A 1153433-nucleotide genomic window follows, 5' to 3' on the forward strand; every position below is an offset into this window, starting at 1 on the left:
ACCCTGGGAACAACAGTATACCGATTAACTTCAACCACTGACGTTACGCTTGGAAGGACTTGATCACCCCTTCTACAGTCCTGACCTAGCCCCAATGTCTTTCACATTTTCCCTGTTCTAAAGCAAAAAATGGCTGGCCATCATTATCTGGCATATGATTATATCAAAACCGCTTCAGAGGGCCGCGGTGACTCAGTGGTAGAGCGTTCACCTCTGCTGCTTGGGGTCCCGGGTTCGATCCCAGGCCCCGCCAAGTGAACTTTGTGGTGGACAAACACCGTGTGCGTGGGTTTTCTCGGGGTTCTCCCGTTTCCTCCCACTTTCTTGATTCCACCATTTCATTCATTACTCATCATCACCATCTCCTTTGGCATAACCGTGGGACGTAAAACTCAAAGATTTCATTTCATTTTTTCAAAACCGCTTCCTCACAGTGGTTACGAAAAATTGAGGCGAGTTTCTATGCAAATGGTATAGAAATCTTTATTTGTCATTGTGATAAGCGGTTGAACAAAAACTGTGATTAGAGCGAGAACTAGTGGTAATCCTAGTCCTTTATATAAATATTACTCTTTAAAAATGTGTTTTATCACTTCATTAAAAAAAAAAAAAAAAGATAATATGCACTTGTACACACATACACTTAGTGTTATATGTTTTAAAATTACATAATTCTAAGACTATTTGATAAGTATGGCATGCAATTTTATAAGTCAGTGAAGAGTTATGACCAGGGCCCGGATCTTATTGACAAGTCAACTTTTTTCTATTACGCATAGGACAAAGCAAGTTCAAATAAAAACGTTATCCATCAACTCTAGGTTCTAAAAATATAGTTTTTTAGGGTCAACTTTTGGTCACTTTTTGCTGTTTTGAAATTTAAGGTCACTTTTTTAATATTTTAAGGTAACTTTTAGGTCACTTATGGTCTTCTTATTCTTTTTTTTCTACATAAGGAAATCTTTAAATGAACACGGTTTACGGATGTGGAAAAGACGAAGTTGAATAATCTCTTTTCTTACTTCCTGACTATTGGAATGGAAAAACTGCATTCATAACAAGCTAATGAAAACTAAACTGTAGCTGGTTAACGAAAGGTGGGGGTTGATAGGTTGCCAAACAGATAGTTTTGGGTTATTGACCACAAAGAATGTGATGGCGTGAATAAAAATGCATTAGAAGGCGTACAAGGGTTTTAAACAGGTTTTTATTCATTATTTTTATGTAGTCTAAACTTGCTAAGTTTTATTGTTTAAGTGTGCTTCCTAAAACTCGGGAGTGAATTGACGCTTTCAATACTTACAATGCCGTACAATGGCCTGATCAATAGAAATAAATGATCAATGGACTGCAACTAACTGAAACAAAACTTTTTGAATATGAGTGAGAAATGTTAATTAAAAAACCAATGGATATTAAAATATGTCAATGTTTAATGAAATAAAAGTTTGAAAAAACGTAAGTTTTAAGGTCAATTTTTGTGATTTTTAGGGTCATTTTACAGGAATTTTAGTGTCATTTTATAGGTCACTTTCTAGAAAATTTTAGGTCAACAAGATCCGGGCCCTGGTTATGACCAAATTTGAAAGAAAAAAGATCGAAAAGAAGCTACTTCGAAGATTTTTTTCCTTACTAAACACTCATAAAATCAACACTTTGGGACCGAATGTCAACTTATAGATGCATTTTGGATTCTTACTTTCAAGATAAATTATAAATAAATTGTAATCTACATGTTTTAAAAAAACTAAGTCCATGTTCGTGTTTCTCTGTAAAAGAGATAACCACCATCTGTGATACAGTATAAGAGTTAAGGGTCTTCACTACAGAGAAATTAAACTACCGCTAATTTTAGAGTTTTTCCTGTAATATCTTCAAAACAAAATAAAAATATTCGAAAAGCAGAAGCGTAGTTAACTGGACAATACTATTTTGCATGCGATACCTTTACCACAATTCACCTATCTGCTTTTGGTATGCCGCTATTTACAGAACCTACAAAAAAAAAAAAAAAAAAAAAAAAGCTAAATCTATCTACAGTTGCAAATCGAAAACAGATAAGTTGTGATAACGGTATCACATGCAAAATCGTATTGTTTAGTACACTTCATTTCTGCTTTTGGAATATTTTTTATTTGGTTTGAAGATATTACCACTAAAATTAGCGGTAGTTTAATTTCGCTGTAGTGAAGACCCTTAAGAGACATAAGAAAGCAGCTATATATATATACAGGGGCGGATCCAGGATATGATCAAGGGACGGGTTAAATCATATTTTGCCGTTTTATCCAGTGTAAAGCAGGATTGAAGCTCATTTTATCCAGTGTACACCTCAGTGTCAAGGGGGGCTATAGCCCCTATAGCCCCCCTTGGATCCGCCACTGTATATATATATATATATATATATACAACACCGTCATAAGAAAATAGACACCGAAAGTGATCCTTTGTTCACTGCTACGTACCACTGACACAGATGGAGCTATTAATGATGTTGCAGTCGGTACTTGATAGAGCCTTGTTTTGCATCGCCTAAAATTCAATCTTATGTGGCACGGTTTTCAGTAAGTTATCGAGGGCATCCTATCACAAGTGGTAGCATTCGACACAGAAGAGTATCTCAAATAGATCTTTTTGTTTTTATTTATTTATTTATTTATTTAACAATCACCAGATACAGCTCAGTGGCCATTTTATACTGGATATCTAACAACAACAATAACAATGGAAAGGATTTCGGAAGGTATCGGCCAGGGTCTGTTTAGTAGGTACCACCCCGGCATTTGCCTGGTACGACTGAAACCCCTGGAATACCCCAGTCAGGATGGTCGGCAGCAGGAATCGAACCCGTGACTTCCCGAATGAGAAGCCAACGCTCCACTTGAGCTGCTTCAAATTTTGCGAGTCTGTATGAGCATTAGTGCAATTTTAGTTGTGGGAGATGCCAGATATTTTACGTGTATATGTTTCCAAGGGCAGTGTATTAAACAAAAATCGAGATTGAATGAAATATGGCAACAGGATGAAAGAGGCAGTCCACGAGAGAGAAATTCAAGGGAGATCTCTATGCTGACAATTGAGCAGCAATTGAGGTGAACAGTGGTCAGACATGTGAGGAACTGAGACTACAATTCAGTGTGAGTGGAGAAACCATTCGACAGCACCTCCATTAACTTGGGAAGCACTACAAGTTGGGACAATGTGTCACACATGATTTGACTCAGGCCAGAAGGCAACGCGAGCAGATACCTGTGTTTCTTTGCAGTCTCATCTTAGGAAGGAGTCATTTCTGGACAGGGGCGGATCCAGGGGGGGCGATCGGGGCGATCGCCCCCCCCCCAGAAGAGGATACTTTTTTATTTTATATATAAATGAAATATATAGTTTATTTTTTGACGCTCTTAAAAGTAGCTCTAAGTAGCAGTATTACAACCCACCGCCCCACAGTGCGTCGAGCATATGGGAGTAGTGGACAAAAATAAAACAAATCATACTGAAGCTTTTATTACATGTTTATTGTGTCGCAAGACGTTCTTTGCTCACTTAGACTGAAGCAAAGTTGTTCTTGAAGTTATCGAACTTGACAACTGTACTGATATAGAAAATAATATCCCGTCCAGGGACGTAAAAAAATTAAGTTAGACATTTAAGGCCTTATGAAGAGTAGTTCTGACGTGTGATTAGTGTCATACTAAAGAGTTCAACTAATATATGTTTCCTGCAGTAGTCAGGCATTTAGTATGACGCTAAACATACGTCAAAACGACTCTGCATAAAGCCCTTCCTGTTTACGGCACTCGTAAACACGAACCCATACGACTCAAAACTACATAACATTAAAATATAATGAAAAGCAGTTCATGAAATGACTAAATTAGTTCTAGAGTTTTTTTTTTTTTTTTTTTTTAAAGATCAGCCAGTACCTTCACTGTCTAAGTAATCAAATTCCATAGCGACAGAATTATGAAGCTGGACAGCATTAGAAGCATCAGTCTTGAAATAACTTTCCAGATCCGTATCTGTCCTCCTTTTCTTTGCGTGAATCTGTATCTTGGAGGAGACAATAGGGTCAGATAGAAAAAGCATATGCTTCATTAGGTCTAAATAAGTATTGAAGAGAGAAGTTATAAGATGTAGCCTATAGTAACGGAAGACTTTGTGGACGGCTTCTAAAGCTTCTTCCGCAAAACCGACAATCCTTTAACTATTCGTCATTTCTTAGTGTATTTACTTTCACTGAAGATTCTTTGGCAGCAAAGGCAAGCTCCTCTGCCGATTTAGTCGCTACAAGAGGATCTAAGCGCCTTTTCTTTGTTTTTACTGAACACTCTGCGAACTGTTTACTGGTTCTACCGCGAGTAGAGCAAGCTACATCGGTCTGCACGTTGCTGTGATACCGAATAGTTATCACTGTTGAGACATAGTTCGGAAGTGTATATGCACGATCAAACCACTCTTTATTTTTAGCTAGGAAAACCGACGAAACTCTGTGCGACATCCTCCATTTTTTTTTTTTTTTTTTTTTTTTTTTTTTTTTGCTCAAGGCCATATTAATAACTTACTAAATTTCTCTAAGCTGTTGTACACATCTTCCGTGACGTCTTCAACTTTATAACGACTGCAAATAGCCTGAATAGTTTCCGCTTTCTTCCGACTAGCACTGGTGGTTCTTATCCATCTTTTAAAAATGTCCTTGTTTTTCATGGTGTTTTCTTTCGCAATTTCACTAACTACAGTCAATATTGCGGACACTTGCACACACACTATTGCTGAATCCAAAGGAAATCATTAAAGGAAGATATTCCTGCAGAGATCTCAAGACATGTTTAGGCTTTTTTGAGATATTACAAATATACCAGTAAAAAATGATTACCAATCGTTCGTCGTAAAGGAAAGAATGTACCTGTGCTATAACTGCCCACTAGTGGCAAAAGGTCTCAACTTTCGCTTCGGTCTGAAACACCAGTGCGATCGCTGTGGAGATAATGACTCAGGTCGGTCTAGTATAGTAGTTATGCATGCGAATTGTCATCTGTAAGAGTATCATCTCGACTCGGGTCGGTCTAATGTGGTAACTTTACGCGCGCCCTCTGTGGGCTGACGGGTTGTCATAAGTTTGTGCCTAGGGACTTCTGTCTTGTGAACCATTTGTGCTTCATTCCGTGCTATTTGCAAGTCCGAAGAAAATTGTTCCTTTTCTCATTTTTGTCTATTGGTCGATGCACTGTGCGCCCCCCCAAAAGTCCGTCCTGGATCCGCCCCTGGGGTGTTGCCATGTGATGAGAAGTGGGTCCTATACAAAGTTCCATGGCTCCGTCATCATTGTTTAGCATCCCATGAACCGGTTCCAAAACAGCCGAAACCAGCACTGCATCAAAAGGTCCTCATGCGTGTTTCGTGGACTGCTCGCGGCATCGTGCATCGGAAACTGCTACCAGCTGGTCAGATCATCAATGCAACTGTGTACTTTCAGCAGTTGAGCCGTGTTCTAGAAAAAACTCAAAACTCTGGAGCCAGCACTTCTGAATCGCAAAGGGGCCATCCTGTTACAAAACAATACTAAGCCCCACGTGGCTAAGATGATCCGAGACACCATTCTACGCCTTGAATGGGAAACATTATTGCATCCACCACATTCCACGGACATTGCATCGTCCGATTATCACCTTTTCCATTCCTTGGGCAATCACCTTGGAGAACACCAGTTCAAATCCCTAGTAGAGGTGCAAAATGCACTTGATACCTTCTTCGCTTCACGGTCCACCAAATCGTACTGCGATGGCGTTCCAGAAAGTTGGCAGAAGGTTGTTAATGCTGATGGGGACTAATTTTGATCTTTCATGTTCGTCTTAGGTGACATATCGATGTTCGAAGGTGGTGGGTGAAAAGCGACAGAAATTTCTTGGTTACCTTTATATTATAATAGTGAAACCAATTAGTTCTTATAATGACTGTATAGCACTGAGCATTATTGCTAACACTGGAGGTGTTGACTGGTGCAGTCTGTCTCAATTTTAACTATAATATGTCGTGTAAGTCACATTTCTTTCCCTGTCGTGTAAGTCACATTATGCGTGTCGTGTAAGTCACATTTTGTTGCAATGTTACCACATTGCCAATAGTAGCTAACTGCAGTAAAACGTATAAATAGTGAATTGATAACTCAATTAATGTATTAAGTGCCATGGTTAGTGTAAGAGAATGAAAGATAAGGAGGATAAAAGCAATATTATGAAGTATGGGTGTAAAATGTACTTGACTGGACTATAAATGTAATAAATGAATGAAAAGTTAAACAATATGAATCAATATGATCTAGAAACAAGTTTTAAAAACGTGACAGGAAGTATCTACTGTCTCTGGAACAATGCCGGCATATGTGGTTCCGAAGTTTCTAGCCCAGCTACTTTTAATACCATTATTGGTTTTCTCGTACTCTTTCGTTCTTTTGGAAACATGCTTGTAAATTGGTATTTATTGCCTTTAGGCATCTAAAGCTCAGGCCGGTATAGGACGGAGGTGGGCATGTGGGAAAGGATTCGTTCAGATCTATTGAAAGTATATCATCTCGGCATTTGCCTGGTGTGAATGAGGAACACCTCAGTCAGGATTTGCCAGCTATATGTTTTAAACCCGCAACCTACCGAGTCAAATCTAGCACGCTACTACTCTGTCACGCTTTCTTGGTAGAAAACATGTTTACTCAAACGAAAATTTGTAAGTCACAACAAAGTTTACTTTAAGATTATGAAATTAGGAAATGTCAAATATGTAACACTTGTCTTTTCTATTGCATTTTCAGATATGCCTAGTTCAGAAGCTGAATGGAAGCGGAAATAGAAAGAGAAGTTGAAAATAATTTTGGATTTTAGTGGAAATTACTGTTTTATGTACCAAGAAAAGATACAAACCGGTCACTGGATATCACACAGTTGTACTATATAAACTGCGATAATATATTTTCCTGAAGAAAAGGAAACCACAGAACATGATTCGTGCGTAATTGTATCTGATTGTATGCATCAAGATATTTCCATTTGCCTATTTCAAGTCTACACTTATGGAAGATTTTGAAGGGTGTCATCTGGGTTTTCCGATCAACAATGTGAATTATCAGTCGGATGATGGTGCACAACATTATTCACTTTGTTCAATAACATTGCAGAAAGTTGAAATGTCTTGGCATTTTTCGGCTATGAACTATGGAAAAGGCTCTGAAAGACAAATTGGTCCTCAATCTGCTTTAGAATTCATTGAGAGAGCACGCAAGTTATGTCCGAACATAAATGTAATATACTGTAGTAAAGAGTATTACTTCAAAAATTTGAGTTTATGCGCCAATGGAAACTTCATAAGAAAGAAATATGTAATATTCCAAAAACACGAAACTAGCACTACTTTCATTGTGTTTCAGCGTATACTATTGAATGATGTCTCATCTAAGATATTTCTTCACCACAAAAGAAGTTCGATTTCATTCCAGAACTGTTCATTGGCGCATGTGAAGGGAATAAACGCAGCGAAGAAGTGATGGAAATACTCTACTGGAGACAGGGTATTATTACCCTTCGCCGAAAAAGAACTATTAAATATTTGTTAGATGTGGAGAAAAGAATCAGAGCAACTGTATGTAACATTTCTTCGCCATTACCATCAAGATAAAGAATTTTATTGGCTGCAACAGAAAGATTAGGCCTATGTTGCATTAACAGACGTCGATCACAGACATAAATTAGAATTTAACAAATTTTGCTCCAATAAAAGAACTGTTAACTTCTTGTTTCGTCTGTTAACTTCCTTTTATCTCTCTAAATCATTAGTGCCACTCTATCCACCAATAGATTTTGAAAGTGTAATTAAACGAAGACATGATGTTAGACTTGTCGTGTAAGTCACAAATTTATGTCGTGTACGTCACGTTATATTTGTAGCATATATTTTAAAATAAATACAGAAAATATAATAATTTTCTTTTGGTCTTATAGCTTGGTATCTACTTAATATATGTAAGAAGTTTTAGTTTTCTGGCAGCAATAGAAGAACAAAATTTTCATATAGTTAACCGTTATTCAAAACACGATGTCTCCTACTGTCGTGTAAAATATAGAATAACAGTTTTTTTGTTTAATTATGTATATAAATACATAAACTTATTTATGTTTTCTTGTGACTTACACGACAGCCTACTTGAATAAATCAATTATTATAATTTTCATGCTATTATTAATTTATGTGCAAAACAATGTCACTGATGTAAACACAAACATTACCTTAATAAATACCATACGCGATCTTCACTTACCTACAGAAATTAGCAGGAAAAAACTTTGTGTTAAAATCCAAACGTAGATACGATATTCTGCGACATGAAAGTGGCCATATTTTACCAATGTTATCAATGTTGGTATCAATGTTGTACAGCCATCTACAAATCAATGTTGGTATCATCTTGTTCATGTATGAAAAATTCAGCATTCTTAAAAAATAATTTTAATACTTAGGTAGGCCAAGGTGAAACTTCAAAATTTTCCTTCGTAGGGTCACTTACCGCGGAATTGACCTAATGCTATTTTTTACATATTATTTTTAGCTGTGATGGTGTATATGTTAATATGATAGCTGTAGAAATTATGCAAATCTTCTTCTAAGGGGTCAAGGTGTTTCAGTGGTAGAGATCTCTGTAGTGGGGTCCCTGGTTCTATTACCGGTCAAAGAAGTTTGTGGTGGACAACATCGTGTCCGTGAGTTTTCTCGGAGTACTTCCGTTTCCTCCCACAATCTCATTCCACTAATTCTTCCCTCATCATTCGTTTGCATCAGTCTTCTGTCTCCGTTAGTCTAAATGGCATAAGCGAGGGACGTTAAACTGAAAGCTTTCATTTTTTTTTCATTTACTAACCTTTCTTTTCTTGTTTAATACAAACAAACAAAATTAGTCAGCGAAAATGGTGTCATCTATTTTGATTGTTTATGTATGTTGACAGACAGTGGCGTATTTAGGAGGGGGAGCTTCCGGGCTTTAAGCCTCTCCCCGAAATCTTACTTACTATAGTAAAGTATATGAAATATCTTTCAGAATTTTCACATTTTCAGGCAAAGTCCCCCCCCCGCGAAAGTTAGGAAAGCCCCCCGAAACAAAATCCTAAATACGCCACTGTTGACAGATAAAGAACAATTTTTGGTATTTGATTGTTTAATATGCTACGGTAATTATGATATTTTTTCTAGTCATATTAATGTTTTCTTTTTCTTCTTTTTTTTTCAGATACTCTCAGAGTGGGATCCGTGAAAGGTGTTTAAGTACCTAGTACGACACAGCACAACACGAACGACATATTTTTTTACAAACAAAACAAATGCACGTGAAAAAAAGTGGGTGTTCCTCGCGCTGTTAAGGTCTTCTGCATGCCTGAACTTTCTTCGCCAACATAAATAAAAGAAAGTGGGGGGAGAAAAAAAATCGTAATATTAAAAACGTTAAGGGAGAATAGCTACCACCAGCGCACTGAACGGCGAGTTTGTGAAGCTTGTGGGGAAGTACAGAGTGTGAGAGAGAGAGGCAGCAAGCCAGAAAAGCAGCACAGCAAAATAAGATTCACTCGACGAACGGCGCATCGCGGTTCGTTCACAGCTGAGTTGCGTGCTGGTCAAGCTACCACAATATCTTTCCTAAACGAAACGACGAGATTTTTGCACTTACTCAAGTGTGTCTTCGTCATACACAACACAACACGGGCTATCGAATCAAGCTAGCAGTGTCTTCCAGGTGTGTGTTGTTTCTGATAACAAACGAACAGAAAAAAAATAATAGAAAAAAGTGCTGGAAGTGTTTTGTCTGAATCAACTGTGTTATTCTTTGAATACAAAACAAGAAAACACTACATATATCGGTGACATTCTTTCTCCACGTTATATTTAAAAAGAAAAAAAATCAACTTGTTTTTTAAGAAAAGGAACGACATACCGCTCTCTCAAAGCGAACACATGACGGGGGATACAAAACAGCTGATTTCGTCGACGTGCTTCCACCTTTCGCCACTCAAGGGGCGAGGGCGCTGAAGTCAATTTCTTTGAATCTATTTTTGTGTGGTGATTTTGAAGAAAAGAAAAAGTCTGAAAAAAAAACGGAATAACAAAAAGAAAACGAAAGTGTAATTGTATTTGCATTTCTAGGTGATAACTTCCATGACCTAACAGTGATTTTTCTTCTAAATTATTTTCTGAATCAGTTACACAAGTCTTCCTTCCCCTTATTTTCGTACTGTGAGATATATGTGTGTTCTGTTTTTCCACTCGATTCACACTACCGGGATAATTGTGTTTTTTTCTGTTTGTGTTTAAAGCAGTGTTTCTAGTAGTCAAAATTTAATTGTGTATGTGATATATTCAACAATCAAAATATTGAACAAAATTTTATAATTAGTGCGTGTGTTCAATTCAGTAAATTAGGCCTACATTAATTCGGCAAAAAGAAAAAAAAGAAAAGTGTTTTGTGTGGGTGTGTGAAAAATTTTAAGTGTTTTCTTTCCATGTAAGTGTGGTAGTATAACTTCAAGGATAGCGGTTTATTAAGGAATGTTATCCTACATGCTTCCGGTTGAAGATAAAGCTTTGTGCCCCGGACTAACGAAAGACCCCATACAGTTGGTTGATTTGGAAACGCCTGAAAAGCCGTATGCGATAACGGAGGAAACGCCACTGGTAAATAACACACCAAAAACAGCAACGCATAATAGTGTTCTAATGGCGCCGCGCATAGAAGATAAACCAAAGCCTAAGTTGCTTATCAATGGGACAAAACATGGGAACTTGAAGCGGTAAGTACAAATTAGTTTATATTATTTTTTCTCTCTTTTTTTACCAAAAGATCCAACATATTTCATTCAAAAAGTTTCTTGTAGGCCTTATATCTGGAGAACTACATACAGTGTAGCCAAACCCATTCCGTAGGAAATACGAGAACTTGATTTAGGGCCCGTTTAAAAATTTTGTGGCCCTGATCAAAAACTAACAAAAGATCCAATATATTTCAATCAAAATTTTTTGTAGGCCTTATATCTGGAGAAGTACATATAGTTTAACCAATCCTAACTCAATATGATGTTGTTATTCCATAGAAAATACGAAAACTCGATTTAGGGCCCGTTCAAAAATTTTGTGGCCCCTGATCTAAAAACTAATTATTGACCAAGATCGCAATCTGTTTATCAATTTTTTTACAACATTCCTAAAATTCTTGTTTATGTTTAAGATTAAGACGTGAACGTAAATTTGTAAAATCTAATGTTTCTTTGCCTAGTGTTGCTAATCGCTCTACGGTTCATGAATGACGTGGTCCTTTAAATTTTCCCGAAAATTTATTACCAAAAAAATTTTGAGTTTGGATGTGTCTCTCCTTATACAACATAAGGGTTATGAAGGACATGATTTACTACTAACGCAGGCTCCGAACTGCAACTCGAACTTGAATCTGGTATCCTTTACAGTGCAGAGACACAGGGTATGTCGTCGTTCCCCACCACCAAATCTTGCCTACAAAAGAATTGAATTACCGAAACACGCCAACGACCACAGCGAGTCCCCAATAGAAAGTCATATCTACTTTTAACTCAGTTTAACTCCTCTAACCTTAACACCCCTCTCCTTCTTAATGCGATTCCCGGTGCAAGATCATGTGGTTCGGATTCCACATTGACCAGTAGCTCCCGTCTCATATAGCCTCGTTACTGAAAGGGTCGTTAAACTCAAAATCAATCAATCAATTTCCTTCCTAATGTATAAATTAATATTTTTTCTTAAATACATAAATTACAGTTTTCAAAACACATATTCTTATTGGTTGTTTGGATTTGAATTTTTACATCCCTTTCAGCAACGAGGCTATATGAGACGTGGACCTACATCTTAACATGGGATCCAAACCACTGGTTATCGTGTTATTATACGTGTCTTCGGCGTGAGAAACCCTGGTTTAATTCCCATTTGAACAGGGGAGGCTCTAGGATTTTAATTTTGCGTAGGTCCGCTCCCTTGCTTATGGATACATATACAGATGATTGATTAATGACAGTAGGAAATTACTTTTACAGTAATGGTTGATGCAATTTGTTAAATGATTATCTACCATTAATATAAATAGTGGAAAATATATTTACTCCTTATTGTACCTTTTAGCGTTTATATATTTGTCAAAGTTTTGGGTAGGCCCGTGCCTGCCCGGCCTACTCGCTAAAGCCGCCACTGCATTAGAAGTTCATACAGTTCGGACTCCATGTTACGCTGAAAGTCCGCGTATCATTCATATGCTGAAACGGAGGTTAAAACAAAATCAACCAATAGATACAAATTACTTTAGAAGTTCAAAAATTTGTTCTCCATCCCAATATTCAAATGTTGTTCTCGATCCCAATATTCAAATGTAATGCCTTTTTGTCATGATCTCCCTCTCTGTTCTCCTGCAGACGGGAAAAAGCTCTTTAAAATTTTCGGTTTGAAAAAAAAGTATCAGTTTCGGAAATTAATGATTCTTTTTATTTTAATATAATATATACAATCTAATGATTTTCCATCAGATATAATATCCACTATATTCGAAAGATTATTGTTCATGCCTTTAGTACGTATTATCGCGGTTTTGTTTCATGATACAATGAATACAATAATTTTGTTGTTGATACAACAATGATTTAATTGCGGGTATTACCTGGATTAAGATATAGCGAAATCTAGTCTGGAAAGCCAGAAATAGTGCAGATACGAACCGATTTGCTGACCATACACCACCTATCTTATAGCCATTTGGTCTGCCACATGCCTTTGTCGGCTGTAAAGCCATCGGGACTTTAGATTAACTTATTTTATACGGTGCCATTACGTAAATATCAACTTAAAAAGAATAAGCGTTATTCGTTTTTTTCTACAGTCTTCAATTACTTTTTTTAATGTAATGTCGTTCCTAAAGAAGAAATTATCTTCTAAACTTCAAAAAGAAATGGACCTAACTACTGGTACAAATATTAAAAAAAAAAAAAAAAGTTTCTAAAATAAAAAGAGGAAAAACAATACCACAGTAACGGCTTTAAAATAAGATGTTATCATTTTTTGAAACTAAACATTTTAATCCACTTATCTCTTAATTTAACTGGTAAAAAGGGATAACATCAATTTGATGTCGCCGATTGGCCGTAAGTTCTGATAGTAACTTTGCAATGGATAATAACCACAATTACGTTACGAAAGAGAATGGAATAAAACAGTACTGTACTTTTAATTAAGTATACTTTATCCAACTTGATAGTGTCAAATAACTGATACACTGTACACCACAATACGCATGCAAAATCATTTCCGCACTACTCCAAGAGCTCCAGCTGTACAGCCAGGCTCAATTCTCAATGTTCTGTCTACACAATAATTTTAAGTTGCCACATGATTTCCTTAATTGATCTAAAGATATATGAATAACCTACCAGCACCAGTCTAGGAGTTGAATTTTATTTTATTTAAAATATAAATAATTTACAAATACACAAGTATTAAAGTATGGGAAAGATTTTTCAGTCCCCAATAATTTACAAATTATTGAGCTCATAGTTAATTAAATATATTTTCCCTTTTACCAATTAATTTCTGTCATATTACAATACAGTAAATTCAATATTTTTAGCTTAAAATCAAGACTTTCAGACTGAACTGATTACTCCAATTTTGTTCCAGTAGTCGGTTCACCTCTGGTGCTTGGGTTCCCATGTTCGATCCCAGCCCCCACCACGTGAACTTTGTGGTGGGCAAACACCGTGTGCGCGGGTTTTCTCGGGGTTCTCCTGTTTCCTCCCACTTTCTTCATTCCACCATTTCATTCATTTCTCATCTTCACTGTCTCCTTTAGCCTAACCGGCATAACCGTGGGACGTAAAACTCAAAGATTTCATTTCATTTTTTCTTTACCTTTTTTTTTAAACCGGAATATGGTGGCTCTATGGTATAGCACTTACCTTTAGTGAAAGAAATCTCTAGTTCGAGCACAGCCTAAGTGAAAGTTTGGCAAACAACGTAGAGTTTCTTCTGCGTGTCTTCCGGGTTCTCTCGTTTACTGCGCATTCTTAATCTATAAAATATTCCCTTTTAATCATTCATTTCTCATTAATCGTCCGTTTCCTTTAGCTTACAGGGTACAACAATGGGAGTTCAAAGATTTTGTTTGCTATTTAATTCTTCGTTTAAAAAAAGAAAACGGTCATCTTATAAAAAACGGCCAAAATGTCAGAAAATCTACTGTGAACGGAGAGTACTGCGAATAGCAAATGTACTATACTGCGATTTTGCCTAAATGATATGGATGCAAATCAAAGAAGAAAGAAAGAAAAAGAAAGGAAGAAGAAAAAGAAAAGGGGAAGTTGATTGCAGTGGCGGATCTAGGAGGTAAAAACTGGGGGAGGGAGTGCAACCAGAACCATGACAATGATAGGTATATAAAGAGTATAGTATAAACTTTCAAAACGATATAAATAATAGCTTATATTATTTTTGTCACCCTAAAAACTGGGGAGGTCTAGGCCCCTCCCCAGCCCTGGGTAACATCCGCCACTGGCTCATTGAGCGATAAATTGGAAGTAAAAGCGAGAACCTCGAGAAAATTCAGGATCACAACGAGACGCGCTCCCAGAATTTTTTGTTGGGAGATCCAATACTACAAGCCACTACGTTTACATAGTATTGAATAAGTATTATTCTGCACCAAAAAAAGACAGTAAGTAATTGTAAAATACTTCCACCTATTTTTTTTAAGAAAAAAATGATAAAACTAGATTCTTATTAAAAGAGAAAGAAATTAAATAAAATTTTCATGTTTTATCTTCCATGTTTATGTCGGCTAGGCTAAAGGAGACAGTGACGATGAGAAATGAAGGAAATCGTGAAATGAAGAAAGAGGGAAGAAACGGGAGAACCCCAAGAAAACCCACGCACACGGTATTTGTCCACCACAAAGTTCATTTGGCGCGAGCTGGGATCGAACCGAGGACTCCGTGCACCAGGGACACGGCGGCCCCTTATAAGAGAAAGAGTACAGATGAAATGTAACAGCAAATTTTTATGCTATATCAATTATTTCTGGGGCCGCGGTGGCTCAGTGGTAGAGCGTTCACCTCTGGTGCTTGCGGTCCCGAGTTCGATCCCAGCTTGCGCCAAATAAACTTAGTAGTGGACAAACACCGTGTGCGTGAATTTTTTCGGGGTTCTCCTGTTTCCTCCTACTTTCTTCATTCCACCATTTCATTCATTACTCATAATCACCGTCTCCTTTAGCCTAACCGGCATAACCGTGGGGCGTAAAATTCAAAGATTTCATTTCATTTCATTTTTCAATTATTTCACTTTAAACAAATATAGTTTTATTAAGAAAATGTACAAATGTATGTTTAGTTAGGAAATTTCGGGGGCTTCCGGAACTGATGCCCCCCCTCCGTGATTCGCCCCTGATCAACCTGAAGTTCATACGACCTGGGACCAATCCTGCAACACAACTTACCACGAGTAAACCATGAAGTATGTACGTTTCGTAATCTGTGTATAATTACAAAGCATAACATATTACTCGTTATTGCTGATAAATTCTGTACATGCTCATAAAAATTATCGTACGTCACACAACTGTAGAAGTCTTCCGTCCATGTTGAATATTCTCACACTGTGCAACTCCTTATACGATTGTTACATGCAGGAAAATGCGCAACCGAAACAACAATACAAAGCGCCTTTATCCAATGGGTGGATGCAGTTAAGAAGCTGAATGTTAATTAAGCGAATTACGTCTTCGGCAAACTTTGATTGTTATTTGCGAAATAATTGAAGAAATCTGATCATCATTGTATGGTTATGTTCAAAAGCCGATGGCCTTGATAGATTCTGATAGGTATATCATTGTTCAATATCAAAAATATACATATATCATTATTTATTTCTCTCTCTCTCTCTCTCTCTCTCTCTCTCTCTATATATATATATATATATATATATATATATATATATATATATATATATATATATATATATATAATGAAAATGAGTATGTTTGTGACTCGACCCGACAGATCTCCATTAAATTTTCAACATTGATTTGGTTCGGGTTTGGGATGGTTTTTATATATTTATTTGACGGTGCGACTTAAGGAACGGAAGAAGGGATATTGTATATATAAATGATCGAAAACGACCGATGTTAGTGTCGATTTCATAGTTTTCGGGGTCACGGAGATGAACAGTGACACTTCCGATGCAGTTTAAATCCAAATTCAGCCCCCATTAGTAGGTACTCCTAAGGAGGAATGGTGACATGTTAAAATAATTGAAAATGACCTATATTAGTGTCAAATTCATAGTTTTTGCTGTCCCTAGGTTGGTTGGTGACAGTTTTGGAGTCCTTTATGACCAAAATGAAAAGTATTCCCCCGTGCGAAGAACGTGCTAGTATAAATTATTCAAACATATCAAATTATGCATTTAATTATATTTTTGTTATTGCAAGATTCTCACTTTAATAAAATTTTTAAAATCATTAACGTTTAACGGAAACAAAAGTGGCTAAAATTGAGATATGTACACATCGGTTGATCATATTGAGTTGAACAACATTATCTACATAGGCGAATGTAAATCCTCATGCGTAGTTTCTGAGTTTTCTGTAAACCTAAACATTGATTTCGTATGATGATCACGCCACCCATAAAAAGGAAACTGATACTGACGCTGAAGTATATTCTAGTCAAGCTTTTCCTTACAACACTAGAGCAAGATGACACAGTACAGCTCACAGACGAGGAGAAGAACCCTAGCAGAAGTAGTATGACGTAGGTATGGGCTCGCCCACTTTTCGCACGGGCGTTTCAAATGACACCACGAAGTAGCACATAGATAACTACCCGGAGTAGCAGACGACATCTAAGTATAGACCACACCTCAAAAACCGAAAATGGACTTGACCGTGTCGTTGACCTTTCCCCGCTACCCCTGTTTAAGGGTTCTTCTCGTCATCTGTGAGCTGTATCTAGTACAGTTAACGAGATATGGAGCCCCACCTTATGAATTAACTCTTAAACTTCATTTTAGTTTGATTAGAATATTGTCCTAAAAATAAGACATATATTTGGTCCCGCATAATGTAGTGGCTAACTCTCTCTCCTTTGATGCGAGTGGTCCAGTGTTCGATTCCATGTGAGGAACACTCGCTCGAAAAGATGTAACAGCTTTTTCAGGCCAACCATTCTGAGTGGAGGTATTTTCCCACGTTTTTCTCATTGACATTAGATAAATGCTGGGATGGTATCTATACCTTAATGGTCCCAGGCACGCTTCCTTCCCCCATTTGTTTATTCCTCTCGAGTTCCCCAATCTGTGTCATCGCCAAGGGACGTCATCCCTCATATCGCCCCCAGAAAGCAGAAAGGTGCTAAGCGCCAAAATGCAAATTTCTCAGGAGAGCATAAAAACGAATGAAATACTAATTAATTCCGATTCTTTCTTTCCTCTAGAATTCAGTTTCCACTGCTGCGGACCTCTCTTATTGTCTTCTGTCACTTTGTCTCCTTTCTGCACAATATTAAACAGGGGTTGGCAGATATGCACTTAGTTGGAGATCAATTAAAGTGACGCTTAGCATCTTTCTGCTTTCTGGGGACGATATGTGTGACCGGCTTGCATGGTCATAGATGCGGAAAACCCAGCCCAGAAATCTAATTTCTAATCCTAATCCTAATAAGACATACGAGTCGATGGACCACATTAAAGTGGACAAAAGGGCATCCTTGGTAAATTCTCATCCGCAGCTTTCGACAAAATCTGGAATAAAAACTTTAAAAATATATATGAATCGACTTTTTTTTTTTTAAAAAAAAAAAAAGCCCTAAAAGGCAGAAAACAACAATAATAAAGCGCTTTAATAGCACAAAATAATTTATTATTGTTATCTATAAATACAATTTAAGTCATGCTAAGCCGAACAAACTAATGCGTAATATAAAATTGAAGGGGTGGATTCCAAAAGACCCTAAGTCAATTTTTGTCAATTTTGAAATATTGGTTCTATTAAGTTCTATTTCAGCATCTCCGTATATCGAACAGCGTTTCATGCCGAAACTCCATAAGTCAAATTAATTGTAGGCAAAAGAAAAAAACGTTGTTTTCCAAAATGTCCTTAGCCAGCGGTATTCTCTGAAGTTATTTTCTGACTCATGCCTAAAAACTCTTATAAAACTCTTGCTATGGATGATTATTTCACAGTTATTTTACGAAAAGTAGGGAATTACAAGTTTGTTTTATGTAGATTAGTTTTCTTTTACTGAAATAGAATGATCGAAACACACACAAAATATTCGTCTCCTGAAAAACTTACTTTTTTGACTTAGGCTCTTTTGGAATTGAGATCTTTAATTATTTCGATGATAATTTTATGAGTTATTAATACGTTTAACTTGACACGACTTCATTTTTTATAGATAATAGTAATAAATTAATTTGTACTTTTAAGCGCTTTATTATAATTATTATTGTTTTCTGCCTTTTAGTGCTTGTTTTTAAAGACGGTTGAAATATATTTTTTTTAATTTTCTGTTTTTGAGTGCGTTTCTCAAGTCAGTTATTTTTCTTTTAAGAGGTTTCATGCCAGCGAAATTAAAATAACGCTAATTTTACAGTAATTATGTGATATCTTCAAATAGATAAAAGAAAAATCGAAATGTGGAACAAGAGCTCGATAAACAATAGTATTTTACATGAGATACCGTTATCACGACTCACTTATCTACTTTCGATTTCGAGTAATTTTGAAAATCGGCATTTATTTTCGCGTTTCTGAACGGCTGAAAACGGAGAGCCACTAGCTGACTTGTGATAGCGGTACCTCACGCAAAATAATATTGTCTAGGGCGCTATTGATCCACATTTCAATTATCTTTTTATCTATTTTAAGATATCACATAATTACTGTAAAATTAGCGATATTTTAATTTCGCCGGGATGAGGCCTCTTAAGTTTTTTAATTTTTTTTTAGATTTTCTTTAACCCAGTAACTTGGTTAGATACTTAGATTATTTTCTATAGATAGGATACTAACTAACTTCCTATAAAATGGGCCTCCCTACGAAATATGCGTGAATAAATGAGGCCCTTAGAATCAAAAGCCGCCAAATCCACTTTTTAAAACCGAAATTGAGTAATACACTGTAAAAAAAATCCTAGGTAAATTTACGAAAAAAAAAAAAACGTTGGCAATCTGTTTGCCACTCGTTTACGTAAATCAATTTACACCTATAAATTAAAATTATTAATATGAAATGGTGTAAAATTACATTTTTATCAATAAAAATATCATACTTTCTTATTAATTTACTGTAGACTGGTAAAAGAAATCAACAAATTTTGTAATTTAATCTAAGGAAATGTACATCAACTCACAAAACGAAGGGTAAATGATTTTACATTAATGTTTGGCAATTTAATTACAAATTTATTTTCTGACTGATCGCTTGTTATATGTTTGATCTAAAGGAATTCCATGGAAACAGAATTTTGTTCAAAAGCTTAATATTTCATACTAAAGAAACTAGTTCAAATATGGGAGTCTGTATTTGGAGCTTCACTGCACGTTTTGTGAGATTACTCGAAACTAAGCGAAATAGATGTGGCGGATTTTGATACAAGGCTCCTCAAATGTGTAATAATTAATTATCAAAAGTATTGATATGTTTTTTTACAGTAGGTAACAACTTTCTTGAGAACATCTCATTACATTAGTGAAAACAGAATCACAATATCACATAATCAATAAAATAGCGAGTATTTTGCGTACGAGGTGGTATAAGTGTACCAAATCACAAAGGTATATGATTCACAGCAGGTCCAACTTAATATCATTTGACAGCTGACAGTTGAAGCTAGAGAAGACATGCTTAAATTATTTTAATTCTCATGAGACGTAAGGTACTGCAGCATGATGATAATAGACTTTCCCGCAAAATTGAGTTACACATTTTACAATTTCATTTCTATAAATGCTCAAATGGAGCACAGGACCGTTTAAAAAAAAAAAAAAAAAAACTTTGTACTGCTTATGAGCGAGGTACGCTATCAAAAGGTACAGCCCAAAAGATGGCTCATTCTCTCTGGAAGTTTCCATGTCCAAGATGCTAACCGTAATGGGAGGCAAATCACATTTAAAATGAATGATATTCTATCAAACGTTGAGCAAATACCGGTATGTAAGCTAGTCGTAACATTGCCAATGACTTTTAACAACCATCACCAAACAGTGTTAAACCATTTGCAGAAAGCTTGCTACAAAGATATTTCTCAAATCCCTTGCTTATATGCAACCCACCTTACTTTGTTGATTATTTGGTTGCCACATATTTTAGGATAAGATTTTTTCGTCAGGTTTGCAGGAATTGTTTGATCTTTTAATTTAGTTAGTTAATTAACTAATATACTATTTTTTCAAATACTCTTATATGTAAGAACCTTACCTGGGACTAGCTTATTTGATTAGCGAACACTGTATCATATATAACCAATGGTTCTCGATTTAATCGCGAACATACATACATATATACAAGTCAAACTTAAAGCCTACTTTTGTTGTTGTTTTGAAATCAGTAAAAAAAATATTGATGCAGATATCCCGAGGATTTGTGGAAGCCTCTATCTATATATAATGGAAAAATCATATATATATATATATATATATATATATATATATATATATATAGAGAGAGAGAGAGAGAGAGAGAGAGAGAGAGAGAGAGAGAGAGAGAGGAAATCATACTGATCGCATGGCTCAGTGGTAGGGTACTCACGCTGTTGCATAGGGCCTATGGTTCGATCACAGGTAGCGCCAAATGAGCTTTGTGGTCGTTAAACACAGTGTGGGTGGGTTTTCTCGGGGGCATTCGACCATTTCATTCATATCTCTCATTACCGTCTCCTTTAGCCTAGCCGGCACAATCGTGGGACGTAAAACAAAGCTTTCATTGCATTATTTTAAAATGGCCTTTGAACTGACAAAATTTAAACATCATGTTAATTCTTAGCGACACCGTACATACGGAAAAAGCCGCTTTTATACTCAAAAATGTTACATATTACTACGTTATACGTAATTTACGCCTGTGTGGCATGAGCGTTTCTTTCCTGTGTGACCTAGTATGTTATTAGAAGACAGCTCAAGTATCCATAAATTTAGTTTTTTTATGAATTAGTGATGAAAACAAGCGTTAAAGCAACGGGTTGAGTCATCGTTTTAATTAGGTATGTGTATTATGCAAATTGTACTAATACTAATATCTCGTGGTGTTTCACGGTAACTCCTAAAGAAAATATAAACAGTAACGCAATGTCAGTCTTAAAAAGATAATTTAAAAAATCATTATTCGTTTCTTTTTTTAAATAGACATTTCTTAGACATTGTTTGTAGGGAGGAATGCATAATTTGTGATGTTTATAACGTCTTTTTGTCCGGTTCATTTTCACAACGATTTTTATTAGGTCAAGCATTCTGTTTGTTTGTTGTTAGAACAAATTTCATATATTTCCTTCCTAAATAGAGTTCTAAAGCCTTTTACAGATATGGAAACCCGACGACAATACAATTTTAACGTAATTTTCATTGTAGCTTATGTTAGTCTATCGTTTTTGTATAAAACTAGCAGAATGTCCGTTCTTCGCACGGGGAGAATAGTTTTATTTTGGATATAATGGTCATTAAAACTGTCAACAATCAACTTAAGAACCCCAAAAAAACTATGAATTCGACACTAATATCGGTCATTTTCAATTATTTTTGAATGTGACCATCCCCCTTAGGAGGGTTGAATTTAGATTTAAAAGGTATTGAAGTGTCCCTGTTCGTTTCAGTGACTCCGAAAACTATGGATTCGACACTAATATCGGCCATTTTCGATCATTTTTAAATATATCCTTCCTCTCCCTCCCCTAAGTTGCACGGTCAAAGTGAAATGATAGAAACCATCTCAGGCCTAAACCTCATCTATGTTGAAAATTTGAACGAGATCTGTCAGGTGGTTTAAGAATTATTAAGTCACAAACATAGTTACTTTCATTTTTACTTATGTAGATAGACAAATAGATACTATATATTCTATTTTGTTATGCAACCAAAATTGCTCTAGAGTTGGCACATGCAGTATAACATCCTGGAGATCTTCGTGATTTGGTTTTATTTCACAATGTGAAACTATGGTTGACTTTAAGAACTGCACTGAGAAAAAAATGTAGGTGGTGTACTTAAAAAGGTAGGTTACATGAGTAATTCCTGTAGTTTTTGGACTTAACGTACAGCAGAGGTATAACTGAAAATGCGTGTTTTATGATACTTTCCGTATGCGTTCCATCTATACATACTTTCTGTATGGAACAATATAGGCGGTCAGGATCTCACATACAAATGGACGTACATAACATATAGCTGAGGAATGTAACATAAGTATACGCATGTGATATACGGAAAACTGTCAGATGTCAGACATCCTGCAACGGCATGATGTAGCATCTAAGGGTAGTGCCTATGTAGCATACGGATAAAGTATACTCCGTACCGATTTCTATAGTAAGCAAGAGGATAGCGTATATTTGTACAATATATCGCTGTCCGGAGAACGGATTTTTCTCAGTGTGGATTGGAGTAAAAACATCTTATAATAAAGAGTAAAAAATAATCGTAATAGTAATGCTTTTATAAGGAACATACACTAAAAAAGACGTGTTTGTATACAGTAGTATATACACACTTTATATGAATATAGGGGGAAGTTTTGTATACACATATATTAGTTTAACTCCCCATTAATATATTTTACACTTATAAAAGATTACAAGTAAACATGAATGTGTTGATGGAGTAAGGAAATACCGAGAAAACTTCCAGATATGATCTAGGTATATTGTCCACCTCAAAATCTTATAGGTTAGAATCGAACTTTCAAATGTTTGAAAATCGATATCTACAAAATATCGACTATTAAAAAACTATCTTACAAAATCGATTGTTTAAAACTATCGTAAATTATCGAGGGGGCACGGTGGCTTTGTGGTACAGCGCTTACTTCTGGTGGGTGCGGTCCTTGCTAAAATCCTGCCCAAGTAAGTTTGTGAAGGAATCGTTAGGATATAATCATCGTTTCCGTAGAGGATATAATCATGCGTCGATAAACTGAAAGATTTCGTAAAATATCGAGTTTTTTTTTTTTTTTTTTTTTGTCTCCCATTACTTGCAGGTTACTTTTAAGGTTCGATGCATCACTTTCCTCTGACAATCTCTTCGTTTTGACGTAAAATTTATCATCTTGAATATTCTCTTCCTTCTTTCTTACCTTCTATCATATCATCTATCATATTGAAATATCTAATAATAGGCTATTGTATTCTTCACAAATAATATTCCTGGTGAGGGCTGATGTGGATCGGATTCCACATTAATCAGTAGGTCCCGTCTCATATAGCCTCGCTGTTAAAACGGACGTTAAAATCAACTCAACTCTTCACAAATAATTGTTTTTTTTTTACTAATTATATAGCCTACTTGGTTATGCAATCAAAAATGCTCTGGAGTTGACAAGTGCAGTATAACATACAGGATATCTTTGTTATTTAGTTCTGTTAACACTTTGCGAAACTTGGAAAGATTTCGTTTTCTCTAGCCCCAACCACTTTTCTTTTTCTCTTATTTATCTATTTCTAGTATTATTTTTCTTTTACTAATTTTGGCTAATATTTCTTCTTTGCCTTTTCCTTCCATCAAGCAAATTTCCTCTATTCTTCTTCACCTAATTTCTAACGCTTCTAAAATAATTTCTCATCGCTCTATCCTAATGTACACTCATGTCCAAAATCATTGTCGCATATCTATAAATGTCTCCTTGCAATTTGATTTTGCAGGGTACTTTTAATACTGATACTATGTGTATAATTCGGAAATGTATATTTGTGATAAATTTCATAGAAAAAGAATTATAAATACGAAAATTAGAATGAGTAAAACAAAATGTTTCTAAATGGACAAGAAAGTTTTATTTTTGTTTTATTGTTCTTATTTACTGCTCTTTTGACATGAAATTTGCCATATATATATATATATCTTTACCTATTATACACGTACTAACATTATAAGAAATACCGGGCGAATTCGTTATCAAATTATATTCCTACAACAACATGTTTATAGATATGTGACAATAATTTTGGACATGAGTGTACATATATGTAGACTGAATATAACATCCGTACTAAGTACCAAAAATGGAAAATTTAGGTTTAATGTCAAAATGTAGGCTATGTGCCTAACACTGCTCGGTTAAAAATGGGCTGTCTAGTATTCACTGTGGAAGTAGTTCAAATAATCGCCAGAAGAATGCGCGTGAGCCTATGTGCCACCAGTTCTGAAGTAAAAATCTGGACTTTTTACTAACATTTTTAATGTGGCACTTGCCACGGATTTTACAGTCAGCATACATATGTAAATATTGAAAAAGTATTTACACACTGAACATAATACATCATAATAGATAAGTTTTTTTTTTATTTTCAAACAAATATTTATTTATTTACATAATTCAATATTATACATTTCACTTTAATAATAGATAAGTTATCTGTAAGAAATAATTCAAAATAATTTATCAAGAATGAATAAACTCACAACAGACGAACTCCAAACACGATATCTTTTGAGGGGTTTGGCCTCCATTTGCCTATGTGGCTGCACCCGTTGTCAATAGATTACTGTAAATAATCTTAAATATAGACAATAGCGGAACATTTTAGTAGTAAATGTGTAAAGGATACTGCTTTTTGATTTTAGAAATCTGGCAACCCTAACCCTTAGTGGCAGTTTTTTTTTTTTTTTTTTTTGATACTGACAATCTCCAGCAGTGCTGGATCTAGGCCGGGGCCAGGGGGACCTAGGCCCCTAGTTTTTTGATTGACAAATATAATTGAAACTATTATTTATATATTTTTGAAAGTTTATAGTAAACTTATGATATATCTATTATAGTCTGGGTTCTGGCTGTACCCCCCCCCCGCAGTTTTCAAGTTCTAAATCCACCATTGATCTCCAGCAGTGTTTCTCTGCCCCTGTTAAGTCTTATATTATGTAGTAATATTTTCTAAGAACTGGAAACACTGTTTTTACGAAATTTGGATTTCATTTGTTATTCAAGATGGAAAGTGTTGAAGAGAGACGATGCATAAGGCACGAGGCACGAACATTTCTTCCATAATTTTAAAGTTAAGTTTGTTATTTAAGTGCAATGAACACAGTGAAGTTATTATATGTACTTTGTGGTTTATTTTAAGTGTTAGTTAAAAACCAGCAATTAGTAAGGTACAATAAAAACTAAAAACAAGTATTGGAAGTTTCCATTTTTAGAAGACAGTCCATTACCAGTAAAGTAAATGGCGCACATTTAAGAACATAATCATAAACAGTTTTTTGGTCCTCCGGGCCGGATGGAGGAAGTGTTGTGCCAAGAAAAAGAATAAGTGAATCATTCAAACATTCATATTGACTATGTGTGTGTAAAGACAGTGAGTGTTACGAATCAGAAGCAAAATTGACCTAGTGGACTTATCACGTACGCGCCTACGCATTCAGCTGTGCATTGCAATCTGAAGAAAAACAAAGGCGCAATGTAGCAGTCACGTAGCTAAGTATATTTTTTTGTTTCTTTTACGTGTGTAAAGGTCTGTTGTTATAAGGACTTCAGGTAGATACATCACAAGCAATGGATTCAAATACTAATTCTCTTATAAAGGCAAGAGGCCTAGCTAAAGCATCCCTTACAAGAATGAAAACATTTGTTGAACAATTTGGAGCAGACGGTGATGTAATGCAGATTAAAGTTAGGTGTGCACGTTTACCTAATATATTCAAAGAATATGATGAAGTGCAAAAACAGCTTGAATTAAAGGACGAAAACAATGAATATACACAAGATAGAGAGTTGTTTGAAGCTACTTACTACGACACTCTTGCAAAAATGACGTCAATTGTTGAAACAGCTGAGAAGGCTAGTAGTAGCAATACAAGTTCGTCAGGTGATTCAACCGCAAATACAGGGTGTCTAAAATTACCAGTCATAAAGCTACCAACATTTAAAGGTCAAGTTATAGATTTCAGACATTTTCATGATACTTTCAGTAGTTTGGTTGTAAACAATCAGAGTTTAGATGATATTCAAAGATTTCATTATTTGTTGTCCTCATTATCAGGTGAAGCAAGCAAATTAGTTGAGAATATACCAGTGACAGGTGAAAATTTCAAACTTGCTTGGGAAATGATATGCAAAAGGTATAATAATCCAAAGCTAATAGCAACTGTTCATGTAAAGGCATTGTTTTCATTACCGACTGTCAGTAAAGATTCAGTGGCGGACTTAAGGACATTATTAAATCAAACTATAAGTAACGTAAATGCACTTAAGGCGTTACAGTTAGATACTCCTTTGGAGGATATATTGTTATCGCAGCTAGTTTTGGAAAAGCTAGATGAACAAACACGTAAAGACTTTGAAAATCAAACAAATAGGGAACAGTTTGCTAGTTTAGAAGAACTTCATGTCTTTTTAGAAAATAAATGCCAGGCCTTAGAATTGGTAAAGTCTACACAATCAAAGTCGCATGTCAGTAAATCTAATGTTGTTAAGGATGTAAAAAATGCTAGACAATCTTATGTCAGTACTCATGTTTTGTGTTCGTTTTGTCAACAAAGTCATGCGTTACACAAGTGTAATGAGTTTCAGAAATTAAGTGTATCCAAAAGATTAAGTTTTGCGAAACAGAACAAACTTTGTTTTAATTGTTTGAAAGTTGTCAACCATGTAGCGAAAGATTGCTCGCTAAGTGCATGCAAAATATGTAATCTCAAGCATCACACGTTATTGCATAGTGATTTTAAGAAATCACAGCCTAATCATGCTGCAAGTGTTGAAAATGATTCTGTTACGGAACCTGTAGGGGAAAAGTCAATGTCTCAAGGACAGGAAGTTATTAATACTAGTACTTATTGCTCTGTGAAGCCTAAAAGTAATGTGCGTGTTTTACTTTCAACTGCAGTTGTTCAAGTTAAAGATTGCAATGGTAAATTACATATGGTTAGGGCTTTGCTTGATAGTTGTTCCCAATCTCATTTTGCAACAGAATCTCTCATTCAAAGGTTAAAATTAAAGAAATTTCCTATCAATGTTCCTGTACAAGGTATTAATAATGTAAGTTGCAACGTTAAATACGGAAGTAAGTTACAAGTATTCTCTGCTGTAAGTGATTTTAGTGTAGATGTTGAGTGTTTTGTATTGCCCAAAATAGCGGGAAATTTACCTGATGCTGATATTGACATTAAAGAATGGAACTTTCCACCGAATTTACAGTTAGCGGATCCTAATTTCAACAAGTCTGGTAAGATTGATTTGTTGTTAGGTGCCGGAATTTTCTTTAGTCTACTCAAAGCAGGACAACAGGTTCGTCCAGGAGCATTTCCAGTTCTCCAAAATACAGAGTTAGGATGGATAGTTTCAGGACAATATCAGATGCCAAAGCACAACAACTTCACGCCAGAACATCGAACATTCTTTTTGCACAACAACGATGATTTAAGCCATCAGCTGCAGAAGTTTTGGAAAATAGAAGATATTCAAGAAACTCCTCTATCCAAAGAAGAAAAGGAGTGCGAAGAACATTTTATCGCAAACACTAGAAGACATTCAACAGGACGCTTTATAGTGAGATTGCCATTCAAACAAGAAGTGACCCAGTTAGGTGATTCTTATAAGACAGCTGTTCAGCGTTTACAACAACTAGAAAAACGGTTATATAGATGCCCCAAGTTACGCACAGATTATGTGACATTCCTTGAAGAGTATGAAGCTTTGGAACATATGAAGGAAGTGGAAGGCAGCTCTAATATTACTCAAGGATATTACTTGCCTCATCATCCAGTTATTAAGGAAGCTAGTACTACTACGAAGACTAGAGTAGTATTTGATGCATCCGCATGCTCAACTAGTGGCATTTCACTGAACGATGTTCTCAAAGTTGGTCCAACTGTGCAAGACGATTTGCAGTCAATTATATTAAGATTTCGCACCTACCCTATAGCTTTTACTGCAGATATAGAGAAGATGTATCGACAGATTTTGATTGATGAGCGTGACTGTAAATTTCAGAAGATCTTATGGAGAAGATCAGAAGAAGAACCCATTAAGGTATATGAATTAAAGACTGTCACATACGGAACAGCCTCAGAGCCTTTCCTTGCTACTCGGTGTCTCCAGCAATTAAGTGCAGAAGAAGCTTGTGAATATCCGAAGGCAGCACAAATTCTCAAGAATGATTTCTATATTGACGATTGTATTTCAGGGGTTGAAAGTGTAGAGGAAGCTTTAAAGATAAAGGACGAATTAATACAAATGCTACAAAAGGGTGGTTTTTTGCTAAGAAAGTGGTGTTCCAACAGTACTGAATTATTGGAATCCATCTCTGAAGAATTGAGAGAAACACAACTTCCATTACGCTTAGACGATAAGGGTCAAGTCAAAACATTAGGATTACTTTGGCATCCAGCAACTGATCAACTTCAAGTGATGAATGGATTCACTCTAAATCAAAGGTCGAATAATAATTTAACAAATTGCAAGATGTTGGGTATTATTGCTTCAATCTTTGATCCGTTGGGAATTGTTAGTCCAATAACAATCGTATGTAAGATAATTCTTCAAGATCTGTGGCAAGCAGGATTGGAGTGGGATGAAACACTTCCTAAAGAACTACAGCAAAGATGCAAGACAGTACTTGAATTCATTCCTTCATTATCAGATATCAGTGTAGACAGAATGGTTCTTCTGTCAGGTCCCTTGATAGACATTCAAGTTCACGCTTTCTCAGACGCTTCAGAAAAGGCTTATGGGACATGTGTGTATTTAAGATCCGTCAACAAAGATGGTCAAGTTACTTCGAAGCTATTATGTGCTAAGTCCAAAGTGGCTCCCATAAAGAAGATTTCCCTGCCTCGCTTAGAGTTATGTGCGACAGTGTTATCAGCAAAACTTGTCAAAAAGGTAACTAAGGCATTAAAACAACGAATATCCCAGGTGTATATGTGGACAGATTCTATGGTGGTCTTAGCATGGTTAAGGGCAAGTCCAAATAGATGGAAAACATTTGTTGGCAATCGAGTCGCTGAGGTACAAGAAGTGGGAGGAGAATGGAGACACGTCGCTTCAAGTGACAATCCTGCGGATATTATATCAAGAGGAACAAGTCCTGACAAGTTAATACACAATAGTTTGTGGTGGAACGGTCCTCAATGGTTACAGTGTTCTTCACTTGATTGGCCTAAGACGGAGCCTGCCCTACTCAGAGAGATTCCTGAACAGAAGAAATTAAAATCAAGTTACTTAGTGACAACTCAAGATAATAGTATGATCGAAAGATTCTCTACTTTGAACAAACTTCAGAGAGTCTTGGCTTATTGTATGCGGTTTTCCAAGAATGCTAAAGTAGAAGCATCAAGAAGAAATGTGGACGCTCTTACTTTGGAAGAAATTGAAGAAGTTTTAATCAGACTAATACGAGAAGTTCAAAATTCAGTTTATGCTAAGGAAATGGCTGATCTTAAAGAAAGTGGAAGAGTTAGCAATAAGAGCAAACTCTTGTCTCTCAATCCTTTCATATGTGATCAACAATTACTAAGAGTTGGTGGAAGATTAAAGATGTCTGAACTTGAATTTGACGCTAAACATCAAATTATTCTACCACCAGATCATCACATAACAAGTCTAATTTTAGAACATGAACACAGGCGATTGCTACATTCCGGATGTCAGTTAATGCTAGCATCACTAAGGCAAAGGTATTGGATACCTAATGGTAAAAATGCCATCAAGAAAGTTATTAGAAGGTGTATTACATGTCAAAGATTAAAGGCGTCTGGACCAGAACAATTAATGGGACAACTACCAAAACATAGAGTAGAACTAACAAGACCTTTCACAAATTCTGGAATTGACTTTGCCGGTCCTATTTACATCAAAACTGGTACCAGAAAGTCAAAAACAAAAGTGAAGTGCTATATTGCAGTGTTTGTGTGCTTAGCAACAAAGGCTATCCATCTCGAAGTTGTGAGTGATCTTACTAGTCAGGCATTTTTAGCTGCTTTGAGAAGATTCATATCTCGTCGAGGTAAATGCAAGCATATCTATAGTGACAATGGAACTACGTTCATTGGTGCCAACAAGGAACTTCAAGAAGTCGCGAAGTTGTTGCATACAGCTGACCATCAAGAAAGGATTAAGAATTTTGCAACTACTGAAGGAATCCAATGGCATTTTATTCCGCCATATTCGCCCAACTTCGGTGGTCTTTGGGAGGCTGCAGTTAAGTCCTTTAAATACCACTTAAGGAGAGTCATGGGAATGTCATATCTCACGTTTGAAGAATTAACAACTTTAACCACACAAATAGAAGCTTGCTTAAATTCGAGACCTCTTGTAGCATTATCCAATGATCCTAATGATCCAGTAGCATTAACTCCTGGTCATTTTCTTATTGGTCAACCATTGACAGCACTACCAGAACGTGACTTACATCAGGAGAAGATTAGTTCAATTCAAAGATGGCAAAGGATCCAACAACAATTTCAACAGTTTTGGAGAAGATGGTACGTGGAATATTTGTCACAACTACAAGGAAGAAATAAGTGAAAGAGAAGCTGTGCCAACATACAACCAGGTCAATTGGTGGTTCTCAAAGAAGATAAGCTACCTCCTCTATCATGGAAATTGGGAGTCATCACTGAAGTGCATTCTGGACCTGACGGTTTGGTTCGAGTGGCTACTGTTAAAACTTCCAATGGTTTATATAAACGCTCAATTAGAGGACTTTGTGTTTTACCAAATAATGATGAATCGTAATGCCATTCATGTTAAAGTATATTTATTTCCTGTTTTAGTCTATTTTATTTGTTGTTATGTAAAGTTTGTTTTCTTTTCTTTTTTAAAAAAAAGGTCACTAGCCCTTTTTTGGCGGGCGGCATGTTAAGTCTTATATTATGTAGTAATATTTTCTAAGAACTGGAAACACTGTTTTTACGAAATTTGGATTTCATTTGTTATTCAAGATGGAAAGTGTTGAAGAGAGACGATGCATAAGGCACGAGGCACGAACATTTCTTCCATAATTTTAAAGTTAAGTTTGTTATTTAAGTGCAATGAACACAGTGAAGTTATTATATGTACTTTGTGGTTTATTTTAAGTGTTAGTTAAAAACCAGCAATTAGTAAGGTACAATAAAAACTAAAAACAAGTATTGGAAGTTTCCATTTTTAGAAGACAGTCCATTACCAGTAAAGTAAATGGCGCACATTTAAGAACATAATCATAAACAGCCCCCCTGGAACTCTGAGAGTGCTTCCCCCGGACGAGACCAAAATAATACGTCTATAATATAATAATAAATAAAATAATACCAGCAGTGCCCCCCGGAATACTACGTGTGCCCCCCCCCCCCCGGAACACATTTTCTGAAAGAACGACTGATCTCCAGCACCTCCAATATTGATATTTCCATCGATAATATCTGTGCATGAAAGATTTACTATATCTGTTATCAATGAGTGAGAAAAGGTTATTGCATTTATTACATTCTATTGCGTAAAACAGTTGCATACCGTATATGGCACAGCCAGTGGACGAGCATATTATACATTGACACACTTCGTGTATGCATATATATGACTGCTATGCCTTAATCAGCAGTTAAATTAAAATACCATGAGACGCATTCTCATGAAATATAAACAAACATTACATATAGTATATATATAATGTCAAGTTCCTTTTACTAACTAACAACTCATTTCAAGTGGAACAGTCGTTGTGAAGAGGAGACGGAATAATTACGTCATCCATGAAAAAAAGAATCCCTGAAAGAAAAACAAAAAGAGAATCAAGTTGGATTTGGATTCCTTCTTTGCAGAATTGTGTAGGAAGGGATTCAACTCTATATTGCACGCGAGGGAACAAAATAGCTGCACTGTTGTTCTATATTTATGCGCTGAATAAGACAGCTTGCCATAAATAACTTTACATATTTCTGTTTGTTTTTTTATTATATCTTTTGTCTTTTCTTCGTTTTTTAGATAGTAAAAACATTTTATAAGAGACATGAGGGAATTGCATGAGATATCTTTATTACTATTTTAAAAAAATAGTTGTTTGACACAAATGATACGACTAGCAAGGTACAAAATAATTCTAAATTCTACCACTAACACGACAATATGTCACGTAAAACGAATGATCGTCAGGTTGTGGAGCACAAAATTCATGTTATATACACAGTCGCTACGAAAAATGTACAGGCGCCCTCTAGGCAGTGCGGCAATTAGGAAACGAGACTGCGTCTGTAAAGAAAAAAGAATTCATAGGTGGATCCAGAGCTTGAGGGGTCGTTCTCTCTCCCTTCCCACCCAGCGGTACCGGCAACAGTGCTACAAAAGCCCGGTGAGAGGGAAAGCAAAGAATCTTTCACCGCTCCCCTAGGAATACCTCCTGAATCCGCCCCTGAATAAATTACATATAAGAAGGGTAGCCATCTGTCTCGAATTAAGTGGGACATCTCAAATTTTAAGAAATTTTCAGCGTCCCGAATTAAGCCTAAGAGGGATGCATTATTTGGCGGGACGCGAAGTTGTCCAAAACGCGTACAAAGTATGCGATAGAAATGCTTAGTTAGTTCGTAAACTTCGACCCTCGATGTGTACCTATGACTATCGAGATATTGACATTCTTCCGTCGGCTAAACTTTTCCGTAAATTTCGACCCTCGATGTATATCTATGACTAATGAGGTATCGGCATTCTTCGGTCTGCTAAACTTTTCCGTAAGCTTTGACCCTCAATGTGGCCTATGACTATCAATATATCGACATTCTTTCGTCAGCTAAACTTTACGTAAACTTCGACCCTCGATCGACATTCTTTCATCTTCTAAAGTTTTCCGTAAACTTCACCTCTGATCGACATCCTTCCGTCTACTAAACTTTTCCATAAACTTCGCCTCTCGATGTGTACCTATGACTATTGAAATATTGACATCCTTCCGTCGGATAAACTTTTCCGTGTTAGCAGCAATGAAATCACCGCTAATGATGTTATTCCTTGGCCGGTTCAAGAATTCATAACTTCTGGCTCAACTAACCACCAACAAGCTGGTGTTACGAATTTTCTGTTTCGTGTAATTTTGGTTTAAATTTTCTTTGCCACTTTCATTCATGAATATATGTATTTTCGTCTATTATTCTTACCGAGTTGTTTCATGTAGAAATTTGAGTATGAGAAACCTGTTATCTGCAGATATTAGATAAATGTGTCCGGCTTTAAGCTTACCAAAAGGTAGTCAACCCGGTTTGTTTAAGAAAAATAAAAAAACCGAAATTTCAGTTTTCTCCAAAATCCGGTTCGGTTTTTTACCGAAACCGATCTAATTTTAAAGAAAACGGACCGGCTTTAAACCCGGGAAATTTTTTAATGTAAACCCGTTTTGTTTAAATAATCTTTATTTGAAAGTTTTCAAAATCGCTTCGGGTTTTTCTAAAATCCGAAAAATCTATTTTGGGGCCTACACTAGTTTATATATATATATATATATATATATATATATATATATATATATATTTTAAAAAAAGGTATATGAAAAATAACAGTAATAGCGGAAGCTTATGTTATGCATAGGGCTACATGAGAATGAAAATTACGGTTTAAAATTAAATGCGCTGTCAGTGGCGTATTTAGGGGGGCTTCCGGGCTTAAGCCCCCCCTCGAAATCTTACTTACTATAGTAAAGTATATGAAATATCTTGCAGAATTTTCACATTTTCAGGCAAAGCCCCCCCCCCCGAAAGTTAGCAAAGCCCTCCCCGAAACAAAATCGTAAATACGCCACTGTGCGCTGTAGTTAGTATATCGTCGCTGCACCTCGAAGAACCGCTGTGTTAAAACCACAACTTTTCAGGAGAAGCAAAAAACATTCCACTCGTAAAATTTTGCCAAATATACACGGAAACACTTGAAAATATAATAAAATTAGTTCTGTGTATATTATGCACTGGACATTGTTGTAGCTTGCTTCAACAATATTATATTGCTATTTTTGTGTTTACGTAGCACATGTCGGTTTATCTTTTGCGCCTTTATAAGCACATAGAGAATTAATACGTACGTGATTAGAACTTGAAGCCTATCCATTATTTTTTCATTGTTATGGCGAAACAATTGAATATTCACTTACATTATAAGGGACGCTGCCAGGCAACTTTAAGGTTTATTTGCACGACATAACTCATTTTCGATCATGAGAAATTGAAGAACTAATTTGCGCATTTCAAAAAAAAAAAAAAAAAAAAACTCAACATTTAAAACTCCCAGTTTTTCCTCTAGCATTCAAATGTGATACAGTACTATTAATACAACCTTATTTTGGACAATTATAGGGAACAGGCCATTTGAATCTATGTTTGGGCCAAACTACATGGCATTTTACAGATGCCGAATGGAATGGAATGGAACTCATTTTCGACAAAAATGTCACATAACGGTTCTTCGAGGCGCAGTAGGTATGGGCTCGCCCACTTTTCGCACGGGGGTTTCAAATGACACCACGGAATAGCACACAGATAACTACCCGGAGTAGCAGACGACATCTAAGTATAGACCACACCTCAAAGACCGAAAATGGACTTGACCGTGTCGTTGACCCATCCCCGCCCCCCTGTTTTAGGGTTCTTCTCGTTATCTGTAAGCTGTAGTTGGTATATCGTCGCTGACGATATGCTGTCAGCCATATCCAACTGAATGCTCTATGACGTTACAGCTTGCCGCTCGTCTTCTCAAGGGGAAGGAGCTGGTGACCTAACGTTGATAAAAGATAATGGTGACAGGCAAAAACCAACATCAATAGCGTTATCAATTATTTTGCAGGCATACTGCTCATTGATCCATGATTGGGCGTACACTGGCAACACTTGCTCTCCTACGACATTATCTTCCTACATTCCTCATTGTATTTCTACCTCCTTTTGTCTGTAAAACACTGCTCCTACATCATACATGGACCAGATGGAGATAACAGTTCTATACTGTGGCTACTTATATTTTTAAAAAGCTATCTTACCTTTCTTTCTACTAAACCGAGTTTTCTATAATCCACAGTAGCCTCTGTATGTTCTCCAACTCGGATTAAGTATAGTGGAACGAGTTGGCTTAGTGATAGAGCAACCATCTCTGGTGTGAGGAGTCTCTGGGTCGATCTCAGCCCATGTGAACAACTTCGTGTCCGTGGGTTTTCTTGACGTCCTCCCGTTTTCTCTTCTACATTCTGATTTCATCAACGATCATAATCATTCACTTCTATTAACTGTCCGTCACTTTCAGCCTAAAGGACGTAAACCTGGGACGTTAAATTAAAGGTTTTAGTTTAATTTCGAATTATTGAAACTTTACTGTAGTTGTTTCTTGTTTCATATACATCAACCATTCGGCTGAAGTCAGAACTAAAGCTTGGAGCACAGTCGATGGTATGTGGCAAAGGAATGTTGCTTAAGCTGACACACTCCAGCGCTGCTCACAGGTGACAATAGACATGGCAACATCGCAGCCGTTTCAATTGCTAACAGCGTTTAAAGGGAACTCGGGGCCCCACCTTTAAACGCCTTACACGCGATTCCTTATCATAAGTGCAACAAAAGCCCTCCCCGTTAGTCACTGGTGGATCTACTTGGAGGACGATAGATACAACTGTTTTCTTCCCCAAAAAGTTACCTATTTTATAGACCCATATATTGTAATGTTCATGCTTGTGTTTGTAAACAACTCCTGTTTGTAGACAACAATCCCATGTATTTACGTTGGAGTATTACACTTCACGTTGGATTACTACGAAAAGCAGGCGACTGACCACCAACCCCACCTACAGTCACATGACGACAAGGGAGCAGCAGTGCTACTGCCGCCCAGAGCGCCTAGCCTATATAACGAAGAGGATTCAACGGACAGTCACCAGTCTGTTATTGGTCACCCCCTCCTCTAGCTTGCCTGGAGCTCTAGGAGAAACCCAACCTAAGCTAAGCCTCTAGTTTGCTGCGGAACTCTAGACTTCCCATCATCCCGCCTTCCACCGAGCTGTGTCGGGATCCCAACTTTAGTCGCTTAGCCTGCTCCGAGGCTCTGTGACTCTTAACCCCCTCAATGCTTGCTTCGGAGCATTGGGGATTTCTACACCACTCTACCTAGCTTGCCTGGAGCTCTAGGATTAACTCAACCTCATAGAATCTAGTCTACTGCGGGACTCTTGGCTTCCGTTCCACTTGGCTTAGCTTTCTCGGAGCTGTATCGAGATTCCAACGTCAGTCGCTTAGCCTGCTTCGAGGCTCTGTGACTCTTAACCCCTCACTGCTTGCTTCGGAGCATTGGGGATTCCTACACCACTCTACCTAGCTTGCCTGGAGCTCTAGGATTAACCCAACCTCATAGAATCTAGTCTGCTGTGGGACTCTTGGCTTCCGTTCCACTTGGCTTAGCTTGCTAGGAGCTGTATCGAGATCCCAACCTCAGTCGCTTAGCCTGTTTCGAGGCTCTGTGACTCTTAATCCTCTCACTGCTTGCTTCGGAGCATTGGGGATTCCTACACCACTCTACCTAGCTTGCCTGGAGCTCTAGGATTAACCCAACCTCATAGAATCTAGTCTGCTGTGCGATTCTTGGCTTCCGTTCTACTTGGCTTAGCTTGCTCAGAGCTGTATCGAGATCCCAACCTCAGTTGCTTAGCCTGCTTCGGGGCTCTGTGACTCTTAATCCCCTCACTGCTTGCTTCGGAGCATTGGGGTTTTCTACATCACTCTACCTAACTTTCCTAGAGCTCTAGGATTAACCCAACCTCATAGAATCTAGTCTGCTGTGCGATTCTTGGCTTCCGTTCTACTTGGCTTAGCTTGCTCGGAGCTGTATCGGGATCCCAACCTCAGTCGCTTAGCCTGCTTCGAGGCTCTGTGACTCTTAACCCCCTCACTGCTTGCTTCGGAGCATTGAGGATTTCTACGCCACTCTGCTTAGCTTTCTCGGAGCTCTGTAAAGATCCTGCCCTAAGGCTGCACGATCTTGGGTTACCTTTTCGCTACCTTACATTTGAGAAATATATATTGTAGTATTTCTCTAAATACTCATATTAGAAAACTTTTATATTAAAAACCGGTAGTGGGAGTCGATTCCGGACTCTAATTTACTTCACCGAGCTCTACCTATCCCTACAAAGGGAAGAACTTTACAATATACATTATCGGACTCTTTATTCTGATTTGACATAAAATTCCGTATTTCAAACCTAAATTTATCGTCCAAGAGGCAATCCGCCCCCTTCCAAACGACCATCTGGATCCACTATTCCCTAGCAGCTAGAACAAGGTTTTTTGGTGAACGAGGTCCCGGGTTTGATTCTCGTCCCGGGTCTGTTGTAAGAGCATTGAAATTTTAACGCATTACGGATTCGAATTCCACTTAAAACTACAGGTCCACATGACTCATATAGCCTCAGCGGTTGCCGAAAATGGAAACTGAAAATTTAAAAAAGAAATCTTAACGCAGCAAAGTGTATGTCATATAACTGCGCTGCACTTCCTTGTATGATGCAGTAAATGATGTATTTGTGTGTATGTATAGTACTGCATTCCGAAACATAGCACATCTCAGAGTAAGAATGTGTGAAAGTTTCTTGGTATATATACAAACATCTAATGCGGACATTACCCTATACCCTGGGCTAAAAGTATACTCTATTCATACACAGTAATATTAAATAAAGGGATGTCATGATTGCCAAGATTAGCTTCAACCATCTTGACTGTAATAAATCAATTTATTTAGTTAACACAACTTACAAGGCATGGAAAATGAGTGTGTGTGTATGTGTGTCTTTGTTGTTTCCTGAACGTGTCCAACAAAAACAACTGTTTCCAAGTTGTATGATAAAAATAACTAAAAGGACGTAGAGAAGATACTTCGAGCCAACAAGCCTTTGGGAATAACCTCTTCACTCTTGATATGTTTGAAAGTGTGAGTGTTTGTGTGTGTGTGTGTGTGTGAGAGAGAGTTGATGTGCCTTTTTAGTATGTATGTGTGTATGTTGTTTGTATGTGTGTGTGGAACAGTTTCAACAGACGGACGGCATTGCTTCCCGTAGCCTTCACGCTTCAGCTCTAAGATAGCAGTTTCAAGACTTTCACCTGACCCAAGAAAGAACTTGGAAAAACTTAACACTATGCAGTGTGATGTCCGTTTTTCTTCTTTTTTCCTCTTAATTTGCTTAAGCTACTCACTTTCATGATCTCAGCATAATGATGTTGAGTGGTCAGAACGATAATCCAGTCACCTTCACTCCAGTGGCGGATCTACAAGGTAAAAACTGGGGGCCTACCAAAACCCAGATTATAATAGATATATCATGAGTTTGCTATAAACTTTCAAAAAATATATAAATAATAGCTTAAATTATGGACTTTTTGTCACTGAAAAATCTGAGGGGCCTAGGTCCCCCGGTCCTGGGTTGATCCACCAGTGCTTCGCTCCAAAGATTACTCCAGACACTATATGCATAGCTGGAGAGAGGACAGACCTCCTGCGGAATATCATTGGTCCACAAGCTGAAATTGTGGTCATTGCAGAACTAGTGCACCATGTCCCACACCCCTTTCCCCAGTAAAATCCTAGTTACCCCAATGTCAGGTACTCATTTGAACTGAGTTTGGTGAACTTCTGAACCATATTATACGTTGTTAAACAAATAAATAAATAAATAAAAGAACGTCTTAAAGTTAACCATAATATTGGGCTGTATCTCGTCAACCAGTCTGTACCTTCATCTAAGTTGTGTTATGATTAGTAGCATCATTTCAGATTTCTAAGGGGGCAAAGTTGTACACCAACATAAGAATTTTACGTCTTTTACTAGTATGTTAGTATACAATGTATTATTTTAGTGTATAATGTACTGAAAAGTATGTATTTCTCAAGCTCATTGCTCACTGCCTTACCCCAAATGGCGCCCCTGGTTACAATGAAAAGCTTTACTATCACTATCTTCTTAATAAGTGGCGTCAGTGATTATTTTTAGATAGTGGCCCGGGAAGGAGAGGGAATTTCCCTCTCCGAGCCACTGAATTCCACCCCCTCCCCCGCGGTACTACGTATCCCATTGTGTTCAATGTAGATTTTCAATATTTTCGTAATACTACTTTTCACCCCCAGTATATTGAACCCCCCCCCTCCGGAGAAAATCTGAAATCATAACTGAGTGGCATGGCTATCATACGGCATTAACTTTTAGATTTACAGAAAAATACTCTTTTTCTCGACTTTCTCGAAAATTCCGCATGAGAATTTACATTCACCTTTGTCACTTTGTTCAACTTAGTAAGATCCATCGATTGGTGTACGCATTGGCGTATTTAAGAGGCTATCAGGCTCAAGCCCCTTCCCGAAATAAATTTGTTAGGTTTTCACATTCTACGTACAATAATAATCCCTGTTACCATATCTAAGAATTTCATTGACTTCCCATTTTCTTATGCTCTTTGTTCAGAAATAATACTGTATTTGTCAAATTTCGTTCCGTGTAAGAACTATGTTTTGTTTTTCTTTTTTTTCGTCCATTCTACTCTTCTGTTTCTTTTCTCAGTTGTTACTTTCTTTTGTTTCTCTTATCATACTTTCGACCGTTGTTAGTTGATTCAAGTCGGCCGTCGTCAGTAACACCAAAACTAAGAGGAGCTGATAAGCGAAACTAATGTTCTACACCAACTTGCATGGATATCAACATAACGGGACTTTAATTATTATAACATACGAATATTTACATCGTTTAATTAGTATAAATAAAAGGTAAATGTTTGAGTTAAAGAAAATCAAGAGCGGGGGGAATAAGTAGCTCAGGAAATTAGAAAGGTCAAGAGAATGTTTCCTTTTTCTCCTATGAATAGAATAAAAGGTTAGATTCACTACTAAATTTTTGTGTGTTTGATATCATGTAAGATTCACCAGCCTGCAATTCTTGCCATTAAAACTGCAGTTAGTATATTTCAGCTTGAACTTGTCTCAACATTTTCTTTTAGGTAAAAACGTACACAGATAAAACTGAATATTTCCATTTTTTTTTAAATTGTAAAATGAAATCAGTTAAGTTGAATTGAAATTACAAATATTCAACGTGTGTTTGCAGGAGCGTTATTTCAGATTTTCCTGGGGGGGATAAGATTCTCAACCCAGGGACTGCGGTGGCTCAGTGGTAGAGCGTTCACCCCTAGTGCTTGGGGTTCCGGGTTCGATCCCAGTCCCCGCCAAGTGAACTTTGTGGTGGACAAACACTGTGTGCGTGGGTTTTCTCGGGGTTCTCCCGTTTCCTCCCACTTTCTTCATTCCACCATTTCAATCATTTCTCATCTTCACCGTCTCCTTTAGCCTAACATAAGCGTGGGACGTAAAACTCAAAGATTTCATTTTTTTTCAAGATCCTCAACCCACCGACATACCAGTTTCATGTTTTTTTTCCTAGTATATTAGTAGACAATCGATTAAAATATATTTAATTTTCAAACTCAGGTGGGCAATTGCCCCCCTGCTTCCCCGTGTTATGCATAACACCTCCGAAACAAAATTCTAAATACGTCACTGAGTATACTTCTCGCCTTTGGACATTTATTTTGTTGTTATACGATAATAGCTAATATTGTCGAATTTTCTTGTTTGATTAATATGCCACAGTGGTAACAGCGCCATCACTCGAGGTTGGGACGGAAAATCATAATTTAACACTTAAAAAAAAAAATACAGGAAGCTTTATTTTATACCTAGAGGTCGTTAAAAGGTTAATTCTGGCTATGTTTTCAATTAAGTTCCTTCATAACTTCGAGTAATATTTAATGAATTGATTAAGTATCGTTCAGTTGCCAATTATTTATGACAAGGAATAAGGGGAAAATAAATATCGGGAAACCACTTTCTAATTAAGAAATCTTACGCAGCATGAAGGAAAAAGCGAACACGAATCCGACATGAAAGTCTGGTTTCTAGTGCATTTTTATTTAAAAGAAAAAAAAAATGGAAAGTGACAGAGAGTAAGTAAGTAACCTTGACAAAAATAGATAAACCCGTCTCATTTCCGGCTCATTTTCTTTTCTACGTATGATCTTTTGTTTCGTAGTGGTATTAATGTATCTTTATTTGCGCAACGTATGGTGCTTCATGAACTAATTGTTTTGCTTCTCACAAAGTTACTTGTTCGATAAAAAGAAAAAAAATGGGTCACACAACTACACTAATACTAACACATTCACATGCCATTGTTTTTGTAATATTAGATGCTAATGAATCATTAAGTATTCTGATTGTTTACAGTGGCGTACTCACCGGGGAAGTTAAGCTCAAGTTTACAGCAAGCCAACTAAGTCCAAATGACAAAGAAGTAATAGTTTCTATGTATAGACAATTATCTATCTATCTATCTATCTATCTATCTATCTATCTATCTATCTATATATATATATATATATATATATATATATATATATATATATATATATATATATATATATATATATATATATATATATATATATGGTCAACTATGGTCAACCCACTTCTGGATGAAGGTCTCTCTTACTTTTCCCCATAACCATCTGTCTTTGGCGATTCTCCCCCACGTTATTCTTCAGTGTCCCTTCATTTCGTCACATCACCTTGTATAAGAGTGTTTTCTAAATCACTTCTGGTGTGCTGGTATCTAGCTAATTTGTTATCTTCCGGTATCAATCAATAATTATTTTTTGTTGCAATATATCCATCCCATTTCCACCCTCAATGTCTTTATTTTCAGGATAATATCCGTCACCCTTGTCATCTTTCTGTTACATGGGATTATTTGCCTATCTCAATGGATAATTCCTAGTATACAAGCTCCCTCATGGCTAAGCAGTTATCGTGGGCACCTTTGGTGTGGGAGGCCTGGGTTCGATTCCCGGCGTGAGCTCATATGGTTCAGATTCCACGTTAAACTGTAGGTCCACGTCCTGATATGGTCTTGCTGCTGCTGAAAGGAGCGCTAAACTAAAAAAAAAAAAAAAAAAAATCCAACATATATCCCTCTATAGTTCCTTGTGAGACTGAATGTCTACTTTTAATAATAATAATAATAATAATAATAATAATAATAATAATAATAATAATAATAATAATAATAATAATAATAATAATAATAATCTCACCAATTTGTATTTGCTTCCAGCAGGATTAATTTTACTACCTTTGTTCTTAATGAAACCACAGTTCTTGCTCAATAATAACTTTTTGTTTAATAAAGGTATTTAATTTAATGATTCTTTGCTAGAACATTCGTAATACAGTATTTCTTAAATAACCATAAGAAACAGCTTAATTAAATATACATTCTTGGCTTCTTGTAAATCAGATGTTTATATTAATTATATGTCGCTTTTATATTTTCAAAAACACCGACAACCCTTCCGACAGTAGAAAAAGTTAATGCAACTATTAACCAAAAGCTTAGAAACGAAGAGTTACGGATAGTGTAAAAGATGCATTTAGTAGAAAGAGTATATTTAGTATTTATAAGTAACCGCGAGGACTCGTGAAGCCTGAACTCTAAATCAGCTACAGAACTGCTTTGCTTCACGTGTGATTCATCGGAAGAATTCGGTTACGTTCGTGGAGCTGTCTTCCGAACGTACACTTGAGAATACGTGAAACAACAGAAACTCACCAATAATGTTGCCGAACTTAGAAGTCGTGGCATACAAGCAACAAGAAAGCAGCAAAATACATGGCATACAAGCAGCAAGAAAGCAGTAAAAGTCATGGCATACAAGCAACAAGAAAGCAGCAAAAGACATGGCATACAAGCAACAAGAAAGCAGCAGAAGACATGGCATACAAGCACAAGAAAGCAACAGAAGACATGGCATACAAACAACAAGAAAGCAGCAAAAGACATGGCATACAAGCAACAAGAAAGCAGCAAAAGATATGGCATACAAGCAACAAGAAAGCAACAGAAGACATGGCATACAAACAACAAGAGAGCAGCAAAAGACATGGCATACAAGCAACAAGAAAGCAGCAAAAGACACGGCATACAAGCAACAAGAAAGCAGCAGAAGACATGGCATACAAGCAACAAGAAAGCAGCAGAAGACATGGCATACAAGCAACAAGAAAGCAGCAGAAGACATGGCATACAAGCAACAAGAAAGCAGCAAAATACATGGCATACAAGCAACAAGAAAGCAGCATTTAAAGAACTATAACACAAACACTAACATTTTTTTCGAATTAAACGGTAATAATAATAATAATAATAATAATGGCAAAAATAAACAAAATGAAATTTAGCGGCAGTCCGACAACACTATACCCTCAGGAGAAGTTCTCCGTTAAGCGCGAGAAACGAGACGACAAAACTCCATGGATAGGGTTTGACAATCAGGATACAGCCTGGCGTTCTATTGGGTGCTGAAATCATAAGATCTAGGTCAAGCTTCACGACTCGTTGCGATCACTATAGTAGTCAAACATTTAGCGTCTGTAAAGTTTGTTAAACCTAAATTGTGAATAGTCATTACAGGTGGTGTTTTATTCATAATTTCACGATTTTACTTCTGTTAGTAACTTGAGAATCCTCTTGATCCTTCTTGGGAATCACTCCCATAGTTTGGGGATCACTTCTTTAAAAGTATGCATGAGCAAACTGTCATCATGCAGATTTTTTTTCTCTTCTTGGTACAGAGGTCTGCACGGACCTGAATTTTTAGCCCGGGCCCGGCCCGTGAATTTATAATGTGAGGTCAGACCCGAGTCTGAAATATGTTTAGGCCTTTAAGCCCGAACCCGGCCCCAGTCGATGTGATAATCAAATGAGCCCGAATAACAGAAAAATAATAATTAAGGCAAAATCGTATTTTTATTTACAGCAATTAGGGGTTTAATTTTGCAGTTGTGCTTTAAAAGTCCTTCAGAAAGAACAGTCCCATAAATATCGTTCTACAGTATATTTACAAAGATAGGGCCAAAAAGGCCTATATAGTTGTATATTTAAAAAATTTACGGCCCAAGCTCGGCATAAGTGATATATGTATTGTAGGCCCGAGACCGGCCTGCGGGGTAATATGTGGTATTATTTATTTTCTCCCCTAAATCACTTACTAGTGACTTTGGCTCACTTAGTAGTGATTACGATTCGTTATTTGTAATTGCGATGAGTATAAATACAGTGTGGACGTATGGTATAAAAACTACAGTGCAGCAACAGCAAACACGAACCAACTTGTGCTAGGTGATCACTAAAAAGCACGAATGCTATCTAACAGAGTCAGGGCGTGAGCGCAGGAGGGGAGCCCGAGCGTTAGCATGGGGTGCGTTGGTAGGAAGCAGGCGCGTCAGCGATGGTGAGTATAGGCATAAACAACATCGTTTGCAACTACTCACTATAAGTCACAGAACCGGTTCCGGAACCGTCGATGAATTTCAGGGCGATACAAAATGCCATCCGAAACATGAAAAAACTTCGTGGAATGAGAATGGGAGGAAAGGAGAGAAACCTCACGGGGACGACGTTATCCACTAGAAACTTAAATAGGTGTCTTCCCGTTGTGCCTACTTCCCGTTATGCCTACAGGCCCTCCAGCACTTTGTAGAAAATATTTTTAATGATCTTATCTGTAGGCAGAACGGTAATTCCCGTTGTGCCTACTTCCCGTTCTGCCTACTCTTTCGAGACGGGGAATTCTGTGCAGGGAGGGATCTTTTCTAGGGATTTTTTCTTTAGTAATTCTAATAGATTCTGTAAGAAGAATAACTATTCCTTTAAATTTCATCATATATTTTAAATGTTATCTTACTTGCTCTTCTCAGAAAAAATGACTAGGTACAGTTTTGTTATTAGCAGCGTTATTCACGTCTACTTTAGTAGAGATGTGTTTTTTTAATACTTACAGAGAAATGGAAAATTAATTGATTCAGTTACAAGAAAATAAACTTATTTCGGTCTAATATCAAGTCATTTCACAACAAAATTTTATTCAGTTTTCCAGTAGTTCATCTCCAACATTCTAAGGCTCGCAGTACGTAATAGGTGCTACAGTTCACATCCTCAAAATATATTTGGCCATATATTAAACAAACAATGCAAGAAGATGCATAATTCGGTCTCTTTTCTTTTTCTAAAAAAAGCCTTTGTCTTCTACATCACAGACCTTTTTCCGGCATCACCTCTATATATGATCAGGTGCTTTGTCCTCTATACATGATTCTGTATTACACGCAATATGTCGTACTTATATTGTAAAAAAAGAAAAAAATGAGACCGCAATGGCTCAGGGGTAGAGCGTTCACCTCTGGTGCATGGGGTCCATGGTTCGATCCCAGCTCGAGCCAGGTGAGCTTTGTGGTGGACAAACACCGTGTGCGTTGGTTTTCTCGGTGTTCTACCGTTTTCTCCTACTTTCCACTATTTCATTCATTTCTCATCATCACCGTCTCCTTTAGCCTAGCCAGCATTACCGTAGGACGTAAAACTTAAAAATTTCATTTCATTTCATTTATACTGTCAATGTAAATACTAAATACCACATATCGTCAATATACCCAATGTAATTTAAATAAAGATCTCATAATCGTTGTTCAAAATGTAAACAGTATGCAACCACATCTATGTAAGCCATCAAGCCTATTACACGTGGTTCCAGCCTTCCTAATAATCGTAAATATCTGTGATTTTATTCTGTATGTGACCACACAAATAGCATTTTAATTTCGATTATTTTACGGTAAAAATATTCTGTGAAATGTAATGGAAATTCAGAAGGAGCCTTCTTTGCGAATTTCTCAGAGTTTTCATTCTCACCGTCGTGAGTAATCCGATTGGGTAGAGAAGCGTGATTATCTAAGCAAACTCATCACCAACAAAACGCCGAACACGTATTTCATACTTTGACCGTTTCTGATTTTGAAAACACTCCTGTGTAGACTATAAGTCATTACTAGGCACCTTGCTTATCACACTGACACTAACAAATCATATATAATAACTTTTTAACGTAATAAGTAAAAGCTTGTTGTGATTCTTATTGAAACGTTTATGTTGCGAGCGGAGCAAGCAAGAAAATTTTTATCATATCTATTTCTTTGCAAACTAACAATATTGATTTAATCGGACGCCAATACGTTTTCAGGGCGACGCGTCGTTTACTGACTTCCCATATTTTTTCTTTCTTCTTGCTTGTTCGGCGACCCCTACTATTAGCGCTCAGGGCAACAGCCCCGCTCGTTCCCCTCTAGCTACGCATCTGATTACTATAACAGTCTTATGTGTTTCGTTGGGTTTTCAGTATTTAGAAAATGTTATTTCAATAAAGTGAAGAATTATATATAACATTTTAGATGCATGGCCGCTGAAAAAAAAAAAAAAATCTCTTTATTAAACTGCAACTATGATTCTGTTCCTTGAATTTTGTCAGTTTTATCAGAAATTTTCCATGGGTTTTGTCTTGCATTCGCAACAATCTGTTTCGTAATTCTAAGAAATTATGTAAGAAGAATAACTATTTCTTCAAGTTTCATCATAAATTTTAGATGTTATTCTACTTTTTCTTCTGGGAAAAATTGCTGGGATATAGTTCTGTTATTAGCAGGGTTGTTTGCATCTACTTTAGTAAATATGAATATTATTTCTTTTTAATTCCTACAGGAAAATGGAAAATGGATTCAGTTGAAAAAAAAAAACAGTTTGACATTGAAACTGAAACGAAAACGAACATAAAACGAAGTTTCTTCGGTCTAATATCAAGTCATTTCACAAAAAAAAATTATTCGGTTTTCCAGTATTTCATCTCCAACGTGCTACGACTCATAGTACGTAAAATGTGCCACAGTTCACATCCTTAAGACATGTTTGATGGCCATATATTAAACAAATAGGGCTAATGCAACAGGATGCATAAGGGGGCCCTTAAGAAAGGGTCTTAGTCTCCTACATTAAAATTACTTTTTCGGCATCACCTTATCAGCTGATTTGTCTTCTATACGTGATTCTATACTATATGCCATAATATCATACATACTTCTATTTTCATATTTATATTGTCAATGTAAATAGCAGGAATACAAAATACAAATATCATAATTGAATGTTTTTGTAGAGTTTCAACTCAAATCAAAAGGTCAGATAATCGGGGAGGGAAAGGGATTTATAAGATTTTGTTTCAGTTTGGTACTCTTGAAGTTTGGTTTGGTACGCTTTTAGAAATACTAAAGAAATATTCCCTACAAAAATTCCTCCCTGCACATAATTCCCCGTCTCGAAAGAGTAGGCACAACGGGAAGTAGGCACAACGGGAATTACCGTTCTGCCTAGAGATAAGATAATTAAAAATATTTTCTTTAAAGTGCTGGAGGGTCTGTAGGCAGAACGGGAAGTAGGCACAACGGGAATGAACCATATAGCCTGGTATTGAACCAGAGACTGCAATGATAACGTTGTGTATAGTTACTTATAGGGCAACAAAGACAATAGTCCGGTACCTTATGATAGCTAATCTCGTGACCAGACTTGTTTAAACTTGTTTTATTTATGCTGTTAAAAGTATAATAAGTGAGGGAGCCATAACTGATTGAAGTGTATTTTTAAATTTCTGCAAAGTGAATAATAAGTATTAAGGAAGTAGAAAAGTTTAAAAGTAACAAAAATAGTTTAATATATTGAAATAATTACCATCATAAGTTTTGGTCATTATTAGAGTAATTTTAATCGACCTGGAACCGCAAAATTTAATTATATATATATATATATATATATATATATATATATATATATATATATATATATATATATATATATATATATATATATATATATATATATATATATGTGTGTGTGTGTGTGTGTGTGTGTGTGTATGTGTGTGTGTGTGTGTGTGTGTGTGTGTGTGTGTGTGTGTGTTACAAGACCCCTTGGATCAGAGATAAGCGCTCTAAACTGAATTATCATACCCCTTTTCAAGAATAAAATTAGATGGGTGTCACACACCCAAATAATTTGCCCTGCCCATTAGTCTAGTGGTTAGCGTTCGCGCGTCTGGTTTACGAGGTACCGTGTTCGATTCCCGCTGCGAGAGACAAAGTTCAAACGTCTTATTGTGGGGGTTCAGATTCTACCTTAAACTGTAGGTTCGCGCCTTATATATAGAGTCTCGGAAATTGTACAAGCACACTAAATTCCAATCAGGCAAAAGCCCTAACAAACAGTTCATAACAAAAAAGGACAACGACTAGATAAAATAATATGCGAGCATTGTATTATGCAACACATATAGTAGGATAAGTTTATATTTATTACTGCGAGCGCTAATAGATGTAATTCAAATTTGGAAACCTTTTTAATTTAAAGTGTATATAAAAATTCTAGTTGTATGTTTTGTTTGTTATAGTTCAAATTTAAAATGTTTAGTTGATGTAGAAATACTTTTTTTTAGGATCTGGCTTTTTATGCCATGAAAAGTCATAGTGTACTCTGTAGGCGAAAATATTAATTAACAGGTATAAGTAACTATCTGTATAATGAAGTTATAATTCCTTAGTTTGCGTATAGAAAGTAGCTTAAACGTAATTCTCTACTCTTAATCTCAATTCCAGTTTCAAGGGGACTAGAAGCTGTCGTCATGCGTAGAATAACACCAATTTATTATTACTTATACGTAATATATTTTAGTATTGGACAAGGTGACCAGAACTTTTACTTTCAAAAACGGGACGCATACGAATCGGCGACGGGTAAAGGGGCATTCCACATTGCATTTTGGGACTCAGCAGTGTTTTTAATTTACAAAATACACAAGTAAAAATGATAACACAGCGTTTCTAACTTAAGTACTACTCAAAGCATAGAACACGCAATTCCCTTTTGAACATTCAGAGGTTCCAGACACAGTTGAACCTTCCCAATGAGTGTTGGTACGGAAGAGTGTAGAATTTGCATTGGCCATTTATATTTTGAATAATAATTACGGGACACCTGAGTCATTTATGCGTAAAAACGGGACATTTAGGCGTCCCGTTTGAGAATCAGAAAGAAAACGGGACAACGGTTGAAAATAAGGGACTGTCCCGGCTAAAACGGGACGTCTGGTCACCTTGGTATTGGACCCCCTCCCCTCAAACTTTGGACCCCTCGCAACAAGAATTTCTGGCTGTGTGCCTGGAGCTCACTTCTAATGCATGGAGTCTAGATCGGTCCCAATTAGCTCCAAATTGTTTTTCTTTGTGGTGGATAGTTGTGTGGTTTGTCTGAAGGTTTTTCCGTTTCGTCCCACTTTCTTCATACCACTATTTTGTTCATGATCATCAATATCTCCGTCTTCCTGCCCCTTAGAAAATAATCGAGGCACGTTTACTTTTCTTATGTGTACAGACGGAATTCTTAGCATTTATTTTTGAAAGCTTTTATTTTAAATACTAAAAACAATATTATCAGAAATTTGTAAATGACTAGTGATACATGTTGAAGTGAGCACTCCTCTCTTTTTTTTTTTTTTTCTATTACTAATTTCAACCGCAAATTATACGAGTAAATAATCTCAAACAAAACACATTATGTTTTTTTTTTTTTTTAAATCGGAGTTTTCTTTTTACATCGAAAGTCGAAAAAGTCGGAAGTACGAGAATCGAATCCCAAAAGCGCGCAAAATTTGCAACTTGATTTACGTGGTGAAAGAATTGTCAAATTTTAACTAGATTGGTTAATACCTTTTACCGCTGCAAGGGGGCCAAAGCTTCGGAAAAACTTGAAGAAAAAGAGGCATAATCTAATTTTTAAAAGTATATTAAAAATTCAGCAATCATTTCGCAATAGGGTACAAAAGTAACTTTATACTGCACAAATCACTCATAAAAATTTTCATTTTAGTCAGTTTATAATGTGTTCAAAGATTTGTCAATAATCATATTATGCAGGTAAAGAATGCCAGCTCTATATTTCATTAGCTTCAAGGGAACGATCAGGGAATAGAGCTGACAAACCTAGTTTCAGGACTAAACTGGGATCCAATTGGCTAAACTGCGAAATGAAACAAAAGTCTTAAACAACAAAAAACAAACAAAAGTGGAAGGTAAAAGAGGGAGATCAAAAGGGAATAGCTTTGCAGAAGAATCTCAATTACAGTACTTTTTTTTATATATATATGAATTGACTTCTTTGAATGCCTTTGGGGCTCTTGGCCTTAGTCGTGGATGTGTAGACTTCAATGGCTCTGGCCGGACAGACGGCTTGTGTTGTTAATAGCAGTTTAAACCTGCATTGAGTTCGTAGTTCTGGCCCAACATTGATCTCACTCTCACGGAGCAGTCTTTGGAAAGAGTAGTTTTTAGTTTGATTGAATTTAGCGTCTCTTTCAACAGTAAGGCTATATGAGACTTGGACCTAAGGAACTCTTCTCAGCACTGCTTTCTGGCCTTGGTCATTTCTAGCTTCCCAAACTATCTCTTCTGGTCATCCTTCTCTCTGACCCCGAACTATTGTTGACGACTGGTTTTCATTGATCCTGAAAACACAAAATGCTGAGTATCGCGGTAGGTTACTTGTGTTAGAAAGCAAGACAGGTGCTGATACGTTTAGTGTACATATCCAAGTTAATTTGGTTATCTACTCTTTCAGCAATGGCTTTTTCGCAACACAAATGTAATTGTAGGAGTAGTAGTAGTTCTTTTTTTTTTTAAAGTAATATGTTAAAATATTGAAAAGATGCTAGTAGATCTCTGTTTAATAATAGACTATAGGCAGGGCCGGATTTAGGGGGGTGCAAAGGTGCACGTGCACGCCCCTTCGTTGTAAATACACACTACTTGTGAGAAACTCGCAGTGAAAATAGCAAGACTTTCCGAAAATTTCTGCTGTCATGTTTCTGTTTGGGCTTAAAAGAAAGGGAAGTTTTGTCAAATGTATAGTTTAAGTCAATTTTCTGAATGTTAAACGAAAATGATTCACCGAGAGCAGACACTTAGCATTTCCAGGATAATTCCTCATTCACACCATAGATGACTAAAGGCGTTTAAAAAATTCAAATGTATTGTTAGTTATTGGTGCACCCCCCGTCAGAAAATCCTGCATCCGGCCCTGGCTATAGGTATATGTAAAACTCACGTAACTATTTATGTAACTAAGAGCAAGAAACAACGGAAGAGTTCCTTTTAACCCAATATCCTACAGGTGCTAGCGTGTGTCTTGCATTCTTGCACAAGCCACTTATTGCGATACTTATTTCGTTAGGTTTCTGAATTAATAAATAACCGTCGCTTAAGTTAGTTGGAAGTCAGAGAAAGTGGTGATCAAGAAAGACCGATTTGGAAGTGAGAACATGAGACCGAGGCCAGGGAGCGGTGCTAAGAAGAGTTGCTACTAGGTTCATTGTGGCAGAAGTAGATTAAGAAATATAACCGAGAGTTGACTAAACAGATCAGTCCACCCACATTCTAGACTGTGAGTCCACCGTTCCCAAACGTCACTTCAAGAGAGAGAAAGAGAGAGAGAGATCCATGTTGGGCCAGAAATACGAACTCAACGCAAGTTTAAACTGGTACTAACCGGACGAACCGTCTGTCCAGCCAGAGCCACTCGAGTCTCCAGATCCATGACCAGAATCAAGAGTCGTCTAAAGTGTTCCAAGGATTCAACTGATATAGAAAGGTGCTGTTTCAGATTCTTTCCAAAACTATTCCCCTTTTAACAGTGGCGGCGATTGGACGTTGAAAGTGGGGGGCACACCTTGACGGAAGGTTGTATAACTAATAGGATACTATCTTTTTTTGTTAAAATACCGTATATCGTATTTTATATTTTATTAAGTAAATTGAGAAGACCAACGCAAGTAGGTACTTACTAGCCCTTTGTACTCTTAAACAGAGATTTGATTCCTTGCTCATGAACATCTTAAAATTCAAAGCGGCTGATTAATATATTGAATCCTTGTAAGAAGTGAAAGTATGCTGAAATTGTTGTGTTGCAATAGGTTAATTTTTGGGTTATTTTCCGTGATAACTAAAAGGCAATTTCTGCAGCTTTCTTAACTCCACGGGAGGATAACCATCATGTACTCACGCAACGGCGAATATTATATGGCACAATTTTTTTTCTATGAACCAGTAATGCATACAAAAACTTTACATTTCCAAATAAAACTATATACATAAAGGGGTACATAAAAAAGTGGGGGGCAACTGCCCCCCTTTGTCCCCTCTAATCGCCGCCCATGCCTTTTGATATTCCTGTTTTACCTTTCAGCTTTGTCTGGTGTTTTCCGTCTTTTAAGACTTCGTTTCCTTTCGCATTCTAGTCAGTTAGGGGGGGGGGGGCTCGGTTTCTCAGTGGTAGAGTGCTTACCTCTGGTGCGTGGAGTCCTTCCTTCGATCCCCGGCCAAGTAAGTTTGTGGTGCAAAACATCATGGCCAAGGATGTTATAAAAATAGAGGATCTGCCTATGCAACAAAATCGTGAAGCCATACGTCACAGTTTCGCCACACCTACTCTGCCTGTTCCACCCAATAATATAGCTATGTTTTGAGACAACATTCATGGCGGGAACGAGAGTAACCAATCAGACGCGGTGCTCTGACAGATGCTCTGATTTTTTTTCTTTATTGAGTTAACAGGATGAAGATACATATGGGCAGATCATCATCTTTGATCGTGTCTGTGGGTTTTCTCGTGTTACTCCCGTTTCCTCCCACATTCTCATTACACTAATTCTTCCACCATTATTCACTTGCCTTAGTCGTCGTCTAACTTAGCCTAAAGAGCGTACATGGGACGTTAAACTAAAAGTATTTAATGTTCTAGTCAGTTAGATCCTAGTTTAGCTGTAAGTCCTAGAACTTAGGTTTGTCAATTCTTTTACCCTATCACTCCTTTGAAGTTATTGAGCTACATAGCTGGTAACCCGTACCTGCATAATACGATTGTTGACAAATCTTTGAACACATTGCAGCAGTAAAAGTTATCAACTGACTAAAATGAAAATAGATATTTCTAGATAATTTGTGCACTATCAAAGATACTTTTACACTCTATTGGAGAATGTTTATGGCATTTTTCATTGTGGTAGAAGTAGATTAAGAAATGTTGAAGTGGGGAAGATTGTGAACCGAGAACCGATTAAACAGAACAGAACATATGTTGAGAGTCTTCATCCCGGCGAAATTAAAATACCGCTAATCTTACAGTAATTCTGTGATATCTTCAAATAGATAAAAGATAATCAAAAAGTGGAACAAGGCCTCCCTAGACAATATTATTTTACATGAGATACCGTTATCACCACTCACTTATCTACTTTCGATTTCAAGCCATTTAGAAACCCGGCATTTATTTTCGCGTTTCTAAATGGCTTTAAACAGAAAACTACTAGGTGGCTCGTGATAACGGTACCTCACGCAAAATAATATTGTCTAGGGCGCTCTTGTTCCACATTTCGATTATCTTTTATCTATTTGAAGATATCACAGAATTACTGAAAAATTAGCGGTATTTTAATTTCACAGTGATAAGGCCTCTTTAATTATTACATTTTGTATATTCCTTCAATTCCCCCACCCCCAAACTTTCCATGAAGAAGAAACATGAACAGTACAATAAAGCGATTTAAAAAAAAACACACACAGAGGCTTCTAAATACAGAAGTACATAAATTAAAATATATATATAATTTTAATATATTTTAATATATACAATAAAACCACTAAAAAGTACGAAGAAAATAATAAAAGCGTTAGAAACCAGAAAATAATAATAATCAAAAATTATTTTTATAAAATCACAAACCTTCAAATTACAGTATGTCGAAACTACTAATCTCTTACTCCCAGTTCATAGAGACAAATTTGTTCCAAATTAGTTGTAGAATAACTCCTTTCAAGGAATAGATCGAATTACCACCTCCCGGTATATATGTACTCCCATGCGCAAAAAATATTGCGCGTATACTGTAACTCACAATTTTTCGCAATTATTCCATTTTCCATATGTTTATTGGTAAAATTCAGTTATTAGTACGTGGAGATAATAGAAAGCAATCCATCTAAGGAGATATTTCCAAAAAATATAATAAAATAATAAAAATATAAGCAAAAAACAAAATTATGTTCGGTTTTGTGTATACTGGCAATAATGTTTTCGAGGGAATTTTTGGAGTAGCACAGCACGATTGCAGAGGGAATAACAAGATTAGTAGGAGAAGACCTGAACCAAGGAATGGAAATTGGAGTAAAATATTGCATTTATTGGCTTAAATCTAGGGTGTAAATTGTCTGCCAAATATAAATTAGCTTCTGTAAGCAAGATGTTATGCGAAAATATATAAACAAAGAGAAAAACTGTTGTCTTAAGTTTGGAAGTGACATGCTCTATAGCCATGAGCATTTATTTCTTAAGAAAAAGATAGGCAACAAAAGAAAATCTTTGTGGTCAAGTGGGTAGAGTGACGGACTAGTAATTCTTATATTGTTTTGACACCAGATCGAATCCCATCCGGTCCTGTTCAATTTTTTTTCTTTACAAAACATTGTAGAAAGTGTATAATTTTTATGTTAATAAGAAACGAAATAATATAATAATGAAATAACTTTTTGTTTTTCTGATGACGTATTTTTTCAGAATTAGCTTACTATTTATTACTAATAGCGATTGTTTTTAGTTTATGGTATGGTATGCTTAAACGTTCCCTCTCCGTTTTTACACAGCTTCAACTCACTGCGAGTGTCTGAGAGTCAGGAACAGGAAAAAACAAAACAAGAGCAACCTGCAGCTTTACACACATCGTGAGGAACACAGTCACAGCGATAGCTCGTTGTCATGAAGAAAAAAACTGTTCTAGTGTTTCTGTGTGTGTGTTTCTTTTTAAAGTATTGACTCTCTCTCTCTCTCCTTTTGTTTCATATCCACAAGTGCAACGAATGCAAGTCTGTGTGAAAAAAAAAGAGTACTTTCTTTAAACAAAACTAAATTTTACAGCTCTCTTTGTGAGGAACGCGAATGCTTCCAAAAGATGCCATGAATATTAACTATAATCATACCGAATCATACAGTAGCATGAAAAATTGATAATAAAATGATGTAACATGCATAAGCTTTTTTTTCTAGAGTAACCACACATTAAACATAAATTAAATTTTTGGGATTACAAATTATCACAGTACGTGTCGGTGTAGGCCTATTCGTTTTCACATTCGAGCGACGAAGGAAGAGTGTGGTGATAGGTATAAAAACCGAATACTAGATTTCAATAAATTCAAGTTACATGGCTCCTACATATCGAAAAAAATGATTTTTCGATGTCTGTCCATCTATTTGTCTCTCGGTTCATCACGCTTTTACACGCACTCAAATAGAGGCCATACTGTTCAACGTATCTGCACCGAATTCTAGACATAACGTTTTAATAACATAATATCTTTCGCATTTTATGTCCTTCGACACCTAAAAGCAAGGGTAATTTACTGAAGGATTTAAATTTAAAATAATTCAATTTTCTCAAATAAAAAAAAGCTGTGACGATTATATTTACTTTTGATAAATATATATTTTATTAACAAAGCTCCACCACATATGAATAATTTTTCTGAAAAAATATATATGGTGTAATTTACTGTATGGTATGCGTTCTTTTTGCACAATTTTCTCAACCACATTTCATAAATAAACGTATCATTTATTACCTAACAATATGACAACTCGTTCGAAGGAGTAGCTTAATCTTAGGGTGAGCTTTCCCCCGATGGTTTTCCCATTAACGCCTCAGGCAATTTTGTTCATATTTCGTAAAGAAATATTTCATTAATAAACTAACATAGAGCATAAATAGTTTATTCCGATAACATACAGAAGAAGTGGTTTTCTCAAGGGTTGATTTTTTTTTTTTTTTTTTTTTTGGACAATTGTCTCAGTAATAACTGAGACAAATTTGTTCTAATTTCAGTAAAAATATTTTCTGTAATAATCTTACAATATGGTATAACTCGCTTGTTCCGAAAAGAAAAATCCAAAAGAGATAGTTTACTTTGACAGTGAAATTTTTCCCGACGATTTGCTTAAAAATTATTCGATATACTGTCAAAAGTACAGATAGAAGAGTTTACCTTTGGGGGTAAGCTTTTCCCGATGACCTTCCTAAAAACAACTCAGGAGATGTTTGTTGTTCATATTTTATAAATACGTGTTACATAAATAACCTAGCTATATGGTATAATTCCCTCATCCGGAAAATCTAGAAATGGTATATTACTTTTGACAGTAAGTTTTACCCTGCGATTTTCTCAAGAACGACTCAGGCGATTGTGTTCGTATTTCATAAATAAATGTTTTATGAAAACACTAACAATATAGCATAGCTCGTTTGTACTGAAAAGATCCACAAGGGATAATTTATTCTTGGGGATGACTTTTTGCATAATTTTCTCAGAAATTACTCAGACGCTTTTGCTTCTAGTTCACATACAATTATATCCTTTATAATTCTAATATATGGATCAAGTTATTTCTAACGGAAATATGACCAATGGGTACTTTACTTTTGGGCCTGAAGTTTCTTCTAGCAAAGTTTTCCAAAACATTATTTTATTCGCAATTTCCCAAATAAATGTTTCAATAACAGTTGCAGCCTAACGTAAGTCAGTGTAAAAAATTCGAGCGAGAAAGTGCAGTGCGTTTACTCCGTACCCTTTCTTAAATATATTTTTAAATGTTACACCTAATCACTATTTTCCGAACAAAATCGAAACTTCTTTTTAAATGTGCCTTGTTGTGGTCAAATGGTTCAAGTGCATTGGTTCTGGATTAGATTTCCAGTGAGAGCTAGTGTATCTTCATCCAAGAGATGTGACACGTCGGTGCAAAGAAGAAAGTGTTTAAATAAGCCTAACCAAGCTAATCAACAAAAGAAATAATACAAGTTACGAAATTATCGTAGAAACGTTGTTAATATTAGGTAGGTTCGACTGGAATGTCCAAACAATTGTCAATTCCAAAGGTCTTTGTTTTCGTCCGGCGGGAGCTCATGTGGTTCGGATTTCACGTTAATCAGTAGGTCCACGTCTCATATAGCCTCGCTGCTGAAAGGGACGATAAACTCAAAATCACATCACACATCTTTGTTTTCGCCTTTGTTTTAGCTCATAAATGTCTCAGTCATAAGCTCTTTAGTGGTTAGCGTACGCGCCTTTGGCGTGGAAGACCCGGCTTCGATTCCTGGCGAGAGCTCACGTGGTTCGGAGTCCACGTTAATCAGTAGGCCGACGTCTCATATAGCTTCGTTGCTGAACGAGACGTTAAACTCAAACTCAATGTCTTTGTTCATAAATGTCTTTGTGTATGGTTTTGCATATACGTGGCATGGACATTAAATTTTGATTTCTACGCCATATGTATCTAATTACATACACACCTATAGAACGAACACAACAAACTTGGAATATCTACATTGTTTGCGTATGGAAAATAATCACGCTCTACTGTACAGGACAGCCGTGTGTATGGAATTCCATACACATGGCAATCAACGTATTAAGAAATGTATAATAATAAGAATTATTATTATTATTATTATTATTATTATTATTATTATTATTATTATTAATAATAATAATAATAATAATAATAATAATAATAATAATAATAATAATAAACAGAAAACGATACGATCACTTACACAATTTATAAATATAAGTTAACATTTAATAAGCATATAACTGCAATGGAATTAAGTTGTTTCTCTCTCTCCCTGAACGCTACAGCCCTTATTGTTCTAAGGTGTAGAAGAGAACTTGTGGCACCCACGATTTGGGGCGGTGTGTGGTCACAACTTGGTATCCCTTTGTTGTTAGTCCTAGCTTTCTAGACGGATGCAGTTATTGCCGGTAGAATATACAAGCAAATAGACTTTTGTATTACTATTAAAGTAAATAATTACACTCATTCCTTCAATGTGATACTTGTGGTTGCTTAACCGTATACAGACAGCTGATCCATGAAAAAATCGTTAATAATAATAATAATAATAATAATAATAATAATAATAATAATAATAATAATAATAATAATAATAAAATAACAGGAACTCGACAAATATTCTTGCAAATAATAGGAAAAAGTTTGCGTCACACTGTTCACTTTGCTGGACACACCAGTGTGGCGCGTTATACCGATTGTGGCACACTGGAATATAGGGTATGTTTTTTTTTTCAACTATTCCAACTGCTTCAATTGAAATGGATCTATAATAATAAGAGAATGAATTTAGTCTTCTTACCCTTCAATTTAGAAATAAGGTTCGCGAGAATTTCATAAAAGAATAATATACTCAGAATTGTATATAGTAGTTTGTTTTATTCGAAATTACATACCGGTACTTCCTGCAACTGTTTTTTGATTGAAATGATTTGAAATGAAATTTTTAAGTTTTACGTCCCACGATTATGCCGGATAGGCTAAAAGAGACAGTGATGATAAGAAATGAATGAAATGGTGGAATGAAAAAAGTGGGATAAAACGGGAGAACCTCGAGAAAACCCACGCACACAGTGTTTGTCCAGCACAAGGTTCACTTGGCGCGAGCATAGATCGAACCAAGGACTCCATGCACCAAAGGTGAACGCTCTACCACTGAAATACCGTGGTCTCTGAAATTACTTATGGAACTACCGAGAACTATGCTGTAATATTTGAATGTGCTCCAAGTTTACAATAATTAGTTTAGTTAAATTCATTATTAACAATTAAATAATTGCATTCATTATTAACAGGTAAATGCTGCTGATGCAAAGACTTAAATCTAGCGATACCGCGAGCGTAAGTATTAAACAGAGGGATTTTAAAGAGCCCCCTGAGCTGGGGGCCCTGGGCTCCATTGGCTCTGCCCTTAATCCGCTAATGCCTATAGATTATAAATTAAAGGGGACGGGCTGGGTCCGTTCTAAAAATTCCGGCCCGTGCAGACCTCTAGCTCCTGTGTATATGCTATCTGAAAATACAGTAGAGTTTCGCTTGTCCGACATAAAACAGGCAGGCAGAACGCCGGATAATGGATGTGTTAAGGAAAGACCTATAAAAAGTCAAACTATGATATAATTTTACACATTACGCATCTAATTATCATCTTTGCAAGAAACAAATATAATGCATTGACTCAGTGATATCCAGCGTGAGGTCCTGGAAGCTGTCCCTTACCAAACCTCAAGCACTTTTTAATAAACCTACTTTTTCCCTTTTGAGGTTTTTTTTTTTTATGTCAGATTACTTTGAGTCAGTGTCCAAACTGTGGACAATGCGTTGTTGTTATAATTCTAACAAGTAACACTTCCCAAGTGTAACACTCCGATTTTGATAAAATTTGGCAGGTAGATACTATACATAAAATAAACAAATAAGTGCTTTTTTATTTTTTTTATTTTATTTTATTTATTTATTTATTTTTTTTTTTTTTGCTGAAAAACGGTTTTAGGGGGCAAAAGCCCTCACCCAAAATTTGAAAGTTGACGCTCGAAAGGCAAAAACAAGTGGACCAAAGTGAACGAAATTGTGAACAGATATTGCGGACATAAAATTAGGGAATACGTGTTTTGTATTTTCCTGGAAAAAACGGTTAGGTGGGGCACAGATCCCTCCAAACCTTTGATCATGAAATATCAAAAGTGCTAATAACAGTATGTCAGAAGTGCCTAAATTAACATGAAGAATTGGAACAAAACTTTGTGTTAGGACAATAAGCAAAAAATAAACAAATTCGGCTTTTTTATTTCCTGCGAAAAAACTGTTCTGAAATTGTTCTGAATGAAATTGTTCACAAATGTTGTAGAGGTAAGATGAGGAAATACGTGCTTCGTATTTTCCTGAAAAGAGAAAAAAAACCTTTTGAGTGGACCGAGGCGTTGAGTGTCGGAAGGATTAGACCGAAGCGAATGAAATTGTCTGTAGATATTGGATATGAAAAATAAAACCTCTCGTGTTTCACAAGTGTCTCCATCAGATTTCTTCAAATTTGGCAGATCAACAACAAGCACAAACAGTATAGCGTATTTTGTAGTATTTCACGAGGCAACTTTAACCCTTACAATGTTTTTCCGCATAAACAAAAACACGTGCCGATTAATTTCCTGTTTGCTGTTGATGTGCCAAAATTGATAGGGACATCTTTAAAACACGAAAGTCCTTATTTTACATACAGTCTATACAATATCTACACACAATTTGATTTGCTTCGGTCCACTCCTTCCTGCACTTTTACGGTAATATTAACTTTTTTTTGGAGGGGCTCTATGCCCCAACACTGTTTTTTCATACAAATTAAAATGCATTTCATTTATTGTTTTGCAAATTGTCCCTATACGAAGTTTCGTTGCAATTCTCCATACTCTTTAGGAACTTCTCACGTATACATACTTATTTGCACTTTTGATATTTCCTAATCAACAGCTTAGAAGGTCCGAGCCCCACTCAATCGCTTTTTTCCAGGAAAATACGAAACACAATTACCTCAATTTACGTCTAGAATATCTATGCACGATTTCAAAATTGGGGGGGGGGGGAATTCTGCCCCCTAAAACCAATTTTTCGCAGAAAATAAACCTTTTTTTTTTTTTTTTTTGCGTATTGTCCCTACACAATGTGTCGTTCCAATTCTTCATGTCCTTTAAGCACTTCTGACATTGTGTGCTTAACCACCGAAACTTTTTTTTTTTTTTTCAGGAAAATACGGAACCCATACTCCCTCATTTTTCGTCTACAATATCTGTGCACAATTTCATTCATTTCGGTTCACTTCTTCTTGCCTTTCGGGCGTCAACTTTCATCATTTTGGATAGGGGATTTTGTCCCCTAAAACAGGCATTCGTTTAGTTTTTGCGTATTGTCCATACACAAAGTGTCATCGGAATTCTTCGTCCTTTACACACATCAGACATATTGTTACTAGCACTTTTGATATTTCATGATCAAAGGTTTGGAGGGGTCTGCGTCCCACCTAACCGTTTTTTCCAGGAAAATACAAAACACGTATTCCTTCATTTTACGTCTGCCATATCTGTGCACAATTTCGTACACTTTGGTCCACTTGTTTTTGTCTTTCGGGCGTCAACTTTCAAAAATCGGAGTGTTACACTTGGGAAGGTTACTTGTAAGAATATACCGTAATGCCATTGATACCAGGTGGAATTAAAGAACACTTTTAAATGGGATTACAATTTCGTTTCCAGTCTGTTTATAACATTACTGTATTAGAACGATACACTCATTGCCATTTGCTATTTTTGTTATGTGATATACGTAGCAGACAGTTTTCCTTACATGTCTCTAGAAAATATTTTTTGATTTCGTGTGAGTTAGAATTAAGTTTGACCGGTTCATAAATGACAAGTAAGAAACGTTTAAGAGAAATACAGAACTGTTGCATTATTATTATTATTATTATTATTATTATTATTATTATTATTATTATTATTATTATTATTATTATTATTATTATTATTATTATTATTATTGATATTTTTGAAACATTAGAATTACGTGCTTACGAGGATTCGTGTCGGGTCTCCTCCGAAAAGAAAAGCTGAATATGTGCCTGCACTGAATGATAGACGTATGAGTCAAGGTATAGACGAGCGTGCTAGGCGATCGAGTCCGGAGCATCAAAAACAGACTAAGACCACAACTTGCAGTTCTTCTTGCCGATTTATGCTGCTTTTTACCTGCTATGATATGTCGGATAATAATGTGAAATAAAGAAGGTCAAGACCATGGCGTATTGGTGTTCCATGCACCTAAACCTGTAAAATATTTGTGCCGAAAACATCTTTCACTCACTAGCTAAATTTGAGGGTATGATCGCTCATCTTGCCTTATAAAGTATAGTCTTATAAAGAATACATATAGCACAATAAAAACCTTCAGACCAAATTCAATGATTTTCTATAGTTTTCTTTTTTAATAACGGGAAACTTATTCATTTCATCACGATAAATCACGTTTGATACTAAGATGTCTGTTTCTGACTATATATATTTTTCATACTTTATTGGAGATATTTTTTTTTTTTCAAGAAAAGATGACGATAAAGGAAGCTATACAACACCATAAACTGAAAGCAATCGGTATTACTAATAGTACACTAATTCTAAATAAATACGTCATCAGAGGAAACAAAAAGTTATTTCCTAATTGTATTGTTTCAGTTTTATCAACATAAAAATTATACACTTTCTACAATGTTTTGTAAAGAAAAAAAATTGAACAGGACCGGATGGGATTCGATCTGGTGTCAAAACATTATAAGAATTTCTAGTCCGTCACACTACCCACTTGACCACAAAGATTTTCTCTTGTTGCCTATCTTTTTCTTAAGAAATAAATGCTCATGGCTATAGAGCATGTCACTTCCAAACTTAAGACAACAGTTTTTCTCTTTGTTTATATATTTTCGCATAACATCTTACTTACAGAAGCTAATTTATATTTGGCAGACAATTTACACCCTAGATTTAAGCCAATAAATGCAATATTTTACTCCAATTTCCATTCCTTGGTTCAGGTCTTCTCCTACTAATCTTGTTATTCCCTCTGCAATCGTGCTGTGCTACTCCAAAAATTCCCTCGAAAACATTATTGCCAGTATACACAAAACCGAACATAATTTTGTTTTTTGCTTATATTTTTATTATTTTATTATATTTTTTGGAAATATCTCCTTAGATGGATTGCTTTCTATTATCTCCACTTACTAATAACTAAATTTTACCCATAAACATATGGAAAATGAAATAATTGCGAAAAATCGTGAGTTACAGTATACGCGCAATATTTTTTGCGCATGGGAGTACGTATATAAACAAATCGAATTGAGGACATTTTTTAAGTCGGTTAATAAAGATTAGCAGAGTTAACCAGAAAATGAACGTTTAAACGTAACAAATAGTAAGGGAGAACTATTTTAGACTGAATTAAAAAGAGAAAAATAAACTTTTTGATACATTGGCTGAGAGAAAACAGTAAAATGAGAAAGGTAAAGTGGAAGAAAAAAGAGGGAGGGAAAAACAGTCTACAGTTGATGGACGTTCTTACGTGAAGACGAAGAGGTTAGCTGAAGACCTTGATGTGTGGAAGCTTCTCTGTTGCGGCAAGTGATCTGGTAATAGTGGTAGATTACCGATAATGATCAGTGGCGTTTTAAGATTTTGTTTCGGGGGGGGATATGAACAACACGGGGAAGCAGGGGACAATTGTCCATCTGAGTTTGAGAATTAAATGTATTGTAACCTATCGTATACTAACATACTAGGGAAAAACGTGAAACTCGTATGTCGGTGGAGGATCTTACCCCCTCCCTAGGAAAATCTGAGGTGACGCTCCTATAAACACACGTTGGATATTTGTAATCTCATTTCAATTTAATTGATTTCATTTTAGAAAAAAAAAATATGAAAATATTCAGTTTTATCTGTGTATGTTTTTACCTGAAAGAAAATGTCGAGACAAGTTAAAGCTGAAATATACTGATTGCAATTTTAATGGCAAGAATTGCAGACTGGTGAATCTTATGTGATATGATACACTCAAACATTTAGCAGTGAATCTAACCTTTTATTCTATTCATAGAAGAAAAAGGAAACATCCTCTTGACCTACCTAATTTCCCGGGCTACTTATTCCCTCCTCTTGATTTTCTTTAATTCAAACATTTACCTTTCTTTATAAATAAACAATGTAAATATTCCTTTGCTATAATAACTAAAGTTCCGTTATGTTGATATCCGTGCAAGTTGGTATGGAACACCAGTTTCGCTTATCAGCTCCTCTTAAGTTTTGGTGTTAACGACGACGTCTGACTTGAATCACAACTAACAACGGTCGGAAGTATGATAGGAGAAACGAAAGAAAGTAACAACTAAGAAAAAGAAACAGAAGAGTCGATTAGACGAAAGAAAGGAAAAAAGAACGCAGTTCTTACATGGAATGAAATTTGACAAATACAGTAATATTTCTGAACAAAGAGTATAAGAAAATGGGAAGTCAATGAAATTCGTAGAAATGGTAAGAAGGATTATAGTTGTACGTGGAATGCGAAAAATTAACAAATTTATTTCAGGGTTCTTGAGCCCGATAACCCCCCTAAATACGTCACTGATGATGATACATTTCGAAGTTTCTGTAAACTATCTTGCCAAAATGATATTACACTCTTTTGCGGAAGTCTTAGTTAGATTGTGTGCAGCAGAAGATATATTTCCACTACATGCACTGACATGTTTGCATGTTATGTGTCATAAAGAAATAAAACCACACCAACAGGAAATTATGGTTAATAATCTTCTAGTTTAAAAAACTTGAAATGCTACATTTACCCCCCACTTTGCAATCCTCTTTGATGAGCACTTTTCTTTTAGTAAATATAATAAATGAGTACACATGTTCGCTCTATAACGTAATGACTACTACGTGCTAACATTTAGCTCATAAAATGTATACTAAATTTTATGAATTTTTCTTGATCAAGGATTATTTTCTTCACGAACGGATTGTGGCTGTGCGAATAGGATGTGTAAGTAAGTAAATGTTGGATAAGGAACTTTAAAAAATCATGGCTAGTTAGGGAGATGGTCATTAAACTCATTTACCAAGTTCAAGAAAGTTGCAACGATATTTTAATTAGTTATTTTCTTTCATCAGAGGGAACTTTCTTTTTACATTTTTATATTGGTTCCCAAGTATTTGAAACAAGAGAATTAGGTTTTTCCTTGTTAACAAATTTTAAATTTATGTTACTGCAGCTGAAGTACCCGACGTTACCCGAGAATTAAAAAAAATGTTACCCAAAAAAATTAAAATAGTCTACAATTTATTTCCTACAGTTACTTACAACTATGCTAACGCTATGACGTTCAGTTTTACGTATAGACCCCTAATCTATATAAATAAGAATGAAAGTGACCATGTTTGTGACATAACTCTTAAACCATCCGACCGATCTCGATCAAAGTTTCAATATAGATGAGGTTCGGGTCTAGGATGTTTTTTATCATTTTACTTTCACGGTGCAACTTAGGGGAGGAGGGAGAGATATTTAAAAATGATTGAAAATGGCCGATATTAGTGTAGAATCTATAGTTTTCGGGGTCGCTGAGACGAAGAGTGACACTTCCAATGTCATTTAAATCCAAATTCAGCTCCGCAACTTGGGGAGAGGAAAGGGGTATACTTAGGTGTATATACTGTAATATATATAGGGTGGTAAGAATTTGAACAAATTTCGGAACTTGATTGCTGACACCGAAACAATAAAAAAAAGTCCTTTGGAATTTTGGTCAGTGAGGGATGGTTTCGGCAATATAATGTTCCGAAAGCGTGGGAAAAATGAACTTCAGAGGGGTGTAATTCATAAACAACGCAACCTAGAGAGTGCCGTTTAGAACATGCCACTCGAAGTCATACCTGCTCGATTGCAAAATGTATGCTTCAAACCTCCGCAAGATGTGTATGAGGGATTCCCCAAAGGAATCTCCTATAACCTGGCAAGTAATCTACTCTCTGCTAGGGATTCCAACTGACGTTCTCTAAGGTGATTGTCCAAGGAATGGAACAGGTGATAATCAGACTGTGCAATGTCTGGGGAGTATAGCGCCTGCAGTAATGTTTCCCATCCAAGGCCTAGAATGGTGACCCGGTCATCCGGTCAAGGCCTAGAATGGTTAGTACGGCTTAGCATTGTCCTGTAACAGAAGGACTCCTTTATGATTCAGAAGTCCTGGCTCCAGAGTATTTAGTTTTTGTTGAACACGGCTCAACTGTTGACAGTATACAGTTGCATTGGTGCTCTGACCAGTTGGTAGCAGTTCTTGTACCATTTCATTCATTTTCATTTTGTACATGTGTTGGTCTTCCGGCACGTGGTGCGTCTTCGAGTGTTTCGTCACCGTCCTTAAACTTGTTAAACCACCGCTGCACTGTGCGCGTATTCACAACACCCTCACCAAAGACCTGACATACCTTCTGCCCCGCTGCAGCGCCATTTGATCCCGATTTGAACTCGTACAGCATACACACCCTTATGATGATCTATGGAGGTCCCATGTTCATTCTGTCCTTACGCAAGTTCATGGTGTAACTGAACTACCACAACCAGAATATACCCACACCAACAACTGGCCTTCGACTTATCTCCATTCGCATTCAACTCATGGTGCTTGGGCCAATTGAACACAGACCTCCACAAAAAGCGACAGAACTTTCTTGGTTACCTTTATATATATATACCCAAATTTAGCCCATTGTGTCCAAAATGAAACGTATTCTCCCAGTGCGAAGAACAGTTATTCTGCTAGAAAATAAGTAAAATTAGAGTGTTAAAATTGGAATAGTTACACTGACTTTTTTTAATTTTAAGGTAAGTTCACAGTTAATATTGTCTAGTTCTAGTAGTTTTTGAATAAGAACGAGACAGTGCATTCTTTCGACGATTCATTCCTCACATCAGCCGTAACTTACGCATACCTCCGCAACGATGGAAATAAATTCTTGTCTTGTTTCAAAAAAACGATTCTTTCTGGCACATTAATTAAATATATATCTTTAGGAAAAAAACTGTATAACCGAAGTGAAACAAATTTGACTCTAGAATATTTGGTTCATAATTGAGAAGTGTAGTTAGTGTTCATCTTTAAGAGTTATTTATTCTGTCATTGCCATTTGTCACGGTTGGTTAATTCTCTTCTTTCTACTTCACAGGACTCACCATATTATTAGGGCTGTGGTTATCATTATTATTATGAGTCAGTCTTCCTTTAAACTTGTTTTAACTTAATAATCTAACGGCTATCTCTTGCAATTCAGATCATTGGAAGATTTCTTCTTGAAAGAACTTCCTGTCAATACGACAGGTGTCCGATATTACTTACTGATTTTTGAAGTATATTTCATAAAAGATGTTTAGCGTTTATCTGCTTAAATTGTCTTGCAGTGCTTTAAGGACCAATAGCTGTCGCTGAGATAATGATTGATAAAAGGGCAGCCCAAAGCAATTTGCACCCCCCCCCCCTTTCTGCAGAAAAAACAAACCTCAAAGCCATAATTTTAAGTATGCTACTCCATCATGAATAACGAAGGGGGGGGAAATAGGACTCGCACTCAGAAAGGCCTAAACAATACAAATACAATCTCATTGTGTCTGTTTCTTTCTTTAAATAATAATCTATTATGTTAGTGAAAGATAAAGTAAACACATATGCAAAGGAAAGATGGCAATCCTTTTATAGAATTCAATATCGGCCTTCACTCTCAATATATCAGTTTGCTAGCTCTTTTATCTTTATTTATTGATTTTCCTTCTACATCTTTTAAAGAAAAATTTTTAAAAAATGTTTCCATCTTCATTGATAAGAAATTTGTTGGTGACAAAGGCAAAACTAGTTTCTATATCAAAACTGTGATAACTAACTAAATGGAACAGGTGTTCGCTACTGTTCGAGAATTCAGTTCTTGTATTTGACAACAATCAAGTAATTCATGCTGAGATTTGTTTGACCATTTGCTTTAGCACTATCCATGTGACCTTAAACTAATGCGACCTAAACATGATTTATGAATGTAGTATTCAAATAGAAGGTCAACTAGTCAATTTAACTACCATCATCATGAAGTCTGCTTACAACAAGAAATATTTATTTTAAATAATATAGTTGTGACAGATTTTGTCTCCCCGTGTAAATGCACTTGTTGCACATATGGTAGAGCCGGCCCTGGATTGATCTTATTGCAATTTTCAGACACATCCATATCTCTTGATTTCGTCTACCTTGTCTTTATATTTACTATTTTTTTCTTACTAGATGCTGTAAATAAGTGGCACTGTCACATCTATGAAAGTTACTTCTTGGTCCATTTACTGATTCTAGTAGATGGATTTGTTAGCAGGTACCATTACTTCCGTTGTGATTTCTCGATCCCAGTATAGTTTGTATTTATTGTTTTCAAGGACTAGATTTGGCTTCATGTTTGTAGAATGGTTTTTGGAATCTGTGTGATTAGTTCCATGTTATGTATCAGAAATTAGTGGATGAATTTTACAGCATTAATAATGACTGTGTGGAAAAACGTAGATTGAAAGTATTTGAGAACATGATTTTGAGACGAATATTCGTACGGGAACGGGGAATCGCGGAAACTTCATAACGAGGAAATGTATAATCCATACCGTTTACCAAACTTTGTTAGAATTATCAAGTCTAGAAAGCTCAGGTGGGCTGGTTATGTAGCTAGAATGGAAGAAAGTAGGAACGTTTTCAAAGTCTTAATTGGAAAACCAATCGGAAAACGACCATTAGGAAGACCTAGGCGCAGATGGGAGGACAATATTAAGATGGATCTCGCAGAAATTGGAATAAAAAGTATAAATTGGATTCAGTTGGCAAAGGACAGAAGACAATGGAGAGTACTTGGGAACGCTGGATTGAACCTGTAGGTTCCATAGGCCATAGAGTTAGTTAGTTATATACTTTGTAAGAACCATTATTATTATTATTATTATTATTATTATTATTATTATTATTATTATTATTATTATTATTATTATTATTATTATTATTATTATTATTATTATTATGTGACACAGGTCTATGATATAATCAATTGATTATGATGTGGCTTCACATTTTAGTTTCGGATTGGTATTGCTCTATCCCGGACGGTCATTATTAATGCTGCTATTTCAGGAAGCAAGGTATTATTGTTATTCTATCTAAATACGAATTTCTCTTTGCATTAATACTTTTTATATTTTTCACTTCTACTTCCGTGTTACAAGAATGTTGTATCGTGTAAAGCGAATATAATGTTTGAGTAGAGTAAGATTTTTTTTTTTTTTTTTATGATGACCAGTAATAAATCTTTCTTCATTGTGAGTTTTGCTCTAGTTTTTTGCTTTGTTTTTTCTTCTTTTTTTTTAAACTCTGTAAATACTTGTGGATGCCCAGTCCGGTCCGGTCTGGTCCAGTCACTGACCTGGTCATTCTACCGAGACTTGTGAAAACTTTCAAGATGTATTCAAATCACGAGTACTTAAGAATCGTTCTTTTATTATTTTAATAGAAATAAAATAATAGAAAAAAACTGGAGTTCTTTTTTGTTTCTGTTACACACCAGATGGTTGAGTTATCCATTTGATTGTATTGTTTTAAAACTAAAGGACCGAAGCAAATTCCAGTAATAAGAAGTACTTGTTATATTTTTATTTCTTTTCTATTTGTAACTTACAGGTAGTTTGAGGGGAAAAAAGACAGAAATTAATTGTTTTTAAGTAAAATATCTCGCTAACAAATGATAGTACTTAAGTACCTCATGTACTCAAGAGATTGTTATTCTAATGTTAATGGTTTATTATTATTATTATTATTATTATTATTATTATTATTATTATTATTATTATTATTATTATTATTAATTAGGTTTATAAAGGTTTCTGATAGTTTAATTACAGGTGATTCGGGAAAACCTATTTTCTTCCGCTCCCCAGACCCGTATCCAGGAGGTCTAGGGGTCCGGCTCCCCCTAAATTTTTGCGGGTCCCCCTAAAATTTTCACGGTAGGCTTGCAAATGAACTATAATATGGTGATGAACTATAATATTTTTGAGTCGGGCCCCTCCTAACTTCAGCCGGGCCCCCCTACATTTTTGGGCTGGCTACCGGCCTGTCCTCCTCCCCATTTTCAACGAACTTAAAAAGTCCGTTACTGAATTATCTGTCTCTGTGTGTGTCTGTTACTTTCAAATTTTTCAATTTTGAGCCCTCCATTCGATAGAGAATCAAAAACTATTTGAAAGAAGTGATGGATTTTTTTTACGTTACTCTTACCTTCACCGAGATATTGGTTAAAAAAATTTCCGATTTCCATAGATTTAAGGAGCCATATATCTCGGGAACTGTAATTCATTGAGGTATATTTTCCAAAATTTTCGATTTTGAGCCCTCTATTTCTAGTATGTGTCTTCCTTAAACAACATACCGTAGAACGTTTTAACGGAACTCTTAAACAAAACATGTTTTAAAATAATAATAATAATAATACTCTATTTCATGATTTATTAAAATTTTATTTTTCTTTCTATATTCATTAACAATATCAATTTTATTTTCTAACGAAAGTTATGGTAGAACATATTTTTTATTAATTGAGTTTAATCGTAGGGCGAATTCATCCAGTTATTCTTCACTGATTTTAACTCCATGAAGTGAGGGGGCTGCGGTAACGCAGTGGTAGAGCGTTCATCTGTGGTACACGAGGTCCTTGATTAGATCCCAACTAGCGCCAAGTAAGCCTTATAGTGGACAATCACCGTGTGCGTGGGTTTTCTCGGGATTCTCCCGTTTTTTTCCTCCCACTGTCTTCATTCCACCATTTCATTCATTTCTCATGATCACCCTCTCCTTTAGTCCAGCCGGGACGTAAAACTCAAAGATTTCTTTTCATTTTTTTCATAAGAAATATGTACCATACTGCATCAAAATTAAAGAAATTTGGCGAAAGTTATGCAGAAAAGTTATTTTTATCATTATATCATTTAAAAACGGAACCTTAGAGATACCGGAGAACTTATTTCATTTTATCCCATCATTCTTGAACGATTTCAACCATAACCTAATAAGGATGATAGGAGTTAACCTAATAAGGATGAATCGAATATTTTTTGTATGTAGTTCAGGTGTATTGTAAACTTGTTTTGCATGTGAAATGTGGAAATTTGCAATGTGGAGAGGACTTCATCCTCCTTTATTCTTTATGGATTGCCACGCCCCGAATAATAGAGTTATTTCGTAAAGTTGGAGGAAAATTTCATTACCTAGTTTCATTAAGTCGGATAATTTTTTACGAGTTGCTGTGGAGCAGATGGAGGAACAAAACCACGAATGCCAACTGAGTTGAATGCTAGCAGATCGCTACTCTAGCTTCAACAGTAGTCTCGCAATGTATATCTCGTGAAGGAGTTTGGTTTATCACAGTGTATATAAAACGTCAAAATTGAAGGTTGAATTTTTTGTAAGGCCTCAACAGTGCATTTTCCCCTCACTTACATTTCCCACTCAAAAACTTTAATGTTGCCATGACAACCGAATTTTATTATATTTAAGATTTACTATAGTGATCGCGACGACTCGTGAAGCTTTGGCTCTATTCCAATCACACATCTGCTTTCGTCACGTGTATTGCATCGGAAGAATTCCGTAGGATTCGTGGAGCTGTCTTTCGGACGCACTAAGGAGATGTTCTCCATATAGCGCTAGTGACGACACTGGCAAAATTTCATGGATAGGGTTTGACGACCGGGACACATCCTCGCGTTTTATTGGGTGTTTGACTTGGTAGATCTGGATCAAGCTTCACGACTCCGTGCGATCAGTATAATGGCGTGATATTTTTAAAATTAATATGGAAACCGGAAGTTGTAATAGATTTCTACCACTTCCGGTTTTGGTTGAGATATTAGAATGAAGATGAAATATATTCTTGGAACGTTGAACTGATGGCAGAAAATCGCTTCTCGCCACTATTATCGTTTCTACACTATAGCGATTAATATTCAAACCGGAAGTGGTTGATTTTTCACGTTTCCGGTTTGAAAATTGAAATTAGTTTTTTTTAAGTTTACGTCCAATGTTTATGATGCCTTTTAGCAAAAGAGATGGATGATTAATGTTATTGAGTTATTGTGAAAATAAATGTTTTTTTCTTTGTATTCTCATACCGGAAATCGAAACTGAAACTACATGTAACAAAGGTGGAAGCGCTAGCCACTAGACCAGCGATGAGGGCACTTTCGGTTTAAATAGAGGGTTAAAAGGGAAGATGGTATCTATTTTCAGAACGCTAAATAAAGTTTTACAAATGCTTTACGCTTTTACCGTTTTTGGTGTATATAAATCAATATTGAAACCATGACTTCCGGTTTTAGTAGAGAGTTAAAAACGCAAAATAAAATGTATTTCTTGAGACAATTAAATGACTGCAGGAAACCGTTTCTTGTTATATATATTACCATTAATATTCTATAGTGAACATTAAAACCGGAAGTAGTTTGTCTGTGCCACTTCCGGTTTGAATATCACTTCCATCCAACTTTGGTTTCTAGCTTTTGAACCTCTATTACAGGGCCGGATTAAGTGGTCCTTAGGGGGACTGTAGCCCAGGGCCTCCTGGTGGAGGGGGGGGGCTCCATTCTGATCAAAATCTCAACTGTCCTTCTAAATACAAGAATACGCAATACAATCAGCATAAGATAAAATATTGAAACACATTTCTTCGTTGACAGTTTTTTGACTTCGAGGATGTGATAGGGGACTTTGTTAGAACGAAAGCTAGGAAAAGATTTTTTTAGGTACTCATTTGTTTTTATTTATTACATTTATATAATAGAGTAACTTTGTGTGTGTTTTTATATATATATATACATTTAGAATAATATCATATAATAGATGGTATAGTCAAGGGCGCCGATTTCTCTGTAAATTTGGGGGACCATTCAGATGCAGAAGGTATATATATGAAGATTTTAAGACAAATTGCACTCAAATTATGCCAAATATTGTATATTCACAAATACAATAGGGGCCCACTTGAGCTTTGGGGAGACCCGGGCCCCCTCGCCCCCCAGGATCGGCGCCCTTGGGTATAGTCGATGTCGTGGAACTACATGTATACCCTTAGCTTTCTTAGTGTAATTTCACAGAAATGTATTAGGCGAGGTCAGCAAGGGCCACATATTTTTTTTTTCTAGCCCCGAGCCTCCAGGCGGGTTAATCCGATCCTGCCTCTATATTCTGTCCTGTGATCCATTCAGTAGTTCTTGTGATTTGATATCTCCCGAATGGACACACACGGACAGATAGAGTAAATATTTTTAAAAAAAGAGGTTATTTTCGCCAATCAAACTGTTTATAAATGAAAAGAAAGAAAGAAAGTGGAATTCCAGTTATGTATAACTGCGTAATTATACGAATGCAAAATTGTTTTAAGTAACTTTTAGTATTATAAAAAAATGTAATTTGTTCTTCAATAAAATTATCACTAATTATTTTAATTAGTCTAAAATTTCAATTGACTACCAAGTAATTAGATTAATAAGTGCTTTTTTATTTTGTTTCCTTTAAAATAACAAATATTTAAAACAAAAAAGAACCTGGCAATCAGCAATAAGTGTTACCACAACCAAATTATACTCTTTTTTTCGCGTAAAAAAAGACGAAAGAATATTTTTTGGAAAGAGAAACAAGCTGTTAAACTTAATAAGTTAATCGTATGATCCCTAGCGATAAAAAAATTAAATTTACAATTTTCATGTTTCCGCAGTGTCTTTTTGCGAGAAATGAATGTGATGCCCTGATTTACTTTTAATAAATCTTGTTTAATAACTCAACGAAAAGACTAACTTGGCAAATTAACCCGACGATCAACTGAATGATATTTGAGCAGCACATAGACTTAGAAACTCCATTATATCTGCTTTGCGAAACCGACTTTCTCATTATGAAATTTTGTACGTTAAGTTGCATGCAATAGGGACATCCATAAACATTATTAACTGAAAATTACCTTGTAAAATTATATGAATCATGAACAAAATTATATGAATCAGGATAGCGCAGAATAATATTGCAATCCAATAAGGACATTCATGTACACTACTCAATACCAATAATTAGTAATCAAATGAGTCGGGACAGCCCAGGATATTATTCGAACAAATTGTATAGAATATGGACATGCATGAACACTGCTGAATTCAAACAGCTAGCAAAATAAAATGATTTGGGACAACACAGGATAATATTGAAACAAATTGCACAGTGTATCAAGATACTTCATGACCTTCCCTATACGCTAACTTAATGACCGTAACGCTTTTTCTATTATAATTTTAATGAATAATTGAAAGATAATGAAAGAGTATACAAATAAATGAATTTGATTGATTAATATGGATTTGTTTTCAAATAACAAATATGTTAAAACTGCCGTTTTACTTTTATTTTTAACAAGATTAAAAACACAGGCGGATCTAGCCCGGGACCGGAGGGCCTAGGCCCCCAGTTTTTGACATTTTGAGTGACAAAAGTAATTTAAGCTATTACTTATATATTTTTTGAAAGTCTATATTAAAATCATGATATACCTATCATAGTTGGGTTCTGGTTGGTCTCTCCCCCCGGTTTTACATTCTAGATCCGCCACTAATTAAAAACAATATGGCTTGTAATAAATTTTTTAACTTTCGTCCTTTTTGGAACTTAGACATCCGGATTTACGGACCCGAGAGGAGAATATAAACCATTGATGAAAATTTCAACAAATGGATAAATTCTATTTATTTACTTATTTATTAACATAATTCTAGTTTAAATTTCGATTCCATTTTATGATATATTAACTATGAAGCCGGGGAGGATTTTGAGAGGAATTCAACTAAGCAAACGTTTCTCGAATTGAGGTCCGCGGACCATAAATTATCCTCGACATATGCTCTTCTGATCCTCTTAAATCGAACTCCGAAAAACGACAGAAAAAACAAAATTCTATTGAATTGAGTATTAGACGCACACCATAGTTGAGAATCTCAAACACGTTTAGATTATGTAAGTAATAAAGTAATTTAATTGGATAAAGATTGAACAAATTAGATTATATAGATATTATTATAAAATATTCTTCATAGCTTTCAATTATTAAAAAGATTCCATGTATATTTTCTTCCGTTGTTACCATAATAACAAGAAATGATCAATTTGTTTTGGAAAGGGGCGGAAAGAGGGTGGCCCGTAGAACATACTGACTAATGAAAGTATATATATTACGAATAAAGGTAACGTACTGTGTCATTTAAAATCCATTATATTTCCTGGCTTCTATGCAATCTGTACAGCAGCTAAGTATTGTTGGTTTCCGATGATAAAAGGATTTATAGCTTTTCATATATTATAGATTTTCATAACGCTATTTATTTTCGCGTTATCCTCTTTAATGTCTTTAGAGTTAAGCAACTATTTGAATTAAGAGTGAATACTTATAACTAACGTATAACGTATTGTTGCCGTCATCAGACACATTCTGACATTTTTCCTTCAGAATGTAGCAATATATCGGACATATGCAGTGGCCGTCATTAGACACATTCTGACATCTTTTCTTCAGAATGTAGCAATATTTCGGACACATACAGTTGCCGTCATCAGACACATTGATATCTTTCCTTCAGAATGTAGCAATATTTCGGACATATGCAGTTGCCGTCATCAGACACATTGATATCTTTCCTTCAGAATGTAGCAATATTTCGGACACATACAGTTGCCGTCAACAGACACATTCTGATATCTTTCCTTCAGGATGTAGCAATATTTCGGACATATGCAGTTGCCGTCATCAGACACATTCTGATATCTTTCCTTCAGGATGTAGCAATATTTCGGACACATACAGTTGCCGTCATCAGACACATTGATATCTTTCCTTCAGAATGTAGCAATATTTCGAACATATGCAGTTGCTGTCATCAGACACATTCTGATATCTTTCCTTCAGAATGTAGCAATATTTCGGACACATACAGTTGCCGTCATCAGACACATTCTGATATATTTTCTTCAGAATGTGTCTGATGACGGCAACTGTATAGGCTATGTCCGAAATATTGTTTTGGTCAGATTTTGAATTGTACTTAAATTATAAGTTAGTATCAAAGTTAGATTAAGTAGTATTAATTGAAATGGTTTCCTAACTGTCATTACTGAAAATTGTGTATCAAAATTGAAAGTTGAATTAGAGATCACGTACAGTACATCAAACGCTCGTTGAAAATAATAATTCAACCACAATGGAACAGAGTGTAGAAACTAGTGGCGTACACAAGGAGGGGGTCTAGATTTTACAAACTTCCCCTCTTGAGCAAGATACAGCGTAACGAGGAGCCAACTGACACGTTTCGAAGTCGAATATTCCGCAGGCGCGATAACTTGGAGTGGGTTGCGGAAGAGGGTATTGGAAGAGAATAGGATGCAATTTTATAATATATCATGACGGATACCATGGACATGTTGGAGCGTTGAACAATGTGTTTTCTGTGTTCGTACTTATTACGAAATGAAGTCAGTCATTAAAATGCAGCAATTCTTCAGACATTTTATTGTTACCTAACATTACGGCAAAGGTCCACTATAACTGTTGCAGTGTTCTTATGAAATGACATCCTACACACTTTCCATCCCCCAGCCAGACCCACTCAAAGTTTTCGCGCCTGCGCAATATTCAACTTTAAAACGTGTCCGTTGGTGACGCGCCACCCTGTATTATGCACAAAAAAAAAAACTTACAAAAATATGTATACAAACACTTGAAATGACTTTAAATTTGAGAACTTGAACCTCCTCTTTGACGAAATTCTGCATACGCTATTGGTAACGAAAATAATAATAATAACTTGTCAGAATATTTTGTTTAATTTAAACGTAAACTTATGTTATGAAGTGATTAAGACACAAAAGCATTCATATATATATATATATATATATATATATATATATATATATATATATATATATATATATATATATATATATATATATATATATATATATATATATATATATATATACGTGTTTCATGTGTACGTATTTTATTATTTTTTTTTCCTTCTGTACCGTTGATTTGCATTTCATTATCTTTAACCAACCATGGTTCAAAAGCGTGACTTTTAAATCGTCATAAAAATGTAGCCTTACTTTGCAATTAGCCTTTTTAAGAGCTTGAAGGTTATTTAAGAGAAGTTATCAGCATTTTTCATAAATACACGTTAAGCAACAGCTATAACGAAAGAGAACTTTCTAAGAGAATACATAGAATATCGTTATAACGAAGAAATTATATAAACGAATTGAAATATGTTGTAATTATTGTTTTTAAAGTGTTGCTTTACCACAGCTTCTTTTTATATATATTTAGAGCTCCTTCGGGGCTAAGCGGTTAGTGTACGCAGATTTGGCGTGGGAGACCCTGGTTTGATTCCCGGAAAGAGCTCACGTGGTTCGCATTCCACGTTAAGATGTAGGTCAAATCTCATATAGCCCCGCTTCTGAAAGGGACGCTGAAGTTAAATCAAATGAAATCGATTTTTATATATTTCCTCAGTCTGTCCGTATGTCCGACCGTCCTGGAGACAAAAAAAAATATATCAAGAAGTACTCCCATCAATTTGAGCCAGGATGCACAAAGAGAAAAACGTAGTGGCGTACGTAAAAACGTAGGTTACATGCGTAAATCCTGTAGTTTTTGGCTTAACATACGAGCATCCTGCAACTTATTTTTTATAATACTTTCCGTATAATGTCTTTCCGTTCGATGTTTTGAGTAAAGAGTTGAGAAAAAGGCTCGTAAAATGCTTCGTGTGAAGTGTTGGATTGTATGGGGCGGAAACGTGGACATTACGTAAAAGTAATGAAAATCTACTGGAAATCTTCGAAATGTGGGTGTGGAGAAGAATAGAAAAAATTAAGTGGGTTAAGCGGAAAACGAATGAGAGAGTGTTAGAAATGGTGGGGGAAGAAAATAACACTTTTAGATATTGTTAAGAAGAGGAAGAGAAACTGGTTGGGACATTGCCTAAGAAGAAATTGTATCATGAGGAACGTCCTAGAGGGTATGGTGGCGGGAAAGAGTGGGAGGAGGCGAAGGAGATTACAATTAATGGATGATATGAGGACAGAATGATCATACGGGAAGACGAAGAGGTTAGTAGAGGACCGTGGAGCATGGAAGCTTCTCAGCTGCGGCAAGTGACCTGCCAATAAGGGCAGAATACGATACCTATGATGATTATTATTCCGTATAAGTGCTCCATCTATACGTACTTTCCGTATTACTGTATATACGCGGTAAGGATCTCATATACAGATGGACGTATATAACATATAGCTGAAGTATGTAACCTACATATATGTATATAACATACGAAAGAGTGTTAGATGTTAGACTTTCTGCAGCGACATGATGTAACATCTAAACGGTAAAAAAGGCAATACGTATGTAGCATATGGGTAACTTATACTTCGTACAGATTTTCGTAGTAAACATATGAATTCCGTATATTTGTACAGTCAAAAGTTAGGAGTAGAGTTCGTTGTTGAAGGTAATTCATTCACCGGAAGTGGTAGAAATTAACAATTTCCGGTTTTAACTTTCATCAAAATAGGGCCAAAATGGTAATATATATATATAGCACAAAAAACGAATTTTTGGTCTAGCATCCCGAGAATAAACCGTTTATCTTCCTTTATCACTCTACTAAAGTAAGAAATGGGTTAAATTCAGTGCAACTTTCAGTTACATTTTTTATCCTCATAAAGCAAAAGCAGTGGTAAATAGCGAGAAACAAATTCTTTGATATGGGAATCAATATCTTTTATCGTTTTTTTTTTTTTTTTTTTTTTTTTTTTTTTTTTTGAGCTATGGGGATCTGCATTAACACTGGACACTTCAACTACTCTTTGTTTAGGCAAGGGGATCATGCCAAGGATGAAAGGTATTCTTTGGACATGATGGGCGCCCGAAGGGGAGGGCAGGTGGGGCTCGAGCCCCCCTGGCTCATGAAGTATTAAATTTCTTAAAATTTTCTCAATACAAATAAAAAATACCAAACGTAATGTAGCAATCTGGGATTTGAGCCCCCCTAGAAAATTTTCTTAGGGCGCCCATGTTGGACACTGAATCATTTTTGGGGGGTATGATGGTTTTTGCTTTATGGCGATTAACAAGGCTCAGATTTTTGTGATACATCATATTTTTTATTCTGGTATGTTTTTACATGTATAATTAAATATAAATACATTTCTGACTTGTTATCACGACCAGGCCCGTATTTAGTAAGTGCTATTCTGTGCTCGAGCACAGGGCGGCAGAATTTAGGGGGCGAAAAATTTTTGGATATTTTATCAAGAAATGAAATGAAAACTAAGTTTTACGTCTCACAATTATGTCAGCGAGGCTAAAGGAGATGGTGATGATGAAGATGAATGAATTGATGGAATGAAGAAAGTGGGAGGAAACGTGAAAACCCCACGAAAACTCATATACACCTGTTTGTTCTCCACAGAGCTCGCTTGGTGCGAACTAGGATCGAACCATGGACCCGATGCACCACAGGTGAAGGATCTACCACTAAGCCACCGCAGCCCTTAGTTTTTTTTTTTTAATATTGACAATAAAGTAATATTTAAAACTAGCAACCCGCAGAGTGTCGCACAACAGCGAGAAAATATGTTAATGTGTTTAATTCACACTAATTACAGTAGTTACTAATCAGCTGGCTTCTCTGATTATTTTTTTAAAAGTCATCCTCTCCCACCGTCACTCAAAGGGGTGAAGATGAACTTGAATATCATGGAAACTGATACCGTTAAACTCAGCAACCTCGAAAACTACAAATTCAACACTAATATATGTCGTTTTTGGTTCCATTTCAAATCTCACCCCCTCCCTGTGGAGTGGAGTATGACCTTGAAGTTGAATTGGTTTAAAACTGTCACTATTCATCTCAGCGACCCCAGAAACTATGAACTCAACTCTAATATTGGTCGTTTTCCGGGAGGAGGGAATTTTGTGCAGAGGAGGAAAATTATTTAGAGCATAGGGGCGCACAATATATAAATACGGGCCTGATCACGACAATACAATTTTTATTGGTTATATAAATGCATATTTGCACCATATCTTAGCTTTACGTCATATTCGGACCAAACTGATATAAAAGCAATTTTTGGTCAAATGTATTTCACTTATTGCTCAGATATATATTTGTCAGTATTTTCGGTTGATAATTACGTTATTTGAAACTCTTTATATTAAAAATTTGGCCTTGTGTAACATAATTTGAAGGAGTCAGTCTTAGGGGTCAAAGTGGTCGATCTGGTGTTGAATTAATCAGTTTGAAAAGATAAGTCGCCACCTCAGCTTCTGTTTCTTGCTTTCTTCGCTCCTCTACAGATATCTAAAGTCCACTTTTTTTTGTTGTTGTATATTGGTAAATTTATTATTTAAAAAAAAAATTGCATCCAGGAGAATCTTTAAATACACGGTAACTGAAAATAGTACTGCAAAAATATTGGAAATCCATAGTGATCACAATCGAAGATGACGCTGGGAGAATTTCCCCCTGGCTACCTCCTAAAATCATCTCTGGTATTTATAAGACTTTTATTTCCTATACATTGAACGTATAAGTCAAGGGCTCTAGTAGTATGAAGTTGCGTGGTTCTTAACAGTAACGTAATCTCAACATTTGCTTTAGGGGAGAGGATTGTTCATTGACGCAAGTAGTTTCACGTTTTGCATTAGAATATTATTATAGTATTGAACATAGCTTATGAAAGGATGGACATTTTATTCCTGCTAATGCAGACTCAAAGACAAATTGGTTTTTAGGTTACACTAGTAGAATACCCGTTCTTCCCACAGGGAGAATACGTTTCATTTTGGAAATATGAATTTGGATTTAACCGGCATTTTCGATCATTTCTATACATATATCTGCCCCTCCAAAAGTTGCGGGACTGAATTTGGATTTAAACGGCATCGGAAGTGTCACTGTTCACCTTTGCGACCCGGGCAACTATGGATTCGACACTTATGTCGGTCATTTTTGATCACTTTTAAATACCTCCCCTCCCCTACGTCAAAGTGAAATGATAAAAAGCCATCCCAGGTCCGAAACTCATCTACGTTGAAAATTTGATTGAGATCAGTCGGTTGGTTGAAGAGTTACTAAGTCAGACACATAGTCACTTTCAGCTTTATTTACATAGAACGTATATATATATATATATATATATATATATATATATATATATATATATATATATATATATATATATATATATATATATATATATTGCTTTATTTTGACTTGTAGAATAGTGCTTTGTAGTCATGGGCGCCATTTTTAGAACACCCTATATATATTCTTCATTGTCAAGTTATTCTTTTTTTTTTTTTTTTTGGAAAAAAAGTAGAAGTGGGTTTAGCGAAAAGATATGGCTCTGGCGTCATAAAACGTGTTCTATAACCTAGGATTTCTGTCACAAAGTAAATCATTGCAATATTTCTCTAGCTATAAATCACCTAACAACATGAGTCATCTCTTAATATAAGCTATAGCATCATACTTCTAATACCAGAGGCTTGCAGCGTGTGTCCAATATTATGCAATTACGCGTTTCACATAACATTCTTCACTTTTTTCCTGCTGTCATTTAACGAGATTATGATTTTTCGCGGAACCGAGTGACGGAAGCTGTTGACGATATGGGAGAAAAAGTTTCTTTTTGCGTGCGCTCAGAGGGCGTAGCGACAACTCGAAGCTTTTCCGTCCTAGCGACCTTCGCCTTCATGCTATTCGAAGTCAAGGTCGCTGTAGTCCACATACAACATCACAGCTGATTAGATGGCCAGCGATTGAGCACACACACACACACACCACGAATCAAGAGCAACCTTTTGCCAGCTGGTTGTTCTCTGCTGGTTGGTGGTATTGATCGCATACGTCGCTCCTGTTCCTGGATGCTGCGTATATCGAGTTCGAAGCTTCTTTGCTGCAGAATTCCCGGGCGCGGGTAAAAAGAGAGCTAAATGTTTAATTCATGGTTTTAAAATTGAGTTTCCTTCAAGAGAATAGATTGGACTAGTGTTTCTTAAGAGTCTTCATCCCGGCGAAATTAAAATACCGCTAATTTTACAGTAATTATGTGATATCTTCAAATAGATAAAAGATAATCAAAATGTGGAACAAGAGCGCCCTAGACAATATTATTTTACATGAGAATCCGTTATCACGACTCACTTATCTGCTTTCGATTTCGAGCCATTTTAAAAATCGGCATTTATTTTCGCGTTTCTAAACAGGTGAAAACGGAAAGCCACTAGGTGGCTTGTGATAACGGTACCTCACGCAAAATAATATTGTCTAGGGCGCTCTTGTTCCATATTTCAATTATCTTTTATCTATTTTAAGATATCACATAAATACTGTAAAATTAGCGGTATTTTAATTTCGCCGGGATGAAGACTCTTAAACTGGAATCCGCAAATCACTGGATATCGAGGTTTGTCCTTGTGGTCTTCTTAAATTCAACATTACTCCGAAGAAAAAAAAGACAGTAAAAGATAATAAACTTCAAGAGAGTTGTGTGTGAGAATCTCAAACAGGCATTCAAGATTCGGAATTAGCTTTCTGGGCTTTCGGCACCTAGGGTCATCTTAGCCTGTCACGTATGAGAGATAACGTCCCTCGTCGATCACACTATTCGAGGAAAGGGAAGGAAGGAAGCGGCCTGGGGCTATATGTTAAGTACCATCACGGTATTTGCGTGGTGTGAGTGAGGAAAAACCGGGAAAATCTCACTCAGGATGACTGACCTGAAAAAAACTTTTGCACTTGTTGGACACCACTGGAAATTGAACCCGAGACCGCTCGCACCCAAGACGACAGCGTTATCGAGTACGCTACGCGGGGCTACTTCAAACAGATATGCACTACACAATTTAATAATGTAAAGAGTATAGAAATCATGTTTGCTAATATTGATGTATTATTAGGACCATGCTAGTGGGTCTTATAATGTTCTAATGTTTAGTCCATTTGTCCATCCGTTACTCCACACAGTAATTCTTAAATGAAAGTTTTTTTTGGGGGGGCAATAAACGCCTAGAGCTATTATCTCGGCCGAGTTCCTTAATGGTGTCAGCAAAAAAAAAAAAAGTGATTGATACTTCCTTTAATATAGCTAAATGAACCTTATCACATAATTTACGTCATAGGAATTGAACACTGAACTAGGGATAATTTGATAAGAAAAGGGAAAATTTTGTGTACGTCTAGGGAAATTTTCTTAAGGAAACCTATAAACACTGATCTAAAGCCTGTGACAAACATCTTGGCATTTCAGCTAAACGAATAAAACGCAAGCTCTGAAGAGACGTTGCCGAGTGAGAAAGGGGTGTGCCTATGGCTTGGCTAAGCAGAAGAACTGCAGCGCGATCAGATGACAGGGGGTGAGTGTATACAAAATAAACGTGGCAATACCGCAGCCCTGTCATTTGCTAGCAGCATTCAAAGGGAACTTGGAGCGCCGCCTTCAAATGCCAAGATGTTAATCACGCCGTTTAATACGTATTTTCTTTTATTAATACAATTATAAAATTTAGGGAATGTTAATTAATATTGATTCAAAAATAAAAGTATACTGGTATATGTTCAAAGCGTGAAAAATCAAAGAAAATAAATTTTGATTTCGAAGGGAACAAGAGGAGGCTGGTCAGTAGTCTAGTAAAAGTGGTCCCCACTTGAGAAAAGATCGAGAAATACTGTATAGGACTCTACATATACTTAACACGTATTATTACGATATATTTACGTAACATTCTCCCATACGTAAAACTATTATTATTATTATTATTATTATTATTATTATTATTATTATTATTATTATTATTATTATTATTATTATTATTATTATTATTATTATTATTATACCTGAAGAGTGCCAAATTTTCGAAAATGCAGCGTTTGGGATTGTTATATATGCTGTATCTTATTTAAAACTACCGTCCATTACCCGCTTCACTGGGATAAAATAAGAAAGATTAATAATATGTTCCTTTAGTCAGTCACTTTTTACTATTACTGAAACACTCTCTGATATCAATCAATTTCGATCATTTTTATGTATCTCCCCTCTCCTCCTCACCCAAGTTGTGAGATTGAAATAGCATTGGAAGTGACACTGTTCATCTCAGCGACCAAAAAAAAAAAAAAAAAAACATGGATTCGGTACTAATATATATATATATATATATATATATATATATATATATATATATATATATATATATATATATATATATATATATATCTCCAGTGGCGGATCCAAGGGGGCTATAGCCCCCCGTTCACGCTCAGGTATACCGTACACTGGATAAAATGGACTTCAATCCTGCTTTACACTGGATAAAACGGCAAAATATGGTTTAGCCCCTCCCTTGATCATATCCTGGATCCGCCCCTGTATATACCCCTACCTAAAGTTGCACCATCAAAGTGAAATGATAAAAACCATCCCAGGTCCCCCAACCTCATCTACTGTATGTGGAAATTTTGATTGAGATCGGTCGGATGGATGAAGAGTTATTAAGTCTCAAATATAGTCACTTTCATTTTTATGTATTTTTTATTATATACGGTATATCTCCCCCTACCCAGGGGCGGATCCAGGACGGACTTCTGGGGGGGGCAGTGGGTTGTAATACTGCTACTTAGAGTTACTTTTAAGAGCTCCAAACTCTGGAATGGGTTTTATTTACATATAAAATAAGAAAGTTTCCTCTTCTGGGTGGGGCAATCGCCCCGATCGTCCCTTCCGTGGATCCACCCCTGCCCTCCCCTAAGTTGCACCATAAAATTGAGATGATAAGAACTATTCCAGGCCTGAACCTCATCTATGTTGAAAATTTGATCGAGATCGGTCGGGTGGTTCAAGAGTTATTAAAGTCACAAACATAGCACTTTCATTTTTATTTATGGATAGGTAAATGAGTGCAAAAATTTGAGTGTCACCAACAGAGGGCAGCACGTAGCCCCTATCTTTCCAATATATGTTGTAGGGAGCTCCAATATTCCCAATAATTGAATGCAGTTCAAGAGTTTCAGCTTTGTCCAACTTTGTCCAACAAGAAATTGAATTAATAACTAATGATAATCCGTGCACTTTTGATTAACTTATTTTGTTTTATTTATTTATTGTACAGAGCATTTAATTGTATTCTTTTTAGATCCATCCTTCCAGCAATAAAGCTTCCTCACAATAATGAAAGTACGAACCTATCACTCACTTTGTTGGTTCAACTTGCCTTTTAAACAAAGTTTGAATATGCACCTCATTGAACTTCATTCAATTATCATGGCATCTGTTAGCGATACTAGAGCTTTTACACTCCTTAACAGCAAATTACTACCTACAGTCCTTTAAAAAGAAAGAAAATTAAGCATTGATTGATTGATTGAAGTTTAATGGGGAGCCAGCAAAAGCACTAAATGGAAGGCAAATGAAATGTCAATGTTTACTGACGATAGACAACGCACGATATTTACGTTGTACCACCATTTCCTTTCTTTGCTGAATCCATAATGAGGCTACAACCGCCGTAAAAATTTACTATATAAAATTGAAAATGACTATGTTCGTGACTTAATAACTCTTCAACCACTCGATCGATCTTGATTACACTTTCAACTAGATGAGGTTCGGGCCTGGAATGTTTTTTATCATTTCACTTTGACTGTCGACCTTAGGAGAGGGGAAGGGGGAGATACATTCAATCTTAATAACTCTTGAACTACCCTACCGATCTCGATCAAATTTCCCACATAGATGACGTTCGAACCTTTGAGTGTTTTTATCACTTCACTTTGACGGTGCAACTTAGTGGAGGGGGAGGAGGGGGATATATATATATATATATATATATATATATATATATATATATATATATATATATATATATATATATATATATATATATATATGAAAATACATAAAATCGAAAGTGACTACTTTCTGATTTAATAATTCTTGAGCTACTAGATCATTCTCGATCAAATTTTCCACATAGGTGAGATTCGTGCCTGGGATAGTTTTTATCATTTCATTTTGACGGTGCAACTTAGTGGAGGGGGAAGGGGGAGATATTTAAAATGATCGAGAATGAATGATCGATATTGGTGTCGAATCTTTAGTTTTCGGAGTCGTTGAAATGAACAGTGATACTTTCAATACCGTTTAAATCCAAATTCAGCCCCCATTGTCCTTTACTTCCAAAATGAAATGTATTCTCCCCGTGTGAAGAACGGGCAATTTGCTAGTAAATTATAACATGACAAAGAATGGACAGAAATGCCTCCAAAAACTTATTATCGACATTCAAGATATAAACGGTGCCCCCAGAAAATAGTGGCGCATCAACGCGGTAAATTTGAAACTGCGCTCCGATTTCCATGCCGGAAATCTGAAGAAACCGGATTATCGATGGCCGGATTTATGAATATCAATATGAATTATTATTATTATTATTATGAGTGGCGTATTTAGATGGGGCTTCTGAGCTTCGCCCCCCTACCCCCGAAATCTTACTTACTATAGTAAAGTATATGAAATATCTTGCAGAATTTTTACATTTTCAAGTAACCCCCCGAAAGTTAGAAAAAGCCCCCCCGAAACAAAATCGTAAATACACCATTGATTATTATTATTATTATTGAAGATTTGGGAATTCAGCGTTGCAACTGAAATCGCAGACAAAAAACATAGAATCATCAAGTGGGAAGGGAAGAAGAGGGATGTGACGTATATATACAGGATTTCTAAAGCGAAGTAAACAATGATGCGAACCACCGTTGTAGAACGAACTTCTTTATTTATTAAAAAAAAAAAAAAAAAAAAAAAAACTTGCTAAGTTGTCCAAATATTACATTGTTGTTTCCCACCTAAAATTTGAAAGATGTACTTTGCGTTAAGATTCTCCAGAGGTTTAACCTCTGAAACGACATCTTTGAAACGGTGATGAGTTTTGAAACCTTCCTATTCTTCATCTGTGGAATGTTGCTGTGTTATTTTTTGTTAGGACACTGTTCATCAGATTTATCTAGCCACGGGTGTACAATGTCGCTAGATTAACAAGGGAACTGTCTCACCTGTCACTACTATCCCAACAGGTAGTCCAAGCTTAACATCATTCACTATATCTCATTTCATCTACACTTGTCCTGCTAGCTATTCGTATCACGGGGAATTGTCCAACGAACGGTCTTAAAGGGGTGGACCTCGCACCTCATCTGGAAAACACACTACCTCTCGTGTGTCTCACGAAGGTCAGGCCACAGAAAAGATCGTCAAGGACGCAGACCAATGCTGAAACCTCTTGCCAATGAAGAGATTCTCACTCTGTCGCTCCATCTATTGAATCTGCAACTTATGTTCGATCCAGGTCATATCAACCTAAGGATAGCTATGCCACTCGTGTGCAAGACTCACCACAGAAGAATAGCCATCATCATGAAGACTCCGGTACTGACACTACGGATATAGAAGCATCAAAGGTATTTGAATAAATTTTATACAGACGGATAATTCACCACATACAACCAGTAATATCATCATATCAACATGCTTTTATTTCACACAAATCAATTATCACAGACTTCATAGCGAACTTGTTAGATGTTGGATGTCAGTTGGATATAGATTTTGAAAAGGCGTTTGACAGAGTCAATCACAAAGTATTATTATATAAGCTAAACAACTATAATTTCTCTCCTCTCATGATCAAGTTCTTCTCATCATATTTAAGCAATCGTAAACAAAACGTTATCCACAAAGAGTTTAAATCAACTGACTATACTGCGTACTCTGGAATTCCACAGGGCTCCAACCTAGGTCCGTTATTGTTTCTTTTATTCATTAACGATCTCCCTGATCACATATCATTAAGTAACAAATTGCTCTTTGCGGATGACCCCAAAATATACGTCAGGATAGAGACCATTCATGACTGTCTCAACTTACTACATGACAGAAACTATTGCAAACTGGTGTTCTCTTAATAAACTTAGCGTAAACATAAATAAATGTAGTATTTTATCGTTTACTAGAAACAAAAATCAAGTAGAGTTTAATTATTCATTTAATCAGGCCGTATTAAATAGATTATATTCAGTGAAAGATTTCGGGGTTACGTTTGATACGAAACTAACATTTAATGATCATATAGTGAACATAGTTGATGAATCTTTTAAAATGTTAGGATTCATAATTAGAACGGGAAAGGAGTTTAACAATATCACCACACTAACAAAAATGTATTACTCTTATACAGGCCCGTAGCCAGCCCAAAAATGTAGGGGGGGTCGGCTGAAGTTAGGGGGGGCCCGATCCAACCATATGATAGTTCATCACCATATTACACTTCTTTTGCAAGCCTGCTGTAAAAATTTTAGGGGCCAGCAAAAATTTAGGGGGTGGCCCCCTAGACCCCCCTGGATACGGGCCTGCTCTTATGTTCGATCAAAACTAGAATATGCTGCTGTGATTTGGAACCCATCACAACAATAATACCGAAACCAACTCGAAAAAGTCCAATCTAAATCTATCAAATACTTAGTATACAAGAGTACTGGAATCTATCCATCTTACGAAAACTATCTTACATTAATAGACAACTTCTGTATCCCTACACTAGAACAAAGGCGAAATGTGGTAGATTTGATCTTTCTTCGTAAAATAATACAAAATGAGTTTAATTGTACAGATCTGATATCGACACTAAATTTCCATGTCCCGACACTTAAAACTCGTGTTAAAAACTCTGGCCTGTTCTATTGCAAAAAGGCAAGGACCAACTTGGCCATATTACTGTCCATATTACTTCGCAATTATGACAGCAAGTTCTCAAATGAGAAATTTGTCTCTCTGCAACTTAGGAAATACTTATCACGCGCTGTTTTTAAGGAATAGTCCATATACGAAATGGGTTATATTCTCAAACATCTGACCCTGAATTATATACCATCATTCGTAACAAGGTACTATAGATACTGTACTTTCGGGTAAACGCCAAATCACTCACCTCATAAGTACATGACGCAAACAACTACCTCCGCTATGGCTGTCCTGACTTTTGTTTCCGTTCATCCCCGGGGTAGATTCTTCATAACAGATTATGAAATCCTCGAAGAACTGAAATTTGATGGCTTTACAATTACCAAAGTACTTAATATTCGTAATGACCTTGAACCCACCTACATGGTCTGCATTCTTGATTGCTACATGGTCTGCATTCTTGGTCTATATGTACCTTGATTGCTACATGAATCGACAATTGGTTATTAACCTATTCTTGTATGATTTGCGCTGTTTCTGTTAAAAAATATGTCGTTAAAACAGCAATGGATTCAGCAAGACGAAGCTACTGACCACACTGAAAAAGTGAGTCACTTGGGCTTCTGCCCACGAGAGTTTGGATATCGTTTGATTTCCCCTGGAATGGGTTTTCCATATCCTTTCCACTCTCCTGACGTCATGGCTCTAGATGCTGCAAATGGAGTATGCTGAAGAAGGCAATTTTCCGAACAGATAACTCCCTACCACTACACCGGAGTTAAGAGAGAAGATTCGGTCACTTCTTTTGTCGTTCCAGCAACCCGTATTTACTAACATGTTAATCGCAATACAGGACCGCTATGGAGAATGTGTGCGACGTAGTGGTCAACACTTCGAACAAATGATGCACAGGCGCAATTCCCCTTAAATTTATAATATGTATTGAGCAACATTTAGTTGATATCCATTTGATATTTCTTATGTTTCATTATATTGTACAACAATTATAAATAAATGTGATGTCAACGATGTGATTGCAGTACTATTTGTTTTCCCGCATACTGTACTTTTGGGAAGGAAGAGAATGACTTGACGGAGATATTGTGCCCAAGCACTTGAGGGAAATGGTCACCTCTGGGCACAAAAGTGTGTTAATCCGATCCTGAGTATGCTTCATGTAATTTAACAATATCAATAATTTCTTGTGATTTGACTAAAAGAAAGATGTTCACAGTGCAGTGCACTAAATTTATCTTTTGGTCTAAGATTATCCCAACCAGGGAAGAGAAATGAAGTCCGGGTTACATTGAGAAGTGCATAATCTAATGCGCAGTTATGCGCCGAGATTCTGTTTGATGCACTTGAGCGTTATCTATGTAAACAGTGACATAACCCACTTTATTTATAGAGTCTTGGCAATGATTCCAATTCCACTTTGTTGTCTTTCAACAATGAAAGGAAAGAGAGAGAACACAATATTGTTGAATGATTATTATTACGGATTCTGTTGGACAAAAAACTCATATAGAAGGAGAGGAAGGAACTTTCGTTAATTACCCTCATCACCCTTCACATATCGATTTTTAAAGCGGAGAATTTTCAAAACTGCAAAACATACGTGCTTAGTCATATACGTACCAAAATACTACAGGGCTAAAAATAATCATGACAAAATGCGGCCAGGAATAATTGCGTTGAGCCGTTCGTTAAATGTTAATATGTGTGAATGTAGTTTTTCTCAGTCTCTATGCAGAGAGACAGAAGTTTGGTTGCGTGACAGAAGGCATCAAGCCACACACATACACACGAACAGGAAAAAAAAAATCATACACAGGAAGAGTATTTTTTGTCGTGCAGAGATCACGGAAATGTCAAGAGGACAGAAAGACAACAGTGACAGAAATAAAAATAACAGATTTAAAATTAAAGTTACGTGCAGAGTGACCCAGTGGCGTAGTCAGGGTTATCTCAGGGAATTTAAGTTCTCCCCTCTTCAGTCTGAGATACAGGGCAGCCGAATCCGGGGGTACTCTGGAGCACACAAAACGGAGAGAAGAAAGTAAGAAAGAGAAGAAACAAGAAGTAAAGAAAAAGGAAGAAAGAAAAAGAGGGGAAAGCTCTTAACTTTTCACCGCATTTCTTGAATGGTAGAAGAGTCCAATATTTTCGTAGAGCGAAGAGAGGGGGATATAAAGTTTGGGTAGATTTATCAAGGATAAAAACATGTAAAATTCCGGAACTGTGTCGTGAGGATTCTTTGAGTAACAAATTGGACGAGCGTTTCTCCGTACTATTTTCAGCTAAAATTTTTCACACTTCGTATATAAGAAATGGTCGGAGTTTAGAATGGTGTGGCGACAACTTAGACCTACGGTTAGAATCTTAGAACTTTCTTGACTACGCCAGTACGGTTGGCTTTTAGAATGGTGTGGAGAGAACTTAGGTCTGGGTTTAAAAGCTTAGAATCCTATAACTTCCCTGATTACGCCGCTATATTATCATTGAAGAATACAAGTTTCCAACCCGAAAAAAAAAAAAAACAATGAAAAATTCAATTTTCATTCAAAAATACTTAAAAATGTATTTTCAGGAAGGTTAATCTTCAGACTTTTCCAGGGATGAAAAAGTTCCTGGACCTGCTGAGCCTGAGTGGTATTATATACCCCAAGAACCGAGATCCCCCGGTCATGAATTGTACGAGCACATCCCGCACCTATTTAGAAAACCCGACGCTCTTGCTATATTTCGTTATTATGTAATTAAATTTTGCTAGGTATAGTGGAAGTTCTAAGTTGATATTGTTTGAATATGGCTTGAAGAGGGTGCATAAAGAATGCAACTTTTAAAATGTCCTCCACTTCTGTTCTAGTAAGTTGGCTGCACTGAACCTTACATGATTTCCATCTGTTATCTTTGTGGTTAGTAGTCACAGAGCGCCGAATAGCGCATGATCGTCATCGCCAAATATTCACCAGTCTCTGCACAATATTCACCAGTCTGCACAATATTCACCACATTTCTATTCAGGTAACAATGGAGAGTTTCACGATGGAACATCGTGTTGTCACAAATGTGGTGAATATTGTGCAGAGACTGGTGAATATTTGGCGATGACGATCATGCGCTATTCTGCGCTCTGTGACTACTAACCACAAAGATAACCGATGGAAATCATGTAAGGTTCAGTGCTGCCAACATACTAGTACAGAAATGGCGGACAATTCAAAAGTTGTGTTCCTTATGGGACGCCCTTTAATAAAGGGACAGGCCCAAGGACTGAGATGAAGGAAAGACAACACACTTTCTCGACTTCAGTACTCACTGAGGTGCACACCACGCTCCAGCCCATTTACTTTTCTAGGTTGCTCCATTTTAAAGAAGGCTGGGTGAAATTCAAAGCAGCATTTGAACGAGAGTAGCACGAGAAAGATTTTTCGCCTTCACAGATGACAAAACCTGGGCCACCCAGTTGATAGATAGGTGTAATGATGACGCCAGCTTTAATTTCTTAGGGGGGACAAGCGGAGAAGCAGATTTTTTTTTTTGGATGGCAGCTTTTTTTTTTTTTTTTTTTTGTATACTGAAAATGATAGTTTTGTATTACTTGACTTACATTACAATACAAGTAACAAAGGGTGGATGATGCCATTGGGGAGCGCAACCCCTTTTACCACTCTAGCGTCGGAACCGGGTAGATGCCTTATTGACTACGCTACCGTTGCTGTCATGGCATATTGCAGGAGAAGCCAAATTTTCATAAAGCCATTCTGGTACAGTAGCAAAAGTTCATCCATGTTCCGCCTACAGTTCTCTGGCAGGTTTTATCATATTATCTCAATCTCTACATAGATGTAGGCGCAACAGAAGTTTCTGTTTGGAATATTCTTGTTTCGCCTCATCTTCCGGGAAATAGGATATTAATTTAATGTCATAGTGATTATTGATGTTGGCCAATGAAACATTCAGAATGAAAGGAAGGGAAGTAATAAAACACACTCGTAGAGTTTTAAAAAATCAAGATTTACCAACACTTCCGTTATCTGCAATGTTATTTGTTACGTACACTGATGGCAAATAGACAACAGAATATCTGTAGAATCTATTATAGTAAAATAGACAGCGAACAAATAATTTGGCTAAAGAATATGCTTTCCCCGAGGATTAAACAGAGTAAGAATAGTCTTTCGTTGTGTGGGTTTTGCCCCTCGTGGAGTTTCCCTGTCGTAAATTTACCCTTAATGATTTTCTGTTAGTGGCTATTCTCCTGAAGTCATGAGCCAGAGTCTAAAGGTGAAACGTCCCTGACTATTTGAATCCCGAGCAAATATAGCCAAAAACCCAAATAGACGAATAATCTGATTTTTTTTTCTGAGCTCACTACTTCTTAGTCTTCAATTGAAACACAGTAATAATCTGCAATAAAAAAAAATAGTAGCCTATACATTCTGGTATTATATTTTAGATAAGAAGCTACATATTTTAGGCATTATATTAGAGCCGAGAGAAAAAGAGAGCACTTTTTGTTAATAGTGATTATACGTAGTTGATTGGTTGGATTATGATTAGAAATTAGATTTCTGGGCTTTCGGCATCTATGGCATGTTAGCCCGTCACTAGGATTAGAATTAGAAATTAGATTTCTGGGCTTTCGGCATCTATGGCCATGTTAGCCCGTCACTAGAATTAGGATTAGAAATTAGATTTCTGGGCTTTCGGCATCTATGGTCATGTTAGCCCGTCACTAGGATTAGGATTAGAAATTATATTTTTGGGCTTTCGGTATCTATGGTCATGTTAGCCCGTCACTAGGAATAGGATTAGAAATTAGATTTTTGGGCTTTCGGCATCTATGGTCATGTTAGCCCGTCACTAGGATTAGGATTAGAAATTAGATTTTTGGGCTTTCGGTATCTATGGTCATGTTAGCCCGTCACTAGGAATAGGATTAGAAATTAGATTTTTGGGCTTTCGGCATCTATGGTCATGTTAGCCCGTCACTAGGATTAGGATTAGAAATTAGATTTTTGGGCTTTCGGCATCTATGGCCATGTTAGCCCGTCACTAGGATTAGAATTAGATTTTTGGGCTTTCGGCATCTATGGTCATGTTAGCCCGTCACTAGGATTAGGATTAGAAATTAGATTTCTGGGCTCTCGGCATCTATGGTCATGTTAGCCCGTCACTAGGATTAGAATTAGGAATTAGATTTCTGGGCTTTCAGCATCTATGGCCATGTTAGTTCATCACTAGGATTAGGATTAGAATTAGATTTCTGGGCTTTCGGCACCTATGGCCATGTTAGCCCGTCACTAGGATTAGGATTAGAAATTAGATTTCTGGGCTTTCGGCATCTATGGCCATGTTAGTCCGTCACACATATGAGGGATGACTTCCCTCAGCGGTCATACTGCCCCGAGAAGTTGGAGAGGAAGAAAGGATTGGGGAGGCCTGAAACTATTATGTTAGGTACCATCCCGACATTTGCCTGGTGTGATTGAGGAAAATCCAGGAAAAACCTCATTCCGGATGGCTGGCCTGAAAAAGCTGTTACACCTTTTCGACTGAGTCTCCCCAACGGGAATCGAACCCGGGATTGATTGGTTGGTGTGTTGCTGGGATTCTATGTATTCTTATCTGTTCAGTATATTCCTTTTTAAAGGTGAGCAGTTTTTCAAAACAACTCTTAATTTGTACTTTAAAAAAAAAAAAAAAACTGCAGAAAATCTTTTATTGTAGCTTTTACTAATCTTGTAGAGAATTTAATTGACAAAATTTCCCTAAATGTGCTCATAACCATGCAGTGACCAAAATCAGTGATTTTTGTGTAAATCGCAATCGAAAAGAACTGGTCTTGCTCAAGAGCACAAAATCAATCACAGAAGAATGAGTGATTACACTTTCTAATACATAATCTTTACTGCAATTAAATCTTGCACTATCAATAGATACCCAGAGTTACGGTTCGAAGTTAAACTGCAGCAGTGAAATAGCACTTAACTACAGACCAGAACTACGAAAATAGCACAATTGTGCACTATAATTCCGCCATTTTTTTTCACAGTACTTAAGAATAGTGACTTTATGATGGATAAGCGCAAATATTGAGATACTTTATAGAAAAGTGAAAGGATAATTACTAAGCTATATATAGTAAATGGCATCTGAAAGATGTATCCAAATGCTTGATTATGATTGACCAAAACTGGAAAATGTGAACAAGCCCGTATCTCTCATTGGCGGAACTCTTATCCATGGTATTTAAAGGGAATTTCTAGAAACTTTTTTAGAATTAATTTGCTTAACACTTTTCCAATAACTAATTACTAGGGCAACCCAAAAGCATAAAAAGCATAACAGCAATTTACACATATGGTTGGTACCTTGAACATGGTTGTGGTTGTCTAAGGGTGCAGAAGAAACTAATTTTAAAAGCATAATAAAGCATAATTTAAAATAGGTATATAGCATAATTCTTGGAAAATTCTGTTTAACTGAAAGTTTAACATATGTATTAATACTTTTTAAATCAATATTTACAATGCAAAATCATTGAGAACATTAACAATGCAAAGCTTCTGTAAATTTTTTGGTGTAATCCTTTGATGTGGAGAAAAGAAAAAGGGAAAGAAGAAAACTTTCCGCCAACAATGAATAGTATACAAGAACTATATTGTTATGTGTACCTCTTGAACTTGAGCATTTTTTGTTATTTTCAGTGGCATCTTTTATTTTCCCTTTCTGTATATAGTATGCACCTTTAAAGCGCATACAAGTGATTAAAAAAAACTGACTCGAGGAAATCATATTTCTTTACAGTGCGTTAAGTAGAAAGTTCATTAAATATGAAAGAAACTGGTGGCATAAAATATTAATAAATAGATCAAGATATTTAGGATATTTAATATACAGAAAATAGTGTATATTATACATGATTAATGTAAAACAATGATTGAAATTAACAATAAAGCATAATAAAGCATAATTTAAAAAAAAAGCAAAATTAAACAAAAAATAAAAAATAAACCAGAATGTAGGTTGCTCTACTAATTATCAATATTTATCTTAGGTTGAAATTTTTGGTAGTGTGAAATTAATATATTTGTGGTATTACCGATTATGAAATTAACCATTGAGAAACTTCCTAGCGTCAGAATTTGACAAGAAAGTTCACATTTTGATCACAATTGTAAATTGTTATGAGCAATTTTGGGAAATATTTGTGTCAGGTCTGCTCGGAATGTGCGCAAATTGCACATGAATTAAAACTACAGTATACAGAATAACAATAGAAATACTTACAATATCATGTATAAACAGTAGAACAAAAACATTGAAACTGGAATGAAACTCTTTGAAAGATTAGGAAATTAAAAAGAACTTGTGCATTTTTTTGGAAGAAACGAACTCGAACAGAAAGTTAAAAATCCAAATGATATATCCGTCCATATTTCACACAAATTATTTGTAACATTCCTTAATATCAGATATTTGGAAACAAGTTGAAAATTCAAAGTTACTTTTGCAAAATATTTGTTTTTCAAAGAAGTGAACAAAACAGGTACAGTAAAAGGGGCGCCGTACAATCCAACCAACAGGAAATGAACAATATATTCATCCAACCAGCAGCAGTTACAAAACTTGTTTCCCTCTCATCTCAAATATTGTATCTATGATGAAATATACATTGCTGTTTATCTAATACAGTGGTTCTCATCAACCTAATTCGTATTACGACCCACATTTTATCACATCCTGTTGTCAGCGATCTCTTTATAATTTCTGGTTTGTAATAAGCTTGTGTGAGATTTTTAATATACCTATTGAGATCTCCATCTACAGTATTTCTATAATAGTAGAATCCATTTCTTGTATATATAGTATAGTGGATGCAGTATCTTTCCTAAAAGAGAATAGATTAAAAGCAAATTTGACAGTTCATTCATATTACAAATATCGAATTCGATCCGTCATACTGTTTCAAAATGGTGGCCGTTATAAAATTTTAAAACTTTACAATTCCCTTAATTTTGGGTCATATGATAAAAAAATAAAGGGATTTCTAATTTTTTTTTAAAAAAAACTTGAAAGTAATGCAATATTTTAAATGACTTGATAATGTGCTTCAAGAAGATTGAACCGGGCATTGCCGCACTAGTGAAATCATATCATGCTCAGGTATCTCATTAGCTTTCAATTTTAATTGTATTTCAATATGCAGTTCTCATTAGTTTCATATTGTACCTCTTTAATTTAAATTGATTTTTAAACTAGTCTGCACCTGTTGAAAATGTTTAGTAGACCCCCCCTTTTTTGTTATTCTTAACAGTATAAAAATAAAAATATGCCTATCAGAACAAAATTCAAAATAATATTTAAAAATATTGTCCGGTATTAGATTCTAATTATATTTACCTCTCCCGTTTATCTTTGCGACCCCCAGATTAAGAAACCCTGATATATATCCAGGGTATGATCAAGGGAGGGGCTAAACCATAGTTTGCATTTTATCAGTGTAAAGAAAGTAGGATTGTAGCCCATTTTATCCAGTGTATACCTGAGCGTCAAGGGAGGGCTATAGCCCCAATAGCCCTCTCCTTAGATCCGCGCCTGTATATATAGTGGCGTATTTAGGGGACTTCCGGGCTTAAGCCCACCCCGAAATCTCACTTACTATAGTAAAGTATATGAAATATGTTGCAGAATTTTCACATTTTCAGGCAAATCCCCCCCGAAACAAAATCGTAAATACGCCACTGTATATATATATATATATATATATATATATATATATATATATATATATATATATATATATATATATATATATAGTGTAGCGTGCACTTCTCACGAACTTGTTCCGAAAATCTCACGAAAAACGCCCTAAAATCCGCCATTTTGTACCAAAATTTACCCATGTTCCGAAAATCTCACGAAAATCGCCCTAAAATCCGCCATTTTCTACCAAAAATTATCCATGTTCCCAAAATCTCACGAAAATGAGGCTAAAATCAGCCATTTTGTACCAAAAAATTTACCCATGTTCCCAAAATCTCACGAAAATGGATGCAAATTTCCTGTTGAATGTTTTATCATATATTTTAATACAATTTTATATTAATTTATACAATTTATGCTGATTACTTACTGTTTTTCCCCAAGCCTTTAAGAAACTTGTTTCTTCCGTGCTTATTCATCCCTCAAGTGCCCAGAAATAACTGAAGAAGCTTCAAAACATGTCCACACAAATCTTTTTCGTTAATCTTGAACGCAGTTGGTCTTGGTATTCAAGAAACTAATTCTAAAGAAAGAAGGCACCTATAATAAAAGAATGGCATGTCGTAAGTTGACGTAAGTAAAGGAGAAAGGCAGAAAACAAAAGAAAATCGAGTAGGAATATTGGATTTTGTGCTCAAAAGTAGGAGAGGTATTAGAACAATGGATTGCCGACAAACACCATTGTAAACGTATGAGAAGCTGTTATGTAGCTGTCTCGTAATTCCATCATTGTGTCAATTAAGGAAGTAAGAAAGTGTCAATTTAATGTGAGATATGGATGTTGCACAATACTTTAACTGTTGGAAGCCAGAAAATAGTGTAACAGCAGGAAGTGAGAAAGTCATGTAAGCTAAGAATGGCGTAGGAGGGAGGGAGCCCTTTGATGGGCGAAGAGTAACGAACGTAAGATAGACACCTGCTTGTATGTGTGTGTTCCAGAATGCTGGAGTTGGGGGGAGCGAACTGTGCTCTGGACATTGCTTAATTGAGGGGACTGTGATTTCTAGCGCATGGAAACTGAAAAATATGTGAAAAAGAAAGAAATAGGAATCATTATTCTAACGACAGAGAATGTAAGAATGAGATAGGTACGTGTCACTTTTTAAAAGTTAATGTATTGCCCCATATTGAGGAAACCGCACATAAGATGGAGGGGTGAAGTGTGTTTTTTGTTTTGTGAGCAAAGGACCACTTTAAACCGGCGTGCGACTTGTTACGCATTTTGTTAAGACCTTGCCATATGCGTAGAGGGGAGAGAAAGGGTGGCCCTTCCTACCTGACTTGCAAAGAGGAAAAAAAAAACTGAATGAATTGTGTACGCAAGACAACTTTCACTATTGTGCTTTTTGGAAGAAGTCTTCAAACAAGATTTCTTTAGGTATTTCCACATAAATGATTTTATCCTTTTAAAAACTAGAGTAATGAATTAATTATTTATGAATATTAATGAAATGATAATGAATATTAATGAGATGCTAAAGAAAGGATTACAAAGAATGGATTTTAGTGTTTTTCGTATATTTAGAGCTATATTGCGGATATATGTAATATACAGTACTACGTATTGTACATAAATGTATGAGATAATGTGGAAGGAAATGGGCGCAACTCTAAGAAACGTATTTTATGTATTGATATTGTATTTTCAGTAGCTGATATGTGATTTTAACATAGAATATCATCTTTTGGATACTGTATGGGTCTAATGGTGTACGAAGCTTGGGCGAATGACAAATTGCATGTATATATGATTAGTTTGTAAGTGGGTACATCTATTTGTAGGTGATATGGGATTTTAGCATAGAATATCACGTTTTGGATATTGTATGGATTTAATGGTGTACGAAGCTTAGACGAATGACAAATTGCATGTATATATGATTAGTTTGTAAGTGGGGTACAGGTATGTGTAGATGATATATGATTTTTTTTTAGCATAGAATATCATCTTTTGGATACTGTGGGGGTCTAATGGTGTACGAAGCTTAGACGAATGACAAATTGCATGTATATGTGATTAGTTTGTAAGTGGGTACATGTATGTGTAGGTGATATGGGATTTTAGCATAGAATATCATCTTTTGGATACTGTATGGGTCTAATGGTGTACGAAGCTTAGACGAATGACAAATTGCATGTATATATGATTAGTTTGTAAGTAGGTAGATGTATGTATGTAAGTATATTGGTTTTTGATATCGGGACAGGAATATATGTATCATATTGTAGACATATTATCTTTCGTTTGCATGTAAGTGTTTTAAGCATGTGTTGTTGGTTGCGTAGCTTTAGGGGCTATACTAGGATGGATGCAAACACCTGAAGTGTTTCTATTGTAGGGTTATATATATTGTAGAGCTGTATATGTTGTTGTGCTGATACGCTATGTGAAGGCAAACACATGAATTGATTCCTTATGTATATAGATTACCTTGAATACCATGTTAGAATGTATATAATGTGATTTTTACGTATTTATGCTCTCGTAATATTTATTGGATCGTTTGTTACTCAAACTGTGAGGTTGAACACATCATGTTACCTCAAAATGTGAGCATGCCAAAGATGTTGTACGGATATTTGAAGCACAAAGGATATCACTGTGTTATAACCCATTTACATATAGATATCTTTTCAGTATAGTATTCTAATGTCTTATATTGATACCTTTACTTACTTCTAAGATGCTTGTTCACCGTATAGTAGACATTATGACATCAACATGGTTTCCAACTTGGAATCATTTATTGTATGAACATAAAATACGTATAAATAACCTTATATGAAGCATAGGTATTCTTTCTTTATCTTATATAGAATACAGATACTTCGTATTATATGAATATTTGTTTGGAGAAATAAAACATATTATTATAAATTGTAACGCTTTATTGTATTTATATACTCTACAATATTGTATTTTGCAATATTGGCATATTGATATACATATATAGATATATTTAAATAAGATATTTACTATACTTAGAATATTCTTAATAACTTATTGACATATTTACATTATATATACGTACAAGTACCAACAGATAGGAAAACTTATAGACATATTTGATGATATTATGACCATGTTATGACATTATAGTACCTTTAGACAGTTTACTATTTACATATACATAGAATACCATTCATTTCACGCACTTAATACTTTGATAACCATATGGCAATGTTCTATAGTCAGTAATACTGTTATGATTTAATCGTCGTCTTTTATTTTGAACTTTCTGATGTGTTTTAGTTTCAGACTTGGATACGATGACAAACCCAGGCTTACGAACAATTCTTCCTGGATTGTGTAACTGTTTTTTGTCAGCTTTATTTTGAACTAGTTGATAAAAATGATCAAAGTTAATTTCTTGTCGTGTACGATGATTTAAAGTAATTCCTCTAATTTTAAATACATAATCTACTTTTCCTGTTTGAACTTCTTTCATTCTATAGGCATAATTTTTTGGTCCTAAGCCTATAAAGGCATCAATTTCCCAGCCATCAGGAACTTCATTAGTTAACTGACCTAAATAGGAACCCAAAGAAAGTGGAGGCTTTTCATTACGTTGCTGCACAAACATAATACTATCAGTGTCGCAGTACAATACACGCTGAGGATCTATAGTTGTTAGTAACTCATAAAGTTTTAGACGCGCCCAAGAGGTGATGAAGGCTGCAAGGACAACATTGGAAAATTTCCATGGTTTGTTTTTGTTTTCAATGTTTTTATATGATACAATGAGATGCCGCTCTCCAATAGGCAATACAGTTTGTACCTCATATTGTGGTGCCCATAGATAACTTAAAAATTTTTCTGGAGTATCTACAATTACAGATTGAGATAAATCTGTTCTTTGTCCCCATTTCCCATACAAGGAATTGAGAAATATTTTGGAAATATATCTTAAACCAGGATTTGATTGAATGTTATTTTCCGTTAACTGAATGCATTCATGTTCATAATAGTCTGCAATATATTTTTCTTGATCTTGTTTACTTTTGCACCAGCTAGGAAATCCTGAAGACTCCTGTTTCATTTTTAAGAAGGAATTGACATAATCTTTAAACAGATTATTTTCTGAATCGGATAATTTGAATTCCCAAATTTCGATAATTTGTAGAATTTTGTATCCGAGATCTAAAGCCACATGAAGTTCAGGAGTACAGTATGTACCAGTAAGGACACGCTCGGCATCATTATGGATGCAATTGTTCTCACTTTGTTCCATACACGTACGACATAACCCAAACAAAAGGCGATCATTACATGTATATGGTAAAATTGGAAAATATAAGTTTTTGGGAGGCAAGATACTACATTTCACTAATCCATGAATACTTTGCACTTGTGGAAAGTCAGGCCCCTTGTATATTATAGGTTTACCTATAGGCAATGGCTTACGTGCCATTACCCACGGATAAAGACTGGTAATATCATAATATGCCACAAACTCTTCGCTGGTACATTCGTACAAGGCATTAAAACATTCTGTACGTCCCCCATGAAAACTATCTTTAGGTACCAGATGGTTGACAAGATCATGACACTGTGTTTGAATAAACTGTTGTAATTTTTTATCATTTTTTACCATGAGGTCCCATTCACATTCCCACATTTCAATGACATTAAGATTTAATTTTTTAAGAAATGCTATTTTTGTGGTGGTGTTTTCATACCGATCTTGTACTGATGTACCTTGCTTAGAGGATGAATCTAGGGACACGTGTCGTAGTGTAGGATAACAGTTTAAACACCCGTGATAGTAACATCCATGAAATTCGTAAACTGTATTTGTTTCAGTTTCAAATCCATCAACCTTATACCTCCCAAATCGTTTTTCCAAACCATTTCCAGAATGAAGAATTTTATTACCAGTAGTACGTTCTAAGTATCGCAGCCAGTACATTGCCTTCAGACTTTGACGATCACGATGGTCAAACCCATAAGGTGGAATAATTGGAATAATTTCTTTGGGTAAATATAAGGTACGATATGTTAGTATTGCCAAACTAGCAATAGTTGGTGCAGCGATAAAACATTGGATACCATTTGTTTTGTCTTCAATTAAGTTTGAAAATTTAATGACAGCCTCTGCTAAAATTTTAACATCATTCCGACAATATTCAATCATTTCCTTTTGGAGATTATACTCCTCATTACTTGCAACACGTTCTTTGTGCCATATGATAAGTTGCTCTCGATCTTCAGTGCTCCTTGAATCAGCATCAAAATATTTTAGATCAGGAATTTTGCCTATATAATTTTGGTTTTCTAATGTATTAAACAAGTACGGAAAATCTCCCTTTCGTAAATTTGCAGAAAGACCTAACGTCTTAGGTAATTTAGATAATTTAACTCCCATATACAAATATGTGTCACGAAAGTAAATCTTTTGTCCTAAACGCATTTCAATAATTTTTTGCCCTGACATTATTACTTCAGGTGTAAAATGATGGTTTATGATCAAAGTTTTAGCACAGAATTGCATATCATAATTACTGCCATTATGGGAAAGCACAACGATTTTTTTAAACATTGGTCGAGTTATTAATACATGATTAACAAATTCTTCAATGTTGTAAAAATCAAACGAACGGAACCCATTTTTATTGCCGCATACAAAGCATGTATCATCAAGTTTCATGTCCTTACACTTGTAACAAGCATGAATACAATTTACGAAATTTACATGATGTTCTTGTTCTCCCTGTTCATTTTTAGGAAGCAACATTGTTTCTACATCAAAGATAATGTACAAAAAGGTATCTACATGTTGCATTATAGCCGTTTGAACAAAACAAATATGGTCATCGCTTACATATGTGTAACATGTTTTACAATAACGTTCATCACATTCATGTTGAGACTTGCGTGAACGCATGTCAATCATATCACCACATTGGACACAAATTTTCTTTGTTTCGCATAAACTTTTTCCGGAAACATTTATTGTTTTATGATTAGCAAAACATTCTTCTGAAGAAAACAGTCTATGACAATTAATGCATTCACGTTTAATATTATTATCATTATTACAAACATTGTGATACTTTTCACACATTGGGCATTTGAAGTTACACTTATGATTTTCTGTACGATGATAACCTTCCAAACAATACTGACAATAATTTTTCTTGTTTAATAGTGTTGTAATACTAGTAATTAATTCATAGTGTCCCTCAGTATACAAAATTAAAATTTTCTTTAATGCATATATTCCAGGATAAATTACATTGTAGTTTCGAGTTAAACGATTTTTTTCGTAAACAACAATTTGATAATGAGGTGCTAGCTTATTTTGAAACTTTTTTACATCATCAATAGTACATCCATCATGGATTTCAATGTCAACTTTAGCACTAACACACAAATCCTTTGCTTGTTTCATCAATCGTTCAGAATGATTTTTCAATTCATATACGTAATTATAACGATGATCAGCTCTACCCATTCCAAGAATAATACTCTTGGGAAGACAATACACATCCTTTTGTACAGGAATAGTACATTGATGCATGTGTGTTACAAGATCAACATATTTTGATGAACCCATAGTTCGTCCCCTACCTTTACGTAAATCAACAATATGAATTTTGAAATTTACTTTATCACCTAATAAATAATTTTCATTACTATTTAAAACATTTTCAATTTTACGAAATAAAAAGTCGGAGCTTAAATTTGACTTTTGACGCCACGAAATGTATATTGGTTTATTAATTGTGGAAGCAGAACTTTCTATTGTTATACCAACATACATATCATCATCGGCATCATTTAAAACATGATCCTTTACAAATTCAAATAACAACTGAATATATTTTTCAGGATCATCTATTCCGCTAGTGTGCATACGTTCAATTGTAACTTCCTTTCCCGTAAGTCCAAAATAAGTATAATGTTTGGTTCTATTATTAACAATACGAAAATATTCATTTGTTTTACCACTCCCATACATGGTAGGTTGTGATACAGTATTAGTATTAGGATTTGGAAAGTTTATAAAATTTTCCATGAAAACGCTAAAATCATTTGTAGTTAAACTATTAGCTTTTCCTTCAGACACAAGTTTCATAAACTTCTCACGAGCTAAATTCTTTATATTATCTTGACGAAAGAAGCCTACATGATATAAATCAATAATATCTTTTGCAGACTTACATTTTTTCAAAACAACATGAGGATCACAACCAAAATGCATAAACAATGCCTGCAATAACTTGGAATAAGTTTCATTGCTTACCCTTGCACCCGTAGCATGACATTGTGTTATCACTTCCCATGTAAATAAAACTTCGTTTGGATTTTCATATCCACGTGCTTCTTGTGCCGATAACATGGTACAGATGACAGACTGTCCTTCCATTGTGTAATTGACACACTAAATATGTAATTGGAATATGAATTTTTTGTCTTATACAGTAAATATTTTACACAATAATGTACACAGAACTTTGATATTTCTTTTCACAGTTTTTAAATGATAAGGTTTCGTAAGTAGACTTTTATGATATAATTCACAATGTGTTGACCAAAGATACACTTTTTAAGAATTTTTTACACTTACCAGTAAGTATAATAATAAAACTTTCCCGAACTTGTTTCAGTTCACAACAGATTTAGTTGTAAGTTTACCGACACTACACTTAAAAGCTTGTCGGCAATTGCACTAACACTTGCCGTTAACCACAATGATAAAACTTCCCGTAACTTTTTTTCAGTTTAGTATCGATGCACTACCACTTGTCACTCACTAAGTATATTTTAGTTTACCGAAGATATACTTTTAAGTTTATCGGTTAATCCTTTAGCACTTTCCGATAATTGTAATTTACAAACTGCCGTAATAAAATTGATTTAGACTAATTACAGCACGCAAAGTACAAACAGGAAGTGTGTTTACTTTTTATTGATTGTTTATTATCAACACTAATAAATGGAAATTCCAAGAACTCCACACGAAGATTCCCGAAGATTGCCGAAGGTTCCCGAAGTTTCCCGAAGTTTTACGAACATTGCCGAACCTAACCGAAGATGAACATGAGAGTTTATCCACAATTCCTGTACATGTTGGTTAATGTACCACACGAATGGATCCGAAAATTACCGAACTTAACCGAAGATGGACATAAGAATGTATGAACAATTCCTGTACACGTTTAGTAAATGTAACTTCCAAAAGACTTGTAACTTTAAGATATATTTCAAAGTTTATTATTATTAGATGTAACTTTGTAACAAAATCGGTATTTCAAAATAAATGATTTAACAACAGAGAGTATACCAATAATTGTCTTTACTTTAACACTAGTAATTCTATAGTGCGCGGCGCGGCTTGCTGCGCGGGATTTATAGTTTAAAATTTAATCTCGTACCCAAACACACTTAGTTTTGTAATCTCGTACCCAAACGCAGTTAGCTTTGTAATCTCGTACACAGGTGCTTTAACATATTTTAAATTAGTAACAGTAATATTACATAATGTGATATAATTTGTAAATGCATTATTAAAGTTTGCAACACTTCAAATAATTATAGCTACTTGTTTTGTATGCTTTTCCACTGTGTTATTGGCCTTAAAAAAATTCCTTTGTTAGTAGTGCTAAAAATTTGTTTTGTCTACATTGCTACAGGTGTTTAAACTGGTTTAAACCGGTTTAAACTAGTTTATTGTTTTTTCTTAACAGAACACTCATAGAGTGTGATCGTATTTAAATTGCTGTGCAAGCTCATTATTTATTTAACCTTTCGTAATATTCATTGGATCGTTTGTTACTCAAACTCTTTATTTATTTAACCTCTCGTAATAAATTACTCGAACACTTCGTGTGAGCATACAAAATATGTTCCGAAAAATACTAAAATGTGTCAGCATACGAAAGATAATTTGAAAATAATTAAAAAATGAAGTAAACTTAGAATTAATTCCGATAGAAACACAAAGTAACATAGTTACAAATATTTTATTCGTTCGCTTGATTAGCAGCTCAGAGGAATTACATTCCGAAAATATTAAAATTAACAAAACATAAATATAAAAAAGTTATTTTAGCATAACACAAGATGATTAAACTTAAAATTTATTACATGAAGCTCTTTGGTTGTTAAATGGAGAAGTAAAATTTAAGTCAGTGTTGCAATTGAATACAGAAACTATCAGTAAAAGTACAAGTTCCCAAAAGTAAAATGTAGAAACAAAACTTAAAACACAATGTTGCAATCTAAATTGGAAAGAAAATTAAAAATACAACTTACAAACAAAATGTAGAAACCGAAAATAAAATTGCAGAAGCAAAATTAATACTACAAGTTTAAAAAAAATTGAAACTGACATGAAAATACATAAACAAAATTAAAACAACGCTACAATTTAAATTTAAAGTACAAGTTCCCAAAAGTAAAGTGCAGAAACAAAACTTAAAACACAATGTTGCAATCTAAATTGGAAAGAAAATTAAAAATACAACTTACAAACAAAATGTAGAAACCGAAAATAAAATTGCAGAAGCAAAATTAATACTACAAGTTTTAAAAAAAATTGAAACTGACATGAAAATACATAAACAAAATTAAAACAACGCTACAATTTAAATTTAAAGTACAAGTTCCCAAAAGTAAAGTGCAGAAACAAAACTTAAAACACAATGTTGCAATCCAAAATGTAAAAGAAAAAATTAAAAGTACAAGTTTAAAAAATTAAAACATGCAAACTAAAAAATAAAAAATACAGAAACAAAACTTAAAACACAATGTTGCAATCCAAATTGCAAAAGAAAATTAAAAGTATAACTTTAAAACACAATGTTACATTACAAATTCCGAAACAAAATAAAAATTACAACTAAAGAAATCAAAAATGTAAACTGAAAAACTAAAAATGCAGGAATAAAAAATTTTAAAGTACACAATGTTGCAATCTAAATTGCAAAATGAAAATAACAAGGAGGAAACAAATTTTAAAAAATGCAAAACTGAAAACAAAAAATACAAAATAAGATTAAAACAATGTTGCAATCGAAAATACAGAAAGAAAATAAAAATACAAACATAAAACTTATACGAAACATTATGTAGTAGTATAGCACGTAGATCTCACCAACTTTGTCCGCAAATCTCACCAAAGATGGTGTTGCAACATTGTGTACTTTAAAATTTTTTATTCCTGCATTTTTAGTTTTTCAGTTTACATTTTTGATTTCTTTAGTTGTAATTTTTATTTTGTTTCTGAATTTGTAATGTAACATTGTGTTTTAAAGTTATACTTTTAATTTTCTTTTGCAATTTGGATTGCAACATTGTGTTTTAAGTTTTGTTTCTGTATTTTTTATTTTTTAGTTTGCATGTTTTAATTTTTTAAACTTGTACTTTTAATTTTTTCTTTTACATTTTGGATTGCAACATTGTGTTTTAAGTTTTGTTTCTGCACTTTACTTTTGGGAACTTGTACTTTAAATTTAAATTGTAGCGTTGTTTTAATTTTGTTTATGTATTTTCATGTCAGTTTCAATTTTTTTAAAACTTGTAGTATTAATTTTGCTTCTGCAATTTTATTTTCGGTTTCTACATTTTGTTTGTAAGTTGTATTTTTAATTTTCTTTCCAATTTAGATTGCAACATTGTGTTTTAAGTTTTGTTTCTGCACTTTACTTTTGGGAACTTGTACTTTAAATTTAAATTGTAGCGTTGTTTTAATTTTGTTTATGTATTTTCATGTCAGTTTCAATTTTTTTTAAACTTGTAGTATTAATTTTGCTTCTGCAATTTTATTTTCGGTTTCTACATTTTGTTTGTAAGTTGTATTTTTAATTTTCTTTCCAATTTAGATTGCAACATTGTGTTTTAAGTTTTGTTTCTACATTTTACTTTTGGGAACTTGTACTTTTACTGATAGTTTCTGTATTCAATTGCAACACTGACTTAAATTTTACTTCTCCATTTAACAACCAAAGAGCTTCATGTAATAAATTTTAAGTTTAATCATCTTGTGTTATGCTAAAATAACTTTTTTATATTTATGTTTTGTTAATTTTAATATTTTCGGAATGTAATTCCTCTGAGCTGCTAATCAAGCGAACGAATAAAATATATGTAACTATGTTACTTTGTGTTTCTATCGGAATTAATTCTAAGTTTACTTCATTTTTTAATTATTTTCAAATTATCTTTCGTATGCTGACACATTTTAGTATTTTTCGGAACATATTTTGTATGCTCACACGAAGTGTTCGAGTAATTTATTACGAGAGGTTAAATAAATAAAGAGTTTGAGTAACAAACGATCCAATGAATATTACGAAAGGTTAAATAAATAATGAGCTTGCACAGCAATTTAAATACGATCACACTCTATGAGTGTTCTGTTAAGAAAAAACAATAAACTAGTTTAAAACGGTTTAAACCAGTTTAAACACCTGTAGCAATGTAGACAAAACAAATTTTTAGCACTACTAACAAAGGATTTTTTTAAAGGCCAATAACACAGTGGAAAAGCATACAAAACAAGTAGCTATAATTATTTGAAGTGTTGCAAACTTTAATAATGCATTTACAAATTATATCACATTATGTAATATTACTGTTACTAATTTAAAATATGTTAAAGCACCTGTGTACGAGATTACAAAGCTAACTGCGTTTGGGTACGAGATTACAAAACTAAGTGTGTTTGGGTACGAGATTAAATTTTAAACTATAAATCCCGCGCAGCAAGCCGCGCCGCGCACTATAGAATTACTAGTGTTAAAGTAAAGACAATTATTGGTATACTCTCTGTTGTTAAATCATTTATTTTAAAATACCGATTTTGTTACAAAGTTACATCTAATAATAATAAACTTTGAAATATATCTTAAAGTTACAAGTCTTTTGGAAGTTACATTTACTAAACGTGTACAGGAATTGTTCATACATTCTTATGTCCATCTTCGGTTAAGTTCGGTAATTTTCGGATCCATTCGTGTGGTACATTAACCAACATGTACAGGAATTGTGGATAAACTCTCATGTTCATCTTCGGTTAGGTTCGGCAATGTTCGTAAAACTTCGGGAAACTTCTGGAACCTTCGGCAATCTTCGGGAATCTTCGTGTGGAGTTCTTGGAATTTCCATTTATTAGTGTTGATAATAAACAATCAATAAAAAGTAAACACACTTCCTGTTTGTACTTTGCGTGCTGTAATTAGTCTAAATCAATTTTATTACGGCAGTTTGTAAATTACAATTATCGGAAAGTGCTAAAGGATTAACCGATAAACTTAAAAGTATATCTTCGGTAAACTAAAATATACTTAGTGAGTGACAAGTGGTAGTGCATCGATACCAAACTGAAAAAAGTTACGGGAAGTTTTATCATTGTGGTTAACGGCAAGTGTTAGTGCAATTGCCGACAAGCTTTTAAGTGTAGTGTCGGTAAACTTACAACTAAATCTGTTGTGAACTGAAACAAGTTCGGGAAAGTTTTATTATTATACTTACTGGTAAGTGTAAAAAATTCTTAAAAAGTGTATCTTTGGTCAACACATTGTGAATTATATCATAAAAGTCTACTTACGAAACCTTATCATTTAAAAACTGTGAAAAGAAATATCAAAGTTCTGTGTACATTATTGTGTAAAATATTTACTGTATAAGACAAAAAATTCATATTCCAATTACATATTTAGTGTGTCAATTACACAATGGAAGGACAGTCTGTCATCTGTACCATGTTATCGGCACAAGAAGCACGTGGATATGAAAATCCAAACGAAGTTTTATTTACATGGGAAGTGATAACACAATGTCATGCTACGGGTGCAAGGGTAAGCAATGAAACTTATTCCAAGTTATTGCAGGCATTGTTTATGCATTTTGGTTGTGATCCTCATGTTGTTTTGAAAAAATGTAAGTCTGCAAAAGATATTATTGATTTATATCATGTAGGCTTCTTTCGTCAAGATAATATAAAGAATTTAGCTCGTGAGAAGTTTATGAAACTTGTATCTGAAGGAAAAGCTAATAGTTTAACTACAAATGATTTTAGCGTTTTCATGGAAAATTTTATAAACTTTCCAAGTCCTAATACTAATACTGTATCACAACCTACCATGTATGGGAGTGGTAAAACAAATGAATATTTTCGTATTGTTAATAATAGAACCAAACATTATACTTATTTTGGACTTACGGGAAAGGAAGTTACAATTGAACGTATGCACACTAGCGGAATAGATGATCCTGAAAAATATATTCAGTTGTTATTTGAATTTGTAAAGGATCATGTTTTAAATGATGCCGATGATGATATGTATGTTGGTATAACAATAGAAAGTTCTGCTTCCACAATTAATAAACCAATATACATTTCGTGGCGTCAAAAGTCAAATTTAAGCTCCGACTTTTTATTTCGTAAAATTGAAAATGTTTTAAATAGTAATGAAAATTATTTATTAGGTGATAAAGTAAATTTCAAAATTCATATTGTTGATTTACGTAAAGGTAGGGGACGAACTATGGGTTCATCAAAATATGTTGATCTTGTAACACACATGCATCAATGTACTATTCCTGTACAAAAGGATGTGTATTGTCTTCCCAAGAGTATTATTCTTGGAATGGGTAGAGCTGATCATCGTTATAATTACGTATATGAATTGAAAAATCATTCTGAACGATTGATGAAACAAGCAAAGGATTTGTGTGTTAGTGCTAAAGTTGACATTGAAATCCATGATGGATGTACTATTGATGATGTAAAAAAGTTTCAAAATAAGCTAGCACCTCATTATCAAATTGTTGTTTACGAAAAAAATCGTTTAACTCGAAACTACAATGTAATTTATCCTGGAATATATGCATCAAAGAAAATTTTAATTTTGTATACTGAGGGACACTATGAATTAATTACTAGTATTACAACACTATTAAACAAGAAAAATTATTGTCAGTATTGTTTGGAAGGTTATCATCGTACAGAAAATCATAAGTGTAACTTCAAATGCCCAATGTGTGAAAAGTATCACAATGTTTGTAATAATGATAATAATATTAAACGTGAATGCATTAATTGTCATAGACTGTTTTCTTCAGAAGAATGTTTTGCTAATCATAAAACAATAAATGTTTCCGGAAAAAGTTTATGCGAAACAAAGAAAATTTGTGTCCAATGTGGTGATATGATTGACATGCGTTCACGCAAGTCTCAACATGAATGTGGTGAACGTTATTGTAAAACATGTTACACATATGTAAGCGATGACCATATTTGTTTTGTTCAAACGGCTATAATGCAACATGTAGATACCTTTTTGTACATTATCTTTGATGTAGAAACAATGTTGCTTCCTAAAAATGAACAGGGAGAACAAGAACATCATGTAAATTTCGTAAATTGTATTCATGCTTGTTACAAGTGTAAGGACATGAAACTTGATGATACATGCTTTGTATGCGGCAATAAAAATGGGTTCCGTTCGTTTGATTTTTACAACATTGAAGAATTTGTTAATCATGTATTAATAACTCGACCAATGTTTAAAAAAATCGTTGTGCTTTCCCATAATGGCAGTAATTATGATATGCAATTCTGTGCTAAAACTTTGATCATAAACCATCATTTTACACCTGAAGTAATAATGTCAGGGCAAAAAATTATTGAAATGCGTTTAGGACAAAAGATTAACTTTCGTGACACATATTTGTATATGGGAGTTAAATTATCTAAATTACCTAAGACGTTAGGTCTTTCTGCAAATTTACGAAAGGGAGATTTTCCGTACTTGTTTAATACATTAGAAAACCAAAATTATATAGGCAAAATTCCTGATCTAAAATATTTTGATGCTGATTCAAGGAGCACTGAAGATCGAGAGCAACTTATCATATGGCACAAAGAACGTGTTGCAAGTAATGAGGAGTATAATCTCCAAAAGGAAATGATTGAATATTGTCGGAATGATGTTAAAATTTTAGCAGAGGCTGTCATTAAATTTTCAAACTTAATTGAAGACAAAACAAATGGTATCCAATGTTTTATCGCTGCACCAACTATTGCTAGTTTGGCAATACTAACATATCGTACCTTATATTTACCCAAAGAAATTATTCCAATTATTCCACCTTATGGGTTTGACCATCGTGATCGTCAAAGTCTGAAGGCAATGTACTGGCTGCGATACTTAGAACGTACTACTGGTAATAAAATTCTTCATTCTGGAAATGGTTTGGAAAAACGATTTGGGAGGTATAAGGTTGATGGATTTGAAACTGAAACAAATACAGTTTACGAATTTCATGGATGTTACTATCACGGGTGTTTAAACTGTTATCCTACACTACGACACGTGTCCCTAGATTCATCCTCTAAGCAAGGTACATCAGTACAAGATCGGTATGAAAACACCACCACAAAAATAGCATTTCTTAAAAAATTAAATCTTAATGTCATTGAAATGTGGGAATGTGAATGGGACCTCATGGTAAAAAATGATAAAAAATTACAACAGTTTATTCAAACACAGTGTCATGATCTTGTCAACCATCTGGTACCTAAAGATAGTTTTCATGGGGGACGTACAGAATGTTTTAATGCCTTGTACGAATGTACCAGCGAAGAGTTTGTGGCATATTATGATATTACCAGTCTTTATCCGTGGGTAATGGCACGTAAGCCATTGCCTATAGGTAAACCTATAATATACAAGGGGCCTGACTTTCCACAAGTGCAAAGTATTCATGGATTAGTGAAATGTAGTATCTTGCCTCCCAAAAACTTATATTTTCCAATTTTACCATATACATGTAATGATCGCCTTTTGTTTGGGTTATGTCGTACGTGTATGGAACAAAGTGAGAACAATTGCATCCATAATGATGCCGAGCGTGTCCTTACTGGTACATACTGTACTCCTGAACTTCATGTGGCTTTAGATCTCGGATACAAAATTCTACAAATTATCGAAATTTGGGAATTCAAATTATCCGATTCAGAAAATAATCTGTTTAAAGATTATGTCAATTCCTTCTTAAAAATGAAACAGGAGTCTTCAGGATTTCCTAGCTGGTGCAAAAGTAAACAAGATCAAGAAAAATATATTGCAGACTATTATGAACATGAATGCATTCAGTTAACGGAAAATAACATTCAATCAAATCCTGGTTTAAGATATATTTCCAAAATATTTCTCAATTCCTTGTATGGGAAATGGGGACAAAGAACAGATTTATCTCAATCTGTAATTGTAGATACTCCAGAAAAATTTTTAAGTTATCTATGGGCACCACAATATGAGGTACAAACTGTATTGCCTATTGGAGAGCGGCATCTCATTGTATCATATAAAAACATTGAAAACAAAAACAAACCATGGAAATTTTCCAATGTTGTCCTTGCAGCCTTCATCACCTCTTGGGCGCGTCTAAAACTTTATGAGTTACTAACAGCTATAGATCCTCAGCGTGTATTGTACTGCGACACTGATAGTATTATGTTTGTGCAGCAACGTAATGAAAAGCCTCCACTTTCTTTGGGTTCCTATTTAGGTCAGTTAACTAATGAAGTTCCTGATGGCTGGGAAATTGATGCCTTTATAGGCTTAGGACCAAAAAATTATGCCTATAGAATGAAAGAAGTTCAAACAGGAAAAGTAGATTATGTATTTAAAATTAGAGGAATTACTTTAAATCATCGTACACGACAAGAAATTAACTTTGATCATTTTTATCAACTAGTTCAAAATAAAGCTGACAAAAAACAGTTACACAATCCAGGAAGAATTGTTCGTAAGCCTGGGTTTGTCATCGTATCCAAGTCTGAAACTAAAACACATCAGAAAGTTCAAAATAAAAGACGACGATTAAATCATAACAGTATTACTGACTATAGAACATTGCCATATGGTTATCAAAGTATTAAGTGCGTGAAATGAATGGTATTCTATGTATATGTAAATAGTAAACTGTCTAAAGGTACTATAATGTCATAACATGGTCATAATATCATCAAATATGTCTATAAGTTTTCCTATCTGTTGGTACTTGTACGTATATATAATGTAAATATGTCAATAAGTTATTAAGAATATTCTAAGTATAGTAAATATCTTATTTAAATATATCTATATATGTATATCAATATGCCAATATTGCAAAATACAATATTGTAGAGTATATAAATACAATAAAGCGTTACAATTTATAATAATATGTTTTATTTCTCCAAACAAATATTCATATAATACGAAGTATCTGTATTCTATATAAGATAAAGAAAGAATACCTATGCTTCATATAAGGTTATTTATACGTATTTTATGTTCATACAATAAATGATTCCAAGTTGGAAACCATGTTGATGTCATAATGTCTACTATACGGTGAACAAGCATCTTAGAAGTAAGTAAAGGTATCAATATAAGACATTAGAATACTATACTGAAAAGATATCTATATGTAAATGGGTTATAACACAGTGATATCCTTTGTGCTTCAAATATCCGTACAACATCTTTGGCATGCTCACATTTTGAGGTAACATGATGTGTTCAGCCTCACAGTTTGAGTAACAAACGATCCAATAAATATTACGAGAGCATAAATACGTAAAAATCACATTATATACATTCTAACATGGTATTCAAGGTAATCTATATACATAAGGAATCAATTCATGTGTTTGCCTTCACATAGCGTATCAGCACAACAACATATACAGCTCTACAATATATATAACCCTACAATAGAAACACTTCAGGTGTTTGCATCCATCCTAGTATAGCCCCTAAAGCTACGCAACCAACAACACATGCTTAAAACACTTACATGCAAACGAAAGATAATATGTCTACAATATGATACATATATTCCTGTCCCGATATCAAAAACCAATATACTTACATACATACATCTACCTACTTACAAACTAATCATATATACATGCAATTTGTCATTCGTCTAAGCTTCGTACACCATTAGACTCATACAGTATCCAAAAGATGATATTCTATGCTAAAATCCCATATCACCTACACATACATGTACCCACTTACAAACTAATCACATATACATGCAATTTGTCATTCGTCTAAGCTTCGTACACCATTAGACCCCCACAGTATCCAAAAGATGATATTCTATGCTAAAAAAAATCATATATCATCTACACATACCTGTACCCCACTTACAAACTAATCATATATACATGCAATTTGTCATTCGTCTAAGCTTCGTACACCATTAAATCCATACAATATCCAAAACGTGATATTCTATGCTAAAATCCCATATCACCTACACATAGATGTACCCACTTACAAACTAATCATATATACATGCAATTTGTCATTCGCCCAAGCTTCGTACACCATTAGACCCATACAGTATCCAAAAGATGATATTCTATGTTAAAATCACATATCAGCTACTGAAAATACAATATCAATACATAAAATACGTTTCTTAGAGTTGCGCCCATTTCCTTCCACATTATCTCATACATTTATGTACAATACGTAGTACTGTATATTACATATATCCGCAATATAGCTCTAAATATACGAAAAACACTAAAATCCATTCTTTGTAATCCTTTCTTTAGCATCTCATTAATATTCATTATCATTTCATTAATATTCATAAATAATTAATTCATTACTCTAGTTTTTAAAAGGATAAAATCATTTATGTGGAAATACCTAAAGAAATCTTGTTTGAAGACTTCTTCCAAAAAGCACAATAGTGAAAGTTGTCTTGCGTACACAATTCATTCAGTTTTTTTTTTTTTTTTTTTCCTCTTTGCAAGTCAGGTAGGAAGGGCCACCCTTTCTCTCCCCTCTACGTATATGGCAAGGTCTTAACAAAATGCGTAACAAGTCGCACGCCGGTTTAAAGTGGTCCTTTGCTCACAAAACAAAAAACACACTTCACCCCTCCATCTTATGTGCGGTTCCCTCAATATGGGGCAATACATTAACTTTTAAAAAGTGACACGTACCTATCTCATTCTTACATTCTCTGTCGTTAGAATAATGATTCCTATTTCTTTCTTTTTCACATATTTTTCAGTTTCCATGCGCTAGAAATCACAGTCCCCTCAATTAAGCAATGTCCAGAGCACAGTTCGCTCCCCCCAACTCCAGCATTCTGGAACACACACATACAAGCAGGTGTCTATCTTACGTTCGTTACTCTTCACCCATCAAAGGGCTCCCTCCCTCCTACGCCATTCTTAGCTTACATGACTTTCTCACCTCCCATGGTTAAAGCATTGTGCAACATCCATATGTCACATTAAATTGACACTTTCTTACTTCCTTAATTGACACAATGATGGAATTACGAGACAGCTACATAACAGCTTCTCATACGTTTACAATGGTGTTTGTCGGCAATCCATTGTTCTAATACCTCTCCTACTTTTGAGCACAAAATCCAATATTCCTACTCGATTTTCTTTTGTTTTCTGCCTTTCTCCTTTACTTACGTCAACTTACGACATGCCATTCTTTTATTATAGGTGCCTTCTTTCTTTAGAATTAGTTTCTTGAATACCAAGACCAACTGCGTTCAAGATTAACAAAAAAGATTTGTGTGGACATGTTTTGAAGCTTCTTCAGTTATTTCTGGGCACTTGAGGGATGAATAAGCACGGAAGAAACAAGTTTCTTAAAGGCTTGGGGAAAAACAGTAAGTAATCAGCATAAATTGTATAAATTAATATAAAATTGTATTAAAATATATGATAAAACATTCAACAGGAAATTTGCATCCATTTTCGTGAGATTTTGGGAACATGGGTAAATTTTTTGGTACAAAATGGCTGATTTTAGCCTCATTTTCGTGAGATTTTGGGAACATGGATAATTTTTGGTAGAAAATGGCAGATTTTAGGGCGATTTTCGTGAGATTTTCGGAACATGGGTAAATTTTGGTACAAAATGGCGGATTTTAGGGCGTTTTTCGTGAGATTTTCGGAACAAGTTCGTGAGAAGTGCACGCTATACTATATATATATATATATATATATATATATATATATATATACCCTACATTCTTTTCGACTATGGTGTGGCACTTTGTTTCAGTTGAAGGTGAAGGAAAAGCAATTAGCACATGAGGAAAGAAAAGATATATATATATATATATATATATATATATATATATATATATATATATATATATATATATATATATATATATATTTATATATATAGCTTGTGTATATATATTTATGATTCAGACAAATCCAAGAAATTCAAGTTTACACTCACTTGTCAGACTCATAGCTTTCCGGGAATGAACACACGTAGAAAATCCTTACGAGCAAAAGCCACGCAACGTGGTACTTCTTCTCTAACTACACATACTTGGATATTGAAGTCCTTGACAAATAAATTTGTTAGAGTCCTTTTATATAATTAAATATTATTAACATACTGGCAAACATTATATAGTATCCACTTGGACAAATGTATCTTGACATAGATTTTCAAAATATATTTTTGATTTAACTTCCGTACTAGAAAGACATTGATATTGTGCTTTCATGTTTCATAAAGGGGAAGTCTTTAAAAACAAAACAAAGATCCTTATTGTAAGGAAATAATATTGTTTAAAAAAAAAGTTACAAGTAGGTTTAATCCACAGCAATTTACGTATGTACGTTGATCATCAAGAACGTACTTATCAAATAGAAAGTTTATTTTATTTTATTCAATGTTTGAATTAAAGGGTAGCAGTTTAAGGACATTCTTTCACGATTTAAAAAAAAAATAGCACTACAAAAGAAGTTTTCGTTTTGTTTTGTTTATTTTTAATTCCACATATGCACTCTAAAGAAAGCGCCTATAAACACAGATGAATTTGCTCTTTGAAAATCAAAGACTTAACTCAAAACTAGGTCTGCAATCCAGTGTTGGCAGACTTTTACATTCAATATTGAATTCATATTGCAGTCGGAAGTTATAGATCTACTATTTCTGGTTTCAATATTGAATTCATATGGCAGTCGGAAGTTATAGATCTTCACTTTCGGCTTGAATATTTAATTCGCATAGCTTGGAAATATACTGTAGTTTCACAAGTGTAAAACGAAACTCCCATTTACTCTCGTAATTTGAGCACCTATTAAAAAATATCATGGAAAAAGGAGAAGAGAATGGTAAAAAAGAGAAAATTGATCGTACGTATTAAAGTTAAAGAATTCCTACGTGAAGACATAAAGGCTATCTGAAGACAATAGTGCATGGTATACTTTCTGTTTCCAGTAACCACCAGCAATTATTATGATACAATAATATTTCTGTCTGGCAACCCTGGTGTGCAAGCTCACTACAATAATAATTTCACTTAAATGGAAGAAGTAGAAGAAGAATGCACACATCTTGAAAGTTGAAACCTCTTTTGCTCGGCATTGTGTTTTTTTTTTTTTTTTTTTTTTTTTAAATGCTCAAGAGCTCAATTGGTCTCATCCATTATACATGTTAACAACAAGCGCATTAACACACTTTTAAATAACCTATTAAGAAATAAAGTAACGCCCACTGGAAAAGCTTTTTTTAAAAAAATGTGTTTATATTATTATTAATTTAAAAACAAACTTAACAGGTTAATAAATCGAAAAAAATAAATGAAATTTTTCAGTTTATCGTTCCACGATTATGGCCTTTAGACTAAAAGAAACGAATGATTAAAGGCAAGTAATGGAAGAATTAGTGGAATGAGAGCGTGGGAGGAAACGGGAATACCCTGAGAAAACCCACGGATAAGATGTTGTTCACCACAAGCTTACCTGGCCGGCGATCGAACTAGGGTCTTACACGTACCACTGAGCCATCGTGTCTCCTCCCCAGCTAACTAACTAACTAACTCTATGGCCTATGGAACCCGGAGGTTCAATGACGCGTTCACAAAAGCTCTCCACTGACTTCTATCCTTAGTCAACTGCATCCAGTTTCTACTTTGTATTCCCAATCTCTGTGAGATCCATCTTAATATAGTCCTCCCATCTGCGCCTAGGTCTTCCTAATGGTCGTTTTCCGATGTGTCTTCCAGTCAAGACTTTGAAAGCGTTTCTACTTTCTTACATTCTAGCTACATGACCCGCCCACCTAAACCTCCTAGACCTGGCGACCCTAACAATGTTGGGTAAACCATATAAATTATGTAGTTCCTCGTTATGAAGTTTCCGCCATTCCCTATTCCCGTTCCTCTTGGGTCCGAATATTCTTCTCAGGATCTTGTTCTCAAATACTTTCAGTCTATGTTCTTCCCTCAGAGTAAGTGACCATGTTTCGCAACCATACAGAACAACAGGCATGATTATCGTTTTATATATTTTAAGCTTCAAATTCTTCGACAGAATTCGCGACGACAAAAAGATTTTGAACCGAATAGTAACATGAATTCCCTGCTTTGAGTCGACATTTAATTTCTTCGTGAATATGATTTTCGTCTGTTAATATTGATCCTAAATATTTTAACGCCTCCACAATTTGCCGTATTACGATCCCGACGCACTTCCATGTATTTTGTTTTCTCTGCATTTACTTCTAAAACCATGTCCCTGCAAGCGTTTAATAAGATCTCTGCATTTCTTTCTATTGTTCTCCTATCATCCCCTATTAAATTTACATCATCAGGATATGCCATAACCTAGTGAATACCGTTCAACTCTAGGTCCTGGTTGCTATCTTTGATTTTCCTTATGGCGTATTCCAGAACAAAGTTAAATAATATGGCGACAACGCATCTCCTTGTTTCAGGCCATTTTCGACGTGAAAGCTCGTGGACAAAAATTTTCCTACCCGGACTTTACTTTGGGATTCATTTCAACATATCTTAATTAATCTAATTAGCTTTCTCGGTATTCCAAATTCTGTAAGAACGTTGTATAATGTTTCTCTCCTAACCGAGTCGTACGCCTTTCTAAAATCAATAAATAATTGATGTACCGGGGTATTGTATTCCCACTTTTTTCGAGTATTTGGCGAATGGTAAATATTTGGTCGATAGTTGATCGATTCCGTCTAAATCCGCATTGATAATCTCCAATAATTTCATCTGCGTATGGGGTCAATCTTGCTAATAGAATATTTGAAAGGATTTTATAAGATGTTGACAGAAGAGAAATGCCTCGATAATTATTAGTCAGTTTTGTTGCCTTTCTTGTGAATTGGAACAATGATTGATTCTTTCCACTCTTGTGGCAATTCTTCCTTGTTCCAGATAAGGAGAATGAGTTTGTGTATCTTGTTCCACAATTTTTCGCCTCCAGCTAAAATCAACTCAGCCGGAATTTCATCTACACCCGGAGATTTGTGTTTCTTTAATTTCTTTATAGCGGTTTCTACTTCTATTCGATTGGGTTCTGGAATATACGGTTCTGCAGTATGTATCTCCTTTTCTCCACGCACATTGGTTTTTGACTGCGTGTTAAGCAAATTGTCAAAGAAATCTTTCCATCTATTTAAGAGGCTATCCGTATCAGTGAGAACTGTTCCGTCAGCTTTCTTTAATATATAAGCACGAGGTTGATAGCCTTTCTTAAATTCGTTGATTCCCTTATACATGTCCCGAATATTTTTATTTTTACTATTATTTTCGAGTTCCTTAATTTTAGCTTTCAAAAAATCGCGTTTCTTTGTTCTAAAAGTTTTGAAAGTTTCCCACCTGATATCTGCGAAATTTTGTGTAGTTATTTCATTCGGATTTTGTAGCCAGTGTAGTTTTGCCTGTTTTCTCTTCTCTGCTAGTTTAATGCATTCCTGGTCGAACCATGGGTCTCCTCCCCAGCAATAAATAAAAAAGACCTAGTCCATAAGAATATGTCGTTGCAGGTAATCAAATTTCCAGATGTCTCGATAAGAAAAAGACAACAAAATCCTACAAGCAAGAAGAAAGTCCTCGAATACAATTTAAGCTGATATGTTTATGATTATTAAATATACATAGATCATATTAGGTTGAAAATTGAATTCAAGTGGAACCAGTCATTTGGCAAAGAGTATAATTCTATAAGAATAGCAGCTTATAATAGAACATATTTAGTCCAAAGGTGAGATTTTGTAGGAGGTAGTCCCTGGTTCGATCCCAGCTCGCGCCGTGTGGACTTTGTGGTGGACAAACACCGTGCTCATGGGTTTTCTCGGGGTTTTCCCGTTTCCTCCCACTTTCTTCATTGCACCATTTCACTTATCTCTCATCATCACCGTCCCCTTTAGCCAAACCGGCATAAACGTGGGACGTAAAACTTAAAGATTTCTTTTTCTTTCTTTTCTTTTTTTTTTTTTTTTTTTTTTGTATGAGGTACCGGTAACAATTGAAAAATCTCGTTAAGCTGAACGAATGACAAAATGAAAAGGTAATTTGTCATTCACAGTCTTAAAAAATCGACGAACTAATTTTGTAGGGCTTAAAAAAAGAAAAGTGGCTAATTTGTGGCCAAGAAAACCAAGCTCAAGGGCATACCACCTATTAACCTTTTGTGGCCCTTTTATATCATATGTTTCCAATCTGCTGCATTAACTCCATCTATTAAACCAAGGATGAAAATCTGAGTTAAAAAATTGCCCACTAGATGTAGCAGTAAAAATATTAAGGAATTCATATTGAACATTGCTCGAAATCCTGTAAAAAGAATATTAAGCGTGACCTAATATCGGGTTGGTCTCAATCGATAAAGAATTGCAAAGGGTTAATGTGAAACAAAATTAAAATATATTTTTCACAAATTCTTTTATTATAATACTCGCCAAATGAATATGTACATTACGATTAATAATATATAACCTAACACTGTCGTTTGGAAGTTACAATTTTCTTCAGTTTCATACAGTAGTACCACTTTTTCTATGTTACTGTTCTAGTACATTCATTCACAAATACAGTATTTTTCTCTTCTTCTTTTTTCATAAGTAAGTGATTTGCATACGCGCCTTTGGCGTGGGAGACCCGGGTTCGATTCCCGGCGGGAGCTCGTGTGATTCGGATTCCACGTTAATCAGAAGGTCCAAGTCTCATATAGCCTCGCTGCTGAACGAGACGTTAAACTCAAAATCAACTCAACTCTTTTCTCTCAAATACATTTGGGAGAGAAAAATGAAACTCGAAAATTTGGCAATGTACGAAAATGTCACTGTTAAGGTGTCAGGAAGAATCAGGTCCATTTTTATCCATTTTGTGCTGTAAGTTATAGTTCACTCTATTGGGGAAAATAGGAAGTACAAAAGTGTCAAAGAATGAAGGGTTAAAACTAATAAATGACCACAGTAAATAACATTACATATTTGGTGATCCGTTTCAACAGTAGGCTATTAAGGAATTAAAATTCGATTTTCTCAATAAGCCCATTATATGATATTTCTTGTTTCCCCCCGACACCCTTTATATTTGTTATACTTGTGTTACTTTAGTGGTTTTACAGTAAATTCTAATACAACAATGAAGCACGGATTCCGCCAAGATTTTTAGTTTGGGGTTATAAAGTAAAAATTGGGAAGGAGTAAGTGGTTTTCACGGTTTGTATCAAATTTTGACTGTGGGGGTTCTTTCAAGAATGTGGAGGGTTACTTCCCCACCCACAGGGGAGAGGAAGCTGCCAGAAACCTTCTAGTAAGGCATTAACATCGTAAAATATCATAAATAGGGTGAAACGGGAGCAGACAGTACTTTTTCTCCAGATCTAGTATTTTTTTTCTGCATAGGTTAGTACTTTTTTTTTTTTTTTTTTTTTTTTGCTGGGTGGTTACACTGAGTTTATTTTTCTCGTGACAATAAAAAGCAAAATATGACATTTGGAATATTACTTAAGTTGTAGTGTTACTTAGCTTGATTGCTGAATACGGAAGTTAAATCTTCAATATAATTATAATCTCACTCCTTAATGTGAAGGCTTGGGTTCGATCCCTAGTAAAAGAATATGCCATATGCGTAGAATAGTGCAGGAGGGGCGGGTCACCAAGGATCTTATAAAATAGAGAACAAAATCTTGAAGTCATACGTCACAGTTTCGCCCCCCCTACTCTGCCCGCTCCGCCCAATAGGGTAGCAATGTTTTGAGCCAACAATCGTGGCGGAACCGAAAGTAGCCAATCAGACGTGCCGATGTTCGGTTGTTTTTTGCCTTCATTTATTTTATAGGATGAAGATACATATGGGCAGATCCTCTATTTTATAAGATCCTTGTGGGTCACCTCCTGGATGATTAATGTGGGCTTGAAATTACATAATTTTACATGAAATCAGAATAAAATAGTTCAATATTTTATATATAGGTCTACAAAAAGGTAACCTTTGGGGAGGTGTTTGCTCCTACCGTTCTCCCTTTGGTTCCGCCAGTGTTTGGATATCACTTCATCTGTAAGTCTGGTCACTAATAGAGATAAATATATCTAAAATTTTTCGTAAATAAACAACTTTCAATCAACTTGAACTTCAAATACAAATATAATAATAATAACATGACATCATAGTCTTGAAAACAAGAGCAGCAGAATGCACTCAATTCAGCTGAATGACTACTCAGAACAACGTCTCTCTATTATTATTATTATTATTATTATTATTATTATTATTATTATTATTATTATTATTAATAATAATAATAATAATAATAATAATAATGTAAATAGCAAAGAAAAGAAATTTGAAACGCTAACTGCTTTACGATTATTAATGAGGGTAAGAAACGGGATTAGGAAATGGAAGCAAGAATTAGAAAGAAATAGAGCAATGGTTTTCAATCTTTTATTGGCCGAGACCTACCTAAACCTCTCTAAAATCGTAATATCCCGTTTGTGAACTGTTTTCCTTCCTTACACTACTCATTTTATTCAGCGATTGTGACTGAAAGAAATAAACGTGAGAAAAACTCAGTACCTTAAATTTTTGTTAAAAAATATAGTAAAATACAAAAACGGGTATAACTACAATTAAAATTTAAACACAGGAATACTTAAAACAGAAATAATTAAAATTGCATTTTTCTACTTTTGAGCGATGGTAGGACGGAGAAAGTATCGTGAAAAATAATCAAATTCTAGATTTCAACGAATGTATATGTTTCATGCCCCCTAGAATTAAAAAAAAAAAAAGTGATTTCTTGGATATTTATCTGTTTGTTCTATGTCCCGATAGAAATAATGTTCACTTGCCTAGAAGCTGTACCATTCAGCAATGTTATAGGTTTACAAGTAAATTCGTTTTATCAGTCGCACGCCAATAACTAGCATGCTTCTTGTACAGCTTCAGTTTACAGGTTTACAAATAAATTCGTTTTACCAGTCTCACGCTAACAAGTAGCGTGGTTCTTGTACAAAATCAATTTATAGGTTTAGAAATAAATTAATTTTATCAGTTGCATGCTAATAAGTCGTGTGTTTCTTGTACTACATCAATTCATAGGTGTACTGTACAAATAAATTCGTTTTATCAGTCGCACGCTTATAAGTAGCGTGGTTCTTGTACTACATTAACTGATAGGTTTACAAATAAATTCGTTTTGTCACTCACACGCTAACATGTAGTGTGATTCCCGTACAACATCAATTTATAATTTTACAAATAAATTCGTATTGTATTCACATGCTAATAAGTAGCGTGGTTCTTGTATAGCATCAATTTATAGTTTTACAAATAAATTCTTTTTACGAGTCCCACGCTAGTATGTAGTATGGTCTTGTACAGCATCAATTTATAGGTTTACAAATAAATTCATTTTATCAGTCAATGCTAATAAGTAGCGTGGTTCTCGTATAGTATCAATTTATAGTTTTACAAATAAATTCTTTTTATGAGTCCCACGCTAGTAAGTAGTGTGCTCTTGTACAGCATCAATTTATAGGTTTACAAATAAATTCATTTTATCAGTCAATGCTAATAAGTAGCGTGGTTCTCGTATAGCATCAATTTATAGTTTTACAAATAAATTCTTTTTATGAGTCCCACGCTAGTAAGTAGTGTGGTCTTGTACAGCATCAATTTATAGTTTTACAAATAAATTCTTTTTATGAGTCCCACGCTAGTAAGTAGTGTGGTCTTGTACAGCATCAATTTATAGGTTTACAAATAAATTCATTTTATCAGTCAATGCTAATAAGTAGCGTGGTTCTCGTATAGCATCAATTTATAGTTTTACAAATAAATTCTTTTTATGAGTCCCACGCTAGTAAGTAGTGTGGTCTTGTACAGCATCAATTTATAGTTTTACAAATAAATTCTTTTTATGAGTCCCACGCTAGTAAGTAGTGTGGTCTTGTACAGCATCAATTTATAGTTTTACAAATAAATTCTTTTTATGAGTCCCACGCTAGTAAGTAGTGTGGTCTTGTACAGCATCAATTTATAGGTTTACAAATAAATTCTTTTTATGAGTCCCACGCTAGTAAGTAGTGTGGTCTTGTACAGCATCAATTTATAGGTTTACAAATAAATTCATTTTATCAGTCAATGCTAATAAGTAGCGTGGTTCTCGTATAGCATCAATTTATAGTTTTACAAATAAATTCTTTTTATGAGTCCCACGCTAGTAAGTAGTGTGGTCTTGTACAGCATCAATTTATAGTTTTACAAATAAATTCTTTTTATGAGTCCCACGCTAGTAAGTAGTGTGGTCTTGTACAGCATCAATTTATAGGTTTACAAATAAATTCATTTTATCAGTCAATGCTAATAAGTAGCGTGGTTCTCGTATAGCATCAATTTATAGTTTTACAAATAAATTCTTTTTATGAGTCCCACGCTAGTAAGTAGTGTGGTCTTGTACAGCATCAATTTATAGTTTTACAAATAAATTCTTTTTATGAGTCCCACGCTAGTAAGTAGTGTGGTCTTGTACAGCATCAATTTATAGGTTTACAAATAAATTCATTTTATCAGTCAATGCTAATAAGTAGCGTGGTTCTCGTATAGCATCAATTTATAGTTTTACAAATAAATTCTTTTTATGAGTCCCACGCTAGTAAGTAGTGTGGTCTTGTACAGCATCAATTTATAGTTTTACAAATAAATTCTTTTTATGAGTCCCACGCTAGTAAGTAGTGTGGTCTTGTACAGCATCAATTTATAGGTTTACAAATAAATTCATTTTATCAGTCAATGCTAATAAGTAGCGTGGTTCTCGTATAGCATCAATTTATAGTTTTACAAATAAATTCTTTTTATGAGTCCCACGCTAGTAAGTAGTGTGGTCTTGTACAGCATCAATTTATAGGTTTACAAATAAATTCATTTTATCAGTCAATGCTAATAAGTAGCGTGGTTCTCGTATAGTATCAATTTATAGGTTTACAAATAAATTCGTTTTATGAGTCCCACGCTAGTAAGTAGTGTGATCTCGTACAACATCAATTTATAGTTTTACAAATAAATTCGTTTTATGAGTCCCACGCTAGTAAGTAGTGTGATCTCGTACAGCATCAATTTATAGTTTTACAAATAAATTCTTTTTATGAGTCCCACGCTAGTAAGTAGTGTGGTCTTGTACAGCATCAATTTATAGGTTTACAAATAAATTCATTTTATCAGTCAATGCTAATAAGTAGCGTGGTTCTCGTATAGTATCAATTTATAGGTTTACAAATAAATTCGTTTTATGAGTCCCACGCTAGTAAGTAGTGTGATCTCGTACAACATCAATTTATAGGTTTACAAACAAATTCATTTTATCAGTCACACGCTAATATGTAGGTGGTTCCAGTACAGTATCGATTTATCGGTTTACAAACAAATTCTTTAAACGGTGAATAATATTGGAGGATTTACATTTATTAATATAATTTCAAGCTTTTACCAAAATATGGATGTTAAGATTTACTCTGTACACAAAGACAAGCCACTTGGCGCAACGGCCCATTTGTGAGCCTAAGCCTACTCCAGCGCCATCTGCTAGCGACTGGCTGAAGTACTTCCAGTCTAGCGGCGAGCACGTGATCAGAGCGCTGCGACGCCTTGGACGCCTTGTTTCTAACAGGCGCATCAGGAGCGTTCTAGACTTAGTGACCATCACGTCTTGTTTCCACGTGACTCCCCAGTTTGCCTCACCACGCTGGGGGATGCCGGAAATTTGGAAGCACCGGCCGGGAATGAAACCCGGAACCACGTGGTCATGAGTCCAACGCCCTACGGTGTCCTCTACTCTCTACACTAACTGATTGAAATTTTGCAGAATTTGTTTATATATATATATATATATATATATTTTAAAAAAAAAGAACACTTTAGGAGGGCCCCCCCCCCAAGAGTTTGAGGAATATATATATTTTAATAGATTGTCTACCAATATACTAGTGCAAAACGTGACGGTGGTGCTCTTGTCCCCCCCTCAAGCGAAGTCTGAAATGACGCCCCCTGGTAACTTTTATAAAATCAAGGAAGACGAAGCTTTAAACATGATCATGTTATACAAAAGGGTAAAATAAAACGTTACGATACTGCCATCTCTATGTGAGAGCAGAAACTACACAGAAGGCCTGCGATTCATTAGGAATCGAGTGGGTAGCGACATCTTCTTTTGATTAGATTTTACGTGGAATCGTCACACGTTGATAGTGTTTCATTGTATGAGTAACACAGAGAGGGCCTTCTTGTTAAAGAATTACAAAACTCTTATATGTTTGGTTTAAATATAAAGTATTGTGAGTTTGAATTATAAAATGAAAGAAATCTTCTGACAAGTCAGAAGTCTGTTTGATATAAATGAACACGCAATGGTGTATCACTGAATGTACATAGTTTTCTTACAATGTTTCATACAATTATCTAGCAACTGTATATATTGCTCTTCAAATGGTCAATAACACAAAAACATAACAATTTAACTCTTAATTGTACAGGCCAGTCGAACGATCGTGGATATGATTTTTTTTAATATGAAATTGTTGCAATTAACTATTCATTGGGTTTGTGCTAAGGCTGCCATCTTGAAAAAATGGTGAATGAAGAGGTACCTTCGTTCGATCAATGGCAAATTTCCCAAAAACGGTTAATTTATAAAGAAAATAAACTGGATTAATTCTAGACTGAACGGGAGAAACAGTGTTAGAGATTGGCCAAAATGAGATAAGTCAAAATTGGAGAGCTATGTGTCATGCTCCACCTCCGGTTAACTTGGTATAAATCATTTCTAAACGTGAGTTGAATAATCGTGTCTTGGTACTCTTGGTATAAGTATGACATACTTATGTTTGGTAAAATAAAAAAAATCGCTTCCTGAAAACCTGTGTTTTTTGACATAATGTTTCTCCCGCGCGGTCTAGAGTTTAGAAAAACAGAAAATTTCCTATTGAACAGAATTTTCAACTTTTTTCTAATACTAACCAGAAATGATCGTCAGTTTCCGGAGAATTAAATTTTAGATAACCTAAAAATTGTCACTTTCACAGTTTATATATATAGGGTGGCCCATTTTAATCTTTCCACCGACATATCTCGAAAACGGTTGAGCATAAATGAACCAAATAAAAACTCAAATAGGAAATACCATGAGGCACATCAAATGGTGTTATCACATTGCCCCCAGCACCGCCCTTCATGAGGGCCCAGGGCCCAACTTTAAAATTCTATGGAAACATGGGGCAAGTGATATCTCGTTCGATAGATCTTTAAAAACTAAAGAGCACTGTGGCAAGAGATTGTTCATATGGGTCACTGTTTTCAAAATGACCACCAAGACATGGTACGTGTATCAGATAAAACGTCCAGTGCCCATAGAATGAAAACAGTTAAAAATAAATGAACAGAACAAAAGTTCGAATAGGGAATCATAAAGGGTATTTATTGTTCCACGGCTCGAGAATGTTGCGACCTCGAAAAAATGATTCGAGTGAAATTGCTATAATGCAAAGGAAGAAAACTAATTCCTAGAATATTATCGCTGCAATCTCCCTCCGTAAGTGGCTAAAGCGGGAAAAAACAATGAAATTTCAAATGAGAATGTCAGGTTTTGCAAATTGAATCTATGCAACAAAATTATCTGAAATATGGTTTTATAAGAGATAGATGACTGTGTAACAAGGAAAAGTAGTTAAAATTCATGTTGAATGGCACCTTCATTTTTTATTGCATTCAATGATTTGATGCAAAAATGAATCAACTGAAATTCGAAATAAAATTGTCGAAAAATACAGTTTTTAGAACAATGTGTACAAACGTTGGTTTTGTTCAATCGTCTGCACGATACTGGTTCAATTCTTTTCATTCTGTGTCTGCTTGCATGTCATATCCAGGGCTTTTTCTTTGTGAGTCTCATCACTTCTCACGTCCGGGTGCGGGGTGTTTTCTTTTTCTTCGTGAGTCCCCTCGCCTCACGAAGATTGGACGAGAATTGACGTGACATAACTTTATTTTATGACGTTCAGTTGTCTAATGCATAGATCGCGGATTAGTGGGCAAAGATGTGGAAAATCAACGGCTGTGGCAGTACAGAAGGTACCATCGCGATATTCCCCTAGTGGAAAAGAAAGACAAGGATTTTGTTAGTTATAATGGGCGGAGCAGGAAGCATGTCCATTTTCAACCTAACCAATACCACCTGCAAATGAAATTTAGGAGATAGAATATGAGGTTCACTGAGATGTTCACAGTTACATTCCGAATAACTTTCAGTGGTAATTTCAGTTGTGATTTTCAGTAACGAAACGGTACATAGTGATGCAGATGCTTTCCAAACATTTTGCACGTATACCATTAAATTCTCAAGGGCGAAAGAGGCGGGCAAAATGTTTGCAAGTTCCAAAAAAATGTATTATTGAAACCTTTGTTTCGCATTTCAGTTGATTCTCGAGCCGTGGAATGATAAATATCCTCTATGATTTCCTCCTATATATATTCTGTTCATTTATCTCCAACCGTTTTCATATTAGTGGTACTGGACGTTTTATCTGATACAGATAGTATGTCGTGGCGGCCATTTTGGAAACGGTGACCCATGATATGAACAATCTTTTGCCACAACACTGTTTAATGTTTGAAGATCTATCGAAAGAGGTATCACTCGCATCATGTTTTCATTAAGGTGGGTCATCACCCGGAAGTCAGTATATATTTTAGCTTATTGCCTTAACTACTGCGCAAGGAAACGTTACATATTATAAATATTGTACTATAAGATGGAGTAATGTTTCAGCTACACCACAAGACACTGATTCATTTGGTTGTGTAGTCTGATATCGAAAAATGTAACAAATAAAAGAAAATATTTGATTCGTTTTACAATGAGCACACAAGATGGCTGTAATATCTTACTAGAAGTGCTCAGTTTTACGAAATGTTTCTTTGTATGTGTAAAGTATTTTAAAGTAACTATCTTATTACGAAATAGCTATATTGTTTGATCGTTTTTCGTGTTATGTTTCATATTTTATTTAAATATTAATTTACATTTATGGAAATAGATTTTGAGACGAAACTTGCACAGAACGTCATAATGCGTTGTTGCCAAATTTATACGTTTACTGTAGTAGTCACAATAAGAAAATTCGTGGATTCTAGCGTTGCAGTTCGAGAAATGGAATTGCGGTAAGGGTCGAAAACTAATTTCTCTAATAAGTATCCAAGCAGAATTCCATGATTACTTCCTTTATTATCTGACATTAGTAAACTCTCGACACTATCTGGCAACGCCACACTATTCAACAGCGTTTAGCATAGCACTGGGAACACCTAGTGATCCGCCTTAAAATTTTAAAGGTGGGCCCTGGGCCCCCATGAAAGGTGGCCTTGATGGGCACCGCGACAACATCATTCCATGTGCCCCATTATATTTTCCTCTTTCACTTATTGTTCCGTTCATTTATCTCCAACCATTTTCATATTTATGGTATTGGACGTTTTATCTGATGCAGATAGTATGTTTTTGCGGCCATTTTGGAAATGGTGACCCATGATATGAAAAATCTTTTCCCACAATTCTGTTTAGTGTTTGAAGATCTATCGAACGAAGTATCACTCGACGCATGTTTCAATTTAAAATTTTAAAGTTGGGTCCTGCGCCTCCATGAAGGGCGGCCCTGGGGGCACGACGACAACATCATTTGATTTGCCCCATGGCATTTCCTATTTAAGTTTTTGTTCTGTACATTTATGATCAACAGTTTTCGAAATATTTCCGTGGAAAGATTAAAATGGACCACCCTGTATATATACAGACGCGGATCCAGGATATGATCAAGGGAGGGGCTAAACCATAGTTTGCCGCTTTATCCAGTGTAAAGTATGATTCAAGCCCATTTTATCCAGTGTATACCTGAGCGTCAAGAGGGGTATAACCCCTATAGCCCTTATAGCCCCCCTTGGGTTCTCGCGTATATATATATATATATATATATATATATATATATATATATATATATATATATATATATATATATAGTTTGTTTTTGGACGTACGGGGAGCAGTTATTCCTGGTACCAGTCATATTTAGCTCATTCGACAGTTTATCATCAGCAATTATTGCATAACCTGTCGTGAAATTGCGAAGGTGTGTAATTTTTCGACAGGAGCAGTAATCACAATAATTCATGATCATTTGCTGTTCCAAGAATTGAGTGCACACTGAGTTCCAAAACAACTTTTGACCAACACAGAAAACTTGAAATCTGAACTGAATTAAAGGACCGTTATGGTAAGGAAGGCCATTTTGGATCCCTAAAAGAATTCCTCGGAGGTTAATCGGTCCCGGGTTCTATTGCCGGTGGGGTCACTCGGTCGAAAAAGTGTAACACGCTTTTTCAGGCCAGCCACCTTGAATGAAGTTTTCCTGGGTTTTCCTCATTCACACCAGGCAAATGCCAGGGTGGTACCTAACTTATAGGTCCCAGGCCGGAGGCCGCTTCCTTCCTTCCCCAATCCTTTCTTCCTTCCCTTTCCCCGGATAATGTGCTCGCCGAGGGACGTCATCCCTCAAATCATGACGGGCTAAATGGCCTTAGATGCCGAAAGCCCAGAAATCTAAATCCTAAATCCTCGGAGGTTAACATTTCCAAAGAGATGAACTGAAGCTGGTTGTCCTAGAATTGTTGAGATGTACTGACATTTTTTTTCTATGCCGAAGCCTTCCAGCCATTTGTTAAATGGTGGTATAAATGTGTAACTGTAGCAGGGGTTGTGGAGAAACAAGTACAGTTTCCGCTTTTTTTGTTCTTTCTACAAAAAGTCCTAGATTGACTTGAACATCCCTCGTATACATGTTGGGCCCGAAATTTTATGTTTGAAACCAATAGTCAGATCAATGTTTGGTCACCTCTCACACAGGTCTAGTTTACCCAAATGTATATCGCCAAACTAAAATGTTTGATTGCCTATGGCGATCTGACAATCAAAAATTTCGCGTCATACATACATGCTTGTGTGTGTAAGCTCCCCTGTCGAGTTTCTGGCTACGCCACTGTCCGGGATTCCCCCTCCCAGGCCATTATCCTCTGCATCGTCACTGAAAATGGACATAATTTCCGAGACGAGAAATCATTTCACACCTTTACTCAACTAAAGATATACCACATTGACTTGACACTTAGTCTTCTGTTCCAAGCGCTGCTATCGGCTGAAGGAATTTCACTCCCTTTCGCTAAAGTTCTCTCGCTTAGCAACAGCTGAACCCTTATTGGCTCAACGCGTGGATGTGTCGAGGGTGTGAGCTTTAGTTCGCATTTTTTCCACGGCTCAAGACATTTTGGCAGCATTATAGTATTGTCTCACAGGTAAGGTAACATTAGTTACCCATAGCTTCACTGTACTGCCTTTTTTTAAATAATCTTGTGCGGTTGAAAATCAAGGACTTAGACCTACCCATGGGGTGAGTCCTGGGGTCCGCCTTCCCCCGAAATCCCGATTTTCTGTAAAGTTAATCTAACTTTAAAGGTGATTTTATAAATTGTAATATGATTTATCCTTATTTTAAATTTGGACACTCTCCGGCCCGCGAGATAAATTCCTACGGTACGTACCTGTTGAGATTATGTATTTTCTTCAATCAAGTAATACTGTAAAAGAAAACAAGTTTGGGATCTGTATTTACCAAAGTTATGAAAAATGTTAAGAAAGAAAAAAAAGACATAAAAAGATGTGTGTATATGTATGTGCAACATGTTTCTGTCTATTCCCATTATGTGAGCCTGCATACCTTGTTCCGTTTGAGTGGAAAGCAAAATGACTTTGTTGACCGACCACTTGTGAATATCAGCTGACGCCGGGCATTCAAAGGAAAAAAACATAGGAAGTAAAGGAGTGCTCTCTAATCAAATATAGCTGTTAAACAATTTTTTCCCCTTTTCTTCATCACTTGTCATTTATAGATAGAAAGAATAAACTAGTCATCCGCCCACTCTCCTCCAACAATAGACTGAATAAGCTTGTCATGAAATCTAATTAACACCTTATATTCGTAATGACAATAATATTTTGTTCGCTGACGTTTGTTTAAAGACTGGGATTAGTCTTTCCTTACTGACCGTGTACAGTACAGCACATACCGGTACCAACCTTGTCATTTACTGTTCGTTTTCCATTTTTTTTCTCTTTTCTTAAATCATGTGTTTAAAAAAAAATTTTAAAGTTCAGTAACAAACCCGTGACTTTACATTCCTTACATTTCTAATCTATGCAATCCCCCTCCCCCGGAGCTCCGAAATCCCCCGGGCCAACTCTTTGATTGTGTTCAATAAGAGTTACCAGTATATGCGCCGTACAACTTTAAAACACTGTGTATTGGAATCCTCCCTTGAAACATATTGGCTGAAATTATCACCGATTTTATGTATACCCTAAGTGTATAAGGTCTTATAAAATGGCTGTTCGTCCGTCCGTTAATCCGTTGACAGGCAAAAATGGTAAAAAGTAGTGAGAAATGGTTCTTTTGATATGGATTTACTATCTTAGACCACATTGCCACGTTAAATGAATCTTGTAGCTGTCATTAAAAAAAAAAAAAAAAAAACCTTGCAACCCGATCTTTCTATTTACTGTTTACATGTTACAACTTCCTGAAAGCAAGAAAGGTACTTCCACACATGCAGCACTGCTCTCTAGTGGACAAACATTGAACCTTCTCATTAAAAACGTGTATTTTGGCGCACTTCCCCTCCCTGTCCAAAAGAATCCGTTGTTTCGGAAGCGGTGAAACTGGTTTTTCCTTTATGTCAGCGGGAGGGCGATAGCAAGTAGCAAGCAAGACGTCCCAGAAAGTTGCACATGGTTAAACTCCTTGCAAGATAGAAAAAAAAATGTTGTGTGTCCCTTTCAAGACTATGTTTACATGGTGAAATATGGTAGGGTTTCAAGATTGTTTTATGACAGCTACAAGATTCATTTAACGTGGCAAGGCCGTTTAAGTATTTAGGTCCACACCTTATATAATCTTGCTGCTGAAAGAGACGATAAACTACAATCCAACATCAGTGTGAAAAAATCTATTGATGCGGACCATATGAGAAAAACCTATTCAAGCTTCGGTATTGTACGACAGTGAAATTTATACTTCTACCGCTGTCATTCCCGACCTGGCGAAACTGACTTGTTTACCCTTGCTGACTGGAAGCATGTCGAGTTAATGCGCTGTTGCAATTTAGAACACATTCTTGAATTTCTTCGCTTGTACGGTTTTTGTTGATTGGCGCAACGTGGCAACAGCCAGGTCCTTTCAAGGACATGAAGTTATCAGCAGCCAATCACAAACGCCTTGTTTGGTGCTGTCTTCTGCTTTAGAAGGTAGTTCTACGTGATTAGAAGACGGTTCATACAGCGACTCGACTATAATATCTTGCCTTCCACTCTGCACCCTCCACCTGCCGCTGTCAGAAAGAAACACAAGTTGTTAATATACCCTCCACATTGATGTAGTAGATATCATGTGTGCCTTTGGTGCACTAGGTTCTGGGTTCGATTCCTAGTGGGAGAACACTGAACGCATTACGTTGGCTCGGATTCAACCTGTAGACCATAGGTCTGTGCCTCATCTTGTTTCGGAGATGCAAAGGGACGCTAAATTTTCAGAATGTTATTAAATAATATATAGGCTACGCTATTTCTATTGTTTTGTTGAGAAGAAGAAGAACTATTGTAACACAATGATAGAGCGCTGACCTTTAGTCTGTGATACCCCTGGTTCGATCTCAGCTGCCGCCAAAGGGGCCTTGTGGTGGACATCATCGAACGCGTGGGTTTTGTTGTGATTCTCCCGTTTATTTCCCTCATAAAAGTAGTGCAAAATATTAGGACGTTAAACTAAAGAAAATGTAAATAAATTTTCTGCCAACAGAGCCTCCGATATTGAAATTTAGTTACCAATCTAGGCTTAGTAAATAAAATGTCCACAAAGTGATAAGAAATTATAAAAGTTAAGTTTAAATAAATAACTTCAATGCTTCACTTCGGTAATTTCATTTTATTTACAAAACAATCATTATTTTGTTGTAGTTATTAGTCAATAACAACAGATAACAGGTTACATTACTGCATTCAATAATCTATACGTATATACTAATATATAAAATCATGCTTGTCTCACCGTGTATCAACAACTTTTCTTATACGAAAACACTTTTTCGATTTTCTATTTGGGGAATAATTAAAAGGGGGATCAAAATGTGTGCTAAAGGGGAGGATAAATAGCCGGGACGACGAATATTACTGGTGGATTGTAGTTTAGCATCCCCCTTTCAGCAGCAAGGCTATATGAGACGCGGACCTACAGCTAAAGGATCCGAACCACGTGACCTCGCGTCGGGAACCAAACTAGCTTGACAGAAGCATCGCTATATTGACAGTGCTATCGCCAAAAACATTTACTCTTCGCTATTTATTTATTTTATTCATATTGACAGTGACGTCCCCAAAAGGGTTACTCTTTGTTATTTATTTATTTCACTCATATTGACAGAGACATCACCAAAGACTACTCTTCGTTATTTATTTCACTCATATTGACAGTGACATCACCAAAGACTACTCGTCCTCATTTATTTTACTCGTATTGACAGACATCGCCAAAGGCATTACTCTTCGTTATATATTTATTTTACTCATATTGAAAGAGACATCGGTAAAGACTATACTCTTCATTATTTATTTATTTTACTCATATTGAGAGACATCACCAAATACGTTACTCTTCGTTATTAATTTATTTTACTCATATTGACTCTTTGTTATTTATTTATTTTACTCATATTGACAGAGACATCGCCAAAAATATTACTCTTCGTTATTTATTTATTTTACTCAAATTGAAAGAGACATCGCCAAATACGTTACTCTTCGTTATTTATTTATGTTGCTCATATTGGCAGAGATTCGACAAAGGCATTGTTTGTTATTTATTTATTTTATTTTACTCATTTTGACAGAGACTTGACAGAGGCGTTTTTCGTTATTTATTTATTTATTTATTTTTCTCATATTGACAGAAAAGTCGCCAAAGGCGTTACTTTTCGTAAATTATTTATTTTACTCATATTGACAGTGACATCATCGAAACCGTTACTCTTGGTTATTCATTTATTTTACTCGTGTTAAGAGAGACATCGCCAAAGGTGTTACTCTTCGTTATTTAATTATCAGGGCAACGTTGAAGGCAACATCTATTTATTTCTCTCATATTGGCTTGCATTGTTCTTTCTTATTTATTTATTTATTTGTGTATTTTCTTTACCTGTTTTTTTGTTCGGCTTGGTTGGGATTAGCGGAGAGAAGGGTTCAAAGCATAAAATGAGAAGAATAAATACCCGTGATAACGGATATTAGTATTAAATTTATAGTTTTGGGGGTCGCTTAGATGAATAGTGACATATCCGACGCCACTCAAGTCAAATTTAGCTCCCATCGATATAGGGAGAAGTGGAATTTAACATGTTCAAATGGTCGATATTAGTGTCGAATCCATAGTTTTGGGGATCGTTAAGGTGATTGGTAACAGTCCCGGTGATATTTGAGCCCAAGTTTAGGCAACAAAGGACATGTCAGTGGCCCGAGAATTGGCTTCGTTATTTGCTTATTTCACTCATATTGACAGAGACAACGCCCAGGGAGTTTATTTATTTCAGACTTACTTACAGTGGCAACGCCAAAGGCGTTACTTTTTTATGTAAATATGTCATTCATTTTGACAAGATCTTCCTTATTTATTTATTTATTTATTTATTTATTTATTTATTTATTTATTTATTTCATCTGTTTACTCTCAATCATGGCGAGAGCTCATGTGGTACGGATTCCATGTTAAACTGTAGTTTCACGTCCCATATAGGCTCGCTGCTTAAAATGAAGCGACAGTAAAATCAAATCAAAATCTTTACATTCAAATATTTTGCATAAACCTTATATTTCCCGTGCGAAGAACGGGCATTTCAGCTAGTAATGATATGAAATATTGTACACAAAATATATTTACAATATATTTTCAAAACTTAACAATATAACATTATGATATCTATATATGAATACAGTTTTATGTCTTCTGCAGACGCCCAGAGACACGTGTCTCGCTTCCCACCCCCGTACATACCCGCATTTTAGATGCGTTCCTACATTTTTATGTTGCTTTTCGTTTAGAACAAAAGTTTTTTTTAAAAAAAAAGAAAAGAAGAAAAAGAAAGAAACAAAAAAGAAAATATTTGGCGATGATGTAGTAAAGAAGCGCCAAGAACATGTTGCGGTCAATATGAGAACTAATTCGAGTCGATCTGCTCACTTAGTGTTTCAAGAAATGTCCACAGTGTGTCGCAAGCGTGCATTCTGCTATGATCTTTTGCTGCTTGTAAGGTTCCTTGCAATAACCACTGCACTTGGGTGTAACAAATGGTGATTTGCTAATACTATTTCTAATGCAATTAATGCACCTATTTGATCAGCAATATTTATTGGATAAGCCAGAACCCATTGCTTCCTACTTACTATTTCTTTTAATTTTTATTATATCTTTATTAATGACACCGGTCCGTAGCCAGGGACTAAAAACTATGGTGAAGAGAATTTTCAAGCTGACACAAAGCTAGTGAAATCCTTGCTATTATATTTGCCAAATTAAATTCAACTTCGCGAATTCTACTCATTTCTGTGTAAAATTACATGTTTCTTGCTAGATGCACCAAACATCTTTACCCATTTCAAGAATTTCAAACCGTGCCATGTTCCTGCAATCACGACAAGCATCCAAAGGTACCAGGTGCACTTCCAAACAACAGCATCATAGTCCACAACGTTAGTTGTGAATATTAATAAACGGTAGTGTCTCGCTTAATTTGGAAGGTAGAAAATTGAGTGTTAACGTTCAATAAAACATATAGGCTGCTTCTATTTTGTATTGATATAATCTAAAGTTGCTGTAATATAATGTTGTTCCAATGTTTAAAAAATAAATACTTCAATTTTTATTAATATGAAAGAAAGTACCTCGCAAAGAGCTCGTATTAAGCACACAAAAATGAAACAAAAAAATACGTACGATTATACGTATATAATAGTATTCTCTTTTAAGTTTTTCTATTAATAAATGCAAGTGCCTTGGTCTCAGTATTTTTATCTCATCATTCTCAGGAGTTAATACAAACAAAAAGCCGCAGTAAAGGCTTACGATAAATTAATAATTTGTAAAACAATACTACAAAATAGCCCTTATCGCTGGTCTAGTGAATAGAGTGCGTGTGTTTGAATGTGATCTCGGCCCGCGGTCTGATACCCGTGGAATTCTTCAAATCGAGAGCAATGTGGTGGTTCATATTCCACTTTAAACTGCAAGCTTCGCGTATTTTATAGCCTCGGTGCTGAAAAAACATAGATGCTAAATTTTAACAAACAAACAAACAAGTTGGCCTTCTACAAAATGAGAATGTGAAAGAAAATAGTGTTTTTCTTTTTATTTAGATAAAAACATAATAAATCAATTTTAATGAGCATATAATTATGCCATTATACAATAAAAGTTAATCGGAGTGTTTTGTTGTGACCAAAAAAAAAAAAATCCATGTCAAAATATTCTGTTTATCATGTTTTATTTTCGGCAAATGGTACAATCCTGATTAATGGGACGTGTACTCACTCTAACATTCAGTTAATCAGCTTTTGTTTAGTGTAAATGCGACGTACAAGGACGGTTCTCATCTATGTTTACCATAGCACTATATTGCCCTAAGCACCTCAATTGTATTCCATCGCAGGTTTTTTTTTTATTTATTTATTTATTTTTTTTTTTTTATTAATCTTTGGATGTTGATGATCAATGTTCTTAATCTTGAATTTGTGTACTGTAATATTTCAATACAGAATATTATGTATAAAAGAAACTACAGCTATTACAGATTCTGTACAATTTTATGGTGTTATTTCATGCCTTAATCATTGCCCCCTCAGTATTCACTTCTGCCCACCCCCCTAAGAAATCAGGTTGGCTACGGGCCTGTAATGACACAAGAGAGAAACTGTGATTTCATAGAAATATGTTTGGTCATCAAAAAACTGCTTCATCGAACAACACAAACCATTCTTGATTTTGTAGCAAGGTAAACCAGGGGCGGATCCAGGACGGATTTCTATGGGGGGTGGTGGGTTGTAATACTGCTACTTAGAGCTATTTTTAAGAGCTCCAAACTCTGTGATGGGTTTTATTTACATATAAAACAAGAAAATTTTATCTTCTGGGGGCGGGCGATCGCCCCCGCCCCTGAGTAAAACGTACGCATATGATTACCATGCTAATCAAAATTACAGTAGTACTACTCTTGGAGTATAAATTTTTACTACCAAAAGTATTAACATCATCCAGGTCGCCACAAATCTAAGAACCCTATGCGTAACAGGCAGTGTTGAATTCCGACTTTTGTACAAGGGGGGCAATAACAATTTAAGGGAGGGCTGTGTTCTAGATTGCAATAGAGCAGCAGGAATCTATCGCAACAAAACTAGCGACTTATTGTCTGGTCGGTTGCAATAACCAACATATTGTCGTTTTTCCCTAACTAACGTTGTAAAGCGTTTGTGTGCGTCTGTATCTAATTTCCAAGCTTTTGTTTAACTTCGACTTTATACGAGAACGCGGTCTTCAATACAGCGAAATTAAATTCCCTCTAATTTTAGAGTTTTTTTGTAATATCTCCAAAACAAATAAAAATATTCGAAAAGCAGAAACGTAGTGAACTAGACAATACGATTTTGCATGTGATACCTTTACTACAGTTCATCTATCTGCTTTTGGTATGCCGCTATTTATAGAATCCGCAAAAAATACTAAATCTATCTACTGTTGCAAATCGAAAGTAGATAGTTGACATGTGATAACAGTATCACATGCAAAATCATATTGTCTAGTTCACTACGTTTCTGCTTTTCGAGTATTTTTATTTGTTTTGAAATTATTGCAGAAAATCTCTAAAATTAGCGGTAGTTTAATTTCGCAGTAGTGAGGACCCTTAATTAGATTAATTAGGTTGGCCAAAAGAAGAAACTAATTTTCTTTGAGAAACAAACATCTTTGCTTTTGAGACACTTTTAAATTGAACAGAAGAAAGCAAATATGTCAATGCATCTGTATAGATATTGTAGGGAGTGCGCATATATATTCTAAGGGGGATCAGCCCCCCTTGAACATGCCTGAATTCAACACTGGTAACAGGCTAAAATTCCATCTCTTCCGAAGAAACAATACGCAAGAAGAGCAGTTTTTTTTTTTTTTCAGAAAAGGAGAGCAAAACTATATTTTCAAATTCATAATCGGAAAAACAATAAACAATTTACATATATACCCTTTACAATACAGTTACCTACCAACAGGGCGCCCGAAGAAGATTTTCTAGAGGGGGTCCATCTCCATGGTTGCTATAATAGTCTGCTCTTTCTGGTATTTAATATACGTGGGTTGCTATATTACGTATACATTTTCGTGAGCCAGAGGGGGGCCCGGGCCCCACCCCGCCCCCACCTTCTGGCGCCCATGCCTACCAAAATAAATAAGCGGAACATATTATTCATTGGTAATTATCTAACATGAATAGACACATTCCATGCACTTTTCTCCTAAAAGACAATGATCCTAAATATAGTACAAATAAGTTAATGTTTCTGCAGATTATCGTATTTAGGGTAGACACAGTAATAATGCTAGAGGGGGCAAGTGAGCAGCTGCCCCCTTGGATGGTATCGTCCATCCCGTCTCCCGACTGCCCCCCAGACGTGTTGTATTGTAATATAGGTCAAGTAATATAGGACTTTTATTTTCGGTACAAAAAAAAGCTGCTCCCTTAATATGCCTCTCCCCTCCCCCACCGGGGTTTCGCACCCGCCTGCTATTACGCAACTGTCTACTGGATATTTTCTTTTAACTTCAACGAGCAATAATTGAAGCTAGTAGACTCCTTAAAGGCATTATTACTTGAAGGGCGTTTACTCTGATTTTAATAATGTTTATTATTATTATTATTATTATTATTATTATTATTATTATTATTATTATTATTATTATTATTATTATTATTATTATTATTATTATTATTATTATTATTATTCAACTTTGTTATTTTTCGTTTAACGCGTGCCCCTGGCCCTGGACCTAGTGGACCCAGTGGTAATTCCGGTCTTGAATATTAACCATAGTGCCACGACAGAGTTCCACACCTGATAGTGTTATAATATCTAGCTAACTAATCGCACAACAGTAGCAGTGTTTTTTAATTACATTGATATACTATCATATTTACAGTTTTTCCAGCACTCATCTAGTCCAGTGATTAGCATATATCATTTTGGTGCAAATGGACCTGAGTTCAATATCACGTGTCAGAGCGTAACAACACATTTACAGTGACTCGAAATCCACCTTAGGTGCTCCGTGGTAGAGTATTCACCTCTGATGTAAGAAGTCCCTGGTTCGATCCCATCATATTAGTTTGTGCTGGACAACATCGTTTCCACGGGTTATAATCATTCACTTTCATCACTCATATGTCTCCTTTATAAGGAGGTATGGTGGCTCAGCGGTAGAAAGCTTATCTCTGCTTCATGGAGTCCTTGGTTCGATCTCCGACGAAGTAAGTTTGTGATGGACAACATCGTGTCCTTGGGTTTTCTCGGGGTACCCCCGTTTCTTCCCACTTTCTCATTCCACCAATTTTTCCATCATCATTCATTTGCCTTAATCATTGTCTCCCTTAACCTAACCGGCATAATCGTTGGACGTTAAATTAAAAAAATATAATAATTTCATTTTCAGATTACCTTAAACTGTAGGTCCACTTCTCGTATAGTTTAGGTATTCTACATTTATTTCGTACTAGCGTATAATACTAATACTTATACTAAATAATAATAATAATAATAATAATAATAATAATAATAATAATAATAATAATAATAATAATAATAATAATAATAATAATAATAATAATAATACACCTAGCGATCCCGCGTAGCGTAATCGTCAACAGGCTAGCCTTTGCTGCCAGCGGTCCCGAGTTCAATTCCTGGTGGGAAAACTCGGTCAGAAAATGTGTAGAAGTGTTTTCAGGACAGTCATCCTACGTGAAGTTTCCCTGAGATTTCCTCATTCATATCAGGGCAAATGCTGGGATGGTAACCTAACATAATAGTCCCAGTCCACTTCCTACGTTCCCCCCATTTCTTTCTTCCTCCCCAATTCTCCGGGTAGTGTGATCGCCGACGGACGTCATCCCTTATACGTGACAAATGAAAATGAAATGAAAGCTTTGAGTTTAACGTTCCACGTTTATGCTCGTTCCACGTTTAGGAAAAGGGAGACGATTATTAAAGCAAGTAAATGATGATGGAAGAATTGGGGGAAGGAGAAAGTGGGAGGAAACGGAAGTACCCCGAGAAAACCCATAAGCACGATGTTGTCCACCACACACTTACTTGGTCGGGAAGCAAACAAGGGACCTCACACACCAGAGGTAAGCGCTCTGTAACTGAGGCACCACTAAAAATTTCTAACTTGTTTTTTTTTTTTTTAGCCAAATGCTACTGAAACATTTTTATTTTGTATCATTTTTATTAGAATCCAGTGTTTTTGCTAGTGTTGCTTTAGTTCTACTTCTTTCGACAGGGTTAATTAATTTATTGTTAGGATGTACTACACAAATACCTGAATTTATATGAACTTGGAAGCTTGAATACCTCCCTTGACAAACTTCTGTGTACGCCACTGAGTTAAGTATACGCGTTTCGGACCCTATGTTAAAATGATTAAAAGTAAGACCATGTCTCACATTGCCTCGGCGCTGAAAAGGAAAACTCAACACAAAAGAAGCAGGGTAAATGATATCGGCACGAGTGGGAGATTGTTATCCTAAAATTACCGCAACCTCTTGTACTATCAGTAAGTTGTGTTGCATAGCTCTAAGGATTTTGAACCCTTGGAGACTTATGCGTTTGTTCTTCATTTATTTTGCCTTACTTCCATAATTTTCTGTCGTGAGAAATAGGAAACTAGAGCACTAAAGATTAAAAAAAAAAGAAAAAAGAAAAGAAAAACACATGGAACAGAAACTGGATTATTAGCAGACTGTCTCAACCCCTCCCGTCTTGCACCCTGCTTTTAAAAAAAGAAAAAAAGTAGTTTGCAAGCCTGCCATAAAAACAGCTATAAAGAAGGACATAAAACATTCTCGACAACAACCAAATAAACAAGTAAAGGTTTCCTTCTCTCCCTTACCCACCCTATACAGACAGAAAAAAGTAGCACGCACAAATGGAACAGCGTACGAAATTGCATTCATGACTAGGGTTCTCTACATATATGCCATATTCCTTTACGTGAAGAATCAATACAGGTTTCTCTTACATCAGTATCAGTGCTTGAAAACACATTTACTGTTCATTGAAGCAAACGAAACCGAGTTTCTATTATTCAACATATACAGAGAGTTTTAAAAGTAATGGAAACATTTTTAACGAAATTCAACTTACCGTATGAATACTAAATTGTACTACAACTGATATTCGTCGCGGAATAGGAGCATATAACTTGTGACTCGTAATGCGGACAATTTTTCATGCGATACAACATTGTTACATCAGCGATAATTCAGAAAGAAGTTGATCAGACTCACCACTCTAAAACTGATCGTAGACGTTGCATAATGTTCGAGTTAGTAATGAGCACAAAACCGTATTTTGTCAAAACTTTAAAAAAAAAAAATCAAAACAGATTCGATTTAATAACAGAAGCTTTTTGCTTCTCCTTTAACTTGTTTAAAAATGGCTACTGCAAGAACAAGAAAGGATACCGGCCTCGACGAAAATCATACTGGTCAATTGATTGCAAATCGTAAATAACTTCAGAATGGAAGGATAATTTGAGTAAAGTTTTCATTAAATTAAAAAGTATGTAATTTTTTGTACATTCCAACCACACCGTCGTTATTCCCAAAATAACTTTTTCGAAACAGAAAGTAGTTTTATCGCTGACTGTACAAATATATGTCAAGTTACCAAGTTTCGAGAACTCCTAAACCGGTGGACCCCCGATGCTGCCTCTGACTGTATAGTTACTCCATTGATTCTATAAGCCATGAAAATAGTGATAATATTGTTAATTTTGTAATAATAAAACAAATTGTCATAAGAGAGAGAGAGAGAGAGATGTGTGCTCACTTAGTTATTGTCACTTCGTCTCATTTTATGACTTAACCTCAATTAAAAGTCAACAGAGCTACAATTGTAGAAACGCATTTATCTTCTGCATGTAGAAAACGTTCAGAAAGATGGTGATATATGAAGTGAAGTGACGTAGGTCTCGCTCGTCGGAAAGATCAAAGAACATTTATACACATCTCATCACAGAACACATTTACTGTATGATGTTAGAAACGTCTTTTTTTTTCTTTTTTTTTTTTAAACTGTTTCCTCTGGTGTTATGTCAACAACTCCCGCTGTGTTGTGTACACAGTCTTGGTCGAAGATCCAGGACATTACGAAATATGCTCCATTTTTATGAATTGGAAAGATACTGTCTAATGTTAAGATGAGCTGGTTGTATTGCCAACAGAGTTGCCACTTTCAGTGATTTCGTGTAAGATTTAGTGACTTTATTACTCGGGTTATAGAAAAGAAAATATTGTTTTATGTCATGTCATTGATTGTTATGTCTATTGTTAATTATGTTACTTTGTAGTTTAGGGGCCACAATTGTCTGGAGGTTAGAGCGTTATACTAAAGTCCACATGGTCCCGGGTTCAATTCCTGGCCTGGATGATTCCCAAATTCCTGGCCGGGTCCACGCAGAGTCATGAGGCGAACTGGGGAGTCACGTGAATAAATGACGTGACGACCATTAAGTCTAGAAAGCTCCCGTTAGAGACAGGGCGACGCAGCGCGCTTACCACGTGTTCGTCGCTAGACTGGACGTAGTTCAGCCAGTCTCATACAGATGGCACTTAGAGCGCTCAGGTCCAGAAAGGGCTGTTACGTAAAGTGGTTACTTTGTAGTTTAGCAAACAGATTGAAATAAACAAAAATAAAATGAAATATTTTAATTTCTGCCGTTATAAGTTCTAAACTAAAGAAGAAGAACGGGTAATGGAATTTAATAATTTTGAAACAATTGGTGTAAAGAAATACTGAGAGAAAAGCGGAGAAAATGTTTCCCCACAAACTCGTGCTCTCCGGGATCAAACCAGGGACCCCTCGCACCAGAGGTAAACATTTTATCACTTTTTATGGACTTCGATTAGTTTACCGAAAATCCCGTTATATATATTTATTATGTTTGTCCGTGTATCCATCCAGGAAACATAAAATCACAGGAACTACTTGGATCACCATCAAATCTGACCATGATGTACAGGATCAAAAGTCAGAAATCAAGTTCGTTGTTGGAGCTGATCCATCCAGTTGATCCAAGTTGGTTTATTGTATTGAGTTATCAAGCATATAATTTAATGTGTAACTATCGTTAATGGAACTTGGAACCACAACCATCTAAGGTGTCATCACCAGTGGTATCATTTAGCCAGTTCACTCAAACTGGTCGTTAAAATTACCCAGGTTCTAAGAACGGGTCCTTAAAATCATCCAGGTTCCAACAACCGTTCGTAAAATTACCTAGGTTCCAAGAACCAGATATTAAAATTACTCAGGTTCCAAGACTGGTTATTAAAATTACCCAAGTTCCAAGAACCGGTCGTTAAAATTAGCCAGGTTCCGAGAACAAAACGTTAAAATTACCCAGGTCCCAAGAAACGATCGTTAAAACTACCCAGATTAGTGTTGCCACGAGACGAGACAAGACGAGACTTCAGGCTGTCTCGTCTCGTCTCGTGTAAAGCGTGTCTCGTCTCGTGTCTCGTCTCGAAAAAATGCGCTCGTCCCGTCTCGTGTCTCGTCTCGAGAGGTTCTGTCTCGTCTCGTCTCGTCTCGTCTCGTTTGTCTCGTTTTGTCTCGTCTTGTCTCGTAAAAAATATGGCAGCATACCATGGGAACGAAAGTTAAATGTAGCAGGCTGCCCCATGCTAATCAAGATACAACTAAGTTACAAGTATTAAGCAGAACACAAAGACAAGAAATGTCACGGTAACTACACCGTGAAGCCTTCACCTCTGGTGTATGTGGTAGTCGGTTCGATCTCGGTTAGTGCCATGTAACCTTTGTGGTGGACAAACATCGAATGTGTGTGGGGGCCGCGGTAGCTCAGTGGTAGAGCTTTCACCTCTGGCGCTTGGGGTCTCGGGTTTGATCCCAGCCCCTGCCAAGTGAACTTTGTGGTGGACAAACACCGTGTGCGTGGGTTTTCTCGGAGTTCTCCCGTTTCATCCCACTTTCTTCATTCCACTATTTCATTCATTACTCATCATCACCGTCTCCTTTAGCCTAACCGGCATTACCGTGGGACCTAAAACTCAAATATTTCCTTTCATTTCATTTCATTTTTCGAATGTGTGTGTTTTCTCGAAGTTGTCTAGTATCCTACCACTTTCTTCATTCCACTAATTTTCCCATCATCATCCATTCGGGGTGGGCCAAAGTTGCCTAAAGGTCTTAAAAATAAATTCAAATAAGGTCACAAGGCAAGGGCAAATAGTTTACAAAATAATATATCTCTGCTGTTAGTTGTCTAAGGCTTCTCGACCCTGGCTTTTTTTTTTTTTTTTTTTTTTTTTTTTTACATTCTGAAACATTGAAATTTGTTTCACCAGTTTCAATACACGAATATACAGTAAATTGCTCATAGGTACGTTGAAGATGAAGACACTAATGTCAAATAATGTTTACACGACAAGCAAAGTTCGATGTAAAGGTGTCACCATCCCCGACACTATCGTGTACTATCAGCCCACTTGCTTTATAGTGTATGTATACATATATATATATATATATATAGTGAGAGAGACATATTGGTTTATGCCCCTCACTCTCCACAAAACAAACGAAAAATAACATAAACAAAGAGTTATTTTTTATTTCAGTCACAATAGTTATTTCATCTGGCTGCACCCCAATGTCTGATTTGTTTTTTCTTTAAACACCTAACTTCCGTACATTTAATTCTTTCATTATTTACATCAACACGGTTCCGTATAGTAAAGGTAAGTTTAGTGAAGGCACGTCTTGTTTAAACTTTTTCTTGGGTAGAATATTTAGAAGCTCACATTTTAAATTATGTCCATAAGCTTCGGGAATAAAATGATCGGAATAGACGCTGGCGTTTTCAACTTTAAAGATATCTTTCCGACAGCATTTCTTTCGCCAAACTTTCCGCAAAGGAACCGAGGGAAATATATGATAAATAACTTTGGAACCCGTAGTATTTCTACTATAATTGCGACAAATACTTAGTGTAGAATTCGACATGCTTATAGGCTAACACGAGCACTACAGTAATTAATGTTTTCTTAATACAAGAAAGCAAGAATCACTCACTTTCCTGCAAAAATCAAAGAAACAAACAAGGGTGAATGACAAGGACCTTGGGCGAAAGCTGTTTCTGCTCCCGCCGTGACGTCACAATTTTACTGCATCTTCGGTTTTCAAAGAAGGGTAGTTATGACGCGACCTTAAAAGAGGAAAGGAACAGTAGGGTCGGCGAACCTTGGAAGCAGAGGGCAATTTCGCACACTGGTCAGATCAAACATTTCCGCGTAACAAAACGAAGGTCCCCCTGTAAAACCTCTTCATTTAAAGTGTTATTGTTAGTATCATAAATTTGCTGAAAGCAAACAATTTGAAGGGTTCGTCGATAATATCTGCTTTTTTTGTCCTACGCCCGCCTTCCAAACGAAGAGGTGAATTTTACAACATGACTGCTGTATAATAAGCGAGCGATTGGTAAAATGGTAAAAGTGTATTTTTATGTGTATGTGTGTGTGTGTGTGTGAGAGAGAGAGAGAGAGAGAGAGAGAGAACGAGAGAGAAGACAAAATATTAGTTGCAAGATGACATACTTCAATTGCCGTTTTCGGTTAATTTCGGTTCATATAGCAAAAAGAATACCGCCACCAGAGAATCCGCCATCTCAACCAGAACTTTCAACTACAGCCTGTAATGAGTGTAGACCTCATCCAGTTTTCAAATTGAATAGATGGGGTGGTAGTTCGGTTTCTTGACCTTGTAAAAATCTTCCCTGTCTTTGATTTTGTTTGTCATCATTCCAGCCAGAAATTAAAAAAAAAAAAGAAAAAAGAAATGAGAATTCCTCAGTTTACAGCAAGGGGAATTGGGGACAAGACATTAAGGATGATATTCCTGGAAGCTCATGTATCACGATTGATTCATTCAATAGACAGAGGACACTTTTCTATGAAGGCTTTTCAACATGTTTTCTCACAAAGGGGATTTTCCTTTTGCAATCTATATGACCACTGGCAATTTCAATCTTGGCCATTCCCGCCAGCGTTTGCATTTTCGAGACACGAGACGGGACGAGACATTTCACGAGACGTCCCGTCTCGTCTCGCGTCTCGTCTCGTTTTCGAGACGGGACAAGTAGTCTGTCCCGTCTCGTGTCTCGTCTAAAAGGGTTCCGTCTCGTCTCGTGTCTCGTCTCGTGGCAACACTAACCCAGATTACAACAACGGTTATTAAAATTACACAGGTTCCGAGAATCTATCGTTAAATTTACCAGGTTCAAAGAACCTGTTGTTAAAATTACCCAGGTTCCAAGAACCGGTTCTTGAAATTACCCTGGTTTTAAGAACCGTTTGTTAAAATTACTCAGGTTCCAAGACCGGTTATTAAAATTACCCAGGTTCCAAGAACCGGTCGCTAAAATTAGCCAAGTTCCGAGAACAGAACGTTAAAATTACCCAGGTCCCAAGAACCGATCGTTAAAACTACCTAGGTTACAACAACGATTATTAAAATTACCAAGGTTCCGAGAATCTATCGTTAAATTGATCCAGGTCAAAGAACCTACTGTTAGAATTACTCAGGTTTAAAGAACCGAATGTTAATATTATCCAGGTTCCACGAACTTATCGTTAAAATTACCCGAGTTCCAAGATCCGGTTGTTAAAATTGTCTCTTCAATTCTAGATACAATACTGTTGAAAATAAATAATACTCATCTAGGACTATTTTTGAGAATCTAGTATATGCATATATTTCTTCTTTTCCAGCTTTTAGAAAGACTCATTAAGACACAACATTAATTTTCTACGTCTCATCACCGGAAATGAAATTTTTACCGATGTGAAGACACAGTTCGTTTTTGTAACATTGAGTTTAGGTTCCTGTCAGAAACGGAAATTTGAATTGCGCTAACGTGAATCAATATAAAATGGAGCCCCTCTTTTTCTTTTCTGTCACGTGGACGTCGCCACTACGTTTCAATGACCAGAAGAAATACTAATTTTAGTTGACAGGAAATTTTTGTATCTTAATCGGCAATTGCATGGATTCGCACGCACGAAAATTTGTGTTACAAAACTGGCACAGTGATACAATTCTGCCAGCAAAGTGTCAATATAGGCATAATGCATGACTTAATCCGAGATATTGTTACTAGTATCGATGGAATACATGTTATTAATAATATACAAATAACTAATAATATAATCTTATCATATAGTAATAACATTAATAGAAAGACATGTAATATATATGAAACGATAACCATTAATGTTGTTCTGTATGGTTGCGAAACATGGTCACTTACTCTGAGGAAAAAACATTGACTGAAAATATTTGAGAACAAGATCCTGAGACGAATATTCGGTCCCGAGCAAGGATGTTATAAAATAGAGAATCTGCCCATACAAGAAAATCGTGATGCCATACGTCAGAGTTTCGCCACACCTACTCTGCCCACTCCGCGCCACTAAGATCGCGATGTTTCGGGCGAACAATCATGGCGGAAACGACAGTAGCCAATCAGACGTGTCGGCTCAGACGATGCTCGGTTGTTTTTTGGTTTCATCGAGTTTATATGATGAAGATACGTATGAGCAGATCCTCTATTTATAACATCCTTGGTCCCGAGAGGAACGGGAATGGGGAATGGCGGAAATTTCATAACGAGGAACTGCATAGTTTATACCGTTCACCAAACATTCTTAGTGTCATCAAATGCAGGAGGCTTAGGTGGACAGGTCATGTAGTCAGAATGGAAGAAAGTACGAAGGCTTTCAAGGTTGTAACTGGAAATCAAATCGGAAAACGACCATTAGGAAGACCTAGGCGCAGATGGGAGGACAATATTAAGATGAATCTCACAGAACTAGGAATACAAAGTAGCAACTGGATCCAGTTGGCTAAGAAAATGAAATGAAATCTTTTAAGTCCCAGAGTTATTCTGGCTAGGCTAAAGATGATGATGATGATGAGTAATGAAGAAATGGTGCAATGAAGAAAGTGGGAGGAAACGGGAGACCCCCAAGGAAACCCCCCTCACACGGTGTTTGTCCACCACAAAGTTCACTTGGAGGTGGCTAAGGATAGAGGTCAGTGAAGAGCTTTTGTGAACGCGGCATTGAATCTGAGGATTTAATAGGCCATAGACTTAGTTAGAAGATCATCTTGCTATGCTAATCATAGAACCGGTTGTTAAATTGTTTCGTAACTTTTTTAATTTAAAAGTTGTGTTATTGTTTTATGAATTTAAATGAGTTAACTTTTGAGACATAAATTAGTACCAAGAAAATTATAGTAGTGAAATGGATAACTGCCACTAACTTAAATGGATTGTATCTTTCGTTAGTGATAAAAGAAAAAAAAGTGAGATGCATTTTTCTACTTTCTTTACACAAACATACAAGAAATACTAGTAAACATTTTCATATTGACTATGAATAAATAAAATGCACGGAGGGAGACCTCCTGGCATATGAACTCCTCGTCTAATTGTTTATATATATATATATATATATATATATATATATATATATATATATATATATATATATATATATATAATCGTCGTTTTTGAATAGTAATATCATATTACTATAATTATAATTACTAAACATCAATTCAATTTAACCTCTATCAGATATTCCTCCCTTGTTTCTCTTGCTATCCGTTTATATATCTTGTTTGGTCTTTCACCTGTTATATTTATTCTTAAATTTGTTTTTGTTTTTAACTTTCGATAATCTTACAAGTGTTTGCCTACTGAAAAGTAAAAATTTTCTATTTTTTAGAAGTATTGTTTAAATTTATTTTTACAATAGTATACTAAATTGTTTTTTATTTCCTTTTTAATACACATCCAATAGTTCAAAATCATATCACAAAATAAATCGAATGGCTCCACTGACCATCGTTAAACATTACCTTACATAGAAGCAAACATACTACTACTACTACTATTAATAATAATAATAATAATAATAATAATAATAATAATAATAATAATAATAATAATAATAATAATAATAATAATAATAATAAATGTTAATTTGTCCTCAATTAATAAGTTTATATTATACATTTCATACTTTTGCAACCCTCTGGTCTAATATAAACCCACCCCGTTCGTTGGCAACCCTTGTGAAGAAAATCCCAAACTCATTTTTTTTAAGAACAGAATTTGTGTGGAAATCTCGTTTGCAGGTTTCCTCCAGTTCATACATACAATGAATAATGGCTTTTGGAGTTTCTCCAAGAAGGTCACCAAAGGAATATGGGTTACAACAATAATAGAGCATCATATGTTATGTATCTAGACAACTGGAACTTCTAAAATATAGAGCATATAGGATATCTTTCTCTCTTTCTGTGCGTGCGTATGTGTAAATGCCGCCGTTAAGTATATATATATATATATATATATATATATATATATATATATATATATATATATATACGTACATACAAGTTCATGAATTGGAAGTAACATACATTGTGATCTTAAACTAGTAATTTCCAGCATGAAGCTTGATGACGTTGTGGAAAACTTCTTCCGTTCTTACTAAACAAGACACATAGATACTTTCAAGGAGCAAACTATGATATCTAACATTAAAAAAGACTAGGTGACAGGATAGTTAAGCACAATTATACAGTTTTTCAGGTACGCCGCCACTTGCAAATCCACCATGACTACTCGAATCTAGTATCCCATTTCTGAGGTTTTACGCATAATATACTGCTCCACAAAACTTAAGCAACTCGAAGAAAGTGGCAGAAAATAAAACGACACGATCACTGCACCAAGTATAATGAACAAACAGACGGTCCAGATGCACAATACAACACAAGTGAAGACGAATAATATAGTTAGAATGTACAGAGTTACCAAAATGTTCAGCACAACGATACCTCAACAAGTAAAGCTGGATTGTGCGAGGGCATAGGCAGTCAATATGGCATGTGACCACCACGAACAGTTATACAGGCATGACATCTGGCCTCCATACTGGAAATCAGTGTTGATCAAGTCTTGCGGCAGATGGCGCCACTCCTCGAGGAGATCTGTTTGCAGGTCAGGGAGAGTGCGTGCTGGTGGACTGCGCTGCGCTATTCTCCACCCAAGAGCATCCCACACATGCTCGATGAGATTCAAGTCCGACGAATATGCAGGCCATGCAATACGCGTAATGTCTTCGCTTTCCATCGGACACAAGATGTGCACGGTGTGGGCGGGCATTGTCATCCATGAACAGGAAGTGTGGGCCAAATGTTCCGCGGAAATTGCGCACATGTGTATTGGGAATTTCATCCCGGTACCGCTGTGCTGTCAAAGTACCATGTTGCACAATATGGAGATCCGTTTTCCCATCCAACATAATTCCACCCCACACCATAATGGAACCACCGCCATAGGACGGCCGTTCAGCAATGAAGTTTGGATGATAGCGTGTTCCTGGCTCTCTCCACACTAAAGTCCGACCAGAATCTGACGACAGGCTGAATCTCGACTCATCGGAGAACATGACACGCGCCCACTGGTGTTTCCCCTATGCAACATGTTCCTGACGCCATGGGTAACGCGCACATTTGTGCTCCACTTTCAATGGCACACACAGCACAGGCCTTCTTGCATACAGTCCTGCTCTATTGAGCCGCCAACGAACAGTTTGACGACTCACGCGTTGTCCTGTAGCCTGAAACAACTCATTGGCCAGTTGAGAGCATGAAGCTTGACGGTTACGTTTGGCAGACATTGTGAGAAATCGGTCATCGACGGCCGACGTCTTCTTCGGACGGCCTCCTCTATGACGTCTACTGACTTCACCTCCATTTTGGAAGCGACTCCACAGCCTCGACACAACACTATTGTTCACTTGAATTCCTGCGCCACTTCCACTTGCGATCGGCCCAAATGCAACCACCCAATTATTCGCCCGCGGTCAAAGTCATTCAAATGTCATCTACCAGCCATTGCAAGGAGTGTACCCCACACAAGAACCATTAACTCAATGCTTGGAGCTTCGGATACTACTGGGCTGTGGTGTACGCCTCACGGCATAATCTGTTCATCTCGCTTGCAACGGTGCTGCTTATACGATAGAGTGGGTGCTCGCCTTGCCCGTGTGTCTTTGTGTATGTGCATGCCACTAACCAGTGTTGAATGGGCCCCACACGTCACTTATACCACGTACTCTCGGGTTGCTTAAGTTTTGTGAAGCAGTGTAGTTTCGGATATCAGTTAATAAGTATAAATTACTAAGTCAGTGAATTTACTTTTTTATACATAGACATACAGTATATAGACTTATTCATTTATTTTAGTTTCTCCGCACCTCAAACTCCATATTAAGTATTTTATACGGTTACTCATGGATTTTGCCATATGCAACTATCCCGCAGGTAGTGACATCTGTTAGCGTGAGACAGGCAAGTGGTAGAGCTAATAGTGCAAACCAAAATATAGAGACACTTCACGCAACTATTCGGGTGAGAGGTATTTACCAATATTTTTTTTTCTTCGTAATAATGTGATATAAGTTTTTTCTGTCATGAAGAGAGACTCATATACGTATGTCTATTTGATAAAAGGAAAGTTGAGGCAGTTTAAATCATACAGGGCCTATAAAATCTTATAGAAAAAAGTGTATATATAAAAATGAATGTGTGTCTGGTACACAAAGGTCATAAATTGGAGTAGCCAAATAGGGATATACAACATGAAAAGATCACTCTTAACTAGCAGACTTAATATTGGACTAAGGAAGAATCTGGTCAAATGCTATATACGGAGTACTGAACTGTATGGATCAGAAACGTAGACATCACAAAAGGTAGAGAAGAAATATTTAGAGATCTTCGAAACGTGAATGAAAATGGAGAAGATGAAAATGGACAGAGAGATTAACGAACGAAGATGTTTTAAAACGGGTAGGAGAGAAGAAAACGGTTTTAGTCAGCATTCTCCGTAGGAAGGCGAATTGGATTAGACATATCTTGTGAAAAAAAAGGGACCGCGGTGGCTCAGTGGTAGAGCGTTCACCTCCGGTGCTTGGGGTCCCTGGTTCGATCCCAGCTTGCGCCGTGTGAACTTTGTGATGGACAAACACCGTACTCGTGGGTTTTCTCGTGGTTCTCCCGTTTCCTCCCACTTTCTTCATTCCATCATTTCATTAATTTCTCATCATCACCGTCTCCTTTAGCCTAACCGCTATAACCCTGGGGCGTAAAACTTAATGATTTCATTTACATCTTGTGAAGAAATTAGTTTCTTTACACCAGCATAGAGTGAAAGACTTAAGGCAAGCGAGGAGTAGGAAGAAAAAAATACAACTGATTGGTAATTTGAAAAATAAAGGAAAATATTGGGAGTTCTAAAATATTGGGGGCTCTAAAAGAGAGAAGCTTAAGATCAAGAAACGTGGAAGAAACATTTTCAGACTCTAATCTAAAAGTCATTAGTCCCAGGACCTGCCAACAGGTAGAATACTTATAATAATAATAATAATAATAATAATAATAATAATAATAATAATAATAATAATAATAATAATAATAATAATAATAATACAAACCCATACAGTTGACTAGGTGTACTTCAAAGTAATTTTATCTAAAAGACAATAATCTGGAAGAGACTGTAGGCTATATAGAACTTTTTGGCTCGTACCAAAAGGGGAAACAGGGGCTTCAAAGGGTGGTTTAAAACATATATGAAAATGAAAATATAGTATCTTATGAATTTCTCATGTTAGGAAGGTGAAACTCGATATGTAAACAATTTGAAAAATAAGTTGTCATGCACATATGACTTACAGTCTGGAGTACTATGGGGTAAGACGCCCCTACGGAATAAGAGGGAAGTGAAATGTAAAAATAATCGAAAACGATCGATATTAATGTCGAATTTATAGTTTTGGGGGTCATTGAAATGAATAATAACAGGCGTCTAAGCCCCAGTTCAGCCTCATCGATATCGGGTGGTGGTGAGAAGGTGGCGAAAAATAAAATGTATAAAATGACCGAGATAAGTGTCAAATCTATAATTTTAGAAGTCGTTAAGCTGATTGGGGACAGTGTTAGTGACACTTAAGCCCAAGTTCTTCAATTTATAATATTATGCATAAATATTATACTTTCCGTGCAGCGTGGGTATTTCAGCTAGGATAATGTATAATTAAATATGACCAATTTGATTAGTATGTAGCCTATGTACAGGCCTATAAGTTACGCACAAGAGGGTAGACTACTAAATATTTTTCAAAAGTGAACATTTTTGTTTTGCCAGATTTTCGTAAATGAAAAGAGATAATGAAATGTAACTTACCTTAATAATAAATAATGTTATTCTACATCCGAAAATATGAATCGGAAGAATTTTAAGTGTTGCCATCCATAAAAATTACAATGTGACCAGAATTTGAATTACCCAAAAATCTAGGTTATGACAGCGATTAGAAAAATGAACTCAACGGCGACTGATGACTTATTATGCTGTCTGTGTTCCTTGTTAACTACATTTTAAATAATATTTGTATTTATTTTGTAATAAAGAGTACAAAATATATAACTTTTAATAAACAGTAGAATTAAAATACAAATATTATTTAAAAAGTAATTAACAAGGAACAAAGACAGCATGATAAGTCATCAATTGCCGTTGAGTTAATTTTTCCAGTCGCTGCCATAACTAGGATTATTGGGTAATTCAAATACTGGTCACACTGTAATTTCTATGGATGGCAACACTGCAAATTTTTCCGATTCATATTTTCGGATGTAGAATAACATTACCTATTATTGAGGTAAGTTACATTTCAATATCTCTTTTCACTTACGAAAAACTGGCAAAAAAAAAATGTTAGCTTTTGAAAAATATTTAGTAGTCTGCCTCCTTAACTATCACAATATTGTTAATATATTATTTGTTCCGAGAACAGTACCATTTTGTTGTTGTTAATCTTATTGCCTCAGCTACTGCCACTCCCTGGTCTACTGCTGCTGCTCACATTTAAATGTATATTTCTAGTTAGTTGTTTTGCTGCCTTGAGACATCGATCTTCATGAATTACTAAGTGAGCTTAGACTTTCTTAGACTTTTTGTTGCCAGCCACATTGCTACCTGCCTCGCTTGCCGTTGTTGTCAGGTTCCATCATTTTCATGCCCTGCATAATAACGTCAAAACTAATTTCTAATAATAACAGTAAATGAAATGAAATGTTTAAGTTTTACGCCCCACGAGTTTTGCCGGCTAGGCTAAAAAAAGACGATGATAATGAGAAATGAATGAAATGATGGAATGAAGAAAGTGGAAGGAAACGGGAGAACCCCAAGAAAACCTACGCACACAGTGTTTGTCCACCACAAAGTTCGCTTGGTGAGAGCTGGGATCAAACCAAGAACCCCGCTTACTAGAGGTGAATGCTCTGCTACTGAGCTACAACGGCCCCCTCTAATAATTACAGTAATAATAATAATAATAATAATAATAATTTCATCAAAAAATATGGAAGCCACGTTGGGATGCGAGTCATTTTCTCCAAAATCGGGAGTTGTTGCAACCCAAGTCTATACCTCATTAACAATCGTCTTCCTAGTGTCATAATGAAGAACTTCATGAAAGCATACCTCAGTGTTAGTTTCAGTATACTTCATCTGGTGGCATGTTTAGGGTTGACCACTTTTTGGTAAGCCAAAACCTGAAAACACTTGCCGAAGATCGCTGGTTCTTCATACCCAAAGGGTATAGCCGGATAAGGCGGTGAAAAAGTGCCCTTACACGGATTGTTGTCATATTTATACCACAGGTACCCCAAATCCAAAGATAACTTTGGCCAGAAAATCAACTTAATTTCTTTTTCGAATTTCGAAGTTAATGTTGAAAATTCGAAAGAGGCCTTATCACTGCGAAATTAAAATACCCCTAATTTTACAGTAATTCTGTGATATCTTCAAATAGATAAAAGATAATCAAAAAGTGGAACAAGACCTCCCTAGACAATATTATTTTACATGAGATACCGTTATCACCACTCACTTATCTACTTTCGATCTCAAGCCATTTAGAAACCCGGCATTTATTTTCGCGTTTCTAAATGGCTTTAAACAGAAAACTACTAGGTGACTCGTGATAACGGTATCTCATGCACAATAATATTGTCTAGGGCGCTCTTGTTCCACATTTCGATTATCTTTTATCTATTTGAAGATATCACATAATTACTGTAAAATTAGCGGTATTTTAATTTCGCAGTGATAAGGCCTCTTAAGTTACGAGGATAAAGCAGAAATAGAATAACACCCGTTCCATACTACACAAACATAGTGTCATTGGACACCTTCCATACATTGGATCCCTCCTAACAAAAATGTCTGTGTGTGCGCCTGGTCTTTGCATCCAAAATCGCGTTACACTTTTCTTAACATCCATCAAATTATGATGAAAATTTGTTCTACTAACTGGTGTTCGTAAATCTTACCTTAAACCATTATAACAACCTTGTATCCATTTATTTTCTTGCAGTATTACAAAATGATAATAAAGAAAGGAATATCGCAATTAGGATTATAATCAACGTGAATATATTATGATATTAAAAGAACGGGGAGGGAAAAAAAACTAGCCCTTTTGCCTATTCCTTAAGTTAGAACAGGGTAATATTGAGAACCGCAAAAGTGCAATCGTGTGGCGGAAGTGGAGGGTGTTAACGGAACTCGAGAGTCATTTGTTTTCTAGGTTCTTCACTTGTTCCTCCTCAGTCTCCTTGGCAATCTAACAGAAGATTAACTGTTGGAGGGGAAGAGGGCTTGATTTATAACACTACGTGGGACGGTAATCCACTGCAGCACGAAATTAACTTCTTCACTATCTCCCGACCACCAAAGTTCAATTTTCGTCTTAAATTTAATATGATTTCTATATTACAAGGAAGAACTGAAGTAGGATTATATTTTTTAGTTCATTATTCGTAGTATGACTTATTACAAGAGCAAAAGATAGCATTAATTTGTGCAAGTAGTTTTGAAGTATTACTTTCACCTTCCGCTTATCAGGGGCGGATCCAGGGAGGGGGCAATCGGGGCGATCGTACCCCTTCGAAGGGGGAACTTTCTTATTATATATATAAATAAAACCCATCCCAGAGTTTGGAGCTCTTAAAAGTAGCTCTAAGTAGCAGTATTACAAACCAACGCCTTCCACACAAGTGCATCCTGGTTCCGTCCCTGCCGTTTATCCTAACTCTTCCCATTGGGAAACCTTATAAAATCATCACTGTGTTTAGGTATAATCTTACTATCATAAATCAATGTCCTAACATTGTAAGTCATGAATATACAGGGTGTTACAAAATATTTGTCATAGTATTTTGCGAAACAAAATATTTGTCATAGTATTTTGCGAACAGATTCCTCACCTCAAAATAAGAAAAAAAGTTCATATGGACCTGTGGTCGGAAGTGCATAGTTTTGTAGTTACAGGGTGCCGAAAACGCGGGAAAAAAATGAACTTTAAAGGTCCATAGTTCCACTATTAGAGGACCGATCGTAGTCGGGTCAAAACGTCTCTGAGAAACTAGTTTAATAATATCTATCTTTCAGTACATGCATAGTCAGTTTTAAAAAGGCTGTTTGGAAGTACGTGATCATTCTCCACCCACTTCTCTAAAAAATTGGTGTGCAATTACTGGAGCATTCTTAAACATGGATATATGAACAGTTCACATACCAGTTCCTCAGTGATGTCTTGACCCGACTACGATAAGTTCCATAGTAGTGGAGCTATGAACTTATAAAGTTCAATTGTTTCACTTTTTCGGCACCCTATAACTCCAAAACTATCCACTTTTAAGGATAGGTCCATATGAACTTTTTTTTTTTTTTTTTTTTGATGCGAGAAATCTGACATTTTTGTAATACCCTGTATACAAATTGTTGGCGGTAGCACCTTCGTTTGTTAAAGAAAGTCACTTCTTTTTTATTGTAAAAACTTGTAAAAATAGAAGAAAGAAAGAAAGCAAAATCTGACTGCGCAGAAGAAATATAGTGTTAAATTACATGCATAGGAAAAAATGGTCCAATAATTCGTGGATAATTGATTATTCTGATTAAACGGTACGGCACGGTCACTTTGTTTTTCTTTCATCTTTCTAAGTGCTAGCGCTATCTAGTAGAACAAATTTTATGACCTATTTAATGATCTCTTGGTAAGGGAGGGAAAAAATAGAATTTATGCTGCCTTACTGTCGTTGCATTTAGCTGGAACCTATTATTTACGAACATTTCTATGATAAACCAGCGGGATTTGACTTGGAAAGGAACAGAGAGAGAGAATTCCATCCTTCATATGTCGTTCTGGAGGTCGCAGAGATGACGTCATCGAGGCACTCCTAACAGATAAGAATGAGCTGTATACATTTCTTGACGTTCGTTGATTTAGTAGCTTTGTGGGGGTCGTCTGTATTTCTCTCTAAGTAGGCCACCAGAGTCTCGTCATATCATCTTCTGAAGTACGGAGATGTTCTTTTCTATCTCAGAAGCTAAGGCTGCGTTCAAACAGGCGCAATGTTCAATTGGACATTTTTAAGGGTAAAGTTTCGTATGTGGTGGTTATACATCGAAGATATATTATTATCTAGAGATGCAACAGCTTCAAGGAAAACGCTTTAAAAAACGAAGTTGTCTTTTTTTCCCCACGATATTTGGTTTTTGTCTGGGAAAGAATTAACGACCATGCAACTAGTAAAAAGTACCCACCTTGAATAAATTTCCATTTGGGCTTTTTATACTAATTTGAAGATCCTGAATCCGATTAAACTATTTTTCAACATATCTGTTGGGAGTCTTTGAGACACCACTTATGCCAATAGTAACAGTGTCCACGCTTCAATTCATTTGCAATTTCGATTTTTATACTAATTTGAAGATGCTCAATCCAACGGAACTATTCTCAAACACATCCATTCATGAGTCAAGTGAAAAATTACCTTAAAGTTGGAAATATTTGTTTATATTCCAAACTTGAGATCATTTTTCTCATGAACCTTAGAGGACTTGATGGCTCCGTAGTAGAGCGCTTACCTCTGGCGCATGGGGTCTCTGGTTCAATCCCCGACTAAATAAGATTGTGGTGGACAACATCGTGTCCGTGGATTTTCTCGGGGTACTCCCATTTCCTTCCACAATTTCACTCTATCAATTCTTCCATCATCATTCACTTGCCTTAATCACCCGTTTCCTTCAGCCTAAAGGGCATTATACGGGGGACGTTAAACTGAAAGATTTTACTCGTGACCCTGACCCCATGAACAAACATGTTTAAAAGAGTTACATTGGTTGCAGCATTTTGAAAGTAGTGTAAAATACGTAATTAGAAATTTATCCAATTGTAGGCACTAGTGGCATGATCCTTAGTCCCTTGGGCCCTAAGAGTCTTCATCCCGGCGAAATTAAAATACCGCTAATTTTACAGTAATTATGTGATATCTTCAAATAGATAAAAGATAATCGAAATGTGGAACAAGAGCGCCCTAGACAATATTATTTTACATGAAAAACCGTTATTACGACTCACTTATCTGCTTTCGATTTCGAGCCATTTTGAAAATCGGCATTTATTTTCGCGTTTCTAAACAGCTGAAAACGGAAAGCCACTAGGTGACTTGTGATAACGGTACCTCACGCAAAATAATATTGTCTAGGGCGCTCTTGTTCCATATTTCAATTATCTTTTATCTATTTGAAGATATCACATAATTACTGTAAAATTAGCGGTATTTTAATTTTGCCGGGATGAAGACTCTTAAGAAAATTAACTTTGATGAAGAAATTACAGTATTTCATCGTCTTTTTCCATTATAACATGGAGAAAGCATTTAATAACTCTATTCTGAAGGGGAAAATGTTTTCAAGAATTAAAGAAAATCAATTCAATAGGAAAGAAAAAGAGCAAACCGGTTATCGCACTGGATTCTCTAGTACTAGCGAATTATTTGTACAAGTATTAGAGAACAATGTTCTACAACTTTTTCCCTCTTTTTTTTTTTTTAACAGAAAAAATAATAATGTTACTGTATATATGTGAGTGATCCGCCTCAACCTCTTTTCCCTGGACTCCCTTGCCCTAAAACTCACTACATTTTATGTTCCAATTTCGTAGCAAATATATGGCATCGTCTATAACTTCCAAGCACTAAATACAGTCTGCAAGTTTAAGTCTTCCGATAAGAATTCCGAGAATACCGAATTATTAAAATCTACATGACGTTATGACACATCATTTAAAACAGAGAGTTTGAGTACCAAGTTTTAGTGGCAGTATTAGTTTATGGGACATCCTGTAGCAACGAGCGTATTATTGAAAATAACTGATTTCCTTGTACCTCTCTGTATAGTATAATGACCCAATTCCCTCATTTTTATTGAAATCAATTCGGAAACTTGAATCTCTACCAAGAACTGATAAAGCAGTAGATTTCGTTAACTCTTCGTTCTCATATTTCAGTTTGGAGAAGATATTGAGTAAATTTCAACGTCAGAATAGCTTGTAATTAGGTCAAGAGCATTAAAAAAGACGCCATTTTCAATCAAAGACTGCCTGTTGCCATTAGCAAGAGGTGAAAAGAAAAGAAGACAAAAGTGTAGATAATTAATTATTGATTTTTCTGTTGGATTTTATGTGTCTCTCACTTTTTTTTCATGGACTTTTTAGAAGGTCATTGGGAATGGTGAAGATCACCCTAAAATGTCTTTCGAGGACACTTTGCAACAACATAAAGAAGAAGGTGAAGGACACTTAAGCCTTTGTTTAATGCTTCGCTCATTCCCTCTGAGAAGAACTTGTATAACAACTAACAAGGGATTTTGGAAGACTCTATCTATAGCCTATATATAGGATTAAATATAGTTGTTAATGGTATTGAACACTTGCGCCTATGAGCGCAACTAAAGTGAGAGATCTGGTAGGGGTGCTTATTCCCCACGAGGGCTTGGGTGCAACCCTCAAATTTACCATTCTCACCCAGACTAACTTTTCCTCTTTAAATGTGCTATTCCCTTCAAATATACCTTTCTCCGTACTGGGTTACTTTTGGCACACCACTAGAAAGAATTGTTGAAAACTTATAGTTGTTTCATTGATTTCCTTGGTTTCCCTGGACGACTGAAAATATCTCACTTGGCATAGATAAAACTCAAGGGAGCCATCAGAAATAATCGTTGAAATTTTACAATTCTTTTATGATTTGCGTATAAATACGGCTTCCGAATGTGTGACATAAAAGCTGGAGTGCAAAAAACACAAACCACCCTGTGCTAGGTGGCTATTAGAAAACACAACTAATCGAATCAGGGTAAGGCGGAGCTGGCGCGTCATCAAAGATGCAATCGAAGAGAGTAAGTGTGTCAACTATAGTGAGTATGTGCTTAAGCGAGGGTAGTGAAAAGAAATGGGTTTTAACAATAATACTAGTGTCAATAGCACCTGTCATGGTTTCATACCAGTAACGTTCCACTTGTAAACATAAAATACAGGTTCTGTAGACCGTGCAGAAATATATCGCCTGTGGAAATATGTACCTTATAAACATGTCTTTTCATGCAAAGTATTGAATTTTACCTGTAAATCTTCCAAAATGTAGTGCGCTAAAACTACACCAGCACGTCATTCTCTTCACCAAATTTGTCATTTTCCAGTTTGATTATACGTACTATTTTCAATGAACTATTATGCCCAACAAATAGTCTCATGTAGTGCAACCTGCGTCCTAAAACTCGGATGTTTGCACCCTTGTGATCAGGGGGAGCCAGGTCTCCTTAAAATAACGTTGATCCCGCGTTTTTTTTATTTATTTATTTATTGAATGACAATAATGCGTTAAACAAATTATCCATATCTTTCCTGTAAATTTTAAAAATTTTGCTGGAAATGGACGCCCAACTTTGGAACTTACCCCGTCTTTTATATATATTTAAAATGCGAGACGCTTTTTGTGACGAAAACATAGTGACAAGATAGAACCTTTTTCAACTGAAACAGTTATAAACTTTTCAAGACGTGTCAGTATTTTTAACACCTCTTCGCGACGAAGACAGTCTTAAATCTTGTCTCGTGGCCAATACTATTCAGAATATATATACCTAAAAATGAGATAAACAACATTATGACAAAACCTTCTAAAATGTACTTTCAATTCTCAGATGTAAAGAGGCCCACTCCCCTCTAGCAAAATATTCTAGTTACGCCAATCCCTTTGCCATCTTTTTTTTTAACCCATTGATTTTATAATTTTAATAATTAAATAATATTAAAATAGATATATAATGCTAATATATTTCGAAAACAGGAAGACATATTTAACTATAGTTAAAAAAGAAATAAGTAAAATCAAATAATTAAAATTCAAATTTGTTTGAAAGGAAACAGAAAATAATTCTATATATAAATCAATGGACTGAAAGTATTATCGATATTCATTCAATTTACGTTATTAATAATTGAATCTTTTTTAAAATTAATTAGTCAATTACTTTTGACAATAACCAATTTTTAATAGTTGCTACTTAAAAAAATTAATAACTTAGATAAATGAAACTTCAGGGACATGAGAGGGGGAAAATGTCCTTTCCCCCTCCAGTTTCCGATCTTCTGTGGTTAATTACCAAACTAAACTACTAACGTAAGAAGAGATTATTTAAGCTCTTAATTGCTTTCTCCACACCTGCTGTATTTTCCCTTTAAATATGTAGATACTTATGGTTCATACCCTCGTAAGTAAAAATGAAATTAATGTTTGCGTAATTTGCAACGCTCAGTATGTGCATAAAGTATCTTTTCTTTTTTCATCTATGAATAGCCATTTTCTTTTTTAAAAAATAATGAAATTAGTTTGGAAATAATTCTAAATTGAAACAGCTATTGTTTCTTCACAATACGTAATAAATTTCTAAAGGAAAAGAAAGAATTCACTTGGTTAATGGATTCAGGGCCGTAACTTGTGGGGGTGAAGCAACTGCCCCTCCAGGGAAGCTCACCGCCGTTCGAGGGGGGCCATTTTAAGACAAAATTTTCTTACTTCATATACGATACGAATGTAAAATTATAAATGAAGCATCAAACAGGTTCAATACATTACATCAACAAAACAGCACACCAAAGGTCAATAAAACAAAAATGACTAGTTGGCCCATTTCGGTAAAAAAAAAAAAAAAAAAAGTCTACTATTAGGGGCCCTAGAAATAATATTTAAACGTATGGCTTTGATATTTATCAATATTGTCCCCCTAATTAATTTGTTATGTATGGAACGGACCCAGGGACGGAACTAACGGCCCCGTAGACCTTGCAGTGCAGGAGAGCCCACAGGCTCCGGGAGCCCATAAAGTGTAAGAGAAAAATGGAAAGAGGGGGCCCAAGAATTAAAAAAAAAAAAACTTTTCTTGGGGACCCAAATAAGCGTATTAATGCTTGCCCTCCCCCCCCTCCCCAGAAAAAATCCAAGTTATGGCTCTAATTGGATTGGATTGGATTTTGAGTTTAGCGCTCCTGTCAGCAGCGAGCCTATATGAAACGTGGACCTCTGATTAACGTGGAATACGAACTACATGAACTCCCGCAGGGAATCGACCCGGATCTCCCAGGCCAAAGGCACGTACGCTGATCGCTTAGCTACGATTAAGCTCTCTTAGTTATTAAAATGGACAAAACTAAATCTTAAGGAATTGATTAAATTTCTCTTCACGTACACTATTCCTTCTTCGTCTTCTTTCTATGATACGTATTATACTTTCGCAAAAGTTGTGAACCAAATATTGGAATTTTACAAAACACAGCTTTCAGTGAAATTGAGTTACTTTTGAATTTAGCGTCGGTTTTTGAGCATTGATGCTATTTGAGGTAGGACGTAAATTTCAAATGGGATCTGGACCATTAATTGGGTTTGTATCCTACGCAAACATTGTCTCCCTTTAGATTAAAGGGCATAACTATGGGATATTAAACTCAAATAGTTCATTTCATTTCCAAATGTTATTAATGACGTGTTTCGCGCAATAAATGAAATGAAGATTTTGATGATCGCGTAAAAACAAACGAAGATCTGGAAGTTACTCATGTGAAAACAGATAATTAAGGTTATTACTCGCGTGTGTGATTTTGTGTAATAAATTTAGTGTACGTGGTACTTTACTTAAGTGTGCTTTCTATCACATGTGCGATGCTTAAAATATGTGCAATTAATGTCATTTCTTCGTTTGCGATATAGTATCACACAAACATTTTACCTTAAAGATAATGTCTACTGCACATTATTATTATTATTATTATTATTATTATTATTATTATTGTTATTATTATTTATTATTATTATTATTTTGATGTAGGAAAGTAGTTTTGGTTCGAATTTTGAATAATAATTTGAACTTTTTTCGTGTCTCCTTGATAGACGCACATCCAGAAATATTTACTGGGGGGATGCAATTTTTTTTCGGGAGGTCCAATATGTCTATGTAATATTGATCATGTTTTATTCTGCAACCAAAAAGACGATAAGTAATTGTTAGTTACTGCCACCTAGAGATGCGCACGAGAAGAGTCGAGACAGGATTTTCCTGACAAAATTCAAGTCGAGACACAGCTCTTCCAATAGAGAAATATACATTTTTCGAGTCGAAACATCACTTTTATAGCACATTTTCGAGACAAGACAGCCACAAATCTTGTCTCGTGCGCATCTGTACTGCCACCTACGCTTTTAGACAAAATTACAGAACTAGATTATTTTTATAAGAAAAGAAAGAGTGGGAGTAAAATCAAACCTTTAGGCTACATCAGTCATTTCTTTGTTAAACAAGTATAAATCTGTTAAGAAAGTCTACAAATGTTAGTCGAGTTACAAAATTTTGAGGAGCTTGAACCAAGGGCGCCGATTTCTCTGTAAATTTGGGGGGGGGGGGTATTCAGATGCAGAAGGTATATATATATATATGAAGATTTTAAGACAAATTGCACTCAAATTATGCCAAATATTGTATATTCAGAATTAAAATAGGGGGCCTACATGAGCTTTGGGGGGCCCGGGCTCCCTAGGCCCTCCCAGGATCATCACCCTTGGTTTGAACCCAGTGGAGTCCTTTGCCCCGTAGGTGCGTCCCTGCCCCTTGGACTTCGAAATAAAATAACTCCGCTATATATTTTAGTATAGTAAATATTTATTTTTTACCTAATATCTTGCTTAAGAGGGAGAGGGGTTAAACCCCGAAACCTTTTTGCATATGCCAGTGGTCTTTTGCATTAGAGTAACATTAATTGAAGTGTACAAGTGTAGGCCTACCTGTAGATATGATAAAACCATAATTACACAATTCTTGGATATGTCATATCCATAATTCTAATAAATATACTCCTATTCTAGCTCTTTATCTCCAGTTTATCATAACATCTTTGAGACCACAGGAAAAAGGAAGTTGCCACCCAGTCCCATCGTTACTGGTTTAGTTGTCCGATTTACTTTATGTTAATTGTGCTATATACTACTACTTTCATAGTAATATGACCGAATTCGGAAACGTAACTACGATACAAAGTGACCAACTATGTATTTTTTTTTCTATGATTTGTTTTGAGTTTTATGCTATATCGGTCATGGAACATAATGGCATTTATTTTCTATCTCTTTGCGACACAGAGAAATACTTATTCTATACCCCTACATTGCACGAGAAAAAATATTTTCTTGATAATATTAACTGATGAATTTCTGGACAGAAGCCAAATCCGTGGTTATGTGACGAATGCGGGAAGACATGTTGACGTGACATCTAAGTAAAATCACCTAAACTACCTCGACTAAATGAATCACTGAAAAAACCAGCAGAACGTATACCAGAGTGATGCAAAATTTGCATCACCCTGCAGAGTCATCCTATAAAATTGTGACGCAAAAGTGCATCACTATGCTGCAAAGAGCTATGTCAAAATATTTTTAAGGAAATGCGCCTCCACGCTGTCAACCGAAACCAACTCTCTTGAAGGCGGGAATATGGTGGTGGGGGAAGTTCTATTCTATACGAATACATTTTGTATAATGGTCTATGGTTGTTTCCAACCAAGGGTAAAAGTGGATCTGAAAAGGTAGGGGGACGCATGACGATACACCGTCCCCCGTTTTTTTTTTTTTTTTTTTTTTTTTTTTTTTTTTTTTTTTTTTTTTAAGTGATGAGATGCTATAGATATTTTCTGGAAGTGAGGGAACGGCCTCCTCTCGCGTTCCTTTTCACTTTTACCCCTGTTTCCAACTGATAGTTCGCAGACCCGTGTCGGTCCAAGAAATTATTATTTTACCGCCTCACATTAGCGGATGGTCAACTTTGGTGTTGTATCATCGCGTGAAGATCTATCTCTCTTGATGCAACTCTCAAGTCCAGACTGAGAGTCATTAAATCAGTATATATTATCTGTGGTTAAAGAATATTTTGATCTGTGGAAAAAAGCTTTGAATTTGTTGGTGACTTTTTTAACTACGTATTTATATGACACAATTTATTCTAATGTCTGTGCAATTAACACGAAATACAGGTGCTCTATGTGTTGCAGTTTCAACTTTGGATCCCTAAAATATTGAACGTCAAAATAGCAGATATCAAAGTATTGAAACATCGAAAATAGAAATATCAATTAGTAATATTTTTTGATATAAATGTTTGGAAACTTTAAAATATCGATCGATTAATCGATATATCGAAATATCCCTCAGGCCTACATGTGTTTCACTATCGATTTGAGTGAAATCTATCCTACTTTAATGAAATCTCTCTCGTTCCCCTTCCATTTTGTTCGTACCACTTTCTTCAGAATACTACAATTTTTTCTCAAATAATTTTGGGACATAAACAGAAGCAAATAGCGCATTATTGAATCCATAAAAAATGAATTTTCAGAGAAAATAGATTAAGTACGGTAGTTGTGTGATACTAAAACTTCTAACCCTAAAGTAAAATGTACTTGTGGCTCTAAAATGTGTAATTTTCGTATTCATTATTTCAATGATAAGTACTAGAATTATTAAACATCCAAATGGAGTGTGGCACTTTGTACTTCACTCAGGGTTGTGGTGGTTCAATGGTAGAGTATTCACCTCTGGTGCATGTGGTCATTGGTTCGATCCCAGTTCGCACTAAGTGAACTTCGTGGTGGACTAACACCGTGCGTGCGTGAGTTTTCTCGGCGTTCTCCCGTTTCTTCCCACTTTCTTCATTCCACCATTTCATTCATTTTTCATCATCACCGTCTCCTTTAGCCTAACCGACATAACAGTGGGACATGGAACTTAAAGATTTCATTTCATTTTTCTTCTTTGATTGTCCCCAATATTTACGCCTGTCTTCTATCGATTCGCGAGGTTGTAAATCTCTGATTTATAAAACTGTGTTGGACTCAATTCTTATTGGACTTTAGAGCTCTCGTAAATAGCATATCTCGTTCTTTATAGCTTCGTAAAACAAACTGAATCAATTAATCAAGCGTTTCCCTATCTTACCCCACTCTGGTAACGACACTGGTCTTAAAAGCTAATGAAATAACTGAAAAGAATATTCCTTGCACTATATTATGTTTAGTTTTAACAAGAATTAAGTCTTTTCTTGTTAAAGAATCCGAAAAAAAAAACCTTAGGAACAAATGTAAAAGTAAACATTTACGTAAGTAGTGTTTTTCCTTCTGGGAGACCTGGCAACAGCGGAAACTAGCATTGATCTTGTTGGTTCTGGAGAAACGCATCTTGAATTTCTATTACGCAACTTTGTCGGTGTTTCTCTCTCTCAAGGAGAAAAAGCTTTTGGTCTTGGTACGAGTTGGAATGGTCGGAAGAAATGCTACCATGCCTGTGGGAAGAGTTTGAAATAAAAGCCACGAGAAACGGCCATTACTGTCAACTTTGCTCATAATAAGAGAGCTTAGAAGCATGTTCTTGTTGGAGAAGTACCCTTCTGTTAAATCTTCTGGCACTCAAGTTTCCCCCTACTTGTATTAAATTCAGATTCTCTCTAGCGAAAAAAAAAAGTGTGGAAAATGCAAAATTGATCAAGAATTTGTCGAGGGAACAGTTGCTACTTGAATATCAATTAGTTCCACTTTTGCCTACAATGAAGTGTGTGTTCAATAAAATGTTCAAAGTAAGCGCAAATGAAATTGTTTCTTTTTAGTTTAATATCCTAGAGCTTCAAAAGAAGCGGATGTTTTAACTAAAGTGAACCATTCGATTCAACAAGTGTGTTTGTCTGTCTATCTGTGAAGTTGTGCGATGCTTCAATTTCGATATCGCAAATTGATATTTATAAAATATCGAATCTTGGTCAATATATCAAAATATCGATAAATCGAATACCGAAATATCGAAAAATATGTATACATTGAAAATGTTGATTACCCAAAATATCGAATCATATGCATGTATTGAAAATACCGAAAAAGTAACGGACAATATACATATATATCAAAAATATCGAATACCGATATATCGGACATCAAAATATCGGAAAATATTAAAATATCGCAAAATATCCATATATCGAAAATGTATATCACCCATATCCGTTTACCAAAAATATTGAATGTGAAAATATCAAAAATGTTGAAGTATCTAAAACATAGAAATATCATATATCAAAGTATGGTATTCGTATATCGAATATCGAAATATTAATCAGTAATATTTTTGATACCACTATTTTGAAATTTGAAAATATCGATCGATTGATCGTAATATCGAAATATCACATATGTCTGTTCCACTATCGACTTTTGTGAAATCAATCCGAGTTTAATGAGATCTCTAGATCTCTCTCGTTTTTCTTCCATCATGATCTGTACCACTTTGTTCTTCTTTATTAATCCATTCAACACATTTTTAAGATTTCGTTTACCAAAACTCTTTTATCGTCTGTAGTCATAGTTCCGTCCGTCCATCCGAGAGATTAAAAAAAAAAAAAACTCAAGAACTATTTGACGAATCAGCATCAATTTAGCCCAGGATATAGAGGGATGAAAGTGAGGAATCGAGTTCGCTAATGGAAGTGATATACAAACCGGAAGTGGTATAAATAAACCATTTCCAGCTTTTTAACATTGATCACTACAGAGCAAAAACGGTAATAGATCAACGAGAAGTGATTTCTTGCAATCGATTAAGTGTCCGACAAAAAATATATTTAATATCCATTCTTAACTCTTTACTAAAACCGGAAGTGATAGAAATCCACTACAAGTTCCGGTTTTAATATTGATCTACATAGAGCAAAATCGATAAGATATAGCAAGAACCATTTTGTTTTAAAAAAAATCAATTTTTGCATCTATGAATAGGTGCTCTGAACCCTCTATTCAAATTGGAAGTCGTAAAAATCAAACACTTGCAGTTTTAACGTTGATCGCTATAGAGTAAAAACAGTAACAGAAAGCGAGAAGCTATTTGCAGCTATTAATACCCACTCTAAACCCTCTCCTAAACACAGCAGTGGTAGAAATATACTACTACTTTCGGTTTCAATGTTGAGGAAATATGACTCATGTAAACCAAACTTTTTACGTGGTGTACACATGACCTTGCTACTTGTTATTGCTTACACTTCCTATATGTAACATTTAGCAAGAAAGTGTGATCATGAATAATCGTGTAAATAAGAGTATTCAATTAAATCATTATTGATATACTTAGTTCAATATTTTTTTTTTCTTGGGTTGCTTGTGCTCGATGTATGACGTTCAATAAAGATTATGTAAATAAAGGTATTCAATAAACTTTATTGATACCTTTGTTGATACATTTAGCTGAATACATTCTTCATTTTTCGTGCTCGATGTACGACGTTAAAAAAAAAAGTATGTTCAATAAAGATTGTGTAAATAAAAGTGTTCAATTAAATCAAGTTTATTGGTTGATTTAGTTGAATGCATTCTTTATTACTCGTGCTCATTCAAGAAAGTGTGCTCAGTAAAGATTGTACAAATAAGAGTGTACAATTAAATCAACTTTATTGATCTATTTACTTGAACACATTCTTTATTACTGGTACTCATTCAATAAAGTGTGTTCAATAAAGATTGTAAAAAATAAGGATATTTAATTAAATAAAGTTTATCGACTTTATTGATATACTAAATTGAACACAATCTTTATTGCTTATAGACGTTATACGACGTTAAAAGAAACGTGTTTTTAATAAACATAGTGCAAATAAGCGTATTCAATTAAAAATGCCAATAAAGAAGATAAACTTATCTTCAGTAAGTTTTACTGAATAAAAAATACACCTTCAAGCATACACATGTATTAGAGATGAGATCATAAGGTACATTGAGATTGCAGTACTGCTCTATAAAGGATTTTCAATTAAGAACGGTGCATTCATTAACTTAAGAACTTGACTCCTGCTATTACGACAGTTCATCCTTTCATTTTTGTCAATTAGAGATATTTTGTGTGTTGTATAACTATGTAACCAATGTTTTCTGGCGCATTATTAATTATAATATTTTGGTTAAAAAGACTAAATTATCCCCCTCCCCCCCTTCGGTTCCAGTCTCATTTGTGAAACCTTAATAAGAAGACATAGCAAAATGATGTAATGTTTGAATGTAGTTTGGGTCTCAATTAAGAAATGTTGCTTACCTTCAAAGGCAAGTTTATATTATAATGTAGCATCCAATTTTCTTCCCCCGCCCCCATTATGTTTTCTTTTTCTGGGTTTCTTTTTCTCTGTCGGCTCCTCGTTAGTACTATCTGCCCAACCATTATGGAAGAAAACTCGCTCTCTCTAAGCTAGTGGCTCATTAAACTTTATTTCACGCATTTCAACTTTGGAGGTAGAAGAGCAACTCTTCTTGACTAGACCGACAACTCACCCAAACGAAATTAGTTTCCTTTTTCTTTCTTTCTTTTTTTTTTTTTTTTCTTGTAAAAATCACTTTCTCAAGTTTCTCTGGAAAAATCACCTCACTTCCTTTGTAACTTAGTTTTAAGTTTCATTGGTTCGTGTATACAGTTACAATCAAAAAGTATCTTTCCTGCTATATTAAGTGGGTATAAAATCAGAGAGAGAGCTTGATTAAAACTAGAAGAAGTGGGGCTGTCTCCCACTTGTCTGCCATCAATCATTCTTAAGAGTCTTCATCCCGGCGAAATTAAAATACCGCTAATTTTACAGTAATTATGTGATATCTTCAAATAGATAAAAGATAATTGAAATATGGAGGAAGAGCGCCCTAGACAATATTATTTTGCGTGAGGTACCGTTATCACAAGTCACCTAGTGGCTATATGTTTTCAGCTGTTTAGAAACGCGAAAATAAATGCCGATTTTCAAAATGGCTCGAAATCGAAAGCAGATAAGTGAGTCGTGATAACGGTTTCTCATGTAAAATGATATTGTCTAGGGCGCTCTTGTTCCACATTTCGATTAACTTTTATCTATTTGAAGATATCACATAATTAATGTAAAATTAGCGGTATTTTAATTTCGCCGGGATGAAGACTCTTAACGTGCTTTAATAAATATAGTGTGTTCGAATGGTAACTATACACAGGGGTATCAATTTTCTCAAGGACTTGGGCGCAACCATCAAATTTAAAATTTTGACTTCAAATTTATTATTCTGCTCCTCAGTTTACCATTCTGAACCCAAATTTATAATTCTTTCCCAAATTTACCATTTTACCCCAAATTTGCCAATCTCCCTACAAATTTACCATTCTCCCTCAAATTTATCATTCTCCTCCATAAATTTACCATTCTTCCTAAAAATTTACCATTCTTCCTACAAATTTACCATTCTGTCCCCAAATTTACCATTCTTCTTCATAAATTTGACATTCTTCCCAGAAACTTACCATTCTTCTCCATAAATTTAACGTCCTTCCCAGAAATTTATCATTCTTTCCACAAATTTACCATTCTTCTCCATAAATTTACCATTCTGCCTCCAAACTTACCATTCTTCCCTCAAATTTACCATTCTCCATAACTTTACCATTCTGCCCCAGACTTACCATTTTCTCCATAAATTTATAAGACATTCCCAAGGATGAATTAGAAATGGCATATTTACTACCTCTTCTGGAGAGTCGAAATCTTTCCTCGTATGAAACGGATCATTCCCTGGTTCAACCACCCTACTTGCCCCAACCACGTGAAGGCCTTGGTGACATAATTTTTTATCTTGAAGAACAATTGATGGGCTGTTGTTTCGCGGTTGGAGTTCAACGTCCATTTTCAGCACCGAGCCTATATGAGACATAGATCTACAGCTTAAAGTAGAATTCAATATACTGGAGCTCCCACCTTAAATCAAACCCGGTTTTCCCATGTCGAAGGCTTGCGTACTAACCATGTATCCAAGAGGAAGCTTTCTATCTCAAAACAACCCGAAGAAAATTTGAATAATGAAGTAGTGAACTCCGTCCAATAAGCCAAAATTAGTGGTTGAGCTGATTGCACAATACGCATTGGTATACATACATGATTTACTAGCCGAATATAGTTCGCCATGGGCTGTATAGCACTTGAACACTTGTCACGAACATCTTTTACTTCGGAAGTTCGATAAACTTCAAATTGAATATAAAGCAAGCAAATGTGTTCAGAAGTAGGACAGTCTATAAGGGGAAGACAGAGATATAGCCTACTACATGACGTAAGGTCTTTTTAAAAAGAAACAGCACCCCCTCCCTCTCTCTCTTTCTTTCCAGACAGTCTGGAAGATCTGTTACCCTAAAAATAAATCCTTTCCGTAATCGCTTAACCTCTTTACTTACTCGCACACATACAGACACACACATAAACAAATAATGCCAGCCAAGCATAAGAAGCAAGAAGAGTAAAACGAAATAGATCCTGATTTTTTTTTTTTTTTTTTTTTTTTTTCAGGATTCTCAAAATAGTGTGACGCATGATTTGGTTTCGTGTTCTTTTCGTGTCTCGGAACCCATGGTACAGCATAAATTCCAGGCACATATATACTGTAGTTTTATCCCAAATTTTGCAGCAATATTATGGGAATAATGTTAGGTAAATAAATTTAAATAAGCCACTTTGGCAACAAATAAAGAATCATAGAACTTCTAAAAAATTCTAAAAGATGTTCTTTCTTTCTAGGAAAAATATCAACAAATGTTGAAACACGTGTCCAATTATTTTAAATGGGAAATTCATGAACCAAATTTCATATCTCTAACCTTTAGAGATTTAGAAATATGGATATTTTATTATAGTAACTAGCTGAACCTGCGCTCTCTACACAGCGCATTACTCACATATGAACATGAATCTCCTTGTCATTCCTCACGACATCTGTACATGTCTCTTTACAGACATAAGTGAAAGATATCTTGATAAAAAGCGGCAAGGGGTACCACAAAGGGAATATCTTTCCGATTATTTGTTCATCCCCCACTGTTTGTAAGATTGGAGCCTACTTCCGGTTGGAAAAATGAAATGAAATCTTTGAGTTTTACGTCCCACGGTTATGCCGGTTAGGCTAAAGGAGACGGTGATGATGAGTAATGAATGAAATGGTGGAATGAATAAAGTGGGAGGAAACGGGAGAACCCCGATGAAACCCACGTACACGGTGTTTGTCCACCACAAAGTTCACTTGGCGGGAGTTGGGATCGAACCCGGGACCCCAAGCACCAGAGGTGAACGCTCTACCACTGAGCCACCGCGGCCCTTACTTCCGGTTGGAATTTCTAATTCATCTGTGATCAGTGTTTTCTATCTTCTTGCATGCAGTATGGAGTGTAATATAAGCACATACATTATACACACAATTAATTATAACGTCATTGATATATGGTGTTCATTGGGCGAAACATTCCAAACAATAAAAATTAATCTTACATGTTAGACTGGAGAAATGGTTATCCTTCATTTTTTAAAAAACATATTTTCCAGGTTTATTAAACATTTTACAGATAGCTCTTAACGTAACTGAAAACGAATCTGTATAAACAATAATGCATTTCCAACATTTTTTCTTAGACATTTTTTTTTATTTTTTATCCTTCATTTTTCATTAACATTTGGCCTTGAAAGAAATGCCTGAGAGATATACAACCCTTGTATACAACTGTGTGGTGTTGAAATATATAACTCTCAGGGTATGTTGCTTTTTTTTTTAAACTTTCAACACTAAACAATATAATAAAGAAATAACGGTCATGTTTTTTTTTTTTTTTTTTTTTTTTTTTTTAAATATTCAATTAGAACTGAACAATCTACACAAATTTTGAAATCGACCAGTGAAAACGGCATCTTTCTAGAGCCTATGGTTTCCGAGAAATCACTGTCGAAAAGATTGGTTGCAAACATATAAGCTTTTCTTGATCACAAGCATCTATTCTTGATCACAAACATACAAACCTACCATTTTAATATATATATATTGTCAACCTCCTTTCCCATGGAAATCCAAAAAATCCTTCCTTATTGGTGCTTTATGTTAAAGAGCCTATGAACTGTAAAAAAAATAAAGTTTCTAACTTAAGAGATTTGACCTGGGAGTTGAGTTAGGCAATCACTCAGAACTCTACTTGTATATAGAGATTGATGCTAAAAAGGGCATACTTTTTTTTTTTTTTTTTTTTTTGTCACAGAGAATTAACAAAACAAGAGAAACTTCTGGAGCAAACACTACTCATTTGATTAGTGAGACCACTGTTAGTCTATGAAACAGCTATGATTGCTCGTGTAATGGAGGCTTATGAATGTTAAAGCATTCCTGCCTGACTAGTAATCGCGCCAGCTTTAAGTTCTTGGAGAGCCAGAGAGCTTTCGGTATAGCAGGTACCTTTTGTATACTGAAAAGTATAGATTTATATTATTTGAACTAGATTATAATAGATATTGTTTAGGAGGTGCAACAATATCCACCAGAGAAATGCTCGACCTCCTTGTCCCCGTCTAGCGCCATCTCTGTTGTTCATATTATAGTTCAGCACATAGCCCCGTCAGTGAAGATGGATATCTTGGGTTAAGTTCCAAAGTTGGGCCTCCGTTTGCAGCAATTTTTTTTTTTAATTTACAGGAAGGATATGGATAATTTGATCGTTTGTGTGCTTGATAATATATAAGAGTCTCAAAAAATCTGCTTATTTGTTATATATAAGCGGTTATAAACATGGTACTATACGGCGAGCGGAGGGAACTACTTGGCGCAAGGTAACTGAACAGTTGCATTGTGGGAAAGAAACGAGCATTTATGTTATTAACATGGCGAATGTACAAGGGCAATGAACTAACAGTTTTAACATTTATGAAGTAATACGTTGATAACGAAAATCTTTTAAAGTTTGTGAACAGTACGGATTAACGAACCTAATAACAAATTGCAGAAAGTGTGGAAAGGAGATAACAGTGAATAAACGTGGCGAAAGCGGACGCCCAACTTCGGAATATATGCCGATATCTTCTCCAGAGTCTTAGGTTCAGAGCTGATCATTAGTGTTGACCACGAGACAAGACAGGATTGTCGTTGAAGAAGGAAATTTTCGAGAATCAAAAATAGACGAACTCACATGTAAATGGAGGGAGTTAAGCAACGTGTAAGTTGAGAGCAGCTACATATCGCTGAATATCATACAGATAATTAATTTCTGACGAGTAAGATGGATAAGAAAGACACGTCGATTGCCTGGGATGTACGCGCCCTGCACCTACACAAGGATTTTGCATCTAACTAAACCCTGTTCGGCCTAACCTCTAAACTACGATAAACAAAGCCACGTGAAAATAAATCTCGCTGATTTCCTGTTGACCTACCGACGCTTGTCGTCCTCCGCAAAATAGTTCATATAATTTGATTATCACTTTTACAATGAAGCTCCATATAAAACTGCTACATTATTATAAATTACATAATTATATTACGGATTATCTAATAATACTGCAATCAAGTATGTTTAATGAAACAATAGAAATAAACACTAAGCATGCGCAGTAATTATGGCGCCAATTCAACTGTGGAGGTGTGTTCTGCTTTTAAACCTGAAAGATGTCTCACATGAATCCCAGTTCCGCGAGTGTTGTGGTGAAACACCAAGAAGAGAAACCTTTACTCACTAAGCAACAATTGCTTACCAGTTAACTTTAAAAAAAAAAAAATTCAAGTCGTTTTCTTTTCTGCTGCTGCCCTAAGTATCTAGACAACACGAGACAGTATTGTCAAATACACGTGTATAACTTGCTCTTCTTCGTGGGGATTGGAAGTGATACATCACTAGCCAATCGTATTTTTGACAAGCGGAAGGATACAAATATTTTGTTTATCGGAGTTTAGAGCTTACGCTGAACAGGGAATAGAAGCCGGTTGTTATCGCTAGTACTCTTAAGATTCGAATATTCAATTAATATGTGAATATTTTTAACACCATTAGTTCCTGGTAGGTGGGGACACAATAATCCGGTGGTTAGAGGGTTGGGCTCATGTCTGCGTGGTCCCGGATACGATTCCCGGCTGGCACTTCCCACTTTTTGGCGTCCACAACTCGTCGTGAGGCAAATTGGGAAGTTACATAAATAAAAGACGTGATGGCTCGTGATATGCGTGTTAGATACAGGACGTAGTTCAACCAGTCGCTAATAGATGGCGTTCGAACGGCTCAGTCCATAAGAACCGTCATGCCAGTGGTTAGTTTTAGTTCCTGCTTGGGCTTAAATTAGCTCCATTTCCTGATGTTATAGTGCAACAGTTTTTATGTGACTTGGTTAGCGAATCTCTTACCAAAATATAAATTTGCCTGCTACTTTTGTTGCAACAAACCAGGTATGGGAGAATAGAAAAAAACTCATGAATCTGTCACTGTTGCCACCTGTGGTTGTTTATTAAGGAATTTGGTTTACCAAAACTTCATTATACACTTACTCTGTGTTTCCGTTCGTCAGGGATTTAAAATACTCTTAAGAACTACTTGATGCATCACCATCAATTTTGGCCAGAAGGTAGAGAGGGTCAAGAGTGAGAAATTGAGTTCGTTGATGGAGGTGATCTATCACCGGAAATGGTAGAAATCACCAACTTCCGGTTTTACCGTTGACCGACATAGCGCAAAAATGATACTAACGAGAAGTGGTGTCCTACAATCGATTAAGCATCCCAAGAATACATTTAATCTTTATCCTTAACTTCCTAATAAAACCGGAAGTGATAAAATTCCATTACAACTTTCGGTTACAATATTGATCTACATAGAGCAAAAACGATAAGAGATAGTGAGAAGTGTTTTTTGTTTTATCGATTTAGCATTCGAAGAATAGGTACCATCTTCTCTCTTGTCCCTCTATTCAAACCGGAAGCGGCAGAAATGAATCACTTCCGGTTTTACCCTTGATCACTATAGAGTGAAAATTGTTATAGATAGCGAGAATTGCTATTCTGCAATCTATTAGGCGTCCTAATAATATATTTCGTCTTCAGTTTAATCTCTCTACTAAAACCGGAAGTGATAAAAATATACTACTACCTTCTCTTTCAAAATTTATTGAGAAAGTATCACGCCATATAAACCAAACTTCTTCACGTAGTGTACACGCGACAATGCTACTTGTTTTGTGTTATGTACTATCTAATACTAAGAGGTCTTCGGCGGCAGAAGTCCGGAGTTCTAATAACTCACAACAGTGTTCCTATGTTGACGCTAGTGAAGCAGCTCTACAAAATTGTTCTGAACTACTTTTCAGCGGTAAGCATCTTGATTACTAAAAGACTCGACCAGAAGACCACGGACCTCTTATATATATGGTCAAACATTATATTAAATCGTTCCAATATATTGTACCCTGCGCGATATAGTCCTTTTGTTCGTAGTAGGAATTGATTGAGTAGTTCGCTTATTTTCCGATTACAAAGTCATTTTGAGGACACTGTAGATGGAAATCCATTTGGGGTAAGAAATCTTTTATGTAGGCCAAGAAGAAGATAAGGGTTAGAGGCACAGCCACGGTGGGAGTCCACTGGGTCCAAACCCCCCAAAACTTCCTAACTTAACACATACACTTTCTAAATAAAACCATACAAGTTTAACAGGGAAATGATTGATGTAGCATGAACATTTTATCTTACACTTTATCTGTACTCTTTCTCTTATAAAAATAATCTAGTTGTACCTTTTTTTTTTCTGAAAATGTAGGTGGAAGTATTTTACAATTACTTGCCGTCTTTTCGAGTTCAGAATAATATCCATTAAATACTACATAGGGCCTAGACGTAGTGGGTTGTAGTATTGGACCATCTCCCAAAGCTTGGATCCGAGACGAGTCGAGACAGGATTTTCCTGACAAAATTCGAGTCGAGACACGGCTCTTTCAGGGGCCGCGGTGGCTCAGTGTTAGAGCATTCACCTCTGGTGCGTGGGGTCCCGGGTTCGATCCCAGCCCCGCCAAGTGAACTTTGTGGTGGACAAACACCGTGTGCGTGGGTTTTCTCGAGGTTCTCCCGTTTCCGCCCACTTTCTTCATTCCACCATTTCACTCATTATTTATCATCACCGTCTCCTTTAGTCTAGCCGGCATAACCGGTAGACGTAAAACTCAAAAAGAAAACGGCTCTTTCAATAGAGAAATATACATTTTTCGAGTCGAGACATCACTTTTACAGCACATTTTCGAGACGAGACAGCCACAAACCTTGTCCCGAGCGCATCCTTAATCCCTCCCAACAAAAATTTCTGGATGCTCACCTGATAGGAGATACTATAAAAATGAGAACATTATTTATTTGTATACAAGTGATTTCATTGAGGAGTTTGTTGTAAACACTAGCTTAATTTAAAAAATACGAACTAAAGAAACTTACTGGTGATTATTATTATTAGCGTATTTAAGGGGATTTCCAGGCTTAAGCCCCCGAAATTTTATTTTCTATTTTAAAGTAAATGAAATATCTTGCAGAATTTTCACATTTCCAGGAATAAAGTTAGCAAAGCCCTCCCCGAAACAAAATGTAAATAAGCCACTTATTATTATTATTATTATTATTATTATTATTATTATTATTATTATTATTATTATTATTATTATTATTATTATTATTATTATTATTATTATTATTGTATTGTATTGTATTGTATTGAAATATTTAGAAATATACTTCTAAGTTCAACGAACTGCTTTAAGCATGCAGCTATTCAGATGAAAGGGAACATCGTTTTTTTTTTGTTGTTGTTGTTGTTTTAAAAGACAAAATGTAAAAGCATTATTATACCTGGTGCACGTTCATCCCCGAAATTCTCTATAACGTAAAACAACTATCATAACTTACTAACACATAACAACGTTGATATATATTAATACACATAAGAGAAATTCATTTCTTACTTAAAGTTATGGTGTTATTCGCAATAAGACGTATCATGAGTTCGTGACTATCTCGCTACGTTTATGGCTCTCCCCCTTCCGTTTGTAAGTAGATCAATAGATCATGAACCGCAAGAGCAAAACTGGGATCCAGGAAGACACACAAGCTATAGCGTGTTTTATGTTAATGCAGAATCTTTTCTTCCATATATTTGTGTGTGTATTCGTGCTGAAAGGAAAAGTGGTTTCGGTTCTCTTTCAGTCTAACTTCAAGTGTTGAATGCAATTGAGGAATAAATTTGTTTAGTCATACAGTTTAAAAATCAAATGTATTATTAGTAAATTTATTAACTAAAAATAATGCATTATCCTTACAGAGTGTCGTTCGGGAGTTCTAAAGGGTCGATGGTGGAGACACTTATTTATGAAAGTCCAGTTCAAGAGGAAGAATGCGAAACGTCACCCACCCAAAATGGTTGCCCCTTCTCACCCGAAGAACAGACTGGGTAAGTACATTTTTTTTTTTTTCATTTACATATACTTGATTGATTGATTAAGGTTTAATGGGGACGCAAGCATAGAGGCCATTTGTCCGCATCACGATACTTACGATATATTATATATTAAGTTTGTTATAAACTACTTTCTATTTCCGTAATTTTTAGACTTCCAAAACGATGCTATACCTAAATGCCCCAAATCTTGTAGAATGGCTATGTTAAGAGCATGACATACTAAAAATAATACAAAAATTTTGCCATTTTTATTTTACTTGTTTTTCATAAGTGAAAGGAGATAATGCAATGCAACGTGCCACTATCATAGATAATTTTATTCCACAACAGAAAATATGAACCTTTCAGTGTTGCCATCCGTAGAAATTACAGTGTTGCCATAATAACATTTCCCCCAAAATCTAAGATAAGACAGCGACTAGAGGAACGAACTCAACTGCATTTCATTACGTATCATGTTGTTTTGGTATCCTGTGAACTACTTTTTAAATAACATTATTAATTAATTTTCATAACTGTATGTTAAAACTATTTTGTTTATATGAGTATACGCCCCATTACATCCAGTGCCGATTCTACCACATATCCAACACGGGGCGCCAAGTTTCGAGGGGCGACAAAATCTGTCATAGCTATATTATTTAAAATAAATATTTCTGGTTGGAAACAGACTTCATGAGGATGGTAGTTAAATTTACTAAGCTGACCCTCTATTTGAATACTACATTCATAAATCATGTTTAAGGTCACATGGACAGTCCTAAAGCAAATGGTCAAACAAATCCCAGCAAGAGTTGTTTGATTGTTGTCAAATACAAGTACTCAGTTCTCGAACAGTAGTGAACATCTGTTCCATTTAGTTAGTTATCACAATTTTGATACGAACCCTAGTCTTGTCTTTGTCACAAACAAGTTCCTTATCATTGAAGGTAGAAACAAGTTTTGTTTTGTTTTGTTTTGTTTTTAACAGATGTGAAAAGAAAATCGAGAAATAAAGATAAAAGAGTTAGTTGCACTTCAATTGCAAACTGATATATTGAGATTGAAGCTCGATATAGAATTCTATAAAAAGTATTACCATCTTTTTTCTGCAGGTGTGTTTGCTTTATCTTTCAGTAACATAATAGATTATTATTTAAAAAAAAAACAGACACAACGAGATTGTATTTGTAGTGTTTAGCCCTTTCTGAGTGCGAATACTCTTTCCCTTCCCTTCGATATTCATGATAGAGTAGCATACGTAAAATCGTGGCTTTTAAGATTTGTTCTTTCTGGAGAAATGAAGGAACAAATTATGCCATTGCACTGGGCGGCAATTTACCTAGGGCTGGCTCTAATTTATCCCTTATTAACATATATCAGAGAAGAATAGTAAGAGCTAGTTCTTCAGAAGGTGAAATGGGCAGGATTCGAACCCTGATCTGTCGCCTGTGAATTCAATACGCTTTCCAGAACACCACGCGGAATATGGTAAACAAATTGTATTTAATCTTATTCTCGCTTTTCTTGGCCCGTTTCATTTATTTGTTTAATTCACTGTGATATTCTATTGCTTTGTATGACTGAAATATTTTGATCTGAGAAACGTAGATACTATATTTAGTTTTGAAAGTATTTTGAAGTAATTCTTTTCAAAATTATTCAAAGATAGTGTTATACAGGGGGACCCAAAAGTAGGTATACAGTCACATACTGATCAACTCATTGCTTTTTATATCATTTCTTATTGTTATCCATTTATCCATCAGGTGGACTTAGTTTCTTTATTATTTGTCCTTAATGTTTCTTTTACTTATATCTTAAACTCGGAATAGTCAAAACAAGTAAACCTATAGGCCTAAGCTAGAATGTTATACTTGATCAATGCAGGGGTATATACCTACTTTTGGGCCACCCTGTACTCTGGCAACACTGTTGAATCAGTGAGTATGCTTTGTATTTGAGGTTATACTCTTTGAAACTACTTTCGTCAGAAACCATTGTTTTTTCTCGTGTATTTTGCAATCTATTCATTCAAACTTTAGTAATCTCCTTAAATAACGCTTAAAGTTTTTAACACTGTTACATATTAGACATATACTTTGAATTGAGTTGAGTTGAGTTGAGTTTGAGTTTAACGTCCCGTTCAGCAGTGAGGCTATATGAGACGTGAACCTACTGATTAACATGGAATCTGAACCACATGAGCTACCGCCGGGAATTTGTAACGTAATAGTCCCAATAAATGTATATTTTATATATATTTTGTATAAGAACATTTTGTAAGAGCGCAAAGGATAAAAACTACATAGAGGGAGAGATAGTCTATAATTGACAGGCCTATGTCTGAAGTGAGCTACCATCTGGTGGGCAATCTCGGTACTCGGTAGAGAACTAAACCGGGCCGTTACGAATTTGCCTCACTTTGGATTTCGCAGGTAAGGAGTAATGACATATTTAAGTTACTTCTATTGAAAGGATTTAATCTATAAAAATGTAATACTACAATTTTATTTAGACTATATGTAAATGGAAAAGGAAGTCATTAGGTATCATCCCGGCATATTTAGGTCTCATGGAAAAATATATTTGGTCTATATTAACCTTCGAAATTTAACCTGCCACGAGGCCTTATGCAAACTAATCATTTGTGCTCACAATTAAAATTATTAAACTTGTTATTCGTCTTGAGATTTTACGAAATTAATGGTTTAGAGTATATAAAAGATACCGTATTTAAATTACGATTTCGATATTGCATATTTATATTACTTGTTGTTCTTCGTTACATTTTCACTACTTGTTTAACGTGTATAAAAAAGCATATACTTTTCCATGTTAATAAAATTGTTGCTTTAAAATTAGTATTATATTTCCCACGATATCTACTAATAATCCTTGTGCTGGCCTCCGTTGAATTTATAGAATTCACTAGAAGCCAAGCATGTTACATAATTTTTAAGGCTGCGAAATCCAAAGTCCATCAAGTGGGCAAGCATAAAAATTACAGCTGTCTTCTTGATGAGATATCGTGTGGGAAAAAAAAAATATTGAAAGTTGTGAGCACCTTAGAGATTTATCAAGTGTAAAACATGAGTGAACATAATTTAATTTCTTTCTCGGATAATGAAGATTTTACTGAAAGTAATGAAAGTGATAAAGGTGAATTTAATCAAACTGTTGAAACTGAAAATGAAGTTGGTGTGGGTTACCCAAACGCCCAGGTTTTTAGAGAGCCACTTAATGTTGAGTTGAATGCACGAGGTTCACGGGAGCCATTTCGTGCTGAACAAACTGCACACACAGCCAGTGGGTTATATGGTGCAGAATTAAATGCACACTCCTTTAGAGAACAATACTGTTCTGAACAAAATGTACAAGCTCCGTGTGAGCCCTTTAATAGTGAACATTTTTCACAGACAATTAGGTACCCATGTCCACGATGTGGCAATATTAGTGGTGCAGGTAAACCTTATGTAGGCCAATCAAAGGTATCTTGGACTAAGGTTCCGATGCGACGCGGAGTGAATGTACAGTCTGTAGGTCAAAATAATCTTGGACAAGGCACAGATATACATCAGCGTAACATTTATTTTTCAAAACACAATAATAAAGGTACTCCCAATGTACAGGGTAGACAGGATCAGTTCATGAAAAATGAACGAACTGTGTCCTATAGGAATGAAAATGAAACGCAGTGTAAACAGTACATTAATAATGAAAGTAGAATGCCGTCTTCATTGGCACAGATGAATTTAATGCAGCCAAATATGGCACGTCCTGCTATTCAATGTAACTTTGATAAATTACTAGGGCAAAGTGTTTTCCGTTCATTGGAACAGCAAATTAAGTCATTACCTATAGTAGATGGCACAGATAGCCATTCTTGTTTCATCTTTCTGGTTAGGTTAGATGAGCTTATAAGGAGGTATGACTTAGAATTAGAAGCTATTTTGGTAGCAAGTTTAACCCAAACTAGGGGTGAATTTAACAGAACCTTTCATTCTTTCCTTACACGTTGTAATGATTGGGAGGAAATTTGTACTAATTTGCTATGTAAATATATATCCACAGTAGGTCGTACACAATATGTACGAAAATTCTTCTACCGATTAATGAATGATGGGGAAGAACTTGGAACATTTTTCCAAGAGAAAATCAGTGTTGCCAATGTTCTGGGTATGACATACACTGAACAAATATTTTGTAATATTGTAACCAGTCTGGTTTTACCAGAAATATACCAAAATTGTTTTGGGGAAGCCATACCATCTTCAGTTTCTGAATTGTTGACCATAGCGCAAACTTACGATCATTTTGTTAAATATCAAAGAGATTATATGTCACTTAAAACAATGCCACCTGCTATAAATATACCGAACATTTTTGAAGAAACACAAAATCATTCTAAAATTCAAAAACAAGTTTCTGGCTTGCAAAATGAAAAACGTAATCTTATTAGATGCTATAAATGTGCTGGTTATGGACATACTCAGCGGTTCTGTGTTAGTGGAAAAACTATGCGTACATCAGTGCCACCTTCAAAAACACTAATTAATATGCAGCGTGATAAACAAATATTATACATCATAGTACTAATTGCGGGCATCACAAACTCTTGTTTATTGGACACAGCTTCTAGTATCAATTTGATAAGCAGAAAATATTTACATCAAATTATGTGTCGTGTTCCTATAAACCCTACTTCAGCAGAATTAGTGACTACCACTGTTGATGGTCATTTGGTTGAACTTCATGAAAACACAGAAATTAAATTTTCAATTCAAGGTTGTGAATTCAGTGAAACATTTTACATCATAAACTCTCCACATTTTGATTTGCTGTTAGGAAATAACTTTCTTTTAAAATGGAAAGCTGATATCAAATTGAGTGCCAAACAATTTATAATTGAACAGAAGAATCTTACTGTTCCTCTATTTTGGAGGGATTATTTGTCTCCCATGGAAACTACTCGTCCTATATCTCATTCCAGCGTCTCCGATGCGGTCCGGAGTCACTCTAGAGAGAGGCCTAATGGACAAAGGATCGTACGGGAAGGACACTGGAAACCAAATACAAATAAACAAAGTGCCCGGCAGAAACAGCACTGTACCTTTCTGGCAGCAGATTCCGGTGGACCGGAGGACCAGGCCACAACAAAGAAACCAGGTAGTGAATACCTTGTTTATTATCATAATAAAACGAATAGCATTAATGACATATATGATGAATGTGATTCTGACAATTGTAATTTTGATAATACTTCCTCTCTTTCAGTTAAACTTGTAGAACAATACCCAGATTTACCATGTTATGTTGAAAATCTTTGTGAGAAATATAGTGATGTTATCACTGAACAACTAGGGACAATAAAAGGGTTCACTTATGAAATAGAAATGGAGGATGAAACTCCAGTACGTCTCCCCCCATATCAAATTACAGGCCCTAAACTTAAAGCTCTTGATGATTATATAAATCAGCTTATTGACAAGGGAGTGGTTCGTGAGGTCGATTTCTCTCCTTATTCGTCTCCGTGCTTTTTAGTTCACAATAAGGACGGTACTCCTAGACTTGTTATAGCATACTCTGAAATTAACAAGAAAGTAAGGGTTAATAGTTATCCATCCCCGCATGTAGAAGCTACTATAGCGAATTTAGGAAAGGATACCATCTTCGGAAGATTAGATATAAAGCAAAGTTTCTATCAGTTCTCTATCTCTGAGAGTAGTAGAAAATATACTACATTTTGTACACCTAACCGTTTATTAGAACATTTAGTTCTCCCAATGGGATTTCGTTTGAGCCCATATGTTCTTACTAGTTTCATGTACAAAATCTTTGGGGATTTAGTAGGTAAAAATCTTGAAATTTTTCAAGATGATTTCCTTATTCATGCCTCAGATATTGAAACCTATAAAAAAGTATTAGAGGAAATTCTTGAACGTTTTCGAAAATGGGGAATTACAGTTTCAAAAAGGAAAACACAACTCTTCCAAACTAAAATCAAATTCCTAGGTTATGAATTTGAAGCGGGAGAAACTAGAATTGATCCGGATAGGATTGACACAATTCTTAAATTACCTAAGCCCAAAAATAAGAAAGGTGTAAATCGTATCTGTGGGTTTTTTAATTATTTCCGAAAATACGTGAAAGATTATGCGGAAATCATGGAACCTCTTCACCGCTTAAGATCCAATAAAATTAAATTTTACTGGGGTGAGAGGGAAGATGAAGCCTATAATAATATTAAGCAAGCATTTGTTGAACATGCTGTATTACAATTACCAGACATGAATAAATCTTTTGTCATTCATGTAGATAGTACTTACAAGAAACATTCCGCTATACTTTCTCAATATGATGATGATGGCCTTCTTAGACCCGTATCATTTTTCTCTAAGAATATTTCATCAGTAGATTGGTCTAAAAGCATATATGAACTTGAACTACGTTCTCTTCTCCTAGCTATCGAAAAATTTGAAATGTATCTTATAAAACCATTTACTGTTTTTTGTGATAATTCATCAGTCACGTGGTTGTTACGGAATCATAAGCGTCAACGTAAGTATGGTACATTAATTGAAAAACTATCTAAATATTCCTTCAAGGTTGTTTATCTCCGCAGTAAGCAGAACTTTTTATCTGATTTTATTTCGCGCACGAACAATGGTGTGGAATTCTATACTAATGATCCTTCAGTTAATGAAATTGAAGAATTTGAAGGGAAACCAGTCAACCTTAGTTTCGCCAATTTTTGGAGTTCACCCTTGTTTAACAAACCGTTAAAAGAACATCAAATGGAAGATCCTGAAGTACGGAATATTATCCAAGAAGTGCGGCGAGGTCAAAGGGCGGATGAATACTGTCTTAAGGACGGAATCTTAATGAAGAAGACCCGAGGCAGAAGAAACCATGGTTGGAGGATAGTCATCCCTAAGGAAATGGTGTATCCTATCATGAAATATTTTCACTGTGATGAGATGGGCGGATTTCACGCTGGATATTCCAAGACGATAGCGAAGATAGCCTCTAGATGTACCTGGAAGACCTTATACCGTGACGTCAGAGAATATGTGAAAGGATGTCAGCGATGTCAACTCTGTAAGGACACCAACAGAAAAAAACAAGGAGTTTATTATAGTAGGAAAGTTACTACGCCAAACAACAGTTGGTATTTAGACACTGTTGGCCAGCTTCCGAATTCTGGACCTTATCGTCATATCCTCGTTATTACTGACGCAGCATCACGATTCGTCATGCTTCAACCTTTGCGTTCCTTGAATTCCAAGGTTATATGCAAACATTTAATGAAGTTGTTCATGTTAGTTGGACAACCTCAGAAAATCATTCATGATCGTGCTCAGGTGTTCTGTAGTCATCACATGAAACAATTTCTCTTTAGTTTAGGTATCCAGGATGTGAGTACAGCTCCGTACAATCCTAGCAGTAACCTTTGTGAAAGAGTGAACAGAGTGCTTAAGAACATGCTCCGTGTTTATTGTAATGAACATCAAAATAATTGGGCTGAACTGTTGGACAGAATCCAATTCACCTTAAACATCAGTAAGAGTGAGAGTACGGGATACGAGCCATCTGAATTGTTTCTTGGGAGAAAACTTTATACACCTTTGGACGTGTTGTGGGAAATAGACTTCGACGAGTTAACTAAGGCGCCGGATAAAGAAGAAAGGTTGAGGAGAGTCATCATCAACATTGATAAAGCCTGGCGTAGAAAGGAGAAATGTTATAATAAAAATAGAGAACCTAGTAATTATTCGGAAGGTCAGAAGGTATTGGTTAGGAAGTTTCAAAAGGCTTCATTACTTAAACATTATACTCCTAAATTATCCCCCTTATTTTATGGGCCATTTGAGGTCATTAATAAACCTACGTTAAACACTCTATGGTTAAGAAAATGTGATCAACCTAGTGTTGTCATTAAGAGACACGTAAATCACATTAAACCTTATGTTGATAACAATAATGAATCTTAATAAGTATTTGTACCTTGTAATCATTGTTAGATATTTTTGTGGGTTTATTATTTTTTCTTTGCAGAGAGAAGTATTCCATATCCTCCTAATACTTTGTAAAGCAGGCATGGCAATAAGATGTAATATATAAGAGAGTAGTTTATTATAAGATTCTGGAAAACTGTAAGTAGGAAATTTTTGGTCAACAATTCATATTCCATTTATTGTGGACTATTCCTTTTGTAGTAAGGTTAGTATCCTATATAGAGAGAGGGGTAGGATATATTATGTAACGTAATAGTCCCAATAAATGTATATTTTATATATATTTTGTATAAGAACATTTTGTAAGAGCGCAAAGGATAAAAACTACATAGAGGGAGAGATAGTCTATAATTGACAGGCCTATGTCTGAAGTGAGCTACCATCTGGTGGGCAATCTCGGTACTCGGTAGAGAACTAAACCGGGCCGTTACGAATTTGCCTCACTTTGGATTTCGCAGGTAAGGAGTAATGACATATTTAAGTTACTTCTATTGAAAGGATTTAATCTATAAAAATGTAATACTACAATTTTATTTAGACTATATGTAAATGGAAAAGGAAGTCATTAGGTATCATCCCGGCATATTTAGGTCTCATGGAAAAATATATTTGGTCTATATTAACCTTCGAAATTTAACCTGCCACGAGGCCTTATGCAAACTAATCATTTGTGCTCACAATTAAAATTATTAAACTTGTTATTCGTCTTGAGATTTTACGAAATTAATGGTTTAGAGTATATAAAAGATACCGTATTTAAATTACGATTTCGATATTGCATATTTATATTACTTGTTGTTCTTCGTTACATTTTCACTACTTGTTTAACGTGTATAAAAAAGCATATACTTTTCCATGTTAATAAAATTGTTGCTTTAAAATTAGTATTATATTTCCCACGATATCTACTAATAATCCTTGTGCTGGCCTCCGTTGAATTTATAGAATTCACTAGAAGCCAAGCATGTTACAAATTGAACCCGGGTCTCCCGCGTCAAAGGCGCGTATGCTAACCGCTTAGCCACGGAGGAGCTCGACATATACTTTGATCACCATTACGTTGTCATCCTACATATGTATAACATGATGAAGTGGTATTTCAAAATTAAACGTTCGTACCGAGTTGATAATACTGCATTACTTACAACATTCGTGATAATGCTTTAGGATAGGCTTTATGGTATACTCACTGGACAAAAAATTAGTCACCCTTGTGCAGAAGGAACGATGAATCGTAAAGACTGTACAGATGGCGCAGCAGTCGAGTCACGTGCACAACTGTGCGCGCACTGCCTGTACGAAACCATAAGGCAACTTCAGTCAGTAAGACAAGTGTGTTGCAAGTGGACAGTGTCCGTCAAAATGGGTAAAAGTGACGATGTAACAGAGTGGCAAAAAGGGGCAATCGTGTTTGGCCGTGCCCATGGCCATACGGTGATGGAAGTTGCTGGATTTGTTGGTGTTTCGCAGCGAACTCTTCAGCGCGTGTACAAGCAGTGGTGTCATACACGTGGCCACGAAACACGGCGTCAGAATTGTGGTCGGAAGAAGATCATGACTGAAAGGGACCGGAGACGCTTTTCTCGGCTTGTGAATGGAAATCGGTTCCAAACCCGACAGGAATTGCTGCAGACACTGAATGCAGGTCCATCCCAACCTGTTAGCGAAAGAACATTACGACGGGAACTGCATGCATTGAACATTTGGAGTCTGGCACCTCGCAAGAGGACATTGCTCACACAGGCACATAAAGCTGCGCGTCTTCAATGGGCGAAAAATCACCAAACGTGAACAGTAGCTGACTGGTGGAAGGTAATGTGGTCTGACGAATCACGTTTTAGCTTGTATTCCAATGACGCACGTCGTCGAGTGCACCGAAGGCCACATGAAACCTTTCATCCTGAATGTGTGCAAGGGCATGTTCAACTCGAAGGTGGGTCTGTGATGTTTTGGGGGTGGTTTTCTTATTATGAATTGGGCCCACTTACTGAGGTCACCACTACAATGAACCAGCATGTGTATTTGAACATTCTGGATGGCCAAGTGTTGCTTTTCAGTCAACATCTTCATGATGAGTATGCTGTGGAAACTCCTATTTTTCAAGACGACAACAGAAAAGTTCATAGGGCTGGAACAATTTGTGCGTGGTATGATGAACACTTCCGAATCCTCTTCCATCTTGATTGGCCTGCAAAATCACCAGACTTGAACCCCATCGAGAATCTGTGGGACATGTTGGAACAGCGGGTAAAACGCTGAAATCGGCATCCACGCAGTTTGGCGGATTTGCGCGATCAAATCCTGAACGAGTGGCTTCAACTGGATGTGACATACCTGCAAAACCTTGTGGACTCGCTTCCAAACCGAATCCAGGCAGTTAACAAAGCCAGAGATGGTGTTACACGCTATTAATTACTGCTGTTCACGAATTCTTGAGGGGTGACTAATTTTTTTGTCCGGTGTGTGTATTATAATATTACTAAAATTTCTAATAGTTAGCTTAAAATTGAAGTTATTTAAATTTATCTTAAAACTTTGTCATAGTTTGGATTCATGTTTCTCGAATCGTTATCGGGTCATAACTTTATTATTTATACAGATTAGCGCCTGAAACTCTGCAATATGCTACACCTTCGGTGAGACTTCCTAAAGCCGTTTCCAGATTACACAAAACCCATTTTACGATTGGAAAGTATTCTTGGTCAGCGTGTTAGCAAAATATTATAAAGTGCAGAGAAACTTGACTAAGCTTAGTAAACTGGGTAAATATTGTAAACTCCAGGAAAACTCGATGAAGCTCAGAGAATTTGATTAAAAATTGTAAATTAAATTTTGAGCATAATGCCGTGGTTGGTTGAGTATTTTCTGTCTTGAGCATCTAAAGCCAAGACAGTCATCATGAGAAAGTAGTCAACAAATTCCTCTTCCAAACATTTCATCTTTCTTGAAAGTTGTGAGCAGGATCGAGAAATGGTGAATTTTCTTATATTACAAATTTCTCACATTGCAAAAAATACAAAAAAAAAACTACTTTTAGACGTAGTAGGACGCTGTACACATTACATATACACTCCTTGTAGATACTGTGTTAACCAAGTATGTCCCAGATGTATGTTCAAAATGAGCAAAACGTGTCATTACTTTGTTTTCGAACTGTTAGCTGAGAAGAAGTCTTTTAAATATATTGTACTAAACCCTGTTCGGACTAAGCTCTAAACTGCGATAAACAAAGTCACGTGAAACTAAACGTCGTTGGTTTGCTGTTGGCCTACCGACGCTTGTAGTCCTCCGCAAAATAGTTTATATGATTTGATTATTACTTTCACTATGAAGATCCATATAAAACTACTACATTATTATAACTGACAAAAATATAATGCGGATAATCTAATAATACTGATATTGAGTGTGGTTAATGAAACAATAGAAATAAACACTAAGCATGCGCAGTAATTTTGGCGCCAATTCAACTGTGGACGCGTGTTCTGCTTTCAAGCCTGAAAGACGTCTGGCATGAATCCAGATTCCACAAGTGTTGTAGTGAAACACCAACAAGGTAAACCTTTTTCTCACTAAGCAACAATTGTTTACCAGCGAAATTCAGATAACTTTTTTTTTTCGAGTTTTTTTCTTATTTTTCTGCTGCTGCTGTAAGTATCTGGACCATAGATGTTATTTTACTTCGACCTCACTCACCCTCGCCCTCGCAATAGCAGTTGGCCCTCGCCCTCGTTCACCCTCGCCCTCGCGAATGGAATTGTCCATCACCCTCGCGCACCCTCGCCCTCGCTGCCGAAACTTGTCCTCGCCCTCGCGCACCCTCGCCCTCTTCGTCGAATCTTTTCCTCGCCCTCGCGCACCCTCACCCTCGCCATCGAAGCTTGTCCTCGCCCTCGCGCACCCTCACCCTCGCTGTCGAAGCTTCTCCTCGCCCTCGCACACCCTCGTCCTTTTCGTCGAAGCTTTTCCTCGCCCTCGCGCACCCTAGCCCTCGCGATAGGAGTTGTCCATTATCCTCGCTCGCCCTCGTCTTCGTGCTCAAAACTTTTCCTCGCCCTCGCGCACCCTCATTGACGGCGAGGGTAATTGAGGGTGAGAAGGCCTCGAGAGGGCCTCGTTCGTGAGGATCAGAGCATCAATTATTCAACCTATTTGTTGAATTATTTCCTTATCGTCAGTGGCGGATTCAGGGGGGCGATCGCTCCCCCCCAGAAGAGGAAACTTCTTTATTTTATATATACAAATAAAACGCATCCCAGAGTTTGGAGCTCTTAAAAGTAGCTCTAAGTAGCAGTATTACAACCCACCACCTCCACCAGAAGTTCGTCCTGGATCCGCCCTTGCTTAACATACGTCCTAAAGAAAGGAAACTAAACATATCATCGTATAACTTTCTGTGGAACACCTAAAATGGAACAACTGTTACAATGGAGATCTCGGTCGATAGTGACGTTTACATCATTTATCAACAGTATCCAATGCCTTTACTTCAAAATGTTCCTTGAACTACGATGCAAGTATAAGTATTCAGCCACACAAGGGCGGCTCTCATGAGGGTGAGGGTGAAATCAAGGTTTGATGAGTGGCGGTAGAGTGACTGCCGCGGATTATCTGTCAGAATTTGACAGTCAACACGTTGGCCATCCCTGATGTATGTAGCGTAACTGAGGAATTTGAACAAATTCAAAGGGAAAGATCTAAAGAGCTTGATTTTGAAACTCCGTCAGCAAACAAACAAAATACTTCAGAACACTCATTTTCATTCTATGAACCTTAATACATACAAAAACTTTATATTTCCAAATGAAACTATATAGCGACATTAATGGGTCATTTCAAAAGAGTGGGGGGTAACTGTCTCCCTTTGCCCCCCTAATCGCCGCCCATGCTATGATGTGTGGCACATTTGTGCGAAATTAATAATAATATGATTAAACTGTTTACCCCGAACAAAATCCTGCTCGTTTTGCTGAAGTGGCTTTTCCTAAGTTTTATATGTTTCATATATCCTACAGTTTTTTTCAAGCCTTTTTTTTTTTTTTTTAATTTGTCCAAATTTATATTTCTCCTTTTACCACACAATCGTTCAATACTTGCACTATAATATTTACAATTAGTATCTCATCCTGTAACGTATATTATTCCTAATAAAAATCATTGAACAACACAACATACGAACCCTATCTCACCGGCTTGCACGCGAACCTTTGGTGTATGGGGTCCTGGAGACAATTCCGAGTGGGAGAACATTGAACGACAGTGGATCGAATTCCGCGTTAAACCTATAGGTCCACTTCTCATATAGCCTCGCCGACGAAAGAGGACGCTAAACGGCAATCAGTCAACAGTTGCAAATTTCGGCTGCATAAACAACTTATGTCTTGTGGAACTTAATAAATTTATTTTGTTAAAGCAGCTCTTTTAACAAAATTTCAGTATTAACGTGTCAGATATTTCTATTTAAGGACAAGAAAAAACATATTATTTATTTTGTAACTAAATGATAGCTCTACCCACGTAGATTATAAAAGCAGAAACAATGAAAATCGATACAATAGTGACTGACTTTATTTTAACAAATATCGATTCAGATAATAGTTTGGGCTGTCACAAAACTATGAAAAGTTAAAAATTCCGATTAATTGTAACAATTTCATCAGTGGTGGACATTGGAGGAGGATGTATGCTATTAATCAGCCCATTTCATGGGCATCCAAACTCACGAGTCCAACGCTCGCTAGCTCGGCATTCGCGCTCAACCGTTCTCGGGTTCAATAATTAAGCGCTACCCCGAGCGCCAATGAAATAAGTCAGCGCGAGTCCAACTGAGGGAAGTGAGCCCGAGCACGATTCCCAAAGGAATAAATGAGCGAGTGCCCAGTTGAAAAAAATGAGCCCGAGTCCGAGAGCGTCCAGAGCAAAATGGCCATCTATGAACCAAAGTCATTCCATCAAGTCTTTTTCCATCTGATCTACTGCATTCTGATTGTTCTCTCATTGATTGTGTTTGTTCAAATATCAGCGCTCTTGTCATTTACTGCTGAATGACGTGAGTGACTGTCTGTCTGTCTACCAACACTCTTTAAACATGACAGTGTAGTAGACACTTCTTATCTAAAACGTCTCCAACACAGGGAGGGCAACAATGAGGCACACTTACTTCTTAATGTAGCGCTATTTCTACCCGGAAACTTTCATGGGAAAAATCAAATATTATTCTTATTTGCATTATTATTTTTAATAATTATGTACGTACACACGAGAAATTGTCTACTGCAATTAATTGAAAGGAAAAATACGATTAATGTATAACCTTGCTATGACACTAACTTTTCATCTAGGGGACATGGCAGATGATATTTTAAATTTTGCCTCTCTCCAAAAGAGGTCAAACAGCAAACTCCAAAACAGTTGCTTTTAAGGAAGCTTGTCCTCCTCCCTCGCGTGCCCTCGTTCTCCTGAAGGAAGTTGTCTCTAGCCATAGTGCACCCTCGCTCCCGCAGTAACACTTGGCCCTCACCCTCTTTCACCCTCACCCTCTTCGTCGAAGCTTGTCCTCGCCCTCGCGCATCCTCACCCTCGCTGCCGAAACTTGTCCTCGCCCTCGCGCACCCTCACCCTCGCCATTGAAGCTTGTCCTCGCCCTCGCGCACCCTCGCCCTCGCGGCCAAAACTTGTCCTCGCCCTCGCGTCACTGTGGGCGAGGGAACTTGAGGGTGAGGATGCCCTCGAGAGGGCCACCCTCGCGAGGGTGAACATCTCTGATCTGGACAACACGAGACAGTATTGTCATAATGCACGTGTATAATTTGCTCCTCCCCGTGGGGAGTGGGAATGATACATTACTAGCCAATCGTATTTTTGACAAGCGGAAGGATACAAATATTTTGTTTATCGGAGTTTAGAGCTTACGCTGAACAGGGAATAGGTACTAGATACTGTTCTTGGAGAATGATCGCTTTAGGACACACGAAGCACACTTTATAAACACTATTTCATCAATTTCCCCCTCAACATCTGTACTAAAAATGTTTAAATGCTGTTTTATTTTTTACACTGTAGTTGTGAACATTTTATTGGTTAATTTAATTATGAAGAAGTTTTCCTTAAGAAACTTTTTATTAGTTTCATGCTATGCTTTTTTTTTTTTTTTTTTTTGCATTACCTGAGGAAATAGTGAAAGTCCAGATGGAATATTCAAAGCCAAAAATATCTTCTCTATAAATTTCACGTGCTTTCATGAATGTACGGAGAGACTCATGCATTTTTAATTACGATATCGTTCCGAGAAAGACTTTTGCACCTATTGAGCTAAGATAAACTATTATTTCGGATACATATCATTCTTTTGAAGCGCAGGTGCTTTAGCAAATAATGCCTAGGGTTGCCAACTCCGGAAAATAAAAAACCGGCACCCCCTCAAAATTCCCTATGATATAGGTCTAAGTGTGAAGTATCTCTGTTCGAATCTATCCATGGGAAGGAAATGTACTACCGTGGACAAAAGTGTATTAGCACCTGTATTCTGCATATCCTTAGTACATTCACTAATAAGCTTAATAGATTCATCTATATATATAAAAGAGAACGTACAAAAATTTGTCCGCTCATCACGCTAATACGGCTGAACCAATTTCTTTCATTTTTGGGGGGTTATTAGGATTTGGACCCTAGATGGTTTTTATCATATCACTTTAATTTTTAATTACCAGTGTCTTGAGATAATTGACCATTCAAGTGTCCATAACGTACAAATCCTTTGTTATTAGTTCATCATAGGTAAAAATAAACGTATTTATATGCAACCCGCATGACCGTGTCACTCGGCGGGTTAACATAAATGACAGGCGATATACAGCGGAAAATAGCTTGAATCTTCTGTTTAAAATTTTTTAATTGATTTGCTTATTTTTACAGACACTTTTACAATATGCCAGCACCGGGATGACCGCAGCGAAGCGGGGCGGGTTAACATAAATGACAGGCGATATAATGTTAAGATTTACTGCAATCTTCTATGGTTTTTATCATATCACTTGAAAGCGAAAAAGTAAAAATTATCTAAGTAACAAAGTTTATTGCGTTCCGGGGTGACCGCAGCGAAGCGGGGTGAACGCTGCTAGTTGTGCTATAAATGAGAAACTGAAATCGACATTGATCATTTTATTGTATTTACCATCAACTACCACTTCTTTAAAATTATCGAAACGGATGAACAAAAGTATGAAAGTATGGAATTTATTCCCTAAACTTATACTTCAACTGCAGGATATTGCGTTAAGAAATCCTTTCACTACCAATAAATTTCTAAAATTCCTTAGAAGTAAATTTCAAATTTTCCTTGATACAGTCTTTGTCATTTCTTTAAAATTATCTAAACAGATGAACAAAATATATTAATCATTGATAGATGGTGAAAGGTGACAGTTTTGGATTTATATAATGAAAGTTATTTTTTAAATCTATACCGTACTTCGAACTAGATATAAATTTGAAAAAAAAAAACGGTCATAAAGAGGCTGGTAAGAAGTGGTAAGGAAAATAGTAACTAATTAATCTGTTCTTCGACTTCAAAACAAAAAATATGGATATTTTGTCATATTTTTAAAGAGTACGGTACGGAAACAGACACTAGTCTTAAAATACAAATTGTCCGCACAAAATACGGACATCTGACAACCCTACTCATATATCTATACCAGGACACGAGAAGCTTTATACACACGTATTGTATTGAAAATTGTGTATAGAGTACAACAAGTTTGGGAACGTTGAAAAGTTTCTGTTCTGAACTGGACTGAAATGAACCCTCTTCCTTGTTTGGTGATATGTTTTGTTATATGTGGTTACTATTCTAAAGTTAGTCGCTGTATAAAGGCAAGGCAGGAAGTCTTTATGACTGAGTGTTAAGAGATGCGTGGGAAGACGGTGGAACAATGATTTGTCCAGCTGTTGTTGCTGTTAAAACACATGCTACCAATGCAGCGAAAGGCATGACTTCCCATCCCATCTACACCACGTTTGAGTACTACATCCGTTGCATCTCGTCAGCCAGCACCATCTCAGCTAACTGCGAGCAGTGACAAATGTAAAGCGCAAGGTTACTAGAAGGAAAGGTTGCGCTATACGCACAGACGCTTCGCTCCTCGTTTTGCGTGACGTCACCAGCGAGGAGCAGCAAGTAGGTATAGAGGTGTACGAAGCAGCCAGAATGTCTTTTTTCTTTCTTTATACATAACATTTTCGCAGTCACAACATTCTCCTACACACAAACTACAAATAAATAAATAATAAATAAGCCAGCAATAAATAGAACATCTTCTTAAACGCAATTTATATTATGGAAAATTAACGATGTACCTGGGTTACATGATCATTTATTTTTTGATGAGATAGACAATTGTTGAATTATAATTACATTTTACATGTATTTATATCTGAAATGTTGCTGTTAATTATTTAAGCAAAGTTGCAGATAAATATGTGTTTTACCAGGGCAATATCTGAAATTTCCGGTGCCTGGAGTTAAAGTAATTGCGGAACCAATGATGAGGTGAGTTCCATACCCGGCATAAATAGATTACTTTGTGATTACTGATAAGAATATCTCAATAAATACATAAAACCATGGATAATAATAATAATAATAATAATAATAATAATAATAATAATAATAATAATAATAATATTAATAATATTAATAATAGATTGTCGATGTATTCAGTTGCGGAAGCCCTTTGATGCCTAGCATTTTATTTTGTTCAATATACGGCACTCAGGCTTAAAGTTTAAAATTGCCAATTCATATCTTCTCCACACGATCATTAAAACGGAGCCCATCCGTGTTAAACGTCATGTCGACTATCCATCACAGATTATATTTAATGTACCCATTGTTGACGCTATGATTGCACTTCGTGACAATAATAGTAGACAGTCCGGAAAAATGTATTTGGTTTATATCTAAATATTTGTATGCTAACTATTGTTACGAATCGGGATGAGACGAGAAATTAGGTTTTCTCGTCTTGTAGAATCGATTTTCGAAAAAAGATCTTTTCGTCTCGCCTCGAAGTTTCTCTAGCCTCTTGTATAAATTTGTGACCTCCTAAAGTCACGGAAGATCCACGAAGGATGAAATATAACAACAGTTAAACCATATTTATTATTGGAGTATATTGTGTAATGACTTGTGTATCTTTGAATGCTCTTCATTGTGTTCTTAGAATGACTTTATCAATTTATAGTTTTTCTAACGATGAACCATGCAACTTTAAACCAGTGTTTAAGGTTTAATACTTGGGTGAACTCGTGTTGCCAATGAGACTCGTGAAGTTTCTCATCTTGCCTCGAAAACGAGACGAGAACTCCCATATTTTTAAATGTAAAGGAATTAAAAAGATTCTCCTCGTCTCAAATTGCAGACGAGACGAGACATTTCTCGCCTCGATCTCGTTTCGTGGACAACACTAATCTCAACAATGAATTAGAAATAGTTAACCTGCTAGTTTTTCTCAACGGTCAAACTCTTCCATTCTGTGGTGCAAAGCGTGGGGCAATCGCCCGACCTGTTCTATCCACACGATGTCCCGCAGTTTTACTCTGATTTCTAACTCAAATCAACATCTAGGGAAAAAATAAGCAGAAAAAATATCGAAAAATAATTTTAAATTATGAACTTCATGCATACATAGAAATTTATGAAAATGAATAAGGAAAATAAACTTGCTTCATTTTACTTTGAAATCAGAAAATCGGCTCCCCCTAGAAAATTTTCTTCGGGTGCCTATTATCCTGACTGAGGACCTTTGTCTTTTCTTCACTATTTTGGCACGGAGGGACTAAAACTATCAGTTAAGTATGAATAGTGCAAATCAAAGGCGTATACATGCATAAAGAAATCGATTGATTGTACAATTGATAATAATTTAGAACAACTTTTAACTCTAAAAGAAACCGATGAAATATAAGTGTCACTGTTAATATTAAACAAACTGAAAATAGTTTGAAAAATGTATCGGCAAATATCGGTGTTTATTTGCCAATGCCGATACCGATACTCCCAAAAGTGGCTGATATTACCGATACCGATATATCGGTACATCCCTAATTCTATAATGTGCAACACATGGAGATGAAAGACAAATACACGTAAAAATACATATGTACACACGTACTCAAGTTCACACTATCTTGCAATATTGCATGTCTGTACAGCCAAACCCACGTAAAGAAATCTTCCGAGATATAGACTTTTCTCTATTAAATAATATTCGTCCACGTACACCACTAGAAAAGCAAGCAACACAATTCAACATAGCAAAAACCCAAAATAAATAAAGAATTGTCTGTGGTTTTACTAGCAAATCTTCGCGCGCCAAGCAGACGACAAGCTCTAAGTTCCTCGCTGGTGACGTCACTGTGAAGAGAGCGTGAAAGTAGAGGTTCGGGACATAGGTTAAGAGCACCCCCTGGTAAAGCGAAGTAAGAAATTATACAATAATTATAAGATTCATATGTTAATGATGGAAGAAATTTTCGAACAATTATTCTATTGATTGAAGGAATTTTGCAGCAATTATTCGAATGGTCAATGGAATTTTCGAACAACTATTCAAATGACAGATATTCGAATTTTGAATGCACTATATTCTGTAAGATACTCTGAAGTATCCAAATGGCTAGCACTATAAAGCTATGGTTATACGAGAATGCGTTTCTGATGCGTTACCCCCTATAGCGAACGCGACCTAGGTGACTGCTCGGTAATTTTACTTTCGCCAGAATTAGAAATCATACTATGAGCCAGTCAGGGTTTCCAGGTTTTTTTCTCCTATGTAACCGTATTGTGTTACATAGATTTTTCTCTGATTAGCTAATTTTTTTGGAATTTCCTTGTATTTTTTGTGAATTTGCTTTTGTTATTCAAAATATCTTCCAAGTAGTTGTTTCTTGCCAAAAATCCCCTTGCCTGGCAACACGTCTTTCTTTTTTTCCTTCCAGGAGACATCTTTTACTGATTCGGTCTATTGTTCCGAAATAGCAGGCGGTCTATTGTTCCTAAACTCACCAAATACGCTCAAGCCGATTTACTTGTGAGTTGTTATTGCTTTCGCGTTTGCACCGCATTCTGATTAGCTATTCACATTTAAATACATGGTCAATGTGTTCCAAGCGTATGCATGAGTCATTAAAACGCGCTGCGAACGCATTAAATAGTCGTAGACTAAGCTTCCGCAGACCCTGATAATGGAAGGCGAATCTCCTACATTCTAGCTAAAAAAAGACATTGTGTAAGCCTATACAAAGTGTATTATTCAATATCAGCTTTGCACATATTGAGCATGTTGTGATGACTCGTGAGGAAACGAGACATCCTGTTTACAAGCTTCTTAAGTGACTGACATACTTTTGATGTCATAAAGCTGGTAGTACCAAAGTTATAGTATCTTAAACAATATGATCTTTATCCGTCTGATGTATCGAGTTACAAACACACTACGTAGGGCAGTGAACATTTCAGTTATTTTCTGTCGAGAGAGAATATGAACATTTTAGGGAAAAGGAGGATAGGGTGAGAGATTTTTCCTTGTAAATACAGTGAAAGCTCTCTGAAAGCTCCTTCTGACCAGCAACTACTGACTTTTGTCAGAAAATATTATTTTACTCTCTGTAAAATGGCTGCTTTACAAATAAATATGAAGTCAGTGAACCTTCGAAGTGGAAAATATTTGGTGTGTCGTTTGGTTTGAGGCAGAAACTGATTAATACAGTCCTAGAAATATCTATCAACTACGGTGACCATCTTTTACTTTCGTATTGTCCATTTTGTAGCAAAGCTTGTTTGGAAGTTTCTTAAAGATTTTTTTAAAAAAAGTCTACATGTCGCGAATGCATTTTTTTTTTCTTTTTTCAAATCAATAATTGTTTTACAGTCGTAAGAACTTACATCAATAGGATGAGCGTTACTACTTGCGATACGATGTTTTACTTTATTTATTAATTTATTTATTTATTTGTCAGTTGATCTATAAGTAGAGATGTAATCAATCAGGGATGCACACAGGCGGCTTTTAGGGGAGAGGTTGTTCCCGTGAGATTATTTGGGGCATATCATTTTCCATTTGAAATAGTATAATCAATCTTGAGAGTGGTAAATTTTTGAGGAAGAGAATGGTATTTTATTGGAAGGATAATGGTAATTTTTTTATCTTTTTTTTTTTTTTTTTTTTTTTTTTTTTTTTGAAAGAGAATGCTAATTTTGGGGAGAATAGTGGTAATTTTTGAAAGGTGAATGCTAAATGTTTGAGGAGGACAATGGTAATATTTGGGAAGTGAATGGTAATTTTTGGGAGAAGAATAGTAAATTTTTTGGGAAGAGATTCGTATTTTTTGTCGAAGGATAATGGAAATTTTTGGGTAGGATAATGGCAATTGTTTAGAGGAGAATGGTAATTTTGGGAGAAGAGATTTTTTTTTTTTTTTTTTTGAGAACGGTAAGTTTTTGGGGAGGAGAATGGTAAGTCTTTCGGGAGGAACAGTGGATTTAGAAAAGTAAAGTTGCACCCTAGCCCTTGGGGGAAGAGATTGGCACTCTACGTTTAGTAAATATATTTTGATCCCCTTCCCTTATCAGTATCACTATTGAGTGATATCATCCTCAAACACACTAACTTCCTCTCCAGTTCACTCCTCTTAAACTTCTAAACGATGGCCAACAGAAAACAGATCGTATAATCCTAATGCAGCCCCTCGTATTTGAGTTTTAACCTCTAATTTGAACATTCTTGGTAATTTATTAAATCTATCTAAGAAAACAATCTTATCAGATCCAGTGTTACTCAACCTGAGGTACCGTACGTAATAATTTCTTAGAAGTACACTCATGTCCAAAATGATTGTCGCATATCTATAATTGTCTTCTTGTAAAAAAAAAAAAAAAATTGATAATGATTTTGCAGGGTATTTTTAATACTGATACTATGTGTATAATCGGGAAATGTATATTTGTGGTAAATTTCATAGGAAAAGAATTATAAATTCGAAAATTAGAATAAGTAAAACAAAATGTTTTACAACAAATGGACAAGAAAGTTTTATTTTCGTTTTCTTATTCTTATTTACTGTTCTTTTGACATGAAATTTGCCTCATACATGTCTTTGCCGATTATACACATACTAACGTTGTAAGAAATACCGGGCGAAATCGTTTGATAGTGAAGGCCATTATTTCTAAGAATCCTTATTCTTTATGATGTACTTGACTCTAATACTTAATTAATTATGACCATGGCTTTACAAACATTAATTAATAAATAATAAATTCTATTATTTATATGTTTGACATAGTCACATATAATTAGATTTGAGAATATTTTAAATCTAAGAGTTCACGTATGAATAGAAAAGTATCGTTAGGGGGAGGGGCACGCGATAAAAAAAAGTTAAATACCACTGGTCTAGACGATCAGTTTTAGTTGAATATTTTGAATAGTTGCCTTAAGGTGAGTTTTAAAGCTCGATAATCTCAATAGATGGCAGCACTTATCTCCTATCTTTCCAATGTATGTTGCAAGGAGAAACCATATTCACAGTAATTGAATAAACTACAAGAGATGAATATCTCATTTCATGAAGTCCACTTAATTACTGACTCAATTTGTCTTTATTCAAAAGTAAAATTGAGTAAAAAATTAGAAAATAATCCATGCATCTTTGTGATACTTTGTTTCTTTTGTTGTTGAGAGGGCTTTATTGTTGGAAGCACGCTGTTGAAAAATAACATAAAGCGTTCTGTACAATGAATATAACAAAATAATCAAAAGTGAACGGTTTATTCTCTAATTACTGACTCAATTTGCCTTTGGACAAAGTTTGAATTCAATTGTTGTTTACATTATCATGTCCTACAAAATACATTGAAAACGTACAGGATGCATGCTGTGGCTACAATTGTTGGCGATAGTCGTGCCACCTTAGAGAAATTTCATTGTATATGTATCCTTACTTCTTGAAAATATAATTGATATGGATCGTCATTCCATATTAGCCTTCGCAAACATTGCGGAATGTAACCCAGCGCAAAAGGTTAAGAAAAGTCAATTTTAACCACTTTTGAGCTCATTCCGTTATCAATCTATACAAAATTTGCGGATCTCGACGCAACGCAAAACATGTTAGAAACAATTATAACTGCTATGTCTATTACTGCATATTGCGTTGCGTTAAACGGTATTTTTGCGTTTCGTTGACGCATACCTTAACAGAATGGGGCCAATGGTCACAATTTCATTGAGGAATTTTTTTTTCCTACCGGGATAACTTCCCCTTTGTTTTAAGTTCATCCCTGCTTACTGCGTTACCAGAGAGTTTCTGAAAGAGATTTTTTTATTGTACACGACTATGAGTCCTTCTCCTGCAAATGTTAATACGGCTGTTTACCGTTCGGACTTCTCTACTCCCATATTGTCGCCACAGTCTTTCATTATCCCGGGTGCTTCCAAGTGATACACATGGTGTCACCTTTCCTGGGCTATTTATTTTTCACCTCTGTCTGTACTCTGTAGTAGGAAGATGGCAAACAACATCTGACCTTAATCGCCGAATGGCGACCTGGATCAAGATTGACGTCATTCCTCTTCACACACAATATGATTCACGAGACATTGGGGGAAGGGATAGAGGAGAGAGAGGGTGAAGAAAGATTAAGAGAGAGGGAAGAAGAAATAAATCCATGATCCACCCAAACGTGTTCCTATCAAAACTTGCTATTTTAGTCTCCACAGCATGGTGTTTGGATTTAAGAAGACCACACCCTTTAGCTGCCAGGCCGCATTTAAGGGGGGAATTTATAACGGCAGAAGAAAACCTCAACCGCTAGGTGACACCACTCTTTGTTGTAAGTTTTCACTTAATAGTTTTCTTCATTACCATATTCAGGGTGTGTAACCAGCAAGTTATCATTTGGGAGCACAGTTTTTAATGTGAATAGTATCCAAATAATAATAATAATAATAATAATAATAATAATAATAATAATTATTATTATTATTATTATTATTATTATAGTAATAATAATAATAATAATAATAATAATAATAATAATAATAATAATAATAATAATAATAATAATAATAATAATAATAATAATAATAATAATAATATGAGTGCAGTGGAGTAGCTATAAAATAGAAAAAAAAATATCACGGGTGGATGACTAATAACCGACTGAAATAGGAGCCTTATGGTCGGTCAGAATCCTTCATGGGCTTTTCCGACACTAAGTTTAGTACACACAAATGAGGCGAATCGCAGGAGACACAACCAGGGACGGATCCAGGACCGACTTCTGGGGGGGGGTTGTCATACTGCTACTTTTAAGTGCTCCAAACTTTGGGATGGATTTTATTTATGTATATAAAATAAGAAAGTTTCCTCTTCTGGGGGGCCCCTACCCCGATCGCCCCCTTCCTGGATCCGCCCGTGGAGACAACGTTGTTAAAATAGTGAGACAATTAGCTAATAGTTAGATAGGAATAGTACTAAACTAAACTCTGCAAGCACAATCCATGCAGGGCTGTGGCTCACCAGATGGCTCATGTCAACTATGACACCAAGTGATGCACAATCAACGCATCAGTTCCCAGATATCATTGTTTGTGGCTTTCTAGATCAGAGTTCGCTATCTCTTAAGTCAGGAGCTCTCCAACTGTCTGATGATACTGGGTCAACACAGGAAATTTTTAGCGCTCTCACCTGGAATAGAACCGGAGTCGTGTGTGGTAATAATTTTGCGAGGCAGGAACTCAGACAACCACTTTCTTTTTTTGATACTCTTTTCGCACCTACTGATGACAATTTTTGGTGTATACGAGGTACTAACAAGAAAAGAGTTAATATGCCAAGGGATGTGGAACAGGGGCGGTGATGAAGGTACCCTTGAACCATAGGAGAACATACAGTATATGAGTTCTACAAAAGAAAACTGATAAATCAGAAACAACTGAAAATATATTCCAAATCCACTGATTACACTAATGCTCATAATAATCATTGTGTTCTTTTAATCTTTTCTAATCCAACATTTCTTGACCCATTTCTGCTTTTTTTTTTTTGTTGTTGTTGTTGTTGTTGTTGTTGTTGATGTCATTTCCCGAAAGTTCATTGGTGTTATTTACCAATACCGAGTATATTTCTTTTCTATTATTGAACTCAATTTTTAGTTGATTAAAAAGGAAAATAAAGAAAGAAAAAAACTATGGTGTTCATGTGTTCTTGTTGCGAATGATCCCAGGTTTCATTCTCGGTGCAATAGCGCCATTTCAGAATTTCTCAAAAAGGTGGGGCTTGGGAGTCTCCACAGACATAAGTTTCACGTTTTTCTATTAATATATTAGTATACAATTTATTAAGGTGTAGCCTATGTGTTACTCAAACTCGGGGGGGGGGCATTTGACCCCTTGCCCTCCCCAAATGGGCCCCTGTCTCAAAGAGACGTACATTTTGTGCTTTAATCATGAATCGTTAGGAAATAGGGAGCTACGAGGCAGTTATATTGGTATAAAGAGGAATAACAAGGCAATGAGAGTTGACGCTGACCACATACAGTACCATGAACTTAAAGTCCATTGGACTGGCTATAGTTTTCTATGGACTGAAATGACCAAGTTATTTTATTTTATTTTATTTTATTTTTACGTATAATTTACCTGTCCGTCCTGATCAAGGATAAAATTGTACAGAAAGGCCAATTTGATTAATCATGAGTGGCAATGTCCTCTTTCCCCTCCCCTGGCTACGGCCCTGACATGCATTATCAGCTTCACCACCTGTTGAGTGTTCAAATGCGACAATGAAAAATGCATCGTCAAAACGTTTAATCTTAAAGTACTGCTCCGGTGCTTGAAGACGGAACACTTATTTAGAAAGGTCTGACACGCATCACTAGCCATTTCACGTAATTTTCACCTGGAACGAAGACCGAGTTTATTTGCCAAGTTAAACAATCCGGAGCTATCTTCTTCGCTTCACACCGCCAATCCGTCCGTAGGCTTTTCCTTCCTTCATGTTCTGTGCAACGTGAATGCGATTGGCCCCTCCTTCTCCACACGGCTTCCCCTTTGATAAGTAGCAGATAAAGTGAACTCGTCCGCAAGATTTCACTCACTGGCAGCGTTGCCAATTCACGCACTATACTACTGAAGTAAGTGCTGTTGTACTTCAGTGCGTAGAATATCTCAGCCATTCGTAAACATTCGTAGGATCTAATTTTGTTGCTGACCTGAAAATCCAGCAACTCCAAATAAACATAGAGTTTACTTCTGGCCAAGGGCACTTATCTTTTAGGATCTAAAGAGAGGGAAGGGCGGTAGTAGGAATCGGCCGTGGCGTGGGGGGGGCGAGCGGGGCGACGGCCCCGGGCGCAAGAGTAAGGGGGAAATTCGGGAGAAAAAAGGAAAAAGATAAGAAAAATTGTTTGGAATATATGTATGGGGGCGCCGTCGTGTATTCTCGCCCCGGGCGCTGATTTTCCACGGCACGGCCCTGGTAGGAATACGATTTTAATAGTGTTGGCTGGTGTGGTCGAAAGATCTATAATGCTAAAGTTACGAGAACAGTGCAAGTCAGTTACGAGTTCGTGTCTCAAGGCCGCGGTGGCTCAGTGATAGAGCGTTCACCTCTGGTGCATGGAGTCCTTGGTTCGATACCAGCTCACGCCAAATGAGCTTTGTGGTGGGCAAACAGCGTGTGCATGAGTTTTCTCGGGATTCTCCCGTTTCCCCACTTTCTTTATTTTTTCTCATTTCTCATTATCACCGTCTCCTTTAGCCTAGACAGCATTACGTGGGACGTAAAACTTAAAAATTTGATTTCATTTTACGAGTACGTGTCTCGCCTAATGCATAAATACGAGGGTGGCCCAAAAGTCATGGTTAGCGTACTCGAATTCGATTTCCGTGAGAGCTCATGCATTTCGAATCCCACTTTAAGCTGTAGTAGCTCCACGTCTCATATAGCCTTAATGCTGAAAGATTGATTAAACTCCAAATAATAATAATAATAATAATAAAAGCCTTCAATCGTACCTTTTATCATGTTTCTTCTCAACTAATCTTACAACCAGTTTTCCTTTCTCCTTTTAATTACATCTAATATTGTTCTTTCCTTCTTTTACTATTTATTATTAACTCTTCCTTATCGGTATCTCGCATGAATACATACTGCAACTCCCTCATTTACATGAGCATCTTCAGTATCTTGCGCTAGTCGTAACTCTGGAAGTGATAACTAATGCATGGATACCACTTTCTATTGATATGTTCAAAAAAATGAAATGAAATTTTCGAGTTTTACGTCCCACGGTTATGCCGGTTAGGCAAAAGGAGACGGTGATGATGAGTGATGAATGAAATGGTGGAACGAAGAAAGTGGGAGGAAACGGGAGAACCCCGAGAAAACCCACGCACACTGTGTTTGTCCACCATAAAGTTCACTTAGCGGGAGCAGGGTTTGAACCCGAGACCCCTAGCACCAGAGGATTGATATGTTCATCCCCATGGAGGGCAGATTTCGGAATGAAAGCATGTGTGCAATTCAATACACTAATGCAACACGGAAAATTATACAGCACAGCGCACACTTAAATTTGGCCTGTGATATTTCTTGAGAAAACGGCAGGAATTTCACCCATGTACATATCCGTAATGTATTTCACTGTTTCAAGCACAGTATTCTGACCAACACCAAACTCTATATCCTTTAATTTTTTCTTCTGTGGTCATGTGTTCTTTATATCATTTACGAGGAAGGATCAAAGAGTAAGGTCAGAAGGCCGATATTTCTGAAGTTTCTTCTGTTAAAAAGAAATGAGGAGTGTATGAAATTTTAATACATGGAGTTGGCAACTGTGCAGAGTTTCAGCCACATACGGCGCTAGGCAGTGGCGTATTTACGATTTTCTTTCGGGGGAGGCTTTGCTAACTTTCGGGGAGGGCTTTGCCTGAAAATGTGAAAATTCTGCAAGATATTTCATATACTTTACTATAGTAAGTAAGATTTCGGGGGGGGCTTAAGCCCGGAAGCCCCCCCTAAATACGCCACTGGCGCTAGGTGTAGTTAAACACAAATGGTGACATTTAGAAAACTGGTCTCGCGAAGAAGTCCACTCAGTTATTCGATTTCTGTGTGCGAGACGTGTAACCGCGGCTGAAATTTACCGCCAGCTGTTAAGAGCTTTACGGAGAGACTGTAATGCCTCGTCAGCATGTCGCAGAATGGTGTTGAAACTTTGCGGCTGGTAGAGGAAACGTCACCGACGAGGAACACAGTAGCCGACCCAGTACAGTATGAACAGATTTGAACACAGCTGGGACATAATCGACCACTCTCCCTACAGCCCGGCCCTCACTCCAAACGACTTTCGCCTATTCTTACACTTGAAGGGATCCTCGGAGAACCGTCGCTTCGCTTCAGATGAGGTGGTAAGAACCATTTCGTAAGAACATGCTGAACACGCGAGGACAGGAATTTTACCAGGAGGTAATCTTCAAACTCATCCCACGATGAGATAAGTGCTTTAACCGATATGGAGACTATGACAAGAAAATAACCTAATGTATGTACTATTCGTTGGCTGTACCTAGGGTATTGGTTGAATGAAATAATTAATATATACACGTTTCACTGAAGGCTTTGTAACCTTACTTTCTGATCATACCTTGTACTTACTTAATCGTGCCCTCTTGTACCACTTGGATGTCGAGGTATCCAGAGTAGGGATAGCCAGAACCGGTTCCTGGTGGAACCGGTTTTCGGGCTAAACGGACCTGGTTCTAGAAGATCCGGTTCCGGAACCGGTTTTTCGGATCCAGGTCTGGAACCGATTCCTAAAATCCGATTCTGGAACCGGGCTTTCGGATCCAGGTCTGGAACTGGTTCCTAAGATCCGGTTCTGGAACCGGATTTTTGGATCCAGGTCCGGAACCGGTTCTGAAAACCGGATTTCCGACCACCGGAACCGGAACTTTGTGGCCATCCCTAATCCAGAGAGCTTGCTGTTTGTTTCTTTCCTGTTTGTTCCCTACAGATATGTTCCACACACTAGTTCCGCTGCTGATATTAACATATTTTTCCACCATATCCCGTAGTACCTGTAAATCTTCTTCCTTATCAGCGATACTTGGTTTCTCCAATTCTGTGCCAACTATCTTCTTAATTTTTTTTCTCTTTGTCTCAGATGTGATTTTCGACAATTTTTGAAATGGGAAATATTCTTCAGGACAGGAGGTTAATCCAATTCAGGGGTTAAGCCAAAACTTTTAATACATTTGCACTTTTGCGTAAACCTAAACATTTCTTTTAGTTTTTCTAACATAATTGAATTTGTATTATTATCGGGTAACTATACGATAAGGTGCTAAAACAAATTTTTCTTTTCCTGACTACAGAAATAAGTATTTTCTGATTAATTCATTTTTTAAAAATCGTATTTTTCTAAATAATCTTAATGCAGCTTAAATCATGATTCAGACAATTATACGATAGATGCAAACTAGGAACTACTGTGGGAAGAGTTTTAATTACTGTGTGGCGATCTCAATTTCGTGGTCCTTTCTAGGAATGAGCAAAGCTGGTTTCTAGAGAAATCCGAAGAATCGAAATTTCAGTTTTCTCCAAAGCCGTTTTGATTTTTTCAAAAACCAGGTTGGTTTTCACCGAAACCGGTTTTACTTTTCTCCAATAGTTTTGGGTTTTTACTCAAACAAGAGAGTTATTTGCCGAAACTGGTATAATTTATTGTTCTTGTACTCATTTCCAAACAAGTTAACGAAAAAGCAAAACAGTTTGTTAGAAAACCAAACCGGTTTAAAAAGGCGAAACCGGTCTTTGATAGAAAGCGGAACCGGTTTTGAAAATCGTATTTTGAAAATTTTCAAAAACCGATTTCTTTTTTTTCTTAAAACCGGTTTTTCTGCCCACCACCAGTGGCGCCGACTTCCCAAAATTTATGTGGGTGCGTATCAATGGTGGGACGTGTTATATATTACAGGGGAGACTAGTTATATTTTTTTTATTAATTTACTTTTAGTTAAAATACTTTATGAACACTGTCATAAGGGCTGTGCTCGATTTTTATTCACAGTATAGTTATTTTTTTATTATTATTATTGTGAGGACTGCCTTTGACTAGGCCAAAAACAGGCAAGGAAGGGAGAAGTGTGTTGCTAGGTTGCCTTCGCAGAAACAGAAGCAAACAATTATGTTTTAGAGATTAGAAATTTTAACTTCCACCTCAATGTTTTAATTGCTTATTACCTTTTGATAGTGGCAAATGAGAAATATTTATTTTATTTTGTTTCTATCAAACTAAAAATCTTGTGGGTGTGCCGCACCGACAAGATTATTTGTGTGGGTGCTGGAGTCCTAGAGCACCCACTTAGTCAGCGCGCGTGCCCACCACTACTTTGTAATGGAGATCTGGAAAAAGACTATATATATATTAATAGGAGGAATGTTTCTGTTCGTCATTAATAATTAATTTTACTTTCATAAAATTTGTCTTTCTCGAAAACTATGCATGAGGATTTATCCTCAATCATGTCGTCTCTTTCAGATCGATAAGATCTATCGATTAATATACAGTTAGTTGTCAAAATAATAGTAACACCTGAAGAAAATGCAACTTACCTGCGACCACCCTTAGACTGCAATGCGTTGTGGAATGGAGGCGTATAAGTAGTTTCTAGAAGAACATTATATCATTCAGTGTAATACTTACATCCGCCAGCGAAGACGGATTGGGATTTCTAGTTCGGATTCTGACTATCTGTGCTCCAAGTGTTGCTATTGTTAATTAGATTTTAGCGTCCTTTTCAGCAGTGAGGCTATATGAGACGTGAATTTACAGCTTAAAGTGGAATCCAAATCACATGAGCTCTCACCGAGAACTTCAGTGTTCAATAACATTGAGGTCTGTGGATTGTGTGGGCCAAGAGAAGTGTTGTAGTTCATTTCGATGTTGGTGAAACCACGACTTAACTAAATATCAGCATTTTCATCTTGAAAGATTGGATCAGTGGCCGGAAAGAATATCTGGATCTTAAAGGTCTTCACTACAGCGAAATCAAACTACCGCTAATTTTAGAATTTTTCTGTAATATCTTCAATACAAATTAAAATATTCGAAAAGCAAAAACGTAGTGCACTAGACAATATTATTTTACATGTGATACCGTTATCACAACTCATCTATATGCTTTCGATTTGCAACTGTCGATAGATTTAGTATTTTTTGCGGATTCTGTGAATAGCGGCATACCAAAAGCAGAAAGGTGAGTTGTGGTAAAGGTATCACATGCAAAATAGTTTTGTCTAGTTCACTACGTTTTTGCTTTTTGAACATTTGTATTTGTTTTGAAGATATTACAGAAAAAAAAAAAACCTCTAAAATTAGCGGTAGTTTAATTTCCCAGTAGTGAAGACCCTTAAGATGCGCTTGCCTATCTAAAATTTCCATATAGTCACGAGCAGCAATCAGAAAACTCACGTAATACGAGGAAATTGAGTTTTACAGCATCACATAGCCTTCGTGCGTGGATACGTGATCTGTGACAATAGGAAGAAGTCCGTTCTGAGCATAACTTTCTTTGAGCATACGTGTTGCTCTAAATTCAATGAAAGTGGACTCATCGGACCATATTACGCGTTTCAAATCATCAACGGTCCACATTGCTTGTTCGCGGCACCATTTTCATCACACTAAAGCGTTCTAAGTGGTTTGAAAATTGCAACACGATCACGGATGTTCAATTTATGCAACTCGCCTCAGACTGTGATTGCTGCAGTAGGTTGTTCCAGGTGGCGGGTGAATTCCACATCCACGTTTGCTGCGTTTATTCCAATGTCCTTGGTGTAGACTTGCACTGAAGCTTCTCTTCTGCCCACTATTACTCTTCACAGATGTTCAGATACGAGTTCTGTAGACCTCATCACCTTGAACACTGTTCCACATGATACTAACGTACTGACCACCTTATATACACTTATATCAATTAACCGCGCACGAACAATTTGGCCTCTTTGACACTCTGAGAGGTCTCTTATTTTGCATTACAACAGTATGCCCGCTTCAACACACGCCTCCGTGCTGTCCATTCTGACGTACTATAGACAATGACGTAAAACATCACTTGGTGTAGGTGCTGTACACGTACCCTCAGTGTAACCACCTTACTTATCTCACGTGTTGTAAACTGTAGGAGTAGAACTCAAACAACTTTTGACTCAGTTTCTAAGCCTTTTAGTAACTCCAGAATATGCTCAGTGCAGAGATGGAGTGGGTCAGTAGGTCAAGTTTTCTGAGTGGGTCAGTGGGTCGTGGGTCAACAGCATGTGACCCACTGTGACCCACCACCCACCGTGACCCACTGCGACCCACCGACTCAGTATGATCTACCGACCCTCTCTGCTCACTGCATTGTAGAGAGTCGTTTTACTTTCAAGAACTTCATTTCCCTTTCTTTTCCACTTGTTTCTGTCTACTTACCTGAGGTGAGTATATCTAACCAAGTGAAAAAAGAACTTCAGGCACTTTTGGATATTGATATTTTTAATAGTAATAATAGCAATAGGACTTACACTACAATTTGGCTTTCGAGACCTGTGAGTTTTTAGAGCTAACTATTGGAAAAAATACATTTTTGAATCACTGTAATATATAAATTATTTATAAAAAATTGAATGTAACTATGTGTGTCTGATCATCACGGTCAAATTGCAAAGTCAAATGAAATTACTTTTGGTATATAGTTAGGCCTTAATCCAAATTGGAATGTTATATTGCTTTCATTATAATGCATAATATCCTAAGGACGTAGTGAGGATCCGAATTTTTGCGAAAAAATAATGAGTATCTCGCAAGCCGTTAAACTTACGGAGCTGAAATTCAGTGTATTTACTCTTTATTGAAAATAAACAGAATGTGTCCTAGCATTTTTTAAAATTCTCCTTTATGTGGGGGGGGGGGGGACACTTTCTATATATGGAAAATTGGTAGTGAGTTGTTTTGTAAAAATGATCGAAAACGATCGATGTTATTTCAGAAAAAAATCAGAAATAAAAAATACAGTGCTTGGCTTCATATATCTGCTATAATAATTGCTGAAGCTTATGTTTATTATATGGAGCGCTCACAGCACAGGGCAATCAACCCATAAAGTTGTGAGAAAAATAGGCATAAAATTTGTACTGTAAGCTTAATTACACGGAAATTTGAAGTTTGGATTGTACGCATAATTGTATGGAAAATTTTACACTTTTTTCCCTTTACGTTGATCTACTTACTTTGATTTGGAACTTTGAAATTTCATCCTTTTTTCCACTGAAAAGTATTGATAATTCAACAAGGAAATAATTATACTATGATAATTTAATTGAAATTCATCGTAATTTGGCACATGGCAAACAGCAGTGTGGTAATTGAAGTTGAAGAAGAAGGGAAATTCCCATTCACCTCTGAATACTTTCCAGAAAAATCGTTCCCTTTCGCTTTCTAGACGGGGGAGGAAACTTGGTAATGGTATCAAACCTTCATGTGTAATTAAAAAAATTAAATTTATAAACAAATAAGAAATCATCAGTTTATCAGGATTTAATTGATAATTTATTCACAAGATTCCCTACCAAAGGCGTGGTAGATGAAGTTTCTGTTCTACATGGGTCGACATTGCCAACTGACATGGTCGATATGGAAAAGACGTTGTATGGTGATAGGGAGATGATACTTCTTGCTGATTATTTCAAACCTGACCGAGAAAAATCGTTATCAGACTTAAGTTTAACAAGTAGATTGTCGATGAGAAGTTGCAGAAATCGGGTAGAAGTATTATCAATTTCTACGACAGAGTGCGAACGGGGATTTCCCCTTATGAATTTACAGATGACTGATATTAGAAATAGAATAAGTGCTCAAAAATTGTCTAACTTGTTGCTCATCAATGTTAATGGCCCACCGCTAGACAAGCTCAAAGTAGACGAGCTATTTATTTCTTGGCCAAAGGATGGACATCATTCCACTGCGGATGATTTACCGCCAAAAAGTTACCAACAGGAAATAAATCCGATTTCAGATTTGTTTTAAGGTGGAAAATTACGAGTTACGGAAAATGTATACTTGTATTACTAATGGCTTATTTGTGTTATTCAACTTTGTACCTACTTTTTAGTAACGCTCTTCTTTGCTTTAGGTAAACTACTTTTGAATAAGTATTCATAATAATTGCAATTATGCATATTTGTAACTTAAATTTAACGTGGTGTTTTAGTGATTGCACAAATTACAATTATGCGCATACTTTATGGAGATGCTCTCACATAGGGTACCCGAGCACCTTTATACCCTATGAACAACTGATTTTTCAAGTCTTTTGTGAGAAAAATACTGTGAACTGAGAAACCATAACCTTTTCCATATTGTACAGGGGTATTTTCCTGCGAATAGAAGTTTCTTATGGAATGCGTTCAGAAATTAACACTTGCAAGAATACTATCTTAGTACAAGTACATTTTAGGCACACACTAATTTCCCCCCACCTCAAACTGTTTCAATTTCCTCACTGACAAACACTTTACCATTTTATATCGTAAAGGTCAGATCCACCGTTATTGTAACAGAGTGGTGCTTGAGCGATTGACCAGAAATTCAAACTCCAATTAGTGATAATTTCACAGTCTTGTTTTGTTACAAGTGTAAACTCTTTAGTCAGTTCAGAAGAGGCCGTGGATCGTGTTCAGAGTTGATGACGATGGATTTTGGTGAGTCAGAGTAGGTCAAAGTGGATGAGAGTGGTTCATGGTGGGTGGTGGGTCAGAGTGGGTCACCGTGGGTGGTGGGTCACCGTGGTTGGTGGGTCACAGTGGGTGGTGGGTCAGAGTGGGTCATGGTGGGTCGTGGGTCACGGTGGGTGGTGGGTCAGTGGGCCGTGGGTCAAGTTTTCATTGACCCACGCCAACTCTGGCTCAGTGGATAGAAAACAAAGTTTATATTATTACTTTATGGACTAGAAATTTGAATATTACAACAGAGCAATAAAAAGCTACTAAACCGTTCGACATAGGAAAAGAGTGAAGAAAGTTGCCTCAGCAAAGCAAAAATAAAATAAGGAAGTATTAGATATTGTAAGTTGAGGGAAAAAAGAAAATCAATACTAGAAATAGTTAAGAACAAAAGAAACTGGTTAGGATTTTATTTGAGAAGAAATTGTCTTATCAGGAATATAATAGAAGGTATGGTAAAAGGTAAGAGTATTAGAGGAAGAAAGAACAATAGTTGATTGTAATTAAAAATAGAAAAAGATACTGGTTATTTAAATATAAATGATGTTATTAATGAAGTCAGGAATTAATGGCAAAATGTCACAAATGACAATTTTCTTCAAGAGTGCAATTTTACAATTTAGAAGCAATTTGTTCCCATTTTCCATTTTCTCTTCTATTGCTCTTTGTCCACGCACGAATGACAACATACCAATGATTTGGCTCACTATTACCTGGCCAAGCGATCACAGTGTCTGATAATAATTCGTCTATTGCCGTTAGAATGTGAAAAGTGGAAAAGAGATGCTGAAGTTCTTAGAATTTTCAATGACAGAGATAAACTAAGATGCTTACTTTAAAGAAATAGCCAGGTATGGGCAGTTGTTATGAGTCACTGGAATGAATGACACATAGCTACTGTTGGTTTGCATTTCAGTGTTTCAAGATTCCGAAAGTAAGTCTTTCTAGGAAAGAGAAGATGGAAAAATTTGTGAATGAGTTTAGGTATAGAATGTTTTCAACAGATGGTTCTCTGGTATTTTGCAATTATGTGAAACTGTGGTTTCCTCTGAGAAGTATTTTGTCACACACCATATAAGCACTGCAAAACACAAATCTGCAAGGACTCACAAATCAGTTAATGAAAAGTTCAGCATCTTTTTTTTTAATATTCACAAATCCCGTTTTTCGTACTAACAATTTTGCAAATAATCTGTGTGGAACTCTAATTAACATGTAACTCTCTTTATGGAAGTTAGAAAATGTTTCCTTTAGAAAGTTATTTGAAAATGTTTCCTTACAGTAACCCTGCAGTTTCTTGGTCGTACTGATATTACAAGTCCACGAGCCGGGGCTTTAAGTGTAACTAAGTGTCTATAGAAAATGTTTGTAAAAACTTACTTGACAAGTTCCAATCTTTAAATACTTTCACAGAGAATAATAACTCACTCACAGATAAAACAAAACTTCACTAGACTGGGAGGGCACTAGTCAGTCCTAGTAGAAGGTTTAGGTGCACAGGTATAACTATTTGATCTACCGATGTGTTTAAGGCCAGCTACACAATAAACCTAGAGTCTGTCTAAACACACATCAAATATGGGAGTTTTACCAGAGACCGTTTAGCTTTACAGGTATAACTATTTAATCTACCGGTGTGTTTAAGGCCAACTAGGCAATGAAGCTTGAATCTTTCTAAACACACTTCAAATAGAGGAGTAACAGAACTTCGACCATCAACTTCGTAAGCTCGCCAGTAGTTTCTGGGCGCACAGGTCCCGGCTAGAGCTAAGCTTGCAGAAGCAGATTGCGAAGTTAGAAGGAGGCAAACTTTGACCGTCACTTTCCTAAGCCGACCAGCAATTAGGGGCACACACCTGGCTGTCGTCAAGCTTTCAGAAACAGAGTGCCAAGTTAGCCACTGGAACAAGGTATGGATGATAACCAAAAAAGTAGATAGGCTTGTTGGGAAGCCGACAGTGAGAGGCAGAGTGACGGCAAGGATTCCTAGGAACCACTCGGAAGTTACTGGACTAAGTCGTACCTAAGACATTGCGAACTCCGTCTAGATAGCACGACTTTCAGAGGGCAAGAAACAAGGGGCCAAGTCCGAAGAACGAGCCCAAAACCGGGGTTTTTAAGGGGCTCGTTGAGCCATGCAGTCGGCACCAATTTACATGTCGGGCGCATAGATGTAAAGTGTGCAGACATTGCACTAGGACCGTGAGGTCAAAGGTTGAGTTGAGTTGAGTTGATTTTAGTTTAGCGTCCCTTTCAGCAGCGAGGCTATATGAGACGTGGACCTACTGATTAACGTGGAATCCGAACCACATGAGCTCCCGCCGGGAATCGAACCCGGGTCTCCCACGCCAAAGGCGCGTACGCTAACCGCTTAGCCACAGAGGAGCTCTAAGGTCAAAGGTTGGGCATGCATGGTAGTCTGAAAGTTTCCTGTGGATGAACTAAAGAGTAGTCAGCAGCCTGAAAAGGAAGCTGATTGATTTGCGCACGACACGAAGTCAACTGAGAAAAGTTCTTCTCCGCTGGTGGAGAAAGTAGCGATTGGAACACGTCATGCTGATAACAGTATTTAAACATCAAGATTGGTATACAACAATGTCCCTGAGCGGCGCTAAATGAGAAGAAAAAATTCTGTTTGTGCACATGCGTGTATTTGTGTGTGTGGCCTCAAACTCTATCAAGGTGATTTACATCGAGATATACAATAATCTTACATAGTTTCATTTGAAAATATAAAACATGCAAGATTTTATATATGTTTGTACCAAGAATCTCCCTATTATTTATCTTAAAAACATTCTGTTAAAACATATCTGCAGTTTGAGGACAGAAAAAGAATCTTCTTTTTAGAAGCAAAAACGGAAAGATTTTAAACACAGAGATTATATGGACTTCTTTCAAAGTCTTCTACCATTAATAATAATAATAATAATAATAATAATAATAATAATAATAATAATAATAATAATAATAATATAACTAATACTAAGTTTATACATATTGTATACCTAGAGTTGTGTAACACAAACATCTCTCTGTTAGCAAAGGGGATGTTATTATCTACCGGAGAGTTGAACTCTAAGATCAAAAAAGGGGAGATACGGAGCTAGAACCGGGAAGACGAGAAGTCTTCCGTTCTGGCTAACAGAGAACAAAAACACTCAACACGAATTTGTATTTTAAAAGAAGTAAATGGAACACTAATTCTGTTGCAGTAACAAAATGAAAAAAAAAGCAAAAAAAAAAAAAAAAATAGTCTGCAAATTTGCGGACACTACACCATATATTGCATTGACCAGCTTCTTCCTTAGTTCAATCTTCAGCCTGCTAGTTAGAAGACTTGTTGGATGTCGTTTTTGCAACGGTTGATTTCTTGACCTGATCACTTTGGTGCAGTAAGTGTCTCTTGTCAAAATGCTTCCTAGATATTTGAACTGATCGAGCTCTTCAAGCTCCTTTTGTTCTACACTGAACCGTAAAACATGTTTCCATGGGATGTTCTCATAACTTTCGCCTTTTTAATGTTGATTTCTATTCCATATTGTTTCTCAGTGTCAACTATTTTGTCCATAATCTCCTATAGTTCTTCTTTGGTTTTAGATATTATAACCATGTCATCCCCGTACCTGACTTTATTAATAATCTGCCCTCCAATCTTGAAATCTCCAACTCCCATAGTGTTTCCTTCAATAAGCATGCACTGTAAATGTTGAATAATGGAGATGACTCCTGATCTGATTCCTCTCCCAATCTTTCACACAGTTGTTTTCTTCCTTGATTGAAGCGCAGCTTTACAGAAGAACAATACAGGACATAATTCTTAAAAAAGAGAAGAAGCTGGCTAGAACACTATTTGAAAATAAATTGTGTTATTAGGAATGTGATAAAAGGTGTGATAGAAATTAAGAGTACATGCTGGAATAAAGAATTACAATACGAGAGATAGGCAAAACGAGAAAAAGAAACCGGTTTAGACATTATTTAAGAAGAAATTGTGTTATTAGGGATGTGATAGAAGCATCGGCGGAAATCTGTCTTCAACATTGGGAGGATGGGTAAGACCGTTCCCATATATATATATATATATATATATATATATATATATATATATATATATATATATATATATATATATATATATATATATATAAGGGATTTTCAAAATATTTATGAAGTTGCTATCGTGCTATCGGGCTCAAGCTCCCCCCGAAATAAGTTTGTTAGTTTTTCGCATTCCACGTACAACAATAATCCTTCTTACTATTTCTAAGAATGTCATTGACTTTCCATTTCCTTATGCTCTTTGTTCAGAAATAATACTGTATTTGTCAAATTTCATTCCATGTAGGAACTTCGTCCTTTTGTTCTTTCTTTCGTCCTTTTTACTTTTATGTTTCTTTTTCTTGACATTACTTCTTTTCATTTCGCCTATCACACTTTATCGAAAGTTGTCAGTTGTGATTCAAGTCGGCCGTCATCAGTAACACCAAAACTAAGAGGAGTTGATAAGCTAACCTGGTGTTTCACACCAACTTGCGCGAATATCAACATAACAGGACTTCAGTTATTATCACAAAGGAAAAATTCTATCGTTTAGTTATTTTCAAAAGAAGGAAATGTTTGAATTAAAGAAAATCAAAACGGGGGAATAATTAGCCCGGGAAATTAGGAAGGCCATTGCTTCCTTTTTCTTGTATGAATAAAATAAAGGGTTATGTTCACTCCTAAATTTTTGTATCATATCATATAGAATTTATCGGTCTGCAATTCTTGTCATTATAACTTCAATTTATGCATAAATTAAAATATATTTAATTCTCAAACTCAGGGGGCCCACTTCCTTCCTTGTGTTGGTATAACCTCTCGAAACAAAATCATAAATAGGCCATTGGTTGTCTTCAACATGGGAGGTGGGCAGATTTGAGGCTTATTCTAGAAAAGGGAGATGAAACTCATATTACGGTAGATGAATCTGATCAACTGTTGTAGAGTATATTATATATTAGGCGATGTAGATGAAGTAGCAGTACATATCAGTATTACAAATCACTGCCGTGAACACATTCTGAAAACTGAATACATGCATATACATAATTGGTATGTTTCTAATTAGGCATCCACAAAGATCCACGTTAAAATTGTTTTATAATAATATAAATAATGACTTCCCCAAAATTATGAATAAAGAATATCAATTATGTATGACGCAACAATACTCTTTGAGCAAAATGATGATAATCTCAATAACATTGCAGGAATCGTTACAGAAATCTGACGCATGTCATATACTCTTTAGTTAACAGATGTAACCTTAAGATTATGGAGAAAAATATTCCAGCAATTGAATTCTTTTCTTCGCTTACGAAGCATCCTCTTTCAAAAGAAAAATTGGGACAAGCGGAAATACGTAGGAACAAACCATGGTTAGAACTAGCAGAGAAGAGAAAACAGGCAAAATTACGTTGGCTACAAAATCCGAATGAAATAACTACACAAAATTTCGTAGACATCAGGCGGGAAACTTTCAAAACTTTTAGAACAAAGAAACGCGAAAGCTAAAATTTAGTAACTTGAAGATAATAGTAAAAATAAAAACATTCGGGACATGTATAAAGGGATTAAGGAATTTAAGAAAGGCTATCAACCTTGTGCTTATATTAAAGAAAGCTGATGGAACAGTTCTCACTGATACAGATAGCATTTTAAATAGATGGAAAGATTTCTTTGACGGTTTGCTGATGATGTAAATTTAATAGCAGATGATAGGAAAACAATAGAAAGAAATGCATCGGTCTTATTAAACGCTTACAGGGGCAAGGGTTTAGAATTAAATGCAGAGAAAAGTAAATACACGGAAGTGCGTCGGGACCGTAATACGGCAAATTATGAATGTGTTAAAAATTAAATAATACTTTTGATAAAATAGATACTTTAAAAAATCTAGGATCAATGTTAACAGACGAAAATTATATTCACGAAGAAATTAAATGTCGACTAAAACCAGGAAATTCGTGTTATTATTCAGTTCAAAATCTCTTGTCGTCGCGAATTCTGTCGAGGAATTTGAAGCTTAAATATATAAAACGATAATCATACCTGTTCTGTATGGTTTCAAAACATAGTCGCGTACTCTGAGGGAAGAACATAGACTGGAAGTATTTGAGAACAAGATGCTCAGACGAATATTCGGATCCAAGAGGAACGGGAATGGGGAATGGCGGAAACTTCATGACGAGGAACTAGATAAATTATACGGCTTACCCAACATTGTTAGGGGCATCAAGTCTAGGAGGCTTAGGTGGACAGGACATATAGTAAGGATGGAAGAAAGTAGAAACGCTTTCAAAGTCTTAACTGGAAGACCAATCGGAAAACGACCATTAGGAAGACCTAGGCGCAGATGGGAAGACAATATTAAGATGGATCTCGCAAAAATAGGAATACAAAGTAGAAATTGGATCCAATTGGCTAAGAATAGAAGTCAGTGGAGAGCTTTTGTGAACGCGGTATTGAACCTCCGGGTTCCATAGGCTATACAAAAATTATACATACATAGGCTATACAGGAGGGAGCTGATACAAAAATTATTTTACACTGTTTACATGTATCGGCCCGTGCTTCTACTCTCCACATCTATTTAACAGATACAGATGTGTTTAATCTGTTATTGTGGTGGTTACAGTTGCTTCCACTAGGCAGTGTGTTTGTGACCGGAATTGGAGCTAATAGGAGGTTAATAGAATTTATCGTATTTATGCTTGCCTAAATCAAAAGCAAGTTAAGGCATTATTAGGACTTCATTCTCTATTTGAGTGTGACACAGCAGATTGTTTCAAGAACAGGAAAAAACAAACTTTCTAGAAAGTTTTTGAATCTTCCATAGAAAAAGTTCTAGAGGCATTTTCTAGATTAAACTACCCAGGAAGTTTTACATGTGAAGATGAAATATTGATAGAAAAGTACAGATGGTGGTCAGAAAAATGGAAACACCTGTAGTTGGCAACACGTCAGATGTATGGGTTGGCAGTGGTGTCGTGGCGACCGCAGCGCCGGATCGCTGGTGGTGGTGTGTTAGGTCGGTCTCCATACTGCGTCAGGTACAGTGGAACAGCAGTGTCCAGTAGCTGCAGCAGACGGAGGTAGTGTAAAATAGGAGACCTCTCAGATTTTCAATGAGGGCAAATTATTGGCGCGCGGTTATGTGGAGTGAGTGTGACGGCAGTGGCTACTGTGTTAGGTGTGTCGCGTGGGACAGTGTCGAAGGTGATGACGGCCTACACAACACACGGGAAAACCACATCGGGTAAGCGGAACAATGGGCGGAAGAAAATCATGAGTGACAGGTCACGCCGGGTATTAAAGCGCATTGTCACGCAAAACCGTCGTGCCACTGTGGAGCAAGTGACGGAGGAACTCAATCAGCACCTCCCCCATCCTGTTTCGACAATCACAGTCCGCCGCGAATTACATGACATGAACTTACGTGGTCATGCTGCACGGGCCAAACCGCTCATCAGGGACCATAACGCTTTCGCACGCCGCAAATGGTGCCGCGACCATGCAACTTGGACCGTTGAGGACTGGAAACGTGTGATATGGTCGGATGAGTCATCCTTCACCCTATTTCCAACCACTGGCCGTGTTTATGTGTGGAGAACGCCCAAAGGAGCTTATGATCTGCAGTGTCTACGCCTAACTGTGAAACATGGCGGGGCTCGGTGATGCTGTGGGCCGCAATATCATGGTTTTCATTGGGTCCTATGGTCACACTTAGCGGACGAATCACTGCCAACGATTATGTCGCAATTTTAGGAGACCACTTGCATCCTATGGTCCAGATGTTGTTCCCGGACAATGACGCCATCTTCCAGGATGATAATGCACCCATTCACACAGCTGGCGTTGTTGCAGCGTGGTTTGAGGAACATCGGAATGAAGTTCAACACTTCCCCTGGCCAGCCCAATCTCCAGATTTCAACATAATTGAACATCTGTGGTCCGTCTTGGAAACACGACTCCGGCGACGATTTCCACCTCCATCCTCTCTCACAGAACTGGCCGATGCCCTGCACGAGGAATGGTGTAAAATACCACTTGCTAAAATTCACGACCTCTATGCCTCCATCCCACGTCGCATCAAGGCTGTTCTGAAGGCGAAAGGTGGCCCGACACAATATTAATCTGGTAAGTTGCAATTTCGTTCAGGTGTTTCCATTTTTCTGATCACCATCTGTACATTTGCTGTGCATATTTACAAGGTAAACACTTTTCAGATATTGGTAAGCTCCGGTGGTGGCTGTTTACTGAAAAACATGTCCAACGTGAAACTTTGCTGCCGACAAAGCCAGTTTTACACCAACACATCTTAAGAACTCAGTACCAAGTGATGGAGTGACGATGGACTAATTTTCGACAAACGGATCTCCCTGACCATCTACGTTTAGATAGGAAAGGAGGGGAAATGAGTATTTTCCTACCATGAGTCATGTACTATGCTCTACAGAAGCTATTTTAAAATTGGTGTGTTGCGATTGTGTCAAAGGGCGATGTGTTTTCAATTGTGTCGATTACAAATGCCGTGTTCAAATAATTAGATTTACAGGACTGAGCAAATATGGAGCAGACGAAGATCATTGTGACAACTATGAAAATGATCATCAGATTCAACTGTCGGATTCAGATAATAACTCATAAGTCGAATTTCTATTATTAGTTTCCTTTCTGAACAATTCTGTAATAATAAAAAGGGTTTATTTGTGTATTTGAGGTATTTTACTATTTGTTTTGCTTTTGCAACCCAGCATGTTTACTGTTTTTTTTTTATGTTTGTTTAATTGGATGCGTATCTTTTTTTAACAGTAATAAGGAAGTGGTCCCTTACAATACGAGAATAAATTACCCTATAATCGGAAACTTTTGTTTAATTTAAAGGTATTTATCAGCATAATGATTTGTTAACATTTTATACCTCACACCATTTTCATTGTCGATATTTGACTGCATATCTTTCAAAAAGACTCAATTTTATATCATTTTGCCGACTTTTATTAAATTTTCAAATAAATATAATTATCTATTTGTCAAATATTCATTCAATATCTATAAATAATACCCATGGAGAAAAATTAGACATTTATTAAAAACCATTCGTTAGTTTAGTGGATATGCCCATTGAAGTTAGAAGGAGCGATTTAATTTTACCTCAGTTTTGATAGTTTTCCTAATTTTTGAAGTAGTGAAACTATTTATTTGGCAAATGTCTATGCAAAAGGTGCATGCAGCAACCAGAAGAAATAAAATGAGCCACTTCCCATGAAAATAGGTTGAGAACTTTAGCCTGTGTAGCGCTAAAAAGACATCGATGTCGGCGTTAGCGGCCATCTTAGAAGTATGACGTCATACACCGGCTCGACCACACTTTGAGACAAAACACCCGATAGTACACGATTCTATAGCTCATTACCTATCCATCGCCACCACTCATATAATTGTTTCATTCAAAATCCCACGGACTTTGTTATATTTACATATGCTCGTGCACTATTTAGCATAGGACAATGAATATCTAGATTATTTATTATTCTATGGCTACAGCTACAGTTTCAAATGTTAATTCATAGGGAGATGGGCCTAATTTTCCAGTTTTGATTCTAAACAAATTCCTTTCAAAGCTACCATATTTGCTTGCACTTCGCCTGAGTGTGGGCCCTTAATATGCCAATTACCTTACAATTTGCATTTTTGACAGCTAACTAAAAGTGAAATACAGGTAAAAAGTTTCTACACATTAATCAAAGATTTCACACATTCCTCTTAATTCATATAATCTCATATTGTACTCATTATGAAACGATTATGAGCAAGTAATTCCTTCCGTGTAGTTGAACAATGAGAACCATTATATAACATACGTACATACTGTATTTTTTTTTCATAAAACCATCTCTTAATTTTCATAAAATTCTTATGAGAAGCATTTTTTTAAATGGTTATACTTGGATTAGGAGATTTGTTACGAAAAAGTGTAGATTAAGAATATGGAGACACTATTTCGAAGATTTACAGGTAAAATCTATAGATTCACAAAGAAAGAGTAACATCTAAGGAATTTAATTATTAGCGCTATATGATACAAATAGTCCAATTAGTATGCCTGTAATTGAAGCAATACGGTATAACTACCACAACTACAGTGTCATTGTTGTGTAATCTACCGTACAGGAACCAGTTATACACAATATAAACTCTCTCCCAGAGTAGTTTTGGGCCACAATATTGTAAATAGCGCTCTCCTCAGTGCTTTCGGTGTCCTAAAGCTCTTGCAAGTTGCCTCCTTTCACTTACAATGAAATTCCTGTTACTTCGCAAGTGTCATCAGTGCCCTAACCACCAGTTCTACACTCCTCCCGGTGGATTAATAAATATTCCTTCACGCAAGCATGCCTAATTAAACAGAACATCGCCAATAGTTCAGTGATTTTTATGCTGTTACGAGTTTGTTGTGCACATAACAATATGTATATAGTTATTGCTTTTACGCTCCGCTCTTGTTAATCTGCGCGTGAGAGATCTGAAATGACAAATATTTGCAGGTATGGCAAAGCTGAAACTGTCAGCAATCAGCATACATAAAAGAAACTCTGAAGTTATTTTATGGTTGCCTCATATTGTCAATCTGTATGGTATATTTATCTTTAATATAACTGGAAAGGTATTCATTAAAAAAAGTATATTTTTTCTAGCACACGAAAATCTTTATTCTTTTATCAATGTTCCATGTTCCAGCACGATGAGGCGTTGGAAACGAAGTGCGGATCTAAAGTTAATTTGACGAAGTGTACACTATCTAATGTGCACTCCATTTCTAGACATAGAGAGGGTGCGTCCTCGAAGTGTGCACTTTGCACTTTTGGACACGACCGAAGAATCGCTTTTCCCAAATCCTAGAAGTGTTGGAACAGCTTTCAACAATGCAACATAAAACGTTGCATATTGGTTTATTGCTCACTGCAATGCATTCGCTTGCATTTTTGTACTAACTAGGATTCTGGAGTAGGATACTTGGGGAAATTAATGACACATACTTGCACTTGCAAACAAGTGGCATGAATGTGCACAATTGTGCGGCAAAAATCCATGCACAGAGTCGTTTCTTATTTAAAAACAAAGATAATCTTATGGATGATGGATAGGTCGTCATCTGCAGATAAGAAAATAAGAAATTATCTTCATCTGGAGCGCGGTGGCTCAGTGGTAGAGCGTTCATCTCCGGTGCTTGGGGTCCCTGGTTCTTGTGGACTTGTGGCGCCATGTGGACTTTGTGTTGGACAAACACCGTGCTCATGTGTTTTCCCGCGGTTCTCCCGTTTCCTCCCACTTTCTTCATTCCACCATTTTTCATTATCACCGTCTCCTTTAGCCTAACCGGCATAACTATGGGACGTAAAACTTAAATATTTCATTTTCGTTTTATTTCTTCTTCTGGGGGCGGTCGCACTCTGGATCCACCCCTGAACTATACTGTGTTATTTAAAATGATTTAAATATGATTTTCATATGAAGTGCTTAATTTTTAAAACGCGGACGAGAGCTGCAGCAAAGAGATTGCAGGCTACTTGGGGCCCACGGGCAGTGATGATTTCAGGAAGTAGCCATCCAAATTGTGAGAAATTTCTCCTTGAGGGCATATGTCCGATCTTGCTCAACTTACGTTACGAGTATTTTTGTAGTACTCCTTTCACCCTTGCGTATTTTAAAATCCCCTCCTAGAGGACTTTGTTTTTCCTAAAATCAACACTACCCACGGGCCATACGTTGAAAACTCCTGCCATAGGGAAAAAGTGAGATGGTTCTGCGCTTATGGCAAATACTCTGAAACACAAAACGAAATGTAGTTTGTTCCGTTTTTATGACAAGTACTAATGAGCTTATTGAAGATAGTTCTGGTAGAGTATAATAATCCTCTGTCCCTGAGTTGGCAACGCTGCTGACTGGCATTATACAGCCACCCTGCTTGTGTGTGGTTCGTTCGTTCGTTCATGAAACACGACGCGAGTGCGCTATAGCAACTTGCTCCGTTGCGTTGAGTTGTAAGAGTAAAAACCGATTTTTGTTATTTTGTGCTGACCGAAACGTGTGCGTGCTTTTACCTTATATTTTTTTCACCTCATTTATTTTTTTAAAACAAGAAAAGTTGTGCCTTATACATATATTTTTTAAAAAAGAAGAATAAGTAGCCAGTGTTGTGATTTTTAGTTTGCGTTCAGTGTACGGAGTGAAGTTTTGAGAGAAGAGGGGAAAAAGTTTTGCCTATCTCGAACAGTCAACCGCGCACATCGACTAAGGTAAGTAAAACCAAAGGAAAACTTTTACATTAATATCACCATAAAACTTAACAAAACTTTCTGCTTGAGGTTTTAGAAGCTTGCACGTGACTACTTTTTCTTTTACCGGCCGGAATATTTGCATTTCATGAACATAAATAACACTTAATCAAGTTATTTTCACTAGATGCCCGTGTTATGAAGATTTATATAAATTGTCAGTTTTGACGAAATGCAGTTGTGTGTGTCCTTGAGTGATGGGTTATTCATTTGGCAATTCTGTGTTCCCACAACCATGAAGGGATGCTAATTTTACTGTGTATAGAGGAAAACTACATTGTATTAGTGTAACTTTCCCGTGTTTTTGTATTACGATTTGATTTAAAATTAATTTAATTTTAGATCTCACTGTTTCTCCCATATACAGTACTCGTAATTACTTCATAACCGTTCATTTTGTGGTAGTCTCTTCTAAGTTACAGGGCATAATTGTGGGATTTAAAATTTTTATTATATCGATTTAATTTTGAAAGTGCATTTTGAGCGTAAGTTCCAGAGGCGAATCTAGCCTGGGGCCGGAGGCTCTAGCCCTTCCCCCAGTTTTTTTGTGTCAAAAATATTGTAAGTATTGTTTATATGTTTTTTACGTGCAGTACAGATCCATAGTATAAGTAGTAGTAGTAGTAGTAGTAGTATGGTTGGAAGTCCCTTAGGGGGTTGGTTGGGTTCTGTTCTCCAGTGGAGGCGATTGGACGTTAGAAGTGGGGGGGGGGGGCAAGAAATGATCTGAATATTTGTATATCAGTTAGTTTTCCTGGTTGTTTGTAACACTTTGTTTGACGAAAGGTTGTATAACTAATAGGATAATATCTCTTTCAGTTCGTGAGAGACCCGGGTTCGATTCCCGGCGGGAGCTCATGTGGTTCGGATTCCACGTTAATCAGTAGGTCCACGTCTCATATAGCCTCGCTGCTGAACGGGACGCTAAACTAAAATCAACTCAATCAACTCAAATCTTTTTCAGTTAAAATATTGTATATTGTATTTCACATTTTATTAAGTAAATTAATAGCAACGCAAGTAGGTACTGTACAAGCCCTTTGTATTCTTAAACAACGAAGGTGTAAGAAGGGATTTGATTCCTTACTCATGAACATCTTAAAATTGTCTAAAAAATTGCGTGATCATATTATTTAATAACAAATTTACAAAACAAATAAATAGAAAGGATAATAATAATTATTGTAATGAATAATGAGACTTGTTTTGTAGAAGTTACATCGAAACTGGGGATCAATGAACAACTTATATTTTTAATTCTACACATGCCATTAAATATATGTTAATACTGTAGAAAGTGAAAGATAGTAAATACTGAAAGCATTTACAAGTTAAATACTACGACATTTAAAGAAATACACAATTGCAAATTACAATATTAATTGCTTTGAATTGCAATTAAAACGCAATTTCTGTAGCTTTCTTAACTCCACTGGAAGATAAATAACCAATACGTACTCACGCAACGGCATATGGCACCATTTTTTCCATGAGCCAGTAATACACACAAAAACTTTATATTTCCAAATGAAACTATATACATTAAGGGGTCACTTCAAAAAGTGGGGGGCAACTGCCCCCCCGAATCGCCGCCCCTGCTGTTCTCCACATGAATTGGGCAAATTAAAGACTTACCCATTTTTTTTTTTTTTTTAAATTTTATAATCCATGGATCCGTATAGTAAAACTGCACCTATTTTTGGAAGTTTGTAATAAATTCATAATATACTTATCATAGTCTGGCTGCCCTCCTTCCCCAGGTTTTACCTTCTAAATCCTCCACTGCTAAGTTGTATTAATAGAAATGATGAAGTTGCTACGTCACATTCATTGGAAAGACGTAGGCGTGCTGTGATAGGAAGAATACTATAAAAATAGAAGTGTTCATATTGTTTGAGTAAAACTGATCTTTTTTTTTTTTTATGTTGTTATATACTGAACCGAAAGTTTGACGTATAAGTTTTATGAGAAGAAAGGGGTTTGATAATGTCTGGGCTAAATTCTCTCCTAACCTTCCATAAATCAAATTTATGAAAGTTTACAGTAAACTCATGATGTACGTAGGCTATCATAGTCTGGGTTCTTGCTGCACCCCTACCTTCTAGATCCGCCATTGGTTGATGGTACAAAGGAACAATTTCAGATTGCATCTTGAAATGCTGAAATCTTCAATAATGATAACCATAACCACAGTAATAATTGTAAATAATTTGTATTTATTTCCTGCAGAACATGTTCATACCATTGTAATACAGTCAGGCACGTACGCAGTAATTTTTTCGACGGGTCCAAATTCAGCATAAAAATAAATTGTTAAAACTTATAAATTTAACGTAAATTTACAGAAAAATCCTGGTTTCGGAGTGTCTAGAACCCCAGGTTATTATTGTTATTATTATTATTTACCCCATATTCAATAGTTATTTTTTGTATGTAAGATATTTAATTAAACCCCTTTTCGTTACAACATTCGTAGTATTTGTTATTACGATTGTAGTTTATCAGTAGCTTGTGCCCCCTTGTTCGTTCTTTGCAGGGCCGTGCCGTGGAAAATCAGCGCCCGGGGCGAGAGTATGCGACGGCGCCCCCGTACATGTATTCCAAGCAATTTTTTTCCTTTTTTTTCTCCCGAATTTTTCGCCCCCTACTTCGGAGCCCGGGGCTGTCGCCTTGCTCGCCCAACCCCAATGCCATGGCCCTGGTTCTTTGCTCACCCCAAGCTGGGAACCACTGTTTTAATACCGGTAATACACTAATATTCAGAAGAATGGTTGGGAGCATACAGAAGACTTTGTAACTGACATAATAGGCTTCTTTTTACTCCACCTGAATCCTCCATAAATTCTGTCCTTGTGATTAGTTTATATGACTCATAGGAATGGGTACCTTACATATCTAACCCGATACTCTTGCTCTGACAATATGAAAGAGGAAGTAAATAATTTCTTTTACAAGCGATTTCCGTCCTTACTTGCTTACCATGTTATCCCAAGGTCATTTGTGATTAAAAAGAGCTGTGCATATTGATTACCGACGCTAAACAGTTATATAATTTTGTAGTTATCAGTTCTGGTAATTCGTAGCTAAGTGATAAACTCGAGTAGTTTCTATGCTCATGATGTTAGGTTAGATTCCCAGGCGAGGCTCTTTTCTTGAAACCATAGACCGTCTCACATAGCCATGGTGCTCAGTTACTAATTCTAATAATTCGTCCCTCCCCAATAAAGTATTGAGAAATATATGTGAACTCAGTACCATAAACTTAGGAGTCCAATATACCTACTTTACATCAAATAAAAGGAAATTGTTCTTATAAAATTGGTCGGAAACCACCACCTTTCATTTATAAAGTGCAGAAAATGCGAAACAACCGCGTTTTAAAATATCCTGGCTTGAAAACTGAGACATCTCATAAGAAGTTCGAGAAATTACACAGGAATTTACTTTGCCCTCTAACCAAGGTTGTAGTGTCAAATTTATCTGTGCCGGAGCGCTTGATGGGAGATAAGCGAGCCGAAAACACAATTTGTACATACTGTAAACATGAAACTGAAATCAAGTTATCAATGAATATTTTAATTCATAATTGGAGTATGTAAATGGCGCATATCCAGAAATTTTTGTTACAGGAGGGTCCAAGCCAGGGGCGGATCCAGGACGGACTTCTAGGGGGGCGGTGGGTTGTAATACTGCTACTTAGAGCTACTTTTAAGAGCTCCAAACTCTGGAATGGGTTTTTATTTATATATAAAATAAGAAAGTTTCCTCTTCTGAGGGGAGCGATCGCCCCCCCCCCTGGATCCGCCCCTGGACCAAGCTTTGGGAAGTGTTCCAATACTACAAACCACTACGTCTGTAATATTGAAACGGATATTATTCTGGTTACATCAAATGTTCATAGTTACATCTATCATTTCCCTGTTAAACAAATATAGTTTTATTCACAAAGTGTATACAAATGTATGTTTTGAGGTAGGAAATTTGGATGGATCTGGACCCGGTAGGCCCTCCTTTGGGTGCTCCCCTAGTACGTATTGGTTGTTTTTCATTCATAATGGGTACCCTTTCTTCTTTTCTATAAGGGAAGAGGGGAAATAACTTGTTTCTGCAGAAGGGAAAATGAAGAAAGGCAGATAACCTAATTAGTTTCATAGATAAGAACAAAATAAAGGCAAAATAGCCTAATTAACTTTCTGTTTACCTTTGAACAATCTTACAAAACGTAACAAAATATCAATACTTTTGTTATGAGTTACAAATAAGTTTTTCATTTTTACTTCGTCTTCCCTGAAATTCCCCTGATTCTTACCGGAGCATCGCTCCACCTTCGGCTCCATTGCACCCCTTCCTCTAATTAAATATCCGTGATTCGTAATCCTTTGGTACCGACGTAACGAATTGTATAAAGCAAATTGTGGTACGATTATACACTTTTACACTAATTGAGTACTAGTTGGTGTGCGCTCTCGCCTTCGATGTGAGCGGTATCGGGTTCGATTCCCGGTGGGGGCACTCGGTCTAAAAAGTGTAAAAAAGCTTTTTTCAGGCCGGCCATCCGGAGTGGGGTTTTCCTCATTCACACCAGGCAAATACCGGGATGGTACTTAAGTCCCCAGGCCGCTTTCTTCTTTCCCTTTCCCTGGATAGTGTGCTCGCCGAGGCATCCTTCATACGTGACGGGCTAAATGTAATCGATGCCGAGAACCCAGAAATCTAATTCCTAAATCCTTGTTGGTACGCGTGAGTAGGGATGCGCACGAGACAAGTCGAGACAGGATTTTCCTGACAAAATTCGAGTCGAGACATCACTTTTACAGCACATTTTCGAGACGAGACAGCCACAAATCTCGTCTCGTGTTCATCCCTACGCATGAATACTAGTGGATTGTAAAACATGGGTATTTACAGAGTGCTCATACTAGTTTCTGCGTAATTCCGTGAAACCGCTTTCTAGATATCCCAACATTTCTAATGCAGGCCGTTTTAAAACTTGATGGTTCGTATTTTCGGCGGTTTGTAACTCTGATCGGAATTTTGAGACGATCGGGAAAACTTACTTTTAACTTAAGGAATGTTATTAAAAAGATAAAGTGAACTTAGGACATTGACCGGAAGTAAATCGTATTCTGAATTATGTGATGGACAGATTGACATAGGATCGTGATGCAGTGGTTTTTAACATTTATAAATGCAGAACCCAACTTAGAAATACATTAAATTTCACGCAACCCACAAGTTAGCAAATATTTTTTGAAAAAAAAAAAATAAAAAGGTAACTATGTTATTATGCATCATAGGTTTCCAGTATTTACCTGACGCACCCTTCATGAACGCTGCATATATATATTTTTTTTTTTTTTGCCCTCTCTCCATTTTGCTAGTTGATCATACGTGCTTTTTGTCCGACTCCGACACCCCTTCTAAGATTTATATGCAGCATTTGAATTATCAAATCTTCAGTAATAATAGGAAAGACAAATTTTTAAACATAGGTATATTGTCCGTGTAGCTTGCTAAAAGAGTTCAGTGCATGCACTCCTTCAAAAAAGATTCTAGTTCATGTGCCGAGCCTCTAGTTTTTTCCTTTTCTTTTCCTTTCTTTCTTTGTTTTCTTTTCTTTTCTTTTCTTTTTTTTTTAATAGTGATATTTAAGATGACTGACTTCAACATGGAGGCCGTGATGGTTACTTGTGTTTTGAGGCTTTCCCCATTTATGGGTAAGGTGTATCCTCAACCTAACAGCCTTCCCTTCGTCAGGAGTCAGACTGTCAGCTATACCTGATTTTCTCGGTCGATACAAAAATAATCAAGGAAGCTAAAACTACATGTGATAAAAGCGTAGTGTGCTTGTTGCCTGTTGTACGCTCATGATGCAAGTTGATCGTTAACACAATAGGATTGAACCAGACGTGTCCGTCTGAACTTGACCCTCGCTGCTGGTCTAGTGGCTATCGCGTGGCGCCTTCAGTGCACGTGGTCACGGGTTCGATTCCCGGTGGGAGAGCGCAAAATATTTACGTTCATGATCATTAATCATCCGTTTACTTAGTCTGAAGGACATAAACGTGGGAGATTTTTCATTTGTGTCTAAACTCTTGGCTCGAGCTAAATAATTGGGCGCGAGCCATGTAAGTTGTAGGTGATAGCCCGAGTCTGACCGGGCAGTAATTCAATGAGCCACTCCCTGTGGAATTACTCGCGGGTTTAAAGGCCTATATGGTGAAAGTAACTTTAAAAAATAAACATATTTTGTGTATTGTTAATTCAGTGTTCGAAGTGAGGGGGGAAAGCAGAGGCGGTATGTTTTATTATGATTTTGACTTAACATACCGGCTATTTAAATATTGTTTTGATCACTGAAAAACCAGAGGCGGTATGGCATACCACCGCATACCGTCTCACTTCGACCACTGGTTTAATTTTCTTATTTTTACACATTTTGAATTTTTATTTATTATTATTTTAATAAGGAGTTTAGTTTACAACGAAAACTCCTTTAGACATTTATCCTGTGTCTCTGTCTGTCCGTCCGGGAGACAAGAAATCTCAAGAACTTCTTCGATGGATCAACATCAATTTTGCCCAGGATATAAAGGGTCAAAAATTAGCAATCGAGTTCGTTGATGGAGAAATTATTTAAACCGGAAGTGGTAGAAATCAATCAGTTCCGGTTTTAACGTTGATCACTATAGCCAAAAACGGTAAAAGATAACGTGAAGCGGGTTTCCTGCAATTAAGTATCCCATCAATACATTTCCATCCTTATCAACGTTTTACTTGAACCGGAAGTGATAGAAATCCTCTACAAGTTCCGGTTTCGATATAAATGGACTGTATATAGAGCAATAACTATACGAGATATCAATGATTTTTTTTTTTTTGGAATCTATTTTAGCGTTCTAAGAATAGATACAATCGTCCTGTTTTAATCTCTATTCGAACTGGAAGTTGCGAAAGTAAACCGTTTCCGGTTTTTAAGTTGATCGCTATTGAGAAAAAAATAATAGATACCGAGAAGCGGTTTTCTGCAATCAAATAAGCATCCCACAAATATATATCTATTCAATCTTCATTCTTAATGTGTGTACTAAAACCGGAAATGGTAGTATATTTCTAGTATTTCCGGTTTCTAATATTGAGAAAATATCATGCAATACAAGGCACAGCTTCACGTGGTGTACACGTGACACTGTTACTAGTTTTATTTGTTAATAAATTAAAGTTGGAGGTGCGATACGCAGAGGCGTATCTAGAAGGTAAAAACTCTAGGGGGGGGCACCAGAACCCAAACTATGATAGGTATATCATAAGTTTATTATAAACTTTCAAAAATATATAAATAATAGCTTAAATTATTTGTCACTCAAAATAACTGGGCGGACCCTGGACAGGACCCCCGGCTCCGGTCTCTGGCGATACGTAAAAATCTTTTGGATAATGTGGTTGCTACAGTCTTGTGATTGAGTCTGTTCTGCTGCTATGTAATTAGTTTTCTTTTTCTTAAAACAAATTTGTGTTCGACGTTAACCTTGCCCAATTAACTAAAAGTGTACAAAGTATGAGCATTGACGTCAAAAGTAGTTATGTTAAAATTCATTGTAGCTATGTTTTGTAGTAGCTACTTAACTATTTTCCTGTTCAGGATGTTTACTTAAGTGATTAGTCAATAACTAGTGACGCCACCTGTTGCTTGCTTCTTTCCCAACGTTAACATAGTTATTACAGTGTTGCAACCACTCTGAAATACTCTCGGATATAAGCAGTTGTAATACTTATATTACAGTCCTTGTTTGTTTGATGAATAGACCGTTTTAACAAGAAGCAATCTGATTTGGATGTATTGAGTGGAGATTCTATGGAGTTGGAACGGAGAGGATTTTTATTTTGTATATAAAAAAAAAATATCCTCTTCCTTGATTGGATTGGGTTTACCGTCCCTTTCATCACGAAGGCTATAAGAGACTTTATCCTACAGTTTTAATGTGAAATCCGAACCCCAAAGATTTCCACCGGGAATCGAATCTGTGTTTTCCACGCCAAAGACATGTGCACTAACCATATAGCCGCTGAATGTTTATCTAACTGCTTGGACAGACCATTGCAACAGCCAAAAGCGATAATTATGTATTCTTTTACAAATAAGAGCTGTTTACGAAAGGTTTATTTTGGACTTTTTGTTAAACTTGACCAAACTACCTTTAATTGTATACAAATCCACTTGGAAAACTTAGTTATGGAAATGTACAACTATTTACAACATTTCATACTATCGATAAGAAATGAAATTTCAATACATTAGAAACTGTTCTTTTAAAATGTTCAAAATGGGTGACAGCATTAATTTTCAGTAGTAATGTGTGTACGTGACCACACAAATAGCATTTTAGTTTCGTTTCCTTTACGTGAAATGTAACCGAAATTCAGAAGAAGCCTCTTTTGCGAATTTCTCAAAGCCTTTGATTAATCCGATGACGGAGAAAAGCGTGATTATCTAAGCAAACTCATCACCATCAAAACACCGAACATGTATTTCGGACTTCGCCCATATCTGATTTTGAAAGCGCTCCTGCATAGACTGTAAGTCATTACTCGGCACTTTGTATATCATACCGTCATTAAAAATCATATTTAATAACTTTTTAGGGTAATAATTAAAAACTTGTTTTGACTCTTACTGAAATGTTTGAGTTGCGAGCGGAGCTTACAAGAAATTTTTTTAACAAGTCTATTTCTTTGCAAACCGACGATAGTATTGATTTAATAGGGCGTCAATAAGTTTTCGGGGCGACTCGTCGTTTAGTCATTTCCAACACTTTTTCTTTCATCTTGCTCTGTCGGCGCCCTCTTGCTATCAGATCTTGCTTGCTTGCCATGGAGGTAGTTGGAGAGTACTCGATATCATAGGCCCGTAGTCAAACTCCCTCTATAAAAATTGTTGTGGAAGCACCTCAGGATTCTGAAACACGCATTTTTGCATAGGTCACATACTAGTTCCTAAGTGAAATCTTGACCCGACCAAGGTAGGTCCCATAGTTTTGGAGCTATGAACATTCAAAATTCATTTTTTCATAATTTCGGCAGCCTATAACACGTAAACGATGCGGTTTTCGCCCTAGGTTTATTGGAACTTTTTTGTTTTATTCTCAGGAATCACTCCTCTGCTTTTGTGCAACAAATTTAGCGCCATACTTGATATATATATATAATATATATTTCAAGAAGTTTTATTGTTTTGAACGATATTTACCCAACTGAATAACATTTTATGTTAATTCTTGTAAGATGGCAGTGTTAAACAGCTAATATTATTCTGCAGTCTGCTTTGTCTAAAACGTCATTAGAAATATTATGCAAATTACTGTTAATGTTAAATTTTCCGATTTTGGTTTGCCTTTCTCATTATACATAGTAGGAATGGGATTGAACATTATAGAAATAAAAATTCCCCAAGTAATTTTTCTTATCTTTCTAGGTTTTCTATTTTCTACAATCATTCTTTCCTTCAATTTCAGAATTATACATGATCAGTGTCCGATTTACGTATAAGTTAAAGATGATACAAGGCTCTTTTCTATCGGGGCCTCAAGCGCTTGTCACTAAAATTTTAGTTGAATTCTGTTAGTCGCTTACCCTCGCTTCAATTAGAATGAATTTTAAATTAATTTTAACTTATACATATTTGTGTTAGAATATTCCGAGTGAGTTTGTTTCCTAGGCATATTGCCTACAAGAAAACATACGTGGACTTAATAAAATAACAGGTCTGTTTACTGTAAGATTACAACGAATCACTGTCAATGTGGTGTCGTGAACTTCTTGTCGAACTATAGTATCGTGTTACATAAAAAGTGTTGTTAATAAAACAGTGATTGATAATACAAAATAATAAAATCAACAATAAGAAGTCAATTTTAGTCTATTTTGATCTCTACAATATCTTTTTCGTTAGCGAAATAGTATTTTAATGATCAATGACCATCTTCTGGAAAATATTTGCTAGTAATGAGCTGTGCTTTTTGTTTCAAAAGAACACTGACATTTGGGAGCTGTTTCCTGACAACAAGATACGACAAAAATAATAATAATAATAATAATAAAAAAAAGTGCACAAATGCTTCCTTTCGGAGTTACAGGCTACCGAAAATATGAAAAAATTAACTTGAAAGGTCCATAGCTCCAATACTGAGACCTACCGTAGTCGAGTCAAGACTTCACTTTGGAACTAATATGTGCGCTATCCAAATATCCATGTTTCAGAATCCTGCGGAGCTCATGTAACAGATTTTATAGTGAATTTGGTTACGGGCATATAATTTGAAGTACTCACCAATAACCTTTCTAAAAATTGATGCGGAAATACCGCGGGATTCTGAAACTTAGATATTTGAGTTGGGCATATACTAGTTCCTAAGTGAAGGCTTGACCCTACTACGGTAGATCCCATAATTTTGGGGCTATGGACCTTTTAAGTTATTTCTTTTTATCATTTTTTGGCAGCCTATAACTCTGAAAGGAAACTATTGTGCACCCATGTTGGTTTATACTTTTTGTCGTATTTTGGTGTCAGAAATCGCCTCCAAACGTCGTCGGCGTTGTTTTGAAACACCCTGTATATTTAGACGCATTACTGGATGTTCTTTCAACAATATTACTGGGGGAAAATATTTTTAGTCTTCGATTATTTTGCCCTTTAGCGCTAATATTATATATGAAATATGGATGTAGGGAATGGGAATTCATGGCCAGTCCTCATGGGAATGCAGACTACGTTTGTCTCTCCATCGGAGATTGTAACCCTGACCAAATGCCATTCTGTTCGGTTATTTATGATCAGTGGCATATACATATGCATAGGGTCGGTTCAGTGTTTAAGCCCCTCATCATTCAACAAAATATTATGAAAAATATAAATTTTCCATATTAAGGTAAATATACAAATTCCAATATACAAATGTACAAATTCCTTAAAAGATATGAATTTGGGAGCTTAAACCCGTCCCTTTGATGAAATTCTGTGTACGTCACTACTTAGGAATACGACAGAGTTGGGCTCAGTTACAAACAACTGAAATTCACCATCTTAGATAAATATAAATAAACTTAACCAGCAGAAAACTCTGCTATATTAGAAACAAACCAGAAGAAAATTAAGTACGTTCTGTAGTTTCTCTTTCGATTAAGAAAAAAAAATACCCCTTTAGGAGTATTTTAAGAAACGAAAGTGTATTTCCTAGAATGAGTCATTACTAATGCTTAAGGCATTATAATTATTTGTGTAACGACTTTCGATTCTTTGTAAATAAAAAAAAAAACTAATAATAACAAACGAGTATAGCACAAACAAAAAAAAAACAAAGTATTTACTCTCGCTTTGTCTCTTTCCTTTGACATCTGAAGAAAAGTCTCTCCAATTTTATTCACAACTATCTATTTTGGGCGATTATTTAACTTTGCTATGCTTTCTCCTGTCGTCCCATCGTTCCGTATGAGGACGTTCCGTAGGCCGTTCTTGTCCCCTGATATTGCTTTTGTCAATAAGTGTATTTTTTGAGTTATCACTTTCGTATTAAGGGAGCGACATGAATAAATGTACACTTTGGTAGTATTTAAACATACAGAGGTTGGTTCATTTATATTGATCCGAACTTGAATGTGCCACTTATTTAGAAAATGTTGTGTTTCCAGCACCGATTTGTGTTCGATCTGTAGGCCACCTTTACTGACTGTTGTGTGGTATCGGAGTTTCAATTGCACGAGACTGCGTTGCAGGTAGACCATGAGTATTGTATTCCACTTGACAGATTTTTCACGGACTGGAGACGTTGAGGACTCGGCGATGGGACAAGCACCGCTTGAGGAGTCCGAAAGCACCACCATTGGTCTGGCAGACTCTTTAACAAGGATGCCAGAGGTGGAGGTTGCCGAATTTGCAGTGTCATGTTTCATAGAATTCCAGCTATGTTTTTGCTGTGTGGCGTTATGCCTTGTCTTAATACAGTTCAACTTGGTTCGTGTCTTGTCCGTGCAATGTTGGGGTTTCATACTAGTACCTTCTGGAGACGCAATTTACCCTGTACGAGTAACTGGCCACAATCATCAACTCTTATTGGAAACTCGCTGCGCACTGGCGGAAGAACGTGTTTCGGCTCTTGGAGTCAACAGCTTTATATGTAATGGCACGAGCTTGACCAGAACCTGTGAGGTAAATCCACACCCCATGAAGGGTAACTACAAACTTTTTCCCATAACCCACGAGATGGCTTTCATACAGCCGGCCTCCAGCAGTTCCTTTTTCGCTCTCGGAGGTCGCTATACATCGAACCACACGCAATAAGCGGCGGGGTTCTCTTCACGGGAGACCCGTTTCTTGCTGGTCGCGTCGGTGAGTGGACCCAGGACTTTGCGTCGCATTTTCCCGTGTAATACGATTCACAGTGGCTTGACCTACACGAAAATTAACTCGCACAAACACATTTCTGCGATGTGTGATGCTGTAATTAGCGTGAAAGAGCCACAATGAACTCCTCCCAGAATCTTTTGTTTTGGCGGCATCAGTCTACGCTTGATCATACTGCTCTACTGCATGACTAACAAGTCCCTATGCACAATCTTTTTGACGCGTGATTAGTGCCATACTAAAGAATTCGACTAACATAAGTTTCCTGAAGCAGTCATGCCTTTAATATGATGATAATCATACGTCAAAACGACTCTCCATAAGGCGGACTGTTGCTTGTCTCGTGGCAATCTGACGGTGAGGGGTTGCACATTGACCGACTCAATATAAATGAATCAACCTCTGTAGTAGCTTATTTTACATTTACACGATTTTGTATGATTTTTGGCTTCTTAATGTTTTACCGGTATGCCGTACCAGCTTGTATCAGCCTAATTTAACCATCAATTTTTACCTCGAATGAAAAACGTATGGATCTTGTACATCATCGACACGTGGAAATCTACAGAACTTTTTCCTCTGAGACTGGTACCTAATAAGCTGTTCCACATGTATACTGTATATGTGACTAACATTTTAACCCACCGCATTATTAAGGATATTCATTGATGCGAGCTTAGCGGCTTATAAGAAGCGATTTGGATTTGTGTGGGCGGCAATGACACTCAAGTAAGGAAGAGGAAGACTATATAGCTTGGTGGATAACGTGATACAATGCATCGGTCGGCGGCATGTTGTGTAATACAATAGAACTAACTGTCCAAATAGAAAAAAAAAATCACCAGCAGCAGCATATGTGTAGATGGCTTTTGTAATTGAATGAATTGGAGACTGGAGTTTTTCACGCACGCACTCATACGTATGTGGTAAAGTGCGTATAGCGTACATGCATTGTTTGTTACTGCAGTCACTGTCTTTCCTCATACTCAGTTTCCGGCGATTACAGTGTAGCAAAAGATGTAACGTTAATTCTGTCATCAGCTACGTTACATATTCCCTGATTCTAAATGTTATGCAATGCACAAGATTATCTAGAATAACTCAACACAGTTATGCACTTCAAATATTTATTATTATGTTTCAACTTATATCTCGTTCGCCACATTAAAATATTATACATTCAGAATACACAAGATGGTTCTTCGTTACATCTATATTCTTTTAGTTACCATAACAACAACAACAAGAAAAATCTCAATATAATACCAAATATTTAAATTATTTCTTTATTAAGGATTTTTTGTTCTTTATGATGTAATTTCTTCTTCTTCTTGATAGCTTGTGCCTTTTAAATAGCTCATTTTGCCCGTAAATACAAATGATACTTAAAAGTATATAAGAAATTAACATTACTGTTGTATAATCACTTGGAATATAAAGCCATATTTAGTATCAGTAGATAAGTTATTAGAAATCATGTTTTTAATGAAAGACATATATATCTTAATCCTATCCTAACTATTTATGAAACTACTTGAACTAGCACAAGAAGTACTTCCGATTGACGTGAAAAGTCAAAATTTGGCATGATTGTAGCTTTTTGGGGCTAACTGATAGGAAAATTGCCAAAAGAGAATATTTTTAATTTTTAGGGAGTCCAAAGGGGTAAAGAAGAAATTTGTTATTTATTTATTTATTACCTATAATATAAAGTATGTGTGTGTTTTCGTTAGCGTTACCTAAGTAAATCACCGAAAGTAAAAAGTTCCAACATTAGAGTGGTTTTATGGGGAACTGAAAATGTTCGTTATTTATATGGGACATCTACACCCCAAAATGTTTAGGTACTTCCGGTAGGATTAGAATGTTGAAATTTGGCATGATTGTATCCTTCCGGGACTAACCCACAAGAAAATTGCCAAAAGTGGATATTTTTAGTTTTTAAGGTGTCTAAAGGAGGATGAAGAAATTCCTATGTTAATTAAATGGGTATTTTCTTGGAATACAAAATCTTAACTTTTATATAGATAGTTGAAATAGGAAAAGACACTTGAAATTCTGTAGAATTGTGGTTTTAAGAGGTGCGAAGCCGTAAGCCGAGTTATATATTATTTGAGTTACAGAAAGTGTACAAAACTCCTATATTCTAGATTCCATTTCCTTATGCGCAACAGTTAAGAAGAAACGTGTTCTCCGATTCTCTTTGGATAGAATTTTTTAAAATCGTGTAAATGAATCGCATTCTGTGTATCGAAAAGCCGAAATGTACTGAATTTAGTTTCTCTTTAGACTTGTTGTTTATGCTATTTCATAAGCTTGGGATGTCTGATAGATACTAGAGCAAAAATTGTAAAGAGGTAATGAACAGTAGTTGTTTGATGGAAATCAGTGTTCCAAAAATAGATTCAATCTACTTTCCTCTAGTAGGTTTTATTACTAAGGTTATGCATTATTGCGGTAGAGCTCTATATTATTAGTATGTTAAAGTTTCAATGCTGAGTTCAAGCATTTCTGCATCAGCGTACGTTTTCAAAATGTAACGTTAAATTTGATGTTATTCAGAAGATGGAAGAAAAGGGGTGTTTGACAATATCGAAGGTCGATCTAGAGATGTTGCGAGATGAACCCTTTTTCTCTCTTCAAGCATAGGTTGGTGGGCAATATGGAAATTTTAAAACTTTTCTCTCCATTGGGAGAGCTGTTTTATACTTTGATAAGGTCTCTTCTTCATAACTGCATCTATTTGGTCTAGGAATTAATTCGTGCGGGTGGACAAGAGATGGCGCAACGAACGAGCGTCCCACAGTTCCGTGTATCCACACATGTGTTGCAAACCCCTGTCATCGCGTATCGTTCGTAGTATAGGGCAGTGGATTAAAGCGTCAACAACACCAGTTTGTAGTTAAGTGAACATGGCGCAATTTGTGCCTGATAAAGTGTTTTTGCGGGGTGTCCTGCTGCATTACTTTAACATGCAGAAAAGTGCGACTGAAAGTCATCGTATTTTGGTGGAAGTGTATGGTGACCATGCTCTAGCTGAGCGAACGTGTCAGAAGTGGTTTGCACGGTTTAGAAGTGGTGATTTCGGCTTGGCAGACCAAGAGCGAGCTGGATAGCCAAAAACATTTCAAGACGAAGAATTGACAGCATTGCTCGAGCAGGATTCGTGTCAAACGCAGGAACAACTTGCAGCAGCATTAGGCGTTGATCAAACAACAGTCTCCAAACGCTTGAAAGCCATGGGAATGATTCAAAAGATGTCACATTGGGTTCCACATGAATTGAAAGACAGAGACGTTGAAAGACGAAAAACCATTTGCGAATTGCTGCTTCAACGACAGAGCAGAAAGGGGTTTCTGCATCGAATTATTACGGGTGATGAGAAGTGGATCCATTACGAGAACCCTAAACGAAAAAAGGCCTGGGTGAAACCAGGTGAACCAGGTCCATCACAACCAAATCGAGATATTCACTGTGCAAAGGTTATGCTGTGCATATGGTGGGATATAATAGGTGTGGTGTACTATGAGCTGCTGCAACCGGGTGAAACTATGAATGGAGAACGTTATCGACGACAATTAATGCGTTTGAAGCAAGCTCTGGCCAGAACACGACCAGAATGGGAGAACAGACATGATAAACTTATTGTTCAACATGATAACGCTCGCCCACATGTCTCAAAACCGGTCAAAACCTATTTAGAAAATGTCGGATGGGAAGTTTTACCCCACCCGCCGTATTCACCAGACGTTGCTCCTTCGAACTACTACTTGTTCGATTGCATGAACAACGATTTGATTGGACAGCGGTTTACTTCTTCAGAAGATATCGAAACATGGGTCTCTGACTGGATCGCTTCCAAGGATGAGGACTTCTTTCGCCACGGAATCCGTACATTGGCTGACAGATGGGCGAAAGTGGTGGCTAGCGATGGACAATATTTTTCTTAAGGTATTTATGTATTTTGTGTTTGTACTACAGCTTCAATGTGTGCGTACCAACCGCACGAATTAATTCCTAGACCAAATAGATATTCCATCCTTGGTCTTCCTTTTCCAGGTTTTCCTTGTGCCTTTCCCTCTATCAGCAGTGATCCAATCGGAGTGCCGAATAAGATGACCATGCATGTTGTTTCTTCTTTTTTCCTATTATCTTCATGATCTGTCGTCCTTCATTAGCTTCCTTTAGTACGTCTTCATTCTTTTTCCTTTCGGTCCATGATAACACTACATTTCAAATGCTTCCAGTTTGGATATTTCTGCTGTTCTCAATGTCCACGTCTCTGATCCGTACAGCGCCACGCTCCATACCAGTGTCTTAATAAATCGTTTACGAACGTCCAACGACACATTTCTTGATGTTAGTACTCCTCTTTTCCTATTGAATGCTTGTTTAGTCTGTGCTATTCTTGAACTTACGTCTTTAATCTCAAATTTACTCTGTATCAAACTGCATTTAGTTAGTTTGAAGTTATTATCTTTAAAAACTAACTAATTAACTAAATAATCATAATATATACATCCTTCAGAATTTATTTTCCGAGTTCGGCCTTGATAGGATCAAGTAATTTACAACTTACAGTAGGCAGAATACATGATTATTACGAAGACAGCATTTATGCATGCGTTATAAAATATCAAAATATAATATGTAGGTTATCGAGAAATGCCGTTGCATTGTAAACATTTTATCTTATATAAGTTGTGGTAAAACATGTTCAGATTTTTGGGGATACACCACTTCTCCATTTGTAATCACCTGGAAGGAATATACTTTCCATTGATAACATAATCGTACTAATCTGGTGAGTAGCGTCGCAGATTACATCGAACAAATAAATTTCCCCTCTTTGTAATATAGTACAAATTGGATTATGGGACAAACTTTCCACGTGGATTTGGGTCGTAAAAATGACACACTACATTGTGTTTGTATATTATGTCATGAGAAGAGAAGACAGAGGAAAATATTGACGCTGAGACCCACCCAGAATTTAACAGTTCGCACAGTTGTTCAAGCGATGATAAAATGAGACTCCGAAAATAGATATTATTTTGGTTCGAATCCAAATGTCATTTTATACAGATGGCTTCTATTTAGTCCCGTGTTCTTTCTGCTCTATTAGCAGCTACATACACATTCAATATCCCGCCTTTTTTCTTTGTTTTGCGGTAGTTTTTTTTTAAAGTGTTGACGTCATAACGAAATGATAGAATGCTTTTAGGTTCATGTCTGGCTGTTCGTCAGTCTGTAATCTTATAGCTCAAGTTCCAGACGAGTCCCCTATTACATAGCATGACTACTTCGGTCCGGTGGCGAGCCAATGATGGGCCGACAATAGGCCGCCCACACTATGCGGTAAATTGCTCTGGTGAGAATAAAATGTTTAAGTGGCGCCGCCTAGACCAATTATAATTTTCATATAGTTTTTATTACGTTATGCCGTGTAGGCTGAGATACGGAATGATTATGGAAATAATTGGCGAAATGAGAATATGGAGGAAACGGGAGAACCCCGAGAAAACACACAAGTATGATGTCTATCATAAACTTAGATCGCGGATCTGTATGCAGGGGCGGATCCAGGGGGGGCGATCGGGGCGATTGACTCCCCCAGAAAAAGAAACTTTCTTATTTTATATATAAATAAACCCATCCATAAAAAGTTTGGAGCTCTTAAAAGTAGCTCTAAGTAGCAGTTGCTACCAACCTCCCCCTCAGAGGTCCGTTCTGGATCCGCCCCTGGCTATATGGTTAACATGAGTGTTCGATTTGCGACGGGAATTTATGTGGCTCGGAACCAACGTTAAGCTGCACGTCTTATATAACCGTGTAGCTGGACGGGACGCTAAATCTCAGTTCAATCAACCAATTTAGCTTTGTGTTCGAATCAGGGACTCCTCGCGTTAGAGTTGAACGTTCTACCACTGAGCCACCGTCCAACAACAATCACTGAGTTCATATTATTAACGATATCGGTTGTTAGTCCTCGATAAACAGGGTGTTACAAAAGTTTGTCACAATGTTTGGGGAATAGATTACTTACATCAAAATAAGAATAGTTCATATGGACCTGTTGTCGGAAGTGCATAGTTTCTTAATTATAGGGTGCCGAAAACTTAAAAAAAAAAAAATGAACTTTTAAATGTCCATAATTCCACTACTATAGGACCGATCGTAGTCGGGTCAAGATATCACTGATGAACTAGGATGTGAACTATCCAAATATTCATCTTGCAGAACCTCCGGTACATGCGCATTAATTTTTAGAGAGGCTATTTGGGAGTACTTGATCATTCTCCACCAGTAGTGTGCAAGTACTGGAGCATTCTTAAACATGGTTATTTGGATAGTACATATATCAGTTCCTCAGTAATGTCTTGACCCGACTACGATAAGTCCCATAGTAGTGGAGCTATGGACTAGGGATGGCCAGAACCGGTTCCTGGTGGAACCGGTTTTCGGGTCTGAACGGATCCGGTTCTGGAAGATCCGGTTTTTCGGATTCAGGTCTGGAACCGGTTCTTCAGATCCAGGTCTGCAACAGACTCCCAAGATCCGGTTCTGGAACCGGGTTTACGGATCCAGGTATGGAACCGGTTCTGAAAACCAGATATCCAAAAACCGGTTCCGCTGGAACCGAAACTTTGTGACCATCCCTACGCTAAACCCGAGCTGCTGGCAGACTGTGAACAATGTGCTAGATGAAATGGTGGAAACGACAGGCAGACGCCCAGGCGGCGGCCGCTTGTCTCATTTGGCTAAATAAACTGGGTAACTGGCCAACTCATTTGGCTAAACACCCACTGGTGGACCAAAATTTTTTCTGGGGCATAAGCGGGTCTGGGCGGGGAGGGCACAAGCGCATGGTCCTTTTTGCAGTGTTTTGCAGGTAAACTTTGTGCCTGCTCTACGGGTCTTTGGGGGCTTTCGGATCCAGGTCTGGAACCGGTTCCTAAGATCCGGTTCTGGAACAGTTTTCAGATCCAGATCTGGAACCGGTTCCTAAGATCCGGTTCTGGAACCGTATTTTCGGATCCAGGTCTGGAACTGGTTTTGAAAAACGGATCTCCGAGAACCGGTTCCTCGTGGAACAGGTTCCACCGGAACCGGAACTTTGTGGCCATCCCTACTATGGACTTTTCAAGTTCACTTGTTTCACGTTTTCGGCACCCTATAACTCCGAAACTATCCACTTTTGAGCACAGGTTCATATGAACTTTTTTCTTCCTGATTTTGATGTGAGGAATCTTCCCAAAATAGTGACACATTTTGTAACACCCTGTATAGTCAACACATCAGTGACGTACGCAGTTCGCTAAGGGATATGAGGAGTTTGAAGCTCTCAAATTCATATGTCTTCATATGGTAAATATTTATTTTTGGATATCTTACTCAAAAAGGTGTAATAACACTCCGAACCCCCCCTTGAGTATGCCAGTGGTCAACACGATGTCACGATCTATTAACTAAGTTATGTGATTTGTTTTGCTTATGAAATAATAATAATAATAATAATAATAATAATAATAATAATAATTATTATTATTATTATTATTATTATTATAAAACTTAATTATTCAGTATGCCAACGAATGTCATCATGATGCAACACCACCTCCTTGCTCCCTCTTCCCATTTTGGTTCTTTTAGTGAAAACAACTGAAGAAAAGTAGTTTTCCTTGACGAGAAGAGGAGGAAATATCATTATGTTCTGGGAAATTTCGCAGCAGGAATTCAACCTATGACCTTTTTAGCAGGAGATTGCTCTTAGCAACGTCAGGAGTTGTCAGGAATAATGCGTATATAACTATATAGCGCATATAGAGTTTATGGCATCGAATAATATCTAAAAATAAACCGACTGTGATATATACATTCTTTTTTTTTTTTTTCTTATTCTTCATTTATGGGAAACCATTAACTTAAATGGGAACTAGCAAAAGTATTTTAATTGTTCCGTTTGCAAGAACAATCCGTTATTTTTTCTTTTATTCGTCCGTGACTCTATATATCAGAGTTTCCCAACCTTTTTCAACTTGCGGCACACTACGGGTGTTACTTAGATTCTCGCGGCACACTTATAGATATTATTACTTGTAAATATAAAACTGGTATTTTTTCTGTGATTATTGGTCTCCTACTCACAGAGAAGAAAGCTCGATCATTGTTTTTTTTTTTTTTCGTGGTAAATCATTATGCTTATTTTTCATTATAATTTAAAAACAGAAAACAATTGCAATGAAATATTAGACTCAAGTTTTTAAAAATACGCTTTCTTTTTAAAAACTGTATCCAACCTTTTACTAAGAAGGAAGATCACTAAATAACGAACGAACAAACAAATCTCATTTACTTTTAAAACACAAATGTAGGTACTTTGTTTAAAGGATTAAATGATATTTTAAATTTTTAAGTTAGGAAATAGTCTGCAACAATAAAGAAGCAATAATTGTCATAACAATGATAACCATTTTTTTTTCAACATTAGAAATGTACAGAACAGTAACCCGGCATGAAACTTAAAATTGTAGATTCACAGTAGAATTTCATAGTAATGTGAAATACAAATATACATTTACCCTACCTTTTGCAATTTGATTGCTATAAAATTAATAATTGTTTCGATTCTTCGCGGCACACCAGCGGCCCATTCACGGCACACCGGTTGGGAAACGCTGATATATATATATATATATATATATATATATATATATATATATATATATATATATATATATATATATATAACCATTTAACTTGAAAGGCCGTTGTAACGTTTAATTAAATAGATTTAAAAAAAAACTGAAATAGATTTTAAAGCGGTACCACCGGATTAACAATGGTGCCAATCGAACAGTTTATACAAGGTGTTTCAAAACAACACCGACTACATTTGGGAGGTGATTCCTGACACCAAGATAAGACAGAAGGTATATGATTTGAAGTACTCATCAATTACCTTCATAAAAATTGTTGTGGAAGTACTGCAGGATTCTGAAACATGAGTATTTGGATAGGGCACATATCAGTTCCTAAGTGAAGTCTTGACCCGAGTACGGTAGGTCCCATAGTATTGGAGCTATGGACCTTAAGTCTGTGGCTATTTGAGAATGCGTTTTCGAAGTGTTACCCCTTAGAGCGAACGCGACCAAGGTGGCTATTTCGTAACTACTTTTGCCAGAGTTATAAATCATACTGTGAGCCAGTCAGTTTCCAGGTCTTTCTTGCCAAGTCCAAGTCTATAGTAGCAGAGTTCCAGTACTCTGCACAAAGCATCTTCAAAGCAGCTGTTTCTTGCTAAAATCCCTTTGCCTCGCAACACGTCTTTCCTTTTTCTTCTTCCTTTTGACATCTTTTAAACACTTGTTCCGAAACGCACCAAATACGCTCGAGCTGACGTTTTCGCCGCGTTTTTATTGCTTTCGCGTTTGTGATTACCCATCCAAAATTAAATAAATGGTCAGCGTATTCCAAGCGTACGCATGAGTAATAAAAACGCTTTGCGATCGCTTCAAATAGCCACCCTGCTAATCATAAAATGTCCAAGCCTCTGTCCTGCCGGAAGGCTCTTCCTTTAGGACTTCTGTACACGAGCTGCCGTCGTGCTGGCAGGACTCATCTCCTCAATGGAAAGAATGTTTTTGTCCTTCCGGAAGGGCGGAAGCCTTTCAGCAAGACGCATTTTAAAATATATATTACAAAATATACACGATTGTTTCAAAACAATTTTCTGTCTTCCAGTTATCACTAAAATTCCCTCTATTCCACACATTGCTGTTTGGTGGATTAAAATAGGAAGCGTAAACGTACATACGATCAGCTTTAGAGAAAATCCTGCCATTACTGAACTAATAGTCGTACCAACATGATTCTTTTTCGTGCTAAAAACTAGAGTTCATGCTCTTTCCACAAGGTGAGCTTTCTGTCCTGCTGGACGTACACAAAATATTCTAATTTATAGATTAACATGGTAGGACTTTTAGGACGTTACGTGCTGCTGGAAGGACGTTGTACTTTCTAAGATTAAAGTCCATTTTTTCAGGTTGTTGGCAGACTATAACTCTGAAATGACTTGATTTCTGCACCCAGGTTCATCTATACTTTTTGTCTTACCTTGCTGTCAGGAATCATATCCCTAACATTCTTGGTGTTGTTTCGAAACACCCTGTATACATATTTCAAATAATACTATGTAAGATGTTAACAATATGAAAACTTAATATGCAACATTTATAATTCAGCGGTACAACGTAAGAACGCTACAACACAAACATCTAAACAAGGCCTGTACGACAGTATGAACTCAGCTAAGACTAGCAGTGTAGTGCACATCCGAAGTATCTTTCTGTCGAATACTCTGGGTACAATATATTTTGAACAAATGTGGGGGGGAGTTAACAAAAGATTAAAACTTTTTACCGTTTTTTTTTTCTCAAGAAGTTTTATTTCAAACATTGCTGAGTATCACATCCTTCCACTTACATGTTTTTTTATTGAAAACATAAAGATCATATTGCAGTTTACAGCAATTTGATATCTCAAAATCATTCCAGGTATTTAAAAAAACGGATAGAGATTGCTGTCTGTTTAAAATGACAAATTTGTGGGATTTTTAAAAATTAAATGTTTCCTTTGCAGGTATAACATTACAGCATCGGTGTTTGGTAGTTATTACAAGAAGTTCTTCCCATTACATAATTTTGAATAATGTTACAAACGTCGTTCTCGTCGTCGTCGTCTACTTTTTTTTTTTTTTTTTTTTTTTTTTTTTTTTTTTAGTTATCCGAGCTTGGCTTTTCGGATCAATGCCCTCCACCTGTTTCTATCTTGTTATATCCACTGTGTACACAACACTTCACCATATCGTTCTTAAGTTTCCTCACGTCGTCTTATGTTAGGCGGGCCTCGGGCCAGGCCCGTATCCAGGGGATCTAGGGGGCGGGCCCCCATACATTTTGGCTGCCCCCTAAACTTTTCACGATAGGCTGCCAAATGAACTATAATATAGTTGGATTGGGCCCCCTTAACTTCAGCCGCCCCGCCCCCTACATTTTTGGGCTGGCTACAGGCCTGCCTCGGGCTAGTTTTCCACTTAGCTCTATAGCATCCATTCGGTGAACTACTTATTCCAAAGGTCTTCTGATTGAACTTTATGATAATTATTTTGCTAGCTTTTGTACGAGAAATCACAATAATGTGACATTTCATTAAAAAAAAATAATGAAGTTCTCAATATTTATCATTTTGAAATATGTTGCAAACCCCTCACGGAGTTCTGTTTTTCAACTACGTTCCAAACAAATTTTGAAGGCAAAATAGTGTAGTGGAGAACGGAGTACTGTGAGGATTAGTAGACCCTATGTGCATCCGTCAATTGCACCGGGTTCGAGACTATCATGATGCAGGTCTCACATTAATGGTAGGTTCTGTCCTTGTTAAACCTCAGTGTTGCATAATCATTATAATCATCACAGGTATTTTGCCATTATTGGCAGGTCATTTGCCGCAACTTAGAAGTTTCCACACAGCACGGTCTTCCGCTAACCTCTTCGTCTTCACGTATGATTTTCCTGTTTTGATATCGTCCGTTAATTGTAGTCTCCTTCACCCTCTCCCTCTCTTATCTGCCACCATACTCTCTAACACGTCCCTCATAATACAGTTCTTTCTTAGCCAATGCCCCATGCAGTTCCTCTTCTTAATAATATCCAAAATTGTTCTTACCTCCCACCACCATTTCTAACACCCTCTCATTCGTTTTTCGCTCGACCCAGCTAATTTACAATGTTTCTGCCACATACAGTACAATACTTCACACAAAGTATTTTATAAGTGTTTTTCTCATCTCTTTATTTCAAGGTTCCACAAAATAGTTTCTTCCTCTTAAAGGCTTCCTTCGCTATTCCTATCCTTGTTTTTTATTTTACTTTCGCACTCCCTCTAATCACTAATAATAGATACTATTCAGCAGGGGCGTAAATAAGGGCCCCGCAGACCCCGCACTGCGGGGGGCCCGAAGCCATCACGGGGCTCCATTCCACGTTGTCTGCGGGGTGGCCCCCAAGCCCTTAGTTACGCCACTGCTATTCAGGTATCAAAAACTAGTCACCTGTTCTATTTTCGTACTGTATAAGATCGAACGAAAAAAACATAAGAAGATAACGTGCCGATACATGGGACTATTGTTACGTTATATGGACTATGTAAATGAATTTTCGTCGAAGTGCTTCTGCTACTAGGAACGTTACTAGTGGAAATTTTCAGTCCGCTGAAGTATGCAGTTGGTCTTTGAACTTCTAGGTGACATTTTAGCACACACTGTTGACTTCTGCAAATACCCATATAATGAAATCTTATTTGCTTATGACCTCATCAGTTAATACTTCTATTTTTAAGTAGAGTAATGTGTTGATGTTGAATAAAATGTTACCTTTAAAAAAAAAAAAATCTTTATAACAGTAATCTTATCATCCAATGAACCTTGTACTTCGTTGCTAGTTCAGGTACTCATTTGTGGAACATACGTTGGTTAGTATGTTGATACAGCTTTATGGATCGTACGTTTTAACGAAACACGTAACTAGAATAGCAAAAGTCAAAGAACTTCCCTTTCTTTTAAACTCCTTAATGGGTTCGATTGCCAAAGGGACCCACTCGATCGAAGAGATGTAACAGTTTTTTAAGGCCAGTCATCCTCAGTGAGGTTTTTATTATATTTTCCCCATGTACACTAGACAAATGCAGGGATGATCCCTAACATACAGGTTCCAAGCCGCTTCCTTCCTTCCCTGTATAGTGTGCACGATGAGCGACGTCATCCCGTATGCAGAAATCCATTAGCCTTTCGTTTTGAAGAACTTCAATATTTTGAGTCCAATTCCTACATTCCCCATTCGACTCCGAGGTAATGACGAATTTTCTGTCCGGCATTGCCCCGTGAGACACCATTTTATCGTAACAATCAAAACTACTAATTGAAGGCATTGCGGCTATAGTGCTGCCAAAATGTCTTGAGCCGTGGCAAAAATTTGAACTAAGCTCTCACCCACTCCTTGAGCCAATAAGGGTTCAGCTGGTGCTAAGCGAGAGAACACTAGCGAAAGGGAGTGGAATTTTTCAGCCGATAGCAGCGCTTGGAATGGAAGACCTGGTCTCAAGTCAATGTGATGTCTTTAGTGTTATTATACAGAACTAATGCTGAAATAAAGGATGGATAATGTATCATGGTTTGCAACAATTTGGGTGTACAGATAGAAGTAAACATACCTTGACCAGAAGGTAAACGCAAGTTTATAAGGCAATCGGGAAAAACAAATGAGTACAGGTTATCAAGTCTCTCCGATAGAGTTCAATGCTGTCGACTGATTTTGAAAGATATCCTTCGATCAAAATTGTTGTGTTCGATATTACCTCGGTCTTCCCTATGAATGTATTACGGTAATTTGTTAATAATTTTATATTCTGAAAAAAGAATTTGTTTGCTTTTAATGTGTAAAGAGCCTCCCTTTCCTGAAAGTTATGGACCTTCTAGAACAACTTGCAGGTTATACCGCTGGGTAAATCCTGCTATTGGAGAATATTTCTACCAGAAATCGAAGTCGAGACCTGCTAACGTGCGACCTCGAGTTCAACGCAGGGGTAAAAGTGGATCTGAAAGATAAGGGGAGACGTATGCCTATCTTTGCCCATTGTAATTTTTTTTAGGACGCGGAGGAACGCTATAGATATTTTTGGAAGTGTGGGGACGACATCCCCCGCTATCCCCCTAACTTTTACCCCTGGTTCAACGTGCTAATTATTTATGTTGAAATTCGAATAAACTCGTAACTAGTCTACCAATATACCAATAATATATAGCAAAATACTTAGAATAATTATTTAAATATAGTAATTAGAATATTTTTAATTCTAAAATTGTGAAATCAAATTTGAACAACAGTAAAACTAATGACTCGATTATACAAGATACTTTAAAGAAATAAACTATGCATATCTTAGCATATGACTGTAGGTAACATATCATATGAAATACAAGTAAAAACTACGAACGTTTCAAATGAAAAAAAAAAATCCTTTGATATGTATGTAGAATTAGGTAAGCTTAAATGTCAATGACATTTCATTTGATACAGAGCTCTGTCACAATGTGTGTTTTATGGATTTAAATGCATCAAAGTCAGAAGCAAATGATAAAAAAAGAGGGGAGACTTTGTAAGGCGATAATATGAGCTATACATATACATACATACACACACACACACACACTAGACTACACATAGGTCAATGTCCTTGTTTGAAACTGCTATGCAATGCATATTACCTTCTTCAGTGGGTGCTTTCATCTGCTCCCTAATTGTGTAAATCAGTGCTACCGCTGTTGCTAGCAGCATGACGTATATACAGGGCTTATTCAAATAGGATTTTTTTTACACGTCAAACATTGTAATTTTCTTTTTCACAACCGAGTTTTAGATTTTAAAAAGAAATAAATATACGGTTTCTTTACTGTATTTCTGGTTGTTTAACGGTCCTTTATTTATTTGTTTTTAACGTCATATTGCCTTTCATATGGAAAATCTAAGTTTAATTCTCAGTAGGGAGCATGTTTGATTCAGATGCTATATATTAAACTGCAGGTCCTTGTTTTACAATATAAGTAAACCTTGCTGTTAGAAAGGGATTTACATAACTCTAAACATTCAATGTAGAACTTTCCCCAAAAAAGTTTCAAATGAAATGAAATCTTTCAGTTTGACGTCCCCGCACGATTATGCCTTTTAGGCTAAGGGAGACCGATGATGAAGGGAAGGGAATAATGATGGAAGAATTAGTGGAATGAGAATGCGGGAGGAAGTGGGAGTACTCCGAGAAAACCCACAAACATGATGATGTCCATCACAAACTTAACTTGGCCGAGTATCGAATCTGGGACCCCATGCACCAGAGGTAAGCTTTCTGCCACTGAGCCACGGTGCCCCCTCCCAAAATTTGAGGGGAGAAAGTTCTAGATTAAATATTTGGAATTATGTAAATCCCTTTTCAACAGTAAGGTTTACTTATATTGTAAAACAAGCAAGGGCAGATCCAGGGGGAGCGCCCCTCCAGAAGAGGAACTTTCTTATTTTATATATATAAATAAAACCCATCCCAAAGTTTGGGGCCCTTAAAAGTAGCAGTATGACAACCCACCGCCCTCCCAGAAGTTGGTCCTGGATCCGCCCCTGAAACAAGGACCTGCAGTTTAATATATAGCATCTGAAACATGCTCTCTACTGAGAATTAAATTTTGGTTTTCCATATGAAAGGCAATATGACGTTAAAAACATAAATAAATACAGGACCGTTAAACAACCAAAAATACAGTAAAGAAACCTTTTTTGGAAATCTAAAACTTGGTTGTGAAAAAGTTTCTGGCTATCTGGGTAATGTCCTAATTCTAAATTAAAATTTTCACTAAAAACATCTTTAAATAATTCCACATCATCATTTAATTCTGGGACTGATTTGTCGCTATGTTTCATTTCAGTTGGTATTTGCTTGCCATCAGAATTTTAAAATATTTTCCAGAAAAACATATTGTTATTGACAACACTATTTTCCAGACTCATATATGATTTTCTCGCCTCTAAGTATTTCTTTTTGACAATTTTCCGTAAATTGGAGTATCTTTGATACCATGTATTACTATTTGTTTGTCTTGCTTTAACAAAATATTTGGTTTTCTTATTAATTAATGATTTCAGCTCCTTGTTCATCCAGGGGTCTTTGTATTTAGGCCTATTGCTAATTGGTTTCTTAAGTACGCAATTATCTAGCACATCATATATATTGTTATACAATATATTGGTCAATTCATTAATATTACTACTCTTTGTATCTATCCGATGCATTTCCTTAATTCCATTATATACATCTAGAAAATCTGCATTTTCAAAATCATAAATTCTGGCTTGATTTGAAGTGTTCCCAAAGTCATTACTATCATTTTTTAAAATTATTTTCCATTCAAATAGAAAAGGAGGATGGAAATGATCAATTTTTGTTAACGGTGGAATTTCAAATATTATTGAATTATTTTCCATGTTGATTAACTTTCCTTCTTATCCTTCTTAAAGGGGTCATATGATCTATTCAATTGATTTTACTGGAGAACATTACATAGTTCAACTATTTTTTCAGCTTTTTTCTTAATATAATAATTACTTATACAGTATAATAATAATAATAATAATAATAATAATAATAATATAATAATGATGAATAAGAAATTTTGACTAAATCTCCATGTACATTTAATAAAACATGCTGTGTAAAAATGTCATATATACTGTCACGAAGCATGACGAATAGGTATGCAATAACACAGCTGTATGTTAATTACACATGCATGTTATCTTCTAACGGTATTACAATGAATCGCGTTTTCCTGCTTCATTGTTTGCGTGCCATGTTATTTGTTATTTTTATTCACACTACCTCTGAAAATATAAAACTTCTTCGGGCACCGAACCTGAACACAATTCATTGCAAAAAGAACTAATTAAAAATACGTAGAAACTACTCCTCACGTCTAAGTTAAGTAATGTGTGGTAATAAATAGAAGCTACGGTGGATGAAAACCCAATACTATGTTTCACATACCATAGATGATCATTTTGCATTGGGGTCGCTAGCACTTAGTTCTTCCAACTGAGCTCGCGCTGGAGATCATTTATCTCGACTGGGCTCGCGCGCTCACCTGTCTCAACTGGGCTCGCGCTCACCTGTCTCAACTGGGCTCGCGCTCACCTGTCTCAACTGGGCTCGCGCTCACCTGTCTCAACTGGGATCGCGCTCACCTGTCTCAACTGGGCTCGCGCTCACTTCTCTCAATTGGGCTCGCGCTCATGTATTTCATTAGAGCTCGTGCTCACTCGGGCTCGTACTCAATTATTGAGCCCGAGCCCGGTTGAGCGCGAATACCGAGCTGGCAAAGTTGGTCACCTATGTCACCCACTACGTCTTGATATCAAAATGAGTAGCGATTATTTCTGTACCTGCGTCGAATCAAATCTTTTCAAATTGACTGATATAGCTATTCGATAGAAAGCTACGTTGGTTAAAATGTCGATATAGACAGTTATAAACTTTGACCTAGAGGTACTCAACTTGGAAATCGGGACCTCTTGAAGGGTCGGGAGAGAAATAAATGGGGGTTGCGAAAGGTGGTGAAAAAAATAATTAGGATCTACTAGTGGAAAAATATTTTATAGAAGCTATTTCATTTTGATAGATGTGATTTTATGTCCATACTTGTCAAATGCAGCAAAGAATATTAAACATTTTTTTTAAAAAAAGAATAATTTTTTAATGGAATGAACGAGAAATGAAACTAGTGTAAAACTGCATGTTGAAATAACTTACAACTAAAACTGAATCTTAAAATCCAGTTCCTAATGAAGGCTACACACATACAATTAACTGTGAGCGATAATCAAAATTGTATTACAAACCGGAAATTACGTAACGGAGTTAACTAACAAGACGATATGATAAAGGAAGTTATATGAAATATAGGTTGAGAAAACTTCTTGCGTTAACCAATAGAAACTGAGAGATATGGTCACATTGGATAAAGTCTTTAACAAAATAGTGTGTATTAATCAGTACAAATAATAATAATAATAATAATAATAATAATAATAATAATAATAATAATAATAATAATAAAAATAAAAATAGCGTAAGTACGTCGAATATAAATCCGTAACAGAAATTTATACTTTGAATAACTTCGAAACTGATATATGTAGTTGGATAGGGCTTTGAGATATTTAGCTATCGATCGATTGATTGATACTTTCAAATATCTAAGAATCGATATCAGAAATACTACAGATCGATAATTTAGTATTTTTCGATATCTTTTATGTTTCGATGTTTTTGGGTATATAAACTTGTTATATTATCAGTATTTTGGTATTTTTATATTAGATACTTTTTTTTTTGATATTTCGTTATTCGATATCTTACTATATATTCTTATCAAATTCTGATATTTTTATCTAAATCTTTCCGATTTTTAAATGTGAGTATGTGGTGATTTAGTAATAAAACACTCACTGCTAACATGGAAAGTTCCTTATTAGATTATAAGTCATAAGTCGACTAAACAAATAATATCCGTGGGTTTCCGGTATTTTTCCTATTTACTCACACCTTATCATTGTTTCAACCAGGCCCGTATCCACGGGGGGCTAAGGTGGACCGGGCGCCCCCTAAATTTTTACTGGCCCCTAAAATTTTCACGGTAGGCTTGCAAATGAACTCAGGAAATTGGCGACTTCTGCGAGAACGATATATTATGTATATTATTTAATCAATCAAGATTATATAGGGTCTATTATTTAATCAAGACGATATATCATTTAATCAATCAAGACCAATATGCATAGTTATTTCAAATAAAGCATTAGTTGAATTAGGTTCTGTAGCTACCTTAAACAATAGAAAATCTTAATTACGATTGATATATTTTAGAAAATCCTAAACTAAACACTCGAACAATACAAATTAGTTCGTTTGTTTAACGCTCCTTTTCGGTACCGAAGCGAGATGAAGTTTCTAGTTTTACAACCCACGATATACAGTTTAGGCCAAGGGAGATGGAACGATTATGAAAGCAGTAGTGGAATGAATGTGGGTAGGAATGGGAAAAACCGTAGAAAACCCACAGACACAACATTGCCCACCACAAATCCACATGGCCTGGAATCTAATCGGGAACACAATACACCAGAAGTGAGTGCCCCACCACTGAGCGGCTGTGCACCCAGTATTCAGCACAGAGGCTGTATAGTTTAACCCTTAAAACAACAAGCGGGGTCCTCTAGGGACCCCAGAGGGAGATATTTGCTGATAGTGCTGCAATTATAATCAATTTATTCTCGTTTTTTATATGTGCCCTGCATCCTTTTGGAATATCTGCTACATAATTAGATCAATGATACGTTCATTAAAAAATGAAAAAAAAAGTTGAGAAATTAAATAAAATAATGCTTGGGATCCCTAGAAGACCCCAGCTTGGTAAACAACGTTGACGATTTAGGCTTGGTGCGTTAAGGGTTAAAATGAGATCTGAACATAGAAGACGCCAGGAGGGAATGTGATGGACGCCCCCGTGGAAATAATGCCTCTCTTTCCCGACGCTCTATGTCATATTAGGTAGATAAAGCACTATAAAAGTATCCTGCGAATCCATTCCCCTCCCCGCGCTAGAAATTAATGCTGGCGTCTTCATTGGATCTGAACCACAACTAGAGTTTGTGTCCGGGACTGCGGTGGGTCAGTGGTAGAGCGTTCACCTCAGGTGCATGGGGCCTTTGGTTCGATCTCAGCTCGCACCAAGTGAGCTTTGTGGTGGACAAGCACTGTGTGTGGGGGGGGTTCTCGAAGTTCTCCCGTTTCCTCCCACTTTCTTCCACTATTCCATTAATTTCTCATCATCACAGTGTCCTTTAGCCTAGCCGGGATAACCGTGGGATGTAAAACTTAAAGATTTCATTTAAAAACTTTTCGAGTTTGGTCCGAGGCGAAACCCCATCGGGGACGACACTCACAAAAAAAACATTGCACATTGACCACTCGGGCGCAAGAGGGGGAGGGGACAAGGACGTTAAATAAGTTTCATTCTGTGAAATAGATATGGCTTATTTATAATTTATTTCCTAATATAGCATGTTCATCATCAGTATTCTGACGAACTAAAACCTTTGATCCGAAAAATCCGTATAAACGCTTATAAAATAAAAATACAATAAATAAGAGCAATAATTATAAACTACGTGAAATCAATGTTAAAATATATTGTATGCTGTTATAAAGATAAGACAAGTATTGTAGCATACTAACCCACATAAGTATCTTTTATTTAGGCTATACGACATCGAATGCAATTACTTCAATAGCGTTTGTATTCAATAAAACAAGGATTTCGCTTGTGTTATTCCTAAATTGTTATCAGAAGAGCTTTCGAAACGAACAGTCAGTCAGCCAATGTCATATACAGATAGATAAGCCGGTGATATCATCGAGAAAGAAGTGTTTGCATTTTATCGCTGTACAAAGATGACGCACTCGAGCGTAAAAGTGATAATCAAATACAGACAAGAGTTTTATATTCTTTGCTAATAAAAACCAGTCAACCAGAAGAATGAAGGAGGTCTTGCTTTCTCATACTAAAGAAGGAATTTTTTCCATGTAGGATGTAAGGATTAGGAACATGACTGATGTACAGATATCTTTTTACTTAAAGAAATGGCCAAAGAAGTTCTATACAGGATTACTCCAAAAGAATGGCGCAAAACTAGAGCGTATTTATTTTGTACAGAAACAACTTACAAAACAAAAAAATGTTAGAAAAAGGAGAGGAAGATTGTAAGTTTTATAGTTTGTGTTCGTAGTTTACGTCACAGCCGCTAGAGACGCTAGTTGTGTAAATAGTTCATGAAAATGGCGATCACGAAAGTGCGTATTTATGTGATTGAATGTGCACAAACAGGGTGTGTTATAACAGTGCATAGCCATTTTTGTATAAAATTCAAGAAACCAGCATCTCATAAGAACTGTATTTCATGCTGGATGCAGAACTTTGAATCCACTTTGATCAATGGAAAGGCCTGGTCGACCAAAGGATCTGAGTTGTTTAAGGTTTGTGTAAAGGGACGAGCTTTGCCGGTAGATGTCACTACAGTCGTCGAATCTCTCATGTATTTTTTACCTTTCATGAAAATTCAAGATTTCTCTTACAAATTTCGACCTAGAGACTTCAAATTTTTACAGAAGAAACTTCATAACCTATTGAAGACAATAATCCGTACCGATTTTTTAATTTAGAATTTTGTTCATTGTTGAAATTGTTATATTATTAAAGGTTTGGATATCCATTTCAACAATCAAGCCATTGCAACAATGAAAATTCTAAATAAAAAATAAACGGTACGGATTGTTGCCTTCGATAGGTTATGAAGTTCCTTCTCTAAAAATTTCAAGTCTCGAGGTTGAAATTTATAAGAGAAATCGTGAATTTTTGTGAAAGGTAAAAATACATGAGAGATACGAAGAATGTAGTGACACCTATCGGCAAAACTTGTCCCTTTAAACCAACCTTAAGGTGCTCCTACCAAACACTTGTGATGTTCACAAGGACCTACAACCTTCCGCTTCGTCTTTCCGACCGAGTTCGCCTTTTGTAGGTAGTTTCAGTACAAAATAAGTACGCTTTAGTTTTGCACCATTCTTTTTGAATAACCCTGTATGTTCCAGGTATTTCACACAATTCGCATTACAACGTTTAGATGATGATTCCAATCACAACCAAATAGTTTGCTCAGTTTCTTCAGTACAGAGAAAAATCATCTTTCGTTGATTTTTTTAAGAAGAAATAGTTATTAGCTAATAAACCATGTAATGATCCATGTACTTTTATGACTTAACGTTTAATAACTGTTTGTTTAATTGATTTTTGTTCTAAAAATTGATTTTATTTATTTACCAGTATTTATTGTGAAAATTTTAGTCTAAATTTCAGCTTGGATGGCAATGGTTGCAGTGGCTCAGTGGAAGAGAGTTCACCTCTGCTACGTGGAGTCCCTGGTTCAATCCCAGTTCGCGCCAATTGAGCTTTGTGGTGGACAAACGCCATGTGCGTGGGCTTTTCAGGATTATTCAGTTTCTTCCACTTTCTTCATTCTATAGTTTCATTCATTTCTCATCACTGTTCCCTTTAGCCTGCGCGGCATAACCATGGGACGTAAAACTTAGATTTCATTTCCTTTCAATCTCCAACTGGGGTACCCCGATCTCAGGGACCAACCAAAGGTGTGCCAATATCATAGGATTTTAATACGTACTAAGGCTTTTCAAGATCGGATGTGTCTCATTGATCACATACATGAGCGCACTCACTTGCGGGATCTACGGCTCCGGACTACCCCTACCTCAAAGAAAAACTTCGTAACTTAATGCACACTTATACATTTTCTTAGAACCAGGTCCGTATTCACGGGAGGCTAGGGTGAGCCCCCCCCTAAAAATTTTCACGGCAGGTTTGCAAATGAACTATAATATAGTGATGAATTACAATATGGTTAGGTCGGACCCCCTAACTTCTACCGCTCCCCCTTCCCTAAAATTTTGAACTGGCTACCGGACTCCTTAGAACCATACTTGTTTATTAGAGAAATTATTGTAGGATAAAGGATTTGATCTTTCGGTCGATCTCTACTCTTCTTTTTTTATAAAAATAATTCGGTTCTATCATTTTTTTTTCTGAATATGGGTGTCACTACTTAGCAATTATTTGTCTTTCCGGATGTAGAATAACAGCGGTCCAATATTACACGGACATAGTGTCTTGTCCCCCCTAAAAAAAGGATCCCTCCTAAGAAAACTTTCTGGGTGCACGCCTGATCGCGTACAATAGCAATATTGTTTCATTATGGACCTATATATATACAGTGAAACCTCTCTAAAGCGGACAGCTGTGGGGAATATAAAATTGTCCGTTATAGAGAGGTGTCCGCCTTAGGGAGGTTTCATTATTTTCTTACGTAAATGAGTAAACAAGGTAATATGCAATTCGAAACAAATATTTTTTGCATGAATTATATATTTACGAATGTTGCCAAAATGTTACTATACCTGCATTATCCTCCGCCATCCAATACTCTATGTTCGAGGAATAACATGGAAATAAGATGTTATAGTTCTCTGCACCTCTTATACTTATCATTTTACTACGTTTTCAGTATGTCGCTTTAATTTGTGGTTAATTACAGTCCAGTAGTGTCTTCCTGCGGGCAAAAAATACCAAACTTGTCTTTTGCTTGGTTAGAGATTCTAGCGGGACAGTAGAATAACATGTCATTCCAAACGGCGGAAAATTATCAATCACATTTGTGTCTAAAACAGCTTGTGTGGGAGTGGGATGCAAGCAAAATACATGAGAGTGTTGTTAAACAGAGGCGCTTCATCTGGATTGCAAGTAGATAGTTGAGAAGGCAAAATGCTGTCACAATGCTTCCTTGGTGACACATGTATGAATTACTAAAAATGTATTTTTACTACACTTTTCAACTTGTTTCTAGAGAAAGTGTCCGTAATACGGAGTTAAATAATAACTATAAAAGACAGAAAAGACTGTCCGTGTCCGTACTAGAGAGTGTTCGCTTTGGAGAGGTGTCCGTGAGTAGAGGTTTCACTGTATATATATATATATATATATATATATATATATATATATATATATATATATATATATATAAAATAATCAAAGTAAGGACAAGAGAAGTCTCATGAAAGTAAATTCAGATTGGATTTGCTTCTGAAAATGAAATGAAATATTTCAGTTTTACGTCCCACAATTATGCCTTGTACGCTAAGGAGACGAACGATTAAGGCATGTAAATGACGAAGAATTGGCGGAATGAGAATGTGGGAGGAAACTCGAGTACTCCGAGAAAACCCACGCACCACAGGATGTTGTCCACCACAAGCTTACTTGGACGGGGATCGAACTAGGGACCTCACGCCCCAGATATAAGCTCTTTACCGCTGAGCCACCGCGCCCACAGGACTTGTTTCTCAATAACGGCTTCGCGATGCTGTATGCAGAAAAAAAGAAAAAAAACTTAGCAGCCGTACTGTTTGGACCGACAGTTTGACTTTTCGAACCTTCTGTAGTTCTCGTTGATATTGGATGTGACGAGAATACTTGAATCGTAAGATTTTATAGAAAATTATTTGATCATAAGTTCAACTTTTTGTCTCGCTCGCTCGCTCGCTCAGCTTCCCTTAAGAAAATAATATTCTGGACGCGCATTTACTTGTATGTAACAAAATTATTATAACCTGCAAGAGGAATCTAAGAACTTCTGGTTAACGTGATATATACATATATAACGTGTAAAGCACAGAGGAGAAATATAGCTTCCTTTTTCTGAATACATTGTGAAAGATGACAGACGGATAATAATGAAACTAATATATTTCTCGTGATCTTTATCGTTTGGACCAAGTAGACATGTGACTGAATTACTGTCTGCTAAGTATATACTTCACATTACTTTTCAACAGACGTTATCTCATTATGGCATCGTAATTAGTAGCTGCAGAAGGTTGGGTTCAAAATCCAGATATTTTACAATGTTGCCAGCCTAGTATGAAAGAACTACTTTTTTTCCTTTTTTTTTTTTTTTTTTTTTTTAATGAAAACTCTCTTCAACATTGTATGTACTTTAGCTCCAGTTATCTTACAAAGAAAGTACAAAAACTAACGAAAGACTGAATTTGAAACAAGCAAGCTTGCATTGAATTTTAGTTAAAAATAATGTACTTATTTCCTATAATAGGTACTGTTGATAGTAATGAAGTATTTAAAGATATGGGGAGGCTCTTCAAGTTCGTACACTAACCACTACCACAATGGAAGAAAATAGAAAATCAACGTAGTCCAATGTATAAGAGGCCACAAATGGGGGGACACACAATTGGTGTCTATATAGAGTAATTTCAAAATGTATATTTAATTTCAGTTACTAATTTTATTATTATTGTTGTTGTTATGTTATGTTTCAGTTTAACGTCCCATGATTGTGCTCCAAGGCTAAGGGAGCCTATGGTAATATGAACGAAATGATGAATGAAGTGGAATGAAACGGGGGAGCCCCCGAGAAAACCCATGTACACTGTGTTTGTCCATCACATAGTCAACTTTGTGGGGACGATCGAACTAGGCCATGAAGCTTCAGAGGCTTTAAGAGTTAAGGCTTCACATTTTGTTTATTGAAGTTTAGCGTCCTTTTTCTTCTAAGCGCCGAGGCTATGTAAGACATGAACCCACAATTTAAGGTGAAATAATGCAATCAATTCTGTACCACTGAGAATTGAACCCTGGACCTCATCCAGCAAAGGCCTAGACCAGCGGGAAGGACGGACCCACATTTTCCCAACTTCGAGGAAGTGATGTAGTCAGTGCTATGCTTTGCTTACTGCCTTTACTTCCCTAGGGGCACCCATTTAAAGGTGGCAGAGTAAACCCGTGGACGTAATTGGAACAAAGGCAGAACACACACATTACATACATACAGTACATTCAGGGCAGTCGTTCTATGAAATGAAATGTTCCAGGGGGGCATACGTAGTATTCCGGGGGGTCACTTCTGGTACCATTTTATTTATTATTATATTATAGACGTATTATTTTGGTCTCGTCCAGAGGGGTCACTCTCAGAATTCCGGGAGGTAGTGTCCCCCAAAAAACATGCCTAGAAGAAACACTGATTCAGGGAATCGAGAGGTACTCGATTAATGCCTTGAAAAAAGTTGGAATCCCCCTTATTATACACATTTCACTCTACAGTGAAATCATACCGGTAGAAGTACGGCTTGACGTAAGGACTATTTTCGAAAATTTATTTAAAAGTAGACGATATTGCACGCATTTTGATTTTATGTGGATAAAAATTTTACAAGACAAAGTACCATATGATATAAGTAGAAATACTTATAATCTTTCTATAAGTGGACTGTTTATGAGCTAAGAATATATTGTTTAGTAAATAAGGTGACAAAGAAGACAGAAGAATGTTTACTTGATTTTATATAATGTAACAACTTTAAATCCATAAAACATGAGAAGGAACTACAGTTTCTGGGCTCGATTTCTTTACCTCTCGCCTGCCCTCTGTACGCGCTAAAGAAAATTCACTTAAAATTGTCGCCCGACAACGAAGCAAAAAATCGAACTGCTCCCGCAGGCATACTTACTATTACACACTCCTTTGTGTGAAAAAGAATATTAAGAATTTAAAAAGCATTCATTTTGAAGAAAGCGTGTGTAGAAAAATGCATCATGTATACAGATTGTCAATAGCCGGATGTTCATATAAAATACTATTGCACACCTATTGTACACAATACAATGGTTACTCATTTAACTTCATATATATATAATATACTGTTAATGGTTTTGATACTTGCAGAAACACACAGAATGGATTCTCTGCATAGGCCTACTGTGGAATGCAAGCAAAGTACCGTTTATTCATTTAAACATACTATGTGAATACCTCATGACATGTTGTGTATAACGGACAATATTCATTCGCAGTTGTTTGTGGCGACTTGGAAAATTTTGCGTCTCGTTGTTATGTTACTGACAGCGTAAACTGTGGGAATTTGTTATAGTATATTGCTTCACTTGAAATAAGTACAACAAAATATGTATTTTTTTTGTGAAGTGTTAATCTCCCATTAGTAGCTTAACAGGGAAAAATTTAGACAGTTTACTCGCACTTAAGGATGAGTGAAAAAAAAAAAAGGAGATGGAAGTACATTTCCCACATTTTTGTATGTGTGCCGTGAAGCTATAGTGATTTCAATTATTTAGTGACATTTAAAGATATGGATGTTGAAATTTTGCACAATAGTAAATTTTGACCAATAATCCCAATTCTGAAATATTGTTATCTATAAAATGTAAAGATAAAACTCATACCAATTTATAGGTATCACTGGACTCAACAAAATGATATGGATAGGCATAAATAACCATGCATAGTTTTCTAGAACAGTGGTTGTCAACCGATGTGGCTTTCGACACACTGGTGTGTCACATAGTGCCCTAAGGTGTGTCGAGAAATTTTAGAATTTAAAAATCATGAATTTAATAATGATTAGTTAAAATCGAGACAGACTCTACCAGTCAACATCTCAAGTGGTAACAATAATGCTGTGTTATATAGTCATTATAAAAACTGATTGGTTTGACTATTAGAATCAAGGATCTTATAAAATAGATCTGCCCTGACAACAAAATCTTGAAGCCATACGTCACAGTTTCGCCACCCCTACTCTGCCCACTCCGCCCAATACGATCGCAATGTTTTGAGCCAACAATCATGGCGGAAACGAAAGTAGCCAATCAGACGATGGCAGAAACGAGAGTAGCCAATCAGACGTGCCGATGCTCGGTTGCTTTTTGGCTTCACCGATTTAATAGGATGAAAATATATGGGCAGATTCTCTATTTATAACATTCTTGATTATACTAGATATTATTATTATTATTACAAAAATATCGAACAGGTGTGTCGCTACGTTCTATACCAGCGTTTCCCAACCGGTGTGCCGCGGCACACTGGTGTGCCGTGAATGGGCCGCTGGTGTGCCGCGGGGAAATCGAAACAAAATTATTAATTCTATAAAAATCAAATTGGAAGACATAAGGGAAAATGTATATTTGTATTTCACATTACTATGAACCTCTACTATGAATCTACAATTTTAAGTTTCATACCGTGTTACTCTTGTGTACAATTTTAATGTTGAAAAAAGTATTTGTTATCAATGTTGTGACTATTGTTGCTCCTTTATTGTTGCAGACTATTTCATAACTTGAAATTTTAAAATATCATTCAACCCTTTCGACAAAGTAAACATGCATACAAATTACCTACATTTGTGTCTTAAAGCTCAAGAGATTTGTTTGTACGTTCGTTATTTAGTTATCTATCTTCTTAGTGAAAGGTTGGATACAGTTTTCGAAAAAGAAAGCGTAGTTTTGCAAACCTGAGTCCAATATTTCATTGAATTGTTTTGTAGTTTTAAATTAGAGTGAAAAGTAAGCATAATGATTAACCACGGGGGAAAACCAGTGATCGAGCTTTCTTGCCTATGAGATCAGTAATCACAGAAAAAAAATACACGGTATTTTATATTTACAAATAATATCTATGAGTGTGCCGCGAGAATTTAAGTTACACCCGTAGTGTGCCGCAAGTTGAAAAAGGTTGGGAAACGCTGTTCTATACGTTCATTAAGGTGTACCGTCACTCAAAAATGGTTGAGAACCACTGTTCTAGAAAATCGAGAAAAATAGTCGTTTGTATGCCAAAACTTCATGCTTTAAGATAACCACGCCAACCAGTGTTTCTTCCAGACATGTTTTTTTTTGGGGGGGACTGCTCCCCCGGAGCTCTGTGAGTGCCTCCCCAGAGGAGACTAAAATAATACATCTATAATATAATAATAAATAGAACAGTACTAGCAGTGCCACCCAGTATAATAAGAGCCCCTACCCCCGGGAACATTGTTTCTGAAAGAAACAGTGACGCCAACTATTAAGATTTAAAAATGATACTAGCAAGAAGACAGTACATTGTTAACAAAATATACCACTAAAATACGATTAATTGTTGAACAAATTAAATTTTGTTTACTATTTGTGCAAAGATGAGACTATCAATCGATAGACGAGATATCAGAGCTGTACAAAATGATATATAAACGAAAATTCTCCCATGAAAATAGTTTTCATACTAGGGCGATAAACATTAAAACCGGAAATGACTAATTTGAACCACTTCTGGATTGAATAGAGAGCAACGGGAGGAGGTGAAGCCTGTTCTTGGGTCGCTGAATCGATTGCAAAAAAGCGCCACTCGATATCTCTTACCGTGTTTGCCCTGATATCTGTCGACAGATGGGTATAGTCGTTCTATTAGACTTCCAACAATTATGCATAGTATAGTTTGGAAGTCTAATAATTTTGATTTTCTATTAAACAATCGTGTGCGTACTGTACATGGCGTAATTTTCAGAGAAAATCTTGCCTTTTAAACAAGGCAGCATTGCTGCGAAAAGAATTCGAGTTGTTCCTTCATGTAACAACGCACACGCTCACTCTCTTGTTTGCGTGCACTTACTTTCCTTTCGAACAGCGTGCTGGACAGAAACCACACCTTTCCCATTGCGATCTTGGCAAATAATTAGATGTTGGGTCAGGAGTCACAAAATTTTTGAATGGCCTCTAAATCGAGTTTCCGTATATTTTACGGAATAAACTACTGAGTTAAGTGGTAGTTTTGGTTTGGAAATGAAATTAAATGAAATCTTTGAGTTTTACGTCCCACGCTTATGCCGGTTAGGCTAAAGGAGACGGTGATGATGAATAATGAATGAAAATGGTGGAATGAAGAAAGTGGGAGGAAACGGGAGAACCCCGAGAAAACCCACGCACACGGAAGTTTTGGTTTCAATACACTATATGCAGTTCTCCAGATATAAGACGTACAAGAAAATTTGTAATTGAATGAAAAACATTGGATTTTTTTTTTATCAGGAGCCACAAAAATTTTGGATGGCCCCTAAATCGAGTTTTCGTATTTTTTACGGAATGAGGACATCATACTGAGTTAAGTGGTAGTTCTGGTTTGGATACACTGTATGTAGTTCTCCAGATATAAGGCCTACAAGAAAATTTCTGCCTGAAATATATTGGATCTTTTGATCCAAAAATGAATATTACTGGTTATAGTGTTATAGGATCATGTACCCTTGAAGGTATGCAACGAATGAAACGTGCATGTATATAAAAGTATCTAAGAATAAGAATGTGCCGATTTGTGACGTCAGGTAGAATTCGAATGGTCTATTAATATAGAAGGATATGCGAGAGAAGTAAGTATACGACAAGTTTATTTGGACAATAAAAACAAGGAATAATATCTACGTTTTCGAAAAAGAGAGAAAAAGAGCGGGCGTGAGTACTTGTAATTTTTTTTCTTTTCTTTCTTTCTTTCTTTTCTTTCTTTTTTTTTTTTTTTTTTTTTTGTGTGTGTGTAGTTAATTTATTTCGAATGAAAATAAGTTTTGAAGACGGGTGTAATATTTATGGAGACACTAATGGAGTTACATTTTTATCCTTCTCGAGGGTGCAAAGAAACTGAATCAGGTCAAAATGCTTAATACTACCACTATCTTTTTTATGGAACCTTGTTACGTATATATTGCTTTGTGAAGAAAAGGCTGTGCGTATGTATAAAGCAGCAACGTCGTCGTAGCTAAAAGACACTGTTAACGTACAGCTGTCGCGCTGCGCTGCTATGAATGTATTTTGTGTTTTATGGGGTCAAGTCACTGTTCTGCTCTAATTGCTTTTTCTCTCCTTTCTCTCTCAATTTTCTTTTTCCTCCTACGTCCCCTGGGATTAAGAAAATAGAGACAAAATTTTCAAATACCGAGATGATGATATTCCTTCTCTTGTGACTCGTTACTGTTCACATTATTAAAACAAAATCTACTGTGTTATCGAGTGGATAAGAATAATGGTCACACCCTTTCTTCGTAATTAGGAAGACCGATGTTCGATTCCAGGGTTCAGTTATCTTCACTGAAGTTTCCTGTACACTTCGTTAACATTGGAAAGTGAAATTTCAGCTCTTTCTGACTAATAAGTGGTTCGTGTTCTTGCTTTCTCGAGGGGATAACCGAGCTTGGTTCCCGATGGGAGTTGATGAAATATCATTTTGCACGATATAGGCCTACGTTTGCTGTTGTTCTGGTATCAGCTAGCGATTGAGATTTTCTTCTGCCGTTACAAATTCCCCCTTAAATGCGGCCTGGCAACTAAAGGGTGTGGTCTATCTAGAGCTATCGGATATCCAAGTTTGTGTATCAAAAATTGATAACTGTAAAATATCGAAACTATCGATAGTTTAAGATCAAAATCGAGAATATTGTAACATCAGATATGTATATCAATCAATAATGTTTTTACATCGGTATTTGCCACGTTCACAAAAGCGCTGTATTGACTTCTATCCTTAGCCAACTGGATCCAGTTTCTACTTTTTATTCCAATCTCTGCGAGATCTATCTTAATATTATCTTCCCATCTGCGCTTAAGTCTTCCTAATGATTGTTTTCTGATTGGATTTTCAGTTAAAAATTTGAAAGCGTTCCTATTTGTTTCCATTTCGGCTACATGACTTGCCCACCTAAGCCTCCTAGACATGATGACCCTGTTCGGTAAACTGTGTAAATTATGCAGCTCCTCGTTATGAAGTTGCCGCCGTTCTCCATTCTCATTCCTCTTGGGTCCGAATATTCGCCTCAGGATGTTATTCTCCAATACTTTGTCTACGTTCTTCCCTCAGAATAAGCGACTGTGTTTTTCGCAGCTATACAGAACAGGGATTATTATCGTTATATAGGCTATATTTTAAGCTCCAGATTCCTCGACAGAATTCACCACCTGCTTTCAGTCGATATTTAATTTATTCGTTGGTATGATTTTGGTCTGTTAACATAAATGCTAGATATTTGAGTGTCCACTTTGTCGAAAGTGTTATTTAATATTTTGACGCATCCGTAATTTGCAGTATTACGATCCTATCGAGCTTCCATGTACGGTCTATTTAGTTTGTGAATGAAACCTGATTGAAATGCCTTGCCATGAATTCAATTGAACATGAACAGCGAGTGTGAAACCAAGAAGCGTTTATTCTTAAGAACAATATAGTAATGATCCACTTTAACAATGGCAGTGTAATTAAGTATATGTGTTCTTACAGTACTTCATTTCACAACATGAGAACTCAACATGAAACTCTTTTTAATTTCAATTCTTTTCGTTTTCAATTGGCAGTGCCGGCGATAACGTGATGTGATGCGTTTGACGTACCATGATTATCACGAGTTTTTATTATTATTATTATTATTTCACTTTGTATGGAATGAATGGTATTTGATGAATTTATTTATTATATTCAGTATGAAAATATATGTACTACTCTTAAAAGATGGAGTAACGTACAATTATGGTTTCCAAAATGTATACTTTCCAGTGAATGGCTGATGGCAAATGCTATTACAATTTGCGGCAAATTGCCTACAGCCAGCCCTGCACAGAAGCATATTGTTATTGTTATTGTATGCTTTTTGTCTTAAGTATACTAGCGTCTATTGTATATTTATACATTTTTTCTATTTTTCTTTTAGGTAAGCGTTAATGCCACAGAAGGTTTAGACTCGATATCTTTCTGTCTAGTTGAGAAGTGTACGTAAGTATGCATGTTATTAAACATTTTCAAATTACTGACTTACCGTATGCTCCATGGAGAGAGAGGGAGATTGTCATATTGCTGGTATTTACGTGTTACATAGTTACGTTAATTACATTACTAGTGCGTGTTATGCAACCTTTTTGTTTACACAAAAATTAGAGTGCTACGTACGTATGAAAACTCTTCTTTCTCTCTCTCTTTCTCTCTCTCTCTCTCTCTCTCTCTCTCTCTCTCTCTCTTTGTCCGTATCTCCTTCTGCTCTCTCTCTCTGCCCCTGTTTCTTTCTCACCCCCCTGTTTTTCTCTGTCCCTCCTGTTTTTTCTCTGTCCCCCTGTTTCTTTTTTCTCTGTCCCCTTTGTTTCTTTCTCCGTTGCCCCTCTCTTTCTTTCTCCGCTGCCTCTTTCTTTCTCTCTGTCCCTCTCTGTCTGTCTTTCTCTCTGTCCCTCTCTCTCTTTCTTTCTCTTTGTTGCCCCTCTTTCTCTCTCTCTTTGTCTCCTTTCTCTTTGTCCCTCTCTCTCTATTTGTCTCTTTCTCTGGCCCTTTACCTACCTCTCTCTCTCTATCTCTATCTCAAAAAGAGTGTCCTCTTTCTGAAAAATAGTTTGCTTCTCGCAAATTTATAAAATTTATGCCCTGATTATTTTTGTTTAAATTTAATCTAGAAGTTACCAGAATCCTAGTGCGTCACGATAGGTCCACAAAGAGTGTGATTATAACATTTAAACCATATTTATTATTGGAGTATAGGGTGTAAAGCCTTACATATCTTTAAACGTTTATACATATTGTTCATTGTGTTCGTACAATCACTTTATCAGGGTATAGTTTTATACTATGCATTATATGACATTAAAACGGTGTTTGACAACTAATGTTAAGAAGACTTAAACGAACTAGTGTTGTCCACGAGACTTGAGAAATTTCTTGTCTCGAAAATGAGACGAGAATTATAGTTTTTCTTGTCTAATCACGAATTAAAGAAAAAGTATTTCTTCTGTCGATTCTTCTAGTTTCCGAGACGAGCTATAATATATATAATATCCTAGCCTTACCTACTAACTGTATGGCAACAAATCCTGGCAATAGCATGGTATATGTAGTGTGTTTCGGGGTACTTTTCATGTTGATACCTGACCCGGAGTCGCCCAATCTCAAAAAAAAAAAAAAAAAATCCGGAAAATTTTCCCGAATTTATGGATAAGACAAATATTTGTATGGTATCTTTCGGAAGTCTGCTTCATTCTGAAGATACTGAACGACGTATGAACCTTGGAAGTGTTGCCTACGAAACGAGAGGTACTTTTAAAAAATGAGACTAGACTAGAACCATGATAATGCTCGTCTCATCTCACGGACAGCATTTGTTCCCTCTAGTCTTAGATCCCAAATGCTGTTCTAGTGTTAATGTATTCATAGTATCACAAATTATAAATATATAAAATGGTTGGTTATACATACGCAGTGAAGAGCATTTATTAATGTTTAGGGATATACAAGTCATTACGCAATATACTCCAATATTAAGAGGCCTCATCACTGCGAAATTAAAATACCGCTAATTTTACAGTAATTAGGTAATATCTTCAAATAGGTAAAAGATAATCGAAAAGTGGAACAAAACCTCCCTAAACAGTATTATTTTGCGTGAGATACCGTTATTACGACTCATTTATCTGCTTTCGATTTCCAGACATTTAGAAATTCGGCATTTATTTTAGCGTTTCTAAATAACAGCAAACGAAAAGCTACTAGGTGACTCGTGATAATGTTACCTCATGCAAAATAACATCGTCTGGGGAGGTCTTGATCCACTTTTTGATTATCTTTTATCTATTTGAAGATATCACATAATTTCTGTAAAATTAGCGGTATTTTAATTTCGCAGTGATACAGACCCTTAAACATATAAATGCTGTTATATCATACCCTTTGTGGACCTCGGCGCGGTAGCTCAGTGATAGAGCGTTCACGTCCGGTGCTTGAGGTCCCTGGTTCGATCCCAGCTCGCGCCGTGTGGACTTTGTAGTGGACAAACACCGTGTTAGTGGGTTTTCTCGGGATTCTCCCGTTTCCTCCCACTTTCTTCATTTCATCATTTCATTCATTTCTCATCATCACAGTCTCCTTTTAGCCTAGCCGGCATAACTGTGGGACGTAAAACTTAAAGATTTCATTTCGTTTTCCTTTGTGGACTTCTCGTGACGCAGAAGGATTTTAATTACTTCTAGATCAAATTAAGAATCATATCAAGGCATGAATTCCCAAAACGAGACTTGAAAATATTTTTTGCTATTATCCTGAGTTGATTGGAGTAGGAGCCCTAAGTAAAGTGAACCTTTTAAAGTAATATAAATTGTCTTCAACATTGGGAGGGACGGGTAAGACCTTTTTTGAGTGATGTTCAAAATATTTATGAAGTTGAGAAACAATGCTGTGGAGGATCAGGAGAGCAGAGTTGTCTTCAATATTGGGAGGTGGGCAGATTTGAGGTTTATTCTGGGGGATACCAATTTCATCTCACTTTCCCTTGTGGCAATCGGACACAAATCATTACATTTCTCCCCATCAAATCGGATTATTGTGGAGACAGTCCCCAGTTCCAAAATTGGATTGGACATGTCCCCCTCATCCCCTCCGGGATTTGCGCCAGTGGTTAATTCGACTTGACGCGGTTCAATCGAGTTGAATTATCCTTGCGTAATTGTTAAAATCATTATCATATAAGATTTTTAAGTTCAGTATTATGTTTCTTTATTGATATACCGTAACAGATTTAAATCTTAATATATTGCATTTTGTTTTAAGAAGTTTTGCATGGTGTGAAACGTATTAACGTCTCTGTGGAGGCGTGTGTTTCAAAAGCTAAGTTATAATTTGTTAGACAATACATCTTGGTATTTTTTTATGTGAATATTACTTTCTGCTCTGTAATTAAATAAGAGAAATAATGCAGTGGTTATCTCGTTGGGAGAACAAAGCTGTGTATTGTGTGTGTACATACAACACTAGGTTTTCCTTTCAGTTCATGCGTTGAGTAGGAAGGTCGTTCCTGATCTCATAAACTAGAAGTGCATTACAATGGTTATTGCATGCGAAAATCACAATGTATTCGGTTGTTGGTTGCAGACTGTTGATTTGAGATACTTCATTTACCGTGTGATCTTTCTTCTCATGTGTTTCTTACGGAGTGCAGAGGACAGACAGGGTGAGGGAGGAACAACAGCTATTTTACCTTACATGTTAATCAAAGCACATTAAACGATGGAAATATGGAAATTATACAGAAAGTGTACAGGTTGTGTAGTGTATGAACTCTTATTAAAAAAAAAAAAAAAAAAAAGTGTGGTGATTTTGGCTAAGTGATTTTCTGTACAGGGTATATCATCATAGGCATTCTGCCATTATTGGTGGATCACTTGCCGCAACCGAGAAGCTTCCATCCTCCCACGGTCTTCCGCTAACCTCTTTGTCTTCACGTACGATTTTTCTGTTTTCATATCGTCCATTAATTGTAGTCTCCTTCGCCCCCTCCCTCGCTATCCTGCCATCATACTCTCTAGCACGCCCCTCATGATACAGTTCCGTCTTAACAAATGTCCCAACCAGTTTCTCTTCCTCTTCTTATAATAATTAAAATTCTTCTTTTCTCCCCCATTATTTATAAAACACTCTCATTTGTTTCCGCTCGATTCAGCTAATTCTCTCCATTCTTCTCCACACCCACATTTCGGAGGCTTCCAGTCATTTTTCATCATTTTTGCATAATGTCCATGTTTCTGACCCATATACTAGTACAATACTCTATACGAAAGCATTTTATGAGTCTTTTTTCTCAAATCTGTATTCAATGTTCCACAAAATACACTTTTCTTCCTCCCAAAGGCCTCTTAGGCGTAGCAAATGTCTATTTTTTCATAATATCTTGCTCTGAACTCCCATTGTGTATATGCTCTGAACTCCCATTGTGTATACCACTGCAAATATAAATTTTAAAAAATATTAAAACAAGTAGCTAATTTCTGTTGGTTATGGAAGATGGATCATCGGATATACAACCATCAATCATCAATGCACTATGATGAAGCAAGACTTTGTACTTCTAACAAAAGTTTTTTTTTCTTTTTTTTAAACTTGAATAGTATAAAATAGATTTTACAAGAACACGCCCAGACACATTGAAATTTCAGTGTAGGGAAAATGTCTTTTAACTTTCGCGTCGCGATGGTACATTTTCTACTTAATACCTGTGAGAATTCTTCGTCCTCACTAAACTTGAGACGTGCAGAAAGTGCTTGCAGACAGTTGCGACGTGCAGTGCTTATAGTTGCAGGGTTTAGAAGAAATTCCTAAGACTTTCTATTTCTTCTCCTCCCTCCTACCTTTCCCCTTCCACTAAACCTGTTGCATCTCTTTCTATATATGCTCTGCTCTTCTTTTCGTTTTCTGGATGGATGACAGCATCCTTTTTTGCTGACGTCATAGGTCGCCGTGTCTGTCCAAATGTCACGTGCTTTACGATCCAGTTGGTTAACAGCTATGAAGCAGGAGGATTTCCGAATAGATGGCTTCGTAACAGGGTTGCCAAATTATATATTTCTGATCCAACAGGAAAAAAATAGGGTAAAAGCAAATTGGATATTGATGTATTTGATACTTTACTTGCTTACTTCTCTAACAGATTCTGGATATGATAAATGGAAGCTTGATTGCTTCTAAAAGTGGGTTGCTCGTAGCAGAATATTATATCGAAATTCAGTAAAAGATAAATTTCTTGCTTTGAAATTGAGAACCAATGCTGTTAAAACTACAATAATTTTCCTTATATTAAAGTGTTCATAATTTAAATAATTATTGGAATTGTTGTAGAATTCCAATATTTGAATAATTGTTTTGGGTTCGAATAATTATTCGAACAATTATTTTGGGATTCGAATAATTATTCGAACAATTATTTTGGGATTCGAATAATTATTCGAACAATTATTTTGGGATTCGAATAATTATTCGAACAATTATTTTGGGATTCGAATAATTATTCGAACAATTTTTTTGGGATTCGAATAATTATTCGAACAATTGTTTTAGTATCTCAATAATTATTCAGGCAGAGATGGACATTTTGCAATCGGTGGTATCTCTGGGCTCAGGAGATCATCATCATGAGATTTGCACTCACCAATCTCAGTGAAGCTCTACGCTAGCTCAGGCTCGCATTCGGGCAAACTTGGTTCGTGTTCACTAACCTTATCGGGCTCGGCCTTGCTATCTTGGGCTCGCACTTGTTCGTATTTGCTCTCGCTAACCTCATTGTAGCTTATGCGAAATCGAGCACTTGGTCGCTATACATTTTGTTTATATTTTATCCCACAATTATGCTCCATGGCTAGGGAAGATGGTGATAAGACGGATGATAATGATAGAATGACAAAAGTGGGAGAATACGAAAGAACTGCGAGTAAAACCCCTTACTCGGTATTTGTCAGCAACGACTACTTGGCGCGATCTGGGATCGAAACACGAAACACGCGCCAGATACGAATGTTCTGACACCGAGCTATCCACTTAAGAGGCCTCATCCCGGCAAAATTAAAATATCGCTAATTTTACAGTAGTTATGTGATATCTTCAAATAGATAAAAGATAATTGAAATATGGAACAAGAGTGCCTTAGACAATATCATTTTGCGTGAGGTACCGTTTATCACAAGTCACCTAGTGGCATTCCGTTATCAGCCGTTTAGAAACGCGAAAATAAATGCCGATTTTCAAAATGGCTCGAAATCGAAAGCAGGTAAGTGAGTCGTGATAACGGTATCTCAGGTAAAATAATATTATCTAGGGTGCTTTTGTTCCACATATCGATTACTTTTTATCTATTTGAAGATATCACATAATTACTGTAAAATTAGCGGTATTTTAATTTTGCCGGGATGAAGCCTCTTAACAGGGGTCACACTGAGTTTTTAAATAGCTTTAAGCCAATTGATCCGTAGAGCCGTGTCCACGAGTTTGAACATCCCTGAAATTGTATATGTATATCCCTTTGCTTTATCTTTGATAATAAGTGGAAAGACTGTTATTTATGATGTTTCCTTTCCCTTGACAAGATAACTTTTAACATACAACCATGAGTGTCAATTATAGGGTCCGAGATAGCACGTTCTTCCTAAAACTTGCTTGGGCTCTCCAGAAGCAGCCTATTTTTTATTAGATCTTTGTTTTGACAACGGAAAACTCTCGGACAACCCCATTTTCCCCAAATTATTATAAAGAAATCAGCACCGCTACACATAACAGATAATAATACCAGCTTTTTTATATTTTTAATCAAAAGAAAATAGGTTGCCATTTTCTGTGTGAGATTATTTTTCTGCATAAATAATTGCTGGACGTGCGAAAATGGGTGGAGAGTAAATTTTATTTTGTATATGATGCGATATGTTTTTATGGAAGAGTAATCCGTGGCATTTGCGGTCTGTCTTAGTGTATGAGCTCCGCCCTTCATATAACAGGACTGCACGCCATCTATACATAAAAGAAAAAAGAAAAAACATACATACATGTAGAGAATCTTGTCTGTCTGCACGCATGGACAATAAAACAGGAAGCCATGATCAAGCAACCACGACTTTTCCACTAGCATCATCATCATTATCGTTCGTTCCGCTTTGCTATCATTATTTTCAGCTAATGGGCGGGTTCTTAGTGCTCCTATATATCCAAGTGGCTAATGCACATGTCTTTAGTGTCTTTGGTTCCGGGTTGGATTCCCTTTCGATGTTCATTTACATATAATTGGAAGGCTACTTCAGCTTGGAAAAGGCAGAGGCTGGTCGAAAGCATGATATTTAATAAGCAGCATTGTCACGTGTAAACCACGTGAAGAAGTTTGGTTTTTGTTTTCTCAGTATTGAAACCGGAAGTGGTAGAAATCTACCACCACTTCTGGTTTTAGCACAGTTAAGACTTGAAGTGGAAATAATTATTGGAACGCTTAATCGACTAGAGGCAAGCCCCCTTCTTGCTATCTGTTACCGTTTTTGCTGTATAGTGATCAACGTTAAAACCGGAAATGATGTATTTCTATCACTTCCGGTAAATGGATCACCTCCATCAACTATTTTCATTTCTAACTTTTGACTCTTTAAATCCTGTTCAAAATCTGACGGTGATCCAACTAGAGCCTTCATATTTGAACTGTGCCCCTGCTGGTGCTGCTGTCGAAGTGTTTTCCCGTACCTCCCTCAAAAGAGGAGGGACAAGTTGCTGGGGCCGAGATCTTTCGATTCTTGGATGTGAAAACGTTGCCACAATGAATTATTTTACAGACTTCGCTGTGCACTGTCTTGTTCGCTATTCCAAGTAGCTTACTATCTTCATTCGACAAGACAAATTGGCAACACAGGCGAGGTCATTCACTACTTTTCCCTAAGCAAAGGGTAGGTTTCTTTCGTAAGAGGGTGGGCCGAAGTATGTTCCGCATATTTTCCGAAGACATACTTGAAATAGAAAGTTTAGTATTTGAGATTTTTCTTGTCTGGGACGGACTGATCATACCTGTTTCTTGTGTCCCGGACGGATGGACGGACACACAAACCGAATAAATATTATAAAGAAATTTCGATACTGAAAACTTCTTAAAACTTTCGTGTTTCAGTGTCGACAAATCTTTTTTCCTCTTTCTTCAGAATCAGGGCCGTGCCGTGGAAAGTCAGCGCCAGGGGCGAGAGTATACGACGGCGCCCCTATACATATATTCCAAGCAATTTTTCCAATCTTTTTTTCCTTTTTTCTCCCGAATTCCCCCACCATCACGGCACGGCCCTGTTCAGAGTGTTATTTGCAAAGTAGTTAGTTTCACTCTAGTGCAATCTATACGGCAATACTATGAAATACTTGAAAACTTGTCACTGTCCAGATAGCCGTTTCGCATGTCTTGGTTGTTTCTCCTAAAATTATATTTGATTACTTATAAACATTAATATTATAAGTCGTTCAATTTTCAAGAAGTAAGAGAGATTTAAATGTATTTTTCATGAAGTAAGAGATTTAAATGTATTTTTCATGAAGTAAGAGAGATTTAAATTTATTTTTCAAGTAGTAAGAGAGATCTAAATTTAATTTTCAAGTATTAAGAGATATTAAAATGTAATTTTCAAGAAGTAAGAAAGATTTAAATAACTTGAAGAAACTAGTAGAATCAAACTATTAACGGTATTTAAGTACTAGAGATTTTCTGTTTCAAGTCTGCTCTCGGAAAATTTCTGAAACAAGGCCGTCATTTTAAGGAGGAAATCTTTCCTTTGGTTTGAGGAAAGAATGATCGACCTCGGCTGTTGCCAATTTGTCGTTCAGTTGTGTGGTCTTCGAGAGTGAAGATCCTGGGCTGTTTAGAATGGCTGACAATTTGGAATGTTTCCATGTGACAACCCTGACCGTATCCAACTATTAAAGGATCTCGACTACAGCAACTTGCCCCTCCTCTTTCGAGGAAGGCATGGGAAAATACATATTGACAGCAGTGTCAGCAGGGACACACTTGAAATAGAAAAACTCTAACAGAGTTCACGGACACGATGTTATTTACCAAAACTAACTTGGCCTGGGGTCGAACCGGGGACTGCACACTAGAGGTAAATCCTCTACCACTGAGCCACGCGTTCGTTCAAGAATTATTAGTGTGTAGTAATGGGTGTACTAGCAGTGGCTGATCCAGAATATGATCAAAGGAGGGGCTAAACCATAGTTTGCAGGTTTATCCCGTGTAAAGCAGGATTGAATCCCATCTCCTACAGTATATGCCTGAGCGTCAAGGGGGGCTATAGCCCCCCCTTGGATCCGCGCCTATGTACTAGGATTATTATCTTACGATGTCCGTTGCATTGTCCTAATAATTCCCTAAATGTTTGATAGGCTGAAAACAATATAAAGAATTGGTGCAATTATTCAACAGCGTTAATTCGCAAGTACTAAATCGAACATTTAATTTTTAGCGCTCGCTAAGATCATCACACATTATGTCTCTTCAATGAGATGCCAAAAGGACGAGTTTGTGTTTACGATCTACGGAACAAGAATTTCTGCTTTTCTAAACATGTGTGAATTTGTATGTATGTGTGTGTGTGTGTGTGTGTCCGAGTTGGCAAAACAGTACGAACCAGACGAAAAGCCAAATCAGTATTGTTAGTTTTTGAACATCCGCCTACTCCCTTGCCTCTTCCCCCTTGTTTTTACTTCTCGGATGGAGGATGAAACTAGAGAGAGAGAGAGATCTTCCAAGGACGAGATATATTGGCTGCTGGTGTAACCAGTGACGTAATATTCCATAAATAGGCTCCTCCGCAAAACAGAAGGGAGAGGGAATTTGTGCAGACGTGATTTTCATTTGTTTATCCATTACAAAAGAGATGCCATGCAGAAAGATGTGAAGGATTTGTGAATAGTTAGGGTATGGTGAGATGGGGGCTGTATACACACACGTATATCATATAGAAGGATGAAAACATAAAATGAAAGGTAGGCACGTTCTTCGTGTCAATGGAAATTATAGAGGCAGTGATGTAACCTGAATTCATTTTTGGGGGCAGTTCAGACTGAAGGGAATTGTAGGCCACTTTTTGTTTATTTGAGCAGTATATGTAATTATAAATAGGGAAATAAAAAGTAATCAGGTGTAAAAATTCTTTTCTGCTGTACAAACGAGAAGCATCTCAAATTATTATATATTACATCATATTATGGTTATTGCAGGACAAAAGGTTGAAAACTGACAAAGGGGCCTATCCGTTTTCAATGATGTAAACAGACTTTTGCGGATATGGTTGAAATTCAGCTTAAATGTAGAAGACACTATGCAGATTCTATATTCAAAAAGCAAATTGCCCTAAAATGGATGGAACGTAATCAAAAAGCACGAAACATTAACATCAATGGAAAATCAGTGAAAGATGAATTCGTCCACATATCTCAAAAGCTATAATAAGGAGATGATTAATTGAAAGCTTATTGCAAAGATATAATTAAGAGCTTAAAAACGATGTATAGCACGTGAGGTACAGTAAATATGGATAGAACATTGTTAAAATCAAGTTGTTTGACTAAAATCAACAATAATGGTGAAGTATATGCACCTTCTTCGAATTGCCCAGGGTACCCCGCGCGGAGGTTATGTGCTTGAAATATCTCACACCTTGATTTGAAATCTCTAAACTCAATTTAGCACGCAACATGACTTTTTGACCTGATCACGTGACACAGTCTGGTGCTTATGGCAAACTGGATAGGCCCTTTATCTTAATTTTCAATTTATAAATTATGATCTTAAAACAATCAAATTGCTGACAATACCTTAATTAAATCATTCACAGACCAGGACCGTGGCAGCTATTTTTACAGTGGCTGATTGTCAACTGACTCTACGTACATAATGATACCATTCAGGAGTTGGTTAGCACGTGCAGTGCCGGATTTACGTATAAACTAAACTAAGTTAAAGCTTAGAGCCCCTCTCTTTCTCGGGGGGCCCCAAAAAATTTTAAAGGAGAGAAAACCAGATGTATATTTCGAAAATATAAGACAAAAGCAATTATAATAAAACGGTGTTGTGTTCTGTAAACTCCTATGATGTAATTGGGACCCTCCTTGCCAGCCTTCTTCCTAAAATACATAACTAAAACGGCGTGACAAACATCTTGGCATTTGAAGACGACGCTCGAAGTTCCCTTTAAATGCTGCTAGCAAATGAGAGGCCAGCGATATTGTCATGTTTATTTTGTACACATCCACGTCTATCCTCTGCCACCTGATCGCGCTGTAGTTTGTCTGCTTAGCCATAGACACACCCCTTAGCACTCGGCAACGTCGCGTCAGAGCTTGCGTTCTATTCGTTTAGCTGAAATGCCAAGATGTTTGTCACAGGCTTTAGTTTTGCTTATCTCTGTGTATATACAGTGCCGTACCTTCTGCATGGGTTGGTTGCATGGCAACATGTAGCATACAGATGAAGCGAACTGAGCGAACAGCTCGAGCCGGCTCGGTTGAGATGAGCCACCAACTCAGTTCGACTCAGCTCAGGTGATCCATCGGCTCGATCCAGCTAGGTTGGGGTGAGCTATCAGTTCGGTTCACTTCTTGGTTCGACTTGATAGTGAATGAGCTGTGAGCAGTCGCCCTCCCTTCCCCCCAGCAGTTAACACGGGCCGAGCAGTTTTAAACATGTTTGGCCGGTGCCCTATAACTTTTAACAATTTTGAGGTCGAGCCCGAATGCTTGCTCCTCTGGAACTCATACCCAGAATGTTGAACGATGTCCTTGCTTTTTGAAGACTTCTCGACGACTGAAATCAGCAGTCAACAATTTTTAGTATTCAGATACAAACCACCTATCTTTCATGTTGATATACAGAGTGTTGTAAGTTGTAGTAGTATGATTGATAATAATGATATTGTCTATGTAAGATATTTGAAGTGAGTACTTGGAACTACACATAGGATATGGCTCGATTTGGGTCCACTCGACTCGGATTTCGAGTTTCGAGTCGAGTTGGAGAAAATTTTTCTAGCTGGGTTCTCGAGACGAACTCAAAAGATATCTGTTTCGAATCGAGTCGAGTTTCAAAGAAAACTCTCTCGCGCCCATTCCTAATCATAGGCAACCAACAGTGCTTCGCTGCTCTATAGGTTTCATAGAAGCTAGGAAATATGGATTTTTAAACGATACAATACGTTAGTCTCAGTTACCAGTGAAGATGGTAGCGGATTGATTCCATCAGCGAATTCGGCCGAGATAACCGCTCTAGCTATTTATTACAAAAAATAATTTAAAAATTACATGTCGTTCAGAGGTATTGTGTGGAGTAAGATACAGACATACTAACATTACGATGGTTCAAGAGTTATTGTGTGGAGTAGCGGACAGATTTATTAACATTACAGTAGCTCAAGAATTATTGTGTGGAGTAACGGCCAGACTTACTAACATTACGGACACGTCCATTTAATGTAATCCTAATACAGTCTAGAATCTTTCAAACATTATCGTCTGTTTACAAAAGCCACGAACTTGAGAAATTTCTTTTTTCCATTTTCATACGTCGTAAGCCAGTTGACCTTGAGTAATGATTGGATGTTCATATTGCTATAATAATAGCCGTGAGATAATACTGTATATAAAGTCATCGTAGGGAATTTTGAAATGGCACAAATTGACCAACAGCGAAATTCCTTTGTCGGGAGCCGTGCTAGGGCAAGGAATTGAGTGACCTCAGCCGATTAAGGGCAATGAAGGTTACAAGTGGCCTCTTTGAATCATTGCCAGAGTCTTGCATCTTTGACAGATTTATGGTCTTTTGCTTATAAGATCATATTTTAAGAGAACTGGTCAGTTTACTCTTTGCTTAAGATTCAGACGAGCGATAACTTATTCTCGTCTGGTCTGTTCGACGGCGTTGTATGTAGTAGGGCAAGTTCTCCTGTATAAATATTAATTGTATAGTTTTCTGAAGAGCGGTTAATAAACATATACATCTCCTTGTGGCATATTTCACTTTTACTTTTTTTTTTTTTTTTTTTTGTAAATATTATTGTAACTAAGGTATATACCAAGGATCTTATAAAATAGAGGATCTGCCCTTACAACAAAATCTTGAAGCCATACGTCACAGTTTCGCCACTCCTACTCTGCCCACTCTGCCTAATAGGATCGCAATGTTTTGAGCCAACAATCATGGCGGAAACGAAAGTAACCAATCAGACAATGGTCGAAACGAGAGTAGCCAATCAGACGTGTCGATGCTCGGCTGTTTTTTTGGCTTCATCGATTTAATAGGATGACGATACATATGGGCAGATCCTCTATTTATAACATCCTTGGTATATACGGCCAAGTTCGTGTAGAAACCACTGCGATTTTACAATTATTATGCACCGTTCCAAGGTAGTAGCCAGAAAAAATGGAGAAGGACATTTACGTAATGTACAATATTTATACTTACATTGGTTATAAAAAAAAGTAACCCATGGGGAGGACTCACAGACGTCCCGGTTTAGCGTTTGTCCCATAGCAACAAACTCATGGTCAATGCGCTGCGTCGCCCTGTCTCTCGTTTGCGTGTTACTTGCCACGGTGTTACTTGCCACTATTGGAATTTCGTGTTACTTGCCACGGTTACCTTATCGCATATTTATCTGTCTATGAAAGCGTGTTCGTTGCCACGCACCTGAATCTAGATTTGACCTTGAGGGGGTGGGAGTAATTTCCCAAGCAATTTTCAAAGCAAGGCAATCACCTGAAACGCAAGAAACAAAGCAAATTTCTGATTTAAGAAATAGGAACCTTGTTACAGAAGCGTCATTTCAAATTTTGCTTGGGGGGGGGGGGTAAGATCCCTTAAAATAAGTAAAATTTCGCGTTTTTCACTGATTTGTTACTATTCTGTTGATAAAATCTATATAAATCTCAAACTCGGGGGGGCAAATGCCCCTCCCTGCCCCCCTAAATGACGCCCCTGCCTTGTCACATTTATGCGTGTCACAAAACTCGCACGAAATACAAGAAACAAAACAGATTCTGATCAAAGGAGTATTCTTGCAAATCTACACAAACAATTGAAGTTCTTCACTAATTCGAACGCTCATTTTGCCGCCTGAAAGCATGGAAGGAACGCAATGATTTATATATTACATCACATTCGATCCATACTCCTAGGTGATTCCAATAGAAACCTTGTCACTTGCGCGTCGCACGTCATAATGATTATAAGTGGGGTTTGTGGTGGACAAACACGTGTAGATGGGTCTTCCCATTTCCTCCCACTTTCTTCATCTTGCCATTTCATTCATTCTCATCATCGCCGTCTCTTTTAGCCTACCCGGCATAACCGTGGAACAAAACTCCAAGGTTTCATTTCATTTTTATTTCAAAATGTAATAGACTCCTATGTTATTTTTTTCTTGATTGGGAAGCTCATTCCAGTTTCTTACAATAGCGAAACACACTTTCTCCCACAATTTCTTCTCTCAATTTATATCTGAATATTCTTGCAAACTTTTCTTTTTATATAACGCTGGGTGTTTCTCTATTTCCTCAATTTTTCATTGTCTTTACCACTAATTAAAGACATACATGTATTAGCTTCCATTGCGAACACTTCTTTTCATACTCTATACACGGAGCGAACTGTTATGTGAAAAAACTTGTAGAAAACATTTTTTTTTTTTTTTATCTCTCTGGATGTACCTCGGGAACTTTTCTGTCGCCGTCGCCCCAGTGAGCGGACTCCCATAAGACTTAATGCATTTTTAGATGTTGCCCAACTGTTTCGTCGCCAAGCTGTTGCCTTAGGCCTACCGCTCACTGGCAACATTTTGTCAGGCAACTATCTTGTTGCTCTGGCTAAATGCATTGAGTCTTATGGGAGTCCGCTCACTGAGGCGACAGAAAAGTTGCCGAGGTGTCGCCAAGCAGGGCGACAGCAGGGCAACAGCTCGGCGACGGAACAGTTGGGCAACATCTAAAAATGCATTGTGTCTTATGGGAGTCCGCTCACTGAGGCGACGGCAACAGAAAAGTTGCCGAGATATCGCCAAGTAGAAAGGTAAAAAATAAATGTTTTCTACAAGTTTTTTCACGTAACAGTTCGTTCCGTGTGTAGCGCGTGAAAAGAAGTGTTCGCAATGGAAGCTAATACATTCTTTGATTAGTGACTAGCATGTCTTTAATTAGTGATAAAGACTATGAAAAATTAATTGAGGAAATAGAGAAACGCCCAGCGTTAAAGAAGAAATATATATAAAGAAGAAATTGTGGAAGGAAGTGTGTTTCTCTGTTATAAGAAACTAGAATGAGCTTTCCAGCCAAGATAAAAACAACACAGTTAAATTACTCCCACCCCTTCAAGGTCAAATCTAGATGCAGGTGCGTGGCAACGAACACGCTTTCATAGACAGATAAATATGCGATAAGGTAACCGTGGCAAGTAACACGAAATTCCAATAGTGGCAAGTAACACCGTGGCAAGTAACACGCAACGTGTCTCTCAGGCGCATCAGGACCTAGTGATCGTCACGTCTTTAATTCATATGACTTCCCAGGTTGCCTCATGACGCTTGGAGGACGCTGGAAAATTGAGAAGCACCGACCGGGAAATAATCAGGAAACAGAAGGATGAAATCTGGAATTAGTTTCTCATAAGTTTACGTTATTAACATTCAAAACATTTTTTTAAAATCCCAAAAATGAGACGACACACACCACCAATCGATAGATCATACTGAGCTAAGAAAAAAATTAGTTATGGTCAAGGTAAATTATCATGCGTAGTTTTCGAGAAAATGGAAAAAAAATATTTTCCTGTAACCCGAAAATTTATGCTGTACTCTGGCAATGACATCTATACGGAAGTATGCACTAATCAAACATTTCGTTATGACACTACCAAGAGCGATACTATGGTTAAGGTATAATTCAAAATTACTAAATGAAAAAAAAAAATTGTGTTTAATATTATTCAAATATCTATGTGAATCGATTTGAAGAAAAGGGCCGCGGTAGCTCAGTGGTAGAGCGTACACCTCTGGTGCATTGGGGTTCTTGGTTCGATCCCAGCTCGCGCCAAGTGAGCTTTGTGATGGACAAACACCGTTTCCCCGGGATTCTCCCGTTTCCTCCTCCATTTTTCATTCTACCATTCCCTTCATTTCTCATCATCACCGTCTCCTTTAGCCGGCATAATCGTGGAACGTAAAACTGAAAGATTTCATTTATTAATAAGATTTGAAGAAAATAATTTACTTAAGGTTAGTGTAAAGGGACAAGTTTTGCCGATAGATATCACTAGTCTTCGTATCTCTCGCATGTATTTTTTACCTTTCACGAAAATTTACAATTTCTTTTATAAATTTCAACCTAAAGACTTCAAATTTTTAGAGAAGAAACTTCATAACCTATTAAAGGGAACAATCCGTGCCGATTTTTTATTTAGAATTTTCTGCATTGTTGAAACAGTTCCATTGTTAAAGGTTTGGATATCTATTTCAACAATGAATGAATTTCTAAATAAAGAATCGGCACGGATTATTGCCTTCGATAGATTATGAGGTTCCTTTTCTAAAAATTTGAAGTCTGTAGGTTGAAATTTGTAAGAGAAATCGTGAATTTTCGTGAAAGATAAAAAATACATGGGAGAGATACGAAGACTGTTGTGCCATCTATCAGCGAAACTTGTCCCTTTAAACCAACCTTAAAATTTCTCATGCATACGTAGCGTTACGCACGATATGATTGTCATCTTGTCTCGATTCTCAAGTACATTTCCAAATTCAATACAGGAAACGTGACAATTTTCGTCTCGTCTCGAAAACTAGATGAGACGAAAAACTTGTTTAATCTCGTTGGCAACGCTAGTTCACCCAAGTTTTAGATCTTACGAGTCTTCATCCCGGCGAAATTAAAATACCGCTAATTTTACAGTAATTATGTGATATCTTCAAATAGATAAAAGATAATTGAAATATGGAACAAGAGCGCCCTAGACAATATTATTTTGCGTGAGGTACCGTTATCACAAGTCACCTAGTGGCTTTTCGTTTTCAGCTGTTTAGAAACGCGAAAATAAATGCCGATTTTCAAAATGACTCGAAATCGAAAGCAGATAAGTGAGGAGTGATAACGGTATCTTATGTAAAATGATATTGTCTAGGGCGCTCTTGTTCCACATTTCGATTATCTTTTATCTATTTGAAGATATCACATAATTACTGTAAAATTAGCGGTATTTTAATTTCGCCGGGATGAATACTCTTAAACTCTGTTTTTGTGTTACATGATTCATAGTATATAACTAGAAATTGATAAGGAGATTGTACGGACATAATAAAGAGCATGTATCAACGTTTAAAGATAGGCCAATGATTACTCAAGATACTCCAATAATAAATATGGTCAAAATGTTACGTATCACGCTCTGTGTGGACTTCTCGTGACGCGAAAGGATTCTAGTAACTTCTGGATTAAAATTTTAAAATATCAATTAAGTTTATACCAAAATTTAGAAAGCGATACAAGAAAAACTTTCTGATCATCGAGGCGAGACGAAGGGTTGAATTACAAATTTTTGTTATTAAACCATCAGTGAAATGTATATATTACAAGGGGATAAGAGTTTAAATACTTTCGAAAATTACTGCTTCTACAAAAGGTCATTACAGTTAGTAAGGGATAACATACAGGGGAAGTCACACTCCTACCACCACATCGCTCTGTTAAAACTAAACTTTATCATTTAAGATTTTTATATCCAGGTATACAGAGTAAAAACACGTATATTGTAGTAGTGATCACTTCAACAGTACAACGATATGTTGTATATTTTTACTGGTAACAATTATTATTTTACTTGTAATTTTGGGCTATAATGTGTTTTAAATATTTTAAATATATACTAGGCAGGTTCTGCTAATAGAAGAAGAGAAAGAAAAAGAAATAATATAGTTATAATGTTAATATATAAAAAGATTATTCAAATGTTTTTATGTAATCTAATCTCGATGTCGTCATCATGACAACAAAAATAAACAGGATTATTGAGTGAGTTAAGCAGACATCTTGAAAATTTGTGTAAAAAGTAAACTGTACACTTCTCCATTATATTTATTAAACTAAGTGTATAAAAATGTAATTGATGTGTTTTAATGGCTCAATATTTGATGTTTAGGAACCAGAAAGAAAAGTTATCGTTATAACAACATTGTACACTTACGAGATGTAAGTTAGTTGGTTGATATTGGTTGCTTGCTTTTCTCCCTCCGCATATTCATTTAATATTAAATTCATTGGGGTCAATTACTGCGACAAGGTTGTTACGTGATTTAAGCTTCTCCTTTCGCGTCAAGGTAACATTTGGGTTCCCCCACCGATGACACGAAAAGTTAATTCTTGGTTAGGATCAATGGAAAAGTAACACGAGTAACAAACTTGAGTTCGATATGAGGTGAGCGGAAACTGTGGTTTTTCCGTTTCCGTTCATTCTAGTCACACTACACTCTAGAACAATGTCTCTAATCAGTTCGCAGTCACCAAAAATAAAAAATGTCAGAAGTTTTATTTCATTTTCTTAAAAGTAAATAATTTGGAAAACTTTAATACTGTAAATGCAGGTAACATTACAATATTGTTGAACTGTCGTATTGTCAAATAGAATTTTGTAATACCCTAATTATGTAGTGTTAGGAGTTCTAGTATGTAGATATGTTTCACTGATTTCTGTTTTGTGTGCTGTTATTGGTGCGAGCGGTCGCTGGTTCGATTCCTAGTGGGGATACTCGGTCAAAAAGCTGTAACAGGTTTTTCAGGCCAGCCATCCTGGGTCATGGGCGGATCCAGGGGGGGCAGGCCAATCGCCCCCCCCCCAGAAGAGGAAACTTATTTTATATATATAAATAAAACCCATCCCAAAGTTTGGAGCCCTTAAAAGTAGCAGTATGACAAGCCACCGCCCCCCCCCCCAAAAGTCAGACCTGGATCCGCCCCTGTCCTGACTGAGGTTTTTCGTGGGTTTTCCTCAGTCACACCAGCACCATAGTCCCAGACCGCTTCTTTCTTTCTCTCTAATTCGCCGGGCATTGTGATCGCCGAGGAACATCATCACTCATGTGTGCGACAGGTTAATAACGACCATAGATGCCAAAAGCCCAGAAATCTAATTTCTAATTTCTGGTTTGAACTCCAGAGGGAGACAGGGAGTACACTTAAGTTTTTGTATTAATTCGGCTAGGTTTATAATGGTTAAAGTTAATTTATAGTACGAAAGTAGCAAAATATAATATGCCACTTTTTGGACATTTTCTGATTTTTTCGCTTTGGTAGTTGGTTACACCGAGATTCATATGCTCGAAACAGTTGATAATGGCTTAGTGTTAAAACCCTATTTTGCAATAATATACATAACTGTTCCAAAAAGTAGCCAGGACCCCTTTATTTTAGTAGGCTATATTCTAACAACCATATGTAGGAAATCCTAATGCTTTGGCTCTAAAGATCGGAATTGGCCAAAGAAAATCTTAAATCTACAAAGAAAAGTCTGCCCAAGAAAATTGCAACTGTAGGTACAAGTACAGGGGGTTTTCATATAGAGGTGGGTTGTCAGGTTTTTATGATCAAGACTGTACATGTCATATTTTGCTATCCTTGTATAGATATTATGGTCGCTGGATAAAATCAGTCCTTGGTTGGTTGGATACCAAGAGACAAGAAGAGACCTAGGAAATATTCATATATAAGGTGGTGTGACAAAATTAGAACATAGAGTAACACGAAATATAATTAACCAAGATATATGGTTGTGAAGAGAGATCTTCATTTAACAGTGGATTAATGATGGTTAGAATTATGATATAGTATAAACCAATCCTATGTGTATTCAAATTATATCTAGGGGGCGCGGTGGCTCAGTGTTAGAGCGTTCACCTCTGGTGCTTGGGGTCCCTGGTTCGATCCCAGCTCGCGCCGTGTGGACTTTGTGGTTGACAAACACCGTGCTCGTGGGTTTTCTCGGGGTTCTCCCGTTTCCTCCCACTTTCTTCATTCCACCATTTCACTCATCTCTCATCATCACAATCTCCTTTGGCCTAACCGGCGTAATCGTGGGACGTAAAACTTAAGATTTCATTTTTTTTTTTCAAATTATACCTGCATCATGTTGAGTTAAGATCATAGCTCAAAGTTGAACATAAATGTAAGGAACTGCAGAAATTGTGAAATTCATTTGCATGTGTCCAGTGTCGGATTTAGGTCTGATGGGGCCCTAAGTTATTGAAAGGGGCTCTTATACGTCAAGCTTCTTTTTCCGCGACAAAATGTCGGTTTTTTTTTTGTTTTGTTTTGTTTTGTTTTGAATATATGCTGGGGGGCACGTTGGCTCAGTGGTAGAGCGTTCACCTCCGGTGCTTGGGGTGATAATTTATGAGCCTAATGGGTATCTACATGGAAACACAGCGGGGCTGGGAAACGGGGACTCCATTAAAAGCGGAATTGGATAACAGGGGCCTCATTACAAGTGGGGTTGAGAAATAGAGCCCTATTACTTGCTTCATAAAAGCCTAGTACATAACAATACAAAACACCAAGGGTGCCGATCCCAGGGGGCGGGGGAGCTCGCTCCCCCCCCAAAGCTCATGTGGGACCCCGGATTGTATTTATGAATATACAATATTTGACATAATTTGAATGCAAATTGTCTTAAAAATCCTCATATATGCCTTCTGCATCTGAATGCCCCCCCCCCCCCAAATTTACAGAGAAATTGGCGCCTTTGCGAAACCATTGTTATTTCTGCGTTTCATTTTATTTGTTTTTCTTGTTATGTGGAAATTACATTGCAATGTTTTTTTCTTTAAATTCCCTCCCCCCCCCACACACACACACAAGCGAATGGGGCCTAACTTATAGCTTGTTTAGCTTACCCGGCACTGCATGTGTCAAAAATTTAACAAATGAGATGAGTTCCAAATGTGGAGAAAACTGCAATACACCATATAAATTGTAATCTTCAAAAACTTGTTACGTTACGAAAGTAACTAAAAGAGTTAATATCAACTCTGATGTTATAAATTGCAGATTTAATCTAGAAAAGGAAAGTGCTACTTTTTTTTGTACACTTACTTTTGAAAAAGTTAGTTCTTCGGATGTCAGTAAAAGTAACAGATTCATTCTGTTATCTTATTTATAAAGTTTGTTTCTTTTACAGGAAAAAGTAAAATCTGCTGTCCGCTTCAGAACATATTTTTCCGTCAGTGCGAAAAAAACAAAAGACGACGTGACTGATTTCAGTTTTGTTCTTCATCTTGTGGAATTCTTTTTCTTTCTTTTTTTTTTAAAAACAACATAAAAGTTGTTTTTCTCTCTTTATCACCCCACCCCCACCCCTCGCTTCCTTCCTTTCTGTCTCTGCATTTTGAAAAATAAAAGGCTGAACCATGGAATTCTGCCAAGCGTATCGGCTTTTGCATTGTCCATTTACACTCATCCCCGCTTAAAAGAGGATTCTTTCATATTTTTTTTAAACATTCTCCCGTTTTCCTGTCACCCTTCCTGTTTCTACTACACTTGATACTTTTTGCATCACAACTATTTTTTTTTTTTTTAACCAGTGATGGATAAATGGCAGACCGCGTTCCTGATCTGATCCGCGAGTATGTTCCACCTAGCTCGTGAATGAAACTGAAAGATGTATGATTTGTTCTTTTATTCATCCTATCTTTACCAAAAAGGGTATAACTGAATGCTGTTAAAATTATTCGAACAATTATTCCTTATTCAAACAATTGTTCAAAAACTATTCGTTATCCAAATAATTGTTCGTTATCCAAATAATTGCTCGAATAATTATTCATTATCCAAAAAATTGTTCAAATAATTATTCGCTATTCAAATAATTGTTCAAATAATTATTCGTTATTCAAATAATTGTTCAAATAATTATTCGTTATCCAAATAATTGTTCAAATAATTATTCGTTGCCCAAATAATTGTTCAAATAATTATTTGTTATTCAAGCAACAGTTCCAATAATTATTCGTTATTCAAACAAGTGTTCAAATAATTATTCGTTATCCAAATAATTGTTCGAAATTTTTTTAGAGGAACGAATTTTGTCTAAATATTCGAAGAATCCATTATTTGAATATTGATTTATTCTAATTTTTATCAGCACTAGTATTACTGGACACCATAATATACGTAAATCAAGCCTTGATTTTTAATTGTAAAAATATGCATTTACTTTAATGTAAATTGCGTATAAAGCCCGTTCTGTAAGTTAATACCGTTGGTAGTGGACCGATTGTTAGAAAAAAAAAATACGGTTTGATACAGTTACTTTCAAGTGTTCCTAACTCAGTCCCTAATGGACGTGGACACATGAAACAAAAAGCACAATACGCACAAAATTAATTACTTACGTATGTTCAGCGGACTGTTACATCAGGAGAAAAGGAGTAAAAAATGGTCCCCAAGTATGGTTCTTAACTTGTCCTAGCCCGTAGTGTGTTATAAATTGTTACTTTTTTTTACTTGTATGTATTAATGCTCTGTTAAAAGAGACAAATTTAAACGTGTAAGATGATGCTGTGTATTACAAAACGGCTACTATATTTGCATTATTACAACAGGTAAATGTTATATCATCCAGCATATATCTTTCACGATTTGCTCTCCAGAACTTCACTTCCGATTACATTTATGACCACTGTTTCACGTACATCAACGTACCACCAGACAACACGTCGAATTTTACCCTGAAGTTCTTGTACTGTTCGGGTTTTGTTGGAAATAGACCTTTGTTTTCAGCAAGGTCCAGAGGAAGTGTCAGTCTCAGGAAGTAAGATCACGTGACTTAGCTGACCAGTTCTGGTCACTATTTCGAGAGTGGACTCGGTCCTGGAATTTCTCACGCAGTGAAGTAGCTCTCTCGTGGGAAGAGTGACAGCGTTATCTTGTTGAAACCACCAAGGATGTTATAAAATAGAGGATCTGCCCATACAACAAAGTCGTGAAGCCACACGTTACAGCTTTGCCACACCTACTCTGCCCACTCCGCGCCACTAAGATGGCAGTGTATTGAGCCAACAATCATGGCGGAAACGAGAGCAGCCAGTCAGACGTGCCGGCTCAGACGATGCTCGATTGTTTTTCGACTTCATGGAGTTCATATGTTGAAGATACGTATGGGCAGATCCTCTGTTATAACATCCTTGGAAACTACACACGTTCAATGTCAATTCTGTTCAAATGCTACCACAGAAACTCTGGTGTAACCGTATTGCAGTACAATTCTCCATTAATTTTCAGTTCATCCCCATCATAGTCACGAAAGATAACAGTTGTGTTACTCCACCAGCCCAATCCATGCCGCACGGTTAGGGTTACTCATTGTAGGCGCAATAGTGTCCCACGGATTGGATAAATCAAACTGCTAATTTTTAAATCGGAACACTTACCCTACCTGTTTCAGTGATACAGGTTACTCAACTCTGAAAACGTATTTTATTAAGCATATTAAATGCGTCGCTTTTGTTGCACACTCTATTACGTTTACTGTAATCTTTCTCATTGAATCTATTAGTTCAAAGTTTTGCCACAATAAATCATTATTTATGATAGTAATGCTTATGTCGCCTTGAGAGAAATACGAACTTTTGTGCATAAAATATTGCGCACATGGATATGGTACCTTGGTGTCGTTGATAGTCAAAAATTATGCAATTTCGTACAGTATGAAGACTATAGGAGAAAAGACCCACTACTGTTCAAAGTGGGATTCGAATCAGTATTCGGGGGCCGCGGTGGCTTAGTGGTAGAGCGTTCACCTCTGGTGCTTGGGGTCCCGGGTTCGATCCCAGCCCCCGCTAAGTGAACTTTGTGGTGGACAAACACCGTGTGCGTGGGTTTTCGCGGGGTTTCCTCCCACTTTCTTCATTCCACCATTTCATTCATTACTCATCATCACCGTCTCCTTTAGCCTAACCGGCATAACTATGGGACGTAAAACTCAAAGATTTCATTTCATTTTTTCGAATCAGTATTTGGGTTGTATCTGAAACAAATTCCCTGAATCAAAAATTGAACCCGAAACGACGTGCATAGAAAACACACGCGTTAGCCACACGACCGCTTGGAGACACATTCTTAGATGAAGTGAACAACCTTTCGATACGATCAGCAAAATCTGTAAATACAGCATATTCAGAAAGTTACGGCGACTCAGTGATAGAGAGTCTCTGGTGCGTGGGGTCTCTGGTTCAATCTCCGACCAAGCAATTTTGTAGTGGACAATATCGTGTTCGTAGGTTTTCTCGGGGCACTTCCGTTTCCTCCCACTTTCTCATTCCACCAGTTCTTCCATCATTCACTTGTCTTAATCATACATCTTCCTTAGCCTAACAAGCATAATCGTTGTAACGAATAGTTATTAGAATATTAAATGTAGCTATATTATGGAAAGCAAACGACCTCTTCTTTTTTAAGCAGACGAATTAATCAGGCGCTCGGATGATAGACTGCAAAGCCCGATAAAGTGAGCTGTTCGTATCAGAGGTGTCTTATTAACCTTCCGTGGTCACACTTATTTTTTGTGATACGGAAGTCTCAAATGGGGTCCAATGGACCCCAGAAACTTTTGTCTTTTTTGTTTTAAATATCTTCTTTGCAATTTTTTTTTCTGTTTTTACTATTCTGTGATAGACGCAGCGACCAGCCATAATAATAAGTAGTGTTGCCAATTGAATTTACATGGATGAGAAAGGTTTCAGAAAACAACAGGAAAAAATCAGAACTGAAAGTAATCTCTCTGGGATCTGACAGACCCAAGCGTGACCACGGAGGGTTAAACTTAGATTCGTTCTTGTTTCTCCGGTATTATAGGCTGGAGTAGGCAGGCCCGTTTGAATGAGATGGGTCTCTCGCTGAGATTTGAAAGTTGTAGCTATTCTCGCCTGATTGAGTTCATTGTGCGGAGTAGTGAGGTACTTCTCTGGTACTATAAGCTGGAGAACAAACAAAAAGCTGGTTAGGTAAGCGGGCGGGCCACTAAACCTATAGATCAGGGCTAAGAACAGTGGTCTGATTCAGCCGGTTATCACTAGTTTGCCCGAACCTCTTGTTAAAATTTCCCAGTTTACCGAAACATGTTGCTATAATTCTTTCTCTACCTCGGGATCTAGTAGATCTACTTGTCTTCATCCCGGCGAAATTACGAGTAAAATACCGCTAATTTTACAGTAATTATGTGATATCTTCAAATAGATAAAATATAATCGAAATGTGGAACAAGAGCGCCCTAGACAATATTATTTACATGAGATATCGTTATCACGACTCACTTATCTGCTTTCGATTTCGAGCCATTTTGAAAATCGGCATTTATTTTCGCGTTTCTAAACAGCTGAAAACGGAAAGCCACTAGGTGACTTGTGATAACGGTACCTCACGGAAAATAATATTGTCTAGGGCGCTTTTGTTCCATATTTCAATTATATTTTATCTATTTGAAGATATCGCATAATTACTGTAAAATTAGCGGTATTTTAATTTCGCCGGGATGAGGCCTCTTAAGAATATTAATAGCTTGTATCGCCATTGTCAATAATAATAACAATAATAAAATGAAATGACATGAAATTTGTAGTATAACCCCTTCGATTATGCACTTTAATTAAAGGAGACATATGATTAAGGCGAATAATTGGTGGAATGAGAATGAGAGAAAATGGCAGAACTCCGTGAAAATCCCATGCATATTGTTGTCCCCTACAAACTTACACGGCCTGGGATCGAAAGAGAGACCCTTGGCACCAGAGGTGAGCGTTCTACCACTGAACTACCATAGAATGATAATAATCAAGTACATATTAATATAGTCGTGTAGTAATAATAGTAACGCTAAGCTCAATAACTGTGTAGAACCTGTTGTTTCATAATTTGAATGATACCACTACTTAGGATGTCCAGTTTTTTTCCCCATCTGATGCAGAAGTACAGGGCGCGGCAGTAAATCTGACGATTTTAAGAACGTTATTACGAGAAAATGATGAAATTTATTTAGGTGTAACAAGTTAGAATACAACCTAGACATGAAAGCATTTATTTATTTCTTAATTTAAATCACCGTACAGAAAGCAGTGTTGCACAAAATTAAAAAAAAAAAACTATTGCATCACTTTTTTTAAAAAACAAAGGTAGATTTTTTTGTGTCTCAATTCCAGAACTGAAAGGTCGCATTCACAAAGAAGTTCCGAAAATTCCCTTAGATGTGCTGCAAAGAATAATGAGTGACCTTAGCAAGCGGGTTACTGAATGTGTACAGCGGAATGTTGGTCGTCTGCAGAATATCGTGTTTGGGCGGCTGGTACGTTTTCGGTGGAACATTATTTTATGCAACACTACTTTGTTCGGTGATTAAAATTCACAAATAAATAAATAAATGCTTTCATATATAGTTTGTATCAAGGGCGCAGATGTCTCTGTAAATTTAGGGGGACCCATTCAGACACAGAAGGTATGTATACAGAAGGTTAAGACAAATTGCATTCAAATTATGCTAAATATTGTATATTCATAAATACACTGGGGGTGCACATGAGCTTTGGGGGGGGGGCTACCTGCCCCCCCAGGATTGGCGCACTTGGTTTGTTTTCTAACTTGTTACACCCAAATAAATTTCATTATTCTCTCGCAATAACGTTATTAAAATCGCCCGATTCACTGCCACACCCTGTATTTTAAGAATAACGAAGACGAAGAGTTGGTGTGAATGGATACTTAGGGAACACAAGAACTGATCGACAACCAAGGGCGTCGATCCTTAGAGGGGCCCGGGACCCCCAAAACTCATGTGGGCCCCCGCATTTTATTTAAGAATATACAATATTTGGCATAATTTGAGTGCAATTTGTCTCAAAATCCTCATATATGCCTTCTGCATCTGAATGAGCCTCCCCAAATTTACAGAGAAATCCGCGCCCTTGTCGACAACCTCCTCATTACGTAATATTTACACTTAAATGTTGAAAGAGCTATATAAGTTGCCGCGCCTAATTTGGCAGCTCGATTTTTTATTTTTTTCTTTCTTCAAAAATACCATTACCATGATTCGAGTGTTACATCTGTTGGAGTTTTGCTTCGAATTGGAACAAGTTATTTTTGCGTCTGTGATACTATTCGCCGAATCCTTTTTATTTCTCTCTGTCTCCCTTTTTTCTTTCACATGTTACGTCTCTCACACCCGAAGCAGAACGTTCTTTTGCACGCGTACCCAGTCAAGCTGAGTAGTGACCATCAGCAAGCAAAGCTCAAAATTTTTGTTGCTTTCGCTAACTCGACATATTCAGTGTGTTTGTCCTGCTGTGTACTTCAGATGGCGGTCTGGCAAGGTTGATCACCATTGGTCACGTGGCTAGCACAGTGAAGGGGAGGAGAGATTTGAAGTGATTGTGTGATATAGCTGTTGCTGGGACTGCCCGGTGCGGTGGATGGTGTGTTTTTTAAACAACAGGTAGTGACGTGGTGTTTGATCGTGATTTTGTGATTACGATCTACTTTTGTGTTTTGAACTTCACAAAAGAAAGAAAAAAAAGTGCTTTAACCCAAAGCGACGCTGGAATTGGTGTTGTTTTTAATTAAATACAAGGGCTTTCAAGCCCATGTGTCTGTCAGCTGCAGAAGTGAGACTTCCAGCTTCTGTAACCTTCAATAGTGACCAGTTCAGCGAACTATGTTAACCACTGGTAATATAATGCATCGATAAAATATTTGTGATTATAATTATATGGTGCATTCAGTATTTTTGTTTTACCTTACGTGTGCGTGTTAGCGTTTTTATGTAACATAACCGCGAGTGTTCTGCGATGATGAATCCCAGTTCGTGACCCGGAGAGACTGGTCTCTAAGGAGATTCTTATAATATGTAGGTATATTTATTGTATAGCCTACACTTTTTAAAATTGATTTACTTTAAAAAGAAAGCATTCATTTCTACTGTTGGCCTGTTTGACGTGGTCAAATAGCATTATGTTTGGTAAGCATCTTTTTTTTTTTTTTTTTTTTTTATTTTTTTTTTTTTTAAGTTCCTACATTTATGCTCCGAAGTGGTGCGAAATGGTGAAATAATGAAAATGGGAGGAAAGCCACCCATACGTTGTTTGTCCATCACAGACCCAAGTTGGTGCGAGCTGGCATCGAACCAGGGACACCACGCACCATGGTTATCAATTAAGGTATATGGTAAATTTCTTTACTACTTTGGGATGTAGAACAGAATTTCTTCTGGCGACAGGTCGTTAGCGCGAGACACTTTTTTTTTTTAAAAAAGGATTCAATTGAATCAGGCTTTTGAATGATACTGTGTTGGAAAACAAATTTTAAAAGAAAAAAACTTGATAAAATAATTTAATATGTGCTAAGAAGACGAACCATTAAAATGTTTTGTTCAAATAACTTGGCCTAAGGGACAAGATAAACAAATGAACAAGGCTTCTTTCTTAACTATTTAAAGAGAAATAAAGTGGGGAATATAAAAAAAAATATCCAGGCTGGCTAGAGAAGGACGGAAGCAGCCAAAGACGAGGGGAAAATTCAGTCATGTGGGTGAGAGGACACCTAACATTCATGTAAAACCTTTTTCTCTTTGTAAAATCTTAGTTAAAAAAAAAAAAAAATCTTGAGCCATGATTAATAAAATTGTAAGAATGTTATAGTATTGGCAGTGTTGAGTATTTACCGCTGTTAATTTAAAAATAATGGTTTTTATTTCTTTTTTGTGGAAGTAAGTAAAAGAACTGGGAGGAATACTTGAGTAAGCAAATTTTATTAACATTGAGAGAGATTATATGAAAATGCAAAAACATAATAAAATTATATTGAAATAAAGTAAATTTTGTAATTATAAAATATTATACATGAGAGATTTTACTTGGTTTAGATTTTTTTTTAACTAAGATTTTACAAAGAGAAAAAGGTTTTACATGAATGTTAGGTGTCCTCTCACCCACATGACTGAATTTTCCCCTCGTCTTTGGCTGCTTCCGTCCCTCTCTAGCCAGCCTGGATTTTTTTTTTTATTCCCCACTTTATTTCTCTTTAAATAATTAAGAAAGAAGCCTTGTTCATTTGTTTATCTTGTCCCTTAGGCCAAGTTATTTGAACAAAACATTTTAATAGTTCGTCTTCTTAGCACATATTAAATTATTTTATCAATTTTTTTCTTTTAAAATTTGTTTTCCAACACAATACATACCAGGCGCGCACCCGAAATTTTTGTTGGGTACTTCTAAAGTTTGGGGAGGGAGTCTCAATGCTACAAGACATTACACTTATGAATATTTAATCAGTGTTATTCTGCTTCCAAGAATACGAGAAGTAATTGTAAAGTACTGCTGTCTATATTATCAGAAGCATGGTAAAACAGGATTGTTTTTATAAGAAGAGTACTGATGTGTAAGATAAAATCTGCTAAAACAAGTATAGTCTTGTTAATAAAGTATACAAATGTATGTCAACTGAAGTTTTGTAGGGGTATGATCTGGATTCCGTGGATTCCGTGTGGGTGTGCCCCTGCCATACACATGTCCTACGGATGCAAAATTCAGCGTTTTCTGGAAATTTTTTTGAAGGAAACTAAATTCAGTTACCTATCTGGAAACTCCTAGCAGGTCCCAGGGTGCTAGTATTTTCACGAAAAGTCTCTTAAAAGTTAAAACACTTCCTTGCCTAGAGCGGTTTTTGCGAATTATTGAATATGTGTAACAAATATGAAGGGAAAACATATTTTTAAACTTTGCATTTAGAGCTAGCTATATTGGTAGCTATTATTATTTATTATTATTATTATTATTATTATTATTATTATTATTATTATACACTTTAGTATGCACTTGCTCTTAGCGTAATTATTCCTAGTTCAAATTCATGATTCGTACGGCATCTTCTGTAAAATGAAATAGGCTTTCGAATGATGCTTCATGGATGCAAAATTAAGGAACTTCGGGAAATTTCTAGGAAAAAAAAAAGTTTCGGATGCCTCGACTGGCCTCAGGTGCTGTTGCCTGCACAATAGGTAGGCTATCCAAAAGAAAAATATCAGTGCTAGCCTATCTTTTTCACAATTTGTATTGAAGTAAAGGGCCGCGGTGGCTCAGTGGTAGAGCGTTCACCTCTGGTGCTAGTGGTCCCGGGTTGGATCCCAACCCCCTTCCAAGTGAACTTTGTGGTGGACAAACACCGTGTGCGTGGGTTTTCTCTGGGTTCTCCCGTTTCCTCCCACTTCTTTCATTCCACCATTTCATTCATTACTCATCATCACAGTCTCCTTTAGCCTTACCGGCATAACAGTGTGACGTAAAACTCAAAGATTTAATTTTTTCTATTGAAATAAGATTAGTAGGTACACAGAGATACACAAAGTTTTCGAACCAAAGACTTAGCCAATATGACTTTAGAGAGCGAGAAGGATAGAGAATGTGTGTGTGTGTTCGTATGTACACTTGTACACTCATGTCCAAAATGATTGTCGCATATCTATAACTGTTTTCTTGTAAGAATATAATTTGATGATAATGATTTTGCAGGGTACTTTTAATACTGATATTATGTGTATAATCGGAAAATGTTTATTTGTGGTAAATTTCATAGGAAAAGAATTATGAATACGAAAATTAGAATGAGTAAAACTAAATGCTCCTAAATGGACAATAAAGTTTTATTTTCGTTTTATTTTCTTATTTACTGCTCTTTTGACATTAAATTTGTTACATAGATGTCTTTACAGATTATACACACACTAACCGGGCGAATTCGTTATCAAATTATATTCCTAGAACAACATATTTATAGGCATGCGACAATACTTTTGGACATGAGTATACGGACGTGATAGTCCGTAACCGTAAGTGTATGAAAGGTTGCATAGCCCGCACTTATAATGCAGTTAAATACATGTAAATAGATCTGTCAGTTTAACGGCAAAACGTTTGTAGGGCCAAATATTGGGGCAAGGAATTAAAAAGTGTTAAGAATTTTCGAATTCAGGTTTAAATAACCAGAAATATCTGAATATACCGAACCACATATCAACAGTGGCGGATCTAGAAGGTAAAAACGAAGGGAGGGCAGCGACACCCCAGACTATAATAGATATTCGCGTATACCATGGGTTTACTGTAAACTTTAAAAAATATATAAATAATAGCTTCAATTAATTTGTCACTTATAAAACTGGTGGGGCCTAGTCCCCTCGGCTCTGGGCTATGTCCGCCACTGCATATCAAACAAAAGGCATCTGGGCATCTTTCGTATTACACCAGGGATTTCTCACTCCTGTATGGAACATGCTTTTGTTGGTAGATGCAGTCAAACCTAGGCAGAGTGACGCCACTGACAAAGTAAGAAAATCTAACGTCTCTAGTACAATACTTAAAATTCCTCCTGTACAACTCAAATAAAACTACACTATACCATAATCGTAAACACCGACTGGGTACACAGTTTTGTTAGAAAATTGTACAGTAATGTATTAGTTTCGTGGTTCAGGGGTCACACTGTCATCTTTCAACCGTGGAAAACAAATTACTCTCACCTAAGTAATAATAATAATAAAAACAGGAAGTTACACAAAACTTTAACTCATTATCCCGTTCTCCCGTGCATATTTATATGACATTTCCCGGAAGATAATTTTTATTTTATTTTGTCCTTTGAATTTTATTTTTTTAAAAAAATAGTTACACAATCTATTATCTTTAACTGTGTTGTGATGTAATGCTATATCATAATGTGTTAAGCTATATTTTGGCTGTACTGCACTTGTGTGAGGACATAAGACATACTGAATGTATTATAATTTTGTACTAGTTATTTTAGGAAGCTCTAAAATTGGAAGCTACGAAGAATATAGTCATTGCACTGGAATACGTTTATTTCGTTGTCTCTGATGTATTTTACACCCCATAGTTACATTATCTTGTTAAATTATTTCGCGGAAGACATTTCTTTGGTATGGACAGCTCACCTTTCATGTGGTAAAGCATGGTGGTATGAGTGAGGCTCCAATGTTATCCATGTCGGCGATAACTGTACTCATACTTTGTAACTAACCCGAGCGGTAGAATTATCTGCTACAGTTGTGCCATTGAATTTTCAATAGACCAAAGCATTGCATCCGAATTAAGGTTACCCATAAGACGAAATAAGAGACGACACACACACACACTTTCCAATTGAAACGGATTTTTTTCCGAGATGGGAAACCATTTCCCGACATTATTCGAGACGAGATGACAACAATCTCCACTCTTGTCCCGTAGGCAACTCTAGTCTAAATTACCATTTGAGTACCAAACAAATAGGCTATGTGAATAACTACCCGAATAACGAACAGTTGATGGAATAACTACTCGAATAACGAACAGTTGATGGAATAACTACTCGAATAGCGAACAGTTGATGGAATAACTACTCGAATAGCGAACAGTTGATGGAATAACTACTCGAATAGCGAACAGTTGATGGAATAACTACTCGAATAGCGAACAATTGATGGAATAACTACTCGAATAGCGAACAGTTGATGGAATAATTACTCGAATAACGAACAATTGTTTGAATATCTACTCGAATAACGAACAATTGTTTGAATATCTACTCGAATAACGAACAACTGTTTGAATAACTACTCGAATAACGAACAGTTGATGGAATAACTAAAATAAGGTATAGTTTTTTGACTCAAGTATTCGAATAATTTTCATATTCCTAGTCACTAATGACTACAAACAAATGCATTTTGCACTTCTCAGACATACATTCTTTTCCAACTCTTACTATGAACGGTTATAACTCTTATCTTTTTCTGGCTGATTTGAATTGTTCTCAACTCTTTACAATAGTTACTCATTACAAGACCAGTGAAGAGATGCTTGATTTGTAAACTGAAGGAAATTTCATACCTGTGCGAAAACAAAAATAAATAAAATCTCAATATGCCACTATTAAACTGTGATTATAATTTTGTGCAGCTCAAGGGAATTAACTTTATAGCGAAGAATGCTATAATGCTAAAAAGGTTGAACTACATAGAGTCGGTCATTGGAAGGCTTAAACGGTGCATGAAAAAATTCATTCCAAGGTTAATAGCATACATAATACTTTATATTTCACAGAGACTGACTGAATTGCTTGCTACAATGTTTGTCTCCAAACTGCATGAAAATTAAAACTATAAAATTATAGTAAATAAATTGCATTTTCATTATAAAATGTTCTCAATACGTGTATATATGTGTGCATGAATATTTGTTTGTGTGTGTGTAGGCAAAATGGCAAAAATGTTTCCAATGTTGTTCTGTTTCTTTTAATGGTTTCTCATGAATAGCAGGAAACTTGCTCCACATGTTCAGCACAAATCTCAACATATTTTCTCAATAGTTTCTCCCCGTTCCAGAGTTCCAAACTATGCTCTGCATAACTGATGGAAGTCATACTTACAGAATGGCAAATGCCCGTCCGTGCATCGATGGATATAAGAGCGAAGACGGAAAGAGAGAAACCTTTTCTCAAAAATATGGATTCCCCCTGCCAACAATAAACTTTTTCCAGCTAACGCGCTACTCAAACCGGAAGTGGCAGGTATTTATTTCCGGTGTCAACATTAATCACCATAGAACAGAAATTGTAATAGATGTCAAGTGTGTGTTTTATAAATATGAATTCAATGTCTAAATAATAGACTAGGCTCTTAATCTCCACTAAATAGGCATTCATTTTACTTCCTCACTCATCCTTGCCCTCGCAGTTGGTCCTCGCCCTCGCGTTGCGAATTTGTTCTTGTCCTCGCTGCCGAAGCTTGTCCTCGTCCTCGCGTCATTGTGAACGAGGAAATTTGAGGGTGAGGATGTCCTCGAGAAGACCACCCTCGCGAGGATGAACACCTCTAACTAAATCAGGAAGTGGTAGAAATTTGCCAATTCCGGTTTTAATGCTTATTCCCATAAAGCGAACACGGTAATAGATGACAAATTATCTCTTTATATAGATTCAGATCAAAAAAGGGTCCATCCCGTCTCCCAATCTTCTATTGAAACCGGAAGTGGTAAAAAAACTACTGCAACTTCTGGTTTCAATACTGATTTCTATAGAGAAAAAGACAATGGAAAAAGAGTTAGTAATAAAATGTATATGGGTTCAGCGTCCCAAGAACAGGTTCCATTTCTTAACTTTATTGTAATTTTGAAGCTGGAAGTGGACTAGTTTCCATATTGAATCGGTTCCAATATCGAATATTAGTTTCCGGTTATCTTTGAATTGCGTAGTTTCAACATGTGAAAATCCGGACCAGACATTGCAGTTAAGGGTGTCATTTAGGGAGGGCAATTGTCCCCCGTGAGTTTGAGAAACACAAGCCTTTTTATTTAATTGTGCACTAATATAGTAACAACAAAAAACCGGAAACTCCTTTGTCGGTGCCTAGTGTTGTTCCTTCCACTTGGCAAACTTTGAAATGACGCTATCGGTTGCAGTGTGATTATATTCTTCACAGGGAGATGATTAATTACCGCAGATTAAAAAAAAATCCCATGGAATTGAGATCAGGTGATTATATTTGTCGTTCCACAGACAACCTCTTTTAAATAAGCATCCGGAAAAAACATCCAATCGCTAGTTTACAAATATATTTTTTGTAGTCTTTATATGGCTAGCGTGTATTTATCTGTGGCCATTCTTTTCTTCACTTCATAAATAGAGATCTGAACTTTTCGTTTTAACGATACTTCTAATCTCGACTGCCATGCCGTCTTGTTTTCGAGACGAGAAATTTCTCGTCTCGTCTGTCTAACATTAGTCGTACTTTTTATTAAATCTGAATAGGTCTAATTTTACCGCTGATTAATGAACTTATCTTTGCGAGGAATTAAGCATCCTCCAGAGAAGCATGGAAACTCAATTCTTCATTTCATATGTATTACCTCATAATATGCCTACAATATGAAGTGAGAATATAAATAAATGTGGAGCTTTTAACAATGGTTTAGCACACACGCGTAGTCATTGGTTCGATTTTCATTGGAAAAAAATGTTTTCATTAGTGTGAATCATGTTGAATTCAGACTCAAAATTCTAATCAAGTAGATAACAAAATGCATGGGTGTTTGGGTTTTGAAAAGATCAGAATAATTCATACTTCCAGTTGACTTGCTTCTATCTTTCCATACGTCTATAAGCATGGCCCGTCAGTGTTCCCAAAACTTTGTCAGAAGAAATCGCCAAACAACAGATGAAAAGGCCCCAATTTTGGGGTGAAAAGTAGCTTAAAAAATCATGAAATTCCTTGTCTTATGTACCATGTTTGCAATCAGATCAAGCTCACATACATACAATATGCTGTAGTCACATCTCTACTACGGAATATAATAAGCCTTGAATTTCAAGATCATTTCCCATTGTTTTCTGTATTTTGTTCATATTTTTGAAGCAGTAGTCATTTTAGATTTTGCTTGGGCGGCACTTCCGTTGATTAAAAGAAACAAAAAGATAAAGTAAAAACGTATCAAAACTGCTTTGAATTAAGACATGATTACAGAAGGAAAAGTTAGCAGCACAAAAGTAACTGAATTTGTAAGTTACTAAATTATCATTTAAAAGCCACAATAAAAAAAATCGCCCATTGCAAACATTATATTTTATCGCTATCAAGTTGAATCCCCTAGATTTAACGACTTTTCCTCCAAATTAGCATCACTGATATTCCTAAGTGAAAACTACATAGTCTTCACTCACAGACGACGTTCTATTTGCATTATTTAGAACTAGTAATTCCAGCTATTTGGAGATCACTCACATTCCGATTTCTTAGTTTGTTTTCGGATTTCGATTGGAAAGGTGGAGGCACAATAATGATGTACATCTGCTAGTAAATTCACATTCGTAGTCATCGCCCTCTTTCACGCAAGGCCAATAAATCAGTTGCCAGAAACTCAGAGAAATGGGTACAAAGGGTCATCTATCACAATCATCCCACTTTGTTTCTGTGTTAAGGCGGATCACTAAGTGTTCCCAGTGCTATGCTAAACGCTGCTTGAATAGTGTGGCGTTGCCAGATAGTGTCGAGTGTTTATTAATGTCAGATAATAAAGGAAGTAATCATGGAATTCTGCTTGGATACTTACTGGAGAAATTATTTTTCGACCCTTACCGCAATTCCGCTTCTAGAACTGCAACGCTAGAATCCAGGGATTTTCTTATTGTGACCACTACAGTAAAAGTTCAAAATTGGCAACAACGCATTATGACGTTCTGCGCAAGTTTCGTCTCAAAATCTATTTCCTTAAATGTAAATTAATATTTAAATAAAATATGAAACATAACACGAAAAACGATCAAACAATATAGTTATTTCGTAATAAGATAGTTTAAAATGCTTTACACATACAAAGAAACATTTCGTAAAACTGATCACTTCTAGTAAAATCTTACAGCAAGTGCCATCTTGTGTGCCCATTGTAAAACGAATCAAATATTTTCTTTTATTTGTTACATTTTTCGATATTAGGAAACACAACCAAATGAATCAGTGTCTTGTACTGTAGCTGAAACATTACTCCATCTTATAGTACAATATTTATAATATGTAACCTTTCCTTGCGCAGTAGTTAAGGCAATGAGCTAAAATATGTACCGACTTCCGGGTGGTGATCCACCTTAATATTTGTATATAGGCCTATAGTATAACGTCATTAGTTTTAGTGAGTTTGAGATGCAGTGAGGTGAGAGATCGGTCAGCAATTAGATTGAGGTCGAATAAAGTTTATATAAAATACCCAATTCTAGTATTGCCTTACTTTGATAATACTCAATCTTTTAACGAGTAAATAGAACTCTTTTCCATCGCCATCTGTTGATATGAAAGTAGAATACAACCGGTAATTCAGTTGAATGTTTACCGACAAGACACAATAGATAACTTTCTGTATTGATCTAAAAGAAAAAGAAATCAAGGTTTCGTATTCTGTTGACGACAAGAAAGAACTCGTTGTTGATACAAGTTGAACAAACTTGTTCTAAAGGTATCTTTACACGTGCCATGGATGTTCAGCCTTGTCTTTTTCCTTTATTTCATCTCTCAAAGTTCAAAGGTTGTACTATTTTTAAATCTCTTGTTTTCCCTCACCTAGTTGTAGTTTTGTTTTCGGTATTGTTTTCAGAATATCTTGACTCGCGTTAAAAATATAAACTGGCCACCCACAATTGCCTTGAAAACTTTTTAGTTTTAACCATAGGTCACATAAATAGAATTTCTTTCACTGTGGTGTCCCTTATGGATTCTTGGTTCTTTTTTTTTTTTTCACTTTTTTGTATATTATTAACAATGTAACAGCACATGTATTACCAATTCCATACTTTTCAGATGAAATGTAGTTGTTCTAGAAGTCCAAAATAAGAATTTCTACAATATTATATTCATAATGTGTACGAGTGTATTTTATATAATATAAAATTATTTTTTCTTCATAAGCATTCTACTGTCATTAGTATATAACTTGCGTGCACTAAGATCTTCATCTAACCATCTCCGTCGTTGCGTAACCTTACCTTACACTCACATCATTATTCCTAATCTCTCCCTCCCTGTTTTTAACATTTATTTACCCCACTTGTCTCGTCCCTAAGGATACAGTTCTTAAATTTAATCTTGGCGAAGGAGACTACAATTAGTTTACGATATGAAAAGTGTACGTGAAGACTGAGGTTAGCGGAAGACCGTGGAAGCTTTTCAGTTGTGGCAAGTGGCAGAATACCTATGATGATGATGATGATTCTTTTCTTCTCTGCTGTTCCTAGCATTTACTTCTTAGTTTTCACCCAGCACAGCTAATTTTCTCAGTTCTTCACACCCAAGACTACTCTATATAGAGCAGTCTTGTTCACACCTACATTTCGTAGGCCAATAGCTTTTTTCCTGTTCTGTAAAGTTCTCTAAACACAGGAAACACTTGGGAAATGGTTTTCTCAAGTTTTCATATAAAGACCCATATTATTATTATTATTATTATTATTATTATTATTATTGCTCAATGTTTGTTTCACGTTCTTTTTCCTTACCTTTTAAACTCATTTCCATACTTCTTCACTAGCAAAATAAGTATCGAAGACTACTTATTTGATTTTCCCCCTTGTACTTATGTTTGATTGGGATAGTTTCTTTCCAGACATTACTTTTTTCTTAAAAAAATAAATCGTTTATTTATCTCATGCTTCCTCAGGTTTTCTAACGTTAATTTTTCAAGCAGATTTCAGAACAAGTTTCATTATCTGGAAGGTAGAAACCTTATACACATCCCACTCGTACGTAATTGTCTTATTCTCCCTATGTAGTTGACCCTTTTTCACTATCTCTTCTAGATGTTAGTGAGAGGGAACATCAGTTTTACTTAACTGACATTTCTTCTGTTTGGACTTTTGGTTTATACGTATGTCGTTCTATGCATTTTCTGTTCATCTATTTCATTCCAGCCTTCTTTAGAACACCCATCAACACTTCTCAGTTCAGTCAGCCAGAGCCCCTGTGTAGCTCAATAAAAGCTACAATACATTTGCTCCCTTAATCCTATAAACTTTTTAGCTACAAGCTAATCTCGAGTGCCCTTACGTCTCCTATTTCTCATTTTCATAAGAATTGTGCTACTCATAAAATTCCTGGTTTGTTCGTTTAGCTATATAATCTTCAGTCTACTATTGGAAGCATGCAGCAGTTTGGTTTTCAATCCGTGGACACTTAATGTCCATTGAAAATGGATGGCGAATCAGATGTCGAAATTCGCCATCTTGACTCTAGAGGCTTAATGTAATTAAGCGTGAGCATTCACAATCATGATCGCTGTAAGTGCATAGCGTAACGTAAGTTAAAGTGAGCTCCAGTGAAGATAGTGAGTGCAAGTACCCACGAGTGCGAACCCTATTGAAAATGGCAAACCCGAGTTCGAGATGATTAGGTACGGTACAAGATTGAGCTCGCGCAAGCCTAGTTTAAGGGTAGCTACAGCCTCTTTGAGAATAGTGATCCTGAGCCCCGCGCTTTCCTCCCGAGGAAGCTCCGATTCCAAAGTGGATGTTTATGTATCAAATACTGTACGAATTTGAATGCATTAAATTTTAGTCACCAGCCACAGGTCACAACTGGTGGCATGTGATACTCCAGATTGATCCAGGGATCGATATTCCCTACATCCAGGCTCGCACCGAGTTTTTTTTTTAAGAGAGAGAGAGAGAGAGAGAGCTCCAAAATTTGCGGTAGGGAGTCCAATAACACAAGACACTAAGTTTATGTAGTACCGAACGGGTGTTATTCCACAGTCGAAACAAAAAAGGACGAAAAATTATAAAATTATATTGTTTATCAGAAAAGAGATAGTACAGATGATGAGTAAGGTCAGGTCTTTAGTTTACACCAATCAGTTCTCTGCTGGACAAGTATAGTTTAAGCAAACTCCTTCGTGACTAAGTGGTTAGCGTACACGCCTTTGGCGTGGGCGACTCGGGTTTGATTCCCGGTGGGAACTCATGTTTCGGATTCCACGTTCATAAGTAGATCCACGTCCCAAATAACCACGCTGCTGAACGGGACCTTAAACTCAACTCAGCTCAACTCAAATCTAGTTTTATTTAGAAAGTGTAAAAATGAATGTCAAGGTGATTTTGGAGGAGAGAAAAAGTCCTTCCCTGGTGGAACCTACACGTAATTGCGCCCCTGCTCAGATCTGAGTTAATGTGAGACTGTGAACGGATAGAGAAGAAATAGGTAATATTGTTCAGTGATTCAAAATGATGTAAACGATTACAACTCCTTATAACTGTTTTTTATTAACCATCCAAATAGCTTCAAATCTTTCAGTTAAATGCTAAAACTCTCCAAGTTTTTGTGATAAAAATGAAAATAGTATATCACAAATGTTCTGTGTGGGCCTCCTTTGTTACCCTGCATACCTCTATTCGGTACTCCAATTCCACCCAGATCCGCTTCAACATGTTTGCATCAACAGTTTGCATTGAAGCAGTGATGCGCTCTTTCAGTTCATTCACATCTTTGGGTAGAGGGGGTTAGTAGACAATGTCTTTTAGATGTCCCCACAAAAAAAATCGCAGGCGTTTAAGTCCGGTGATCTTGGTGGCCAACGTAGAAGCTGATGATCATTTTTACCTGACCGCCCAACCCAGCGGTGAGGCAGTCTGTTGTTGAGGAAATTTCTGACTTTGTGATGAAAGTGACATGGAGCTCCATCCAATTGATAGATGAAGTTTGCACTGTCATGTTCGAGCTGTGGCATAAGCCACGTAGTAAGCATTTGTAGAAATGTTTGTCCAGTCACAGTTCCTTCGTCAAAGAAGTACGGCCCATAAACTTTTGAAGATGAAATTGCACAAAACCCATTCGTCTTCGGTGAATCACGCACAATTTCAGATTTGGTGAGGCTTCTCAGTTCCCCAAATGCGAACATTTTGTTTATTCACTCTTATTGCCACATAGAACGTAGCCTCATCACTGAAACAAAGTTTGCCCAAAAAATCATCATCAACACTGCACAACTTTTGAAATGTCTCACAAAAAGTCTTGCGACACGTGTGATGATTAGATGTTAAGTGTTGTAACAGCTGCACTCGATACGGATACATCTTTAAATGTTTACGCACTACACGCCAAACAGTTGTTTGAGGCATTTGAAGCTCTTTGCTAACTCTCCTTGTTGACTTTTGTGGGCTGCGTTAAAAACTGGTTCGAGCCCTTTCGGCATCTGCCTCAGAAGTGGACGGCCTACCAAGCGATTTTTCTTTACAAATGCATCCCGTTCTGTTGAATTTATCATACCACTTACGTATGGAGTTCTTTAATGGTGGACCTTTATGAAATTTTGTGCGGAACTCGCGTTGAACACTAAGAACAGACCGACAAATGTGAAATTGTAAAACGCAAAATGCTCTCTCTGCACCACATGCAGCCATCTTGGAACTAATCACTCTGCTACCTAGCAGATAAATTTTAAACTACTACGCTCGTTCCAAACAAATTCATAGAGATTTCATTGTTGATAGAGTATTATCACTTATAGAACGTTTTCTTATCGTTCACATAATTTTGAATCACGCTGTATTTCTAATTGCGTTTTTTATACTACTACTTTGAGAATTGCTAAATCCAACAGAGTTATTTTTAAACATCTGCCGGAAGTGGTCACGAGGAAAACTATCTTGAAAGTGAAAGATTTTGAAGTACTACCATGAGCAAAATAAATGACGCGTCTCTTTATTTTGAAGTTTTTTGAAAATATCTCCGTTTTCTTTACATGTTCGAAATTTCGGAAGGTTTCCCCAGCAGGACAGGTTAATAACAAACCCGTTTTTAATATTTGTGTTAGATATTAGCTGAAAATAAAGAAATTAGAAGCAAAAAACATTAAATCGACAGAAATCTCGAGAATTACCAACTCTGCTAAAGTGGGAAATTTTCAAGAACACGAGGGAATTCTGCATTTCAACACGAAGCAGCGACATCTATGTCATTGAGAGAAATGTGGATTAAATCTACAAACTAAACTTTTAACGAATATTTCTAGTATGTCTTATTATATGCATTATCTGCAAACTCCAAATATATGAATATATGCTAAGTATTAACATAAAGATAGAGCAAATAGTGGAAATTATCTATGGAAAAGGACGAATTGGTAGGACGATCGTAATGAAATATCGTCTTTACCGGAACAGGCTCAGTTCACGTAAGAAGCAAATAGCTCAGTTAGTTAAAGCAACGAGTCTGTATGCTGAAGGTGGCGGGTTCGATCCCATTGAAATGCCGTTGTCATTTTTATCACTACACTACGGTTATTTTATTTATTTTTTTATGTGGGAAAGAATCAAATTGTAACGTATGTGTAAAACTCATGACGATACCAAAAAAAGAAAAAATGCCGTTGTCGCACTTGCATTAGCGTCCCTAATTTTGTTTGCAAACAGTTTCGTAATTATTTCCCCTGTGCTCACTGCTCACCATATGCTCGCTGGCGCATAACGAATGTTTCCCAGTAAATGTTAATTCTAATTTGGAGAATTTTATAAAGTTTCACAATATTTCTCACTAGATAGTCTTCTATCTACGTGTTTGGATATTTTGATAACAGATGTCCCTATTAAATGTTTAATTTTCCCTAGATCAGGGCTGTCCAAATGGCGGCCCGCGGGCCGCATGCGGCCCACATAGCTTTCATGATTTACGATTGTTATAACTGATAATATTTTAATTTATATTCATTCATTCATTTAATGTTTCCACTCTTCTTTCGGAATAAGGCATCCATTTAGCGCTTCTATACAACAAAAAGGAGCAGGCATCCAAGACAACACTGGAGTCAGTAATGTAACCGTTGCTGAAAGGGGCGATTACTTCAATGAACGAATTTATATTTGATCTAGCTTTTTAAATCAGACCCTTTCTTCCTCGAACTTTGCCTAGAAGCCATAGCGCGCAAGAAATACACCACTTCTTGTGATAAACACAATTTAGCATACTTTCCAAGCTGCAATCGTCTGACATTAGATTTTGAAAAGGAAGCGTTTAATTTTTCTGAGTTCTGTAGAAACATCGAGAGTATCATGAATGGATTTAATGCGAGATTCTCAGATTTTGACAAATTAAAAAAACTGCATAGCATTATTTACTAATGCATTGACAATAAACATCGAAGAACAAGCTCCAAACTTACAGCTCGAACTTTGTGACTTTGTCTGACCCCATTGTTTCAGACAAGAACAAAGAAAGGAGTAGATTTTTCAGACTACTTTCTAACAAACGTTTCCCTAGCTTTTGTGTGTTGTGTTGGAAAATAGTGTCACTGTTTGGTAGTACTTATCTGTGCGAAAGTGCATTTTCCACCATGAAAATTGCAAAGAATCGCTCCAGAAGCTGCCTTGGAGATTCTTCTCTCTTACATCTGCGGGTTACATCTTTTACAAGAGGAATGGATGTAGATACCAAAGCCCTTGTAAACGCTGCTAGTCACCCTCATTAGTCACATTGAATAGGAATGTTAAATTTCAAATATATTTTTTATATTTTTCTTTTGTAGTGTAATAATAATAATAATATATATAATAATAATATATATATAATAATAATAATAATAATAATAATAATAATAATTATTATTATTATTATTATTATTATTATTATTATTATTATTATTATTATTATTATTATTATTATTAGCTGCGGCCCTCCACCTTACTAGTAAAGACAGTTATGGCCCTCAGGCTTATTATAATTGGACACCACTGCCCTAGATGTTTAATTACGGAAAAGTTTTACAATGTATTTGTATTGAATTGAAATTGTTTTGAATTTACTACATAAGGTAAGTAGACCCAAGGAGGAGAACTCAAGTAATTGATATTCTACGTAAAAGCAACCTATTGTAGAATGATGATGCTTCTTACCTTCAGCACATAATCTTTACGTTAGAGAGTCAGAGAGAGAAAAATCCTGTTTTTCCTCCTCTATGACCACCCATCTTAAACCTCTACATATCATTGTTCGTCTCACAAAATTTCGGTGCTCCAAAAACATTCAAATAATAATAATAATAATAATAATAATAATAATAATAATAATAATAATAATAATAATAATAATCCTGAATATGCCATCCTTACATAATGTAAGGATATCTTAGTTTCCTAGTTTAAATCTTAAATATCTTAGTTTAAAATGCTTTCTTTAGTACTTATTTGAGCAACCATGTAGGAGGGGGTACGACTTTTTATTTTGCCCCTCTCATTTCAGTACCCTTCCAACAGAAAGTAATTTTTGATAAGCAGGACAGACAAAATGAATAAGAAATATATTTACAGCATCCTCTCCCCTTTCATGACTGGAATATCACGTAATATTTTTTATTCTACGAAAGATGACCCTTTGCGGTTAGGGGTAGGTAACTAAAAAAATACCTAATATATAGCGCCCCTTGATTGTAATATTACCGCTTCTTTATTTGTACGAGGGAGCCCCTACACAATCAAGGGTGACAAAAAGAATAGGAAGAGTGTCTATTGATTCCAGTGGTGGATCCAGCACGAACTCCTGGGGGAGGGGAGGGGAAGTGAAACATTCTTTTGATGATGTGAAGCTGTCACAAATTACCACTTAACTAAACTAAACAATAGTGGGGGGAACCGGAACCCAGTCAGTTTAAATTGATGTAAAAGTTTAATTTTTGGCTTCATATTAAAGTTTTGGTTTCAAATGAGAATTTCAGTCCAAGTGGTAAATGATCAAATCTCGTGGGGCTCTTCAGTGTAGGCTAATACGGCCCCCTTATGAGAAAAGGCAAAATTATTAACATGTTTATAACTTTCGAATTTTTCGTCTATTTTAAAGAAATATTTTGCTTCGTATTAAAGTGTTGGTTCCAAATGACAAATTCAGTCCGAGTGGACAATGATCAAATCTCCGGGGGGGGGGCTCTTCAGTATAGAGGGCTACGGCTCCCTTATGGGAAAAGGCAAAAATATGAAAATGCTTATAACTTCCGAATTTTCCGTCTATTTTAAAGAAATTATTGGCTTCATATTAAAGTCTTGGCTTCAAATGACAATTTCAGTCCGTGTGGACAATGATCAAATCTCGGAGGGCTCTTCGGTGTAGGGGTTTCGGCTTTTTTATGGGACAAGATTCACGTAGTTGATATTGCAAAATTGTTTTATATATATAAGTGGAAACTTGCACCATTTGGTTAATTTTACCTCTTATGTTTTGCAGATTCATATTCTAAGCAATAGTTACTCCGCAGAGCTAAAAGAAGGCACTTACAAGTTTCATTAAAATGAAATGTCTTTTATGAGAGGAACGAACAGGCACCCAAACGTTGGTTGAGTCGTACGGTTGAAACTCGTTAAGCTCACTTCAATTATTATTATTATTATTATTATTATTATTATTATTATTATTATTATTATTATTATTATTATTAAAGCTTTTTGCTCCTAATTTAGTTATTTTACTTTATTATTTAACGAATATATTGAAAATTGTCAGAGACACGTATGCAGTAATTTATTTCGGGAGGGGTCCGACTTCAATATTAGGATAAATTATAATAAAATTTTAAAAGATAATCCCCAAAATTAGGCTAAATTTACAGAAAAGTTGGGGTTTCAGAGGGGGTCCGGACCCCCTGGACCCACCCCTAAATGCGTCCTTGTTTGTCAGTAACATTTCCTCATTTTGAAACCCTCAAAAACTTCGGATAGACTATATAAAGGAAAACGAGTTATTTTCGATAAAATATCACTTCAAGGAGACGCGACAGTTTTATTGCACATGGTGGTATCCAACGTTCACAAGGGCAAGAATTCCTTCCCTTTTATTCTTTTGCTATTGTGCTGTATCGAAAGGTCAGGTTTGTAACATATTACTCCTACGAACAAGCATGACTGGCAGATAGGAATACTGAACACAACTCCAGAGAAATGCATGCTGAACTTAAGTTTATAGCTACGCTTTGGTGATTTGCCCTCAAGGTCAATCGAGTGGTAATTCAGTTCCGTCTCTGTTCTTAAGCCATGTTCGTATTACTTCGAACAGTTTTGATAATGAAAAGCATGCCTCTTAATATAACAGACTTCTTTCGCGTAAGAAATCGAAACTCAGTTGGTCAGAGCAACTAGTCTGTAAGAATTAGGTTGTTAGTTAGTTAGGAGCCCAGTACGAGTAAGGGTTTTTATTACTATTGTTTTTATCTTTTTTATGTGAGGAAAAATCAAATTGTGACATCGCGATATCAAATGTATTTGATTAGGTAGCTTTGTCTTAGCTAAACTTTAAACATCAGTAACCGTCGAAATTATTTCACTAACCGATCACTTACTGAACATTTCAAACACGTCAAACCAGTGGCATAACATGAAGGTTAACCTCTCCTCCGCAGTCCTTAGTTATCCGTCCGTACTTTCAAGGGCGGACTAAGGGCCGGGTGACTGCCCGGGGCGCCAGAGAAAGAGGGGCACCAAAACGAGCCTCAAAAAGTAAATTTATAATGTGCTTTCAACTGACGTTTTTGGTTTATATTCTTGTAAAGTAGTGGCAATTATATGATCTTTTTCCATTTCACTATGGAAGAAGAGAGTTTCATAGTACTAAGGGGGCTGTATCGAAAAATTGAGAGATGGCATGTAGAATAAAGAGTGCCGGGAATTAAGTATTGTTTGTTTGTTTGCTTGAGTTTAGCGTTCGACGGTTATGCCTTAATGGGCAAGGGAGATGTGGATACTAATTATAGTGGAATCCGAACCACTTTTATCGTTCAACAGTAATCCACCGGGAATTGGACCCGGTACCACAGAAGGCAGGCGTGCTAGCCACTAGACCAGGGGAGGTGGAGTTAGTATTGTTTATAGCGGGCCATATTCTTTGTGAAGTTTTCCTAGGTAAGGATTTCTTTTTGAAAATGGGTTTAAAACAGGGGCGTCATTTAGGGAGGGCAGGGAGGGGCATTTGCCCCCCCCTGAGTTTGAAATGTATATAGATTTTATCATTAGAATAGTAGTAAATCAGTGAAAAACGCGAAATTTTACTTATATCAAGAGGTCTTGCCCCCCACCCAAATCAAAATCTGAAATGACGCTCCTGGTTTAAACTATTAAAAACACTATGATAAAATGTAAAATATAGGCTACTACTAGGGGAAGGGCGCCAAAAAGTCACTTTGCCCGTGTGAAAATTTGGCCTGCTCCGCCCCTGCGTACTTTCTGTATACTTTTTGTCCTTGCAGCTTGTGCGGTCCCCACGCCACATTGTTGCGGGGGCGCTATTTACGCCTACCCTTCGAACGTAATTCAATAACGGTTTAAGAAATTCTACCATCAGCGTGGAAACGGGAATATATTTTTCTAATAATCCCATAGAACTTTCACTCAGAACGCCAGTTGCAATTTTTCAGAGTGGGCTCTGGCTAAGTAGAAGGAAGATCTGTTTCCTAAGTAAGTTCCTTTCAGAAAGTTTGCGATTTCTTTAACAGTGATGTAAATAAACATACTCATCGTTATTAGCTCGACACCAAACCAATGATCGGCAAAAGTTATTCTGCCTAATTTTATAAGCGACTCAAGGGTGAAACACTTGTTAACGAAAGCAATGTTGTGTATATACTGCTTTGTTTCTGACAAGCTATAAAGTCTTTTGTAATCTTTAGACACTTTTCCTATTCTTTTTGTCACCCTTGGTTGTGTAGGGAAGCCTCGAACAAATAAAGAAGAGGTAATATTACAGTTAAGGGGCGCTATAAATATATTAGGTATTTCTTTTGTTACCTAACCATAACGGTCTAGGGTCGTCTTCAGTAGAATAAAAAATGCTACGTGATATTACATTCACGAAGGACGAAAGGATCCTCTAAATGTATTTCTTATTCATTTTGTCTGCCCTGCTTCTCAGAAATTATATACCTTGTGTTGGAGGGTGCTGAAAAGAGAGGAGGGGAAATAAAACGTCGTGCCCCCTCATACATTTTAAATTTTGTGACGTGGTTGCTCAAATTATTACTAAAGAAAGCACTATAAACTAAGATGTCTAAAGTTACAACATTATGTAATGGTGGCATATTCAGGAATAATAATAATAATAATAATAATAATAATAATAATAATAATAATAATAATAATAATAATAATAATATAATAATACTAATAATAATAATAATAAATATGAATATCTTTGGAGAGCCGAAATTATGTGACACGAATCATTATAGGTAGAGCTTTAAGATGACATAGGGGAGGAAAAACAGGATTTTTCTCTCTCTGACTCTCTAACGTTAAGATTATGTGCTGAAGGTAAGAAGCATCATCATTCTACAATAGGTTGCTTTTACGTAGAATATCTATTACTTGAGCTCTTCTCCTTCGGGCAACTTTGCTTATGTAGTAAATTCAAAACAATTTCAATTTAAGACAAATATTTATAGAGAAAATTAAACATTTAATAGGGAAATCTGTTATCAAAATATCCAAACACGTAGATAGAAGACTATGTAGTGAGAAATTGTGAAACTATAAAATTCTCCAAATTAGAATTAACATTTACTGGAAAACATTCGTTATGCATCAGTGAGCACAGGGGAAATAATTACGAATCTGTTTGCAAACAAAAATTAGAGACACTAATGCAAATGCGACGATATTTTCTCTTTTTTTTTTTTTTTTTTTTTTTTTTTTTGGTATCGTCATGAGTTTTACACATATGTTACAATTTGATTCTTTCCCAAATAAAAAATAAATAAAATAACCTTAGTGATAAAAATTACAACAGTCCTTCACGGGATTCGAACCGTCTACCTTCGGTATACAAACTCGTTGCTTTATCTAACTGAGCTATTTGCTTTCTTACGTAAGTTGAACCTGTTCTACAGTAAAGACGCTTTTTCATTACGATTGGGCTAACAATTCGTCTTTTTCCATAGGTAATTTCCACTATTTGCACTATCTATACGTTAATACTTACCATAGATTCATATATTTGGAGTTCGCTGATAATGCATATAATAAGACATACTAGAAATATTTCGTTAAAATTTTCGTTTGTAGATCTAATCCACGCTTCTCTCACTGACATAGATGTCGCTGCTTCGTGTTGAACTGCAGAATTCCCTCGCGTTCTTGAAAATTTCCCACTTTAGCAGAGTTGGTAATTCTCGAGATTTCTGTCGATTTAATGTTTTTTGCTTCTAATTTCTTTATTTTCAGCTAATATCTAACACAAATATTAAAAACGGGTTTGTTATTAACCTGTCCTGCTGGGGAAACCTTCCGAGATTTCGAACATATAAAGAAAACGGAGATATTTTCAAAAAACTTCAAAATAAAGAGACGCGTCATTTATTTTGCTCATGGTAGTACAGCTCGAGTCAGTGTTACAGTGCTCAGACTTCCATAAGTTTGTAAAAGTGCGCTACTAAATTTGAAGACGTGGAATCCATATTTTAAACACATCCGTCTATGGGGTCACCAGAAAGATGATGTAAAAATTTTGGATATTTATTTATACCCCGACTTTCAGGTAATTTTTCACGTGATCTTATGGAATGAACTTTTCCATTGGGTTCAGTCCTCAAATCAGTATAAAAAGAGCAATTAGAACGTTATCCAAGTGTTCGAAATTTGTTTAGCCATTAGCGTGAGCGTTAGTTTTCTCTGCGATAGTTCTGCGCTATAAGAAAAAAGTTTCTCACCAGCAGGAACAGTTTGTCGTACGTGTTGAATTGTAGAGAAACAAGCGGAGCAGCTAGATGCGAAATATAAAAAAAGCATATAACAACCATACTCAATGGGTTTTTCATTTTTCTTTCCTGGTGGGAGGACGATTTGTTAGTTGCCATAGCAACCGACTCAGAAAATGTAACTGTAGATGTTGCAAGAAAAGAGTTCAAAAGATGAGACAAAAGCAAGTTCCATTGTTGCCAAGTATCAGCCTTCTTTTCCTTTTTCTTCTTTGTAAAGAAAATCTTTGATCGGTGCTGTTTGGAACATAGCCATTGTGATTGGAATTTCAAAGTCTGATATTTTTTTCTTTTTGTCTATTTTGGCTCGGTAGTCTGGCGTCTGTTGATTATCGTGATAGAAAAAGTACCTGTAGCATAGTAGTTTCTAACCTTTTTTGATTTGGGACTTATCTCGGGCGTTATTAACAGTAAAGGATTATTATATGCTCGCCATGCAAAAGTAGAGATAAAATCCTGACTAGAAGTCACTATAATAATAATAATAATAATAATAATAATAATAAATTCGTAAGCTGTCAAACCTACAGACCAATTCTGTTTTGACGACATGGTTCTCTACGTGCCTTTCGGGTGGAAGAGACCGGTTCGATTCTCGGTCAAAATCATGTGGTTCATGTGCACGTTTTCTAACGTTCTAGAGAAAGCATTTGAAGAGGACAATAATAGAAATGCTTTAGTAATGGAATGTGTTTCCAGAGTCCAAAGTTGTATTTATCGCTAGGCGGGTATTTGAAGATCTAATATGGTTTTGCGGTTGGACCGAATTCAGAACCTTTGAATAATGGATTATATTGAATTAATTAGTAGTTGAGATGCTACTAATGGAAGTTATATCTCTGAAGGCAAATTCTGGCTAATTTACTGTTTTTTGTGATGTGGTCTATAGGGCTATTTTGTTTCTTGTGTATAATTGTAAAGTTTCATTAAGGTGTGTTTAAAGAAACATATTAACCAACAGGTAGCAGCACGTTTTCCATATTATTCAATGTATTTTACTTAGAAAGACATTCATAATAATTCAAGACACAAAAATGTTCCAACTTGGCCCCAAAACTATTTTAATCCTCAAACAAGGAATAGTCCGTGAAGTTTACATTATATATATATATATATATATATATATATATATATATATATATATATATATATATATATATATATATATATATCATTCTCTAGGGAGAGTATTTAATTATTATTAGCGTGTTTCTGAATAGTAAAATTAAGTACTCTTAACAATGAATAAAACAGAATAGAGTGGGACCTCGATAACTCAAGCTGAAGGGAGTAGATAAAAATTCGAGTAATCAAGATTCGAGTTATCAAGGTAGCCACAGCAATAATTCGAGGTATCGAAGTTCCGCATGTCTCAAAGGTGATTATACAACCTTTATATCTCGAAGTTTTTATCCATTCAACCTCTATAACTCGAAGCTGTGAAAGTTCCTCAAATTAAATAAGATGTCTAGTAAAAATACTAGATATGAGTAAAAGTACACTTTAGCAACAATGACAATTATGTAAAAGCATAGAGCTGTAGCTTCGACTTATCGAGGTCACATCATGAGAAATTCGAATTATAGAGGTCAACTTCGACTCGTAGAGGATCGCAGATATGAAAGTTCGAGTTACCGAAGTTTTTCAGATATGATTATGAAACCCTTAAAATCAGACTTGTCGCGGTTGTAATTTTTAAACATTCGATATGGAGAGTTAAAGTGAATGTGGAGAAAAATCGAAATATCAAGGAATTCGAGTTATCGATATCCAACTGTAATTAAAAGCTGTACGGATTATTCCCTGGTTAATCCTTTTTTTATATAAAGTTTAAATATCGATGTCTTATTTGAATTATTTTGAAACACAATAAGATTCATAAAAATATATTAGGTTTTGATACAAAATGCAATCCTTTTTCTTTGAGGTTTCCCAGTCATCCCCATTGATTACGGTTAGAATAGGCCTGCCACTGAAATGTCGCATAATAAACTGTTCATGGCATACAGCGCCATCTATGGAAGAAATGTATCAGTTTCAACTGTCTAGCAGCAACCACTCTACAGCCCAGATTTAGAACTGCAGTCGGGGGCAATAACAGCCGTGTGAACTTGATTCATTGCCATACAATATGCTATCCCAAGACATAGTGACTGATTGAAATGAATGACGCCAATGAAGTGATGCAGCTAAACAGTTTAAAATGATACATCGTTTCTTCCATAGATGGCGCTATATGCGATGGATGGCTTGTTACCAATGACTCGAAAAATTTTAATGTAAGGCCGAAACTTTCGGAAATATCCTCGTAGATATGTTTCTCACAATTTTCTTTAAAACTTCACATCATCCCCGTTGTTTGATATTGAGATGAGACAACAGACAGGAGACATTGATTTTCATTGTGTTAGATTTGATTTGATTTAATTAGGTCATCCGATGTTTCATTTTATAAGTTGAGGGGATGGGTGTAGTGAGCACATTGTTGTTGGGTGTTTTTATGGACCAACGTTGTTGATTGTATATTCACCGGTGTTAATTATTTCATTTAAATAGTTCCCCAATTGCCCTCACGATGGTGCACAAATGGTTCCGCGTAACGTAGTCACTTACACTCTCGTTTTTTGGTGCGAGCGGTCCCGGGTTCGATTCCCAGTGGGGACAGTCGGTCGAAAAAGTGTAAAAGCTTTCTTAGACCAGCCATCCTGAGTGAGGTTTCCTTCGATTTTCCCCATTTCCACCAGGCAAAGACCGGCATAGTACCGAACATATTCCCGGGTTGCGTACTTCCTTCTCCAACTTTTTTTTTTTTTTTTTAACTTTGCTCAGATAGTGTGATCGCGGAGGGACGTCATCCCTCATATGTGGCGGGCTAACATGGCCATAGATGCCGAAAGCCCGGAAATCTCGTTCCTAACGATGATGCACAAACTGGGTACTTTCAACACACTCTTTATATGTTACTGGTCCCGAACCCGCGCACATTTTGACTGAGTTCGTTTCTAATTAACTGAATAAACACTTGGACGCTATAGTCAACGAAATGTCTCATCTGCTCAGTTTAAGCTCTTTTGTTTTGTTTGTTTGTTTACAACGCGAGAGTTGAAAGCAACTAAAATCCCTTTTCTGTGTGCTCAAGAATGTATGGAATTTCTTCGTGTTCTTAAAAAAAAGGAAAAGAAAAACTGATAATTCCTATGTGCCTTCCTTCTTCTACTAGTCGTTGAAATAAAGCAAGTAAAGAGGGAATTGTAAAGAAAAAAAAGTTTAGAAGATATAAAAACCTGTCTGCTTCGTTCATCCTATTTTCGTGTACCATTTCGACATGATGTGGGAAACCAGGGGAAATTAAGCGAGAATTGGATTTCACTCTTTGGAAGTGTTGTAAACTTCATTTGCCCTCAACTCGTGGCTTCTGTCGTCTTTCTATCTCCATTTAAGATGTTTCCGTCTTCTTACACACCCTGCAAAGTACAAGGTTCTGCCGTCCTTTGTGACTTAGTTATATAATTGCTTCACGATGCTTATTCCGAGTTCTGTAGTTCCTGTGGGGAAACAAACTTGCATCTGTACGATAGAAAAGCTGGTTTGCATATTCACTATGCAGTTTTTTTCCCCCAATTTCATCGAGAGTGATCCGCGCGAAATGATTTAAGAAATACTTCTTCCTTACGATCATCTTGCTTTCATACTTAACAGTGACATCTTTGAGTAAATTATACGGATATGTACGCAGAATTTAACTGACATAAAGTGCTTGGCATTATTTACGATGTGAAGTGTGAACAACGGGCTTTGCTTGTGCAACATTCACACGATATTTCTCCGTGTCTTGTTATGTAGATTTTATGGAACTTCTTAACATTGAGTAGCTATTGCGGTTACATAACACAAGATTCAATACCTCCAAGGTTTTATCATTCATAAGTAGACGATTGTATTTCGTAATCGACCAGTGATTATCACTTTGCTGCTCTCCTTTTCTTAATCATAAGCTGTGAAAATTTCTTGGCAGGTTTCTTGTTTTCTATTCTCAGAGCATAGTATCAACAAGTATGTCTTGAGTAAGGTGAACTGGCACTTTATATTTTTCAAGGTATTTTTGGCATTGTTGCAATCTAGTATTCTTAAAATTACGATAATAATCTTTATAAATATATGTAAAGAAGTAAGTCCAATGACATTCTCTGATTCACTCCAAAACTATTTGACATAAAATCTTGAAATTTTGTATATTTTCTTTGTACCTTACGCAATAGATAAGAAAAGGTTTTTACGAAGTGCAATTCCTAAAGGTGTAAAGAAGGAAACCAGGTTTTTAGTTTTCCAAATATCCAAAACTAGTAAACGTAATCTGAAATTATGTACAAATATTCTCCACATATCCTAGGCGGATAAAATTTGACTCGGGGGTGAAAGAACTGGCCGACAGAAGGACCAGGCGGAACGTGCAACTGCACGGGGCGCCAAATTTTAAGGGGTGCCAAATTAATTTATGGGTATGCTTGCATAATTATAAGCTTTGCTTGCAAACAGTAGGCTGAGAATGTATTGTTGTTCAAATTATGTGACATCTTTTGGTTACTTTCTCGTGTCGTTTCAATCTTTCAATTTTTTTTTTTTTTTTTTTTAAACGACCATAACAATTCTTCCGCTCGTAACAAAACTCCAAAAAAACTTTTGTCGGCGCATCGTGGAGATATGCAATTACATTTTGTCCATTTCTGAAAATGTTGTCAATTCTCAGTAACTTAATAATTGTTAGCTGTAGTCAGTGGCGTATTTAGGGGGGTGGCTTCCGGGCTTAAGCCCCCCCCGAAACCTTACTTAGTATAGTAAAGTAAATGAAATATCTTGCAGAATTTTCACATTTCCAGGCAAAGCCCCCCCCCGAAAGTTAGCAAAGCCCCTCCCAAAACAAAATCGTAAATACGCCACTGGCTGTAGTGAATAATCATATTCGTTGAAACCCTGTGGACTACTTTTAAAATAATAGTTGTAATTAGTTTTTAATAAACAAAATAGTTTTATCATACAGTTATTAAAATTAAATAATAATACTATTTAAAAAGTAGTTCACTGGATACGGAAACAACATACGTAATTAAATGTAGTTGAGTTTGTTCCTCTAGTCGCTGCCTGAACTTAGATTTTGGATGAAAATTTTATTGTGGCAACACTGTAATTTCTATGAATGGCAACACTGAAAATTTTTCAGGTTCATATTTTCTGTTGTAGAATAACAACATCTATGATTGTGGTAAGCTGCATTTCATTATCTCCTTTTACTTATGAAAAACAAGCAAAATCAAAGTGGTAAATGTTGTATTATTTTTAGTATGTCAGGCTCTTAACATCTGGTTTCCAGTCTGCTCCTTCTCGCCATGCAGTTTTCAGTGAAGGGGAGCAGCAAAAATTTGGCGTCACAGATCATTCAGTTCGAAGGAATGTGAAACTCCAAAACTAACCAACCAACCAGTTTTCACGTTTTCAAAATATGCAAAATTTCTCTGCATAGACCCTAATTTTCTGGTTAAGTACAAAATTGTAGTTTGTAAACTAGTCGTTGTTTTTGAGCTGGTCTTCTTGCGGAGTTTTTAATTTAAGACATCATTCTTTATTTGAAGCCAGTTCTTTGGCAGTCGGGCAATGATATTTCAGTAAGTTCAGTATTGCATAATAACGCAGATAAAAAATGAACGTTGTTTCTTTGCGCAGTTTAATGTAAAAAAAAAAAGAGAGACTTACAGAATGACATTTTTTCATCACCTTGTGCATGCGTGTACAAGCGTTCACAGACACACGCAATGCGGAAGTAGAGAAAAATTTTGCCGTGTGCTCTAAGAGATTTTAGTGGTGCCGCAGAGAATAAAAGTTAAATATAGATGGCCTTGGATATGATTGAACTTAGCATGCAAAAATTCAGATCTCCTTTGGGTTAATAAATGCCTTATCGCTCGAGTTGAAGAATAGTATTAAGAGTGTACAGTAATTGGTTTCTTAAGGCCAACATACACTAGCGTATTTTCAGCGCGCATTTTCGGTCCGTAAAATGATGTCGTAAATTTCGGTCCGTAAGTTGGCCCATACACCTAGCGTAAAAATAGGCGCGTAAAAGAAGAAAAAGAAGCGGTCATTTTTCGCTCTTCCTCTTGCCTGTTGTTTGAGCACGTGGTCGTTTTCCAGTTTACTCAAGTTGCTTGAACAAGATGGATCTATCTGAGGCCATGGTTTTAAGTGCAGGTGCTATAAACATTGTGTTGTTAAGTTAAAAAAAAAAAAAAAAAAAAAAAATCACAGAAGAAACAGACCGGGAGCCACGTCGAAGAGGATTAAAAATTCACATTTATCTATTACGTCCAAGCAGCTCAATCCATTTTTGGTACAATCTTAGATCATTGTACTTACTGATCTGAGATCACTAAATATTTATATAAATCGTACCTCGAAGGAGGAGGACACGGGACGGGAAAAAGTTATATTCAATTTTTTACGTTGTAGATTGCAAACATTTAAATTTCTAAACAGACACAATGATGATTTAATACAATCTGAACGAGCTTGTTGTGTGGTTTCCCCTTACCTTCCGAAATAAGCCTATTGTTTGGAACTGCAGTTTACAAAGAATAAGGGAGTAAAGGAGTGTTCCGATAGTTGAATAATTGATTGATTTTTTTTGTTATACAATGTTTTAGACTGTTGACTTTGGTCGTTAAAAAGTGGGCTACTGAATGATAAAATCAATTTAAAGAAAATATGATTTATTAATGGTTGCAGCTTTCGTTTTTTTTTTCTTTCTTACAAAATTAACGAAGAATATAGTAGTAACAAATATAATAAATTATCCCCTCACGGGATACCAATTTTTACTACCTTATCCACAGCTCAAAAATAGGCCAGAAAGGAAAAACAAGACTTATACAACTACCTCCAGCCCCATTCTTTAGAAATAGTTTGATCCTTGTTACCTCGGCTGTTGTAAGTTGAAGGGATCCTCTCCGCTGCTTCTCTACCTTTTTTTATTTCAAAGTTTATCTTGCCATTTAGTTTTTATCTAACTAACTAACTAACTAACTAACTAACTAACTAACTCTATGGCCTATGGAACCCGGAGGTTCAATGCCGCGTTCACAAAAGCTCTCCACTGACTTCTATCCTTAGCTAACTGCATCCAGTTTCTACTATGTATTCCAATCTCTGCGAGATCCATCTTAATATTGTCCTCCCATCTGCGCCTAGGTCTTCCTAATTGTCGTTTTCCGATTGGTCTTCCAGTCAAGACTTTGAAAGCGTTTCTACTTTCTTCCATTCTAGCTAAATGACCCGCCCACCTAAGCCTCCTAGACTTGACGACCCTAACAATGTTGGGTAAACCATATAAATTATGTAGTTCCTCGTTATGAAGTTTCCGCCATTCCCCATTCCCGTTCCTCTTGGGTCCGAATATTCGTCTCAGGATCTTGTTCTCAAATACTTTCAGTCTATGTTCTTCCCTCAGAGTAAGTGACCATGTTTCGCAGCCATACAGAACAACAGGCATTATTATCGTTTTGTATATTTTAAGCTTCAAATTCCTCGACAGAATTCGCGACGACAAGAGATTTTGAACCGAATAGTAACACGAATTCCCTGCTTTTAGTCGACATTTAATTTCTTCGTGAATATGATTTTGCTCTGTTAATATTGATCCTAGATATTTGAAACTATCCACTTTATGAAAAGTATTATTTAATATTTTAACGCATCCATAATTTGCTGTATTCCGGTCCCGACGCACTTCCATGTATTTAGTTTTCTCTGCATTTACTTCTAAACCCATGTCCCTGGAAGCGGTTAATAAGATTTCTCTGCATTTCTTTCTATTGTTCTCCTATCATCCCCTATTAAATTTACATCATCAGCATATGCCATAACCTGGTGAATACCGTTCAACTGTAGGCCCTGGTTGCTATCTTTGATTTTCCTTATAGCGTATTCCAGAACGAAGTTAAATAATAATGGCGACAACGCATCTCCTTGTTTCAGGCCATTTTCGACGTGAAAGCTCGTGGACAAAAATTTTCCTACCCGGACTTTACTTTGGGATTCATTTAAACATATCTTAATTAATCTAATTAGCTTTCTCGGTATTCCAAATTCTGTAAGAACGTTGTATAATGTTTCTCTCCTAACCGAGTCGTACGCCTTTCTAAAACCAATAAATAGTTGATGTATTTAGTTTTTATCTAGTTGTTAAAAATCATTTAAATATTTATTTATTGAAAGGTTGGGTGTTAGCACAGGCAAAATGGATTTATATATCACTATTTACAAATATTAAGTTTTGGCAATATTAAAATTTCAGAACAGAAAATTAGCAAACAAAATATAACTTGTATTAATGTAATAAATGGTTTACATGTTCATTTTCTACTATTCATAACATTATAGGAAACAACAAGCAAATTTGTTTTCAAACATTTAGTTCCAGTGTTATACGTTAAGCACAAAGACTAGAGCCGTTTCTGAAAAATCTGAAACACTCTTCTAGTTTTCTGTTTGGGTGGTTGCCCCACAGCATCTTGATGAAACACAGCTGAAACCGTTGCTTCAACTTGTTGAATTTCTTGAATAAGCTTCCAAATAGTTGCGTGGGACATTCCTACTAGATGATGAAACTTCCAGTTCCACAATTCACAAATATTATTTATCCTAGAATTGATGTTAAAGGTAGCTTGGTGAACATTTCAATTGTCTGGGGGATATAGACTAGGGATGGCCGGATCCGGATCTGGCCGGATCCGAAGATCCAGATCTGATTGGGTCCGGATCCTTTGGATCTGGATCTCGGATCTGGATCCGGAACTCAGATTTCGGATCTGGATCCGGAACTCGGATTTCGGATCTGGATCCGGATCTCGGATTTCGGATCTGGGTCCGGATCTCGGATTTCGGATCTGGGTCCGGATCTCGGATCTGGGTTCGAAACTCATATCTGGATCCGAAATCCGGATCTCAGATCTTGATTCTTATCCAAACCCACATCCCACCCAAATTGTGATAAACTTGAATATCTGAAATTCGCCGAAAGTAATTTCACGAAGTCCTGACATTGAAGAAGAAAACAGAAAATTAAGACGAATATTGACAAGTCTATTTGTCTATTTCTACACTAAAGATCATATGTTTGCCTTAGTTTAAAAAAAATCTGATTTGATCCGGATGAGAGTTCGAATGTCGAATCTAGGTCCACCTGGTTGCAGGACCGAGATGATATACACACATATTTATATTTGAAACCGGAATACAAAACTCGAATATTTAAAATTTTTCAATACACCTATTTCATTGACAGTTAAGAAAACATAAACAGTTATGACAAGAATTGACTAGTTTTTACGTATATTTATCTTGCTCAGTCTGCTCAAAATATCAAATGTATACCTTACAATTAGATTTAATAATTATTTAGTAAATCACAATATGAGCACCGAGAATAAACTACAACCTTGACTATCACTATCAGCAGCTATTAGAGAAACAGAACTTATTTCTGTATTAGATAATGTGGGTAACTATAGCTTTTCGTCTATAGAAGACGGAGAGTGTATGGTATTATCACAGGAAATATTTGATACATAAGACTTAGATTGTCAGTATTTAGGAACAACTTTTAAAATAATCAGTTACTTTAAATGTGCTACGGATTAGCCGAGTCGAGGGGTCTGCGGCATTAGGCAGTGGATCGTTTGCTGTGAATGTCTTGGATTCAAATCCCGCTTCGGGCATAGGTGTTTTTAACTGTCCTCGTTTACTTCTATGTCTGTGTGGTGTCATAATGGTTACAGTGTAATCCTTGCAAATCGTTCAACAGGTTAAATAATCTGATAAAAAGCTGTTAGCTTTTTATATATATATAAAAAACAGAGGTTAGCGCGTGCCTTCGGTGCCCGTAGTCATGGGTTCAATTTCCGGAGAGACACTCAACAATTTCGATGTTGACCCAGCATCGTGAGGACAATTGGGGAGTTATCTTAAGTAAGAGGTAGCGGACTCCAATCTAGAGAGTCTGCATTAGGGACTTCGGGTGTCGATGCGTTGACTACACATCTCCACTTTGAACGTAAGCCCGCTGGTAGGAACCAAAGCACTGTCGTGCCAAGAATTTAGTTTCCTTTATCATAAATGCCTTCTTTATTATTAAATTTTATCCAGTATTTTCTTTTCAACTAGTTTGCGAAGCTCAGAGCTAGCTACTTGTTTTCTTTATAATTCATGTTCATAGTTAGCACAACTAATCACTAATGAAAAACAATCTTTTCAATAAAATTCGCCTCGCGTCTTTCGTAGCTCTAAGTTTAGTTATTTTTAGCCTTTTTTTTTAAGTTGAAGGGCGGTTTATCATTTCCCCCTCAATTTCCCTATTTTTTTTCTAGTTTAACCTATGTTTCTTTGCACGGACATTGCGCCTATACGCACGTGCTTAGTGTGTTCATTTACAAAAGCGGGCCATTTTTCTGCCACTATAGAAAGTAAGAGTGCCCTGTATCAGAGAAATATTAATTGACGTATGTAAGTGAATATATCTGTGATGAAGTCATAATTACTCAGTTTTTGCATCGTACATAGTTTCCTCATCCTCATTAATCTCTTCACCCCCGCTTCCTGAATTCCAGTTTTAGTATTCTTTCTTGATGGGGGACTGATGTCTCATGTAGGCTTATTAACTATAACATCAGCAATAAAGAGAGTAGGGTTTAATTTGCACTAATTTTAAAACATTACGTTAATTAAATAATAATAATAATACGGAGCGAGTTCAGGCTACTTGTTAGGATTCTTGCTTCGCAATTGGTTAATACCGGGTTCGAATTCGGAGACCAGCCATCCTGACTGAGAATTTTCCAGGGTTGTTCCTCAGTTATACTGGGCAAATGCTAGGTTAGTACCTTGATCTAAGGCTCTGGAGACCTTCCATTCCTTTTCCAATGTTGTTTGCATCTGTTGATTACTACAGTATAAAGTGGTCTCTTTGGATGTATCTAGTAGCTTATAGTAAATAAACAATAACGACGTAATATATCTTCACGAAACGTGTGGGTTAATTTAACTACAGCCTAGAAGTCCCAATAGATAGCTAAAGTTTTAATATCAATTTCCTGACTTTTATATACTATTTTCATATTGTTTCAGCTTTCAAATTTTCTTGTATGTTCGCACCAGGAACTGAACCTGAGATCACATGAACAAATGCGAATATATTAAATATTTTTGAACACTTTAATACACAAAACACAAAACGCTTCAATGATACGATGCATGGATATGTTTTGGTTACGTCCTGCAATATATGATTAAAGAAACCTGGAGGGTGAAGAAAAAAATAAAAGAAATCTCTTTTATATTTACTCCGACAAACTCCCGACCTCAGAAGGGCAAACATGAGTTAGGTATTAAAGTCATACAACGAACACAACCATATCACTCTCCTGAATTTCTCGTGTGTATGTTTAAAAGTCTACTGTTGTTCCACGCCAACCAGTCTATATTTTTTGTTGTATATACCTTCGAAGTGATATTCATTATTACATTTGTTGATGGTTGGACTCTAGTAAGTCAGAAACTACTATTAATAAAGAGTTGGTTTTGTCTAGTATTCCTGCGATTAGAAGGGCCTTATCTAAAAGATATTTCATTTGTATATGAGAAAATAAGAAAGTTTATTTTCTAAAGAATAAAATAAATATTTTCAATGTGAAGCTAACATTAAGTTTTGAAGAGGAACTAAACAGAAGAATTTGTTACCATTTACATCAGTTTTCAGACAGTTCAATATACTCTGAAATGGGCAGAAGTCAAACTTGGAAACATTTTACTAAAGCGACTTCGACAGAAAGTGCAACATGTAAATATTGCAAGGTTAAAATAAAATAAAGAACAAAGGTAGCACAAACGTGTTAAGGAAACATTTAAAAGCACAGCAACCTACTATATTAGTGAATCCGAAAAAAGTTTTGACGAATTTTAGATATTCAATTTTATCATCACAATTTCAGATGTAGGTTTGGATACGAATCAAGATCTGAGATTCGAATTTCGGATCCAGATCCGAGATTCGAATTTCGTATCAAGATCCGAGATCCAGATCCAGGTCCGAGATCCGAATTTCGGATCCAGATCCGAGATCCGGACCCAGATCCGAGAATCGAATTTCGGATCCAAATCCGAGATCCGAATTTCGGATCCGGATCTGAGATTCGGATCAGAGATCCTTATCTAGGTCCGCATCCGGCAAGATCCGGATCCGAAAATTTTTGGCCATCCCTAATATAGACGGGCACATTACGCAAACAAATATTCCCAGACCGAGCTTTAATACGGCGGTTCGTATTTGACACGTAGGTGCTATCAAAATAGTCCAGAAGTCCCAGCTCTTCCTCCGAAGTCACTTGTATTAATTGATGCACATCTGCTATTGGAAGAAATGCAAATCTGTTTATATTCTCGCAAAATAGACGAAAATTTTCATTGCTCTTGTACCGTTCTAAGAGTCCAAGCTCTTGGACCTTCCTCCATGTTGACTGAGTCAGATGAAAAAAGTAACTCTATAAACGAGTTGAATCTCCAAAAGTTGCATTTACAGCCAGCATTTACGCTATATCAAAATCCATTACCATAGTTACAGGTCCGGATATTCACTAAATTCACTGCACTGATGCACCACCGCACGAAACAGTTCTTAATATGAATTTTGTGTCTTGGTCTACATTAGGGCGTATACCTAGTAAAGGAAGTCTCTCCTCAAATAACATATACTTTTTTTTTTTTTTTTTTTTTTTTTTTGAGCCATTGAAAAGTTGGCGTTCACCATCCATGTTTCACTTTTTAATAGCTTCATAAGGCTATATTTAAAGGAAACATCCAGAAATATTTATATGTTTTTCTTCCTTTATAGAAATTTGTTCTCTTCACATATATCCAACAACAATTTGCCAATGTTTACTCAGATTTGAAATATAATATAATTCTTTTAATAGCTCCTAAAAAAAAAAGGCCACTCTTTTCAAATGACTCTGTTAACTTGGAAGGTCCAAGAGTTTGGGCTCAGAGAATGGTACTAGAACGTTTTCGTTTTTGTAAATAGCGTGGCATCATTTATTTATTTATTTATTTATAACAGGTTTCAGATACAGCACTAGGCCATTTTACTCTAAAACATTTTAACAATTTGAGGTCAAGATGGTACAAGACAACAGCGATATTACAAAAATAGCTTATTTATAGATGATCTGAAAGTATACTCACTTGAAAAAACGTCTACAGTTTCTGGTAACTGATTATAGGTACTGATAATTTTGTTTAGAAGGGACCTTTGGACAATATTAACTCTCACCGCTCGAGTGTAAAAGAAATCACTAGACCGTGTTGTTCTAGCGGGTACGCGAAAATTGATCTGACTTAACAATTGTTCATATGATATGCGGCCATTTACAATTTTTTGCAAAAATATTAGGTCAGAAATTTTGTTTCTCACTAGGGGAGGTTTGATATTGAGGGATTTTAAAACGTTATTTTTTGGAAGTGTTCGGAGGTGAGGTACTCAGTAGGATACAATGGCTAAAAAGAAATTAATTACGGAATTTAATTTTTTAAATGAGTAGGGCAGGCCATAGACCAGATAGGAGAAAAGTACTCAATAGTGGGAGCAACATATGATTTATAGATAATTTTCAATTCGGCAAGAATTAGTCAAATGCTATTGGCAGTCATACTTTTCTTTAAAATATCACAACAGAGGGCCAGAGCGACTAAGTGCTAAAGCACTTATCTCTGGTGCGTGGTGTCCCTGGTTCAATCCCCGTGCAAATAAGTTTGTGTGGGCAACATCATGTCCGTGGGTTTTCTCAGGGTACTCTCGTTTCCTCCCACATTTCATTCCACCAATTCTCTCATCATCATTCACTTGCCTTAATTATTGTATCCTTTAGTCTAAAGGGCATAATCGTGGGAAGTTAAACTCAAAGGTTTCAGTTTAGTATCACAACGTGGATAACTCTGAAGGTGTGACTTCATCTTTATATGCGCCTTTACCTGTGTGAAAAAAAATCTAATGTCCAAATATTAAATTAAATCTTAAATTCCTAGTCGAAAGGCATCAGGTTCGATAAGTTTAACGAGCCTATATGAGGAGTAGAACCCGAACCGCATGAGCTCCCGCCTAGAATCGAACAGGGCGCCCCGCACCGAGGACGCGTACGCTGACAGTATAGCCACGGAGGAGCTCTCATAATTTGCGAATTCAGATTAGGAAGTATTGGATTTAAATGCCTTTTTCTCTGTGCACTCAAAATTAATTATGAATTTTAATTAGGAAATAATGTCTCGTTTTGTGCAATAGGAAATATTAGTTTAGCCAAAATCGTATATTCTATGGAAAGACTGAAACTAGATTGGAATGATGATTTCTGGTGAGTCTACCAGCAAACCTCAGCAACGATTCGCGAGGACAACACAAGAACAGGTTTTCTCTTCTGAAAACAATAAGACCAGACCCGGGAGAAGGCCGTGGAAAGGCCAAGAGACCACCTGCTGCTCGAAAATCCTTTCATCTGAGCCGTTTTTACGCGCCGTATTTACGCTCGAAGTTAAAAGCAGCCAGACTTTTCAAGCGTATAAAAATTCGGTACGTAAACGTACGCCAGGTCCCATACACTAACGTATTGACAGCTGCTAACAAGACTAGCGCATGAAATTTTATGGCTACGACTGAAAAATACGTCAGTGTATGGCCGGTGTTAGTTTCTCCTGCGTAAATTTATATATTACTTTTCGATGGTAGACATCCGTAAATACTTATAACTTTTGTCAACACTATATGGGACATTTTCTCTCTTCACATTGTGTGGAAAAAAAATCTTTTTACCATAGCGGGGATGTTCATATTTTTCTTATAGATATATATGTTCTAAGCGTGATTACACACGGGCTGTAAAACGCCGCGCTGGCGTGGCAAATTCGATTTGTCTCATATGACGTGGCCATTGGGCGGCAAAGTGCGGCCTAGGAGTCGCGTGTGTGCCGTGTCGACAAGCAGGTGGCACTTCTCACTCACTGCTGAATGAGGAGGTCATTTGAGAAGGGCAGGGGGAGGCAGTTACCCCCTCCCAGACTGTATAATAATAATATTTTTAAAAAACGCGAAAGTCTTATGGCAGTGGACAACCTTGCCCGCCTTGGCGAAATCTGAAATTACGCTACTGGGCTAAATTAAGTACCGTTTAGCATTGACGCTGTTAATTTATCGAAGATTGAAAATGAAAATACGAAGGAAATTTTCTTGGTGCATTCAATTATCTCTGAATCTATATGATAAACATAGAGGTGTACTAAATTTTATGGCTACTGTTAGGAGACGATGAAAAGTTTTTATGACAAAGCTACCTCGAACAGCGTTTCAACTTGTAAGTGCCATACAACACAAATTAACTATAGTATTTTGTCCTGAAATTTAGTTGTGTGTGTTATATCTGCTCAACTGAAAAACGTATGCTTCAAACCTCCGCAAGATATGTGTGAGGGATTCTCAAAGGAACGTAGATATTACTTGCCAGTTTATATCGGCTCCCTCGCATATATATATACGAGGGCTCTGTTTCTATAATAGTATTCCAAATTCAAAGGCTTGTAAATGTTACTACAACATCGAACAGTAGTTTCAATAACGCGAACCACCTATTGGAATAGTTACTCCCAAAAGCAGAAAACAGTTGTTCAGATAGTTTTTTTTTTTTTTTGATTAACGGAAAACCGCTGTTCCAGTAACAGAACACTGTTGTTCCATAACTGAAGACCAGGTATTCCAGTAACGGAAAACTAGTTACTCCAATTATGATTGAGGACCAGACGGGACAGAATTTTCATGATAATTTTCAAGACACATTTTTCGAGATTAAGACATCATGTAGCCCGTATAGCGTAGTTGCTAACACGCTTTCCTTTGGTGCGAGCGATCCCGTGTTCCATTCTCAGTGGGGACATTTGGTCGAAGATGTGCAAACCTTTTTTGAGCCAGCCATCCTAAGTGAAGATTTTCCTCAGTTTTCCTCATTGTTAACATGAAATTCCTTGTCGGAATAGTACCTGTCATGAGAGGTCCCAGGACGCTTCCTTGCTTCCTACATCCCCGGGAAATGTACCGAGAGGGCGAATGCTCAGAAATATAATTCATAATAATAATAATAATAATAATAAAAGACGAGCTTTTATCATGTGTATCCCTAGGTATATCCATAATGGAAGATAGTAGTTATTTCTGTGACTGAAATTCAGTTTTTCCAGTAGTTACTCCAGTAACTGAAAACCGCTGATCTAATAATAATAATTCCAGTTACAAAAAAAAAAAAAAAAAAAAAAGTTTTAATAGCTACTCCAATAGCTTAAAACTGTTTCAATAGTTATTCCAATATGCATATCTGAGCTTCCCTTTCCATTTGACTTAGTATTTTCTATAGAATTATTATTATTTCTTTTAGTTACCTCTACGATTATTTTTTTTTTTATTTTCAGGTCCGATCAGGGATCGTTGGGGAAGAATCCGTCGAGGGTCCGGGTGACCTTTTTTGAGTCTGAAAAACCCTTACATTTGTCTTCGCCTGAATCGTCCATTGCCGACGAACTCGACGCTCCAATCATGGCTACACCAAGTCCAGTAGTTGACCACGTGGCTGCGTATAACAGACAAAACAGGTAAGTTAAATTGATTGTGTGTCTCAGTATATTCTGAATTATCAGTGCGCGGTAGTATTTGTTCTTGCGTCAAAAATAATGTAAATTTTGCGTCATAAAATTGAAATACGTTACGATCGGTAGCACCGCGCTTTTGAATTAAAACAGTGACAATATGTTGAGGACGATGTGCATATAATGCGCAAAGGCACTGCGAGGACCAAACATGTAGTACTCAACAGATAAAGCAACCAGAAAGTTAATTACCATAGAAACAAAAAAATTCAAGTTGAATGCTAATCTGTACTGAGAGTAGTGGCGTACGTAGAATTTTATCGAGAGGGGTTCAAGCTCTCAATCTGACATCCGCTCAGGACATAACATGATTTTTGTTTTCTATCTTAATATATTAGAAATGTTATTCTTCCGTAATATCTTGGTGAAGGGAGGGGTTACAACCCGAAACCCTACTTTCGTATGCCACTGACTGAGGCAGTCCAATTTATTATTCCTCTCAAAAACAGTACTTTGGGGATGTTTCCTCCACCTTCTTGGTCTACTCGAAAGTCTGTTCCCCACGATCATCGTGAAGAAAGCATACGCCATCATTTAGATTGTTATACTTAATTTTATGCTGATACGTTATTTTACTAGTTTCTTCCATTCATTTATTCTGTGAATTTTCTTTTAGAAATTTAAGCCAAAGTCGTACGTTTTTCTGTTTAATTTTTGAACATTGCCAAGTGATCAGTGTAAGTGATCTTACATTTCGTGGTAATTCACCGGTAGGAAACAAGTGGTGCCAGAAATACCGGCGGAACTACGTCTTGTTTGACTCATCCAGCGTCAGAAATGTGGCGAATCCATCGCTCAGTTCTTCGGAATTGCAATAGCCACTGGTTCTCCAGGTTTTGGGAGGCTCGTCAACCTCTCCGTAAAGCTCCTGATGCGAATGATCGAATTGATTAGTAATCTTATCACAAGGGAGTGATTATGCCTCGGATGAAGTCTGTCTGATTTTCTGTTGTGACTTGGCAAAGATTTGAGAAAACTCCGATTTGGTTTTTGGGCCGGATTTCCATTTTTTTTTTTAATTATTTTGATCTGACAGTGATTATTGGATATTCTTTTGGTTGTCCTGGGTCCTTTTGACCGCGGAGTAAAGATTGTTGGCTCCTAACTATATTGGATGTAGTGTTGCCCTGAAACAAAACTAGGAATGCGACATATGGAACAAAGTCCAAAGAAGTCTGGCCTAGAAGAGAACTGATGGGAGGTTATTACAATCGCCCCTCTGCCCTCGCCAAATGACGTTCCGGATTCTAACCTAATCTGCGTCGCGATGTCATAGGTATCCGGGAAAAGTGTCGTCAATCAAAAACGATTGGGAAGAACTTTCTTTGGTGCTTGCTACCACTTCCTCTCGATATTTGCTGTACATGACGTAACAAAAACTTATTTTGGTTAGGTTGGTTCGGCATCGGAAGCTTCCCGAGTAAAAATGAATTAATTCCTCACACATGTCGAGAACTGTAAAATTTAGGACAGTAGACACTAATCCTGTCAAATATCAATTATCTTTGTATTGGATATGTAGGAATACTTCAAATTCCCCTAATATTTCCCCCCTTCTAATAACTGAAATATGACTTTTATCATTTGCTTCGTAGTAAATGTTAAATATTTGACCTTGCCTTTCCCGTTGTGTAAACTGGGCTGAAATAATACGGAAAGATATAGCTCGCACTTGTATTTACATTGCAGTTGCGAATGTTTACCATCGTTTTAAATGCTTCGCATTAGCGAGGATTGTTCTTTTCGTCAGTTCCATCTAGATAATGAAGTTCAAAGTCAATATTAAACTTTTATAATGAGATGATGTGTTATTAACGCGTATAAAACCAAGTCATTTGCAAAGTAGCATTGGAATTAATTAAATATGCTAGATAGAAACTAAAAATTATAATATAACAAATAAACTTGGCACACATTTATTCGATTTTGCCTTTTAAAAAAAAATAGCGAAGATTAGTGGCGTATCGTGAATGTTGTTTTGGAGACGAAAGAAAGATTATTGAAGTTCACGTTTCTTAATACTATGAGGTATTCCGGGTGTATATTTTTTCTTTTCGCACTCGATCCTAGCCATAGGAACTAAATACACGTTTCTGATTGGTTGGAATTCTCTTCGCCCGCTTCCTTAGTACACGTATTAAGCGAAGTTGCACGAGCCAATTGTGACGTAATATCACGTGGTATTATCATGGGGGCAAAGGTGAAATAAAACGAGCCTTGTGGGGCTTCTAACTCCCTTCGCTCGCTCAGCTATGTTTCGTAACGTAAGTAAATAACTTTTTTTATCAATTAAGTTGTGTGTGCAAAGTAGACTAATTACCACGTGACATTACGCCGGATGGTGTAACTTCAATGTAAATGTAACTACATCCCAAGAAAGGCAAGGAAGCATATGTCTAAGTTTCCCCCTGTTAGTGCCTCCGACACTTACCCTCTCTACCTCCCCACTACTTCCTACAACCACGTACAACCCCTCGCTTCCCGAGACCACCATTTCTTACTCTTGTTGATTTTTAAGGTTATTGTTTATAAAGACTTTGAGAAATCTCTAGGTAAATGGTGGGGGGGAAAACACAATCTATGCATTATGTATTACGTGTGAGTATTATTGTCATTTTATTTTAATGATAAAAGTGTTATGAAAATGAAAAAGAAATCCTTGGACCGGGTTTGAACCCACACCAATTGAGATTTTCATCACTAGCTCGCTCGCTAGCACGCATGCTCGGCTACGAGGCCTAGTGTTTGATTTGTCCTATTCGAAGCTACGTGGAGAGAAATTGATAACTCCAACCAATCAGAACCATGTATTTAACTCCTATGGCTAGAGTCGAGAGTGATTAAAATATATGCGTTCCTGGTAGTACGGTAAACGTGAAAAATTTTTTACATACAGTCTGAACGCTCAGAAGTTGCACTTGAGATACTTAAGTAGTAATACCGAACTACTTTCTGGCCACCAGCCTCCTGCCTTTGTGTACAGATTGTTAAAGTTGTTCGTCTTTCCCGTTAGAAAGTAGTTCCAAGCTAAAGAACGGTTATTTTGTCCGTTGAGATTGCATTTTCACGAAATAAGCCTTTGTTGTTCGCTCTTACTAACCGAAACTCCCAATATAGGTAGTATACTAATTTTGTGAACCCGTGAGCCACTTTTCCTTAAATAAGCACTCGTTTAGGACACGCAATGGTTCAATGATAACTCGCCTTGTTGGTTTTGCAGATTTCATAACGTTCGAAAGGGTTTTCTCCAGACTTCCAACGTTCTATTATGTTTTGTTTGACTACGGTGACGATAAAAGAATAATATTTATATCTGCAATGTACTGTCCCCTTCAGAGGAGAATACAAGTGCGGGGTGAGGAAGCGGGGAGCAGAGGGTATAGTTGTTGCCCTCTGAAAAGTTTTACGATAGTTTATTATTCTCCAAAAGCAAACTTTTTTCAGAGTTGCCAGGTATATGGTGAATGCCATGTTTGTGTAGAAATCCAAAGAAATGTTCCCTTCTGATCATTTGGAGGGAGGAGATGCTATAAATCAAGCTTCAGTGACACCTGACACATGGCTAGCCAGCAGTTAAAGAGCAGAGAAATTCCGTCTTCCTGTTAGTTTTTAAAATGAAGGAGAAAAAAAAAGTGTTTGAAAAACATCAATGAATATATTGTATTTGAGATTAAATATGCTACTCATTTCGCTAGTTTAATTTATTAGAGTACAGGGAGAGTCTGGAGAGATTGTTTGAAAAAATAAATACAAATTATTTGACACTTTTTTCAGTCTCGATACTTCCATAGTCAGAAAATAAAATTATAAATCAATTTACCTCGCATCACCATTGAATTTATACTTCTTGCAGCTAGCATTCATTATCGACTCGAACAACTTTATTATTATTATTATTATTATTATTATTATTATTATTATTATTATTATTATTATTATTATTATTATCTCATATTTTGGTTTAAAGTAGTTTTAAACTTAAAAATTTGACAGGATCTGTGATTACTGTCCTTCTTGGTGATTACCCGTTTGTTAATTTCGTAGCTTTCTCCCTGAAGAAGAATATCATCATGGTTTACAGTTCCCAAAATTTTCTTACAGCACTTACGAACATTTATGATGGAAATGCAAATCGGGATAATTTATACAAAACTGAAGGGTAGTTACTGGAATACATATAGTATGTAGTTGAAACATGAATGCAAATGTTTGTTCTTGATTGGTCAAAACAGAAAATTGTCAACAAATGTTTATCTTGTCGGTGCAACAGCTGCCTACAGTTTTTAAAGGAAGTTTTTCCAAACATTTTTTTAAAAAGTAGTTTTAGTTTTGTTAACAAAATTTCAATAACTAATTGTCAATGGTTACTCAAAATATAACTTCCTTTCTTTTTTAGTATCGTATCGAGATACTCGTAATTACGGTTATGAAACAACTATCCAACAACTTACCAACGTGAGCGATTTGATCCAAAATTATCCATTTCCGTTGCAGTTATGCTTGGCTAATAAGGGCAAATTTAGGGGCACTTGATCAGATTTGACTCGGAATCTGAACAAATTTCACACTGATTAAAATTATATACATATTAATAGAAATACTTGTCAGGCATACAAACAAGCAGTAGAATTTAGTAATAAACGGAATGAGACATTCTTAAAGATTAGTGAAAAACAGAAATTAAAAAACTCGAGCAGAAACAGAAAGGTAACAATCAAATGATATTTCTATTCATACTCTAAATATATGCCCTTTAACGTACAAACTATATATTTACTAACATTCGGATATAAGAAATAAATTACAAATTAAGAGTACTTTTTAAAAATGCTCACTTTTTAAAGGATGAACAAACAAGGATTAAGAATGGAATACAATGCAAGCAATTACATACATTATAACCACCCCACCCGCAGCAAAAAAAAAAAAAAAAAATCAGCTATCATATCTTAAATATATGCCTCTTTATCTTAAATATAATATACACTACGTTTTTCGATTATGGAGTGGTGCTTTGTTGATTATTAACGAAAAGTAATTAGAAAACTTTTTCCAGTTCATCTTTTTAGGTTATGTTGTTTCAGTTTGCGGCTCACATAAAACCAAAGAGTTCTTCAACTCTAGACTAAATCATAACTAAAGGGAAAAGCCAGGCCGGTAGCCAAACCAAAAATGTAGGGGGGGGGACGGTAGAAATTACGGAGGCCCGATCCAACCATATTATAGTTCATCTACATATTATAGTTCATTTGCAAACCTACCGTGAACATTATAGGGGTCCGGCCCTCCTAGACCCCCTTGGATAAGTGTAAAATAACTAAGAGGAACTTACGATAGAGCAAAACCCGTGCAACGATCTGACGGACAGCTATGTCTAATAAGTGCAATAAAAAGAGTTCTCTAAAGAACTTTCTTACCACACGACCGGGATCAAGACATACTTTTTTGGGGGGCGGCGGGTGTCTTAGAAAATGTTTTGCATTTATTTATTTCAATTGCGTCATAATGCTTTTATGGATAATAGATTTAGCTGAGGACATTATTATTAATTAATATTCTTATATATAAGTTCATATGTAGAAAGGTGAGAAACTTGCGATTGTTGGACATCAAACTGCCACTAGACTAAGCTTCACATTGTTTCCTTTGTTGGCATCTTGCACGTATACTTTTATCTCAAGTCTAAATACCTGCTTACATTTTATGACATAAAATGAGGAAGAAAGTGGTTCAAGCTTTTCTAAGTGTCGGTCCCAGTATTTGCCTGATATGAAAAAGGAAAACAGGAAGAGTTTGGGCATTTGGTATCCAACATAGAGGCGGGATCTCGGTCAAATGAAACGAAAAAGTTGCAGTTAGTATTCTTAGATTTTTCTATATTGTAGGATACTTTCTATGGATGAATTGTCAATAAGTGAGAAGATAATCCTTTATCTTGAAGCACGAATGGATATACACTTAAAAAAGTTCACTGGGAGGACTTAAAACGAGTTCTAAATTATCGTGAAATGAGAGTATTCTTTACAAATGTGAACCAGTGGCCATGTGATAAATGTGAAACAGATTGTGTCAAGTGCCATGTTGAGAATGGACAATCCACACACCTAACACTATATGCCCTTCCTTTGCACCGTTTTCTCCAAGACCCTCCTTCCATTTCAAGAAATAGAGTTAGTCGTGTGTTTGTATATATAAGACTGGCCACCCTGAAAAAAATCTTCACAGCCGGGAGTGGGTGGAGAAACTCAGCTGGAAGGGTCGCGAAGATCGAATTCCGTAGACTTGCAACCTCCTGAGATGCGGATTATACATAGGGTGTCCCAGGAGAGAGTGGCATTACATTAGGAAGTGGTAGTATGGGTGATTCTAAGGGGGAAAGTAATATAAACATGGATCCTATTCTCAACGGTTTGAAAGCTACAGGTTGCGAACCATTTTTGGTCGTATGTTTATTGCTTACCTTGTAGTTATTCTACAGAGGTGAGGCATAGTTCATTTTAAAGGTGATAGAATGGCCATTTCAACGGTATGCAACATGTCAATGGTAACTTTGAAAGGTAACTTGAGGGAAATTTGGGAATCAGTGTTGTCATGCAATTTCCGTAAATAATCTTTCCCAGCTTTCTCCTCAATAACTTCCCTTCCAATAAAATGTGATGAGTTGATAAAATTTGACAAGTTGAGATGTCAGTAGTGTCATAATCTCAGGAGTATATATTGACGTCACATAAAGTTTTTAATATGTTAGTTAAAACATATTGTTAAAACAAACATCTAGTCATATTAATCAGACACAGGGCCGTACTGGCCAGTCGAGAAACCGGGAAATTTCCCGGTGGGCCCTGGATGGTGAATTTATTAGGGGGTCCTCCGCTTCGTGTCGTAAGTAGCAGTATAGGTACGAAAAGGCACACGTCACGCACTCTTTGCATATCGGAGTAACGGAACGGAGGACGATTACTGGCAACACACTCAACTAATTCCAGACCAGGGTTACCAGCTCCATGATGTTGAGAAAACAATCTTTCACATTTTTTGTAATTCAACCCTTGAAAGGTTCCTGATGTCCTACTTTGCTTTATAATTTTGCTAATATTGAAATATTCAGTTATATTGAAATCTCAAATGATGCTATTACTTGAAACTAAATAATTTTCATTTTACAGTACCTTGTTTTCCGTACAGAAAGTATATAGGGTCGGATTATGACCATTGAAGGCCCTGGAGCGGGAAAATACAAGGGGGCCCATAAAAACGTCTATGATGGGCTCTAAATCAACATATTCAAAAGGGTCCATGAATTATATACGAGTGACTCTTGTCATATTTTTTTAAAAAAAAACTTTTATGGTGAAAATGTTTCCATTAATTTTTAAAATTTTGATGGACCCCTTGATCACGGAGTCCTGGATAAAAAAAATGAAAACTCAATCGGAGTGACACTCGTGGTCTCCCATTTATTGTCGGGTGAGGGAGCAGTACATATATGTGATTGGGCCCCTGGGTTGTAGTACGGCCCTGAACAGACATTCTGTTAAAAGTAAGACAAAAGAATATTTGAAGCTTCAAATACTGTGTATCAAACTATGTTTATGTCTGTTGTGCTGTATGATTGCGAAACATAATTGTGTACTTTAAGGGCAGAGTGTAGACTGAAAGTATATCAAAATAAAATACTTGGAATCAAGATGGAAGAGAGCTAACGTTATTAACGTCACTAAGTTTAGGAAGCTAAGATGGTCAGGTCATGTGGCTAGGATGGAATAAAGTAGGAACGCTTTCAAATTTTATTAGTTTTGTCTCTTAACGTAAGCATGGAAACATTTAATTTCGTCATAATAGACATCGGAAACTTCTTTGTCGTAGCTTAGGCATTGGAAATTTTTCATTTCGCCTCGACATAAGCAGTGCAAACTTTACACATAGCTGCATTTCAACATAAGCATGAAATCTTTTCACTTGGCTACTTCATCTTATCGTAGACATAAAAAACTTTTCACTTAGTTTCGTCTTAATATAAGCATTGGAAACTTTTTATTTAGTTTCGTCTTTATGTAGAGTAGGTGTGGAAACTTTTTAGCTTTATCTGAAATGGACCTGGAAACTTTTCATTTAGCTTTGAACGTAGGCATACCGTACGTCATTAGCTTCGTCGTATGATAGACATGGAAACTTCTCACTTAGCTTTGTGTAAGCGTAAGCATGGAAAGTTTTCACTTAGCTTCGTGTAAGCGAAAGTATGTAAAATTTTCACTTAGCTTTAAGTGAGCGAAGGTATTTAGCTTCGTCTTAACGTAAGTATGAAAACTTCTCACTTAGCTTCGTCTTAAGGTAGGCATGGAAACTTTTTTTCTCCCTGGTGCGTCATCTCTCAGTACTAGCAGAATATGTATTTAGTGATTATTATAAGATAATTTGTAGTGTCATTGAAGTTCCATTGAATATTCCAGTAATTGGAGGGAACTGAGGGAGTTTATTGGCTCTTTTTACTACTCTTAACTTTTTCAATGAGTCGCACATTTGAAGTAGTTGCATTAGGGGGGGGGGGTGAAAAAGAAAATAATCTCATAAATTGATTTCTCGGTAAATAAATTGTTTAAAGTTCCTGTGGAAGCCGTGTTAGATCTGATTGATGAAATTCCCCCTATCATTTTGTAGAACGCAAAGAAAATAGTCTTAATTCCAGAAAGAAAGTTGCTTAGCGAAAATTGAGTTCTGAAGATGTGGATGAAAAATCACTGCAGAGTTTTAGTGGATTACCGCAGCTTCCTACGATATCACTAATGACGGTCATTCATCACAACATTCAGGTTGCTCGCTTCTTCGCTTCCTTTTCAAACCATCCGTCCACTCCCGCCTTTTCCCACTTCTTTCCCCGTTGAACATGTCCTAGCTCTTCCAGACTTTTTTGTTTGTTTAGTACAGGAAAGAGGAGCAATGTTTCATAGTTTTCTCAACAGTTACCCAGAAATAAATCTTCGGCAAGCAGTGTTTAAAGCAGTTCTTAATAATATATGCTCGTAAGATTATTATAGCATTTTTTGTTTCTTCCCAGTAGTATTAAGTACTAATCCAAGTTTTTTAAAAACACGTAAAAGAAAGAATAATTACATTTTAACTAATATATAAAAGTCTCCGCGGTTTTTGGGTACAAAAATTTCTTTATTGAAAATCAATTTTAATCAAGTACATATTGATCATTATTATCTATGATCTTTTGCTATTTTTCACATAGGTTCATAATTCCATCGGTATAGAACTTCTGGTTTATCGTGGAAAAATTTGGCCAAGTGATTTTCAGCAGCGCTTCGGTCACTTTTTTTTTTTTTTAAACCATCAAGAGAGTTTTGCAGAGACACTTACAGAACTATTTCCCTGAAAAGAACGCAGATTGAATCCACCAGATAGAAGTTCCTACTTTGCAGATTTGACAAAAAATTATTGCTCCAGAGAAGTACGAGGACTCGTTATCATTGTGCCCGGCCCAACTCCAATCATTCGAAACCCTGAACATGTTCAATTTTACAGAAACTTACTACATTAGCCATTCTTGTCAAGTGCAATATCAAATCATGCAATTTGCAAATTACTTTGCAAGATTTTATATTCTGGCAATGACAACGACAACTTGATAGCATTATTGTATGTTATGGTTAGTACGCTCTTAATATTGTGTTTGTTGTGTGTTCTTAGGAATTTCGTTTTACCCTAGAGAATCTCAGGAAGCATTTGTTAAATTATTTTGTGTAATAAACACGAAGTTTTTCAATAAAAGTGCAATATATTCCGATTGTTCATCTATTAATGTAGTTCTCAGTATAAAAAAAATATGCGTCGTATCTTTCATACAAGGGAGGATTACCATCGTCACAAACTGTCGTATCTTTTCCCCGCCAAATTTTCCACAAGGTTTTACAGGCAAACTCCATAAAACTTTCTACACTGATTTCTTATGATTTAAGTTATAACTTGGTAAATTTTCACTCCTTTCGGTAAAATAGATTTTGAGTTATGGCTGTTCAAAGTTGTGAAAAAACCTAAAAATCGCTCTCCTGAAAAGTTTAGAAAACTGAGATACGACAGTTTGTGACGCTGTCGACGATATATACAGGGTGTTAATAAACTATACCAACAAACTGTAAGAACTGATTAATCACAACAAAATAAGAGAAAAAGTTCATATGGACCTATGACGAAAAGTGCTTAGTTTCAAAGCTAGGACTGTCCAAAATCGTGGAAAAGCCAAATTTCAACAGCCCCTATTTCGAGTTCCAGAAACTGTGGATGCTGGTCCTTATCAACATAAAGAAGCCCACGCATACACAATCCAAATGTGCATATTTCGTCAATTTTCAATAAGTGTACAGGGTATTTTCTACAGGGTGTAATTCGTAGATATGCTCTAATAGAGTTTTCAGATATACCCTGATTTCAAGGAGGGTCCAAAGTAGGCAGGAGGTAAGCCTTGACAACAATGGACATCCAATGCTTCGGAGGGAAGGCGGAAGTGTTAGGAACCGGCAGCTCCATATTTTTTGTGTTCAGAATAACGCGTGATGCGATGTATTTCGTCACGGTATATTTCACGTTTTCTTCACTTATAAGCGTGAAAGTAAACATTGTAGCATGTGTTTTCCTGCGTACGAGAGACAGTGCTACTGACGATCCTTAACATTCCACATCCCGCCAAAGGATTCCGTGTCCACTGTTATCAAGACTTATCGTTTGCCTACTTTGGAACAATCATCAAGTCAGATCATATCTCAAAATTCGGTTGTTGGCATGTCTGGGAATTTCACCCTGCATGGAATATTCTGTACACCCATTGAACATTCTTGAAATATGCATTTTTGGATTGCATATGTATGACGTACTTTACGCTAATAAGGACCATAAAACACAGTTTCTGGAACTCGAAATAGGCCTAGTGAAATTTGGCATTATCACGATTTTGGACAGCCCTAGGTCTGGAACTATGCACTTCCCCCACAGGTCCATATGAGCTTTTTTTTTTTTCTTATTTTGATGTAAGGAATCGCCTCTTACAGTTTGTCGGTATAGTTTAACACCCTATATATATATATATATATATATATATATATATATATATATATATATATATATATATATATATATATATATATATATATATAAAATATGCTCTTTGTGTAGTGTCTATTATAATATGTATGTCTAGTATGTAATTTAGCAATATGCTCATGGTCAAAAGTCCTAAATATTTAATTTGTTATATGGATGTACGTGGTATCTTAATCCTAATTAAATATCCGGGTTCGATTTTTGGTGAGAATCATGAACGCATTACGGTGGTTTGGATTCCACCTCAAACTATAGGTTCATATAGCATATGGGATGAAAACGGGTGCTAAACTTCAACAAACTTCTGTTTTAGCGGAAAGGGTAATATGAAATTCGATGGTGAACTGTATTGTGTCTTTCCAACCATTAAAAACAGCCTGCATTTAAAATATGGAACATAGAGTTGATGGAGATTGAAGCAATCACGAACTTACTACAGGTTAAAGAAAATCTAGATTCAAAACATGACTTGAGCTTTACTCAGTCACGCCATATTACTACTCATCAGCCTTATTCAATCACGCTCTCATGAAAACTATTCAGACTCCATCGCAAAGCAAAAGAAACTTAGTCCACCCCGATCATCTGTCATCTTTTGTTCGAACTTAGATGACTAATTGTTTACTAGTGAATTTTCATATATTTTTGTTTCTACATGGCAGTACAAAACCTTTCCCGTTGTTTATTACACAGACTTAACGCCATCTAGTGTGATTACTTAGTACTTCCTGATGTACGGAATTACTTGTTAATTTAATCTTCGTGTTGTGATCGAACTTTGTCCGTTTTTGAGCCAGTATTCCTTAGGGGCATTATTAATCTTTTGGCGTTCTAGTACCTAGTTTTAGGTAAGAAAGTGGTGTCTTCATTATTCGATCAAAAAGTACCAATAAAGCTTTTTTACTTTTTTTTTTTTTTTTTTCAAGCATATAGGCATTGTAGAATGTTACGTATGGTCTCACGCCTTTCTGCATCGCGACATATGGGCTGATGACGTAATCACTTTAAAAAATATAATTTTTGTTAGGCCCATTTTTATTTTTTGGGGCTTACTTTTGCACCTAGAAGATTGAAATCTTGCACAAACATCCAGTGCACCGATTAGTATTTTTCATATCTCTGCGTTAACACAGGTAGCGTCCAGGGATTCAAAAAGGTAAAAAAGAGGGATTTGAAAGGATTTTCCCGCCTTAGATAAGTGGAGACATGTAAATGATACCATTTGAAAGGTTGTTCTATTCTGAAGAGAATGAGGTACAAAACTTGACCGTAGGATAAATAGGGATGTCATTTTTTTTTTTTTTTACCTGAGATCCTAGTTTTTTGTGCTAATCTGGAGCATTGTGGGACTCATGGTAAATATTCCCCCCCCCCCTTACTATTCAAGATAGAAGCTTGAAATTTTGCACACACATTTAGTACACCCCTTAGTATTTTTCAGTTTAATGTGAGATCTGTGCGTAAACACAGGGGTGTCCAGTGAGGCCCTAAATTTGAAAACAATATCTGAAAAATTCCGATTTCTCTCAATTTTCGACTTTAAGAACATGATAGGGACATGTGAGTGTTAATGTTTGAAAGACTGTTCTATTCTGAAGAGAATTGAGGTATGAACCATGATCCTAGGATAAATAGGGATGATGTTGCAGCCGCTTGAAAGAAAGTCTATAATTTACCTTCAAAAAACATAATTTAAAAGTGTTAATAAGCTCTTTTTTTTCTTCTTCTTTTTAAATCCCATTAATGTTCCCTATGGATATGTGAAGTTTCGGAATAGGTATAAGCGGGGAACGAGAAATGAACATAGAGAGAGAGAAAGAGATAAAATAAACTCTGCGTCAGTTTTATTTTGGGCTCTTTGGTGCAAGCCAAGGAATGAGAACACTTGTGCAATGTCGCATACCTTGCATAGACACCACACCTTCTTGCACTTGGTTTCTCTTCCCAACAATTGACCGAAGGCTCAGAGAGAAGGAAGTAGCAGAATGACCTAATGGGAAAGCGATGGTGGAACAGTAGGAAACAATAACCTCGAAGCAAGAGTACGTGTCTTCGTGGCAAGAAGTTCTTTGGCCCTCCGCATTGTCACGTTTCTTCTTGTTAGTTGTAGCCACTTCTCTGCTCCGTGGGACGTGACGGCCCTTCCCCTCTACTTGAGTGACTGTTCACCATTTTCTAGCTCTACGTTGCATACAAAACCACTTGGAAACCTAGTCGTTGCATCGAAATACAAAAGGGTTGTGCAATTTTATGCATCATTGGCGAAGAAATAGAACCCGGAAATATGTGCGATAGTCTCATATCGCAGAATTATGCTTTGAATACTGAACTGAAGGCTGTATGAAAGAACTAATGGAGTTTGATGAAGGGTGTATAGAAAGGGTAAGGGTGCAAGGCATACTATTGGTTTGAGAGCAACTATTCCCTGTTCAGCGTAAGCTCTGAACTCCGATAAACAAAAATATTTGTATCCTTCCGCTTGTCACAAATACGATTGGCTAGTGATGTATCACTCCCACTCCCCACGGGGAGGAGCAAATTATACACGTGCATTTTGACAATACTGTCTCGTGTTGTCCAGATACTTACAGCAGCAGCAGAAAAGAAAGAAAAAGACTCCAAAGATTTTAATAAAAATGAATTTCGCTGGTAAACTGTTACGTAAAGGTTTAAATGCGTGAGTAAAGGTTTACGTTGTTGTTTCACCACAACACTCGCTGAACCGGGATTCATGTAAGAAATCTTTCAGACGCCTCCACAGTTGAATTGGCGCCATAATTACTGCCCATGCTTAGTGTTTATTTCTATTGTTTCATTAACCACACTCGATTGCAGTATCATTAGATAATCCGTATTATATTTTTGTCATTTATAATAATATACTAGTTTTATATGGACTTTCATAGTAGAAGCAATAATCAAATCATATGAACTATTTTGCGGAGGAGTACAAGCGTCGGTAGGCCAACAGCAAATCAGCGAAATTTAGTTTCACGTGGCTTTGTGTATCGCAGTTTAGAGCTTACGCCGAACAGGTTTTAGGTGAAGTGATTATTATATGAAAAATCTTTAGAACAAATGTTAATGAGTTTGTTCAAGATGGTTGGGTTGCAATGGAAGAATCGAACGACTGCGAAGACAACGGGCGATAGTTACAATACAAGAAAAATTTACGAAGTGCAATTTGAAGCGGAGTTCGGCAGAATGTTTTTCACGGGCATTATTCAATATCTATTTAGAGAAAGTATTTTTTTTATCTGCATAGCCGGGGCATGGTTCTCATGGAGGCGAGATAGTGCGGTGAGGAAGGGGTTTTAAAATATGCACTTTACAAATGATTTGACTCTCATAGTTATTTTAAAATTTAGGATCTCTTCGTAACATCGAGGCTGTAGATCTATAAGATAGAATGCGAAACAGTCATATGTTCAATTTTCAATACCGTCCTACCGGGACTCGGACATAGGATACCATGCGCTAAAGACACCACGCTAGCATCTAGACCAACGAGAAAGATTTTATTCTCATAGTTCTCTCTATGGACCTACTGTTCCACCATTCTTTTCGCCGAGGAGAGAATGCAGTGCTTTATTGTGGGTCACTAGCTACATTGTGGTAATTAACCCTTTTAGGATTTCTACTTTTTGAGGCAAATTTTAGACTTTGTCAAACAGCTACTGCTTCTTTAAGGATCATGGTTCATACCTCGGTTTATATATATATATATATATATATATATATATATATATAATTGAGCCACTTTTCCACTCGTTTGTCTGTATTATACACTAGAAACGTGAAAATTGGGGAAAACGGGAGTTTTTCGAAAAAAAATCAATTCGAAAACCGGGGGCCGCAGTTACTCAGTGGTAGAGCTATGGTCTGGTGCGTGGGGTCCTTATTCGATCTCAGTTCGCATGAAATGGGCTTCGTGATGGACGAACACGTGTGCATAGTTTTTTTTTTTTTTTTTTTTAATTCTCGAATTTCCTCTTCATTCATTTCATCATTTCGTTCATTGTCAACATCGGTCTCCTTAAGTTGAGCATAAACATGGGACGTTAAACCAAAGAAAAAGCCTTTACAAATAATTTGAGCAGTTCCCTTATGACATTGTGACAAATTACATTGAAATAAAAATAATTTTGATTCAAATCATATATAAGGGAAGGGGAAACCGTTGGTGGTTTTAGATTCTCATCTTATCATAATGAAGGATATAGCAAACATTTCTTGAGTTTCGCCATAAATATAGCGAATTTAGCTGTGTCTTTGTTAGGTTCTAGAGCACGTCCGTCCACCTGGAGGCAGTCTAGTCGATTTTTTTTTTTTTATGCCTCCACTTCCCCCTGCCTTGGCCGATTACTTTCGGACTTATTTATGGCAGACGCAACTGCCTCTTGCCTTTATTCTCTCTCTTATACTTGATGTTTCTTTATTATCTCCCTGTCTTTTCGGCTGTGAAACCTCAGCAGATTGAGGTGAGGCACATTTCTTTTCAGCATGGCACCTAATACTTAAAACCATGCCCTTATATTTCTCTCTTTTTTTTTTTTTTTGTTTGTTTGTTTTATTTTCCTTTATTTAACCTTTTACATGCAGAAAATAACCTGAAAGAAGAAAGAAAATAATTGATTAATACATAATATAAATGATTGGGAAGCAGCGCATTCACCACCCTGAAAAGTAAAAATTTAAAAAGAAAAAGATAAACAAAACACAGTGTAAAAAACATCTTCTCATTTGGTGTTAACTGTCTTGTAGTTTCTTCTTTCTTCTATGATTCTCTAAGCTTTTATCACACTGTTTCTCATATGTGTTTATTACACTAACACGCACAACACTGACACACACACACAATGTTAATAGGGGTTATAGAAATAAAAACGACATAAATAAATAAAATAAATCTTATATATAAAAGAGAACGTACAAATCCTTTGTTCCCTCATCACGCTAATACGGCTGAACCAATTTCTTTCATTTTTGGGGGGTTATTAGGATTTGGACCCTAGATGGTTTTTATCATATCACTTTAATTTTCAATTACCAGTGTCTTGAGATAATTGACCATTCAAGTGTCCATAACGTACAAATCCTTTGTTAGTTCATCATAGGTAAAAATAAACGTATTTATATGCAACCCGCATGACCGTGTCACTCGGCGGGTTAACATAAATGACAGGCGATATAATGTTAACATTAGTGCAATCTACTATGGTTTTTATCATATCACTTGAAAGCGAAAAAGTAAAAATTATCTAAGTAACAAAGTTTATTGCGTTCCGGGGTGACCGCAGCGAAGCGGGGCGGGTTAACATAAATGACAGGCGATATAATGTTAACATTTACTGCAATCTTCTATGGTTTTTATCATATCACTTGAAAGCGAAAAAGTAAAAATTATCTAAGTAACAAAGTTTATTGCGTTCCGGGGTGACCGCAGCGAAGCGGGGTGAACGCTGCTAGTAAATAAATAAATAAAAAGAAACGTAAGTTTGTACTATAGTTGTGGGTGTTTGCCAGAACTTTAAGATTGTTTCTATTAGAATTTGATTTGTTTTTATTTAATTGTATCTTTTCAAAGTGCTATTTGTTCAATTACCTTCTTCGTTGGGTTCGTTCATTCCATAGGTTTCTCACTATATGCTCTGTTATTTTTTGAAAGTTATCGAATTTTGTTTTATCCTGCCGTAAGCTAGTCCAATCTTCATCACTAAGTTCATCTCTGAGATTCCTTATTTCTTCACTAGTTACGTAATTTTCACAATTCCATATTACGTGTTCAGGTGTTTGGATTTCTCCACATGAACACATTTCGTCATTTTCAATATTTAATCTTTTCAAATGTGTTTTGAAGGGTCCATGTCCCGACAGCGCTTCCATAGTTTCCTTCTTTATTTCACCAATTTCTTTCCTTACTTTGATAGTTGGTATGTATTCTTTGAGCTTTTCTCCTTTTGTTGTGGTGTACCATTCCTCCTGCCATTTTCTTTTTATCAACATATCTTCGTTGTTCGTATTTGTACCTAGAATCTCTATTATTTTTATAGTTTCATTATTTGTTTTCCATCGTTTTACAGCTTCTCTTAGTATTTGGTAGTGGATTGGTTCTTCTAGTGCAAGCAACTGTAAGGATTCTATCGGTAGTGTTTTGATTATTCCTATTGTTCTAATTATAACTCGTCTCTGAAGTCTGTTTATTTGTTCCCTTAATTTTTTATTTGCAAAATAAATCAATTCCTCTCAATTTGCAATTTTTTATTTGCAAAATAGTCGTATCAGCACGATCAAGAGACGAAATTGAGAGGAAAGGGAACCAAGTCTTATACACGCTTCAAAAATGGTGCGAAATAAATAAACTGAAACTATCAGGAAATAAAACTAAATACACGATATTCGGGCAATCTATACAAAGAGATCTAATATTAAAGATTAACATCCAAAAAATTGAACGAGTGAAAGAATTCAAGTATTTGGAAGTATGGATTGACGATAAACTGAACTATGCCAAACATGTCGAAAACGTAACTGACAAAGGAAAGAAAGTTGCACATAAAATACTCACAATTGCAAGAAAAGACTATAAGATACCCAAACAGACCCTACAAACGTACAACAATGCTGTAATAATGCCAACAGTAAAATACTGTGCCAGCATCTGGGCTCACAGAATATTTGCAAATATTGGATGGTATACCAGTGACGCTGGATCCGTGTGAACCGTAGCACTTCATAAGAACTTCTTCACAGGTTTTCGAACTTCTACCTAGTGGCGGCTTTAGCGGGTAAGCCGGGTAGACACGGGCCTACCCAAAAGTTTTGAAAAATATATAAACGCCAAAAGATACAATAAAGAGTCAATATATTTTCTGCTATTTATATTAGTGGTAGATAATTATTTAACAAATAGCATCAACCACTACCGTAAAAGTCATTTCTTACTGTCATTAATCAATCAAATGTGTATATGTATCCATCAGCGAGGGAGCGGGCCTACCCAAAATTAAAATCCTAAAGCCGCCCCTACTTCTACCTACGCAAGAAGGGAATACCAGAGAGCGAGACCCCACTGTTCAAGGAGATATAATAAAAACATCTGAAAGAATTCTTCGAAATAAGTCTCCGAAACTTCAGATGTAGAGGGATTAACGTTTTAGTCCTCAGAGCAACTGTGATATGATACCATACATCTTAGTAACAAGGCATGCAGCAGGTTGCAGTACTTGAATCGCATGCAGACGTCTGTATACATACGTTACGTACATCTGCCATATATTCAGGTACTTAGGCGAGTGTGCAAGTAAATAATGCGCTATCCATCTGTTCCAAGCGTAGCACTTATAAGAAATATTCGTCGAAAGCACACAAAACAGGAATACATGAATACATCCAAACTAAACAGTATATATAGATTTTACGTATTATCTTGAGAGAATGGTTAACACACAAGACAGGGACATTATCATAGCCTCAATCAACATAATAGCCTGTTTTATTATGGATTCTGCTACCTATAGAATATGACATCATGGTACAATTTCAGCATAAAACGTAAAGGTTACTAAACTGGAAATAGACAGCTAATTCATATCATTTTCATGATTTAATTTAGTGTTGGATTAACACGAGAAAGAGGGCGACGAATCAGCAGTCCAAGCTCTGTTATATTGACTTTGTACATCGTACTTTAACTAGAACAGCAAATACAAATTTCAGCAAGGGTCCAGTGGTAGAGCGTTCACTTCTGGTCTCTGGTTCGATTCCAGCTCAAGCCAAGTGAACTTTGTGGTGGACAAACACCGTGTGCGTGGGTTTTCTCGGAGTTCTCCCGTTTCCTTCCACTTTCTTCATTCCACCATTTCATTCATTTCTCATCATCACCGTCTCCTTCAGCCTAGCTGCCATAACCGTCCGACGTAAAACTTAAAACTTTTAATGACAAGTAAATTGCCTTAATCCGTCAGTATATAAGTCTGCACATTAAATTCATCATCTGTGTTAAAATTAAAGAACGATCATTACATCGACATATTAAAAAGTTAACATTTTCTAAAGAAGAAAAAGAAACTATGTTTTATATCTTTAACATACTTTCTGCCCTGCATATATACGATTATTTTAATTACAGTTTAACAATTATTAATGGAATATTGAAACTAAATTACAAATAGAACATTCAAGGAAACAGAGGAATATTACAAGGCGATGCCATGGTAAATCTAAAGCAAAATGATTTGTTCAAGGATATGAAGTAAAAATGCTCATTTATTTGATTGTGGGACGCATTAAATCGCAAGATGCGTAGGGAAGTACATCAGACATAACTTACAAAAGCCTTCTTGAGAACATTGTTTCATTCAGTCGGTTTGCACTTCAGACATAACGGTGTACTTCTTTTTGTTCCCATCTGATAATGGGAGTTCAGTTAAAAAAAAAAAAAAAAAAAAAAAAAGTGTCGCACGCACGCAGACACGTTTTAAGTATTAAATACAGGATTGTGTATAAATTTATATAAGAAATTATTTAAACAAGTTATTAATTTAAAGTGAATTAAACATGATTCCAGATAAAATCTTTGAATACTTCATTTTTAAAGAAATAAGGAAACAAGAAAGAAGAAAACTTAACTTAATTCCGGAAACAATTCGTCCAGGGACTTTTTTTTCTTAGGTTTATACAGGGCTGCCTAATATCCTTAAGGGGCCCCATTACGGCGAAATTAAAATACTGGTAATTTTACAGTAATTATGTAATATCTTCAAATAGATAAAAAGATAATCGAAAAGTGGAACAAGAGCTCGCTAGACAATATTATTTTATATCAGATAACGTTATCACGACTCACTTATCTGCTTTCGATTTCCAGCCATTTAAAAAATCGGCATTAATTTTCGCGTTTCTAAATAGCTGCAAACGGAAAGCTACTAGGTGACTCGTGATAACGGTACCTCCCTCATGCAAAATAATAGTGTCTAGGGCGCTCTTGTTCCACATTTCAGTTATCTTTTTTTCTATTTGAAGATATCACATGATTACTGTAAAATTAGCGGTATTTTAATTCCGCAGTAATTAGGCCCCTAAAAGAGGTTGTCACCATTATTCGTGTGATTGGAATGGTTAACGTGCTCTGAGGCCAGATTCTCCCTGTTAAAAGTTTGTTATTGGTATATTTAAAAAAAAAAAAAAAGTTTTTCTTATTATATTTACATATGTTTCATTATTTATTCCTTTAGCCTTTTTGCGACATATGTTTTAATTTTTATTGTTTTTGGTTTATTCTTTTAATTTGTAGCTACATCTTATATTTGATTTACATTTGTTTAGAAGTTTTATTGCGAATTTTTAATGCGCAACTTGTAGTGGCCATTGACCTTACCGTGATGGGAACAAACAGCCTCGTTGCTGAAGTCTCCATTAAATTAACCAATCAATCTAAAGTCCATCTCACATCCAAGTTCGTTTTCTGAGACTGACGAAAATTTTTGTCAGAATGGCACCCAGTACTGATTTCAGATCCCCCCCCCCTTCCGGGAGGATTTTGAGTACACTGTGTGTGGAAGTAGCACCTGCGAAAATACGTTGAGCGTTGCCGGAGATTTGCACCAGAGGAAATTTTGTGATTGAACCTGGGACTATGTCCAGCAAGGTCTCGCGCAGGGGCGGATCCAATGCCGACTTCTGGGGGGGGGGCGGTGGTTGTCATACTGCTTCTTTTAGGGCTCCAAACTTTTTGATGGATTTTATTTATATATATAAAATAAGAAAGTTTCCTCTTCTGGGGGGGCGATCGCCCCCCCCCCCCCTGGATCCGCCCCTGGTCTCGCGCACTAGCCACATAACTAGTGGAGAGAGCTAATTATAAATTCTAGTTTACGTGTAGCCGAACAGTTATGGGGGCTTGACTTTTTATATGGGCCGGTTCCTGGCGGTAGTTCAAAATTTTATGCTAACCCAACATCAGAAAGCTAAGTGAATTAAAAGCTAGCGAATTCTGGTGGAAAACTAGAAATAACTGCGATGAATGTTGATGTGCAGACTACATATTGCCAAGGTGGCTGGCCGTAATCTTTGGAAGGTTGTGAAAACACCAGGGAGTTTACTGTAGATTGCAGCAGAGCAATTACAATACAGCTGGCAACCCTGTCACCGTTCTCACCTTGACTGAGTTGCGCCATTTACTATTTATTGATCGCGGCGTGGATGTAGGTGACTATCTCCACCGCGCCAAGCCTTTCTCAATGACGCCACGAGGTGAACTGAGCGCCGGATGATACTAACAAGCACATTTCGCCAGCACCTGTTCCCCTTTACATCCTCTGATCGCATACTTGTACACCAGTTCTTACCTGTTTTCTCATTATATTCTAGGAAATATAAAAAAGTTCAGATTTCACGAGAAAGGAAACTGTTTTAGATTCAGGGAGGGTTTACTTTTAAGCTGAAGACGGGCGGAAGTGAATGATGATGAAAGAATTGACGAAGAAAGTGGATGAGTATGAGAAAATAGACTACAGGCTTGATGTTTAACACAAATTTGCATGACTTAAGGATCATACTTCCCATTGATAGAAGTGGGGGAATAGAGAAACCTCCAAATAAGGATGGTCTACCGCGTAATTCTTTATCACAGGCCTTTTAATAAGTAATGTCAACGCCCTATCTGCGCTGGTCTCAAGAGAAGCCGTTTTAGTGAAGTCAAGCAGTACCACGCCTGGTCAGAGGAAAGATGGGTGACCTCCGTACTTATCAGATGGTATTAATGTGGACACTTGGAGAGGGGAGCTACATGAAAGGAAGGAGTAGCGAACCCCTATGTAGAAAGCAAGCATTGACAGCGATGTGAGCCGATGCACTGATCAAGTATCTCCTCTTAAGCGTGGTTGTCACGTTATATGGATCTTGTAACTGTCATTAAAAAAAAAAAAAAAAAAAAACTCAACCCTACGATATTTCTCCATGTAAATATAAAGGAGTTAAACCATCTTGCAAGGAGTTAACTTTCTTAAGCCACATTGTCACGTTAGAAGAACTTGTAGGTGTCATAAAAAAAAAAAAAAATCTTAACCCTACCATATTTCACCGTGTACACACAGTCTTCAAAGGGTCATAAAACATTTTTTTCATCTTGCAAGGAGTTGAGCCATGTGCAACTTTCTGGGTCGTCTTGCTTGCTACCTGATATCGCCCTCCCGCTGATATAAAGGAAAAACCAGTTCTGCCGCTTCCGAAACAACGGATTGTATTTATTTTCTTTTGTATGAACTTACAAGTACGAGGAATGTCCTCAAGTAAGTGTAACATGCGTCATATGTACAAAAAATTTACATGAGTAAAATAAAGTAATATTACCTTGTCATGATATTTACGTACTCCTCAATCGTATAACAAGAATTTTCTAATAGAAATAATTTTCTTTTGGATTCTTTTGGACAGGGAGAGGAAGTGCACCAAAATACACGTTTTTAATGAGGACGTTCACTATTTGTCCACTAGAGTGCAGTACTGCATGGGTGGAGATAATTTTTTTTTTTTTCGGGAAGTTGTAACATGTAAACAGTAAATAGAAAGATTTTTTTTTTTTTTTTGACAGCTTCAAGATTCATGTTAAATGGAAACGTGGTCTTAAGGTTTGAGTCCTACCCACAAGCCGTCAGGTAGGCCGTGACCCAGGTACCGTATATAATTTACTCATCCCAACAGACCTTATGAAGTGTATATATGTATTCGTGACTACACGTGTGTCGTGTTTCCCCTTCCAGAAAAATCCTGTTGGGATCCCTGGGTTTCACGCATCTGAAATACCCCACGAAGTTCTTGTTCCCGTTTAATCTTTGTTTTGGCACAACATTGTGATATGTCTTTTTGAAAATTTATTTTTCTCTTAATGAAAAAAATGTAAATATTCTTTTTCCTTTTTTTAAAAATAAATTTGGAATCCTAACGATATATAATATATATATATATATATATATATATATATATATATATATATATATATATATATATATATATATATATATGAGAGAGAGAGAGAGAAAGAATCGCTTTGCTATATGGTTAATCTATACACACTGGACCTATACACACAGTCTATACACCGGTTTGATTCCTGGTGGTGGTGGGGGGTTAATGTGGTTCGGATCCCACATTAAACTGTAAGTCCACATCTTACATAGTCTTGGTACTGAAAGAAACTCCAAACGCCAATTCAACCAAGCAATCAAAATTCATATGTGATTGTCCTAGCCAGGTCACCGAAAGGGAAAATACCAAAACTCCGTTATATGTTTATCATGTCGGTGCGTGTGTTGTTTCGTCCGAGAGACAAAATATCTGAAGATCTACTTGATGGAATACCATTAATTTTAGCCAGGATGTAGAAAGTTATAAGTTAGGCAATTGAGTTCTTTGGAGATATTCTAAAACCGGAAGTGGAAAAATCAACCATTTCCGGTTCTAACGTAGATCAATATAAAGCAAAAACGGCAATAGATAACGAGAAGCGGTTTCGATACAATCTATTAAGCGTCCAAAGGTTACACTTAATCTTCATCCATAATTATCTACTAGAACCGGAAATGGTACAAATCCATTACAAATTGCGGATTCAGTATTCATCTACATAGAACAAAATGAGAGATAGTGAGCTGTTTTTTAAATCGATTTATCATTCTAATAATAATAATAATAATAATAATAATAATAATAATAATAATAATAATAATAGATACTCTATCAGCTCTCTTTATTTAAAACTAATATGGTAGAAAAAAAACACTATTGGTTTTACCGTTGGTCGCTAGAGTGAAAACGGTAATAGACAGCGAGAAGCTGTTTTCTGCAATCAATTAAGTGTCTCTAGACTAAAACCGGAAATGGTAGAAATTGCCATCACTTCCGGTTTCAATATTGAGAAAACCACTGTACAAACCATTGTACACGTGACATTTCTAATTGTTTTTAATACCTTAGTAAGAGATAAAATTAGTTGCTTGGAATGAATGGGGTGAAGCAATGCCGTACTTCCGCCAATACTTATGACAGCATTCGTTACCGAAGGGTATCCACGAAATGTGTTAAAATAGATTTATTTACCATGGATATGTTTAGAGCTGACTTATTTAGCGTACATTTTAACAAGAGTGAGAATTGTAATCTGTCAAAATATCTGAAACCAGAAAGTTTAAGACGACCAAAAAAAAGAGAGACCTGCTATATGAGTATAAATTCTCCTAAACATAGTAAAGATGATCACACGATCCATGTAGGCCTATGGAATATTTAGAGTAGGGATGGCCATTTCCGGAAAAAGTTTTCCGGTTTCCGGGAATCACATTTTCCGATTTTCCGGAAAATTTTGTTTCCCTTTTTCTGGAAAATTTTCCGTCTTCCGTTTTCAATTTTTCGGTTTCCGGAAAAAATATTTTCCGTTTTCTGTTTTTCCGGAAAATGTGCCCATCCCTAATTTAGAGCGGCACTTTGCAGTAAGAAAAAAGTACATATCCTTTTATCATAGGCAACCAGTATCTCTCTGCTACTGTGCAGGTTGCATAGGATGTAGGGAATGTTATATGTAAACGGAATATGGTATTTTTTAATAGTCACCATTACCCGTCAAGATATTAACGGATTTACTCTATTAACGAACTCGGCCAAGATAATAATTGATCTGTCAAATGGAGTAATGTACGTTGTACACTCATGCCCAAAATGGTTGTCGCATATCTATAACTGTTTTCTTGTAAGGATATAATTTGATAATGATTTTGCAGCATACTTTTAATACTGATACTATGTGTATTATCGGGAAAGGTATATTTGTGGTAAATTTCGTAGGAAAAGAATTATAAATACGAAAATTAGAATGAGTAAAACAAAATATTGCTAAATGGAGAAAAAAGTTTTATATTCGTTTTATTGTTATTTACTGCTCTTTTGACATGAAATTTGTTTCATACATGTCTTTGCCGATTACACACATACTAACATTATAAGAAATACCGCGCGAATTAGTTATCAAATTATATTCCTACAACAACATATTTAATAAACATGCGACAATGATTTTTGGACATGAGTGTACATACTAATAATACAATCTGATGAAGTCTCACTGTGTGATGTTAATATAGAGCAGCGTTTCCCAACCGATGTGACGCGGCACACTGGTGTGCCGCGAATGGACCGCTGGTGTGCCGCGAGGAAATCGAAACAAAATTTGTAATTCTATAGCAACCAAATTGCAAGACATAGGAAAAAATGTATATTTTTGTATTTCACATTACTATGAATTTCTACCATGGAAAAAAAATACTGTAATTGTAATATATTATTCTACATCTATTACTGTGTAGCAGACAGTATTTCGGCTCGTACACGTTTCCACGGTTAGCTGCTATGTTACGCTTCAATTGAGAGTCATACTAACACCGAGAAATGGAAGCACTTGTATGGTACGCGTCAAGTGAACGTTCGTAGAACACTCATTCGCACGTGAATGACAGAACAACACTGTTCAACAGGTGTGTTTTGACTTCGACGCATCGCAAGCTGTGTGATTGCAATAATATGCACCGGTTTTGATTAAAACAGCAAAGTTAAAAGTACAAGACATTTGTTCGTTCGTTATTTAGTGATCTTCGTTCTTAGTGAAAGGTTGGATGCAGTTTTCGAAAAAGAAAGCGTATTTTTAAAAATCTGAGTCCTATATTTCATTGCAATTGTTTTCCATTTTAAAATTAGAAAATAAGCATAAGAATAAAAAATAAGCATAATGAATTAGCATAGGGGAAAACCAGTGATCGAGCTTTCATCTCTGTGAGAAGATCTGTAATCACAGAAAAAAATTATCATGGTATTTTATATTTGCAAATAATAATAATAATAATAATAATAATAATAATATCTATGAGTGTGCCGCGAAAATTCAAGTTACACGCGTAGTGTGCCGCAAGTTGAAAAAGGTTGGGAAACGCTGATATAGAGTATTTTTTTTTTTTTTTTTTTTTTTTTTTTACCTATCAACCATAGTGTTTAAAACTTTTAGAACATTGCATTTTTTTTATCGTCAGCGGAAATGACGAAACCATTTGATTCACAGTTAAATGACTGTGGGGAAAATAGTGCGAGAGAAACCGGCATAGATACAGAAAATAGTTTTAGAATAAAGATTCGCCATCTTTTGTTGTCTTCAAATGTTTAAGAGTCTGAATTTGCTTAGAAAATTTTTGCTCCTTTTCTTCAAATACACAGCATCGGTTACTAGTTAGTATTGTGCTACACCGATTTAATCGATCAGCTGTGCAACACTGCGATCAGCTGTGATGCGTTGTCAAGTGTCGTAGAGACCGAGCAACAAGAAAGGAAGCAGTTTCGATTTCCACGTATAGGTGTCTCCACCATCCAGTCAGGTCTGTTTCCGTATGGTCATCGTTTGCTGCAGTTCTTGTCAGGGAACGATGTTTTAATACACAGTTATTGTTGCTTGCTTGCTCGATTAATCGTACTCGAACGCCCCGTTTCAGTATCGAGACTTGGAATCTACTAATTCAAGTGTGATTTTACTAGCCGTTACTCGAATAATTAATTCCAGAACCAAACCGACCAAACCAAAACTTAGCATGTTTTGGAGAAATATAGCAAACTAGATCTGGAAAATACAAAGGCTATGCTTAGGGATAGTATAGTGGGTAGCAAAAGCCAGACGTGCACCCAGAAATTTTTGTTGGTAGGTGTCAAGATTGGGTAATACTATAAGCAACTATTGAACTGGTATTGTTTTGCACCCGAAAATACGATAAGTAATTGTAAAACCTCACCTATATTTTCAGAAAAAAAATGATAGAACTAGATTATTTTTATAAGAGGAGGAGTACAGATGAGGTGTAAGATCAAAGTGTCATGCTACATCAATCATGGCCCTGTGGAACAAATATAGTTTTATTGAGACAGTGTACAAATGTATGTTAGGAAGTTTCTGAGTGTCGGGACCCAGTGGACCCGCATGAGTGCGCCTCTGGCAGAAGCCCTCTCCTGCACACGTCGAAATTGTCCCGTTTATGGTGGATAAAATAAAATTTTAAAGTAACTTTCATGCACAATCTTATTCAAGGAAACCTGGTCACACTTCTTTGCAGAGCTCTGTGTTATCTACAGTTGGAGTTAAATAAAACAAATCTGGATTTTCTTTGACCAATTAAGATTTTCTTTAAAGCTAAAGCACTTGAATTTCCTACATACGAGCACTCATGCGGGAGCGTGTTCACGTTTTATTGATTGATTGATTGATGTCATATTACCGTCCCTCTCAGCAGTTACGCTATGTGAGACTTTTGAACCTGCAGCTTAATGTGGGATCCGAACTACATGAGCTGTCGCCAGAAATCGAACCTGGGTCTCCTACACCAAAGGCACGTATGCTAACCACGTTAGCCACGGGGGAGCTCTCACGTTTTTTTCTAATAAGACTGTACAACTACACACTAAGAAATCATGCCCTTTGGACATTCCTTCCATTTCTTTGAGTATGACCTCCTAAAACATATCGTCTTGATATAGGTATGTTCAAAATTGTGTTTCATCTCAAACTGTGTACAGTCCGCAGCAAAAAACCTGCAACATGAGCATGTAAGTTTATTGTGAAACGACGAAGTCTTTTGCCAAAATAAGTGTGCAGGGGAGGACGCCCAGGTTTCTCCTGGCGTGATTCGTACCACTCAAACGTTATGTTGATTCCCTGAAGTGTTAGGCGTAGTTTCACAATAAACGTACATGCCCATGTTGCAGGTTTTTTGCTGCGGACTGTACAAATTATCATTAATTTGGAAATTACTGACAAACGAAGTGAATAAATGGACTAAGAATTAGTGAAATGAGGACCATATGAATGGAAATGGGAAAATGAGCGTAAAAACACAATGTTGTGTATTAGCCAGACTGAGTAGTATTGAATTTAGAGACCTTTTTGTATTAGAGGTGGTAGTTCAGTAACTTCGGTATAAGTAAATGAGTGGTGAGTACTTGGTCAGAATAACAGAAGAGAATCGGATGAAATATCCATGTAAGTTAGCACTAACGGAATATTTTAAATACTAGTAGTAACACTGTCAAACCTTATTCTTTTTCGTCCTTATTCAGCACCAAGGTTATGAAGAATAGGACAAACTATTAACGTGAGCTCTAAATCATAATTGGAACTTGAATATAGTGCAGTTGGCGAATGCACAGATCAATCCTAATAGTATAGGCTGTGCCCCACCATACCATTTTGCGTCCAAGAGAGCTGAAGGCCCACGCCACCAGCTCTAGCTAGGAACTTTCAATGTTAATACTTCGTGGCTGGAAGGAGATGCTGTAATAAACAACAAAACTTTAATAAAGATCTTATTGTAGCTATATGTGCGCCAAATTATTATTATTATTATTATTATTATTATTATTATTATTATTATTATTATTATTATTATTATTTAGTTTTTTTGTGAGAGGATTGTCCGAAGAAAGATATTTGGTGCTCTCTTTTCGATAAAGATTTTGTGAAAAATCAGAGAACCGTTGTGGCATAGACTAAAACTTACCTACTAAGCCTATCTGGTTTGATCCCCGTTTTACACTCTTCGAACTGCGAGCATTTTTTCAAACTCTATATCAGATGATTATCTGAGAAAACATGGGGATAGAAATATAAATCATCATGAGTCCAGGTCGTTGTACTGCCCACAAGTGACTACGTCCTGCTCCCACCCTCGCGTGGCTACGTATTTCCCCTGACCGTCCCTCCTACCCCCAAAAGATATTTATGATAATATAGATGAAGTAATATAAAACTATCAGTTTTGATGTTAAGAAAAAGAAAAAAGCTGCCCCCACCAAAATTTCTCTCATTCACCATTTGCTTCCCTCCTCTCCCAAGAAATTACAGTGGCGTCGTCGCTGTTGTCCACACTTCGATGCCAGCTTCGTAGAAGTCTGAACGATATTGACCTGTCGTGAACGGAAGACAGAACCTTTTATCACCTTTGTCTGAAGTGAACATTGTTACATGAAATGAGTTTAATTTTACGTCATTATGATACGGTTGTTATAGCGAGAAACGAAGGAGGACTACATGAGATGATTGATAAAAATAGTTGACACTGGGAAACTATATGGAAAGGAAATCAACATCGAAAAATCGAAAGTCATGAGAATATCCCATGGAAACACGCCCTTATGTCAGGGTAGAATTAAGAGAACTGGACGAGATCGTTCATTTCAAGTATCTGGGAAGTATTTTGACGAGAGACGCTTACTGCACCAAAGAAATCAGGACAAGAATTGCAAGATCATTCTTAACTATAGCACGACCAACAAGAGATGGTCTCTGACGTTTCTTACCACATGCGGTAGGACATTGCAACCCCTACTTTGATACCAGTGTTACCAACCACGATCACTCTGTCTTATACCATTAATTAAATTGCCACTGCAGTTGAACCGAAAAAAAAAACCTTGACACGCGAGTAGTGGCAATGTCACTGCGAGTTGTCAGAGACGTTCTCTTACTGGACGCACTATAGCAGGCTCAATATTGGACTTAAGAAGTTGGTCAAGTGCTATATATGAAGCATTGGGCTGTATGGTTCAGAGACTTGGACATTACGGAAGTTAGAGAAGAAATATTTACAGAGCTTCGAAATGTGGTGTTGGGGGAAGATGGAGAAGATAAAAAGGACGGAGAGAATAACAAACGAAGACGTTTTAAAATGAATAGGAGAGAGGAAGGCGCTTTTAGCCAGCATCAATTGTAGGAAGGCCAATCGGATTGGACACATCTTGCGAAAAAAGTGTCTTCTTCATACCGCCATGGAATGAAAGATGGAAAGAAAGTGAAGAATAGGAAGAGCACAACTGATCGATGATTTGAAAAATAGAAGAAAATATTGGAATTAAAAGAGAAAGCTGAAGATCGGGAAACCTGGAAAAATCTTTTCTAGGCCCAAACCTAAAATAACAGTTCCAGGACCTGCCAAAAGGCAGAATACTTAATAATAATAATATAATAATAAGGATCCTGCTTATGTGTTTTTAATTGTGGCTAAAGCAGTAGCATCATTTAGTCTGTTCGCCGAAACCTGTTAGAATTTTTCATGTTACCGGAACCGATTGTTAAATGTTCTCTCCAACTCGAGAATAGTACCTGCGAAAAAAAAAAATAGTACTAGTTTTGAAAATATAGGTATTTTTTCTCCACCTTTCTAAAAGACAATTGAGACATACTGCAGTTAAGACGTGAGACTAATTTTCTTTTCTGTTATGAAAATGTTATTTTTCCAATGTGCAGACTAGTTCATTTCTATAACACGCGTTTAGTTTCTTGTCAGCAATGCAAATTTTGCGATGAGCCAACTTAATCCTGGCCATTGTTACTACTATCATTGGAATAAATAATAATCTAATGATATAGTAATAATAATATTAATGCTAAGTCAACGTTACTAATTATAACCAGCTGTTAACTAGTTTGAATGACGCCACTACGGGAGGGAGAACCTATTTCGTAAAGAATAGGACTAAAGAACCATATTGCAGCAACTCTGACGTCTGTGATCTGCTGATACAATAGAATTTGCAATCAGCGCCGCTCTGTGAATAGCAAACGCCGAATGACTTTTCGTTCTGGTTTGCAGTCACAAATAAATGGAATTATCCGCTCGGAGAAGGGAGCGGGGGGAAAAGGAACTTCTAAAATGAATTGTGACACCGCATTTCGTTAAAGAGTTGAAGGACAAAACAGTAGGTCCGTTTCCCGATCTTTCTGTGTAATTCTGAAAATTTGTGAAGTGGCTCGATATACATCTATTGCACGGCACTGAAACTTACATATATTCTAATTAAAATGGTATCACAATATACAGTCATCACAAATGTTGACCCGATTTCATGAATTCACTATAGTTTTATTGTTGGACAAGTCACAAAACTTTAAAGACGTATTGAAAAATTCAAAAATTATTATTTTTTTTTTTTAAGTGGCATATTACAAGTACTCTATATGTTCCCCTCTAGCAATTCTGCAGATATAAGTCGATAATCAAATTCTTCCAACACTCTGCAGCATGTTCCTTTCAATCCGTTGGATAGCACTGTCAATGCGAGCTCTCAGTTCTGTTAGGTTTATTGGTAGAGGAGACGTAAACATTGTATCTTTCACATTATTATTATTATTATTATTATTATTATTATTATTATTATTATTATTATTATTATTATTATTATTATTATTATTATTATTAAGTATTCTGCCTTTCGGCAGGTTCTGGGACTAATGAGGATTTTTTTTTTTCAATTTTAGATTTTGGCCTGGAAATATTTCTTCCACTTTTGTCGATCTTCAGCTTCCTCTTTTAACTCCCAATATTTTCTCTTATCTTACAGATCATCGATTAGCTGTATTCTTCTTCCTATTCCCCGCTTCCCTTCCATCTTTCCTTCTATGGCGGTGTGAAGAAGACAATTTCTTCGCAAGATGTGTCCAATCCAATTGGCCTTTCTACGAAGGATGGTGGCTAGAAGTGTCCTCTTTGCTTCTATCCGTTTCAAAACATCTTCGTTTGTTGCTCTCTGTCCATTTTATCTTCTCCATCTTCCTCCAGCACCACATTTTGAAGGTTTCCAAATATTTCCTATCTAACTTCCGTAATGTCCAAATCTCTCTGAACCATACAGTCCAATGCTTCATATATAGCACTTGACCAACTTCTTCTTAAGTCCAATATTGAGCCTGCTAGTTAAGTGATCTTTCACATAACCCCACAAAAAAAATCGCATGAAGTTAGGTCCGGAGAGCGTGGAGGCCATGAAAGGAATTGCTGATCGTCGTCTCCACCACGATCAATCACTGTAGGCTGACCACTTTATTTCTCCTTACAGAGGCATCCTGAAATCTGTAAATTGTGCATACCATCGTCGAATGGACTTGGTAGTTGGTGGATCTTTGTTCGGAAGTGTCGTTGCACTGTTAGGACTCTAGCACATGTGAATGAAACTCTAGCACAACATAAACTTTCTCTACGCCTGTCACCATTTTGAATAAATGCCCACTGCTGCGCTCTTGGGGCAGAAATCAGAAGCGAACCAGCAATATAAAAAAAAAACTGAACTTTTCAATACGTTTGCAAAGTTTCGTGACAATATGTTCAATAATAAAGCTACACTGAATTGAAATCGGGCCAATCATTTGTAATAGCCCCGTATAACTAATTTAGAAAACAGTTCTACTTTCAGACAAAACTTGGTTTGTTACAATCTTTATATATTTTTTGTCCGACGCGTCTACCCCCACTACACAGAGAAAAATCCGTTCTCCGGACAGCGGTATATTGTACAAATATACGGTATCCTCATGCTTAATATAGAAATCAGTACGGAGCATACGTTATCCGTATGCTACATAGGCACTGCCCTTAGGTGTTACATCATGCCGTTGCAGGATGTCTGACATCTTAACAGTTTTCCGTATATCACATGCATATACTTACGTTACCTTTATCAGCCATATGTTATATACGTTCATTTGTATGTGAGATCCTGACCGCCTACCTTGTTTCATACGGAAAGTACGTATAGATGGAACACACATACAGAAAGGATTATAAAACATGCGTTTTCAATTATACCTCTGCTGTACGTTGTCCAAAAACTACAGGAATTACGCATGTAACCTATCTTTTTAACTACGCCACCTACAATTTTTTTTTCTCAGTGTAATTTTTACAAATTAGTGTAAACAAATCTTTAAACTGTTTTGACAAAAATTGTAATTGTAATAAAAATGGATGATGTAATATTAGGCCTGAAGCTTAAAACCTCCCGTGCGGAAGATAACTGGAAGTGAAAGGAAAAATACCTACGAGGTATAAAATTAAATCTGTGGGCTACATTAATCATTTCTTTGTTAAACAAGTATATTATGTTAAGAAAGTGTAGAAATGTTAATAAAATTTTTGTGGATGTCCGGACCCGGTGGACCTTTCCCCTACATATCTTCCAATGATATCCTACTGATAGTGATAGCAGTTTTACCTATCTTACTTTACTTTCACAACCTCAATTAAGATTTTATATCTTTGGGTGCACACCTAAGTCCCAGTCACACACATTTAAGAATTATTACTAAATTGTTCTGTAATTTAATAAATTCACATATTAAAAAAATAAAGTAGGAACGTTACGTGTACACCACGCGAAAAGTTTGGTTTTTGTGGTGTGAAATTGTTTCGCTATTGACACTAGAAGTAGCAGATTCTACTACTTCCGGTTTTAGAGGAGAGAATAGAATTGAGACTAATATATTCTTGGAACTGTTAATTGTTTGTAGAAAAGTCTCTCGTTATCTATTACCGTTTTTACTCCATAGTGATCAAGTTTAAAACCGGAAATGGTTTGATTTACTACTGATTTCAGTTTGATATAAACGCCATCAATTAATCCGATTTCTAACTTTTGATCTTTCACTTCATGGCCAAAGCTGATGGTGATCTATTTATTACGTAGTTGATCAAACTTTTTGTTTCTCGGTCGGATGGACAGGGTGAAAACATATGGAGTTTTGGTAAATCAAACACCCTAAAAATCAATGAAAACGATTGGTGCTAATGAAAGATTGTGGAAAGAAGATTCACGATCCCTACCAATCATCCTGTCAGTGATACCAATCCGTGAGAAAAATCCCATTTTGTGGGATTTTTTTTTTTACATTTATTTTCCTCAATAAGGATAAAGGGAATTTTTTGTCAAAATTGGCAGCTTATATTGGCTTTTTCAAGATATTTATTTTTTATCGAAACCAACAAAATTCTCTATGAGCACGAACTAGACTAATGACGCTTGAAGAAACGTGAAATAATCAGTGCTACTTGTCAAATTTTATTTGGCGTGGGAGACCCGGGTTCGATTCCCGGCGGGAGCTCATGTGGTTCGGATTCCACGTTAATCAGTAGGTCCACGTCTCATATAGCCTCGCTGCTGAAAGAGACGCTAAACTAAAATCAACTCAACTCAACTCAAATTTTATTTGAAAGTGGCATATTAGTGTGAAAGTGATTTACGCGGGAACGTGTGAATCTCAGAAACCAAGTAACAAGAAACGTAAATTGTACTGTGAAGTTAAAGAAATATATCATGAATGGAAAAAAGTAAATTATCACACACACACACACACACACACACACACAAAAAAAAAACGAATTTTTGAAATGTCCCACATAGAATAACTGGATAATGAAGTTCGTCTATTATTATACCGCATTGACTTGATCCCTAGTCTTCCGTTGCAAGCGCTGCTATCGTCTGAAGGACTTCCACTCGCTTTCTCTCGCTTAGCAACAGCTAAACCCTTATTGGCTCAACGCGAGGGTGTGTGAGATTGTAAACTTTAGTTCGCGTTTTTGCCACGGCTCAAGACATTTTGGCAGCACAATAGTTTCATTACGTTCAGTAGAGTATCGGGTACAGTCAGCGACAAAAGGTCTTACCATTTGGTACAGTTTAGTGTGGGAATGACTGTGGTATGGCTGGAACGTAAAGAAAATCATTCTTTTTTAATTTTAATTTACTGAAAACTACTCAAATGTCCTTCCATCCTGAAGTTATTTACGAAACTAATTTGATCAAACTGAAAGAACTTCTGTTGCTGACTACAAAATCGTGATAAAGATACTAAATTCTGACAAAATATGCTTGTTCTCGTCAACAATTTCAATAGTCCTTTTTTAAGAATACTTGTTACGAATTTAGATCAGAATTTATGAATAATTCACTCAAATATCGAGAAAAGTAAAATAACGTATAGTAGTTTTAATTTATAGATTTTTAATGTTTTGTATTTAGTAGAGCGCGTGGGAAATTCGAAGAGCAAAATGGGAATTTCTGCCTTTCAAGATGGGATTTTTCTTATAAGGTTAAAGGTTGGCATCACTGCTTCCTGCACGCAGTCCGGACAATTACTTAATTAAATAATATAGGAACCTCTTTCTTAATACTTTAATCTTCTCTTGTGTTGGGGACTTTTCCAATAACAACAATTAATTCTTTTATAATAATCTTTTGCTCCGTAGATTTAATAGTTTCATTTTCTCTATTTATTTTTCTTCCAGTATTTTTAACTTCAATTTCCTTCTCTTTTTCTGCGTTTGCTTCATTACTCATTTCTAAGTCAATTTCCACTAGATCACTTTATCTCCATCTACACACTATGATAGTTGAACCCACTTAATAACTTAAGGGTCTTCACCACCCTTACCGGAAATTAAACTACCGTTAATTTTAGAGTTTTTTTTCTGTAATATCTTCAAAACAAATAAAACTATTCGAAAAGCAAAGACGTAGTGCACTTGATAAATATTATTTTGCATATGATACCATTATCACAACTCAGCGCTTTCTGCTTTCGGTTCGCAACAGTCGATAGATTTAGCATTTTTTTTTTTGCGGGTTCTGTACATAGCGGCACCCACCTAAAGCAGATAGGTGAGCGGTGGTTAAGGGATCAAACCTCTTATCCATAACATGCAAAATCATATTGTCTAATGCACTACGTGTTTGCGTTTCGATTATTTATATTTGTTTTGAAGATATTGCAGAAAAACTAAAATTTGTGGAAGTTTAATTTTGCTATGGTGAAGACCCTTAAGGTTGGTGTAAAGGAACAAGTTTTGCTAATAGATGTCACTACAGTCTTCGTATCTCTCTCATGCATTTTTTACCTTACACGAAAATTTACAATTTCTGTTACAAATTTCAGCCTAGATACTTCAAATTTTTAGAGAAGCAACTTCATACCCTATTAAAGACAACAGTCCGTGCTGATTTTTTTATTTAGAATTTTCTTCATTGTTAAAACAGTTATATTGTTAAAGGTTTGGATATCCATTTCAACAATCCAGCTATTTCAAAAATGAAGAAAATTCTAGATAAAAATCGGCACAGATTGTTGCCTTCGATTGGTTTATGAAGTTCCTTCCCTAAAAATTTGAAGTCTGTAGGTTGAAATTTGTAAGAAAAATCATGAATTTTCGTGAAAGGTTAAAAAAAAAAGACTAAGACTGTAGTGACATCTATCGGTAAAACTTGTCCCTTTAAACCAACCTTAACATTAATTTATATGAAGGTCTTGCTGGCTAGGACGTGTCAAGAGAGTCGATGTTATTAGATGGTTAGGGTATAACTTCATTTAGGTAGAAGTGGAAGACATGGGCATGCGAGTGTTGCTCACGACACTGAAATTTCTAATCCTCTCTCGAAAAGGAGACGACAGTAGATATGTATTTTTTTTAAATTCGAGATTAGAGGAAATACTACTACTTCTTCTAAGACTTTCCCCAAGTAACCGGGGTCGGCTTTTTCGGATCGCTGTCTTCGCTGTCTTCAGAACTCAAACTGCTGAACTTGAGATGATATCGTACAGCGTGAGGAATACGCACTTTTCTTATGTTCTAACATGTAGCGCGATATTGGATGTCAATCTGACATCTCATTATTCTGTAAATTTTATACATATATATAATATAATATAAAATAATTTCGAGATGTGGTGCCGTGTCTTGTGTAACAAGGGGTAAGCAGACTTTGGTAAATATACTTCGGGAACATCCTTCGCGAGGTAGTAGTGCATATTTAAAGTGTTAATATTACAAACTGGGAGAGCGCAACAGCCAGAAATAGTGGAGAAAAAAAAGCGTCTTAAAGATTCCTACTCGCGCATATATGACGCATAAAGTTATAACGTAACGCCGTGGCAAAGTTAGAATCTACAACTCTGTCCAAAGGGTTCCGGGTTCAGTTCCTGCTCGAGTCAACTTTTTTTTTTTTTGCTTTAACCAGTAAAGTAGTTTTTTGTAACTACGAGTAAAATATTAATTCATCATATGCTTATATTGCATGGAACAATAGAAATATTCAAATCAGTAGTAAAATCTTTCAATGTTCCATGTTAACTAGCAACAAAATGTAACCTATTCCGTAAAATATTATCACGAGTTATATTATGGGTAGCACAGTCTTGTCAAAAATGCTCTTGACACTTCGTGCCTATATATGTGTGGACTATGTGCGAATTACAAGGGGGATGAGGGGGAAATTCCCTTTGGTAATATTGGATGTATACTATAACCAGTGGCGTCATTTCAGACTTTAGGAGGGGCAAGAGCACCACTGGCATAAGACTTTCACGTTTTGTACTAGTACATTAGTAGATAGTGATTAAAATTAACATGGAATATATTGGAAGTTTTTAAAACTGATTTGTACATATCTGTTGTTTTCTGCATTATAAGGATATGATAAGTAATATTTTACTTGTAGTTGCAAATGGCTACTTTATTAGTTAAACCAAAAAAAGTTGACTCAAGCTGGAATCGAACCCGAGGCCCTTTGCACAGGAGTCGTAGATTCTTCTCACTCTTCCACGCCGTCACTTGATAACTTTACGCGTCGTATCATACACGTGGCGAGTCAGAATTTTTAAGGCTTTTCCCTCACTATTTCTGGCTATTGCGCTCTCCCAGTTTGTAATATAAACATTTTAAATGTGCACTACTATCTCTCGAAGAATTCTCCGAAGTTCATTTACCAAAGTCTGCTTTTCCGTTATAAGTGTGAAAATTGACAATTTAATGATTTTCGGGTCATAGTCGTATACGACCACGACAGATGTACCGTGTGAAAGCGCACCAACACGAAAAATACTATTCATTTCAAAATAAAATTATATAGAATCAGGAGTAAAAGTGGATCTTATAAGATAGGGGGACGCATGACGTCACGCCGTCTCCCGTGCCTATCTTTGCCTATTGTAATTTTTAGGAAGTGGAGGGATGCCATAGATATTTTTGGAAGTGGGTGGACGGTGTCCTGAGTTCCCCTTCGCTTATAATGTAATATCTACCACACTACACGTGCTACGCTGTAGTTTTAATTTAGTAGCGGCGCCGCAGTGTACTTACGTTGAAGGTATTCATAATAATTAGAGACCGGATGTTTAGGCACTAAAAACCTGGAAAATAGGCAGGCAAACAGGCACTTAAAATTTAAAAAATAGGCAGTAAAATAGGCACTAAAATGTAATTCGAAATAATGAAGGTAAATACTCAATACCATTAAAAAATAGATTCAAGTCATGGATAATGTTCAAAGAATATAGAAACATACTTGTTTGTTAAATAATATCTTCTTTTACTGTATATGCAAAAACGAGGTATGTTATGCATTGCACATACTGGGTGAATCGGAAAGATGTGCACATACTTCGGGAGGTGATTCGTGACATGAAAAGAAGACAAAAAGTGCTGTTGCATGTTGTCGAATTCTGCGTCGTGTTCGAGTGACAGGGGTGCCAAATTGGAATCGAAATCGAATCCTGACAATTGGAACGGGACATAAAGGTGCGCACATACTTCAGATGATAATTTGTGAAATTCAAGAGGACTTTAATCTTCTTTTCATGTCACGAATCACCTCCCGAAGTATGTAAACATCTTTGAAGTTCATCCTGTATATATATTGTAATGTACCACGAGCTTGTATTTACAAACACATAATATAAGTAAATATGTGTGTATTATGTTACGTAAATTATGTATTTTCCCAATGAAGCCTTATTTTGAAGAAAATGCATTGAATAGGCAATATTAGACACTAACGCAATTATTTAGGCAGTAAAGATCGAAATAGGCAAAATAAAATTGGCTTAAATAGAAACTATAACCACCCATATAAACTTTAAAACGTCATTTTTAATCATATCTTTAATATTAAAGAATAGGCATTTTGCCTAACATCCGGTCTCTAATAATGATAAACGTGATATATCGGTTAAAAAACACAATCATAAACAGGCAATTGTCAATTTGATTTAAAACTATGATAAGGATCTAATAAACTAGAATTTCATATTTCCTCTATTCCAAAACCACAAGTTATCCGTGTTCATTGCTAGAAATTGTCAAGTTATCAGATTATACTGTAACGGCTCTGCTATGTGGGTGATGGAAGCAATTCCATTCTCTCGTTGTTATCAGGCTGTGGGTGTTGATGTGATGTCATGTTATGAGAATAGCATCGTAAATACGTTTTGTGGGCGGAATTAATTTCGTATTTTTTCCCCAAACCTTGATTGAGATTGAAATGTGGAAACTTTATGTTGAATGTAGTGGATTGTATGCTATAAGAAACAACTCAGTAGGCAGGCTTTCGTTTAACGCTTCAATTACGTGTGCTAATTAGAATACTGTTTCATGCATGCTTGTTACCAGATGGATGGTGTAGCTTTGAATTACAATGCATAGAGCAATATTGTATTGCGTAAGTGTTATTCAGGAAGGAAAGATGGGATGAGGATATTGCTCAGCAGACATCAGCTAGTAGCTATACCTAGGTTCTTGCTGTGCAGTCGAGAGATTCTTAGCTCAAATCCGGTGGCTGGCCATCTTGAATTAAATTTCAGAGATGCGACGGCAAAATGATAGAGCGTCCATCTCTGGCGCGTGTGGTCTCTGGCTCGATCCCATCTCGCATCAGTGGGTTTTATGGTTGATAAACACCGTGTGCATGAGTTTTCTCGGGGTTCTTCAGTTTCCTATAACGTTCTACATTCCACTCACCGTCTCCTGTAGCCTACATGACAACCATTGGATATAAAACTGAAAAATTTATTTTAATTTAATTTTTGAAAGGTTTTAAAGATTCTTTCTGAGTTCTATCAGGCGAATACGGTATAGTAGCAGGCTGTAATTAAAAACAGACCAGATTAGGGGTTGGGGTGTGGTGGCTTAGTGGTAAAGCGTTCACCTCCGGTGCTTGGGGTCGTTGGTTCGATCCTAGCTCGCGCCGTGTGGACTTTGTGGTGGACGAACACTGTGCTCGTGGGTTTTCTCAGAGTTCTCTCGTTTCTTCCCACTTTCTTCATTCCACCATTTCATTAATTTCTCATCATCGCCGTCTCCTTTAGCCTAATGGCATAATCGTGGGACGTAAAACTTAGATTTCATTTAATTTTTTTTTTTCAGATTAGGGGTTGTTCAGTAGACGAAACTTTCGTGATGAAATCAGAGAAGATAAAGCCTTAGCAATTAATAACGAAACAGTTTCCAAAAAGTCAAATTTTTCTAATAGAAATGGAACTGTTTCCAGGGCATCACTTTCACGTAGGCAACCGTAGCCAAGGTACAGTCCGCAGAAAAAAAAACCCTGCAACATGAGCATGTAAGTTTAATGTGAAACTACGCCTAACAGCGCAGGGTGTCAACATAACGTCTAAGTGGCACGAATCACGCCAGGAGAAACCTCCTTCCCTGCATATTTATTTTCTAGCAAAAGGCTTTGTCGTTTCACAATAAACTGTCATGCTTATGTTGCAAGTTTTTTGCTGCGGACTGTACACAACGACTATTTGGGAGTGATATACAGTTTTCAAGTATTTGATATAATTTTCGTATAGATAGCGGTACTGCAAAGCTAACGATACTGGAGTATTATTTTAACAAACCTACGTGTGTAATTTGATTTATTTAAACATGCTTTCAAAGATCTCTGAAACAAGTAAATTTTGAAAAGTAAATTAAATTTTCAGTTCGTAACCTTAATTAGTAGTAATTTTTGTTTTGCTTTTATACTAATGCCATCTGTGTATCAATTCTGTGAAACATCTAAAGCCTGGACATGCCAATCCAAACAGTTAGTATTCATCAGAGTTATTGGCAGCGCCGTAACTTTCTGGGGTGCAAGTATTAATATGCATATTTGGGTCCCCTAGAAAAAGTTGCTTTTTCTAATTCTTGGGCCGCCTCTTTCCATTTTTTCTCTTAGTTTTTGTGGGCCACCCAGAGCCTGCGGGTCCTCCCGCAGGGCAAGGTCTGCGGGGCCCTTAGTTACGCCCCTGGGCCCGTTCCATATATAACAAATTAATTAAGGGGACACTATTGACAAATCTCAAAGCCATACGAATAAATATTATTTCTAGAGCAGCTAATAGTAGATATTTTTTACTGGAATGGGCCCATTATTCATTTGTTTCATTTACTTCTTGTGTGCCTATTTGATGCTTCACTTATAATTTCATGTTCGTATCGTACATGGAGTAAGAAAATGTTGTCTTAAAATGGGCCCGCTTCGAATGGCGGGGAGCTTCCCTGGAGGGGCAGTTGCCCCACTGCCCCCCACAAGTTACGGCCCTGTTTATTGGCGTGGGAGATTGTGTTCGCTTCCCGGAAGCTCATGTGGTTCACGTTAAGCTGTAGGTCCACGTCTCATATAGCCTCGCTGCTGAAAGGGGCGCTAAAATTAAATCAAATAAAATTCTTTGCTTATCTGTTCTCTAGTCTCTCACTGACTTTTCCTGTGTTGTTGTTGATAATAGTTGGCAAGTCTAGTGTAAATTATCTTCGAAGGTTGTATATAAAATACAATAAAAGCGTTAATCCGGACTAATTGGTGGGATAACACGGCCGAATTAACAATAGTCCGGGCTAAGAGAACAATAGAAAGTGCATTAATTGTTTATGTTTATAGCAACAAAACAAGCTTATTATGAGCCATTTGAAAGGCATAGGCCTAAATACGCGTACTACTACTGTATACAGTAAAATCTAAAGCAATATAGTACATACAATGCAACATAAGTTATGTATACGTATACATTATATTGTGTGCCCGCCTGGTTCTGCGTCACTCGAAACTTGCTGGGGATGCGATTGTTGACTTCTAGCTACATTTTAATATATATGTTCCCGTTTTTGTCTGTCCGGATTAAGCGATCACTCTAAGAAAAAAAAAAAAAAAAAAAACAAAGAAATACGAACATTCAATAGATGGTTGATTGACTTTATTATAAGGCCCCTTTCAGCAATGAGGTTATATAAGACATGAATTTAGTTTAAATTGGGATCCGAACCATATGAGCTCCGAACGGGAATCAAACCCGAATCTTCATTAGACTAAAAAGGTTTATCGAGTGTGAATATAAATATTACCGGTGTTAGGTCACACTCGCAACACTGTTCTTGAGTATGTTGTTGGGTATTACGGATAGTGCATTAGTAATTTTTTTTTTGTGTGTGTGTGTGTGTGAAAATGTGAGTGCATGACCATTGCTGGGTACCATTTTCATTCCGAAAAGGGTGGATTTTAGAAGGTTGTGTCCATTAAGAGATTTTGTACAGGAAGAATAGAACCAACATCTGCAGAGGTCATGATACTTGAAATTATTTTAAGTAAAATTCGTGACGGGGGACAACGGACAATAAACTAACTGCTGACACGTCACCGTTAATTCACAATCAATTTAAGTAAAACAGTGTTTGACGGGGGAGAATGATCAAAAAGGTCCACCGATAGGTGACAAAGAGCTGAACAGCGTGATATACTATTTAAGGGTGGTTTCTCACGCGTCGTTTTTGAGAAAACCCAAAAAAAACAAATTCTCATATCGCTAAAAAATGTCATTTGTTGCTAATAATAGTTAATAGTGTTTCTTGTTCTGGAGCAGATTGTTTAATTCACTACGTCAAGAAAGAAATATTGCTTTATTTAACTTACCATGTAAGGAAAGAAACATCACTTTATTTATTAATGCAATACGTAAGGAAAGAAATATTGCTTTATTTATTAATGCACCATGTAAAGAAAAAATATTGCATTTTTTGGATCAAAAGGTCCAACATATTTCAGGCAAAATTTTTCTTGTAGGCCTTCTGTCTGGAGAACTACATAAGTAACCAAACCCAAACTATCACCTAATTCAGTGTGATGTGCTTGTTCCGTAGAAAATACGGAAACTCGATTTAGGGATTGTAAAAAAAATTGTGGCCCCTGATCCAAACACTCCAGTATATTACAATCAAAAAATTTCTTGTACGCCTTGTATCTGGAGAATTACATATAATGTAGCCAAATCCAAACTATCACTTAACTCAGTCTGATGTGTTTATTCCGAAAAAAAAAAAAAAAAATGTTTAGGGGTCGTTAAAAAATTGTATGGTCCTAAAACTAATTATTGGCCAAGATCGTAATCTTTTGATTTTTTTTTTCATTCCTAAAATTCTTGTTTAAAAAATTTTCTATGTATGGTTTGGTTCGTCAGTCTAATTTTTAATTTATAAATTTATTTTACAGGTAAGCACAAAGAGGAGTGTTCAGAAATACCAAAGTGGAAGATGATAGACGTAAGTACTGTTTACGCTGAAAGTAACAAGTAGTTCCCCTAGTCCATCTAGCTTTATATTAGTCGTGGGCACACAAACCGGTTTTTCGGTTTTCATCAAAACCGGTTCGTTTTTTTCCGGACCCTGTTTCGGTTTTCTTCAAAACGGTTCCGGTTTTTTTCAAAATTTGTTATATTTATGACCAAAATAGTGTTTCGTTGTTCTTCGGAAACCGAATTCGTTTCCACAGAAATAGTTTGTGTTTATCAAAAGTTTTCACCAAAACCAGTTTCGATGAAAACCGAACCGGTTTTGAAGAAACCCCAAACCGGTTTCGGAGAAAAACCGAAATTTCGGTTTTTCGGGATTCGGTTTTTCTAGAAATCGGTTTCCGGTTTGTTATTTAAAAACCGGTTTTGCTCATCCCTACTTTAAATACAGCATTTTAGATTTGCTTATGATTGTCCCCAGATGACATACAAATATATATGGTATCTGCCTGTATATAAGCATTGTGCAATATTCTTGTTTATTTTGAGAACAGTTCTGAAGCGATGTAAAACGCATACAAAATTTGGTAAGACCAGCGGCGACTCTTGAGGCACATCACAAATTAAAAATTAAATGTTATCACTGCAATTTAAGGCAGAAAACTTACCTAATGTACAGTCAGCCATAAATGTTCTTTCCATTTGGTAAAACTTATTTTGGGAATAACGGTGGTACGGCTGGAATGTATAGAAAATTCTAAATTCTTTTTAATTACTGAAAATTGTACTCAAATTGTCCTTCCATTCTGAAGTTATTTACGAAAATAATTTCATCAAACGAAAGAACTTTTGTCACTGACTATACTAATTCTTGTGTATATAGTTTTCTTCCGTAAGCTCTGCAGGGAATAAATTTTTACCGTTGAGACTTTCGTCAGGAGCTAACAGTCAACACTGAGAAAGACTATTGGAGGGACGTAACCATCTCCACATACAGTAGTTCTAGAAGAGGGAGGCAAGGGTCTTCATCCCGGCGAAATTAAAATACCGCTAATTTTACAGTAATTATGTGATATCTCCAAATAGATAAAAGATAATCGAAATGTGGAACAAGAGCGCCCTAGACAATATTATTTTACATGAGAAACCGTTATCACGACTCACTTATCTGCCTTCGATTTCGAGCCATTTTGAATTTCGGCATTTATTTTCGCGTTTCTAAACAGCTGAAAACGGAAAGCCACTAGGTGACTTGTGATAACGGTACCTCACGCAAAATAATATTGTCTAGGGCGCTCTTGTTCCACATTTCAATTATCTTTTATCTATGTGAAGATATCACATAATTACTGTAAAATTAGCGGTATTTTAATTTTGCCGGGATGAAGACTCTTAAGTACGTCTTTATTTTAAGATGATACATATGTAAGGGTGACTCAGAACCTAAACTCCAGTACATTTGTTGCAGCGTTCTGTGTTAAAAAAAAATAAAAACTATCTATCTGTTACTGGACGAAGAACATGGACTTCCATGTGATAAAACGTAATATCCTGGCAACACTTTTTTTTTTTTCAATAAAAATATATACACAAAAGTCTCTTCTTTCTGTTGCTCCTGCTAACAGCGTGTTAATTTACATATGAATACGGTTTTTTTCCCCTGCCTTGCCTTTACCCACAGCGGCTATTTTTATGTATGTGTAATGTTCTCCCCCTTTTATTTGTATATATTCTCTGAACAATTGAATATCAATTCCTCAATGCAGTCGAGCGGAATAAATAACTCACTCTCTCTCTGCAACGAAGGTTCCATCTCAATCCTGTCTGGTCGCTTTCCGTTCTCACGATGGAAGGTCTGGTAACGTTACTCTGGGCCATACAGCATGTATTTTTATGAAGTTCATCGTTATGATCTTTATTATGTTGTTTCGTTTTATAATTTTAACATAGAAAGTATTTTATATGTGGACGACAGATACAGTTTTCTTCTGAAATATCTTCAATTCCAGTTGATGGAATTAATTAGAATTTAGTTCGGCATGCGATTCTAACCTTGTATGTTCTTCTTGGTAGCTAAATAGTTTGCATCCTCGCCTTTCATGCGGAAGACTTGAGTTTGATGCCCGGTGGGAGAGTATGGTTTAAATTCCACGTTAAGTGTAGATCCTGGACTAATATATCATGAAAAAAGGACGTAAAATTCTAAACAAATTGGTTCCACCAGCGATAGAATGCACTGAAACCATACGTTCTAGACATAGACCTTAAACTTAAATGAGGGGGACTAACCAACGTGTCCTTACGGAGGCATAAACGCCGGACGTAAAACTCACAATTGAGGGCCCTTCGTGGTTAAGCGGTTAGCGTACGCGAATTTGGCGTGGGATACCTGAGTTCGATTCCCGGCAGGAGCTCATGTGGTTCGGACTCCCCGATAATCAGTAGGTCCCGTCTCGTATAACATCGCTGCTGAAAGGGACGTTAAACTCAATCAACTCAACAATTCAAAATTGGGGGGACGGTGGCTCAGTGGTAGTGTTTGCCTATGACGCGTGCGGTCCGTAATTCGATCCACGGCCAAGTAAGTTTGTGCTGGACAACATCGTGTCCGTGGGTTTTCCCGAGGTTGTCCTGTTTCCTACCACATTATCATTCCACCAATGTTTGTCATTCTCTTGCCCTAAGCATTCATCTTAGCTCAAATGGCTTCCGTTAGCCTAAATAGCTTAATCGTGGTACGTTAAACTGAAATATTTAATTTCACTTCTTAAAGAAGAACACAAAGAAAGACTGAACCACCTCCCTCAAAAAAAAAAAAAAAAAAAAAAAAAAAAACGAAAAGAGCAAAAACGAACGTTCATAAATTGATGACCTTAGCTGAGGGAGAAAGCGTTAAAGTAAGATTGAAGGAACGGGTTATTGTTTGGCTTTATATAAATTTCTTGCTCTCTCTCACGTTTGTTCTAGACCTTCCGAGCTCTGTGGCTAAGCGGTTAACGTATGCGCCTTTTGCTTAGGAGACTGGTTCGATTCCCGGCGGGAGCTCATGTAGTTCCCTCCCTAAAGATATCCTCAAACTTTTTTTTTGCTTGGGCTTGAGCCCATTTTACCATCATAAGATGTAAGATCTGACCATCGAATAGCAAAGTTTCTAACACACACACACACACACACACACACACAAAAAAAATCTGAGTTGGATTCTCGATGCTACACATTTTCATTCGCGAATTTGATTCAGAATGGAAGTATATGTAATTCACATTTCACATAATGTCTATTCTGAAAGGAGTTGTACGGTAGTGTTGTGAGCGAATCTTAAAGAACCCTGGGATATACGATAAGAACTGGAGTATATCCTAATTCATATTTGTGAGGGAAGTTGATAGAAGCTTTGGGTATACGATAAAAACTGAAAATGATGTCAAAAAACAAGACATTAAAAACAAAATAAACGATATATGATATAATCATTAAATCGTAATTAGAATACAATGCCTTAAGCTGGAACCCTGCAAACAAAAAAATATGGCTTCAAAATAGAAATGATGCAATCAAATTACGCAAGATACTTAGTTTTCAAGGAAACTAGCATATATTCTAAATTTGGAACAAATCAGTCCTTAATTAAACAATTGAACATTGTATCCCTTGACAGCAGAAGAAAAATTCGGTTACTCTACTTTCTATGTAAAAATTTAAACACCAAAACTCAAGAGTCGCAATTACTTGAACTTCTAAAATTTAAAGTTCCCAACGTCCAAAGACGTCCAAAGATGGATTATTTCACTATAGAAGATTAGAAACTAATACATTGAAAAACTCACCTATTTGGATCTCGTTTGACCTCTACAACAAACTTTGTGTGGTTGATCTAAATATTGATATATTCAGAATGTCCTTCACTAAATTTTAAAAAGTAGTAAATTTTTTAAGTGCCAGAATCAATGATGAACCACTCATTGAAATTATCACTTGTCTGTTTATTCTACTTTATATGTTTATTTTCGTGAATTCTGTAAATGGGTATCTTTACCTGTAGTATTCGTCTCTCTAAATAAATAAATAAATAAATAAATAAATTGTGAAGTGGCGATATATGAAGTGTGATTTAACTCAATGCATCGTCATTTGAAGTCGAATCTGGGATTCCAAACAACAAAGACACCGTGGTACTAGAGAACATTTATAGGGCTTATAAAGAAAGGTGTTGGGTAAGAAAGATTTGGAACCTATGTTGTAGGTAGTATATGAGTGCTATTAAAATTATTCGAATACAATGGTGGATCTAGCGCAGGGCCGGGAGAACCTAGGACCCCCAGTTTTTTGAGTGACAAAAGTAATTTAAGCTATTATTTGTATTTTTGAAAGTTTTTATAGTAAGCTCATGATATACCTATCATAATCCGTGTTCTGATTGCCCCCACCCCCAGTTTTTAATTTCTAGATCCGCCACTGTTGGAATACTTGTTATTTTAGTAATTATACTATTATTATTTAGTTAATTATGAGCTTATTTGATTAATTATTCAAACAATTGTGCGTTTATTCGAACAATGTAGTGTTCATTTCAATTGATTATGTAAACAATTTTTCACTTATTGCAAGAGTTATGAGTTAATTCGATTAACATAATACATCGAATAGTTACACATTTGTTCGATTAATTATGCGGAAAATATGATTTTATTCTATTAATAATTCAGATAGTTACACGGTCATTCAATTAATTCAAAAATTATACGTTTATTCGAACAATGGGAGGTTAATTTAAACAATTGTGTATTTCGAATATGAGAGTATAATCATTCTAAAATACTATAAATAGCATTAATATAAAAGTTACAGATGAGCTTTTGCTGGTTGTAATTACGGATGAATGAGTCCCTTGACGTTAGGCAACACCCGTATCAACTCTGTATTGTTGGTTGCAGTACATGTAGGCTGGTTAAGGCAGTATTATCTTGGATATCTTCTTTTTCTTGTAAAAGATTTTGCTAAGATCAAAGAGTATTAATAAATTCTCTGCTATAATAGTTTAGTATAGAAAATACTTTAGTATGTACCCCATTGTAAGAGCATACCTCTTGGAATCACTCGTGACGTCATAGGCTTAAGATGACTATCTGAACAAGAACTGAAGTGATACCAAAACCATTGATTGGCTTCCTGAGTTCTATTTTGTATTTACTTAAAAAAAATTAATCAGGCAAATTTTAACGTTCTTTGATTGCTGCAGTATCATTGGAAATTTATTTATTAAATAAGTAATTTGAGGATAGTACTGATGAGCACCTTTTTAAAATGGTCAGCAAATCACTCATATTTTTCAGCATTTGTAAATGTCCATTACTGAAAACTATAAGGAAAAAATGTGGGCTTCTTAGTGATATTTCTTAGATACATTATAAATCCTTCTTTCATATAGAAACTTCTTAAGAGTTGTTTGAGGGACAGGATATTGATTTAAATTGTAAGAAGAAAAAGAAGAAAAGAAGGGATGCAACTTCTAAATTAAAATTCCTTGCTACATAAAATGGAATTTTCCTCATTCGGAGCGAGAAAGGGAGCAGATAAACACAATTTCTTTTGTTAGAAGACACTGCTCCCAGAATTCATCTGCGCCGTTATATCTTAGCAGCTATTCTAAGGATTACAGTTTCATAAAAATTGAACCATACACCGTATAGTGTGTTCACTTTCTTTTCTTTTTTTTAAAAAAAAAAATATAAATAGCTCTGCGCTATTTAGTTAGATTTATTCAATAGTTATTTCGGAATTGTTGTGCAGTATCCAGTTTATGATATAAGAGCACAAGATACGATTTATTTGTTGTAAAAAGTTGCACATGCAACCAAAAGGCCATTTTACATTAAACTGTTAACTTCTGTACAAGTAAAATGAAAATTTCTAGGAATGTCTTGATGTGTGTATAATTACACACTATCAAAGTTACCATTCCAATATTAAGTAGTTTGGACGGAGGAAAACTCAAACTCTTTAAAGTCAACGAACCGGATTCGAACTCCGAACTTTCCAGCCTTATTTTTCGTCTCGTCTCATCTCATGGGTATCAGTAATAGTTTTAATTTGTTTTCTCGTAGCTTTACCGTTTCCTCCTGCTATTTTTTTTTTCATGTCGTTCATTTTCATTAATCATCCGTCCCCTTAGTTTACGGTGCATAACCATGGAACATAAAACTGGAAAATTTAAGTTTTATTTATATATGAGTGAATTAATATTTGAGACTCGTGTAGCCAGTTGATGTGTGCGGATGGTCTTTTTTTTCACATGCTTTCCCGGTTCGACTAACGAAAACAGGGGGGAGGTAGAAGTCCAATGCTGACCCATCATTATGAGCCCGCTAGGAAGCTCCTTGAATTAAGAAATAACAGCATGATTGTAGGTCAAGAAATTATAGCTGTAGAAATACGTGTTATTATTTCATCGTCGTTCAAGTGCGGCAGTCATTTACTAAATAATTAATACGTGTGATGTGTATGTAATGTTATCGATATCTGAGCAAGATTACGAGCAGGTACGTCCGAAGGATATTGTCCAAGTAGTGACGAAAGATTAACATACAAACGAAGTCGCAAATATAAACACACACTCATACCTTGATTTACGCGTACATGTAATATTTCATATAAACTCCCTCGAGATCAAGCGGTTAGCGTACACGCCTTTGGCATAGGAGACCCGCGTTTGATTCCCGGCGGGAGCTCATGTAGCTCCGATCCTATGTTAAGATGTAGGTCCACGTCTCATATAGCCTCGCTGCTGTAAAGGACCCTAAACTAACAAAATCAATTCATATTGCATTTTCCTCACATTTCATAACTTCATTAAATACTGTTTAATATAGTAATTATTATTTAAAAAATGGTATAGTGTGTAAATAAGCTAAGCTGTTTTCACATGTATTTCGAAGACCTGAATCCCTTCGAAAATCCAGAGAAAAGAAATGGGTGGCCATAGCCATCTAAAGCTTAAAGAAAACGGCATTTATTATGTTTTGAACATGACTGTACCAAGTGCATTGATAGGAAGTTAGCGGAAGCATTCAAATCTACTATAAATGTTCACAAAGGACCAATAAAACGTGTAACAAAGTCCTTTGCTTTCCCTATGCGATGTAATTACAACAGGAAAAAAAGTACGCTCTAATATTTTGTGTAACTGCGTAATTATTTTCATGCCTGAAGTATATTACAAAACATCTAAAAACGTCGGGAGCTTATATAGTGGAAGAAATATGTGCGCTCGTGTGTGGTGTGGTTGTGGCAGGCGTAAATATGGGGAAAGCAAATGGGGTGCAAAGCTTTTAAAGGGGGTGTGAGCGAGAACTTCTGGAATACCTAAATAGATTTAAAAAAAAAGTCAACCCTTCTTCCCCTCCCCCTTTTCTCTCCACTGGCTTTGTATTTCCGCGTATCCGTGGTAACCCTATGTTGCCGTAGGTCATGAGATGCTAGTTGGTAAAGTATTACGGAAGCGAGCGAGCGAGAGAGGAAAAACACATCATGATGATGCTAATGATGATCGTTAGTACTTTTTTGTGGGTGTGTGAGGGAAGGGGGGGCGGGAAGAGAGCTAAAGGTTCCATGTTTACAAGGGAATCGAGAGCGCCTACTGTTGGGGTGGTGTTTGTAAGTCAATTGTCGGCGCGGTGTCTGAGACAGAAATTAAAAAACTGGCATCCCAAGAGGGGAGAAATGCTTGCTTATTCCTGCAGATGGAACGCGACCACGAGCCAACGTTGTCAGATTCCTGTAAAATTACCTTGGCTAATGTCTATGTACAAAACCTTTTCTGTGTTAAATCGCCACATTTACCTTGTATCTTACATGTTACAATAGAAATGCTTCGACTGATCAAGTATAAGAAATCTATTGTGCAAATACGAATAATAACAAGTTAGTGTTATGGCAACACTGTACGGCGCTCTGCTCTGCTCTCCGCGCGACGCAATCCTCTCTACCAGGGCTGTTCCCCCAACTCCTAGTCTTCTATCGAGTCCGCCATTTTCGGTAAAGCAAGTCAGTCACACAGACGTGATACGACCGAATTGTCTGGTGTTGTACTTCCTAAAGTGTGTGTACTTTAACATCAGCGATTGTTCGAAGTTTCGTATCACTGCATGTTTCCAGCACCGTGACTTCTCATAATAAAGAAACGGATTTTTTGTAATTTTTTTCCTGTAAAGAAAACCTGTGCTGTTGAAAAAGCAAAAAACGTAAATAAATACTGAATTGTTATGATCGATCCTAGCATCTTGGCTGGTCGAATAGTCTGTGTACGGCTCCAAATATAGGCATGATGACTGCAGGAAGATTCGAAGACGAGTACTTAAGTGGACTATTTTGACGATAAGCGCGTCACACACAGTGTTGTTCATCTGTGCGAGGCATATTTATGGTATCTCGTGGCGCTAGTTTCTTAGAGACACAACAACATTGTGGTAGGGATATTCAGTGTTGTGTGTGTGTCTTTAGTGCGAGGTGGGGATAAGATAACGTGTAGTCATTATAAAAATAGTTTCTTCCATTTGCCTCACTTCATTTACTTACTCCCCCTCTCCCTCCTGTTACGACAGTTGTGATTTTTTTTTTTCCGAGGAGGTGTGTGTGTGAGAGCTGGTCATTGCAGACCTCTTCTCATCTTAACCGTGGCAGTGGCTTCTGAGGAACCGGAGGATACGGATCGTCCCTCAGGGGGTCGCCGAGTGAGGATTGCCCCCGAACCGACGATGCCGAGTATGTCGACCACTCACGGCGGAATTCTGTACTACGTTGTGAAGGTCCCTAAAGAAAGGTATGTACCCGGACAAAAGTTTCTTAAGACTCTTCATCCCGGCGAAATTAAAATGCCGATAATTTTACAGTATTTATGTGATATCTTCAAATAGATAAAAGATAATTGAAATGTGAAACAAGAGCGCCCTAGGCAATATTATTTTGTGTGAGGTACCGTTATCACAAGTCACCTAGTGGCTTTCCGTTTTCAGCTGTTTAGAAACGCGAAAATAAATGCCAAAATTCAAAATGGCTCGAAATCGAAAGCAGATAAGTGAGTCGTGATAACGGTTTCTCATGTAAAATAATATTGTCTAGGGCGCTCTTGTTCCACATTTCGATTATCTTTTATCTATTTGAAAATATCACACAATTAATGTAAAATTAGTGGTATTTTAATTTCGCCGGGGCAGAACCAAGACAAGCACCGGGATGTTGGGACTGAGTGCCTTTCCAGACACCCTATCTATGGGGAGAACTTAGCACTATTGTGTTTCACCGTGTCGCATTTAATAATTAAAATGTTAGATATTTTTTGTAGCCCTGCAAAATAGAGGAACCAGCTGGGATACAAGGGGAAAAAGTCAATACTTGTACATAACCCCTATGGAGGGTATAACTAAGACAGATTTCAACTACTGTAAACAAAATGGTTTGAATTGCGTTGGTTGTAATGCTGACGATTTCAAGGGGTGTCCGGGGTTAATTCTTACCTGCACCCTACCCCCACCCAGGACATATCGCCGATCGTCCTTAACGTAGGTTACTAGTATTTTCGCTGTGTAACTTTTCCTGTATGTTGAAAGTCCCCATCCAAGCCAAAACTTCTAAAATCATCACTGGTTTGTACAGTATTGTTCAAAAGAACCTGGTCACCCTCTTTTTAAAGAGGCCGTAGCACAGTAACTGTACATAACGCAATTTTAGTGTTTTTTGGCTTGAAATAAAAACTCAAAGAAGATTCGGTTTTGTCCAATTTTAACATCACATGTTATAAGCGTTCATGCCTTTTCCGAACAAGGTGGGGTGCCCGTGTTTCTATGAACAAGACTATACAGAAGATGACATACATTCAGAATTAAAATTTCGCAAAAATTGTCACATACATAATTTACTTTCCAAACTACCGGTATTATGTTTTAAAATGTTTTGCCTGAAGGAAGATTCTAGCCGTTAGACCCTAATGTAGCTGAGTGGATCCAGTAAGGCAGGGGTAGAGTGACCAGTTCTTTTCTAACGTGGTTCCGAAAAGATTAGAGAAAACGGGGAATTAAGAACTGGAGTAGAGGAATTTATTGAAAACTAAGTTTAGGTATTCCACGATACGTAAATTGTGTAACGTGAACTTGTCCATTAATATTCTTTAGATGTAAACTACTCTTGACTTCCTGTATTGTCGAAGGAGCTATGGTGACATGTAATATTAATCTAATTTACTTTTAAAAATTTACACTTTTAAAAACAAGTTATTTACCAGGGTGCTTTCAGGGCACTCTTATATTGAAGAAAATACTGCTGTACAAGTATTAGAAGTCAAATTCAAACTTTTTTTTTTTTTTAAATCTAAGGCAGTTATTATTTTGGAAGTAGGCTTTGAACTTGTTATTCGAATGACCCAGATGTGGTAGTTGGCACGTGTACTTATGTTTAGTTTTGTTTAAGAATATCAGGTCACCCCTTATCCTTAAAAACCTTGCAGTCTTGGCTATAAATGTGGAGTCAGACAAATGAGAATAGTCTGGAAAATTGAGTTTTTGATTTTAGTTTGTTCTTAAATACAGTTGCGAGATTACAAGCTACGAAAAGGAAATGCGGCTCAAGATTTTTAAAGAGAATTTTTAGCCTCTGTAGCTCTCCTGTAATGTTTCCACGAAAATTTACCAGAAAACATTGTCAATCATTCTGTCATTACATCAATGACAAAGTACGAGGAAAGAACGAAATCTTAGTTTTACGTTGTACAGTATGTCCTCTGCGCTAAAAGCAAAGAATTGTCAGTGAAAACAAATTATAATTGGTCGAATGAGAAAGTGGGAGTAGACGGAAGAACCTAGAGAAAAACCATGAACACGATGCTATCCACCACACTCACATAGAGTGGGATCGAACCAGCAATCTTCCCATCAGAGTTGAACCCTTTACCAGTCAGTTACCGTGTCCTTCCCCCGCCAAATAAGTATGGACTTTTATAATAATTAAATTTGTGGTATTAATGTTTTACTGTAATTTTGTAGTAAGCGGTTATCAATGATTCATTGTAATTTCTCCTGAAAATAATTAAAAGGTAGTTAATGATAGTTATTTGCAAAATATGATGTACGCAAAACTATATGTCATATTGTATTGAATTGAAAATTTCTTTTAACAATCTACTGGTAGAGTTGGAACTTAAATTCTTTTATACTGTAGATGTCCTATGATTTGATGATGACCACAGAGATTGTGGATTTATTATTATTATAGTACACTTTGAATAAAATTCAGGATATATAAAATATGACAGTTAAGAAGCAAAGAATAAGATATCCATGGCTGCTCAAATGATTAGCAATTCCCTTCTCTGGAATTTCGAAGGGGTTAAGATATTCAAAAGATGTCTTCTACTACACTTGCTTACTCACATATTATAATATTTAATATATTTACATTAAAATTAACTGTAGAAAGTTATGAAATATGCATAAATAATAATTGTTTTGCATGGGGTTCTGTTTATACTGCATAAAGAACGTGTGCATTCACGACTGCGCTTACGTATCCCTCTTTTGCTCTCCCCATCGCAAGAAATTCTGCGGGTACCCCTGAAAGCAAAGTTGATCCGGATGAGGACTATTGAAACGAAACTAGTACAGTGACTTAGTGTTTTGAGATAAAGTACTGTTTTTGTTAACATCAATCATTCGTGAACATTCTGTGTGTGGTTCTCACGAGATTGTTTCTTTTTCGGGGGGGGGGGGGCATAATTGGCATTTGAAACTTGAAATTAAACTGATCAAATATCGTATTGTCATCGCAGTGCAGGAGATCGAAATAGATATAGTATGGGTGAAAAGTGAAAAGCAAATAAGATAATAGAGCGAATATGAGAATGGAAACGAACTGAAAGTCAACATCCTGGTCTCAGTTCGTCTAGCATCTGTAAATTTAGGCATCATAGCGATATAACATTTAGAAAACGCTATGGAAGAAAGTGGTTAGGGTCTTTCAACAAGGGATTACCGAGAAAAGGAAAATCATAGAAATATGATTTTTTTAACTTATTAAAGGGCATAACAAAACACAACTTTAAAATTTTCATTTTATACGGTTTAAACGGGAAAATTCCGATTAATTTTATTCCTCTGTATCCTCGAGTAGAAGTGACATTATATACCCTTCAGTCCATAGGTGCACATATGTGTACCTTTGGTTTTTATTTTTTTTGCTTCTATTCTGAGGCTTGCATCGTAGTAAAAACTGTTTTGTAAGATTTGTGTACCTCCCACCTGTGTTTATGACTAATCTTGTTCACTAGATGGCATCAACAATCATCATATTTCAAGCGGATGGTAACAAAACAAAATGTGGACTGCTTAGTGCCAGGACTCTATAGAGGATATCATTGCAATAGCTTTGTGGGTTAGAATCCCATTTGTCTGATATTCAGCTAAGTTTACATTTTTTCAACATCCACCACCAACTGGTATGGTACTCTTATTTATTTATTTATTTATTTATTTATTTATTTATTTTAAGAATATGTATACAAACCGACTTCAAAAATTCCTTCCCTCGTTTGTTTTCAGTGTAAAATTGCTTCACGGTAAATCCCACACCCAACTTCTCTTAAAACTTCAAACACAAAATGTATAAGTATTCTAAATTTCCTAGCAAACGATGCAATAATCATGGATAGAATCGCTTCAAACCTAAGTGGTACGCTGATTGTTGTTGTATTCCGGAGGTACCTTACGGGGTTGATCAACTAGACCAATGTACATATATGTAATCAAGTACAACTATTCACTTCATATGTCAGAGACCTTATCTCGTAGATTCGACAGTTCTTATTAAATTAGATAATTTGACCTCTTTGATCGTTATCTTTTCTTTTTTATCCTAATTATTTTCTTGGATAACCAAAAATATAAATAGTAGCCTCTTTTTTTTAATTTAAAAAAAAACTGCAGATATCTTTCAATACTGTTGACAGATTTCAATATTCGTTGCATCGAAACTGTCTTTTTGCGAATATTTTGCTGAATTTGTTTGCGTAATGTTTCTCACTGAAAGAAACTGTAGTAGTAACTAGCGTTCAGAATCTGTCAGAAAGAAATTAGAGTATACAGTCTTAAACCAGTCTTAAAGAATCTTACAGAAAGCATCAAGAGAACTAACTAGTATTAAAGAATCTTACAGAAAGCAACAAGAGAACTAACTAGTATTAAAGAATCTTACAGAAAGCAACAAGAGAACTAACTAAAAATATACCACATTGACTTGACACCTAGTCTTCCGTTCCAGGCGCTACTATCGGCTGAAGGAATTCCACTTCCTTTCGTTAAAGCTCTCTCGCTTAGCAACAGCTGAATCCTTATTGGCTCAACGCATGGGTGTATCGAGAGTGTAAGCTTTAGTCCGCATTTTTGCCACGGCTCAAGACATTTTGGCAGCACTATAGTATTAAAGAATCTTACAGAAAGCAACAAGAGGACTAACTAGTATCAAAGAATCTTGCAGGAAACAACAAGAATAATACCTAATCTTAAAAAATCGTACAGAAAGGAACTTGATTTGATTTTCAGTTTAGCGTCACTTACAGCAGCGAGGCTATATGAGACTTGTACCTACAGCTTAAAATAGGATCCGAACCATATGAGCTCCCGCCGGAAATCGAAGCCGGGTCTTCTACGTCAAGGGCGCATACGAGGGAGCTCACAGAAAGAAACGAGAATAATAACCAACTAACCTTAAAATAGATATACAGAAAGTAAAGTAACAATAGTAGTAAGTACTCTGCATCTGCAGGTTCAAATGGATGCTCTGTTTTCTAGGTTTTATTCTAACTGTCTGAATATTATGTTAGAAAATTAAGACCTCTTGGGTTTGTAAATTTTTGTGGGTTAGTGTTGCCAGCCAATTCTGGTTGTGATTTTTTTTCTTCCTTCTCCACTTCACTTTTCCTCATTCCTTGAACGACCAACACAGCTGAGGTCTCGGGAGTTAATTTTTGGCACTGACCCATTCATTGATTGGTGCAAAGCGCCATTGTTGTTTGTAGCGGTTGGTTTTCGTAACTTCCCTTCTCTCGTTTTTTTTTCTTTTTCTTCAGTACAAAATGTACGCATATCCATATGAAAAAATTATTTCAGGTCACAGGAATACCGGTGAAATTATTCAGTTCATATTGACTGGAACTCGTGCTCCGTATCTTAAGCGTGGTTATGCAATGAATGTATAAGATGATTTTGTAAATAGCTTGAGAAAAGTGCATGTGAATGCATTTACAAAATAAAATACGAACAAATATATTTTTCTTCATTAACGTATATTTCCCTCACAGACTTGTGGCTTCAAGATCAAGTTTTCGCCTTAATTTTCAAATCCAAACGTTTCGAAACAGAAATACAAATGATATCGCGAATGTCTTTGTATAGCAGGCCTTCCAAATTCTTCGTTCTAGATAAGTTTTTTTAGGTGGGGGAGAGGTGTAGTTCTTTACATTGGTTCGAGGGGTCCTTGGTTCGATTTTAGACCACGAATTTGATGTGGGTTCTCGCGTTTCTGTCCACATTGTACTAATTCCTTCGTTTGTACTAATTCCTTCGTTGTGAGTGTGGTGATAAAAACTTCTATACTACAGTGAAAGAATGTTAGTTTGACCACCGCCTTATGTTATTTACTTTAATTTGGACTCCTGCCTATACAGCCATTTTTCATAAAGTAATCGTTTGCCAGTAGCACCGGAGAAGGGCAATTTCTCGTCGTATCAACTTCATGGAGGAAATGACCATAATTTTCCTGACCTAAACGAAGAAACAAAACTTTCTAGCTGACGAGCCAGCAATTTGAAATTGAGAACGTGTAAGATTAGCATTGAGTTACCGCCTGTGTCTGGCTTGCTTGATGGAAGTCTACACGTAGCAGGTTGTTCTGAATCGTTCTCAGACTTTGAGTGAAAACTGCATTAGTATCAGGTTTTTCTTAGAGGTCGCCCATTTAAGTACTGACCAGAGCAACACTGCGCCATCTTGGATGGTCATCTCATGGGAATCGGTAGATGAAAAAGGTTTTATTTTATTTAGTTTAACGTCCCACGCAAAATGTAATAAATATTAAATACTAAAATTACGCATTTAGCAATTCAGGCGTTGTCAGAATAAGGGAAGAGGATAAACCCTCCAGCGCGTCTATCGCTACTAAATCTCTTTAAGTTGATTTATATTATTATATTTGGAATTTATGAATTATATTTGGAAAAAGCGCTTTACCGTACGTTTTCCTGTGCAAAATGCAGGAAAAGCATTCTCATTAGTTTTGTGGAGTTGCACTAAACAGTTAAGATACAAAAAGGATCGCGTGCTTACGTGAGTATTTTTTTTTTTTTTTTTTTTTTATGTGCTCTGACTGAAATACGCTGTCGGGCTTAATGCAAACGTTTGAGAGAAATTTAAAGAATCTTTTTTTTTAAAAAAAAAAAAAAAAAAAAAAAAAAAGCGAAGTGAATGTTAAAAGCTGAGTCACGATAACTTTCTTCAAAATATATTGATAAGTGTTGCCAATTCAGTAAAGCTTTTCCGAATCTCTCTGTACATTTGCAGTACAGTAACAATTAGATCTACTGAAAGTTCAGTTTTTAAAATATGAGTTCTCTGCATGATATTTACTATTGATTATTATTGTTACTCTTATAACATTAGGAAACTGAGGTCGGTGGCTCAGTGATAGAGCGCTCCCTTCTGTTATCAGCGGACGTTTCTTTGATCCCAGACCATGTGAAATTGTAGTGGACAGCATTTGTAGCGGACGATTGCCCGAGTAAGCCTCGTCAGGGAAATGGCCATGGAGATTTACTTGACTGAATGAAAAATCTCAACTTTCCTCGCGTCTTTCGTGTGTGTACCGTTGTTGTTAACTGGTTCGTGCAGTCTTTGTTTAGAATTGCAAATTAAATAAATATTTCTGCGTGGAGGAAGAGAAATACCTCTGCAATTACTAGTAGCGCATTTCATAATAAGGTAGATTTACATGTAGAAGGAATATTGTAATTTGGATTGCTTGAACCTGTCTTTTAGAGTAATACATACTTCTCAGTGTTGCACGCGAATAACGACCCTAAAAAATAATAAGGTGATTTGTAAATCTAAGGTTGCCAAATGTGTATACAGTTAAAGGACATACTTCCAGTGCTGTAGACCTAAAATATTTCACAGGATATGCGTTCTTCTGTGAGCATCTATGATTGGCATAAAATACATATAACAATTATTAATAATTTCAGTAAAATAGAAAGGCTGCGATACTATTTCGTAATAAAAGGATTTTGTTATTCTCTTGATGATACTTCTTAGATAAATCACTTAACTACACAGATTGTCTTGTGAGCAGCAAGGTTATAGAAGACGAAACCTACGAGGGCCATCCGGAAAGTGGTAACCGTTTGCGCCGCATGAAGCGCTGAGGACTCAGGGAGCCACTGGGCAAGGTCAGACCGCGTCAGTGGCTTGTCTGCCTGCTCTGTGCGAGGTTGCGTGACGCTAGCAATGCCTGTGTTGTGTCTGTGCTCGTTTATAATGATTAAACAAATTGAGAACCCCACCAGTTGTGAAACGAGGGCCGTGATTAAATTTCTTAATGCACGAAACGTTCGACCTTGTGAAATTAATCGCCAATTAAAGGAGATGTATGGAGACAATGTGATGGATGAGTCGTCTGTTCGGTGCTGGTGTCGCAACTTCAACCTGGGGAGGGGGAGTACACACGACGAGGAGCGTTCAGGGAGACCATCTGTCATTCCAGACGAACTGCTGAGGTCAGTAGACGAATGCGTGACGAACTATCGGCGCGTCACAATTGATGAACTCGGTGAACATTCTCCTAATGTGTCTCGAACAATTGTTCATGAAATTATCAAAGACCATTTGCATTATTCAAAAATCTGTGCAAGGTGGGTCCCTCGCATGCTCACAGATGAGCACAAAACCAAGCGTATGGCTGCAGCATTGACGTTTCTGGGACGTTATTCCGATGAAGAAGACTCTTTCCTGAATCGCATCATTGCAGGAGCGACGAAACATGGGTTTGTTATGCATCACCTGAGAGTAAACGACAGTCCATGGAGTGGCATCACAATTTGACAGCGATGAAGAACTTAAACGAGGTGTGACTACGTATCTCAATACGCTGGCGGCGGAGGACTATGACGCTGAAATACAAAAACTCGTCACACGGTATGACAAATGCCTCAATTTGCTTGGTGATTATGTGGAGAAGTAGTGTAAAGTATGCTCTTTCCAGTAAAACTGTGTATATTTGTTAATATGTACTTCTCTGTCTTTATTGCACAAACGGGTACCACTTTCCTACAATTTGGTTTACCAAAACTCCTTTATGTATTTGCCCTGTGTGTTCATCCGCCTGTCCGAGAGAGAAAATATCTCTAGAACTATTTGATGGTACACCAATTTTGGCCAGGATGTACAGAGTGAAAAGTGAGGAATTGAGTTCCTTGACTGAGGTAACCCATTTACCAGATGTGGTTAAGAGTCTTCATCCCGGCGAAATTAAAATACCGCTAATTTTACAGTAATTATGTGATATCTTCAAATGGATAAAAGATAATCGAAATGTGGAACAAGAGCGCCCTAGACAATATTATTTTACATGGGATACCGTTATCACGACTCACTTATCTGCTTTCGATTTCGAGCCATTTTGAAAATCGGCATTTATTTTCGCGTTTCTAAACGGCTGAAAATGGAAAGCCACTAGGTGACTTGTGATAACGGTACCTCACGCAAAATAATATTGTCTAGGGCGCTCTTGTTCCATATTTCAATTATTTTTTTTATCTATTTGAAGATATCACATAATTACTGTAAAATTAGCGGTATTTTAATTTCGCCGGGATGAAGACTCTTAAAAAAAATACCGTTTATCACTATAGAGCAAAAACGGTAATTAGTAGCAAGAAATGGTTTTCTGCAGTTGATTAAACATTCTAAGAATACATTTCTTTCTCCATCCTAAACTCTCTACTAAAACCGGGAGTGATCTCCATACAGCAAGAACAATAAGGGATAGAGGGAAGCAATGTATTGGAATTGATTTAGCGTACTATGAATAGGTACCATCTTTTATCGTAACTCTCTATTTAAACCAGAAATGGCGAAAATGAACCACTTCTGCTTTTAATATTGATCCCATAAAGACCGTAATAGGGAGAACCGGTTTTCTGTAGTCAATTAAGAGTCAAGAATACAGGGTGGCTCAAAAATAGGTATACACCCCTGGATTGATTAAGTATAACGTTCTAGTTTATGGGTTAAAAACACATTAAGAACAAATAATAATAGAAACTAAGTCTACCTGATGGATAACAATAAGAAATATATATAAAATGCAATACTGTACTGTATATATACTTTTGGGCCACCCTGTATATTCCATTTCGACTCGTTAACTCTACTAAAACTGGAAGTGGTAGAAATTAACTTGTACTTCCGGTTTTAGTTGTGAGAAAATGTTACACCAAACAAACGAAATACTTTCACGTGTTGTACACGTGATACTGCTATTTTTAAAGTGGGGATTTGAACCACTGCAGTGCGTTCGATGCTGTCCCACCGGGAATCGAATCCGAGGTCTGATATACCAAATGCATGCACACGAGAAACTGAATCAGCGACGAGGGCGGGCCAGTCAAAGGCAAAGCTTTCATTTAAGATTGGTTTAAAGGGACAAGTTTTTGCAGATAGATGTCATTACAATATTCGTATCTCTCTCATGTATTTCTTATCATTCACATAAATTCACTATTTCTCTTACAAATTTCAACCTGGAGACTAAATTTTTTGAAAGAGGAACCTCATAACCCATTGAGGGCAACAACCTGTGTCGATTTTTTATTTAGAATTTTCTTTATTGTTGAGATGGATATCCAAACCTTTTAACAATGAAACTGTTTCAACAATGAAGAAAATTATAAATGAAAAATTGTCGACGGATTGTTGCCGTCGACAGGTTATGAAGTTCCTTCTCTAAAAATTTGAAATCTCCAGGTTGAAATTTATAAAAGAAATTGTAAATTTTCGTAAAAGGTTAAAAAAAAAAAAAAAGATACGAAGACCGTAGTGACATCTATCGGCAAAACTTGTCCCTTTACATCAACCTTAACAGTATTTTGTTACTAAGTGAAGAAATAAATGGTTCTTGATTGTACGTTGTATTGTATTCAAGGTTGATTATGTGATTAAGCGTCCATACAAAGGAATTAACTATTGTAGCAAAGAAAGCAGCATACAGTTTCTCTTCAGTGTTTAAATAAATAATAGCTCTGTTTTTGAGCTCACGATCTGCCATAAATATATTTATAATAGAAAAACGGTTCAATTGTTTAGAACGACTTCGTTATGTTTGAGCACGTGGCACTTTAAATAAAACGCGAGATGTCAGCATGTGGATATTTTTCTCTTCTTTTTAATTCTTCTCTTCAGTTGGTGTGTCTGAGTTTGTGTGAGTGAGGAGTTTTTGCTATTGTATGTCACTTCCTCATTAAGTGACGCAAGATTCAAACGTGCTGGGAACTGGCTATACAGGGTGAACTAAAAATGCCACTCACATTCTAAGGAAAGCTTAATGTTTATATAAATAGTAAGCTGCGTATTTAATAAGACTATAACAACAGTATGAGCTCCTAGAGAATTTTGTTTCTTTGCTGTTAAAACACTTCACTTGTTTTGAAATCAGACTGAAATATTCTGTTGTAATGCGACATTTTTAGTATTATCCAGATTTTTATCAGAAACTTGCATCATCTGTTTTGATTAGTATTAAATCAACCATATTCTTTCGAAGTTGAGAATTTTTTACTCTAGCAGAGTACTACCCATAATATTTTCCATTTAATTTTCACCTGTGTTGTGATTATTGTTTAAATAGAAATATAGAATTTTCAAGTGATCTTTGGTATTAAAAACTTCGTTGTAAGTTTATTATTAACTCTATCTTGCAAGTTAGTGTATGTTGTTATATTAAAAGGTGATTTTCTGCTGTCTGTATAGATAATAAAATGTATGCACTTTTTCTTCTGAACCTATTAAATTGAGCCTGCACGAATTCCAAGTGTTGAACTACAAAGATTTGTAGCAACATACCTACAATGTGACTAACATATATGTGAAAGGTTTGTTTTACATCTTTTGAATATTGAGAAAGAGGTTTCCATTTATATATATATATATATATATATATATATATATATATATATATATATATATATATATATATATATATATATATATATATATATATATATATATACCGGGTGCGTCATTTATAATGTCAAACCTTGATGACGGAGAAACCAAAAAAGAGAGAGAAGCGAAACTTTGCACGAAGCAACTATACAAAGGGGCACATTGGTAGACGTATTATTTGACATCACTGGATGAACAGTGTTGCCAACCCAATATAAAGTTATGATTTTTTAAATGGAATGACCTAAATTGTATTTCATAATTTAATTCAACACTAAAAAGGAAGACGAAAGATATGCCACCCGCAGGTCAGTGTTGCAAACTTCTCGAGAAATAACGTTAAATATGTGTCACATTTAAAGGCCTTTAGCACACACAGGGAGTGAGGTACACACTAGTTTTGCACAATAATTTAACTATTGGCCAGAACGGTTTAAATTGACACCAAGTTTAGATGGATCCGTTAAACAGTGTTGACATAACTGAAAAGACAAAAGTCGAGTTTGGATATGGTGCAATAACTCGAAAAAGGCCATAAGTACATTACGGTTTAAAATTTATAGGACAATTTGTGATGTCATAAGAAGCATTCTCACGTTTATTTGAAGTCGATAAGTCAAGTACTTACCGAGATATTCGGAATTTTGTAAAAGCTGAGAATTTTGCGCTGTAGAAGTTGGTAACGCTGTCTCAAATTCCCACTTTTTCCCTCAACGTTGAGGAATTCGTAAAGAAGTGGTTGAAACAAAATATAAACATTAATAAACACACATACGACGAAAAAGAAACTTTTTTCAGTACTTGAAATGACTAATTAAGCGTAATTTACTGGATATGAAAAAAAAAAAAACGTAAGGAAGTAATAGGACTTGATATGACAAGATAATACAAAGACGTAGAAGACATGTAGGTATCTAGTAGCTACTTTCGCACGATGAAAATATTTATCCTCTTATAAGTCTTGGACACCAATATCAAAACAATCCAATACTCACTGTGTACATTACCAGCATGTTACCAATTCCTGTTAACAGATACATGGAAAAAGTATTCAGCATGTCAGGAGTCACACATTATTAAAAAAAAAAAAAAAAAAAAAAAAGTACAAAATAATATTCCACTTCAAAATGAGAGGGTAGAAAATGAATACCTTGAAAAACAGTACATGTACTCATAAAAGAACACGTCTGGTAACCCTACATATCAGTATGTGAAAATCTTTCAAACATATGATACATACCTTCGTAGCTTAATCCAGATTTGTCATAGTAAAGCAGCTTGACCTGTCGTATCGTTTAGTGGTGCGAGTATTGGATTGTTTTGATTTTGGTGTCCCAAACTTAAAAGACAATAAATATTTTCATCGTGCGAAAGTAGCTACTAGATACCTACATGTCTTCTACGTCTTTGTATTATCTTGTCATATCAAGTCCTATTACTTCCTTACGTTTTTTTTTTCATATCCAGTAAATTACGCTTAATTAGTCATTTCAAGTACTGAAAAAAGTTTCTTTTTCGTCGTATGTGTGTTTATTAATGTTTATATTTTGTTTCAACCACTTCTTTACGAATTCCTCAACGTTGAGGGAAAAAGTGGGAATTTGAGACAGCGTTACCAACTTCTACAGCGCAAAATTCTCAGCTTTTACAAAATTCCGAATATCTCGGTAAGTACTTGACTTATCGACTTCAAATAAACGTGAGAATGCTTCTTATGACATCACAAATTGTCCTATAAATTTTAAACCGTAATGTACTTATGGCCTTTTTCGAGTTATTGCACCATATCCAAACTCGACTTTTGTCTTTTCAGTTATGTCAACACTGTTTAACGGACCCATCTAAACTTGGTGTCAATTTAAACCGTTCTGGCCAATAGTTAAATTATTGTGCAAAACTAGTGTGTACCTCACTCCCTGTGTGTGCAAAAGGCCTTTAAATGTGACACATATTTAACGTTATTTCTCGAGAAGTTTGCAACACTGACCTGCGGGTGGCATATCTTTCGTCTTCCTTTTTAGTGTTGAATTAAATTATGAAATACAATTTAGGTCATTCCATTTAAAAAATCATAACTTTATATTGGGTTGGCAACACTGTTCATCCAGTGATGTCAAATAATACGTCTACCAATGTGCCCCTTTGTATAGTTGCTTCGTGCAAAGTTTCGCTTCTCTCTCTTTTTTGGTTTCTCCGTCATCAAGGTTTGACATTATAAATGACGCACCCGGTATATATATATATATATATATATATATATATATATATATATATATATATATATATATATATATACCGTAATATAGACCAGTCAAATGACAGTTGATTCAATAAACCTTTTTCTAAAAATATAACATTTTCACCGAACCAAAAACAGTGCCTTCCAAGAATATCGTAAATATCTAGTAACTGAAATGAATTGAAATTATTGTGTTTAACGTCCCACGATTATGCCTGTTGGGCAAAAGGAGACTATGATTAAATCAAGTGAATAATGTTGGAAAAACTGGTTGAATGAGAAGGTGGGGGAAACGGGAGTACCGCGAGAAAATCCACGAGCACGATGTTGTGCACCACAAACTTACATGGCCGGGGATCGAACCGAGGACCCCACGTACCACGCTCTAGCACTGAGTGACCGTGCTTCCATAAATATGTAGTAACATGAAATAAACAAGAGGTCAATAATCCGAAAACACGAACAAAATTATAAGACAATTTTTTTGGAAAGCTTCGTTCGAAGGAAAGTGGCAAAAGTTAAAAGATGAGAAAAAGTTATGTTTTCATTTTATTTTTCCTTTTTTTTTCCCTGAAAATTAAATTCCAAATAAGACATTTGAATAACTCGAAATCTCAAAAAAATTTCTGAAAACTCAAATTGTGTTCATAATTTAAAAAAAAAAAGGAACAATATATATAATGGAAAATTCTGGATTAGAAAAAAACAATGGGAGTCAATGCGTTGGCCACACATGGTCTAATTAAGTCTGCATATCTACATCAAGAACTTTTTAGTTTAGTTCATTTGTTTATAATCATTTTCAAGAACATTGGTAGAAATGTTGTTACAGAATACTATATAATATATTTTCAGGCATCTAATTGATTGCAGTAATTAATAGATTAATAGTACGTTGTTTACATTTTCAAGTTCACTTTTTCTTCTTTTACTCTTGGTGTCACTAGGTTAGTTTATCAATTACTACGACCTTCCTGAGGAGTAGATTGTGTGCGCGCGTGTGTCACGGTAGGATTTTCTTTGAAACCGTAGCAGCGTTTAAAGGTCAAATGTCGTCGGTGAACTATCTATCTTTGTGCATGCATACACAAGGACGGGTGAGCAGTAATATATTATTGTTTGTTTACGTAGAACATGTCTTCACGACATCAGATACCTGTAGTACGATAAATTGCTTTACTGCCCACGTCTTGCGTTTGTTAGGTACATTCATTTTTTCCTTTCCTTTTTTGAATTTATAAATAGTACATAGATGTAAGTATCAGTTTCCGATGAAGAATGTAGAGTCTTTGATGTCGATCCAACGTTGTTTGGCAGATAAGCTGTTTCTATTGAAGGTACTATACTAATGCCACATTGACTTGATCCCTAATCTTCCGTTACAAGCGCTGCTATCGGCTGAAGGAATTCCACTCGCTTTCTCTCGCTTAGCAACAGCTGAATCCTTATTGGCTCAACGCGTGGGTGTGTGAGGGTGTGAGTTTTAGTTCGCATTTTTGCCACGGCTCAAGACATTTTGGCAGCACAATAGCAAGTTTCCCTTATTATTGTACGCGTCGTTGGCGTGGGAGACCCACGTTTGATTCCTGGCAGGAGCTCGTGTGGTTCAGATCCGTTGTTAATCTTTAGGTTCACATCTCTATAGCCTCGGTGCTGGACGGGACGAAAAACTCAAATCAAATCAAATGAAGTTATTATTAGTAGTAATAGTTTGCTGCTGCTGCTGTTGCGCCAGAACGAGTCTTCGCCCCACTGTACAGCATACAGGGTGGTCCGAAAGTAGGTATGCAGTACCGTAGTGATCAGCTCATTGCATTCTATACCATTTCTTATTGTTATCTATGTTTGTTTATTATTTCTTAATGTGGTTTTACGTACATCTTAAACTCGGAAGAGCCGAAACAAATAAACCCATAAACTAGAATGTTATACTTGATCAATGCAGCGGTGTATACCTACTTTTGGGCCACTCTGTAGATTAAAATAGTACTATATATATATATATATATATATATATATATATATATATATATATATATATATATATATATTTAACTTTCCCACCAACTGACGTAAATATCAATGCTCAAATCTGTGTGAGATTACGACCCATATCTTACTACTACTACTACTAATTAGTGATGAGCAAATGCAAGACCAAGACCAAGACCCGGGTGGTCTTGGTCTTGGTCTTGCACATGCGGTCTTGGTCTTGGTCTTGCAGTGGAACCCTCGGTCTTGGTCTTGGTCTTGCACACCTAGTCTTGGTCTTGGTCTTGTTCTTGCACACCCAGTCTTGGTCTTGCTTGCAAGAGTCTTGCAAGTTTTGCTTTTAAGAAATCTATGATTTTCATAAGTAAATTTTACTCTGGATATAAGGGATAATAAATCCTACATTGCGTCAATAGTGAGGGAAATACAATGTATGTTTCTAAATGTATTATATTTTACCTTCGTGTAAGTGTGATGATACTGTACAACATAGGCGATGACCTTTACTTTTTTTTTTTCAATGGGTGATCACGCTTCACTACTTATAAGATAAATCACAACATTTCGTAATATTTTTATATGTTTTAACAAATCCAATACTCCACTGGTTCCCAAACTGGGGAGGCTATCCCTGACAGTGAGACGCATGAAAGAAAACCAAGACGGCACAGATTACTGAAATACCATAAATTGCAAAATTATTTTTACACTCTAAAGGCGTCAGATTTTTTTCTTCCCTACCACGATTAGCTCATCTTTGTATTGAACAATCTCCCAATTAAATATTGAAATTTTGTTTTACTGATTCTAATATGTACTGTATGGGGCAGAAATAAGAACATACGCAAAAACGATGAAACAGTTAGACTTTCGAAATGTGGGCATGGAGAAAAAAGGAGAGAATCAGCTAGGTTGAACAGAAAACGAATGCGAAGGTTTAAGAAATAGTAGCAGTAGGGGAGAAAAGAAGAATTTTAGATGTAATGAAGAGGAGGACATTGGTTGAGGAGGAACTGTATTATGAGGGACGTGCTAGAGGGAGGGGGCGAAGGAGATCGTAGTTGAAGAAAGATATTAAGACAGAAAATTGCTACGTTAAGACGAAGAGACTAGCTGAGGACCACAGTCATCGAAGCTTCTCAGCTGCAGCCAGCAAGTGACCTGCCAATAATAGCAGAAAAGCTATTATTATGACGATGATGATATGTTTTCCAATATTGACCAAAAAAGAGAGAACAAATTAAAATAATAATTAAACCTCTTAATATTTTAGAATATGAAATGAAATTAAATTTGTGAGTTTTACGTCCTACGATTATGCCGGCTAGGCTAAAGGAGACAGTGATGATGAAAAATGAATGAAAATGGTGGAAAGAAGAAAGTGGGAGGAAACGGGAGAACCACGAGGAAACCCACGCGCATGGTGTAGTACACCACAAAGTTCACTTGGCGGGGGCTGGGATCGAACGCGGGACACCAAACACCAGAGGTGAACGCTCTGCCACTGAGCTACCGTGTCTATAACATGCTCTAGTTTATTTTTGCTTATCCACTTCTTATGGACACAACTATTCTTCATATGATTTCCCAAAATCCAATCATGGGCCGTCGTGAATGATCAAATGATGACCAAAGTAAATCAGACTCTCAAGTTATTATAGCTTGTAACAATTCATAGAATTATGCTGTCGGACGTCTCGTGTACAACCGATTCAAAAAACAACATACTGTAGCTATATGTTACAGGAGCAGATCGACTCACATGGATTGCATACACTACTGGGAACACATTCACTCCGGCGGTATTTTTACTGGAGCCAAGAAGTTTACGTGAAAGATGTAATGATTTTTCCCCTTCCTTTTTACATTCTATAAAAAATTCAAGTAGTGTTGGTACTTGTGCAAGACTCTTGCGCAAGAGTCTTGGTCTTGGTCTTGGTCTTGCAGGTATGGTCTTGGTCTTGGTCTTGGTCTTGCATCGGGATTCCTGGTCTTGGTCTTGCATCGGGATTCCTAGTCTTGGTCTTGGTCTTGGTCTTGCATGCAAGACTCTTGCAAAAACTGCAAGACCAAGACTCTTGCGCTCATCACTACTACTAATTATTATTTATTTATTTATTTATTTATTTGTCATCTATAACAGGACTGCTGTCCCAATTACAATAGGCTTACAAGAATTAAATTATATTCAAATACTAATATACATGTACAATAATAAAAATTGAAATAAAACTAAAAGAGAGAGAAGAAAAATAGAAAGAAAGACGAGTAAATAAAAATAAAATAAAATAAAGGATATACGACGAGTAAATAAAAATAAAATAAAATAAAGAAGGATATACGTTTGATTGGCATTGGTGTAAAACAAAAAACAAAAGTTACATCTATAACGTAATAGGAAAGAAGAACTATGTATACAATGTTCGAATAATCATCTGACGCATTGCTTGTCTGATATTTGTTTCAACAATTGCAAATATAAAGGATATAATAGAGAAAAATTATACAATATATACAATAGTTTAATAATCATCTGACAAACCTCTTATCTAATGTTTGTTTTAACAATTTCAAATATAAAGGGTATGGCAAAGAAAGATCAAACTCTGGACTTTCCTTAGATACATTATTATAATTTCGACAAATTCGAATTAGGGGGGAATTCATATGCATAGAAGTTCTAGATTTTACAGTATAAAATAGCGTTGTAGTACGTAAGTTCATTTTGGCAGTATTAAAACTTAACATACTTATGCATTCATGATTATCTATCATGCCATTCACCAATTTAAATAAGAAAATCAATTGAGATATTTCTCTTCGTGTACTTAATGCGAATATTTAAAAATGTCTAATAATTTGTTGTAAGAAACTCTGTCATAGGAATTCACCCTGTACATTTTAAAATACAAATATCGTAAAAACTTCTTTTGTATTTTTTCAATATTTCTTTCCTGTTGTTTATAGTAAGGTGTCCATACTATTGACGCATATTCTAACTTGCTACGTACTAAGCTATTAAACAAAACCGTACAAGCTCTTATGTTAGTAAATTCATTTGTATTTCTAATTAAAAATCCTAAAGATTTGTATGCCTCATTAATCATTTTATGTATATGCTAATTAAAGCATAGTTTAGAATCTATAAGGACGTTTAAGTCATTTACATGTCTAACTCTTTGTATTATAATGTTATTCATAGAGTAATTGGAATTAGGTAGAGTTACCTTTCTCGAGAACGTTATTACAGAACATTTATTTATATTAAAAGGCAATTTATTGTCAATACTCCATCTGTAACAGCTATCTAAATCCATTTGTAACTTGATTACATCATCGTTGTTCTTTATTTCTTTATACAATTTCATGTCGTCTGCATATAACAAACATTTGGAGTATTTTATAACTCGAGGCAAATCATTGATAAACAACAGAAAAAAGTAATGGTCCAAGATTTGAACCTTGTGGTACACCGGATAAGACTCTATACTGTGACGAACTTAACTGATTATATAATACATACTGTATGGGATGTTTAAGATACGATACCACTAATGTCAATAATTTGTATGATAATCCAAAGGAAGATAATTTTCGTAGTAACATATCATGATTGAGTCTGTCGAAGGCTTTTGCAAAATCCGTATATATGGTATCAACCATAAAATTGTTATATATGGAATCTGAAATGTTTTGGATAAATGTAATTAAGTTGGTCACAGTTGAACGTCCTGGATAAAATCCGTGTTGATATATGGATATGTATGATTTAACATGATTAAAAATTCTATTAAAAATTATGTGCTCAAATATTTTAGCCGGAGTTGATATAAGTGATATTGGCCTATAATGTTCAATTAAATTTGTATTACCTTTTTTAAGAATAGGACAAACTTTACTGACTTTCCACAGTTTAGGAAATGTTGAAGTTTTCAATATTAAATTAAAAATATAATACAAAGGGGAAATTAAAATATCATCACCATCTTTGAACACATAGCTAGGAATAGAGTCTGGACCACTTGCCTTAGATGGCTTTAGTTTTTTGATGGATTCTTTAATTTCAAGTTCAGTTATAAAATCAATTGTTAAATTCTGAGAAACTTTAACAGAATAACGTAAGAAGAAGAATCTGAACTATATACACTTTGGAAATACAGCGCAAAACTGTCTGCTATATCTCTATCAGAGTTCAACTTTTGATTATTGTAAAGCATACATTTATTTACAAAATTATTATTTTTCTTGGATTTAATAAAATTCATTTTTTAATAATAATAATAATAATAATAATAATAATAATAATAATAATAATAGCAGCAAAGCACATTCATGTTCATTTCATCACTGTCCATATTGAAATAATTTAATTGAAATAATGCATTTTTTAAATTGAAATTAGGTCGCAACAATAGTTCTTAAATCTGTAGGTCGCCTCTACGCAAGTAATGTATATTGGCGTTACAGTGCAGGTAGCGATACCCATTAGCACGACTATTTACTATTAAGTATTTGCGTAACGCACTGATATGCTTGTCTTTTAATAAAATTTCACTGTATGACCTTTTTTCAAAATATTATGAAAATTGTGACTAAGCTTAGATATCTGCACTCTTCACACTCGCTGTATTTTGTTCCTTCTAACTTTTTAAAATTTCTTTTTATTTTTCTAAAACTCAGAGCAGAGCAAGGTTAAGAAAGTGATATTCTCGTACCATTGAGAAGATCCAGCTATTATCAGAAATAATAAAAAATCCTGAAAATTACTTTCAGAGCATATTTCAACAGTGGAAGTACCATTGAGATCAGTTCTTCCTCTTACAAATTCGTTGATACGTTTCCGTTTTCTCTCTCTCTCTCTCTCTCAAAATAAATAAATAGATAAATAAATAAACTTCTAGACGAGGTTCGCACGACCGTAGCACAGCAGAGCTATGACCCATATAATCTAGCTAACCCCTTTATATTTCCAGTTTTTGTGAAAATTAGTTCATAAGCTTATTACCAAGCATCCGTGTAGTGTAGTTCATGAACCGCCTCATACTAGGTAAAATTATTGTTGCAAATTCGAAAAACTTCTAAATGGATATCATATCAAGAACCATACTTTGTGTATAGAGTTCTTTTTGTGACACAATGTTTCATACGCAACATTTAATCCCCATTCATATCATATACTGACTTTTACTTTTTATGACTATTGTAGGCGCAAAAAAAAAAAAAAAAAAAAAAAACCGAATCTTTACTCACATCTTTCTTATTCGTGCAATTTTTGTCAAGACTACACTCTCATATTTGGGATCAGGTGGAGAACAGGACTTCGAAAACGATGGCAGTCATCGAGACGCACAGTATTCATTTGTTTTTATTCCATCATATCCGAAAGTTCATAAAGGGGGCGCGGTGGCTGAGTGGTAAAGCGTTCACCTCCAGTGCTTGGGGTCTGGCTCGATCCCAGTTCGCGCCGTGTGGACTTTGTGGTGGACCAACACCGTGCTTATGGGTTTTCTCGGGGTTCTACCGTTTCCTTCCACTTTCTTCATTCCACCATTTCACTCATCTCTGATCATCACAGTCTCCTTTAGCCTAACCGGCGTAACGTGGGACGTAAAACTTAAAGATTTGCGAAAGTTCTTAAATTTCCGGCATTATTCTAATGAATTTTATAGAAAAATAATCACATTCTGTCCTGCAGTTCATTTGCGAGCACGTACAGTGTTTATACCACGCGAACACGCATTCTGTAGGTCAAAACTGATCCTTCTGTAAAGACTCCACAGTGTATCTCAACAACAACGGCGCCTGGTATTCTGTTACAAAGCCTGCTTCTGTAACAAAACAGATTTTCTAAAGACTAGGCTTGTTCGAAAACAACTTGGGTTCTTTCCTTCTTTTGTCGAAAACTTTGTGTTTCTTTCAAACAAAGTTTTCAAAGGAAAACAGTTGAGCAACAGATGAACGGAGAAGAAAAAGAGAGCTTTCGCATAAAGCGCTTCGCTTGTTAAATCGGATGAGGCTTCTTGGAACTCTATATTCTTCATTATGAAGTGTAGCCTCTTCTGTATTAAATATAGCAACAACATATGATGGTGTCCCAAACCAATCTGTCAAATAATAATAATAATAATAATAATAATAATAATAATCACGAATTTACTAGTGTTGAGCACGAGACGACTCATCTGTTCCCGTCTCGGAAACCATACGCGAGTTCTGGCTAGAAGTATCGTTCTGAATTCGAGAGGAGACAAACTTGGAGTCTTATGGCCTACACTAGTTCACCTACATCTTACACTATAAATTCAGTTTTGAGATTATGAGATTCATATATAAAAAACAATAAATTGATAAGGTCACTCTAGTTCTATCATTCTATCTAGAGTGATACCAGTTCGGTACTACTAAGACGTAGTGGACCCCCCCCCCAAAAAAAAAAAACTCGAACCCCTCCCAACAAAAGTTTCTGGGTGACTGTTTGCAACTTTTCTATAAGGTATCAATTACTTGTGCATTTCATGATTTTTGAAAGTATTAAAAAAAAAAAAAAAAAAACATTATCTGCCGTATTTTGTTGCAACTATCCAATTGAGAACTTTCAAAGTGTATTAGCACAAATAACCTAGAATAAGTAACACTACTTGACAGTAATGTAGAGTTCAAGTACAGTAGAGCGCCGATTATCCGAAGTAATTGGGTTACATGGGTGTTCGGAAAACTGGTTTGTTCGGATAATCGAACTGTACAGCGGGGGACACTTCTAAATGGTACACCTTAGCCGTAAATCTCCATATGGCTGTACCATTTAGAAGTGTCCCCCACTGTACATGTTTATTTGCCAAAAAGAAGTACTGTACAGTAAATTTATTCATAAAAACAGGCATCTCTTTAAGTATTACAAAGTAACGTACAAAGGCAACTTTAGTAGGAATATGTAGTATGTGGTACATGGCGCAGCTGTTGCTGTGAACAGCTTTAATACTGCCGCTACTTCTACAGCCAGTGCCAAACCGACAGAAGTGTGCTGATTGTTGAAATACAGCGACTGGTGGCTTGGCCGGTCAGCAGCGCCTTATGAAGGCCCCATTAGAAGCAATGTTCCGCCAGCAGTGGCTCAGTGCGGCGACTACTGTGGGAAACTTGGTTTGGGAGTGAGGGGGATGATGGACGGTAGGGTGGGAGAGTAACAGGTGCGAGCGAGTACACAGTTCGGTTAAGCGGTCGTTCGGTTGACCGACGTTCGGATAATCGACGCTCTACTGTATTTGATAGAAGTACCGAATAGATTGTGCTAATCCTTTTTCGCTAATGTAATAAGTAGCAATAATGTGAAGATTAGCCAAACTCTTTTAAAACAACCTAAATTTTATCCGGCTTTTAAATATACTATTTGACCTAAAATTTAACGAACTAGCTATAATTTAATATGAATGGGTATTTCAAAACAGGAAACATTTTTATAGTCTTTAGATATGTGCAAATAATCTTTCAGTGTAATGTCTCACGATTATGTCCTTTAGGATAAGGAAACGGCTGATTGTCAAGTGCATGATGATGGGAGAAACAGTGGAATGAGAATGTGGGAGGAAACGGGAGTACTCCGAGAAAGCTCACGGACACGATGTTGTCCACCGCAAACTTGGCCGGGGATCGAACCGGGGGCGTTTAGATTTGCCGAGTAAAAAGTCACTTAGTTTCTTTCGAGCGTTGTATTCCACTTAGATTAGTATCCTGAGCATTATACTAACCCGGTAATGTAATCAGCACTGCGGGTTGTCTATCAAGCAAGGATGTTGTCCATAATTACTCTCATAAGAATATATATCAGATCGATTTTTGATCGTCTATATCTTGGAATCCTTATATAAAATTGTTTGATAAACCAAGTTCTCTTTAAAAAAATATGAGTAAAGCGAAAAATATGCATATGGATAATGTATATAATACAAAGCTTGCTGTACAGTCCACACTGCAAATAACGATCTGTTCTAATTTGTGTAAACTGCGTACGTATATTGGTTACGTAAATCAACCACAGCAGCTACATAATGGAGGAACATTTGTCGACTGAATGACTGAGTTATATATGCAGTATGTCACTAACCAGTTGCAGTTGAGTTTGAAGGCAGGCAATGTTAAAGTGTTATTGATGCGGAATCAATTGCGCTGGCAAAATCTCTCCCCCTCACAGATAGTCAGACGCACAGGCGCCAATGAACAAATCGACAGACTTGCTGGAGTTCAGGAAACGGAAGGGAAGAACGTTCAACCATATTAAAAAAAAAAAAAAGTATGAGGGAGATATAGTTTGAAACTTTTTTTTTTTTTGTTGTTGTTGTTCGCTTGCATAATCATAATCATGGCGAAACATTCTAGGAATTTTATTTAAAAAGCTTACTAGACGTAAGAGTCTTCATCCCGGCGAAATTAAAATACCGCTAATTTTACAGTAATTATGTGATATCTTCGAATAGATAAAAGATAATTGAAATATGGAACAATAGCTTCCTAGACAATATTATTTTGCGTTAGTTACCGTTATCACAAGTCACCTAGCGGCTTTCCGTTTTCAGCTGTTTACAAACGCGAAAATAAATGCCGATTTTCAAAATGGCTCGAAATCGAAAGCAGATAAGTGAGTCGTGATAACGGTTTCTCATGTAAAATAATATTGTCTAGGGCGCTCTTGTTCCACATTTCGATTATCTTTTATCTGTTTGAAGATAACACATAATTACTGTAAAATTAGCGGTATTTTAATTTCGCCGGGATGAAAACTCTTAACCTTGTATCCAACAATAATCCACAGTAACTTAGTGCACCCTAAGTTTTTAGCACCATTCACTCAAGTTCTAGATTGAAAAGGCTTAACTCCCCTGCGTAGCACAGCATAATTTCCAATCATGTGTATCAGATGGCCAAAAGGCTGTTTCCTCCGATCACGTTTAGCTAACTAAAATTGTCAGTTATAGATAAGGCTATATATATATATATATATATATATATATATATATATATATATATATATATATATATATATATATATATATATATATATATATATTGTATTTTGTTTCAACAGCAAAAAAGAAAGTTTTTATTTTGTTGTGGGGCTGATTTTTTAGTGTTTCTGGCCCATTGTTTTCTCCAAGAGTAGGTGATATTTTGTTTTTATAGCTTGACCATTCTGCTAGCGTGCAAGTTTCTCCCTCTATTGGCTTGATAAGATTCCTTGTACTCCTGAAGAAGGGATGGATTTTGTCATTTATCGTTTGTGAAAGTTTTTTTTTGAAATCAGCATTCATTTATGGTGCGAATGTGGCTGCCTCGCTATTTCATTAATAACCTGACAGTATGGCATAATTCATTTGTCCTGAAAAAATATACGGGGGTAGTTTATTCTTAGTGAGTTTTTTTTCGGGCGATTTTCTCGAACAACTCAGGCGATTTTGTAATAACTCTATAGTGTTGCGTAAATGACTTCTTTGACTGGGAGCTCAGTGGTAGAGCGCATACCTCTGGCTCGATTCCCAGCCAAGTAAGTACGTGGTGAACGACAACGTGCTGTTTTTCGGGGGGTATTCCCGCTTTCTCATTCCACCAATTTTTCATTATCATTCCCTTGCTTTACTCATCATCTCCCTTAGCCTTACGGACATACCAGTAATCGTGGAACGTTAAACTCATAGATTTCCAAGATGTTACTTTTGTCAACTAAATTCGCAAGAGGTAGTGTGCCCTTAAGAAGTTAGTTTTATTTTCAAACTACTTTCTCGAAAGCTACTCAGGCGATTTTGGTCATATTTTATAAATAAACATTTCATTCATATTCCTATAACGTTGGATAGATAGCTTCCATAAGAATATTCACAAGTGGCAGTTTACTTACTCTGGGGTGCTTTTTGTTTTATTTTGACAGTTCTGTGAAAAGTGACTTCTGCAGTTTTGTTATTTTATATGAATATTGCATTAATAACCATAATATATAACTTAATTATGGAAAAGGATAGTTTACTTTTTGGAGGCCTCTCTTCGGGCGAAATTTTCCAATAAAAATATTTCAGTAATAACTGCAGCAGATGATTTAAGGAGTGGAGTGAAAAGGTTTAGTGTGGTAGTCCGTACCTTTTTACAGTTGTGCTATATTAGATGGCATTTTAGCTGACTTTTCCTTTTTCTCTATGTATTCTGTGATCATAATGGTCAGTCTCTTCTCTCTCTCTCTCTCTCTCTCTCTCTCTCTCTCTCTCTCTCTCTCTCTCTCTCTCCGTGTGTAATGGATGTGACGTTGGCGTCGTTTTAATAGCGATTTATTTGTTGGGAAACGGGCCAAATTGGTGACTAGGCTGAAAAGAAACAGTGTTTTGTCGTCATAAGCCAACTACTTGTATTAAGACCAAACGGGGTGCTGCAGAATCATTGGGAACAATTGAGAAGCGACATCCGTTGACAATGACAATTTTCTCCCTCCCTCCCCTTCTCTCTCTCATTAACATTCAAAAAGCGCTGCTATAGTAATTGTTTTTCTTTTGAAGCCAATGAGAAGGAAAAACGATTAAAAGCTAATTCAAAGCTCAGTTCGAAATGTCAAGTTCCGTCTAGGGTAGTTCCTTTTTATGAAGCTAACTGTATATTTACACTATTCATGTGTCCGCCTGGGAGAGACAAAATCTCAGGACCTACATAATAATTCATCTTGAAAATGAAACAAAAATCAAAATTTTTGAGTTTGGTACCCCACGATTATGCTCTTTAAGGTAAGGAAGACTGATTAAAGCAAGTGATGATAATGGAAGAATTGGTGGAATGAGAAAGTGGGAGGAAACGGGAATAGGCCGGGATCGAACTACGTAACTCATGCACCGTAGGTAAGCGCCCTATCACTGAGCCACTGTGTCCCCATGAATTGTAGCCAGGATATAGTAGGCCAAAAGTTAAGAATGAAGCTCGTTGGTGGATGGGAGTAATTAATGGATATTATCCTTGTTTGATAGATTACTCGCAGTGCTGCTTAGATTAGCGGGTTAGTATAACGCTCAGGATACAAATACTAATCTGTCCGCAGAAGACAACACTAAAATGAGGCATTCCATGTGACAAAACGAAAGACTTAAGTATTTTCTATTTTCAAATATGCATTCATTTTAAATACTTCATTCAATTTCAGATAACAAAAAAATGCTATATTGAAGCCTAGGCTTGGTGAAATTAGTTTGCTAACAAGTTTGGTTAACCAAAATCCAAACCAAATTTCTTTACGTGGTGTACAGGGACACTGCTACTTGTTAAAGCTGAAAGTTCTGTTCTCCAGATTGGAGTACTTTTAACGTAAAACTTAAATTTCCCGTAATTCAAAGCTAAGAAAATTGTTTCTATCAATTCAGGGATAACTCAAAAATTATTATTTTGTCAGTTGATTGATAAAAGAATATTTGAAATATGTGTATTTGCATTAGATACTTTTCGAAGCTGCAAGTTTCTATTTGATAACGATGTAGATGTTTTGTGACGTAAAATTCTTGATAAATAAGTTAAAATTAGGAAGTCATTTCAGGCTTTCCTTCGAGAGAGAGCAAGTTTCTGCACAGATATGGGGGGAAATGAAATATTTAGTTCGTCTCACGATTATAAACCGAGGCTGAGGAGACGGGAATGATGAAAAATGTATGAAATGAAGAGAGTGGGAGGAAATGGGAGAACCCCGAGGAAACCCACGCACATGTTTTGTCCACCAAAAAGCTTACTTGGCGCGAGCTGGGATTGGAGAAGGGACCTCACGCACCAGAGATGAACGCTCTACCACTGCGCCACCGCGGCCCTGCACAAATATGGAGAGTTAAGCTTTTTCATGATTATATTGCTATACTATTAACAAATAATTAAACTAGATAAGAGTATATTATTATAGACATTAATTAGTGTATAATATCACTTATTGGGTAATTGTTTGTTACCCCTGAATCAGTGATGAGCAAACTTTTTGAGTAGATAGCCAAAGAAATAATAATAATAATAAAAAAAAAAATAACATTCGGCCGGATAAAAATAGTAATGATCCATTTTAGAAAACGTTTGTATTACTAAGTCCTGGGTAGTATTATTAGTAGTAATATGAAATGTGAATGTGAAATAAGAGCAAGGATAGGAATGACGAAAGAAGCTTTAGGACGAAGAACATACAAATTGTGTGGGACTTTGAATAAAAAGTTAAGAAAAAGACTCAAGATGCTTCCTGAGAGTTTTGTGCTCTGTGGATCAGAAACATGGACATTACGCAAAAATGACGAAAAACGACTGACAACTTTTGAAATGTGGGTGTGGAGAAAATTAGCTGGGTCGAGCGGAAACCCAATGAAAGTGTGTTAGAAATGGTAGGAGAAAAGAACAATTTTAAATGTTATTAAGAAGAGAGAGACTGGTTGGGGCATTGAATAAGAAGGAACTGTATCGTGGTGGCAGGAAAGGGAGGGAGGGCGCGAAGGAGACTACAATTTATGGACGATGTCAGAACAGAAAAATCGTACGTGAAGACGAGGAGGTTATCGGAAGACCGTGGAGCATGGAAGCTTCTCAATTGCAGCAAGTGACCTGCCAATAATGACAGAATACCTATGATGATGATGATGATGATGATGTATTACTAAGTTTTATTAATGATTGAAATCTCTTAATCTGGTTCGAACTTGCATACATTGATTTTCAAAAGAGAAGTTAAATGCTTATTTGTCAGTTTGTTTCTAATACAACTCTTTCAAATTAACCCTATTCTTCTTTTTCATTCATTAGAATAGAAAGTATGTCGCGGGTCGGATAGAATCTTTTAGGGTGCCACATTTGGCCCCCAGGCCGTAGTTTACCCACCACTGCTCTAAATAACGCTTAGTGATGTCAACCGGCCTGGCTCGGTTCAACTGAGCCAACATTTGGAATGAACTATTGGCGCGGCTCTGAGGTGAGTCACCGGATCTAGCCAGCTCGAGTGGGGTGAGCCATCAGGTCGGGTGAACCAGCGGCTCAAGCCAGCTCAGCTCAGGCGAACCATTGGCTCAGCTGTTCTGCCCAACTGAACTGAGAGCTCGAGCCAGCTCGGTTGGGTGAGCTGTTGACTCGGGTCACTTCTCGGTTCGGCTCGTTGGTGACTGATCCGTGAGCGGAACCACTCGAGCCGTTGACAACACTAGTAACTGGTTAAAATACTTGAAATTTGAGAATTAAATATGAATTCCTTGATTACAATGCTTTAAAAAAAAGAAAAGAAAACTACAATGTTCAATTGCACCTAATCCTCTGTATTCCCATCGTATGAAATATTCAACCGACCGGAAATATGTTTTCATTAATATTAAGAGAGAACGAATATTTTAATTATTATTTATTTTTGACGGAAAGGATGAAGCAAACAGTACTGGTTTGTTTTCCATCTCTTCATCTGAGGTTTCAGAATATAGAATGGCTTTGCAGTTAATCCTGAGAATGTGACAATGCCACATGTCGTTTCTACGCATCAGCGCCGCACTGTTAATAATCGGATTGATATAACACCGTTAATGCAATTCTCGGGATTATTTAACACGGAAATTTTCGGAGAGAAAACGGTGGGAGGAGTGTGGTAAAGTAACATCTGTCAGATTGCAAATACCTCAAGTTTTCAATATTTTTAATACTAAAGGATATGGAGCGTTTCACAATTTCGGATAGCGTCATGGTTTTGTTTTTATTTTTACATTTTCGGGGGCACAGTGGCTCAATCGTAGAGCACTTAACTATGTCGCGTGGAGTCCCTTGTTCGATCACCTGTAAAGTTAGTTTGTGCATAGTGTCCGTGGGTTTTTTTCTCGGATACTCCCATTTCCTCCTACATCCTGATTTTACCAGTTTTTCCATAATCATTCACTTGCCTTAGACTAACGGGCATAATCGCGGAACGTTAAACTGAATTATTTCATGTTCATTTTTATACTTTCCAAGAATTATACGAATGAAGAACGTTGTTTGGTCGTTTAAAAAAATCTTATTTCTGACTTCAACGTAATTGTAAAATTTCCGATATCCATCCATGTTGCAATCTGATTTTTGGAAGTCTATCCTTCAGTTCGCCTAATGTAGATTGTGGATAAGTCATTATAAGCTACACCATTCAGCGTAGGGGGCGCGGTTGCTCAGTGGTACAGCGTTCCCCTCCGGTACTTGGGGTCCTTGGTTCGATCCCAGCTCGCGTCGTGTGGACTTTGTGGTGGACAAACACCGTGCTCGTGGGTTTTCTCGGGGTTCTCCCGTTTCCTCCCACTTTCTTCACTCCACCATTTCACTCATCTCTCATCATCACCGTCTCCTTTAGCCTGACCGGCATAATCGTGGGACGTAAAACTAACGATTTATTTTCATTTCATTTTTAACCATTCAGCGTATCGACACCAAATTTTAATATTGAAGGTTATTCGTTTCTATATGTTGCGCTCAAGTCTCCGGCTCGCTGTACACCATGCTGTACACTAAGCTTAGTAAAAAGCTCCAACTTTTCAAATTTTACAAATTTGCTTATTTATTTACTTTTAGTTCAACAATTACCCCGAACTTAATATGTAAGTGTTTTTAGATGCAATTATTCAAGGACGGTTATTTACAACAATTGTACAGGTAGTGACATCTATTAGGATCAGGCAAAAAATAAAGCACGTAGTGACATCTATTAGCGTGTTGGTTTACTATTAGAAACTAGCTTGACGCATTGAGACATTTGTCGTTTACTGTAAAATTCTAAATGTGCCCCTTGTTCTTTCTGCAACCAGCTTCACACATCTCTTAAGCAAGGTTGTATAACATCCCAGGCTAGACTGACGCATAGACTGATATATTTAACTTTTATAAAATTAGGATTGGATTGTCGATACGAGGAGAGTTTCATCGTATTTTGTCCTCCTCCCACTCAACGATAAGGATAATTTCCAACAATAATAGTGGAAAATCTGGTAATTTAATCAAAGTTGACCAAAAAAGTTTGAGGGAAAGGGGAGGAGGAGTACATACTTTTAGGGTTCCAAACAATCTCATGGGAAATCCTGTAACAGACTCTTACGTCTGGTTGGCAACAAGTTTCTTCGCTAAAACGGAACAGCGAGAAATGTTGCACAACTATATGCATCAGGTATCCAATCAATCTTCTGTGCTGCAGAGCTTGTGTTTGAAATTCCTGTTGTAGAACTCGTATTTGCAGTTAGTGCTGTTATTATTTGAATAATTTTATTGGTTTATTCAAGTTCCCGAATATTCGATTTCAGTAATCGAATAATTATCCATTTTTTGAATAATTGTTCGAATAACGAATTTTGTTCTGATATTCGAAGAATCCATTATTCAGATATTCGGATAACAAATATTCGAAGAATCTATTATTCGAATTTTAACAGCACAAACAGCATCAGAATTTCCTGAAGCATCTGTGCTGCAGAGCTTTTGCATCACGTTTGACAATCTTACATGTTGCAAAACTGTTTACACCAAGTCTTCGTAATACATACTGTAGCTTTTGACAATATCGCTCGTTGGAGGACCGGGTGGTAGAGACCTTTCGGCCCGAGCCCAATCCAGCCCGGATGTCCGAAAAGTTTTGGAGATTTTCGGCCCGAGCCCGGCCCGGCCCGATAAGTTTTTTAAAATTCTTGGCCCAAGCCCGGCCCGGCCCGATAAGTTTTTTAAAATTCTTGGCCCAAGCCCGGCCCGGGCCCGATAAATTTTCGAAGTTTCATTTTGTAACATTTTTTACGGGCACACTTCTTCAACGTTTGCCTTTATTCTAATTATCGTTTAATGGAAAGCAATAATTATTGCAATTAATCGGCCCCAGCCCGGCCCGACCTGAAGAGAAATCAGTGTCGGCCCTCCCAAGCCCGGCCCGTGCAGGTCTCTACCGGGTGGCTCAATGATAGTGTGCTCTTGTCCGTAGTTCGATTCCCGACCAAATAAGGTTTGTGATGGACAACGAAATGTCCTTGGGTTTTCTCGGAGTACTCCCGTTTCCTCCCACTTTCTCAGTCCATCAATTCTGCTATCATCGTTCAGTTGCTTTAATGATCGTCTTCCTTAGCCTAAATGGCATAAACGCGGGACGTTAAACTGAAAAATTTCAATTTCATATAGCTATATTTAGCCTCAGAAAGCGCCATCCTAATATTCAGACATAAAATAGGCCCTACTATCTGGAATCACATTTGATCAGCCTTAAAAAGTTCTCCGAGAGTATATTTTCTATAATTGTGATATTTTGTATATACATTACATTTTCCATTTAGAAGATTAAAATTATGGCCACTTTATTAAAAACAATATAGATTGCAAAGCTAATACTCTTTTTTTTTCTTTAAGGGGCCCAGGGTTTGAAAAAACCCGGGTATTTTTGAAAAAACCCAACCCACCTGGGTCCATGTGGGTTTTTTCGGGTATTTTCGGGTTTTATTGGTTTTTTTCGGGTTTAATTGGGTTTTTTCGAAATATTTCAATCTCTTTGGGGTAAAAATGTTAAAATTTGATTTACAATTCATGAGTGTCATTGTCACAACTTGCAACAACTTTATATTCACTGCTGTTTTGAAAAAAATGCCGCCATTTTGAAATTTTATATTGGATCGCCCAAAAAAATCTATACAGCAATATTAGAATGTCTTGTGCTTCTACCCTCAAAATATCAACTTAAAAAGTCCGAAAATTGCACCTTGTAGCATGGATACCCGCTATTTTGAAAAATGGGCGCCATTTTGAAATTTTATGCCGCCAAAATATATACAGCTAATTCAGTCTTTTGCGCTTCTACTTTGAAAATTTCAACTTGGAAGACCTAAAATTGCGCTTTGTAGCGTGGATATCAGCAGCGGCGCAAATTTGTCTTCAACATTGGGGGGACGGGTAAGACGGTATATATATATATATATATATATATATATATATATATATATATATATATATATATATATATATATATATATATATATATATGCGATGTACAAAATATTTATGAATGCGAAAAACAATGCTGAGGAGGATTACCCATGTCGGTCCCGGCGTCCTCCACAGGGGACATAAAATATGACGACATTATTATTTCTTTATAACTTTAAAATCCAACTGGCAACATTGAAAACTGTTTACAAGGGATGATCCAAATATGATCATTCCCTGTAAACAGTTTTCAATGTTGCCAGTCTGATTTTAAAGTTGTAAAGCAATAATAATATCGTCATATTTTATGTCCCCTGTGTGGGACTCCGGGATAACATGGGTAGGGGAGCCGAGTTGTCTTCAACATTGGGAGGTGGTCAGATTTGAGGCTTATTCTGGGAGGTATCAATTTCATCTCACTTTCCTTTGTGACAGTTGGACACAAATCATCACATTTCTTCCTAAAAGACACATGTCCAATCGGATTATTGAGGGTGACAGTTTCATGATTGTAGGGGATATGTCCCCATCATCCCCCCGGGATTTTCGCCAGTGGCTATATCTGCTATTTTTTTTAAAAAAAAAAAGCGCGCCATTTTGTAATTTTACGTTGGTATGCTGCCAAACTCTAAACAGAAAATTTAGAGTGTCTCTGGTTTGTATCCTGTAAATTTAAAAGACCGAAAGTTGAACACTGTGTAGTAAAGGCAGACAAACGAACAAATGTAGATCGAGTCATCCTAGGAGCCTCAGTGACGTTCGCCAAATATGAATACCAAATACACCGAGAAAAATAGGACTAGGATTTCTGTGTGGATCCATCGTATTTACGCGGGTGCGCTCCTTAAGTAATGTAATTTCATGTATAAAAGTACAGCAGGTGGGAACACCATGCCAAGTCTAGAGTTCAGTGTCGAACTAGACTTGGTGTGATTGGATAATTTTATTCACATGATTGATTTCGTGTTAAAAACTGTTACTCTCACAAGGTAGGGAGTCGCAGATTTAGAAAGAACCAAGAGGGGACACTCGTAGGAAGGTAGTAACAACATTATATACCTAAGTTACCACTGTCGGAATGGGTATGGCGTTATTTCTAGATGTGAAATGGTGGTCCCACAATACAAAATTTTCGCTGGACGGTGGTGTAGATCGTACTACTGATGAAACAACATTACTTAATGTGGTGAAGCGCGTAACCTGGTAAAAACAGCATTTACATGCCGACTGGATTATGCATTTTTCTCCGTGTAGCTATATTAATTTAAAACAAAGACATAATTCATCAAAATGTCTTAAATATTTTTCAACGTAAAATAAATGGTCTTATTGTTGAAGTTCACTTTCGATGCTTTATGCATTCAATTACGGGAATTACCCGAGCACTTGTTGCAAGACCGTTCTTTTCCGAAAATTAATTTAAAACAATTAACAAAGATAGGCCTATAATTCATATTTTATAAAGTAAATGTTTCAAAATGTCTAAAATGAAATGAAATATTCTCCAGCGTAAAATAAATAGTTTTATTGTTGAAGTATTCACTTGCGATGCTTTGTGGGCTCAATTGCGGGAATTTCCCGAACACTTCTTTCAAGACGGGTTTTCCCTGAAAATGCAGCTTGCTTTACTGTACATCGAAACTTCCATTAATACTGAAGTTTGAATGCAGCACTTGAAATAATAAGCGTTACGTAGTTTTTGGAGCTCCGAGCATTAAGCTTCTTAATTTTGACAAGAATTTTTACGCTATTGCTAGTGTTGATTCTACAGAATGCTTATTTGAAGGCTAGCAACAAATGATTGAACTTAACTGTTGTTGTTGGAAAATCAAATTTTACTGAATACTTTTGTTACCAACAAAGGTAAGAAATAATGCTAATAGTTTTACTAATGTATTTACATATTTACTGTTAGTACCGGCACCTATGACCTTAAACCCGTCAACGTATGAGGGATAACATCCCTCGGCGGCGCCGAGTCAGGAAACACACTATTCACGGAAAGTATTTTCTAAAATATACAGTCGCTTACTTTACTTCAAATAGGCTATAAGCATAATCCATACATTAATTTGTTCTACAATTATCTCAAGCTAAGATGAGGTTTTTTATTTATTTATTCATTCATTCATTCAGTGCATTTAGAGCTTTATAAAGGTCTTATGTTGAATACTGTTGTCTATCTTAACATGAAAGCATATAATTCGCCCAAAGAAAGTTTAAAATCTGATAAAAATAACTTTCAATGTGATCACCTTAGTTGTACCAATAATACACTAACAAAAAAGTCAAAAACCCAGGTGGGTTTTAAGATGGGTTTTTTCAGGTGGGTCCAACCCGAAAAAACCCGGTGGGTTTTTTCGGGCTGGGCCCACTTGGGCAAACCCTGAAGGGGCCGCGGTGGCTCAATGGTAGAGCGTTTACCTCTGGCTTAGAATCCCGGGTTCGATCCCAGCCCCCGCCAAGTGAACTTTGTGGTGGACAAACACCGTGTGCGTGGGTTTTCTCGGGGTTCTCCCGTTTCCTCCCTCTTTCTTCATTCCACCATTTCATTCATTTTCATCATCACCGTCTCCTTTAGCCTAACCGGTATAAGCGTGGTCCGCAGAAAGAAATACTGAGTATTCTACACTAGCACTTCTTGTTAGCTGGAAGGCGGAGTTCTTAACTAACCAGGTGTTGAACACACAAATTTCCCGGCCTATATTTATCCAATGGGTTGGAGAAGAGGAAGCGTATGTCCGGGGTGGGTTGGGAGAAACTGCGTTTTTTTTTTTTTTTTTTCCTTTGCTTACTTCCTTCTTTACAATGCGGGCTGGCAGGCGGATTCTTCTAATAAAGCCAGGTAAAGCTTGGGTACATGACGTAATCCACTTAAAAGAGCTGCGGTGGCGGTAGTGTGTGATGTTGCCAAGTTGTGAAAAAAGAGTTGCAATTAATTACACAAGAGCATCTTTCCCACAGGAAAACCATTCCGCGTTCTCTTCTTGCACTCTCTGTTGCTCATGAATACATATTACATGAAGGTGAGGAACAAACCCAATTGTGGGGAAAACAGGTTATCTCTATTGTTTCAAGGCGATAAGTGTTAACTGGATATCAATGATTTATTCACATGGTTATTGCGGATACTATAGTTCTCAGTACTGGACGCTAAATTAAAAGAAAGGAAAAACTATTACAGCTGTTAATGGTTAATTTACGTATAATCTTATCTACGAATCGGGGTGTGGTGCTGTCCATGTCACCTCGTTTTTATAAGTCGAAGTAATTAAGAGGTCCCATCACGGCGAAATTAAAATACCACTAATTTTACAGTAATTATGTGATATCTTCATGCAGATGAAAGATAGTCGAAAAGTGGAACAAGGGCTCGCTAGACAACATTATTTTTACATGAGATACTGTTATCCAGGCCTGTATCCACAAGGGTCATGGGGAGACGGCCCCCCTAAATTTTTGCTGTCCCCCCAAAATTTTCATGGTAGGGTTGCAAATGAGCTACAATATGTTGGTGAACTACGTATAATGTCGTTGGTTCGCCCCCCCCCTTTACATTTTTGGGCTGGCTACCGGCCTGCTGTTATCACGATTCACTTATCTGCTTTCGATTTCCAGGCATTTAGAAAATCGGCAATCACTTTCGCGTTTCTAAATGGCTGCAAACGGAAAGCTACTAGGTTACTCATGGTAACGGTATCTCATGCCAAATAATATTGTCTAGGGCGCTCTTGTTCCACATTTCAATTATATTTTATCTCTTTGAAGATATCACATAATTACTGTAAAATTAACGATATTTTAATTCCACAGTGATTAGGCCTCTTTTAGTTAATATATGGCAACATGCTTTCCCTGTTTCGAATCTATTTTATATGGAAAAAACAATATTCAAAACAATTCAAATTAAACAGATCAATATTCAGACTTTTTTCAAATCATTAATCACGGTATAATCCGTACAGTTTTATTGATATATTCTTTATTTTCGTCATTATAGGAGGTTCATTATTGGAAGCATGTTCCTGAAATGTGAAATTAAGACTTTCCAACAATAAAGAAAGTAAAATGTGTCAAAGGAATTTCACGGATTATTCCCTGATTAATGATTCAATTTGTTTTTGAATGAAGTTTGAATATTGATGTTTCTAAATTTGGTTGAATTATTTTGAATATTGTCGCTCCATACAAAATACATTGAAAAGTGCTGCCATCTGTTGTGCGACTCTCGAGAGTTTAGACTAACCTTAATGAAAATATTGAGTCTTTAACTTTCCCACACATGCAGTGTAGAAACTCGATCTGTCGTGAATTTAGTGGAGAGAAGAGTAGGGTACCAATACCATAATCTATCCAAGAATATAGCTCACTTAGAAACAATGTATTATTATTATTATTACACTATATGTAACAATGTCATATTTGTAAGATTTTCAGTTCAGTCTTCATTGGAATTTAACATCTTTCATTAACATCTCCTCCCACATTCTCATTCTCTTAATTATTTCATAATTATGCACTTTCCTTAGTAACTCTCTCCTTTAGCGTAAAGTTTATAATTATGAAGCATTAAATTTTTTTTCCCTAAATCAACACTAAGAAGAAACATACATTCTCATAGGAGTTTAAAAATAGCACATTGTTTCGTTTGTTTGAAATAAGATTTGCTGTGACTGACTGAACCTCGCGTCACTGGAAGTTATTCTCTCCGTAAGAAAACAAAGAAAGAATCTGCTGTTAACATTACCGTTTCTAGTTTTATTGCCTCCTTATCAATTTACGATGTTGCCACATTTTTGTAACGAAAAAATACTCTTTTCCCATAGTAGAGCGCTTAAGAAATTATATAAAGAAATGACTAACATATTTTCGTTTACTAGCATTAACTAGATTCAAAAGTGCTTGCAAGAGAATGCAGAACGCATGATGAATAGTGCGTCATTGGAATTTTGAGGTCGAGAAAAATTTTTGTTAGTTACCAGCTAAAAGTGCGTCTAAAAGCTATATTCATTTATGCAACAAAAGCATGAGGGTGTAAGCAAGACCACATTGAGTAAGTTTAAATGAACTTGCGTACGTGCCTTTTGGCGTTGAGACCCAGATTCGATTCCCGGGGAGAGCTCATGTGATCCGGACTCCACGTTAAACTATAGGTCCATGTCCCATATAGCCTTACTGCTGAAAGGGACGCTAATCTAAAAATCAAATCAAATCAATTATTTTTAAAGGGGGAGAAAATGACAGTAGACAAATTTAGAAGGGGTCCGGCTTTTATTAATTTGAAAGTTTTTTTTTCTTGTTTGTAAGTAAGCCGATGATACTAGACTATTCATAAATGAGAGCATTCTAGAGATACAGAATGGCGCTGTTAAAATTCGTATAATTCATTACTCGAATGGTCAAGTAAAAATAATTATTCGAATGATTGTTGGAATAAAAATTATTCTCGAATGATTGTTGGAATAAAATTCATTATTCTCGAATGATTGTTGGAATAAAATTCATTATTCTCGAATGATTGTTCTAATAAAATTCATTATTCTCGAATGATTGTTCTAATAAAATTCATTCTTCTCGAATGATTGTTCTAATAAAATTCATTACTCGAATAAAATTCATTGTTTGAATAATTGTTCGAATGTTGAATATTCGGATATTCAAATAAGAAAAAAATATTCTAAATATTTTAACAGAATGACAATAATAAAAAAAAGCCTGTAAATTTAACCTGGGGATCGTTGATTGTCGCGACTAATGCTACTTAAACTTGAGTAATTTATCTTTAATTATTATTATAATCATTACTAACCCTTTCCGTCCTGGTGATTCTAGTTGTAACCACAAACTTTGATATGGTGGTGAAACCCTATGTTATGCAGCGAGTGATTCCAATTCGCATCGTACGCCCTGGTCTCTCTCTCTCTCTAACGATAGATTGCATCGATTTATTATTCATTATGATCGATTATTTTTTGACACCTAAAGACAAATTAATCTAAAAATAAGAAGTAACAGTATTACGTGAAGGAATTTGGTTTATGGCGTGATATTTTCACTATAAATATAGAAATCCAGTACCATCTACAATTTCAACCACTTCCAATATATTTAAGAAGTTCCAGTGGAGATGGGTCACTTAATTGCTTTCTGAAAACCACTTTTCGTAATTAGTGCCATTTTTACTCTGGAGCTATCAGTGCCGTAACTTAGACTTTTTCTGGAGGAGAAGCATTAATATTTGGGCCCCGTAGAAAAAAGTTGTTTTAGGCCCTCCCGCAAAATTCGGAACTAGGTCCCTTCTTTCTATCTTTCTCTTACTCTTTGTAGGCCCTCCCGCACGCCCCCTGGACCCGTTCCATACGTAACAAATTAAGGGGACAATATTGACAAATCTCAAAGCCATACAAATATTATTTTAGAGCCCCTAATAGTAGATTTTTTTTTTTTTTTTTTTTTTACTGAAATGGACCCACGACTCATTTCATTTACCTTTTATGTGCTTTTTTGTTTATGTAATGTTGTGAACCTGTTTGATGCTTCATTTATAATTTCGTGTTCGTATCGTGTGGGCTTCCCTCGAACGTCAGGGAGTTTCCTTGGGAGCAGTTGCCTCCCTTACAAGTTACGGCCCTGATCAGCGTTAAAAACGGAAGCGTTTGATTTTAGCCACTTCTGGGCACATATTCGTAAAGCGCTTAAATCGATTTCAAAAAGAATGCTTCTCGGTATCTCCTGTTTTTTTTTCTTTTTTTTCTACATAGATCAATGTTGAAACTCGAAGTTGTACTGAATTTCTGTCACTTCCGGTTTTATTACATTTAAGAATGGAGTTGACATGTGTTCTTTGGACACTTAATCGGTTGCAAGAAACAATGAACTAAAACGGAATTAAACACTGGCCTCATACACCGAAAGCAATAACGCTAAATATCTTACTTACAGCTTTAAATGGAAAATGAAAGAAAATCTGTAGTTTAGAACAGTACTTCTTAACTTAAAGGAAAATTTCCAGAAGTTGAAGATTTTAATTTGGCTGCGTTCAGAATAGGGCCACGTAAGGTGTATTTCCACGTTCAAAGGTTCAACTTTATAACAAGCAAGTTGATTGGTCACCTGTTATACTTGGGCCATCTACTTGTGTTAGCCACATATTTGCCAAACTATGCAAATACGTTAGCAATTTTTGTAAGTTGATAATTTTATTTGTGGAGGTTATGTACGGAACTACAAATTCCAAATAATACAGGTTTCACTGGATAAGTTACTTTTACACTATAAAATTTTAAAATTCTCCAGCTGCGTGTTGAGGCCAGGGAACAAACAATCCCTAATGCAGTTATAACATGTGCAATAACACAACCTTTTTTTTCCCCTTTCGTCTGATGGAAAAAAATGTTATTGCAGTGGATTGTTTTCATTCAACTTGGCAACGTTGTCAATTTCTTTTTCATTTGTTAAACACTGCTTGCGGGTGACCTAGCCATACGAATCTGCCATGCGTGATGTTGATAGCTGTCTGCTGTGTAGATTTAATTAAATGTTTCCCCATTTTCCGCTTTTCTGTGTTCGAATATACTTTTTCTTTTTTTTTAAAAAAAAAATAGCAAAGCTGGTAACACACAATTTCAGTGATTTCTTGACTACACATTTCATTATTATTATTATTATTATTATTATTATTATTATTATTATTATTATTATTATTATTATTATTATTATTATTATTATTATTATTACTGAAAAGGCTGGATCGGAGTTAGTTTTTGGGTGGTTTATATAAGGGTTTACAAAATATGTGAGTAAATGGTAACTTCGGGGGGTGGGGGTGGAAGACCTGGTGGGGTGAAGTAGATGATGAACTGTAAGCCGAGGAGAATATTAAGCGAACATGACGAAATGAAATAAAATCTTCTAACGCCCCGTGGTTATGTCCTTTAGAATAAAAATGGTGGATAATTAAAGTAAATGAAAGAAATAATATAATGAAAATGTGAGAGGAAACAGGAGAACTCCCGAGAAAATCGATAAACATATTGCTCATCACAAATTTGCATGGGTTGGGATTGAACCAAGGGTCCTATGGGGAGGACAACACTTTTTAAATTGTATACTAGTATACTAGTAAAGAAAATGTGAAACCTTAATGTTGATAGACCATCTGGCCCCCCTTCCTCCCCAGGTCAAAGAAAATGAAACGACGCTATTAGTTTGAACGAGGGATTTCTTACAGCAGACATGAGTGCTTTACCACTGAGCCATCATGCCCGACAAGCGAGCACACAATTCATCATTTGTGAGAGCGCTAGTTTGTTGGCAATAAAGTGAGGGTATTTAACATTAAACGGCCTCATCACGGCGAAATTAAAATACTGCTAATTTTACAGCAATTATATGGTATCTTCAAATAGATAAAAGATCATCGAAAAGTGGAACAAGACCGCACTAGACAATATTATTTTGCATGACTAACCGTTATCACGACTCACCCTTATCTGCTTTCGATTTCCAGCCATTTAGAAAATCGGCATTTTATTTTCGCATTTCTAAATGGCTGCAAACGGAAAGCTATTAGGTGACTCGTGATAACGGTATACCTCATGCACAATAATAGTGTCTAGTTCGCTCTTGTTCCACATTTCAGTTATCTTTCATCTATTTGAAGATACCACATAATTACTATAAAATTTGCGGTATTTTAATTTCGCAGTGATCAATTAGACCTCTTATTTCTACAATATGATTAGCGTTAAACGAAAAAAAAAAAACAGATGAGACATATACCAGTCTATAGAATTTATTAAATTAAACAAAGTGATATGTGTGAATGCAAAAAGTCTGTGCGCGAATTTCGCGAAAATAATTTCTTCGTGAACTTAAAAACTGATGCTGTACGAAAAGCACCCCACTTACTGAAATAAGTGATAGTGAAATATACTCGCATTAGGTTCTTGATTATGAAACTAGCACGATGACAATACGTTTTTGGACGGTTAATGAGATATCGCCTAAAAGTATAATTAACACTTAATTTTTAATTTATTTAACTAAAAAATGTTCACATATAAGACTATATCAGTGTATGGATCATACATAAACCATTTATTTCGGAAAAACAACAGGCAAATGCCTAATTAGTTTTTCATTATTGTATGGTAGTACACTTTAAAATACATTAGCAAAATGTGTGTTTTATACTCCAAAATACAAACCTAGTATAGCACGATATACTGCTCATTTATTTAGAATGAAAATTTTGTGCATAACTATAGCACGGCCAACAAGAGATGGTCTCTGACTTTCTTACCACATGCGTTTGAGCCCCTACTTTGATACCAGTGTTACCGACCACGACCACTCTGTCTTATACCATTAATTAAATTGCCACTACAGTTGCACCGAAAAAAAAGCTTGACACGGGAGTAGTGGCAATGTCACTGCGAGCTTTCAGAGACGTTCTCTTATTGGACGTACTATAGCAATGTCTATCTCTGGATGTCCATCTGACATTTTATTATACAGTAAATACATTTTTCTAAGAGACGATGCATCCAATGCATTAATCCTTTGCGCTGAGAGATGGAATATTCCATTATGCATTATGGAGTCTTGTTACTCTATGTGGGACATGAATTTTGATTTTTGATAAATATTTTGAATCTATTGCGCTATGAATTATTTTATGTAAGAAAGATAAAATGAAATGAGTTCTCGTGCTTTCAAATTATTGTAATGAAGATTTACTTCGAAGTTCTTAGTCCTCCTTAAATTTCGGATATTTCTCTGTTTCTTTATATGTCAAAAAGCGCACAAGTTTGTTTAATGTTTTCGATTTTGCTTATACAGGGTGGCCCGAAAGTAAGTATACACCCGTGCATTGATCAAGTGTAACATTCTAGCTTATGGGTTTATTTGCTTCGACTGTTCCGGGCTTAAGGTATAAGTAAAAAGGGCTTTACGAACAAATAATAAAGAAATTGTCCACCTGATGGATAAAACAAGAAGTTATAAAAAATACAGTAAGCTGATCAGTACGGAACTGTATACCTACTTTTGAGCCACCCTGTATATTTCTTACTATTAGAACCACATGTTATCGCTGCATATTCCACCTTAGACCTTATATAGGCAGTGTATAGTGTTTTGAGAACATTAGTGTTACAAAAATCACTTCCTAATCTCATCACAAAGCTAAAGTTCCTGAAGGCCTCTCCAACTACTGTTGACATGAATATCGAATGATAGATTTGGCTGCAGAGTAACCTCAAAATCAGTTACATAATCCATTCTCTCAATTGGCGTTTTATTAATAGTATACACATTGCGTACATAGTTAATTTTCCTGGTGTATGATACTGCTTTGGATTTTTTAAAAAAATAAATATTTAGCAGCAACTTGTTTGATTCACACCATTGGAAAATAGCATTTAAGTCGCTTTGCAATAAAATTGCGTGTAATACCGTGTAATCACATTGAATTGAACAAAATGGCATGCTTGTGACTAAATTCTCATGCGCAAGTTTCGAGAAAATCGATTTGTGGTGCTAAAAATTGTCGTTCCTTGCTATTAAAATAGTTTATTTTGCTGAAAAAAATCAATATTTTTGTGCTGTATACTGTATGCAGCAAATTATACTATTAACCAATAGATTATCTATTGTTGTATTTCCTCCCAACAGTGACACACACACACCTACCTACCTTTTACTTCTTTACAAACTTGTAATATGAACGGTTAGTATTCTCCTTTGCAATCAAGAAATCTGAGGTTCACATTCCGCTTCAGCCATGTTTAGAGAATTTTCCTGTATTGCTGGGCGAATCCTGGGATGGAACCTACCCTATCCTTATTTTAGTGTGTAGCTCTTTATAAGATTTCTTAACCCATTTAAGACCCCCGGGTCGTTTTCGACCCAGTATCCCAATGGGCAGGGACGTACGCAGGAATTTATTTCGGGAGGGGCTAAAGCGTTTCGGGGGGTCCAAATATAATTTGAAGCTAAATTATATGAACATTTCTAAAATTGCCCCTAAAAGTAGACTACATTTACAAAAAAAAAATCGAGATTTCGGAGGGTCCGGACCCCCGGACCCACTCTCGGCGTATGCCCCTGCCAATGGGAGATCATCAAATTAGATCAGCAAAACGAAATGACAATAAATTCACCAAGAAAAGGTCGAAAACTATCTATTTTCAAAAATAAATCAAAATACAAAACAAAAAAGATAAGGGCATATATATGTTAATGGAGTAATTGAATCTGTACCAATAATAATAATAATAATAATAATAATAATAATAATAATAATAATAATAATAATAATAATAATAATATACGTGATTCTGCGATTATCTCGTGAAGAGCAAGCAGGTGGATCTGGATGGATGAAGTGAAAGCGAAAAAATTGTGAACTTGCTCTGTGGACTGGATGTCGATGATGTGTATTGGCTTCGTTTCTATGCCGAATACTCTTCGAATGAGTCATCGTCACAGTGGCGGGAGAACTGAGGGGAATCAAGAGGCCAGGAGAGGAAACGAAACCACGTAGACAAGGCTGCAAAGGATAAAAAAAGACACATACATACATGAAACAAAGCGAACTGTGTAGTTCATGAAACGTGACGGAACGGAGGATAGTGACCTTCTATGTAATTGGACAATTATTATTGGACAGTCTGAGGAAAAGAATGATGAATAAAAACAAAAGTCTCAACATGACAACTATACAGCGATGGCTTGCAATGAAGATTTTACGCTTGATACAGAAAGAAATCGGAGTTGTATTTATTCGGTATAGAAAGAAAGACCTCTGGGTAGGTTTGGGGGATAGAAGGATGATATATGGCTGCTTTCAGTTAGTTTGTTAGATAGTACGTGTAATTTAGTGTCCTTTCCGGTATCGTAAGTAGCTCTATATGAGACGTGAAATCCAAACCACATGAATTCACACTGGGAATCGAAACTTTACTAGAAGCACATACACTAACTATATACCATAGATTGATTGATTGATTTTTCATTGGTATTTAACATTCCTTTTTAGCACTAAGGCTAAGTGAGATTGAATCTACTCTTTTAAAGTAAGATCCGACCACCACTCGGGTCTATATCCGAGGTTAAGTACCCTACCGAGAATTGAACCCGATATTGCACGTACAGAATGGTTCTTATCTAATTAAAGAAAAATACAATTTGCATGAATTCTCTCTCTATGTGAAGTACTATCCCGTATATGAATGGTTAGCACGATTACCTGTTGCACATGCTCCCTGTGGTGATACAATATATGGCGAATTCCGGCCTAGAATCTCAGAAATCACTGTTATCCACCTAGGTATAACAAGAACTTTCCTCGAGTTTTGATCCAAACCTGTCATATGAACCAGTTCTGCTCTTTAGTGAAACGGGAATATCTTACACACAGGGGTTAAGTTTTGACACCTCAAAATTTGAGTTTCCATAATTTTATATACAATAAAAAGTTCTGTAACTTCTGACAGTCTCTATGAATGTGGTTTTGTTGAACTTAGTGTACCAAGATGAGGAGTATACAATTTAAAATTGTGTAACAGCTTTTGCAGTTATCATTTTACTTTTTTGATTGTTACTTTTTGTTAGAATCAAATTTCACAACTAACATTTCACAAACTCCCGAGCTAGATAGAGTTCTGAAATTTTGCAAAAACTTGTAAGTAAATACAATACAATGACAGTATAATATTTTCACACAATTTTTCGTCCTAGTATATAGTTTTACTGTAAAATTAATAAAAATTAACTATTTACAAAATGCTTATCGAACGCCTACTACTTATACAACCCAAATCTCGCGGAAGTTTGGTTGGTTGCATAGGCCTAGGCGTTGTGTTGACCAGAAGTTTCAGCATTCACAAGAAATAATTCTCTGTCTGTCTGTATGTTTGTTTGTTTGTTTTATTAGTCAACATCTTTCTACTAAAATATTTCATGTACTTGCATACTAACTGGAGCTGCTATTATTATTTCCATTTTAAAATTTATGCTTTTTCGAGAACGGCTATTAAGGTGAATGCCATCCGAGTTGTATTTGAAACCTTGCTTGCTCATTTGCATTATCTGTGGGGTATAGCCAGTGGCGGCCCCCGTTGGAGAGTTACATCGGTAAAGCTTAAACTTCATCAATGCAAACTAATCTATATATATAAAAGAGAACGTACAAAATCCTTTGTCCGCTCATCACGCTAATACGGCTGAACCAATTTCTTTCATTTTTGGGGGGTTATTAGGATTTGGACCCTAGATGGTTTTTATCATATCACTTTAATTTTTAATTACCAGTGTCTTGAGATAATTGACCATTCAAGTGTCCATAACGTACAAATCCTTTGTTATTAGTTCATCATAGGTAAAAATAAACGTATTTATATGCAACCCGCATGACCGTGTCACTCGGCGGGTTAACATAAATGACAGGCGATATACAGCGGAAAATAGCTTGAATCTTCTGTTTAAAATTTTTTAATTGATTTGCTTATTTTTACAGACACTTTTACAATATGCCAGCACCGGGATGACCGCAGCGAAGCGGGGCGGGTTAACATAAATGACAGGCGATATAATGTTAAGATTTACTGCAATCTTCTATGGTTTTTATCATATCACTTGAAAGCGAAAAAGTAAAAATTATCTAAGTAACAAAGTTTATTGCGTTCCGGGGTGACCGCAGCGAAGCGGGGTGAACGCTGCTAGTGTTCTAAATTTTGTAAGAATCACCATGTGTAACTATGGTCATAGGTGGAAAATAGGTCTTCTATAACGTACGAAATGGGTAAAATTCTATTTGCCTGTAGAACCTAATATGTTTTCACAAACGGCACTGTGCTTTGAAAGTACCAGTACAAGGGCATGGTAATATACAGTATATGATTTGCCTCGCTAAAAAAAAAAAAAAAAAAAAAAAAAAATCTTGCTTATTAACCTATACAAAGACGCAAGGGCAACACAGTTGTTGCAAAGACAGTTTAAACACAGCATGAGTGAAATACTAACATGCGGCGTACATGAAAGGAAAACTTGACTGTTTTGTGCCATATTTTTATTTCTAATAATTAACTATGCGATCGACATTTCAGTGCATTGTTCGTGTCGCTATGATACAATATAACGTGGGAGGAGTACGTTATAAAAGGAGTGGAACACACATCCCTGACACGGTAACTTTTAACTGCGCCTGTTGACACACATTACGCTGCATCCATATTGACTAAAATAACGTGGGATTACATATTTTGTATGCGCCAGTAATCGTTGACCCTCATCGAGCTGTTTAGTACCATCTTGTAAACTGCTGTTTAAACATTCTCGAAGGCCGAAGATTACGTAATAACACACATTAACGTACGCATAACCAAGATGTTTTACTCTCGTGTTAACAATGTGACAGTGAAAGGCCCGAAATTATTTCCAGATGAATGTATATTATATATTTGGATGTTGAGGTCAGAATGACGCGTTGCTATGTTTAGGAGAAGGAAAGCTATAATTTATTTATAATAGTTTGTTGTTCTAACTCAGTTGGTTAGCGTAGATCGTAGTGTACTAATCTCATTTTGAAAAGTCTACAGTTCGAATTTCGGTCATTCACACAGTTCTTTTCTTAATAATAAATGTTGTATAGCATCATAGGTTTGCTAAAAGATATAAAATAGTAGTTTTTTGTGTGTATATATATAACTATCCATCGACTAACTGGGGACTTCGCCCCCTTCCCCCCCAGACCTCCGTATTTGCTCAGTCTATGGCCTCGCACCTCTTATATCCCTAACATATTTATAATCTTTAGGGATTTCGAGATATGGCCATCTTATTTTAACAATTCCAACGCCCACTCTTTTCTTCCAACGCCACAATTTTCTTCATTTGTAGGGGAAATTATACAGGGTGGCTAAAAAGTAGGTATACAGTACTGTACTGATCACTCATTCCATTTTATATCTTTCCTTATTGTTATCCACCAGGTAGACTTAGTTTCTTTATTTGTTCTTAATATCTTTTTATTTATACCTTAAGCTCGGAACAGCCGATGCGAATATTACATATATTACTAATTTTTCTTACGTTAACCTAGCAAAGAGAGTAATCGACGCTAGTAAATTAATAATAATGTGTGCTCTTATGTTGGTAAAGGGTTTGCGCGTATTGTTTCGTGTTCTATGGCCAGTGGAGATGCATGAAACAAGTGGGAAGCTGCTACTAACTCCAATTAAGAGATGGTGAACTCAGGTGTTGCAACCGAGAAATAATGGTGATAGGAATCCTCGTGAAGACCTTCGACTACAACGAAAGGTCTTGCTCCAACTTAGTGGTGGCTGTCGGAAAAGAAATGTTGGAGAGTATCAACAAAGGAAGATTAGTCTCTCTAGTCGGGTAGATTTGGGGGGGGAGGAGTACCATGTGGTATAAAGTTTTTTTTCTTTGCCTTTTATTATAAAATAGAATGTCCTTTTACAGATTCCGATTGATGACACCTTGGTATCCTTGGGCAATTTTCAATATTACGATATATATGACGTCACTGTTTCACACCTCTAATTTATGTAGTAAACGCTAATGAATTAGTTAAAATCTCTGTAACACAGCTCCCGTACACAGTAAAAAGACAATTTTTGACAGGATACATATAGTCAGACCTTTCCACAATTTGGGACATTTTAGTGACCATTCCTGGTATGGGAAGAATATAGTGACGTCACAATTTTGGAAAAGTATTTATTTAAAAATGCACTTTAATAATTCGATATGAACAAATTGTTTAAACATATTGGACCAAACTAAACGAGATAGAAAGGAGAAATATGTGTGTTCCTTGCGTTCATGAGTCGTAATAGACTGTTGCTTATACACTGACCAGCCAAAACATTATAGCCACCTACTTACTATCGATATCAGTGAGCGTGTTGGCCGTGTGTTAGAATGGGAATGGCGATCCATCTGTTTGACTGAGAGCAGATTGTAATGACCCGGAGGTTCGGCACGAGCAATTCGGAAACTGCACGACTCGTTGGGTGTTCAAGGAGTGCTGTGGTGAGTGTCTTCAACAAGTGACGAAACCAAGGTGAAACGACGTCCAGATGTCGAGGGGTTGGTGCTCCCCCCCTCATTACAGATGTCGGACGTCTTAGGCTGGGAAGACTGGTAAAACAGGACAGGTGGCAAACTGTAGAGGTACTAACATCCGACTTTAATGCTGGACAAGTTCAAGTATGACTGAACAAACAGTGCACCGAACACTCCTAACGAAGGGCCTCCGCAGCTTAGAACCCATATATCTGCCAATGTTAATACAACAATATCCGCAACTACGACTGAAATGGGTACGTCACCATCACGACTGTATCTTAGCGCGGTGGCAGAGCATTGCATGATCTGATGAATCCCGATACCTTCTTTATCATGTCGATGGGAGGATGCGAATCCATCGTGGAACAGCTCTTTGATACTTGTACTGCGGGGCGTAGAGAATCTGTCGGCGGCTCAATTATGCTCTGGGGAACATTCACGTGCATATCCATGGATCCAGTGAAGCTCGTGTAAGGCAGCACGACGGCCGAGGCGTATCGTACACTGGTTGCATACCACTTACATTCCTTCATGATCGTCATGTTTCTCAACGGCAGTGACATTTTTCAACAAGATAATGCGTCATATCACAAGGCCAGGAGTGTGATGGAGTGGTTCGAGGAGCACAGTGGCGAGTTCCAATTGATATGCTGACCTCCAACTTGCTGGACCTGAACCCAATGGAACACCTCTGAGTATAATTGAACGTGCCGTCAAAGCGCATCGTCTCCCTCCCTGGAAATTTACAGGAATTAGGTGACATGTGTATGCAGATGTGAGCCAACTCCCTCCAGCGACCTACCAAGACCTCATTACTTCCATGCCAAGACGCGCCGCAGCTGTTATCCGTACCAAAGGTGGACATACCGACTATTACGTAGGTGATCATAATGTTCTGACAGATCAGTGTATTTATCAAACACAACAATGACATCACAACTGTACTATGCAGGTACGTGGCAAAACAGATAGTTCAAAATTGAACATATGAGAGATCCATTTTCCTCTTCTGCGATATAACTAATGAGCGGTTGTATACTTTTTTTTTTTTTTTTTTTTTTTAACATCATACCCTTCCTTCTTTCCAAGTTTGAGTTTCTTTTTCAATGACGAAAGAGTATTTACGGTTTTTCTTAGATTGTGATGGAATCCATGCGGCAAATTATTTTTGAAATCTGAAACCAATCTCCAGAGCATCTTCTACATTTACATTAAAGTCGCCCGTATGTCCAGTATTGGCGTTAACATCATCATTGATTTCAGTATTTATTGGATAAATGCATTGTTTTAATAGGTTTTCTTATCTTCTCTGGGTCACTTTGAACAAGAACTAGTCGGCTGGCTTCCTCCTCTTTATCAGTATTCTCCTTGGAATCTTCTTCCATCAGATCCATTGATATAGACAAAGTGTTGCAGATATGGTGAGATAGAATCCATCCGGGAACTTGATTTGCAGAAAGAGTCATCAGAATGAGACCTCGTTTTGCCTTCCCCTTTCTAATTTAAGTTTGATCTCCAAACTAATCTACATGAACACCATTCCAAGGTCCAGCTCTATGGTGGCAAACACTATGTCCTTCTAAGAGTGTCTTACTCAAGTGGGAGAGCATTTTCCTTCTCAACAATATGCCACGTTATGTATCTCGCATAGTTGAAATATGCAGCAGCTTTTGAAAACAGCGCTTTAGAGAGTACAGTTTAATGAACCAGCCACCCTCTCTTTGCGATTTAATAAACAACTGAGTAATGACAACAGGGATGATTAACATGCCAATCCACAAATTGACTAGTTGGATTTTCCCTTGCTTTGCAAAGTCCACAGTGTAGCTCTTCTACTGTGTTAGTTCGATCGTGAATAAAGTCCTCAAGAAGAACGGATGCCACCATACGCAATCCTCGCACTGCTCACACCCATACGTTTCCGGAAAGCATTTTGCTCACATCTCCAAATGCTAACTGTAGCAAATCCTCCAGACCGCTTCTTCTCATAAGATATCCAATGGATCCAATGAATGACATTAGTGTGTGTGTGCCATACCTGGTCTAGCAACAAGCTCAATGAATTCCAGCGCTCAATATCAGACCACTTCATTTTCCTTATAACTTTGTATATTTGCATGTCTGCTGTATATGTATATAGGGATATTTTTCTCTGACAACTTCTTCCACATACCGTAGCACAATGTTTTAAGAACAGTATTTGGATGGAACGATGGAGAATCAATAAGTGGCCCAAACATATAGCGTGTTGGAGTTGACGTGTAGTTTTTTTTGTTTCTCTGGCAATTCTGTTCATGTTCCCCCGTCCATTATATATCATCACTAGTCATTATAGTTTGACTAAGGCATGAGAAATATTCTCTAAAGCATGAGAAATATTCTCTAAAGCATGAGAAATATTCTCTAAAGCATGAGAAATATTCTCGAAGGCATGAGAAATATTCTCTGAAGTTTTGATGATATCGAGAGATTGACCTTTCGCTATAGTTACAAAGGGTGGACACGATTCCTTTGGACCGCGGTATGCATAGGCGTTACTTGTAGCAAGTCACTGAGTTTGAGATGATGCAAAGATGAACCTTTCAGACGTGGTATTGTTAATCCATATGATCGACTTGTGTCATCGGGTATATATGATTCCTATACACTGTACATATTAGCGTAACATAAACACTCTTATCTCACTTTTTATCTTTTATACAAGTTTTACTGTAGTGCTTTCATGAGTAAGAAATAGTTTATTTTTATGAACGGAGACTACAGTAAAATTTCGTGTTGGGCTAAACCTTTTTTTTCTCTCTATTTTCGGAGCGTGCTATTACTTTAAGGAATGAGAAATTTAGACCGGCACGAGGGAACTTCTACTTAACTTGGTTAACATCACTGTTTTTACTGAAAAGGGCTTGTTGAGATATCGGAAGGTAGGAAAGGTTTCTTTTTCAATTTACGACAATGTATTGCAAAACAGTGGTTTGCAGTGTTAAGAAACACAGCGGTTCATCATTCAGGAAAACAGTGCCTGTGATTCAAAATGTGAATAAAGAATAAAACATTAAAATATTGTAAATAAGTTAACTAAGAAAATTAAAAAAAAAAAATTGACATTTCTCGTTTTTAGACGTCTTCGCAACACGCAGGACAGCTCTTTGAAAAACAGTACTGTACTGTGAAAATCAGTACGTCTGGTCAACCCTACTGAAAGGGACGTTAAAATCAAAATCAACTAAACTCTTTAGGGGAAAATGTTTCTCTTATAATTACGTTGAACAGAAGATGACTCAGAGGCGTGATGGCAACACTAAATTCTGACAACAAAATGTACTTACTTTCGTCAACATTTGCAGTTCATTCTTTTAAGTGAAGAAAATTATTCCTAAACTATTCCTAAATGTAAGTGGTCGAAGTTTACGGATAAATCACTCATATTTTGAAGAAAATTAGTGTCAGAGTAACTTCATTTTATATATATAATAAGTTCTTAAATGTTTGTAATTAATGTATCGGGAAATTCAAGAGCAAAATGGGAATTTCTGGTGTCTCAGTGGTAGAGCGTTCACCTCCGGTGTTTGGGGTCCCTGGTTCGATCCCAGCTCGTGCCGTGTGGACTTTGTGGTGGACAAACATCGTGCTCGTGGGTTTTCTCGGGGTTCTCCCGTTTCCTCCCACTTCTTTCATTCCACCATTTCATTCATTTCTCATCTTCACAGTCTCCTTTAGCCTAACCGGCATAACCGTGGGACGTAAAACTTCTTCATTGCATTTTTTCCTTTGTTTACATTATGCAATATCTGTTACAAAACGCCTTTTTTGATGTCCATTTAAGAAATATATCTCTCAGACCGCAGTCCAACTGTCGTCAACTTTTATGCTTTCGACGGGGGTACTTCTGATACGACTACGAAGTAGGTCCACAGTAGAGGTTCGCTCGAATCCGAAGTAGACAAACTTCTGACTGGTTATACTAGTATGGGCTTTATTCTTTCGAACCATCAATAAATTATTAATCGTCGAGTCAGAGTTGCGTGTTGTGTGAACGCCGTCTAAGTTTGTAACAACGTTTCCTAAAAATGGTAGAATATTTACATTGATATTCTCAATTGAATAGTGATTGAAATGATATTCAGTGGAAGAATCTTAATTGGCATCGTGCTGTGATAACGGTTGTCTTTAATTGTTTTAATTTGTTTCCTTCAATTAAGAAACCGTAAATAAATAAAAACTTAATCTCAGAAACCTGAGTATCAACAAACTTTTTTTTTTTTTTTTTTTTTTTTTAACCTTAGTCGCAGCCGCAAGACACAAGAAGTGCTTCCTATAGTTCTAATTTTTATTATAGTGATATGATTTACTGCTTTTGGCCAGTCGGAGCTCTTGATACGTCACTTGAGAGCAATGTCAGTGTCCTTTTGAAAGGCGTTGGAGTGGAATGATCAGCGGAGTGTGAACAAAAAGTAGCGCTGTAGGGGGTGGATGAGTGGTTCACGGAGGGGAGGTGAAGCCTTTTCCTTGCGGATTCTCAGATACGGTTTCTGCTCAACAGGAGACAAGGGAGAGAAATGAAAAAAAAAAAAAAAAAATACCGCTGCTAAGCTACAAGTCATGTTTACATATGTTGAACAGAATCACAAAAGTCATATGGTTTTACTGTTTGTGCTTTATTTTTTTTAATCCTTTTGCAGACAACAGTTGTATAATGATCTTACGGCGCTCTTTTTATAGTGAATCTAGTGTTCATAATAAATTTCTGTCTTAACTTCTCTTACTGAAGTATTGTAATCGTTGGATTTTCTCGGATGTTTTCTTGTTATTCAACGAATTTTTCTCCACTCACTCAAGATCATAATCCGCCGTAAGCACCGATAATAGAAATAATAGCACAAGAAATGAAAGAATATCCGCTCTGGCCTGTGTGAAAGCTGCATTTCTTCCGAAATGTCAGGAAAAAAAAAAAGTTTTCAACCGTGATGAAACCCAGTGGTGTAGCCATCAAGTTCTAGGCGTGACTTTTTAAGGAGGGGACGGGCTTGTTACATGCTAAACGCAAACCAAAAATCTTCTTTCAAAATATGGAGGCATTAATAATTGCACACATATTATACACACGATCATATTATTCCCAATATAGCTTTTTGAAGCATAGGTCTCGATAGCGCATAAATTTAAAATCGCGAGTTGTAAGAAATGTACAAATAAGCTATTCGTAAAGAAACAACTGTTATCCCTTTTAAGGTCTTGGGTTTTGGGGTATTTTTTAGACTTTCAGTCAAGCAGCTACTGCATCACTATTTATCCTAGAGTCCCCCTCTGGACCCCCCTGTTTTAACCCGGAGATCTGATAAATACTACTCGGTGGACTGAATGTTTGTGCAAAATTTCAATCTTCTAGGTGCAAAAGTAAACCCGCCAAAAAATAATGAAAATAGGCCTAACAAACGAAAAAAAAAAAAAAAATAGTTATGATGTCATCACCTATGTCTCGAAGCAGGAAGGCGTGAAGCCGTATGTAACGTGTTCTACAATGCCTCTAGAGTTGAAAAAACCAAACAAAAAAAGAAAAGTACGAAAAAGCTCAAATAGGAGTTATAATGTAAAGTGCCGTAAAACACCTGTATGGTACAAGTTGTTCCAAAGATCTTAAAAGGGTTATCGAAATCCAGTTTGACTGCGGTTATATTTGTATAAATTATTTAAAAAAAAGAAAGAAAGAAAGAAAGAAAGAAAAAGTAATATCAAACTCGACACTGTTAGTAATAACTGCATCTAATTAGGCAAATGAAAATAACAAAATGGATAATTAAGTTCAATTTTAATTATTTTAACGTGTTGCTATATATATATATATATATATATATATATATTTTTTTTTTAACTTTTCCCTTCGCATATTATAAACATTCATCATTTACTGTATTTCCCAAGTTTAGTGAACATAACAGACGCACACCGTTTGGGGGTCAGGTACAGAGGAGGTCCGGGGAAATTATTCCTCTAAGTTCGAGATAAATATGCTTTTCTTCACAAATGGTATACGAACATACTTACTTATATATATATATATATATATATATATATATATATATATATATATATATATATATATATATATATATATATATATATATATATATATATATATATAAGAACTATTACGTCAGTGGATAGTCCTTTCTTTCCCTCCTGGCAAAATCTGAAATGCTATTCGGCAAGAGATGATTCGGGGGCCCGGAGACCCCTTTCTGTGGTTATACCTCTGAAATCTCAAGTATGACATATCCTATTGGAAATATTCGGAGTAGTTCTTTGTTGTCTAGTTGATTTTTCAAAAGTATGAAAGGTGTCATGTTAGTGGCTGTTAGGATCTTGCAGTCCTAGGCAATTAGTACCCAGCGGCTCCTCGTTGGCCCCGTGATAAGCTATCCACCGATTACATTATTTCGAGTGTTGATTTTCTTTTATTTTGCGCCTCCCCCCTCAGAGTTCTGTGGCTCTATGTAGTTTGCCTTCATTGCCTAGTCGGAAATCCGACGCTGGCTGTGGAGGCTTTGATTGATCTCGGTTAGGCGATGTGAAGGATCCCGCCGCGATGAAAGTTAACGCCGTTACTTTCGTGTGTCTAAGCCCATGTTGCCTTAACAACAGTTTCCGTTCTAAAAACATTAAAGTCCAGTTCAAATTTCATTATCATTTGCTTGAAGTAACATTTGGAATACCTTGTACAACATTTACAATGGTATTAGAGCACCCTGTATATAGTTTTTGCTTCTGCTTTTATGATCTTAAAAGCCCTTCGAATTTGAGTCGCCTGCAATATAACCTAAAAGGATATTATATTTTAACATCGCGATCCATTAATTCTCTTCCGTTAGTCCTTGGCAAAGACGTTTTAAGAAAGGGGGGTGGAGAGCGGGAAGAAGTTTATTTTGTATAATGGAAGGAAAGAAGAGAAAGAAAGAAATAGGAGGACAGAATGGCTTCTTTTAACCTAAATTAAGCACAAGCTCGTTTAAAGTGCAGCAATTGCGTCTTTAACAGAGCAATTTTGGCAGCAACATGGACGATTCGTGAGGAACGTGTTATTTGACTTATTACAACCAGTACAAATTGGCTTGAAGCTTTCACAGCCTGCGAGAAGTGTGTATACATGTTTGTTTTGTGAAGGTTTGTGCCATCTGTGATGTATTCTTAGAAGCGGAAGGAAACAGTCAACGGGAGTTTCGTAATTGGTCATTTTCCAGGGACATATCTAGCTAGCAGTGTTTTAACGCCCTAAGAATAAGGTTGCACCTTTTCCTTTCTAGTATAACTGGAAGTGATAGAAGTACAAGGTTTCCGGTTTCAATACTGTTTACTATAAAGCAAAAGGAATAAAAAGAACAATAATAGTGAAGGAATTGAGTATTTCAAGGATAGCTTCTATTTTTGCCCTTATTTTTTTTTTCTAGAAAATTCTCTACCATTTTTGGTTTCAATTCTGATTATTTTAGAGCAAAATCGATAAGAAGTAGCGTTAAAATGTTTTAATATAGAATCAGTATCTCAAGAATAGGTTCCATCTCGGATCTTATCCCTATTTTTGCAACCGGAAGTGATAAATCTACTACTTCCGGATTCAATATCTCAAGAACAGGTACCATCTCGGAACTTCTTCCTCTATTTGCGACCAGAAATGACCTATCTTCGACTTCCGGTTTCAGTATTGTGTCCTCATAGTTTGTGAAGTCTACACTGTAGTTTCACAGTGTGAAATGGAACAGGCCCGTATTCACGGGGGGCCGGCCCCCAAAATTTTTACTGCCTCGTCTAACATTTTTACGATAGGCTTGTGATTAATATGGTTGGATCGGGCTTCCTAACTTCTACGCTCCCAACATTTTTGGGCTGGCTACGGGCCTGAAACGCAACTCATTTTACCTAATTTTCTCTTCTAATGGCTAAGCGATTAGCGTACGTGCCTTTGGCGTGGGAGACCTGGGTTCGATTCCCGGCGGGAGCTCATGTGGTTCGGATTCCACGTTAATCAGTAGGTCCCGTCTCATATAGCCTCGCTGCTGAAAGGGACGTTAAAATCAACTCAACTAATATTCCGTTGTAAGGAAACGGCGACTCAAAAGTAAAAATAGCAAAAACACTCGAACTAGCATTCTTTTAATTGATATTCAAATTAGAAAACACTTTTCTACCGTTTCTGCTGTGCAGAGGAGGGGGACATTTTGAGTTAGTGTCTAAACCTCTTTTGTTTCGTTGTCAAGTTTACTCTTTATTTATTTACGTTAGCCAACTAGATGAAGAATGCCAAGCTGTCGTTACATATATTGACCTTGAGAAGGCCTTCGACAGAGTAAGTCATGAAATACTGTTAAACTAAATCATTATGATTTTTCTTGAGCCTTCATCAAATTCTTTTCGTCATATCTAAGTGAACGTAAGCACACAATTGTCTATAAAGAATTTAAATCAGACAAGTATTTTGCGTTATCAGGAGTTCCACAGGGCTCCAACCTAGGTCCTTTAGTATGGTACAATAACAAAATTTAAACACCTGACCCTGTATAGTTTGCGAGAGCAAGTGACATGCTAGTAAAGTTATCTCCATTGTATATTTTAAGCACGTTTTCCATGTGTGAATTAAATACATTCGTATTTTGCATAGTATAATATGACATATAGATGTAACTTTAGATATTTGAGTGACAGTTAGCAATTTCTTCTCAATTGGTAGTAGTAACTGGGTTTGCATATATGTAAAATGAGAAATGTGGCGAATTAAAAAAATATATATATATATAAACATTTTATTTGCTTTAGTAGCGTAATTTCCAATTCGTTGATTTTATTATGTTTACTCCCACAAGTATTTTGATACATTTTCATAAAATTGAGCACAAGTTTTGAACAAAAATTAATGTAATTTTGTGCGTGGCTCTATTTAATTACCATAATTGTGTTACAAGTGGCACTGGTAATGTACAGTAATCAGTGGTGCCCACCCCCCCTCATGACCATGACGCACCCCCCCTCAAATTCCTATCCGTAGGTGTTCTTCCATGAAAAAGAAATCTTTTCGATTAATTTTTACACCATATTTAACATATTTATATAGATTTTTAACCCCCCCCAAATATTTCAATGACGCAGTTTGCGTCATAGCCCCCCCTTGTGGGCACCCCTGCAGTAATTGTACTACTGCCAGTGTAGCTATCTCTAGAAATACGAGTATTACTAAAGTTGGTTTCTTACTATTTTATTTTTAAGAACATTTTTCATAGAGTATTTTCATTTGTGATAACACCCTGCAGTCGGGATTTAGACATCAGATTTCGAGGATATTAGACAAGGCGTGAGTCAGTATATGTCGAGGCTTATTAGCAAATCCTTTTTAATTATGAGAGTTCTTCTCGTAGGGTAGTGGTTAGTACTTTTGCTTCGCAATTGGAAGTTTCCGAATTTAAATTTATTCGTTGGCCATTCTAAGCTTTTCCGAGAGTTTCTCCTCAGTTCCACGAGGTGAATGCTGTGCTGGTATCTTTTGGTTATAGGCCGTGCCCGATTTTCACTCCTTTTACCGATGTCATCAACATTGTTGTTGATTGTAAGAATTAAACTTGTAGGCTGACAGCGTTGTTAAATCAATAATAAAAGTTCGTGCATAATAAATAAAAATGAATTCACACTATGTTACTTCTAAAACAAACATTAAAGCAGAAAAACATGTATGTTTGTTAAAAATGGCTTATAGAAAATATCTTCAAGAGAGTTGAAGCCCTCATCACATTCAAAGATATGCCACGTCACCAGTTTTATAATCATTATTCATTTGTTTATTTGTGCAGAGGTTGATACAGTTATGTCGAGCCGAAGTCTATGCACACTCATGTCCAAAATGATTGTCGCATATCTATACTGTAACTGTCTTCTAGCAAGAACATAATTTGATAATGACTTTGCAGGATACTTTTAATACTGATACTGTGTGTATAATCGGGAAATGTATATTTGTGGTAAATTACATATGAAAAGAATTATAAATACGAAAATTAGAATGAGTAAAACAAAATGCAGCTAAATGGACACGAAAGTTTTATTTTCGTTTTATTGTTCTTATTTACTTGAAATTTGCCACATACATGTCTTTGCCGATTATACACCAAATTATATACCTACAACAATATATTTATAGACATGCGACAATAATTTTGGACATGAGTATACATCTGTACTATGCATGCGAAACCAGTTGCCGTGAGATTGTCACGAGGCAAGGCCAGGCCCGTATCCACGGGGGGCTAGGGAGTCCGGGCCCCCTAAATTTTTACTGGCCCCCTAAAAATTTTCACTATACGCTTGCAAATGAACTATAATATGATTGGATCGCCCCCCTAACTTCTACTGACCCCCCCTACATTGGGCTGGCTATCAATAGTATTTCATTAATCACGCAATAGAGCGGTGTGGGGGAGCGTAGTTGATGCTGCCGAAATAGAACAAATTGTGAGAGATGTCCAACAAACGATACCTTGAACAATGACGAAAGCTGGCGGGATATGTCACAACATGCGTGGCATCTGCACACATTAGTGACATCTCCACCCAAACTAATCTTGAACACATTTTTTTTTCAGCTGTGTGCGTTTCGTTCTAATATTATTATACATTTTCAGGCTATAAACACCTTGAAAACGAATTAAGACGTAAGATACTCCTTGGATTACTGCAAATGTAAAATTCGTGTTCGAAGTTGTCAGAGCAGATGTTTGTATCCTCTTAAAATCTTACTTAACCTCAGCTGCACAAATATTTGAGGTGAGAAAGAGAGGAATTCCCACGTCTTCTCCAAAGAAACCCCTTGAACTCTCCCCTCTAAAATAAGTCATTAGCATCCGAAAGTTTTGTGGATTGAAGCGTAGCGAAGTCTGGCGCTTAACTGGAAGAAACAAAAGCAATGCTGTATGTTTGCTACACTAATTAAATAGCTACAAAACTGGCATACGAGATCTCTCTTTTAATAGCTTCTTGCGCGCCATTTGTTTCGTTTCAAAGTTCAGAACGTTGAGTTTGTTTTTTTTTCGTTCCTATGCCTGTCTTGTACAGTACGTCAGTACGTGTTGAATTAATGACCCGGAACACTTTTCTTTAACTCGGTTGTTTAATGAAACGATACCATTTTGCAAGGCACCATTTTGCTGTCTACATCGTATAAACTAGCGTTTCTCAACAATCAGTTCGCGGCCTATTACTTGGTCCCGAGTCTGTTTAATAAGCCGGATAATCTGGTAAATTATTTTTTTTAAAAAAAATGTAGACACTTTCCTTTAAAAAATCGTTACGTGAATGAATATTTACAGTTATTGTTGTTATTGAAAAATAACAGGAAAAACACTAAAAATTTAGGTAAAAATTCAGGAAAAACACTAATAACAGATCAAACTGTTAGCGCTAGACAGAACACAGCATGGATATGAATTTCTGAGCAAATTTTAGTGCTAGGGAAATATTGAAGTTGAATTCAAGATGATGGATTTCAAGATGACTGCCGGAAGCGCGGTATCGTCTGTGACATTTCCCGCCTCACCTATAACATGCGTAGGGACATTTCATTCTTGTTTGTAGTATACTTTAAGATTTTATTTTACTATCCTAAAACTTTTGGCTCACACTACAAGCTGGGACACACAAAACGGACACTTTTGTTTTTGGTAGGTATCGAATAAAAAAAAACTATAAAGAAAAACAATTGAGTTTCTTTGAAATACTTGCTAGGACCCAATAAATATTCAAGTTAATGTTCGTGGAATAGTGCACACACAATTCCAGAAAAAACCGGCAGAATAATAAAGGTGTCCTATGTTTTTGGTTCTGGATTGTACATTATAGGCCAATGTGACTTATCCCTCTCGATAGTCTTATTTTATTACCAAGACACTCATAATTATTTGATTCATGTTTCTGCAATTGTTATGCTGCCAACTATTATGTAATTCGCAAAATCAATAGTTTTCGCATTTGCATCTTTCCTTCACACAGTAAATGGGCCACAGATGTTTTTTATTGTCCATGGCACTATTTTTTTCGTGCCTGAACATCTCTCTAATATCCCTATCGAATGGACTAAGTTTGATTCAGAAGTCCGTGTTACACATTCATGACCCTTCCTTGCACACAAGCACTTGGCCATATTTAAAAAATCACGCTGTTGCGATCATGATGTTAATTTTGGCCTTTTTTAAAGTTTATGCTAAGTTTTGGCGTATTTACTTCCTCCTTTTATTGTTCTTAATTCAGCGTATTTTTAATATTTTTAATTATTTTTAATGTAAATATTATTTTTCGCGTTTTCTCTTAATTCTTATTCCTAATTATCTGTTTATCACATTAAGCTAGACTAGTTGTTGCACCCAACTTTTGGTCCGCTGTTACACTATAGGTTAAAGTCTACGTTCAATTAAAAGTTGGGTTTACAGTTAACTTATTTTCTTTCTAGTTTCCCACCAACCTATAGTCAGCGCATCATTCATATATGAGCATGAATCTCCTTGTCATTCTTCAACATCTGTACATGTCCCTTTACAGACACAAGTGAAAGACTTCTTGATTTAAATCGGCATCCGGCATGGGGGTACATAAAGGGGAAATTTTGTTTCGATTATTATTTTTTCAATATATCGCATCGTTTGCAAGAGTCAATCTACTTCCGGTTGTAGTTTCTAATTCGTGTATGATCTGTGTTTTCTTTCTTCTTGCATTACAATTAATTATGTCAGTAATATGTGGTGTTCATTGAGCAAAACACTCCAAACAATAAAGATTCATGTTAGACTGGAGAAATGGTTATCCTTCGTATTTTCATTATAGTTTCGCCATGAAATAAAGCCTGAGAGATATACAACCCCTGTGTGTTGAAATGTATAACTCGTAGAATATTTTTTAAAAATATTTCAACACTTCCAGTGGATCCCTAAAAAATGTAATAGAGAAATAACGGCCTCGTTTTTAAATATTCACTGGACAATCAACACAAAATTTGGAATCGATCAGGAAAAACTGCACGATTCTAGCACTTGTGGTTTTCGAGATCTCATTGTCGAAAGGATTGGAGACAGATATACTTTTCTTTAGAAACAAATATATATATACCTAACATTTTAATATATAGACTAGCTGAACTTGCGCTCTCTACACAGCGCATCATTCACATATGGGCATAAATCTCCTTATCATTCTTTACAACATCTGTACATGTCCCTTTACAGACACAAGTGAAAGACGTATTGAGTAAAAAAGCCAAGGGGCATCATAAAGGGGAGACTTTTTTCGATTATTTTTTCTTAATCTCTCGCACAGTCTGCAAGATTTGAGCCTGCTTCCGGTTGGAGTTTCTAATTCATGTATGACCAGTGTTTTCTTTCTTCTTGCATGCAGTATGTAATAAGCAAATACATTACATACACAATTAATTATAATGTCCGTTATATACGGTGTTCATTGGACAAAACACTCCCGAAAAAGGTTCATCTTAGACTGGAGAAATGGTTATCCTTCCTTTTCCATTATTATTTGGCCATGAAACAAACGCCTGAGCCATATACAACCCTTATATACAACAGTGTGGTGTTGGAATGTATAATGCTTAGGATGTGATGCTTTAGTTTTTTTTAAATTTCAACACTTCCAATGTACCCGTAAAAATGTAATAAAGAAATAGTGGCCATGTTTTTTAAATATTCAATTAGAACTGGACAATCTACATGAAATTTGAAATTTGCAATCGATCAGTGAAAACGTAATTTTTTTAAAATTTCAACACTTCCAATGTACCCGTAAAAATGTAATAAAGAAATAGTGGCCATGTTTTTTAAATATTCAATTAGAACTGGACAATCTACATGAAATTTGAAATTTGCAATCGATCAGTGAAAACATCATCTTTCTAGGGCCTGTAGTTTCCAGATCTCATTGTCGAAAAGATTGGCCACAAACATATAAACGTAGTTTAAAAGAGCTCCAAAGATGGCAGTACAATTCATTTGCATTTATTTCGGAGAAGGCTTATTAAAGGCAAAGACCTTTGAACAATAATTTAAAAGGATAGATTTTGTAAGAAATATTTCTTTAAGTAATTTATTTAATGTACACTCTTTTAAAAATATTTGTCTTCGTTATAAACGTGAAATCACAAATAACAGTAAATCAAAGGTTTGAAAGCAAAGGTTATAGTTTAGAGCTCGGTCGCTCTTAATTGGTACTGTAGCATTTTAATAGATAGACTAGCTGAACATGCGCTCTCTACACAGCGCATCATTCGCATATGAACATAAATCTCCTTTTCATTCCTCACAATATATGTACATGTCCCTTTACAGACACAAGTGAAGGACGTCTTGATTAAAAAAAAAAATTGGCAAAGGATATCATAAAGGGGAGATTTTTTTCGATTATTTTTTCTCAATATCTCGCACCGTTTGCAAGATTTAAGCCTACTTCCGGTTGGAGTTTCTAATTCATGTATGACCAGTGTTTTCTTTCTTCTTGCATGCAGTATGTAATAAGCAAATACATTACATATACAATTAATTATAATGTCAGTTATATATGGTGTTCATTGGGCAAAACCCTCAAAAAATAAAGATTTATCTTAAGACTTGAGAAATGGTTATCCGTCCTTTTTCACTATTATTTGGCCACAGAACAAACGCCTGAGACATATACAACCCCAATATACAACAGTATGATGTTGGGATGTATAACGCATAGGATATGATGCTTTTATTTTTATTTTTTTAATTTCAACGCTTCCAGCGTACCCTAAAAAATGTAATAAAGAAATAATGGCCATGTTTTTTTTTAAAAAAAATATTCAATTAGAACTGGACAATCTACGCAAAATTTACAATCGATCAGTAAAACCGTCATCTTTCTAGGGCCTGTAGTTTCCGATATCTCATTGTCGAAAGGATTGGCCACAAACATATAAACGTAGTTAAAAAGAACTCGGAAGATGGAAGCACAACTCACATGCATTGATTTTAGAGAAGGCTTATTAAAATAAAGGCAAAGGCTTTGAATAATAATTTTATATCATAAATTTTATGAAAAAGATATAGTTAACTAATTTAGACTATTTAAAGTACAAATACTTAAAATGTTTGTCTCTGTTAAACGTGAAATCTCACACAACCGTAAATGAAAGATTTGAAAGCTAAAGTTATAGGTTGGAGCTCAGGCGCTTGTAATTGCTCTTGTAGCATTTTAATAGATAGATCATTTAACTGAAGTAATACAGTTTTTAAATTGGTTAAATTGTCACAATAGTTTCAAATTTTCAAATTACCTTGACGCTAGTGACATTAATTGGCATTACTTAGGCAAGCGATACGATAGCACATGTTGCTATATCTATTGGGTTATGCAGGCAAGCAATAGAGAAGCACATGTTGCTACATCTATTGGGATTATGCAGGCAAGCAATAGATCAGCACATGTTGCTACATCCATTAGGTTATGCAGGCAAGTAATAGAGCAGCACATGTTGCTACATTTACTGGCGTGACGCAGGCAAACGATAGAGCGATAGCATATGTTGCTACATCTATTAACGTGACTGTTTACTATTAGGAATTAGCGTTACGTACTGAAACAATTGTCGTTTATAAATAGCATTTTGAATATGCTCGAATTTGATGCGAAACGCATTTTATAACTGTCATTCTCAAATCTATAAAATAACTGTTTTAAGGGGCCCATACACGTACACACATGCATGAAGAAATCGTCCAACTTGCATGAAAAATGTTAAAAGTACAGGCAAAGTTGTGTGTGGCCTCGTTTATACATGTTGAAAGTTTTCAAAATCTTCTGTAAACTTGCATGATGGTTTTGCCGTTTTCCATGCAAGTTTATCGTGTATGTTCTTGTTCATGCAAGTTGGTTGTTTTATATTTAGGTTCGCCAATCACGACAGCGGAAGAAATCACGTGACTCTTTCCTCCGTAATACTAAAATCGTTAAGTTGGACAGCAAGTTGGTACGTGTGTTGACAAAAAATTCTTCCAACATGCAGAATGAAACGAAACAAATCTTTCACGCAAGTTGGTTATTCAAGTGTGTGCATCTATGGCCTCCTTTAATTAAGAGTTTTAAGCAGAGTACTACTGAAATGAAATCTTTCCGTTTAACGTCCCACAATTATGCCCGTTAGGCTATAAAAGAGACGACGATTAAAGCAAGTGAATGATGATGATGATGGAAGAATTGGTGGAAAGAGAAAGTGGGAGGAAACAAAGAGTACCCTGAGAAAACCCACAGATACGATATTGTCAATCACAAACTTACCTGGCCGGGAATCGAACTAGGGATCTCACTCACCAGAGGTAAGCGGTCTACTACTGACCCACCGTACCCCCTAAGTACTAGTAAAAAGAGTTTTGAAGTTTCTTTTTAACAAGGAGATACCATTTTAATCTCCTGGCATTAGTTTAGTAAACTTCATTATAACTCTTAACATTTTGATTTTCTTCTTACATCCAGAACAAGTTTAAAATGTTAAATTCAGTAGGAACTTAAGAGGCCTTATCGCTGCGAAATTAAAATACCGCTAATTTTACAGTAATTCTGTGATATCTTCAAATAGATAAAAATATAATCGAAATGTGGAACAAGAGCGCCCTAGACAATATTATTTTGCATGAGGTACCGTTATCACGAGTCACCTAGTAGCTTTCTGTTTAAAGCCATTTAGAAACGCAAAAATAAATGCCGGGTTTCTAAATGGCTTGAAATTGAAAGTAGATAAGTGAATGGTGATAACGGTATCTCATGTAAAATAATATTGTCTAGGGAGGTCTTGTTCCACTTTTTGATTATCTTTCATCTATTTGAAGATATCACAGAATTACTGTAAAATTAGCGATATTTTAATTTCGCAGTGATAAGGCCTCTTAAAATGCTTCCTTTAATATAGAAGTTTGTTTTTACTTCCAGAAAGCTGCTATTGAGATAGCAACACTTCTCAAGGCTACATTGAACAGGATCAATATCATGGCGCCAGGGTGTCCCCGCGAGAACGGAATCTATGGTAAATGTTAGTAGATGGAAAAAATAGCACTAAATGACCAAGTAAACGATAGTGAAGCAACAGTGCTATTTTGAATATTCTCACAAGAAATGACCTTTTTGCTTCTGTTTTTGCAATAAAAAAAAGATCTCCATTACTGGATCAACACAAACAGGATAAAACATAGAATTCATTTAAAACTAACATCTAGTACTAGAGTGCGAATCTATTAACTTAAACGTCACTGACAATTTCCGTAAATAAATAAATAACATGCTTGGGATATTGTAAGCAATAATAAGAACACGTAATTTTGCGTGTTACTTTTAAGGATTTTTTTCTCACGCAACAAATTACATTCTTAATATCAGTTACATAATTAACTCCTTTTGTTTGGATTTTATTAAAAATTACACATCGGTGTTCAGAAGTAAAATACTTCCGTTTAAGACTTTTAGGACAGTAATTTGGGGGTTGCGACAACTTGATCGAGAACAAGCCTCTTTACACTCTTGGTTTACAACCGGAGTTCATTGGGGCTTGGACAAGCTCGGGATTATATCCTTTATAATACAGTTGTGGACGAGACGAGACAGAATTTTCTTGACGAAATTTGAAATAAGACTGAGCTCTTCCAGTAGAAATACAAATTTTCCGAGACGAGACCACTAGCTCAGCTCAATACTTATCGAGACAATACAGCCTCAAATCTTGCGCATCCCTAATCCTCAGTGTAGCTCGCGCCCACAAATTTCAGTGAGACTCGGTGTGCCTCAAGCTCTCCAGTAGTTTAGCTAGGATTATTTAAGCGAGAGACATTCAGGGGCCAACTAAAGTTTTGGTGGGGTCCATTCGTGTTTACACATTTATAAATACATATAGACAAAAAAGGAATGGGATGGGTTGAAACTTTAATGTGGCTTTGAAGTTAGTTGCAGAGTCGTTGTATCGTTGTCTGAGGAAAGCCAAGTCATAGCTGCTGTAACTGTGCCTCGAGATCTTACAGATCGGCAGTGGCGCAAAGTTGGGATCAGAGCTGATTCCAAACATGTTCAATTGAGAAGAGATCAGGTGACTTTGCCGTCCAGGGAAGAACCTCAGCATGAGGTAGACTGTTCATAGACACATGTACCGTGTATGGCCGAGCGTTGTCTTGTTGAAAGATTTTACTAGCGTGCCCACGTAGAAAGGGTAACATATGCGAGCGCAGAATCTTACCCACGTATCACTGTACGGTGAAGGTGATAGAGGTCTCATGCGATGTCTCCTTATACTGCGATGCCAGAAGTAACGCTGGTAGCACAGTTTCACAACAATGGCTGGATGCGAGTTCTTTCCCCGGTGTCACCATGCACACACACGATGGTCATGTGTCGTAATGCAGAATCGAGACTCACTGAACGCGACCTGTTGCCCTTCATGAGGATTCCATGCTGCCCGAGTGCGACACCATTTCAAACCCTGTGGTTTATGCACTGGTTTTAATAGCAACCTATGCAGGGGATGGTGCATTTGCAATCCTGTTGATACCAGTCGTGAGACACAGTGCGGGATGTCATAGTGTCCTAGTTTGTCCAGATGGCAGGCGAAGACGTCGCAAGTCTATATATATAATGCTTCGTGCACAATGCGAGGATCCTCTCGTGTTGTGATCTACTAGATCCTTCACATCATGCACTGATGCTTTCACATATCCACTGGGCCCCAACATCGGGCCACTGTGACATCGGGATGCCTCCCGTATCTGGCAATCGGACGAAACGTCCAGCAGGTCTCGTACAACGTAACTAAGGCGACGAGGTATTGTCTGTTCCTTGACCTTCCTGCACTGTATTGACTCACTCTCACAAGCTTCACAACTGATCAACACGACCTGGGCTAAATTCCTTACTGCTGACATGATTGCCCTCTGATGCTTTTTATACGCCCTGGTGGACATTCGCAATGTAACCCTCCATAGCGCTACACATCTATTGAATTGCTGTTAAATTGGACGATTACTTCTTGGTGCTTCACATTTTTCGTCAGTGAGTATGTATGTATGTATAATATGACTCGCTCAGTGACCACTGGCGTTAGACATTACTCACTTGCATTATTACTGTTGTAGAACTCTCCGATTTTTTTTTTTTTTTTTTTTTTTTTTTTTTTTTTTAATGTTTATGATAGGGTGTCTTTAGTTTAAAACACTAGAATACGAGCGGTATTGTAGGTTTTATTTTTACATGTACAGTAATTTAAAATGTATAATCAATTGTCGTAGTGTTATTTATTTTTTTCTTTAACTGTTGGGTTGGCCGTATGGCATCACAAAGTACATAGAACAATGTCCCCTGTTGATATTCACATCGTAGAAAATTTTAACGTTTTTTGTGTATTAGTTTAAAAGTTACAAGGGCATATCAGGAGAAATGGTGTATATCGTCCACTGAGAGAGAATCACAATACAGTTGAAGCATAATGTACGTTAGGATAAAACCGACTCATTATAATAAACTGTTACACTTTCTATTACTCATATCAAAGGTTGGTACTTTTAGGATCAGCCGTAATTGCAAATGCATTAAAAATAGTTTTAAATCTTTGACATCACAAAATAATTACCGACTGAACGTTTTTCAATGTTTTGAGTTTCATCGTAGCTGAGCGGTTAGCGTATGCGTCTTTGGCGTGGGAGACCTGGCTTCGATTCCCGGTGGAAGCTCATATGGTTCGATCCCACATAAATTTGTAGGTCCATGTCTTACCTAGCCTCTAGCTCCTCCATTGGTGTTTCTCATCCTCATTGAGGTTAGCGCTCGTCGATCTTGCATTGACTAACTTTATTGAGGCTCACGTTTGTTTGGACGTGGGTTGCCTCCATATTCACTTGCAGGACTTGCTGTCACAGGCTCGCACGCTCAGTTGACCTCATGCAAGGTTGATCCTCCATCCCCAAGGGCGCCCATCAGGGGGGCAAGGTGGGGCGCTCGCCCCCCTAAGAGGAAATTGTACTTGAGAATATTGAAAACCCAATAGAATTTTTACATTAGTTACAGCAAAATTTGAAACTATATTTGAAGCGTCGCTTATACTTGCCCCCCCCCCTTGGAAACAACAACATGGGCGCCCTTGCCCATCCCAAGGACTAAGCTCGGTAATTGGAACGTTTGTGCCTTATTGGCAGCGGGTCTAAGATGAAGGAAATGAAAACATACAGTTAAAGGATCTCGTACTTCTCAACGATAAGTATACCCTAGGTGAGAATAATCCATCTACTTTCTCCCTCAGTTCTTGGACATTGAGAGATGGTTGCCGTTGCTAACCATATATAGAAAGCTTACATGTGTACCAAGTCTGTTTAATGTTATAATTAAGTGTTTACAATAAAAAAAAAAGTTTTCATTAGAAAATACGTAACTTCCTGGGACTTGTCATAATTCAAAGAATCTCTTCTTCCGCTGTATATTTGAACAGGCAGAGCCGGCTGATCCAAAAATCACTTTTAAATTTAGCCTCTTTGAACAGATAAGGCGCCAAGTGCAAGGTCAACCGACCACGCCGTTGGCCCATGGCCCAGGAAGACCACCAAAAAACCCACTCACACACAAAAACTTTTACATGCTAGACTATAAATAACATAGGTAGTACATCAGAAGCCAACCAGATGTCACACGGCACTGCCAAGAGTAAAACTTTTCCTTTCAATATGGAGCCCATCGCAAAATGTCGATTATATCCCTGATATCTTTGTATTTTCCAAACGTGTTAAATATATATATATATATGAGCGAAGATTATAGAAACTTTGGGTATACGATAAGCACTGGAATGGATTTCAATAAATAAGACATTATAAACGATAAATAATGCAGTTGTTGAACAGAAACCGAAATACGCTGCCGAAATTTGGAATCCTTCAAGCAAAAACTGTAGCCGCAAAATAGAAATGATACAACCAAAATTCGCAAGGTACTTACAAGAAACGGACATGAATGTGTCATGCGAACATCTGAATCAAACCTTAGTCCATTCGATAAACATAAAATAGATATACTCATGCACAAAAAATTAGGTGCCATGGACAACGGAGCAAGTCCCTTGGGCCTCTTAACCCTGTTAGTATAAAGAAAATCGTAGATTCGCAGTAACATAGCTATTGCATAAATACTGTTCATTGGAAAGTCATGGTTTATAGTTTATTCTCTTCAGCATGAAACAAGCTTTCCAGAGGTGCTGTGTATTAGGGTACATAACGTCCATTAACAAGGAAAATTGGGAGAATGTCGGGAAAATTCCCTCCTGAAATCCCTTCCATCAACTTTGGACCCCCTGGAGTGGCCCCTGTTAAAAGCACATAATCCAAATGTATCTTTACTATAGGGAATAAGGGATGAGCATACCAAGATTTGTTTTGATAGACAGAATAGATATGAGGGGAAAGCGTGTATTGGTCTAAAAGATTTTCCCTCATATCTATTACGTCTATCAAAACAAAGCTTGGTACACAGATTTTTTTTTATTCCTTATAATATTTTTTTGAGATACATTTGGATTGTGTGCTTTTAACCGGTGCCACTCCAGGGGGAGGGGTCCAAAGTTAATGCGAGGGATTTCTGCAGGGAATTTTCCCTACATTCTGCTAATTTTCCTTGATATAGGACGTTATGTGCCCCAATACAAGCATCTCTGGAAAGCTTGTTTCATGCTGAAGAGAATAAACTATAAACCATGACTTTCCAATGAATAGTATTGATGAAATAGCTATTTTACTGCGCCTCAGGGACTTACTCCGTTGTCCATGGCACCTAATTTTTTGTGCATGAATATATTTTTTTGTGTTTATCGAATTGACTAGGTTTGATTCGGATGTCCGGATGACATGTTAATGTCCGTTCCTTGTTAGTTTTCAAGGAAACAAGCATATATATCTTAACTTTGAAACAGACCAATGAAACCTATTAAACAGGTGCACTTTGTATCCCTCGACAGCAGAAGAAAAGTTCGGTTATTTTTTCCTCTGTACAAAATTTTAAGCAACAAAATTTAAAAGTGCCGCAATTACTTGAACATCTGACTGGTGTGAATTAGGAAAACTCAGGAAAAACTTCAGAATGGTTGGCCTCCCTAGCTCTTACACTTTCTTGACCGAGTGCCCTGACCGGGAATCGAACTCAGGACTGCTTGCTCAACCTCCTGTAGTAACAATGAAGGATTTGGAGACTGTGATGATTCTATGATAGTTCGCGCACCTCTGTTGTGAGAGGTCACAATTTGATTCCAGCTAACGCGAAGTGGGTTTTGTCAAAAATAAAATGAAATCTTTCACGTTCCACGATTATACCCTTTAGGCTAAGGGATACTGAGATTAAGGGAAGTGAATGATGGAAGAGTTGGTGGAATGTAAATGTGGGAGGACACGGAAGTACCCGAGAAAACCCCACGGACACGTTGTTGTCCACGACAAACTAACTTGGTCGCGGATCGAATCAGGAACCCTACACACCAGAAGTAAGAGCTCTACCACGGAGCCATCGTCTCCCAATGGACTTTGTGGTGGACAAACACCATGTGCGTGGGTTTTCTGGGGGTTCTTCAGTTTTTCTCCCACCATTTTATTCATCATCGAAACATAATCGAGGGATATTAAAACTTAAGAAAAAAAAGATTTTAGTACTGTGGAATTTACGTGATTGCTTACCTTTCAGAACGTCAAAGGAAAACTAGAACGTATATCTTAAAATAATATCACCACTGTATCCTGTTTTTAAGTAACTTACTGTACATTTTTTATGAACCATGCATGTTTCATCGTAATACATAAAACGTGCTTTTGATGCACGATTGTAGCTTGTACTGCATTTCATACTAGATTTTATATATATATATATATATATATATATATATATATATATATATATGATAAATCTTTGTTCCTTTATCGTTTCGATCTAAATGATCTTAATATAGGTATATTTTTTACTCAATTTGTTGAAAGGCTACTATTAAGAGAAAAATAATATGGCTTATAGAATTCTAACATTCCTTTTTGAAGCAAAAGAAGGCCATAATATGTTTTTAAGATGTTCTCGGAAGCTGTGAAGCAAATCTTTTGAGAACACTGACTTCTTGGTGGAAAACAATATAATACCAGTCGTGACTACAGTTCCGGAATATCTCTCTCTCTCTCTTTTTTTTTCTTTCTTTTCCAAGTGCGAAAAGATATGTTCGTAGATAATACATATCAAATTTATAGCCGTTATGTTGCAAGAGAGGGGAAGGGGAGAAATTAAACCGGTCATGAAGATTATATTCTAAGGAGAATCTTTCAGCGGGTCAATCGATGAAGTTGAAACATGCGTTATCGGAACAGTGCTCAATTCACGTTTAGTGTACTATAGACTTCCTCCACCGCCTCGAAAAAAAGTTGATGTATTGATCTGCCTAATTTTGCATTAATTTTTAATATATCTTAGAATCTGGTATTGCTGTAGTCTTGTTCAGTACCAGGATTACTTTCAAATTGAAGTTTTGCGGCGATATCTACTTCCTGTAGAGAGAGGCTAATCCAGTATTATTGTTTCAAGAAGAGGCTTAAATTATATGTGGGTGAATTTTTAGACTGCAATGTAGCGTCATGCGCATCTGATGGGGTGGTAATGGTTCAGTCGGGAACAAAATGGGATTAAGTATATTTGTACGTCCCACAATTACACTCTGTAGGCCAGGAGTGTAGCCAAGGGGGGCCCATCGGGACAGGACCTCTCAAATGACCTGCTTTTAAAACATCACCGGAAGATGACCTCGCTTCAGTTATTTAAAAATAACAAAATTTACATATAATGAATAATTTCGGTAAGTTACCGATCGAAAAATAGTATGGTATCTCTTTCGTGTAAGGAATGACCAAATACACAGCTTGCCACCACATTTGTTACAATCGAGTAATCTAGTCAGAAAATCTTGAAATTCAGTGAAATTTCAAAGAAAACCAGTCTTATGTAGATAGGTTGTGTGCACAAGGGCTTAAATTGAAATAATTATGCACAAAGGTGTAACATTTCATCCGGGGCAGTAGTTCTTGGTTAAGCATAATGAAAACTACCTGGTACATAATATATTTATGGAGAAAAAGCAAAATAAATAAAAATAAAAAAAAACTGTTTTTAATTTCCCGGACGGAAATCATAATTTTCCGGTTTTTTCAGGCCTCGGAATCACTAGCTGTAATACATTGTAACACATTTTTGGCTTTGTACATTGTAGCTGCCCCCCCCCCTCAAAGACGATGGGCCCTTCCGAGATAAACCTGCTGGCTACACCCATACTGTAGTCTTAAGGCGGGTGATTATGAAATAAGTTATGGAGTGAAAATGTGGAAGGAAACTGAAAGCTCCGAGAAAACCTATTGAAACTATTTTGTTTACCATAAATTTTTTATGACTAAGAAAATGCTGTGCCTTGGAAAATTTGCATCCAGAGCGAGAGTATACGATGGCGCCTCCAGACCTATATTACAAGTAATTTTTCCTCTTTTTTTCCCCTTTCTCTCCCGAATTTTGCGCCCCCTTACTTCAGCGCCCGGGGCCGTCGCCACGCTCGCCTCCCCACGTCACGGTTCTGGGCTAGGCCTAACTACCAATATGATCATCTATTGTATTTAGTGCGATACTCAAAAAATAAGTAAAAAAAATAATACACACAAAATATCAATTTTCTGATTAAATATCGTTAATTGCAAATTGACAATATAAACTCAACATTTTTTAAAAAAAAGAAAACCCAATATTGGGTGTGAAGGGAAGTGCTGTTGATCTTAGTTTTCCTTTTCATAAGGTAATTAAAACTGAAATGAAGCAGACAGCAGTGTTATAGTGTACATAACTTATTATAGTGACATCTGTGGTAGTTTTCTATAGGCTTTTCAAGGACGTAAGTTTCAAAGGGAAATTAACGTTCTATAGAACGTATTGTTCAAATCTATTCAGACGTATCACTTTATTCTTCTCTTAAAAATGCATTTTCTTATTTCTTCTGTTTGCTGCTTGGCATGCTACAACATTGACAAGTTTTCTGGAAGTACATAATCAGTAGAAAGAAAACAAACTGAAAGAGTACGTTTCAGAGAAAGAAAAGATGCTTTCAACCCATCTTAAAAAGTGTTTCTTTTCTTCTTTGAGTTGAAAACTGTCAAATAAACAGACCATATATTCTTTAAGTTTGCTTAGAAGTCCATATTTCGCATTGCTTGTCTTCAACAGGGTTGGCAGATACTAACTCAAAAGAGTACATAAAACAGGCAGGAAAACCCGTGCAAAGCTTTGGATTCAGATATTGCTGGAAATTTCGTTGAAATGTTTCAACTTTTTTTCTTTCTTCCACTTTTGGTTATCCGTTTTACCTAGATATTCTGACTCAACTGCGAGTGTTTTGAACTTCGTTTCTTAAATAGCAATGGCATGTCTGAAACTTTTAAAGTAAATTTGAACTTCGATAGACGAAACCATCTTTCCTTAAATGTGTTAACTTTTTCGTTATTATTTGTGAATACAAAGAATTCTACATGAAATAATAAGCGAGAGTTTTGAGACCACTTCTGCTTGTCGTATTTTTTTTTTTCTTTAATTACAGTGGAATCTTTTTAATTCGAAATCCAAGGGAACACGAAAAAAAGTTCGATATATGTCGGGTGCTCTAAAAATGGCGCCCACAGAGAACAGAGGGCTATTCTTGAGGTCAAAATAAAGCGAAAATATTATGTAATGGTATACTTTGCAGGGCTTTCTTACAGTGAATCAAAATTTCTGTATGTGGCAACGTTGTAGATTAACTTGGAACCATTAGCATTGCTGTACTGAGAAAAATCGATGTAACTATTTGATAAATTGGTATATCTACTATATGGTTCTTCATCTGCAATGTTACCACATAGTACAATTCGCGTATCCAGAGTAGGACCCAAGGTATCCAATTCTATATATTTTTCGCATTATTTTGATTTGTAGAATAGTGTTCTGTAGTCCGTGTGCGCTATTTTTAGAACATCAGTGGGGCTCTATATGCACTCTTCATATCCAACATTTGACCTCAATCCCTCTACTCGTTTCAAAATTAACATGGTATTTCTAGACACCTTCTACATTCTATCTTCTCACTTTGCCCTCATTTACCTCCCACCCTGTATACAATCTGCCACTAAACACTTTTTCTCTGTTTCTCTTGGTGCTAAATCCAGTGCTAGCAATCATTTCCAGCAATTGAATTCACCAAATCGGAATGGTTCCTTATTAGTTGTTCGTGGTCTTTATTCGGTTTGATTTCATTGTTTTTACACTGTCAGCAAAAGCTTCAATTTCATTTATTGCCTGAATTAAGTTAACTTCCGCCGCTGTTATTCCCGTCTTCTGGCCTAACCCACTTGTTTCCCCTCACGAATCTGGAAGCACGTGGAGTTAACCCTATGTTGCAGTTTAGCGAACATCCTCTGAACTTCCCCAGCTGTATGATTTTTGCTTACTGGCGTGATGTGGCAACAGCTGAGTGCTTTCAAGGACGTTGAAGTCATCAGCAGCCAATGAGAAGCGCGTTACGTCTTCTGCTTTAGACTACTGTTACTTGATTGGAGGACTGTTCACACAGTGGCGCGATTATAACAACATTTGGTTATCATTCAGTTAATCTTTTTAATTCGAAAGCTTCAGATCACATTGACATACGCTGTTTCTTTCCTTCATCGCTCATCTTTTAATCATCAGATCGATTTTGTATATTTATATATCACTCTTCTTGATAGCTTCCCTGGATAACTGAAAACCAATTGCAATTTGCATTTTTCTGTAAATATTCTTATACTGTATTACTTCGAATTATCCAAATAAGAATTTGAAAAGTTCAATTTACCTACGATTTTTACCATTATTTTTAATAGTTTTTAAGGGGAAATAAACTGTTGTTCGAATTATCCAAGTTGGAATTAACGAAAGTTGTAGTATTTATTATTTTCTTTTTTTTTTTTATATTACGCTGTTAACAAGGTGGCAAAGAATGTTTTTAACGCTTGGTTTATTAAGAAATCTATTCGCGATTCGTATTTGTCTTAAAATCAGGAATAAAAGTGGATCTAAAAAGGTACGGGGACGCATAACGTCAGACCGTCTCTCGTTCCTAATCTTTACCGATTGTAATTTTTTAGGAAGTGGAGGGGTGGCATATATATATATATATATATATATATATATATATATATATATATATATATATATATATATATATATATAATATATTTTTTTGAAGTAGAGGAACGGCCTCTCCCGCGTTCCCCCCTCACTTTTACCCCTGCTTAAGATGATTATAAAAGCTCGACTATAGCCAATAGATGGAGCACGTTTCCTGTTTTTCCAATGAATTTTGTAGAGAACAATAATCAAATTAATTCCAAGTTAGATCAATATTTGGACAGTGAGATCAATATTTGAACTTTGTCCAAGCACAAGTTGAATAGATGTAATTAGAAAATAATACGCACATGTTTTTAAAATTTACTTTTAGTGAACATGTTTAAATAAACATCGAACAGCCATTTGGGAGGGGGCAGAAGAATGTGTGGGGAGCAGGGTCCTCATCTCTTCCTCTGTAGAAACATGTACTTCGTGCTTCAGTTTTAACTTAAAAATCCGGGATTCTTGTGAAAAGGAAGCTATCAATTATTATATCTGGATTTAAAGGACACAGCTAAGCACGTGCACACACGGACAATTGTTAGCTGAAGGAAGGAAGAAGGTAGGTAACTAATGTGTTACTGTTCCCCTGATAGTGGTGACATATTGCAGCAGGGTAAAAGATAAATGACTGCTTAGCACGCGATGCTATACTTAACGGACGGTTGTTGGTAAAAGCTTCGAGCTACCTAATCCAATGTTCAAGTGTCTCGATACAATCATATATCCTAGTTTTTTTTTTTTTTCATATTAATATAGAGGTTTTCGTTAAAGAAGGTAAAAGAACATATAGTAAAATGTCGCTGTGACGAACGTGGTCATAACGAAATGTTAAGGAATTATTTTTAAATCCCTTTTTCCTATTTCATGTTAAAATATTTCATTTCAACGAATTTGGAATTTCATTATTTATTTATTTTTGTATATATTCAACTTTGTCTTCAAATTATAATACAAGTTCATCCTATTTCTATAATAGAAATATTTTTCTTATGATATTATTCAGATAATAGTCATTTGGCGTTCATGTACGCGATTGGTCGAGCAGGATAGCCAATAGTGTTGATGCCTAACGCTCAGTGGGTACTTTCAGATCGTTAAGTAGGAGCGCGAAGTTTAAAATCCAACGATGAACGTTAAGATTTCAAATCTCTGCTCTACCATTTTGTTTTATTCGTGTCGCATCTCGCTACGGTTATTTATTTATGTATTTATTTCATGAAGACAACACAACAGCCTTAATGTCCAGTTATAGTGTCGTGTACATAATTAACATACACTATTATATATATATACATTATTATACATACACAAATATACGTCGTTTAATTATACACAATTTTTAACCTGACAATTGTTTTGAACTTGTCTTCGGACATACTAAATACATCTACTCAGTGACGCAACCAAAGTTTTATTTCGGGAGGGTTCAAGACTATCTAGTACAGTAGTTCGCAAACAACGTGCCGCACCATCTGATATGGACAACATTGAAAGTTTGAAAATTCCCATTACAAGAAATTTAGTTATCCCTATTATTAACATGCTAAAAGGCCTTAAAATAAAAATTCAAATTCAGAATTATTAAGACGATATTCCGCACGTGATGTCTCATGCCTCAATACTTACCGGTACATCAGATTAAGAGCTCTCTTCACACACGTATATGTGTAAATTTGCATAGTTTTAAAGATACTGGACAAATGACAAGCAATAGTGATTGTTTGGATCATTTTTATATATATATATATATATATATATATATATATATATATATATATATATATATATATATATATATATATACAGCGCTGCTATATGAGATAGGCCAAATTAGTTTCGGAGGAGGTCTGGGTCCCCCCGAGCTCCATAGCTGGTTGCACCATTGCATCTACTACATGAAATCTAATAATTTCGTTATATGAAGTGCACATTCTCCACAGAGAAGACTTATATTAGTTCTTGTTTTCCTCCAATAGAATGTCCCAGTGTTTGCTGTTACCTGTTGGGACACGTAATAACACTTACGAAGCTAATTTTGCACATTCAATTTTACCGTTTAATAAGTTATGTAAGAACAACAATAATAAAAAAAAATCTATCTCCTTTCTTCCAATGTTTGAAACCGTTACTAAGTCTTCATAGGGGACATAATTTGGATAGAAACCGGTTCTCTTGTATGCAAGCATTTTTAAGATATTAAACTGTATATTTTCTATCGTATCAGAGTATTTAGTGTTAACAGGCATAAATCCCGCGGTGTAAGGATTTTTAACGTGTAAAAATGTTAAGGGAATATTCTATTCGAACGTCTGAACTGTGCATAATATTATATATATACTAATTTCCCCCTATTAAGCTGTCTTCTGTCTTTAAATTCATGTTGAAGATATGTAGATTCTGCAGTGGATATAACAACGTTGCGAGTTCAGCAGGCTGTTTCTTAGGCCTTTACCATAGGTCTACCAACAATACAGCATTGTTAGGAAATGGGTTTGAGTTCTAGGTTCCTTCATATAACATGTGCACGTTCCTTGTATCATTTTTGGGTGTTATTACGTTCCATTCGAACAGTCTGCTAAATTGATAACTACTTAAAAAAAAAAAAAAAAAAAAGGCGCCTTTTACCAGTGTGGAGCCGAAACAGCTTGTGCGGTTGGAAGAACAATCCGCCCTTTAGATTGAAAACTACCAATATTCAAAAAAGTTCCTCTATTTTCATTGTTTATTTATTCAGTTTTTGTATATTTGCTCTTAATGAAGTTGACCAATCGCTCCGGAATTTTCATATACCCTATATAATATCGTAAGATTTCCTTCATATCTAAGATAGAGTTGTATGAATTACTAGCATTGTTGTAAAATCGATCTGTAATTACGGCAATGACTGCAGTAAAGGCTTTCAAAACGTAAATGTTTTTGTTATCAACACTGTGCATTGAGAATGATGGAATCCGTGTTTTACTAACTGTTGCCTTTTGTCTCTCGCAGGTATTACAAAAAAAATCCAGTCCTTCGCAAAAAAAAAAAAAAAAAAAAAAAGCTTCGTGTTATAATGGAAGGCAAAATACCAAATAGTGACATTTAAACAGCGATTGGTAGGGTGGGGTGGCGTGGGGTGAAATATAAAGACATTGTGCTTTTTTTTTTTTTTTTTTTTTTTCCTGTATGTTGCGATATTAATGCAGGTAGACTGCTTTTCAGTTGCAGCTTTCTGCAGCATTAATCCTAAAGCAGAGCAAAGCTGATTTACCTCTATCACTTTCCGCATTTTTAAAGTATTTTTTGTGCTCTTTTTAAAAATATTTCTAACGCAGTAGTGACATTAGGATCCTCTCTCTCTCTCTCTCCCAAACTCCGTCTTAATGCAGTTAATCACTTAATTGCAAGGTTCTTATTGTAGAATCTGCTGAATAAGTTAATAACACACAAGTTAGAAGTTATAAAGAACGTAAATAGGTAAAATCAAAAATGATTTGAGTGGCACAAAGTTAACGGCACCAATTATAGCACTAGAGAAACAGTAGAAGGGATGAGTGAGTAGTAGCACTACTACAAGGATCTAAAAAAAAAAAAAAAAAAAAAAAAAAACCTATCTATGTATCTATTAAAATAGCAATAAAAACGCCTGAACTCCAACATCTAACTTTGGATTTCAAACCTTTGATTTACGGTTATTTGTGACCACGTTTAACAAAGACAAATATTTTAAAGTATGTGTACTTTTAAATAAATTATTTAAATAGATCTTTTTCATGAAGTTTAAGTTTTAAAATTATTGCTCAAAGCCTTTGTATTTTAATAAAGCCTTCTCCAAAATCAATGCAAGTGAATTGTGCTGCCATCTTTGGAGTTCTTTTAAACTATGTTTGCGGACGTCTATACGTTTGTGGCCAATTCTTTCGACAATGAGATCTCGGAAACTACAGGCTCTAGAAACATGTTGTTTTCACTGATCGATTGCAAATTTTGTGTAGATTGTTCAGTTCTAATTGAATATTTAAAAAAAAACATGGTCAATATTTCTTTATTACATTTTTACGGGTACACTGGAAGTGTTGAAATAAAAAAACTAAAGTACCTTATCCTACGCATTATACATTCCAACACCACATAGTTGTATATAGGAGTTGTATATGTCTCAGGCGTTTGATTCATGGACAAATAATAATGAAAAGGAAGGATAATCATTCTCCAGTCTAAGATGAATCTTTATTTTTGGAGTGTTTTGCCCAATGAACATCATATATAACTGACATTTCACTTAACTGTGTATGTAATGTATTTGCTTATTACATACTGCATGCAAGAAGAAAGAAAACATTGATTATTCATGAATAAAAACTTGAATCGGGAGTAAGCTCAAATCTTGCAAACGGTGCGAGATATTGAAAAAAAATAATCAAAAAATTATCCCCTCTATAGTATCCTTTGTCGATTTTTATCACGACGTCTTTTACTTTTGTCTGTAAAGGGACATGTACAGATGTTGTGAAGAATGACAAGGAGATTCATGCTCATATGTGAATGATGAGCTGTGTAGAGAGCGCAGGTTAAGTTAGTAATAAATAATCTTCCTGTTACGTTTCTCGGAATACGTGTTCCTTTCTTCCTCTGTCACTGTCCCTCTCCAGATAAAAATGTTCCCCTTCCCTTTTCGTATTAAGATTCTAAGTACTAGAAGATCACGGTATTGTTGCCCCATTATTTGTTGATTTCATCGTAATCTTATATACTGTTTTTTTCTCAAGATTCGTTTTTTTTTTTTAATTTATTATTACGATTAGACACACACTCAAATCGCCAATAATGACATGTTACTATGTTTAATTTCAATAAAAGAAAACCCCTCATCTTCTTGCCTTCTCCTGGACTTGTAGGCTATACATTTACTCTAGTCCAGATACAAAATTGAGGGCGAACGCGGGAGGATGTCATTATCCCACTTTCAAAAAATCTACGACGTTCCCTCTACTTCCTAAATCTTACAATAGGCAAAGATAGGTACGGGGGACGGCCTGACGTCATGCCTCAACCCCTCTGCCTTTTCAGATCCACTTTTATCCCTGCTCTAGCCCATTCACATCTTTAAACATTTGGCGGATATAATGTGATATATGAATTAACCTCTTCTGCAGAGATTGTTGCAGTTCCAAGATTTAACGAAACTGAAATCATTCTCATTTCAATAGCGTATGAAAGATACAATGGAGGTTCCACTTCCTTCGATACGCCACTCGTAAGTAGTGTATATATAAATATAATATAACTTTAATAGAAAAAATGTTCTGAAGTTATTCTTGTTCTTATGCTCATTCGTGCAGTTTTTCATTTCATTTTTTCCCCGACGAGAATACGGTGGAGTTTCCCTACTTGTCTCCTCGGAGGAGTTATGTTTGTCCAGCTGGTATATTGAGTTCTCTGAGGCGAAACTAAAGCACCACTTGAGTACTCCGCGCTTGTGAATTCTTTTCTAACTGTCGAAAACGAGAGAGGGTAAAAAATGTTGGGTAAATTTGCTTCAAGAATCCGGAAATGTCATGTAACGTATTGGAAAAACTCCAAACGAATTGAGTTTAGAGAAAATCTTGAGCCACGGTGTATGCAATGCCGTAGAGAGAGAGAGAGAGAGAGAGAGAGAGAGAGAGAGAGAGAGAGAGAGAGAGAGAGAGAGACGCCCTTAATTATCCCTTAATTATCCTCTCCTTAAGCTAAAACTGCATATCGTTCGACATAAAGCTAAAAGTTTCATTATTCTTTTTTTCTTTTTCAATTTGGTCTCTCCGAAGTCAGCTTCCATATTGAATTCGTACAAAGATAGCTAGAATTATCCCACCTCACCTGGAAGATGTATTGAAGGAATTGTCAACACTGCACCCTCAACAGATGTTCTGCGTATAGCGTGAAAGACGACACGCAAAATTTCATATAGGGATTGACGATTGGAACACACCTCCGTATTCTATTGGATGATGAAATCAGTAGATCTAAGTCAGACTTCAAGACTCCTTGCGATCATCTCCTTACCTTGATCATTCATCTGAGTTTTGATTCAGAGACAGTTGACACTTTCCGCTTGACAACATTGGAACTAATATCTGTAGTTCAGATCCTCTTTTTCTTTCGCTTGTAAATTGTCATCCTATGAGAAAATGTGTTTATCTTGGTTTTTATCTCTGTGCAAAGTTTTGAGCATACTACCAAAATTGAGAAGTAATAAATTTCTGAAGTTTACGAAAAATTCATCAAAAGTTAGGAAAAATGACAAAAAAAATAAATAAAATAAAATAAAAATAAATAAATAAAATAAAATAAAAATAAAAGCTGAAAATGGGCAAAATATGCACTAAAAATGCGCTTTAAAATTATCATTTTTCTTTTTCTTTCTTTTTCTTTTTTTTCTTTTTCTTTTTTTTTTTGGTTTCTGAACGAAGTGTAACATTATTATTTTGTGGGCATTGTGTTCGCGATACCTGAAAAAATAGGACATTTCCTAGACTTCCGCTCCCTAATTATTATTATTATTATTATTATTTATTATTACACACGTGAACAAAAGTGATATTTGCTAAATATTTCAAACGTATGAAATCCTATAACTGATTTTAGCGAAATGTTAAAAACTTGAATTTAACGTCCGACGTTTATGCCCCTTCGTTTAGGCTAAGGAATATGGATGATTAATGAAAGGGAAAGAATTAGATTTCAGAGGGGGATCGTGCTGTTCAGAGAGGGATTCGGATACAGAGTAGATTTCACCCAGCGATCGAAAATCTAACGCTTAACCGCTTGCGTTCCAGGTGTCATTTTCGTATGTGCGTGCTGTAATAAGATGTTTTCGTTTACTATAAAAAAAAAATGTATATACGGTTATATAGGACATAATTATTGTGCGAGCGTGAGCAGAGCATTCACATAATTGATGAAAACAATTATTTGCATTGTTGAACATTTGGACTGAAAAGGGGAAATTCTGATGTTTAAAGGGATTTTTATGCTGCTTCAGGTTGGCAACACTGACCGGAGATCAGTTTTTCTTTTCTGATCTCGAAGTTGTTAATTGTTTATCGTCGATGCAAGCACATGTGTTGTAATTGAATGCTCCCTTAGGTCTGCCACCTACTGAGACATTTTTTTGTCTTTTCAGTCAATAAAGTGCTGTCACCTAAGGACAAATAGTAGAACTACATATTGTCTTGTATCCACTAACAAATTTTATCATCTCCAGGATTAATACGACCCTTTTATAAGGGATACATTTTCATGATATCCACATGGCTGTCACCGGTACGCAAGGGATTAAGTTTGGTCTACTACGTCCCAACACCACTAAGTTACTGTGCCCTCTACGAATCTTGAAATAAATGCCTGAGTCTGTATCCACAAAAGAGAGCATTTCCTAGTTTTCCTAGAAACCTGTCCGTATCATTCTTAGTGCCCCAAAAAGAGGACATGATCCCCAATATAATACATTTATTTTAAATAAAACTGTTCGCATGCATTTATGCCATCTCGAAATGTAAGGTTATTTTTCGTCTTTCAGCTATCTTAGAAATGTAATAAAAAATACTTTTTTTTTTTTTTTTTTTTTAATCGCTATGCGTAAATCTGAATTTTACGAAGAATGGACATCTTGTCGTCGTGACAAATTATTCGTTCTTCATGCTGTCGTGAGGACTTCCTGAAATATTCTGTTGGCAACGATTTCCGTTTGCATCTTCCGCTACGGCAGCCAACAAGTGCGATCAGCGTAGAACTTGGAATCAACGTTTTGCTGGGCGCATTTCTTGTATAAACATAAAGTCGCTGCACAAAGATGAATGTTGGATTATGCAGTTCCTGCATGTAAATAGTAATAGTAACGCATATAATAATAGTTTAATACTGTTTAAGTGCCATTTCGCGTGACTCATTTTGACATCTAAGCATAAGCAACTGAGAGGTTACTAGGTCAGGAGGAGGAACCGTTGTAGGAGCTGGGATCGATGCCCGCCAACGGTGTTGCCTTATAGCCACGCCCTGTTTCAACATGCTTTGTTTTGCACTTGATGATTCATAAAAGAAGGGTTGCTTGCTTACAATGTATAAATAAAGGAAGGACCTTGATTTTTAAAACACGTTGCTATGGTAACGTGTTTTCGCACACATTTTTTTATATTTGCAATTTCATTATCGATGAATAGAAACGAAGCTTTAAAATGCAGTTTTCGAACCACGTTTTGGTTTTAAATTTTAAGCAATACCTCTTCGTTCCTTTGTTTACTACTTCTATTTATATCTAATTGGTAAAACAAAAAAGTAACTTCAGAAATGCGCAGTGAAGAACGGCCGTTTGTGTATATTGAATGACGTTTTATCATTTTACTGTCGTTCCATATGCATTTTTTTATATCTGTTCCTAGGTACTATGCAGTTAACGAAAGCTAGCGTTTGACAGTTATAGAACACATGGTGCGTTGTAGGTGCTGTTGCCAAATCTTCTGCAACGTTAGAGACAAGATTTTCGTCAAACGTAATGTTTAATAAGTCGTAATTCTGTAATCGTAATTGACATGGTGATTTGTAGTGTTAGGATTTTTCAAATAACAATAATACTATTCGGATACTTGAAAGATTTAACTATTGGCAACAGCGCAGGCAGTGGCCGTGGTTGCCTAGAAAACCGCGCAATGATTGGCGTTCCTCTGTTTACAGTGTCAAGCTATATGTTAGATGTCACTTTTTCCTTAACCGCATAATAGGTAGGGACATTAACTTTATGCCTAATACCAAACACTGAATATGACCTAAATTCTCACTACTGATAGATAGGGTTGCCATATTTGAAAAATGAAAATTCGGGACCCTACTAACTTACGAGAATCTTTGAAATGCTTAAAATGAAAAGAAGTGTTATATACTAATTTACTTTCTTCCATTAGATAGAGTTGTTCAAGTATTACGTAATCACATTTTCTGTAATTTTTAATAGACCTTTTCCTCCCTAGTTAAGCGAACGTAAGCAGATTATTTACCCCCTCCCCTGGTAAGTAATTTTATTTTTTAAAAAAATTAAGAAATCTGCAGCAGATAATTCAAAAAATAAGTCCCCCCCACCTCATAAGCTTTTTTTTTTTAATACTCCAAAATTTTCCCACTATTGTCTGTTTAGTTTTATTAATTAAAACATTTTTTTTCTTTCTTTTTGAATGGTCAGCGGAAAATTACTAAAAATATCGGTAAGGGATTATTGATTATAATATTTTAGAAGCAAGATGCAGATTGAAACAGTGTACTAAAGATAACAATAAGATTGAGGAGTAAAATCCTTTGTCCCTGGCCCAATGAAACAAATGCTTCGTTCAATGTCAAAGTAGTTAAATCGCAAATTTAATTAAATCCATGTTTTATGTATTAGTTTTTTTTTTCAACTTTTGAATTTCCATACTCAGAAGTTGAAGAAAACAATTATATGGCTAATCCTGTGGGGAAAAAAAAAACTATAGTATCCCCTTCCTTTCTTCTTCGCTAAAATCCGGTACATTTAAGCGTCCCGAAAAGTATTTTCAGGACGCAGATCTCGATTCCGTGACGGTCCCGGATTTTCCGGGACTAATGGCAACCCTACTGATCGAACATGAAACCCTTGGAGGGAGGTTGTCTATGTTAAAAAAAAAAAAAAAAAAAAAAAAGTCTTCGTTCATTTGGTAATGCAAGGCACCGATATGTAAAACTTTCAATGGTAACGAAACAGCTGAATGTGCTTCAATGATATAGCATGAGCATTTGATTTTAAACTTCATATATATATACTTTTCTCTTTTTATATTAAAAAATGTATCATTTTTTTATCAAGTACAAAATAATACCCGTTCAATACTACATAGACGTAGTGGGTTGCAGTATTGGATACCCCCCGCAACAAATTTCTGGGTGAGGGGGAAACTGATCTCAAGATTTACAAATGCAAAATTTGTGTATCATACATCGCTTGAAAGCTTGATATTTTCTCTTTATTCTGGTGTATTATTGTACAGTCCAGTAAAGTAACCTTATGTTTAGAAATTATTATAAAGAAATACAGTAAATAAAATAGAGTATACGTGCTGATATATATATATATATATATATATATATATATATATATATATATATATAATATCAGCACGTGTACTCTATTTTATTTACTGTATTTCTTTATAATAATTTCTAAACATAAGGTTACTTTTTCGGTACCTTCATTCCAGTACAGTGTATCCATTTAGGTATAATCTGATGTCTCTTCTTCGAATGAACAAAATCGAAGCAGTATTCTTTACGGTTTGATTTTTTTTTTGGGGGGGGGGGAGAAATTTTGTGTAAAGTTTTTTCTGGGGTCAGCCTAGTATATAATTTCAGATCATAGAAGTCTCTCTCGTGCATTCTCTTCTTTTGTGTACCACCACTTCCTCACAAATAATTTTCATGAATTCGAAATTAATAGTTCGTTGTTGGTAGTTTTCTTGTAAATTATGCGAAAATTGACCAAAACCATTCGAAACATGCCACATACCTATGCTTGCTACTTTTTTTCTTACAAATTGAGGCGTACAACATCTTCAGATAGACATTTTCTCGTCATTTCGCTGGTAGAACTATATTCTTTCAAACAAAGATCCGAACGGAACAGTAAGAAGTATTTGCGCATCAACTAATGACAAAAATTACAATCTAAGAAAATCACGGAATAATTCAGAGTTCTACACTAAAAATTTAATTTGTCCGTTTTCCTTCACACTCTTAATCAAAATACGTATTTATATATGATCCACAGTCTCCAGAAATTCAATTATTCCTTATGTATACGTCATTTTGCACTCAGTGTTAAAAAAAAAAAAAAAAAAAAACAGCGAAGTTTCGAACAGTTCTGTAGGCACGTAGCCAGGAATTCGTAAGGGGGGGGGGGAGTCCGTAACATGAAATGCTGTGGTTATCACACCAGGGCTCGATCAATCTGAAAACATATTGGTTCGTTCTGGTAACATATATTGGTTCGTTTAGCCAGAATTTCGTAATGAGGGGGGGAAGTGACATGAAACATAGTGGTTATCATACCAGGGGCTCGATCAATCTAAACTAGTTTACTGGCAACATATATTGGTTTGTTGGGACAATAAAATGAGGATATATTAGTGAGGATTTTTAATAACATGAAGAAATCTCGAGTAAAAGTATTGAAAAACATTTTTCAGTATCTAAGTTCCTTCCTCTGTTCATTCAAATATAACAGTTTTCCTTCCATTATGACCTCAACTATTATAAAAAGTACATATCCACTATTATAAAAAGTTCATATCCAATAGTGTCTTAGAAATATTAGATATGTGTTCCTTTCTCTGTTGAATCAAATCTTAACAGAATTTTCTTTCCACATAACTTTTTGACATCCTGTTTCCACATAACAATATCAATTTTTAACTTGACCCTCCCCCCGCTCCCGTTTCCTTCTCACAATGTACCTCATAAGAAAGAGTAGAAAAACGCTTACTGTAGCTTTTTATTTTTAACGCTGATTCTTCTTTTTCTTGCTTCTTTTTTGTTTAATCCTTCCTTACTTTTTTCATTTCTGGTTTCGAAAGGGCGGGGGGCAGTCTGGGCCTCTCGACCTTACTTGGCTAGTGCCTGATTCCCTGTCACCTAAATGGTGCAGTTGTTCGTTTGTTCATGTACTTATTTGAAGTTGAACAGTTGTGGGTAAGTTCATGAGTTTCAAGCGACATCAGTAACATCGATATTCAGTGTTTGTTATTAAACGTTTGCAACTAGTACGACAAATAATAAATGTACGTTGAAGGTCAATTATCAGATCCTTCCACTAACGAATTAATCAAAGTTGACAGAACGCGCCATCTGTATAGTTTTTTTTTTTAAATCATAACGTATATCAGCGTATCGAAAACTCATTTTAATAATGCACGTCCTTGTTTGAGAACACTTTACATACTTCTTTCTGAAATAAGCTTATCAGCAATCCCATGCATAACTGGGTGAGTGTGTAGGGAAACAGTAGACGTATTATTATTATTGTCGACTTTTTAAGTTTTCTGGGGCAGTTGCTGTGTAGTTAAAAACAAATGCTAATAGCTGAATGGCGTGCTGGCGTAACGAAGAACAGAAACAAGCTTTTGTTATCGTTTCATTTCTTTCTCCCCCTCCATTTTGTGAAAGAACACCACTGTTACGGGAGTACATGAAATAATACATAACTAGAAAGAAAGGAAATTCTTATCATAAAAAAAAGAAGAAACAAATGTAAACTGAAGAACGAAAATTTGCATAATGCTTGCCCTCCATATTGCTTTATCTAAATTTGTTAAAGAGTTGCCAGATCCATTTCAACGTAAGAGGAATTTAGTGATTATTTTTTGAAGTCGTCTACAAAATTGAATTTGCTTTGTTAACCAAGAAATTAAGTAGGTTACATGTGAGACAAAGAAATTTATCAATTTCTCTGTCGGAAGTGTGAGCTCGTGGTGGAACTGTGGCTCCACGTAGGGTAGTCATTAACGCAGTGGTGCCGTCCCCCTCATGTCCATGACGCACCCCTTTCAATTGTCTATCCGTAGGTGTTCTTCCACGAAAAAAGATCTTTTCGATTAATTTTTACACCCCTCAAACATATTTATATAGATTTTAACCCCCCAAATATTTCAGTGACGCAGTTTGCGTCATAGCCCCCCTTTGTGGGCACCCCTGATTAACGCTCTTGCTTTTGGCGCGAGCGGTCTCAGGTTCAATTTCCAGTCACATCCTCGGACGAAAGAGTATAAAAACTTTTTCAGGCCAGCCGTTCTGAGTGGGTTTTCTTGGCTTTTCCTCATTCACACCAGGTTAGGGATGCTCACAAGACAAGGTTTGTAGCTGTCTCGTCTCGAAAATGTGCTGTAAAAGTCATGTCTCGACTCGAAAAATGTATATTTCTCTATTGGAATAGCCGTGTCTTGACTCGAATTTTGTCAGGAAAATCCTGTCTCGGCTCGTCTCGTGCGCATCCCTACACCAGGTAAACACCGGGTATCTCACTGGTTCCAGGCTGTTTACCTTCCCAATTCCAGGGGCACTGGGGCAGTGTGAACGCCGAGGGAAGTAATCTCTCATACGTAACAGGCTAGCATGATCATAGAAACCGAAAGCCCAAAAAACTAATTTCCAATCTTAATCGTGATAGAACTGAAGAAATAAGGCATGTATTAGTTGCTTCTTGGAAATTTCCTTACAAAACCATATGTGACTAACATCTATCTAACCAACTCCTAAGTAGTTATAATGGTGGAATGAAGAAAGTGGGAGGAAACGGGAGAACCCCGAGAAAACCTACGCACACGGTGTTTGTCCACCACAAAGTTCACTTGGCGGGGGCTGGGATCGAACCCGGGACCCCAAGCACCAGAGGTGAACGCTCTACCACTGAGCCACCGCGGCCCCACTCATATGTTGAGTAAGAAGCACGATATCACATCTTACAGATTGTATGTTCAATTGGTGTGACAGAAATTTCCCTTTGCTACTGTGTCTTCTACCAGCTTTAATATATTTGTACAGTTCATAAATTACAGCACCTGTTCTTTGTCTTTCTATCCACGCATCTTGTTGCATATCACATAAAAGTGATGATGCAGGGGTGCCCACAAGGGGGGGCTATGACGCAAACTGCGTCATTGAAATATTAGGGGGGGTTAAAAATCTATATAAATATGTTTGATGGGGGGGGTAAAATTAATCGAAAAGAAGATTTTTTCATGGAAGAACACCTACGGATAGACAATTGGGGGGGGGGGTGCGTCATGGACATAAGGGGGGGTGGGCACCACTGGATGATGCAATCGATTTCTGCTACTTCGTTACCTCCCGTAATGTTGTTAATTCACCACTTTCGCTGCAATTTATATCCTCCCTCTCTCTCTCTCTCATATATAACGTCTTTTACTATTTCATTCTGTCTATTCTTCCTTCTATTTCTCTTTCACACTTCATACACACACACACAGAGGCTATAATATTCAGAGAAATCTGTTAATGTGGTCAAATATCTTGAATTTGCCTTTAAATTTAGTTTCATCTGAAACTACTGTATGTAAGTATAAGTCGCGGTATTTGCTCCGTCAATTGATCACTTTTATAAGTTAGGTTATTTTTAAAAAAAAATAGTTACGTTCATAAATAATCTTGGCAATGGTAGATAATGATTTATACATGACTTGTTGCAATCCACCGTTTAGTGAAGTGACACTCAATGTGACACACTATGTAAATCTTAATATATTCATTTACAATATATTAAGAATGAAAGCCTCTTTGGTGAATAGCAAAATATCAGGCAATGCACCTAGAATATTCTTAGTGAAGTTACTTTCGAAGCTACACAATTATACAATGTGAAATTTTGTTAATTTTATGAAACATAAACTTCATCAGTCTGTGTAAAGGCTGTTCTAATATACCTATGAAACGATAGAACAGCATTATACAGTAGCCAGTGGCGTATTTACGAATTTGTTTCGGGGGGTTTGCTAACTTTCGGAAGGGGGGCTTTGCCTGAAAATGTGAAAATTCTGCAAGATATTTCATATACTTTACTGTAGTAAGTACGAATTCGGGGGGACTTAAGCCCGGAAGTCCCCCTTAAATACGTCACTGACAGTAGCTAATACGCATTTAAATGCGTAAGATGTAAAGAAATAGGTATACACAGCGCGTTCACTCAAACAGATGACAAGCCTTTCGAATAACACCATACAAAATGACTGATTACAGGTTTAACGTTATAAGTCGAGATAAACTTTAGGATATTTCACAACTAAAAACGCTGAAAATGTGACAATAACTATATTCTTCTTTTTAATAATTTTCTTTCCAGGGAATGATTTTATTCGTTCGATTTGTAAGTTCGACAGTTAAAAGCTGTGGTATACCGATGCATTAGATAAAAAAAAAAAAAAAAAAAAAAGGAAACATACAAACAAGATCGTTACACATTCCTGCGTCAATCGTCGATGTAAACAAACTTCACAAGATGAAAATGCAATTTGTGGTATCCGTTCCGAAGGATAGATTTACGTTCGAGATCGTACCAAATTAACCGCATGTTCGCTTCGTGGCGCTGCAGTCTCCCTGATAACACCACTATCTCGCATGGAATTGAAAATCAATTAAGTAACCTCTAATTTATAACCGAGTAAGAATGGTTATACAAATCAACGTTTAACATGTATGCATCTTTGATTTAGGTGAGGTCAGATGGTAATAATAATATATAATAATATTAGCTCATAATAATATATAGTTCATAATAATATATAGCTACAACGGTTTATTCAGTTACTTTTTCCCTTTTTTTTTTTTTAATAAATTTTGAATCGTTAAGAGATTGAGTAACAAAGAAAGAGTTATGCTAGAAGACGAACTAATTCTTAGAAGTAAAAAAAAAATGTACATGGATAGGCCGACTGGCGTCGTTAGTTTTTTTAAATCTGGGAGGTCGGATGAATCAAAATCCTCTTTCCGACAAAAGTTATGTATATAATGTAGTATAGTTTCGTTAAATATATTTGACTAGATAGATAAAAATATTTCCTGGGATGTGCAAATAACTAAGCTTAGTAAAAAATTAAACCAAATATATTTCGCAATTAAAGTTCTTAAAAATGTTTTAAGAGAGTCTACTTTAAAAACAATTTACTTTGAAACACAAACAAACTATTTGCTGAGCAAAACAATATATTCACATAAAAAACTACATGCGTGTTACAGTTTCGCCAACTAACATTTTGGCTTCATCAGACACTATGAGATACATGAGACACGTGCAGTCTTATATACACACAAGAGCTAAGACTGCACGTGTCTCATGTATCTCATAGTGTCTGATGAAGCCAAAATGTTAGTTGGCGAAACTGTAACACGCATGTAGTTTTTTTATGTGAATATATTGTTTTGCTCAGCAAATAGTTTGTTTGTGTTTCAGTATATACAAAGCAAAGCTTCTACTTATGGAAAATTTACTTTGGATTATTCCAATCGAATTTAACATATGGTATTATATTTTGGGGAAATACACACAAGGCCAAAGTAATCTTTACGATACAGAAACGAATAATAAGAATGATAGCAACTGCTAAACCAAAAGATCATTGCAAACCAATATTTAAAAAACTTCGTATACTTCCAGTACCCTGTTTGTATATTTTAAATCTATTGATATTTCTAAAGAAACACCTACAAGGTATCCTTACGCGAGTAGAACAGCAACATGATCATGATACAAGAAACAAAGAAAACTTTTCTATTGTAGAACACAGAACAGTATTATATGAAAAAGGATGTAAATACGCGGGTATCATGCTTTACAATAAACTTCCGAAAGAAATAAAAACTCAGGACTCTGTTGCTAAATTTAAAAAAGAACTCCAGAAATATTTATTACAACATTGCTTTTACTCGGTAGAGGAATACATGAACTGCTAAGTAAATAGAAACGTTACAGGATGTACAATAAATCAATGTCATTACTTGCTTTTAGCATTACATATTTGTTGGAGGGTTTCTAAATACACTGGAAGTAATAATTGCTAAGTTTATTTTTAACAATGATGTCATGTAAAATGTACAGTGTAATAAGATGTAAGAAGTAAGGCTTAATTACTAACCTAGTGTATGTAATTTTCACTATTATTCTTTCTTTTACTTTTGTATTCATATATAAATGACGTGTCTGCTTCATATGCATTGTATTACAGTGCTAAATGTATGAAAAAAGGACGAAATAAATACAATACAATACAATACTAAAATCTGGGAGGGACGCGTCTCCCTGACCCTCCTCCCGCTAACGACGTCCGTGATAGGCCACAGAATAAGAGAAGATCCGTAACATGTAACTAATCATGAAATAATCCTGAAGGGAAAAGAAACTGTAAATCTAAGGAAATAGAGAAATAAGCGTCCCGAAAGATATGGAGAATATACAGTGTATTACAAAAATGTCATAATATTTTGAACAGATTTCTCACATCAAAATAAGAGAAAAAAGTTCATATGAACCTGTTCTCAAAAGTGGATAGTTTCGGAGTTATAGGGTGCCGAAAACGTGAAACAAGTTAACTTTGAAAGTTCATAACTCCACTACTATGAACTTTTTTTTCTTCTTGTCTTGATATGAGGAATCTGTTTTCAAAATATTGATAAATTTTTGTAATACCCCTGTATGTAATAGACAGAGAGAGAGAGAGAATAATTTACCGCTGAATATGAAGGCGTACACGGAGAGTTTGTGTTCAGTAGGAAATAATAACTGAAAAAAATAATAATAAAAGATTGGGAAATACAATTCGATTATTTTGTTACGAGAAAATGGAAGTAATCAATCAATTTTTCCTTTATAGAATAACCCTGAATGTTACGAATTCAGTGAAAAGTTCAGAATGGAAAAAGCGTACGTCGAGAATTATTCCCGTATCCCTGGGACCCGCAGCCACATATCCTGCACTTTCGAGGTCTGTGCCCAGACATTCAGGCCAAATATGGTGAAGGATTTGTAGCTACTAGAACGGAATACACTGGATAGGGCCCAGTAAGCCTGAGACCCGGTTTCTATCCTTGACCCAGTTTGAGTTTTACAATCCCTGCTTTTATTTATTGAGTTTATTAGTTGATTAAAAATAATTGAATAGATCCTGTATTGTGTATACGTAAATATTAACAAGTTTAACTTTATTTAAACATATCATAGATCCGTACAAGGTAAGGAATTATGTTAAAAGTTGAAATTAAATTTTTAATGTAACATCCACGTTCTTACATTGTGAAAAGGAAATAGACGATAAACTGAAGTCAGCTGCGCAAATCTGTCTTCAACATGGGAAGAGGGGGCGGGTTTAAGGCCATTCCTTTTTTTTTTTTTTTTTTTAAGTGATGTTTAAAATATTTATGAAGTTGAAAAATAAGGCTGTGGAGGATCTGGGGATAAGAGTTGTCTTCAACATTGGGAGGCGGACAAATTTGAGGCTTATTCTGGAGGAGGGGGGGAGAGAAGATGACTTATATTACGGTAGATGAATCTGATTTCTGAGATGAACCTGTTGTATATTATATATATCAAGCGATGTAGATGAAGTGGCAGTCGGACACGAATTATGACATTCCCCCCCCCCCAGAAAACACACTTCAAATAAGATTATTGGGGGGTACAGTTCCCCCAGTTCCATTTTTGAATGGAACATGTTCCCTTCATCCCCCCGGGATCTGCACCAGTTACTGAAGTAAAAGATGGAAGATAAGTGGAATGAAAATGGAAGGTCACAGAGAAAAACTTCATATACACATACATTTTGTATATGTTGCAAAATTCAGCGACAAATTTAGACGTCCTGTGATGACTAAAATTAAAATGTATTTATTTTATCAAGTTTGCTTGTGCCGACCAGGTCGTTTGTTAGTTGAACCCATTTCAGTTAAGTATTGCCTCTATTTGTCTCATAATCATAGCGTAATATCGAAACTTTGAGTATCCATAAGTAATCAAATCTATAACCTCTGGTTAGATATGGACACAAACACCAGGATTAAAGACAAATCCACTACTTAGAAATCATATTTCCATGAACACAGTTTGTACCTCACCCATCCAAATATCTCATGATCGTCTGTCCTCACTTTTAAGAACTTCATCATTGGTAATGCCCATTTGAGTAACTTGAAACCTAAGGGTGTCCAGAAGGAAGAACGTGATACAAGTGCATTACTTGGTGCAAAGTGTAGAACTGAAATTTCATAGGGAGGAGAAAATTTAGACAAGGTAGCATCTAAAAATTTGTTTTCAAATTATAAAATCTATACAAGACGGGTTTTAATGAAGGTTTCACTAGAAGCAAGAGGGTTAGTTATCGGTAGGGCAACCCAAAAGCATAAAAAGGATAATAGCAATTTACACATATGGTTGGTACCTTCAACATGGTTATGGTTGTCTAAGGGTTCACAGGAAACTAATTTTAAAAGCATAATAAAACATAATTTTGAAAAATAAAGCATAATTTAAAAAATATAGCACAATTCTTGGAAAATTCTGTTTAACTGCAAGTTTAACATACTGTATTAATATTTTTTAAAACCAATATTTAGAGTGCAAAACCTGTGAGAACATAACAATGCAGCAATAAAGAGCTTATTCTTATTTCTGTAAACTTTTCGGTGTAATCCTTTGAAGTGGAGGGGCCGCGGTGGCTCAGTGGTAGAGCGTTCACCTCTGGTGCTGGGGGTCTCGGGTTCAAACCCTGCTCCCGCCAAGTGAACTTTGTGGTGGACAAACACTGTGTGCGTGGGTTTTCTCGGGGTTCTCCCGTTTCCTCCCACTTTCTTCATTCCACCATTTCATTCATCTCTCATAATCACCGTCTCCTTTAGCCTAACCAGCATAACCGTGGGACGTAAAACTCAAAAATTTCATTTTTTTTTTCCTTTGAAGTGGAGAAAAGAAAAGAGGAAATAAAGAAGAAAACTTTCCACCAACAATGAATAATCTAAGTGTAACTACGCAGTTATGTATAATGATTCGAAATGTACAAAAAGTGCGCAAGAACTCCACTTGTGTACCTCTTGAACTTGAGCACTTTTGGTGGCATCTTTTACTTCCTCTTTCTACATATATGCACCTCAAAGGCACATATAAGTGATTAAAAAAAAAAAAAAAAAACTGACTCGAGTAAAGCATATCTCTTTACAAATGCATTAAGTGGAAAGTTCATTAAATATGAAAGAAACAGGTTGCATAAAATATTAATAAATAGATCAAGATATTTAGAATTTTAAATATTATACATTATACACGATTTATGTTAAACAATCATTGAAATTAACAATAAAGCATAATTAAGCAAAAATAAAGCATAATGTGGGTTGCTCTAGTTATCGGTGAGGAGAGCCATATGGATATTATTTAGAGGATATGTAAGAATTTAAGGGTTGCGTTATCGACCTTGTAGTTGGGCACCCCGTACCAAATTTATCCACCTGTAGAGATGTGTGGGAGTGAGATTGGCAAGAGCAAACCGAAAACTTCTAAAATCTTTATACTGTTAATTCTCTCAGTATTATTAGTATTGAAACTCAATCAAGTGTTAACAGCTCATTGTTAGAAATAGTGTTTGAAACTGCTGTTATGTAGGTGTGATTTTTTTTTTCTTTTCTAATGCACGTCAGTATGTCCTGTTAACACACGCAGATGGTTGGGTAATGTTAGTTTTTATTTCTCTCTTCTGACAGTTAAAACAAACCACTGCCCTGTCTGTATTGACGCACAGAAGAAAATAAACCGTTCGTTCGGCTTTGCACACATGTGGTTAGATAATGCAGACATTTTCAAAAATATCCTTCCCATTTGCATGATTTACAAATGATTAAAAAAAGTGAGGTGAGAAACTGCAGATGGCACTAGTGTAGAGTGTAACAACATAAATGGCTGGCTAGATGGCATCAAAGTAGTTTTCGGTTCCTTTTTAATGTTAGGTTTCGATTGCTTGTTAGTTGGATTTTCTATTTTTAAAATACAAGAGACTTCTTAATATTTTGCAGACGACCTTGTGTTTCTGATGTTATATTTCCGTCACCATGACCTCCATCAAAGTGAGCGTCACTTTTTTTTTTTTTAAACTTTATTGGACTTCCTATTGAAACTGATCCAACATTTGTAACAGAGGTGATTTCTTTTCTTCATCCACTTTGGCCGTTGTCACCGTACATACTTCGTATTATTATTATTATTATTATTATTATTATTATTATTATTATTATTATTTTAAACAGGGGTTCTATAAGATACATTTTGCGAATCTTCAATGTTTTCTTTCCTTGATGGGCTCTCATCTGGAGCCTCGTATATGCAAAGTGAGAACGTTGAAGCTGACTTTCGATTCCTCGGAATGCGTTTGGATTAAAGAAAAAACTGGATTTTTTTTATTTTTATTTTTATTTATTTTATTTTTTTTTAAGTGTTTACTACCATAATCTTTCTACAGATTGGCGTTGAGCCAACAGGTACTTCGAAGCACGGTATTAAAATGAGTTTGATTCACGCGAAACACAACAGTCAGGCCAGCTCTACCGTATGTGCAACATGTGCATTTGCTCAGAGCGGTAAGTTTTGGGGGCGCCAAAAATCTAGCATAAAGTATACAAAATTGAATATATATGTAAACACACACTATTTAAGATGAATATTTCTTGTTGAACCTGACTTCATGATAATGTTCATTAAATTTACTAATTTGACCCGTCTATTTCCATATTGCATTCATAAATCGTATTTACGTTGTTTTTGGTCGTGTCGTGTGGACAAGAGTTAATGCTATAGGCTACAATCCGAGGTGACAAAGCAGATCAGTTATAAGACCTGAATATCTGCATTTCAGTTGCATTGTTGATGTGATTTTTCCACATTACTCTCAAGTTCAAAATTGCATACTATTGGCTGAGTAGTAGTTCAAACTTAATTCAACAAACATACATTAAGTTTATACGTTCTTACGAAGCTAAAATTCTTTTTATTAATAGTTTACTATTATTCAATGAATTGTATGTTTTCATTAATAATAGAATTATTATAAGGTTGCATAAAATCGGGCTAAGATATGTTTGGAAGGAGAAGTGGCAAATTATACAATTGCACTGGGCGGTGAATGCCAAGGGCAGGCCCTAACAACAGTTTTACCATACATACGTACTGCTCGAAATGCTGCGGTATATGCTGGTATGCCATATTGCCACTTCTTTATTCCATTAATTTTCATACCGGCACTTTGAGACAAAAATTCTATACTGGTATACTAATTGCGTTCATACGGATTTAAATTTTTATAATAGAACTTTCATTACCGTATTTTCATAGGGTTTAAGAAAAAGAGGGGGGGAAGGGAGTAGCTGCAAATTTATGTGCCGACACACAAATCAACTGTGCCCCTATACTGGAGCCTTTTTATTTCAAGTGTGCCCGCGGAAAACGTGTGAAACATAATTCGGACCCACCCCAGCTGCCCTCTTATGAGGGAAAGTTTTCCTTTTGCTTTGGGGAACCATATTCGCACAGGGGCGTCATTTCAGAATTCGCTTGGGGGAGGGGGCAAGAGCACCACCGACATAAGAATAATGCACTAATATGTTTTGTACTAGCATATTAGTAGCCAACCGATTAAAGTATATGTATTTCTTAAACTCTTAGGAGGGGGGGGGCAATTGCTCCCTCCTGCCCTCCCGAAATGACGCCCCATTATTCGCATCCAACTATTCAAGGATCTCAGCCAGAACAACTTATCCTACCTCTTTCGAGGTATGGGAAACACACATCGACAGCAGCGCCAACAAAGGTACACTTGAAATAAAAAGGTTCTACGTAAATTTCCCTCCACCCTTTGTGTTGATTTGTTAATTGAAGAGAATTCAAACTTGCTACGGACAAAGAGCCCAAAAATTAATTAACATAAACATCTTCCATTACATTCGAATGAATGTTTAAAAAAAAAAAAATACTCAGGCTACTAGTAAAAGCGAGAACAACTAGTAGGCTCTTGTGTGCTTCTAAAAGACTAGGATATCATAGATGGGCGCATGAAAAAGAGATGATCTGAGAAAGGAGTTGGCACGCGTCTTGTTCAAGGTACAATCCTGGTATTTACGTGGTGTGGCTGAGGATAAAGTATGAAAAATCCCAGTCAGGATGGTCGACCTGAAATTCGATCGTAAGACCTTTCGAATGAGGATCAAAAAAAAAAAAAAAAAGAAGAAGAAGAACCTCTGATAGTCTCTAGTACGTGGGGAGGGGGGTCTCTGGTTCGATCCTAGCGTGTGCCAAGTGAGCTTTGTGATGGACAAACACGTTTTTCGTAGATTTTCTCGGGATTCTTTCGTTTCCTCTTTCTTTATTCCACTATTACATTCATTCTTAGCACCATAGCCTACACGGTTTAAGATTTCATTTCATTACTTAGTTATGAGGTAATTCATTATATATATACCTAGGTATAAATAAATATAATTTTCATTTCTTTTAAACGATTGCTTGAAAATGGCCTTCAAGATCAAAAATAATGCACATTTTGCTTCTGTATGGGTTTTCTCTTGCTGAAGCCTATAACTAGACAGGATTTGAAGGCAGTATAACGTGCAAAAGTAGTAGCCATGCAGGCAGTTATAATTCAAAAGATAGGCACTCGAAATATTGAAGGTATACATTCAATGATGAAAAATAATAAATAAATAAAACTAAAATAAAACTATTACACTATTAATATAATACATCCTGGAGTCGATTTCTCAGTGCTAATCTTGTATTTTTTTTTTTTTTTTACAAGTAAAATATTATAAAGAAGAAACAATAAAATAATAGTAATTTCTAAATACTGATGCTAATACCATAATTTGTCGTGATTTTATGGTATGTACACTTGTAAAATATTTTATTTTGACAAGTTTCACACTAATATTACAAAACCAATGGTTTTGAGAAATAGGCCCAAAATTGTTGTTTGTACTGATTTTTTTTTTTTTTTTTTAAGAGTAAGATAAAATTATTTCCGTGTACATTGAATACATGAATACATTATTTACAGTACCGGTATATTATTACTTCACATAGCTTTAACGTACTGTCATAAACTAGTTAATGGTAACGGAGACTTTAATAGAAGGGAATACATACATCGTATCTTGGTTTAAGTTGTGATTTTTAGGATAAACAGTATGTTGTGATATTAGAACACAATTTTAGTTCTTGAGAGCGGGGTTGGTGAATCCTGATTTATTTGTTGTGGTTGTACGTCGGAAGCTTACTGAATTTGGTAATCGAACGCTAGAAATATACATTATACTTAATAAAAAAAAATGAACAAACTTCTCGTTTTGTAGTCAAAGTAGGGATGGATTAATTTCCAACTGGCCGCTTTATGACGTAGGAGCAGGCTTTTAACGAACTGAGGAGGAGTAGAGATAACAGATGGAGCAAAGGAGAGAGAATGACGGAGTAGGGGAATGTAACAAAACAAGTGTTTGTAGCTTACGAGTAATCCAGGATCTACAAGTAGCAATCAACTACGTTATCGATGTTATTTCCCTATCACTACTGTCTATCAGTCTATAACTGCTGCTGCTCCTTGTTCTCTCTGAGTGGTTTGTTGGGGATGTGAGCAGCAAAGTGTAACGTCATAGATTTTCCATTTTGGAGAGATGACTGGATTAAGGAGACTTAAATACAAACAATATTCTAGGAATAAAATTAAATTATACTAATATGTATAATATAATTTAAATTTTATCAAATTTGATTATACTTTACAATTTATCGATTTTTCTTCAACTGATCTTGGTTGAACGTGCATTCACACAAATTTCTTTCCAGTTGTTATGATCATAAAATTTAAAAATTTTTATTGTTGCAACAGAACCGTTGAAATTTCTTGGTGTTTGCAAACTAGCTTAGTGTAGTTGGAAACATTTTTAAGAATTTGAATATATTTAATGAAATCTGGTAATGTTTGCATTTTGTATATTGTTAACCTAAATATACGCTTATATTAGTAGACATTTTTTTGAAGTTTGTGTATGCTAGTGTTCGATCACAATGTTTATTATTTCTAAAACATTTCCATTTTTTGTACTTTCAGTACGGACAGTGGTTGGGACAACCCGTTTCGACCTGATGGAGAATTAAGCCGTGAAGCCGAGGAGATTGTGGAATTGATAAAAGGTGGCAAACCCATCACACCAACTCCTGGTAGCCAAGCCCAGAAACTTCCAGAAGTCGATGGCTCTCCGATCGGCGGAGGACAACAGACTGGTGACGCTGTGGACAGTGCATCATCACCACTCATCTCTCCGAGCAAAGCTGATGGAACGCTAATGTCTGCTTCGCCTCCGAAAAGTGGAGCCAACGGTAATGCCCCGACAGAAGTTCTGACGCCCGGTTCTTTGGAAGTCCAGCACGGTGTTGTGGTCCCTCCTAGCGACGCATCCCAAGTCGAGCATGTGGTACTCAAGAAGAAACAGAAGTGTAAATGCTGTGTTATTCAGTAAAAAAATGAAAGAAAGAATAAAAAAGCGATATGTGAAAAATCGAGAATCGAGTGAGATATTATTATATGATGAAAACTTAAAACGATAAAGAAGGAAAAAAAAAGACTGTTGCACTGCAATTAACAAAGAGAAACAACAGGCACTTGCACTTGGATCAAATAAAGTATTCAAACCAGAAGAAAATATAATGCTGAAAAGTTTTTAAAGAAGTTATAAATATATATATAAATGTTATACAGGAAAACAAAAATAAGGGAACTTTTTTGCCTGGTGAAAGAGTTACGGGATGAATGTGCATAGGTTTTTAAGAAAGAAAGATAAGAAAAAAAGTGTAAATGGGGTGAGGTTGTTGTATTTTTCTTTCTTTTTTTTTAAAAAAAATCAGTATGAGTGATATTTACCTGCGGTGTCCAGTTAGTGAAAATAACAACAAAGAAAAAAAAATTCAAGAGAGACTGTTGATAAAGACAACTTAATAAAAATATCCAAGCAAGTTAAAGAAAAAAATATATGAGCAGGCAAGTGCGTACTTTGTAAAGTGGCTTTGTAAAAATAAAAAAAAAAGACTTTTCCCTGTGAAGTGATTATGATAACGCATTTTATCCTTGTTCTTTCTTTGTTTTTATTTCAGAAAAAAAAAGAAGATACAAAAATAAATAGGGAAAAATATATATATACATACTTAGGAGCAGTACAGAATGATGTTGCAGAAAAAAAGACTGCTATAGGTACTGACTGTGTATTGTTGCTGTGTTTTTTTGTTTTGATCAGGTTAGGGGGTGTGTATGTATGAATGTGTATCCACGCGCAGAGAGGTAGCAAGGAAAGTGCATGATTGATACATACTGTATATGTGAGACTGAATCTTTCAAACAAACAAGTAATCACTCAAGTTTACTGTGGGAATGACTATAAGACCAAAAAAATTAGGAAAAAAAAACAACTGTTAAGTAAATTATCATTTTTGTTTCCTTTCTTTTATTTGATACATACGTATATCTTGAAGTCCTTCCCACATAAACCGATAAAATCTTAGAAGTAAGTTGTTGGTATATGATTTTTTTGACACTGGAAATCTCTTGAGAAAAGCAGGTCTTGGGTTATTTTGGTTTCGGTGGCAGGTGGCTCTTGGAGCGAAGTTATTGAAGCACAATTTCACCTAATAGTTTACTTAAAATATTCTGTTTTATTAAGAGGACAACTTTGTTTTGTTATTTATGAGGGACAAGAACAAATAATTTGTGCCGATTGTATAAATTTCATGTTAGATCATCTCTATTCGAATATATATATATGGATATATATATATATATATATATATATATATATATATATATATATATATATATCCATAATAAAATGACTGTAATCCACTGTATAAATTTACTGATGGATAACTTCATTAACTTTAGGCCTGCCACTGTCAAATGTCATTCTTCAGCAATTTTCTTGTTTAGAAAATATATTCTCGCCTTTGTAAAGTTAATTATTATTATTTAGTTAATGATGAAAAGAAAAAAAGCTTGTGTGTATATATATAATATCGGATATTGTATTTGTTTCTCTCTTAACAGTTATATTTTACCTGTAAGGTCATGTTTGTTACTATAACACGAATTATTTACTTTGTAAACTTCGGTGCTTCTTGTGTTCTTGAACTAAAACATTACGGACCGGCATTCACAGTTTTAGCAAGGTTATCACAACACATCTTTCTCTCTTAACTGTAAAATAATCTAAGTTTTTGCCTTCAACGTTAAATAAGTTTAGAATATTGATAGATGTTGCGCAAGGAAGTGATACGTAATTTGTTCGAAAATCTTACCAAATAAGCTTCCAAAGCAAAGATTGATTGTCAGTACCATGATCTTAATATTTTTGTTCTTTCTCGAAGAACATTGCCAGAAAATAGGTAAAACGAAATAGTGCTATAAAAAAGGAAAATCTGTAACCATGTCTTCGTTATGTGCCCTAAGGATGCAAAAACAATAAAACTCACTTGCTTGACTATGTCATGTGTAAATGTAATTTCTTCTGTATTTCGACTTAGTCTTGATCATGAGAATAGGAATGATATCTCATAAAGTATCTGAGAAAAGAAGTGGGGTATCTTCTTTGTTCACTTTTTGTTTTCAAGATCTTTATAAAACAACTTCATCCTATATTTATGGCGAAGGCTGATGATTTTCAGCCGAAATATTGGAGAAAATTACATTTAAATTCACGGTTAGAGAGTTGAAATACCATACATGTTGAAACTTACACCCGTAAAGATTGTGTGGTCCGAAACAGTTGAAGAGTGTTGTTAGATATTCAGGTTAAATGTATCAAACTTTGCAGCTTTGTGCTTTTTTTAAGCACAAAATTTAGATAAGTTGTATATTAAAAAAAAAAAAAAAAAAAAAAAAAAAAAAAAAAAAAAAAAAAAAAGAGAAGGATTTGACAAGAATTCCTCATAGTTCACTTGTTCAATATTTTAAAATTGTTTTGTCTTACATATTTTTTGAAAGAGTATTTTGTAATAGAACAAAACATTAGAATTTCAACACTTAACAAATCTTTGTTTTGGAAGGTTATTGGCGTAAGATTTTTCAAAAAATAAATAAGAGTTCATAATACCGGAATTAAAACGATATGCGAAGATAAAACAAAGTAAGAAAAACTTGCAGAAATTCGGAGTTGGTAATAATTCGTAATTTTTTATTGGAGTTGAGAATTGTATCCTGTATTTTGTTGTATGTAATTTTAATATAACCAACAGTTTAATAACTTTTCCAGAGAAATTTGGATCTTTTTAATCCACATTTCATTGTAGTTACTGATTTCAACAAAAAAAAAAAAAAACTTACTGAAGATCTTGTTTTATTAAAAGAATAACTGAGAGGACCAGTTTCGTCCGGAGTGAAATTTCAAAGCGAAGCTGATGTTTCGGATTAAATAATTTTAGAATACAAAAAGTTACCAGTATGGCGGAAAAAATGAATAAGGAAATAGTCTTTTTTATGTATTGTGTAGAAAATATATAAGCAACTCTTTCTGCCGATACGTCCCTAATTGTTGGACCAAAGTTTCAGATATACTTTGTAGTCGATATATAATACGCATTTGCATTTTTTTTTCAAAGAACAGAATAGCATAAAAGTATATAGTGTCTGTAAGATTTTACTAAAAATAAATTTATTATTAAAATCAATGCTGTTCAGAAATAATATTTACTTCGTGAGATACAAGAATACTCGTATGCTTCTAGAGAAAACTAAAATCTTTTGTTCGTGGAATGGTTTTAAGAAAATGTAATGCTGTCATTGTTAATTTCAAGTTTGATACGTGACGAAAGATCTAATTGTCATATATTTACTGATGGTGACAGTTCATGAATTTAAGATATTTTAAGATAAGGAAATAAAACTTGGTATCAGTACCTTTTTTTATAACGCAGTAGTTATTATTTTACAAATATAAACAGAATGAACTAAAAATATCGTCAGAAATGAATAGGAGAGAATTTCCAGTTGAAGGTTTAAAGTATGCAGTCTGTAGTGTTGATAAAGGTGAACTCAATAATTCGAATTACTAACTTGGTTTTCTGACTTAATAGACACGAATAGGGATTTCGTAGTCACTTTTTCTCCTCTTCCCCCTCCCCAGGAATTATAGTTCTGTCTTCACATCTCTTATATAAAGGAGATAGATAAGTTCCTTTAGAAATCCTAATTGCGTGTTGCTAGTCTTATTATTACTTTTTTTTTTTTTTTTTTTAATATTTTAATTTGCAACTGATAATTATGTAAAGAAACACTTGACAAATCTAATTCTATATTCGACCAAACATAATATAAATTTATATATTTTGGCTTAAAAGGTTTTAAACATAAAGTAAGAAATAAAGGGATCATATTCACGATATAGATAAAGTAACAAGAACCTGTATAATTATATATATATATTTTTGGAGTAAATAGAAAAAAAATTTTTAAATGAACTGGAAAAAATACCCAATTATAAAACAAATCTTCATAGTGTTACGTTAATGAACTTACAATATGATGATTTTAAAAGCAGAAAAATATAACGGTTGTATCTTGTACATACAATTTTCTTTTATTTAAATAATTCTTTATAATTACTTGTAAAGAAGCTGAATTATATATAAATCTTCTGTAATTTACACACTTATGAGTATTATTACGATGTAATGAATTTGTAATTTATTCATTCGCATTAAAAATGCTTAAGATAAAGTCAAATCAGTCAAAATGTATTTGTGTATATTTATGGAAATAATAGTAATAAAAAAAAGTCATTGTATTTTTTAGAATGAAAGTAATATTTGTACAGAAGATAACATCATATTATAGATATATATATTTCAGATTTTCTTTTTACTAAATACAAAGCTATTGGCAATTTTTATGTATTATTATTATTATTGTACTCTAGTCTGGAGATTTGTAAATATACATAATAAGCTGAATAGGAAAAAAGTAATAAAATTGATATTTACTTGTTCGAAAGAGAGAGAAATCCTGTTGGTAGCAATGTTCTACCTGTTTTTTTTTTTTTTTTTTTTTTTTTTTTTTTTTTTTTTTTTTTTTTTTTTTATAAAGATTTTCAGCATACTCAAAAAGATTTTACGTTTCATTTATGAAGCAAGTAAGTAATCATGGAATTGACGATGATGATTATTACTATTATTATTATGTAAAATGAAGGAAAAAGACTAAAAGAGTGGATGTGTGTGAATATTGTATAGTTAAAACTATTATGGTTGTAGGAGTGTCTTTTAAGAAGTAGAATGCATTTTAAAAATAGTTCGTTATTTATAATTCCTGTTGTAGACTCTTCAGAATTCGATACTTTCTTTTCTAATAGAAATGTAATAAGAATTGCAATTTATTCAGGCTAAAGTTTACAAAAAATAATTAAACAAATCCACTTGTTATTGCCAACAAACTATAAATTCAAGTACTTGTTAAGTTTCTGATAGATAATACTCGGACATTTTGTTATTTTAATACTGCTCTGTATAAAATACACGTGAGAGAGTTGAAATGCTGCGAAAAATGTTCAGTTGGTTTAAGTTTTTGATAATGAGAAACACCGACAAGGCAAGAACAAGGACTGGAATTCTGTACATTTTTAATAATATATATTAACAGGTTCTTTGTGTAGTGCTATTTTGTTTTCCTCCAAGTGTAATTTTTTTATATTTTATTTTTTGTAAAATGTGTGACTGAGCGTTGGGTACAAGTTTACAAAAACAACAACAAAATATTACAGAGGAAAAGTCAATTTCTGTATTTATGAAACTTTGAAATGCAAATACAATTCTAACATTGCTTTTGCTTCTGAGAGTCTGTTCTAACAAACTATTTCCCTGTCACGACAATCCTTTGCTTAAAAATATATATAAATAAATAAAAAAAGTGATGGTGGCACACTACTGTAACTACATCGTAATTCAGGTGCATATTTATACTTAGATGTCTCTATTACCCCATTATTTGACCAGGTTTTACTGTACATCTTGGTTGTGCGGTGAATGTCTACTGTTACGAAGGGATAACACAATACAGTATTTTAAGGACGTCTTTATCATTTAAGATTCAGTTAGTCCTCATTGAAATGTGTACAATGCTCCTACTAGCTAATCACTGTATGTGTTTAAAATTTAGTGTTGCATTTGTTTATGTATTCAAATATTTGTTAAAATGTTGCAAAAACCAAAGAACAGTGATCTAACCTTTTAATCTGTCTCCCTGTTTAACTTGACTGTATATCTATAGACTATCTATTGTCTGTTCCACCTTACTTTTAAACAACTTAAAACACAACTATAGGCCTGTATGACTAAAGCACGTCGATTTGCTGTTGAGTTATTGACGCATGTGCCCGTATGTGAAATAGTTCGTAACTGCAAGTATAATTTTACTATAAAACAATCTTTTGAAACTAAAACACTACTGTAATGAGAGAATAAATTATGTATTGTAATTACTCAATCAAGTACACTTCTTACTAATCTTCTGCTTCATGTTCTCTAAATGGTAGACACTTCAAAAAGCCTTATTTACCCCTACCTCTAGAAACATTGGAGTCAAGCACCGCTAACCAATCAGCGGAAAGATACAAATACTTTTGTTTATTTCGGTTTAGAAGTAAAAAGGAACGGAGAATATATAACCACGAGATGTTTAACTTTCTATGCCAATTTCGATAAGTTTCGTTGTCTAATATAGCCACGTGCTTTTAAATAATTTGCCAAATACTGCAATGTGTACGTTGTTATCTTCGTAAGTTGGACACTTACCGGTATAGTAAAATCTGGTCACCTCAAACATAGCTGCTTAGATAATTTAGCCGCGTATTTGTGCCATGTAGATAAAACAGTATGCCATCACTTCATTAGTTGGGTCATGTTCCACGGAACCGCGAATATTTTATTTAACACTTCTCATTGTAACATATTTTTTTAACTGCTAACTTATCATGTATTACAGGGTTAACATAAATGATTTATTCATTTAGAAAAGACTATATTTTCATAAGTATTACACATACACATATACCAATGAACTGAAATTTTTTAAATTTATATACCGTAAGACAGGGTTTCTTTGCATCGGATTTAAGGAATTTTAAAGAGAATTGCATGTAACTTACAAACAGTAATTGTTTACAACACTGTCTTTTAAACATATAATAATAGCTAAATATATAAGGAAAACATTTGTGCAAGTGCACTAGTAAACATTCAGTATAACCATAGATGTTGAAATATAAACTTTGGTGCAAAGTCACCCCATAGGTGAGGATACTTTGCACCACATACAAAAAAAAGTATGTTAAACATACAAACATAATGTTTCTGTGCAGTGTTTTTCCTTCAGTATTTACATCAATTTCATTCAGTATTTATTCATTTCATTTCCTACTCAAAACTGCATGCAGTCAACAAATATTGATATTAGAATGATGGTACTGGTATCAGTACTTAGTATAAATTATCGATATTTGTAAAGAAAATTATGTATTTTCTAGTACCGGCACAGGAACAATATTCTAATTGTTTAGCATATGTCCCACAAAAATGTCGACTCAGAAAAAAAAAAAAAAAAATCTCCGTGAACTGATTTGCCTTGGCTGCTCTTTATATACAAGAATATCATCCCAACTGTAACTGGTGGAAGATTTACAGGGTTTGGGCTTTCAGGCTAAAGCCCACCCAAAGTGTAATGTTAGTCAAAATTTAATGTCTTTTAAAAAAATGTAATGTTAGTCAGCAAAATCTAAAATGAGCCCTTCTCAGACTAGTTTTCTGGATCCGCCATTCTTCGTAATTAATTTTCCAACAAGAAATCTATTCTAGCATCTACCTAAATAGGAAATTTACATAAAATTAGAAGGCAGAAGGTACCAGCAGTAATAATTTGCTATCTAAGGGGTTACTTTGGACCGGTGCAAAGTAACCTCGATTAGAGGTTGAAACCGCCTTCTCCCAGTTTTATTCTTTTTATGACTTGAAAACGTTTCACGTTTCAATTTCAACTATTACTTCAAAGTCCCATTATACACAGTAGTATTCTACGAAACTGACTTAACTTTGACGGAAATTCTTGTAGGGGATATCTTTCAAATTTTGTCGGCCTTTACAATGACTGCTTTCCATACCTCCACAACAAACTCTCCGGGTAATTAGAACTAATGTTAACCGCCAACATTATAGCCATAATACAGTTAAATGTTCTGTCTTACGGTGACAGTTGAAACTTTCTCTTTACAGTTCATGGTTTTACCGACAGAGGACTGTGCAACTCTTTTCATATTTTGTGCAAAGTTACTCCTGAAGTGCAAAGTAACCCGTCTTACGGTACTGCTAAATGGGGAAATTTTAAATTAAACCTCTGTCAAAATTTTCCATCTTCGTACTAAGGATCAAATTTGCTTAACTGTACAAATCACGTTTTACCGTGCTCTTGTAGAGTTATTCTTGGATTCAGGAAAACATAATTTAAGAACTTTTAGTATATAAGAGCTGTAACTTTGGAATATGTTTTCAAGCAAAAACGAAGTAATTCTATACTTCGAGAGCTGGTATTTAACAGATGATTTAACTTTCTTACTGAGGTTTGAACATGTTAACGCTCGTTGTAACGTATTTTTTCGTCTTATCTAAATTCACACCACACTTTTAACAGCAAATTTTCATATCATCGTCGCCTAAAGTTATGACATACATATAAATCAAATTAATTTGAATACTTAATTTTAGCAGTAACAGGAATCTTTATCACATATACATATTAACAGTTTTAATTATGTATATACTATACAGTATATTGGTAAACTGTGATAACATTACATAGAAAAATCACTCCGTTCACTTCTGTAATAGTTTCAACAACTTGGATAAGACGATGAAAACCAAGATTTCACAAAGCTTGGAGCTTTTTTCCTATTGCTTTCGACTCAATTCTACAGTTGCAAATGCGTGTCTCCATCCTGAACAGAGTCAAATTAGATCCAACAATAGGTAATTTCAAGTCACAGAGGTCCAAATAGTGTTCTTTTTTTTCTCCCCTCTCTTACTACATCATTTCCTCAAAGAATCCGAATATACTTTGCTGACGAATTGGAGCTCCTCCGTGGCTAAGCGGTTAGCGTACGCGCCTATGGCGTGGGAGATCCGGGTTCGATTGCCGGCGGGAGCTCATGTGGTTCGGATTCCACGTTAATCAGTAGGTCCACGTCTCATATAGCCTCGCTGCTGAAAGGAACGCTAAACTAAAATCAACTCAACTCAATGGACTTGCAACGATCTACGCGATTGGTTAAACAGTTACTTCCAAAGCAGAAATAAACTTGGATAGGAATTCCTTATTTTCCACAATTATCGACAAAAATTCAACGTATTATTGCAAAGCATAACATCGGCTTCAAGCTTCCCCCCCAAAAAAAAAATCTACAAAAACATCTCACCGGATTTAGAAGTTATTTTGTTGATCCACTAAATAAGTCAGGCATTTATCGTGTTCAATGCGAATATGACTCCTCAAATATAGGCCAAACGAAACGCAATATTAACACTCGAATTAAGAAACATGTTAGATAATCAAAAAAGTCACAAGAAGAGGGCATGTTGGGATTGGCGCTTCATTTAAAACAACATACACATAATATAAAACAAGTTAATGTAATAGATTCAGCAAAAACAAAGAACGGGAGATCAAAGAATCATTCTTTATTCATAAATACAAACCTGCTTTGAATCTGGATACTGGCAACATTGATAGAACTTGGGTACCTACCTTTGATGTCTACTTTGAATCTGGCAATAGTGAAGTAACGTAGACACCGCGCTTTCTTCGATTTAGGGGGTCACTTTCTTTGAACAGTCAGCCGACGATCACTACACATCTGCTTTATCCGTTTCGCGTTAAGGCCAGTTCTGATTGCAAGCGCTCCTTTCTCTGAGGTCATCTTTGACGTCCTCGTTCACCTCTTTGAATTACTTGTGCGTAACATGCTCTCTCCACATAGTTGACGAAGCACTCGAAGTGCTTTTGACACAGTTCTCCCTGACTGATTCGTCCCCCCAGTTCTGGCAGCTGAACGATCTGTAGAGGTAAAGGTGTAAACAAAAGAACGTGAATAATAATAATAATAATAATAATAATAATAATAATAATAATAATAATAATAATAATAATAATAAAACTAATGATTGTACACAGCTGAAATTAGACACTAACAAGACGCCATATTACATCATTATTTAAACTACCTCTCTTCCGACTGTTGCTCACGTAACAAATAAAGTCCGGATATTTTCCCGACGATCTCTTATTTGAATTATATATATATATATATATATATATATATATATATATATATATATATATATATATATATATATATATATATATATATATATATATATATATATATATATATATATATATATATATATATATATAAAATATTTGTAGTAAAATCAGTAAATGTGTGTGTTGTGAAAAAAGTCATACGGAAGTTATACCCTTCGAAAGTCGGGAAATTTTGTTGATCAATTCGATTGCTATAGATCTAGTTGTCAATACGAAGTTCAAAATAATACACGGAACATTAGTTTGTTACTAGATAGTGTCTCCACTTGAAGCCAAGTGGAGAATATGCTTGGCAAACACCAAACACTAAACGAACACAGAAGATATATTGCAAAATATTCTGCTGAGGCAGATTACACGGGATTGGCCTTTCCCCCACAACTTTTTTTTTTTTTTTTTAATTAAAAGTTGTTAATATAAATATCTACACAATTGTGGTCCGTAGACCAAAATAATGTTTTCTAATGTTTGTTGATTAATGGAGGGCTCGAAGGCCCAGGGAAACGAAGGGAAAGGAAGCTTTAGAGCCCGAACAAGCTAAGAAGTTGCGATGAAGAGTTCCTAATGCCCACGCACGCAAAGGGAATGTGGTTAAGTACTCACAGAGCCCAGCGAAGCTGAGTGAGCGAAGAAACCTCAGAATAAAGGAAAACTAAGAGCAGGGTTCCCACTCCTCCTGGAAATGTCTTTGAATTGATTTTGTCCTGGAAACATCCTGGAAATGTCCTTGAAAATGCATTTCTGTCCTTGAAATTTACAGAAATAGTGAATGTCAGATTTTTTAATAATTATAATGAAGATTTTAATTGTTTGCTATTTTTGTTTGCTATTCCTGTTTTTGTGCTGAATAATAATAAGTCATGATCAGTGGTGCCCACCCCTCCTTATGTCCATGACGCACCCCCCCAACTGTCTATCCGTAGGTGTTCTTCCATGAAAAAATCTTCTTTTCGATTAATTTTACCCCCCCCCCTCATCAAACATATTTATATAGATTTTTAACCCCCCCCCCCAAATATTTCAATGACGCAGTTTGCGTCATAGCCCCCCCCCCTTGTGGGCACCCCTGGTCATGATCCTGCATGTGTGGTTGGTTGGTGGGTTTTCTTTCTCCCAACAGGGTGGTTGGCTGGCAGAACTTCTCTCTCTCTCTCTCTCTCTCTCTTTTTTTTTTTTTTTTTTTTTTTTTCATTCACTAGTTTGTGAACCCATTCTTGGATGCTGTCTTCACTAGCACTATCTTCCAGAAACTGTGCTTTGTACCAGTATCAGTTCTCCGTAATCAGTCTATTTTCGCAGCAGTACTTACTCTTCAGTAAAATTTCATACGAATGCTATCTATGACAAGGTCATAAAACAAGAGGAAAGAGAGAAGTGAAAATGTACAGCAGCTTCAGAAAAAGAAGAAGAAATTGATTGAAACAAGTGAAGCTTTGGAGACTGAAACAAACCAGCCTGCACATGAAGCAGAGCAGAAGTCTTGCTTTACTTTATTGACAAAGTCAAATGCTATCCGTAGGGCATCTTCGCTAAGGAAGAAAGAGATTATGTCTATAGATGAGGAAATTACACTAGTCCATACTCAATTGAGAAATTTGTAATATAATTCCGTTTTTTCCCCCCTAATTATGTCTGTCACGCAATGAAGATGTCATGTACGAAAAATAATTTTTTATTATTTGTAAATTTATTCGGTGCACAATTAAAATGTTATATTGAAAGAATGAAAATACACGTGCTGGATGTGGGTGGATCGGGTGGCTGTAAGGAGAGTTGGAAGGCCGCCAAGAAAAAAAAAATTACGCTCCTCTTCGTGTATTTAATTATTGTGTATTAATACTATACTTGCATTAATATTCAGTGCGCTACTATACTTTTCATTTCACTGTTGAGAGTTTTGAACCTACAGTTGCAATCCTGTTGCACCTTCCTGTGTCGAAGTCCTGCTGGAATTATTATTATTATTATTATTATTATTATTATTTGAAAGATAGTGGGAACCCTGTAAGAGCTTTAGGATGAATAAGTCCGTCAGAGCCCAGGCAAAATAACAGAGGTGTAGGTATGACCAGCCAAAGGCGTAACTTTTGTACGTCGTCATCGTCAGGTGTCTGTTGTCCAGCAATCTGCTGTCTTACTCAGTGGAGTTTTTTTTTTTTTTTTCTGGTTGGGAGACCGTGAGATCTCGAAAAAAAAAAAACTGTACTATGTGCATGTGTTATTTTTTTTTAATTTTGTATTTTACGAACTGCTCAAGTGGCAGGGTTTATATATATCCCTAGTGAGTGCAAGGTTGGCCTCACTAGAGAGGGAGTTAAGATTGATTCTGCTTGTGAGCGTTCTTTTTCTGTTAAGTGGCAGTGTGTACTAGGCGGCCTTTTGTTTCGGATTTGCGTTTTTATTATTATTATTATTATTATTATTATTATTATTATTATTATTATTATTATTATGAATCTGTGATTTGACCCCGCAAGTACAGATGGTGGTGATGAGGTTCGCTTTGAGTCTTTTTGATGGCTTTGCAAAGTACTGGTTGTTTGGCTGTCTCCGTAGTCAGTGAGTATTCAGCCTACCCACTGCATGATTTCTTGTGTCGCTTGCTGTATTGCATCCTGTATGAATCATCCCGTATGTTTTGGTTTCATCTGCAATAGTTGGCTGTTATGTTACACCTGTTGAGGTCTCTTCAGTGGAGTTTTCTTCGTGTTCCTCGGAAGGGCCTGTTTCAGCTGATGTGGGTGTTTGTTTTGTTTTTGATTATATTAGATAGTCTGGTAGGACTGTTTTAGTTTCCTCAGATTTTTTTGGGCAGCTACTGTGAGTGGTCCGGTGACTTTTTTTTTTTTTTTTTTTTTTTTTTTCCATATGGCTCAAAAGACTGGGTTGGATGGTGTTTTGCAGGTTTGAGTGTGACTTTCTCCGCATCTGAAGCATATTCTGTGGTTTCTACAGTAGGGGGCAGTGTGTCTGTACTGGTAGTATTTCCAGCACGCCGGTGGCCGTGCAGAATGCTTCTGTTCTGTGGATTTCGTCGAAAAGTAGATTTCCTCTGCAGATGAGCTTATTTGATCTGATCAGGATTTCGGGAAAATATTCTGACCATTGTTTTCCTGTATCCTTGTGATGTTACAGAAGTTGATGTTAGGCTTCTATAGTTCTTTCTTAATGTTGCTCATGTTATGCTAAAGGTCCACTTCCTTTACAACACAAGTAAAGGTAGTGGCATTCTTGTGATGCTTCTTTATGTAATTACGACTGTATTAGTGGTCTCCCTTGTCTCTGTGTTCTTCTCTGTAATGTTTGTAGTTTTTATCAGTCTTTGTGTTTTTGTTGGTTGTGTATGAGAGTTCTTTGTGTCTCCAGTTTCTTTTGCATTCTGTTTGTGTGGGGGGAGAGGAGGAGTCCGCTATAGTTGTCTACTTCTTTTTCCCAGTAGAATTATGCTTCATATACGAAATCTCTTCTTGTGAGTTAGAGTTGGGAGTGTTCGGGGATTTTGAAGGTGAGGTGTAGGAAGGCTTCGCAATCTTTTGTTACTCTGCTGCGTATTACGAAGTCTAATCTTTCATCCATTTCCTTTTTTGATTGTCAATGATGGCATCTGCTACTTACTTCACCTTCATGTACGTTCTTTCGAAGGGGTTGATTATTCTACGTTAGTGGTATGGCTTTGACTTTTCTTCTTCGGAGTTCTTAGTGTGTTGGCTTACGTCGACTGCGACTTCTTATGGGGGTGAGAGTTGGTAGTTTCCTTTTCTGGTTTCTGTTAGTTCGTCCCCTACCCATGGTTGTGTATGCAAGAATCTTGGTTATGCTATGTGTGTGTTTAAGTGTGGGTTGGTACTGTAAAGGGCCGGATTTATTAATGTGTGGGCGAGTGGAACTGGAAATTCCCGAGTAAGGAAGCAATCAATTTTCACCAGCGACTGTCTCAAAGGCTATACGACATGAATATCAGAGCGAATCTTTGCTATCCAAGGAGCCACCACTGGTGACCATTCTCTCTCTCTCTCTCTTTTTCTTTCTTTTTTTTTCTGTGAGGTATACCCAGTATAGAGGGATGCTGACAGGACCACAGCTTCTAATAGCATTAATTTTACTGTGTTGTTGATGGAGGCAAGAAGAACATCGACGATCTTCTTTCAACAAACTGTACTATCTTCCTAGTGTGGGAGCAAAGCTCAGACCACACTCACAAGCAATCTTCTTCTGCAGGCCGGACCTATTAATGCTCACATCACCACAAAATGTATTTGACAGTACTGCGCTAACAATTTTGTTTTGTATACAGTGAAGCGATAGCACGTCCGTCTCCACTCACTATGTTGCTCGAACTGATAACTTCTATATTGGAGCAGCCCCTTTTAAAGCCAATCCTCGATGATTCCCGTGGAAGGGTGGTGGTGTACGGGGTCCTCTTCGAGTCATGTTGATCATGATACCCGTCGTCTGCTTGCCTGTGGTAATAGTACAGTAGCGTAGCTAGAATGTTTTCCAGGGGAGGCCAATGAAAGGCCCAAGAAAATGTTGAGGGGGCCATCTACTATGAATGAAAAATGTTATTCATATACAGGGGGTTGACAAAAAAATCTAAAAACACTTCATACAGGACACGTAAGATTGGCCCTCCACGTGATGCGGTTGCCGATCTTTTTTTTTTTTCAATGTGTCATGTGGATCTTCCTCTTCCGTCAGCAGTAACCAGTTCACCTGTGAGTGTCGTGGTGTGAAAGTGGTGCGGTAAAATGGACGACCTGACAGACTTCCAAAGAGGCATGATCGTTGGTGCCCGTCTGGTTGGAGCTTCAGTGGTAACAGTGCCGAACATTGTGTGGGTATCGAAAGGCACTGTATCCAATATCACGAGATCATACATAATTCATGGGTAAACGACGTCTGCAAAGCACAAGTGGTCGAAAGACAATCCTGTCAGATAGCGACCGGAGGGCATTAAAACGGATTGTAGCAGCTAAAAAGAAGACCACTGCAATGAAAATTACGTCTAAACTCAATTCCGGCCTACAGAACCCAGTTCCATTGAAACAGTACGACAGGAACTTCATAAAATGAAAATTCATGGCAGGGCCGCTATCGCCAAACCCCTGATCACAGCAGTAAATGCGAAGAGGCGTATCCAGTGGTGCAAGGACCACAAGGCGTGGACTCATGAGTTGTGGAAACACGTAATGTGGTCCGATGAATCGACCTTAACCCTGTTTCCAACAACCGGTCGTGTTTACGTATGGAGAACACCGTCGCAGGCCTATGATACAGACTGTCTGCTCCCAACTGTAAAGCATGGGGGTGATTCTGTTACAATATGGGCAGTGATATCGTGGTTTTCTGCAGGTCCCATCATAGCCCTGCATGGAATGATGAATGCTAAGGCGTATGAGGTCATTTTGGGGGACCAGGTTCTATCATGGCCCAAATATTGTTCCCTATGGTGATGGCATCTACCAAGATGATTTGGCACCCTGTCACTCTGCAAAAAACGGTGAAATCATGGTTTGAGGAGCATGACCAGGTGCTATCACATTTCCCCTGGCTCCCACAATCACCAGATCTGAACATCATTGAGCCATTGTGGTCTGAGTTAGAAAAGCGTGTTCGGTCTCATTACCCTCCACCAGCATCCCTTAAGAAACTGTAGCATGTTTTGGAGGAACAATGGTACAAAATTTCACATACCACGATTCAGGAGCTGTATATGTCCATTCCGCGTCGGATCCAAGCTGTTTTGGACGCAAAAGGAGACTCCACACCATACTAGGTATGATTTTCACACTTTTGCAAACTTTTTAGATATACAGTATGTGTGTGTTCAAGGTAAATATTTTCGTTTTTGTTTGATTGTATCCTTTTACAGTAAAAATGTAAGAATTTACTACCTCAAAAAACTAGGATACATTAATAACAATTGATTTGTAATATAAGTAAGTAGTTATTTAATTTCGGCGTTTAAAATATGCGTGGCTGGTTGATTTAAGTGGAAGCACAGAAACACACTTATACAGGTAAAGAAAATAATTTATAGGTTCATGTCTCATTTAAAAGATGATCTTTCTATTCTTGTGGACAGCAGCAAACTTATCAAAATTTCAAGATCTAACGATTTAGTAATTTTCTTCTCAATATAAAGTAATGCTAAGTTTTCCAACCTATCATCAGTCATTGAATTGCGTATATGTCTTCAATCTTCAAACATGATGATGAAACACTAGAAGCTGGTATAGTCAGAGATTATATCTAGCTTGTAGGTTTCTATGAATGCATTTTATAGACGCATAGATCAACGAAACTAGTCAAGAAATCAACTTTGGTTTTCTCTCGTCTTCATACAACTTAATTTTGTTTGGAAGGATTTTAAGTTTACATTTGAATATTTCAAAATGACTTCCATAATGCTGGGCCATAGGCTCGACAATGTTGTGATTTAGAAAGTTTTCACTTTTTGGATGTAGGACGGTAATTGATCTGATGATTTTGCTACATGATCTAAAGCGGTCTTCCATCTCAATGATTCCCTTATCAATAGTAGAAATAAAAATCTCTTAGTATATTCTTTAGAAAATTAGTTTTCTGCCTCCAGTGAAGGAAGAGATTCATCCAAAATTAATTTGTGATATTTCGATAGCAAATATCTAGTTAGTTTCCACGACGAACCCCTATATTCTATCTGTTTCCGGCACTGGAATTTCAAGACTGTTTCTTTGCATATCTCCAGGCATTCTTGATAAATTTGTTCGAATGTTGTTCGTTGAGAGTCATATTCTCCAGACCTAATCTTCGTCAGCGTTTCAACTAGTGAATCTACAAGAAACAAACCTTCCGATATGTCTGCATCTACTTGAGATAAGGTAAAGCTCAAAGTTACAGTATGGCAGGAGTCATCTCGAAAATTTTATGAGCCGGAAAACATTCCCTCTCTTACGGATCACACTAATTTTCCGGATGGAATGATGGACGTAAATAAATATTACAAGTTCTAGATTGGTTTAATACCGCATAATATAAATAGTTGTTTAGTAGATAAACTGTATTATTAGTAATAATAATAATAATAAACTGACGGACAAAGACAACTGTTCTTAACAGACAAGCGTCGAGCAGAAACAGGAACTGAACTCCAACAGCACTCCCGTCCCAGCCCACTTTAAAGTGGAACTTAAGTTTCAAGAGCAAGGCTTAAAATTTAAAGTAAATTACCAATAATTGTCATGTATTCTTAAAAATTCACAAAAATGTCCCGATTTCATGCTCTAAAAATATGATAGCCTGATCAGTGACGAAACTAGACATTTGGTGCCAGGGCAAATTTTGCGATTAGCACCCACTTCATCTACATCTACACAAATAAACACAGAGATTAGTTTGCTGCCGCCCGGAGCATCTGCCCCGGTTGTAGTATCTTGTTTTGATCTGGCCGTAGTTCAATTATTTTTGGTTACTTTTACCCTTGAGCTCTAAAACTGAGTAATGAATTTGACTTTACTTCATTAAAATGATGAAGTGAACACTCTTTGAAGCAAAAAGAGGAAACGTGTTTCTTTCCTTAATATCAGTGTTAGACCAGACATTTCAATCGGGACTCCTTACAGCAAAAGAAGTATGCGTGGCCTTCTTCTTTCTTTCGTTTGTTTTCTTCAGTTTTTTCAGAATTTGACGTGAATTCAAATACATAAACACTTTACACTCACACCCACACCGAATGGCTAAAGGTCAACGGTAGAACTACAACTTAAGATTCGGAAGATGATGTGATCGATCTCTCGTGGGTAAATATTTCGTCTGAGAAGTTTACTAAGATTCTTCCTCAGTATCACTAGGGAAATTTTTATTGTCCTATTGACTCATGTTCCTCATTTCTATCCTCTGAGCCTCAGATGTTTCAAAGCCTTAAAATAAATTCAAATGTAGTTGAAGTAACAACACTACTATCCTGTAGTCGATGCTAAATTGTTAGTTTTGAGATTAGATTTCAGGGAGGGGCGTTAATTAGTATATCCTATTGAAAATTCATGTCACCACTGATTTACTGTTCTGCATAATCAACACAATATAATTTTCTCAGAAATGCATATTTTGGCGAAGAACAAATATAAATCTGCAATAAAAAAAAATGGGTATTCACTGACTGAACAGAATATCTATGGGCCAGTTCCACAAACTCCTGATAGGGGAAGTGCTCACAGTACCGGACACCTAAGGTTTTTTCGAATCCACGAGATAAGAAGTACATCATGAAAGTAATGTAACCATATTAAAGTTGGACATGCATTATAAGAGCTGACATAAAAGAAACTACAAAATGGAGAGCATATATTTTTAAAATGAAAATGAAAATCAGGTTCAAATACATTGTTTCCTTTTATATGGAACGAATAGAATGATATATGAACGTAAAAAACGTCTGAAGGCACTTCTATAAATATTTAAGTAAATAAAACACATCTCGTTGCAGAAACAATAATAATATAAGAAAAAGAAATGTCAAGCCAATATCCCAGTACTGAACAAGGAGTGTGAAAATGTGAATTAGTCCTATCTTACATGAACATAAACAAGCACTAAACAAATTTGCACCGATCACATAAGTAATAGTCAAGATTCTCATGATTTGTGCATGCAACATGAGCCCATTTGTGACACAAAATACACTGCACTCACTCTTCGTCCACTGTTTCAGAACAAATTATGCATTCAGTGATGATGGCTTTTAATCCACTGCTGCACTTATCTGTGCCACCGGTGTCAAGTTTTTTTCTTATTGACTTCTTACTTTTCTTTACATCTGTCTGTTCGCTTTCATTAGCTACCTTTTCGTTATCTTCGTCTACTTGAAACTGCATGCTCTTCAGTTTCGTTTCTTCTATCACTTGTGCTTTGCTTCCTGTTACGTTTCTCTTCTAATGTTTTCCTGTATGGCGTAGATGTTAGAATTTGGTTGGTTTCACTTCTGTTTTTTCTCACTGTTAACCTGCTGTTTGTTTCGCTTGTGACTAAGTAGATCTCTTGAGCCACTGTCTGAAATTGTCTTGAAGTTGACGGCATACTAGGGTCGAATGAAGACTATTCTTGATCTGAGCGAGAAATCGTGCTAACAGAACTGTGTTTCACACCCTGTGAAGTAGGTAAAGTTGTTTCTGAAGATGTTTTTTGGAATAGGAGAAGGTGACTTTCGGAAATTGGCATCTGGATCGGCAGAGAAATGTGCTGATGGAAGGAAATCCAAGCCAGTAAAGACATTTCTATTCAAAGGATAAAGCCCGGTGCAGCTAAAAGCTGACCTTGCTAAATTTATTCTGAAAATAGCAGTAAAGGCCGTGTTTACTAAACCAACCACGTCTTTCACTGAAATTTTCAAGGGAGCATTTTTCTTATCCATACAGAACAAGCCTCGTAGTAGGATGTTTTAAACGGTTTCATTACAGCTCGGTCTAACGGCTGTAATCTTTGCATCGTGTGATGGGGTAGACTAATGATATGAACGTTGTTCTCTTTAGCATACAAAACAACCAGAAGGTCTTTGTGTGAAGTATGTCCGTCAACAATTAGTAGGACAGGGTCTTTCTTTCTTGGCTTCACGTGAGCAACAAACATTTCAAGATATTTCCGCAAACCCACAGCTATCATCCATCCACTTTCTACAGCAATGAAAACACTATTCGTTGGCGCATCTTTCTTCAGTTCCTCAGATATAGTTTTCCGCGGAAAGACAAACAACGGAGCAAGAAACTGATCACCAGTTGCATTAATCGTGAGTAGTACTGTGATGTTTCTGCCTCTTTCTCCTGAAGTAACTTTTCCGACCTGTTTCTTTCCTTTCTGCGAGAGAACTTTAGTTGCGCTATCGTGATCCACTGACACTCCAGTCTCATCACAGTTAAATATATTAGAAGGTTTAAAGTTGCCCTTTGCCAGTAACTCTTCATATTTGTCAAAAATAACATAAAATAAATCAACGTGCATTTTACTAAACCCCACAGCTCGTCGACTGAGGAATACGCAACGACAGTTCAGGATGACGTTTCATGAAACTGTAGTAGAACTGTCCAGCACATTTTTTGTCTTTATTAAGCTGATGATTAATTTTGAGGTGCTCTGCTAAATCGAAAACAAATTTCAAAAACTTCTTTTTGTTCATTGACAGCAATTGGTTGTCCAAGTCCTTTAGATGATTAACAAGCTGCGTCTCCATTTCTTCTGAAAATGTTGTATTAAAACGGCCCATTTGAGGAGTCATTTTTATTGTTTCCAATTTTCAAGTCTTTCGCTCTATCCTCTAAAGTGCTCTTAGGTACCAGAAAGTTACGTGCTGCTACCCTCAGACTCATTTGTCCTTCCATGACTGCTTGCGTTGCCTTCCTCATATCCTCTTCCACCCATTTCCCCCTTTTCTTGCTTGCCATCTTGCCTGGAAAAAACAAGAACGAGAAAAGCTACTATTATAAAATATCCGTAAGGACGATATTGTGTCCTTGTCCGATACTGGGAAATTAACATTTTAACATATAATGGATCACGTAGTAATACTTTCCGTAATTCAATATTTATTAGCATTCTTGGGTACATCACACAATAAGAGAAGTCATATATGTAAGAAAATGTTCACGTGCTTACCCGTACAGTCGACACAGTTGACAAAACAACATACAGCACCAACATACACAGCAGTTCAGTTACAAACGCCAATATCTTGCTCCACACTGGCCTGATACAAGTCACAACTTGCTCACCTACACCTTGAACTTACACAATGGTGATGATAACCACCTATCATCTATCGGATACGGACTCTACTACTACTGTCCGGTACTGTGCGCACTTCCCCTATATCTCTGATTACTAAACATCAGATAACGGTATGATATAACCTGGTCACGAGAGTAACAACCACTTTTACACAAAATAGCATTACTGCCGCGACCAAGTTGTATCATCTCGGTATCTTACCTGATCGTTAGTAATCAGGAGATTGTAACACTGACTCTGTGATGAACTGCGGAATTTCTCTAGTAGTAGCGTTTTTTGGATTAAGCTACAGTTAAAATCGTTTAAAAGAAAATACTTCTGAAGGATTTATTTATATAAAGAATCTCTGATTTTTACATTTCCCAGGCTTTAGTTAGTAGTTACCAAACGTTGACTCCGTTTTTCTTGGAATTCGCTAATATCGCTTGTTAACATCGCAGCAGGTTTCTACTTAGTTGCCACGGCCAAGAGCGTTAGGAAATTAGACGTACTAGAGACAAGACCAGAAGGGAGTCTAGAGGGAGAACCAGTATCAGTAGCAAATAATAGGTGTTTGTAGTATTCAGTATCTTAATTTTCTCAAACAATTGGGATACGAACAACAGAGAGGACAGATAAACACTTTTGCTCTCTTCTTTTACTGTATATTACACAAGACGTCTCGATATTAAGATAATAATAATAATAATAATAATAATAATAATAATAATGCCAAATTATTTAATGGATGTTATGAATTTGTTCTATGTCGTCACAATCAATGGATATTAATTACTTAGTGTACGAATTATAGTAAGTAATGTACGAAGACTTCTTTCGTCCAACACAAGTGTAATGTTTTACTGCAGTGCATGCTGTTTGTAAGTAAACATCTCTTATTTTAGTATGACTTTCAACATTGAAGCAAATGAGAGTGCCGACTGGTTTTGCTTTTTTTTTTTTTTTTTTTTTTCGTGGTTCTTTGTCGAAACCAAAGAAAATCAAATAAGGGTCAGGAACGTTCAGATAATGAGGTCAATGCATGCACCTTACAGATTTCAGTGAATTAGATCTTGCTGTACTAGAAACAAAAACGAGCCTAGAACTGTCTTACTCGGAACGCAGACTATTGCAACATACGATTTTCTGCAGTTGGTAACTCTGTTTTCGAGAGATGTTTTGGTAGTAGTTTCACTTGTGGCCATCATCAACTCACCGTTGGTCGACCTATAGCAGTATCACTTTGTGTTGGGGGGGGGATAATTTGAGCAAGGGGGCCTGGCTCCCCCAGGCCCTTCCTTGGGTCCGCCACTGTAATAGTAGAGAAGCATGTAGATTTTGTTGCCAAATATAAGCCACATGGTGATACTAATTTTGCTGAATCAACTGTACCGTACACTAAGACTTCCAAACTGTACTCTTCATAGGTATGAGAAGTTGGCCCTATGTCTAGCAACAGGTATCAGCAAAAAAGGTATACATAACATTCAGTGTTCTCCATCTCTGTTCCTGTCACTCTTAAAATCGAAAAGCACTTCCAGTTTCAATATTGAATCCCTGTCGAGCAAAACTATGAGACAGAGAAAGAAAGAAATTATTTTTATATGGATTCAACCGCGGCAATGCAATACATAGCTTCAAGAATCCAAATTTCAGTGTTAAACCAATGGAGGTTTTAATTACTATTTCTCCAGGATATTGTCGTGGAGTAGGCCTATTGCTGTATTTATAAACGAGTCATCAACGTCTGCTATTACTGGGTAAAATTTTGAATATATTATAATTTGTGGTCTGTTATGTACGGTGAACGTATCTACGGTAAGAGCTTCGTTTCGCTTAGGTAAATAAATAAACAAGGCTTTTTCATTTATTTTCTACTGCGTAACTCATCTTGAGGATTTGTTTAGGTGTAATGACTAGCTCAGTCTTTTAAACTTTCTCATTGACCAGTTCAATTCTGATAATACGAATGGACTACTACATATATATATATATATATATATATATGCACTTAGGTAGCTCAATTTTCAAATACGCTGTATGCAGTTTTTAAATATGAATAACTTCTGAACGTTTATTTTCCAAATCGGTAGCTATTTCAATTTGACAAAGTTCTTTTCAAGGTTGAATAAAAGAAAATACGGCTCTGAAAGGAGTATTTTAAAAATCTCGTCGAATATTAACAGTTCATAATATTTTGAATCATTTTTTTTTTCTTTCTTCTGGAGAATTCTCCTTACAAAAGGTGATCATGAATACGAAAGTAGTACAAACAAGCTGGGAAAAGTAAGTTCATATTTATTTACTAGACGAAAAATTATACATTTTAAGATGTTGCACACAGAAAACCAGTCTCTAGTTACATGAAAAGAGTTTTATTTTAGATGAGTTTTCTTTAGTAGTAGTAGTACATAGGAAATCGAGAAGTTGCTTTTCACAAGAAATAATGAGTTTTTAATATCTTATGGTTTGTGACGGTTTAGTAAATTGAATACTTAAAGCTTTTATAGAGGAAAATGGATGCCCTACAAAAGTCATTAATATTTGAGACAAACGAGGGATCAGTAGATGAAAATTCTTCACACGATATTTTTTCCTGTTGTTTCACATCTTCAAGTTGATTGAAGAGAAACAAATCACACGTAACAAACTTTGAAGTTTATATGCAATACGGTCCTCACCATTTCAGATTGAAGTTTCTCTGTTTTTCTTTTTAGACTTCCAAATTTTGCTATCCATAAGTGTCGGAAGTTTTATAGAACGGCTATGTCTGTCCGTAGACGGGTATCAGAGCATCAAGATTCTCTTTTTCCACTCCGATTTAGCGTCCAAAGTCATCCACTCGCCAAGCGTTTCATCTTGTCCGGTAACTCTCTATTCAAACTGGAATTGGTTTGAATTAGCCCTTTCCGGTTTCAACGTTTATCGCCATAAAACGAAAACAGTAACAGATAAGCAGTTTCTTCCAAACGAATCAGCGTCTCAGGACAATATATCATTATCTACAACACTCTACCAAAACCGGATGTGGTTCAAATTTACTAATTTTTGGTTTCAATACTGAGTTTCGTAGAGCAAAAAAACGATAAAAAAATATCAAGATGCGGCTATTGCAATTGATTCAGTGTCCCAACAATAGGTTCTATGTCCTCTCTTAGACCTTTATTCAAACCGGAAGTGATTGAGATAAATTATTTCTGATTTCAACCCTTATTGCCATAGACCAACAACAGTAAGGAATAACGAGAAATGGCTTTTTGATGTGGATGCAACGTCTTTGATCAACTCTATTGCAACCGGCACTCATACGTGCACTACTTCAAGTTTGAATATTGAATTCGCATAGCTTTAAGTCTACCGTAGTTTGATGAAATGTGATGTCATACAGTTCGAACGTTTCCATAGTTGAACTTTACCGTATTTTCAACGGTCCGAAAAAAGTAAACGGATCATATATCACATACTGGCATATATCATAGGTTAATTCCATACTGAGTTTACACTAGGAAAAAAAAAATCTATTGGAATTTGTGCAAAGGTCAAGTTTATAGTAACAAATTCAAACGCTAGGTTGCAGTATAGCCTCGTTGGGAGAGCTTGGGACATTTGATGCTTTTTCCAACATTGATTACAGTTACAGCCAAATAAGTAAACCGTGTTGAACAAAAAGCTTCCGTGTATCAAAGGAAGGGATCAACGTTGTGGTGAATCTCAATGGGCAGACCAGCTGCTGGTGGTCTCTCTAATATTTGGGGATCGCAAATATTGGAGGCCTGGGCGTAGTTCTGATGTATTTCAAAAAAGTCTGTTCCTTGGTGTAACGTGAAAATCCATCATCCCAAAGAACAATAGCAATGGCAGTACAACGTTCCGCTGCAATCGTAAATCGCATAATTGGGCAAGGTTTACACTGGTAAAGAACCCTAAGGCTAAAGTTGGTGATTCATACCTCACATATGACGGTGGGAAATACGAACAGTCGAAAGTTGTACGAACGCCATTTTGCGTCATCAATTGTCCCATGATTCCAGAGGCCGTTCGTACTGAGTACGTAAATGTGCGGAAAGTTTTGTACGTGGATTTATGGTTATTACTAACTAGTTATATCATAAATACTGTCACAAGTTTGAATAACACAGAAAGTATTGACTCCAAGGCAATTTATTTTGGTCATGTTTTATATTGTTATGTTGTACACCTGACGCACAAATCACTTTTTGAAATGTCCCCCCTTGGCCTTGATGCAGGCACGAAGTCTGTCCGGCCAATGGCATTATGCACCACGTCCATGGGAAAATTGTTCACTGCTCGGGGTCAAGGATTGTTTCAGACTGTCAACAGATGGATGCCGTTTATGGCAGACCTTTGCCTGAAGGACTGCCCAAAGTTTGTAGTCCAACGGGTTAAGGTCCGGGCTGCTAGAAGATCAATCAACGGTAGAAATGAAGTCGGGGACGTTCCGTGCCAACCAGTCCTGGGTTGTTTTCGCTTTGTGGCCTGGAGCGGAATCCTGCTGGAAGGTCCTTTTCTCCAGGGAACATGGTGCAGACAGTGGTTTCACTATAGGTGTTAGCACTGTGTCCTGGCACACCTTGTTCGCAAACATGCAGCTGGGTTGTGCCTGAGTAGCTCACTCCCTACCAACCATCACTGAGGCAGGATGATGTGCCCTCTGAACCCTTGGAGCTGCCTCAGTAGCTGCAGTAGATGACGTGGCATACACAAGGTAATTTTGGGTGTTGTAGTCCTGCTTAATTGTGAACACCTTTTCGTCAGTGAACAGAATCTTTCTGTGCAAATTGTTGGCGTAACGCCACAACAGTCTCTCTGATTTGAGAACCCTCTGCCACATTAATGTTTGGGCCAGAAAGTGACCAGCCCGCCTCTTATACGCCCGTAGATGTAGGTCACTCCTGAGCACACGAGACATGGAATTTCTGCTGATGTTCATCTCACACGGGAGGTTCCCACAAGTTGTCGCTAAAATCGGATTACCACATAGCACATATGATAGAGCATCATGAGAAATGAACATGAGCAAAATTTAAGCTGCTATGGACCAGAAGGATAGGAGCTACGGGGATTCAAAATTTGAATATCCGAAGAAAATGAAATGAAATCTTTAACGCCCCACGGTTATGCCAGTTAGGCTAAAGGAGACGGTGATAATGAGAAATGAGTGAAATGGTGGAATAAAGAAAGTGGGAGGAAACGGGAGAACCCCGAGAAAACCCACGAGCACGGTGTTTATCCACCACAAAGTCCGCACGGCGCGAGCTAGAATCGAACCTGGGACCCCAAGCACCGGAAGTGAACGCTCTACCTCTGAGCCACCGCGCCCCCTTTGAATATCGCGAAAACAAAACGATACACGCAAGGAAAGAAACACGTGTTTTCTAATTCTGTAAACTGGTTCTCCAGGTTATCTTATCAATTTTCTTGGTTTGTGTCTTTTGTGTTAAGTGACATATTCTTTTACTTCTTCTTCTATATACCATATGATTATGTTTGTACACTATAATATTACCATATTCACATTGGAAATATAATTATTTTATTACTACCTCATTTCGTTTTTAGTCGGACCGGATAGCGGTGTAGTCTAGAAGGCTACCCAACCGACATATTAGGCATCGCGGGTTCCAATCCCGCCTCGGACATGTTTTTGTTGTACTTTTCACCTTGCTTCATATCTTTCTCTTTCATAGTGATTCGGATCCCACTTTGCACTCCTATATATCTTCGAAGCAGACACAGGACGTAAAAATGGCATCACTCAATTTCGTTTTTCAAATACACCAATATTTTGTGACACTGCTGACATTTTGCTATGTTATGCTATCTGTGTTATGCATTTGAACTCAATTCGTAGTATAAGATCCAGATCCTTTATTACCATCTGTTGTCACATATCACACTTCTCCACTGATACTGTATGTATTGTACATTTTCAACACATGTAGCTCCAATAGTGTGCAACACTCTGCCACTACACTTTACTGTTATGTTTAGTGATAATGGTGCATTTTTAATCTGTGCACACTTGTATATGGTGCTATTTATTAAAAAAAAATATGCTGAGTTGGCAATACTGCTTCGCCTATGGCAACACTATTTATGGTTTTCGATAGGACATTTTGTGATCATTATATTGTGCAACTTTTGTTTCAATTGCTCGAACGGTTTTCAAGATATTTGTTTTAAACGGACATAATTCCATGATATAATTCTTCGGATATTCAAATTTTGAATCCCCGTAGCTCCTATCCTTCTGGTCCATAGCAGCTTAAATTTTGCTCATGTTCATTTCACATGATGCTCTATCAGATGTGCTATGTGGCAATCAGATTTGAGCGACAACTGATGGGACCCTCCCGCGTCAGCAGCCATCACATTTTGTGTTCGAACAGGATTTCTTCGAATTCTTGCTGCGACTGCTTTTTGGACCTGCGGGGTTCGTACCGTTCGTGGTCTGCCACTCCTTGCGCGGTCAGCTGCCGTTCCAGTCTCGGTGTATCGCTGTATGGCGCGATACACGAATCTCTTGCTGATTTTTAGGGGTTTCAGGAGGTTGAAAATCTCACCTGCTGTCTTCCCGACCTTGTGTATTGCAATTACTGCTACACGATTTTCGTAATTGCCCCACATCATCAGAACTCAGTACAATATCAACGTGTCATGAACAATCACACACAACTACATGCATCTTCCGCTTTATATACAGATGGCAGCACTGTGCCACTCCGGATGCCTACAGCGCCATTCCAAGCTTTGTGACAGTATTTATGATATGACTAGATACTTATAATGGCAAACTTACACTACAGTGTGGACAAAAAGACAACTTATTACCAAACAAACATTTTGAGACCATTATGACATTGTCATTACATCCCCATATGGCAGCGACACATCTCGCCTTGTTATTTACCAGGACAAAATGCCCAGAGAAATGGCGAAAGCAGTGGTGACGTACACTCATGTCCAAAATGATTGTCGCATATCTAGAACTGTCTTCTTGTAAGAATATAATTTGATAATGATTTTGAAAGGTACTTTTAATACTGATACTATGTGTATAATCGGGAAATGTATATTTGTGGTAAATTTCATACGAAAAGAATTATAAATACGAAAATTAGAATGGGTAAAGCAAAATGTTGCTAAATGGACAAGAAAGTTTTATTTTCCTTTTATTGTTCTTATTTACTGCTCTTTTGACATGAAATTTGCCACATAATTGTCTTTGCCGATTATAGACATATTAACATTATAAGAAATACCGGGCGAATTCGTTATCAAATTATTCCTACAACAACATATTTATAGACATGAGACAATAATTTTGGACATGAGTGTACATGGAACAGGTGGCACCCGAAACGCGAATTCATGCATTTTTTTTTTCTACAAACATTCCTGTGAAATCCCATATGTATTCCCCCTAGATTTTTGTGGAAAAAATGAAATATATAGTTTTACGTTCCACGAGCCCTAACAGCACAAGATGTGCTAGGTATGCTACATTTAGGTGTTCTAAATTCATCTCTCACATTTGATGCTTCTTTTTCTAAGCGTTTGTGTTCTAGAAACAACAAACGTATCAATTTTATTAGATGGCAACTGTCGCTGATCATTTGAACGTGAATATGGTAGAACCATGAAATAAAGTACATAGACACTCGTCATTTTCTTATAAAATTACATGGCGAGCGGATTTTATCTGATCCCAAACGGTTATCGTCGAATATACGCGGTTAAAGGAGAACTCTGGTTAGTCAAATTCAAAAGACCTAAACAATTTATCCCTCTACAAGTGACGTTCTCTTCATCGTCTTCGTGGCTAGTAATCCACGTTCTCTTCATCGTCTTCGTGGCTAGTAATCCAAAGTTTGGTGGTTCGCGCCCACCCTGGGTACATTTTTTGTTACTTGTTTTTTTTTAGATACACCTTAATGTAAACACATTACGCATATAGGCGATTTAACATATTTTGGGGGAGTAATTTTGTGGTTCATTGACGCTTACGGCACGGGGAACATACTAGGCACGTTCCCTAGGTACATAAGGCACATATTGGACACATTCCCATGTACCCGAGGGAACATGATAGGCATATGCCTGCTATGTAATATTGTGCTGTTAGGGAGTATGCCTTCTAGGATAAAGGAGACGTATACTCAATGAAAAATTATGAAGCAACTGGCGGAATGAAAATGTGGGAGAATCCAGAGAAAGCCTATGGACGACGATGTTCACCACAAACTCTCATGGTCTGGGAATGAACCAGGGATCCCTTACTGTGCTCCAAGGATTTCTGTGGGTTCTGTGCGGCGTGCATCACACAGGTCAAAAGTGTGGAGTTATCGTCCAATAACCCCACTCACTATAGTTTTTCTCCATGTCTTTTGGAGTATCATTCTTATTCGGAGACTCTCTATAAATATCAGCTACAGAATAAAAGAACGAACTCAAAATTGCTTTTCGTTTAAAATATTCATTCGTGATATTACAATTAATATTTTGATACTGCATACACATTTACAACTTTATTTATTTATTTTTCTCGCAATGTATTAGAAATAATGTTAGCAAAAATACCAACTTAGTAGTCAAAATTTTAAGAAAACATCTTTAGCTTTGTTTGGAATTAATAAACCCGAACAAATTATGAATGAATAAAAACTTCTATTGACCTCTGTATTCGTTGGAATTTGAAATTTAAATTTTCGATACGCGCTGGCATCTTCCTCGACAACATATTACCTAATTAAATTCCTGAAGTGTGGTGATTACCTAATATTTAATGATTACTTTTTCCTCCCGCAGTTCGTTCATACAAACACTGAATTTTTAAATTATGGAATGTCAGTATATTATGTTTAGAATCATTTACTTATGTAATAGTTTAAAAAAAAAAAGCGGTTTTCTTTCATAAAAACTTACGTTTTTTTTTCAGCTTCATAATTAAAGATTGTGTTTTTTTTTAATGACCGAAACAACAGTGCTTAAGTGTGGGAGAAAAAAGTGATTATTAAATTTCTAGGAAATTTTTTTGTGTGCTTAAACTGACTGCTTTAAAATCTTTTGGGATTTTATTTGCAGGAGTCTAGGCAATATGCTACTGAGGAAGATACCGCCGAATATAGAAAATTAAAATTTCAAATTCAACTTTAACGGAGTGGTTCGGAGTCAAGTCTACGTAGGAGTCTCCTCAAAAACTCACAAATTCGTTAGAGTGTCAATAATGTAATTAATTGTTTAGAATGAGACTGGTGATAATGAGCAGTTGTGCTCAGGAGTTTCATTCCTTCACTAACACTGTTGGCACATGCTAGATGGTCCTTGATGCATCTGGACGTCTACAAAAAGCCTTTCCCTATCACCCCAAACGTGATCGATATAATTTAAGTCGGAGGGAACGGGCAAGCTAGTCCATTCGTGTAATATCCTCTCGCTCCAAGAGCTCCGCCATCTGTTCAATACGGTCGCGCATTATCATTCATAAATAAGAAATCCAACTGTATTAAGTTTAATCCTTGTTGTCAGCAGGGTTGGCACGATTATAGCAAGTTTGTTTAAACTTTTTTTTTTTTTTTTTTTTTTGTTTATACTCCTTGGAAAAATCGCCTAATTCGCACCCTGGTACAGTGTCATAATAATGTTGATTGGTAAGTAAACCGTGTTCGAAAATTGGGAGATCGGTATGCCTATGTAATAATATGCCACCTCACACAGGAATACCGGCTCACCCAAGTGATCATGTTCAACAATGTTCCTGGGTTTATTGTGTTCCTACCTCTCGCCACATGAATGTACACTCATGTCCATAATGATTGTCGCATATCTATAACTGTCTTCTTGTAAAAATATAATTTGATGACGATTTTGCAGGGTACTTTTAATACTGTTACTGTGTGTATAATCGGGAAATGTATATTTGTGGTAAATCTCATAAGAATGTTGCTAAATGGACAAGAAAGTTTTATTTTAGTTTTATTGTTCTTATTTACTGCTCTTTTGACATGAAATTTGCCACATACATGTCTTTGCCGATTATACGCATACTAACATTGTAAGAAATACCGGGCGAATTCGTTATCAAATTATATTCCTATAACAACACATTTATAGACATGCGACAATAATTTTGGACATGAGTCTACATCCAGAATCACTACTCAGATTGCATCTGCTCTCATCTGAGAAAAGAACGCGACCCACTCCTCGATTCAGTTTTGAGGTTTTTGGCACTACCGCAAAAGATGCCATTGGAATACAACATAATAGCCGTAGTATTACGAGTGGGCAAAGAAACCACTCTATGCAGTCGATGTGCCACTGTAAATGAATGAGATTGGGCCACTTGCAGTCCTCTTAGAAGTATTTGCAATTGCACTCTGTGTCTGACATCGGTCTCTTCTTACCTGTTCCACAGGATTGCCTGAGGTTTCGAATACTCCTTATGCACATAAAACAATGAATGCTTTGGACACTACCAAATTCCTGGGTCATACTTCGCCTTTCTTACAGTTTCCGGACCATGTTATTGTAACACCAATACAATGTACTTTAACTGCTCGCTGGTATACGGTCTCGATACATACCACTCAACTTAGCAACTGCTTCACGTTGGGAGAACAGACTTATTCGGCGCTACAGCCACGGTGATGTCATGTAACACTTTCTTACCTGTGCACGTTTGGGGGACCTCTGGCCCAATGCTGCTGGGCTTTCGTTCATTTCCATGGATTACGCAATATTTTATAGAACTTTATTTATTTCGTTGTAATAAAATAATATACAAACAAATCTAGAAGCAGTACTTGTTCAACTAACTTTTTTACATTAGAAAAATGGAACAATTTGGTAGGTTTTTAAGAGCAAATCTAGACTAGTTTATTGTAATATAAAAAGTTTTATATGTATAATTTAACAATTACGAAAAAGTCCTGTAAGGAAAGAGGGCCAGGAACAAGAAAAAACATATATATCTTAAAAGAAAAAGTCAAGCCAGCACTGTGGCATTATTATTTCTAAAAATTTTATTTCAAAGAAGGCACTTGCTGAGAAAGTTTTTTTTTTACTACTAAAACATGTTATGAATGACAACTTTGTAAACAATAACACGAAACAATACTATTATATGCATAGCAACATAGCATTACTATGTTTACGAAAGACGGAAAGAAAAAAAAAAGAACAAGAAGGAACTTTCAATCCACGACATGAGTTACAAAAATAAAATTTAATCACTCTTTGTACTCAATGGTGTGAAATTATCACATTTTCATTTCAACCTTTAATAATAGAAAACTATTCAAATACGAAGCACTTTTACACAATACATTCAAAGATCTTATAGAGTTGATAAATAACAAAAGCATTCTTTCTATATAAACTGGTAAGTCACGTCAGTCAACAATTACTATTTTGTCACTTTCATGCAACACTTGTCCACTTTTCGAACTCAGTATTTACTTGCCCACTTCCGTTTAAGTTATCTTACTGCTGCTCCGTTATATGCCACACCATTCTATTCTACTGTATTTACAATCTTCGAATTGTTATTTATCAACTTCCAGCACCCTGTATATAATATTTAATATTTTTTTTTAATGGATTTATTACAACAAAAAACTAACAAAGAAAAATTTTATACCACGACAAATAGCAAGTTTATAATACAAGGACAGTGGCGTCACCAGATCATTGGACAAGAGGGAGAGGGATTAAACTCCATAAACAATGAAAGCCTCTCCTCTAACCGATAACACGGAAGACCATGCTGCATCACTTCTACCGTATTTATTGAATAAGCAGTAAACGGACAAAATATGAGTATTTTATTTCCACTTAAAAAAAAGTTGAGTCAAAATTGTGCAATATTTTTTTAAAAATTTTGTTACTTGACAATTTTTTACCGCGAATATGCAAAATGTTAGAGGAATTTTATTACCTGAGTCAGAAACAAGAATATTAGTTTCTAAATTTGTTCAAGCAACAAAAACATCCATTACTACTGATTCAAAATAAATACTATTCACAATATTAGTTTTAAATTGATTAATTATTTGTACCTTTCAAGTGAAACTCGCTTAACCTAAAGACGAAGCCTTCTCCAATATGAATATCTGATGACGCCACTGTAATGATTGTTTCTCTGCAGAATATTTTGTTTTTTTAACTTCACAATATAAATTTGAACTATTTCTATAAAGAATATTTTTAAAAAGTTACGAAAAATTAATCTTCGATAACAAACTTTTCCCCCTTATTTTCAAATCTTAATGTTGTAAATGACCTTAACAAATCCATATTGGTGTCGGAAGCTTTATAACAAATAATTACTAAAATATCACATGAATAAAGAAAGTATTTGCAACACCACCATCGATAATTTTGAAATCTGTTTTGAAATTTAGCAAAGAATTTTACGTGGTACAAAGAATATACAAACAAAAGTTATAGTTCACATTTATTATAGTACAAACTTTTTTTAGGTTCTGTTGGACGATTAACGCTTACAACGATGATGATGTTCCTGCACTGGTCCTACCAGAATGTTGGTGGCGATGGTTACTCTTTCCTTTCTTTACTGCGACTTCTTCTGAACCTGCTTTAAATATATGCCAATCAATAAGAAATAAATTGTAATTTTAAAAAATAAAATCCATTTTTATACCAATTTATTTCATTCCTAGGTATTCTTTATGTTAACTTTTGGGTGACAGGAATTTTTTTTAAGCCTTTTAATACAAGGTGTGATCAAGAAGTACGGTGAATTGATGTTGCATCCATTTCAACTAGTAAGCCTAGTAGCCTAAACCTTTGATACAGTCAATGTCGAGTTTGAACGAGTTGTGACATGTTAGTTGGGCTTCCAGAGGCAGAAGAGTGAGGACGTGTTAAAAGTGTCTGTCGCGCCCCAACATTAAGTTTTGTTCTAAGCTGAAAAAAATGCCAAAGAAGCTCACGAAATGTCAAAATCAGTGTATGGAGAGGAACCTGTGTTATTGAAGACTGTTTACAAGTGGTATGAACGATTCAAAAGTTGGTTGAAAACGAGAAACGATCGAGACGTCCTTTGTCGTCAAAAACGGATGAAAACGTGCAAAAAGAGGCAAAAATGATTTGTTCAAACACGCGAATGATTATTCGAGAGCTTTCCGAAGAACTAAACATCTCATATGGGTCCGTGAAAAGAATTTTAACCGACGGGCATATGGCTTCCTTCTTCACCCGAAAACGCGCTGTGCCATATCTTGCTTTTGATCCACGAGTTTTTCGCCGAAAAAAATATTCCTGTCTGTCCACATTCGCTGTGTTCTCCAGATATAGCAGCATGAGAATTCTAGCTATACCTCAAAATTCAAACAGTGCTTAACCCGCCATCGGTCCCGCCGTTAGAAAAAAATCTAATAATACATTTTTAGCTATAACGTTTTTTCTTCTCTTTTCTTCACTGAAGTTATTTTTAAAATACCTCCCCTACTCCTTCATTGTTGTATTGGTGCAATCGATAGCGATGCGATAGCTATACGTGAATGGATTTCTTGTTTGCATTAAAGATAAAATAGTGTGTTAGAAAAAAATCTATACACGCGACCGATGGCGTTACTCCATAAGACGCGACTGATGGCAGGTTAAAGGAAAAACGTTTTGACACCATTCCTGACATTGAGAGGATCATGAGACAGAGCATCTGAACGCCCTTCCAAAACAAGTCTTCCAGAAATGGTTCCAGTCATGGATTCAACGTTGGAATAAGTGCATTGATAGCCAAGGACCATACTTTGAAGGAGATTAAATCAAATTCCATGTACGCTTGTTACTTGGTTTCTAATAAAATTATTTACCGTATTTTTTGATCACAGCTCGTCCTTCGAGTCTACATGCATGGAAAGGACGTACTAAATAATCTCTGTAAAAGAAATACTGTTAAAAAAAACAACGTTTTTACAAAATGTATTTAAAACAATAATTTTTTGATGGAGGTAAAATAAAACTTTAAAAAAATAATATTAACCTACTTTTAAAATGTGCTAAACTGCAGAAAATAATTCACTATTATCATAAAAAAATAGCGTCTGTGCCAAACAAAACAAATTAATGTCTAATATAAAATTATAATTTCAACGGTAATTTGTTTGGCTTGGCACAGACTTCAATTTCTTTTCATTGGTAATGAATTCTTTTCTATTTTTTAGAGCTTTCTATGAAGACTTTTAATAACGCTGTTGCTTTCTGCTTTCTAGTCCTTCTATGAAGTCGGTTATCTTGTCCATTTTTTCATTCCAATATTTCAGGTAGGTACTAAACTAACTAAAAATAAGGTATTAATTTTCTATAATATGGGTGAACTTTTTTTTTTTTTTTTTTAAATCGGTCTATGCGTTACGAAATTATATGTGAACATACATACAATTTCGGTACTAACAATGAGAGCCGTTGAGAGTTTTCATGGTATAGCTCCGAAGATTATTGTTAGATCTTACTGAGATTTACATGAGAACTCCATGGAAGAATACAAAAAACGGTGTATCTACTCGTACGTCCAAGCTCTGTGTGATCACTGACACAAATACGGTATTACTATTAACACACACAACTGTTGGTGAGTTTCGTGGTCTAGCTCCGAGAAGACTATCACTAAATGAGATTTTAACGAAATTTGCACGGAATGAGCATGGATGTATACTCTTTCAAACAAACAAAAAGTTATAGGTGAACATACAATGAAGTCAGTCAATTAAGATACTAACACTGAATGCATTGATGTATTTCATAGTGTAGCTCTGAAAACTGACCAAATCCTAATAAAATGTACACTCATGGCTGTAATGATTGTCGTATATCTAGAACTGTCTTCTTGTAAGAATATACTTTGATAATGATTTTGCAGGGTACTTTTAATATTGATACTACGTGCATTATCGGGAAATGTATATTTGTGGTAAATTTCATACGAAAAGAATTCTAAATACGAAAATTAGAATGACTAAAACAAAATATTGCTAAATGGACAAGAATTTTCCTTTTATTGTTCTTATTTACTGTTCTTTTGACATGAAATTTTCCACATACATGTCTTTACCGATTATACACATACCAACATTATAAGAAATACCGGGCGAGTTCGTTATCAAATTATATTTCTACAACAACATATCTATAGACATGCGACAATAATTTTGGACATGAGTGTACATGGGACCATCGGAAAAGTATGTTATTCCAAACAAAGAAAGAATCATCAAAGTCGGTGCACATATGTCGAAGTTATGGGTCAACATACCCACAAAATACACAGGTTGTTGCAAAATACCGTTTACAACACTTGAGAGGTGAATCTATGCATGAAAACAAACCAGAAAGTCTGTGTACAAAAATTCATCAGTATATCACGATTGACCGAAACTGCGTTGTGATCAAGACCGATTTGACAAACAAATTGAATATAATGAAACAAAATTATTTTTAACAATACGTTTGGATTGCCGGATAGGTGATGGAAACACAATCTGTTGGATTTTCTCTCTGAATGCTAAGTTACATCGCTGGGTTGCGTTCTTAACAGTGTGTAAGTAGTCAGTTCTAATTTTCTCTTCACACATTTTAAACGTGTTCAGGACTATCCTTTCTTATACAGTATTTATTAAACATAAACGAAAAACCAAACAAATCGTTTTACGTTTTACAGGGAAACTTTTTTTTTTTTTTTTTTTTTTTTTTTTTTTTTTTTTTACATAAAATGTGCCAGTAAAACGTAACATTATTTCGAGGAGAGGCTGATCATAATGTATTTAAAAAGCATGCTGCTGGCAGTTTAAGGTCCTCAGACGAGTGTAATTGTGTGCACATTACACTCCATGTCTGCAATGCTAGCAAACCCTGAGTGTGCAACTGACTTCGAGCGCTACCGTATAGTGAGGCTGTGAGGTCGAATGATTCTTCCATGGTGTACAAGATGGGAGGCACAGGGTTTCCACAGCAGGGTAATTGGTATGACTGATAGAACAACCACACTACTAGTGTAAGCAGAGCCACTGTGGCCCTAACGTAATCGCACGAACACCAAACAATCGATTACTGGAGGACGGTACACCACTCTCTCGCTGATTACACCTCAAGTACCAAGAGAAGGTTTCTCCTTATTTGGGGAGCACAAACTCCCTGACTTTTCCAAGTTTTCCAGGACATGACTTACACATTTCCAGGTCTATATATAATGTAACAAAGCAACTATATTTTTCCTGACCAGGGGTTCCTCATCTACTATACCTGTACATTTATATAGTCTCTCTGTGTGTGTGTGTGTGTGTGTGTAGATAGTGAAGTTTTGCAAAACAAATTAATATTTAAAAAAATAAAATACTCCCTATTAAATAACTGAATAAGGCAAAAACAGAAATAATACCTCAGAAATAAAAATCCCGACTTGAAATTCTCTCTGACTTTCCCAGATTTTTATGAAATTCCGTAACTTTTCCACGACGTTTTACGAATAAGCTGAGTTCCCTGACTTCTCCAGGTTGGTAAGAACCCTGTAAGACGAGGTCGTCACTCTAATAATTTTTATTTAGTTCAGAAGTATGAGCAGGGGCGAATAGGGCCACCGGGCAGTGCCCGGTGCGCCCCCCTTCCCAATCGCCCCCTAGATGCAGCATATAAAAGAAAATTTCGAGCTGAATGGAACAAGCATTAAACCGAGAAAATCGGTGTAATGGAAACCAAAGAACATATTTTAAGTGAGACGCATACGTAAAAAACCGGTTGAATTTCCGGGTTTCTGAAAGCTTAATCAGACTACCCTATCCCGACCGTAAACACAAACACTTCCCACGTCTCTGTGTAAGCATAACTTGTTATATATTATTTTGCATTTGGAATTAGGGTTAGATTATTTTGAAAATTATTCCAGTAATAATTTTTTGATACAAGAGAAAGACAATGAACCAATGCCTTAATCGCTTCTATAGGGTGGCCCGTAAGGTACTTCCCATTCATGTATCCCATGATTGGAGTTTCTGTTTTCTACACGCTGTTGTGCATTCTCTTTCATAATAATATGTGACACCGTGTTCTGTGAGGCATTTCTTCCTACTTTCCTTCTACTTTCTTGCGATGTATATTTTGCTAAAGGACTGCCTATATTTCCTTAAACATGGCCACCCCCCACCCCCCGAGGTTTTAAACTGGTTAGGGGCATGGTGTGTACTGTCTGAAAAACTATTCAACCGACCATATGTATATTAAAGGTAACCAAAAGCAAAGTAACCCAACTTTGGGATGTTAAAACTGTTGTTAAAGAACGATTTGTTGCCATTCTAAAATGCATATCTACCACAGGCCAGTATATCTGTGATGTACTGCTGGAAATTCTGCAGAAGTTGAACCTTGATATTAAGAAGTGTATTGGAAATTCAACCGATAGCCAAGTAACATGAAAGGACAATATTCGGGGTTTTCCAAATACCATGTGCCCTGATCAGTTACATGTGTGATGTTATATTCACATACACAATTTTGTCATATGAGGTGCGACAAAAAGTTGCATTGAATCTGTGTCATTGTTTGTTCTGCTGAATTCCTGTGGTATGCGGTATTTATACGTGAGTTTTATTTGCGAATGGACATTTGGAATATCAAATGTCAACAAAGGCGTCTTATAGTTATTGCGGAAATAAGATGTTGGCCCAAACACTCTGCTTGCAGAAAGTGTGTGGCCATTTTTCGAACCGAGAAAATGCATTGAGTATTTATCATAACAATGAAGGAGATTGCTTCTATAGAAAATATCAAACCAGACGTTACGTGTAAAGTAGAAGGATATATAGAAGGTCTTCTTAAGTTCACATCGACTCTGAACGTAAAAGTGCTCCTGAGAATATTTCAAGTGACGACCCTCTGTGAAACTATCTCCTAACACAGGGTGCTGATGTATTGCAGTCATATCAAATGATGCATACTACTCTGTCCGCACTTAAGGAGCAGAGAGCTGATTTTGAATCCGTTAAAAATGCAGCATTAATATTTGCAGAATGGGCCCATAAGAAATTTGAAGAATTAGAGTGTGATTTCTTTGTTTCTACTGACCTGCCGACAACTCACCTGCACAGGTGGAAAAATGTTTCCCTATGAATGAAGATGAATCAATGACCAGGTACTGCATCAAAGCATTCAACACAATACTGGTATAGTAATTTCAAGTATATCTTCAAGATAGATAGTTACAGGCTGATTTGTTGTGTGTGGACCCTAGAAACTTCAACTAACAGAACTTCCAGACACGTCTTTCGATAAACTTACGCAACTTCTAAAATAATTCAGTAAAGTTTCCAAGGATTCTATAAAAGAAGAACTATTTGACCTGTCAAGGAAATGCGAATCTTTGAAAGTCAGTCTTGCTGACGAATAAAACCGAGAAGAAATAACTGATTATGTGGATAACGCAAGTACTTCAGGATTAGGAAAAAAATCACAAGAAATGGGAATGCAAAACATGTTGCAAAAATTATCCAACGTGCTTTTTTTTTTTTTTTTTTTTTTTTTTTTTTTTTTTTTTTTTTTTTTAAGTCTGCAGAAGTATGATGTGAACAGTAATGCTTATTCAAGTCTTCAATATATGCTCTCGGAAGAAAGTTCAATAAGCTACTCCTCTTCCTGGGTGGTGAAATTTGGTGAATTCTCTGCGTTGAATGGATTCACGATCCAATTGTGCTGCGTGTCCTCTGGAAAGTACTTCTCGATTTGGACATAAAGTTGCGTTAAGCGTTCCTCAAACACTGATTTGATTTCTTCATTTAGCTGGTCCCTGGTTTCTTCGAACAACTTGTTTGTGTAGGAAAGTAGGTCACTAATGTTCCCGTCTTCAATGCTCCTCTTCCAAAGCAGAAGCTTCTTTTTGAAGCCTAACACCTTGTCTGGCAATTGCTAAATATGTACTATCATTCTACTGTAAAGACGCATTTAAAACATTTAACTTCTCAAAATTATCACAAAGGTATGACAGCTTCTGAAGAAAGGCAGAATCGATGAAATTTTCAGCACTGGGATGATTTTCAGCCACAAGATACGAGTACAGTTCGTGTTTCAATCTAGCTTTTTAGGGGTGACTTCTGCGTACTTCATACTTCTATTACTAATGACAGTATGTGGTTTAAGTCACTACTGAGATTCTTGGAAGCAAGGGATTTCCTGTGTAAAATGCAGTGAGTCCAGAGTGCATTAGTTATTTCTTACGTATGAGAGCTTATAATCCTTGATAACGTCCTGACATGAAGCGAGCACCGTCTGTGCATATTCCCATACATTTTCTCCAATCCAGTTTGTTTTCTTCCATGAACTTGGAACAACAGCATACGAGTCATTCGAAATTGTGGACAAGTTCGGTATTCTCACAAAACAAAAGGTTTACCAAGAATTTATGATTTTCGGCTATGAATTTCACAGCGGATAAATTTCACATCGCTATTACTATCAGTTGTCTCATCAATTTGAATTGTGAATTCCTTCCCCCTAGTTCCTGGATTCTGTGTTCATTTACATCATCAGCATGGTCACTTATTAGACGACTAATTGTGCTGTCAGACAAAGGTACACTTTGAAGTTGTTTAGCAGCAGATTTACCAACCACAATCAAGACCATATCAATTGCAGCCGGCATAATCAGTTCCTCAGCTTTAGTGTGGGATTTCTTGCATTGTGCCACACGATTTACTTTATGCTAGAAGAGCTTTCCTGGGCACAGACATTTGCTGAGAAAATGTACTTTTGTTTCATATCACTTCAGTTGCTTTACGGGGAAAATATTCCCTGTCCTTATCTCATAAAGTGGTGTGCAGAGTTTCTAAATGTCGTTTCAACTTATTGGGTTCCATGCTATCTGCAGCCAACACTTTCAAATTAGGCACTGAGGCCTTTCTTCATTATTAACAGTAGTACTGATAAAACCGAAGTCCAAATAACGTTCATCATATTCTGTTTCGGTTTCTGTGAGCCACTAAGTTCTGCATTATCCAATTCACATTCCTTACCCGTCTTTATTATAAACTTATACACTGCGAATCAATCCACAAAAAGCGTCCTATTACACTTAATGTAATTAACACAAAACGCCTGCACATAAAAACACTTGCAGTTACTTTATCACGTCAAAACAGTATAAATCTTTCTCTCTCTTTCTTCTCAGAGTAGCAAAATACAAAAAGCAAAGACAAGCTATGGCAACAAAAGAAGGAAGAACCAAGTCGAACTGAAACATCTGAAAAATGGTTTGGACTATTTGTGAATGGTGGTAGTACTTAGAAGAGATTAAGATTAAAACTCAAGAATCGTCCCAAAAAAATAATAAAAAAATTAAGAGAAAGAAAAATTCAGCTAACATGGCTTCGTGCAAAATTCCAAAGACATTTACGAAGACAAACTATTCTACAGAGATAAAGTAGAAGATCGTTAGTGTCCTTCTAAGAAGCATTTTACACGTTTAAGCCAAAGGTAAAAGGGTCATCTCTGATCGTATCTGAAACAGAGATGATACAAAGGCTTAGTCCACTATGAATTACTAAAGAAGAAGAAGGATGAAGACATATGCGTGTTGCATTATAAATATGTTCCTTTTCTAGGATTTTTTAAAAAGTTCTCGCGCCTCCCCAGGGTGGCACGCCGCACAGTTTGAAAACCTCTGTAGTAGGAAAACAAATCTGATTTTATTGACCGGAGAGAAGGAAAAAACAAAATTCACAAAACAAATTCTTCAAAATACGCATGTTTCTTCTCACGTAAAAAAAAAAAAAAAAAAAAAAAAAAAAAAACTACTTTCTAAAATGATTTTTTTAAAAAAAATATCTAAATGTATAGGAAATAAAATCTGAATTTTAAAATAACGCATGCGAATTTCATCCACCTGCACTAGGCTTAGTATTCCTACCAAAAGCAAATATACTACTGACACAACCGTTCCAATGTAAAATAATCTTTCTTGTTCTTACCTTACTGAATCCATCTAGTCATTCTGCCAATAAGAACTACTCGGATCAAAAGCATTAATTTGCTCCTGAAAGAGAAGAAAACAAATTTGTTATAAGCAATACCAATACAATCTCTTAGTAACTTAACGGGCACAACAAAATTTAATTTGTATCAGGATTCTTGTAATATTTTGAACATGTAACGAAAATCTTCAACTTAAAAATACGAACAAAATGTTTGTATTTATAATAATAAGTATTATTATTAAGTATTCTGCCTGTTCTGGGACTAATGAGATTATTTCTTTCTCTTTCTTTTTTTAAATTAGGATCTGGAAATGTTTCCTCTATGTTCCTCGATCTCTAACTTAAACTATCTGTACCTAAGCTAAATTAAATTTCAATCCAAGAATGAGAACTGAACATATATTTTAGGAAGGAAGGAAAAAGAATTAAGTTTATGTATTTATTTCAACTTATTTTACATGTCGAAGTTGAAACTGTAAGAAGTCTTATCTACTACTTAAACATGACTTAAAATTTTAAAACCATATAGTTTTAAAGGACATAAGAAAATAAACATCAAACAACAACAACTACTACTACTATTACAACAACAACAACAACAACAACAACAACAACAACAACGTCATTCAAGGTTGACCGGGACTTTTTATTTCTTCAGAGGAAACAGATAGCACCAGAAGCACCAAACTACGTCAGCTTTTTAAAATATTCTCTGTGCGCGTCGAGGCACCGTTGCCATCGTTGTGGCAGCTCCCTGATTCCTTTGGCGTAGAAAGAACTTGGTTGTTGTTGTAGCCATTGGAGTACATTGTTCAGCAGTGCTTTATCTGTCGTGAATTTCTTCCCTCCCAGATGGTCTTTAAGGGGGGTGCAAACAAATGATAATCACTGGGGGCTAAATCTGCACTGTAGGGGAAATGGGGCAGAACTTCCCAGCGCATGTCGGTCAGAGTTGTTGCTGTCACATTGGCCGTGTGAGGGCGGGCATTCTCATGGAGGAAAATGACATTTCCAGAAACATTCCAGGTCTTTTCTTACGAATTTACTTTTGTACAACACCACTCAAGAATGTGGAGTACTACTGGACATTAATTGTGCTCCCTTTCTCCAGAAAATCCACATGGATAACTCCCTTCATGTCCCAGAAGACACTTGCCATGATCTTTCCAGCGGACGGCAGCATTTTGCTTTTCTTGGACGGCGAGAAACCTTTATGCTGCCACTCCATGCTGCTTCTTTTGGTCTCTCGGGTTGAATTGTGGAACCATGTTTCATCACACGTGATGATGGATTGCAACAATTCATCACCTTCGGCTCGAAACCGATTCAAAAGATGTTTACAGACAGTCAAGCCTGTCCACTTCTGATCAAATGTGCGGGGAACTCACCTTCCACAAATTTTGCGGAATTGTAAGTGGTCGTGAATGATTATCTCAACACTCCCGACATTGATACTCACCTCAGCAGCAATATCCCGCACTGTTACTCACCGGTTCTCAAGAATCATTTGCTCAACACGTGCGATATTCACTGGCGTGATTGCAGTCGGGCGAATGTGTCCATGCGCTTCATTTGTCACCATTTGTCACCTTCGCGAAACTGTTCACACCATTCGTACACTCTTGTCCGTGACATCGTTTGTTCACCATACTGTGCTTGCAATCTTCTGAAAATCTCAGCTGGTTTAACTTTCACCTTCACAAGAAATCAGATTACACACCGCTGCTCTACAGTCACAGACACATTGCTTGCTGCGATGTTCGCTGCAACTGCTGCGCACGCGCCAAATTCGTCATGCCGGGCACTAGTTAATCGAGAAGGAATACACTACGTCACCCGCAAGTTTCATCATGTTCCGGTTATTCATCGATTATTTACGTACGAAAATCCCGGTCAATCTTGAACGACCCTTGATGTTGTTGTTGTTGTTGTACTACTACTACTACTACTACTACTACTACAATAATAATAATAATAATAATAATAATAATAATAATAATAATAATAATAATAATAATAATAACTTACATTGCACACAATAAAATTTATTAAACATTTTAAAACATGATAATGTTTAGACATGTATTAACTCGCAAGTGTTGTATTTATGTATATATATGTACAAATTATGTATGTACGTACAAAATGTATTTATGTATGTACAAAATTTCATTTCTCTACTGTATATATATATATATATATATATATATATATATATATATATATACAATATGGAGTAAAGAAATGAAATTCTGTACATAGAAACAAGCATTGGTCCTTTACCAACAAACCTATACATATTTTTTATTGTCTGTTATTGCAGATAAGCCGCGATGGATGATAAACGTGAGACCCTGTTATGCCAATGCGCAGTGATCGAATTTCTCTACAAATCCGGGTATAACTCAGTAACATCGATTCATGGTAAGTTGTTGCTTGTCTACGAGGATAACAGTGAATCGAAGTAATGCGTCGAAGACCAACCACGGTCAGGTGGACCGTCAACCACTACAATCACTGCAAATGCAGTCAGTCATTAAAGAACTCAGCCACAAGGAGAGCTGCATCTCCATGACACATATTATGGGAAACATGGTATGGCAAAAGGATTTGTGTCAACGCTAACACTAATGATAGGGTTATAGAAACATTTGTGGTCGGTGGGTTCTACGGCTCTTGTCAAGGGAGATGATGCAAATCAGGAAGAACGTATGTGATGATCTTCTGGAAAGTTCCTCCAGGTATTGTCCAGAATGCTTTCATGGAGTCATCACGTGTGATGAAACCTGACTGTTCTATTGGTTCATCTGCGTGGGGGACAGTTTTTGAGATGACAAGAGTTCACTGCGTGTGAAAAAAAAAAAAAAAAAAAAAAATGTAATGATCAACGTCAAAAGTTTTACGAGCGGAAACAAAGATGGCTACAATGCAGTGATGCAAATGGACCATATATTAAATGACAATGGTTCTACCTACAAAATTTCACTTCTCTAGTGGTTACCATTACCAAGATGGACTTATATTACTTTTTGACCGATCTCTGTAGTATTGGGTTGATTCATTAATACGTGCCGTTCATTTTCATGACATTTTAGCCAGACGTCGGTGATGGCAGTGCTGGAATATACCAAATTGTAATTATCAGTACTCTGTAACATAATTTGTGGTTTTGCTGGGACTTATCCTTTTCTTTCTTTTTTTTCGGGTCTGAAGCATGGAGTGTCTTCGATACGTTTTTCCACACGAGTGTAACGAAGATTCTAGAGTCACAGAGGCGCAGCGTATGGAGAAGACGTTATTGTTAACAATGCCAACAATATGTTCTCCTTGGAAAAGAGAGAAGTCGCCCATTTTACGCTATAATCGTCTGCTCAGTTCACTGTACACTGCCGTTCTACTGCTCTACATGTCTTTCATAGTATGCCCTAACACATCATCACCAAGAACCCAGTACTGCGGTTGCCACTTGACTGCTGCCAATCTGATGCGTTTCCATTAAATTGATAAGGCTCTATGTAATAATTTAATAAACCCATTGTTGCGGCAACCTATACTTTTAAGCATTTTAATGAAAGTGACATTGTAAAAGTTCACTTCAAGATAGGTATTAACCATGTTCAAAAATTCATGTCAATCGATTCAGTCGTTCGATCACAAAAGATTACGTTCATTATTATTAATATATTTAACTGGTTTAAATACTACTAATATACTCACCCGGTAATTATCCTTCACTTCTTCATCAATATCAAGCAAAATTAGGATAATTGGCACGTAGTTGAGAGGGCACAAATGGACTTCATTACAATTCTCCTTGACACCATTCACAGAATACCTTTAAAATAAAATGGTAGAACAAACTATTTTAATACTCCAGTTTTAAATATAATTATTAGATTGGTAAGAACGAAATGTCAGCCCTATGTGTGGCATTTTCAAAGAAAGAAAGAAAATAAAATAAAAACTACAAAACTACAATAAAATAAAAACTGATTAATCAAATGGTTGTAGTCTGCAATCACACTTTTTTCATCGCTAGTCAACACCTGTGGGTGGAGAGGTGGTACACAACATCCTGGACGTTGATCACGATTCAACCATTGTTCAGACTGTTTACGCTTATATAGAAGATCCGTTTTTCACCTGAAGTGATAACTGCATGCAGGAAACTTTTCCGTTTATTCTTTACACTCCGAGAACTGCACACCGGTCAAAGTATAAAACACCCATAATTTCCCAATTCTTCACTCTACCGATTAAGTAGAGCCACTGAATAACTGTGATATGGTGTGCCCTAACTCGACTGCAATGGCACACGAATACTCCAGAGGGTCTGTTCCTGAGGAGCTCATTTGAACTTTATGTTGCTCGGTGCATATGTGGGTCATTTTGCAATCCTGTGGTCACAGGAACGAAATTCGACACACGAGCGCCAAACAATGCGCTATTCCTGGATCATATTCACTGTTTTACGAATGTCTCAATTTGAATTCGGAAAGACACGTCATTTGCAGTTATGTTTGGTGCATTTTCATACCATCCTGTTCAACAATGCATTGCTCCCTAATTGTCTGAGTACCTCAGTCTTTTGCTGTATTGTTTATGACGTTAGACGTGTGATTTTAGTCTGTTTTGTGTTGGTAAAATAAGTTTCCAACCAGACGTCAAAGTGGACATTTCATTTACACTAACCTAATAGGGGTATTTAGTTGAAGCATATATATATATAGGACACAAATGTACCATGTCAGAAGGAGTCCAAATATGACAGCATTTGCACAAGACATTTTGTAAATTGTCTCACTTCCTTACCTAGTGCCTCCCTTTGCAAAACCCTACGAACTCAATCCCATCTCCTCTTTCCCTGAGTGGTTCAATATCATACGTTTCTTTGGTGCATTCAATTTTAGATGGAAAATACTGAATAATTATTTCTCATCACTTCCTTCATTAACTTCCCTTTGTTGTTGACCCGCTAGTTGAGAACCAATGATGTATATTTAAACCACATACCACATACCCAACCAAAATATATATTTCCAGCATAGCAGCAGTGTGTCAGTGCGTTAATTATTTACCAATCAACATAGCTTTACACTTCGGAAATTATGCGTCGACACTAAGCTAGCAGACGATCTTGATGTTCACGTCTCTCGCTGCCACGCAATTTCGCTTTGTTTACGTCTACTTTGTTCTAAGGCTGGAAAGACTTTAGAACGGTTCTAATTCTACCTATATACAAGGGTAAATAAAAAAAATAAAGTCAATTTCATTTTTTTTCAGGAATAAACTAAGATTGGTGTATCTCACGTCACTGAGTACATCTGAAGTGACGTGAAGTACGAGTATCCATCACTGCCCCATGCAATCTATTTTCGTGGAGCAAACACATCGTACGTATAAACGAAAGACTTCACGAATGCACCATCGAGGAACAGCGAGCAAGAGTAACAGCAACACTGTGCACCGGTTCGGCTTCGGACTGATTTCTAACTGTAACGTGAATTTTCGTTGGTCTCTATAAGAAAAAAAATGTAAATGTTTTTTCAAAAGAAATTGTATTCCATCTTTTGTGACAGTAAATGCTCGCATTGGTTATATGGTTCGCGTTTTTAACGCCAGGGTGAGCTGAGTCTAAGCCTTGACTAAGATGTCACTGTTTGACCTGACATCTGCTGGCTGAATTGTGGACCTCGTCGACTGGGCGTTTACAATTTAGTTAGTGGAACAGGTAAGAAAGAGGCACTTGTGCCTATCTTTGCTCCCTTTAGGTTATGTTTAAATTGAATTAAATTGAAAAAAAGTAAAAATGGAGTAACGTAAAATTAGGAATATTCACTATCATAGGAGGCTTTTGTTTCGGCTAAAGTATACTAAATTCTAACGTATTACTTTTCTCCTGTGATTAGTTGGAATTCATAATTTTGTGCTTAAATCTTGGATTGGACATAAATATTTTTTGGCGACTTCAATTAGAAATTAATTATTACGACGTGGTGGATGACATTGAATAATAGAAAATTAATCAAACAATCCGTTATTTTATTGTAATGTATTTTTTGTCTACATATTTATTTGTTTAATTCCAAGCATTTCTTTCGATCAAAACGTGCAATTACTGCAATCTTAAAATTCTTGTTCTTGTCATATGATATAAAAATTTTTTGCTCCTATGTAGTCATTTATATTGAGCTTTATCGTTCCTTGTTGCTTGTTAGATACTTGGTTTTTACATTAGAAAATTATATACACAAATTATATATATATATATATATATATAGTTGTTGTTCAATTGGCATTTTTGAAAATAATAATAATAATAATAATAATAATAAAGTCTAATAGCAGGTATTCATGGAGTCTCAATTAAATGAACCGAGGTCCCTATGTATGCGGGTAAATCACGCTACATAACCATCCATATAGCATTGAACTAGCGCCATCTTCGATCCTTGAAGGAGGCTTTGCGTAATCGTTTGTACAAGTCAGATGAGGGAGCCCAGTAAGTAGTTGAAGACGTGGCTTCATGAGTAACTGAAAACCTTCTTCGCAGGCGATACAGAGGCTGATTGCTCGATACCAAAAGTGCATTTCTATGTAGGGGGCAAATGAATGAAATGGTGGTATGAAGAAAGTGGGAGGAAACGGGAGAACCCCGAGGAAACCCTCGCACACGCTGTTTATCCACCACAAAGTTCACTTGGCAGGGGCTGGGATTGAACCCGGGACCTCAACCACCAGAGGTGAACGCTCTACCACTGAGCCACCGCGGCCCCGGAAGCGATCGTGAAGGCGAACCGAGTTTGTAAAAGGTGGCAGAACAATTCCGAGAGTTCCAAATAACACAGTTATGCTTCTATTGTTACGAAAACCACCAAGAACTGTGCCTACATTACGTGAGCAAATCATTTTCTTTTGCAGAAGTCTGCAGTAACCTTTGTTTCAGGATATGTTTGAGAATCTGCGTGAACGATATGAACACTGTCTACGCGAGGCGGTGCATACCGTGGTGAATCAACACGCTAATAGTGTATGTAGTGTGTATGTTAATCACTGGCGTCTCCGGCATGTAAAATTTGAGGGGACATAAAAAAAAGTCATTTAAATGTTAGTACCTCAGCGGAATTTTAGATTATGTCACGTCAGTTTTTATCTTCTATTTATTAAACGTATGTTCATGATAGAGTGAACAAAATTAAATTATCTCGAAGCTATTCAATAATATATTGAACAATAAAATAAATTTTAAAAAACACACACACACACGAAAAAGCAAATTTTCACACATAATGACGTAAGGAATACAAAATCATCTTAATTTATTTTAGTTACCTATTTTTTTAATGGTGAGTGGACCAAAGATCGTCGTGCGACGGTCACTGCTTGCAATAAATCTGTTTGCTAATTTGTCTAGGCAGAGAAGATCCAGTAAATCATGATGTATGGGACATATAACATGATTCAATCTCTCCTGTGTCATTGAATGGAGATAAAGCTTCGCTCAGCTTCTCAAGAAACTGGCAGCACACTCAAAAGACGCCGTAAGTTTTCAACCTTTTTAAACATAGCTCGAACTTCTGGTAGTACTTTGCAAGCATGACTGATACAAGACACAACAGTCTTCTGCAGAAACATCTTCATCTCAAGAGAAAATGACGCTACATCTATTTTTGTGGATAATTTTCAAGTATGTCAACTTGTTCGACCACACCTGATAACAGCGCTATCTTCTAGTTGCCGAAGACGCAGGAAATCCTAACTGAGTAAATCTTGATTCTAAGTCTTTCACAGCTGCATCAGTGATGGCATAATATTTTCCCCTATAATACCCATCTACCGGCCCTGTGTACTTTCTTCATTCTTGGCAATAAAAAGGGGTTCAAATTATATTTTTCTACTTTCTCATTAGCTTCTTGCATTATTTTTTTCAAAATATTCTTCGTTGCATAGATTCTGAATATTTCCTGAAACAATTTCAACGCCTTTAATCAAGCCTGTTACAGTTTGTTTCCAACTTTGGAATGACTTATTCAGAAGTTCCAACATACCGATTATTTTCTGGAGTAACAGCTCCAATAACGTTATGCCAGTTTCGAAATGGCCTAGGAGACCTCGAGCTCTTGTATGCTGTTTTTCGGTTTCAGAAATATCATGCTGTTTTTCGGTTTCAGAATTTCTAGTATAACATCATACTTATCTAGAATTTCTCGAATCTGATCACCTTTGTATAACCATCTTGTAGGGCAAAGTGGTTTTATTCTAGTGACATTGCCTATTGGACCTCAGATTAGATTCAAGCACAGCAACAAAATTTCCTCCTGCTATAACTGATTGAGAAAACAAGACACTTAACTCATGAGCTCATTGCATTGCATTCATGAGCTTCCAAATATTACCCTGAAGGACTATTATTTGACTAATGAAGGACATAAAAATATTAGGCCTACATTGATATTGATATTATGTAATAATCCGATGGTTCTTAACCTTCTTTTAGTCACGGTCCCCTTTGATACTTTGATTGGAGCTTTGAACTTCCTTCCAAGAAATATTGACTTAAATATAAGTTTCCGTATACTTTATTTTATTGAAAGTTGATCGTATCATACATAATAAATTACTACTCTGCCATCTAATACTAATAATATTCAACCAACACTGTAACCTAGCCCAACCTGTGTATTATCTTCAATTCAATTTGTTACCTTTCATCTTATCTTCACGGACCCCTTGAGACATACAAAGAACTCTGTTATAATAGTTTTACAGCCTGAATATTATATTCCAAAGAAATATAATTATTATTATTTATATCTTATTCTACCGTTAGTAAATGTATTAAATTAGAATAGAATATTCGGGGGGGGGGGGCGTCCCCACGTCACAGACGCCCGTGATGTTAATTTCTTTTGAGGAGAAATAAACTAACAGATGACAATAATGTAACTTTGTTCATTTTTTCATTTCAGTGCTGTATATTTTGGCGATTATTGTATTATAAAAATCTATCTGAAGGTTTGCAGAAAAAAAATTATGCAACACCTAATAAGAAACATTTAATCTACATTACTTACCCTTTCAACTCCTCGAAAAATTCAGGATTCTCAGTATCCTTTAGCACCTTAAATGGTATCGTGACTTTCTTCGAATCCAAAATTTCCACTAGAACATGAGCTCCTGTTGTCTTTATAGTAATAATGCTTAGCTCCTCAGTGAATACATATCCTCTGTTGTCAATGTTGCAAATATGAGTAGAACCCGATCCAAAAGCTGTTGAATAAAGATAGATTATAGCAAAATATGCAAACTATCGTATGTTCAATGACAATAATATATATTAACATACAGTCATGGCCACCGATAAACGTCCCATACCCTTCGTAAGAAACAGCCCCTTCCGCAAGCACAACAACGACGACGAGAGTAATACCATAGTAATACTTCTGTGAAATTCCAGGAGATTCAAATTGGCTAAGCCCAAGATCTGATAGTGTTCAGCTGGCAACTACAGCGATTTCAATTATGTTCGTAAACAGGTTCCAATACTACTACTTCCCTTTGATCTTGATTGAATATAAGCACATCAGTTTACCAAACAAACCTACGCCATTGTTGAATTTGTTATGTGATGCAATGCACTGATGGCACTTTGATGCTTTCTTTACGTTCTTTGTTTCTTCGTGTCACTGTTTCTACGCAATCAACCTATTCAAAATTTGTTACAACAGACACAACCTTATTATCATTCCATTTAACTATACTGACTTCTGAGTTACGATCAAACCTTGTCCACATATCCTATTTCCTTTTTACTTCTTTTCTTAATAGCAAAGGACATTTATTTTCCAGTTCTATTTTCCCTAACTGTCTCAGTCATGTTAATGCTTCCTTTTCTCACATTAGCTGCTAGATTGAACGACGAAAAGAAACTGTACATATATACCGAATGACAGTCTGGTTTTTCCACACTAGACAGCAATGATTCCACAACATAATCGAATAATTTGCTGTCCCCTTTAAGTCCACGTTGGTATGGAATTATATGCAACGCTTAATTATTTTGTGTGTAGCTAACATCCATAGCTTATAATCAAATTTTACAAGTTTCCCCTTTATGTAACTTTCAAACTATTTCTGCCATAGTATCATACCATTCTTTCGTCTATAGTTAGTTCATGGACAAATATCCCAAATTGCTGAATGGCATAATTTACTAGATTGTACAAGGGTATTATCTTGTAAAAACGGTCAGATTTGTCTATGACATCGTTACTGTTGAAGAGAATGAACTTTTTTACTTATCTGAATTTGTTGCGTGACATAGTTTGCACAACTAAAGGAAAGTTGCAGTTAGCTGACGTCTCCCAACACATCGACTGACGTGGGACGAAAACGTAATCACTATAGAAGGGAATGCCTAAAAATTGCTTGATGTCACTGTCACTGACGGAAAAATTTGCATATCTGTTTGTGTCAGACCCTGCGTGTTCAACAATCTTTCACAACGAAAAGTTCAAATATCGGACTTGGTGTACGGTTTGTTAGTTTTATTACCGTTACACATTTATTATTTTTAAATAAACGTTGCTTTGTTCATGTTATTTGTATTTCTAGTTTAAGTTTAACCGGAACAATTTCGTTCATTGATCGTATCCCTCTATTGTAACCGGAACAATTTCGTTCATTGATCGTATCCCTCTATTGTAACCGGAACAATTTTGTTCATTGATCGTATCCCTCTATTGTAACCGGAACAATTTCGTTCATTGATCGTATCCCTCTATTATAACCGGAACAATTTCGTTCATTGATCGTATCCCTCTATTGTAACCGGAACAATTTCGTTCATTCATCGTATCCCTCTATTGTAACCGGAACAATTTCGTTCATTGATCGTATCCCTCTATTGTAACCGGAACAATTTCGTTCATTGATCGTATCCCTCTATTGTAACCGGAACAATTTCGTTCATTGATCGTATCCCTCTATTGTAACCGGAACAATTTCGTTCATTGATCGTATCCCTCTATTGTAACCGGAACAATTTCGTTCATTCATCGTATCCCTCTATTGTAACCGGAACAATTTCGTTCATTGATCGTATCCCTCTATTGTAACCGGAACAATTTCGTTCATTGATCGTATCCCTCTATTATAACCGGAACAATTTCGTTCATTGATCGTATCCCTCTATTGTAACCGAAACAATTTCGTTCATTGATCGTATCCCTCTATTGTAACCGGAACAATTTCGTTCATTGATCGTATCCCTCTATTGTAACCGGAACAATTTCGTTCATTGATCGTATCCCTCTATTGTAACCGGAGGTTTTAAATCTATTCCTTTAAGGTTCTGTACTGAATCTGCGTAGTTTGGAAGTCTATCACAGTTTTGCAACGTGAAATAGAACTCCTTTGAATCTATTAACCACATATACCGTAAGAAGAACACTGCAAGTGGACGAATCTTTTAACATCTTTTAACAAATAAATTAAATTAAATTAAATAGAAAGACATGGGAGCATATTCAGAAACGATCTGAAGTATGGTTAGCGTCGTACAAAGGTTTCGCTAACGCGTGACTATCATTTCTGTATTCAGAAGCACGTCTGTGATGATATCCATGACTTATATTGAAAGATGCAAACCACGGCGTTTCCGCAGGGATGTCCCAATACATTATGAGAAAAGTACGAGAATGTTGTTTTTATTCAGTCTTACATTTTCTCCTAACATGTTTAGACAACCGTGCGGAAGTCGTAGCTTGCTTGTCTCGACATAAGTCTTCGATTACATAAAATGTTGCTCAGTACGGAAATACTGTATAATTAAGTGTTAGTCAAAATGCTTACAAGGGACGTACGCGAACCGTGGCATCTAGGTAATTATAAAAATTGGTACCCTGACTAATTGTGGATCGCTAATCATCGTGGTGTTTGTCGCTCGGTGCAGAAATGCCTTGTTTACCCGCAATGTACAATACATATACCAAGCAGTGACTGGGTGAAGCTGTGCCGAGTTATAGCCGGAAAAAGGCAGAAAATGAAAAATATGTGCAGGTAACCTCATATCTACTGGAGAGGGACACGTGACCAAGAACACGGCAGTAGTGTCACAGACAGTATTGCCATCTCAAGACAGACTTATAGTTTTTCAAATAGAACGTATACTATTTTATGGCATTAAAACAATTGGCATAAAATGTGAAAGAAAATAAGCAAAAGGTGGGTTATCAGTGTTGCCAAATAAGGGAGATATGAGGCTCTAAAGTTCAGAAATTATGGGGTCCGTACAGAGAAACGAACGAATGTACAAGAACAAGAAGACTGTAGAAGGAACAAATGTACAGTACGGAGTGAACTATGGCATGCACAGCATCTAGTGACTAACGGGTGTGATACAGGATTCACTCAAAAAGGGAACATGTTAAGAGTAGCCATAGAAAGAAGTATCATGTGACATAATGCGGAAATGGGAATAGCAAGTCTTCCTGTGCAGCAATTCCAATGGCGTTTGTGTGGAATCGATATCTCAAACGGTTTCCGAGAGCTATAAAACGAACTGTCTTGGGGCTGCAACACTGCATAAATCCTCCATGCCTTCCAAACCACAGAAACGACAGTGTAGCACTTAAAAAGAGTACAGAAAAGCTGTGACACGAAAGGTAACAAATCTGTGACAAGAAAGAACGTCAGGATCGATTCGCAAAAATTACTGACCTGGGATAGATGTCAGTCGAGAGTATAGGAAACGTTAGCATGTGAGACAACGATGACGACAAAACACACTGAACTCAGGTTACCAGTAATATATAGGCGCAAAATATTTTAACATGATACACCAATACACACAACAGAAAAGCCATAGATAGTATGGCAGAATAAGTATATTTCTCGCCCTAGCCGCACACTCGATATGACGTATAAGGCCCATTCGGCACTGGATATGACATATCGAGCCCTTATGACATATTGTTCCTTCTGCAGTCTTCTTGTTGATGTACACTCATGTCCAAAATTATTGTCGCATGTCTATAAATATGTTGTTGTAGAAATATAATTTGATAACGAATTCTCCCGGTATTTCTTACAATGTTCGTATGTGTATCGGCAAAGACATGTATGTGGCAAATTTCATATCAAAAGAGCAGTAACTAAGAATAATAAAACAAAAATAATATTTTCTTATCCATTTAGCAACATTTTGGTTTACTCACTCTAATTTTCGTATTTATAATTCTTTTGCTATGAAATTTAACACAAATATACATTTCCCAATTATACACACAGTATCAATATTAAAAGTACCCTGCAAAATCATTATCAAATTATATTCATACAAGTAGACAGTTATAGATATACGACAATCATTTTGGATAGAGTGTACATATTTTGTTCGTTTCATTGTATGGACCGCGTAATTTCTCAACTTTAGAGCCTCGTATTTCCCTTATTTGCAATAACTGATAATCCACCTTTTGCTTATTTTCTTTCATATTTTATACCAATTGTTTTAATGCCATAAATGGTATACTTCTATTTGAAAAACTAAGTTTGTGATGGGACGGCAACATTGCTTGTGTGACTACTGCAGTGTCCTCGGTCACGTGTCCTCCCGTAGATATCAGGTTACCTGCACACATTTTTTACTTTCTGCCTTTTTCCGACGTTTTTGGGGTATAACTCGGCACAGCCTCTCCCGGTCACTGCTTGGTATATGTATCATATCTAGCGGGTAAACAAGGCATTTACGCACCGAGTGACTATCACCATAATAATTAGCGATCTACAATTCGTCAGGGTATCGACTTTCATAAATATCTAGTTATCACGGTTGGGATACGTCCCTTGTTACTACGATGCTAATCAAACATTCCCGATTATACGTCAAAAAGTACAGGAGACGGATGATAAACTCAAATGAATGTCGGAAGCGTTATTAGAATACCCTCAAACACAATATTGTCCACCACAAACTCGCATGGCTTGAGACTGAACCAGAGTAACAGCGGGTGGTGAGGGAAGTCACATCTGGAAAGAATGATTAGCTTTATTGCTTCAACCTAAGAGAAGAAAACTTATCTAGGTGCTAACTTTTGTATACGCTCAGTGTACAATTAGTACATTAAGAACGTTTTCTTACCTTAGTCTGAATCGATAAAACTTTTCAATTTTGCCAATGTGACTTCCTTCACGAGCCTAAGAGCTCTAACATTAATTCACTGTAGTCCCCAGCAATACAACGATTCAGCAATACAATAACAAGACTGTCGGCTCGTGACTAAATATAGCATGACTCGCGCAGCTCAAAATGAAGTGATTGTCTTCCTGCAGGCTTCAAACCATAAGAATTTCTCAGATTTCATACCTAATACGATATCACCATGTATAGAGTTGTTCAAAAATTGATATAAGATTTCGGGCACTTTTGACACGTGATTATTGCCATAAAATATACATATGGGAGTTTGAGTTTGCGATTGAAACAACATCCTATATTAATTTTACAACAACCCAATGTTTATCACGATTTCCCAACGTTTTCCAGTTTGTGTCCACCTCGAACTTTACGGAATACAGAAGTACACCAAAGAAAATATTCTTTAGAATATATATAATTTACATACATACACAAAACAATCGAACATTGTTATACTCAGAGAATAAATGACTCAAAGGCTTGATATAGAGAGTTTTAATGCTAAAAATCAGTCAAATTTCACATTTAATTGGATCTAAAAACTCATTCTTGTTTCATCTAGTTGTAAAAGAATAGCCAAATAGAAGTGTGTTTTATTTTTTCAAAAATTGTACTGATTCGCCGAGTCAATCGCATCAAGGTTGACAGCCACTGTAACAAGATACAGAATATAAGCTTACCCACTTTCATGATGAATTTTTGTTTCGGTTTCTTGGGAACAGGTTTCACTTCACACACATTGGAGCTGAAATATAAGAAAAGAAACCCGAATGAAACGAAGCAACATAAATGTACAACTATCGTAAGATTTTAATTTTCAAAGACTTATTGTACATTAGTAGTCATAATATTTTTTCTTACTTTGTCAACTTTTCAAAACAATATATTTGTGTGCATATATGTAACACAAATCAATTTGTTTCTGGCAGTTCTATGCCTATTCTAATAAAAAACGAGATGAGGAAAAATTAAGTTACAACTACAACCGGGTTATATAGGGGCCACATATAAACAATAATTAAAGATCTGGGCCAACCTTACATGGAATATTAACAGTCACATTGGAGAAACTCGGTGCTATACCTAACGATGAAATTTTGTTGCCTGCAGTTTTATATATGTTGGTTCCAGTAGTGTATGTATACAAAGGATTGGGGTTTAAACAACTGCACTTGACCAAGATATTACAAAAAATATAAACAATCACGCTTGTTCTGAAAGGATATGCAAGTGTAGTTCCGTGTAGCGTAGTCGCTAACGCTCTGGCCTTGGGTGTGTCCGGTTCCAGGTTCTATTCCTCGTGGATACACTCAATCGAAAAGATACAACAGCTTTTTCTGGCCAGCCATCCTAAGTGAGGTTTTTCCTTGATTTTTCTTTCACATCAGTCCTAACATACAGGTTCCAAGCCGTGTAACCAATCCAGTTTCGCGATTTTTACCAGAATGTACAATGCATTTTTAACCAACATTTATTTGTTCGTAAACATTTCTCATTTTATGTGAGGTACGTAGACGATAAAAAATTCTAAAATGATTATTTTTTCTTCTTTTCGCAACGAACATCGTACTTTTTATTCAAGTGACCAGCCAGATGTTCCTCCAGACGTTTTATCGCCAGCGAACTTTTGATAAGACACACACAAGCGTGGGAATACAAATGTTTTGTGAATTTCAGAGCGTAACTGGGCACAAAACCAAACCAACACTAACAGATTCAGAATTGCCAATTTATTATATGTCGACTTGTCTTTTGTGTATCGTTAACCTACATTTAATCAACTCTTTGCATTTTCCATTGAATTTAGTTGAAAATAGTTATAGAAAACTCTAAACCCTTGTTGGATTTTTCCTCAAGGAGGTAAAAACGTGTAGTGACTTTCAGGATAGCTCGAACTAAGTATAGCAGCCAGCTAAGCATCTCAGAAGTGGAGAATTCTGATGTATCTAGTATATAGTACAGACCTGGCACTGTGAGGCTTTTATCTCTTCGGATTACTAAAGGAACACCTTGCCGGCCAACTCTTCCGTAGCAATAATGATGTCATCACAGCTATGCGCATATAGTTTAGTGCCGCCTTGCGTAAAGAATTCTACCATATTGGTATTGAAAACTTTTGTGTCACGTTGAGATGAATGTCTCAATGTCAGCGACTCTATGTATTAAAAAAAAAAAAAAAAAAAAAAAATGTTCATGATTTCGAATGTATATTTCAATTTCTGGGAATACATTTCTGCTTTGCTGTGAAAAATTCATACTCATATCTGGTAACTAGTATTTTCCCTAAACAACGTTACATTAAAAACAAAAATAATAAATAAATGCAGTAGAAGGAAACACTACTAGCAGTCTCTTCATACGAGGATACTAGTGGTATGAGGCTTCATTCTCAAAAATACACGTTTACAGCTTTATATGAATTAAAAGTAGTAAAATATCATCAGAGAAAACTAGATTAACAAGACAGAGGCATATTGTTTGTATATTCCAAGGTGTTACCTCTAATTTATCGTATAGCACATATTGTACAACTGTAAAAGCTTTTATTTTGAGATTTACACTAGCATTACACGACAAAGCATCTCCTGCAAAATACAAGGATAAATATACGAGCAACTTCGTTTGAAAGAGAGTTTGGAATGCCTAGGTTGGAAGGTGTTCTGTTTCAGAGAAATGAACTACCAACAGAAGAAATAAATACCGTATTTATCCGTGTATGCCGCGCACCTTTTCTGCACAAAAACGAAGTCAAAAAACAGGGTGCGCGGCATACACGAGGAAATGTAGAATTGACTGAGCCACCAAGCATTTAAAATCACGGGGAGCTTTTATTAACCTAATACTGGAATATTGTGAGTAATTTTACAAGAGTAGAAAAGTTTTAATATAAAATGACAAGTTACAGCTCATCTTTCCTCTTTGCATCAACCAGCCTTTCAAGAACCACTTGCGGCGACTGTACACTGAATGGATGGCAACTGCAGTACACGAAACTACGCCAACTGGCCGAATTAAGAAACCTTCACTTCGCCTTTTGTGCGAATGGATTATTGAAGCATGGAATTCAATTCCAGTGGATCTTGTCGTCCGCAGCTTTAAAAAATGCTGTCTTTCCAATGCCAGCGATGGGAGCGAAGACTTTATTTAGTCCGATGGTGATACGTGCTCCAGCTCCTCGGCGACGAAGAAAGCTAGGCACGGGAGTGATTTCTGTTAATAATCACAGTATTGTTGGATTGTCTCTGTGTATAACAATTTTAATGATTAAAAGTAGGATAAAAAATACATTGTACAGTTTTTTTTTTAAAAAAAAAAAGAAAATTGATGTGTGCTGCTTACACGTTTTTTTTTTTTTTTTTTTTATTTTTCAATTTTAACGTTCCAGAAATTGGGGATGCGCGGTTTACATGGGGTGCGGCATACACGCGTAAATACGGTAAATAATAATAATAATAAAAAAACTAACTTCAGTATCAGTTTGAAATGGGAATTATATTAAAATATTTCGAAACTAGCCGTTATCTTCATCACTAGCATATCGCTAATACATTAAGTTCTTTGAAATATTTTTCCTAGACTAAGATAATCTTACAGGAGTTAAAGGAACATGAATCATCGGCAAACAATTAGGTTGAAGTACTAGTGCTACACAAAATTCCAGATAATTTGAACCCATTTTTACTTGAACACGAAAATTGGTTTGGAGCGGCGATCGTCATTCAAAACGTTCTTTTCATAGCACAAACAGATGGAAACAGAAAAACAGACAGTGTAGCTCATGGTGTACTAAAATATTTGTGTTATAGTGTACATGTGACTATTTTACTACGCAAAAAAAAAAAAAAAAAAAAAAAAAAGCATGGAGAAGTGTTGCTTTCTTTTTTTAAAGGCATTTTGTTCATAAAAAAAAGTCTGGTGAGCAATATAAAGTGGATTTCTTGTGATGAAAAAACAACCCGAAATGTTTGTGGAATAACCACTTTCTTTCATAATACATCATTAGAAGTACTATTTTGTATATACAGAGTGCTATAAAAATTTGTCACAATATTTTGGAAAATAGGTTTCTCACATCAAATAAGAAAAAAAAGTTCATATGGACCTGGTCAGGAGTGCATAGATTCATAGTTATAGGGTATCAAAAATATTAAAAAATCCATTTTTGAGGTCTATATATAGTTCACAACTAGAGGACTGATCGTAGTTGGGAAAAGACATCACCGAGGATCTAGTATGTGAACTATTCAAAATATCCATCTTCCAGAACCTCCAATAATTTTTAGAGAGGCTGTTTGGAAGCACTTGATCACTCTCCACCTACCTCTCTTAAAATTGGTATTGAAGTACTGGAGCATTCTTAAACAAGGATATTTGGATAGTTCATAGTTCCTCAGTGATGTCTTGACCCGACTACGATAGGTCCCAGAGTAGAGGAAGTTCACTTGTTTCAGGTTTTCGGCACTCTATAACTCCAAAGCTATCCACTTTTGAGCACAGGTCCATATGAATATTTTTTCCCTTATTTTGATGTGAGGAATCTGTTAACAAAAATACTGTACCACATTTTTGTAACACCCTGTATATTGAAACTTTTTTTTTTTTTTTTTTATTAACGAAATCTCCCAAGGGAAGAGGGTCAGTCCATTTCAAATCATCCAGCTAAAATATCAAATGAAACCCATAGTCTCAGAATGGCATGAAGATTTTTCTGTTTACTCTACTTGCCATCCTTATTGATCACACCAAATTTTAATTTGATATCTTATATACTTTTTTAGTTAAATTTTTTTTTAGTTTGGTAAAATATACGTTTTTGTTGTTGCTGAGGGTTAAAAGAGATTACGACATTGATATACTAAAAAGATCATAACTTTGTTAATTCTCATCATATCACCTTGATTTTTTCACTAAAATGATCACAATAAGATACAGAATAAGGTAAAAGTACATTCAGCTACTTGTACTTGAATTGTTGTAGTACATATTAGCTCAAACCTGGATATTACGATTTTTTTAAAGAAAAAACATAAAATTTTAAAATACAGTAAAAACTTAAAGGCACTACATAAACCAAAGTATTTTATATGTATTTATAAGCCTAAAGGCATGAGCTAATGTGTTCTGAAAGAAAAACTGTGGGTTTTTAACTGCAAATATTTTTAAACCATTTATCTTTAGAGTACGGCCAGGTATTTCAAGAAAATCGTAGACCTTCACGTTGGCAGCCCTGGCGTTGTCCCTAATTGTCACAGGGACATGAACCATATCTCGTTACAAAGCTTATGGAACACAGATTTCAACAAGGTAACTTCTGTGCCCCCTTGTTTCCAACCCACAGAAGAAGAAGAAGAAGAAAAATTGCTTTTTTCAAAAAAAATATTTTGTCGGACTCTGGCAACACTGTTCATTGTCATACGCAGGAAAAAAAATTCTCGCATACACACCAGACATTGGGTGGAATCATATAAAAAATAAAGGGTCTAGGTTCAATAGCTTGCAAGATAAAAATTCAAAACCTCGTATATACTGTATATATTTTACGAAGGAACTGTGGTCTACCCTCAGGTTGGCAACCCTGGCGACTTCCCTAATTGTCACAGAGACGCGAATGATACCTCGTTGCAAAGCTTACGGAACACTGATTCCAATGAGGTAACTTTTGTGCCCCCCCGGTTCCTAACCCACAAAAGAAGATGAAAATCATCTTTGACTTTTGTGGGACTTTGGCAACACTGTTCTTTGTCATAAAAGAAAAATCACTTTCTCCTACGGATTCGGCATGGGGACGCACAGTCTAGGTTCATTAGGAGCCGAGCAACAGAGGTTTGAAGTACTGGCGCTAAAAGAAAGGGATGAGCCAGGCATCTTCTAAGGGTTAAACTAGTGCACATTTTACTTTCTGAAAAACTCATTGAATGATTTACATGTAAGGCGTAATGAAATTATGACATTTTAATCAAGCTGAAGATGTTAAATTATTTAAGCTGCAGTAAATTTATCAATGTTCTAGAACTAATACAACTGCGCATAAGGTTTTACAGTAAACTTTAAAATCAAATAACCAAAATATAATTTTATTATTTTTACTCATAAGCGCTTTCGATAACTGTCTTAGTATTTAATAAATTAAAAATATATTTAATGTATTTAGAAAGTAAGATTGTTTCACAAAGTATTTCACAAATCAAAACAGTTCGTTGGAATCTTATATCAGTTTAGGTAGCAATTTCGTTCGGTATCTTGAGGAGTGCGAATCCTACAGCCCTCAGGTTCATGAAAAAGAGTTGAGTTGATTTCAGTTTAGCGTCGCTTTCAGCAGCGAGGCTATATGAGACGTAGACCTACTGATTAACGTGGAATCCGAACCACATGAGTTCATGAAAAAGACTGTATTAAAAGCTACATGGTGTTTTTTTTTTTTTCCACCAGCCATGGGAAGTCTCCTTGTGACGGTATAGGTGGCACTGTCAAGCGCATCGTGACAAAAGCACGTCTCCAACGTAGTCCTGGTAATGCTATTGATAATTCCGATTTTTTTTTTTTTTTTTTTGTAAGGAAAATAAAGAAAATATAAAGTTCACAATGATTAGAAAAGAAACCTTGATACAGGCACGAAAAAACTTAGAAGGGCGTTTCACTCAAGCCAGGACAGTACCTGGAACACGTAGTCTTCATCACTTTGAGCCCAAATCTGAAGACTCCAATGGAACAAAACGAGTAAGTTTAGATGACAACTTTTGCACAATATTCAACTGGAGAAAATTATTCGGTGAAAATGCCTGTTGTGGGTGTGCACAATTACATTGCATGCCTTTATGATGACCGGTGGTATTTTGGATTAGTTTTGTCAAAACATGAAGATGAAGGAGACGTTAAAATTAAATTTATGCATCCCCATGGGCCTGCTCCATCTTTTCACTGGTCCCCAAAAGAAGATGTTTGCTGGATTCCTATGAGTAACATAATTTCATGTGTAACACCCCCTCCCAGTCACAAAAGCATCCGGAAGAATGTATTATTTTTCCGAAAAGGAAATAGGTTCAATCAATCTTCAGTGCAACAAGATGTTGAAACAAATGCAAGCCAAGAAATAAAATGTTCTTAGTGTTTTATTTAAACATTTTCTGTAATTCCACTTCAGGATCTCTATGGTGTAAATAGTAAATGAACCACTTCAGGACTTTAAGATGATTTGGTAAATTCTTTTTTCGTTCACTGATTATATTCAATCTGTTGTATGTGATGAATATGTATAATTCATTAAACTCAGTGAATATCTATTTTCTTCTTTTGTGGGTTGGGAACCAGGGGGGCACAAAAGTTACCTCATTGGAACCAGTGTTCCGTAAGCTTTGCAACGAGGTATCATTCGCGTCTCTGTGACAATTAGGGAAGTCGCCAGGGTTGCCAACCTGAGGGTAGACCACAGTTCCTTCGTAAAATATATACAGGTTGACCATAGTATATACGAGGTTTCGAATTTTTATCTTGCAAGCTATTGCACCTAGGCCCTTTATTTTTTATATGATTCCACCCAATGTCTGGTGTGTATGCGAGAATTTTTTTCCTGCGTATGACAATGAACAGTGTTGCCAGAGTCCGACAAAATATTTTTTTTGAAAAAAGCAATTTTTCTTCTTCTTCTTCTTCTGTGGGTTGGAAACAAGGGGGCACAGAAGTTACCTTGTTGGAATCTGTGTTCCATAAGCTTTGTAACGAGATATGGTTCATGTCCCTGTGACAATTAGGGATAACGCCAGGGCTGCCAACGTGAAGGTCTACGATTTTCTTGAAATACCTGGCCGTACTCTAAAGATAAATGGTTTAAAAATATTTGCAGTTAAAAACCCACAGTTTTTCTTTCAGAACACATTAGCTCATGCCTTTAGGCTTATAAATACATAAATACTTTGGTTTATGTAGTGCCTTTAAGTTTTTACTGTATTTTAAAATTTTATGTTTTTTCTTTAAAAAAATCGTAATATCCAGGTTTGAGCTAATATGTACTACAACAATTCAAGTACAAGTAGCTGAATGTACTTTTACCTTATTCTGTATCTTATTGTGATCATTTTAGTGAAAAAATCAAGGTGATATGATGAGAATTAACAAAGTTATGATCTTTTTAGTATATCAATGTCGTAATCTCTTTTAACCCTCAGCAACAACAAAAACGTATATTTTACCAAACTAAAAAAAAATTTAACTAAAAAAGTATATAAGATATCAAATTAAAATTTGGTGTGATCAATAAGGATAGCAAGTAGAGTAAACAGAAAAATCTTCATGCCATTCTGAGACTATGGGTTTCATGACCTGGATGAATTGACATGGACTGACCCAAGAACAATTCTTTAGTGTGGGAAAAAAAAAGTTCATAAAATCTGAAATTTTGATATATACTTCAACATAGTTGCTTTGCGATAATTTACGTCCCTTTCAGTTTTCTAGGATTATCTTACTTTAGGAAGAGTACTTCAAGAAGTCTAATGCAAAAATGTAAATGAAATGAAATCTTTAAGTTTAACGTCTCACAGTTATGCCGATTAGGCTAAAGGAGACGGTGATAATGAGAAATGAGTGAAATGATGAAAGTGGGAGGAAACGGGAGAACCCCGAGAAAACCCACGAGCACGGTGTTTGTCCACCACAAAGTCCACACGGCGCGAGCTGGGATCGAACCAGGGACCTCAAGTACCGGAGGTGAACGCTCTACCACTGAGCCACCGCGCCCCCCAAGAAGTCTAATGCAGTGGGAGGTATGTTACTGAGGAAGATACCACCAAGTCTCGAAATAATTTAACAATGTCAATTTCGAACAGATACAGAGGATATTGTATTTTTACTCAACTGTTACTCAACAATACATATCCTATAGTGTCCATTAGTTTATATCACCAGGACATTTTCTTTCAACAGAAAAGAAACACAAACGGAACGAAATTTCTTTCTAAACATGAAGGGACTGTGATGTCACATGGTAAAGCTTTTATTTCTGGTATGTGGGTCCCTGTTCGATCTCAGGTCCCGCCAGGCTAACTTTGTGATGACAAACACTATGTTCGTCGGTTTCCTCGGAGCTCTCCCGTTTCTTTCCACTTTCTCCATTCCTCTAGTTCATTTACTATCGTCACCATCATCTTTCTTAGCCTGGGTGCATAATTGTGAGACAAACCATATCCTTTCTACAAAGAACCTTGACAACACAAGCCTGGTGATTAACAAGAACAACAATATGTAGGCTCTTGGTCATACGTCACGATATACACAGGTAGTACGCACGTAACACAATAAAAATAACCATAAAATTAAAATACATCTACAATAAAACACTAAAACATACCGGTCTGTTGCACTGACTCCACCAGACACTGACGTAGATGCCACCCTGGAATTCGCACTTATAGCAGGCGCATTGGAAAACGTCGTGTACAACGACGGCGGCGGCGCTACAGCTGGTGCCTGTCCATATGGCAAAGACGGAAGCGCGGGGTTTAAACACAATCCAGCCAACGCATTAGCCAGTATCATCTGTTGTAATTCATACTGTTGAGTTTGAAGTTCCCGCTTCTTCAGTTCAGCAAGCATATACTGCTCTCCCAGTGCTGCAAGCACAGGGTTAGATGCTAAGAAATTTGGAGTGGGCATGAACATATTCGCAGCCGATGGCATTGCATTGGAGGTAGATGGGTTGTTGAACGGGGGAAGTGAAGTAGCAGAGTCAGTGAATCCTGGAATTGTAGTAGTGCTTGATGCAGCCACATTGGTGTCTGTGAAGAACCCAGGAGGAGGAGGAGGAGGCGCTGTACGTTTCTTTGGTTGACTGACTTTATAATCACCCGTTACAGAAGCTCCTGAAGAATATTCACTACTTGTCTTTCTGGTATTACGCACTGCCACACCCACAATGCTTTCCTTTCGGTCATGGACTCCGGAGTTTGCACCTATTCCGATCTGGAAATACGTAACATTTACATATTAGTCATACACTAAAGTTAAAAAAATTAAATATAATATGATATATAATGTTATTGCAAATAAAAAAAAAAAAAAACTCTCTGTAAATATATGATCTTTAAATTCAGAGAATGGAGTTTTGTTTGAAAGCGCACGCAAACGATATAGCTAAATCAGTCGGTTATTCCCAGACTTGATATCTGACATTCATGCTAAATACTAAAAAATGCCAGATCCTCCTCGAGGCTATATGGTTAGACTACGCGCTTGTGGCGCGGGAGACCCAAGTTTGTTTCCGGCGGAAACTCACGTGATTCGAATTCCACGTTAAGCTGTTAGGTTCACGTCTCATATACCTTTGCGACTGAAAGGGACGCTGAAGTCTAATCCGATCCTTAAGAATGCCGGCCTTCCTGTTGGTTTACTACATAACGCGCGTAAGCTTTTAGTGCACGGAGCACGAGTTTGATTCCCGTTAAGACAGCCTTGAAATCTAAATGAATTACGGTTAAACTGTGAATCCGCGTTTCATATAGCCATATTGCTGAAAAGGGGCGCTAAACTTCAAAGAACAAGAACTAAAACGTACCATTTCACTACAGAAAACCATTTTGTTCTAAGCAAATGACGTACATATTTAATTACATAAAAACTCACTAGGAAACTGACGGAAAATGAAATGTTATTACTAAAGCATGGAATTAATGGCAAAATGTCATAAATGCCATATATTGTAATTTTCCTGTAATTTTCCTGATATGTTCAGGAAGAGTGTGATTTCACCATTTAGAAGCAATTTGTTGCTGTTTTCCATTCTCTCTTGCACTGCTCTTTATCAATGACAGCATATGAAAGATCTGGGTCGTTCTTATCTGGTCAAACGATTGCAGTGTCTGATAATAACTGCAGTCTATTGCCGTTGGAACGTGTTAAATGGAGAGGCGATGCTAGTGCATCTTCAGTTATTGGAATTTTGAATGACAAAGATAACGGAAGAGGCTTACCTTTAAAAAATTGCAGGTATGAGCAGTTATTGAAAATCACTCACGTGTGTGACACATAGCTGCTGTTGATGTTTCAACATGCAGAGAATAGCCCTTGCTAGGAAAAAGAAGATGGAAAAGTTTTGTGAGTGAGTTTGGGTGTAGTGCGTTTTCAACAGATGGTTCTGTACTGTTATGCACTTACGTGAAACTGCGGTTTCTGCTGAGAAGAGTTACTTTCTCACATGCCATAAAAGCACTGCAAAACACAAATCTGCATGAATAAGATAATCAGGTGGTTGGAACGTTCACGAATTCCACTTCGCATACTAACAGTTTAACGAATGATCTGTATGAAGCTCTAATTAACGTGGACACCTCTTTATGGAATTTAAGAAAATCTTTCCTTTAGAAATACACAAAATAATAAGTTTCATGTGAATCGTCTTTGAGAAAGACTTACGTTGATAGAGCGCACAACAGAACTACTGACCATATTCGTAAAAGTGTTGGCAACAAAAGTATACGAATTTCATTGATAAAACATGCGGTTTCTATACTGTTCCATTGCTAAACTTGTAATTGGAACTTTGGAATGGAAAGAAGGCCCACAAACGTATTTGATTGCACCAAAAGTTCTGGAAAAAGTAAGCGGTACAGCAATTGCACAGTTTCTTACAAAATTGCTGACCAAAATGCGTAAACCACGATAGGGTTCTTTTTGTCACAGACGCAGCTGCATACATGAAAAGCGCTGCAAAACCGCGTAAGGTTCTATTTCCAAATACGCTTAATATCACCTGTTTGGCTTTAACGATGTGAGTGTTGTACGTGATGACAAGGCCGCACATATTCGCCAAAAGTGTGATCGTGTTAAAGCAGTAATCCAGATTTGGAAAAATTGAACAACAATGCTAGTGTTATGGAAGGCGATGCTGATGTAACTGTTGACAAATGATATGAATCCTTCCAAAATTACTTGTTTTCAGTATTCTCTAGTGACATCTGTATATGTGGAAAGATCACTTTTTACATCTAAAGCCAATTCTTTCTGACAAGAGACAAAATCTGTTTAGAAGTTGCTGGATAATTTTTAACTAGAAGTAAACTTTATTTTAGTATTTCTTATGCTTTGAATGGTTTCTAAATTGCTACCGGAACTGCGTATGAACAAAGTATGATCAAGGTTTTGAGTTTATCATTTTGTTCCATTGTTACTACTGAAGAACGATGAATGGATCGTTACTGTTGTCCCTTACGGGTTACAATTTTCAAAGTTCCAGGTAAATTGTAAGTACTAACCGCAAAATGAATTATTTTATTTCTTAGGATCCATTTTTTTTTTTTTTTAATTCGATTAGTAAACCAATTATAGGCTATTCTAATTTATAAATACGAGGGTGGATCAATAAGTTTTCGGCCTTTTGTTTTTAGAGACAATATCCACTCTTGGAAATTTAATCTGTTGTGTAGTAGTCCTTAGTAGGCTTACACGGAAAATTTCAAGTTTTTAACTCACTTTCATTTTAAGGTACGGGTATGTGAATGAACAGTTTTGTAACATCTTCTGAAAACAGAGCCTTCTGAGTACTGAGCAATGATAAAGTTCCTCTTCAAGAAAGAAAGAAAAACATCCATGAAATACTGGTGAATATGTTAGATGATTTTTCTCCGTCATATTCAACTGCGCAAAGAGATGGTGTCACTAATTCCAACTTGGCAGACAGTCATGTAAGGACGTATCTCGTACAGTGGTCGACCATGTAAACTGATTGATGGGGCACGTGTCAATAAGATCCATGACACTGTTACGGCTGATAGGAGAGAGACTATAGCAAAATCGTAGAGAAGAAAGTTGTCATATGGTACCAGTCCAGTCAATATTGGTCAATGTTTTGCATATGAGAAATTTATTGACAAGATGAGTGTTACGAATGGTTTATTCTCAAGAACTTTTGGCTAGGAAAAAGCTTAATTCTGAGAAGCTTTACAAGAAGTTCGTAACCATGGATGAGATTGGATCTATCATTTCGATCCTGAGACGAAACGGCAATCTATTTGAGTGGAAACAACATGGTTTCTCATACACCCGTAAATTCCGCGTAACATCCAGTGCCGGGAAGATTATGGCGTTAGTCCCCTGGAATGCCAAAGGAAATTTATTAGTTGACTATTTGCCACGTGGTGACTATTACTATAATAGATGTTTATTACGCCAATCCGAATCCGAATCTTGCGCGATACCATCAAGTAGAAAAGGAGATGAAAGCTGTCAGGCAAAGTGCTCTTTCATCAGGACATTGCTGCAATCCACAAGTCAACAATTGCAATGGTCAGTATTCATGATGCTGATTTCGAACTGATACATCACCCACCCTATTCATGGAATTTTGCCAGACATTTTTGGCTTTTTTGCCATTAATTCCGGGCTCTAGTTATTATACTTTACAGACACTTTTTTCGACATTAGTATTTTATTATAAAACAGTGAAAAAAAAAGTAATTTGTCCGTTATATCGTATGCATGCATCTACAATAGTTTTGAAACTTGTAACGGAAAAATGTTCGTTAGGTATAGTCGAGACGTTCTATTGGTCTCCAACCGGCTTACTTTGTACTCAAGCGGAAAATTTACCCTAACCGCCCTCATAAATAACACTCTAAATAAGCCATAAACGGCACGTGTTCGGTGTCGAAGTAATACGTTGTTGCCATCGCTAAACATTTATTATCGATGGATACATTATATAATAATAATAATAATAATAATAATAATATAAAACACAACAATCATTAAAGGAATTTAATATAATAGTATGGACAGGGCCGGTCAAGGACGGATTTCTGGGAGTGGCAAAGAAATATTGTATTTTTTTTTCTCATCGGGCTTTTGCGGCACTGCCTTGCGGGGGGAGGGGAGGACAGGGGTGAACTACTTAACATGTTTGGTTCATACAAGCGTTATCGTTATGGAAGTTACATAATATTAACAATATGCTATATTTAAGAGTAATATAAGCACATTGATTTTTTTCTCTTCATTACAACATATCCAAATTGAATTCAAATTAAATGAAATATTTCAGTTTAACGTCCCACAATTATGCCCTTCAAGCTAAAGGAGACGGAAGGAGGAGGATGCAATGAAAACAAAAGTAAGGAAAAGTAGATAAATCTGTCTTTCTGCGAAGACTACTGAAGAATCAGTAAGCAAGAGGGTGAAAATTGCAACATCGCTTTCTTTTTCAGCAGGTCAACTGGCAGGCCACCCTCAACTGGAAGGACATGTTGAATTATCCCTCCCATGTAACAAAGAAACACGCGGTTTCCTTCAATGGTGTTCCGTTTCCTTTGTAGCCGCCTGGGGACGATTTGAGCGATTTTACTATAGACAAGGGCTGCCAATTATCGTTCTATGTTAATATTTATTTTTTAATTAATTTTTTTACAGTTGCTAATTAGCAAACAAATCCTGAAGGTGATGAAAAATGCTCACTAGAAAATAGAGAAAACATAATCACACAATAGAAAAAATATTCTATCAGCAATAAATCATTTTTGCTCTCATCCATATTATAGATCGTTTAAGAAATTATATTAGACGTCAAGTTTCGCTGCAAGTATTGTCAAGATTCAGGTAAGGTATTTAGTAGGGAGAGGATGTAAGGAAATAAATGTTTACATTCATGTTCATACACACACACACACACAATTTTATATATATATATATATACACCGTATTTTATGGACTGTAAGACGAACTTTAATTTTTAAGCAATTTTTTTATAAAAAAACGTAACATTTTTACCACTTTATTATTACAGTGTCTATTAAAATTCCAAAATGAAATTTCCTGACTTTTTCGTGATCTTTTATTTACCAAACCATAAAACTTTCGTAACATTCTCAAAAGGGAATTTGGGTGCGAATTAAGCCAAATTTTCATGCACGCGATAGAAGCGTGCTTTGCTAGTGATTTGGTAGCGTCTGAAGCCGACCACGGACATTTTTGGTGGTGAATTTTGATGTTTTATAGAACAAAATTTTCCAGTCTGTACTTATGTTTGCACAGGTAAAAAAAAAAAAAGACCCAAAAATTAAATTTCGTGACTTTTTTCTTGACTTTCATGACCGTTTTCTGATTTCGTTACTTTTTCGTGACATTCGTGACCGATAGACACCCTGTATTAGATTGCAAGTTGGGTTGGCGCTGCCATTGGTTTTTGAGCGTGGCGCCATGGGTTGTCGACTAACAGATCGATTGTCCGTCCGTATGTTAGAGGCGCTACGGTACACCTTGTTTCCAGTTTTTTCGCAGAGTTTACGGTTTGTATATTGTAGTCTGTGGTTCTGAGTTTGTGATGGCAGGGCGCGAGGGAGACAGCGTTAGCAAGCTTGTGAATCTCCGCAACTCACATCGGCCATCACTGCTGCTGCCAGTTGAATCCAATGTTGCCAGATAGAGATAGGTTTCCCACGGCATCGAATACACCGCCATTTTTAAGACTGGCGGGAATTTTAAATCAAACACTGGACATTTTTATATTAATTTCACGTATAAAACGCACCTGAATTTTGGAGGCAATTTTTCGAAGAAAAAAGTGCATTTTATAGTCCGTAAAATATGGGATTACAAACTCTTCTTCATTTATAGAAAGACAAACATACTATATCTTTTTCAATCGACCGAGGGGATTAAAATTAACATAGGTACTTTGGACAAAGTTGAAATAACATCACTGACACCTTCACCGTCGCCACTAGCCACTGAAGAAGAAAAAGAAACATGAGATTTGATAATGTGTATCGTGGAGGATTTTTTTTTTTTTTTAATTTATGAATGTAAACATTTTATTTTCATACATCCTATCCTACTAAATACCGTTTTGATAGAGGTTTTAAACACAATATAAATCTAAAGCAGCAAAAGTGAACACTTTTGAGTATATTGATAAGTTTGCTGCTATTCAAACGGTTTACGTTGCAATGGATACATACTATCACGACTTTTCCCCAAACACTTCATCACCAGGAATGGAGAGGAAAAAGAACAATTAAATAACAGCCAAGTTCTGAAGCGTCCAAGATGCACGGTACCATCTGCCCGTTAGAGGTGTTGCTAGGAATCAAATCTGGGAGAGGAGATTCGATTTAACCTCGAAAATGAAAAGTGCTATCGAAAAACGGACTCCATATTCGGGTCAGTGCCCTTAATTTAGCTAACAGTCTTCAACATCATGACTAGAGAAGCCTGGCAATTGTGTGAAAATGCCACATTTTCATACAAGATATCGTGAATAAACGTTATTTGTTGTGATCGTTTGTCATATTTGCCTTTCTACGGTTGTTTCTGAAGTTTTGCTCACCTTTCTATCAGAAATGGAAGTCTCATTGCTAGCTGTTAGTGGAATACAGTTCACCTGTGAGATATGAACTTTACCACGCTCCTAACCGAAGAGGATAAAAAATCACTGTCGACTAACCAAGTACATCGAAACCACGGCTGATAATGCTATGAATTCCAAGGTTATGATAAGCTTCAAATATGTCCCTATCACACCGGTAGTTGTGTATGGACACCATAAAGAAAATGCTTATTATATCGTGCAATAAGAAGTGATCTGTGTGTTGTATGGCACGACTGCTTTATCAAATGTTAAGGTAGAGAGGTTTCGAGTACCTTCAAGATAGATTTTGGGCATGGCATTTATTAGCGTATTTTCTCTGTAGTTTTCATACTGTGGTTTTCTTTATCTTCCCACGTTTTGATGTCTTCTAGTTATTGATAATTTCAGTCATACTTATTAATTAACTAATTCGCTCAGTCTATGGCCTATGGAACCCGGAGGTTCAATACCGCGTTCACAAAAGATCTCCATTGACTTCTATCCTTAGCTAACTGAATCCAGTTTCTACTTCGTATTCCCATTTCTGCGAGATCCATCTTAATATTGTCCTCCCATCTTCGCCTAGGCCTTGATAATGGTCGTTTTCCGATTTGACTTCCAGTTAGAACTTTGAAAGCGCTCTTACTTTCTTCCATTCTGGCAACATGACCTAAGCCTCCTAGATTTGATGACCCTAACAATATTTGGTAAACGGTATAAATTATGTAGTTCCTCGTTATGAAGTTTTCGCCATTCCCCATTCCTGTTCCTCTTGGGTCCAAATATTCGTCTCAGGATCTTGTTCTTAAATACTTTCTTCCCTCAGAGTAAGCGACCATGTTTCGCAATCACACAGAACAACAGGCATGATTATCGTTTTATATATTTTAAGCTTCAAATTCCTCGACAGAAGCGCAACAACAAGAAATTTTGAACTTTTTAATTAGTGATACTATTTAATGTAATGTTAATTACTTAATGTAAACTAACGCATTTAATGTTTGCTTCTTAAAATAAGAATATTACACTTTAAAAAGTTAGTTTCGTCCTATATATCGAGAGCAAGAGAGCCGACAAAGAGCATAAAATCGAAATACGAGAGTGATCCAGAAAGTAATACCTCCAAGCTTACTACTTGGCCAATAGTAATGCAAACATTCTGAACTGTTCGTCATTAATGCACTCATGTTTAAGCTACAGAATGAGGCTTGTTTCACTTTCCTATCTCTTCTCGTTACATAGTAATGGAGCAATGCATGGCATCCAGTGGTGACGTTCGGTTGCGCCAGCGGGCTGTCATTGAATTTCTGACTGCGAAAGGTTGTGCGCCCAGGAATATTCACCGCCGGCGACAAGTCGTGGATACACCGTTACGACTCGGAAACGAAGCGTCAGTCAATGAAGTACCACAACACGACCTCTCCTCTACCAAAAAATTAAAAGTTGTCCCATCTGTTGGCAAAATGTTGCTGAAATTCTGCCTCATCCTGCCTACAGTCCAGATCTTGCGCCCTTCGAATTTTGGCTATTTCCCTAACTTAAGTATCACTCTAAGGGCCAACGCTACAGTTGTGATGCGGACGTGGAAACAGTAGTTCGGTAATGGTGTCGCCAGCAGCTACCACAATTCTTCGCCGACGGCACGAAAAACCTTGTTTCGCGTTACGGTGCTGTGTGTCGAACACATATAAAAGCATCATCTTGGAGGCATTACTTTCTGTATCACCGTCGTAAATTAATCAATAATAGCTCTGCAATAATATTTCGGCTCTTAAACATTGGCGAAACAGCACCCCCTGCTGGCGAGTCGAGAATAGAGTTGTTGAAATTTACTTGCAAACTTACTTTTGTATATCAAGATGTTGTTTGCAAAAAATCATAATAATGATTCATTTTAATATCATTCATAGCTAATATGTTATAACTAAAGACCGGAAGTTACGGCAAAATAAAACACCTAAAATGGCAGGCAAAATGGCAAAATAAATTGCCAAAATTGCTCTAAAAATGGCAAAGTAAATGCCAAAAATGGCACTTTATGTAGCAGAAATGAGATATTCGTTACACTTTTAAGACTCGGTCTTAGTATATATATATATATATATATATATATATATATATATATATATATATATATATATAATTACGCAGATTATTAAAATTAACAGCAAAATAATGATGAATAAAATAATCATTGGAAGTGTCACTTCTTTAATTCATGATCTTGGAATTATGAGAAAACAGGACATATCAATAAAAAAAAAGTACATAGCACATAAATATTAGCAATGTTTGTACTACAGGAGAAGCTGAACAGAAATCAGTTTGTGTGAGTCTATATATATATAAAGTCTAACAAATGAGCAGAGATATGCCTACCTTGGCTCTCGGGAAAGCAGTCCTGCTACACAGTACAGAATTCTTGTTGCATGAAATAAGAAGTTTTTTATTTATTTTATTTAATTTTTAATTTTCCACCGTAAGATTATGTCACTTGTCTGTTAAGATTCGTTTGAGATGCGAAAACGACCTTTCAACATCTACCGATGTGAGAGGAGGATATCTGAAGCACGCGACAACAATGGGATCCAAACCCACATCAACCGTGCTCTCACCCTCCAAAACTTTGGCATAGTGAGAGAGGAATAGTAATTCACAGAACAGCACCAAGAAACAAACAAGACTAAATTGTTTTAACTGAAGAAATCATTTGTCATCGCAACATCTGCTATCTTCTATTCTTTCCAGAAATTTGTGGAGCTCAGTTGGTCAATAATACGGTGATTCAGCCCCTGGGGTGAACCAGCTAGAAATCTTACATTCCTTATCTCACTGAGTGACAATGCATTCTGCTCTATGAGTTAGCAACATGACATGCATTTCCCGTTGCAAGGAAAAATTAAAAAGAAAACGCAGTCAAGAAATGAAAAATATGACAATTAATTTCATGGCATTTATCAGAGGTTTTTTTTAAAAAAAAATGGTAAAATATGTCGTTTGCCGTAAGTTCTGCTCTTCAGTTATAACAGAAGAAAAGAATTATAAACAATATTATGAAGAGCAACTAACCTTATCTACGCTGTCAATGCTATTTGATCGTGTACTGGCCATACTATAAACTGGTTCCTGATGACTAGTTTGAACATTATCTGAATCATCCACTGGTTTTGGAGTCAAATCTATAAGTACTGATGGATTGGAAGTTCGCTGAAAGAATAAAAGATCCAAACGTTAAAAAGACATTTATAAATAACACAGTAAATGAAGAACACCTGATTAATAACAGGAACTGTGACATTTAAACTCTCGGGCCCATGTAATATCACCCCACGGAATATTAACTCTTCTCAAATTCTGTTATCGTCGACTACTAAAAATAGCAACACTCACGTTTTGAATGCCACATAAAATAACATTACAGTGTCTTAAGCGAGGTATAAGTAACTTCGCTGTGGAAGTTCTAATTAGTGTAGGAGCTGTAAATTAATTAATTAATGAAACCCTAAGAAACATGTTGCGATTCGGAGAGGATAACTGCCGAACAGTTTCGTAACTCAAGAATCCCCCTAAGCGGTGTTATCGAGGCACACTTTCAACGCCGTATTATTTACATTATGTTCTGCTTTCGAGTTCTTCCTTCTTGAATTTTGTTATTCTATCGGAATACACATTTTGATCATCCGTTCTTGGTTATTTTCTTGTCTTTATATATAAAGTTCATCTACCTGCCATCTTGGTGGACCGGGATTGATTACTGGAGGGGCGGGGAGCTTCTCGTTTTACCCACGTTCCAATGCGGCTCTGAGGTGCACTTAGTATCTTTAAAATGTGGGCAACCTAGGGAAATAACAATAGCCGCAACATTGTAAGTGCCGAAGTGAAGAAAGTGTAGAGTCTTTACATCCATACACGCAGTCCTTAAGTCTTATGGCCTATCTCAAAACGGAACAGAAAGGGAGAAACAATGTTAAATTATACAATTTAAAAAATAATAACGAAGGTAGGAACTGGGGGAGGGGTCTTTTACTTCATACAGGGTGAGGCAAAATTATGTTCCCGATTTCATTTTTTTTTTCCTTCTTTTAATAACACGTATGTAAACTGAGATTACACACACTAATTGATCAACTCAAAACGTTTCTTTTTTTCCCAACATATTATAAATGCGATCCACGAGTTACACGATACACATCTAGTCTATAATCAAGTTCCTGCCAAACTCTTTTTAGTATGTCAGGATCGACATTGGACACGGACGCAGTGATGTGCTTACGCAACTCAACCACAGTTATAGCAAGCGGCGGCACAAATACCCTACATTTTCCACAGAAATGCCGTTGAACTTGTACACCGGACTTAGTCGCATGAAAATCAAGCAAACAGAATGCTCTGTGGCCTATAGAAGCCATATTGTTCACTTTGACTAAATTGCCCCTGGTGAATGTCTATGTACACTCATGTCCAAAATGATTGTCGCATATCTATAACTGTCTCCATGTGAGAATATAGTTTGATAATGATTTTGCAGGGTACTTTTAATACTGATACTATGTGTATAATCGGGAAACGTATATTTGTGGTAAATTTCATAGGAAAAGAATTATAAATACGAAAATTAGAATGAGTAAAACAAAATGTTGCTAAATGGACAAGAAAGTTTTATTTTCGTTTTATTGTTCTTATTTATTGCTCTTTTGAGATGAAATTTGCCAATTACATGTCTTTACCGATTATACACATACTAACATTATAAGAAATACCGGGTGAATTCGTTATTAAATTATATCCCTACAACAACATATTTATAGACATGTGGCAATAATTTTGGACATGAGTGTACCTACGCCTCTGCAATAGAAAGAGAGAGAAAAAATCTTTTTGAGATTATATTCCAGAAAAGAAATATATTGACAAGAAAAACTCATTACTGTTCGAATAATAAATTAACGAAATCGGGACATCGTTTTGACTCACCCGGTATAAGATAATAAAAGTAAAAGCTAAGTATCAAAGAGGGCCTATGAAGCTCCTCTTCCATCGAGGAGTTCTAGGACTCAGCGGACCTCTCTATTAGTACAGTTATTACAAGAAAAGCTAGTGTCTTTCTCACTAGTCTAGTCGCTAGCGTGCGACTCTTTGGCGCACACGGGGTCCCCGGTTCCAATCCTGGTGGGAGAGCCTTGAAAAATTTTAACGCATTATTGTAGTTCGGATTTCCATCTTGAACTGTAGGTACAAGTTTCACATAGCCTCGGTGCTGAAAATAGACGGTAATCTTCAACAAACAAGAACAAGAAGAGATATTTATGTTAGAATGGGCTCAAATCATATACTTTTAACAGGATTGACTTATCATATTGAGAATCTAAATGGTACCTAAAAGGTGGGATAAGTCAATGAACACCGAAAATTCGAAATCGAGAACCATTCCGTTTTATTATGAAGAAAAACCGTACTATTATCTTTAACGTTAAAAAAAGCTTATTTCTCCAATATATGACGACCACAGGTGTATCTCATTTCTATGATTTTGTGCAGCAAATTGCTACGCGATCGATCCTATGTAAAAAACGCTTTTATATACACGGTGTATCAAAAAGGACTTTACAACTTTGAAAACTCATATTGATTTATTCTTTTATCTTACAGACATGGTTTTGATGTCATTTTGTAGCAAAATACATCAAGTTTTGACTCACGTGGTACACTAGTTGAGAAACAAGTCACCGAAAGCGCTAGCGGCATTTGCAGCAAAGATGGCTGACTTTACTAGTCCCAAGCGGGTTAGCTATGTGTTTCGGTTTGAAGAATCCAAGTCTGCGACAACTGTGCAACGTAATGTTAGATCCTCTCAGTACGCCTACTATTTATCAGTGGCATAAGTGATTTATTGAAACTGGATGTTCGGTAAGACACAACAAATCTTCAGGTCGTCGCCGCAGGTCTGAAGACGTTGTAGAGCAAGTGCGACTTGAGATGGGAGCAGCATCACCAACAGAAGCCACATTAAACCTCTTTAGGTATAAGATTAAAAAAAATGTAAGGCTATAAAATGACACCAAAACCATGTCTGTAAGCTAAATAAATAAATCAATATGAGTTTTCGAAGTTGTCAAGCCTTTTTTTGATACAACCTGTATAAAAAGCTTAAAAAGATCGAATGTTCTAAAAATGATGCCCACAGACAACAGATTCTTCAGGTCGAATTAAAGGAAAATGCTATACCATCCGGAGCCTCCTTCAGCCGTTATGGGGAATCAAAATTTAGCAACGTTGCAGATTAACTTGGAACCATTAGCATTGCTCTACGAATCCATCAAGCAGTTAGTTTCGATTATTACGCTAATGAGTGGCGCTAGTGTCAACGTCTATCGACTTAAACTGCCATCTGGCAAGAATCGATGTTAACTATTTGATGGATTAGTATATGTTTTCTGTGGATCTTTATCTGCGACGCTGCCGCACAGTGAAATTCATATCTCCAGACGAGCGCCTGACAGGTATATATTTCGCTTTATTTTTACTAGTAGAATAGTGCTGTATAGGCCGTGGGTGCCACTTTTAGAATACCCGATATATATGGAAAGGGAGGCGGATGTCTGAAATTTCTCAATGTCACTAAGAAATTTTTAAAATAATTCATATATGTCTTCTCATGAACAACATTAACTTGTAACGCTTACTTTTCCATTCATGACATTTCTTGCCATTGTGTTATTTTTTGTTTATTTTATTGAATATTATATAATTCTATATAATTCAATTTTGCCTTTTTCATCTACTCTTTTACTTCCGTACTCTTAAAATTGAGAGTTACATTTAGCTGCTGAAATTATGGGTCACTTTTTGCTTTCTTTTTTTTTTTTTTTTTTTTTCCATCGGAAACATTTTCCTTTCTTTATTTAAAAATCTTAACCGGAACCTCAAAAAAATAATAAATAAATAAATAAATAAATAAAATAAATAAATAAATAAGTAAATAAATATATAAATAATAATAATAATACTCACATGGGAAGTCTCTTCGTTTATAATTTCCGGTAAGGGTGGCACATTGGTTTCTGGAATCACATATAAAGCATATCCTTCTGTATACAAAACATCGTTGATGTGCACGTCATTCTCTCCATTTGTATCGATCAGTGCCAACACAATCGTATTAGTCTGAAATGAAAATTTAAAAAATACTGAACATATATTAAGTATATAATTTTACATAGTGCGGTAGTTAGGAAAGAAGACTGGGTCTGTAAAAAAAAAAAAAATGAATAACAAGTGGAATCGACTTGCTTCGGTTCAAATCGTACTGAAAAAAATGAAATGAAATCTTTGTTTTTCGTTTCACGGTTATGCCGTGAAGGCTAAAGAAGACGGTGATTAGGAGGTAGGGTTGTCAACTGGCCGGTTTTTCACCGGCCTAGCCGGATATATTGCTGTTATTTTTATTAATGCCGGTGACTGGTCAAACTTCTCACAAACCCCTTTATGACCGGTTTTTCAAATATGCATCTAATTCGAAGTATAGATTTAAAAAGTAACTTTCATTCTGTGAATCCAAAACTGTCACCTTTCACCATCTATCAAAGATTAACATATTTTGTTTATCTGTTTAGACAATTTTAAAGAGATGATAGAGACTGGTATCAGGGAAAATTTGAAAATGACTTGTAAGGAATTTTATAAGGATTTATTGAGAGTGAAAAAGGACTTCTTAAAGCGATTTCCTGTAGTTGAAGTATAAGTTTAAAGAATAAATTTTCATTTTCCAAATCCAAAATTGTCACGTAAAGATTCATCTGTTTCGGTGATTTTAAAGAAGTGGCAGTTACTGATAAATACAATAAAATGATCAATGCCGATTTCAGTTTCTCATTTATAGCACAATGTATCTATTAAGATTATTAGTAAATGTGCAAAGGATTATGCAGAATACAGGTGCTAATGCACTTTTGTTCACGATAATACATTTCCTTCCCATGGATGGAACCACGGGCTTCAAGTGCACCACCGACGTAACACTTTCACGTTTTTACTAGTATATTAGTAGACAATCGATTAAAGTATACATATTCCTCAAACTCTTCGGAGGGGAGAGCAATTGCCCCCTCCTGCCTCCCCTGGCCCGAACAGAAATACTTCTATCATACGGAATTTTGAGGGGTGACAGTTTTTTTTATTTTCCAGAGTTGGCAACCCTATTAGGAGGGTGAATGAAATGGTGGAATGAAAAGGGTGGGAGGACCCCGACAAAAATACATACGCGGTGTTTGTCCACCACAAAGCTCACTGGCGTGCTGGGATCCAACCAGGGACCTCACATATCAGAGGTAAACGCTCTACCACTGAGCTACCATGGCCCCCAGATCGTACTAGAAATCCCTTGTTTTGTTCTCTGTAATGATACTTTGAAGAAAATTTGGCTCCTGTTCAGCAGTGCCCATCAGTTCCTGGTAATGGTGCATTCCTTCCAGTTTCTGCATCCCGTTAATATTGGCGAACAGTCTCATTCACTCCCACGAAGTCTGATATTACCCTAAAACTTCTATTTAGGCCATTCAAAATGACATCCAGAACTTTGTCTATCATTTTAGTTTTTCTAACAGACCTGCTTGGACATAAGTACTCATCATCTTCCAAAAACTCCTGAAAGGACTGAACCTCACCATTTCTTGTGCCATTCAAAAACAGGGCAAAGAGATGGGAACTGTCCATATAAACATTTTCTAAATAACAAATGTTTCTGTTGGAGTTTTCTTTAAGCTCGCACAGAACTTCGATTCCATTGTTGAAACATTAACGAAGAATCACACCATCAATTTATATTTAGCCGCGTCACACGCCACACTAGTGACCAGCCAAGCTGGAAATTTCTGCATGGTTTCCCATGGTCAGGCGCAAGATTCACCACTATGAAAAACTTCCGTATCACACCTAACTTCGCAGTAAAATAATCAGTCTCGTTTTCTAGTTGCCGCACTGTGTATTTGCGAAAGAAAAAATACACGAGACATACAAAAGAAAATCAAGATTACGCGATCTTCATTATATGCGAACCTTTACAGAATTAATTTCAGTATCTCTCTCCCGGCCCGCAAGAAGGGGTGTCACTGCTCCTCTCATATATTTGGTGTGCTTTAAGTAATTTAATTATTTACACCTTCCATATCATCGTAATATACATACTTACATGCTCCGAAAAATTAAAAATTTAATTATTACTCGTGTCAATATTTCAAAAATGTTCTCTCTCTCTTTACCCGAACTGAAAATACGTAACTCTGTACTTTCTTGAAGACAGCTATTTGGTTATGATTTCATATGCAATCCTCTCAGATACAAGACAGTCACATTCTTTCGCCTCACCTCAATTACTTCACAACGACGTTTCCCAATCTTGGAGCGTGAAAGGCCAACAAGGAAGGCAAAATGATGAGATAAAAGAAAGGTAATTTCAGGTTTAGGATAATGAATTCGACCACTAGATAGCAGCGCCGGTGAATACACCCAACAAGCGAAGGTGCAGTGTATTGACTTGCAGAGAGGACAGATGCTGTATGTGAGAATAGTTCCAAAAATTGCGTTTTTTTTTTTTTTTTTAAATATATTTATATCCTTTTCAACATTGGTTATAGTTATAGCCAAAAAGTATGACAAATTGTCAAACAGAGATCAACGCAGTGTTGACCACACCTTCCAATATGGGGCACTGTGGATATTGGACGCCCAGGCGTATTTCCGATATAGTGCAAAAAGTGCATTTCTTGGTCCAAAGTGAGAACTCACCGTCTCAAAGAATAATAGCAAGAACAGTACAACGTTCCACCGCGACCGTAAATCGCATAATTGCACAAGATTTACACTGGTAAAAAAACATAAGGCCCCGAGTTCATATGCTCCGTCCATCATATCAGAGAGGAAGACAAACAGTTCAAAGCTGCACGAAAGCCATCTTGCAGGAGACAGGATGAAGTTTGTACTGACTCTAGACGTGTTACGGGTGTATCTTTCGGAATGAAAAGAGAGAAAGAGAGAGAGAGAAGGGGGAGCTATCTTTCATCGATCTTGTAATTTCAGAGGTTGTTCTAACCTGATAAGCGAAAACATTGAAAGTTTTCCACGCGGCTATGGTTGTTATTGACTACAACTGTAATGGTTATGCAGAGTGGGGAAAAAAAGAAGATAAAATCAATGCAGTTTTATTACCAGACGAATATTCTGGAGCCACTATATCTTCATCGTATACCACCCCTATATGACAGCGACACACAGGCACATTGACATTCACCGTAAATACGGCGTCCAGTAATACGGCGAGCTCAACGGTGACGTACATCGAGAAGATATTCATGAAATGAGAATTTATGAAATCCCTTTCACAGACATTCCTGTGAAATCTCCTGATGTTTTCTAGGAGAAGTTTGTAGGGTCCCGTTGTTGAAATGAGCATTAGGTTGTAGACAGCCATACATACTCGACGGTTTTTCGGAAGTTTGTCACGAGAAATGGAACAAACTTGCTGAACTGTTTCAACGCTGTCTCCTTCAGTGGTAACTGAGATACAAGGCGATGGCTAACAAACAGGGCATGAACATTGAGCACAACTGCTGGTGGAGTAGCATTATTTCTTACGCTGCTAGGATGTCAAATTCATTCACAAACTTGAAACAACTTTCTGTAATTCTGTTTCCATCTAAAATAGAAGACCGCACCGAACAGGCACACTCATGTCCAAAATTATTGTTGCATGTCTGTAAATATCTTGTTGTAGGAATATAATTTGATAACGATTTCGCCCGGTATTTCTTATAATGTTAGTATGTGTATAATCGGCAAAGATATGTATGTGGCAAATTTCAGGTCAAAAGAGCAGTAAATAAAAACAGTAAAACGAAAAAAAAAAAAAAAAACCTTTCTTGTCCTTTTAGCAACATTTTGTTTTACTCATTCTAATTTTCGTATTTATAATTCTTTTCCTATGAAATTTACCACAAATATACATTTCCCAATTATTACCCTGCAAAATCATGATCAAATTATATTCTTACAAGAAAACAGTTCTAGATGTGCGACAATCATTTTGGACATGACTGTACATATTAGACTAATGAAGGGAGCATATAGCTTGTTTACAAAAGGGACGCGGGTTACATTAAAAAGTAAAAAGAAATCTAGAACATACTATGGCAACATGCGTTACAAAGAGTGGAAAAATAAAAGTTTTCAACATACCTTTTTGTATATTTGGAGTACTTCAGCTACAATACATTTCTCCCATTCGAGGTTTTCAGTCTTTGTTCTGCTCCAAACTAATTCTTGAAGTCTCTGAATGGCTCCAGGGGACCATTCGTTGGTATCATCCTTAGGCCTAATTCCTCCTAACTTAGCATTAATTGCTTGTGCAGGTAAAGATGCAAATTTCTTGTGAAGGAAATACAATTCTGTCTTCGGTATAGTTGTGTGTGTTCCAAAGTCATAATACAAAATCTGAAACGGAAAAAATACTTGTGGCAGTTTATATATAATGAAAATAACAGAAGTACCTGATAATAAGCATCCTAAGGTTTGCACACACCTACAAATGGCTTCGTCGAACCACTGGCGAATTCCACAATGCAACTGAAAAATTCACGTTGCTTAATCCGTCACATCGTCTAGTTGCTTTCAACTACGGGATGATGGAAAAATATATACAAATGAAATGGATGATTTCTTCATCCACTAAATACTGACAATTGATTTCTTAAACAAATGACAAGGAAAATGTGATCAAACTTGCACTTCAGAAGGAAACGACTAGTGGAAAAAATCTAACGTTAACAATGTTAGGTACATATAACACTAAGTATGTATCAAACTAACTAACTATCTCTCTCTCTCTCTCTTCCAAGAAACCTTTCCAGCTCATGTGAATGTTGAATGAATTTAAAAAAAAATGTGTAGTTAATTTAAGCTTCTTAAGCGTAAAGTACTGTAGTTTCGCATTTGATAAACAGAAAAAAATCCTCTGAACCAAAGCGCCTGAATCAGCAATTCAAATAAAAACAACGAATAACGAAAGCGCATAAATTTGGAATCAAAAAAAAAGTCAATAAGATTTGATATACTAACTGGTCTCCAACAAACTCCAGTTCCTTTCTTGATTCAAGTTTTTTTTTTTCTTTCTTTCTTAAAATTTACGTAAACTTTTTGAAACATCTTAAAAACCTTGGGGGAAGGTATTGAAAACTGACCTATTAGCCTTCTCCTCCTACTACATGGTAATGAAACATATTTTCTCCGAAATCCGGTGTAGCCAAGAAATTCAAGCTAGCTGACAATTTTCGACCAGAGGGGTGAGTATCTCTGTCACTTGAGAAAGGTTTTGGCGAAAAAAGAAAAAAAAAAGTAGCGCAGAAACTCCGAATGGTTTGTGTTGTTTTGTTATTTGATACTTTGAGTGGAAAAATGTTCCTTCTTCCTTTGGAGAGGAATGAACCATATGCAGGAATATTGGTTAATGTGTTTATTTTCCCTTTCCCTACTTTGGAGTGTGCATTCTTTTAAAGTTATAAACATGAATACATCTATTGAGAAAGAAGAATGGGATTTTAATCTATACAAAATACTCTTGAATTCTGATCAAATAATATCTGAAATGTATGATGTAGAAGTATCTAACTTTCTCATTAACATAATAGATAAGGCAACATGAGATCAAAAATTTATGAATAATGTATTTTAATTACATTTTGCATTTTATTACATTATATTTAATTACTTTATTACATAATTACATTATATTACATCGATTATTTTTATAAAAATCTACACCAGAGCATAGGTCGTCCTAATTAATTTTCTTTAACTGATTTTTCTTGTGACACCAGAAGAACATTACTATAGTATTAAATTTTCTTCTTTCTCTTCCTTATTCGGTAAAGATAAGAAAGATGCCTAGTGCTGTGTTCAGGCCATGGTTGACGGAAAGCTAGTCTGAAAATGAAAGAGTAAAACGAAGAGAATTCCATCCAGCTGCTCGTGTTAGTGTTGGCAAAAATAGGGAAGAGAAGAAGAAGAAGAATGTTAAGTGCGTTCTGGAGGAGTTGTATTATAATGAATAAGACGGAGGGTATGACAAGAAGAAGAGAAAAAGTAAGCGAGAGTACGCTTTAAAAAAAATAATAGAGTAAATTTAACCTTAATCCTTGACTAATCTCAATTCCAAGCGATATGAGTAGTTCTTAAATTTCAAATGCAACATACAAGCATAGACTCATACATAAAACATGTTTCATGAAAATCAGAAAATTTTGCAAAAATTGTTAATTAGTTAGATTTGAGATTAGCGTCGTTTTCGGCAGAAAGGCTATATAAAACGTGAATGTACAGCTTGAAATCGGTATTTGAATCGAAATTAAATGATAAAAGCTTAGGTGACCCAGTGCTATTTTCAAAACTTGATTTTAAAGGGTTTAGCAGCTTTCGATATATTCTATTTTTGAACCCTTTCCTCCTAGGATATGCCTCTAATGGAAGTGACATGAAAGAAACCAGATTCGAGTCAACTGCTACCTACATTGCAAAATCCATTTGAAAGAGTCTATCAGTTTTTTCTCATGATGATGGGATAAATAACAGATGAGTTTGTGTATGGAGAAAAATACCTCTTAGGATACTCATTATAATGAAAGGGACATGAAAAATCCAGCTCGAGCCAAGTGCTGTTTCAAAATTCTTTTCAAACAGTTCAGCAGTTTTCTAGTGATGATGAGGCAAGACAGTCTCGATTGTCTTCTTTCCAAAAATTTTATTTTTACTTTCGAGCAACGATAGGAGATAAGAAAGTATAGCAATATAATGGAAAATCGAGATTTAAAAGAATTCGTAAGTCGGATCGCCTCTACATGCCTCAAAACGGAGTTCTGGACGTCTGTTCGTCCCAATGAAAGTATGTTTGGTCGCCTAGAAGGCATAACTACGGTTCAACGTATCGAGACGTAATTTTAAATTTAAGGTTTTTATAAGATTCTCTAGCGGCTTTTTTTCGAATTTTCTTACTACTGCCAAAACTACGAGTAGTTTACTGAACATGAAAATTGTGATTTTCTCGGAAACGCCTCTAACGATTTTTCCATGTTTCATAAATACATGATTCATAATAATCTGATAATATGGGATAACTCATTTATCCTGAAAAATCGGCAAGGGGTAGTTCATTTTGGAGTGAGTTTTTTCGGGCGTTTTTTTCAAATACAAAACAGGCGATATATAATAATTTGATTAATAACCCTATAATAGGGTTAAGTAATTTCTCCCGAATAAATCCACAAGAGGTAGTTTCTTAATAGGTGTGAGTTTATTATTGGATGATATTCTCAAAAGCAACTCAATCAATTTTGTTTACGTATCATTAATAATTCTGTAATGTGGCGTAAATTATTTTGTTGACACCTCATAAATAAATATTCAATTAATAACCCTGATATACGAGGGTGTCATTTGTCACTTCTTATAAAAAAGTTCATGTAGGTAATTTTCCTCGAATGAAATTTCCTCAAAACATGATGTCGCTCGTATTTCATGTTTAAGCAATAACTACAGCATAATATGATATACTTTAAGAAACTGGAGTGAGAAAATTTAGTGGAGTGGTCAGTATCTTTTATTATATATTGAGAAAATAATTATAGAATTTTTCCTCTTAAAGCGGAATTTCACAAAATGCTAGAGCAAGTGTTCAGTTACTTTTAATAATAAGTTTATATACTGTTTCATCTCCCTAACATGTCGCGAAATATCCTATTCTTGACATACATACAACCCTATGCCTCCACTTTAGCATATACACTTTGATGACATAACAAGTGAATATCGTTTCACTGTAATTAAAACTTCCAAACTATGCGAACTCAAGAAGGAGATTAAAACGTATTCTTTGAGACACTAAATCGACTGCAAAAAGCCGTTTCTTGTTTTACTCATTTAAAAGCAAATATTTTACTCATTGTTGGTGTTTTAAAAATAAAAGTCGTGCACGAGTAAATGCTTACTTCTTTTAAGGATTCTGATAAACCGGAGATTCGGTTAAACAGAACGGTAGTACAGTTTATTTAATTAATATTCTTCATTTTATCGAAACAAAGTTGAAATAAGCAAAATAAATAAATAATAACAGAATTCATTCTCCTTAATAGTTTAAAGTGGTGTATATTTTATATTTTAATACATACTTTTAAGAATAAATTATGACATTTGCATTAAATAGTGAATATTACACATGATTTCTTGCTATAGATAGATCAGACGATAAAAATATGGTGTACTCTGAAATATTAATATATATATATATATATATATATATATATATATATATATATATATATTTTTTTTGACTAGCATGAACACAAAATAGAGCATGTACCTTTCGTTGGCAAGGGGGAGGAAAGAGCGAAGTGGAATCCCAAACCCACGGCAAGGGGGAAAAAGAAAGAGAGGAAAGTGACCTCTTAAACCCTCATGTGTAAGTCATAAATCAGAGTATAACAGAGATCAAAACTATGGCAACGTTGGTGGATACACATTTACTAACAATGTCACTAGAAACAGGATACGAGTGTTCGGACATTGTCGAAACCACCCACGAAGAGCTTTATTGTTTTTGCCACGACTCTAATCCGGATTATTCGTCGACAGTTAGACATTACAAAGTTGACAGCAATTCGAGGAAATTGTTTGTAGCTTTCTACATATTACAAAACCGCTCATAGGTAAGTTTTTAACGAAATAATATTCGTCCAATTTATCTATTAACATGCTACAATAGCAACAAAGGCGCCTGAGCTCCAACCAATAACTTTGGATTTCAAACCTTTGATTTACGGTTATTTGTAATTTCACGTTTAATAAAGGCAAATATTTTAAAGTATGTGTACTTTAAATAAATAATTTAAATAGATCTGTTTTTCATAAAGTTTATCTTTTTTAAATTATTGTTCAAAGCCTTTGTATTTTTATAAGCCTTTTCCAAAATCAATTCAAATGAATTGTGCTTCCATCTTTGGAGTTTTTTTTAAAAATGCGTTTGTGGGCGTTTATATGTTTGTGGCCAATCCTTTCGACAATGAGATCTCGAAAACTATAGGCTCTAGAAAGATGACGTATACACTGGTCGATTGCAAATTTTAAGTAGATTTTCCAGTTCTAATTGAATATTTAAAAAACATGGCAATTATTTCTTTATTACATTTTTACGGGCACACTGGAATTGTTGAAATTAGAAAAAAACTAAAGCATCATATCCTACATTATTATACATTTCAAAGCCACATAATTGTATACGGGGGTTGCACACCTCTCAGGCGTTTGTTTCATGGCCAAATGATAATGAAAAACGAAGGATAACCATTTCTCCACTCTAAGTTAAATCTTTATTGTTTGGAGGTTTTGCCCAATGAACACCATATATCGCTGACATAATTAATTGTGTGTGAAATGTATTTGCTTATTACATACTGCATGCAAGAAGAAATAAAACACTGATCAAACATGAATTAAGAACTCCAACCGGAAGTGGGTTCAAATCTTGCAAACGGTGCGAGATATTGAAAAAGTAATCAAAATAAAATCTCCCCTTTATGGTATCACTTGCCATTTTTTTTTTTTTTTATCATCAAGACGTCTTTCACTTGTGTCTGTAAAGGAACATGTACAGATGTGAGGAATAACAAGGAGATTCATGCTCATATGTGTAGAGAGCGCAGGTTCAGCTAGTAATATCTTTAAACTATTAGTTTGTTAGTACTTATCGAAATGATCATTGATAAGTAGACGATTGGGAGCAAAGCCGTAGCTAAGGGGGGGCCAGTGGGGCGCCCGCCCCGGGCGCTGACAACAAGGGGGCGCCGAACGAGCAAGGAGAAAGAAAAAGTTGTGTTGGACATGAATAAAAAAAGACGAGTCGCCCCCAGAAAGTATTGGCGCCCTATTAGATCAATATTGCTGTCGGTTATCAATGAAATAAGTAGATTTCTTAAAAAAATTTCTTGCTCGCTTCGCTCGCAATCCAAAAGTTTAAATAAGTCACAACAAGTTTTTACTTATTACTTAAAGAGTTATAGATGATTTCTTAATGACATGTGGTATACAAGGTGCCGAATAATGACTTATAGTGTACGCAGGAGCATTTTCAAACTTAGAAACGAGCAAAGTCGTGTTCGGCGTTTTGACAGTGATGAGTTTGCTTAGTTCAAAACGTTTTTCTACCCCTGGGGGCTCAGTGGTAGAGCGTTCACCTCTGGTACTTGGGGTCCCGGATTCGATCCCAGCCCCGCCAAGTGAACTTTGTGGTGGACAAACACCGCGTGCGTGGGTTTTCTCGGGGTTCTCCCGTTTCCTCCCACTTTCTTCATTCCACCATTTCATTCGTTACTCATCATCACCGTCTCCTTTAGCCTAACCGGCATAACCGTGGGACGTAAAAATCAAAGATTTCATTTCATTTTTTTTCCTATCCAATCCGATTAATCACGATGCACAGTGGAGCCAAGGCACTGAATTCTTGGCAAAAATAAGAATTCGCAATATGAAGCAGAAAATTGAAAGAAAACCAATTAGTTTGGTGTGTGCAGTGGCTACAATAATGTTATTTCGACATTATTTTATCAAAAACATAGAGTGTTACATCATAAAAGGAAATATTCCTTGTATTCGCGCGTAAATAATATAACAGATTATATGATTGGCATAAACAAACGCGTGGGCAATATGCTTTGATTTGGCAACTTACGATTGACTGACATTCTTACGCATGAAAGGAAAAAGTGTACTTATTCTTTTTACAACTGAAAAGTAATAAAATTGAAGAAAAGTTCTTGCTTCTCAAAATTATTTCCAAGTTGTGGAGGATTCGTTATGACAATCAAGATGCAAGGACGCTTCAATACATAAAAATTATCTCATCACAAGTTCTCGATATATTATCAGATGTATTAAACATATTATGATTTACAAGCATCAGTAACCTGTTCAGCTTGTTTCATATATTGCATCGTGCATTACGTGGGCTGATTTCAGGGCTTGATTGGAACACTCTGAGCTGGAGCGAGCGGAGGCTCATTACAGTTGATTCCAATGTCACTTCTGTGCACGCATCGCATCACAAAAGAACGCAATACTGAATTGATCAATACCATTTTAAATATGGTTCTACCTTATGGTCCATAGATTGTTTGGCAAACATTGACGTTTCAAAATATCGCCACCATTAATCACACATGTTTGACTAGAGTTTAGTTCTGTTGGCGAATGCCAGAGAAATATGATTGGATGTTGGTAACAAGATGGGTCCTAGGGGGCGAAGCACCAAGTAGGTTTGGCGGCAAAATTCCCAGAATCGATCTATATTCAACTTTGTCACTGCGTGCATGGGGATCACACGTCTAATAATCTAACACTTGCTCTCACATTCATCCCACCTCAATTCAAAAGCAGCATTGCATCCAAAATGCGGTTTTCCTCAAACATTTTCATGCGCTATATTTCCCAAAAGTGCAAATATGTGCAGGTTTTCACTTTGCATATAGTAAGAACAATGTTTCCGCTACGGTATATTAAAAAATCACAGACATAACATTATTATGCCATATTTTCTACTAAAATGCCATTCTATCGTTTGACTACAGTTTATATGCTTTCAGTACCACAGCATTTTCCAAATATGATATTAAGTAGGGAATTACCATAGGGATATGATACTGATATTAACATCATTCCAAATATGATTATTGATTACACATTACCTCAACATTCTAAATATACAAAACGATACATACATGTCGGTCGTGTCACCATGTTTACCAGTCACGGAATATCTACACGCAATGTAGGAATAGTCACATTCAAAGTCAATTTCCTATCTTCTGTCACTAAGCAGCACCTTTCCTGCTTCGGTGGATAACCAAATTTACACGTCCCATGAATTCATTGTAGCTATCACTTCTTTTCCTGCACACTATCTTATGTGTACACTATTAAGGTTTCATTATAGCAAATTATATCAAGTCAATCTTTTACTTCATTCTTCGAGTTTTTGCTAAGAATTGCCTGGTTTGGCCCCACTGTGCGACGTTGAGAATGAAGGTATGAATGTGAGAAGAGTGAAGAGACACATTCAAGCTGCTGTTTGCGCGGGAATATTAAAAATAAAAGTAAACGAGGGAAACAATAACATTTTCGAACTTCAAGCAGTTGTAGAATAAGGGCTTAAGGGATCAGAACTTAGCCCGACGAAGTTCGACTTTTTTACACACACTAATCACTACCAATGATTTATTTTAAAATTCCATTAACATATCAAACGCTTCCAATTTGGAGGAATTTATTGAGGTCATTTTTCATCAACTTTTTATATCGGCACCATATTATTTTGTGTATGCGTGTCTAGTTGTGTGATGTTTTTATCTATCTACATACATACAAAACATAAGTACACACATTCTTCATATATGTACGTGTTAGTGTATTTTAATATGTTAATTAATAATAAGTACCTTAAATTCGGAACTTTCATTCATTAAGAAATTAAGTAATTATTATAATTTCAGACATATGTAGTAGCCAAAGTATATTTTGGATTTTAAGTACAAACATTGAACATATTCTTCATCTCCATCGATCAATATTTAGAAATTCACAAAGAAGGATCCTTCTGAATTTCCATTACATTTCACAAAATATTTTTTACCGTTAAGAGATCGAAATTAACATACTATTGATGTGATCACATACAGAATAAAATTAAAAAGTTTACAATTATTACTGGAAATTAATACTGTCACCCATTTGGAACAATTTAAAAGCAGATAGTTTTTAATGTATTAAAATTTCATTTCTTATCAATAGTATGAAATGCTGTAAATAGTAGTAACTTTCCATAACTGTTCTCCTAGCGAATTTGTATACAACCAAAGGTAGTTTTGTCAAGTTTAACAAAAAGTCCAAAATAAGACTCTCGAAAACAGCTCTTATTTGGAAAAGGATACATAATGATCGTTTTTGGTTGTCGTAATGGTCTTTCCAAGAAGATTAATAAAAATTCAGCGTAACAACAAAAGCTGCTTTTCTTTATATATATATATATATATATATATATATATATATATATATATATATATATATATATATATGTATATGTATATAATGATTGCTAAAGTGAGTGTAGGGGCGCTGAATTCTACTTCGCCCCGGGCGCAGAAATCTCTAGCTACGGCTCTGATTGGGAGATATTTTTTCCATTTGATTTTACGCCATGAAATAAACATTAGAATCTCATTAACATGAAAGTACTTTAAAAAATGAATAAAACTAACTACAGCATCTTAAAGACGGATGGTAATATAGTCAGATTAATGTTGTAATTAAGGGGTTGTTCTTGTTTTGCACTACGAAATGGCCTCTATTATTATTATTATTATTATTATTATTATTATTATTATTAACGATGATGATGAATTTTACCAAACATTGTTAGGATCATCAAATCTAGGAGGCTCAGGTAGGCAGGTCTTGCAGCCAAGATGGAAGAAGGTAGGAACGCTTTCAAAGTCTTAACTGGAAGACCAATCGGAAAACGACCATTAGGAAGACCTGGGCGCAGATGGGAGGACAATATTAAAACGGGCCTCGCAGAAATAGGAATACAAAGTACAAACTGGATCCAGTTGGCTAAGGATAGAAGTCAGTGGAGAGCTTTTGTGAACATGGCCATTGAATCTTCGGGTTCCATTGGCCATAGTTAGATTATTATTATTTTGAAATATGTTTATTGGGAGCAAACAGCATTACAGCCACAATTGCCCCAAAGAAAAAAAAAAAAGTATTTACAAGCATAAGACGCATGCAAATAGAATATAAGAACTTGCTACAGCATAAACTACAACTATTATACAAAATATAGATGAAACAGGTAAGATATAAGTTGAAAAAGACAATATAAAAATCATGCAGTATCTGATAAAATAAAAACAGCAAAGAAATAAGAGCATAATTGAACATGCATGTGGAATAAATACATGATACGAGGAGCAGTCAAAAAGTTGTTGTGACGCAATCCCAATGAATCTTGTACAGCACAATCCTTAGGTTGCCCAGTTGTGAATTTGACAAGTATTAACACGTCATAACTACTGTACGAGTAATGTCACTGAAAGACGGAGTGTGTAGTGATTAATTGGTGCAATTTCACAGATCGAGCAACGCGCGAACATCAAGTTCATGTGCACATTGGCGAAAATCTGCTTCTAAGACTTTGATAGCCTTACAAACAGTTTCGCATCATCGTATGTTTGGCTCTTCCCAAAGCTAAAAATGGGACTTTTCCGTTTCGCCAACGCAGAAGAGACCAAAACGCGACGCCTGAACTTTGGAAGATACTAACAGAGGACTTTCGTCGGTGTTTCCACCAACCGCAGGAGTGGTGGAACAAACTGTGTGTGTTCCGAAGGTGTCAACTTTGAAGGCGATTAAGTAAATCTGTACTTATATTGTGGCGATAAAGAGATACAACAAAATTCCGGGAATTTTTGACTGCTCCTCGTACAAAATACAAAACAAAAGATCTCATTATTCACAATATAGCTGAAGCAATATACAAAATATTACAAGGAAAAAACAGTTCTATAAGGTACCCAAGAAAGTTCTGTCGCTTTTTTATCCACCACCTTTGAACATCGATATGTAAAATAAGACGTACCTGGAAGATCAAAAATAGTCCCGATCAGCATCGACGACCTGCCAACGTTCTGGAAGGTCGATTCCATCGCGGTAGAACTTGATGGGTCGTGAAGCCAAGAAGGCATCAAGTGCATTTTGCACCTCTATTAGGGATCTGAACTGGCGCTTTAAGGTGATTGTCCAAGGAATGGAACAAGTGACAATTGGGCGGTGCAATATCTGGGGAGTATAGTCGATGCAATAGTGTTTCCCATCCAAGGCGTAGAATGGTGTCCCGGGTCAGGAATTCAGGAGTGCTGGCTCAAGAGTTTTGAGTTTTTCTTGAACACGGCTCAACTGCTGACAGTACACATTTGCATTGATGCTCTGACCAGCTGGTAGCAGTTCCCGATGCACGATGTCCCGAGCAGTTCACCAAACACACAGGAGGACCTTCTCTGATGCAGTGCTGGTTTCGGTTGTTTTGGAACCCGTTCATGGGATGCTAACTAATGATGACGGCGCCGTGGAACTTAGTACAGGACCCACTTCTCATCACATGTCACCACCCTGTCCAGAAATGGTTCCTTTCTCAGACGAGACAGGAAAGAAACACAGGTGTCTGCTCGCGTTGCCTTCTGGTCCGGAGTCAAATGATGTAGAACCCATCGACCCAACTTGTACTGCTTCCCAAGTTGATGGAGGTGATGCCGAATGGTTTCTCCAGTCACACTGAATTGTAGTCCCAGTTCCTCACATGCCTGCCACTGTTCGCCTCAATTGCTGCTTGAAGATCTTTATTTTGTACATGTGTTGGTCTTCCGGCACGTGGTGCATCTTCGAGTGTTTCGTCACCGTCCTTGAACTTATTAAATCACCGCTGCACTGTCCGCGTAGTCACGACCCCACACCAAAGGCCTGGTATATCTTTCGCTCCGCTGCAACAGCGTTTAACCAGTTTGAACTCGTACAGCATACACGCTCTTATGACACACTGTGGAGGTCCCATATTCCCTCTGTCCTTACGCAAGTTCACAGTGTAACTGAACTGTCACAACCATTTAGTATGTTGGATATACCCATACCAACAACCGACTTTCATCTTATATCCATTCGCATTCAACTACGGTGTGAAAGCCAATGGAATACAGACTTCCACAAAAAGGCGACACAACTTTCTTGGTTATCTTTATATAAAACACAAATACAGATTAAAAATAGATATTAAAAAAACATAATAATAATAATAATAATAATAATAATAATAATAAAGTAATGAAAGAATGAAGTAATATATCGACTAACCTGTACATCATCAATATTAACTGCAGTCACTATCACTCGATGCCATTTCTTCTGAAACAATGCGGCACCTACTTGCTGCAAAGCAATCACTGCAGGAGGTATTTTGTAACGTTTACTATTTACACTATAGAACTCCCTGTAAAGACGTAGAGAAATAGCAGTCTATCCAAATGAGCAATTACCATTACACTAGATACATGATGGTGTACACATAACAAAAACAACATATATTTCCTATGAGAAAAATGTGATATTGGTGTGGTAATATTCGATCCACACCGACAGACTACACATGTGTTGATCGATTATTACCACACCGATAAAACCAATGATCATTGAACTGTAATGCAGAAAATGCCTTTATGTCCCTACAAGCTTTTAATAAGACCTCTGCATTTCTTTTTATTTTCTCATATCATCCCCTACTAAATTTACATCATCAGCATATGCCAGAACCTGGTGAATACCATTCAACTCTAGGTCCTGGTTCCTTATAGCATACTCCAGAACAAAGTTTAATAATGGCGACAACGCATATCCTTGTTCCTGGTCATTCTCAACGTGAAAGCTCGTGGACAAGATTTTCCTACCCGGGCTTTACTATGGAATTCATTTAAACATGCCATAGTTCATCAAATTAATTCAAACAGCATCACAATTGCTTGCCGATTTTATGAACACAATAACACATTAAAAAGAAATAAACTGGTAGACAGTGAAAAGGATCACGCACTAGAAGTTTCAATTCCGTCCGACAGATATTAAGGACTGAAAGATGTTTGCTCCCATCTAACGGTGAGATGTATCTTCTAGTGTTCTAGAATTAGAAACCTTTGTTTCAATAATAGACAATGGGATATTATATATATATATATATATATATATATATATATATATATATATATAGGGTGTTTTAAAACAACACCGACAACGTTTGGGAGGTGATTCCTGACACCAAAATAAGACGAAAAGTATAGACCAACGTGGGTGCACAAATGCTTCCTTTCGGAGTTATAGCCGTCCGAAAACATGAAAAAGTGAAATTTAAAGGCCCATAGCTCCAAAACTATGGGGCCTACCGTAGTCGGATCAAGACTTTACTAACGAGCTAATATATGCTCTACCCAAAAACACATGTTTCAGAATCCTGCAGTACTTCCGCAACAATTTTTACAGAGGTAGTTAGTGAGTACTTCAGATTATATGCCCGTAACCAAATTGCCTGTACAAAAATTGTTGTGTGAGTACCTTAGGATTCTGAACATGTATTTTTGGATAGAGCACATGTTTAATTCCTAAGAAAAGTCTTGACCCGACTACGATAGGTCCCATAGTGTTGGAGCTATGGACCTCTAAAGTTCACGTTTTCATGTTTTCGACAGCCTATAACTCCGAAAGGAAGCATTTGTGCACCCAGATTAGTCTATACTTTTCGTCTTATTTTGGTGTCAGGAATCACCTCCCAAACGTTGTCGGTGTTGTTTTGAAACACCCTGTATATAGCAACTGTTATCCATTATGTTAATGGATTGACTCCATTTACAAACTCTGTAGCGATAATCGTTTCTATTGGAAATAACAGAATTTTAAAAAATAGTTTCCGCTCAAGTTATCGTGTGGAGTAACGGACGTACAGACGTACTAACATTACAATATTGTAAATCTCAATTGCGTGATCCTAATAATATGAACAAAGGATAAATGAGCTAAAGAAATATCAAATATGCTAAGAGCATTTAACCAATTTTAACAAAAACGATGAGCATTTTAAAATTTTATCTTAATGTCGGATTGTAACGCAACAAAGGAGTAAATAATAATCTTAACATTTTACTTACTGCATTTCCCTCATCAAAAGTTTTAACTGCTTCGATGTTTTGGGACCTCGAAGCTGAATATGGATCATCCACGGATTGTACACTTCAGACACATACACTTCCAAGGCAGTCCCATTCATAACATTGTCCGGTAATTTTTGATATTCGAGTACATATTTGTTATCCACAACATCATCAGGGAACACATAATTGGCTTCAATCTATCAAAAGATATAAATAACTTCCATCATTACCACTGTAATAAATATTTTGTAATTGTTAACAGGCTACCTCCTAGTTACATGCTCCCTGCTGATCTCTTGGTTTATGAGTACAATTGGGTTAGTTGATTTCGAGTTTAGCCCCCCGTTTAGCACCAAGGCAATAGCCTATAAGAGACAAGAGATTCGAACCACATGAGTTCGTACTAGGAATCGAAGTCGGGTTTTCCGCTCCACATGCTCGTCCGCTAACCATACAGCAACGAGAGAGAGTTTCCAATAGGAATCCCACTCTTTTAACATTATACATCAATTGCAGAACATCGCACAACCTATCACATCACAGCTAATTTCGATTCCTCAATAATCCTTCCACTTTCAGGATATACATGTCCTCCTCTAGAGCCTTATTCACAGAGAAGGATCAGAGAATGACGAGACTCCAGTGGTATGACCATCTAATAAGAAGAACAAACGACTGTGTGTTCAATGGAGAAATGGCAATAGAAATGGATGGGAATAGAAGTAGAAGGAGACCACAAAGAAAATGAATAGACATGGTTAAGAATGACTTAAGGGGAAAAGGTATAACAAGAGAAAAATACCAGGACAGGGTTTTATGAAGACTCATCAGACTGTTTCACAGAAGTGGAAAAAGACGGAGAACAAGAAGATTAGGGTGGGCCGAATTTCAACTTTTTATGAAAATCGGTTCGACGAAGCGGTTAAATGGTGTCTTTTAGTGGGCAAAGTGGGCCAGATTTTTTTTCAGAATTTTTAGTCAATGCGTTCATGTGCCACATTGAGGTTTTATGGAAAATATATGCAACCCGCACTACACCGTACCATTTTTCACGTTTTTGGCTGTGTAAAACAGATACATTCTCGTTTTTTTTTAGATTCAGCCTTAGCGGTAGCTTGAACTATACGTAATTCCCTTCCCAAAACCCACTTATGTGCAGTTCTTCGCTTAAGTTGGGTAAATTTCAACGCTTAAAGCAAGAAGGTTTCGTTGTTTATTTGTATGTACAAAAAATGGATTTATTGCGTTTAGCCTAAGAGTAGAGCTTATTTATTTATTTATTGCTGTAATGCAATTCGTTATCAATATTCTCGATCATTTATTCTTTGGCCAAAATAACTCAGAACTCACCACGAGGAGGTGACTGCACTTCCGAGTTTCACCCACTTTTAGTTCCGCCCTTTTAATTTTCTGCTATGGCCTTACTTGCTTGCGTCCTCACTTACTTGCTCTACTTTTCTAGACGGCATAGTATTATTTCCATCCGAATGTTGGCATTTCCTTGCTAGAAATCAAGACACAGCGTATGAACCCGTCCCGACTTGCCGGCTCACACACGGATTGAGAAGCTTGCGTCACCAAACGCACCATTAGAACTACTGTTTGGGTATCGCATGGAAACACAGTTATTTCTTCTCCGGGCAGTTCACTAATGGTTAGTGCAGCAATTCAAGATGAAGGAGACATTTCAATGGAGCGCGTTATTGATGAAAATAAGATCAGGAGAGAAAAGAGAAAATTCAGCGCAGCTGTTCAAGAAAATAACGACATAGCCGGAAAATCTGTTAGAGGAGTCTTCTTCGATGGAAAAAAAGACCAGACCTTAACGCAAGCGAAAAAAGGTAAACATTGGTATCGACAGAAATTAGAAGAACACTTAACAATAGTGGAAGAACCAGGTTGAACATATTTGGGCTACGTAATGCCGAAGTCTGGTAGTGGAGAGGACATCACCCCGTCTGTGTACGAATTTGTGTATGAAAACGGAATTGATCTGTCAACGTTGGTAGCAGCTGGCTATGACGGTACACCAATCAACACAATCAACACAACAGGGCCTTTACATTGTTTGAAAAAAAAATCGAGAACTTCAATGGACTGTTTGCCTTCTTCACGGAAATGAACTACCGCTTCGTTACCGCTTCTTAATAAGACATCTCGACGGGGGAGCATCGGGTCCAAAAACACTTTCGGAAACCATTCGAATAAAGCTCGACAAGTGCGAGGAAGCACCCTTAGTAAAATACCAAACAATAAGTCTTGACTGGTTGGATGAATTCGCAAAAGTTGAAGACCTCAGTGCGGACCAACAATATTTACTTGGAATGTGCAGAGCAATTCACTCAGGATACTGTTCTTCACATTTGGCGAACAAGAAACCCGGTCCAGTGGTTCAGTCACGTTGGCTCACCACGGCATGTCCCATTTTTCGTTTGTACCATTAGCACAGCGAGACCATTCGTGTATCTTGTACAATACATCGTCATGGTGTATCCCCGGGTCTGGATTGCCATCCAGCAAAAGCCATCATGCTGTAAAGGACCGCGACATTTATGAAATGTGGAACGACTAGCCCAATTTCTACCCACGGAACCTAAGCAGATGGTATTCTCTGTATTTCCAATAATTCACAGTTCCTAAAAATAAATTTTGACTATATATATATATATATATATATATATATATATAAGGTGTTTCAAAATAACATCGACAACGTTTGGGAGCTGATTTCTGAGACCAAAGACGAAAAGTACAGGCCAACTTGGGTGTACAAATGCTTCCTTTCGGAGCTATCGGCTGCTGAAAACATGAAAAAAATTAACTTTAAAGGTCCATAGCTACAAAACTATGGGACCTATTGTTGTCGGATTATGACTTCACTTAGAAACCAATATGTGCTCTATCCAAAAATACATATTTCAGAACCGTAGGTACTCACGAAGCATTTTTTATAGAGGGAGTTAGGTTACGGGCATGCAATTTGAAGTATTCTCCAACTACCTCTATAAAAATTGTTGGGGAAGTACCTTAGAATTCTGAAACTTGGATATTTGGATAGGACACATACTAGTTTCTAAGTGAAGTCTTGACCCGACTACGGTAGGTTCCATAGTTTTTTTTAGCTATGGACCTTTAAAGTTCATTTTTTCATGTTTTTGGCAGCCTATAACTCTGAAACGACGCATTTGTGTACCCAGGTTGGTCTATACTTTTTGTTTTACCTTGGTGTGAGGATTCACCTCCCAAACGTTGTCAGTGTTTTTTGAAATACCCTGTATGTAGGAAAAATATCTTTAGTCAAAGGTTGCTCCACCCTCCCCAATCTTAAGAAAGTTCTAGATTTAAGAGTTATACGGACATGTGACAAGGAAACTACATCAATACGCTGGACAAGATGCTTCTGCACAGGTCGTCTCTGATCAGTGCACTTATATATTGTGATATCCTATGTGATGCCGTAAACAAGCAATTCCACGCATCAATGTTTACAAACACCACCACATGGTTCGGCAAGAGGATCTCCCACTAGAGGGACCTATAATCACATGCAGACGACGGCTTCTGGCCCCTCCCACGGAGCAGAAGACGACATCGGAGCACCAGCGCCACCGCCACCCAAAGGACCCTATAAATTGGATGGACGAAGGCAACTCGATACCAATTTTCTGGTGACCCTCCTACTGTCTGCTTCGGGACTTTAGGAGTAACCTAACCCCAGGGCCTCTAGTCTGCATCGGGACTACGCCTATCCTTTCTCCTGGCTGAGCCTGCTTCGGGGCTCTGACTGGAAACCCTAACCTCAGCCGCTTAGTCTGCTTCGGGGCTCTGTTGGAGATCCTGTCTGCGACCTTACGGTTAAAGACCACCTATAACTCACCTTGATTCTAGAGAGATCAATTTGTATAGTATTTTGTGAAAATACTTTTATAGAGGAAACTTTTTGTAATAAAAACTGGTAGTGGGAGTCGATTCCGGACGCTCTTTTTATTAAATGCTCTACCCAAAATCCTATATGAGACAAAGTTTTACAATATAAATATACTCCCATTTTTCCTACGTGAACAAGGCTCTAGCGAAGAACAGAACTTTCGGAGGAGCAAGGATTACTCAAGACAACATTTTAAGTACTTGAGATGATTAGATAATATTGTTGATCGTGTCCACACAATACCTTAAGTTTCCCCATTTGACGTTTATACAGGTGACATAGACCTCTTATCTGTATTTCAAACAAAGCAAAACAACATTCCGTGGAAAAAGGTACACAATATGTTCATTGAGACGCCAAAATCCTCTCTCTCTCTCTGCTAAAATTCTTCATCCTTCAGACATTCCATTTTTCCAAACATATAAATTCATGAGTAACTTCTAATGTTAATCATACAATCGTATCAACAGTACTTACCAACTCATCTGACGGTAAGGCTGCCGCTACCGATACATCTTTATCCAGTGAAAATAATAATACATTTTCACCGACGCAAACCCTTTTCAAATACTTGTTGTCTAACCGACGTAAGTACTTTTCCCAATCATCAGCACCAATTCCACATTTGATGTCTTTATGATACAATTTCTGTAAGAAAATAAATAAAATAAAATATTAAATAAAAAATATTGCAATAAGTTTTACTTTCTCTAAAATACAAACCACCAACGAAAATTAAGAGAAAATACTAAGGAATGTAATACCAGAATTTAAGTATTGCGGGTATTCGAGATTATTTAATAAAAATCATGATAAATTCAGTGTCACTAAAAACAAAAAGTAATATTATTTCGTTTGGCATTTGCCACTCTTGAGATATCAGAAACTGCGGTAAGACGATCCACTAAGCATTACATTTACCATACTTCTAAGAAAATAATAATCTACATATTAAAATGCTAGGTTTATATGTCTGTAGTCAAGAAAAGTTTATATGTTTGCCTCCAATCCTTTCGACAATGAGATCTTGAAAAACCACAAGTGCTAGAAACTACCGTTTTCGCTGGTCGATTCCAAATTTGATGTAGATTGTCCAGATCTAATTGAATATTTAAAAAAACATAGCTGTTATTCGTTTATTACATTTTTTGGAGGTACCCTGCAAGTGTTGAAATTTTAAAAAAAATAAAGCATCATATCCTACGAATCATATTCCAGCACCACACATTTGTATGTGGGGTTAGAATATCTCTCCTGCGTTTGTTTCATGGCCAAATGATATTGGAAAACGAAGGATAGCAATTTCTCCTGTCTAAAATGAATCTTTATTGTTTGGAGTATTTTGCCCAATGAACACTATATATTACTGACATAGTAATTATCTGTGTAATGTATATGCTTATTACATACTGCATGCAAGAAGAAAGGAAACACTGATCATACATGAATTAGAAACTCCAGCCGAAAGTAGAGTCAACGGTGCGAGATATTCAAAAAATAACCGAAAGAAATCTCCCCTTTATGGTATCCCTTGCCGATTTTTATCAAGAATGTCTTTCACTTGTGTCTGTAAAGGAGCATGTATAGATGTGAGGAATGACAAGAAGATTAATGCTTATATGTGAATGATGCGCTGTGTAGAGCGCAAATGAAAAAATGAAATCTTTGAGTTTTACGTCCCACGGTTATGCCGGTTAGGCTAAAGGAGACGGTGATAATGAGATATGAGTGAAATGGTGGAATGAAGAAAGTGGGAGGAAACGGGAGTACCCCGAGAAAACCCACGAGCACGGTGTTTGTCCACCACAAAGTTCACTTGGCGGGGGCTGGGATCGAACCCGGGACCCCAAGCACCAGAGGTGAACGCTATACCACTGAGCCACCGCGCCCCCCAGTGTGTGTGTAGAGCGCAGGTAAAGCTAGTTTTGTATTTAAAAAAATATGTATACTTATTAAAACTAAGCTCTTGGTGCAACATCTTTTATGAATGTTACATAGGATCAAAATGCACTCATACCTTTGGGGTGACTGTGGTCAGAACATCGGCTCCCCTCGCCGTTAATGCTGGTTTTCTTGAACGGAATTCGCTACTTTTTTCTTTCAACTAGCTTTCCGACTGTCCTCACGACGTTGGTTGGACACCGCAATGCAAAACTCCATCTGGCGAGTACGAGCATCAAAATGCATTTGAATTGTGATCAAGAAGGATGTAATGTTACTCTGCCCACAGTTTGATAAACCGTTTTATTTAGAAACAGATGTTGCATTAACTGGTTTGGCTTGTGTGTGTATCCGATAATTAATGGTGAAAAAAAAAATGGTTTGCAATATGATAGCCATACGCTAACGAAGTATGAAAGCAATTATGCCATAATTGATCTGGAACGTTTCTCAATCGTATATGCGATATAAAAATGGAATGTTTTATTTAAGAGGTCAAAGATATATATTCGCAGTGATCATAAAAGTCTGACACAGTTAAAGCGTATACGTAATTGGAATGCAAGATCGACGACATGGGCACTTAAATTGCAGTATGATTACGAAATCGAATATATTTGTGGAAAATCAAATATTTTAAGTGACTTTTTGTTGCGCGTGACAACAACCACAAGAACTTGTTGTGAATGCGAATGTTGTTGTGAGGCTATACAATTTGAAGTGTGTGATTTGGATCCCGAAATAATAGCAAACTTTCATTGGGAGTGTGATGTGTATCGTCCCATTATTCAACATTTGCGTAGTGACTCTAATGAGAATGATGTGCAAAATTCATTTTAGGGAAGTAGTTCTAGAAATTAGAACCAAAATTACAAATTAAGTGCCCACGGAGTGGAATGTTAATGGTTCATGATTTTCTTTTCCCAGACAGACCTAAGTTGTAAAACGCACTCATTTTGGCGCATCTACTCAAACTGAACAACCATTACATATAGTAAATGATTTTTTTAAAAAAAACATACTCAAAATTTTAAAGTCCAAATTGTTTTCAAGCGCAACGGTTATTTATCCAAAATTTATAAATAAGTATTCCAGGAACTTGCAGCAGTGCCACTCCGAACAAGAAACCTCCGCGTATCTTACATACTATACTATTAAGGAAACAAAATGCTTATATGTATATATATTATATCTAGCCAATGTTATTGTTCGTTTAAATGGAAATGAAGCATATCTCTGAAAATCTATAACTTTTGGCGTTTATTATTTTCAGATGCATGATGCAGCTCATAACAACGAACTTAATTACCAACTTTACAAAACCATGGATAATTTATATCCATAATTAAAGATTTATTACATAGTTTTACGACAAATCACAGTGATAATTTATAATAATTTTCAGTTATGTAGCTAATCTGTCTAATAAATACTTTGTTTCCAATACACGCTTATTTATTCAATTTATACATCTCTATATCATATGCTGGAATCTATGCCTGGTTTTCCATGTTTAATTATTTCTTTTATGGCAACAATCAGGAACATCCCTCGTCAATTTATGACGACAACACAAAATACATTTTATATTACTCTCCTTTCAGATCATAAAGCTTTACTATAATGAGAGCTCAGCAACACATGTCGATTTTTTTAAGAATAACTTACTCACTTCAATAAGAATAATATGTGCACATTATCACAGTTCATATCTCAGTAATATGAGCTTTCAATCTCGTTACCATTTTAGTATATACGATTAACACAAAAGTAACACAATTAATAACTAACCTCCCTAGTCTAAAACGCTATAACTATACTATACCTAACCTAGCTAACTTAACCTATTTATCATTGATAAAAGAAAGTCCCGACTCGATTTATCTTATTAAGATCTTATCCTCCCTTAACAATTAATTCTAGGTTGGAGAACCAGTGCATAGATCCTATGAATCATCCTCGTATTGGTAAAAGCAAATCGTATCAGTTGTGTATAACACGGAGTTCAGGAATCATACAGTATTGTAATTGGCTTCATCGTTATGGTCATTTTGGTTTTATGAAAGTTTGAGGAGGGATGAAATATAAACGGGATTTTTGTTCCTGAACATCAACAGTTGGTAGAACTGACCGTGCGCTTCTACTATGTTTAGGCGGGACCGCTGGGAGTGGAGAGAGCGTGATGTTAAATATTTCCCTCCATTTCGTCAGTACCGCTCATGATGTCGAAGCAACTGGTGCACCCCTCCACTGCGCAACGCATAATTATAAAATTTCTTGCTCGTGAAGGAGTTATAGCAGCAGAAATTTGCCAGAGATTGACTGCACAGTCCGGGGATCAAACGTTCTCAAGGACGCGTGTGTATGCCTGGCATAAAAAGTTCAAGGAAGGACGAGAACGTGTGGAATCAGCAACACGATCGCCGTCCTCGGACCAGCATTACGGACGAAAACATTCGTGCGGTTAAAGGCATTATTGACGACGATCGACGAGTAACTTTTTACATGAGCGACGCACATATGCTGAATACTACTACGAGCTGTTGAACAAGGCGAGAGTTGTATATCGCCGCAAAAGACAAGACCAATCGATTCGACAGGCCCTCCTGCTCGACAATGCGCGACTCCATACTGCAGCTCGAACTGTCTTGAAGCTACAGAAAATGCACTGGACTACACTCGAACACCCTCCTTACAGCCCGGACTTATCGCCCTGCGATTTCCATTTGTTCGGCCCGCTTAAAGAAGCTCTAGGAGGGCAACGATTTGAAGATGACGAGAGTGTGGAAGAGTTCGTGTGCAACTGGCTGGTGACACGACCCTATTCTTTTTTACGATGAGGGCATCAAAAAGTTGCCCATTCGCTGGGACAAATGCATTTCCAAAGGAGGAAACTATGTGTAAAAATAAATTGTAAGTGCCTTGTGGTATTTAATAAATTAATTTAAATAAAAAGTAAAATCCCGTTTATATTTGATCCACCCTCGTATTTAACATCATTTGACGAATGTTTTATTGGAAAACAATGAGAAGGGATATCAAGTCATATCAACAACTGTGAAGCGTGTATGAGAACAAAAACAGATAACAAACCTCTCCAATGCTTAATGCGAAATATCTCAGCTGGAAAAATACGATGTATGGTGCCACCTGACCTCATAGGGCCGTTGCCACAAGGAAAACGTGGTGAAATACACATACATACCGTCCATCATGTGTGTTCTAGATACCTAGTTACTTATCCTCTTCGAAGGCCATCAAGAGCTACAATTGCACGGTGAAGTATGCCTCAATGCAATGGAAACACCGTCTGCACCGCCAGAGGAAGAAGAAAAAAACTCAGGGTTACACCCTCCATTGGAAAAGTTATGTTTATGCGTTTAGGAACTGAAATAATGTGGTGTTTGTCCATTTTAAGATGCAAGGAAAGAATATATCTTACTGTGATGTATTGTTGCAACTCCGGAAGTCATTTGCCAAAAGGATCCAACACATAGAGCCGAGGAGCTAATCGCTAGGTAAAATTCGGTTCCCCGATCCACGACAAAGCATGATCTTTGGGATGTACGAGAGTACGTTCTCTAGATAAAAGTTCACAAAATAACAGTATAAACGGATAAGCTATAAAAGTTTTTTTTTTTAAGATTCAAAGATACCATGTTAATACATATTTCGTATGCACAAGAAAACTTCACAGTTCTTTAAGCAAATTTTAAGTTTAAAACGTTTAACCAATCTGCACTTCAATTTCATGTAATTGCACTCCTAAAGTTATTTATTCATTACAACATACCTTATACTCCTTCTCCAATTTATGAACTGGTAACCCATGAGGAAAAAACTTGAGAAGTTTTTTAATATTATCTTCAGTCTCGAATTTATCTGGAACTTCTTTCTCAGAGTAAGACACAACTGGAAAAGAAAATTGCTTATTATATATACTGTATAAAAGCGTCACTTATAGCCATTGCCGCAAAATATACTAAGAGCTACTTTAACACTCGTGCAAAAGAAAGATAAAAAAGGAGATAAATTTGAATGTACAGTCATAGCCGAAATGAAATAGTTCTTATTTTAACATCTACCGTTATGACTTTGTAATAACATTATCCATGGCTTTGGATTGAATATTGTAACAGAAGAAACACTCGTCAAAGCTTCAACACACACCGTTTTTTGAACTATAATGTATTACAGTTTCAGATATCTATCATATCCTTCATCAGACACTATATAGATACTATAAAACATAAATGAAGATACAGACATGTATACAGTTATCCTTATGAAAAATTCTAAATTTTATTGACTGAAGCCTTCAGCCAATCCCGCATTTCAACCAATCACGTGCCGCCATTTTTGGTCCTTATAAGGGCCTTTTTCAATTTCATCTTCCTGCTTACGCTACCCAAAATTCTCTGCCATAATTCATTAATGCGTAAGTCCCCTGGCCAATTAATCAGTTTATCTCTTCCTACTTATAACAAGGAAGTGGAAAGAAGCAGACTGGATAAAGAAGGTAGAGATTGGATAAGTGTCTACGCAGTGTCTGATGAAGGATATGATAGATGTCCGAAACTGTAACGCATTGTAGTTTAAAATACAGTGTGTGTTGGACCTTGTAACTATAGCAGATGATTAATAAATGAATGATTACGTTAGAATCGGAATGTGATGACAAACGGTAAAACCCCAACAGAAATCCACGGACTCGACTGTCCACCACCAACTCACATTTCCTTGAGTCGAAGCAAGGATTCCTCGTGGTAAGTACTTACCATGAGACATCATGTTCATCCTTCCTGTTAAAAGCACTTACTCCACCCATATACGTATGTTACCTAATGCTAATGTTTAAAGTGATTGTTATATATCTTTTATTTGTTGAGACCCTACCAACAGACATTAAAATAAAATAAAATAAAATAAAAAGTTCAGAACTGAAACCAACAGCGTAGTCGGTTAGCTGGATTACTGTTCAGCGTCCCTTTCAGCACCGAGGCTATGTGAGACATTGACCTACAGCTTAACGTTGGATTCGAACCACATGAGCTCCCACTGGGAATAGAACTCCGGTTGTCCGAATCTTTTTATAAGAACTACTAGATAATCTGAAACTTTCGTGCCTGTTCCCCTTCCTAGAAGTGAGAAGCTGCTTCTTACATTTATTATTCACACATTATATCTTGGTGGTATAAAATTCAGTGATTTCTACACTTTTTACCTTTTTAAAAAACGGCATATACATTTTTAAGCTTATTGTACCATACATTGATTTAAATTTGTTTGTACGAGGGTCATCCAGAAAATAAAGACCGTTTAGTTATACAAAATGAAAAAAACAATATTTATTGGAAAAAACAGTTTTGGTTACATTCCTGAAGTTTCCTTCACTTTTTTACATAATCATCATTTTCATTTAAACATTTGGCGTATCGGTTCACGAGCTTGAGAATTCCCATGTTATACTCCTCTACCACATGCTCATTAAGCCAAGTCGTCACTGCATTCAAACAAAAGATCGCTCGCACATTGATCGGATTGTGACTGGTGATGAAACCTGGGTGTCTCACATCACCCCAGAGAGTAAGAACCAATCACTTGAGTAGCATCATACCGTGAACAAGAGCCAATCACGAGTGGCACCACTACTCATCACCCTAAAACTAGAGAAAATTCAAACAGACTATCCTAACACGAAAAGTCATTGTACTTTTTTTTTCTTAATCGTAAAAACGTTCTTTTGGTGGATTTCATGCCAAAAGGCACTACAATCAATGCAAATTGTTACTGTGGGATTAAGAAAACTACGGCCTCAATAGCAGTCGGAGAATCAGTGACTATCTGGTGACCATCTGGCTCCAATTCATTAATTGGTGACCTGGCAGAAGAGTAACACGGACATTCTCAAGCTCATGATTAGATAAGAGAAATGTTTAAAAGTAGGAAGTGATTATGTAGAGAAGTGAAGGAAGGTACAAGTATGTTTTAACAGATTTTTTTTTTTTTTTTTTTCAATAAATATTGTTTTCCATTTTGTATACCTAAATGGTCTTTATTTTCTGGGAGACGTTCGCATCATTTCTCACAACTAGAAAAGTAAGTGCAAAAAGTTTTAAGTGTTGAGGGAACCAAAAGCCTAACTTCAAGAACTTGTGTCAGATCGAAAGTGATACCTATTGGTAGTTTAAACACTTGCGTTATTGATAATGCTGTGTCCCAACACTGATCTTTTAAAAATATCTGAAAAATACAGAAATTTAAATCAGGCTTAATCCACACGTACACAGTGTGGCAATTAGGAAACGAGATTGAGTCTGTAAAAAATTAATGAATAACAAATGAAATCAACTTATCTCATCTATGGAAAGCAGCAGCTTCCTTTGTTCACATACCGTTTTGTACGATCCAGTTAAGTCACAGAATGTCTTCTAGAAACCTGGGCTGTAAGGATACTCAAAACGATCCTCGTCACCGCTTTAGAGATGGTGGAAATATCGTTAAAAAGTAACCCTTCAGTGAAGTTTTTAATTTGAGGGAAAAGAAGTAATCATAGGGGGACAGGTCTCGCAACTATGCGAGTTCTGGCAACACACAAAAGCTTTTTTGGACCAAAAATTTACAGAAAATCGCGGATCTGTTTACTGGGACAATGATGCACTCTATCTAGTTTCTGTATCCTCATTATTATTTAGCGAACAGTCTCCTTATTTCACTCCCCCCCTTCCCCCTTCCTGCAATCCAATATTACACTGAATTCGGTCATTCAAAATGGTATACTGACCTTCGTCAATCACTCCAGTTGTTCTGACAGATCTGTGTAGACCTGGGACGCTTGTCATTTTCATAGACTCCCTACTAGCACTGAATCTCTTAATCATTCAAAAACACGGCAACGAGAAAGGCGATTCTTTCCATAATCCCCTTCCGTTGGAAGTTTTTCGTAAGCCCAAAATATTTGTCATTTTAATTCAATAGATATATTTGGATGTAGTTTCCTTCACGTGCTAATGCAAAAATGTCAACCCATTGGACTCACAATCATGAAGATCATAGAATACGGGAAACCAAAGACCTGTGTAACTTATCATTATCGCGACCACTGCGTCCCACCCAAAACCACTTTTCCTACTACTGCCTCCAAGGGGCATACAGCAACAACTAAACTCTAACTTGAAAACTGATTGTGTTTTCAATCCTTGAGAGCATTAAGAACGTGAAGGGTATGATTCAATATCAAAGTAGGGTTCTGAAATTACCCAGTCCTATATCTAAAATTATACTTGAAGAGTAAATATACATGTTCTAACTTTTAATGGTAAACTGAATATTTCTGTATTATCCAAGAATAAATAAATTTACTGTGATATACAGGATTTACTAAAGTAAAAAGCTTATTAGCTCACCGAAACTTATTACATTCCTTTTTTTTTATTATTTTTATTATTTTTTTTTATTTATTTATTTTTATTTTTATTTATTTATTTATTTTTTTTTTTATTCGCATAATCATTAAAACTTTGCTGTGGCACACATCAAAAATCTGACTTTTACCTTTAAGACAAACACTGCAATATGGCTGCATGTATAGCAGTGACTATGCTAGTACTTTATGGTGAAATAGAACTTCTTCGTGGCTAACAAGGGAAGTTCGGGAGAAAGCACTCGCCTGTTGAGAAACTAAGCATGCCATTTGAAGGACCAATTCATGCTGATTACAACAAGCTAATAAAATTCCTGTATGGTTGAGAACTGTTCGAGAGATACAACTTGGAAGTTTATACGAAAAAAATGAGTATATACGCATTTAAACGCGTTAAAGTACATAATTAGCAACAATATTGACATACGAATTGAAATCTATCGGAGGTAACGGGAAAAAAAAACTGTTTTACAATAACTAACGGGTTTGTTAGTTAAAATTAGTCCTCATACTGTTCACAATACTGATAGATTAGAGGTGTAAATTGATCACTGTTGTTCTTGTTGTTCTATAAAGAAATGATGCAGGAGATTTGTACATAGTATGAAACTTCTTCATCCGGACGTTATGATGTATCAACGAAACAATCAAATAAAGTTCGTGTCTATGCTAATGAATCAGCTCCGATCACCGCGATACATTGGACTGCTTCAGTTTGCGTTCCACAAGGTAGGTTATCGAACAAATTATATAACTTTTAAATCACGCGTTGAATTTGCTTTTCGCTTTGGTTATGCAAACTTGTTCCCTTAACGGATGCAACGCGATTGCACATATAAAATATTCATGATGCAAGGAAGTTTTTTACCTGCATCATTTCTTAATAGGACAGAAGAACAATAGTGATCAATATAAGGACTAACTAACAAACCCGTTAGTTATTGCAAAACAGTTTTTTTCTGTTACCTCCGATAGATTTCAATTTGTATGTTAAGATTTGTTGTTAATGACGTATTTAACGTGTTTAAATGCACATATACTCATTTTTTCATACAAACTTCCGAGTTGAATCTCTCGAACAGTTCTCAATCGTACAGGAACTTTGTTAGCTTGTTGTACTCAGCATGAATTGGTCCTTCAAATGGCATGCTTAGTTTCTCAGCAGACGCGTATTTTCTCCCGAACTTCCCTTGTAAGCTGTTCGCGTACGCGCCTTTGGCGTGAGATACCCGGGTTCCCATCTCATACAGCCTCACTGCTGAAAGAGACGTTAAACTCAAAATCAACTCAACTGTACGCCGAGATATTATTACTAGCGGCTGCAAGACTGATTTACTACAATTTTCGTTGAGAAGATTTAACATTTTGAAATAACCCTTTAACCCGTCGTCACTTGCACCTTGTTTTGTGACGTGAGAACTCTTATATTTGCTTTTTCCAACATAGCTATTTTGAGGCAATATATAGAATACCATTAATAATGTAGAATGTAGAATGATAGTATCCTACATGTTTCTTTTTTTCTGGCAATCGAATAATAAGTTATAATTTCCACTTTTGAAGTTGCTTAAAATTTTGTTTCCCCTGGGAACTGTTCGTATTGTTGTTCCAAGTATTTCTTCGTAAAGCTACAATTTCATCAATTATGTTGTTATCAATAAATTTCAAAAACGCACCAGTTTCTTTAGTGATATCTCTATCATCATGCGTTGGACCTGACATCTTTCTACAATGTTCTTATGCAATTCCCGGTGCTGTAATTCAAAATTTTCAGTGTACCAATACAAGTACTGTCGCCCACATCTGTATATTATAATCAAACTTTCGCATTTAGACGTCCCCAATCAATTTTGCCACTACTATCGTGATCAACATAATCAGTGTTTTGCTATTGACTTTATACTTGGACCTTTATAATTTTCTTGAGTCATAGATTTCTGCTCTTCATTGTCAGGCTAATCATAGCTATGTTAATCATTTAGTTTATAAACGGTAACTTACAACACAACCACTCGCGTGATGGGAAATTTGAAATTTTATAAAGATGAATTGCTACCTCTTCTGGAATAAAACAAATCGCATATTTGAAAACACCAAACGCCATACCCTACTGGCAGCTACTAAAGTTGCTTAATACCAATCAGCTTTCGGGTAGTGGTGAACAGGGTGGAACCACTTGTATAAGCTAATTCCGGTAATGCGGCGGTTCGTAAATAGCAGTTGTATTTCGTAACTTTTTATTTATTTATTTATTTATTATTTATTTTTTATTTTTTATTTTATTTTTTTTATTTTTATTTATTTATTTATTTATTTATTTATTTTTTTTGCAGCACGAGTTACAAAAAGGTTAAAACCAAATTGTTCTATATTACAGCCTAATGATTACATTGGAAAGTATTTTTCTTTTTCTTCAATATGAACAGCGGCTTTGTGATTTAATTGTATTGATTTCTTGAAGTCTTTCTAAATGGTCCTTGCTTTGTAAAGATGAGTTTACATTATATATATATATATCGGGTGTTCTAAAAGTGGCGCCCATGTACTACAGGTTAAAATAAAGCAAAAATGTTAAATGATGGAATGCCCTCCGGGGCCTCCTTCAGCCGCTATGCGGAATCAAAATTTCACATCGCATATTAACTTGGAACCATTAGCATTGCTCTACAAATCCATCAAACAGTTACATCGATTGTTAAGATAGTGTCGGCATCTATCGACTTTAACTGCCATCTGGCAAGAATCGATGTAATTATTTGATGGATTGGTTGAACTAATCTATGGTTCTTTATCTGTTACGTTGCCCCATAGTGCAATTCGCGTCTGGAATGGAATGAAAAATAGTGGCAATCGTGTTCTCACGCCAGAGAGCTGTGTCTGAGCACTACAAGATTTCCGTAGCTGAATAGACAATGTGAGGCGACGAAGTGTGACGAGTGGTAACGATTGTGTGTTATTTAATCAAAAGCAGCACTGCTGTTAAATAGAGGACGAGAGTGGAAGCGCCATAACAATATTTTTTTCGAAAAGACCAACAACATGCGTGGATCACTGTTCGTAGGTTTCCTTAAGAAAATTTCCCTTAACTGACCCACAATTTTCCCTTATCAAATTTTCCCTAGTTCCTTGAGCGCCCAATTCCTACGACCGAAGTTATGTGATAAGACTAATTTTAACTATAGTAAAGGAAATACCAAACACATTTATTTTATTCATTTGCTTTTAGCTTTTTTTTCTTTTGCCGTTACTTTTTTCTTTACAAAAAAATACACCCAGCTACAATGGGTGCAAATTATGCTACTTTGAAAATATATACATTCATGTCTTTTTCAGTCTGTTTATACACGAAATTTTCTTATATTAGAGAAATTTCCCTCAAAACATGAACACTGGCGTGGACCAAGATTGAAGTGGCACCTGGGCGCAGTACACAACAATGTTTTCGGGAGCTTCGTGACGATCTTCTCGCCAAAATTAAGGAACAATTTCGCGGGAAGCACTACAAGACAAGAGAAGCAATCAAACGTGCCATCCGTGGCGGTTCCTGCGGGGCATTACAAAGATGACGCTGTATGACGCCTTCTACGCGTGTGGTACAAGGTGATTGGAAGGAGATTACATTAAAGGAATAAAACAAGCATTCTTCTGTACATAAAGGCAGCCACGAATTATGACAATGTTACCATTACTTTTCATGCAGCCCTTGCATATAAGGTTATTATTATTTGAATTAAATTTGACTTATAAACTAGTTGTTGCTCCAAGCCTTCTGTAAAGTTTTCTGTCTTTTAGGGTAGAACTAAAACATGGAACAGAGTTTGAACCTTCCCCATCACATTTTATTATAAACGTATCCTCTTGAATACAAAATATTACAAATAAGTACAAGTTCCTGTAATTATTTGAAGGTTTGTTGGTGAAGTTTAAGGAGCTCAATGATCTTTAAGTTTTTACGTCCCACGATTATGCCGGTTAGGCTAAAGGAGATGGTGGTGGAATGAAGAAAGTGGGAGGAAACGGGAGAACCCCGAGAAAACCCACGAGCACGGGATGAGCTCAATGATCATGCGTCTCAGGGCATGTTAGATAGGTGCCTCTCAATGACCGTTCGCCTTAGAAAGGAAGTAAAGGAGCTTAATGACTGTGAGTCTTAGAGCATTAGGAACGGTACTTCTCAATGACCAGACGCCTTAGAGAGGGGATTAAGGTGCTCTCAATGACCAAGCGTCTTGGAGAGTTGGTGGTTTGATCAACCGGGCGAGACCTATATCTTCTGTGGTGTCCAGTCTCCTTTTATGCAGAAATATTACTGACAGTTTGCCTCTGCGTCACTTGCCGAACGTTGGCAATGGTGAACGATGTCTTCTTCGTGGCTGTCGTCTGAAGAGTGTTTACTTCAAGCACTTTGTGTAGAAACACATGGTTACATTTAGCACGTGTTCTAGAAACACGTGGAACTTTACACTTCGAACTGTGGAACACTACGTGCCCTCAAGTAAGGTTCTAATTGTTTACATTTAGCTTGTTAATTCTCAAAATTATACGTGATCAGGGACGGTTCTTATCCTATTTTGAAACCATTAAATTGAAACAATGCAGTTTTTAAACTGCAATTAAATTGTCAAAATAGTTTTAAATCTGCAAATTGGCTGTCTGCTAGCGCCATCTATTGGAGTCAGGGAGGCACGTAAATACTGGTAGCGACACCTATCAAGGCGACTTTGAACAATTAGTAGCGTGACTGGCAGATTGAGTATATAGGACTTGTTGTTCAACCCAAGCCTTCGGCTCGTCTACAAATTGCCTGCAAAGTAGCGACAGCCGACAACTATTAGCCTCACTGTAAACTATTAGGAATCACCGTGACATATAGACTGAGACATCTTGGGTTTATAATAAGGATTAAGAATATATGAATGTTTCCCCTAGATGCTTATCCAACCCGCAACTCTTAAATGCTTTGAAGATTGCATATTAGCGTTGCTCACAGACTGGTATGTATTTGCCTTGATACATTTTCCTTTATAATAAGGATTAAAACTATTTATTACAAGATTTTAACTTCTACGAAGTAAGAGACATTTAAAAACATGTGAAACAGTAAAACCGAAACATGAACATTCCTTACATTTCAAAGGAAAAGGAATAATACTTTCCTTTCATACAAATCAATTGGCTGACAAAACAAGACAGCACAGGCATTCAAATGCAACAGCTTTTAAAATCTATAATATTCTTCCATTTCCTTACCTCCTTCTTCTTCTTCTTCTTCATCCTCCTTGTAATCTGTCATATCAAATAACATCCAGTCAGATCTATCACTCACTTGTTTCAGACGAAACACATCATTTAGCGTTTTGGATAACTCCAACATGCTCTTAAATCCTAAATCTTGATATTTAAGTTCATTTCCTGTGTAATTCTGTTAAAATAAATAAATACACAAATAATAAATAAATAAATACACTAATCCATTATTCTACATTGTTCTCTTCAAATTTTGTAAATCCTTATAAGGGAAACTCTCATGGAATTTTAAAACTATTTTTTTTCACACACGGATGAAACAACGTAAAAGAATGGATTAATTGCGTAATCATTTGATGTCTCTATTATACTATTTTTAAGAAAAAAAAAAGAAGAAATCTTGTTGTGTTGTTATCAACAAAAAGTTCGGCTCCATTTTTAATGCTGGCCATGTCCAGAGTGTAGATGGTTCTTAACGGTGCTAAATATCTGCGCCATCTTTGTTTTCTAAGCCACTGACTTACATGAGATATTTACTGTTTTCTTAGAAATGAACTAGGGGTTTAATGATGTGATTTTAGTGATTTCTTCTAAACATCTGTTTAAATATTCCTCATTTTGTGAAAAATTAAATTTTCTTATAGATACAGGGTGTTTCAAAACAATGTTTGGGAGATGACTCCTGACACCAAAATAAGACAAAAAGTATAGACTATCCAACCTGAGTACAGTAATCCGTCATTTCTGAGTTAAAGGCTGCCAAAACAAAACAAAACAAAAAAAAAAAAAAAAGAACTTTAAAGGTCTATGGGACCTACCATAGTCGGGTCAAGACAACTTAGGAACTAGCATATGCCCTATGCAAAAATACATGATTCAGAATCCTGCGATACTTCCGCAACAATTTTTATAGAGGTAGTTGGTGAGTATTTTAAATTATATGCCCGTAGCAAATTCGCTCTACAAAAATTGTTATCGCAGGATCCTGAAACATGTATTTTTGGATAGCGTACGTATTAGTTCCTAAGTGAGGTCTTGACCCGACTACATTAGGTCCTATAGTATTAAAGCTATGGACTTTTTTTTTTTTTTTTATTTATTATTATCAGCCTATAACTCTGAAATGACGGATTTCTGCATCTGGGTTGGTCTATACTTTTTCTCTTATCTTGGTGTCAGGAATCACCTCCCGAACGTCGTTTTGAAACTCTTTCTTTATTTCTCTCTCTCTCTCTCTCTATATATATATATATATATATATATATATATATATATATAGAGAGAGAGAGAGAGAGAGAGATACATATATATATATAAGGTATAAGGTATCTTAAAAGTCCCTTAACAGACTAACTCTGTTATTATCTGAGTTACAACAAATTGTAAGAAGGGAAACCGTCTCCAAATATGATTTTTTCAATCTAAATCTTTTATCGGACGAGCTGTTTGGACTGTACACTCTTTATGTATGTTAAATGAAAATGCAACATTGCCATTTACCTGGACCCACAACATAAGTGAATGAAGTTACTGTTTGAAATAGGGGCTGGCCATAGACATATTAGCGTAAAAGCCAGTAACTTCATTCACTTATGTTGTGGGTACAGGTAAATGGCAACGTTGCATTTTTATTTAACATTGGATGTATAAAGAGTGTATAGCCGAAACAGTTCGACCGATAAAAAATTTCCTTCGGTTTAGATTGAAAACATATTTGGAGATGTTTTTTCTCTTATATTTTGTTGTAATTCGCATAATAACAGTTACCCTACGTCAGGGGACTTTTGAGACACCATATATATGTTCGAACATGTGTGTATATGTTCCAGCAAACTCTAGAATGTCTGGTGCAATTTTAACCAAACTTTGTAGATATATTACTTACAATATGAAAAAGAGATCTGTCGGGGTAAGACCCCTGTAGTATTTAACAATTAAATTTAAGTTATATTAAATTTCTATGAAATGCAAATTCATTTAAAAAAATAAAAGAGGAGAAAAAACTACATTTAAAGAAGTAATCAGCAGAATCATATCATTAAAATTTTCAGTTCATTTAAGAAAAAAATAATTCCCCATATCAATTAATAGTTAAAAACTAAAGGATTGACCAGGTATTCAAGACCGTCAAAATTAATACCTTCTGATCCACGAGGCTTCTAATTCAAATACATTTAGGTTTGTGCGAACTCCAACACCAAAAAAAGAATGTGTTGAAACAGGATTTATACTATACGGTATTAACGGCGAAGGATTACAATTTCAGCGGGACGACACATATATAGGCTCAGCAACGCCCTTCGCTCATTGCTCAGATCAGTGATTTTCAACTAGTATCCCATGAAATTTTAAAAAATATGAAGTATTTAATAATTACGAGGGCTGTCCAGAAAGTACCAGATGTTTTGGCCTATCGCAGCAGTGGGTGGGGTTAAAGTCGCCATCTTGGTGTCAGAACATTGTCACACTCAGTACGCATCCAGCTGTGGTAGCATGAGGACTGTGACTTCTTACTGTGCTTGCTGTGACGTGTTACAATGTGCATTGCAATAGAAAATTCCGCCTCTTGTGAGGTGCGTTCTGTGATTAGGTTTTTTGTTGGCAAAAATTCACAAACCATCGCCAACTGGAAGTGTACGGACATGGAATAATGAGCGAAGATGATGTTTTTTTTTTTTTCACGACAACGCACGTTCACGCACGGCCAAGCGTACCCGAGAGGTCTTGCATGGTTTTGGATGGGAGGTATTCGATCACCCACCACACAGCCCGGATTTGGCGCCGAGCGATTATCACCTCTTCCCAGCGATTGAAGACATGGCTCGCTACACAACGCTTTGATACTAACGCCGAACTGCACGCCGGTGTACGGCAGTGGTTGAAATCGCACGCGGGCAGATTTCTAGCGCGACGGTATTGAAAAACTTGTGCTACGGTATGATAAATGACTTAATTTGCGTGATTATGTGGGAAAATAGTTTAAGATTGTACCTTTTAAATGTATATAATACAATTTGGTTTGCTCATTCTGTTACTCTTTTTATTTCAAAATGTTTGTTGCATTTCAGACAGCACTCGTAAAATCCATTTTGAGGCATACTGTATCACTCAACACCAGCAACCATAGAATCACTACTTTATAGAAACTCAGTCTTACACAATTATAATTATGTAAGACTATTATTATTAATAAAAAATATCAAACAAGTGTGTCGCGATGTTGTAAGCATTCAGTGTGTCCTCAGTCAAAAAAAGGTTGGGAACCACTGGCTTAGATTACTGCAGCGAAAGATGGTGAAGAGTGAAAAAGAAATACATGGGAAAATATTACTTACTACGAGTCGTCAACGTCAAAAGGCGTAATATAAACTGCATTCGAATGAGGATCATATGATCGGTCTGTGGATAATCGACTTTCGAATTTAGTCGTAGGCGTTTCTACAATCAATAAATAATTGATTTATTGAGATATTGTATTCTCATTTCTTTTCGAGTATTTGTCAAATGGCAAATATCTGATCGACAGTTGAAAACAAAGTTAGTTTAAAAAGAAAAAAAAAAAACACTAATTTAGGCTCAATTTCTTTCTCCAACATCGTCCATTCTCCTCCTTGTCAAAAGCATTAAATAACTTTCAATGGAATTAAGATGGTGAACAAAGGCAGGTTTCATGTAAGTGGAATAATGAACAAATCACAAATAATTAAATAATTTATATCACTAACTACTCTAACAACCATTTCAACATTCAAAACATTGCAACCAATGTATACAGATGTTGTTTCCGATCTATAGTGATTATTATCACAAGTGATAGTAGCGTCATCTACCGCGAAATGAATGACATGGTCACACATACATAGCGCTTTCATTAATAGTGAACGTTCGTGATGAAGAATGTTACCGATTCTATCGGCAAAGCTATATAACAGAGCTTTTCGATGCCAAATACAGTTACGGTACAATGCCATAATCAAGACGTGCAGAGAACGTGGATTCATCGTATCGAAGAATGGTATCACATATGTGTTGAAAGGGATAAGAAATCGAGAAATGGAGCGACTCCTGTAGGGCAGAAATAAACCAAGACCCTCTTGCTACTAGCCGTATATTAGTTACTATGCGGAAAAAGCAGGTTTCCGTCACAAGGAAGAATCAAAGTACACAGAGAGGTCACCTCATTCATCGTGAACTGGGATTGGAAAGACGTCGAAAAGAACGTGTTTAGAAACTCTTGCCGAAACACATTGTAGAAAGTCGCACTAATTGTCAACGACTCTACAAGCACAACCCAACGGACGATCGGTGAAAAATAAACTGTCGAACTGGACTAGGCATAGATGTACCTAATGACTGTACCACACATCGAATCTACGACAATGTACACTCATTGCACACTGTGCAACTTTCTACAGAGAACATGATGTAAGATTTCCAAAGATGGTACAGTGAATGTGGAGAAAGTTTTGGTAAGAGATCTGATCTTGCTAGTTTCCGTTACAACGGGAAGTTAAACTACAACGTGTCGCCAAAAATGCTAAGATGAATTCCAGTTATGACCAGACTAACGTTCTGACCAGCGGCGTAATGCAATCCAGGTGGGCCTGTCGTGGCTTGGGCCCGCAGATTTTTTCCCTTTTCGGAATAAGAAAGGTCAAATTATGCACTACGGTCATTATCTAGGATAATCCAAAGTATCCATTATGAGTAGAACAGAGAAAGTCTCAGAATATCAAATAATTCCATATTTTGGTTTAGAAAACACTCTGGGATTTTAATATACTTTGCTTTTGGTTTCTACGTGGTCACTGAAAATTGATTTTGTGTCCTCTATATTAATACTTTATCTGCTAAATCTACACTATATTATAAAATTGAAAGTGACTACGTTTGTGACTCTAATCTGTTGAACCACCAGACCGATCTCGATCAAATTTTCAACATTGATGAGTTTCGGGCCTGGGAGTGTTTCTACCATTTCACTTTGACGGTAGAATTTCGGGAAGAGGGACTAGGGGAGTTATAAAAATAAATAAAACAAACTCTTGAACCAAAGGACCAATCTCGATCAAATTTTTAACATAGATGAGGTTTGGGCCTGGGATATTTTTTATCATTTCACTTTGACTGAGCAAAGTAGGGGAGGAAAGGGAGATACAAAAATCAATATAAATATAAAAATAGAAGCGACTAGGTTTGTGACTTAATCACTCTTGAACTACCCAGCCGATCTCAATCAACTTTTCAATAATAAGGTTCAGGACTGGATTTTTTTTTTTTTTTTTTTTTTTTTTTTTTTTTTTTTTTTAATAATTTCCCATTGACGGTAGAACCTAGGGGAGGGGGAGATAAAACACATAGAACTTAATAACTCTTGAACCATCCAACCGATCTCGATCAAATTTTCAACATAGATGAGGTTCGGGCCTGGCGCGATTTTTATCATTTTACTTTGACAGTACAATATAGAGGAAGGGGAAGATATATATATATACCAAAAATAAAAATTAAAGTGACTTTTTTTTGACATTACTCTTGAACCACCCGACCGATCTATATATATACCAAAAATAAAAATTAAAGTGACTTTTTTTGACATCACTCTTGAACCACCCGACCGATCTCAATCAAATTTCCCACATAGATGAGGTTCGGGCCTGGGATGGCTTTAATCATTTCACATTGACGGTGATAATTAAAAATGATGGAAAATGACCGATATTAGTGTCGAATCCACAGTTTTTGGGATCGCTGAGATGAATAGTGACACCTCAAATTCAGCCCCACGACTTGGGGAGAGGGAGATACATAAAAATGATCGAAAATGACCGATACCAGTATCGAATCGAATACAAAAACCATGGTGATTGGAACGAAGAAGTTGCGTCAAATATAAAAGTGGGAGGGGAGCAAATAGAACAAGTGAATAGTTTTCGATATCTGGGTAGTATTCTTAGTAATGACATGAAGTGCAAACGTGAAATAAAAGCAAGGATAGGAATGGCGAAAGAAGCCTTTAGGAGAAAGAAAAGTCTATTTTGTGGGACCTTGAATAGAGAGTTGAGAAAAAGACTCATAAAATGCTTCGTGTGGAGTGTTGTACTGTATGGGGCGGAAACGTGGACATTACGTAAAAGTGATGAAAAACGACTGGAACATTCGAAATGTGGGTGTGGAGAAGGATGGAAAGAATTAGTTAGGTCGAGCGGAAAACGAATGAGTGGGTGTTAGAAATGGTGGGGGAGAAAAGAACACTTTTAGATATTGTTAAGAAGAGGAAGAGAAACTGGTTGGGACATTGCCTAAAAAGAAATTGTATCATGAGGGACATCACAGAGGGTATAGTGGCGGGAAAGAGGCGGAGGGCGAGGGAGACTACAATTAATGGATGATATAAAAATAGAAAGATCATACGTGAAGACGAAGAGGTTAGCGGAGGACCGTGGAGCATGGAAGCTTCTCAGCTGCTGCAAGTGACCTGCCAGTAAGGGCAGAATACCTATGATGATGATGATGAGTATCGAATCCATAGTTTTTGGGGTAGTTGAGACGAACAGTGACACTTCCGATGCCGTTTATATCTAAATTCAGCCCCGCAGTTTGGAGAAGGAGGAGAGATATATATATAAAAATGATCTAAAATGACCAATATTAGTGTCAAATGTACAGTTTTTGGAGTCGCTGAGATGAACCGTGATATTTCCGATTCCGTTTAAATCCAAGTTCAGCCCCTCAATTTGGGGGAGGGATATATATATATATATATATATATATATATATATATATATATATATATATATAACCGAAATTACCAATATTAGTCTCGAATCCATACTCTTCGGCGACGCTAAGATGTACAATAACACTTCCGATGTTGTGCTCGCAACATGGGGAGGAGAGGTACATAAAAATCATCTAAAATGACCAAACACGGCATCAGTGGTGACATCATGGATTTTCCTGCAGTAGATGTATTTTGAAATCGTCACTATACATCGGAAACAACCTTTTTGTTATTATGAACAAATGGCTGAGTCTGATTTAAACTACTCACTGAGCAAAACAAAATGTCTATTATAAAAAAAAATATTAACGTGTAAGCGTTTCACCAACTATCCATCCACTTGGCTTCATCAGACACTATCAGATAATGTGTGATAAAGCCAAGTGGATAGTGAGTAGTTTAAAATCAGATTTAAGAGTATTCAACGCAAAGGTTGTTCAATGGAAAATATTATAAATGACTGTGATATGTGATCGTACGAAAAAAGAAAAAAAAAACTACTGTCAGGAATACATTACAAAAATACCTACCACAGAGTAAGTTAACATTTTGCTTAAAATATCGATAGAAGAACTAAGTAACCTTACCTTATATAATTTCGCTAAATTAGAACATCTTACGCTGCCTTTAGGTTCTTGTTGTAGTATTGTCCTAAAAGTTTCTTTCAATGTTTCATCCACTACACTAATACCATACTTGAGGTTCACTATTTTAGGCACTTCACGACTAGATTCTTTGGTTTCTCTTTTAGGCGATATTTGTGTCTTATCACTATGACTGTTACCACTAGGTCCCACGGTATTTGCCGACGCTTGTCTATTGTTCTTCGGCTCGTCTTTCACTGGGTCCTGTTTAATACATTGTTGTAATATATCGGCACCATCACCACGTTCATTCACGGTTGTAGTTCCTGCTGTTATCGGCGCAATTCCATTCACTGAGTGCACATTGTTTCCCGAACAGTTGCCAATCACGTTTTTATTCTTACCTTGATGACTAGAAGAAATAGGAAGAGCATGTTGTGGTATTTCGTCCTCCTGAGGTCCTGCTCTACGTCGCAGTTGTGGATAAAAATCACTAATTTCATGAGGATTACTCCACGCAGTAACATGAGCAGGTTGTGCGATCGCTGCAATGTAAAGATAAACAAAGTCGTGGTGAAACTTGCTAATTTGGCCACCTCTCACAAATGGCGATCTTACTACTATCGTTTTTGTTAAAGGGTATATAGCCTGTCCGTTTTTCTGCGATAATTTTATGATCTAGTTTCCCGTAAGAAGCGTTAACCTCACACTCCTATATATATATCTCAGGGATAAATATTCTTTTAGGGTAGGATGAACGAACGGGCGATCTGATTGGCCGGCTACAGATACCCTGGAAATTTATTCAAGAATCCAAAGCGGAACTGTTTAAAACGGACAGACTATACTTCACCTATTAAGTTGGCTACCATCTGAGAAGTTAGCCGTTATAAAGAAAATAGTTTTATATCTCTACTGCTAATGTTACAAGTACTCTATAGATTAGTTATTTACACTCACCATCATCTTTTCATTTGTTAAAAAATTCTTTCAGAATGCGTTTTATTATTTTTGTTGTTTCAGATCATTAAATTTAAGGTTAATACATCGGAATTATCGATAGCAAAAAAGACTGGAAGTGAGCTGCTCAAAAATACAGGAGGCAGATGCTGTTTATTGCTTTTTATGTTTGTTTTCGACACGTGCATGAAGACTGATGTAAATGTTCAAAAACTTTCCCATACCGGTACATTATTAATTCCTACGACATGATCTCACCAAATAGTAGTCAAGACAACTGAATGAAATTATTCAGTCCTTTATTTTCTAAAGCTATTCAAAGCATTTTCCTTCTGAATTCACTTGAAACAGATCACATGTGCTGCAAACTGATAGCAAAACAAATACATGGGTCATTTCAAAGGTCTTGCACACAGCGCATGCGCGACCGTTTGAGTTGTGTGATCAAGTTCAATTATTATGTCAGTTATGAGTCAGAGTTTGGGTTTGACGGTTATGTCTGTGTTTGCTGGTTCGCGTGGTTGTGTTGTGACAAATTCAGTGTTAAAATGGAAGATGAATCTGACTCAGGTCGAGCTACATATAGTGACCAGCGTTCCAATATCAAAATCGAAACTCTTTAAGTGGAAAGAATTGAACTGAAATTTACAATGCTTTGCAAGAGGTCTGTGGAAATAGTATAGTGGACCACAGCACTGTATCAAGGTGGTGAGCTCGTTTCCGTGAAAGTCGTATACGCACTGCGGCTAATCCAAGAAGTGGAAGATCATCAACTGCAACAGACTACACCTCTGAGATTATTGTAAATGACATTTTGAGAGAGGATCGACGAAAAACATGTAAGGAAATTGCATATGAGGCAAGAGTGTCTCTCACTTCAGTTTACAGAGTCATTACTGAAAGTAAATGATGAGAAAAATCCTTGTCAGATGGGTTCCGTATGACCTGAGTGAAGAGCAGAAACCTGAGTAAAGAGCAGAAAGCATGTGGTGAAAGAATCGCAGAAGAAATGCTTCAACGTTATCGAACAGGATAAGATCAGTTTCTAGGAACGATTGTTGCAATTGATGAAACCTGGATACGAGATTTTGAACCTGGATACAATTGAAACTTCCAATGAAGTGACCCGAGAGATCAGACAGCTCAACAATGAAGGAGTCCTATCCGGAATACAGAATTTACCAAAACATTGGGAAGCTGTCATAAGCAAGAATGAAGATTATATTGAAAGCCTGTAAAGGTATTTTGTACAATAAATTATTTACTTCCATAATATCTTTCAGTGTGCAGAACTTTTGAAATGAACGAATTTACGTTGCAAGGTGTATGTACGTATCTATTATAGAAGAAAACGATAAATAATTGGAGACACTAGGAACCTAGTCAGTTTACAGTCTCCTACCAAATGTAGTAATGCTTTGTTAAGTGTTGTATACCTACGCCATTTATTTTATTTACTTTTTAAGCACTGCAATTTGTGGGGAATTATTTCTTGTTTTCTTTGAAATGAACTGGATTTTTTAAATGGTTTCATTTTACTAAATTTCCTTCACATTTCTCAAATGTCCTTTACTCTGTGAACATTAAATTTTCATATATTTTTAATACTTAATCATCAAATTTAACTAGTACAGTGAAACCTCCCTTAACGGAAACCTCTATAATACGGACACATTTTTTTGTTCCGGCAAAAATATATGTTCCCTTGTGGAACAAAACCCTCTCTTTTACGGACACTCTCAGATACGGACGCGGACAGTCCTTTTTTTTTTTCTCCAGACGTTTCAATAACCTCTTCATAACGGACACGAATTATTCTCGGTTCTGCAATATATTATTCCTCACAAGCGTATCATGAGTCTAGACCTGGTGAACCATCAAACAGAACAGCTACAAGCTGAACTTTGAAATTCTTTTTTTCTGCAAGCAATAAACTGCTTTCTGGTGGAAATCCTAGAAAACCTTCAATACGCAATAACACTCATGCAGGGTCAATCATATGGCCAAGAATTCTATCCGAATTATCTTCCCTTCCCTAACAAATTTAGTCCTTTTGCCTCTGGGCCTTGCATCTTTCCCGACAATTTAATAGATAAGAAATCAAACATTGTTTGTTTTACAATAACATTTTCAACGAGCAATGTTTCTTTTCTTTTTTTTCTTTCTTTTTTTTTTTTTTTTTTTTAATCTCCTTAAAAACCAACTTTATATTGACCATTAACCTTCTTCAAAGTTTATCATAGAACTCCATACATCGCACGAGCATTATTTTCTATACAAGTAACGTATTAAGAATATCTCAAATAATATCCATACGTTACAAAACCTAATACATTCATTAAAGACTTCGATTAAAAATCTGATGAATAATTATTATAAATTCAAAATATCACAGACCTTCAAAGACTATTCTATATCCGTAATTAGTGCAATAATAAGCAAGTTAACGATAAGGTATACTAAATATTATCTTTAGATACTCAACCCCAAATTTAAAAAATATAACTTAAATTATGTTGCACTATACTTCTGAACGCACTAATACTGTAATATCAGATATTAATTACTCATTCATTATTTTAAGTAGCTACAGGGAATATTATATTTAGCCGGAAATACCAAATAGCAAGAATTTCGTTACAAGCTGGTAATCTAAATAAATTTAAATCCATCAATGTATAAAATTTAATTATAAGAGGATATTCTATAGGTAATCAAAATAAACTATCTAATTAATGAATAAAATTATCCATACAAGAGTACAATTTCGTTTAAATGACACACCGTGTGAAAATAGTGTGTTTGCAATCCTGCAATTAGTTAATTTTATGATCGAGAAAAAAAATACACTTATCTTTTTTTCCTAACTTGACGTTTTAATCTCATATTTTACAAAATATAAAAATATCTTTTCTCAGTCTGATTTCAGTACATGTTTATTTATTTATTTATTGTTTTTTTTTAATAATGATTCCATCTAAGTTTCATACGTTATACCATGTAAAGCAACATTTTTTTAGGAAAAGCAGCATTTAAAACTGAAATACACGAAGTGAATACTGTTAAAAATACAGAGGTTGTTCAGTCTACATTTGGCCAATTTCGACTTACCTAAAATCTAGAAGAATCCATGGTGCTAGGTCCGTAAGTGCTTGATGTGTTTCCCTTGGTTCCTAACAATAGCCCAACAGCGTAATTTTCACTGTAATAGGTTTCTCTGAAGAACTGGGAGGGGAATCTTGTCCCATTCCCTTTGCACTGCTTTCCAAAGTCCTTCCACAGTTGTCATACACCGTTTTCCCAAAGCCCGCTTCAGCAAACCAAGTCCACAATAGTCCATAGGACTTGTATCTGGAGATTTAACAGGTACCTCATTGAAAGGTATCACCTGTATACCACTCGCCTCCTCCATCTCTCTGTAGAATGCGAGGGATGATCGTGAGATATGTGATGAGGCCTTGTCCATGTGAATGCGCACCAGATTGGCGTCATTTCCGTACATTGTCGGAATCTCATGGAATCATTTAACACAACACTCACAACAATGGTCCTGTTTTGTGCGTTGCGCGGAAAAACAACTCCGTTCTCAGGAAGCCACTGCACAACACTGCAGGACGCCACGAGCCAGGTCGGTTGAGTCCATTTTGCCCGGGAGGGAAGGAACGAAATCGGCCAAACGTAGGCTGAACAACCTCTGTAGAGACTCAATCTCGATTTAGTAGTAATGAATGTGGTATGAATTAGTGCAGTTTGTTTCTGAGTAAGGGACTACTTACATTCAAGTGGTAAAAAAATATATACAATCAAGTATAACCGAGGATCAGGTAGTAGCTCCAATTGTCAGATATAAAGGCTGAGCAATAATGTGTAATTTAACAAATAATTTTACGGCAATGTTGATTTAAGAATAAAAGAAATGATCAACTGAGTTTTTTTTAATATATATAGAAAATTATCGTTTTCATGGCTGTCACTTTTTAGTTGGATGAAATTACACGAGTTTTGTGCGGAAACATTTCAGTGTTTAGAGCAAAGTAATTTAACCAATGCACTGTCCTCAGGGGCGGCGATTAGGGGAGCAGGAGGGGGCAGTTGCCCCTCACTTTTTGAAGTGACTCCTTAATGTATATAGTTTCATTTGCAAATGTAAAGTTTTTGTATGTATTACTGGTTCGTAGAAAAGAATGATGCCATATAATATTTGCCGTAGTACGTACTGGTTATTTGTCTTCCCGTGGAGTTAAGAAAGCTACAGGAATTGAGTTTTAATTGAAAATTCAAAGCAATTCCGTATTTCTTTACATGTTGTAGCTTATGTTTATAGTATTTACTGATTTTCATTTTCTAAGAGTAATAACATACATTTAATGGCATGTGTGGAATTAAAAATGTAAGTTGTTCATTAATCCCCAGTTTCAATATAACTTCTACAAAACAAGCCTCATCATTCATTGCTATGACTAGTATTATCCTTTCTATTTATTTGTTTTGCAAATTTGTTATTAAATAATCTGATCACACAATTTTCCAGACAGAATTTTAGGATGTCTATGGGCAAGGAATCAACTCTCTTCTTACACTTTCGTTGTTTAAGAGAGTATCTTCTTTCGTTACTCTTGTCTATTTAATAAAATATGAAATAGGATATACGGTATTTTAACTGAAAAAGATAGTATCCTATTAGTTATACAGGGTGTCTACTAAAATTCCAAAATAAAATTTCGTGACTTTTTCGTGACCTTTTCTTTACCAAACCATGCAATTTTGTAACATTGAGAGAGAGCAAATTTGGGGGTCGAATTTTCATGCACGCGATAGAAGCGTGCTTTGTTTGCAATTTTGTAGCGTCAAAAGCCGGCCACAGGTATTTTTGGTGGCGTATTTTGAAGTTTTACACAACAAAAATTTTCAGTCTGTACTTATTATCTGTACAGATTTTTTTTAAAAAAAATCGTGACCCAGAAGCTAAATTTCGTGACTTTTCTTGATTTTCATGACCGTTTTCTAATTTCGTGACTTTCGTGACCGATAGACACCCTGTTATACATCTTTCTTCAAACAAAGTATTAGAAACGAATAAGAAAACTAACAGTTATATAGAAATATTCAGATCATGTCTTGGCCCCCCACTTTTAACGTCCAATCGCCACCACTTAAATCCTATATGAAGTGTTTAGAGCAAAGTAATTTAACCAATGTAGTCCTGTATGATTAGATTTCTGGGCTCTCGGCATCTATTGCCACGTTAGCCATAACGTATGAAGGACGTGCCCCAGCGATCACACTATCTGAGGAAAGGAAGGAAGGAAGTGGTCTGGGATCTTATGTTAGGTACCATCCCGGCATAACATGTTATGCCTAGTGGGAAAGAGGAAAGCCCAGGAAAACCTCACTCAGGATGAAGTTACAGCTTCATGTGGGATCTGAACCACACAAGCTTCCATCGGGAATCGCACTCGGCTCTCCCGTGCCCAGCGAGAGTAAAATTATCGAAGATGATAGCATACAGAACTCGCGGCAAGACATTATCAGACTAGGTGAGAGAGATCACCAAGTATGAAAGAGAATGGTCACAACGAAATGAAATGAAACGAAATCTTTAAGTTTAACGTCCCACGGTTATGCTGGTTAGGCTAAAGGAGACGGTGATAATGAGAAATGAGTGAAATGAAGAAAGTGGGAGAACGGGAGGAAACGGGAGAACTCCGAGAAAACCCACGAGCACGGTGTTTGTCCACCACAAAGTCCACACGGCGCGAGCTGGGATCGAACCAGGGATCCCAAGCACGGTCACAACGAACCATACAGCTGAATGCAGTGGCTGGCAAACTCATCAGCATAGAACCTGTATCCTTAATCACAGTCCAAAGAGAGACGCATTAGCCGAATATCAGCAGTCAGGCTGCGATTTGGAAACCTCTGATTTCCACCTTTAACGCTATAGTGTAAAAACCCGAGTACACAAAACCTGCGGATACCAATGATTGGAAGGAAGTAATATAGTCCTATGAGTTATCTTTCTCCTTGCTTACAACAATAGGTCTGGTTTATGTGCGGCAGACGCATAGTGAACCATATCGCATAGAAACGTGTCCGGGCTCCGTATTATCTACTTAAACATGTCGACGGCTCTGTGCTAATATGGGCCACAATTTCATGGTATTACGTTGGTTATATTCTTCTGCGACGAATACAAGTAGTACTATAATCTAAATGTATTCCAACGCCGTAGTAAACGTTTTAAGGTATACACCTATCTACATTATGTATATATGCGTCCCTTTATTATGTATTTGTTCATTGATATACTACAACATACCAATCCAAAGCAACCTCGCAGCAAAATGGAACGTTTTCGACTTCAGTGTGTGTTTATATCCCCAATGAGAGTATATCATATTAAGGTACTGAATAATACTAACGCCCAAGCCGGACTGGGATATCACTTTCCGTAGATCAGCAAAGTCAAGCAATACCGGGTCTGGTCAGAGGAAAGATAAGTGACTATTCGTACTTACTAGATGGTGGTCCCTGGCTCGAACCCAGGTCACTCCAAGTGAACTGTGGCGGACAAATGCCCTATGTGTAGGTTTTCTTGGGGTCCTCCCGTTTCTTCCCACTTTTTTACATTCTTTAGGATTCGCAGCATAATCGTGGAACGTAAAACTGAAGAATCTGAAGTTGTCACTGCAGTGCCTACTACAGGTTGTGAGGGCAACTGGCGAGCTACTTGAAAGAAGTAGTAAATTCTGATGTACGAAGTCAGTATTAATGGCAAGGAGACCGGCTGCTGCCCACACGTCACCCTATACGGATAAGTGCCACAAACCGGTGCTCCAAAAGTTTAGCCGCCACATGTAACGAAACCATCAGCATTTTTTAATTTTATTTCATTTCTGGAAACAAATGACCGAAGAAAATATGATACTCCGTTGATGTTTATTTGGATATTCTTTATATTCTTATGCAACACCTAAGTTATGAAGGGCAAACTTCACTTTCTACGAAGCTGAGAATCATACCCAGACTTGAATCTGGGGCAAATTTGGATGCCCAGATCAAAAAGCACGATCATTATACATATAACAGATCTTTCTCAACATCTATTTGGCTTCTACGAGCCTGGATTATACAAAATATTCAGCGTTCTTACTAATGTAAGTTGGTCGGATGGAGTTTCTGGGTTGGTACGTACGAATTTAAATTCTAACCAATGAGCAAAACTGTACGACTTTAAGCAGAAAAAATTACAAATAACAAAATTACTTACTATGTAACTACCGGTATCAAGAATCCTGTCTTGTATTGTGAATTCTGAAGAATTTTCGATAATATAGGTTAGCATTTCTCAACTCTTTCCAACTGAAATCTACTTTTACTAGTTAAAATGTTTTATGGACCACAATACTCTTGTCGCTTTGAAAGCTCCTTTATCATTTTTTAAATATCTTTTGACCATATAAATTACATATTTTAAAGCAACATTAATTAAGACTCTCTTAATTTTAAATTGATTAGGATTATGGTTAGGAATTAAATTTCTGGGCTTTCAGCATTTAAGGGCATATTAGACCATCAAGTATGAGGGATGACGTCCCTCGACGATCACACTATCCCAGGAAAGGAAAGGAAGGAAGAAAGGATTGGGGAGGGAAGCAGGCGGCCTGGGATCTGTGTTACTTACCATCCCGACATCTGCCTCGTGTGAATGAGGAAAATGCAAGAAAACCTCACTCAGGATGGCTTGCCTGAACAAGTTTTACACTTTTTCGACCGAGCGCCCCCAGGGAATCGGACCCGGAACCGTTCGCATCAAAGGCGAAAGCGTTAGCGAGTACACCACGCGGGGCCACAATTTTAAATTGGTATCTAAAGAAGAAAATACATATTCAACTTCTCGTAATTAATGATTACTACTAAGAATGTTAGTGTGTCGTGACAATTTCGTGCAACAGGGATCAGGAAATCTGTGGGAACTGACATGAGTTGCACAATGAGCTGCCATCTCTCGTGACAGAAGACTTTGTGAACCTAGTACGGCAGCGCACTCTGGAGAACCATCGGCAACTGTACTCAGCAACTGTTCCTACAGATTCCCCGATCCCTGTTGCACGAAACTGTCATACCACACGTAAGTTTCAAGAAATTGTGTGCCAGGTGGGTGCCGAAGCAACTGACACTGATTCCACTTTACAGGCGGCTGGCTTTTACATCGAAATATAAATGTTGATCCGCATCGAAAGTGAAAATTACTCATTTGTGTGCATGTGCAGAACAAAGCACTATCTGTACAAACTAATATGAGAATTATCTTTTGCGTGTTGTCTCACGGTCGGAAATATATCACGCCACTTGTCTTTGTCTTGAAAGGATCAAAGCCCGCTTCTGATTGGGCAGTGCATCTTGAATAACCAATCGCAAGCTTTTTTTTTTTCTATTGAGCACGCTACTCAACTGTCAATTGTCTGAACTCTTTGTGCGACGATCTGGAAGCGGAGAGGTTATGAAAACGTGAAGTGCTCCCAATTGTAAGAAATCTACTATGATATAAATGCTTGGTATAGTAACAGGAAACTAAGAAGGTGATACTTCCATTATGACTACTACAAGAGGAATTCAAAATCAACGCGTTCTGAGATGAAGGGTAAGGGGAAAAAAGAAGGAATGTCACAAAACTGCATTTACGAGAAAACGGCGTTTTAATATTGAAAACCACGTAAAAAGAATAGGGTTAGTTACATCTTTTGCACCTTTTTACATGGACATTTTTACATCTACGCATGCATGGCATATACAGTCTAATAGTACCAAGAGTCACCAACAGATAGGTCAAAGCACCCGAAAAACCTCACACATGGACATTCCTTGTTTTTTCCCCTTACCCTTCAGATATAGATTCATTATGAAAAGCTGAAGTGATGAAACACTGACAGTTGATGCTTGAGTTGGCGATCACCGTAATGTACAGTTAAAAAATAAATAAATAAATAAATAAACACAAAATTAATAAAGCGCATAGTTAGAGCCACAAGGTGAATAAATCAATCCTATGTGTATTAATAGTTGTTAGTAATTGATTGAAAAAAAAAAAAAGCGACTGAAAGTTGTATTTTATAGATTAATAGGATTCTTTTTTAAATACATGTAATTTTTTTAGTGAGGTATATCTTTAAAATCTTACTACTCGAATTCATCACAAAATTGTAAAAAGAACATGTAGTTCTTTTTTTGGTAAGTTTCTGCAAATATGATATTCCAACGTGTCCACGATGGCAATCACCTAGGTTGTATCTGTGAAAATAAATGTTTAACGTCATTGTGTCTTCTTTGTGTTTATCGCCCTAAGAAAACTTACTTTCTGGACGCGTATCGTAAGAGGATCACGTGTGGTTTGCGGATCATAGTTGGAGAAACGTTAGTTTAGGTTGTCATCTTCCTTCGAGCTATTTAGGTAAGGAGGTGTACACAACACTTGATATAGAAAATTACACAGTATATAAGAATGTATCCTTTATGCAAAATCATAAAATGTACTTACTGTGATTTACATGATTACGCGTTGGAGGAAGAATCCACTTCTCACCATACAGATCTTCAACTATACATAATCCCATAGACTCGAAGTGATTGGCAAAATCGCCTAAAGAATGAAATCCCAGTTCCTCAACTGGTAGTGTAACATGGAACTTGTCTTTATATTTATTATCCAAGTCTCTTACCGGAAACCCTTCTGAATGTTTGAACAATAGTTCTCTCATATGCTGCTGAAGATACTTTGGTATATGCTTTTCATTCCTTCTAAGCCTAGGAGGAATCTCATTAGGATATGGTGTATATCGAGAGTATGGCATCTCTCCAGCATATAATGATCTCTGTCCATAGCCCACAGCATTATTAAACGAATTATACGGGTTCGGTACATATGCCCTGGTAGAAGAAAACGGTGACATCAAAGACGGAATCACGCTTTCATTCACAAGCGACGCCGCTCTCCGCACTTGTTTGTAGGGAGGGATTTTCCCAGATTTTTGTTTCAAAACAAGCTTTTCGATGTGGGCAATGTTCTTTTCAACAATCGGTGAAACGACAAATCTATTAGTTCGCGGGTTTTTAGTCACTGTTACCGTATCCGTAATCGACTTCAAAAATTCAAATAAAGATACATAACCAAATTTCCTGAAAGGAATGTCCCGTCCTTCTGTCAGCTTGAAATCCCTTCGCAGGTCCTCTATTGTCATCTCAGTTTTTGTGGAGACCAGTAATCCCCTTATTACCTGTTTAAGAAGTTCCAACTCTTTTGGATCTATATCCATTCTGCATCTGGAACAAAAAAAAACAACAAAATGAGCACAAAATGTCATTCAAATAAGATCGTACAAGGATTATATGTGAACTCTCTTAAATTCTTAACAGATTCCCGTAGTATGTTCGTAAAAGAATGCCTCTTCACATAGGAAAACATTTGAAGTCTAACAGCAACTAAGAAGAAAGCAAATGGAGTAAATGGCCTAGATGAAGGATATCTCCTAATATACAGGGTATTTCAAATTAATGTATACATTTTTTTTTTAAAGAACATATCGCTAATCAAAGCAGTTATACCTATACAATTTATGTGATGTATAAAGATAACCAAGAAAGTTCTGTCACTTTTTGTGGAGATCTGTGTTCAATTGGCCCCCACACCGTGAGTTGAATGCGAATAGAGATAAGACGAAGATCAGTTGTCGGTATGGGTCAGAGCCCTGCAAACCCAGGCCCGGCCGGATCTGTATTCTATGCCCGACTCGACCCGACCAGGCCCGGCCTAAATTTCGAGCCGCGCGGAGAACGGGCCGGACCCTAAACTGGAAGGGCAAAAACGGGCCGGACATAACCGGCCTGAGAACAACCAAGTCTGATAAGTCAAGTCAATCCTTTAATATGCAATGGAAAATAAGAAATGTGTCGTCATACATTGCAATGTCTATTTGTCCTTCTTGAATGGGAAAATCGTGTGAAAAGTTACCCAAGGTGTGCTTTCTATATCCCTATTCTGTCCGTCTATTTGTTATCTGTGTTTGTTCTGTCCAGTCATGTTTATTATATAATACAGCTCATGGTCGTAAAAGTCTTATACTACACTCATTAGTGCGTTATAAGTAACAGAAAAGATATGTAAAACTGCTACACCGTATGTAATACTAATATTACAACTATTACTGTAAATACTATTATTGCCATTACGATTACGAATGCTAGTGCTAATTCCACTATTGATGCCATTATTATTATTATTATTACTCATTACTATACTGATACGACAGCGAATACCACTATTGCTATTACCAGTAATACGAAAACAGAAGAATGAAAATGAAATCTTTGAGTTTTACGACCCACAGTTATGCCGGCTAGGCTAAAGACGGTGATGATGAGAAATAAATAAAATGGCGGAATGAATAAAGTGGGAGGAAACGGGAGAATCCCGAGAAAAACCACGTACACGGTGTTCGTCCACCACAAACTTCACTTGGCGCGAGCTGGGATCGAACCAGGGACCTCATGCACCAGAGGTGAACGCTCAACCACTGAACCACCGTTCCAGGAACACCTAATCGACCTCGGCGTCTTGGTGATTTATTTTATCATATTTGTAGCATCATACTATAAACAATACAGGAACATGTAACACCATTTGGTATTTGCCTTGCTAATTGAACATTACTACAAGTTGCGCTGATCTTATGAACACGCCAGTTCACGGTTTCGGCCTCCGTGGTCTAATGGTAGCGTACCAAATTCTACTTAGTACGTCAAGTACTTGACTTTATCATACGTTCTTTAGGTAACTACGGCTCAGGTCGTATGGATGACGATGGGATGAATTGGTAGAATGAAAACAGCGGGAGGAAACGGGACCACCCCGAAAAATCCTACACACACAGTGTTTGTTTGCTACAAAGCTCACATCGCACGAGCAGGGATTGATCCGACCACCTCTAGCACCAGATGTGAGTGATTTTTTCTACTAAGTCACCGCTGTCCCTCAGGGGACGCGGTGGCTCAGTGGTAGAGCGTTCCCGGGTTCGATCCCAGCCCCCGCCAAGTGAACTTTGTGGTGGACAAACACCGTGTTCGTGGGTTTCTCGGGGTTCTCCCGTTTCCTCCCACTTTCTTCATTCCACCATTTCACTCATCTCTCATCATCACCGTCTCCTTTAGCCTAACCGGCATAAGCGTGGGACGTAAAACTCAAAGATTTCATTTTACCGTTGTCCCTCGTAGATCAAGCACAGGTTCACATTCTACGCAGATCGGCCATAATAATTAGCATTAATTTCTCCATTTTTTTCTGTACTTAAAAGGTAAATTCTGTACCACCAGACATGTCAATTCTTACGCGAATTCGTAGCAGTTGTAGTAGTATTAGCAGTGGTCGTAGTAGTAATAGCAGAAGTAGTAGTAGTAGTAGTACTACAGTAATTTACAGCCTTGAATAAAGAATCAGTTCCCAAACGTATTACTATTAACATAGGCTGACAACATTAGTTTCTGATCAGTCTTTCACAAAGTTCGGGCAGAGACGGCCAGATCGGAAATACGTGTGCCCGATTCGGCCCTATAGCATTTGTGTCCGACTCGGAATGTGCCAGGCCCGGTCCAGCTTGATATTACTTGAAACGGGCAGGGACGGGTCGGGTAATCCGCCGGGCCAAACGGGCGCGCCCGGCCCGTGCAGGGCTTCCGTCTGGGTATATCCAACATACTACCTGGTTGTGGCACTTCAGTTACATCGTAAACAAGCGTACAGAGTTAACATGGGACCTCCACAGAGCGTCATAAAGGCATGTATGCTGTACGAATTCAAACTGGGATCAAACGCCGCTGCAGCAGGGCGGAAGATATGCCGGGCCTATGGTGAGGGTGTCGTGACTACGCGGTCAGTGTAGCGGTGGTTTAACAAGTTTAAGGACGGTGACGAAGTACTCGAAGATGCACCACGTGCCAGAACACCAACACATGTACAAAATGAAGATCTTCAGGCAGCAATTGAGGCGAACACTGGCCAGACATGTGAAGGACTGGGACTACAATTCAATGTGAATGGAGAACCCATTCGGCAGTACCTCCATCAACTTGGGAAGCACTACAAGTTTGATCGATAGGTCCCACACGATTTGACTCGGGCCAGGAAACGCAAACAGATACCTGTGTGTCTTTACAGTCTCTCTGAGGAAGGAGCTCTTTCTGGACAAGGTGCTGACATGTGATGAGAAGCGGATCCTGTACGAAGCTCCACGGCGCTGTGATCATTGGTTAGCATCCCATGAACCGGTTCCGAAACGGCCGAAACCAGCACTGTACCAGAAGAAAGTCCTCCTGTGTGTTTGGTAGACTGCTCGCGGCATCGTGCATCGGGAACTGCTACACGCTGGTCAGAGCATAAATGTAACTGTGCACTGTAAGCAATTGAGTCGTGTTCAAGAAAAACTCAAAACTCTGAATCGCAAAGGGGTCCTCCTGTTACAGGACAACGCTAAGCCCCACGGGGCTAGGATGACCCGGGACACCATTCTACGCCTTAGATAGGAAACACTATTGCATCGATTATACTCCCCAGACATTGCACCGTCCGATTATCACCTGTTAGATTCTTTGACAATCACCTTAGAGGATGCCTGTTCAAATCTCTAGTAGAGGTGCAAAATGCACTTGATACCTTCTTCGCTACATGGCCCCCGAAGTTCTACCACGATGGAATCCATGGCCTTCCAGAACGTTGGTAGGAGGTCGTCGGTGTTGACGGTTACTATTTTTGATCTTCCAGATACGTCTTAGGTGACATATCGATGTTCGAAGGTGGTGAGTGAAAAAGCGACAGAGCTTTCTTGATTACCTTTATACTTGCACGCAATTGTAATTCCTAAAAATACCTTGTACTTCCTGGCTTCCACGTTGTTTTTTTCTAGCGACTGAGTAATAAAGATATCAAATAGACTATATACTGGTCCGGTTACCCAGGAGCAGACGTTGACTCAGACCATAATTTAGTTTTGATGGAGAGCGAACTCCGACTAAAGAGGAAACGAGTGGTAGCACCAAACAAGAGATGGAACACAATCAAGCTAAGAAGAGATGAAAACATGAAAAGGAAATTTGCAAATGCGACAGACAAAGAGACGTCTACGGTAGCTTTAGCAGGTGATGACATCGACTCGAAATGGGAAGCCATGAAAGCAGGGATTACAAAAACTGCCGACGAGCACATAGGAAGAGAAACGAGAACCTAATCTAAATCCTGGATAACAGCAGAAATATTGGAAATGATGGAGCAAAGAAAACAGTTCAAGGTAACAAACAAAGAAGAGGAATACAGAAGATGCAGAAATTACACCAAGAAAGAAGGCCAGAGAAAACTGGATTAACAATTTATGCAAAGAAATTGAGGAAAATATAGCCAAAGGCAATACACAAACGGCATATAGAAAGGTGAGAAAACAGTTCGGTGAGAAAAAGAAACGCACAGACATTATCATAGACAAGGACGGAACAATGCTAATAGAAGAGGAGCAGATAACAAGAAGATGGAAAGAATACATTGAAGAACACTACAAAGGAGACAGAGTGAACGAAGAAGAGATAGAGAAGGAAGAAGGCATCGATGAAAATGAATTAGGACCATCAATTTTACAGTGCAAATTTGACAATGTTTTGGAGAAAATGCAACATGGTAAAGCCCCAGGAATAGATCAAATACCAACGGAAGTGATTAACTATCTCGAAATAGCAACAAAGAAGAAACTATTTAATCTTATTAATGAAATGTACATCTCGGGAAAAATACCAAGAGACTTCGAAAAAAGTATATTGGTACCTATCCCGAAGAGGAAAGACGCACGAAAATGCGAAGAACACAGAACGTTAAGTTTGCTTTCCCATGCATCAAAAATACTGTGCAAAATTATCGCACAACGAATACAGGGGAAGATCGAAGAACGGTTATCAGAGGACCAGTTTGGTTTCAGGAGGAAAAGAGAAACAAGGGAAGCAATACTGAGTCTACGGTTGATCATGGAACAGCACATCAGAATAAACAAACCAACTGTGATAGCATTTGTAGATATAGAGAAAGCTTTTGACAATGTAGATTGGAATATCATGTTCAGAGCGTTGAAGAATCAGAAAGTGGATTACAGACAGAAGAATAATATACCAACTTTATAGGAACCAGACAGCTGTTATAGGAAGAGATCAGAAGAAAGCAAGAATAAGTCAAGGAGTGAGGCAAGGGTGTGGACTTTCACCTCTCCTGTATAAAGTCTTTATAGAAGAGGCTATGAAAGAATTCTTTGATAAAAATAAGAAACGCGTAAAAGTAAATGGTCAGGTTTTCAGCATAATAAGGTTTGCTGATGACATAGCATTGATAGCGGAGAACGATGAAGACATGCACGAAGCACTTTCAAACTTGAACGAACAAGTAGAAAAAACATGCGAACTGAAGAAAAATAAGAAGAAAACGAAAGTGATAAAGTGCACAAGAGCAGGACAGGAAGGGGCAAACGTATGACTAGATGGAGAGAAAATCGAAGACGTTAAGACATTCCCCTGTTTAAGAAGTATAATATCCTTGGAAAGGTTCCCTTTTACTTTCCTGATATTATTTTCCCTCTTGCTTTTATCCTTCGTGAACAAGGTTCTAGGGGAGCCGAAAGCTAGGAGGTACAAAATATTTTCTGGAATCACATCTGCATAAGTAAAAGGACTGTTAAAAATTCTTGAGATTGTTAGCACTTTATGTGCTGTAGCATACCGTGAGGACGTAAATGTTCAAAATGACCACCTTCAGCCAATGCATAATAGGCAACAACGCAGAACACAATGACACATAGATCGTATTGTATCTATGATATAGTATCAGGCCTGTTCAAATGTACTTTCTTAGGCCTTCCAGTGTTTATGATTTTTCGGCGTACATTGTGTTCTTTACAGTTCTCCAAAGAAAGTCGTCTGGGCGGAGACGAGGGGGTAAATCCGGAAATCCACGTGAGTACTTAATTCTATCAGTTTCACAGGAAATGTGTTATCGAAAGAATCCTTCACTCACATCGACTTGAAAGTGGAATGGAACCCCATCCTGATGAGGAAGTACCCATCTTCATCGTTAAAAAAAAAAAAAAAAAAAAATAGTCAGATATAAATGCCCTATTGTAAGCATAGAAATCAGATCTCGAAGTCCTAGAGGAGTCTGTACTGCATGAACATGAACAAAAAACCATAAAAATAAAATAACCTGTAGGAGTAAAGAAAATGTATTATTTCCGTTTATACTGACAGCCTACACTTCGTATAAGTTCTGCTCGTCACATGATTTACACGTTTTAATACTTCGCTCAACTACAGCTTGTTATATGGTTTCAATTTGTTAATATACACAATACTACATAAATTGCATACTACCTATCTGCTTTAATTAGAGGTTTATGTGCTGTTTTAACGAGTGTATATATTAATTTGAGACACCCTGTATAATGCCGTCCCGAAGTCAGGGGGAATGCGAGCAGGAGTAGCATTAATGATACGAATGATAAGACAGGTGGGGAATTTATCAATAAAAATATTGACAGTAAATATTACCGAACAAAACAAGGAATTGAAACTGATAATTAGAAACAGCATAAAAAAAAAAAAAAAAAAAACACTTTAGACATACAGTTCCTACCGTGAATATGATTTTGGTTATTTGAGGATATACAGGGTGTCTACTAAAATTCCAAAATGAAATTTCATGACTTTTTCGTGACCCTTTCTTTACCAAACCATAATATTTCATCACACACTCAAGAGCAAATTTGGGTGCGAATTAGGCCGAATTTTCATCCATTCGATAGAAGCGTGGTTTGCTTGCGATTTGATAGCGTCTAAAGTCGACCATAGACTTTTTTGGTGGTAAATTTTGACGTTTTATAGAACAAAATTTTCCAATCTGTGTTTACATTTGTACAGATAAAAAAAAATCGTGACCCAAAAGCTAAATTTCGTGACTTTCTGACCGTTTTCTGATTTCGTGACTTTTTCGTGATATTCGTGACTTTCGTGACCGATAGACACCCTGATATAGATAAAGCTAATTTTAAAAGCATAATAAAGCGTAAAAGTGTAATGATAATCATATCATCAGTATTCTGCTATTATTGGCAGGTCACTTGTAACAACTGACAAACTTTCATGATCCAACGTCTTCAGCTAACCCACCTATAACTTTCCTCTACGCCAGTTTTCACATACGACTTCTCAGTTTTGATATTGTCCATCAACTGTAGACTCGTTCATACCCTCTCTTTCCTGCCAGCACACCCTCTAACACGACCCTCATGATGAAGTTCCTTCTTAGCAAATGTCGCAATCAGTTTCTCTTCCTCTTCTAAGTTCTAAATAATATCTAAAATTGTTATTTTATCTCCCACCATTCTAATACCCTCTTATTCGTTTTCCGCCAAACCCAGCTAATTCCGCACCCACATTTCGATATCTTCTAGTCGTTTCTCATCATTTTTGCGTGATGTCTATGTTTCTGCCCCTCCACACGAAGCATTTTATGATCTTTTTCTTAACTCTTTATTGAAGGTTCTACGAAACAGACTTCACTTCCTCCTAAAGGCTTCTTTCGCCATTCCTATTCTTGCTTTTATTTCAAGTTTGCACTTCGTATTAACACTAATACTACCCAAGTACAGAAAACTAGTCATCTGTTCTATTTTCTCCTTCCTACTTCTATAGTTGACCGCTTCGTTCCAATCACCATGGCTTTTAGCTTTCTAATATTTATATTCATCCCATATTCTCCATTGCCCTTCCTCAACTTTTCTAACATTGCATTGATTTTCTTTTCTGATTCCGCAACAAGCGCCATACCATTTACAAACTGTATTCACCCAATCATTCTACCTCCTACCGAAATGCCGTCTTTATTATGTAGGCTCTTTGGGTTATATCAATAAAAATAAGTAACTACTCCTGAGAAGTCCTGCTCGAGAATCGGAGTAACTACACCTGGAGTAATCTCCTCCCTCAATTTCGTATCAATAAAAGAAACCACTACTCAGGTCTAGTCTGCTCCAGATTTATGAACGTTTACTCGCGCTTCCTCTGCACGTAGCACTGAGTCGTATCAATAAAAGAAGTAGTTACTCATTTCTCCCATCTGTTGGGCGGTCATTTCGTTGTGGGTAACTTCTGGCGCAGTATCCTTAACGCCATGGAAGGGATAAGTATCAACGACAGTTTCAATCAAAGTGCATTTGTGGATATTATAAAAGTTCCAGTGGTACTTTCAAAGTCACAGTTACCAGAAAGTAACGAAAGAAAGCCGAAGCTTTGAAGGCAATTACAGTGAAATGCAACAAAATATCAAATACATACTGAATATGAATACATACTACGACTGAGGCGCAAATCCAAAAGAGAATCTTTAATATTCGAGGGAGCATTTAAAAAAAAAAAAAAAAAATGAAAAAAAAACGGGAAACAAGAAAGTAATACTGAAACCACGGGAACGAACCTCTTGGAACTGATGGATGTTGGTTGGAATCCAGCAATATCAAGATTAGCACGACAAGTGCATATCACGTGTTGTCCAAGGTCTTGTCCAAGATTGTTTGGCTTTAAGAACGAAATCAGACACTTGGTCCCTTTGTTTCCTTTTTTAAATAGTCCAGCCAGTCACGTCGTAAAGCACGTCAATCTGATTGCGTTTTCCACACCATAGTGTCCCCTTTCACCTTGGCATAAAAAATATACATTCTCATGTATACACCCTTCCTATCAGCGTTGACTTGAGTTGATTTTGAAATGAAATCCTTGAGTTTTACGGCCCACGGTTATGCCGGTTAGGCTAAAGGAGACGGTGAAGATGAGTAATGAATGAAATGGTGGAATGAAGAAAGTGGGAGGAAACGGGAGAACCCCGAGAAAACCCACGCACACGGTGTTTGTCCACCACAAAGTTCACTTGGCGGGGGCTGGGATCGAACCCAGGACCCCAAGCACCAGAGGTGAACGCTCTACCACTGAGCCACCGCGGCCCCCTTGAGTTGATTTTGAGTTTAATGTCCTTTTCAGTAGCGAGGCTATATGAGACGGGACCCACTGATTAACTTGGAATCCGAACCATATGAGCTCCCGCCGGGAATCGAACGCGGGTCTCTCATGCCAAAGGCATGTACACTATCCGCTTAGCCACGAAGGAGCTCTTCCTATTAGCGTATTCGTCTCCAAAATACTAGGTTTCTTTATTGCCACGTGTTTATAGTCAAGTGCTCCGATAGCACCCGGAAATGTATATTGTTCTTGCCACTCTGCCTTTGCTGTTTGAATATTACACACACCTCCGGAAACAATCAATTTTCAGATTTCGCAATAATCGCATCCATTACACTTGTAGTAGTCATAGACACAGTACTTTGAGCCACAACAGACTCCCCTGACATTCAGACCTGGAATCCCGGATCACTCACGTAAAGCAAGAAAACCCGCATCTTTTCATCATTACGTAGTGCATCACCCCAAATTTCCGTTGATTCTCCTAAAAAATGTTGTGCTAACTACTCTACATTTTCTTTCATAAACCTATGTTTTTTGTAATCTCCATTTGCAACATTTCTATGCAATTTATAAATTTTGCTACATAGCAAAACAATCATATACTCTGCCATATTTCGCACGGAGTCACCTATTTAGCTTGCTCCACAAATTTGGAGAAGTTACTAGCATCACAGAAGAGTCTTTGATTTTTATTGATATCAAACGCGTAGTAGTTACTCGGCTCGAGAATAGAGGTGTGGTTACTTCAAAAGGGCGGGGCTTCTTCGAGGTCAGCCGAGACGACTAGTGCTCAGTTCTCTTTTTATTGATACCAATGCGAGTAACTACTTCAAAATTGGGCGTAATGAGTAACTTCTCCGTTTTATTGATATCACCCTTTACCACTCTCTCTTTAGATAATTATTAAATAATGTTTACAAAAAAATGAAATGAGTTTTTTTAGTTTTACGTCCCACGGTTACGCTGGCTAGGCTAAAGGAGATTGTGATAAGAAATGAATGGAAATGATGGAATGAATAAAGTGGGAGAACCCCGAGAAAAAACACGAACACGGTGCTTGTCCACAAAGCCCACCTGACGCGAGCTGGGGTCGAACTACGGACCCCACGCACCAGAGATGACACTCTACCAATAAGCCGCTGTGTCCGCTTAATAATGTTGGCGACAGAACATGGCGTACCCTGTCGAACTCCCCTTCCAACTGTACTCTCCTCTGTCATTTCCTCCCCTATTCTAACACTTACTTATTGGTTCATATACAACTCTTCTGTCTTTCTATTCCAACTCAACCTTTTTAGAACTCCCAATTCATGTGGTCAAAAACCTTTTCAGATCAATAAATACGGAACACACTTCTTTACCTTTGTCTGTAAACCTTTCACCGATCACCCTTAATAATTCAATTGTTTCTCTTGTGCCCTTACCTCTCCTGAACTCAAACTGTTCTTCCTCAGGCTTTTCATTTCTTCTTCCATACCTTGAGTTCAATATTTGGAGTAAAATTTTTACTGCATGCAATATGGAACTAATAGTTCTGTAATCCTCAAATATCTCTGGATTAGGTTTCTAGCCATCGGTATCATGATCGTCTTCAGGAAATCATTTGGCCACTCTTCTGTTTCACATATTTCATTGCACAGTCGATACAATTCTTTCCTGCTCTTATCTTTCATTTTTTTTTTTTTTTAATGAATTCGATTGGTATATTATCTATTTCGATTGCCTATCCATTCCTAATCTCGGATTAAGCTTTTTCAAACTCATCCCAAGGAGTACTAAACCTTTTATCATCATCGCGTATTTCATTTTCTACTTTAACATCTAGGCCACACGGTCTATCCCTACTCTCATGTAACATATATTTCTCGCATTTCTCTTTGGTAAAATTCTTACCTTGCTCTGATTTTCCTTTCGTAGCTCGTTGTTTAACTTTGTGTACATCTTTTTGCCCTCTTCTGTATTAGCCTGTTTTCACGTCTTCTTTTCCCTCATTTTCTGAAGCATCTGTTTTGTAACTCATGGTTTGTTAGCCGTTTTGAGATAACCTAGTACTTCTTCTGAAACCTGCTGTAAGTAAAGTTTAACATGGTCCGACCGTCTGTTAGTACTTGCACCTATCCGTTTACTCGTCTGAGTATTTTTCTTCCAATTTTTCAACAAAAAGATTTCTTACTTCCTCGTTTTTCAACTCTTCAGTCTTAAACATATTGTTGTCTATTATTCTTCTGCCTACACTTTTCAGTTAAATATCTACTTTGGAGCGGACAGCACAAGGTTGTGATCAGAGAAAATGTCGGTCCCGGGAAGGGTCTTCGCGTTCTTTAAGCTATTCCCATACCTGTCCTGAATCATAACATAGTCTATCTGATGTCTTCGGCCGTCCATTGAGGATATCTTGGATCTATGTATGTGATCCAAGTATTCTCAATTACTAGTGAATTCTGTCTACAGTCTCTTTCCCCATTCATTCCTTTCGTCTAAACCATATTTGTCTATGACACTGCTTTTTTTTTTTTTTTTTTTTTTTTTTTTTTTTTTTTTTTTTTTTAAATACCAGAAGTGCCTTGAAATCCCCCATTACAGTCACGCATGCACACCTCTTCTCCTTGTTTATAATTTCTTCTACTTTCTCGTAATTTTACTCTCCTTTTCTGTCGTATGCGAAACGGTCGGTGCACACGTTTGTATCACTACTAAATCCTTCTTTTTTTCCTTTAAATCTTAACATCATAAATCTATCATCAACCAACTCTGCTTCACTACCTTCTCTTTTAAGCGCTTACAAAGAATTATTTAGAACAAAGAACAGCTACACATTACGACCGCCCATTTCATTACCTGAGTAAAACATTCTATACCCTTCGCTGTTCAACAACCCATTACTTTCCCATCTAACTTCACAAACTCCTATTAAATCTAGATTATTTTGTTTCATTGTCTCTTTAAGATTTTTTTAAACTTCCCTCCTAGTAACATGGTGCGTACATACGTCCCACGTCCCTATCCTAAATATTTTGTTCTTGTTTGTCTTTCTTTCTTTATCAATCTTCCCGACATTGTTACTTTCTGTTCCAATAGCCCTTCCCAAGATATCCCCATCCCGGAGATCGGAATAGGGGAATATTTTACCTCCGGAACCATATTTTGACCCGCGGAAGACCCTTGTACTTTGTTTTCTTTCTGCTGTCAGCAAGCTAGGGAAAAAAGAGTGGTGGTCCCGTTGCCTTCCACCTCGCAGTATCCCAGCCGTTATGACTTCCTCCAAACTGGCTACTGTAAAACTGCTGCCTTCTCCCAGAACAGTCGTTGTCTAGCTACTCTACAGAATAGATGTTTCATGTCCCATGGTTATGCCCTTTAGACTACAGGAGATGGATGATTAGTCGAGAGCTAAATTTATTATTTATTTCCAGCAATAATGAAAAGCTACGCATTTCAACAATGAATACTTTAAAAAGTTAAAAAAAAAAAAAAAAACTTTCTTTTTCACATACCTATACTTGAGAATGTACTATATCATTTTTTATTGTTATCCATCAGCTAGACTTTTAGTTTCTTTATTATTTGTTCTTAATGTCTTTTTACTTATATCTTACGCTCGGAACAGCCGAAGTAAATAGCCTATAAGCTAGAATGTTATACTTGATCAATACAGGGATGAATACCTATTTTTGGGCCACCATGTATATCTTCATACAACATGCATCCTTTAGCTTCTATTACTAATTAAACCCATCAGTTGTTTATACAACTGGTATTACTTTTAACCAACATTTTTCAAACTGTGTTGACTTAATCAAATTACTTGCTGAACCCTCAATCAATTTCTCTTTACATCTTAGCTTAAATGAAAGTAAAGTAAAGAAATGCTTTTGATCTGAGCAAATAATGGAGTATAATCGAGTATCCATTAGCCCTACTTCAGATTGAATATTCTGGTAAACACTGAGTACGAGGGTGGTTCAGCATGCTCTACCCCTGATACAAAAGGAACCCTTGCATGAAAACCAAACTAGTGTTACAATTCTATATAATTCCTTGCAACACTAACACATTTTTTTTTTTCAATCGGCCCTCTAGTGCTTCAGTCCCAGCAGTAAAAAGCTTTCGGTTGGTCCTGCAGCCTAGCTACAGTGCCCATAACCTCAAAATCTGCAAAAATGTCTGCCACAAAGGGCGTCTTCAGATTGGGGAACAGGTGGAAGTTACTGAGGGTCAGATGTGTAACAGCACGCATGGGGCACAAATTCGAACCCTTATTCATGAATTGCTGCCACCGCAATTTGGGAAATCTCAGCGTGTGCACTATTACAATGGAACACAGGGCCAACATTCCCTAGCGTTTCTTTTGGTGGTAGTAATTTGTCAATTAGGGTTGGAAAATAAACACCTTTAACTGTCTTTCCCTGGTCGAGATTATCAATAAAAATAATTCTCTCTCTCTATCCCAAAAAACAAATGTTATCACTTTGCCCTTTGATGGATGAACTTTGAATTTCGTGGGTGTAGGGATATTTCCATTGCTTGTTTTGGTGTTTACACTCAGGATTGAAGTGGTGAACCACATCCATTGTGACAAATCTCCGCACAAAACTTTCGTTTGTTAGCCTTGATGATCAGTAACAGGTTCTGACTCGTCACACAAAATGTTCTCTTTTGGTCGACCATCAGCATTCTTGGGACTTACCGTGAAGAGAGACTTTGATTAATTTAAGTTTATGAATAATTAAATGCACACTGTCAGTTGAAATGCTACATGTCTCTGTTATATAACAGTAAGTCACTCGTCTGTCTGCCGAAATGATGTCATGCACTTTTGTCATCATTTCTGGCGTCGTGCAGTTGCAGTTCAGGCCGCCATTACGGTCATCTTCATTAGTATGTCGACCACATTTAAAATCACGACACCATCGTTTTATTAGGTTACAAGAGGGGCTAGAGTCCTCAAGAGTTCTCACCATATTAGCATGGATGTCTTTGGGTGCTACATATTTCTTCATTAAATATTTTACGACTGCTAGGAGTTCTGTTGTCATTATTTTTCCAACCAGGTTACACTTCTTGTTGCTAAACAACTTGTAAACAAAAGTAAATTCTTCAAACTTACTTTGATAACGGTTTCAAGTATATATATATATATATATGATGAATAAAATTACCAATGTACGCCATAACTAGAACGGGACAGGAGCGGATCATCTTAAACCACCCTCGTAATTGAGAATAGATATGATATCGGCTGCTTTTTCAGTTTCAACAGAGTTACCGATAGATATCATGATTCACTGATGCTGCTTCCCTTATTATGAAAACAAGTCAAGTAACAACTCGAAAGTCAGCGTATTATCAATGGACTTAACTTTATTGTTGTCACCAAAAGGTATTACAAGAGGTGCTAAATCCATATTTTTCTTAAATCTAATTTAATTTACTTTCTAGAAAATTTCAACTCTGAAAAAGTTTACAATTCAATGAAGAAAACTTTTATTTTTATTTTATTTATTTATTTTTTTTTTTTTCACTGGCTCCTCCAAGGCCGGGTCACCCATTACACATAAAAGAGAAGCAGCACAAATGTAGGATGATGAACACCTAAAACTATGCTATATTAACTAATCATAATGTATTTTCGTAGTGAGGGAGTATACACATAGTAGAAGGACAATTTAAAAACGAAAGAAATTCACTGGCAATGTAATTCTTGTAGCAACGCTGTTTACCTAACCCTCGCACTACCTAAGTATCTTTTGTAATGCGTACTACTAAGAGGGAGGGTCATTTTGTACCCAACTATTAAGATTAAATGTATTTCGCAAAAGAAACAAATTACAAACTCTCACAAAAATCTACAGTGACTGAAGTGAATAGTATACAGAATAACAGCTATTTATTACAGTGTCATCTAGAAGTGACTTCTCTAGTCAGTCCCATCTCCTACCAACGGGGAAGGGGGTAGTTTTTGCCCACCAACTTAAAATAGCAAATTTATAAGGCATACTAACGTTCAATTTGCACCACCGTAAGGTATACGCTTCAGTTAAACATTTTGAGCAATATACATACAATTTGAAAGAAACGATTAGAAGTGTAATTATAAAACACATGCTGTGATGGGCACAAAGTACTCCCCACCCCCATTGGTAATGCGAGGGTTAATGAATCAAAGACAACAACAAACTTTATTGAAACGTCTACGATCTTTTCTTATTGTTGCCTGCCGGTGCTTAGGGTTCTTTCTCTCTCCCAACCCCACCTCTTCCCATTTCAAACAAAACTGCCTGTTACTTTATAGAGTTTCAACAGTGTGTTTACTGCAAACTACTACTCGAAAAACAATCCGATCACACTCTTCGTAAAAATGAAACAAGTACATAAAGGAAGTTACTTACTACATTATTATTATCCTCTGTTTCAAATTCTCATTTGAAATAAGTGATGAACACAACATCAGCGGAATAATTTCACAGCTCTACTATTCTCTTAATCTGAAAAAGAAACACGTACTAATTAGAAGTAAAGAAATTTTGTTTTTGCTATTTTATTTCTACGTTAACTGGAATACCTCTCAAAGAAAAATAAAAAGAAGATATTTAATCTGTATTCAAAACCCAAAGGTGAGTTAAGTCACGAAAATATAGGGTGGTAGAACTCCATAAATGATACAAGGGGTTTTAAAGTGGAATATGTCGGAAACTTTCAATATTATTTGTTTGTGCTTAGAATGAAACAGAAACTTGAACATTTAATTTTTCATATTCGTAATCTTAGCTGGTGGCGACATCTGATAGCACAAGCCTAGTTTCCAAAATGGCGTCTATGCAGCAGAAAACATTCTGAGTAGTGCTCTTTTCTTATTGCACAGTTTGAAGACACCAGTTGCCTATGTAAAGGTAAAAGTACAGGACCTCCAAGCGATTCTGATGGAACAGTGGAGCAAGATAGGGCGACTTTTGTACGTAGCCCACAGAAATCAAAACGGTGCGCTAGTTTGTGATTTATTTTTCTTTGGGAACACATGAAAGTGTATGTCCCTCCACTACCAACAACTTTGGATGAGCTCCAAGATCGCATTACAGCTGCATTTACGACCATTAGTAGGGATATACTAGAGTCCGTGTGGGACGAATTATAAATTTGTGTCGTGCTGAAACGTCGGACAGATTTTGTTGATTTGCATGTATCATTCGTTATTGTATGTGTTATTCATTTTCTTTTTTTAAATACAGCTCTTTCAAACCAGATGAATAATTTATAATCACCCCGTATAAATTTAGATTGTTTATATCGGTAGCAGTCACTTTCATGCAAAAACACGCAATACTTTAAAATATCAGATTAAGATAATCCCAAATCTATCATTAACCAAAATCGGCAAAATTCTGACTTGTGTGTTATTGGCTCTCGAGTACAGAAATAATATGATTAGTTAGCAAACTGTTTTCACATTTTTCTTCTTTTTTTTTTTTTTTCAGCAAGGAGGTTGTAGTGTAAGCGTGAACCGTCAATTTTAATATAGAAATCCAACTACATGCATTTCCACCGAAAAAATGTTGTCAGGCGTCATTTATCGCTTCAATTACCTGATTCCTCGTTCTACAGCTCTTGCACGAGCTATACTCTTCAAATTATGCCGTAAATTTTAGATAGGGTTTAAGTCCGGCGAATTACCGGGCCAAGGAAGTGATATAATATGCCATAAGAACACAATATATTCTTTTATAACTTTAACACGATAATAAAAAAACAGAATTGCCTTGAAAACTCAAGGGTTGATCGTTGAATAAATCTCTTCCCGAAAGGTATTATTTTAGTCTGAAGAATTCGTCTTTAGAACTTCGGTTTTAACAGTACACGCAGGACTAAGTGTGCTTCACCAGACATGCAATACGTCTGCTGGCACGTGAATCATTTCCGTAAATGTTGATTTTTAATCATCACTGATCAATACTTCGCTCATTGTTTATTAGTTTTAGCCCACTACACACCCATTGTACGTTGTTTCTGTGTAAGGCATCGCACACCCGGAAACAAATTTTGCTAAAAGTTTTGCTTACTCAAAAACTATTACTTTAACAGTAAAGTGCGTGAGAATGAGTTTTATGACGTTTCAAACCTACGTCAATGTCTTATTTTTTCTCTGACGATACTGTTAATTGTAAAATACGGGTTCCGGATGTGACCAATATATATTAATTTCCGGATGTGACATCTTTGTTCTGTGCGCTTTCTTTCTGTTAATTTATAAGATTGGAAAATAATTTGAAGTCTGAACGACATAAACATTCGAAGCAAACCCACCGCAATTTTTGAGGGTACTCATTACAAGTGTTTCATATGGATTAGCTACGGATGGGTAAAGATTTCAGGTCTCCTTCGGAATTAAATTAATTGACAAGTTTCAGAGCAATATTAACGTGAAATAGGTTACATGCTTGGTTCAGTTCTGTATGGTAGGCTTACTGAGAGTAGCTTAAAACTTGTACATCACAGCAACTTGGTCCTTCTTCGTAGCATCCCACGGCAAAGGATTAGTTGACGGAGTTAGCGGGACTGTTAAAAGATCAGTTTGTAATGCTGTTCGTTCAAAAAAGTACAATATTGATGAAGCAAATTATTTTACGGCATATGCCAATGAAGTAATGAGAAATGTTTGCTGCATTCTGGTTGCGAAGGAAAAAAATCAAGCCTGCAAGCCAATACTCAACGAACGCCGGAAGAATATGCACCCAATTGAAGGTTTGAAGTCACTCCGTGTGTTCTACAGTAATGACAAAACCTCCCTTACTTTACGAAAAACGCACCCAAAACCCTTGTTTACTCTCGTTTTCCCATCCGAAATGTTACGACTTTGGAACTATCAGATTCTAACGACGAGGCAAGCGATGAAGTTGAATTCTGGTACTGAAATAAGTGAAGAGGATTTGCGGGCAGAAAAATTCGTGATGGTAGAATTGTATATTGTCAAAACTGACACAAAGAAAAATTTATGTTTGCACTTGGTAGTCGGGCATGTCTGAAACGAAAATGATGAAACTGATATTTCTTGAACCTTTTGGAGGATTGAAATATACAGCTGGTAATAAAGAGTGGGTGGTTTCTTTGAAATTAGAAAAATAATTTCTCCTCCGCAAATTGAAATGCAAGGCTTACAGAGAGTGGTGTATACTTTTACGAAAGTTCCCGTGTAGAATATTGTACTACAGAACACAGAAACTGCCATTTTTATGATGTCGTACCTGTGTAACACAACAACGATTTAACAATACAGTGTACGACAAGTTTAATATTTAGTCATTTTTCTATGAATAAACTGATAAACTAGTTAAAGGTCCTTAATTAGTTACTATTTAAAATGTACTTTTTTTTTAATAATACATAAGTCAAATTCACTGAAAAGTAGCTTCAGTTTATTGAAGAGTTAATTTTCTACAGAAGGCAATTTTTAACGATCTTATATGTGTATTTCAAATTTGATGTTAAAAGAAGATTGTGCTTAAACCTACTTTTAAATCGTTTGCTCAAACTCGTAGGTATGTTTGTATTAAACAGAATTAACTTGTAAGGTCTTCTCAGAGATCACACCCGGAACCTTTTTCTATTTTTTTAAGAGGAAAATGTAAGCATGCTTTCTTGAAAATACGTACATCACACGAAAGCTTCAAATCTCCTCACTGCTCTAAAGTGTGAATATTCACAGATTTTTGCGATTGAAGAATGGTATCTGTGGTTTGACTGCCAGTGTGCCCTGAACGCACTTTTTTCTTATATATACGAAATTATATCTGAATTGAAAACTGACATTTTGAAGACGGTAGAATACAAATATTTTGCCATTGTAATAACAAAAGCTAGCCTAACAGTCCTAGATTTTTTTAAAAAAATATTTAGCTTTCAAGTGTCAGACGGTCACACCCGGAACTCCTGGATTGGCCGTACAAATCGTCAGCATGAAAGATGGCTAAGATGAGGAGAATAGTAAAATGTAAGTCCTTTTCAGATTTGTAAGTCAAAGTGTGCATGAAGTGATTAATCACATATTTTTGCATCGTGAAAGCAATGGTTTTCCACAATCATCGTTTACACCTACACTCACCATCGCTGACACGCCTGCTCCCTACGGACGCAACCCTTCGTGACCCCCTGCTGCACTCCTGCCCTGACTAGGTGATAGCATTAGAACTTTTTAGTCGCCACCTAGCACATGTTGATTGTTTTTGCACAAGACCTCTTAAAGTAAATCTGCACCGGGAATGCAAGTGCACACCTCAAACATGATTGCTGACGGTACAAAAAGTGAATTCAGAGAGAAAAAAGTACATATTTCAATAATTTATGTATGGATCCGTATAAATAAACTGTACGGGACTGAGCAGACGGGAGTACTACTTAGGCAATAGAACTTAGGAGGTAGACATAAAAGTAGTAGAAAGTTTATATTGGGTAAAAGTACATTTTTTTTACCGCTGAATGCTTGGTAATGACGCTTACAGCAATTTACTGAAGGATGGGCAACATCAATACTTTGTATCCTTCAGCTGGCGAAAGCATTTCTGATATTTGACGTTTTGTGACGTAGTGCCCAATTCTTATTGTAATTGCCACTACTGAAGCACGAATGAGAGTTTTAATCACGGGCGAGAGGTTACGTAAAACGTGGATAGAGGTACGGTGCACTGATGTCTCGTCCAAAGTGGCTATGGTTAAGTATACTGCTAGCTTTTGCGCATGCGCAAGGATACCAACTGGCAATGCTAATGTAAATTTAATCCCTCAAAACGTTACTTATGCTTCACTACAACTTTATTTTAAAGAAACAAGAGAGAGACGATTGGTAACATATGTAATACACGTATTTGTATCCATACGGTGACTGCAAATAGTGTACTACTCTTAGTACTACTCGCCTGCCTCTGCTTCCTCCATTACCTACACTCTACGCTGGGTCACGAAGTAAGTTACTAAAGATATGCCACATTGACTTGATCCCTAGTCTTCTGTAGTAAGCGCTGCTATCGGCTGAAGGAATTCCACTCGTTTTCTCTCGCTTAGCAACAGCTGAACCCTTATTGGCTCAACAGGTGGGTGTGTGAGCTTTAGTTCGCATTTTTCCACGGCTCAAGAGATTTTGGCAGCACAATACGTGCACGAATAGCTAGTAGACCTGAATAGCAACCATCGCAAAAGTAGTTGCTCCTATACAACAATTGCTGCTTAAACTCCAGTACTACTCACTGTAAATATAATACATTTCTTAAGAAAAGTTTGGCTTAACTGTTAAAACTAATGTTATTTTGTCATTTCTCTCTATTAAAAAATAACTTTTCGAGAATTGTGTTTCATTCGTTATCCTAAGATTGATCCAATAAAAAGAGTACTAATGACGTCTAGTTTAGCAATTTTGAGATATTACTAAAGAACGTGGACGAGCACATTAAAATTATTTAAGTAAAAATAGGAAATCGAAAACGTTACATTCAATTTGTGTCCTATAGAACAGCGCTCATAACTAAATACTCAGTATTACTCGCCTGCCTCCGCTCAATCTCATTCAATGCTGGATCACTGAATATCTCACTTGTACAAACGTATCTAGTGAAAGTATATAATAAACAATGGAATAATCAGATTTATGGCATGTTTGCTGTCTCTACGATAAAATTTGGCATTTCTGCCGTATCGCCGGACCACTTTGAAAACTGAAAAAAGCTTCAAAGTGTATCGCATTCGGTTATATTTTGTTGCATTCCATTAAGTTACGTTAGATTACGTTACATTACGCGTGCAGTATTACTTTAATACGGATCTATAGTATAAGTATTAGTAGTAGTAGGAAAGGGTTAGAAGCCCGGCAGGGGATCTTTGGGTTCTGCTCTCGACATGAAATGGGCAAATTAAAGACTTGCCAATTTTTTTCTGTACATTTTACAATTTCTGGATCCGCATAGTACAACAAGTGTACCTCTCCGCGAAAGAGCCCATCCGCCTCCACATAGTGCCGCTAACATAATCAAAAACAATGAACAAATACAACTACTTTCTTAACTTTTACTATCCCTCTTACCTCCCTTGTACCAGTGTTGTCAGATTCAGTATAACAGACTTTCCTCTCAAAGCCCTGAAATTTCCCGATCGGTTGCAAAATTTCCCGCCAAGAAAGAATATCAATCATTAATCAATTAATTAATCATTAATGATTAATTAATTTATCATTATATTAATAACTTCAAATTAAAATCAAAAGACTGAACAATCAGCAGAAGTACATCCTTCCCTGAGGGAGGAGAAATCTATTACAGGGCCATCCTTCTATTTTTATCTATATTTATTTGATATAAATATACATTGTGTGTGTGTGCTACTTCCAAGTATTATATCCTTCCATCCTTCCCCTCACTTTATCCTAACATTCAGTGAATGACTGATCATAAATACAGTAAGCATAGGGCCATAAACACTCCCTCCCTTCTATCTTCTCGCAAAAAATGGATATTAGCGCGATTAACAATCAGTTTCATTTGGTTCAGTTTATAAACCCGTCTTCCTGTTCTGGTTCTTTTGACCTTCAAAGAAGCTTCCAATCCATGTATTATTCCATGTACAAAGAGATCAAGATTGGGAGTGAGAAAGAGACAACATGAAAGGAAGAAAAGTTGACAAAATTTCCCATTTTCAACCAGAATTTCCCACATTCCCGCCAATGCTAAGAATTTCCCGTATTGCGGGAAATTTCCCGCCATCTGACAACACTGCCTTGTACTCATTCTTTCTCATAAACTTATTATTAAATTCTCCAATTGACCCGGTAAGTTTCCTAAAACTGGTCCTACGGTACGGTACTTAACCCTAAAATTTCCACAAAGAAACGTCATTTACAAATGTTGCATTAATGTACATATTCATAATTTGCAAGTAAATAAGTTTCTGAAAAAAATACTTTTTCTTCGTGAACTATTACCTGAAAATTTAGAAGAAAAACTGTATCCCTAAACGGAAACAAACTTTTGGCCTGACAAACAATTAATACACAGTTTATAAATACTACACACCTAACAGTAGTAAGTTCATCATAGCCAATATACAAGCAAAATGTTCTGTGCTAAAAGAGAATTCAAAAATATGTCACATGTCAATCGATGAAATTTTCCATGCTCGTCTTTCGTTTTTATATACCTAAGTACTTTTCAGTTTAATTAAGAATATTTATGCCTACTATATAACAATGGCTCTTTGTACATAATTTTAAACCATATACAACAATAGATAAATTATATGTAGTGAATAGAAAGTTCGTCTTTATACAGCAACAGATGTCTGCCTCTGGAATTCCACTTATGTGACACACGTAGACACCGAACTTTCGTATTTTAAACCGTACATAAGTTTGACAACCAGTTATTACACTACAATTCATATCTAACAAGTCCTATACATATATGTTGGGCAAGTTTAATTATAATTAAACTATCTAACAAAAATATAATTCATAAATTCTAACGTACTCTTTTCCTTACGACATTCAAGAAAATACATAGGATACTTTCTGGACACCAGAAAACATCTGACTGTGTATATGCGTGCAAAAACACTAATATAGAAAATTGCCCATTCCATTTGCCACAAAGTGTTTCATTCCATTGGACACTCTCCGTAACGGTATGCGTTAACGGAACAAAAATTTGATAATAAGCAACAATCTGCATGACAATCATATATAAACCTTTTGCATTTTTCCGTTGCGTTGCTGTACGCAGAATTATGCGAAGACCAGTACGAAATGAATCCCACGCCAAACTTGACCAAAGTTTGAAGATCGCAACACAAAAAATGCAATAAGCAAATTTAAGTGCTATGCCGATCATCGCACTGTGAAACGAATAACTTGCGGTAAGTCGAAGAAAGCCGTCACGGAATGAGCCCCGTGAGTGTTATTTCAAGCGATGTACGGGCGTACAAAATAATGTGAACGTTAAGAAAATTAGTGTGAACCTGTGAACATGCCGTAACTGTTCGCGAAAAAACATAACGCAAAATTTGCCACTTAGTTTCCAAAAATTGACGTATGGGAGATCCGGGTTCTATTCCCGGCGGAAGTCCATTGCAGAGCCGTAGCTAAGGGCCAGCGGGTCGGTCACCCCGGGCGCTGATAGCAAGGGGCGCCGAACGAGAAAAAGAAAGAAGAGGTGTCGAAAAAGGATAAACGACACGGCGCCCCGTAAAAGAATTGGCGTTCTACTAAATCAATATTGTTATCGGTTTCCAAAGAAATAGACTTCTTAAAAATATTCTTGCTCGCTACGCTCGCAACCCAAAATTTTCAATAAGAGTCACAACAAGTTTTTACTTATTGCTTAAAGAAAGTTATTAATGTTATATAAGATTTGTTCATGATAATGTGATATACAAAATTTCTAGTAATGACTTATAGTGTACACAAGAACGTTTTCAAAATCGGAAACGGTCGAAGTCTGAAATAGTGTTCAGCGTTGTGATGATGATGAGATTGCTCAGTTAATCACGCTTTTCTAAACAATCGGATTAATCACGATGGTGAGAATAAAGGTATGGAAATGAAAGGAGTGAAGAGAGACGCAAGCTCCTGTTTCTGCGGGAATATTAAAAATGATGGTGAACAATGGGAATAATAACATATTCGAAATCGGACCTAACGAATTTCGTTTTTTTAAAAAAAGACTAATCACCACCAGTGATTTTATTTATTCTTTTGACATATGAAATGCTTCCAATTTGAAGGAATGTATTTGGATCATTTTTCCACCAATTAGTTGTATCGCCAGGATATGTTTTCTGTGCATACATATCAGTTGTGTTCTGTTTTATCTATCCATATACAAACAAAACATAAATCTTCTGAATTTCTGTTATATTTCACAAATATTTTTCTTCGTAAAAGAACTAACTCTATAGCCTATAGAACCCGGAGGTTCAATGCCGCATTCATAAATCTTCTCTAATCACTTCTATCCTTAGCCAACTGGATCCAGTTTCTACTTTGTATTCCTATTTCTGGAAGATTCATTTTAATATTGTCCTTCCATCTGCGTCTAGGTCTTCCTAATGGACGTTTTCTGATTGGATTTCCAGTCAAAACTTCGAAAGTGTTTCTACTTTGTTTCATTCTCGCTACGTGAGCTATCTACCTGAGCCTCCTATATTTGATGACTAACAATGTTTGGTAAAGGGTGTAAATTATACAGTTCCCCGTTATGAAGTTTCCGCCATTCCCGATTGCCGTACATCTTGATTCCGAATATTTTTTTCAGGATTTTATTCTCAAATACTTTCAGTTTGTGTTCTTCCCTTACAGTAAGCGAGTATGTTTCGCAACAATACAGAACAACAGGCATCATTATCGTTTTATATATTTTAAGCTTCAAATTCCGCGAAAGAATTCGCGACGACAATAGATTTTGAAGTGAATAATAACACTAATTCCCTGATTTGAATCGACATTTCATTTCATCGTGGATATGATTTTGGTCTGTTAATATTGATCCTGGGCATTTGAAAGTATCCATTTTATTTAAAATTTTGTTTGATACTTTGACGCATATATAATTTGCAGTATTACGATCCCGACGAACTTCCATGTATTTAGTTTTCTCTGCATTTACTTCTAAGCCCATGTCCCTGAAAGCGTTTAATAAGACCTCTGCATTTCTCTCTATTGTTCTTCTAACATCTCCTATCAGATTTACATCCATCATCAGCATACACTATGATCTGGTAAATACCATTCAGTTCTAGTAGGCCCTGGTTGCTATCTTTGATTTTTTTTTTTTTTTTTGCGTACTCCAGAATAAAGTTGATAATAATGTCGACAACGCATCTCATTGTTTCAGGCCATTCTCAACGCGGAAGCTCGTGGACAAGAATTTTTCTACTCGGACGTTACTTTGAGATTCGTTTAAACACACCTTCATTAATCTAATTAGTTTTTTTTCGGTGTTCCAAATTCTGAAAAAATGTTGTATAATATTTATCTCGTAAAGTAGAATCGTAAGTCTTTCTAAAATCAATAAATAATTGATGTACTGGGGTATTGTATTCCCATTTCTTTTCGAGTATTTATCGAATGGTATATATCTGGTCCATAGTAGATCTGGTCCGTAGAGGACTGGGTTGCCATGAGTCAAACGAGTGTAGTGGTGAGGGTTATTTATACTTGAAAAGCATACATACTGTTATCAAAAATTGTCGATTCATTCCTGGATTAAGGTCTTTCCGATACATTTTTAAAACATTTATCTTGGATAATTCGTTCGCAAGATATTCGCAGTGCTACCTAATTTCTTCGCCACCTTGTTATAGGATGCTGTATAGGTCTCTACTTGTCAATTGTAGTATCTAGTAAAAAATTTGCTTTTATCTACCTTGTGGAGTTTATTTCCTAAGAGAGTTATACCTATTTAACTACCTATCTATCTACTATCTCTCAATATATACGTATATACAAAAAACCGGTTGTTAAAAAATTAGAATAACATCACTACCTATAACCGGTTTGAAAGTATCCTATCGTCCCATCTTCACATTGAAATCCTCTAATAGAATATTCGAATGGTATCGTAGGTTGGTCGAATACTCGTGAAACTTCTTAAAACGTGTCTTTTATATTGTCATCCTTATCATCTATTGAGGCATGTGCATTTAAAACAACATCACATCACCGAGCCTTAAGAGTAATATAAGGAAGTCTATCATTAACAAATTCAACCCGTTTAATTGCTGATATTAAAAGAATCGAAATTAAAATGCTATTTGTGTGGTCAGAATAAAAGTACAAGTTTACAATTATTACTGGAAATTAATGCTGTCACCCATTTCCAATATTTTAAAAACATGTAGTTTCTAATATACAGTAAAAGCTCTTTATTCGTGAGGTATATGTTCCATAAATATGCCGCGAATACAGAAACCGTGAATACGGAATGGTAATTTATATGGGATTATGGGGGATACGTTTCTAGGTGACAAAATAAAAAATAAAAAAAAAACAAATACATATATAAAAAATCAATTTACTGTAATTGAAGTTTTTGACCATATTGATTAATTATTATCTTCAGGTTTAGGCAATGGTTTGAAGAATTTTGTAATTTTTTCTTGCTTGGCAGTTTGTAAAAGCTCCTTCAATTCAGACTGATATTCAGCAATGGCATTAACAATTTGCCTCTTAAAAATAAGACTTCGTTCCATAGACAGATCAATTTTCATAAAGAAGTCACAAAGCTCATTTGCCATTCTTAAACTTTTCTCTAAGATTTTTCAAATTAAATGTCACGTTTCCAGTGCTTGTTGAAGCCCCTTCTACAATGGGCTGTGAATTTAACATTTCCTCCAAGTCCGTTTCAGTCAAATCTTCATCTTGCGATTCAACCAATTCTTGAATGTCACTTGATTATATCTGTTCGAACCCATCTCGTCCTATTCCATTCGCAATTTCGGCTATGTTTGCAGTCAAAGATTGAATTTGCACACATTCTTCGTCAGTTTCCGCAGTCAGAGCAGGCCAGTTTCTTTCCAGCATGACTTCAATGGGTGTGGCTTCAGTTCTTCCAATGATTCTTTTATGTTTACGATGCATTTTGCTATGTCAAATTTCTTTCAGCATTCCATAACATTCATATCAGGATTACATTCCATATTATCCAATACGATTTTGAAGGTTCGTCTAATGTAATAGAGCTTAAAGACTGGATTATTCCTTGGACCATAGGTTGAAGCAAAGCCGTCGTGTTGGGAGGTAAAAATGTCACTTTTATATTTGGATGCATAGTTTCAAGTTCGCGAGGATGACCTGGTGCATTGTCCAAAACTAGAACTGCTTTAAAGTCTAAATTCTGTTTTTTAAAATAAGTTTCAACTTCAGAAACAAAACAATTCCGGAACCAGTCACAAAAAATAGCGCTTGTAACCCACGCTTTCTTATTAGCACGCCAAAACACTGGTAGGTCGTCCTTGTTTTGATTTTTTAAAGTCCGAGGATTTAACGATCTGTAAAGCATCAGTGGTTTAATGACACGATCTCCAGATGCATTAGTACATAGCAGCAGTGTAACTCTATCATTTGCTGCCTTAAATCCAGGAGCAGACTTTTCGCTTTTAGAAACGAATGTTTTGTTTGGCATTCTCTTCCAAAACTGCAGTTTCGTCTGCATTAAATATTTGCTCAGGTTTGTATCCTCCATCAGCTACTAAGTTTGCAAATTCTTCTGAATATCGTTCTGCTGTAGCAGTGTCTGCAGATGTAGCTTCTCCAACGATTTTAATGTTATGCAATGATTGTCTCACCTTAAATTTATTGAACCAACCTTCCGATGCTTGAAATCCTCCATCTGTACATTCACCACTACAACTACCATCAAGTTCTTTAAAATGAGCGTAAAGACGCTTTGCCTTCTCCCGGACCATTGGACCACTCAGGGGCACCCTTTTTGGTTGCGGTCTTCGATCCATAATGACAACGCCACTTCCATTTTTTCTATTGCTGGATCACGAACAATTTTCGCTGACAGTGAAGTTGAAGCTACAGACGACCTTATTTTATCTTCGGATTTTCTTTTATCGATCGTACAGTTGATTCATTGACATTGAATGAGGGTGATATGGATGCAAACGACTCTCCAAGGCGTAAACGATCAAGCATTTCTATTTTCACTTTAAGCGGTAACACAGATTTTTTTCGTGTCGAAACTTGTTTCTCATTTTTTTAGTTGACATTACTGTATAAATTAGGAAGACGGCGGTAGAGACGTGTTACTCGATCACAATTTTTGTAACGAATGGAAAGACGAAACAATAAAACACACAAAGCGGCTCTTACCAAAGGGCGGAACGTCTAATATTGTGGCGGCATTTAAAAATATACTTTATTCATTGAGTAATAAGAATGCTTTCATTCTGTTTGTTTACATTCTCAAAAACATCGATCGCGGCGAAGGCGGCTAATGTCAAATTCCGAACCAATATCATTTAACAACATACTTTAGGCAAAGTTGTAATAAGGTCTATTTTACATTTTATTTGTCCATTTGACGGCGTTTACAAAGGATATTGGGTTGGATACCTATTGGAATCCTTTTTATTATAATGTATGTATGTACTGATTAGATCCTCGAATAAAGAAATCTTTAGCCGCGAATATAGGAATTGGGTCGCATTTTTTAAAATCCGCGAATATAGGAATTGGGTCGCATTTTTTAAAATCCGCGAATAGTGAAAACGCGAATGAAGGAAGCGCGAATAAGGAGCTTTTACTGTATTGAAATTTCATTTCCTATTGATAGAATGAAAAGTTACAAATAGATGTATTGTAAATTTCCAAAACTGATCTCCAACCAAAGGTAGTTTTGTAAAGTTTAAGTCCAAAATACGTCTCTTGAAAACATCTCTTATTTGTAAAACAATACATAATGATCGCTTTTAGCTGTTGCAATGTTCTGTGCAAGCAGTTTGATTTAAAACAATCAACATTGCATAGCAACAAAAGCTGCTTCTCTTTTATGCAAGAAAGAAAGAAAAGGAAAGAAGGTGGAAGGAAAAGCTTGATGTGGTGAATGTAGGGGGACATAAATTGCACTACAACCCGGACGCCGAGATCTCTAGCTACGGCTCTGCTCATGTGGTTCGGATCCCAAGTTAATCAGTAGGTCCACCTCTTATATAACCTCACTAATGAACGGGACGTTACACTCGAAACCAACTCAACCCGACAATCGACGTAGTAGTCATAATCACATTCAGAAGTGATTGTGTTGCGTTGTTGTACGCAGAATGTTGTTAAGATTGAGACCGAATGACCCTCCAAATACACCTCCTAAAACTAGAACACCTCTCACTCATGACTCATTCTGTAGCAGTCTTCGGAAAGTTTTGTGAACCGCAGTGCAATGCAAAAGTTAGAACAAGCAAGTGCTACACCGATGATGTAAAACAAGCAGGAGTTAACACAAATCCGTTCGAAATGAGACCTCCAGACCTCAACATTATCGAGCACATATATAGTCAGTTTTGGACTAAGGCCAGTTTTAGACGGAAGCATTTATCGTAGCATTTCTCGTAGCAAAAATCGTATCATCAATATCTTACTGTGTAAAGTAGCAAATCCTATAATATTTCACATGGCATGGCATATCCTATGACATTTCTTGTCGATAGAACCTGCTCTATTTCGTAGCATTTTCCCCAGCATTTCTGGTCCGATTGCAGTGCCGTTATGTGTTAAAGGAAGCGAAAGATTTTCTGTCAAATAATATCCATGTTCTTGTTGTGTGTGGGAAATTGAATTACATTAAAGAAAATGAGTTGGAGTAGGGATGCTATTATTATGCTGATTGAAAACTATGAGGAGCATCCTTGTTAGTACAAAGAACTTTTCGAAGGCTCCATTACCCATACGCAGGTGTTAAGATACAAATTTTGGGCCCCTATGCTTTCTGGATACGGCCCTGTCTCGATTTGTGACCGGGAATCAAACATACATACTCCAGATGAGTGAAGTTGAGGGAACTACAAACGACAAACATTAACATAGAATGTTGACGGAAATTTTAGTCGAGTTTAGTACCGGAACTCACTACTTTTTAAGTTTAAACAGTGCTTATAGGGAAAAATGAATAGTTAAAAATAAAAATTAAAACAGGATAATGAGTCGAGAATAAGGACATATTATTCGTTCAAACCAATATCTCAGCGACACCATGATAGAAAAGGAGCGTTTTTTCTGCTGGATTGGAACAGGAATCAGACGTGTCCGGGTTCGACTCCCAGTCGAGTTCGGTACACACCGAAAAAGTAATTAAATAAAATAGAAGAAAGCTGAAACACGATAAGACTGCATTGTACTTGGTTGGCTGAACGCAACGGGAATCTTGGCCGACTGTGTGCATGGTCATATCTAATGTGTGGGAGTTCTATAATAGGTTTGAAGTAAGTCACTGGCAAAGCCTAAAAAGCCGTAAACTTACTTTGGACCGGCCGGAAACTGGGTTCCTGGATTTGCCCTAGGAGTGTAATGAATGTAATACAGGAGATAAATAGATGTGTCAGGTAAAGAGAGATTGGTATGAGTGATGGCAAGCAGTATTAACGGCGATCTCTAATGTTTAACGGAGATAGGGAGGAAAAACGCTGTTGTGACATGGAGACATGGAGAATATTCTCTCTCATTAAATTTACTTTAATATATTCAGATAAATTGTTGTTCCCTTCAACAAATTACTTTTGTTTTCTCATATTAAACTTTGTGTTGATGTAAAATTGGAATTTTGGAGAAATTCATAAAAAAAAAAAAAGAGGCGATTTCCGGCATTCAGACAAATACGGAAATAACATTTCTTTCCCTCTCACTCTAAAGAAGCGTGTTCAAGGTTAATCTCCCCTATTAGAGGAGGTCTCAAGGTTATAGGTACCTTACTTCCAGGGTATATAAACGCGAGTTCGTAGTCCCGCGGGGGTCGTTCGGGAGTTCTCTCCAGAGATGGAGTGGGTCAGTGGGTCGGTGGGTCAAATGGGTCAAGTTTTCCGAGTGGGTCAGTGGGTCGTGGGTCAACAACATGTGATCCACTGTGACCCACCACCCACCATGACCCACTGTGACCCACCACCCACCGTGACCCACTGCGACCCACCGACTCAGTATGATCTACCGACCTTCTCTGCTCACTGCATTGTAGAGAGTATCTTCTGAAGACTGGTAAATTTGTCTCCGTTTTACTTTCAAGACCTTCATTTCCTTTTCTTTTCCACTTGTTTCTGTCTACTTACCTGAGGTGAGTATATCTAACCAAGTGAAAAGAACTTCGGGCACTTTTGGATAGTGATATTTTTATTAGTAATAATAGCAATAGGACTTACACTACAACTTGGCTTTCGAGACCTGTGGGTTTTTAAAGCTAACTACTGGAAAAAATACATTTTTGAATCACTGTAATATATAAATTATTTATAAAAAATTGAATGTAACTATGTGTGCTTGATCATCACGGTCAAATTGCAAAGTCAAATGAAATTACTTTTGGTATATAGTTAGGTCTTAATCCAAATTGGGATGCTATATTGCTTTTATTATAATGCATAATATCCTAAGGGGGTAGTGAGGATCCGAATTATTGCGAAAAAAAAATGAGTATCTCGCAAGCCGTTAAACTTACGGTGCTGAAATTCAGTGTATTAACTCTTTATTGAAAATAAACAGAATGTGTCCTAACATTTTTTAAAATTCTCCTTTATGTGGGGGGGAGGGCACTTTCTGTATATGGAAAATTGATAGTGAGTTGGTTTGTAAAAATTATCGAAAACGATCGATGTTATTTCAGAAAAAAAAAATCAGAAACAAAAAATACAGTGCTTGGCTTCATATATCCATTGCTTTCTGCTATAATAATTGCTGAAACTTATGTTTATTATATGGAGCGCTCACAGTACAGGACAATCAATCCATAAAGTTGTGAGAAAAATAGGCATAAAATTTGTACTGTAAGCTTAATTACACGGAAATTTGAAGTTTGGATTGTACGCATAATTGTATGAAAAATTTTACTCTTTTTTCCTTTACGTTGGTCTACTTACTTTGATTTGGAACTTTGAAATTTCATCCTTTATTTTTTTTTTCCACTGAAAAGTATTGATAATTCAAAAGGAAATAATTATACTATGATAATTTAATTGAAATTCATCGTAATTTAGCACATGGTAAACAGCGGTAATCGAAGTTGAAGAAGGAGGGAAATTCCCATTCACCTCTCAATACTTTCCAGAAACCTCGTTCCCTTTCGCTTTCTAGACGGGGGAGGGAACTTGGTAATGGTATCAAACCTTCATGTGTAATTACAAAAATTAAATTTATAAACAAATAAGAAATCATCAGTTTATCAGGCTTTAATTGATAATTTATTCACAAGATTCCCTATCAAAGGCGTGGTAGATGAAGTTTCTGTTCTACATGGGTTGACATTGCCAACTGACATGGTCGATATGGAAAAGATGGTGCATGGTGACAGAGAGATGATAATTCTTGCTGAGTATTTCAAAACTGACCGAGAAAAATCGTTATCAGACTTAAGTCTAACAAGTAGATTGTCGATGAGAAGTTGCAGAAATCGGGTAGAAGTATTATCAATTTCCACGACAGAGTGCGAACGGGGATTTCCCCTTATGAATTTACAGATGACTGATATTAGAAATAGATTAAGTGCTCAAACATTGTCTAACTTGTTGCTCATCAATATTAATGGCCCACCGCTAGACAAGCTCAAAGTAGACGAGCTAGTTATTTCTTGGCTGAAGGATGGACATCATTCCGCTGCGGATGATTTACCGCCAAAAAGTTACCAACAGGAAATAAATCCGATTTCAGATTTGTTTTAAGGTGGAAAATTACGAGTTACGGAAAATGTATATTTGTGTTACTAATGGCTTATTTGTGTTATTCGACTTTGTACCTACTTTTTAGTAACTCTCTTCTTTGCTTTAGGTAAACTACTTTGAATAAATATTCATAATAATTGCAATTATGCATATTTGTAACTTAAGTTTAAAGTGGTGTTTTAGTGATTACACAAATTACAATTGTGAGCATACTTTATGGAGATGGTCTCACATAGGGTACCCGAGCACCTTTATACCCTATGAACAACTGATTTTTCAAGTCTTTTGTGAGAAAAATACTGTGAACTGAGAAACCATAACCCTTTCCATATTGTAAGGGGGTATTTTCCTGCAAATAGAAGTTTCTTGTGGAATGTGTTCAGAAATTAACACTTGCAAGAACACTCTCTTAGTACAAGTATATTTTAGGCACACACTAATTTCACCCCACCTCGAACTGTTTCAATTTCCTCACGGACAAACACTTTACATTTTATATCGTAAAGCTCAGATCCACCGTTATTGTAACAGAGTGGTGCTTGAGCGATTGACTAGAAATTCAAATTCCGATTAGTGACAATTTCACAGTCTTGTTTTATTACAAGTGTAAACTCTTTAGTCAGTTAGAAGAGGCCGTGGATCGTGTTCAGAGTTGATGACGATGGATTTTGGTGAGTCAGAGTAGGTCAAAGTGGATGAGAGTAGTTCATGGTGGGTGGTGGGTCAGAGTGGGTCACCGTGGGTGGTGGTTCACGGTGGGTGGTGGGTCAGAGTGGGTCACCGTGGGTGGTGGGTCATGGTGGGTCATGGTGGGTCACAGTGGGTGGTGGGTCACGGTGGGTCGTGGGTCAGAGTGGGTCATGGTGGGTGGTGGGTCAGTGGGTCGTGGGTCAGTGGGTCGTGGGTCAAGTTTTTATTGACCCACGCCAACTCTCTCTCAGTGGCTATCTGGACTCGCTATGCTTGTAGACTCCACGCAGTGAGTATGTTATCAAAAATTATATGAAAATAAGAAAACTCGCGTGCGGTTGTTAAAGACAGTAAGGTAGTCGACACACTCAGGTCCATCAACTTAGGAACAAAACCGAGAGTAAGCATCCTCCTCCTCCGTCCCAAAAACGGGAATTTTTAGGTGAATTTTGTCAAAGCTAGAAATTTGGTAGCTTAATCATTAGCCCTTTAATTGTGGGCTTGTACGAAAGGTTGGACGAGTGCAAAGACTGTCTTTATTTGAAATATTGAATTTTACTTTTGAGTGAAAAGGCTTAAATGCTTTAAGAGGACGATAAGACCTTGTAGATCTTTATATTTAAATAATAATTTTTATTGTTGGTGATGATTATATGTGCTGTTTAAATATTACGTTGGGCGACGAGATGAACGAACACTAAAATTTCGTGATTGGTACCAACTTTTGTGGATTAATTTGGCAGAACCAAAGCCATGGTCTCGAGAACTAATTTCAGTATTTGATCCTCTAAATTTGCTAAAGATATAATTTGGGAAGGTTCTTAACCTCATGTATTCTCTTTATTACGTTATAGGCATGCACTGTCTAGATTTAGTGTCCGAAGGTCATGAGTTTGATTCTCGATGAGAGCTTATATGAATTTGATATTAACTTAAATTATTGTGGTATTTAGAATTTATGCTCTACATAGACATTGTGTTGAGCTCTTCTGCTGTCACTTTATTTAAATATAATGAGGATATGCGTACATTAATACACTCCTCTTAAGCTTTTGATAAGAGAGCACCACCGAAGCTATATGATACTTTAAGGTCACCTTCTTAGTCCTGGTGTTAGCTCATGTGATTTAAATTTTAGATTTATATCTTTGAATAACTTATATCTTTAAATAACTTTGATGGTTTAGTTTAAATCATCAACTCAAATATTTTAGTACGTGCCAAAATTTTTCAGTGAGTGCAAAGAGGGAATTGTTTCATGGTTAACAGTCAAATCTTATCCGGTTTTAACTATTCGATTAACAAACGGTTTTTAACTATTCGATTAAATTTTGAGTCTTGACTAATTTCTAGTTATTAAGTTGAAATGAAAATTTGAAACTAAAATTTTTCGAACTCAAAAGTTTCAAATAAAAATATTCAAGCTGAAATTTTTCGAATTAAAAACTTCAAACTAAAATTTTCGAACAAAAAATTGAAATTAAATCTTTTCAAACGAAAAAAAATCAAACTGAAATTTTCGAATTAAAAATTTCAATGTTTTCGAACTAAAAAGTTTCAAATCATGTTTTAATCTAAAAATTTCAAACCAAAATTTTCGAACTGAAAGTTATAACAAAGTTTCGAACAAAAAATTCAATTTGAAATTTTCAAACAACTTTTTGGAACATTTTAAGCAGAAGTTTAAAAGTAATCACTTAATCAAATTACACCTTAGGAATAAACGGTTTTCAACAAATAAATGTTCCCGATTACATTTATAATCTTAAAATTCAAAGTGTAAAATTAATAGGTTTAAAGCTCTAACTGGAAATTAGAGGTAGTGATTACAAAATTTTTGGACAAAGGTAACTTTTCATCAATAATTATCTTATATTCAAAGTATTATAGTCACATTCATTCTTTAAAAAAAGTAAACTTGCGGTGTTTAAAGATGATGATGAACGTGTACAATAGATTTCAAACTTTTAATGAAGTCATTCGATTCTTTTTTTAATGTTAGACTTTCGTTTTGAAAGTAATTACTTTTCAGCAGCGGGTGAGGAGCGCTGCTGCACTCTACAAAACTCCTCAAGAAGCCATTATTACCACCCTGAGGAAATGCAAGGTGGTTTCTTTACTTTTAAAAATAATTACTTTCAAAACCCTTTTGTGCTTTCCTCTTTTATCTTTTCATTTGCTTTTCACTATTTCACTGCACTTCAAAGGTAACACTTAGACATTTCCCTTACCTTTCCCTGTATATGCAACTATATAGTATTTTACTCAACATTTTCCGTATACATGTAAATATATATGAAGACGAAGAAGAAAAAGAAGAAATGAAAACAGGATTATCTTGCGTTTAAACCTGTTAGAATATGAACTGCTCAAAGGACTGTGACGCATCTATCTTCTACCAATAGGCAAGTTTTATATATTTGTTTTCAATAAAAGATAAATAACTACTTTTATTTAAGATATGTGATAAGATGAATAATTACTTGTTTTTCTTTCAGGAAACAAATTCATGTTTACTACATTAAGTAACGTTTCATTCTTGTTTCTTTGCAATACACATAAAAGAGGATACGTCTTCAAGAGACGCTGAAACTACCTGAAGCAAGATTTTCTACGTTCAAACCTGTCCGAAGACGAAAAACTTATCAAAGAACAGTGACGTATTTCTCTATCTCTCTCTCTCTCTCGTTTACGAATAGGCGAGTTTTATATCTTTCAGATAAGAAAAAGATCCATAACTGCTTTTCGTCTTTTAGAATATGTGTGATAATATTAATAATTACTTATTTCTTTTAGGTAAAACGAATTTATGTTCATCATATAAAGTAACGTTTGCTTCTTTCTTCTTTTTAAGTTAGGTTAAGATAAACGAAGAAAAACACACAGATGTGTTTGTCCGCTAGAATACCGTCCCGTAAAACCTTTTTCGTTGAAAGATACAAACATTAGAGATTCAAACTGTACGAATAAGTTACTGCGGGGCATTAAAGATATTAATAACATTCATCAGCAAGGTTGTATGAGACGTAAACCTATATTTACAAGATTCAAACGAGGAATTGAAATGATATAAGTTACAACCGGGAAATGAACTCGTGTGTTACAAGTATAAGTCAAATGCATACAGTTGCAATATTCAGTGAAACGGTTTTTTGCTTTAAAGAAGAGAAAACTATTGGTTAGTATAGGAATACCACTGGTAAAAATGATAGCCGAAGAAAAAACCCACAGATACGGTGTTTGTCCGCTAGAATACATTAATCGTAAAACCTTTTTTGTTGTAAGATACAAACATTAGAGATTCAAACTGTACGAATAAGTTACTACGGGGCGTTAAAGACATTAATAACATTTATCAGCAAAGCTGTATGAGATGTAAACATATATTTAGAAGATTCATACGAGGAATTGAAATGATATAAGTTACCACCGGGAATTGAACTCGGGTGTTACAAGGTATAAGTCGAATGCATACAGTTGCAATATTCAGTGAAACGGTTTTCTGCTTTAAAGAAGAGAAAACTATTGGTTAGTAAAGGAATACTATTGGTAAAAAATGATAGCTTATAGTATTAACTGTATGAATTTCTTTAACAAATAAGAAAGAAGGAAGGAAGGAAAAGTTAACTTGTGCTAACTAAATATAGTTTTAGCGTTTTGTTCAACATCAAAGCTATACGAGTCCTAAATTAACGTGGTATTTCAAGAACTAAACTGGAGTTTTCGAATGAATAATTAAATTGCATGGAGTTGCGATATTTACTGGTATCATATGGTATTTGCTTAAGAGAAAAAAAAACTAATGCATAGGTATTGTTTTATTTAGGATTTTTATATCTTCTTAAATGAAAGAATGTTAAGAATACTTAGGATAAAATGATTGAATGAACACACACTGATTTTTTCGTAGGTAAGTAGGTGGGTTTGATCAATATGGTTATTACTTTCATAAAAAGTAAATAATTGCATTCATAAATATGCGATGTTGCTATACAGTAAGAAAAAGAGAATGAGAAAACAAATGTATAACTATAAGATAGGTGTAATTTTTGAAGTTTAATTTATATTTTGTGATAATAAAAATTCGTATTTCTTTATTTCCAGAAAAGATTATGCCAACCTCACGTAGTTTTGCAATGACCAATGTAGAATATTGTGAAGATAAAATAAGAGGAAGAGGAAATAAAAAGTGTACCATATTTCTAGTACGTGTCCAAACAATAAATTGATAAAAAGATGGCACACACGTGATGACTATGTCAATGTGACGCCATTAGAACTTTATCAAGAGGAAAAAGAAAAAGAAAGTGTAGATAAAATGATTTTGGGGGTTGTTCTTGTTCTTGTAACCTCATATAGAGGTTATACATAGGAGGAGATGCGGCACCGTAGTAGTTAAGTCCGCTATGGCCCTGGAATTGCTGAAAAAATAAAAAATTGATAAATCTCTACTAAAGTCATCGCATAGTGTACATTTTTAACTCGTTGCGTCCAGTAAAAACCTTGAAGAAGATACATGTTGCATGCCCTGAAGACCAGACCTCAAGAGAATAGTTGAACTTAGATAACTATGTTAGTAATGCTCTTGAAAATTATTCTAGTGGGAAGATGAAAAATTTCAAATGGATTTCGGACAGTTCTCTGGTGATGAGAGTGATGCATAACAGGACATATATATCATGAAGATTGTCAAGCAATATCATGTTTCCACTGAGGATTGAGTCAGTTTATTATTATTATTATCACCACCACCACTACCACTATTATTATTATTATTCACTAGTGTTCTTGCCTTTTGTATTTTGATAAGCTTTAGAAGTCAAATTTAAAAAAATAAAAATAAAAATAAAATAAAAAAATCACAGGTGAAGTCGATAGTAGAACTTTCGCCAGAAACATTATCAAATGCCTTGAAGTTATTCCTTTTTTTTAATTTATTATTTTTTTATCCATTTTTTTTAAAGGTATCCATATAAAAATGAAGAATATATTTGCATCGGGTTTAGTAATTTTAGAGCGGGATACCATTTATCTGTAAAAATTCAATCAATAATTGGATGAGAGTCCAAGAGGTCGTAGCTAAAATTTGTTCAACAGAAAAAGGTCCATAACCAAGTGTTCTGTGAAGTTTACTGATCATATAAGATCTGCCTTTAGTAAATTGTTCACAAACAAAAATTAAATGATTCAAAGATCCAATATCATGCTGACACCAACATAAAGGTGTAGTCAATTTATGTATTTGATATAATTTATAAGGCGTTAAGGCGGTGTCAAAAAGAAGGCGATATAATAGAATTACTCTGTATCTAGACCAATTATGTATAGTAAGCCATGGTTTGGGTTGAGAGATAGACATGATTTGCCAATAATGTCGCCCTGGTCCAAGCCTATTTTCAGATTTCCACGCATGTAACATCTGGACTTGATTTCGTTTGACGATAGGAATAAAGTTTAAGTGACTAACTTTAATAAAAGCTGATTGCCCATCATTACATGCAGACTTTGCAGCTAGGTCTGTATCATCATGGAATTTTATATTAGAATGTGATTTCGTGTGTAAAAAATGTATAATATATCCTTGTTCTTGAAGTTGATGGTATAAAAATTTTATATTTAAAAGAAGCCAAGTTGTTTTAACATTCCAATGGGTGTGTCTTAAAGCGTTAAGAACACTGAGAGCATCAGAGCAGATACAGGCATCAGAAAGTTGTAACTTTTTTATTAATAAAAGAGCTTGCCGAATGGCAAAAGCCTCACCTTCGAAAATGGTAAAATATTGAGGAAGTTTGAATTTTTTGATAATATGAAGAGTAGGAACAACAACTGCTGCACCGACATTTTGATGAATGTATTTAGATGCATCTGTAAAAACAAGTGTACAATTTGAAGATAGCTGATCCACACAAGAGTGCCAAATGCAATTATTGATATTTGGTAAATGTCCTGAAGTCGAAGAAGAGACATAGTGGGGAAGAATTGTCTTTATTTGTACCAAACTCGTTGTATATTGAAATATGTAGCACGGCAATGATGGAGATTGTAGGATCATTCCTTCATACATGTGAACTTTAAAAAACGCTTTGACTATCCATGGTGATTTATTTCTATACGGCACCTTCTGATGTCTATTTTCCAATATATGTTTAATCTGATGAAGCTGTGCTATAAGAGGATTATTCCTTTTCGCCATTCGTGACAAAAGAAAAGTTTCTGCTAATTTGGAAATTTGTAAGTCAATAGGAATCATACCAGTTTCCTCAAAGAGAGCATATTTCGGGCAGAAGGTAGGCTGAGAAAGGATGATCTTAAGTGCATCATATAAAAGTTTGTTTATTCGCTGGTAAAAATAGTTCATCTTCTCCTCATAAAATATGCTTCCATAAAGAGTTTTTGCCATCATACAATGTGTAATAATTTTGTATAGACAAGTTGGATTGAGTCCCCAACGTTTTGCACTTAAGCTTTTGAGAATGTTGTTGTATGAATCCAATGCGGTTGATAACAGAGCTAAGTGAGGTTTCCAAGTCATTTTTGTGTCCAAATAAAGCCCAAGGTATTTGAAGTGTCGAACATAGCGTAACGTACGATCTTCGATATGAATGGTAGGGCGTGTATAACAACATCTTCGCGTGAAGACGGAGTATACAGTTTTTTCCCAGTTGATGTCGATACCATTGTTTATAGACCAACGTGATAGTTTCTGTAAGGTTTGTTCAATAAGAATTGTCCCTCGGTGAAGATCATCAGTAGTTAGTATGAATATAATGTCATCAGCATACGAATACAGTTTTACTTCATGGTTAAGTTCTGTTATGAGGTCCAATATATAGAGATTGAATAGAGTAGGACTTAACTTACTACCCTGGAGTAAGCCAACCGATGTAGTTCTAGGTTTGTTGTAATGTTTGTTAAGTTTGATAAAAATCTTTCTGTTGATAAGTAAGTTATGAATGATTCTAATAAATTTGGAAGGTATCTGTAACAGATATAGCTTTTGAATGAGAAGATCTAAGATAATTGAGTCATATGCTTTTCTCAAGTCAACGCTAACTGCAATAACAAATTGTCTTTCAAGATAAGCCTGATAAATGTCAAGAATAAGAGGCCTAAGTGCGTCGTATGTTGAGGTGGCTTTTCGAAAGCCGGTGATAGTAGGAGGAAAAATTTGATTATGTTCCAAAAACCACTGTAATCTGGATAAAAGTAAGTCTTCAAATATCTTGAGAGAGCAAGGAGGTAACGCTATTGGTCTATAGTTGTCCGCTTTGCCAATATGTTGTTTGTTTTTTAAAATAGGAACAATAAGAACTTGTTTCCATTGAGATGGAATATGGGCAGTGTCCCAAATTTTATTATATATTTGTAATAATAGAGCCTTCCCACGAACAGCAAGAGTGGTAAAATGTTTATAATAAATACCATCTATGCCAGGAGAGGTGTTGGTGCGAAGATGCTGAAAAACAACGTCGAGTTCCACTTCTGAAAAACTAGTTTCCAAAACAGAAGATCCCTGTGGCAGAATAAAAGGTAAAAGATGACGCCGAGAATTATTAACAGTGCAGGGAGCCAATTGTTGATGAAAATCTGTGATCCATTTCTGATCATCCAATCGATGCATAGGCTGAGGTCGTGAATTATGATAACGATGTATTTGATGTTTGAAGAAATTCCAAATCTTATATTTGGGAGTGAGATAGGAGAGATTATTACAAAAATGTTCCCAGCTTTTCCTTTTGTAATACAAGGTGATCCTTTTAACAATGGCTTTACATTTACGGTAATGAAGAAAATCGTCTATTGTTCTGGTCTTAAAAAATAATTTCAAATATTTTTGACAATTATTGACTGCTTGTTGACATTCTACATTCCACCAATGTGGATGATGAGATGTAGAGGTACGGTTTGATAGTTTCCTAGATGGAGGAGTAGTGGAAGTTGTCTTCGAGACTGATACAGCATGTTTGATAAAAGTATGTATGGTATTGACAGAAAGAGACTCTTTATTGATAAGGTGACAAGAATCTTCGATAGTATGTTGATATGTATCCCATTCAAGGTGAAGGGTAGTAGATTGTAATTTCGACTTGAAATCTTTTGCTATAGGATTACGAAAAGGAGATGTGATGGCTACCGGATGAGTGGAGAATAAAATAGGATAGTGATCACTTCTTCCCGGATCAAAATATACAGACCACGTAGTGTGAATATAATACGAATTTTTCACAAGAGTTATGTCCGGTACACTCGTCCCATACTGGGTAATGCGTGTGGGAGTGCCATCATTCATTGCAATATAGTAAGAAACAGGTAATGCTTGGAGATTGTTTCCTGCAGTATTATCTCTAGAGCTTCCAAATAATTGGCATTGGGTATTAGTATCTCCAGTTATGTAATCAAACTGATGAGTATCAGAAAAAATAGCTTCCCAAAAATCTGTATGAGGAACAATATGTGGAGGTATGTAGATATTCAGGAAGTTGATATTTTGAATATTTAAAGAGAAAAGTTGAATATCAGGATCCGGACACGGGATGGAAAGCTGATTGGTAATGTATGAGAGATTGTTTCTGATACAGAAGGCAATGCCACCATATCCATCTGCTCGGTTTTGTGTTACAATATGATAGTTCTTGAGACGAAAAGGTATGTTCGGTTTTAACCAACTTTCCTGCAATATAATGATATCAGGATCAAAAAAGATGATAAGATTATATAGAAAGTATAATTTGTTATAGACGCTTTGAGCATTCCATTGAATGATGAAGAGTGGACGAAATTCTTTTACTTCCATACTGGGTATCTATGAAAGATTTAAAGTATTGTAGATTTGTGTAACCAAATTCTCCAAGAACGTATGCGAAGCGTCTATATTTTGAGAAAGTAATATAGTAGCCAACAATTTCTTCAATGCTTCGGTATGTTTTGGGGATAATTGTTGAGGGGAAGATGAACATTTCAGAGATGTAAAGTTACTAGTAGTATCAGATGTAAGAGTGGTAGAAGTCAAATTAGCGTGGTCACTGGAAATAGAATAGGGTCGCGTGTCGGCTGAGGTCTTAAGGGGTTTTTGAGGAGCATAAGGCTTCTGAGGATCCAGCAAGGTGAAATTCGATGCTTTAACAGAGGTGAGCTTTGAATCAAGTTTATTTCTTGTTTTATACGATTGTGGTAAATCGAGCTGAAATGGCTTATCCTTCTTGAAACGAGATGGCGTTACAGTGGACGAAGAAGGTAAGAAATGCGGAGCAGGAAAGGGAAAAGCCGATGATCCAGAAGATCCCGATGGATGATCCAAGCTTCTTCTCTTTTTTCCTGGGGGTGTATCAATATCAAATATTAAAGCAGATTTTTTCATGTGTCCGGTAGACACTGTATCACCAGCTGAGGGATGAGATGAAGGAAGGTTAGTATATTCCTTAGGTTCGGTAGAAGGATCCTGCAGTATTGCGGAGAAGGACGGAGTATGTGAAGCTATTGTGGTGTTCTTACTAACAAGTTTATTCGCTTCATTGAACGAAAGTCGTTGTATTGCCATCAGTTGCATGATTTGTTTCTGTCTGTGTCTTTCCGCACACTGTTCATAATCCGCAGCATGTGAAGCACCACAGTTAATACAGTGAAGATCACGATCACAAAATCCAGTACCATCAACATGATTAGAACCACAATTTTTACATAATTTATGTTTTAATTTACAGGAACGGGCAATATGTCCGTATTTCCAGCAGCCATTTTTGCATTGACGAATGCTTGGAATATATGTTTCAACTGGAACTGATTGATAATAAATTTTAATATCTTTAGGTAACTTTTGAGAATCAAATGTTAGGACAACCGAGCGAGTAGGCTGCCGACCTTTTGTTAAATCATAACGAAAGATTCTACGTGCAGATGTAATCGGGAAGTCACATTTACTATCTTTTAATAAGTCATCCATTGTGATGTCCGTATCAACGTCTTTGATAATACCTGTAGTATACAAAACATGATTAGGGATATATGCTTCCCATTTGTTATGTTGAAGAATGTCATGATCCAGAAAATTATTGGCATCCTGACCAGATTGAAAAGTAAGTTTAATTAAATTTCTACCAATAACATTAATATTAAGAATACCAGGTATTTCAACCAAGTAAAATTTGCGGCTGATGGACATTGGATGTTTATTACCTAAATCTTCTGTAGTAGACTTCACATAGACAACATACGGTGCAAGGTGAGTAGGTTTGTATAAATTCTTATCAGGATGGAGAAAATGCACATTCTGATTATCGGCTGGAAGCACAATATTAGATTTCTGATTGGAAGGTGTAGAAGTTGATTGAATATTAGTTGAAACCGCAATAGTGGAAGAAGAATTGGGAGGAGTAGAAGTAGATGAATCCAAAGGTACTTGTATTTCCATAGCAATATACTTAGTAACATCTGCATTATTAGCATCAGCATTGTCATCCTCCTCCATCTTGAAAAAGGAGCAAAGTGTAAACCAAAATATCTATAAATTGCAAGTAAGTTATACAAGGCCAAAACACATCATGATTACATGCTGTAGTAATATGTGAACCATGAATAAATAACACAATACATGCAATAAAACCCAACAGTAATAATAAACCAGAACACAGAAAAAAAACACGACAGTAAATATAACACTCTATACACCACACTTTACCAAATTGTAATCGCACTACATTTTCACTATTATACACAAACTAGATTATTATCCGCCATTTGCATTCCAATCTCCTGATGAAGTCTCGATTTTGGGGGTAAAATGGGACTTAGATGGAAAGTGTATACGAAAAAAAGTGAAATGGTATAAGAGGAAAAGGAAAAAGAAAACGAAGAAAAAGAAATGGTGAAGGATGAGGTGATTTTTGCTCTTGTTCTTGTAACCTCATATAGAGGTTGTACATAGGGGGAGATGTGGCACCGTAGTAGTTAAGTCCGCTATGGCCCTGGAATTGCTGAAAAAATAAAAAAATGATAAATCTCTACTAAAGTCATTGCTTAATGTACATTTGTAACTCGTTTCGTCCAGTAAAAACCTTGAAGAAGATACATATTGCGTGCACTGAAGACCAGACCTCAAGTAAATAGTTGAACTTAGATAACTATGTTAATAATGATCTTGAAAATTATCCTAGTGGGAAGATGAAAAATTTCAAATGAATTTCGGACAGTTCTCTGGTGATGAGACTAATGCATAACAGGACATATATATCATAAAGATTGTCAAGCAATACCATGTTTCCACTGAGGATTGAGTCAGTTTATTATTATCATTATCACCATCACCACTACAACTATTATTATTATTATTATTCACTGGTGTTCCTGCCTTTTGTATTTTGATAAGCTTTAGAAATCAAATTGAAAAAAAAATCACAGGTGAAGTCGATAGTAGAACTTTCGCCAGATACATTATCAAATGCCTTGAAGTTATTCCTTTTTTTTAATTTATTATTTTTTTATCCATTTTTTAAAGGTATCCATATAAAAATGAAGAATATATTTGCATCGGGTTTAGTAATTTTAGAGCGGGATACCATTTATCTGTAAAAATTCAATCAATAATTGGATGAGAGTCCAAGAGGTCGTAGCTAAAATTTGTTCAACAGAAAAAGGTCCATAACCAAGTGTTCTGTGAAGTTTACTGATCATATAAGATCTGCCTTTAGTAAATTGTTCACAAACAAAAATTAAATGATTCAAAGATCCAATATCATGCTGACACCAACATAAAGGTGTAGTCAATTTATGTATTTGATATAATTTATAAGGCGTTAAGGCGGTGTCAAAAAGAAGGCGATATAATAGAATTACTTTGTATCTAGACCAATTATGTATAGTAAGCCATGGTTTGGGTTGAGAGATAGATATGATTTGCCAATAATGTCGCCCTGGTCCAAGCCTATTTTCAGATTTCCAAGCATGTAACATCTAGACTTGATTTCGTTTGACGATAGGAATAAAGTTTAAGTGACTAACTTTAATAAAAGCTGATTGCCCATCATTACATGCAGACTTTGCAGCTAGGTCTGTATCATCATGGAATTTTATATTAGAATGTGATTTCGTGTGTAAAAAATGTATAATATATCCTTGTTCTTGAAGTTGATGGTATAAAAATTTTATATTTAAAAGAAGCCAAGTTGTTTTAACATTCCAATGGGTGTGTCTCAAAGTGTTAAGAACACTGAGAGCATCAGAGCAGATACAGGCATCAGAAAGTTGTAACTTTTTTATTAATAAAAGAGCTTGCCGAATGGCAAAAGCCTCACTTCGAAAATGGTAAAATATTGAGGAAGTTTGAATTTTTTGACAATATGAAGAGTAGGAACAACAACTGCTGCGCCGACACTTTGATGAATGTATTTAGATGCATCTGTAAAAACAAGTGTACAATTTGAAGATAGCTGATCCACACAAGAGTGCCAAATGTAAGTATTGATATTTGGTAAATGTCCTGAAGTCGAAGAAGAGACGTAGTGGGGAAGAATTGTCTTTATTTGTACCAAACTCGTTGTATATTGAAATATGTAGCACGGCAATGATGGAGATTGTAGGATCATTCCTTCATACATGTGAACTTTAAAAAACGCTTTGACTATCCATGGTGATTTATTTCTATACGGCACCTTCTGATGTCTATTTTCCAATATATGTTTAATCTGATGAAGCTGTGCTATAAGAGGATTATTCCTTTTCGCCATTCGTGACAATAGAAAAGTTTCTGCTAATTTGGAAATTTGTAAGTCAATAGGAATCATACCAGTTTCCTCAAAGAGAGCATTTTTCGGGCAGAAGGTAGGCTGAGAAAGGATGATCTTAAGTGCATCATATAAAAGTTTGTTTATTCGCTGGTAAAAATAGTTCATCTTCTCCTCATAAAATATGCTTCCATAAAGAGCTTTTGCCATCATACAATGTGTAATAAGTTTGTGTAGACAAGTTGGATTGAGTCCCCAACGTTTTGCACTTAAGCTTTTGAGAATGTTGTTGTATGAATCCAATGCGGTTGATAACAGAGCTAAGTGAGGTTTCCAAGTCATTTTTGTGTCCAAATAAAGCCCAAGGTATTTGAAGTGTCGAACATAGCGTAACGTACGATCTTCGATATGAATGGTAGGGCGTGTATAACAACGTCTTCGCGTGAAGACGGAGTATACAGTTTTCTCCCAGTTGATGTCGATACCATTGTTTATAGACCAACGTGATAGTTTCTGTAAGGTTTGTTCAATAAGAATTGTCCCTCGGTGAAGATCATCCGTAGTAAGTATGAATATAATGTCATCAGCATACGAATACAGTTTTACTTCATGGTTAAGTTCTGTTATGAGGTCCAATATATAGAGATTGAATAGAGTAGGACTTAACTTACTACCCTGGAGTAAGCCAACCGATGTAGTTCTAGGTTTGTTGTAATGTTTGTTAAGTTTGATAAAAATCTTTCTGTTGATAAGTAAGTTATGAATGATTCTAATAAATTTGGAAGGTATCTTTAACAGATATAGCTTTTGAATGAGAAGATCTAAGATAATTGAGTCATATGCTTTTCTCAAGTCAACGCTAACTGCAATAACAAATTGTCTTTCAAGATAAGCCTGATAAATGTCAAGAATAAGAGGCCTAAGTGCGTCGTATGTTGAGGTGGCTTTTCGAAAGTCGGTGATAGTAGGAGGAAAAATTTGATTATGTTCCAAAAACCACTGTAATCTGGATAAAAGTAAGTCTTCAAATATCTTGAGAGAGCAAGGAAGTAATGCTATTGGTCTATAGTTGTCCGCTTTGCCAATATGTTGTTTGTTTTTTAAAATAGGAACAATAAGAACTTGTTTCCATTGAGATGGAATATGGGCAGTGTCCCAAATTTTATTATATATTTGTAATAATAGAGCCTTCCCACGAACAGCAAGAGTGGTAAAATGTTTATAATAAATACCATCTATGCCAGGAGAGGTGTTGGAGAAAATGCACATTCTGATTATCGGCTGGAAGCACAATAGTAGATTTCTGATTGGAAGGTGTAGAAGTTGATTGAATATTAGTTGAAACCGCAATAGTGGAGGAAGAATTGGGAGGAGTAGAAGTAGATGAATCCAAAGGTACTTGTATTTCCATAGCAATATACTTAGTAACATCTGCATTATTAGTATCAGCATTGTCATCCTCCTCCATCTTAAAAAAGGAGCAAAGTGTAAACTAAAAAATCTATAAATTGCAAGTAAGTTATACAAGGCCAAAACACATCATGATTACATGCTGTAGTAATATGTGAACCATGAATAAATAACACAATACATGCAATAAAACCCAACAGTAATAATGAACCAGAACACAGAAAAAAAACACGACAGTAAATATAACACTTTATACACCACACTTAACCAAATTGTAACCGCACTACACTTTCACTATTATACACAAACTAGATTATTATCCGCCATTTCCATTCAACTCCCGAGGTGATTTTTGGACTGCCATAAAAAGCCGAAATGAAGAAAAAAGAAAGAAAAATTGTATATATATATATATATATATATATATATATATATATATATATATATATTAGAAAAAGAAAAAAGAATTTAAATTAGCTGTAGTTAAAATTTTGTTTTATTTTAATAAAATGTGAACCTTGTTTTGAATTGGTATATCTAGAAAATATGATTTGATTAGTTGTTTATGCTGGAAGAAGCAAGATGTATTGTTGGGGTGTTTAAATTAATGTGGATACAAATAACTTGTTTTAATGTGTGTTGCTCTTTACCTGTGAACTGAAATTCTAATTTGTTGTTTTCAGCATTGATGCTAAGGGAGACAAACATTTACCTTAAAGAAACAAAGATACAGTTTATCGTTCTACTGTTATTTGATATAGCATAACTTATATGAGACCACTTTTAAGATAAATGGGGAAAATCCACACACACACACACACAAATAATAATAATAATAATAATGTGATGCTGTATTTTTAATTTTTATGTTTGTTATTTTTCTAAAGCAATTATGTCAGGTTAGAAGAATATGTATCTTTTTTTATCACTTGTATTGTTCTTCTACTCACAAATTCAATGGATTTCAGGATGCATGATGACTCACTGATAGAACGCTCATCCACATGGTCATTCTATCACCTATTATTCCTTCGTCATTCATTTGTCTTAATCATGTGCCCTCTTACCGAAAAAGGGCATATTTGTGGGACGTTAAACTGAAAGATTTCATCTCTCTCTTAATGGGTATTATCTGAATTTCTGTTCATATAATAAAATTAATGAAATATTTAAAGATTTACGATTCATGATAAGCTTTTAGATGTATCGGACCATATTGCATGTTTACATGCACGTTTCCTTTTCCTTATAGGTGATACTACTCTTTCCTTTTCCTCTTCTTCTGCTTCTTCTTCGTCGTCTTCTGCACACGATTTCAGAGGTATTTTTTACCTTGACGATGCTGCTGGTGATGCTTTAGATCGTCATCTGATTTCCAAAATAGCAAGCTAGATGGTTAGGATTAGAAGGGTTTCCACAAGACTACGTTAGTGTTTGTGATAATTTTGGTATTTTTTATTCTAGTATGTATTTAAAATAACAGTGTCGTTATAATACATTTTAAGTCGTCATGGAACATTGCTCTATACACTAAGCATCCATCTGAAAGAATAAGTCGTTACTAACACGAAGATAAGGTGTTACATCCCACGATTATAGAGGTTAGGCTAAAGGAGACAATGACGGTGAGACATAAATGAAAATGGTGAAAAGAAACTTGGAACGACGAAAACACCCACGCACGCGATGTTTATTCAGGGGTGCCCACAAGGGGGGCTATGACGCAAACTGCGTCATTGAAATATTTGGAGGGGGTTAAAAATCTATATAAATATGTTTGATGGGGGGTAAAATTAATCGAAAAGAAGATTTTTCATGGAAGAACACCTACGGATAGACAATTGGGGGGGTGCGTCATGGACATAAGGGGGGGTGGGCACCACTGGTTTATTCACCATAAAAGTTCACTTCTCGTGAGCTGGGATTAAACCAAGGACTCCATGCACGAAAATTGAACACTTTACCACTAATCCACCGTGCACATGTTTCGTACTAGGATGAAGAGAGAGCGAGAGAGAGATGCGACATTTGCTTCCCGATTATTTATTATTTTAAGATGACCAATAGTATGAAAAAAACATGAAATGCGATATTCACCTTAGCAACTAAGATCAATTCGATCAAAGGACAATCTGTTAACAAATCCTTTTCCCATGGACACTTACAAGTGACTTCGTGAAATCCCAAGGCGAAATTAGATATAGCAAATAGCTTCAATGAAACACTATAATCCATCAGCAACTGCAGACTTTGAGTTTGACTTCCAGACTATGCAATGCAATGGGAAGCCACATGAAAGGGCTATGTCTATCCGTCTAACTGACTGAAATTTTGATGCTTTAGTGGTTAGCGCGGATGTCATACATACAGTCCTAAGCTCGATTCCTGTTGCATGCAAAACATTTTCTTTTTTACGTTTTAATACCACTTTGTTCAGCATTAGGGAGTTCGATTATACATACAACCATTAACACATCTTTCCTAAGCTCGATTAACGTATTTTCATACTTGGCCTATCTGCAAAAGTGACTTTGAATACTAATCATAGCATCGTTTTCTATGGGAATGTGTTTCGAAAAAGTATCTCATCACGGCTTCAACACAAGCATCAAATTCGTTGGCATAATTTGATCTTGGGGGTTCTCTGCATAAGTGATTTTGATTACTTGGGAATGTATTTCAAAAACTGTCTCATCACGGCTCATCATTACAGACATCATCAGTTTTCGTTGATGTAGTTATTAACATAACACCTTTCACATCAAGACTTGGGAAAGTCGTGTTTCAACTTGTTTATACAGACATCTCTATGAGAATACGGCAACACAAGCTCCCTGGGGGGACTTGAGTATACAAACTTTCATCCTACGTTGTCGAAACATTATGAAATGCTATGAGAAGCTTCCGTTATTAGATCATGCTCAATTTGATGTGGAAGTCAGTCGAAAATGTATATATTTCAAATTAACTTGAAGATGAACGTCCCAGATTATATTCAACTCCTCTAGATCGTGAAGTTCCAAATTCGATCCCAGCTCCCACCAAAATGGATTTTGTGCACAGAATCTTAAATCGTAAGTTAACGAAGCTACAAAACTCCGATAAATTAAATTAAATCCAGTACTATTCTGATTAATACATCTACCTTTAGTACTTACATGAAGTAATGGTTCGATTCTCGCTGAGAAAGTACGCATATGTGCCTTTAGTGGGAGCATTATGTCCGCAAGTTAGTGAACAAACTTAAAAAGTTAAATGTAAACAATCGGAACGTACAGTTAAGCAATTTTAACATATGGCGTACAGTAAACCGAAGGCTTCGAAAGGGGATAGGACAACTACTAATAAAAAACTTCATGTTTAGCCTTCCAGGCTGGTCTAATAGCTAGCACGGATTTGTGGTGAACGTGATCCTGAGTTCGATTTCCGGAGGGGGAGAGCATTGAAATTTAAACAAACCTCACTTGTTTGTATTACAGTTTGTAACGTACCCGTTACAAGTAACAGGGAAAAAAAGAAATTATAAAAATAAAAAGTAAATCTAAGATTAATAATGATTAAATAATATTAATGTATTTAATAATATATGTTAAAGAAGGAGACTTAAGCTTTATAAAAAATCATTTTTAAAAATAGGAGAAAAAGACAAATGAAATGACGTGTAAGAAGATTTCCTTTCTATTCACAATCAAGAGCTTCAAGGTCTTGGCTTATATCTGGCAGGCGTCTGCGCATAGGGAGTCATGGTGAATCTTCTCACAGTCTTCACACAGTCTTGCCACCGCAAGCAGCTTGCCTCGGCTAGCTGACTTGGATTGGAATATCCGAACGTGCAGCATCTGGATTGTTTGGTTGTTCGAATGGATTACGAATCGAAATGGACGTTTGGGCTTTGCTTCGCTTTTTCTTGTTCTTGAAGTCGTTGTTATAGAAGTGTGTTATAATGAAGTGAAATAAGAATAACCCCAGTACGTGAGGATTATGATAATCATAATATTTCATTTGGTGCAATATTACGTGTGTCTGTTTGTTCTTCAAAGACTAGTGAAATTAGTGTTGCTTAAAAAGTCGATGAAAGTATTGAAAGGGAGGCTTGGCTTAGCTCTTTCTGTTTCTGTTAACAAGCAAAATATAGAAAAGTGTTTTGGTAATACTCAGAATCTCATAATTATAATTTTTTCCAAATTATTTCTTATTTTTGTGAATGTGGGAAATTGTGGATTAACGTCCCATTTTTCTCAATTAAGTTACCGTTTAAAATTGGAATCGTTTAAAATTAAACCCTGAGCATAACCTCACTTTACAGTGGATTATTCTTGTTTGATAAATGAGTCCAAGGCAGTTGAGGGCAGAAAAACTACGAAAATCAAAGGTAACAAGGTGGAAATTCAAAGGTAATTGATTTTTCAATTTTTCTAGTACATTGTTTGTCTTCGTCAATTATGTGCTATAGTGAGTTGTCTTGTTGATTTCCATTTTGGTTAGATTTTCCGCGAATTATACAGAGATTTAACGCGAGTAAGCTCGGTAAATCCAGGGGAGCAAAGGTGGAGGGATTATACCCGAAACCTTGGAAGTGTACTTGTTATCCTGTGTTCTTTTCAGGTTTGAAGTTCCTGATTTTGATTAAAGGAGTAACAATCGAAAATCTTATTAATTCTGATTTGAATACTTATAAACTGAACGTAAAAATTATTTCTTTTTTTCTAAAAAGTAAAAAATTGTTTGACGTGTTCGGATTGTTTGAGAGTAATGTTTGACCGGTTTATGACTGATAATCTTTGAAGTTTCAAACTATTGGATTGAATGTAGTAAAGTCGATTGCGGTAGCTTTCCGTCGTGACATTTCATTTGCAAACTAATTTGCTTTAAATTAGTTAAAACAGTACTTTTTTTTTTTTTTAATAAGTATCTACGGAAACTTTTCTTTTGATTTGAATGATAAGGAAATCTTCATTCAGTATTGATTAAAGCTGCGAATTTGTTTCTTGTTTAAAGGAAAGAAAAGATACTAGTAGTAAACAAGAGGTCCTTGACTGGCCTGGAGTATAGATATTTGCGTCAAACAAGAGAGGTTCCTGACTAGCTTGGATAATATAACTCAATGTTCAGATATAACGATTTATGACACATCGGATGATACTTTCTTGAGATTTTTTTTATTTTGTCACTCCTGAAACTGCATGGATATAATAATTGATGAATCCAGATTTTGACTTGGCAGCGAGGAAAACAGATTATTGTAAAATTTTGTAATAAATATTTTTTTCCTGAAATTGTTGTGTTGTTATTTGTTTATATAATTAATATTAATTCATGTGTTATTACACCCTCTGGATTTCCGAATTGAAAATAACAGCTGAGCTTTCTAGGTGTTTGTGCGTGTAAAGCCTCTTCTGCGGCCATGTTGGATTAGGTTTTCCCACCTTGTCCGATAGGCTATGGATAGGGGCGTTACAAGTTTAAACTGTTGATTCATGCCTTAAATAGTTCTGGTGCTGTGAAGAAAATATTTCAGTTTAACGTCCCACGATTATGCCCATTATGCTAAGGGAGACGGATGATTAAGGCAAGTGAATGATTGACTAATTCGTAGAATGAGGATATGGGTGTAGCCCGTGAAAACCCACGGACACAATATTGTCCATCATAAGCTTACTTTGTTCGGGAATCGAACTAGGGACCCCATCCACCAGATGTAAGCGCTCTGCCATTGCGCCATCTGGTCCCCCTTCCGCTACTAAATACGAACACTCGTGAAAACCAACGGACACGATGTTGTTCATCATTAGTACATGGGACCCAAACCCAATCAATATACAATACTATATCACATAGCAACTGTCACCTTAGCAACTAAGACCATTTCGATGAAAGATCAAATCATGATCTTCGCCAGAGGGGCAGGGGTCCAAAATAGTTACCCAATACAAGACGAGAAGACGAAGAAGAGGAAAAAGCAAATTTTCATCCTACGTTGCTAAACCATTATGAAATCCTATAAAAAGCTTCCGTTCTTAGCTTCGCAGGAGGGAGGAGGGCGTGTGGGGTCCAAAATAGCTACCCAACGCTATGATAAGCTTCCGTTCTTAGCTTCGCAGGAGGGGGCGGTGTTCAAATAACTACCCAATACAAGACGAAGAAGAAGAAGAAAGGGCATGTTTCATCTTGTTTCTACAGCCGGTAGACGTCCAAGAGCATGACCATATATCAACATACTAGTTTAGGACGGTTTAGGCCCCCTGGGAACTTTCCCAGGTCAGGCCTAAAGGTCAAAGGTCAAATCCTTCCCAAGTGAATCTTAACTACTCTTTAGACCAAGAATAACATATAACACTTTCATGTACCACCAGAACTCATTTTTCAAAAAAAAAAAAAAAAAAAGTAACGATATCTTTATCCTCTAAGTGCTTCAATTATAATTGCAAATTATTAACTCTATGACCTATGGAACACGGAGGTTCAATGCCGCGTTCACAAAAGCTCTCCAATGATTTTTGTCTTTAGCCAACTGGATCCAGTTTCTATACTTTGTATTCTATTTCTGAGACATCCATCTTAATATTGTCCTCCGATCTGCGCCTAGGTCTTTGTAATGGCTGTTTTCTGATTGGACTTCCAGTTTAAAAATTTGAAAGCGTTCCTACTTTCTTCCATTCTGGCTACATGACCTGCCCACCTAAGCCTCCTAGATTTGATGACCCTAACTATGTTTAGTAAACAGTATAAATTATGTAGTTCGTCGTTATGAAAGTTTCCGCCATTCCCCATTCCCGTTCCTCTGGGGTTCGAATATTCGTCTCAGGACTTTTTCAAAAAAATACTTTCAGCCCACGTTCTTCCCTTCTAAACAGTATAAGTTTACTTTCTTACTGTACCGGTATATACTTATTATAAGTGAAACTTCCTACGTTGGAATACGATACAACACTAGTACCAAATAATAATTATACACTTAACAATAAGTTTAACATCTTCGCATTCTGAATATACTTATACAGAAACAAAGTAAATACAGGGTGGCCCATAATTATCTATACACGTATGATGTTTGACATAGTATTTGTAATTCTGGACAAAAAGTTTCGATATGGCAACACTGTATAGCCCGAGAGTGGGGATAACGGTCACCGGACTTAGAACCATTAGTGTATGCCAGACAGGATGGTGGAACAGTTGTCTCTGGAACAGCGTGTGCATTGTGTGCTGGATCGGTCGATGTGGGTTTGTGGAGTGGTCAGCTCGATCTCCCGATTTGCCACTACATATTTTTTTTTTTTACTGAGGTGTTTTAAAGGACAAAGTATATCATCTCACACGCAATCTGGCCGAACTACGCGAAGCTATCACAGAAGAGTTCCAGAGGATACCAGTACGAGTCTGTCAAATTGCTTGTGACAAAGTTCTTCTATGTCTCCAGTATGTATCGATTTGCATACTGAAGTAGTGGACCATGCCATGGAGGAAGATTAAAATTCTTGTAAGGAATGGTATGAGAGTAATGTGTTTATGTTCAATTTTACGAGTTCAATTGCATATTCAAGTTATGTTGCTAGTTTCTGTACCGCAGTCTTTGAAACATCATATACAGAATTATGCGTCATCCTGTATGTATCATAATTTGGCGTATCACTTTTATTATTTGCAATCAACAAACTTACTTCTGTTTTCTGTTGCATTTGAACTTTTTTATTTATTTAATTTGTCGTTTTTCTTTCAAAGTTTGGAATTTTAACACCTTTCTTCTTATCTTCTTGGAATTTTAACACCTTTCTTCTTATCTTCTTTTTGAAACTGTCGTGATTCTTTAAGATGTTCTTCATATCTTCTGCAAACAGATATACATACACACACGTCATATGTCACGTTACAGTCTTGAGAATACAGACGTCTGTTGAGGAAACACTAGTATACTGAATATCGTAATGATAATTGAATTGAACTTCGAAAGCAATGGACTCTGTATATTTTACTGTGACTTCAGGCAAATGCTAATAAAGTAAATATTGTTCTAACATCATGGAAGTGGAGTGAGAGACAAATAAAACCATACTTATTATAATTTTAACTTTTATTTCATCGAAGGCAATATTACAAATAATTTATCAACTTTAAGCCAGGAATTACATACGGTTGAAATTGAGGGAAAAAATTAAGAGGAAAAGAATATTGAAGATAAAGAACTCCTTTTCTTTCTTTTATTATAGAGATATACACATTATGGAAAATAAGTCCATCTTCTTCATTATTATTATTATTGATTTTTTAAATTACTATTTCCGAAAGTCTCCAAGAACACAATAATAACACATAAACATCAAAATTCGCGCGACCTTCTCTTAATAGTTTGTGCTTCACAAGCGTATTAATTTATTTATTATTCACTGAAAAGTATCTAAATACACATATGATCATTTCGTTTCTTTTGTGTGTAATAATATTTTTTTCTTTCTCTAAAACACGTGAAAAAATGTAAAATCAGTGGCTTATGTATATAATATTATTATTATTAAAACACTTATATAGGCAACAAGAACCAGAATAAAGGTAAATAGTGAAGAATTAGGGAAAAAATATGTATATATTGTAAAATATAATTGCAGACTAGATTAGAATCAATTTCAAATTAGGCCTATATTCTTTTTCTGTCCATTTTAATTAAAAGCGCGGGGTGTATTTTATCACTACATTTCTACTATCAAAGCAAAAGGGGGATTAATGGCACGAGAAAATTTGCAGCACCCTCGTATAAAAATATCATGGACAGAAAAGTTTTACAAGGAATGGGGGAGGGGGAAGGAAAGGAAGAAGGTTATTTATGTAAAAAATAAGAAACAATTTCTACCCTAAAGCAGTTGTACAGACTGAAAAGAATGGCACTATCCAGTGTAGCAAGTACTAATGCTTCAGGGCAGTTAAAAAGTAGTTTTTAAATTACATTTAACTATAAAAAATGAGCTATTTATTTCAATATTACAATTATTATTAGTAGTAGTATTATGAGTTGTAGATTAATTTAACGAAAGGTGTAGTTACACATCTGAGTGTTAGTAAGAAACAACGTTTCAGATAATTAATATAATATAATATAATATAATATAATATAATATAATATAATATATCAGTAATATAGCTCATTTACGTCCTATCTCTGTATCGAAATTAAACTTTCGTAATTCATTACTATTTGCAACAAAAATATTTATAATCTTTAGAGAGCAAATTTTAATCCTATTGTCGGTTTATACGCTTATTATAACCTGTTTCTTTTTTACTGTTAAAATATTATCAGAAATCTTTATGTACTATTTTTGTATTCCTGTGGGTATACTGATATCTAACTTTCTAGTGTCCCTGACTACTCCTATTTACACTTCGAATCTTTAAAGTATCATGAACTCATAAAAGCAATTACAATTAGTTCTTTTTCCGTAGTTTGTGATATATTCAAATCTGCAGCCATTAATACTTTTTCTGATTTAGATATAGCATTTCCTAATTTAGCTATTAGTATTTTTCTGTATAAAATGCCATTATTTTAGATAGGAAGTGAAAATATGTCTTAGCCATTAATATTTTCTCTGATTTTGCTAATAGTATTTTTTGATTTAGCTCTTAGTATTTTTTCTGTATAAAATGTCATTATTTCAGATCGGAAGTGAAAATCTGTCTTTATAAAAATCTCTATGTACTTGATTGTTATCAGATTAGAATTAAAGATACGGATCGATAAGCGTAAAACAGAATCGAAAAAAGAGCGAGATATTTTACTTCAGTAAGCGCCCTCTTTCGAAAAAATGTGTAAGTACATTATAATTTTATTACGCATCACATAGTTTATTAAAGATAGATTGTTAATAACATACTGTTAAGTTACCTCAAATTCACTTATTTTAATTCGGAAGCTAATTTTTAATCTGGATAATTTATGTTCTTCACAATCTTTTTGATTCCATTATATAACGCACGTATTAATTCTCTTAGTTAAAAAAAAAATCCTTACAAACAAGGTAACAACGATATTACTATCAATAATGGCTGTAATTTTCATACATGGCAGAATAGTATCCATTATTTCATAAATGTTATTTTCTATGAACTTATAAATAATATGATTTCCAAATAATAAGAATTGTGAATGATTCGACTTTAAAATGGACTGAATTGGTGGCTAGCTACATTCACATAAAATATAGAGAATACGAACGTTTTCAGAGAACAACTCTGAAAAACTGTAGAACATGTGGAAAATGATAAAGCTAATTTAGATAAAGTGATTATACACACTTGTAAAGCTAAAAGTTTTCATTTTACACAGTTATAAAGTTGTATATCGCTCAGGATCACTTATGTGGGTACAAAAAGATCACTTAATAACGTTTGTTGTTTTATGGGCTGTAGTTCCACACAATACGGCAGACAACGGACATGAATTTAGCTTTACACTTGAAAAGCAAGATTCAATCTAGATTTTTCTACTTGCATGTTCATTTACATATATATCAATGGGTTGGATTTCAGTTGTCTTTATTGCATTTTTCGCCTAAGTTACCCACCTCTCTATATGATATATTTAGCTATTAGTAATGTATCTGATTCAGCTATTAGAAATGACTGATTTAGCTATTAGTAATGTCTCTGATTTAGCTATTAGTGTTCTTTCTGATTTAGCTATTAGTAATGTTTCTGATTTAGCTATTCGTACATGTCTCTGATTTAACTATTAGTATTTTCTCTGATTTGTAACTCTTTTCGATTATTTTGAAGTAAAAGAAATTAAGGAGCCTGCATAATTCTAATTAACCAAGACATGTTCTGATTACACCGATAACACAACAGAAGTCTCAGATGTGTAACTGTACCTTCTACATTATTTAGCTGATTCACGAAGAAGCTTCATTGAATTTGAGTTTTCTTTTATTGATAATATTCCTGTTTTAAATCGTTCAATATCTATTATATAGAACTAGTTGGAAAGAAGACAGCGGGGTCTTCACAGAATGGGCACAACCTCTTCACTTCCAAGTTAAAGGATGAAGGCAGACAGTAATCCATGTTATTTACATTATCAAGGACAAAATTGTAGTCAGTCTTGCCATCCTAAGCACGCATGGGAAAAAAATCACGTTCAGTAAAATCATGTGAAAGGACCGATATCCTCCCTCAATTACCATGAATATTTAAAGATATTTGATATATTATTATAAGTAATCGCCAGGTTGACTTGAACTGGCTTTCCACTATACTTATTCCAAGATAAATATAGACAAAGTATATTTTTGTCAGTGAGTTTTTTTTTTGGTTGTTTTTTTTACCGTAAGTTTTAATGCCAGCCATAAATCAGAGTTACATACTTGAACATTTTTATTATTTATTTATATGTTTAGCTTTATCTAACTTTTATTACACTAAAAATAAAAATAATTACAAAATACAGCGCAAAATTAGTACATACTAATGCATTATTAAATTTATTATCGACATAAAATAAATTTATTGAATATCTCGTTTCTAATCTACTACGTTATCGAAATGGGCCTTGATTTATTACCGTTCCAAGAAAATAGTTCGCCTCTGTTTAAGTTCGTCGTAATTCTCTCAAAGGTATCACTGACTTTTTCTTATATTAGAAATAAGCGCAGCAGATCAAAATACAAACTCTACATTTATTGCCGTTGATGTGCGTAGCATATGATATTCCCTCCATGTTTAAAATTAGAACCAACTACGTGGTTTTAAGTGTTTATATATACACTCCAGACGATTGTTCTGTCCAAGATTTATGCATATTAAAAAAATGATTTACGTATAGAGTTGCAATTACAGTTTATTGATTCAAATTCCGTTATTTCATGGCATCAAAAATAATTAAAGATGATCTCATTTTTTGGATGTTTGATATTTTACAATCTTCCACATGTAGAACTTATTTATCAACTTCTTATTTATAAATTTCGGACTTGTTGCGTCAGTCTAAGGGACCCTAGAAAATTGGCACATTGTGCTCATATCTTAAGATCGTCCTGCCCAGGGAAAAATCTTTTCAGATACTGCTTCATTAATTTAAGTTTAAAAATAACGGGAAACATTATTTGTAGTTGTCATTAATATATGGCCCACCCACACATTCCATACCACTTGTTGAATTTAGTTACCAAATTCAACTTACGTAAAAGATCTCGTCTATCATTTCTCCCATGGTGCATCTTAGGCAAGAACATACAGTCATTTTACTCCGAAAAATACAGACAAGATTGTCATCAATTTCAGCTCATTACAAGCGACACAACGTTTAAGACATAAACATCTTCATTCATTTACAAGTGCAACGGTCACTTATCAAGTGAAAAAACTGTGAATCTACACGTCACATGTGCAGAAAAAAGACCAACATAAAGATATCAAAGTGCGTTCAAAAGCTCTCAAATACGACTATAACTACTGAACATGAGAATTCCAATTTGAAAAACAAAGATTTCGGTTGGTCCATTACTACCAGCAAAAGAAATGGATACAGACCACAACAACTACGTTCAGAATTAGAAAAAAAAATTCTTTTCTGCGACATCATAATTAAATAATTAATGTGTAACTTAAAAGAAACAAAGAAAAAAAATGTGAAATTAATCAAACATGTTGCAGTAGGAAAGGAATATCACACAACAAATCGATCTCAAGGAAAACAAGAACCTTAATGATATACGAATTATGTTTTGATCAGCATTCGTAACTTAACTTACAGGTCCAACATGATATGCAATTGCATAACGTTTTAGATTAAATTCATAAGCAAAAATATGGACTTTATTTATTGATGTAGGTAGTCTATGAATAGACAGTACTAATTATTGGCAGTATTATTATAAATCATTGATAAAATCACTTATATATATATATATATATATATACTTAGTGATACTGAAATTAATACTCGTGTATAATTGATTGCAATATGTAGAAAGTAAATACATATTAGTGAATAGTATATGCAAGCAGAATAATCAGTAATTAAATATCTACTTTTTATTATTACATTACTTTCAAACAATATAATAGGATTGGATGTGGGTCTGAAAGCTTTGATAATAAATATTACTTGTACACGGTATACGACGTACATGCAAACTCTCGAAGGTCGGATATATGTTGTTAAATTTTATTGTATTTTTTTAAAAGTATTTGATGTACTAAATCATATTTGTCTCAACTTCAATATTATTTCATTATTAAATTAATTTGTCTAACTAGCATAGAAATTATAACAATCAACGGAGCCTATACAAGTACCTTTTGGCCATATCTTCACTCGTCGTATTCCTGTTGCGCTATAGGTTAATTATAGACATTGCGAGAGCATCACAGTCAGTGGCGTATTTACGATTTTCTTTCGGGAGGGGCTTTGCTAACTTTCGGGGGGGGCTTTGCCTGGAAATGTGAAAATTCTGCAAGATATTTCATTTACTTTACTCTATTAAGTAAGATTTCGGGGGGGGCTTAAGCCCGGAAGCCACCCCCCTAAATACGCCACTGATCACAGTATACAGACAAAGCTTTTGTCTATTCATAGATATCCTTCAAATAATAAAGCCCATAAAAATTTTCTCATTAACTTCACCAAATTACTGGGCAGCTGCGTCTTATCTTCAGCTGACAAAATTCATTTTTTCTTAAAAATGCTGATTTTACAAATACATATATCATTTTGGGTTTCTATTGCCATTTATATAAACTATAAACTGTTAACCGCAGGAGCAAAAACATTAAAAATTTAGTTTCAAGTGATACGTTTTTGAGAGTTTGTAGGAAAGAATAAAGAAGAAAGTATTACGTGTCAGAAACGAAGTGCGATGGAAGCACAGATAATTGCACTCACCAATTATAGTGCAAAATTTAGATTCAAGCTCAAGTCTTGCTATAGTGTGAATTTAAATATTACCGGAAGTCCTTGCATTAGGCTCAGCTATGTACATGATAAACATTACACAGCTTCCACATGGCTATATTGTTAGTGTACACGCCTTCGACGCCAGAGACTCAGGTTTGATTTCCAGTGAGATCTCCTGAGATTAAGCTGTTACGTACAGGTCTCATACAATCTTAGCGCAGAAAGAATGTTAACCAACCAATAGTCACTACAGCGTTGCTTTTTTTTTTTTTTTTTTTTTTTTTTTAAGAATATTAACCGAATAAATAAAGTTTTTATCACATAATGCAATTCTTTGTGCTAAATTGCACGCAATGTAGACGTCCAGCATATCAATTGCGACAAATTCCTAGAGGTATTGACTTCATAAATTGCATGTAATTATCTTTAAAAATAAAATCTCTGCTAACACGAGAAAGAATATACAGAAATGTGCAATTTTTGCATGCAATTTAACAAATTGGGACAGCCTCAAACATTGTTGCAACATATTTCATGCAACGATTGCATAATACTTCTTAGTTTTGACCTGTTCATGAAGTAATTGATCATTCATCTTCATATCTGCCATTGTTTAATGCTTTCCAACAACATTAAAAGCGTTTAGAACCTCTAACAATGCATACAAATCATATATATTAATGTCTTCCTAACATCGATTAGCCAAGATAACCTTCTTTTTGGTATCTGTTGAGAGCCATCGGACTTCGAAAGTGACACGTATTTTTAACAAGCCATAGCTATTATTTTCATTAGAATTATTATAAATAAATTCATTTATTAGGTGCCAATTATTAAATACATATCGCTTAGTGCTTGTTGGGGGAGAAGAAATATGTATAATTAAACTGCTGAAAAATATTTTAATAGGAAACAAAGAAACGGGTTGATAAAGTACGCAGGATGGCTGATTAAAAAAAAAAAAAAAAAAAAAAAAAAAAAAAAAACCATTAACATGTAGGAAATAATTTTTTAAATAATGTGAAATAAAAAGGTAGATTAGATGTAATGATACAACACTGACACGTGTCAAGTTTTTAACTAATTATTATGACCATTTTCATCAATAAATAATAACAAATATATATCTACATGTGATTTAAATGTAGCATTAATTGTTCAGATTCTATTAATTGAATTGTAAATTAATTTTCTTTATCAGCGGAATACTTGAAGCTCGACATTTAAATTTTCAAAAATAGTTTTCTCAATTACTTTAGAAACATAATTCTATATATATATATATACATATATATGTGTGTGTGTGTGTATGTTAACTGCGTATTTCCTGGAAAGTCGTTAACATAATTGAGTAAGTTAAAATAATATTTGTTGACGTCAACGAAGTAATATATATACAAAAAAAAAAAAAAAAAAAAAAAAAAAAAAAAAGCAATTTTACACCCAATGGGAGGTGAAAAAATTATTTTAGAATACGTACCAATAACTAAAAATAATGTTAATGGAAAGCAAAGTGACTAAATTAAGACACTTATTCCTCATTACAATATTATTTGGTAGGTTTTGTAGCTATGGTGCTCTCATTATTAACAATTGATTCAATATTTACGTCTGTTTATCTCACATGACTGCTAAATATTTTTGTACTAACTAAACAGGGAATGAAATTCGTATCTACATGGAAAGTTTAAAACGTAGACAGGACGGTTCAATATGCGTTGTCTATTGAATCGGACAACGTTATAAAGAGGTTCAATTGTGTTCTTTAAAAGGATTAGGATCTGAAAAGAAATATTTACAACAATTTCTAAATACACGTTGCTTTTTTTTTTTTTAAATCATATTCATTTACATGTTCACTTAATACCTGTCTCCTAGATCCAGTAGCGGCTCTCGAGGGAAGTCACACCGGCCTACAAGCTAACGGAAGAAAATTGACCGAATTTATACAGCTTTCTGAAGCTGTATCAGCCTACTTTACTATAACTTATAACGACAAAATTTAAATTTTGACCGATGTGACCTACCACAGCAGCCACCTCTGGCTAGACCTGTTCAGAATTCGGAAACAATTTCTTATATACAGAAATGTGCGATTAGATTCTACACTATCATATCTTTAAACGATATTCAAATTCCAATAACTGAGTATCACTGTCATTATTTTCTTGTGCATTTTATTACATCAATCGCGCAGAATCATTATATACGATTTAAGCGTAATACATATTACGATACGAAATATTCGTTGTTACACACAGGAAAAACTGTCTTAAAATAAAACTACGAAAAAGTTTTATATGATGTATCTAGGAACGATAAAGCCGTCCGTTTAATTTCTTATATGGAGAATACACATTTAAATCACATGTTGATTCATTACAAAATGAAACATATGATTAAAAATAGATCATAAAAAAGTTCTAAAATTTTTTACACAACCTTTTAGCATAGCATAGTATCTTGTTTGACAACCAGAAAAAAAGCTCCTTTTAAAAATAATACTAAAGTGAAACATGATTTAAAAAAAAAAAGAAGAAGAAGAAGAAGAAGCACTTGATTATTATACTTTTGCGAGTTTTAAAAGTGGAAGCGCAGAATTCGAGTTTACGCAATCGAAGTATTCTAAAAATGACAAGTGCAAAATTACATTTTTGAAGACCTATGTTTTATTTAATACTTAACATTTTTTAAAAAAAACAACGAAGAACTAAGAAAAAAATTGCACGTTACATATAACACAATGACACATACCGTGTACTTTACTGATGGAATATGGTATTTTACACTACCAGGGAAAAAACTTACAGGCATTAGCAAATTGTGCAACACATTTGAAGGCAAATATATCTTCTTTCCGAAAGTTGAATAATTTTTTTTGAAAAAAGAAAAATTAAAAATTATCACATTATAATTACTAAACTACAAACAATTTGAACATTAGTTTACGCACTCAAATTGAATATTATATTTCAGATATTTTTTCGTTTGTTTGTAGTTTTTATATTACACTTAAAATTCAAATTACATGTTATTTTCTTAAGGATTCTTTTTTTTTCTCTCTTAGGAAGATGGGATAACTTACTTGGAACGAACGATTATAACCTACAATATTATAAGTTACACATTCTCTTTTTTAATATTCATATATATATAGTCATTATATATATATATTAATTTTTTTAACAATTCCTGAGAAGAAATGTGTATGAGAAGTATGTACATTCACATACAGACAACATCACACTTGAAAAAAAAAAATTATGCCGTTCTACAGTTTAGTTTAACAATACATGAGCCTCGTTGATGTATCTGAATCCATTTATTTTTAAAAAAAAAATCCACCAAAATGTACATGTTCTGGACACGTAGCTTTTTATCGTTAATTAAAAATAATAATAATAATAGAATTATTACATAACTGTTATATCTTCTTTATATCTAATATACAAACTAAAAACACCAGTCATATGTTCTTTACTTCTTCCTAACTTTCTCAATTACCATACTTTTATCTAAAGTAACAAATCTAAATTATGTTTTCTGCAGGACTAGATACTTTATTCAGTTTTTTTTTTTTTTTTCCTGTACGCTGCAAACATGATGAAAAAAAAATATATATATCAGTTCTGACTCAATATTCTTAACTGTAATGTCATAATAATAATAATAATAATTATAGTAATAATAATCACAACTCGTATGCTGTATATGATACAATAAAACATCATCTGCCTACTTTTACCTAATTGATGATGTTATTTGTAATAATCAGCGTTATATTTTTTTTTTGTTTGTTTATCCTATTTATATGAGCAAGACAAAACATGTATTATACAATACACACAACTGTTGTTTTATTTCTTTGTTTATTTATTCATTTCATTTGTTAAGTGTCTAAATACAATCACATAACCTGTGAGCGATTATGATTTTTATTCTTAATTTTTATTTATTTATTTATTTATTTATTTAAGTACAACTTTGTTATTTAATACTGTCAGAACACATTTTTATATATATTTATATATTATATATATACTATTTTCAGTTGTCATGAGTAACAGATATAAAAATATGGACACTTTCTAAAACACTCTTAAATTTTTATTTCCACTTCCTTTGATAAATGATGTAATAATAATTCTCCAGATACAGAGTAAGCTTAATTATGCATTTCTTGCGCTGTTTCCTACTATAGACTCTAATAATGTGGTTTCTTTTTCTTTCTTAATGTTTTAGTATACATCAACTGAAGCTATTGTGTTTTTACTTTTTCTGTCGAACACTATGAAATGAAATGTGACAAAAAAAAGAAAAAGAAAAAGAAAAAAAGAAAGAAAGAAAGAAAAAAAAGAAAAAAGGGCACACATTTATTTTATATATATATATTCATATATTAAAACGAATTAGACATCATTCCTTACAAGGAACTTGATGTTCCATTACTTTACCAGGCAAACAAAAGAAAGTAAAGTAGAAAATCAGATATATAGAGAGAAAAACACTTTTGGGACACTTTCAATGAATCACACACACTCATTTATATATATATATAAAACATTGAACGACTGGACAAGTAAAACCCATGTCATTGCATACCTTCGAAAAAAAAAGGAAAGAAAAATGAAAGAAAAATATGTGTATATATAACGGGAAATACTGTAAAACATTAATGCTGAGTTTCTTTCTTTCTTTATTTAATTATTTTAACTTAGAACAAAGGTTGATAAAACATCTTCATTCATTATCCATCATTTATATGGTTAAATACGAACCTTTACACCTGTTACGGAACGAACCAGGGACAAATACAGGTACCTTATTGCAAAGATTATCAACAAAAAGAACTTATTTACTTCTCTTTACAACAAGTCGATCTGAACATCATTTTCATTGTCACTGCCAAGAGTTTTAGAGTTTTTTTTTTTTCTTTTTCTTTCATTATTATTATTAAGTCGTAATTCGCACGCGAAGTAGCCCGGTTTCACTGGGATGCTTGAGGATCACATTGCAGGAGTCGGACAATGGAGGGATCACTTTTGGCACCCTCGATGAACTCCTCAAGAGACAGCTTTCCATCCATGTTTTTATCCATTTGACGGAAGATTTTATCTGTTCTCTTCTCAGGAGTCGATTCGTCTTCGGGCATTTTCATCACAGAACCAACCATTTTGTAAATAGCCTGAAATTACAGAAGAGGACATATATCATTATAAAAATCAAATATCATACATATATCATTATAAAAGCAAAAGATCTCAGTCTGACAGTAACACTAATATGAAAACTTCACTATTTTAAGAGTTAAGGGTTGCATCAACATTACATGAAACACGAAAATATTTGGATATTCATAATCTATATACATATGAAGATGAAAGTCACTATGTGACTTAACTCTTGAACCACTCGACCGATTTCGATCAAATTTTCAACATAGATGAGGTTCGGGCCTAGGATGTTTTCGCTCATTTCACTTTGACGGTGCAACCCAGAGGATGGGTAGGGAGTGAGGTATTTAAAAATGAACGAAAATGACCAATATTAGTATCGAATCCATAGTTTTCGGGGTCACTGAGATGAACAGTGACACTTCTGATTCCGTTTAAATCCAAACCCAGTCCCACAACTTGGGGTAGGATATACAAGAATGACCGATATTAGTGCCGAATCCATATTTTTCGGTGTCGCTGGGATGAACAATAACACTTCCGATGCCGTTTAAATCCAAATTCAGCTCCGCAATTTGGGGGAGGGTATATATATATATATATATATATACAAATGGTCGAAAATTACTCGAATCCATAGTTTTCGGGGTCGCTGGGACGACCGTTGACACTTCCGATGCTATTTAAGTCTAAATTCATCCCTTTATGTCCAAAATGAAACATATTCTCCCCGTGCGAAGAACGGGTATTTTGCTAGTTCCTTATAAAACCAAGACGTCAGCCAGGTTAATAGTCGTTGCAATCTGTGCTGCCTCATACAAAACGCCAAGATATATAGATAGCGTGAAGATAATTTAAAAACGATGCGAAGGCTTGGGAGGAACACCAAGTATTAAAAAAAAGAATCATCGCAAAGCGGAAACAGAAAAGAGATTTCGCTAAGCGCTTCATCAGATAAGGAGGGGGGGGGGGAAGTGGATTGAACAGAGAAGAACAGTGAAATAGCTGTTAAAGAGTTCAGGTGAATTCCATATTGGAATGTAAGGTCACGCGATAGTGTTACCAGGTCGTGAGCAAATGGAGTTCTGTGGAAGGAGATAAAGCCAGTGAAACAGGTTAAGTCAGCAAGAGTGCAGGCGAGTGAAAAAACAATAAACATAAGGTGTTTATACCATACAGGAAAAGGATTGAAAAAGAAAAATATTCAATGTTGGCTACCAGGCCTTTTTTTTTCTTGTGAGTTCTTCTAATAGATAATGTCTATGTATTTTTCCAACAGTCGACTCCTCCCCGCTTCTTTTCTGATTAAAGTTTGTGATTGTAACACATATATCATCGGATTAGATAGTCTTTACTATGGGCAACTCTACACTATAGACTGAATAAGGCCATGAGACTCATCGGTAAGTTCTATGGTATCCAACGTGTTAATTAGTAATAAAACTAATAAAAATCACCTAGGTATATAAAAATAATTCAAAATAAATAGAAAAAAGGGGATAGATAATGCAGAGTGAGAAAAATAATTGTAAAAGTAAGAAAAAAATTGGTAAAGATTAAAAGAAAAGTATATGGAAAACAGAGTAATGTAGATATAGATAGTTAACACCATGGACGGTTCACACAAGGATGCTAATGTAAATATTCTCTCTTCTCTTTCTAACAGACATGGAAAAGTGCAGAAACGACTTTAACGTGTAGTCAAACGTACTATTGTATGCTGTGGGACAGATATATGGGAGATTTGAGTTCCACTGGTGTATCGGTGATCGTTGGTCCGAATCGAAAGAGAATTTAAGAGTTTTGCCTAAACAGAAGGCTGGACAGTGGAGTGCGTGTACTTAGAGACAAGATTAGAAGAATTGCAACTACCGGAATAGTGGAATGTGTGGTTTTTCAGAATGGAGATCTTAATAGCTTAAATTAGTTTCAATTATTATATGTTTATTTTTGAGAATTACATCCTGTAGCTATGGCCGTTAACTGCAAAAGACAATTACACATGAATTATGACAATGGATTGAATGGCAAAAAGATAACACTCAGGCTTGTATTTGAGCATGGGCCACAGGGGTCCCGGCAAAGAGCAGCATATTAAAAAAAGCGTTTTCTTTTGTCATTTCTTACACACTGTGTTCAATAAAGTGCCGGGGCTACCTCGAAATAATATACTTAACGATGCCAGAAAAAAAATAAAAAAGGTTAGTTTTCTATATCTATTCCTTCCTGCGCCACATACTCGGTGAACTGGTTGTAGGAGATCTGAACGCCTTAGGAAAGTCGTCCAGTGGAATGCTGTTCATCCCGCCGTTACAATCGCTTGAATCGATTAAAAAAAAAAAAAAAAAATCACCTTTGAGAACAGATTTGAGCTTAGGGAAGAGCATAAAGTCCACTGAGGTCAAATCAGATGATTATGGGGAGTGCTCAAGGACTGTGATCCTTCTTTTAGACAAAAACTGACTCACAAGGAAACTAGTGTGGGCCATCGCTAAATAATGTTCATATGCGTTCTGCATCATTCCGCACATTTCAGTCAGGACCGGCCCTAGGCGATTTGCAGCCCCGCGCAATAGCATCATTTGCCGCCCTTTCTCCATAAAGAACAAATCTTAAAAGCCATGATTTTAAGTATGCTGCCCCATCATGAATTACGAAGGGGAGAGAAAGAGACTCGCACTCAGGAAGGCCTAAACACTACAAATACAATCTCGTTGTATCTGTTTTTTTTCTTTCTTTAAATAATAATTTATTATGTTAGTGAAAGATAAAGCAAACACACCTGCAAAGAAAAGATGGTAATCCTTTTTATAGAATTCTATATCGAGCTTCAATCTCAATATATCAATTTGCAATTCCAGTGCAACTAGCTCTTTATCTTTATTTCTTGATTTTCCTTCTACATTTGTTAATTAAAAAAAAAAAAAAACTTGTTTTCACTTTCAATATTAAGGAGCTTCTTTATGACAAAGAGAAGACTAGTTTTCATATCAAAACTGTGATAATTAACTAAATGGAGCAGGTGTTCGCTACTGTTCGAGAATTGAGTTCTTGTATTTGACAAAAATCAAGCAATTCATGCTGCGATTTGTTTAACCTTGTGACATTAAGCTAATGCGACATAAACATGATTTATGAATATAGTACTCAAATAGAAGGTCATCTTAGTACATTTAACTCCCATCATCATGAAGTTTGTTTCCAAAAAGAAATATTTATTTTAAATAATACAGTTATGATAGATTTTGCCGCCCCTCTAAACATACCACCCCGTGCAAATGTACGTGTTGTACAAATGGCTCTGTCTCTTACACTTATTACTACTTTTTCCGGCATCTCGATCACTTCTTGGGACGAAAGACTTTCCCTAATGATCGGACGGTTAAGGATTTCTTCGCATTGAAGACTCAAGAATATTTTCGCCTTGGAATCCTGCAGTTGGCTAAAAGGTAGCAAATGTATGTGGTTGTATTTTGATTAACCAAGAATTGCTTTTTTACTTTTTCTTTCTTCTTTCTTTGCAAATGACGCACTTGGGGCGGACATTTCATCCACACCAACGACAGACTTATGACATGTATGATTTTAAATTACGGTCCAATCGATTTCTCCGAAGATAGTTTGCCGAAACTGTTACAATATTATTTATTAAATAGAATATAAATATAATAGTATATTTATTAAATAGTATAATTTATTAAATAGTATTAAATAGTATGAGTTTTCCTTTTACCTTAACCCTAATATAAGGACTAACTCATTTCTCACGAAAAAATTCCAAAAGGGGTGGTTCACATTTGGGTATAAGTTTTCTTCGTCCGAAGTTTTTCGATAACTCCTATAATTTTGTTTGTATTTCACAAATAAAGTTTCAATTGCAATATAACATGATTTAGTTTAAGAAATTGGAGCGAGAGAGTTTAGTTCGGTTGCTTGCATCTTTTGATTAGTTTTTTTTTTTTTTTTATGAACTCAAAATAATCTATTCGGATTGTTTTGAGTTTAAAGTCCTTTTCAACACTGTGGTTATAGGAGACGTGGACTTACAATTTAACGTGAGATTTGAAATACGTAAGTTCCCACCAAGAATCGAAGCTGGGCTTCCTGCGCCGAAGCACAGTTGACTCAACTGCAAAACTAGCAGAACAAAAATCTGCTACTTCTGTGATTTCGTTGACCAATGGATATGTCTGAGGCTCTTCCCTCCGATCTAGTGGATAGCATGTGTGCTTCAAGTGCACGGAAAATCTGATTTAATTTCCGGTGGGAAAGCATTGAAATTTGAATGTGTTACTGTGATTTGAACATATATACATGCCAATTAACGTCTGATGAAGATAACGTTACGTTATTGAAACTGTTACGACTTCTTTTAATTTTAATAAAGAAGTACACACTCTGGTGAAAAAAATATTAATTATTCACACACTCCCATTTTATTTTTTTCCATTTCTTTTTCGTCATGTTCATAGCTCTGGTTTGTCTGCTCCGAGTAAAGAAGGAAGAAAGAAAATATCGCTGAACGAGAGACTAAGCAACACTTTTCTGGAATTCACACTCTTACACCGTTTGATACCTAGTACTTACCGTTACTATTTCCAGCATTTCTTGTCGTGAAATATATCCATTTCCATCTAAATCATACATGCTAAAAGCCCATTTTAATTTCTGTTCTAGTTTACCCCTAGACGTTACTGACAGCGCACACAAAAATTCCCGGAAATCAATCGTTCCATCTCCATTGGCATCGAATGTTCTAAATACATGCTCTGCAAACTGAAAGAAAAACAGATATACATATATTAATATGATGTTTAAGGTTTATATATATATACAGGCTAGTGGTTATGTAATTCGATGAAAAAACATGTACACGTAATTAAAGAGCAAGAAAATAAACAACTACAATTTAACAAAATTTCTAAATCACAACAGGACAAGCCTTTACTCTTACTAACCAACAATTTTACTAGTATTTCTTAGAAATAACATTACCTATGTTAAAAAGTTATTATACAATAAACAAAACTCCTTACTCTTGATTTTTTTCATATAGGCCTATTATTTCCTATATTTTCGATAAATTTTCCCTTATTACAGGAAAAGATTGAACGCAAGGCAAATAAGGTGAAATAACAGGAAAAAACTTCTAAAAATACTTTACTTAAGGTTGGTTTAAAGGGACAAGTTTTGCCGATAGATGGCACTACAGTCTTCGTGTCTCTCCCATGTATTTTTTATCCTTCACGAAAATTCACGATTTCTCTTACAAATTTCAACTTACAGACTTCAAATTTTTAGAAAAGGAACTTCATAATCTATCGAAGGCAATAATCCATGCCGATTTTTTATTTAGATTTTTCCTCATTGTTGAAATGGCTTGATTGTTTAAATTGATATCCAAACCTTTAACAATGAAACTGTTTCAACAATGAAGAAAATTCTAAATAAAAAATCGGCACGGATTGTTCCCTTTAATAGGTTATGAAGTTCCTTCTCTAAAAATTTGAAGTTTCTAGATTGAAATTTATAAAAGAAATAGTAAATTTTCGTGAAAGGTACATGGGAGAGAGAGGAAGACTGTAGTGACATCTATCGGCAAAACTTGTCCCTTTACACTAACTTTAAAGTATTTAACACTTTTACAAAATGCGGCGATTTTCTTTTAGTAGGTGGGCTAAAAATGAAAAAATGGAATTAAAATTAAAAAAAAATAATAAGGATGGCTCAGTGGGAGAGAGTTTATCTCTAGTGCGTTGGGTCTCTGGTTCGATCCCGTCAAATAAATTTGTGATGGACAACATCGTGTCCGTGGATTTTCTCGGGGCACTCCCGTTTCATTTTACATTCTCATTCCACCAATTCTTCCCTCATTATTCACTTGCCTTAATCACCCGTCTGCCTTAACCTAAAGAGCATAATCGCGGGACGTTAAAACTAAGCATTGAACCTCTTCCTAAGGTTGCGGGCTAAGGTTTTTATGAATAAAACATTAAATCAATGTTTTTAGTCTTAGTCACTTTACGCTTAGGCAGGGCCATCCATTTAAGCTCTCTGCCGTTCGAAGGGGGCCCACTTCAAAATAAAACTTTTCTACTGCAAATTAAACTACACAAATGAATAAATGAAGTATGGAATAGGTTCACCACATCAAAAACTCTTAAACGAAGCAAAAATATGCTCTAGGCCCATTTCAGTAAAATGTGTACTATGGTGCAAATGCTTTACTAAACATTGTTAGGGCTCATCAAATCTAGGAGGGTTAGATGGACAGGTCATGTTGCCAGAATGGAAGAAAGTAGGAACGCTTTCAAAGTTTTAACTAGAAGTCCAGTCGGAAAATGACCATTAGGAAGACTTAGGCGCAGATGGAACGACAATATTAAGATGGATTTCGCAGAAATAGGAATACAAAGTAGATGGTTAAGAAGAGAAGTCAATGAAGAGTTTTTGTAAACGCGGCATTGAACCTCCGGTTTCCATAGGGCATAGAGTTAGTTCGTTAGTTGCAAATGCTTAAAGGATGGTAGGAATTAGACAGTTTACACTTTAGCGAGAGTTTGCATCTTCCACCAGCAACCCGCTGGTGGCGTACCCTCATATTTTAAACAGATTAATGAAACATTAGCCGAACTCTTGTATGATACTTGAATTTAATATCTTTAATTAACATGTCGCGTGTAATGGCGTATCTGTTAAGTGTGATAGCACATAAAATCTTTCTTCCACTAACTTTTCTATTGATAAACTAGTGCCTTTCTTCTATTACAACCTGGACATGATTTTCGCCAGGGATTTAGATGGATGCGAAGTCTACCAATCTAACTGCTGCCAATAAGACTTAGTGCAAGACTCAGCTTGACTAACACAGCTTCTAGATGGTCATTCTCCTAAAATTAGCCTGAAACTTACACCGAAGTTTCGAGATCCTGTATTTATTTGGAGGTCGCGTTTGTAAACATGGAAAGTTATGGTTTTCGATGTCAACATCTGAAATCTTGATGCTAACGGTAAATCATCAGTTCGAATGAGAGACTTATGTGTATCAGCATTATGTAGTAGAAAGTGTTAAACATTCTTATAAGGTGATGCATATATAATTTATATATTTTTAATATGACAAACTGTTATACAATAAACATACACAACATAAATGACATTTATTATTCTTTAGTGTTGAATGAATTAAGAAAACCAAATAAACTAAAACAACTTGAAATAAATCGTATGTATAGACTCATTGAAATTTTGGTCTACGATTTATACACGATAAATTATTAATTTAAAGTTGGTTCCACCACAAGTGTTACGACTTCCCGAAACGCTTTCTTAAGGCTTTAAGTTGTGTTAAATATTGTCCCCTCAATTTAACTTGTAAACCTAGAATAGCTCCAAAAAACTGAAAATAATTTAAAATGCTGTTCGTTCTCCATCCTCTGAACAAATATATTTCCCCAAAGTGAAACATAAATGTAATTTGGTCCCTACTTCAGTAAATCGCAATTGTAGCCTAAAAGCTATAAAAAAATGTTGATTAAGATTTTAAATTCTCGAGAAGGCAAAACTTCATATTTCATATTTTTAATACGAGGTCCAACTTCATATTTTTCTACAGGAGACAAAATATCAATGCTTATTCTACCTGGAAAATTTCATAGTTACGACGCTGAGCTTACTTTAATGTATGCGTACAAAATTTCAGAGCTCTAGTTAGTACGGAAGTGCGTGAAATTTAAGTTACAAGTTCTGACTCTTGCCAGATCTTATAACCAGTTGTAAATAACCAGAAAAGTAAGATAATAAAAGCATTGTAAGAATGAATAAATAAAACAAATAAAAAAAAAACTGCTCTGTATACAACACAAGTATGTTTGTGCAAGGACTTGAACATGATATGTAAACTTCGATTCATCATGGAATGCAGTGAGAGTTTCCAGGACCGTCAGAAGCCGATTATGGTGTAAATATCATCTCTATGTTTGCATTATTCGTAACCTATGTGAGGGGATCTGTCCACTCGCCCTGCTTTAAATAGACATATTTTCGCAATCACACGCGGAAACTTTTAAAACTTTAGCTTGAAGAAAAGTTTCAATCGCCCAAAGATGATTCACACTTATAATGAAACTTACTGTGCATGAGCAGAAATTCGATAAAGAACATTTTATTTATCCAAATAAAGAAATAAATAAGTGTGTTTGTCTATTTGTCTTTTATTCATTTCGGTAGTTGAACGACTAACTTCGTCAATTGTGTTACAGAAAACAATTAAATGTATGGAGATGAAATCACATAATTCTTGGTCAACACATCTTCCTTAACAAAACTTCCTCAACTCACGTGTTACACTTCGTCAGCTGTGTATAATTTTCAACTCTTATCATCAATCAATTTTACCTAGTTATACGCACTCCAGCAAAACTATCCATCAATACACGTCATATTTGGTCCAAGCTGCCCTGATCAATATTCAATTTTGGATTTAAACTGATTAACAGTTTAACCTTTCTTTACCGTAACGATGAAATGAGACAGGACTTTGTTAGGTTTTGGATATTACATTGTCTTGAAGACATTTGGATAGAAAACGTTTCTGAATGAGAAGTATTATGCACTAGCAATAATAATGCTGTTGTCTTGACTTATTTATTTGGGAAAGGCTATATGTTGAAATTTGGAAAGTGATTTTGTGGTTCTATGGAGGTTGAGATTATAGAGACAAGTTAATGAGTGACTTGATAATTATACTATATTGTGGTTGAAAAACGAACATGGAATATGTATCGAGTACAAAGATATTCTTTAAAATAAGAGCAATATGAACAGATAATTAATGTTGAATTAAATTAGGCTTATTCCATTTAGAAATGAGATGCATTATTAAGTTTTATAACTGAGAATAGACACTTCGATGATTTTGGAAGATACACTATAGTTTATTACGTTAAAAAGTTGAGAATTTTTAACCTAATGTTTATCCAGTACTCGCATGTTTATCCAAGCCACAGTACCTCACTAGGAATCAAACACGGGATTATAAGCACAGAAAACACAAGATTTATCACTTACCAGGTCACTGCTCAATTTTAAAATTTATCACATTTTATTACCCAGAATTTTCATGTTATTAATGTTATAATAATGCATATGTGCTTGAAAAGGTTAGAAGAATTTTTAATATTTCTAGAATTATATTAACGTGTTCTTTCATTCAGTATCAATATTGTCTTTTATCATCTCAAAGTAAGATACCTCACAGTTGTATTTAACTTAATAGACCCGAAAGTACCAAGTGCTCGAAATCTTTGGAAAACACGCTATGCAAAAAATACGCAGCGCATAATATATTTTATTAACACTATAGCGAAGGTAAAATCTCCAAATTTTGTTTACATAACTCACAAATAAACGATGTGACAATCATTGTGTAGCAGTAAATATCTACACAACACTCCATTTTGTCCCCCACACGCAAGTGTTAGCCGAAGAATGCTACTATTACTGTATAATGACTACGCAGATCCACATGATTAACAGAAATTAAAGGCATAAAGATAGTGTATCTTTCATAAATCTCTCGTTGCACGCGGTTTAGTCATTACACTGCTACGATGGGTCATCCATATTTACTATAATACTGCATACTGCGGCGAACAGCTGCGAAAAAGGAGTGTCGCGAATAAAAATTCCGAGACTTTCTCGCTGTTTTGATATAACAATTACCACTCTCTGTTATGTAATATATGGTGGCGTGTTGTTGACGCATTTCACTGGTTATCAATCACGTTGTACTATTTGAATTTATGTCCTCGATGGTGATTAATCACGTAGTTCTTGAGATTTCTTTGTCTCCCATTCGGACGGATGGACCGGCACTTGGACAGGGCACACGGTTATATAAAAGAATTTTGATAAACCAAACTTCTTAAAAGTGAAATGAAATCTTTAGTTACACGTCACATGCTTAACGGTACTGAGTATCTACGATATCTTTAGTCTTCCCCATTATTTGTATGGGGAATTATTTCTCTGGTTTAAATTTTATATTATATTATATTATAGTTTATATTTATATTATATTATATTAAATTTTATATATATAGGGGTTGGACAAAAACAATCTAAAACGTTTGCAAAAGTGTGAAATACCTAGTATGGTGTGGGGCCTCCTTTTGCGTCAAAAACAGCTTGGATCCGACGTGGAATGGACGTATACAGCTCCTGAATCGTGGTGTGTGGAATTTTGTACCATTGTTTCTCCAAAACATGCTCCAGTTCCTTAAGGGATGCTGGTGGAGGGTAATGAGACCGAACACGCCTTTCTAACTCAGACCACAATGGCTCAATGATGTTTAGATCTGCTAATTGTGGGACCCAAGGGAGGTGTGATAGTTCCTGGTCATGCTCCTCAAAAGATGATTTCACCGTTTTTGCAGCGTGACAGGGTGCCAAGTCATGTTGGTAGATGCCATCACCACCAGGGAACAATATTTGGGCCATGGGTAGAACCTGGTCCCCCCAAAATGGCCTCATACGCCTTAGCATTCATCATTCCATGCAGAGCTATGATGGGACCTGCAGAAATCCATGATATCACTGCCCATACTGTAACAGAACCACCCCCATGCTTAACAGTTGGGAGCAGACAGTCTGTATCATAGGCCTGCGACGGTGTTCTCCATACGTAAACACGACCGGTTGTTGGAAACAAGGTGAAGGTCGATTCATTGGACCACATTACGTGTTTTCACTGCTCATGAGTCCATGCTTTGTGGTCCTTGCACCACTGGATACGCCTCTTAACATTTAGTGCTGTGACCAGGGGTTTGGCGATAGCGGCCCTGCCATGAATTTTCATTTTATGAAGTTCACGTCACACTGTTTTCGATGAAACCGGGTTCTGTAGGCCGGAATTGAGTTCAGACGTAATCTTCATTGCAGTGGTCTTCTTTTTAGCTGCTACAATCCGTTTTAATGCCCTCTGGTCCCTATCTGACAGGATTGTCTTTCGACTACTGTTGTGCTTTGCAGACGTCGTTTGCCCATGAATTGTGTATGCCCTCGTGACATTGGACACAGTGACTTTCGATACCCCCACATTGTTCACCAACTGATGCCACTGAAGTTCCAACCGGACGGACACCAACGATCATGCCTCTTTGGAAGTCTGTCAGGTCGCCCATTTTACCGCACCACTTTCACACCACGACACTCACAGGTGAACTGGTTACTGCTGACGGAAGAGGAAGGTCCTCATGACACATTAAAAACAAAACAAAAAAAAAAAAAAAAAAAAAAAAAAATCGGCAACCGCAACACGTGTTGTACAGTGGAGGGCCAAACTTACGCGTCCTGTATGATGTGTTTTTAGATTTTTTTGTCCACCCCTGTATATATAAAGACATTTAAATAGATCTAAGGAGAAATCCGTGAAATCAAACCAATAAAATTCCATAAAGAAATAATAAAATCACGTACTTCAGCGCAATGGTGTTTCATTTAATCGTCGATCATTCTGATATCTTTCAGACATAAACCTCGAAACTAGTTGAGTTGCTGCCAATTTACATTTTCGATCTTGTCTCTTTCTCTTCCAACTGGAATATTATTTTTTAACACTTCACAAATTTAATGAATCTTCAAACATTAGCGGAGTAGATTAAAAGCAATTTAAGTTAATGTTAAAATGCGTACACTATGAAAAAACTACGTTATGTTTATATTTGTGTTTGTTTGATTGCGATTATAAAGAACTATATTTCTTTATATTCTGTTTATATTATATATAAAAAAATAGCATTCCAGTTTGAAGACGAAGATACGAGATCAAAAATGTAAGTTGTAGACAACTCAACTAGTAATTCAAAAAGGAAATGAAATGAAATCTTTGTTTTACGTCCCAAGGTTATGCTGACGAGGCTTAAGGAAACGGTGATGATAAGAAATGAATCAAATGGTGGAATAAAGAAAGTGAAGAACCCCTAGAAAAGCCCCACACACGTTGTTTGTCCACCACAAGGCTCACATGGCGCAAGCTGGGATCGAACCAAGGATCCCATGCACCAAAGGTGAACGCTCTACCACTGAGCCACTGCGGCTCCAACTAGTAATTCAAGTTGCACGTTTGGAAGATGATGCCACTCTAACGATGGCGATTAAATAAGTGCCAATATGCTAAGAGTGAGTTTATTAATTCTTTATTAATTTAGATAACAGAGAATAAAATGTAAGCATTAGCTATTAAAATGCCACTTCATTCAAAAAAAAAAAAAAAAAAAAAAAAAAAAAAAAAAAAAAAAAAAAAACCCACATAAGAAATGAGCTAAAACACAAATACAGTGCACGTATTCAACATCGTTAAGTCTTGTAGGTCAAAAACAGATGGATCATACTTACAAGTGAATGATAACGGAAAAATTGCTAGAATGAGTATGTACGAGAAATCTTTCATTATCGTAACTCCCAGAAAATTCACAAACACGATGTTCTCCATCATAACTCATGACCTGGAGTTAAAGACTCAATGTACACAGCTCAGCACTTTACTACTGAGTTACCTAGCACTCAGCAGAAAATTTAAATAACGAACGTAATGTAAACCCTTTTCTCGCAACAGATAGAGACACTGCACAACTGAAAGTCATTAAATAGGGAAAAAAAGGAAAAAAGAAAAGTATAGTGACCTACCTTCGACGCATCACCGTACGGGAAAAAGTTCCCATATATTTTTTTGAATTCTTCCACACTTAAATGGCCGCTTGGACAATCTTTGAGAAATCCTTTGTACCATTCCTGAATTTCTGCATCTGAAATTCAATACAACGATATTAATCATATTAACATGATGGCTTGACTAATACAACTAATATTATAGAGTGGTTAAGAAATTTAGAAACAATGGAAGAACTGACGGAACAGCACATTATCTTAATGCACAGTACGCTTCACATGTTCCTCCAATTCTCAACATACTTTCTCAAACGTTCTATCATCATGTATATTTGAATACTCTTCAACAACATACCTGGGCTGTACTCGCAACACTGGTGAAAGTCAAGTACACTCACGATCGTGCGTAAGTATGGTCTGGAAAATGGTAGTTCGGACTATTGTTGAGGTAAATATTACCAAAAACAATAGAGAAAGCGAGTACTTGTGGTGCTATGCATGGTTGAAGTAGCCAGTGTTGCGTGAGACAGGGCTCCACCGTATGTGCAACACGTGCATTTGCACGGGATGACAAGTTTTTGGGTATATAAAAACCTAGCATAAAATATACAAAACTGAAATGTAAAAAAATGAACAAGAAATCCGACTACTGTGGCCTTATTTCTGATTTTGCAAGGATGAAAGCAAGAAAAGTTTATTTTTAAAAACCATACAGTCATAATCCACTTTAATAACAACAGTGTAATTAAGTATATGTGCTTTTATGGTTGTTCATTCTACAAGATGAGAAATCAACACGAGGCTTTAAGTAACATAATTTTACAAGTATTTTGTTTTCAATTGACAGCATCGGCGAGAATTTGATACGATACGTTTGACGTGGTATAAGTCACACGCTTTTTGTTATTTCAATTTGTATCTAATGAATGAATAACTATACTTAGACAGGGGCGTAAATAAGGGCCCCGCAGACCCCGCATTGCGGAGCAGCCTCAAGCCATCAGGGGGCCCCAAATCGTGAAGGGAACGTAGAGAAGGGGCCCCACTCCACGCTGTCTGCGGGGAGGCCCCCAAACCTCTAGTTACGCCACTGTACTTAGACTTACATTATTTAAAAAAAAAAAGTCCAGTAATACTTTACATGTTCTCACCGATGAACACTTCTTCTTACTAGTACTTTATTATTATTATTATTATTATTATTATTATTATTATTATTATTATTATTATTATTATTATTATTATTATTATTATTATTATTATTATTATTTTCATTAGCGCTGCTAAAATTATGAGAGATGGCAAATGATACTATTGAACGAGGCGGCAAATAGCCTAGACCCGGCTCTGGCGTAAGGTGCTCTAAAACATGAATACGAAACTTAAACAACATTCTTGGATACAAATGGAAATAGTCTATGGCCAAATTGCAAATCAGTGTTATGAAGAGTGGAAACGATGTGCTACCACTCGGAAGGCTACACGATGCGTCAACGAGTTTCGTTCAGTCCGGAAGAAGTCAGCTGATTGAACTCGTAGTGGTTTGTTACAGAGGAGCGGTCGGAATTAATGCGAGATCTCTTCGAAACTGATCATCACTGAACTGTCAAAAAGGAACCCGCAGAAGCTGGGCTTAGTCTCCACACTGTTTCATCCTGAACAAGAAACTTCAACACTCGCTGTCCCATAATAGGACAGTGAACTAATTGTTGACTAGGTGATCTTGGGAGATCTTAGAACATCCACAATACTCATCACACGTTAGCTGTTTTGAAAATTATATTTTACGAAAATTCTCTTAAACCAGTTAAGCATTCAGAAATACAAGATATATTGGAGTGCATTCAATTCAGCAGATGACCATTAAAGCAAAACTTTCACTACGCTTGAGAACTACTCCTTGGTTGGGATTGAAGTTAGTGAAATGTCTTTCATAGGGGAAAAAAAAGCATGTTTCTTTCTTTACTAGTTTCATTCTGGTTCACTATGCTACAAACCAGGGGTACCCATCCGTTTTGATAGATGCTGAAACCTCCTAAATTTATCTCACATATTTTCCATAACAGCAGCCACTGGACCAATGGTATAGTCCTGTAATCCAATTGATTAGAAGGTGAAATGGTGCAATGGGGAACGGTTGATCTTGCAGCTGCACGAAGTCAATCCTTGGTCGTGGTTCGGAGTCCAAGTTAATAATAGTAATCATTCTGTTGCATAAGGACGCAAAATACGGAAACTCCAAAAAACTCAAACTTAGATATTGCTTTTAAACTGATTCAATGGCTTATACCTCAATACTTCACTCTCAACTCTGGGTGCAGTCTTAATTAAAAAGTCTTGTTCTTCTATTAATTATACTTATTTTAAATATATTGTAATCATACTAAATTCTAAGTTATTTTTGGAACATCTAAAATTTCAATGATATGCTATGGGTTATAATCCATGCACCCCCTGCTACAAACGTAAATATTCGATAAAACATGACGGTATTCACTACCTATTTGTATTCTAGGTAGGGAATCCTAGAATATTCCTAAATACGATGCGATTATAGCGCTACCAGAGATTTGTAGAACATGTGCTGTTTAGGACAGGTGCTGTTTAACACTAGAGCATATGAGGTTCAATGAAGTGTAGAACTTGTGAAATTTTAGGACTAATACAGTGTCTCCATCAATACGTGCAATTCGTGATGCATGGTCATAGGGAATGACCAATCTGTTCCACTCTGCTGCGCATGTACACTTAGTTCCACAACGTGTTGTTGGCCCCGACAACCAACCTTGCGCTGTCCTCTGAAGTTTCGTCCACAGTTTGTCATTTGCTCCAGCTAAGCCCAGTCTTGATCACTTCCACTACGTTTGCTCTCGAAAATTTCATGGATTCGGGTGTTTCCACTAGTCGTAGTTGAGGCACTAGTCCTTCAAGATCCCAAGATGTGAACTTGTTAACCTCTGATAACTAATAACAAAAATAATAAATAAGATTGGCGTTTACCCATCACACGCGAACTGATATGGTACGAACACATTATTCGGACTCGTCCTAATTCTGTGATCGGTAGGTATATATATTTGGAGGGGGGTCGAAAATTATGAAAATTTATAGTACTATATATGAAATCTACTTAATATATCAAACTTTTGTAGCTGCTTATACAGGATGTCTCGAAAGTCCGGTCTCAAAGAATTGTGACATAATTGGAGATTTAGAATAGAGATAATTGAATAAATAGAATATAGCTATATTATAGCGGTTGTTTCAGGTGTGACAAACATTACCGCTATTAATGTTTAAACTAATGTCCCTTGCACATATTGATACGAGCATGGAAAGCTCGTTGGGAACATAACATTGTTGATATGAGAATATGGCAAAACAAACAAAAAAAAAAGTCCTATTTTTGATTTATTCCAACGTTCCTACTTGAAATTAAGGCTATAATGTAGCTACATTTCACTTATTTTACTATCTGTATTCTAAATTTGCAATATTTTAGTATTTCTACGAGACTGAACTTCTGGTACACCCTGTATGTATTTTTATTCTGGTCAGTGGCCAAGGGCGCCCATGTTGTAGTTTCCAGGGGGGGCAAGTATAGGCGACATTTCAAAAATAGTTTCAAATTTTGCTGTAACTAATGTAAAAATTCTATTGGATTTTCGATATTCTGAAGTACAATTTTCTCTAGGGGGTGCAAGCGCCCCACCTTGCCCCCCCTGATGGGCGCTCTTGTCAGTGGCGACTTTCGAAGGAAATCACAACGGTAAAAATTAAACTTTTATTGCTTTAATTTAAGGAAAGAAAATTTAACTAATATTCTATAATTCGTGCCTTTTACGGATATGATTTTCCTCAAAAGCCGCCACTTCACACATGACTGTTTATACGTTGCAGTTTCAATAAATAATTATCCATTTATATATATATATATATATATATATATATATATATATATATATATATATATATATTCATAAAAATCCAACATACAACCATAACATGAAGCTTACCTGTAAATTCAGTATTTTGCCTAAGGTCTTCAAGAACTTCTGGCTTCAATTTACTGTTCTGTTTCCCCATGTTCTCACTACTCTCTCTACTCTACACTAAAATGCGGGTTCACCTTCGTGCCTAGAACAGAATTAGTAACTATTAGTATTGTAAAATATACTAACAATTAGTTTAACTAGCAGAGTAAAAAAGGTACGAACTAATTATACAGAAATGTAGTTATTATAAAGTTAAAAAAAAATATATATATATATACTAGTTCTAAATGAACGATCTAAGTCTCATAGGAGGTTATTTTCCCATCTCTTTTTAAAATTATTCGAGTAAATAACAGGAAATATCTCAACCAAAGGTTATTTAATCCTTTTATAGTGAACACAATTCACATTATTCAATTTTAGAAACATTTCTGTTGGACCTAGAATAGAAAATGTGTTATGCTCTATTACAACATGTAGCATTCTGTCTTATTTCCTTTTTTAAATTAAATTCACATACAAAGGTAATGCGTTTCGATCTAAATTTGCCCAGCGATTAGTAAATAGTTTTTTCACTACCACCCAGTCTTACTTAGTGACAGTGGCGGCGGTTGGACGTTAAAAGTGAGGGGGCAAGACATGATCTGAATATTTTATATAAATGTTAGTTTTCCTGGTTGTTTCTAACATTTTGTTTGACGAAAGGTTGTATAACTAATAGGATACTATATTTTCAGTTAAAATACCGTATATCGTATATAATAGTTTATTAAGTAAATTGAGAAGAACAACGCAAGTAGATACTAGCCCTTTGTACTCTTAAACAACGAAAGTGTAAGAAGAGATTTGATTCCTTGCTCATGAACATCTTAAAATTCTGTCTGGAAAATTGTGTGATCAGATTATTTAATAAATTTGCAAAACAAATAAATAGAAAGGATAATATTAATCATAGTAATGAATAATGATGCTTGTTTTGCAAAAGTTATATTGAAACTGAGGATTAATGAAAAACTTAATATTTAATTCCAAACATGATATTAAATGTATGTTATTACTCTTAGAAAATGAAAGACAGTAAATACTACAAGCATATGCTACGACATTTAAAGAAATATTTGCTTTTGCAACTTCTTGAAATATGTTCGTTGCCATTAGGTGCAGATTTCACTTTCTTGGAACACATCAAAACACAACAATACTTACAATCCACACTTCAGTTATACAAAATAAACTTAAAACCTAGAATTATGTTCAATTTACTAAATTTGATTGTATATACACTCGTACATCCTTAAACACAACACTTCACTCGTATATTACACTACAAAACAATGGAAAAGGTAGAAGTTGTTTCTTATCACGCTCTTTTTAATCGATATTCCTTACTTTAGAAAGAAGAAAAGACATTTTAGGAACTGTCAATTTTTGTGCAATTAAAGAATAACTTGTGAAATAGGCCCTACTTTTTTGCATAATGTTCTTTCGATTAGCTTCAAAGCGGCTCACTAACATATCGAGCCCTTGTAAGAAGAAATGAAAGTATGCTGAAATTGTGCTCCAATAGGTTATTTTTTGGGGTTATTTTCTGTGGCGATTAAAACGCAATTACTGTAGCTTTCTTTACTCCACGGGAAGACAACCAATACGTATTCACGCAACAGTAAATATTATATGGCAGCATTTTTCCTATTAATCAGTAACACATACAAAATCGTTATATTTCCAAATGAAACTATATACATTAATTGGTTACTTAAAAAAAGTGCGGGGGCAACTGCCCCCCTTTGCCCCCCCTAATCGCCGCCCATGCTTAGTGATGAGGTATCTCCGGTCTCTTCATAAAAATCCTTGAAGATGAAGGCAAACTCTTGATTCGAAACGTCGGAAGTCAATATTTTCATCTTGCTGATAGCTCGAGATAAACTTATTAGAGTCACATCGCCAGGAAAGATTAAATTCTTCCTTCGATGTGATCAGTGGCGGATCTAGAAGGTAAAAAATGGGGAGCCCAGCCAGAACCCTGACTATAATAGGTTACTATAAACTTTCAAAAATGTATAAACAATAGCTTCAATTATTTTTGTTACTCAAAACATTGGGGGCTAGATCTGCCATTGGATGTGATCTATCAAATGAAATATGTTTGAACAACATTTTAGTTAATCAGAAATTAAAATTTAAGAGTTAATCATACTTTTAGGCTATATCTCATTAACCGTACTACGTATTATCGTCGTGCTAATATCCTAACGAAATACTTAATAAGGATATATTTTCTGTATCAATTTCATCTCAGCGAGGACATGCTTTTCATCACTTTTTAGGTTTACAAAAAAACTCGTTTTTCTTCATGTTTTCGAAAACTACGCATGAGATTCACACTCACGCATGTCATTTTGTTCAGTTTAATGAATTCTATCGATTCGATTGGTATAGTCTTATTTCTGGACATTTTTATTTTAATAATATCCCAATAATATTGTAGAACTAATAATTTAAAATGGTTTCGAAGCTACTGATGAATCAAGTAATCTACTTACGGTATCTATAAAAGTGTACGTTTTCTGAAGTTACACTTACAATTTCAGACATACTTTTTTAAAAAGAAAAAAATAGGCATTTGTTTCATATTTATTTTCCTGCCTATCTTTGATCTATTTATTCACTGATGTTTTGTCTCTCGTGAATTTAAACAAATATTCAACTCTTTTTCACTATAATGCTTATGCCTATAGGTCAGCGAAAATCACAACTATTTTAATTTTTGAATGTTATATAGGGTGTTTCAAAACAAAACCGACAATGTTTGGGAGGTGATTCCTGACACCAAGATAAGACAAAAAGTATAGACCAATCTGTATGCACAAATGCTTCCTTTCGAAATTATAGGCTACTGAAAACAAACAAACAAACAAACAAAAAAAAAAAAAAGGATTATAAAGGTACATAGCTCCAATACTTTGAGTTTTACGTCCCACGGTTAGCTCCAATACTATAGGATGCACCGTAGTCGGGTCAAGACTTCACTTAGGAATATGAGTGATATCCAAAAATACATGTTTCAGAATCCTAAGGTACTCACGAAACAAATTTTATAGAGGGAGTTTGGCGACTGACATCTAATTTGAAGTACTCACCAACTACCTTTACAAAAATTGTTGTGGAAGTACCACAGGATTCTGAAACTTGGATAGGACACATACTAATTCCTAAGTGAAGTATGAACCCGACTACGGCAGGTGACATAGTTTTAGGGCTATGGACTTTTAATGTTCATTTTTTTCATGTTTTCGGCAGCCTATAGCTCCGAAAGGAAGCATTTGTGCACCCAGGTTGGTCTATACTTTTTGCCTTATCTTGGTGTCAAGAATCACCTCCCAAACGTTGTCGGTGTTGTTTTGAAACATCCTGTACATTTATTTGAAACCCACTGGAAATAAATATGCCAGAAGTAAGTTACCCGTAGGTAACACTCACTAGCTTAGAAACAAAGCAAAGTTGTCGTTGTAATAGAGCGGAAGTAATGTACAACAGGCTGTATGCAAGAAATTTATGCCATTTGAAGAAATTACTGAACATTTTATATACAACAGTGAAGTGGCGTACACAAAATTTCATCAAAGACTCAATCTCATATTTTTTCAGGACACGTGTGATTTCTATTATACATATACTAATAAAGTAAATGTTCGTTTTTCCGTAATGTCTTGCTCAAAGGAGAGGTTAAGAACCCGGAAACACCCTTGCATACGCCATTGGTGAATTATATTAATGATTATACTGTTTATTATTAAGGAATCGAATCAAGCTTTTGTAGTTCATGACGGTTATTTTCTTCCTGTTTTCATTCGTATCTGAGCAATCAAAAAGGATAGGAAAATAACCCTGCCTCGCCATTAACATAATATTATAACTAGATACCTTACCATTAGCCTTACTTACACGATCACAAAATCAATACTATATCGATTTACCCATCGTTCATTAAAGTTTAAAGTATATACGTTACTTTTTTTCTTATTGCTCTATCAAACTGGACAGTGCTATCATCGCCAAATAACAATAAAGGGCGTAAGAAGTGAAGCACTTAAGGTATCGCTTTATCAGGTAATGGACCCGTCCTTGAAGGGCCGGAAACTTCTAATTTCTCTATTATTCTGAATATGTAATTTGGCTTTTGGACGACACAGGCACTGGAAAGCATCGCTGCTCAAGTAGGTTTCGTTCGGGGTGAGACGAAAGCTACTGTATGTGCTTTATAAGAGCATTTTTATTAAATTATGTTAATGTTTAATTGAGTAATCTAGTTAGAACTAAGCATTTTAAACTATGGATTAAACAACTGGTTTCAAGTAGTAAGCAAAGATGATTCGTCTATACAACTCACAAACACTTCAAAGCGGGATGCCAAATCGCAGTTCCACTTGCCATAACTCTTTACATTACAACTGTACTGTGTGAGCGTACGTAAAAGAAGAAAAAAAAGTGAAATTAATGCTGGTATTATTACTTGCTTTCATTTTTCTTTTAAAATTACGTTTACATGTATATAGCTTAGTGGAAATGCTGTATTATTAGTAGAAGTAGCTCTCTCTCTCTCTGTCTTGAGCAATGACCAGCCAAGCCACGTGCCAGTAATAACAGTTTCTTCTGCACAGCTATATTGTAAAGCATAAACTACTTTAAGTTGTTTATCAAGTATTTTGTGTAAGAATCAATGAACAGCTTATAGACTTACGATTCAACAAGTAATAATCCTACGATAATATTTTCTAAAATGCTTGTTTCATTACGGTTTTTTATTCTTAAATAGATATTTCGTGATGGCTTCTTCCCAAGTAAAAATAAAATAATAAGTAAAATATATAAGGCCAAATAAGGAAATATAAAAGGCAGAAAAAAGTAAATTTTGGCTTATATACGTATTTGTGAAGCACGAGTGCCCTCTTTCGATTGACAATGGACAGCTCCAACTCCTTGGACAAGCACATTTGTAAAACATACAGTATATGGAGCTCCTCTTCCTTGTTAATCTGAGAAGAAAAAATCACTCTGGTAAAGATTTCCGGAGCTTGACAAAGTTTCTCTAACGCAGTCATTTCTAACTGGATGCTCTGTAACGTCACAGTATACTGCTCAGATTCTCTGTAAACTACATACAGAGAGCAAGAAGATGGAAACAAACTTGGCATTAATATAAAACAATGGTGATAGGTAAATAAGGCACAGTCGATGGTTTTGCGGATACACTACTTATGGGTTCATAACTAATCGAACACTGCGAAACACTTTTGGTATTCCATTCTATTTAACTCGTTCCCTCCCCTTCTTTGTTCAACCTGTTCTTTTTCTCCTGGCTCTGATCGCTCCTACATCATACACTGGAGAGTTGAAAATAACTGCTCTAGCTAGAACAAAAAAATTATGGTTGAAAATAGAAATTGGGAAGCAATCATGATATATTTATTTTAAATTTATTCTTGTTATTTGGGGAAAAAGTCGACCTAAGTGTGATTGATATTCGTGAAACAAGCATTTTTAAAAATATTTAAGATAATGTGCTTATTATTATGTTATAGCCTCTAGGCACACTAGCAGATTATAATCATTCTTACTTCAAGATCAAATTTATAAACACTATACATGATGTATAAGGGTGTCTTCTATGTAGTATTTTACTTACCAATTTTCTGTGAATAATCAGAATAATTATTATAGATCTATTTTTATAATTCTTCTGGCATTTGCTGACACACTCATGTATTATCATTTAAACAAAGTGGTTTCCCGTTGTATTATAATATCGTATGAAATATGATTAAGTAATATATTAATTTCTAGCATTACTAAAACAAAAATAAAAAATAATGGACTTGGTATATATATATATATATATATATATATATATATATATATATATATATAAGGGAACATTATAAAAACTTATTTAAGAATTATACACTGTATTATTAGCATGTATCTTCATTATTTTTTGATTTTTTTTAAATATATATTACAAGTAAAGTCTTACTGGTAAAGGTATATTTATTGTTTTAAAATTTCATTTCAAGTTATGATAATTTTTTTACACCATAGTTTTTTTATTTTCTTTAAAAAATGAACTTATTAGAACATGAGCTGCCCAAATAATGTTCAATTGGCCATGACAATGACAGTGTACTATTATTATTATTATGTTCTCATTGTTGTAATCAACAGGAAAGACAAGAAAAAAAGAAATACAACAAAGTGACATGAACAATAATATTAATGTGAACATTTTTTCTCACCATACAGTTAAAATACATTCAACTTTGATTTGACTTGACATCAGATTGAAAACAATCAAAAAACAAACAAACGAATAAAAAAAAGTTTAAAACAGAAATGCTTTAAAATTTTACTTAATAATGTGTATCCAGTATTTCACAGCATGTGCAGAAAAGTACAAAAATATAAAAGTGCACGATAGAATAGGGCAGTTGTAAGTTTAGGTCTCCTCTATGTTGAGAATATAACATTCTCATTTCTCTAAACTTTACACTCGAACATTTACACAATGCTATTTACATCTTCACACAAAAAAATAATACAAAAGATTACACAGTCCAAAATGAGTACATAGAAAGAATGTACGAAAAAAAATATATAGTGAATTTGGTGTTTGAAGAATCACAATACTGCCCCCACAATATGTGTAACGTAACCGAGTAAAACGAGTTCACTTACACATCCAAAAAATTAAATATCACACGATAAACACGAATGCACGAAAATTTATTTAGTTTTTTTTTTTCTGTTAAGTACTTTTCTTCTTTTGTTTACTTTCCATTAAGTTAAGAAACTCAAACTTGAAGTACAGTCAAGCCTCTATATATGATAATTAAGAAGTACAATGATTTCGCTTTATATACATGCTGTCATGTCAGCGTTTACGTATTTATAGAGAGCACAATGTTATGCTCTCTTTACTACTACAAATCACTATGACTGATTTTCTTCCTAGCCAATAGCTCTCAACTAAGATTTTCTGCTGTTAATAAATATGGTATCCATCATATAGATCATAAATTGAAATTTTAACTTATCATTAACTTAGAAATTTTAACTACTAATCAACTCAAAGGCGTGTTCTATTATATTCAAACGGCACTGGCAGACAAACTCACTACCTAATAAATGTGAAATTGGATATTCAGGCCGGTATATTTTATTATGGGACGCATAACTGTCTTCGTAGCTTCAAGATAATTGTAATAAATTGATTTTCAGGTACTGAGAACATACGACATTGTAATGAATAAATATTTTACCTTTAACCATGTACAGTGTGTTCTGTTCTACAGTGTAATATTTTTTATCACATATCAAGCGTTCCCGCAATTAAAACACATTTTCAACGATGGTGATTATAATCTTGTTTAGATAAGCAATACATGTATCAATATCTCATTGTTGTAACTGCTTCTCTATGCTGCTAACTAATGCTTGAGAGTTTTTACAATTCAACCAAAAGAAAACTAAATATGAGAGCCATTTGTCGATCTTTCAAGAAATTCTATCCAAAATTGAAGACCAAACTGAGCAGCAAACTGAACAGCGAGCCACAAAACTTGGCTTTATATGCTTCTCACTGTCAGTAAAGGTGACGTTTAATCCTTGCAAGAATTTGAATTTATTTTGGAATTAGACTTATCGATTACGGAAGCATTTCTCCTATCGTTTATGGAGTATTTATACTATTTTAAAGTACAGAAGAAATTATACTATCAGTTGTAGCATATTTTCATGATTCTTTTCTCTTTTCTAGTAGCATTTTTTCTGAGGATATGATGGTTTGATTGCGTCGTGGTTTAGTGTAGTAAAAAAAAAAAAAAAAAAAAAAAAAAAAAAAAAAAAAAAAAAACTAAATGAAATAAAAAATGAGCAAATATATCTTTCTGTTTCTTTACGTAAACATAACTAAAACATTGTTTCAATATGAATATTTGGAAACAGATCTATATTTGTTTACAATAGCTTTTAAAATGTGAATATCATTTAATCATTTGAGTGATGTGCGATAAGATCTTGTAGATTACATTACAATGGTGTTAATCACAAGTTTCATACAAAAACTTCACTACATATATATACAGGCCCATATCCACGGCGGTCTAGGGGGCCGCCCCCTCTAAACTTTTCACGGTAGGCTTGCAAATGAACTATACTATGATTAGATCGCCCCCCTAACTTCTACCGCCCCCCCTACATTTTTGGGCTGGCTACCAGCCTGGATATATATGCTACAAAACGTTACACGAATACATGGTAGCAGATATATTGGCGTTGATTCTTCCGTGTGTAAGATAATTCTTAAGTCTATTTTATTAAAAACAATCAAAAACAACCAAATACATTTTTCAGAAAATATTTATCTATCTTTGTACTGGCCAGAATTAAATACAGTATTCAATTTCTTCATACTGTACATATATGTTCATAGATATCATATAAGGAGGCTGGAATGTATTTCAAAATCGTATCAACACATTTAGAAATAACAGGAACAGATTTTTATGTGCAAGTGATAGCTAAGGAAATTACAAACTTACATACACATCTATATAATATATTTATATTGTAATAATATACATATGCGTTACATATGAAACACATAGCTTATCTTTCCGTATCCTTCAGCAAGCAACGTAATTTTGATATGTAAATTATTTTTAAAGAAGTTACGGAGCCAACGTAATACGAAACGGAAGTGGGCAACCTCATCCTGATCGTCACTCCCTCTCATTCTTAATATATGAGGTTGAAGACACATGAGATTTCATAAAATGTTTACAGAAAGACAATAAATAGTAGGTTATGGAGTCAAGACTTCTGGAATATTTTAGGTCTATCTCTATGATTAAGAACCAGAGCATACCTTGGAGAGAACTAAAGCAGAAATGGATTAGTTGGTTTTCTTTTAGTGTTATCATTTTTTCTTACAAAAAAATCTGGTCCTTGTTACAAAAAAAAAAAAAAAATCTAAGCTTTAATTTTTCCCGAAGTATTGTTGACTCTTAATATCTAGGTGGGAACCATAAACAGGTCAATATTTCTAACTTCGACCTCATTCCCCTGCATGGTTAGTTAGTACTGAGGTTCAGTGACTTTAAAGGCCTCTGAAAGGCTATGTGTTAGAGATTCCAAAAACGCTGCGGATGAGAGGATCGGTCCATTCTGTATTTATGGAGTGAGGTATATGAAAAAGAACATGCCCCCTTCCTACAGAAAGAAAAAAAAAATAGAAGAAATAAGAAAAACTAAGTAATAACTTCCACATCGTCCTTTTTGTTCGCCAGGAATTTTGTCACGGTTATTGTATGGGCAATACCCTGTGCATCAATATGACCTATGGGTCTCTAAAAAGAAATTTTAAAAAAGTAAATAAAAAGTACCATTTTATGTAGGTAATATTCGTATAACAAAACGAAATGACACGTGGATACTTGTACTTCGTAATTCAATAAAGACGTACATCGGTACAAGAACGTGACAAAATAAAAAGACGTGTACAAAAAAAGTGAACTAAAAGCAAAAAAATCGCTAAACATACTCGCTGTACATTGCTTTTCTAAAAAATGGCACACTTTTGAGATTATGACACAATAGTTCTTCATTTTCTAGATCTAACTTTTCTTTTCACGTTTTCTAAATGCTACGTTGTAAAAACTAAACCAAACGTGGTACAACTAATTTTCGAAGCAAACTTATATACAATATATATATCTATTCCGCGATGTATCCGATTTAGATTGTACTCATGTGCTACTTTCTTCTCTATAAACACTACTTAGGTATATATCGGAACCTCAGATTACTTTTTGAGTTTTAATACAGAATTTCACATTTCTTCCACCTTCTACGAAATTCTAACAGTGATAGCCACTTATATATTTTCTGATCAATGTCCAAAAACTAATTCGAATCTTTTAGGGTTGAACATGGTAAGAATGGTGACCTGTGTTAGGCAGCATTTTGGCGTAGTGTGTCGCATAGTTTACATAACAGTGGAATTGCAGACACAAAAAGAGTTGTGGTCATGCAACTGCTTCCAGCTATTGCTCTCAATGTATTTTTCGAAGGCCACTTGAAGCCAGTGTTCTTTAGACTACTATAGATGAAATTACATTTGAAATAGATAGAATTTTGGTGCCTTATTCCCCACCGTCCTAGATCCAACTATGCATCTAATTACATTCATGAAGAATTCGTGCTAACACTTCTTTAGAACTGTTTTTATTAAAACTTAACCCGACTCAAAACGCACATGCATCAGTTTCCGAAAAGTTCTTTTCAGTAGTGTTTGACAGTACAATTTTTCCACGGATATAACACACAAACATAATTCTCTCAATAATGTTTATCGAACCCGTCGCGGAATACCGTGTATTTTGAATCATTCTTCAACTTAAGAGAAAAGCAGTACAAAAATTAGGAAGCCCAAGATTGTTAACGTAAAGAAAGCGACTATTAAATTGATTTGCCCGTGAAAAAACAGAACTATGTCCTTCCTCCTATGTCCTATATTGTTTCCTCTTCTTTTATTTTACTTTTTAAGTCTTTGCTAGACAATATTGTATAACTAATCCACACAAAAATTGACAAGATGTCGTTCTACATTATTTCTATGAGTATTACTATCTTCTTCTTCTTCTTTTTCTTAATCAGAACGATGCATAAATGCGTGTAAACTAAGGTGAGAGAAGATTTGGACGCGGAGTTCGGAAATAGCTAGATATATATACAATGTAGATATATATACTACATACTTACGTAACATGACTATTCAGGAAATTTTCAGATACCTGATATGAAGTAAACGCAACTTCTATTTTTTTTTTTTTTTTTTAAAAAGAAAAAAATTAATGCTCCAAGATATTGTTTTCTTAACATTTTCCCCTTTCTGCCGAGAGCTTGGTTTAATCTTATCAAACGCATTCGTGAAAACTGCTCGTAGTTGGTCAAGAACCTTCAATATTGGTTCTTAATTAACAACTTATCGAAATCTTCATATACGTCTCCTATCCAATATCTTAAAACTACTTCAGAAACCATTCTAAAGTCCAATGAAAACAACACTTATAAAAATTTGTAGTGGAGTACAATAAACAGTCTTACACACGAATGTTAAATGTCCATTATTATTATTTTTTTTAATTCTTTTCTTTTTACCCAACTAAAATATCACACGTGATGACACTATTTTATAAACATTCCATTCTACGAACCACAAATGAGAGATTTTTTAGTGCCATTTGCCCACTGTGTAGTGGTTTTGACTAAAGATATGAAATTATTATTAATATATACTCAGTATTATGATATGTGACAGTTTATGAATCAGGAGACTGTTTGAGTTAATTATGAAGATCAGTAATTACAAAAACTAAATGTATTGGAAAAATGCTTTTGAAAAAAAAGCAGAACTGAAATTGGAAAGAAAAAAAACGTCAATATAACGCAAACACAGAAAGTTCGTATTTTTGCGTTAATCAACCTATAAAATTATCTTATTTACCACAAATAATGTTAAAAATTGAGAAGCTTACTTAGGTCTTCATTGTTCTTTTCACGAAAAAAATTCAATGAAATAAAAAATAGATTATTTACTTCAATATATTTATACCCTGCAATATTGGTCCTCAAGTAAAGCGCCCAATCAAATTAAGGAAAATTAAAGGACATAATACCTCACAATATATTCACATGACGGTGATGAAAATGCAAAATACAGAAACAAAATAAAACAAGAGGCTGATTATTTACTACGAATGAATATATATATATATATATATATATATATATATATATATATATATATATATATATATATAAACATCAAGAAAATTTAAAATAGATTTCTATGAGGGGGAAGAACACAAATGGGAGAAACCAATATTAATAATAAAACTTGACCGTTGTTTTTCTTCAACGTTTTCTCAACAGTAACTTGAAGTCCACATAAGTATTTTCTCAGTCATCACAAGAGACAGAAAAGGCTTACATCCACTGTACAAGGCAAATATTTTGACATCTTCCAGACATTCATAGCTCTTCTTTATTATTATTATTATTGTTGTTGTTGATGATCCAAATCGATTTCTTAATATTTCTAATATTAACAGTCGGTCTAACATGCTCCCATTCAGGGAAAGAAAAAAATCTAATATATGTATGTATATCCACAACCAATTGCATTAAACAAGCTACTACATTGTGATATACTAGCCAATATGCTAGCAGTATATTAACAAGCTCTACGATTGAAATTTATACCATATATTTTTTTTCCACCTTACGAAGATGTAGTGAGCAAATAGTTAGGAGTGAAGAGATTCATGATTTTTTTTTCATCCTGCTACACTCTACAAAGAAAGGAGAAAGAAGACAGATGTATATGAAGTCTTTTGAAGAGTTTTTTTTTTTTTTTTTTTTTTAACGGTAATCTATTTTAAGTAATACTTAAGCACATCTAAAATTGTAACTTTTTTTTTTCTATACATTTATGATCGTCACATTATCACAAAAGTGGAATGCTGAAGGAAAAAATGTAAATATACATTATATATATAATATGTGGAATTGCAAGAAATTCCCGCGTCACACATTAGAAGTTAAAAAAAATAATAACATAAACATAAATATATTTGATCTCTTTTCTCTCTCTCTCTCTCTTTCTCTCTCTCCTCGCTACTTTCCTTTATCTTTCTTTTAAATAAGTTTCTTTCTAGAACGAAGTACTGAAAAAACGCTTGAGTCCATATTAGTGCTAATACTATGTAGGGCAAATCTGTCTTTTTTTTTCACTCTATATGTATATGTATGAATATATTTTTGAGAAGCCTAGTACTGGAACTTCGTTGCGTTTCACAGCTCAACCAAAATAGTTAGTACCAATCCATTACTTAAAAAGAAGACATGAATATGCGTAAGTCTTTTGATTTCACTTATAGTTCATGGAGCAAGCATCTTAGACAATTCCTCATCTTGAAGACAGCCCTTGAGGAATTCTTCTTGGGTTAACTGACCGTCATTATTCTCATCCATCTTAGCAAAAATACTTTTGGCTCGTTCCTCTGCCGAATCTGCAGGCCGGTTAGAGGAGCAGGTTCCAAGCATGTCATATATTGCCTGTAATAATAACAAAAAAGAAGTTAATAATAATAATTATTATTATTATTATTTGTAGTGTTAGGAACAGCGAAGTATGTTAGATTAAGAACAATACACAGGTGCGACAACATTGAGAATAGAGATTTAAAAAAAAAAAAAAAAAGTTTACCTCCTTTCTTATAATATCGAAGCAGTCAGATGTAGAGAATTTGAGTCTTGTTACTATAATACTTACATTAACCCTATATTATGAAAGTATTTGAAGGAACGTGTTACATGTGGAAGTAGAAACAAGTTACAATGCACCTCAAATCAACGCAGAATTGGTAATGTCGCGGTTATAAATAAAACATATCTCCGAAGTCTAGTTGAACTCCCAACTTGTTTTATGCGTGCAGTCTAGTTCGGATTTCCGACATCTTTGTCAACGATAACTGTTGTTAATCTATATATTAAAATGCTAGGTTTATATGTTTATGGCCAAATCTATTGACAATGATGATATCTCGGAAACCACAAGCTCTAGAAAGATGTCGTTTTCACTGATCGATTGTAAATTTTGTATGGATTGTTCAGTTCTAATTGAATATTTCAAAAATGGCCTTATTTCTTTATTACATTTTTTTAGGGCTACACTGAAAGTTTTGAAATTTTAAGAAGTAAAGCATCATATCATACAAGTTATACATTACAACACCACACATTTGTATACAGGGTTAGTATATATCTCCGGCGTTTGTTTAATGGCCAAATGATAAGGAAAAAAACGAAAGATAACCATTTCTCCAGCCTAAGATGAATCTTTATTGTATTTTGGGTGTTTTACCCAATGAACACCATATATCACTGACATTATAATTAATTGTGTGTGTAATGTATTTACTCATTACGTACTGCATGCAAAAGAAAGAAAACACTGATCATACATGAATTAGAAACTCCAATCGGATCCGGAAGTAGGCTCAAATCTTGCAAACGGTGTAAGATATTGAAAAGATAATCGAAAAAATCTCCCCTTTATGATACCCTTGCCGATTTTTATCAACACGTTCTTGTCTTGTTTCTGTAAAGGGACATGTACAGATGTGAGGAATGACAACGAGATTCACGCTCATATGTGAATAATGCGCTGTCTAGAGAGTGCAGGTTCAGCTAGTTATATATTACAAGTACACTCTTATCGTTATCTTAACAATTTGATCCGCAGTTTCTAAATTTGCTATGTAACAGTACCTTCAAGTATTAAGGAAAATTTATACAATAGAGAAAAGTTTAAAAATAACAGAGTTAGTAGTGGCACAATATTAACCTACTTCAACAAAAGCTCTAAAAAGTGGAAAACAATGAAAGTGATAATAATAATAATAATAATAATAATAATAATAATAATAATCTATTAAAATGCTACAATAGCAATTCAAAGCGCCTGAGCTCCAACCTATAACTTTAGCTTTCAAATCTTTCATTTACGGTTATGTGTGATTTCACTTTTAACAGAGATAAACATTTTAAGTATTTGTACTTTAAATAATCTAAATTAGTTAACTATATCTTTTTCATAAAGTTTATGATATAAAATTATTGTTCAAAGTCTTTGTATTTTAATATGCCTTCTCCAAAATCAATGCAAATGAACTGTGCTGCCATCTTTGGAGTTCTTTTAAACTATATGTTTCTGGAAGTTTATATGTTTGTGGCCAATCCTTTCGACAATGAAATCTCGGAAACTACAGGCTCTAAAAAGATAACGTTTTCACTGATCGATTGCAAATTTTGCGTAGATTGTCCAGTTCTAACTGAATATTTAAAAACACATGGTCATTATTTCTTTATAACATTTTTTAGGGTATACTGGAAGCGTTGAAATTAAAAAAAACTAAAGCATCATATCCTATGCGTTATACATTCAAACACCACATAATTGAATACAAGGGTTGCATATCTCTCAGGCACTTGTTTCATGGCCAAATCAAAATGAAACACGAAGAATAACTATTTCTCTAGTCTAAGATAAATCTTTATTTTTGGAGTGTTTTACCCAATGAACGCCATATATAACTGACATTATAATTAATTGTATATGTAATGTATTTGCTTATTACATACTGCATGCAAGAAGAAAGAAAACACTGGTGAATCAGAAACAGTGAATTACATGAATTAGAAACTCCAACCGGAAGTAGGCTCAAATCTTGCAAACGGTGCGACATATTGAGAAAAAATAATCGAAAAAAATCTCCCCTTTATGATACCCCTTGCCGATTTTTTTTTTTTTTTTTTTTATCAAGACGTCTTTCACTTGTGTCTGTAAAGGGACATGTACATATGTTGTGAGGAATGAGAAGGAGATTTATGCTCTTATGCGAATGATGCGCTGTGTAGAGAGCGCAGGTTCAGCTAATAATAATAATAATAATAATAATACTGTAATAATAATAATAATAATAATATAATACCACTCATTGTTAAAGGAAAGGGCGAATATGATTGGTTCATGGAATGACCTCCTCTCATTTTAAGAAGTATATAAGCAGTAATCTTAGAAATTTTATTTCATAATGTGTCTGATGAAGGCAAAGTTAATTTGCCGAAACTGTAACGCTATTATTTATTAGTTAATATATGCTTTGGTCAGAATTTGTCTGTTAATTTAAATAATAATAATAAAGCGCTTACAAGCTGAAAATAATTCATTACTATTATTTACGTACAAACTTTTTTCAAGTCTGTGCCAAGCCAAATAAACTAACGCCTAATATAAAATTAATTTTAATAATAATAATTTTATAATAAATCAATTTGTTTGGCTTGGCACAGACTAAACATTTTTGATATGTAGCTAATAATAATGAATTATTTTCTGGTTTTTAGCGCCTTTATTATTTTCTACTTTTCGGAGCTTTCGTTGAAGTCGGTTAATATAGTGTTTTTAGAAATATTTTTAAAATTATTTTAATTTTATTAGTTAAATTTAATTTAATTAAAATTTAAGATTGTATTTATTGATCTAGAAAAGGCTTATGACTGCGTGAAATGGGAATTTTTGTTGGAAGTTCTAAAGAAGGTTGGGTTGAAATGGAGAGATCGAAGACTCATAACAAACTTATAAATGAACCAAGTGTTAGAATAGGGGAGGAAATGACAGAGGGGAGTGCAATTGGAAGGGGAGTTCGACAGAGATGCTGTCTCTCGCGTTCATTATTTAATATCTATCTAGAAGAGATAGTGAAAAAGAGCCTACAAAATGAAGACTGCATTTCAGTAGGAGGTAGAATGATTAGGTGTATATGGTTTACAGATGATACGGCACTTGTTGCAGAATCTGAAGAGAAAATTAATAAGATGTTAGAAAACGTAAGGAAGGCCTGTGAAGAATATGAGATGAAAATAAATGTTAGAAAGACAAAACCCATGGTGATTGGAACGAGGGGATCGGTGTCAAATATAAAAGCAGTAAGGGAGAAAATAGAACAGATGACTAGTTTTCAATAACTGGGTAGTATTATTAGTGATGATATGAAGTGTGAACGTGAAATAAAAGCAAGGATAGAAATAGCCAAGGAAGCCTTTAGGAAAGAAAAGACCATTTTGTGGGACCTTGAATAAAGATTTGAGAAAAAGATTTATAAAATACTTCGTGTGGAGTATCGTTCTGTCTGTGTCAAAAACATGGACATTACGCAAAAATGATGAAAAACGACTCGAAGATTTCGAAATGTGGGTGCGGATAAGAGTGGAAAGAATCAGCGGGTCGAACGGAAAACGAATGAGAGGGTGTTAGAAATGGTGGGGGAGAAACGAACAATTTTAGATATTATTAAGACGAGGAAGATAAACTGGTTGCGACATTGGATAAGAAGGCACTATATCATGAGGGACGTGCTAGAGGGTGTTGTAGCTAGAAAGAGACGGAGAGGGCGAAAGAGATACAATTAATAGACGATATCAAAACAGAGAAATTATATGTGAAGACGAAGTTAGTGGAAGACCGTGGAGCCAGTGACCTGCCAATAATGGCAGAATACCTATGATGATGGTGATTTAAAATTATTTTTAGTTCGTTTTTGAAGCCGATTATTTTCCTTTTAAGTTTGTTTAACTTTTCTACTTTTTCGTTACTCCTATAGTTTAGATAGACATCTACACTAAAGAAAGGGCACTAACTTCCCGTAGAGTGGTTCAGCCTACAAAACATATGTAACCAAATATATTAATTAATCCATGCGTTATGGAAATACAATGAACATAAACATGATATTAGCAGTATAATTCATTGAGAAGTTTCATGGACTTACTTCAAAGACTGTAACCAGATCCTGACAACATTTGTTGAAACTTGCGAAAAACTATGTATTCTTTGAAACTAAAGAAAAATAATGAAAATAGGCACGTCTCCGTCAAAGTTATGCGTGATTCACACAGTGAAGTTGGCTAATTACAATATTAAATCTGTCAGTGGTTGAAGAGTTTTATAATCTAGTTTTGAAGATTATCGTTGATCCTTATGAAGTTAAGATGGGTCAACAAGGAAAGAACGCGCTTTCAAACCAAAAACAATAATAATAATAATATATAAAATTGAAAATGCTTATGTTTGTGATTTCATAACTCTTGAACCACTCGACCGATCTCAATGAAATTTCCGACATAGATGAGGTTCGGGCCTCGGATGATTTTTTATCATTTCACCTTGACGATGCAACTTAGGGGAGGTGTAGGAGATATTTAAAACTGATCAAAAATGACGATATTTGTGTTGAATCTCTAGTTTTCAGGGTCGCTGAGATGAACAGTGACATTTCCGATGCTGTTTAAATCCAAATTCAGCCCCATTGTACTTTATGTCTAAAATAAAACGTATTCTCCTCATATGAAGAACTGGCATATCTGCTAACAATAACAACAACAATAACAATAATAATAATAATAATAATAATAATAATAATAATAATAATAATAATAATAATAATAATAATAATAATAATAATAATAATAATAATAATAATAAACACGTTTCGTAGTCTAGCTCCGAAGATTATAGTTAGATCCTTATGAACTTTACATGGGACCACAAAGGCAAAATACTTTTTGAATAGGGTTTCTACTGTATATATAAAAACTTCTTTCTACGTATATCTGCAGATACAAACCGCCTTGCAGATATGGATTTGCTGTTGAAATGCTATCGCATATTGATGAGGACAATGATTTCTTTAAAATGGTAGCTTTTTCTGACGAAGCCACCTTCCATACATCCACTGGCGCAAATCCCGGGGGGATGAGGGGGACATGTCCCCTCCAATCTTGGAACTGGGGGAGACTGTCTCCTCAATAATCCGACTTGAAATACAATTTTTGGGGAGGAACGTGATGATTTGTGTCCGTTTGCCATAAAGTAAAGTGAGATGAAGTTGATGTCCCCCAGAATAAGCCTCAAATCTGTCCGCCTCCCAATGTTGAAGACTCCTCTGATCCTCCACAGCATTGTGTTTCAACTTCATAAATATTTTGAACATCGCTTTTATATATATATATATATATATATATATATATATATATATATATATATATATATATATATATATATATATATATATAATAGTCCTCTACAGAGCCAAACTCCATTTACAGACGAACATAAGTATAGTCATATAATTACATATGAATACATATCGAAAGAAAGAAAAAAGTTTATACATACAAAGAAAAAAAATACAAGTTAAATAAAAACAAAATTAAAATATTTGTAGTATAAATATTTTTTTTTAAATGAAAAATAAAAAAATAGTCTCCAATACAAGTTCAAAATTCATAGAGAGAGCACGCACTTAATTAATTTATAAATTCTTACTTCATTCTTATTCAGGGTGTCTACTATAATTCCAAAATGAAATTTCGTAACCTTTTCTTTACCAAATCACACAATTTCCTAGCATTCTCAAGAGCGAATTTGGGTGCAAATTAGGCCGAATTTTCATCCATGCGATAGAAACGTATTTTACTAGCGATTTGGTAGCGTCTAAAGCCGACCATAGACATTTTTGGTGGTGAATTTTGACGTTTTATAAAACAAAAGTTTCCAATATGTACTTACATTTGTACAGTTTAAAAAAAAATCGTGACCCAAAAGCTAAATTTCGTGACTTTTTCGTGACATTCGTGACCGTTTTCTGATTTCGTGACTTTTTTTGTGACATTCGTGACTTTCGTGACCGATAGACACCCTGTTATTTAACTAATAACACATTTTTACTTAATTAATTGTTATTCCATACATAATGTCTTTTCAAAATATTATTTTTGAGAATGCGCAAAGACACAGAGAAAGAATAACAAAAGGTAAGATCCAAATTTGATGAAACCAGCTGATTGAAATTCTTACAAGCTCTAACTATGAATGACTCCTGGTGGATTGTAATGTGAGATCTCATTATGTTGAATACTAAATTCTTACGCAATGATCGTTTTCGTATATTGAAATTAATATATTATCTGTCGCTGAGTTTACTGTTTTGTATAAATATACTTGTTGAATAAGAAAACGTCTACTGTAAAGAGAGTGCGTATCAAATTTAAGTAAAAGAGAAGAGTAAGATATCTTGCTTTTAGTTGCCGATGTATGATACAATTTGAAATAAAGATGTTTCAAAAATTTTAATTGGACTCGTTCTATGTTATTTGCTTGTAATTTATGAATAGGATCCCAAAGAACACAACAGTATTCCAACTTACTTCTAATCATCGCTATAAAGAGGTGTTTTAAAGCTTGGATATTATGTAGGCGTCTTGTACCCTTTATTAAAAACCTTAGGGTCCTGTACGACTCTGCAATAATTTTATTTATGTGGCATTTAAATGTAAACTTGTGATCTAGTAACATACCTAAGTCACTAACATAATATATTCTTTTTAACTTTTCATTATTAATCTTATACTCAAAAGATGGACAATTAATTTTATTTGAAAACGTTATAACATTATACTTTTAAAAAATATTAAAATATAATTTGTTCCTGATACACAACTGCATACAACTATTAATGTCGCTTTGTAGTTCATGCAGATCATTATTATCTTCTGTAGCTTTAAATATTTTCATGTCATCGGCATATAATAAACAATTACTATATTTTACAACACTTAGTAAATCATTAATGAATAATGAAAATAACAATAGGTTCAAATTTGATCCTTGCTGTATACCTGAATTAGCTATGTAAATAAAAGATTTTACAAAATTATAATTGACAAAACATGTTCTACCTCGTCAATAAGAGATCAAAATATTTATCAAAGAGTTTGACAATCCCATAGCCAGAAGCTTATTTATTAAAACCGTATGATTTTTGAAAATCCGTATAAATTACATCAATGTAATATCCATCATTCATAGTACTTGAAATACGTTGAAAAAGAAATTTGTCAGGATAAAAACCATGTTGAAAAGGTGAAATATAGGATTTGACATGCGAGAAAATTCTATTAAATACAATTTGTTCGAAAATTTTTGAAGGAATTGAAATTAGGGCAATAGGTCTATAATTTTCAATATTTCTTAGGGTTTCCCGTTTTTAATATCGGTGTTATTTTACTCAGCTTCCATTTATCTGGAAACGATTGAGTTAAAAATTAAATGTCAAATATAATGGAACTAAGAAAGGTTCAGCACAGCCTTTAAACAAATATGTAGGAAGTTCATCTGGACCACTAGTTCTGCTGGGTTTCAATTGCTTTATTGATTGTTGAATATATATGGGAACGGTCTTGCCCGTACCCCCAATGTTGAAGACAGATTTGCGCTGCCGCATACATCACGTAAGATCCATAGGCATAACTGCAGGATATGGGTGAGGAAAATTCACATCAGTTCGTGAAACATGAACAAAGCAGGTAAAAATTAAAAGTGTGATGTTCGTTGACTGAAAATTCTGTTAGATGTCCATTCTTTTTGAAGAGGTTACAATTACAGGAGCAGCATATCTGGTAATGTTGAACAATTATGCTGTATCTCGTATATCTCAAGGATATATGTTGCAAGAAGACGAGACTCCTTCCCATTATGTCCGTTGCGTGTGAGAGAATTTTTGGATATCCATTATCAGAACAATTGGATAGAAAGGGGAAGTCCTATTTAACAGCCCCTGAGATCACCCGACTTGGATTCCCTGGACTCTTTTCTTTGGGAGTATATGAAGACTTTTGCATCATATCCAAGTTCAAGATTTGGATAATCTAAGACAAAGAATTATCGATGTTTATGGATCCGTAACACTTCAAATGTTACGCAATACCTAGAGGGAGGTTCAGTACCGCCTTGATGTTTACCGAGCAACAAAAGGGGCAAATGTGGAAGTGTATTGAGGTGAGTTGGGTGATTTTTTTTTCTTTTTGTGCCGGATTAAAATTCTATTCTTTCCGAAAAACAAAACCACTATTGGTTCCCGAGTTATTCAAATCACTTATTAGTATATTTTTATCTAAACAAACTGTATATGGAAGATGTGTAGGTATTTATTACATGTTCGTCTGGAAGGAACTCGGAAATAATGTTTCAGATCTGAATTTATCATTGTTAAATTCGAATAAACATTAAATATCAACTGTTAGATACAATGTATAAACAGAACTTTTATTACGACGTAGACGCACTGGTAACAACTAATAAAATCGAAGAAACAAATCAAATTGATTATTCCAAATTCATGTCATTATTCCATTCAAAATCTGTCATTACGATTAGATTCAGAACTCCAACCATTCACTCCAAAACAAAAATATATAATTCTTCATTCATTCGGTCTTATCTTACCAGCAAGGTGACGAGAATTTTCACTTGCGAAAACGGGACGCATACGAATCGGCTACGGGGGAAGGGGGGGATATCTGACTTCCAGATTGCATTTTGAGACTCAGCAGTGTTCTCAATTTACAAAATACACAAGTAAGAGTGATAACACACCGTTTCTAACTTTACATGTAATGGTTCCCGATTGCAAGTTTTACCCAACAATTCTTTTAACTAGTTGAACACTCAGAATTCCCACTCAATTCCCATTTGAAAATTCAGAAGTTCTAGACACGGCTGAACCTTGGAAAGGAGTGTTGGTACGGAAGAGAGTAGAATTTGCATTGACGATTTATATTTTGAATAATAATTACGAGACACCTAGGTCATTTTTACTTAAAAACGGGACATTTAGGCGTCCCGTTCGAGAATCAGAAAAAAGCGGGACAACGGTTGGAAAAAGGGACTGTCCCGGCTAAAACGGGACGTCTGGTCACTTTGTTTACCAGGGACCGCGATAAGTCTCTTATGTTCCTGTGAGCTTGCTTACACCTAATTCTGACGACGAATATCGATTTCAGTGAAAGGAAAAATATAATTTATTACAGGTTAAATAACACATACACTGTTTGTGAACAATACAGCACAAGGAGGAAGAATGGGAAGACGCACAAACGCACATTTGAAGAGCAGGGTATGACGTATGATAAAATTTCAGCGGATATGATGAGTGCGCGGGCTCAGCAGTGCTGTTGGTTCAGGTGTCAGAATGGTATTGCAATAGGGCGGTTTACGCAGAACTTAAATAGTGGAGCGTGCAGAGGCGAACAAAAAACATGTAGACAAGTATCATTCTGCCAGTCCGATGTCAAGGTGTGCAATATAAATTGATGGCTGCGTTCAAACGGGATCACATGATAGTAATGTGAAATAGACAATTTTCCATTTCAGAAAATTTTCCGGAAAAATTTTACCCTATATTTTTCAAGAAAATTTTCCTTTCTAAACAAATATCAGTGATCAAGTAACAATTCCTTATTAAAAATAAACTTGATTGACTTCATGTATAGAAATGTTAAAAAGTGGAAGAATCTGAAAATTTTCATGGCTCAGAAAATTTCCGGTACTATGTAGACATAAGCGAAAGTTTTTCATGAATCTAAAAATTTTCTGTTGTGTATGGAAAAATTGAAAAACTTTTTAGAAATCTTATTTTGATGCAAAAAGTAAAACAACTTTTTATGAATCGGAAAGTTTTTTTCTCTGTAGAAACAAGTGAAAGAATCTTTTTATAGATCGGAAAGTTTTCATTATGATGTAGAAACAAGTGGAAAAACTTTTCATAAGCCGGATAATTTTGAATATTGTGTATAATGATGTTAGGCGGAAAATTTTCCGCTATATTTAACTGCATATTCAGCTATAAAATTGAATTTCTGCGGAGCAAAGTTAGACAGCAACAAATTATAATTTTCCAATTAACTTTCGGGTACCGGAAAATTTTCTAATATTTAGAGTTGGCAAGTAAAAACTTACACAGTGTTTCTCTCCCTCCCCCCTCTCTCTCTCTCTGTGTGTGTATGGCTTGTATGTGTAAAGTGCAGGAAACATAAATCGAGTTCGTAGAGTACAAATAACAACCCATCTCATTGTTTAAAATATAACGAGAAAGCGAAAAGAAACCTTTGTGAATTCATCAGTTATTTCAAAAACAGGAAAGTTTACTATTTCTTCACATATACGCCTGCCTATGTAATGAAATAACTACATAAACATTCCAATTTCTTATGAAGATTATCTTTGTAACAGAAAATAAGAAGAAATGTTTTAATTTTATTGTCTTTAAAGTTCTATGAGAAAACGGTCTTTCACGTATTAAATTAACGAAATACGATTTTGTGAGATCAAAGGTGAATTTTGAGGGAAGAATAAATTAAAGTTTTTGAAACATTTTCACAGAAATGAAGAATCGTTAGATGTTCACTTCATGAAACTTTTTTCAGACAACATTTATTACAAATAAATTTTACGGCTAGACAACGATGTAAGAATTAATGGAGTATGTTTCTATGAATCGGAAAATTTACATCACTGTCACAGGGTCGACCTACGAAATTGCAACTTCATGCGCGAAATTGGTGGACGAGCAAGGCATGCCGTCACGCAATATTTAGGTACACGAGTTTCAGTTTTTGTGTCATTTGTGATCCTGTAAGTTTGCTTTCTCTCTCTTGCTTTTATCAAGATTCCCTACAATGTAATTCCCAGATAGCGACTTACACACAACTTTGTAATCGCATCTTAGAAGCGATACGAAAATGCAATCTGAGTTACAAGTGTTGTATACTCGCAAAAACTTGCATTTTATCACAAGCGGAGCTCCCTTTCCACAATTCTGTGACATGTTGCTCAGAGTGTTAGATCGTGGTGACTATTTTGATTACGCTTGAGGAGACCGAATGATCCATTCTACACGAAACAGAATAAGATATTCTTACGAAATTGCATGAAGAACACACTATCAATGCTATTAATAGAGAAAATTGATGATGTGCACATGATTTAATCAAGGGAGGTTTGAGAACTCAATCTCATACCCTTTAAGGACATGCTTGTTTTCTTAATATAGTAAATGCTTATTTTTCCATAATATCTTGCTCAAGTTGGAAGGGTTAAAACTCTGAATTCCCCCCCCCCCCTCATTACGTACGTCATAAGAGAAGATGGTATATGTCATTCCAGATTTCAACAAGTACGTAATAGAGCAATTTACAACAACCAAAATTAGGAAAATACCACTTTAATAAAAAGGTAATAAAATAATATGTTACTTTTGCTTAAGCATGTCTTCAATAATTGTCCTAAAACATACATTTTGGATGTGTCCCATCCCTTTTAAACCTCGCGAGTCACCACTACTCTTGTGTTCTTACCATTTCTAAATTCAAAGTAATCCTCCTCAATTCTTCTTCCATAAAACTATTTGTCATTCGAAGAATAAATTTTCTGCATGTGGTATGATATTAATAATGGTTCTGTAGTTCTCACAACTTTCTAGGTTCGATTTATTTGCCAGTGATACTAAGCTTCTCAAATACTGAAAGTAACAGTAACCATACAGATGAGTAAAAGTATTTTCACTACTTACCTGAACTATTTTGGTCATTTCTTGTATATCTATTACACCATTTCCATCTACATCATACATCCTAAATGCCCACTTTAGTTTCTCTTCTGGAGTGCCCGAAGAGGTCACGTCTATTGCTAGCAGAAATTCCTGAAAAACAAAGATACAAAGTTAGTATTAGAGCACACATCCTAGTTAACTCAAATACTGACACAAGTAGTGATTAGAAAACTGGTGTTCTAACATAGTTCACAGAAGATACAAAATAAACCAGGAACATTCAGGGAATGAATATTTGTGGTATGGACTTTGTTTTCACATTCTTTGTGAGGATCGTAATTCAGAAACGAACATGTTTTGATTTTTCTTCTTGTATGTCTTCAAGCTTCTTTGGTGAGTGGAATCTCTCCAGCTCTCAGTGAGGCCAACTCGGAAAGCTTCCTCCTAGACTGAATTACTACCCCTGATTTTAAAATGTATTTCAGCCCTGCTGTAATTCCTCTTACTGAAATACCTACTCTAATTCCTCCTAGACTGTATCACTAACCCGTAATTTTAAAATGAATTTCAGTTCTGCTTTAAAAATATTATTTGCAATACCTAATAACCCATTGCAGGAACATGGGTTTAGAAGTAAATGCAGAATAAAACTAAATCCATGGAAATTCGTCGGGATCGTAAGACTGTAAATTATGGATGAGATCAAAATATCAAACAATACTTTTGACAAAATGAATACTTTCAAATATCTAGGATCAATGTTAACAGACCAAAAACATATCCAGGAAGAAATTAAATATTGACTGAAAGCAGAGAATTCCTGTTATTATTCAGTTCACAATCTTTTATCTTCGCGAATTCTGTAGAGGAATTTGAAGCTTAAAATATATACAACGATAATAATGCCTGTCGTGTTGTATGGTTACGGAACATGGTCGCTTACTCTGAGGGACTAAAAATAGTTCAGCATTAAATCCTGAGGCGAATATTCGGACCCAAGAGGAACGGGAATGAGGAATGGCGGAAACTTCGTAGTGAAGAACTGCATAATTTATACTCTTTAGCAAACACTGTTAGGGTCATCAAGTCTAGGAGGTTCAGGTGACCAGATCATGTAGCCAGAATAGAAGTAGAATCGCTTCCAGAGTTTTAACTGGAAATGCAATTGGAAAACGACCATTTGGAAGATCTAAGCACAGATAGGAGGACAATATTAAGATGAATCTCGCAGAAATGGGAATACAAAGTAGAAACTGAATCCAGTTGGCTACGGACAGCAGTCAATGAAGAGCTTCTGTGAACGCGGCATTGAACCTCCATATAGACCATATAGAGTTAGTTTCTAAATTCGCAGTAGAACATCATTCCTCAAAAATACTTTTCTTCATTTGATGTAACTTGCTTTCACTTCTCAGATGATACTATTTCTTTAACCAAATTATATTTTTCATCTTAGAACTCATCCATAAGATTCTCAATTTTTAACAAGATTTATTTTTAAGTCATAAAAGTATAAAACGCGCCCGTTACTTACAGAGGAAGGCATAGATACTACCTTTTCAAAATCGGATGGTCCAACAATCTTACAAGGAAGGGACATGAACCTGTCATCCGGACATCCGAATAAAACCTAGTCCATTCGATAAAAATAACAAAGATATGATCATGCAACGGAGTAAGTCCCCGGGGCCCATTAACCCTGTTAGTATAAAGAAAATCGTAGACCCGCAGTGAAACAGCTATTACACCAACACTGTTCATTGGAAAGTCATGGTTTATAGTTAATTCTCTTCAGCATGAAACAAGCTTTCCAAAGGTGCTATGTATTGGGGCCCATAACGAATTTGAACAGGAAAATTGGGAGAATGTCGGGAAAATTCCCTCCAGAAATCCCTTCCATCAACTTTGAACCTCTCTGGAGTGGCCCCGGGTAAAAGCACACAATCCAAATGTATATTGAAAAATACTACTGGGGATAAGAAATGACTGTACCAAGTTTTGTATTGATAGGCGGAATAAATATGAGGGAAAAGCTTGTATACAAATACAACCTTTCCCCTCATACCTATTCTGTTTCATACTGAAGAGAATTAACTACAAACATGACTTTTCAATGAACAGTGTTGATGCAATAGCTCTTTCACTGCAAATCTACGATTTTCTTTATACTACAGTGAAACCTCTCTAAAGCGGACAGCCGTGGGGAATCAAACATTGTCCACTATAGAGAGGTGTCCGCCTTACAGAGGTTTCAATATTTTCTTACGTAAATTAATAAACAAGGTAATATGCAATTAGAAAAAAATGTTTTTGCATGCATAACGCATTTATGAATATTACCAAAATAATACTGTACTACCATGAGCAAAATAAATGACGCGTCTCTTTATTTTGAAATTTTTTGAAAATATCTCTGTTTTCTTTATATGTTCGAAATTTCGGAAGGTTTCCCCAGCAGGACAGGTTAATAACAAACCCGTTTTTAATATTTGTGTTAGATATTAGCTTAAAATAAATAAATTAGAAGCAAAAAACATTAAATCGACAGAAATCTCGAGAATTACCAACTCTGCTAAAGTGGGAAATTTTCAAGAACGCGAGGGAATTCTGCAGTTCAACACGAAGCAGCGACATCTATGTCACTGAGAGAAATGTGGATAAAATCTACAAACGAAACTTTTAACGAAATATTTCTAATATGTCTTATTTCGTGCATTATCTGCAAACTCCAAATATATGAATATATGCCAAGTATTAACGTAAAGATAGAGCAAAAAGTGGAAATTGTCTATGGAAAAGGAGAATTGGTAGCGCGACCGTAATGAAAAATCGTCTTTACCGTACATCAGGGTCAGTTTACGTAAGGAAACAAATAGCTCAGCTAGTTAAAGCAACTAGTCTGTATGCCGAAGGTAGCGGGTTCGAATCCAGATGGGAGTGATGTTGTCATTTTTATTATTATGGTTATTTTATTTATTTTTTTATGTGGGAAAGAATCAAATTGTAACATATGTGTAAAATTTATGACGATACCAAAAAAAGAAAAAATGTCGTTGTCGCACTTGTATTAGCATCCCTAATTTTGTTTGCAAAAAGTTTAGTAATTATTTCCCCTGTGCTCACTTCTCACTATACGCAATGCTCGCTAGCGCGTTGTTTCCCAGTAAATGTTAATCCTAATTTGGAGAATTTTATAAAGTTTCACAATATTTCTCACTAGATAGTCTTCTATCTACTTGTTTGGATATTTTGATAACAGATTTTCCTATTAAATGTTTAATTTTCCCTAGATGTTTAATTACGGAAAAGTTTTACAATGTATTTGTATTAAATTGAAACTGTTTTGAATTTACCACATGAGATAAGTAGCTCGAAGGAGGAAAACTCAAGTAATTGATATTCTACGTAAAAGCTACCTATTGTAGAATGATGATACTTCTTGCCATCAGCACATAATCTTCACGTTAGAGAGTCAGACAGAAAAAAATTCTGGGTTTTCCTCCCTATGACCACCCATCTTAAACCTCTACATTCCATTGTTCGTCTCACAAAATTTCGGTGCTCCAAAAACATTCATATAATAATAATAATAATAATAATAATAATAATAATAATAATAATAATAATAATAATAATAATAATAATAATAATAATAATAATCCTGAATATGCCATCCTTACATAATGTAAGGATATCTTAGTTTCTTAGTTTAAATCTTAGATATCTTAGTCTAAAGTGCTTTCTTTAGTAATTATTTGAACAACCATGTAGGAGGGGGTACGGTGTTTTATTTTGCCCCTCTCATTTCAGTACCCTTCCAACAGAAATTAATTTCTCGTAAGCAGGGTAGACAAAATGAATAAGAAATATATTTACAGCATCCTCTCCCCTTTCATGATTGGAATATCACGTAGCATTTTTTTATTCTACCAAAGATGGCCCTGTGCGGTTAGGGATAGGTAACTAAAGAAATACCTAATATATAGCGCCCCTTGATTATAATATTACCGCTTCTTTATTTGTACGACGGAGCCCCAACAAGGTGATAAAAAGAATAGGAAAAATGTCTATTGAATCCAGTGGCGGATCCAGCACAAACTTCTGGGAGGGGGGGGGGTAGTGAAAGATTCTTTTGATGATGTGAAGCTGTCACAAATTACCACTTATCTAAACTGAACATAATAGTGGGGTGAACTGGAACCCAGTCAGTTTAAATTGATGTAAAAGTTTAATGTTTGGCTTCATATTAAAGTTTTGGTTTCAAATGAAAATTTCAGTCCCAGTGGTCAAGGATCAAATCTCGTGGGGCTCTTCAGTGTAGGCTAATACGGGCCCCTTATGAGAAATGCAAAAATATTAAAATGTTTCTAACGTTCGAATTTTTCGTCTATTTTAAAGAATTGTTGGGCTTCGTATTAAAGTGTTGGTTCAAAATGGCAATTTCAGTCCGATGGAGAATGATCAAATTCTGGAGTCGGGGGGGGGGGGGGCTCATCAGTATAGTGTGCTGCGGCTCCATTATGGGAAAAGGCAAAAATATGAAAATGCTTATAACTTTCGAATTTTTTGTATATTTTAAAGAAATTATTGGCTTCATATTAAAGTCTTGGCTTCAAATGACAATTTCAGTCCTTGTGGACAATTATCAAATCTCGGAGGGCTCTTTGGTGTAGGGGTTTCGGCTTCTTTATGGGACAAGATTCACGTAATTGATATTGCAAAATTGTTTTGTATACATTAGTGTAAACTTGCACCATTTGGTTAATTCTACCTCTTATATTTTGCAGATTTCAAATTCCAAGCATAGTTACTTCTCAAAGCTAAAAGGCACTTACTAGTTTCATTAAAAGGAAATGTCTTTTATGAAAAGTTGTCATGGAGTAGACGAACGAACAGGCACCCAAACATTGGTTGAGTCGGACGGTTGAAACTCGTTAAGCTCACTTCAATTATTATTATTATTAATAATAATAATAATAATAATAATAATAATAATAATAATAATAATAATAATAATAATAGAGCATTCATGGGGTCCGTGGCTCAACTCCACTTCGCGCCAAGTGAAATTTGAGGTAGACAAATACCGTGTGCATGGGTATGGGTTTTCTTGGAATTTTCCATTTTCCTCCCACTTTCTTCATTTCATCATTTCATTCATCATCATCATTCTCCCTTAGCGTAGGTGCATAATCGTGCAACGTTAAACTAGATATTCCATTTAATTTTAATTTCAATAATAATAATAAACAATTAATTCAACTGAAAGAACTGTAATTTATGTTGACGGCAATTATCATAAATATGCAACCATTATAAAAACAATGCTTTGAGTAGAAAGATAATCCTTCCCAAGTGTTAACGAATGCGCACGAGATAAGACATGTCTCGAGAAAGAGACGAGACGCGCTTTGTGACATCCAAAAGAAGACGTAACAAATGTTTTGGACACGAGATAGCTTTTAAAATGTTTCGTCTTGTCTGGAATGTCTCGAAAACAAAAGTCTAAGTTTTAAAATTATTTTTAAAGATCAATTCTTTCAAAAGTAGCTCTCTGCCTTAAAATTAATAACGGCATTTGTTTTTTTTTTTTTTTTTTTTTTTTTTTTTTTTTTTTTTTTTTTTTAAATAATAAACAATGTCTAAAGTTAATAGTTAACTTTTCGAAAAGAAGCTTCATTAAGGGTGAACCTGAAAGATGTCCACAAACTTCGGGAGATGATTCGTGACATCAAAAGGAGACAAATAGCCCTCTTGCAGTTTTCGAGTTCAGCTTCGTTGTCGAGATACAGGGTTGCCAACTGGTCGTGTTTGAGAAACTCACTGGAAATAAATTCAACTCCAAGAATAAGCTACTACAGGTCCCTTGAATTATACCATGCTGCAAGGTTAAATATTTGTTTATGAAGTGTGTACAAAATTTGGCAGTGTCCTTTCTGAGAACATCGTCGAGAAAAAGTCACCTCCAAGAATAAACTACCCCTCGTAAATTGTTCTAAGAGAAATATCTGATACTGCAATATAGGGTTGTTAATTAAATATTGATTAATGAAAAATAAACAAAATTGTTAAAACCATTTTGGAGAAAATAGCTTTTTTCGATTTTCGGCTGTTAGTAAACCACACTTATTTTAGGCAGTACGAAAAAAATGGGAAAATCTCCTGTAGGAATACTATGTAAACCCTAAGTTTAAAATTTGGTGTAGATACGTTGAACGGTATGGCCTCTAGGCGAGTGCACAGAAACGTGTACCGAACGGACGGACCGGAAGGACGGGTATCGAAAAATCACATTTCCGGTATGTAGACGTAATGAAGTATGTAAATCCGTTGAAATCTGAATTTGATATACTATTTTCACAATCACCATATTTTCTTCTCTCTTTTGTCGCTCGAAAAAGAAAAGCCTGAGTTTACCACAAAAAGCTAGGGTGTTTACCAAAAAATATTCAATTACAGGGCCACCGCACTAAACTTTTTCAATTCAATTTCTTAACTGTGTTAGGCCGCAGTTGTTACTGAAGTGTGTATTTGGATAATACGAAAAAAAAAAATATATCGTATTATTCAAATACATCGAATATCAGATTATCCAATAAAAAACTTCGATTGAAGAAAATCCACACTACAAAACTAACTCACACTTTGAGCACATTTTCATTAGACATATAATAGAGCAATTAATGCAATAATTGTTTATGAAATATGAAAAAATCAAATGAGTCATTTTCGAGAAAGTCGTTCAAAAAGAACACGTCAGAAGTAACCTACCTCTTGTGAATTGTTCGAACAATGAGTTAAGATATACTTTTGCTTATTAATGAAATATTTATTTGCGAAATTTGAACAAAATCGCCTGTCGTTCGAGAAAATTGTTGGGAAAAACCTTGACCCCCAAAATAATCTATCCGTCGTAATTGTTTTTCATAGAAATGACTTATACTAAAATATAGGGTTATTAATGAAATATTTATTTATGAATTATCAATAAAATTGTCCACGTAAGTTTTGAGAAAATCGTGAGGGAAAAATAACTCCCCGAATAAACTATCTCTTGAGGATTCTTTCAGGGCAAGCGAGTTATTCCATATTATTAGGTTTTTAATGAAATATTTATTTCTGAGTACGAACAAAATTGCTTGATTCATTTTAGAGAAAACCGTGGAGGAAAAACACCCCCAAGAGTAAACTACCCCTCGTATATTTTTTTTCAGGACAAACGAGTTTTGCCATATTGTTCGGTTATTAACGAAATATGTATTTTTGAAATACGAATAAACTCTTTTGAGTCATTTTTGAGAAAACCACCCAGACAACACACTCCACCAAGAATAAACTACCCCTCGCATTTTTTTTTAGGACAAACGAGTTATTTATGCCATATTGTTAAGTTATTAATGAAATATTTATTTATGAAATATGAACGAAAACACTTGAGTCCATTTTGAGAAAATCACTGAGAAAAAACTCACCCCTAAGTATAAACTACCCCTTGTAGATTTTTCTCAGATAAATGTTTTATACCACAAAATAGGGTTGCTAATTAAATATTGATTTATAAAAAAAGAAAGAAAACAAGATCGTTAGAGCCAGTTATTAGAAAATATATTTTTTCTATTTTCATCGTACAGGAAACTACCCTTGTTTTGAGAGTAGGAGGGAAATAAAAGAAACTATAGGAAATACTATGAAAATCTTAAACTAAAATTTGGGGCAGATAAGTTGAACGGTTGGCCTCTAGGCGAGTGCACAGAAAAGTGTAGCGAACGGACGGACGAACAGATGGACATGTATCAAAAATTAACTTTTTCGGTATTAGGGGTTATAATACGTGTAAATTTGTTGAAATCTCAAATTTGATTTTTTTTTTCGATCACCATACTTTCTTCTCTCATTTGTCACTTCAAAGTAAAAGGAACTCAGAACTACAGATAAGAGACACCTACTTTTACACATAGACATTTATTGATGTAAAACTGTTTTAGTTTGTCATTTCACTTCCAATTGAAAGGTTTTACCATGACTAACGGCATACCAATGACGAGACGAAAGTTTTGAGGAAGTAAATGCATTCAGAAGTCTAGACTACATTACGCCTATCAGCCTGTTTTTACTTCTGCAATGGTTGGCAGTTGTAATTTCGTCCAAACGCTACAAGAAATAATTCTTGGTTGACGTCATTGTGTTACTATTTTAGTATTGTTCTCTTCAGACTTGGTTGAAGTTTTGTCTTAACCATAGATGTTCATTTTACTTCGATCTCACTCACCCTCGCCCTCGCAGTAGCAGTTGGCCCTCGCCCTCGTTCACCCTCGCCCTCGCGAATGGAATTGTCCATCTCCCTCGCGCGCCCTCACCCTCGCTGTCGAAACTTGTCCTCGCCCTCGCGCACCCTCGCCCTCACCGTCGAAGCTTGTCCTCGCCCTCGCGGCCAAAACTTGTCCTCGCCCTCGCGCACCCTCACCCTCGCCATCGAAGCTTGTCCTCGCCCTCGCGCACCCTCACCCTCGCCATCGAAGCTTGTCCTCGCCCTCGCGCACCCTCGCCCTCGCAATAGGAGTTGTCCATTATCCTCACTCGCTCTCGCCTTCGTGCTCAAAACTTTTCCTCGCCCTCGCGCACCCTCGCCCTCATATCGTTAGGGCGAGGGTAATTGAGGGTGAGGAGGCCTCGAGAGGGCCTCCTTGGTGAGGATCAGAGCATCAATTATTCAACCTATTTGTTGAATTATTTCCTTATCGTCAGTGGCGGATCCATGGGGGGCGATCGCTCCCCCCCAGAAGAGGAAACTTCTTTATTTTATATATACAAATAAAACGCGTCCCAGAGTTTGGAGCTCTTAAAAGTAGCTCTAAGTAGCAGTATTACAACCCACCACTCCCACCAGAAGTCCGTCCTGGATCCGCCCTTGTTTAACATACGTTCTAAAGAAAGGAAACTAAACATATAATCGTATAACTTACTGTGGAACACCTAAAATGGAACAACTGTTACAATGGAGATCTCGGTCGATAGTGACGTTTACATCATTTATCAACAGTATCCATGCCTTTACTTTAAAATGTTCCTTGAACTACGATGCAAGCATAAGTATTCAGCCACACAAGGGCGACTCTCATGAGAGTGAGGGTGAAATCAAGGTTTGATTAATGGCGGTAGAGTGACTGCCGCGGACAATCTGTCAGAATTTGACAGTCAACACCTTGGCCATCCCTGATGTACGAGGGCTAGTCAAGAAAGACTTGGACTGATTTTTTTCTAGGCAATTTATTATTACTCAGCAACAGGCACATGATCCTTTTCAAAGTAGTCCCCGCCCATTTGAATGCACTTTTTCATTCGAGTCTTCCAGTCCTCAAACACGTGTCGCAGGCCATTCTTTGAGAGGTCCTTCAAAACCGCCTCCGATGCCTTCAGAACCTCGGAATTATCGGAGAAGCGGCGTCCACGCAGTCTGGATTTTAGGGCAGGGAATAGAAAAAAGTCGCACGGTGCGGTAGGCGTCTCCACCATCCTCAAACCTTTGCAACAGCTCCCTGCAAGTCTCCACTCGAACGGCCTTCTGCTCTGGTGTCAGGAGTCGCGGAATCCATCGCGCACACACTCGGCTCATGTGGAGGTGGTCATGCAAAATTTTGAAGGCACTGCCATGAGATATGCGTAGTGCGGCTGCCAGATCGTCGATACTGATGCGGCGATCTTCTCTAACAATGACTGCTGCCGTGTTAATGTTCACCTCAGTAACAGCTGACGCTGATACACCTGGTCCACCAGCTTTCGTGATTGTCGTTCGGCCCTCTTTAAACTCTTTGAACCACCAGAACACGGTACTTCGTGGCAGAGCATCATCTTTGTAGGCTGCTCTCAACATTCCTAGAGTTTCTGTTGCACTTTTCCCCAGGCGATAGCAGAACCGTATAGCTGGAAATTGTTCATCTCGTAATGACTCCATTTCTTCTAGAGGCGACTTCTAGAGGCGGCGCAGAACATCACCTGCAATAAAAAGTCGTGGTTACCAAACATGCAATGATTCCTTAACAACATTTTATATATATGCACAGCAAGACCCACCCTACTTGTATGCCAAACTATGAAGCTCCAGCGTTAACAGAACTGCCGGGAAAAAAATCAGTCCAAGTCTTTCTTGACTTGCCCTCGTATGTAGCGTAACTGAGGAATTTGAACAAATTCGAAGGGAAAGATCTAAAGAACTTAATTTTGAAACTCCGTCAGCAAACAAATAAAACTATTGTTGAACAGAAACTATTCAGAACACTATTGTTGAATTATCACTCGGAAATATATACCCACTCTAACCTATAACATGAATGACTTCATTGATTTGAATGTGAATCTAAGTTAATTGGTATTTTAAAATATAAACTGAAATGTGTCAATGTGCATGTAAGGTTAATTTCGATGCTCAAATATTGTTAATATTCACCACTAATAGAGATACATTTGTCCTACCTTAACAATGTTAAAATTTTTAATTTTTTTTAATAATTGCCATAAATATGAAACTTTGTCTTAAGAAACTACCCTAGGGGCCAATTTGTGCACTTTATCACTTTGGTCTTGGTTCATTTTTGGCAGCTATCATTGTTGGGAAGTTTATTTTCAGTAATTCCCACAATTATGAAATGATATCTTTCAAACGTTGTCTCAAGGATTCCTTACACTACAAATACGTAAAGGCAAATGAAAACTGAAATCTTTAGTTTAAGATCCCACGATTATGCAAGCTAAATGCTCAAGGAGACAGAAGTGAATGATGAAAGAAATAGTTGAATGAGAATGTGGTAGGAAACTGGAGAATCCCCAGAAAACCCACGAACACGATGTCCTCCACCACAAACTTACTTGGACGGGAATCGAATATGCGACCCTTCGAACAAAGGTAATTTCTCTATCGCTGAGCCACCGTTCCTCCCTAAATAGCACGCTCAGAGCTTAGCACCTCCAGGGGCCTTGGAAAGATTATCGAGCCTAAAATGATTTAGCACTGACTTTTATAAATCCACCAATTCAACAATTAATAATGTCGTGCAAACTTTAATACGTGCAAACTTTAAGATTGTAGTAATGAAAGAAAAGATGAAATCTTCAGCGCCCCAGAGTTATGTAACTGCTAAAGGAGATGGATGAAATTGCAAGTGAATGATGATGAAAGAAATGGTGGAACGGGAAAGTAAGAGAACAAACCTTTATTTTCTTTAGCACAATAATTAAATGTGTAGATTAATTGATTTCCAGAAATTTTATTATAATTAGCAATTAAAAACTGAAAGGGCGATCACAAACTTTTCTTGCCCAGGACCTCGCAACAATTTGTTACACGCTGCCATACATCATTAAAACAGGAGTAGAGTGACTGAATTATTTTGCTCTGTGGTTGAAAAGTAATAATGCAAAACAGACAATTATTGACTTGAAGAGATAGGATAGTTTAAAAGTTCTGACTGGGGAAAGCTTTTCCTCGCCCTCGCGCACCCTCACCCTCGCCATCGAAGCTTGTCCTCGCCCTCGCGCACCCTCGCCCTCGCTGCCGAAACTTGTCCTCGCCCTCGCGCACCCTCACCCTCTTCGTCGAAGCTTTTCCTCGCCCTCGCGCACCCTCACCCTCGCCATCGAAGCTTGTCCTCGCCCTCGCGCACCCTCACCCTCGCGGCCAAAACTTGTCCTCGTCCTCGTGCACCCTCACCCTCTTCGTCGAAGCTTTTCCTCGACCTCGCGCACCCTCACCCTCGCCATCGAAGCTTGTCCTCGCCCTCGCGTCACTGTGGGCGGGGGAACTTGAGGGTGAGGATGCCCTCGAGAGGGCCACCCTCGCGAGGGTGAACATCTCTGGTCTTAACGGTTATACATTTTTTCTTTCTTATTTCATCGTTACACATAAGAATAAAATGTTCTGGTGAGTGGATAAATTCGAACCTACGAACATTGAGTTTTCATTCTTCCAACACATTACCAATGGACCAAGCTTTGTCTTCACGTTAACGCACGGTTACAGGGTTTATTACGATTTAAATAAAATGGCTGGCTGTTAGAGTTTCCTGCCCAAATATTTCGATAAAAAATTTTCTTGCTTCGTAGATACGTAGAGCAATTTTTAGATACACATTTTAGGATAGTGCATTTTAGTGTATATAATAATTTCATGCCAGATAAAAGCTAGATAAGTTTTGATAAAATGTTTCATATGTAGTTCTCAATAATAGGCTTGCTGTTCGGGGTGAAGTTTCAAGGTTCAGCATTGACTAGCAGTTTTTGCTATTAATATCTCTTCTAACAATATTGGCAGTGGACAAAAGTTAGCCCGTGTTGAAGTTTTTGCTCCTAATTTAATTATTTTACTTTATTATTTAACGAATATATTGAAAATTGTCAGCAGGCACGTATACAGTAATTTAGTTCGGAAGGGGCCCGACTTCAATATTAGGATAAATTATAATAAAATTTTAAAAGAAAATCCCAAAAATTAGGCTAAATTTACAGAAAAGTTGGGATTTCAGAGGGGGTCCGGACCCCCTGTACCCACCCCTAAATGCGTCCTTGTTTGTCAGTAACGTTTCCTCATTTTGAAACCCTCAAAAACTTCGGATATATAAAGGGAAAAGAATTATTTTCGATAAAATATCACTTCAAGGAGACGCGACAGTTTTATTGCACATGGTGGTATCCAACGTTCACAAGGGCAAGAATTACTTCCCTTTTATTCTTTTGCTATTGTGCTCTATCGAAAGGTTAGGTTTGTAAAATATTACTCTTACAAACAAGCGTGATTGGCAGATAGGAATACTGAACAGAACTCCACAGAAATGCATGCTGAACTTACGTGTATAGCTACGCTTTGATGATTTGGCCTCAAGGTCAATCGAGTGGTAATTCAGTTCCGTCTCTGTTCTTGAGCCATGTTCGTATTACTTCGAACAGTTTTGCTAATGAAAAGCATGCCTCGTAATATAACAGACTTCTTTCGCGTAAGAAATCGAAACTCAGTTGGTCACAGCAACTTTTGTTACCTAACCATAACGGCCTAGGGTCGTCTTCAGTAGAATAAAAAATGTTACGTGATATTCCATTCACGAAGGAGGAAAGGTTACTTTAAATATTTTGTCTACTCTGCTTGTCAGAAATTATATACTTTCTGTTGGGACGGTGCTGAAAAGAGAGGAAGGGGGGAAAATTCGTGCCCCCTCATACATTTTAAATTTTGTTGCATGGTTGCTCAAATTATTACTAAAGAAAGCATTTTAAACCAAGATATCTAAAGTTACATTATGTAAGGGTGGCATATTCAGGAATAATAATAATAATAATAATAATAATAATAATAATAATAATAATAATAATAATAATAATAATAATAATAATAAATGTCTTTGGAGAGCCGAAATTATGTGACACGAATCATTACATGTAGAGCTTTAAGATGAGTGGTCACAGGAGAGGAAAAAACAGGGGTTTTCTCTGTCTGACCAACGTAAAGATTATGTGCTGAAGTTAAGAAGCATAATAATTCTACAATAGGTTGCGTTTACGTAGAATATCAGTTACTTCAGTTCTCCTCCTTCGGGCTACTTACCTCATGTGGTAAATTCAAAACAATTTCAATTTAAGACAAATACATGCAGGGTGCGAATTACCGGGGGGGATGAGGGGGATTTTCCCCCTCAATCACATTTTGTTCCCCCCCAAAGAAGTCAGCTGAAGTATCCCCACCGGGGATGCTCGCTTTCCCCCTCAAACTATGCTTAGTATAACTCCAAATTTCACTGATTTTTATTATTTCTTGTAAATTTAATCTTCTAGCTGTACATCGATCACTGTTCAGTTTTGGTCATTTCTACTTACCACCTAATTACCCACTATTTTCAACGTTGTTTAGTAGAACTATATTATTATGACTACGGTTGTTACTTGCAACTGTACCTTCGTACCCTTCAGTTCGCCATCGTTTGTGAATTTGAATGTACTAATTGCGTATAACAAAGCCACATATAGATTTATAAATGTTCTTAGCGGTTGGCCAAGAAGAAGTAAACAAATAGCTTCTTCTACCATACTTGGCAAAGTTCGGATATGTCATATTCATCCTCTATATTTGTATCGATTATCATCTTATTTTAATTTTTGTTATAACATGTTATTTCATTTTCCAGTGTACTCTTTGTTAGCACATGGTCTTTATTCCCTAGTAGGTTGTGTGTATGCAACTCAAAAGTTGCATTTAATTTGTGATAATTAGCATAGTAATCACTGCTTTTACAGTTTACGGAAATGAACTTTTGAAACTGTACTCAAAATCTGAGATATAGGTATTCTCTCGTAAGTATATGTTAACGTACACGCTGGGGGATACGCTCCTAGTGAGCAGACATGTTAATGAAGGTGATTTTTAGGCGAATAAGCGAATAATTCAAGATTTGTTTCAGCATTTGTTAATACGACTGGTTCTCCGTGTCATTGTCCGTGTCTGTATAAGCATTTCAACTGGAGCGGGTTTTTATTTTTAAAGTTAACCCTTCATTTTTCCATCTTTTCGCTGTACAGTTTGCTGTCCACGCAATTAATGTTGTCTGAAAAACTTCAGTGTAATGTTTTACTTTATTTGAATAACGTAGCCCATAGTGAATCAACTCATCTTCAACCTAACAGTAAAGTAATTTTTAAGTGTTGACTTTCTGTGCCCATCACGGAATCGATATTTGGAGAAAAAAAAGTCGTGATGAGCACAGCTTTAGCGGGAAGTAGAAGCACAAGCTCGAAATCTGAATTGAGATATTTTAAATATTTGGCCTTCGATTCGACCTTGATGTGAGAAATCGGGACCAGCAACAATCCATTTCTTATTTGATAGGCTAATATCTAGATTTTCTTAACATATGCTTGTGATGTGGAAAAATTAACATATGCTTGTGATCATGGCTATCGCTCGAGCCGAATTATTAACTAAATAAACCTTAGAGAGCTACGGGGACAAGAGTGAGTACAACATTAAAACACGTTCAGAAAGGTTTAGTGGGATGTGTGTATGTCAGACAATATATATGTGCATAGTTATTGTCGGTAGATTTATTAAATTAATAAATCTTATTTATTACAGATGTCACACACACACACACACACATATATATATATATATATATATATATATATATATATATATATGGGGGTAAGGCATTTATTGTCTCATTTTGAAATTTGAACCTTCAGACTATGTCCTTTGGCCTAATTTTATCCCCCCCAATATAGATTATCTAATTCGCACATTGAATACATGTAAAACTTTTCTGTAATTAAATATATATAGGGGAAATTAAACATTTAATACGGAAATCTGTTATCAAAGTGTCCAAAAAAGTAGATAGAAGACTATCAAGCGAGAAACATTGTGAAACTTTATAAAATTCTCCAAATTAGAATTAACATTTACTGGAAAACATTCGTTATGCACCAGTGAGCATGTAGTGAGTAGTGAGCACAGGGGAAATTATTACGAAACTGTTTGCAAACAAAAATTAGAGACACTAATGGAAGAGCGAGAACAGCATTTTTTTTTTTTTTTTGGTATCGTCATGAGTTTTACACATATGTTACAATTTGATTTTTTCCCACATAAAAAATAAATAAAATAACCACAGTAATAAAAATTACAACGGCACTTCCATGGGGTTCGAACCCAATACCTTACGCATACAGACTAGTTGCTCTAACTAACTGAGCTACTTGTTTTCTTACGTGAACTGAACCTGTTCTATGGTAAAGACGATTTTTCATTACGATTGTGCTAAGAATTCGTCTTTTTCCATAGGTAATTTCCACTATTTGCTCTATCTATACGTTAATACTTAGCATAGATTCATATATTTGGAGTTCGCTGATAATGCATGTAATAAGACACATTAGAAATGTTTCGTTAAAAGTTTCGTTTGTAGATCTAATCCACGTCTCTCTCAATGACATAGATGTCGCTGCTTCGTGTTGAACTGCAGAATTCCCTCGCGTTCTTGAAAATTTCCCACTTTAGCAGAGTTGGTAATTCTCGAGATTTCTGTCGATTTAATGTTTTTTGCTTCTAATTTATTTATTTTAAGCTAATATCTAACACAAATATTAAAAACGGGTTTGTTATTAACCTGTCCTGCTGGGGAAACCTTCCGAAATTTCCAACATATAAAGAAAATGGAGATATTTTCAAAAAACTTCAGAATAAAGAGACGCGTCATTTATTTTGCTCATGGTAGTACCTGCATTATCTTGCGTCATCCAATTCCCTATGTTCGAGGCAGAACATGGGAATAAGATGTTATAGTTCTCTGCACTTTACACTTATAGCTACTTACTACGTTTTCCGTTTGTTGCTTTAATTTGTGAGTTAATTGCAGTCCAGTAATGATTTTTTTTTTTTTTTTTTTTTTTTTTTTTTTTTTTTTTTTAAAGACGATATGCGTACCCGTGGTCAAAAATACCAAACTTGTCTTCTTCTTGGTTAGAGATTCCAGCGGGACAGTAGAATGATGTGTCATCCCAAACAGTGGGCAACTGTCAATCACTTTTGTTTCTGAAACAGGTTGGGTGGGAGTGAAATGCAAACAAAGGACATAAGGGTGTTGTGAAATAGAGACCCTTCCTCAGGGTTGCTGAACAGACAGTTGAGGAGGCAAAATGTTGTCACACCCTCATGTTCTTCCTTGGTGACATAGTATGAATTACTAAAAGTGTATTTTTACTGTACTTTTCAATTTGTTTCTAGAATAAGTGTCCGTAATAGGAGGTAAATAATACCTATAAAAGACAAGAAAGACTGTCCGTGTCCGTACTAGAGAGTGTTCCCTTTAGAGAGGTTTGTCAATATGTTTTTTCCTATTACGATGTTTGGGGATTACAAAATATGTCCGTTGCGAAAGGTGTCCGCTTTATAGAGGTGTCCGTTAGTAGAGGTTTCACTGTAACAGGATTAATGGGACCCAGGGACTTACTCCGTTGTTATGCCACCTAATTTTTGTGTATGAACATAGCTTTGTTATGTTTATCGAATGGACTACGTTTGACTCACATGTCCGTTCCTTATTAGAAAGAAATTTTCTCTGCTCTTATTGAGTACTGTTTAAAAATGAATACAATGGACCCTCAGGTGACAAACTTAATCCGTTTCGTAATGTTGTTCGTGAACAGAAATTAATTTTTCCCACTGAAATTAATGTAAACACGATTGCTCCCTTCTTGACATATGTATCCCTTATTACATATTTTAAAATGATTTTCTCTGATAAACGTAGAATGAAAATGCTGTAATATTATTCTTTTTAAAGACTAATATTATTTTAGTTTAACGTCCCACGATTATGCACCGAGGTTAAGGGAGACGGTGATAATGGTGAAATGAAGAAAGTGGAAGGAAAGAGGATAACCCCGAGAAAATCCACGTACACGGTCTTTGTCCACTACAAAGTTCACTTGGCGCGGGCTGCCATCGAATCAGGGACCCCACGCACCAGACAGGGGAGCGCTCTACCATTGAACCACATCTCTGGACTGTGCTGAAACGTTGACTATATACTCGCATGGTATATGTTAGGGATGGCCAATTCCGGAATTTTTACTTTCCGGAATCCGGAAAGTAAAATCGGAAAATTCCGGATTTCGGAAAAATTCCGGAATTCGGAAAAATTCCGGATTTCGGAAAAAATCCGGATTTCGGAAAAATTCCGGAATTCGGAAAAAATCCGTATTTCGGAAAAATTCCGGAATTCGGAAAAATTCCGGAATTCGGAAAAATTCCGGAATTCGGAGAAATTCCGGAATTCGGAAAAATTCCGGAATTCGGTAAAATTCCGGAATTCGGAAAAAATCCGGATTTCGGAAAAAATCCGGAATTCGGAAAAAATCCGTATTTCGGAAAAATTCCGGAATTCGGAAAAATTCCGGATTTCGGAAAAAATCCGGAATTCGGAAAAATTCCGGATTTCGGAAAAAATCCGGAATTCGGAAAAATTCCGGATTTCGGAAAAAATCCGGATTTCGGAAAAATTCCGGAATTCGGAAAAATTATTTTTTCTTTTTGTAATCCTAAGAATTTTGTTCAAATGCAAACGAACAAATTTCCTTTTTGTAATCCTAAGAATGTATGATGCAAGTTAAGCTGAAACTTATATCTTAAAGTATACACTACTCAATCTTCCCATGGTTAATGAGATGTAGTCCAAAAGTACGATGTACTCCTAATATTTAATTTTTGTTTTACTGTGATATTGTCCAGAGGTAAGACATATATTACACTGAGATAAACAACTTGACATAATGAAGATGTTATCATACGTAGTTTTCCAGAAAATCGTGAGAAACGATTTTTTATGAAGTTAAAATATGCGTCGCTTGTTGCCAGTGTAATGCAATTGATAACTTTTATGCTGGAATAGTCTTATTATTATTATTATTATTATTATTATTATTATTATTATTATTATTATTATTATTATTATTATTATTATTATTATTATTATTATTAATCGTTTATGTACTGTAAAAGAAAAATATGAACCGTTAAGTAGTATATTTTATCTTGTTTTTTGATATCTTCTAACAGTAATAACAAATTGCTTGTAAATACGCAATGATTATCAAGGACAATGGCATATTAATGTAAGGACTACTCTGCAGACTAGCAATAAACAATAAACAATAACATAAACAATAGTCCCAAAAAAAAAGTAACTAACTTGGGCACGTCAGAATATTCGCGAGAATATAGGGACGCATTGAGACTAGCAAAAAACGTGGTGTTATTATTACTCAAAGGGCCGTACGATGGAGGCTTTAACGTTAATGTTAATGGCACCAATGAGCACTTACTTGCTCTAATGGTTAACCTCACTTTTGAGATGATTCTTAGAAGTGGGCGTGTTGGCATGCAGTTGGAGTACTAACGATTTGCGTCACTATCGAACACTAACGTAGCATTAGCGACGTTTAAAGTCGAAATTGGAGTCTGACATAAGTGGCTTGTCAACTTCACGGACATTATATTTTCCTTGAATGCGAGAATTTTGCGCCCTACCACAAAAATAGGAAAAAATGCACTCGCAATATATTTGCACTGGAATGTTTGCGCCCTACCCCAAAAAGAGGGGAAAATGCGCCGGCTATATATTTGCACTGGGATGTTAGCGCCCTACAATTCAACTTATTATTGTATTGTGTAAAGTAACTTCCACTCGCACTTGAACTAGGCTTGTCTCTCATCGTCTCAGTGAGTTACTCCATCCGTTATAATATTCCGAACAAATGAAAAAAAAATACAATTTTAGTTCACTAAAGGGCAATCCATACAAATACAATTTTTCATTATACTACAAAATTTACAATAAACGTATAAATGACTGATATATAATTATTTATTAATATAATCAAAGAGTATAATTTAATCTATAAAAGGCTGTTTGGCTCTACCCAGATATCTCTGTTCACAATCCTTGAGAGTTGTTTGGCTTTTCAGGACACAAAATATAGAAAAGAAAATGTAAAGTGAATGTAAAATCAGTTCAGTAATATTATCAAGAAAACTATGTACAGTGTGTTTACTTGCTGGAATTACACTTCAAACACACAATTGCGTTCAGTCGTTCTTTCAGGAAAAATGTTCCGGGGGGCACATTTAGTATTCCGGAGGGGGGTCACTGCTGGTACTATTCTATTTATTATTATATTATAGACGTATTATTTTGGTCTCCTCCGAGGGGGCACTCTGAGAGCTCTGGGGAGGCCAGTGTTCCCCCAAAATCATCTCTGGAAGAAGCAGTGATTGCGTTGATCCGTTGTGTTCTTTTGGCTTATATTGAAGTTTATTCTCCCCTTATATAGCCACAATGAAAATAAATCACAAATGGCATGGTTGTGGGGGGAGGATTGTTTATGCTGTAATGTCAGCCCCTCCGAGGAAATGCGTAAGCTCCAATAGGTTCTTTTATTTCGCAGGTCTCAAACTTCCCGGTGGAGGTACATCGCAGGCGCAATTTTCCCTGTTCTTGAGGTAGGGCGCAAATTTCCCAGACGCAAAATTCTCGACACCGTTCGAATGACCTCGGAAGACTATATCTTTTTCAATACTTTTTTATAATTTTTTACTCGAGATTTCTTCATAGCTTCTTATTAAAATACTTACTAATATATCCTCATTTTATTGTCCTAACCAATCAATATGGGTATGTTGTCAGTAAAATATTTAGATTGATCGAGCCTCTGGTGTGTAACCACAGTATCATGCCCCCATTAGAAATCTTGGCTAAACGAATCAATATATGTTGCCAATAAAATAGTTTAGAATGATTGAGCCCCTGGTAAATAACCATAGTATTTCGTGACAGACCCCCCCCCCTTCCTATTACCATATTCTAGCTACGTGCCTGACTCAGCTAAATCTCTACATTCTTTACCAAGCACACATTTTCTAAAGCGGAAAATGCTCTCTAAATACCTAAGCTCATTATTTTCAGCAGATGCACAAACTGGGTAACATGCTATCTACATGAATGTTATATATGTCGATTACTGGAAACCGCTTCTCGCTATCTATTACCATATTTACTATATAATGATTAACGTTAAAACCGGAAATGGTTGATTTGTACCGCTTCCGGTTTGAATATTACATTCATCAGGGAACTCGATTCTTAACTATTGACTCTGTACATCATGGCCAAAATTGATTGGTAATCCATCAGATAGTTCTTGAGACTGTTTGTTTCACTGACGGACAGAATGAATATATGGCTATAGAGTTTTGATAAACTAAATTCGTTAATGAGTGATGATGGAACAAATATAAGAAAGGGAACCAAGAGTACCACCGGGAAAATTTTCGAACACAAAATTAGCCATCGAAAACCCACATGTCCTGGGTTAGAATACCATAGATGAAAACTCTACCACTGAGTCATCAATCACCCGCTTATTAGTTTTGTTAACTATTATATTAATATAAATTAATGAATGCCTGCTTATGTTAATTATTGAACAATTACATTGTATACTTCGTAAAGTCAATTTGTGTTCGTACACCTATGCTATTGAAACGAAAATGCCTGCGAAAAAGAAACAGAAAATTTAAGAAGTGTAATAACACACACAATATGAATAATGAAAACTAAGCTTTATGAATATATCAATAAAGAACCACAAAGACAAGTTTAATGGTCAGAAAGTAAATAAATTCCGTAGAAAATATATAGAGTAGACGCAAAAAGTGATCGTACACCTGACGTACGAATACGAAACAAAGATACCACAACTGGGGTTCACTAGTATTCACCTGAGTATACACCTCTGTATAGCATGACGAGTAACAGAATGAGTTTAGTTGTGAATAGGAGTGAAAAAACTGCACGGTGGGCTGTCGAAATGGGAAGCAACCGAACAGAAACAAATGAGGAGACAAGAAAAGTAATTATTAAAGTGCATAAGAAGGGTAAGTCTTTGAGAAAGATAGCAAACCTCAGGGGCAGATCCAGAGGGGGGCGATCGGGGCCATCGCCCCCCCCACATGAGGAAACTTTCTTATTTTATATATAAATAAACCCATCCATAACAAGTTTGGAGCTCTTAAAAGTAGCAGTATTACTGCCGACCGCCCCTTCCCCAGAAGTCCGTCCTGGATCCGCCCCTGTATAGAGTAGCCACAATCGAGTATTTTCCGCTGTATGTTTGGAGTCGTTGTCTTGCTGAACAATAAATTGTTTTCAAGAACCATCTTCTGCCCACTAGTATGGAGATATTCCTTTAATATGTTAATATACACTTTGTAGATCATCACTCCATCGATAAGGTGGAGACGACCCACTCCTGAGGCACTCATACAACCCCAGACGAGCACGGACCCTCCTCCGTGTCTTACTTTAGAGACGAGATTTTGAGGATTCATCTCTGTATTCACCTTGCGCCATACCATACGCCTCCCATTGGACTCGATAAAATTAAATTTATTTTCGTCCGAAAATATGACCCTATTCCAGAAAGAAGCCTGATCCCTTATCTTTATACTCTTTTTCAAACTTTAGTCTCTTTATACGATTTGTCTTGTTCACCCAGAACATTTTCCTGGCTATCCGACCATGATACCCTGCAAATATTCCGCACTGTACTGGCTGATACTTTAACACCGCGTGTTTCCAGATCCGTTGCCAATTGCACAGCACTACTTTTTGGAACCTTTTTTCTTTCCCTAATAATGTAACGTTTAACTTGTTCACTCAACACTCTTGGTCTTCGAGTTCTTTTTTTATTATTTTTTTTATGGTTTCGCACAGTGATAGAAACATTATACATCGCAATTATTGTTTGTACTGTTGAACAAGGCCTGTCTGCAAGGTTTGCCAGGGGCGGATCCAGGACGGACTTCTGGGGGGGGGGCGGTCGGCGGTAATACTGCTACTTTTAAGAGCTCCAAACTTGTTATGGATGGGTTTATTTATGTATAAAATAAGAGTTTCCTCTTGTGGGGGGGGGCGATTGCCCCCTCTGGACCCGCCCCTGACTCTATAATACCTTGAAACAGCTTCGCACACCTCCCCAATCCCCAGACATGAACCCCATAGAACATCTATGATCTGTTCTGGAGACAAGAATCAGAAGGCACAGCTTGTCTACTAAAGAAGGCCTAAGAAAAGCTATTCAAGAAGAATGGGACATAATCAGTCCCGAAGCTACAGAACTACGAACTACTACAGGTGAAATCAATGCCACGAAGATTACAGACAATCATTAACGCACAGGGTAATCCCACAAAATATTAAATAACGTAATATACTTTATAAGCATTAATTCAAGCATAAGTGTACGGTGACTTTTTGCGTTTACAAAAAAGGAATTCTCTCTTTTCTTCTGAACAAAACAGTGATTGTGTTTGTTTGGCCTTTCTCTTGTATATAGAAATAAAATGTATGAATGTGTAGTCTTAATTCTGGTTATATATATATTTTTCCACCTCCCGTTCTCATGCTAGCTGTTTTCAATATAAACTATGCACGGTGTACGAACACTTTCTGCGCTCACTGTAGGTATGTTGACAATAAGCGAATGTTATTAGAATATTTGTTGAGATTTATTTTCCTTCACTGCCTTTCGCCTGATTAAAAAGTAGTTTGCAGTGCTTTGGAGCAGCTGCAGGTGGGAACGCGATAATGTTTGAGACATACCGGCGACTTTTTTGTGTGTGAAAATAAGATCTTTCTCATAAAGTAGTAAATAACTGCAGTAGCAATTGTCTACGTAAATGATAAAGACATATCCAACTACAAAAAATTAATACAGTATATATAGCCTATTCATTATTGTGTTTCTCTTTTAACAACTACTAGCTAAGGATGGCCAATTCCAGAATTTTTACTTTCCGGAATCCGGAAAGTAAAATCGGAAAAATTCCGGATCTCGGAAAAATTCCGGATTTTTTCTGAATTCCGGAATTTTTCCGAATTCCGGAATTTTTCTAAATTCCGGATTTTTTCCGAATGTCGGAATTTTTCCGAAATCCGGAATTTTTCCGAATGTCGGAATTTTTCCGAAATCCGGAATTTTTCCGAATTCCGGATTTTTTCCGAAATCCGGAATTTTTCCGAAATCCGGAATTTTTCTGAATTCCGGAATTTTTCCGAATTCCGGAATTTTTCTAAATTCCGGATTTTTTCCGAATGTCGGAATTTTTCCGAAATCCGGAATTTTTCCGAATTCCGGAATTTTTCCGAAATCCGGAATTTTTCCGAAATCCGGAATTTTTCCGAATTCCGGAATTTTTCCGAATTCCGGAATTTTTCCGAATTCCGGAAAGTAAATTTTCCGATTCCGGAAAACAAAATTTCCGGAATCCGGATTCCGGAAAATTTTGGCCATCCCTAGTATATGTTAGAAATCTGCACGGGCCGAATGTTTCGGCCCGAGCCCAAGCCAGCCCGAATGTACCTAGGTCCGGCCCAGGCCGGGCCCGAAAAGTTTTGGAGATTTTCGGCCCGAGCCCGGCCCGGCCCGATAAATTTTAAAAGTTTAATTTTGTAACATTTTACACGGGCACACTTCTTCAACGTTTGCCTTTACTCTAATTATCGTTTAACGAAAATCAATAATTATTAAAGAATTGCAATTAATCGGCCCCAGCCAGGCCCGACCTGAAGATAAATCAGTGTCGGCCCGCCCAAGCCCGGCCCGCCCCAAAGAAATAACAGAGTTGACCCGCGGGCCGGACCGGGCGCGGCCCGTGCAGGTCTCTAGTATATGTACACGCTGTCTAAACAAATGCCTTTCCCTCTTGTAAATAAATCTACTCCTGCGAAAGGCATAAAATAACTTCGCACAGGTAACAGTATTAACTTTTAAAGAAACTGAATATTCAATTGTGTTTTTTGAATGATAACACTTTTATCGTTTAAAAACTTTTCTTAGAGTGAGTCACATGATTCGTTCAGCTTATACTTAAAATGGAAAGAACAAGAAAAGAAAAGAGCAAACACAGTTTAAAAAGACTACTGCTGTAATAATTTGAAGAAACTAATCTTGGTCACGACGAACATTCTGACGTTGAAGGGAATAACAATAAAAAGCTATGCGATAAGCACAGTGCGAGATGTCCTTGTTGCTTTATCAAACTAGTCGCTTCAAAACGGTAATTAAGAACGGGTAAACAGATCATAAAGCTGTCAGTGCAGTAGGCTGTGACACACGCGACTTTCAAAACAGTTTAACACTGAACGTTGTCTCTATATAGCATTAAACAACGTTCGACGAAAGTAGTAGTCACAAAATAAGTTCCAAGTATGAGTTGAGGCTAGAAATGAATACCTACATAAAAATATCTTTTATGCTATATTATGAAATACTGCGACGTCATTTCCTACAAATTCCCACTTTGTTTCTAATTACTGATGTACAGAATAAATAACCGGAGGATTCTGTTCCTGTATTACGCAAGTGAAACATACATATAGCCATGGGCGGCGATTAGGGGGGGAGCAAAGGGGGACTGTTGCCCCCCACTTTTATGAAGTGACTCATTAATGTATATATTTAGTTTCATTTGGAAATGTAAAATTATTGTATGTATTACTGGTTCATAGAAAAAAGTATGCCATATAATATTTGCCGTTGCGTGAGTATGTATTGGTTGTCTTCCCGTGGAGTTAAGAAAGCTACAAGAATTGCGTTGTGATTGCCACGGAAAATGGCCCAAAAATTAATCTATTGGAGCGCAATTCCAGCGTACTTTCATTTCTTCTTACAGTGTTATTCGGCTCGATATATTAGTCAGCCGCTTTGAAACTAATTGAGAGAACATTTCACAAAAGAAAAAAAGTCTTTCATAAAGTTATTCTTTAATTGCACAAAAATTGACAGTTTCTAAAATGTCTTTCTTTCTTTCTAATATTAAGGAATATTGATTAAAAAGAGAGTAATAAGAAACAACTTGTACCTTTTCCACTGTTTTGCAGTGTAATATACGAGTGAAGTGATGCGTTTAGGGGTGTACGAGTGTATATACAATTAAATTTAGTGAACTCGACATAATTCTATGTTTTAGGATTATTTTGTATAACTGGAGTGTGGAGTGATTCTAAGTATTGTTGAGTTTTGTCATACAACTACTCGAAAAACACTTTACGGAAAACTGCAAAGTAACCATTTGGATACAACTCAGTTCTCGAAAACTATTGGCGGGAAAATTTAGTAAACTACTTTCAGATGACACACAGACCAAATAGACAACATACTGCAGGTATCATAATTTTTTGACAATTTTAAAAGGTAGTGAACTGTTAAGGGTTCACGTCTCCGTATCGCTCATAGACTGAACTCTTGGTAGACTTTACGTCACGTCATGTCGATTTCCGGTGGGAGAGCATATGGAAAAGGCAGTTCGGATTCCACTTTAAACTGCAGATCCTCATCTCATGAGACGCTGAAAAGAGACGTTAAACCATCATAAACCCATCAATCAATTAACGAAGGTGGAAATATTACTAGATTTCTGAAATGATTTAGCAGCAGTTTTTACATCGTGAAGAATGATCTCTCACTAGCTCCACCTTGTTCCTGAAGTTTGCTTGAAACAAATTGCATGTCATATGCAAGCTCTTGAACTGTTCTATACTAAACATATTTTTCTTCCGTCTGTCTTTGCTTTCTTTTGAGAAAATTAGTTTTGAACACATCTTTGACCTGTCACCTATGCCGATATTTCAGCTTAGCGTTAATTCTCTATGGATGTTTCTCACATATGCTAAATGTGGTTGCATACTGATCTTATTCTCATACTGATTTCATCCCTAAAACCTCTGTTTCTCTAAATCACCAATGACTCCCTTACCTTTGGTGCCCTTTTTGACCCACTTCATGAGGCTTTAGGGCCAAAATAACAGTACCTCTCAATAGGGTTTAAGGAATATGAGGCCTTCCCATCATTTGTGTATTAACATAGAAAAATATATGCATCTTAAGTTATCCTGCTAGTATTGCTGCTATAATTTCCCTCTGAACCAAAAACAGTTGTTCTGACTCCTTGAAATAAGTTCTTCCATGTACTACTTACGCTTATGGGCACGCTATTCACGCAGTCAGTACAAAATAAAGGCGAAAAGGGCCTGAGCTGTTTCAGTGTGGACTTAGTATCGTATTGCATTGACTCGTGTGGCGAACAACGTGAAGACACAGCTTGAATGTAGGTGGCATGGGTCAAGAATCGTAGGCCCTCATCACACGATTGCACCCAACCTCTTCCGAACGAAAAGATTTAAGCTTGCTTGTTGCTAAAATTCGCTTTGCAAAATCAACCGCGTGGGCGCATCTCTCAGTTTAGATGTGCATCTTCTTAGTGTCGTTTGTGCTATTTTTCCTGTGTTTTCGTGTGGTTGTGCGAAAATGAATAAAGTAAGCGTGTTGTTAGAAAGTATTACGCCGTTCCTAATAGTGAATCCTCCGAACTTTTCCATTTTTAAACATTCCTTTCCGGAAAATGAGTTAACAGTTGTATCCTGTTCCTATCCGATGCTGAACAAAGAAAAGCTCAAATCCGAACTATCGGCCGCATACAGCAATGATATTCTCTGCGCAATTAATAACATCAGTGATTTATTACTATTTCTGCATGACAATGTCTTAACAGACACATTTTCTGAGGTGTCAAAACTGGTGAGCATAGTGTTGACAACGCCTCTAGCTACAGCAGAATTAGAACGTTGTTTCAGTACATTAAAAAGAGTGAAGACTTGTCTAAGGAATTCGATGAGCCAAGACAGATTCAATGCACTAACAATGTTGTCTACACACAAAGACTATATTACCACAATAAAGGAATTCAACACAAAAGTGATCGAGAAATTCTTCAGCCTTAAGCATAGAAGAGCAGAGTATATGTACTGATAATTAGGTAAGTACCATTTATTACAGAAAATATTTTATGTTACGTTGTTGGGCTATGATTATACTTAATACGTTAGTATGATAAGTTTTTCTGACTGCTATTTCGACTTTTTACAGCAAATTCACCTAATAATCAAATAATAATAATATCTTAGTAGTGGTAGTAGTAGTAGTAACCATAAAGTATCTGTCTTGAGGCTTGGCCCATCCTACCTTATATTCCACGAGCCGCCACTGCCTGTAATTGAACCAAGAACATTTTACACTAGAACTGAGTGAAATGTTCTACCACTGACAATCAAATACAAGCCGTGCATACCAAAGGCACCCATATTCATCTTTAACTATGCAACCAAATACCCTAGTTGGGCGGCGATTCCAATTATCAGTTGTCCAGCCAAGTCATGTTAGTCCCTACGAAACAATACACGTAGATGGTTAATACACTACTATTTCGGTCTCTGCTAATACAACTTGTCTTAATACGTCGTTCGTGTATATATATATATATATATATATATATATATATATATATATATATATATATATATATATATATATATATATATATATATATATATATATATATATTGATAAATAAAGACTTTCATGTGATTTCATGCAGTAATTATGAAATAGTATTTGTTTTTTGCTTTGAGAGCCTTTCAGCTGAATCAGCCAGCCTCAGCGAATTGATTTTTCCAACTTGTACAGTTGAAGCAGTCCCGTGACTGGAAATTCCAATTTCTGCATATCTTCCTGTGATGTATACAATATTCATTCGGATGGCAATTCTCTCATTCACTCGTTCATTCTCTCATTCGCAGACGGCTTTTATCGAGCGACTAACACAACAGAAGACAACAGGCCCGAAGCTTTAGTTAGAAGCCGTCGTCACAACGGATAGCAATGATGAAAATACTGCACTGGCTTTTCTGCGACAGATGCTTCCGTTCCCTTACCAGCTCCCAGCAGAGGAAACGGATGCTATTACTGGAAGAAACCGTGCTCCATCAATTACACAGCTAAGACAATCGAAACGTACAACTCATTAATTATTTCTTCTGTTAACTCCGAGTCACGTTATAATATTAATAACAACAAGAAAAAGACGAAAGTGAAACATACTTCATAATGGAAGAATGATCAAAAGCTGATGACAATAACAATGTCCACCGCCTGAAGGCAATCACGTAATTGAAACCTAATTTCACAAGAGCAATTGTTCATAATGAAAGAAATGCAGTGTCAGAACAGAAGAAGCACACACGTATCAAAATATCCTGAGCAAAGCTCTTAATAATATTATTATATATATATATATATATATATATATATATATATATATATATATATATATATATATATATATATATATATATATATATATATATATATATATATATATATTAGGCCTGCTATACACTATGAGATAAATCCTAGGAAATATCTTAGGATTTACCTTCGGAAAAATGTACGACGTATCTCGTAGGAAATCCTACCCTTTTGTGCCATACATGTGAAGATTTTTCCTGTCTGACCGAATGACATTTCGAGATGTTGAACCATAGTGCCTTGCGGTAAAAAATGGCACTTACAGTAGAACAAGCAATTGGTAGTACGGGAATAGTGTTAACAGTACCATTAATTATGACAGAAAAGAAAACGTTATTGGACAAAATTGTGGCTGTTTCGCCGAAACAATAATACTATTAACACAGTATTGAAAATGGCGGTAAACGAACTACAAATAGAAGAGCCGCTTGCGTACCTTTGGTCCAGCTCATGATTCCCTCTTAAATATCGTGCACAGATCACTTCGTATTGTAGACAAATATGGCGGTTGGCGGAGGGAAAATAAATTATTTTCACTTTCTCTCACCTGATGCCGCTTAAATCGAATCTTACGAATTTTCTTTCCGATATAGAGCGTGCTTAAACAAGAGAAATCTCATAGGATCATTCAGAATATAGGAAATAACATGCGATCTGATGCCATGCACATTATAATTTTGATTCTAATCCCTGTTCGGCGTAAGCTCTAAACTGCGATAAACAAAGCTACGTGAAACTAAATCTCGCTGATTTGCCGTTGACCTACCGACGCTTGTACTCCTCCGCAAAATAGTTCATGTGATTGGATTATTACTTTACTTTGAATCTCCATATAAAACTGCTACATTATTATAAATGACAAAAATATAATACGGATTATCTAATAATATTGCAATCGAGTGTGGTTAATGAAACAATACAAATAAACACTAAGCATGCGCAGTAATTATGGCTGCATGACGGCTGGCATGAATCCCGGTTCCGCGAGTGTTGTGGTGAAACACCAACAAGGTAAACCTTTATTCACTAAGCAACAATTGTTTACCAGCGAAATTCAAATTTTTTTTTTTAATCCTTCGAGTTTTTTAAATTTCTTTTCTGCTGCTGCTGTAAGTATCTGGTCAACGCAAGACGGTATTGTGAAAATGCACGTGTATAATTTGCTTATCCCCTTGGGGAGTGGGAGTGATACATCACTAGCCAATCGTATTTGTGACAAGCGGAAGGATACAAATATTTTGTTTATCGGAGTTTAGAGCTTACGCTGAACAGGGAATAGGAAAAATCGTAAGAGTTTCTTAGGATCTATCCTATAGTGTATAAAAGGCCTTAGTAAAACTCAATTTAGCTGACAAACTTACAATTTAATGTACGATGCAGTATAATTCGCGTAAGTAGTATGCGCTGCTATAGGAAACGATGTAATGTAACAATACTTTGATTTCCTCCCCGCATCTTCCTTCCAACGTTCTACACTACACTGAACTGAGAAAATGCCCTCTGCCCTCTTTTACTTGTAAATGGCAATAAACAAACTACAGAAGGATATTTATATTCTTCCGTTATTCAAAAGAAAAACTACTCTGTTCTCTCTACATTTAAATGTCAATAAACAAAACTATTTATTTCACCTATTCAAAAGGTAAACTACTCTCTCTTCGTACTTCTAAACGGCAGCAAACAAAACTATTTGTCTCTCTCGTTTTCTTTATCTGTGCGTGCGACAAAGTTGCGAACTAATTTATTTTTTTACGACGTCACTTGCATGGTAGGGTTGCTAGATGTACTGGTTTTATTTGAAATTTCTTTCATATCCAGTTTTTAAGAAGATCCTATATCTTTTTAATTATCCTGAAGCAAGTCAAATTTAATGGAATCGACTGTGTACATACTTTATCCTTGTGCACTGAATACGTAAAACTACTTAACATGCGATTAAACACTAAAGCATGTAGATGGTTGCAAACTTAATTTTCCCACATGAAAATAGTACTTAAAGAATATTAAAAAGTGCAAGATAAGAATAACAAATAATATAAAAAAATATTAATTCAACATGTATACAGCAGTAGCGGAGCCAGAAAAACATCATACTGCTAACAAACTGCCATGTCTAAGAAGAGAGTAGACAAGCATCCATGCGTCATCTACTGAAACGCTCGCCACATGGCTGGATAGACTTTCATATTCTCTTGTGTATTTTATTTCAATACACAAGAGGTGAGTCAAATTACAGGGGAGACTAATATCAAACAACTCCCAGTCTTTCTAGTCGTTTTTTTTATAGCCATACGGGCATGGGCGGCCGAAGCGGAGGACAGGATGGGGCAAGACACTCCTCTGGCTCACGAAAATGTATTGAATTTCTTAAGATATTTTTAATACAAATAAAAAAAAAATACCAAACGTAGTATAATATAACAACCAGGGTGATGAGCCCCCTAGAAAATTTTCTTCGGGCGCCCATGCATACGAGTTAGTAATATTGATGAAATTAGTTAACAGCTAGAACTACGCGGGACTACTACCACGTTAATCATGATAGGAGTTATGTTTTTAAAAAGCGAATTCCATAACCAGTTTTATTTTCAATTACGTCTCAAATTGTTCTTTTTTTCTCTACTATTTCTAATACTTCCTGATTTGTTTTGAACTCGAACCAGTCAATTCTTTCCATTCTTCTTCACACTCACATTTCGAAAGCATTCGTCCTTTTCCCCATCGCTTTTGCTTAATATCCATATTCCTGCCCCATAACGTACACAATATACTCCACATGGAACAATTTATGAGTCGTTTTCTTAACTTTTTATTCAAGGATTCACATTTTTTTTTTCATTTTCCTAAATGGTAATGGAAAAGAGAAAGGTCGGAAAGATTAATTGGAAACTTTAAATTATGCCGTGGCATATCACAGCTGACAAAATGCTTGCTATGATGAAAATGAAATGAAATCTTTTACGTCCCACGGTTATGCCGGTTAGGCTAAAGGAGGTGGTGAAGATGAGAAATGAATGAAATGGTGGAATAAAGAAAGTGGGAGGAAACGGGAGAACCCAGAGAAAACCCACGCACACGGTGTTTGTCCACCACAAAGTTCACTTGGCGGGGGCTGGGATCGAACCCGGAACCCCAAGCACCAGAGGTGAACGCTCAACCACTGAGCCACCGCGGCCCCTATGATAATAATGATAATCAGAAATGAAATTAAATGGACATTCTAGTTATACGTCCCACGATTATGTACCGAGGTTAAGGACGATGATAATGATGATAAATGAAACTGAAAGTGGGAGGAAACGGGAGGACCCCGAGAAAGTCCACGTACACGGCGTTTGTTCACTACAAAGTCCACTTGCCGAGAGCTAGGATTGAACCACGGACCACACACACCAGAGGTAAACGTTCCATCACTGAGCCACCGCAGCCCAATGATAATCAGAGATCGGATTAAACTTTAATAAATTTTATCGCTGCTGAATGAACATATTCCAATATTTGATACAATTCATCTAAGTAATTAAAAACAAAAAAGTGAAGGAATATATGAAACCGTCTGACATTACACTAGTCTTTACAACTTGTCAAATTTCATGTTCTCCCATTGAATTTCAACAGATACATGTCACGAAGAGACAGATACATTAAAAGTAGGATTAATTACACTTTGTAGTTTGATTACAGCAAATAGCTCTCCGCTTCCGTCATTGTGTGGTGGAAACGAAAGCTATTGTCTGTCAATTGTTTACTCCTTTGCCAAAGCAAGTGAAATACAAGAGGACTGATGAAAACTCGATCAATTCGTTAACAGCCCAAACGCTTTGCTGTTGACTACTAATCGTGAAGAGATCTAAACCGAAGCCAGGAATAACGCTTTCACTTGTAATCAAACCCATTGTCACGTCAATAAAACGATCGAATCGCCCCAGTTTCCACCGTCACCAGATGAACTCTAGTGACCAGGTCGGTGTGAGACATCCCAGAATTGCAGTTCATAAGGGAACTCCCTGAAGGTAAGGTCCACGGAGTAAATAAAACATTTTGCTGGGGGCGGGCTGACCACCCACTTAAGACAACTAAGAAATACCTTTCAGAAAATCTTGTTATAATGATATCTGTTTTAGTTTTCAGATATATTCTGAAATAAATTGCCCACTAGGTAAGATTTAAGGATGTCTCTTTGCCAAAAGGTACACCTATATCCAAAATGATTGTCGCATATCTTTAACTGTCTTCTTGTAAGAATATAATTTGATAATGATATTGCAGGGTACTTTTAACACTGATACTATGTGTATAATCGTGAAATATATATTTGTGGTAAATTTCATAGAAAAAGAACTATAAATACGAAAATTAGAATGAGTAAAACAAAAGTTTGCAAAATGGACAACAAATTTTATTTTCGTTTTATTGTTCTTATTTACTGCTCTTTTGACATGAAATTTTTCACATACATGTCTTTGTCGATTGTACACATACTAACATTATAAGAATTCGCAGCGCAAATTCGTTATCAAATTATATTCCTACAAAAATAGATTTATAGACATGCAACAATAATTTTGGACATGAGTGTACCATAAAAATGCTGTTTTGTCAGTAAGTCTGGTTCAGTGATGCCAACCTGAAACGTTATAAAATCTCATATCGAGAGGCAGAAATTCCCATTTTGCTCTTGAATTTCCCCACGCTATACAAATTAAAAAAAAAAAAAAAACCTTCAGAAACATGAACACTAAAATGAGTACATATCAGTCATATCCTTCAATATATGGGTAATAAAAAAAAAATCCAATCGTCTAACGTTTATCAAACAGCTTATGAACACGAAAATTCTCATGAAAATAAGTACTTTTTGTTGTGTTTGGTATTTCCATCACACTTTTGTGCTATGATCTTCTACCGAACGTAACCAAAGCAGATCAATTTCATTCTTCAGTCATTTCATATGGAACGCTTTGGAAATTGATGTTTCTCGTTTTACCTTCTTCAGTTAATCCTATTTTTCCTTTTTCTTTTAAATACCAGTGCATAATTAACATTCCTTGGATTTTTTTCTAAAATCACCAGTCACTGAATGAATTACCTTAGGACTAAAATGTATTTTATATTGACAAAATTTGACAATTAGTATTAATTTTATGTTGATTGAAGATACATTTGTCTGCCCATAGACAATTTTGTTGGTATCGGTAGAATAGATACATGAAAAATCCCATAAATCCTGTCAATTTTTACGAAATTTCCCTTATCCCCTTTCAAGAAATTGTTAAAGAATTCTACATGGGATTTTCCCCATAGGTTGGCACCTCTGGTCTGATTCGCCTCGTCTCGTGGAAAATGCTCATTATGAATCCCTAGTCTCCACTGCCTTTCCTCTATGCTTGACTACTTAACAGTACTTGCTTCTTCGCCTGATTTCGATTTATCTCTGGATTTGGAAGTCACAACTTCTAACAGTCCGCAACCACTATCAAAGCGTAGTAGCAACTTCGGCGTCCAGGTTTCCAAGTCGTATGAAAAAAAAAAAAAAGCATAGGGGAAGACGAAGCAGACTTGGCATGAAATAAGCAAAATTTAAACGGAACACAAAATCGCTTTGCGTAAACTGCAATAAACTTAAATATATTATTGTAATCCAATCAGGGCCGTGCCGTGGAAAATCAGCGCCCGGGACGAGAGTATACGACGGCGCCCCCATACATATATTCCAAACAATTTTTCATACCTTTTTCCCCTTTTCTCCCGAATTTTCGCCCCTCTTTCTTCGGCGCCCGGGGGCGCCGCCCCGCTCGCCCCCCCGGCACGGTCCTGCATCCAACAGAACTTTTTTCGGGGGTAATTTCAGGACAACCCGGTCCTCTTTAGCCCGTTCTACGTGTGCCTATGGTTGAAGTTCAGTGTATATGTAAGGTTGATGTAAAGAAAACAGCACATGGGCTAGCTCTTACTTCGACACTTCTTTTTCCTTTTTCTTCTTTTTTTTCCTGTCTTGATCTTTCACATTAAAAGGTTAACCATTGAAAAATTAGCCTCGTATTAACAGTTTAGTATTCGTCAATTTCGAAAAAAAAAAAAAAATCCCTCTAAAATTCCACTCTTGCAAGTACTAATGGGAAATCCTTTAGTTTTTAAGTCTGGTTTGAAAAATGTAACCAATCAATAAATCAATCAATAGCTCTGAGAAAACGCAATTATGGCCAGCACATCTTTATCTAATTTGCACTGCGACTGTATCAAGATTTTCTATACGTACACATCTCACATTATTTTATTTCATTTGTCTTATCTTTTTATCTGTTTGGATTAGATCCTGGAAGCAACTTTTTAACACCTGTATTAACGCAAATTTAAATTAACTTTGAAAGCACGTGTAACTTCAATGAAAATTATTACTATTTTATTTTTTTATTTTATTTTATTTATTTATTTTTTTTTTTTTTTACCAATACACATTAGTATGTCCAAACTAAAATTAATGATTATTAGTAATAGTGATGTGAGGTGGAAAATTTTCCGTATATTTTTCCGGAAAATTTTCCATTCTACACAAATGTAAGTGATAAAGTAACAATTCTTCATTAATCATAAAACTGACTGAATTCATGTATAGAAATGTTAAAAAGTGAAAGATCGTTTAAAGAATCCGAAAATTTTCATGGCTCAGAAAATTTCCGGTACTATGTAGGAACAAGCAAAACAATTTTTCATGAATCGAAAAATTTTCTGTCGTGTATGGAAAAATTGAAAAACTCTTTATGAGTCGGAAAATTTTCATGATTTTCAAGCAAAAAGTAAAACAACTTTTTATGAATAGAAAAGTTTTATTGGTCTGTAGAAACAAGTGAAAGGAATTTTCATGGATCGGAAAATTTTCATTACGATGTAGAAAAAAGTGGAAAAACTCTTCATAAGCCCGACTACCTTGAATATTGTGTATAGTGATGTTAGATGGAAAATTTTCTACTATATTTAACTGCACATTGAGCTATAAAATTGAATTTTCGTTGAGGAAAGTTAGACAGAAATATATTATAATTTTCCAATTAGCTTTCGGAAATCAATTTTTTTTTTTTTTTAAATATTTTGAGTTGACAAAAATTTAAATACTCTCTCTCTTTGCGTGTGTGTGTGTATAAAGTGCAGGGAACGTAAATCGAGTCTGTAGAGTACAAATATCCAGGGGCGTCATTTCAGATTTCGCTTGAGGGGGGCAAGACCACCACCGACATAAGACTTTCACGTTTTGTACTAGTACCGGTATATTAGTAGACAATCGATTATAGTATATGTATTCCTCAAACTCTTGGGGGGATGGGCAATTGCCTCCTCGTGCCCCCTAAATGACGTCCCTGCAAATATCCTATACCATTGTTTAACATGTAACACGAAAGCGAAAAGAAACCTTTGCGAATTTATCAATTATTTCAAAAACAGAAAATTTCACTATCTCTTCACATATAGGCCTGCCCATGTAATGAAATAACTACATAAAAGTTCCTCATGAAGATTATTTTTTTTACAGAAAATAAGAAGAAATGCTTTGATTGTATTGTGTTTAAAGCTATGAGAAAACTTCGTCTTACGCGTATTAAACTGACGAAATATGATTTTCTGAGATCAAAGGTGAATTCTGAGGGAAGAATACATTGAAGTTTTTGAAAGATTTTTGCAGAAATGAATAATTTAGATTTTCAATTCTTGACACTTTTTTTCAGATCATCTTTATTAAAATAAATTTTACAGCTAAACAATGATGTAGGAAAAAGTGGATTGCTTTATGAATTGCAAAATTTTCCGTTTAAAAATTTTTCAGAAAATGTTTATCACTGGTTACTAACCAAATATCATCTACAATCCAAATGTCATTAGTAGTTTCTATCCTTTAATAATCCCAATGAGATATATATGAATATGTGCGTGTGGGTACGTAGCATGATTGTTTAATAGCAGAGCTCTCATTTCTGGTGTGAGGGGTCTCTCGTTCGATACCAGCCAATGAGTTTGTGGTAGACAACATAGCGTCCGAGAGCTGTCTCGGTGATTTCCCATATCCTCCCACACTTCCATTCTACCAACTACTTTATTTTCGTTAGTCCTCTGTTTCATTTAGCCTAAGACATATCGTGGGACGTTGAAATAAAGATTTAATTTTTAAATAACTCTGATATGATTACCAAACGAAGTTAAATCATTTGCTTCTCAAGGCTGATTTATTGAGGTTTCGTTTTTGATAGACAGAAAACTTAACAAACATCGACCAAAGTTTTTCACTGGCATAACTTTATTTAAAAGTGGTCTAAAATAAGGAATACACTTCATGTTAATAATGTTGTTGTTGGTAATGTGGCTAAAAGTAAACTTGTAAGGGGCCGTTCAATTAAGTGAATAAAATTAATTTTACAGTAAGTACTATCACAGCTTTACTTTTAACCACATAAGTAAATTTGCTCTTTTTTTTTTTCATTATAAACCGATACATCACTCTTAAATTCCCCCACTGATGCATAAAAAATAATGGTAATCAAAGAGGATTATTGTCTATTTAGCTATCCTTATATTAAAAGTTGGAGTGTATGTATGCGCATGCTTGAAGATATAGGGAGAAAAGCTGGTTATTGAAGGATTGTGTAGGTTGTTGAGTTGTGACCAAGTTTTCAGCTTGGTGTTGACAAAGTGCGCTGGTCTAATGCATGCCTTGATTAAAGTAGCTTAAGCATCGGAGAACACACTAAGCCGTCTGTTTACGCAGGGAAGATGGTCTCCCTCACGATGGATTAAGCAACTCTTCCTCTCTTTCTGTCTGCTTTTTTTTTTAATCACTACGCCATATTTGGAAAATTAATAGGAAAACAGCAAAAGTAGAAAACAAATGAAGGAAAACTAACCTAACCATTGTGTTTACTTCGCTCATATTCTATACCAAAATTATGAACGATTAATAAAGCAGAAAGGGTACCATATATATATATATATATATATATATATATATATATATATATATATATATATATATATATATATAGGTATAATTTATCATTATTACCAAGGTTAACGCAGAAATAATAAGATTCTGAAACACAAAACTATTTCATATGGATAAACTGAAAATTCCACTAAAAGAAACTGAACAATTTGGTTCAGGATAAGGAAAAATGGAAAGATAAGAACAATGTCACTATTCACTTCAGCGACACCTAAAACTATGGATTTGACTCAAATATTCGCCACGTGGTCCCTGTGGCTATGTAGTTAGCGTACGCGTCTATAGCGCGGGAGATGGGTTCATGGGTTCGATTCCCGACAAAAATTCATGTGGTTCGAATCGCCTGTTAAGCAGAACTGCGCAATTCTATAATCTCGCTACTGAAAGGGACAATAAACTCCAATTCATCACCACAGATGTACGTGGTGCAGGGTATGCTTTCCTTTTATACATACATTTTCATCTCCTCCCCCCGCCCACAAAAAATCGATCCCGAGTCTAAAATCCAGAAAAGGCTTCATATGTGGTTAGATCTAGTGAAGACCAACTAGTATTCTCACAATTTGGTGGGTCTAGATCAGGGTTTCTCAACTTGGGAGTCGTGAGAGAGTTTCATGGGGGCACGAAGATAAGTGGAACTGTAATTAGAATCTAATACCGGAAAATATTTTTACATATTATTTTGAAGTTTGTTCTGATAAGCAAATTTTTATTTCTACACATACTGTTAAGAACAACAAAAAATAGGTCGACAAAAAACATTTTCAACAGGCGGAGAGTTGTTTAAAAATCAATTTAAATGAAAGAGGTACGATATGAAACTAATTAAAACTGCATATTGAAATACCAGAAATATTTCAATATGCAACAAAACCTGCATATTGGAATACAATTAAAATTGAAAGCTAATGAGATGATACCTAAGCATGGTATGATTTCACTAGTGAAGTAACTCAAGGTGGCGGTCTCTCGAAAATTAAAATACTCAATAACTTTTTAAACAACTGTCCAAGTTTTTTTAACCCAAAATTAGAATTTTTTTATCATATGACCCAAAATTAAAGGAGTTATGAAGTTTTAAAATCTTTAAATAGCCTCATTTTGAAACAGTATGACGGGTCGGATTCGATATTTGTAATATGAATGAACTGACCAAATTTGGTTTTAATCCATTCGCTTTCAGGGGAGTTACTGTGTCCGTTATATACAAGAAATTGATTCTATTATTATTATAGAAATAGATGGATATCGTGAGATCTCCGCAATAGGTTTATTAAAAATCCCACACAATGTTATTACAAATCAGAAATTATATGAGTGTTGTGATAGGAATTAAGTGGGAGAACCACTGGTCTAGATCATTTCTTTTTATGCGAAAAGCTGATGTCGGACACACACACACATTTTATTATTATTGTAGATATATAAACTTCTCTTAATCCTATACGGTTAGTGCTCAGTGGAGATCAGTGTTGAGACCGGAAAATGGTACACATTAATAATGGATAGGAGAGAAGGAATTTACTATAGAAGCACTGCATCCATATGCATCTTTCCTTGCTACCTCTGATCGGTTTCGTTCTGATACTTGTCGACAGATGGATGGATGGATAGCCGTTCCAGTACGACTTACCATACTAATGCAAAACATAGTTTGGAAGTCTTAAAAATATTGCTGTTATTAGCAATTTTGCATTCACTTTTCTTTCCTATACTATGGGTGAAAACTTTTTTTTTTCTGTTGTAACTTCTTTTACTAAAGAGGACGCTTAAGAAAAGAGGAAGGCCCTTTACTGTAAGTAAGGGTGAGATATTGACGAAGGCGGTTAAAATTGTCTCCTTTGACCCGTTCATTTCTTCCGAAAGCAATCTCTTTGGAGGAGAAATAGCCTTTATTGACGAACAAGGGACGAAGACGTCCCTCATTATCAACGTACACCTACTTCTGTAGTATCAATTAGTGCACTGTCTCTCTTCCTCAACGGTGTTCATTGTCTTCTATCGCTCTGAGTATGTTCTAAATGGGATGCTCACACACTTACACAGAATGGAACGAAGGGTGGGTTGAAGCTGATGTGTACCTATTGTTTCATTCTAAACGGGATCAACACAGCATGCATGTAAGACATCTATGGGTTATCTTACTGTTTTAATAGTTTGGAGTTCCAACGATTGCTTTTTTTTCGATCAATTTATTCTTCTAATCCGGCCATTTGCAAATACTGTGTCACGACAGAACCATTGGTTTGCCGCGAGGAAGTAAAGTTATTAAGAGGTATAATGCACGCCTTACAGATAGAAAGTTTATTAGGATCGCACACTAGTATATGATCTGTAAGACTGTAATGTTAGTACGTATGTTTGTCCGCTACTTAACACGATCACCTTTAAAAGAAAGCGATTTTTTTTTTTTTTTTTTTTTTTGCAGTAGACATCTAAAGCGATTAGATTATTTCGACCGAGTTCGTTAATGGAGTCAATTTGTAAATATCTTCACGGGTAACGGTGGCTTTAATGGTAGCTATCCATATTGTGTCTTCTACTATTGAAGAAACGCGTATGACTTTAGAATGCTAGAAGTTATACGTCGCACCGCTAGATGGAAGCAAACATACTTCATGTCTATGGCCTATTGGAACCCGGAGATTCAATGCCGCCTTCACAAAAGCTTCCATTGACTTCTATCCTTAGCCAACTGGATCCAGTTTCTACTTTGTATTCCTATTTCTGAGAGATTCATCTTAATATTGTCCTCCCATCTACACTTCTATCTTCCTAATCGACGGTTTTCGATTAGATTTCCAGTTAAAACTTTAAAAGCGTTTCTACTTTCTTCCATTCTGACCTGCACATCTGGTCCAGGCTTGATGAGCCCAACAATGGTAAACGATATAAATTATGCAGTTCCTCGTTATTAAGTTTCTGCCATTGCCGCTCCTCCTGGTCCGAAAATTCGTCTCTCGATTTTATCCTTATCTTAATCCGACGTTTGACATCTACCGGACGATACTGAAACTTCTAGAAATAGAAATAAATGTACGTTTCGCTTGGCTTTTTTATTGTCTTTAGCAGAGTTTAATATTTATATTAATCAAAACGGTAACAGCTATTTTTTTTTTCGAAGTTGTAGTTTTGTACATAAAGTTCCCTTTTTGATAAGAAAAATAAATAGCATCTTGGCATTAATTTTTAGAAAAGCAAAAAACGTAATAATGTGTTAAAAACACAAAATAGTATTGAAAAACGCTCTTTAATCGATTATGTTAACTAAGCAAAGTTAATAATCATTCGTACTGCAGAAAAAATCCTTCTTCAATCAGTGGTTTTCTTTTTTACTAAATAGTAGCAGATTGCCCGTTTTTCGCACGGGAAGAATACGTTTCATTTTGGACATAAAGGACAATGGGGCTGAATCTGAATTTAAATGGGATCGGAAGTGTCACTGCTCATCTCAGTTGACTCCCAAAACTATGGATTCAACACTAATATTGGTCATTTTCGAGCACTTTTAAATATCTCGCCCTCTCCCTTCCCCAAGTTGCAGCATGAGAGTGAAATGATAAAAAATAAAAAACATCCTATCCCGAACCTCATCTATGCTGAAAATTTGATCGAGATCAGTCGGGTGGTTCAAGAGTTACGAAGAAGTCACATAGTCACTTTCAATTTTATATATTAGATTTATTATAAGTACATTATTAAAAGTTTCATTAAGATCGGATGAGTTTCCTTGATCGCGTAGAAATCCTTCTTTTCGAAAAAAAAACTGAATAAATTCAAAACCCAATTCTTATGGACCATCCATAACTGAGAAACCAAAGACCTGCTGCACACCATAATATTTCACATGCGTACTAAGCTCTTCAATATCTACCATCGTGCTACGTTCGTTCAAGATCAGACGAGTTTTATCGATCAGGTACGATATACGCAAATTACCTTATAATTGTTTTTTTTTTTTTTTCTTTTTTAACATCAGAAAAGAGTCAAATGAAAGTCGAAAACAGAGCATAAACTAAAACAGCATTATGTAACATACAATCTAGAAGTAAAATAAGAATATTTTCTATTTTTGTAACTAATCGTATCTGCATTTTTGTTGCACTTCGTTAAGATAATTCAACACTGCATTGAATACGTTGCGCGATTCAATCTGTTGACACGTGTGTTTCTGTTACGTTTTCTTCATCTCTCACAATTCACATCAAACAATGGGATATTTGTTTGAAAAAGGCCAAAGGTTAACGATGACTTTGTGAATGGTTTTGTCGAGAGGCAAGGTTGTATATTGAGATTTCTGAACTTACTATTTTTCTGAAAAAGAAGAAGAATGCTCTCGAAACAACTCCAATTATCATGAGGCGGGTTTCTGCATTATGAACTACGAGTATCTTTAGCATCTTGGAAGAAGCTGCTTTTCTCAACAAAATGAGTGCTCGTTATTCTTTTTCACAGTCAATGCTAAAGCTATAGAAGACGAAAATGGGGTTGGGAAAGTCGTAACTTTATTTGCGCGTTTTTCTTTACATAGTGATAATAATAATAATAATAATAATAATAATAGGACTACTCCCGAATGTCATTGGATATTATCTACCACAGGATTTTATACTGATGCTGCACTTGGTTTGTACTCACTTTTACAAACTGAAGTCCAACTTCAAAGCAAACGAAGTGGATACAGTGAAATTTTTTTCTGAAACAGAATTTGCATAAGGTGGAAACTTATTAACTAGCATGCTCGTTTCTTTCATGATTTCGGTTGCCGGTGAAAAGTCAAGATTGTTTTCACCGTAAAATTGAAAGCTAATGTAAAATTTTACAACCTACATTTTTAGCCGACTGTAGTGAAGCTAAAATCTTTTCGCGTCTATGTATAGATTTTTTTTTTACTCACGTACAGAACCAAAATGACATTGATAGGCACAGTGTATGGATTACTTGTCAGTAGAAATGAAAACAACAAAGATCTTAATTTTTATTAATTGATTAACCTTCACTTTATTTAAGAAATAAATTTAACGTATTCTATTTCTAAAGTTAGTTTTTGCCGATGCTAACTGGCTTGCTTCCTCAGCCAACTCCCACAGCACTCGCCGATAAAATGCTGCGTTTTTAGCCTCACGCAGGAAAGAAAATGAAACGAAATCTTTGTTTAACGTCCTACAATTATTCCCTGTAGACTAAGGGGGGATGATGTAAATTTAATAGAGTACGATATGAGAACAATAGAAAGAAATGCAGAGATCTTATTAAACGCTTGTAGGGACATGGGTTTAGAAGTAAATGCAGAGAAAACTAAATACATTGAAGTACGTCGGGACGGTAATACGGCAAATTATAGATGCATTAAAATATTAAATAATACTTTTGATAAAGTGGATACTTTCACATATTTAGGATCAATATTAACAGACGAAAATCATATTCACGAAGAAATTAAATGTCGACTAAAAGCAGGGAATTCGTGTTACTATTCGGTTCAAAATCTCTTGTCGTCGCGAATTCTGTCGAAGATTTTTGAAGCTTAAAATATATAAAACGATAATCATGCCTGTTGTTCTGTATGGTTGCGAAACATGATCCCTTACTCTGAAAGAAAAACATAGAGTAAAAGTATTTGAGAACAAGATCCTGAGATGAATATTCGGACCCAAGAGGAACGGGCATGGGGAATGGCGACAACTTCATAACGAGGAACTATATAAAATATACGGTTTACCCAACATTGTTAGGGTCATCAAGTCTAGGAGGCTTAGGTGGGCGGGTCATGTAGCTAGAATGGAAGAAAGTAGAAACGCTTTCAAAGTCTTGACTGGAAGACCAATTGGAAAACGACCATTAGGAAGACCTAGGCGCAGATGGGAGGACAATATTAAGATGGATCTCGCAGAGATTGGAATACAAAGTAGAAACTGGATGCAGTTAGCTAAGGATAGAAGTCAGTGGAGAGTTTTTGTGAACGCGGCATTGAACCTTCGGGTTCCATAGGCCATAGAGTTAGTTAGGGTAAGGGAGACAGATGATTAAAGCAAGTGAATGATGATGGAATAATCTGTGGAATGAAAATGCGGAAGGAAACGGGAGTATCTCGAGAAAACTCACGGACACAATGTTGCCTACCACAAACTTACTTGGACGGGGATCGAATCAGGGACCATACGCACCCGAAGCGTACGCGGCTCAGACACTCAGGAAAGAAAGAAAAAATGAAATGAAATCTTAGAAGAAATCAAGTTTTACGTCCCACGCTTATGCCGGTTAGGCTACAGGAGACGGTGATGATGAGAGATGAGTGAAATGGTGGAATGAAGAAAGTGGGACGAAACGAGAGAGCCCCGAGAAAACCCACGAGCACGGTGTTTGTCCACCACAAGGTCCACACGGCGCGAGCTGGGATCGAACCAGTGACCCCAAGCACCGGAGGTGAACGCTCTACCACTGAGCCACCGCGCCCCCCTAGAGGAAAGAAAGAGAAGAATGAACAGCATATGTTAGTATTCTCATCTCATACAGGCAAGTTTCCATGTTTATGCATATTTCTTAAAGAAGACTCTTGAAATTTATGTTTGTGAATACGGTTTCTTCATTAGTACATTTTGTTTTTCATTACACATCCAAGCAATTACAACCGTTCTATATATTCATTAGGTCCTATTGAAAAAAAAATGTGGTCCAGGCGACATTGGTATGCTTATCACCTAGGTATGGAACACATGTGTGGAATTATTGAATGAATTTTAAATGTCATTGTGGTAATTCGTCATGAAATATGTACACGCAATAAAACGGCTTCATTAAAACATTCAGCTGAGCTCGAATAAATAACTGAAATGAGATGTTCGCTGGCGGACATCGTTAGGAGCCAATGGCATAGGTTGCCAGTAATACATGCAGAGCGAGGCACTCACTGAAGACACGACTTACGGAATATTATTAACTGTTATGAGAAGCTGGTTATCGTTGTGATATAGCATTTTTTTAATGTCTGTAATAAACTGGGCTGAATATATGATCTTTAAAATACTTCTAAAATCTCTCCCTTTTTTCTTGAGTAGGGGGTGGAGGAGAGTATGTTATTATGGATATTATAAACTTTTTAATGTAGTAATACTTATACATCCTATAAATTTTATAACGTCGTTTGCGGCGGAGAAAAATAATCTCAGGAGATTCGATATGAGCTTATAGAATATAATATCTTCGGTTTGATGAAATAATAAATGAACGGTTAAATTAATACGTATGGTATTAATGGAAATCAACCCCTCCCACTCTCTCCCATTCTTTTTAAAAGCTAATATTAATCTAATGTGACTAAATAATTAAATTACATTCTACAGCAGGGTGGTGACGTATAGTATCATTTATAAATTTCCTTGTTTAACCCATTCATTTCTTTAGGTCTTTGAAAAAAATCATGGAATTTTACTTAAAACATCTATAAATTGTGATGTGGTTAGGAAAGAGTTACGACTTACAACTATGTACTTTTCTGTCAATATATAACCCGTGGCGGATCTTGCCTGGGGGCCTAGGCCCCCAACCTTTTGAGAGACAAAAATAATTTAAGCTATTATTTATATATTTTTGAAAGGTTTTTTTTTTTTTTTTTTTTTTTTTTTTTTTTTTTTTAAGTAAACTCATGATATACCTATCATAGTCTGGCTGCGCCCTCCAGGTTTTACCTTTTGGATCCCACACTGTATATATAACGGTATTTAGCATGGGAGCTTTTCTTCTGAAGTTAAAATAAAATCGATTTCTCTCGTTTTTTCTTTCTTTTTTTTTTTTTTTTTGTTTTTTTAAGTCAGAAATTTCAAAGAAGCTGTTGCAAAGCGTCTGCTTGAAGGATACGATACTGATTTACCTCCATAAGCTAAGATTTTAGATTCCAAGTACTGACCAGAAAATCGTGGACTGATATTTGATGAAGTCGAAATTAGATAGTTAACACGTAAATTCAGCTTACGCAGAAGAGAGTCAATTCATAGTTTCTGTGGATATCTCAAAAAAACTAAAAATTCAATAAAATTGTAAAGTCCCAAACATGCGACATCATTTACGCTTGGGGCTCAACTGCAATATCAGAGAAAGGTTTCTCTCAGACAAATCTTACAATAACTTCATGTAGGACATCCCTACTCGTGCGAATAACCTCTGCAGTGTTGTTCATCAGGATAATAGGACTGACTCTTACACAGTTTAATCCTAACAAATATGTGGACTCACGGCTGCTCCGAGGTCAGCATTCTGTAGTTGATTAAAAACGAAATTAAAAAAAAAAAAAAAAAAAAAAAAAACAACGAAGGAATATCGAAAGATATGTTAAAAATGCGGAAATTTGAAGTAACAACAAATTTATTCTGCATACCGGTACCTTTTTCTCCAAAAAGAAAAAAAATAGTGTTCCTCTCGAATCGACATTCACTTGCTTTCAGATAATCAGTGTTACCAAAAGAAATCGCTAAACGAGAGATGAGATGACTCCAATTTTGGTGAAAAGTCGCTGAGAATTATTCGTGAAATTCTTTTGTATTCACCGTTGAAGCAAAAAGTATTAAATGCAATAAAACGAAGTTGGAAAGTTGATATTGCGACCGCGACGGTGGTGCAGCAACTGGCGCCAAATGGAAGACAAATTCAATTTTCTGCCAGATCAATGATCACTGATTGATAGAATTCAAATTTGGGGTTCTATTTAACACTGAAGCTATGTGAGAGATGAACTTACAGCTTGTGTGGATCCGACCCACTCGAGCTCCCATGCGTTTTTTTTTTTTCTTGTGGAAGGAGCCACAGAAGAAAGAAAACAGTTTAGGCGGGCCAATATAATTTATTAAAAACAACAATGGCAGCCAGTGCCTTCAGTCGTCAGACTAGGAATCATATCTAGGGCCAGATAGAACTTTCAGATGCCGTGGGCCATAGCTTGCCCATCACTGACCTAGTTTCACTTGAATTACTGCTTCTCGTGAGACCAGCAAGACAAGCAGTGCCGGATTTGAACCGACATATGGGTGACCTTCGTACTCACCAAATGGTGCTGACGTTGCGGTGTCCACCCAGCGTCGTGAGGACAATTCCGGAGCTAGCTGAAAGAAAGAAGCAACGAAATCCGGTCTAGAACTCCAACATTAACAGCGAGAAGAGTCCATGTGCTGTCTACATATCACCCCAACTGGTACGCCCTGGCCCTAAGGGCTGTTTCGCCAGAAGTTCAGATTCCTTTAATAATTTAAATTAGTATACAAGCAGGATTGTGCGACATTCCACACCTATTATTTATCAGATACACGGTGGCCCAATGGTAGAGTGCCTATCTTCAGTGCAAAAGAACTCTGGGTTTAACCTTATGTAATGTGAGTTTAGTTGACCAATATCGCATTTATGGATTTTCTCGAGATTCTCCCATTTCCTCCTACAATCTCATTCCATAAATTGCGTCATAATCTTGACTTGCATTCATCATCAGTGACCATCAGCTTCAAGGGCATAACCATATGCCATTAACTAAACATTATTTAATACCAGATTTGGTATTGTAATTCTATCAAAATAATAAACAGCATTATAGCTTCTATAGGAAGTAACACTAAAATTCACTTTGGTAGCAACATTAAATGATGAAACGGATTTTTGAGTGTAAGAAATATAATATTAGGTCTGGGGGAAAAAGTGCACCTAAATCGATAATATTAGTACTTCGACTTCCACTAAACGCTAGCTACGTAAATTTTACTCGTAAAGATATATATAACCCATTAAGCATTTATCATGCACATGTGTCTGCCTAACATAAGCATTGGAAGGCTTTTCGTCAGGGTATAATCTTTTCTACTAGCTTGTCTGAAACGCAAAGGTAGCCTTGTATGTAACGACTTCCTGTAATAAACATGTCCGATACATGCAAAAGCAATATTATCCAGCAATGTTTCTTTGTAATAAAACTCCATTAACATACAGTAAGTTAGTTACACTTTCCACCAATCTCGCCGACAAAACTAATCAGTTAATTGAGCATCTTTATGTCCAGAATATCATTTTAACTCAAGGTCTGTTAACAAATTTCCTCACAATAGTTAAAATTAATATATAACATACGATTATACATCATCTTGACAAGAATTGATTGTTTCTATTTTGGTTATCGTTAGGTGTAACAAAACCATAAAAAAGAACACACTCATCTCTCGTTTCAATGAACTAAATGGGGGCAGCGGTCCGATCTGTCGCTGATTGATCCTAAGTTCTGACACTAAGTTTGCAGTGGCTGATATCAACAATCAGGGCGGATCCAGGACGGACTTCTGGGGGGCGGTGGGTTGTAATACTGCTACTTAGAGCTACCTTTAAGAGCTCCAAACTCTGGGATGGGTTTTATTTATATATAAAATAAGAAAGTTTCCTCTTCTGGAGGGAGGAAATCGCCTCCCCCTGGATCCGCCTCTGTCAGCAATTACATTACGAAAGAGAGAAGAATCTTCTTTTAGGGTAGGGACATGCCGAAGATACCTCGCGATTGAGATCGAGGTTTAGGTCGCGGTCGCACCCTCGATACTGGCACAAACACATGGATTCAAATGGGTAAGCGCATGCCGAAGATGTACGCTACAACGCGACCTAGTGCTCGACCGCGAGGGTAATTAGTGGTCGCGATGATGAACAACTGAGTTTGTTTTTACATTGATGTTCAGCGGAAGCATCACTGTAGCTCGTATTCTCAATCTCATTGGCTCTCCCTGAAGCGCTGCACAGAATAAAGTCTTCATTTGTTTAGAATTTCGTCTGCAGAGGATTGTGTGTGTCTATGCTCGAGAGCTTTTGCTGCAGTATTATATTTGATTATGAAAGACATTTTAATAGAACTAAAGAGGAATATTCCAGCAATATGAAATAAGAAATACAAACAACATCATAATAGGCACGTTTTAAACAGAGAATGGAAGAAAATAGCAACTGAAATGCGAATGTCAGATAAGTTATTTATTTGAGAATTATACTGTAGCTTATTATTATATAAGGCAGTGCCGGTCACAGGGAGGGGGCTTTCGGGCTGAAGTGCGTAAATAATAGAATTTTTAATTAAAAAAGAAGCTACTGTTAATCACATCTATGTTGAAAGACTCTATCCCCCAATTCTGAGATTAATAAAAAGAGTTTCTTCTAAATTCGTTATTGATATAAGGTAAAGAAATACCTGTAAAGACAGGCACGTATCAATAGGGAGGAAACGTCGAATAATGGAATTGCAGTAGATATACTTTATTTGCTGCAGTTAATACCCCCTCCACCTCGAAACCTGAAGACATACATGATTTATTTATTTATTAAATTTTGCTGGGAAACGATTTCTCGCCTGAGTGCTGAATGAGGGCATTTCTTCACAGAAAATTGAATAAAAGGTAAAAGTCTTTGATTAGAAATTTGATACAGATGAACAAGACACGAGACTCAAATATTTTTGCGAAACAAGAGACGAGACTTTCACATTTTCATATTTCGTCTCGCGTCCATTTCTATTTATAAACTGTTTCGTCCTTTCAATTTCAAAATGTGGTTTCGCAGTGACTTTTATGCACTGACAGAATAATCTCATATGCGTCACAGCAATGCTTTTCCTTAAACTGAGAACTTAACAGCGAAGTTTCGACCTGCTCGCTATGTGCACCCTTCATCCATCGCGACCTAGACATCGAGGTAGCGACCGCGACTTAAACCTCGACCTCGATCGCGAGGTATCTTCGGCATGTCCCTACCCTTAGTCTAGCCTGCTATCCAATCAGTTAGGCAAAATACCTGTACATGGTCTATATTTTAAATCTAAACGATTTAGTTTAAGATCAGAACTTTCAGAGTGAATCGGCAGCTCAGACTTTGCTCGTTGATTCCGAAATCCGTTAAATCGAAGTCCGTAACACAGAGTGATGAGTTTATTTAAAATTTTATGGATATACTACTATGCATATGAGATTTAACCATCAACTAATATTAATAATTTTAAACCTTCACTCGTATAGTGCGAATCAAAATGACAACAACCTGGAATTTGTCAACTTAATAATAATAATAATAATAATAATAATAATAATAATAATAATAATAATAATAATAATAATAATAATAATAATAAGTTTAGTGTTTCTTACAAATGAGATTGTTGAAAAAAGCCTGACTTGAACTTAATATGTACGATATGAATCAAATTGAGTCAAGTGTTAATTGTATTATTAGTACGACAGGGTCAAAATGATGCTATTATTATTATTATTTATTAATCCTATTCGTGCTTAGTAACGAAAAGTTATTTTATATTTTGTTTCAACATTATTTAAACGCATAAAACAATCACATTTTTTGAACCTCTTACAAGTCATGTACAACAATTCTACATTGGACCTCTTCTTTAGTCTAGTATCTAAATCGATTCCAAAACAACCACTTTTCGATATTTTTTGCTCCACGTAGATCAATATTGAAGCCAGAAGTTGAAGTAAATTTCTGTCATTTTAGGTTTGAAAGAGAGATGAGGCTGAAGATATCTTTCCTCGACATGCTCAATCGATTAAAAAAAGGAAAAAAGAAAAGAAAAGAAAAAATCTTGTCGCTTTCTTTTGCCATTTTTGCTCTGATACCTGTCGACAGGTGGACATCGCAGTTCTATTAAGAATTCTGATACTTACGTGCAACCATAGTTTGGAAGTATCTATCTATTAAAATGCTACAAAACCAATTAAAACGCCAGAGCTCCAACCTCTAACTTTTGATTTCAAACTTTTGATTAACGGTTACTTGTGATTTCACGCTTAACATGGACAAATATTTTAAACTATGTGTACTTTAAATAAATAATTTAAATAGATCTTTTTGATAAAGTGTATCTATTTAAAATTATTGTTCAAAGCCTTTGTATTTTAATAAGCCTTCTACAAAATCAATGCAAATGAATTGTGCTGCCATCTTTGGAGTTCTTTAAAACTATATGTTTGTGGACGTTTACATGTTTGTGGCCAATCCTATCGACAATTAGATCTCGGAAACTACAGGCTCTAGAAAGATGACGTTTTCACTGATCGATTCCAAATTTTGCGTAGATTGTCCAGTTCTAACTGCATGTTTTAAAAAACATGACCATCATTTCTTTATTACATTTTTACGGGTACACTGGAAGTGTTGAACTTAAAGAACACCTAAAGCACCATATCCTATGCATTATACATTCCACCACAACATAATTGTATACAAGGATTGCATATCTCTCAGGCGTTTGTTTCATGGCCAAATGATAATGAAAAATGAAGAATAACCATTTCTCCAGTCTAAGTTGAATCTTTAATGTTTGGAGTGTTTTTCCTGAACACCATATATCACTGACATTATAATTAATTGTGTGTGTATGTGTAATGTATTTGCTTATTATATACTGCATGCAAGAAGAAAGAAAACATTGATCATACATGAATTAAAAACTTCATCCGGAAGTAGGCTCAAATCCTGCAAACGGTGCGAGATATTGAAAAAGTAATCGAAAAATCTCTCCTTTACAATATCTCTTGCCGATTTTTATCAAGACGTCTTTCACTTGTGTCTGTAAAGGAACATGTACAGATGGAGAAATAACAAGGAGATTCATGCTCATATGTGAATAATGCGCTATGTAGGGAGTGCAGGTTCAGATAATAATAATAATAATAATAATAATAATAATAATAATAATAATAATAATAATAATAATAATAATAAATCCAAAATGATGTCGAAGATTTTATCACAAATATGTCTATCACATGATCTGTCTATGATGTAAATGATAAAAAAAAGAAAGACAAGAAAAAAAAAATAATAAAGAAAGAAAGAAAAGTTTTCCCAAGAGCATAAATATGTAATCTTGTGACCGCAAAGAAACTTTTGTCTAAGAAAATTTCTTCCTTCGTCTACTCTGTAAAAATATGATCTTACTCGCCAGTTGTTTGGAGGGCGATGTCGCACAAAGTTCATGATAGACACAATAAAACAATAGATCATAAAGAAAGCGCTGACTGAATAAATAATGATCCACTGTACTGTAATGAAATACGTTGAGAAAGATGGGCGAAAGCATTAAAGCATAAAGTAGAGATGAATATTTCTATACTGCAGTTTTCTGTCGAACGAAATCTAGAATTTTAACTACTAAAGCACATCATTAACTAAAATGAGTTAACAATATTCATTTCATTTACTTTAATCAATAAAATACAATTTTAAGTCATAGTCAAATTGCTACGATGCTGTTTAGAAATTACTTTTGGTATATAACCTCGCCACTTGTAAAACAACTGTTACAAGTAGTATGTGCCTAAAGAGTAAGTGTGTCACCGTTAAGAAGCCACAAACAACATTCTGCTACTTTACAGTGTATTTTGCTATATAATGTAGATTACTTAAATAAATACATTTCTTTTTGAAATAAATAAATTTATTACTCAAACTAATGATAAATACATTTTTCAACATTAGTTATAGCATATTTGTTGCAAAATACACATCGGACAGCTTGACAACAATATCTTTCGGGTCTTTAACGATTTTGAGCAACAAAGTAAAATATGTAGATAATGTTGCTACCACTCCCAAATTTACCGGTATTAGCCATGACTTTAAGAATTCATATTTATTCACACTGGATTCAAAACATTCTTCATGAAAGTAGTCAAAGTGGTTGTCAGCCTCCTAGGATGTCTCTACTTCCGTCTTCTTGTGTGTTATAGAAGAAAAATCTCGTCCAGTTCTTTACCAGGAGGTACTGTGCCTAAGATCGATGGCACATTCCCGCGCTGGATGGCGATGCTGATACGTTAGAAAAGGAATGCAGTAGCTCGGGGGTCACCAGTTTTGATTGCTATTCGATGATCAACTTCATTAATTTTTTTATAGCGAAATAAAAGCTGTCAATTATCACTGGCAGTCAGACGCGCACACAGAAATTTTTGTTGGGAAGGGTACATGTTTTGGAGGGGGGAGTTTAATACTACGTGTATGTAGTATTAATCGAGTATTACTTTGCACCGAAAAAGACGGTAAGTAATTGAAAATACTACTTTCTACCTATATTTTCAGAAAAAAAAATGATGAAACTAGATTGTTTTTATAAGAGTACAGATGAAGTGTAAAATTAAATTTTTATGCTATATTAATAATTTCACTATTAAAAAAACATAGTTTTATTGAGAAAGTATACAAATGTATGTTGAGTTAGGAAGTTTTTTTTTGGGGGAAGGGGAGCGTCTGGACCCCGTGGACTTCCTGTGGGTGCGCCCCTGCAGGCAACGAATAGCACACTTTTTAGCGCTATTAAAGTTCGTTTTTATCGATTTTTTTTTCGAAAACTACACATGACAGTTTACCTTTAGGCATTTGTTACCTTGTTCACCCCCTGCTATTTGCCATGTTTGGACATTTTAATTAAACTGGCACTAAAATTTAAGAGTTAATATCCTATTAACCATTGTATCCATTGTCCTCTTGCAATTAATAGTACCATAAAGAGGAACTTCATGAAAGTATATTTTAATATTAGTTCTACTTCTATAAGTGGCATAGTTATCGTACAGAAACAAATTTTACGTTTATACAGTTTGGCCCATAATTATGGATATGATGTTTGACTGACTGTAGTAGTTGTAATTCTGGACAAAAAGCTGCGATATAGCAACCTGTGTACCCTGAGAGTGGGGATAACAGTCACTGGACTTAATACCCGGCTATTAGAGGCGATCGCAAAGCGTATTTATTGCTCATGCGTACACTCGGAATACGCTGACCATGTATTTAAATGTAGATGGCTAATCATAAACGCGAAAGCAATAAAATCGCTGAGAAAACGTCAGCTCGAGCGTATTTGGTGCGGGTTGGAACAATAGACCGCCTGCTGTTTAAAAGATTTCAAAAGAAAGGGGAAAAAAAAAAGGAAAGACGTGTTGCCAGGCAAAGGGATTGTAACAAGAAACAGCTGCTTGGAAGATGGTTTGTGCAGAGTATTGGAACTCTGCTATTACAAACCTGGACCTGGCAAAAAGACCTGGAAACCCTGACTGGCTCACAGTATGATTTACACATCTGGTGAAAGTAAAATTACTGAATAGCCACTTTGGCCGCGTTGGCTACAGGGGGTAACGCTTTCTCGACTAGCCTAGGACTTAGAACCGTTAGTATACGCCAGACAGGATGAACGAAACATTTGGTCGACGTGGGTCTAAGAAGTGGTCAGCTTGAGCTCATGATTTAGCACGACCTGATTTTTTTTTTTTCTTATGGGGTGTTTTAAAGGACAAAGTGTGTCAACATATCAACATCACGTATACAATTTGACCGCACTACGGGAAGCTATCACAGGAGAGTTCCACCGGGTGTACCTGCACGGGTCTGTCAAACTGCCTTCGACAACGTTGCTCTTCGTCTCCAAGCATGTATTAATTTAGATGGTAAACCATGCCACGGAGAACAGAGATTAAAATTCTTGTAAGGAAAGATATTAATGTGTTTATGTCCAATTTTACGTTCAAGTTATGTTACTAGTTTTTTTTTTTCTTACCGCAGTTTTTGAAGCTTCATATACACAATTATGGGCCACCCTGTATAATTAACTGATCTCTCTCTCCATTTTCTCGAAAACTAGGCATGAGCATTTCATTAACTTCTTTCATTTATGAAAAAGAAGCAAAAGAAAATGGTAAATTTTGTATTATTTTTTAGTAAAGAGATTAACAGCAAATAATTAAGTACAAAAATAACGGAAACAAGAAAAGAAGCTTTTGTCCAGCCATAGACATATTGAAAACCATTTCTCTTCACAAAATATAGGAAGGAAATCTATTGTGCCATCGGTCATCGGAAAGAAAAGAGTTAAAAGATACAATAGAACAATTCCTTCTATTTCTTTCTAAGTTTATTTTTTCATCCTCCATATCCCCGAAAATAGGAAGATGTCTGATTCTTACTCCCTCTCTTATTTCATTCTTTTCTTCTTTCTTTCTTTCTCTTCACACACACACACAGGCACACATGTATTCAACATGGATAGAAGTTTTCGAAAGAAATTCTTTTGAGATCACGCCACCAAACTTTATGTACTTCCCACTGGAGACTTCGAACTTACATCTCTTTCTCTTCTTTTTTCTCTTTTTCTTTTCTGAAGAGGGGAGGAGCAAAGAAAGGAAGCAAAAGAGGTTTCGTTACTTTTGTAACTTTGGGAGTATGTATACATATCCATTTCAACTTCTTCTAATTCCCAAGTGGCGAATAGTGGAACTTTTCCTCTCTTCTTTTTGTCATCCATTTCGGAAGAATGAGAGCACATCAAGACAATGTTTTCCAGAATTGCTGTGTCTAGTTTCAAAAGAGATTTGATTTTTTCTTCCTCTCTTGCTTCCTACCTTACAACGAACACATCTGCATATGCATTATATAAAGAGTTTGCAATGAAATGGACGCCTGCAATAATGGTTGTCTTACGAAATGAATAAGAATGGAACCCATCTGCAGAGGATGTAGGTCTCCTTTTTCTAGGTCTTCCAGATAATACCCATTCGGAAAAATTGTTCACTATTACTATCTTATAAGAATCGTACTAGAATACCAATTTTTGAGAGCGCATTCATATGTCGTTTATTGATCTCGAAAAGGCATTTGACCAAGTGAGTTGGTAGGTGTTGATGGGAGTTCTGGTTTTCAATGAAACAACCGAAGACTCATAACAAACTTATATATGAACTAAGTAAAGGTTAGATTAAGGGAAAGACATGGACAGAGGAAAGTTCAATTGGAAGGGAAGTTCAACATGAACTTTGCATTTCATCAACGCTAATTAAAATCTATTTAGAACAAAGTAAAAGAACGTGGTTGGAGGAGGCTGAAGTCCAATCATCCTACCAATCTTACTCAGTTTTTGTCCCTATATATGAGAGAGGACCTACTTCGACTACCTACTGGGAGTCACACCCAGGATCGCACGCACTAAAAGCGCGCGCGCTAGCAATAGTCCTAGAAAGTCTTCATAGGAAAGGCAGTATTTTCATTTGTGCTTTTATTACTATTATTCAAGGTTGTAGTAACAGTAGTGATGTGAAGTAAGTGTTTTGATTTAAAGAGGAAAATGGAAAGCCAAAAAGATCGCCACGCAAAGAATTTCGGTCCGATACTTACAAACTAAAATTCTATACAATAAATAAAAATAAAAACGGAAAAATCCACGAGCAGTAGGCAGGATTGTGAGAACTGTTATCAAAATTGGTAGAGTGTGCTCAAATGTAAAGTTATCTTGGCAAAAATATTCTATGCCGGATGAGTAGTGGCCAAAGAGAGAGGGTGAGAAAAACTTTCGGAGGGTTTTTGAACAACTCTCTCTGCCTATCGTAATACAGAGCATACGAATAAATCTACAGTAGATGTTATAGTACTTTTGAAAACACAGTTCTTTCCCGCGCACAAATTAACTTAGCACCTTACGTAGATAGTTTAATGTTTGATCCTGCGCTCAATAGTTTTACAAATTCAGTACAAAACAGACTTTAAAAAGTACATACGTTACCTTGCTCTTACACTGATACGTTTTGATACGTTTCTTGAAATCACTGTTTCGATTATTTGAATTATAGTCTTATTATTCATGGAAGAAGTTACACGGTAAAATTTTACAAGTCACCTAAGTAAAATTGGCGCTATTTAATTTGTATCTTAGCTGTACAATAAAAAGCAAGACTTCTAATATATATTATTAATATATCGTATAAATATATAATATGCCATAATGTGATCCAACATTCTTCCCAGTTAAATATTAACACGACTTTTTTTTTTTTGACAATACTTACAAAAATTGTACGGATATTTAAATACACGTCAAATTTTAATTTTGTCACGCACGTATTTAAAAAATAGCTCCAATTTTATTCTGAATAACTGTTTTTTAAAATAAAAAAAAAAAAATGTTATTTAACAAACAGCCATAGGGAAAAAATACTGAAGAGAAGAGTGTATTTCGCTAATATTTCATGAAAGCAAAGTTTGGAGACAGACTGTAAGTTACGATTGTTTTCCTTTGAAAAACAAACAAATTAGGGAAGAAGGAAAGTAATGATGTTGCAGAGAAGAAAGAAAGAAAGAAAGAAAACAAGGAAAAATGACCATATTATGATGGGTGGAGCCCATGTTCGTGTGGGTGTACATAAATTATTAGTGAAACGCTTCAACCGAAAAAGTTATGAAAATTGATACCAATTTGATTTTGTTTGTTCAGACACTTGATTTATTAGGGACTTGTCATTTCTTCCTGTTCTACTTCCATCTCTTGATCTAGTAAACATGTAGCACATAGCATATTTTAAATTTAATCTAACAAGGGAACATTTCGGTTTGGTGAATTCAATTGCTGAAAATGATTGCTAGCACTGGATTCAGTACCAAAAGAAACAGAGAAAAAGACGGTGTTTAGTCGAAGACTTTATACAGGGTGGAAGATAAGTAAGGGCGAATTACGAAGATAGAACGTAAGGGATTGAGTTCAAATCTTGGATATGAAGAATACATGTAAAACTCCAATGAACAGGTGTAATGTGAATCATGGGAGACATATGAAAATCCGTCATATTGGAATTAGCGTAAGAAAAATATACGGGAAAGGGGTCATGTAACATATAGCTCTTGACGCACACCGTCTATTGAAATTAATAGTGGCTAATACAGTTTGAGACTCTATAACAGAAGGTGTTCCACGGTATGACAATGTAGCAATACTGTCGTAAAGGTGACGTAAATGAGGAACAATCGCAAACATGAATGAGGCCACTTTGCAGCCAACAAACGTCCCAATCCCCCACTATTCGTTCGCATGCTGGTAAAAGTGCAAATATGACCAAGGACAATCTGAAAAAGTTCATGACTGACGTTTTCTGGCCTTCTATAGAGCAGACAAAGCTACAGCTCTTCGTTGATTTATGAACCAATAAAGAAGAGTTGGTTCAGAAACCGAATAATGCTGAATTTACCCGATTCCTTATCCCTGATGGTGCACGTCATTCATACAATCGTTAGATGTGTTCTTCAGTCAGTATAAGAATGTTGTAAAATATATAACAAATACCGTTTTTCTGTCATCTGACTTCAAAATATGACAACTTCATTAATCTGCAATCATTCACCCACTTCCAGTTTACAGCACCAAGGTTCCAAGTTATGATTAGATATGCTTTCTACAAAACTGGATATTTGCAAACAGCACCTGACGCATTCATGACACATGTCGACTACTGCTTCAATTTCAATAACGGCGACAGCTGTGACGAGACCGATTGCCCATCTTTATCGTTTTTCAAATGTGCCCACTATTGTCTCCATTTTTGTATCAACCACACAATAATACTAAAGGTCCATAACAGTTGCATTAAACAGAGATTTCGAACTGTATTGATAACTACTGATTTCAATAGACGGTATGCGTCAAGAACCAAATGTCACATGACCCTTTTCACATTGTACCGTGTCCTGCGAAAACGAACTAAGCGCCACTTTCATACTTTTGAGAAAATTACGTTTAAAGGTTGATGTCCAGCATTAGTGTAGCCGTAATCAAAAGTGAAATTATGTTTCTTTTTTTGGAAAGGTGTTGATTTTCCTCTCTTTTCGATTGTGCAAAACGTTCTAATGCTTATCAGGAACCAATCGTCGCATTTACGTGGATTTTCAAAATTTGGCGCTTAGTTCACTTTTGCATAACACGGTACATATATTCTTCTTGCGCTAATTCATGGCGGATTTTCAGATGTCCCCCATGATTCACATAACGTCTATTCACTGGAGCTCTACATGCATTCTTCATATCCAACAGTTGACCTCAATCCTTCTACTCGTTTCATAATTAACATGACATTTCTAGACATTTCCTATGCTCTATCTCCACACTTTGCTCTCAATTATCTCCCACCCTGTATACGGTCTGCCACTAAACACCCCCTTATTTCTCTGTTTCTTTTGCTGCTGAATCCAGTGCTAGCAATCATTTTCAGCAACTGAATTCACCAAATTGGAATGTTCCTTGTAAGTGACTTACTACTTCGTGTCTATCTAAAAGAATTAGTAAAATCGGAGTAAATGAAAGTTGTACGAGTAATGCCAACTCATTCTCATATCGAGAATGGAATGGTGATTGAAGAACACTGAAACAGGCGATTGGCCAATTATCATGTCCGAAATAATTCCCAGATACTCTCACGGGTGCTCTGTAATTAGTAAGAAGTAGTAGAAATAGGATCGGAAGAGTATATAAATAATTACGTTCGAAATTAACTCTCTCTGGTGATAAATAATACCCTGACTCTATGACATCTGGCCGAACAAAGCACCTATTTGATAGATTAAACAGTAACACGAATCTCGAAAGTCGTTCGCTGTAATTATGCTATAGTTATTTAGTTTCTAACTACTTTAAAATTGGATTTGTGTTATCAATTGCAAGCACACTGTCGTCATGTGACTGACCTACCATCTACTCATAAAATACTGCTAGGAGTTTACCCTGTCCTTAAACAGAATATTATGATACAAATAGCATCTGCATTGCACCAATACTTACAGCTAATACTGCATGAACTTAAATAATAAAACTAAAACTAAAACTAAGATGTCGGAATTAAGAAAAGCCTCCAGGAAGGTAATTAATTGAAAACAACATAACATAAAACTTAATAATGGCTTATATACAAGTTAAGCTTCCGTTCTTTGAAGAATCCTTCTACTTGGAAACGCGAATCCATAAAAAGAAATTTTTGAACTTCCCTACAGTTGGGAAACTTCTTACAAAAATATAACTTCCTCGTGCAAACTTCGCAAATCCTCGAAAATTACAAGTTTTCGGCAAGTGATAGGTGGTAATTTCCAAAGACTCTTTGTAATTAGTGTCGAGGAACCCTTGTAGTAAAGAGGGAAGAAACGAGGGAGTGTTGGAACTCTTGCTTCCTCCATTTCTCGGAGGGATTTATATCAACGAGTCCCTGTGGTAATGGCTCTAATCTTCACTGCTTCTACGACTCCCACCATTACCATCTCCAGGCTAAGTACATAACGTTTTTTCTGAGCAGACAGCATCATGTGTTGAAATTTCTTACAAAGATGGTTAAAAAATAAGAAAAAAGAAAACTAATAATTTTTTTAAAGGTTAGAGTATTTTTCTTTTATGAGTACAGAGTAGATATAGTCATTTTGCAACTGAGGCTCACGAGTCAGTCTCACTATCATCAACGGAGACTGCGCTCAATAATTTCTATGATCATAGCGACTGCTCAGGCTCGCTATTATCAATGAGGCTCGAGCCCATTAACCTCATTCGGAGTTGTTGAGTTGATTTTGAGTTTGTCTCTTTCAGCAGTGAGACTATATGAGACGGGACCTACTGATTACCGTGAAATCCGAAACACATGATCTTCCGCCGTAAACCTCATTTGGAGTTCACACTAAAATTCTGGTACTGATTTCTCTGAACTTCCCTTGCTGGTTAAGTAAATTTTTCCTAGCTCGTGACATTGTCATCAAACATAGTTACGTTAATATAATAATGTTAATAATCGGCCGCACAATCTCTACAGCCATTCAACACTCGTTTTCTTCTTATTTATTTATTTATCTATTTATTTATTTATTTTTATTTATTTTGTAACATATATTCTTTACATATTGAATGTAGAAAGAAAAGTATTGCGTATGAAGTATTTATTATTTAATTGTTCCGGCTATAAAAACAATACAAAGTAAAAGGCCTGGTATCTTCCAGGGAAAAATAACAAAATATAAAATAATATAAAAGAATGACTTATTTGTGTCTGCAGAGCTATTTGGATGTGTACAAAATAATAGAATGTTCTTACTTTGTAGACACGACACTAAGATAAACACACAATATACTGTAAAAACACTGAATATAAAATGTCCAAACATAAGAGATACCGGCACCCATATTGCTTGCACGCCACATAAAAGACAGTCTTTTGGCGCGATTATGTTCTTACATTATGAAAAAAGAACAATACAGCTTATGAAAAATTTAAGGTGAAAGTTTAACTAACTGTTTATGTAATTAAAATAAGAATAAATACGAAGGTAATATATATATATATATATATATATATATATATATATATATATATATATATATATATATATATATCTGTAACAATTTATTTTATTTATTTATTTATTTATTAGTATTTTTTCAGGAGTTTCGGTTACTAGTAATAGATAGCAAGAAGCGGTTTCCTGGAATCAATTATGCGTCCCAAGAATATGTTCCATCTCCTATGTAATCTATCAAAACCGGAAGGGACATAAAATCAATCACTTTTGGTTTTAATGGTGAACGCTATAGAGTAAAAACGGTAGCAGATTTCTCAATCGATTAATCGTTAAAAGAATACATTTCCTTTTCATCCTTTACTCTGTATTAAAATCGAACGCGGCAAAAAAATCTACTATAAGTTGCAGTTTCAATACGGTTCTAAAAAGGAGCAAAAGCGATAGAGAACAGGTTTTTTGCTATCAGAAGATCAGAGATAGTGAGAACAGGTTTTTTGGATTCGATTTAGCATTCTAAGAATACATATATACAATCTTCTCTCTTACCCCTATTCAAACCGGAAGTGGCAGAATTCAACCACTTCCGGGTTAACGTTGATCGTTATAGAGTAAAAGCGGTAATAGATAGCGAGAAGTGTTTTTTTGCAATGAATTAAGGGTTCCAATATACAGGGTGAACAGAAAGTAGCTTTTCTCAAAATAAATACAGAAAGGAGAAAAATGAAATCTTTGAGTTTTACGTCCCACGGTTATGCCGGTTAGGCTAAAGGAGACGGTGATTATGAGAAACGAATGAAATGGTGGAATGAAGAAAGTGGGAGGAAACGGGAGAAAACCCCGAGAAAACCCACGCACACGGTGTTTGTCCACCACAAAGTTCAATTGGCGGGAGCAGGGTTTGAACCCGGGACCCCATACACCAGAGGCGAACGCTCTACCACTGAGCCACCGCGGCCCCTTACAGAAAGGAGAGAAATAAGCGAGATGTTAATGAGCGTTTAAGTAGTAGTAGTAATAGAACTGGCACTACTAAGTCTCTTAGTGTGGTTGGGAATGGTAACCATGTTTTTGTACGTGTTTTGTTTAAGAGTTGTTTACTGAGTGAAGTTGTGCTGAGTAGTACAGGTGTTGAGATGAATCCCAAGGAACAAAGTGTTTTCGCGCGCTTTAACCTTGGTGGAAACACAACAAAAACACGAATGTGGTGACAGTAGACTTCAGGAGAAGATTTAAAGTTGTGGAACGAAAATCAAGCCATTACACCTTAACCAATGATTCGAAGCGATAGGCTTTGTGTACGATCTATTGTGAAACGGACGATCACAAAGCGTGCAAAATTAAAAGAAAGCTGAACTTGTTACTAGGAGCTGTGTATCTAGTCCCAAGTAATCTACCAGAAGGTGCTCATGTGGTCTGGGAGACTTGTATCTATTTAAGAAATATGTTCAAATATTTGAAGATGAAACTTTACCGGGCAAGGATCTAGGAGTAGTTTCTCATTCGGAACGAAGCTGACAGAGACTTTTGCAAACGAATTTTTGAGAAAAACTGAAGCCTCATTCAAAATGAATGGTCGTGTAAACAGACACATTTCTGTTAACTGGAGTGATAACAATCCACACGAAATTATGACAGAAGAGTTAAACGTCCCTGTTGTCACTATTAGGGTGGTATTTGAAGTGGTGGTGTCATAGGACCATTCTTTTTTAAAGGAACTGTTACCAGTGACATAAGATGTTGCAGAAATTTTGTCATTCCAAAAGCTGGAAATAATTCTCGTTACGAACATTCAGTTCACGTGGCAACACGATGGAGCACCGTCTCACTTCGGTGTTGTTGTGACGGATTTCTTGGATCAACACTTCGATGATGAATGACTTGGTCATCGTGGTAGAACAAATTGGCCATTCCTTTCATTTGACCTCACATCATGCTACTTCTATATATATATATATATATATATATATATATATATATATATATATATATATATATATATATATATATATATATATAAGTATATCAAATTCTGGGCAACCGCAAGCTTTGGATAACTTGAAACAGCTGATCGAAAATAATTTGAGAAACTGAATGGTAATCCTCTTTTGTCTTGGTATTTGCAAATCTGCTGAATCTGCAGATGTCTCTTGTGCATTGAACACGGTGAGAGAAGTTTGTACAATGAAGGCTGTCAAGTCATCTAGCTTTTATTTTATTTGTTCAGATATTGAGCAAACGACTTTGTGCCCATCCTGCAGGCCCGCAACCAGCCACAGATGTTTGGGGGGGGCATGAATATGTTCGGAGGGGCCAGTTTTTTGTATTAATAACAGAATTTTGTGTTAAGGTCTGGAGGGGCCACGAAAAGTTTAAGGGGAGCCAGGCTCCCTAGCTCCCCTCTGGTTGCGGGCCTACCATCCTGTATATTCCAATTCCACTCTAATCTTTCTACTAAAACCGGAAGTGTATACTACAACTTCTGGTTTCAATATTAACTGAGAAAATAGTATGCATACAAATCAAGCTCCTTCACATGCTGTACACGTTGCACTGCTACTTGTAAAATACATTATAAACTTCCTTTCTTACTCTAAATGCTTACTTTGAGTTGAACTTCTTGTATCTAGAATACAATAAAACACTTACACCAGACTATAATAATACACTAACGATATTTTTCATATTCGCATTCTGAATATACTCAAACCCAAAAAAGGTAAACATAAAATTTGACTTATCTATTTGATAATATATAACCAAGAAACTTATTATTTTTTTTTTTTTTAATTTTGTACAATCTGAATTTTTTAATTAATTTGCTCTGTATTCAAAGTTATAAAGTTTTTAACACCTTTCAGCTCTCCTCAAGCTCCTTTATTTCTAAAGATAATTTTCTCTTTTCAGCTTTTTTTTGTATTTTCTGTCTGAATCTCTCTTTCTCTCTCGATTCATATTATATAAAAGGGCGTTCTATTTAATGACACACCAATTTCACAATTTGTATATCTTCTATAGTTTAGTGGCTTTTAATCGGAAAAAATAGTATATATATATATATATATATATATATATATATATATATATATATATATATATATATATATATATATATATATATATATATATATATATATATATAATTTACTTCAGATACTTATATATATAATAGTATATATATATATATATATATATATATTATTTTATTATTTATACATGATAGAAAGAACTAACTCTCTTTATAGTACTGAAAACTGTTTTAAATTGTTCAATTTGTTCGAAAGTTATTTTTCAGTTTAACGTCCCACGATTATAGCATTTAGCATAAAGTTGACGATGATTAGAGCAAGTGAATGATGATGGAAGAATTGATGGGATTATAATGTGGGAGGAAACGGGAGTACCTCGGGAAAACCCACAGACACGATGTTGTCCACCACAAACTTACTTAGTCTGGGATCGAACCAGGGACCCCACGAACAAGAGGTAAGCACTCTACCATTGAGCCACCATGCCCCACGTTCGAAAATTACTGACGAACGACTTTGAAAGGTGTGTATATTCATTCCTGTTATTGATGTAGTACCTCGGGAGGTATAAAGGGTTTGAAAACAAATTTTGAATTATCCTTAGCCTCTCTGAAAAAATGAAATGAAATCTTTGAGTTTTACGTCCCACGGTTTTGCCGGTTAGGCTAAAGGAGACGGTGATGATGAGTGATGAATGAAATGGTGGAATGAAGAAAGTGGGAGGAAACGGGAGAACCTCGAGAAAACCCACACACACAGTGTTTGTCCACCACAAAGTTCACTTGGCGTGAGCTGGGATCGAGTCCGGGACCCCAAGCACCAGAGGTGAACGCTCTACCACTGACTTAGCCTCTCTGAAACTCCGCCCCTGTATACAAATCTAAGCCAAACTCTCCGTACCATACATGCTAACGTTCACTTGAACAAGCGAAAACAAATACATAAAAGCAAAGGGTACGTAAAAGTTGAGGCATGTACGCTGCGAGATGGGAAATTTGCTACCACAAAACCCATGACAAAGAGGATAGAAGAACAAAATTAGCCGTCGGAAATGAAGAATGTAACAGACACTTAACAACACACAAGGAAAAACCAAACACGAAACAGTAATTTAACTTGGTGGTCCCGTGACACCAAGTAATATGTAATTAACGCAAAAACCGCTACACGAGACAAGAACCACATGCGTCACTCCTCATTTCGTTGGTTCTTGCTGGAATAGCCTTGACACTGTTTCAACTTGTTCTAGTACCTTTCACGACCCCACACAATCATCGTTTCAACTATTATTACAATAAGTAATTGATATAGTCCTTCTTAAAGCACTTTTCAGGTGCTTTGTTTTCTTTCTTCAATTATGGCCAAACTAAGGTTGTAGTGTGTCTTGATTTCAGATTCTCATAGTATTATGTATGCTATGTATTAGGATAGGAAATCTTATAGAACAACTATGAGAGGTTATTCCATATCAGACCTTGCAAAATTCTGCGTACACCAACGCAAAATAAACAATGCAGTCATTGTAACAGTTATGCCGATTACAGCAAACTTTGCATTGCGTTGTTGCAAACCCGAATGAGACCCAGTGCCATAACAAATCTCTTTGGGGCCCCGACGCAAGAGGACATTTGTGCCCTTTCCTATCACCGTGTGCCCTTTGAAGATGTACCAGATGAAGCTTGAAGCATGATAGATAAGCTCCCTTATCATCCATATAATAATGGGTTTCTTGAATTGATTTTTTATATATAGGCCCTATGGTAACCAGGTTACTTCTGCGGGGCCTTCTCTCCTCGGGTTTCCTGTTGTAGCAATAATCGTCCCTCTTTTTCTGGGGAACCATGAACGAGTAACACTATCAATTACAGGTTAGCCCGCTAGATCTTTCGACTTCAACACAGACATATTACACATAAAAATTTTGATAATTTTTTAGTGACCTGCATTCAAGGAACCTATCTACGAAATACTGTGTATTGTACAGTGAGAATCGTTTCAACACTTAAATGGTTTTTATGGTTTGAAGATTAATTGGGTTAGAACAAGGGGGAAAGTGAGGGAGATCAAAACGAAAAGGAAATGAAATGAAATTTTTGAGTTTTACGTCCCACGATTATGCCGTTTAGGCTAAAGGAGACGGTGATGATGAGTAATGAATGAAATGGTGGAATGAAGAAAGTGGGAGGAAATGAGAGAACCCCGAGGAAACCCACGCACACGGTGTTTGTCCACCACAAAGTTCACTTGGCGGGGGCTGGAATCGAACCCGGGACCCCAAGCACCAGAGGTGAACGCTCTACCACTGAGCAACCGCAGCCCCAGGAGATCAAAACGAGTTAGCTACTAATATGGAATTTTATAATATATGTATTCACATACACAAATTGAACAACAGGGTAATTTAATTTAAGTCTTCAGTGTTACAAGTAATATAAGCTTCAAACAACGGGTATGGAGCCTCTTTCGCTCCGGAGAGCCAGTGCGTTGCACGCCGATTCTTACGGCTCTAACTATTGTATGTTCTTTCATCCTTCTATCAACAGATATATTAGCCAAAACTGTAAGAAATACAGAGAAATGGTTCTCCGTTATGGATTTTGCGTCCCAAAAATAGGTTCCATCTTCGTCCTAATCGCTCCATTACAACTGGAAGTGGCAGAAATCTATTACTTCCATTTTCAGTATTGATCACCTCAGAGCAAAAACAGCAATAGACAGCGAGAAACATACCAAGTTTCATTAAAATCAGATCAATTTAACGAAAGTATCGTGGAACATGCGGACTGTATATAAATATTACTTGAGTCCAATCTACAAGTTCGCCTATCCCTTCCCCCAAGGAAAAGAAAGGAAAAAAGCGAAATGACCTAGTGATATTTCACCGGTGTTTGTCATGTGGCAGTAGCGGTTGACATCGTACATCTGTCAGTTCCAACCCGGTCGCTCACATATTGAAACTTATAATTCACTATTGCAGAGACAATCAATTATTAATTCTATTTCGTAGAACTAGGAATTCTCTAGCTGAAGTGAGTGGGATGCTCATACAGAAAAACAAATGTTCGAGATAAAATGAATCTCCAGACAGACGTGTCCAAACTTACAATCTGAGGCTCCAGCTCAATAATTGAGCCCGGGTCTAGTGAAGTTAGTGAGCATGGGAACAAGAGAACATGTGCTTTACTGAAGATATCAAGGCCGAGTTCACACGACTGCGGGCCTGAGCTACCTTGTGCTTTAATGAGGTAAGTGACCCGGGCTTCATTGAAGACAGTGAGCTGAAGCTCGAAGCTCGGGTGAGCGCCGATTGCAGGATGTCCTTAGATTCTATAGTAATGCTTGGAAAGATCTCTTGAAAATGTAATATACCGGTAAGCTTTTCATTTCATTTGTTACTTTCGTGATATCAATGCTTCGTTTTGTAGTTTCTTTTCTAGTGTTGCTTCTTCTCATCCCTTAGTTGTTCTCTACCTTTCTTTTCTAAGATTTGGTTTTATCCAGGGCTGTAGTCAAGGGTATGCGGCGGTACACGCCGTATACCTTCTGCTTAACCTCAATCATGAATGTACCTTCTGCTTAAAAATGAATAGTTTCGTTTATATTTATTTATTTATTTAATCTGGCCATGACTCCAATGATAAAGTGACTATATCACCTTTTTTATATTCTTAGCAGGTGTTTAAATATACGAGTGATGAAAAAAATCCGCGCGACTTTTTCTGTTCCTTCTCCGAGTGAGTTGGTTCCTTCTCCGTACCCACGCCCATTTATGTTAGTAATGCTGTGATTTATTTAAAGTATGTCATCAAGAAATGTTTTTAGACTATAAAACAGTAATGAATTCTTTATATTGAATTAATTAATACATACGATTTACATTGTTCATTAAAAATGCCTTCAATGTCTCTTATGACAATGATAGATGATCACATATCAGCGTATACCCTCTGAAATTTTTAGGACCACAGCACTGGTTTTATCAATTGTTGTAGTGTGAGTTCATGTTAAATTTATTAACAATTTCTCTCTCTCTCTCTCTCTCGCTATATTATATATGTATCCCTACTTGTTTTTCAATCGTTTGTTAGTATCTGCAGTATGCGTACTTAGGTGTGAGGAAAAAATCGGGGTGCTATCTGTTGATATGGAAGTTACTGTTATCAATTTATAATAATGTGCTAGTCTGAATCTTTGGCTACTTAAAGTATTTGTTTCAATCCAAAATACAGCGAAACCTACCTTAACGAACACCTCCAAAATATGTACAGATTTTTTTTTTTCCTCCAGCAAAATATATGTAGCTAGTATTAGGAGACAGAGCTATCCTTTTTACGGATTATCCTATTTTCCCCTCAACCTTTTTGTAACCTCTTCATAACGAACAGGAATTATTTTCAGGTCATTTCTATTTAGCACAAAGAATACTTCCTGCAACTTGAAAATAAATCTGCAAAACATTACAGAACAGAAAATCCTTTCCCGTGAAATACCTTTGTTATAAGTCAATGATCTGGTGAAGCACTACACGAAACAGTTGCACATCCTACACAGTATACGAATTAAGGGATTTTAATTTTTATAGGGGGATGACATGTACTTGAGAAAATCACCAGATATGTAGTATATTTTGCAGCGCATGCTCACATAAGTACATCCTCCAATAATACAAGGTGTGATGCAAAACTAAGCTGAATGTAGTTGCACAGTGCCATCTATCAATGCTATATCCATTTCAACTAATAAGCCCGGTAGCCTAAACCTTTGATACAATCAGTGTCGAGTTTAAACGAGTTGTGACATGTTAGCTGGCTTCCAGAGGCAGAAGAGTGGGGACGTGTTAAGTGTGCGCCTCGGGCCTCCATTAAGTTTTTCTAACCTAAAAAATGCCAAAGCTCATGAAATGTCAAAATCAATGTATGGTGGTGAAGCGATGACATTGAAGACTGTTTACAAGTGGTATGAGCGATTCAAAAGCGGCAAGGAGTCGACTGGAAACTAACAGCGATCCGAGACTTCCTTCGACGTCAAAAACAGATGAAAACATCCAATAAGTGGCATAAATGATTTTTTTTTTCAAATAGGCGAATGACTATTCGAGAGCTTTCCGAAGAAATAAACATATCGTATGGGTCCGTGAAAAGCATTTTAATTGCCGATGAAATGGGCAAATGACTTCCTTCTTCCCCATGAAGACGCGCCGTGCCTCACTTTGCTTTTGATTCACGAGTTTTTCGAAGAAAAATATTCCTGTCTGTCCATATTCGCTGCGTGCGCCCATGTGACTCTGTGCACACCATGTGACTTCTGGTTCTTCCCAAATATTAAAACTGTGCTTAAGAGGCCTCATCCCGGCGAAATTAAAATACCGCTAATTTTACAGTAATTATGTGATATCTTCAAAGAGATAAAAGACCATTGAAATGTGGAACAAGAGCGCCCTAGACAATATTATTTTGCGTGAGGTACCGTTATCACAAGTCACCTAGTGGGTTTCCGTCTTCAGCCAATTAGAAACGCGAAAATGAATGCCGATTTTCAAAATGGCTCGAAATCGAAAGCGGATAAGTGAGTTGTGAAAACGGTATCTCATGTAAAATGATATTGTCTAGAGAGCTCTTGTTCCACATTTCGATTATCTTTTATCTATTTGAAGATATCACATAATTACTGTAAAATTAGCGGTATTTTAATTTCGCCGGGATGAGGCCTCTTAAAGGAACACGTGCAGAAACCATTTTTGACATTGAGAGGGCCACGACCGAGGAGCTGAACGCCCTTCCAAAATAAGCTTTCCAGAAATGCTTCCAGTCATGGATTCAACGTTGAGATTTGTGCATTGGGAGCCAAGAACAGTACTTTGAAGAAGATTAAATCAAATTCAATGTAAGCTTATTATTTTGTTTCTAATAAAATTATTCGCCATATTTTTTGATCACACCTCGTACTTAAGTTTCTTTACCGACAGAGATTTCACTCTCATCTCTCCAGTAATTCGAACACTGAATACAGTATTTCAATAGTAGCTCATATTTACTTTTATAACTAATGTATTTACTAGATACTCCATACATTTATCGCATGAGCTTTGAGTAATCTTCTGTCTATAACGGACACGTCTCATTTACGGGCAAATATTCACTCCCTATCAGTGTCCGTTATTCAGAGGTTTCAATGTATTAAGTTATCCACCATTCGTACTGTAAATAGAACCTTTTAAGGAGATGTGAATAATAAGACTTTTGAACAAGAGTTGAGTTGAGTTTAACGTCCCGTTCAGCAGCGAGGCTATATGAGACGTGGACTTACTGATTAACGTGGAATCCGAACCACATGAGCTTCCGCCGGGAGTCGAACCCGGGTCTCCCACGCCAAAGGCGCGTACGCTAATTGCTTAGCCACGGAAGAGCTCTGTTTTGAACAAGATTATACATAGAAATAAATATACAATCTTGTACCTAGAATATATGAAGGAACTGGATTATATTTTTGAGTAGGAATTTTCAATCTGTTCGTGCCATGGTTTCATCACTATTCTGAGTTGAAACATTTTACTTTCATATTTCTGAAAGGAAGAGACTACAAGCGAAACGTCCCAATATCTTCAGTTACGATATCTGGCGACCGTGAACTTTTTTTTTCTCTTTCTTTTTGAAAAACAGGTTTTTGTAACAACACATGACACTTTTACGAATGATACAGAACAAGAAACAGTCGAATGGAGCTCCGAAGACGAACTGACGAGGTTGAATGGGAAATCCGCCTACTTTTTAACTTTCGCAGTTTATTACTACAGCAATTATAGTTGTAACAGCCCGTAGCCATTTAAGAAAATATAAACTCATCATTACAACACCAATTATTACTGTTGTACTACCACGAACTTGTCTATTACCTGCCGCAGGGATACGAGAGTAATTTTATTTACTCGCTTTATTGCTTGTGTAACATATATATTTCTACTGCACTGATAACTTTATTTCGTGTCTTATCACGTACTGTTAACTAACTATAGGTACTATCTTTAAACTGAAACATGGAAGATTCAAATGATATATGGATAATTTAGTTCTATTTTCATAGAGACTTGGCTTACCTTCATAATCTCAAAACCTCTGAATTTATTTTACAATTCGTTGTCCATACATTAACATACAATACCGATAATATTAATAATACCGATAATATTAATAATATTAATAATCAATTAATACATAACGTTTCCACAGTTGCCAAATTTAAAAAATCTGTAAATTCCCTTCTCTTAAGTAAAGATACTGGTAGCACATGAGACATCTTCGTTTTACCAGATTATTAATAACCCACATATGAACACACAACCAATAGGTAACCCATGTTAATTTGTATTGCTTATATATTCATACTTCTAGGTTTCTCCATTTATTTTGTTTCCTCTATCGTATATTATTTTCAATTTTTGTTTTTGAAGTGTTTAACTATTTTTTTTTTACTTAAGTAGTATATTCTTTTTTTATGTGGTTCAATACTTTTCTTTTGTAATTGTTAATATTTTCTATGTATTGGTGCTTTTTTTTAATGTATGCACGTGGTTAAGTGCTCGGAGAAGGCTGCAGAGCCTTAACTTCGCCACGTAAAAGAAGTCATAAATAAATAAATAAATAAATACATAAATAATGGACGGAATATCTCGTCACTTACTACAACAGCTATCACAGCAACTATAAGATGAAGGGGCCTTTACGATACATGTTTGATTGATTGATTCGGAGAGTGATGGGGATGTAACACCAAGATAGACACGTGACTAGAATGAAATTTATACCACAGATTTATTCCGCAACTATACAGACATAATTATTATTTCAGAATTGTACTACACCTCTAACCTTCTGTATGAAGTGAAGCGTCCACGCATTGCAATCAATAAATCTATACAATGTCGTGACATTGAATCAAACAGGCGTTCGGCATGTTCCCCAAAAATAACCTACAACGCTTCGACAATATCTCCTGGAGGACTTGATGGAAGGGTTCCGACCAACAATATTGCATATACGTTCAAATGCCGACCGTGCAAGTCAGGGAAGCAGCGGTATCCATCCAAAGAAGGATTGAATATTCCGGGATACATGTGCCTGAGCATTGATCTCTGGAAATATGGCATCCGGAGTCGATGAAATTTCTTAATATAGCGATTAAAAAAAAAAAAAAATACCGGCTACTAGTTAGGCTGCACTAAAGGCTTAGCAGCCGTTTTCACTCGTTGTACCCAAAGTTCTACTGGTATGGACGGTTCGGCTTGTATGACAATATGTACGATGGCAGTCTGGTTGCGCTCACTACGATAGCGACTTATACGTATGCAGCCATTACTATAGCACAGGTTAAAGCTCGACTCGTCCGAAAACACGACCAATTCAGCACGTCAGCGACAGCGTTCACGCGCCCATTATAGCATTTGTCTTTGTAGTCCTCAGTCAAAGCCAACGTAAGACATACTTACCGTTAAATCAGCGTCAAAGAACGAGTTCACACTCATTCCCGTACTCCATCATCGAGATGTAATACGACTTGTGAACAAAATATGTGCCATTCCATGGTGTGGTCTCATTGACCGATCGTCAGTGCATATAATCCTCTTCTGTCTAGTATTTTCACACATATATATCACTCATGTCGCGGCATATCCTGTATACGTGCACCGATTTAGCAGTATGAAAAGCCGCTTCTCGTAGCCCGGTCATGTGGCCTCGTTCGAACGCAGTCGTCTGTTTATATTGTGTCCTTTAATTTAAGGTTAGTGTAAAGGGACAAGTTTTGCCGATAGATGTCACTACATTCTTCGTATCTCTCCCATGTATTTTTTACTTTTCACGAAAATTTACAATTTCTTTTACAAATGTCAACCTAGAGACTTCAAATTTTCGGAGAAGGAACTTCGTAATCTATTAAAGGGAACAATCCGTGCCGATTTTTTTATTTAGAATTCTCTTCATTGTTGAAACAGTTCGATTGTTAGAGGTTTGGATATCCATTTCAACAATGAAGAAAATTCTAAATAAAATATCGGCACCGATTATTGCCTTCGATAAATTATGAAGTTCCTTTTCTAAAAATTTGAAGTCTATAGGTTGAAATTTGTAAGAGAAATCGTGAATTTTCCTGAAAGATAAAAAATACATGGAAGAGATACGAAGACTATACTGCCATCTATCGGCAAAATTTGTCCCTTTAAACCAAACTTAAGATACTACACTAGAAAGTGACAAAAACATTTGTTTTGACATTGAAAAAAGTATGTTCATCAAGATGATCATCCCGAATTGATGCCTTCTAGCAATAAAGCGCAGCTTCAAGAACGTTATGCAGTATCTCTCATGTATTGTGATGAGAAGTAGTAACAGCAGCAAAAGAGAAGCCATAAATGTGAAAAAGATTCTAGAAAGTTTCAAATTTGTATTATTACTTGTGTTTCAGTATAAGGTGCTACAGAATATAAACCTAGTTTCAAAAATGCTGCCAAGTGTAGATTGTGACATTCAGAGAGCTTGAGAGATATTGGAAGATATATATATATATATATATATATATATATATATATATATATATATATAGACAAAATATGAAATATATGTTTCTGAGGCTTCCAACCATCCTCAATGCTTGGGGTTTAGAATGAGAGAATGAATTTACCCCAACCCCACTCGTGATTTAAAATAATATACCCCGAAATAGCTTTCATAAAACTTATGCAATTTTGGTAGAATATGGCATATAAGTTTTACGAGGATTTTCCAAAATTCTTATTTCGGCTTGAAATCAATCAATCAATAAGCGAATCAATTCACCCCAGATAAAATAATAATATCCTTAAGAATAATTTCAAATTTCAATGAAACAAAGAAATTAATAAAGGATAAGGAGATGAACATTTCGACTTTACTTCGTGTATATTTTGCTATTAACAGTAAGTACTCCACCATATAGGATTTTTTTTTTTTTTTTAGTTTTGCACACACACCAATAAAAAATCATCATTGAGTCAAATTGAAAATTCAAGAGAAAAATAAAGTGTACGGAGAAATAGACACGCCCGGATATGCACACAAAAACACACACACATTCAGAACACACTTTGATCTACCGTTCTACATCAAAGACCGCGAGAGCACCAAAAAACTTCTTTCCAACGTAGAACACAATTCTTTGACTCTTTTATATTTTCTCACACACACACAAAATCCAAATTTTCCATGGCGGTGAGTTCTATTTTAGCTGCCATCCCACACAGACAGCTCTTCTTTGAGTGGATAACTTGACATTTCGTTAGAACTCACTCACCGTGAGTTCACATTAATCGAAAACCAGAAGAAAGAAAGGATAAAAAATCAAACTCTAATACGTTTTTCGCTCATAATTTATCGTATATATTATACGTCACAAAGCTTGGGATCTATTATAATTGAGAATACTATGATGTAACAAGACAAGACTAAACTAGGATAGAATGAAGATTAAAAGTGAAAACCAAATCTGAGGCGAATAATCGGACTCAAGAGGGACACGAATGAGGAATGGCGGAAATTCCATTAACGAGAAACTGCATAATGTATACGGTTCACCTAACACTGTTAGGGAAGTCTAGGAGTCTCAAATGGGCAGGTCATGTAGTCAGAATGGAAGAAAGTAAGAGCGCTTTCAAATTTTTAACTGGAAACCCAATCGGATAAAGACCATTAAAAAAACCTAGGCACAGATGGAAGAACAACATTAAGGTGGATCTTGCAGAAATAGGAATATAAAGTAGAAACTGGATCCAATTGGCTAAGGACAGAAGTCAATGCGGAGAGCATTTGTGAATGCGACATTGAACCTCCGGGTTCCACAAGCCATATAGTTAGTTATGATGTAACAAGACTTCCACATTGCGAAAGTGTGTTTCTGGTCATCTTTATTTGAAATCATGACCCTAAGTTCTTAAATTTACCATTTCATGAGTTTATTTAATTATCTGAACACCTTTACAATATCAGTGAAGAAGGAAAGGCGAAATCTGTTTAAAAAAAAGAAAAATGAAGTGGTCAAGTTGTAAGTACTATATATTGACATTACACGATTAACGAGTAAGAAGACGAAGAAAGAAAATTGTACAATATCGGAACTCACGGCTTGGAATTGTAGATTAATTCCACTCGGTCGCGATACCCACAACTGAATCTCTAATTTAAATTGCTGTTTGCTTGTTTTTGGATTTCTTTTGTTTAAGTGACCTAATGACTTATTCAACTATATTTGAGCCCACAATGTTGCACATATATTTTGCCCATGTCAGTTAACATATTACTATGTAATAGGATATTTTTGAATCTACATGTATAAATCTATCAACAGAATTTGTGGTTCGAGAAGTTTACTTAGCAAAAAAGATTTATTTACTCACCTTGAAGTCGATATACCCATTTTTATCCATATCGAATGTTCTAAACACATGATCGCAGAATTCTTCGGCGTTACCACTGGGGAAGAACATCTTGTACATGTCCACAAATTTTGCTGGCGTTAGTCTTCCGTTTGGACAATCTTGCTGTAATGAAAATACATAACTACATATTAGCCAAGTCATATACTGTGCATGCTATATAATATATGCATGGATTTTTTAAAAATAAAAGTCATACATAATGTCTAGAAATGAAATGTATATAGTCTAGCGTTTGGAGTTAGGACTCTTTCGAATAAAACGTTTAAAAAGTGGAAATCCTCATTTACTTAGGTACAAAAGTTTAATCAATTAAGCGTCTTAGTAAACGTACATTCGATTAAAACGTATGAATTATACATTTTAAGAATTGTATACTACATGTCTGTCTCTCAACGTAATACCAATCATGATTACGGTCCACAAAGAATAAAAGTGACCGTTGCAGAAACTAGTGTTTAAGTAGGGACCTCATCCTCATACTTTCCATTATCATCCCTTATAAGACTGAGTCTGACAGATAGCAACTAAAGTAGTTGTAGAGCACTAATTATTCAGTATTACTTCCGTTCTGTGACCAAATGAGGAGGAACCCGAATCAAAACTGAAACGAATCACAGTAAAACGGAATGAGTCAATTTTGTGTCTTTTATGAAAATATAGTCTATGCTCCAGATCCGAGCGCATTGGCGTGTTTCTATTTAAGAAGTAAAATCCTGACACTTAACTAGGTAATATTGCTACTAGCATATACGTCATTTATATTACAGTGCAACTGTACATTTTACTTACAACTATGATTCCATAGTTATATCCTGTATATATGTAGATTAGAAGTTTGTAGCAGAAGTTCCGCTGATGAATAGAAATGCTAGTGAATGATCTTTGGAATAATAATAACAATAATTCAAACATACATAAGAAACAAAATCTCTGTGGCACAGGTCTCAGTGTACGAGCCCTTTCGATTCCACGTCATGTGATTTTGTAATGGACAACATCGTGTCCATGGGATTTCTCCGATGGTCCTCCCGTTCTGGATATTACCTTCAATCCATCAAGTCTTCTATGAATCACTTACTTTCCTGTATCATTCGTTTCCCTTAGTCGCAGAGCATATATTTAGCCCACCATGCCATCAAACATTTATTTTCCTTTATCTTTAGAGGACATATTCAATCCACCAATACGTCTAATAAAGATAAATTCAATCCACAAAGTCTTCTATTAATCAATTACTTTCCTTTATACTCGGAGCATATATTTAATTCACAGAATCTTCTATCAATCATTTACTTTTCTTTAGATTCAGGACATATCTTCAAATCCACATATTCAAGTTCCTATATATTTTTTTTTATTTCACTCTATCATTCGTCTCCTTTAGTTTCAGAATATATATATATATATATATATATATATATATATATATATATATATATATATATATTAAATCCATCAAATCTTCTATAAATCTTTTACTTTCTTTACCATTCGCCTCCTTTAATCTCAGAACATATATTCAATCCATCCAGTCTTCTACAATGTAGATCAAACGAAAGGACAACAGTCTCCTGCATGAGTTGAGAGTTAAAACAAGAATAAACATGATTAAATATCATTGATATAGCAAGCAGCAAAAGCAATGACTATTTACGGACTTTTTGTCAAGTGTACATTTTGACTTTTCTCGCCTTCTGCTGATAGCGACATTCTTCACCAGTGCTCCTGTGGGTGTGAGAAAACAGTGAGTTACAACTAGAGGAAAGAAACGAGCTTGAGAGCCTTGACTGGACTAACCATTCATCCTACTTTATTTTACTTCACAACAACGAATTTCCAGTTGAATTTGTGAACAAAACACCTCATAGATTATGACATCATTCCTTAATAATGTACTTTGTTTTAACATATCATCGCCCTTAGCTTCGAAGCACACATTCAATTCATCAAGACTCATATAAATCATTTACTTTCCTTTATCATTTGCTTAGGGACATTGTAGTCTAGTAGTTACAACGTTGGACTCATGCCCACTTGGTTCCGGGTTCGATTCCCGGCCGGTGCTTCCCAATTTTCCGCGTGAGGCAAACTGGGGAGCCACGTGAATGAAAGACGTGACGGCCACTAGGTCTAGAAAGCTCCCGATACGCCGGTTAGCGATAGAGCGACGCGACGTAGCTCCACCAATCGCTTAACAGATGGCGTGGAGTGGCTCAGGCCCTTCAAGACGGGCTGTTACGCCAAGTGGTTCGTTTTATCATTCGCTTCCTTTAACCTCAGAGTATAAGTAAAAGATTTGTTTACAAAATATTTTGATCTATTTCTACAAGCTAATTTTCTTCGCCTTTTTTAGAGTTCTCTTATTTTTTTCTTAAAAGTAAATAATTTACAGCAGGCTTGACTGAGGGTATACCCTCTGAGCAGTGGCGTATTTACGATTTTGTTTCGGGAGGGGCTTTGCTAACTTTCGGGGGGGGGCTTTGCCTGAAAATGTGCAAATTCTGCAAGATATTTCATATACTTTACTATAGTAAGTATTATTTCAGGGGGAGGCTTTAGCCCGGAAGCCCCCCCCCTAAATACGCCACTGCCTCTGAGGTTAAAAGAAACATTAAATGTTCTACCAATGCCATACTACAAAAGACCCCATACATTCAGGCTTTTTATTCTAAACTATTCGGAAATATTCAGTCCATCTGTATTAGTAGTGTGTTATAACGTCAATACAATCACATTTATGACAATCTCCCTAAAAAACGAATGCAGGGGATATCGGCCTAAAAACCGTTCGCTGTGGTTTCGTCACTCTACTCACCAACAAAATCCGATCTCACCTATCAGAAACCACACATTTCCAATTTACAGCCATTGTTACGTAACTAATTAAGCAAATTTACGTACATAATTAATATCAACCAATTAATTATGCGTTATTTAAAACTCGACTGTCTGGTTTATATAACGACATTAAAAAAGCTTCCAGCAGAATAATCTCACCTAAAATCCAGTAACAAAGCGAACATAATTACTGAAACTTGATGCAACAGTCCGTTGAGAAAGCAAAGGAAATTGCTATGCAGGATATCTCCTCTCTCTCTCTCTTTCATCCATTTAATACTCTAACTGATACCAACCGATAGTCCTAACACAACTGAACCGATCAATATGCAGAGTAATGACGCCAGAACTCATTCGCTGACCACAAACTCTTGTGTGCATTAAAATAGGGGCGCGAAGAGACAGCTGTGACAACTGACAGTGACCATGGGGCATAAAAATTAATACTCTCGAGTCCCCTCCTTTTTTCTTTTTAAAAAAAAAAAAAAAAAAAAAAAAACATGAGGCGGAGATTGGACAACGCATTAGCATATGAGGAATTAGTGGAACGAATGCACATTGCGGAACAGAAATAAGATTTACCGCATGATTGACAGTTTTAAAAGCACGTTCGATCACGTAATATCAGTGTGTTAAAAATCACAAACGAGTCTTAATACTGTACGGTCTTTTCCATCTAAAATAAGAGAACGAACATGATTTATAGCAGAGATTATAATTCATCCTTCCAACTCAGCACAAGCCATAAAAGCTTTGGCGACATTATAATGCTATTTTAATAACTTCTCAACCATCTAGTTAATTTATACCTACGGCCATTATCAGTTCCGCATACAGCCTACGCGAAAAGCAATTTCACCAAACTACAGAGGATTATCTTCAATACTGCACGAAAGAAACATAATAGCTTCCCTTTCAGAGAAACATAATAGCTTCCCTTTCAGAAACATTAGTTTGTGAGGTCCATTGTCACGATAAAAAAATCCTCAGTTTGGGTTCTCTGTTCATATCCTTAACTGGATATAAAGAAAAAGAAAAAAAAACTAGAGTCAATCCACTCTAAATGATCAAGCATGTGCCGCTCGACCATCTCCAAAAGAGACGCAGCGGCTGCCGCCATTTTGCGTTTTTTCGATTTCAGGTTTTACGTTGTTTTGAACATCTCAACATGTATTTGTCCTACCAAATTGAAAATTGCTGGACGTCTCCAACTTTGATCTGTCAACACTTTTGCCTAAAACCAATTGAAAGGGGTGAAGTCAGGGCCTACAGTAGCAACGTTTTTGGACAATGAAGACATGTTTGGGAAGAGGAAGCAACTGACATAAAGGTCTGAATTTGTGTGTGCATGTAGTCGAGGGTCATAAGCTTATACACAAAAATTTGTAGTAGCTGCTCCCAAAGGCCTGAAAATAGATCGTAAAGTCGGGGAATTATGTCAATTTGGCATATTTCAGTGTCCAATATCTCCAATGGGTCTAGATAAAAAAAATCTAAAATTTTGGGAATAGTTACTCCTGAGATCTATATTCCCCAGAAGTCAGTGAACATTAACTCGCTGTAAACACTGACTGGGCAATGTAGATCAAGCGAAAGGAAAACAGTCTCCTGCATGAGTTGAGAGTTAAAACAAGAATAAACATGATTAAATATCATTGATATAGCAAGCAGCAAAAGCAATGACTATTTACGGACTTTTTGTCAAGTGTACATGTTCACTTTTCTCGCCTTCTGCTGATAGCGTCATTCTTCACCAGTGCTCCTGTGGGTGTGATAAGACAGTGAGTCACAACTAGAGGAAAGAAACGAGCTTGAGAGCCTTGACTGGACTAACCATTCATCCTACTTTATTTTACTTCACAACAACGAATTTCCAGTTGAATTTGTGAACAAAACACTTCATAGATTGACATAATTCCTTAACACTTTGACCCCCTACCACTCAAAAACACAAAACGCGCTTTCTTGTGTGTTATGGTATACTAAAGGAGTAGCTATTCCCAAAATTTCAGATTTTTTTCTTTTTTTATCCAGGCCTATTGGAGATATTAAACAGTGAAGTATGCCAAATTGACATAATTTCCAATTTTACAATCTTTATCAGGCCTTTGGGAGCAGCTACAGGTCTGCAGATTTTTATGTATAAACTTATGACCCAGACTACATGCACACATAAATTCAGATCTCTACGTCAGTTGCTTCCTCTTCCCAAACACGTCCTCAATGTTCATAAATGTTGCTATTTTAGGCCCTGATTTTACCCTTTTCAAGCGGTTTTAGGTAAAAATGTTGAGATATCAAACTTTTACCTCTGCACAAGTTGGAGACGTCCAGCAATTTTCAATTTGGTAGGACAAATACATGTTGAGATATACAAAACAACGATAAACGTCTAAAATCGAGAAAACGCAAAATGGCGGCAGCCACTGCGTCGCCATGTGGTTTTGAAGTACTCACATATCGACTCAACATTTCTGAACAAATTAGATCTTTTTTTAAAGACCGAGCGGCAATTTTCTTTTTTTCTCGATCACTTAACATGGACTGACCCCCTATGGAACGTTCTCATAGAAGATGAAATGAGAAAATCAAGAAAGGTAAGAATTCCTCAACATGTTATGAAGAAACTTATTATCAGACATATCAAAGTGTATGACAAAACTATTTCTAAATATGGTTTTTAATCTAAAGTGAAGGATTTTTAAATATTTTTGGGTTGACCACCCTTTATGCGCCCAATGTTAAATGAAAATGCAACGTTGCCATTTACCTGGATCCACAACATAATATTGAATGAAGTTACTGTTTGAAATGGGGGCTGGCCATCGACATGTTAGCGTAAAAGACAATAACCTCATTCACGTATAATATGGGTCCAGATAAATGGCAACGTTGCATTTTCATGGGCGCATAAAAAGTGTACAGCCCAAACGGCTGTTCTGATTTAAAAAAAAAAAAAAAACATCCTTCACTTAAGATTGAAAACAACATATTTGGAGACGGTTTCTCCCCTTCTTTTATTGTAATTCTGGTAACATTTACTCTATGTTACGGTACTTTTGAGACACCCTGTATATAGGTATAGTTAATTTTGAAAATTCAGTTTGGAAAGGAGGAAGTACACATTATACCATGCTTATTTTAAAGCGATGAACATACAAGCACTAAGGTTTTTTCCCCACAAAGAAAGAATACAACATTTACTTCCAGAGATTAGTTTCACACACAAGGAATATGAAATTCATTTGCAGAAATTTGGTTCACAAAGAAAGAATACGATATTCACTTTCAGAAGTTTGGTTCACGAAGAAATAATAGGCCAATCACCTGCAGATATTGGTTCATCAAAAGAAAGAAAATGAGATTTATTTCCAAAATCTGGTTCACAAGTAAAGAATACGACATTCACTTCCAGAAATTTGGTTCACAAAGAAAAATACGACATTCACTTCCAGCAATTCGGTTCACAAAGAAAAAATATCACATTCACTTCCAGAAATTCGGTTCACAAAGAAAGAATACGACATTCACTTGCAGAAATTCGGTTAACAAAGAAAGAATACGACATTCGCTTCCAGAAATTTGATTCACAAAGAAAGAATACGACATTCACTTGCAGAAATTCGGTTAACACAGAAAGAATACGACATTCGCTTCCAAAAATTTGGTTCACAAAGAAAGAAATGAAATGAAATGAAATTTTGAGTTTTACGTCTCACGTTATGCCAGTTAGGCTAAAGGAGACGGTGATAATCAGTAATGAATGAAACGGTGGAATGAAGAAAGTGGGAGGAAACGGGAGAACCCCGAGAAAACCCACGCACATGGTGTTTGTCCACCACAAAGTTCACTTGGCGGGAGCAGGGTTTGAACCCGAAACCCCTAGCACCAGAGGTGAACGCTCTACCACTGAGCCACCGCGGCCCCACAAAGAAAGAATACGACATTCACTTGCAGAAATTCGGTTCACAAAGAAAGAATATGGCAATCCCTTCCAGAAATTTGGTTCATAAAGAAAGAATGCGACATTCACTTCCAGAAATTTTATTCACAAAGAAAGAATACGACATTCATTTCCAGAAAATCGGTTCACAAAGAAAGAATATGACATTCACTTCTAGAAATTCGGTTCACATAGAAAGAATATGACATTCACTTCTAGAAATTCGGTTCACGAAGAAATAATAGGCCAATCACCTGCAGATATTGGTTCATCAAAAGAAAGAAAATGAGATTTATTTGCAAAATCTGGTTCACAAAGAAAGAATACGACATTCACTTCCAGAAAATTGCTTTACAATGAAAAATACGACATTCACTTCCAGCAATTCGGTTCACAAAGAAAAAATATCACATTCACTTCCAGAAATTCAGTTCACAAAGAAAGAATACGACATTCACTTGCAGAAATTCGGTTAACACAGAAAGAATACGACATTCGCTTCCAGAAATTTGGTTCACAAAGAAAGAAATGAAATGAAATGAAATTTTGAGTTTTACGTCTCACGTTATGCCAGTTAGGCTAAAGGAGACGGTGATAATCAGTAATGAATGAAACGGTGGAATGAAGAAAGTGGGAGGAAACGGGAGAACCCCGAGAAAACCCACGCACATGGTGTTTGTCCACCACAAAGTTCACTTGGCGGGAGCAGGGTTTGAACCCGAAACCCCTAGCACCAGAGGTGAACGCTCTACCACTGAGCCACCGCGGCCCCACAAAGAAAGAATACGACATTCACTTGCAGAAATTCGGTTCACAAAGAAAGAATATGGCATTCACTTCCAGAAATTTGGTTCATAAAGAAAGAATGCGACATTCACTTCCAGAAATTTTATTCACAAAGAAAGAATACGACATTCATTTCCAGAAAATCGGTTCACAAAGAAAGAATATGACATTCACTTCTAGAAATTCGGTTCACATAGAAAGAATATGACATTCACTTCTAGAAATTCGGTTCACGAAGAAATAACGGGCCAATCACCTGCAGATATTGGTTCATCAAAAGAAAGAAAATGAGATTTATTTGCAAAATCTGATTCACAAAGAAAGAATACGACATTCACTTCCAGAAAATTGGTTTACAATGAAAAATACGACATTCACTTCCAGCAATTCGGTTCACAAAGAAAAAATATCACATTCACTTCCAGAAATTCGGTTCACAAAGAAAGAATACGACATTCACTTGCAGAAATTCGGTTAACAAAGAAAGAATACGACATTCGCTTCCAGAAATTTGATTCACAAATACAAATTCATTGTTTTACATGAACAATCTAAAGGGCCTGGAGCTTGTTACAACAAATATAATAGCTTCCCTCTAACTATTTTGGCCCTGGAGCTATGGATACAGGCCACGAAGATCTACATTCGGTCAAAAGGATTATATATATTAGATGAACGATGCGTAGTCATCACATTCGATTTCATTTGTGTTATTTCTAGGTTTCGAGACAGGATTTCTCTGTCTTGTAATTCAAGTAGCTCTCCTATTGTTTCACGACGTTGAGTCACCACTGTGCCCGGAAAATGAAATGAAACGTAATCTTTCAATTTTACGTCCCACGCTTTTGCCCGCTAGGCTAAAGGAGATGGTGATGATGAGAAATGAATGAAATAGTGGAATGAATAAAATGGGAGAAACGAGAGAACCCCGAGAAAACCCACAGACACGGTGTTTGTCCACCACAAAGTCCACTTGGTGCGAGCTGGGATCGAATCAAGGTCCTCATGCACAAGAGATGAACGCTCCACCACTGAACCACTGTGCCCCGTCACAATGTCTGGAATCTCGAGCACCAAAAGCATTCACACTAATACAGATGGGACATTATATTGTACTGCACTGTACTCTAAATTGTACCTCAATACTTTTGGGAAATTGTGTTATAACGTTCTCTTTCATTAAAATTTATTTATGGTTGTCGTCGTCGTTTTTGAGTTTAACGTCCTTTTCAGCAGCTAGGTTATACGAGGGTATTTCCAAAAGTTTACGCGTTGACACTGAAATATCGTGCTACAGGTACTATGCCGTTCATGGTATATAGTGCCATCTAAGGGAGAAATTATGTATCAGTTTCAACTGTAACTGCGTCAGTCCGTTGGAATTAGCCATTTGAACAGGTGATGTGCGTTGAGCTCGTATACTGCATGACAGAGCTCCAGTTGACATGACTATTGTTACCAAAGTTGCAGTGCTAAATTAGGGCTCTAGGGTGCGTGTTTAATTTCCTCGAAGCCACAGTCTTTCACTGTAGCCTTGGCAACAAAGGTCGTAGAACTGGAGCATTGTTATGCAGTATGCAAGCTCAACGTGTAGTGACAGATTCAAGTGACTGCTTTTAAATAAATTGGCAGAGCTGGATAGATGAAACTGATGCATTATTTCTCCCATAGATGGCAGTATATGACATGAACGTCTTATTGCCAGTGGTGTGACATTTAAAAGAGACCATAAATATTTGGAAATACTCTCGAATATATTTACACTGCATTACCTGGATAATTATACGATACATGTAATAAGTAAATGTACTTACTTTCTATTTCATGTTAATTTGATTTCCTGAGCAAAAATAACTGATGGCGCCCATGTACCTGTACACTAATGGAATGTTTAAACGTTAATGTCATATCTATGTCGTTCCAATCATGATCGCTATATTGAAGTTTAGTGCCTTTTGGACAATGACGGAAATCTGGAAACAAATTTACTCAGTATGTCCTGCCGCTAGATTTGAACTTGGAACTTTCCGACTGCAAAGTTTATCTTATGTTCACTGATTTAAATATCACCCAAAGGTATGTAACCTCGAAGCTAGCAGTAACTTCATATTATATATCAGTTTGTATATTTCTTTACTTCCAAGTACACCATAAAATCTTGGTAGCATTTCATGAATGAAGAATTTCTCATAATTTTAGAAGTGACGCTAGTTACATCGTTCAACATCAAGCTAAGTTCAACATGGTGGACCCTAATGTCATGTTAAAATACCTCATGGAACCTAAACGAATTGATAAAATGCCATTACGTAAAGTTCACACATAGTGAACGCTACGCGTCATCCTTATTATAATGCAAAACCATATCAATGTGTAAGTAATTTAAATATGAAAAACGGGACCACAACCGACCAATCGACAAGCGATCCCAATCCTCATCAAGTGAGCTCTGTGGTAGTTAAACATTGTGTGGATGGGTTTTCTTGGGTTCTTCCATTTTCATCAATCCATTATTATCGTTCATTCCATCGTCGTCTTCCTTAGCTTCAGTGCATAGTCGCGGGACGTTAAATGAAAAAAAAAAAAAAAAAAAAAAAATCAGCATACAAAGTTCAAAACACTTAAGAGTTATGCGCTGCATAAAGTCTAGGCGATATTTTTCATTCTTATTATAAACGCAAGACATCTGTCTCTCAGTTATGCTAATTCACAGTAGTTCACAGTCATGCTAATATCTAGTTCTCGCTAGTTGCACTGCCTCCTACCTGACCTAATTGATGTCGTTAGCGTGCAAGCAATTTGAAGATGAGCAGAAGGCTTGAGAGTTCTAACAAATATAGGGGCGGACTGGCAACCATAGGGCCCACCCTGCTAAACTGAAATGAGGGCCCACTGTATAAAAATGTACTTGGCATTCTTTATATGTATTACATATAAAAGTCCACCTTCCAACCCATAAATAGTATCCCATATATTCATAGAAAAGCAAAACATTAATTACAAAAAATCTGAAGTAGGAATATTTTAATAGTAACTCATACAGTGTGTAATTGGCATTATCATTTTTTATTGTAAACACACACAATACCGGAATTGGTGCTTTCAGTTATTCATATAGTGCTATTTTTTATGTAATGAATTTAAACCATTTATTTAAACAAATGAATGTCATGTTTTAGAAAACCCAAAATATATACATGTACAATATGTAAAAACTAATCTCAAGTCAATTTTGAAACACTAAATAATTAAAGCACTGACAGAAATAATGTAAGTTTCTTTCCTCATAAATCAGTTCTAATATCAAATTGGTTGAAATTTTCTACTGAATTGCATACTGTAACCTAATATAATATAATATTAATATGAATGCCAGAAATGTATCCTAATATTAATATCTTCATTATGCCCCAGTTACACTCACAATTTCAAATATCTACCTAATTCTTTGGAGCTAGATACAAGATCGTCAATCACTTTGTCGTAATCAGACGTATATGATCTTTCTATGTATAAAAGAATAGTCTTCCAACAAATCTTGTCCAAGCGATGAACGCAAAATTCTTTCACATGATACTTGGGTACACGATAGAGTTAGAACATACTTATACGCTTTATACAACGATGGATATAATGGACCATAAAGATTTAATTCGTGAAGCAGGTGCAGTGCACAAACTAGACACACTTTACACTGTCTTGCAGGTTTGCATTTCCATTCATCTTCCTATTCGCTCTCAGTTTCATTATCTTCCTCTTTTTCATTTTCCTCTTTTTCACTACTATGAGGATATTGCTCGCTGCCGTGCTCATTTCTTAAAATATCCTGCTTTTTACATATAATGACTAGCAAATTGGAGAAGTCCCTCTTGAATTTGTTCTCTTTCCACTTTGCAATAATGTGGTAGAGTATTGAGAGCCGAATCAGGTAGTTCTTCTAAAGTACTTATCTCATGGAAATGGGTAGGATCCAGCCATGCAATGTCCTTCATGAGACTGTCATTGCAGATAAACCGAGAATGTAATTGCTCAATTGCAGTATCGAAAATAACATTGAAAACGTTTATCTGAAACACTTTTGATGGAGAATTTAAAATTCTTGCCTCATCATGGGAAAGCTCGTCTGCTTGAAGAGTTGCTACTGATATTCTCTTTGCAAGGAAAGCAGTTTCAACTGCAACATCGTATCCTGCATCCTTCAATTGTTTTTTCAAGTCCTTTGCAAACTCCATAGCTTTAGTTTCAATAGAACAAAACACGTTCCGTTTTTGCTTTAAGTCTGATTGTAACGTACAAATCATTTTTGTAGCCGTTAGATAATCCAAACCAGATTTTTGCAAATACTGCGAAGTAGGTGTACATAGGTGTAAAAGTTGGCTGAAAACAAAAGCCACAAGAATGAACCAAGCACTTGGCTTTAAATATGGCTTCTGCTTGAAAATCACCCATACTTGCAATAGTGAGTAGACATTGAAGCAGCGTCATGAACCTCTTCCGATCTTGCAAAGGTGTCCAAAAATCACCAAAGATACTCTTTAGAGCTCGATCTTTACTCCACCACCTTGTCAGATCTATTTTTTGTAATCGGCGAAGTAGCTGTGTACCACTTGAGTTCTCTTCATTGCACTTAATCCACACTTGCATTCTTTTATATGAATCGCAGATGAAAGTAACAGCCATTTGAAGTAACCCAAGAAAGTCTTTTGCGACTTTGCAACATTCTGTTGCATTTATCATTACCAAATTTAGAACATGCGCTAGAGAATGCACATACTGAACATTCGGATTAAGTTTTTGAGCTGTGCTTGGACACCGTTATACTGGCCACTCATGTTAGCTGCACCATCAAAAGAACTGCTTACAATATGCGACGTTGACAGTTTCAGCTTACTAAGTTCATCCTCAATCTGTTTGTAAAGACCCAGCCCAGTAGCTTTGTCAACAGGAATTAGTTTCAGAAGTTTCACTCTTACTTCACCATGGAGCACATACCAAACACACAATGCTAACTGTTCAATAACAGTAATGTCCTGGGTACAGTCAACTTCAACACTAAATGCACCAGCCTGCTTTATTTCGTTAACACTATTAGTTTGAATCTGAAGAACAAGATAGGTTACTAACTTCTTGACAAATGTCTTCGACAAAAAAGTTACTAATGAGCCTCTTCATTGTGAACTTCCTTCACCACACTTGTCTTGGCGCAATCTTCTGTTTTGACTCTTCATAATCGCCTCTGAAACATGGTTCTTTAAAATATCATCATACTTGCATACCAATAAAACCAATTCTAAGAAATTTCCATGATTAATATTTTTGTTGTTGAAATCAGCGGCTCCTTCTTCGCGCTTCCCTTGAAAAGCTAGTCCTTGTCGCCCAAGAAAAACTACTATATCCAATATACGTTTAAAAATGTTTCTCCACAGTTCAACTTGAGCTTTTCTTCTGTTCATGAGACCTTTATCTACAAGTGTATTTATATCTGCACTTCTAGTGGCCATTATATAAGCTGCGGAAGCATTGATATGTACTTTTGAATTTTCATGAACTGTAAGGTCTTTATAGAAATGTTTCTTAATGATTTTCTCATAGACGGAACCTTTTCAAGTCGATAAACGTGAAGAAGAATAAGGTCTGTTCATGAAAGTTTAACTTTACGTCTTTTTTATGCAAAACACAAGTTTGCGGGAGTTACCCTGCCATATTTTTGATGCCGGTAGGTTTAATTGTGCACATCTTTTTAAAATTGATGGAGGGGGTCCACCCTGCATTTGCAGGGTAGCAGGGTGGGCCAGTCCGCCCCTGAACAAATAGTACTGTTAAAACAAAAATTTCAACGTATAATCTAAACGGATTTATCGAATATTACGTAAAATTTAACATGGTGACGGCTCATAGAATGAAATCACGTAAAATGCAATGTGGTGGACGCTGAATTATATATTGCTAAACAAAAATTTCTACGTAGACTCCGGAGAAACTGAGAGAATGCTATAGCGTAAAATTGAACATCGTAGATGCTACATTTCATAGTGTAAAACAAAAATTCCTACGTAGAATTTGAAGGACCTGATAGAATGTCATAACGTAAAACTGAACATGTGGACGCTACATTGCAAGCGTTAAAACAAAAATCCCTACGTAGAACTAGAAGGAACTGCTAAAATATCTTAACGTAGAATTGAACATGTGGACGCTACATTCCAAGTGTTAAAACAAAAATTTCTACGTAGAACCTAAAAGAACTGACATTATAACGTAAAATTAAACATGATGAACGCTACATTCCATAGTGTTAAAACATTCCATAGTCCGAAGTAGCTCAAGTGGTAGAGCGTTGGCTTCGCATTCGGGAGGTTGTGGGTTCGAATCCCGCTGCCGACCACCCTGACTGAGGTTTTCCAGGGTTTCCCCTCAGTCCTACCAGGCAAATGCCGGGATGGTACCTACTAAACAGGCCCTGGCCGATACCTTCCCAAATCCTTTCCATTGTTATTGTTGTTGTTGGATATCCAGTGTAAAATGACCTCTGAGCTGTATCTGGTGATTGTTAAATAAATAAAATAAATAAACAAAAATTCCTATGTAGAATGTCATAACATTAACATGGTGAACGCTACATTCCATAATGTTAAACCAAAAATTCCTACGTAGAACTTAAAAGAACTGATAGAATGTCATAACGTAAAATTAAACATTGTGAATGCTACATTCCATAGTGTTAAATAAAAAATATCCTACGTAGAACCTAAAAGAACTGATAGAATGTCATAACGTACAATTTAACATGGTGGTCGCTACATTCCAAGTGTTAAAACAAAAATTTCTACGTAGAACCTGAAGGAACTGATAAAATGTCATAACGTAAAATTGAATATGGTGGACGCAACATTCCAAGTGTTAGAATCTGAAGGAAATGATAACATGTCATAACACAAAATTGAATATGGTGGACGCAACATTCCAAGTGTTAAAACAAAAATTGACGTTTTTTACGTGACTACGTAGAACCTGAAGAAACTAATAAAATGTCATAACGTAGAATTTAACATGGTGGTCCCTACATTCCAAGTGTTAAACCAAAAATTCCTACGTAGAAAATGAAATCTTTCAGTTTAACGTCCCATGATTATGCCTATTAAGCTAAGGGAGACAATGATTTAGGCAAGTGAATGATGATGGAAGAATTTGTGGAATGAGAGAGTGAGAGGAAACGGGTGTACCCCTAGAAAACTCACGGACACAATGTTATCCACCACAAACTTAACTGACTGGAGATCGAACCAAGGACCCACGCACCAGAGGTAAGCGCTCTACTATTAAGCCACTGCACCCTCCTCCTACGGAGAACCTGAACGAATTGGTAGAATGTGAACTAGATGTTCCATGCCGTATCTTTAAAAGGAAAATTCCCTTGAAGAACCTCAACACAATGACTGACACAATGTCAGGAAGTAAAATTCAACATGGTGGACAACTCAACACCATTTGTTCAAACTAGAATTTTATGAGTGAAGGATTGGTCATAATTTCAGAACGATACTGGCTATATGTAATCACGAAATTTAATATGGGAACACTACTAAACGCCACACTGTTAACACAGAAAATCAAATATCAGTAAATCATTTTAAGCGGAGTATAAAATGGAAGCTCTAGGTGACAGAATTTTAAAAAAAATAATAACTTCGTTTATAGATTTTTAAATTATCATTATTAACAAAAGTAAATAAATGAACAAATAATCTCATTTAAAAAAGAAAAACAGATCATAAAAATATTCTTTGAATATGTCTTTGATAGCAAATTTACATTCCCCGATTTTTCAACAAAATTGATCAGCTTGCATACGATAGATCATACAACTTGACAAAGTATTGTTACTGAAAATTCTCTTGAATCTAATTCGATGAGAAATTTTAACTACTCTATATTGTTGACCTTTAAGAAACCACAGTAACAATCACTGAAATTAACGTAGAGTGAGTAATCGTCATGGCGGGAAGATGATGTAATAATTTTGTGAAGTAACACAAAAAAAAGCTGAAAGGGACAGGGTGTGTTTGAAACAGGAGAAGGCCACTTACCTTGAAGCCTTTATACCACTCCTTGATCGTCGCTTCGTCGTACCGCGTGTGGGTCTTCAGGAACTCCATGTCCTCTTTCGACAATTTGTCCTTGCTCCCAAAGCAGCCCATGATGTCTTTCTAACACCCTACACACAAAAAGATAAAAGAGAAAAAAATGTATTATTTCTTTTCTTTTTTTAAAAAAAGAGCTAAGCAATGATTATCTTATAACTAGTACATCTACTGCTTCGTGCCTAGAATTTGTAATGAACCGTTACATCTAAAAGCATATCTGAAACATTTACAATAACGGCGAAACAATAATAGAACAATTTGTTTGTTCTACGTGGACATTTACACGATACTGTAACTTAAAAATTAACAAATATATAAACAAGAAGCTTTTCTTTTAAATTTACTCTCCATGTAATTTCTAAACATTCCTCAATAAATAAAAATAAAAGATAATATTTAAAGTAACAACTTTTTAGTACAGTAAGAAGTGTCAAGTTCGCAACATATGCCTTCTTTGAAAATTCTTTCCCTTATCAGTTTTCTTTCTTATAAAAGTTTGTCTACAATTCATGCCATTTAATCCTCAGATCAAAGGTTTTCAACTTTTCGACTCTCGCGGACTAGCACAGAGAAATAATAACACTGCATTTAGATGTTAACCTTATTTATTAGCAACGAACTTTTTTTTTAAATATATATAATGTATATTTTAATTTTAAGCCCTCCGACGAAGTATCAAAAACTATCTCAAAGAAATGATGGAATTTTTCGCGTCACTCTTACCGTTCCCGAGATATTGGCCAACAAAGTTCCAATTTCGGGAAAGTTAAGGAACCATATATCGTGAACTTTAAGTCATACAGAAATTATATTGGTGTTGATCAATACCAATATTGATTCAATATCAATACCAGTTACTGGGTCAACAATTATTGCGTCATTAGTTATTGATTAGTTGTTGATCTATTGAATTTAATCAAATAAATTTAATATACAATTTCAAATACATTTCGGAAAAAAAGAATCATTCTTTTTTAAGTTCGTTCTGGCAATGCTCTTCGAGCACTCTCATCTGGTTTTTATTACAGAAATAACGAATACAAAAGTTACTAATTTTACTTTTATGTTAGAAATTTTAAATCATGAAACTCCTAGAAAATTTAACCTATTTCTTTTGAAAATTATTATTATTATTATTAATAATAATAATAATAATATTATTATTATTATTATAGTAGTTGGAAACCACTAACTTAAGATGTCTCCCACAGAAGACAACTGTGGGATATTTCGGTGAACCAACCAATACTTTTCGATATTACAATATTCTTAAATGCTTTGATATACAACAATTCTCGATTTTTACATTCGATATTTTGTTATTTTATTGATATCGATTTTCGATATCTGAATTTGGATATCAAATAGACCTACTCTTACTATAATTGCACGAGGAGAAGCAAATAATAACTAGATTTATTTGAAACTGGAAGGCCTTCCAAACTCCTGCACTTGTATATTTAAAAGTAAATTTTGTTCACTTCATAAGCGTCATTAAACCTTTAATATGTAGATTAAAACAAAGGCATATTTTTTCTCAGTCTTGTTGAACTGTTGAACTATAAACGTGTTTCAAAATAACATCGACAACATTTGGGAGATGATTCCTGACACCAAAATAAGACAAAAACTAAAGACCAACCTGGGTGCACAAATGTTTCCTTTCTGAGTTATACGCTGCCGAGAACATGAAAAAAAATGAACTTCAAAGGCCCATAGCTCCAATACTATGGGGCCTACCGTAAGACTTGACCTGACTACAGTACGTCCCATAGTTTTGTAGCTATGGATCTTTAAAGTTCATTTTTTCATGTTTTCGGCAGTCTGTAACTCCGAAAGGAAGCAGTTGTGCACCCAAGTTGGTCTATACTTTTTGTGTTATTTTGGTGTCAGGAATCACCTTCCAAACGTTGTCGGTGTTGGTTTGAAATACCCTGTATACATAGACGGAGCTAGTAATTGTCTGCTGAGGGGGCAGACCTTTTGGTCGGTCTCGGAGGTCTTAGTAGGTGACCATCTTATAGGTGGCACTTTTATGTTTTGTCAAGAAGTTCGAGGGGCAATGGCCCCTATGCACCCCCCTAACTCCGCCCGTGCCTGTATATACATGTAATGATAATTAAAGTGCGCCACCACTCCACAATATTATTGTTTTATCATCAATTACGAAAATAACAATAAAATCTCATGGCGTGTTTGTATTCAACTAATACAGTACTTCAAATACTAACTATATTAAGGCATCCATACTCATGAGCTCAACTATATAATTAACTATAACACACACAACTTAGTGCTTGCCGAAGGGAGAACAAAATTAAGAAAGGCAGGTTCCTGAATATATTTGCACAAATATATTCAAATTAGAAGAACGAACGATAAGTGATGACAAAAACAGTCTAGACTATAAGGCGCCTACACATAATTTAATTTTCACTGTGCGTCACATTAATGAGATTTTTCGCTCTAACTCTATTAAGTAAAAATAAAATTGCACTTCAAGACTAGGTTTTATCCTCAGAAGGAAAAGAAAAAGCTCCTATCAGATATTAACTATCATCCTACACAAAGAGTAACAAAATAAATTTAAAATACATTATGACTATGGCCATTCCATGCCCTGAAGTACTTCGGTACATCACGCAGTTAACGTCTCAAAAATAGATTTACGAATATGCTACATGTAGTAGGTGGGTTAGCAACATAAACATGCCACAAGGGAAATAGTGTACATGTGTTGGTGTGTATTACAGTAGCATGCAACCCGTCTCTCCCTCACCAGTCCTACAGTTTTCACATACGAGAAGAAAAAAAAAATGGAAGAATAGAAACTGGTTTACGCCATTCTTGAACATGAATATAGTATAGTAGGTCACGGACCTAGGCAACGGCGATGACATATACACTTATCTCAGAGATCATTCATGCATATACAATACCTCAGATCTCTTAACCTTTCAATAGGTTGCAAAATAAACTTACAAGATGAATCTATTTAGATATTCAAAATTTATTAAGCTGTATTTTATGTTCAAGCTTTCATCATGCATCGGACTTTACCTTGCACGCATTTTCATGCGTTACAAGTATAACTATATATTTTATGATAGTTAAGTATGGTACTGTTTAAAAAGAAGAGATGCGGTAGCGTAGTCGGTAAGGCATGCTGTTGCTCACGGGACGAGATATGAGATTTTCTTGTCTCGTCTCGTATTTTCTTTGTAGATCTATCGTGAGTATCATGAGGAATTCCTTCTCGTCTCGATACTTTTAAGTAAAATTCTCGTCTCATTTTGTAAGTTTGTGTACAAAATTTGTAAAGTGTAGAAAATTATTTTTTTTCTTAAGAGCCTGCCTTACTAAAAATAATACAAAATTTACCGTTTTTTTTTTTTTGCTTGTTTATTTATCAATGAAAGGAGATAGTGAAATGCAAGTCACCACAATCATAGATAATGATATTCTTCAACAGAAAATATGAACCCGAAGAATGTTCAGTGTTGCCATCCATGAAAATTGCAGTGTTGCCAGAAAAACAATTTCCCTAAAATCTAAGTTAAGGCAGCGAGTAGAGGAACAAACTCAACTGCATTTGATTACGTATCATATTGTTTTGGTTTCCTGTGAACTACTTTTTAAATAATAGTTGTATTTAGTTTGTAATAAACAAAATAGTTTTAACATACAGTTATTAAAACTAAATAATAATGTTAATTAAAAAGTAGTTCTCAAGAAACCAAAACAACATGATACGTAATCAAATGCAGTTGAGTTTGTTCCTCTACTCGCTGCCTTAACTTAGATTTTTAGGGGCATTGTTTTTCTGACAACACTGTAATTTCTATGGATGGCAACACTGAACATTCTTCAGGTTCATATTTTCTGTTGTAGAATAGCATTATCTATGATTGTGGTAACTTGCATTTCATTATCTCCTTTCACTGATGAATAATCAAGCAAAAGAAAAATGATAAATTTCGTATTATTTTTAGTAAGGCAGGCTCTTAACTTGATCTACAAGTGATCATAAGCCTTCCGCGGAACGAGATATCAACGATGGGAATTAGGAATTACATTTTTGGGCTGTCGGCATCTACGGTCATCTAGCCCGTCACGTATATGAGGAATGAAGTCTCTCGGCGATCACACTATCCGATGAAGGGAAAGAAAGGATTGAAGAAGGAAGGAAACGGCCTGCAACTATTATGTTAGGTAACATTCCGGCATTTGTCTGATGTGAATGAGAGAAACCCAAGAAAAACCACACTCAAGATGGCTGGTCTGACAAAGCTGTTACACTTTTTCGACTGAGTGTCCCCACCGAGATTCGAATACGAGATTGCTCGCATCAAAGGCGAGAGCGTTAGCGACTACGTTACGGGGGCACCAATCAACGATAGGTATGGCATAACAACAATTAAACTATATTTATTATTGGTTCTAAACACTGATACATGTTCTTCACTATGTTCATACAAGCACTTATCAATTGAGTTTATTTATTTTTGTTGAGAACAGCTTTCGAGATCTAAGACTTGAGTTAACTAATGTCGGCCACAAGACTAAAGAGAAAAAATCTCGTCTCGTGGTCAACACTATTAGGCGTTCGCCTGCCAACTGAGCAGACCGGGTTTGAAGTCCGATGGGAACGGGAAATTTTTCTCATGCTACCCTCTACATCCAACGTGGCTCTGAGGTTCATCCAGTCATTTGAAAATGTGTATCTGGGGCAACTTGGAGAAGTAGAGAGGCCGGAGCGTAGTACTGTATATCCCCTCCGTATTTACCAAAATCACGGAAGTTTGGAGCCTTTACTTCCACACACATAGCCTATGGGCCTTCATTACCTGTTCCGAAAGAAAGGCGACTTTTACTTTTAGTTCTTCAGAAAGAACTTAGCTTTATTCTTCGGTTTAAAATAAATATAGAGGTTAATATGTTTATGAGTAGTAAGTGTGTAACTGTTGAGAAGGAGTATCTTTCATTATCAGGAGTGTGTTACCGTTAGACGACAAATAACAATAGATGGAATTTGCTAGCGAACAGTGTATTTATTTATTTATTTTTTTGCATACACAGTGAATAAATAAAAAGAGGCCTCCGTTAGTGGTTAGAGAGCTAAACTCATGTCCGCGTGGTCTCGGGTTCAATTCTCATCCTGTGCTTTCCAATTTTCGGCGTTCACTCACTGTCGTGAGGCAAACTGGAGAGTCACATGAATAAAAGACGAGACGTCCAATAGTCTAGAAAGCTCCTGATACGCCTGTTGGAGACGACTACGTGTTCGTCGCTAGGCTGGACTTAGTTCAGCCAGTCACTAACAGATGGCGTCGGAGCTACTCAGGCCCACAAAGGATTGTCACATCAGTGGTCAATACAAAATACATACATACATATCTTTTTCAGTAGAATAAGATGTGTTACCACTGTTATTGGCAATAAACAACATACTTCTCAACGCCATAAGTATTTTTCTTTACTTTTCTGAAAACTACGCATGGGAATTTCATTTTATTAAGCTTGATGTCATCTATCCGCTGATATGACAAACTTTCGACACTATCTTTACTGAACAGAAATTACACCAACTTTGGACACTACCTTACAAGGAGAAAGCAGACTTTTAGTAAACGAACTTCACAGCCATCTCTCGCAAGATAGTAATCTATATATATAAAAGAGAACGTACAATTCTTTGTCCGCTCATCACGCTAACACGGCTGAACCAATTTCTTTCATTTTTGGGGGGTTATTAGGATTTGGACCCTAGATGGTTTTTATCATATCACTTTAATTTTTAATTACCAGTGTCTTGAGATAATTGACCATTCAAGTGTCCATAACGTACAAATCCTTTGTTATTAGTTCATCATAGGTAAAAATAAACGTATTTATATGCAACCCGCATGACCGTGTCACTCGGCGGGTTAACATAAATGACAGGCGATATAGAGCGGAAAATAGCTTGAATCTTCTGTTTAAAATTTTTTAATTGATTTGCTTATTTTTACAGACACTTTTACAATATGCCAGCACCGGGATGACCGCAGCGAAGCGGGGCGGGTTAACATAAATGACAGGCGATATAATGTTAAGATTTACTGCAATCTTCTATGGTTTTTATCATATCACTTGAAAGCGAAAAAGTAAAAATTATCTAAGTAACAAAGTTTATTGCGTTCCGGGGTGACCGCAGCGAAGCGGGCTGAACGCTGCTAGTAAACATTTAAAGTGTTAATATTACAAACTGGGAAAGCTAAATAATCAGAAATAGCGGAGATAAAGCGTCTTAAAATTTCCGACTCGCATCATACATGAAACGACGCGTTAAGTTATCAAGTGACGGCTTGACAGAGTGAGGAGAATTTACGTCATGTGCAAGGGTACCGGGTTCGATTCCCGCTCGAATCATTTTTTGTTTCTGGCTTTAACCAATAAAGTAGCCATTTGTACAAGTAAAATATTAATTCACCGTATGTTTATAATGCATGAAACAATAGAAATGTTCAAATCAGTTGTAAAATCCTGCAATGTTCCACTTATCTAGCAACAAAATATAACATATTCCGTAAATATATTGATATTACGAATTATATTATGGTTACCACAGTAGTTGTGTAACAAATTTTCTTGATGCTTCGTGTCTACATCTGTGAACAGTGTGCGAATTACAAAGGGGATGAAGGAAAATCCGCCTTGGTAATACTGGATGTATGCTATATCAAGTGGCGACATTTCAGACGATAATGGCATGGGAAACTATGACAGTTGTAGCCAGGGGCGTCATTTAGCGAAACAAGAGGGAGGCAATTGCCCCACCCCCCAAGAGTTTGTGGAATACATATACTTAATCGATCGTCTACTAATATATTAGTACAAAACGTGAAAGTCTTATGTCGGTGGTGCTTTTATCTCCTTCAAGCGAAGTCTGAAATTACGACCCTGGTTATATAATACATGCAGTATTACCAAAGGGGATTTCCCCTACACCCCTTGTAATTCGCACACTGTCTACAGATTTAGACATGAAGCATCAAGAACATTTTTTGCACGACTGTGGTAACCATAATATAGCTCATAATATCAATATATTTACAGAATAGGTTACATTTTATTGATAGTTAAGTGGAACATTGCAAAATTTTACAACTGATTTGAACAATTTCTATTGTTTTATACATTATAAACATACGGTTGTTAATATTTTACTTGTAGTTACAAATGGCCACTTTATTGGTTAAAGTAAAAAAAAAAAAAAAAAAAAAGATGACCCGAGCGAGAATCGATTACGGGACCCTTTGCACGTGAGGTGTAGATGCTCTTCACTCTGCCACACCGTCACTTGATAATTTAACGCGTCGTACCATATATGAGGCGAGTCGGAAATCTAAAGACGCTTTTTCTCCGCTATTTCTGGCTATTTTGCTCTCCCAGTTTGTAATATTAACACTTTAAATGTGCACTACTACGTCGCGAAAGATGGCCCCGAAGTTCATTTACCAAAGTCTGCTTTCCCCTTGTTAGCTAAACAGAAATTTTATCAATTATGGACACTATCTTTGCTAAACAGAAATTAACGTTTAAGAGTTAGTTATAATTTTGGGCAATGTCTCATTAACAATGTCATGTATTACCATCTTCTTAGTTTTGTAATAAAAAGCTTGATGAGGGTACAGTTCAGTAATAGCTGCACTTTAATAAATGCCGTGGTTCTTACACAGCACCCATTTTTAGGCTTAGGAACAAATTAGTTTTTTTTTCAAGTTTTTCGAAAATTTCGCATGAGCTTTCAATCGTTTTGTTCAGCTCAATTAATCTATCGATTGGTATGTGCCTTATCTTTGGATATGCTAATAATCCTGTTAAACGATGCTAATAATGTAGACTTTACATAAATTTATTTTTCAGAACAGAATGTGATGTTGATGAACATAGAAGCAGAGAACACGACATTGGTGAGAAAATGGAAAGAAGTCCTGGAAATTATGAAGGTAGGAGACAGTGATGAATTGAAATGGAAGATTTGCGATAAATAAGGAATGGGAGATTTCCTCAAAGAAGAAGAAGAAGAAAGGAAAAGACAGAAAGAGAACAAATTAATAAGGGAACATAACAGGATAATTAAAAAGACAAGAATGTATCCACCAAAAATGCATATTTTTTTTACTGCAGCTGAATAAGTGAAAGTGGAAAAACTCAAGTGTTGCTTTTTAATGAAGATGGGAGCCTAATTAAAAGTTGATCTCGGGAAAGTATATAAATAGATGACCAATTCCCAAGTAGCCAGAAGAAGTGCAAGTCGGATGAAGACAGTTGATGTGTTGAAACTGTTACGTGATTGTGTTTTTCTTTAATTATATTTTTATTACATAGTCTTGCTCAGTGTGTTGTTGTGTTTAGTTTGACAGGACGGAAACAAGGCCTGATAGAATAATTTGATGTTTCACAAAACTATAGAAGGATAATGTAACAAATTGCTACTAAAATATTAAAAGTTACAATCTACTAAATAACAAGAGTAATTTTTGTCTTAATATTTGTAGAGAGTATTCTTCAAGCACAGGTATGTTTTCGGCCTGTGATTCCAGTGGGTTTGATGTACACCCAAATTAAAGAGATTAACACGTTAAAGAAAGTATCTTAAGCAGTTCTTACTTACCTAGAATAGCAACTGATCTTGTCTTAATTCTATTTGACATTAAATGAGATCCACATATAGCACTACTTAATCATTGCGAAAGTGATTAACATTGCCTGTGACCAACTGAAAGAGCTAGCCAAAAATTAGTCAAATCCAGGTAATTAAGAAAAAATCGGCATTATTAACAGCTTCAGAATTTAATTTTACACATGTAAGATGCTAAACCCGCCAACGCTAAGACGGTTGGATGGAGAAAGAGAGGAATTCTACAATATGTGTCAGCAGATATTATACAGGTTATTAAATCAATACGCCTAAAGACGGCGGGACACGTCGCTCATATGAGAAACCAGTGTGTCATGTATAGATCGGTTGATTGGATTGAAGTGTTAGATTATCTTTCAGCAGATATGGTATATGAAATGTGGACCCACAGCTTAACATGGGATGCCATCCACATAAGCTCCCAGCGGGAATCGAACCCGGGTCCCTGGTGTTGAAGGCGCGCAGGCAGTTACTAGTACTATACAGTACAGTACACCTCATTAGAAAGTTTTATGTTATAATAAAGCCACAATTCAATCCATATTTGAACCGCGAAATTTGTAGCTTTGCACTCATTAAAAGGATTGGATTCTTTACAGAAAAGAAACTATTAAAATTGAGTGCACATTTGAACTGTAGAATTTTTAGCTTTGCATTAACGGATTGGATTTTTAGGAAAAAGGAGCTGTTACAATTGAGTGCATATTCGAAATGTGGGATCTTTAACTTTGAATTCACTAAGTGAGTGGATTCCTTAGAAAATCAAGTTTTTACTATTATTTTATTTTATTTATCAGAACTGAGTGCATATTTGAACTGAGGTATTCATAACTTGGCAATCACTATCGGATTGAGGTTTATATATATATACCTGACAGAACTGTTAGAAATGAATATATACTTATTGCTGCCACAGCGAAATCCGGTAAAATGCTCCGTCGGGCGATTTTTTAAAAATTCTAGCGTTTTTTTTTTTTTTTTTTTTTTTGTACAATTTAATCAAAATAATCTAATACCTCGTTTTCGGGAGCTTTCAGGAGCCGGAAACCAAGAATACCAAGCAACTTTCTGAGGCCGCAGAAATGCATTTCACCATATAAACCTATGTGCTTGTTAGCAGCGGTGATTCACATAGTTTCAAACTATACAAAACCTGCGGATCACATTCGACGCACACGGCTCCGCGAAGTATGGTCGTTGAGAATCATTGGTGATGCACATGGTATGTTAAGAGGTTGGATTCTTTAAAGAATCTGGACTGTCAGAACTGAGCGCATATTTGAAATGCGTAATTTTTAACTTTACATTCATTACGGAATTGGATACTTCAGGGAAAAGAACTGTTAGAATTGAGTTCACATACGAACTATAAGATTTTTTGCTTTGCACTCATTAAGGAATTATATACTTTAGGGAAAGAGCTATTAGAACTGAATACATATCTGAACTGCGAGATTTTTAGATTTGCATTCATGAAGGGAATGGGTTCTTTAAGAATTTGGGCTATTAAAATTGAGTGCGTATCTTAAATACAGTGTTTTAAACTCTGAATTCGTTAAAGGACTAGGTTCTTTAGAAAATCATGAGTTCTTAGAACTGAGTGCATATTTGAACTGGAGTATTCGCAACTTGTCATTCATTACGGGACTGGGTTCTTTAGAAAATCGGAGACTATTAGAATTGAGTGCATATTTGAAATGCGGGATTTGTAGCTTTAAATTCGTTCAAGCATTGAACTCTTTGGTAATTTAGAACTGTTAGAAATGAGTGTATATTTATTGTATTCATTAAGAGATTGGATTCTTTAGAGATTCTGGGCTCTCAGAACTGAGTGCATATTTGAAATGTGGGATTTTTAAGCTTTGAATTCGCTAAGGAATTAGATTTCTTAGAAAATAAGGAATTTTTAGATTTGAGCTCCGGAATTTATAGTTTTGCATTGATTAAGGAATTAGATTATTTCGCTGTTACAGAATTTAGGATTTAGATTTTTGGACTTTCGGTATCTATGGTCATTTAGCCTGTCACGTATAAGGGATGACGTTTCTCGGCGAGCACACTATCCGGGCAAAGATAAAAAAGAAAGCGGCCTGGGACCTATAAGTTTGGTACCACCCCGGCATTTGCCTGGTGTGAATAAGAAAAACCCAGCAAAACCTCATTCAGGATGGCTGGCATGAAAAAGCTTTTTACACTTTTTTGACCGAGTGCCCCCATCGGGAATCGAACCCAGAACCATTCTCACAGAAGGCGAGAGCGTTAGCGACAGGAACTGTAACAGTTGAGTGGATATTTGAACTGAGAAATTTGTAGCTTTGGATTCATTAAGGGATTGAACTTTTTCGGGAAAAGGAGGTGTTACAATTAAGTGCATATCTGACTTGCAAGATTTGTGGTTTCGAATTCGTTGAAAGATTTAATTCTTTATTAATTTAGGACTGTTAGAAATGAGTATATATTTATTGTACTCATTAAAGGACTGGATTCTTTATGAATCTGGACTGTTAAAATTGAGTGGATATTTGAAATGTGAGATTTTAAACTTTAAATTCGCCAAGAGACTAATTGTTTAGAAAAGCATGGTTTTGGGGTACGTATTTGAACTGTGAGATTCCTAACTTTGCATTCGTTGTGTATCTGGATCTTTTTTTTTTTTTTTTTTTTTTTAATCGACATTTGTTATAACTCGGAGTGCATATTTGAAATAAAGGATTTGTAACTTTGAATTAGTGGAAGGATTGAATTTTGCAGTCATTCAGAACTGTTAAAAGGGAGTGTACATTTATTGCAGTCATCAAAGGATTAGATTTTTTGAGGCTCTAAGCTATCAGAACTGAGTACATATCTGAAATGCGGAATTTTTAGCTTTGAATTGGCTAAGGGATTGTATTGTTTAGAAAATCGGGGGCTGTTACAACTGAATTCACGCAAACTGCGGGATTTGTGTTTTTGGATTCATTAAGCTCTTTTTAACGAAACTTCATAAATACAGTTCAATAGGTAAGGTCAGGCGACCAAGGTAACCAAACATTTCACTCTATCATATCGACCCTCGTAAGTGGAAAATCATTAAACAAACCCCGTTGCAGTCTCGTTAAATTTTAGAAAATGTTTGCATTGTAAAGGAAAATGGTATAGTAGAGATAAGTGTCGCGATAAGTATCAGATTAACTATATTGGATAATATAGGTGACATCGAAGACACTAAATTGCAGTAAAAATTTAGAAAAGAACTGTAATATGCAGTTTACAATATATCAAGGAAAATATTAACGTTCCGCAATGACTTTATAAATACCCTATTCTAGAGCGTTTATGTACGGAATTTTCAATGTGCAATATACTTTGTAACATGCTTTACAACCGTCTACTTTAATCGAAATATATATACCAAACAATAAACCGTTCATTTTCTGCATATCAAAGAGTGAACCTTTACTTGAAGCTTAGTTTCTTTAATAGAACAATATAATTTCTAACTAAATGCGGCATTTTTTAAATTTTACTATCAAATATATATGTACATGATATTTAACTTAAACACATTTTATTCTACACACGAGAAATTTACTTTCATTCTCTTGGGTGGTATATAAACTATTATTTTAATCGATTTTTTCCTAGCTCTACATTGAAAACTATATCACATATAAAAACCAACAAGTGAACTGAAGCAGAACATATGCTATTTCCCACGTTACTTTTAAATCAATTGTAGAAATATGTAGTGGGAATGCATGAGTATAAATGAATAAAAATAACACCAGGATTTCAATAAACGCACATACATGAACGCTGACTTAATGTGTGGCTGGAAACAGTGATAATATTTAGGTTTGTTCACTATGACATAACAAAACTGCAGTGAAAAACTGAAATGTTAATTTCTCCGCACGACGCCAATAAAAAGCTTCAGAGAGAAAAAAATAATATCTTTTATCATTGTGAGTGGAACTAATATTGTTCGATTGTTTTGGGTTAGGTGTGCTTTTATGTGTTTATAAGCTTAAGCACTAGCTAACTGAAGTATTACCCATTGTATTGATGCTGAAGATCAATTTCCTATTGTTTTAAAGGTTTTTATGTCTTCTGGAGAGTGGTACACGATACGCTAAACGACTCATTAAAGCACAAAAAAAAAAAAAAAAAAAAAAAAAAAACTCTCCCTCCACTTTTATTCTTCAACTTTTAATTAAGCTTCTTCCGTTTTCATCTACTGAATAAACATTTCACCAGAGGTCACCTTCAGCAATTCACATATGATCAGCCTCCCTGTTAGTCTTTTCTAAATTCACAAAATTTTCCGTTTTGCTCCTTATTTATGCTGGGTAAATTCATTTTTTGACGTTAAATTGAAGGGTGGGAATAAACGGAGCAAAGTCGTACGGTTCAGTTTGATGAACCGGGAAAAGCAATGCAAGAAAAGATCTGCCGACGTGCACTTATATACGGTTAGAGCTCTCGCATAGTATTTGGTTATGACCCAGCGATCCGGAGTACGATTCTCTAGGTTTTTTCAATTACACAGCACGCCGGATGGTACTTGTTATATACCAGTGTTATAGGCCTATACCGGAACAGCTCATGAACTGACCTGGAAACAATCAGACCCATGGCTTACATTGAACTGTAACCCGGAGACAACGAAAACATAATTATACACATGGAGAATATGCAGGGTGGAAATACAGTCTCTCCTTGAAAACAAACATTAACAATAAGAAAACAATAAATGATAGGAGCATGCGGTCTGAAAACATTGTTTGTATGATATTTCAATATTTTACCCAAGGATGTTATAAATAGAGGATCTGCCCATATGTATCTTCATCCTATTCAATCGATGAAGCCAAAAAGCAACCGAGCATCGGCACGTTGATTGGCTACTCTCGTATCTGGCATAGTCTGATTGGCTACTTTCGTTTCCGCCATGATTGTTGGCTCAAAACATTGCGATCTTATTGGGCGGAGTGGGCAGAGTAGGGGTGGCGAAACTGTGACGTATGGCTTCAAGATTTTGTTGTAAGGGCAAATCCTCTATTTTATAAGATCCTTGATTTTACTACAGTCTGTGCTGCCATCTACTGCAGCTGACCACAGCGCGACAGTCATTTGTTTTAAAAAGGCGTCAGCACAGCAGAAAGCGAAGTGTGTCGTAGTATCATGAAACAAAATTTCACACAGTTCTGTTTCGTAACTTTAAAATACAGAGATTTGTTGCTAATTGAATTAATGATTATAGGATATTGCTTATTGTTTATTTTCGGTAGAAAGATAATATTATTTTAAATGCATTTTGATTATTATTGAACAAGTTACATAGAAGAAGGTTAGAAAATAATAAATATAGAAATTATACACTTGAACAATTTACGCTTGTTATAGGGAAGACCTCCATGCACGAACTTCTTCTGTGTTGCCTTTTAGCATAATTAATGAAGTACTTACAGGAAAGTTTGTTGGAAATATCTGAGGTCCATATTACCAAGGTTTTAATTCTAGTGGTCGACTAACTATGTTGTTTTGACTGACGGACTGTCAAATGGCTGATCTAATAATTGGCTCTTTGTTTAGTTTAAATATTTTGTTTTTGGCTTTTCACCTGTATCAGTTTCTTATTTTTTGTTTTTGTTTTGACATTTTTACTTTCATTTTTAAATTTCACTTTCTTGAAAGTGCATTTACGAAACCTCAGCCTGTTTCTTTTATTTTTAATTTTAAAAGTTTTTAATATACATTAATGAATTAAATTTACATTACAGTTCAACGAACATTCGGGACAGACTATGGACAGCAGCCACCAGATGTTAAGAGGATAGATGAAAGGTATAGCAAGTTTATTGCAACAGGAAATGTTTTAGATCGTGACAGAAGCGGCAGACCGAGTGTTAGTGAGAAACGTGTGGAAGCTCTGTTCGTATTGCTTTAACCTGAAGTCCACGAAAATCCGTGCGTTGCGCATCACCTGCACTGAACATCCAGAAGTCAACTGTGTTAAAAATTTTACAGAAACGCTTGAAGTTACACGCATATAGGGTGCAGATTGTTCATGCGTTAACCAAGAAGACCGTCCCCGACGTGCAAGTTTCGCATGTGACATTGCATGAGCAATTAATGGAGCACAAGTAGAAATTCTATAAGTCAGGTAAAAAAAAAAAAAAAAAACTTTTTGAGTTTTCCTGTTTTTTGTCGCAAACCGCATGCTTTTATCACTCTTAGTTTTCTTGTTATTAATGTTTGTTATCCGGGTGAGACTTTATGTCCACCCTGTATATGGAAGCTACTAATGTAATTCTAATAAACATTATTCTTCCTTTCCTCTTTTCTTACTAAATTTATAATTTTTCTCTGTTATGTGCGTAAAAGCATTACACTAAAATATAACTAGAAGGTCAACCAGATAATACGCATCTGAAAATCACAGGAAAGAAAAGCTACATGCTTTCCTTATGAGGAACGTCAAAGTTAACTCAGAGAGCCTCTAAAACTCGTGGTGTATAATACAAAACATGCCACTAAGGCCACATAGTGTCTTGATAAATGTTTTTGTACAATCTGTTCAAAACCACTCGTACAATTCATATTTCACTACTTGTAATAAACATAGGTATGTTCAGTGGCGTATTTAGGGGGGGACTTCCGGGCTTAAGCCCCCCCGAAATCTTACTTACTATAGTAAAGTATATGAAATATCTTGCAGAATTTTCACATTTTCAGGCAAAGCCCCCCCGAAAGTTAGCAAAGCCCTCCCCGAAACAAAATCGTAAATACGCCACTGGGTATATTCAAACCACAATTTAACCATCTTTTCTGGTCCACTAAGCATGCATTTGTACCAAAAAATTAAAATAGGAAAGTCTTCAAGTCTAAATATTTGTGGGAATTATTTTTGTAAACAAGAACAAAGAACAATTCTAAGTAAAAGTATCCATTAAATTGTATTTGTTGCATTGATATTTATCTGCTGTAGCATATATGAGCAATAACAAGTATTATTATTACGAAACAAAACTGGTTGGACGATTTTTTGTCATTACTATAAATCTGAGGTCATTGAATTTAAAAAAAAATACATTTTTATTTACCAGACCTTTTTACTCTGCCAAATTTTAAAAATTTAGATATGTAGTAAAACATTGTGCAATACTCGGAAATACAGCCATTTCATTCTGTGGAATAAACCTCGCAATGAATCATGTTCATTCCTATTTCAAAATTCAACTTCTGCCTAGTAAATGTAACTTCAGCTGCACTATTAAAATCACCAAAACTTTATATTTATTTTTACCTTAATTTTGAAAAATCTTTCAACCAAAATAATGTTTCAGCTTATGGTACTGCTCAAGATTCACTAATCAGCAAGCACGGATAGCTTATACCACTGATAAAATCAGCCTATCTGCTCACAAGAATTCATAGGTACTTTGGCACTTGAGATATTCTTTTAATTGTTTTAATGGATTTTCATCCACAATTTCAATTCAATACTCCCTTTTGATAATTAGTTTCAGGTGTCTAACATCCCTTACTTCCGCTACAAACAGCGGAATTGCAAAATATGTACAGGGGAGTGGAAATTCTATACAACTGACTCCATTTAAAAACCAGCATCAATGTACCTAGTCTGAATCCTAGGTGTTCAGCAAATCAGGGATTTACATACCTGTTTTCATGGAAACGTTACATTAAAACATAGGAATGTAAACATATACAAGACTATATCACCAAATTTTTCGGACGAATAATTTTGAAAATATTTATCACAACAAACGAACTCGAATATTTAGAATAAGACAACACTAAAATAATGTAAATTCACATAATTTAGAAGAACTTTCCTAATTATATGCATTTCGATTGGTAACAAACTTTGATTATTAGCATCACTACATCACATATAAGCTACACAACGACATGGCTAATTGACGTGTTTGATCATTTTAAAAGTATTACAATGTATCAAAGGAAAGTGTTGTCCCAGGGCCACCCACAGGGTCCCAGGTGGAAATATACTCAAAAATTGCAAATGGTAAGGGGGTTAAGTAGCATATCGTTAGAAAGCTGTTGGGAAATGAAAGAAGACGGAACAAGTCTCGACTCTCTGTGCAAAAATTACCCTGTGTAAAATGGCGGACGGTCAATTCGTCAGCAAAAAGGTCATTGTAATGTCTGTGACCACCCTCATTAATTTGAAATGGTGAGAGATGTCAAAACAGGAAAACAACGTGTTTTATCATTGGAAAAGTACAATGATCGAAAGCAAAATTTTGTGTCCCAGGGTTGTCCATAGGGTCTCAGACTGGGTCCTACTCAAAATTTTCAAATGGCAAGAGAGGTCAAGTAGCATATCGCTGAAAAACTGTTGGAAAATGAAAAACGGAACAAATCTCGACTCTCTAAAAGTACCCTGTGCAAATTGGCGGCTTGTCAAAATGTACATCCTTGTTTCGATTATCCGTGCGCATTCGCTTTCCATTTTTGGAATCGGCACTTGTAGTCATTGTGAGAAACTTATACGTATTCGCTGTTCCTGGTGCAAGAAACTTTTCTAAATCATTTTATACTTGATAACCCAGACAACGAGCGTAAGTATCACTGTTGTACATTATATGTTAACTAGTCATTTCTATACACAAAGATGTCAAATATTATTTCTTTTCTTTTCTTTATTTCTTAATTTTATTTTATTTTACTAGATTTCTTTAGTTAGATATTACTGGGCCCAAAGAGCAGAATCTCAAAGTAAGCACTTCCTTTCCGTTGAATACAAGAATTAAAGTAAAAACAAACTGAAAACCAGACTACAAAATAAGAACTAAAACGCAAGACGTTTACACAGTGTTATCGTAGAGCGTCCAGATTTGTTCCATCTGCTTTCATTTAACAACAGCTTTCAAACGATATGCTACTTGACCCTTGACATTTGAAATTTTTGAGTAGGACCCCGTCTGGGACAAATATTTTACTTTCAACTATTGTACTTTTCCAATGATAAAGCACGTGTTTTTCTGTTTTCGCATCTGTCTCACTGTTTCAAATTAATGAGGGTGGTCAAAGATTTACAATGACATTTTTGCTGACAAACTGACCGGCCGTCATTTTGCACAGAGTAATTTTAGAGTCGAGACTTGTTCCGTTTTCTTTCATTTCCCAACAGCTTTCTAACGATATGCTACTTCACCCCCTTACCATTTGCAATTTTTGAGTTGGACCCCGCCTGGGCCCCTGTGAGTGGTCCTAGGACATTTTTCGCTTTGATACGTTGTACTTTTAAAATGATCAAACACGCGTTTTCCTGTTTTGGCATCTCTCATTGTTTGTTATTTCTAGGGGTGGAAACGGATTTTCTGGACACCCTGTAGATTCATATAAATCGCACAATATATATATTCGGAAAATTTTTATTATAGTTTTGTAATAGGCGTCATTAGTGCTATCGATTGGTGTATAAACCATCTTCTACTTCGATATATAATCTCCCTCTCTACTCTTGTAAGATGGCCAGTTTTACAGAGCTGATGACAAGCACAGCGGAGGACGCATATCACCAGATGCGTCGCCGATAGATTTCTGCGTCTTTGGCGTTCTGAAACAAAGCATCGCGCGAAGGCGTCCCACCACCATAGCGGGGCTCTGGAAAGTTTATCAAGCGGTGTGGTCTACAATTCCCCTCACACACCTTCGACGTGCACTGCTTGAGTGGAAATTGCGTTGCAGGGCGATAGTCCAGGCTCGTGGCTACCACATCGAGCACAACCGTTGGTGGAGGAAGGGATTGTCGTGAGCAGGTGAGCGCACAAACTTTGGCCATCTTAGGTGAATTGACCTTCTGTACTTCATTTCATTTCGAAGCGGTGAAATACAAAAGTAGCAGGGGAGAAAATAGAGCAGGTGACTAGTGTTCGACACCTAGGTAGTATTATTACTGATGATATGAAGTGCCAACGTGAAATAAAAGCAAGGATAGGAATGGTGATAAAAGCCTTTAGGAGAAAGAAAATACTATTTTGTGCTACCTTGAATAAAAAGTTGAGAACAACACTTGTAAAATGTTTCATGTGGAATATTGTGTTGTATGAGTCAGAAACATGGGCATTAAGAAAAAAATGATGAAAAACGAGTGGAAGCTTTCAAAATGTGGTGTGAAGAAGAATGGAGAGAATTAGCTGGGGAGAGCAGAAAACGAATTACATGGTTTTAGAAATGGTGGGGAAAAAAAGAATAATTTCAGATGCACTTGAAAAGAAACAGAGAAACTACTTGCGACTTTGGGTGAGAAGGCACTGCATCACGAGGGACAAAAAAAAAAATTCTTGTCGAGTAGAGAAATAATTTGTGAATTACACTGCACTGACAGAAAAAAAGGAAGAAAACCTTTGCGATAAGTTACTCGCGTAAGAACAAAAGATGCGGTAATATAAACAGTAAAAAAAGACGAATATTTTCCAGTGTACAAAGAAGGAACATAACGAAATAAATATTTGTGTAGCACAACAACGAAACGAAGAAAAAAGTTGAAAAGATGTTTTGAACTAGAGAATAGCACGCCAAACATGTTCATATTTTTTTTAAACCTTGAAAGACTATCGTAGTAGTATGAGGTACGGCTCTGTATAGATTTTGTAGAACAGAAAGAAGTAAAAGTGATCTGTTAAAAGCATAAGGGGGGCAAGGTGACTCAGTGGTAGAGCACTTCACTCCGGGGTGTAAGTCCCTGCTTCGATACTCGGCCAAGTAAGTTTGTGGTGGACAATATCGTGTCCGCAGATTTTCTCGGAGTACTTCCGTTTCCTCCCACAATTTCATTCCACCAATTCTTCCATTATCATTCACTTGCCTTAATCATCCATCTCTTTTGGCCTAACGCGGATAGTTGTGGGCGTTACACTGAAAGATGAAAGATTTTAATAAAAACATCAAACAAAAAACAATGTTATTTTGCCACGCTTTTATACATAAAAAAGCCTCATGATTAGTAATCTAATTTGCCACTAATGAGTTAAAGGAAAAATACTATAATACGATAGTACGAGGCAGTGGAGTATTTAGGATTTTGTTTTGGGAGGACTATGCACAACACATGAATAAGCACTTATATTTTTCCTTTTTACTCTTTAAAACCAAAACAAACAAGGGCGTCATTGCGGAAGCAAGGGTGCAACTGCCTACCTGAGTCTGAGAACTAAACATATTTTAATCTATTGTCTACTAATATATTAGGGAAAAATGTGGAACTCGTATGTCGGTGGAGGATCTTACCTCTCCCCCCAGGCAAATCTGAAATGACGTTCTCCAAACACACGTTGAAATATTTGTAATCTCATTTCAACTTAACTGATTTCATTTTAGAAAAAAAAAATGGAAATATTCAGTTTTATCTATGTACGTTTTTACCTGAAAGAAAATGTTGAGACAAGTTGACGCTTAAATATACTGATTGCAGTTTTAATGGCAGGAATTGCTGACTGGTGAATCTTCTGTGCAGGGGCAGCTTTAGGATTTTAATTTTGGGTAGGCCCGCTCCCTCGCTTATGGATACATATACACATTTGAGAGTCAATCCATTCTAAGTGATCAAGTATGTGTCGCTCGATCATCTCCAAAAAATCTATTTTTTTTTCATGAATGTTTATACTATATCAGGGTACTTCAAAACCACAATTAATTATTTTTTAAAACATCCGACGCAGCTTCTGCCGCCATTTTGCGTTCTCTCGATTTCAGGCGTTTACGTTGTTTGAATATCTCAGCATGTATTTGTCCTACCAAATTGAAAATTGCTGGACGTCTCCAACTTGTGCAGAGCTAAATCTTTGATCTCTTAACATTTTTGCCTAAAACCACTTGAAGGGGGTGAAATCAGGGCCTATAGTAGCAACATTTTTGGACATTGAAGGCCTGTTTGGAAAGAGGAAGCAACTGACGTAGAGGTCTGAATTTGTGTGTGTATGTAATCCAGGGTCATAATTTTATACTCAAACATTTGCAGATCTCTAGCTGCTTCCAAAGGTCTGAAAAAAATATCGTAAAGTTGGGGAATTATGCCAATTTGGCATATTTCTCTGTCCAATATCTCCCATGGGCCTGAATTTAAAAAAATCTCAAATTTTGGGAATAGTTACTCCTTTAGTATACCATAACGCACAACAAAGCGCGTTTTGTATTTTTCAGCAGAAGGAGGACAAAGAATTAAGGAATGACATACTCTATGAGGTGTTTTGTTCACAAATTCAACTTGAAATTTGTTGTTGTGAAGTAAAATAAAGTAGAATGAATGGCTAGTCCAGTCAAGGCTCTCAAGCTCCTTTCTTTCCTCTATTTGTGACTCACTGTCTTATCACCTACAGCAGCACTGGTGAAAAAAGCCGCTATCAGCAGAAGGCGAGGTAAGTCAAAATGCATGCTTGGCAAAAAAAAAAAAAAAAAAAAAAAAAAAAAAAAAAAATCCGTAAGTACGCATTTCTCTTGCTGCTTGCTATTTCAATGATATTAATTCTGTTTATTGTTGTTTTAACTATCAACTCATGCAGGAGACTGTTGTCCTTTCGTTAAATTTACATTCCCCAGCGTGATTACAGTGAGTGAGTGTTCACGGACTGGGGAATATAAATCAAACGAAAGGACAGCAGTCTCGTGCATAAATTGACAGTTAAAACAAGCGTAATCATGTTTGAATATCATTGATATAGCAAACAACAATGAGTACCTTTTGCCAAGTGTACATTTTGACTTTTCTCGCCTTCTACTGATAGCGGCATTCTTCACCAGTGCTGCTGTGGGTGTGAGAAAACAGTGAGTTACAACTAGAGGAAAGAAACGAGCTTGAGAGCCTTGACTGGACTAGCCATTCATCCTACTTTATTTTACTTCACAACAACAAATTTCCAGTTGAATTTGTGATCAAAACACCTCATACAGTATGACGTCATTCCTTAATTCTTTGACCCCCTTCTGCTCAAAAACACAAAACGCGCTTTGTTGTGTCTTATGGTATGCTAAAGGAGTAACTATTCCCAAAATTTCAATTTTTTTATCCAGGCCCATTGGAGATATTGGACAGTGAAATATGCAAACTGGCATAATTCCTCAACTTTACGATATTTTTTCAGACCTTTGGGAGCAGCTACAGGTCTGTAAATGTTTGAGTATAAACTTATGACCCTGGACTACATGCACACACAAATTCAGACCTCTACGTCAGTTGCTTCCTCTTCACAAAAGTCTTCAATGTCCAAAAAAGTTGCTACTGTAAGCCCTGATTTCACCCTTTTCAAGTGGCTTTAGGCAATGTTAAGAGGACAAAGTTTTAGCTCTGTACAAGTTATACACGCCCAGCAATTTTCAATTTGCTAGGACAAATACATGCGGAGATATTTAAAACAACGTAAAACGCCTGAAATCGAGAAAACGCAAATGGCGGCAGAAGCTGCGTTGGTACGAGATGTTTTAAAAAATAATTGTGGTTTTGAAGTACCCTGATATAGTATAAACATTCATGAAAAAATTAGATTTTTTTTTAAGGTAGAGCGGCAATTTTCCTTTATTCTCGATCACTTGGCATGGACTGATCCATGATTGATTAATGACAGTAGGAAATTACTTTCACAGTAGTGGTTGATGCTATTTGTTAAATAATTATCTACCATTAATATAAATAATAGAAAATATATTTACTCTTTATTGTACCCTATAGCATTTATATATTTTTTAATTTTTTTTTCTTTTTTTGGATAGGCCCGTGCCTACCCGCTAAAGCTGCCACTGCTTCTGTGAAATGATACAATCTCAGACTAGGGGTATAGGGTCCCGGCAGTAGCTTCACTAGTAGTAGTAGTAGTATAAATTTAACAGAGTTTTGTAAAACCTTTGCGATGGAGGGATGGTTTTTCTTCATAAAGCTGTCAACTTCAGTTACGCGTGGTAATGAGGCCCCAGGGTGGAGGCCTGACCTGTTTCTTTATGGTGTTGAAATAACTTGTCAAACGAATAACAAAGGGCCCTAGCAGGACTTTATGTCAGTCAGTCTCATTTCGGCATATATGGGGTCCCAATACACATTTAGACAATATGATGCTGGGGTCCCATTCTTCATATTGTTGAAATATAATCTTACTAGACCACAAAAGGGCTCCAAACAGGAAGTTACAATACTATTAGTTTCATCCCAATAATGGGACCCTGCAAGACTTTTAATGGCGTCTGCATTCAATGCAGTGGCCACCGAACTCTGGGAACGGAACGAACTACAAGGAGTAACTAAGCTCTAACACAGCAGACATGTCTTATCTATACTTGCCGCGACCTTATCCTGATAGCCGAGATACGCAGCTTCAATTCAGGCGACTCCGCGCACATTACATAGTTCCGCCCGTTAAACAAGTAAAACATTACTTAGGAGATCAATTCAAAGAGCTAATTGAGTTCAAGTATATAAAAATGTCAATAAAGAAACAATATTTAAAATAAATGATACTACATTTATTAGTAAAGGGTTATGAAAATGACGTCACGACTCAGAATCGGAAAGAGAGAAGGAAAGAAAGGAGTGAAAAGCCGGAAGCTAAGATGCGAGTCTCTTGCAAGTGTTGCAAGATTATAAACTTAAAAAATCTTATAACAAAAGCAGAGGACCAGTAAAATTACTTAATTGGTCAATGTTAGAAACCGTCCACGATGGATAGGAAATGGCTTAATATTTTTATATGATATATAAATTAAATAGAGTAACTACCCCGTAAGAAACTTCATTGCCTGCTGATAAATGAAACAAAAGAAATAACGGAACTCACATGTAACTTCTGCAATTTTTGTGCAGAGAGTAACACTGCTCTGCCAAATATCGTCTTCGCGCGTGCGTTAAAGTGGGTACGTGGGTGTACTGAAACTGAAACCATGAAGAATGTTAAGCGCGAAGTTGAAAATATGAATGAATCCGAATTATCATCTTCTCAGTATTATCGCAAACACGAGGAAGGGAAACCTCTTTAAAGTCAAGCAAAGTAAATTGCCAACAATTTGTACGCTCGACTAAGAGAAAAATATGCAGACACAACTATTGAAGAAATTGTTAATATGATTGTTGCCGGTTCGCTGTGGTTTACTCAGTGTCAATGTAGAGTTGCTGTGCTTTTAGAAAAAAAAAAATCGTATTTTTAATTTATTGTGTGGGAGGGTGGCTGCTCGTATGTTTCTGTTTATGATTGACCTTTTCCAGGTAGATATATGAGAATAACTTCATTTCTTATCTTTTCTTACCTTAATCAATTGAAATGAATAAGCAAAATAGTTTTCATGCTCTCGGGTTTTAATTGTGAGGATTGCAAATACATGACGTGCGAATATCCAATACATTTATTACTATTGTCGTGTTTTCATGAATTATTAAAACAAATAGACCAAGAAACATATTTTTCGTAAGCGGCAGGAAAAGGACGAGAAATCATCGCTCCGCGCATATCAGCTGAAACTCAGAACAGCGCCAGTTGAAAGAAACCCTGGCGATCAGCGTTGCCAGACTCACAGCTCGAAATTATTCCAAAACCTGATCGAACTTATGCTAGATTCGGTCAAATTATGCTAGATTCTCATAATTACTAATTCAGGAGTTAAAAAAAACGAAGTTGAGATACGATAACGTAACTTAAAATACACAGAGAGCAAGAATGCATGGATAGAACTCAATACTTCACGCACCAAAATTTTAACTCAACTAAATTACTGCAGTCGTTGCCAGACTCAATGGCGTATATATCGTATAAATGAATGCAAAGTTTTTGTTTACATATTTTGAAAGAAAATTACTTCGCAGCATAAGCGGAGTTGGGAATCGTCTACTGAGGGGGGAGGGGGCAGATTTTTGATCGGTCTCGGAGTTGTCATTTCAGGAATAAATATGATCATGAAGTCAGAAATAAAGATGGTTAAGTTGTCAAAAAGTTGGGGGGAGAAAGGCCCCCATAGCTCCGCCCATGCCTCGGAGTTAAAGGATTAGAAAACCCTGGGTGGAGCCACAAAAAGAAGCCCAAAGCCGTTCCTAACTTACTTCGGAAAATAAGACTGCCTGTATGGTTTACCGAGTGTATGAATCAATGGAAGAGGATACATTTCTGCCGTTCTTTTTCTTCCCACGATCAACTTCTTTCTCATCTCCAGGTTTTACGGCTTTTTGATAACTTGCTGAAATTGTGCTAGATTTGGGCAGGATGCTAAAAGCAAGATGCTAGATGCTAGAGACATGCAAATTATGCTAGATCTAGCATCATTATGCTAGATCTGGCAACGCTGCTGGCGATTGAGAGCCAAACCAAAACACACACACACACACATACAAAGGCTTCCCTGTGAAAAGGTTCGCGCGCCGACATGTATTAATGCGCTTGTGATGCGGCTCCCAAGTTAACATTGCGTTTAGTATAGTGATGGGCACAAAAACTGGTTTTCGAAAATTAAAAAAAAAAAAAAAGTTTCGGCTTTCTCCAAAAACCGGTTCGGTTTTTCACCGGATCTGGTTACGGTTTTCTTCAAAGCCGCTTCCGGTTTTTTTTTTTCAAAATTTGTTCCAATTCTGACCAGAATAGTGTTTTGTTGTTCTCCGGAAACCGATTCCGTTTCCACAGAAATAGTTTTATGCGTTTTCCGAAAGTTTTCACCGAAACCAGTTTCGGTGAAAACCGAACCGATTTTGAAGAAAACCGGAACCGGTTTCAGGAGAAAACCGAAACCTGATTCGGTGTAAAAACGAACCGGATTCAGTGAAAACCGAACCGGATTTGAAGAAAACCAAACTGAAACCGGTTTCGGTGAAAAACCGAATCGGTTTTGGACAAAACCGAAATGTCGGTTTTTCGGGTTTAGGTTTTTCTAGAAACCGGTTTCCGTTTTTTATTAAAAAAAACGGTTTTGCCCATCCCTAGTTTTATCTTACTTTCCATGTTATTCAATACTCATTATTACATATGAGAGAGAGGGGGCCTTGGCAGGGATCCCTGACCTCCTGCCTAGGTCAGTTCGAGCCTGATGACACACACAAAAATTTAGCAGTGAATCTAGTCTTTTATTCTATTCATAGAAAAAAAGGAAGCATCCTCTTGGTCTACTTGATTTCCTGGGCTACTTATTTCCTCCTCTTGATTTTCTTTAATTCAAATATTTACCTTTCTTTATAACTAAACGATGTAAATATTCCTTTGCTATAATAACTAAAGTCCTGTTATGTTGATAGGTGTGCAAATTGTGTTGAACACAGTTTCGCTTATCAGCTCCTCTTAGTTTCGGTGTTTCCGACGACGACCGACTTGAATCACAAATTAACGAGGTCAAAGCATGATTGGAGAAACGAAAGAAAGTAACAACTAAGAAAAAGAAACTGAAGAGTAGCATGGACCAAAGGAAGAAAAAAAGAACGCAGTTCTTACATGGAATGAAATTTGACAAATACAGCATTATATCTGAAGAAAGAACATAAGAAAATGGAAAGTCAATGAAGGATTATTGCTGTACATGGAATGCGAAAAACTAACAATTTTTTCGGGGGGGGGGGACTTGAGTCCAAAACCCCCCTAAATACGCCAATGGTAGGAGGAAACATGGTAGGGCGTGAGAAACGAACAATGGAATATATTAACTAAATTATGAGTCGACCTTACCAACCAGTCAAGAAAAGGGTCACGAACTTCGTTACACTCGTTACATACACCAGATTCGATTACTCAGACAGACCCAGAGACCATGAGATATTGTCATACATATGGAGAGTGTGCATCAGGCTACTAATATAAATCTATCCTATCTTTTCTCATTAAATCTTAACATTTTCTTTCTATCAAGTTATGTAAGTGTGCACCACACTGAAAGATAACTGCAAGAAAGAGAATAACTGGAAGAAAAGACCCTGACCCGGGGAAAAGTTGTGACCAAGGTGATCAGTGACATCACTGTTACGAACACGTCGAACAACTAACAGACAGAAAATCTAATCTTTTCAAATTATGTAACAGATTTTGGTTTGCAGAGAGAGGGAGAGAGAAAATAAAAAGACAATCATAACGGAGCTGTGTTTATACATTAAACACAAGAAGCTCGAAGTGGACTATGTTTACCAGCAGCACAACTAACACTACAGTGGTTGGAGCCAGCAAGAGAACGCTCTCCCACCTTCTATTGATTTTGAGAATTCTACAATTGAACCTGCGTAAACATCAATGTATTGTTACAGCATTGGTGCGTGAACAGCATGCATATAGAGTGCAAATTACCGGAACGAGAAAAGTAAGTAAATTTAATATGCAAGATTTATTGATTTACTTCATGGAACTGTGTGAACTGCACGATGTGAGTTACGAACAACGTACTTGTTCGATATCTCCTAGTTTCCTACATTTTTCCTGTTACATTAAACATAACAATCCATTCCCAAGAATAATGTAAAGAAATAAACAAAAACACACACATAAGAGAGAGAATTTTTCAACTCTTCCTATCTGTGTTGACAGCACACAATGATGAAATATTTTTCTTTTCTCAGTTTACATTCCATGCTTGTGCCATATACGAGTAAACAAGGTGACTAAACCTAGTCGTACATTGACCAGAGTAAGGACTAAGAAGAAGTCAATCCGAGGTAGAGAAGGTACTACGGCCAGAAATGCCTGAGTGTTTCATCAGGTATTCGATAGTACTACAATCTTTAATGTTTTGTTGGTCGAATAACTGTCCCTCTTTGAAGGCAAGTACAATATATTTCACAAATCAAAAATCGATACTCTTTCAGCAGGTATGTGCAGGGATAGAGGAGGGCCAGTCATGGCGGACTTGGCCATTCGTCCTCCACAGCCCTTTCATTCGTACGAGTTTTGACGGCACACAAGGTCAAAAAAGGTTATGGCATCATTTTTGGGGGTGCTAGGGGCATTATCCTGATTGATTTCTTGGAAATAAAAAAAAAACTGTCAAACTGTCAATAATACTGCACCCTTCTGCGACGTTTGCGTAAAATCAGAATTAAAAGGTCAGGAATAATGCGAAGAAAAATGTTGTTTCACCACGACAATTTGCGAGTTCGCATGTTCCTTGCATTCATAGCAAATATTCATTTCCACGGGTTTGAGCTGTTGCAGCACCCGCCCTATTCGCTTGATCTGGTCCCCTCGGATTTTCACTTGTTTAGAAACCTGAAAAGGTTTTTAAGGGATCAGCGACTTTTTTCGGATTCAGCGATGAAAAGTGCTGTAATGGGATATTTTGCAGGGCTCGAGGAATCATTTTTTTAAAAAGTGTATAGAAGCGTTGCCAGAGCGGTGGCGTAATTGTATCTAGGTCCAGGATTACGTAGAAAAATAATACCTAACTTAGCCAAATATTATCTAATTTTGTAGGTCAGGCCAATCCACTAATTTTCCAATCCACTCTCGTATTTTTTACAATGCGTCCCAAATATCTCTGAAACTTATTTATCGATCATCTTACATTAATCCCCCCCCCACACACACACAAAGTATAATTAAACGATTAATGGAAAATTTCCCTTTATATTCCAGACACATAGTTCAATATATTATGATACCGTTGACGTTTCAAACGTAGAGGTTATTCCAGCTTAACATCTTATCTTCAGATTTCATCCACATCAAGTGTAAAAACAGTAGTTCACACAGATACATGCTATTAAACAATACCAATTTTCTTCTGAAGAAAGCACACATATATGATACTTGGGTTCAACTGTGTTGACAAGTAGAGAAAATGAACAAATTGTGCAAATTATTCTTTACAATTTCACAAAAAAGAAAGTTAAAATAATCAGCTTCACAGCCTGGATGATAGACTCCGCCAGGCCGGAGGGAGCTGTTGCACACACCTGCTCTGAAGACTGCATATTGATTCTGACACTTTACAAAAACTCCTTTCCATTTTCTTCTTTTAAACATTGGTGCATTGTTGAAAATCCATTCATATAACAAATGAGAAGTTTTGACGAAACTGTACAATCGTCAGCAAAAGTATATAGCTCACCTTAAGTGCTCGTTTAGTGTTATATCCTTTTATCAGAAATTTGTAGGAAAACGGCTAGTATGTGAAACCTTACGTTATTTTGCGTTAAAATCACGATGAACAACAACAAGTTTGCGCTCAAGTAATCGACAGTAAGAAACGCAGTTTCTCGGCTACCATCGTTGCTGCCCACTTGTTGCCGGTAATTGAATCTGTGAAATAGTCTGTTATTGTTGTTATTTGGATACCATCTCGTTATAGAACTTTGTGTTGTTCAACGTTCTAAGTTTGTCGCCAGAGCTGCTGTCTCTCTCTTGCTGCAAACCCATTGGCAATAGCACTTTTTGTCTATCAGACAACAGCTTTTCTTAACCACACAATAGTTCAAGGTTGCGACGGTTAGAGTAGTGTTAAATACTTGCATAGAATGTGGAATACAGAAGAAAGAGCTAGAAGCAAGTCAGACTTGTGTGGAAAAGCGAATGAACATTGAATCACACAATTTTAACCACAAATTTTAATTTAATAATCAATAAACTGTTTCAACAAAACTGCCAGCCATACTGTTACCCGGTAGCTAATATTAAAACAACAAACTACCATCATTTAGCTTCTACCATCAGTTTTCGCACAGAGTAGTCATTTCCAAATGGCCAATATATGACGCAGGATCAGTCTTTTACCATAAGAAAAACAGAAATAAGAAATAGTACGGCAAACATGGGGAGGGGATGAGGTAGAATAATCAAATAAGCAAATATTGCCAGTGTACGCAGAGTCATGGATCAACAAAGGGAGAGGGTGACGTAGAATAATAAAAGAATCAGTGTTGGCAGTGTATGTACAGTCATGGATCCACAAATAGTAGGCTATGCCTGTACAACCGTTGACTATACTATCAATGTTCCTTTTGCATGTCACCACGAGTCTCTCTCTCTCTCTCTCTCTCTCTCTCTTTCAACGCTGTGTTTCGTATCTGCTCCTTCCCTCTCCGTGTGGTCTAATGAAAAAAGGAAAACGAAAGTGCAACGTCAGAGAGCATCCAGTTGGAAATGACTGAGATAGAGTATCTATTGTAGTAACTCTGCATATGATTTACACCCTCCATTCCAAAAGAAACCGAACGTTTTAAAAAAACAAAAAAGCAATGTACATTTTGGAACAAATCATTTTTATTAATCAATGTATTCCCCTTCTGCATCGATACACATATTTGCACGCTCCAACAAGTTGTCAAACGACTTCTCCATGTCCTTTATTGGAATGGTCTTTAGGACGGCGGTCGTCTCCTTCTCAATGGCATCAATCGATGCGTGCCACTTTCCTTTCATCGCCAAATGCAGTTTCGGGAACAGATAGAAATCGCACGGAGCGAGATCTGGTGAATAGGGCGGATGATGCAACCGAATAATGTGATTTTTGACCAAAAATTCAGTTACAAGTCGCGAACGATGTGATGGTGCATTATCGTCCAAAAGAGTCCAACTGCCGATTTCGCGATATTCGGGCCGAATACGACGAATTCTTGCCAGCAAACGCTTCATGACGCCTAAGTAAAACTCTCCAGTGACTGTCTGGCCGGGCTGAACAAATTCTTTGTGGATAATTCCTTTTGAACCGTAAAAACAAATCAGCATCACCTTAACTTTTGACTTCACCAAGCGACTTTTTTTGGGTGTTCCTTCATCCGGCGCTCTCCATTCAGCACTTTGCCGCTTTGTTTCGGGCTCATATTCAAAACACGACGTCTCGTCACCAGTTACAATCGATTTCAAGAAGTTTCGATCCTGCCGAGCACTTTTAACGATGTCTTTTGTAACGTGCCACTATGTGCTCCGTCCTGGGCCGCTGGTTGTAATAACCAGGACAATTATTAGATTGCGGGATTCGTACTTTATATGTATAATTGCTATATTTTACAAGTAAGCATTTAAAAATATCCATGCAGAATTATCGGGAGGTATTCTATATTTTGAGTGCATTTCAGACTAGATCTAACTTAAATATTACCAGAATAATGCAAATTTCTTTTAAATAAAAAAAAAAAATAGTGAAATACTAAGGTAATTTGGTTAAGTAAAAGTAACTGATTTTCTAGCTTGTCAAATTTTATAACAAAAATCATGAAAAATTATATATGCAATACAGAAAAATATTGAATGAAATAACAACAATATTTAAGCAAAATTGAAAAATCCAAAAATATATATATCTAAATTGAATTGTACTATGCTTTCTTTTGAACAAGATTACAACTTTCGTGTATGAATCCAATAAATATGATAAATAATATACCTCGTAATATTTATAAATCCAATTATAAATTCAATATTTGATCTTCAGGAAAAAATTTAACAATAGATATTGAGAATATTAAATAATAAAGATTTAACACTCACCCAATTAAATATGCTTTGAACAACCATCAAATACCTTCAGGAGGACAGTTTCGAATTTCCTCTGTTAACTCGATTTTTATATTATCACACCAATTATAGATATTTAGGTATAGAAAATAGAACTTTCACAAATATAATAGGTTGATATTTTGAGAACTATTAACAATTTTCACATAATTCTTGAAATTTAAATCACGATAATTTTCTGGCTAAACCACTACCATGAAACCGTTAAAGATTCACATTAAGCAGAGATAAACCTTGCCCAGTTCGACATATCGTTTCGAATGGCTGTTCAAACTTCCTACAGCTCATTCGAACGTATGTGTTTTCAGAGATTTCCGCTAGAGGCGCTCTAGTACCCTGAAGTGTAGGTACTGAAAGCATAACCTTCTAGGATATCATTGACATTAGAACTTTTTTTTTTTTTTTTTTTTTTATAATGTGATCTCATCACACGTAACAAATATCGCCCTCCCGGCTATAAAAAGTTGGCACAACTTTTTATTTCTATTTTAAACCATAATTTTAAAGTATTCTTATTCCAAATTTAATTATGAATAGATAGATTATGTTAATCTTTCTAGGTATCTATTACTGTAACCTTGCACCAGCTAATTAACCAACTACTGATTCTAACTAACCATCACTCTTACTCTATTCACTACATACCAAACGAAAAAATTAACTGAACTAAAGAAAAAAAAATTCCCCCATAAATTCAATCACACCACCTAACCTTCTATTAATCCCAACTACTCTAGTTAGTTAATAAGTATTAGTTATTACTAATAGTCCCTATCTATTCATAAACTTTTACAGAATTCATTCTCAATATTTCTATATATATATCTTCAGGAGGTAATCATACTCTTTCTTTTGAAATTAATTTCAGTAACAATAATAATATTCATTATACTCATCAAACATAGCACCATCATTATTCCAATCAATCTTCAGCTTCGTTACATCTGGTTGAGCTTCGTTACATACATTCCATAAAATTTTCTATGCCGGAATTTTGGACTAATACAATTTTTACAAACATTTTTGGGACATAGATACAAGACATCCAGATCTGGAACACTAACAAAAACATATATTAGAAACACATTAAAATATTTTAAAAACAATTTAATATATTATCTCTACTTAATTAAAGTTTATCTGACTAGATGGTTTGTAAGATTTTTTTTTATAATTCTGACTAGATTAATTATTTCTACTTTTTTTTTTTTTTTTTTTTTTTTACTTCAGTTGGGAATTACATACAGAAATATGCTTAATGCATTTAATATTTATGATGCATTTCCTCTTCTTTCTCTATACTTTTTCGTCAAACTAACATGACTCTTACGGATATCTCTAGGATTGTCTACATTAACAACTCTTATGGTATTCCTACCCAGAAAACATTCGATCTCGAATGGTCCACACCATTTCGCACACAAAGATTTTGTTCTTTTATCTTTCATTGATGATAATACCTGTGATTTAATTAACACCTTGTCACCCACATTATAATCATTATCTAGCCGGCGTTGATTGTATATTTTCTTTTTACGTTGCCATGCTCTTTCCATGTTATCTAAAGCTCGATTCCATAACTCGGGATCCCTAGGATTCAAATCCAACATACTTATTTTCCACTTAATATCCAGTGGATTACAAACATTATAATTAAATACTAAATCCATAGGACTGCATTTCGTATCCTCATGGATGGCATTATTGACAGAAAATTCAATTTCCCACAATCCTTTATCCCATGAGCTTTGTTTCTTTCCAAAATATATTCTTAATGAATTTTTTATAGTGGATACGTATTTTTCACTAGGATTTGACGCCGGGTGATAAGGGGATATACTAATATCCTTAATACCATTTGCATAAAGAAAATCTTTGAATTTAGCCGATGTAAATATTGAATGATTATCATGACATATGCTAAAAATAAATCCATTTCTACACATTAATTTATATAACTTATTAATCACACTTTGTGACGACAAAACCTTAATTGGTTCTAGAAATACTCTTTTAGAAAAGGAATCAACAACTATCAAACAGTAACGTCCTGACTTACTTTCAATTAGTGGTCCTAGTAAATCTACTGCCCAAAGTCCATTTACTACATTCTCATACTTAGATACTAGCTTTCCAGTTGGTTTCCTATTATGGCTCTTATTTAGCTGACAATCCGAACAAGTGGATACGTAATCTTTTATATCCTTCAATATCCCGTTCCATGTAAAACGAGCACAGATCTTAGCTATAGATTTATTTATACTAGCATGAGAACCTGGCAAAATATTTGAATGAAAGAATTCTATTATACTAGGAACTAATTCCTTGGGCAAACATACTTTGTATGGATTTCTTATAGCTCTTGTTTTCTTACATAATATGCCTTGGATTAATTTATATCCTTCTACTTCCCTTTTTGCTTTTAATTCCCTTATAATATTACCTAATTCAGGGTCTTTTAATTGATGTTCTTTAATTGATATATTAGCAAAAGGCATATTCCAAAGGTTAATTAGACAATAATTATTTACCTGTTCAGAGTGAGAAAGTTCAGTTTCCATTTCCTCAAAATTATTCTGATCATATAACCTTGAAATAAAATCAGCTGTTATATTCATATTAGAGGATATAGATTTTACCTCAAACGTAAAAGCAAATAGTCTGTATAACAATGATCCATAACGTTTAACCCTTTTCATATTCCTCAAGGCATATACAAGTCCAGAATGATCCATTCTTAATTCAAAAGGTTTATGCAAGTAAGTACTAAAACGTTCCATAGTTTCTATAGCTGCTAACATTTCTAGCAAGTAAATCGGCTTATTAAAGTCATGCTTCTTTAGACGTCTACTATAGAATGCTACAGGTACCAAGTTATTATTATCATCATATTGTTGTAGGACTCCCCCTAAACTTTTGAGACTGCTATCCGTATTGACAATAAACTTCTTATTTAAATCTGGTAATTTTAACATTACATGATTGGCAAATAATTCCTTAATATCTTCCAATGCTTTTTGTTGTTCCGGTCCCCAAACAAATTCAGCAGAAGCCGCCCTTAAACGTTCAATGGGTTCCATAACCTCGTGGAACTGTGGGACGAACTTTGCATAGTATTGTAAAAAACATGATAAAGAAATTAATCCTTTTTTTGTCTTTGGAGCAGGTAACTTTCTAATTACTTCTAACCTTGAAGGGTCCATGTACATATTCCCATTTTCAATAATAAAGCCTAAATATGATATCTTATTTGAAAAAAAGGTACATTTCTTTGTGGATAAAGTTAAACCTTTTTCTTCCAATAACCTTAAAACTTTTTCCAATAATTGCTTATGGCTTTCTATATCTGAACTTTTGCAAATTAGGTCGTCCATATACCATTGAACCCCTTCATCTTTCAAAGGATACAATAAGTCAGTTAATATTTTAGATAATACATGACTCCCTGCTGCCAAACCAAAAGGTAAGACTCTATATTCATATAAACCCCTATGCGTAAGAAATGCTGTTAGATGACGGCTTTCCTCTGTTAAAGGTATGGTTAAATATGCTTTCCGTATATCCAGATGGCTAAAGATTTTACCATCAGATAATTCAGACAATATGTCTTCTATCCTTGGTGTGAACTGAGTATTTAAATAAAGATGACGATTCAAATCAGAATAATTAACTATTAATCTCTTTGTTCCGTCATTATTATTTACTAAAAAACAAGGGAAAGCATAATCACTGTTACTTGGTTGTATTAAATCAGCCTTTAACATTTCATCAAGAATTTTATCCATCTCTCTTTGAGAACTCCGTGATAACGGGTAAGCCTTCTTACGAATAGGAGTGTAGTTATTTAACTGGATTTTATATTCAAAGTCTTTAATTTTACCAACATGTGATGAAAAAACAGAAGGATATTTACTAAATATCTCGTTAACGTACCCTTGTAATTCAGGATTAGCTTCTAATACAACAGGATCCACCCTCAATGGGCTATCCATCTGGTCCGACTGGATGTTGGGACTGCTATCCAAAGATGGACTAATAGATGTGGCAACACTGCAAAATCCCTGCGCTGGATCTCCCGAATGTCTACCTCCATCCGTATCAACAGTCTGTACTGTGGACCTTTCCACCATGTCTGAGTCACGCAGAAATAATTTAGAAGTCTTATGGTCTGGTTCACTGTAAAATAGATCACACGAACGAGTATCTCGATTTAAACAAGGGGGGTGGATATTTAGTGTATAATGTAACTGTATGTCCACTCCTTCCAAAGGGAGAAATAATTTATTATTCACTAAATCAATGTTCGCTTTCAAGAATTTTAGTTCATTTATTCCCAGTATAAATACTGGTTCTAATTTTTCAACTAGGAAAAACTTTAGTCTGTAAACACGATTTTTAAACTTAATGGGTATAATTACGCACTGATCCAGTGTTAACTTTTGTTTATCAACACCTATGCCAATGAACTTCTCATTTATTATCTTCACTGGGTAGTTCAACTGCCGATTCCATTTAATAAAGCTTTGTCTATTAATTAACGATGCTGTAGAACAAGTATCTAAGCCTCCTCTAATACTTTTACCTAAGACAAATGCATCGACAAAAGCCGCAGTCAATGTTCCCAATGAGAAAGTTTTTATATTTTCACTTTTATTTCCATCAGCACTAATTTTAATCCCATCAATAGTATGTTCGTTTTTATTATTATCTTCTATTTGTTTATAATTACTAAAAGAATGCAAATCCTCTCTATATAATGGTTTGCTATTCTTCCTGCTGTTCCCTCTAGAGCCGCCATTATTTTTAAAGTTTCCGTAATATTGCTCAAGCATTCCTTTTTCACATTCCCCCACATTCACAGGATTCACATTGAACACCATATTCTTTTCTCCCAAATGTTCACTATTATGTTCCCCTCGGGATCGAGTCCGGAACCCCTCCATAGGAGTCTTCATCCGATCGTTATATTTCGTATGTGTGTTGTATCCCGCACTACTATTATTGCTTCCACCTTCTAACAAAGTTCTTTCTAAAACTATTTCTTCCCTTTCTAGAACTTCGGACCTCTCACTTTTAGTCTTTAACCGCGACCGTCGACTATTCCCTGCAAAGCGTCTTTTATCATTGCCCTCATTATATCTAAACTGTTTGTTATTATCACCCACACTACTAGGTAAACCATTAGTTTGAACTCCGGTTCCTATATTCTGAGTCGGAGCCCTTAACCGGTCACTAATAGCTGCAGAGCGTCTTTCCGAGTTCACATCCATATTCAATTTAACTAACCGTTTATTTAAAAGGTACTGTTTGTTAGAAGCACAGTTTGCAATGCGATGTTGTCCACCACAAAAATAACACTTAATCTTATTTTTCTTATTTTCACTTTTTTCCGAATTCCTCACCAGTGCGGTATACATTTGTAAATTACGTTGATATTTTTCGTATTCCATAATATTACCCATAAGATCATCTAATGACATTGGATAGCTATATCTATAAATTTCAAATTTGATTTGAGGTTGCATCCCCTCCATAATAATATCCAACAATTCACTAGATCTACTATCATTAATAGGTCCGTAACATATTTCATAAGCATCACAAATATTATTAACATACTCAAGCAAATTTTCTTTAGGTCTTTGTATCACTTTTACATAACGATTTATGAGTTCTCGCCTACCTAAAGGAGTTATTAATTTACGAAACAAAAATCCTGATATTTGCAACCAATTATTAGTCATTTCATACAATGATACTAGCTCCTGATTTAAACGACCTTCAGCTTTACTCAAAGCTGCTATCAAAACAGACTCAACCGGGAATATTTTTAATTTAATTATTCTAAGAACTGCCACTAGAAATTGAAATAACTGTATATCGTCTGTTCCATCTGTTCTTGGGATATACTGTATTTTCTCATTAAACAAATTACTGGAAACACTTCCATTTAATTTATCAGCTCGTATTTGGAATGGCATAAATCTATTAACCAAAGGTTCGCTACCTGCATTTATTTCTTTTACCTCTATCGAGTTTTTATCTACAAAAGGATTTGTACTACGATTTTCTTCTTTTTCTTTTATGACAGCTGTTTGCCCCAGGTCAATAAACGGGTTTGTGTCTGCACTGACACAACTAGCACTATCTACAGACATAAGCGGTTGGAACTCGTTATGCAACATTCCACCCTCTGCTAAACTCGCAGTGGTGTTACTTGCTGTAGACAATGACTCAACCATTTTGCTGGGTTTATCAACAGCGGAAATTTGTAATGACCTTGACTCCCTTCCGGAATCTAAATACGATAAATCCCAGCGTTGACCTTCAGTCTGCGGTACAACAACTCCTGAATCTCCATTTTCAAATCCATTCAAACATAAACGTGGTTGATTTCTTTCTTCCTTAAATTCCATCTTAATTACCAAGCAAACAAAAAGAGCTATTCTAATGCAATTTAAATATCGAAAATAATTACTATTCCTTACGGTAAGCGACAACCCTTTAACAATCATTGGCAGTTTTATTGCTATAGGCTATAAATTTTACGTACTCTAAATCTAATGACATTTAATCAATCCTAACTGAACTAATTTTAATATCCTCCTTAACATAATTCAAATTAGATAGGTATATACAGATTGATCCTAAAAAATGTCCATATATTTAATAGCTCACTTAACAACTTTCCCACCTTAGTCAAATTTTGCCAAACAAAACCCGCAATCTTAACATGTATTTTACTTCGTTTTTTGAAGTTGGATTCGAAACGATATGTTTGTAACGTGCCACTATGTGCTCCGTCCTGGGCCGCTGGTTGTAATAACCAGGACAATTATTAGATTGCGGGATTCGTACTTTATATGTATAATTGCTATATTTTACAAGTAAGCATTTAAAAATATCCATGCAGAATTATCGGGAGGTATTCTATATTTTGAGTGCATTTCAGACTAGATCTAACTTAAATATTACCAGAATAATGCAAATTTCTTTTAAATAAAAAAAAAAAATAGTGAAATACTAAGGTAATTTGGTTAAGTAAAAGTAACTGATTTTCTAGCTTGTCAAATTTTATAACAAAAATCATGAAAAATTATATATGCAATACAGAAAAATATTGAATGAAATAACAACAATATTTAAGCAAAATTGAAAAATCCAAAAATATATATATCTAAATTGAATTGTACTATGCTTTCTTTTGAACAAGATTACAACTTTCGTGTATGAATCCAATAAATATGATAAATAATATACCTCGTAATATTTATAAATCCAATTATAAATTCAATATTTGATCTTCAGGAAAAAATTTAACAATAGATATTGAGAATATTAAATAATAAAGATTTAACACTCACCCAATTAAATATGCTTTGAACAACCATCAAATACCTTCAGGAGGACAGTTTCGAATTTCCTCTGTTAACTCGATTTTTATATTATCACACCAATTATAGATATTTAGGTATAGAAAATAGAACTTTCACAAATATAATAGGTTGATATTTTGAGAACTATTAACAATTTTCACATAATTCTTGAAATTTAAATCACGATAATTTTCTGGCTAAACCACTACCATGAAACCGTTAAAGATTCACATTAAGCAGAGATAAACCTTGCCCAGTTCGACATATCGTTTCGAATGGCTGTTCAAACTTCCTACAGCTCATTCGAACGTATGTGTTTTCAGAGATTTCCGCTAGAGGCGCTCTAGTACCCTGAAGTGTAGGTACTGAAAGCATAACCTTCTAGGATATCATTGACATTAGAACTTTTTTTTTTTTTTTTTTTTTTATAATGTGATCTCATCACACGTAACACTTTGCAATGCGCAATTCGATCAACTTTTTGGTCTTCGGTGAGTTTGTGTGTTACAAACCGCGAATTAACCTTCTTAAGGCCCAAAACTTTGGTCAAAATGCGGTATGCGGTTGTTTGAGGAATGCCTAATTCCATTTCAATAACTTTCACCGACGATTTTTTGTTATGTTTGATGAATTCACGCACTTTTTCGATGTTTTCTTCCGATAATCCGGTTCTGGGACGGCCTGGTCTTTCGTCATCATCCAGCGTCTCTCTACCCGATTTGAATCGCCTGAACCACTCGTAAACTTGCGTACGGGATAGACACTCATCACCATATGCATTTTGTAGCATTTGGTGCGTTTCACTAAAAGTTTTACCCAGTTTAACACAAAACTCAATTGCAGCTCATTGTTTGAAACTCATTTTCCGACCGATGTACACAACCAGGGGTGGACTGGCTATGTAAAAAGGGCGCGGTCACATACTCTGGGAGGACGCCGTCCATCTGAGGCTTTCGCTTGTATGGAATACCCCCTCCTAATAAAAGAAAGTGCCGGGGGGCTTACAACAAAAGATTAAGTAGCTATTACAGTTAATCATGATAGAATTATAGAAATTCAATATTTTCATAAACAAACAGAGACTTTGAGTACTAAATACGAGGCGTGTTTTTTAAGTAAGGTCCGTTTTGTTGTAGACACTAGTAGTTCGCGCGCATACCGCAACTAGCATGTGCGTCGTGTACCGGCATGCCTCGGCAACAACTGTGCTCAGTTTCAACTCTGTAGCTCACCTGTACGGTTGTGTTCTGTGCTTTCACAATGTTTAAGACTATCAAGTCGCCCGCCGCGTGTGAGGTTCGCTCAGTGATACGGTTTTTGTCAGCAAGTAACCTGTCTGCTGCAGAAATTCATCGACAGATTTGCGAAGTGTACGGTGATACTGTTATGAGTGCAAGCAAAGTGCGTAAGTAGGTACGAGAATTCAAAAACGGCTGTGACAACGTCCATGATGAGGACCGCTCCGGTCGCCCTTCTTCGATTACAGACGATTTGGTGGCTTCAGTTGAAGCGAGGGTTCGTGAGAACAGGCGCTTCACAATAACAGGTCTCTCAAACGAATTTCCTGACGTGTCGAGATCAGTGCTTTACAAAATTGTTTCTGAACACCTAAAGTTTAGGAAACTGTGCTCCCGTTGGGTCCCGAAACTCCTAAAAAGGACCACAAAAACCAAAGATTTGAGTGTGCCATGAAGTTCTTGACTCGTTATTACGAAGAAGGTGACGGCTTCTTGAGTCACATCGTAACTGGAGACGAAACATGGGTTTCGCATATCACGCCCGAATCGAAGCAACAGAGCATGAGTGGAGACACACACTCGCCTGTAAAGGTGAAGGCCAAACAGACTCTGTCCCAGCGCAAAATCATGGCGTCGGTGCTTTGGGATAGGCATGGTGTTTTGTTGGTCGACTTCATGCAACGAGGAACCACTATCAATGCAGAAACATACATGACAAACCCTGTGAAAGCTACGCAGAGCGATTCAAAACAAACGACGCGGCATGCTGACAAAGGGCATTGTTTTTTCCATGACTATGCAAGACCTCACACTGCAGGTCAGACCCGCGATTTGTTGGACAGTTTTGGCTGGGAAGTTTTAGACCACCCCTGATCTTGCGCCAAGCGATTACCATCTGTTCCTCCACCTCAAACAACACCTCAGTGGCAACCGTTACAATGATGACGACGATGTGAAAACGGCAGTGAACTCTTGGTTATCGGAGCAGGTGGCAAGTTTTTATGAAGAGGGTATTTTGAAATTGGTTGAGAGGTATGATAAGTGTTTGAACAAACTTGGCAACTATGTCGAAAAATCGAGTAAAGTATGTACTTTCTGAAAATACATTTACTTTTTTGAAATAACCTTTCGTTGTGTACTTAAGTTCAAACGGCCTTACTTAAAAAACACGTCTCGTATATTAGGCCTATATAAATCTGCATACTTTAACTGAGACTACAAAAATCACACCAGTTGTTTAAATTCTTCAAATACATTTGTTAACAGCCTAATTATAACTGAAGATTTGAGTTAAGTTTGGGGCTTATGCTATTTTTCATACTTCTGTCCTTTTAAAGCTATGTTCATCATAACATTAACTTATTTTTAATCTATTTTTAAAACCGTTAATAAAAAGTATACATGAAACACTTACTACAAATTAACAAAAGTAAATTTAGAATTATATACCTACCTAGCGAAAAAAGAAATTCAAAAACAAAACTGGAAAATGAAAGTAAAGTCACTGTTTTATGCTTGAAGAAGCCTGCGCATCTCCTTGCTTTTCTCACACATTTTGTCAATAATAAGATTGTTGTCTATTTGGTCAGAATGTCTCTTTCTGAGTTCATCAAGAACAATGATTCCAGATGTTCATCTGTAAGTCTTGAACGGAGTCTTGTTTTTATGTAACGCCACTAGCGCCCCTAACGGCAGGAGTGGGAGGGAGAGACATGTAAAAATGATCCAAAATGACCGAGATTAGAATCAAATCAATATATTTCGAAGTCGCTGAGATCATTAATGGTACCACCAAAGCCTAAAACAGAAAGGGCAAGGCCGTAGGCCGAGTAAAGACGGGATCTGGGGGTGGAGCAGTGGGGGTGGGAGGGTTGATATATAACAATCATTCAAAATGACCGATATTAGAGTCAAATCTATAAATTTCAGGGTCCCTAAGATCATTATAATGGCATTCCCAAAGCCAAATACAGAAAGAGCGAGGCCGCAGGCCGAGCAAATACTGGGATTTAGGGTGGAGCGTGGGGTTGGTACGGGTGATATGTAAAAATCGTCCAAAATGACCGATATTAGAGTCAAATCTATATATTTAGGGGTGAATCTAATATCATTAATACCATTCCTACACCGAAAACAGAAAGAGCGAGGCCGCAGGCCGAGCAAATACCAGGGTCTGGGGTGGAGTCCTAGCTGGCCAAAGGCTAGCGAATTTATAAAATAATTATGTATCTTTGTTTTTTTTTTTTTTTTAATATGTTCAGAGAGGAAACTGTGCGCCTTCCCGAGGCTAAGAAATGTCTTAGCCCCTCCCGAGGAGGGCGCAAACGCACTGATGTGAGGAGGGCGCAGCGGTCATCGGGCCGGTACTTGATTATGGCCAGTCCACCCCTGTACACAACACACTGACAGTTGAAACGCAATAACTTTGTTGCCATGCATCCAAATATCATGACATTTATACCAGTTGTCAATGAGGGACTACGCCATCTACCGGTAAAATATTACAACAGATGGCACTGGTGGTACTATTTGTTTTCAAAAGTTCGGTTTCTTTTGGAATGGAGGGTGTAAATATTCGACTTTAAGACTGGGTCCAGTTACAGGATAAGGAACTATGAAAAGCAGCGAAGAATAATTATACGCTAAAGTACGGACTGAATGAAAAAAAAAAAAAAAAGCTGTCAACAATTTTTAATGAGATTATTAAAAAAATAATTCGAACATTGTCTGAATTGGGAAATATTAAGGAGAATGACATATTTGTCAGAAGGGAAAACAGGAAGATCATTGGAGTTATGGAGGATATTGAAAAAAGATAATTCAAAACAAATAATATTAGCACGGACTATAGTGCACAGGATTGCCAACCGTCCCGATTCTGTCGGGACTGTACCAATTTCTGACTTACTTGTGCCGCGTCCTGAATGGACACGCGTCGGGACGCATATTGGCCCGATTTATCGATTTTCAAAGTTAATATTTTACTGGCCCATTTTTACAGAGGAATAACTTATTCTTTTACACGCACAGTTTTATGTACAGGGTGGCCCAAAAGTAGGTATACAGTACCGTACTGATCAGCTTATGGCACTTCATATTTATTATTACTATCCATCGGGCAGATTTAGTTTCTTTATTATTTGTTCTTAATGTGCTTTACTTATATTTTAAGCTTGGAAGAGCCGAAGCAAATGAACCCGTAAACTAAAATGTTATACTTGATCAATGCAGGGGGCATACCTGCTTTAGGGCCAGCCTGTAGGCCTATAGAATCAACAAATTCTATATAGTTTTCTCTCTAAACTTTGTTTATATTAAATAAATTGCAGTTGTTTTGGTTTGAATTTGTTTCATATATTGCTTATACCTAGTGATGAGTAGTGGGTGGAAAAATTAAAAAAATAAATAAATAAGATGCCGCATTCATTCAGGTTCGTGTAATTCAGCTGATTATTTACACAGTTTTCAACGACTCGCCGTACGTGTAGTCGTCTCCGGGGGTAGGGCCTCCAACACTGATTGTCCCATTCCGATTTTTTCTTAAGAAAAGTTGGCAACCCTCGTAGTAGTTGGTAACCCTGGACGTTTCTAATTTTACAAGTAGTCTGCAGGTGGTGGCATAATAACTATAATGGTGGAATGGAATTTATTAATTACTATATAGGCATATACCAACTTCCAAACAGGCTACACTTAGCTCAAACAATAACTTACGATAATTATCTAGCTATCAACTTTATTTTTTTCATCGTTGACGATTCCACTCAGAATGAACAGCAATAGCCTCGTTGAAGCTCGAGGACTGCTTCTGCTGTTGACAGCCACCATCACTTCCAGAGTTACTTTCATTCATTTGATACGGCAACAGGGAACGCCAATATTGCTTGGGCAAAGAGCTTCGTTTTCCAAGGCAGAAAAGTTCACCTTACAACGTTGATATGTAATACAATATCATAATTTACAGCTACGAAATTTCGTGATGTTCTAGTAAATTTAGTAAAATACATCACTAAAAAGGAGAAAGAAGACAAAATAGCGTTGTTTTAACTCAACATTTTCAAATAACTACCTGACAAAGAAAGGATTTGTTAAAAATGAAGATAATTTCTTCCCCCTTCATTGAAGGTAATTTCTTCCCCCTCCATAGAGAAAAGTTCCTTTTAAACCTATACAGGCCAATTAAACCGTCTCCCTAGTTTTTTTTTTTTTTTTTTCAGTGAACTGCATCAAACAAAACTAGATTTTGATTCAAATCTTTAGTTACTTAAAGAGCTTCTCTCTTAAGTAATATTCCATTTTAGAACCGTATTTGTGTACTAATCGCTGTTGGTAATAATTTGAGTTTAGCTTTCTTGTTCATTACCGAGACTATATGAGATGTGGACCCCCAATCTAAAGTGGTGTCCCAACCCACTGTAATACATACAAATTTCAATACTACTTGACATGTGAATGAACCCTGGACCACGTTCATTAAAGACTCAGGTGATAGCCACTGGACCGGCGCGGAGGGCACGGTGTAATCGGTAAGGCTTCTACTTCAGGGGCGTAAACAAGGACCCCACAGACCCCGCATTGCGAGGGGCCTCAAGCCACCAGGGGGCCCCCAAATCGTGATACGGGACGTAGAGAAGGGGGCCAACTCCACGTTATCTGCGGGAGAGCCCCCAAGCCTTTAGTTACGCCACTGTTCTACTTAGCTTATTAGTTACACGGCATGGGTTTTATCTCCGGTACGGACGCCAAATTTTTCTCAGTTTTACCCTCGCTTCAATGCGGCTTAAGAGTTGCCCAGTCTCTGTAAATTGAAAATTGAAATCTTTCAGTTGTTTACGTAACGTCCAGCGATTATACCCTTTATGCTAAAGAAGACGATGATTAAGGCAAGTGAACGATGAAAAATTGGTGGAATGAGAACAAAGGAGGAAACGGGAGTACTCTGACAAAACCGCGGGCACGAAGTTGTCCACTGCAAATTTATTTGGCAGAGGATCGAACCCGGGACCCCATGCACCAGAGATAAATACTTTATCACTGAGCCACTGTGCCCCCTCTCTGTTAATTGAAACAAGAGGGAGATAAGGATTAAGGGCGGCATGGCAGAAGCGTCATGTTGACTACATCTCCTCATGCGTGTGCCGAAGTCAAAGAAAAGTGGAGCTATATTTTCACTCAACTCCTGGGGCTCTTGTGGCCTATCCCAAGAAAGATTCCTTAAAAAAGCATCCAAGTTCACATAAAAATTGAGGATAATATGAAAAAGTGATTTTCTGAAACACAAAACACTGGCTACTTAGGAATGTTGAAATTGTCTCACATTTATCAGTGTAGAGGTAAGAAGCACCACTTCAGGATCTCTCTTGTAGATACAAATCCAAGGGTGATTAATATGAACATTGGCAGACTCAAAAGTCTCTCTTCATTTTACCAGTATTGTGTTCTGACAAACACTTTTTAATAAAATTCCTTAATCTTGGTGTGGTAGTGCGACATCGTGTGAAAAATGGAATTGCTCATTATCATGAAGTACGCGAATTGTACGTAAAATGGATATGTGTAGCACGTCTAGGTAACACTTTGCCAATAACAGTAGATTCAAAATGGTATTATGCTTCTCACATGACAACCGTCGGCCTCATTCCGTATTAGCCTTTACAAAATTTAAGGTTCGCAAAGCAAAAACTGCAATAAACAATTATAACTGCTATACCGACTATTGCAACCTAAAACGGAAATTTACGTTGCGTTGACGCAAAACGCTATGGAATGAAGCCCATGTTCCTCTTATTTCATTGACTGTCCTGACAATTGCGTCATGAAACTAGCATTTCACGAAACATCATTTGACAAAACACAATCTACACGTTGACACATTTGACTAAACATGTCCTTAAACAGGAAGTAGTCTGCTGAAGCCAAAGCTGGCAAATAAGGTGGATGATCGATAATAGTGACCTACTTTTTGACTAAAATTCGCCTGTCAATTTTACAATTGTTTAACGGGCCATTGCCATAGTCGAAGCTGTTTAAGTGCAGCCAAACAGGTTGTTCTTCGAGGAGTTGTTTCACTACCTTTACACCTAAGTAACCATCAATATTATGATCTTCTGGGACAAATTCAAAGTGAATGAGACTATTACCATGAAAATAGACAAGTAATGAAGATTTGATACGATTTCTACATACGAACTTCGGTTGGTCTTGGCTTCCCTGCCCTCACGAAAGCGTTCGTGTCACTTAAATGTGGTTGCTGCAGACAATGCTTCATGTTGGCAAGCATCTGTAGCAAGCCATGTGTTTTCGCGGCTGATTTTTTCTATTTTTGCACAAAACTTTATTGCGGACTTCTGATATATTTGAAAACACGATCAAGTTTACTGCGCAGCGTGTAGCACTGTTAAACTCCACTGTTCGTCTCCTATTCGAAGCGTCCCAATAACTCTTGTTGTTCTTCCTGTGATCCATCGCTCCCTATAGCTGCAAAAATATTCAATTCAAGAACTTTATTGCCGCCTCCATATGAAATTTTGGAAAATAGGTGGATACTTTCATCCAGCAGTGGATTCACAAAACTTATTATACATATGCTGGTCCTCTGTGTTTATTCTCAAGGTTTGTGTAAAGTAATCTGAAACGGAAAGCTGCTCTTATCTATAAGCAGTCGACCAAATTCATTATATTCCTCTGACGAACATTCTGAATTTGAATAATGAATAATGGACCATAGTGCTTCATCAATTGTTTTTTCTATTGCCTACAGTCAACGTCTCGATAAATTGTTGCATAAGACAATCCAAGTACGTGCTTTGCCAAGTGAATAATACAATTGGTGGTTTATTCTCAGTATATTCTTTTTAACAATGAACAAACAGAACCAAAAATAGAAAAAGGATACGGTGACTACCGTAAGAAAATATAAGTTATTCATGTGCTTCAGAGAAATAATAGTTGAATGATCTTTATGAAACGATACCACAATTTTATCACGTAAGCATGGCTATGCGGGAGGGAAAGGAAGAAATAAAAACGAAAAAGGAAGACAAGTTCAGCAAATCAGACAGAAACTTTCTGATATCGACCGTTTTAACGGTTTTCTAGTGACATGCTATCTTTTCCTTAGTCTCCACAACCCCCCTCTCCAATCCAAGTTACTCAACCCTTTTCTCTCTCATACACATACTGACATAGCATGCCACAGGATACCAATCCAAACTTTCTCCGCCAACTTCATGAATGAGAAATTGCAAGTGAGACGCATAGGGATCAGCGGACCAAACGTGCATATAATAAGTGAGCAATAGAAACTTCACACGGTACCTATTAGAAGGTGTTCAAAACTGTTCAAGGGTTATAAAAGCTTTCTCTTAGCAACTTGTGCAACTGGACAATATTATTGCTATTGTTTCTTTCCTTTTATAAATATAGTTGGGAATTTCGTACAATCATCGCATGTCTAAGGAATTATTGCTAACATTACTCTTTTACACAAGTTGCACACTGCCAGCAGCACTATGTGCACCACAGTACTATGTTCTTTCTTTTCAAATGAGAAAACATTTGTATCAAATATTACTCATTCCTTAATAGTCACAAAACCTATAAAAAATTTACGTTTCTGCGGTTGGAATCTCTTTCTCAAAAAGAAATAGATTCGTCTGTGACCAGTCAGCATTTCATTTTACTCGGACTGACCAAGGAATACTAGTGTTCATACATTCAGTTTATCGATCATATTGTCTTATTTTAACACACACACACTTGCAGTCGGCCATCGGAACCTATTCGAGTCTCGCGACAACACTTCATTCTCGCAGAGTAAAGTATGGTAAATACTATTATAAACATCTATTTGGTCTAGGAATTAATTCGTGCGGTTGGTACGCACACATTGAAGCTGTAGTACAAACACAAAATACATAAATACCTTAAGAAAAATATTGTCCATCGCTAGCCACCACTTTCGCCTATCTGTCAGGCAATGTACGGATTCCGTGGCGAAAGAAGTCCTCATCCTTGGAAGCGATCCAGTCACAGACCCATGTTTCGATATCTTCTGAAGAAGTAAACCGCTGTCCAAACAAATCGTTGTTCATGCAATCGAACAAGTAGTAGTCCGAAGGAGCAACGTCTGGTGAATACGGCGGGTGGGGTAAAACTTCCCATCCGACATTTTCTAAATAGGTTTTGACCGGTTTTGCGACATGTGGGCGAGCGTTATCATGTTGAACAATAAGTTTATCATGTCTGTTCTCCCATTCTGGTCGTGTTCTGGCCAGAGCTTGCTTCAAACGCATTAATTGTCGTCGATAACGTTCTCCATTCATAGTTTCACCCGGTTGCAGCAGCTCATAGTACACCACACCTTTCATATCCCACCATATGCACAGCATAACCTTTGCACAGTGAATATCTCGTTTTGGTTGTGATGGACCTGGTTCACCTGGTTTCACCCAGGCCTTTTTTCGTTTAGGGTTCTCGTAATGGATCCACTTCTCATCACCCGTAATAATTCGATGCAGAAACCCCTTTCTGCTCTGTCGTTGAAGCAGCAATTCGCAAATGGTTTTTCGTCTTTCAACGTCTCTGTCTTTCAATTCATGTGGAACCCAATGTGACATCTTTTGAATCATTCCCATGGCTTTCAAGCGTTTGGAGACTGTTGTTTGATCAACGCCTAATGCTACTGCAAGTTGTTCCTGCGTTTGACACGAATCCTGCTCGAGCAATGCTGTCAATTCTTCGTCTTGAAATTTTTTTGGCTGTCCAGCTCGCTCTTGGTCTGCCAAGCCGAAATCACCACTTCTAAACCGTGCAAACCACTTCTGACACGTTCGCTCAGCTAGAGCATGGTCACCATACACTTCCACCAAAATACGATGACTTTCAGTCGCACTTTTCTGCATGTTAAAGTAATGCAGCAGGACACCCCGCAAAAACACTTTATCAGGCACAAATTGCGCCATGTTCACTTAACTACAAACTGGTGTTGTTGACGCTTTAATCCACTGCCCTATACTACGAACGATACGCGATGACAGGGGTTTGGAACACATGTGTGGATACACGGAACTGTGGGACGCTCCGTTCGTTGCGCCATCTCTTGTCCACCCGCACGAATTAATTCCTAGACCAAATATTTCCAAGTCTCTACCACTACTAATTGAGATATTATATATATGTTTGAAGGGGCTGTCAAAAAGTTTCCAGAATTTTGTTGTAGATCTTTATTGATTGATTTTGAGTTTAACGTCCCTTTCAGCAGTGAGGCTATATGAGACGTGGACCGAATGATTAATGAGGAATCCGAACCACATGAGCTCATCCCGGGAAAACAAACAAACAAACACAAATACAAACACAAACACAAACAAACACACAAACACGCGCGCGCGCGCGTGTTTCAGCAATCCTGCGATTGCTGGAAACACCGGCGAAAGTCCTCTTTTGGTATCTTCCGAAGTTCAGCCGTCGCGATCATTTTGGTCTCTTCTTCGACGGGTATCTTTGAGGCTCATTTTTAGTTTTGGGAAGAGCCAAACATCCCTTGGTGCAAAACTATTTTTAAGGCTATCACAGTGTTTGAAACCGATTTTCACTCATTTGCACATGAACCTGATGTCTGAGCGTTGGTCAATCTGTGTAACTGCGCCAATTGATCACTACACACTCCGTTCAACTACACCGTATTCGTGCACTGCCTGTTAACGCGTGTTGACAATTGTTAGATTCATAATTAGGCAACCTAAGTATTGTACCGTACAAGTTTAATTGTGATTATATCACAAATGTTAAAACTACATTATCATTCCAGGAACTTTTTGATTGCCCCATCGTATTTGCATTTTCCCTCATCCCCATTCCCTATTCACAGATTTGCTGAGTAGAAAGTCATTTAGTTTTATTCTAGCGTTGTAATCCGTGAACAGATTATTATTTTGCATTCTGAGTATTATACTAACCCGCTAATCCCAAAACCGCTGTGGGTAGTCCATCAAGCAAGGATTATATTCATTAAAAAGACTCTCATAGGAATACATGGAGAATCGATTTTTAATTGTCCGTATCTTGAGATCAACTGAATGGATCACTTCCGTCAACGATCTAGATTTCTAACTTTTCGATCCTCTGGCTAAAACTGATGACGATCCCATCAAATAATTATTGAGATTATTTATTTCCCGGACGGACAGAAGAAATACGAGGACAATCCCAAAAAATAAAGGTCTCCTATATTTTTTAGATATACAAAGAACCGTTTATTTTCTATAATTGCTACATCAGTTTAATGGTTGAACAAAGCTTTATTTTTCTACATAATCGCCATTTCGGTCGATGCATTTTTGTAGACGCTGTGGCAGTTTTACAATGCCCATGTCATACCAGCTTGCCGCCGATACACTTTCCGATATTGCAACTTTTCCGTTAAAATCCTGTGGATGGTGCTTCTGGAAACCTCAGGAACCAAAATGCAGAGAGCATCCAGAGTGATCCTCCGATCTTGACGCATGAGTTCCTCAACTTTTGCGATTGTCTCGTCGGCAATTGATGGCCTCCCGCTCCTTTCTTCGTCATGAATTTCAGTACGGCAGGCTGTAAACTCTCTACACCACTTGCGAACGTTTTTGACATCCATGCACGACTGTCCATACACTTCCGTCAATTGGCGATGAATGTCAACCAGTTTAACACCTTTTGCGTTCAAAAATCGAATAACTACGCGAACTTCGCACTTGGCGGTAACGTTCATCGCGAGCTCCATTTCGAATGGCTGCCAAGCCAAGACTGAGCATCCGAGCGAAGCGCCTGCGTGCTTATGGTACCGGAGAAGGCACCACCCACAACAGTGTTGCCAACAACCGTATTAAAAGTTTCTCTACGTCCCCAAAAAATAGGAGACCTTTTTTTGGAATTGCCCTCGTATATCAAGGGTAAGGGAAAAAAAAAAAAAAAAAAAACAAGGAATGTCCATGTATGTGCTTTGCCTTATCTGTTGATGACTCTTGGTACTATTTGACTTATATGCCATGCATGTGTAGATGTAGAAATGTCCAAGGAAAAGGGGCAAAAGATTTGACTAATCCTATTCATTTTGTACGCGGTTTTCAATATTAAAAACGTCGTTTTCTCGAAAATACAGATTTGTGACTTTCCTTCTTTCTTCCCTTTACCCTTCATATACGTTTAAAGGAGTTTTGATAAGCTGAATTGTTCATTGAAAAAAATAAATATACTGCACGAATTAATTATTTAATTTGTTTCTGGACAAAGTTTGCATATTGATGTTCTGAATTTGATTATTTTGACTATTGTCGCTCATACAAAATACACTCCCTATTCTACTGGCTTAGTACTTCCACCTAGGAATCAGGAGAAATGGTCTAGAACCTGGCTCTGGGCAGAAAGGTAAGATGAAGTAGTTAAAACTATTTCAGCAATAACCAACATTCAACTATTAGTCAACTAACTAACGTGTACTCATACACTTATAGAAACCAAACTTAAACTTTAAAAAGTCTGCATGCCCTCATATAATTTCAGTAAAGTTTAAAAAGAAATATACATGGAATTTTAAAGCTTCACTATCAGAATGTATTACAATTTAACATTGAATTCCATACGACCTCAATTTATCTGGTTCTCCCCTATACAACTTTCATACACAATGTTATTTTGCAATCCAACGTCAAGAATGTTAACACCTACTTACAATCAATGTTGATACCAAATGCTTTTGTAATGTGAATGCAAGGTCGAATTCCTAAACAGCGTGTAATTTCAATGAATGCTATTAATAATTCAGTCTTTTTCTCTTTTTTACTTGACCAAAATGCCCAGCAGTTGATCTTCTTTTAAATGTAGTTTTCGAGAAATACAGAAGTAGACAATCAGGTGCTACAAAGACTTCTGTTTGTTCAGAGTTTTTCAAAAGCTTAAAGAAAAAGAGAAAAAAGATCGAAGTTATATGAGACTTGGGGCAATAGCGTAACGTAAGCTCTGAAGCCCATGAGCTCCCACAGGGTTTGAACGTGGATCTCTTACTTGAATAAACTATTTAGCCACAAGAGAACCCGAAACACATTTTATTCTTCAGCAGCACGGCATCAAAACACATGATGTTACCTCGTCAATGAAGAATTGCTAGTGGTAAGCGTTCTTGCTTTGTACACTACAGTCTCGTTTAACCGGAAAAGGATTTTTTGATATACAGATTTGTATCTGTATATTTGATATATTTTCAGCGTGAAAATATGTTGTTGGCAATACATAATGCCTTCACCACTGAACACTTGAACTGAACATTGCAAAAATAAAGCTGTACGGCTACTAGCCTGTGAAAATAAAATATTCTCATTTGTCTCTTTTTTTATTCATCATCATCATCATTATAGGTGTTCTGCCATTATTGGCAGGTCACTTACTGCAACTGACAAAATTTTATGCTCCACAGTCTTCCACTAACCTCTTCGTCTTCACGTACGACTCTTCTGTTTTCATACCGTTCGTCAACTGTAGCCTCTTTCGCCCCCTCCCTCTCTTTCCTGCCACCATGTCCACGACTAGCACGTCCGTCATGATACAACTCCTTCTTAACCAATGTCCCAATCAGTTTCTCTTTCTCTTCTTAATAATATCTAAACTTGTTCTTTTCTCCCTCACCATTTCTAACACCCTATCATTCGTTTTCTGTTCGACCCAGCTAATTCTGTCCAGTCTTCTCCATACCCACATTTCGAAATCTTCGAGTCGTTTTTCATCATTTTTGCGTAATGTCCATCTTCCTGACACATACGGCACAATACTCCACATGAAGCACTTGATGAGTCTTTTTTTCAACACTTTGTTCAAGGTCCCACAAAATAGTATTTTCTTTCTCCTAAAGGCTTCTTTCGACATTCCTATCTTTGCTTTTATTTCACGTTCACACTTCATATTGTCACTAATAATACTATCCAGGTATCGAAAACTAGTCATCTGTTCTATTTTCTCCCATTATAGAAGCTTTTCTTTAACGATTCGGTTAACCTGGAAATCCAGTTAAACGGAATTGTAGTGTATTTGTAAAGTTTCCACTTTAAATCCAATGTACAAATCTCACATAATAACAGGGTAATGTAAATACTCAGTAATAAGTAATAGGGTATACTGGTACGATCATCAGTCATTGCCTTTGGTGGCCCCCATTAATAACTATTGATCCTCTACAGAACACAATCCTTCAATGCATGCTAAACTACAAATGCCACAATTACGAATAAAATATGCACTTTATTTTAACGTAATTACACCAGGAAACTTTTGAATGAAGTCTGTTTAATATTAGTTGAATTTTGTTAATTTTTCTCTTTCAACTCACTGATATTAAATTGCAACGATGGAAAGAAGTACAAAATCTGATAAACAATATTTCTCTTGCTGTCAATCGACAGTACCAACACTGCGGAGCTCTGAATAAACATTGCTAATGTTTTGGAAGTAGTTAGTATACAGATGGTGGCAATGTGCAACCGCCTGTGACGCCGTCGTGGCAAAGGTAAGAACTATGTGATTCCATGCGGAGTTAACAGCGACATTGCCAGTGCTTACCGATTTTTATGAAAGATACGTGTAAATTGGGCTCTCAGCTATATCTCAAAATTCTTAAATAAATTTAGACTCTTGAATCATCCGACCGATCTCGATCAAATTTTCAATATAGATAAGATTCGGTCCTGGAATGGTTTCTATCATTTCACTTTGACGGAACAACTTAGGGAAGGGATAGGGGGAGATATATAAAAATGATCGAAAATGACCGATACTAGTGCCGAATCAGTAGTTTTCGGGGTCTCTGTTATAAAAAATAACACTTGTGATGCTGTTTAAATCCAAATTCAGCCCCGCAACTTGGGAGAGGGGAGGGGGAGATATACAAAATGATCAAAAATGACCATTATCATAGAACGCTTCAGTAATAGTAAAAAGTGATTGATTAACGGAACATATAACTAATTTTTCTTATTTTAACCCAACGAAGCGGGTAAATGACGCTAGTATTTTAATATTATCCTTCACTTCCTGATATATATATATTTAATGGAACCTACCGTAAAATTTATTCAACATTATTTATATTGTACATTGTATAAGAAATTCTGAGAAACAGTTAAACTATCAGGAAATCCGTGTCATTTACAAGTACAGATCTATTAAATTAGATTGGAATAAAGTTGATTCGTTTAACGTACCTTTTAAGACCCAGGTAATATGAGATAGGACATACTGATTAAAATTACTCGGATTGGATTCATTCTACTTTTAACGCCCCTTTTCAATACCGAGGGTATAAGAGACAGGATTGCCGAAGCACTACTCGTTTTGTATCCGAGGTGAATTGAACCCAGGACAACATATTTGGTCTAGGAATTAATTCGTGCGGTTGGACAAGAGATGGCGCAACGAACGGAGCGTCCCACAGTTCCGTGTATCCACACATGTGTTGCAAACCCCTGTCATCGCGTATCGTTCGTAGTATAGGGCAGTGGATTAAAGCGTCAACAACACCAGTTTGTAGTTAAGTGAACATGGCGCAATTTGTGCCTGATAAAGTGTTTTTGCGGGGTGTCCTGCTGCATTACTTTAACATGCAGAAAAGTGCGACTGAAAGTCATCGTATTTTGGTGGAAGTGTATGGTGACCATGCTCTAGCTGAGCGAACGTGTCAGAAGTGGTTTGCACGGTTTAGAAGTGGTGATTTCGGCTTGGCAGACCAAGAGCGAGCTGGACAGCCAAAAAAATTTCAAGACGAAGAATCGACAGCATTGCTCGAGCAGGATTCGTGTCAAACGCAGGAACAACTTGCAGCAGCATTAGGCGTTGATCAAACAACAGTCTCCAAACGCTTGAAAGCCATGGGAATGATTCAAAAGATGTCACATTGGGTTCCACATGAATTGAAAGACAGAGACGTTGAAAGACGAAAAACCATTTGCGAATTGCTGCTTCAACGACAGAGCAGAAAGGGGTTTCTGCATCGAATTATTACGGGTGATGAGAAGTGGATCCATTACGAGAACCCTAAACGAAAAAAGGCCTGGGTGAAACCAGGTGAACCAGGTCCATCACAACCAAAACGAGATATTCACTGTGCAAAGGTTATGCTGTGCATATGGTGGGATATGAAAGGTGTGGTGTACTATGAGCTGCTGCAACCGGGTGAAACTATGAATGGAGAACGTTATCGACGACAATTAATGCGTTTGAAGCAAGCTCTGGCCAGAACACGACCAGAATGGGAGAACAGACATGATAAACTTATTGTTCAACATGATAACGCTCGCCCACATATCGCAAAACCGGTCAAAACCTATTTAGAAAATGTCGGATGGGAAGTTTTACCCCACCCGCCGTATTCACCAGACGTTGCTCCTTCGGACTACTACTTGTTCGATTGCATGAACAACGATTTGATTGGACAGCAGTTTACTTCTTCAGAAGATATCGAAACATGGGTCTCTGACTGGATCGCTTCCAAGGATGAGGACTTCTTTCGCCACGGAATCCGTACATTGCCTGACAGATGGGCGAAAGTGGTGGCTAGCGATGGACAATATTTTTCTTAAGGTAAGGAGTGCGATTTAAGTTAAGGTTACTGGCAAAAAGCACGCATAAAACGAAAGCCACTCGTTCGATCTCAATGAAAGTTTCACCCTTTGCTTGTCATAGTATCTCACGAGTGTATGCTAAGTGTGAGCGCGTAAACGTAAACGGGAAGCGAATGACAGCCGAACAGGGCAAGGCTGTCTGCAAGCGGCTTATCCAATTATACGAGAACCAGTGCACATGGATTTTACGGCTGCTTTAAACCATTTTAAGTGTGAATATCCTTATAGTACAGTGCATAGAATGTTGAAAAATTATGTGGAGACTGGTGAAGCATCACGAAAGAAGAAATCTGGTTGCTCAATTTCAAAATGTAGACAAAAAGTGAGAAGTTCGATTAGACTAGAACTCTTGAAGAACCCTAACTTGTCAAATCTTTTTTTAGGACGAAAATATCAAATTTCTGAATTCAGTGTAAGGAAGATCAAGAAAGAATACGGATTCAAGGTTAAAACATGTAAAAGTGCACCATTTTATACCTAAGAACAGAAGAAGCGCGCTAAGATCAGCTGCCGCAAACTCTCCGACAAGAAGTTCGCGAACAAGATTGTGATCATGGATGATGAAACTTACTATTACCACAACTTAGCGTTCGCACCTGTTTCCAAGTATGTATGGTAAACGTCAACTTAATCCTAGCAAGTTCGTGAAACCTAAAGACAGGTATACGAAAAAGTTTTTGACCTCGCAAGCGATCGCGGCAAACGGTAAAATTTCATCTGCTCTTGTTCGAAGTGGGACAATCAAAGGTGACCAGTATTTAGAGTACATTGAAAAGGTTTTGTTTCTATGGATACAAAAAGAGTTCACCGGACATGACATTGTGTTTTAGCTCGATATGGCATCCTCGCATTATGTGAAAGAACTGCGAGACGCGCTTACTGATGCTGGTATTGGGTTTGTCGGTAAAAACGAGAACGCGGCAGAACTTCCTCAGGTTAGAAACGTTGAGCATTTTTGGGCTCTAGTTAAACACAAAATGGCTAAAAAGCTTACTTTCATCAAGGATGTGAAAGATATGCAAAACAAAGTGGTTGGAAGTATCAAAAGAAGTGGCAAAAAGTAGTGGACAAGCGCTTTTCCGGAAGTTCCGGTTCTAGCTTCGAGAAATCGGCCGCAAGGGTGTCTACAGCGTGAAATAGTAAATTACTTCTTTTTTCAGATATCATTTGTTTATTATATTAAAATGTGTTGTGATTTCTGAAGAAATAAAAAACTTATTACAAAAATTCAAAATTCCCTTAACTTAAATCGCACTCCTTATTTATGTATTTTGTGTTTGTACTACAGCTTCAATGTGTGCGTACCAACCGCACGAATTAATTCCTAGACCAAATATATAGAATACATGCACCTTAAGCACTCGGTCACGAGGCTTAAAATTAAATTCATTCTTGATTTAATCCACGTTTATAATAAATAAATAAATAAATAAAAAAGTAAATAAGTGACTTAAATAAATTCATGAAGTAAACAAATAGATTGCATGACGTCAAGAGCTGTTAACGGTGAATGAAAAACTCACCTAACAACAGGTAAAACAAGACTTAGTGGGTATTATTATGGGAAACTTGATCTTACAAGAACATCAGTGGAAACAAAGACAACACTGTATAATTAGCTACACTTGCACGTGGCGCCTAACCTCAATTTATGGCAGTCGGCAACGCCTTGAGTAGTTATATTTACTCTTACTTTCCATGTCTTTGGTTCAACACAATTTAACACTACCACGGGAAAGTGAATGGTCACCTTGTAAATCATTACACAGTAACGGGGTTGTCATAAAGAATAAGGGAGTATCATGACGACGTGAAGTGTCTTGGAAATTTTACGAGGGAGTTTTGAAGAAATATTTAAACCATGCAACACTTCTAGGATTTATATATATATGAACTGTATAAATGGTCTTAACCAGTTAATCGCTGTGCAATTCTACTCCACAACAGTAAGGAAGTCCATTTCTGTGCTTTTTCATATGTACCACGGATGGCTCACGAGGCCTGGAAGCACATGTGTACATCTGAGGCCTTGTGAGGCATGTGTCTCTCACACGTTTTTTTCTTTAAGCCCGATTGCAGACCTGATAAAAAAAAAAAAAAAGTAATAATACAGAGACATTTACTATTTGAATATTTCTTCGTGGCTTGCACACAAACAAGCAATTTTATGTGCATTTTCGGCGAGTATAACTTTTCAGTTGCTTTCAGTGAAGCCAAATGCATAATTCCGAAAAGCTAATAAGCATGCAATATAGCAACAGACCTTACCAATACCTCCAATGGAAAAAGATTCACATTTTGCTTCGTGGGGCTCACGTAACTACTACGTAACCATCTGAAAAATAAAATATTGTGAGCCGGATATGACTCACGTAGTCTCACTACCTATCTTTGCGTGAGCCACATGTAATTACTCATATGGCAGTCAATGTGTTAAATTTTGGTATCTACGTAATAATAGTAGTTGAGAGGTAGGTAGCAATACTAGTAACAATTACATTGCATATTTTTTATTTATGTTATAAGTATACAACATACAGTACATACATAGGGAGCCCATGGCATTACTTCTAGCTTTTATAAATTATGAGTAGGTACGTGAAGTTTTCGTCTTATTTTATCCCTGAAATCGGTGTTATTTTTCGCGATTTAAAACATGCAAATAGGGGTTATTTGCTTTATTTTTTATGGTTTTGAAAAGTAAGTATATTGTAAACATAGAGAAAGTGGTCTGTAAAAGCTAATTAAAATAAAACATAATTTTAAAATTAAACGCATAGCTTTAAATTTTGACATCTTAAATTTAAAAGAATAACCATCTGAGAAAAAATGGCTCGACATCCCTCCTAGACTTGGCTTATTTAATGTGTGATTTGGATGCATATATCAACTAAAACCCATACTGCAGTGTTTCTCAACATTTTTTTCCCTTAAAAAAAATCACAATACACTTATTTAAAACGCAATTTGTATCATTATCAACACACATTTCCACTTAATGGTGGATTTATAGTTTCTTCAATGTTTCTTATTTTTCAACGGACAAAATTGTCAATATTTTCACATTTTCTTCTTTAAGGTTTCGCCTCCTTACTGTTAACTACGGAGTTGCATTCTGAAAAATATCTTTCAGAATCCAAGTTGGAAGCTGGCAGATATTGCTTCAAGAGCACAGGCAGCTAAATCTCAGGAGCAAACTTTCACTAACTAACCGGTCTAAAAATAACAGGACTGATGGTCTTCTGTGAATCACATTTTGTTGCAAAGGAAACTTATTTTATTAGTATTACCGGTCAACAAGGCGATTTCGCGAATATATCGCTTTATGCAGTGCATTTCTGTGTTATTTAAAAAAATATATATCAAATTCGCGTTATTTCGCGATTTAAAAACACCAAAACGGCCTTCTATCATATATTTAGGTATGTCTATATACTTTGCCTTTTTCAAGTTTTCGATGTTATCGTTAAAACGAAAACTTGACGTTCCTAATTATGAGACGTAAATTATGCAATGCATCCCTAAATTTTGTTTCACAGACCATCAATTCGGAAAGACGTTATAAAAGTTTAAAAGAAAAATACGAAGGTGATCCAGAAAGTAATGCCTCCAAGCTCACTACTTGTCCAATAATATTGCATACATTTTGAACTATTTATCATTAATGCACTGATATTTAAGCTATACAATATCACTTGTTTCATCTTCCTACATCTTCTCGTTCCAGAGTAATGGATCAATCCATGGCATCCGCTAGTGACGTCCAACTGAAACAGCGACCTGTAATTGAATTTGACTGCGAAAGGTTGTGCACCCAGGAACATTCATCGCTGGTGACGAGTCGTGGATACACCGTTACAACCCGGAAACGAAGCGTCAGTCGAAGTATTGCCACACGTCCTCTCCTCCGCCAAAAAATTCAAAGTTGTCCCATCTGCTGGAAAAGTGTTGTTGATATTCTGCCTCATCCTGCCTATAGTTCGGATCTTGCGCCCTGCGACTTTTGGCTCTTCCCCAAACCTAAGGATCACTTTCAGGGCCAACGCTACAGTTGTGACGTGGAAGTGGAAGCAGCATTTCGGCAATGGAGTCGCCAGCAGCCACCACAATTCTTCGCCGACGGCATGAAAAACATTGTTTCGCGTTGGCGCAAATATGTTGCCCGTAATGCGGACTATGTTGAAAAATGATGTTACCATTTGTAGCTGACATTGCAAGCTTTCCAATAAAACCTGTGTCTGCTCTCTGTCAAACACAAATAAAGGCATTACTTTCTAAATCATCCTCGTATGTTCGAAAATGAGACATATACCAATCAATCATCTTATTAGGCTGAACAAAATGATATGCATGAATGTAAAAGCACAAGCGTAGTTTTGACAAAATGAAAATAAAAAGAAGAAACAAATTAAAAATTGATCCTGTGCGAGAGCCATTCCGCTAATTGAGCTGAAAGTGATACTGAAATATATTAGCTCTTCATTATGATACTAGGAAGACGACAATACATGGTATGGTTAATGTAATATACCCAAAAAGAACCATTAAATTTTAATTTCTCTTTGGCTAAGTATTAATTTCTAATTTTAGAAAATGTTTATTTCCAGTATTGTTGCAATTCCTCCTTGTTCCAGATAAGGAGAATGAGTTCGTGTATCTTGTTCCATAATTTTTTCCCTCTAGCTACTATTGGAATTTCGTCTACACCCGGAGATTTGTGTGTGTGTGTTGTTTTTTTTTTAAATTCTTTATAGCGATTTCTATTTCTGTTCGATTAGGTTCTGTAATATACACTATCTGCTCAGGTTCTGTTTTCTGCTGTGTGCATTTCTATTTCTACACGAACATTAGTTTTTGGCTGCGTGTTTAGCAAATCGTCAAAGAAATCTTTCCATCTATTTAAAATGCTATCTGTATCAGTGAGAACTGTTCCGTTGGCTTTCTTTAATATGTAAGAGCGAGGTTCATAGCATTTCTTAAATTCGCTGATTCTCTCATATATGTCCCGAATGTTTTATATATATAATTTTAGTTTTCAAAAAATCGCGTTTCTTTGTTCTAAAAGTTTAGGAAGCTGCCCACCTGATATAACGACATTTTGTGTAGGTGTGTCGTTCGAATTTTGTAGCCAATGTAGAAATTTTGTGAATTTTGCCTGTTTTCTATTCACTGCTAGTTCAGTGTATTCCTGGTCAAATCATGGTTTGTTCCTATGTGTTCCCGTATGTCCCCCCCCTTTTTTTAAGGGGGTAAATTTTGCAAATATGGTGATGCTCGAGTACTTCCCATCCGTATAGCATAAGAAGAGTTTGCACACACTGTCACTGTGCCATCTTGATCCTGCCATCTAATGGATTCTTTGGGACATTACTTCGAAGACTGGGCGTTACGTATAATTGTAATTACACTTATAATAGTTTATAATTGTAATTAGGGGCACAACATATGAAACGAACTATTTATTCGTTGTACTTTTTTTTTCTTGATGGGAATATCTTTATTCATCGAATTCCTTACACGTATGGTTTACAGACGTACTAACCTTCGATTTGTATATTGCAGAATTCTTGCTTCGTTCCCATTTTCATATAAAAGCATATAGTTGCCATGACTTTTGCGGTAACTCTTGTATGTGGCGAGGCTATTCTACAGCATCAATTTTTAGGTTTACAAACAAATTCGTTTTTCTCAACTTTTTCGAAAACTACGCATCAGCATTTACACTCGACCATATCATTTTGTTCAGCTTGAAGAGATCTATCGATCGATATATGTATCTTTGGGCGTTTCTTTGATATTATCATTGGTATTTTTTTTGTCGTTTAACACTAATAAATTGGAAAATAATTTCATTAGGTTTACGTATCTGTGCAAAATTTCAGAGCTTTAGTTAGCACTGTATGCACGCGCATGCAATTAAATTTAACAAAAAAAAAAAAAAAAAAAAAAAAACAATAATAAAAGCACTGTAAAATGAAAAGAAAAATCTGCTTTGTTTGCCGTGTTCTCAGTTCATGCATGTGACGAGAGTGGAGTGAAATCTAAGGATGCTTTTCATAAGATATCCAAAGTTTCCTTTTCATGCCCTTTGAATGAACACACGCCAATAATATATGGAATAGAATGTGGCAAAATTAAAGCGAAGATTTTAATTTTAATAGTCTTTGCTACTTTTGCGTCTACACTGTTCGCACAACAGTTCTCGCGGCCTTTGTTTTCTTTATATTACAGGCTGAATTGAAATCCGCGTCTGTGCTACGCATGGCGTCACAGTAACAAGCGTAAGTCTATAATCGTGTACATAATTCGAGATAGACGCAAACGTGTCCTTGAGCTGAAATAATTGGAGTATGGTAATAAACGTTTGTCGTCAGATTTTGTTTCGTTTCCGTTGTTTGTATTATAACTTAAAATTTCCTCATAACGTTTAGCATGCGATAGAATCTGCACTTGACTCAACGCTTCGACGAGTTTCTTTCTATTCTTTTCGTTTAAAAAGAAAAAAGAAAAATATATGGCGAGCAGGAAATATTTTCACAAGTCATGCAAAGGCTGCTGATAAGACTTTCAGGGTCAGCAGGTAGTTTTAGAAGATATCTGTGGCATGAGGTATCTTCCATTGTGTAATTTTATTGTAAAGTAAAATTCACTTTTATTTTTGTGGCTATTAGCTGTTACGAGAATACATACATACTTTCTCTTTTAACGAAAACGCTTTTATAGACCCGGGTACTATGTAACAGTCCTCTCATGTTATTCTATCAAGAATAATAGTCTACTCTACTTGAAGTACGATTTTCTGCAACGTCAGGAAATCAGCTAACCTCATGATCCATAACGCACTCTCTTTAAATTACCTTACCGGTTTTCCACAAAATGGCACTAATTTTAAAACTTACTCAATTGTTCTGAACTCTACTACAATTTAAAGAACAAAGTACCGTCGAAAATCGTAAATATTACAAAATAAAACAGTGATTTGAGCATGGAATTTTCACCTGACAAATATGTAGGCAAAGCAAGCCGAACAGGATTACATAGTTAATACAGAACTAGTTTAGTGGAGAAACTTAAAATCAGCAGTTATCCTAAGTTCATCAGTCCTTGTACAATGTAAACATATCTCACGTAGAAGGAGGTTTCCGAAGTTTTATACCAGTGGTGTATCAGAAGATTTGAAGAAAAATGTAGATCACTTATTCCAACTGGTGATGTATGACATCGGAGCTCTTCTCTCTCGAAGAGCAAGTAGAGAGCAGCAGTGAGAACAAGGAGCTGAGCGAGTTGGGGTCGGAGTCAACAGTAAATCAGTGTTAGCAGTGTACGAGTGGTCACACCTCCCATCAGGGCTGTACCTGCAAAACGATTGACTGCAGGATAGCTGATAGCTGTTTACTTGCCATCACTGCCTCAATAAGTTCAAATTGTTGTTGTTTGCTCCATATATGCTACTGAGAATGGAAAAAACAAATAATGGTGTCACAGACCATCCAATTGAAAATTACTCACTTAAATAAATCATTACGTGAATGTTCACTTTGATTCTTTAATTAAATATACTTTTCAAATTGAATTAAACCATGTCTATGACTATAGAGGAATGTCAATCTTACCATAATCCATGGCGCACTTCCCCATAATTTTCCTGCTGTGATGTCCTCTTCCCAAAAAATAATACAATAAAATATCACTATAACGAACGTTAGTATAATGAAATGTTCAAAATTACAAAATTATTTTTAGTTCTTTCAATTTTCTCTGTTTAGTGTGTGTTAAAAAATTTCGTTCTTTTACCTATGGTAGACATTTTTCATTACGTACGAGATCGGTCGAGTAGGATACCGATTTAAAAGTAACCAATAAGCGTTATTCCAATAAATATGCTTTACGCGCGTTCCAAAGCAAGAAGTAACAATATTGACTAAGTACAAACGCAAAATTTAAAATAAACCAATGAACGTTGCGATTTCATATTTTTACCTTACCATTTCGTTTATTCATGTTGCAGTATTCATTCTTTGTCGTTTGTTAGTAAAGCAACGTCCACATTAGCGCGGCTCGTAACTTTATAACGGCAATTTGAATAATAATAATAATAATAATAATAATAATAATAATAATAATAATCGATAAGAATTTTCCTTAAAAGAAAAACGCCGAATACTTCCGGTACAGAAGAAAGACATGAAAAATTCAGTACAACAAAATCTCTCTAACAAATTAATTTCAGATGTTGACAAAATTTCGTATACCACTTTAAAACTTATCAATGGTTCTGACTTAGAATACTCTTCCCTTCTCCGAGATAAGGTCTTAAACTAAAGAATGGAAGGTCGCTTATCAAGTAAGAGTTCCTGACACACTGGTAGTAATTTCCTTGTGGCAGGCTTAAAAAGTGAAGAGCACAGCAAAATTAATTTGCTTTACATATAAATATTGTTAAGCTACCACTACATGTTTTAATATAGATGATATCAAGCTAGAGCTGGCAAGTAAGAGTCTAAAATGGCATACTTTCTTTTTGCAGATAGTACTACCAGATTCTCCCTATCTACAAATTCTACGTGGAAATTGCTATTTAATATTTCGACAAACGGAATATAGCTTCAAGCTGATCGTTCTTATTTGACGTTTAATTCGGATATCTTTCAGTTCCATCACGAAAATGTTAAATAAAGTTATCTCATTGAATTGTTTCTTTCGTTTTCTACAGTAAGTCCCAGAGAAAATAAGAGACAGAGCGAAAAAAAAAAAAAACAGCATACACAAATTAAATGAAGTCGAACATTACAAACCACACAAAGATCACCAAAAAACAGCGTTTAACAACAATATAAATTAATCATAATAAAGAGCATTTTAATTTAATTTCTTTTAACCAATTCTTAAAGCACAGTGGAGCGTATCTGCTAAAAATTTTCCATTGTCTAGGGACTCCTAATGACACCAGAAAACAAGAGACAGAGGGAGTTGTGATGGTACCCAAACCAAACTCTGTTTCACTTGTTGAATGTCCCAATTACAAATACATTAACCGCTTTCATATTGACCTGTTAATCATCGGAAGCTCTTACTGCTGAGCAAATGAGTCAGTTCCCCTTTAAACAAAAGACTGTATGGAAAATTATCTCATCATCACGACAGCTACAATTTGCTCCCTTCCTGGAGATACTTGCTAGAAGCAAGATTACAGAGAATGATAATAATACAGACAACGGCGGAAGTAAATAGTATATTTTGTGAAACAACAAACGTTCTCTTCTATCAATTACTGTACATCACCATCGGCAACATTTGCTAGTTATTTGTAGCAAATTTATGAAGATAATTCAGTTGTATTATTTATTCACAAAACAATACGAAAGTACTCTAAACGCAATTTACTTTGGGACTTTTCATTCAGAAACTGAAACAGTTTTCCGTAAATCAAAGTAATCTTATTTGTAACATTTTCAGCATTATAATTGGATACTAAGACACTCATTCTGTAAACATAACACATACTATCATGCTGTAAAGTAAGAAAGTGAATTCAAACGTGCATACAAGACCTTAAGTTCTCTTAAAAGACGTAGCGAAGCAAATGCGATCCTGTCTATCATGAATTTAAATTTTAAAAATATATGTTGTGGAATTGTAGAACAGTTTTAATTTTCATTTGCACTCTTCACAAGAATGGACTTGTTTAGGGATTGACATGTATTTTAAGGGGACACAAATTCTCAACAACTACTTGATGGATCATCGTTAATTTTGGCCAGGACGTAGAAGAAAAAGAAACTACGATTCCAATTGATTCCAAGAAATGGACAATGAAAAATCAGTTTGTCATGTATTCCTACGGGAATAATTATGGATATCATCCTTGCTTGATAAACTACCCACAGTTCTTTTGAGATTAGCGGGTTAGTATAATGTGCAGGATGCAAAACTGATTTTTTTTTTATAGTTCATTTCTTGCTGTTAGAACAATTCGAATCGTAGTTTTTTTTTCTGTTTCCCATATATTCCTATCGGAGTAATTATGGATACCATCCTTGCTTGGTAGATTACCCGCAGTTCTCTTGCGACCAGCGGGTTAGTATAAAGTACAGGGGTTAAAATACTCATCCGTTTATGGAATACAATGCTAAAATGAAACTAAATGACTTTCAACTTGGACAAACCTAAAAACTTAAATATCCTCTAATTATAAATGTTCATCCATCTCAATGTATTCTTTATTTAACTTCAGATTTAAAAAATATTTTTATTTTTTGAAGTGGTGAAATGAAGAAATTGGACTTAAGACCAAAAATACTGTGTCCGATTGATTACAACGGACTGAATCATTTCCGTGATATCCAGCATAGAAAATAAGTTCTCACCCTTACGAAAAACGAACAGTCTCATTAATCATGGTTCAATTTCTTCATTTTACCCTATCATAAATATGATTTTCTCCTTTTTAGTGGATTTTATAAATGCATTGTTATTACTTTTTAGTTATTAGTCTTACTTCTCGTTACAAAAAAAAAAAAAAAAAAAAAAAAAAGGCTCAAATTTGTTAACATTTAGTGAACAGAAAGCTTAGTCGTCTACAAATAACCAGATCAAACTTCTGTAAGGGTCTGAGATGCATCAGCAGCACGCGGTTGATTATTATTTCAAAATAACTAATTTCACTGTGAAACGATATGGTACAGGCAAAATTACATAAAAAACTTTATTTTGTCATTCAGTTCATGTATCTGAAGAAAATTCAAGTATGGAAATAAACTAAATTTAAGTTGCAAGATTTAACTCAAACAAATAGAGAATTAACCTAATAAAAGTATTGCGAAAAAGATAGTAAATGATAAAAGAGTTGAAAAGAAATGATGAGAGAGTTGGAAGAGGGAGGAGAGTGGGTGAAAACGGGAGAAATGACGTGGGCACGATGTTGTCCACCATAAGTTGAGTTGATTTTGAGTTCAGTATCCCTTTCAGCAATGAGGCTATATGAAACGTGGACCTATTGATTAACGTGGAATCCGAACCACATGAGCTCCCGCTGGAAATAAAAGCCCGGGACTCCAACGCCAAAGACGCGTACGCTAACCGCTTAGCCAAGAAGGAGCTTCGTCCATCACAGGCTCACGTCGTCTGCGATCAAATCAGGTAAGCATTGCACACTGAGCCAGAGATGGAGTGGGTCAGTGGGTCAAGTTTTCTGAGTGGGTCAGTGGGTCGTGGGTCAACAGCGTATGACCCACTGTGACCCACCACCCACCGTGACCCACTGTGACCCACCACCTACCGTGACCCACTGCGACCCACCACTCACCGTGACCCACTGCGACCCACCACCCACCATGACCCACTGCGATCCACCGACTCAGTATGATCTACCGACCTTCTCTGCTCACTGCATTGTAGACAGTATCTTCTGAAGACTGATAAATTTGTCTTCGTTTTACTTTCAAGACCTTCATTTCCCTTCCTTTTCCACTTGTTTCTGTCTACTTACCTGAGGTGAGTATATCTAACCAAGTGAAAAAAGAACTTCAGAACTTTTGGATATTGATATTTTTAATTGTAATAATAGCAATAGGACTTATAGTACTACTTGGCTTTCGAGATCTGTGAGTTTTTAGAGGAGCTAACTACTGGAAAAAATACATTTTTGAATCACTGTAATATATAAATTATTATATAAAAAATTGAATGTAACTATGTGTGCCTGATCATCACGCTCAAATTGCAAAGTCAAATGAAATTACTTTTGGTATATAGTTAGACCTTAATCCAAACTGAGATGTTATATTGCTTTCATTATAATGCATTATATCGTAAGGAGGTAGTGAGGATCCGAATTTTTGCGGGAAAACAAATTAGTATCTCGCACGCCGTTACGCTTACGGAGCTGGGATTCAGTGTATTAATTCTTTACTGAAAATAAACAGAATGTGTAATAGCATTTTTTAAAATTCTCCTTATTGGGGGGGGGGGGGGACTTTCTATATATGGAAAATTGGTAGTGAGTTGGTTTGTAAAAATGATCGAAAACGATCAATGTTATTTAAGAAAAAAATCAGAAACAAAAAATACAGTGCTTGGCTTTATATATCCATTACTTTCTACTATAATAATTGCTGAAGTTCATGTTTATTATATGGAGCGCTTACAGCACAGGACAATCAACCCAAAAACTTGTGACTAAAATAGGCATAAAACTTGTACTGTAAGCTTAATTACACGGAAATTTTAGGTTTGGATTGTACGCATAATTATACGGAAAAATTTACACTTTTTTTCACTTTACGTTGGTCTACTTACCTTGATTTGGAACTTTCAAATTTCATCCTTTTTTCCACTGAAAAGTATTGATAATTCAACAAGGAAATAATTATACTATGATAATTTAATTTAAATTCATCGTAATTTGGCACATGGCAAACAACAGTGTGGTAATTGAAGGGGAAGAAGGAGGGAAATTCCCATTCACCTCTGAACACTCCAGGAACCTCGTTCCCTTTCGCATTTTAGACAGGGGAGGGAACTTGGTAATGGCATCAAATCTTCATGTGTAATTGCAAAAATTAAATTTATAAATAAATAAGAAATCATCAATTTATCAGGCTTTAATTGATAATTTATTGACAAGATTCCCTATCGAAGGCGTGGTAGATGAAGTTTCTGTTCTCCATGGGTCGACATTACCAACTGACATGGTCGATATGGAAAAGATGTTATATGGTGATAGAGAGATTATACTTCTTGCTGAGTATTTCAAAACTAACTAAGAAAAATCGTTATCAGACTTAAGTCTAACAAGCAGATTGTCGATGAGGAGTTGCAGAAATCGGGTAGAAGTATTATCAATTTCCACGACAGAGTGCGAACGGGGATTTCCCCTTATGAATTTACAGATGACTGATATTAGAAATAGACTAAGTGCCCAAACATTGTCTAACTTGTTGTTCATCAATGTTAATGGCCCACCGCTAGACAAGCTCAAAATACACGAGCTAGTTATTTCTTGGCTGAAGGATGGACATCATTCCACTGCGGATGATTTACCACGAAAAAGTTACAAACAGGAAATAAACCCGATTTCAGATTTTTTTTTAAGGTGGAAAATTACGAGTTATAGAAAATGTATACTTGTATTAGTAATGGCTTATTTGTGTTATTCAACTTTGTTCCTATTTTTTAGTAAGTCTCTTCTATGCTTTAGGTAAACTATTTTGAATAAATATTCATAATAATTGCAATTATGCATATTTGTAACTTAAATTTAACTTGGTGTTTTAGTGATTACACAAATTACAATTATGAGCATACTTTATGGAGATGCTCTCACATAGGGTACCAGAGCACCTTTATACCCAATGAACAACTGATGTTTCAAGTCTTTTGTGAGAAAAATACTGTGAACTGAGAAACCATAACCTTTTCCATATTGTACAGGGATATTTTCCTGCGATTAGAAGTTTCTTGTGGAATGCGTTCAGAAATTAACACTTGCAAGAATACTGTCTTAGTACAAGTATATTTTAGGCACACACTAATTTCCCCCACCTCGAACTGTTTCAATTTCCTCACTGACAAACACTTTACCATTTTATATCATAAAGGTCAGATCCACCGTTATTGTAACAGAGTGGTGCTTGAACAATTGACTAGAAATTCAAACTCCGATTAGTGACAATTTCACAGTCTTGTTTTATTACAAGTGAAAACTCTTTAGTCAGTACCGAGGAGGCCGTGGATCGTGTTCAGAGTTGATGACGATGGATTTTGGTGAGTCAGAAAAGGTCACAGTGGAGGAGAGTGGTTCATGGTGGGTGGTGGGTCACGGTGGGTGATGGGTCATGGTGGGTCGTGGATCAGAGTGGGTCACGGTGGGTGGTGGGTCAGTGGGTCGTAGGTCACGGTGGGTGGTGGGTCAGTGGGTCGTGGGTCAATTTTTCATTGACCCACGCCAACTCTGCACTGAGCTACTCTTTCATAATTGGTGGCAATTCCTCCTTTCTTCACACTTACGGGTTACTAAATTTAAAGTGTCAGCTGCAGAGCCAAGTAGACTATTACCATAGTTCGTTATATATACAAAAAAAAAAAAAAAAAAACTATTAGACTTTAAATAGATGTAAGTGGCATCCACAAGAATCGAACGACGGACTTCCGGGACCATATCTCTCATCATGTAACATTTGCCTGTTGTAAGTTAAATTTTGAAACATTTAAATTGTAAATAATTGAATATTGGAGCCGGATATGTTCTACTTGATTTAATCGTATAAATTCACAATAAGCACTATTAAATAATAAAATCCGTATTAAATCAGTTTTAAACTCTAGTACTTATTTCTCCGTCCTTTTGTTACTATATAGGATATAATTAAAAAGACTAAAATAGAGCATTTTAGACACTGTTTAATAATAAATTGTACTGTGTTTAATATAAAGGTACGAGTGGGTCGATGTCAAATATAGAAGGGGACAAAATAGAATAGGTGACTGGTTTTCGATATCTGCGTGGTATTATTAGTGATGATATGAAGTGTGAACGTGAAATAAAAGCAAGGATAGGGATGGCGAAAGAAGCCTTTAGAAGAAAGAAGACACTCTTTTGTGGGACCTTGAATAAAGATTTGAGAGAAAAAGACTCATAAAGTGCTTCGTGAGAAGTATTGTGCTCTATGTATCAGAAACATGGGACGTGACGCAAAAATGATGAAAAACAACCAGAAGATTTCGAAATGTGGGTGTGCAGAGGAATGGAGAGAATTAGCTAGGTCGAGCGAAAAACGAATAAAAGGGTGTTAGAAATGGCACAGGAGAAAAGAACAAGTTTAGATATTATTAAGAAGAGAAAGAGAAATTAGTTGGAACACTTGCTAAAAAGGAACTGTATCATGAGGGACGTTTTAGAGGGTATGGTGGCAGCAAAGAGAGGGAGGGGGCGAAGGAGGCTCAATTGATGGACGATATCAATTGTATGTGAAGACCAAGAGGTTAGTGGAAGACCGTGGAGCATGGAAGCTTTTTAGCTGTAGCAAATGATCTGCCAATGATGACAATACCTGTGATGATGAAATACAAATATCAACAAAAAGTGATTGTAGTCTAATAATCCAATGACTAGAAAATTTCTAATAGTGATAAATTTTAAAGAAAAAAAGTGTATAATCATTATATTAGTTAGTAAATCCGAACAATCAGTTTTACTTGATATGAAGTCAACAAACACTTATGTAAGTTTGGGTTGCATACACAGTAGGCGTTGGTAATTATTTCTTAATTAACTTTGGTCAAGCTAAAGAAAAGTAAATACAGTACACTAATTACACTAATTTTATTAATGCAATTCACAAATTGGAGGACTAATCGAAAACTTGGGTCCTCATTTGAGTAGAGGGCATTTTGCTACTAACTAAAATATTGAAAAACACTACTGGACAACAAATACTTCGTAGTATCTAATATTCAAAAGTATATATATATATATAATGCAATAGCAATGTAACAAGTTTTGAGTTGACTACTAGATTTTTTTTCTTTTTACTAAAACGAATTTGGATTGTAATGTTCGTTTTAGACCCATAATATATTGTGATACTTGTATATATTCTTTTCTTTGAAAATATTTTTAATTTATTGAAATGAAGTATCGATCATTTCTCACTTTAGATTTCGAGAACGAAAAAAGAAAAGGAACTAATTGTAAACAATGGAACTTTGTCACTCTGGGAAAACCTCAACCAGGATAATGGCTAGGTTTGTGTTCCTAATGCTAAATGAACGACATTCAAATCGAATTACGGCATACTTGATTTACATAATTGTGTGTTAGTGTCAAGTTGAGTCTGACATACTAAAAATACATACTAAAAATAATACAAAATTTACTATTTTTCTTTTGCTTGCTTTTCATAAGTGAAAGGAAATAATGAAATGAAACTTACCACAATCATAGATAATGTTATTCTACAACAGAAAATATAAATCTGAAGAATTTTCAGTGTTGCCATCCATAGAAATTACAGTTTTGCCAGAATAACATTTCCCCCAATATCTAAGTTAAGGCAGCGACTAGATGAACGAACTCAACTGCATTTGATTACGTATCTCGTTGTGTTGGAATCCTGTGAACTACATTTTAAATAATAGTTGTATTTAGTTTGTAATAAACAAAATAGTTTTAACATATAGTTCTTAAAATTAAATAAAAACGTTATTTAAAAAGTAGTCCACAGGATATCTAAACAACATGATACGTAATCAAATGCAGTTCAGTCCATTCCTGCCGTCGCTGCCTTAACTTAGATGTCGGGGAAAACGTTATTCTGGCAATACTGTAATTCCTATGGATGGCAAAACTGAAATTCTTCAGATTGATATTTTGTTATAGAATAACATTATCTACAATGTGGTAAGTTGCATTTCATTACCTCCTTTCACTTATAAAAACAAGCAAAAGAAAAATGGTAAATTTTGATTTAATTTTTTTAGTATGTCAGGCTCTTAACCGAGAAGTTCAACGTTTTATTGATCTAATTAATTTTAATGAAGATTTTTTCAGTATTAAAAGCAAACTAATCACCAGAAACTCTCTAGATAGTCGGGAGGAGACACGTCTATACTCAAGCACAAATTCCATATCTGCCTGGTTTCCCTGAAGCTCTTGGGAAACTTAAGTTACCATGATTTAACTTACAGGCCTTGCTTGGAACTCGAACCAAAGAACCAATCGAAGTTTTAAATTATAATTCAATTGTTATATTACTTAGTGCTTCGTGAGCAGGAAATGTATCAGATACCGTATCAAAGCAAAGATATTAAATAATTATTTAGGCCAACCGAAGAACAAGAATCTGGAGACACGGCATGAGAGCGTACGAAAAAAAAAAAAAAAATACAAATCATTCGCTCTGCACGAGAAGAAGGTTCGCCTATTGGCTACTGTTCAAAAGGCTTCCAATCATGTAGCTTTTCAATTTACATATATCGATAAACTAGTTCATGTTTCTTTCCCCTTCTCTTCAAAAACTTGAACTCATGGGTGGCGCTTGGACAGTCACCTACGCGTCTCGTAAAAACCAAGTGCGCACGCAAGACTACGGGAAAAAAGTGACACGCACCTGAAATATTGAGCGTTGCCGGTATACACTAGACAACCTGACGAGGTCTGGGCAGCCAGACAAGAGGGAAAAATACCATTTTCGTGCAACGCTATCTCAGAAATTAAGTGTATTATTATTTCCCTCCAAATCGATGTTATTATTAAACAATTTAGTTGTATGCTGCGTATAAACACGTTATGAAGAAAGTAAACCTGGTTATGAAACAGTTCATTATTTTGTGCTTCATGCAACACCCAATGATTAATAATTAATAGAAATTCGAAGCAGGAAACTGTTTTATGTTAATATAACTCGTCTGCAATCACTTGGTGTCTGTGACACTAAAATAATTGGATTTCACAAGCCAGAATTTCTCAGCCTATGTCATTTCACGACTCCCCTTTTATCACATCATCATGCCACCGACCCACATAAGTAATTTCCGATTTATAACAAGCTTTTCGATCATTATTTCTGCTTATCGCTTACGGTTGCATATATGTGTAAACCTTATATACTTGTAGGAAATAGACATAACAGTTTGGTAATAAGTATGGATATAAACATATGTATTTCAAAATAAGAAATCCAAATAATCGTTAAAAATACTTTTTCCGTTACTAGATCCTAACTACATTTATCTTTTTTTTACCTATCTTTAAGATCCCCCAGGTTGAGAAACCGAATAGTGTATTGGATTGTAGTTGTAATTAAAGTGGCCATACGTCCAAATTAAGTGGGTTTATCAGGTTTGGTAATAAAACTTTATCCCGATTTTTTTAAAATAATAATTTGCCACAGACTTTTTTTGGTACTATAAAACGCCATAATTAAGTTTTTTAAAAATATATATAATTACATGTCCATATCTGCCCATAGGACGAAAACCTATAGTAAAATATAGAATCCGAACCACTAAAATACAAATATAATGTTGGAAATGTGCAAAGCTTATTTATTATTGTTATATTTGGTCTAACTTCTATAACGTTCGCTATTTGTTTTTTATACATGTATATTCCAATATATTACTTAGAATATAGATATATGTGACAATTGCGAGTTCATATGTTAAATATGAAATTGTATATAACAGAAATAAAATGAATAGTGAATAAAAAAAATACATGTCCATTATGTAATACTAAAACGTGTGTATGCCTGTGGTTCTGTATGGTTGCGAAATATGGTCGCTTACTCTGGGGTAAGAACATACACTGAAAGTATTTGGGAACAAGATCCTAAAATGAATATTCGCACCCAATAGAAACGGGAATGGTGAATAGCGAAACTTCATAACGAGAAACTGCATAGTTTATGCCATTTACTAAACACTGTTAGAGTTATCAAGTCTAGCAGGCTTAGGTGGACAGATAATGTAGCCAGAATCGAAGAAAGTAAGAACGCTTTCAAAGCGTTAACTGGAAATCCAACCGGAAGACTACCACTCGGAAGACCTACGCACAGATGGGAGAACACTATTAAGATGGATCTCGCAGAAATAGGAATACAAAGTAGAAACTGGATCTAGTTGGCTAAAAACAGAAGTCAATAGAGAGCTTTCGTGATCGAGGCATTGAACCTCCGGGTTCCATAGGCCATAGAGTTAGTTAGTTAGTTATGTAATACTGCTTTATTATGTTTCCAACTACACAATAAACACTTGTTCTGTTTCACATGTTTATTTATTAGTGCTGTTTCACTGTGAAGATTTATTCCAAAATAAATCTTTGCTGCATCTTTTTAAAATTACTACTATTATTACTGTTGTGTTCCACTTTTTTAAATTATAATCATCCTAACTGTAAAACATTCATGGCGGATTTTTAATCGATTCAAATTTATGAATGTTCAGTGGTGTCAATTGGGGCTTCACGGAGTGTAAGATTTACATATATAAATTTTAATAAATAGAATGATAACATATCAATGGAAAACGAAAACAATAATTTATATCTGGGGGTCTCCTCTGTAAAGCAAAATTCGAAGTGGTGTGATTTTCGAATCACGTGATAGTTTTTCTATATCTTCTATGAATGAAGTTGTTTCTAGTTTTTACGTCTCACGACTGTGCATTGAGAATAAAGGAGACGGTGATGATGAGAAAAAATGAAATGGTAGAATAAGTAAGTGGGAGAACCTGAAGAAAATACAGGCACACAGGTCAGTCCATCACGAAAGCCATTTTGCACGAAGTGGAATCGAACTAGTGATCCACCGCACCAGATGTGAGCATTCTATCATTGTGCCACTGCGGTCCTTATACCTTTCATGTTGCTAATCTAAATTATTATTATTAGTTGCAGTCTTAAGATAGAATGCCAAGCAGGCTTTCTTACCGAGGACTTTGTGCGGTGGGAGGCGATCAGGATGTGAGGGAACTGCAAGGTCATTCCCTATACAATACTGACATGCAATAGTAATTTTATTTAACTTGAATGATGGGAGCGAGGGAAGGCAATGGCAAGTGCACAGAATTTACTACTTTCAACCGACATTTGCTGATGTTTGCTTTCAATTAAGATTCGAGTGCTTCTAAAGCAGGAGTAAAGATTCAAAATATCTAATGAGCAGCGGTTTCTAAATTCGCGAGCCCAGTAAATACGAGTCCTATAAGTGTAAAGCGAGCTAAGGTTATAATCCGAGTCCCAATGAGCATAGTGAACATGGGCATGAGTGAGTGTTGATCCTTGCTGAACACAGTGAAGCCAAAATCTTTGTGAGAGCTAGAGCTAGTCTTATTTCGTGTTATTCAGGAGACGAAATAGAAAAAAAATGTCACCTTGTCTCGTAAATTTTGTAGTAGTATCGTTTTGTCTCGATAATCGGAATTTTTTTCCGTCTCGTCTCGATTGGTAAATTTACTTTCAAAATTTCTCTCCTGATATTTTTCTTAATTTCATCTAGAAGTTATCAGAATTCTTCTGCGTCACGAGAGATTTACGAAGAGCGTGATATAACAAGATTTAAACCATATTTATTATTGGAGTATATTGTGTAATGATTTGCTACTATATTGATAGTAGGGATGTGCAAAACCGGTTTTTTATAAAAACCGAAAACCGGTTTCTATAAAAACCGAAACCCGAAAAACCGACATTTCGATTTTCTCCAAAACCGGTTCGGTTTTTCACCGAAACTGGTTTCGGTGAAAACTTTTCGAAAACACATAAGACTATTTCTGTGGAAATGGATTCGGTTTCCGGAGAACAACGAAACACCATTCTGGTCAGAAATAGAACAAATTTTGAAAAAAAAAACGGAATCGGTTTTGAAGAAAACCGAAACCGGATCAGGTGAAAAACCGATAACCGGTTTCGGAGAAAACCGATAACCGGTTTTGGAGAAAACCGATAACCGGTTTTGGAGAAAACCGAACCGGTTTTGAAGAAAACCGAAACAGGTTTTTCTAAAAACCGAAAAACAGTTTTTTTTGCCCACCACTAATTGATAGACGGTCTTCATTACGTTCGTCTAATCACTTTATCAACTTATGGTTTTTATACTATGAATCATATAACACTAAACCAGAAAAGAGAATTATCAAATTCTTCGGCACGTCTCGAATTTAAAAAAATACTTGTTGCTTCATTTTCGAGGTCGAAACTGAAGACGAAACATTTTTCGTCTCGTGCGTAACACTAGTTTTATTAAAGATAGCGAGCCCCCACTGAAGATAGTGAGCCTAAGGTCTGGCCAATACCAATGAGCCAAGATTGTAAAATAATCATCTCTCCTAATGAGACGATTGTAAAGGAATATCTACGACTCAAAAATGGTTTGCAAACTTTAAAGGCGGAAATCTGGGTTATGGTCTTGTAAACTTTATTTGGCATGTCATTTTATCATAGCTGAATTTTGACGTACCGTTTCTCATCATATTGGATGAAGTGGAGGAGAAATGGTCGATGTTATTATCGCACACTTTTTTTTATCCTTCTTATCCTTTTTATTCTTGACGTATTTCAACCTGAGACAATAAGATTTTTTTTTCGAAAAATTGAAGGAAAATGTATATCGAATTTCATTAAAATCGAGTAAGTTTTATGGGAGTTATCGTAAAACAGACAGACAAATAACTGCCGAATGAGTCAAATAGTAGAAGCTTGACTGAACTAATTTTAAAAAGTTTGGTCTACCAAACACTCCTTTATATATTTACCCAGTTTGTCAGTCCGTCCAGCAGACACAAAGTCTCAAGAACTATTGATGGATCACCTTTAATTTTTGGTCGGGATATAGAGGATGACAGGTTAGGAATCAAGTTCGTTTATAAAGGTAATATATCAACCGAAAGTGGTGGGAATGAACCATTTCCGCTTTCAACACTAATCACTATAGAGCGGAAACTGTAATAGCGACAAAAGGTTCTCTGTAATCGATTAACCGTCCCAAGAATACTTTCATCTCCATTCTTAATTCCCTGCTAAAACCGGAAGCGATAAAAATCCATTGATCTTTCATATAGCAAATACTATAAGAGCTAGCGATAAGAGTTTTTTTCTTCCTTTAAAAATCGATTTAGTATTCAAAGATTTGATTTGAGTTTCAATTTAGCGTCCCTTTTGAGAGCGAGGCTATATGAAACGTGGATCTATAGCTTAACGTGGGATCCGAACCACTTGAGCTCCCGCCGAGAACCGATCCCGTGTCTTCCACGCCAAAGGCTTAGCCACGAGGGAGCTCAGGTCTTCTAAGAATATGAAATGAGAAATAAAGGAAACAGTGAAATGAAGAAAGTGGAAGGAACCGGGAGAACCCTGACAAAATCCACGCACACGGTGTTTGTCCACCACAAAATTCACTCAGCGCGGGCTACACTGAAAAAATGTATGTGGCGTACGTAAAATCGTATGTTACATTTGTAAATCCTGTAGTTTTTGGTAGGGATGCGCACGAGACGAGTCGAGACAGGATTTTCCTGACTAAATTCGCGTCGAGACACGGCTCTTCCAATAGAGAAATATACATTTTTCGAGTCGCGACATCACTTTCACAGCACATTTTCGAGACGAGACAGCCAGAAATCTTTTCTCGTACGCATCCCTAGTTTGTAGACTTAACGTACAGCAAAAGTATAACTGAAAACGCATGTTTTGTAATACTTTCTGTATAAGTGTTCTATCTGTACGTACTTTCCGTATGAAACAATATAGGCAGTCAGTATCTCACATACAAATGGACGTATATACATATAACTGACGAAAGTAACATACATATATGTATGTAATATAAGGAAGAGTATTAGATATCAGACATTCTGCAATGGCATGACGTAACATCTAAGGCCAGTGCCCATATAACGTATGCTGCATACTGATTTCTGTAGTAAGCAAAAGGATTCCGTATATTTGTACAATAGCTATATCGCTGTTCGGAGAACGGATTTTTCTCAGTGTGGGAACGAACCAAGGACCCCACGTACCAGAAGTGAATGTTCTACCACTGAGCCACCGCTGTTCTAAGAATAGGTACAATCTTCTTTCTTAAGTCTTCATCCCGGCGAAATTAAAATACCGCTAATTTTACAGTGTTTATGTGATATCTTCAAATAGACAAAAGATAATCAAAATGTGGAACAAGAGCGCCCTAGATAATATTATTTTGCGTGAGGTACCGTTATCACAAGTCACCTAGTGGCTTTCCGTTTTCAGCTGTTTAGAAACGCGAAAATGAATACCGATTTTCAAAATGGCTCGAAATCGAAAGTAGATAAGTGAGTCGTGATAACGGTTTCTCATGTAAAATAATATTGTCTAGGGCGCTCTTGTTCCACATTTCGATTATCTTTTATCTATTTGAAGATATCACATAAATACTGTAAAATTAGCGGTATTTTAATTTCGCCGGGATGAAGACTCTTAACCCTCAATTCAAGTGAGAGAAATCAACCACTTTCAGTTGTTAACGTTGATCGCTATAGTGTAAAAACGGTAACAGATTAGCAAGATGTGGTTTTCTGCAATCCATTTGGGTCCCAAGAACATATTCTCTCTCCACTCTAATATCTCTACTAGCTATACTTCCAGTTTCAATGTAAATTTATATTATATATATATGAGGCCATATAAATCAAATTTCTTCACGTGATGTACACATGAAACTGTTACTTGTTTTCGAACGGAAGAACTGAAGTTTTTTTCCTTCTTCATTACGCCTGTTGGAAAAACAGGAGCTTCATTGGACTGGTATTAGCAAGAGCTACCGAATTGCAACAGTCTAGTTTTTAAGAAATATTACGCATTTATATGTTTCCTTTTTCATACATCACATAATACTGAATGCGGACTATGAAAGATTGGTTTCCCAGAATCCTTGCGCACACAAACATATTTGGTTTTATGGTCCCTACGTAGTTAGAAGTTGAGAAATTTCCAGTGTTTTAAGAAGTTCCTGAACCACAAGAACTTTCAAGGCCTCTATAGTGTTCCTGCTGCTGTCCATCATCCATTTTAACCATGAAACGATTAAGTAAAGTTTCATTTCTAAAATAAATTAAGTGCAGCCTGGAAGCAACAGAAGTAATTAGTAAGTTAATACAATATTTCCAGCGGTTATTTTCAACTTGTCTTATGGATATGACAGCCATATTTAGATTGCCTTATCTAACTTCCATTTATTTTTTTCCCCTTAGACAACTTAGGAATCTACAATACGTTGGAAAGAAATGTAACAAAAAGGGTATAACTTTCTTAACATTATTATTATTATTATTATTATTATTATTATTATTATTATTATTATAACTTGATGATAAAAGAAAAAATCTAAAAAATTTTATCACGAACGAAATTCCAGATATAAATGTGAAATAATTGTACTCTGTAAATAAAGCATAAGCCAAAAATGTTTCCGTATGCTATGATCTGCATACGACAAAGTATTTCCAAATTGGCGTGTCGCGCAGCCATATAGTGTGTGTTTGGAAATATTAGAATTAAAAATAAATTCTAATAATAAATGATCGAAAATGACCGATATTGGTGTGAGTCCATAGTTTTCGGAATCGCTAAGATGAGCAGTGACACTGTTTAAATTCGTTTTTCTGCCTTTGAAAGGAAGAATGCTGCATTAATCCATGCTGAGTTGGTGTAAGTGTGTGGCAACAACGCACCATTATATGACACAATGGTTAGGTGGCTCAGACACTTTTAGTATGGTCAAACAAGTCTGAATGACGAAGAAGGAAGTGGCAAGCCATCTCGATTTGAACGGAACGCAAACGCACGCAAAAACGAAACGGGAAATGTGCACATTAATATGTGAGGGAATCTGGAACAATTATAATATGTTTCCCAACAATGATGTATTGTTGATGTGGTGAGGGACTAAAGAAACAGCCTGGTGAATTGGAAACGTTACTTCCTTATTTGACAAAGCGCGTCTTACCAGTATGGAGCCCAAACGGCTGCTACTATTAGAAAAATTCCAGAACTTTAGACTGAAAACTACCTATTCCCAATAACTTTCTTTTTCCATTTTTCGTATCTTTATCCTTAACGCTGTTGGTTTATGGCCCCCTTTATATTAAAACCTTTGGAATTGAATCCAAGATTGCAGTCTTCCAGATAGTAGCCATGATGGTGTTGTACAGTCACCCACATAAGTACCTGGACCCCAAGTAATGGAATTGTAACAGTCAGGGATCCAGGTACTTTTGTGAGTGACTTTACCGTAATAGATGCAGTTCTACCTTCATTACCTCTATCCAAGATATAGTGTCATTTCCTATAGCTGTTTCAAACTTACAAGATACCTTTACCTCATTTTTTAAAAATACAATAAATGCATTCAAAACATAACACTGCTTGGAGTACCATGTAATATTATTCGCTTGAACACATTTTTTCATATAATATGTTAATGTGGTTAAAAGTGGTATCAGAACTAAGTGAATCGCTGATTGCAAAAAGGTTCTGAATACATTCTCATAATGGAGTTGCCCTTTGATCCAGATTTCTGATACACCCTGTATATTAAACGTGTCCAAACCCAAAAGCCCGAGCTCAAATCCAATGAGGTTAATTAGCATGAGATCGAGCTTGTTATACTTCAGCAATGCTAAAAATTCATAGCCTAAATATCGTTTAAAAGGCAACGTTTCAATTCTTACTATATATTTAACAATTAATCATTATTAAAGGTTACATCTTTAACATTCCATGATCCGATTACGTATCACAAATCATAATTCAAAAACTTCTAACAAGTCAAGCTTTCTTTTTCTTCTTTTCTTTTATATCAACGGCATGCACATTAATTTAAAACAGATTCTGTCCCGATTCTGCCCCTAACAGAGCTATCAAGAGTATCATTAAGAGTAAAGAACCTGAGTCATGACATGAGACTCTCACAGCTACACGAGTCTCTCATTGAGAAGAGTGAGCGCGAGCCCTAGCGAGGATCGAGCTTAAGTCCGAGTAAGCCCCGACTGGTAAATTGCCATCTCTGCAGAGGAACCACTTTTACTTAGTCTCATCAATATACATCCGTTCCTGCATTCGAGTCTATAATCAAGAGGGCATTGTGTAGCAACGTAGTTCGTAGTCTGTAAGACAGCCTTCGTTTCGTGCATATATATATATATATATATATATATATATATATATATATATATATATATATATATATATATATAAAAATCGGTACAGTCTCTTATCATCAGAAATACGCAAATCTGTGTCAAAGTTATCATATGCCATCATTACCAGATCACCTGCCGCAAACTGAAAACCCTCCACATGTTAAACCCTCAGCTAACCCATCCCAACTGTTGCAGCAACTATCACTTTTAATACCGTTCATCAGTTCTTATGTCTTTCGTTCCTCCTCCTTTTTCACTATCACTTAACTTTCTCAATTCTTTTCCGCACGCACATTTGCATTCTCATTTACGAAGTGAAACTTTAGTTCCATGTAGGAAGAGATTTACGTCGTTTTTATTTATTTTTTCCTGGAATTTTAAATTCATTTGAGATTAAAGCCGAGACTGAACATATTTTGGAAAACTAAATTCTTACTTACAAACAAAAAGCTATTAATGATCGTTTTTGCTCTATGAGGATCAATATTGAATCAGTACACTGCAGTGGATTTCAACCATTTCCGGCTTTAGCACAGTGATAAGGACAGAACAGGGTAGATTTTTGAGATGCTGAGTCCATGAAAAAGTTTCCCGTCATCTTTTACTGTGTTTAGCTTATTGCGGACATGATATATTCCTGTCACTTGTGATTGGAATACAAGAATAAAAACCAATGACATCATTTGGGGATCAAGGGAGCCAATTGCCCCTTCTTGAGTTTGAGATTTATATACATTTTAATCAACAGGATAAAAATATCTAATGAAAAAGTAAACATCTACTTACATTAGAGGTCTCCCCCCAAAGCAAAATAAAAAATGAGGCTGCTGATAAAAACAGAGAGAGTTGCAATCTATTTTTCGGGGACGGGAAACCAGAAAATACATTTTAGCTCTCTCTCTCTCTCTCTGTCTCTCATCTTTTCCCCCCTCTGATACTTGCCGACAGTTGACAGTTGGATAGGCACACAAATTCCCTAAGACTTCCCATACGTAAGCATTCGCACAATTTGGAAGCCTAACTAACTAATTAATTCTATGGCATACGGAATCCGGAAGTTCAATGTCGCACTCACAGAAGCTGTCCACCAACTTCTGTCCTTAGCCAATTGGACCCAGTTTCTACTTTGTATTCGTATCTCTGCGAGATACATCTTAATATTGTCCTCCCATCTGCGCCTAGATCTTCCTAATAGTCGTTTTCCGATTGGACTTCCAGTTAAAACTTGGAAAGCGTTCCTACTTTTTTCCATTCTGGCTGCATGACCTGCCCAACTGAGCCTCCTGGACTTGATGACCCTAATAATGTTTGGTAAATGGTATAAATTATGCAATTCCTTATTATGAAGTTTCTGCCACTCCCCATTCCCAATCCTCTTGGGTCCGAATATTGGAACTCTAATATGAGTAGTACAAATTTCTGTATACACTTGTTACACTACTTTGTTGAAAGTAAGGTTCTGAGGTAAACAAAACAGATTTAAAGTCAACGTCAAAAATACTATCACAGTTATCTATTGAAGCTTTTCGAATAATAATAATATAGTGATTTTTTAAGCCACTGAACAACTTTCTAATGCGGACGCAATCTTATTTTAAACTTACAAACAAGATGTTTATGTTTATGTACTCATGTATCAGGGCTTAGTTCACGTAATAACTGCTGAGGCGAAATAATTCGCAACCTCACTCATGCGTAGAGCTCTATATTGATTTTGTTTCAAGCGTAGTGCACAATTGACAGTATCATACTATGCGTGAATAACGTACGAGGAGATATCGATGCAAAATAGAATGTTTAAACACACAACGTGTTAAAGGTAAATTAGTACTATTTTATATTATATATATATATATATATATATATATATATATATATATATATATATATATATATAAAGTATTGAGTTTTTGAAGAACAAAGTTAAGAATACACATCTTGTTATTTGAAAATAACATTGAAACCATATAAGCACCATTTTGTTTGTTCGATGACATTCTGCCATTTTTCCGGCAACACCATAATATCGTCGTAACAGAACTTCTGTGGTTTCTGGTCAAAAATTATGACGTGTGGTTTTTATAGACTTCTTTTGAAATTAACACTCTTCAAGGAGTTCTGCAGAGACGAAACAAACGATAGTCTGACGACGCCAGATCAGGACTAGCTCATGATAGACGATGCCCTTCCAATCCCACTAGCCACACAGCATGACCTTCCTTGGCTTCAGTGTGGGCTTTGCTACTTACTCGAACCAATTACGATCTTTTTAGAACATTGTTGTCACAGGTTATCCACTTTTTATCACTCGTGATAACCGTTTTAGAAATGGCTCGAATTAGTTACGTTTCAGTACAGATTCGCAGACAGAAATTTGATCACCTTAAATGTTTCTGAGTCAGTATCATGTGAAATTCAAACGTTGAGCTTCTTTTTGTAGTCACCTTTTTCCAAATGGTTTAACAATGTTTGGCAATGGATGTTTAGACCATTGGCTGTATAATGAATGTTTACATACCGATCTGTCAGAATATCATCAACTTTTGCTGTACTGGTAATGGTCGCTCACTGCGAGGAGGATTTTGGGCATCGAAATTTCAAGAATAAAAGCAGCTGAACCCTCTTTTGACTGTTGCTTGACATAACATATCTTGCTCATAAACAGCACAAATTTCTTCATGGCCCTGCGCAGCCTTTTTACCTTTATCGAAATAAAATTGTAAAATGTAGAACAGTTTTGCGAGAAGTTCACTCAGCTTTACGACGAAATACTTTCGTCTCATTATCAGGGGTAAAAGTGAACCTGACAAGACAGGGGGACGCATGATGTCATGCCGTCTCCCGTGCCTATCTTTGCCCATTGTAATTTTATATGAAGTGGAGGGACGCCTTACGTATTGTTTTGGAAGCGGGAGAACGCCGTCCGCCCGCTTTCCTCCTCACTTTTACTTCTGCTCATTATAAGAATTCCAATACTTTTCGTTCAGGTACTAGCTTAAACTGTCAGCTGTCAAATCACGTTAAGGGCTGACGCTACGACACATATACTTTGAGATTTGGGACAATAACGCTATTCCATGTGCAAGAAGCTCGATTCGTTTCGGGCTATCTGATATTTATCTAACCTTATTTATTACTGCTTTCTTTTAGATTCAATTTATGAAATGTGACTAAAATTATTAAAATTGGTAATGATTAAGTCCATAGGTTAGTCCAACTGCTACAATAATCATGGTTAACTATAGCTATCAAATGTATCTGGTACAGCCGGCTTAGTTTGTCAGTAATCTTAGACATACACTGTAGGAGGAATTTAACAGTTTTCGTAACGTAGAAAGAAATCCCTACGCTACCACAAATCATTAATTGTGAAGTTATTGGCCACGTAGAACATCTCGTGTATTAAGTGAATCTAGTACATCATACAAACTCGCGTTGCACAAAATAAGCAGCACAAACCAGAGTCAGAAACTACTGGATTACTCAGGAATAAAAAAGATTAGAATAAGCATTTTTAAAAACTTTAAAAAACAATACTTTTAAAAGTGTATGAAGACGAAGAACCCAATAAAATTCATTAAAAAGATGCAAAATCAAGAAACTAAAAATGTAATTTTTCTCCACAAAAATTAATTAAAGGATTGTTTATAGCTTGTTTACAGTTATTACTTTCCGCTCTTTACTCCTAACCTCATTGTCTTGAAAATACCACATGATTTCTAGGTACATGCTTACATATATTATTTTCTAAGAAAATTTTACAAGACTTGAAAACAATTCAATTAAAACTTTTGCAAGAGGATATAAAAATATGTTTAACTTTTTATTGTCAACAAAAAGCTAAGTTGTCTGGAATCAACCACTTTTCTGTGGGAGTTTGGACTGTATATGTAGCAGATGCTCGATAATTAATTCTAAATAATTAATTTTGCAGTAAAAGATAATCTAGAGCCAAAATTGTGAAAATATTGTATTGTCACTGGCTTTAGGCACCTGTACAAAATGTCAAACCTGTAGGTAGTATGGAAGTGCGTGCAATTTAAGTAAGTTGGAAAATATGACTCTATCAAAGAAAGAGAAGTAACCTAAGAAAATCATTGTAACAGTGATAATATAGAAATAATGTGGAGAAACGGAGCTAAAGACTACAAAAGAAAACAAACAAAACCACGGAATAATACTATAGAAGTAAAATTAGGAAGAAGAATCAGAAAAAGTGTGTGAGAAAATGGAACCAATTGAAATAGGTAAAAAGAAACTAAAAACAATGGAAAGAGCGAGGAATTTATATTTTACGTAGATGGAGGAACATATCGAGAAATTATATGGAAGTAGGAACTAATTATGTATCCTGGAAATTGAAGAAAAGAACATACACGAAGAAACGTGTACAATACTTATGGCTAATTTCGAACAAGCTCTTAATAACACAAAGAATGAGAGAGCAATTAGGATAGGCAAATGTATGTATTTATTTAACAAGGGAACAAATAAATGTTTCGCATATGTATGAAGTATACGAATCGGGAGAATGGTCAAAGAATGATTGTACTGGATGATTCCGTTAGAGTTGAGTTGGTTTTAGTAAGCGCAAAAAGATACATGCAGTACGATACACAGATATCGTTTGAAAATTTTATATTTGCGGCAGCTGATCTACTAATTTATTTCTTGTACTTTAGTAACCCCTTTCAACATCCAGGCTATAAGAGATGTGAACCTATACTTTACGATAGAATGTGAACCATCGATTATGCGTTTAATGCGCTCGCACTGAATCCCACCCGGGACCACGCGCACCAAAGGTGTGCGTGCTAGTCACTAGACCAGTCATCGCCAAACCGTCGATCGCGAGCTACTAGTAGCTCGCGGGGACATTTTCGGTAGATTGCGTTAACGCTCCGGTTGGCTAACATTGATTCCTCCACTAACGCTTACGCTAACGACAGGGGGCGCTGACGAGCGGGAAAAACAATCAGTTATTGTCAAGTGCCACTGCCATTGTCAACTAACGGTTGATTGTATACGCGTGATGTTATGCAAGTTGCGTTTTTCGTGTGTATATTAGACATTTGCTAACTTGGAAAGTTTGATATCATATTTACTAGTAATGTAAGTTTATAGGCAATAAACAAGTGTAAGACTTTTTTTTAAAGTTGGTAGTTCTTTCGATTGGTACCTCACAGTAGTATTTAAAAGCGGCAAGACAGCTCAGAAACTTGATAAGTTTGGCGATCATTGCATTAGACAATCGGGGAGAGCACTAACATACCACTCAATAATTCTGAAATGGTGATGACAATAACGAATCATAAACAGAGAAATTCAAGATTAATATGAACTGATAATACCCAAATTGCATCTTTGATGAACTGAAGTCATAGGAACAGTTCAAATATATTACTCAGATTACAATCTTTCCCATTCTTTTCCTTATATTTTTGAACCTTTTTTTTTTTTTTTTTTTTTTTTTTAGATAGATAAAACGATTTGATTTAATGTCCTAAAAGTTCGATAAAAACAGAAGTTAGATTCGAAAAGGATTCATCTCAACTTTGAACAAATACACCGCATATAACTTTTCCCAGACTTTGCTTGACCAAAATAATAATAATAAAAAGTTTCCAACTTTCCACGTTAGTTGTATTACTTAAGTCCCCTTCTGTGATATGTGCCGACATTTCTTTTGAGTTCCAAGTAACGAACTGCAAAAAGATACACAACTTCTTTTGAACTCAGCTGAGTTTTTTCTGTCTGTTTTGTGTGCGTAAAAGAAAGAAAGAAAGACAGAAATCCTGTTACAAAAATACACATCAGAAACATTCGCAACGTTTTTCAGACAACTTTTATGAGTTTCCAAACAGCATGGAAAAGAGAGTATATAACTGTGTATTCACCAGAAATAGATCCCTAAGGCGATGAGCACGGCTGGTCGTAAAAAACTTCATTTGTATTTGGTTCGTGATGAATCTAGGCTCTCATTAAAACAGAGACAAAAAAGATAGGGAGACTCCAAAACATACAAATATACTAAAAACATCTGCCTGTGACTATTAATGTCATTTACATTATGTTTTGGTTTCACTATTCAATGAGGCATTTGTTGTTCTTGAATACCGATATATTCTAACGAATAACTCCAAACAGAAACTGTTTTAATAGATAATTTTGAGAGATTATGAACACAAAAATCGAATGAAGAGTACATAATTAGCTAGTTCTTGTTCTATACATTGTAGGTAGTGCCGACTTTTTAATGTAAAGTTTGCTTTAGATTGCTTAAATGTATTATTGTACTAAACATTGCAGTAATTGCATTGCAGGAATATCAATGTATGGGCATGTTTAATAAGTAGGTCCATATCTCCTTCCTCAACATCTGACGGGACAGAGGTATTTATATTTCCTTCAACGGGTTTACTTGAAGATATGCTTCTTGATGTTCGAAGAGTCATGTGGTATCAGCATGATGCAGCACTGTTCATTGTATTGGGTTTACAAAACACTACCTTCATAGTAAGTTCCCAAATAAATGGATAGGCTGTGGTGGTTCTGAAGCATGGCCACCGCGGTCTCTGGACCTCACGCTATTAGTTTTTTTTTTCTTTCTTCTTTGGCCTCATATCAAGGCCTTGATAGGCAGTAATCCACCTGCAAATGTAGAAGATTTAATTGCTCATCTTCACGCCACCGTTACCACTATTAATCTGGAAATGTTACTCAATGTTCGCAATGGGACAATTCAACGTGCAACAGTCTGCAGAAGGATGAATAATGAACATTTTGAATATTTATTATGAACTGTAACTTATTTATCCTGAACTCTTTGTATTTGTGATGCTTGAAAGATTTCGGAGAGTTGCTATCTTGCTTAAAGGGTACATTATTGTCATGTAATTGTCGTATAATTATAGTCTACCTTCCTTATAATATTAGTGGGTTTTATCCATTTAGTGGCGGACCTTGAGGAACGTTATATCGGTAAAGATTTAAATTTATCGCCACATCCTAAGTGCAGAAAGCCTCATACAGCTATAACACGTTATATACAAGAATACAGCATTAGTCAAGCTTTTTCTGCTTACTATACTGCCATCAAACTTACAGGTTTACTGATGTGCTGTCAATCAAGATTCACCACTGAATCCATGATCGTACTGGTAATAATTTCCTACGTAGATATATCATTAACGGAATTCTTTCTATCTTGATATTGTTCAAATGTTGTATATTTAAAACTCGTACCATAAAAATTGTCAAAGTTAAAATGAATAGCATAAATAAGTCCTTATCATCTCCACTGACGATTAAACAAACTATCAAAGTAGTGCACGTGCAGCAGAACATCTTAAACGCCATAGAACAAAGCTGGAAATTTGATATTGCCAACACGATGGGGTGGAGTAACTAGTGCCAATTGGAAGACTTAAATTAATTTTCTGCCAGATCAATGATCACCGAATGTCAGAATTCAAGTTTGGGGTTCCATTCAACACGAAGCTATACGAGATATGGCCTTACAGCTTCCGGAAACCGAAATGAAAGTGATTACGCTAACCATATAGGAAGATCAATCACTAGGCTTCATTATCCTACATGGATATTTCTAATGATCAGCTACGCTACAATCACTTACTGGTAATCAACAAGTACACTCATTCGTATTTTCAAACAGGAATGATAGTCGAACTGTTTAAAGTAATGTATTTTTTGATTGTTTACTTCTAAACAGGAATAAGTCTATAAATTAGGGTCTTTAAGAAAGTCAAACAAGGATATTTGAATAATAAGATTCCACTTGTTATTAAAAACTTCTCTTTGACAAAATAATGTGTTATGTGTGGTTGCATAACTCTTGATAATAATATTTGGTTCTTTATAACAGTGAAAAGTGATATTACTCATTTTCGATCACTAATAGCGAAACGAAGTTTTTTTAAAGTGTTATTTTCCAGCAAATTGTTCTCTGTGCTTAATTAGTACTTAAAAGTGTCTCTTTGTATCCCAACTTCCTCTATAGAATTCACAGCACCTTTACCTGAAGATGCTGAAACATGAATATTTAGATACAGGGTACACTAATACCTGGGTAAATCCTTAACCCGATTACGAGAGGTCCCATAATACTCAAGTTATGGAGCTTTCAAGCTTATTTTCCGTCGTTTTCGGCACCTTATAGCTCTGGAAATTTTGTGCTCTATGTTTACTATGTTTGCTTCCTTTGAGGTCTCTTACAAGGTGGCTATCTTTGTTATGATCATTATTTCAGCACCCGGTATATATATGTCCTCCTGAGGTATACAAAAGCGATATGAATAATGTTCTGTCAAATGGAAAATTCTAGTGGTCGATATCTCATCCATTAGATCTCAGGACGATTGCATACATAACGGCCTACGCGTTATGGAATTACACATGAACACACACGATATTAACATTATCATCTGTTAAGGAGTGTCATGATATAACTCCAAAGACTCATTAGATCACGATAAAATTTATATGGAACTTGCAAGAAAGTATACTCTTTTAATAAAACTAAAACCGAATACTCAAAATCGGTACATCTATGTCCTGGAAAGTGAAATTATGCGTGCATATGCACGCAATGACGTCAGTTAAAGTACAATATTAACATTGTCAGTCGCGGTCTAGCTCCGAAGACTATATCAGACCCTAGTAAAATTTATATGGAACCACCATAAAAGCATACTGTTTCAAAAAAGGAAAAAAAGCAAAATTGGTGCAATTATCTCGAAATTATGCGTGATCAATGATCATACACACAATCATAATATAACACTGTCAGCCATTGAGGAATTTTAATGTCTACCTCCGAAGCCCATTGTTATATTCCAATGAAGTTTCTCTCTAGAACCACCAAGAAAGGAAAAAAAAAAAAAAAAAAAACTTTTTCAATCAAAAAAACGAATCATCAAAATCAGTGAGCTTATGTGGAAGTTATGTGTAAGTATACGCATATTAAAATTAGTTATTACAAAGGACAGTCCAAAAAAAGTTCCCGGAAGCTCTTTATTACCACTACACATTTACTTAATTGCCTTAAAAATTGGCTCCTTCGAAACACACACCGCTCCTGCGATTGGTGGAAACTCCGACGAAAGGTCTCTTTTGATATCTTCCGAAGTTCAGTCGTTGCGTTAGTTTTGATCTCTTCTACGTTGGCGAAAAGGAAAGGGGCCATTTTTAATTTTGGAATTGAGTTGAGTTGATTTTGAGCTTAATGTTCCTTGCAGCAGCGACGTTGTATGAGACGGGACCTATTCATTAACGTGGAATCCGAACCATATGAGCCCCGCCCGGAATCGAACCCGTATCTCCCACGCCAAAGGCGCGTACGCTAACCGTTTAGCCATGGAGGAGCTCTTTTTAGTTTTGGAAATAGTCAAACATACGATGGTACTAAACTGTTTTTAAGGCTATCACACTCTTTGAATCAGATTTTCTCCCAATATACACATGAACTTGTTATTTGCGTGATGATCGATCTGTAAAATTGCGCCGACTGATTACTACACAACACATCCGTTCAGCTACATTACTCGTACACTGCCTGTTATGACCTGTTCACACTTGTCCATTTCATAATTAGGCAACATAAGGACTACACTGTACAAGATTCATTGTGATTGAATTACAAATGTCAAAACTACAATAGCATTCCGGGAACTTTTTGATTTCTCCTCGTATATATGCTTTACACACTACACTGGCTGAGTTGGAGGTGTATCATATACAGTATGTATGATGATAACGTTAGTAATAGTTTGTGTCACCTGATTGTCTCATGAGGTGACACAAACTATTACTAACCGAGAAAAGTACACATGGAAACTATGTATAAATGTGGAAACAAACCTTGAAGTAATATGTGTGATCCAGACATCTTAGAGAACGTGTGAACAAAATTATTTCTTCGAGCGTTCATCAAAACATCATACATATTAACAGAAATAAAGTTGGAATATTCGCCAAAATAAAGTAATTCATTTATAACTCTCTAGCGTAAAAATTGCAACTATTTGATGGCGATTTGAAAAAAATATATAGAACGTGCACTGACTATTAGCACAGACAATTCAAATGCATAACAACTATTTCAGTAGTAATGCACTATTTTAATGTGTTTCACAGAATCGACGCATGGATGACTCTTGTAAAGAGTGTTATTCTGAAAATGTTGCAATCTTATTTTCTAAGCATACTTTTAGACATATTGAAAAAATTTTCAAAATAAATTCAATCCATATCCCTAATAAGTAGTCGCTATTGATTCTGTTTACACTAATGCCATCTGTACGTCAATTTGATTAAATATTTGAAGCCTCTATATTTATGGTCATGGTTAATCTGGATACCTGTGCTATTAAGAAATGGGCTTGTAGTAGACCCATATGATAGCGATATATTTTCATCTATATCACAATTTTTATTAGATTCTTATACATCACTCACCTACTCGCAACACTTTTTTTTAAACAAGAAAAATACACTGTTTAGGGGGGAGAGAACAAACTGTTCAGCGGAAGAGGGGAAGTGAGGAATAACCACCTGGGACTATACAAAACAATAACTTCAACTTCCTAACTGCACAAATTAAAGGCACAATAATGAGGCTTAAACCTTTACTTCGCAAATTTTACACACCAACAAAACATAAATTTGCACTACCTAGTTCATTTCATTATGAAACAATAATTCACAATTAGAACAGAAATAATGAAAAACTTCAGCCTACATATTTAAAAATATAACTTACGATACCTGAGTTTTAAGAAATTGACATGTAGTGATTAAATAAAATTTACAGACTCTATTTTCAGCAGCAAAGTTATAGAAGCCGCTAAAAGGAGATTCGAACCGCATGGTCTCACATTGGACTGTCCAGCGCTAAAGGCAAGCTTGATATTCAGCCACAGGGAAGCTTATAGACATATTATGAAGAAACAGAATCATTTGCAAACATATTATTAGCAAGACTTAGTTTTAAAACTACAAGTGATCTGCCTGCAATTCAATTCAAGGCTGACCAAAAGACTTTTAGCTGGGTTTTGTGGCCAGCTTTGTTAGTTCTCATCACCAATATTTTTTTTCCTACCAGAGTCCATTGTCTTAATTAAGTAGTCCTCCAGTTGCCTGACGGTGGAGAAAACACCAAAAATTGCATGTCCTTTACAGACACCACACGTATCATAGGTAAGCTCCAATCGACCACATGGAAACGCAAAATTACACGGGCATCGATCCTGGGGGCCATGGACCCCTAAAATTTTGCTAAGCCCCCCAGAATCATAGCTTTGCTTGGATATGTGACAATGAAACACAATACGTGAACGCCTCCCCTTCCGAAGTTATACAGAAATCGCGCCGCTGGCTTCACAGCATTTAAAACTAAACCTTGAATACACTGATTTTGGAATATAAGTTTCAAGCGGACACTTTAAAAATACGAACATTATAATCATCATGCCATTTCTGTTTTCGAAGTATTATATATATATCTTTGGGTGGATTTTTCACAAAAAATCCCAAACCAATCCTACTACCTGGCCCAAACTATTTACGAAGGTGACCTATTTTAAACGGCAAGAAAATATAAAGCTCAGATATCCATTTTGCAATTTAAAAAGTTGCAAGGCTCAACTGACTAAATTTACAAGGTACGGAGGGAAATTCTGGACCATTTAGTGGAAGCTTTCAATTTGAGCCTCTTTGCTTCTTCTTCTTTTAAAAAAAATCATCCGCGAAATTATTTTTCTCTATTGCAACTCAGGACGCACAGAGGTCACAAAGCTGACTGAAAATTAACGAAAATACAGTAAACGCTTCCCACATATAGGAATAATAATAACAACAATTTTATATTTCAAGTACCATCAGCAGGGGCTCTCGTAAGTGCATTTGAAAAAAAAAGTTAATAATAGTAAAAGTAAATTTTTAGAATGAAAATATTACATGAAGCAAAAAACTAAAGTCAATATGAGTCATACAGATATTTGAATTGAGATGGAGTGAAACAATTTTCGCCACGCACAACACTATAACAATATATCGGATATTTTTTTTTACTGGTTATATGCGAAGTTGATGCGTTATAGTTACAGTTTTATTTGGGCAAATTTCTGTTACTGTGCTCGCAGATTTCATTCCCCAGAGGAGAGAGAATTCTCAACTTTGATATGGCATCGTGAGGTACTTGAGAAGATGTTCGAAATGAGGGATAGCGAATTTCAGTCTTAAAAACGTGATATAAGAGTAGCAACGGATTGCTCACCACACATCACTCAAAATACAAGCAATTTGGCAGGCCATATCATCTTTCAGATCCTAAATGTAGAAGTTTAGTTTAGTTTACCAATATCCCTCTATGGAATCACTAAGTTTCTAATTTTTAAAGGTTTTTTCTAAGACAACTTTTCTTATATCAGTAATTCGTCACTGAAGTCACATTTTTACTTCCTCAGCCAACTGATCAGAGCGGTCTCGTCTCATAAGCCATCTACTAGTAGCTTTGCCATTAAGAAACCTACAAGACTTACTGTTACTTCTGGACCTACAAAACTAAGAAAGATGTTATTTCTGGACGTAAACAAGGTAAAACTCTGAACTTTTTCAAATATATATACGTGTCAGAAATCTTACTTAGTCAATTACAAAATATACGACTGGTTATAAAATCGTAATTTTACATAATATCAAATTTTCTTCTTGTCTTGGTGGAAAATCTATCTCACTTACATAACAAGGTAGCACTATCACTACAGCACGGGTATGGTGGGTAGTTCTTTTCTGCTAAGCTTTCATTCCAGAGAGATAAATACAATTCTCCAAGAATCTTAATGCCAGAAAAAATAGGAATTGTTTTCTCCGTATTTATAGTGTAGAAATTACAAAGCAGAAGAAAACTGGGATCTGAACTTTCCCACCCATAAAAAAATATTCAAGTTTGCTGGGGTAAATTTGCATTGTAAAGTAGATTCTTAATTTTTAGAGAGATAATAAGCCTTCTCTCTCTATATATATATATATTTTTTTTTTTTTTTTTGGAGGGGAGGAATATAGTTCCTGATAGGAATTCATTGAATAAGCAGCATTTCCAGATAGCCAATAATGAATGACAATAAACAATCCTATATTAAGAAATTTGACATAGAATAATAATGACTTTTTCCCAGTATCTGATACTTACCAATATACACCCGAGATACAATATGCTGGTGATAGGTGATAGATAACACTAACCACTATCTCGGAAATTCACAGTAACAAGTAAAATTTTCTTCAGGAAAAAGAATGTCAATTTTAAAACAAAAGTGAGCGTTACACTTGTAGATCACTTAGGGTAATACGAAAATTTCACTGTATGAAATATTTACACATACATACATACACACTTCTCAATTATAATAATATAAACAAGATCACTTAATTTTCTTCGTAACTTATTTTTCTTTATATCTTTGCACATTCAGAGACACAGCACTTATTTCACGTGGAGAATGATACAACACTATAGGAAAGCCGACAAATTAATTTTACTTTTTTATTTATTTTTTATTTAATAAGTTGTTATATGGATTATATAATCCTGCAAAATGACACTGCTGTCCTTTGTTCTTGTGAACCCAAGAAATATCAATCACACGAGATACACACCAACCTGTCAAGAGGGACTCACTAAATTTTAAGCAGTGCTTCCTTTTGCTGCGAACGGAGCAGATGGTTTTTCGGTCACTCTTGCAAGGAAAACCACACAATCCACTGTGTCGCGGTCTCTCTACCTGATATTTTAATTCAGTGAGGAGCTTCCTCTTTTCGCTACCGACTAATTAATACATCTCATTTCCCACTACCGGCAGCGGTGGTTCTAAAAACACTGCCTTTGAAAAAATTTCATTCACAATCCTCCCTGGCTGGTTATTTTGTTTCCTGGGCGGATAATGTGCAGGTACGATAGCTAAATTATACGACTAACCACTAATCTATTTGATGGCCTCCACCGAACATCTTTGACCACGAATTGGAACATTGGTAAGAGTTTTTTTCTCCCCTAGGAAAAAAAAGAAAAACACCCGAACCCCGTCTTCAGCTACAAGGCGGGTGCTACCTTTACGTTCGACCGACAGTCAGCTCTTCGAGCACCGTTCGTGACTCTCCTCGCCTGCCCTGATCAGTGCCGCCGCGGCTTTTTCCACGTTCGGCTCGCTTCGGCTCACTTCGGAAGATGCGCACCCGGGCGAGTCCACCAAGACCAGGTTGTGCGGGTTGAGGGATTCCCTGGTTGCTCGACAGACTGGATAGACAGCAAGCACAGTGTTGCGTGCATGTGTATAGTAGATTTTTCTCCCTCCTCTTCTATTGACGAACAACACGCAACAAGCTTACACCTCTCTAGTTTTCGTGTCTTGTCTCCCGACAAAAATTGTATCATAAAATGATCTTGAATTCCTTAGAAACAAAAAGCAACTGTCATCTTTCATTCCAAGGATAGTTGCAGGAAATCCGGATCCGAATTACCCCTTCAACGAAAACTCGACTCGAACTGAATTCATATGCGTATAGATTTTATGATTCCTTTTACCTTAATAATGAGCCGACGATTTACGGTTCACATAAGTTCAAAAAACGCCCACGATTCCGCAACAAAATTATGTTTTTCGTATTTTGTAGCTTAAGGTCACTGTCTATTTCACGACAGCCCTTCCTGCTTTGACTCACGGGGTCTTGAGTTCGATTTCCAAAGGGGGGGGGGGCTTTGAAGTATAGTCTCGGTGCTGAAAAAGGAAGCCAAACTACAGCAACCAACCAATCTATTTTTACGGTTAAAAGGTTGGTTTTAAAATTTACAATAGACTGGAATTACATCTAAAACAAGGGGGATGCTCTAATTTTACACTGACTTACATTAGGCAGTTGAAAGCAACAATTCTATATTTCTCACGAATAAATAAACAAATACTTATGTTCATTCTCCTCGCTCAAAGTGCATAATTTTCATGTATCCAACTAAAAAAAAAAAAAAAAAAATGTGGTTCGTTAGTTGGATTTGGGGTTTAACGCCCGTTTCAACAGTCAGACCCACATGAGACATGGACCGACAACTTAATGTCAGATTTAAACGAGTTCCCACCGGGAACTGAACCCAGGGCATCGACGTCGAAGACGTGATGCTTGCCATATAGTCACAAGGGATCTCCGGATCACAAATTTTATTTATTTAACGAATTTCAAGATACAACCTTTTAGGTCAATTTCATCATCATCATAGGTATTTTGCCAGTATTGGCAGATCCTTGCCGCAACTGAAAAGCTTCATACTCCACAGTCTTTCGCTAACCTCTTCGTTTCCGCGTATGAATTTTCTGTTTTGATATCGTCCATTAATTGTAGTATCCTTCGCCCTCTCCCTCTATTTCCTGGCCCATACCCTCTAGCATGTCCCTCATGATACAATTCCTTCGTAGTCAATGTCCCAACTAGTTTCGCTTCCTCTTCTTAATATGTCTAAAGTTGTTCTCTTCTCCCCCACCATTTCTAAGACACTCTAATTCGTTTTCCGCTTGATTCGACTAATTCTCTCTATTCTACTCCACACCAACATTTCGAAAGCTTCCAGTCGTTTTTCATCGTTTTTGCGCCTGTCCACGTTTCTGACCCATACAGAACAATACTCCACACGAAGCATTTTATGATATGACACTTGCTGGGGATAGACAGCATCCCTGCCGAACTTCCCTTCCAATTGTACTCTCCTCTCTCATTTCCTCCCCTATTCTAACTCTTACTTGTTTGTTCATATGTAAGTTTTCGATCTTTCTATTCCATTAGGTAAAATTTAACTTAGAATTATTTAACGAATTTCCAGTTACAGTCTCTAAAGCCACATTGTCACGTCAGAACAACTTGTAGCTGTCATAAAAAATCTTGAAACCCGATCTTTCTATTTACTCTTTACATGTTACAACTTCTTGAAGGCAAGAAAGGTTTCTCCACACAAGCAGCACTGCTCTCTAGTGGACAAACAGTGAACCTCCTCATTAAAAACGTGTATTTTGGCGCACTTCCCCTCCCTGTCCAAAAGAATCCGTTGTTTCGGAAGCGGCGAAACTGGTTTTTCTTTTATGTCAGCGGGAGGACGATAGCAGGTAGCAAGCAAGACGTCCCCAAAAGCTGCGCATCGTTCAATTCCTTGCAAGATGAAAAAAAAAAAAAGGTTTTATTACCCTTTCAAGACTGTGTATACACGGTGAAATATGGTAGGGTTTCAAGATTTTTTTAAATGACAGTTACAAGTTTTTCTAACGTGACAATGTGGCTTTAGAGACTGTAACCGGAAATTCGTTAAATAAGACACATGGATGGAAGAGAGAAAGGGAGAGAGGAAAGGGGGAGAGGAAAAGGAAGGCACTACGTATGGCAATGTTTAGTTTTTTCTTCCTCCAAAGGGACCACAGCTTCTTTGTGCTAAATTCAAAGTTGCTATCATACGGACGCCCCTTCTATAACGAATTTCCAGATACAAGCTCTAATGCCAATCTAACCTGGAATTATTTAACGATTTCCAGATACAAGTTCTAAAGCTAATTTAACTTGGAATTATTTAATAAATTTCCAGATACTGACTCTAAGTGTAAATAGTTCGATCCTAGGCTATGAGGATTTATGATGCATAACATGTCCGTCTATTTTGTCGGGTTTTCACGTCTTCTTCCACATCCTCATTTTAACAATTCTTAAATATTCATTTATTTGCATCTGCCGTACGCCTCTTTTAGCCTAAAGAGGCTGCGGTATCGCAGTGGTAAAGCGTTCACCTCTGGTACATGGGGACCTTGGTTCGATCCCAGTTCGCGCCAAGTGAACTTTGTGGTGTGCATGGGTTTCCATGGGGCTCTCCCGTTTCATCCCACTTTCTTTAGTCCACCATTTCATTCATTTCTCATCATTACCGTCTCCTTTAGTCTAGCCAGTATAACCATGGGAAGTAAAACTTTTATTAAAAAAATCATTTCTTTCAGCCTAAAGCACTTTCCGAATTTGTGCTGCGCAGTCCTATGGAATTATATCGCAAATTTTAGAATTTAAAAATTTATACCATACCATACATTTAGACTTCATATAGCACTTTAATTATTATTATTATTATCATGAAGCCTTCCATAATAAGCTCAGTTATAATCTACGTGTTCAGCGATTTCGTACGCGTTCAGTGAAGTAGTTGGTGTATAATGGTTCAAATTCCATATTAAGATGTGCGGGTCCTATATAGCTCCGGTGCTGAAGGGGATCTTACACTCAAACTAGACAAATGAACAAACAATATGCCTAATTACAAACCTACATAACCCTACTCGGAGGTACAGTGGCTAGCACGGGGTATCAGCTTTGACTCCCGGTCACCAATAATAAGAAGCGTGATAGAAAAGACATGTATAGTGTGTTTACTCAACAGAAGTGCAGTTCGGCAAATTTCTTTCAAGTTTTCATACTAATTTTTACAACAGTACCCCTTCCTCCCTCATCCCTCTTGACCGCATTAGCGGGGATGCAACGTTTTAATAGTCAGTGTTTGTACTATCTTCCCAATACTATGGCTAATACGAAACAGATCTCAGGAAATGTAAGAACAACAAAGCTGGTCTTGGGAACAGGGAATCGAGTACTATCTTAAAGGACAACATTCGGAACTGTGACAGCTAAAACTCCACATGGAGTTGACAAGCAACTGTCAGTATTTTGAAATGAGGGTTCTGGTTGACCATTTAGTTATTAGGGTGTTTTCCCAACATCCATCCGACGATGACTTATTTATGGCATGAACCACCACAGTAGAAGGCGGCATTCTTTATATATAAACTGCACTTCGGTTGAATAAACGAAGTATACGTTTAATCAAAACTGGAAAACATTTTACGAAAGTTATCGTGGAAGAAACAAAAGGCACAAAGATATACATAAATACAAGAGTGTCCTGTAAGTCTGGAAACAGAAAATAAGCGTCTACACAATGTGCTCGATATGCTGACATTCCTGTTGCACTAATTGTGAAGCCTAATCACCCACTACTGGAGAACACGTTTAATGGTCTCTAGTGTAATTTGTGAACACGATTGAACAATACGCTTCTGTAAAGGCGCAAGAGATTGATCATCTTCATCTTACACCAATGACTTCAGGTGGCCTCAGAGGTAAAAGTCTGAAGGTGTTAGATATGGGCTTCATGTGGACCTCAACGTCCTCCGCAATGAAGAGGAAACTGCTCATCAAGCCAGGTCCTAACTGCTCAGCTGTGATGGGAAGGGCCACTGTCGCACTGAACAGCGAAAACTAGGTTTTACTGACGAATGTATTTAAGTTACAAACACTTTTGCAAAGGGAGTACGTCAGTGGCGTCTCCTGACGTAATTTTTTGGTAGTTCATAGTCATGAGAAAATTCTATTCTAGAATTCTTTCAGTACTCTAAATAAGAAAAACTATAAATAATCAATGAAAGTAACTATATATATATATATATATATATATATATATATATATATATATATATATATATATTTGCACATAATGAAAAGTACCAATTTATAAACAAATGCTCCATTTCATTCGTATATAAAATTACTTCTCATGTTCTTCTGGGCAATCAACTTTTCAATAACTCTTGAAGTTTAGTTTTTATTTTTTTCTCTGTTGATACTATAGCTAATGCACTGAGACTATTTTGACCTACGGTACTCCTTTAAATGCTTTCATATTCTTTAATATGGTAACACAATTTTCAGTTTCTGAAGTCAACTTCGGATTATTTGCTACGATTTTTCGAATTTTGTTGTATGCCATTCTCTTTCTACAGACTCACCATGAATTTCACAATATACTAAATGTAATCTCTATTAATATCAAGACTGCAAACGTCTGCTATCTTGTATATTTGAAGAGCTCCTTCGTGGCTAAGCGGTTAGCGTAAGTGCCTTTGGGATAGGAGACCCGGGTTCGATTCCCGGAGGGATCGCATGTGGTTCGGATTCCATGTTAATCAGTAGGTCCCGTCTTACATATAGCCTCGCTGCAGAAAGGGACGTTAAACTCAAAATTAACTCAACACGTATATTTGAATTGCCATGTATGCTCTTTAGTGAACTATTAACAGTATACACAAAACATGCAATGTATCAAATTATTATGATAGTTGCAGAGGCACCCTTAATTAGGAACGTTTTGTCCATATACTTTTGTATTGTTATCTCAAGACACTTCATTACTGTTCCTCCCCCCCCCCCCTTCAAAGAAAAATCTTTCCGATTAGAGCTGAACGTACGTTACTGCAAATCTCAATACTCATGTTTTTCTATTTTGCATGTGTTAAAGATGAATGTTGAAAAAAAATCAATTCCAAAATTTCCTTCAGGTTCCCACAATACAGAAGGTAAGATTTTATCATCGTAGCAATATTACCAAGTACAAATTACGCTATTCGCTTTTCTTACGAACATTTAGTTTATTTAGGAAGAAAAAACCGTAGCCTAAAGAAAAATCAGAGATTATACATATTTAAAAATGTCTTGAAAATAGATTAAAATTTAATTTTATTCTGCATTAACTTAAGAGGCCTCATCACTGCGAAATTAAAATACCGCTAATTTTACAGTAATTATGTGGTATCTTCAAATAGATAAAAGATAGTCGAAAAGTGGAACAAGACCTCCCTAGACAATATTATTCTGCTTGAGATACCGTTATCATAACTCATTTATCTGCTTTCGTTTTCCAGCCATTTAGAAAATCGGCATTTATTTTCGCGTTTCTAAATAACCGCAAACGGAAAGCTACTAGGTGACTTGTTATAACGGTACCTCATGCAAAATAACATCGTCTAGGGAGATCTTGATCCACTTTTCGATTATCTTTTATCTATTTGAAGATATCACGTAATTACTGTAAAATTAGCGGTATTTTAATTTCACAGTGATAGGGACTCTTAAAAATCTCTGCGGAAGGGTTTTTAACCTCCCATTCCCCTTGGTACGACCTCGGAAAGCCGTGATTTTATTTGTTCCATTAGTATATTTTCATTACGAGAAATTGAGTTAAAAAGAAATGTAGATAACTGATGGAAAGAATGAGTTTTATATAGTACTACTATATTCTTCTAAGTTCCAGTTCATTGTTTGTTTCTGTTTAAAGCGCCACATTACTGGAAATAAATCAACAGTGCTATCAACGCTGTTTATGCAAATCTTGATTTGAACGTCGTCAGGAGAGCGCAGTTTCTCCTCTGTTGCCCGCGTTTTCCTTCTGTACTACACACAGAGCAGGCTCTCACGCTCGCTGCTCTGTTGTGAACGTGGTGCAATGATGGAATGCATATACAAAAGGGGTAAAGGAAGCGAAAGAATAGAAACGAAACGACAATAATATTCTAAATATTATTAAATATCTTAAGAAGCACCAAACAGCCCACGGCACTTGGTGGTTCACGTGCTCTTGCGAACTGCACAAGGCGACGCCACTGGAGAACGTACAGATTGAAGATTGAGGCCGCGAAGTTTTGGTCCGCGATGTTTTGTACCCAAACCTCGGGGTTGCCACGAAATTCACGTAAGACAAATGAAATGATTTTTTTTTAGTTTAACGTTCCACGATTATGCCGTTCGGCAAAGGGAGACGTGTGATGATTAAGGGCAATAAATGCTCATAGAAGAATTGGTGGAATAAGAATGTGTAAGGAAACATGAGTACTCCAGAAAACCTACGGACACGATGCTGTTCACCACAAACTTACTTGACCTGAAATCGAACCAGGGACTCCTCGTGCCAGAGGTAAGCGCTACCACTGAGCCACCGTGACCATCACCACGATGGGCAAAATTCAAACTATGGTTTGTCTATCTGACTTATGAGTTTGAGATATTTTTTTCTAAATATCATACTCCTTGAAACATATACGGACACTGATCACATTCCTATTTATACCTGATATTATTGTCAATTCTTACATTGCAAAATTGCCTTTAACCAGCAATCCCAAATGGAAGTCTTATTCATAAATAAGTCTAGAAGAGACGTCACTCCTTACTTATACTGAAATTAATAGTGATATAAAACTAACAATCCATTTCTTGTTATATAAACTTGAAAACTTTTCAGAAAAGTGAAACTTTCGCTAAGAACTCCTAAGAAATTTAAGAATTCTTCATCAAATTTACTCACTAACAAAATCAACTCAAGTTCTGCGCTCCTCACGTTTCTCCTTGTAGTCAAGTCTCAGGTGTTGAAAACTTCTCCATGGTCTCTAAGTGCCCTTTTAAGTAATAATTACCTGTACTAGGTTCAGAAATGGTCTCTCTACCGGCTTTATCAGCAATTTTCTGCAACGCAGTCAAGAGAACAAAACCTAGACGTTTACTTGTTTCTTACTAAATTTTAAGCTTTATTTAAATAAGCTCAAAGGGTAAATGTGAAAGATTACTGGTTTGATCCTAATCCACGAGTTTGTACTGGACAATGCTGCGTCGGTGATGGGTCTTTTCGTAGTTTCAAGTTTTGCTTTATTCAATTCATTATTTCATCCCAAACAATTCATTAGGATTACGAATTATATTTCTGAGGATTCGGCATCTATGACCTTTTAAGAGCCGGCGGGAGTCAAGTGACCTTGACAAATCGAAGATAGAGTTTCTCCTTGCAGGTCAAAGTGTTTCCTTATTTTGGCAACAGATGGGGTTGTCGCTGAAATGCCGTCAAAGCAAATGCACCCGTCCTTTTCCTTCGTTTTCCCCTGCATGTGGTCAAAGTTGGACAGCGCAGGAGGGGGATGGTTACGGCTGTAAATGGGACAGAAGAGTGAAATTCTTTTCTTTTGGCTAAAAGAGAAACAGAACTGAAGAAACAAATAAATAAGAGGGACCAACATGATATCAGCCGTCAGCTCCGTGTCAGAGAGCCACTCAAATATCTACAACGGTCACAAACATACCATAGAGGACTAAAGCAGTTGTCGCCTGTCTCTTTCTCAAAGGATTCTACCTATGGTAAATAACAGAATAGTGCGGGAAGAATCTGATATAAAATGAAGAACCATGCAAATATTTAAAAAAAAAAAAAAAAAAAAAAAAACACACACACACAGGAGAGTCGATATTCTAATTTATTTAGGGCCTTCGTGGTTAAAAAAAAAAAAAAAAAACTTGGAATTGAAAGGCAGAAAACCCAGACAAAGATTTGAAATGTATTGACAATGTGAATCATTTTTTTAGTGGAATCCATTTCCTTATTTTCTTTTCAAAATATGACCACCAGATTTACCCTCTCTCTCGCCTTCACATTCGAATAGTCCTGGGTTCGATACCAGTTGCTGACCATCCTGAGTTTTTCCTATTATAACAGGAAGAAGCCGCAATGTTACATTCAGCCTTGGGGGCCGGCTTAGAAGGACAGGAGGGAGCACATGCCCTGCTTGATGTTGGTTTTTATTGGGGGAAATAGACCACTTCATTAACAATAAAATTAAAAGATGTGTCACTCATGTCCAAAATTATTGTCGCATGTCTATAAATATGTTATTGTAGGAATATAATTTGATAACGAATTCACCCGGTATTTCTTATAATGTTAGTATGCGTACAATCGGCAAGGACATGTATGTGGCAAATTTCATGTCAAAAGAGCAGTAAATAAGAACAATAAAACGAAAACAAAACTTTCGTGTCCATTTAGCAATATTTTATTTTACTCATTCTAATCTTCGCATTTATAATTACTGTATTTTCCTATGAAATTTACCACATATATTTCCCGATTGTACACATAATATCAGTATTAAAAGTCTCCTGCAAAATCATTATTACATGATATTTTTACAAGAAGACAGTTATAGATATGCGACAATCATTTTGGACATGAGTGTACAAGGATGTAACAGGTGTTTGTTTCAAACATTAAATAAGTGTTCGTATAAATTGAACTTATTTCCTGACGTCATAGAACTAAGAACTCTTGCAGAGCGATGTAAGTCCGGTGACAATACAATATTCCATTCTTACTTTCATACTTTGCAATATATCTATTTATTTTAAAAGCAAATTTTAATATGTTTTTATTTTCAACTTCCTTATCCTAAAATAAATACTAGCCTTTAACCAGCCCTGGTATCCCTGGTTGCATATCACTTTAGGATTTGGAAAAGGTGTCCAACGAATTAAAAAAAATGATAAGACACCTTTTAAAGACATTCTTTTGTTAATAAATTCCCACTAAAAAGTTAAAAATAATTTTGTTTATGCAAGACTAAATAAAAAGAATGGAGCGCGTCATTTTAAGAATTTATAAAGTAACTGTAAGCCTATATGAGAGCGCATCCCTTTTTTTTTTAATCAGGCATAAACATTTTTTTTTTGTACTTTTAAGTGCGACTTGATTAATGAAAGAATGTCTTTAAAATGTTTATTATTATCTTTTTTTATTATTGTTAATGTTTGCGTCCTTGGCATAGGATGTTTATTTTGGTAAGGTACCGTATGGTACGTTTCTATACTACTAGGGTATATTAAAATTTAGTTTCCTATGCGTTACTACATACATTAAAAAGCATTTTTTTTTTTAAGAATTACTACCGAATATTACTACCGCTCCGCTAATAAGAGGGAGATAGATTGAGGAAACCAAACACCCCTACCGTTGATTGAGAAATATTTAGGTGTCGACACTGATGAGCAACATCTACATATGAATTTGAATGTTTTATGGGCTTTAAACAATTTATTCAGACCGGGAAACATGGGGGACAGAATGTTGGAAGCAAGTAGTCCAGTCCCTAGTTTGAATGCCTGGAATGAGTAAGGACTCTTCCCCCCTTGGTAAAACCTGCCGGAATTGGAAGCAATATCAAAGAAACACTGCTTCGAAAAAAGAGGGAGCAAACATGCATAAATAGTCAGAGTCGGATGTAGGTTTAGTGGGGCCCCAAGCTGTTGAAGGTAATGGGGTCCTTTATGTGTCCAGATGAACATAGGCACCCTACATACAGCAACGAAGAAACTAGAGATAATTTAGGAAGCAGACTGGTAGAAGGAGCCCTATTAATTACACGAACGTAGGCTACACAGCAGGAAGCACTGTTGCTACGTATATATAAATTTTATTTTTTTACAAATTTTCTTATATTTTAGAAATCCAGTTTTTCTTTAGATTTTGGGGCCCCCAAGAGAGCGGGGCCCTAAGCTATAGTTTGTTTAGCTTACACGTAACTCCGGCACTGTAAATAGTATACATATACAGGCGCGGATCCAAGGGTGGCTAGAGAGGCTATAGCCCCCCCCCTTGACGCTCAGGTATACACTGGATAAAATGGGCTTCAATCCTGTTTACTCTGGATAAAGAGGCAAACTATGGTTTAGCTCCTCCCTTGATCATATCCTGGATCCGCCACTATATATATATATATATATATATATATATATATATATATATATATATATATATATATATATATATATATATATATATATATATATATATATATGCACATGTATGTATGTATATAAATGTGTGTGTCTAGTATGTTGTACGATGGAAGCTGATGAAAGAGCTTTATACCATATTATTCTTGATTTTTTGACAGGTAAACAAAGAATATTTTGGGAATTAATCTATCCTAAAGATTATAATAATGTATCTTATTTTTTCTCTTGCATGTATATTCTTAGTCCTGCAGGAAGTTTTCATTTCTTTCTTGGAATAGATAAACGAAGACTTTGGTTCGGCTTCTCCTTCACAAATTTTTGTCGAAAGGTTGACTTTATCGCTACAAACACAAATTACTTCTTCTCACAGAAACCATCTACAAACACACTGTACTGCTGAAACAGAAACCATTAACCAAAGAGGTCATAAATTTTGCCATTCCTCGTGTTTGAAGTTCCCGTTCTTCACAATGATTTCCTTCCTCCCGCCCCTGTTAAGAAGTTCAAAGTAGATTTTCAAAAGGACTGGCTCCCGCTGAGAAGGAAAGTGGGATGAGGAATGACTATAGTGCCATCTAGCAGTTATGCGGCCAAGTACGTGAACACGAAAAAATCTGATTTTTGATTTCTGTAGATTCAATTATGAAGGATATAATTTCTCATCGATTGTGAAATGGATGTCTTTGGAAACAGCGAAAAAATAGTACAGTAGCGCACAAATACAAAGATTGTACTCCATTCTCAAAAAAGTCCGGAGTTTTTAGCTCTTTTCCTTACTGTAAAAAAAACAGAAGACTTTTCCGTCTGATTTTGATCATTTTCTTATGGGAATTTGGATTATAATTATCTGTATTTATAAGAAGAAAATATCACGCACAGCGTTCAAATTGCACCTTTAAAATGAGATGCATCATATTTAGTGCGCTACTGAGACATTTTTGCGAAAGAACGAAATGAAACCGTGATTTGCCTAAAAAATGGTTGAGATCCCATGTTAAATTGAACACCAATATTCCGGCCGCTGTGGCGCACTCCTTCTCCCTCTTAAGCCCGTCATATGCGAGGGATGACATCCAGTCTTCGTGAATCACCCTATCCGGGGAAATGGGGAAGAAAGAAAAGAATGGGGGAAGAAGGAAACGACCTAGGATCTGTATGTTAGGTACCAACCCGGCTCATTTGTTTGGGGAGAATGAAGAAAACCCAGGAAAAACCTCACTCAGAAGGTATGGCCTGAAAAAGCTTTACCACCTTTTCCACCGAGTGTTCCCACTATAAATCAATCCCGGGACTGCTAAAGTATTAATTATCATTTAACACCCGCTTCGTTTAGCCTAAAAGACAAACGCCAAACGTGAAACTAATGGTTTCATATTTCTAAAAGTGCACGTAAAGATTTATGTTCTTATCTCTGATGTTTACACTCTGTAGGCTAATGAAAGGATTGTCCATATTTTTTAGTGTCTAGCAGGGAGAAAAAAATCAATAGATGGGTATTGGATGGTTTTTAAGTTTTCAGTCGTTATCCGTGCATATTATACCGACGTAGGTCTCAGTTCTTTCTCGTTCCAGATCAGTATTAAAGTTTATTTGTTGCATCTTTATATTATCTACAATAATGAAAGTAATTTTGACTAACATATGTTACAACATAGTAGAAAAGATGTCGGAACGTAAACTCAGAAAGATATGAGATGGGGAAGTGAAAAAGTACTCCGTCGGTTTATAAAGAATACAAAAACTTGCTGAAATTATAAAATTTTGCTATTCCCGACTAAAGCGAGCAATATCACAAATTATTATCTTTGGTAAAAAGAAAAAAGAAAAAAAAAACATGGGTCAATGTTAGAAAAAAAGCTCACGCTCTATCTCGCAGTACAAAGTACGCCTAGCACAGCGAGGAAGTAGAGGAAGTATAACATTTTACAACGTTCAGTTGATGATGTCAAATTTAATTTATATCTAACTTTTCCACACCTTGAAAAGTCAACAGATTGAAAGCAAAAATGTGATATTCATTCACACTTTCTCGATGTTTAATTAAATATATTTTTTATAAGTGATCAAATATCTAGACTTACAGAATTTGGTACAACAATATTAAAATTATGTTTGCGATAGTATAATTAATAATTAAAACAATTTTCATTAAACCAAAAACGGCGTTTTTCTCAACCACTTCACCAATTCCAGTATTTTCCATCAAAACGCCTAGTACTACTTATTACATATGACACACTACATTCAATTCCTGTTGTGAATCGCCTTATACGAAACTACCCATTTGACACAAGTGTTGTGTGTGTTGCATACAAATCAGGAAATTAACGGCATATTCTGAAACCACTTGAACAAGTAAGTTTCGTTTCACAGTCTGAAACTACGAAGGCTTCCAAACTATGAACTCAATACTCAAACTTGAAGTAGTATATCTATAGTTAGTGGTCGTAATAGAAGAATAAGACCATGACAGGGCCTGCCCCTCGAGTGCAGAATTCATTTTGAAAAGTCTTTACTTGATATCTCGAACCATTTTTGCTCCACGCAAATCAATATTGGAACCGGAAGTACTAGTAAATTTCAACCATATCTGGTTTCCTAGAGTGTTGATTGTATATATGAGCTTTCCACTATTCATTTTCATTTTTGTTCTATGGTGATAGAAGCTGAAACTGGAAATGGTTAATTTCTACCACTTCCCGTTTGAATAGAGGGTTAGCGGAGGAGATGGAACCTATTGTTGGGACGTTGAATAGATTCCAAAAAGGAATTTTTCGCTACCTCTTACCGATTTTGTTCTATAGTGATTCACGTTGAAACCGGAAGTTGTTCATTTCTACCACTTCCCATTTGAATAGAGGGTTAACGGAGGAGATGGAACCTATTGCTGGGACGCTAAATAGATTTAAAAAAGGAATTTTCCGCTACCTATTATCGATTTTGTTATATAGTGACGTTGAAACCAGAAGTTGTTAGTTGTTTAAATAGCGAGTTAACAGAGGAGACAGAACCTATTCATAGGAAGCTGAATCGATTACAAAAAACACTTCTTGATACCTCTCACTGTTTTTGCTCAGATACCTATCGACAGACAGGCGGACCGACATAACCGTTCTATATAAGACTTCCGACAGTTATGCATAGAATAGTTTGGAAATCTAAAAATCTGATTTTCAAAATGTAGCCTATGCTCAATTAATTTCTTTGCAAGACATTAAAAATATATTGCTCTTCTATAAAAATAGTGAAGTGGCACTACTTAAAAGTGATAAAATTATGTTACACTATTTATCAATAAAACATTGATAATAATAGCTAATTTCTGCGGTTAAGGTGCTCTTTCTACATGTATTTTTTTTTTTTTGTTTTAAGGATCAATATTTTATGCAACCACAAAATCAAGTTTACAAAAAGAATGGGAAAAAAGACTGTTCCTCTTACAACCATGTGAATATATGCATCATGTTACATGAACAATAAAGTGAAACAGACCATGTTTTTGCTGCGAACGGTTTTAATGTTATCTAACGAGATTCATGTACTGAAGAGTGACCAGGCGTCTCGTTTTAAATGGGACTCCTGTTTTTAAGAAAATTGTCCGGTGTCTCGAGAAGAATGCAAATAGAACGCAAAATGTATTTGAAAAGAACTAAGCATCCCGCTTTTGACTCGCAGTTACGTAGTATAATCACGAATTAAACGTATCTCTTGTATTGATTTCTTTTTTCTTTTAATGAAAGATCGACACTTCCTCTTGCATTACCAGATGAAAGAGGAAGTCGAGAAAATTCATAGGCTGGGACTTCGACTCGACAACATTTCACATTTTTTTTTTTTTTTTTTTTTTGTTTCGAAGAAGATAATATTTCAGCACAACTCTACAGAAGTCGTGTATACCACCCAGCTGTGTCTCGTATACCACAGGTTGAGAAATCATCTTGTATGGTGTTAAAAAAGATGATAATTTCTCATGATGTTGAATCTTCGCTCCCCACATTTACGTACTGTACATATATTCCACCTTCTCACATCACACTGACGTTTTGCGGAGCGGACTCTCTCAACTACTAGATGTATAGTTCATGGTATAATAAAATCATTTTCATTTTGTTATTTATTTATTCATTTACTTTTTTTACCCCTGAATCCAATTGACTATTTTCAGTTTTCTCTGTTGTATTTTAAGGGAGCAACTTATATTCTGTTATTGTCTTCCTTCACCTTATCTATTTTGATTTGTAATGAAAAGAAATCTAGTGTTAGAAAACTTAGGATAAAAATATACGTTAGAAGAACTAAAGCAATGATGATTGAAACGAAGCGATCTGTGTCAAATATAAGAGAAAACAGAGCAGGTGACTTGTTTTTGTTACCTGGATAATATTATTAGTGAGAAAATGAAGTGAACGTAAAATAAAACCAAGGATAAGAATGGCAAAAGCATTTAGGAAGAAGAAAAGCCTATTTTATGAGTACTTGAACAAAGAGTGAATAAAATGACTCATAAAGAGTTTTGTATGGAGTATTGCATTCTATAGAACAGAAACATATTAATTATGCAAAAAAGATGAAAAAAGACTAAGCTCTCAAAATTTGAGTGTGGAGAAGAATGGTAAGAAATAGCAGGATGGAACAGAAAACAAATGGGGAAATGTTATAAACTGTACAGAAGAAAAGAGAAACTCTGGATGTAAATTGCAAAGAGGAGGAGGTCGGAACACTAACGGAGGAAAAACTATAATAAACTACGTGCTGGCAGGTACATTGGTAAGAAGGGGAGGGGAAAAAGAGGCTGACAGTTGATAGATCCATTAAGGCTCTTCGCTTCGTGAAGATGAAGAGGTTTGCTGAAGACCATAGTGCATGGAAGTTTCTCCTGCTAATAACGGCAGCATATCTGATGATGATAATTAAATTTTAAAGGTCCTGCATGTTGTTAAGCCAATACGATATTTGTATTAAATGAGTACTTTCCTTAATCTTGTCATAGGAAAAAAAAAAAGACACCATATTCGAAAAATATATGGGAGAACAAAGACTACAACTGTTACATTCAAATGAAAAAGGGAAGAAATTAATTATGGGAAATCGAAATGAAATATGGAATTTTTCCATACATTCCAATATAATTTTACTGCAATGACAATAAACAGTTATATTTTGACAAAAATAAAAACCGATAAGATTGGAATTTAATTGCATCCAGGTAGAAAACAAAAAGAATTTAAACTGAATGGAATATATTAATACCGCATATTTCAATCTACGTATATATAAAAAGATAAAATAAAAATATTTTAACAAATAGCTCGAAAGAATTTAATTACGGAATAATTAACTAGATGTATGTACAATTTGTAGTCCTGAAAGCAATTTCCATATCTCCCGCAGATTGTATAAAATAATTCTATACAATAATTCTATGAGAGAGAGAGAAAAAAAAATGTTTCGTCTGACTATACTTTATGAATACAGGTTCTAGCCAGTTCGAGTGATGTTGCTAGGTAGTTCCACGTATAACGTAATATAGAGAGACAAGTTTCTTATCCCTTATGGTTCTAAAGCAAAAGGAAAGCTGAAAAGTATGGAGCTCTGGGGAAGAGATTTATGGCAAATAAAGATTAAGCATATTAGTATACAAGAACTGACTAATTATAATTATACCTTAGACAGTAAGAGTAGCCATAATACGAGGGTGGATCAGAAAACTAAGGTTACAAGGGCGATAATTCTGGAGTTTCATCTGTTACAGAGAAATGAAGGGTGTGCATTAATTTTAATACATGGAGTTGGCAACTCGGTTTGGAAAACTGGTCTCGCGCAGAAGTACGCTCAGTTAGTCGATTTCCGTGAGCGATATTTATGTAACCGCGGCTTAAATTCACCGGCAGCTGGTAGAGGTTTACAGAGAGATTGTAATGCCTCGTCAGCATGTCGCATACAGCCCAGAGGACCACCACGCTTTTGAATCAGTTTCGCAGGGACATCGAACACCCTCCTTACAGCCCGGACTTTTCTCCAAGCGACATTCACATGTTCCCGCACTTGAAGGAGCACCTCGGAGGCCGTCACTTCGCTTCAGGAGGTGAAACACTTCGTGGCAACGTGGATGAAGAGACAAGGACAGTATTTTTACCAGAAAGGAATTTTCAAACTTATCCCACGATGCGACAAGTGCCTCAACTGACATGGAAACTATGTCGAGAAATAATCTGATGTATGTACTCTCTGTTGGCAATATAGGTTGTACGAAATAATATACACACGTTTCACTGCAGGCTTTGTAACATTACTTTCTGATCATCCTTCGTATAAAAATTCATACATCTCTATTAGTTAGTTGTATTATGTCGTATTATCTCTGGTGATATGACTGTTGTAGCAACATTGAGTAGGTTAGATACTAATGACGGAGGGACGCACTGAAATCACTATGTTGTGAGAGTGTCATGCCGGTATTTTATGATAAAATAAAATTTCTGGTTTTACGTCCCACGGTTATGCCCTTTAGGCTAAAAGGGTTGGGTGATTAATGAAAGTGAACGGGTTTGAAATATGTGAAAGGAGAACGTAGAAGAGAGAATCTCGAGAAAAACCACATGATATCAACATCATAGATATTCTGTTATTATTGTCAGGTTACTTGCCGCAGCTGAAAAGCTTCCATGCTCCACGGTCTTCCACTAACCTCTTTGTCTTCACATACGATTACTATGTTTTGATATCATCCATTAACTGTACCCTCACTCTCTTTCCTGCCACCATACACACTAGCATGTCCCTCATGTTACAGTTCCTTCTGAACCAATTTTCCAACCAGTTTCTCTTTCTCTTTTCAAAGAGAATATTTTAAAACAATATGCTCAAAGCGAAAGTAGCGGTTTAAATTTACTTTCGAAGGGGAAGCACGCTGAGTAGCCACTCTGATTAAGAAGTGTTCCACACTTGAAAAGAAGTTTGAGAAACGCTGTATTAATACATAGCTGCCAAGAGTAAAACAAGTTTATGTTCGAAATTTATAATTTTCCGTCTCAATATCTACATAGGTAAGATGACTCTTTAATAATGACCTGTTGGAATAAAAATAAAGCAGGTCGCTAGAATGTAACAGCAACGAGCTGCTCAATCCGTCTATCTTAAGTACTTTCTGCTCCCTCTCGTGTTTCTTAATTTTTTCCTCTTGTGACAGGCACGTGGCAACAAGGTCACGCAAACGCTTTTTCATTCCCTGATTTAAGCTCAATAATTACATGAGGAAAGAAACGTTTCATGAAGCGTGTATTAACGGGAGATGCACGTAAAAAAAAAGAGTCTTCTATTGTTTGTGATGAACAGTACAGTCGAAAGTATCCGTATATAACTACTGTGACACGCATAGGATGACAATAATTTCAACAGCTAGAAGCCTAACAACTTAAAAAATATAGAAAAGGCTTCTTTTGGTATAAATTAATAATTTCACAGTAAAACACTACTACAAAGTGTAAATCTGACACAAAATGTTTATTGTGTAACTGGAAACACAATAAATAAGTGTTACGTATAAGCATATAATTATTACTATGAAACTTAATTATGGTAAGCTGATTACTCCAATCATACTTATTTGAAGCTCGTGCCAAGTGAACTTTGTGGTGGACAAACACTGTGTGCGTGAGTTTCCTCGGGGTTCACTCGTTTCCTCCCACTTTCTTCATTCCACCCTTTCGTTCATTTCGCATTATCACCGTTTCCTTTAACCTAGCTGGCATAACCGTGGGACGTAAAACTCAAAGATTTCATTTCTTTTTTTTCTTACTTGAAGTCCCAATTACATTCAATTAGCAAGGCTTATTAACAAAGTACCCATGGACGTTACTACAACTATACTTCCCAAAAAATTGAAATTGTTGACCAATCATCCTTAAGAGTCTTCATTCCAGCGAAATTAAAATACCGGTGATTTTACAGTAATTATGTGATATCTTCAAATAGATAAAAGATAATTGAAATATGGAACAAGAGCGTCCTAGACAATATTATTTTGCGTGAGGTACCGTTATCACACGTCACCTAGCGGCTTTCCGTTTTCAGCTGTTTACAAACGCGAAAATAAATGCCGATTTTCAAAATGGCTCGAAATCGAAAGCAGATAAGTGAGTCGTGATAACGGTTACTCATGTAAAATAATATTGTCTAGGGCGCTCTTGTTCCACATCTCGATTATCTTTTATCTATTTGAAGATATCACATAATTACTGTAAAATTAGCGGTATTTTAATTTCGCCGGGATGAAGACTCTTAATGCTCTTAGTTGTGAACCAGTTCCTGTCATCTATCCACTGTGATCATAACATTGGAAAATGTCTCTATATGGACACTGTGTAATCATGTGCAGCCAATAGTAAGAAGTGCTGTGGCATTTTAAGGGCAGGCCCGGCTCTACCATATGCGCAACACGTGCATTTGCATGTGGTGGCAAGTTTTGAAACGCAGCAAAATCTGTCATTACTATATTATTTAAAATAAATATCTTATTGGAAACAGACTTCATGATGATGGCAGATAAATTTACTAAGCTGACCTATTAGAATACTACATTCATAAATCATACTTAGGTCGCATTAGTTTGTCACATGGACAGTGTTAAAGCAAGTGGTCAAATCCCAGCATGAACTGCTTAATTGTTGTCAAATACAAGAATTTAATTCTCGAATAGTACCGAACATTAGTTTCCACTAAGTTAGATATCACAGTCTTGACAAAAAAAAAGTCTTATCTTAGTCACAAACAAATTCCTTATCATTGAAGGTAAAAACGGGATTTTTTTTTTTAAAAAAAAAGTAATAGATGTAGAAGAAAAATTAAGAAATAAAGAGCTAGTTGTACTGAAATTGCAAACTGATATATTGAGATTGAAGCTGGATATTGAATTCTATAAAAAGATTACCATCTTTCCTTTGCAGGTGTGTCTGCTTGATCTTTCACTAACGTAACAGATTATTAATTAAAGAGAAAACAAACATAACGAGATTGTATTTGTAGTGTTTAGGCCTTTCTGAGTGCGAGTGACCTTTCCATCCCTTCTACTGTTCATGATGGGGTAGCACACATAAAATCATGGCTTTTAAGATTTTTTCTGGAGAAAGGGGGCGGGATGGAGTGGTAAAATTGCCTAAGGCTGGCCCTGATTAAGGGATAGTCTTAAATTGTTCATGTGTTGAACACAATTTATCATTGTGCTAAAGTAAATTTTAACGTTTATACATGTTTATTTATTTATTTATTTATGACTTCTTTTACGTGGCGAAGTTAAGGCTCTGCAGCCTTCTCCGAGCACTTAACCACGTGCATACATTTTTTTTTTTTTTTTTTTTTTTAAAAAAAGCACCAATATATAGAAAATATTAACAATTACAAAAGAAAAGTATTGAACCACATAAAAAAAGATTATACCACTGAAGTAAAAAAGTAGTTAAACACTTCAAAAACAAAAATTGAAAATAACATACAATATAGGAAACAAAATAACATGGAGAAACTTAAAATGCATATATCATGTAGCGGTACCAGAACTATGAATATATAAGCTATACAAATTAGCATAGGTTACCTATTGGTTGTGTGTTCATATGTGGGTTATTAATAATCTCGTAAAACGAAGATGACTCATGAGCTACCAGTATCCTTATCTTTACTTAAGAGAAGGGAATTTACGGATTTTTTAAAATTTGGCAACTGTGGAAACGTTGTGTATTAATTGAGGTAAACTGTTCCAGAGGCGTGTAGTACTTACTGTGAAGGATTTTGAGCATGAATCAGAATTGTGATTGGGTATGGAGAGTAAGAAATTATCTTGTGATCTTGTGCTTCTAGTATGAAAGTCTGATAAATATAAAAATCTACGGGCAAGATACGATGGTTCTGACGTAGTAAGTATTTTGTACAATAGGGTAAGATTATGTAAATTTCTTCTTCCAACTAACGTCAGCCATGACAGTTTTTTATAAAAGGATGTGAGATGTTCCCTGTAAGTTATATTGAAAATAAATCTAACGCATGCATTTTGCACTCTTTGCAAGCGCTTTGATTGATTTTCTGTTAGATCAGAATAGACTGAGTCGCAATAGTCAAGATGTGGAAACACCAGTACCTTGACAAGTTTGATCTTCAGAGATATTGGTAAGAAATTTCTTAGTCGATTTAACGTATGCAGGGCACCAAATGCTCTCTTACAAACTGCATTTATTTGATCTGACCAGGAGAGATTTTGATTTAGTATGACTCCCAAATTTTTGACAGTTGTGGAGAATGGAATAACAGTATTGGACAATTTAATATTCGGGAGTTGATAGATATTAATAGAAGAGAGAATTCTTGGAGAGCCAATTAAGATGCACTGCGATTTTGTTGCATTTAATTTTAACCCATGAGCCGTAGACCAGTCGCTGATTTTGTTTAACTCAGTATTTATTTTTTCAATCGCATTATTAATATCTTGTGGGGGAAAAGAAGTATATAACTGAAAATCATCAGCGTAAATATGGTATTTACAATAGGTGAGAATTTTAGGGAGATCATTAATGTAAAGGGCAAAGAGAAGGGGACCTAGTACGCTACCCTGCGGCACTTCACTGTTGATACAATGCGATGTCGATATGTGATCCTGATTGATCACTACTCTTTGTTTACGTTCATGAAGGTAAGAATGAAACCATTTAACCACTGGTTCAGAAAAATTAAACAATAATGACAATTTCTGAAGTAATATCTCAAAATCAATCGTTTGAAATGCTTTACTATAGTCAAGTAGAGTCAGAAGCGTTAGTTTTCTATTATCAATAGCCCATCTTATATCCTCAGTTACGTTTACTAGTGCGGTGCATGTGCTGTGATTACTTCGAAAACCAGATTGAAATGTATCCAATAAATTACTTGTTGTTACGTATTCCCGAATTTGATCATTTACAATATATTCAAAAACTTTTGAAAGCACGGGAAGGACACTGATAGGACGATAGTCTGCGATATTGTCAGCGTTGTTCTTTTTTGGAAGTGGGCGGACCTTAGCGAGTTTCCATACTGTGGGAAAAGTACCTGTGGCAAGAGAGTAATTAAATATGTCAGTAATAGGATTAAGTACATGCGGTAGGATTTTCCTGATCATGGTTATTGAAATATCATCTGTACCAGTGGCTTGAGATTTAATTCTCTGGATCGCTTTTAATACATGTGCAGGCTGTACGTGAGAAAACGAGAACAGAGAGTTAATTTCTGAAGCTACAATATTATTCATTGTTTGCAGTTTCATGGAGGCTGGTATCATACGGCTTTGACAGAAAAAAGTGTTCAATTCATCTGGCGTATAGTTAACTGCGTTCTTGGCTATGTTTCTCCCAACACCTAATACTTTTAGCCGTTTCCAAAGAACTGCTCCATTATTTTCAAATTCAAGTATTTCATAGGCAAAGCGCCGTTTTGCCTTCCTTACTTCTTGAGTGCAACGGTTTCTTAATATTCTATAGTTTTCAAATTTTGTATTGGGACTTATTGTGCTATCACTGGAAGGATCACTATTTTTCACATGTCTCCTGTATGCTCTATAAGCTTTATCTCTCCGCGCCATTAACGAACGTAATTCATCGGTTAACCATGGTGATGGAGGTCGCGAAACGCGTTTCTTAACTACAGGGGCGTGTTTATCATACAAATTTATTATTAAAGAATTTAGAGTATTTACCTGCTCGTCAACTGTAGGGAGGCAGTTTATTGAGTGCCACGGCAAGCAGGCAGCGTCGATGTTCAGGTCTACTTCATTCATGTATCTAAAGTCTCTGTATGATGTGAATTTAGTTTTATATTGCGGAACTCGAAGTTTGTAGGATATATATAACATATCATGGTACGAGATGCCGGGTGTGTGGATTTGACCGTGGCTAATTACGTGTTCTTCCTTGGATACCAGTATCACATCTATCCATGATTCTGAGTTCCTTATGTGATGGGTTGGACCAAGAGGACAGATAGCAAGGTTAAGGCCCGAGATCGTATCCCGATATTGCAAGACTTCGTGCGTTTGCACACGGCAACGATAATATCGGTGGACGCACCGATAATGTCGGCGGTAAAATCGACTTCAATGTATTCAAATCGTAGCTTGCACACGCCACCGATATTATCGGCCGATCCTCCGACACGCAAATGCTGTCGGCCAAGCCCCCGATACTGTCGGCGGTATCGCCGACACCGATTTTGTCGGGGGCAATGTTTTCTTATGATTGGATGCACACGCCACCGATAATGTCGGCCGGCCAGCGGGTTAGATGAAGAGAGTGAGTGACAAGGCGCTGTGTATTTTTGTTTCTTGTCTTTGGAATTTTGTTGTTTCCATTTTTTCTATTACAATTGTATATTATTATTATTATTATTATTATATTGTCCTATAAACAACTTCGGAACAGCTTATTATTTTTTTACAGTCTCTGTTTTGGAGTAGCTAATTCCCTTTATTAAATAAATATAAAATGTGGGAAGTCTGAAGAGTACTGGTTTCCCTCTAAATAGCTATTACCAAATAAAATATAGGAAACTTAGATAACCAATTTCCTGATTAATTTCCACTCCTTTTTTTAAATTTTTGTTCTTTCTCTCTTTCTCTCTCTCTCTCTCTCACACACACCCTCTTTGATGGTATATTTGTTAATCTATTAATGTTTTTAAATTTTAATACATTCTGAAAATTAATTTAAGCGTAATTTTCATAGTTTGATACACTGTGAACATAAGCATATGGAAAAAATCCTGATTATTATTACTTTCTTTTATTTTCATCAGAATTGTGTGCAGATCACTTTTTCCGGTTCCACTTAATAAGTAATGATTGAATAGAATATTTGTTGACAAATCAAAGTAGAATTATTATTATTTTGAAACGAAACCAGCACAATCAAACACTCTTTCCAAAGCTCCAAGGACAAGTTACTCATTTGGCATTTTCTTGATTGTGATCTCAACAATAGGGATGTGACTTCATGCTTCACTTGTTGCAGATTTTTTCTCTCATTTCCAAAACTATCCCAAATCCCCCCTTTTTAAAAATAATTTGTGGAATGGCAATTGAAAACAAAGACCAAAGCTATGTATCCAAGTTTTCCCTCTCCCCTTTGTACCGGGATTGACCCCCGATAGAGTTCTGCAGTTTAGCTACAGTGACTGAATGAAAAGGTTGTGTATTATTGCATTCGTATCTTTCTAGTTTTGCTTATATTTTTAGAGATGGCAGGAATTTTTCCATTCGACATTTTAACCCTTATTGAACTTGTGGAATGTAGACCTTGCACATGGGATAAGATAACAGACTCTTTCAAGGACAGAATTGAAAAGCAAAATGCATGGCGAAAAGTTAATGCAAGCCTTGTCCAGGATTTTGAGTTCATGGACAAAAAGAAACGAGAAACGACAGGTATGTATGCAACAGCGCAAATCTGTCTTCAACATTGGGGGGGGGGGGGTAAGATCGTTCCCATATTATATAGCTATATAGCGATGTTCAAACTATTTCTGTAGTCGAGAAACAATGCTGTGGAGGATCAGGGGAGCAGAGTTGTCTTCAACATTGGGAGGCGGGCAGATTTGAGGCATATTCTGAGTGGACATTAATTTTATCTCACTTTCCTTTCTGGCGATCGGACAAAATCAAATTTCTCTCCCAAGAAACACATTTCAAATCGGATTATTGGGAGGGGGTACAATCTCCCCAGTTACAAGATTGGAGGGTATCATCCCCCCGGGATTTGCGACTGTGTATGTAAAACAGAATTACTAATTCGAATCTTATCATTTAATCTACTATGGCATTAATGTTAATTGCATGGAAAACAAAATAATATACATACAATATGTAACAGTGTTCCAACAAAAATTAAAACTAATATAGTTTGCAATGTACAGCAGCATCAATTCTCATCGAAACGAAAATAATATGTTTACAGTATCTATTTAAAAGGGCACTGTTAAATCCAAACATGTTTAGGCATAGGGCTATTTTTTCTAAGTTTTGTACCGTCCTCCACACCTCTTCAGAACAGTTTTTGTAGTCCTTGTTTTAAAAAGTAATTTTTCCCAATTATTATTTTTTTTTATTTGTTTTCATACATGGAGAAGATTTTTTGTGTGTGTCGCTTACTTCGCTCATCACCGGCAACGATATTGTCGGGGCTTCCACCGATATTGTCGGCGACGTGTGCAAAGTACGCCGACACCGACACCGATATTATCGGGGCTTCCTCCGATTTTGTCGGTATCGTGTGCAAAGTACGCCGACAACGACACCGATATTATCGGGGCTTCCTCCGATATTATCGTTGCCGTGTGCAAACGCACTTCGTCTTTCGTTGTTAAAAGATCCCAATTTGTATCACCCATTATTATGGAATGCTGGTAATTGGGTAAATGTTTTGCAATATCGTCAACAAAGTTTATGAAAGATGTACGGGGGGGGGGGGGACGATACACAACACTCAAAAGCAATGTCTGGTGACCTACAGTGACTTCGAGTATAATATATTCTGAACTACTGTTATATACACCAGCTGACTGAGACAGAAGTTTGACCTGGAAGTTGTCTCGTAAGTATATTGCCACACCCCCGCCGCGTTTACCCTTTCTATTGTTTGTAAAGAGATGGAAACCTGATAAATGAACGAGGTTGTTTGAGAGGGAATCCTGTAGCCAAGACTCAGAAATAAGTACTGCATGCACATGTTTAAAAGAGGATACAATGCTTTCAATTTCCACGAAATTTGAAAGAAGGCTTTGCGCGTTGAAATGAATAGCGTTGAAGTTCCCTTCGGCAAATTCTGGTTTCTGGTCATGAGAGGTAGTTTCCAAAGGGGAGGGAGGGAGGTCATTGTCACTTTCTATGAGGGTGGAAGTGTCAAGCCCACTGTAATGAAAAGTCGGAACACTGTAATGTTGTAATGAAAAGTCGGAACAAAACGTAGTAATCTGAAAGAAAATTAGGATATTTTGATTTTCCAAAATGGAACAATCCCGATTAATCGGAACGTACTGTCACCCTAGACACGTCACAATGTTCGATGTAAGCAGTAATTGAAACTGGACCTTCTAATGCATTGGGATTTTTCACTTACACTTTGCAATGCAATGAAGATGATAAGCTAGAAGATTATGGTACCTCTACAGGCATGCTATCTTTAGAGAAGCATGATTAACGCTTTTTAAATCATAAATCACGAGATTTTAAAGGAAATTTTAAGACTTTCACTAAGGAAGCTACTGCTCCTATCCTAATGACCTTCGATTCATGGATCTGCATCATAATTTTCGAAATGAATCAGGCTTTTTGAATTTTACCACACATATGCCTAATCGGTGCACTCTTCGAGAAAATCCCGGAAAAATTTGTTATTTAGGAATCTGTGAGCTCCTGTCGAGGTCCCCGAGGTTAGATTAATGCACCAAATGTATCCAAAACATATTAACGATACATATCCAAGACTATACAGTATTTCTGCCACGTTTCATTGGCGTACGGTTATTAGCTAAGAAATGTAGAAGGTTTACGAATCAAAAACGGCAATTTTTATAGAAAATATGACTCTTTGGTAGATGAAGGCGAGCCCGTAACCTTAAATGTAAGAAGGGTTGCATAATCCGTGCCTAGAATTTAATAAATACATGTAAATGTATGATGGAACACCGATTTTAAAAAGGGTTAAGCAGTACACCACGCGTGACTCCCGGATATTACTCTCATCCACGATATATTAATTTGACTATTCATTTTTACTAGGTTTCTCATCATTTACTCTCATCAGAAATCTACACAAACATCATTTATTTAGAACAGCGTTTCCCAACCGGTGTGCCGCGGCACAGTGGTGTGCCGCGAGTGGGCCGCTGGTGTGCCGCGAGGAAATTGAAACAAAATTATTAATTCTATAGCAATCAAATTGCAAGACATAGGGGAAAATGTATATTTGTATTTCACATTACTATGAACCTCTACTATGAATCTACAATTTTAAGTTTCATACTGAGTTACTTTTCTGTACATTTTTAATGTTGAAAAAAGTATTTTTTTTATCATTGTTATGAACATTATTATTTCTTTATTGTTGCAGACAATTTCGTAACTTGAAATTTTAAAATGTCATGCAATCCTTTCGACAAAGCAAACATGCATCGCCTACAAATTACCTACATTTGTGTTTTAAAAGTAAAAGAGATTTGTTTGTTCGTTCATTATTTAGTGATCTTCCTTTTTTGTGAAAGGTTGGATACAGTTTTCGAAAAAGGAATTATATTTTTAGAAACTTGAGTCGTATATTTCATAGCAATTGTTGTCAAGTTTTAAATTAGAATGGAAAATAAGCATAATGATTTACCACTGGGGAAAACCAGTGATCGAGCTCTTCTCTGTGAGGAAATCAGTAATCACAGAGAAAAAATAGCACTGTATTTTATATTTACAAATAATAATAATAATATCTATATGAGTGTGCCGCAAGAATTCAAGTTACACCTGTAGTGTGCCGCAAGTTGAAAAAGGTTGGGAAACGCTGATTTAGAAAATGAAACATAGTATTCAAGTATTTGGTAGAAAAGGCGCATAGATGGCGTTAGTGTAAAATCTAATGCTATATCAGAAATTTGTAAGAGGAAGGAAACTTTAAAAATATCTTGATTTCTTTTCGAATTTGGTCAGTCCAATCTGCCCAATTCATGTTTATTACTATTATTATTGTTATTGTTATTATTATTATTATTATTATTATTATTATTATTATTATTATTATTATTATTATTATTATTATTATTATTATTATTATTATTATTATTATTATTATTATTTCAGTGCGACATGCACAGTAACAAATTACGAAGACAGGATAAACACATTTAATGAAACAATATATTTATTTTTGTTTTTTGCCTACTTCTTTTCTAATTTTGTCCTCCCTATCTCTTCACCTTCCTTCCATTCGTGTACTAAAATTTCCTTACTCTTCAAATTCAGACGTTCTTTAAAAGTCAATATATATAAGTCAGTATATACGTAAATATTATAAAAAACGAAATTGGTGTTCTGTCTCATTATAACAAGAAAAAGCTAAACCATTTGAAATGAATTTTTGAACATAGTACCTACCCCAAACTATCAGGTGTTTATCATCAAGTCATTTAAAGAGATCTCTCGTAATTAAGTGGTTAGCGTCGGGAGACCCGGGTTCAACTCCAGGAGCGGGCTCACATGATTCGGATCACACGTTAAGCTGTAGGTCTATATCTCATACAGCCTCGCTGTTAAAACGAACGAAACAACTCAAACATAAAATAAAATAAAATAAAGTCATTTTGAGCAAAAAGCGCATCCTAAGTAGGGTAAGGGATTCAAAATTTATGACAAGAATACACTACTTCAGAAGCCATCAAGTTAGGACGATGAAATGCATCATATAAATTTATTATTAAAAGTAAGTGGATATATTTTCAATAATTAAGCTTTAGCGAGGATGGTTCCATTTCTATACTTTTCTCCACATCCAAATCTACATTCTCTGTCTCATCAGTGAATGAATTTTGAAAGATAGCACTTGGCTCGAGCCAACATATTATCATGTTACTTTCATTAAAATTTCTATTCTACGGGGGAATAGGTTCAAATAATATTCATAAACATATATGACATATTGTGAAGAAAGGCTCTATTATAGATGTTACAGTCAAATATTCTGAACACATTGAAACACTGAAGTTTTCCTAGAGTTTTTTTTTTTTTTTCAATTCATAAACCTAAACTGGACGAAGGAGTAAGTACGAGACAAAAGTTCAGCCTGTTTCTCGTGAAAATGCTCTATTGTCCCAGAAAATACGTATTTTTTCTATTACAAGAAATCTGTCTCGTCTCGAACTCGTCACTAATATTGTCTTGTCTTGTCTCGTTCGAAATCCTATTAATTTTCTTTATCCTATAACACAGAAGTACAATAACTTTTCTTCAAATTCCTTGCAACAAAAAAGATGGAACTCTTTACATGTATGAATGAGGCTACGTAAATACACGAAAGATGGCTTACTATATATACTTACGAGGGCCGTCCAGAAAGCAAAGAACGATTGCGTATCGCGCGCGGCGCTGACTTTCCCACCACTGCGATCACGTGCGCGGTAATTAGCTCCTTTTTCACCTCAGTTATGAGCCGAGTCTCAATGCTGTGCGTTTGCGCTAGTTGCTCTTGCAGCGATTCAAAATGGCGGCGCCAATCAAAAATCCCGCCAAATGTGAAGTACGGACTGTCATTCGTTTTCTGAACGCACAAAAAATTAAAGCTATTGAAATTTATAGGCAAATAAAGAATGTTTATGGTGACAGTGCAATGAACGAGTTATCAGTGAGGAAATGGTGCATTATGTTTAATTAAGGAAGGACCACTGTGCTTGATGAACATCGGAGTGGAAGGCCATCACTTGTTACGGGAGAACTGAAGGAAAAAGTCGAAGAAAAAATTCAGGAAAACCGACGTTTCACTTATTCCCGAAACTTAAGGAATTTTTGGGTGGAAAATAGTTCGTAAGCGATGAGGAACTCAAGCAAGCAGTGACAACCTGGCTAAAATCTAATCTTTGACGGCAGATGAGTATAACACCGGCATTGAAAAACTGATCCTATGTTATAACAAGTGTCTTGACAACTATTGTGATTACACAGAAAAGTAGAGTAAGGTCCTGTGGCTTTGTAAATAAAGGTTTGTGCTATCTTTTGTTCTTATTTAACGATGCCAAACTATTCTTTACTTTCTGGACGACCCTCGTAAATTCACTCTCCTCTTATTTCTTTCCCCATGACGAAGCTTACAACTTTCCAATCAGTTCCATATTAATCCTCCATAGTAGAACTTCACACATTAAAACCAACAGGCAGCTGATAAACATTATAAGATTTATAAAAAGAAAGACTCTTACACTAATTAATTACAATGACTAATGAATCTTTAAACGGATCTCTCATCTGGATTTTAAAAAAAGAAAGAAAAAAAGAAAATAATACGCAGTTTTCATCCCTAGTACGTTATTGTATGAAATAATCTTCCGCGGTTATTTAAATTTCCTTTCAGCTTAACAAGCGGAAATTTAAAAGTGCGACTTACAGAATAAAAGCTTAAATTTACTAACGAGGCATTAATTAAGAAAAATGTTTTTTTAATTTTTTTTTAATAATACGTAGTTACTCTTTTATAAGCATTTAATACGGTACTGCGACAAACGCTGTTTACTCTCACGAGAGGATTTAACTTCAACTAACTTCAGTTACACAACCTACATACTATTATTAGGATTATCATTTGTCGAAAACAAACATGCAGCAATTGACACATTTCCAATAACAAAGTTAACGATTTTCAAGTGTTTCCTAAAACAATTCTAAACGAATTGTTTAGTTCGACTAGAGTTCAGCGTCACTTTCAGCACCTACAGATGCTGAATGACCTACGAGACGTGAACCTATAGATTAAGAGTCTTCATCCCGGCGAAATTAAAATACCGCTAATTTTACAGTAATTATGTGATATCTTCAAATAGATAAAAGATAATTAAAATATGGAACAAGAGCGCCCTAGACAACATTATTTTGCGTGAGGTACCGTTATCACAAGTCACCTAGTGGCTTTATGTTTTCAGCTGTTTAGAAACGCGAAAATAAATGCCGATTTTCAAAATGGCTCGAAACCGAAAGCAGATAAGTGAGTCGTGATAACGGTTTCTCATGTAAAATAATATTGTCTAGGGCGCTCTTGTTCCACATTTCGATTATCTTTTATCTATTTGAAGATATCACATAATTAATGTAAAATTAGCGGCATTTTAATTTCGGACAATCGTAATGTGTTCAAATTTTTCAAAGGCTTTCCCACAGGGAATCGACCCTGGGATACCATGTACCAAAGGCGCACGGTAACATTACGCCAAGGAGAAAGCTTACTCTTATACAGTGTGTTGCAAAAAACGTGTCACAATATTTTGGGTACAGATTCCTCACATCAAAATAAAACAAAAGTTCTGCCGAAACCGTGAAACATGTGAAATGTAAAAGTTCATAGTTTCACTACTATTGGAGCTATCGTAGTCGGGTCAAGACATTACTGACGAACTGGTATGTGAAGTGCATACAATACAATCATACAGCCATGTGGGACCAAATTGAAGTACTAAAGAAAAGCAAACAGTTCTGGGACAGGAAAATACATGAATCTCTCTCTATTCATCCGTTCATACAAGCCATCCATCAACAGAGACGAAGGTTATCATCTACCTGACATCTGGATCCAGCTTCTCAGTACGAAAAGAACCATCAGCCAATCAGAGAGCAGTTTCCACCAGCAAAATCAGAGCACACCATTGGCCAACAAAACCAACCAATATAAACACAGCAATTCCTAAAGACCACAATATAAGTTGTACGACCAGCACACTCCATCACATAGCTCTGAAGATGTTGCCGCTGTATGGTAACGAAAGCACAGCACAGCAACACTCACTCTGGCAGCAATCCCGAGAACATTGGACTAATAGTAGACGCCAGCAAAGCTTCAAGATCATATTGGTATGTGAACTATCCAAATATCTATGTTTAAGGATATTCCAGTACTTGCACACCAATTTTTAGAGAGGTAGGTGGAGAGTGATCAAGTACTCTCAAAGTAGCCTCTCTAAAAATGATTGTGCAAGTACCGGAGGTTTTGAAAAATGGATATTTGGATACTTCACATACAGTTCCTCAGTGATGTCTTGACTCGACTACTACGATTGGTCTTATAGTAGTGGAACCTTTAAACTTCATTTTTTCACTTTTTCGGCACCCTATAACTACAAAACTATGCACTTCCGATCACAGGGCCACATGAACTTTTTTTTTTTTCTAATTTTGGTGTGAGGAATCCATCCCCAAAATATTGTGACAGTTTTTGTAACACCATATTTATAATGTCCGCAAGATGAGAAGCACCTTTCAAAAATCTGCACAAGACGCGAGATTTCTCGGGTTGCGTCAACAACATTATTTCACTCAAGTCTTAGATCTCAAATACTGTTTTAGCATTTTTTTTTTCATAGTATAAAATTATAAATTGATAAAGTGATCATACGAACATAATGAAGAGCATTTATCATTTAACCCTACGAACACCAAGGAGTCATGCGGAACACTGCACACCAAGGGAGGGTTAAACAATATCCACCTCACAAATCATTATTTTCTATTTTGTGCCTTCAGTTGTCATTGGCGTAACTAGGATATTTTCCTAGGGGGGGGGGCATTGTACCATTAGGTCTGAAAATTGTAAGAATTTTTTAGAAGACCTTGTTATAATGCTTATATATAGGGTGGGTGCACCATATATGGAATACGTTCCTAATATGAAATACCAGATTATTTTGTCTGCTATGTTCTGCCACTGAGTGGACTGTACGTAAACTTGTACACAGTGACACCCTCAGTCTGCGCATGAGTGGTTTGCTGCCGAACGATAACAAGCCATTTTGTTTTGTTGCAGAATATTTTTCTGAAGAACTTGAGTTTTTCGAACGTATCTTTCCAGACTGCTGAATGTACGCAAAGAGTTATGTATTATTGTTGAGTTTGTGATATTTAGATTACATATATAGTGTACCATAAAGGCATAAAGATTCAGTACACAGAGAATCACACAAGCGTGTGTAGGAAGAGAACTATCCAAAATGGCGATTTTCCTAATATGGAATACTAGCAGAATCCTAATATGGAATACTCCTAATTATAATAACTACTACTCTTAAATAAACAAATAAATACATTTATTAGCTTAAGGAAAGGAACAAAGGAAGTGTTCGGGCCTCCAACTCCGAGATCACATCGGCCTTTAAGTTAAGTCTACGAATTGGAAAGGATTCGACCCTGGCCTAAGGAAAAGTATCATCCCGGCATACGCCTAATGATACTGAGGAAAAGCAGGGAAAACTTCACCAAAGGCCGGTGCCAGGATAGGCGGTCTGAGCAGGGATCGTGCCCATCCTCGAATTATCCAAATATCGCATTGTAGACAAATGAGCATGTTTTGTTCTAATATTCCATTTTAAGAACAGGTAGTGTTCCATATTAGGAGCGGGGTGTGCCTAATATGGGAAATTGAGTTTCTTTCAATTTTGTAATATTGTAAAAAATCATTAATGAGGAACAAACTTTCATACTTGTATTTTGTTTTGCAAAGGTACCACAAGTAGTATGATGTATAGTATTTTTATTCTGGAGTACGCATTTCTGAGAAATAAAGAAGAAACAAAAAGTATTCCATATTCGGTGCCTTTACCTATATATATATATATATATATATATATATATATATATATATATATATATATATATATATATATATATATATATTCTGAGTCCCCCTTTCTCCGCACTCATTATAAGCTCTTCAAGTAATTTAGTTTAGTTCTTCTAACACGAGACTTTCATGTAACAGTTCAATGAAAAAATATTACATCATAAATTTGCTTAAAATTGTATATTTCCTCTATTCAGTTGCAACTAAATAACTACCTAAAATCTACTCTAATTATGAAAACTTAAATTTCTATTACTGTTTTACTCGTGTAATTCTGAGTGAAAGTACATTATTCGTAAACGTTAACTATCATGTTCTCACAAGGAAAGGGCATGAACCTGCCATCCGGACTTCCGAATCAAATCTAGTTCATTCGATAAACATAACAAAGATATGTTCATGCACAGAAAATCAGGTGCCATGGACAACGGAGTTAAGTCCCTGGGGCCCATTAACCTTGTTAGTATAAAGAAAATTGTAGACTCGCAGTGAAATAGCTATTGCATCAACACTGTTCATTCGAAAGTCATAATTTATTGTTCATTCTCTTCAGTATGAAACAAGCTTCCAGAGATGCTACATATTAGGGTTCATAACGTACTTGAACAGGGAAAATTGGAAGAATGTGGGGAAAATTCCCTCCAGAAATCCCATCAAATTTGGACTCCTCTGGAGTGTCCCCGGGTAAAAGCACTCAATCCAAATCAGGGTGGCCACTCATTTGGAATTTCAAAATTCCCTGACTTTTCCAGAAATTTTTCCCGGTTTTCCAGAAAATTTCTAGAGAGATCTAAAATTGGTATATCATTGTTTTTCAAAGCTTAAACAGAAGCTACAAGTGAAATGCAATGTGGACTAGAGGATCATTATTAAAAAAAGAATCACAAAAAAACACTAGCGAAGATAAATAGTCTAATTTTAATCACTTACTTGCCTAATTTTCAATTCTCCTGTGTGTTTCCACTCCACTGTAACCAACTGCTGCAGAGAACGAAAAGAGGAATGTCTATCCCTATCGCTTTCCAACCTTAAGCTTAATACTAGTCACAAAAGTACACACACCTACAAATTACTGGAACGAACACTACTTTACTGAAATGTTTTAAAACCTCAAATCACAAACTTACAGTTCACTAAAATAAAACTGAAGTTAAGACCACATCCACTTAAATGTTTTAAGACCTCAAACCAATAATCTCATCATCAATTGCAGACAGTTTCTCCTTGACATCATTCAACAACTTCCTTTTCTTCGCCTCGAGTTCAATAACTTTATCCTTAATGGCATTTCTCTTCTTCTGTTTCTTCTCTTCCTCTTCTTGATTCCTCAGAGACTCAACATATACTCCATGAGCATTGAGGGCAGCATGGACAACCCTCTTTGTAATTGGAAACTTATCAATACCACACACAGCTGAAATTTTATCATGTACCTGCCTGAGTGCAATTAGACTCAACTCGCTTTGATTTTCAATTAAACATTCTTTGTTGATTGAAAATCCCCTCTCCACACTAGCATTTCCATGAGATAAAATGAGTAGAATTTTCACAAAATCAGTCATATGTACTGAGCATGTGCCTAAATGAAGCATCTCCATCCAATGGTCGTCTAATCTCTTACTTTTCCTGTTATAAGTTCTCATTGCTTCCAATACAAGAGGATTTTTAGCAGAAACTTTGAATTCACCTTGGATTTCATCAGCTAATGTCCCTGAAATATTGTGTAACAAAACAACGGAACTGAAGTAAATGAGCACTAATAAAATGTGTTTTTAAGAAATCAGAAAATTTTGTTTGTAGCTTTTTTTTTTTTTTTTGGAACAGTAGTACATGCAGTAGCGGAATTGGGTGTAAAAACTAGGGGGAGGGGAATGCCACTACTTCAAATTGGTGGTCAAAAGGTCAAATATCTGTAAAAAGCATAGCCAATTAATCGTGTGTCGCAAAAAGTACTGCCGCCACTGAGTACAAATGCATGTGGAATCCACACAGTTTTTGATTCCACATAGAAATACACGCATCAACCAAAATTCCACACATTTTGTGGAATTCGACACACATTCGGAACTCTTCCGGCAGAAATGCTCAACCACCGTTCAGCCTTTATATTAATCACGTGACTACCAAAACGGGATGCAGGGGTGCAGCATGTCTCGATAACAAGTGTGTGAATTACAAAATGGTCCCGATTTCGCTCCAGCTCAATTCATGGGCAGCACTAAATGATAAAAGAATATGAAGAAAGTATGCGCAGCCCAAACCAGCAGAGCTAGACAAACGAAACCTGGAACGAAGGAGAGATCTGGGGGCAAAGCAAAGCTATTTTATATATAAATAAACCGGCTAAATGGCTAGGAATACAGGAGAACGTAAATTTTCCCCCGAGTAAAAATTCCCTGTTTTTCATCAACATTCCCTGACTTTTCCAGAATTAAAAATTTCCCTGACTTTTCCCGGTTTTCCAGGTTTTCCAGGTGAGTGGCCACCCTGCAAATGCATCTCGAAAAATACTATAGAAAATAAGAAATAACTGTACCAAGTTTTATATTGATAAACGGGATAGACATGAGGAAAAAGCTTGTATACCAATACATGCTTTCCCCTCATACCTATTCTGTCTACAACCAAGAGACACGAATTTTCATGTAGCAAGGGACAATACTTTGCATATGATGACAGCTATTTGATGTAGCGCGAATAAACTTATGAATTTGTATTTAAAAAAAAAAATATGCCCAGTTAAATATTCATTGCATGCTATTTCAGCAAACAATATGATAAAACTGCAATATTATTTGTTTTATATAACATTATATTCCTTGTATTTAGAAAGTTACTTGACACTGCAAAAATTCTCATTCTATTGAGAATGTGGAAGCAAGCTATGGTTTCTGTATTGTGCTTATAATTGTTTAATTTAACAAACAAATTCGTTGGCAATAACCGAATATCATCAGATTTATGGTTGTCCCTAGGTACAATAATTTAAGTCCCTTGGTAGTGCCCCCTCCCCCCGCGTACCAAGAGACGAGATGACTTGCTCGGTTAAAATTGCTCTGGCTCTTGTGATGTTGCATCGTTTGGCCTAATCCTCGTTTCGCCTAACCAATTATCTGATACGTTTATAACAGATAAAAGATAAGATTTCTGTCCGCCATCTTAAGCGAAATAAGGATACTCGTTTGGCCCAATCTTCGTTTTGCCTAAAATGGCGGACTAGAAAAAAAATCGTGGAGATAAAACGAGAGAAATTTTTCGATAAAAAATATCTCCGACTATGTGAAGAACTGAGAAATACAAATTAGCTTTCCCAAACTAATTTGTAATAGGACTATTTGCTTTCGGAAAAATATTTCGGCAATTGTACAGTTACTTTTCCGTTCCATTTTGAGAATATTAATGCCCTCACAGAGTGTATAGTGGCTATATTTGAGATGAGAGAAAAACAAGTTACAACAGTTATTAATTTTGTTTAAAGGTGAGTGCTGTTCAAAAGTAACTTTTAGTTTGCAATTTGTTTCCAACTATATTGTCAAATGGTACTGCTAATTAGCATGCTAAAGGAAATATAGTTTGTGTGTTTCTTCTTATGTAGATGCAAAAGTTATTTTATTTTAGGTTTCGCTGATCTTTCAGAGGATTTCAACTTAACAATGGACAACTGTGATTAAAATGAGTGATTTGTGACAAATCGCTCTGCTAACAAATTGCTCTTTGGATAATTCCACAATCCAAACATCTCAATGTGTTACTAACGAAGAAAGAAGAAAAATATATTTCAATTCTTATTAATACTTTTGAAATTACAACTTTTGAGTTGAATTTCCACTCGTTTCACATACTACCGGGAATATCCATAGCATAAATCTCTGAGATGTACAATGAGATTGAAATCCGTGCTTCTCGGTGGTTGTTTCAGCAGGAAGAAGTGGAATGCTCCTCTAAACAGATGGTGACCAACCGGGATCTGTTACGAGGGTGGTTGTCCCGCTGGTACACTCCATTTCCACTCGTAGAAATAAATAAAAATATAGTTGACTCTGGAGATCTTTGTACTTCAATACAATACGAGTGAATAGTACGTACCAAAGGTCCAAAACATTGCTTACAGAAAAACACTCTAAATCAACATGGAGTCTCCATTATCTTGTACAGTTCCAACCTGACATGATTTCGTTGGGCTGGTACCAAATTATAGATCACTATCGGCGTGATGAGTTGAAATCGAGACTCATCGCACCATGCTACTCGTTTTTATGGTCAGTCACGGCATTCTGTTGCCAGTGTAAGACATTAACCGCAGTGACGTATAATGACAAAGTGGTAACATCGTGGGTTATCGGCTCCTGAAATCCATACGATGAAGCGAACGTTATCTACTAACTATCCGGCTGAACCCCTTATTCAGTTGGGTGGCCGTCTGGGCTAAGGTTTACTGGTGTTCGGTGCAGTAAGCAAAGTTATGAAAACATTTATACCTTGTTCTCTTACATGTGAGTTTCTTTTTACAGTGTTAAATTGCTGTAAATTTCCAAATTATGCAGATTCAATATAGAAACCGGAAATATATCTATAACTTTCGGCAACAATAGAGCGATAAATGAGACATGCAACCTTTTTATCGGAAGCTGAATTCTCATCAAAAACGATTTCTCGTTATCTCTTACGATTTTTAATATTTAGGAATAAATATTGAAACCGGAAGTTGTACTAGTTCTTACTTTAATAGAAGACTCAAGCTGAGATGAAATCTATTTTTAAGATTTGGAATGCATACAATTATTAATACAAGGTCTGTATGATAAGTAATGAGACTCGCCGCGCCGCGGCGCGCGTGTCGCTGGAGCGGGTTTGTCGGTGATGGAGGATGTAGGGGGGGGGGTCCGAGCAAAGCAACGCACCGCGCGTCAGTTGGCTCCGAGCCTTAGTGGAGCGCGGACAAGCCTTGGACAAAGCCCTTGTGAACATTCTTGTCACGGCGGAAAATCAATAAACATGGAGGGTTCCATCGAACAGCGTTATGCGATCAAATTTTGCGTTCGCCTGGGGAAAACGGCTACTCAGACGCTTTCTCTCATCACGGAGGCCTACAAAGAGGAAGCCCTATCCAAAGCCCAGGTGTTTCGTTGGCACAGTGCGTTCCGGAACGGCCGGGAAAGCGTTGAGGATCTGGAGAGGGCTGGACGCCCGACAACAGTGACTACGGACGAAACTGTGGCAAAAGTGAGGGATCTCCTGAACTCAGACCGTCGATTATCGTTGAGATTGATTGCTGATGAACTCGATATGAACCACACAACAGTGCACAAGATTGTGACGGAACAATTGGGAATGAGAAAAATCTGTGCGAAACTGGTGCCGCGAGAGTTGACTGACGAACAAAAGCAACGACGTGTTGATTGTTGTCAGGAACTGTTGAACCTCATGAACAGTGACCCTAACTTTGAAGATGACGTCATAACAGGTGACGAGTCGTGGGTGTTCCAGTACGACCCTGAAACGAAACGTCAAAGCGCGGAGTGGCACACTCCTGCGTCCCCGCGCCCCAAGAAGGCCAGAATGTCGAAGTCAAAGGTGAAAACAATGTTGATTGTTTTTTTTGACAATGTGGGGGTGGTCCACAAGGAGTTTGTACCCCAAGGACAAGCCGTCAACGCCGCCTTCTACAAACAAGTCCTTGAGAGACTGCACAGGAGCGTCAAGCGGAAAAGACCGGCGATCGCTAGCCGGTGGAAGTTGCATCACGACAATGCCCCTGCCCACACCGCCTTCTTAGTGACCTCCTTTTTGACCCGGATTGGGGTGGAAGTCCTTCCACAACCACCCTACAGCCCAGATGTGAGCCCGGCCGACTTCTTCCTCTTCCCGAAGCTGAAGCCACGCTTGAAAGGAACCCGTTTTGCAGACGTCACAGCCATCCAAGCAGCCGTGACCACATTTCTAAAGGACATGCCGGCTGCTGACTTCCAGGGGGCGTTTGCAGCGTGGAAACATCGATTGCAGAAGTGCATCGACGCAAGAGGAGAGTACTTCGAAAGCTTTTAAGTCCCTGTACAGATCAGATCAATAAAACAATGTTTCCAGACCTGGTCTCATTACTTATCATACAAACCCTGTATGTAAAAATCAATATCGAAACCGGAAGTTGTACTAGTTCTTACTACTTCTGGCTTCAATAGAAGAATGAAGCTGCACAGTAAAAAATGATTGTGTTAATTCAACTCAAATCTAACACAGGGCAGTGGTTCCAGCGTGACTACCACCATGCGATGTTAATTCAACACAGAACCCGCGGTGTTAGCGTTTAACACAGGCGGTGTGTTACGTTTTTAACACACAACCGGTGTTGAGCGGTGTTAAATTCGTATCTGTGTTAGTATTTTCGGTGTTGGTTCGACACCATGTCAGGGTCGGTACTGTGGGAAGTGTTGAGTGTTACTAGTGGCGGTGTTGCACCAACATGAAGAAAGTAACACAGTGTGCAGTGTGTTAATATTACACCGTGTCAAGTATTAATATAACATAGTCCCTGTGTTATTTCAGCATCATTTTCTTATTATTTCCAAACACAACTTTTGTCATAATTCAATGTCAAAGCCGTATAAGTAACACCGTTTTGGTGTTAATTCAACACTCCCTGTGTTAAAATTTAAGGTCAGACCACCAGGTTAACACCGTTTTTGGTGACAGTTCCATCTGTGTTACTTCGACATCTGTTTTGGTGTTGAAATAACTCTATGTGCGGTGTTGATGGAACCAGTTTTCTGTGTTGGAACAGCTTGTGGTGTGCATGCTTACGATTACCGAAGATTTTACTTTTAAAATAAGAACAGTAAACTACAGAACACTTTATTTAGAAAATCTTCATAAACTTTTTTGTCGTCCGCCCCAACATTTATTGTGAAGTGCTCGAAACTCAACCTTCACCAACATCATGTTCAAGAATGATAGGAAACACTTACCTATATCCTTATAATATGTTTACCTCTCAATCGTGTTTCTACTGGTTTTCCGCCATTTTTGAAACACAGTCCCCGCTGTTGACTGGTGAGCTCTAGTGCAGTGTAGAAGTGACACAGTAATACGGTGTTGTTTCTCGCTGTTGACATATTTCTTCAGAAACCTTACGTAAAACAATTGAGAACACATCGTGCGGTTTGCATGTTGAAATTTTGCGAATACCTGGATTTGTTTAAGTATTTCTTTCTACTATGTTTGACTGTAGTGTCAGTACATAAGTCTTTATAATTAGGTGGCCAGCATATTTGGCAACAACACCGGAGATTCTACACTTGTGTTAATTTAACACACAGGCCACGTGTCATTTCAACTACCAACATTTGACACACAACTCCAAATGGAGAGTGAATTATTCTAACCACCTCTTTGTGTTATATTTTAACACAATTGTGTTAACACACAGGCATGTCGTTGAAATAACAATGATTTTTTACAGTGTGAGATGAAATCTATTCTTAAAATTTGGAACCCATACCATAAATCGTTTGGATCGAGAGAGAACGTGTTGATATTATATATATATATATATATATATATATATATATATATATATATATATATATATATATATATATTCGTATGTATACATGATTATAGTAAATACATGAAGGAGTTTTGGTAATCCTAACGCCTCGAAAACAGTTAATAGAATATCAATCTATGTATATTTTGCATTTCTTAATTTTTCATATACTAGAGAATTTTCTCTTATACTTTCCCTCTAATTGAATTTCCACGATTTGTTCTTATTGTCCGCCATTTTAGGCGTAACGAGGATTAAGCCAAACGAGGATACTTTTTTCGCCTAAAATGGCGGACACAAATCTTATCATTTATCTGTCATAAAAGTGTCAGATAATTGGTTAGGCGAAACGAGGATTAGGCCAAACGTGGCGACACGGGCTCTTGTTATTGCTGCAATACCCATGTAACTTTTACAGTATGAAGCTAAATTATCAGGTTATCAGGAACATATTTTTTTCTTGAGCATAGAAGGAAACATACTCTCTTTTCAAAACAAAAATATAAAAAGTGTTCCTGGGATGCACAACTTCCGCTACTTGGAAATTTTTATCGTTTACTCGGGTGCAGAATAATGTCGTGTCTTTGTCTTACAATATTGTACCCCTTCCACCTTTCGACACCCTGCACAAAACTTTTGGGAGTGCGTGCCTGGTTACAGTTTATACCTTAAGAATGTAAGCAAAAACTTCAGTTTATACTTAGTTTGAATGTTGCGAAAATCCGCAAAGGTTCCATAAAGATTACAGTAACACTTTGTTCTTAATACCTCTACATTCGCTCTGTTAATGTAACCTATTGTACAGAACAGACAGTAGAAAAACAAATGGAACCAATCCCATTGTCTTTCAAGACTCCAATAAGACTGATTTATCATACATATATAAACAAGAAAAAACTGCTCCGTCAATAATTTAATTACTTAATACAATACAAAAATAATTTACATCAATGAAGTTATAAAATAAATAAAAAAAATCGCATACAGTGCAAGTCGAGAGGTTCCTATACTGCCCACTATCACATTGGTCCATTGATTTTATTACATCCAGGCACCAGACCATATTTAAAAAAAAAAATCGATGGGCGGACGAGTATACTATTAAATATGAAGAATTCAAGTATCAATAAAATTGTTATGCGTAAATTGAGATAAATTAATAACATTATTTTCGTTCAGCAGAAAAATTCTAGGGAGGGCCAGCTTTGCTTCTAGGAGGGGCCGGTCCGCCCTGGCCCCCCTCTAGTTCCGCCTATGTCAGTTGTCTTAGTTGTTTTTCAAGTGCAATTTAATTCCCATCCAAAGATGAGCGGGCCGCAGAAGGTAACGCCTCCTCTGGGGCCGTACACTGAGAAAAAAAATTGTAGGTGGCATACTTAAAAAGATAGGTTACATGCGTAATTCCTGTAGTTTTTGGACTTAACGTACACCAGACGTATAACTGAAAACGCATGTTTTATAATACTTTCTGTATAAGTGTTCCATCTATACGTACTTTCTGTATGAAACAATGTAGGCGGTCAGGATCTCACATACAAATGGACGTATATAGCATATAGCTGACGAAGGTAACATAAGTATATACATGTGATATACGGAAAACTGTTAGATGTCATACATCCTGCAACGGCATGATGTAACATCAAACGGCAGTGCCTATGTATCATACGGATAACGTATGCTCCGTATTGATTTCTATAGTAAGCAAGAGGATACCGTATATTTGTACAATATACCGCTGTCCGGAGAACGGATTTTTCTCAGTGTAAGCATTAATTAATTGGTAGTATTGTTGGGAGATGTGTATCAGGATTTATTTGTTTATTGATATATTTATCTCGTTAGGCATACAGAAGGTGACCTAAGCAAAGTGTGTAATATACAATATATGATGAAAAGAAGTGTAGGCAAAAAAACACAAAGGATGTATGTTGTTAGCTGCGACGATAGTGTTAATCTTCTCCTCTGGGGCTTCTCAGAGCGAGTTTAGACCCTTGGAACCCTGTTAGTTAGTTTATAGTTAGTACAAAATAGAGAGGAATATTACCTCTTCTGGATCAGAAAATAATGACTTATGTGATGGATATTGTTTAACCTTCCCTTGCTGTGCGGTGTCACGCGTAATCTCTTAGTGTACCTACGATTCTAATTTTAATATCATCATTCTGAAACCAGTAGACCTTTTCTATTAAGGTACATGATGCTGTGCGTCAGATGTACATGTAGTGAAACGTAGTGTCAGAATCTTCAACTGGAAATAATCCTCATGCATATTATGGTAACACGTTGTACCAAGGGAGGGTACTTTATGTCCACCACGAAAACTTTTTTTTAAAAACATTTTGGATTATTTTCTAGAAATTAGAAGTATTGAATGACAGAAAATGAAATTTATATTATTTTTGACACAAAACCTGAGTTATGACATGATACTAAAGAAATATCCATATAAATTCTTATTCTGATAAAAATATTTATTTATTTATTTAACAATCACCAGATACAGCTCAGAGGCCATTTTACACTGGATATCTAACAATAACAGTAACAATGCAAATGATTTGGGAAGGTATCAGTCAGGGCCTGTTTAGTAGGTATCATTCCGGGATTTGCCTGGTAAGACTGAGGAAAACCCTAGTCAGTATGGTCAGCAACGGAAATCGAACCCACGATCTCCAGAATGCGAAGCCAACGCTCTATCACTTGAGCTACATACGGACAATTTTGAACCCATCTTTATGTACGCTGGGTTAAACATTACACAATATACTCTAATACTAAACATGGTTAAAATGTTATATTACAGCCTTTGTGACGCGTTAGGATTCTGATAACACATAGATCTACATGAGAAATTAAGTAAAAAGTGAGAGCATAAATTTCGTACAAAAATTTGCAAAACAAGAAGACTTTCCATATCGTGTCATCTCGTCAGTAACACTTTATATGAATAACAACTTCATTCTACGCTATATATATATATATACTGGTTTGTTTGTTGAAGTTTTAACGTCCTATTTCAGCACCAAGGCCACACAAAACGAGACCTACTGTCAAAGGTGGGATCCGAAACAATATTCGGTTTTATATCTAGGACAAGTACTCCTACAGGAAATCGAACACAAAGCCACACACACACTTACACAAAACACGTGCATAAACCGTTCGATCACGAAGGGCACGAATTGTGTATGTTGTCTCCTCAAGATATTATAATATAATTTTCACATTTTAATAATAGAACTAAAACACAATATGACTGGTATATGGAGGAGAAAAATAAAGTGAAATAGGAAAACCCATTTCCGCTTATCGCGTAATTTCAAAACCTCTGTTTGTGCATCAAAACAAATACCAAGCTACAGTTTTTACGCACGAAAGTCTTATTTTCATTACTTCAAGCAGATTAAGGCGAATAGACGCCTCTCTTATTCTCTCTCCAATTACTTACGAGCATTCCACATTTTTTCCACCTCTCAACAAAAAACATCTTGCGCATGCTTTTAGTTTTTTTTCAAGTTTTTATTTGAAATCAATACGCAAGAAACAAAAAAACAATGCTACGACTATCGACAAACAACAGATAATTATCACATAAACAAGTAATTCGATCATTTTCATTCTTTATAAAACTTTATCATTACTGTTATTTTCAATTTAATTGGAGCATACAAAGTAAAAGGACATTATATCAACTAAGACTAGTGAAGCGAATAAACAACGATCGAACATACATACAGGTTGTTTCAAAACAACACCGACAAGATTGGGAGATGATTCCTGACACCAAAATAAGACAAAAAGTATACACCAACTTGGGTGCACAAATGCTTCTTTTCGGAGTTATAAGCTGCCGAAAACACGAAAAAATTAACTTTAAAGGTCCATAGCTCGAATGCTATGGGAACTACCATACTCGGATCAAGACTCCACTTAGGAACTAGTACCTATCCAAATATCCATGTTTCAGAATCCTGCGGTACTTCTACAACAATTTTTGTAAAAGGTAGTTGGTGTGCACTTAAAATTATATGTCCGTAGCCTAACTTCCTCTATAAAAAATGTTGTGTTAGTACCTCAGGATTCTGAAACATGTATTTTTGGATAACTTCTAAGCGAAGTTTTGACCCCGACTACGATAGATCCCATAGTATTGGAGCTATGGACCTTTAAATTTTATTTATTTTTTTTTCATGTTTTCGGCTCCCTATAACTCAGAAAGAAAGCATTTGTTCACTCAGGTTGTGTACTTTTTGTCTTATCTTGGTATCAGGAATCACCTCCCAAATGTTGTCGGTGTTGTTTTGAAACACCCTATATATATAAAGGTGAATCACGAAATCCGTAACAGGGCCTTAACGCAGCTACTAGTACACAGAAATCTTTGAATAACGAAAAAAAATGTTAATACCAAAGTTCATGTGCCGAATCACCTGGGGATGCTTCTGAAATCAGGGGTGTCTCGGGAATATCTCTACCGGGGGGCAACTTCAAAATTTTAAATGGAAACAGGGGTTGTTTTTTCCTCCATTAAAGTAATCGGAATATTTTTATCAACTTTGAGAGGAAACATTGTGCCATATCTCTTACTGTTTGGCAGCTATACGAGCTCATTAATAGGACAATGCGAGGGTCTACGTATGATGCAACTCAAAAGGAATAGTAAATAATTGTTTGAAACTAAAGTGAAGTACAAAAATGAATATGTGGAAACAAACGATGCAATTTTCGAAAAAAAAAAAAAAACTGTCCTAATTTTCTTTAAACATTGTTTTATCAATAGAATTTTTTTAAAAGTCAATTTTCAAGCTGACTTTGTCGTATTTTTGTTGCCATTTCTTAGTGCTTCCAACTTGTAGATAGTGGTATATAAATATATAAAATTCAGAAACTTGCCAGATGCCGAAAATTTAGACTAGATTGACTTGAAGGGGGCCGCGGTGGCTCAGTGGTAGAGCGTTCACCTCTGGTGCTTGGGGTCCTGGGTTCAAACCCTGCTCCCGCCAAGTGAACTTTGTGGTGGACAAACACCGTGTGCGTGGGTTTTCTCGGGGTTCTCCCGTTTCCTCCCACTTTCTTCATTCCACCAATTCATTCATCTCTCATCATCACCGTCTCCTTTAGTCTAACCGGCATAACCGTGGGACGTAAAACTCAAAAATTTCATTTCATTTTTAGATTGACTTGAGATAGAATATGAACCAATGTTAGCAGCGATGAACATTCTTCTCTTACGCAGCAGTTAAAAAGTATCTAAGGGAAAGTATCGTTATTTCCTTCTGTAATGTGAGTGACACATAGCTCGGAAGTTAAGAGCGAGTGAAGGTCCTCAACACAGCTATCGATCTCAATTCATCCCTGTCTGCTCTGCCTTGCAGGTATCTCGTGCAGGAGGACCTACACAAACTTCTGACGTCTCTATGAACTATACACAAATAATTAAGCAAATTGCAATAGTGGTTCAGATTGCTACATATTACAGTCAGTATAATTCAAAGATGTGGATTTAACTGCTATTGCCGTCTGTTATTCTAAGTCAATACACAGAACAATTGCTCATCATCAGACGATTTGTTATGCAGAACCGGCGAGTTTCGTGTCACGCTGTGAAACTACGGTAGACTTTCAAAACATACTAATTGAATACGGAAACCCGAAGCAATAGATCTTTAACTTCCGGTCATAATGAGGAGATAAGGTCAGAGATGGAATCTGCCCTTCGGACCCTTAGCCCAGATCAAATACCATTTGTCACAAGGATGTTATAAAACAGAGGATCTGCCCATATGTATCTTCATCCTATTAGCTCAATGAAGCCACAAAACAACCAACCGAATATTGGCACGTCTGATTGGCTACTCTTGTTACCGCCGTCGTCTGATTAGCTACTTTCGCTTCTGCCATGAGTGCTGGCTCAAAACATTGCGATCTTATTGGGCGAAGTGGGCAGAGTAGGGGTGGCGAAACTGTAACGTATGGCTTCAGCACTTTGTTGTATAGGCAGATCTCCTATTTTATAACATCTTTGATTTGTCGCCTGCTACAATACCGTATTCGTTGTAGAACAATCAATAATTGAACCTGAAATATCAGTAGATTTCCATAATTTGGAACAGAGGAATGAAGTCAAGATGGAACTTATCCTTGTGATACTGAATACATATCAAAAAAGAATCCTGGATTAGATTCCCGGTGGCAGCTAATATGATTCGGATCCCACGTTAAGCTGTAGGTTCACGTCTTATAAAGCCGGTCTCGTGAAAAGGACGCTATACTCACAACAACTAACCACCGAACACACACATATATATACTTCTTGCACCTCTTAACATTTTTCTCTATGGCACTCAGCGTTGAAATCAGAAAAAGAAAATTGCTTTTCATTATCCATTATCGTTTGTATCCCCCCCAGTGATCAACGGTGAAACCGGAAATGGTTGATTTCTATCACTTTTGGTTTAACCCTCTATTCAATGGAGACGGTATGCATTCGTGGGGCGCTAAATCGATTTTTTTTCGCTATCTCGTGTTGTTTCTCTGTAAGACTTGCCATATTTACGCGTAGTATAAAGTGGAAGTCTAATAACCTGATCTGTTTCCGGTTTTCATGGCAGTGACACGCTCGCAAGAAGTACACTAAATTCTGTCAGTAAAAATACGTAAAACTACGAGTCTAAATTGGTCAGTTCTCACTGAACAACTGATACGCTTAATGAAAAATACAATATTTGAAACATGAAACATTAAGAAATAAAAAAAAAAAAAAGCTCAGGAAACTCATTGATGCTAGTTCGAATCCACTACGAAATAAAATAAAAATAGTGGATTCGAACGAAATAAAAAAAATACGAAATAAAAAAAATCAAGACCTAGTTAAAACGGTTTCTCATACCTTAAATTGGGAGATAACTAGTAATAACAACAACAATAAAGAAGTACTTACGATAGTTGTCCAATTTCAATGTGAACAAAAAGGTATCTGCTCAGAGCCAGATGAAACATTGGAACTGGATTTCTATGGTCCGCAGATTGTATGACAGAACTTTGGAAGTGACACATCTGTAAAATAAAATTTAAAAAAATAAAATAAAACAGGTTTTTAGAATACTGAACAACTACCCATCAATACAAAACGAAAGTCGAAACTGTTTCAGCACTTTTAAGGTACTATAAAGTAGTCATTTACAGCTGGATGCTCCGTAACATCCCAGTTCGCTTGCTGGGGTTCTCAGAAACCATTCACAGAGAGCAGGGGGGACGGAGCAAAATATACCGTTGATAGAAAGACAGTAGTGACAGGTAAACAAGACGTAGTCGGTCGTTTTGCAGATACACTACTCATACATTCACGACTAACCGAACACTGCCAACACTGGTTTCATTCTATCGCACCTAACCTTTTCCTTTTTCTTTCTTCGTTTAACACGTTCTCTCATCTGATACTAACCCTAAAGGCATGCTCCTACGTCATACGCCGCCAAGCTGGAAATGACTACTATACCAACTACCCCAAAACAATAGTAATACATACATATTCTACAAATACGTATAGAAAATGGAAAGTACATATTCGCTCTTAAAATCTATTGTATAGCCTGTTAAACAAATAGCAGTGTCACGTGTACTCCGCAAGAAGTAATTTGGTTATATTGAAAGCAGCTGAATGGTATGCGACCAACATACGCATGGAAAGAGCATACACACAGAGACAGACAGAGTGTATTACATGGCCAACAAACGTATGGATGCCTAAATGTTTTAATCAACTACAGTCTGGCTCAAACCTCTTGATGTTTATCGCGTGTCCCCCATTTAACAATATCCAATGAAAGTTGCGCGGCGTTGTCCAATAACTTGTTCCTGGATTACGAGAAAGCAATTTCAAAGGTATGTCCTTATGATATATGTCGCTATAGTGTTAATAAATTTGTAAGAACGAATTTGTTTTTCAATATCTTAATCCCTCGCGTTAAAGTTTCACGTTATACCTGTACATGAAAGGAAGCAAAATTCGACAACGTCGCATCTGCATACCATTGGCTTTCGACAGACGTCAAGAGGTTTGATCCGGGGTTTAGATATGTCACCTTCATCAATGAACTTTTCCTAGCATTTGACCCGCTAAATCTTGGCCGAAGTGGGCAGCGGTGGCTCAGTGGTACAGCGTTCCCCTCTGGTGCTTGGGGGTCCTGGTTCGATCCCAACTCACGCCAAGTGAACTTTGTGGTGAACAAACACCGTGTGCGTAGGTTTCCTCGGGGTTCTCCCGTTTCCTTCCACTTTCTTCATTCCATCATTTCACTCATTTCTCATCATCACCGTCTCCTTAGCCTAACCGGCATATGCGTGGGACATAAAACTCAAAGATTTCATTTCATATCTGGTCGAAATTGATCGTGATCCACCAGGTAGTTCTTGAGATCTTTTGTCTTCCGGGCGAACGGACAGAAAGGGGTACACATATAAAGACGTTTTGGTAAAGTCAACTCCTTAAAACTTAAATAACCTGTGCACAGTTTCTTCCGAAAATATTTTGAAGAGGATGGAATGACTATTGTTTTCTGGAACAGTAACTGAAAGTAATACGCATACCTTTATTTTCGCAGTCTAAAACAAGAGAAATACTGTATATAAAAAAAGAGGGTATAATCTGTGTTTGACTAACAATTAGTTTGTTTTGCAACGGGACTGCGATTCCTTTATCGTCTCGCCTTGACGCACAAATATATCGAGTATTGTGCTTAAGGTAGGTAACTTGTTTCCTCGATATAAAAATACATAAACTAATATGTCTGTTGATGGAGTTCAATCACTACTGCAGTAATAAAATAAAAAATGTAGTAAAAATGAAAAAAAAAAGTTCCTTTGGTGACGTAAAATGAAGAAATGGGTCTAAAACTAAAAGGATTGAGCACGATTTAATGTTTTAAGTTACTTTCATATTGTCGACCATCATCCCTAATATCCAGAAAAACTTTAACAGTCAACCTTAGGAAGAGTGCTCAATGTTTTTAGTTTTAGGTTCGTATTTATAAATCTCCCCCTAAATTCCTTCCCTTGGTGTTACCCAACCTGTGGACACCTAGTAGTAGCTGACTATTGAACTGAGATGTGACAATGCTGTTTTGATTTATAAGTTGTGATATGAATGGTGGACAACGTAACATTTTTGTCTTAATGTTACATAATTAATAAAGAGTTCTGAAATGTTATAAAATGTTTCTTTAGTTGAGTGAAGTATCGTAAGCTATGACAATCAATTTCCTTCACATACCAACAACTATTTGCATTCGCACATTTATGTTAATATTTCCAAGTGTTGGCAGCAAACACTTGAAATTGGTAAGGACATGTGTCAACGGCGCCGACTTACCAAAATGTAAGGCGGGGTGGCTCAGTGGTAGAGCGTTCACCTCCGGTGCTTGGGGTCCCTGGTTCGATCCCAGCTTCCGCCGTGTGGACTTTGTTGTGGACAAACACCGTGCTCGTGAGTTTTCTCAGGGTTCTCCCGTTTCCTCCCACTTTCTTCATTCCATCATTTCATTCCTCTCTCATCATCACCGTCTCCTTTAGTCTAACCGGCATAACCGTGGGACGTAAAACTTAAAGATTTCATTTTCATTTTTTTCTAATTAGTATAAAGTACAATCGAAATTTATCCATGCGTCGGCACTTATTGCTAATGGCATGACAGTTAATTCTTTTACAATTCTCAAGACATGTGTGAAATTTAAACGGCAAGATTTAACTCTAACAAATAAACAAACAGAAAGTAACCTAGTATAGGCATTGTAAAATATACGGAGTACAAACTTTTTGCTCATGGAGTTTAATTACTGGTAACAGATATTGGTTCTTGTTTTATTTGATAATTCATAAAAGACTGTATCGTTGTTCTGTCGGCCTCCAGGCGGGATTTAGCTTACTTTTCGTTCATTTTCGCATGACAAATATGTAACAAGGTTCTTTATACTCTTGGTTTACGGCAGAGCTAATCGGCCTGCTAAATCTCTTCGTATTGAGAGAAAAATAGCGTTGATATCTATTTCAATTTGACCCCTTGTATTGCATTTCGTACAACTGATTTACTTACCGTCGATGCTTTAACATCAAGTTTAAAAAATAACGTTCTTATGTCACCGAACCTTGATATTCGTTTAAATTTGACCCTTTATTGCATTTCGTACAATTGATTTACCTGTCGTCGCTGCTTTAATATCAAGTTGAAAAAAAAAAGAAAAAAACGAATAAAATTCTTATCTTCTGTCACCGCATTACTCAATTGCACACTAATTTCTTTTAATTGGGCTTAGTGCGCCACATGGAACTGCTTAAAACTCTCTTCCCAGAGAAGAAGAATCGTAAGGATTACTGCAGAGACAAAAGAAAGTCTGGTTAACTCCTCAGAGATTAGCAATTATATTAATCTCATTCACGCTCCTCAACTCCTTATACGCGCGAGAAAGCGACAACACGTGTATATGCAGTGGTTATTTGCAGTACAACCATTTTGTTCACAGCACGTTGCTACAATATGCAAATACCATCTGATTTATAACACGCTTCTGTGCAAACATGCTGAATAAATGGCGTCGAAAAGGGAGCCGAACAGCTTGCATGTAGAGGAAGACATTCTGGGTCGTAGTTTAGATAGATAAAAGCGTAGCAAATGCAGACTGCGGGACTGGAAATATAGTCAGTACGCCAGTGCTGGCAGGAAGGGAAGACAAAAATTGTTTGCAGCCCTATAATTTCTTTCAGTTTCTAGACCGAATATATTATTGTGGCACTATATTTATCCATCCCAGTGATTTATAACTTGAACACCTATGAGCAAAAAAATGTCTATATAACCGAAGATTAGCACCTTATATCTGTCTTCCTTGCACATGAGTTCGGAATTGATTCCCAAGAATGTATGAAAATTCCGTCTAGTCTAGTAGTATATACAAAAGAATTTACTGATTCATTTTTGTATCGATCTCCGAAAATAAACGTTGGGTAGAGCCTTGAAATTTTGTATTAGAAATGAATTCCTTGCATCCTAGGCTCCAGACAAGACCGGATTTTAAGGGATGAGATCTCTAAAAGGAGCGCCGAGTCGTGAAGCTTGGGCTAAACCAATCATAGAAATATTTTACTTGAGCTCTAACACATCGGAAAACTTCGGTACAATTCGTGGAGCCGCTTCCCGAGCGCACATTTGGGAAACGTCAAACAGCTGAAATTCACCAACAATGTTGCCAAACTTTGAAGACATAGTAAATGAGTATATAAAAAAGGCATTTAAAAATTACCAATAATAACACTGCACAACAATAACTACTGTAACACCTATTCTAAAATGGTAAGAATAGCACAAATAGTAACAACGAAAATATAACGCAACAAAAAAGAATTAACAAAACGGAACTTGACGCCAATCCGACAACACTATACTCTCGGGAGATGTGTAGCGCGAGAGAAGAGACTGACAAAATTTGATGGGCGGGGGTTGACGACCGGAACACACCCTCGCGTTCTATTGGGTGGTGAAATCGGTAGATCTAGGTCAAGCTTCACTACTCGGCGCGAATACTATAGTCATGGAACTCTGAAATTTTGTATAAATATTTCCCATGTACTCTAAGCTAAGGTTAAGATGGAATTCCACGAAATGTAACCCCAAAGAGGGGGTGGGAGGACGAAGATGAGAGTTTATACAACTCTAGTGAAATATTACTTGCATCAAAAAGAATTTTCAAACCAGAAAAATGTGTATGGTATATTGCTTTGAAATTATTCCAAATTATTTCTAATTGTTTTTCATAAACTCTATTCTTCAAGTGCGTGCAAATTTTATAGTTTTGGAAGGATGTATAGTGAGTATAACATTACAATATCAATCCAACGGAACATAATGGTAAATCCTAATGAAATTACTCAATTTTGTACTGTACCATAGATATCCTATACAATACTTACATATTCTAATGAACGCAACATGTGTGTATTTACAAAACTTTTTTTAAAAAGTATTTTTAGTTTAATATGTACTGTAGAAAAATACAGTACATACTATATTGATTGATATACACGCCACCAGCTTGAATTAAATTCCATTTTTATTCAAGCAATAACCAATTCAGCTCACAATTCAGAGAAAGCATTCCGCATTCTTGTCATTCTGGCTTAAATAACTCAAATTTAGTTGCAAAATCGTTTCGTTCTGAGACTTTTCGTATTGACATAGCTTTTTCCGCCCAAAGGTTCCATTATAGAGATTAACAATAGAACTAGAAGACATGCATTATTTGTCAGTGGCATTTGATAGAATTCGAAGCTTTATTGAAGCAAACGTCGCTCGACAGAACATATACATTTACGTGCCTCCTATCTATTCCATGATAGTTTTTCCTACAGTTTATTAGATTTTTATTAAATCTGCTATGTGCTTTATTTGTGGCTAACCACATATAGTTATTCTTTAGGTAGATTTTGTGTAAATCCCATATTTTACGAGTCCTATAGTTTATTAGATTTTTATTAAATCTGCTATGTGCTTTATTTGTGGCTAACCAAATATAGTTATTCTTTAGGTAGAGTTTGTGTAAATCCCATATTTTACGAGATTATCTTGTAATTATAATTTTAACGTCCTTACTCCAACATTTCAAACATGTAATCACCACAAAATAGATACCATTAGCTATTGTCATAAAAATGTCATATCAATCGGCAATACGTATATGTTGCAAGAGTACTGCCACTAGCAGACAGTAATATGGCGCTGATATGCTATGAATCGAAATCAGTTTTATTATTACATGTGCCTTCAAAATGCCGAAAAGAATGTGTATACTCGAAGAAAAGATAAGGACTGAACATACCTTTATTTACTATACAATTGTGATGGAACAGTGTCACGTATTATTCTAATCGAAAATGTGACACTGTCGTACACAGGGTGTTAATGAATTATACCGACAAACTGTAAGAGGTGTTTCCTCACATCAAATTAAGTTAAAAAGTTCCTATGGACCTGTGGGGAAAAGTGCATAGTTTCAGAGCTAGGGCTGTCCAAAATCACGTATAAACCAAATTTCAAAAAGCCCTAATGCGAATTCGAGAAATCGTAGAGTGGTGGTCCTTATCAGCGTAAAAGAAAGTCACGCATACGCAATCCAAAAATGCATATTTCATTAATGTTCAATGGGTGTGAAGAGTATTTCCTGCAGGGTAAAATTCCCAGATATGCCATCAACCGAATTTTGAGATATGATCTGACTTTATTATTGGTCCAAAGTAGGCAAACAATAAACCTTGGCAGCCGTGAACACGTAATCTTTGGCGCGATGTCCGAAGTGTTGAGAATCGTCAACAGCACGGTCTGTCGTACTCGGGAAAAACCATGCTGCGATGTTTTCTTTCACGCTTGTAAGTGAAGAAAACGTGAAATATACCGTGACGAAATACATAGCATCACACGTTAAGAACGCAAAAAACATGGAACTGTCGGTTGCTAACACTTGCGACTTCCCTCCGAAGCACTGGATGTCGATTGTTGTCAAGGCTTACCTCTGCCTACTTTGGACCCTCCTTGAAATCAAGGTATATCTGAAAACTCTATTGAGAGGGTATTTGAGAATTATAACCTGTACAGAATACTCTGCACACCCATTGAAAATTGATGTAATATGCATTTTTGGATTGTGTATGCGTGACTTCCTTTAACCTGATAAGGACTACTATCAACAGTTTCTGGAATTCAAAATAGGGCTTGTTGAAATTTAGCTTTTTCGCGATTTTGGACAGCCCTAGCTCTGAAACATTGAAATTCACTTTTCGGCATATGAACTTTTTTTGAACTATAGTTCATTAACACCATATTATAATATATATATATATATATATATATATATATATATATATATATATATATATATATATATATATATATATATATATATATATGGTGTTTAAGATAAAACGTTCATTGGCCATAAACCACAAACGGCTGAAAAAAAAGAGACAGGGAAATGTCATACGACGGATTGAATGGAGCATGCTGATTTTCCAACAGTGCCCCCTCTATCATGGCGTACTGGGGGGAAGGTCATTCGAAAATTTTAAATGGGTAAGTATGTCATTTGATATATCACTAAGTGATATATCATTTTATATATCACTAAAAAAACTTTTGTAGGAAATTTTATTTCATGTGGGGCACCGTTTATGAAATGACCACTAGTCCTGGATCCACAGTACATGCCCGTAAAAATTTGTGGGTGCACGGACTTTTATTGTTGCATTGTGTTCTTCGACCTATCGTTGTATACTTTTTCCTGGGTAGACATCTCAATTATGGTCGCTTATCTCCACAGACGCCATTTTCCAATATGGCCGCCAAATAAGCGACCAGCATGCATAACTAAGGAACTAAGTCACCTAGGAAAGTCATCTTGGTGTCGAATCATAGATTTTCAATATGAAGGAATTCAAATATTACCATGAAGTTGATATATATTGAAGAATTTTACCTATTACAGACAAAAATACATTATATATACAGCGTGGGTCATTTTAATTCATTCACAGGAATATCTCAAAAATTACAAATTATAACGAAATACTTTAGTTTGCATAATATTTACCTGTACCGTGGGCAAAAAGTGTTCATAAATATGTAATATACTTAGTAGAATGTTCATTTTAAATTAACAGAAAAGAAGAATGTTTTTAATATCTGTAAGAGAGATTATTATGGGATAGTTGTGACTACGTACATGTTATGTGTTGACCTAGTCAAGTGAATTTATGTATTTTACGGTCTTAAAAAGAATATTAAGACATATCAAGCAATAAAGGTGAGACTAATAATCTTTAAATATCTGAGTTGATTTTTGCATTGAGAAAAGTAATTATCGCTTCGTAATTTATATGTTACAAAACGAACCAGGTTGACGACGCTTTTCTATAGAGTCGTTATAAAAATTTGGTTTACCAAACCCGGGACTTTTGAAAATTCAGTTCCCGAAGAAGGAAAGTAGGGCTGAATTTACTTGGATATTACCATTTATGAATACGAACTTAACCGTATTACGAAGCGGTAAGGTCATCAAAAGAAAAATGGATAGTGAAATAGTGCAACAGGAATCTAATACCAGTAATCCAGATGAAATTAGTGCAACGCCAAGTTTGTCATCTGAGGATCGACTTTTGTTAGCTGTGCAGCGACAAATTATGCAAATGACGACTGAGATAAAACAAACCATGGAACAGAAGCTCAATGAATCTAACGCAAACATGGAACAAAAGTTCTATGAAGCTAACCAGATCATGGAACAGAAGTTCTATGAAGCTAACCAGACCATGGAACAGAAGTTCTATGAAGCTAACCAGACCATGGAACAGAAGATAGAATTGAAATTCAACGAAGCTAGCAAGGAGTATGAAGAATTAAGTAAACGAATAGAACGGATAGAACTGAAATCAGACGATACGAAACAAACAATCGTCCAGGTGATGAACGACATATCCTCGCAGTTTGAAGAGAAGTTAAAAAGGTTAGCCGATGAATGTCAAGAAAAGCACGATCATCAAAATCATGAAATCTGTGCTGTAAAAAAGGATTTAACGTCAATAGAATCTTCCGTTAAGCATCAAAAGATCCAGTTGGCTACTATGCAGGAAGAAATTAAAATGTTACAGGCTAGAGATAACATTTATTGCAATAATCTGGGCAGTGATCGCTTCGAGTTTCCCCGATCACCGGATATAAATACGCCTTCGCCGGAATCTGAGGAGGATATTATATTAGAGGAAAATTGCCCGAAGATCACTGATGAACGAAATATAAATGGTATCATGACACAGCACGCTACGGACCGGAACAATCACACCACAAGAACAAGGAGTGAGAAAAGAAAGGTTAAGTTAAGTGTCAAGATGAGCGAAATCAAAGCCATGAGTAAATTTAGTGGTAAGTGCAATGAAAATGCTAGTTCTTTCTTAGAGAAGTTCCAAGACGAATGTAATATAATGTCTATCGACCGATCACAATACATGAAATTAATACCCCATGTATTACTCCCACCTTGTTCCTTATGGTTTAAGGCAATACGTGATCATATTAGTACATATGAGGAATTTAAAGCGGCATTGATCGCGAATTACGAAAATGACTTTTTGCTGGCAAACAGAGATGCCACTCTTAGAAATCAACATTTCAATCCTCGATTGCACAAATCTATTGTAGAGTTTGTTGTAAATGTCTATAATGAATTAAAGGTTGTTAATCCCTTGCAATCGGAATCAAGAATAATTGCATCGATTCGCAATTTGCTTCCATTTAAATTACAGCAGATCTTATTTTCCACAGTGTATGAGTTTCAGTCATTTATTAATGCTTGTACAATGCTACGAAACTCAATATCATGCTATGAATCTAACACAACCAGGAATGGGTAAAAATAAGAATAATTCAGATCATTTGGTCCCTGTTCGGAATTTGAATATCCGAAGTGTGAATAATAATGAACCGAACCTAAGACGAATATACTCTAGCAGTCAAAATGAACAAAATAGACAAGGTTATGTAGGAAATCCGCCTAACCTAAGCAACCGAAGTAGACACAAAATTAATAGAAATACATATCGAAATCCTAGAGATGCTACCAATCCTATGTATAGATATAATCATTGTTCACGAGATGGTACTTCGTATCCAAATTCAAATCACGATGAAAGACATGTACAACCTAATGTAGAACCTAACCACGATTGTGCGGTACAATGCACTTTATTAGATTCATATGCCAGTGCGAATGTAACATGATTACCGTTAACGAAATTAGGTTACACCCATGTTGATTATAGATTCTTGTGAATTTTCGTTTTAAAGTTTGTGTTAATATTAATAATGAAAACGATGGTTATAAATATTTGAAATGCATCTAGTTAAAGAGTTAGTATCACCCAACATTCTTGATCAAATAAATAAGAATGAAAAATAACAATAATAATGAAAAATGTGTTTATTTAATAACAAAAGGGTGTCTTTTGTTTCTGTAAAATAAATTTATTTACTTCCATTTGATTATTCAAACGTAGGTTATGTTTAATTTTTATTCTTTCTTATTAATATGAAGAATCATAATTCAATTTATAATTAGTTAAAGACAAAAATTATTTTATATTAGATTGATTTGTGTTTAATTATCAAAGATTATATTAAGAATAAGATCCATTCTATAAAATCAATTATTCAATGACTACCTTGAGTGAAATTCTTTTTTTATTTTGGACATCTTAGTGCTACTATGTATACATTGCAATTGCAACATCTAACTTATTTGTTATACAATGCGCCCGAAAAGAACAAATATTATTTGTCATATCATCGTTTGTAATAATGATCGAAACTAGTAATCTTGATAGTTTGTATTTCACCCTCGTTAATTATATTTATAAGCGACGATGTTTTTAATGATAAAGAATAAATAATAATGTAATAAAAGAGAAATATTAATGAAATCAAAGATTTATTGTAAATGTATTTATGTGAATGATAATAACTAATATTTTATATATATATGAGGGTTAACCAAAATGTAATGAAGATATGTACGAGGTGTGATCGAAATATAAAGAACATACGTAATGTACGAACATTAATCTAATCAGACCAGTGGTTCTTGAATATAAAAGCCAAGCCCACTCATGACTTTTATATTCAGTCCCTTTATCGGGCGACATTTTCTATAACGAAATACTTTAGTTTGCATAATATTTACCTGTACCGTGGGCAAAAAGTGTTCATAAATATGTAATATACTTAGTAGAATGTTCATTTTAAATTAACAGAAAAGAAGAATGTTTTTAATATCTGTAAGAGAGATTATTATGGGATAGTTGTGACTACGTACATGTTATGTGTTGACCTAGTCAAGTGAATTTATGTATTTTACGGTCTTAAAAAGAATATTAAGACATATCAAGCAATAAAGGTGAGACTAATAATCTTTAAATATCTGAGTTGATTTTTGCATTGAGAAAAGTAATTATCGCTTCGTAATTTATATGTTACAAAACGAACCAGGTTGACGACGCTTTTCTATAGAGTCGTTATAAAATCGAAGTAAGAGAAGTTTTCAATATATCTGTTTACCACAAAGAGAGACACATTTTGGTGTACTCTTTGATACCACCAGATTAGCAGTGTTGCCAATCCAACACAAAGATGTATTTTTTCAAATGTCACTATGTCAGGTTATTACAAATTTCAAATCTACATTAGAAAGAAAACAAACAATATCACACTTATTGTTCAGTTTTGTAAACTAACGACTCTACAGTATCACAAATATTAAAAACACCAAACTTTGAAGGTTTCTAAAATAATAATAATAACAACGCAAGTGAAACGAACAGGACAGTGTATATCGAATGAACCTTAGTGTCAAATACTATCACCATTTTCTGACGAATTTCGAATAGATGGGAGCAAAATTATAAGAAATTCAAAATTTGACTTTTTGAAAGGGCTTTATTCCGAAAACAAAGTTGATATACAAAATAGTTTAAGGTTTACAATATATGTAAAAGCAGTATATCAAATATTGTGCTATTAGTACCATTATGAATTAATATTTGTTGATGGTCCAAAATATCATTAATATAAATAAATTAAACTATTAGAAAAGATGCTGATGTGACTAAACAACTGAGTGAGTATTCTTACAATATTTCCCACATATAAACAACATTATACACAACATTTGAGCAACCACAATGTCTATAGTCTCTAATATTATTTTGTCATGTTTAATGTATGCAAATTTTTGTTAAAATGTAAAATATCAATACTAACACATAAAACCAAGTAGTTCCATAAAGAGCACTGTGTTGCCGTTTCACAATTTGTTTTTCCCGCGGATATCTTATACCTCACATTTGAGCAACTTTCTTATTTAAACTACTAAAAGTTTTTTTTTTTTTTTTTTTTTTTTTTTTGCTAATACAGGTGTGTCCAAATTTACAAGTCTAAAACAAAATGCATGTGACTTACAACTGAGAATTTTCACAGCACTTCTGACAAAGACAGTGCACTGCACAACACACTTGAAATTTCTTACATATGCATTGTTTACAATTGTTTGTTTTGCAGGAACACACTCGCAATACAGCATCTGACAAAGGTGGGAAACACTTTCTGGTCTCAGGAAATCGTATACTTCCTCCCATCCAAATTCTACAGGGCTTTCAGTAATGTGTTTCTTTTCTAATAACAACAGGGATTCTCTGATGACCACGCTCGCACCTCTAATATGGCGTCGAATAGCAAATAAAATGGGTGGCAACTGATGGGTTTACGCTCAGTCGATAAACTTCATAGCGTAAAGCATCGAAAGTTTCTACTTCAGTCGATCTGGCCATCACTTTCGTTAAATATGGTTGTGCATTCCTTATGTCTTCAGCTGAGAGACTACTTGTTTCAGCAAAATGAAGAAGATAATTTATTGATTGCGTATTCAGTGCTGTATTTTTGTACCTACTTTACTTACAATGTCATTGCCAGTGAGAATGTGAGCGTTGAAGACGACGCAACCCATTTTGTCTCCAATTGTATCATATAAGTGGTGAATAGGAATGAAACGATTCTTTCCTTCCACCCCAAACATTACAAACAATTGCTTCAGCTCTTTACTACTTAAGGTTGCAAAATATCTTGGTAACAAAACAACCATATAAGTATTATTGGACATCACAACAACTCGCTGCGCGCCGCTTTCAACTGCCCAGTACGTGTGAGGCACAATTCGTTGGTCGGTTTCTTCAATCTTTCATGTGACCATTTCAATATTAGTTACTTTTCCTTTTAAGCATACTGCAGCAGGAAATACACTGTCGTTTATTACACTAGTTAACAAATTCAAACTTTTTGTTTGTTACATGAGAAAAATCACCTGATCTTAAAGGAACTTTTTGCGCTGAATTCGAATATGCACTCGGTTTCTCTCCATCACATACAGTTTTCCCGTAACAGAGGGATTTTCGGGAAATTCCCTCAAAAATTTCCCTTTTTCAGATATTTTATTCCCCTAGCTCCTGTCCCCTTACATATAGTAACATAGAAATTATACCTAAGTATACCTTGATTTATATTTAATAACCCCTAAAAGTTTCGTAAAAATCGCTTTGTTCTTTCTAGAGAAATAAATATATTTGTATGTATACTGTGTGCACTGTTTATTGCACCTGATAGTAATGCTTTCAGATCTCCTGAGTTGGGGTAAAAACGATTTGCTTTATTACTACAAACACAGACATAAAAATGAATATTTACAATAGTCAACAACACACTTGTATTGCTCTCTGTAAATTAGAAACGTGTATAAAAATAGAATGTACTTCCAACGTATATTTTTTTAAAACGTACAGTATATGTATATCTTAATACATATATATACAATTCGCCAAGTTTTTTCGTTTTATTCATGAAATGGTTATCAATATTTGTTATCAAATGTAACAGAATGCAAAAGAAAGAAAGAATGGAATACAGACTCATTGTTGACAACAATGAACGTCACTTTACTTGCATGGGCCAAAGGGAAACTGAGGTTCATGAAATTTGCTGTACCAATGGTGTGGAGAGAACCCACCAACCATCTGGATGATTGTTATTTTTGTCTCACAGTAGTTAAGGGACATTCTAAAAAAAGCAAATACACAATAAGTTATCCCAACGTTAAATCCGCAATTAGACCTATTCCGCACGGGGATGAACTTAAACTTCCCGAGCCCCCTACCAACTGGGAAGAGATATGGCCAAAAGACTCTGATGATGATCATGACCTTGATGAACCATCGACATCAACATGTACATCCAAGGATCCAACGTTCATCCCTGACTGTGTTCGCGAGCCACATTTCATCCGGCAATGTGAACTTAATGACCTAGTCCGTGATTTGCACCTGACAAAACAAGAGGCGGAACTTCTGGGATCAAGGCTCCAGCAGTGGAGCTTATTGGATGCAGAAACGAACATATCAGTGTACAGGAAAAGGCATGTTCAATTTTTAAGCCATTTCTCAATGCAAGATAATGTGTGCGTATGTACGGATATAAATGGGTTGATGGCGGAGCTAGGAATTCCTTACGTTCCAGAAGAATGGAGGTTATTTATCGACGCGTCAAAGGTCAGCCTTAAAGCTGTCCTTTTACATAATGGAAATAAAAAACCTTCTATACCACTTGCGCACTCAGTGAAGATTAAGGAATCCTATGACACAATGTCAACTTTGCTAAATCTTATAAATTACAAGGACCATTGTTGGCAAATATGTTGTGATCTCAAGGTAGTTGGTATTTTATTAGGACTGCAGTGCGGTTACACGAAGTACCAATGTTTTTTATGTTTATGGGATAGCCGAGCTGATGACAAACATTATGAAGTGAAGGAATGGGAACCTAGAGTGAATTACGTGCCTGGAGAATGCAACGTCAAATACGCTCCTTTGGTAGATCCTAATAAGATATTACTACCGCCACTTCATATCAAGTTAGGACTTATGAAAAACTTTGTCAAAGTCATGGACACATCTGGTGAAGGTTTCAAGTATTTGCGAGATAAGTTCCCTAACCTGAGTGATGCTAAGATTTCAGCGGGAGTGTTTATTGGTCCCCAAATTAGGAAATTAATGCTTGATGATAGCTTTGACAGCAAGTTAAACAGTGCTGAGCTAGCTGCCTGGACAGCATTTAAGTGTGTTGTGCGCAACTTTCTGGGCAATAACAAAGCTGAGAGTTACACAGAAATCGTACAGGACATGATACAGAAATACAAAGAGTTGGGTTGTAGGATGTCTTTAAAAATCAACTTTTTGCACTCCCACCTCAGCTTCTTTCCTGCTAACCTAGGTGCTCTCAGCGACGAACAGGGGGAAAGATTCCACCAAGATACAATGGCAATGGAGAAAAGGTACCAGGGACGATGGGATCCTTCAACGATGGGGGACTATTGTTGGGGTCTTGTTAGAGAATGCAACATTTCTTACAAAAGAAGGAAGTAGTGTACGTTTTTGTAACCCAATGGAAGTTTCATATATTGTGATAGTTTTGATTGTCTTTTCATGATCTTTTGGTACATTTGTATTATTGTTTATTGTAAATTGTCACACTTGTAAATTATATTGTATTATATTTTATATATGTGTTTGTGGTAATAAAGCAAAACGTTTTACCTCAACTTAAGAGATCTAAAAGCATTAATATAAGGTGCAATAAGCAGTACACACAGTATACATACAAACATATTTATTTCTCTAGAAAGAATAAAGCGGAATTGGAGGGTTTGTTAAATACGAATCAAAGTATACTTAGGTATAATTTCTATTGTAGTATATGCAAAGGGACAAGATCTTGGGGTGTAAAATAAACGAAAAGGGAAATTTTTGAGGGATTTTCCCGAAAATCCCTCTGTTAGGGAAAATCGTACGTGATGGAGAAAAACCGAGTGTATATTCGAATTCAGCGCAAAAAGTTCCTTTAAGAACAGGTATTTCCTTTTATGTAACAAAACCTTTGTTAACTAGTGTTATCATTCCGCTTGTAACAAGAATTTAGTCTGTTGAAAGTTTTTCAAGTATCACTTTTTTTTTTTTTGTTTGTTTGTTAATGCTTTCAGTTTTATTTTATCTTGAACGGTATTCCAGAAGTTTCAAATTTGAATTGGCATGTGAGGCTGAGATTTAAGTCAAGCGAGATGAATAGAACCGGTAGTGTATGATCAACGTACTCTCGCACTTTCTTTGAGTAAATTGTAAAAAATCAAGTGTTTTTCTTCGGCTGGGCACACTTTAGTCTTTCGTTCAATAACAATGTCTATTGCTTCTCCAAAGTTCTTAAATAATGTCATCTTCATCATTCTTATCTGCGACATAAAATTAACAACTACAGTAGTCCGTTCCGGAAATTCAGGATGAAAGGAGGTACCCTTGTAGATTTTTCCTCCAAATGTAATACTACCTCATGCTTTGTTGGTCTCGAAGGTGCATCACCTTCAAACAACTGACTTGAATTTATGAGATCATGAGAGAGTATTTCTTCCATTGTCAAGCCTCTCTCTTTTGCAATAACGATTTTCTTCTGAATCTGTGAAAAATTCCTTGACTTGATGATGGTAGGTGTCACAGTTGTGTTGCTTGTGATAAGAGTTTTGGAGGTGGGGGACACAGGCTTTTTCAAGTCTGTTCGTTAGTTTCCTTTCCTTGATAACAAAACGCTCTTTCCTAAACTTCTCATAGTTACGTCCATCTCTTAATACACCTAAAATTTTTGCCCTCACATCCTCAGAAATAGTGTTGTAAATAGAAAAAAAAACGGTTCGTATTTTTTCAGAAATCTACGTTTTTTTTAGAAAAAAAAACATTGCCTCTCGTTTTTTTTTTCTAAATTTCGTTTTTTTTCAAATAGTCATTTGTAATGCATCTTACGTCTATTTAAGAATGAAATATTTTTATGTAGGTGTAATCACCGTAAAATGCAACATAAATTAAACGCTAGATACTGATACGGTACAAATATTTTACAATTTATATGAATACCATACCTATTAACAATTCGGGTTTCAGCAGTTTTCATCAATATCAACTAAGAAATAAAAGTAGAAATGAAATTTTGTTTTTTCGTGAAAGCAGGCCATTAATAAGCACGAAAATAATGTCACGAACAGTATAAAATTCCAATAACTTGTCTAAAGGTAAAAACTAGTACTAATTTGCCTAATAGTATTTTTCTAAATGTCGTATATAAATAATTTGTCGACTAGATATATATGATATGCAGAGCCGGCTCTACCATATATGCAGTGGCGTATTTACGATTTTGTTTCGGGAGGGGCTTTGCTAACTTTCGGGGCGGCTTTGCCTGAAAATGTGAAAATTCTGCAAGATATTTCATATACTTTACTATAGTAAGTACGATTTCGGGGGGGCTTAAGCCCGGAAGCCCTCCTAAATACGCCACTATATATATGCAACACGTGCATTTGCGTGGAACGGCAAGCTTGGATGGTCCGGCAAAATCTGTCATAAGTATATTATTTAAATTAAATATTTCTTGTTGGAAACAGACTTCATGATAATGGTAGTTACAATTACTAAGCTGACCTTCTATTTGAATACTACATTCATAAATTATGTTTAGGTTGCATTAGTTTAAGGCCACATGGACAATGCTAAAGCAAATGGTCGAATAAATCCGAGCACAAATTGCTTGATTGTTGTCAAATGCAAGAATTCAATTCTCGAATAGTAGTGAATATCTGCTCCATTTAGTAAGTTATCACAGTTTTGATATGAAAGTAGTCTTGTTTTTGTCAGAAGCAAGTTCCTTATCATTGAAGATAGAAATAAGTTTATTTTTTTAAATGTTAGAAGATGTAGAAGAAAAATCAAGAAATAAAGATAAAAGAGCTAGTTGCACTGGAATTGCAAACTGAAACATTGAGATTGAAGCTCGATAGTGAATTCTATAAAAAGGATTATCATCTTTCCTATGCAGGTGTGTTTGCTTTATCTTTCACTATCATAATAGATTAACATTTAAAGAAAAAAATAGGTACAACGGAATTGCATTTTTAGTAAGTATTTAAGCCTTTCTGAGTGCGACTGCACTTACCCTCACCTTTGTTGTTCATGCTGGAGTAGCATACTTAAAATAATGACTTATAAGATTTATTCTTTCTGGAGAAAGGGGCAGGCGGCAAATTATGCCATTGCACGAGGCGACAAATTGACTAGGATCTGAATATAGGATGACTCAATTTGAAGTAATGCAGGGTGTTTCAAAATTAATATTAGGTTTTTGACACTTTGTAATATCTACTACAATTAAATTACAATTCTAAATATTATATCAAATGAAAGAGCAACTCAAACAGTTTTGTACGCACGCATGTGCATACGTTGTTTCTTCTGTCTGCCGTTAGAAAGAGCAAGTAGCAAAGATGGAGACTAGAGAGCAGAAAGCTTTTTGTGTTTTAATAAAGACTGAACCTGTACAGTGCAACCGTCTGTGTGAAGAATATTAAGGAGACGCTTGCAACTACGTCTTTATTGTTTACAGTTGCTAACTAACTAACTCTATGGCCTATGGAACCCGGAGGTTCAGTGCCGCGTTCACAAAAGTTCTCCACTGACTTCTATCCTTAGCTAATTGGATCCAGTTTCTACTTTGTATTCCTATCTCTGCGAGATCCATCTTAATATTATCCTCCCATCTGCGCCTAGGTCTTCCTAATGGTCGTTTTCCTATGGGTCTACCAGTCAAGACTTTGAAAGCGTTTCTACTTTCTTCCATTCTAGCTACATGACCTGCCCACCTAAGCCTCCTAGACTTGACGACCCTAACAATGTTGGGTAAACCGTATAAACTATGTAGTTCCTCGTTATGAAGCTTCCGCCATTCCCCATTCTCGTTCCTCTTGGGTCCGAATATTCTTCTCAGGATCCTGTTCTCAAATACTTTCAGTCTATGTTCTTCCCTCAGAGTAAGCGACCATGTTTCGCAACCATACAGAACAACAGGCATGATTATCGTTTTATATATTTTAAGCTTCAAATTCCTCGACAGAATTCGCGAAGACAAGAGATTTTGAACCGAATAGTAACACGAATTCCCTGCTTTTAATCGACATTTAATTTCTTCGTGAATATGATTTTCGTCTGTTAATATTGATCCTAAATATTTGAAAGTATCCACTTTATCAAAAGTATTATTTAATATTTTAACGCCTCCACAATTTGCCGTATTACGGTCCCGACGCACTTCCATGTATTTAGTTTCCTCTGCATTTACTTCTAAACCCATGTCCCTGCAAGCGTTTAATAATATCTCTGCATTTATTTCTACTGTTCTCCTATCATCCCCTATTAAATTTACATCATCAGCATATGCCATAACCTGGTGAATGCCGTTCAACTGTAGGCCCTGGTTGCTATCTTTGATTTTCCTTATGGCGTATTCCAGCACAAAGTTAAATAATAATGGCGACAACGCATCTCCTTGTTTCAGGCCATTTTCGACGTGGAAGCTCGTGGACAAAAATTTTCCTACCCGGACTTTACTTTGGGATTCACTTAAACATATCTTAATTAATCTAATTAGCTTTCTCGGTATTCCAAGCTCTGTAAGAACGTTGTATAATGTTTCTCTCCTAACCGAGTCGTAAGCCTTTCTAAAATCAATAAATAGTTGATGTACCGGGGTACTGTATTCCCACTTCTTTTCGAGTATTTGGCGAATGGTAAATATTTGGTCGATAGTTGATCGATTTCGTCTAAATCCGCACTGATAATCTCCAATAATTTCATCTGCGTATGGGGTCAATCTTGCTAACAGAATATTTGAAAGGATTTTATAGGATGTTGACAGAAGAGAAATGCCTCGATAATTATTACAGTCAGTTTTGTCGCCTTTCTTGTGAATTGGAACAATGATTGACTCTTTCCACTCTTGTGGCAATTCTTCCTTGTTCCAGATAAGGAGAATGAGTTTGTGTATCTTGTTCCATAATTTTTCGCCTCCAGCTAAAATTAACTCAGCCGGAATTTTATCTACACCCGGAGATTTGTGTTTCTTTAATTTCTTTATAGCGGCTTCCACTTCTATTCGATTGGGTTCTGGAATATACGGTTCTGCGGTGTGTATCTCCTTTTCTCCACGCACATGAGTTTTTGGCTGCGTGTTCAGCAAATCGTCAAAGAAATCTTTCCATCTATTTAAGATGCTATCCGTATCAGTGAGAACTGTTCCGTCAGATTTCTTTAATATATAAGCACGAGGTTGATAGCCTTTCTTAAATTCGCTGATCCCCTTATACATGTCCCGAATATTTTTATTTTTACTATTATCTTCAAGTTCCTTAATTTTAGCTTTCAAAAAATCCCGTTTCTTTGTTCTAAAAGTTTTGGAAGTTTCCCGCCTGATATCTGCGAAATTTTGTGTAGTTATTTCATTCGGATTTTGTAGCCACCGTAATTTTGCCTGTTTTCTCTTGTTTACAGTTGTTTAAAGTTGCTACAGCTCTAAAACCTAAACTACGGTTTACGTGCCAATTTCGCAAGTGAAATATTGCTGCATAACAATGAAGATTTTCTGGATCGTGTCGTCTACAGTGATAAATCGACTTTTCACCTAAGAGCTAATGTGAACACTCATAATGTTTGCATCTGTCCGTCAGCAAATCCTCAGGAGATGGTACAATTGAAACGAAACTCCCCTAAATTGAATGTGTTTTGTGCCATATGGCGGAAAGTTTATGGGCCTTTCTCGCCTATCGACTAGATGTGTGCCGTGTGATGAATGAATCTCACATTGAACACTTGTAGCAAAGACTGTTTGAGGTGCTCTTTTACTTCATGCATTGCTTATAATTGTTCGTAAAATGTAATAAGTACTACGAAGACTTAAAACTCCAAAATTTATTTTGAAACACCCTACATTTCTCACCAACAGTGTTGGAATTAAGATGTAAAAAGGAGAAAAAAATTTCCTTATAAAGTTATTGTTTACAACGATATTATTATTAGTCGAGACTATAACTACAACAACAACACGAGTTAGTAGTCAAAAAAAATGTAATCAAGTGTATACTCGGTGGTCAAGGTGGCCAAAGTAGCACACACAGGTGTGTCACTTGTTTAATCCGCTCCAGTGTGGACACTAATTAAGATATCGGGATATTATTCTTGCAAAATGTGGTTGGACTATAGTTTATCATATTAATTTCTTTTTCTTCTGGTGTCGAATTTCCTTCTCAAATTTCACCCCAGTCAAAAATTCGAGAATTTTCTAATTTCGAATTTCCTTTACTTGTTTCCCCTGTAGCTTCCTTCGTTGTAGAAAGACATCCTTAAGACTTGCCAGATAGATACCTCTGATGGATACCTAACTGTTGACATCAATTGGACGGGCCTGCGCGTAGTGTTGCCAATTAGGGAATTTAAAATTCTCCTATATTTGGGCAAAAAATTAGAAATTTTTGTTTATAAATCCGTAGCTATACGTCCGAGTGCAAGTCAACTTACGCCAATCGAACATTTGTCCTTACTTAACAAACGAAAGTACAGATCGTTACATGGGGTAATTAGGGAACGCACGTAAAATTCGTATTTAGGTTCTAGCCCTTGATTTTTCTAGTTTTTCTTTGCCTTTCTATTTACCGCAATATATTTTTGATAATTAGAAGCTTTGTTCCTTAAATATCGCCATAATACTTGTAGGATATATTAGTGGTGTACCAATGTTTAATTTAAGATAGTTTGCGTCTGTCTGGTTGCAGTGTTGCCAGCTACAGAATATTTTAATTCCATATTTTAGGGGAAAATTTTGGAAAAATTATGTTTTGTCTCTATTATTTCCCTCTTGTTGGCTATATCGAAACAAACGTACCAGTATCTGGAGGTCTCGTGTTTGCTCTACACAACGCACTATAGAAAGTTTCAATAGGATAATTAGGGGAAGTACAGTTGAGGTTTACACTGGACCTTGTTCTCTAATTGAAAAGATAACTGTGATTTTTTTAAAGGTAGAATGAGATATTTGTTATTGATATGCTTACTTTATTAGATATGTCACAAAACTTGTAGGATATATTAGAGGAATACCAAAGCTTATTTTAAGATAGTTTGTGTGTGTCTGATAGTAGTGTTGCTAGCTACAAAAAAAATTAATTCCAGATTTTAGGGGCAAATTTTGGGAAAAAGTCCCTTTTTATTTCTATTATTTCCTTCTTGTTGGCTACATTCAAACAAATGTACCAGTGTCTAACAGCCTCATTCTTAGCCTACACAGCGCACCATAAAAAGTTTCACTAGAATAATTAGGGGAAGTACAGTTGAGGTTTATAATAAACCATGTTCTGGAAATGGTAAGAAAATGGTGAATTTCTGAGGTAGAATGAGAGTTGTTTTTTTAATTTCATATTTACTTTGTTATATATCGCCATGATACTTGTAGGATATATTCTTCGAGTACTACGGTTTATTTTCAGATAGCTTTCGTCTGTCTGATGGCAGCGTTTCCAGCCAAAACAATTAATTCCCGCTATTAGGTGAAAAATTCGGAAAATTTCCCTTTTCCCCTCTATTATTACCCTCTTACTGGCTACATTGAAACAAACGTACCACTACCTGAAAGTTTTCTCTTTGCTCTACAGAACACACCATAAAAAGTTTCAATAGGATAATTAGAGAAGCTGTACCCTGGCATATTTGATTTTTGCCTCTGAGGCGTAAAAAGTGTCAAAATTTCATGTGTATGACAGAATTTTTTTTCCCTCTTTGAATGGAAGCCAGCGACTTCAGGATTTCACTGTACCTTGTCAACACACCGAAGATTTGTTTAGGTGACTTGAACCCATATAGCAGCAGTGGTGCTAGATACAAAAAATTTTTGAAATTCGGTTAGGGAATTTTTTGTAAATTTTCGCCCCTACATTTCCCTCAATAATTTCCCACCCGTTGGTAACACTGCAATGCAACTTACACCAAAAGATAGCCACATCCATTTTCTTAAAAACAAGGCCTTAACCATATCAATCGAATGAATAGTTTTTGAGCAATAAGTCAGTAACTGGAAATGTAGGGAAACGCCAAAAATGACCTGGGACCTAAAGGAATAATCACACAATTTTGCTCGTATAGGTTCAAAGAAACAAACGATTTGTAAGTTACGAGGGCTTCGACTCAAGTTCTGTTGATTATTTCAATAATCTGCAACATAAATCAATAAATAATAGTTGCCAGAAAAAAAACAGATTTTTGAAAAAAAACATGAAAAAGAACGATGTTTTTTATTGAAAAAAAACTTCACAGAAAAAAAAAACCGTTTTTTTACAACACTACTCAGAAACAATCTATTTTGTGACAATGTTGTGTTTTGAATGAATTACCTTCTGCTATTTTGAACTGAAGCAAACATGTGATATTAGAAATGAAACGATTGGCTTTGCTTCCCTGTTAATTGACGATGAAATGTTTCTGTGTGATTCATTATCTGTGCACTTGTAAGGTTGTTACAAACATTGACAATGGCGAGAACTTCGTGATAGATCAGTTGCCATTCAGTTACGTACTGAGTTTTACGCGTTTGTTCAATGATTCCTCTCGTACTTTTTGAGCTTGTTATTGTTCCAGTTTCATATCGGGGGCCACTGCGTGGAATGGTGCAGTCTTTTGAGAAACTACAAACTGACCATCCAAGAAATTTTCATGCAAGCAACTATTCCAAGGTGCTTCATTAACTCCAAGTACCATGTTCCATAACGTAAATAATTCTGGCAATTGAATTGCTGAAATATAGGGCTTAATGACTCAACGGTCTCAACATGTACATTCCAGTCTCCTTTGCGATCAGACATTACAAGGTTTCCTACAATTAGTGTTGTAAAAAAAACGGGTTTTTTTCTGTGAAGTTTTTTTTCAATAAAAAACATCGTTCTTTTTCATGTTTTTTTTCAAAAGTCTGTTTTTTTTCTGGCAACTATTATTTATTTATTTATGTTGCAGATTATTGAAATAGTCAACAAAACTTGAGTCGAAGCCCTCGTAACTTACAAATCGTTTGTTTCTTTGTACCTATGCGAGCAAAATTGTGTGATTATTCTTTTCGGCCCCAGATCATTTTTGGCGTTTTCCTACATTTCAAGTTACTGACTTATTGCTCAAAAACTATTCATTCGATTGATATGGTTAAGGCCTTGTTTTTAAGAAAATGGATGTGGCTATTTTTTGGTGTAAGTTGTATCGCAGTGTTGCCAACAGGTGGGAAATTATTGAGGGAAATGTAGGGGTGAAAATTTACAAAAAATCCCTAACCGAATTTCAAAAAAAAAAATTGTATCTAGCACCACTGCTGCTATATGGGTTCAAGTCACCTAAATAAATCTTTGGTGTGTTGACAAGGTAAAGTGAAATCCTGAAGTCGCTGGCTTCCATTCAAAGAGGGAAAGAAAAAAATCTGTCATACACATGAAATTTTGACACTTTTTACGCCTCAGAAGCGAAAATCAAATATGCCGGGGTACAGCTTCTCTAATTATTCTATTGAAACTTTTTATGGTGCGTTCTATAGGGCAAAGAGGAAGCTTTCAGGTAGTGGTATGTTTGTTTCAATGTAGCCAGTAAGAGGGTAATAATAGAAGGGAAAAGGGAAATTTTCCGAATTCTTCACCTAATAGCGGGAATTAATTGTTTTGGCTGGAAACGCTGCCATCAGACAGACGAAATCTATCTGAAAATAAACCCTAAGGCTCCAAGAATATATCCTACAAGTATCATGGCGATATATAACAAAGTAAGCATGACATTTTAAAAAAAAATCTCATTCTACCTCAGAAATTCACCATTTTCTTACCATTTCCAGAACATGGTTTATTATAAACCTCAACTGTACTTCCCCTAATTATTCTAGTAAAACTTTTTATGGTGCTCTGTGTAGGCTAAGGATGAGGCTGTTGCACACTGGTACATTTGTTCGAATGTAGCCAACAAGAAGGAAATAATAGAAATAAAAAAGGAAATTTTTCCCAAAATTTTCCCCTAAAATCTGGAATTAAAATTTTTTGTAGCTAGCAACACTACTATTAGACACACACAAACTATCTTAAAAATAAGCTTTGGTATCCCTCTAATATATCCTACAAGTATTGTGACGATATCTAATAAAGTAAGCATGTCAATTAAAAATATCTCATTCTACCTTTAAAAAAATCACAGTTATCTTTCCAATAAGAGAACAAGGTCCACTGTAAACCTCAACTGTATTTCCCCTAATTATCCTATTGAAACTTGCTATAGTGTGTTGTGTAGAGCAAAAACGAGACTTCCAGATACTGGTACGTTTGTTCCGATATAGCCAACAAGAGGGAAATAATAGAGACAAAACATATAATTTTTCCAAAATTTCCTGTAGCTGGCAACCCTGCTACAAAACAGAAGCAAACTATCTTAAATTAAACATTCTTACACCACTAATATATCCTACAAGTATTATGGTGATATTTAAGGAACAAAGCTTCAAATTACGAAAAATATATTACGGTAAACAGAAAAGTAAGGGAAAACTAGAAAAATCAAGGGCTAGAACCTAAATACGAATTTTACGTGCCCCCTAATTACCCCATTGTAACGATCTGTACTTTCGTTTGTTAAGTAAGGACAAATGTTCGATTGGCGTAAGTTGACTTGCACTCGGACGTATAGGTACGGATTTATAAACAAAAATTTCTAATTTTTTGCCCAAATATAGTAGAATTTTAATTTCCCTAAATGGCAACACTGCGCGCAGGCCCGTCCAATTGATGTCAACAGTCAGGTATCCACCCGAGGTATCTACCTGGCAAGTCTTAAGGATGTCTTTGTACAACGAAGGAAGCTACAGGGAGAAAAGTAAAGGAAATTCGAAATTAGAAAATTCTCGAATTTTTGACTGGGGTGAAATTTGAGAAGGAAATTCGACACCAGAAGAGAAAGAAATTAACATGATAAACAATAGTCCAACCACATTTTGCAAGAATAATATCCCGATATCTTCATTAGTGTCCACACTGGAGCGGATTAAACAAGTGACACACCTGTGTGTGCCACTTTGGCCACTTGGGCCACCGAGTATACATTTGATTACACTTTTTTGACTACTAACTCGTGTTGTTGTTGTAGTTATAGTCTCGACTAATAATAATATCGTTGTAAACAATAACTTTATAAGGAAAATTTTCTCTCCTTTTTACATCTTTGTTCCAACACTGTTGGTGAGAAATGCAGGGTGTTTCAAAATAAATTTTGGGGTTTTAAGTCTTCGTAGTACGTATTAACTTTTACGTACAATTATAAGCAATGCATCAAGTAAAAGAGCACCTCAAACAGTCTTTGCTACAAGTGGTCAATGTGAGATTCATTCGTCACATGGCACACATCTAGTCGATAGGCGAGAAAGGCCCATAAACTTTCCGCCATATGGCACAAAACACATTCAATTTAGGGGAGTTTCGTTTCAATTGTACCATCTCCTGAGGATTTGCTGACGGTCAGATGCAAACATTATGAGTGTTCACATTAGCTCTTAGGTGAAAAGTCGATTTATCACTGACGACGACACGATCCAGAAAATCTTCATTGTTATGCAGGAATATTTCACTTGCGAAATTGGCACGTAAACCGTAGTCTGTAGGCTTTAGACCTGTAGCAACTGCAAACAATAAAGACGTAGTTGCAAGCGTCTCCTTAATATTCTTCACACAGACGGTTGCACTGTACAGGTTCTGTCTTTATTAAAACATAAAAAGCTTTCTGCTCTCTAGTCTCCATCTTTGCTACTTGCTCTTTCTAACGGCAGACAGAAGAAACAATGCATGTACATGCGTGCGTACAAAACTGTTTGAGTTGCTCTTTCATTTGATATAATATTTATAATTGTAAGTTAATTGTAATAGATACTACAAAGTTTCAAAACCCTAATATTAATTTTGAAACACCCTGCATTACCTCAAATTGTGTCATCCTATATTCATGTCTTTTATATGCATATCATCAGGGCCGGTCCTAGTCAATTTGTCGCCCCATGCAATGACATAATTTGCCGCCTCCCCCTTTCTCCAGAAATAACAAATCTTAAAAGTCATGATTTTAAGTATGCTACTCTAGCATGAACAACAAAGATGAGGGTAAGTGCAGTTGCACTCAGAAAGGCTTAAATACTTACTAAAAATGCAATTCCGTTGTGTCTGTTTTTTTCTTTAAATGTTAATCTATTATGATAATGAAAGATAAAGCAAACACGCCTGCAGAGGAAAGATGGTAATCCTTTTTATAGAATTCACTATCGAGCTTCAATCTCAATGTTTCAGTTTGCAATTCCAGTGCAACGAGCTCTTTTATTTTTATTTCTTGATTTTTTCTACATCTTCTAACTTTTTTTAAAAAAAACTTGTTTCTATCTTCAATGATAAGGAACTTGCTTCTGACAAAAACAAGACTACTTTCATATCAAAACTGTGATAACTTACTAAGTGGAACAGATATTCACTAATATTCGAGAATTGAATTCTTGCATTTGACAACAATCAAGCAATTTGTGCTCGGATTTATTCGACCATTTGCTTTAGCATTGTCCATGTGGCCTTAAACTAATGCAACCTAAACATAATTTACGAATGTTGTATTCAAATAGAAGGTCAGCTTAGTAAATGTAACTACCATCATCATGAAGTCTGTTTCCAAAAAGAAATATTTAATTTAAATAATATACTTATGACAGATTTTGCCGGACCATCCAAGCTTGCCGTTCCACGCAAATGCACGTGTTGCATATATACAGTGGCTTATTTAGGGGGGCTCCTGGGCTTAAGCCTCCCGAAAACTTACTTACTATAGTAAAGTATATGAAATATCTTGAGGAATTTTCACATTTTCAGGCAAATGCCCCCGAAAGTTAGCAAAGCCTCTCCCGAAACCAAATCGTAAATACGCCACTGCATATGTGGTAGAGCCGGCACTGCGTATCATATATATCTAGTCGACAAATTATTTATATATGACATTAGAAAAATACTATTAGGCAAATTAGTATTAGTTTTTACCTTTAGACAAGTTATTGGAATTTTATACTGTTCGTGACATTATTTTCGTACTTATTAAAGGCCTGCATTCACGAAAAAACAAAATTCCATTTCTACTTTTATTTCTTAGTTGATATTGGTGAAAACTGCTGAAACCCGAATTGTTAATAGGTATGGTATTCATGTAAATTGTAAAATATTTGTAGCGTATCAGTATCTAGCGTTTAATTTATGTTGCATTTTACGGTGATTACACCTACATAAAAATATTTCATACTTAAATAGACGTAAGATGCATTACAAATGACTATTTGAAAAAAAACGAAATTTAGAAAAAAAAACGAGAGGCAATGTTTTTTTTTCTAAAAAAAACGTACATTTCTGAAAAAATACGAACCGTTTTTTTTTTTTATTTACAACACTACCTACAATGTTGAGGAAATTGTTGAGATAACTGCAAAGTTCTTATTTCTCGGTACATTCATTCACAAATCTTAAATAGCAGTCTCTTAATTAATGATTTGAGTATGCAGAAATTTACACTTTTCTTTTTCTTTATTTTGCAAGACCAGTCGAAACTGATTTACTTCTTTGAGCAAATTGTTGTATGCTTCCTTTTAGTTACTACCCCAGAAAGTATCCCAAATCATTTTCTCGAGTACTTCAAAGACAATTAACATTCCTTGAAACACCTGAACATAATATTTTCCATTTAGTACCATACACTCTTAACTGAATTTACTCCGAAGATTTCTGTTTCAACCAGAGCATAATCGAAACCGCTACCAAGGAGGCACCTCCTACCACTGTAGAGCCACTTTTGTGCAATGAAACATTTCAAGCATTGGCAATATGCCGTGAAATTCCTCTGGGTTACTGAGAACTATGTCCGCTACTGTATAGAACACTCCTTCGTCACAGAAAACCGGAAGGTTGGGTTGTCTCAATTGTTGTCTCACAGATTCAAATTTTTAAAGGGTAGTAGCGTAATCAGTAACTGGGGAAGGAATAACTGGCAGAAACCCAACTTGTTTAATTGGTGCAATCTTGGATGAAATTAAAGAGTGTATACTGCTTCACGTTGGTGATACAGACTGAGTGTCGCCTAAAAACGCACCACATCGAGCAAGAGAAATAATAAACTCAGTTTTTAGAGCACATGTGGATGCCTCATCAGATGAATGAATGGCAACATCCTCAGCTATTTTAAAGTTGTTCGGAAGAGCAGGTTTGATTGTACTCTTTCTTCGATTTAGTATTTTTTGACACGGTAGCTGACACCGAAGTTTACAAGTTCTTTTCATCAGTGCAGTTTGTGAAATATTTTTTTCTTTCTGTTGATCTCTTCTGATGTCTTATGTTGAAAAAGAGCCATGGCAGTAAGATGACTTCCAAATCTACCTGAGAGCGATGACTTATTCTCGAAGTCGAAATTGTCAAGAGCTCCTATTGTGAAGTCTCTTAAGTTGAAAGGACTTGGTATGGGTGTGTCAGCATTGGGCATCCTCCGAAATAAATTTCTGCGCACGCCGCTGGATATGTTATACACAAGACTTGAATATATCGCAAATGTAAGGTAATATTTGAATTCTCTGACCCCGAAAACCTATTATTCGACACCAAGATCACTTTCCTAGGTGACTTAGTTCCTTAGTCATGTATGCTGATTGCTTATTTGGCGGCCATATTGGAAAATGGTGTCTACGGAGGTAAGCGACCATATTTGAGATGTCTACCCAAGAAAAAATAGAAAGAGATAGGTCGAAGAACACGATGCAACAATAAAACTCCGTGCACCCACAAATTTTTACGGGCATGTGCTGTGGATCCCGGACTACACCATTCAAGTGTGAATTCTTGCAGTCAGATAAAACATCCAGTGCTTATAAATCAGAAGCGACTGAAGGCAAGAAGATGAAACAGAAAGTGAGGTAGGGAAATGTTATAGGGCGCACTGAATGGCGCGTGCTGTTCTTCTCATAGTGCCCCGATCATGGAGCAGCCGGGGTCACTTTAAAATTTTAAATGGAAAATTATATGATTGGATAGTCACTAAAAATAAACAAAATAGAGGGAACAAAGTTTCTTGCAAACAGTTGTTCGTTTGGGGTACCGTGCATGAAGGAATGAAGATCGAACGGCTGGGATGTTAACACCCAAGCAAAGCAAGATTCTTCTCAAATGTAATAAATATGTCAATTTCTTTTTGTTTTACTCCTGGGCTTTACGACTATTTCAAAGACGACATGCTACCTTCCAAGCTTCATGATCTGTTCCCTTAATTAGAATGAACAACAGAAAGAAAAGACAAAAAGTAATTAATTTAGAGGAAAAATACTTTAGTTTTAACGAAGTTAAAATATCTTTTTATATGAAGAAATCCTCGCGTCTTGTCTATACAAATGTAAAGTCGATATTCCCCCTCCCCATTTGCAGACTTCAACTATGTCTGACTAGCATTATGTTATTCTTATTACTAAAACATATCAGCTGAAGATTGTAGGTGGGGTCCACTCTGGTTATTAGCCTACCTTGAGGTAGAATGACTGATTCAAGTGGCAGTTAGTGTCAAATTAGGTCTATTCTGAAACAGGTTAAAACCGAGGAAGACACTTTGAGTACCAACCAAAACCAGACCACTTTGCGCAATGGCTCATTTATGAGCGTCAGCCTGCTCCAGCGCCATCTGCTAGCGACCAGTTGAATTACGTCCAGTCTAGCATCGAGCACGTGGTCAGTGCGCTGTGACGCCCGTCCCTTTCAGGAGCTTTCTAGACCTAGTGGTTGTCACGTCTTTCATTCACGTCAATCCCCAGTTTGCCTCACGACGCTGGGTGGACGTCGAAAATTGGGAAGCACCGGCCGGGAATAGAACCTGGGACCACGCAGACATGAGTCCACCGCTCTAACCACTAAACTATAGTGTTTCCACACTTTGTGAGTAACTGAACGAAAATTACAACCTACAGAAGAGCTAAACCTATAACTGACATGTGTAGTGTATTTCCTGGTGCGGTGGACGCAATGTTGTATACCAACGCCGAAACGTGTTCGGAGAATTACAGTGCAGCAGCAGTTGTGTACAAAGAACGTTATCCACCCCGACGTTTGTTCCTTTGCACGGCACGCATTTCGTCGTCTTGCAGACTGTTTACAACGGACCAGCAAAAGTCACCATCCCCAAACGCGTCTGGGAATTCTCAAATTGTGGACAATGAAAATACTGCCGCTGATATTCTTGCTGCTATCGAGGTAAATTCACACGTCTCCTAAGACAAGGCTTTTTCTTGTCTCAAGCTGAGCCAGTACTACAGAGAAAAAAAAAAAAAAAACCAGCATAATATTCTGATTTAAAGAAAAAAATAAAAACTTTCTTGACCTACGCCTCGAAAAAGTTAACACAACTTTGACCATTTACGTCATTTGCTGAGACTGCGGCATTCTGCGACAAAGTTTGGATAAGACAGAAAAGAGAAAGAGAACCAGAGAGAAAGAGAGAGAGAGAGAAGAGAAAACGAGATCCTGCGGGAGAAACGATGCTCTGGTCTTTCGGCTTCTCTGGAGCATGCAAGAGAGCATGTTCCCTGTAGGAAACAACCTGAAACACAATACAGCAATTCTCTTCGTTATCTTCTACATGTGTGTGTGAGAGTGAGTGAGAGAGAGAAAGAGAGAGAGAGAGAGAACACAAAAGGAACAGCAAGAATTTTGTTTTCTATACAGGATATGTAATCCAGCCTGGTGCAACCTTATTGTTCGCTATTCATGAAAATCAAAAACAGAGACAGAGAAAACTAGCAACTAATTTACTTCGCAAGGTTTGCATTTGAACACAAAAAGGAACTACTTCTGAAGTAAAATAAATTTCACGCTAATTTTGGAAAATGAATCTGAACAACTTACTAGAAGAAAGCTCTCCGAAGCGTATGAACAACAACTGAATTGATGCTTAACAATAGCAGCGGCTGTAAGTTAGGTAAACAGTAAAGTTACAAATTATATAGGTCTACGTACAAGGTGGCCAGAAAGTACCTTTACACCTTCATTTATTTATTTCCTACATTAATAATGGGTGAAAGCAAAAACCATAATGCTTCCACCATAACATGCTATACACCTATAGAAAGAGAATGAAGTGTAGTTATATGGTTTGCAGAATTTGTTATGAAATTATTGTCTACTTGTAAAGTAATCAGCTTCTTTGTAACAGAAAGTAGATTAATATGCTGTTGTGAAATGAAAGGCAAGTGTATTAGTGCATTCAGTCATTTATCTACTGAGCATGTATGCAATACTTTCACCATTCTTCATAAAAATGTCGTCTATGGCATGTTAAATTTAAGGCCAAAACAGAAATGATCAGCTCTCTGTGAGTAGGCATCGCTAGTAGCACTGAAATCAAGAAGATCCGTAGTGTTATGTCACGCATGTCACGGAAAAGGGGGTTAAGTTTATCTTGTACAACGAAAAGCGAGTGGACAACTGTCATTCGTTAAATTATGCCTTCTAACAGTAGGAATTTACAGCAAACGTTTGTGACAAATGGTTAACGAATAAAGTGCGTGGCCAACGACCTGAATACGTGACGTACGTAACATAGCGGTATTTGTAATGTAAGTCACGGCGGATAGTAATATTTATTGCACATCAAGTGTCATGTTACTATATGTAACGTAAGAAAATTAATTTAGTCACACAAACAATACGCATTAAGTTCAAGCAAAGAAAATTAACGCTTTGCAACAAAGTTGTGTAGAAACAAATTCATATTATTTCAGTCGCAAGAACTATGTGCTGAGAATAGGAAAAGTGCGAAACGTTGAGTAATGTCGCTTCAGGGCATATAGTACTAGTTGTGCCTGATATTAGCCTTATTTAGCAGTGAAAGAAAACAATATATGTTAACTGTTCCTGGATCAAGTAGGATTGTTACTGCATTTCGAATACCAGCATATGGCAGCACTGCATCGACTGCTGCGTGTTCCTTAGAGACAGAATCATCTTAGGCTTGAGTTCAGTTGTAGTGTGCCGCTGTCATTTTCTTCCTACACCATACGTAAATATGGCACCAGTTAGCACCATAAGTCGACAACGGAAAAGGCGAGAAAAGTTAACTGAAGAAGAAAAAGCAGCAATTCGTGAGAAGAAAAGCGTAGAATGCAACAGTACTGAAAGACAATGTCAGTATCGAAGACAAAACAGCGTCGAGAGAAAAATACGCATGCAGAAGGAACCGGGAACAATCTGTCCCATCTGGATCGAGTGTGGTATATCAAAATGCTGCATCGTTAGGAAAAGCAGTGCAAAGAGTGAAAAAAAGCCCTCCTTAGTTGCCCTAGAAGAAAACTCAGTGGAATATATATATAGCATAGCAGTTTGGCGTGGCACAAAGAGAAAAACAACACCGTAAAAGCACCGTAGTAATCAGGCCCGTATTTATATATTGTGCGCCCCTGTGTTCTAAATAATTTACCGCCTCGCACAAAATTTCCCCCTCCCCCACCCAAGGAAAACGACCAATATTAGAGTTGAATTTATTAGTTTTGGGGCTGCTGAGATGAATAGTGACAGTTTTTATCCGATTCAACTTCAAGGTCACACTCCACTCCCCAGGGAGGGGGCAAGATTTTAAAAATAATCGAAAACGACATATATTAGTATTGAATTCATAGTTTTCGAGGTCGCTGAGTTTAACGATAACCATTTTCATGATGTTCAAGTTCATCCTCACCCCTTGAGGTGGGGGGGGGGGGTGAGAGAGGATGACTTTTAAAAAATACTCAAATAAGCTAGCTAATTAGTAACTACTGTAATTAGAGCGAATTAAACACATTAACATATTTTCTCGCACTTGTGCGGGACTCTGCGGGTTGCTAGTTTTAAATATTACTTTATTGTGAATCTTAAAAGAATTCAAAAATTTTGCCGCCCTGTGCTCGAGCACAGAATAGCACTTAACCTAAATACGGGCCTGGTAGTAACAAGCAACGCGAAAGCAACAGTAATTAATTTCTACAAGTGTGACGATATATCTGGAATGCTGCCTGGGGAAAAGGATACTGTTTCCGTGTTCAGCAATGATGGGAAGAAGGAAAAGCTGCAAAAAATAAAGACTCATGATGTTTTCCATCAGCGAGGCATATCAGCTCTTCATTACCGAATTTGCACAAATATACCCTATGAGTGAAACTAGTTTCTGAAACATTAGCCCCGAAGAATGCATTACTGTATCTAAACAGGATCACTTATCTTGCTGTTGTCTATACTGTGAGAACATTCAAAAAATGATTGGTGCCAAAGTGAACTGGAACTAGCTACCAACGACAAAGAACGTACTTGTTGAGGGAAGTATTTGCGATTCAAAGAGTGAGATATGTATGAAGAATAAGTGTTGAACGTCAAAACATACATCCTGTAACTGTTGTGTGAACCAGATCCTGAGGAATTGACTGAAGTTTATCAATGGAAGAAAGGCAACCTAGAAACTGCTCATTGTGACTTTCAATCATATGTGACAAAAATGGAGAAACAATTATTAGTGTATCGGCGTCACACAGAAAACGTAAGAAGACAAAACCGGGAACTGAGCACCTTCAAAGAAGAAATAAAAATGGGGTTCCATGTGGATGAAGTGGTTCTGCAGACAAACAAGAGCGAAGTTACGGAGTGATATCTGACACGAAAAACCATGATACTTTCGAAGTAGCCGTCTTCAATGATTTAATCATCAATAACCTTTTGCTGGAAGCGCCCATTTAAAAAATCCACCTGTGGACAGACGGAGTGAGCCAACATTTTAAGAACTGGAAATCCGTGGCCTATTTAACGCTGTTAAATGAAATTATACCAACAGACTGGAACTTTCACGAAAGCTATCATGGAAACGGGGCACATGATGGAGTTGGAGCAAAGGTGAAAAGAGCAGTGTGGTTCGGTGTTCTTCCAGCAAAAACAGTAGTGAAAAACGCTAGTGATTTACATCCTGCTGCTGTAAAAAATATCCAGCAAATTGAATGCCTTTTTATATCGCACTAAGACAAAGCCAAGTACGACCTTTCGTTTGTTAAAAACTTTATGGACGTGAATTTAAAGTAACTAAAAGGAATCAAGTCCGCAAGATACGTTGTTCCTACTGAAAGGTTTGTTGCTGTGATATACTCAATGCTCAGCAGCAACAGTTGCTCAGCAGCAATGGGAGTGACACAGATGCGGATGAACCTGAGGAAATATTTCGCAAAGTGTCAGTGACGAAGTGCTTCCCTCCCAAAACATTGACATCGAGATTGGAAGTTATGTTGCAGTGATGTATGCAGTTGGGCGGAGATATAAAACATATGGAACACGTAACAGCTATCGAAAGTGATGGAGTGTACAGAGTAAAATACGTGCATAAAAATGATCAGGGAAAAGACACATTCTTTCTTCATCCACATGTAGGCGACTTTGATTCTGTGAAACGAAATCGCATCCAGAAAGTTCTTCCAGAACGCCGTGAGAAACGAAGTCGCTTCACTTTTGCCCACGAGCACCTGAAAGACTTGAACATTACTAATTAAAATGCCACACTGTATGTTTGCATGCACATTTTTCTATTCTTCATACTATGTTGAATTTTGTAATCTGCCACCCACATGACTGTGCGTTATCATCAATAAATGTCAGTAACTTATATTGGTTTACATTTCTTGTGTCTTTCCAATCGATTTCTGTTCGCGTATTCTAAAGTTTTTTTTGTCCTTTTCCTCAATGTTCCAATAAGCTTTGCTACTTTCAATTTTGAGTCTTCACTCCTGCATAATTGTTTTTTTCTAATCAAAGTGCACGCTGTTACGTACGTCACAAAACATGTACGTACGTCAATTTTTTTTTTGGCTAAGATACCGATGTATTGTAAAACTCAGTTCCAGTGCAGAAATAACATAGCAGTAGTCGCCTATACACGCAACTTTCTTCGAGCATACACATGCAACAGCAGATCATAATTTACCGTTTTCTTCTCGATGTCAGACTTCCATGTCCATTTCATTGTGCGTACGTCACATTTTGCACATTCGTACAATTTTTATTGGTAGTTGAATGATGGTGTATTTTATACGAACTTAATGCTAAACTTCCCATCTTTTCAATAAAAAAAGAAGTAAAGCGATATCTTTATTATGAAGGCCTCTACACTCAAAGAAATTCAGAAAAGGAACATGTTACGTACGCCACTTTGCCCTAATACTACAATTATATACCCAAAAGGTTTATATGTGATTCTCCATTATCCTTGCACAGCTTGATACACCCTATGTCCTATTCATTCGCTTTAACAGCTGTGACGTCACAAGCTAAAAGGCACACTTGCCCGCACAACATAATTGTCCACGTAACGCTTCCTCCTGACATGTGATGTGATGATGCCACACAGAGCATTATCTGATGTCGTAAGGTGCTAACTTCTATGCGGCCAAGGGGTAGGTGAATGTGAAAACCCACATCCTATCCACCGGCCAGGAAATAGTGCGTTCAGTTCATGAGCAGCAAGTGCGAAGTTGGGGGTAGCTCCATCGTGTTGATAAATAACCAGGTTGTTGATGCCCAGATTCTGCAGCTGTGGAAGAAACCAGTCATTCAACATCTCTAGACAAGTAACCTGAGTCACGGAACGCTCAAAGTAATATGGACCAAAGATTTGTTCAGTCATTCCTGCAGAAAGTATGACATGCGGGGGTTTGTTCTTAATTTCTTGGTAAAAATAGGGTTTTTCTTTGCCCATATGAAGATGTTCCTATTCCTCGAATTCCGATCAATAGCATATCCACCACAGAAAAGAACTCACTTTCAAGTCGGAATGATGGTAAGGCCTTCAACAAGATCCTGTATGCTTTCTGACGGCGGTTTAAGTCTTCATCGGTTAGTTCATTGATGGCCATTGGCCGGAATACGTGCAGCCGTAGGTCTCTTTTTACCTGGAGCTGCATTGTGTTCCTTACAATTCCAAGTTCTGTGGAATGCTCTCTGGTAGACTTGCAGGGTGAACGCATCACTGGCGCATTTATTTCTGTACACTTTTGGGGGGTAGGGGTGGAGGGTTGATGACGACCAGACGAGAGACATCCAAAACAGTTCCGGGCAAAAATCTTCCGCGTGATCGAAGTCTGACGACTTAGTGGTTCCTTATCAAACAGTTTACAAAACCTATGCATCACCTGCGGCATATTTTCATTGTGCTTCCGTTCATGGATCCACAGTTGCCACTTTAAGCGCTCCTCCAAAGTGAAGTTACTGGTATCTGCCATTGTTATTCACCAAACACGGAAAGGCAAGACAATGAACTGATCAACGCAGACTTTATTTTCCTTCCTCGGCGGGCAGTCATGTGGCAGCTGCCAGGAAATCACAGGGGAAGCACTGATAACATATGAATGATCAGGATGGGATTTTCAAATCTTAACATTTTACATTATTACACGCATTCAGTTCGGGTGTAAAGACACTTTCTGGTCATCCTGTCCTTGGAGAAAGTAGCGATACTTTGAGGAATGATATGGGTAGCTCTAAGGGGGGGAAAAAGGGGAACTTGAGTTCAATTTTGAACGATAACTAAGATGTGACCAGAAATAAAAATGAAGTCGAAAAATGTTAACAAAAGAGTAACATGTAAAATATGGAAATGTAAGGATGCTTGTGTAAGTAAATACTAAAAGGGGCATACTTGTCGGGATATGTTAAGTTTAGGTAAGTAGTGTGTGAAGGAAGTGCGATAATACTTGGCACATTTGTACAGAGGAGAGGGTAGTTAATCTGTGCAAATAAAACTTGTCTTTTTAATATATTTCATGGCAGACAGTTGAAGGAAAGTGTGCTAGAATATTGATCTTTTGTGGATACCTGGGCAGTTTTGAAATAGAGCAACAACTGTTAACTTACGTGTAATATTTGTAAGAAGTGAGTTGAGCAAATAAAGAAACTGTTTTACTAGATATTTGGGAAGGTATGTATGCGTGCAGTCCTTGTTTGTCTTAGATAGTATTGTAAATAGACTTAGACAATAACAATGCTGGTAGTAATTGTTATTGCATTACAGTAATTCGTACATGATAAGTAAGTGGATGTCCGTTGGCAACCCAGACATCTGATGTATTGCTAACTCCAGATCTTCTTCTTCTAAGCCTTCTTCCCCAGTTAGCTGGAGTCGGCTTTTCGGATTGTTGTCCTTTATCTGCTTCTATCTTCTGTCATATCACTGTAACACGACACTGCACCATAACACATTCTTAACACATTCTTCCCACTTCTTTGGCCGGCCTTAGGCTCGTTTCCCACTTACTTCTATAGCACCTACTCGGTGAGCTACTTACTTCAAATGTCTTCTTCTTACATGCCCAAACCATCTCAGTCTACTTTCTTGTAGTTTTTGTACTACTGGTCTCACCTTTACTGTTCTTCAGATCACTTCATTCTTAATTTTGTCCCTCCGCATCACTCCACACATCCACCGCAGCATCTTCATCTCCGCAACATGCAACTTCTGTTCCTCTCTCTTCTTCATCGTCAAACATTCTGCTCCGTATAATAAGGCAGGTCTCACTACTGTTTTGTAAACTTTTCGTTTAAGGCGTATTGGTACCCTACGGTCACACAACATTTCTATTGCTTCTCTCCATTTCGCCCAACTGCTGCTAATTCTGTTGTTTACATCTTCTATTCCTGCATTTTCCTGCAGAATTGATCCCACGTACTTAACTTTCTTTGTCTTTATCACCTCTTTTTCGTCAAGTTGTATTACTAACTATAGATGTTTTCATTAAATTGAAAATATCTGTAAGTGTGTGCTTTCGTCAGATTTTTATCTATGGATTCCTAGATATATTAAGCAAACTAAAAAGGAGAAAATATTATATATAACTAGGTATAACAGGCATTTTGCAGGAACTGCTTAATTGGGAGGCTTTCACCTAGTAGTAGTAGAATTATAACGAATAACTTTCTACTTTCTGTATTACAAAATTTGTTCTGTTCGAAACAAAGAAATCGGAACTAGCGTCAGCATTCTCTACCATTTAATTGAGTTAAAAACTCGTTGCATAGCAGTAATAATCAGAACCTCAAATCTTGAATACAAAGATAATATAAATTCTCCTAGAATACAACGGGCAAAATTATGCTCCCATAGAAATTCAAAATATTAAAATTATATATATATATATATATATATATATATATATATATATATATGGAAACTGTTCCTAAACTTAGAAAAGATTTCCTTTTAGAAACGACGACAGTGCAACACAGACAGGCTATCTCATAAATAACGAAATTTTGGGCCGTGAACCCATCCAATGCGAGTCCTTATTCCTTTACTCACACCAGCGACCAACGCAAGAGACAGAGAGAAATACGGTACGATTAAGCGGAAATGTCAAAGCTACATCTTTTTCAAAATCGATACTCTGAATGGATACGACTGCAACAACAAATACGTTCTTCCAAGAACACACTTAGTGGGAAGTACAAAAGATTTGGCGTTCATACAAGATTAGGAAATGTTTAAAATACGTATATATATATATATATATATATATATATATATATATATATATATATATATATATATATATATATATATATATATATATATAAAAACAGAAAACAATATGTTCGAAAAGCGTTTCAATTGCTGTAGAGTGAAGGACTGACAATAAATTCAGTCTTCTTCGAAACAAAAAGTAAAATACGAGGACTGATCAGAAAATAAGGTTACAAAGCCTGCAGTGACACATGTATATATATTATTTCATACAACCAAAACATCCAACAGGCAGTACATGCATTAGGTCACTTTTCGATATAGTCTTCATATTGGTTGAGGCATTTGTTACATTGTGGGATGAGTTTGAAGATTCTCTCCTGGTAAACATTCTGCAATCAGCCATGTTGTCACGAAGTGTTTCGCTTCCTCTTCTGAAGCGAAGCGACAGCCTCCTAGATGCTCCTTTAAGTGCAGGAACGGGTGCGAGTCGATGTTTTCTCTACCAGCCGCAAGCTTTCGACACCATTCTGCGACATGCTGACGAGACATTATAGTCTCTCCGTAAACCTCTACCAGCTGCCAGTGAATTTCAGCCGCGGTTACATGTTTCGCTCACAGAAATTGAATAATTGAGTGAACTTCGCGAGACCAGTTTTCCACACAAGTTGTAATTTGTGTTTACCTACAACTAGCGTCGTAGGTAAAAGTATGCTAACTCTATGTATGCACGGTTGCTAAAAAAAAGTATGCACGGTTGCTAAAAAAACGTATGCATGGTTGCTAAAAAAGTATGCACGGTTGCTAAAAAAGTATGCACGGTTGCTAAAAAAAGTATGCACGGTTGCTAACTCTATGTATTACAATTACCGCACACTCCTTATTCCCGTATAACAGACAAAACTCCAGAAATATCGGCTTTCTAACCTTAGTTTCTGATCCTTCTTACATATCTATAGTATGTTGTACGTGCTACTTGAATAAGTCAATTAAGAGCTTGCTAAGTGGTAAATTCCTCACTTCTAGCTCGCACGGTTCTTGGTTCAATCTGAGACTATGCGAATTTCTGGAAAACTGAAATTTTTAATTGAATGTACCTTGACTGAACGTAATAGAATTAGGCTGAAGAAAACGGATGATTGGCTTTCTACAGACAAAAATAAATAAAAAATACATAAAAGTAATAAAGTAAGTTTTTAATAAATATATAAAAGTAAAATAAATCAAAACACACTTTGGAGGTAAACTTTAAATCGAGAAACATATTACACGTAATGATTCTTTTATCAATGAATTTTATCGGGACTGCTAGTATGATCCTATAGTCCAGCTCGTATGGAAGCGATATCGTGTGGTGGGAAACGACAAACAATGTGAGCGTCAATCTTAAATGATAATCTCCTTCTACTGCACCAGATTCAAGCCCCAGTAGTGGTTCAGAGTCCACATTAAAAGTACACTCCGTTCTGAATAACCTTGGTGATGCACCTGGATGCAAAAGACGTGAACTCTGTCATAAAAACAAAATTTACAAGGGAAGTTCGGGAGAAAGCACTCGCCTGCAGGGAAACTAAGTATGCCATTTGAAAGACCAATTCAGCTGATTACAGCAAGCTAATAAAATTCCTCTACGGTTGAGAACTGTTCGAGTTATTCAGCGTTAAATGTATGATTGCGTCTCCTAGCAACCCACCGTTAATATGCAGTTTTGATGGTTTGAACTTGCTACTGCTTGATCACTGGGGTCCATTCCCAGACAAATTGTCCATTTCAAGTTGGATGACAGATGGCAAAGATGTAATGGTTGAAAATATACTAAAGAACTGCATACGACTTGCACACAGTATGAAACTTCTTCATTCGGGCGTTATTATGTACCAAAGAAACAATCAAATATAGTTCGTGCCCATGCTAAAGAATTAGTTCCGTTCACCGCGATACATTGGATTGTTTCAGTTTGCATTTCACAAGGCAGGTTACCGAACAAATTATATACCTTTGAATCACCTGTCGAATTTGGTTTTCCTTTGGATATGTGAACATGTTCCCTTGACGGATGCAACTCAATTGCACATATAAAATTTTCATGGTGCAAGGAAGTATTTTGCCTGAGTCACTTCTTCATAGAACAGAAGAACAATGGTGATCAATGTTCATCTCTAATCTATCATTATTGTGAACACTATAATAACTAATTTTAACTAACAAACTCGTTAGTTATTGCAAAACAGTTATTTGTTACCTCCGATAGATTTCAATTCGTATGTCAATATTCGTTGCTAATAATGTCGTACTTAACGCATTTAAATGCACATATACTTATTTTTTTTATATAAACTTCCAAGTTGAATCTCTCGAACAATTCTCAACCGTACAAGAATTTTATTAGCTTGTTGTAATCAACAGGAATTTATCCTTCAAAGGGCATGCTAGTTTTTCTGCAGACGAATGCTTTCCCCCGAACTTCCCTTGTTCACTAAACTAAATTTAAAAATACATAAATAAATATAAAATACAAAATTATCTTGCTACTTTGTGTGTGATTCATTTTATGGCCTAATTCAATTTAATTGTGATATTCAAGATAAAATGACTCGCTCATTTCGTATTTGTTTCTTAATTCTCTTGCGATTCAACCTCGCCTCATGACTGTTTTTCCAAATGACTGTTGAAATAGTCTTTTTTTGTACTCATTGTGTTGCTACTTAAGTCTTTTTTTTCTTCTTTAACGTGCTGCCCATTTTTGTATGTCGTTAGGAGGAAAGCAAGAATGGGCAAGAGACAAGCCCTTAGAAAGAGACAGAGCGACAGAAGAAGGAGGCCATTTTCTGCTTCATGCACACCAAAATCCCCAGACGTGCCGACATCTGTTTCGGATGGAGAAATCACTTTGTGAATGAACTACTGTAAATGATTACAAAAAACTGTTCCTTATTAGATTTATTCATTTAATTTATCCTATTTTTCATTCTAGTATTGCAACATACTAGTTTAGTGCTTTCTTTGTTATCAGATTTTTTTCTTTATATTACACAAAAAAGATGTATATAGTATAACTCCAATAATCCGAACTTCAGTCATTCGGATCACCAAATATTCGGATCGATATCAGGACATTACAAAGGGAACTTAAATTCTGTATTCTTTCGTAAAATTATAATTACTGTGAAATTTCCGAAGTTAAAATTGGAACTTTCGAAGTCTATGATTCTAAGTTGGTATTTTATCAATTTCAGATATAGAGTTGCATTTCTCTCTTTTCATGTTCTAAGAAAATCCAAAGAATTCAACATTACTTCCATAGACCTAACATTTTATAAGATAAAAGTGATTCTACAGAAATGTATATTTCACAACAAGACCATACAAATATACTGTATAATGACCCTAATTATCCAGATTTCTATATTTCTGGATTGTAGCCCTCCTTGCTGGTCTAGTGGTCGCGGGTTCGGTTTCCGGTGAGAGAGCCCTAAATATAATTTTACGATCTTTCACTTTCATTAACCATCCCTTTTCTTTCGCCTACAGGGCATAATCGTCGGACATTAAACATATAATTCATGTCATTTTAAATACCCGGATTACGTCCAGAACTCATTAGTCCCCCAGGATAATTCAAGTTTCACTTTCCACTTTGACCACGAAGAGACAACGGGATGTGCAACCACACAACGATGACCTAACATGTATATATATGCTAGGTGATTTTACATGTCATCACACAAATACGGTGTTAGTCCGAAAATAAACAGCAGTTTTTATCCAAATTTCAACAGAGGAAAATTGAAGTGTCATCTACGAGAGAGCTAACTGGATACAGCTGATTTGGATGAAAACCAACTTCTGGTTTTAGTTTGAGAGATTAGAGTGAGATGAAATATATTTTTGGGATGCTTCATGGATTGAAGATGATAACTTCTTGCTATCTATTACTTTTTTAACTAGGGATGGCCTTTTTCGAGAAGTCTGTTTTTCGATTTTGGGAAATTACAATTTTCGATTTTTTTTTTGTTTTTCTTTTTTCGAACATAATTTCGTTTTTAGTTTTTCGAAAAATGATTTTCGATGATTTTTCGTTTCACTATTTTTTTTGTTTTCCGTTTTTGAAAAAAATGATTTTTAGAAAAAAATGTGGCCATCCCTAGTTTTTACTCTACAGCGATCAACGTTAAAATCGGAAGTGGCTAATATTTACTACTTCCGGCTTGAATAAGAGGGTTAAGAGAGAAGATGCTAAATTGATTAAAAAAACTGTTTATCGCCATCTCTTACCGTTTTTGCTCTATGTAGATCTACAGGGTGGCCCACAAGTAGATATAACAGTCCCGTACTGACCGGCTCATGGCATTTTATATCATTTAGGTCTACTTATTATTAACCATACAAGTATATTAGTTTCTTCATTATATGTCCTTAATTTCTTTTCACTTACAGCTTGAACTCGGAACAAACCAAAGCAAATAAATACATTATCTTAATAAATTAAAATGTCATCCTTGATCGATGATGGCCTGTATACCTACTTTTGGGCCACCCTGTATATTGAAACCAAAAGTTCCACTGAATTTCTATCATTTCTGGCTCTAGTAGAGAGTTAAGGGCGTATTCTTGGGACGCTTAATCGATTGTAGGAAACTGCTCCTCGCTATCTATTGCCGTTTTTGCTATCTAGTTTCTATTTCTAACATTTCCAGTTTGAATAACATCATCAGCAAAGGACTCAATTTCTAATTGACCCTCTAAATTCTGGTCAAAAGTGATGGTGATCCATCGAGTAGTTCTTGGGATGGATGGACAGAAGAGTAAATATATAACGAAGTTTTGGTTAACGAAACTTCTTAACAAAAATTAAGATAGGAAAATTGTCAGAAGGGTCGAATGGAACGGTCTGCTCGCAGAGCCGGATTTAGCATTTTGGCGCCCCTAGACCCAATAATTTTTTCCGCCCCCTAGTCTGGTTAAAGTTACTTTCCTAAAATCCTTTATTAAAAAATTATATCAGGCCTATATGTTAATTGCTTAAACACCACTCCACGATGCAATTTTATCATTGCAAGTTTTTTGAGGAATTCACTTGGTTCTGGGCTTAACAAAATACCGTTAATGTATTAACAAAAGATTGGTGAACTTTACCAACAATTGTTTGTTCCAATGAACTCCAAAATCAGAATGCTTTATTAGCCTGATTTTTTAAATCAGTTCAAAAATATGTTAAGTTATGGCTATTTATTTTTATTTCTAGATATATGTTTTAATTTTTTTTCTCTCGGCCGTGCGCCCCCTGGGAGCTTGCGCCCATAGGCCCGGGCCTACTGGGCCTATTGGGAAATCTGGCCCTGTCTGCTCGCCAAACAGGGTCTTCTGTGATGAGTCTCCGGGGACACCTGAAAATTTTAAAGGATACGGTATGTAACTAACTAAATAGTATGAGGATAATGGAAAGAAACTCAACTTTAATTTTTTTTTTGTGCAGGGCATCGTTTATGAAATGCTTACCATTTTGCTGTGAATTCTTGCTCATAGCTAAATAGTGGCCATTTTGTAAATGGTGCGCTAAGCGAAAAACTTTTTCCTACAAAAGATGTTTGTTTTTCTCATATTCTTCTCAACGATGTAATTAATATATATACACCTTCCTACTTAATGTTTTCGTCATCGTGACATTATGCCTATCATATACTTTGCTTAGTATAACAATATTACAAACTTTTTTTGTGAAAAGTCTTAGAGGACCAATTCACTGTTATACCTCATGGTAAGCTTTATAGGACCAATTTACTGTTATACCTCACGGTACGACTGACTGAATTTAATAACATAATGGAGCAAACTGCTAGTTACTCGCTGTAATTTTACTGTAAAGTTTTAATACTGTAATTTCCCACTGGAAGCCAAGTTTATTTCCCTTCTCAGTAAAACATACGAAGAACAAAAGGAGAAAACAGGTAAACTGACGTTGAGAAAGAACAGTGGAAAACGGTAAGATAGCGTAGTTCATGGTTTTTAGATACACTACTCGTAAATCCAAGACTAAGCGTCCAGTTGCAACATCTGTTTGTTCCTTTTCCCTATCTCGTATCCACTACTCATTTGCTCTGCATGTTCTCTTTGTCCTTTCTCCGATCGTAAACGTGAGCTCCTCAAGATTTTTTTTTTTTTTAAAGAGAATCCGTACATAGAGCGTGATTTTTAAAAGTCGCTAACGTGAACATTACAAAATGGTATTGCCATTATTTCTTGGATGAAAGAACAGGCTTGATGTAACTTCTTCCAAGTTGACTCTGGAATTATTATTTAAATAGTTACTTCCTGAGACGTTAATATGTATGTTCATATTAACTTCTGAGGAAGATAACGTTAAAAATATTAATTTAAAAAGGCTTGATTTTACCAAATGCCATACCAGAAATTGCGAGCATACAGCTGCATGAGATAAAACTATCAAACGAGAATGTTATATATATACAGTGTTTGTCAAAAATTCCGGAACGCCTAAATTTGAAAGGAACAAAAGTTGCAGGATATCAACAGACCTATCGGAAACTCGTGCCTGTCAAAATGTCTGCGGCCCCGTGTGGGCCCCACGGGGCCCATCTGTGACTTTTCAAATTAGAGCCCCCATTTTTTATTCCAAATTCGGTATCTACTGGGCAAACTAAATCAGAATATGTACTGCTCAAAGCTAGTCCCAGCCCCTACAGCCTACCGTTTTCACTGGAAATTGTTCTGCACGAAAATATGTGAACATACTGTCGTGCTCAGTTCTGTTGGGTTTTTGACGATGGTCCCAAAGTGCTCAAAAGTGGGTTAATGATGAAATGTCACATAATTTTGAATTTGCTAAATGGAATCCTTCGTAACGTACCGACAAGTAAATTCGTATATTATGAAAGTAGATACTACGTGGTTGGTATAGGACACCACTTTAAAAATCTTCTAAAACTTGCCTGTAAAATGCAAAGCAACCATAGCTTTTTGGGCATTTACAGTAACTTGGCTAAAATAAATACAGCCACCATTTAGTTTTCTGGGAGAAAGAGAAAAGAATACGGTAACCTTGAATAAGGTTTGAACTTGAGTTGATAAATTACAAGTCCAGGGTCCTATTGATTTCACTACATTTTCAAACAGAGAATTTCAGATCCAAACAGTATTGAAGCAGCTCGGAAGTGTGTTGTCTGAACTCCGAGAACATAAACTGCATTAAGCACACGTCTTAAGTCTCATTTTAATCATATTTGCAAATGTCTAGAGATCGAATTTGTCATTCACTGCAAATATTTCCAAAATCTGTAAAAAATAATGAGTAATCACGATGGCGGCGGCAAATACTAGATCAGAATTGCATTGACGGCTACGATACGAAACAGTTTTTGCACTCTGCACGTGTATAAATCTGACAACTGGATCCACACAACAACTCTCTGCGATGTTCCCTTATGTAAATGAAAACATGTAATACCAACACTTGTGCGAAGCTTTACTGACGTGAGAGTTGATAACGTGTACACATTTTTAACAGTGTATAGGGGCTCTACAAATCCCAAGTTTGCTTTATTAAATGCTAGTCCCTAGTAATTATAATAGATTCCGATGCAAGGAAAGTATTATGGTACAGTATGTACTTATATGTAGGGCTCCACAGTACAAGGTGATTATGGAACATTGGCTACTGAGGTTGTCAGAAATGAATTCGACGTCGCAAAATCCTGTTATGTCTAACAACTGCAGAATGAGTTGCTATGCAAGCCTGAGTGGGAAGAAATTCTAAGGGGATCAACAACATTGTTCCTGTAAAATGCACCTCATATTCTTTTGGCTGTGTTTAAGTGTAGCCTGTTAGGTACTGTACAAGATGTCACTACAGAGACAGGGACCCCAAGGTTCGTCACTCCCTTAGTATTTTTCGACTCCAAATCCTCTCTGTTGCAAATGTTGTGTTTGCATTTGAGAAAACGTACTATTTAATTAAGTGTTCGAATTGATGTCCTTCTGCGACCTGACAATGACCCAGCCCTAAATAAAAACTCATCCATAACCGGAGCTAACATATCTGATGTAATTTAGCTCAAAATATTTACTACTCTTTCCTTCAGTTCTTCAATATTATCATATATCTGTTCATACGCTTTGCTTTTCAGATATCCCCAGTGCCAAACGTCAAGCGGAGACAGATCAGGAGACCTAGGTGGCCATTCTATGGCCTTACTCTACCACCATTGTATGATATGACCTTACTCTATCACCATAACGTCTCATCATCAGAATAGTATCTCTTTCGGATAAATGTATTGTGCCTAATAGAATGCAATTGAAGAAACTATTCAGAGGTGAAGACACCAATAATTACGTAAATACGCACTTGAATTCTTCTAAACCTTTATTCTTAATCTGTACCTGTCTGCACTCTATTCTCTTTACCAATCATACACCACAATTACAGTAATCTTGTTTTAATGCATCAATTATGCAGAACATATTTATGACCTATAACACACATACACCTTGTTGGTACAGGGCACCTACTTGCAAAATAACAGTTCGGTTCCCTGGTGCACATAGGGTCCAAACATTTTCATTTTCCTACCAGTCCAACAGTCCTGTTGATTTTCCTGCAACTTTTGTAACTTAGAAGTTTTCAGAAAAACACATACTAACCGAGATATTTTGCCGTTCCGGAAGTTTTCACAGTACTCTCCCTAATAGTCTTTCCGACCCTGTAGGGCCTGATATTCACCTCCTACCGCTTTGACCAGTACATATTCTGATTTAGTTTGTTCCGTAGATACCGAATTTGGAATAAAAATGGGGGCTCTCATTTTAAAAATCACAGATGGGTCCTATAGGACCCACACAGGGCCGCACATATTTTGAAAGGCATGGGCATCCAATAGTTCTATTGATATCCTGCAACTTTTGTATCTTTAAAATTTTCAGAAAAACGCATTGTACTTAAGATATTTAGCCGTTCCGGAACTTTTGACAAGCACTGTATATATAAGGTAAATAGGGGGAATATGGGCGAAAATAAGGTTTCCTCCTCGTAGCACAGCAAGTACAAAGTGAAATTTCTTGTTGCGTGGTTTGGAAGCACTGTTGGAGTCTTGGTTGTGACTCTAAGTTTTATGAAACGTGGAAGCAGAAATTTAAGAGAATATTAATGGTTTGAAGATAAGTTATGTATAATTTTCTTGCCCCATAAAATGCCTGTTGTTATTCTGAACGTATAAAACTTAAGACATTGTCCGGATATATAAAACAATTACGAAAACTTGGTTACTGATGTATAGAGTCCAAGGTGTTTTCCTTTGTTCGGAAGGCACGGCGTGCGCTGCAGAATCGTGTACGAACAGTGTTGCAAACCTAAATAAAATATAACAAGATGGGGTAATATGAGATGCGGCATTCGGGGTAATATGGGTACGTGGATTTACGTGGGGTAAATATGGGTACGTGAGTAATATAGTTAAGAGACAAAAAGTCTCGTAAAAGCGATACAGGGTACGTTTCAAATACATGGCTTAATAGGTTGAACAGTGGGTAAGCCTTGCAAGTATGAGTCCTGTCCCTTCGCGTGAAAAATAGTAAATAAAGAATTGAAAACAAACACATTCAAAGTTGGAAAATTTCCTGTTATACAGTAAAACAAGTATAATATTTCACATAAATTTTAGGTACAGTAGGCAGTTCCAAAAAATTGACAGCAGACGAAAATCTTCAGATGCTGAAAAAGAGAAGGACGTCTACAACGACAAAGAAAGATAAGTCGACGATGAACACCGAAATTTCTGAGAATAACACTGACTCTCAATGTTCAGTGTGCCAAGCGTTGTTCCATGTTGATTATAATGGAGAAGAGTGGCTCAAATGTACACGATGTTTGATGTGGTATCATTTTGCGTGTGTTCATTTTGAAACTAAGAGAAAGTTTATCTGTCCTCAGTGTCCTTAGGCAGAATTCTTAACTTCATGAGTCCCATGTAATATTTTTCATTTATAAGTTCCTTTTTCGTAATATTGATTGATTTTTTAAGTTTAACGTCCCTTTCAGCAGCAAGGCTATATGAGACGTGGACCTACTGATTAACGTGGAATCCGAACCACATGAGCTCCCGCCGGGAATCGAACCCGGGTCTCCCACGCCAAAGGCGCGTATGCTAACCGCTTAGCCACGGAGGAGCTCATTTTTTCGTAATATTGAGTTCTTAATATTGTCTATAAGAGTATGTATGCTTGTCACTACTTTTTGTTCTAAAGCTTATTATTGTAAAATTTGTGTGTACTGTGAGATGGTTAGTTATTTATTCCTATTGCTCATATTCCCTACACTAACCCATATTACCCTTAATTTTGGGGTAATATGGGTTATTTCACACGTGTCGCAATTTTGCATGAAGTACTTAACAGTAAGCGTAATGTACTAATATTTGCTAATATTTCTATGGCGTAATACACAAGCTTTGTTATTACCGAATGTTGATTCAATTGTTTAATAAATTACTGATATACAGAGCTTTATTTCAGAAACTGCCCATATTCCCCCTATTTACCTTATTTGTTGTATAACTAAACGTAAGGATTTGGTGAGGTTTGTTATCACACGGTCTTCACATTTGTCTAAAATCCGCTTCAATGATAGCAGCAAGACACATATATTCTCGCCTGATGTCTCCATCTCATGCAGGTATATGCCCGTAATCTATAGAATGGTGCCTGAAAATGACGGTAAAATCAAAGAAAAGCACAATGGATCTGCTAAATACAAATGAGTCTTGGCACGTGAATGGAATATTTATGACCTCGTAACGGCCATAAATAAATGGGTGACGGCATGAAACAAAAAAGATTAAATGTACTTGTGGTTTCTTTGATTACAATCTCGCAACATCTCGAGTACTACTTCGATACAAGAAATGATAGACGCCAACAAGAAAATAGAGTGGTCCTATTGGACACACGCAATTCCCGAATAGGTGAATGTGGATATTATACAAAGATGTTGAGTCTCGTGTTACCCACTCTATATTGACACGCTAGCCAATCAATCATCAGTTGTCCAGTGTCGAGAGCACAACGTAAATAAAGTGAGATCGAAAATGTGGTGGGGGCAAAATTCGATGCAGTTTTTTTTCTTTCAAGAGCTCTAACATAGATCGATAAGTAAGCTAATTGGGGAACCATCAAACTGCCAAATTGATGATTGGTTGACGTATCATTCTTTGTGGAAAAATAACACATACCAGTACTGCAGTTGCTAAAGTGAACAGCAAATTTCAACATACAAGGAATATTCTATGTTGTGTAGAAGGGTTTCATGATACTGATATAGTATACCTCCCTGTGTACATGTGTTATCTTGGATAGTAGATTGCAGTCTTATTGAACATGCATTTAAAAGAAATATAGGGTGGGCCATAATCAATTGACAGAAGTGAATTTGGAATCAACTATTTATCAACTATGGAATTATTACAAGTTGAATCATAACATTAAGATACCTAAATCAAATGCTCAAAGTTTCCTCCATCATTTTCAATGCAGAAGTTATATCTTTTAAATAAATAGCACATTATATCGCTAAAACTGTTGGATGGTAATTGGTCAAGTTCAGGAGCAATACACTCTATACTGATAGGTATAGATTAGTGGTTCCGAATTAGTTCAGTGTTACGGACTCCCTTTTTTATTTTTACGGGACGGTACCTTTAAATTTTGATACCTGCGTAGTAGTAATAGTAGTTCATAGATACGTAGTAATATTAACAATAATTAAATTACCAATCTCTACGTTATAGGCATACAACATAGAGTACATATATACAGAAAATTCGTGGAATTATTTACATCTTTTATAAATTATTATATGTCAATAATGCCACGGACCCCTAGAGATCTGCAGACCACCAATCGAGAAAGACTGGTCTAGATTTGTAATTTATTTTCTTTTTTAAAAAATCTTTGTTTCTTCCTTAGATAGAAAAGTCCACTGGAGTGAGATTCGGTGAACGCACTAACCATTCAGTGCTACCTCGTCTGCCAATTCATGAATTAAAATGGTCATTTAAGAAGTCTCTAACAACGTAAACTTACTTAATTATAAGTTTTAAGTCGTTTATAAAATCACTTCTTGCAACATACTATTTACTAACCACACCACAACGTAATGTCTACGTCTATCAACTCTGGCTTCGCTAGTAAACTGAGAAGAGAATAACTGCTAATGGCGAGCGACTTCTGGCCCACGTTTCTTTGGGAAATAATATTTATCTTGTTATTCTTCTTTCCTGCTACTTTGCTAACAACTCATCAAGGTTTCCGTGAAAAATGAAGCAGAGAAAACAAGCTCTTGAGTACAGAATTTTCTTCCATAACATTGGTAGCATCAAATGTGTCATTTTGTCTGAGTATTCTGCTCGAATGTAGTTTCAAGCTCATTTACCATAATGTAGTTAGGTGGAACCAATAATACAATGGAACAAATGGAGGGTGGCCAGTTCCTTGCCCATGGTTCAAAGAAGTTATGACAAACCGAAAAACAATGAAACATTAATTTGTTTGGCTTGGGACAGACGTTATTTTTAGTGGTGGACACAAAAACCGGTTTTTCACCGGATCCAGTTTCGGTTTTCTTCAAAACCGGTTCCGGTTTTTTCCAAAATTGGTTCTATTTTTGACCAGAACAGTGTTTTACTGTTCCCCGGAAACTGATTTCTTTTCCATAGAAATAGTTTTATGTTTTCCAGAAGTTTTCACCTAAACCAGTTTCGGTGAAAATCGAACAGGTTTTGAAGAAAACCGAAATGTCGGTTTTCGGATTTCGGTTTTTCTGGAAACCGGTTTCCGGTTTTTATATATATATAAAAAAACTGCTTTCCCCATCCCTAGCTATTTTTCTTTCTTTCAGAAAGATACGTATCAATCTTCGTATCATTTTCTTTCTTTCGAAGATTGTTCAATATGTAAAATAGCGTAAATCTCATTGCGTAAATGTATTCAACTTGTACAGCTATCGACAAAAGTACATAATACGTTTTATAAGAAGTCAGCACATACAATATATGTTTATACAGTACTTTTTCATTGATCTGTGTTGTATAGCTAATAATATGGCTCTCATAAGGTTACACACACACAGACACTCTCATTATATATATATATATATATATATATATATATATATATATATATATATATATATATATATATATATATATATATATATATATATATATATATATATATATATCCTATTCAATAATCAGTACAGATGAATGCTGTGGGTGCAAGAAAGAAGCTGTAGGGAGAACCTCCCAAAGGTAGATTCGAAAGAAGTTCCGTGCTGTTCGCCAAATACGGATTGTCGTTTTCGAATACAGTGAAAGAAATCACAACTGTTACAGTGATATAACATTTGGACTTTTTACATTAACAAGCAGGCGATTAATTTCAGCATGTGATATGCCATTCAAATATCGTTAGGATTTCGATTTCTGGGCTTTCGGCATCTATGGCCATTTAGCCCGTCATGGATGAGGGATAACGTCCCTCGGCGAGCACACTATCCGCGGAAAGGGAAGGAAGTAAACGGCCTGGTGTGAACGAGGAAAACCCAGGAAAACCTCATTCAGGATGGCTGGCCTGAAAAAGAGTTTTACACTTTTCGACCGAATGCCCCCACTGGGAATCGAACACGGGAAAGTTCGCAAGAAAGGCGAGAGTGTCAGCGACTACGCTACGCGGGGCCACACTTCAAATATTGTATCACATTATGCATATCGACGACGTGCATGTTTCTATACGTGCAGCCACTTTATAAGCAATATTGCGACAGTGCAATTGATATGAGAGGCAGTTTACATGTAGTAACAAACGGACATGTAGTGATACAGGATCAACCGCTCCTGCCTAATGTGAAATTGTTCGTATAGGGATTATTCCAACAATTAAGATATTGTTACCTTACTTATTGAACCGACTTAGTTTTGACCCACTGCAAACATTACTGCGCACACACTGCAGAAGAACTAGTGTGTTCGTATATATATATATATATATATATATATATATATATATATATATATATATATATATATATATATATATATATATATATATATATATATATATATATATAAGAGAGAGAGAGAGAGAGATAGACAAATATGGTTTGTAAAAACTTATTCAGTGACTATTTCAAAAGAAAGCAGAGACAGAAGAACTGAATCCTTGCAACTCACTCAGAAAATGAGTTGCTTTCCGAGAAAAAAAAAAAACTTTCCGCTTTGTTGAACATACCATAAAATTCGAGTAGGACTTTTTTTTTTTTTGCATGGTTGTATACGTTTCTCATTCTTTGAAGAAAAAGAAAATTATACAAATATCTCATACGTACGCGGTTCTAGTTCTCAAAAAAGATGGTTAATAGGTCTATATTTAGAAAAGTACTATTTACCCACTCCATGCTTATGAATCCTACATCGAAGTCTGGTTTTCACCACGACTGCTACTACAAATGTGTATAAAATTTTGGCTACGCTGGGTACGAACATATCAAAAATTTTCAAAATGTATTATAAACAAGGGGTCCAATCTTTAACTAAATTAACATATTTTGTATTTACAAATAAATTAAAGTAAAGTTTCGATTATTCATGGCCTTCCTTTCCTTTTCCATGATACATTGTAGTATTAAAAGAAAATGTTAATCATAAATAAGATTTATAAATCATAAATGTTTTAGAAACTCTGAGACAAAATGTTAAAAATGTCAATCATAAATAAGAAAAACTTGTTTTAACACACACATACAGAACAGTTGACCGATTTTTGTGTGAAAAAGTAAACAAACAAACCTGTAGGTTTAGAAAACTACTGTTTATTAATTCACAATTATATGTGTAGGATCCTTACCGTAATTAAAAATTGTTCAAAAGCATTTTCATGTTGTGTTCTTCCTCGATTATTTTGTGGATTATTCATGTTTGCTGCACCACCCAATTACGTGGATGCATGGGAGTTAACTGTATTCTGAAACTAAATTGTAATATCCCGTATGTTTGTTAACAACGTGTTCATATTTATAAACATCAGCCATTTGCGTCCTACTACGACTTACCTCAGTGTAAGACGACAGGAACACCAGCGCCACCGCCACACTGGAGCAGCTTGTGTGGAGCTTTGAGAGAAACCTAACTCAAAGCCTTTAGCTTGCTCGGAGCTCTGCTGGGACACCTAACCTCATTCACCTAATTTGCGTGGAGCTTTGTAGCATTTATGGTAACAACTTCTGGTTGCGTGAAGCATTGGAAATTCTAAATCCACTCCACCTAGCTTGCTTGGAGTTCTATGGAGATCCTTCCCTAGGCTGCTAGAGCTTTGCAATACCATATTTTACCGAAGCATTAGAGGATTTTACATCCAGTGATTTTTGTAACATACTGTTTATAGAAAAGATGATTTTGTAATAAAACCTGGTAGTGGGAGAAAACGATTTCAGAGTATAATTTTGCTCTGCCTATAAACTCTAGTAAAAGCAACAGAAATTAAGTCTACTTAGAAACACTTAAGGCAACTTGGACTCAGTCCATTTGTAATTTCAACCACATCCTGTACATAGTTCTTTCACTTTATTTGCCTGTTACTATGCGGAAATGGTACTACTTGTACTAGTATTTCAATATTGTAACAATTCTGTCAATGCTGTCTTTTTTTCTCGCAACTCTCTATATCACATAAATACGCTTTTCCTTTCTCGTAAAGATATCTCTTTCTATCCTTTCGTCTGGTTTACATTTTACTAACTATAGAGTACTTCCCTCATAGACCTATTTCGTTATTTAATACACCCATCTCCAAATCTTTTTACAGTATCAATTTAATTCTAAAAACAAAACAAATAAGAATTTAAGAACAAACTAAGTTAAAATTCAACAATTCAAATGAGAAAAGATTTATTAAAACACATTTGTTATATATATATATATATATATATATATATATATATATATATATATATATATATATATATATATATATATATATATATATATATATCTGCGCATTCACAAGGTGCAACTGTCCTCAGACTCTGAATCAAATTCCAGTATTATACCAACTTTTTTCGTTGTTTTGTATTTTTTTTCTATATAACAAAATACGTTGAGTTTTTCTTTAAAAAGATAGAGAGAGAGAGAGGAAGTAATATCTTTCTGAAAGGAAAGGGGGTTGCAAAACTATTATGTTTTCCGTGATAACGAAGTAACTTTCATTTAATTATTTCTACTTTTATCATTCTCCACTTAAAAGTAAAAAAAAAAAAAAAAGAGAGAAAGAAAAAGAACAGAAATAATAAATAAATAAATAGCTCAAACTTGAAGAAAGAGAAGTGAGCTAGTGAAAGTACGATATATGGAAGAAACTTTTTATCTTTAACTAGCTTCGAATTTTAAATGAATACTCTTCTGAGAGATATTTCTCTATTTCCCTCTATTGTTTTCAACACACGATGTTCATAAGAGGACTTTCTTTTTTCTTTTTCAAATTATTAATGCAGTTGTTTCTATCTATTCTGAGTATTTCTACACTGAAATTTTTAATACAAGTGAGCATAATCCTGATTTTCAATCTGAAAATATTCTCAGATTTTCAATTTTCCATCGGATCTCTTAATCCATTTCTGATGGTTTTCTTATCCGATCACATAATTAGTGAAATGAGTCGAAAATTTTATTAAGATTATGCATGGATCTATAGACACGCACCTAACACACAGTATTAAACATAGTCCTAAGTAAATATGCAGGATCACCTTAAGGGCCTCCCCTACGCTTTTTACTACTTTCTTGAATTTTAGTGAAGAACTTGACAAGGTAATCCAATATTTTCACTAATACATATATGGTGCTCGGTGACTATATTTGACAGTTGATAGTGTAATATGAATATTTGACACAAAACGAAATATACTGGAAGGTTCCATCCTGTTTTTCCTAATATTCGCAAAAAGGGATATCCAGATTTGAGGGAAATTTAATAGTAATTATTTCCCCGACAATTGCGTTACTTTCAAAGCCTAATGATTTTTGTATATCATGCAATTTTAATTGTATTTTAAACTGGAAGCCATAGAATTTAACATTTTCTACCAGTCAGAAACTTTGATTGGTTAGATTTTCACTTTCCAAGAGTGTTAATAAGTAGTAGTATGTGATTAGTTGGGAGCATGGCCTCTCCTCCAATCTGTATTTGATTTGAAATACATTAAACGAATATACGGATAACATATTCATTATTGGACCGCGAATTTGTGAACAAAATTTGAAACTGGAGTAGTTAATACGAAAAAAACTGACCGATATTGTTTTAGAAGTTACTCACTTGCTCTTGTGGAATAAACAAAATGTTTATTTCAGGTAATGTCCGAAACTACTCAACCAACTCTGACAGTTCTTTTACCATTGGAGAGATTTTTTTCTTTCAATGGCAAAAGATTTCATATTAGAATGCTTGAAAGTCACACAACTGAACTAAGTTATATACAGTATCTTACTGCGCTTATATTAATAATTGTTATTTAGGTGGCGGCTAAAAATTGGTAGATTATCCATACAATAAAACAATATTAATCTCTGATTCAATGTGTAATATGTAATGTTCTCTGTTAGGTCTTATTGATCCAATTTTTATATAATTATGCTACTATTATTCTTAATATTTCAATTTTCATACTTGGAAGTGTTGACAGAATCGCTTTAATGTCAAAAGTCAGTTTTTTTTTTAAATACAGATTATCCTATTTTTCTTTTGTATATGTTCTTTTTTTTTACCTCAGAGGAAGTCAATCCACGTTTTTGTGGGACAGGTGTATGTCCAAACTATGTTACTGATTAGTTAGTGACACATCCGCAACTATACATACTGTAGAAGGATTAAGTCCTCTAGAAAAAGTTTCGGACCTCCCAATCTATATACTATTATTATTTCAAAATACTACATTTTATTAAAAATAGTTTTTCCTATTTAGAGTTGACAGGAGAAAACTTATAAAAAACATAGGTATGCTTATAGGAGGAACATTGGTTTAACTAATAAGTTAAGGGCGTATGATATGAACAGAAAATACAATTTTGATACCTCGTATAGGATACTTGAAAAGACCGAAAATCGCATTCTATATACAAGGGTTGATAAAAAAAAAAGTTCGTGGCCTGAACTACAAAATTAGAAACTATTTAGATAAGTTATGCTTTATTTTTCCACCTAATCTCTATACTACTTTTAAAACGATTCCTCGAAGCCTGCAAAATATTCCAGTACAGCACTTTCCACCTCTGAGAGGCCAGCAATTTTCTTCAGATGCAAAAACTTTTTGAAGTTTCTAAACAAGTTAAAGTCCGAGGGGGCAGATTAGGCGAATAGGGTGGGTGCGGCAACAGTTTGAACCCACAGGAATGAATTTCTGCCATGTGAACGCGTACATTGTCCTGATGACTTTCTCTATTTCACAAATTTCTGTCACTTTCGCCAACTTAGCGCTTTATAAACTCCTCACCTGAAACAATAGAGAAATGAAATATTTACACAGTGACTACCAGCGGATAGAGCTACGCAGCTAATGTATACAAATATAAAATAATTGCTTCCTTCCTAGTTAGACCACGAACTTTCCAATTTCCCCTCACATAATTACTACTTCGAGAAGCAGAAATCTCTTTTCAGTATGTAGTGCCTTGAAAAGATTCTTGCGGTATGGCAAGAAAATCAAATGACCTATCTTTCAATCGGTTAACAAAATAGATTCAGTTTCATTAATGGCAACATATAATAGACAGGTATATTCTGTATTTCTAGGTAGAAATTCTACTATGAACATATGTACTATCTACCGATAAAACAGAATATCATTTAATGTCTCATTGCAGCAGGTTGACATTATCATTTAAAGTCTGAATTTATATTTTCTTCTTACTATTAACAATTTTCTTAATTTACGTATGCTTACATGTGTAGTACCTATATTCCGACATTTGTAACTAGTATTAGAAGTAAAATTAAATACTTCTGGTGGCAAATAAAATATTTCTGATTAGGGAACATTATTGGCAGTAAGACGTACTTTATAATAATAATAATAATAATAATAATAATAATAATAATAATACTGTATTGTTTATTCTACTGCAATATTCAATACTTTTTCATATGCATTAGTTTAATTATATTTATTAAGCTCAAGCACTGATGCCTTGTATACAGCGAACAAACATCGGTCAGGTTGTAGAGTTGAGTAGACATCGTATAAATAAACTCGCATTAAAGTAATTGTTGTCCCAGGCCCGTATCCAGAGAGGTCTAGGGAGTCCGGCTCCCCCTAAATTTTTACTCCCCCCTCTAAAATTTTCACATTAGGCTTGCAAATGAACTATAATATGGTGATGAACTATATTTTTTGATCAGCTCCCCTAACTTTCACCAGGCCCCCCTACATTTTCGGGCTAGCTACGGGCCTGGGTAGTCCATGACTACTAATATAATTTCAGGAAAGCTGAAGTGATAGATGAAAATCAAGATATTCTGAAAGCAACTGCAACTGTCTGGAAAATAATTACTTTTACCATATGAAACCTAAATATCACTTTTTGCGAAGATTAGGCAGAACAGGAATTCTGTTCTGTTTAAAGGTTAAGATAAAAAATGTGCTACAAAGAGTATTCGATCATTAGACAGATCTGGAAGATACTATATTGGAAACATGCGAAAGTGAAAAGATGACACTGTGAAAACAGAAATCATTCAGAGTGGAACGGGCTCTTAAAATTAAAGAGATTCTAGTTGAATTATTTCTCGCTCGTGTGCAAGTGCTATCTGCTAACGTTGCTGTCAAGATGTTGCCTAGTAATGGGTAGAATTGTGGACAAATAGCAATGTGTACGAGGCGCATCCAGAAAGTAACTTTCCCATGCGTCCCATAGCAAGGAAACCGTATGTTGCGCGAAGAGAATGCCTGTACGTGAGACAGTAAGATAGTAGCATGGTGCATGCCTGTTACGGAGTGCCTGTTGTTCAAGAAGTTGTGTGTCAGGTGAGCGCCGAAGCAACTGAATCCAGAACGTAAAGCAAGGCGCATGGGGTCAGCATTGACATTACTCCAACGATACCAGATGAGGGAGAAGAGTTTCTGGACTGGATCATCACAGGGGATGAAACGTGGGTTGCTTACAGGACTCATCATGCACATTTTGGCGTCCTGTTGCAAATTGTCTATACCAGCAACGCACCATCTGCTTGCTCGTGACGTTAGACTCATAGACTTGGCAAAGCTGACGATGGAGTTCAATCGCCGCTATGTCCTGTGCATTCAAAGACTTTATCACTGCTCGCACTTGATATGCGGCGAAAGCTGGAATAGGAACGTTCATCTTCAACCACTGCCACGGCGCTACTGATCTGCCGTGTCGTGACAAAACGCTGTAACTTTGGCGAAGAAGTTTTGCGAAAATGAGCCTTAAAGTTTTCATCCGAAAATGTGATCTGTATCGTGTAGAACCAGTGTATCTTGACTTTGGAAACACGTGGTTACATGTAATGTTACGTAAATGCATGTTGTGTGATTAAATTTGTAGAAAATTGATTGGTTGACCATTATTGCCTAGTTACACTGGTTCTACACGAAACAGATCACATTTTCGGATGAAAACTTTAAGGCTCATTTTCGCAAAACTTCTTCGCCAAAGTTACAGCGTTTTGTCACGACACGGCAGTGATAGCACTCCACTAGGGAAGTTCTGCTGGCGCATGCGCTATACCAGGACTTTACTCTCTCACGTGCACGCAGTCACTTCTAGCAACATACAGTTTCCTAGCCATGGAACGCGTGGGAAAGTTACTTTCTGGAGGCACCTCGTAATTACCCACTCGCTGAAGGCTTTGAACAGATAAAGGAATGTGGTACTGAAACTTAACCAAAACGACCAAATAACGGCGAATCTGATTGTCTACGAAGAAACGGTGGGCTCAGTCGTAGAGTGCTCCTCTCTGGTGCGAGGAGTCCCTCGTTCGTTCCCAGGACACACAAGTATGTGGTGGACATCGTGTCCATGAGTTTTCTTGGTTCTCTCGTTTTCCTATTACACAAATTGCTTCATAATCATCCACTTTCATTAATAATCCGTCTCCTTTAACCTAAAGGACATAACTGTGGGACGTAAAACTATATATTTCATTTAATTTTCATTTGACTGCCTGATGCTCATCTGATGTCCCTGTACGAGGTCACTGGATTTTCATGCACATACATATTCCGAATGATCCAAATACATCAGGAAAAGGGTCAAGATAAAGCATATCAACTAATTTTAAGGTAGTATCAAAACTTAAATTAAACGAGTGACAATATGAGCTTTAAAAATTACTCATACAAATGAAAGAAAACCAGTTTCCATCCAGTAGAATCTCGTTTAATGAGACACAATTGCAATGAGGACACAAAATTGGAATCACTGTAATTTGAATAACGCAAGAGTTAACTATGAGCCTCTACAGCAGTCCTACAGAACGTGTGGGAGGGGGAAGAATGCACGAACAAGAAAGAAAGATGTTTTAACGACATATGACATATCTAGCAGAAGTAAATACGTGTTAAAAATCTGAGGCTTGCTGATCTGACTTATGCAGCATAAATTTCAATATGAACTGTACTAGACATTTTTTTCTGGTTCTTTTTAGAACTTTCTTAAAAGTTTATCCTCGCGGGTAAGTTAATGAGATGCAACGGTAGGAAGGCGATAGTTAGGAGCAATCTAGCTTAACCCAATCTTTCAACCAGTTGGTGATTACGTCGCCGGCCCTCTCTTCAATGTTCACCCTCCTTTTTCAACCAACGAACTCCTCCTACATTTTTTGCTGTTCCTCTCGGTCTCTCTCTCGTGCGCGCGCGCGCACGATGTCGACCCCCACCGACGACAAAGAGGATTTTCCAAGTCCTTCCCCAATCAACTCTCCTTTGTTACACCCTGATTCGAATCGCAAATTCAACCACTTGACATCAGCTGAAGCACAAAATCGCTGTAGAAATAACAATTCGACAGATCTGATTGTCAGAATGGAATGCAAGAGACAAAAAAAGAAGGAAAGCACGAAAAAGAAATACGATAAGCTTCTAGCTTTAAAAGACAAGATGACGGTTAACATCTTGACTCCTACAGCAGCCATCATAAAAGACAAAAGAGTTGTAACAGATCCAGGATTTAACAGACAAAATATGAGAGCTGAATTATCACTACTTAAATGAAAATGAAATTAAATCTTTCAGTTTAACGTCCTACGATTATGCCCTTTAGGTTGAGTCTTCATCCCGGCGAAATTAAAATACCGCTAATTTTACAGTAATTATGTGATATCTTCAAATAGATAAAAGATAATTGAAATATGGAACAAGAGCACCCTAGACAATATTATTTAGCGTGAGGTACCGTTATCACAAGTCAACTAGTGGCTTTCCGTTTTCAGCTGTTTAGAAACGCGAAAATAAATGCCGATTTTCAAAATGGCCCGAAATCGAAAGCAGATAAGTGAGTCGTGATAACGGTTTCTCATATAAAATAATATTGTCTAGGGCGCTCTTGTTCCATATTTCAATTATCTTTTATCTATTTGTCGATATCACATAATTACTGTAAAATTAGCGGTATTTTACTTTCGCCGGGATGAAGACTCTCAACCTCAGCTGATTAAGGCAAGTGGATGATGATGGGAGAATTGTAGAAATGAGAATGTGGGAGGAAACGGGAGTACACTGAGAAAAATCACGGATGAGATGTTGTCTACTACAAACTTACTTGGTAAGGGATCGAACCAGATATCCTACGCATCAGAGGTAAGCGCTCTACCGGTGAGCCACTGTGTCCCCTATCACTAATTAAAATATTAGAGAACATAATTACATTTTAACCACAAAGAATTTTATTAACACATTTCTCGCTTCCTAGAAGATGCGAAATGTAATAGAACAGTCAGAAGCATAAATATAAATTGATTTTATTATTTTATTCTTTTATTTTATTTTTCTACTAGCTGAACCTGCGCTCTCTACACAGCGCATCATTCACATATGAGCATGAATCTCCTTGTTATTCCTCACATCTGTACATGTCCCTTTGCAGACACAAGTGAAAGACGTCTTTATAAAAATCGGCAAGAGATACAGTAAAGGGGTGATTTTTTTCGATTACTTTTGCAAAATCTCGAACCATTTGCAAGATTTGATCCTACTTCCGGTTGGAGTTTTTAATTCATGTATGATCAGTGTTTTCTTTCTTCTTGCATACAGTATGTAATAAGCAAATACATAAACTAACTATCTCTATGACCTATGGAACCCGGAGGTTCAATGCCGCGTTTACAGAAACTCTCCACTGACGTCTATCCTTAGCCAATGGAATCCAGTTTCTACTTTGTATTCCCATTTTTGCCAGATCCATTTTAATATTGTCCTCCCATCTGCGCCAAGGTCTTTCTAATGGTCATTTTCCGGCTGGTCTTCCAGTTAAGATTTTGAAAGTGTTCCTTCTTTCTTCCATCCTGGCTACATGACCTGCCCACCTGAGTCTCCTAGATTTGATGACCCTAACAATGTTGGGTAAACCGTATAAATTATGTAGTTCCTCGTTATGAAGTTTCCGCCATTCCCTATTCCCGTTTCTCTTGGGTTCGAATATTCGTCTCAGGATCTTGTTCTCACTTTCAATGTATGTTCTTCCTTTCGAGTAAGCGACCATGTTTCGCAACCATACAGAACAACAGGCATTGTTATCGTTTTATATATTTTAAAATAAGCTAATACATTACACATGCAATCAATTATTTGGTCTAGGAATTAATTCGTGCGGTTGGTACGCACACATTGAAGCTGTAGTACGAACACAAAATACATAAATACCTTAAGAAAAATATTGTCCATCACTAGCCACCACTTTCGCCCATCTGTCAGGCAATGTACGGATTCCGTGGCGAAAGAAGTCCTCATCCTTGGAAGCGATCCAGTCAGAGACCCATGTTTCGATATCTTCTGAAGAAGTAAACCGCTGTCCAATCAAATCGTTGTTCATGCAATCGAACAAGTAGTAGTCCGAAGGAGCAACGTCTGGTGAATACGGCGGGTGGGGTAAAACTTCCCATCCGACATTTTCTAAATAGGTTTTGACCGGTTTTGCGACATGTGGGCGAGTTGAACAATAAGTTTATCATGTCTGTTCTCCCATTCTGGTCGTGTTCTGGCCAGAGCTTGCTTCAAACGCATTAATTGTCGTCGATAACGTTCTCCATTCATAGTTTCACCCGGTTGCAGCAGCTCATAGTACACCACACCTTTCATATCCCACCATATGCACAGCATAACCTTTGCACAGTGAATATCTCGTTTTGGTTGTGATGGACCTGGTTCACCTGGTTTCACCCAGGCCTTTTTTCGTTTAGGGTTCTCGTAATGGATCCACTTCTCATCACCCGTAATAATTCGATGCAGAAACCCCTTTCTGCTCTGTCGTTGAAGCAGCAATTCGCAAATGGTTTTCCGTCTTTCAATTCATGTGGAACCCAATGTGACATCTTTTGAATCATTCCCATGGCTTTCAAGCGTTTGGAGACTGTTGTTTGATCAACGCCTAATGCTGCTGCAAGTTGTTCCTGCGTTTGACACGAATCCTGCTCGAGCAATGCTGTCAATTCTTCGTCTTGAAATTTTTTGGCTGTCCAGCTCGCTCTTGGTCTGCCAAGCCGAAATCACCACTTCTAAACCGCGCAAACCACTTCTGACACGTTCGCTCAGCTAGAGCATGGTCACCATACACTTCCACCAAAATACGATGACTTTCAGTCGCACTTTTCTGCATGTTAAAGTAATGCAGCAGGACACCCCGCAAAAACACTTTATCAGGCACAAATTGCGCCATGTTCACTTAACTACAAACTGGTGTTGTTGACGCTTTAATCCACTGCCCTATACTACGAACGATACGCGATGACAGGGGTTTGCAACACATGTGTGGATACACGGAACTGTGGGACGCTCCGTTCGTTGCGCCATCTCTTGTCCACCCGCACGAATTAATTCCTAGACCAAATATAATGTCAGTGATATATGGTGTTCATTCGGCAAAACACTCCAAACAATAAAGATTCAACTTAGACTGGAGAAATGGTTATCCCTCGTTTTCCTTCGTGTCTCTGTGGCGGATTTACTCAGTTTCACACAGAATTTCACGTTCGCACGCTGTTCTAACTTGCTTTCCATGATGAATTCGCAGACATGGTAACGCACGTGGTCAGAATAGCACTAGTGGTACAGCTCCCGATGTCTACACAGGAGATGTCTCTTGGGACACTGACTTACGAATGTCGGTGCTCCCTGTGCCAGTGCGTGCAACTTTGCGCAGCCTTCTGTTGGCGTCTTACAGAACTAGTTTTAACACTTTCTGATACTACCTCGTATTATAAAGAAGAGTCATAAATCTTGCAATATTTCTATAACCCAAACAGCAGATGCGTGCATATACATTGTTCGACCGTAAGAATAAGGTCAAACTGGCTTAAGAAGTAGTGTAACAAACAGACTATTTAAGATGGAGGCAACCACTTCGTCAGTATCTTCAGTCAGCTTTTAGTGGCAGTGACAATGAGTACTCAACAACGTCTGAGTGACAATGAGTACTCAACATACGTGAACTGTTACTGTATGAATTAGAACTCAGAACTAACGCTGCGGGAGCAGCCTGAAATATGTGTCATGAGAAGGGGGAAAGTGCAATGAGCCACAGTACAAGTTGTTACTTCCAGAAATTTCGCACACGTAAAAATGTCGAAGATCAGCCATGGTTTGGTAACTCGTGGATAACAGATTCTGAGGTCATATAACACCATTCAGAAAATTCCATCCATCAGCACAAGAAAGCTGTCAATACTACTCAGCATGTACCAGTCCACTATAGTGCGTCATTTTCACGAGCTGGGAAAAACCATCAGGAGCTGCTGCATTGTGTCACATGAGTTAACCCCAGTTTCGACCCAGGGGAGAGTGGATATGTGCCAACACTTGCTGCGAAACCCATGTCACCAGCGTTTCTTAAAACAGATTGTCACATGCGACGAAAAGTGGGTATGTTTTTCGAAATCCAACTTCCAGAGCCAGTCGTTAAGCAGGACCAGTTCGTAAAGCCATACTCTGTATGTGATGGAACTACGAGGAGCAGTTCGAGTTGATTTCTAACGATGGCACCATCAATGCCGGCCTTTCTTCCAAACAGTTAAAGCGAATGTATGCCGCGCTACGAACAAAATACCCTGCATTTGTTAACCGAAAGTATACTCTGCTACAAGATAACGCACAACCATACTCGACTCAGAAAAGCACAACAAAAAATGCAGGAGCTTGATGGTATCGCTGACGCCACACCCGGCATATAATCATGACTTCTTTGTCTTTAAGGGCAAGACGTGGTATCGACGTGAAATTGAGGAACTGGCAGAAAGGAGGATACAGATATTTCAACATGAGAGACGTTAACCTACTTTCATTGTATTGTAATAACTATAGGTATATTGTGTACCAGAATATTGCAAGACTTCTGACTCATCCTTGTATTTATAATGCAGTGCAAGTTAAAAATAACTGCCACGAAAATTTAGCAAACCTAGTAATGTAGTACCATATGTAGCTAGAAAACACATTGCTTTCTTCTAACCACAACTAAACTTGCTTTTAGCTCAGAATTAATTAAATGCCTACGTATGTTCCTGACAACCGTGTGTCATATTTCAAAGGAAGAAATTTGTTCACATTTTCTTTCCTCTTTTTAAACTTACAACTCGCTAATTAATTAGAATTAAACTTCTGCAAACTGAGTTTTCCTTGCCTGAGCTGTCTGTTCTACGTTACAGATTACTGGAAAATTTTGGAATCATATACGACAACGGAATTCTGTCTAGAGAAACTCACTAATGCGCCATCTTTAACTTCCTCTTCCCTCAGACACTTCCGCGTCCTTACTCAATCGCAGTCACTGCTAAATATATTTTTCGGAAGCCGAAGATGATTAAATTGCTTTCTCGCACCTGAAACCAGTAGGTTCAGAATATTTTATAAAAAAACACTATATTTCCAAGAATACTACGGGATCTAGCTGAATGGTTTTCTCACATACAAATAAGGTAAATCTGCCCACCGCAACCGCAAAGTTGCATTTAGGTAAATCCACATATGGAACCTAACTAAATAACTCTCGGGTGCGATATATTCACTTCATCTCATGAAAATCGTTAGCAATTCAAAATGATATAATAATAATAATAATAATAATAATAATAATAATAATAATAATAATAATAATAATAATAATAATAATAATAATAATAATAATTATTATTATTATTATTATTATTATTATTATTATAATTTCATTATTCACATACTTTCGCGTTACTGATCAGTCGCATGGAATCTAAGGGTGATTGTAGTAATTTACAGCAATTCCAAAATTCAAACTAAGATACTAATCCATTGAGATTAATGCATATTTGTTGAAGTTTAGCGCCTCTTTTTAGTACTGAGACTACATGAAACGTGGGTTCACCTACAGTTTAAAGTAAATCCGAAACATTGTAATGCCTTTAATGCTCTCCCACCACGTCCGTGAAGTTGGCCTAACCATTTTCTCCGAATAAAAATATATCGCGCCAGAAATAAGCGGCCGAATTCCAGAATTAATTCTGACCTCCAAAATGTCTAAGCGATTATCCTATGCGCCTTTGGCGTTAGAGACCGGCTTCGATTTCCGGCGGGAGCTCATGTGGATAGGATTTCACGTTAATCAGTAGATCCACGTCTCATATAGCCTCGTTGCTGAACAGGACGTTAAACACACAATCAACTCAGAATTAATCCTGATGTTGAGAAATTAGGGCACAGCGAAACTGTCTGGGTGAACGTCACTAGCTCAACTACTTTCTACGAATCCAAAAATTTTCGCGCCAGCAAATAGTGCCGAATTAATGCTAACTAATGCCCAATTCCTAGAATTAGTGCTGGTCTTGTTGAGAAGTTAGGGCACATCAAAAGTGGATGGGCCTACGTCCCACTACCCCACCAATAACTTCGAATCTAAAAATTTTCGCGCCAGAAATTAGGGCTAATTGATGTCCGATTCCCAGAATAAGTGATGGCTTCGTAGAGAAGTCAGGGTACAGCAAAAGCTTCATACTGGCTCAACCAATTTCTCTCAATCGAAAACATTTCTGTCCAGAAACTAGGGCCGAATTAGTGTTAATTAGTGCCTGATTCCCAGAATTAGTGCTGGGCTCCTGGCGCGAAAATTTTTGAATTTGGCGAAAGTAGATGGGCCAACTTATTCTCTGATGTAAAGTAAATACCTCCACTTCAATTGAGAAAACAAGTTCCATAATAATTATACAAAAACAGATTTTGATGGAATATGGCGCATAATTTTTTGAGGCTTCACAATATTCTCTACTATGCAAACTTCAAAATCAATCGACAATGTGGAGTGAATTTTCCCTCTCCCTTCACGTAACATATATATAGACCCTTATAGCGTTGTAGCCTTTAGTGCGAGCAGTTCCAGGTTCTATTTTCGGTGGGAGCACTCAATCCTATGGAACTAGTTTTTACACGTTTCGGTCAATAGGGTCACACCACATAAGCAGTACTTGAAAGAATCCGATTCTGAAGTCATTTTTCTTGTGACGTCATGAACTAATTAAGTTTAAAAGCAGTTTCTTTGAATTCAGCGTTCTCAAATTAATATAAAAAACGCAATCAGAACTTTATCCAAGCGTGGACACTTCTTACTAGTGGCATGATAAGATGTTCTTTACTGATTAATCGTAAATATATATATATATATATAAAAAAGTGCGTTGTTTCTTCTTCGAACAACTGTTTTACGTCCCTATCGTCGAATAAAATGTTTAATGACAATTTGTTAAGTTCGATCTTATTTGCACAACTGACATAGCCATTAGAATCGCTTGAGATGTAGCAACTTCTAAGATCGGAGATATATATGCTGTAAAAAGAGAAATGGAAAAAAAGGAAAATCGACCCAATCCATTGTTTACATCCAATCCAGTGATTTTTTTAAAAGGATCTTTTAATGTGTTCTTTTCTTGAGCATCTACAGTTCGAATCAATAGTAATTATCATTAAGAGTCTTCCTCCCGGCGAAATTAAAATACCGCTAATTTTACAGTAATTATGTGATATCTTCAAATAGATAAAAGATAATTGAAATATGGAACAAGAGCGCAATAGACAATATTATTTTACATGCGATACCGTTATCACAAGTCACCTAGTGGCTTTCCGTTTTCAGCTGTTTAGAAACGCGAAAATAAATGCCGATTTTCAAAATGGCTCGAAATCGAATGTAGATAAGTGAGTCGTGATAACGGTTTCTCATGTAAAGTAATATTGTCTAGGGCGCTCTTGTTCCATATTTCGATTATCTTTTATCTATTTGAAGATATCAGATAATTACTGTAAAATTAGCGGTATTTTAATTTCGCCGGGATGAAGACTCTTAAGAAAAATCTCAGAGTAAGTATCTTTGGTGTCCAAGTCTTCTGCCTCTATTCATTACAACCTGTAACCTTCCTCCACCCTTGGGAACGCAAAGGTTGAATATCTATTCACGTTGCTGCTCCGATCCAATTCCGTTCCTGAAATTAGGACCTGCTGGCAATCAAAGTTGCGTGAAAGCTTTCCAAGTTTATCCCATTAGAGTGAGACTATTTGAAACAAGAAATTTCCTTCCGTCCATCTGTCGTGTGAAGTCAACACAACGTTAATAGGAAAATGTTTATTAACGTCTTCCCCTGACAGTCATTCCATGTTTGTTATTAAATGTTTTAAGTGAAGTTACAGCTTCACTTATTACAGTTAAGAGTCTAAAGGTCATGGAAATATATCCCTTTATATTCCATAATTACATGTCACGTATAGAATATAGGCGCTTAAAGCAAACACTCTGATCATATAGCAAAATCATTTGGAAGTATGACTTAATTACTGTGAATTGTATTAGAAAAATATCGTAAACATCAACAAATAAATAGTTATAGTCTTAGTAGTTAGATACATAATACTTAATTTTTACACAGTTAATATTCATTTATGCTGTGGAATAACAACGATAAATAAATATATATTGTGCACAATATTACTTAATTTCTTAATTCTATAAATTGTTAGCGTTTAACGAACTGATGCGCAAGGTCCTGGGTCAAATCCTGCGTGGGAGAGCATCGAACACACTACAGTGCTTCAGATCCTATTTCAAACTATAAATATTGTCCTGAACAGCTTCGCTGCTAACAAAGGGAGTAAACATAAATCAATCACTTAATAATTTGTCTTAAAAAATTAAAATAGCATTTATATATAGCTGTAGGCACTCGTCTTTGTCGGGACTTAATTCAGAACATCGATTACGAGAGAAAGATATATATATTACTCTACTAAGTGAACCTGCGTTCTCTACACAGCGCATCATTCACATATGAGCTTGAATCTTCTTGTCATTCATCACAACATCTACACATATCCCCTTTCAGATACAAGTGAAAGACGTCCTGATAAAAAATAAGCAAGGGGTATTATAAAAGGGAGATTTTTCCATCATTTTTTCAATCTCGCACCGTTTGCAAGATTTGAGCCTTCTTGCGGTTAGAGTTTCTAATTCATGTATGATCAGTATTTTCTTTCTTCTTCCATGCAGTATGTAATAAGCAAATATATTACCAATTAATTATAATATCAGTGGTATATGGTACTCATTGGGCAAAACACTCCAAACAATAAATATTCATCTTAGACTGGGAAATCCGTTATCCTTCGTTCTTCATTATCATTTGGCTATGACACAAACGCCGGAGATATATTAATCCCGTATACAAACGTGTGGTGTTGGAATGTATAACTCGTATGATAGATGCTTTACTTTAAAAAAAAAAAATTCAACACTTCCAGTGTATCCCTTAAAAATACAATAAAGAAATAATGACCATTTTTAAAAAGAATATTCAATTCGAACTGAACAATCCACACAAAATTTGCAATTGATCAGTGAAAACGGCATCTTTCTAGCGCCTAAGGTTCCCGAGAACTCACTGTCGAAAGGACTGGCCATAAACAAATACACTTTTCTTGACCATATATAGATTGCTTGGTGTTTATCCTATACTGTTACATGCCCGACACATATACATCCTATACTGTTATACATAGACGTGTGTACGAATTTTGTGACTCTATGTCACTCCTTTTTATGTAAAAAAAAAAAATTGATGACATACATTACTTTATACACATGATACATTTTTAAAAATATAGAACGAGTGTGTTTTATTCGGACGTAACATCTGTAAAAAATTTCTAATTTTAATGCGGGTACGCAGGGAGGATGAAAATTTTATGTATTATTCGTTGTGGTGATGTCCGATATGTGTAAGCAATGTGGTAACTGGAAAACCGCTAAAATAGTGTATTTTTCCGATTTTTTAACATAATGAGTAAATTTCATTTAGTCACATCTGTAAAAAAAAAAAAAAAAAAAAAAAAAAAAATCTAATTTTAATGTGGTTTATTACAAATGACACAGAAAGGATGAAAATTCACCGCAGGAAGAATGATAATTACTTACATTTAAAGCAGATGTTGAAAATGACCTCCATGGTCCCTTAGGCGTAATCGAACCCGTCGCTCCACGTTCGCGGCAGTAGCTCACAATGTATGCTCAAGTTGCTCTGTTGTTGCAAGACAAATATTTTGGAATGCTGCCGCAGCGTTATGCCCGAGTTCGAACCCATACGGTCACAGTTCACTTACCAGACGTTGTTGAGTACTTACCACACAGAGGCACAGAAAACTAAAGACAATGATGGAGTGGCGGCTTCTGTGTTAAATACTCTACACAGGCGCTTGCCACACCACTTTCTGAGCCAGTTTGACCTTGTATTGACGGTCGATTATTGCGTATACAAGCGCCTGCTGTTTGAATTGTGAAAATATTGCAAGACTTATGACTCATTCTTGTAGTTTCTACCTCGTGCTGGAATTTGATCATATTACTTTGAACATAGGATGCATTTGAAGAGGGTACGAGAGGTTCAAACTTTATGATAAAAATACAGTATCTCATGAGTCTCTCAAGCTAAGAACAAGAAACTCGGTATATGAACTGAAATTGCTCACTGAAAATAAAGACACGCATCCCAGCGTTCTGACATTTCCCGTTGAGGGAAGGGGAAGAGCATTTTCTGTATTGTTTTTGCTACTACGAAATCGACGTTATCTGTTTCCTATGATCGCATCACGAGAAATCAGCTGAGATCTTGCAAAATGAATTTTAGAACGGAGTTAGCCTAGTATCTAGGTGAAGATGGGCTTTTTTATCATGTTATTTTGATTAAAGGGTGTTAAGTAGATAGGGATGCTCAAAAATAGATTGTCGTACAGCTCTTTACCATTACACTTTTATTGAAATGCATTTCCTAACGAAAGAAGGAGATCAGATACTTCCGTTAACCTATTCTCCCAGTGAGAAGAACGGACATTTCAGCTAGTACATTTACAAATTATCTTCTACATTAAATGTGTTATATATACAAGACCGTATTTAGGGGAAGGGTGCACCGGAGCACATACACCCCTGTTCACTGTAAATATACATGTGGGCAGTGGCACGAATTTGGCACAAAGTTTTTTCGAAAACAACACCTACTATTATGAACGTTGAAAATAGTAATAACCTGTGCAAATATAGATAGAATGTATGACTACAAGATTTGACGGATGATTTAAGTATGTTTTGGTTATTTGAGTAAGATTGTGATGGATAACACTGTTAGTGTCTTTGTTAAATACATGGAAAATAATTAATTGTGGTGCTGTTGGGTTCAGCTTAAGAGGCCCCATCTTGGTAAAATTAAAATACCACTAATTTTACAGAAATTATGTGATATCTTGAAATAGATAAAATATAATTGAAATGTGAAACAAGAACGCCCTAGACAATATTATTTTGCATGTGCATCTAAAATTGGGAATTTCCCATCCAAAAATCCCTTTTTTCGAATGTAGCACCCCCCTGGTAGGCCCCTGCTAAAGGTACCCAAATATGATATACCTTTAAAACTACTGTAGTTTATAAGTAATACATATGCCACGTTTCATTGCAATATCTACAATAGTTGTGACAGAAAAATATTTCTCAATTCTGCTGGACAATACCAAATTTCATATAGGGAAGAGTGACATATAAAATAAATAAGAGTCCAAATAGTACTATTTATTTGAGTATCATGACTTATACGTCATTCTCCTCAGAATAAAACAGGCTTCCAAATGGTACCATGACAAAGTGTGTGTATGTGTGTGGGTGGTTGTGCGTGTGTGTGTTTTACGAGAAACGGGGAAATTGGGGTAAAATTGGGAATTTTCCGTCCAACAACAATCGGCAAGAGCAGAGTTCTGCAGTGGCAGATACATAGTTGCTCCATCATAGATATAACTTGGACGAATTGTTCTCCATGTTCATCAATGACTGCTACTCAATTTTTTGCAAAGAAATCTATATGGGAGTGCAACATATGCCTTTTTAGTGGCATAATACACCTCATTGCATGGTAGAAGATATTAGGTGCTCCACTACTTCCTAATAGTTCCGAGACCACTCGTTTCCCAAAACATTCGTCACCACTTTTCGGAAAGAATCTCATGCAATCCTCTCCTTATCTTCTAATACTGCATCAAATTCAGGATCATTGAGGGGTTAGCGAATTTGAGGACCAGTAAGGATTTTTTTTTTTTTTTTTTTTCATTCGCTCAGTCGCGTTACTCTTAGTCGGTTACCTAGAGCATTCGAAAACCGACGAGTTATCATCATTGCGAATGATTTCTATAGTAGTTTTGTTTTTTTTCTTTATTTCCATAAGTGAAAAAAAGAAAAAAAATAGGAAAATTTGGGAGGGAAAGGATAGGGAAGGAAAAGAGACCAAAAAAGGGAAAATTTACAAAAACGAAAAACAAACAAAAAAAAAACTAAGAATTTAACAAATAAGTTTGAATCTAGATTGCTTGTTTTTTGTGTATTTCTGTGTGTGTGTTTGGTATCTGTGTTCTCTGCGTATTTATGTTTTTACCTATTGGCTGCTTCTTCTTTTTACCTTAGGCTTCTTCTTGTTTCTTGCAGGTTTTCCCTGTATGATTAGGTTTCTTCACCCATATGTTTTATATATATGTAAGTATTCCCTACCTGATTTTAGTTTCATCAATTTGTGGAAGTTTACGTAGAATATGTTTGAAGAATAGTTTTGATGCGTCTATGAATAGCCGCCATTCACCGGGATTATCTTCTGTGTTGAGTTTACTCATAAGACCAGCTAGGCCTACATTGTTACAACGTACTATGTCACTTTCCACTGAAAATGCTGTTTACGAATTCTGACGTGTTCAAAACACGGACACTTTTAGATCTTCAGAATAAGCTCCCCACTGCTTGAGTTTGGATCTGGATGCCAGTAGTTCTGTGCCACTTTTTGACAACCCCAGGTAATTGAATTCAGGTTGAGTATCATGTGGCGAATAGATAATGATATGTTGGTTTTGTGAAGTTAGGATCGGTGAAAGACGATTAATCTGCAGCAAAATTTGACAACCTGGGTCGACTTTCTTTGCCATTTGCTCTTCATTGGATGTAACACTGGAGTAAGGTACGAGAGGTTGTGGAACCTTTAGTACTTCACAAAGTGGCACGGTGACGAACATTTCAAGGAATATTTGAATAAGTAGCTTTTCACTTTTTCCTTTTTTGGATAGGCCTTTAATTGAAGGAACTATGCAAAAATAGCAGTTTGAAGTGTGATCTGTCGGCTTTCTCCATATCATTGGAACTGCAAATGGCACGCATGGCCTTTTTTCAAGTAGCCAGTCCCGCAAGTTTCTAGAACAACTATTACAACATAAATGTGATGCCCACTTCTTGTCCATATCTCCCTCTTTACAGCCAAAGTACAAGTGATAGGCTTTTTTTTTTTATGATAGGAGTGAAATTCCACTTTTCGTTTCACCGTTAAAAACAACAATCTGCTCTGCACTGTAAACACATTTACGCGACATGTTTTTGCTCAATACAATCATAGAATGATAAATAATAATAATAATAATAATAATAATAATAATAATAATAATAATAATAATAATAATAATAGCGTCCACACACCCAATATCTCACAACGACCACGTCCGGGATGGCAAATTGTAATTACAAAAGAACGTTACACAACATGTTTTCTCTGTCAAACTCTTCAATACGAACTAAACCGTGAAGTGGTTGATATTTCTTTGTTAGCGATGTAGTTCGAGCAATAAGGATAGCCAGAGACGTACGTAGCAACTTATTTCGGGAGGGATCCTAAGCTTTTCGGGGGGAGTCGAAATGTCGGGGTGACAAGATCCGCTGGACCCACACCCTGCGTACGTCCCTGAGGATAGCAATGAAACTAACCGTCAAACAATGGAAGTTTATTGAAACAAGCAGACGACAGTTCCTGTTGCCACGAACCCTTAATTTGCCCACCGGAGCACATTCAGTAATACCGTATTTCTTTGAAACCCGAACTAATCTTCAAAAACTAAAGATATACCACGGAGACTTGATCCCTAGTCTTCCGTTGCAAGCGCTGGTATCGGCTGAAGGAATTCCACTCGCTTTCTCTCGCTTAGCAACAGCTGAACCCTTATTGGCTCAACGCGTGGGTGTGTGAGGGTGTGAGCTTTAGTTCGCATTTTTGCCACGGCTCAAGACATTTTGGCAGCACAATAATTTTAAATTCGTTATCAGCACCCTAAAATTAGTAAGTATTGGTTAGTTTTATTTCCGAAGCATTTTCACTGTTGACCAGTGTAATAAGAAATGAGGGTTCCCATTTAAAATTTTGAAGTTCCGAAACGGTTGGGAATAGGAGTTGCGTTTGGTGCATTGGATAGCTTTTTCAAAACTATTTAATACGTGTATTTCTTGTTTTGCTGATCAATATATTTTGCAATATATTAGACTCTTCCGGGACTTTTTCCTCACCCTGAATATATAATTTATTATTAATGTCCTAGATCCATATTCAATTTGTATTAGCGACAACTTATTGAGAGTTGTATAAATGATTGTTTTGGACTCAAAATGCTGATCATATATATCGCAACAGAGTATTTTGAAATGACTACCTTCTCTCCCTGTCTGAAGGCAGGAATTTGTGTAACATTACAGATGACGAAAGAAGCGTTTAACACACTTCAGTGATCAATACTGGAAAGGGAAGGAGGGATTTGGAGCAGAGGATCTATTGTAAGTAGCGGAATCCCTTGTGCAATAGTCATTTGCAATCAAGTGGAAATAAAATGAAAGCTAGTAGTGATGTGATGGTGCGTTGTCAAGCAAACAATAAAAGAGGAAATTTTCAAGTGGCTGTTGCGAAGCTCAATGCATGCGGATGGATAGCCCTTGCCGCTCTTTTGTATTTTGCTTCTTTCCGTAATAAATAGACAACTCCTCTTCTTTAGTATTTAATTAAAATTGCTATTCACGTTGACGTTTCAGTGTTGGTGACAGCCACACTAATTAGAAGTCATTGGCTGAAGATTTTGTTAAGCTTGTCATTGTACAAATACAGGATCAATGTGCACAGAGAGAGAGAGAAAAAAAAAGTAGGTAGCGTACCTAAAAAGGTAGGTTACATGCGTAATTCCTGTAGTTTTTAGACAACGTACAGCAGACGTATACCTGAAAACGCATGTTTTATAATACTTTCCGTATAAGTGTTTCATCTAGACGTACTTTCCGTACGAAACAATATAGGCGGTCAGGATCTCACATACAAATGGACGTATATAACATATAACTGAGGAATGTAACATAAGTATATGCATGTGATATACGGAAAACTGTTAGATATCAGACATCCTGGAACGGCATGATGTAACATCTAAGGGCAGTGCCTAAGTAGCATACGGACAACGTATGCTCCGTACTGATTTCTGTAGTAAGCAAGATTACACTGTATATTTGTACAGCCACCAGCAAAAGCATCTCCTCTCTAAGAGCTCTAATTCCGTTACTTGGGGTCCAGTTAATTTGCAGTTTGTAAAACGCCTGGACAGATACATTCCAACTTACACGTAACTTTTCTCGGACCGACAGTAGTTATTAGCACTGAGCCAGGTGTTTATGCAGATAAAATTATAGAGTACGTGACTAACTAAACAGTTCTTCATTCTAAAATGAATCTCTACGGATCGGAGCGTGCTGTCCAACAAACACTGTATATTAATTTCAATATTTCTGTGTATGTAATGTATTATTTCATTATATACTGTATGTTCAAAGAAATAAAAAATACTGACCACACATGAATCAGAAAATGCTTGAAAGTAGATGAAAATATCAAATCTAGGACAACTGCAGGAAGTAAGTTTGTAAATCACTGCCTCCATTGACAGATCTCCAATTCTCCTCTTTCCAACATCTATTTCTTTCTGGGGAAGAAAAGAGTTTGCCTGTCACACTGAGCATACATTGAAATTGAAGTTGAAATATTTGAAAAAGTTTGAGCCTGGCGGGGATTTGAACCCGGGTCCGCCGAATAGAAGTTCAATGCGCTAACTACTAATCTAGCGCGTCACTTCATGTTTTATCCAAACTACAAGCTAGTTGAAATAGTTTCATTTAAGACTATACACAAGATGCTAATGTTCCTATAAGGAGACGTTCCTTATGTGTCACAATGACTTACTCGAGGTTTCCATCTTTAACTTAAAAACAAGTTATATAGAGCTTTCTCAATAAGGAAAATATCACGAAACGTTCTTTAAGTTGAGGCTATATTATCGTTTTCAACGATGGTCCCGATTTACATTAATACTATTCTTTCTCATCTTAATTTCTAATTTCAAAAAGAAGAAAAGACGACAGGCATTATTTTTGCATTCTTTGAACTGTATCAACTCGTGTAGAAATAGAAAGTTCTATTTTTTAATCTTCCGTAACTACTAATACGTTTTCTTATCTCTGTATAAGGAATTGTTAGCACAGTGGTAAAGCTTAAAACTCGTATGGCAGAGATCTGGGTTCGAATCCCGTCGTGGGATTTTTTCTTTTTGGAAAGTATTGTTTACGTAATTGGTATTGTAATTCAAGTATCCCTTTATGATGGAGAACGAATTTTTCTCAGTGTGTATCACACACAGTAACAATGAAAAAGAGAGATGCCCAACTAAAATTACAAGCTCTAATGTGATAGTATTAACAATTCTTTTATAATTTGAGTTAATTAACACCCAGTGGGAGTCCATGTAGTGCAAATCCCATGTTAAGCTGTAGGTTGACGTCTCATATAGCTCCGCTGTTGAACGGGACGTTAAAATCTTTATTAAATAACCAACATTTTTAAAATACTTGCTTTTTGTTTGTTAAACTGTTAACTGTTAAATTTTTAATTTTGCGATCTATACACATAAAGGAAGAAGTCGATTAAGTGCTACATATATGAAGTATTAGATTCTATAATTCAGAGATCATTACAATACAAAAGATAAATATATATATATATATATATATATATATATATATATATATATATATATATATATATATATATATATATATTGAAAGAGCTTCCAAATGTGATGTTGGGAGAAGATGAAGAAGATAAAGTAAACGTAGAGAATAACGAATGTTTTTTAAAGGGCTTAGGAAAGAAGATGACGTTTTACTCAGCATCATGAGAGTCCGAAGGGGCGGGGGCAGTGGGTCCCCTCAGCTCACGAAAATGTATACATAATATAGAAAACTACATATGTTAAATACCAGAAATACCAGACATAGCAACAATGGATATGGCGACCCCCTACAAAACTTTCTTCGGGCGCGACTGGCCAGCATCCTTCGTATGAAGACAAACTTAATTGGAAGTATCTTGAGAAGAAATTGTATTCATATGGAAGAAAAGGTAGGAGTAGGAAGAAGAACAAAACTAATCGATGACCTGAAAACAAGAAAAGATCGGGAAACGTGGAAGAAATATTTCCAGATCCAAATCTAACTGATATATATATATATATATATATATATATATATATATATATATATATATATATACTCTGCTATTAGCCCTAGGGCTTGCTTGCCGAGATGCAGAATACCTAATAAGTGCTAAAGAACATATTTAGAAGACAACAAAGAAACATGTGCTTTTAGAATAAGAAAATACGCGCTTAAAGTCTCAATGCGTAGAAAAGCTACTCTCAATTGCATTGGCAATCTAAACCCAATTCTGTATTTACCAAATATAAAATAGGCTAAGTACCGTGCTTGTGTAAGCGCACGAATGGAATTTCTATTTCGCATGAAAACTACAGCTGAGAGTTCCCTCTATTCTCTTCCCAACAATGCACGCAACAGAAGAGGGCTTTGCCTTGCGACCAGCGTCCAAACTCAGGGAAGTCTGGGAGAGAGCGCTGTGTGGTGGGGCTTTATCGAACACCAGGATCCCCGGGCTTTACCTGCTTGGCCTCGCATGCGGTGTCCGCTTTTTCTCTCTGTATGTACTGTATATACACATACGCTGCTGGAAAACGTCACATTGGAAAGTTCAGTTCACTACCCCCTGAAAAAAACAAACGAACTCAATTATATTTGTTCGTTCAAACAAAAGCCAAATGTACTGACATTTAAGGCACCTTAGTTTGTGAAAGAGAAAAAGTCATGGGCAGTGAACAAGGACATATCTCCGTCTGACAGTGTGTATTTATGCTGTCATATTCGAAGATTAACATTTACTTTTTTAAAAAATCCACTGTTTGCATTGATTCCACCAGATTTTTCCCCATTTAGACACATGTTGGCCTTCCAATCCACTGAATACTCTACCCTGAAAATCCGCACTGTCGTTATGATGAAATTAGGGAAAAGTACCCTCTTTCTGGAGAAACCAAATCCTACAGAAAATTTTAACCATTACGATAGATAATCTGCACGCAAAAGAATACTTATTAAAAAGAACTCTCGTTCTACGAATGGTTAATATTTCGTACCAATAAAATTCCATAGTTAATTGCACTTGCATCGAATATGATCAATCCACAGCTGGATGAAGGCCTCTCCTTTTTCTTTCACGAATGTCAGCTGTCCCACCCATATAGTTCCTGAAAAGTGTCTGATTTCTTCTACGTACCTTGAATTTGTCCGCTTCTTATATATGGAAATCCAGTGTAGAATATCCATCTTTTCATCTACAGTGCATTCAAAAAGTAGCTATACACCTATATAAACACGATTTATAATTGATTGCGTTCTGTGCACTCCGAGTAATATTTTCTGCAAAGGTTGGTAACCCTGTGTCGTGTGCAGTGTCCTCCTGCAAACCAGTCAGACTAGCGACCTTCACACGGGAAGGTGTGTCTACTTCTTTGTTATTCATTGTGTGTTGATCGCTTTTGAACGATAGAGGAGGCCATGTGTTTCTGTGTGCACTCGTAGCTGTTAACTTTAGAACGGCGAATATTCCTCGCTAAATACGTCTTCCTCGAGGATACTGAGTACACACACACAGAAAAAGACCATTTTCCATTAGGTTTCAGATACATAGAAAGACAGGGTTAATCGCTCAAAGGCGATGAACATACAATGAGCAGCAAAGAACTAGATACTCCTTCTTGTCTTAAAATCATCACCCTGACGCTTGCAGAAGCAACCTGCAAACAACACAGGATTACCAAGATTTGCAGAAAACATTACTTGCTGCGCGCGGAATGCAACGGAACATACGAGGTGAACACCAGAAGTATATGCCTTTACATGGAACTCTGGATTCAATACTTGAGTGAGAACTTTCCTCACTTTTCAACGTAATCTCCGTTCACTTTCAGACACCATCGCAATCTTTGTTTCTAAGTATCAAAAGCGTCCACGAAATGTTTTTGTAGAGTATGGTTTAGACATTAGAAAATGTCACTTCCGAGAGCACTTCTAGACTGAAAACGTCTGCCTCGCAATGAATTTCTCAGTTTCAAAAGCGGATAGAGAATATTGAGGGTTGGTTCTTGGGAGCAGGACGGATAACGGCCCACTTCGCTGCTTTTATCCTGTAAAAAACCTTCTTCTTATCCGGGATACTATCTTCTCTTCATCAAATGATGTCAAAATTATCTTCACGAAGAAGTGACAGAAGTTTATAAGGTTATAGATCTCCTCAACGATTAGCCATCTGTCCTCCAGACCAGAGCCTCAATAGGTGCAATGTTTTCTGAGGTGGCCGCACAAATTGAGCTTTCGCATCTTGGCAAATCTTTAGTTGACCCTCATATTTTCACGCAACAACTTCTGCACAGTAAAGATAGCAAAAGTTGTGTCCACACAAATACCCTTCAACTGGCGAAGAATATTGACACATGTCGACATCTTTAATAGGCATCTCTACGGTGAAATTCGCCATTTCAGGTCAATATCAAAAGGTTTTCTTTCACATGTGAACATATATAAATATATTAATGTGGTTAGAAGTTTGAAATTATGAAACCTTAAGTCTGAAGCTAACTAAAGTGTAATTATTAATCTACACTTATTAATAGCGGTGTCTGTGAACAAAAAACCTTCAGATCCAAATTAAAAGTGACTATATTTATGACTCTTAATCTCTTGAACAACCCGACCGATCTCAATCAAATTTTTGACGTAGATGCAGTTCTGGTCTGGGAGTGTTTTTAGCTATTCATTTTGACGGTAGAACTTAGGGGAGGGGAGAGAATTACAATTATAAAAAAAAAATGAAACTTATTAACTCTTAAACCAAACTACCACTTTCGATCAAATTTTCAACAAAGATGACGTTCGTGCCTGGGATGGATTTTATCATTTCACTTTGACGGAACAACGTAGGGGATGGGGAGGAGGGGGAAATATACAAAAATCAATAAATAAAATAAAAATGATCATGTTCGCGAGTCAAGAACTCTTGAACCATCCGACCGATCTCAATCAAATTTTCAACATAGATGAGGTTCGGACCTGGGGTGACTTATCATATCCCTTTGACGGTAGAATTTAGGTGAGGAGGGTATATATATATATATATATATATCTTCAACCACCTGACCGATCTTGATCAAATTTTCAACATAGATGACGTTCGAGCCTGAAAAGTTTTTTTTTAATATTTTCACTTTGACGGTAGAACCTAGGGGAGAGGGAGGGGAGATTAATATATAAAAATAAATAGAACTTAAATCTTGAACCAAAAAAACGATCTCGACCAAGTTTTCAACATACATGATATTCGGGCCTGGAATAACTTTCATCATGCCGTACCCTGCAACATGGGGAGGGGAGAAGGATGTATAAAATCATCGAAAATGAACAGTATCAAAGAGCGCTTTAGTAATAGTAAAAGCGGATCATATTACTATTTTTCCTTAATTTAACACAGCGAAATCGGGTTGCGACAGAGAAGAGTACACTTTTCTCCATTCCAACTGAATTCACGCTCAAATGTGAAGGGCTCTCATAAGACTGTAAGTTATTTTCTTCCACGCCAGTAGCCCGCTCGAGCCAGCTACTGGCGGGGTGAACTTCATAGCAGCTCAGAGCCGCGGCTCACTTGCACCGAAACGAATGTATGAAGGCGTACATTTAAGACAATGTAAAGATAGCAGCTGCAACTCACGCGAACGATTCACAGGATCCTAGTGTGAAGGCTACCTTAGTGTTGCGTGGAAAAGTATATATTGTGAGAATTGATTCTGCATGATGGATTAAACACCACCGAGCCGGATCCAAGTCCTGATCCTGGTTCGGAGCATACGGTAATAGTAGGTCACGTCCTTCTTAACCTCGGTGTTGCGTAAGGCGGCAAAAGAGATAAACTGGACTCAATAGTAAAAAGAAAGAACTGCATTTACCCTGAAAACTGGGAAACTGAATAATACACGACACGACAAACAATTGCAACCTGAAGAAAATAAATACAATCATAACCAACTCTGTAAACGCATTAAAAGTAACAATTTAATTTCCGTATCGACTATGATTATTTACTCTCCATTTTATTTGCTCTTTCAACATTTATCTCCCTATCCCCATCCCAACATACATACAATAAAAAAATGTCTCTCCTTGCAAACCCTGAAATTCAATTTCGTAACTCTCTTAACTAGAAATCGATTCTGATTTACTGTTTCCGGTGCTTTTAATTGCTTCGAAGCAATCATTAAGTTTTCTGGCATTGCGTTAACTTCTGAGCTTAGTTAAGGCTGCTTTCTTCTCGCCTATCCCTATCGCCCAGAGTAAATGAAAATATAATTGGAAATACCAAGGGGTCATTGAGGTGTATCAACCAATTCACTAGGCGCAATGAAAACTAGGAGAATTATTTGAAGAACAAAGAAAGTATTATTATTATTATTATTATTATTATTATTATTATTATTATTATTATTATTATTATTATTACCTGACAATACAAACCACCAAGAAAAATTAAAGAGCTATTGTGAACTTACGAGAACATGGGAAAAAACAAAACATATTCAACTAAATTGCAGATTAAAAAATTGTAGATTCTTTATTAGTTAATACAGTAAAATCTCTTTAAAAGGTTATTTTAAAAAAGTATACGAATATTTGAACCCAAGAGGAACGGGAATGAGGGAAACTTCATAACGAGGAAATACACAATTTATACTGTTTACCAAACATTGTTAGGGTCCTCAAGGCTCGGGTGGGCAGGTCATGTAGCCAGAATGGAAAAAAGATTTGAACGGTTTAAAATCTTTTACTGGAAGTCCAATCGGAAAACCACCATTAGAAGACCTAGGCGCAGACAGGAGGATAATATTAAAATGGATCTAGCAGAAATAGGAATACAAAGTAGAAAATGGATCCAGTTGGCTAAAGACAGAAGTCAGTGGAGAGCTTTTGTTAACGCTGCATTGAATCTTCGGGTTACATAGACCACAGAATTAGTCAGTTATACGGTATTATGGAAATGAAATGAATTATATAGTTCTATGTCTCATTATTATACTCTGTAGGCTAAACGAGACAGGTGATTAAAGGAAATAAATAATTATGAAATAATTGGCAAAATAATAATGCAGAAGAAAACGGGAAAATCCCAGAAAACCTACAGATACCATTTTGTAAATCACAAGATCACTTGACTAGGATTCAACCAGGCTCCCTTTGCACCAGAGGTGAGTATACCCTGTACTACTGAATCGCCATGACCTGGATTATTCGATTTTAACACCAACAATTTATATCCGAGAAAATGTATTCCCAATTGAGTGTTAAATTTCGTTTCATTTCCAAAATATTTTCAATCATCTTTTTAAAAATGAAGGCGAGATTGCTGGGCTCCGGAGCGAATTTTACAAATTCATGGTAAATCTATGACTGAAGGGGAAAACTGTACTAAATTTCAAGTTCCTAGGTTGAAAGTTTCCACAGATTTGGTAAACGGAAAGACTACTATTAACCACCTTTTCGCTCCTTTTAGTGGTTAAATTTCGTACAACTAAATTTCAACCATAGTCTAAGATTTAGAGGAAAGCATCTCCACATAATTTATTATGTTAATTTAGCACAACGCAGTCTTATCCACGATCTAGGATTTCAGGTGGGCACCTATACATAATTTCAGGAGTTAACTAACTAACTCTATGGCCTATGGAACCCGAAGGTTCAATGCTGCATTCACAAATGCTCTCCACTGACTTCCACTGACAAAAGCTCTTCACTGTCCTTAGCCAACTGGATCCAGTTTCTACTTTGTATTTCTATTTCTGCGAGATCCATTTTAATATTTTACTCCCATCTGCGCCTAGGTCTTTTTAATGGTCCTTTTCCGATTGGGTTTCCGGTTAAAATTTTGAAAACGTTTCTACTTTCTTCAATTCTGGCTATATGACCATATTTGAGCCTCCTGGACTTAATGGCCCTAATAATGTTAGGTAAACTACTATATATAAACTATGCTGTTCCTCGTTACGAAGTTTCCGCCATTACCCATTTCTGTCTCTCTTGGCTCCGAATATTCACCTCACAATTTTATTGTCAAATACTTTCAGTCTGCGTTTTTTTCTCCCCAGATTAAGAGACCATGTTTCGTAATCATTCAGCACAACAGGACTTCGTGGTATATATTTTGAGCTTTAAATTTTTTTGACAAACTTCGCGAACACAAAAGATTTTGGACTGAATATTAGCATAATTCCCTGCTTTCAGTCGACATTAATTTCTAACAACAGCTTATGGTTTTGGTCTGTTAATGTTGATCCTAGGTATTTGAAAGTATCCACTTTCTCGACAGTATTATTTGATATTTCAACGTATCTATAATTGCAGTATTACGGTCATGGTGAATTATTATGTATTCAGTTCTCTCTGCTTTTATTTCTAAAACCGTCTCTGTAGGCGTTTAATAAAACTTTTGCACTTCTCTCTATTGTTCTCGTATCATCCCCTATTAGATTTTACATCATCAGCGTAAGCCATAACCTGTTGAGTGCCGGTTTCTCCAAGTTTTTGAAATATTCCGCCTGATACTAAAGAAATTTTTTGCAGTTCTATCGTTCGGATTTTGTAGTCAACGTAGTTTTGCCTGTTGTCTCTTCTCTGCTAGTTTTGTCTATAATGTACGTATAATAATGGAGACAATGCCTCTCATTGTTTCAGAGCATTCTAGACGTGAAAGCTCGCGGACAAGTATTTTCCTATTTCGACTCTACTTTGGGATTCATCTAGATACAAGTATGTGATCAAAAGTATCCGGACATCCCTAAAAACATACGTTTTTCATATTAGGTGCATTGTGCTGCCATCTACTGCCAGGTACTGATTATCAGCGACTTCAGTAGTCATTAGACATCGTGAGATAGCAGAATGGGGTGCTTCGCGGAACTCACGGACTTCGAACGTGGTCAGGTGATTGGGTGTCACTTGTGTCAGAAGTCTGTACGCGAGATTTCCACACTCCTACACATTCCTAGGTCCACTGTGTCTGATGTGATAGTGAAGTGGGAACGTGAAGGGATACGTACAGCACAAAAGCGTACAGGCCGACCTCGTCTGTTGACTGACTGAGACCGCCGACAGCAGAAGAGGGTCGTAAAGTGTAATAGGCAGACATCTATCTAGACCATCACACAGGAATTCCAAACTGCATCAGGATCCACTCCAAGTACTATGACAGTTAGGCGTGAGGTGAGAAAACTTGGATTTCATGGTCGAGCGGCTGCTAATAAGCCACACATCACGCAGGTAAATGCCAAACGACGCCTCGCTTGGTGTAAGGAGCGTAAACATTGGACGATTGAACAGTGGAAAAACGTTGTGTGGAGTGACGAATCACGGTATACCATGTGGCGATCCGATGGCAGGGTGTGAGTATGGCGAATGCCGGGTGAAAGTCATCTCTCAGCGTGTGTAGAGCCAACAGTAAAATTCGGAGGTGGTGGTGTTATGGTGTGGTCGTGTTTTCCTTGGAGGGGGCTTGCACCCCTTGTTTTGCGTGCCACTCTCACAGCGCAGATCTACATTGATGTTTTAAGCACCTCCTTGCTTCCCACTGTTGAAGAGCAATTTGGGGATGGTGATTGCATCTTTCAATACGATCGGGCACCTGTTCATACTGCATGGCCTATGGCCGAGTGGTTACACGACCATAACATTCCTATAATGGACTGGCCTGCACAGTCCTGACTTGAATCCTATAGAACACCTTTGGGATGTTTTGGAACGCCGACTTCGTGCTAGGACGCACCGACCTACATTGATACCTCTCCTCAGTTCAGCACTCCGTAAAGAATGGGCTGTCATTCCCCAAGAAACCTTCCAGCACCTGATTGAAAGTATGCCTGCGAGAGTGGAAGCTGTCAAGGCTAAGGGTGGCCAACACCATATTGAATTCCAGCAGTACCGATGGAGGGCGCCACGAACTTGTAAGTCATTTTCAGCCAGGTTTCCGGATACTTTTGATCACACAGTGTATAATAATGTTTTGTTTCATAAATAAATTATGCTGCTGTCTATAAAAGCTTTACCCAGGGAAACGCATGAACAAATATAAAACACATTTTATAGTAGCATATGCAGAATTTTCTCTTATACAACTATAAAACTATGAACGACAATAGCCACAGGAGAACACAAAATATTACTGGTGGGTAACACATGCATAACAAATGTAATTTTATTCTTTCATAACCCAACCAATGCGACATATATATATATATATATATATATATATATATATTATATATATATATATATATATATATATATATATATATATATACCTTTTTTCTAACATTACCTGAATAGCATTCAGACTGATTAGACTCGTTATCTTGCTTTTTCATCGTACAGACTCATTATTCGCGAGTTTTGTTATGAACAAAAGACCGTTCTTTTCTGTCCGCTATACAAAAGGATTTACTAAAGTCAGAATTGAACAAAAGAATTAGTTTCATTTAAATAGGATATATGTAGATAAGAGAGGAAGATGTGAGGAAAATCAAATTTGAAAAGTACAATATTTACGCAACGATCATGACGATTTCTTGTGAACTAATTTAATACTGCAGCACAGACTTATTAATATGACAATCCATTTGGGATATAATGCAACTAGAATCTCTGAGTAGCTAATAACTAATGATGATAACTGATTTAAAGTTACAATGAGACATTTTAGCACCACAACTTTTTCTCGACTGTGAATTTGAGATAATGAGCAAGCTCAAAGCACCTCCCCAGGGTGTACTTTTCCATATTTATTACCGTTTTTTGCTCTGTGTTCAACGTAAAGACCGGTAATGGTTTATTTCTAATTACTTCCTGTTTGAATATTGCCTACTAAACGAACTCATTCCTAAATTTTGATCATTTTGACTGAATTTGATGGTGATCCATCAAGTAGTCCATGAGACTACTTTTTTCGTCTCACGGACGGACACATGACAGGGTAATTAGGAATGACCAAAATTTTACTTTCCGAATTTTGGAAAAATTCCGGAATTCGAAAAAACGGAATTTCTAAATTCCGGAATTTTCCGACAGGAATTCCTCTGAATTCTGGTATTTTCTAAATTCCGGATTTTTTTCGAAATCCGGAATTTTTCAAATTTTGCTTTCTGGATTCCGGAAAGTACAAAATTCCGGAACTGGGCGTCCCTAGTAAATATATAACGACGTTTTTGTTAAATCAAACTCCTTAACACGATTTGTTCCTAACTGTAGTACTTTTGTTCACAAAATAAAAGTTGATCCCTGCCAGGAATGAAAATTTTTATTTTTGAAAGGGGGGTTTTCTTTTGTCAAGATGGAATTCCTGATATCCATCATCAATTCACACACTTGGGAAGAACAAATTCCTTAACCCATTTTGTATCCTTTAGTACCATCTATGTACCCTTAAAGAAAGAAAAATGCTCAGTATTTGTTTCCTTGGTGTTTGGGAATGGGAAATAGATACAAACGGTGATCAATTGACGGCTTTCTAAACCGTGATTTCTTCTGGAGAAAGATAGAAGGAAATGAATGAAAATCAGGAACTATAAGCTAAGAAAAGCGGAAAATTAAAAAAAAAAAAAAGAAAAGAAAATTAAAAGCACCCAGTGGGATTCGAACCAGGTTCAAAATTTTTGTCTCAACAAGGAGGAACTGAACACGCACAGCTATCGAATTCACTTTATATTTCAGTTGTATTGATGGCGAAGGAACTCCATAGCAACCTTCCATGTCTTTTACGATTTTTTCTGTTGACAAGCGTGTATTCTGTCTTTAACTGCACCAAAGTTTTCTGTACTTGGTAAAGTAGATTTTACTATTTTGTTCTGGAAGGAACACTGCATTAAGCAGTAAAATAGAAGGTGAATATTTCAAAGTGCTAACAGCAAGGTGTATTTAAAACGGATAAAAGAGGACTCTTTTAGCCAAAATTGTTCGTAGGGAGGTAAATTGGATTGGACATATCTTGTGAAGAAATTATATTCTTCATACTGCCATGGAAGGATAGATGGAAGAAAAGCGAGGAATAGAAAGAAGAACACAACTAATCGATGATTTGGACTATAGAAGAAAATTTTGGGAGTTAAAAGGGGAAGATGAAGACCGAGAAACGTGGAAGAAACATTTCTAAGCCTAAACCTAAAATAATAATAATAATAATAATAATAATAATAATAATAATAATAATAATAATAATAATAATAATAATAATAATAAACAGTCCCACGACCTACCAAAAGGCAGAATACTTAATAATAACACCAAGGTTTGTTGGGAATGATTTACTACCTCGACTCTCCCTCTTTCGAAAGCACTGTTGCTAAACTTCCTATTTTAAGGGACATAAAAATTCAGGTGCGCAAATATATTTTGGAGAAGTGTACTACGAAAAGGTTACGCGAAGACAATGCACATAAACGATGGTCGAGAAGTCGTCTTCTCCTTCGGTGTTTTTCCTTCCTTTCTCTCTCTCTCTTTCTTATTGCGGGTCTTCGTCACGCATCTTTTAAGAACAAGAAACCGAAGTTCAATTCAGCTCGAACGGAGGTAATCAATTTTGCTCGGAAAAGCTCAATAGAATTCTCTCTTTTCACGAGAAGAAACAAATGTTTCTATACTCCTATCCAACTATCCTTCTTTTTCACACGTATTCGTGACGCGAAATTTATCAGCGAAGTGAAAAAAATATATATAGAAGTCATTGTATGTTTTCATCTTTTTCAAGAAACCGTTACTTATTATCAATAGAACATGAACACAACAAATAAATAAGCGCTACTTAAGAATATTATGCGATATCCGCAGGATGTATCATTTATACATACATTTTAAAACGTACTCGCAGATTACAGTGGCTCAGTAGCAGAGCCCTCACTCTGGTGCAAGGGCGCCCTGGGCCATTTTCAGGTTATTTGAGTTCCCATGAATCTGATTCTTCTAGCAGAGCAATATTTCCTGAAACCTTCAACCTCTGTTTCCTGCGTCTCATTTCTCCATCAAAACTTTGGTTTTGAAAATTTTGAACCTTGGTTTCTGAATTTTAATACAGGTTTCCTTCCTTCATTTATTCGTGTGTTTCATTTCACCACCAAAACTTGTTTTTTAAAACCTTCTTTGTTCTCCTTTCCATCTTAGTGACAAACTTCTTTTTGTTAAACTACTGTTGTCCATTTTTTTTTTCTACCACAACATTATCGAAGGTTTTCAACCTCTGATTCATGCGTTTGATGACCAATTTCTCTTTCTTCCTGTTTATGCGTCCCATTTCTCCAATACTTTGCTTTCGAATACCTTCAAGCTTGGTTCTCCTCTGGGACTTAGCGAAGAATTTTCTCCATTCACCTGTGTGTAAGTATAATTTCCCTATCAGAAGACGGTTTGGAAAACCTTCAACCCTTGTTCTCCGCATCTTGAAGATCAACTTTCTTTACAAACCAGTGTGTCTCATTTATCAGCGAAACAAACTTTGTTTATGAAAATCTTTGATCTTTGTTCTCCTCTGGGTGTTAGCGTTCAACTTACTCCATTCAACCATTTATGAATCCCACTTTTCTACAAGAACAGTTATCGATAAACCTTTAACCACTACTCTCTGTGTCTTGACGACCAACTTTCGCATCCATATAATGCATAGACCAGTCACTTTAGGTTTTAACCTTGCAAAAAATAGTGTGAAGATGAAAATTGATTTATTCGTTCTATTTGATGCCCTGAATAACATATCAAGTCCCAAACTCTTTCCTGCTCGCGTCATGGGTATCCAAGCGATTCGATGAATGGAGCGCTGGAGAAACGCAAGTTATCACTGGAATGGTTGTTACATGCAAATGGCTGGAGAATTAAATTAAGGAGAAATAAGTAGTCTTTATATTCAGTTACGTATTGTTTTCTTTGCATTTCATATGGTGTCACAGTGAACGATCGAAGTCTACAAACGTAAAAAGAAAAACTCATTTATTTCGTTTCTCCTGCTCTTGACGCTTCGCAGTATCAGAGATATTGCAAAAACACTCATTATAAACGTTTTTTGTTTGTTTGTTTTTTTTACACTATTTTAGTTTTTCATTGATACTTATTTCGTGCATGTGCTACCAATTGTTAGGGAGTTAGAATGGGTCTTGAATTAAACACCAAACGCCGATGTGGTGGTATTATTCTAGGCCCGTAGAAGTTTGTGGGTTTATATCCTACTTATAATTAAAAATCTCAGGGGTATCTTCTTTTATTAAAGTTTGTTGTCTTCTCATCTAAAATTATAATCAATACTGTAAACCTATTCTGACACATTCCGCAGCATTGTCCGCACATTATTTGAACATTGGAGTCTTCATCTTCTGTATTGACAATCTGCTTATTATCTTGCAGTCTCCTTTCCGATTGCACGATATTATGTAAGAACTCGTCGGGAGTGAATGGCAACAAGGTGAGCTGCCACAAAAATTTACCACTTAAGAGTTTCCATCCCCATTTTCTAGTCAGTGCTGTATTTAATGGTAAACACAAAAAAAAATGTTGACGTGCTGTAGCTGACGTTGAAGGGTCACTAATTTAAATACAGTGGTTATTAACGCTTTGGCTATACGTCTGGCGTATATGGAAATCTTCAACTCGTCTAGAGATGTATATTCGGGTCCGTTGTATACCATATTACTCCAGACACCGTTCCAAAATATTTCACTTCCGATCATGAAATAGCTTCGAATAGTGAACTTTTCGTAATCATCTACGATGATTTTAGATTTAACGTCTTGAACGTGCAAATGAGCACACTTTACATAATTTAGTCTGCAGCGTATAGATAAGTCTATTTTGCGTTTCACGCGAAGATGCAGCCTCCAATCAACGGCCCTTTCTACCCTAATAAAGAGACGAATCAAGCTCACCTGCTAACGTGCGACTATCAGTTGATACTTGCATTTATCTTCCAGAGCTGTAAGCAGTGCCTCAAGAACATTGGATTTGTAAATATCACTACAATGAGCTTGGTTATTCAGGAACTTGGTTGTGTTGTATTTCTTGCATATCAGATGGACAAAGATCTTTTAGACAAGGAAACAAGCATAGTTAAGGCCTTTTGAGTATACTACCGAGGCCTTAGTATAGAGTCTGTGTCATAGATCTGCTAGAGTCTGTGTCATAGATCTGCTATTCCTCTATCATCCATGATATACCCATCGATCTTATGGACATGAGAAGATGGAATTCTCAGACGTACGAGGGTGGATCAAAAATAATACCTCCGTCGGTATAATTTTGTCTCTACTACAGCTACTGAACCATCTGTGTATGACATGATAGATGTAACCTTATTCTACTAATGTAGTGTTTTTTTTTTTTTTTTTTTAAATTAAGATTGACATTACAGAAAAGGAGGAGTCGTCATTGAATTTATGGCAAAAGAAAGTTGTTCACCTAAGGAAGTTCATAATCGCTAGAAAAATGTTTATGGGGACGCCGTAATGGACAACAACAAAGTGCGGCGTTGGGTAAAGAAGTTTAGAAAGGAGAAGCAGAAATTACAGATAAACCGAAAAGCGGCCGGTTGACATATCACATGCAAATCGAGAACGTGCTAATGAATTGATTCGAGGAGAAAGGCGGATTACAGTTCAGAATGTTGCTGATGCATTGAATGCAAAGGCGCCGATCCTGGGGTGGGGACCCGGGCCCCCTATTGTATTTATGAATATTCAATATTTGGCATAATTTGAATGCAAATTGTCTTAAAATCTTCATATATATATATATACCTTCTGCATCTGAATGGGCCACCCAAATTTACAGAGAAATCGGCGCCCTTGATTGAATGTCGCATGCTCTGTCCGAGGAATAATTGCTGACTTAGGATATCACAAAGTTTATACTAAGTGGATTAAACAATTAACTTAAAACAGCTTTAAAATTATGGGTCAAGAACCAAACCTCAGAAATTTTCCAAAATGGTTTTGATGCCTGGGTTCGACGATGGCGCAAACGTGTTCAAAACCATGGAGACAACGTTGAACAGTTGTTTTCTGTAGAGGGCAGTTCAGGCCATGATCTGTTATACTTTTTGCTCTTGTATGTTCATTAATACATTTTTAATGCCGCAGGAAGCATTGCTTTTTGATCCAACCTCATACAATAACTTTCTTGAAATTATTTCCTTCCTGTAGAGATGCAACCATCTCAGTGGAGGATGTGCAGTGGTTGATCAAATATGATAAAGTAAATACGCTGACTGTTTTCTTGACAAATATTCATAGCAAACAACACATACAAAAATATTTAGATTTCCGCGGTCCAGTTGACGGAAGGTAGAAGATCAGTCAGTATTAGTTGATACGAACGATCACTACCAAATGCCATTTTCATGTATTTATTCCACGATGGAATACAACCAGATGACTTCCACCTTCCAGTGGCCCACAACATGTCAAAGCAGATGGTTCTCGGAACACCTTCAACGGAATGGTCTCCCAAGTATATGACAATGTTACTGAAACTCGAACTTTGAAATTTTAGGTATTTTCTCATCTTCCTTGGAAGGATACAGTATGTCGACAGACACCCACCAGATAGTAAAACGTGCCATATCCGTCTATTATTCGAATACTGAAGTCTGCGTTCTCGAAAATTTGTTGAACAAAAGAGTAACGAGACTCCTTTTTGTCACTGTTTTATCCAAGTACGGACACTTCGTATCTTTGAACTTCATGATACGAAACAGAACATCTTTGACTGTGTAGAAGACTTTTATCAGTTTTGCTGGTGAACCCATTGTTAATACTTAAAATGTTTATTACTGCTAATCCAACTGTTATAACTGAACCGTATATGTCTAATCCTATTAGCAACTATATTAATCTTATTGTATGTACAATGTGTTCTTCAATACACCTTTATTATTATTCTGTGCCCAGTGCACTCTTTACTTATCACAATTCATTCTTATCCTGTCCACAGCTATTACATATTTAATATCCACAGTATCTTCATAGTAATTCATATCGCAAACATCAACTTAAACATCCATCATAATTCTGTATCCTATTTGCACAGACTATGTCTTTTTAACTACATATAGGACATACTCATATTTGTAAGCACTTCTATCCCAATCCTAATTCCAACACCCATACACCGAGGTTGAGCAAAACAGGGCAGATGGGGATATCGGGCAAGAAGTTAAGATAGCCTGTCTAAAAGCTGTTTGTTTTCTTTTAACGTTAGTTTCTACTTAATTTTTGGATGTGATTATCATCTGTAATAAGAACTGAAGTGAAGCTGGTAAAAGAGAAATATGTGCAGAAGACAATGTATCGGCATCTGTGTATCTGTCGCAATTGCAGATTGACTGTAGCATATCATCCCTATAATTTACGTTGCCATCCGAACAATACGTATTCTTTAGTCAGAATCATTTCTATATTCTCAGATTACTATTGATCATAAAGTATATTTTTGAAAGTTTCCCCTCATGCTAACTACATTCAGCGACGCAACTAGGCTAGTTGTCGCCCGGGGCAAGAACTCAGCCGCCCCTCCCCTGATCAACCAAACCAAAATGCTCTCTGATTACACTTGATACTGGTATCACACAGTAATTCTCCTATTTCAATTTTTCTTCAACTGGTAAAGCTTGATTTCAAAATTGCAGTACATAATTTAATTTTTAGTACAACATAAAATGCGAAACTAAATTAGTATCTGACTGCCACATAATCTGAGAAAGTAGGAGGCTTGACATATTTTTATAGTCTTATCATAATAACTGCAAGTCACAATGTTTTTGGAAGTATATCGGGATGTGCATATTGTAGAATAAATCAACAGTTTGTTGCTTCAGAACATAATACTTAATTATTACAGTCATAATACTTAATTATTATACTCGGACATTTTGCAAATCTCTTAAATCGACGTAACTTACATGAAAAGACAAGCTGGAACTAAAATTTAACTTTGCGAGCTCTTTTGGATGCAAAGGTTTTTACAACATCCTCAAAAGAGAGCTTTGAAGCTTGCTTATGCTCTGTGGATATGATCCTAAGGTTGGTGAGTCGTTGTTGTCCTGTTAAGTTTCTGCAGTAATTTTTTTCAATGATCTTTAGTTTGCTAAAACTCCTTTCCTTGCCTTATAGTGAAAATAATTATTTGCCCAAGTTTGCGCCCCCAATCCAGCACCCGGGACACAAGCCCCGTCTGCCTCCCTAAGTTACGTCACTGACTATAGTCGATCTTCCTGGTAAATCAACGAAATTGATCCTATTGTTGAAATGAGCACTAAGATTGTTCTTCATCCGGCGTATTGAAAGTTGCTAGCAACAATATCGATAAGAAACGAAGAAGCCATATATATATATATATATATCCAGAAGTCAGCAAACTCCCTTAGCACCATCGCGTAAATTATGACAATGGCGCAGCACATCATTCAAACGCACGTGGATCTGTAACTATTGCTAGCACATGCAGTGTGGTACCAACGGAAAGCTAAAATAGTGCAGAAAACCTATTGTACCGAGAGTTTTTGTAATACCTGTGATACAGAAGCGTCCAGAGCAAGAAAAACGAAATAAAAAAAAATACTTTCAATGTTTGTAGACTTTGATCGTTTACTGTCACATCGTATGAAGCGCAAATAAGACAATATGTAATTTAGTCAAAAGTTTATATGTTTCTCTTTCATTTAGATCTAATTTAACCTCCGTGTACCCAGCCGTCTGCATGTAATAACCATTTCAGTGTTAAGTTTTTCCAGAGCTGCAAGTATTGAATCGCCTGGAAATCCATGACGCGGACAGGAAAGAATTTGGAACTTTCGAATTTCCGTTTGATATGTTGTTCTGGACATCAAATAGAACAAATGCACCAGTTTTTAGCTTCACACAACTTTTGCAAGGACCCAAAATGTCGACCCAAATTCCAACACGACTGGGCTAACAATGGACAAAAAAAAAAAAAAAAAGTTTTTACAATCCGAAAAGTTAGACTAGATCACAAAAACATACAAACTCCTTTTCTTAACACTTTCAGCCCCATGTGTATCTTTTTGATACACAGTGAGGGTTTACTGATGGACCACGTGTATCAAATAGATACACATTGGTTGACAGTGTTCATAGCAAACTGTAGTCTGGTCCCGGGGTGAAATTTAGTCAAACAGGGTTGGGGCTGAAAGTGTTAAATTTCATTTCTTAACAAAAATTAAAAGCAAAACATCTGAAAAGTTATTCTAGTACATTACTTTTAAGAACCAAAACAGCAGTTCAAAAAATATATACTTGTTTGTTCACATAGGAACAAAAAAAAAAAAAAAAAAAAAAAAACTTTTTTAAAAAGACAACAATTACTACTACGTTTTTCAATGCAATAAATTTATATCTGAAAATATAATTTCCCTTTGACATTTTATTTTAAGAACTTCATTAAGCCAGGAAGTTTACTTTTGTCAATAACTACAGCAGTTAAAACTGTCACAACCTCACCCACATCAATTTCCTTCTATTTTTAGCACTATTACAATTAAATTAAAAAAAAAAAAGCCTCCGGTAGCAAAATAAGCTCCAAATGACAAAATGAATTTTCTTAACAGCGAAAACAAAGTACTTTTTTAATAACTTTTACCGAATGTTTTAATGAAGACTAAAATCAAAGAAAGAAACAAAAATAACATTAAAAATATAGATGATTTTAACACACCAATGTTAGAGGAACCGAAACAAGCTATGCTTGAGGGTTTTTAACACAAGGCAATGAAATACTCTTGAAAGATGAGACCAAACGACAGCCAAGCTTTCGGATGGAAGCCCATCGTTAAATGAAAAGTTCTTCCTTTATATTTTTCCTTTCCATTGTATCAAATACTCCTTTCTCAAACTTTCTGATTAGATTTCTTGCTTCAAAGCATTCCATTGCAGCTTCTTTTATGCTCTACTTGACATATTGATTTTCATTTCTTGCCCAGCTTCTTTCTCTCTTTCACTTACAGAAAGAAAAAAAAAAGTGGTGCAAGTTTTACATCCTCATCTCGGTTGAATTGACCCACGATCAGCACTAAAACTGAAATAAACGTGAAAATCAAAGGAATCATACTAATTTCAATTGTATTACGTTCTCTCGAACTATTTCTGTTTTGCTGTATTTAATGTAAAAACGAAGGTATCAACTGTATGCCTGGAATTCACGCATTCCTCGTTTCAACAAACTAAAACGGACACACCAGCGGTCCTATATTTCCGACTGTCACTAAGTTTCGACATTAGTAAATTCAACATTTTTAGTTTAAAATCAGGACTTTCAAACGGAATCGGTTGGTTTAGATTTTGTTCGTTGCTTCCGAAATCTGTTAAACCGAGTCCCGCACAACGGAAGGATACATATATTCTTTTCGAGTAACTGCTGACAAGTATGTCTCAGCCACGATAGCTTGCTCGCAGGCCAAATTTAAAATTAACTTACAAAAGTATAACAAACAATTACATATTCAAATGCAGAATGTATGGGGTAGAGATGACACATTGTAGATAACGTATTATCAATCATAGATACTAAAACAATGCGATGTAATATTCATAACCTTCAATTATTTCAGTGTCACGGACACAACGTCATGGCAGACGATCTACGAGGGTCGTTCCGAAATTAATGCCCCTATTTTTTGTGTTGACTTTGTATGTCCATGCCAGATGCCGTTGGTATAATGCTAATGCTTGAACCTTCCTCTTTTATTTGCAGCTAGTCCCGTTGTTCTGCGGTAGTTGGCGCCAGAATAGGAGTGTTTCAAACTGGAGTCTGATATGGACGTGCCTATAACACAACGATCTGTGATTGAATTCCTCACTACTGAAGGAATTGAGCCAGTTGAAATCCATCGATGTTTGGTAAAGATTTATGGAGACCATACAATAGACGTAAGCAATGTGAGTCAATGAGTGCGGCATTTTCAAGGTGGTGAAACGGGTGTTCATGTCAAGCCACGGCTCGGTCGACCCTGCACAGCTGTCATCCCTCGCAATGAAGAGTGTCTTGATCAACTCATCCACGCTGATCGCCGGATAACGACCAGAGAATTGTGTACAAAGCTGAATGTCGGCTGTAATGCCTTGGAAAAAATGCAGGAACATCAAAGCTGTAAGGAAGTGGTTAGCCTCAGCTGGTTACGATTTTTACAAGCGCGCCATTCAGGCTCTGGTTTATCGTTGGCAGAAGTGCATAACAAATGGTGGGAACTATGTGAAAAAATGACAGTCTGTAGATGAAATACTGGTCTGTTTAGTTGTGCTGTTATTATTTATGCATCTCCATTAGTTTCCATGAAAAAATAGGAGGCATTACTTTCGGAACGACTCTCGTATATCTATCTATCTATCTATCTATCTATCTATCTATATATATATATATATATATATATATATATATATAGGGGTGGACAAAAAAATCTAAAACGTTTGCAAAAGTGTGAAAATCATACCTAATATGGTGTGGGGCCTTTTTTGTGTCCAAAACAGCTTGGATCCGCCATGGAATGGACGTATACAGCTCCTGAATCGTGGCGTGTGGAATTTTGTACCATTGTTGCTCCAAAACATGCTCCAGTTCCTTAAGGGATGGTGGTGGAGGGTAATGAGACCGAACACGCCTTTTTAACTCAGACCACAATGGCTCAATGGTGTTCAGATTTGGTGATTGTGGGACTCAGGAGAGGTGTGATAGCTCTTGGTCATGCTCCTCAAACCATGATTTCACCGTTTTTGCAGCGTGACAGGTAAGCTGAGGCGTCTGGTAAAAGCTGCGGAGACAATTTTGAAGGATCTGTCCAAAAATGGATTCCTGCATGTCTTTGATGACTGGCAAAAACGTTGGGACAAGTGCATTGCACGTAAGGAGGGACTATTTTGAAATAGACCATCAACATTTAGAGGATTAGTACAGGTAACTGTTTTATTCATTTGTGATCATTCTTTACTTATCAGCCCTCGTACTTTATTACTATACTCATTAAACAATTTTTGTAATATATCTATCCATTTATAATTTCTTCGAGAACTAAATTTTTTCCACGCGTTTTGTTTAAGTGTTCTGTTAAAACTTTCTACAATATGTTTTACGAAGATACATGCTCAAAATGGAGGGCTCAAAACTAAAAATTTGAAAAATATCATATCTATGACTTAAGGTTCCCGGGATATGGCTCCTTAAATCTTCCGAAATCCGAACTTTTTTGGCCAATATCTGGGGAACGGTGGAGTCCGCCAGTGGCTACCAGTTACTATTTGGTACCAAAATGTTCACCATCTTCTTAGGTATTGATCAACACCAATATGATCTCTATGACTTACGGTTCCCGAGATATAACTCCTTAGATCTCTCGGAACATTTTTTGAACAATATCTCGAGAACGGTAAGATTGACGAAAAATACCATCACTTCTTTGCGATAGTTTTTGATGCTCCATCGAATAGAGGGCTCAAAATTGAAAAATTCGCAAAAAAAAGACACACACAGAGAATTCAGTAACGAACTTTTCAAGTTCATTGAAAAAAAGCTTCTGGTCAAGTGATCGAGTAAACTACGTTCCACTGTATAATGCACTCCTGTGATGCGTGTGTGATAAAAGAATTATTTTCAAATTATTTCTGAAAAGTACCTCCCTGGTATAATATTATGTACCTTCCAATAATTATAAGCTACACTTTTGGTAGGATTAAATTAACTCTACAACTTGGACGGGGAACCAGTACAGAACTTCAGTAATTAAAAGGTCAGGTTTAGATTTTGTGGTATGATAATAAAAGATTTGGTGGCAAGCAATATGTTAAGCCCTCTGATTTCTGTAAGTCATAGGTCTTACAAGACTTATGACTCGTTGGTATTCAGACACGATTCGCTTTCTACTTCTTACGAAAGCCGTCACAATCTTCTTCCTTTCCCCATGCAGATAATGAAGGAATTCCTAAATATCGACAAATTCCCTATGATTGTCACGTTCATATTATTACAAAGCTTTGGGTGGGTTTAACTTTCACAAATATTGTTTGTGGTATTATTACAGTACGCAATTCATTTAATGAACGTCCTATTTAGTTGCTATTTCCGTTTATAATTCTACAAACGACCACGGATGAAGAATGAAATCGATATGTGATGATTTTAATAGTCTTACAAGTCTAATCTTCGATTTTTAATGGAGTTTAGGAAGAAAAAGAACCTGGTTCAAGGCCTGAATAACGTTACTTTGCATTATCAAACACATAAGATTGTGAAAAATGTGGTTCTCTCTAAAACGGGAGGAAATAAGTTCAAATCTGGTTACCTGATATTATTTTACACAGATAAAGAGAGAGTATAGCCTAGATCACATGATATTACGAAATGCGAATCTTCTGGAAACAAAAATCTACTGATGATAGTTATATACGGATCTTTACATTGTCTTGGACCAGTCAAAATGGAAATTACATAAATATAAACTGTTGTTTTACTGAACACGGTTCTCAACAACATGGCGGAGAACGTAAATTAATTTAAATTCCTATTTGTCTCCGCAAGTCTTACCACAAGCATACTCACTTTCAGGTGCATGGCTACAAGTTCAAATTATGCTGAAGATGCACCTTGGATAAAAGCATGAGAAAGGTTACCACTTTTATACTTATTTATTTGCAAAGCTTGAAAAATACCAGACGCCAGTTGGCCACGGTGACTGACGAGTGTGGTGCCTTTTTTTATGTTAGCATTCTCAATTTTCATCTGGCAACAGTTCTGATTTTTATACATTTGAATGGATTGAAAACAAATTGTAGAAAATTCGGTATGAAGTTCAAACTTTCCAATTTACCTTCATTAAAAAAGAAAAAAAATGAATGCCTATTATTTTCGAATATTTCCATCCATTCAGAAGGATCAGTATTTCGTTGCTGAGACTACAAGACGTACATGGACACAAAACATACACTTCTCCTTTGTAAAACTAATTATATTGCTTTCAATTGATAGTATCTTTGAGGGTCAACCTATAGACTAAGTTAGGTTACCAGTAACTTAATTGTGCTGTTTGATTTTCAGAACGGGCGTGTTGAAGAAAAATTCAAGCCCTGGATATCTGTATAATTCCAGATACAGTATGCACCAAGGCTATGTAAGATGAAATATGTTATTTAACGTGGGATCCGGAGCCATTGTTCGGTTTTATACCTAAGGAAAGTATCTCCACTGCGGATTTAATTCGAGATCATATCCACAGAAAGTACGCGTATAGCCACTTGGCTACAAAAGGACAGAATCAATACCCGGATAACTGTTAAGGCCATCGATATTGTTTTCTCCTCGAAAATTCGCGAAATGGTGCTGAGCAGATTCTGCTCTTTGACCTTTCAACAGCTTTTATCATTTTTATCCTACATGAACAGTAGATCAATCTATTAATCGCTTAAATACTTCACATACAACGCATGCTCTTCCGCCTATATGCAATGTTATATCTATAAGCATCCACATGATTGTACGTCAAAGAAAACACAAACGCGAACGTTTAAATGGGAATTACTTTAATATTTCCTCTTTCGTTAAAAATGTATAGTCTGTCTGAGCATTCGGCATATAATCTTGTAGAATATCTGAATCAGACCTCTGAAAACGTTTACTACTACCTATTAATGATAATTGTGTTTTGAAAGATGGCGTTGCTTACATTACATTTTAGCTTTCATTCCTGCTATTCGATCTGTCAATGTTTTGAGTTTTTTCTTATTATTTATTCAGTGCTATTTATTAAATAAACAATTTTCAAGACCTTGTTTACAATAATTTTCCCTGCATTTTATCAAGCCTTTTTTTAAAATCGTAATTAGATTTTCTTTTTACAAAATCAATTTTTTTATTGCCATTAGATTTTTCTTTTTGGATCAAAAGATCCAATCATATTTCAATAAAAAATTTTCTTATACGTCTTATATCTGGAGAACTGCATACAGTATACCCAAATCCAAATTATCACTGAACTCAGTATGATGTGCTTACTCTGTAGAAATACGAAAACTCGATTTAGGAGCCGTTCAAAAATTTGGGATATGAAATGCAGTTAAACAAATATTAGAGGTACTAATACATTGTCTATCTAAGTAACCAGAGTTGGGACGTATCGGCACAACGGATTTTATAGAGGGAGCAGAGATATGGGTTCCGCTCTTCCACCTATGTCTGTAAAATCATGTGCGCTGGTACAACCCAACTCTGAAACATGTCTTTAGGTACAGAGTGTACTAATTCCTCTAACATTTCTTTAACCGCCGTTGATTTCTCTCATAGTTTTCGAGCTAGGCAACCTCAAAGTTACAATTTTCTTGATTTCGGTATCTCGTAACTTTGAAACAACGCGTTTTTCGGCCTATGTTCATAATGTGAGGATTTCACCAGTGAATTTTGGCCACATAATAAATAAACAACACCCTGTATATTACATAACTCATCTAATCTTAGCGAAACCTAGCATGGAGGTAGACCTTAACTTACTAAGTACGCATGGGAAATATTTTCCTACGTAAATGTTTGGTTCCCGATTATGGGTCATCAACATTAAGATTTAGATTTAGTCGATTTAATCCTTCCCCTCCAAAATCTATTTAGCACTAGTATTAGTGGAAACTAAGTGGAACAAAGTCGTTAATAATTAATTTTAAGTTAAACATTGCCTAATCATACGTCAAAACGACTCTGCCTAAGGCCCAGTATATTTAATGATTTGGTAATAATAATAATAATCAGTGGCGTATTTAGGGGGAGGGCTTCCGGGCTTAAGCCCCCCCCGAAATCTTACTTACTATAGTAAAGTATATGAAATATCTTGTAGAATTTTCACATTTTCAGGCAAAGCCCCCCCCCCCCCCGAAAGTTAGCGAAGCCCTCCCCGAAACAAAATCGTAAATATGCCACTGATAATAATAATAATAATAATAATAATAATAATAATAATAATAATAATAATAATAATAACGAAAGACAAATTTTCCCGCAATCGGGAAACTCTTGCTCGTTTATCCTTCCCTCTTTTAGTATCTATTCTCCTAACTGTTCTTTGTTTTGAGCTTGGCCAGTCCTTTAATTAAAAGCAAGTTTAGTATTCGTTATCCTTATCTCTCTTGCCATTCATTTTCCTAACTTCGACCTTTGTTTTGAACTTGGCCAGTCTTTTCATGAGAAACAAGTTTAGTATTTGTTTATCCTGCTCTATCTTGTGCTTTATTTTCTTCAGTTTGTTGTTTCTGTTTTGAATTTGGCCAATCCTTTCATGAGAAACAAGTTTAGTAATCATTTATCCATCTCCTTCTTACCACTTTTTCTCTCTTAACTTATAGTTATTTGTGTTGAGCTTGGCAAGTTCTTTCGTGAGAAGCAAGTTTAGGACACTAGCTTCTATGACAAGGTAAGCAGACTCACTGCTAACGTCTTCATTTTACCCGCAATCGATCAACCAAATCTCACACGGAATAAAACTACACACAATTTCTATTACTTTCCATCGTTAACTCGGTTCAAAATAAGAAACGAACCGCCATTTGCAGAAGCACATGCTGCACTGCTACCACGTCGTGAGTATTCCGCTGTGCTATTTCTATCTTGGTAGACAAACACTTCTGAACTTTGTTCCAAGGCGGCAACATGATATTATTGTTGCCCCTTTTTACAGAAACCACATGCAATACCATCAGGAAGTTTATGACTGGCTCCTCTCTCGCTGACCTTAATAACCTCGAAACGTCGCTCCCTTCTCACCACAGATTTTCACGTGATCTTGAACTGCCAATTCGTTTCTAATTTTGCTCATGTGATAAAGAATAAAGACCACTGAAGTTTTAAGAAAGAAATGTATGTTACTAAGGGAGAAAAGGTACCAAAAAAAAGTACCAATTTCACATTTTGAAAAAAGATTGAAAGCTTGGGTAGACCAGCTACAACCGCCATCGAAACTGAGATAATAATAAAACCTTGTTACTGCTTTTTAAAAATATATAAAGTCTCACATTCCCAAATACATTTTCTATAGATATAGTAAGAAAATATGAACATTTGAAACGCCATAACGTGTGTTAATATGTGAATATGAACTTTAGAAATTGATTTTTTTTTACCGACTCTCTTAAAAGTTTGAGATAATCAACGCCATCTCTCAACCTTTCATTTATAAATCGAATGTCTCTATTGTTTTCTTTTTTTACGAGAAAAAAGAAAGAAAGAATAACCTATATGACGAAATGACATTGATTTTGATGTATACTCGCATCAATGAAATATAGCGGGAAAAAAGATAAACCAATACTTTATGCACAGAAAGCACATATATTCTAAAGAAACGTCACTTTATATAGGGTTTTATGTGTGTTATTTTAACAGTATAACAACTTAGAAATGTCTCATTTCGCGACGCTGCGCTATTCTAAATTCAATATTTTTTTCTCAGGTATTTCTCCCGTGTAGTGCTTTATAACGAGCGATATATGTATATTCGCCATTCCTAGTTTCTTTTTAAATATTTTTCTTCGCTCGAATTATGAGCACCGTTCTGTCTCGAGCCTGCTTCCTTTTTTTCATTTTTTCAAAGAACGGAATTCGTGTATTTTCCTCTTTTTTTTCCTATGCACAAGCACTTCGTCGCAAAATGCAATCTTTTTATTACAAAAAATTCAAAAAAAGATATAAAAATAAAATAAATAGAGAAACAAGCACAAGATTTCAACGTTCGTTTACATTTTTAGTACCAGCTTAAAAAAAAAAAAAAACTTTTTAGTTGGTTCGTAAGAAGCGAACTGAAACTCGGGAGCTTCAGGCTATCAGATTGCAAGTTGAAAAGCCGCAATATAATACATACACTGTTTTTAATTATCTGAAGTCAATACAAGTAAGTTGAACGACAAAAATAAAGTTTTTCTTTTTTAAAAAATTAAAAGTAGTGTCGTATCTGTTTCAGTGCCTTGCCTTGATTTTTCTTTCTTTCTTTCTTTTTTTTTTAAATAATTATTTGAAAGCAGCTCTGTAAAATATTCACAAAAGATAATACAAGACTTTACATGGAAAGTGTTTTAAGATCGACAGAACAAACTTTCTAGTTCGAACGTGTTCACAAATTGTATAGAAAAGTGAATTACAGTAGAGCGTTGATTATCCGAACGTCGGTCAACCGAACGACCGCTTAACCGAACTGTGTACTCGCTCGCACCTGTTATTCTCCCACCCTACCGTCCATCATCCCCCTCACTCCCAAACCAAGTTTCCCACAGTAGTCGCCGCACTGAGCCACCGCTGGCGGAATATTGCTTCTAATGGGGCCTTCATAAGGCGCTGCTGACCGGCCACGCCGCCAGTCGCTGTGTTTCAACAATCAGCACACTTCTGTCGGTTTGGCACTGGCTGTAGAAGTACAGTCCAGTACAGTGCAGTACAGTACAGTACAGTACAGTACAGTTCGATTATCCGAACAAACCAGTTTTCCGAACACCCATGTCCCCCAATTACTTCGGATAATCGACGCTCTACTGTATCCTGTAAATAATATAGATACGATTAACTTTAGACAAAGAAATTTAAAAAAAAAATCCGAAATAATTCCTTTTGCACTACTTTCTTTTGTCCAAAACAATGAAATGAAATCTTGAAGTTTTACGTCCCACGGTTATGCCGGTTAGGCTAAAGGAGACGGTGATGATGAGAGATGAGTGAAATGGTGGAATGAAGAAAGTGGGAGGAAACGGGAGAACCCCGAGAAAACCCACGAGCACGGTGTTTGTCCACCACAAAGTCCACACGGCGCGAGCTGGGATCGAACCAGGGACCCCAAGCACCGGAGGTGAACGCTCTACCACTGAGCCATCGCGCCCCCATATTTCTTTTGTCCAATACCTTGTGCACCGTATACGAGGAGCAGTGAAAAAGTTCCCGAAATGTTGTAGTTTGGGCATTTATGATGCAATCACAATTAATCTTGCACAGTACAATCCTTACGTTTCCTAATTATAAATTTGGCAAGTGTTAACCCGTCATAATACGCACTGTATAAATAGTGTAGTTGAACGGAGGAGTGTATGGTGATCAGTTGGCGCAATTTCAGAGATCGAGCAACATTCAACCATCAAGTGCATGTGCAAATTGGGAAAAAAGAATCTTGCTTCAGAAACTTTGATAGCCTTAAAAACTAGGGATGGCCAGAACCGGTTCCTATTGGAACCGGTTTTCGAGTCTGAACGGACCCGGTTCTAGAAGATCCGGTTCCGGAACCGGTTTTTCGGACCCATGTCTGGAACCGGTTCTTCAGATCCAGGTCTGGAACCGGGTTTTCGGATCCAGGTCTGGAACCGGTTCTGAAAACCGGATCTCCAAGAACCGGGAACCGGTTCCGCTGGAACCGAAACTTTGTGACGATCCCTACGCTAAACCCGCGCTGCTGGAAGGCTGTGAACAGTGTGTTAGATGAAATGGTGGAAGGGACAGGCATGCGCCCAGGCGGCGGCCGCTTGTCTCATTTGGGTAAATAAACTGGGTAACTGGCAAACTCAATGGTTAAACAGGCAAACTGGCCAACTCATTTGGCTAAACACCCACTGGTGGACCAAAATAAAAGCAAAAAAAACACCGGTGGACCAAATTTTCTTTTCTAAGGGCACAAGCGCATGGTCCTCTTTGAAGTGTTGTGAAGGTGAAATTTGTGCCTCCTTTACGGGTCTTTGGGGGCATTCGGATCCAGGTCTGGAACCGGTTCCTAAGATCCGGCTCTGGAACCGGGTTTTCGGATCCAGGTCCGGAACCGGTTCCTCGCGGAACCGGAACTTTGTGGCCATCCCTATTAGAAACAGCCTAGCACCATCTGATGTTTGGCTCTTCCTAAAGCTAAAAATGGGGCCTGAAAGGTATCCGTTTTGCCACTGCAGAAGAGATCAAAACCAACGCGACGGCTGAACTTCCCAAGATACCAAAAGAGGCATTTTGTCGGTGTTTCCAGCAATCGCAGAAGCAGTGGAGAAAGTGTGTGTGTGTTTCAAAGGTGCTTTCTTTGAAGGCGATTAAGATAACATGTACTTATATTGTGGTAATAAAGAGTGACAATAAAATTTCGGGAACTTTTTTGACTGTCCTTCGTATTACAAATATATTCATTTAGTGATCATATAATTAGAGTGTTAAACCATGTCTATAAATACGAATAATCAAACACAGTAGATAACAGATATAAAATTACTAAACTTCGCTTCCAAATAAGTGATTAGAGTGTAAATGTAACAACGCGAACAAAGTTAAGCTTAGATAAAGCCCATAGTAAATATAGAGGAAAATAAGACAAACAAGTGACTAACTAACTAATTCTATGGCCTACGGAACCCGGAGGTTCAATGCCGCGTTCACAAAAGTTCTCCGCTGACTTCTATCCTTAGCTAACTGCATCCAGTTTCTACTTTGTATTCCAATCTCTGCGAGATCCATCTTAATATTGTCCTCCCATCTGCGCCTAGATCTTCCTAATGGTCGTTTTCCGATTGGTCTTCCAGTCAAGACTTTGAAAGCGTTTCTACTTTCTTCCATTCTAGCTACATGACCCGCCCACCTAAGCCTCCTAGACTTGACGACCCTAACAATGTTGAGTAAACCATATAAATTATGTAGTTTCTCGTTATGAAGTTTCCGCCATTCCCCATTCCCGTTCCTCTTGGGTCTGAATATTCGTCTCAGGATCTTGTTCTCAAATACTTTTAGTTTATGTTCTTCCCTCAGAGTAAGTGACCATGTTTCGCAGCCATACAGAACAACAGGCATGATTATCGTTTTGAATCCCGTGATAAAGTTGTAAAACTGTTGCTGCATGTCTACATACAAGATGATATGTTTATCTAATATTAGTTCCAATTTTAAGTGATTAACAAAATGAAGTTAAGGACATATAGAGTTATTAGATGATGCATACTTCGAAGTATAGAAAGAATAAGTCAGTTTATATGGCTCACACTGAAAATGTGCAAGAGGACAACTGAACTACTATCACTGCGCTTTCATTGTAACACGCATCCTAGAGCGGGAATGAGTGTTAAAATACTTTCCACAAAAATACTGTCCCTGTGTGAAGAACAGGCATTTTAGATAGTAAAGCCCCATCATCACCACTGAAATACACAATTTAAAAAGATTCCTTTTATGTGCATTTTATAAAAAAAAAAAAAAAAAAACATTGTTTCTAGAAAGTGTTTTACCGTTATTACTATTTACGTTTTAATCTTTAATAATTTTATTTGCATTGTGAAGGCAGTACTTTCTTTCCTCTTATAACGAACAGAAAAATTCAACTTGTTGATATAAATGACCACAAACGCCTACTGACATGCAACCAAACCAACTTCTGAGGCGGGTTGGGTCACATAAGCAGCAGGCGTTCGATGGCTAATTTCAAAATAATATCGTGGCTATTTTATTAACTATGTAATTTGATTTACTAACACTTCTTTACATATTTACTCTGTTCATCTGGGAGAGAAAATCTCAAGAACTACTTACCGGATCACCACCCAATTTTGGTCAGGAAATGGAGGATCAAACGTTAGGAATCCAGTTCGTTGACTGACTTGTTTGACAGTAAAACAATAAGCTATAGTCAAAATTCTGTGAAAATATTGTATTGTCATCGGGCTTACGTATCTGTACAACATATAAGAACTCAAGTTAGTACAGAAACACCTGGAATCTACTCTTTAAAAAACACCAAGTTCGTGGGTTTCTCCGGGGTTCTCTCGTTTCCTCCCACTTTATTCATTCCACCATTGCATTCATTTCTCATCATCATCACCTCTCCTTTAGCCTAGCCAGCATAGCCGTGGGACGTAAAACTGAGATTCCATTTCATTTTCTTAACAAACAAGAAGGTAATCTAATAAAAGCATTATAGAAAATAAACTCAACTCACTTTTAAAGAATAAAACAGAAAATATACACACACAAATAAGCTTGATGCGAACTTTATTCCTTACAAAACCACTTTGTAGTTTTTTTTTTTTTTTTTTTGTTAGAACATTTTTACTATAAAATACACGGTTCGAAACCAGATCCGTTTTACTTGAATCACCCTGTATATTGTGTGAAGAAAGTACGCAATGCAGCAAAAAGACATCCATCGCACACAGTAACTAAAAATTAATCTTTAAACTCCCGCATTTATACAGTACTTTGTTTCTTGAAGGGCTAATTTTTAAACAACAGCTTATAAATTGCTCAGTGGTATGCGAAATCGATTCCTGTATTGTCCAAATAAATAACTATCTCCCGCATTCATTTACCCTCACTCAAGTCCCAGGGTAAATTTCCCGTTTACAGACACAGTCATCATTTCTATCAACTCTCAGCAGACTGAAAGAAGTAGCGGTAGATAATAAAATCATCCAGCACACGCACAGCTATTTTCTGTTTTGGTGAATAAATATGTATTTTAAAAAAGAGTAATTAATTATGATCTCCACATTAATAATGGAAAACTCCATAACGAAATGGGGCCGCGGTGGCTCAGCGGTAGAACTTTCACCTTTGGTGGATGAGGTCCTTCGTTCGATCTCAGATCGCGAAAAGTGAGCTTTGTCGTGGACAAACACCACGTGCATGGGTTTTCTCGGGGTTCTCCAGTTTCTTCATTCCAAGTTTTAATATACTTCTCATTCTCACAGTCTCCCAGCCAGCACAAATGTGGGACGTAAAACTTAAAGCTTTCATTTCATTTTCCATAACAAAATCAATTACAACTTTAATATGCCCACGTAGCTTCCATCTGTACAGTTGCATTAACGTATCTGTCAGTCATTTAAATAAGGGGCACCACCTCCGGGAATACTCCGATGCTCGAGCAACCCCTCCCCCCAATAATTTTTGTGAGCACTCATGAAAAAGAGAATAAAAATAAAAAGAGAAAATTAAAGAAACAAGAAAATAAAAATAAAACATCTTGTCCTCCGTCGTATTTCTTAAATGACAGTTTCCAAAGAGCGGAAGGAGGGAGGATATAAGCTTGGTCAGGAATGAAAACATGTTACATACACTCCGGAATTGTGACGCTCAGAATCAAAAGTAGCAAAATCTTTTTCTTCTTTTTTTTTTTTTTTTTTTCGACGAGACGACGGTTCCTTTGAACGAGCGTTTCTCCGAGCTATTTTCTGCTAAAACTTTTCACATTTCTTTTGTCACAAATGGCCGGTGTTCACAGTGACGTGATGAGAAGTAAGACCAGGGGTTACTTAGTGCCCCTCCCCCATTATTACGACGCCACACTCTCATTTAAGAATACATATTTTGCACTATGAAAAATAAAAAAGAAAAACACGAAAAAAAACTTTCATTCAAAAATACCTAAAACTTTATTTTCAGGAGGGTCAATTTTCAGTCTTCCAAAGAAGGATCCGCGGACTACTCGTTAAGTCTGGATGGTATTCTATATCACAGATATTTCAATTGTGAATTGTGAATTAAAACACACCAACTGATTTTCAAAACCCGGCGCTCCTGGATTTCATAGAACCTTTGTGCCATCCCTTCCCCAAGAACATTTCGTAGTTCCGAGATTATATGACGAAAAGTGTTTGCACTCATGTCAAATCGAGAGCTCCTCCGTGGCTAAGCGGTTAGCGTACGCGCCTTTGGCGTGGGGGACCCGGGTTCGATTCCCGGCGGGAGCTCATGTGGTTCGGATTCCACGTTAATCAGTAGGTCCACGTCTCATATAGCCTCGCTGCTGAAAGGGACGCTAAACTAAAATCAACTCAACTCATGTCAAATCGAAGCTCGTGATCCATACTAGCTGTACTTACTCCTGTTCTTTCTTAAGCTGCATTTTTATACTTTGTTTGTAAGTTTAATTTAATATATACGAAGTGACATTTAATAATAATCACTAAAGGCATGCAGCCTATTTCATATTCTATCGTTACAAAATAAATAAAAATAAAATCGCAAATATGTGTCATTTATTGTGAACATTGACCATGTTTGCCATTTTATAGTTACTTCGTAAGTTTAGTTTACCTTTCTACCGAGAATACAAGTTATACTATTATTCGATGTTATCGTGGAATGAAGATCAGTGAGATACGGAATTTAACGATCCTCACCGGAAGTATTGACCAACTAAAAATGTGAAGGCACGATGTACACCAAATACATGTTCCCATATACCAAATGCATGTGGCTATGTATTTTCAAGATTATGGCGTTTCTAATATGCTCCTTTCATATCAGGAGATGTTGAATGATAGTTCTCACATCTCAGATTCATTCTAATGGAGAAATGACTTGTGTGTGGACAACCTAAAGAAAATTCTCATATCATGTAATCCGAAGGGAACTACTATGCGCTGTATGGTATGACGCTATATGAACTGCCGAGGTAGGTTTTATCTAATGTGAACCGATTTTTTTCTGTAGTTTTTGGTTCACGGTTCATTACTATAGGCCTATAGAGTTTTATGTTTATGATACTAAAATTCCTAACGATTTGTAATTTTCTTTCTTTCTTTTTCTTTTTTTTTCGTTTTGATATGTCCCGGTTATTGATATTTCCAGAGCCATACTTACAAATTAGTGCTATTTATCTCCTTAATATATTTAATGTGACCTTTTGGTAATTAATGTTCTAAAAGTACTGTATAACCCTAATTTAACGAACTGTTTTGGGATTTTGATTTATTTTAATTAAATAGGGGCTTTCAATAAATAGGTGTTCGATAAAATGAAGCAGGAAACGTAAAAAAGAGTTTCACTAAGATACACAATATGAAATTTTAATATTTTAACACATTTTGTGTTTTTAAAACAGCAGATCTGAATGATTTTTGATCTGCACTTTTAAGGATTGTCCATTAAAAAAGATGACGAAATTAGAAGTAGAAAACATCTTTCTTCAAACAAGAGGTTAAGTGACAACCACTAAATCTAGCCAGTTTAGAAAAGAAATGTTTATACTATGAGTATTTTCACCTTCCCAAGACTGAAAAATGTACAGAAAGCCAAAGCAAAAATGATCATCAAACACAAGGAAGTCAAGACAATCAAAAACCTGAGGGAAAAAAAATTACTAACATTAGTACTTTTGATCTCAGGACAGTAATATCGATTCTAGGGTCAATCGATAGTTATGAAAATACTATAGTAGTTTTTGTTGATAGTTATCAAATTACCCTTATATAAGTGGACTTCTCGATTCAAAATAAACAAGTGTCCCATGAGTGATGTACGAATATGCATACTTTCCATTTACTTACTTACTTAAAAAATTTTCGTACTTTAAGAGTTTCTCCCCCAATTTTTTCGTTAAATGCAGGAAGATTACTTATCCTTAAATACTGATTTTAAGAGAATTATGTATATAGCATTATTTCCAAAATGACCTTTCAATGACCAAAATGATTTTTCGTTAATTGCTAGAATGTAAAATCGGTGTTAAACTGTGTAGCGAATTATACTTTTACAATATATGCTAATTTTTAGTGCCATTTTAAAATTTATTTTGTCTGTCACTCCGGTGTTTTATTTTGCCACAACTGCCCTTTTTTAAAAAATAATCAATACTATGCTGTACACCCTCATATACAATATGTCATACCTAGGTATATGTGTTCGAAGAAAGAAAAAAAAAACATGCTTTTAAAATCGACAACTAGTAGGAAAAGTTGGTTCGTCTCTCATACACGCAAACGTAAAAGTAACCCTAGCAACCTTTTTTGTTCACGTCATCAGATTTCTCGTTCACTTCGGGACGACAATTGGACCAGTTGTAGTGTATCTCACTTGAAACTAAATTTCGTTACCCGTGGGATGCGATGTCGTGCAGCTCCTTTTCACAACACATCTTAAATTCAGGATTAGACAAAAAAAAAAAAAAAAAAAAAAAATCAATTGTAGACTTTCCATTTCCTTTTGGACACAAGGAAAGTCTCAATCTAACAACGCAGACATACACATACATACAATACTAGCGTAAAATTAAAGAAGCCATTTCAGTACTATAAAGGTTTAACGATGAATAAATGACTACATCCAAAAAAGGGCCGCAATTAATTAAATAGTAATGCATTGATTTTTTCCTTTCTTACTTTTTCTCTCCCTACACTTTTAACGACACTGCAATGTGATTACAACTAAGCACGACTGATAAATTATTCCAGATTCGCTAGCGAAGAGAAACGCACGACTTTTACCGGCGAACAGTAAAAAATTCAGGCTTCTTTTACCATACAAAAATAGCACATACAAGTACATATTACAGCATAATGAAGCTGAAAGTGTTATCAACTTTCAAGCGATAACGTGAGTGAATAAATTTGTTAGAAGAAAAAAAAATCGAATTCGAGATTCCGAGAGATTTGTGCATACGTTTCAAACCTTTTAACATTAAGATCTAAGAAATCTTTTAAGAAAGAATAGGTACAAAAGATAACTACTGAATCCTATCCTAAGGAAATCGATTACACATACATAAATTCAGGATCCATAAAACAAACTTCTCTCTCACGTTTCATTTTCTTATCCGCAGGATGGTTTTATCCAAGTGCAGAAACGTACTTGCTACTATAGTGACAGCGAGTACACCCATCTATAAGTAGTATAATGGCCTTTCTAGTGTTATGTTTCACTTTATGTTTTCACCTCACTATTGTCAGAACTATGTATTGTGTAGAATGGATACTACAAAGTACACTACATAAAAAAAAATATGGATATGCGTATGAATCTACGTAACAATTTAAAATTTTCACCTGAAATGAGTCACATGATTTCAAGCTCTTAAAGTATGTTTTCTTTTCCATTCCTCATTACTGTTGCGAGGAATGAAGAACTGACATGGGATGAGTGTGTTAACAGTTAATTTTATGATAATAAGAACTTAGGTTCTGCATTAAAATTATGAAATAACTTGTGTGTTTTTAGTTTTACAGTTAAAAAAAAAAAAAAAACTCAATTTTAACACAGGCCAGTGGTCTCAGCGTGACTTACAACTTTTGCGTGTTATTTTAACACCAAGGGATTCGGTTTTGCGGTTAATACAAGTTCTGTGTTACTATTTGACACAGAGACAGTGTTGGAATTGTGTTACAGAACTTACAGCCAGTTGCACAATGTTCGCTTAAAAGGTTAAACTTAGCTTACGGTAAATTTTACGTTGTACAATGTTGGCTTTATGCAAAGCGGAGCTTAAAAAAAAAAAAAAAAACGCTCAAATCTAGGCGGCAGATGAACTACCGCTCAACTTCTTAAGCGGGGTTTTCTTGCGCATTCGATACTTCGTTGTTTAGAAAATTCTGCTTGAATGCTGGATAGGAGTAAAGATGCTGCCTTACTAATACTGTTGATGGTTTTGAAAGAAAGAAAGATACGATTGGACAACAGGAGTTACGGGAACATTTTGCAACCGGCCGATAGCAGTTCTACTTCAGACTGCGAAAAGTTTGCAGTTCTTTTCCTACTTTCAGTATCCATACTCATCCAAGATCTCTTGCTAACAATTCACTTCCACCGAATACCAACACCAATAAGAGACCATTACCTGAACCAATCATAGGACACAAACGCTGAAAAAAAAATCGAAATGTCAAACGTTTCGTTGAAATATTGCCAGATCCATAGAAACTCCTGCTTAATAAAGCCACGCTTGAAAACTGATTGGGCAACAGGTTACGGCTTAATTCTGCTCTGAATAAGTTCGGCTTCGCTCAACCAGGAGTTAAGCGAACATTGTGCAACCGGTCGTAAGTGAATGAACGAAGGAACATGGACATGGAGCAGAGCGATGGTTGGTGATTCATATTTGCAAGCAGGCGGCCGCAGTTAGCTGTAACATTTAGACTAGAATTTTGTAGAATATCAAATAATTCACTACAAAGAAAAATCTTACGAAGTACGCGAATTATCAATAATTCACAGTACACTGTATATTTTTTCAATATACAGAGTGTTAATGAACTAAGCTTATACCGACAAACTGTAAGAGGTGACTCCTTGCATCAAAATAAGAGAAAAAAAATCATATGGACCTGTGGGGAAGTGCATAATTTCAGAGCTAAAGCCGTCCAAAATCGCGAAAAAAAACAAATTTCAAGAGACCCTATTTGTAAATTATGAGACTCTGGATGGTGGTCCTTATCAGCGTAAAGGAAGTCACGAATACGCAATCCAAAAATGCATATTTCGTTAATGTTCAATTGGAGCATAGAGTATTCCCTACAGGGAGAAATTGCCAGACATGACATCAACCGAATTTCGAGATATGCTCTAACTTTATGATTGGCCCAGAGTAGGCAAATGATAAGCCTTGATAGCAGTGAACATGGAATAATTTGGTACAATATCGAAAGTGTTAAGGATCGTCAGCAGCATGGTCTCTCGTAGTCTGGAAAACGCATGCTGCGATGTTTTCTTTCACACTTATAAGTAAAGAAAACGGTAAATATACCATGACGAAACACATCGCATCACACGTTATTCCGAATTACTTAATCGCATCACACGAAAACAATTACTTAAAATCGCATACTACAATTGAGCTTTCCAAAGAAACCAATCCCGATCCTTCACTTCGTCTAACACCCGTAATCACGCGGTCGGGTTCTGGCTTAATGCAGTACTATACTATGCGGAGAATTTTGAAGCATTTGTATCTGAAGTAACTAAACTAAACCCAGACGATGCTTCAACCATTAAAATTGTTCAAAATCTAGAAGTGACAGTGGCTTGAAATGTGACTTGATTTTCATGTGTCAATTTCGGTTTCTTGACTCACTCTGTAACGAAACTAGAAACTACGAGAGATTTATTAAGTACTTCAGTTAAAGAAGTACTTTGCGTTGAATGTTGAAAGCTCAATGTTCTTTCTCCTTCGAAAGCTGAAATCGTAAGAAAAAAAAAAAGGATTGTTTGAGAAAAATATTGGCTATAAAACCCTATGTAAAATATCTGAAGTACTGAAAACACAAGTGAAGTTGGTGTGAATATTCGTGATATGCCTCTTTTCAAATACGCGAGGATAACATTGTGTGATGTAGAATGATTCTTTTCTCAAAATAAGGCATAATTCCGTGACAATAGGCATGGCTTTAGATGGACAACTTGGAAAAGACGTTAGCTATTCATTGCAATGCCCATGGAATTTCGACATCTGATCAATAGGAGCTATTGGTGAGTACCAGTATTTATTTTTCTTATGTTGGTCGTTTCCTAATATTTTTCCTTGTTATTTTTTGTTAAATATTTTTGCAATTTTTAGCAAATATTTTTTTTTCATTTTTCAGCTCATAAAACATATATATTTTACAGTTTTTAGCACATAAAAATCCGGGCCCTGATTATCATCATTCATTTCTCATGGTCCCCTCTAATATAAAGGGCACAAAGGGAAACACAAAAGCAAAGCAGTATATGTTTTCATAGTATTAGTACTTTATTAGTATTATTATTTTTCTAATACTATTTAACTACAAATATACTATCCTCGCTGTATTAATCTCTTTTACTTAGATTATAGATAACTAAAACCCTAGTCGGAAATCACAATCAATTGCAGCAAGTAAAACATGGCTGTTAGAAACAGACAGAGCATCGGTCATTTGAAACGTATAATATCCCCACGTCTAAATCCTGCGTTGATTACCACATGAATCCATTTAATTTGATAGCGCTAACCGACCCGAGAGATAATCCACCGAATACTTGTAGTGTAATTCCATTCAATTCTGCATGATTGCGTTTGGATGCTTTCTCTCGGTTGTATTAGATCTATGGGACAAAAATTGCGCAACAATTTAAATTATGATTACAGAGATACATAACCCACGTTTACATAATTTCGTTATCTTTTGAATTGCGGTCGCCTGTAGAGTTTTTATTTATTCTGTACTCTTCAGGGCGCGGCAATTTATAAACTGAAAGCTTTATAATACTCAAGAGAAATTACTATTTTCCATTCGATTAAAAATTATACCATAAATTAGATTTAAAATGATAAGAGAACAACGTTGAACATTCGGACATGAACGAGTATATTTGAGTTTATCCCTCGATTCATAGTCCATTATTTGTTCTGAAACACTGTGTTAGCTTACTACAGTACACTGTCTATACTTCAACCGCAATGCAGTGGCGTATTTAGGGGGTTGCTATTGGGCTAAGCCCCCCCCCCCCCCGAAATCAATTTGTTACATGCAGAGCTTCATTAAAATTTGTCCGCACATAAAAGGAAAAATATAAGTTCTTATCCTCGTCTTATGCATAACCCCCCGAAACAAAATCCTAAATATGCCACTGGGTCTATGTAATTTACATACCTGTTACATTTTCAATAAGGCATGTAATATCAATAAACTATCGTAACAGTACAGTTATCTGTGAAAATGGACAACCAATTCCTAAATCAATCTTTTCAACTGGATGTTCTATATCATAGTTTACTGCTCCACAGTTCTCAGCAAACCACACTGAGAGAACAAGGAGCAGGCATCAAATCTTTGGTTGACCCCAGGTGACAAACAAAAGAAAAGACCATCGATGGCATAAGTCAATGCGATTTTAGATACGCTTTTTGTATCAGAGCTATTTCATTCACACCTGTTTGTAACTCTACCAATACTTGTTTTATTCCGCTCATCTACCTCGTCATTTTCCCTCATTTGCTTCATCTGTTATCTGTCCCTCCTCTCATCGGTCCTTTCTCCTACATCGGTCAATTGGAACTGACTGCCCTAAATGATCTATTGTTAACAAATTCCAAAAAGATTTGATAAATTCAAATAGTAGTTTTCAGTACATTGTAAGGTTCTGCTTTTGCAGGAGTTGGTAAAACATAGGTAGAGCAAATTACAGTCCGGAATCGTTTTCTCCTCAGATTTTATTACAAAATTCTACTATAATACAAAATAGATATAAATTCTCTAATATTTGGGTAAAATAGGTGTCCCTTGGACCTGATGGTCTCGGGGAAGGAATCCTTACTAAGAAAACTACGTAAGGAGGAGTACGACACTCAATGCTCCACTGTAAGTAGAGAGGGGTTAGAGTCCCGACATAGCTCCACTATAGGGATGCGAACGAGTCGAGTCGAGATTTAAGCCTGTCTCGACTCGTCTCGAGAAAATGTTGTCTCGACTCAAAAATATGTTTCTGTCTCGACTCGACTCGAATTCGAGACGTCTCGAAGTTCGAGTTGAGACAAAATATACGAGTTAAAATATACGTACACATCAGCCAGAACATTATGACTACCTACATACTTCTCAGTATATCCACCTTTGGCACGGATAACAACGGCGACGCATCTTACCATGGATGCAATCATCCTTGGTAAGTCGCTGGAGAGAGTTGGCACCACATGGACACATATAAGATCACCTAATTCCTGTATATTCCAGGGAGGAGGGCGATGTGCTGTGACTTCACGTTCAATTTCATCCCAAATGTGTTCGATTGGGTTCAGATCCGGCGAGTTGGGGGCTAGCACATCCCTGTGTTCCTCGAAGCACTCAATCACACTCCTGGCCTTGTGACATGGTGCATTATTATTATTATTATTATTATTATTATTATTATTATTATTATTATTATTATTATTATTATTATTATTATTATTATTATATTTGAAGTATAATTAAATATCATGACATTATTAGTTTTAATTAACTTAATTGAGCTGAAAATTAAATATTGATCTCGAAAAATTAACTATTAAGTTTATGCATTCTGTACCTCTCTAAAGTAGTAAATGCTGGAATGGTTTCAAGGCTGTTTCTGAGAAAATACTTTCTTTAAAATAATATTAAAAATTATCGAAAGATTTTCGAAACATTTGAGTAGAGTCGAGATTTTTACGAGCAGTCTCGACTCGAAAATTCGAGTCGAGAAATACGTTTGTCTCGACTCGTCTCGAATTTTACAAAATATGTCTCGACTCGTGCGCATCCCTACTCCACAAGAAGCTAAGCCGGTGTTGTGATAAGGAAACCTTTGATGCTCCACTGTAAGTAGAGAGAGGTAAGGTTCCCGGAAGGCTCCACTGCAAGCTAGAGGCTTTGGGTTTAGTTGAGGTGCTTCCAGGGCTCCACTGCAAACAAAGAAAATTGATCTGACGAGTCGAAACTGATGTTTGGTGTTGAAATCCTTGCGGTTATATACGTGCTTCAGGTGAGGCGGTAGCGCTGTTGTTTCTCTGTCGTCACATGACCAGTGGTGTCGCTGTTGCCTCCGACGTCTGCAGCTTTAGTACTTCGTAGCACATGGTTGATGTTTGTAAATAGAAACACATGTCGGGTGTTTGTACACATAACCATGCGGAATATTATAATATAAAAGTATAGTTTATGCTGTTAACATTCGAATAATTCATTTCTCAAATATTCATCACTTGATTATTCGAATAAGTCTTCTTATAATGAATAATTAATTATTAGAACGTTTGTTCATGTAACGGATAATTATTTCAACAATTATTCGAATAATTTTAGCAGCACTAGTACAGAGAATTGCGTTCTCTGTGAAGATTGATTCCTTTCGCAATTATGCATCGAAAAAACATACAGAATGTTGTAAACTGCCAATGTTGCACGTAGGCTGCATTATAATGGGGTTATTAATAAACGAGTAATCCTCTTAGTCCTAACTTATAACCGGATGTCCGCAACTAACGAGGCTATCACCTGAAAGTTTGTACACAAGTTTTCTTAAATATTACACTGTGAAAAATAAATAAATATAAATAAATAAGAATAAATTGCTAGAGCCCAAAGAACTAAAAAAAGAATTATGGAATACCTAAAGAATTATGGAGTACTTCTCAGCAAATATTAATTTATCCTTCTATTACAGCTGCCTAGTTTCCAGTTTAATCATTTTTTGTACAACAAAGCAAAAATATTAGGTATGCTACCTACCTCGGGTCTATTGCATTAATGTCTCCACTACCATGTTAATTAAACTGGCTATCACGTCCTTTCAAAAAAGACAACGACAAGTATATTTTCAAACAGAAATAATTTCTTTAAACTTACCTTTCAGAATATCACATTCTTGATCCGTATCAGTCATCGTGGAACTTTCTCCTGAAAAGAAAAATTAAGACAAAATTATTTTTCATTTCGTTATGTCTTGTTATTGTTATTATTATTACCTTTAACATTATTATTTTATTATAACTTAGCAAGTACGAGGTTTAAGCATTTTCTTTAAGCACAATAATATTGAACAAACATTTCCAACATAATCTTATTGTTATATCACATAAGAATAAGGAAAAAGAAAAAATAAATAATAGCATTAACCCATATTGCACTGGCCGAAAATTATTTCAAATACAGGGGAGTCTCGTTAATTCCAAATATTGGATAACTCGAACGAAAGTCTATTTCCCTTGACTGTATTGAAAACAATGGTAAAAAAAGAAATCGTGGGCAAACTGAACATTTGAATCTCTTATTTGGATAACTGTCAGCAATAAAATACAAGAATTTTAGTACTGGACTGATTGCGAACAGAAGAATGAACTTACAATTGGTTTTCAGTTATCCAGAGGCAGCTGTAGGGAAGAGTGACACAAAAACACAATCTATCTGATGATAAAGAAGATAAAAAGCAGATCGGCGAAGAAGTAAAGAAGAACAAGTGCCAACCTTATTTGAAGCTTCCGAAATGTTTGAGAATGTTGAATGTGATGATTCATTCTTAAGATGATCTGTTGAATATTATTACTCAACGCACTACACACAATAAATGAAATTAAAGGTTTTGTTAGTAGTCTACAAACAATCAACTCAAACCAAACGAAGATCACGAACTTCTTTATCTGAGAACGGTTATTACTCATATATGTGTGTTCGTGTGTTAATTCACTGTATATGATACTGTACTTTTCCATGCTACGTGTGTCTTAATTTCTGTACGAGTGAATGTCGTTTGTTTGTTTGCGGTATTGTTTCACGCATTAATATGCTCCCTTAAAGGCAAAGTCTACTGCATATTACTTTTTCCACGTGGGTACAGAGATTCGTTCGCTTAGATATTCAGCCATGCATATTTTGTACGATAAAACGAACTTTATTCCTGTTCACTTGGACTTCGAACTATTAAAAAGACTCTGCTGCATATTTTACACCTGACTTTACAAAATGTTAAAAAAAATGCCCATATGACGCTGAGTTTGATAGAAAAAAAGAAAAACGTAATCTAGTTCAAAGGATAAGCGAAACGATAACATTATATTTCGTTGGAATTGTAAAAAGGTTTGTAACGTTATTTCGAGTTTAATGTTAGCTCTATCAGAAATTAAGGTTCTTCGCAAACTAATCTCCACTTATCTGAATTTCAGCAGTGGCGTATTTTATGGACAACCGAGGATACCGGCGGTAGCCCTACAACATTAATAAAAAAAAAAAGGTAATATACATATATAAATTAATTTAAAATAATATGTTTACAGTTTATTATATTCTTTTCATGGTGCTTGTTTTTCTATATTTTTTTTTCCAAGGTGGATACGTACGTAGATACAACCATTAACGCTTTGAACGCAAGTCCCTCTCACTTTCTTACGAGACTAGCGATACGGTAACACTCTAGGATACTACACTCTACTGCCAGCAGAAAGAAACATATAGCTGCTTGCGCGCTCACGTTGGTTCCGCAGTAACAATGTGCTATAGTGCGTCCAGTAAGAGAACGTCTCTGACAGCTCGCAGTGACATTGCCACTACTCGCTTGTCAAGGTTTTTTTCGGTGCAACTGTAGTGGCAATTTAATTAATGGTATAAGACAGAGTGATCGTGGTTGGTAACACTGGTATCAAAGTAGGGGCTGCAATGTCCCACCGCATGTGGTAAGAAACGTCAGAGACCATCTCTTATTGGCCGTGCTATAGCGATCTACGAGCTGGCAACTAGGCAGGTTGCCAGCCCGCAGACAGTAGGGTCTATTGTAGATTGGAGAACGTGTTAACTTCTATTACTCTGATGAGCGTTGTGACTGATATCTAGGCGGAAAGTGAAATGCTACGAAGAAAATTATCATTTTTAAAAATTTTTGTTACAAAGTAAATTGATTATAGAACGTTTATTTATAAGTAAGGGCGCCGATCCTGGGGCCCGGAGAAGGGGGGGGGCGAGCCCCCACAATGCTCATGTGGGCCCCTGTATTTTTATGAATATGTATTGTTATATGTATTTATAATGTTACAGAGAAATCGGCGCCCATATTTATAACGCTAAACTGAATTCAATAATGGATTTAAAGCCAAATAGCAAAATCACTATACATACTTCGTGATGCAAATTGATGAACGAAAAATATTGTACGGGGTAACCGGGCACATTCTTTAACCGTTTGCGTTAATACAACGCAAAATTTGTAATTTAGGTAGCTATAAGTATTATAACGACTGTCTGCATTTTTGCGTTTAGTTGCTGTACTCAAAATATTTGCGAAGACTGGTACGGAATGACAACCAACATAAGTAACAGAGACGACTCTTGAAAGAAGTGACATTGGTAAAAATTAACATTTTATGAATGCAATCCACGACAGGTTAACTGTGCAAAGGTATGATGACATTTCATTTACAGTGGAAAACACTAATGGTCTCGAAACAAAAGTTCAAAGAAAACACATCAACCACTATTTATTCATTGTTATGCATATTTTGTTTATTATTATTATTATTATTATTATTATTATTATTATCAGTAATAATAATAATAATAATAATAATAATAATAATAATAATAATAATATACAAGGTCAGTACTAGCCCATTCCGCCAAACCAGTATACACCATTGAATTTCAGTGAACAACGTATTGGAGAACTTGAAAACTTGAGATACTGAATCAGATATTACCAGCAAAGTGCTCTTCCATGAATTAAACTGCTTTCAATACCCATTGTGTAGTGAATAAATTTCAGTGCCCAACAATTATGATGTTTATAAGTAAAAAAATTTAGGAACTATTTTATTTAATAGAATTTTCAAGATACTATCTGAGTCACTTTCTACATTCTTGATATTTTTCATTGTGCTTAATTATTTATTAAACTACGAAAACGTGGCGGTGAGCTTAATAGAGACCCTTAAATCTTTTCAGGTGGTGAAGTTATGGCAAGCAGAAGTTAGTAGCAGAAGAAATACATTTATAAACTAAGAGGCTCGTAGTTAGCCCTAGTGATTTGGGACGGGCGGAAAGGGGGGGGGGGGAATTAAAAATTCTAATCTATTTTTGGTCTACATCAATAATTACTCAGCTCCTGTATGCGTGGTAACCGTAATTCTCATTGTATTACTTCATTCTTGCTTTCTACTATTACTACTACTACTATAATAATAATAATAATAATAATAATAATAATAATAATAATAATAATAATAATTTAGAAAGACACAACAATATTGCAAAAAGCATTCACCAGTTTTTGGTACATAACATGGAATTAATCAGCGATATCAAGCCATATTACAAATACCAGTCAGGTCCAGTACTGAAAATGATAAATACAAACTCTACTGCGATCGAGATGTAGAAATCAGAACAGATGTAGCGGTACCTGCAAACAGACCCGACATCACTATTATCAATAAGATGGACCAAGAAGTAACCATCATATATGTGGCAGTACCATTGACTCATATCTACAACATTCAGTACGAAAATAAACAAATATAAACAAATATATAACTGGCTGACAAAATCAACCAGTTATGGAAATGTCAGAAAGTTATACTAAGTCAAATCATTATCTCAAATACAGCAACTATTCCTAAAAGTATTATGACAACTTGAACAGATAAATGCAAAACACCTCCTAACAAATCTACAAAAATCAGTAATACTGGACACCTCTCATATGGTCAGGGAGTTATTTGGAAAGGAGCTCTTCAAGTATTCTGCACTTGTCAGAGACGGTCATCAGATTAGTAAGCTGAAGCCGGTTTAAACCAAGATGCAGCAATAATAATAATAATAAAAATAATAATAATAATAATAATAATAATAATAATAATAATAATAATAATAATAATAATAATAATAATAATAATAATAATGGGAATTTCAAAAACGTTTCTTAACTCATTATACAAATAAACTGAACAAAGACCAAGACTTCTATTGAATGTCTGAGTATCTCAAAATACAAGAGATAGTCGACATGTATGAATCAAGCCTAGTTCGTACAGCTGCTCTAATAAGCTACGTTACGCTATTAACTGCACTAGTTATTCTCCCAAGCCCCTTAGGCTCACTGTATGCTATAGGCCAAAATGGCGATTAATTAAAAGTTCTAATTGTTCGCATATAACTTTTTTAAAGTTTGCTCAACTAACTTGCAATTACGTAAATATTAACGCTTAAATCTACATACGGTACGCAATATTAATGGTAGTATACATATGCTTTATGTGGGTTGGCGGTAAAGCTTGTTAAATGTTACACCGTTCTTCAAGTAAACAGTAACAAGCACCACAGGTGAACGCCCTACCACTGAGCCACCGCGGCCCAGTTATATGGGGATTATATCTGTCATACGATATTCATTATTCAAGCATCCGTTTCTTCGAAAACGGATACGAGGATACTAACAAGGAAAGGACATGATCCGGACATCCGATTCAAACCTAGTCCATTCGATAACGTAAAAGATTAGAAATAACGTAAGTAAAACGCTAATAGTCACCGCAAGGATTTACTTACTTACGTTATTTCTAATTATTATCACTGTTCGCAATACAATGATAATAAAAAAGATATGTTTATGCACAAAAAATTAGGTGCCACGGACAACGGAGTAAGTCCCTGGGGCCCATTAACCCTGTTAGTAGAAAGAAAATCATAGACTCGCAGTGAAATAGCTATTGCATCAACACTGTACATGGGAAAGTCATGGTTTATAGTTCATTCTCTTCAGCATGAAACAAGCTTTCCAGAGGAGCTATGTATTGGGGCTCATAATGTACTTGAACAGGGAAAATTGGAAGAATATCGGGAAATTTCCCTGCAGAAATCCCTCCAAATCAAATTTGGCCTCCTCTGGAGTGGCCCCGGGTAAAAGCACACAATCCAAATGTATTTCGAAAAATACTATAGGGGATAAGAAATGACTGTACCAAGGTTTATATTGATAAGACAGGATAGGTATGAGGGGAAAACGTGTATTGGTATTCAAGCTTTTTCCTCATATCTATTCCGTCTATCAACACAAAACTTGGTACAGTCATTTTTTTAACCACTATAGTATTTTTCGAGATGCATTTAAATTGTGTGCTTTTACCCGAGGCGACTTCAGAGGGGGCCGAATTTGATGGGAGGGATTTCTGCAGGGAAATTTCCCGATATTCTTCCAATTTTTCCTGTTCAAGTATGTTATGGGCCCCAATACATAGCACCTCTGGAAAACTTGTTTCATGCTGAAGAGAATTAACTATAAACCATGATTTTCCAATGTGCAGTGTTGATGCAATAGCTATTTCACTGCGAGTGTAGGATTTTCTTTATACTAACAGGGTTAATGGGTTCCAGAGACTTACTCCGTTGTCCACGGCACCTAAGTTTTTGTGCATGAACATATCTTTTTTATGTTTATCGAATGGACTAGGTTTGATTCAAATGTCCAGATGACAGGTTCATGTCCGTTCTATGTAAGCATTTATCCGGGTGTTAGGTTGGTGTTGAATGAAATGTCGGGTACCAGTCAACGCAGGGATGTACTGAGGCTACGCGTCTAACGTCACAAACTCAGTACAATTCCAGCAAACAGACTGATGTACACAAATAGTAAAAAGCAATGCGTTGCTAAACAGGGTCGTACGAAAGTGCACCATGAAAAACACACAATATCGAGTGATTTTTCTTTAGAAATTCGAAATCGAAACCTGCACAGCAGACTGCAAGCAAATTATTAACAGCATGTCAAGTTAAAAATACAGTAATTTTTAGAGAAGTTACACATCTGCGAAAAGGATATGGCTTCTTGATATTACCAGTTTCAAGTTAAGCTTTTATAGTTTGCATCTTCATGTAACTGCAATGTTATGAAGGACGGAACCTACTATTAGTGGGCTCCAAACCGCAACCAGGGCGTGAATTTGGTGCAATTGGCGAATTAATAGTTTATCAAACAAGATCAACCTTCAGAGTATAGGTCATTACACACCACACCATCTCATCTTTGAGAGAGATGGACAACGAGTCATCCACCCCGGAAGACCTTTAGTCTTGTATTACTGAACCTACCTGTCAACCTCTTTGAATTTCAGTTTTCTTCCTTTGATGTTAAAGGGGAAAGAAACACATTCTACCACTTCCTTCACTGGCTACCACATTCTACCACTTCCTTCTGTACTAGTTGCGTTAGATAAATGGCCTTGAACCTACATTTGAGCAGAATTCTCGAAGAAAACAATAAACTTAACCTGACTCAATAGACAATTTGACTAAAACTCAAGGTTTATGCTTCTACTCGATCCATTATACAGATATTTTGAATAATTTTCGAATGTGACACCTCCTGTTTTCATTTCACTTTTGACTTTTCTGAGACATGACTTTGACAAGACATTTCAACCTTCATTTGACTTTTCGACAGTTTTATGTCTACACAATATGCATAATTCGTCTAATCTTGACTAAACTTGGTACGGACACAGACCTTGGCCTGGTTAGTATGTACGTGATATAATTACCTATGCACACCTTTAGTTTCTGGGTTATGGCTCATCCAAATTGGGGCTTACGCTACGTCAAATTTTCGAAGAAAAAAGTACTTAATTTCTATTTAAAACTAGCTCTATGATCTATAGAACCCGAAGATTCAACGTCGCATTCAGAAAAGCTCTCTATTTGCTTACTATACTTAGCCAACTGGATTCAGTTTCTACTTTGCATTTCTATTTCTGCAAGAATAGAATTTCCATCTTAATATTGTCCTCCCACTCTGCGCCTAGGTCTTCCTAATAGTCTTTTTCCGATTAGGTTTGCAGTTAAAATTTTGAAAGCGTTCCTAGCTTCTTCCATTCTGCCCACTTGAGCCTCCAACACTTGATCACCCTAACAATGTTAGGTAAATAGTATAAATGTTACAGTTCCTCGTTATGATGCTTCCGCTATTATCCGTTATCGATCCTATTGGATCCGAATATTCGCCTCAGGATTTCATTTTCAGATACTTTCAGTTTGCGTTCTTCCCTCAAAGTAGGTGACCATGTTTCGCAACCATACAGCACAACAGACATAACTGCTATTTAAAACAAGAATTACGGGGAATTACATGGAACGAACCTTTTCAACGTTATCTTGTTAAATGTCAAGAAAATGCACTGTATGCTTATAAGAAGAAGGAGTGTTATGTTCAATCAGGAAACTTAATAGCAGTCATCGTTTTAGCTTCCTGTTAACCTTGAAAAGTAAGCTTTGTAGCTACAAGTTCATTAAGATCTTTACGTTTCTGTCTTTTCATTTCGTTTTAAGTCACGATATTATGACTAGTTTTGCGTAAAAAGTCAAGCTGACGAACCACCGCCACAATTCTCTGTTCTATATGCAACGATTGAAACTCCAGCTGTGTAATCAGTGAACCAACTCTTAATGACTTATGAATGCGATTTAACTCTGAAATTTCAGAGAAGATACTTTTCTCATTTCAGTGGGAATCAGTTGACTGTATCGCGAGGTAAAATCGTCTTTTGAAGCGGTTCTCTCGTTATTACAGCGAATCCGTACTGGAAAATCAATACATATTCCATGGTTAAAGTGGGTAGCAGCACGAGCATTGACTGCAAGTAATGGCACTTAAAGACTGCACCCGAATGGCATCAGTGACGTCTTTACATCATAAAGCTTACTCCTTGGTGGAAGCCAGTTTAATGGGGAATATATACCAGGAGTTTTAAGAGGCGTTGCCACATAGGAAGAGCATTATCAGAGAAACGTGTGTGCAATACTAAAGGAAAAACGAAATGAGGTAAGATTGAACGTAATTTGTTCGAAGTAAGGGTTCACTGTACTATTTCCAGTATCTACAAGAGGAGTATTAACTGCCTTAAAAACAAGTTCCCCTTCCACAGTTTTACAAGATTTCACGTCTTCTGTAAACAACGGTGTCTAGAACCTGTTTTATATACAAAATACAAGTTTAGTATTACCAGCATAGAACATGTAAAGACATTCTAAAACTTGTAAACACTTGAGGCAGCCTTTGAATGAAATTATCGTCCGTATCTAATCGAAATATCTCTTTTCATACCTCTTATCAACAAAGTATCAAACGACAAACTACGTATACTGAACAGTATTTCTTTACTATCAATTTTGAAAAGAAACCAGCTAATGGTCCACCCTACAAATTACATACTTTTGGTAAGAATTTTAGTTGGCAATAAGTTTGCATGTTCAAAGCCTCTCTCGATTTTCAATGAAGCAGAATACATCATGAGACCTTCTTGTGACCGCCTTTGAACTGTACAGTGAGCATCACTAAGTCCAGTAACACTATTGATGTTTACGTTTGCACTGTATTGTTAACAGATTTTTGTTAAGGCCACTTTTCTTGTGCTTATTCACCATTAAATGTGATTATTTTCCGTTGACGACATCCAATGTTTGACGGAATATGGAAGAAAACCTAGTTTCTCGTGCATGCATACACTGATTACAATGATTGGTCATACCAAAACGTGGTCTTTCATAAATTTGAAGGGAGAAAGGAGGTAATTAGGGCAGAAGTCTACGCGGATACAAAATCACATCTCCATCAACTATGGTTTCAACAATGGTTGCTAACACAATAATTGTAAATATATGCTTTGTAATTTTGTAAATCCTACTCTTGCAGTTGTAAATAACTACGCTAACTAAAATGCAATATAAAATCCATGCAGACACACGTTACGAAATTAATGCAAAAAATAAAAGTTACTGTTCTCTCAAAAACGGATTTCTGGTTAGAAAACTGGGTCGTTGATAACATTGTCTCTCTCAAATAATTTCAGACTATATCGCATAAAAACAGAAAAAAGAAAAACTTGTCTTTATTCAGAATGCAAAACTGAGAAGATAAAGTGTTATTGCCAGAGCCAACTCAACACAAACTTTCATAAACAAGCGGAGCATAGTTGGTGAACCGAACTCAGTAGCTCCCAACGCTCATAGCTGTGCAACACAGCCTCTGTTGCCAAACCGAGCCTGTCGGTGGCTGACCAAACACAATGATATGTATTCTTTACGTGATAGGCTACTTGCCCAACAAATTTCGTTCCGATCTGACCAGTAGTTACCGACAAATGAAGCACAACATACAAGTCGAGCCGAGCTTGTCCCTGCCCGAGCTCGGCAACCAAATATAGCTATATTTATTCCTTAGGTGATGAGCTACTTGCTCATCAAATTTGCTTTAGATTGGGCTAGTAGCGAGAAATGGGAAAAAAAATGAAATTAAATCTTTGAGTTTTACGTCTCACGCTTATGCCGGCTAGCATGAAGGAGACGGTAATGATGAAGTAATGAATGAAATGGTGGAATGAAGAAAGTGGGAGGAAACGGGAGAACACAGAGAAAACCCACGCACATGATGTTTGTCTACCACAAAGTTCACTTGGCGCGAGCTGGGAGCGAGAAATGAAGTACATACACATGCACAACTGAAGTGAAACTATAGGTTCCTGTATGCTTACGCCGGAAGCTAAAAAGTAAAATTTCAGCAAAAAGGAAAGTCAATGAACATCGTTTTGGTGTTGATCCGAAACGGTACAAAATATACTTTATTAATATTAGAAGTCAATAGTGCTTCGAAAATGATCACAATTGTTTTTGTCTTTTGCGAGCATCCGCAGTTGTATTTATATCCGGGCAAGAAAATGAAAATATATCCACAAAAAGCTATATCGATGAGGATACCCGAATCTGCGCAGACCTCTAGAGGGAATACCTCTCTGCCTTCTTCAGTTAATAAACACTAAGATGTATTGCCCAATGACAAGTCTACATGCGTTTGAAGAACTTACGAGGGAACCTATCCAAGTGTCACTCTGACTTCGAGTCGAGACTATGGCCGTTGGATACATTGTCCTAAAAGAACATAACACGAAAAGGGATACATCCTCGATCGCAACGTTGCGGACATATAAGCGAGAAAAGTTAGAAATTGAGCTCCATACTATACATTACAAAGTCGGATTCCGGGTCAGATTTTTCGGAAACGGTCGGGTAAGGAAACTCAGCGAATACATATTAAATTAGTGTGGGGAGCCAATACTTTTGATTGAAAAATTTGTGTCCCAGGGGCACTCGCAGGGTCCCAGGCGAGGTCCAACTCAAAATTTTGAAATGGAACTGGGGTCAAGTAGCATATTGTATGAAAGCTATTGTTAAATAAAAGAAGATAGATCAAATCTCAACTCTCTACGATAACCAAAGCAAATTGCTGCAGAATATCTCTCTCAAAAGCATCCTCCGATATATTTTATTTCTGCACCATTATTCCAGTTTTCTCCAACCCCACTCCTCTCCAAGTTGCCTCACAGTTTCAAGGTCACTCCTATTCGTCTTTACCATCATGTTTCTCGTTCAGCAAATCCTCGTATGTATCTGGGGTCCCGATGCGCGAAACATATATCGTTGCCTTTTGACCTTCTCACCCTCCACGACGGTTGCGATTGACAATGTATCCTTTCTCTTCTAGGACACGAAATCCAATGGTCATGGTTATTCTATGGTCCATTGGTCATTCGAAGTCACACTTATACTTGGATAAGGTCCGTTGTGCGACTCTGTGCGAGACTGCAGCAATTTGCTTTAATCCAATACCTTGCACTTTTAAACGTGTTTTTTTCTGTTTTGTTACTGTCGCAACTGAACGGATTTAGAAGCGTGACCATAAATGTTCTGATGTAGGTTGTATTGACATTTGACCGGTTGCCCATTTGCACAGGGTTATCGTAGAGAGTTGAGATTTGTTCTATCTTCTTTTATTTAACAATAGCTTTCATACAATATGCTACTTGACCCTCGGTTCCATTTGCAAATTTTGAGTTGGACCCCGCCTGGGACCCCGCGAGTACCCCGGAGACACAAATTTTTCATTCAAAAGGTGCTGGGCTCCCCACACTAATTTGACATGTATTCGCTGAGCTTCTTTACCCGACCGTTTCCGAAAAATCTGACCCGGAATCCGACTTTGTAATATATAGTATGGAGCTCAATTTCTAACTTTTTACGCTTATATCTTCGCAACGGTTGCGATCGAGGATGTATCCCTTTTCGTGTTACGTTCTTTTAGGACAATGTATCCAACGGCCATACTGTCGAGTCGAAGTCAGACTTACACTTGGATAGGTTCCCTCGTTAGTCTCAGATTCGATTCCTTGTAGAAACTGAGATATCAGTATTGGCCAGGGCTTTGAAACAATTGGAAAGCTAGCTGAATTATGGAACTTGAAGTTCCGAGTCAGAAAGAAAGTCAGTCGGACGATGTGCAACTAAAGATAGTCTGTCCGACTATTGCTATTCGTGACAGGGAATTAACGCTGAAAATCAAGCCTCAGACCATAAACCTGAATCAATGGTACACGCTAACAATTCGACAACTCAGGGATCGCCAAGAACATCACTGCAAGAATTAAGATTCAAATTTTAAGCTGGTATACACAACTGACTCCTAGTTGATCACTTATACCAAATGAATAAAATGACCTCACAGCAGAGATTTTCCTGACATGTTTTTTGCGGAGCACTGTCCCCCGGAGACCAAAATAAAACGTCTATAATATAATAATAAGTAGAATAGTGCCGTGTAAAAATAATATGTGCCCCTCCGAATACCAAGTGTGCCCCCGGAACATTTTTTTTTTTTAAAGGAACATTGATTCATAGTGGCATTGTACAGAATAGGAGTACCGTAAGAGGAATTACTTAGCACTTCAGGGGTAACTTTGCACAAAATATGAAGAGTTACACAGTCCTCTGTCGGTAAAACCATGAGCTGTAAAGAGAAAGTTTCAACTCCCACCGTAAGATAGCACATCTAACTTTTTAACATCAGTTCTAATTACCCGGAGGATTTGTTGGTGTAGAGGTATGCAAAGCAGTCACTGTAAAGGCCGACAAAATTTGAAAGATATCACCTACAAGTATTTCTGTCAAAGTTAAGTCAGTTTCGTAGAATACTACTATGTGTAATGGGACTTTGAAGCAATAGGGGTCAATCCATCTGAAGTAGTTCAAAGATTCGGAAGAAGGTTGCTCGACCATCTCCGAAAATTATAAAACTTTCAGTGTGACGAACTTTGTGTATGAGAAGGTTAATAACATCGTTCACGTTGTCCTATGTACAAGTGTTTCTGAATGGCGACCATCTTTGTTGTCGATGGAGTGCCATTTTTTGCATTTGCAAGCGTTTACGAAAACTACAGTTGCTCCGGACGTACGTATCAGAAGAACTCCAAACAAGAACGAATGTTTAGGGCAAAGACTGAAATACACGGAGAACATACATTCTTGCTTCTAAATAAATATGCAGGGTTCCAAACTAATACATGAAATCATTAGGAAAAAGTACAGAAAATTACACTTTTAAAGAGGCTGTATTTTGGGATGGCACAAAGTGGAGGGTTCATAAGTTTTGTGCTGAATACTATTGCATGTAAAGAGTCTTCAGAAATATCCACAGCTATGATACTACTGGCATCGTAGATTTATGGGGGTCTGAAAGTTGTAGTTTGTGATTTTGATGCCATTTTGGGGGCGTAATATCTCAGGAGGGCAAAGTGCTATAAAAAAAAAAAACTGTTGCTTAGGCCACAAAGAAATTCTGTATGCGAATAAACTATTGCAAAAAAAAAAAAAAAATCACGAGTGATATTGCATGGAGAAAAAAGTGAGGACATGGTAAAAACGCGAAGAAAGCACTCGCGTGACGATGTTCTTAGCCCTAAAAGATTTAAATATTTTGATATGTTTGATGCTAGATCTCAAAAACTACCCATGGTTCAGGAATTAGGCCCGCTTTTTTTAGTGTTCAGTTGTGGAAAACTTGCGAGTGGCGTTTGTTCCATCTTTCTAGCTCCATGATCATTGCCACGTCTATATGGTAAGGGGTTAGCTCCCCCTTGCACCCACGACACCCATCGTGGAACTGGATCGCGGTATTAAGGCACTTAATGTATCAGCAAAGTGTCATTGAAATCCAATCCCAGTTACGAAAGTTAGTGTGTTCTCAAGGTTGCGTTACCCTATCTATCCTGTCCTGCTGAAAATGGCGTATTTGATTGTTGTTCCCCTTCTCTTCTATAGCATTGCAGCAATAGCATGTAGTAGCTGTAATTACAAGTTCTCGCAATTATACGATTTAAGCAGTGTTGCAAGCTTCAGCAATGTTTATTATATCTCTGGAACGGTTTGAGATATCGAAGTGCTGTAAACGGCAAAATAATTTACACGTCCATTACAAACCATACAAGTAACTAGATATGATACTTATCTAAGCATTTTATCGAAATAAATGCTTTCAAAAAATTTTCAAACCCTGGTAACTTCGTTCCTATTTATCCAGAATAAGTCATACCATAACTATGGTATCCAACACTACAGTACTTTCGATGTACTTTATCCTGTGTATTTCAGAGGCTTCCGAACTTCGGATGTTTGCGATACGATAACATCCTTAGTTTGCAACACTGAGTAATAAAAGTAGTATTTTAAGATTACGTTTGACACGTTGATTTTAAGTATATCATAATCTGACGTAGTGCTATTTGAAAAAAATATATAACTATATTGGATTGGCAACACTGTTGAAAAAAATGAAATCTTTGAGTTTTACGTCCGACGGTTATGCCGGTTAGGCTAAAGGAGACTGTGATTATGAGAAATGAGTGAAATGAAGAAAGTGGGAGGAAACGGGAGAACCCCGAGAAAACCCACGCACACGGCAACACTGTTGAGTCTTTCTGTTTAATATATACAAAGATGTTCCATTTCTTATAGTTGCTTCGTGCAAAGTTTCACTTTTCTCTGTCGTTTGGTTTGTCCGTTATAGCGGATGATCAAGACAAATTGTCCACTCTGTAGACGTGGGAATGATCATGGAGCTAGAAAGATGGTACATGAGCCACTCGCAAGTTTTCTACAACTGAACTCTAACAAAAGCGGGCCTAGTTGCTGAACCATGCGTAGTTTTTTAGATCTAGCATGAAATTTGTCCAAACATTTAAATTTTTTAGGGCTAAGACCATCGTCACGTGAGTGCTTTCTTCGCGTTTTTACCATGTCCTCATTTTTTTCTCCATGTAATATCAGTCATGATTTTTTTTTTTTTTGCAGTAGTTTATTCACATACAGAATTTCTTTGTGGCCTAAGCAGCAATTTTTATTGGAAGAAGGCGACTTCAGCCTCTAATCGGCTTTACTTTGCACCGGTCCAAAATAACCCCATAGACAGGGAATTACTACTGCTGGTACCTCGTACCTTCTAATTTTAGGTAAATTTCCTATTTAGGTAGATGCCGGAATGATATTCTTGTTGGAAAATAAATTACGAACAGTGGTGGATCCAGAAAAATATAGTTTGAGAGGGGCTTCACTCAGAAAAGCTTAGTTTTATTTTAGAAATCATTAGACTTCTTTTTTGGGGGGAGAGGGTTGCAGCTTGTACGCACAGGAATGACTAACATTAGATTTTTTTTTAACAAAAATCACACAATTTGGGTGGGTTTCAACCTGAAAGCTCCCAACCCCGTAAATATTCCACTGATTATGTTTGGGATGACATTCTGGGACATAAAGACCAACCAAGGCAAATCAGTTCACGAGGATTTTTTTCTGTTCCTGAGTTGGCATTTTTGTGGGGCATATGCTACACTATCAGAATGTGGTTTTTATGCCGGTACCCGAAAATACATAATTTTCTTTACACATATCGATAATTCATACTAAGTACTGATAGTGGTACCATCATTCTAATATCAATATTTGTAGACTGCATGCAGTTTTGTGTAGTAAGTGAAATGTCGGGAATACTGAAGGAAAAATACTGCACAGGAACATTATATTCGTATGTTGAAGCGAGCGAAGTAGCTCAAGTGGTAGAGCGTTGGCTTCGCATTCGGGAGGTTGTGGGTTCGAATCCCGCTGCCGACCATCCTGACTGAGGTTTTCCAGGGTTTCCCCCAGTCCTACCAGGCAAATACCGGGATGGTACCTAATAAACAGGCCCTGGCCGATACCTTCCCAAATCCTTTCCATTGTTATTGTTGTTGTTGTTATCCAGTGTAAAATGGCCTCTGAGCTGTATCTGGTGATTGTTAAATAAATTGTTAAATTGAACACACTTTTTTTGTATGTTGTGCAAAGTATTCCTACCGATGGGGTAAATATGCACCTATGGGGTAACTATGGGTACTGAATGTTTACTAATGAACCTGCAGGAATATTTTCTTTATGCAATGATTTAGAACACTGTATTTTGAACATATAATAGCTATATATATATAGCTATTATATGTTTAAAATACAGTGTTCTAAATCATTGCGTTTGTAAGTTACATGTGATTTTCTTTAAAATTCGTTAAATCTTGTGGAAAATAACCCCGTCTTACGGTAACTATTATCAATTTCGCCTTCCTTCTTATTGGCCGTAAACAAACCAACATACCGTATAACTAAAAAGCATGCTGATTTTGTGTTGAGTTCCTAAGACACATAATCTTACTTAAAATAGTTTACCACTAAAAGTATAGCTCTTTATATAAAAGGGCCATATAAAACAACGACATTATATTCAGAGATGATGACAAAACAGAAACTACGTAATAATACTGTTATTAAGTGAACTTAATTAAATTACAGAATTGTGCTTAAACATGTGTTATGGACTTCTTCGTGACGCCAGTTCGGCTGTGTAGACTTGCAAGTTTGCAAGATGGTTGAGCTCTCGTTTCGCGAGTTGTGCAAAAAAAAAAAAAAAAAAAAAAAAAATAACTACAATCCACTGTTGCTCAGGAAAAAACAAAGAAATCCACTGTTTAACAAATCACTACTAGTTTTCTTCTGCATGCGTTATGGAGACTAGTGAATGACCCACTCTAATGAATATGAATAATATGTCCCTCCCTCTGTAAGCGTGGAAGTCAAGCATCATTAGCCAATCAGGTTACTGATCGGGAAAAGGATACAAATAGCTTTCTTTAGTGCCATTTCGAAGTAAGCTAGAACTGACAGTAATTACCTTGATCTACATTCCTATACAAGGTTGGTCTTCCCTTGATCTGAGCTATCAATGCTTTGACAGTCTTGGTATCTACCAAGAACAGAAGATTAAGATGTGGAGGGAAAAAATGCGAGTATGATGTAATAGTTTCGAAAGACACCCAGAAGCCAAAGCAACTGGTTAATGTGCGTTAGGGACCTTCAGAGAGGATTAAGGAGATTAGATTTTTGTATTATGATCAGGCAGGATATGAGTAAATAGACAGACAAGCTGTTTTATTGCTTCAGTCACATATAAAAATTAGCACATTACGGATGACTTAAGATGAAAATGATTTGTTTGAACTCTTGTCACATGAAATGAAATTTTAGCCAACTATTATGGAGACTGATAAATGCAATGAAATGATGCTAAAGTAAGACAGAACGTGTATTAGGAAGAAAATAATCTATCATGTTTTCCAATTTGATAGTAAATATGACCCAGAATCGATCCTAACATTCATCTTGTTTGCACATGAATACCACAGAAAACATGATAGAAACACAAGAAAATAAGAAACCATATAAAACTTAACGTCATTTCAGACGTTTCTTCGAGCACCGATATAGGTAGAATATCACGTTTCTAATTAGTAAATAACCATAATAGTGATTAAAATTTATAGGGTGATTATAAAGTATCGGTCCATTTCTGTGAAAAATATACAGGGTGCGGCACGTAAAATCGGCCCGTCGTAATATTCTGGTATATTGTGTTTTTGGCAACACTTAAATAATCTACCTTCCCATTAAGAGATGGCGTGTCGAGGTCGGGTCGACTTACGTGACCTGCAGCAGTCACGTGCAGCCGCAGCCAGTGAAACTTGTCGAAACCAGTTGAGAAAACGGCCTCGTTGTGTTAAGCCGGGTGAGTGTCAGTGTGTGATAATGCCGTATTCGATACCCGAGCGTGTTGCCATTGTTGAAGGGTTCATTCTCACTGGATCTTTTGTGAAAACAAAGAATTTGTTTCGGGAGAAATTTCCAGGACGTTCTGTGCCAGCAAAAAGCACCATTCAGGAATTGATTGAAAAATGGCGGCGTACAGGATCGGTTTAAAATGCTCCCAGGAACAGACGACCATCTGTCTGCACACCTGAATTAAAGATGCAGGTGAAGGAGATAATGACAAGAAGTCCTCGAAAGTCAACCAGGAGATTGAGTCAACAGGTTCATGCGAGTGAGAGAAGTTGCAGACGTGTTTTAAGGGGACTGAAGTTAAAACCGTACCGGATAAGTGTTGTGCAAGAACAGAAGGAGCCTGACCTGCAGAAGAGGGTGCATTTCTGTTCATGGCTGTTGAGCAATGTTGCCAGTGGTTTCTTGGATCCACTAATGCTCATCATGAGTGACGAAGCGTGGTTCCACCTGTCTGGGTACGTAAATTCCCAAAACAACTGGTATTGGTCGACAGAAAATCCACACGCAATCCACCAGGTACCCTTGCATGATGAGAAGATTGGTGTTTGGTGTGCCATTTCCGCCACACGCGTTATTGGATCCATATTCTTTGAGACGACAGTGAATAGTTACGTATATATGGGAATCCTGGAGGAGTTTTATACACACTTGACCGAAGAGGAGCGTCAGTTATATTACTTTCAGCAGGACGGTGCAACATGCCACACATCAGCTGCATCATTGTCCCTTGTGCATGAGATGTTTACACCAGAGAGGACAATCAGCAAAGGATTGTGGCCTCCTCGGTCACCAGACTTGTCCACGTGTGACTTTTACTTATGGGGACTGTTAAAGGGAAGGGTATACGAAACAAATCCACACACATTTGAAGAACTCAAGACCAGGATCCAGGATGTCACCAATAGCATTACAACACAAGAACTGACAAGGGTATATATGAATCTCCTCAATCGTGCTCACATATGTGTTGAAGCGGGCGGAGGACACTTTCAGCACCTGCTGTGAAGGTGAGTGGTCATATTCAATACATTACATTTCATTTATGTGTTGTAGTTAATCATATTCAATACATTACATTTCATTTTATGTGTTCACTTTACGGGCCGGTTTTACGTGCCGCACCCTGTATATTAGAAATGAATCGAAACTTTGTACTCGCCCCGGCTCAGACTCACGTGCGAAATAGCTCCCCCTTGCCCTCCTACAGAAAGCCACTAGATATATAACCATTGTTTTGTTTATGAATATGAATAGATCCATTCATTGAAATAAACGAATCCTGTTTTCTTGCGCTGGAGAAGCATGTTACAATTTGTTTCTCTGAACATTTGTTTCCTGTGACATTTCTTAGCGGCCTTCATATTAAGAGCAAAATAAAACTAGCATATTTTTTCTATTCTTTGGTTTCATAGTACTATACACCATAAAAGTAAAATTAAATTGATACATTTTCGAGAACACAGCGAAAATGCTACTATGGTTGTGTAAAAATACAAAGCTAAAAATGTGTTGATACATTCAGTTGAAGAATTCATTATGACGATTATATCGTTGCATGAGAACCAGAGAAACATAACTCCAAAAATGCAGTTTACGTTTTCTTCATGTTTGAACATAATTTTGAAAGCCCCACTTGGTGTAAATGGAACAGAACGCCATCTGTTCTCCTTGTCGATCATCTGTTGTAATGTAGCTCAATTACTATCTTAATAAAAACATATCTTTCTAAGAAAATAATACTTTTGTCCTCTCACCTGTAAATCTACGAAAATGGAGTTAACGTTCCTCTGTTTCTTATGCGACGATATATAATATGATCATGACGCATATTTCAGTTAGAAACATCATATCAGAGAATTTTACAAACTCATTCCGTAGTATTAGCTGAATTCTAGGATATTATGCTTTGGATTAACATTGATCTAGAACTAACACATTGTTCATTGTTCTTGTATATTAACAAAAAATAAAACATAAAAAGTCAATTCATCGTAAGAAAGAGAGTGCAGAAAACCTGATAAACTATGCAGATTACCATCATCATAAACAACCATTGTTATAGTGCTAGACGAAGATTCAACTATTTGCAAGCAACACTATGGAATGGACAATTCTTTATGGTGCTTGGTTACACCATGTTGTCATGTGGTTCTCGAGTAAAAGAGCAATGTAGTCACGTGACGAAGGTGGAGTTCATTACAACTTCCTCGTTAGTATTTTGCTTCTCGTTTGAGTGAACCAGACGGACAAGTGTTATATTATTACAAAAACCCTTGTTTTGGAAATAAATTCGTCCTTCACTTGAACCTCATAATGTTTCAACGCACTTCGCAAGTGCCAATTCTAAGAGGCCTTATATAGGGAGTTCCATGTAGGATGCTGAATTTTAAAATTAGAAACAAGCATAATTTCATGAAAAAGGTTATATTTTGCATACATGTAATTAGTAACATCTCACATTTAAATATGAAGTAAAATGTCAGACATATGTCCATCCCTCTGAATCTGCATACATTAACCCGTTTATGCCGAAAGTATATACATATTTTTTTTGTCACAGATTTTGATAATTTTCATTTATCATCATACAATGATTACATTCAAACCAATTTCAAGTTTATTTCAAAATTTTGTTTGGCTGAAGCGAAAATAGAGGGCGACCTACATATAGGACGCTAGGAAAATAAGGTATGTTTCTAAAGCTATATATGAAAGTAATACAAACAAGGTTCCTTTACATTTATTGCACTGATCATCACTGCAATCAAAATAGTATACTCATAAAGCTTAAGATTGAGATATTCTCATATAAAGCAATTAGTTTTCTTTTTTTAAAAAAAATATTTTTTTGTGAAAACCAATGAAACATTTGATATGTATACCAACATTGAAATTTACACACGTTGTTGTTTTCATATGGCAATTATAACATAGAGTTTGCTTTTCTTGTTGGGAGACATAGTGTTGATACCCGTCAAGATTGAGTCTTGTGCTAGAAGAAGTGAAGAGAATATCCCTTTGTATCCCTTTCGAGTCTCTCTTCCGTACATATCTTTCATCATTTCAAAAGTACAACGTATCAAACTGAAATAAACGGTCCCAGATGGGATCCAACTCAAAATGTTTAAATGGAAAGGGAAGTCGATTTGCATATCGTATGAAAGTTGGTGTTAAATGAAAGAAGATAAGTCTCGTCTCTTGATGATAAGCTTGTGCAAAATGGCGGTGGGTCAGAATGTCAACAAAAGTATCATTGAAACGTCTATGCCCACTACTACTAATCTGAAATGGTGAGATAGGTGAAAAAAAAAACTAGAATGTTTTAACACGTTTGTGTTGACATTTTGACCCACCGCCATTTTGCACAGGCTTATCATCAAGAGTCGAGACTTGTTTCATCTTCTTTCACTTAACATCAGCTTTCATACGAAAGTCAACTTGAATTCCTTTCCCATTTCAACTTTTTGAGTTGGACCACGTCTGGGACCCTGCGAGGGAACCTGGAACATTTGTTTTACTTTGAATCTATAGTTCTGAAATAATGACATATCCATGTTTTTGTTTTTACACCTATCCAACCGTTTCAGATTCAAACGAGTGGCCATAGACTTTGCAATGAAGATTGTGTTGATATTTTGACCCACCGCTATTTTGTACAGGGTTATCGTAGAGAGTCGAGACTTGATTTATCTTTTTTCATTTAACACCAACTTTTAATACGATATGCAAGTTGATCCCCCTTTCCATTTAAATATTTTGAGTTGGACCCCCTCTGGGACCCTGCGGGGGACCCTGGGACAATTTATTTTATTTTGATGCGTTGTACTTTTGAAATGATGAAATACATGTTTTTCTGTTTTCATATTTGTCTCACCGTTTCAGATTTTTCGGGGTTGCAACGGACTTTGTAGACACGCTTAAAGATTTTAATAAGAATGAGTAAAGTGCTATCCCCAAGCGGAATGCATGAGACCTCCCCAATTTCGGTAACCGGTTTTAATCTTACCTTGACCCAAGCTTTCAGGAAATATATACTTTGTGGGTTCAGGTTCAAGTACAACCCTAGTGAGACTCTCTTCTGTAACAGGCACGCATTTTCAACTGCTAAATCAATCATATACATAATAAGACAACTGCACCAATTTTTTGCCTCTTATTGAGGTTTGTATTGATTTATAGTTTGGTACATCCGATCGACTCTTCCCATGGTCTGATTGTACAATATTACCATAAATTATTGGTCTATCTGCACTGCCTTCGTTGAAGATTGAGACCAACGTTTAGCTTTTAAGATTACAAGCTCTGGAAACAAATTCCATTCCACTTACATACTGTAATTTCTGTTCCGTGGTCTTTGCAACTGTCAAACGACCCTCTAGGTTTCTTTTTCATAGTTTCATTACATTCTATTGGAGCCTTGAGCAACCTATTCTCCCTTATTGTACCCGTACCGTTTATATCCCACTTTTTCAGTTCAGCCAGAATGGGGAGAGTTGTAAAGAAGTTATCAAAAAGAAAATGATAGTTCGCTGATTTTCTCTCTACCAGTTTCACTGCGTATTGAAGTATTACAGAACCACCTACATCTGCATTTCCGGGATTATACTTCTTGTTTCGTCCTTAGTATGGTTCAAACCAAAGGCAATAACATAATCCTGTAAAGCCATACCGCATTTTAAAACCAAATCTAAATGGTTTTCCCACGAGAAAGTGGCGGCATCCGTGTTTGAAAGACACTACGCACACTTTGTAAATTCAAGCATTTTTGTTGATAATTTTGTTTTAGACAGACCTGTAGTCAGCCCAAACAGTTAGGAGAGGCTTATAAAAATTTTGGTGAGTACCAAATTACATTCTTCTGCAGGAGCAGCTCGCAACTTAGAGGGATGGGTTCGCTTTAGTATCATTAACTATTGACCAAGTTATAGATGCTATTCAAAATTATATAAATTTCATAACATCATATCTTCCTAGTGTGCTGCACAGCACCAGCAAAATTGGTCGAAATTAGCATATTTTCCTAGCGTCCTACATGTAGTACACTGATGTTTCTAAGCATACCTTGTGAACAAGAAATAATTGCGCAGTAAACAAATTGTATGTAAGAATAAATTGATGTTTTAAAAAAAACAACAACACAAATCTAAATAATTTACAACTTCTATTTTAATTTAAAATATTACCTTTTTGACGAGACATGTTGCCCAATTCTCAACGCCAGCTTCACGATCCCTTAAGACGAAACACGCACTATAGACATCTATGTTGGCAGGTCAACATTAAAAAACAATTCCTTTTTTATCTTAAAAGTACCATCTCGTGTATATAATTCTAAAAATATTAATACAGTGTTTGAAAACATTACCGTCCTAGTGATAGGACGCTAGGAACAAATGGGTAAAATACACTCCACAAAAAATACTGATAACCCTCTGGCAGATATCTTATCCCGATGCCTCCAATCACGTGTATGTTTCCGTCTTCAGTCCCAAAAAACTGAGTAGTTTGCTGTAGTACATCTGTGAGTTTACGAATCCCCTTAAGAAACAGGGTATAATATCGGATGACTGACTGCATTGCAGTTTCACCACTTCGGTAAAATGTATTCACAATAAGAACACGTTGGTCAGTCGTTAAGCTGGTCCATCACTAAAAATCAAAACAAACAAGTCAAAAGAACTGAAGCTACTTTAATCGGAGTGATAACAGGTACCAACAATGTAAGAAAAGGTCTGCCAACTATTAAAAAAAAAAAGAAGAAGAAGAAACTCAATTCAATTTTGGCGTCCTATATGGTACAACCTTTAGAATAGGGACGTGTGTGAGAATCCAAGAAAACCGAATATCGGATATTTTAAAATAAAATAAAAAAAAACTTTCTGGTAGCATGATTTAAACATTATGCTATTGATCACAAGTACTTAAAAAAAACATCGGACATCAGACGGGAAGTCAGGCAAAGCAAATGCAATTTTACTTGTCTATGCAGGTTGAATAACAAAAATTAAATCCAGTGGATATCCTTTGATCGTCTGCCAAGTGAGATGGCTTTCCAAAAGTATCCTATCCTATTATATTGATTTCCTCCTCCCCCATTTAGCTTCTTCCGAGCAGTGAAAGTATATGTTGAAAGAATATACATGAATTCTATACTAGCAGACATGTCTACACGTAATACGAGCTTACAATGCATACTAAACTCCTCACTATCTCTGGCACACTTGGCAATACTTTATTTTTCAAAGGAGACCTCACAAACGGATTGTACTGAATAGCAACTGACTTACGAGGAAAGATCGAAAATAATGGATCTTTTTTTCTTCTTCGTGTTAAAAGCTTTACGTATAGCAATAAAATTATCTTACCTATTTATATATATATATATAAAAAAAAGCTTTATATATTTTTCTCAGCGTGGCACTAGTTTTGTAGAAGCTAGGGGGAAAAAATCATTCAGAACGGCCAGGGTTAGGCGAAAGTTTCGAACCCAGGACTCTCTTATAGTGAATCAAGAACACAAATTGTTTATCTGTGTTTGCTTAACAGACCTATAGTGTCCAGTGTTTACACGCGAAAATGCACGAAATCAAACTGTAATTCTGTTTTTCTTCTACTAGCCTATATGCTGAAGAGGATGTGACGTGAACATATAAGATCCTTGAAATGTACAATCTCTGTTATCCCGTGCATTAGCCCAACTAATTACAGTGCTTATATTGAAATCTGCTCTCTAGCATACTCTCATCCCAAACCACGCAACATCATCATCTTGTTGTATTAGCTGAATTCTAGGATGTTATGCTTAGAATTATCATACATCTAGATATGTATTTAGCCGACGAAATCGCATTGAAACGAACATTTAACCCAAAATAGCCAGAACACTAGGACAGGGGAAGTCGAGATCATTTTTTTTAGAGGATAACTTGAGTTCACTCTTCATGCATAGGCGTTACATTCCAACAAAACAACTGAAACTTTCAGGGGAAATCAGCCCCTGGCTACCCTTAGCTACGTTTCTAACTACAGCTTTTCTCATTTGATTATCTGATGGTTTGTTGCAGTATATTTCACTATAACTGCAACTCAGCCAAACAATCGAGTCATTCTTGTCGGGCTATACTCTCTGATGATAAATCACATGTTCAAAACCCAACTACAATATAACTACATTTCCAGGCATTCTGCTTCACTACACGGAGTAACAATCACCAATTTTATACCTTATATCAGCATTTCCCAACCGGTGTGCCGAGATTGTCATTATCGTCCTCTTCAAATGTCACAAAAAAAAAAAAAAAAAAAAAAGCAAGCAAGCAGAAAAAACAAAATTCAAGTGAATTGTGTATCACATACTACATATGAGAGTCTGAAAGAAGTAGAAACTATATCTCTTTCAGATTATACAATTTAATAAGGTAAAGATTATTCAAATTCTAATAGGTTATATTATTATTTATTATTATTTTTAAAAAAATACTGATTGTTTTAAATCGGCAAACTGCCTGCACAATTTAACATCCAATAGTGCACGTAGCGACTTCTATTACCACGTCTGTTTATTATTACGATTAGCATCCATTATTTGCCATATTACGATCGCGACAAATTTCCCTGTATTTAGTTTATGAAAGACTGCAACATTTACCAGTTATTATTAAAATTTTTGATAGACTTCGATTTCATTCTTTACAATAATATGCATTTTCTTCTATTAACACCAATAAAAATAATGGTAATTTTAATTAACACTATTTTAAAAATAGAGTATGTTTCCACGAGTTTTCACGTCCAGAATGGCCTGAAACACGGAGATGCGTTGTCGCCATTATTATTCAACTTTGTCCTGGAATACACTACACGGAAAATCAAAGATAGCAACCAGGGCCTAGAGCTAAATGGTATTCACCGGGTTATGGCGTATGATGATGATGTAAATTTAATAGGGGATGACAGGAGAACAATAGAGAGAAATGTAGAGGTCTTATTAAACGCTTGCAGGGACATGGCTTTAAAAGTAAATGCAGAGAAAACTAAATACAGGGAAGTTCGTCGCGATCGTAATACGGCAAATAATGGATGCGTTAAAATATCAAAAAAATACTTTTGATAAAGTGGATACTTTGAAATATCTCGGATCGATATTAACACACGAAAATTACATTCACGAAGAAATTAAATGTCGACTAAGAGCAGGGAATTCGAGTTATTATTCAGTTCAAAATCTCTCGTCGTAGCGAATTCTGTCAAGAAATTTGAAGTTTAAGTATATAACATGATAATCACGCCTGTTGACCTGTATGGTTGCGAAACATGGTTGCTTACTCTGAGGGAAGAACATAGACTGAAAGTATTTGAGAACAAGATCCTGAGACGAATATTCGGGCCTAAGAGGAATGGGAATGGAGAATAGCGAAACTTCATAACGAGGAACTGCATAATTTATACCGTTTATCAAACATTGTTAGGGTTATCAACTCGAGGAGGCTCAGATGGGCAGGACATGTAGCCAGAATAAAAGAAAGTAGAAACGCTTTCAAAGCTTTGGGAACTGGAAGTCAAACAGGAAAATGACCACTAGGAGGATCTAGGCGCAGATGGAGGGACTATATTAAGATAGATCTCGCAGAAATAGGAATACAAAGTAGAAACTGGATCCAGTTGGCTAAGGATAGAAGTTAATGGAGAGCTCTTGTGAATGTGGCATTGAACCTCCGGGTTCAATAGGCCATAGAGTTAGTTAGGTAGTATGTTTGTATTAGTATATGCTCATTTTTTAAATTATAAATTTGTTTTGAACGGGACAAGAGTAAGATGGTCCGCAGGACATTTTGGCTAGTGAAAGTGGTCCCCATGAAAAAAAAAATGACAAACACTGTGTTACAAGGTTCGACGTAAACTACGTAATTGTGTTGCTGAAGGAGAATCTAAGACTCGTCTCTAGACAGCGGCCTGGGAAACAAATCTCCAATAGTTTAAGATGACTGCATCTGTGTCGTTAACAACAAAACATAAAAGTTTGTGGAAGACGACAGCGTTAGGAAGCAGAACTTGGGGATTTTCTATATAACTAATTTTGTTAAGGCGCCAGCCGGGGTGGAAGCGTATGTCAAGACAGTACCCAGAAAATGCTGAGTGGACCGCACGGGATGATGGAAGCAACGAACCATAAAGTAACAAGCGCACACGCTACAAAAACAAAGAAAAAGGGAAGAGAGATGGCGTTGTGATCGAAAGTGAGGACTTCCGCCAACCACCGGAAGGATTTGTTGACACTATCGATCCTTTTCCCTGCTAGCATTATGTGCTCTTCCAGCGTGGAAGAACTCTGCCTGTACTGTGGTTGTGCACTGCGCGCAAGAATGCACTCTTGGCAAAGACAGGAATGCCGAAAGGATATAAAAGATTGCATGGATGCACACAGACGATCCGGGACGCGAAAAGAGGCTGTTTTCAAATCCACAGCTGTTATTAAGCTATCAAGATTGAGGTCGACATTTGTTTTCCTCAAACTTAGGATCTCAAGTCATAAAAACGTAACCACTTTCACGTCAGAGGTGGATGGCTATATGACACCTTCTATTACTGCCTTCTTTGTTATGTTCCATGACATATGGTTCCAACATTCGATGTATACGATGAAATCCTGTAATATACAGAGTTTGTGAGCGCGTACAATATTAAAAGATGGAAAATATACAGAGTAGCTACTGACAAAAATAAAAGGCACTTGCTTCAACTAAAAATGAGTTATGTTCACTTAATTATCATTGTAAGTGGTATGAGTATCACCATTAGGGGCATGTACGTCACCGTTAGAAGTCAAATAACAACAGATATAATCTGCATTGTTTCTTTACAAAGGTGGCAAAACTAGTGCTCTCAACGGATCGGGTTGAAGACCGACCCGATCCGACCCGGGACCCGAATTGACTGACCTGACCCGTGATCCGATCTGATTGACCTGATCCGACAACCCGACCCGAGCTGCCCCGACTGACCCGACCCGTTTGAGAGCACTAGGCAAAACATGATATGCACAATTTTACAGGAAAGTAAATCGCAACCTTATGAATTAAATCCAAATGAGAATAAGAAAACATGTTACTTTTTTTGGGGCCATTTTCTGATTTTCCGCTCCGGGCAGTTGGTCATACTGAGAACCATATGCTGCGAAAAATCGATAATGTCTTAATTAAAACTTCTCTATTTAGCAGTATATGAAGTTCGTTCGAAATGTATCTGAACTTATTTTTTTTAAATGTAAACAAATATAGTTAGAAAGGCGTGGTTTGACGTACGTGTATAGATTATTCTAATGCGCATTTGTTTTTCTTTTTTCAGTCTACAGAAGCAGTCAGTCGCCGGCAGACTGCAGATTAACAAGGAGGTTTAAGTGAACGGAGTGGTTTTTTTTTTTTTTTTTTTTTTTTTTTTTTTTTTTTTTTTTTTTACAAAATGATTTAAGAAGAACTTGAACAATGGTACTGAATAAATTTTGTGACAAGTTTGGCAAATTCCAAGTGGAAATAATAAGCAAGATTCGACAGACCTTTAGGGATGAAGCGACTGGTTTCAGGTTTTAGGAGAAGAGACATTTGATACAGACTTCTCTGAACAAACAGCACCTTCTTCAAGCTCCTTACTATCCCGACATGGTTCCATGTGATTTCTGGATTTTTCCCCCAAGCTGAAAATGTCTCTAAAGGGAATCAGATTTCAGTTTAGAGAAGAATTCATTGAGAATGCTACGGACTAGTTACGCGCAATCCCCCCCCCCCCCCAAAAAAAAAGGTATTCTGGTATTGTCAAGCAGGATTGAGAAATATTTTTTCCTCATAACTATTGTAGATATTACGTATGAACCATAGCAGTTTCCAAGGTACGAGGGCGAGTCAAAAATTATCTACACTTTTGTCGTAACTTTCCTTACATTGCGCACTTTGTCTTCTGTCCTCACATATTTTATTGTTATACTGTTGTGGTAATGCTGTGAAAGTTTGATCTTAATTCCTCCATTTTTCTTCCTTCTGTTACAGATATATCATGGCTGCTCCATTAGAAGTTTGCACCAAAGAGGAACAACGAGCAGTGATCCGATTCCTCTGGTTGGAGGGTGTCAATGGGTCAGACATTCATCGCAGACTATCATCGCAATATGGGAGAAGTGCACTATCACGTAAAACTGTGTTTTTGTGGCTCGAGAAATTTGAAAGTGGTCAAACAAGTGTAACGCATGAAGAGGGAGCAGGACAGCCATCAACCTCTACTACAGATGCCAACATTCAGCAAGTTCGAGTGATGGTTTTGGCGAATCACTGTCGATGAGGTAGTAGCTGCTTTGAACATCAGTCATGGCTCTGACCATCAAATCATCCACGACGAGCTCGGTTTTCATAAAGTCTGTGCACGGTGAGTATCAAGAAAGCTTACTGCAGAACACGAGCTCACTCGTGTTAGGGTCTGTCAACGCTTACTCCCTCGCTTCAACAACGAAGGTGATGCATTTTTAAGCAGAATAGTCACCGGCGATGAAACTTGGGTTCATCACTATGAGCCAGAATCAAAGCGCCACAGTATGCATTGGAAAAACCCTGGATCCCCGACGAAGAAAACATTCAAGACTGAGCCATCCGCAGGAAAGGTTATGTTAACTGTGTTCTGGGACTCACAGGGGCTCATAATGGCAGAGTTCATGGAAAAGGGAAAGACGATCAACAGTGTGAGTTATAGTGAAATGTTGGAAAAGAACCTGAAGCCGGCAATTCGCAACAAACGCCGAGGTTTGTTGTCGAAGAAAGTTTTTTTGTTACATGACAATGCACGGCCACGCACGGCTCATCACACTATTGAAACCATCAAAAAGCTGAAATTTGAGTTATTGGAACACCCTCCCTACAGCCCAGACCTAGCTTCATCTGACTTTCACTTGTTTGGTCCACTTAAGGATGCTTTGCGTGATCGCCGATTTGCCTCAGATTTAGACTCGCAGAATGCGGTGCAAAAGTGGTTTCACGACCAACCGAAAACCTTTTATTTGGAAGGAATACGTAAGCTCGTTGACCGTTGGACCAAGTGCATTGATAAGGAGGGAGATTACGTAAAAAAATGATGTGCATAGTAGTTCATGTAAATAAACTGTAGAATGAAAAGTGTAGATAATTTTTGACTTGCCCTCGTATATTTTGGTACTTGTAGCCAGGGACGCTACATTTGAAAAAAGAATTTTTTGGACGGAAGATTTCCAATTTTAATTCAAATTTCCTTCCTCTTGTACATCATATACACATGCGTTAAGTACCATTTGCAAGCTTGGTTTATTCTGAATCGAATTACATATGAACCATGATACTCGGGTGAACAATACTAAAGCAGTAGCTACTTAAGTGAAAGTCAACGTAGAAAATGCAAGACACTAACACATATGTTTGTTGATTACACAAACTCGAATCAATTCAGCATCTTTATTGTCATTTCGTATTCAGCATTCTCATTTGCATAAGAAAATGTACTTTTCATTTCCGAAACATGAAAAAAAAAAAAGTTAAAATTTGTTGTCCAGCGTTATTATTGGCAAAGAACAGCATTCTTTTAACACTATGAAAATTCGTTTTCCTCTTCAATGTTATCCATCAATTACAATATTCTTCTGTTTCTTATTTTACCTTTTACAATGCTTTCGATCACATCCCATAATAAATCATTTACTTCTCAAATAATGAGAGTTGTCCGTGAGACAAAGCTTTTCCGACAGCAACAGAACATTATCTGGCACAAGACAACATTTTCATTACGCTTTCTCGAGAAGAAACAACCTCATATATGGCCTCGTAGGCAATCCTACACACAATGCCTTAATTAGAAACTTTTCTAAACTACTTTCAACATTGTTCTGTTTGCAACTTCTACAAATCATTTCTCACTGGTTTTCATTTCCGTCGCTTCCTTTTTTTTTATTCTTTTCCAAAGCCGTATTTTTAAATTTTTCAACTGTACTCTCTACATTTCAGGTGTGTAGAGTACATCACTCAAAACTAGTCATTTACAAGGGCGCCCATATTGTGGTTTCCAAGGGGGGGGGGGCAAGTATACACGACATTTCAAATATCGGTTCAAATTTTGCTGTAACTAATGTAAAAATTCTATTGGTTTTTCGATATTCCGAAGTACAATTTCCTCTAGGGGGGAGAGCGCCCCACCTTGTCCCCCTGATGGGCGCCCTTGGTCACTTACAAGAATATATAGATCTCAGGGGAAAATAAAATCATGGTGCCATTCTCAGTTGATCCACTGTCAAGTGTGTGTCTGCATGGGTTCGTTAATTATAACTGTAGAACAGCATGTTTTTCTTTCTATCTTTGGAAGCGCTAATTTAATTAAATAGAGCTAAGTCATGCGCCGGGTTCGATCCCGCTGCGGACGTGACTTATTTTCCCACTTTAGTTTCGTGCAATGCGGCTCTTACAAGTTTCCCCAGCCTCTATCAAATCGATGGAAAAATCTTGACAGGCGGCTGGAGCGTGAAGCTGATCACATCATCTTTACTACGGTTTGAGATATTGGGAACCTCCAAACTGCCTGCCCGCATACAGGAAGTACATTTAGCACTTCAGAACCCTACGATCCGACTTCTATCAAACTTAGTTAAATACTGGAGTTAACGCATTACAGGCTAAATCTCACCACTGACTGACTACCTAGGCCGTAGTTATGGACTATAAAGATGTGCGATGCGTCATCTCGAAACTCACGTGCCAAAGAAGGTCTAATCTACTATTCGGAAACTTGGTCATATTTCAGTCATCAGTTGGAGTCGGTTGTATATAAGCCCTTTTGATCTATAAGGCTCAGGTTTGTATAGAGGAAAAGAAAAGGACGAGAAGTGGATTCGCCACGGAAGTGATTTGTATGGTTTCATCCCAACATAATTTTGAGAAAAAAGACAAACACTTTTGTACGTATTCTGTTGACCACCTTGAATCATATAACACGTATTTTTACAACAGAAGCTGGAAAAGTAAAGAAATAAGGAAAATATGGGAGAATCATATTTAGAAAACATTATTCGTGCCTGAAAGCTTAATCCAAATTATTGATTCACTTGAATTCCAAGAAGAGGCCACAGCTTCCTTTGCCGGCTTCATGGCTTACACTTAGGAGACGATGAATGGATTTTAAACTCGATTCCACAATTTAGATATTCATGAAGAAATTAAATGTCGACTAAACGCAGAGAATCCGTGTTATTATTCAGTTAAAAATATTTTGTCGTCGCGAATTTCGTCGAGAAATTTGAAGCTTAAAGATATAAAACGATATCATGCCTGTTGTCCTGTATGGTTGCGAAACATGGTCACTTACTCTGAGGGAAGAACGTAATACTGAAAATATTTGAGAACAAGATCCTGAGACGAATATTCGGACCCAAGAGGAACGGAAATGGGGAATGACGGAAACTACCCAACGAGGAACTGTGTAATTTATACCGTTTACCAAACATTGTTAGAGGAATGAAGTCTAAGAGGCTCAGGTGGGCAGGTCATGTAGCCTGAACAGAAGTAGGAATGCTTTCAAACTTCTAACTGAAAGTCCAATTGAAAAACGACCATTAGGAAGACCTAGGCGAAGGTGGGAGGACAATATTAATATGGATCTTGCAGAAAAAGAAGTACAAAGTAGAAACTGGATCCAGCTGGCTAAGGATAGAAAAATGAAATGAAATCTTTGAGTTTTACTTCCCACGGTTATGCCAAAGGAGACGGTGATGATGAGTAATGAATGAAATGGTGGAATGAAGAAAGTGGGAGGAAACGGGAGAACCCCGAAAAAACCCACGCACAAGGTGGCTAAGGATAAAGTCAATAGAGAGCTTTTTTGAACGCGGCATTGAACGTCTGGGTTTCATAGACCAAGGAAGTTAAGTTTAGTTAGTTCCATCATTTCGAAGCACGTTGTGGTGTGATATGCACATTTATGAAACCTAAATTCAACAGAACCTAATCCTCACAAGACATAAGAAGGGCAAGTCAACTACCATAAAAGATCTCTGCCTCATTTCTTCTTCTAATACTGCTAGCTCAGATCTAACATGGAACTAAAGCCAATACCATGAGATTCTTTTTTTTTTTTCCTTACAAAGCAGAAATCTAAATTGCTTTTCCTTTCTCCAAAGGACGAATACTGAAAAGTCAACAGAGGGATCTAACGAAGAAGGCTTCATAACGTAAATCGTAAAAGATCACGATAATACTACGACAATACATTCAAAACTGTAATCAATGGAAATAGTATCAACTTTTCAACTTGCTTGATGTAAATATTAATAATAAATGTCGTTCTGTAATATGTGCCTTTTACCCATTTGTTCAAACTCACTCACTCACACTCACACACACACACACACACACACACACACACACACACACACACACACACACACACACACACACACTCTCACTCACTCTCTCTCTCTCTCTCTCTCACACACACACACACTCTCCCTCTCTCTTTCTCTCTCTCTCTCTCTCTCTCTCTCTCTCTCTCTCTCTCTCGGAACTTTTAAGTAATAGACTACAGGCTCCTATTATTCTTTCTTAAAATTCTGAATAAATGAAATCAATCTATCCTCACTAGAGACAGGGGCTCTGAAAAAAGGTATTTTCAAAATGCGAAATTTTAGGCTTTTTTTAAAAAATCTGTTTTAATGAAGACTTTTCATCTTTCTTTTCTCATTATAACACACGAAGGTAATTGCTTCAATCCGGAGAAAAAGTCCTAAGAAATTCAAGAACAAAGAAAATTGGTCATTCGATTGTAAAGGGAAAATACAAATCGGTGCATGCAGTGGGTTTTCTAGATCAGTACTATTCAACTTTTCTCCCTCGCGTACCCCTAGACACACTTCGCCATCCAACTGTGTACCTCTGAAGCTGTTTAAAAGAAAGTAAATAGAAATTAACTTATTAAACTTACTACACACGTTCTGTTGAAGAAAGGGACAAAAAGAGATCCAACAAAATGATAATCAGTGCGCCAATCAAAAAAACTATTTACAGGGGGATAATTTGCATATGGGAGACATCCACTTCTACTGAGGGGGATTTTCCCCTCATCTCTGATAATTCGCACACTGAGGACAATATTAAAAATTCAAAAACTAAAAGAAACTTTAGAACTAACCTTTTAATAAGATGACTGAGCTTGTTTCCAGGACGATTCTTGGTCGAATCTTCGAGAGTGCGAAAATCAGAGCTGATTCTGGATTCAAACAATCTCTGTGCTCTGTTAATGCAGAGAAACCTTGTTCACACAAATGCGTTGATGGAAATGGAAGAAATTGTGAAATAGCACTGTCACTAATTTCATTGTACTCTTTTTGAGCATAAATCCAAAAGTCACAAATTGACAAGTTTTCGAATTTCATTTGCAGTAAACTGTCAACAGACATTTCCAAGAGACTGTCTTTTAACTTCAAAGGAAGATGACAATTATTCACTACAGAAGTGCTAAAAGAATTTGTTATCCAATCTTGTGTTTTATTTTCTCGCTCAATTTCTGGAATTCTACACTTAGATTTTGTAGATACTGTTTGATTTTCTCCAAGACCCCCACAGTAACACTAAAAGATATGAGGGAAAAGCTTTATACCAATACACGCTTTCCCCTCATACCTATTCCGTCTATCAATACAAAATTTGGTACACACATTTCTTATCACATGTAGTATTTTTTGAGATACATTTGAATTGTGCTTTTACCCGGAGCCACTCCAGAGGGGTCCAAAGTTGATGGGAGGGATTTCTGGAGGGAATTTTCTCGACATTCTCCCAATTTTCCTTGTTCGAGTACGTTATGGGCCGTAATACATAGCATCTCTGGAAAGCCTGCTGAAGAGAATGAACTATAAACCATGACCTTCCAAAGAACAGTGTTGATGCAATAGCTATTTCACTGTGAGTCGGCGATTTTCTTTGTACTAAGAGGGCTAATGGGATCCAGGAACTTACTCCGATGTCCATGGCACATAAATTTTTGTCCATGAACATATCTTTGTTATGTTTATCGAATGGACTGGGTTTGATTCGGATATCCGGATAACAGGTTCATGTCCGTTTCTCATCAGTTTAATTTAAACTATAATTACAAAGTTTTTTTTTTTTTTTTTTTTTTAAAGCAAGGCCCGTTTGTAAACACCGTTTGAAATTTTCTTGAGAATGAATGTGCCCCTGAGATTAAATGTGCACATACACCACCCCTTCAGACGGCAACTGCATTCAAGAAGTATATATGTATACTCCGTTTTACAAGTTCTACTCTTCGATTGATTCTCTTGCAATATTCCTGAAGTCGTCTGAAAATTTGGTTTCAATATTTAAGTAGGTTTACAGTTTCAATATTAATATTGGTCTCGAGACAGATATTTTATGAAGTAAGAAGTTGTCGCTTTCTACATGCACTTGTTTGCAAAAATCGTATGAAATTTGACTAGAATGTTTTGAGCCCCTGTAGGTTAGATAATCCCGCTTCACCCAAAGCAAGAAATGGTTACATACGAGAAAAAGCTTCTGTAACTATAACGTTTCATTTATCGCTGAGGTGAAATGTATCTACGTTGGTCACCATCGGTTCCACTTAGTGTTGTCTATCAAACGACACCTTTCAATAATAATAATAATAATAATAATAATAATAATAATAATAATAATAATAATAATACACTTTTCGAGACGAGAAAACACTTTGACTACACCTTTCAGAGACGAAACTGTCGCAAATAACATCTAGTGGGCAACACGAGTTCAAATAAAAAGTAGTCATCCTAAGGAGGTGGCGAACTTACAGAAATAAGTTTATTTTGAAGTAAAAACTAAAATAAATTACATTCTATTTTACCAGAATAGATTATTACTGTACTTGCGTAACTAAATACATATAATCAAAAAATAACTGTAATTAAGTATTACAATAATCAAATAATAGTTGGCAAAAAATTATTAGGCCTTAATAATATGAATAATATGAAAACTGAAGTCCGTTTGTGAATACCGTTTGAAATTGCGCATGAATCTGAGAATGAGTACACTTGCAAGTCTTCAGCATCCCTTGCCATTTGCATTCATACATCAGTCTGTGCGTTTCGTAGTATGAGGTTAACGTGTTCAAGAATATCGAGCGCCCCACTGGTAGCGAAACAAGGTTAGTCACCCGATTTTCAACAGCAAGAAACATGACAGCTGCGAGTATTCATCGTGATATGTGAGGTCTTGGTGGCAATGTAATGGGTGACGATAAGGTGCGAAAATGATTGTTAAAGGGAGGTTGGAAAAATGTCCATGAATAATTGCGCTCTAATTGGCCGTAAGTAATGATTAATGATTTGATGCAGGCTGTTGAAACCAAAATTCAAGAGAAATGAGATTCGCAATTTCCAAGTTGTTATCAGCCTTTCCTGGGAACCGAGCGTTTTGACACTGGTGAAGTAAAAACGACCATGAATAACTGGCTATCATCACAGGCGACAGAGATCTGTGCGGAGGATATCCAATACTTCTACTCATTATGACAAAATGTTGAAACCGGCAAGTAATTATTACGTAGAAAAATAAAGAATTATATGTAAATTCAGAAAATACTTTTCCTTTGCAATGTTTACTTGTTTCATTTTCATTGCAAAACCGACCTTACTTTAAAAAACAAGTAGCAGCGTCACGTTATGCAAACCACGCGACGGATTTTGTTGTATAGCGTTTGTATAGATAATACTATGTAAATTAGTACTAACATCGGCAGTAGATTTCTACTACTTTCGATTGTGGTAGAGAGATTATTATAGAGATGGAATATACAAGGTGTCTCAAAAGTCCCCTGACATATGGTAACTCTGTTATCAGAGTTACTACAAAATGTAAAAGGAGAAACCGTCTCCAAATATGCTGTTTTCAACCAAAAGTGAAGGACTTTTTTTTTTTAAATTGGACGAGCCGTTTGAGCTGTACACTCTTTATGCGCCCAATGTTAAATGAAAATTCAGCGTTGCCATTCTCCTGGATCTACAAGTGAATAAAATTACTGTCTTTTACGCTAATATGTCGATTGCCAGTCCCCATTTCAAACAATAATTTCATTCACTTAACGTCGTGGATCCGGGTAAATGGCAACATTGCATTTTTATTTAACATTGGGTACTTAAAGAATTTACAGCCTAAACGGCTTGTCTTATTTAAAAAATTCCTTCACGAGACGGTTTCTCCTCTTATGCTTTGTTGTAACTATGATAATAACAGAGTTACCCTATGTTAGGGGACTTTTCAGACACACTGTATTATTGGAACGCTAAACCTCTTCTCGCTGTTTATTACCGTTTTTACTCTAAGTGATTAATGTTAAAACCGGAAGTAGTTCATTTTTGCCACTTCCGGTTTCAATACAAGGTTAAGAGAGATGGTATAAATATTCTCAGAACGCTAAATATATTTTTTTTAAATCGCTTTTCGTTATCTCTTATCGCTTTTGCTCTATGCAGATCAATATTGAAACTGGAAGTTGTAATGGCTTTCTATCACTTCTAGTTTTAGCATAAACTTAAGGATGGAGACGATATGCATTGTTGGCACGCTTAATCGATTGCAGGAAATCTCCTCTCTCTTCTATTGATGTTTTTTCTCTATAGTGTTAAACGTAAAAACCGGAAATGGTTGATTTCTACCACTTCCAGTGTGAATACAACCTCCATAAATCAACTTCCTAACCTTTTACTCTCTACATTCTGGCCAAAATTAATGATGGTCTATGAAGTACTTCTTGAAATTTTTTTGTCTTCCGGACGGACGGATAGAAAGAGTACATCTACAAGGTGTAATCAAAAAGTAACGTAAATGTAGTTGCACAGTGCTATCTATCGATGTTGTATCCATTTCAACTAGTAAGGTCGGTAGCCTAAACTTTTGGTACAGTTAGTGTCGACTTCGAACGAGTTGTGACATGTTAGTTGACTCACACAGAAAATTGAAGACGTGTTCCGAGTGTCTGTCGCGCGCCAATATTAAGTTCTGTTCTAAGCTGGAGAAAAGTGCCAAAGAAGCTCACGAAATGTCAAAATCAGTGTATGTCGATGAAGTGGTGGCATTGAAAACTGTTTACACGTAGTATGAGTGATTCAAAAGCGGCAAGGAGTCGGTTGAAGACGAGCAACGATCGAGGCGCCCTTCAACGTCAAAAACCGATTAAAAAAATGTGCAAAAAGGGACACAAATGATTAAATACGCAAATGGCTTCCTTCTTCACCATGAAAATGTGCCGTCACACCTTGCTTTTGATCTACGAGTTTTTGTCCGAAAAAAAATATTCCTGTCTGTCCACATTCGCTGTGCTCCCAGATTTAGCACCATGCGACTTCTGATTCTTCCAATACATTAAAACCATACTTAAAGCAAAAAGTTTTGACACCATTCCTGACATTGAAAGGGCCATGACAAAGCAGCTGAACGTCCTTCCAGAAATGCTTCCAGTAATGGATTACGTTGCGATAAGTGCATTGATAGCCAAGGACAGTACTTTGAAGGAGATTTACATCAAATTCCATGTAAACTTATTACTTTGTTTCTAAAAAGTTTTTACACCTCTTATAAATGAGTTTTGATTGGTAGACAAAACTGCTTAATAACCCTAGCACATTTAAGAAAAGTGCTACGACTAAAATTTTGTCAATTTTTTCACGTTTTTTAAATGATACTTTTACTAACTTTTCCTTGATTTTTAAAAATCGTGGCAACCCTGTTGTATAAAAGAAAAACAGAGAGAGAGAGAAAGAAATGAATGCGTCATCTTGAAATTTCATTAAAAACGCTAGAGGAACCGCCCACAAAAGGAACTAAAAATAGCCTCAAACCACACGAAAAGGAACTGAACAGAAAAAGAAGCCACATTTGTGCACGCAAAATGAAACATCGAATTTGCCCTTGCTATACATGGAGAGTACAACAGAAACAATATAGAAAGCATTTAATTTTCTAATGAGGATAAAATCTAACAAGCTTCTATTTTTAAATCTGATGTATCTTGAAAAAACGTATTCCACTCACTACATTGTTTCTTTTACACAAACACACACACACACACACACACACAAAAAAAAACTACAAATGAAAAAGTCAAAACAAATTGATATGGTGCTATTTTCTTTGATACAAATTGCCTTAAACGATAGTAGACAGCTATTTCCGGTGCTAAAACAATCCGTTTAAAAAAACTGGAATATCAGGAAGCTTATTAGCTTAAACCATCGTTTAGTTAGTTTTCGTTCTAACGAGGGTCACGCCCTATACATTAACATTTAATACGATAAATCATATACATGATGTTTTACTCTCAAGGAACCACAGAAAAACATTCTGCTCGTTTATTTGCAGTTTAAGAGTCCCTTTTCAATGCAGACGGTATGAATCTTGGAACTACAGTTACTGTGGGATTAGAACCACCTGAATCCATACTGGGATTGAATATGGGACACCCACACGAACAGAAAGGTGCGACTACAGTCTTAAATTATAGTAACAGTTTGCTAGTCAAAATATCGCTGCCGACTTTGCTGCTACTCACCCTACACGCTCCTTAAGATAACGAAATCTTTCTAGAATTATTTAAAAACACAGTGTAAATAGAGATCTGCACAGATGCAGATATCCGCATCAACATACCAAACGTTACAAAAATCCAGAGACATCAAATAGATCTTATTGAGCTGATTAAAATTATATATATGTGTGTGTATATAAGCTCGAGCATAATTTGAGAAAATTATTATTAATTATTTAGGAACAAACCATGGTTCGACCAGGAATGCATAAAACTAGCAGAGAAGAGAAAACAGGCAAAATTACGCTGGCTACAAAATCCGAATGAAATGATTACACAAAATGTCGCAGATATCAGGCGGAAAACTTCCAAAACTTTTAGAACAAAGAAACGAGATTTTCTGAAAGCTAAAATTAAGGAACTTGAAGATAATAGTAAAAATAAAAACATACGGGACATGTATAAGGGAATCAACGAATTTAAGAAAGGCTATCAACCTCGTGCTTATATATTAAAGAAATCTGATGGTACAGTTCTCACTGACACGGATAGCATCTTAAATAGATGGAAAGATTTCTTTGACGATTTGCTTAACACGCAACCAAAAACTAGTGTTCGTGGAAAAAAGGATACACACACCGCAGAACCGTATATCCCAGAACCTAACCGAATAGAAGTAGAAACCGCTATAAAGAAATTTAAGAAACACAAATCTCCCGGTGTAGATGAAATTCCGGATGAGTTAATTTTAGCTGGAGGCGAAAAATTGTGGAACAAGATACACAAACTCATTCTCCTTATCTGGAACAAGGAAGAATTGCTACAAGAGTGGCAAGAATCAACCATTGTTCCAATCTACAAGAAAGGCGACAAAACTGACTGTACGTATTCTCTTTCGGCATTTTTCTTCTGTCAACATCCTATAAAATCCTTTCAAATATTCTGTTAGCAAGACTGACCCCATATGCAGATGAAATTATTGGAGATTATCAGTGCGGATTTAGACGAAATCGATCAACTATCGACCAAATATTTACCATTCGCCAAATACTCGGAAAAAAGTGGAAATATAATACCCCGGTACATCAACTATTTATTGATTTTAGAAAGGCATACGACTCGGTTAGGAGAGAAACATTATACAGCGTTCTTGCAGAACTTGGAATACCGAGAAAGCTAATTAGATTAATTAAGATAAGTTTAAATGAATCCCAAAGTAAAGTCCGGGTAGGAAAATTTTTGTCCACGAGCTTTCACGTCGAAAATGGCCTGAAACAAGGAGATGCGTTGTCACCATTATTATTTAACTTCGTTCTGGAATACGCTATAAGGAAAATCAAAGATAGCAACCAGGGCTTACAGTTGAACGGTATTCACCAGGTTATGGCATATGCTGATGATGTAAATTTAATAGGAGATGATAGGAGAACAATAGACAGAAATGCAGAGATCTTATTAAACGCTTGCAGGGACATGGGTTTAGAAGTAAATGCAGAGAAAACTAAATACATGGAAGTGCGTCCGGACCGGAATACAGCAAATTATGGATGCGTTAAAATACTAAATAATACTTTTGATAAAGTGGATACTTTCAAATATCTAGGATCAATATTAACAGACGAAAATCATATTCACGGAGAAATTAAATGTCGACTAAAAGCAGGGAATTCGTGTTACTATTCGGTTCAAAATCTCTTGTCGTCGCGAATTCTGTCGGGAAATTTGAAACTTAAAATATACAAAACGATAATCATGCCTGTTGCTCTGTATGGCTGCGAAACATGGTCACTTACTCTGAGGAAAGAACATAGACTGAAAGTATTTGAGAACAAAATCCTGAGACGAATATTCGGAACCAAGAGGAACGGGAATGGGGAATGGCGGAAACTTCATAACGAGGAACTACGTAATTTATATGGTTTACCCAACATTGTTAGGGTCGTCAAGTCTAGGAGGTTTAGATGGGCGGGTCATGTAGCTAGAATGGAAGAAAGTAGAGACGCTTTCAAAGTCTTGACTGGAAGACCAATCGGAAAACGACCATTAGGAAGACCTAGGCGCAGATGGGAGGACAATATTAAGGTGGATCTCGCAGAGATTGGAATACTGAGTAGAAACTGGATGCAGTTAGCTAAGGATAGAAGTCAGTGGAGAGCTTTTGTGAACGCGGTATTGAACCTCCGGGTTCCATAGGCCATCGAGTTAGTTAGTTAGTTTAGTTAATTAATATTAAGTAGCGTGAATTACTCACTTTGCTGGGTTAAAATAAGAAAAAGTAGTAATATATTTCGTTAGTGTCACTTTTTACTATTACTGAAGCGCTCTCCAATCGATACCCACATAGCACATGACGTCCCAAGGACGTCCCATTTTGATCTCAATTATCCCATATAGTTCCCGGAATTATCGGGACAATGAGTAGATATCGCATGGATGTCCTGCATGGTACGTCCTAAAGGATTTCCATGTAGGATGTTCACGGGCCGTCCCAGATGGGACAGGAAATCCCACGCCGGACATACCTAAGACAACATTCTCCCACGATTTACCATTAGGCATCCCTTTGAAATCCTGTTGAATATCCAGTTTTCCGGGATATTAGTGCACATCTGGATATCCCGCGGAGATCCTATGGATGACCTGGAAGCAAATTCGGATGATCTCGGGATGTCCCGTTGTCCATTGCGGATCAATCTCGGACATCCTGTGGACGTCCGTGTGCTATGTGGCTAGTAACAACAAAATATATATGAAATGAAAACTCAGAAAATAAGTAATCTATACAAATAAAACTTAAACATTACTATTGTGGGCTGAATTTGGATTTAAACGGCATCGGAAGTGTCACTGTTCATCTCAGCGACCTCGAAAACTATGAATTCGACACTAATATCCATCATTTTTACGTATCTTCCCCTCCTCCTTCCCCAAGTTGCGGACATGAATTTACATTTGAACGGCGCTGTAAGTGCCACTGTCTGTCTCAGCGACCCTGAAAACTACGGATTCGACATTAATATCAGTGATTTTCGATTAATTTTATATATATAATCCCACCCCAAGCTGCGGGGCTGAATTTGGATTTGAACTGCATCAGAAGTGTTACTGTTCATCTCAGTGACTCGGTAAACTATGGATTTTAGACTATATCGGTCATTTTCAATCATTATATATATTCAATCAGAACCATCTTAGGCGCGAACCTCATCTATGTTGAAAATTTAATCGAGATTTGTCGGGTTTCCAAGAGTTATTAAGTCACAAACATAGTGACGTTCATACGTATATAATTTTAAACCTGAAAATTCATGCCGTACGAGAAATTTACTGAGATGAAACTAATCCTGAAATGTGGACTCATTAAGCTTCTTCTCATGATAGTAGCAAGACGACAGTACATTGTATGATTAATGGGATACAGGATATTTTTTTTTTATTAATTATTACATTTTAATTTCTATTTAGTTGAAATATTGTCCAAATGTAAGACATATGTCAGCAACAGATTACATCGAACAGATTTCTTACGTATAGTTTTCGAGAAAAACGAACCTTTGGAACACTAAACTGTACGTGATTCGTTGCCAATGAAGTACACAACCTTTATTTTGCTGGACGAAAGTGTTAGTTATATATGTACTGTTTGTGTGGCAAAATACAGTGTTAAGTAGCAGATGTTTGTTCGTCTTTTCTTAATGAAGACACGCATAGCCTTTACGCATACACTACTTGAAAATTTTATGAATACAAGCTAACGGAAGAAAATTTACCTAATATTCTAATTCCTGAATACAAAAATTTTGGCCTACGGTATGTATTCTTCCCTTAGATTGTAGCGGTAAAATTATAACTTTTACCGATATGACTTCCTTTACAGGAATTAGAACATTAGGTAAGTTTCTTTCACTTAGCTTATAGTGATAAAATTGTAACTTTTACCGATATGACTTCCCTTGCAAGAATTAGGGCGTTAGGTAATTTTTCCTCTCTTAGATTGTAGTGATAAAATTGAATTTTAACTGAGGTCTTTCCTCAAGAGCCACAATTGTTCAGATGTTTAATGATGAATTGTGACTGTAAGAAAAGAGCATTCACAGCAAAATCATCACAATAACGCGCGAGAAGTTATTCTTCGTCCTTGAGGTTTATTTTCAGTAAACATGATTTCAAAATAGAACGTATCATCTTCGGGCGGAAGTTATCTTCCCTTAATGAAGAAGAAAAATAGATTCATCGCAATATTTTAGAAAGATCATAATCAACAACAACTTACTCCACGAATAGAGAGCATTTCCTTGTGTCATCAGAATTCGTTACGACGACACGTGACAGGGAGAGAAATCAGTAAATTGATTCTTCAGAAAAAAAAAGTATTTTTTTCACTCTGTAGTCAGGAATAACTATACTGTTGCTTGCGTCACTACTCTGTGGTTTCCATGGTGACATACCCAGTTGTAGGTCTCATTTCCCACTCCCTACTTTTATTTCACTTTTTTTATTTCCCTATTTCTTCTCTGCCCCCTATTTTATTATTTATTCTGGCGGGATCAGCTGTATGGCATGGTTGTTGAGCAATGCACTGCAATTTCACGTGAGCACATACGGCTGGCTGTTTCCTGACGCGACACAGATTGTTTATCTGCTTTGGCTTTGTCCAGTGTTAACGTTTCAGGGGGGCGGTTCGTCTTCTTTTTAGTTTCATTTTCCTTTTGTTGTAAATTTCTTTCTTTTTTTCACTCATCGAATGAAGCTGTTTGATGTTTTACCTTGTCATTTTTTGCCGCTGTATTTATTTTCTTTCCACTCTGGAAGATAGGTTAATCGTGACTTCAAAGAAAAGACCACTTTTGATCTAAAAACAAAGCTGCAAATAAAAGCCATTGATTATACAATTTTCGCAACAAGAGAAAGAATAAGTTTTGTTGGATTTCATTCGCGAAAACAAACTCCGATCGGCTGTTTTCAAAAGCGTTTTGAAGAAAAAAGCTATTTTCCTTTCTTTCTTTTTATTTTTTCGTAATTACCTATTGATACATTGAAATAAACAGTAAGTTACAATCATCACTGGGAAGGGTGAGTGAATGACTAGTGTTGTCGCATTGTAATGCGGAGGTTTCCGATTCAAATAGAGACACGGAGCATTCTGATGGGTTACTTTCAAAATGCTACTTGAATGATACCTTTAAATACAGCCCTTCCTATACTTCATAATTAGTTCTTTCCAGTGTCACTTTATACTCTCAATAATAATAATAATAATAATAATAATAATAATAATAATAATAATAATAATAATAATAATAATAATAATAATAATAATAAATATTTCAGTTTAACGTTCAACGATTATGCTTGTTAGACTGAAGAAGACAATGATTAAAGCAAGTTAATGATGACGGAAGAATTTGTGTAGTGAGAAAGTGGGAGGAAACGAGAGTACCCCGAGAAAACCCACATGTTATCCCTACAAATTTACTTGGGCGGGGATTGAACCTGGGACCCTACTCACCAGAGGTAAGCGCTCTACCGCTGCGCCACCGTGCTCCCACTTCTATATATATATATATATATATATATATATATATATATATATATATAAGACTCCCAACTATCCGGCCTAATCTAGTGGAAGACCAGATCAGATATTAAAAAGCCGAATAGAACCAAGTTATATAATTACTGGCTTTCCACTCCATCTATATCATTAAGAACACTTTTTATACCAAAACTCGCTGTTATTCGTATTTTCCGACCTCTTAGTACAGGCCAGTACGTTATAAATATTTGTTACATGATGTACTATAAGTTTTAAAAATTTCTTAACAGAAAACAGAAGCTCACGAATAAAAATATTGTTCACATTTAAGATAAACTGAAGTAAGACGTCGTGATTGGGACAAAGAATGAATTGGAGTCGCTAGCTTTTGAACTTGAATTGAAATCTTTCGTAATTTAGTAGGTAATTTAACCAAAATATGTAAAATTAAACTTTTAGAATATTCTAACTTTAGATGCTTGTTTTAGGGTTTACTAATTCATATCGGACTTCCGAAGAGAGACATCAAAACAATTTAGTAATCATGTCAATAGCGACAACTCCCAGTCACGGCCCCTCTTCAGTTTTATGAGAAATAGGAAAAGAAAGAGCGAGAAAGGAGAGGAAGAAGGTAGGACAGAAGGAGGAAAGGAGAGAAGAAAAATGGTAGAGGAATTTAGAGGAAAAGGAATTACCAGATAAATATGAGAATATGGTGAAGGAACTCGAATAGTTATTGAAAGGTAATTTATATCCAAATGCTATTATTTGAGGGTCAATTCTGAAGTGAACCGGAAGAGACATGTTCCCTTATACGACCCTGACCTGGATCCAGGCAACTGCACAAGAGGGAGTTGCCCTAACCCAGCCCAGGTGACGAGAAGTTCAATTTAATTGTTTGTCTATTGTTTCGAAATGTTAAATAATTTGTATCAAGTATTTGAACTTCAAAAAGGAAGATCGAACGCACATCTGAATCAGCCAAGAAAAAAAATAAATCAAAGTGTATATTTTTCTACAAATAGAAGTTTTGAGATTCCTGAAAAGACTGTCGTTATCCTGGCTCATTCTATTATTTTGACCTTTTCTCATAGAGCTGATTTTGAGTACTTTTGAATTAGTTATTCCTTCATGATCTCCGTCTTGCGCTAATATATAAAACATACTATTACACATATAGTACAGATATTATCATCCTAAATCAGTATTAATACTACCACTTAAAAACTAAGTTCATCATTCATTCACGCACACTCACATACATACAGGACAGCGTAACGACATGGATGAAAATAATGTAAAAGAAACTATCTAACTACAATTTGGCGAACATTTATTATATCTATTTCAAAATTGGACACAAACTATTATAAACATGCAATCAACATACATATGAATATATCGATCTACATATGAATTTGAACAAAAGCGTTTTGATGATATATATATATATATATATATATATATATATATATATATATAATTAAAAAGACCATTTTATATTTGGATATATATATATATTTATATATATTCACTTAAATTTTTGGAACATATGGTACAAAAGAAAATAAAAAATATTTATATTTTACAAGATCATAGCTGAATGAAGAAAAAGAAAACTTTTATATGAGGATTTGAATGTCTTTTCTCATATATGAAAATTTTAAGTAAATTTACGAGTCCTGTCTCGTAGTTAGCGATGAGCATTAATATCACATTAAATATCAAAGCACCCTTTCCCGGTGTCCAAACATTTCTCTTAACTTTTACTTTTCGTATACACACATGAAATTTGGTAACTAATTGTAACCGATACATATTATGTCTGTAGATATACTTCGGAGTGCATTTCTCCCACTTTTGGATAACAAGGGCAAAGTTTCGTCTATACCATCACCGCGACTAATTTACCTCTTTGGTCATCTCGATTGATTTACTAGTCTCTTGACTAGGTTTGAATCACTATCGCCTTGTATCATTAAATAAGCATATTTATTGGTGAATTCCACCACTCAAGGAAGAAAAGAACTAGTAAGTGAGAATTTCTTAAGTTTAGAAGGATCTTCGTCGGTGAAAACACATTTATAAAGGTGAAAAACACTGGTTGAGATTTAGGATTTGTACAGGAGGGATAGAATCAAACGTAATTCATACAGTACAATTTCAGTTTACTGATCTGAGGATAGATTTAGTGATAAATTAGAGTTACGCCGACCTGCCTTAAACCCATGCTACATGTGGTTAGTGTAGTACTAATAATGTTAGTTCTTACATATGTTATTAGAAAACATCACACAGTTTGAAAAGAATATACAACACGCGACAGTATTTTTAACATTTACACTTTTATATTTATCGGATATTCTGTTACCCTGGCAACCAAGAACTATTTGGGATAAGGTACCAAGATCCTTTATACATATATTCATTTACTCAATTCAATGTTATACATTTTACTTTAATATTATATTGATATTCAACACATATTCATATCTCAACATATATCTATATTCATTAATCATTCAATCTTTCAAACTATTAACCCCGACAAATTGAATTTTGCGGTTGCAACACTTTACATCTGAAATCTGATATATCGCATATATATATATATATATATATATATATATATATATATATATAAATTCAACTAATTCCCCGCGCATAATGATACAATTAGAATTCTCAAAAATTTTGTTTAAACTGGGAGGCATTTAAATAGCACAGCAGGCACGTAAACAGATAATATGTATAGGTATATGGTTCTAAACTGTTAACACTAATTTTAGGCTTAATCAACTACAACAACCTTCATATTTACCAGTGGAAACAAATGTAGGAATAGCTAATAACTTGACAAAAGATTCTAAGCGGATAATGATAGAAGGAAACGAAAGTAAAATTTAATCGTAGACCGGACAGTTGCACGCTACTGCGGTTTGTCAATATGGTGAAAAACATTTACTTCCTACTTCACATCAATGAATACCTCTACGAATCATGTCTCGCGACGTCTCAGTTGGTAATTCCGGTTCAAATGATACATTTCGAATGATTGATATATGTCAAGTTCAAAACTCGGGGGGAAAGGTTAAAAGTAAAAAATCTTGAATAGGACAGAGGAATATATATATAGGGAGAGAGAGAGAGAGAGAGAGAGAGAGAGAGACAGAGAGAGGAAAAGCAGCGCCAAAGAAAACAGCCAGGACACTAAATCTACAAAGATAAGTGGTCGAATTTCAACATACAACAATCCACAGCCAAATATACTTTCATATGCCTAGAAAAGTGGCCTACTCAAATGCGTAGCCTAAAATAAGTATCTCAAAGGCAACAGCAAGTCTGTGCCCACAAGGGAATTTTCAAAAAGACAAAAGGTTTAGGGAAATTCCCCTCCTCGCTGTAATCCGGCTGAGACCTTGGAGACTCCGGCACTACCGGGAAGTCAGTGGAATCTCTAATTTGGAATTTCTAATATAATAAAAAAAATCATCCGACCCCTCAGAAACTGAGAGTGTTCCGAGCAAAGTATGGAAAACTAAACTAAAATCGATATAATAGAATAAATCCTAACAGTGACTTGCCAAAATAAAAAATAAATAAATAAAAATTAGATTTTGTACTAGTAAGTTGTACGCCAAATCTTACTAGTAGCTACCAGTCCGCAAGTTTGCCAACCTTGAAACGGCAACTAATTTCAAACACTATATACTAACAATAAAAGTGAAAAATTCATGGACATTGGGGGTTTAGAGGCCCTGGCACGGTATTACTAGAGTGTACTGTAATAGATTTACTAGATTATTTAATCTTGTCCACTTCTTCACCTCCACAGAATAATAAACTTGGCTTAGTCGGGTGACGTGGAAGAAAAAAAAATCAAAGTTGCTGGGTATTATTATAAATATAAATCAAACGCATATATCTAAACTATATTAATTCTACAAACAGCTATTCTGTTATGTAATTAACCGTGAGGTATCCGGGATAATTTGTCACATGGCTATTATTTGTATTGTCAGGCTGGTTGATCAAGTAACTGGTCTATTTACTGTGAAAAAGTCGAGCCACTAAGTGAAAAATGTTATCCATCGTTTTCTACATATGACACTACCCTCATATAAAAATCTGACGTGACAATTAATGTACTAAGGAATATATATATATATATATATATATATATATATATATATATATATATATATATATATATATATACACAATACTTCGTAGCAAACTTTACCACTGGGGACATATACACATGGGCGTCTTGCTATTTATTCATATTCATTACTATACCCATTTATATGTTAATAAAATTATCACTACTCACTCATTTATTTATCTATTCACTTTTTATACGACGTCGATTTATTTTTAGGCTCCCTATACTTCATCAATAAGCCCAAAACTGCTCAGAGCAGTCTAACTAACTATATTACAATCAGCAATTACCATAATACATTAATTAACACGTGTGATCTTATATTAACTGACTATGAATTTCTTTCGTAACAAACTACGGTATAATTCACTTCATGGCTTCGAAATTTATTTTGTATGCAATGGAAGTTCAATGTTCTAAATAGCATTTAACTATATATCAGAAAATGTCAATAATGTAATTGCTCACAGCAAGTAACGGATAAAGAGGATTTGTAAATGCAGCCTGGCAACAAAACAATATATGGACAAAACTTCGTGTTAAGTGGAAACGCGAAGATTATTATTACTCATATTTTGATTACTAAGTTATATAAATGATCGTGCTTTTCCAGAAAGGTAGCTTGCGATGTGAGTTATCTAAAAATCAATTCTTACGGGCCTAAACTAATATTTAGTTATTATTTATAGCGAAAAAGGGGTCATTTTCGTATTGACCAATCACTATTTGACCAATCACAAGTATTTGAGTAACAGGATATTAGGAACGGACAATACTAAATTCAGACGCGGTGGCGCTAGTAATATGAAAACAACCCGTGCACAACTGAATGATCTTTGCACTGTTAATCATATTTTGCACTATTATGGTTAAATATAAGCCATGAACTAGGTAATTACGGTACGGAACTACTATGGAATTCTTCACTAAAGAGTAACGTACTTATTATGACGGACCAAAGAGATAAATGAACAAACAACAATACACTGTCCATCAATAAATATAACATACCTTCACTCACGTTACTCCTAAAAATCCACATACTCAAGTATACACATGCACATTGCATTCTACATACCCAAGAAAGCAAATACTGATACATACTAATACATATTATCACACCATTCAACTATATATGAACCAAAAAAAAAAAAAGATTTTTGAATTTCCCTAATCGGCTCTAGGAACTAAAAAGGGTTAAACGAAATAATCAGAGCCAAGTAGCCCTTCTACCAACTAAATTATATTTTCAAGATACTATTAATGTCACTGAAAGGGCATATCAAAACTTCAAAACTGATAATGGTAAGGGTCCCATTCCTGAAGGGAAAAGAACCCTAACGAAAAATCGTTTAACCCATTTCGGTTGAAAGCTTTAGTCAATTCAGGAGTAAATGAGAGTCCCTTTGTTACGTTTACGCTACCATAATAATAACTACCCTAACTACAACGAAATTATATACCGCTATGTAAAAAAAAGTCAGATATACTACATATACAAGTATATACACTACCTAGATATATAAATGGACAGGCTGCCGTAACCTTAAACTGAACTGTATGAGGGGTGAAAAGGAGATTTAAATGTTTTAAATCACAGACACTTAAAAAAAAAAAAACTTGAAGATTTTCAACACTAGAATCGAAGCACTTTTATGCTACTCCTGTCCACAACTATCTGTAGATGCACGAACATGTCGTCCCTGACTTCAACTTCCTATTGTACTATTTTCTGTCTGTTTTAGATGAAATTCGGATGATTTTAGACTCTCAACTTGTTTCCTCAATATTTATCCATTAATTAGAACTACTGTTACCTGCTGTTCCTGCCTTTTTATCGAGAAATCCCAAAATATATCTGCAGCAAACTGACGTTGTTGTGGCTCGGTTTTTGTCCGGTTCTAGAATGAGCAATCTCACACCTTGATATGAGAGCGTCAGAAGATAGTTCAATCAGAAAATAGTGTTTTGGCAGCGGAAAATTATAAAACGAATGAAAGGTAGCAAAAACTGGATAAAACCGGATTTTGGTGGGATATGGGCATCTCAGAGGGACGAGGGGGTCTAAATTATTCTGCCAAAAAATCAGATTGGTGGATAATTTCAAGAATTTCTGTCCAATAGCGGGCCTATGTTTTCGTATCGCATTAAGATGATAATTTCGATACTTCTCCATCTGGAATGTCCATATACGGGATTCATAATAAAATAATGTATAAATAAATACATTATTCCCCCAAAATATGATTCCTACTAAATCATTCAAAGCTTCTATATTAATTTTGGCTTGGATAAAGAACGAGTGAATACACTACACGGACCGAAGTTATAGTTTGAAAAATCACGTAGTACAGTGCGTTCAAAAATTATTGGACCCCTCCAAACAAAAATTCCATTATCTCTAATGGTACATTATAAAACCTTATTGTGTAAGTTAATTCTCGGAAACATAAAACGATGTTCGCTACACATTGTGAATGCATACAATTTTAAAATAAACAAAACGTAACATAAAACGCAAGCCGAATCTTAAAAAAAATGCATTAAACTTGTTTTACTGTCAATTGATAAATGATGACACAAATATGACGCGATAAGCCTAACGAATCAAAACTGTAAATGAATTAAAATTTACAATTTTTAGTTTTTGAAAAAGTTCTTGATACAATAACTACTTCTCCTTGGCAAAGTTACGCTTTTATGAAAGCATTGAAAGTCGAGTAGATCGTTCAAAAGAAAAAAAAAATCCTCATTTCATTACGGATATTTTTTTCACACTAGACCGGATAGACTATATTCTACTATATTAGTTATTACAGAAATTATGGCAAAATTAATGTAAAAACATCCATAAAGCATTGAATGTTTGCATAAATTCGTGGCAAGGAAATTTCTTTTTTTTACTTTACTACAGCAAAGATAAAGAAGGATGTTTTCCATGTGTATATATGGTAGCTGCGCTTATAATGATTGCAGTCGGCGACCATTGGTAATAGTTTAACGGAATAGTGGTAATTATAGTAGTCTCGTTCATAACATTTCAATCAGTAAGGTTGGATAATAGTCTTAAAAAGAGTGGTAATTATAGTACAGGTGCTCATGACATTTCCAGTCGGAAAGCTTTGATAATTCTAAAGAAACCGTGGTACTTATAGTAGCAGCATTCACAACATTTCTAGTCACCAATGTTTTGACAGTAGTTCAAAGAAATTGTTGTGAGTATAGTAGTAACATTGATAACATTTCCTGTCGGCGAGTTTTCATAATAGTTCGAAGAAACAGTGGTGAGTATAGTAGTAGCGCTCCCGACATTTCCAGTCGGTAAAGCTTGATAGTAGTTTAAATAAATAGTGGTTGGTTGGATTACAATTCAGCGTTCTCTTTAGCACTGAAGCTATAAGACGTGGATCTACAGCTTAACATGGAATCAGAATCACAAGAGCTCCCGCTGGCAACTGAACCCGCGTCTTCCACGCCAAAGACGCGTACGCAATCCATATAGCGACGAAGGAACTTTTAACAAATAACAGAGAGTATAGTAGCAGCGCTCATAACTTTTCCAGTTGGCGAGATTCGATAACAATTCAAAGAATCAGGGTTAAGAACTGTGATCAGTATATGCATGTGTCACAGCAGTTAAGGTTCTAGTGATAGCTTTATAACTATCATGAAGAATTGGTTTAAGTTTTATGGTGAGAAAGATCAACGCCAGTAAAATTTCAAAAAGCTTATTGAATATAGTGACATTGCATCGTAAAATGAAAACATTTCGGCAAGCATACTATAACAAGCGGCAATATCCATAATTTCTTTACTTCCATGTAGAACTTCAAACACCTCAAGGAGTTATAGTGCCTTTTTACGTTACGTGAAATGCAATACAGCAGATCCTAAAAAACATTGTGTTACAATGCATAAATTAGATGTTAGTGAAACACGTTTTGTGTAGTAACAAATCAAAGGCCTTGATACAAGAATTTCAAAAATAAATGGTTTGTGAGCATTTCATTATCAATAATAAAAGAAATAAATGAATAATTAATCTGCAATGCATTGTGGTCCGTTGCAACTCTATCTCTCCAAAGTATGCCGATAGTTTAAGAACAACTTGAAACTTCAGGGCATCTCTGAGAGCGTAACAACGAAACTTTTTTAATCTTGCACCCATCGATAGCTAATATATTACAAAATCTTGTGTGGCTTTCCCGAACTTTACCAGATCTTGTCAAAAACTTTCGAGACGGATTTTGTTCCTTATCATTTTCATTTTCTTTTTGTTTTCAAAACCTAATTTTTGTAACTGACGGCAGACGGACAACAAATTCGATTCCAAACCAATTTTATTAAAAGGTCGTGAGTCATAATGCTACTTTCATTATTATTATTATTATTATTATTATTAATAATAATAATAATAATATTTTACAAGGACTATTTTCTTTTTCACAGAGCAAAAGCTGCTTTTTCTCTCTATATATATATATACACAAGCTGCTCTGTTGGTAATATTATTTTAGGGTGATGATTATGTAGATTGAACTCGTGTGTAGGTTGCCGATAAAGGTTTGAGTTGAATAACGATACTTTGTGTAGAAGATAAAGTCGAAGTTGAGTATGTTATTGAATGTTTGTCAAACCATATGACATCGTAGTTTCTGATATGAAATGAAATCTTTCTCTTTTATGTCCCACGGTTATCCGGCACAGGCTAAAGGAGACGGGTATATAATATGTTTAAATAACATGATATATGGAAGTATTTGTTCATGTAATCGTGAAAAGTTATTTGTGTACCGGATTAAGTAATAATTAATTGGTGCGATATTCTGGTAGGAACAAAGATAACCTCAAGAAGTGGAATATTGTGTAATTTGTAAGGAGAGAATAGTTTATATCTGTAAATGAAATTCAACAATATCATTGTTCCAGTTTTCTACCACCATCGACAGATCAGTTGTTGATAAGTAGAATATTTAACGCATTACGATCGACCACCGCATTGCAAAGGAATTACCTTCCTTTAATATCGTCCACTAACCGTAATCTCTTCACCATAACTCTTTCACTACAGTATGTACTATATATTTTACCAAATTCCTAATAAAATAACTTCCTTTCAACTAATGTCTTGGCAAGTTCTTATTCTCTGTTTTTTAAATATCCCCAGTAGTATTCTTTCCGTTAACTATTTAATATCACTTCCTCATCGGTGTGTCGTACTGCCCAGTTATTTTCTTCATTCTTCCCCCACACGAACATTTCCACAAGGTAGCAATTTTCGATAGCTCTTTCATAATGTACACATTTGTGTTCTGTGCCTCCTTGTAGCCGAAAATGACACTTTCCGCGCAGATAGTCCTGGTTCGATTCGCGGTGATGGTATATGCCTTGAATACAAAGTATTTATTCAGATTTCACTAGTAACCAGCAGATCTGCCTCACATATATCATCAGTGTTAAAAAGAGATATTGAACTAAATGAACCCCATCCAACACTTCTACTCCATACAACAAAATACTCTATTGAACTCGTTTGTTACGTATTTCTTGCTCCTAAAAGCTTCTTAGGGTTAGCAGTGATTAAGTAGTAGAGCGTTCACCCTTATTCGATCACAGGTTACGCCAAGTGAACCTTGTGGTGAAGAATTACTGTGTGCGTGATTTTTTCCGGGGTTCTCCCATTTCCTCTCTCTTCATTCCACCATTTCATTCATTAGCATCGTCACTGCTCCCATTAATCTCTATGCATAATCGTAGGACGTTAAATTGTAAATTACACTTCTACAAAACTCTTTTGCTAGGAATATATTTGGCCGAATGCTTGGATGAGGCGCCTAGACCTTGGATTTCACAGGCATGTTGCGTGATTTTGCTTGCCCGAGAAGAATCAAGCCATTGATATCAGGCGCTTCATCCAGTAGCTTATCAGAAAAATAATATTCAATCACCTATTCTATTAATTACTTGGTACATAAAAAGATCGGATAATTACATATTTCTTTTTGTTTGTTTCTTTATTAAAAAAGTATATTTTATTTTACCATTAAAAATAAAAAGAGAGGAAAAAATAGGAAGACCTTGAAAAGCATAATTCTATCAAATGCTACAAGAAAATTTAAACCAGAAAAAAGCACACACTTTATATTTCTCAGAATTGCGAAAGTTTCAAAAAATATTCACAATTTAATTAGCTGCTAGAAAGACCTGTCACATTATTAGTTCAGGCAATTATTGCTTTCAGTGGAGAATTGAAGCGATCCAGGTTGTGGACGACCTTATTAACTTAGGCGTGCCTTTCCTTATTCATTACCTTCACGAAGTACATACAAACAGATTCATCTCTGATTTTTATTTTTATTTTTCATTCCTTTAATTAACTGCCAATTGATTACAATCATGGTTTTACGAGGAAACCGTATATTACTCAAAATAAGGGTCCTCTAAGCCAAAATAATAATACGAATAATAATAATAATAATAATAATAATAATAATAATAATAATAATAATAATAATAATAATAATAATAACGAACATATTTGTATTTCTATTCGAGATCCTTCATTAGTTTGGAATGGACAGAAACGCTGTGACAGAAACGCATTAGACAGTAGGCCTAAAGTAGCAACCAAAGATTTAAATAGTTCTTTATTTCATACTTGTTAAGAGGAAAATTTTGTTTCACTGGTAGCAATTTTTTTCTTGATTAAATTAAAAGTAGATATAAATATATATCGGCTTTTCTAAAAATGGCGCCCCCGGATCATAGAGCATTATTCTACAAGTCAAAGTAAAGCATATATATATATATATAAGCCCCCGTCTGAAGACACAAATTGCACTATGTCGCAACGTCGCAAGAACAACAGATTAGATCTACCAATCTACCAAATAGTTATATCGATTCTTTCCAGATGGCAGCTTAAGTCAATATTGATTGACACTAGCATCACTTATTTGTGTAGCAATCGATTCAACTGCTTGCATTCGTAGAGTAATGCTCATGGCTCCAAGTTAATCTGCGACTTGCCATATTGTTAAATTTTTATTCCTTATACCGACTGAAGAAGGCTCAGGAGGGCATACCATCATATAACATTTTCGCTTTATTTTGGCCTATAGAATAGTGCTCTGTGGTCCGTGGATGCCATTTTTAGAACACCCTATATATATAAATCTACAATGTTGGATTTTTTTTCAATCGCAGTAGCCATTTGCGCTCCACATTGGTAAAACACTCTACATCAAATGAAAAGCCAACGTTAGCTGTTTAGTAGACTATTCTCTTTGGCAGTCACCATATCAACAACAGCTGGAAAACGGATTTGAAGTGTACTAGATTTCTTCACACAATAGTGTGCACGGTGATTAAATTATTTTTGCGTTCAGTTTGTCAGCCTGCTGAACTAATGTTACTCTTTCATTTAACATAAGCGCGCCCTACCCTATGAATTTGATTTTCAGTTTAGCGTCCGTTTCATCAGCAAGGCTATACGAGATGTAGACCTACAACTTAATGTGGGATCAGAACCATAAGAATTCCCGCCGCGAATCGAACCCGGGTCTCTCACGCCAAAGGCACGTACCAGCCATTTCAGCTCCTTACCAGTATGGAGCTCAAATGGCTGATGATGGCTAGTGCCATTAGAAAATTTCCACCATTTTTGAGAGTGAAAACCACCTATTACAAACAACTTTTCTTCATAATGGAGTTAGCCTTTGGCCCCGGACTTTTTATACAATCGATGTACGTGGGTTGTACATAAAATATTGGAAACAGAGTTTGGCGATATAACGGAAACCTACAAAATAATCTGCGTTGTTCTACACTGTCTCCCAAATTCGTCGCATAGCGTTGGTGAGGTTACATCTATTGATCACTGTGGGACGTAAAATTCAGATTCATGTCATTTCTATTGATTACTGTAGTGGACCGTCTTAAGGCGTGTGGAAACCTGATATCTCCGTGAGTCTCTTTTAACCATGGGAATAGTTGGGGGCTGGAAGTATGATAAATGTACCAAGATCCCTTAATTCGAACTCGCTCATGGGTACATGTTTAGTATGCGCGTCAGGTGCGGAAGACCAGGCTCAATTCCTGGTGAAGCTTATATGGTTCGGATCACACGTTAAGATAGATGTAGGTTTACGTCTCATATGTCGTTCGTGCTAAAAAGAAAAAGAAGAAGAAGAACGCTAACTCCAAATCACTCCATCAACTTTCTAGTACTCTGACCAACAATTATATTACCGTACCTGACACGTGACAATGAGTGTTGCAGTTTTTCCTTTAGAATGTACCACGCAGTTTGATAATTAAATCCAAGATATATAAATACCTTTCTGACAGCCCAGTAACGGTCATTTTTAAGAAAACTTCCTATTAACTTCACCTCCTCCTACGCAACCTTTACGGACTCACTCTGCTGACTACTGGCTTAAACAAAATGCCTGGATAATAGCGCAGCCCTCCGACACGTTAGTGCATAGTTGCCACACACTTCCTGGAACCCTTCATGGTACTAACGTGCGTTTCTCCCATAGACCACTTGGATTTTTATTCGAGAACATTATTCAAGATTTGTAAGCATGTTTTAGAGCTCTTTACACAACACTGGTCACTTTAACAAGACATAGCACCACAACTACTATCTTTACTACTTGTTTTTGGCACTACACCCCCGTTAGTGGTTCGAATAACCACTTGGATATACTTTCCTCTAGCATGATCATAAACGTACCCATCTTCTGACACTTCTGTCAGTATTTTATTTACAACCCTCGTGAGTTTTATTGTTAACGAAAATAAAAAAGCAAGAAATTTTGAAATATGCAAATGGTAAGTTAAACATATATTAACGTTATATTACAACATTAGAAGTACAATTACAATTATGCTTGGATACTTCCCATTCTCATCGCACAAGATGGTTCTGCACACACACACACACACACACACAAACATATTTTATATATATATATATATATATATATATATATATATATATATATATATATACAGTGAAACCTCTACTAACGGACACCTCTATAAAGCGGACACCTCCCATAATGGACATATTTTGTAATCCCCAAACACTGTAATAGGAAAAAACATATTGGCAAACCTCTCTAAAGCGGACACTCTCTAGTACGGACACGGACAGTCTTTCTTGTCTTTTATAGGTATGATTTACCTCCGTATTACGGACACTTTCTCTAGAAACAAGTTGGAAAGTGCACTAAAAATACACTTTTAGTAATTCATACGTATGTCACCAAGAAAGAACATGTGGGTGTGACAACATTTTGCCTCGTCAACTGTCTGTTCAGCAACCCAGAGGAAAGGTCTCTGTTTCACAACACCCTCATATCTTTTGCTTGCATTCCACTCCCACCCAACCTGCTTCAGAAACAAAAGTGATTGACCAGTTGCCCACTATTTGGAATGACACATCATTCTATTGTCCCGCTGGAATCTCTAACCAAACAGAAGACAAGTTTGGTATTTTTGACCACGGGTACACATATTGTCTTTTTTAAAAAAGTCGTTGCGGGACTGCAATTAACTCACAAATTAAAGCAACACACCAAAAACGTAGTAAGTAGCGATAAGTGTAAAGTGCAGAAAACTATAACATCTTATCCCCATGTTGTGCCTCGAATTGGATGACGCAAGATAATGCAGGTACAGTAACATTTTGGTAATATTCATAAACACGTGATTCATGCAAAAATATTTTTTTTCTAATTGCATATTACCTTGTTTATTACTTTACGTAAGAAAGTATTGAAACCTCTCTAAGGCGGACAATTTTTGATTCCCCACGGCTGTCCGCTTTAGAGAGGTTTCACTGTATATTATATATATATATATATATATATATATATATATATATATATATATATATATATACGGAGAGGGAGAAAAATGAAATGAAATCTTTGAGTTTTACGTCCCACGATAATGCCGGTGTGGCTAAAGGAGACGATGATGATGAGTAATGAATGAAATGAAGAAAGTGGGAGGAAATGGGAGAACCCCGAGGAAACACACGCACACGGTATTTGTCCACCACAAAGTTTACTTGGCAGGGGCTGGGATAGAACCCGGGACTCCAAGCACCAGAGGTGAACGCTCTACCACTGAGAGGGAGAATAACATATAGTTGCTTTATTTGTGCCCCATTCTTACGGTAGATACTATCGAACGTATTTATATGTAAACAGCATATGCCATCACATGTATAACATGGAAGTTTTCAGCTAGAGCTATGAAAGTACTACAGTGAGAGAATTCAATTGTAGTGTTGTAAGCATGTCTTCATTACTTAAATTTTAACGAATGTACTTGATATTAAAAGTGCAACTTTAGTCTCATTGGTAGGGCTTGTATTAAGCTTTAAAGCAATGACATAATTGTTGTTGCATGCCATATTAAACAGGTAAGCTACATTTTCATCAGGTATTTCTATTGCTTTTGATAACGCTATACCTAGACAATAGAAAACAATGTTTTATAGCTTTCGAAATGTGGGCGTGAAGAATGGACAGAATTAGTTGGAACAGCGGAGAACGGAACTGAGTGGGTATTAGAAATAGTGGGGGAGAAAAGAACAACTTTAGATATTAACAAGAGGAAGAGAAACTGATTGGGACATTGGGTAAGAAGGAACTATATCATAAGGGACGTGTTAGAGGGTATGGTGGCAGGAAAGAGAGGGAGAGGGCGAATGAGACTACAACAGGGTGTCTATTAAAATTCCAAAATGAAATTTCGTGACTTTTTTTTTTTTTGCCAAGCATAAAATTTCGTAACATTCTTAAGAGCGAATTTGGGTGCGAAATAAGTCGAATTTTTATACATGCAATAGAAGCGTGCTTTGCTTGCGATCTGGTAGCGTCTAAAGCCGACCATAGATATTTTTGGTGGTGAATTTTGACGTTTTATAGAACAAAATTTTCCAGTCCGTACTTATATTTGTACAGATAAAAAAAATCGTGACCCGAAAGCTGAATTTCATGACTTTCTTCTTGACTTTCATGACCGTTTTCTGATTTCGTGACATTCGTGACTCGTGACCGATAGATACCCTATACAATTAATGGACGATATCAAAACAGAAAAATCGTACGTAAAGACGAAGAGATTAGCGGAACATCGTGCGGCATGGAAGCTTCTCAGTTGCAGCAAGTGACCTGTCAATAATGGCAAAATACCTATGATGATGATAATGATGATATGGATACAGAATCCAAAGAGTAAGTTCCAATTCCCTGTAGTACCCAATAGTGGATACCAACACAGCACGAGTTTCTGTTGTGGATAACCAACGAACATAAAAGGTCAAATATATATATATATATAAATGCACTGAGAAATATGATTGGGTTGAAATTGACTCTATTGGTACATATTTTAACAGAACCACATGGCTAAAACTACTCCGACCCAAATGGGGTCAAAGCGTTTAGTTAAATTTGGTTGAAATAAATTCAACCCAACGACCCAATTGGTGTGAAATCGCATAACCCGTTAATACGTTTAACCCAACTTGGTGTTCGTTATGACCCAACAAAATGCAAATTCCATTAACCAGTTATGCGTTTGACCAAACGCGTAGTTGAAAGTGAACAACCGTGGGGTAAGTAATGACCACATTGTGGGGTCACTTGGGAGAATGGAGGGAGTGTAAATAATGCAACAATGAGGTAAAACTGACCACGGTGGAGCCAAAACATGACGAAATAATGGGTTTTAAAAGTCATGGTCACATTAACTGTTACGGGATTTAACACATTTGGTTAATGTTAAATCGTCAATTGATTACAAAGATGACCCAACACTACACCACACAACACAAAATGACTACCACTTTAGCGTGTTACTTGTGGTTTTATTCATCACCAAGGATATCGCCTTGCGAGCATATCAGAAATAACTAGGTACTGGCTGTGAGTATTTGTAATGCCCACAGCCAGTAAGTAGGCCTAGTTATTTCAAAGCTTTCGCAGTATATTTAGCATTTATGCCAAGTAACAAATAACGTTCTATGTTTTCTGTGATTGGTCACAATAATCATTTCTTAAACTTGTGAATAGCCTGATAACAGTTACAGGAGTAACAGTTGCAGTGGCGGCCGGTGGATTGTGGTTTCGGGTGTTGCAGTACGAACGATCGGAGACAGAAGATATAAAGTGGACTCATTGACTAATCAGCATAACTTGAGATGCAAATGCTATATGACATGTTAAATAAAATTCTGTTTTTAAAAAATAAAAAATGCAGAACATTTAATCCGATTAATCACCTTAATTAATTAGTAAGTTCATTCTTCTCTCTTTGATTGGGACAAATCTGCCTAATACATGCTGGTTGAACTCTAGTATTCTTATTGTCAGGTCTTTTTCGATTGAAAGCATAACCAATGGTGATAACCTTTCTTGGGACATTCAAATTTCTTGAAAGTATCAATTCTTTTTCGTGAAAAAAAAAAAAAAGTTTTCTTCTTTTACTGACGCCATAGGTACAGTTAATATTAATTTCAGAAGCTTTGTAGATTCGCTAAATATTTTTTCTAGATTATTGTGAACAATTCATTCTAGCAAACTCAGTCCCTGACGGTGATCCGAATTCCTCTTCAATGTAGACTGAAGAGAGTTCGTAGCAGAGATTAATGTTTTTAAAAAATGTACATTGAACACGCTTTATTCACAATTTATCTAGGAAAATTAAAAATAAATTGTGGAAATGTATCTAGTGCATACAACATTACTGCCATAAGATGTCTTGTAAATTTAAACAGTTTTTTTTTTTTTTTTCGAACACTCTCCTGAATTGCACTTTGCTTGTTTTGTCTAAGCCTTAATTGTAATGTAAGTCTTTCCTCGGTTGAAAGCTCGGCAATTTTTTTTGTAAGTTATTTACAGAAGTCATGGTATGCAATTCGTTCAGAATTTGTAGGCTATGTACAGAACTAAAGCACACACAATAAAATTAAATCTAATAACTAATAACCAAAACAGCTTATACCAAAGAGATACTGCTATATGAATTGCGAATGTTACATATTCATACATAGGGTTGTCAACTGGCCGGCTTTTCATTGGCCTGGCCGGAAAAATTGCTGTTATTTTGATTAAAGCCGGTGACGGGTACAAGCTTCTCACCAGCCCCTTTATAACCGTTTTTTTTTTTTTTTTTTCAAATTTGTATCTAGTTCGAAGTATAGATATTGAAAAGTAGCTGTCATTCTGTAAACTCAAAACTGTTACCTTTCACCATCTATCAACGATTAATATATTTTGTTCACTTGTTTAGAAAATTTTAGAGAGATGACAGGGACTGTATCAGGGAAAATTTGAAATTTACTTTCAAGGAATATTATACATTTATTAAGAGTGGAAATGTACTTCTTAAAGCAATTTCCTATAGTTGAAGTAGAGACTATATGTTTAAAGAGTGAATTTCATTTTCCAAATCCAAAATTGTCACGTTAAGATTATTATACTCTTGTTCATCTGTTTCGATAATTTTAAAGAAATGGTAGTTACTGGTAAATACAATAAATTGATCAATGCCAATTGATCAATTTCAGTTTCTCATTTATAGCACAATGTATCTATTACGCTTATTAGTGAATGTTCTAAGGATATACAGAATATATGTGTTATTGTACTTTTGTTCACGATAGTACATTTCCTTTCCATGGATAGGTCCGAACAGAGATACTAGACGCTGAGACCTATATCATAGAGAATTTGAGAAAGTGCCTTTTTTTTTTTATTTTACAGAGTTGGCAACCCTATTCATATATCAACAAGCACACACACACACATGTGCGTAAAAGAAAAAAACTACATTCCAAATCATCCGTCTTGGTTGTTACGCAATGCACGATGAACACAATATACTTCCACATGAGGCGAAACAATGTTTATCAACGTTCTGGAAAGCAACCTTGAAACCCGCCAGATATGGGAACAACATGTTAGCTGGGAGGGGTCCAAAGTATTTGAGGAAGGTCCAATACGTCTACGTAATAACGAACCTGTCTTATACTGTACCCGAAAAGATAAGTAATTCTTAATTACTGTCACCTATATTTTTAGAAAAAAATGATAGAGCGATTATTTCTATAAGAAGAGTACATGATGAGGCGTAAAATAAAATATTTAGCGTACATCAATCATTTCTCTGTTAAATAAGTATAGTTCATTAGGAAAGTCTACAAATGTTAGTCAAGTTTCGAAATTTTTGGGAGGTTCGGACCCGGTGGACCCCCCTCGTGGCTACACCTCTGAGCATTGCTAACTAGTCCCAAATTCAATGTGTCGTTCCCCACCATACAGTTTTATCAAGAGTATAAAAATATACTTATTTTATAAAAGAAATATGTATATACTAAAATACTATCCACAGAGTATTCACAGACGTACAAGAAACTATACTATCCACAGATTCTGCATATTGACTTATTAATATTTGGTTCACAAATTACTGTAGAAGAAACCTTCATTATCTATATAAGCTAAGAATTAACTTGTAAATGCGGATCTACTTTCATTTGATTTCTGTTCTACTACATATTTTCTTTCTTAATTTGTAATTCTGCTATCACTTTTTTAAATTGTCATTATATTGATTTGCTTCAGTATAAGTACCGTAATTTAAAAATATGAATGCATAAAAACAAATTCCATTTGTTAATTGCTAGTGAAAGAAAATTCAGAAAGCTTATTTAGCGCGAAAAACCTCATTCACTGGAAACCGTGCTGTGTTGCAGAAGCACTGCAACGACCAGACCCTTTAACTTCTGAGATAGGGGAAAGGAGACTTAACATTCGCTCCAATTCCCGCGCTGAAGGAATCTGGTCGTTGTATGCTCGCTGCAACACAATATAAATTAGAGACTCTGTGACATTATTTTTCGGTTTTTAAAACGGATTAACGAAACGGACAATTACAGAAGTAAAAAAATATGTTATTTAAAGTATATATGGGAGTATTAGAAAGTATTTTTTCTGTTCTTTACTACTATTGCTAATAATATTTTTTTCTTGAAATACTTTGGTCGCTGCGCAACGCTGCAACACTAACATTAGCCGCCACTGAACAGTTGTGCCATATGTTGTTTTATGTGCTAGGATATATGGAAAAATATAACAGCACTGCTATCATGCATTGTGGCTTCATTGCAATGTTTTTTTCACTAAGCCGCTATTTTCTTTGTCCGTAGCCTCCGCTTGGGCCGGAGCTAACGTTGCTATAGTAATCATGTTCTGTCAAGATATAACTCTGTATTATTTCGACTAAATAAACAGTAAATAATAAACATATGTTGTAAGTTTTGAAGTACTAAATTGTCCACGCAAATACGCTTCCTTTAGACTCTATGGCTCATGCATCATGACACTTTCCGTTAACCAGGTATGACCCAAGTGTTGGTTTAAATTATTCTACAGTGACATATAGTCATTTTGTAGACCCAACGGTTAATGCAGTTGGGTTGCAAGTGACCACCCATCCTTTCCAAACAACCCAATTTGGTTTCAAAATTTTTAACCTCACCGCGTGATCACGTTTCAACCTAATCATTTTTCTCAGTGTGGGTATTAATTTGGATTTAACGCCGAAATGTACAAAAATTTATGAATTATGTAATTTTTTCACATTTTTATTGAACAAAATATACTTTTAAAATAAGGTATTCCAGTAATCGGTGAAAGTATGTAGCTATAAACTTTTGTCCATCCCTTCGAACTTACCAGAGCCAGCCCTTTGAGATATTTTTCTTTTAATGTATACTCATGTCCAAAATTATTGTCGCATGTCTTTAAATATATTGTTGTAGGAATATAATTTGATAACGAATTCGCCCGGTATTTCTTACAATGCTAGTATATGTATAATCGGCAAAGACATGTATGTGGCAAATTTCATATCAAAAGAGCAGTAAATAAGAACAATAAAACGAAAATAAAACTTTCTTGTAAATTTAGAAACATTTTGTTTTACTCTCTCTAATTTTCGTATTTATAATTCATTTACTATGAAATTTACCACAAATATACATTTCCCGATTATAGACATAGTATCAATATTAAAAGTACCCTGTAACATCATTATCAAATTATATTCTTATAAGAAGACAGTTACAGATATGCGACAATCATTTTGGACATGCGTGTACAACAATGTGACTAAATGTTGAGTACATGATTCCGGGCCCGAGCTCGTGAAAATATAGAATTTTAGTAATGATCAAATATAGTGTAGCAATTAGGAGGGCGCTTGAATTAAGATGTAGCGAACTCCGACCTACGAAAATCTTAATTAACGAAGCTACTGAATGACACTAAATCAAATGCAGTTTGAAACCTGTATAGCAAGAGAATTTCGTGCCAAATGCAAAATTCGAGGAAGAAAGTAGAACATGTAGTTATATTTCGATACTTCATTAGCAGTATTCACAATTATCTAACGACAAATAACAGCATGAACAGGAATGGTGAAAGAATGTCTTTACATAGAAGAAAAGCATTTTATGAATCAGTGGATTACAAAAAAAAAAAAAAAAAAAAAAAAAAAAAAAAAAAAAACCTTCGTGTGGAGTACTGCATTGCGCGGAACATGAGCATGAATAATACGTAAGAAAGAGCCATTCAAAGCGACTGAAGCGTTTGAAATGTAAATGGTGAATGAGGAAAATTACAATGGAAGAGAGAAAAAAGAGCAAGTATTAATAAAACTTTGGAGAAAATAACCATGCTGAAGATAGTTTTAAAATTAACCATAAAACTACAAATTAAATAACATTTTTATAAAATGCACTAGAAAGGGGAACATAGATAGTTTTAAAATTAACCATAAAACTACAAATTAAATAACATTTTTATAAAATGCACTAGAAAGGGGAACATATTTTTTGGTAGGATAAAATAAGAAAAATGTACTAAAACTAAAAACATTCAGCGCTCTTTCTAAGGTTAACGGTTAAAGTTTCTAAGGTTAAAAGATTAGAATGCATCTAATGCTATTAGACTTAGTCCCATTTCTTCATTTGCTCTACTAAAAAATAAATACTTTTAAGTGGATTTAAATAAATGTTAGAAAGACAAAACCCATAGTGATTAGAACGAAGGCGTCGGCGCCAAATATAGAAGCAGAAGAAAATAGAACAGATGACTAGTTTTCGATACCTGGGTAGTATTATTAGCAATGATATGAAGTGTGAACGTGAAATAAAAGAAAGGATAGGAATGGCGAAAGAAGCCTCTGGGAGAGGAAGACAAAATTATTTTGTGCAACCTTGAATAGAGTTGAGAAAAAGAGTCATAACATGCTTCGTGTGGTGTACAATTGTGCTGTATCGGGCAGAAACATGGACATTACGCAAAAGTGATGGAAAACGACTAGAAGCTTTCGAAATGTGGGTGTGGAGACGAATGGAGATAATTAGCTGGGTCGAGCGGAAAACGAATGAGAGTGTTGGAAATGGTCGGGGGAGAAAAGGACAGTTTTAGATATTATTAAGAAGAGGAAAACAAATTGGTTGGGGCATTGACTAAGAAGGAACTGCATCATGGGGGACGTGCGTAGAGGGTATGGTGGCAGGAAAGAGAGAGAGAGAGGAGGGAAAGGAGACTATATAATTAATGGACGATATCAACACAGAAATCGTGCGTAAAGACGAAGAGGTTAGCGGAAGACCATGGAGCATGGAAGCTTCCCAGTTACAGTAAGTGACCTGCCAATAATGGCAGAATACCTATGATGATAATGGTTAATGAATTTTATGAAAGCATTGTTTTTACGTTTTTTTAAAAAGTTATTCATTATATTTGTCTTTATTGAATATTCTGCAACTAACAGAGTGAGACATTGAGATGAACAAAATTATATGGGTCACTGTAAAGAAGAAAATTAACAAAAGCAAAGTCTTTTGTAAACCTAGAAGTTGATGATGGATATGGATAGTCACCGTTATCCGTGAAGATGCTAATGGATCGACTCCATTAACGAAGTCGGTCGAGACAATCACACTGGCTTTATATCCCAAAAAAAAAACATTTCAAAAATTCGCTTTTGTTCGAGTTATCATGTGGAGCAAC

General features: G+C 36.1%; 6 protein-coding genes and 1 long non-coding RNA gene across 17 annotated transcripts in view; 1 reads left to right on the forward strand and 6 right to left on the reverse strand.

Moving 5' to 3' along the window:
* The first annotated feature begins 9837 nt into the window (after positions 1 to 9837).
* LOC145690015 (uncharacterized) lies at positions 9838 to 496318 on the forward strand. The gene is made up of 4 exons (XM_081764495.1): positions 9838 to 10817; positions 181897 to 182025; positions 338932 to 339111; positions 491851 to 496318. The coding sequence occupies exons 1-4, from the start codon at positions 10576 to 10578 to the stop codon at positions 492257 to 492259; spliced, it is 960 nt and encodes a 319-aa protein (XP_081620621.1). The 5' UTR covers positions 9838 to 10575; the 3' UTR covers positions 492260 to 496318.
* A 15194-nt stretch (positions 496319 to 511512) lies between these two features.
* Positions 511513 to 512121, reverse strand: LOC145689153 (uncharacterized). Its single transcript, XM_081763285.1, has one exon. It carries the CDS (start codon positions 512119 to 512121, stop codon positions 511513 to 511515), a length of 609 nt encoding a protein of 202 aa, XP_081619411.1.
* Positions 512122 to 523910: 11789 nt separating this feature from the next.
* LOC145690016 (tudor domain-containing protein 5-like) lies at positions 523911 to 648828 on the reverse strand. 5 transcript variants are annotated; one of them, XM_081764500.1, is made up of 18 exons: positions 648695 to 648828; positions 641585 to 641680; positions 625648 to 626429; positions 615153 to 615694; positions 607788 to 607956; positions 598905 to 599023; positions 593648 to 593818; positions 589240 to 589439; positions 587402 to 587537; positions 575639 to 575893; positions 571421 to 571573; positions 567479 to 567616; positions 557426 to 558036; positions 548763 to 548827; positions 542957 to 543152; positions 537600 to 537717; positions 533877 to 533941; positions 523911 to 525499 (listed from the first exon to the last, which is right to left on the reverse strand). In XM_081764500.1, exons 3-17 carry the CDS (start codon positions 626420 to 626422, stop codon positions 533891 to 533893), a joined length of 3699 nt encoding a protein of 1232 aa, XP_081620626.1. In that variant the 5' UTR covers positions 626423 to 626429; positions 641585 to 641680; positions 648695 to 648828; the 3' UTR covers positions 523911 to 525499; positions 533877 to 533890. The 5 variants fall into 5 exon arrangements, with proteins under 5 accessions (XP_081620626.1, XP_081620622.1, XP_081620625.1 ...); XM_081764496.1 differs by having other exon boundaries at positions 607785 to 607956; XM_081764499.1 differs by having other exon boundaries at positions 523911 to 525502; positions 607785 to 607956.
* A 32624-nt stretch (positions 648829 to 681452) lies between these two features.
* Nca (neurocalcin homolog) lies at positions 681453 to 709342 on the reverse strand. Its single transcript, XM_081764501.1, has 4 exons — positions 709144 to 709342; positions 705146 to 705264; positions 697046 to 697234; positions 681453 to 692469 (listed from the first exon to the last, which is right to left on the reverse strand). The coding sequence occupies exons 1-4, from the start codon at positions 709211 to 709213 to the stop codon at positions 692272 to 692274; spliced, it is 576 nt and encodes a 191-aa protein (XP_081620627.1). The 5' UTR covers positions 709214 to 709342; the 3' UTR covers positions 681453 to 692271.
* Positions 709343 to 715614: 6272 nt separating this feature from the next.
* On the reverse strand, positions 715615 to 967692 carry LOC145690019 (neuronal calcium sensor 2). 2 transcript variants are annotated; one of them, XM_081764503.1, is made up of 5 exons: positions 967577 to 967692; positions 825160 to 825287; positions 809464 to 809607; positions 734214 to 734342; positions 715615 to 722298 (listed from the first exon to the last, which is right to left on the reverse strand). In XM_081764503.1, the coding sequence occupies exons 2-5, from the start codon at positions 825268 to 825270 to the stop codon at positions 722122 to 722124; spliced, it is 561 nt and encodes a 186-aa protein (XP_081620629.1). In that variant the 5' UTR covers positions 825271 to 825287; positions 967577 to 967692; the 3' UTR covers positions 715615 to 722121. The 2 variants fall into 2 exon arrangements, with proteins under 2 accessions (XP_081620629.1, XP_081620628.1); XM_081764502.1 differs by lacking the exon at positions 967577 to 967692 and adding an exon at positions 919457 to 920452.
* Positions 875292 to 875690, reverse strand: LOC145689155 (protein GVQW3-like). The gene has a single exon (XM_081763286.1). The coding sequence runs from the start codon at positions 875688 to 875690 to the stop codon at positions 875292 to 875294; it is 399 nt and encodes a 132-aa protein (XP_081619412.1).
* A 119209-nt stretch (positions 967693 to 1086901) lies between the features above and the next one.
* Positions 1086902 to 1153433, reverse strand: part of LOC145690020 (uncharacterized) — a 449583-nt gene continuing 383051 nt past the window's right edge. For all 6 annotated transcript variants that reach the window (XR_014132140.1, XR_014132139.1, XR_014132141.1 and 3 more), the window contains one exon: positions 1086902 to 1086952. This is a non-coding gene — a long non-coding RNA (uncharacterized LOC145690020). The remainder of the gene's footprint in view (positions 1086953 to 1153433) is intronic.

This window comes from Thermobia domestica, chromosome 7 (genome assembly GCF_964235325.1).
Source record: "Thermobia domestica chromosome 7, izTheDome1.hap1.1, whole genome shotgun sequence".
Taxonomy (NCBI): Eukaryota; Metazoa; Arthropoda; class Insecta; order Zygentoma; family Lepismatidae; genus Thermobia; species Thermobia domestica.

Bases quoted from the DNA above. Each gene is read 5' to 3' on its own strand.
- LOC145690016 (XM_081764496.1), bottom strand. From the start codon at position 626,422: ATGGATATAGATCCAAAAGAGTTGGAACTTCTTAAACAGGTAATAAGG. The intron at 543,153-548,762 runs GTAAGCTTATAT...TTTATTCAACAG, and splicing joins AAAATTCATCATGAAAGTGG to CTTTTGGATCGGGTTCTACT. The intron at 533,942-537,599 runs GTGAGTATATTA...CTTCTCTTTCAG, and splicing joins AAGTGAAGGATAATTACCGG to GAGCAAATTAATGCTTTTGA.
- LOC145689153 (XM_081763285.1), bottom strand. From the start codon at position 512,121: ATGCACGTTGATTTATTTTATGTTATTTTTGACAAATATGAAGAGTTA.
- LOC145690015 (XM_081764495.1), top strand. From the start codon at position 10,576: ATGTTATCCTACATGCTTCCGGTTGAAGATAAAGCTTTGTGCCCCGGA. The intron at 10,818-181,896 runs GTAAGTACAAAT...TTATCCTTACAG, and splicing joins AAACATGGGAACTTGAAGCG to AGTGTCGTTCGGGAGTTCTA. The intron at 339,112-491,850 runs GTAAGTTAAATT...TTGTACTTTCAG, and splicing joins GCGTATAACAGACAAAACAG to TACGGACAGTGGTTGGGACA.
- Nca (XM_081764501.1), bottom strand. From the start codon at position 709,213: ATGGGGAAACAGAACAGTAAATTGAAGCCAGAAGTTCTTGAAGACCTT. The intron at 705,265-709,143 runs GTAAGCTTCATG...ATTGAATTTCAG, and splicing joins GCAAAATACTGAATTTACAG to ATGCAGAAATTCAGGAATGG. The intron at 692,470-697,045 runs GTAAGTACTAGG...CTGTAATTTCAG, and splicing joins AAATGCTGGAAATAGTAACG to GCTATTTACAAAATGGTTGG.
- LOC145690019 (XM_081764503.1), bottom strand. From the start codon at position 825,270: ATGGGCTGCTTTGGGAGCAAGGACAAATTGTCGAAAGAGGACATGGAG. The intron at 734,343-809,463 runs GTGAGTAAATAA...TTTGTTTTTCAG, and splicing joins ATGGGTATATCGACTTCAAG to GAATTTCTGCTAGCAATAGA. The intron at 722,299-734,213 runs GTAAGTAGTGAA...TTATTATTACAG, and splicing joins AAATGACCAAAATAGTTCAG to GCAATATATGACATGCTTGG.
- LOC145689155 (XM_081763286.1), bottom strand. From the start codon at position 875,690: ATGGAGCTCGCGATGAACGTTACCGCCAAGTGCGAAGTTCGCGTAGTT.